Genomic DNA, 1,153,433 nt, shown 5'->3' with positions numbered 1-1,153,433 from the left:
AGCGAGTCACCGGCCATCCCAGCACTCAGCTCGGTGTCATGATACAGCCTCCCAGCTTGGAACTCATCACCCACCCGGCTGGTCGAAGGCAGAGCTGGGGTAAGGACCCCAGAGTGACTCCCATGACTGTGCTCTTGTCATCTGGCGATGGCCGGTGATCTAATTTGATTCCATCTTATATTCACTTGCTGAGCTGTGCTATGCTGAGTCGCTCAGTTGTGTCTGATTCCTTGTGACTTATCTGCTATCTTCTTTGCCCTCTTCATTGAGCAGATGCTGAGGTGTTCACCAAGAAAACTTGGCAGAGTTGGAAGTGAGCGAGAAGCACTGCTCACCCTATACATCTTCACAAACAAAGCCTGGTGTTAGATCTCGGGGACAACAAAGCCCAGAGCAGTTGGCTATACTTCTCACCTTTCAATCATACATTTTGATATAACAGAGTAAAACCAGCTAACAGGGGCTTCTCTGGTGGCTCAATGGTAAAGAATTGGCTTGCAATGCAGGAAACGCTGGTTCAGTCTTTCAGTTGGGAAGATCCCCCGGAGAAGGAAACGGCAACCCACTCCAGTATTCTTGCCTGGGAAAACCCATGGATAGAGGAGCCTGGTGGGCTACAGTCCATGGGGTTGCAAGAGTTGGACACAACTTAGGGACTAAACCTCCACCACCACCACCACCAGCTAACAACTAGATAAAGTTTTCTCTATGTGAGGCACTTTCCTACGCACCTTACAGACAGCTCATCTAATCATCATCACAAACGTTAGGGACTCATTTCCACCTCTCCCCTCTCACAGATGGGTAACAAGGGACAGAAAGAAGTCTCTTCTACTTAGTAAAAGAGCTGGATTCTGACCTAGGCAATCTTGCTTCAGAGTCCACACTAAGCCCGAGTGGGTAGCACATGACCCTGTAAGTAGTGCTTACATTTAATTGTATATCTCTGGCCAGTGGAACAGTGAAACAAAATTGTTTTTCTATTACTTGTTGTTTTTCGTGACTATTGCTGCTGATAGTTGGCCTGGTAAAAATGGGTTTCTAATTGTTATAAAGTATGGAATTTATAACATTTCCCATGCCAAATTTATAGATAATATATTTATACCCTGTTTCACAAGTAAATTGCCTATATACTTTCACACTAAAGGAAAGAACTCTCTGAAAGTAACATCTGCCTGTAATGTATCCTATACCTACTGTTCAAATGTGTAGAGCATTTCATTTGGTCCTCACAGCAAGTTCATGAAGTAACACAGGTGTTATTTTCTCAGAGTGAAAAGCAAAGATCAAAGACAATAATCAATCAGATTAGTTCCAAGAAATACAAGAAGGAAAATGATGGATGTAGTGATTAATGAAGTTGGTTTGCCCATAACAACTGTTAAATAAGTCAGATAAACTGCTTAAGGTACTAGGGAGGCTAGGCAGAAGTCTGTGAGCCCATTAAGACTATTGTGTTCTGAATACCATTCCATGGGCTGTGGTTACATAAGGAGAAACCAAACTTTAATCTTCAAAGACTTATAATTTGAAGAGATACACACTTAAGTCCATGTAAAGAAGAAAAATATTTAACACAGCTCCATCTCTCTCTCTTTCTTTTTTTAATACTTCACAGCTTTTGGGATCTTAGTTCCTCAATCATGTCCCCAGACCTGGAAGCACAGAGTCCTAACCACTGGACTTCCAGGGAATTCCCAACACAGCTCCATTTTATCTCCTGATAAAATACTTGAAAAAAGTGCCTGTCTGCTCATCAAATATCCACTAGATTATTTACAGGATAATTGTTAAAGCTATTATTGAGGGAAGAATAAATAGCTCAGTGAAACCACTGGGTAAGATTCTTGAAAGGATGGAGAGGATTTAACGTTGACGGGTAGAATGAAGCTGTAGCCAGAGGAGCTGTTGTAACTTGCTTGCTGCTGGAAGTCAGGAGTCAGTTTAATAAAAGTTTGTATTGCGTGAATTCAGGACTGAGATCTGAAATGCAGGTAATGATGGATCTTGAGGGTAGCATGTAGGAAGAGTAAGCACTGCACTCTTGATTTCTTGTTCGGCAGTAAGGTTGTGTTGCAGAAAAGGAGTTTTATGATGATAAAAATTCTATACTCTATTTCTAATTTGAAGATTACTGCCTTTACCTGTTGTGAACTTAGTTGCATGTTTTTGACTGTTGTTGTGCTGTACTGAGTTGCTCATTGCTTCAACTCTTTGTGACCCCATGGACTAGAGCCCACCAGGCTTCTCTGTCCATGGGGATTCTCCAGGCCAGAATACTGGAGTGTATTGCTAAGCTTTCCTCCAAGGTATCTTCCCAACCCAGGGATTGAATCCAGGTCTCCCAAATTGCAGGTGGATTCTTTACCCTCTGAGACACCAGGGAAGCCCATGAATACTGGGATGGGTAACCTATCTCTTCTCTAGGGGATCTTTCCAACACAGAAATCAAAGCAGGGTCTCCTGTATTGCAGGCTTGCAGAAGACTCTTTACCAACTGAGCTACCAGGGAAGCCCTCGAAAGACATAGCTTATTCATCTCTCTTATTTGACCCCTCCCTCCTACCCTCCTACTCGCAATAAACTTCACACATTTATGATAATGAAGTAAAACAAATTCCAGTGGACTGGGTCAAGGCGTACATGTGAGAGCTGACTGGGGAAAAGAAGGAGCCAATTCTTATCAGTGTGTTATGACAGAACCGGGCAGACATACCACACATACCCAGGAGCTAGACCCAAGGATTATTTCGAGGTCACACCAAAACAGCTGCATTTCTGCTTTTAATTCCAATTACATATGACAGTTTACCTCAACATAACCTACAGATAAATTTAGAACCTGAGAAGGTATAAAATGTTACACATCTTGTCAGAATTTTGTTTACTACAAGCCTTATAGTCCTACTGTTAAGCAGTGTATGGCCTTAAAACACTATGCCAATTTCTCTGAATGTCTGTTTCTTTATCTATAAAGGATGGGATTGAACTAGGAAAAGATATAAACTCCCAAATCAGCTAAAACTGCAATTCTAGGCACTATGACATGCAGAAATGATCTTTCAACACATTGTGTTACCTTAGCAAGTGCAGGCGGCTGCGAGCCGGCTCCCTAAGCACGGCCGAGAGGAGCTACCCCATGTCCGAGGTCAGGGGCAATGGCCTAGAGTGCCAGGCTGCGACGGTGCAGAAACAGCCGGGAGGAGACACCCCGACTCCGAGGTCAGGGGCGGCGGCCAAGAGGAGCTACCCTGCTTCTGAGGCCAGTGGCAACCGGGAGGAAACACCCCGCGTCCGAGATCAGGGGCGGCCAGGAGAAGCCACCTCGTGCCCGAGGCCAGGGGTGGCAGGTGGGAGGAGCCACCCACACCTGAGGCCAGGGCCGGGGCGGGAGGAGCAACCCAAGGAGTGGTGCCTGCTCAGCACAGGAGGGCCTAGAGGAGCTATCCCACATTGAAGGTCACGAACAGTGTGGGTAAGGAGATACCCCTCGTCCAAGGTAAGGAGCAGCAGCTGTGCTTTGCTGGAGCAGCCGTGAAGAGATACCCCACGCCAAGGTAAGAGAAATCCAAGTAAGATGGTAGGTGTTGCAAGAGGCAGACACACTGAAACCATACTCACAGAAAACTAGTCAATCTAATCACACTAGGACCACAGCCTTGTCTAACTCAATGAAACCAAGCCAAGCCTGCGGGGCAACCCAAGACGGGCGGGTCATGGTGGTGAGGCCTGACAGCATGTGGTCCAGTGGAGAAGGGAATGGCAAGCCACTTCAGTATTCTTGTCTTGAGAACCCCATGAACAGTATGAAAAGCCAAAATGATAGGATACCGAAAGAGGAACTCCCCAGGTCAGTAGGTGCCCAATATGCTACTGCAGATCAGTGGAGAAATAACTCCAGAAAGAATGAAGGGATGGAGCCAAAGCAAAAACAATACCCAGCTGTGGATGTGACTGGTGACAGAAGCAAGGTGAGATGCTGTAAAGAGCAATATTGCATAGGAACCTGGAATGTCAGGTCCATTAATCAAGGCAAATTGGAAGTGGTTAAACAAGAGATGGCTAGGGTGAACGTCAACATTCTAGGAATCAGCGAACTAAAATGGACTGGAATGGGAGAATTTAACTCAGATGACCATTATATCTACTACTGCAGGCAGGAATCCCTCAGAAGAAATGGAGTAGCCATCATGGTCAACAAAAGAGTCCGAAATGCAGTACTTGGATGCAATCTCAAAAATGACAGAATGATCTCCGTTCATCTCCAAGGCAAACCATTCAATATCACAGTTATCCAAGTCTATGCCTCAACCAGTAACTCTAAAGAAGCTGAAGTTGAACGGTTTTATGAAGACCTACAAGACCTTTTAGAACTAACACCCAAAGAAGATGTCCTTTTCATTATAGGGGACTGGAATGCAAAAGTAGGAAGTCAAGAAATACCTGGTGTAACAGGCAAATTTGGCCTTGGAATGTGGAATGAAGCAGGGCAAAGACTAATAGAGTTTTGCCAAGAAAATGCACTGGTCATAGCAAATACCCTCTTCCAACAACACAAGAGAAGACTCTACACATGGACATTACCAGATGGTCAACACCAAAATCAGACTGATTATATTCTTTGCAGCCAAAGATGGAGAAGCTCTATACAATCAACAAAAACAAGACCAGGAGCTCACTGTGGCTCAGATCATGAACTCCTTATTACCAAATTCAGACTCAAATTGAAGAAAGTAGGGAAAACTGTGAGACCATTCAGGGATGACATAAATCAAATCCCTTATGATTATACAGTGGAAGTGAGAAATAGATTTAAGGGTCTAGATCTGATAGAGAGAGTGCCTGATGAACTATGGAATGAGGTTCGTGACATTGTACAGGAGACAGGAATCAAGACCATCCCCATGGAAAAGAAATGCAAAAAAGCAAAACGATTGTCTGGGGAGGCCTTACAAATAGCTGTGAAATGAAGAGAAGCAAAAAGCAAAGGAGAAAAGGAAAGATATAAGCAACTGAATGCAGAATTCCAAAGAATAGCAAGAGGAGATAAGAAAGCCTTCTTCAATGATCAATGCAAAGAAATAGAGTAAAGCAACAGAATGGGAAAGACTAGAGATCTCTTCAAGAAAATTAGACATACCAAGGGAACATTTCATGTAAACATGGGCTCGGTAAAGGACAGAAATGGTCTGGACCTAACAGAAGCAGAAGATATTAAGAAGAGGTGGCAAGAATACATGGAAGAACTGTACAAAAAAAGATCTTCATGACCCAGATAATCACGATGGTGTGATCACTCATCTAGAGCCAGACATCCTGGAACGTGAAGTCAAGTGGGCCTTAGAAAGCATCACTACGAACAAAGCTAGTGGAGGTGAAGGAATTCCAGTTGAGCTGTTTCAAATCCTGAAAGGTGATGCTGTGAAAGTGCTGCACTCAATATGCCAGCAAATTTGGAAAACTCAGCAGTGGCCACAGGACTGGAAAAGGTCAGTTTTCATTCCAATCCCAAAGAAAGGCAATGCCAAAGAATGCTCAAACTACCACACAATTGCCCTCATCTCACACACTAGTAAAGTAATGCTCAAAATTCTCCAAGTCAGGCTTCAGCAATACGTGAACCATGAACTTCCTGATGTTCAAGCTGGTTTTAGAAAAGACAGAGGAAACAGAGATCAAATTGCCAACATCCGCTGGATCATGGAAAAAGCAAGAGAGTTCCAGAAAAACATCTATTTCTGCTGTATTGACTATGCCAAAGCCTTCGACTGTGTGGATCACAATAAACTGTGGAAAATTCTGAAAGAGATGGGAATACCAGACCACCTAACCTGCCTCTTGAGAAATCTGTATGCAGGTCAGGAAACAACAGTTAGAACTGGACATGGAACAATAGACTGGTTCCAATTAGGAAAAGGAGTACATCAAGGCTGTATATTGTCACCCTGCTTATTTAACTTATATGCAGAGTACATCATGAGACACACTGGACTGGAAGAAACACAAGCTGGAATCAAGATTGTCGGGAGAAATATCAAGAACCTCAGATATGCAGATGACACCACCCTTATGGCAGAAAGTGAAGAGGAACTCAGAAGCCTCTTGATGAAAGTGAAAGAGGAGAGTAAAACGTTGGCTTAAAGCTCAACATTCAGAAAACGAAGATCATGGCATCTGGTCCCATCACTTCATGGGGAATAGATGGGGAAACAGTAGAAACAGTGTCAGACTATTTTGGGGGGCTCCAAAATCACTGCAGATGGTGATTGCAGCCATGAAATTAAAAGACGCTTACTCCTTGGAAGAAAAGTTATGACCAACCTAGATAGCATATTCAAAAGCAGAGACATTACTTTGCTGACTAAGGTCCGTCTAGCCAAGGCTATGGTTTTTCCAGTGGTCATGTATGGATGTGAGAGTTGGACTGTGAAGAAGGCTGAGCGCTGAAGAATTGATGCATTTGAACTGTGGTATTGGAGAAGACTCTTGAGAGTCCCTTGAACTGCAAGGAGATCCAACCAGTCCATTCTGAAGGAGATCAGCCCTGGGATTTCTTTGGAGGGAATGATGCTAAAGCTGAAGCTCCAGTATTTTGGCCACCTCATGGGAAGAGTTGACTCACTGGAAAAGACTGTGATGCTGTGAGGGATTGGGGGCAGGAGGAGAAGGGGACGACAGAGGATGAGATGACTGGATGGCATCACTGACTTGATGAACGTGAGTCTGAGTGAGCTCCAGGAGATGGTGATGGACAGGGAGGCCTGGCGTGCTGTGATTCATGGGGTCGCAAAGAGTCGGACACGACTGAGCGACTGAACTGAACTGAGCATGCTTCAGCCAGCTCTTCTCTCATTGTGTGATAAATAGATTCTCTCCAGAAAACAATACTATTGTTTAATACTTGAACTCACATTTATTTTTGCTGTATCATTACTTGCATTTTATTTATATTTTAAAAATGTATTTTTCCTTGTCATCAAATATAGTAGTTTCTTCACGTTGAATTTTCAGAAGGAATAAACATAGCTTATATTCTGTTTCAAGTCAGTTTCATCTGCAATACATGGCATTTTAAGTCTCACATAATGTATTGATCATCAAACTGCAAAGTATCTAGGAAAAAATCAAATTACCCCTCTTTTCTCCTCTACCCTTCTGTGAGAGGAAATGTAATAAAGGGAGGGGAGGAGAAACAAGGAAAGTAGAAACAACACTTTTCAAGATTTTGAACTATCACAATCAAAATAAAGTGCTTACAAACGTCCTTCCCTGTAAACACAGGATGCGAGTCTAGCCTATCTTGAGAGCGTGTTTCTGGCCCCTCCTGCTCCATGCTGATTGCTCTGTGCATGGTTTCACCCCTGCTCTCCTCACCGTAATTGCTTCCCTCAGCTCTGTCTTCCTGGTGCTCTGCCTGCCCTCCGCACCTCTGCTCTGATTACTCTGCCCCCCGTGGCTCCCTCTAAGCTGCCCTGCTCCTCCGTTATCCTCTTCTACTTCAGTAACCCTTTCGGTGGGCTCCCTTTCTCCCCCTGCCCTCCAATCACTCTTGTGATCTTTCTGGCCCGAGAAGATTTTGCTGTGATCGCTTTCCTTGATTTTTCTCTGATTTCTTTGCCCTCTCTGGCTTTCCTGCTTGCTTTAGAACTCAGAAAACCTTTAAAAGTTCAGAGATTAATTTCAGTTTGGATAAGCACCCAAACTTGTGAGTGCTTATGCCAATTCTTTACTAAAACTCTGGATCTAAAAATCTCACTGGGAAGGTCAGCATTATAAAAGTTCATGTACTCGGAATTTTATCAAGAGAATAGTTTCCCCTCAAATACTAGCCTTTCTGCTTCTAATTCTGGGTACAAAGACAAGAAGGTGCCCATTGTTCACTGTGCATGGTGTATCATCCTTCTTTGGACATGGGCTCTATACAAGATTAGAAAACCTTGAAGGGTGCTGAGAAGGAACCCAAGCAAGCACTTTTTTAAATTCATTCAATATAGGTTTATTAAATGCCTACTACATGCTGCTGCTGCTAAGTTGCTTCAGTCTTGTCCGACTCTGTGTGACTCCATAGACGGCAGCCCACAGGCTCCACCGTACATGCTAGAAGTGCACAAAGTTATACTTCAATCTCAATGAAATAATCATAGATTGACTTTCCATAAATACTTTTTATAAACTGTATATATTGTAACCATGAATTATATAGGAAATGTAAAAAATATTACACCATTTCTCCCTATCACTCTTATTTCACTGTCCAGAATTTAAAAATTAGATATTGTTATTTATGGGCTTCCCTGATGGCTCAGTGGTAAAGAATCTGCCTGCAATGCAGGAGACAACTTAATGCAGGAGACCCGGTTCGATACCTGGGCTGGGAAGATGCCCTAGAGAAGGAAACCTACTCCAGTATTCTTGCCAGGGAAATCCCATGGACAGAGGAACCCTGCAGTGTACAGCCCATGGGGGTCTCAGGAGTCAGACACAACTTAGCGACGAAACTATCACCACCATTGTTATTTACTTTCTGTTGAAGTAGGAATTGCTAGGTAGTCAGTGTTGAACTCTGAGACCTCGGTCTTGTTTTCAGTAAACATCCAGCTCCATTAACCTAAAACTATACCCTTTGTCCCAAATTCCTGGAATGTGTCCTTGGTCTGATAAATGATCAGCACTCAGATCCAGGGAAGGGCAGTAATTCACTTCTGTACCATATGCCTGAGGGAAAAACAACTGGTGATCATTAATCTTAAATCCATACATCTGGTTCACTGTAAAATGAAAAAGGGTGGTGACTTAATCTGAGGATCAAAAAGAAGCCATAAAGATGTAAAATTAAGCATCTTGACCTTTAAACTGATGGGTTAAAAATGACATATTTTAAGGGTAGAAGCCAACCAAAAATGTACAGATTAATACTGGTAAAGATATGAAATTTCTGCAATCCCTGACTTTTGGGGGACTCTTTACCCCCTCACAGTGTCTATGCTGAGACCTTTGTACTTTCCTGCTCTCTAGTAAATCCTAATCACTTGCTACCATGAGCCTTTGTGTGTCCATGATGTTCATTCCTCAGCTCCACAAATAGGAATTTGGATTCCCAGGTCACTGTCACCTTAAAATACATATTTCCATTATCCTTATCACAGAGCAACTTCAGTTCAGTTCAGTTCAGTTCAGTCACTCAGTTGTGTCTGACTCTTTGCAACCCCATGAATCACAGCACACCAGGCCTCCCTGTCCATCACTAACTCCCGGAGTTCACTCAGACTCACCTTCATCGAGTCAGTGATGCCATCCAGCCATCTCATCCTCGGTCGTCCCCTTCTCCTCCTGCCCCCAATCCCTCCCAGCATCACAGTCTTATCCAATGAGTCAGCTTTTCGCATCAGGTGGCCAAAGTACTGGAGCTTCAGCTTTAGCATCATTCCCTCCAAAGAAATCCCAGGGCTGATCTCCTTCAGAATGGACTGGTTGGATCTCCTTGCAGTCCAAGGGACTCTCAAGAGTCTTCTCCAACACCACAGTTCAAACACATCAATTTTTCAGCACTCAGCTTTCTTCACAATCCAACTCTCACATCTATACATGAATGACCACAGGAAAAACCATAGCCTTGGCTAGATGGACATTAGTCAGCAAAGTAATGTCTCTGCTTTTCAATATGCTATCTAGGTTGGTCATAATTTTTCTTCCAAGGAATAAGTATCTGTTAATTTCATGGCTGCAGTCACCATCTGCAGTGATTTTGGAGCCCCAAAAAATACAGTCTGACACTGTTTCTACTGTTTCCCCATCCATTTCCCATGAAGTGATGGGACCGAATGCCCTGTTCTTCGTTTTCTGAATGTTGAGCTTTAAGCCAACGTTTTCACTCTCCTCTTTCACTTTCATCAAGAGGCTTCTGAGTTCCTCTTCACTTTCTGCCATAAGGGTGGTGTCATCTGCATATCTGAGGTTCTTGATATTTCTCCCGGCAATCTTGATTCCAGCTTGTGTTTCTTCCAGTCCAGTGTGTCTCATGATGTACTCTGCACATAAGTTAAATAAGCAGGGTGACAATATACAGCCTTGATGTACTTCTTTTCCTATTTGGAACCAGTCTGTGGTTCCATGTCCAGTTCTAACTGTTGCTTCCTGACCTGCATACAGATTTCTCAAGAGGCAGGTTAGGTGGTCTGGTATTCCCATCTCTTTCAGAATTTTCCACAGTTTATTGTGATCCACACAGTCGAAGGCTTTGGCATAGTCAATACAGCAGAAATAGATGTTTTTCTGGAACTCTCTTGCTTTTTCCATGATCCAGCGGATGTTAGCAGTTTGATCTGTTTCCTCTGTCTTTTCTAAAACCAGCTTGAACATCAGGAAGTTCACGGTTCACGTGTTGCTGAAGCCTGACTTGGAGAATTTTGAGCATTACTTTACTAGTGTGTGAGATGAGTGCAATTGTGTGGTAGTTTGAGCATTCTTTGGCATTGCCTTTCTTTGGCATTGGAATGAAAACTGACCTTTTCCAGTCCTGTGGCCACTGCTGAGTTTTCCAAATTTGCTGACATATTGAGTGCAGCACTTTCACAGCATCATCTTTCAGGATCTGAAGCAGCTCAACTGGAATTCCTTCACCTCCACTAGCTTTGTTCGTAGTGATGCTTTCTAAGGCCCACTTGACTTCACGTTCCAGGATGTCTGGCTCTAGATGAGTGATCACACCATCATGATTATCTTGGTCATGAAGATCTTTTTTGTACAGTTCTTCTGTGTATTCTTGCCACCTCTTCTTAATATCTTCTGCTTCTGTTAGGTCCAGACCATTTCTGTCCTTTATCGAGCCCATCTTTGCATGAAATGTTCCCTTGGTATCTCAGATTTTCTTTAAGAGATCTTTAGTCTTTCCCATTCTGTTGTTTTCCTCTATTTCTTTGCATTGATCACTGAAGAAAGCTTTCTTATCTCTTCTTGCTATTCTTTGGAACTCTGCATTCAGTTGCTTATATCTTTCCTTTTCTCCTTTGCTTTTTGCTTCTCTTCATTTCACAGCTATTTGTAAGGCCTCCCCAGACAATCGTTTTGCTTTTTTGCATTTCTTTTCCATGGGGATGGTCTTGATCCCTGTCTCCTGTACAATGTCACGAACCTCATTCCATAGTTCATCAGGCACTCTATCTATCCAATCTAGGCCCTTAAATCTATTTCTCACTTCCACTGTATAATCATAAGGGATTTGATTTATGTCATCCCTGAATGGTCTCGCAGTTTTCCCTACTTTCTTCAATTTGAATCTGAATTTGGTAATAAGCAGTTCATGATCTGAGCCACAGTGAGCTCCTGGTCTTGTTTTTGTTGACTGTATAGAGCTTCTCCATCTTTGGCTGCAAAGAATATTATCAGTCTGATTTTGGTGTTGACCATCTGGTGGTCCATGTGTAGAGTCTTCTCTTGTGTTGTTGGAAGAGGGTATTTGCTATGACCAGTGCATTTTCTTGGCAAAACTCTATTAGTCTTTGCCCTGCTTCATTCCACATTCCAAGGACAAATTTGCCTGTTATTCCAGGTGTTTCTTGACTTCCTACTTTTGCATTCCAGTCCCCTATAATGAAAAGGACATCTTTTGAGGGTGTTAGAAAGTACACAGCAGCTTAGGTACTTTTAAATCTAAAGTTTTCCCTCTTTCTGTTACCAAACACAGTTTGTGTGCCTAACATACAATATTCCAAATTATCTGAAACATAGGAATTTAGAGCACAGGAAGGCTTATTGTGGGACAAAGCAAGGAGAACAGGTAGTTAGTGCTCAAAAACACCTACCTCTCTGATGCTTTGTGAGGGAGAAGCTTTTATAGGCAAAATGTGGGGTGTGGGGTGCGGAGTGTGTGACTTTCTTCTGATTGGCTGGTGGTGAGGTAGTAGAGAAGTATCCCAGGAATCCTGTGCTCAGCCTGAAGTTGTCATCCTCCACCTGGATGAGGGCCTTAGGTCTACAAAATAACTCAGAAGTGTTATTATATACTTCCTTGGGTATATAATATATACTCCCCTGGGTGGGTATATATTACATACTCCCCTGGGTGACATCAGAACCCAGCCCAAAGCAGCACTCTTTCTTGACTGCTCCTCCCTTGTCTCTGCATCCCCTCCCTTCCACGATTAATAACTATTTGAACCTGCCCTTTGGAAGATCAAGGAAGATCAAGATCAAGTCAAGGAAGCTAAATAAAGCCTATTTCCTACAAACAAGAGATGGGACACAGAAAGGATTTGATCCACGAGTTCCACAGGGTCCTGCTTGGTTTCAGTTTCTTCCTTTCCTGGTCAAGTCCCTACCACAAAGAATGAAAAATGAATAGGATGAAATCGTAATTCTTTTTGCTTGATGCCTCCATCCATCATGTAGTACAATTCTTTGTTGAGCTTTTATTTTTACATTTTGCAGGAAAGTTGGAAAATTGATTTTTTACAGCCAACATCAAGTCAGATTGCATAATCTGAAAATATCTGAATTGCTAAGCCAAAAAGTAAACTCTATCTTCTGCCCTACTAATATATAGGCATTTGCTCCTGTATCCCTTTGTTATAGGGGTCCCAAACTAGTAGTTCATGAGCCAGGTCTGTCAAAAGATGTGTTTCACTTGCCTGTAAAATATTTGCAAAATCTGAACATGAATTCTATAGCAGACTGGTAATTGCCACTTTGCCATTCTCTCCAGTAATATCCAGTCATCTACTGCCCTATTTCACACATAACTCACCTAGTTCCATAGGCATTTTTATTTATAATTCATAACTGAGTATAAAAATGGAGGTGAGATGTGGAGGGACATGAACTTTTGATAATTAATAGCTCAATACACCCTAACAACAGGTTTGCCAGAAATGTCGTGGGAAAATGTAAACTTTTATTAGGGCTCACTCTCCCACAACTTCTTCATATGAGTGAAAAATTACTATTTTCTTGATAAGTCCCAAAAGAGCCTTATGCAGTGTTTGGGATGAGTGGGTCTGCAAAGAATTCTCATGCAGTTGAAGCTGGCGGGAATAAGAACTTTCTTCCAAACGTGGGGATATTGCTTTCCATCGCTAACTTTGGTTTCAGGATCAGGAAAATAATGTTTATAAGAAATCCCTTAAGTAAAATTGTGTAGGTTATCAGGCACTTTTATGGTATGGTGAAGTAATGCCTGAGTACATAGGGCAGTGAGATTACAATTTGTCCATATCCTTAATTCCAGCAGAATCTTACATAGAAAGCATCACTGACAACTGCAAGTTCCTTCAGAAAATCAAGGGGCCAGAAATAAGTTGAACCTACCCTGGATATGCTGCTTCTCAGCTCGCCCTGTGGAGCCACCTCATTTAATTCTGTATCAGCATCAAAAGTATGCTTCTGTTTTGGAAGCATTCAGAGTGTGGTATGCAGGACAGGATTAACTCTGCCCAGATTTAGGTTTGGCCGTTGACCTCAGCACCAGGAGGTAATTTCTAAGCCTTAGGAATGTCCACTGATGAAAGTATCTTTGCTGGGGCTGAGGATGGAGTGTAGGGCCATGCTAAATAGTCTGCACTAACAAAATGCCTTGTGGTGGGGAACCTTGTCCATGTGGCATCAGCTCAACCTCTGGATGGGCTGGAGACGAATGTCAGCCACAGGGATGGTCATCTGTCACATAACTGAGTCCCAGCAACACTCTGGACATTAAAGACCGGGTAAGCATCACTGTTGGCGGAGCACATGTGTCAAGACACAGTGTTGAGAGAAATAGGCCCTGTCCACACAGCCCTGCCAGGAGGGGACCACTGGACACTCCAGCTCTTGAGTCCTGGACCCCCCTGTCTGCAGCTCTTCCCTCTGCTGACCACATCTGCACCCTTCCTTGTGACAAATGCAGACCACGAATATCACAGCTATTCTGACTTCTCCAAGTCTTTCCAGTGAATTATTGAACCTAAGGACAGTCTTACAGACCCCTGAAATTGTAGGTGAAGAAGGCTGGGGGGATGGGGAGAATCTTCAATACTTTAGAAATTCTGCAGTAACTTTTTTCAGTGGTCCAGCCCTACAATGCCAACTGTAGTCAGAAGACAGAGCCCCTCGGACTTTCAGCCTTTATCTAGCTCACAGAAAAGCATCTAGGCATCCGAGCAAAGTAGCCTAAGCTTTCAAGCAACACCATGTGGATTCTTCTTCCTCTTTCCAACTTAAGGCCTACAAACAGAGAGAAAGAAAAGGCAGTCAACTCATCTTTTCTTCATTTTCAACATCTTATTCAATAAGTTTTCCTAAAGCTGCTTCTCAGTATCATCTCATAAAGGAAAAAGATAATTATGATATTAATGCCTTGCTTCCAATACTGAGTGAAGCCACAGGCATTTAACTTCACACTTCGAAGCAGTGGGTATCAATATAAACCTGACACCTATTATTCAAATGCAAATCTCTGAGTGAGACTGAAAACTCAGTTTCTTTTCATTTCAGACTACAAAGAGCAGATAGCATTTTCAGTGAACTGATCTCAAACTGCTTGTGGGACTGGAGGGAAAACACAGGGATGTGTATAGATCCACCTTCGAAAGTAACATATTATATTTGGAAAAATATACATCCAGACTAATTCCACCCCTGATACTAATAACATGCTGCCTAACACTGGGAAAGCTTTCCCTCTACCTATCACTTTCCTCCTTAGTATGAAGTTTCAAACCCTAGAGCAGAAACACAGAAAGCCTGCTGGTACACACCCAGGCTTTCCTGTCTCTGAGTATATCTTCTACAAAATAATCACAGGGCACAGCCAATGTGAAACCCGGTACAGACACCAGGGCGGCTACGGACGCCTACTCCTGCTACTTACTGAAGTAGTTATCGAGTACCTGTCACTGTGCTGAGCACTGTCGTTACCTCCTTCCATCCTCCCCACAGCTCCTGGAGGGAGGAAATGCTACTCTTTTCTTTTTATAGAGATGAGGAATCCAAAGTTTAGATAGAGTCAAGGACCTCCGCAAGATCACAAATCTAGCAACTGCGAAATCAGCCTTCCAGCCCCACTCTGTCCACCTCAAAATAATTTTTTAACTGATGCATATTCGGTGCTTTGGTTAATTAAAGATTCTGATTCTAGCAATTTATCCTCTGGATCCTTAATAGATTGCCAGTTTTCAAAGAATTAAAGTACAGTAAAATATCCTCAAGATTAAAAATACTCAAATTATGCAGAACATAATCAAATTTTTCTTGGATGCTTGAGATGATCCTTTACGTACTGGTAACGTCTCAGGTGCATCATCCAACAGAAGAGTGATTGTGCTAATGAAGTGTAGGTCAGAAGAATAACATATAGATCAGCTTCCACTTACACATAATCATTACCCTAATTCTCACAGATACTTTTGCAGAGTTCATGATGTAGCAATCTACTAACTTTTATTCAACACCAGTTAACAAATCCTCATCTAGTGCTTTCTCTGTGCCAAGTCCCAAGATAAGCTCTGGGCAGCCGTAAGAGTGATATATTGTCGATTCTTAAGGAGGACTCATTCTGAATTTGGAACACTGTATTATCCTCCTTGCAACAGAATTACCTTGGCGCTTGCAACAGAATTACCTTGACAATATTTAATTTAATTAACTCTGAGGCTTCCCTGGTGGCTCAGATGGTAAAAATTCTGTCTGCAATGTAGGAGACCCAGGTTCTATCCCTGGGTTGGAAACATCCCCTGGAGAAGGAAATGGCACCCCACTCCAGTGCTCTTGCCTGGGAAATCCCATGGATGGAGGAGCCTGGTAGGCTGCAGTCCATGGGGTCGCAGAGTCGGACACAACTGAGTGACTTCTCTATGAGTGGAATAGTAAGAGCAGCAGATCTACGTTTTTTAAAATGACAATTGGTATGTTCACTGATGTTGTAACTGACTACTATTCTTTTTCTTCTCCTCTCCTTTATGTTATCTTTTTCAATGAGCTATAATTTTTACCTCACATGTCACCCAAGCTCTTTTTGAAACTTTCTCTCTCTCTTACACACACACACATATCTTAGTAAATAAATCATTTGTTGGCTGTGTTTATGGTATTATCTAGTATCTATCACTGTTGCCAAAATCCCTCTTATGACCCTTAGGAGGGAAGAGAAACAGGGAACAAAGGCAGAAGGAAGAGGAGAAAGAAGCATAACCTTCCCTTTGGCAGATGTCTGGGAAAAGGAGACCCTTTATGAGATGACTGCATCAAAAGGAAGTAAGAAGTTTCCAGGCTGCCAGTCACAAAGCCACCAAAACTCACTTTTAATGAAAAAAGAAACTGTTAACTCCTGCACTGTTGTAAAATACTTACCAAAGACACCTTCCCTGCTAAGTGTCATTCATTTCAGGAGTGAAATGCTATAACAGAGAAAAACGCCCAGGGCAACTGGAAACTGGGAAGTGTGTGGTTCAATTGTCCCTGTAGGGGAGGGAAAGCGTCTTTCCTTGACAGCTACCCCCACTTAACTACTGTGCAGTCAGCCCTCCTCAGAGAAAATTCAGCCTTCCAGCAGATTCCCTGCCATCTGCCTGAAGACTATCAGCCTGCAGTCAACACACCTTGAATGCTTAACATCCTCAGTGATCCCAAGGGCTGCCTCTGGGGGGCAATTAGAAGATCCATGGGAAGAAAATCTTTACTTTGCCACTTGGCTTCTGTTTCCAAATATAGTTGAAATTCTGGAAGACAACATTCAGCTAATCGTTCTTTCCTGATTTTTTTTTTTTTTTTCTTCACCTTGATGCTTTTGGGGTATCCATAGCCAACAGCCACGGAAGCTGAGGAGGTGACAAATGGCCATCAGGAAGACTTGAGTCCCCAGAAAATCAGCAGAGGGTAGTAAACTGACAAGGGGGGAAAGGAAGGAATGAAAACAGAACAGAATAAGCTCATATTTTGGCCCCAGAGCTCCACCAGGTATGTGCCAATTTATTCACCTTGAAATCTAAGAGATTCCAGATGGAAACATTTTCATTTGTTTTTATTATCTCTTTCCTTTATTGGGATTTTAGTGGTTAGTATTTGAAAGTTTCCTTGTATAGGGCTAAAAAAGAAGTTAAAACAATTACTCAGAATGTATGGAGGGAAGTAAGGGAGCTTTAGCATTTACTCACTTAGATCGCTAGAGTATAAGACTCAGTAAAGTCAAGATCTGCTCTTCCAAAATGTATTCTCATGAGAAAGAACAAAAAAAAAAGACAATTTTTTTTTTTGTACAAAACATATGACTGGTCTTGAGTACAATCGAAACATGTCTCCCTCATCCATTCGGGCCCTAGCAATGCCCAAAGCTAAATGACAGTCCACCAGTTCAGTCCAGGGCCTGAAAACTTAGATAATTGCTTGGCATCTTCAAAGTTTGAAAAGTCTTGTGAAAAGTGGTGTGACTGGTAGAAAGAGTTTTTAATTCAGCCAGTATTGTCCTCCCTGCTACATTTTTATCCCTGGGTGATTTCTGTCTAGTTCCCATTGTTGCATGATTTCTATACATTTGAACTAGTAAACCCTTAAAACTCTTCAATTCATATCCATGTTAATTAGATTCATAGCCTACTTGCTTTCCTAAGGCACCCACTTAAAGAGGTCATCAGCTCAAACATAAATAATGCCTATGAACAACTGCATTTTTCAAGACCATATTTAAAAATACACTAAAGCTGAAACAAAATCTTCCTAGTTAAAATAGGAAGTAAGTGGCTTGGTTTCAACCAAATATGTATTCAACCATTCAACCATACCGTACCTATGTCCCAAGGACAGTTTTTTACCTTCTTAAAGACATTTTAAAATGCAGTGGACATTTCCTGTAGCATCTTAATATGGTTTTCAATCACTTTCATGCAGAATTAAACTTAGATTGACTTTACAATCAATACTCAGTATGTCTTTCCTAGATTTTTTGAAGACAAGAAGTAGTTCTCTACATTAAAAATAAGAGTTTTGTTGCATTAAGAATTTCTATTTTGAAGAGGCAAATACCTATATATGTGGAATCTAAAATCTGACAGAAAAGAACCTATCAACAAAACAGAAACAGACTCACAGACATAGATAACAAACTTGTAGTTGCCAACTGGCAGAAGGTTGGGAGAAAGATGGGCTGGGAGGTTGAGGTTAGCAGATGTTAGCTTTTATATATGGAATGGATAAACAAGATCCTACTGTATAGCTCAGGGATATGTTCAATATTCCATGATACTGGAAATAGCATAACAAAAAGATTATTAAGAAGAATGAATATATATGTGTGTGTGTCTCCATATTCATGCATAACTGAATCTCTTTGCCATGCAGCAGAAATTAACAGTATAAAACAAGTGTACTTCAATTTTTAAAAATTTAAAAACAAAAGAATTTCTACCTCTCAGAATCTGAATCAAAAGGAACAAGCATAATAATTTTCTTTTAACTGAAAAGTGAGTGAAAGACCTCAAGAGTATGACTTACACATATCAACTCTCAGGTCAGAGTCCTGGAACAGCAAACGCCTGTTTCCAGCCTCTAGATCCCGGTTGCATTGTTTGAGATTCCCTCGTTAGTAGTTCCTAGAAGCTGGAAGTGAGTTCCAGAGATGTGACTGATGCTTTGAACTCAGTAGGTTTCTGCAGGATAAAATTTTACACCAGGGTTCCAATTAGAACCTAAGGCTGATTACTTACATTTATAGACCTCCTGTCTAAATCCCAGCTTTCCTCATCACTTGATCGATGTTTCTTCACTAGATGATTGATTGTGGGAGCACTTTAGTGATTCTTCCTCAGAGATCTTCTTTCTATTGCTTTCGGGGAAGCTCCAATGGCTTTGCTTTAGCAAACAGAGAAGCTGGTAGCTCTGGAGCCTCCCTGCCTCCATTTATAATCCGACAGAACCACTTGCCAGCAGTGCCATCTTGAGCAAGTTACTAACCTTCTCAAAGTCTTAGTTTCCTTACACATCAAATGTAAATACTTAACAACACTGATCGTAAGGAGTCCCTTTGAAATTTAACTGTATAAAATATTATAACTGTATAAAACATTATAAGAGTAACTGTATACAATATTATATAAAGTTATACATAATACATAACTGTATCAATAACTGCATAAATACATTTATAAAATATTATAAAATATATAGTACATACTATAGTAACTCAAAATATGAGATATTATAAGCTTTTATTATTGTATTATTACATACATTATATCTGTGTATTATATCTTATTAGGTTTTTCTGGTTCACTGGAGTCTCACTGGGGTATAACACAAATTACAGCATAACCTAACACACCCTTGAAAATCTCCCTAAGGTAGTATGAGCACTTTTGAGTACAGAGCTTTGGAAAGACAGCATTTACAGCAAATGTGGTCAGTGCCCTGTTGATATCTCTTGTGTGTCTTAAAGTCACTTACTGCATGCAAACACCTAGAACTCTCTGCTCAAGGAGTTTCCATCAGTCTGTGATCACACTGGAGAGCTGATGTCAGATTGGCCACTCTGGAGAGTTAATGTCGCTCAGAATTTTCAATCAATGACAACCAAGGAAGCAATAGGTTAATGTCACTTTTCCCTTGGCCATCAGTTAGAATAAATGAAATATGTTCACACTGACCTCCAGACTTCCCTTAAGGAACTGAGCTCCAGGCATGCTCAGAGATGGATGAAACTGCTCAGAAGACAGCTTTAATTGTCTTCATCTCCTTCTCTACTAACCCAGTATTTCCTGGGATGACCTCCCAAACACATCATTTACACCCAAATCCTTGTCTCTAAGTCAGCTCCTAGGAACCCAAGAAGAGCTCTGGATAAAACCATTATAGTCATGTTTTCACTCAATGAGTGTGGAAATACTACGTTGTCTTTCGTTTGGTGGTTTAGTCACTTAGTCTTAGTCGGACTAAGTTGTGTCTGACTCTTGCAACACAATGGACTGTAGCCCACCAGGCTACTCTGTCCATGGGATTCTCCAGGCAAGAATATTGGAGTGGGCTGCCATTTCCTTCTTCAGTGAATCAAACCCAGGTCCCCTGCATTACAGGCTGATTCTTTACCGACTGAGCTACAAGGGAAGCCCTGCTTCTTGGTTGAGGACCTAGCAAAGTATTATAACTGATTTGGTTTAGAGGCTGTACACTACTTGCATGTACTTATATTACTCACATGTATGTGTGCATTCTTGACACTGTAGTGGGGCTCAATCACATGGCTCTGCCTTCTTGCTCCAACTTCTAGAAGTTGCTCCATTTTTCTGAGAGAGTCATTTAGAATATGGATCTTAATTCTCCCTCTTCTCTTCCTTTCTTGAAAAACTGACCTCAAATTAGTTCAGTTCAGTTCAGTTCAGTCGCTCAGTCATGTCCGACTCTTTGCGACCCCATGAAGCATAGCACGCCAGGCCTCCCTGTCCATCACCATCTCCCGGAGTTCACTCAGACTCACATCCATCGAGTCAGTGATGCCATCCAGCCATCTCATCCTCTGTCGTCCCCTTCTCCTCCTGCCCCCAATGCCTCCCAGCATCAGAGCATTTTGCAATGAGTCAACTCTTCGCATAAGGTGGCCAAAGTATTGGAGTTTCAGCTTCAGCATCATTCCCTCCAAAGAAATCCCAGGGTTGATCTCCTTTAGAATGGACTGGTTGGATCTCCTTGCAGTCCAAGGGACTCTCAAGACTCTTCTCCAACAACACAGTTCAAAAGCATCAATTCTTCGGTGCTCAGCCTTCTTCACAGTCCAACTCTCACATCCATACATGACCACAGGAAAAACCAGAGCCTTGACTAGACGACCTTAGTCAGCAAAGTAAGGTCTCTGCTTTTGAATATGCTATCTAGGTTGGTCAAACTTTTCTTCCAAGGAGTAAGTGTCTTTTAATTTCATGGCTGCAGTCACCATCTGCAGTGATTTTGGAGCCCAAAAAAATAAAGTCTGACACTGTTTCCACTGTTTCCCCTTCTATTTCCCATGAACTGATGGGACCGGATGCCATGATCTTTGTTTTCTGAATGTTGAGCTTTAAGCCAACTTTTTCACTCTCTTCTTTCACTTTCATCAAGAGGCTTTTTAGTTCCTCTTCACTTTCTGCCATAAGGGTGGTGTCATCTGCATATCTGAGGTTCTTGATATTTCTCCCGGCAATCTTGATTCCAGCTTGTGCTTCTTCCAGCCCAGCGTTTCTCATGATGTACTCTGCATAGAAGTTAAATAAGCAGGGTGACAATATACAGCCCTGACGTACTCCTTTTCCTATTTGGAACCAGTCTGTTGTTCCACGTCCAGTTCTAACTGTTGCTTCCTGACCTGCATACAGATTTCTCAAGAGGCAGGTTAGGTGGTCTGGTATTCCCATCTCTTTCAGAATTTTCCACAGTTTATTGTGGTCCACACAGTCAAAGGCTTTGGCATAGTCAATAAAGCATAAGTAGATGTTTTTCTGGAACTCTCTTGCTTTTTCCATGATCCAGCAGATGTTAGCAATTTTATCTCTGGTTCCTTTGTCTTTTCTAAAACCAGCTTGAACATCAGGGAGTTCACGGTTCACATATTGCTGAAGCCTGGCTTGGAGAATTTTGAGCATTACTTTACTCGCATGTGAGATGAGTGACCTAAATTAGTAGCTGGGGCCAAACCAGGTACGGAGCTTTATATTTCTGGGGAAATGTAAAGGCAGCTCAGGGGTATGAGAACTAGGCAGGACGAGGAGAGCTGAGCAGTCATGGAGGTGAGCTGGAGTGCATGTTGGAACCTGAGTGCTGCATGCATACCACAGAGATCAGGGTTTCTAACTATTTTCTACCAAAAGGAACTACTAAAAATCATCCTGGCTTCTCGGTGATCTTGCGGCTGGAGAAAAAGAAGTCCTCCAGGAATGATGGGGCTGCATCAGAACTATACAGTGGTCATCTTAGCTCTTACTAGTCAAGTCCAGGGCATTTTGAGCATCAGTAGAAAGTAATATCACAACAAATTATAACCATTGAAAATACAAATCTGTGAGTTCATGCTGATCTCAACTAATGAATTAAATTTTATGAAAAACAGGATATTTACAAAATCTTGAAGCATCTCCCACACAAAACACTTCTTAATTACAAAAGGAAAGAAGTAACATTACTGTGGAGAATCCTGGCAAACACTACCTAACTCAAGTGTTCAAATTTAATATCACTAATAACAGAACAAGTCAAAATTATGCACCACTCTGTGATAGGTGAAGTTTACTGCTGTGACATTCCTGCTGAAGACACATAACACAAAAATAATCAGAAGGAAATATCAGTAAAATGCAAAATAGAACATTCCACAAAATATCTGACATTCACAAATGTTAAGGTCATAAAAGTTGAGGAAGAACTGAAGAACTTTCCTAAACTGAAGGAGACTAAGAGATACAAAATCAACATAGTAGTCTAGCCTAGATTCTTTCCACAATGGACATTACAGGAAAACTTAAATGGGGTCTGAAAGTTAAGTGCTAGCAATGTTAATTTTCTGATTTTGGTGGCTATGATTTGATTTTATAAGGAAACATCCTTATATGTGGGAAATACATGCAGAAGTATCATGTAGACCACTTACTCATAAATGATAGAGAAAAAATTATGTATATTCACTATTCTTAAAATTTTTTCTATAAATTGGAAAATTTTTCTACTTTGGAAGATAGAGAAAATATCTATAGTTACCAATACTTAGAAAAAGTGAAACAAGTGAAAGCGAAAGTCTCTCAGTCATGTCCAACTCTTTGTAACCCCATGGCCAGAATACTGGAGTGGGTAGCCTTTCCCTTCTCCAGAAGATCTTCCCAACCCAGGGATCAAACCCAGGTCTCCCACATTGCAGGCAGATTCTTCACCAGCTGATTTCACCCCACAATACCAGTTAACCACTAGAAGACTCTAGTCTAGAAGCTCTACCAACAAAATGTAGGTTTTGTCAGTTTTCAGTGTCTCATACCAAAGCATGAATGATCAACCAAAGATCACTAAACTCTTTAGAAAAGCTTACAACATGCCCAAACAAACCAACAAGGGAAAAGTGATCCAGACAAAAATATACATAGGAAAAGAGCATTTGTTCTTTTTTTTTTTTTTAAATAATACCTGTGGAGCCCTCACAAAGTCCACACACTAGAGGAGATGTTTTTTGAATGAGTTCCCCCATTTCCAACACAAGTTTTCAATTTCCCCATGTTCTTTTACATAACTCTCCCCAGATAGCTGAAATTTACTAAAGCTATCACTGATTGCTATTTTTAAGAGAGTTGATAAAGCTGAAGATTACTCAAGTAGTAATTACCACCTAGGTAACTACTAGGTAATTTAGAACACCTAGGTAATTCAGAATCAGACAGACTCGGGTTCTAATCATAATCTGCTAGATTTCCTTCCTGTCTCTTCTCTCCTCATCTGCAAAATGGGGATAATATGGTTGTGAAGAGTAAATGAGATTATATCCACAGATTAGCCTAGCACATAAAAGGTACCCCGGCAATGATGCTATTGATGGGATTTTTATTATTCACCATTAGCTTTTCATAATCTCAAGATAAGTAGATCTTTTTGGAAGGGGCTTCAAGCTCATCATGTGTCTCAATCATGTTCTGTCAAAGAACATCCATGACCTGTGTCTACTGACCACTCTACTCATGACACCCATTCCACCAATCGGTATCGATGACCCAATTTCCTAGTTATTACACTGTTGTCTCTCAGCATCAAATCCGACCTTGTGTACTCTGTTTGGCACCACCAGGGCTGAGACTTGAAGACCTTTTCTCTTCCTTTGCCAGCAGCTCCATATTATGCTCTCCCACAAGGGGATGCTAGAGGGAAGTTGTTCCTTCCTGTTTGCATCCTGCTTCCATTCTGATTTTCTGTTGTCACGTTGCTTTTCTCTGCCATCTCACTCTAACAGCCCTTCTTCACCCTGATGGTTGGTTCCAGTATAGCTGTTGATTCCACTCTGCAACCCTCAAAGGACCAGCCTCAACACATGACTCAGGGGTGGCTCTGCAGACCTCTCCCAGCCACTCAATGTTAGTAATCCCAACCTCCTCCCTCCTCCTGCAGTCTGAAGTTGCACCTACTGCTCCCTCTGGGCCTTTGGATTTCGGTAGTACCTATTAACAATAGGCATTGAATAATTCTTTAAATTCTTTTCATTAAAGTAGTGGTTGTATTTTTTTACCTCCTGTGTGGACTCAGAGTGGTAAACATGGGTTGTGCATCCTTCTTAGAGTTCGCTTTAGACTTCATCCCAAGGTCCCTTCTGCGAGTAATCTTGAGCCATAAGCTTAGTTCCACACCAATCTGTTCAGTGGAAGCGTTTCTCAAGTAATTTTGACCTCAGTGACTGTTCAGGCTAACCACACCTCTCTGTCAAGGTAACACTTACCACCCCTTTTAATCTTCCATTCATGTCCACTGGTCCCTTAGACAAGGCGTGTGTGCTTTACCAGGCTGCCAGTCACTTCCCTTCTTACCTCCCACTGAGATCACCTGTAAAAGGTTCTTGACTCAGGCTAATAACATAGCTGACTGCTAAAACCAAAAGTAGTAGACAGAGATAGACACATTCATATGTATCATGTTTTTATTCTGCCTTTCTTCCATTTCTCTATCTCCAGGTCACTCCAAGGATGTCACCAGTATTTTCCCCAAACATCATTTTCAATTTGGCACTCTATTCCTCAGGCAGATATGTATGATGACTCCCTATTGCCTTTCAGATCAAGAATAAACTCCTAAATTAGACCCTGAGTATCATTAGAATGCTTCAACAAATTAGACTGACTACAGTTTCTAGTCTTGAACTGACATTTCCATATTGTAGGTCTGATCATTTTTAAAAGAAAGAACTAGTCACAGTCTATAGGTATTCCCACTGGGGGAATAGGGTGCCCAGGAAGTGGGCACGGGTTCAGCCAGTCTCAAAGCCACCACTCTGGAATGTGGTGTATGGGGGAGAGGGCAGACAGGATACCAAGTCTCCACAGTTCAGTTCAGTTCAGTCACTCAGCCTTGTCCAACTCTTTGTGACCCCATGGACTGTAGCACGCCAGTCCTCCCTGTCCATCACCAACTCCCAGATCCTACTCAGACTCATGTCCATTGAGTTGGTGATGCCTCCCAACCTTCTCATCCTTTGTCATCCCCTTCTCCTCCTGCCTTCAATCTTTCCCAACATCAGGGTTTTTTCAAATGAGTCAGCTCTTCACATCAGGTGGTCAAAGTATTGGAATTTCAGCTTCAACATCAGTCCTTCCGCAGAATGTGATAAAGTCTCCATGCTACTGCTATTGCTAAATCGCTTCAGTCATGTCCGACTCTGTGCAGCCCCCCAGATGGCAGCCCACCAGGATCCCCTGTCCCTGGGATTCTCCAGGCAAGAACACTGGAGTGGATTGCCATTTCCTTCTCCAATGGGTGAAAGCGAAAAGTGAAGTTTCTCAGTCGTGTCCAGTTGGTAGCGATCCTATGGACTGCAGCCTACCAGGCTCCTCCATCCATGGGATTTTCTAGGCAAGAGTACTGGAGTGGCTTGCCATTGCCTTCTCCAAAAGTCTCCATAGAATGTGATAAAGTCCAAGAGGGAATCCCTCCAGAAATGGAGCAAGCCTCTTGGAAGAGCCTGAAGTTCTTCTGATCTCAGTCACATGCTCTTAGGGGCCAAAGCACATCTTCAGGGGTATTGATGGTCCAGAAAATCTTCTTTCCCTGATAATGGGAAGGTTGTTATGCCCCTTTATAGAAGGCCATTTGTGTACAGTAAATGAAGTTCTTTACCTACGTTAAAAGAACTTGAATACTTTGCCTATCTCAGTGGGCATTTTCATTAGCTAAACATATCTATCAGATAAATTAGTACAAAATGACTTTTTAAAAAATGCTTATTAAATATATATATGACGGTCATCTTACATAATCAGCTACAATCTTGAACTGATGAATGGTCACTCTTTAGGTTTTATTACATTATATGTTACCTGCAAGAAATATTATCTGTGCCTAATTCATAAGTCTAAAGATGTTGTTCAAGCTATATCTATATGATGCTAAATATCCAGCTAAAACTAGAAAATTCAGTCAACTGTCTGCATTTCTGATCTACATGATATCAAACACCTAAATATTTAAAGATACCTAGACAATTGACATGTCATAGAGATCAGCCTAAGGAAGGACATGTAAAACATAGTCACACATTTTTAGTGTTCCTACTGAATTTTTACTTAGCTAATTATGATTTTGCTTTAAAGTTAAATATTATGTTTGGGTTTTTCCTTTGAAGTTGACTTGTTACTAAATTATCCTTATTTTTGATATATCTGTCATGACTTTAAATATATTAGCCATCATTCATTTCATTTAAGCATTTCTTCTCAGTTACAGTCTTGCCATTTACTCTATTTTAGCTGTTTCATGATTAGGATATGGCATATTTCAACTTTTTCACTCTCTTTATTTCTCAAGGATTTATGTTCTTAGCTTGATTTCTTACTTAATATTACAAACTCCTCTGATTTCGGAAATCTATAAAAATGCTGAGTGCAAAATGAGGGTTATAATCAAAGGAAAGCTTCTGTTAACCTGATTTCACCAAAAAATGAAGATCTGATGAGCAGGGTGGAGGTGGGCGGTACTGCCTATTTAAATCAGTGGCCCACATTGTGAGCTTCACATGTGCCACACACAAGATAGTTTAAAATTTCTACTTCTTTCTGTGAAATAAAATATGTTTACTACACATGTATTACTGAAATGCAGTTTATTCTGAATGTGAAGAATATGCTCCTGTTAATGACTTATCTGGAGGTGGTAAATGTAAGTAGCAATATATTTATTTTTGTAAATGTCCTTTAGCCCACACTGCTGGCCAAACTTCAGGTTCAGCTTCATTTTACATGCTGCTTAAAGAAAAATTACTCTTACTTAAAAATAAATAAATTCTTGACAATCAGTAATAACTACTTCTATTTATATTTCCTTGGAACATATCATATATTGTATAACTGAATTTAAATACATTTTCAGATGACTAAAATGCCACTCATTTCAGAAGTCCTTTGGAACATGCCTCCCCCGTGAATACCAAGACGTAATTAAGATAAAATACAAACTCTTTTACCCTGATCGTCAAGGCCCTGCCTGATCTGTCAATTACTCATCAATTACTACTCCCTTGTTCATCAATAATATATCCCAGCCATACCAGTCTTCATTTTACATGCTATTCCCCTCTACCAATAGAGGGGAATATAGCTTCCCTGATAGCTTTCCTTCCCTGATGGCTCAGTTGGTAAAGAATCCACCTGCCATGCAGGAGACCCCAGTTCAATTCTTAGGTCAGGAAGAGCCTCTGAACAAGGGATAGGCTACCCACTCCAGTATTCTTGGGCTTCCCTTGTGGCTCAGCTGGTTAAGAATCTGCCTGCAATGCAGAAGACCTGGGTTCAATCCATGAGTTGGGAATAACTCATGGAGAAGGGAAAGGCTACACACTCCAGTGTTCTGGCCTGGAGAATTCCATGGACTGTATAGTCCATGGAGTCGCAAAGAGTTGGGCACGACTGAGTGACTCACTTTCACTGCCAATAAGGCTGTTCCTGCAAGTCTTTGCATGGCCAGTTCCTTCTCTTTTGTCGCCTCTTACCTCAAGTGTTACGTCCTTGGAGAGGCTGTCTCTAAAATCCTGGCTGCTCTTGGCTCCATTGCCTTGGGTCATGACGTTATCTGCATCTGACATCAGGGATTTCCTTGCTGCTGCCTTCTGTAGGCTGAGTCCCCGGTTAACCTCACTATTATCATTAGCCTGCACCTTTTCAACCTTTCTGACCATTCAAGTCTGGTCCTTGGATTCTTTCCAGATTCCTGATTTGTTCTCCCACTCTCTGCTGGGAGAACCTGCCTAAAATCTTGAAACGTTTATCTGTGGCCTTAATGCTTGTCTTCCTCCCACCAACACCTTCTGTCTCAGAACTACATGCAGCTCCCTGTACCCTCTTGCCTTGATTCCTCAAAAAGGCCTTTCTAAAGCTTCTTTTCTTTAAGCTACACTCATTAGGTCAGAATTTTTGGCTTCAACCTAGGAACTGAACACTCACCTCCTTAAGAAACAGGCTGAGCATGAGGACTGTTCTCTTACTTTTCCAACATCCCTTGAGATGGTAAACTCCCTTGACTCTCTAGTTTTCCTTGATATTTTCAGGAACTTCATTTCTAGAAATAAATGGTTTTTCCTGAATTTTATCAGGATACCAAAACATGATTCATGCCGCTTAATGCAGGCAAAGCATAGAGTGAAGTGGTCAGTTGCTTGAGTCTAGGTTCAAATCCTGGCTGTGCCACTTGCTAGCCATGTAAACCTGGAGACATTTGTGATGATTTCTGAGCCTTACTCCTAAGCATAAAATGAGGGGAATAAAATAATCTTCCTGAAAATATTGTTGTTAGGATTCCGTAAGATAAAGCAAGTGTTAATATCTATGTCACACATGCTCACACACTACAGAGGTGCAGAATAATACAATCCTATGGAGAGGAATTCACAATATGTAACAAAACCTCATGTGTATTTTACCTTTTAGTCCACCGTTACACCTATAAGTACAGCTCTACAAGTAGAGTACACATAAGCACTAGGTTACTTGTCAAGGCTTTGATAGCAAAGTGTTGAAAAAATTTAAATGTGCCACCAGAGAAGGCTGACTAACACAACAGACACAATGCAGTTGTGAACAGAATGAGAAGTACATCTATGAACTAATATGGAGAGATTTCTATGGTATATTAAATGAAAAAAGCAGAGGAAAAGGATATTATATATATAAAACCTTTATCATAAGACAGAAAACCAGAAATATATGTATCTATTCACACATATGGGTTTCCCTGGTGGCTCATATGGTAAAGAATCTGCCTTCAATGTGGAAGACCTTGGTTCGATCCCTGGGTTGGGAAGATTCCCTAGAGGAGGGCATGGCAACCCACTCCAGTATTCTTGCCTGGAGAATCCCCATGGTCAGAGGAGTCTGGCAGGCTGCAGTCCATGGGGTCACACAGAGTCCGACACAACTGAGCAACTAAACAGCATAGTACAGCATACACACATATAGAGAGACACTCGTATATACTTACACATATGTGCTGTGTGTGTGTGCTTAGCCACTCAGTCATGTCCAACTCTTTGCAACCCTATGGACAATAGCCTACGACGTTTCTCTGTCCATGGGGATCTCCAGGCAAGAATACTGGAGTGGGTTGCCATGCCCTCCTCCAGGACATCTTCCCAACTCAGGGATCAAACCCAGGTCTCCCGAATTGCAGGCATATTCTTTACCAGCTAAGCCACCAGGGAAGCCCAAGAAAACTGGAGTGGGTAGTCGATCCCTTCTCCAGGGAATCTTCCCAACCAGGAATGGCACCGGGGTTTCCTGCATTGCAGGCAGATTCTTTACCAGCTGAGCTACCAGGGAAGCCCATATCTATGCATATATATGAAATTAAAAGACGTTTGCTCCTTGGAGTAAAAGCTATGACAGACCTAGGCAACGTATTAAAAACCAAAGACATCACTTTGCTGACAAAGGTCCATAGAGTCAATCTATGTTTTGTTTTGTTGTTGTTGTTGTTGTTGTTTCAATAGTAACGTGCAGATGTGAGAGTTTTACCATAAAGAAGGCTGAGTGCTGAAAAACTGATATTTTCAAACTGTGGTGCTGGAAAAGATTGGAGAGTTCCTTGGACAACAGAGAGATCAAACCAATCAATCCTAAAATAAATCAACCCTGAATATTCACCGGAAGAACTGATGCTAAAGCTCCAATACTTTGGCCACCTGATGTGAAGAGCTGACTCATTGGAAATGACTTTGATGCTGGGAAAGATCGAAGGCAGGAGGAAAAGGGGATGACAGAGGGTGAGATGATTGGAAGGCGTCACTGACTCGATGGACATGAGTTTGAGCAAATTCTGGGATAACAACAAGAAAGCCTGGCATGCCACAGTTCATGGGATTTCAAAGAGTCAGACATGACCTATCAATCAACTGCACAACAACAAATTCATATATACATATATATTCATATATAATTTATTTGCTTCCTTTTGCAAAGTGAAAAGTAGGAAGAATAAACCAGAAATTAATGAAAAAAACTACTGAGAAATGGTAAGTAGAAATTGGGGAAAAGATAGAAATAGAAATAAAGACTTCTCTGAGTAGATTTTTTGATATAGTTTTGTCTTTTGAGCCAAGTAAATGTTTTACATATTCAAAATTAAATTTAAATTAAAAAAGATTTACAAAAAGCAAGTTCTAAAATTAAATAATACCAGAAACAAATGAGCCTAACTGTACATCAACTTGATAACATAACCATACAGAAAAGCAGTAAGTCTTGAAATTTATTGTCTGACTATATGTGTATGTGTCTATATATATATATATATATATACACATATATGAAATGGCAATCCACTCTAGTATTCGTTCCTGGGAAATCCCATGGAGAAGCCTGCTGTGCTACAGTCCATGGGATCACAAAAAGTCAGACATGTTTAATTTGACTGAGTATGCACACATATATACATACATATATATGTGTGTATATACATACACACATACACAATACTGTTGGTGGGGCTTTATCAGGTACATCCAAATTGTGGGACATTCTACAGGGCATCTGTCTTGGAATCTTCAAAAAATATTGATATCGCAATTAACAAATTAGGCAAGGGGAACTGTACTAAGTGAATGGGGACCAAAGAGACAAGATAATGAAATATAATATGTGATCTTTTTTGGACTTTGAATTCAACAACAAAAAATAGCCATAAAGGACATTATTGGGACAATTGGGGGAAATTTGCCTATGGACTGTATGTTACAATATACCATCATATCAATGCTAAATTTCTTGGATATGACCTTGATAGGGTGTTTTTGTTCTAAGAAAATATATGCTAAACTAGTTAGAGATGAACTCTCATGATTCTGCATGAACCTAACTTTTCAACTTTAGGCCAAAAAAAAAGAGAGAAGGAAAGCAAATCTGCAAAATGTTCACATTATGCTTTCAACTATTCTGTAGGTTTGAAATTTTTCAAAATAAAAATTTTGGAGGTAACCTCCCAAACAAACAAACTAAAAAAGATCTGTGCCTGCCAGCTATTACTATCTCTGATTCTCCCAATCTGGGAGGCTGTGAAAAGGAAACCTGGAATAAATACATATGGCTGATAAATAAAAAAGAAATCGTGTGCTGGGATCTATTTTCAGCCTACTGAAGCATGTCATTTGATACTTATTCATTTCCCATAAGATTTGCCCAAACAAATAAAATTGCCTCCAACATTAAAAAAGGAAGTAAGACTGTCTCCAAGCTTCCCTGGAAAGAAGCAGTTAAATCTTATCCTTATTTTACCTCCCTCTTATTTAGTGATGTGCCTTGGCGGAAACTCAAGGCAAGTATAGCTCCAGCCAGCCTCTGGAAAAAAACGCAGAAAACGCTGCCTCTCACTCCCATGAGTTACGCTGGGGAACTTGCTGCTTTCCAGCCTGCCCATCTCAATTGGGCTGACAAAGCACCAAGCCAAGAAGCAGACCCCTAGGTAGCTGGGTCTATATTATTTCAGATTTTAAATACTGAAAGCAAGACAGAAAGCCTTTCTCCCAGATCAAGGAGTGGGAAGTATAATTTGCAATAGATTAAACTCACCGTATCTTGTGGAGCATTTAAAGGTCTATAGGCCTTTCCTTTTAAATTCCTGGTACACAGTTGACCTAACAAAACACCTTTAAACACTCCTAAATTACATACTTTTTAAAAATCTTTTTCCCAGATTATTTAATATTTGCCCCACAAGATGATGAAATGACAACTTGCCACTGGTCTTCTCTTTTCCCTTCTTTCAAGACTTAAAAGCCTGGGTCATTTTTATTGCAGAACTGTGTCCAGGCTTAGAGAGACACACTTTGTAACTGGTTAAAAGCTCCAGAAGGTCTCTATTGAAACAAAATGTTGCTCATATCCCGATCTATCCCAGGAGGAATAAATCCCACAAAAGCACCTAAAGAAAACCGTTTTAGAGTTACTATTGTGTTACATTAGCTGACAAGGGAGAGATGATTACATTTATAGATTTATTTTTTCCTTTTACAGAGGCAGTCTCTATGCAACTGAAGAATTGTGTACTTTCACCACTGGAATTTGAATTCGGCTAATGAGAACTAAGTAAAACGAAGATGCCTTGCAAGACTCCTTGGTCTTGGCCCTATACACTGGCCATAAAATTAGGCTGCCTATCTTCCCGTTGGGGCTACAGCCCTGCTCCGTAAATGCATTTCAAGACTCCATTTCCCACCCGTAAAAATATTAAACTTCCTTAAAGCATTCATCCTAAGCTAATTATGAAGCGGAAGCTATTAATACAGAGCAAATTATAAAATAATATGTTATATTTACATAGTGTTACATACCTCTGTGTTTGAGAGCACAGTCACAGACATAATCTCTTAATCCTCGAAACTCGTGAGGTAGATTGAGCAGTTCATCTTTCCATTAGGCAGTTAAAGCAACGCAGCAAGACATCATGCTCAATGCTGAAACTTTATGTCTACCATTTATCAGAACTGAACAACTCCGACTTGAGAGAGAGAGCAACCGGAAGAGAGAAGCACCCGATTCTGCCACTGTCCAGATGTGTGACCCAAAGGAAATGATCCAGCTTCTCTGAGCTTCAGTTTCCTCAGCTGCAAAGTAAGGGAAATAATACCTACTTAAAATGGGTAGGTAAATTTTTATGACGGTTAATCCATTTTTTTACCTTACACTCACAAATGATAACTATTTGGGACTTCCCTGGTGGTCCAGTGGTTAAGAATCTGCATTGCTATGCAAGGGCCATGGGTTCAATCCCTTGTCAGGGAACTGAGATCCCACATGTCCTGGAGCAACTAAGCCTGTATATACCACAACTGAGAACCCACTCAACCAAATAAATGAATATATATCTATTTTTAAATGGTACCTATTTATGTCCTAACTCATTCAATAGCTATTTTAGTGTTTTCCTGAGGATCGTGTAGTGCTGAGGATTGTACAGTAGTGTACTATTTATAACTGGGGGAAAAAAGCCACATATAAGTGAACTCACACAGCTCAAACCATGCTACTCAAGGAAGTGTTAGTTGCTGAGTTGGGTCCAACTCTTTGTGACCCCATGGACTGTAGCCCTCCAGGCTCCTCTGTCCATGGAGCTCTCCAGGCAAAAATACTGGAGAGGATTGCTATGCCCTTCTCCAGAGGATCTTCCCGACCAGGGATCAAACCCAGGTCTCTTGCATGGCAGGCAGATTCTTCAGCAGCTGAGCCACCAGGGGAGTCCTCAAGGGTCAATGGTAATCTGTACTTCAAAACAACAAAAGACTTTAGTGTAAATGTGTGACTGCTTCATTAGCATAGCTTCTTCATTTCCCATCAGCCCCTAGTCTCCATTTGGAGATAGTTCTAGAGATTTTCCAAACAGAATGAAGTCCAAAAGTGTTATTGATAATGCTGAGGCATTTGTAAAGGACACACTGTGGCCAGGAGGGAAGACAGGCTTGGAATAAAACTGACACATGGCACACAGATTGGAGTGAGAGAAAGAATCCAGGCTCCTGATGACTGTACTGAACCTGCAAGTCGAGACTTATCTGAAGCCCCTGTACCTTGGCATCTTCAGTAATGGGCCAATACATAGAACCAATAAAATTCTATTTATTTCTTAAACCAGTTGGAATTTTACCATCTGTTTCTTTCCATCAAAAGATTTTAACTAACACAAGTGCTAGTGAAAGACTCAAAACAAAGAAGTAACATAATTGTATATACATTTCATTAAAATATTACTGATAGCAACTGGGAAAAGAATGTACAGGAAGAGGCCAGAAGTCAATAGAATAACCTTTCATCAAATTACAAGCAAAAAGGGAAGGCAAAGAATGAGCTGTACATCTTGTTATACAAAAAAATTTTTTGTACTTCCCTGGTGGTCTAGTGGTTAAGAATTCATCTCCAATGCAGGGGGTATGGGTTTGATCCCCAGTCTGGGATGACTCCACGTGCCTTGGGGCAACTAAGCCCATGCATCACAACTACCAAATCCAGAGTACTCTAGAGCCTCTGCTTTGCAACAAGAGAAGCCACCTCAGTGACAAGCCTGAACATGGCCAAGAAGAATAGCCGCCACTCACCACAATGAAGGAAGGCCTGCACTCAGCAATGAAGACCTAGTGCAGCCAACAATAAAATTAATTAATTTAAAAAATGATCAAGTAATATTTTTCAAGGTAAAATCAAGTTGCAAAATAGTATAATATAATCTTGTTTTAATTATAAAACCTTCAGTATTTATATGCTTATGTGTCATTTCACATTTTGCTATTATATTCTGTCTGAATTTTTGAATGAGAATTCTTAGCTGTACAATTTAAAGAAAGAATTTAAGCAATGACCAGTGACTCAACAATTTGGTCTTGAATGGAAACGATGAATTGGAAAGACATCTGGAAGTCAGTCTATCTAAAGCCATCCATTTAAGAAAAGTTGTAGCCCACCTCCTACATGACTCTTCCCTGGAATACCCCTGTCCAGGGTATTTTTCTCCTTTAACTCCTAATTCTTTCTTTGGATATTCATTCAGTCTTTCCCACATTCTGCCTTGTACTGAAGATTACATTTTCATGAATGTATATCTCCAAATGGATATCATCTACAAGAATCTTGGTTTCTGCTTTGTCGTATTAACAGCTCCACCATGCCTAGCTCTGTGCTTTGTATATAGTAATTATTCACATATCTCCTGGTTTGCTGAGTGCTCTTTCTGGTGCACTATACCGCCCACCTTGTTCCCTGTTCCCCAGTCAAACCCCAACCATTCCTCAACCCAGCAGAGAAGCAAGCCTGGAAATCTCCCGAGAATGCTTTAGGAGATGCTGCACTGTTAGAACTCTCTCAGGTTCTATCAACAGGTTTCGAACTGCCTCTGTATCACTTCTGTGAGTCTCTTTCCATCTGCAGAGGCCAAGATTAAGAATCAAGGTAACTAAGAACCTGTGAGGCACAGATGGAAAAAGGAGGCTGGTGCAGGAAGAAAACACATGAGTCAACTACAAAGTGGAACTTGCCAAGAGCAGTTGCCAGTGACTGAAAAACAACAAGGGGACTTGCCATCTTCCTCTGTGGGAACTGAACACCGTACTGCTGCAGCAGCTGACATTCAACACCACCTGAGAGGAGTCAGGGTGGAGAGTGAGGCACTCTGTGCAGCAGGGAAACTGGTGGGACAAGTCTTAAAATAGTGAGAGAGTTTCAGGAACTGACTTCATAATCCCTATCCTTGCATCTTTTCACATCTAGATAATCACTGAATCTCTTCATGTGACATCAGCTGTTCATGACTAACAGAAAACATTTTGTAAAGGAGACATTGAATTCCCCTTCCCCTTCAATTGATGGCATTGAACTTCCCCTTCACCAAAATCTTATATATTGACCTTCCCCTACTACTTCTTTGGAGAAGTCTCTCAGACCTATCTCAGAGAAGGCAAAGGCACCCCACTACAGTACTCTTGCCTGGAAAACCCCATGGATGGAGGAGCCTGGTAGGCTGCAGTCCATGGGGTCGCGAAGAGTCGGACACAACTGAATGACTTCACATTCACTTTTCACTTTCGTGCATTGGAGGAAGAAATGGCAACCCACTCCAGTGTTCTTGCCTGGAGAATCCCAGGGATGGCAGAGCCTGGTGGGCTGCTGTCTATGGGGTTGCACAGAGTTGGACACAACTGAAGCTACTTAGCAGCAGCAGCAGCTCAGACCTATCTAAGGTGATGTCTCCTGGGCTGCAGCCCTCATTTTGCCTCCAAATAAAACTTAACTCACAACTCTCACATTGTGCATCTTTTTAGTCAACACATGTCTGAAGGAAAATAGTTAACATTCATTCTCAAAAATGTGGAATTGATAAAGACATCCATTTGAGAAAAGCTATAGGACAGAGGACATGACTAGAGGCTTTGCGCCAGAAACCGGAATCCAAGTAAATAAACTGTCTTCAAATGACTAGAACAAACATTACAAACAGATCTGATCTGGTTGCGTTTTGTTGTCAAGGTCATTTACTCATTATATTCACTGAGTTTCTATATCTATGAAGCACTGTGATCAGTATTGAGACAGTAGTAAATAAGACAAGCATGATCTTGCCCTCATGGAGCTTTTGTTCTAGTGAAGGATAAAGACAAGTGAACTATTAATCGCAATACAGTATGAAGGTGCAATATTGGGAGGGCAACACTCACATTGTAGTGTGTCTCCTTGGACACTTACATTTTGCCCTGAAGGACATTTCATGAACTGCACCATGGGAGGTGCTTTGGACAAGAAATATAATGGGCATTATGCACTGAATCTGTGGTGTTGGAGAAGACTCTTGAGAGTCCCTTGGCCTGAAAGGAGATTGAACCAATCCATACTAAAGGAAATCAACACTGCATATTCTTTGGAAGAACTGATGCTGAAGCTGAAACTCCAATACTTTGGCCACCTAATGAGAAGAGCTGACTCATTGCAAAAGACTCTGATGCTGAGAAAGATAGAAGGCAGGAGGAGAAGGGGACAACAGAGGACAAGATAATTGTAAAACTGGAATCCATGTTCTTGTTAGCTGAGCCAAAGAATGAACTTCATGAACACTCAAACACTTACATCAGCAAGCAAATAGGATTTATTAAAGAGAAGGAGAGTATAAAGCCCTCAGCATAGACACTGAGAGGGGGAAAAGAGTCCCCAAAAAGGTAGGCATTACAGTAGTTTTATATCTTTACCAGTAGTAATCTGTACATTTTTGTTTGACTCTTGTCCTTAAAGTACATTGTTTTTTGTTTTTTGTGTGTGTGTTTTTTTTTTTTTTTTTTTTTGCTGGATTTTACTTGTACTTTTTTTAAAATATAAATTTATTTATTTTAACTGGAGGTGAATTACTTTACAATACTGTAGTGGTTTTGCCATATATTGACATGGATCTGCCACAGGGGTACATGTGTTCTCCATCCTGAACCCCACCCCCCTACCGACATCCCTCCCCATCCCATCCTTCTGGGTCGTCCCAGTGCACCAGCCCCAAGCACTCTGTTTCATGCATCAAACCTGGACTGGTGATTCATTTCACATATGATAACATACATGTTCCAATGCCATTCTCCCAAATTATCCCACCCTCGCCCTCTCCCACAGAGTCCAAAAGACTGTTCTATACATCTGTGTCTCTTTTGCTGTCTTGCATACAGGGTTATGGTTACCATCTTTCTAAATTCCATATATATGTGTTAGTATACTGTATTGGTGTTTTTCTTTCTGGCTTACTTCACTCTGTATAATAGGCTTCAGTTTCATCCACCTCATTAGAACTGATTCAAATGTATTCTTTTTAATGGCTGAGTAATATTCCATTGTGTATATGTACCAAATCTTTCTTATCCATTCGTCTGCTGATGGACATCTAAGTTGCTTCCATGTCCTGGCTATTATAAACAGTGCTGCGATGAACATTGGGGTACACGTGTCTCTTTCCATTCTGGTTTCCTCAGTGTGTATGCCCAGCAGTGGGATTGCTGGGTCATATGGCCATTCTATTTCCAGTTTTTTAAGGAATCTCCACACTGTTCTCCATAGCGGCTGTGCTAGTTTGCATTCCCACCAAAAGTGTAAGAGGGTTCCCTTTTCTCCACATCCTGTCCAGCATTGATTACTTGTAAACTTGTAGACAAAAAGTCTACAAGTAATTAATGCTGGACAGAATTCTGACTGGCATGAAATGGTACCTCATTGTGGTTTTGATTTGCATTTCTCTGATAATGAATGATGTTGAGCATCTTTTCATGTGTTTGTTAGCCATCTGTATGTCTTCTTTGGAGAAATGTCTGTTTAGTTCTTTAGCCCATTTTTTGATTAGGTCATTTATTTTTCTAGAATTGAGCTGCAGGAGTGCTTGTATATTTTTGAGATTAATTCTTTGTTAGTTGTTTTGTTTATTATTATTTTCTCCCATTCTGAAGGCCATCTTTTCACCTTGCTTATAGTTACCTTCATTGTGCAAAAGCTTTTAAGTTTAAGTAGGTCCCATTTGTTTATTTTTGCTTTTATTTCCAATACTCTGGGAGGTGGGTCATAGAGGATCCTGCTGTGATTTATGTCGGAAAGTGTTTTGCCTATGTTCTCCTCTAGGAGTTTTATAGTTTCTGGTCTTACGTTTAGATCTTTAATTGATTTTGAGTTTATTTTTGTGTATGGTGTTAGAAAGTGTTCTAGTTTCATTCTTTTACAAGTGGTTGACCAGTTTTCCCAGCACCACTTGTTAAAGAGATTGTCTTTTCTCCATTGTATATTCTTGCCTTTTTGTCAAAGATAAGGTGTCCTTGGGTGCGTGGGTTTACCTCTGGGCTCTCTATTTTGTTCCATTGATCTATATTTCTATCTTTGTGCCAGGATCATACTGTCTTGATGACCGTAGCTTTGTAGTAGAGCCTGAAGTCAGGCAGGTTGATTCCTCCAGTTCCATTCTTCTTTCTCAAGATTGCTTTGGCTATTCGAGGTTTTTTGTATTTCTATACAAATTGTGAAATTATTTGTTCTAGCTCTGTGAAAAATACCGTTGGTAGCTTGATTAGGATTGCATTGAATCTATAGAGTGCTTTGGATACTATACTTATTTTCACTATATTGATTCTTCCGATCCACGAACATGCTATATTTCTCCATCTATTTGTGTCATCTTTGATTTCTTTCACCAGCATTTTATAGTTTTCTATATATAGATCTTTTGTTTCTTTAGGTAAATATATTCCTAAGTTTTTATTCTTTTCGTTGCAATGGTGAATGGAATTGTTTCCTTAATTTCTCGTTCTGTTTTCTCATTGTTAGCATATAGGAATGCAAGGGATTTCTGTGTGTTAATTTTACATCCTGCAACTTTACTGTATTCATTGATTAGCTCTAGTAATTTTCTGGTGGAGTCTCAGGGTTTTCAATGTAGAGGATCACGTCATCTTCAAACAGTGAAAGTTTTACTTCTTTTCCAATCTAGATTCCTTTTATTTCTTTTTCTGCTCCGATTTCTGTGGCCAAAACTTCCAAAACTATGTTGAATAGTAGTGGTGAAAGTGGACACCCTTGTCTTGTTCCTGACTTTAGGGGAAATGCTTTCAATTTTTCACCATTGAAGATAATGTTTGCTGTGGGTTTGTCATATATAGCTTTTATTATGTTGAGGTATGTTCCTTCTATTCCTCCTTTCTGGAGGGATTTTTACCATAAACAGATGTTGAATTTTGTCAAAGGCTTTCTCTGCATCTATTGAAATAATCATATGGTTTTTATCTTTCAATTTGTTAATGTAGTATATTACACTGATTGATTTTCAGATATTGAAGAATCCTTGCATCCCTGGGATAAAGCCCACTTGGTCATGATGTATGATCTTTTTAATATGTTGTTGGATTCTGTTTGCTAGAATTTTGTTAAGGATTTTTGCATCTATGTTCATCACTGATATTGGCCTATAGTTTTCTTTTTTTGTGGCATCTTTGTCAGGTTTTGGTATTAGGGTGATGGTGGCCTCGTAGAATGAATTTGGAAGTTTCAATTCAGTTCAGTCACTCAGTCGTGTCAGACTCTTTGTGACCCCATGAATCGCAGCACGCTAGGCCTCCCTGTCCATCACCAACTCCCGGAGTTCACTCAGACTCACGTCCATTGAGTCAGTGATGCCATCCAGCCATCTCATCCTCTGTCATCCCCCTCTCCTGCCCCCAATCCCTCCCAGCATCAGAGCCTTCTCCAATGAGTCAGCTCTTTGCATGAGGTGGCCAAAGTACTGGAGTTTCAGCTTTAGCATCATTCCTTCCAAAGAAGTCCCAGGGAAGTTTATCTCCTCTGCAATTTTCTGAAAGAGTTTGAGTAGGATAGGTGTTAGCTCTTCTCTAAATTTTTGGTAGAAATCAGCTATGAAGCCATCTGGTCCTGGGCATTTGTTTGCTGGAAGATTTCTGATTACAGTTTCAATTTCCATGCTTGGGATAGGTCTGTTAAGATTTTCTATTTCTTTCTGGTTCAGTTTTGGAAAGTTGTACTTTTCTAAGAATTTGTCCACTTCTTCCAAACTGTCCATTTTATTGGCATACAGTTGCTAATAGTAGTCTCTTATGATTCTTTGTATTTCTGTGTGGTCTGTTGTGATTTCTCCATTTTCATTTCTAATTTTTTTGATTTGATTTTTCTCCCTTTGTTTCTTGATGAGTCTGGCTAATGGTTTGTCAGTGTTATTTATCTTCTCAAAAAGCAGCTTTTAGCTTTGTTGATTTTTCTATGGTCTTTTTTGTTTCTTTTGCATTTATTTCTGCCCTAATTTTTTAGATTTTTTTCCTTCTACTAACCCTGGGCTTCTTCATTTCTTCCTTTTCTAGTTGCTTTAGGTGTAGAGTTAGGTTATTTATTTGACTTTTTTCTTGTTTCTTGAGGTATGCCTGTATTGCTATGAACCTTCCCCTTAGCACTGCTTTTACAGTGTCCCATAGATTTGGGGTTGTTGTGTTTTCATTTTCATTCATTTCTATGCATTTTTTTTATTTCTTCGGTGATTTGTTCATTATTCCACAGCGTGTTGTTCAGCCTCCATGTGTTGGAATTTTTAATAGATTTCCTCCTGTAATTGACATCTAATCTTACTGCATTGTGGTCAGAAAAGATGATTGGAATGATTTCAGTTTTTTTGAATTTACCAGGGCTAGATATATGGCCCAGGATGTGATCTATCCTGGAGAAGGTTCCATGTGCACTTGAGAAAAAGTTGAAATTCATTGTTTTGGGGTGAAATGTCTTGTAGATATCAGTTAGTTCTAACTGGTCTATTGTATCATTTAAAGTTTGTGTTTCCTTGTTAATTTTCTGTTTAGTTGATCTACCCATAGGTGTGAGTGGGGTATTAAAGTCTCCCACTATTATTGTGTTATTGTTAATTTCCTCTTTCATACTTGTTAGCATTTGTCTTACATATTGCAGTGCTCCTATGTTGGGTGCATATATATTTATATTTGTTATATCTTCTTCTTGGATTGATCCTTTGATCATTATGTAGTGTCCTTCTTTGTCTCTTTTCTCAGCCTTTACTTTAAAGTCTATTTTATCTGATATGAGTATTGCTACTCCTGCTTTCTTTTGGTCTCTATTTGCATGGAATATCTTTTTCCAGCCCTTCACTTACAGTCTGTATGTGTCCCTTGTTTTGAGGTGGGTCTCTTGTAGACAACATATATAAAGGTCTTGTTTTTGTATCCATTCAGCCAGTCTGTCTTTTGATTGGGGCTTTCAACCCATTTACATTTAAGGCAATTATTGATAACTATGATCCCATTGCCATTTACTTTGTTGTTTTGGGTTTGAGTTCATACACCTTTCTGTTTCCTCTCTAGGGAAGATCCTTTAGCATTTATTGGAGAGCTGGTTTGGTAGTGCTAAATTCTCTTAGCTTTTGCTTGTCTGTGAAGCTTTTGATTTCTCCTTCATATTTGAATGAGATCCTTGCTGGGTACAGTAATCTGAGCTGTAGGTTTTTCTTTTTCATCACTTTAAGTTTGTACTGCCATTCCCTTCTGGCCTGAAGAGTTTCTATTGAAAGATAGCTGTTGTCCTTATGGAAATCCTCTTGTGTGTTCTTTGTTGTTTTTCCCTTGCTGCTTTTAATATTTATTCTTTGTGTTTGATCTTTGTTAATTTGATTAATATGTATCTTGGGGTGTTTTGCCTTGAGTTTATCCTATTTGGAACTCTCTGGGTTTCTTGGACTTGGGTGACTATTTCCTTCCCCATTTTAGGGAAGTTTTCAAGTATTATCTCCTCAAGTATTTTCTCATGACCTTTCTTTTTGTCTTCTTCTTCTGGGACTCCTATGATTCAAATGTTGGGGCATGTAACATTGTCCCAGAGGTCTCTGAGGTTGTCCCCATTTCTTTTAATTCTTTTTTCTTTTTTCCTCTCTGCTTCATTTATTTCTACCATTCTATCTTCTACCCCACTTATCCTATCTTCTGCCTTGGTTATTCTACTGTTGATTCCCTCCAGAGTGTTTTTGATCTCACTTATTGCATTATTCATTGAATATTGACTCCTTTTAGTTCTTCTAGGTCTTTGTTAAACATTTCTTGCATCTTGTCAATCCTTGTCTCCAGGCTATTTATCTGTAACTCCATTTTTATTTCAAGATTTGGGATCATTTTCACTAACATTATTCAGAATTCTTTATCAGGTAGATTCCCTATCTCTTCTTTTGTTTGGTTTGGTGGGCATTTATCCTGTTCCTTTACCTGCTGAGTATTTCTCTGCCTTTTCATTTTGTTTATATTGCTGTGTCTGGGGTGGCCTTTCCATATTCTGGCAGTTTGTGGTTCCTCTTTATTGTGGAGGTTACTCCCTGTGGGTGGGGTTGGATGGGTGGCTTGTCAAGGTTTCCTGGTTAGGGAAGTTTGTGTCAGTGTTCTGGTGGGTGGAGCTGGATTTCTTCTCTCTTGCAATGAAATGTCCAGTAGTGAGTTTTGAGATGTCAGTGGGTTTGATGTGACTTTGAGCAGCCTGTATATTGCAGCTCAGGGCTATGTTCCTGTGTTGCTGGAGAATTTGCATGGTATGTCTTGCTCTGGAACTTGTCACCCCTTGGGTGGTGCTTGGTTTCAATGTAGGTATGGAGGCTTTTGATGAGGTCTTATCAATGAATGTTCCCTGGAGTCAGGAGTTCTCTGGTGTTCTCAGGTTTTGGACTTAAGCCTTCTGCCTCTGGTTTTCAGTCTTATTCTTACAGTAGCCTCACGACTTCTCCATCTCCTTTCGAAGACAATGGGCTGCCTTTCTGGGTGCCTAATGTCCTCTGCCAGGATTCAGTAGTTTTGTGGATTGCTCAGTGTTCAAATATTCTTTCAATGAATTTGTGGGGGAGAAAGTGGTCTCCCCATCCTATTCCTCCATCATCTTAGGACTGCCCCCAAAGTACATTATTTTTAACCAATCAGTTTAAAGGTCAAAATGTTTCAACAACATCTTTATAGATCCTGGAACCCTTTTGTCCCTGGTCTCCTCCTAACATGGACAACTGGCCAGAGTGCCCCAACCGGTAAGGAACAAGAGACTTTATTGACCTCTCTCCTCTTCCCTCTCTTTTTCCTCTCCTTATCCCTTCCTATCCTTCCCTGTTTTTCTAGTCCCCTAGTCCCAGATGCAGGAATCTGGTTGAAGGGCCCTCAGCCTGAGCTGAGGATTGGAGACTGATCACCTCCTCTTGGCAGAGAACTTGAATTCTGATTCTGGTCTTGTCTGGTTTCTGGTAGGGCTGAGTTCCAGTCTTCCCTTCTCTGGAGGCCCAGGGAAAAGTCCCATAATGCCTGGGTATCTGTAGGTGACAGGAGACGTCTGTAAGCCCACCCCTTTCACCTCCCCTCTCCCTCCTCCTCCCCCTTCTTCTTTCAACCTCGCTTCCTTTCCTCCCTTGAAATCTTTGATGTTAGTACTTGGATCTGAAGTTCTGTGTCTCTATAAGAGGTTTTCTGAGAGACTGTATCCTTGTATTTAAGGGCTTCCCTGGTGGTGCAGCAGTTAAAGTGTCTGCCTGCAATGTGGGAGACCTGGGTTCGATCCCTGGGTAAGTAAGATCCCCTGGAGAAGGAATGTCAACCCACTCCAGTATTCTTGCCTGGAGAATCCCATGGACGGAGGAGCTTGGTGGGCTACAGTCCACGAGTCGCAATGAGTCAGACACTACTGAGCGACTTCACTTTTACTTTCACTTATGGATCCTCTTGATCCTTGAAATAAGCTGCCACCCTTTTTCCTGTCCCCTGGCTGTTTTACAATGGATCAATTGCATGGGCTTAAGATTCAGTTCAGTTCAGTCGCTCAGTCGTGTCCGACTCTTTGCGACCCCATGAATCACAGCACGCCAGGCCTCCCTGTCCATCACCAACTCCCGGAGTTCACTCAGACTCTCGTCCATCAAGTCAGTGATGCCATCCAGCCATCTCATCCTCTGTCATCCGCTTCTCCTCCTGCCCCCAATCCCTCCCAGCATCAGAGTCTTTTCCAGTGAGTCAACTCTTTGCATGAGGTGGCCAAAGTACTGGAGTTTCAGCTTTAGCATCATTCCTTCCAAAGAAATCCCAGGGCTGATCTCCTTCAGAATGGACTGATTGGATCTCCTTGCAGTCCAAGGGACTCTCAAGACTCTTCTCCAACACCACAGTTCAAAAGCATCAATTCTTTGGCACTCAGCCTTCTTCACAGTCCAACTGTCGCGTCCATACATGACTACTGAAAAAACCATAGCCTTGACTAGATGGACCTTAGTCGGGAAAGTAATGTCTCTGCTTTTGAATATGCTATTTAGGTTGGTCATAACTTTTCTTCCAAGGAGTAAGCATCTTTTAATTTCATGGCTGCAGTCACCAATTGTTTTCCCTCAGGTATATGGAACAGAAGTTAATTACTGCCCTTACTTACTGACTGCTTAGCAATTTCTACCTCAGTTGGATGGAATCACTGACTCAATGGACATGAGTTTGAGCAAGCTCCAGGAGATGGTGATGGGTAGGAGACGTGGTGTGCACAGTCCATGGGGTCACAACAAGTCGACTGAGTGACTGAACAACAACAATGGACTGACTGTTTGTGCCTCTCTGAAATTCAGGTAAAGCCCCAACCCCCAAGGTGACTACATTTAGAGACATAGTTTTTATGAATGGAATAAAGTTATTAAGGTAAAATGAGGTCATTATTATAACCCAAGTGGCACAGTAATAAAGAATCTGCCTGCCAATGCAGAAGACAAAGGAGACAAGTGTTCCATCCCTGGGTCAAGAAGATCCCCTGGAGAAAGAAATAGCAACCCACCCCAGTATTCTTGCCTGGAGAATTCCACAGACTAAGGAAACGAGCAGGCTACAGCCCATGGGGTCACCAAAGTGTTGGATATGACTGATCACACACACACATGGGTGGGGCTTTCATCTGATAGAACTAGTGTCCTTAGGGAAAGACACATGAGTGGAGAAAGCTCACAATCTTGAAAGGGACTATCTACAAGCCAGGAGGAGAGATCCCACCAGAAACCAATCCTGCCAGACTTGTCTGGGACTTCCAGCCTCCAGAAAATTTTTGATTTTTAGCCACCTAGCTTGTGGTATTTTGTGATGTCAGCTCTAGCAGAATAATTCAATGGGGAAATCACAGAGCATTATAGGAGCACCGAAGGGTTCATAAAGTCCTCCTAAGAGAAAGTGAAATTTAATATTAGATCCCCAGAATGAGTATGAGTTAGCAAGTCAAAAGGAGAGATGGTAGAGGGGCTGGGGGATGGTGTTGTGTGGAAATGTTTCCCAGGCAAACAGAGAAGCACCTGCAAAGAGCAAGACACATTCACAGTCCATCCTAAGTGGGAGGGGTGCAGTTGTGAAATGATTAGCAGGACACAATCACATAGGTCTTTTATAAACGTTTGTAAGAAGTTGGATTTTACCCACAGATCATAAAAATGCTATTGTATTCCTAATATCATAAAAATTAGCAATAACTGGAATCTTTTGTTCTATGTAAAACAATTCGCAATCTGGAAGGAAATTTCACTTTTGCAGTTTTTCAAACATTTGCTCAGTACCACATGGTTGACCTTCAGTGACATTAGTTTAATAAATGATGGATTTAGGCCTTTTCTGAGGATATGATGCTCATCTTACCATTGCAATGTATCCATGGTTCCAAATCAAAAGGTTTTTTTAATGGCCTCTTATCAACATGGTAAGGGGGTCTTTCTCTAAAGAGATTCATGTTAAAACTCTGCCCTAAAATTCAGCCTTACAGTTAGTCAGGTTGCCACCTAAAGTTCAGCCCTTGCATTATCAGACCAGCCAAACAGTATTGGATTTGTAAAAGTTAGGTTTTAACCATCCACTCTGGCCTCCGGAACAATTCTATGTATTCTTGCTCCTTCTGTAAGCTGCTGATCCTTGGATAAGTGTGACCATTACCGTTTTACATTTCTCATCCTTCTGGAAAACAATAGATAAAACATCAGAGTATAAAATAATGTTTTGTTCTGGGGTCTGCCAAGCATGTCAGGTCAAATTATCCTTTATTGGCCTTCAAATTGTTTTTTGAACTCGCCTAATAATATTGTACCATATTTGGTCTTCAGGAAAACAGGCTTTGAAAACAAGTGTTGATGGACCCTGGCCACCTGTTCTTTAGCATAGGAGACAGGTACAGTCTCATCTTGGGGTCCTTGGTCCTCCTCCAGAGTCCTTCCACAGCACTGTGAACTCACAAATGCTAGAAGTCCACTGCCTGCTAGATACACCTTAGTCTCAGCATTTGTGAAAGATGCCTAGCTCTCAGAAATCTTGAAAATATTTTTTTCATATTGCCCATTTTTTTAATATGTATCTGGTCCACAGGAAGAAGCTCAATATGATAAAACTAAGAATCAGAGCTATGAGATGAGGAAAATCACAACCCAATCATCAAGTCAACAAAGTGAGCACACCCCTAGCCCTGCCTGGCACCACTACTGACCAGACTGGCAGTAAGAAGTCATTTGGAGGAAAGGTGTTTCCATGATCAATAATCTTTGAACATGCTATTGAGAAATACCAGGCTTACACCTCAACAAGAGTCTTCCTGAGAAAGCAAGGAGATGTCCAAATTGCTTCAGAAACAGCTGTCATTCAATCCTGATGAAATGCTAGAGAAAGATTGGTGAGTGCAGCTCTCCCGAATTCTTCAGCATTCTCTGTGAAGATCGCTCTGGCCAAGTCACTGGGTCCATTTCACATAGAAATGGTGTTACCTGCCTTCCCTCCCTCAGTAAATGGCTCTCATCTCAGCCCAGGGTTCTCTCTGCTGGAATCCTGATGATGCTCTTTCTTTTGGAGCAGCTACCAGCCTTGCCACCACCAGTCAAGGACAGAGTCTCTACTGGCCACCTTTTCATTTTCACTCATCCTTGTCTGCTTGTCTGTCTTGTGTGTGTCAGCCTCTCTGGAAACACACCCTGAGACAAGATTCGCACTCAGGGAGGATGCGGTTAGGACTGATGCATCCACAGGAGTTAAGGATGGAAGTGATGGGAAAGGATGTGTGGTAGAGGAAGGCGACACATTGGGAGATGGTCACACAGGGCTCTGTCCTACGGAGACCACTGAAGCTAGCATGGTCCCTCAGAGTTGTCCCAATTGAGGCAAGGGGGCCAGGGCTTTGGATTTCTAAATTGGCAGGTTCTTAGAGCAGGAGTGCTCCAGGAAGGGGTCGTGGTCTCGGGCAAGGTAGCTCCAGCAGACGGAGGTGATTCCTGGGGAGGTACTCAGCTGTGAGCCTTCAGCAGCAGCACCCCCAGAACCTGGGGCCCTGGTGCCTTCAGCTGGAAGGGGCACGTGGGTTGGGACCCACAGCATTCACTACACTCTCTCACCTGACAATCTAAAGGGCAGCAAGGGGTGGAGGGGGTCTGGCTTAGGGTGATGAAGTCACGTTTTCTCCCCTCTGCATTTCGATGGGCATACCTTGTTCATTCTTCCTCCCTCCTAAACTCCAGTGGTACATTAGGGAAATGCCCCAAGGGTGTCTTGTTTCAACTTCTTCAAAGCAGCAGACTAAGACAGGCACCTTAGGCCAAGGGGCTTGTGGTTTTAAGTTCTGCAGTGCTTAGTGAAGTAAAGTCACTCAGTTGTGTCCGACTCTTTGTGACCCCATGGACTGTAGTCTGCAAGGCTCCTCTGTCCATGGAATTTTCCAGGCAAGAGTACTGGAGTGGGTTGCCATTTCCTTCTCCAGGGGATCTTCCCCACCCAGGGATCAAACCCGGGTCTCCCACATTGAAGCTAGACATTTTACCATCTGATCCACCAGGGAAACCTCTATTTAAGTGCTTAGATAGGTTTAAATACATTATGTAATGTTTTTTACAAAAGCAAAGTTCTAATGCTTCTAATTTCTCTTGCTAGCTTTTAACTGCAAAATGCACAGGATTTCAGCTACATTCTGGTCCAATCAATTTTTGTCCACCATCCAAGAAGCCTTACAGCCCTTGTTTCTATGGGAAAATGTATATTGAGTTCCAGCTACTCAGTTCAAAAGAAGTCTTGGAACATTGCCCGGGTGGATAATGCCACCCAGGTAGTGGCTGAAATGAGCATGCTGCAATTGTCAAACCCTTCAAACACACAGAGGGAAACCAACCAGTCCATTAAAAGCCAGAGTTGTTCAGATTTGGGCTGGAGGGCCAAAGTATTATTCTCGTCAATTTCTCCCCAACAAATAAACGCAGTAACACACATTCCAAGACAAGGAAGGCTGACTCAGGAGCTAGCTCACTGTCATGGAATCGCACTTGATCGCTGGGACAAGCACATCTTTTCCAAGCAGCTCATTACCAGCACGATCTGGTCCCTGCTCCCTCGTCTCTAGCACTCTCCCAGTCCCCTGCGAAGGGAGCTGGCCTGAGACAGGATGCTGGCTGCAGAGGCCACTGGGGAAGGCGGCAGCCTCTGCCTGCGACTCCCTCCCTATGGGCTGGGCACTCAAAATGTCCCTTAACTCTCCTTGGCTCTTTTACCTGTGAAACAGACTGCAAACAGCCTTTTCCAGGAAAACTCAATGTTCATTGACTAATCAGAGAAAAACCAGCCCTCAAAGGAGACACAGAACTCAGCACAGTCTCTGAGGAGTGCCTTTCTTTCTTCCTCAAAGTGTGGGTGCCTGCTAAGTCACTTCAGTGGTGTCTGATTCTTTGCGAACCTAGGGACTGTAGCCTGCCAGGCTCCCCTGTTCAGGGAGTCTCTAAGTAAGAACATGGAAAGGGTTGCCGTGCCCTCCTCCAGGGGATCTTCCCAACTTGGGTTGAACCTGCATCTCTGTCTCCTGCATTGGCAGGTGGGTTCTTTACCATGAGTGCCACCTGGGAAGCCCTTCCTCCTCAAAAAGGGTCAAGATTTCTGCTGTTGGAAGCCCTTTGATTCCTTTGAGCGGTGTTCACAATTGCAGGTGCTCAGCAGGCAGGGAAGCACCATGGAGGAAAGCAGAATTGGGAGATGCTCCCAGAGCGAAGATGCAGGCTAAATAAGTACCATTCATCACCTCCCAACAGTCAAGGAGTTTCAGATCCTGTCGATTCATCCCATGTGAGGGAGATGATGTGATTTACATGTTCAAGTGCCCCAGTGGTTTAATTTGCATAAGCAAAGTCTTTGGAGGCATGGAAACAAAGGATCAGTGTGCAGGACAAGAGTGTATTAGCATAGAGCATTCTGATTTCCAGACAGCCCAGGACAGGCAGACAACCCCCACCCTCCCCATGCGCACTGAATTTACAGAATTTGACAATTTCTCATCTACGGTAAGGAGAGAGAGTAGGGGGTTGGGGTGTGGAATGGGGTTTGTGGAAAGTCTATCTTCTTAAGCACAATAATTAGTCTTCCCTCCCTTCTCCCACCACCTCTTTCTCTTCTCATGTTCATTCCAAGGCAGAAATACTCCACCTGATAAAACTGAGAGAGGCAGTCATCACCATTTCAGACACTGGAGAACACAGGTGGGAGCTCTACCCTCTTCAGTACACACAGACACACACACACACATATACACACACACGTATTTATTTGTATCCTGTTTTATCATTCATTCATGGAATGTTGATTCTGCTGTGCTGTGTTTAGTCAATCAGTTGTGCCCCACTCTTGGAGACCCTGTGGATGGTAGCCCGCCAGGCTCCTCTGTCCATGGGGATTCTCCAGGCAAGAATACTGGAGAGGATCAGTTAGGAAACTGGGAGTCTTGGGTTTAGTCCTGATTTTGCCACATTTGCTCTCTGGGTAGGTCACTTGTGGCCTCTGCATCCCAGTTTTCTCCTTTCTAAAATAGATATGGACCAGAAAACCTCTAGGCTTCCTTCCATCCCTAACGTGAAAGAAATAAGTAAGACAGCCCAGTGCGTGGTCATAACAGACAGACTCAACCACTGGCATGTGAGAGCTGAAGACCATGGGGAGTGTCCCAGAAACTCCACCTTAAGCATGCTGACACCTGTCACTGTAAGAGTGTGTCACCTACCCTCCCTGAGCCAGTCTACTCCTTTGAAAGAAGACTGTCAACAAATGTGTCTTAGGGCTGTTGGGAGAGTTAAATATAGTACCTCTATGTGAAAAGCACTTTGCAAATTATAAATGCAATACACTGTTACTAATGCGTTAACTCAGATGAAATTGAAATTCCAAGTACTAACAGCAGGATGTTGTGACAGCCCTTTAATCCATTGGTTTTCAGGGGAGTGGAGTTGGGAGTGATTTTACCCCTCAGGAGACATTTGGAGGGTCCTGGAGACAATTTTTTTTTTGGTCACACCCAGGGACAGAGGACAGAGTCTGTTGGCATCTGCAGGAGAGCGGCCAGAGATACTGTTAAATGAGCGTGGACCACCGACACTTAGATCCCAAAAGCACCGTGACAGTGCTCCAGCCAAAAGCAGTTTCCCTGAGAGATTTCATCACCAAGCTCTTAGCTGTAAGATGTCTTATAACCAAAACACACCATACTTGGAAGGGCAGAAAAATCATGAGCATGAAAATAACTCTGTAAAGAATGTACTTTTTTACTGGGACCAGGGGAAGAAAGTCAGATCTCTAAAACACATTTATTACGTGTAATCTGGCAACAGGAGTTATAGAAAGAATGTATGCAGATTGTACAAGGCATCAGTTAGACTGTGGGCTGAACTCTTTGAGTCAGAATGTATTCCATCCTGTGCAAAAGAGTCGCTCATTCTCCCTGGAAATCTGCCAATCTAAAGGTCTGCTGTGACAGACAATGTAAGGGTTTAAAATATCTGCTCTAATTGATTTTTTTTTTTTTTCAGTTACTGTTTAAAAAAATGTTTGGTCACTCGCCAGGTGTTAAGAATTTGAAGGGAGAGTAGTTCCACTGAATGTCTGTTGAGCATTTGTGCTGGAAACACTGCTTTCAACCCAGGCTTAACAGTGAACGTGATTCTGTTGGATATTTAGTGGGTTGATAGTTTTAGTCTCCAACTGGTTCAACACCTCAGATGGAGAAAAATAAATTCTGAAACCAGAAACTTTTATTTCACATTTAAATAGCAAAGTTTTTGTCCCAAAGGAAAAAAAAAGTAACTTTAAACACATTTGAATTATTTCTCACCATAATGACTTAAGGAAGATGATACCATAAATGCAGGGGAAAAAAAATTGTAAGGAATAAAAGAGCTTCGAAAATGGGATTAGAACTCACAACTTTTAAGTTACTGAAGCTAATACCAACAATTCTGAAAATACTACAGTTACCCTCTCTACACCTCCTCCTTAAACTTGACATTTTTGTGTTCCATGTTACTCCAATATGCTCTCTAAAAGGTTTTTTGGTTTGTTTGTTTGTTTTTTTAATCACAGTGACTTGGTAGATGAAGGTGTTGCAGTGCTGACCCATTCCCTCTTGACTTGACATGATCAGACCAGATGTGAGGCCTTCGGCCTGGTGTTAAGATCTCTGACTCCTGACACTCTGACGGAGCTGAGAGTTCTTTCTTTTCCCTCTTGAAATTGCATGGGCCCTGGAATGGACCCTGCCCACTGAGATGAAGGGCCTGGCAGTGAAATCAAGAAGTGGAGGTGAAGCCTTTATGAAACACAGAGCAGAAGCTTCACGGCTTTGAGGCAAATGGAGGTCACTGCTCCTGGGAGCTCGGTGAGGAGGCACTGGCCACACATTAGGAAGCCCCTGTTCCCTAGTGCGCCAGCCGCTGTGGGCTCTTCACAAGGAGGTGGCTGATTAAGGTATATGCAGGTAACACTCCAGAGTTTCCTTGTGTCTGAGTATAAACTTGGCCCTTTTGAAATGGCATGAAAACCTGTCAAGTCACTTGGGTGCCATTTTTAAAATTCCTTCTACAACGAACTAAGTGGCACCTCCCAAGATTTACCCCATGTTCAAAAATTGTTCTTATAATTAAAGGATAGAATCTCCTGATAAAACTCTATAAGTTAGGTCCCAGAAGAATTCAACTACTGGGGGCTTGCTTTTGTCCCTGTTCTTCCCCTAGGGCCTAGGTGAACTCTGAAACTCTCTAATTAACAGTTGATTATAAAAACTTTGCGAAAAAGCATTATTCTACTGTTTCCTAACACGCATGCACACATACACATTTTCTTTGTAGAACTCACTTTTGAGGTTTCTGGTTAAAGACAACCTCAGCTTCAAAAAGGCCTTTTGGTTTGAGGCAGCAAGAGAAGAGCTCAGGAGGTGCCTCTCAGAACAGTCAGATTGTTTTCATTCAAGTCCGAGACACGGGAACGGCTGAAGGCGGAGGGAAGGAGGTTTCTTCTCCACTGACCTGCAGATGTTCAAAGTGAAGGCCGTCTCAGTGCTGCCTAGGTTGGGAAAAAAAGTGAAGTGAATGTGTTAGTTACTCAGTCCTGTCCAGTTCTTTGTGACCCCATGGACTGTGGCCCACCAGACTCCTCTGTACACAGGATTCTCCAGGCAAGAATCCTGGAGTGGGTTGCCATGCCCTTCTCCAAGGGATGCCTAGGTTAGGGGATCTTAGAAAGCAGTTCCATCCCTGGTAGGGCCACCTACACAGGCTGGTTTTGTTAGCACAATTGGCACAGAAGCGCCTCAGAACCAAGCCTCTGGGAGAACAATCACCTAGAATAACAAAGAGATACAGGGAGGAAACTCATCTTAGTGAAAATCATGTTTATTCAAAAATACTTCCAGAGGCTCACACCTCAAAGAGTAAAGACACTTTTTTCTTTCTGTAACGAGGAAATTGAGCCAGTCACACTGTTAGAGCAGTAGTGGCAAAGGAGGCTCGGCCAGACCTAAGAGGTAGGCAGGAACGTATAAGACCCTTAGGTGCAGTTCGTGGTCTCTGCTGGAGAGCAAGGGATTCTGGGGAAAGAGGTGCAGCAAGTATTCCTACAGTGTCTGCCTCAGAACAGTAAGACAACATCCTGAGATCAAAGCACACCAGCTCACCCTCGCCTAGGTTTTGCATTGAAAATAATTACCAATATACATCTGACACAGAAGTGCTTTAAAATAGAATGAAATGAGCTTGATAAATATGAAAGGGCAAGAAGGTATACCTAATTATTTCTATTCCCTTTGCTAATAATTTACCCTTTGTGGCTCCCTCTGTTTCTCAAATCTGAAGTTGTTATATGGATCAAAACAAAGTCAATTTTTAAAAAAGACTTTAAATAAATGACTTTACTTTTTAACTTTATTTATTTAAATAAATAAAAAAGACTTTGAGTAAAGAAAGAAAAAGAGTCTGTTTAAAGAAATACATTCTGAGACACACTTGTTTAGTTTCCTCATTCCCTACCCTGATATTAAGCCAATGTTACACACACTCTCCTAGCGAAATATTTAAAATAAAACAAGGTTTAATAAATGTTTCCAGTTTATCTGAGAACAGTCACCCTTCTCCCTCTGTCTCTTCATTCATTACATTTTTCCACTTAAGGAATGCCATATCTGAACAATCCATTTTAGAAATAAACAAAAGTTCTGTGGGGGGCTGATCCAGATTGGGTCTGAGATTCATCTTTCTATCAACACTAATCTGTGTTGTCTTCCAGTCCTGATGCTTCTTCAGCCTCCAGTGAAAGGAATTCCCCTAGCAAACAGAAGATCCATCTTTCAGTTGTCCCAGAAGGTTCTTTCTCAACATGAATGTTTCCATGAGTACTTTGTATCCTGTTGACTATAACCCCATTACCTCAATTGGGACCAGATGTTGTATGTTGTGAAAAACTAATATTCATCCCAAAAATTTCATTTAGATTATTGTATGTGAAAACTGAGAGATAAATGCAGGGCTAAGGAAATGGAGTGCAAAAACATGGAAAAATTCTGAAATAGCTTATTCTTGCTATGCACTTTACCTTTTGGAGGTAAAAGCAGCAATCTTTGCCAAGAATTGATTAGGAATTAATTATAAAATTCTCTGATCTAAATCAAATAATAAATAATGTGAAAATAGGATTATTTTCATATATTGAAAATTATATTTTCCTGGGTATATCTGTTTTATTACATAGTATTATATATATTCTTAATAGCACTCTATCTTCATCAACATTATTTATTTTATACACATTTTTAGTTCAGCTCTACGTATAATGACACAGGATTCCAAACATGCACAGTTTTAAGGAAAAATCCATCTTTGATATCCTGCCCAGTAGACACTAATAATGTCAAATATTTTAAAAAGCTTACCAAATAATGGTAGATTTTTTAGTTATGATTAAAGTTTTGAAACAGAATGCCTAATCTATATTGACCAACCTAGAGAAAGTGTTAGAGGATTCCAGAACAGTGAGGTGCTGTTAGATGGTGCTGTTAGATGGTCACCAAAGGCTGTTCATTACTCAAGGCCAGGAAAGAATTCTGAGGCTGCAAAAGAAACAGAATGTGACCATTATTCAAAAAGGATACTTAAATTCAGGTATCAAAAATTTGATTTGCTTTAGTTTTAGGATGTCCCACATTTACATTCCAATCCCGTATGTTGAAAAAGACATCGTTTTTGGTGTTAGTTCTTTTTTTAATACTAATTCAGACATGCAGATGATACCACTCTAATGGCAGAAAGTGAAGAGGAACTAAAGAGCCTCTTGATGAGGGTGAAAGAGGAGAGTGAAAAAGCTGGCTTAAAACTCAACATTCAAAAAAGAAAGATAATGGCATCTGGTCCCATCACATCATGGCAAATAGATGGGGAAACAATGGAAACAATGACAGACTTAATTTTCTTGGGTTACAAAATCACTGTGGATGATGACTACAGCCATGAAACTAAAACATGCTTGCTCCTTAGAAGGAAAACTATAACAAACCTAGACAGCATATGGAGAAAGAAATGGCAGCCCACTCCAGTATTCTTGCCTGGAGAATCCTGTGGATGGAGGATCCTGGTGGGCTGCTGTCCATAGGATTTCACAGAGTCAGACACAACTGAGGCGAATTAGCATGCATGCATGCATCGGAGAAGTAAATGGCAACCCACTACAGTGTTCTTGCCTGGAGAATCCCAAGGATGGAGGAGCCTGCTGGGCTGCCGTCTATGGGGTTGCATGGAGTCGGACATGACTGAAGCAACTTAGCAGCAGCAGCAGCAGACAGCATATTAAAAAACAGAGGCATCACTTTGCCAACAAAGGTCTGTCTAGTCAAAGCTAAGGTTTTTCCAGTAGTCATGTATGGATGTGAGAGTTGGACCATAAAGAAAGCTGAGCACTGAAGAACTGATACTTTCAAATTGTGGTACTGGAGAAGACTCTTGAGAATTCTTTGGACTGCAAGGAGATCAAACTAGAAAATCCTAAAATAAATCAACCCTTAATACTTATTGGAAGGACTGATGCTGAAGCTCCAATACTTTGGCATCTGATGCAAAGAGCAGACTCTTTGGGAAAGACCCTGATGCTTGGAAAGAATGAAGGCAAAAGGAGAAGGGAGCAACAGAGGATGAGATGGTTAGATAGCATCAATGACTCAATGGACATGAATTGACCAAACTCTAGGAGATAGTGGAGGACAGGGAGGCCTGGCATGATGCCATGGGATGTTAAAGAATTGGACATGACTTGGTGACTGAACAACAGCAACAAAATTTTTGAATATTTGACGAGGGAAATGTCAACTTATCTTGATATTTGAGCCATATAAAAGGAATTTGAAATTTTGGATAGGAATAAAATCATCAAAGAAGACCTCAGCAACTCTTAGTTGGGCTGTCTCAGTTTCCATTCAGTTCAGTTCAGTTGCTCAGTCGTGTCCAGCTCTTTGTGACCCCATGAATCACAGCACGCCAGGCCTCCCTGTCCATCACCAACTCCTGGAGTTCACTCAGACTCACGTCCATGGAGTCAGTGATGCCATCCAGCCATCTCATCCTCTGTCATTCCCTTTTACTCCTGCCCTCAATCCCTCTCAGCATCAGAGTCTTTTCCAAGGAGTCAACTCTTCTCATGAGGTGGCCAAAGTACTGGAGTTTCAGCTTTAGCATCATTCGATCCAAAGAATGCCTGGGGCTGATCTCCTTTGGATCTCCTTGCAGTCCAAGGGACTCTCAAGACTCTTCTCCAACACCACAGTTCAAAAGTATCAATTCTTTGGCACTCAGCTTTCTTCACAGTCCAACTCTCACATCCATACATGGCTCTGGAAAAACCATAGCCTTGACTAGACGGACCTTTGTTGGCAAAGTAATGTCTCTGCTTTTCAATATGCTATCTAGGTTGGTCATAACTTTTCTTCCAAGGAGTAAGCGTCTTTTAATTTCATGGCTGCAATCACCATCTGCAGTGATTTTGGAGACCAGAAAAATAAAGTCTGACACTGTTTCCATTGTTTCCCCATCTATTTGCCAGGAAGTGATGGGACCAGATGCCATGATCTTCATTTTCTGAATGTTGAGCTTTAAGCCAACTTTTTCACTCTCCCATTTCACATTTCAAGAGGCTTTTTGGTTCCTCTTCACTTTCTGCCATAAGGGTGGTGTCATCTGCATATCTGAGGTTATTGATATTTCTCCCAGCAATCTTGATTCCAGCTTGTGTTTCTTCCAGTCCAGTGTTTCTCATGATGTACTCTGCATATAAGTTAAATAAGCAGGGTGACAATATACAGCCTTGACGTACTCCTTTTCTTTTCCTATTTGGAACCAGTCTGTTGTTCCATGTCCAGTTCTAACTGTTGCTTCCTGACCTGCCTATAGGTTTCTCAAGAGGCAGGTCAGGTGGTCTGGTATTCCCATCTCTTTCAGAATTTTCCAGTTTATTGTGATCCACACCGTCAAAGGCTTTGGCATAGTCAACAGAGCAGAAATAGATGTTTTTCTGGAACTCTCTTGCTTTTTCCATGATCCAGCAGATGTTGGCAATTTGACCTCTTGTTCCTCTGCCTTTTCTAAAACCAGTTTCAATATCTGGAAGTTCATGGTTCTGCTGAAGCCTGGCTTGGAGAATTTTGAGCATTACTTTACCAGCATGTGAGATGAGTGCAATTGTGCAGTAGTTTGAGCATTCTTTGGCATTGCCCTTCTTTGGGATTGGAATGAAAACTGACCTTTTCCAGTCCTGTGGCCACTGCTGAGTTTTCCAAATTTGCTGGCATATTGAGTGCAGCACTTTCACAGCATCATCTTTCAGGATTTGAAATAGCTCTACTGGAATTCCATCACCTCCACTAGCTTTGTTCATAGGGATGCTTTCTAGGCCCACTTGACTTCACATTCCAGGATGTCTGGCTCTAGGTTAGTGATCACACCATCATGATTATCTGGGTCATGAAGATCTTTTTTGTACAGTTCTTCTGTGTATTCTTGCCACCTCTTCTTAATATCTTATGTTTCCGTTAGTTCCATACCATTTATTTCCTTTATTGAGCCCATCTTTGCATGAAATGTTCCCTTGGTATCTCTAATTTTCTTGAAGAGATCTCTAGTCTTTCCCATTCTGTTGTTTTCCTCTATTTCTTTGCATTGATTGCTGAGGAAGGCTTTCTTCTCTCTCCTTGCTATTCTTTCGAACCCTGCATTCAGATGCTTATGTCTTTCCTTTTCTCCTTTGCTTTTCACCTCTCTTCTTTTCAGTTATTTGTAAGGCCTCCTCAGAGAGCCATTTTGCCTTTTTGCATTTCCTTTCCATGGGGATGGTCTTCATCCCTGTCTCCTGTACAATGTCATGAACCTCCGTCCATAGTCATCAGGCACTCTATCTATCAGATCTAGTTCCTTAAATCTATTTCTTACTTCCACTGTATAATCATAAGGGATTTGATTTAGGCCATACCTGAGTGGTCTAGTGGTTTTCCCTACTTTTTTCAAGTTAAGTCTGAATTTGTCAATAAGGACTTTATGATCTGAGCCACAGTCAGATGTCCTTGGAAATGAATAGAGATCATTCTGTTGTTTTTGAGATTGTATCCTAGTACTGCATTTTGGACTCTTTTTTTGACCATGATGGCTACTCCATTTCTTCTAAGCGATTCCTGCCCACAGTAGTAGATATAATGGTCATCTGAGTTAAATTCACCCATTCCAGTCCATCTTAGTTCGCTGATTCCTAGAATGTCAATGTTCAGTCTTGCCATCTCCTGTTTGACCACTTCCAATTTGCCTTGATTCATGGACCTAACATTCCAGGTCCTTATGCAATATTGCTCTTTACAGCATCGGACCTTGCTTCTATCACCAGTCACATCCACAGCTGGGTATTGTTTTTGCTTTGGTTCCATCCCTTTAGTCTTTCTGGAGTTATTTGTCCACTGATCTCCAGTAGCATATTGGGCACCTACTGACCTGGGGAGTTGTCTCAGTTTAGCCATACTGTTATCTCTATGTGTGCATGTGTGCTAAGTCCCTTTAGTCGTGTCTGACTGTTTGCAAAATGGCCCACAGGCTCCTCTGTCCATGGGATTCTCCAGGCAAGAATACTGGAGTGGGTTGCTGTGCCCTTTTCTAGGGGATCTTCCCAGCCCAGCAACTGAACCCTCATCTCTTACATCTACCTTCATTGACAGGCAGGTTCTTTACCACTATCACCACATGGGAAGCCCTGTTACCACTATGGTATTGTAAAAATTCAAATAAATATTGAAAGCATTTTTCCTCACTTGTTTCTGTCTGGTAAAAGTATTCATGAAGAACTTAAGTATCAGAGCCATGCTTAAGTGGTAGAGAATTATGTCATAGAAGTTAATTATTAGAATCAATGGAACTAAGATATCTGATATAATTCCCTGTATTTAACAGATAAAATATTCTAATCTGGCGAAGCTAAATGCTTTTTCTAAGTACACATGGGGAATCAGTGGGAGACTGTTAAACTTGAGGGTGGGGGTCTCTGAAACAGTACTGCTGATGAGCATCCCACACCCACCACTTGGTGACTGTGTAATCGTAGTTTTTCCCTTCATTAATCTTTCTTGGGTTTTATTTCAACTTCTTCCTTTGTCAAACAGACATAATAACAGTAGAATGGAAGCCCTCTTATTTAGCATTACAAAGACAAACGTATCCAAATGTAAGCAGTGACGTGTTAAGAAATACACACTAAATTGTTTATTTTTAATCTAAAGCATATTTATTTACCCACCTTTCATGTAGGGTCAAGGTCTTTTGAGTTATTTTGACTGGGCTAATAATTAATTGACCAAGGCAGATTAACAAGAGAGAAAGACTAATTTAATTCATAGACACAGAGCTCTCATTGAAATAGGACCCCTGAAGTGACCAAAGTAGGCTGTTTGTATATTATTTTTATACAAAGAAAAAAAAGTACTTGTGAAAGAGGATTGTGCTTGGGAAAGCAGACTAATGAAGAAGTAATAAAGCCTGTTTATATAGCTTTCTTAGCCTTGAATTCCCTAACTTTGTTGATAAGAAATCTCTCTATCCCCCTGGTATAGAATGGACACTTTCACATGGAAGATTTATTTCCTGCTTTCAGGGGGAATGTGGGGGGTAAGAGTGTTTTCTGTATATCTTTTGTTACCAACTGCTTCTCGAGTAACTTTAATTCTAAATAATCTCTATGCCATTGAGGTATGTGTTGGGGCAGCCTGCCCTTGGCCCTAACACAGGGAACTGATTAATCCTTGTATGTAGATATCATTCTTTCTTCTCTATATTTTTTTTCCACATTAATATTCAAAATTAGCTTTGAAAGAAAAAAACAAAATTAGCTTTAATTCTCTGTTAAGTTATATTAATAAAAATTACTACTGGATTACATTATATATCCAGTGTTAGTTACAAGAGTAAAGACTGGTGATTAATTCTAGAATCATGCTAAATACAGTCCCTGTAATATAATAAAAACGTTTTTATTTTTTAAGTTAGTCTATAATTTTCTCATAACTAAGATGCATATAGTTTGAGTCAGATACTGTATGCCACTGATTCTAATCTGCACACTTACCCACATTTTAATATCTTGAAGATCTGGATGCTCTCTTACTGCCCATGACATCTCATAATTACTGCGGACCAGGTGGCAGTCATAACATACAATGCTGCTGCACATTTACACTCCTTAAACGTATCAACATCAAAATTCAGAAGTGACAGCAACTTGAAGAGAATCACAGAATCAATAGATCAGTCATTTGAGGAATCACGAGTGATCTCAGTAGCCCAGAGCACCATACAACGGTATGGAAAATTACAAGCACCAACAACTCTGACTTGAAGTAATTCAAAAGAATTTGAAGTTTTAGGAACAATACTCAATTCCTTTCACTTATATTTTTGTATTTTGCATATTCTCAAGAAGGTTGTGTGGTCAAAACTACAGTGTAAAGTGTACAAGCACCAATCATGTCCAACTCTGTGCAACCCCACAGACTGTGGCCCGCCAGGCTCCTCTGTCCATGGGATTCTCCAGGCAAGGATACTGGAGTGGGTTGCCATTCCCCTCTCCAGGGGATCTTCCAGACCCAGGGACTGAACCTGGGTCTCCTGCATTGCAGGAAGATTCTTTACCGTCAGAGCCTATATGTTGAACAAATATAAAGAATTGTCATTGATATGATATAAAGATTAAAATGATCCTGACTGTAGTGCAATAACTAGTACCAGAGTAGCATTCCTATCATAAGGAAGTGTAGTAATGGGTCAGATATAAGAGGCATCTAGGTTTCAGCACTGGATCACAAGCAGTTCAAGGCTGTGCTCCCTGAAAAAGGAACTCACAATGTGAGTCTCATTCATGATAACCCAGCTGTCTGACTGGGGAGAAGTTAGGGGTTTTGTTTATTTTATTTTGCCCTCACCCAGAAGCATGCAGGGGTCTTTGTTCCCCAACCAGGGATCAAACTTGTGCCCCCTGCACTGGGAGCATGGTGTATTAACCACCGGACCACCAGGGAAATCTTGGGACAACTTCTTGACTGCAGTATGGTGAGCTGGAGTCCAAGTGGCAATCCATCTGTGCTAAGGAGGCAGAGATCAGAGTTGGAAAGCTGGAATCCATAGGGCCAGGACCCCAGAAGCAGAAGATATACACAGTAGGGACTTTAAATGTTGGACAAAAGATTCCTCATATACTGCATGACCAAAGGCTGTGTTGTGCACAGTCAAACTGATATCACAGAAGGCTTCCAGAAAGCAGCTGCAAACCTGGAAAAGAGATAATAGTGGTCAAGCAGTGCTTGTTAAAATTTCACTAGCACTTTGGGTATCCTCCAGGACAACAAAACACTGCCTTTTAAAAGTAAAACCTATGCCTTTTTCCATACCTACCCAAATAAAACCTAAAACCAAACCCTGACAAGATCTCCTGGAAGATAAAGTGCAGAAATTGAGTCCCATCAAGTGAGAAGCTGGAAAATCCCTCCAAATATCTTTCCAAACGTCTATCCTAACAAAGCAGATTACTAAGGCCAAGATTATAAAGTGCAAGGTGACCAGCCAGTAATTGAACTGCCCACTAAAATAAAATCAACATTTTCCAGAATCTCTACAATGTGCTATCAAAGATGACTACTGAATAACCAAATCCATAAAGAAACAAGAAAGTATGAGTCATATTCAGCAAGAAAAAAAAAAAAAAAAAAGGCTGCCCAAAAAAATTCATCCCGCAGATTACTCATGTGTTGGATTTAACAAAGACTTTAAAGCAGCAACTGTAGATATGTTCAAAGAGCTAAAGAAAAGTTGTTTTAAAAGTAAAAGAAAGTATGGTTAGCCATAAGTAAGTAGATAGGAAATCTCAGAAGAGAAATAAAAATTGTAAATATAAATTGTACAACTTCAAGTAAAATGACTTAAATGAGAAAATGGAAGTTAACAGTATCTTAGAGCTGGCATGAGAAAGAATTAGTGATAGTGAAGATATACAAAAAAGCAATAATTCAACCTGAATAGCAGATAGAAAATATTGAACAAAAATGTACAGAGCCTCAAGAGGTCTTAATTATTGCAATTGGAAAATGATAGCTAGATGAGAGATACAGACAGAAGAAAGAAAGTACGCAGGGGAGGGAGTGAGGAAGGGCATGATTTGAAAAGAGAAATGGAGAAACAGATTTATCTCTATTTACAGACCATATGAGTTTCTCTACATAAAATTTCAAAGGAATCTACAAATTTTTTGAAATTGATTAATGAATTTACTAATAGCTAGCAAAAGTTTAACATATAAAAATCAATTACATGTCTATACCCCAGTTAAAAAATTGGAAAATTGAATTAATTGAATAAATTTAATTTGAAAAGCACACGATCTTTATACTAAAAACTGCACAGCATTATGGAGAGCCATTGCAGCAGACTAATTGGAGAGAAATATACAGTATTACAAGTTCAAGTTCATAAACTAGAAGGCTTGATATGGTCCACATTCTCCTCAAATTTGAATTACAGAGTCAAGCAATTTTACTTAAAAGTCATAGTAGTAGACATCAGTAAGCTCATTCTAAAATTGATATACAAATAAAAGGGCCTAGAATAATGAAAACAATTTCAAAATCAAAGAACAAAGTAGAATAATCACACCATCTCATTTTAAGACTTACTAAAAGTCACAATAGTCAAGACAATGTGGTAATGATATAATGGTAGACAAACATATCATGAAAATAAAATAGAGTTCAAAACTTATATACATATGTGTGGCCAACTGATTTTTCACAAAAGCCAAAATGTCATCAAACAGAGAAACATATTCACTTCATCAAGAGATCTGAAACCACTAGATATCTGTATGGAAAAAAAAAAAAAAAAGAATCTTAACCCCTAACTCTGCTGCTGCAGCTGCTAAGTTGCTCCAGTCGTGTCCGACTCTGTGCGACCCCATAGATGGCAGTCTACCAGGCTCCCCCATCCCTGGGATTCTCCAGGCAAGAACACTGGAGTGGGTTGCCATTTCCTTCTCCAATGCATGAAAGTGAAAATTGAAAGTGAAGTTGCTCAGTCGTGTCCAACTCTAGTGACCTCATGGATTGCAGCCCAACAGGCTCCTCCATCCATGGGATTTTCCAGGTAAGAGTACTGGAGTAGGGTGCCATTGCCTTCTCCGTGACCCCTCACTCACAACATAAATAAAATTAATTTGATAAAATTCATACTTAAATTTAAAAGTAAAAATAATAAAATTCATAGAGGAAAATTTAGGAGAAAATCTTTGTAAATTTGATATAGGCAAAGATTTAGTAAACCAAATACAAGTAATGATTGACATGTTGGACTTCACCAAAATTAAAAATTCTGACAGAGGTGGATCAGAGTAAGGCAAGGGCAGCCAAATCATGCATGTTCAGAGTCAGTTTCTGTCTTTTTTAAAAGTTTGATATTTTGCTCATCATGAGCTTTCTATATTAAGTTTATTTTTTTAAATATTGGATTAATTTTTTTTTTTAATCTTCAGTACTTAGTTTCCAGCATCCCTTTAACTTCTGTGCCTGAGACAAATGGCTTGTTCTCCTCATCCTTGTCCAGGCCCTAATCCTGTCCTTCCTACATTCTGAACTCTGTATCCTCAAGTCACTGGGACCCACAGGCTAGCCTTTGATTTTCCCTCCCTGTTATGTAGTCAGAACACCCTTTCCAGTTCATGACCTGGGGCAGTTATAGAAAGCACCTCAGCTGCTTTTCTTCTCCTGGAATCACTCTCCATTTCTCATCTTCCAATGGGTGAGAAGCATTTTTAATATGTTTTGAATAGTTTTCTACTAGCTTAAGAAGGAAAGGTAATTCTGGTCCTGAGTTCCATTATACCTGAAGCAGAAGTACTTACAAGAGTTTTGAAATGTATTTTTATACCTAGTGTTTGTACGTTTAAGTGAATATGGCAAGCTTCTCAAAATACTTCAGTTTATACTGGTTTAGAAGAGAGGGTTATCCAAAAAAATGTTGAGTATTGCTAATCTTTAATTTATATTAACATTTTGCAGGTGGCCTAGTGACCATTAATTTTTATAATGTTGCCTTTTATTAAGCCTAAAAATATTCGGTAATTACTTGCAAGAAGGCTGTGGAAGGTATACCAAACTTAAATTATAGACAACATTGGAGTGTGTGACATACGACTGTTTGTAACAGGATCTGTGACGACAGAACCAGAAGTTTCCGGGTTCCTTAAATGACAATGAGCACAAGCGCAGGTGTCTGCGACAGCGCAAAAGCGAGACCGAGAGGAACCACCCCACGTCCAAGGTCAGGGGCAGCGGCCCAGAGTGCCAGGTTGCCACGGCGCAGGAACGGCCGAGAGGTGCTACCCCATGTCTGAGGTCAGGGGCAGAAGCCGGGAGGACCCCATGCCCAAGGAGCGGCGGCCAAGAGGAGCTACATCGTGTCCAAGGTCAGGGGCGGCGGCTGAGGGTAGCAACCCCATGTCCAAGGTGCGGTGGCTGCAGGGGCGCAGGAGGGCCTGGAGGAGCCACTCCATGTTCAAGGTCAGGAGGGGCGGCGGTGAAGAGATACCCCTCATCCAAGGTAAGGAGCAGCGGCTGCGCTTTGCTGGAGCAGGCGTGAAGAGATACCCCAGGTCCAAGGTGAGAGAAACCAAGCAAGACAGTAGGTGTCGCAAGAGTGCATCAGAGGGCAGACACACTGAAACCATAATCACAGAAAACTAATCAATCTAATCACACTAGGGCCATAGCATTTTCTAACTCAATGAAACTAAGCCATGCTCTGTGGGGCCCCCAAGATGGGCGGGTCGTGGTGGAGAGGCCTGATAGAATGTGGGCCAGGGAGAAGGGAATGCCAAACCACTTCAGTATTCTTGCCTTGAGAACCCCACGAACAGTATGAAAAGCCAAAATGATAGGATACTGAAAGAGGAACTCCCCAGGTCAGTAGGTGCCCAATATGCTACTGGAGATCAGTGAACAAATAACTCCAGAAAGAATGAAGGGATGGAGCCAAAGCAAAAACAATACCTAGTTGTGGATGTGACTGGTGATAGAAGCAAGGTCCGATGCTGTAGAGAGCAATATTGCATAAGGACCTGGAATGTTAGGTCCATGAATCAAGGCAAATTGGAAGTGGTCAAACAAGAGATGGCAAGGGTGAACGTTGACATTCTAGGAATCAGCAAAATAAAATGGACTGGAATGGGTGAATTTAACACAGATGACCATTATATCTACTACTGTGGGCAGGAACCCCTTAGAAGAAATGGAGTACCATCATGGTCAACAAAAGAGTCCAAAATGCAGTACTTGGATGCAATCTCAAAAATGACAGAAAGATCTCTGTTCGTTTCCAAGGCAAACCATTCAATATCACAGTAATCCAGTCTATGCCCCAACCAGTAATGCTGAAGAAGCTGAAGTTGAAAGGTTCTATGAAGACCTACAAGACCTTTTAGAACTAACACCCAAAAAGATGTCCTTTTCATTATAGGGGACTGGAATGTGAAAGCAGGAAGTCAAGAAACACCTGGAGTAACAGGCAAATTTGGCCTTGGAATACAGAATGAAGCAGGGCAAAGGCTAATAGAGTTTTGCCAAGAGAACAAACTGGTCATAGCAAACACCCTCTTTCAACAACACAAGACTCTACGCATGGACGTCACCAGATGGTCAACACTGAGGGCAGACTGATTCTATTCTTAGCAGCCAAAGATGGAGAAGCTCTATACAGTCAGCAAAAACAAGACCAGGAGCTGACTGTGGCTCAGATCATGAGCTCCTTATTGCCAAATTCAGACTTAAATTGAAGACAGTAGGGAAAACCACTGGACCATTCAGGTATGACCTATATCAAATCCTTTATGATTATACAGTGGAAGTTGCAAATAGATTTAAGGGACTAGATCTGATAGAGTGCCTGAGGAGCTATGGACGGAGGTTCATGACATTCTACAGGAGATAGGGATCAAGATCATCTCCATGGAAAAAAAAAATGCAGGAAAGCAAAATGGCTGTCTGGGGAGGCCTTACAAATAGCTTTGAAAAGAAGAGAAGCAAAGAGCAAAGGACAAAAGGAAAGATATAAGCATCTGAATGCGGAGTTCCAAAGAATGGCAAGAAGAGATAAGAAAGCCTTCTTCAGTGATCAATGGAAAGAAATAGAGGAAAACAACAGAATGGGGAAGACTAGAGATCTCTTCAACAAAATTAGAGATACCAAGGGAACATTTCATGCAAAGATGGGCTCAATAAAGGACAGAAATGGTATGGACCTAACAGAAGCAGAAGATGTTAAGAAGAGGTGGCAAGAATACACAGAAGAACTGTACAAAAAAGATCTTCATGACCAAGATAATCATCATTGTGTGATCACTAACCTAGAGCCAGACATCCTGGAATGTGAAGTCAAGTGAGCCTTAGAAAGCATCACTATGAACAAAGCTAGTGGAGGTGATGGAATTCCAGTTGAGCTATTTCAAATCCTGAAAGATGATGCTATGAAAGTGCTGCACTCAATAGGCCAGCAAATTTGGAAAACTCAGCAGTGGCCACAGGACTGGAAAAGGTCAGTTTTCATTCCAATCCCAAAGAAAGGCAATGCCAAAGAATGCTCAAACTACCGCACAATTGCATTCATCTCACATGCTAGTAAAGTAATGCTCAAAATTCTCCAAGCCAGGCTTCAGCAATACATGAACCATGAACTTCTAGATGTTCAAGCTGATTTTACAAAAGGCAAGAGGAACAAGAGATCAAATTGCCAACATCTGCTGGATCATGGAAAAAGCAAGAGAGTTCCAGAAAAAACATCTATTTCTGCTTTATTGACTATGCCAAAGCCTTTGACTGAGTGGATCACTATAAACTGCGGAAAATTCTGAAAGAGACGGGAATACCAGACCACCTAACCTGCCTCTTGAGAAATCTGTATGCAGATCAGGAAGCAACAGTTAGAACTGGACATGGAACAACAGACTGGTTCTAAATAGGAAAAGGAGGACGTCAAGGCTGTATATTGTCACCCTGCTTATTTAACTTTTATGCAGAGTACATCATGAGAAACGCTGGGCTGGAAGAAATACAAGCTGAAATCAAGATTGCCGGGAGAAATATCAATAACCTCAGATATGCAGATGAAACCACCCTTATGGCAGAAAGTGAAGAGGAACTAAAAAGCCTCTTGATGAAAGTGAAAGACGAGAGTGAAAAAGTTGGCTTAAAGCTCAACATTCAGAAAACGAAGACCATGGCATCTGGTCCCATCACTTCCTGGCAAATAGATGGAGAAACGGTGGAAACAGTGTCAGAGTTTATTTTTTGGGGCTCCAATATCACTGCAGATGGTGACTGCAGCCATGAAATTAAAAGACGCTTACTCCTTGGAAGAAAAGTTATGAGCAACCTAGACAGTATATTCAAAAGCAGAGACATTACTTTGCCGACTAAGGGCCGTCTAGTCAAGGCTATGGTTTTTCCTGTGGTCATGTATGGATATGAGAGTTGGACTGTGAAGAAGGCTGAGCACTGAGGAATTGATGCTTTTGAACTGTGGTGTTGGAGAAGACTCTTGAGAGTCCCTTGGACTGCAAGGAGATCCAACCAGTCCATTCTGAAGGAGAAGAGCCCTGGGATTTCTTTGGAAGGAATGAGGCTAAAGCTGAAACTCCAGTACTGCGGCCACCTCATACGAAGAGTTGATTCATTGGAAAAGACTCTGATGCAGGGAGAGATTGGGGGCAGGAGGAAAAGGGGATGACAGAGGAAGAGATGGCTGGATGGCATCACTGACTCGATGGACGTGAGTTTGAGTGAACTCTGGGAGTTGGTGATTGACAGGGAGGCCTGGCGTGCTGTGATTTTTGGGGTCGCAAAGAGTTGGACACGACTGAGCGACTGAACTGAACTGAGCTGAACTGAATGACAATGAAGTTATTTCCGTCTCACATGTGAAGATATAGTCCATCTGCACGAAGCAGGCTAGAGATAGAAAAAATTTGTATCTTGCCTCAATTGCTGTGAAACTTTGAAAGATGTCTTATCTTTACTTACCAGTTCAGGAATAAAGCATACATTCCAAGAAGGTGGACTAGACTTAGAGGGAACGGTTGCTTGCTCTCAAACTGCTGGTCTCTGGTCTAGAGTCAGGAGATGGAGGTGGGAACTGCCAGGAGGACAAGGAAGCTTCAGGTTCCTGCCTATGAAATGAAGATCAGGGAGAGCAGGAGGTTAGAGGCATCAGCTTGTATAATCCTCAGGCCTGAGAGTGCAAAGAATAGCTTGTGACCCAGCAGCTACTGCCCCCTCCGCCCCCCCCCCCGCCCCCCCCGCAATTAGTGGGCCTTAGATATTTCATCCAGAGGGAGAGGTCATTTCACTCCATTGTGATCCACAGCATGCACTTACTATAGAGAGCTAAAACCATATAACAACAACAAAGAAATTTGTAGTCATAAATGTTCTCCCTAAGGAATAAGATTCAAGGTCGCAAAGAGTTGGACACAACTGAGTGACTGAACTGAACTGAAGGAATAAGACATCATTTAAATTAGTTTAGATTAAGAAAGCTAGTTTTTTACTTTCTCTTACTGACCAACCATAGAGCAAGCTTCAGCATCTTCAAGCACTGCAGCAACATATACTTATTGTAACACAAATATGAAAGAAACTGCCACTCTGCAAGGTGTAAAAGACCCATTCATTCCTTCTTTTTCTTTTTTTTTTTAGTAAATTGATTTCTTTAGATAATATTGGTTTGCATCAAGTCACATAGTATTTTTGCTTGGAAAAATAAAGTTTTTAATCTAACAGAAAGTTCCTAATTTCACGTTGATAGATGATCATTACTCTAATTAAATCTAACTAAATGTACTCGGAGCATAATCTCAACTGTAATTTTCTTTTTATTTATTGAAAAATGCAAAATCTAAGTATTTTTTATGCAGAATTTACACATTTTATAAAGGCCCTGACATATGGTTTGAGTCTGTTGATTCTCTTTGCTCTACAGAAAAAACTAAGACCACATTGTAAAACAACTATACTCCAATAAAAATTAATTTAAAAAATAAAAAATTTGCTAAATCATGGATCACTGTGCTAACTGATTTGAAAGTATTTCCAGTGAGGAAATTGGTGACACTAAACATGTTCTGATGGTCTTCTGAAAACATGTGATTGTTGAATTAAAGAGGCCCATTCATTCTTAAAATGATTCCATGTTCTCCCTGCTGAGGCGGCCAGTTGAATTAAAGAGGCCCATTCATTCTTAAAATGATTCCATGTTCTCCCTGCTGAGGCGGCCAGCCACCTACCAATTGTGATGTATTTTATGATATAGACCAAGGGAGCTGGACAAGGATCACAAATTAATTTCCTTCCCAACAAATGACAAAACATACCATGAAAGCAGTGACCACTGGATCTTGTCTTCTACCCCAGAGAAAACAGTTTCCCCTCTTTGACAACTGCTTTAAACTTGGAATGAACTCAGCAGTTCTTGCCTCTATGGCCACAACTGTCTGAGTCAGGTCTGTAAACAGAATGCTTGGAAAAGACTATACAGTGCCTCTAATCCAGACCTCCCAACTTAGACAAGCTAATCAATGCCCAGGAAACTATATGACTAGCACAGAATCAGCATAAATCAAAGACATACAACTCCCACATTTATCCAATTATGAGAGTCAGGGGTACCTTTCTTACTTGCCTTATCCTGTCTACACAGCTTAAAGGTAAGTTTGCTGTTGTTCAGTCGCTAAGTTGTGTCCAACTCTTTGCAACCCATGGTCTGTAGCCCACCAGGTTCCTCTGTCCATGGGTTTTCCCAGGGAAGAATGCTGGAGTGGGTCACTATTTCCTCCTCCAGTGGATCTTCCTGGACCAGGGATCAAACCTGTGTCTCCTGCATTTGCAGGCAGATTCTTTACCACTCAGCCACCTGGGAAGCCCCAAAGATAAGTATATTTTTATCCAAATTATGAAACTAGCTTGCAAATATGTGATCAGGCTTCTAAGAGAGCCAACTAAAAAATCTAATTTAGTAAACATAAAATTAAATAAATTGAATTTGTAAAAAGATCAAGGAAAAAGCAGGTACTAATTCCACTGAAAAACACTTGAGTGTTTATAATGGGTGAGCCGGCTAGGTTGTAAGGAGGCTAAGGGGGAATATGAAAGAAATTTAAGATAACCTTTAGCATCAGCTATGTATTGCTGCCAAAACAAAACAAGACAACAAATGAAGCTGAGCATGTTAAGAACAATTCATCATATTTCAGGATTTTTTGGGCTGATCACACAGTTCTTCCAGTCTCAACTGGACCCTGTATCTGCAGCAGGTTGGTGGCTTGATTGGAACAGGGTACCCTGATGACCTGGGGCCTAAGTAGCAAAGTCTGAAGTGACACATGGGAGGGCCTCTCTCCACTTGCTCTTTCATCCTGGGCTTCTTCACTGTGGCCGAGCACTGCAAAGAAGCAAAAGCTGCAGTCTTCTTGAAACCCCCACAGCACTGATTCTATTACACTCTGTGGGACAACAGGAGGAGAAAAAGTCCAGCTCAGATGTAAGTGATGAGTATACATTCTAGTTGGTTATCTATTTTATATACAGTAGTCTGTAAGTGTTAATCCCACACCCCTAATGCATCTATCCTCCCTTCCCTTTAGGTAACCATAAGTTTGTTTTGTCTATGGGTTTATTTCTGTTTTGTATGTAAGTTCACTCATATTTTCTGAAGGTTCCACATATAAGTAATATCATATGATATTTGTCTTCCCCTGTTTGGCTTGTGTGTGTGTGTCTGTGTGTGTGTGTGTGTGTTAGTCACTCAATCATGTCTGACTGTGACCCCATTCACTGCAACCCGCCAGTCTCTGCCCATGGGATTTTCCAGCAAGAATACTGGAGTGGGTTGCCATTTCCTTCTCCAGGTCGGCTCACTTCACTTAAAATATGATAAGCTCGGGGTCCATTCAGGTTACTGCAAATTGCACTATTTCATTCATTTTTATGGCTGAGTAATATTCAGTTGTATGTATACTACATCCTCTTTATCCATTCATCAGTGGATATTTAGGGTGCTTCCATGTCTTGGCTATTGTAAAGAGCATTTCAGTGAACACTGGGATGCATGTATCTTTTCAAATTATGGTTTTCTCTAGATGTATACTTACAGTAGGATAGCAGGATCATCCCAGGGACGGGGGAGCCTGGTGGGCTGCCGTCTGTGGGGTCGCACAGAGTCGGACACGACTTAAGCGACTTAGCAGCAGCAGCAGCAGCAGCAGCAGCAGCAGCAAGATCATATGATAGCTGCAATCCAGGCTTCAGCAGTACGTGAACCGTGAACTTCCAGATGTTCAAACTGGATTTAGAAAAGGGAGAGGAACCAGAGATCAAATTGCCAACATCTCTTGGATCATCAAAAAAGTAAGAGAGTGCCAGAAAAATATATATTTCTGTTTTATTGACTATGCCAAAGCCTTTGACTGTGTGGATCACAAGAAACTGTGGAAAATTCTGAAGACATGGGAATACCAGACCACCTGACCTGCCTCTTGAGAAATCTGTATGCAGGTCAGGAAGCAGCAGTTAGAACTGGACATGGAACAACAGACTGGTTTCAAATAGGGAAAGAAGTACGTTAAGGCTGTATATTATCACCCTGCTTATTTAACCTATATGCAGAGTACATCATGGGAAACGCTGGACTGGAAGAAGCACAAGCTGGAATCAAGATTGCTGGGAGAAATATCAATAACCTCAGATACGCAGATGACACCACCCTTATGGCAGAAAGTGAAGAGGAACTAAAAAGCCTCTTGATGAAAGTGAAAGAAGAGAGTGAAAAAGTTGGCTTAAAGCTCAACATTCAGAAAACGAAGATCATGGCATCTGGTCCCCATTACTTCATGGCAAATAAATGGAGAAACAGTGGAAACACTGACAGACTTTACTTTTTTTGGCTCCAAAATCACAGCAGATGGTGATTGCAGCCATGAAGTTAAAAGACGCTTGCTCCTTGGAAAAAAAAGTTATGACCAACCTAGACAGCATATTCAAAAGCAGAGACATTACTTTGCCAACAAAAGTCCGTCTAGTCAAGGCTATGGTTTTTGCAGTAGTCATGTATGGATGTGAGAGTTGGACTATAAAGAAAGCTGAGCACCGAAGAATTGATACTTTTGAACTGTGGTGTTGGAGAAGACTCTTAAGAGTCCCTTGGACAGTAAGGAGATCCAACCAGTCTATCCTAAAGGAAATCAGTCCTGAATATTCATTGGAAGGGCTGATGCTGTAGCTGAAACTCCAATACTTTGGCCACCTGATGCAAAGAAGTGACTCATTTGAAAAGGCCCTGATGCTCAGGAAGATTGAAGGCAGGAGGAGAAGGGGACGACAGAGGATGAGATGGCTGGATGGCATCACCGACTCAATGAACATGAGTTTGAGCAAGCTCAGGGAGTTGGTGATGAATAGGGAGGCCTGGCATGCTGCAGTCCACGGGGTCACAAAGAGTCAGACGTTACTCAGCAACTGAACTGACTGAACTAAACTGATGTTTAGTTTGTCAAGGAAGCGCCATACCATTCTCCATAGGGGCTGTACTAATTCACATTCCAAACAATAGTCTAGGCGGGTTCCCTGCTCTCCACACCCTCGCAGCATTTGCTGTTTGTAGTTTTGATTTACATTTCTCTAATAATTAGAGATGTTGAGCATCCTTTCATGTGCCTAATGGCCATCTGTATGTCTTCTTTCAAGATACATCTATTTAGGTCTTCCGCCCATTTTTTGATTGGGTTGCTTTTTTTCTTTTTCTTTTTTTTTTTTTTTGATACTGTACTGTATGAACTATTTGTATATTCTGGATATTAACCTCTTGTTGGTGGCATCATTTGAAAATATTTTCTCCCATTATATAGGCTATCTACAGTCATATAACCTTGAATGTGTCCAATATTATCTCATCTCAGAAGCTAAGGTGCGTCAGGCTTGGTTAGTACCTGGAAGTTCAGTTCAGTTGCTCAGTCATGTCTGACTCTTTGCAACTTTATGGACTGCAGCATGCCATGCTTCCCTGTCCATCACTAACTCCCTGAGCTTGCTTAAACTCATGCCCATCGAGTCAGTGATATCACCCAACCATCTCACCCTCTGTCATCCCCTTCTCCTCCTGCCTTCAGTCTTTCCCAGCATCAGGGTCTTTTCAGATGAGTCAGTTCTTCGCATCAGGTGGCCAAAGTATTGGAGTTTCAGTTTCAGCATCAGCCTCTGCAATGAATATTCAGGAATGATTTCCTTGAGGATGGACTGGTTGGATCTCCTTACTGTCCAAGGGACTCTGAAGAGTCTTCTCCAACACTACAGTTCAAAAGCATCAATTCTTCAGCACTCAGCTTTCTTTATGGTCCAATTCTCACTAATACATGACTACTGGAAAAACCATAGCTTTAACTAGATGGACCTTCATTGGCAAAGTAATGTCGCTGCTTTTTAATATTCTGTCCAGGTTGGTTATAACATTTCTTCCAAGGAGCAAGTGTATTTTAATTTCATGGCTGTAGTCACTGTCCGCAGTGATTTTGGGCCCAAGAAAATAAAGTCTCTCACTGTTTCCATTGTTTCCCCATCTATTTGACATGAAGTGATGGGACTGGATGCCATGATCTTAGTTTTTTGAATGTTGAGTTTTAAGTCAACTTTTTTACTCTCCTCTTTCACTTTCATCAAGAGGCTCTTTAGTTCTTCCTCACTTTCTGCTATAAGGGTGGTGTCGTCTGCATGTCTGAGATTATTGATATTTCTCCCGGCAGTCTTGTTTCCAGCTTGTGCTTCACCCATCCTGTCATTTCACATGATGTACTCTGCATATATGTTAAATAAGCAGGGCGACAGTAAACAATTTTGACGTACTCCGTTCCCAATTTGGAACCAGTCTGTTGGCCCATGTTTGGTTCTAACTGTCATTTCTTGACCTGCATACAGATTTCCCAGAAGGTAGGTAAGGTGGTCTGGTATTCCTATCTCTTGAAGAGTTTTCCACAGTTTATTGTGATCCACACAGTCAAAGGCTTAGGTGCAGTCAATAAAGCAGAAATAGATGTTTTTCTGGAACTCTCTTGCTTTTTCTATGATCCAGTGGATGTTGGCAATTTGATCTCTGGTTCCTCTGCCTTTTCTAAATCCAGCTCGAACATCTAAAAGTTCACAGTTCACATACAGTTGAAGCCTGGAATGGGGAGTTTTGAGCTAATGTGTGAGATGAGTGCAATTGTGCGGTAGTTTGAACATTCTTTGGCATTCCCTTTATTTGGGATTGGAATGAAAACTGGAAGTACTTGGAAGGCTGAACTCTTATTAATAACTGGAAAGAATCTGCTTCTTATTTCACCTGGAATTTTGGAGGAGTTCAGTTTCTAGCACTTGAAGAATTGAACCTTCATTCTCTTGCTGGCTGTCAACTGAGGGCCACTCAGCTCCTAGGAGCTTCTTTCTAGTCCTTCCTGGTGGGACCCTATATCTCCAAGTCAGCACAGTGCATGAAGTCCTCATCACACTTAGACCCTCTACCTTTTCCTTCTGCTGCATCTCAATGCCTTCTCTCCTGCCCCATCTCTCTGACTACAGCCAGAGAAGGTTCGTGTGATAAGATTGAGACCACCTGGGTAATACAGAATTCCTTCCTTATTTTAAAGGTCTGTAACTTTAATTATGGCTTCCTTGGTGGTTCAGTGGTAAAGAATTCATCTGTCAATGCAGGAGACACAAGTTCAACCTCTGGGTCACAAAGATCCCTTGAAAAAGGAAATGGCAACCCACTCCAGTATCCTTGCCTGGAGAATTCCATGGACAGAGGAGCCTGGCAGGCTACAGTCCATGGGATTGCAGTAGAGTCAGACAAAACTATGTGACTAAGCAACAACTTTAATTACACTTGCCAAATTTTTATTGCCCCATAGTTTAACACAACACAGATTCCAGGAATTAGAAGATAGATATCTTTGTAGGCTATTCTGCCTACCACAGGTACAGAGGTCCGATGAAAGTGAGACCATGAGGGTTAGGGCTAGCAAGTGTTCAGAGACGTGAAACAGAAGCTGGCTCTTAAGTGATGCAGGAGAGGTGCTCTTTTTGTTGGGGAGGAGGAAGTAAGTGCTCATGGGGGAGGCTATTCCAGTTAGTAACAAGAATTGCACAAGTAAAGACCCACGAAGAAGCATAGGCATTTATGGTAAACGACAATGAGAAGGATGGGCTTGTGGAAGCAATTAGTGGGAAGATATTTTAGAACGCAGGCTAAATTTAGGTGGTGGGAAACCATTAATGCCACATAGAGGAATTTGTATTTCATGCTACAGGCAACAGGAAGTCATTACATTTTTTAGAGAGAAGTGAAAATTAAATGATCTTCTGGAAAAAAAAATGCCACCAGTGTATAGCAAAGACAGGACTGAGAAGGGCAAGAAGACACCAGAGTACATTAGGGAACTATGAAAGTCACCCAACTGTGCTGTAATAAGGGGAGATGGGCTTCCTAGGTGGTGCTAGTGATAAAGACCCTGCCTGCCAATGCAGATGTGGGTTGGATCCCTGGGACAGGAAGATCCCCTGGAGGAGGACATGGCAACCCACTCTGGTATTCTTGCTGGAGAATCCCGTGGACAAGGAGCCTGGCAGGCTACAGTCCATAGGGTCACAAAGAGTTCAACACAACTGAAGCAACTTGGTAACCACACTCATGGGTAGATAGAAAGGAAGGGAACTTGGCAAGAAATCTCCGGAAGAAGAAACAGCTGGACTCTCAGATTGACTGAAAGTTGCATGTAAGAGGAAACAGTGATCTCAGGAAAATGATGAGGGGTGGGGGAATCTTACTACAAAGAGGAAACTGAGTGCAGCTAAGCACTGAGTGGGGTTCCAGGCTGGGGAGAACACTCTGCCCTCACAGGGAGGGCTTGGGGTCAGCATCCTGTCCAGCCTTCCGGTCCTGCCATCTTCCTGCAGGTTAAGAAATGCCCAATTGAGTCCCCCTGACTGCAAAAGCCACATCTCCAGGTGCAGGAAATCAGAGAGACTTTTCCCCTTGACAAGCTCCTTTTAATATTTGGAGTTATTTTCCAAACAGTGCTTTAATTAGTGATTTTAATTTCTGCACGTAATGAAAAATTTACAGCTCCATGGTTGCTTCTGAGAATTCTATGTATTTGTGGGAGAGCTTTTTTCTTTCTTCCTGTTTTTATAGTGCAAGATTTTTATAGACTCAAAATCCTCTGAACTTTAATCTTTAGGGGCATCTCTGCATCTCAGAATTGATGTATATAATAATAATAAAAAATATCCCTGCTGTACTAGAGGATAGATTAAGAGATCACTCTTGAAGGCACTTCTTAATAAACATTCTTTGGCAGGCCTGAGATTTACAGGGGCCATCATCAAAGCAGCCATGTAAATGGGGACATATTGACAACTTTCCCCCATAAAGGCAAAGCAAAAAGGATTTACACGCTTCAACCACAGCTCTCTGGGGAACTCAACAAGGGACTTATTTTGTTTCTCTTTTAATAGCTCCTCTTGGGTACTTTATGGACCAGTTCTCTCATCTCAAGTGTCTGATCCCAAGACATAAATTAATTTTAGATGCACCTTTTATCCACCTTGTCTGCTAAGGCAATATTCACTATTTGTTTTGGTTGCCATAGAGATAATTGACTTCCTGCTGTGGCAGAAGTCTTGTTTGGGGGTATTAAAGGGGTTCGGGTCCAAGGATTCTTTAATTTCCACACAGTGAGGAAAGCCATTTCATCAATGGAGTATTTTTATACATCACCCACTTATAATTGGAATAATTTTTTATCACCTTATGAAATTTCCTTTTTTATTTTCCATCACTTCCTTTTTTAAGGTTTAACCTCTACTCTCCAAGGTGCTGACTAAAACCACAGCAAAGGGCAAACAGTCCATTTATTACTGTTTTGTAAGATGGTTGGACATAGCCTCCCACCAGAATATTATCTGAAAAAACAGCTGAAAAATCTGAGAAAATGGTGGATTATAGAACCCCATTCAGGCTACATTTTATTAAGGCAAGAAACACTTTGAATACCAATTCATAAAATCAATCTCCCAGTGACCAACTCAGGCTGCTGAAGATTGGGTCCCTCTAGAGTTTATGTACTAGCTCTGATATTTACAAAGGCAATTGTTGGATTCTCCTGTAAACCATTAGGACAGTCAGCCTGAAAGCCCTTTTCAACTACTATGAGCAAAATTAAGAAATAGCTTTAAAACACTCTCTTTAAGGTAAACAATAAATGATAAAATATAACATTTTGCACATATTCCCTCTTACCATCCACATTTTAACTACTACAGATTATGAACATTTGCATAACAAATTATAAAAAGATCTTCAAAGGCATTTAAAAACATAAATACTAGAAACATACCATATTTGTTGCACTCCACAAAAATGATATTTGAAAATCATATGAGCTATGGTATTTCTACACATATATTTACAACACCCAAAAAAGTGCCTTAACAATTATCCACAGGGCTAATATTTTTGCTAAAATAATTTTTTGTTGTAGATCAAAATGCTATTACTGTAAGAAAAAAATTAAATCAATGATCAGGATGAGAATCCTTAGGAGCAGTAATAGTGAGCAAAACTCTAAGAACCCACTTCAGTTCTTTTAAGTGCACAGCACAAAATCAATTTGCTATGACCCTGAGAATCAGCCTTCTTCGCCACATGACAACAAAAGAAATGGGGATGAAAATAAATTAAAGTAGGTTCTTAAAAGTCTTTTTTGCCTTCCAAAGGTTTCAGGGTCTCTTTGAGCTATGAAACTTTTAAAGGCAGCTCTTTGAATGTTTATCAATATCGTTATATATTCTTACAGTGATAGCTTTTAGGCTGACCCTGGAAACTCGTGATTCACTTTCTGATTCCTCTTTCATTCTTATTATTGGCTTATTCCACACATGTTTCCTGAGGAAGCATCATGAACATAGCACTATGCTAGGCAAAGGAGGGAAAGAAAAACAACAGACACAATCTAGACATGCACTCAGTAAGAAGAACACAAGGAGGATGATTGAGTGTACACGTCCCGAAGAAAAATTGTCATCGGCACCCAAAGTGGAGGGGACTGCTCCCCTACAGTGTTCCCGTACGTAGACTCGTATAAGGCTGCTGATTCTCTGAAAAGCGAGGACCTGGTAGTACATCTGATTTACTGATGGCAAAGCCATCCTTTCAAAAGGAGCTGATAAAGGACAGAGGCTGGATATGCTGCTCCAGATCTTTCTGATCGCTAATGCAAGCACCAAACCATTGACCTATATGCTTCCTTAGTGAAAGTTTTATACTTGACTTCAGTGATGGCATTTGAGGGGCTAGGAAGGTATTACACATGTGTAGGAGAGGAAAAGGTATTCCAAAGGGAAAAAGCATGTACATAGGAAGGCCAGGATGCATTGAGGCAGATAATAACTAAGTCTTCCAAGGCCCTCATTTGCTGGCCCAACACTGTTCTGAGTCCATTCTATAGGTTAACGCGTTCCATCTTCACAGTGACACCCTCATTCTTCAAGGAGAGCAAGTACTATTCTCATTCCCTGTGTCTAAATGAGAAAGCTAGGCTGAGAGAGACCAAAGTCCTGTCCACAGTCAAAGCTCGTGGAGGCAGAGAGGACCGGAGAGTCCCACCCAGAGCCAGGCCCACGCCCCAGGGCGTGCCCCGCCGCCCAGAGACTGCTCAGGGTACCCGGCGAGAGGGCCAGAGCACGGGAAGGGGAGCGCCGGCCAGGCAGAGGGGGCCACCCCCGCCGCCCTCTCTAGGCCCCGGGAAGTGACATTTTCCTTTCCTTTTTCCTCTTGAGCAGGGATAAGCTAAACTCAACTTTGTGCCTCAGAAAGATAACCCTTAAACAAAGAGGAGTTTGGATTGAAGGGCATAAAATTTGGAGGGACTTTTCTTTCCATAAAAACATATTTATAAATAATCCTTCTCACACATACACACCACACACAAAACTCACATAATCTATTGCACATACACACACATATTCCACATACACTAAACACACACACCAAATACACACATATACACACAAACACACATGACAGGCACACATATATGTATCACACAAACAACATTCACACATGTCCCACATGTGCACATAAAGAGCAAATACATACACACACATCATGGAACACATCCACTCACACCACACGTACATGCCACACATAAACCACACACATATACACACACATTCACAACACAAACACACTGATAACATGCTTACATTCATCCCCTGGCTTCTAGTATGAAGCAAATAAGTTCAAAAGGGCAATGCTCACTAAGATTTCTTTACATCATTTATTTTCTCTTCTCTGAACACAGACTGGACATTGTCAGCAATCCTGAGCCCACAGCAAAGAAATGTTGCCAACCTCCTTTTCTTTCTATTTCTAATGGCCTGCCATTGGTGTTCTCCAGATTAACTTGGATACTTTCTGAGCTCAGTAAGCATGCCAGCAGGGGCTACCCTGAAGGACCCCAAAATGGACCTCGGGCAGCACTGTTCTCAGCTATTGCATATGTCTTAAATTAAGAAAAAAATATAAAACAGAGGGAGGGGACATGAGTATATCTATGGCTGATTCTTGTTGATGTTTGACAGAAAACAACAAAATTCTGTAAAGCAATTATCCTTCAATTTAAAAAATATATAAATTTTTAAAAAGGAAAAAAAAAACAGTACATTTGGTTTCCTGAACTTTGTCTGCTTTTCTATTTAAAAATTGTCTTGTGTTAAGGCTGGACAAAATCAGTGTATAGAACAGGACAGTGACTCTAGCCTGCCAAGGGACCCCCACGCCATGAAGATATGTGGACTAATTTTTGCAATTTTCTTAATGTCTCATTTTCTACATTTCTTGTATAATTAATCCACAAGTATAATATTCATCATTTGAAATAATAATATATCTATATTAAACATAATAAAAGCATTTTTTTTTTACTCAAAATAACTGCCACCTAGATAGTAAACTATATTCCTATTGTGATTCATGCTTATACACTTCTTTAAGCCTTCAGGAAATTCTGGAAAGCAAAATATTTTTCAGCACACACAATTTTGGTTTCACTTAGGAGCCATGAAAAACACATCCTTTAGAACACACATAAGGCATTTACAGTAAATGCGGTCCATGAGATACGAAGCCTCTGTTTAGTCTGAATGGAAGATCACATTTTCATAGTTTAAGGTCAAATTACATCAGTTTCTTTCCAGTAAAAAAAAAAAAAAGGATAATAATACAATGTTAATATATTTAAAACCTCTGAGACACAGTATTGTGATATCTCAGGATAATTTACTGAAGTGGGCTGCAGCAGCTGTAAATACCCAGAGTTGTGCTTAGGAGAAAAGGATTTCCAGAATAAACCATTTGCAGGGAAAATTCAATCTAGCACCCTTTATTTTGAGAATCTACGTCTAGGGTGGAAGGAAAAAACCTCCAATATATATCAGTGCAGAGTCTTCACCCTTTATTATAAGTATGGATAATTTGAGTTGCTGCAGTAATTTAGGATTTATGACCAATATATGACCCTAGGAAATCATTTGGAACAACCAAAGTGATTTCTTTTTTTTCTTCTCTCACCTCCCTTTTTCCTCCTTGTCTGTCAACCATCCAGTATCCAGAGTCTGCAGCACTGCAACAAAAATGTATTCAAGAAGCATTTCCTGGAGCCCCCAATCTGCTAGGTATGAATGAAACATAAAGCTGCAGGAAACTTGATATTTGCCCTCAGTGAGCCTGAAGTCCAGCAGGAGAGTTAAGACACCTACGGGAATACCTAAAAACAAAAGCCCACCTACAAGGATGAGCAGGGCGGTACAAACTGCTTTAGCAGAGCTGAAGTCGAGAATTGCCAGACTACAGACTAAACAAGACATACGCCTAATTCCAACGATGGCAGATGAAATTCCCATTTCAGGGACATAAAGTTTAAGTCTGTTGAGGGACGTTTTGGCAGCAGCAACAGATGTTTGAGACCCTGTGCTAGAAACAGGGACCGTTAATGACTACAGGTGGTTATCCTACTGAAATGACAAACAGCAATAACAAAATAAAATCCAAAACAATCAGAGCGGCTTCTGCTAGATGGGCTGGCATATTTTCAAACACTGAAAAAGGTTGCTCATCAATTATCTTTCAAGCTGATTTTCTTTTTTCTGTATGTTGGTGAAGTGCTTTAATGAACATCCACACTGTTTTAGTGGAGTTGGGAGTCAGTGCTTTTCAGAAAAGCAAGTGAGATTGTTGCTCAAGGGCAGCTAAGTGTTTCTGCCTGAGGGGCACAGCAGTGGACTAAGAAACCTCCTCTGGGTCTGGGATAACAGCAACAACTATCAAAGCAAGAGGGTTTTGGTTCTTGGGGAGTTTTCCAAGTGGGAGTTTATGGAACACTCTATCAGAGCCCTTGAGGCTCTTTCTGAGTTCACAAACATCCCTCCTGCTCCCCTTGGCATCCGCAACCCGATTTTCCTGCACAGAATCACATCCAGAGCTATAACAGAGAAGAGCCAAATTTGATCAGAGGCATCACTCTCTCCCCCACCAATGAGAAAAGCTCCACCATCAATATGTCTGCTGAAGTCTGAGCAGCCCAGAGTCCGTAGGTTAAGTAAACACATTATCAGAATCACCAGCCTCCAGGGGAAATAACACCCTGATATTTACAAAACACCTATCACGTTCCAAAGACTTACATACATTTTTTTTCTCTAAACAATAATTCTGTAGGGTTAACTACTGTTATAAGCCTCAAAGGCAAAGTAATCTGCCCAAGACAACATGTAGAGTGAGCGGTGAGACTTTCTGACCCCAGACCATTGCTCCTCTCTTTTCTGGGAATGGAAGGAAAATCCACAGGTGAATTATTAATTTCAGTTTTCAGTTCAGTCCAGTTCAGTCACTCTGCTGCTGCTGCTAAGTCATTTCAGTCATGTCTGACTCTGTGCGACCCCATAGACAGCAGCCCACCAAGCTCCCCGTCCCTGGGATTCTCCAGGCAAGAACACTGGAGTGGGTTGCCATTTCCTTCTCCAATGCATGAAAGTGAAAAGTGAAAGTGAAGTCGCTCAGTTGTGTCCGACTCTTAGTGACCTCATGGACGGCAGCCCACCAGGCTCCTCCATCCATGGGATTTTCCAGGCAAGAGTACTGGAGTGGGGTGCCACTGCCTTCTCACTAGCAGTCACTCAGTCATGTCCAACTGTTTGTGACCCCATGCACTAATGCATGCCAGGCTTCCCTGTCTATCACCAACTCCCAGAGTCAGTGATGCCATCCAACCATCTCATCCTCTGTTGTCCCCTTCTCTTCCTGCCCTCGATCTTTCCCAGCATCAGGGTCTTTTCCAATGAGTCCGTTCTTTGCATCAGGTGGCCAAAGTATTGGAGTTCCAGCTTCAACATCAGTCCTTCCAATGAATATTCAGGACTGATTTCCTTTAGCATTGACTGGTTTGATCTCCTTGCAATCCAAGGGACTCTCAAGAGTCTTCTCCACCCCACCATTCAAAAGCATCAATTCTTCGGTGCTCAGCTTTCTTTATAGTCCAACTCTCACATCCATACATAACTATTGGAAAAACCATAGCTTTGACTAGATGGGACCTTTGTTGGCAAAGTAATGTCTTTTCTTTTTAAAATGCTGACCGAAAGGTTGGTCATAGCTTTTCTTCCAAGGAACACGTGTCTTAATTTCATGGCTGCAATCACCATTTGCAATGATTTTGGAGCCCAAGAAAATAAAGTCTCTCACTGTTTCCATTGTTTCCCCATCTATTTTCCATAAAGTGATAGGACTAGACACCATGATCTTAGTTTTCTGAATGTTGAAATTTAAACCAACTTTTTCAGTCTCCTCTTTCACTTTCATCAAAAGGCTCTTCTTCACTTTCTGCATAAGCGTGGTGTCATCTGCATATCTCAGGTTATTGATATTTCTCCTGGCAATCTTGATTCCAGCTTGTGCTTCATCCGTCCTGGCATTTCACATGAGGTACTCTGCATGTAAGTTAAATAAGCAGGGTGCCAATAAGCAACTTTGACATACTCCTTTCCCAATTTGAAACCAGCCTGTTCCATGTCCAGTTCTAACTGTTGCTTCCTGACCTGCATACAGGTTTCTCAGGAGGCAGGTCAGGTGGTCTGGTATTCCCATCTCTTTCAGAATTTTCCGCAGTTTGTTGTGATCCACACATTCAAAGGCTGTGGGATCATCTGATACAAATCCCAGTTTAAGCCATGTAAAACCATGGTGATCCAGTAAATATCACTGCATTGCACCAACCCTGAGAGAAATTGAACAAAACCCCTGGGGAGCCCAGACCACATTATTCTAGGTTAGAAGAAGCTGAGGAAGCAGCTCAGCCTGGGACATTGTAACCTTAACAAGATTCACGAATTCCCTGCCCACGGGGTCAGGGTAATGGAGTCTTGCTTCTCCTTTCACAGGCATGAACCCCTCTCATAACCTCACATTTGGGCTTGCTGACTGTCTCATTCACACACAGTGCCTACCAAAATGTACTGGGTGGAAATCTGAACCCAGGCAGGTTACAACTTGTTGACTTTTCCTTATGAGCAGTTAGTCTAGAAACAGATTTCGAGTAAAATATGGACATTCAAAATTGCTGTGCCATCCTTTACGAAATAAATGCTCTTTACTCCAGAATTACTGAAATCTCATAGACTTGAAATGGGCTGACCCCAAGACATAGGGATGAATAGAAATGAAAGATGAAAGAATCTGCCCTAAAGAACAATCATCTTATTCTCTGACCACCTGTGATTTGGAATGGACTAGATTCTAGATTAGGCAAATTTCCCAGCACCTCATGGGTAACATACTCTCGCGTTACCTCCATTTTTCTTAACTTTCAGTGGTGTCTGTGCAGCACTTGTGTTCCGAATAACATGGGTCTTGAGGTGTATGTGGAATGCAGGGAGATGGCAAAGAAGAGGAGGCGATTAATCCTTTCAATCATTCATTTCACAGGTATCTGAGAACCGCACAAGTACAAGCTGGGGATATTGTTAAGCAAAACAGTCAACACTCCCTGCGCTTCTGAAGATCACATTCTAGTGAAGGGAAAGATAACAAAAAGAACAAATAAATATGCAGCAAGTTAGACAGTAAGTGTAAGGAGGAAAAACAAATAGAGGGTCATAAAAAGTGTCTGGTGGTGCAATTTTACATGAAGTGACAAGCTAACATGGGATCCCATGTAACCCAACAAAGGACTCCCAGTTAGTGGAACTATCCTAACCTGATATCACTTCAGTTCAGTTCAGTTCAGTTCAGTCGCTCAGTCGTGTTTGACTCTTTGCGACCCCATGAATCGCAGCACACCAGGCTTCCCTGTCCATCACCAACTCCCAGAGTTCACTCAGACTCAAGTCCATCAAGTCAGTGATGCCATCCAGCCATCTCATCCTCTGTTGTCCCCTTCTCCTTCTGCCCCCAATCCCTCCCAGCATCAGAGTCTTTTCCAATGAGTCAACTCCTCGCATGAGGTGGCCGATGTACTGGAGTTTCAGCTTTAGCCTCGTTCCTTCCAAAGAAATCCCAGGGCTGATCTCCTTCAGAATGGACTGGTTGGATCTCCTTGCAGACCAAGGGACTCTCAAGAGTCTTCAACACCGCAGTTCAAAAGCATCAATTCTTTGGCACTCAGCTTTCTTCACAGTCCACCTCTCACATCCATACATGACCACTGGAAAAACCACAGCCTTGACTAGACGGACCTTTGTTGACAAAGTAATGTCTCTGCTTTTGAATATGCTATCTAGGTTGGTCATAACTTTTCTTCCAAGGAGTAAGCATCTTTTAATTTCATGGCTGCAAGCACCATCTGCAGTGATTTTGGAGCCAAAAAAAATAAAGTCTGACACTATTTTCACTGTTTTCCCATCTATTTGCCATGAAGTGATGGGACCAGATGCCATGATCTTCGTTTTCTGAATGTTGAGCTTTAAGCCAACTTTTTCGCTCTCCCCTTTCACTCTCATCAAGAGGCTTTTTAGTTCCTCTTCACTTTCTGCCATAAGGATGGTGTCATCTGCATATCTGAGGTTATTGATATTTCTCCCAGTAATCTTGATTCCAGCTTGTGCTTCTTCCAGCCCAGCATTTTTCATGATGTACTCTGCATATAAGTTAAATAAGCAGGGTGACAATATACAGCCTTGACGTCCTCCTTTTCCTATTTGGAACCAGTCTGTTATTCCATGTCCAGTTCTACCTGTTGCTTCTTGACCTTGATATAAGTTTCTCAAGAGGCAGGTCAGGTGGTCTGGTATTCCCATCTCTTTCAGAATTTTCCACAGTTTATAGTGATCCACACAGTCAAAGGCTTTGGCATAGTCAATAAAGCAGAAATAAATGTTTTACTGGAACTCTCTTGCTTTTTCCATGATCCAGCGCATGTTGGCAATTTGATCTCTGGTTCCTCTGCCTTTTCTAAAACCAGCTTGAACATCTGGAAGTTCACGGTTCACGTATTGCTGAAGCCTGGCTTGGAGAATTTTGAGTATTATTTTACTAGCGTGTGAGATGAGTGCAATTGTGTGGTAGTTTGAGCATTCTTTGGCATTGCCTTTCTTTGGGATTGGAATGAAAACTGACCTTTTCCAGTCCTGTAGCCACTGCTGAGTTTTCCAAATTTGCTGGCATATTGAGTGCAGCACTTTCACAGCATCATCTTTCAGGATTTGAAATAGCTCCACTGGAATTCCATCACCTCCACTAGCTTTGTTCGTAGTGAAGCTTTCTAAGGCCCACTTGACTTCACATTCCAGGATCAGTAACCTGGTATAGTAGAGTTAATATCAGTTAGTGCATGAGTTCCCTAAGGCTGCTTTAACAAAGAATCACAAACTGAGTCTATTAAACTACAGAAACGTACTGCTTCATGCGTCTGGGATGCAAGTATCAGCAGGGTTGCATCCTTCTGAAGACTGTGAGAGAGAATTGTTCTGGACCTCTCTCCTGGCCTTCTGAGCTCATGAATGGTATCCTTCCTGTGGCTCCACACTGTCCTCCCTGTCAGTGTCTCTGTGTGTGTGTCTATCTCTGTGTCCAAATTTACCCTTTTTCTGAGGACACCAGTTATACTGGATTCAAGCCCTCCCTGAGGATTTCACCTTAACTTGATGATCTGAAGATCCTGGGCTTCCCAGGGGTGCTAGTGGTAAAGAATCTCCTGCTGATGCAGGAGACCTGAGGGATGCGGGTTTGATCCTGGGGTGCAGAGCTGGACACGACTGGAGTGACTGAGCACACGTGCACAGGTCCTGGGGCTTAAAAGTGTAACGTCTTCTTAGAGGGACACAGCCCCACCCAGAAAACTGGGGGAGTATGAAATGCTTTAAAAATGTAACGTCTTCTTAGAGGGACACAGTTCCACCCAGAAAACTGGGTGGGGGTGGGGTATGAAATGTAACGCCTTTTTAGAGGGACACAGTTCCACCCAGAAAACTTGGTGAGTATGAAATGCTTAAAAAACAAAAAATGTAACGTCCTGACAATAGCACTTGGAGAGAGGAACCATATAAAGGGTTGACTGTACTCATCAGGGAATAGTAATAATGCCTGCTTCTATATTTAATAAAGGCTAATTTCAGCCTATAAACATTTGTAATGAATTATTTAATGTAAGCTGGCAAAAATATACCCATTGAACACAGATGTTGTCTTATGTTGCTATTGGATTTGGCTATAGAATAAGAAACGAATTAGTGATCTCTTAGGGACTAGAGCAGCAGAAAATTGGACAGACAGAGGTCTTCCCAGCCCAATTATAGCAACTGAGCACACACTGGGCAAGTACCTGTGCTAGCAGCAGCTCAGCATTGCCTCCTGGGTTCCCTAATAAGCATATTTTCTTTTCATAAAGCGTATAAAATATTATCAAGCTAAATTTTTCCCTCTGCCAACAAGTTAGGGATAATGTGCACCATGTGAATCAAGCTGATCATATAAATTAAGCTTTAAAGCACAATATCTGAGCATTTCCCAACTGAACATTACTTTTCTGTATAAATTTAAAATGTCTAAAAGGGGGTTTATTAGAAGGAAACTATCAAAGCTTTCGTGAACATGCTTTCTCTTTTGATCTGTGTAATTTTCAAAAAGTGTTAGACATATCATGATTTCTAGCACAACTGGAATTTTAAATATAAGAATCAGAAGGAAAAATCAAATAGAAAAGACATTATTTTTGAAGCCATGTGTATTTCGCTGCAATTAGTCATTAAGCAGAGGAAATGAATTTCGGTAAAACGCTTGCATTATCTAACACATTATCAACCAGAAAGCTCCAGAAAAAAAAAGCATTTCTAATATCCCCCAACACAAATCTTCAATCTGTTAACCACAGGACTACAAGAAGGTTGTTATTTGCTTTCTTACTGGTTTAGGGAGGAGAGAGAAAATTACATCTTTGCATCAGTGAGCTTTTTCAAACAATGGTGATTTACATGTCAATCTCCTGATTATTAAATATTATCTATGTGATTTCCATCCACATCCAATAGAAGAAATTTTAATCACAGATGATATTTTAGAAATACTATGTACTTTGAATTTACATAGAGTCTTGGAGAAGATCAAAGTCCTTTCAAAGTATGCTTGTGGATCACTGAGCCAGAACAGCTCTGAAGTGGTCATTTATTTCCTAGCCCTCTCTTCAAGCGCGTCAATATTAAAATATCAAATATTAGCACACTTTTCAGATTCTAGTCTTAAAGAACTCAGTCCATGTAAGACAAGTTAACAGTGCCTCCTTGGGCTTGGGAGATTACCAAGTAGTACACATAGTGTTCAGGTTGGTGACCATGAGCAGCAATGGAGAAATAGCTATTGTCTGAGTGGAAACCAGGGAAAAGTAAAGTTCATCTCCTTTGAAAGTTTAACCCATCAAGTTACTGGACCACAGAATATTCAAATGATACAAAGTCAAGTATGTTACTTTGCAAGGACTTCCATAACAAACCACAGAGTGAGTGGCTGAAACAACAGAAGTTTATTTTCCCACAGTTCTGGAGGCTGAAAGTTCAAGGTCAAGGTTCTGGCAGGGTTGGCTTCCTCAGAAGACCATGAAAGAAGAGTCTGTTCTAAGCCTCTCCCCTGATTTGCAGATGGCCCCCGTCTCGTTGTGTCCTCACGTGGTCCCTCCTTGCATGCACACCCCTAGTGTCTCTCTTCCTCTGCATCCGAGTCTTCTAAGGACATGAGCCAGATTTCAAAGGCCCATCCTAACACCCTAATTTTAATTTAGCTACCTCTTTAAAGGTCTCATCTTCATATAAAGTCATCTTTTGAGATATTGGGTAGTAGGACCTCAATGAATGAACTGTGAAGTGAAACGACTCTGCCCATAACAGCAGAAGATGGGCATCATCTATTGAGCTCAGCGATCATGACTCCACAGGTCATAAAGCTTTGCATATTCTTCTCACTTGAAGGATGGATGCAGGCAACATCTTATTCAACAGCACAAGCTACAGCTGTGTGATCTGCCTGGCAAAACAAGACTGAGCACAATATGGACTGTTAATGTGGCATCCCCCCTGCAGCACGTGAGGCTCCCAGTCTCTCCCTCCTACTCTAGAAATGAAGAGGAAATGCAATGTGGATAATAAGAGTCAAGGCTTTAGAAACCTCAAACTAGAATACAGAGTCCTTTGGAAGATTTCGAAACCCTGCCTAGCAGTGTTTGGTATAATTAAGAGCTCCCTGAATTATATATCTCCAATAGGTTGTCCTCTATCATTCCCCTTGCTTATATCTTTCAGCAGTGACCCCTATCAAAACAGAAATAAACCACATTCACTAGATTTCCCCAGTTTTAGGCATCCATCATACTGTTGACCCTGGAGCAACACAGGCATTAGGGCCATTGACTTTCCACACACTAGAAAATCTGTACGTAACTTGTAGTTGGCCCCTCTGTATACGCCTTTCCCCATATCCACAGTTCCACACCCATGGCCTCAACCAACTACGCATCATGTAGTTCTGCAATATTTGCTACTGAAAAAGTCCATGACTAAGTGGACTCGTGCACTTCAAACTGTGCTGTTCAAGTATCAACTTTCATCAGAGCCTGCTGAAGAGTGAATTTACCTCCTCCTTTAGAGACAGCTCCAGAGCTACCCCAGTCACAGGTCAAGCAAGTTGCATGTTTCCTGAATCACCGCCTTTGGCTTTTCCAAGTGATCTGACTCAAATTGCCTGCCCATTCTTGCTAGGAGAAAGGCAGTTTGAGCTTATCACTCACAGGTTTTCACTTTTCTCTCCACTGCTCTGTGTTGTCTCATTAACTAGTTGAAGGAGACAACTCTAAACAGGATGGACTTTCCATTGATCAGCTTTGCTTCTGGTTTGAGTCATCTGAATACCAATCAAGGAAGGGCCTTCACAGGAGTGCAGCCAGCTGGCAGTAAGGGCTTACATGCTTTTTCACTTTCTACAGTACAGGGTAAATCTTGTTTCTTCTAACAAAATATCTGACATTTATTATATTTCTCACAAAATGTCCTAATTAGTAGGTGAACATGTGCTCACTTACAATGTAAGTTACAGAAAGGTGACCGTGTCCACATGCATTTTTATTGCCACCATTGCCATGGTTCAGAGGCAAGTATCCACCTGCAATGCAGCAAACACAGGAGGTATGGGTTCAATCCCTGGGGGAAGATACCCTGGAAGGGGAAATGGCGACCGACTCCAGTAGTATCGTCTGAGAAATCGCATGGACAGAGGAGCCTGCAGGGCTACAGTCCATAGTGTTGCAAAATAGCCGGACATGACTGAGCACAGCACACGAACACATGCAGATGTAAAGTCTGTGTGCCTTCTAGGTCCTGCTTCCTGCTCTTAGGACTTCTGAGCTCCCTTCATTTGCTGAGATTCCCAGGGAAGAATCATTAGAGACCTCTCCCAACAGCAAGAGGAATCTCAGTACCAGCTCAGCTCCCCTGCCCCTTCTCTCTCCAGCTTCCTGGAAATGAAGGTTATTCCACTTTGTTGAAAGATCTACTGTCCTGTCCCTGCCCTGTGGGTTACAAGGGAGAGAAGAGAGAATAAGCAAAATCAAGGTTGGATGCTGTTTTCAGAAAGGTATTCTGATTATAAATTATCTGAAGGGAAAATTTCACTCAACTGGTAGATTTGTTCAGTTCTGTGAAGCTGCAGATGTTCTAAAAGGACTATTTCCTAAAGATCACCAAACCTTGAATTTTTCCTGCCAGAGAGGAGCTGATCGTCATGGATACCCATGTTATTGCCAGACATTAAGAAGGAAGGTGAACTCTGTTCTTTCCTCATAAAACACATTTTGTACCTTCCCTTCTTCTTTTCCACTGAACCCACTATTTACAAGTACAAGCTATGACTCTGGAGATGGAAAATCTGATACTGTCAGCACAAGTGGAACAAAATGAAAAGGGAAAAAAACCTACACCCATCTGGACTTCCATATGCTCTGTAGCCAGGAGGCTAATATAATTCCTTGAATGTTGGTTATAAAGCAATGTGCTATGGATAACTGCTATGCACAGAGCTTATTTAGACAAGTGTTCTTTCTACTCAATAAACCTTTGAAAGGATTAAAGTATAATCAGTCACAATTATCTACCCATAAGTTCCTCCCTTCTACCTGAGCTTGGACCATACCCTACGACTGGTTCCTCTTTTCATCCTGGTCTGAGTCCTTGTCCACTGAACCAGGTGACAGGGTGTAAGGAGAGACATAAATTCAGGGAAGGTTGAGAAGCTGATCATAATAAGGGTGCTGGGCACATGGCCAGGCAGAGAGCTGCTGACAAGATTTCCCTAACAAGATAGGAGCCAGGCTGTGTATGGATTTTAACTCTGAGCAGCAGGAACCCTTCAGAGTATGTGATGATTTTTTTAAAGAAATAATCTTGGTGCCAGTGTGGACAGTGTGCGCCAGAAGAGAAAAAAGATGAAGGGACAACTCATCCAATGGGATTGCCATGGTCCAGCAGAGAAATTAGGAAGCCTAAATGAAGGCAACTCCAGGAGGCATGGAAGGGAAAAACCAAATTCAGTGTTGTTCTCACAGTAATACCTTGGGAAAGCACACTCCCTTCTCATCAAAGAAAGAGAGCAAAAGTTAAACCCCTAATCCTTCAGGAATCTTTGCAGCCCCCTGTTATAGAAAGAACAATATCAGGGAATCTTTTAGTGCCTATTGAAAAATCTGAGAAGAAAAAAAGTAGGGAGAACCTTAAAAATATAAAACTTACCTCTTTATATTATATGAGCAACAGTCATTAATGTTCTAATTTCTCATCTTAACCTAAAAATAACTTCATTATTGTTTCAAAAAAATCATATTTTTTGTAAATTTTATCCTGTTACGCTGAATATAAAATTGCCCTTGGTTTTCGTTCCTTTTCATTTTGTACTGATGACACCTCAGATTTCTACCTACCTCCAAAAGCTCAGTAACAGCCTTCAATATACTTCATAATAAAATTAAAACTAAATGGACTTCAACAATCTAGCTTAAATGTTTTTATGTCCTCTTTTATATACATCCTTTTGTGACCCCATGGGCTGTAGCCTACCAGGCTGTTACATCCATGGGATTTTCCAGGCAAGAATATTGGAGTGGGTTGCCATTTCCTTCTCCAGGTTTTATATACATCCTTTAAAGTTGGACTCTACACAGTGGGTTTTGTGTCAATTATTCTTTTAAAAAAGAGGAGATTTTTGAAAGATACTTTTCCTCCTAAAAATTTAACCCTCATGCAAAGAAAGTGAAGTTGCTCAGTTGTGTCCACCTCTTTGTGACCCCATGGACTGTAGCCTACCCGGCTCCTCCATCCATGGGATTTTCCAGGCAAGACTACTGGAGTGGGTTACCATTTCCTTCCCCAGGGGATCTTCCCAACCCAGGGATTGAACCCAGGTCTCCTGCATTGCAGACAGGCACTTTAGCACCTGAGTCACTTCATGCAAAAATCTAGTCAAATCTATTGTTCAGTTCAGTTCAGTTCAGTCGCTCAGTCGTGTCCAACTCTTTGCAACCCCATGAATCACAGCACACCAGGCCTCCCTGTCCATCACCAAATCCCAGAGTTCACTCAGACTCACATCCATCGAGTCCGTGATGCCATCCAGCCATCTCATCCTCTGTCGTCCCCTTCTCCTTCTGCCCCCAATCCCTCCCAGCATCAGAGTCTTTTCCAATGAGTCAACTCTTCGCATGAGGTGGCCAAAGTACTGGAGTTTCAGCTTTAGCATCATTCCTTCCAAAGAAATCCCAGGGCTGATCTCCTTCAGAATGGACTGGTTGGATCTCCTTGCAGTCCAAGGGACTCTCAAGAGTCTTCTCCAACACCAAAGTTCAAAAGCATCAATTCTCTGGTGCTCAGCCTTCTTCACAGTCCAACTCTCACATCCATACATGACCACAGGAAAAACCATAGCCTGGACTAGACGGACCTTAGTTGGCAATGTAATGTCTCTGCTTTTGAATATGCTATCTAGGTTGGTCATAACTTTTCTTCCAAGGAGTAAGCGTCTTTTAATTTCATGGCTGCAGTCACTATCTGCAGTGATTTTGGAGACCAGAAAAATAAAGTCACCCACTGTTTCTACTGTTTCCCCATCTATTTCCCATGACGTGATGGGACTGGATGCCATGATCTTTGTTTCTGAATGTTGAGCTTTAAGCCAACTTTTTCCCTCTACTCTTTCACTTTCATCAAGAGGCTTTTGAGTTCCTCTTCACTTTCTGCCATAAGGGTGGTGTCATCTGCATATCTGAGGTATTGATATTTCTCCCGGCAATCTTGATTCCAGCTTGCGTTTCTTCCAGCCCAGCGTGTCTCATGATGTACTCTGCATATAGGTTAAATAAGCAGGATGACAATATACAGCCTTGACGTACTCCTTTTCCTATTTGGAACCAGTCTGTTGTTCCATGTCCAGTTCTAACTGTTGCTTCCTGACCTGCATACAGATTTCTCAAGAGGCAGGTCAGGTGGTTTGGTATTCCCATCTCTCTCAGAGTTTTCCACAATTTATTGTGATCCACACAGTCAAATTGTTACATGAAAGAAATGAAAAGACCAACAATCCAGCTTGGGTAAATGAATACTATCATAACATAACTTACAAAGATAACACTGTTTTAACCAAACTCTCTGTTGTTCTACACTTGGAATGATTGTGGGTTTTGAAGATTTTACCTTTAGAAAGGCTAGACCAGTTTAGAAAGGATAGGCTGGCTTAGCTGAACACTGCTTTGTAGGTCAGCAGGTTCAAGGTCATCCGTTAGAAGCAGCTTCCCAAGCACTCTAAAGTGTGATGTGAACTAGATAACCATACCAACGTCATGCCCAGATGCCCAGGGACACATGTCCAGGATACAGGAGAGTGCAGTCTTAGACATTAGAGTGGGTGGGAAGACAGGATTGAGAGACATATTTTAAAACAAATAACAATTTCAAAAGGAGTGAGGGGAATCGCCTCATGTCCTCACTGAAGCTTCTTGGGAAGCCTGGACAGAAACTCATTTCATCAGAGAAGCAGACGTTTCTGATTTCTAAGCTTTTTTTCTTGTTATGAAAATAAGCACAGGTTTAAAGAGAGCCATGTTTGTGGGGCCACGACGTGGAACATGCATCCCGCAGGTAAAGCAGCAGAAGCCCTCACCTGTTTTCTGATGGGCTGAGCAGAGAGACAAGCTCTCGGGAAGTAAACAAGCTTGTCAGTTCACTAAAAACGCAGCAGACCAGCTGTCACTCTATTGCACAACACTTAGTTTTTAATTTTATCCTGAAGACACGAAAGCGAGCATCCAATACCACCTCTCCTTTCTCCTAAGTAACACAATGGAACTAAGATTCTCCAAATCTGAAGAGAAAAATGTAATCAGAGTAACTAGAATAGGGAGAAATTTTTTAAATATATATATAAGTGAGAAGGAGGCCGCAGCCACTCACTCAGGATGGGATTTTCAGTGGATCTTCCCAATCGTGCCTGGAGTCTTTCTAGGCAGCTTCCACTTTCACCAGTATAAACCACATTTCAAAAGCAAATTGGATACCTTCATGAACAAGCAGGCAGTTAGGCAGCTAATTACTGTTTGCAATTCAATTACCTAATTACTGTGGGCAAGTGCAGGGTGTCTGTGAAAGCAAACAGTCCCACCCACAAATATTGCAGATTTGATTAAGGAGGCTTAGGGGCAAAGAACTATACTCACTGCTAGTGCCTAATAGGCTCAGTCATTTTCCCCCTGGGCCCAGGGAGGTCCTGGTTAAACACTCCTAGGAACGGAGCGGGGAAAGACCATCCAAGCAGACCTCACCAGCGTCTCCCCATGTCAGGCTGACGCTAAGCTGGAACTCTAACTCGCCACTCAAAAGAATGGTCCACGGAGCTGCACCATCAGCGTCTTCTGGGAGCTTGTTTGGGAGACAGAACCTCAGGCTCCACCCCAGACCTGCTGAGTTAGAATCTGCATTATTTTACGATGCCCAGGTGATTCATACGCCCTGTGTGTTTAAGAAGCACCGCCATAGAGGGCTGCTCAGGAAGCAAGGCTGCCTTTGACTCTCATTTTACAGAGTTAGGTTGGGGAGTGGGGAGCGGTAGAGTGCCATCCTAAGAGGCCTTCCTTTCAAATGAGATCCAGGATGGTAGAAGGAGGTGACCAGTGATTATTCAGCCACCATGAGCAAGCTTGCAGTTTCAAGAAAAATCCAAAAGTGGCAACCTTTCAGGAACAAAACCTGCAAATGCTAATACTGAGAGTTGTCAGCCTGTGCCCTGGGAGGGAGCAAAGGCCGTGGAGCCCCTTCACCTCCTTAAAAGCTTTCACCCTTCACTTCATGAGCGTCCTGCCCTCGTCTAGGAGCCATTTGATTGGTGACATCTGTCTTCATCTGGGACTACATGTTCAGCTGCAGAATCGTTCCATGAATGTCCTCAAGCAGGACTTGGAACCGAGTTAATCAGTGCCATCGGCCTCCCCAGACAGGCACCTAGGAGTGCCCTACCTTGGGGTCTCTGCCATCTCCGCAGAGGCGGCCGCACTGACATCTTGACCTGGGTGGTGCTGAGAGCGTGGTCGCGCAGCCTCAGGAAGAGGCTTTTCCACTCCCAGAGAGACTGCTGCAACCACCTCATCAATCTTGCTCACTCTGCATGGTCCTGGACCCTGAGAGCAAGCCGTTCCAGGTGAAACGGTGCAGTTTGTCTTCATGATCGAGAGGAAGAGCACTGCACAGGAACAAGACACCTGACCCACCACTTTCAGCTGGCAACCTTGGGTTCAGTCTCCTCATCTGGAAAATGAGAGGATGGGACAGGGTGGTCTCCTTAATTCCCTTCCAGCTCCTGCAGTAATTTGTCTTCATCCTTCCATACTTGGGCTCACAGCTTCTAAGTCTCCCTCCGGACTCCCCATGCAGCACATGAGGCCTTCCATTTCCCAGTGTGGTTTCTCGGCTCTCTCCCACCTACACTTTCCTGCTATTAATTTCGCCCTGTTCAGAGCTTCCTTCACTAACTGTTCCACTGGGCACCTTCCAGGAAGCAGTGCTCTGCAGTTCTAGCAGCTAATTTAAACGCGTGAATTTTCCCATGGAGTATCTGGACTTGAAAGGAGACCTTCTGCCTTAGCACAGAGAACTCAGTTTCTAATGATGAAATTTTAAACTTGCTCCCTTGATAAAGAAACTGAGGCGTTTCTACACGTAGCCAAGCATTAGGCACGAGGTCACAAAACACAATCTGGCTCTTTTCGTTCCAGCAGCTGAGGCTCTGAGAGATGAGTTCACTTGCCCAAGGAGATACTGCTAGGATAGAATGAACACTTCCTGAATCCCAACACAGTGGGAAGGTTCATCTTTTTTATTGTTACTGTTATGAAAGCATCTGCAATTTGAGGTATCAGCACTTACTCTGAGATCACTAAATTTGTCTCCCCAAATGTCAGTGGAACACCAGATCTCAGGCAGGAAAAGGATGTCATTTTAGGACTTCATCTGTAAAGGAAACAAGGAAGTATCTTTTCACAATAATGCTTTACAGTAGTGATCCAAATGAAAGCTGCGTTCATGCATGCTCAGTCGCTTCGGTCGTGTCTGACCAGGCTCCTCTGTCCATGGGATTCTCCAGGCAAGAATACTGGAGTGGGTAGTCATTCCCTTCTCCAGGGTATCTTGTCAATCCAGGGATTGAACCCACATCTCTTATGTGTCCCGCATTGGCAGTCAGGTTCTATCCCACTAGCACCACCTGGGAAGCCCAAAGGAAAGCTAGTGGGCTCTTAAAATCAGTCATTCAATAACCCAGAGTGTCAGGAAGCATTTAACAGAAAGCTTCCTGTGGGCTGTTTTGGATCTGTCAGGAATTCTCTGTTCCTTATTAATTCCTGAATACTCAGGAATTAAGAGGAGAAGCAGGCCTCTCCCAGGAGTGAGGAATCCAGGCATTTCCTTCATTAGTTTTTCTATACAGTGATAAGCACCCTCTTCCTTCTTGTGAACCATACAGTAAAAGAGATTGTTTACAACTCTCTCTCTCTTTAATATGGATCACCTATGTTTTGTAAGTCTGGAATTTTAATCTTTATCTTTGCTGAGAATAACTACCTTGTAAGACAGTATATATGCCCACACCATGTTGACTAAAACACCTTTGCTCCATCAGAGCTCTGGTCCCCATGTCTTTCTTTCTCTCTCTCTCTCTCTCTCTCCCTCTCTTTCTTTTTCAGGCTGATCCCCTGGAGCGCAGAGGCTCTCTGAGTTCACTTTCCTGCCTGGGCTTCTAAGACCCTCTCGAGAAGGCACTCTGCACCTTCACCCCATCGAGAAGGCGCCTGAGGCCTTCGTGAACAAAGCAAGCCCCATGTAGGGGCTTTATTGGCTTTCTGCATAAACCAAGGAATATCAGCCTCTTTCTCTCTCCTTTACTTTCTTATCAGTCGACTCTGGACCACCAGGTTCAGGTCCATTAAAGGACCTCAGCACCAGAGGGAAAAGGCAATGTTGCTGGAAGTACAGAGATTATCACAAGAGACCAAGACAGAGAAGAGGAGACAGTGAAACCTCAGGGACTCCAACTATCATTCACTGGAGTCAATGAGTTTCCATCTTTGTTTGATGTTGGATTAGATGATCACGACATTTCTGTCAAACTCTGAAAGTTCTTTGAAAAGCGTGTGATAGGTAGAAGTAATGAATCGACCCCAAAATGAATGTTATTAAAGTTAGTCGCTCAGTTGTGTCCGACTCTTTGTGACCCCATGGACTCTAGCCCACCAGGCTCCTCCATCTATGAAATTTTCCTTGCAAGAATACCATAGTGGGTTGCCATTTCCTTCTCCAGGGGATCTTCCCAACCCAGGGATGGAACCCAGGTCTCCAGCATTGCAGGCAGGCTCTTTACTGTCTAAGCCACCAGGGAAGCCCAAAATGAAGACTAGTAGGAATAAATAAATGGTCTGACATGCTGTTGTTGTTCAGTTGCTCAATCATGTCCAACTCTTTTCAACCCCTTGAACTACAGCACGCTGGGCTTCCCTGTCATTCACCGTCCCCCAGAGTTTGCTCAGACTCAAGTCCATTGAGTCAGTGATGCCATCCAACCATCTCATCTTCTGTCATCCCCCTCTCCTCCTGCCTTCAATCTTTCCCAGCATCAGGGTCTTTTCCAGTAAGTTAGTTCTTCATATCAAGTGGCCAAAGTATTGGCATTTCAGCTTCAGCATCAGTCCTTCCAGAAAACATTAGGGTTGATTTCCTTTAAGATGGACTGGTTGGATCTCCTTGCAGTCTAAGGGACTCTCAAGAGTCTTCTCCAGCACCACAGTTAGAAAGCATCAATTCTTTGGTGCTCAGTCTTCTTTATGGTCAGTCCAACTCTTACATCCATAGATCACTACTGGAAAAACCATGGCTTTGACTAATCAGACTTTTGTCAGCAAAATAATGTCTCTGCTTTTTAATATGCTATTTAGGCTTGTCATAGCTTTTCTTCCAAGGAACAGGTGTTCTTTTAATTTCCTGGCTGTGGTCACCGTCTGACGTGTGGATCCATATAAACAGCTGTACAAGGACAGGATGAAGTGCAGCCATTGTGTAGAAGCAGTATGATTTTTTTAAAAATCACTGATTTCAATCAATCTCATATGACTTAGAAAGGGTTAATTTGAGTCCAAGCAGAATGAACATGTTTATTTTTATAAAAATTAAGAAAACTTGCAGTCTTATTCTGCATGGTTATGCCACTTCTAGAGTTGCATTTCATTTTGATGCTGCATCTAAGAAGTATGTGGACAGGAGAAAGTGGCCAGAATGGTGCAGAGACTCTGGACTTTGTTTTGTGAGGAATGATAGAAAGATTCAGGATGTTTAGTCTGAGGAAAAAAGGTTCTACGTGGCTTGATGACTATGTGAAGGGCTGTCGTTTCAAAGAGGCGCTGGCACTATTCCGTGCAGCCCCAGCAAGCGGAGTCAGGGCCGGTGCAAAGGAGATGCAGAGCAGGAGGGCTCTGAGCGATCAGGGGCATTCGGGCACAGAGAAGGCGCTTCAGGGGGCCAATCACCAGAGCTGCCCGAGCGCTTCCGCTTGTTCTCCTTTGGGAAGCATCCAAGCATCAGACGAGTGAATGAACAAGGTGACCCTTTCCAGCCAAGAGTCTGTGAAATGGAGGCAGGAGCTGGACAAAAAGAGAGCAGGGATGAGCATGCGCCAGGTGTTTATTACTGCTTTAAATGAAGGGAAGAGCAGGAAATCATTCATTTTCACAGAGGAGTGTTTTTAGTCTATTTCACTAACCTACGTTGAAGGCACTTCTACAGCATTACGATAATTAAGGCACGCTTGATGTCACTGATACAGCAAGGTTATCACCTATTAGTAAGTTTTATTTTTCACTAATGAGATACAAATGTATCTTGTGTTTATAACTAGAAAACTCTTTTTTTTTTTTCTGTACCTAATGTGTGAATTCACTCCACGTGCCATATTTAAGGTTGTCATATCTCATTAGCAAACTTTATTTTTACTTGACTGGTTGAAAACTCATCATGTTAAGGGCAACTCTCATTACTTTATGAAGAAGTGTCTATTTGCTCTGTATTCATTCTAAGTTTCTTTGTTGCTGCCAGTGTAACTATAATTTATTAAGATATGACTGTATTCAGTAGTGTCACCATCTGTGTTATTAATATGAAAGCAAAACAAAATCTGCTCCTTTTATCTTATAGCTACCACTGCCCCCACCCCCAAATCTAATGATCTCGTTGTTTTGACTCACCCTAGAGGCATGAATTGTTTCCTGATTTTAAAAGCTTCCATTTGGAGAGTGTTTGAAGTTCACCACTTCTTTATAGACACAGGAGAAATCACTAAAACTCTGACAAAACACATCCACATCACAGTCAAATGTGCAGATGTCTGCAACTATTAATTAGCACAGATATTGGAATCATCAGAAAATAACATTCTTCTGCAGTTTGTATCACTATAGTCTATTTTGAAATTGTGCTATATTACCCCCAATAAAATCCTGGAGTCAAAGAAAGAGATATCAATTCATTAAAAAGTGAGAATTTTTAATAATTAAAAGAATAAACCACTAATTCTTTTTGAGAAAAGGAAAAAAGGAAGCAGTGATTTTTGGACAGCTAAGTAATAAAATAAGGCCCCTGCATGTTACCAAGTAAGGGAAAAGCACCTACCACAATGTTGCAGAAAGGACATAAGGGGATGTGAAGACACCAGAGGCCGTTTTTACCTGCTTTTTAGTTCATCCTGGGTTATAATGAGGCCAGCAGCATATTGGGCACCTACCAACCTGGGGAGTTCATCTTTCAGTGTCCTATCATTTTGCCTTTTCATACTGTTCATGGGGTTCTCAAGGTAAGAATACTGAAGTGGTTTGCCATTCCTTTCTCCAGTGGACCACATTCTGTCAGAACTCTCCACCATGACTGGTCCATCTTGGGTGGCCCTACATGGCATGGCTCATAGTTTCATTGAATTAGACAAGGCTGTGGGCCGTGTGATTAGACTGGTTAGTTTCTGTAACTGTGGTTTCAGTCTGGCTGCCCTCTGATGCCCTCTCTCAGCACCTACTGTCTTACTGGGATTTCTCTTACCTTGGATGTGGGGTAGCTCCTCCAGGCCACTCACCACTCCAGTGCCCGCAGCCATGGCTACTGACCTGGGATGTAGGGTATCTCCAATACGCTACTGGAGATCAGTGGAGAAATAACTCCAGAAAGAATGAAGGGATGGAGCCAAAGCAAAAACAACAACCAGTTGTGGATGTGACTGGTGATGGAAGCAAGGTCTGATGCTGTAAACAGCATTATTGCACAGGAACCTGGAATGTTAGGTTCATGAATCAAGGCAAATTAGAAGTGGTCAAACAGGAGATGGCAAGAGTGAACTTCAACATTTTAGGAATCAGCAAACTAAAATGGACCGGAATGGGTGAATTTAACTCAGATGACCATTATATCTACTACTGTGGGCAGGAATCCCTCAGAAGAAATGGAGTAGCCATCATAGTCAAGAAAAGAGCCAAAATGCAGTTCTTGGGTGCAATCACGAAAACGACAGAATGATCTCTGTTCATTTCCAAAGCAAACCATTCAATATCACGGTAATCAAAGTCTATCCCCCTAACAGAAATGCTGAAGAAGCTGAAGTTGAACAGTTCTGTGAAGACCTACAAGACTTCTTAGAGCTAACACCCAAAAAAGATGTCCTTTTCATTATAGGGGACTGGAATGCAAAAGTAAGAAGTCAAGAAACACCTGGAATAACAGGCAAATTTGGCCTTGGAATACAGAATGAAACAGGGCAAAGACTAATAGAGTTTTGCCGAGAGAATGCACTGGTCATAGCAAACACCAATAACACAGGAGAAGACTCTACACGTGTACATCACCAGATGGTCAACACTGAGGGCAGACTGATTCTATTCTTTGCAGCCAAAGATGGAGAAGCTCTATACAGTCAGCAAAAACAAGACCGGGAGCTGACTGTGGCTCAGATCATGAAGTCCTTATTGCCAAATTCAGACTTAAACTGAAGAAAGTAGGGAAAACCACTAGACCTTTCAGGTATGACCTAAATCAAATCCCTTATGATTGTACAGTAGAAGTTGCAAATAGATTTAAGGGACTAGATCTGATAGACAGACTGTCTGATGACCTATGGACATTCATGACATTGTACAGGAGACAGGAATCAAGACCATCCCCAAGAAAAAGAAATGCAAAAAAGCAATATGGTTGTCTGAGGAGGCCTTACAAATAGCTGTGAAAAGAAGAGAAGCAAAAAGCAAAGGAAAAAAGGAAAGATATTCCCGTTTGAATGCAGAGTTCCAAAGAATAGCAAGAAGAGATAAGAAAGTCTTCCTCAGCAATCAATGCAAAGAAATAGAGGAGAACAATAGAATGGGAAAGACTGGAGATCTCTTCAAGAAAATTAGAGATACCAATGGAATATTTCATGCAAAGATGGGCACAATAAAATGCAGAAATTGTATGGACCTAACAGAAGCAGAAGATATTAAGAAGAAGTGGCAAGAATACACAGAAGAACTGTACAAAAAGATCTTCATGATCCATTAATCACGATGGCGTGATCACTCACCTAAAGCCAGACATCCTGGAATGTGAAGTCAAGTGGGCCTTAGGAAGCATCACTATGAACAAAGCTAGTGGAAGTGATGGAATTCCGTTTGAGCTATATCAAATCCTAAAAGATGATGCTGTGAAAGTGCTGCACTCAATATGCCAGCAAATGTGGAAAACTCAGCAGTGGCCACAGGACTGGAAAAGGTCAGTTTTCATTCCAATCCCAAAGAAAGGCAATGCCAAAGAATGCTCAACCTACCACACAATTGCACTCATCTCACACGCTAGTAAAGTAATGCTCAAAATTCTCCAAGCCAGGTTTCAGCAATACATGAACCCTGAACTTCCAGATGTTCAAGCTTGTTTTAGAAAAGGCAGAGGAACCAGAGATCAAATTGCCAACATCTGCTGGATCATCAAAAAAGCAAGAGAGTTTCATAAAAAACATCTATTTCTGCTTTATTGAATATGCCAAAGCCTTTTGGAGAAGGCAATGGCACCCCACTCCAGTATTCTTGCCTGGAAAATCCCATGGACGGAGGAGCCTGATAGACTGTAGTCCATGGGGTCACTAAGAGTCAGACACGCCTGAGCAACTTCACTTTCCCTTTTCACTTTCATGCATTGGAGAAGGAAATGGCAACCCACTCCAGTATTCTTGCCTGGAGAATCCCAGGGATGGGGGAGCCTCGTGGGCTGCCGTCTATGGGGTTGCACAGAGTTGGACACGACTGAAGTGACTTAGCAGCAGCAGCAGCCGCCAAAGTATTTGACTGTGTGGATCACAATAAACTGTGGAAAATTCTCAAAGACATGGGAATACCAAACCACCTGACCTGCCTCTTGAGAAACCTGTATACAGGTCAGGAAGCAACAGTTAGAACTGGACATGGAACAACAGACTGGTTCCGATTAGGAAAAAGAGTATGTCAAGGCTATATATTGTCACCCTGCTTATTTAACTTATATGCAGAGTACATCATGAGAAATGCTGGACTGGAGGAAGCACAAGCTGGAATCAAGATTGCCGGGAGAAATATCAATAACCTCAGATATGCAGATGACACCACACTTATGGCAGAAAGTGAAGAAGAACTAAAGATCCTCTTGATGAAAGTAAAAGAGGAGAGTGAAAGAGTTGCCTTAAAGCTCAACATTAAAAAAACTAAGATCATGGCATCTGGTTCCATCACTTCATGGCAAATAGATGGAGAAACAGTGGAAACAGTGGCTGACTTCATTTTGGGGGTCTCAAAATCACTGCAGATGGTGACTGAAGCCATGAAATTAAAACGCTTATTCTTTGGAAGGAAAATTATGACCAACCTAGACAGTGTATTAAACAGCAGAGATATTACTTTACCAACAAAAGTCCATCTAATCAAGGCTATGGTTTTTCCATAGTCATGTATGGATATGAGATTTGGACTATAAAGAAAGCTGAACACTGAAGAATTGATGCTTTTTAATTGTGGTGTTGGAGAAGACTCTTGAAAGTCCCTTGGACTGCAAGGAGATCCAACCAGTCCATCCTAAAGGAAATCAGTCCTGAATATTCATTGGAAGGACTATGCTGAAGCTGAAACTCCAATACTTTCACCACCTGATGTGAAGAGCTGACTCATTTGAAAAGACCCTGATGCTAGGAAATGTTGAAGGCAGAAGGAGAAGGGGATGACAGAGGATAAGATGGTTGGATGGCATCACCGACTCAATGGACATGGGTTTGGGTAAACTCTGAGAGTTGGTGATGGACAGGGAGGCCTGGCGTGCTGCGGTCCATGGGGTCGTGAAAAGTCAGACATGACTGAACTGAACTGAACCGAATGAACCAATTGCCAAAGAAAATCGTCATGTCAGCTCATATCTGGGCAGACTGACATAAGAGGGGCCCTGGGTCATCCCAGTGCAATCAGACCCTCTCCCTCATAAAGACCTTTATACTGAAGAGCTACAGCGTCCCTCAGTAACCCTTCAGAGCCTCTCAAGAAACATTCTTCAAGAGATTATTCTCGGGGAGTTCAGTCCATTTAAATAACCTGGAATTTCAAGCTCATGTCTTTCTCTTGATCACTACCATTTTTACCAAGTTTCTGGCACAGGGGAAGGAGCAAGAAAGCCCAAAGTGAAAGTGATAGTCACTCAGTTGTGTCCAACTCTTTCTGACCCCATGGAATTCTCCAGGCCAGAATACTGGAGTGGGTAGCCTTTCCCTCCTTCAAGGGATCTTCCCAACCCAGGGATCAAACCCAGGTCTCCTGCATTGCAGGCAGATTCTTTACCAGCTGAGCCACAAGGGAAGCCCAAGAATATTGGAGTGGGTAGCCTATCCCTTCTCCTCCCAACCCAGGAATCAAACCAGGGTCTCCCGCATTGCACATCGATTCTTCACCAACTGAGCTTTCAGGGAAGCCCCAAGAAAGCCCAAAGCCCTCAACAAATAGGACAGTCATGTTCCTAACTCTTGGAAGCCACTGACCCTCACTGGACCTCCTCCCCACCAATCACAGCTGCCATAGAAACACAGCCCCAGCCCAGGTCAGCCTGCTGTGACAGCCCCATGTCAGACAGCTAGTGGCCTCTGAAGAAATGAGGAAAGTTACTTGTAACAACCATCATTGCTCAGTGCTTTCTAGAGGTGGGTAGAGGTGTATATTTTTTATTTCATTTGACTTTCCAGACACAACTGAAAGTTATGAAAGTAAAAATCACATTGGTCAATGCACTAAAGAAGAAATCGAGGCAAGAAGAAATTCAGGCTTTTCATAGTTATTGGTGTCACTCAACTCTGGCTAGTAATTCAAAGGTCATATGGTGATAAACAAAATTAAGATTAGAACCCAGGTGCCCAAACCCTTTATTGAAAGCCCTTCAGCGAAGTCAATTGCTGTCTTTCCAATACTATTTAATTCTCTTCAAACAAATCTATCAATTCCACATTTTAATTCCAGAAACCCTGCTAAATTCTGATGAATCAGTCAAGTCCACAGAAACTCAATATTTTTAGGTTAGACAGGTCAGTCAATAATTACATAATCTTTTACTGTAGATAATAATAGAAGTTTAAAGTAGGTGCTGGAAGAACACAATAGAAAAAGAAACTATTTTGTCTGAAGATGTCAAATGTAGTAATATTTGAACTAGTTCTTAAAATACAAGAGTTCCAAAAGTAGAAAATGCAAGAAATGTCCTGGAAGAAAGCACAGGGTAAATAAAGGCAGAAAAATATACAGACCACAGGTATTGGGAAGGAATGATCAAGGAATCAGAGCTGCTACGTGAGAGCTGGGCTGTCAAGGTGGCTGTCTGCTAGTTAGTTAGCCCCGAGCACCGAGGAGAAGGACCCTCTAGAGACAATGAGTAATAATTGTTATCAGCAGCCTGTTCGGAGCGGAGTGCCAGGTTGCAGACCACACTCTACTGACACGCCGGCGTGAATTGAGAACAGCAAGGCCCCTTTTGCTTATGTTAATACTAACCTTCTTCTCCCAAGCTGATATCACCACTTCACCTCCCCTTCTACGTGGTCCTGGAGGCCTCCCATGTGCATAATTGAACATCCACAGCAAGTTCTCTATTTGCAGTGAATGGAGTCATTCATCCCGTTCCAGGATCTTCATTATAATTGTGTGATGTTCTCACTGTGGGCTGCCTTAGGACAGCCAGCTCAGGGCTGGCATGAGGCAGCGACCAGTAGAGCCAGTTGCTAACGATATGTCCAGCTTTGATGCACAAAGTGAATGGGAGTTTAAAAAAAATTCAATGTCCATTATCATCGCGATTCATCTTCTTCCATCAGCACAAGGATTTCCCAGTGATGCTGTCTGGCTTTCGGGGAAAAGCTCTAGGGTTAAGCTGGAGGGACAGGGCTGTCACTGACAGTCAGGGCTCCTCTGAGGCTCCTGCTTCGGAAGCCGTGCTCCAAGCTCAGGCAAGCCAAAGTCGGCCTGCACAAGGCTAAGAAAGCTTCCATAAAACAGAACCTGAGGCCTCCTCCTCCCACTAAGAGGAGAAGAAGGAAGCAGTGTAACTGACTGTCATTTTCTTTTTCTGTGGTACCAGAGCATGGAGAAATATCACAAACATGAGGCAGGGGAAATGGGAGATCTTAATCCTGAGCTGCTGAATTCACAGAGGCTGAAAACCACAATAGGTAACTTCACACCCAACACCGCTTGGCATTTCACCTGATGTGTTCAAGAATCTTGGGAGCAAGGATTTTGAAAATACAGCCATCTCATCTGCAGACAGGCACAGACTGCCTGAAACCTTGGGATGGAGCTATGGAGCTCTGACTACCTGTACCTGTGACGGTCCAATCAGAAAAGCAATGCATTGCTGGGATTTGACTTACAAAATTGAGGGACCTGGTAAATAGTCTCTGAAAAGCCATTGTCTATGCATCTAATGCTGGAGCTCAATGTCCAGAGGGCAGGCGGCCCAGAAGGGAAGGTGGATATAAAGTGGGCAGAGAAGATGAGCTGACACCGGGTGGAGGCACTGGATGGCACCTCACTGTCCCCCACAGGAGAAAAATGAATCCTTCTTACAAGGTCAGACACACTCTTGGCTAGAAGTCAGAGAAACTGAAAAAGGACCAGGGGAAGACGGAGCAGTCATAGACCAAGGGGTGAACAAGCAGGCGTGAGCCTCTGTGCAGAGTGACAGAAGACCAGTGACCCTGCTCAGCCTTCTGAGCACGAAAACTATGCGGTCGTTGGGATTACAGTTGTGCCCCCTAAAGCTTGCACAAAAGTGTCTCTTGCACCACCTTGATTAGATGCACACAAGGAGGATTCTGGAACATGGTAGGCAACCCGGTCAAGCCAAAATGCTGCACAGCAAGCACATACCTTTAGAACTGACTTTGGGACTCGAAGTGAAGGTGGATGACGTATAGGTGTTGTGTTATTTTCTTGGTGCTTATAATAAAGGGTCACAACCTGGGCAGCTTGAAACGACAGAAATATATTTTTTCGCAGTTCTGGAGGCTAGAAATCCAGAATTGCAGTGTCAGCAGTGCCATGTCTCCTCCAGAGGCTTTCCCACAGCCCAGAGAAGAACCCTTTCTTGCTTCTAGTTTCTGCGGTTGTCAGCAATTCTCCGTGTTCCTTGGCTCGTGGAGCATAACTCTATTTAAGCCTCTGTCTTCACTGAGGTCTTCCCAGGTTCTCTGTGTGGCTTCTCCTCTTCTTTCAGGGACACCAGTCATGCTGGGTTCAGGGCCTACCCTAATTCAGTCTGATCCGATCAATCGTAAGGTAGCTAATCACATCTGTAGTTGCACTTCCCTGGTGGCTCATATGGTAAAGAATCTGCCTGCAGTGTTGGAAACCTCGGTTCAATCCCAGGTCAGGAAGATCCCCTGGAGAAAGGGATGGCTACCCACTCCAGTACTCTTCTTGGAGAATTTTATGAGCAGGGGGCCCACCATAATTCAGTCTGTGGTGCACGCATGCCAGTCGCGTCTGACTCTCTAAGACCCTGTGGAGTGTTGCTCGCCAAGGTCCTCTGCCCATGGAATTTTCCAGGCAAGAATACTGGAGTGGGTTGCCATACTCCAGGGGATGTTCCTGACCTAGGGAGTGAACCCACATCTCTTGGCATCTCCTGCGTTGGCAGACAGATTCTCTACTATCAGCCTCACCCTGGGAACCTGATTGTAGTGTAACCAATTACATATGTAGAGACCTTTCTAAACTTTCAAATAAGGTCATATTCTAAGTTTCTGCATTGACATGAATTCTGTGGGGGACACTATTTAACATAGTACAGGTATCGTAAGGGAAAATCTAGACCAGGAAATAAATGGAAATTTTAGAACAGAGAATTCAACCCAAGAGGAGCAGCCTCATTCCAAAGGATCATGTGTTCAGAAATGCATCAGGATCCCAGTGGGACCTTAAATCTGAGGACCTTGGAATTCAGGCATATCTAGAAGACTGGGAGGCATGCATTCATTGTTATTTATTTCCTCATAGTATATACCTTAGTCTTATTCAAATTAGAAAATCTAGGCTCAGAGAGGTTAAATAATATGACCAAGTCTATACAATCAGAAAGCAGTAGGGCAGAATTTGAACTTAGAACTGCCAGCTTCCTTAGGATATCTTCTATTATGCACATTTTATAACAATAAATACTACTGAGTGAATATTAACAAACTTTTCCAGACCATCTCTTACTGATTCTTCAATGTTTATATTAGATATTACATCCTTTCTGCAGACTCCCCTGACTGTCCTAGACAGAGTTCTTCCACTGACTCCCACATTTTGATCACAGTTCCAAGACTGCAGTGATTCCACTGTTCTGAATTTACCTGTTTTCATACCTGTTTCCTGTCTCCTGTGCAAGTACCATTTTTATCATTGCAATATTCCTGCACCCAGCCCAGTGCCTGGCATATAATATGAGTTCCAACCCTAATTGATTGAAGTTTTTCAGAGAAGAAGCATCACTTTCTAAAAATTTCTGGGAATGTTGTGTCTATATCCTCCCCCGATATACTATTTTCAGACTTTTAGAGACTCTGAACTTCTCTCTTAAGCCAAATGAAATACTTCTACTGCAATGCAAATTTTTATTTCTCTTCCTTTTTCTGAAAAGATATAAAATCACTAGTCCTGAAAACTTCAGGAAAAGTAGCAAGTAATTTTATGTGTCCATTTTTCTTTCTCTGGTTAATAATCTCACTTCCATAACCTAATTTTATGATATTTTTTGAAAACCTGTTACCTGTACTTATGAACACACATAAATGCTTTTCATTTCACTTTTGTTTTTAGGTCATTTCAGAACCTTTAAAAATCCACATTAATCCCAGCCATGCTTTGGTTCTATTTCTCTCATGTATCTTCTCTACTTCTTGCTATTTTGTTCATATCTCTAGGAAAAAGCATCTGTGCAAGCTTTCTAGATCAAAGCAGTCCTTCATCAGACTCACTCACTTCCCAGGGAAACACATCACCATGAAAACTGCACCAAAGTAGGGGAAAAAGGCAAGGCGAGATTTACTCAGGACCACCTAATTTTAGACTCACTGATTCCCCTGGGCCTTTTAGCAACTCAATTTTATTTTTATTTATCTAGGAGCCTTCAATTTGCTCTTTGTTATCCACAGTAGAGGCTACAAGTCAGGTCCATTTATTGTAGCTCATGACCAACTCTCATTTCATTAAATATTTCAGTCCATACCTGGTCATGTCCTAGATCCTAGCAATCAACGTGTATACCACAGGCCAGCATCTCCCAGGAACTTGTCAGAAATGCAGCATGTCTGGCCCCTCCTCAGATCTACTGCGTCAGAATCTGCACTTTGACAAGCTCCCCAGTTGATTCATACGCAAAAATTTGTATTAATTTTTGAGACCTATATCCCTAGATAATTAGAGGTGACTGTGAGTTAGAGGTAATAAATGTAGATGGCATTTAAAAAAAAAAAACCATTCTGGAATCTCTGAAACCCTGGTTCTTCTGTATTTCTACCTATGTGATCTTTGGAAAATCACACAGCGTTTCTGAGCCCCAATTTTCTCAACTGTATATAAACACTGTAAAGTAATCCAAGAGCCACTTACATCAGAGTCGTTAAGTCCTAGTCTATAACTACTAAATCAGAATTTCTCAGAGATTTACACTTTTAACAAGTTTCGAGGTGACTCTAATCACATGTTAATTTCAGAGGGTTGCTGTTACCAGTGCATGCAGAGAGCTATCTTTTCAATCTTGACATCAATGCTGATGACATGCGGGCCAGTTCTAGTAATGCAGAGGACAGTGATTTGAATAATTCTCTGACTAAATTGGTGTCCAGACTGTGTTTCATCTTCCTTCTTTAGTCTCCATCATACCAGAAGTGGTAGTGTTTCCGCAAACTGACTCATCACAGGAGGACTGCTTTATGGAAGAACTCAAAGACTGACAATCATTTGAAAACATTCTGGCAAGACAAAGGCATGTGGTGCCTAGAGAGTTATTATTATCAGTGGCTATTCACTGCTCTTCTGATTTGTCTAAGAATACCAAAAAGGTTTCCAGGGAGATGTAGCTCCCTACTTTCTCCTTCGCAAGATGTTTTTACACCTGGCAGTTAAACAAGATGCCGAAAACCAAGCACTCCCTTCTCACTGCTGTGCAGGCTTTCTGGATCAAAGCAATCCTTTCAGCAGTCCTATGCAATTAAGAAGTTAGAGAGCAAAAGGATGGAAATCAACAGTTGGTGAGCCTCTCCTATATGCCAGGCACTATCCAGTACTAGTTATCCTATGGTTGCAGATACAGAAAAGAAAAACAAAAGTATAACCTTAGGAGCCAGGGGTTTATTTATTGCATTTTACAGATAATGATGAAAATGGGCATTGGACACATTATACTTTGTTTTCAGGCATACGTTTGATTCTGAGCTTTATTAGCTCATTCACGCATGCTCAGTCACTCCTGTCTGGCTCTTTGCAACCACATGGAATGTAGTCGCCTGCCAGGCTCCATGGAATTTTACTAGGTAAGAATGCTGAAGTGGGTTGCCATTTTCTACTGCAAGGGATCTTCCTGACCCAGGGATTGAACCTGCATCTCCTGCATTGGCAGGCAGATTCTCTACCACTGAGCCACCTGGGAAGGCCCAGTCAGCTCATTAGAAAAACCTAAGAACTAATAGTCCAACAGTGCTTAACTGACAATTCATTCACCATCTAATCCCATTTCTAGTTTTCAATCTCACAGCATCATGCAACTTAATTCACGAAATACGTTTAGTGCTGGGTCTGCTCTCTGGGCCTTGATAGGCAGGGTGAGGGAGGGTTAATACCAAATGATGATAACACCTAGGAAGACTGCCTCACATCCTGCTCTAAGATGGGGTTGGTACAAACAAATGAGTTGAGACCATACGAGTAAGGAACATGTACTCGGAGACGGACTCTGGAAACTTCCACTGGTAACTGGCTGAGGGGGACAGACAAGCACAGGAAGGATCTTAGCCTGCTGAGGTGGATAGATGAGCATCACAGGAGAAAGATCAGATAAGCGCAAGACAGACAGCAGGGCAGGTCAAGGTCTAGTCAGGCAAACAGGAGGGCCCCCATTTGGTGGCAGCATAGCAGATATGCAGGGGAGACCTGGGAAGGCAGGATATATTGTGGAAAGCCTCGAATGTCAAGCCAAAGAGTGTGTCATATATTCAGGAGGTTTTGGAGCAGCAGAGCATTTGACAAAAGCTATGCTTTAAAAACCACTCTGCCAGCTCTGTGTAGGGTGCCTGGAGGAGAAAGAAAGATAGAACTGAAAAAGGGGGCTGTGAAAGTGTTACTAACTCAGTCGTGTCCAACTCTTTGCAACCCCATGGACTGTAACCCACCAAGCTCCTCTGTCCATGGGATTCTCCAGGCAAGAAATACTGCAGTGGGTAGTAATTCCCTTCTCCAGGGGATCTTCCAAACCCAGGGATTGAACCCAGGTCTCCCGGATTGCAGGCAGATTCCTTACAGTCTGAGCCACCAGGGAAGCCCCTAGGAAGGGGCCTGTAGCCAAACCAAAGCCCCTGAGTGGGTGAGAGTAGACAGCGCAGCTGATAGGAGAAACAGAATGTGTGCACCTCACCGGGTACTGAGTGTCCCCAGGAAGGCAGACAGCACTGAGCAGAGGCCACCTGTGACCCTTGACATCAGCTGGATGGCATTTGTATCCCAACTCACTCAGCTACCATACCTCTTTGAGTTTGAAAGCTTATTTGTAATGGGGAAAAATTAACTGTACAGAGTGTGAGAGGAGGGACAGAGCAAACTTGTGAAATGTCTCATTCTGAGTGCTCTTGATACCATGTCTTCCTCCTCTCCTCATTCTTTTTACTTAAAATACAAGGCATGTTGGGGGAGGATGGAGTGGGAGGTTGGGGTTAGCAGATGTAAGCTATTTTATATAGGGTAGATAAACAAGGTCTTACCGTATAGCACAAGGAACTATATTCAATATCCTATGATAAACCATAATAGAAAAGAATATTTAAAAAAGAACAACCCAATCAAAAAGTGGGGAGAAGACCTAAACAGACATTTGTCCAAAACCACAGTGAGGTATCATCTCACACTGGTCCAAATGGCCATCATCAAAAAGTCTACAAACAATAAATGCTGGAGAGGGTGTAGAGAAAAGGGAACCTTTTTACACTATTACATACTGGGAATGCAAACTAATACAGCCACTATGGACAACAGTGTGGAGATTCCCTAAAAAACTGGGAATAGAACTGCCATATGACCCAGTAATCCCACTGCTGGGCGTACACACCGAGGAAACCAGAATTGAAAGAAACATGTACCCCAATGTTCATCGCAGCACTGTTTACAATACCCAGGATGTGGGAGCAACCTAAATGTCCAACAGCAGGTGAATGGATAAGAAAGCTGCAGTACATATTCACAGTGGAGTATTCCTCAGTTATAAAAAGGAACGCATTTGAATCAGTTCTAATGAGGTGGGTGAACCTGGAACCCATTATACAGAGTGAAATCAGAAAGAGAAAGACAAATACTGTATATTAACACGTATTTATGGAATTTAGAAAGGTGATACCAATGATCCTACATGCAGGGCAGCAAAGGAGACACAGATGTAAAGAATAGACTTTTGGACTCTGCAAGAGAAGGTGAGGGTGGGATGATTTGAGGGAATAGCTTTTAAACATGTCCATTACCGTATATAAAATAGATGACCAGTGCAAGTTTTATGCATGAAGCAGGGCACCCAAAGCTGGTGCTCTGGGACAACTCAGAGGGATGAGTGGGGAGGGAGGTGGGATCAGGGTTCATTATGGGGGGGGACACATGTATACCTGTGGCCGATTCATGCTGATGTATGGCAAAACTCACCACAATATTGTAAAGTAATTATTCTCCAACTAAAATAGGTTAATTATTTTAAAAGAATGTGTGTGTATGTATAGCTGTGTCACTTTGCTGTACAGCATAAACTAAATCAACTATATTTGAATTACAAAATGTAGACCCTCATAAATCTGCCTTTTGACATGATCCAAAAAGATTTCCATTCACAGTAAAGTCTGAGAAGAATTACCCTATGCTCCCAATCCATGTTCCCCAGCTTTTCTCTGACTCTTTAGCTTTGACTCCCTGCTTCTTTCCTCTGCCTCCCATCCTCCAAGAAGAAATGGAGAAATGAAGGGAAAAAATACTGTAGAGCCTCGAAGAATGTCCTCTGACTCTAATGTTACAACACTAATTTTTCTCTTTTGTTAAAACTGTCACTAGAAGGCATTTTAAAACATTTCTGAGAAGTAAGTTTCAAAAATGCTTGAAGAAAAACGACTTTTAAAGACAGATTTAGTTGACAGTTTTTCTGCTGTGTTTGTAGGAAGTGGGAACCGTCTCACTATTTTATTGGCACACCTGCAGCGAAATTTTTAGATTGGCTGATAAAAGGAAAAGACAGTGCTCCAGTGACAGAAGTAATCCAATTTTATAAGGTAACAAGCAGGACCTGTGGTTGATAGAGGAGAACCTTTGATTTTGTGGATTAAGGATCAAGCTTAGTCCTGAACGCCTGTGCATTTGGCTACCATTCAAACCAAAGCTTTTAGGCTTTTGACATTGTGAAACAACAACATAGTAAAGGATCAAAGGACAGAGATTTCTTCACAACTGAGGGTTAGTTCAGGCTCTAGCAATGTAAGTATTCTCTGCATAACATCTGCAAGCATGGGGAAACTGCTAAGCTGGTGAGCCAGAGGCTCAAGGCAGCGAAAACAGACACTCTGACATGAAGCAGAGACGACAGCACCATGATCTCCAAGCCTCAGGCTTGCAAAACTGTGTTCATGATGAGAACACAAAAGCCACAAAACCAAGAGCCCTGAATCAACACCTCAGAAATTCACCAACATGGATCCAGGACCCCTCACCAGAACAGTCCTCCAAATACTTGTCAGTAGTAATGGGAAAAACTTCTGGAATCTTCTAATCCTGATGAGAATTTGCAACCAATACAACATCCCCTGATTTTATTTCAGTCTTAATAAGTGAGGAATACAAAGTATATGCCGTTGAGTGGGTAGTCTATCACATTTAACATTATTTCATATCATTAGTGACAGCACAATTATGATAGAGAATGAAGAACTAGGAATGTGATACTCCTGGCTACATAGCTGAGTTCTTAAGTTGAGAGATACCTTTAAGTGTTTGTGTGGTTGTCAATATTGATAATGTTAATTTCCATTTATTAAGCAATGGACTGTTCTTACAAAATGTCGCTGTAAGAGTAGTAGATAATTTCCACTATATAGATGTTAAAGGGACTTCCTTGGTGACTCAGACAGTAAAGGATCCACCTGCAATGCAGGAGATCTAGGTTCAATCCCCGGGTCAGGAAGATTCCCTGGAGAAAAGAATGGCCACCCTCTCCAGTATTCTTGCCTGGAGAATTCCATGGACGGGGAGACTGGTGAGCTATAGTCCATGGGTTCACAAAGAGTCAGACATGACTGAGCAACTATCACTTCCCTTCACTTCAGATGTTAAAACTGAGATAGAGAGAGGTTAATATCTTGTCCAACAATATATACAGCTAACAAAAGATGAACCTGCTCATTATATTTATATCTTTCTGGCTCGCAACTTCTATCCACTAATTCATATTGTCTCCACTAAGTCATTTCACCTGTGCCTCACTTTCCTTACCTATAAAATGAAGACTAGCAGTATCCCATGTCCTTTTCTACCCTGACATCTTTGGTTCTCTGTGAGGCTAGGTTAGTCAGTTTACATAATGCAAGACATTCTGATGGTTAATTTTATGTCTCAACTGGGCTAGCCTATGATATCCAGCTGGTTGATCAAAACTAGTTCAGATAACGTAAAGAAGGTATTTTTTAGATGTGATTAACCTAACCAGTTGCCTTTAAGTAAAAGAGATTATCCTCAATAAGGTAAATGGGGCTTATTCAGTCATTTGAAGGCCTTAAGAGAAAAACTGAGACTTTTCACAGAGAAAAAGTGATTATGCCCCAAGACTATAACATAGAAACTCTGCCTGAGCTTCTAGTCTTCTAACCTACCTTACTGATTTTAGACTCAAGACTGCAATTCTTACCTGAGTTTTCAGTACAATAACCTGCCAAACAGATTTAAAACTTCCCCCCTACAATCCTGTAAGACTTTTTCTTAAAAGAAAAAAAATTATATAAATAATTTTTATTATAATTATATTTTATCTGAGGGTTTTAATTCTCTGAAGAACCTTAACAAATATAAGTGATGGGAGATAATTTGTAAATTTTAAACACAGTATTTTTCAATCATTTGGCCTAAATGAGAGTTCTAAACACAATCAAAAGCAGGTATACAGAAGAGTGACATCATTAATATGGAAGAATTGACCTGCCAGGAGATTGATTTTGAACTTCTCAGGCTTCAGAATTGCAAATAAATTCCTGTTGTATATAAGCTACACAGTCTGTGATATATTTTGATAACAGGCTGAGAAGACTAAGAGAAAAGACTAAAGAACTACAAGACAGAAAAAAACTAACAAAATGACAATAGTAAGTCTTTTTCTATCAATAATTGCTTTAACTGTAAATGGATTAAACTCTCCAATCAAAAGACATAGAATGGCTTAATTAATTTAAAAGCAACAAACAAAATCTAACTCTGTGCTATTTACAATTCTACATTTAAGGACACTCATGGGCTGAAAATGAAAGGATGGAAAACATATTATGTGCAAATGGTAACCAAAAAAAGCAAGAGTGGACATAATTATAAAATATATAAAATATATACCTAAATACATAAAACAAACATTGTCAGAACTGAAGAGAGAAATAGACAGCAGCTCAATAATAGTAGGAGCTGTCCATAGCCCACTTTCAATAAGGGATAAAATATCCAAACAGAAGATTAATGAGGAAACAGACTTGAGTAACACTAAAGGTCAAATGGGCCTAAAGGCATATATACAATACTCCAACAAACAGCAACAAAATACATATTCTTCTCAATCACACATGGAGTGCTTCTAGAAGAGATCACATGTTAGGTCACAAAACAAATCTTAACAAATTTAAGAAGGTTGAAATCATAGCAAATATCTTTCCAACTACAATGAAAACCAGTAACAGATAGGAAACTGGAAAATCTATAGTATGAGGAAATTAAGCAACACACTCTTGTACATTGGGATAAAGAAGAAATCAAAAGGGAAATTTTAAAATCTCTCAAGAAAAAAATGCAGCATAATAAAATGTATGGGATATGGCAAAAGCAGTACTAAGAAGGAAGTTTATAGGGATAAAGGTATGCAGTAAAAAAGAAACAACAATCTCAAATATATAACCCAATTTTACAACTCAGATAATTATAAGAACAAACTAAGCTTAAAGTTGGCAGAAGGAAAGAAATACCAAAGATTAGAGCAGAAATGGAAAATAGAAAAACAACAGAAGAAGTCAATACAGCTAAGAGTTGTTTAAAATAAATTGACAAACTTTTAGCTAAACTGACCCAGAAAAAGAGAAGATTAGAATAAACAAAATCAGAAATGAAAGAAAAGATATAAACTGATGCCACAGAAATAAAAATGATGCTGAGACAACTATAAACAATTATACTCCAACAAATTGGATGACCTTGAAGAAATGGATAAACTTCTAGAAACATGCAATCTACCAAGACTGACTCATGAAGAAATAGAGAATCCAAATTCACTCATAACTAGTAAGAAGACTGAATCAGTAGTCAAAGAAAAGTCCAACACCAGATGACTTCACTGGTAAAGTCTACCAAATAATTAAAGACAAATTAACACCAATTTTTTTCAAATTCTTCAAAATATTGAACAGAGCACAGCTAAACTCATTTAACAAGTGCAGCTAACGCTGATATTAAGTCAGAAAAGACACTTTTTGTTGTTATTCAGTCACTAAGTCAAGTCCAAATCTTTGCCACCCAATAACCAAATCTTTGCAGCCCTATGAACTATAGCATCCCAGGCTACCCTGTCCTTCACTGTGACCCAAAGTTTGCTCAGACTTAGGTCCATTGAGTTGGTGATGCCATCCGAGAATCTAATCCTCTGTCTTCCCCTTTTCATCCTGCTCTTAATTTTTCCCAGCATCAGGATCTTTTCCAATAAGTCAGCTCTTCACATCAGGTGGCCAAAGTATTGGAGCTTCAGCTTCAGCATCAGACCTACCAATGAATAGTCAAGGTTGATTTCCTTTAGGATTGACTGGTTTGATCTTCTTGCTGTCCAGAAGACTCTCAAGAGTATTCTCTAGCACTACAAGTTGAAAGCATCTATTTTTATATAGAAGAAGCAAGAACTACAATCCCACAGCCTCAAGCATGAAAACAACAATCACAGAAAACTAACCAAAATGAACACATGGATCACAGCTGTGTAACACAAGGAAGCTATGAGCCATGTGGTGCAGGGCCACCCAAGATGGATGGGTCATGGTGGAGAGTTCTGACAAAACATGGTTCACTGTAGAAGGGAATGGCAAACTACTTCAGTATTCTTGCCTCAATAACCCCATGAACAATACGAAAAGTCGAAAAGATATGACACCAGAAGATGAGCCCCCCAGGTAGGAGGTGTCCAAAATACTACTGGGGAAGAGGAGAAAAATAATTTCAGAAAGAATGAAGAGCCTGGGCCAAAGTGGGAGCAATGCTCAGTTGTGGATGTGACTGGTGGTGAAAGTAAAAATCTGATACTGTATAGAAAAATACTGCATAGGAACCTGGAATGTTAGGTCCCTGAGTCAAGGTAAATTGGATGTGGTCAAGTAAGAGACGGTAAGAGTGAACATCAACATTTTAGGAATCAGTGAACTAAAATGGATGAGAATGGGCAAATTTATTTCAGATGACCATTATATCTGCTAGTGTGGGCAACAACCCCTTAGGAGAAATGGAGTAGCTCTCATGGTCAACAAGAGTCCAAAATGCAGTACTTTGGATGCAATCTCAAAAATGACAGAACAATCTTGATTGGTTTCCAAGGAAAACCATTCAACTTCACAGTCATCCAAATCTATGCCCCAACCACTAATGCCAAAGAAAAGACACTTTGAAGCCAATATTCTGGATGAACATATATTTTTTTTAACCCTCAACAAAATACTACCATATCAAATTCAACACACCTTAAAAGAATCATACATTATGACCAAGCAGGATTTATCCCTGGGATGTAAGTATGTTTCAACATATGGAAATGAATCAATGTGAAAGGTACATCATAGTAACAGAATGAAGACTAAAAATCACATAATTATCTTAATAGATACGGAAAAAGCATTTGACAAAATCTGACACTCTTTCATGCTAAAAAGACTCAACAAACTAAGAATAGAAGGATTATACCTCAACATTATAAAAGCCATACATGAAAAATCCATAACCAACATTATACATAACAAAGAAAAGCTCAAAGCTTTTCTTCTAAGATCAGGAACAAAACAAGGATGCCCACTCTCACTGTTTCTATCCAAGATAGTACTAGAAGTCCTAGCCAGATAATTAGTGAAGAAAAACAAATAAAAGGCAGCCATATCAGAAAAAAAGATGTAAAATCATCTCTGTTCACAGATGTTATTGTTCAGTCACTATGTCTTATCTTGACTTTTTTTCATAGATGAAATAATATTACACATAGAAAATCCTAAAGATTTCACACACACACAAATTAGGACAAATAAATTAATACAGCAAACTGGTAAGCTACAAAATCAACAGTCAATTATGTTTCTATACACTAGCAATAAATAATCCAAAATGAAATTAGCAAAACTATTCTATTAACAATAATATCAAAATGAATAAAATACTTAGGACTAAACTTAACCAAGGATGTGTAAAACCTGTACACTGAAAGCCACAAAACATTGCTGAAAGAAATTAAAGAAGACACAAATAAATTGAAAGGCCTCCCGTATCCAATGATTGGAAGATTTAACATTATTAAAATGTCCATACTAACCTAAGCAGTATTTGATCTACAGATTCAATTCAATTTCTATCAAAACCCAAGGGTTTTTCCATGGAAATGGGGTGGTGGGGGCGGGGGGAATCCTAAAATGCATATGGAACCACAGAAGATTCTAAATAGCCAAAACAATATTAAAAAAGAGTAAAGCTGAAGGCCTCACAATTTTTTATTTCAAAATATGTCACAAAACTACAGTGATTGAAACTGTATGATACTAGCCTATAGACAGACATAGATGAATGGAACAGAATAGAGAATCTAGAAATAAACCTATACATATATGATCAACTGATCTTCAACACTGGTGCCAAGAATATACAATATACAATTATTTTAGACAATAATATATGATGCATTATTTTTTTCAAAAGGTATTGAGAAAAATGGATATTTACACACAAAAGGATGAAAATGGATCTTTATTTCATACCATACACAAAAACCAACTCAAATGGATTAAAGACTTAAATGTAAGATCTAAAATTGTAAAATTCCTAGAAAAAAACATAAAGGCAAAGCTTCCTGATGTTGGTCTTGGCAATGGATATAACACCAAAAAGCACAGAAAACAAAATAAAATTAAATAAGCAGGACTATATCAAACACAAAACTCTGCAAAGTAAAGAAAATAATAAAAAAAAAAAAAGAGTAGAAAGACAATCTGTGTAATTGGAGAAAATTTTTGCAAACTCTAAATCTCTGAAAGGATTAATGACCAAAATATTTGAAGAACTCCTATAATTCATTAGAAAAGAGAAAACAAATAATTGGATTTAAAAATGGGCAAAAGGTTTAAATAGACATTTATCCATAAAAAGGCATACATATAACCAACAAAAGATATTCAACATCACTAATCAGAGAAATGCAAATCAATACCACAATGAGATATCATTTCATACCTGTTAAGATGGCCATTATAAAAATAAATAAATAAGACATAAAATAACAAGTGTGGGTCAGTGTGTGGAGAATTTCTATCAGCAATTCCTGTTGCTAATAGGAATGTAAAATGGTGCAGCCATGGTGGAGAACAGTATGGGTGTTCTTCAAAGAGTGAAAAAGAGAACTACTATATGATCCAGTAACCACTTCTGGGTATTTTATCCCCCCCACACACAAAAAAAGCTGAAATCAGAATCTCCAAGAGATGTATTCACACCCACATTTATTACAGCATTGCTTATAATGACCAAGAAGTAGAAACAAGCTAGATGTCCACTGACTGATGAATGAATGAAGATTATGTGAATACAATAGGATATTATTCAGCCTTAAAAAGCAAGGAAATCCTGTCATACACTACAACATGAATGAAATTTGAAGACATTATGCTGATGGACGTGAGTCTGAGTGAACTCCTGGAGATGGTGATGGACAGGGAGGCCTGGCGTGCTGCGATTCATGGGGTCGCAAGGAGTCGGACACGACTGAGCGACTGAACTGAACTGACCTGATGCTGATGGAAATAAGCAAATTCCAGAAGGGCAAATACTGCATGATTCCATGCAGAAAGTAGAATGGTGGTTTCAGGGCTGGGAGAAGAGGGAAACTGGAAGCTGCTGTTCAGTAAGTGTAATATTTCAGTCAGGCAAGATAGAAAAACTCTAGTGATCTTCTGTACAACATTGTGCTTATAGTTACTGCAATACAGTAGTGTACAATCAAAAATTTAAGACTTTTGATCTCATGTAATTTTTATTACAATTTTTTTAAAGGGAGATATATGTTAAAATTGAAAGTAAAATCAATTAGTGACAGGAATTATAAGAAGTGTAATTTTTGCCTCCAACCTATGGTCAGCCACAATCAAACCATGTATAGTTTTTTAAAAACAAATTCCATAATTTTTCACAGAAACTCTCTCCACTGTCCTTAGGAAATCCATCTTTAAAATCTCAGAACTCTGTTCTGAGATATGCCATTTGTTTCTTGTCCTAAGTCTAAAAGTTTTATTCCATACTCGCCCATGCCCTTAGCATTCTCTTTATGCTTTTTCTTTCTTGTACAATAAAAACGTTTAAATGGCTCTGAGACTTTACCATGTTATAAACCACTAACATTCCTTGGTATTGACCAGCAGATTGATGATCCTTAAACTTCATTATGAAATAACCAATTCAGTCAGCAAGGTGGATATATCATCAGATTTTATTCTCTTGGCTGTGCTTTCGTTTTGTTACCTAGCTCTTGCCTTTCAAAATGCATAAAATTAGCATGGGTTTACCTGTGCTAGCCGCATATGGCTAGTTATATTTAAATTTAAATTATGTAAAATTGAAAATTCTGTTTTCTAGTCATACTAGCCATGTTTCAAGTGCTCAGTAGCCACATGTGGCTAACCATCACTGCGTTAAGCAATGCAGATATACACAGGACACTTTTATCGCTGCAGAAAGTTCTGTTGGACAGTGCTGTTCTAGATCCTTTTTCCACCCTCCAAAACCCCACCCCTAATTGGCATATTAGCAGAACACTGAGCCTTTAAATAAATTTCACTTGTTTCATCTGAAAAGTGAGAAAAGCATTTCTCTGACTCAAGAAAGAGAGCTGACCCAGATTACTTTGAGGTTCCTTTCTAGTGTGATAGCCTTATTCCTGCAAATCCACTAAGACTTGACCCTTTGTCAAGAAAATAGCTCCATTATAATAATGCTTCTCTGGAAAAAATCATATTTGAATTACATCATCTCAACTCACAGTCTCTTTGCCAAGAATGTAACCTACTTAAGTGTCAAAACTGTATTCCAACTTCACAGATTCCTTATTGGGTCCAATATGGCAGGTGGTACTTAAACTATATCTTTTCACACCCCAAGAGGCCTGGAAAACACTGTGATAAGAGAACCAGCCTCTCCATGAAGGGTCACAGCATTCCTACAAGAAGGCATCTGGGAAGCAGAACATTCATTTAAAAATGCAAACTACATAGTCCTGTAAGTAATTAATTGGGGAACATAAGTTATACTTGAACTAAAATGGAACCTTTGATTACACTTAATGTCTGGTGGATGATTAATGTTTAAACTGCTTCTGTTTGCTAAACAAGGGATTTGTCTTTTCTTACCATCTGAAAAATCTTATTTAAAATACTTAGATTCAGAGATGTGATCATTTCTTTGAAACTTAGTGGACTGTTAAATTGAATTCATGCTGTCCTTCCACATCTCCAACCTATGCAAGAAATATGAAAATGGAAACTGATGGGCAAGGCCTGGACATGTTTCTACCACCACTGTGCTGATGCTTAGTAATGCAAGTCAGCCCTGTACAAAAATCTACCACCTGGGCCAAGATAAACGGGGAAAGCAGACTTTGCTGCTTGGGCAACTTTCCTTCTACATCCAAAACAGAAGTTTCCTAACTTGGAATATTATTCACTATGACTGCAAGCTTCACTGAGACCATTATTTTAATAAGTCCCAAGTCGCAGTGTCTATGGACTTGGAATGAAATCACATCACCAATGAAGTTATTCCTTCTACCACTAGTAGAGGCCAGTGGCTGGCCTCAACACAGTGACCAGAGCTCTAGAAAAAGAAGCAGGACTTTGGAGGCTAAAGTCAAGAACCCCTCTCTGGGAATTCCCTTTTTGTCCAATGGTCAGGACTTGGTGCTCTCACTGCTCAGGACTCAGGTTCAATCCCTGGTCTGGGAAGCAAGATTCCACAAGTTGGGCAGCACTGCCAAAACCAAACGAACAGCAACAAACAAAGACCCTCTCTCATTCCCAACTTTCAATAGTTGAGATGTAATTAATAAACATGGATGATGGACTCTAAGTGGTAAAAAATGGCCAGTGATGTCTGAAAATTGATTGCAATAACACCCACCACTATTTGTTGTGGGGCCAATTTACACACATTCTTCCATTTGATATAAATAATCCTGCCAGTGGGTATGATTTACCCTATCATGAGATGAGAAAAATGAGGCTCAAATTGGCTAAATATTTTTTGTGTTCAAGATAACAAAGTTAACATGTTACAGTATCAAAATTAGAGCCCAGCTCACTCTGATTCAAAAAGCTTGTTCATTAATATTGCCCAGCTAGGAATGTCCTCCCATACTCTAGGCAAGGACCACCAATTCTCCAGTCAAGCCCCCTGAAAGTGAAAACGTGACACATCTCATCATTCTTTGGGAAGGACAAAATAAAGCTAATTTTAGAAGTCGATTGAAAAAGGATTAAGGTACTTCCTGTTAGACAGTCAACACAAGCAGCTCGCATTAGCACAAGGAAAAGCCAGTTTGTATGATAGGCAAAGGAAGCAGCCTCAGCTTTCTTTTGTGATTCTCAGCTGGCTTGCCCCTTTAAGAAGCTTAGCCCACATAGTCACACTCACAGATCCTCCAAATCAAAACCTTGTTCAAAAACCACCCAGGAGAGATTCCTAATTACCGAGGAGTAAGACATCTCTTCTCAGGAAAGAATATTGAAGCGGTTTCTCTGAAAGCCAATGAGTTTCAACTTTTCAAGAGGAACCCATCTAGAGGGGTGATTTCACACAATTTCTGAGCTTTATTCAATTCCAGCAAACTGTTATTGGTACCTGCTCTATGTAGGAATTGTTCAAAATACCGCAGAAGAGGAAGAGATGTGTAGCATGAGATAGCTGTCCACCAGAGGTTCACAGTTCATAGGGAAGGACAGATACACACCTAATATATATGGTCTGGCAGACAGTAGTAAGTCGCAAAATTGATCTCCGAACAAAATGCAAGAGGAGAGCAGGTCAGGGAAAGAATGATGCTAGTGAGTGGGAAGGGTAGAGACAAGCTGAGAAGGGGTTGTAGAGAATGGGAGTTCTTCGGATAAAGAAAGGCAAGCAAGACATGGACGGGGGCTGACATCCCAAAAGCACCAAAGAGAGCACGTATGCATCCGAGAAACAGGGATAGCCTGGCAAGGTTGAACAGTAGCGTGACTGTGGGAAGTCGGAGCAGGAAGGGCAATCAGCCTGGGAAGATACTGGAAGCCTGGTGCACTGTCATCATCGTCAGACTTCTCCTACAGACCCTCGCTGCTCAGAGCGCAGTTGAGGGGATTCCCTGGCAGTCCAGCGGGTAGGACTTGGCGCTGTCACTGCCCAGGGCCTGGGTTCAATCCATGGGCGGGAAGCTAAGATCCTGCAAGTCATGTGATGAGGCCAAAAAAAAAAGGGTGCATTTGAGAGACCAGGAGAAATTTGTTAGATGTTCAAAAGCCCAGGCCCCACCCTAGACAAATCACACCAGGATCTACAGTTTTTTAAAAACCCCAGGTGAATTTTTGCACATGAAGATTTGAGAAACATTGCCGAGGATTGTGGGGATCCATTGAAAGTTTCTAAAGAAGGGGAGTAGTCTGACCTTAGCTGTGCTTGGTGAATACAACTTTGTGAAGCAATGTGGAGGACACACAACATGGCCATTTGAGAAGCAGTAATTCAGTGAGCACATTCTTCACAAAAATATGACCAGCTGTCTTCTAGAATAATAATTATTAAATGATACCCCAGTAGTCATAGCTCTATCACATTTCACTTTGATGTAACTTGGACATTAATTTTTTAAATGCCATTTATTCATCAAATGGGAAGATGAAGGGAAATCTGCTTGCTGCCGAAAGTAGACGTATTTTTCACTCTAATGAATAGATCTGGAATCTATATAACCATGCTGTGTGATTTTAGATGGTTCAAACCCTTCTAATGTTATCTGAAATCTGATAGCCAAGAACCCTGTAATATGAGATAAAAATTAATCAGGCAGGCCCAATGCCCTAATTCCAGAATAGTCTGTAGCAACTCACACCCTCCCACATTCCCCAAACACTTGTTTTGTGATGCCCAGAATAATCTTCCTCATTTTCTGCCCATACAGTTGTGGAGTGTTGTAATTCATTGTTAGACAGCTGCAGCCTTCCTCCTTGGAAAAGAATACTTCTTGTCAAGGATGCAGTCATTCTCAAAGTTTTAGTTTATTTCTTAAACAGTGATGTACCCACCAGATGTTGAAATAGCCTAGCCCTAGAAACCTCAAGGGCAGGCCACAGCTAACCTGTGCATCCCTGCTTAGAGGTCAGGACTACAAACACCCTCCCTACGTTACTTATAATCTCCTCTGCTTCAGCATAATCTCCTCTGCTTCAGCAAACAGTCTAAACCACGCCTGTTGGCAAATCCTGAAAATAACTCCTTACTAACTGAGCAAACTTTAACCTTCCCCTACAAGCAGATAAGAAAATGCCATGCAGCTAGAAGGCGAGGGGTAGCCAATTTTAATCCCCAACTATCTCCTCCCTCCACAAAACAGCCCTGCTATCTTCTGATCTTTACTATGAAACTGCGGAGACGAGACGAGAGAAAAAGCTGCAAGAAGATAAAATCTCTCCACTCTGCGTGTGTGCACATGCATGTGTGCACACAGTCATGTGGGAGGGGAACAAGGGACAACCACATAAAGACTGAAAATCACCTCAGATGATGACGAGGAGGCGGGACTTGGGAGACTCTGGGGCCCAGAGATGATTAGAGTGAGTAGGCATGTTGGGAGAGGGCTAAGAGGTTAGATTCTGTACTTAGATTATTTGGGAAATGTTGGACTTCCGGTCAAGGGACGTTCATTACTATGCCATGGTCTGTGATCTAGATATAACAGATGACAAGCAGGACAAGTAGGAGGGAAACGTTTATTCTCTAAAACCACTTTTTCTATATTCTTAATAACCTCTTATTTGGCACTATTTTCATTTTTTAAGGCACCTTAGTGTCCATGAGGTCACAAATAGACACAGCTGGGCAATTAACACTTTCACTAGTTAGTCAGGATGCATCACTGTCAAGTGGTTTAGAATGAGCAAGGCCCACAGAGCTGGATGGACTGTCTGGATCTGAACCTGGCTCCCCATTTACCACATGCTGGACCTTCGACTCAACCTTTCTGTGCCACAGTTTCCTTGTCTGGGAAATGGGGATAATCATAACATCTACCTGCCTCCTGAGAAACCTGTATGCAGGTCAGGAAGCAACAGTTAGAACTGGACATGGAACAACAGACTGGTTCCAAACAGGAAAAGGAGTACATCAGGGCTGTATATTGTCACCCTGCTTATTTAACTTATATGCAGAGGACATCATGAGAAATGCTGGGCTGAAAGAAGCACAAGCTGGAATCAAGATTGCCAGGAGAAATATCAATAACCTTAGATATGCAGATGACACCACCCTTATGGCAGAAAGTGAAGAAGAACTAAAGAGCCTCTTGATGAAAGTGAAAGACGAGTGAAAAAGTTGGCTTAAATCTCAACATTCAGAAAACTAAGATCATGGCATCCGGTCCCATCACTTCATGGCAAATAGATGGGGAAACAATGGCTGACTTTATTTTGGGGGGCTTCAAAATCACTGCAGATGGTGACTGCAGCCATGAAATTAAAAGACACTTACTCCTTGGAAGGAAAGTTATGACCAACCTAGATAGCATATTCAAAAGCAGAGACATTACTTTGCCAATAAAGTCTAGTCAAGGCTATGGTTTTTCCAGTGGTCATGTATGGATGTGAGAGTTGGACTATGAAGAAAGCTGAGTGCAGAAGAATTGATGCTTTTGACCTGTGGTGTTGGAGAAGAGTCTTGAGAGTCCCTTGGACTGCAAGGAGATCCAATCAGTCCAACCTAAAGGAGATCAGTCCTGGTTGTTCATTGGAAGGACGGATGTTGATGCTGAACCTCCAGTACTTTGGCCACCTGATTCAAAGAGCTGACTCATTTGAAAAGACCCTGGTGCTGGGAAAAATTGAGGGCAGGAGGAGAAGGGGACGACAGAGGATGAGATGCTTGGATGGCATCACCGACTCAATGGACATGGTTTGGGTGGACTCCGGGAGTTGGTGATGGACAGGGTGGCCTGGCATGCTGCAGATCATGGGATCGCAGAGGCAGACACGACTGAGCAACTGAATTGAACTGATAGCATCTACATCCTAGGATTGTCATGAGGAGTAAGTGAGTTAATATTTGTATGGTCTTTAGAATAGTGCTTGGCCCTTAGTAAATGTTTTAAAAGGTTATGGTAAATAAAAGTCAATATCATGAGTTCCTTCTTCATTCAATATGTATCAAGATAGGTGGTAAACCATAATTTATTCCAGATAATACCTTCTTTTGTATGAATGACATGACCTTTCTCTGGGGGAAAGAGACCATCTGTCTGAAGTAGCCTTGCTCTCTACCAAAAAAGGTCCACTAAGATTGTATTCCAATCAGACAGCTCCATGTTCCCTTCCCACCACTGAGTGAATGGCATGCATTTTCCTAAGATACTGGCCATGGTGAGGTCCATCATCTCCCTCTTGTAGGAAATATATAATCATCCAAATGTAAGAGGTGGCCTCACTGTATGGGAATAGAGACTCCAGGATAACAAATCCTTAAACTATAGTCCTATATTTTTTTTTATCACTCTTCTCTTAAATTCAACACTGAAATTAATGACATTAATTGGTTTTTTTGTCTAATCTCAAATTATAAAATTGATCATTTTAAATCTGTTTTTCCTATTGGTCTCCACAAAAGTTAGCAAATAACCTTCCTTTTCTAGAAGGAAATTCTTGTAAAAAATCTTTCTTAAAAATTTCACTTAGGCATCCCCATTATCCCCAGACTGACAGACTTCTACAAAACTAATTTCCCCGTGGTCTTATCAGAGGTCTGTACTGAAGCAGCAACCACATGGAAACTATTTATAAGCTGTATGAGGCAAGTAAATGCCAAGAAGCAAAATTGGCTGCCTTTTAAGATTTTACACAGATATTCCAAGTCCCAGAGCTATTTCGTTTCCAAAATTTTAATAATTAGTCATTCTCTTAAGCTTCGACCCCAGAAAAAAAGAAAAAGAAGAAAGAACAAAAGCTCCCTTCGGAGGACATTTTTTAGGACTGTATTATCCTCCTTTGTCAGGCGGCTTAATAAGCTTCCCACTGAGAGGGTCAGGAGCCACAGCCACACACATCCCAGGCCCATTGCAGATAAAAACTCAACTGCCACACACTGGAGTCCCTGACCTGCAAGTTCACACTCCCTGTGTGTCCAGACGGCCATTCTCCTGAGTGCAGGCTGACAATCCTGTCAAACGAGGCTGACCACCAGCCTCATTTTCAATTGTGAGTAAAATCAGGATTTGAAGCCAGGTTTCTGAAGATCAGGCACAATGACATGAACTTGGTCCCCTAATGGATCACCGTGGGCGAGAGACCGAATGCTCTACGATGCTGCTGGCAAGACGAGTTCTATTTCAGCCTCACTCATCCCCTTTCACCTCAGCTTAAAACTTTCAAGGAAGTTTAATCAGAGTTTTCAAAACTCCATGTTTATCCTTTGTTTAAAAGCAATTTTTTTTTTTGTTCCTTTGGGAAATCATCTTACAGATGGCCTCAGGAGGAAAATTATATATTGGATATTTATTCTGAGGGCTGTGGGTTCTCACAGGAGCAGAGTTTAGAGCAAAAATCTTTTGTGGATTTTGGAATTCTGAGTGAAGAAAGAACAAAAATTACACATCAAGCCATTTCTGAAAGAGCAAAAATTATATATCAAGTCGTTTTGAAGTATTTTAACATTTTCTGTCCAGAAATGCTGAAAGTAAATAATAACGCCTGAAAATTACAATTTACCTTCTGAATTTGGCTTCACTGGAGCAGGTAATACTTAAGAAAGCATTGCCAGTAAATATTGAAACATCACAGAAATATTGATGTCTTACTCTGTGCTCTTCTTAGCAATTTTTAAATGGGACAAATGGTATAAATTCACCATTAAACCTGTAAAGTACAAATATTTCTTTCTGATACTTAAAGTAGAGATGTGTACTCACAAAGAAAAATCAATTTGTCAACCTTGCGTGTACATGACATTTTTCATTTTCCCACTCGCTGAGAAGAAAAGCAGACAATGTACGCTAGTGAATGAAGTGACATTTAGAGAATTGCGATATTTTTCATTACTGCCTTAGTCACTCTTAAAATTTTTATTTTAAATATTACATGAATAATCATTTCCTACATATTTGAAATCCAACCTGCAAAATTCCTTGCAAGGAAGCAAAATGTTCACCTTCTCAAATCACCCTTTTATGCTTATTGTCAAAATGATACATGTAATGGCATTGAAAAGGCTGAACAAGTAGAAAACTCAGGCTCTTTGGGTGATATTTTACAAATGTATCCAAGTTTTCACTTGCCCTAAAGTCACTTTTTTTTAACCTTGAACTTATTCTTTCTGGATCTAGCCCATCCTTAGTTTCATGACCATGTGATTCTAACTGCTGAACTAGAAGAAGCTAATTTAGAGTCTCACGTGCCTCAGTGGGTAAAGAATCTGCCTGTATTGCAGGAGATGCAGGAGACACAGGTTCGATCCCTGGGTCAGGAAGATCCCTGGAGTGGGGCATAGCAACCCACTCCAGTATTCTTGGCTGGAAAATCCCATGGACAGAGGAGCCTGGCGGGCTACTGTCTATAGGGTCATAAAGAGTCAGACACAACCGAAGCAACAGAACACACGTGCACACACATCATAAAAGCAACATGTTTACCTCTTGAAAGAGGCAGCTGATCATTGATGGTATTGCCTTCTGTATTTAGAATATTCTTAGTCATATCTTGCAATATGAAAAATGATTTGGGGAGAACCCTGCTGTTTTGCCCACTGAGCACCTTTTCCTGAAGTACCTTCATTTTCCTGAGTAAACCCATTTTTCAGCTTCCCTGATGTGGGGCAACAACAGACACCCCAGCCATCCGGCTTCAAGCATGTCATACTCTGGGAAATGAAGGTCTTGTTCAAATCAGGCCTATCTAACACCCATGCCAGACCCAGATAATTCTTTCCTTTGTTTCTTAAAAAGGAGTGTGCAGGATTCGGCATCTTACTGCATTTTCTAGTTGAAAAAACCGACTCAGAAAGGTCAGAAGAGTTAGGTTCCCTTAGCTATCAAGAATTTGTGTCTAAGTTGTAAAACACATGTAAATCAGTGAAGTTAGAATATACTCTCTCTCACCATATACAAAAATAAACTCAAAATGGCTTAATGACTTAAGACATGACACCATAAAACTTCTAGAAGAGAACATAGGCAAGACATTGTCTAACATAATCATACCAATGTTTTCTCAGGTCAGTCGCCCAAAGTAATAGAAATAAAATCAAAAATAAACAAATGAAACCTAATCAAACTTACAAGTTTTTGCACAGCAAAAGAAACCATAAATGAAGCAAATAAATAAATTAATTAAATAAGCTAAGGAATAGGAGAAAATGTTTGCAAACAATGTGATTGGCAATGGTTTAATTTCCAAAATATGCAAATATCTCATACAACTCAACAACAACAACAAAACCCAACCCCAAAATGGGAAGAAGACCTAAATAGATATTCCTCCAAAGAAGAAAACAGATAACCAATTAAATTAAAAGACACTTGCTCTTGGAAAGAAAGCTTTGACAAACCTAGGCAGCATATTAAAAAGCAAAGATATTACTTTGCAGACAAAGATCCTATTTGTATAGTCAGAGCTATAGTTTTTACAGTAGTCGTGTACAAACTTGAGAGTTGGACCGTAAAGAAGGATGAACACTGACGAATTGATGCTTTTGAGCTATGGTGTTGCAGAAGACTCTTGAAAGTCCCTTAGACTGCAAGGAGATCAAACCAGACCATCCTAAAGGAAAGAAGTCCTGAATATTCATTGGAAGGACGGATGCTGAAGCTGAATCTCCAATATTTTGTCCATCTAATGTGATGAGCTGATTCCTTAGAAAATACCTTGATGCTGGGAAAGACTGAAGGCAAAAGGAGAAGGGGTGGCAGAGGATGAGTTGGTTAAATAGCATCGCCAACTCAATGGACATGAGTTTGAGCAAACTCTGGGAGACAGTGAAGGACAGGGAAGCCTGGCATGCTGCAGTCCAGGGGTCACAAGGATTTGGACATGACTCAGTGACTGAACAAAAACAGCAAGACACACTGATGACACTGAGAGAAGAATATCATATGATAAACCAAAATGGAAAAGAATATTTCAAAAAGAATATATATATATTTTTACACATATATATGTATATACATATTATATTTTTTTACACACATACACATATATATTTTTTTATACACACACACACACATATATATAATATATGTATGCGGCTTCCCAGGTGGCACTAGTGGTAAAGAACCCACCTGCCAATGCAGGAGACATAAGAGACCCAGGTTCAATCCCTGGGTTGGGAAGATCCCCTAGAGGAGGGCATGACAACCCACTCCAGCATTCTTGCCTGGAGAATCCCATAGACAGAGGAGCCTGGCAGGCTATAGTCCCTAGGGTCGCAAAGAGTCAGACACGACTGAAGCAACTTAGCATGCACACGCGCCTATATATGTATAACTGAATCACTTTACTATACAGCAGTAGTTAACACAACATTGTAAATCAACTATACTTCAATTTGGGAAAAAATAATTTGCGTCTAATTGGTCTGCCCCCAAGACTTGGATTCCATAAGGGGTTACCTTGTTGCTGCTTCAGACCACAAGCAAAATATAATGGTGAGGGTTTGAAGCTTGTATTCATATCCCACCTCCTCCCCTTCCCAGTTTGGAAAAGTGAAGTAAGGCTAGAGATGGACAAGGCCCAAAAGACATTTGGTTGTAAATATTAGAGAGCATGTAAAAAAGCACTTAGCACAGTGCTTTCTGGGTAGCAAAGTGTTCAGTAAGAAAAGGGCTATCAGAGCACGGCAAGTCCCGAGCTAATTTAAGATACTCCGCATCATACCGCCTTCAAAACATCTGTAGAGTTAAGATGCGATAGTCTCAGCTAGATTTTTAGTCAACCAGGGCTTTAATAATCTTAATTAATAAAAGCATCTTTCATTAAAAGCTTACTACAGCCAGGCACCTTGATGAGCACTTTCTACACAACAGCTTCATTGATTCTCACAATCATGCAATGAGCTAGAAATTAAACCTGTTTTATAGCTGACAAGCCAAGGACTTGGAGTGCTTCTGTATACTGCCAGCTAGTTATATGGAGGAGTGGAGTATAAACCCAGGCTTTTACTATAATTCTGTGAACCACCCTTTGATTATCTCCATAGCAGGATATGTAGCCACCTGTCTAAATGTGCTTGATCTATTTTTCCTTTGCTACATGGAAAAGATGGAATGCAAGCATTTCTGCTCACTTCCTAGAAAATGTGACAACTGAGACTTCCCTGCCTTCCAAGAAAGGGAAGAGGCACAGAAACAGCAGCCTCAAGCCCAAAAATCAGCCTCACCAATGACAGGCTGAGGGCTTGGTTGAAAGGCAGAAGCAGAAGTGATGAAGAGCATCACTTGGAAGCCAGCCTGCCTCGGAGCAAACCCCACTTCCACTGCTGACAAGCTTTGTGACCTTTGATAGGGGCCTTAGCCTCTATGCTACTCAACAGCTGCCTCAGTTTTCCCTTCTGTAACATGGAGGTAATATTAGCATCTACCTTATAGGGTTCTGAGGATGAACTGTTAAGCCACTAAAGAGTGTCTGGCCCAGAGTATATGTTTAGTAAGTGTGGGCTATTATTTATACAATATTTGCCAGCTTTGAAGTGGGCAGAGCTATGTCACTATGAGACCAAAATAGGCGACACGCACACCCTATGCTTGCACCAGCATGTTCTCCTGTTGGGGCTCAGAGATAGCTCATTTCTGAAGAAGGAGGACATTTTCCCTCTACTCTTCCAGGTTCTTGGCTGAGAACTCGCATGACAGAAGATTAGCAGGAAAAATGCAAATACAAATTTAATATCATGTATACTTCTTGTACACTTGGGAGATATTCAGGGAAACTGAGCAACTCTCCAAAATGACCAAAGACACCACCAGGCCACTGTCTATGGCTTTTCCAGGTAAGAAGGCTGACATAGATTGCCATTTCCTTCACCAAGGGATCTTCCTGACCCAGGGGTTGAACCTGTGTCTCCTGCATTGCAGCTGAAGTCACTAAACTCATGTAAGTCACTAAACTCATGTAAGTCCACACAGCAGAAGGAGACATTTCATTCTTTCATCATGAAATGAGCATACATGTTGCATTGATGGAAGTGAAGGAGATAAAATCACTGAGGAATAAAAGAGAAAAGGCACCAGCATAAAAAATAATCAGATTTTACATATTAGTGGATAGAGACCAGCCATCTGTTTACCACACCCACCGTGTGCCAACCCGAGGAAGGTCAGGAGGAAAACCGCCGGAAGGGCCTCCTGATATAAAGATCAGTGCGTCAGAAACAGAGGCTCATGAAGGACCAGTTACATTGCAACACCTCACTCCTCAGCAGGACAGGTAATTTCTCACACCAATCAGTCCACTGCTAGATGGGCTGAGGAGGAAAGAACCCCTGCTGTACACTTTCCTGTCTTTCCCCAGATTCTAAATTTTCACACAGAAATCATTTGCAAGCACATTCATCTCTGAGATTCAGTGAATTCTCTCTCCCACCTCCCTTTGTTCCTTCAGTCCTGGGGGGAAGCTCCAGGTAGACGGGAAACGGGGCCCAGAAGCATGGCAGCCTATGTGTGTCCCGTTTCAGGAGGATGAGTGGTCCTCAGTCTCCTCCCATTGAACTTACTTATTCTATTGTGGGACAAAAATTTAGAGTCCTGGCTTCTTTGGAGTTCGGTGCTCTCAGCGCAGCCCTCAGGACACAGAGCCTGTAAATGACTTGGTGGTATCCTCTGTGCTCTGAGTATATAATTTCAGCGATCAGGGCTAGCTATTGGTATTTTTGTATCGTGGTTTTTCAGGCAGGATTCCTTGTTCCCGACCAGTAATATCAATCCCGATCTTGGTTACATCTCAAGAATCTATCTCAATGGTCACGTGCTGGTTAAATAGAGTGGATACAATATACACATATCACTTTCTAATTAGTTCCCTTTTTTCCTCTTGAGTATAAAATATCATTGAAAGTATCCTTAAAGAAATAAATGGGAGATATGTGTGTAGTCCACACAAATATCTTTAGGTAGCTGGGTTTCACCCAAATGAACCCAGACACAGAAAATGTATCTGCCTTAACTAATAAGAACAACCACTCTTTTCCTCTCTTATTGAAATGGGATTGCAGGCTAGGGAAGTCAGGGATGATTGACGTAGAGAATTTGGGGTTCAAACTGATACCAAGAGCACAAATGTGCCCGGAGCTGCCTCTAACCAATACGATAAATGTGGACACATCCCACACCTGCCCAACCCTGAGCAGAGGCAGTCCTGTGAATTTCAGATCACACAGCGATGTCAGTTAGCATTGTACGTTCCACATACAGCGCAGTCAGGAGAGCTGCAGCCTCCGTGTGCCCAGGGCACATCCTGCGGCAGAGTGAACCTGCGCTGGTAACAGGAACCATCCCACAAGTGTCTTCAAAAAGGTGGCCTCTCCCCTGTCCTTCTGATTATGTGAGTGGAAGTGAAAGTTTCTCCCATATGTGGCATAAAATCAAGGAAAAAATTACCACCATATCTCTTGCCAACATCGTCTCCTGGATGGGATAAGATTTTGAAGGCAGAGGGAATGATCGCCTGGCTCTTTGTATCTGGAGCAAAGCAGTTTCTTCTCCCCTGTTGGATTCATGCTTTGGGATACCTAGTGCTGCCATAAGAAGTACTAGCGCACCAAACAGCCCAACACGCAAGCAGCTCATGTAGGAATGGCTTTAGCTTGTTATCAGATGTAAGAATTGAGTGATCATGTTCTGTAAATACATGGGATGCATTTTGCCTTTCCAAATAAAAATTCTAACACGTTACCTCTCATAAATGAAATAAACAAAAAAGTCATAATCAAGAAAGAAGTGAGAACCCACCCAAATAATTTATTCTGAATCATCTCTCTATCTGCCCCTTTTCTCCTTTCCCTACCTTCCCAGAGTCTGTTATTGCCCACGAGGAAACATGAATGCTGAAGCAAGAAGAAAAGGAAAACAGAAACATGTATTTATGTAAACTTGTATTGATTCAACTAGGAAGAGACCCCACAGCTTTCAAGGTCTGAGTCACAAATCATTATGATCAGAAACGCTGATGTGTTAGGAATACGCAAGGACTTTTGCTTGTTGCCACGGCTCAGGCCTGTTGCAGAGCTAAAGTTGAGCTGACAAACATTAAATATAGTTTTGAGCCTCCATTTATCAGGTGATATTTTGGGAAGAGGAGAACACGGTGGCCGGCCACGAGCCCAGGCTTGTATATTCTGCTCCCCCTGTAGTCACAGACAGATCCTCATTCGGGAAAATCAGAGGAAGGTCACATCACCTTTCCAGACATGAGAAAACTCTGTTCTTTCCCAGATGACCCAAAATGTCCTAATTATTGGTTATTCCCTCTGGTTGGTGATGCAGCCAGCAGGCACGTAGAGTGCAACGAACCCGCACGTGCACAGCTGTTATCTTTGACTTGTGGCCAAAGCAAAAACGGGAACTGAATTTACCCAGACAAGTGTAAAGGCTTCTGCTTAAAGCAGCTATTTTCTAAGCTAGATAAACAGCTTTGAAATGAAGAAGAAATGAATTCTTTTCTAGAACAGCTGAATCAAAGTGAGGTCAACGTCTTGAAGACAAGATGTTAACATAGATTACCCACACAGGCTGCACAAGTCTCCAGGAGAAGAATCAGGCTGCTTCCATGCCTCCAGGCTGCCTGTGCCTCTACCTGTTCCATCAACTTGCTTTTCGTGTTTGAAAACAACCTTCTGCATTAGAGAATGGGAGCTATGTTGAGTTAGCTAGCACATGACATAAAACAGCAAAGGACAGCAAACCACTGTGCTGGAAGCTTCCATGAGCCGGCAGGGGCGTAGGCAAGTGGCCTCTTTTTCCAGTAGCCCAAGAGTCCTTGTCTGGCAGTCCAAGGGGAGGAAGAAACACAGTAGTGTCACTCTGGGCTTGAGTCAGTGATTCTGCCCTGTGAATTTCCACCAAGAGATGGCATTAACAAATAGCTCGCTTTTTATAGTAAGCAAAGGGACTGGTAAGAAATAGCTGCTGGGAGAAGCAGGGAAAAATCACCCTCCCTGTTCCTTATACAAACTCCTTGTGCCTGTGCTAATCTGGCAATCCATCTTGCAATCACCAAGCAGAGCCGAGCAAGGCGGCAATTCGCACAGCCACGGTGCTCCTCAGAGCTTTTCATAGCGTGATGCCTATCGCGGCTGCTTATATTGGAGCAGCAGGTGGGTATAAAATAGCAGATTCCGATCCTACAGAAGCAGCGTCCCAGGGTAGAAGAGGAGATGATTTTTTTTTTTTCCAGTAGAGCAAATATGCATATCAATGTACCTGAATGGAGAGCAGGGTCCTGGTGAGCTGTCATCAGCAGCAAATTCATCTGTACTTCCATCTCAAGTGGTCTATTTTGGCAATAACAAGGCTCATGTAGCAAGGATTTGAAAAGCCTACTTCTCTTGATCCCAATGGGGTTGCAGACCATGTCTGCAGTGCAGACAGCCCTCCACCTGCTCTCAGCTTTCATGCGTTCCCCAGTTCCCTCTCTAAAATGGCACCAGTTTTCAAGGCCTTTCAGCACGACGCGGCCCCATGTAGTAAGGTGCAACCAGGCATCGTGGCCTGTTCTCAAATGTTCTATCGTGAAGGCAGTCAGCTGCATAATTGGTGTTGACTTCATAGCCAGTGGGCAGGGACAGTTATCAGAAGTCCATTGAACAAATGGATGGGATGTTTCAAACCTATGAGCATCAAACTTCTCCAAAAATAACAAGAAGTGACAGCTGAAGTCATGCTTAACAGAATCGGTTTTAAAATGTGAAATGGGTTTTAAAAGCAGCCCTGCCTTCTCATTGGGTGTGAATGAGGCTTAGTGTGAAATATCACAGGAGGGGAAATCCCTGACAAGGCCAAGACTCCTGCTTTGTTCTCTGCATTTGACAAGTAGATATCTCTAGATGACACTTGAAAGGACGACAGCGTGTGGGCAGCAGATGGGTGGGTGGCCGAGGCTGTGTGAAACAGCTCCAAGAAAGCCTTCCTGCCAACCTCACAAGCAGCGCATTAAGATCTCTCCTTGTAACAGTTCCAGACCTGTAGCTTCTCTGGTAGTTTGTTCATCAGAAGTCAGCAATGGAAATTGTGCCTTCATCTTCCTGGGACTGCCGGTTGGTTGTCTGGTTCCTTCACCCTTCTACTCAGCTCATGGTTTTCTTAGAATTTTCCAACAATCAAGTCAGCAAATGTGTTCTGTGAAAGGGCAGGTGGCAAATAGGTTAAAAGTTAGCAGGCTGTACAGTGTCTATCCTGGAGAAGGAAATGGCAACCCACTTCAATATTCTTACCTGGAAAATTCCATTGGCAAAAACAGCCTGGTGGGCTACAGTTCATGGGTTGCAAAGAGTCAGACAGGACTTGGCAACTGAGCACCCACAGTCTCTATCACAGCTACTTATTCAGCCATTGTAGCAGGAAGCCTGTTACAACACAGACTAGACACAAATAAGTGAGTGTGGCCGGTTTACAATAAAACTTTATTTACAAAAATAATTTGGAATGGGAGGTTTAAGTAGGAGGGGATATGTGTATACATGTAGCTGACTCACACTGCTCTAGAGCAGAGACTAGCACAGGATTGTAGGCAATTACACTCCAATAAAAAAACGATTGAGAGGGCCAGATTTAGCCCCCAGCCATAGTGTGCAGACCACCTTCTCTAAGACACTGTTATCATAAACAAAACTGACCCTGGGAAATATCATGAATTTTCCATTTCTCACCCACATTTTGGTATCCTGTGATACATTGTTAAGAGTTAATTCCCCGAGCCCCCATCTGTTCAAGCCTCCCACTAGCCTTGTTTCTGAGCAGTCTGCTGTCATATTGACTGTTACAAGTTGAATTATCTCTTTTCCAAACCACAGTACCTAGAATGTAATCATATTGGGAGATCAGGCCTCTAGAGGTGACTGAGTTAAAATGATTATGTTAAGGTGGTGCCCTGATCCAAACTGATTGGTTTCCTTGTCTGAAGAAAGGACCCCAGGGGAGCAAAGGCAGAGAAAAGACCAAGTGAAGAGGCCACCTGCAAGCCAAGGAGAGAGGCCTCAGAAGAGACCAAGCCTGCCAGCACCTTGACCTTGAAGGTGCAGGCTCTCAAACTATGAGAACACACATTTCTGTCTTGAAAGCACCCAGTCTGTGGTGCTTTGTGGAGGCAGCCTGAGCAGACTAATATGCTGACTCTGGGCCAAGCATGTGACTTCCTCAGGCCAGTGAGACAGGAAAAATACGACATAAGCAGAGGCTGAAAAAGTGGCTCTTGCTGCTCTCGAGACCTCTGCCAGTGACCCTGTGAGCAAGTCTGCATTAATCTGCTGGATGGTCAGAAACACATGGCCAGTCCCGTCATCACCCCAGCAAGCAAGTCAACCCCAGAGGCAGCCACCTCGTTGACCAGCAGCTGCCCAGCAGTGCAGGAGGATGCAGCTGACCTGAGCAGGAGGACCAAGGAGCTGACCCTGCTAACCACTGACCCACAGGCAACTGATGGTGTTTGCAGCCACTAGGTTTGGGGGTAGTTTGTTACACAGACCAGATACCTGCTCTGTCATTAGCACCTTCCATATCTTCTCTATCCCATCACTCAGACTGACCCCCTTGCTTCTGCCTCACCTGGGCTGCTGCAAAGTTGCACTTCCCTCTCCCTCCACAAGCCCCAGTGGTTCAATCCGTGCTCATCCAGCCAGGACCCAGCTCTCTACTCTCTGGCTGTATTCATTTCCTATTGCTGTGATGACAAAAACAAATGACCACACACTTAGAAGCTCATAGCCACACACTTTTATTATCTCACAGTTCTGTGGGTCAGAAGCTTGACATGGGGCTCCGGATTCAATTGAGGTGTCGGCAGAGCTGTGCTCATTTATTGGCGCCTCCAGGGGAGACTGTTTTCCAGCTCATTCAGACTGTTGGCAGAATTCAGTTCCTCACTGCTATAGGAATAACATCCTTGTGGCCTTGCTGACTGTCAGCTAAGGGCCATTCCCAGCTTCTAGAGGCCATCCACATGTCTTAGCTCCTGGCTCCCTTCCTCCATCATCAAAGCCAGCAAGATGGGTTGAATCCCTCTCAGAGTTAGACTCCACCCTGCATTTCCATCACATTTCTCTGGAAAATTTCCCACTGGAAATTTTTTCCCAGCTGAAATTTCCCCAGCTGGAAAATTTCCTCTCTTTAATGTCCATGGGATGAGATTGGATCCACCCTGATAATTCGAGAAGGACATGGCAACCCACTTCAGTATTCTTGCCTGGAGAATCCCATGGACAGAGGAGCCTGGCGGGCTGCAGTCCATAGAGTGGCAGTCAGACACGACTGAAGTGATTTAGCACATGTGCACCCAGATCATCCTGGATAATCTCCCATCGCCATAATTTTTATTGCATCTGCAATCACATTTTTATTACATCTGCAATCAATCACATCTGATTGTCCTAATCAAGATGGAGGAGTAGAAAGACATGCACTCATCTTCTCCTGTGAGAACTCCAAAATTACAGCTCGCTGCTGAGCCATCGACAGGAGAATGTTGGATCCCACCAAAAAAAGATACCCCACATACAAGGGCAAAGGAGAATCCCCAGCAAGATGGTAGGAGGGGTGAAATCACATTTAGAATCAAACCCCATACATGCCAGAGATGCTCAGAAGGCTCGAACAAAACGTTGTGCACACCAGGAGACCCTGCAGAGACTGAGCCAGACCTGCCTTTGAGTGTTTGAGTGTCTCCTGTGGAGGTACAGGTCAGCAGTGACCTGCCACAGGGGCAGGGACAGTGGGTGCAGCAGGCATGGGTGTGGCATAAGCCCTCTTGGAGGAGGTCACCATTAGCTCACCATAGAGCTGCAGGAACTTACACAGGCTGGGGGAAACAGACTCTTGGAGGGCACAAATAGAACCTTGTGTGCACCAGGACCCAGGAGAAAGGAGCAGTGACCCCACAAGAGACTGACCCAGACTTGCCCGTGAGTGTCCAGGAATCTTCAGTGGAAGTGTGGGTCAGCAGTGGCCTGCTGCAGGGTTGGGGGCACTGAGCGCAGCAGTGCATACACAGGACTTTAGAAAGTGAAAGTGACATCACTCAGTCGTGTCCGACTCTTTGCAACCCCATGGACATAGCCTACCAGGCTCCTCCGTCAATGGAATTTTCCAGGCAAGAGTACTGGAGTGGGTTGCCATTTCCTTCTCCAGGGGATCTTCCCAACCCAGGGATCGAACCTGGTCTCCTGCACTGCAGGCAGACGCTTTACCATCTGAACCACCAGGAAAGCCTCAGGACTTTAGAAGAAGGACTCGATCATCTTCATTACCTCCACCATAGTTTGGTCTCAGGTCAAACAACAGGGAGGGAACACAGCCCGGCCCATTAACAGAAAATTAAAGTTTTACTGAGCATGCCCCCACCCATCAGAACAAGACCCAGTTTCCCCCACAGTCAGTCTCTCCCATCAGGAAGCTGCCATAAGCCTCTTATACTTATCTCTCAGTGTGCAGACAGAATGAAAACCACAATCACAGAAAACTAGTCAAATGGATCCCATGGACCACAGCTTGTCTAACTTAATGAAACTATGAGCCATACCAGGTAGGGCCAACCAAGACGAATCAGTCATGGTGGAGAGTTCTGACAAAATGTGGTCCTCTGTAGACGGGAATGGCAAACCACTTTAGCGTTCTTGCCCTGAGAACCCCATGAACAGTATGAAAAGGCAAGAAGATATGACACTGAAAGATGAACTCCCCTGGATGACACTGAAAGATGAACTCCCCTGGTTGGTAGGTGCCCAGTTTGCTACTGGACATCAGTGGAGAAATAACTCCAGAAAGAATGTAGAGACAGATCCAAAGCAAAAACAACTCCCAGTTGTGGATGCGACTCGTGATGGAAGTAAAGTCCGATGCTGTAAAGAACAATATTGTATAGGAACCTGGAATGTTAGGTCCATGAATCAAGGTAAGCTGGAAGTGGTCAAACAGGAGATGGCAAGAGTGAACATCAACATTTTATGAATCAGTGAACTAAAATGAATTGGAATGGATTAATTTAACTCAGATGACCATTATATTTACTACCACAGGCAAGAATCCCTTAGAACAAATGGAATAGCCCTAATAGTCAACAGAAGAGTCCAAAATGCAGTACTCGGGTACGGTCTCAAAAATGACAGAATGATCTCTGTTTGTTTCCAAGGCAAACCATTCAATATCACAGTAATCCAAGTCTATGCCCCAACCACTAATGCTGAAGAAGCTGAAGTTGAATGGTTCTCTGAAGACCTACAAGACCTTCTAGAACTAACACCAAAAAAAAAGAAGAAGATGTCCTTTTCATTATAGGGGACTGGAATGCAAAAATAAGAAGTAAAGAAATACCTGGTGTAACAGGCAAATTTGGCCTTGGAGTAGAAAATGAAGCAGGGAAGGTGTTAACAGAGCTTTTCCAAGAGGAAAACTGGTCATAGCAAATACCCTCTTCCAACAACACAAGAGAAGACTCTACACATGGACATCACCAGATGGTCAACACTGAAATCAGATTGATTATATTTTTGCAATTGAAGATGGAGAAGCTCTATACAGTTAACAAAAACAAGACCTAGAGCTGACCGTGGCTCAGGTCATAGACTCCTTAATGCAAAATTCAGACCTAAATTGAAGAAAGTAGGGAAGACCACTAGACCATTCCAGTATGATATAAATTAAATTCCTTATGATTATACAGTGGAAATGACAAATAGATTCAAGGGATTAGATCTGATAGACAGAGTGCCAGAAGAACTATAGATGGAGGTTTGTGACATTGTAGAGGAGGTGTTTATCAAGACCAACCCCTAGAAAAGGAAATGAAAAAAGGCAATATGGTTGTCTGAGGAGGCCTTACAAATAGCTGAGAAAAGAAAAGAGGCTAAAGCAAAAGGAGGAAAAAAAAAGATATACCCATTTGAAGGCAGAGTTCCAAAGAATAGCAAGGAGAGATAAGAAAGCTTTCCTTGGTGATCAATGCAAAGAAATAGAGGAAAACAATAGACTGCGAAAGTCTAGAGATCTCTTCAAGAAAATTAGAGATACCAAACATTTCATGCAAAGATGGGCACAATAAAGAGAGAAATGGTATGGACCCCATAGAAGCAGAAGATATTAAGAAGAGGTGGCACAATGCACAGAAGAACTGTACAAAAAAGATCTTAATGACCCAGATAGTTTCACTCACCTATAAGCCATACTGGAATGTGAAGTCAAGTGGGCCTTAGCAAACATTACTACAAATAAAGCTAATGGAGGTGATGGAATCCCAGTTAAGCCATTTCAAACCCTGAAAGTACATGCTGTTAAAGTGCTGCACTCTACATGGCAGCAAATTTGGAAAACTCAGCAGTGACCACAGGACTAGAAAAAGACAGTTTTCATTCCAATCCTGAAGAAAGGCAATGCCAAAGAATGCTCAGTTGCACTCATCTCACACACTAACAAAGTAATGCTCAAACTTCTCCAAGCCAGGCTTCCACAAGAACCGTGAACTTCTAGATGTTCAAGCTGGATTTAGAAGAGGCAGAGGAACCAGAGATCAAATTGCCAACATCCGCTGGATCATGGAAAAAGCAAGAGAGTTCCAGAAAAACATCTATTTCTGCTTTACTGACTATGCCAAAGCCTTTGACTGTGTGGATCACAATAAACTGTGGAAAATTCTGAAAGAGATGGGAATACCAGACCACCTGACCTGCCTCTTGAGAAATCTGTATGTAGGTCAGGAAGCAGCAGTTAGAGCTGGACATGGAACAACAGACTGGTTCCAAATAGGAAAAGGAGTACATCAAGGCTGTATATTATCACCCTGCTAATTTAACTTATATGCAGAGGACATCATGCAAAATACCAGGCTGGATGAAGCACAAGCTGGAATCAAGATTGCTGGGAGAAATATCAATAACCTCAGATACGCAGATGACACCACACTTATGGCAGAAAGTGAAGAAGAACTAAAGAGCCTCGTGATGAAAGTGAAAGAGGAGAGTGAAAAAGTTGGCTTAAAACTCAACATTCAGAAAATTAAGATCATGGCATCCAGTCTCATTACTTCATGGGAAATATATGGGGAAACAATGGAAACAGTGAGAAACTTTATTTTTCTGGGCTCCAAAATCACTGCAGATGGTGACTGCAGCCATGAAATTAAAAGACGCTTACTCCTTGGAAGAAAAGTTATGACCAACCTAGATAGTACATTCAAAAGCAGAGACATTACTTTGCCGACTAAGGTCCGTCTAGTTAAGGCTATGGTTTTTCCTGTGGTCATGTATGGATGTGAGAGTTGGACTGTGAAGAAGGCTGAGCACCAGAGAATTGATGCTTTCGAACTGTGGTGTTGGAGAAGACTCTTGAGAGTCCCTTGGACTGCAAGGAGATCCAACCAGTCCATTCTGAAGGAGATCAACCCTGGGATTTCTTTGGAGGGAATGATGCTAAAGCTGAAACTCCAGTACTTTGGCCACCTCATGTGAAGGGTTGACTCATTGGAAAAGACTGTGATGCTGAGAGGGATTGGGGGCAGGAGGAGAAGGGGACGACAGAGGATGAGATGGCTGGATGGCATCACTGACTCGATGGACATGAATCTGAGTGAACTCCGGGAGTTGGTGATGGACAGGGAGGCCTGGCGTGCTGTGATTCATGGGGTCACAAAGAGTCGGACACGACTGAGTGACTGAACTGAACTGAACTGAACTGAAGGAAAGCCATTAGGCTGAAGTCTGGCCATTCACACTACTCCACTGAGGGAAGCCTTAGCAAAGTGTGGAGCAAGGCAGCAGGTGTTCCTCACATGAGGAATAGTTCATAATATTCCTCATCACACCTTTTCTTGGAGTTCTTGAGAATCCCAAGGTAGGGAGACACCAGGTCTCTCTTCCAGAGACCCCTCTCTCAGAGAGGAGTTGGTATATTCGCCATGGAGAGACATGGATAACAGTACTGGAAATGCTTTCCCACTCTCTTTCCCAAAAGATTTCTCTATCCTTGCAAAGGAAACACGGGGACTACATGGTCTGTTTGTTCATCCAGAATCATGGAATGGGACAATCCTGCAACAGCCACTAGGACCCAACCTAGCCCAGACTCCAGAGCTTTCTTCCCACTTGGACCTAAATCATACTGACTTCCCTCAGAGTGCAAAGCCTTCTACCCCTGCTGTGTGAGTGCATGCTCAGTCGCTTCAGTTGGTTCTGACTCTTTGTGACCCTATCAACTGTAGCCGCCAGTATCCTCTGTCCATGGGATTCTCCAGGCAAGAATACTGGGATGGGTTTCTATGCCCTCCTCCATGTGATCTTCCCAACCCAGGGCTCAAATTCCAATCTCCTGTGTCTATGGCAAGCAGATTATTTACCACCAAGCCACTGGGGAAGCTCTTACCCGACTTAGCTGCTGCTGTCTCCCCGGTTTTCTGCTCCTTCAAGGAATTAACTTCCCTTCTCACTTTCCAACCAAACCAAAGACAACTGCACCCAACTTCCTCCCCTGGGTCCTCAAGCTCCTTCTTGAAATTCCTTATGGTCTCTAGAGCCAGCTCTTCTGAGAAAGTCTTAATTATAACCAGTGTCTTTATTATTTATTTTCTTGCTCAAATCATTCCAGCTTTAGACGTTAAGTGGTACTTCAGGTTGACTGCTGCACTCTTACAGCAAGCATGCCTCCATTTTTCTAGCACTTTCTTATACCACAAGATAATCCTGGTTAATCTTGTGTTTTCCCTGCCCAACTTCTGGAATCAACCTCTTCTGTATGAAACACTGGTTTCTTTTATTGAAGAATGGTGTTTGGAAACAAGTGTCTGGGCACCCAGTATATTCAGCATTATTGTAGTATCATTGCTTCTTGGGCCCTCTCAGCAGACAGAGCTAGGGTACCTGTGTGTATTCCACCCCAAAGATACATGTGTATTTTGGTACCCATCTCTCTGCTTGTATATATCAAAGTCAAGGAACTTATACTGATGCTGATTTCAGGCCAACACCATGGATTTTGGTTTAGCCTTCTCTCCTCCTCCAATAATGAGAAACCTGGTTTATTGCCTACTTTTGTTGCTGTTCAGTCTCTAAGTTGTTTCTGATTCTGCAAACCCATGGACTGCAATACACAGGGCTTCTTTACCATCCACTGTCTCCTGAAATTTGCTCACACTCATGTCCATTGAGTCAGTGATGCCATCCAACCATCTCTTCCTCTGTCGCTGCCTTCTCCTCTTGTCCTCAATCTTTCCCAGCATCAGGGTCTTTTCCAGTGAGCTGACACTTCACACCAAGTGGCCAAAGTATTGGAGCTTCAGCCTCAGCATCAGTCCTTCCAATGAATATTCAGGCTTGCTTCCCTTTATGATTGACTGGTTTGATCTCCTTGCTGTCCTAGGGACTCTCGAGAGTCTTCTCCAGCATGATAATTCAAAAGCATCAATCTTCAGTGTTCAGCTTTCTTTACAAACCAACTGTCACACCCCTACATCCATACTGAAAAAATCATAGCTTTGACTTTACAAACCTGTAGCAGCATACTGATGTCTCTGCTTTATAATATGTTGTCTAGGTTTGTCATAGCTTTCTTTCCAAGGAACAAGCATCTTTTGATTTCATGGTTGCAGTCACTGTCTGCAGTGATTCTGGAGCCCAAGAAAATAAAATCTGTCACTGCTTCCACTTTTCCCCCTTCTATCTGCCATGAAATGATGGGACCAGATGCCCTGACCTTAGTTTTTTGAATGTTGAATTTAAGCCAGCCTTTTCACTCTCTTCTCTCATACTCATCAAGAGGTTCTTTAGTCCTCTTCACTTTCTGCCATTACAGTAGTGTCATCTGCATATCTGAAGCTGTTGCTGCTTCTCCTAGCAATCTTGATTACAGCTTGGGATTCATCCAGCCCAGCATTTAGTGTAGTCAATGAAGCAGATATTTTTCTGGAATTTCCTCACTTACTCTATGATCCAATGCATATTGGCAAATATTATCTCTGGTTTCTCTGCCTTTTCTAAATCCAGATTGTACATCTGGAAGTTCTCAGTTCATGTACTGCTGAAGCCTAGCATGAAGGATTTTGAGGATAACCTTACTAGCATGTGAAATGAGAGCAATTGTACGGTAATTTAAACATCTTTTGGCATTGTCTTTCTTTAGGATTGGAAAGAAAACTGACCTTTTCCAGTCCTTGGCCACTACTGAGTTTTCCAAGTTTGCTGGCACACTGAGTACAGCACTTGAACAGCGTCAGTTTTTAGAATTTTAAATAGCTCAGCTGGAATTCCATCAACCTCCACTAGCCTTGTTCATAGTAATGCTTCCTAAGGCCCATTTGATTCACATTCCAGGATGACTGGCTCTAGGGAAATGACCACACCGTCTTGGTTATCTGGGTCATTACGACTTTCTTGTTTAATCCCTTCTGTTGTTGTTAGACCCTTACCATTTCTGTCTTCTATCATGCCACTCTTGCATGAAATACTCCCTTGATAGCTCCAGTTTCCTTGAAGAGATCTTTGGTCTTTCCTATTCTGTTGTTTTCCTCTATTTCTTTGTATTGTTTATTTAAGAAGGCCTTTTTATCTCTCCTTACTATTCTCTGGAACTCTGCATTCAGTTAAGTATGTCTTTCCCTTTCTTGCTTGCCTTTCCATTCTCCTTTCTCAGCTGTTTGTAAAGCCTCCTCAGACAACCACTTTGTCTTCTTGTCTTTTTCTTTGAGGTGATTTTGCTCACTGCCTCCTGTACAATGTTATAAACCTCTGTCAATATTTCTTCAGGCACTCTGTCTATCAGATCTAATCCCTTGAATCTATTCACCTTCACTGCATAAGCATAATGGATTTGACTTAGGTCATTCCTGAATAGCCTAGTGGTTTCCTTACTTTCTTCAATTTAAGTCTGAATTTTGCAACAAGGAGCTGATGATCTGAGCCACAGTCAGCTCTAGGTCTTGTTTTTGTTGACTATATAAAGCTTCTCCATCTTCAGTTGCAAAGAATATAATCAACTTGATTTCAGTATTGACCATTTGGTGATGTCCATGTGTAGAATGGTCTCTCATATTGTTGGAAGAGGGTGTTTGCTATGACAAGTGTATTCTCTTGACAAAATTCTGTTAGCATTTGCCCTGGTTCATTCTGTATTCCAAGGCCAAAAATGCCTGTTACTCCAGTTATTGCTTGACTTCCTACTTTTGCATTCCAATTCCCTGTGATGAAATGGACATCTTTTTTTGGTGTTAGTTCTAGAAGGTCTTGTAGGTCTTCATAGAACCGTTCAACTTCAGCTTTTTGGGCATCAGTGATTGGGGGATAGACTTGGATTACTGTGATATTGAATGGTTTGCTTTGGAAACAAATCAAGATCATTCTTTCATTTTTGAGATTGCACCCAAGTACTGCATTTTGGACTCTTTTGTTGACTATGAGGACTACTGCATTTCTGTTAAGGGATTCTTGCGCACAGCAGTAAATATAATGGTCATCTGAATTAAATTTGCCCATTCCCATCCATTTTAGTTCACTGATTCCTAAGATGCCGATGTTCACTCTTGCATCTCCTGCTTGACCAATTTACAATTTACCTTGATTCAAGGACCTAACATTCCAGGTTCCTATGCAATATTGTTCTTTACAGCGCTGGACTTTACTTTCATCACCAGATATATCCACAACTGAGTGTCATTTTGCTTTGGCTCAGCTGCTTCATTCTTTCTGCAGCTATTCATAATTGCCCCCTACTCTTCCTCAGGAGCACAGTGGACACCTTCAGACTTGGGAGGCTCATCTTCTGGTGTCATCTTTTTGCCTTTCATACTGCCTATGGGGTTCTCATGGCAAGAACACTGGAGTTGGTGCCACTCCCTCCTCCAGTGGGCCATGTTTTGTCAGAACTCTTTGCTATGACTCACCAGCCTAGGGCATGGCTCTTGGCTTCATCAGTTCAGTTCACTTGCTCAGTCGTATCGGACTCTTTATGACCCCATGAATCACAGCACACCAGGCCTCCTTGTCCATCACCAATTCCCGGAGTTCACTTAAACTCATGTCCATCGAGTCAGTGATGCCATCCAGCCGTCTCATCCTCTGTCGTCCCCTTCTCCTCCTGCCCCCAATCCCTCTCAGCATCACAGTCTTTTCCAATGAGTCAACTCTTCGCATGAGGTGGCCAAAGTACTGGAGTTTCAGCTTTAGCATCATTCCTTCCAAAGAAATCCCAGGGCTGATCTCCTTCAGAATGGACTGGTTGGATCTCCTTGCAGTGCAAGGGACTCTCAAGAGTCTTCTCCAACACCACAGTTCAAAAACATCAATTCTTCAGTGCTCAGCTTTCTTCACAGTCCAACTCTCACATCCATACATGACCACTGGAAAAACCATAGCCTTAACTAGACGGACCTTTGTTGGCAAAGTAATGTCTCTGCTTTTCAATATGCTGTCTAGGTTGGTTGTAGCTTTCCTTCCAAGGAGTAAGCGTCTTTTAATTTCATGGCTGCAATCACCATCTGCAGTGATTTTAGAGCCCCAAAAAATAAAGTCTGACACTGTTTCCACTGTTTCCCCACCTATTTGCCATGAAGTGATGGGACCAGATGCCATGATCTTCTTTTTCTGAATGTTTAGCTTTAAGTCAACTTCTCCACTCTCCTCTTTCACTTTCATCAAGAGGCTTTTTAGTTCCTCTTCACTTTCTGCCATAAAGGTGGTGTTATCTACATATCTGAGGTTATTGTTATTTCTCCCAGCAATATGATTCCAGCTTGTGCTTCTTCCAGCCCAGCGTTTCTCATGTTGTAGTCTGCATATAAGTTAAGTAAAGCAGGGTGACAGTAGACAGCATTGACGTACTCCTTTCCCTATTTGGAACCAGTCTGTTGTTCCACGTCCAGTTCTAAATGTTGCTTCTTGACCTGCATACAGGTTTCTCAAGAGGCAGGTCAGGTGGTCTGGTATTCCCATCTCTTTCAGAAATTTCCACACAGCCAAAGGCTTTGGCATATTCGATAAAGCAGAAATACATGTTTTTCTGGAACTCTCTTGCTTTTTCCATGATCCAGCGCATGTTGGCAGTTTGATCTCTGGTTCCTCTGCCTTTTCTAAAACCAGCTTGAACATCTGGAAGTTCACAGTTCATGTATTGCTGAAGCCTGGCTTGGAGAATTTTGAACATTACTTTACTAGTGTGTGAGATGAGTGCAATTGTGTGGTAGTCTGAGCATTCTTTGGCATTGCCATTCTTTGGGATTGGAATGAAAACTGACCTTTTCCAGTCCTGTGGCCACTGCTGAGTCTTCCAAATTTGCTGGCATATTGAGTGCAGCACTTTCACGCATCATCCATCAGGATTTGAAACAGCTCATAGAGTTATGTAAACACCTTCAGCACAGCAAGGCTGTGTTCTGTGAAGTGGATTGTCTACTTTATTATTCACCACGTAAGTGGATATGCAGTCTCATTTGTGCAACTCTAGTACATAATCAAATTTTTCAGGATTTCTAAAATAGACCCTGTGAGAAGCATATTCACTAACTAGATTATAGCATTTGTATAGTGTTATTTTGTCCTTGGTCTTACAATATTCAGTCAAAATACTGTTTTGCAAATTTACTGAGGTTCACTCTTTTCTAGCAGTAGGCCTCTGGACTGAAGGCTTATTCAAGCAGTATGTGTCCCTTCTCATAGGCATAGGACTACTTTTTTCATATGCAAATGACCTTAGAACATTGGGTTTTAACATCATGGCCCTCTTCTTCTAATGGGCAGGCACGTTTAAACACACGCCTAAGGTCCTACTTTTAGATCCTCAGCCTAAACAAGTGTCAGATGTATGTTGTTTTAGATCTTTAAATGTCTTCTTCACAATATTAAACCTCTTAATCAAAGAAGGAAAATGGGCCTGAGTCTTGTGTATATTGCATTTATGCTTTATTATTTTTCTATACAATACTTTGGATGCCGGAGATGACCATGATAAATTTCTTTTTATTATTCTAAATTTGTATTATCCCCTTAAGTGGTATATTGGATTGCTACAGTTCACAACCTCCAGCCATAAAATACAAAGCAATAAAATCTTCTAATTAATGCACACATATGCAAAGTTTGTAATTAAATGCAAAGCTATAATTGGACCCAGTGCCCCATCTAACACGAAATAGCAATGAACTGGGAAGGCGCAGGGAGGGAGAGCTGGAATATTCAGCATTGAAGTTGAATGATTATTTACAGTAACTTACACAAAAAACATTATTCCAGATTTTAGAAAGAAATAGCCATAAAACCAAGAATTAGAAAATTTGTCTCAATTTATCATTACATAGGAGGATAGGATCTGCTATACTCATGACACACCAAGGTGGGGGAAGACTGTCACAAATTTATAGATGTGGTCGCTAAGGAAATAAGCTCATCTATAGACTGTAATCTGCCCACATATACTCCTACATAAACATGCACACACACACACACATACACACACACACACTTTCTCTCTCTCCCTTCCATCAGGAGCCTTAAATTCCCACTTCCTTTTGAGTTTTTGTCCTCCACATTTCTAAATATACATTATGCCTCTTGCTATTAATGCAGTTGTTCATCTTTGACTACATGTTAAGGATGTAGTCAATGATAATTTCAAAGGACGATTTCAAAAGATCCACAAACACACTTTTCACAAATACCTTGTTTACAAATTTTTTAAAACTAAAAATAATGATTTAGGAGTTCTGAACTTTATATGAAATGAAAAAAAAAAAAAAACCCACATTATTGTATTAATTTTGGGCCCTAACAGACCAAAACGGCTTCTCCTTTAGCCTTCTGATTGAACACTGTCACCACCATCACCACAGTTGTGAAGCAGTGTTCTGGAAATTATCAGTCGCTCCTCACTTTCCCTCTGCCCGAGGCACGTTAATCCAGCAGCACATCCTAGTAGTTCCGTCTCCAAAACGCAGTGTGAATTCTCTACTGCCACAGTCCTAATCCTGCCTATTTTTATTGATTAGCTGGGCCACTGAAATTATCCCTTGACTGTTACCCAATAATCATTTTTCCCACCTTGAATCTATTCTCTACACTGCAGTGAGTGATCTTTCATAAATATTAACTTATAACTCCTCTCTAAAAGAATGGTAAAGTGTTGTTGTTTTTTTTTTTTTCCTTCTGAGGGCTCATCTTGACCCACACTTCACCACATTCTCTGAATGCAAGCCCACAACCATCCTTTGGTTCCTTTCTTCTCAGGGCCTTAACCCATTCCTCCCACTCTACACCTAGTGAGTTTCTACCCATCAGTCACATCTCAACTCAGATGTCACTTCCTCTAAGAGTCCTCCCTAACCTCACCAAGTGAGACAAGAACATCTCACCTGTTCTCAAAACATAATGCACTTTTTCTTCTTAACACTGATTATAGCTGAAATTCTACATTTACTTCAAACATTATTTAATTACTGTCCTTCTATCCCTCCCCAACCGTACTAGTCAGAATTGTGTCCATTTGCATTCCATACAGCATCCTTAGCAGCAAGGAGAGGATGCATCTGGCACTTAGTAGGTGGTCAATAAATATTTATTCAATGAATACTGAATAGAAAAGGAATAGCCTGAGTATATGGCACTTTCACTTTTGTCTATTTTATCAACCATCAGCAGCAGGTGAAATGAAAATCCTGTCAGTGCATGTGAACCTCCTGTTGTGATACCTGAAGTTCCCCTGAGCTCCAGACAGATGGAAGGCCTGCAGCTGGCTCACAGAAGGGCTCTCAGGTTTGACCTGCATACCAAGCAGAGAGCAGAAGAACGCTCCAGGGCGGAGAGCCGGCAGCCTGTTGACACCCATAAAATCCAAGGCCAGCTCTGGCTTTGACCCTCTCATGTCCAGTAAAAACATGGTCAAGATGGAGAGCAGGAACAGGCTAATTTCTTGGAAGTATTCCAGAAAAGCTGAATATATGACCAATATTTGAATATATGACCATTTATCAGTCACTCTTCTATGACCTAATCATGTGCAATCATCTTTTCAGTCTCAAAAAGCAGGAAACTAACTGTTTCAATGGTAGGTTTTCTTCTTTCTGCCATGTCCAGGTGACATATTTCAATGAGACAGAAATGAGGGTAGTGCTTTCCGAGGCTCTCTTTTCTAGCTCCCAGAAAACATCCTGACCTTGGAACATGGAGGCAGGAGAGTAATCCATCTGGAGAGGAGACACAGCATCTCCTAGAAGGAGCCAGGAGCCAAATACTAGGCCCAAGGTGTGCACTGAAGGCTCACCTGCTATGGAATGGAGTGGCATGCAGGGATCTGGTCCCAGGGGCCCAGCTGGCACAACAAGGCATCTCCAGGTGGCAGGATTTCTGGGCATCAGATGGTGCCTGAGGTAGACTGTGAAAGATGCAATGCAAAAAAAAGGGACACTAGGAACCAGGCAAGCGGAATCAAGGTCCACAGCCGAGCAGATGGTCTGTGAATAGGGGAAGGGAGAGAACTGAAAAACAAAGAGGGTAAAGCTGACCAGGCTGACTCCCTCCCTCAGCACACTCACTTGTCCTTGAATCTTACCGAGACTCTATTTGCAGGCTCTTAATGAGTCATTTTCTGATCTTTGTCTGTTGAACGAACCTGCCAAGAAAACCTCCAACCCTGGATCAATTCGCCTACCTACCCTTGCATTCACATACCTGATCAGATGATCACAGAACTCAGGAGAGAATTCTCTTGTGTAGAATGGCACAGTTCCTCATGAATGACCCCCTCCCTCATCTGAGCCCCTGCACGCCTAGTCACTTTTCACCAGATCCATCCAAAAATGTTAACACGTGAGCAGGCTCTTTTGCACACTCTCCTCTGCCATCAAATTCTATGTCTAGCTTGACTCTCAGCCAACTGCACCTCCTATTCTACTGGGGAAACTGAAAGTCATAGAGTAAGAAATACCTCAACCTCCTGCCCCTACTTGTTGACCTGAAAAGCTGTCTGGATCTTTGCTCTCTTCGTTTCCACCACAGAAGAGATGGTTCTTCAGCTGCTGGAGCCAAACCCCACCTGTGCACTCAGGATCACATTTTATCCAAGTCCTCAGAGAACCTACTCCATCAAATGCATCCTCCTTTCATCTCCTGTGTCTTCAACTTCTGTGCGACTCACTCAACTCAACAGATAAGTCTCTCCCTGTTTAAAATAATTGTTATCCTTTTAACTCTTTCCTTCCCTACTTTCACAGGTGGCTTCAAAGTCTTTTTTATAACCTAATGATCTCTACTTTGTCACCTCCTATTCACCGGGCAGGTTTCTGAGGTAGCACTAGTGATAAAGACCCTGCCTGCCAATGCAGGAGACATAAGAGATGAGGGTTCGATCCCTGCATTGGAAAGATCCCCTGTAGGAGAGCATGGCAACCCTCCTCATTACTCTTGCCTGGAGAATCCCATAGGCAGAGAAGTCTGGTGGGCTGCAGGCCATAGGGTTACACACTACTGAAGCAACATGCAGGCATTCACCTGGCACAACTGAAACAGCTCTCATCAAATCAACAACCCCATGAACACTTTCGGAGAAGGCAGTGGCACCCCACTCCAGTACTCTTGCCTGGAAAATCCCATGGACAGAGGAGCCTGGTAGGCTGCAGTCCATGGGGTCGCGAACAGTCGGACACGACTAAGCAACTTCACTTTCACTTTTCACTTTCATGCACTTGAGAAGGAAATGGCAACCCACTCCAGTGTTCTTGCCTGGAGAATCCCAGGGACAGGGAGCCTGATGGGCTGCCGTCTATGGGGTCACACAGCGTCGGACACAACTGAAGCGACTTAGCAGTAGTAGCAGCATGAACAGTTTCCTGCCTGTGTTTCACTCCCTGCATCTGACACCATGGGCCAGCTTCTCTTCTCTCAGTTCCTGTGACTCCAGCCCCCTATCTCTCCATTCCTTTGTGGTCTCTCCTGCTGACTTCTCTTCCGCTCCTTTTCTCTTCTCAGCGTTGCATATTACTTCTAAGATCTCATCCACCGGCCATCACCCAACACTATACACAGAGGAATTTCAAATAACAATCCCAACCTCCTTAGTTCCAGACTCCTCCGTCCAACCTGAAGAACACAATTACTACCCTACTAGTGTTACTTGGGTAAACCAGGCCTGCAAGCTGTTTTGTGATCAGCGCCCTCCACTATTTGTGAACAGTGAGATTCTCAAGTTCCAAATTTCTCTCTTTCCAATTGAACAAAGGTCATTCTGGGTATCTGGGTTTGGGGGAAAAAAATAAAGGGTTGGATAAAGGAACCTGCCTTTGCACAACTATTAGATACGATTAAAAACAAACAAAAAAATACTTAATGTTCCCAAACCTTTCACTGGGGCAGGATGCAGCCACAACTTGTGATATGAAGACCACAAACCACGGTCCAAAAATGGGGAAAAATATTTCACTTCAGTAATTACAGCCAGAGAAGTTAAAAGAGAAACTAGCTATTACATTTTAGACATTTTTAGCCTTCTCACACTTTACAGTTCTAGGATTCAGAGAGGATCATGTCATACAATTTAAGTCTCTCCAGAAATATATGAAGCAAATATAAGATGTTTAGTAAGGTGCTTCGCACAGAGTACATATAATACATGGTCACTGATGTTGTTATTCACATCAATTCAATAATTATCTACCATAATCCACTAAGGATATGATAATAAAATAGAGCCAATCAGAAGTCTATCTTCTATTTAGGTGACAGAAACATAGACAGATATAGATGAAGGGTTTTTGTAGTCATCACATCACATTCACTTAGGAGCCTTGCGAGGTGGAAAGGTAATGTAATTATCCAAATTTTACATATAAAGAAGGTGACCCCAAAAGCAGATCAGTGCCCCCGCAGCAATCAGTTGTGAGGTTTGAACATGCAGTTCTGCCTTTCAGATTCCTTGCTTATTTCTTCTCTTTGAGACTGAGAGAAGGGTGCAAAGGAAACTAGGGGACATGGATGCAAAAGACATCAGAGGATGAAAAAGAGTTATAAGGGTGTTGTTTTCCAGGTTTCCTCTGTCCCTCAAACTGTACAAGGTATCGAGTTGTCGATTTATTAGTGAGTGTGGCTTATGAAATTTATCTCTTTACTTTATCATCCCTGTAAACTGTTTGAAAATAGACGTTAGCCTACATTCATGATTTGTTGCTTCTTGAGCCAGCATGAAAAGTCAGGACACAGCACTATATCCTACAAAGGCTCAAACTTCTCTTTGAATTTATAATACTTGTTCTAAAGGAGAAGTGAGATTCTGACAAGGATGGGTCAATTGCCCATCATGTTCTTGGCTTCCTGGCTTGATCAGCTAGACCTTCTACAGCGCCAAGCATACGCTGACTGCCCTGGATCACCCAAGGTATGCTGGAGGCCTTAGGAGACCATATGTTAGGCATCTGACATATGTTTAAAAAGGAGCTGGTCATATTTCCAAAAAGGATTTCCATAATGTATCTTCGGCACTGCTAGAATCAGCCCTGCAGCTCATCATGTTTAATTCATGCTTAATTACATTTGAATTCATGAACTTTCCCATGAAGCCTTCACAATCACACTCCCACTATAGAAGTCTTACTTGCTGAATTCTTCTGTGCTTAAGCACAAATGTCAGTACCTTGTGAAGTCTCACAATTATGCTATTCACTATCATTCCTCATCCAGCCAGGAATCAACATAATTTGATGATGATGCTGCTGCTGCGGCTAAGTCACTTCAGTCGTGTCTGACTCTGTGCAACCCCGTAGACAGCAGCCCACCAGGCTCCCCCGTCCCTGGGATCCTCCAGGCAAGAACACTGGACTGGGCTGCCATTTCCTTCTCCAATGCATGAAAGTGAAAAGGGAAAGTAAAGTCGCTCAGTCGTGTTCAACTCTTAGCGACCCCATGGACTGCAGCCTACCAGGCTCCTCTGTCCATGGGATTTTCCAGGCAAGAGTACTGGAGTGGGGTGCCATTGCCTTCTCCAGATAGCTGCACAATTATGAAAATACTATCAAGTAGACATCACACATGTGAACCTAGTGCTAAGTATTATTGTAATGAAGTCAGGGAAAAGTCATGAAATTCCTAGCCAGCCTGAACTTAACAGAACATGAAGTCATTTAACTTAATTGAAAGTGTTCACACTGAGTGTTTCTCGTTCAGCAATGGAAATTTCACACAAATTAGAGCTGCTTAGGGAAGGGCTGCCTCCAGAGTTGCTTTTCACACTGAGACAACAAAATGACCAAATTTACCCTGGCCTTTCATAGTCACTCTGTCTCCCTCTCTAAGTATCATTTAATAATCTCCTACTGCCATGTTTAAATCAAGTCCTACAAAGTTCCTTATCAGAAAGTCATGGAATCACAGCTGAAAGGAACTTTGCAGATGACTTCATCCTTGACGTTCATTTCACAGATGAGAAACACAGACCCAGAGTCTCCTAATATCACAGCTGCCGAGCAGTAACCTGGACCTGGGACTCAGATTTCCTGACGTTCAAGCCAGGAAATGATTTTCAGCATGTGCTAGGGCACATATCCAAAATGGTAGCTGAATGTTACAAATGAAGTCTGAAGCTTTGTTCCAACCTGACCAATGGAACACCAAGGCTCAAACTTTGTCTCCTTCCCCACTCAGATGGACCCACCCCCTAGTCCCTTTTTATGCCTGAAATCCTCACCATTAGGAGTTCTTTTTTGGACTTAAACCATTGGGTTCCTAGGAGAATCTTCCTAAATAGAAAGAGTGCATTAGCCTGCAGAGGCTGGCCCCTGAAATGGCCCAAGAAAGCATGGACTTCAAGTCAGCAATCAGGACCTGAATGAATGGCACAGAAGATAGATGATATTCAGAGGTAACAACTAAGGCCAGGGAGGATAACCTGGGCCTAGTGCACAGCCCTGGCAGGGACCTGAAGTCTGAAGGTCTGGGTAGTAAACACGCCTCTGGAGGGGCAGAGTGGGTGCTTATGATAGATGGGGGATGAAGGGACAGAGACTCTGATGAAGAGCATTGAAGCAGGCAGATGACCCATACCCACCTATTAGGGCCCATGACCAGTGACCAGCAGTTCCTTCTCAAGAGAAGTACCATACCTCCTAGCAGCATTTTACTTTTTCATTCCTTTCTCAGAAAAGGGAAGAAAATGTCTGCCTTCTCCCTTAGCTACTTTGGCCCAAGGTTTTCTCTAAGCATGTATTAAATACAGGTGCTCATCCCTTAGTTAGAAAGGCCATGGTTTAAGAAAGTCTTCTGAGTTAAGTTCCCAAGCAAATTGTCCTCCTCTCATCCTTTTGGTCAAAAGCTTCCTCAAGACAGCTTTGGTCAGTTTTGAAGTCCATCAAATATAGGAAACGAGCTGTAACTGCCTAGCAGCACCTCTGCCTCCCGCCCTTTTTCTCTGCCTTCATACCTTATCCATGGGGGCAACACACAGTGGTTACAGTGACACTTACAGTGACACTTAGGGGCTCTGGGACCAGCCCTGCCCTGCTTTAAAATGGTTGAAGATGGAGTGAGTCAGGCAATTCCCATAGAGGGGTAACCTCCACTGGGGGTGAGATGCTGTATTACGGGTCACTTTCTGGTGTGTATAAGTGAATCCACTGGGGAGGCCCTGTGCCAATCAATAAGAGCGGATAGAAAAACCCAGGAACACAGGTCCTATTCTCCAGAGCTTCCGAACCAACACAAGAGAGACAGTATCTGTGCAGAGATAGCCCACAAAATACCAAGATAGTGAGAGGAAAGGAGAGGGAAAGGGGGTGCATGAGAGGCGTGAGGGGAAAGGAAAATGAAAATGGGTGAAGGAGAAGGGCTGGGGCACGCGTCTCTAGGTAGAGGGTGGCACCGGTTAGGTGAGCACTGTGTTCCCGGCACAGTGCTGTGATTATGTATATTATCTTATCTGATGGTGTTTATGATTTAAATATAAAATCTCCAGAAAGAAACTGGGTTAGTCATCTCCTCAGTCTTACCTCTGGGAAATTAGAGGTAAGTCTTGCTCAGAGGGTAAAGCGTCTGCTTGCAATGCAGGAAACCTGGGTTCGATCCCTGGGTCGGGAAGATCCCCTGGAGAAGGAAATGCCAACCCACTCTAGTACTTTTGCCTGGAAAATCCCATGGACAGAGAAGCCTGGTAGGCTACAGTCCATGGGGTCGCGAAGAGTCAGACACAACTGAGCGACTTCACTTCACTTTACATCTAGGAAAAGGAAGTGAGCAAAGGTGCACCAATTACAGACGACAAAGCAAAGCTGGGGCCTGTGGGTTTTGTTTTTTTTTCCCTTGGCTGTGCTGGGTCTTCACTGTGGCTTGAGGGCTCAGCTGTCCTGTGGCATGTGGGATCTTAGTTCCCCAATCAGGGATCAAATGGTTAGGTAGTTAGAATAGGGAAAAGGAGTCCAGAATGGCAGCGGTTAAAAAACAAGGAAGGGAAAAGCCCGTGAAAACAGAACAAAGGAATCTCTGAGGACTGGAGTGAGGACCTCAGGTAGAAGAAACAGCACTCCTGGCTGGCCCAATTTACATAGGGCAGGCCCGGGGGAGGAAAAAGATATAAAAAGAGGAACCGAAGGGCCAGGGCGTCTCTCTCCCATGCGTGCGCGCGCGCTCTCTCTCTTCTCTTCGTGCGACGGCATGCCCTCATGCCTTGAGGATGTATTTTCCTTTATTTTCTAAATAAAACTGAGGGAGCTGTAACACTGTCAGAGAGCAGTGGCACACTAAGGGCTTTAATGTCCGTCGCTTCAAATTTTTGTTGAGATGAGACAGAACCAAGGAGATTACGCTCCCCTGACAAAACCTACCTACCTCCCCTGCGCTGGAAGGCAGATTCTTAGCCAATGGACCGTCAGGGAGTCCCAGGCCTGTGGTATGATAGCAGTGACTCAGTGGCAGAAACTCTGCCTTATAGCACCTTCCTCTGGGAATATTCTCTGCCATTCTGTCAGCTTGGCTGTCAGAGTCCCCTCATATCTGGACAGCACATTTGCCCAATATCTGTATGTGGGTTTGCCTTGGATTGTAACTTCTTCCCTCCTGAGTGACCCCACATTATTGTCATTAGTGAGTGACCAAATCCTTGCCCTTCAGCTTGTCAGCAATTCAAGTTTCCAGTGTGCTGGGGGGACAGACTACTGTGGACCTTTGGCCCATCTCTCCCAATATGCTCAGCCATTACAAGTCTCCCTCCTTTTCCTCCACATGCCTACCTGTTCCTCTGAGCAAAAAGTCACTCTCAAGCGCCAAGAGCGCAGCGGAATTGAGAGATTAGTGACGCAGAGGTGGTGGGAAAGTGGCCGGGAACAAGGGAGCAAGAACACTTCACGCTGAAGACTTTCTCACCCAGAGTCGGCCAGACCTTTGTGTACCAGCTTTGAAAACGCTGGCCACGACCCACCCTGGGCTTGCCAAGATCAGAGATTCTATTGTGGAATGCTCTCTAGGCTTAGGCGAATAATTATTAACTGTGCCTTCCACAGGCTAGGATTATGCCAGGTGGAGAAAACCCTGGACTTTAATCTGCTCCATCTGAAATGTCAAATTGGGCTTAAACACTTCCTAGGGCTCTAAGTGCTGCTGGGAGAGTCAAGCTCTTGATGGCTGAGACCTTCTGTTCTCAGCTCACCCTTTTCTTTTGCATTTCCCCATTAATCAGAATTCTCCACAAGGGAGAGAATAATCGTTCTGGTTGTTATGTACTATCAACAGGCCGTTTTCAAGCTTTTACCCAAAATTTAGTGATTAGACCTCAGTCAGCACACTTTCTGGTTATTCTCAGTGGGCCCTTCACACTTGCTGAGTAGACAAATGTCAGTCCTGTGGTTCTGAGATTGAGAAAATGTTAGGCCTCCTTCCACCCTTTATCTCTTTGCCAACAGAGCCCTGAGAGAGGAGGACCAAAGTGCAGGATAGCTCACTTCCCTAAAAGAGACAGAGAAAGGCCTCCGGAGGCAAAGAGAAAACGAGCCCGAAACAACATCCGGCCACTGGAGACAGCTGGGCACAACCAGACTGGGAACACGGACCTTCAGAGAGGTGGATTGGTCCTGGTGCAGTGGTTTAGTCCTGTCCGGTGGTAAAACGAGGCCCGGGCTGAGGGACCCCCCCAGACGGACACTCGAGGGGGCGCCCAAAGCTGTCAGCCCGGCCTGCCTCATCAATGGCCATCACCGCCATGGATGCTGGGCTGGCGCCTAGGCAGTTACTAACCTAACAGGAAATGCAGTCATCGCTCAGTCTGTCTCTCAGCTCCATCCACCCCTGGGAAGTCAGAGGATTATTTTCCCAGGGTGACCTGTGTACACCAAGTTCTGAGGAACAGTCAAAACTGTGTAAAGATAAGGCGCGCTCCATGCCCCATCTCCTGAGCCGACGCCACCCTGGCAGGCCCCCTTTGTCGGCGCTCAGTTCAAACCATGCGAGCCGCGAGCCGCGGTGGGAGGCCTCGCCCCACCCCTGCCCCCTACAGCTCCGTAACCAGCCTAAAACCTCTCTTCGCTGCTTTCTGAAACCTCCTCCAGACCAGCTTGGGAACCTGCTTTAGTCTTCTCAGAAAGCCTCATTATGTGAGTAATAAGCATTTTCACACCCTCTTGGTGCTGTGTAATGTCATCAAGACCACAGTTGAGGTAGAGGTCCACCCTGCCTTGGTGGGTGGATCACAACACATTGTTCAAAATGCATACAAGCAAATATTTAAAACCTTGACTTGGGGAAATTCTCAATTTGTATTCTTAAGCGTAGAAAGCAATTTGTAAAACAAGAGTTGTGTGACTCCTTTTATACAAATATAAGTATTTGTATATATGTTTTATCTATAAACTAAAACCTGTTAAGGTTGGTCACTCTTGAGCAGGGAAGTGGAGACCAGAAAGGGATTGAAAGTTTATCTTATTCGTTTAATCTGTGCTTACATAGGTTTGGATCATTTACCATAGATGTTATAATGTGATTTATATATAAGGCACTACTGAAAATTAAAATAAATTAAAAAGTTGAGCCTTAAATAATTTTTAAACAAATTTTTAAATAGTTTCATTTATCAGACAGGCAAAAGCTTTTTAATGGAGACCCCCCACAATGAAGGGGACACTCCGCAGTGATGGGGATGTGAGGGAACAGGCAAGATCTGAATTGCCAGGGAGTCAGGGAGAAAACTGAAGTATGTATATCTAGATAAGCTATATATATTTTATCTATCTATATATATTTTATCTATCTATATATATATATAAATAATATATCTAGATATAAACATACAGATATATCAATATGGTCTCAAAATGATCAAATCCTTTGTTCCAGTCATTTCATTTCTAGTGATTGGTCCTAAGGAAAAAATTAGAGCTATGCGTAGTAATTTATATAAAAGAACCCCTATTGCATTATTTTGAAAGTTAATTTTTGGTTCCATCAATGGAATGCATGCACACAGTTCAAACATGAAGCAGGTTATAAGACTTAAGCTGAACATAGCAGCTTCTGCCCTCGTATTTCCCATCTCAGAGTCCATTTATAGATTCCATCTCTTTCCACACTTTTAATAGTTTTCTTCTGTATGTGTAACTCCATATTTTAAAATAATGTGTTGATCCTGCTACCTTTTGATTTATTCATTGTATCCTGGAATGTGAAGTCAAGTGGGCCTTAGAAAGCTTCACTACGAACAAAGCTAGTGGAGGTGATGGAATTCCAGTGGAGCTATTTCAAATCCTGAAAGATGATGCTGTGAAAGTGCTGCACTCAATATGCCAGCAAATTTGGAAAACTCAGCAGTGGCCACAGGACTGGAAAAGGTCAGTTTTCATTCCAATCCCAAAGAAAGGCAATGCCAAAGAATGCTCAAACTATGCACAATTGCACTCATCTCACACACTAGTAAAGTAATGCTCAAAATTCTCCAAGCCAGGTTTCAGCAATACATGAACCGTGAACTCCCTAATGTTCAAGCTGGTTTTAGAAAAGGCAGAGGAACCAGAGAACAAATTGCCAACATCCACTGGATCATGGAAAAAGCAAGAGAGTTCCAGAAAACATCGATTTCTGCTTTATTGACGATGCCAAAGCCTTTGACTGTGTGGATCACAATACACTGTGGAAAATTCTAAAAGAAATGGGAATACCAAACCGCCTGACCTGCCTCTTAAAAAATCTGTATGCGTGTCAGGAAGCAGCAGTTAGAACTGGACATGGAACAACAGACTGGTTCCAAATAGGAAAAGGAGTACGTCAAGGCTATATATTGTCACTCTGCTTATTTAACTTATATGCAGTATATATCATGAAAAATGCTGGGCTGGAAGAAGCACAATCTGGAATCAAGATTGCCAGGAGAAATATCAATAACCTCAGATATGCAGATGACACCATCCTTATGGCAGAAAGTGCAGAGGAACTAAAAAGCCTCATGATGAAAGTGAAAGAGGAGACTGAAAAAGTTGGCTTAAAGCTCAACATTCAGAAAACGAAGATCATGGCATCCGGTCCCATCACTTCATGGGAAATAGATGGGGAAACAGTAGAAACAGTGTCAGACTTTATTTTCCTGGTCTCCAAAATCACTGCAGATGGTGATTGCAGCCATGAAATTAAAAGACGCTTACTCCTTGGAAGAAAAGTTATGACCAACCTAGATAGCATATTCAAAAGCAGAGACATTACTTTGGCGACTAAGGTCCGTCTAGTCAAGGCTATGGTTTTTTCTGTGGTCATGTAAGGATGTGAGAGTTGGACTGTGAAGAAAGCTGAGCGCTGAAGCATTGATGCTTTTGAACTGTGGTGTTGGAGAAGACTCTTGAGAGTCCCTTGGACTGCAAGGAGATCCAACCAGTCCATTCTGAAGGAGATCAGCCCTGGGATTTCTTTGGAGGGAATGATGCTAAAGCTGAAACTCCAGTACTTCGGCCACCTCATGCGAGGAGTTGACTCATTGGAAAAGACTCTGATGCTGAGAGGGATTGGGGGCAGGAGGAGAAGGGGACGACCGAGGATGAGATGGCTGGATGGCATCACTGACTCGATGGACATGAATCTGAGTGAACTCCGGGCGTTGGTGATGGACAGGGAGGCCTGGCGTGCTGCGATTCATGGGGTTGCAAAGAGTCGGACACGACTGAGCAACTGAACTGAACTGAACTGAGACATAACATATAATCTTATTATGGTGTCTGAGGGGTTTCCCTCGGGGCTCAGAAGGTAAAGAATCCACCTGCAATGCAGGAGACACAGCAAGATCCCCTGGAGAAGGAAATGGCAACCCACTCCAGTATTCTTCCCTGGAGAATCCCACGGACCCAGGAGCCTGGTGGGCTACAGTCCATGGGCTCCCAAAGAGCTGGGCATGACTGAGCGGCCAAGTGCACACACACACACACACACACACGGTGGCTGAGACTTCAATGCTGCTGCCTCATCCTCAGCCCCATTTATCTTTGCTTCCCATCCCTTCTTCCTCTCAATATTATCTCATAATTATTTTCTATTATAGCTACACAAATACTGTACTGAGTCAACAAGTGTGCTGCAGTTACATTTCCTTTCTTGCACACTATTTTTTCCTAAAGCTAATTGTTTCTCCTTTTCTCCGTAATTGTCCCTAATATTCTTCCAGTTTTTAACTAGCTGTTGATCTAGGTCAAGTTGTCGGCTCCTCCTCCCAAGCACATCTAAGGCTTTCTTTTCTTCCTTCTTGTTTTAGATTGTTGATGTTGTTATTTTTCAGTCATTTAGTCATGTCCAACTCTTTGGGACCCCATGTACTTCGGCACACCAGGCTTCCCTGTCCTTCCCAATCTCCTGGAGCTTGCTCAAACTCATGTCCATAGAGTCAGTGATGCCATCCAACCATCTCATCCTCTGTCGTCCCCTTCTCCTGTCTTCAGTCTTTCCCACAGGATCTTTTCCAGTGGGTCAGCTCTTCAAATCAGGTGGCCAAAGCTTGGGAGCTCAGCATCAGTCCTACCAATGAATATTCAAGGTTGATTTCCTTTAGGATGGACTGATTTGATCTCCTTGCTGTTTTACATGGATACCCACTTTTCGGGGTTGTCCTCTGTTTACTGTCTATTTGCCTAAGCTCATCTTCCAGCTGCCTCCCAAGAAGGAAAACAGGGAAGATCCTTTTTTTTAAGTATTCTCATGAAATTAAAGGATGCTTACTCCTTGGAAGAAAAGTTATGACCAACCTAGACAGTATATTAAAAAGCAGAGACATTACTTTGCCAACAAAGATCCGTCTAGTCAAAGCTATGTTTTTTCCAGTGGTCATATATAGATGTGAGTTGGACTATAATGAAACTGAGCACCAAAGAATTAATGCTTTTGAACTGTTGTGTTGGAGAGGACTCTTGAGAGTCCCTTGGACTTCAAGGAGATCCAGCCAGTCCATTCTGAAGGAGATAAGCCCTGAATATTCATTGGAAGGACTGATGCTGAAGCTGAAACTCCAATATTTTGGCCACGTGATGTGTTATTATTTCTCTTATAATTTCCTCATCTTTGTTTTTATGTCTCTCTTACTAGTTTGATATTAGACTTTCTGGATTGATTTTCTAATTTTCTTTTCTTTCTTCCATTTTCTGTCCCCTTTGGTTCTATTTTCTGAGTTCCTCAATTTCATCCTCTAGTCCCTTTATTGAATTGTGTATTCTGCTACCATATTTCTAATTTTAAGGGCTCTTTCTAATCTGCTGATTTTTTATATAGCCTCTTGTGTTTGTTTTATAGATATAGTATCTTTTATTGCTTTGAAGATATTAAATATAGATTTTTGTTTGTTTTCTTCTGCATTATGTTTTATGGGAACTTTTTTACTTGTTTGTTTGTTTTTCTCTTTAATGGTGGATGTATTCCTCAAATATATAGAGATCCTTGGCTGAACATTCACATTTAAGGCTGGCAATTCCAAAGTTGCTGGTTAGAAGTTCAGTGTTCCTGAGTATGACTTGTCCATCAGTGGAGCATGGTGCACACTGGCATGACTTCTCCACCCATGAGCTAACATGGGTGATGTTTAGTTCTGAAGAAAACAAGGCTTTTGGTAAAAGAGAAATGTCAGTATCTGGAGATCTGTTTATCTGGAAGAGCTATTTCTCAAAAGATTCTCTAATCTCTCATGAGGGCAAGGGAATTTTGTGAAAAGACATCATAAAACTATTAGTGTTACCCAACCAAAGGAGGGTCACTCACTGGCGTACAGTATAATCCATCTGTTGATCCTGGTCTATGGTAAAGGAAAGTGCAGTGTTTAAGGCACCACACAAGGAGTCCAGGACAGCTAGTGCTCAAAAAGCCCAGACTCCAGGATGGGTTTCAGCAAAGTATTTTTAAAGGCAAGATGAGGGAGGGACATCCCAGGCTATGTGATCAGGTCATACACAATTCTCTGACTGTTTGATGATGATGTCACAGGGATTATCGTTATCAATCCTCAGGCGCCAGAAGACCTGGGGCCATGTGCTCATGGTCATCAGTAGAGTAGTTAATTTCTTCCATTTGGTGGGGATTTTAGCATTTGTAAAACAGTTCATTGGAAGGACTAATGTTGAAGCTGAAACTCCAATACTTTGGCCACTTGATGCAAAGAGCTGACTCATTTGAAAAGACCCTGATGCTGGGAAAGCTTGAGGGCAGGAGAAGAAGGGGACGACAGAGGATGAGATGGTTGGATGGCATCACCAACTCAGTGGACATGGGTTTGGGTGGACTCCAGGAGTTGGTGTTGGACAAGGAGGCCTGGTGTGCTGCAGTTCATGGGGTCGCAAAGAGTCGGACATGACTGAGTGACGGAACTGAACTGAAAACAGTTCAGGATTTGCGCATCAGATACTACTATCTAGGTACTTCAGAGAGGAGCTAAAGCAGAGGATATGGGGAAGGGAACTTGGGTCCCATAGGGTTCTGTTTAGCTGTATTTGCATTCAAAAAGCAGTGGCGGGCGGGGGTGGGGAGTGCTGTGAATGTGGGTGATTCCCAAAGGTTAGTGTGTTTTAATGGCCCTGCTTACAACTCTGTGCCCCACCCACTGCGAATGCTATGACTCTACGGTTACTAGGAGAAGGACGGACAAATTGACCGAAGAGGCAGGTCGAGTGTAGAGTCAGAAGGAACAGATATGTTACTGGGATGGTATGCCTTACTCCTCAGAATGTATGGGACTGGAGGCTTCAGGGAGGCCAGTATAGTTTATTGACACTTAAGATTTCCTAAAGATGAATCCTACTCTTAGGACTAACTCTGACCAACATAAGGAGATAAAATGTTGTAAGCTGGATAAAAAGTACCAGGCAGCAGCCTCCACAGAGCTATATTGCTAAAATAAATCTTTCTGCTAGCTGGTCTGAAGCTCACTGTTTCTGTATATTGAATTTCAGCCTATTTTTATAGTCATGCATTCCTATAAAGACGCTTATTGCAGAATGCAATGACCTGATTGGGAAGAGTAGCTACAGAAAATGAATTATGCAAAGAAAAGAGCTTGCATTCTTAATAAACACACTTGTTAACAAATATGTAGCAAAGAAACAACAGGCTAAGAGCCACTACCCTAGAAATAAATGCTCATTATTCTAAGAAGAGTATCATTTAGAAATAACTGTATCATTTGGCCGACTTAGGTAAATGACATCTTATATCTCAAGAAGATGAAAACCAATAGCCCTTGTGCCATCACTAGAGAGAATGAAAAATCTCTTTGCTCTCTTCCTGATCTTTTAGTTCAAGCCATGCTCATGTTAGGATCAAGGGAAAAAATCACTTCCACAGCTTCCATTCTACCTTGCTCAAAGAGATAAGGAGAAGCTTCCAAAAGAAATGTTCAGAGATGGTTTTGGCATGACCAGTGCAAATTTGGGTTCCATAATACTGGTCTCTTCCACCTTGAGGGTAGTGATTTCTTGCTATGGAAAACTGAAATTTTGCTTCACTGAAATTCTCTCTATATGTAAAAAGTCTTATATTACTCCAGGGAGGTAGGCTTAGTACAATCTGCAATAGACACTGTATAGCAACTCAAATATTTAATAACCATAAAACCACATATCTACCCATGACTACCAATGCCTATATATTATTAATCACCATAAGTGATTAAATACCTATGAAATGTCCTCCAATTCTCTAGACTATAAATAAGTACCCCTACTGTATGCTGACACATATACTCACTCAATCCTAGCACTGTTACAATTGTCTATTGGTATTTCTAGTCCCTTCTAGATCTTTAGTTATGAAGGCATGGATAGAGCTGCTGCTGCTGCTAAGTCGCTTCAGTCGTGTCTGACTCTGTGCGACCCCATGGACAACAGCCCACCAGGCTCCTCTGTCCACGGGGTTCTCCAGGCAAGAATACTGGAGTGGGTTGCCATTTCCTTCTCCAATGGATAGAGCATCATCCATCATTATATATCCTGCCCAATGCCTAGCACAGTGCTGGGTACATAGCAGATGCTCAGACAATACCTGCTGCATGAAAGAGTAGCTCACTATGTCTTTATTTAAAGCTCTTCATAAAGGTTGCCTCACTTCTCATTTCAGCTTCTAAATAGTTGAGAGATAAGTGTGGAGGTACAAGGGAAGAAAGCATGGATAAGGATCAAATCATCAAATGAATTCAGCTCTTCACATATCTACACCTGCTTTTGGAACTCAAATATTTTTAAAAACTCCAAGTATTTAAATGTTTTGAAAGGATGTAAGTTGATGCAATCCCTAGCAAACAATTTAGCACTAGCTTTTAAAGTTGAATTAGTGTAGCCTACAACCCAGCAATCCCATTCCTACCCTCTTTAAGATCTATTGAATAAGTGCACAAGGGGACATGCACCTGAATATTTACTGCAGCTTTGTTCACACCAGAGAAATGGAAACACTTAAGTGTCAGTTGATAAGAGAATGTGGAAGAATGGTGAGTGAGCTGAAATGAACTAAAACTACACAAAACAAGGGGGAATCTTAGAAACATGTGATGGTTGATTTTATATGTCAACTTGGTCAAGCTATGGTGCCTGGTGGTTTCATCAAACACTAGCCTAGATTTGCTGTGGAGATGCTTTTCAGGTGTGATTTAAGATATATAATCAGTAGACTTTAAGTAAAGCAGATTATCCACCATGATGTGGGTTGTTGCTCAGCCGCTCAGTCATGTCTGCCTCTTTGTGACCCCATGGACTGCAGCATGCCAGCCTTCCCTGTCCTTCACCATCTCCTGGAGTTTGCTCAAACTCATGTCTGTTGAGTGGGTGATGCCATTGAATCATCTCTTGCTCTGTCATCCTCTTCTCCTCTTGCCCTCAATCTTTCCCAGCATCAGCGTCTTTTCCAATGAGTTGGCTCTTCGCATCCGGTGGCCAAAGTATTGGAGTTTCAGCTTCAGCATCAACCCTTCCAATGAATATTCAGGACTGATTTCCTTTAGGACTGGCTGGTTTGATCTCCTTGCAGTCCAGGGGACTCGCAAGAGTCTTCTCCAACACCATAGTTTGAAAGCATCAGTCCTTCAGCACTCAACCTTATTTATGGTCCAACTCTTATATCCATACATGACTACTGGAAAAACCATAGCTTTGACTAGACAGACCTTTGTTGACAAAGTAATGGGCCCATGATGTGAGTCCATGAGTGGCCTATGATGTGGGTAGGCCACATATAATCAGTTGAAGGACTTAAGAGCCAAGATTGATGTTTTCCTGAAGAAGACTTCTACCTCAAGTCTGTGACGTAGAAACCCTGCCTGAGTTTCCATCTCCAGCCTGCCAGCTTGGTATACAAATTTCATATTTGCCAGTCCCTATTATCATATGAGTCAATGCCTCAAAATAAATAAAATTAAATATATATCTCCCACAGGATCTGCCTCTGTGGAGAACCTTGACTAATACAAGAAATAAACATCAGTGATAAAAGTATTTAAAACTACATCCAGTGGGACCATGTTACCATATTTATAAAGCTCAAAAAGAGAGAAGACCAACCAATGTAATGCTTTGGGATGTACACATATGTGGAAAAAAAAATATTTTTACAAAGGAAAGATAAGCCCCACATCCATGACTCCACACATGCTCTGTGCAGGGGGTCGGGGAGGGGGCCCAGGCTTCCATTCTGCAGGGTGTTAATGATGGGCTAGTTCCTACATAGAGCAGCAGGGTTGCAAGTATTCTTTCTATTATTTTTGTCTTATATTTTGTATGTATTTTAAAGGTAGAGTTTTATGAAGCAAATATTTTATGGTTAAAACTTTTTAAATAATGTGTTTTCTAGGCACCTATGTAAAAGAACATTGTGCTGAGTTCTTTTCATTGGCTTAGCCACTGTTTTAACATAAAATATTTCTTCCTGGAAGCCTCTCTCTGTTCCTTTTTCTTTAGTAAAACTCTTTCCTCTTTTATCCTTGTCCCACTTATACTTTTCACAGCTTCTAATCCATTAACCACTCTGACATATGGATTTAAATGCCCTTCTTATTACACTCTGCTGGATTCCATTTCTCTGGGTCTGACTTCTCCAACTCTGTTTCATAATCAGTAGCTTTCCATTAACCTTGATTTCCAGCTCCTTCCTCTGGTGGCACTGCCAGCTCCCTCATGCTCACAGGGCCCAGGCTCTGAGCCATGTCCCAGGAGAGTGCAATGTCTCCTGCTGATTCCTTGGGCTTTGGTTCTCTCTCCTTTGACCTTGTTCTTTTGCTTAAATAATTTCTCTTAGCCAAAAGTCCACACCTGTTCCTGTAAATTTCTTTCCTTCAATTCTCTCTTTGACCTTCTCTAATCCAGCTTTTACCCACTCCACTCCACTGAAGCACAGAACTACCAATTACCTCCTCCTGGGGGCTGAGCCTCTGGGCCAGCTGGGCCCCCTTGACCTCACAGCTGCCTTTGATCTTGTGAATCACTCTCCCTGAGTCCATTGATAACTGCCACAAGGACCAGGCAGAATGTGTTCTTTGCCCAGAAAGCAGAAGAGCAGCGAGCAGCTGATTCAGGGCATTTTGCTTGCTCTACAGTAGTCCCCAGCTCAGGGAGGGGAGCCCGGACAGGAGAATCCTATTTCATCTGAAAGGGTTGATTGTGCAGCCTGAAGAAACTTGAGGAAAGAAAAGAGCTGCTGATGATCAGAAATGCATATCTTTCAAACAATTTTTCATCAATTTATAAATGGTTGAATAAACTGAAAATTCTGAGGGAATTTGAATTGGGGCCAATGTTCACTGTAATAACTTGTCTTCTCTCTCACTTTTTTTACCATTTTCTGAGCAGTATTATTTGGGATTTTATTTTATAACTAAATATGTGAGCAGCACATAGGCAATTATTTGTTTGCTTAGTGTTTGTTTAGATTTAGAAAGAGCTAGAAATAATCTTTTCTTCTCTGAAAGCATACTTTGAAAAATCTTCCCAACATAGATGGACTTAGAGATTGTCATACTAAACAGAGTAAGTCAGACGGAGAAGAAAAAATATCCTGTGACAGTCCTTATATGTGGACTCTAAGAAGAAAATATACAAATGAACTTATAGAACAGAAACAGTCTTCACACTTAGAGAATGGATTGATGGCTGCAGGGAAGGGAAAGATAGGGGGAAGGGAGAGTTAGGGAGTTTGGGAGGGACATGCACACACTGCCATGTTTAAAATGGATAACCAACAAGGACCTACTGTATAGCACAGGGAACTCTACTCAATGTTATGTGGCAGCCTGGATGGGAGGGGAATTTGGGGGAGAATGAATACACGTAGATGCATGGCTGAGTCTCTTCACTGTTCACCTGAAACTATCACATTGTTAATCAGCTATACCCTTAAAACAAAATTTAAAAATTTTTTTTAAATCTTCCTTTATGGTCCTTACAGTAATTCATCACATATGAAGACAGGATGTGTTACTTATTGTCAAGAAGCATTTAACAGGAGGCTTCCTGTGTGCTGTTTTGGATCTGTCAGGAATTCTCTGTTCCTTATTAATTCCTGAATATTCAAGAATTAAGAGGAGAGGCAAGCCTCTCTGGGACTGAGGAATCCAGGCATTTCCTTCATTAGTTTTTCTATATGGTGATAAGTATCCTCTTCCTTCTTGTGAACCATATGGTAAAAGTGATTGTTTACAACTCTCTCTCTCTTTAATATGGATCGCCTATGTTTTGTAAGTCTGGAATATTAATCTTTATCTTTGCTGAGAATAACTACAGTATATATGCCCACACAATGTTGATTAAAACACCTTTGCTCCATCAGAGCTCTGGTCCAGTGTCCTTCTTTCTCTCTCTCCCTCTCTCCCTCTCTCTCTTTTTCAGCTGATCCCCTGGAGTGCAGAGGCTCTCTGAGTTCACTTTCCTGCCCGGGCTTCTAAGACCCTCTCAAGAAGGCGCTCTGCACCTTCACCCCATCAAGAGGGCGCCTGAGGCCTCCGTGAACAGAGCAAGCCCCGTGTCAGGGACTTTATTGGCTTTCTGCGTAAACCAAGGAATATCAGCCTCTTTCTCTCCCCTTTACTTTCTTATCCGTCGACTCCGGACCACCAGCTTCCAGCCCATTAAAGGACCTCAACAACTTATAATTGTTTGGATTTGAGTTGATAATCTGTACTTGGACATTCAAGATAGACTCACAAAGGCATATCCAAGTTAGTATTACTAATTTATCTCTATAATTTTGTATACCTCAGGACCCTTCTCCCTTTGCCTTTACTTTCCTCCTCCATATCTCTGCTCCTGTAAAGTTTTTTTTTTCTATTATTGTTCTTGTTTGTTTGTTTCCTGACTTAAAGACCTCCTTGCCCTCTCATTTCCTCTGGTCAAAATTCCTCCCGTTATTTGACGAGCAGTAGCATTCGTCTTATACCCTCTCTGACCTTATTTTGTTTTGTGTATTTGCTATATTATATTTTTAGCTTTTTATTTGAAAATAATTTCAAACTCATAGAAAAGATGCCAAAATAATACAAAGCGTAATACCTTTTACACCGAGAAACAAATTTTAACGTCTGCAATATTTGTTGCATCTTCTCCTTCCTTTCTATGCATGTGTTCTGTCTAATATTTCCTGTCTGACTTCTTTCAAATAGATAGCATCTATCATGTCCCTTTATCCTTTAACATTTCAGTATAGATTTGGTAAGAATAAAGCTATCATTTTATGCATCATTGGTACAACTTCAGAAAATTTTACATAGATATGCTTTTTATCTAAAGCAGTCCATATTCCGATATTGTCAATTGTTCTAATAAACTCTTTTATCATTTTTTGGAACCTCCAACACAGGATCCAGCTTAAGATCACATATTCCATTTAGATTGTATTTAATCAAAATCATGTCACTGCTTTGAATTTATCATTACAACTAATAAGTAATCTGGAGGGAGTCATATTAAGAATATATAAAAATCCTGCTCTTCATCACATTCTTCCCTCTAGATTTAGTATCCAGTAATGATTCTTGCTCCAAACCAATCTTTTTATGGTAATTGAAAACTAGTGAATTTCTAACTTTACTCTTCCATCCACATTTATCTGTCTGAATTATTCTTTAAGGAAGTAACTCTCTCTTTTCTCAATTTTTTACCATCTATTTATTATCAGCATAGGTTCATATATTCCTATTTTATTCAGTGGGTTACTACTCTTGATTATTGTGATGCTTAAAATTGTCTCAGATTTGGCCAGCAAAAGCCTCTTCAAGCTGGCTTATGTGTGCTTTTGTTATGTCCATGCATTTTTCTGGGTCATTTCTTTACTTCTGGCATAATAAGATGGTCCAGGCTCATCTTGTATCTTCCTATCCCAGCCCTAGAATCAGCCATTTATTTATGCGTATCACAAACATTACTGTAGTACCTGCATGTACCAAGCATTCTTCTGGGCTTCATAGATGAAGTTAATGAGATAAGACCAACATTAGTATTTTCCCCTTATCTCACATGCTTCATCCTATCCCGGTGTGGTAAAGTACATGAATTTCTCACAGGTCGGATTGCATATCATCTGACTGAGTAAAGTTACTTTCTTAAGTTATTTTCTGGTTATCTCAAAATTTCTCTCTTTTCTAAATCAGGAGCAGGGTGATTCTATGGGTCAGTAAGAAGTAACTGAGTCTAAGGCTGTTTTCAGCCAGCAAGGAAGGTTCCTGCAGGGGTTCCACTGTGGGAGGAGAGCACACCCCAAAAGGTAAATGACTGAAAAGGTGTGTTTGTGTTAGTGATGCTTCATTTTGAACACCTTTCTCTCTAAAACCCCACTCACTTTTTTTTATTTATCTGGAAAGTAGTAGAAAGCAGTAAAATGTCCCTGAAGAAATGAAATCCTGGAAGCTTAAATATCTAGACTTTTAGAAATTTAGACTTTGAAAAAATATGTAATCAATCAATCTGATAATTGGATGGCAAAATAATCAGATTGTGATTGCTTTACTCACCAACAGGTAAAATTATTCATAGTCAAGATTGGAGAGATTAGCTTAAAAAAATAGATATGAAGAAACATTGGTATATGTTTTTTAAAATTATTTTTTCTGATTATAAAAGTAACATTCAAAAAGGAGAATGTCTTGAAATAAATGAAATAACTTTGCTACACTCTCCTCATCCAGATATACTATTATTATTTTGATATGTCAGTCAAAGAATTGAGGTCATACTGTAAAGAGAATTTTATATTCTGACTTTCATAATCATTTTCTGAGTATTTCTTCTTATTAAATAATCCTCAATACATGATTTTGAGTGCATACATGTTATTTTGGCATGCATGTAACACCTAATATATTCAACAACTTCCTTGTCTCAGGAAATTTAGGTTGTTTCTGATTTCTAGTTATAATGAATAATATTTTAAATTTCTGATTTGAAAAGTGGCAGATAGACTCCAAGCATTTTAGCCCTCTTCTTTCTCAAACCTGCTTTTCCTTGCATGCAATGTAGATTTTATATCTATATAGATATAGATATACATATATATAATTTTATTCACTGTATATGTTGAAACTCTTTAAACATATACAATTTACTGAGTCATGGCAGAAACTATAAATCTATTTATGTGATTTTGAAAGTAGACCAGCTTGCACCAGGAAACTTAACATAAGCTACTGATGGTAAAATAAGTGGGTTCTTATTATGTTCAAATCTGAGTGCTTGGTTTTTGACAGTTGCCCTTGATGTTGGTAACACCACACTTGAAGATTTTCCACCTCCATGTGATCATAGCTCTTCCATTACTGCATTTATCACGTCACATTGTAACTATTTACTCAAAAACCTGTCTCACACACTAGCCTAGGAGATCACTGAGGCCAGAAACCATATTTCCATTCCTTCAACACATATTTTTTGAGCATCTGTTATGTATCACTGTGTGTTAGGGACAGGAGATACAAGGAGGAATAAGTAAACATGCTTTATTTAGCCAAATGCAACTGAACCCCAGACTGGTATGTTAATTAGCTATTTCCAGTGTGATGCTATATCACAAACCACCCCAAAACATGGAGGCTTATAACCACAAGTATGTGTTCTGCTCACAGGTCTCCTAGTTCTCTGTAATTTGCTTAATGTGGGCCAGGCCTCAGCATACGTTCTGCTTCAGGCCAAAGGTTGGCTGGAACTGGCTCGTTTTTGTGAGTTAGGTTCAGGTCTAAGTCATTTGTGTTCATTCTGTGCCACAGACTTCTCAGAGCATGCTCTCCTCGAGGTGGATCACTGAAGCACAAAATGTCAAATGCATTAACATCCTCTGCTCCTTGACATCCATTAACTTTCCATTGACCAAAGCAATGGACAATGTCAACACAACCTCAGTGCCAATGCAACGGAATGTGACCTCTGTGGAAGGGCACTGCCAAGTTCCATAGTCTGGTCATTATGGGGTGGATGTCAAGAATTGCAAATGGTCGTTCAATCTAACCTACTAGATTACTATTTTGTTACACTGAACCATCCTACCTCCATTCACCACACTTTAAACAATTTGCTCAGTATTGTCTCCCTTTTTATCTGTAAGCTCCGTAAAGATAGAGATCTGGCCTGTTTTAGTAACTAGTCACTAAATCATCCTATACACAAAGAAAAGGCTCAGTAAATTAGTATTTGAATTGAACTGGTGGTGAGTGTCATTCTAGGGAAGTTCAGTGACTAAGAGATGATATGGAACATACGGTATACCGTATCATGTGGTATCATAGCGTTGCCTGCTTAGTAGTATCACCTGAGGAACTTTAAAAACTCTATCTGTGCCTCATTCAGCAAAGCAGAACGTTCTAGTTTTAATCTGTGAACCCAGAATGTTTCAGATGCATCCCAGGTGATTCTAACATGTAGCCAGGGATAAGAATCACTGATCTGGGAGCAGCTATCTTGGATTTGGGCTGTCAAGGACGAGTCTGTGAAGGAAATATATTTAAACAGAGACTAGGACTGACGGGGCTTCCCGGGTAGAGCTAGTGGTAAAGAACCCACCAGCCAACGCAGGAGACCAACGTGAGAGACCTGGGTTTGAGCTCTGGGTTGGGAAAATCCCCTGGAGGAGGGCACGGTCACCCACTCCAGTGGAACATTCCATGAACAGGAGCCTGGCTGGCTACAGTCCGTAGGATCACCAAAAATGGGACACGACAGAGGTGACTGCGCACATGCATCCTGCACATGCACTTTCTGCACATGCTCGTTGGCACCACAGACCTGCCAATAGTTAGGTTTGACCAGTGTGGCGGAGGAGATGGCCGTGGAGGGGAGGCGTTTAGTAGAAGGGGTTGTATGCGGGAGGCACGGAGGGAAGAGGGCCTCCACTTGGTGTCTGGATCAGGGTGCAGTCAGGGATGTATGTGGAAGCTAACAGATGTCACCCTGGGCAGAATTCTTACATAAAACCACCAGAAACACTTAGGTTTGGGGGGGGGGGGGCCTTCCCAGCCAGGAAGCAGGGGTTTCTCAGGAAGGGTTCTGCCCTGTCTGAGCAACTTCACTCAGCTGCTTGCCGAGGTGAGGCTTTTGTTTAGTTCAGCTTTTTCCTGAGCATATTTTTGTTGCTGCTGTTATGATGCTGAACTCTTTCCAACTTTTCTTTGTTTATGTAGCTCCAAGCAGCCATCTAATTTTGAGGATATGAGAATCTTTCCATGCAACGTTTTTGTCCAAGGTGACTGCTGAGCTACATTTTCATAGTAGGCAAGCAGATTTATTTTTGTTCATGTATCTGTATAAGAAATAATCATACCAAGAACATTTCTGCTTTTAAAAAATTCTCTTTAAGATAGACTTCATGCAGCTCACTAATCTCCCTCTATAGATCCATATGATGAATCTATTTCAGGCTATTTTTTAACCAATAAAAGCTTGTTGCTCTTGTCAAAATGATTTACTTTCTTGCATACAATAATGAAAAATATTTATCCATCATGTTTTATTTCTTGTCTCAAGAAGCTTAGAGCTAAAATTGCAGAATTCAATATTAGCCCAGGCTTGGAGTATAATTCTCTTCCTGCCTATCACATTTTAATTCTTTCCCTTTATCTTTAACAATTCTACTCTCCATGTGTTTTCAGTGGTAATCTACCTTCAGTAGTCTTTTGAAGCAAAATTACAAATTACAGAACTCTTACTAAATGTTGTGGCAAAAAAAAAAAAAAGCATGTAAGACTCATTCACTGTCCAGGAATCTTCAACCTACTAAATATTCAGAAAGGAATTTCTCTTCCAATAAGTTTATTAATGCTGCTGCTGCTGCTAAATCACTTCAGTCGTGTCCGACTCTGTGCGACCCCGTAGACGGCAGCCCACCAGGCTCCCCTGTCCCTGGGATTCTCCAGGCAAGAACACTGGAGTGGGTTGCCATTTCCTTCAGTGCATGAAAGTGAAAAGTGAAAGTGAAGTCCCTGAGTTGTGTCTGACTCTCAGCGACGCCATGGACTGCAGCCCACCAGGCTCCTCTGTCCATGGGATTTTCCAGGCAAGAGTACTGGAGTGGGTTGCCATTACCTTCTCCAGTTTATTAATGAAAGGCTTATAATTTTCTAGGCTTCAAATTATGCTGACAATAGGCCAAAACTAAAAATATATTTCCTTGCATTCTATCTGAAAAATCAAAGTTATAGCCACTTTTATTCAAAATTCTTCCAATAGCATATATAGAATATTCTTTTCTGCAAAAACATATATGTGTGGATACACACACCTGTGAAAAGGCAGTAGTAGTTAATAGTGACCAATGTATCATTGTGAAGGTTGGCAAATATGAAATGCTTATTTGCAGCAGTTAAGAGTTGGAAGGTATATGGGCACTAACAATGAAATAAATGCACAAATAATTGCTGCCTGCTGCCTTTTCTGCAGCTTTCCAGAGGAAAAAGGCATCAATTGAAATCAAATAATTTCAAGCCCTGTCATTTGCAACAGAGAATAAAATCTAAGAAAACTGAGTATTCTGTCCCAAGGAAGCAATGAAAACAGGATTCAATAAATCAGCAAATAGAGGCCTTCCAAAGAAAATAGGCCATTCCAGATCCAAACACGAGGGTTGTATTCTAATCTACCTCCTTTGAATAAGAAAAGTAATTATTTTAAACCCTCTAAAAAATATTCCTTACCACAGTTCTACCTTCCAAATCTAATTAGCAATTTTGTTAACTTCATTTTATTAACATCTGTTAATCTTGAAAGACATATTACTGGCTTCTAGTGATCCCTTTCTGTTCTGTATCTATGAAGAAGAAAACATATTTCTATTTGCCAACAAGAAAGAAAAAGAGATATAAGGCAAGACACTTAGCATAGAAAGTGTCATAAACTTCCACCTAAATAAGCAGTTACAGAAGAGCAGACACAACAAGATTGCTTTGGTAAATAGCGCCGTATCATAGACCAGTCAATACATTTAATGCTAATTGTAATGTACTGTTGTCAAAAACTGTGCTTATTCTCAAACTTAATTTCTGATTTATGTCATTTTACATAAAGTAATTCTGAAAAGCTAAGCTTATTGCATTCAGTTCCTGCTGATGGGAGACTGACATGATATAAGTATCTTCTATTTTGAGTATTTGAATATCAGGTTTGATATTCCTTGTGGGTTCAGAGTGGACTGGTGTTTGCTCTGTCAACCTCTACCCACCCCAGACTTCCAGTAACACAGCTCAAAATACCAGTGAATCAAGACTGACAGGTCTTGACCTGAGCCGTTTTTATAGAAAGCACTGGTTTGTCTCCAGAAGCAACATCCTTCACAAAGGCCTATAGAAATACTTATAATGCACTGTGGAGTGCCTCGGTCATTTTGTTCTATAAGAGGTGCATTTCTAAAATAGGAGAATAAAAATTCAATTTTTTTATTTTGATTACAAGTCTCCAGTGGACTGTTCTGTGGTTGTTCCTTACACACCAGTTCCTGTTCCTTGGGACAAAGATAGGAACTATAGGAGCCAGAGCCATAAGATGCTGTTATGGAAAGTATCACAGTGGAGAAAAAGTATCACAGAAGCTGGAAAGTATCACAGTGCCTTGCTGCTATGATGTAGAAAAGTCCTGCCTGGTCAGAGAAACTGCATAACGCAAACTTGTGCTGAGCACTTGTTCTTGCTCCAGCCATCCCAATATCTCTGTCTCTCCTCCCTGGCTCCCTTTCTTATTCCATTTAAAACTACCTGGTTCACATTTACCTTTATAGAAATTTCTGACTAGATAATTCACATCCTTTGAGGGGAAAAACATAGCAGAATGCCAGGTTGTATAAGACATTCACAGAAAAGGTTCTAATAATTTCCTACATTTATCCTTCTCAGCATGGTATGGAAATATATTCATTGGGTTAATTTTCTTTTCCTTCTCATTGCCAAAATTATTTGTTGCTGAAAACTGAGGTGTTGTATTATAGTTATTATTTATTTTGATTATTTTAAAAATTCAGTTTGATAGGAATCTTAAAGAAGAAGAAGAAAAAAATCCCACAAAGTTTAAATGTGGTTACGAAAGGCAGCAGAGGAATTTGAAGAAAACGGATCTGATGAAAAAGAAAAATGGTTTAGCATTTTCAACCAACCAGAGTGGAATCAGTGAAAAGCAGGAAGTCTCAGAAGGAAACTGCAACAAAGTAAAAAGGGTTTATAAAAGAATAAATAGCCACTTCGAGAGTTGTGTTGAAAGGGATAAGGTGATATTTTTTTATATGAGGCTATAATGAAAAGACCAGAATTACAGATTTGATGCCTCTATGGGAATCAAACTTTTCCAAGAAAACAAACAGACTTTTTTCCCTGGCTGAAAATCTTGAAAAGACTTAGAAACATGGGCCTGATTATATAGAGTTGTTTCCATCCATCACAATCTGTGATGGAAACAACACATAATAAAGGGTCAGGGTAATGATGATAATTGAGAACAGTCCCTCAAACTAATCTGAATGATTTTTAAAGCTGGAGCCTTCTTAGGCAATGACTACCTATAGATTATGAAATGAGTGGATTAGGATGCAATCTTCACTGTTACTAACTGTGGAGATTGTTCTGCAAACAATTCTGCCTTGATTATTGTAAATAGCCCAGGTGACATGAGCAAACAGTGTGGTGCGGTGGGGGACCCAAGGACTCAAGGTGAGGCTTGAGCCTCTTTTCTCTTCTACTACCCAACCATTTAATGCCCTGTGTGGGGAAGCCCTATACATCCCCTATCTCTTAGTTTCTTCAACTTTCAGATAATAATAACAATACTTGCTAGTATTCATTTATCTGTACTCTGCTGGGTTGTTATGAGTATCAAATTATATGAAAGAAGGAAAAAAACCTTAGAAAAGATTTAAACCATTGATAGATTTATTGATCAATGCTACCAGAGGTCATTCTTGCATCTCCTCAAAGCTCAGATTTCATAGCAATTTATAGCATGGATATTAATTTTATCATTTTCTAAACTTTGTCTCTTAACATATTCCTACTTAAAAATAGATGAGGCGAATTTTGCAAAGGGGACTTGTCTTTTACTCTTGTTTTATTTTGCTGTAAGTCTAAAAGTTCTATTGTAGAGACTCATTTTTTAGTACTTGGAAGACTTTAAAAAGAAATTCAAATTCAGAGACAAGTTTTAAATCCCTTTCACAAGTATTTCCGTGGTGGTGATGACAGTATTAACTGCACTGACAAAGGCCTTGACTTCCCCTATAGTTATGTCAAATGCATACAGTAGTTTGAAAAAGACAGAGCAATACTTTCTGGGAAAAGCCAGCTAGCCTCCAACAGGTTTGCATAGAGCAGAAGATCCTTAGTACAGTCACCAAGGGTCTGGATCATGGATGCAGGTTGAAAATTCAGTATGTTCCTGAGTAACTGGACTCAGGGGCATACTCAAACCAACACAACTCCTGAGTCTGACATTAAGAATCCAGACCACCAATCTATTCACGTACAGCAAAACTGTCTCGCTCCATGGGTAAATCTAGGCAGGGTGATGCTCACCAGAAGATTATCTGATGGGCATGAAATCAAAAGTTTGTGCCTAACCTGAATATCTGCTATGAGGTGCCTGCATGCACAGGCCAGGGCCTTGAGCTCGTGGTTCAGGACACCAGTCTTCTGGACAGCACTGGAGATGGATAGTACATTTTGCCCTCTTTGACTACCCTATTATTAACATTTTTGTTGACTTAAGCTTTCAGATTAAGACATTTATTTTTTCCCCTTTGCTATATGAGTACTTTCTCTTCTATTTTACCCTAGAAGGCATTCTGCCTCTGTGAGGTAATCATATATCTTTGCTCTAATATATTGTTTGTTTCATAGAAATACTTGGAAGGTGATCTTTCCAGGTTCCTGGGCTGCACCTCACTGTGGCCACAGGTAAACACTCCAGGTAACTTCTCACATTTCTCCAAGCTTGCTCTGGATCTTTGAGCTCAGTTCGATACGGAATATTCACTATATCCTCTGAAATTTCAGTACCACTTTACAAGTCCATTCCTTTGTGCCCACTGAGTAGGCTAGTGTTTGCTAAGAGAGCTACATCAGCCAACTCAGTTAGACTGTAGGGTTTAAGTCATTTTGCTTGCATAGCCCTTCCCTCCAATGGACAAAAATAGAGAAAGTGAATTTGCAAGAGTGACAGTGTTGAAATCAGTCTTCAAGGAATCATTCTATTTCATGTGCTCCTGGTAGCTATAAGCCTTCCTCTTGACTAGCAAGATTTTATCAAATTAAAAAAAAGTTATCAAAGAAAAATATTGTGTCTCTAATCACTATAATTACTATAATATTTAAGATTTAAGCAATTAGTCTATAACTGAATCACTTTGTTGTATACCTTAAAATACCACAACATGGCAAAAACCAACTATACTTAAATTTAGAAAAAAAAAAAGCAACTACTCCAGTCCCCTAGATTCAATGGACTACATGTGTAATTTCAGCTAATATTTCTTGAGTACTTACTCTGTGCTAGGCTGAGTATTAAAGCATTTTCCGTGGATTACTTCATTGAGTTCTTACAATGACCTTATGGTATAAACAGTTGTGTGTTTGCATATTAAGTCGATTCAGTCCTGTCCAACTCTTTGCTACTCTATGGGCTGTAGCCCACCAGACTCGTCTGTCCATGGAATTCACCAGGGAAAAATACCATAATGGTTTACCATGCCCTCCTCCTGATCTTCCTGACCCAGGGATCAAACCCACGTCTTCTGCATTGGCAGGTGGATTCTTTACAACTAGTGCCACCTGGGAAGCCCTGTAGGTAGTTAAATTATCGCATTTTATGGATGGTGAAACAGAAAGTAAAAACAGACAGATGGTAGGAGAAGCCAGGACATAAATCTGCTGATGGAATTGGAAGCGGTGTGGTGACAAGAGTGTTCATTTCCAAAAGCCTTTCTTTTCCCCATAGTACTTGTCCTGAGTTATGCCTGATCCCGATGGCAAAGATAGATCTAGATATTTGCAAATGCTAATCATCTTGGCAAAAGCTGGGTGAATGAAAAGTGAAGAAGTGTAGAAACTTGGGTTTTGTTGTTACAGGAGTTGTGTCAGGCCCTGCTTGGATCAGCTATGGTTCCCAGCAGACAAATTTCTCAGCTGCCACAGAGCCATAAACATAGATCCGGGATCTACCAATCAGTATTCTGAGCTGTTCAGGAGAATGTCATACAACTGAGAAGTACTGAATTAAGATTTGAACTGAGAGGCTTCCCTAATGGTCCAGTGGTTGAGACTTCGCCTTTCAAAGCAGGGGGGTGCTGGTTTGATCCTTAGTCAGGGAACTAAGATTCCACATGCCTGGTAGCCAAAAAATCAAAACATAAAACAGACACAGTATTGTAACAAATAAAATTACTTTTAAAATGCCCCCCACACACGCAACAGACTTGAACCAAAAATAGGGGTTTGTGCACTACAAAACCATAACTCAAAAAAATTGTCCAGTGTTTTTGAAGGCTCATAGTTTTCACATACTTTCCAGAACATTAGATATTTGCTGGTTATGTATATGCACATTTTCTACTTCCAGACCTATGTTACTTGGGGACACAGTTTTCTCCTGAGAGCCCCTTGGAGAGAAACTTATGCTTCACCCAATACTCAAACGGTTCAGTTCAGTTCATTTGCTCAATCGTGCCCGACTCTTTGCAACCCCATGGACTGCAGCATGCCAGGCTTCCCTGTCCATCACCAACTCCCAGAGTTTACTCAAACTCAAGTCCATCAAGTCAGTGATGCCATCCAACCATCTCATCCTCTGACATCCCCTTCTCCTCTAGCATTCAATCTCTCCCAGCATCAGGGTGTTTTCAAATGAGTCAGTTCTTTGCATCACGTGGCCAAAGTATTGGAGTTTCAGCTTCAGCATCAGTCCTTCCAATGACTATTCAGGGCTTATCTCCTTCAGAATGGACTGGTTGGATCTCCTTGAAGTCCAAGGGACTCTCAAGAGTCCTCTCCAACACAACAGTTCAAAAGCATTAATTCTTTGATGCTCAGTTTTCTTTATAGTCCAACTCACATCTATATATGACCAGTGGAAAAAATATAGCTTTGACTAGATGGATCTTTGTTGGCAAAGTAATGTCTCTGCTTTTTAATATACTGTCTGGGTTGGTCATAACTTTTCTTCCAAGGAGTAAGCATCCTTTAATTTCATGGCTGCAATCACCATCTGCAGTGATTTTGGAGCCCCCCAAAATAAAGTTTCTCACTGTTTCCATTGCTTCCCCATCTATTTGCCATGAAGTGATGGGACCAAATGCCATGATCTTTGTTTTCTGAATGTTGAGTTTTAAGCCAACTTTTTCACTTTCCTCTTTCACTTTCATCAAGAGGCTCTTTAGTTCTTCTTCACTTTCTGCCATAAGGGTGGTGTCATTTGCATATCTGAGGTGATTGATATTTCTCCCAGAAGTCTTGATTCCAGCTTGTGCTTCATCCAGCCCAGCATTTCTCATGATGTCCTCTGCATATAAGTTAAATAAGCAGGGTGACGATATACAGCCTTGAGGTACTCCTTTCCCTATATGGAACCAGTCTGTTGTTCCATGTCCCATTCTAACTGTTTCTTCTTGACCTGCCACAGATTTCTCAGGAGGCGGGTCAGGTGATCCAGTATTCCCACCTCTTGAAGAATTTCCCACAGTTTATTGTGATCCACACAGTCTAAGGTTTTGGCATAGTCAATAAAGCAGAAATAGATGTTTTTCTGGTATTTTCTTGCTTTTTCAATGATCCAATGGATATTGGCATTTTGATCTCTGGTTCCTCTGCCTTTTCTAAATCCAGCTTGAACATCTGGAAGTTCACGGTTCACTCATAGGGTTAGAGATAGCAATGTATATCCCTCCCAGAAAACCTGTAAGGACTTCCATCATAAAGGGCTCACAATCCCTGGGTGTACAGCTGCATCTTCAGTCACACTATTTGCTCATCCAGAGGAAGCCGTTGTGCAGGCCAATGCCAGCCCCTGTGGGGACTCGGCCAGCAGTGATATCCAAGCACAACTCACCAAGGCCTTCTGACCACTCAGACCCGTGAATTTGCACCCACCATGCGCAGACCACTTTGCTATCAACCTTCAGTGTTTTAAGTTTTATAAAAGTACACAAATGCTGAAAACCATTTAGCCAGTCTGAAAATGTTAGATCCAAGCTTCATATGTATATGAAATGTCACTTAGTCAAATAAATTGCCCCGTTGTGTCATTTGGACCGGGAACCATGCCATTTAGAGTCAGAGGGCACTCAACCCTCCAAAGTGGTTGTTACAACTCCCTCCCTCATTCATCTTTCCCCCACATCCACATCCATCTCCAAGTCACCTCCTCTCATCCTCTACATACGAGCACACACTTCATCAAAACAAACCTGTGGAGCAGCTATTCGCGTGGCTACTCCATCATTAAGATCTATCACTTTCCAGCACCTTATGGTTGTAATAGGATTCCCCCTCCCTTTGATGAATACTTGTTCAACATCTCTCACACTTGCCAACCCAAGAAATTCTTTCCTGGGAGAGGAGACAAGATTATACCTTCTTTTACAATGTGTCAGCAGAGAAAATGAGATCACCCAACGCATTGCAGCTTCTATTCAGCGAAGCCACATGCTCTCTCTTGAAAAAACGATGGAAAATGAGCTACCAGCTAAAAACTCCTAAAGAGTGTCATGATTACAACTTTTCATTGGTGCTCCTAGTGATGGTACCCCTGACCTAAGACAACTGAGACACACAGACATACTCCTGAGTCTGCTCATTAGCCTAATGAGGATGGAGTCAGGCAAAGAGTTAATTTGACTAATTTAATCAGCATGCCCTTCGATGTGTCTACTGGGAGAACACCAAAGTGACGGAGACAAACACAGAAAGGAAAGGGATTTACTGAACTGTGCTTGTGATTAGGCAAAGCCTTAGTTTAAAAATATAATAGAATCAAAGCTGGAAAAAGTCATAATGATTGCTTAGTCCAGTCATGTCAATTTAATTTTAATGAGATTAAGAAATCAACTTATTACAAAATGAGTAATACATGGGAAAGCATTTTCAAAACTGTAAACTGCTATGTGTATGCTTATACAAAATATCATTGAATTGTTTTCCCAAACATTAAAGAAGAACTTAAACAATGGTTACATTGTTACATATTTTCATTAAAGAAATACTGTAAATAAATGTCTTCCCTTTACATCCCCAATCTCTAAAAACTTGTTTCTTTAGCTGTGTACACACTTCAGACTCAGTCATCTGATAAGGATATAGTTTGAAATTACTATAAAAAATTTTCTCCAAACTTTTCCTATTCTTGAAGAGCACTGATTAATGTTATTTGATGATGAATGTAAATTTTAGTTTTACAAGATTCAGGGATTTTCAGTTAATACCTGGTGTAGGTGATTTATGCTTTTGAGTAATGGTTTTCAATTTCTTTAAAGTTCCACCTTAAAATAAGGACTGAAAAATGTCTATTTAATGTTGGCAGTACTCCTGACAATGTGCCTTGATCTTACAATTAGAGATTAAGCCACAATTACTCATCAGATTCAGTAATTCTAAGAGAGTTGATTGAGGGTTTTTTTCTGGACAATGGAATGTCATTTGCACTGATTATTTCATTATATTAATTTTCTCATCACTTTTCCTTTTTGTTTTCATTTGAACACTATTAAGTAAGTTTCTTTTTTTTTCCCAAGAGGCTCAAGCCTAAGGGGATGAAAAAAGAAAATGAAAGGATTTCTTCAGTTAAAAAAAAAAAAAAAGGAAAAGCAGAAAGAAAGGCTTTATAGGGATATTAAGCCATATAGGCTGTAAACTGGTCCTGCTACCTTTTTTCCTTGATAATAGTTTGTAGAATTAAAACAGAATGGGAAAATTTAAACTTTGAGGGTGAATCTTTTAAGAAATTAATCTTTTATAATGTCCTTTCATTACAATTGTACTCATCTCACACACTAGCAAAGTAATGCTCAAAATTCTCCAAGCCAGGCTTCAATAGTACATGAACCATGAACTTCCAGATGTTCAAGCGGGATTCAGAAAAGGCAGAGGACCCAGAGATCAAATTGGCAATATCCACTGGATCATCAAAAAAGCAAGAGAGTTGCAGCAAAACATATACTTCTGCTTTATTGACTATGCCAAAGCCTTTGACAGTATGGATCACAATAAACTGTGGAAAATTCTTCAAGAGGTGGGAATACCAGACCACCTGACCTACCTCCTGAGAAATATGTACATAGGTCAGGAAGCAACAGTTAGAACTGGACATGGAACAACAAACTGGTTCTAAATTGGGAAAGAAGTACCTCAAGGCTGTATATCGTCACCCTGCTTATTTAACTTATATGCAGAGGACATCATGAGAAATGCTGGGCTGGATGAAGCACAAGCTGGAATCAAAACTGTTGGGAGAAATATCAATCACCTCAGATATGCAGATGGCACCACCCTTATGGAAGAAATCGAAGAAGAACTAAAAAACTTGCTTAAAACTCAACATTCAGAAAACTAAGATCATAGCATCCACTTCCATCACTTCATGGCAAATAGATGGGGAAACAATGGAAACAGTGAGGAACTTTATTTTCTTGGGCTCCAAAATCGCTGCAGATGGTGACTGCAGCCATGAAATTAAAGGACACTTGCTCCTTGGAAAGTTATGACCAATCTAGACAGCATATTAAAAAAGCAGAGACATTACCCCACCAACAAAGATCTATCTAGTCAAAGCTATGGTTTTCCTAGTATGTATGGATGTGAGAGTTGGACTCTGAAGAAAGATGAACACCAAAGAATTGATGCTTTTGAACTGTGGTGTTGGAGAAGACTCTTGAGAGTCCCTTGGACTGAAAGGAGGTCCAACCAGTCCATCCTAAAGGAAATCAGTCTTGAATATTCATTGGGAGGACTGATGCTGAAGCTGAAATACTCCAAATATTTTGAAAAGCTCCAATACTTTGGCCACCTGATGTGAAGAACTGACTCATTTGAAAAGACCCTGATGCTGGGAAAGATTGAAAGCAGGAGGAGAAGGGGAAGGCAGAGGATCAGATGGTTGGATGGCATCACCAACTCGATGCACATAAGTTTGAGCAAGCTCCGGGAGTTGTTGATGGACAGGGAAGCCTGGCATGCAGCAGTCCATGGGGTCTCAAGGAGTCGGACACAACTGAGTGACTGAACTGAATGTTCTTTTTATTTGAATGATATTTTCGCCATCAGGCCAAGTAATATATAATGTTCCTTTTCTGTAATTCTTCTTAAAAATAAATTTTCTTTACTCAAATTACTGGATTTACCTGGTGGCTCAGATGGTAAAGAATCTGCCTGCAATGCCGGAGACCCAGGTTTGATCCCTGGGTTGGGAAGATCCCCTGAAGAAGGGAAAAGCTACCCACTCCAGTATTCTTGGCTGGAGAATCCCCAAGAACAGAGGAGCCTGATGTGATATAGTCCATGGGAGTCACAAAGGGTCAAACAAAACTGAGCAATTTTCACTTCACTTCATTGAGTTATTGATACAAGTCCTATTATGTATAAGGTGAAGTCGCTCAGTCGTGTCCGACTCTTTGCGACCCCGTGGACTGTAACCTACTAGGCCTCTCCATCCATGGGATTCTCCAGGCAAGAATACTGGAGTGGATTGCCATTTCCTTCTCCAGGGGATCTTCCCAACCCAGGGATCAAACCTGGGTCTCCCGCATTGGAGGCAGACGCTTTAACCTCTGAGCCACCAGGGAAGCCCCCATTTTAGGTATAAAGTTTATATTCTTGTGAGGGAGATAGACATTAAAAATAAGCTAATGAATATGACTGCGAAATATAAATGCAATAAAGGAAAAGAATTGTGTTCCATGAGAGAAAAAAGGGGATAACCTTATTTATATGTGAGTGTGTCAAGGATGGCCTCTCTGAGAGATGTGAAAAAACAGGTGCAAGGTTAGACTCATCAAGGAGGGGAAGAGGGACCAGACAAAGTAATAAAGTATGTAAAAGATCCTGAAGCAAGAAAAACCTTGGTGGGTTCAAGGAATATCACGAAGGTCAGTGTAAATGGAGTAAATAAGAAAATGGTACAAGATGAGGCTGGAGAGAAGGCCGGTGTCCAGATTGGGATGACTGAAGAGTCAAAAGAGAAGCTGAGATAGTGAATTGAACGCAGGATTGAATTTCTCCACTTCCTCCTGAAATGCATTGTAAAATGACAAACAGAGAATGACTCTTTTATCAAAGGCATAAACCCCCAAGAACAAAGAAAGATGAAAAAATTTTAAAGTCTGAAAGCATGTGAGCAAGTTGTATTTGATTTATCAACTCTGAGAAAGTCTGCAGTGGGGGGAGCCGAGAATTTACCCAATTTACCAAGTTACCTCTAGGCATGGAGCAAAGATGAGGCTAAAAACAGAAGGATTGGCTGAAAGTCCATCAAGAATCACTGAGATTCTGTACCAGTCAGGAAGTGATTCAATACAGAGAATTAGATGCCTCAAAACTGTTGAGAAAATTAGAACAGCACAGTTCAGAGAAAGCCATGGCTGCCTTTCAGACTTGCAGTCAGTCCTTTAGAAAACCAAGAAGCTGCAGAAACTTCAGAAAACTACCAAGGATGATCACAGCTGTCTGAATCACCAAAGCAGGTGGTTTTCAAGAAAATACTCCGAGGCAACTGTAAAATCTCATGTTTGCTGAAGTCCACAAAATTGCCTACAACTGCTAGAGGTCAGGGATGTGTTTTCTACCTTTCTTATACCTCCCAGTCTTGCAGGCATGTCTCTTATTGGAAGACTTGAATTCAGAAGTTGCCAGCAAATAATCTAGGAATGTAGTTCCTGGGCTTCTAGCTCCTGAAATACAAGCAAGATTTCAAAACGGTCATGATGGCAGGGGGAACAAAAGAGTACCAAAGCTGAGTTGCTCCATCTCTTCAACATGGAGCCCCTCCCAGACCCCATTCCCTATGTGTGCAACTGAGCAACCACCCTTCTCTCCTGTAGGCAGAAGATGAGGACTAGGGCAAACGGTATTTTGCAGCTGCTGCTCGGTCACATCCAACTCTTTGCAACCCCACAGGAGCCCACCAGGCTCCTCTGACCATGGGATCTCCCAGTCAAGAATACTGACGTGGGTTGCCATTTCCCCCACCAGAGGATATTCCTGACCTGGGAATTGAACACATTTCTCTTACATTGCAGGGTATCCTTTGCTGCTGTGCACCAGGAAAGCCTGGTGGTCTCTCGACTGGAGCACTAGACTCAGCTGATGGCTGGGAGATCATTCTTAAGCCTGGAGGGTTAGAAAAACTGAACATATTAAATGTTGAGACCCAATCGCCAGAACTTTTCTCCCATTTAACCCCATGTTTAAGCCCCCAGGCCAGATTTTGTAAAAGCCTTCCCTAGAAAACCTGACAAGCCCAAAAGATAAGGCCATAGAAAGCTTATATTAATAATTTCTCCAGAAAAAGTGCCCCACATAAGCAAGCAAAACCGTGTAAGACAGAAATTACAAAGGGAAGAGAAAAGTGTCAAAGACAAAAAGTAGCATCAATTAGCCTCAGAGAGTAAAGAGGATATAGTTTTTTACTGAAAATATGTTAGCTGATCCAAAAAAAGTTCTGCTTTTAGAAGTTTCTTGGTAGAGACTTTAGAAAACAGTTAAAGAAATATCTCAGAAGTTACAGTAAAAAGGCAAAGAGGTTTAAAAACTAAAAGGGGAGAAAATATAGAGCATGATTCACATAATAGAGAACTGAAGAAACTGTTTAAAAAGAGAGAGAAGAAATTAGAGTGGGGATAGTTCAAGATAATGTACCAGAAATGAAAGACACTGTACTTAACACAATGAGTGAATATGGGCCAGGATACATCAGAACACTGGGGACAAAATCTTACAAATCTTTAAAGAGGAAACCAACACAGGACTTGGACTGGTAAGCTTCCTCTATAAAGAGTCAGGTAAAAAAATGTTTTAAGACACTGCAGGCCATACAATCTCGGTGAAAACTATGCAACTTTGCAGCTACAGTGTAACAGCAGATATAGACAATATGCAAATAAATATGCTTGGCTGTGTTCCAATAAAACTATTAAAAACAAGCAGTATGGGGACATTCCTGGGGGCCCAGCTATTAAAAATCCATGTTTCTACTGCAAGAGGCACTGGTTCTATCGCTGGTCAGGGAAGCAGGATCCTGAATGCTGCCAAAAAAAAAAAGAAGCAATAATGAATCAAAAAACAAAATGGCATCAGACTTTGCAAACAATAGATGAAAGATTTTGTTCATTCACTTAGCTATGTCTGACTCTTTGCAATCCCATGGACTGCAGCACACTAGGCTTCCCTGTCCTTCACCATCTCCTGCAACTTACTCAAACTCAAGTCCATCGAGTTGGTGATGCCATCCAGCCATCTCATCCTCTGTCATCCCCTTCTCCTCCTGCTTTCAATCTTTCTCAGCCTCAGAGTCTTTTCCAATGAATCACCTCTTCGCATCAGGTGGGCAAAGTATTGGAGTTTCAGCTTCAGCATCAGTCCTTCCAATGAATGTTCAGGACTGATTTCCTTTGGGATGGACTGGTTAGATCTCCTTGCAGTCCAAGGGACTCTCAAGAGTCTTCTCCAACACCACAGTTCAAAAGCATCAATCCTTCGGCACTCAGCTTTCTTTAGTAAGTTTGACTAGATGGACCTTTGTTGGGAAAGAAATGTGTTTCTGCTTTTTAATACACTGACTAGGTTTGTCATAGCTTTTCTTCCAAGGAGCAAGTGTCTTTTAATTTCATGGCTGCAGTCACCATCCACAGTGATTTTGGAGCCCAAGGAAATAAAGTCGTTCACTATTTCCATTGTTTCCCCATCTATATGCCATGAAGTGATGGGACTGGATGCCATGATCTTAGTTTTTTGAATGTTGAGTTTTAAGCCAGCTTTCTCACTCTCTTCTTTAAAGCTCATCAAGAGCCTCTGTAGTCCCTCTTGGCTTTTTGCCATAAGGATGGTTTCCTCTGCATCTGAAGACTGGATAACAATTTTTCAATGTTGGTAAAATTTTGAAGGAAAAGTATTTTTCATGTAGAATTCTATTTGCAGACAAATTATCAAATAAAGTGAGAGGAGAATACGATCTCAAAAACGTTATTTCCCACTGACCACTTAACCAGAAGCTAACCAACAGTGAACTTCATCAAAATGAGAAAGAAAGTCAATAAAGAAAAGGACATAGGTTCCTGAATCCAGGAATTAATTTCTTAGATCTCAAATTACGGTAAGGCAAAATACCAAGCCTGCAAGTCATACAGCACAAAGGGAACCCATTCCAGACTGGAGCAGATCACAGGTTTTGGTAGAAGAAGCTTCACAAAGATGTGACTGAGAGAATATCAATTATGGTTATAAGGAAACACCTGACCATAAAACTATCCAAATAAAGAAAATGATTTATTAACTCCAAAAGGAACAGAAAGTTGTGCAGGAAGAAATGTAATCATTGATCACTGTATGCTCAGATCTGATTCTCAGAATCTCAGACTCATAATAAGCATTGATCCTATCCAATTATGATAGAGGAAATAAAGGCAAAAATTAAAATAAAGCCTAATTAAATGTAAAAGCTTTAAATAGCAAAGGAAACCATAGACAAAACAAAAAGACAATCTACTGAATGGGAGAAAATATTTGTAAATTATGTGACTGATAAGAGATTAATATCAACATACATAAACAGTGGATGCAACTCAACATCAAAAAAATATATAAAAACCCAATTAAAAAATGCACAGAACTGAATAGGCATTTTTACAAAGAGAGAATGCAGATGGTCAGCAGGCACATGAAAAGATGCTCCACATTGCTAATCATCAGGGAAATGCAAATCAAAAGCACAATGTGATATCACCTCACACCTGTGAGAATGGCCATCATCCAAGAACACAAATAACTAATGTTGTTGAGGATCTGGAGAAAAAGGAACTGTTGTACCCTGTTGCTGGGAAGGTAAATTGGTGTAGCCACTGTGGAAAATGGCATGGTGGTGTCTCATGAAGCTAAAAATAGAACCACCATTGTCCATTTGCTAAATCCTGTCCAACTCTTTGCAACCCCATTGACTGCAGCATGCCAGTCTCCTCTGTCCTCATCTGTCTCCTGGAGTTTGTTCAAACTCATGTCCATTGAATCAGAAATGCTATCTAGCCATCTCATCCTCTGCTATCCCCTTCTCCTTTTTTTCTTCAGTCTTTTCCAGCATCAGGGTCTTTTCCAATGAGTCAGCTCTTTGAATCCGGTGACAAAAGTATTGGAGCTTCAGCTTTAGCACCAATCCTGACAATGATTATTCAGAACTGATTTCCTTTAGGATTGATTGGTTTAATCTCCTTGCTGTCCCAGAGACTCTCAAGAGTCTTCTAGCACCATAGTTCTAAAGCATCAGTTTTTTGACACTCCGCTTTCTTTATGGTTCAGCTCTCACATCCATACATAACTACCAGAAAAATCATAGCTTTGACTATTCAGACCTTTGTTGGCAAAGTGCTGTCTCTGCTTTTTAATATGTTATCTAAGTTAGTCATAGCTTTCCTTCCAAGTAGCAAGTGTCTTTTAATTTCATGGCTACAATCACTGTCTGCAGTGATTTTGGAGCCCAAGAAAAGAAAATCTGTCACTGCTTCCACTTTTCCCCTTTTTATTTGCCATGAAGTAATGAGACCAAATGCCATGATCTTAGTGTTTTTAATGTTGAGTTTCAAAACAGCTTTTTCACTCTCTTCTTCCACCTTCATCAAGAGGCCCTTTGCTTTCTGCTATTAGGGTGGTATCATCTGCATATCTGAAGCTGTTGATATTTCTCCTGGCAATCTTGATTCCAGCTTGTGCTTCATCCAGCCTGGCATTTCCCATGATGTACTGTGCATATAAGTTAAATAAGCAGGGTGACAATATACAACAATGCGCTCCTTTCCTAATTTTGAACCTGTCAGTAGTCTGGTTCTAATTGTTGCTTCTTGACTCACATACAGGTTTCTCGGGAGACAGATAAGGTTGTCTGGTACTATTATGTCTTTAAGAATTTTGTTGTAATCCACACAGTCAAAGGTTTTAGCATAGTCAGTGAAGCAGAAGGGGATATTTTTATGGAATTCCCTTGCTTTCTTCAAGATCCAGTGAATGTTGGCAATTTGATCTCTGGTTCCTCTGTCATTTCTATACCCAGTTTATACCTCTGAAAGTTCTTGGTTCATGTACTGCTGAAGCCTAGCTTGAAGGAATTTGAGCATAACCTTGCTAGCATATGAAATGAGCGAAAGTGCACAGTAATTTGAACATTCCTTGGCATTGTCCTTCTTTGGGATTGGAATGAAAACTGATCTTTACAGTCGTGTGGCCACTGCTAAATTTTCCAAATTTGCTGATATATCAAGTGCAGCACTTTAACACCATCATCTTTTAGGATTTGAAATAGCTCAACTTAAATTCCATCACCTCCACTAGGTTATTTCATAGTAATGGTTCCTAAGGCCCACCTGACTTCACACTCCAGGATCTCTGGCCCTAAGTGCATGACCACACCATCGTGGTTACTGAGGTCATTAAGACCTTTTTTGTATAACTCTTCTATGTATTCTTGCCATCTCTTCTTACTCTTTTCTGCTTCTGTAAGATCCTTACCATTTCTGTCCTTTATGTGCCCATCCTTGCATGAAATAGTCCCTTGATGTCTTCAGTTTTGTTGGAGATATCTATAGTCTTTCCAACTCTATTGTCTTCCTCTATTTCTTTGCATTGTTCATTTAAGAAGACCTTCTTATCTCTCCTTGCTATGCTCTAACAGTCTATATACAGTGAGGTATATGTTTGCCTTTCTCTCTTGATTTTTGTTTCTCTTCTCTTCTCAGCTATTTGTAAAGCCTCCTAAGACAATCACTTTGCCTTCTTACATTTCTTTTTCTTTGTGATGGTTTTGGTCACTGCATTCTGTACAATTTTACAAACCTCTGTCCATAATTACTCAGGCACTCTGCCTACCTGATCTAATCCCTTGAATCTATTCTTTACCTTCACTGTATAATCATAAGGGATTTGATTTAGGTCACATTTGACTGGCCTAGTGGTTTTCCCTGCTTTCTTTAGTTTAAGCCTGAACCTTGCAATGTGAGGATCATGATCTGAGTCAGCCAGCTCTAGGTCTTGCTTTTACTGACTGTATAGAGTGTCTCCATCTTTGGCTGCAAAGAGCATAATCAGATTTCAGTATTGACCATTTGGTGATGTCCGTGTATAGAGTTGTCTCTCGTGTTGTTGGAAGAGGGTATTTTCTATGACGATTGTGTTCTCTTGACAAAATTCTGTTAGCCTTTGCCCTGCTTCATTTTGTACTCCAAGGCCAAACCTGCCTGTTACTCCCGGTGTCACTTGACTTCTACTTTTGCATTCCAATAGAGGGTCTTACGGGTCTTCATAGAACCAGTCAGCTTCAGTTTCTTTGGCATCAGTAGTTGGGACATAGACTTGGATTACTGTGATGAGAATCGTTTGCCTTGGAAAAGAACTATTTTCTTTCATTTTTGAAGTTGCAACCAAGTACTACCTGTCAGACTCTTTCGGTGACTATGAAGGCTATTCCATTTCTTCTAAGAGATTCTTGCCCACAGTAGTAGATATGATGGTCATCCAAATTAAATTCACCCATTCCCATCCATTTTAGCTCACTGACTCCTAAGACTTTGATGTTCAATCTTGCCATCTCCTGCTTGACCATGTCAAATTTACCCTGATTCATGGACCTAACATTTCAGGTTCCTATGCATTGTTGTTCTTTACAGCATTGGACTTTTTTTTTACCCCAGGTGGCACTGTGATAAAGTATCCACCTGTCAAAGCATGAGATGCAAGAGACAGGGGTTCAATTCCCTGAGTCTGGAAGATCCTCTGGAGAAGGAAATGGCAACCTGCTCTAGTATTCTTGCCTGGAAAGCTCCATAAACAGAGGAAACTCACAGGCTACAGTCCATGAGGTCTCAAAAAGTCAGAGATGACTGAGTGTGTGAGCACACACATGCACATACCCTGTGACCCAGCAATTCCACCCTTAAGTGTTTATCAGGAGAATATCAGAACTTTATCAGCATAAGTTCTGCAAAGACTTTACTCAAATATACCAAGCAGCCTTGCTCACAATAGCCCCAAAGGGGAAACAACTCAATGTCAACAGATAAATGGACAAACCATGATTTGTTTGTCCAAGGGTTCACTGGAGAAAGAGAACAAAGCATCACTTCCTTGACATAAGAGAACTATGATATAATCCACCAATTCCAGTTCTGGGTATACAGCTGAAAAAAAACACTAATTTGAAAAAACAAATGTACCCCAATGTTCATAGCAGAATTATTCACAATTGCCAAGATGTGGAAGCAGCCTAAGTAGACACCATCATCATGAAGGGATAAAGAAGATGAAGTATATTTGTACTATTTCATCCATAAAAAGAATGAAATTTTGCCATTTGCAGCATCACATGGATGGACTTATAGTTCACTACTCTAAGGGAAATAAAGCAAGAGAAATGCTGTATGACATCACATATGGAGAATCTAAAAAAAAAACGCAACAAATGTGAATATAACAACAACAACGAAAGCAGACTCATAGGTACAGAGGACAAAACAGTGGGAGAGAGAGGCAATATAAGGATGGGGGAGTGGGAGGTACAAACTATTTGGTCTAAGATAGGTTCAAGGATGTATTGCACAACACAAGGGGTCTAGCCAATATTTTGCAATGGCTGTAAGTGGAAAGTAACCTTTAAAATAGTATATTTTTAAATTTTTGATAAACACTTAAAATTATTTTAAAATTATAATAGAACTATGTGTATAGACGAGATGGAGGGAAGAGACTACAGTGTGTGGGAGAGGTGGGTATTTGTGCAAAAGACAACTAAAATTGTCTCCCACACTGTAAAATCAAACAATAATATGTAAAGCTGCAAAAGTTGTGTCACAGTATTCTGCATTAAGGGTAGCAAGAGTCATTTAACAATCCTTTTGTAAGGAAATTTGGAAAACTCAGCAGTGGACGCAGGACTGGAAAAGGTCAGTTTTCATTCCAATGCCAAAGAACATTCAAACTACTGCACAATTGCATTCATCTCACACGCTAGCAAAGTAATGTTCAAAATTCTCCAAGTGAGGTTTCAACAGTACGTGAACCGAGAACTTCCAGATGTTCAAGTTGGATTTAGAAAAGGCAGAGGAACCAGAAATTAAATTGGCCAACATCCATTGGATCACTGAAAAAGCAAGAGAGTTCCAGAAAAACGTCTACTTCCGCTTTATTGACTATGCCAAAGCCTTTGACACTGTGGATCAGAGCAAACTTTGGAAAATTCTTAAAGAGCTGGGAATACCAGACCACCTGACCTGCCTCCTGAGAAATCTGTATGCAGGTCAAGAAGCAACAGTTAGAACCAGACATAGAACAATGGACTGGTTCATAGTTGGGAAAGGAGTACATTAAGGTTGTATATTGTCATGCTGCTTATTTACCTTATATACAGAGTATATCATACAAAATACAAGGCTGGATGAAGCACAAGCTGCAATCAATAACCTCAGATATGCAGATGACACCACCTTTATGGCAGAAAGTGAAGAAGAACTAAAGAGCCTCTTGATGAAAATGAAAGAGGAGAGTGAAAAAGCTCGCTTAAAACTCGACATTCAGAAAACTAAGATCATGGCATTCAATCCCATCACTTCATGGCAAGTAGATGGTGAAACAATGGAAACAATGAGAAACTTTATTTTCTTGAGCTCCAAAATCACTGCAGATGGTGCCTGCATCCATGAAATTAAAACTTGCTTGCTCCTTGGAAGAAAAGCTATGAGCAACCTAGACAGCATATTAAAAAGTAGAGACATTACTTTACCAACAAAGTTCTGTCTAGTCAAAGCTATGGTTTTTCCAGTAGTCATGTATGGATGTGAGAGTTGGACTATAAAGAAAGCTGAGTGTCAAGTAATTGATGCTTTGAGCTGTGGTGTTAGAGAAGACTCCTGAGAGTCTCTTGGACTATAAGGAGATCCAACCAGTCCATCCTAAAGGAAATCAGTCCTGAATATTGATTGGAAGGACTGATGCTGAAGCTGAAACTCCAAAACTTTGGCCACCTCATGTGAAGAACTGATTCATTTGAAAAGACCCTGATGATGGGAAAGATTGAAGGCAGGAGGAAAAGGGGAAGACAGAGGATGAGATGGTTGGATGGCATCACCGACTCAATGGACATGAGTTTGAGCAAGCTCCGGGAGTTGGTGGACCAGGAAGCCTGGCATGCTTCGGTCCATGGGGTTGGCAAAGTTCTGGACACAATTCAGCAACTGAACTGAACTGATGGCACAGTGTGACCTTTTTAAACTCTGAGTGTGTATAAAATTTTGGTTTTCTAAGTTAATTTTGGGGCTTCACTGGTGGCTCAGATGGTAAAGAATGCACCTGCAGTGCAGGAGACCCAGGTTCAATCACTGGGTCAGGAAGACCTTCTGGAGATGAGAACAGGAACAGACTCCAGTATTCTTGCCTGGAGAATTGCATGGAAAAAGAAGCCTGGTGAGCTACAGTCCATGGGGTTGCAAAGAATAGAACACAACTGAGCAACTAACACTTTCGCTACTTCTTTCAATTTAATTTTTAAGAATAATGGCTATTTTTCATTCATCCTCAGCATTCGCTGGATCAGTCTGAGGAGTGGGTCAGCGCCTTGCAGTGGGGATGCCACAGTCCCAATATCTGCTCGAAGTAAAGAGTTGCTTTCTCAAATGCATCTCGTTTACCACAAAGGAAATCTATCTTTACAACTGAAGTAGGGATTTCTTCAGGTTGCATTCACCAAGGTGTGGTTACATGCTCATGACGTAAGTAAAAATGGTGAAGGAAATGAGAATCTAGAATCTTTGATGTCTAGAGTGGGAGGCAAGTTGTGACACTGAGCAAGTGGGAGTCTGCATAGGCGATCAGCAGCAAGTCTCACTCACTTTGAGTGGCTCAGTACATCCACCACCATACCCCATAGAGGGCACAACAGTGCCACTGGACATAGCCATACTAGAAGTGGGAGCAATGCCTACCAAAGATTCACTTCAGTTCAGTTCTGTCACTCAGTCACATTTGACTCTTTGTGACCCCATGGACCACAGCACGCCAGGCCTCCCTGTCCATCACCAGCTCCTGGAGCTTACTCAAACTCATGTCCATTGAGTCAGTGATGCCACCCAACCATCTCATCCTCTGTTGACCCCTTCTCCTCCCATCTTCAATCTTTCCCAGCATCAGGGTCTTTTCAAATGAGTCAGTTCCTGGCATCAGGTGGCCAAAGTATTGGAGTTTCAGCTTCAGCATCAGTTCTTCCAATCAATATTCAGGACTGATTTCCTTTAGGATGGACTGGTTGGATCTCCTTGCAGTCCAAGGAACTCTCACAAGTCTTCTCCAACACCACAGTTCAAAAGCATCAATTCTTTGTTGCTCAGCCTTCTTTATAGTCCAACTTTCACATCCATATATGACTATTGGAAAACCATATCCTTGACTAGATGGACTTTTTTGGCAAAGCAATGTCTCTGCTTTTTAATAATCTGTCTAGGTTGGTCATTACTTTTCTTCCTAGGGGCAAGCATCTTTTAATTTCATGACTACAATGACCATCTGCAGTGATTTTGGAGCCCCAAAAAATAAAGTCAGCCACTGTTTCCACTGTTCCCCAATCTATTTGCCATGAAGTAATGAGACCAGATGCCATGATCTTAGTTTTCTGAATGTTGAGCTTTAAGCCAACTTTTTAACTCTCCTCCTTCACTTTCATCAAGAGGCTCTTTAGTTATTCTTTGCTTTCTGTCATAAGGGTGGTGTCATCTGCCTATCTGAGATTATTTATATTTCTCCTGGCAATCTTGATTCCAGCTTGTGCTTCATCCAGTCCAGCATTTCTGGCAGCAGTACCCATATCAGAGGTGGTGCCAAGTGGAAGCCTCAATGGTGCCTGCAGACACAATAGTGTCCAACAGAGATAGCTGAGCCCAGCACAGAGACAGTCTACAGTTGTACTATTTGATATGGTCACCAGGATCCACAAATGGATCTTAAACAAAAATTAATTAAAATTTAAAATTTATCCAGTGATTTGTCAATTACAGATAAAGTTTCCATACCCCAGCAGTGGTGCCTCTGGAGGATTTCAGCTCCTGAGTTTCTACTCTTGCCATGGAAATATCTAAACCAAAAGTTCTGGCCCCTAAGCTGTGACCTGGAGTGACTTATGTCATAGATCTGGCAACACCAATTAGAAAAGGCACAGCAGTGATGATGGGTCACAATACCCTTATTGAGATCAAGCCCAGAGTCTTTGGAGTGGGAGCACTGATTCCAAGACCCTAGACTGCCAGAGAACTAACCCTAGGAAGTATCAAATAGTGAGAACTCACACAAAAGAAACCACTTGAATACAAGACCCAGCATCACCCAACCACCAAGAGCACCCTGTGCTGGATGCCTCATCTAAGCAACAAGCAAAACAAGAATACATACCCAGTCATCAACAGACAGGATTACCACCTCACTCAGCCTTGCCCATCAGAGGAAAAGCAAACAAACAATCAAAAACTCAGCACAAATCTCATTCTGTACGAAACTTACACAAACCACTGGACCAACCTTAGGAGGGCAGAAACCAAAGGAAGAAAGAATCTAACCTTGAAGCCTGGGAGAAGGAGACCTCAAACACAAGAAGTTAAAAAAAGATGAAAAGGCAGGAAAATATTACACACATGAAGGAACAAACTAAAAACACAGAAGTCCAAATAATTGAAGAGGTAATAGGGAACCTACCTGAAAAAGAATTCAGAATAATGATAGTAAAGGTGATTTTAAAAAAAACCTTGAAAAAAATGGAGAAAATGCAAGAATCAATTAACAAATACCTAGAAGAATTAAAGAATAAACATACAGAGACAAACAACACAATTACTGAAATTAAAAATACTCTAGAAGGAATCAATAGCAGAATATCTGAAGCAGAAGAACGAATCGGTGAGCTGGAAGAGAAAATGGTGGAAATAACTTTTGAAGAGAAGAATAAAGTAAAAAGAATGAAAAGAACTGAGGATAGTCTTAGAGACCTCTGGGACAATATCAAACACACCAACATTCAAATTGTAGGGGTCCCAGAAGAAGAAGAGAAAAAGAAAAAGTATGAGAAAAATTTTGAAGAGATTAGAGTTGAAAATTTCCCCAACATGGAAAAGGAAATAGTCAATCAAGTCCAAGAGGCACAAAGAGTCCCATAGGATAAACCCAAGGAGAAACATGCCAAGACACATACTAATCAAACTAACAAAAACTAAACACAAAGAAAGAATATTAAAAGCAGCAAGGGAGAAGCAACAATCAACATACAAAGGAAATCCCATATACAAAGATCATAACAGCTGATCTTTCAGCAGAAACTTCGCAGGCCAGAAGGGAATGGCAGATATATTTGAAGTATTGAAAGGGAAAAATTTACAACCAAGATTACTGTACCCAGCAAGGATCTCATTCAAAATTGATGGAGAAATCAAAAGCTTTTCAGACAAGCAAAAGTTAAGAGAATTCAGTACCACGAAACCAGTTTTACAACAAATGTTAAAGGGACTTATATAGTCAAGAAATGCAAGAGAAGAAAAAAGATCTACAAAATCAACCCCAAACAATTAAGAAAATGGCGATAGGAACATATATATCAATAATTACTTTAAGTGTAAATGGGTTAAATGCTTCAACCAAAAGACACAGACTGGCTGAATGGATACAAAAACAAGACCCATACTTATGCTGTCTACAAGCATAAGTCTGAAACCCACTTCAGACCTAAAGACATCTATAGACTGAAAGTGAAAAGATAGAAAAATATATTCCATGTAAACAGGAAGAAAAAGAAAGCTGGAGTAACAATCCTCATATCAGTCATAAAGAATTTTACAAGAGATAAGGAAGGACACTACATAGGATCAAGCAATCACCCAAGAGGAAGATATAACAATTGTAAACATCTAGGCATCCAACATAGGAGGACCTCAATATTTAAGAAAATCACTAACAGACATAAAAGGAGAAATTGACAGAAACACAATAAGAGTAGTAGACTTTAACACCCACTCACACCAATGAACAGATCACCAAAACAGAAAATTAATAAAGAAACACAAGTCTTAAGTGATGCATTTGATGAGATGGATCTCATTGATATCTTCAGGACATTCCATCCAAATGCAGAAGAATACAACTTCTTCTCAAGTGTACATAAAACGTTCTCCAGGATAGACCACATCTTGGGTCACAAATCAAACCTCAGTAAATTTAAGAAAATTAAAATCGTATCAAGCATCTTCTCCAACCACAATACTATGAGACTAGATACCAATTACAAGAAGAAAAAGACTGTAAGAAACACAAATACATGGAGATTAAACAACACGTTTCTAAATAACAAACAGGTTACTGAAGAAATCAAAAGGGAAATCAAATATCTTCTAGAAGCAAATGACAATGAAAACACAACTCAAAACCTATGGGATGCACCAAAAGCAGTTCTAATAGGGAAGTTTATAGCAATACAGTGCCATCTCAAGAAGCAAGAAAAACATTGAATAGACAACCTAACTTTACTCCTAAAACAACTGGAAAAAGAACAAAACAACCCCAAAATTAGTAGAAGGAAAGAAATCATAAAGATCTGAGCAGAAATAAATGAAAAAGAAATGAAAGAAACAATAGTAAAGATTAACAAAAATAAAAGCTAGTTCTTTGAGAAGATAAAATTGACAAGCCTTTAGCCAGCCTCATCAAGAAAAAAAAGAGAGAAGAATCAAATCAACAAAAGTAAAATGAAAAAGGAGAGGTTATAACAAACAATGCAGAAATACAAAGGATTATAAGAGACTATTATGAACAACTATATGGCAATAAAATGGATAACCTGGAAGAAATGGACAGATTCTTAGAAAAGGTCAATCTCCCGACTGAACCAGGAAGAATTAGAAATTATGAACAACCCAATTGTAAGCACTGAAATTGAAGCTGTGATCAAAAATCTCCCAAAACACAAAAGCCCAGGACCAGATGGGTTCACAGGAGAATTCTATCAAACATTTAGAGAAGAGCTAATGCTCTTCCCTCTAAAACTCTTTCAAAAAATTACAGAGGAAGGAATACTTCCAAACTCATTCTACAAGGCCACCATCACCCTGATACCAAAACCAGACAAAGACAACACGCAAAAAAAGAAAACTACAAACCAATATCACTGATGAACATAGATGCAAAAATCCTCAATAAAATTTAGCAAACAGAATTCAACAACACATCAAGAATCTCATACACCATGATCAAATTGGGTTTATTCTAGGAATGCAAGAATTCTTCAATGTATGCAAATCATCAATGTGATACACTATATTAACAAATTCAAAGATAAAAACCATATGATCATCTCAATAGATGCAGGAAAAGCCTTTGAAAAAATTCAGCACTCCTTTATGATTAAAACTCTTCAAAAAATGGGCTTAGAAGGAAACTAGCTTAACATAATAAAAGCCATATATGGTAAGCCTACAGCAAACATTATTCTCAATGGTGAAAAACTGAAAGCGTCCCCCCTAAGATCAGGAACAACACAAAGGTATCCACTTTCACCACTATTATTCATAGTTCTGGAAGTCCTAGCTACAGCAATCAGAGAAGAAAAAGAAATAAAAGGAATCCAGATCAGAAAAGAAGAGGTGAACTCTCACTGTTTGCAGATGACATGATACTGTAGATAGAAAACCATAAAGATAGTATCAGAAAATTACTAGAGCTAATCAATGAATTTAGCAAAGTTGCAGGATTCAAAATCAATACACAGAAATCACTTGCTTTTCTATATACTAACAATGAAAAATCAGAAAGAGAAATTAAGGAAACAATCCCATTCACCATTGCAACAAAGAGAATTAAATATCTGGGAATAAACTTACCTAAGGTCCATCTAATCAAGGCTATGGTTTTTCCTGTGGTCATGTATGGGTGTGAGAGTTGGACTGTGAAGAAGGCTGAGTGCCGAAGAATTGATGCTTTTGAACTGTGGTGTTGGAGAAGACTCTTGAGAGTCCCTTGGACTGCAAGGAGATCCAACCAGTCCATTCTGAAGGAGATCAGCCCTGGGATTTCTTTGGAAAAAATGATGCTAAAGCTGAAACCCCAGTACTTTGGCCACCTGATGCGAAGAGCTGACTCATTGGAAAAGACTCTGATGCTGGGAGGGATTGGGAGCAGGAGGAGAAGGGGACGACAGAGGATGAGATGGCTGGATGGCATCACTGACTCGATGGACATGAGTCTGAGTGAACTCTGGGAGTTGGTGATAGACAGGGAGGCCTGGCGTGCTGTGATTCATGGGGTCGCAAAGAGTTGGATACGACTGAGGGACTGAACTAAACTGAACTGAACTGAACTGAAGGAGACAAAAGAACTGTACACAGAAAATTATAAGACACTAATGAAAGAAATCAAAGAGGACATAAACAGATGGAGAAATATTCCATGTCCCTGGGTAAGAAGAATCAATATTGTGAAAATGATTATACTACCAAATGCAATCCATAGATTCAAAGCAATCCCTATCAAATTGCCAATGGTATTTTTCACAGAATTAGTACTAAAACTTTCAAAATTTATATGGAAATACAAAAGACCCCAAATAGCCAAAGCAGTCTTGAGAAAGAAGAATGGAATCCAGTTCTGTTCTTGGATTATACTACAGATTATACTACAAATCTACAGCCATCAAGACAGTATGGTACTGGCACAAAAACAGAAATATAAACCAATGGAACAAGATACAAAGCCAAGAAATAAACCCATGCACCTATGGGTGCCTTATTTTTGACAAAGAAGGCAAGAATATACAATGGGCCAAAGACAGCCTCTTCAATAAATGGTGCTGGGAAAACTGGACATACACATAAAAGAATGAAATTAAGACACTTCCTAACACCATACACAAGGATAAACTCAAAATGGATTAAAGATCTAAATGTAAGATCAGAAACTAGAAAACTCTTAGAGGAAAACAGGCAGAACACTCGATGACATAAATCACAGCAAGATCCTCTCTGACCCACCTCCTAAGAGTAACAGAAATAAAAACAAAAGTAAACAAATGGGACCTGATTAAACTTAAAAGCTTTTGCACAGCAAAAGAAACTATAAGCAAGATGAAAAGACAACCCTTGGACTGGGAGAAAATAATAGTAAATGAAAGAACTGACGAAGAATTAATTTCCAAAATATACAAGCAGCTCATACAACTCAATACCAGAAAAACAAATAACCCAATCAAAAAGTGGGAAATGACCTTAAAAAATACATTTCTCCAAAGAAGACATACAGATGGCTAACAAATACATGAAAAGATGCTCAACATCACTCATTATTAGAGAAATGCAAATCAAAACTACAATGAGATATCACCTCACACCTGTCAGAACGGCCATCCTCAAAAAGTCTGCTGCTGCTACTGCTGCTGCTGCCAAGTTGCTTCAGTCGTGTCCGACTCTGTGCAACCCCAGAGACCGGTAGGTTCCACCATCTCTGGGATTCTCCAGGCAAGAACACTGGAGTGGGTTGCCATTTCCTTCTCCAATGCATGAGAGTGAAAAGTGAAAGTGAAGTCACTCAGTCGTGTCCAACTCCTAGTGACCCCATGGACTGCAGCCTACCAGGCTCCTCCGTCCATGGGATTTGTCAGGCAAGAGTACTGGAGTGGGTTGCCATACAAACAATAAATGCTGGAGAGGGCGTGGGAAAATGGAACCCTCTTGCACTGTTTGTGGGAAAGTAAATTGATACAGCCACTATGGAAGACAATATGGAAATTCCTTTAAAAACTAGGAATAAAACCACCATATGACCCAGCAAACCAAAATTGAGAAAGACACATGTATCCCGTTGTTCACTGCAGTGCTATTTACATAGCTAGAACACAGAAGCAATCTAGATGTCCACTGACAGATGAATGGATAAAGAAGTTGTGGTATATATACACAATGGAATATTACTCAGCCATAAAAAGGAACGCATTTGAGTCAGTTCTGATGAGGTGGGTGAACCTAGAACCTATTGTACAGAGTGAAGAAAGTCAGAGAGAAAGATAAATATTGTATTCTAACACACATATATGGAATCTATAAAAATGGTTCTGAAGAATTTCCTTACAGGGCAACACTGGAGAAACAGACATAGAGAACAGACCTATGGACATGGGGAGAGGGGAGGACAGGCTGAGATGTGTGGAGAGAGTAACATGGAAACTTACATTACCATATGTGAAATAGATAGCCAACAGGAATTTGCTGTATGGCTCAGGAAACTCAAACAAGGGGTCTGTATCAACCTAGAGGGGTGGGGTGGGGAGGGAGATTGGAGGGAGGTTCAGAAGGTAGGGGATATATGTAGACCTATGACTTCCCTGGTGGCTCAGATGGTAAAGCATCTGTCTACAATGCGGGAGACCCAGGTTCGATCCCTGGGTTGGGAAGATCCCTTGGAGAAGGAAACGGCAATCCACTCCAGGACTATTGCCTGGAAAATCCCATGGACAGAGGAGCCTAGTAGTCTACAGTCCATGGGGTTGCAAAGAGTTGGACCTGACTGAGTGACTTCCGTTTCCCTTTCTTTTCATGGCTGATTCATGTTGATGCTTGACAGAAAACAGCAAAATTCTTAAAGCAATTATCCTTCAATAAAAAATAAATTAAAATTAAAAATAAAATTCAGTTCCTTGATCACACTAGTCATATTTTAAGTGTGCAGTAGCCACTTGTTGCTACTGCATTGGTCATCACAAATCAAGGCTATTTCCATCTTTACAGAAAGTTTATTGTTTGAGCACTCGGATAGACCAAGGGAGAACTTCTTAAGTGATAAATCCACATTTTGTTTCAATGAGATGTATTTGTAGCTCATCTGCAGGCATCTCATCATCATCTCCAGGGATTCCTGGAGCTATGGTACAGACCCTTGGCTAAGATAGCAAAGAAATGTTCTAGCTAATGATTTATGATATGCTGTTTAAAGCCCAAAATTCTCCTGGAGATGCCCAGTGCCAGCTCGTCTGCCTTTTTTAATGACAATGTATAGATTGATGGTTCTCCACCTGGTTTACCTGGTCACTCAGACTAATATTGGCTGTGTCATCAGTGAGGCATGAAAGACCTCCAAGAAGACTTGTGCCTTGTCTTCCTGGAACAGATTACCTCATGGTGACCTAGATGGCCCATGATCCTGAGACAGAACATGTTCTTTACAACTGAGAAAAGGACTCTGAAAGCTGTGCCCAGGTGTTCCAGGCTCCCATACTGTTGATTTGTGTTTTTTGATTTGTACCATGCAGCCTTTGCTTGTCATAAATCGTTCATGAGCATACCTTATTAGAGTCCTTCAAGTCCTTTCAATTATCTGACGCCAAGTAATTGGTGCAACCCATGGTTGCCAATCAAATTTGGTCATTAACACATATAAAACATCCTCCAGACACTGCTAGAAATAACTAGACTGAACTTTACAAGGCTCTGGAGCTCACACTCTACCAGGTGTGAATAAGAAACGCCATGATATATAAAGATTTTACTGTTTTCTTCACTCTTACATGTCAAAAGGCAGTCATCAATGAAGTAATGTAGTTTGACATGGATAATCAGAGATTGTTTATGTTCAAATTCTCGGAAAGATCATTTTACTCCCTATACCTCAATTTTCTTTTCTGTAAGATGGAAGTTTACAGAATTCATATCATAGAACTGTTTGAAGATTGATTTGTAAAGACGTGTAGTAAGTAAAATGCTGAGTATAAAGTAAAAACTCCAGAAATGTGAGCTTTTGCTATTTCTCTCTCAAATAAAGAAATCGCTTAATAATTAACATTCATAATAAACAGAGTAATGCATCTCCTTAAAGATCTTATTGTCTGTCTTGGGTCCTTTTTTTTTTTTAATCCAGTAGCATTGTTTCAATTACCATACATCTGTTTTGTTTTCTTTTACATATTTTACACAAACACATACTGTATCTGAGTAGAGTGCTACATCATCCAATCCCAAATATCATCATATTTGCATATGCTCTGTTGATGAGCTTAGTTTTTATTAAAAAGCTATATTTTTATTCCATGCATGACACTTGCTCAGTGGGAAAATTATGAATGTAATTGTTAGGCCACTAACACAAATTTCTTCCCCTGGTGGTTAATCATGATTTCTAATCCCAGTGGCATAAATGGCTTTCTAGAAATCTGCTGGTGTAATCTTCTCACTTTATAGTGAGATCTCATAGCTAATAAATGATAGAACTGGGACTCAAATCCAATCAGGCCCATATAATGCTGAAGTTATAAGAATATATACATGAAAAGATACATTTTGGGAGAGGATATCATTAATGACAGAAATAAGAGATTGTGAAGAGATAAAAAATATTTTAGGAAATTGCCTGAACCAACATATAGGACAAAATTGCAGGTGAGAAAACAAAGTATAGGATATTGTTTCTACTGTTAAAGAACTCAGACCCCTGATTGGACTTGTCCTGTTCAAGCTTCTTTAAATCACGTGAAAGAGAACTAAAATAAAACTGTGATTCATTGTAAGAGAATCTCAAAGAAGAAAAGGAAATACAGCTGAGCCTCATGTAAAATATGTTGGAAATCAAAATGGTGCTAGGAATTAAGGCAGGTGCTTAATTAAGAGGCGCTCCCTCTCTTGATGAGTTCTCTAAACTCTACCTTTCATAAATCCTTTGCTCTGAGTTATTTGCTGTCTTTCCTGGTTTCCACTGCTCACATATCTGAACATGGCCTAATGCAGCCTGACTCTGAACTCTAGGGTCCATCACCTCATTGAACAGCAGTATGGTTGTCATTTCTGCTGGGCAGCATTCTCCTCACCATTATAGTCACTCTGCATTGCCTGCCCTTAGCTCAGAAGCTCATCTGTTTATCAGTTTGGCTGGAGATTTGTGAGCACCTAGAGCTTTATGGGCCTGTGAAAAGCAAGCACCTCCAAATATATCCTTTATACATATACATACACACACAATTGTTCAAGAACCACTTGAGGGCAGTCATTTAGGGTTATCCCAGTGGTGCCATATAAGGTATACAACAAATATGTAATGAAAAGGGACATGCTCCAACATTCCCATGGTAATAGATATCCATGTGGGAGGAAGCTCTGGAAAGCCTATGTAGAGGAGGCAAATAGTAAGGGGTATCTTGAAGAATGAACATATAGTGACATGGAAAGATGGTAAAAGGGGTGTTCCATTCAAGTAAAAGGGCATGAATGCATAAAATATTAAGTCTCATTTAAGTAACAGAGTATTTGAACTGGAGCAGAGTATTCATAAACAAATTTAATCAAAAAATAAATTTGTGGGCAGTCCTAAGATGGCAGAGGAATAGGACGGGGAGACCACTTTCTCCCCCACAAATTCATCAAAAGAACATTTGAAAGCTGAGTAAATTCCACAAAACAACTTCTCAATGCCAGCAGAGGACATCAGGCACCCAGAAAAGCAGCCGATTGTCTTCAAAAGGAGGTAGGGAAAAATATAAAAGATAAAAAAAGAGAGACAAAAGAGGTAGGGATGGAGATCCGTCCCAGGAAGGGAGTCTTTAAAAAGAGAGAAGTTACCAAACACCAGGAAACACTCTCACTGCCGAGTCTGTGGTGAGCCTTGGAACCACAGAGGGCAACATAACCGGGAGGAAAAATAAATAAATAATTAAAACCCACAGATTACGTGCCCAACAGTAACTTCTAGCAGAGAAGCAGCACAGATGCTTGCATCTGCCACTAGCAAGCGGGGGCTGGGCAGGGAGGTGCTGGGCTACATTGCTTAGAGTAAGGACTGGGCCTGAATGCCCCAAGGGCAGTCTGAGAGAACTAACTTGGGTTAGCAAACCAGACTGTGGGATAGCTACCACATGAAGAGCCCTAACCTAAGACACCACCAGGCCCACTCACAGAACAAAGGACTGAGCAGAGCCAACTGGCTGCAGGCCAGCCCATCCCCCTCCAGTGCAGGCAAGGGCAGCCAGAGCTGGAAAGGGGCAATCGTGGCCCCAAAGAGGCCTTATCTACCAAACTGCAATCAGGTTTCATTGCTAACCAAGACTTCTTGGGATTCTGGACAGTCAACATCCACCTGAGAAGGTGTGCCGGTTGTACACCCAGAAAACCAAATGGCAGGGACAGGGGAGGTGATAAGTCACAGCGACCGCGCTCGCCAGACACCTGGTCACCTGAGCTGCTCGGACCTGGGAAGGGCACAAAACGCAGGTCCAACTGAGTCTGCACTGCTGAGGAGTACCTGAGTAGCTGAACCTGAGCAGCTTAGACCTGGGAAGTGCATACAACCCAGGACCGGCCTCAGACAGTTCCCAGCAGAGCAACCTAGAGCCTAAGCAGAGTAGACAGGGAAACCACACACACCGTGAGCAGGGCAAACCCAGCATGACCGAGACACTGTGAGCACATGCCAGTGTTACTTGTTTGCATGACTGAGCAAGTGAGCCTAAAAAAGTGTCCACCACAGCCCCCTTGTGTCAGGGCGGAAATTAGACACTGAAGAGACCAGCAAACAGAAGAAGCTAAAACAGAGGGAACCGCCTCAGAAGTGACAGGTGCAATAGATTAAAACCCTGTAGTTAGTACCGACTACATAGGAAGGGGCCTATAGATCTTGAGAAATATAAGCCAGATCAAGGAACTGTACAAAAATGAACTGACCCCACACTGCCTACAACACCACCAGAGAAAGTCCTAGAAATATTTTTACTATTTTTACTATCATTCTTTAATTTTTTTATTTTTTTATTTTTAAGTCCTCTATTACTCTTTTAATTTTCATTTTTATACTACGATTACTTTGCAAAAAAAAAAAAGAGAGAGAGACCCTATTTTTTAAAGCAAACTTCATATATATATATATGTATATTATAATTTTGTGACTTTTTTTTAAATATTGTATTTTTGAGAATCCAACCTCTACTCTAGATTTTTAACCTTTGCTTTTTGGTATTTGTTATCATTTTTATACTTTTAAGAACCCAATCTTCAAAAATAGAAAAAAAAATTTTAAAAAAGAACCCAGTCTTCAATACTCATTTTTACTTGGGAGTGAGATTACTGGCTTGGCTGCTTTCCTTTTTCTCCACCAGGTCACCTCTATCTCCTCCCACCCCCTTCTCTTCTCTACCCAACTCTACGAATCTCTTTGTGTGTTCCGGACAGTGGAGAACACTTAGGGAACTGATTGCTGGCTGGATCTGTCTCTCTCCTTTTGATTCCTCCTTTTCTCCTCCTGGCTACCTCTGTCTCCTTCCTCCCTCTTCTCGTCTCTGTATAACCCCATGAATATCTCTGAGCGGTCCAGACTGTGGAGTGCACATAAGCAAGTGATTACTGGCTAGCTTGTTCTCTCCTCTTTTGATTCCACCTCATCTCATCCTGGTCACCTCTATCTCCCTCCTCCCTTTTCTCTTCTTCATGTAACTCTGTGAACCTGTCTGGATGTCCCTCACTGTGGAGAAACTTTTCATCTTTAGCCTAGATGTTTTATCAATGGTGCTGTATAGATGGAGAAGTCTTGAGCCTACTGTAAAAATAAGACTGAAAACCAGAAGCAGGAGGCTTAAGTCCAAATCCTGAGGACACCAGAGAACTCCTGAATCCAGGGAACATTTATTATCGATGGGAGCTCATCAAATATATCCATACTTACAATGAAACCAAGCACTACCCAGGGGCCAACAAGCTCCAGAGCAAGACATACCACGCAAATTCTCCAGCAACACAGGAACACAGCACTGAGCTTCAATATACAGGCTACCCAAAGACACTCCAAACCCATTGACATCTTATAGCTCATTACTGGACACTTCATTGCACTCCAGAGAGAAGAAATCCAGCTCCACCCACCAGATCTCCGACACAAGCTTCCCTAACCAAGAAACCTTGACAAGCCACCTGTACAACCCCACCCACAGCAAGGAAACTCCGCAATAAAGAGAACTCCACAAACTCCCAGAATACAGAAAGGCCACCCCAAACACAGCAATATAAACAAGATGAAGAGACAGAGAAATCCCCAGCAGGTAAAGGAACAGGATAAATGCCCACCAAACGAAATAAAAGAGAAAGAGATAGGGAAACTACCTGATAAAGAATTCCAAATAATGACAGTGAAAATGATCCAAAATCTTGAAATAAAAATGGAATCACAGATAAGTAGCCTGGAGACAAGGATTAAGAAGATGCAAGAAAGGTTTAACAAGGACCTAGAAGAAATAAAAAAGAGTCAACATATAATGAATAATGCAATAAATGATTTCAAAAACACTCTGGAGGGAACCAATAGTAGAATAATGGAGGCAGAAGATAGGATAAGTGAGGTAGAAGATAGAATGGTAGAAATAAATGAATCAGAGAGAAAAAAAAGAAAAACGAATTAAAAGAAATGAGGACAATCTCAGAGAACTCTGGGACAATGTTAAATGCCCCAACATTTGAATCATAGGAGTCCCAGAAGAAGAAGACAAAAAGAAAGACCATGAGAAAATTCTTGAGGAGGTAATACTTGAAAACTTCCCTAAAATGGGGAAAGAAATAATCACCCAAGTCCAAGAAACCCAGAGTCCCAAAAAGGATAAACCCAAGGTGAAACACCCAAAGACAAATATTAATCAAATTAACAAAGATCAAACACAAAGAACAAATATTAAAACCAGCAAGGGAAAAACAACAAATAACACACAAGGGGATTCCCATAAGGATAACAGCTGATCTTTCAATAGAAACTCTTCAGGCCAGGAGGGAATGGCAAGACATACTTAAAGTGATGAAAGACAATAACCTACAGCCCAGATTACTGTACCCAGCAAGGATCTCATTCAAATACAAAGGAGAAATCAAAAGCTTTACAGACAAGCAAAAGCTGAGAGAATTCAGCACCACCAAACCAGTTCTCCAACAAATGCTAAAGGATCTTCTCTAGACAGGAAACACAAAAAGGGTGTATAAACCCAAACCCAAAACAATAAAGTAAATGGTAATGGGATCATACTTATCAATAATTACCTTAAACATAAATGGGTTGAATGCCCCAACCAAAAGACAAAGACTGGCTGAATGGATACAAAAGCAAGACCCTTATATATGTTGTCTACAAGAGACCCACCTCAAAACAAGGGACACATACAGACTGAAAGTGAAGGGCTGGAGAAAGATATTCCATCCAAATAGAGACCAAAAGAAAGCAGGAGTAGCAATACTCATATCAAATAAAATAGACTTTAAAATAAAGGCTGAGAAAAGAAACAAAGAAGGACACTACATAATGATCAAAGGATCAATCCAAGAAGAAGATATAACAATTATAAATATATATGCACCAAACATAGGAGCACTGCAATATGTAAGGCAAATGCTAACAAGTATGAAAGGGGAAATTAACAATAACACAATAATAGTGGGAGACTTTAATACACCCTTGCACCTATGGATAGATCAACTAAACAGAAAATTAACAAGGAAACACAAACTTTAAATGATACATTAGACCAGTTAGACCTAATTGATAGTTATAGGACATTTCACCCCAAAACAATGAATTTCACCTTTTTCTCAAGCACACACAGAACCTTCTCCAGGATAGATCATATCCTGGGCCATAAATCTAGCCTTGGTAGATTCAAAAAACATTGAAATCATTCCAAGCATCTTTTCTGACCACAATGCAGTATGATTAGGTCTCAATTACAGGAGAAAAACTATTAAAAATTCCAACATATGGAAGCTGAACAGCATGCTGCTGAATAACCAACAAATCACAGAAGAAAGCAAAATATGCGTAGAAAGGAATGAAAATGAAAACACAACAACCCAAAACCTGTGGGACACTGTAAAAGCAGTGCTAAGGGGAAGGTTCATAGCAATACAGGCATACCTCAAGAAACAAGAAAAAAGTCAAATAAATAACCTAACTCTACACCTAAAGCAATGAGAAAAGGAAGAAATGAAGAACCCCAGGGTTAGTAGAAGGAAACAAATCCTAAAAATTAGGGCAGAAATAAATACAAAAGAAACAAAAGAGACCATAGCAAAAATCAACAAAGTCAAAAGCTGGTTCTTTGAGAGGATAAATAAAATTGACAAACCATTAGCCAGACTCATCAAGAAACAAAGGGAGAAAATCAAATCAATAAAACTGAAATGGAAATGGAAAGATCACAACAGACAACACAGAAATACAAAGGATCATAAGAGACTACTATCAGCAATTATATGCCAATAAAATGGACAACTTGGAAGAAATGGACAAATTCTTAGAAAAGTACACTTTCAAAAACTGAACATGGAAGAAATAGAAAATTTTAACAGACCTATCACAAGTATGGAAATTGAAACTGTAATCAGAAATCTTCCAGCAAACAAAAGCCTAGGTCCAGATGGCTTCACAGCTGAATTCTACCAAAAATTTAGAGAAGAGCTAACACCTATCCTACTCAAACTCTTCCAAAAAATTGCAGAAGAAGGTAAACTTCCAAACTCATTCTATGAGGCCACCATCACCCTAATACCAAAACCTGACAAAGATGCCACAAAAAAAGAAAACTACAGGCCAATATCACTGATGAACATAGATGCAAAAATCCTTAACAAAATTCTAGCAATCAGAATCCAGCAACACATTAAAAAGATCATACATCATGACCAATTGGGCCTTATCCCAGGGATGCAAGGATTCTTTAATATCTGCAAATCAATCAGTGTAATACACCACATTAACAAATTGAAAGATAAAAGCCATATGATTATCTCAATAGATGCAGAGAAGGCCTTTGACAAAATTCAACATCCATTTATGATAAAAAAAAAACTCTCCAGAAAGCAGGAATAGAAGAAACATACCTCAGCATAATAAAAACTACATATGACAAACCCACAGCAAATATTATCCTCAATGGAGAAAAATTGAAAACATTTCTCCTAAAGTCAGGAACAAGACAAGGGTGGCCACTTTCACCACTAGTATTCAACATAGTTTTGGAAGTTTTGGCCACAACAATCAGAGCAGAAAAAGAAATAAAAGGAATCTAGATTAGAAAAGAAGTAAAACTCTCATTGTTTGCAGATGATGTGATCCTCTACATAGAAAACCCTGGAGACTCCACCAGAAAATTACTAGAGCTAATCAACGAATATAGTAAAGTTGCAGGATATAAAATCAACACACAGAAATCCCTGCATTTCTATACACTATTAATGAGAAAATAGAAAGAGAAATTAAGGAAGCAATTCCATTCACCACTGCAACAAAAAGAATAAAATACTTAGGAATGTATCTACCGAAAGAAACAAAAGACCTATATATAGAAAACTATAAAACACTGGTGAAAGAAATCAAAGAAGACACTAATAGATGGAGAAATATACCGTGTTCATGGATTGGAAGAATCAATATAGTGAAAAAGAGTACACTACCCAAAGCAATCTATAGATTCAATGCAATCCCTATCAATCTACCAACTGTATTTTTCACAGAGCTAGAACAAATAATTTCACAATTTGTATGGGAATACAAAAAACCTCAAATAGCCAAAGCAATCTTGAGAAAGAAGAATGGAACTGGAGGAATCAATCTGCCTGACTTCAGGCTCTGCTACAAAGCCATAGTCATCAAGACAGGATGGTACTGGCACAAAGACAGAAATATAGATCAATGGAACAAAATAGAAAGCCCAGAGATAAACCCACATGCCTATGGACACCTTATCTTTGACAAAGGAGGCAAGAATATACAATGGAGAAAAGAAAATCTCTTTAACAAGTGGTGCTGGAAAAACTGGTCAACCACTTGTAAAAGAATGAAACTAGAACACTGTCTAACACCATACACAAAAATAAACTCAAAATGGATTAAAGATCTAAACATAAGACCAGAAACTATAAAACTCCTAGAGGAGAACATAGGCAAAACACTCTCTGACATAAATCACAGCACAATCCTCTATGACCCACCTCCCAGAATATTGGAAATAAAAGGAAAAAAAAAAGGGGGGGGGGGGGACCCAATTAAAATTAAAAGCTTCTGCACAACAAAGGAAACTATAAGCAAGGTGAAAAACACAGCCTTAAGAATGGAAGAAAATAATAGCAAATGAAGCAACTAACAAAGAATTAATCTCAAAAATATACAAGCAACTCCTGGAGCTCAATTCCAGAAAAATAAACGACCCAATCAAAAAATGGGCCAAAGAACTAAACAGACATTTCTCCAAAGAAAACATACAGATGGCTAACAAACACATGAAAAGATGTTCAACATCACTCATTATCAAAGAAATGTAAATCAAAACCACAATGAGGTACCATTTCACACCAGTCAGAATGGCTGCTGTCCAAAAGTCTACAAGAAATAAATGCTTGTAGAGGGTGTGGAGAAAATGGCTTTCTTACACTGTTGGTGGGAATGCAAATTAGTACAGCCACTATGGAGAAAAGTGTGGAGATTTCTTTAAAAACTGGAAATAGAACTGCCATACGACCCAGCAATCCCACTGCCGGGCATACACACCAAGGAAACCGGAGTTGAAAGAGACACGTGTACCCCAATGTTCATCACAGCACTGTTTATAATAGCCAGGACATGGAAGCAACCTAGACGTCCATCAGCAGATGAATAGATAAGAAAGCTGTGGTACATATACACAATGGAGTATTACTTAGCCATTAAAAATAATACATTTGAATCAGTTCTAATGAGATGAATAATACTGGAGCCTATTATACAGAGTGAAGTAACCCAGAAAGAAAAACACCAATACAGTATCAGTTCAGTTCAGTTCAGTTCAGTCACTCAGTCGTGTCCGACTTTTTGTGACCCCATGAATCGCAGCACATCAGGCCTCCCTGTCCATCACCATTTCCCGGAGTTCACTCAGACTCACATCCACTGAGTCAGTGATGCCATCCAGCCATCTCATCCTCGATCGTCCCCTTCTCCTCCTGCCTCCAATCCCTCCCAGCATCAAAGTCTTTTCCAATGAGTCAACTCTTCACATGAGGTAGCCAAAGTACTGGAGCTTCAGCTTTAGCATCATTCCTTCCAAAGAAATCCCAGGGTTGATCTCCTTCAGAATGGACAACTTGGATCTCCTTACAGTCCAAGGGACTCTCAAGAGTCTTCTCCAACACCACAGTTCAAAAGCATCAATTCTTTGGCACTTAGACTTCTTCATAGTCCAACTCTCACATCATACATGACTACTGGAAAAACCATAACCTTAACTAGATGGACCTTAGTCGGCAAAGTAATGTCTCTGCTTTTGAATATACTATCTAGGTCGGTCATAACTTTTCTTCCAAGGAGTAAGCGTCTTTTAATTTCATGGCTGCAATCACCATCTGCAGTGATTTTGGAGCCCAAAAAAATAAAGTCACCCACTGTCTCCACTGTTTCCCCATCTATTTCCCATGAAGTGATGGGACCGGATGCCATGATCTTCGTTTTCTGAATGTTGAGCTTTAAGCCAACTTTTTCACTCTCCTCTTTCACTTTCATCAAGAGGCTTTTTAGTTCCTCTTCACTTTCTGCCATAAGGGTGGTGTTATCTGCATATCTGAGGTTATTGATATTTCTCCCGGCAATCTTGATTCCAGCTTGTGTTTCTTCCAGTCCAGCGTTTCTCATGATGTACTCTGCATATAATTTAAATAAGCAGGGTGACAATATACAGCCTTGACGTCCTCCTTTTCCAATTTGGAACCAGTCTGTTGTTTCATGTCCAGTTCTAACTGTTGCTTCTTGACCTGCAGACAGATTTCTCAAGAGGCAGGTCAAGTGGTCTGGTATTCTCATCGCTTTCAGAATTTTCCACAGTTTATTGTGGTCCACACAGTCAAAGGCTTTGGCATAGTCAATAAAGCAGAAATAGACGTTTTTCTGGAACTCTCTTGTTTTTTCCATGATCCAGCAGATGTTGGCAATTTGATCTCTGGTTCCTCTGCCTTTTCTAAAATCAGCTTGAACATCAGGGAGTTCACGGTTCACATATTGCTGAAGCCTGGCTTGGAGAATTTTGAGCATTACTTTACTAGCATGTGAGATGAGTACAATTGTGTGGTAGTTTGAGCATTCTTTGGCATTGCCTTTCTTTGGGATTGGAATGAAAACTGACCTTTTCCAGTCCTGTGGCCACTACGTATATATATGGAATTTAGAAAGATGGAAACAATAACCCTGTATGTGAGACAGCAAAAGAGACACAGATGTATAGAACAGTCTTTTGGACTCTGTGGGAGAGAGTGAAGGTGGGATGATTTGGGAGAATGGCATTGAAACATGTATGTTACCATACATGAAACGAATCGCCAGTCCAGGTTTCATGCATGATACAGGATTTTCGGGGCTGGTGCACTGGGATGACCCAGAGGGATGGTATGGGGAGGGAGGAGGAGGGGGGTTCACGATGGGGAACATGTGTACACCCATGGCGGATTCATGTTGATGTATGGCAAAACCAATACAATATTGTAAAAATAAATAAATAATTAAAAAAGAAAAAAATTTTAAAAAAAAGAAAGAATGAGAAAAACTAATACCATGTATTGATGCATATATATGGAATCTAGAAGGATGGCACTGATAAACCTGTTCACAGAGCAGCAATGGAGACACAGACATAGAGAACAGACTTATGCACAAGGGTAGGGGAGAAGAGGGAGTGGAAGAGATAAACGGAGAGAGTAGCATGGATGCATTTATACTAACATATGTAAATAGGTAGCCAATGGGGATTTGCTGTATGATTCAGGGAACTCAAATGGGGGCTCTGTAATAACCTAGAGGGGTGGGAATGAGCAGGAAATGGGAGGAATTCAAGAGGGAAGCGGCATATGTACACCTACACCTATGGTTAATTCAGATTGATGTGTGACAGAAATCAAACCAATACTGTAAATAATAATCAATGATAAATATTTTTTTAAAGCTAAAAAAAGGTTATCTGGAAATTATCTAGAATGTCACACTTGAGAGAAAAAATTAAAAACTTAATATGTGATCAAAATAAATAACAAAATTTATAAATGGTAAATTGTAAATTAAGGAGATTCCAGAACTTCATATTATAGAAAATGAATTTCATTTTAGAAGCAAATTTGGATAAAACATATTTTAAAATATTTTCTTTGGGGGATACATAGGGAGAAGGTTTGGTATTAGGACTGTTTGAAGATTGTCTTGGATGGTCCAGGACTGGAAAAAAGAGGAAAAGTGATGTCTACATCACATATTCTACTTCTAAGACACCAATCTTAGGAAACATAAAAGAGAAAGACTAAGATTTGTGTGCCAAAATATTCATGGCACCACTACAAATAACCTAAAAGCCTAGAAATGATTTAAATACCTAACAACATGAGGTTCATTAATAAATTATGCATATCCAGATGTCATGTCATTAAAAGAATGTTTCTGGAGAATATTTGGTGATGTAGGGGGAGGGGAGGTAGAGCTGCTTGTTATATATTAAACGTAAAATTCAAGGACAAAAATAATGTTTATGCATATGGTATGTTTAAAACTTAAACATCCAATCTTCATAATTTTTATAATTCATTCTCTGCTTCTCAAACAGAGGATGTTAACATTATTGTTTACATGTTTGATAACAGACACAGCAAGCAAATATTGGTATCTGCTATATGTGTTGAAGTAGATGTTAAGTTCCTGTAACAAAAAGTCACCAAAGATAGGCTTCCATAAGACAGAGGTTTATTTCTCTAGTGTAATCGCCTGGATAGTGTAGGCTTGTTGAGTAGCTTCTCTTTGAAAAGTCACTCAGGAAACCATATTTCTTCTGTCTTGGTTCTTCAACTTCTTCTGGATTATCTTTTTTCTTGCATGATCAAAGCTGGGTCAATGCCACATCTCTGTTCTAGCCTAAAGGACAGAGCAAAGGGAACAGGTCCAAGCGACTTTATTTTTAAGGATGTGCAGCAAAGTGGCTTCTGCTCGTTTCTCAGCAGCCAAAATGTGGTCACATGAACACAGCTAACTGTAAGGGAGTCTGGGAAATACAGTGGAAGGTGGTGCACCTTGTGACTTGAAGGAAGGACGGACGCTTGGGGACAATAAACTCTGCCACACCTGCCACTTCCCCAGGGATCCTTGATGAACTGTTCCCTCCAAATCAAAGGATTTTATTTTCTTTATGTCAGTAGTGCGAACCCTCTGTGACTGTCAGTAAACCAGTTATCCACTTTAGTTTACTATTCACTGGGGAAGTAGATAATCAAATAGAGCAAAGAGAACTCTAAGACCACAGCTTAGGTGGGGAAAAGCATTTTAACTGTTTTATTTAGATCTCTTTAACTCCAAGATCCATGCCATCTGGCTGGCAAGAAATAGCACTCTTTGGTGTCTCTGGTCTCTTCTCCCTAGGTTGCATCAAGGTTCCCCTGAGTTCACGTGGTTATCAGTTGTCAATGCACACCAGTTGTAAGTTTCCTGCAAGTGCCTCTTTCCCGCTGCTCACAGAGCCCAGGAGTATTTCTGCAGCTACATGTGCATAAGCCTCTGGGATCTTTCAGCATTAGTTCCCACCCCCTCCTCCAGCCCTACAGGGATCAGGTCCCAGGACTGCTGCAGGCAAGGCCTCCAGTTCTGCTTTGACCTTCTCAGTCTTGTGTAAACCTTTCTCCTCTCTTGCAGTAACATTTGCAGAAATATTGTGAAAGCCTGAAGTCCAGACTAACATCAAAAATGACAGAGAAATCTCTAGCCCTCAGCAGGCTCTGCTTCCCACTCTGCAAAATTTCTACCTGCTTAGAAAGGAAGAGGAGGAAACACAGCAAACACACACAAAGAATCACCGATCTGGCCACCAGCTTACTGGAATTGTGTGTAAAATCAGAACCAATGAATTGCAGTATGTGGACTATCTGTTTTGATTTGGCAATTTCTTTTCTGCTTGGGTCCTAAGTCAGATTTTGTCAGATTTTGGAGAGTTGGGGAGGTCAGCCAACCTGCACCTAAGTGATGATCCATGTCTGAGTTTGGGGAGAAGAAAAGAAGAGTGATGACAGGACATGTGAAAGAGGAAAGGTGCTTTTCAATGGCTGCACCTAAAAGTTTGCCCCAGTCTAAGATGAAGAGACTGTCATACAGCTTGGAGGGCATGTATTCATTACCCAAACATGGGCTGGCAGACAGATGTAGACAGTGTAAGGAGCCCTGAGCAGATCAGAGAAAAGGGAAAGATGGAAACACATAAATTTCACCCAAAACACACCTGGGGGCAGGTAAATGGGTTCCTTTCTTTCTTTAGGCTGCTTTTTTTTTATCTATATCCACCTCCCAAGATAATAGAATTCTTTGGCTCAAATATTATTCCTCAGTTCTTTGCCTATCTGACTTCCCAAATATCAACATTTCAAATTTTTAGAAATACTTGACATTTTTTCCTGTTGACTTAACACAAATCAGTGATTTTTTTTATAAGAAAACTCATTTTAACACAGTGAAAACATGACAAGAAGCAGCATGCAGCCAAGTCCCTGTTAGCGGAGGGGCCACCATCTCAGCAGACACTTGGGAGGGCCTCAGACATCAATCAAACAAGGAGAGGAGCTCAATATTTTATGTCAGGAAACACTTCCTCTACATCCTCTCCTTTTCCTAAAAGTGAAGTTGTAGCAACTTTCCAAGATGCTTATGGCTGACATCTCTATTAATGATCTAGCAGAGACAGCAAATGGCACTTAAATGAAGTTTGCAGATGACACTAAATTAAGAGCTGTTGCTAATACCAGTGAAGACAGCACAGTAACAAATAAACCTGCGGTGGTTAAAAATACAGGGGAGGAAAAAAGGAAGAGACACAGAATATGTGATACATGCCTGACAGCAATCACAGCATATGCACATCGCGTGGTGTGTCATGAGAGCTGCCATTCCCCACCCCAAAAGGAGACCTATCTTGGATTAAATGCAAAATATTGCCTCATGCAGACAGGAAATTCCATGTCCCTTCCTTCCAGCTCTAATGGATCTGAACTTGGAATAGCATGTCTAATTTGGAGCCCTGTATTCAACCTGAGAAGGTTAAACAGCATCACTGACTTAGTGGACATGAGCAAACTCCAGGTGAAGGACAGGGAAGCTTGGCATGCTGCAGGGCATGGGGTCACAAAGAGTTGAACATGATTTTTTTTTTTTTTTTTTAGAATTGAACATGATTTAGTGACTGTACAATAACAACATTCTATTTGGAAAAAAAATCAGAGAATAGAAAACAAAGCTGAACTGAGAATCACCAAGTATGGTGCAAATAAAAAGCTTAATGGGGATAAATACTTATAATTGCAAGACTGAAGAAATGTCTGCAATTATTTGGAAGGCCCAAACACTACAAAGAGCATTTATTTAGCCTGGAGAAAGTCTTAGAAATAATGAAGTTAAGTGTCATATTATTTAATATCAGGAAATTTTTTTCTAATCCACAAAAGCTATTATATCTAAGCAATAGGTGCAAAGAACATTTTTCCAGAACTTTCATTCTGTGGGGAAGAGGAGAAGTAGTGGAAAGAATAGCAAGGTAGTTTAAGAGAAAAGAGCAGAGAGGGAAATTAAGAGAGCAAAGAGCAGGGAAATCAAGGCCTAAGAGCTCAGTAGCACCAACAAAGGCCCCTGAGGGCTTTGAGGTGGGGAGCTCTGGGCCAGATTAAACAGCTAAGGGAATGCATTACAACCCAATGAGGAAGACTCCTGATTTCCAGAACTCCTCCTTCCAGTCCCAGAAAGGATGAGCAGAAAAGCCTCCATTCACATATTATGGGAAATGCTTAGAAGAGATTTATGAACCACATTCCTGGTGTCCTCTATGATCTCTCCTGTGATGGCAGGTGGCTTACTCATCAGAGCAGCAGGTGTACTGAAAATAGACAAAGCTTTCAAGAGAATATTGATACGCTCTGACAACAACGAACTCAGAATGCAGTCATTACAAACTCTCAGGTCTGACAATTTCTCCTCCCATCCCTTCCAGATAGTTAAAAGAATCACAGTATAGAGCAACACACTACTGGTAGGCCTCAGACCAGCCACGTATTAAGTTACTTGACTCTTGTGAGCCTCAGCTTTCCCATCTATAAAAATGGATACCATAATAATATCTAGAAACTGCCATTTGCCTACAAAATCCAAGAATCTTCCTAATCACCTAGATGAATGTTTCATAAACTATTGTGTGTGTGTTAGTCACCCAATCATGCCCAATTCTTTATGACCCCATTGACTATAGCCTGCCAGGCTCTTCTGTCCATGGGATTCTCTAGGCAAGAATACTGGAGTGGTTGCCATATTCTTCTCCAGAGGATCTACCCAACCCAGGGATCAAACCAGGATCTCCTGCATCGCAGGCTGATTTTGTACCATCCGAGCCCCCAGGAAAGCCCCTCATAAACTACTAGTTTTATAAGTATTTGTCTTGTAAGGTAGGAAGTGGGCAATGTATAATATCAGACAGAGCTCTTGATCACATACAACAAGTCCAACTCTGTTGGTGATGAAACAGAGGAGTTTTCAAAAGGGATATTTAACAAGGACAAAGATGCTATGGGAAAATTGGATATTCACCTGCAAAAGAATAAGCCTAAACACTTATACTGCTCACAAAAAGACTAACTCAAAACAGATTTCAGACTTAAATGTAAGGCCTGACACCATAAAACTCTTAGAAGAAAACACAGGGAAAAGTTCTTCTGCGTGAGTCCTGGCAATGATTCTTTTAAATAAATTTAATGAAAGAAATGAAAAAATGCAGAAACAAAGAAAGGCAGTCAAGCAGGATGAAATAATAACAGCTAACTTATTAAACAAAGTCAAAGACCTTTAGTTCCTCCTCAAGAGCTATAGATAAATATTCTGTGTCATATCCTCTGAGCTGTTCTGCAGATACTGAAACCCCCATCCAGGTGGAAGAAGTTATCGACATGATGACTAGCCTATAGCTTTGACATTAGTTGCTCCATCTTATACAATTGCAAGAACTGTCCTCAAAGAAATGAGAACAAACTGATCCTGGAACTGAAGATTAGCTCTACTTATAACAATCAAGATAACACTGACCAGACCACTGAAGGACTAATTTCAAGGTAACTGTCAGAGCTGACTGTGCTGTTTTGCACATAGCTCCCTTGCTCTGCTTATACACCCGTAAAACTCCCCTTTAAAAGGTCTTGCCCCAAGTCGGCAGTGGGGAGCTGACTTTTGGACATTAGTCCACCTTCTCCTCAAGTTGCTGACTTCCTGAATAAAGCAATTCCATTCCTACCAACGCTTATCTCTCAAATATTGTCTTTGGAGTGGCAAGCACCAGAACTCGAGTTCAGTAACACAAGGATAAATAAAAACTGTTAAGGATTTGGTGATAATAATGAGATATACCACACTTCTTTGGTGTCAGGACTCCTGTGTTCTGGCTGTGGAATAAACAGCACCAGATATTGGTCACTGGCTCAGGTTGAATTCACATCTTGTAGAATAACATTCAGGCTGCAACCCAATCAGAGCGGTAACTGAGTCTTCATGGACCATCCCACTGAGCTACCAAGCCAACTGTTTCTGGATGTCAGGGTACACAATAGGGCCAGTGAATCCCATGGCATGGGCACGTTGGCTCAAGGTTTTTGATTTGAAATAAATTCTCTCTTCTGTAATTCTGGTCCCAGCTAAGACCTTTTGAAAAGGCAATCTTCTTACACTGCACAAATGCATAACTACTGGGACCATGCGTCTGAGAAGTTCTCTCCTGATCCTTTACCAGGCAGTGTAGAGGGTCAGGGAACACAATTCTCAAGATTCTTCAGAATCGCACACAGCAATCACAAGTAAGGTATTCCAGCCCAGCAGTCTTGTATCTCCTATCTCCCTATCTTCTCCTTTTTCCTCCTCCCTCCTCTCTTTTTCCTTCCCATTTCCCCCCTCCTCTTTCTTTTAGCCTCTTTGTTGTTATTCTTTTTCATTCTCCCTCTACCTTTTCTTATTCCTCCCCCTTTTTCCTAATTATTTCTTCTCCTTCTTCACTTTATATGCTCTTTATCATTTTTGGAGTTTCTATCACTTACACTCTTTTTCAAACAAGGAGAAGCCCAATTCCTACCTAAATATCCCAGGGCAATATTTATTACACTCAATTCCCAAGCATACTATAACTTAGGACATACAGGGGAGGGAAAAAAAAAAAAAACCTTTGTGACTATTACACTAAATTATTCTCTCTAGCATAGAAATATTTCTCATTTGTCTTTATTTTAAAAGTTCAAGCTTTAATTCTTTCACTTAAAAAATTAGTTATTTAGATATCAGAGAAAGTGTTTTCAAATTCTTTAATACAGTCTTCACAAATTTTCTCAATTTCTATCCAAGATAATCTTTCTTTCAAATAAAACCTTCTTCATCCATGGTCCCATTAGATAACTGCGTTTTAAATTGAACATTTGATAGGCTTTTTGGGGGGAGGGGGGGTCAGTATTTTTTTTACCTCTTTTTATTTATTTATTTTTAATTAATTTCTTTATTTTAATTGGAGGCTAATTACTTTACAATATTGTGGTGGGTTTTGCCATACATTGACATGAATCAGCTATGAGTGTATATGTGTTCCCCATCCTGGACCTCCCTCCCACCTCCCTCCCCATCCCATCTCTCAGGGTCATCCCAGTGCACCAGCCCTGAGCACCCTGTCTCATGCATCAAACCTGGACTGGCGATCCGTTTCACATATGATAATATACATGTTTCAGTGCTATTCTCTCAAATCATCCCACCCTTGCCTTCTCCCAGAGTCCAAAAGACTGTTCTTTACATCTGTGGCTCTTTTGCTATCTTGCATATAGGGTTATTGTTACAATTTGATAGGCTTTTAATCTGTCTACATATTTCTGTGTTTGTTTACTGTGTCTGACTTAAGTACACAATTTCAAGAACAATACTTTCAACCTGTTTAGATATTTTCTTATATCTGTGTTGCTATTGTTGTTGTTGTTTTATCCTTTTCTAACTTGTGCCAAAAATTTTACTTTGTGACTTTGATCTTTAGTAATAGATCTATGATAAAAGTAATCATTATTTCTGTAATCTGACATCTTTCAAAAGCTTTGAAGCCCAAGTTTAAACACTCTCTGTTGATTGTCAGACATCTGTTTGTACTAATAATATGGTTTTATGGGAAAAGATAAAGAATTGCTTAAAATTTCAGCAGAGATTTTTCAGTTGAGGCATAAATGTGAATGTTTGAAAGAAAAGGCAATTTATTACAAATAGCATATGAGTAGAAATGGTCTAAAATGGAAGGAAATTTTCTAAGAATAAGAAAAGGTAGCTGGAATGTGCACACGTGCACACACACACATACACACACACACACACACACACACACACACACAAAGATATATATACACTCTCCTCTTAATCCTTCTGGGTTTTGAATTCCTTTGAGGCTATAAATAAAGCTATGGACTTCATCCTCAGAAAGAAATACACTGATACATGATATCTATGGACCCTAACTTAAGAACCCATCATACCATCTCTAAGGAGTAATATTAGATAATTAGTCTAAGTCATAATACTCTCTTGCTCTCCTTCTGCCCCAAAGCCCCACTTGTTGAAATTTAGCACAACAGTTCCTTGGTACCCATGGGGTTTGGTTCCAAGACCTTCGTGGATACAAAATTTGTGAATACTAACTCATTTGTATGAACTTCTATAGTATTTGTATATAATCTAAGCACAGCCTCCCATATAATTTATTTATTCATTTTGTTGGTGTTTGGAATCGACATACAACACTGTATAATTTTAAGGGGTACAGTACAGTATAATGATTTAAATAACATACATCATGAAATGATCACCACAATAAATTTAGTGAACATCCATCATCCCATATAGATACAAAACAAAAGAAGTAGAAAAAAATTCTCCCCTTTGATGAGAACTCTTAGGATTTACTCTCTTAACAACTTTCATATATAACATACAGCAGTGTTAATTATATTAATCATGTTGTACATTACACCTCTAGTACTTATTTATCTTATAACTAGAAGGTTATACCTTTTGACTAATTTCATCTAATCTCCCTTCCTCTAATCCCCTAGTACAAATCTGACCTGTTTTTCAAGAGTTTGCTTAGTTTTGAAGTACAACTGACCTAGAATATTATTTTAGTTCTTGGTGCACAATATAATAATTTGAAATTTCTATACATTTCAAAATAATCACAATAATACATCTAGTTATCATTTGTCACTGTACAAAGATATGACATAATTATTGACTATATTCCTGACATTGTACATTTCATATTCATGACTCATTTATTTTGTAACTGGAAAATAGTACTGCTTAAATTCCCTCACCTGTTTCTCTCATGTCCCACCCCCATCCCAACAACCACCTGGTTGTTCTCTGTACCTGTGACTCTGTTTCTGGTTAGTTATGTTTTTTGCTGTTTGACTTTTTAGAATCCACAAAGAAAAGAAATTATGGTGTTTTTCTTTCTCTCTCTGACTTATTTCACTTAGCATAACACCATTTACGTCCCTCTTGTCACAAATGGCAAGATTTTGTTCTTTTTTATGACTCATAATCTATATATATATACACAATAGAATAAGTATATACATGTATGTAAGTATATACCACATATTCTTTACCCATTCCTCTCTTGGTGAGGACTTGGGCTGCTTCCACATCTTGGCTGTTGTAAGTAATACTGCAATGAGCATAGCGGTATGTATATCCTTCCTCTATAGAGTTTAAATCATTTCTAGAATACCTCATACAATGTAAATGCTATATATAGTTTTAGCTACAATGTAAATGCTATGTAAATAGTTGCTGGTGTGCAGAAAATTCAAGTTTTGCTTCTTAGAAATTTCTGGTGTTTTTTCCCAAATATGTCAATCCATGGTTGGTTGAATCTATGGATGCAAAATCTGTAGATACATAGGGCCAGCTGTATTCATCCTGACATAAAAGTAAGGTCACTAAAACCTGTGGCTTAACCTTATATCCATGACAACTGAGCAGAAAAAATAAAGAAAGAATGAGTAAATGAGTGAATGAAACAAGCACAACTCAATATGGGTGTGACCATGTGAAAGTACTGTGGGCTCAGGTTGGAGAAAGTCATTATAAGCAGACAAAGGTCCATCTAGTCAAAGTTATGGTGTTTCCAGTAGTCATGTATGGATGTGAGAGTTGGGCCATAAAGAAGACTGAGCACTGAAGAACTGGTGCTTTTGAACTGTGGTGTTGGAGAAGACTCTTGAGAGTCCCTTGGACTGCGAGGTCAAACCAGTCAATCTAAAGGAAATAAGTCCTGAATATTTATTGGAAAGACTGATGCTGAAGCTGAAGCTTCAATACTTTGACTACCTGATGTGAAGAGCCAACTCATTGGAAAAGCCCCTGATGCTGGGAAAGATTGAGGGCAGGAGAAGGGGACAACAGAGGATGAGATGGTTGGATGGCATCACAGACTCGATGGACATGAGTTTGAGTAAGCTCTGAGAGATGATGAAAGACAGGGAAGCCTGGCATGCTGCAGTCCATGGGGTCACAAATAGTCGGACATGATTGAGCAACTGAAGAACAAAACTGTAAGCAGAAGAGATCCTTCTGGGCAGAGGAAGAGGAGGCAGCATGAAGCACCACACTGTGTGTGGCAGTCACCAGTGTGAGGGGCGGTGGAGGAGATGGGGTCACTCCAGGTGACAGGGACGGAACCAAAGCATGTAATGATTGCCGTCTAGACTTTGCCCTGTGGAGAAAGGGCTTTACACAGTAGATTAACCACTCAGTTTTGAATGCCAGACTGTGGAGAGTGCATTTGAGGAGGATAAGACCAGATATTGGAGGGAGAGACACCATTGGGAGATGGTTGCTGAAGTCCAAGACAAAGAAGATGAGAGACTGAGCTAAGGCAGTGATGGTAGATATAGCAAGAAGAGGCGAAAACAAATTTTTTAAACATACAATGAATAAAAAAACACAGAACTTGGTAATGAAGTAGAGATTGGAAATGATGGAAAAGTCAGTGTGCCTTCCTTCTTAGGGGCACTGGTGTTTCACAGAGGATTTAAATTGTAGAATAAACAGCTTTAGCATCCCAGAACCACTCCATTGAGGGCTTCAGGTGGTCTCATACTGAGTTCACAGCCTCATCACATGACATTCTCCTTCTACGATGTGACAGCCAAGACTGAAGTTAAGAAACAGAAAAATTAAGGGGGATGAAATAAAGAAAGGAGGCTCACAAAGAGGTTGATACATCTATAAATGTCCTTATAGTCTTCCATGTTACACTCACACACACAGACACACACACTGAGCCCCACAAATGCAGAGTGTCCCCATCAGTGTCATATGCTTACAGTTTGGCCAGGATTTCTGTGCTACATAAAATGCACTGTCATTGAGTGCCTAAAGTATGTTTTCTTTGATTTTCAAAATATGTTCTTTCATATTGACAAATTGCTCCCATACGTGCTTACCCTAGTAAAATCACAGTTATGATTCATATGCCTGCTTCTGTTTCACTGAATTTTGACTCTATTTATAGCTGATATATTTGGGGGATATTCTCTAATTTCTGGTAAATTCCCTCTTTTTCTCTTAAGTCATTGGCCAATTGAAAAATAGACGAACCAGAAAGTAAAAGCAAAGAATGTGTGTATGAGAATAATCTGAACCTGTATTAACTCTTGATGGCTATAACAGAGCCCTTCACCCAACTGCCTTCTCTCCATCAAGCACAGCACAGAAGGTGGCTACTGAGAGGATTTTGGCCCCTAATAATATCGATTAGTGCTTCCCTTAAGCAATCCATATATAGAAACATATATAGTTAAAACAATGATTTTGTTTTTATTTGCAAATCCAATTACACGCCTCCAAAGTTCCCACCTCCAACCAACTTGCTGTTCCTAAGCTCTTTTCCATTAGGTTGAACCACACTAAATAACCTTTTTTAACATCAAGAATGATTGCATGTCAGCAATGTCATGTGGTTGAACTTAATGTTGTAGAAATTCTGGAGCCACTGATGTCCACAGTGTGTTCCTTCCTGAGATTGTAAGGAAGAAAAACATTCTGAGACACTCTTTCTATGAATGTACCTATTGCAACACCTCTGTGAATCCCTTGTTCCTCCTATGCCACTTGAGGCTCTTCCCTTTGGAAAAATTTGTCTGGAGTTGAAGGAGTAATGATGGATAATCTGAAAAACTTAGAGTTTGCTTGGAAAAGACCAAAGAAAAGCCCTCTGCAGCCTAACTTGTGACAGAGTCAGTGCCATAGTGCAGAATTGTCCTGCAGCTTCCCAGATAACCCAGCAAGGGCTACAGCAGTCTTGTGCTGAGGACATGGTGCCTAGAAAGCCACAGTACAAGAATCCATTCCCTTCCACTAGACCCGAAGCATTTGCCCTGGCCTCTAAGAAAGATCCTGCCCTCCTGCATGTAAAAAGAAAAAATATAGGTTTTTTAAAGATGTGACTACCAAGAGAAGCATCTGTCTACAATGCAAGAGACCTGGGTTTGATCCCCGGGTTGGGAAGATCCACTGGAGAAGGAAATGGCAATCCACTCCAGTACTATTGCCTGGAAAATCCCATGGACAGAGGAGCCTGGTAGGCTACAGTCCATGGGGTCTCAAAGAGTTGGACATGACTGACTGACTTCACTTAACCAAGAGAAAAATAAAGAAACCAAACTCTGAAGACCCTGATGGAAAAATTCACATCTGAGTTTAATAATCAATAGTGTAGGCTGGCATGCAGCTATCTTAACACACACTGTATGCCTGCAGGCTGTGATACAATCAACCTTTCATTTATATTTATGTGGCCAGGAGGACTTTGTATTTGATGATTTTAAAAGATGCATGGACTCAGCTCTGTTTAATTCTGATGCATTGGTCTATTATCCATAAGAGGCCATTGGCTAAATTGTACTATTCACATGAGGGTCCATGATGGAAATTTATCAGAATGATAGAGAAATATTCAGATTCCAGTTTTCTTCAACAGCAAAATTTGGAAATATAAGTATATTGTGCTTCCAAATCGCTATCAGAACTAGATTTAAGAGAACTTCATTGTACAACAAATGCATTATTAAAACAGTTTGTTATGCTGCATTAAAAGAGAAGCAGCTTGACAACTGATGGAGCAGGAAAGGCCAGATCCACAAAATTACAGCAGATGAGACCATAGAGTCAGAGAGTCAAATTCAGCAAGCCTGGAAGAGGCCACTAACAATGAAGGAAGCTAGAATTTCAAAAAAAGAAAGCAGAGTTATTTAAGTTTTTATTTTGCTTCAATAATGCTACATTTACTTAACTTTCTCAATGCTAATTCCATCTAGACAAGTCACTCCAGTTATCTAGGTCCTTTCATTCATTCAGCATCTACAGGTTGAGTATGTCAGTGAAGTGAAAGCCACTCAGTCGTGTCTGACTGTTTGCAACCCCATGGACTACACAGTCTGTGGAATTCTCCAGGCCAGAATACTGGAGTGGGTAGCCTTTCCCTTCTCCAGGGGATCTTCCCAACCCAGGGATCGAACCGAGGTCTCCCACATTGCAGGGCAGATTCTTTACTAGCTGAGCAACTAGGGAAGCCCAAGAATACTGGAGTGGGTAGCCTATCCCTTCTCCAGTGAATCTCTCCAACCCAGGAATCAAACTGGGGTCTCCTGCATTGCAGGCAGATTCTTTACCAACTGAGCTATCAACATGATAGTTATTATGATGGACAGAAATTTTCAAAGGGACTACTCATAGTCACTGTCTTCAAGAATCTGCTAGCCCAGAGAGAAAATAGAACATCCTAGTTTAGTGTTCCTCTTGAAGGAGGTGAAAAGTAGCAGGAAATTCCTGGTTCCCAGTGGGAATTAGCATCAAAGAAAGGCATTTAGGGGCTGTGAGCCCCAGGAAGCATGTTCCCCTCTCAACATCATTGTTTAATGGGGCCTTTACGGGGCAAGGTATGTATCTGCATTGCTTCAAGCAGTGGTGATTGGTTTGCATTTAATCATTTTTGTGTGCAATCAATGACATGCATATACAGGATGCTAGTCTTGATGAGTCAAAATAATCGACTTATTATAAACAACACAGGGGTTTAAAATGCATTAGATTTGGGGTCAGAAATCCTGGCACTGAGTTCCATCTCTGCCACTCCCTGCCTATGCAACCTTGAAAAAAATCACTTCAGTTGCAAGGAAATCACAACTATGAAATTTTGATAGAATATTGAACGTCACTAGAGGCGTAAGTTTCTGTGGCTTAGTGGGACTGAGTCTTTGCCCACCAAGCCTAACCAAACATCTTCAAATGAAGGCCACTATAGAGCATTTTGACTTTGTCCCAGAGTCACCTGTAGACTCTTTCCTGCCAAAGGCCACATGATCAAAATGGTGAAGCATATTTTGTTGTCTTGGGACAGTATATATTGAGAACTAAAGACTAAAAATCCATCCATTCAATTCATATATATTGAGTCTGTCCCATAGGCTCTAGGAAACAATGGGGATAAAACATAATCCTTTCCCCTGCCTGCAACAGGCCAGATCAGGAGCCCCACAGAGAGCAGCTCTGAAGGGACAGGCAACTGAAGACACTTGAATCTGCAGGCTTCTTGTCAGGGGCGACTAACAGACTTTGCAAAGCAAACAAAAATTCAAGGTCTCTAAACACTTAAAAACTATCTTATGTTCTGCTCCCCTGCTTATTCATTCTCCATTAAAAATATTATAAACTTTCTTGGTGCTTTACATCAAGGCCATTAAAAGATATCTCCATAACCCCTCCATTTAAAGCCCATCATTACTGTGGGCTTACTGAAAAAAATCTCCAAAATTAAGTTCACATGTGCAAACTTACTGATTAGAATCAATTTAATTAACCATAACATATGAAAACAAGCACAGTTTCTTTTTCTGGCATAAATTGTAGTTATCCAAAGGAATTTTTCATGAAGAACCAAACAAAATTGTAAATGGAAGACTGGGAATACTCTAAATAAAAGAAGCAGGTACTCCACCACTTCCTGACTTCCACTCCATCACTCCACTTCCTGACTCAGAAGGGGTCCTCCAAGGCAGAAAGAAATATGGCTCCCCAAGTGGTCCTCCTCGACTGGATACAGAGCCAAGTGGGTGAATGGGTGATGGGTAACTTCAGTGAGGACCACCCTAACTCCTCACTGCACAGACTTCACTCCATATAACTTCCTTCTTACATCTCCTTAAAATGTTTTGATTAGCTTCTCATCAGACTTTGCAAAGATGGGAAGTGACAAGTTACAAACTAACCACACTGGGTGTGAATGAAAGGAGTCAAGGAGGACTGGGAAGCTGATAAAATGCCTGTAGGTCCTGACATAAAATTTCTACCCTATCCTTTAGATGCAATGATAATATCAGTTCACTCATTTCTACTCAGGGATGTTATGCATCATCAGCTCCCAGTCTCTGAGTTTTACAATTTTAATAATCCCAGATGACACGACTGAGAGACTTCACTTTCACTTTTCACTTTCATGTATTGGAGAAGGAAATGGCAACCCACTCCAGTGTTCTTGCCTGGAGAATCCCAGGGACTGGGGAGCCTGGTGGGCTGCCGTCTATGGGGTCGCGCAGAGTCGGACACGACTAAAGTGACTTAGCAGGAGAAGCAGCAACCAATAGATCTTCATTCTAAGCATAAAAATCCTAAGGATTTCTCTAACTGCTGGACAAGCAACTTGTGAGTCGTTTTTTTGTTTGTGGTTTTTTTTTTTTTTTGTCTCCTTTATGCACAAATGCTAATGTTATCAACAAAAATCAGGCTTGTCTCAGGAGAAAGGGAGCATAGGGCAGTATTTTAGCCCTGAGAGAGCTTCATTGTTTGAATAAATTAATCCAATTAGTGACCCTTGTACCCTTCCAGCTAATTTTAAACCTCTATCAATAGGTAATTACCCCATATAATTTTAATGAAAAGAGTCAAATTTTCAGAAATAAGCAAGAGTGCACAAAAACGGAATGTATGATTATTCTAACCAACATGAAAAAAAGCAATTCTAAGTTTTCAAATTCAGCATGTGTCCTCTCACAACTTCTGTGTCAGGGTTATCACTGAGCACACTGATAATTTAACAGTGCTTTAAAAAGGCACTCTTCCTAGGGCTCTGATATCACATCAGCTCTCTTTTTCCCACTCGCATCCCAAGGTCCTTACACCAGAGCATTGATCTGAGCAGATAGAGTCAAAGCAGACACTCGTAGCCCTGGGAGGGCTTTCCAAGGACTGTGGGAATTCCTATAGATGTTTGGGCATTCTTTTTTTTTTTTTTTAATGAGGTAAAATTGACGTAACATTACATTAGCTTCAGGTGTACAATGTAAATGATTCAGTATGTGTATACACTGCTAGATGATCATCACAATCAATTCACACCCATCGCCACATATAGGTACAAAATTTCTTTTTCTCTGATCAGATATTTCAAGATTCACTCTCCAAGTTCTTTTCAAAGATGTGCTGCAATGTTATTAACCATCACAGCATGGCAGGGGCGAGGCGTTAGGACTGGACTGCGTCCCATCCTCTCCTCCCTGCTTCCACTTGGGCCTTCTCTCCTTCACCTGATGTGTCGCCAGCTTTTAGGTTTTGTCCAGGAGAATTTGTTCTACACGAAGCTATAGATCTGGAGTTCCTCTATTTCACCATCCTGAACCAGAATCCCCCCGACAGTTTCTCTTTCTCCTTTTCTTTCTTTTTGGTTGCTCTGGGTCTTTGTGGCTCCCCAAGGACTTTCTCTGGCTGCGGCGAGCCAGGGCCACTCTTGGTTGCAGTGCACGGACTTCTCACTGTGCTGGCCTCTCGTCTTGGGGAGCATGGGCTCTAGCAGTTGCGGGTCACGGGCCCTAGAGCACAGGCTCAATAGCTGTGGGGCCTGGGCTTAGATGCTCTTAGAATCTTCCTGCACCAGGGATCAAGCCTGTGTCCCCTGCATTGGCAAGCAGATTCTTATCCACTGCACCATCAGGGAAGTACCCCCCTATAGTTTCAAGAAAATAAGTTCCAGGTTCTCAGACTGCACTCATACCTTTTCCTGAGAAGGATTTGCCTGAGAATGTACCTGGATTCACCAATGGCCCCTTTCTCACTTTATGGGAAGTGAGCCAAGGCCTCACTCCCCAGCCTCACTGTAAAGATTATCAGGGGAGAGGACCTTCGTTCATGACTCTGCAAGACACTCTGAGTTCTTATGACTTCCAGTCCTTTCTTCTTTTTATGTGCTTCTCTGATAAGAATGAAGGTGGGAATTAAAAATGAAGAGCGCTTTGACCTACCTCCACGACCTGCAGAGCATTCAGTATTAGTTCCATTTTAGAAGGAAGACAGTGAGCTCTGAGACGTAGTGTTCTGATGTCCTGCCTAAGAAAAATTTGCCTTTCCCAGTGTCATGAAGAATTCTGGGAGAAACTAAAACCCTAAGCGATGTGGTGGTTGCCCCAGTTCACAGCACAAGGGTGTCACTGAAAGTGAGTGTTTCACAAGATGGCAGAGTAGAAGGACGTTTGCTCATCTTCTCCTGAGAGGAGCTAGATGCTGAGCAACCATCAAGAGGAGGACATAGGAACCCACCGAAAGAAAGATACCCCATGCCCAAGGACAGGGAGAAGCTACAACAAGGTGGAAGGACTGGAGCAATCACATTTAAAATCAAAGTTCATACCCTCCAGAGACACTTGCAGGGCACAAACAAAATCTTGTGCCCACCAGATTCTAAATGCACATATACAATAAGGTGGGGGCTAATGATAGTAAAAGTAAAATGAAATAACAGGGGAGTAAATTGATAATTTTTGCTTAATGACTTTACTTCTTTTATTTCCTGACTGTTATCAAAGGATTCATGAGGGAGGGGGGATTCATGAGGGAATTCATGAGGGAGAATCTGTTGACAGCAAGGTAAAAAGAATATCTGTAGGAAATACTGAAGATAAAAAAGTGGTCCCTTCTTTTTATATATTTAACTATAAGCACTTTTTTCAGCTATTCTCAAGGCTCATTCCTAAGACATGTTATAAGCTGGGAAAAACGCAGCTTGCATCAGACAATAAAATGCACTATCAGCCAAAACAAAATGGGTTTGTGACACAGATCTCTTAAACGTTAAGTAGAATGTTTCTTAGGATTCCATATTTTGCAAGGTGGATTAGATAAAACCCTCACATAAACCTCTACAAGATTTCTTTCAGAAATTGGTGTGCATTGTTAAACAGTGAAAGTGAAAGTCACTCAGTCATGTCCCACTCTCTGCGACCCCATGGACTCTACAGTCCATGGAATTCTTCAGGCCAGAACACTGGAGTGGGTAGCCTTTCACTTCTCCAGGGGATCTTTCTAAACCAAGGACCGAACCCAGGTCTCCCACATTGCAGGCAGATTCTTACCAGCTGAGCCACTGGGGAAGTTTAAAACTATTTTATCTAGTCATATTTTAAAAGATTTCTTCTATCTTCCTTATGAAAAGTTTAATATTTCTACCTGTTAGTAATAAAAAACTATGCTGCTGCTAGACTGATTCATTCTCATAAGTTTATATACCTTTCTCTTTTTTTCATATGTAGAAACTTTGATCATAGTGTTAAACTAAACTGATGGAGTTATTACTTACTTATGTGTGTACGAACAATGCCATGTCCAAGGAGCAGTGGCTGCGTGGGCACAGGAGGGCCTAGAGGAGCTATTCCACATTCAAGGTCGGGAGGGGCGGCTGTGAGAAAATACCCCTCGTCCAAGGTAAGGAGCAGCGGCTGTGCTTTGCTGGAACAGCCGTGAAGAGATACCCCACGTCCAAGTTAAGATGGTAGGTGTTGCAAGAGGGCATCAGAGGGCAGACACACTGAAACCATAATCACAGAAAACTAGTCAATCTAATCGCACTAGGACCACAGCCTTGTCTAACTCAATGAAACTAAGCCATGCCCTGTGGGGCCACCCAAGATGGGCGGGTCATGGTGGAGAGGTCTGACAGAATGTGGTCCACTGCAGAAGGGAATGGCAAACCACTTCAGTATTCTTGCCTTGAGAACCCCATGAATAGTATGAAAAGGCAAAATGATAGGATACTGAAAGAGGAACTACCCGGGTCATTAGGTGCCCAATATGCTACTGGAGATCAGTGGAGAAATAACTCCAGAAAGAATGAAGGGATGGAGCCAAAACAAAAACAGTAGCCAGCTGTGGATATGACTGGTGATAGAAGCAAGGTCTGATGCTGTAAAGAGCAGTATTGCATAGGAACTTAGAATGTCAGGTCCATGAATCATGGCAAATTGGAAGTGGTCAAACAAGAGATGGCAAGGGTGAACGTTGACATTCTAGGAATCAGCGAACTAAAATGGACTGGAATGGGTGAATTTAACTCAGATGACCATTATATCTACTACTGCGGGCAGGAATCCCTCAAAAGAAATGGAGTAGCAATCATGGTCAACAAAAGAGTCTGAAATGCAGTACTTGGATGCAATCTCAAAAATGACAGAATGATCTCTGTTTGTTTCCAAATCAAGCCATTCAATATCACAGTAATCCAAGACTATACCCCAACCAGTAATGTTGAAGAAGCTGAAGTTGAATGGTTCTATGGAGGCCTACAAGACCTTTTAGAACTAACACCCAAAAAAGATGTCATTTTCATTATAGGGGACTGGAATGCAAAAGTACGAAGTCAAGAAACACCTGGAGTAACAGGCAAATTTGGCCTTGGAATACGGAATGAAGCAGAGCAAAGACTAATAGAGTTTTGCCAAGAAAATGCACTGGTCGTAGCAAACACCCTCTTCCAACAACACAATAGAAGACTCTACACATGGACATCACCAGATGGTCAACACCAAAATCAGATTGATTCTATTCTTTGCAGCCAAAGATGGAGAAGCTCTATACAGTCAACAAAAACAAGACCAGGAGCTGACTGTGGCTCAGATCATGAACTCCTTATTGCTAAATTCAGACTTAAATTGAAGATAGTAGGGAAAACCACTAGACCATTCAGGTATGACCTAAATCAAATCCCTTATGATTATACAGTGGAAGTGAGAAATAGATTTAAGGGACTAAATCCGATAGATAGAGTGCCTGATGAACTATGGAATGAGGTTCGTGACATTGTACAGGAAACAGGGATCAAGATCATCCCCATGGAAAAGAAATGAAAAAAAGCAAAATGGCTGTCTGGGGAAGCCTTACAAATAGCTATGAAAAGAAGAGAAGTGAAAAGCAAAGGAGAAAAGGAAAGATATAAGCATCTGAATGCAGAATTCCAAAGAATACCAAGCAGATAAGAAAGCCTTCCTGAGGGATCAATGCAAAGAAATAGAGGAAAACAACAGAATGGGAAAGTCTAGAGATCTCTTCAAGAAAATTAGAGCTACCAAGGGAATATTTCATGCAAAGATGGGCTTGATAAAGGACAGAAATGGTATGGACCTAACAGAAGCAGAAGATATTAAGAAGAGGTGGCAAGAATACACAGAAGAACTGTACAAAAAAGATCTTCACGACCCAGATAATCATGATGATGTGATCACTCACCTAGAGCCAGACATCTTGGAATGTGAAGTCAAGTGGGCCTTAGAAAGCATCACTATGAACAAAGCTAGTGGAGGTGATGGAATTCCAGTTCAGCTACTTCAAATCCTGAAAGATGATGCTCAGAAAGTGCTGCACTCAAAAGGCCAGCAAATTTGGAAAACTCAGCAGTGACCACAGGACTGGAAAAGGTCAGTTTTCATTCCAATCCCAAAGAAAGGCAATGCCAAAGAATGCTCAAACTACCACACAATTGCACTCATCTCGCACTAGTAAAGTAATGCTCAAAATTCTCCAAGCCAGGCTTCAGCAGTATGTGAACCGTGAACTTCCAGATGTTCAAGCTGGTTTTAGAAAAGGCAGAGGAACCAGCGACCAAATTGCCAACATCCGCTGGATCATGGAAAAAGCAAGAGAGTTCCAGAAAAACATTAATTTCTGCTTTATTGACTGTGCCTAAGCCTTTGACTGTGTGGATCACAATAAACTGTGGAAAATTCTGAAAGAGATGGGAATACCAGACCACCTGACCTGCCTCTTGAGAAATCTGTATGCAGGTCAGGAAGCAACAGTTAGAACTGGACATGGAACAACAGACTGGTTCCAAATTGGAAAAGGAGTACGTCAAGGCTGTATATTGTCACCCTGCTTATTTAACTTCTATGCAGAGTACATCATGAGAAACGCTGCACTGAAAGAAGCACAAGCTGGAATCATATTGCTGGGAGAAATATCAAGAACCTCAGATATGCAGATGACACCACCCTTATGGCAGAAAGTGAAGAGGAACTAGAAAGCCTCTGGATGAAAGTGAAAGTGGAGAGTGAAAGCGTTGGCTTAAAGCTCAACATTCAGAAAACGAAGATCATGGCATCTGGTCCCATCACTTCATGGGAAATAGATGGGGAAACAGTGGAAACAGTGTCAGACTTTGTTTTCTTGGGCTCCAAAAACACTGCAGATGGTGACTGCAGCCATGAAATTAAAAGACGCTTACTCCTTGGAAGAAAAGTTATAACCAACCTAGATAGCATATTGAAAAGCAGAGACATTACTTTGCCAACAAAGGTCCGTCTAGTCAAGGCTATGGTTTTTCCTGTGGTCATGTATGGATATGAGAGTTGGACTGTGAAGAAGGCTGAGCATCAAAGAATTGATGCTTTTGAACTGTGGTGTTGGAGAAGACTCCTGAGAGTCACTTGGACTGCAAGGAGATCCAACCAGTCCATTCTGAAGGAGATCAGCCCTAGGATTTCTTTGGAAGGAATGATGCTAAAGCTGAAACTCCAGTATTTTGGCCACCTCATGCGAAGAGTTGACTCATTGGAAAAGACTCTGATGCTGGGAGGGATTGGGGGTAGGAGGAGAAGGGCGCGACAGATGATGAGACGGCTGGATGGCATCACAAACTCGATGGAGGTGAGTCTGAGTGAACTCCGGGAGTTGGTGATGGACAGGGAGGCCTGGCGTGCTGCGATTCATGGGGTCGCAAAGAGTCGAATGCGACTAAGCAACTGAACTGAACTGAATATAATTTAATTACAGCTAAACCCAGACACCAAAGTATGACACATACGCACACATACAACATAATGCACATGCCCACACATTTACCTAAGTAACGCCATGACTATTACAAACTCTTTAATTTTTGTGAAATAATTTTACCTATACACTACACTACATTGTTACAAATTAAGTAATGAGAAACTATATATTGAATTACTTTGTTTGTTTATCTTAGTACAAAATAGATAAATTAGACATTAAATCAAAAAATGTTAAATATAGATTTAATAAATTTAGTAATCATTTTTATAAGATGAATTTCATACTTTTTCTTCAGAGTGTCTATTATATACTTGAAAAATCTACTTATTGATACATATATTTAATTTAAAAATAACGTTAAGGGATATACAATTCTAGGAAAAGATATAGTAGACACACTTCTCTATATTCCTCCAACTAAGTACAACTAAAACTTCAAGACATTATATAAAAAGCAAATAAGTAGACTCTGAAAGGAAGAGAGAAGGAAGACCAGTGAGGGACCTAGCAATCTATGGAATTACACAATGATATTTCCCTAGTTTTTCTGTTTGCCTTCTATATATTCTAGACTGAACACCAGAGAAACCAGAAACATACAAGTACAAAAAAATCCCCCAAACCTGCTTTCTACTCCAGGCAGATACTATGAAAAAAGTTGAGCTAGATCCTCACTCCCAAGATGCACCTCTCTACTGTCAGGGTGGTGTCAGACAAAGCTAAGCAGGAACCCATGGCGTTTACTATCACCCAGTGGTAAAAAGAGCTCCCACTGGAGGCAACATGGGAAGCTTAAATGTCCACTTCTGCCCAACAATGATGAGGCACCCTATCCCAGAGTCCTCATGGAACCTAGACATCTACTGCATCTCACAGTGGGATCCACCTCTGCCCACCAGCATAGTGTCAGAAGAGGTCTGCTGAAACAAAAGATTTCAATAAAATCCATCATCTCATGACACAATACTCAAAGTGTACAGAATACAGTAAAACTCATCATACCACAAACTAGGAAAATCTTAACTCAAATGAGTTAAGAAAATCAATATACCTCAACACGAAGATGACACAGGTGGTGGAATTATCTGATAGAGATTCTAAAGCAGCCATCATAAAAATATTTCAATTAGCAATTACAAACATGATTTAAACAAATTTTAAGAAATAGCAAGTTTCAGCAAAGAAATAGAAGATATAAAAGAGAACCAAATGGAAACTTTAGAACTGAAAAAACCAGTAGCTAAGATTTTAAAAGCTCAGTGTTGGAATCAGCAGTGAATGACTTGGAGAGGACAGAGGAAAAAATCAGTTGACTAAAACACAAGACAGTGGAAATTACCCAATCTAAACGAAAAATAAACTAAAAATAGCACAGCCTTAAAGATTTATAACTATAACAAACAATCTAACATTTCTGATTTTGATATGTAAATGTAACCACTGGGAGAAACTGGATGAAGTGTGCCTGAGATCTCTCTCTACTGGTTTTGGAAATTTCTGTGAGTCTATAATGACTGGAAATAGAACTGCCTTATGACACAGCAATCCCACTGCTGGGCATACACACCAAGGAAACCAGAATTGAAAGAGACACGTGTACTCCAATGTTCATCACAGCACTGTTTATAATAGCCAGGACATGGAAGCAACCTACATGTCCATCAGCAGATGAATGGATAAGAAAGCTGTGGTACATATACACAATGGAGTATTACTCAGCCATTAAAAAGAATACATTTGAATCAGTTCTAATGAGGTGGATGAAACTGGAGCCTATTATACACAGTGAAGTAAGCCAGAAAGAAAAACACCAATAGAGTATACTAATGCATATATATGGAATTTAGAAAGATGGTAAAGATAACCCTGTATGTGAAACAGCAAAAAAGACACAGATGTATAGAACAGTCGTTTGGACTCTGTGGGAGAGGGCGAGGGTGGGATGATTTGGGAGAATGGCATTGAAACATGTATGTTACCATATGTGAAACGAATTGCCAGTCCAGGTTTGATGCATGATACTGCATGCTTGGGGCTGGTGCACTGGGATGACCCAGAGGGATGGTACAGGGAGGGAGGAGGGAAGGAGGTTCAGGATGGGGAACACGTGTATACCTGTGGTAGATTCATGTTGATGTATGGCAAAACCAATACAATATTGTAAAGTAATTAACCTTCAATTAAAATAAATTAATTTATATTAAAAAATAAAGAAAAACTGTTAAAAACAATAAAAAAAAAGATCAAGTGTCAGAGCTTTTCAAGTTTACATCTTTCAATGTAAAATAGGATTTTATTTCAAGCTGATACTCTTTCTGCGAGTATCTACATGCTTTTTTCTTGACTTTATGGAGAAGTTGTCAACAAAAGATTTCAAACAAATAAGATTCTTTAAAAGTCTTCTTTAAATAGTGTGTTGACAATGAGGGTTTACAGTTGTCAGTCATGTTTCCATATACAATAACCAACTTTAAGCATGTGCATAAAAAATAACTATGTTATGACTGCTGCCTACCTGCCCACCAGTGACATAAGATACCAGCAGTGATAAAGTTCTCCTGATTTCAGAAAAGATAGGATGTAGGGGGGAAATTGTTTAGATTGATTTAATATGGTAGCATGAAGGAAAGAATCATTAATTTTCTCTGGGATTGTCTGGGTTGATTCTCATAGGCCACACCTAAACATGATTCTGATTCATTGGCTATTTTATTGCTGGATAAACCTCCATCAGACAGATAAGAGAGGGGGAGGAAAAATGTGGAGAAATGAAGCAACTAGGGAATTAATGAGTTGCTGAGAGCTTCAGTTCAGTTCAGTCGCTCAGTCGTGTCTGACTCTTTGCAACCCCATGAATCGCAGCACAGCAGGCTTCCCTGTCCATCACCATCTCTCAGAGTTCACTCAGACTCACGTCCATCGAGTCCGTGATGCCATCCAGCCATCTCATCCTGGGTCGTCCCCTTCTCCTCCTGCCTCCAATCTCTCCCAGCATCAGAGTCTTTTCCAATGAGTCAACTCTTCGCATGAGGTGGCCAAAGTACTGGAGTTTCAGCTTTAGCATCATTCCTTCCAAAGAAATCCCAGGGCTGATCTCCTTCAGAATGGACTGGTTGGATCTCCTTGCAGTCCAAGGGACTCTCAAGAGTCTTCTCCAACACCACAGTTCAAAAGCATCAATTCTTCCGCGCTCAGCCTTCTTCACAGTCCAACTCTCATATCCATACATGACCACAGGAAAAACCAGAGCCTGACTAGATGGACCTTAGTCGGCAAAGTAATGTCTCTGCTTTTGAATATACTATCTAGGTTGCTCATAACTTTTCTTCCAAGGAGTAAGTAAGCATCTTTTAATTTCATGGCTGCAATTACCATCTGCAGTGATTTTGGAGCCCCCCAAAATAAAGTCTGACACTGTTTCTACTGTTTCCCCATCTATTTCCCATGAAGTGGTGGGACCAGATGCCATGGTCTTCGTTTTCTGAATGTTGAGCTTTAAGCCAACTTTTTCACTCTCCTCTTTCACTTTCATTAAGAGGCTCTTTAGCTCCTCTTCACTTTCTGCCATAAGGGTGGTGTCATCTGCATTTCTGAGGTTATTGATACTTCTCCTGGCAATCTTGACTCCAGCTTGTGTTTTTTCCAGTCCAGCATTTCTCATGATGTCCTCTGCATATAAGTTAAATAAGCAGGGTGACAATATACAGCCTTGACATACTCCTTTTCCAATTTGGAACCAGTCTGTTGTTCCATGTCCAGTTCTAACTGTTGCTTCCTGACCTGCATACAGATTTCTCAAGAGGCAGGTCAGGTGGTCTGGTATTCCCATCTCTTTCAGAATTTTCCACAGTTTATTGTGATCCATACAGTCAAAGGCTTTGGCATAGTCAATAAAGCAGAAATTGATGTTTTTCTGGAACTGTCTTGCTTTTTCCATGATCCAGCAGATGTTGGCAATTTGATCTCTGGTTCCTCTGCCTTTTCTAAAACCAGCTTGAACATCTGGAAGTTCACGGTTCACATATTGCTGAAGCCTGGCTTGGAGAATTTTGAGCATTACTTTACTAGCGTGTGAGATGAGTGCAATTGTGTGGTAGTTTGAGCATTCTTTGGCATTGCCTTTCTTTGGGATTGGAATGAAAACTGACTGTTTCCAGTCCTGTGGCCACTGCTGAGTTTTCCAAATTTGCTGGCCTTTTGAGTGCAGCACTTTCTGAGCATCATCTTTCAGGATTTGAAGTAGCTCAACTGGAACTCCATCACCTCCACTAGCTTTGTTCGTAGTGATGTTTTCTAAGGCCCACTTGACTTCACATTCCAAGATGTCTGGCTCTAGGTGAGTGATCACATCATCATGATTATCTGGGTCGTGAAGATCTTTTTTGTACAGTTCTTCTGTGTATTCTTGACACCTCTTCTTAATATCTTCTGCTTCTGTTAGGTCCATACCATTTCTGTCCTTTATCAAGCCCATCTTTGCATGAAATATTCCCTTGGTAGCTCTAATTTTCTTGAAGAGATCTCTAGTCTTTCCCATTCTGTTGTTTTCCTCTATTTCTTTGCATTGATCCCTCAGGAAGGCTTTGTTATCTGCTTGGTATTCTTTGGAACTCTGCATTCAGATGCTTATATCTTTCCTTTTCTCCTTTGCTTTTCACTTCTCTTCTTTTCATAGCTATTTGTAAGGCCTCCCCAGACAGCCATTTTGCTTTTTTTCATTTCTTTTCCATGGGGATGGTCTTGATCCCTGTTTCCTGTACAATGTCACAAACCTCATTCCATAGTTCATCAGGCACTCTATCTATCAGATTTAGTCCCTTAAATCTATTTCTCACTTCCACTGTATAATCATAAGGGATTTGATTTAGGTCATACCTGAATGGTCTAGCAGTTTTCCCTACTTTCTTCAATTTGAGTCTGAATCTGGTAATAAGGAGCTCATGATCTGAGCCACAGTCAGCTCCTGGTCTTGTTTTTGTTGACTGTATAGAGCTTCTCCATCTTTGGCTGCAAAGAATAGAATCAATCTGATTTGGGTGTTGACCATCTGGTGATGTCCATGTGTAGAGTCTTCTGTTGTGTTGTTGGAAGAGGGTGTTTGCTATGACCAGTGCATTTTCTTGGCAAAAGTCTGTTAGTCTTTGCCCTGCTTCATTCCGCATTCCAAGGCCAAATTTGCCTGTTACTCCAAATTTGCCTGTAGGTGTTTCTTGACTTCCTACTTTTGCATTCCAGATGGTCTAAAAGCTAGCAGGAGCCTAGATCTCAAAATAAGAAGCTTAGACTTTGTTAGGCCAGCTATTATGGGCCACTGAAGTTTTAAAACACCATTCCTGTTGCCCAGCAAATGGATGGATTGCCAGAGTAAAGAAATCTTCTGAAAGCAATAGACCAGAGGTAAGTGGGTGCTAAGACAACTGCAACCTCCCATCAATCCTATAAAGAACCAAAGCAGCACCTACAATATCTACACCCATGATCCATGATGCCCAGGTCCACACATTTCTGAGTAGACAAACTGGTAAAGAGAATCTAGTACTGGGGTGAATCTCCAGTGGTGATCCTTTGCTTTTGACCTTTAAGATCTCAATTAAGTCTAGTAGGCAAGAGAAAAATGCTGCTCATGCCAACCCCTCCCCAATTCAACCCAAGAGGCATTAAATCTTTACAACTAAGAAAGGAGTTTTATGGGTACTCTCCAGTAGGAGGCCAGCAATAAAAACTAGATAAAGTTCTTGTTTTCCAGAAAACATATTAACAACTCAACAAACATTGGCTGACAAGAAGCGGGAGGAGGAGAGCAAGGGGGAGAGAGAGGAAGGAGGAGGGCAAGAAGAAGAAGCAAGAGGAAGAGGAGGGAGAAAGAACCTTAAAAAAAAGTCAGTATTTCAAATAGCAGATGCTATTTTCATTTTGAAAGCTTAGAAGAGTTTTAATAGATAGTAGAGGAAGACATCTAAAAAGAATTTTTTCCTATAGGGTGAGATTCTGGTAAATTTCTTCATGCCCCCTTCTTTACCCCATCTATATTTACTCACATAAGAATCAGAATTAGGATTTATTTCATTTCTCCTCTGTTTCTGAGCCTTCAGTTTTACTTATGTTAAACTTTTTGCATCATTCCATAGGACCCTGAGACTCCATTCAATTTTTTCAATCTTTTTATTTCTATGATTCAGATTTGATCATTTTTATTAATCTACCTCAAGTTAACTGACTTTCCTCCGTCATTTACATTCTATTGCTAAACGCATTCAGTAACATTTTAAAATTTTCAGGCATTGTATTTTCATTTCTACAACATCCAAATGATTTTTCCTTATTCTGCTGAGATTTTTCTATATTTTCATTCATTGAAAACATTTTTCTTTATATCCTTAAGCATAGTTAAATATTTACTTTAAAATCTTTGCTAATTCTAACATCTAGTTCATCTCAGAGTTTGCCTTTCTCTTAGGAAGGGTTACATGTTTCCAATTCTTTAAAAGTCAAAATATTTAGGATTGTATCCTTGACATTGTAAGTATGTTTTAGAAACTGAATTTTTTCATATTCCTTTGAAGAGTGCAAAATTTTCTATTTTAGCAAGCAATTATTTGGTTGAAGTTGAAACAAGAATCTGAGTTCTTGTTCATGAAGCTGAAGAATGAACTTCACAAACATGCTAACAGTTAAGGCAGCAAGCAAATCGGATTTATTAAAGAGAAGGGAAGTACAAAGCCCTCAGCACAGACACTGAGAAGGGATAAAGAGTCACCAAAAAGGCAGGCATTACAGTAGTTTTCTATCTTTATCAGTATTAATCTGTACATTTTTGGTTGCTCCTGTCCTTAAAATGCATCATTTTTAACCAATAAGTTTAAAGGTTAAGATACTTAATTTAAAGTCTTTATGGCTTATCTTGATCCTCAAATTAAGTCACCACCCTTTTCCATGCCCCCTGGCCATTTTACAATGGACCAGTTGTATGGGCTTAAGATTGATGATCAGCAGTTGTTTTTCCCTCAGGCATATGGAACACAAGTTAATTGTGTTAATTCCTGGAGCTGAGTACTGATAATTTATCAGACCAAGGACACATTCCAGGAATTTGGGACAAAGGGTATGTGTGTGTGTGAAGTTGCTCAGTCCGACTCTTTGCGCCCCCATGGACTGTAACCTACTAGCTCCTCTGTCCATGCGATTTTCCAGGCAAGAATACTGGAGTGGGTTGCCACTTCCTTTTCCAGGGGATCTTCCCAGCCCAGGGATCGAACCCAGGTCTCCCACATTGCAAGCAGACGCTTTACCATCTGAGCCATCAGGGGAGAACCGGACAAAGGGTGTAGTTTTAGGTTAATGGAGCAGGATGTTTACTGAAATGAGACAAGGTTTCAGAGTTCTACACTGACTGCCTAGCAATTTCTACCTCAGAGTCAAACTGAAAATACTGCCTCTTGGACAATACCTTAAAATTCAGTTCAGTTTTTTAATATCTTGGCTAGAATCTGTCCCATGCATGGTTTGACAGTTAGTCAGACTTGGGCAGATTTTATAAAAAGAAAAAAAAAAAAAACTTGGGGTTTAATCTCACAAACTCTCCAGGATTTCTTTTTTGTCAATAGCTGTTGTTGCATGAATTTGTCCTGTTTCTTTAGGCCAGAGTTTTAGTTACATCTCAATGCCTACTTTGGCCTGCCCTCAGACTAAATACTATTGAAATAAGTAATTTGTCCATGCAGTTCCCTTTTTTAAGGTATCTTCTCCTGTCCAGAACCTGCCTGCTTTTGTTCACTCTCTCATGCCTTTAGGTCATTGGTTTTTCAGTTTTGTCCAGAACTTTCAGTTATTATCAACAGGAGGGTGAGGAATTTCTCAAGCCACACTGGAAGGGGAAGACAGATTATGACTAATCCTACTTAGGATTTAGAATCACAACAAACTGGAAAATTCTTAAAAGAGATGGGAGTACCAGACCCCCTTACCTTCCCCTGAGAAACCTGTATGCAGGTCAAGAAGCAACAGTTGAAGAACCTAAGCTACTCCACTTTGTTAACAGAAAAACTCCATTTTGTAAGGTTCCAGGAAAAGAGCCTTTGGAAACCCCCTGACCTCACCCCACCACGCACAAGCCAATCGGACCCCAGACCAGAATCTCCTGACTTAACGTTCAGGAACTTGTGGTCTACTTAGGTAATAGGGACCAATCAAAAACCAACACACAACCCTTCGAAAGAAAGTGACCAATCAGACGTCCCCCTACCTAGAAATTCTTTTTTTTCTCATGAACACTCCCTATATAAGCAATGTAATCCAAAACCTGGGGCTCCTCCCTATAGCCGGGAGCCCCAGCTCGAGCTTGGTAATAAAAACTCTCTTGCTTTTGCATCGGATATCGGCTCCCTAGTGGTCATTGGGAAATTGCGACTTGGGAGTAACATAGTTAGAACCAAACAGGGGGCAACTGACTGATTCGAAATTGGGAAAAGAGGGCATCAAGGCTGTATATTGGCACCCTACTTATTTAACTTGTATGCATGAATCTGAGCAAATCCTGGGAGACAGTGGAGGACAGAGGAGCATGGTATGCTGTAGTCCATGGGGTCACAAAGAGTAAGACACAATTTAGTGACTAAACAACAACTGAGGCTTTGCTCTGGACAGGAACTGTGATAGGTAGACAGATGTTAGAAAAGTAATTTCATTTAATCATACAAGAATCCTGGAAGAGAGGAACTGTTGTTGTTTATATTTTACAGATAAGTAAATGGAAGTTGAGAAAGGCTGAAGGTCACACTCCAATAACAGATTCAAACCCAACTGTTTTGGAGTCCAAAGCCCAAACTCTTATTTCTTTAAGGCAGAAAAGTAGTTCTCCCAACCAAAAGTGCCCTGAGGCACCAAAGACTGCCCCAGGCAGGTTTCTTAATCAGAAGCCGGCTTTAAACCAAATGATTGCAAGTGCTTAGAAATTCATTCCTTATTCACTTAAACCAGTGTTCCCCAACTTTGCTTAACAGAAGGATCACCGGAAGGGAATCTCTAGCTACAGATCAGAGATTTTGAATCAGTCTCCAGGGGCAAGTGTTGAAAATCCAAATATTTAACAGGCTCCCCAGATGAGTCAGTGTTCTTCCAGTTTGAAAGCCCTCACTTAGAGGAATGAGCATCTGCCTGGTACCCAAACACTGTATCCACAACTGTGCTTCCTGGTGTAAATAATGCCAATGGGAGGAAACGCTAATTATCACCCAGAGCTTATCTCCGGCGTGGCAGGCGCTTTTCTAAATATTTTACATGTTTTATCTCCTTTTCTTCTCAACAAAGAATCCCTTGTTGAGAATTCTCCCAACAAACCTGTCAGTCACTACCAATTTTATGAGGAAACTTTCCCACAATCATACCAGTAAGTAAAGGAGCAGGGTTAAAGTAGACTGAACCTCCCTCCCATCTCCCTCCCCATCCCACCCCTCTAGGTTGATACAGAGCCCCTGTTTGAGTTTCCTGAGCCAGACAACAAATGCCCATTGGCTATCTATTTCACATATGGTAATGTAAGTTTCCATGTTACTCTTTCCATACATCTCACCCTCCCTTCAAAAGGGAGGGTATATTTGTATAAATATGGCTGATTCATGGTGAGGTTTGACAGAAAACAACAAAATTCTGTAAAAGCAATTATCCTTCAATAAAAAAATTAATTAAAAGAAAAAAAAAGTAGACTGTTTGATTCTAAGACCAGTCTTTTTATTACTGCACTATTTCATTTCCACTTATCCAATCTGTCACAACCACTCCTAAAAAGAAGTCTGGGTAAATATGTGGCCATAATACACGTTTCCCAAGGGCCCAAGAATAAAATTCATAACTCAGCCTAGAAAGAGTCCCTTTTCCTTGTCTGATCCCACTGAAGCTGTGGGTTGTGCCCTGAATAGCGTCTAAAGGTCCTGCTTCTTTGATTACTTTCAGCAAGAAAGTTGGAGAAGAGTAGGAAGGAGCCCTGGAAAGCACAGCCAGCTGATTCACAAGTTAGTTATTTCCACACACGTACCATAGCATCCCCTGCACTAAGTGCCTGTGTATAAGCCAGATGAGGAGTTCCCATTCTAAGGAAATCGGAAGACCATGAACAAGATGCCAACTACTACAAACTGACCTACTGACCATATGCACAATTCTTAGGGTCTTTTATAGAAAATGGTGGCCACCAAAGAAGTTTCAGGTAGAGGGAGTCAGCTATTTCCTGACAGTAGGTTATGCGAAAACCAAGTCAGACCAATAGATGTTTATTAACTAAAATTTTGTTAGATAAACAAGTATTAGGATAAAATTCATATGACTTCCATAGACTGAAAAAAGGCCTCCACTTGCCTCCCTTTCAAATACTTTAACCACTAACTATATGAAAGGCTTATTTTAGGACAATGCCAAGTTTCAAGAGGCAAGATTCTGTTACCTGGATACCCTGACAGAGTCTAGAGTTCATGGCTACGAACCAGAACTTTAAAGTGCAGTCCCTGAGGGTGCAGTCACAAAACTGTGGATTCGTATACCCTATTTATGCTATTTACTAGACATTCATTGTATATTAAATACCTTAATTTCACAACTGTTCATTTTCTAATATCCCCCACATTAAGCAACAGACTACATTTTATGCAAATTGAAATCTATTTCTGAATATCAATATGCTAATTAGAAACAATCTGTTGTTGATGGAGATGTGGATAACTGGAGGGCCTATGACAGTTACATCTGGAGTGTGTTCCTTTCTGATACTCTTATCTGACCCTTCAACTGTATGTAATTAGCATCTTAGCTGACCATGTCATGACCAAGCTTTCAAAAGTAATCCCTGTGTAAGAGCTTCCCTGGTGGCTCAGTGGTAAAGAACCCACCTGCCAATGCTCTTCCTGGGTCCAGAAGAGCCCCTGGAGAAGGAGATGGCAACCCACTCCCGTATTCTTATCTGGGAAATCCCACGGACAGAGGATCCTGGTTGGCAAAAGTGCAAGGGGTTGCAAAAGTGTCAGATGTTTGTGTTAGTCAGTCAGTCATGTCAGATACGACTTAGCAACTAACCAACAACAATGGGCTTAACCTAAGTTTTACATCTTACAATATCAGATCATAATGTTAAAGAACTTTGAAGATAATTGCAGATACTAACAACGAAAAAGAAACTATATCATAGACACTATATTATATTATAGAAACTATAGTAAGTGCTATGTTGCTGCTGCTAAGTCACTTCAGTCGTGTCTGACTCTGTGCGACCCCATAGACGGCAGCCCACGAGGCTCCCCCGTCCCTGGGATTCTCCAGGCAAGAACACTGGAGTGGGATGACATTTCCGTCTCCAATGCATGAAGTGAAAAGTGAAAGTGAAGTTGCTCAGTCATGTCTGACTCTTAGCGACCCCATGGACTGCAGCCTACCAGGCTCCTCCGTCCATGGGATTTTCCAGGCAAGTGCTATAAAGGAACCCAAATACAAAGTGTTCGACAGTAAGAAGGGAATTCGTTTCCTCTCCCCAGGGCCCCAAGATGGAAGAGGTGGGGAGACTCAAGAGTCAGGAATCATCTTCCTGCTTTTTTTCTCCCTGTCTTACTGCCTCAATTGTCCAGAAGTACAAGCAGGGCAGAGCAGAGGCTGTTTGAGAAAGCATAGGTGGTAGGAACCATGAGAGTTAGCCATCAGGCACTGGTAACTTGCATGCCTGGAATCAACAGGAAGGCTTTCTGAAAACATCCCAACTCACACCTTCCCCAGCACCCAGCAGAGCTGGAGCTGTCCTTTCAGTGGTCCTTAAGTGCCCAGATTCCTTCTTCTCAGAATGCAAACAGTTCTAGGCTCTCAGAGCCCGTGTCTCCCACAGACTACCTCTAACCGTGTAGTCACTGCAGCTGCCTCCACCATTCCTCCTTAACTCCTTCCTCTGTTCAACCTCACCTAACACTACAGAAGCCATCTCTGGTCCTTTCTACGTTTGCAGCACAGTTTTTCCTCTGCTTCCTACTTCCTAAATCACAACAGTGAGCAGATTCTGTTCATTTTTATGCCTCCACTAGTAGCACTTATTTTTTTTCCACAACAAAAAAGTTATGTTTCATATGCTCATTATACAAAGAAATCAAGCAGTATGCAAAAGAATAAGAAATAAAGCAATAATCACCTTAAGTCCTACCACCCAAAGAAGTGTCAGTAAACTTTCAAATATCTTGCTACAAATAAATACACATAAATTTGTATAATTTTCCATATATAGGAACATATTATACACGTTAATTTTATCATAGCTGTATTTTCTAAACACATATTTTGGCTTGCTTCCACATTCATACATTTTAATATAATCAAACAAACATACACATATAGGGGCAAGTTGTCTTTGTTTTCAATGAAAACATGTTATGAATTCTTCCTTTCATCTTGCTTTTATCACTTAACACTGCATTATGAAAAATCCTCCAAGACAATGGTTTAAATTTCTTTTTTTTTATGTCCATGTAATATTTCATGACATCAATTATTAGTGTTTAACCATTCCCTTGATGAAAGGTATTCATTTGTTTCCAGATTCTGTTTGTTTGGCTTTTTTTAGGGGGCGGGGGCACTACAAATAATAAATGAATACCTCTTTTACATATATCCTTTATATACTGTCACTTCTATTTCCCTGCCTGTATCAGGAAAATCTGCAAGCAATTAGGGATTGCTTTAAAAATCTTACTACTAATCAATAAGACTACAACAAACATTCTAGATTACATAGCTGATTGTTTCTTAAGTTACTAAAAGTTAAATTAGTAGATTAGTGAGGTGGAATACTTTTACAATTCTTAATGTACAGTGCCAAGTTTTTCTCCAGAAAGACTGTGGTGGTAGCCTTTTCGATCTTTCTAGCAACTTGTCAGTGTGCCTATCTCACATCGCCATCCCTAGTACAAACCCGTCTTCACTTCTTCACTAATGTTATCTCATAAGAGCAACCCCAATCACAATATCACTTTGTGTGTCCTCCTCTTTCACCAGATACAGACATTTTAACATTCAGCTAGTGCTGAATGTTGAATTTATTTTTTTAATGTGGCATTCTCTGTAAGTACTTTTAGTAACTTCCAGAGCAAAAGGAATTCGTTTTCCTCTGGAGCAGTTTTCACTATCGCTGATTACAATCTAGTTCATATCCCCAAACAGCCAATAATTTTATCTTCCAAAGTAGATCACCTTTATCCCTTGAGTGTTATAGCTGTGACGGATATAAACTACCATGATGGGGGTTGTCTTCTTGACAAAATACAGATACTATTATGCTGAGAAAGACTTAATGTCTTCGTTTCTTCAAGACTTTTGTTTCTCAAGAATATCTAGAAACAAAGTATCCATGAGAATTTATTTATCCCAATGATTCTCAATACGAAAGTGCTACTCGGCTCAGTCATATCTGACTCTTTGCGACCCCACAGACTGTAGCCCTCCAGGCTCCTCTGTCCATGGGATTCTCCAAGCAAGAATACAGGAGTGGGTTGCCATTCCTTTCTCCAGGGGATCATCCCCACCCAGGGATCAAACCCAGGTCTCCTGCATTGCAGGCAGATTCTTTACCATCTGAGCCACCAGGGAAGTCCATAAGGAAGGTTGAGCACTGAAGAGTTCATGCTTTTGAACTGTGGCGCTGGAGAAGACTCTTGAGAGTCCCTTGGATAGCAAGGAGATTAAGTCAGTCAACTCTGAATATTCACTGGAAGCACTGATGCTGAAGCTCCAATAATTTGGCCACCTGATGCAAAGATTTGACCTGATGCAGATTTATGGCAGAAGGAGAAGGGGGTGACAGAGGATGAGATAGTTTGATGGCATCACTGACTCAGTGGACATGAGTTTGAGCAAACTCTGGGAGACAGTGAAGGACAGGGAAGCCTAGCATGCTTCAGTCTGCTGCTGCTGCTGCTGCTGCTGCTAAGTCACTTCAGTCATGTCCGACTCTGTGCGACCCCACAGACTGCAGCCCACCAGACTCCCCGGTCCCTGGGATTCTCCAGGCAAGAACACTGAAGTGGGTTGCCATTTCCTTCTCCAATGCATGAAAGTGAAAAGTGAAAGTAAAGTCGTTCAGTCATGTCTGACTCTTAGCGACCCCATGGACTGCAGCCTACCAGGCTTCTCCATCCATGGGATTTTCCAGGCAAGAGTACTGGAGTGGGGAATGCCATTGCCTTCTCTGATGCTTCAGTCTATGGGGTCACAAAGAGTTGGACATAACCGGGCAACTGAACAACAACAACAACAACAAATGATTCTCAAGCCTAAAGTCTATCAGAATCACCCAGAGAGCTTGTTAAATGGGCTGTTAGTCCCAACCACAGAGCTTCTGATTCAGTAGGGCTGGGACCAGGTTCCAGATTTGGCATTTCTAAAAAGTTTTCAGGTGATGCTAATAATGCTGGTTCATTAGCATCACTTGAGAACCACTAATGTCTCCTACCTTCCCCCATCCCATTTTGATAACTGAGCCAAGTATTAAATAGGCCTTACTATGATGTCCTATTGAGTCTCTATTAGGTATCTTCTTTTTCTTAGTTCTGTCCTCCGTGACAGTTAAGAGAAGCTGGCCAGTGCCTTCCCCATTATAACCTTTCATATCCTTGAAGGAGAATATTAAGTTTTCTCATTCTCCTTTCATCTATCTAAAGTCCTGATTCTCTTGGCCTCTCCTCATAATCATATATCCACCTGCTCATCATTTTTATTGCTCTTCCCTGAAGCCCATTTTCAATTTCCGCCCCTTCCCACTCCTGTCCCCACCTCTGTTCCTAAGAGGACGTGAGGGGAAGGAGATGTGCCCACAGAAACTTTTTGAATGCATAACTTTGAGGGCTACTCCCTTAGGTCTTTTATGTAACTTCACAGGAACTGGTAACTTTTTTTCTCAGTTTTTATTTTACAAATTATAGTGTTACAGGAAAGGGTTGAAAGTATTGGTCACTTTCTTCATATTTCTTCAAACATAGTCAACTGCATCCTTTGGTACCAAAAATATTCATTCATTTATTTAGTCCTAAAATACTGATCGAACACCTAGAAAGTGCCAGGCACTGTGAAGACTGTATCTGGAGGATGTGGAATTCCCTTTTGTTCAGGTCATTTTATTTAGGCAGGTCCTAATCACTAGACTCTTGAGAGATCCAACTGCAAGGAGATCCAACCAGTCCATTCTGAAGATCAGCCCTGGGATTTCTTTGGAAGGAATGATGCTAAAGCTAAAACACCAGTACTTTGGCCACCTCATGTGAAGAGTTGACTCATTGGGAAAAGACTCTGATGTTGGCAGGGATTGGGGGCAGGAGGAGAAGGGGACAACCCAGGATGAGATGGCTGGATGGCATCACCGACTCGATGGATGTGAGTCTGAGTGAACTCCGGGAGTTGGTGATGGACAGGGAGGCCTGGTGTGCTGCGATTTATGGGGTCGCAAAGAGTCGGACATGACTGAGCAACTGAACTGAACTGAACTGAATCACCTGAGAATGTGGAAAATGTTTCCACAACTCCACCACGGTATGGCTGAAAAGATAAAATTTAGCCATTGACGTGTGGTTTCTCTGGTGGCTCAGTGTAAAGAATGCACCTGCTGAAGCAGGGTTCCACGTGGGTTCAATCCTTGGATTGGAAAGATCCCCTGGAAAAGGAAATGGCAACCCACCCCAGTGTTCTTGCTTGGAAAATTCCGTGGACAGAGGAGCCTGGAAGGCTGTAGTCCATGGGGTTGCAAAAGAGTCAGACATGACTTAGCAAGTAAACAACAATGTCTACTATATTCATATAGAAATTAACCTAGATTATAATTAACTTTCCAGTATCTGCAAGGAGGTAATAATATTTTCTATTTTTCAAGTTGGAACGTTATCCAAAATAATCATTCTGTTTGTCTTTGATGTGTGTTCTGAAACGTGCACGTCACAGGGAGCACTGACTATGTCAGTCACAGATTGTGTCTGAAACCATCTTAGTCCTCAGGCGGTGGAAGCAGAGTGACGAGTCTGTGTGGCTCTTTCATAAAAGCATGAATCCCATTCATGAGGGCTCCACCTCATAACTTTATTGTAGCCATGCGTTCTGGGAAACAAACTCACTCAGAAGGACAATGTAGATAGTGGAGTGCAGTTTATTACATCAGTGGGCCCAAGGCAGAGTCTCCTCTTAGCCAAGGATCCCGACCAACATTTGTGAAAATCTTTTATACCCCATGTGTACGTGTCTGCACCCACCACTCCAAATTCCTTGAGACTGACATAAACTGAGGAAAATACAATCCCAATAACCCCATCATTCACGTGCTATGTGCTCATGTGCTCAAACAGTCAAACAATTAGCCAATAATCAATAAACCCGAGGTTACACTCCGACTGATACAGAAAAATTTATGGCCTGTCCGGAGGAAGGGGTGATTAGTGTATGTTTTCTCTTAGGCGATGAGTAACCTAGATACGATCTTCAAAGTTCCTCTGTCTGGAGGGGGTCTTATCCTTCTGTTGTTGTTTTCATAGGCACTAGACACAGAGTTCAGAGTCCATTGGAAAGGTGGCCAAGCATGATCAGCATGAACAGGCCTAAGATGGAGTCCAGGCCCTATGAATTCCTTCTTCAACTTAAGCACTTCAAACAAGTCCCACACCCTAATACCATCCAGCTGGGCATTAGGATCTCAGCATATGAACTGGGGGTTTGGGAGACACAAGTGCTCTGTTGATGGCAGAAGCATTTTTTAAAAGTTACTAAGTGATTTTCCCCTGCCCTGTACTTTGGGACGGCAAAAGTGTGCGTGGTGAACTGCATTGTGCCTTCGTGCTATGCGTTCTTGCATCACGCTTGCAGTGCTGGGACACAGGAGGGGGATGTGTACCGGTTAGCTACGGAGTGTTCTTCCCACCTTACCCTGTGCGGAGTGCTCTGAATATGAATTGCTTGATCCTCTCACTACCAGTTATTCTGGCTTCTGATAAATGGGTTTTGACTCCTAATGCCCAACAAAGTGTATGAAAATTAGGGTTCTGAACCTATCTCAAGGAAACAACAACAATAAAACCATCCCATGAAATGGAAAAAAATGCAAGTTTTATGGTAGCTTGAGTCTCCTTTAAGGAAAAGAACATGGAAAAGGAAAGAAAAATCTGTAGACAATGAGGGATTGGTGCAAATGCTCTGACCTAACAACAGCTGTCAGACATCATCGCAGCTGATGCCAGTCTGCGGCTTCCGAGAATTTGAATAAAATGAGGACTGACTTCCAATGTGAAATACCAGGCCCGTTTCCTTAGGGGCTATGCTGATCCTTTCCTTTCTGATGTCAGTTCCATTCCTTCCAGGAACACATGGACCACACCCTGAGGGGAAGGGAGGCAGGAAGTGAGCCCAGAGGCAAGCTTCTCAACGTCACACCCTTCAAACGAATTTTGAAACTTTATATGAAAATTCCAAATACAGTACTAGTGAATTAAGTTCAAGATTACCTTAAAATAATGTTTTCACGGTCACCAAGCATAACTTGTTAAGAGTAAATGTGTTAATATATCCTTTCAAAAGTCAAAATCATTAGGAAATGTTATAATAGTACATTCTGAAGACACATTTGATAAAAATGTACTCCCATTCTTAATTTTAAGACTTCTAAAAATTAGGAATAGAAAACTATTTTCCTACAATAAATACCTTTTTAAACCAAATAAAATATTGTAAGCCTTTCTACTGAAAATTGAGTGAAGCAAGAATGCCTACTATGATAATTTTACCCATATATGCTAAGTCACTTCAGTCATGTCTGCAACCCTATGGACTGCAGCTCACCAGGCTCCTCTGTCCATGAGATTCTCCAGGCAAGAATACTGGAGTGGGTTGCCAAGCCCTTCTTCAGGGGATCTTCCCAAGCCAGGGATCGAACCCATGTCTCTTACATCTCCTGCATTGGCAGGTGGATTAAGCCCACCTGGGAAGCCCACTATAATAATTACTACACAAAAATCCTTCTTCTTTATTCAAAAATATATATTAAGTACATTTTTTCTAGGCATTGGGAGTATAAGAATGAACAAAAAGAAGCCTGCTGTCTTGAAAGTTCTCACCCAACAAAAAGATATAAAGCTATAGCTATTGGAAAAGCTACACTTTCACTTTATTGGCAAAGAGAAAGAAAATTATTGTTACTTACAAATTATGTAAGTTTATGTACAGCAGTTTATGTAGAAAATAGATAATAAACTGAAAATGAACTAGAATTAATAAGTGAAATTAACAACATAAATGCCCCCAAATTAGTATTAGGAGGAAATGTTATGCACAAAGTAATAAGATAAAATAACTAGGTACCTTACCAAGGAATATGGAGACACCAGAATGAATGTGAAGAGTACTCCAAAATCATTGCAAACAATGAGTGTATCCATGAAAGTATAAAACATTTGCTGCTTGGAAGAAAAGCTATGACAAACCTAGACAGAATATTAAAAAACAGAGACATCACTTTTCCAACAAAGATCCGTATAGTCAAAGCTGTTTTTCCAGCAGTCATGTATGGATGGAGAGTTGGACCATAAGAAGGATGAGTGCCAAAGAATTGATGCTTTCAAACTGTGGTGCTGGAAAAAACTCATGAGAGTCCCTTGAACAGCAAGGAGATCAAACCAGTCAATCCTAATCGAAATCAACCCTGAATAGTCATTGGAAGGACTGATGCTGAAGCTGAAACTCCAATCCTTTGGCCACCTGATGTGAAGATCCAACTCACTGGAAAAGACCCTGATGCTGGGAAAGATTGAAGGCAGCAGAAGGAGGCGACAGAGAAAGAGATGGTTGGATGGCATCATTGAGTCAATGGACATGAGTCTGAGCAAGCTCCAGGAGATGGTGAAGGACAGGGAAGCCTGGTGTTCTGCAGTCCATGGGGGTCACAAAGAGATGGACATGACTGACTGAACAACAACAATACATGGTAGAGATCCAAAATGAAAAACTCTCCCAAATGGCTAAAATCTTCATCTTAAATGCTATCTTAAAGTGTCTAGGACTTCCCAGGTGGCACAGCTGGTAAAAAATTCACCTGCCAATGCAGGTGATACAAGAGATGTGGGTTCAATCCCTGGGTTGGAAAGATCCCCTGGAGTAGGAAATTGCAGCCTTTAACTAAAAGCAAAAGTAGGTGTTGTGGGGTAGAGATCTGGGACTTCTAAGAGGAGGAAAACAATTCATGTGGTGAAGGAAAGCCAAATGTTTTGTAAACAAATGTCTGCTGTTCCATGCAGAGATGGTAGGGCATAGAGAGGAAATTTAACAAAGAAGCCTTGCTGGGTTCCTCGCTGCCTACCACCCCTGGCGAGTTCATAAAATACTTATCTACTGTGATAGCTCCCTTCCTGGAGCAAGTCCTCAATCTACATTCTTTTGGGCAGTTATAGGGAAGCCTGGAATAAGATATGGCAACCCACTCCAGTATTCTTGCCTGGAAAATCCCATGGATAGAGGAGTCTGATGGGCTACAGCCTGTGGGGTCTCAAAGAGTTGGACTCAACTGAGCACATGTACACAGACAAGGAAGGTCAAAAGTTCTTCTTTTGGATCTTAAAGATAATCAGCCTAAATTAATCCTCATGCCTAAAGAATACATTTCAGAGTGGCAAATTTTGCTCTGTACATCTTATACTAAGTCATATATTGTATAAATTAAATGGTTAGTTATATATATAAATATATATGATACATTAAAATATATAATAAAATATATGTGTAAATAGTTTTGTGAATTTCACCTCAATAAACATGTAAGTATACAAAATTACAGAAAAAAAATTCTGGTGTATAGCTCAGTTTGTAAAGAATCTGCCTGCAATGGAGGAGAGCCCAGTTCGATTCCAGGATTGGGAAGATACCCTGGAGAAGGGATAGGCTACCCACTCCAGTACTCTTGGGCTTCCCTTGTGGCTCAGCTGGTAAAGAATCCACCTGCACTGCAGGAGACCTGGGTTCAATCCCTGGGTTGGGAAGATGCCCTGGAGAAGGGAAAGGCTACCCACTCCAGTATTCTGGCCTGGAGAATTCCATGGACAGAGGATCCTGGCTGGGTACAGTCCATGGGGTTGCAAAGAGTCGGACACGGCTGAGAGACTTGCACACATACCACTTCCACTTCTATACATGAAATCATGAAAGAAGTCAAAGGAAAGGATGAACACACTTGACCAGTGAAAATATGTATAATTTTGTGTGTCAGACTAAATAACAAAACCATACTATATGGATGGGATTCTGAAAGAATTTGAGTCATTATGTCACCAAACTTGTCCTTTTCCATTTGTAACTCTTCTCTGCCTCAGTTGCTAGAAAAAAGAAAAAAAAAAAAAATCAACTCCTCTTGTTAATCTGATCTAGAAGAATATCAGACATATACATAAAATTTGTTTCATACCTTGCAACAGCATGAAATAAGCCTTTAGAATAGGGTTTATAAAGACACTATTTATCCCCACAAAGCATTGAATTTAAAAAGAAACAGTCTATAACAAGATTTGTCATAAGTCTTAGTTTGTTTCACCTATAAACAGATTTTGTTAGATATTTATTTAGATACTCTGGGCAGATTGCTTTCACTTTGAAATTAAGTTTCCTGGTTGGCAGTGGAGTTTTAAATACTTCAATTCTAGAAAAGCAGCAGCTTTTAACCTTTGTACTTCTATTTTAAAAGCTAATTAGGAAATCAAATCCAAAAGGACTGAATCCATAAAATGCTGGCTTTGTAACACTGATGGAACAATTTAAGTCACCTGCTATTTTGGTGTCATCTCCTGATTAGTCACTGGAATGAGATATTTAAGAAAATCTTAAAAGATTTTTAAAAATAATTTAGGAGCTCCACCACTTTTGTTAATGTTAGAAGCTTTTATTACTTGGAAAATTAAATCTGAACAGAGAAGTATTTTAGAAAGTATTTTAGACTTTTTATCACCCCTGCTAAAGGTTTCCTTCATTTATTATGCACTTGATCAGTCGGTAAACTCTGGGGAGAATTCCTGGCCGTGGTGTCAGCTGGAGCTGCAGAGCCTGACCATTATCTCTGTGGGCGCCCTGGTGCCCCGTGGGCACTCACCACGAACAGCTGGAGTCCACTGAGGGAAGAAAGCAGCACTAAAGCTCTTTTTTTTACCTCCAAAGGTGTTTCTAGCCCGTGAGCACTTGAAATGCTCAGCGACATTCAAAATTCCCCTTTCCTTCAGCAAAATGTCCGTTTACAGCTAGGACCTTTGACCTCCTCCAATGAATCTAAAGTATCTCTTTCTTTCTTAAGTATGGCCAGGATCCTATGAAATCCCAGCGTGCAGGGAGACCCAGGCGTGCATGCCTCGGCGATGAGCTTCCCCAGTCAGCATCTCCATTTGAACTTTCCTTCCTTAAATACCAATCGTGTGGAGCATCTTTCTGGTTAATTTAATCCTCAAGAACAAACAGGTCTTTTTTTCTGTTGGACAAATTAGACTACTGAAAGTGAGTGGGACCCTGTAGGGCCCTCCAAAGGACAAATCCTTTCCATGTCCCTGTTTCTTATTTGTAAGAAATAGGCTTCCATCCAGCTCCTTGATTTTTCCTGAGCTCCAAAGGGAAGGTTCAGACAGACAGTTGCTATGCAGGGACGAGAGGGGGTGCAGAAACAGGGGAGGAGTGAGCAGGAAAATACAGTGCAGCCACCCGAAACGTGTCCTGGGACCTCCTCAAGGAATGAAACAGTCAATGTGAAGCTGTGAGTCCTTCCACAGGAGCGAGGCCCTCCCCGCCCAGGCCAAGGGTGACTACCTCAGGCTAAGCGCGGTGAGCCCCAGACCGCTGGAATCAGAAGGCTGATGGTTTAGATTCCTGGAATCCCACCGTTACCTCAGCACCAACCAATCGGAAGAAAGTCACACACTCCCAACATTTTGCCCATAAAGCTCCTCCCTGAAAACCAAAGGGAAGTTCAGAACCTTAGAAGTGCTTAGGAGAGGTGGATGTGCCAGTGTGTAATTTAAACAGTGTGTGTAGATGGCCAGTGAGAGGAGGGGAAAGCAGGCTTGCTCTTGAAGGCGGGCCAGTCTTGGATCTAAATTCCCAGACCTTGAATACGTGCTGATCCTAGTGTGCAGGGCCAGGTTCAGGATATGGGTGGTCGCTGACGCCATGCCCAGAGGGGCACTCTGTTCTGCAGGCAACAGGGAAGCCACTGAAGCTGGGAGGTTGGTGTGACTGGGTCTGAGCCAGACCTTCTAGCAGTGGTGCGCAGAAGTTCTGGGACTGTTCCATTCACCCCAGCAGGGGGGTGGGAGTCCCGAACTGAGGCCAGACAGGATGAAGAGCAGAATCAAATGTGCTAGGGAAGGGAATCTACAGGATTTGGAGCCTGTTTGGATTTGAGGTTGAGAGGCGGAGACATTAAAGGAAACTTGCTCATTCATTCAGTTCTGATTTACAGCCTACTAAGTACCAAGCTGAGGACTTCTGAGCCCTGAGGATAAAGCAGTGAATTAGACATTTGGGCCCTCATGAACTTATATTCTAATGAGGAAGAAAAGCAAATGGGTTTAAATGAATTTAGGATTCAATTTGTAGTTAATGCCCTTTCTATTAAATCCAGCTTCTCATATATCAGGCAGCATACAGGAGAAATGGACAAATTTCCAGAAAGTAAAATGAGCTCCTTAATTTAACATTCTGATGGTGATCCATAGACAGAGTATCTGGGTGCTGGAGAGAATTCAGGACTTGTTCTTTGATGCAGTTGGACCCTGTATGGAAATCAGTCATATCGGGGTCAAAGGAGTAACCAGGGCTGTCTCTCATGATCTTTGTGCCACATGGCCAGCAGGAAGCACAAAGGACATGCTTGAGCCAGACTTGCAGTGACTCGTTCATTGTTCTACAAGCAGGTACACATTTGTTAGTTCAACAAATATCCATCATCTGACTCCTGGGCATATCGCACTGAAAAAGAGAAGGCAGACCCCTCAATTCATGGGACTTGCATTGCCTTAGGGAAGACACATAATAAACAGGTAAAGAAACTACATAAGATCAGTATCAGTTCAGTTCAGTCACTCAGTCGTGTCCCACTCTTTGCGACCCCATGAATTGCAGCACGTCAGGCCTCCCTGTCCATCACCAACTCCCAGAGTTCACTCAGACTCACGTCCATCGAGTCAGTGATGCCATCCAGCTATCTCATCCTCGGTCGTCCCCTTCTCCCCCTGCCCCCAATACCTCCCAGCATCAGAGTCTTTTCCAATGAGTCAACTCTTCACATGAGGTGGCCAAAGTACTGGAGGTTCAGCTTTAACATCATTCCTTCCAAAGAAATCCCAGGGCTGATCTCTTTCAGAATGGACTGGTTGGATCTCCTTACAGTCCAAGGGACTCTCAAGAGTCTTCTCCAACACCACAGTTCAAAAGCATCAATTCTTTGATGCTCAGCCTTTTTCACAGTCCAACTCTCACATCTATACATGACCACTGGAAACATCATAGCCTTGACTAGATGGACCTTAGTCGGCAAAGTAATGTCTCTGCTTTTGAATATACTATCTAGGTTGCTCATAACTTTTCTTCCAAGGAGTAAGCATCTTTTAATTTCATGGCTGCAGTCACCATCTGCAGTGATTTTGGAGCCCAAAATAATAAAGTCTGACACTGTTTCCACTGTTTCCCCATCTATTTCCCATGAAGTGATGGGACCAGATGCCATGGTCTTCGTTTTCTGAATGTTGAGCTTTAAGCCAACTTTTTCACTCTCCTCTTTCACTTTCATCAAGAGGCTTTTGAGTTCCTCTTCACTTTCTGCCATAAGGGTGGTGTCATCTGCATATCTGAGGTTATTGATATTTCTCCCAGCAATCTTGATTCCAGCTTGTGTTTCTTCCAATCCAGCGTTTCTCATGATGTCCTCTGCATATAAGTTAAATAAGCAGGGTGACAATATACAGCCTTGACGTCCTCCTTTTCCTATTTGGAACCAGTCTGTTGTTCCATGTCCAGTTCTAACTGTTGCTTCCTGACCTGCATACAGATTTCTCAAGAGGCAGGTCAGGCGGTTTTGTATTCCCATCTCTTTCAGAATTTTCCACAGTTTATTGTGATCCACACAGTCAAAGGCTTTGGCATAGTCAATAAAGCAGAAATAGATGTTTTTCTGGAACTCTCTTGCTTTTTCCATGATTCAGCACATGTTGGCAATTTGATCTCTGGTTCCTCTGCCTTTTCTAAAACCAGCTTGAACATCAGGAAGTTCACTGTTCACGTATTGCTGAAGCCTGGCTTGGAGAATTTTGAGCATTACTTTGCTAGCATGTGAGAGGAGTGCAATAGTGCGGTAGTTTGAGCATTCTTTGGCATTGCCTTTCTTTGGGATTGGAATGAAAACTGACCTTTTCCAGTCCTGTGGCCACTGCTGAGTTTTCCAAATTTGCTGGCAAATTGAGTGCAACACTTTCACAGCATCATCTTTCAGGATTTGAAATAGCTCAACTGGAATTCCATCACCTCCACTAGTTTTGTTCGTAGTGATGCTTTCTAAGGCCCACTTGACTTCACATTCCAGGATGTCTGGCTCTAGATGAGTGATCACACCATCATGGTTATCTGGATCATGAAGATTTTTTTTGTACAGTTCTTCTGTGTATTTTTGCCACCTCTTCTTAATATCTTCTGCTTCTGTTAGGTTCATACCATTTCTGTCCTTTATTGAGCCCATCTTTGCATGAAATGTTGCTTTGGTATCTCTAATTTTCTTGAAGAGATCTCTAGTCTTTCCCATTCTGTTGTTTTCCTCTATTTCTTTGCATTGATCACTGAAGAAGGTTTTCTTATCTCTTCTTGCTATTCTCTGGAACTCTGCATTCAAATGCTTATATATTTCCTTTTATCCTTTGCTTTTCACCTCTCTTCTTTTCACAGCTATTTGTAAGCCTTCCCCAGACAGTCATTTTGCTTTTTTGCATTTCTTTTCCATGGGGATGGTCTTGATCCCTGTTTCCTGTACAATGTCACAAACCTCATTCCCTAGTTCATCAGGCACTCTATCTATCAGATCTAGGCCCTTAAATCTATTTCTCACTTCCACTGTATAATCATAAGGGATCTGATTTAGGTCATACCTGAATGGTCTAGCGATTTTCCCCTGCTTTCTTCAATTTGAGTAGTAGCTACCTATTGTTTCTATAATAAAATATCATAAACACGGTGGCTTAAAATGCCACAGATTCATTACCTTACGATTTTGGAGTTCAGAAGTCTGAAAATGGATCTTATCAGTTGAAATCAAGGTGCCAACAAGACTACATTCTGAGACTCCATTTTCTCAGTGTCTCTAACTCTCAAGACCCCTGCACGGCTGGCTCACGGCCCCCGTCCTGCCCTAGCCTCACTCTGACCTCCGCTTCTTGTCCTGTGGTCCTCCCTGACCCTGATCCCCCTGCCTCCCTCATGTAAGGGCTCCTGCCCCACCCAGATAATCCAGCATCATCTCCTCAACTCAACATGCTTGACTTGACCACATCTGCAAAGTCCCTTCTGCTATGACAAGGGACAAACATATTGACAGGATCTGAGGATAGAACGGGATATCTTTGCGGACCATTATTCATCCAACTAGGGCTTCCCAGGTGGCGCTAGTCTTAAAAAAAAAAATAAAAGCCTGCCTGCCAATGTAGGAGGTATAAATGACATGGGTGGGGAAAGATCCCCTGGAGGAAGAAATTGCAACCCACTCCAGTATTCTTGCTTGGTGAGTCACAGTTCATGGGGTTGCAAAGAGTCAGACATGACTGCAGTGACTTAGTTCAGTTCAGTCGCTCAGTCATGTCCGACTCTTTGCGACCCCATGAATCGCAGCATGTCAGGCCTCCCTGTCCATCACCAACTCGCAGAGTTCACTCAGACTCACATCCATCGAATCAGTGATGCCATCAGCCATCTCATCCTCTATCGTCCCCTTCTCCTCCTGCCCCCAATACCTCCCAGCATCAGAGTCTTTTCCAATGAGTCAACTCTTCGCATGAGGTGGCCAAAGTACTGGAGGTTCAGCTTTAACATCATTCCTTCCAAAGAAATCCCAGGGCTGATGTCCTTCAGAATGGACTGGTTGGATCTCCTTGCAGTCCAAGGGACTCCCAAGAGTCTTCTCCAACACCACAGTTCAAAAGCATCAATTCTTCGGTGCTCAGCTTTCTTCACAGTCCAGCTCTCACATCCACACATGACCACAGGAAAAACCATAGCCTTGACTAGATGGACCTTAGTCAGCAAAGTAATGTCTCTGCTTTTGAATATGTTATCTAGGTTGGTCACAACTTTTCTTCCAAGGAGTAAGTGCCTTTGAATTTCATGGCTGCAGTCACATCTGCAGTGATTTTGGAGCCCAAAAATAAAGTCTGACACTGTTTCCACTGTTTCCCCCATCTATTTCCCATGAAGTGATAGGACCGGATGCCATGATCTTCGTTTTCTGAATGTTGAGCTTTAAGCCAACTTTTTCACTCTCTGCTTTCACTTTCATCAAGAGGCTTTTGAGTTCCTCTTCACTTTCTGCCATAAGGGTGGTGTCATCTGCATATCTGAGGTTATTGATATTTCTCCCGGCTTAGTACACAGGCACATTCATCCAGCCACAGTCAAGTTCTGACTTCTATGAAAACAATAAAGCAGGGTAAGCAGATAGAGAGTACGATTGTGGAGAAAAGGAATAAAAGGAGAGGTCAGGTTGGTGGTCTGATTATATAAGGTTCTTAAAGTGTGGTTAGCACTTGGACATTTATTTCCACTGTGTGGGGAAAACTCTGAAGGACCGACTGGCTGAGCATGGCATGATTTGATTTGCAGTTTTGAAGTTTTCTTTGATGCTGTGTGGAGAAATTCTTAAGGAATTTTCTTCCAAAGAGGAACAGAAAAAAGGGACTGAAGGGCAATGTGTGGTAAAGGGAGGTGTTTTGTTGCTTTTGTTTTGATTCCGTTTTTCACATTGGAGATACGCTGGCAAGTCTATGTGCCTGTGGGGGATAGTCTAGAAAAGAGAAGTGGATAATGGGAAAGAGAAGGAGTTAAAAGTAGAGGCAACGTCCTTGGCTGGGCAAGAAGGCCAGGGATCCAGTGCACAGGTGGAGGGTTAACGCACTATAGGGGGCACAGGACCATTCTTCAAGTGGGGGAAGCTGAAGCCAGAGGGAAGAGGCAGAGGTAGGGAGACCAGTGCCCCGCAACTTCTTACCTGCTGTGATAAGAATCAAGGGCATCGCTGAGTGTGTGTGTGTGTGGCAGGGGAGGTGGGTGGGGTGGGGGGTGGGTGGGTGGGTGGGGTGGGGTGGGGGGTGGGTGGGGTGGGGAGGTGGTGGGTGGGTGGGGGTGGGTGGGGGTGGGTGGGGTGGGGGGTGGGGGGGTGGGTGGGGGGGTGGGTGGGGTGGGGTGGGGGGTGGGTGGGGTGGGGGGGTGGGTGGGGTGGGGAGGTGGGTGGGTGGGTGGGGTGGGGGTGGGTGGGGTGGGGGGTGGGGGGTGGGGTGGGGGGTGGGTGGGTGGGGGGGTGGGGGTGGGTGGGGTGGGGGTGGGGGGGTGGGGTGGGGTGGAGGTTGGAAGGGGGTGTTATAGGAGAAAATTAAGTGTGAAATATCTGAGAGTTAGAGGCTGCACTGACTATGGAACTGTTGTGGGTCCCCTGTGTGATGTTGAGAGCCCCTTGAGGACAGTTGTCATTCATTTAAAGCCAGCAGCATTCTGTGCATGCTTTTTTTTTCTTTTGTTTTTTTTTCAGCCATTATCAGCTGCTTGGGAACAGTAAAGAAGAATGTGAAAAGTTGGATTTGATCAAGATTAGAGTTTTGAATGTGATCACAATGGAGAGAGAAGGTAAGAAGGGATTTGAGGGTGATGTAAGGGAACAACTATAAATACGGAGTCTGGCATCTAAGTTGTATAACGGAGAGAAGTGAGGACGTAGGACAGTGATGGGCAGCAGAAAGAGGTAGAGTCCAAAGATGAAGGTCTGTGTGCTGAGTCACTTCAGTCATGTCCAGCTCTCTGTGACTGAATGGACAAGAGCCCACCAGGCTCCTCTGTCCATGGGATTCTCCAGGCAAGAATACTGGAGAATACTCCAGGCAAGAATACTGTCCATACCCTCCTCCAGGGGATCTTCCTGACCCAGGGATCGAACCTGTTTCCTGTGGCTACTACATTACAGGTGGACTCTTTACCACTGAGCACTGGAGAAGCCCCAGATAGAAGGTCTAATGAGGTAAAAAAAAATTTTTGATATGGAGGTATTAGAGTGAGATGAAAAAATAGGAGGTAATGATCAGAGAGGGATGCCTCAAATTGAAATTTTGAAAGAGATATATGTAATGAGTAACAAAGCACACCATGGGTTTGGATAACTAAGGTGCAGTGGAAGATAAGCTCATTAGAGGTAAAGACAAACTGTTGGGCAAATTATCCCTAGATGTCTATATACATAAAAACACAAAGGATAATATAATAGTGATAGGGATGCTTCCAGTAATTCTGGGCCTAAATCCTTCAACTAATTAGGCAAAAGATTAGAAAGATGTTAAGTCATTATTAAAAAGAGGGTATCAAATAGTATAATTGAAGACATTGTGTGGGATCAGGGAGGCAGGAAGAATGATGGTCTGGAAGTGGTAATGAAAAGTATCACCACTCTCGGTCCAGTGGTCCATGGGGTGGTGGGAAGGAAGACAGCCATTATTTGAGAGGGCCTCAGTGAAAGCTGGGGTTTCCCAGGTGCCACTAGTGGAAAAGAATCTCCTGCCAGTGCAAGAGATGCAAGAGACCTGGGTTCGCTCCTTGGGTTGGGAAGATCCCCTGGAGGAGGGCATGACAACCCACTCCAGCACTCTTGCTGGAGAATCCCATGGATGGAGGAGCCTGGCAGGCTACAGTCCATGGGGTCGCAAAGAGTCAGACATGACTGAGTGACTGTGCAGTCAGAAGGGAAAAGACTGGCCTCAAGGGATAGCTAGGTATCCACAGAAACAAGAAAAGGCAAGGCACTTTGAGACTTAGGATTTAGGGGATTTTGCTGATGACAGTGAGTTCTAGAGAACACAGATGCCAAGTGTGGAGGCTCAGAGCATAGGAGCTGGGCTTGGAGAGAGCTTCATAGACCCGGGCAGGGGACAATGCTCGGGGCATCCATGGGATCCGTCTGATGTTCTGTCCAGGCAGAGGCCAGCATCTTTCTATAAAGATCCAGATAGGCTTTGTGGAACATAAGCTCTCTGTCAGGATGACCACTCAGCTCTGGCCTTGCAGCCTTAGATTCACAAACAAATGGGGGTGGCCGTCCCAGTAAAACTTCATTAGAAAAAGCAGGCATTCAGCTGACCCCTGCCTAAAGTGGCATTGGCTGAGTACTGGGGACCGTTATCTGGGTGGCTTCAGGGATAAAGCAGGTGGAGGTCAGAGAGGGGTGCTGGAAATAGTATTGTCAAGAGCAGTCCATGTTATTCTAGGGCCCTGCACCCCACCAGTGGGGTGAGGGCTGGGGTTCTCTGGGGAACCTGACCTCTGTGTGGCCCACCCAGACCCTCTGCGGTCTCCTGGGTCTCAGCTAGACTAGCAGCAGATAAATGGTGCGCTCTTCCTACAGGGCACAAGAAAAGAGGGATAGCCGGTTTTGAGGGAATGCTGAGTGCCACTTGCGATGTTGACTCTGAAGTGTCTGTGAGACATCAAAGTTGAAACGACTTATCAAACTAGGATCTGGAGCTCACAAGATGTCTGCATGGGATGTACAAATGAAGGCATCCTCCTTGGGTAAACGATAAATTGAAGTCTCACCCAGGCTCCAGCTGAAGGCCCTCTCCTTGGGAACATTTAGAGCAGGCAGAGATAGTCAGGTTCAGAAATCGCCTCTGAGTCCTGAGGTCTGCAGTTTCATATACTGATAAAATCAATCCCATGTTTTCTAAATCCCATCCTCATTTTGTGCTGGATGGGCACCAAGATTCTGAAGAATATAAGATGCGAAGGGTCCACCGATCAGATAAATGCACTACTTGCTTGAGGTTGTATAACCAAGGGATGAGTGCATGAAAAAGGTCTTGAATCTCCTGCAGTTTTTCATACAGCAGCACTGATTAATGAGTTAAGGGTTGAAATTCCCTCTTTCCTTTTGATGGCTCATTTTTCTGCCCATCATCATCACCTCTAGAAGATGACAAAGAAATGAAATCGTTTAACATTACTACCAATTAACATCTTCTGTGGAGACGCTAATGGAAACTCTTGCATAAGTGGACACTTTTAGGTTGTTTCTTTTTGGGCCCTGAGAACCCACAAAATCAGTATGAGGTAGTGGAAATGTGGTTTGTGCAGAGAATCTGAAGACCTGAATTTGAGATGGTTTAGGTACAAACAGAAGATGTGACCTTGGGATCCTCGTTTAACCTCTCTGCCCCCTAGTATTCTCACTTGCAAGTGCCAACTGCATGCTAAGCATATGCCAGACACTTTGCATACCCCTTGCTTCATTTAATAATTCCTACCTAAAACAAGGTTTCTGTGAGAGCCATGGAAAATGGATACAAAAGCACTTTGTAAACCATAAAGCAATATACCGGACTTCCCTGGTGGCTCAGATGGTAAAGAATCGTCCTGCAATGCAGGAGACCCGAGTTCAATCCCTGGGTTGGGAAGATCCCCTGGAGAAGGCAATGGCAACCCACTCCAGTACTCTTGCCTGGAGAATTCCATGGACAGAGGAGCCTGGAGGGCTGCAGTCCACGGGATTGCAAAGAGTCGGACACAACTGAGTGACTAACATAGACACACACACACAAAGCAGTATACCAGTGTAAGGCGTTCTTTCACACTCATCGCTTGTTCTCAGTGGCCTTAATTGCCATAAAAATAACGATCAATTTGCCCATGCCTGAAAGCCTCATTTTTTGGTTCAGTTTTCTTTGGTGTTGCTGTTTTCCCTCATTGTTCTCAGGTTAAGGAAACATCCCATTTACTGCTTATGTTTTATACTAAAATCACCAAACTCAGAAAAAGGGAAGGTGAAGTTCCAGAACTTTTCACTGATCTGAGCCCCAGTCCTCTTACTAAACGTGCTGTGCCTTCTATAAACCCCCAGTCTGCCGCCCTTTCCAAAGCTCCCCTTAGCAAAGTAAAGGGTTTGGAAAAGGCATCCACAGGGGTGCTCTTTTCTGGGCGGAGGAGGCACTGCCGTTAGAATATGACGGCATTCTTGCCTTATAATTTACACCTGCATTTCATGCATTTTATTCACTGCCAATAATTATTGAATAATTACTGTGTTCTCCCACTGTGGCCTCTCTTTGTACTCCCAAGTCTTCCTAGGGTTTCAGCTAGATTGTTGCCTTTTGAAAGTTTCTTTCCTTCTGAAAAGGAGGCAGGTGGCTTGTAATTCTTATTTTTGAGCCAAGCATTTAAATAGGCAAGCTACCCAGTAGCCTGTCCTGTCTCCCAGGTTTCAGTGTGTACTGATTACTGGAAGGATAACAGGAAGCAGTTAGTCCTAGGAAGTCACTTCTGCGTAAAGACCTTAAAATTCATGTGTTTGTGACTCCCATGTTACCTATTTTCATGTAGTATCTTCCAAATCTGCTAAGCTGATTTGAATTGAGATAAATTAGATCATTTGCAGCTCAACTTGCCTGCCAAATTCAAACTGGCACTTGAAGCGCTTTATCTGTGTTTGGGGGTTTGTTGGAAGACAAAATCATCAAGACATACCCAGTGAAGGAGTTTGTTTGTTTTCCTGTATGGGAAAACAAGTTAACTCCTGCTTCTTTTTGTTTTTCACTCCCTCTGCTGAAAGAAAAGAGAAGAAAAAGCTCCCAGTCACTCGGTTAGTCTGTTTTCATATACATCCTATAACTCAGAGCTTCCTGTCCTTTTGCCAGGAAAAAAAAGAAAAAAACTTCAGAAATCATAGATGAATCTAAAGTACTAGCTGTAATCTGATGGCTTTACCCACGTGATCTTTTAGCTGTCACTGCTCCTGGGAAAATTTTTGTTAAGACCAGAATCTTTCCTCATCACTCCTTCCTGTTAAAAATGTATAATTACTCTTGGAAGGAACTTAAACTTTTTTTACTCCCCTTAGAGTGCTTACTCTGCATCCTAGTGTTTATTGGGGTTTTGCCGTGTACTTTATCACCACAGTGGATCTCAATATGTGATGGTTTAATAAACAAGCCTCTCTTGAACCTTATTATTGAAAGCTAGTCTAGACTCCAAACCTTTGACTTAGTATTGGGCTGTTTTGTGTATTTATTCAACCTTTGAACTTGTAACCAAAATGACCTGAGCCCTGGTGTTACAGGATAATTGAATACTTATTATCAGAAGGCAGCTTTCATTGGATAAGTATAGATATTGCTCAAACGGGTGGTATAATGTAACACCCAGCACTTACTAAGGCAAAGCTGTTCACACTCATCTCTCAGTTAATCCTCACATCCAGGTCTCCCTAAAGAAGGCAGGTGGAAAGTAGGAAATACTCTGATGCTCTGTTTCGTATCACAGGAGTTGAGCTACTTGAAATCCGTTTGGAAATCTAAGCTTGGGACACTCAGAATATCACCTTGTTCCCAGGAGCCTCCTCAGGATGAAGAGTTTCCAAGTGATTTTCCCATAGGAAAAGAGACGATAGAGTCACAGGAATGTCTGAAACTTCATTTTGTGTTGCACTCCTTTAAACAATCTCCCCCTGTAACCTCTTTTGTCATGTCACCCAACCATCTCTATCATAAAAATCTCAGATTTGGGAGATGACCGATCAGCAACCCAAGGCCCAAATTGCTATAAAATGTTTGATAAAGCTGAACTCTGTGTTATTTGGTCAACTGATTCATTTAATAGATACTGCACTAGGGGCTGGTAGTAAAACAAAAAAAGCTTGGCCCCTGCCCTCCCTGGGACCCTCAGGACTGCTAAAGTAAAACCAGAAACAAATTCTAGGAGATGAGTTAGATGAAGAAATGACCGATCTCAAGAAATAATCTGTACATGGCCAAGATGGTACAACACCTAACCAATACACAATCATACTTGTGTCGAGTCAGAGATATTATCTAATCCAAATACAGTAAATGGAAGAAGTTGGAGTAATTCACTAAGTTCACTTACTCATATAGCATATATTTATTGTTCACGTACCTTTCTGTGCCCTCATAGAGATTACAGCACTTATTTACCAGTGTCTCTCAGCTTTCCCAGCTGTAAATACATCATCACACCCATTCATTTGCCTTCACCAAATTGTAGAGGTCATTCTCGATTCAGCTCTTTCCTTCAACCACAAACCTCCCCTGACCTCTCACTCCCAACACAATTCAAAAACAAACTTGGCCAGCTCCAAAATACTCTGAATGTACCTCTGCCTCACAATCACCATGGTCCCTTTTCTTGCCCAGCTCCATCGTCTCTTGTCTGGACTTTGGTGGAGTCCTGGCTGACCTGTATGCTTCCCTCCCAAACCCAGCACACACACCTTCCAGTTGTGTAGCTCAGCAGCCAAATTTCTTAAAACGGAAATTGATTATATATTAATTAAATATAATTGATTTTTTTTTAAAAAAAGGAAACCAGATTATGCTACTTATCAGTGTAAAGTCGCTTCTCATAAAGGAACAGAATTCAAACTCCTTTTGGGGGGTGATAAAATCACATACACTCTAGCCCCTGTTTTTCTCTCCAAGCTCAGCTCCTGCTGTTGTGGCCCACTCCAAGCCATTGTGGACTTTCTGTGCCCCAGAGTCACCACTTCCTTCCCAACTTTGAGCCTGTGTATAGGCTGGTCCTCCTGAATGTGACATGGTTGCTTGGTCCCCTTATCACCCAGATCACACTACAGAGTCACAGCCCCAGTTGTCTTCCTTGAGCTCTTCCTTGACCACCATACCACCTCCAGTTTAATTCTTCACATAGCACTTATCATATTTGGGGGGGGTCCCCTTATTATTGGCTTACGTCATCTTGTTTGTCTTCCACCATTAAAATGGAAGCTCCTGTTTGTCTATCATGTTTCACTGTTGTGCCTAAAACAGTGCTTGAAAATGTATCCAGTGCAATAAATGTTTGCGGAATAAAAGGATGGATGATGTCAGCTGGAAAAGGAGGGAAGAATGAGGAACTGGAGGAAGAGGGGCAGGGAGGAGAGACGGAGAGATGGAAAGATTCAGAGAGAGGCCGAGAAAGCAGGAAGAAGAGTGAGAGCTAGAGAGAGAGAGAGAAGGTAACTGAGACTCCAAGGACAGAAAGCAGCTTAAATGCAGCAGGAGAATAAAGTGGGCTGCGGCAGAGGGTGGGGAAGGTGAGGAAGGGGCGGTGGGCCGTGGGCAGATCATCAAGACGCCTGAAATCCAGGCAGAGGCATTTGTGTTTGATTCTATGGAACCCAATTAAGGCTGGAGCAGGGGAAGTGACAGGATCAGATTTGTGCTTTAGAAAGATCACTGTGGCTGCCAACAGAATGCATGAATTAGAAGAGAAGAGACAGAAGAAAAATTATGTTAACAGCAAGGAATGGTCAATGTGGCAGTTTGAACAGAGGGGAGTCAGAAAGCAAGGGTTTGGCAGTGTTTTTCTAGCACTGTCAGGGAAGGAGCAGTCACTCTGCGGTTGGGACACTGCGGCAAGTGCAGAGAAGTACATAATGGTGGCTACGGGCCTGGGTCTGGAGGCAGACAGACCTGGCTTTAACCTCAGATCCATCACTCTGTAGCTCATGAGATCTAGTACAAGTTACCAATTCTAAGCCACAATTTCCTTTCCTATAAAGTAGGAATAAACCTGTGAGTCTGTGAACTGTTTAGGTCTCTGCCTGTTAGGTCTGGATGCTAAATAAGTGTTAGTTTTAATGTGACATAATTAGGTGTGCCATGTTATAGCCGTGAACACGTCTAGCAAGTTACCCCATGACTGGGATGCACTACCTACACCCCATAGTCTGCGCCTCTTTTGATGTGATTTCTCTGCAAGTCAGCAGCTTGTTCATTACTAGCTCGACTTCCTACATACCTGACTCATTAGTATCTTGGATCCCGGTAGAACATATTTCTTGATGAATATTAGTAAGATAATACTCTGTCTACATTTAGACTCTTGAGTTTGGTTAGCTGGAGTCCTCAGAAACACCAGACTCAAAGGGGCGCGGCCTCTAAGTTTGTGCTGGGCTGGCCCCAGGGGAGTGGCCTCGGGCGGCCCTGGACGGCGCCCCCGCTGTGCACGTGGACTCCCCACTGTGATCAACCACTCTTCCACAGGGTAACTCTTCCATTGCTGCAAATGTCTTATTTATCTTCCCCCTCCCCCCCTCCCCTTGAAGATGGATATCCACATAGAATAAGAAATCACCAGGGCTGTTTCACAGTTCCGTGCTTCAAATGGGTCAGGAGTGATGCCTGCCGAGGCATTTGATGTGTTTTTCTTTTCATCTGTCTTTGGGGGAAAGGTCTGTATGTTATAGATTTAACATTTTTAGAAATTTAATAGGCTCATTTAGAGATAAATATTTTAAACGGGCCCACCCATGAGTTGCTTTAACTATACCTTATTGCGGCATTATCACAGAGGCTTCAAACCTCAGGGGCCCAGAAACCTTTTAACACTCTGTTTAGTAAACGATAAACTTGGCTGATGATGGCTGATGATCTGAGTTCACTCTCCCTTAGTGCAGATCAGGCTGTCTAGGCAGTGATACTTGAGTCATTTGAATGTCAGCCTAAAAACACGAAGGTCTCTGCCACACATCATCAGTGCCCCAGGTTATTTACACTTCTGATTGTCTTACTTCACCGCCCAGGGCCTTCCCCGAGCTGCTGTCATTCTGACCCTGAGGCCGCCCTTCAAAGCCTCCTGACTCCAATCCCCACATCCTCTTTCAAGCCAACACAGAGCAGAAGTTGACCTTGTTCCAACAACCACTTACCCACACATACCCAATTAATCTCTGGTTGCCAGTCAGTCTGCCTCACTCCCCGCCTTGAATAGTGTAGAATCTCACAGAAGGAATGCTGGGGCTGCCTTTGCCTCCACATGGGGCGAGCTGTGGATGAAACAGAGACGCTGTCTACGGAAGGATTTGAGGGCCCTGGAGACCAAATGCCTCTTCTTGTGAAGGGTTAGGGTGTGGGAACCTCCCCAACTCCTTTCCTTTTCTCCGCAGGGTTGCTTTCCAAGGATAAGAAATTCCTGGGTAGTTAACCAATTGCTTCTAACCCAGGAGTCTGCTCTAGGACAAATTCTGCACAAAAATAAGGGGGCATGGATGATAATGGGCACCAAGAAGGCATTCTGCGTGTCTCCAGAGGCATGAGGGTGCTGGGTGCCTGTGCATAGTGGGTGTCCCGGCGAGTTCACCCATGGCCGGATCTGGCTTCAGTCGGGGACACGAAAACATAAACCAGTTGGTGTTTCAACAAATGGAGGACAGAGGTACAGTAATATAATGGGGACTGAGTTTAGCTGTCAGTGTTGAGAATGTTCAAAATGTATGCAGATCACTCGTAAGATGATAACAATTGTCTCCATGAGAGGCCTGTGTCGGCCCTGACCTGGACTTGATGAACTGCTCACCGATGAGCAGAGTGAAACTTGGACTTGGGGAACAAGGCCTGAAAAGAAAGATGGCCTTGCACACGGAAGAAGAGACTAGAGCAGGGAGGAAGCGCAGTGGTCCCATATCCCTTCTGACCCCAGGAACAGCATCCCAGGGCGCCATCCCTGGAGTCTGTGAGGCCCACCCATTGTAACAACAGCTGGGAAGATACTTGGATCCTGTGGCTCCAAGAGTGGGAGCTCCAAGAAGGCTCCCACCACTCAACGCATCCATGTCCTATTCCCCGGAAACTTTGAATATGTTACATCACATGGTAAAGGAGAATTAAAGTTACAGGTGGAAAGTTAGGGTCCCAATCAGCCAACTGGGAGACGGGCAAGATTTTTCTGGAGTATCTGGGTAGCCAAACGCAGTCATAAATGTCTTCAAAATTAGAAGAGGGATGCAGAAGAGGAGGTCAGAGTGAGGACTGCACAAGGACATGGACTTCCCTGGTGGCTCATTGGTAAAGAATCTGCCCACCAATGTAGAAGACACAGGTTCAATCCCTGGATCAGGAAGATCCCCCATTCCAAGGAGCAAGTAAGCCCATGGGCCACAACAATTGAGCCTGTGCTCTAGAGCCTGGGAACCACAGCTACTGAGCCATGAGCCACAACCTCTGAAGCCTGGACGCCTAGAGACTGTGCTCAGTGGCAAGAGAAGCCCCCTTGGTGAGAAGCCCACACACCACAAGCAGAGAAAAGCCCCCACACCAACGAAAACCCAGCACGGTCAACAGCAACAACAAAGACTGACCTCACTCCTACGGCTGCTTTTGTAGATGGAAGGAGGAGACCACAGAGGCAGGAAGAGTCTGCACTGGATTCTCCCCTGGAGCCGCGAGAAGGAACACAGTCCTGTGGATGCCTTGACTGTGACTGCATGAGACCCACACTGAACTCAAAACCCATAGAACCTGTAAAATAGCACACGTGTGTTGTTTTCAGCCGCTCAGTTCATGACCACCTGTTACAGCAGCCACAGAAGACACAGATCTCCCAAGAGGGAGATCCAGATGTCCTCTCACCAGGGATAATTTGTCCAAAGTAGTGAATCATTTTTCAGTCTCTGAGGCAAGCACCTGCTCATCTTTAACCAAAAGCTAAAAGCTTCCCAATTCCACTCTCTCTTTTGGCGTGTGCTGTGTAAACCAGCTCCTCCGTGGCTGCAGGCGTTCAGAAGCCCTGCATGGGCAGCTAAGGGAAGAGCATCCATTATTGGAAGTCAATGTGAAACTTATCTTAGAACTTTTCAGCCCGCGACTTCAAAAGAAGAGCTAAACTCGAAGGGCGTTGTTAGCGATCCAACTGCGCAGCTTTAGGAAAACAAATTCAGAGACAAAATGTGTCCTATATCTCAAGTTTACCTTTATTGTTCCAAAGAATGGCAGGGATCTTAGAAGACTGTCGTCTTAAAGCCTCATGTGTGGAGTTAGAGATGGAGTGGCAGTATTAATAGAATTGCCTTGCTTTAGTAGGTTTAGGGAAAATCCTCAACACTATTTTCCTGCCGTTTTCTAAATTAAATTTATAAGAAATATTACGTATCCTGCTGTGCAGTGTGAAAGCTGTATTCTTGTAAAGGGCTTATAATCATATTAAAAAGCTGGAGGGTGAAGTTTGTTCATGCCATCAAAGTCACAAAGTAAAAAATAGAGTCTCACATTGTGCATTTTTATAATGGTAATACCTTTTGGCGTATAAAACACCACAAAGTGCTTTCCTGATACTGTTCCGTTAATCCTCAGAACATCCCCACTGGGGAGGTATATTTTTATCTCCTCTTTGCATATGGGAAAACTGAGGCACAGCAAGTGTCGGCAATTTGCCTCGGCCTGCCGGTGGGTTGGCAGCACAGCTGGCATAGAAACTCCAGGATCTTAGCCCGAAGATGACTCACGCCATTCATCAGAAGACAGTCCTCTCGCTAATCTACCTTTCTGCAGGTACAGCTCCAGGAGGATTTCGGCATCACTCAAATTTTATCTTCAGGTTCCTCAAGAGAAAAGTCCTAGAGATAGATATTTTTGTTAATTCCACTATATCTGCTTACAATATTCATGAACAGTCAGTAGCTTGGGGTGGGAGGGTTCAGAGCAGGGGCATTTTGCAAAGTGAGTGGGAACATGGATGCTTAAGGAAAAGCTGATGAGGACAGGGTCTGGAGAGCTGAAGCAGGACCGGCGGGGCTGGACTCTCCCACGGCGGCCCTCCAGCTGGGAACACTGGTCTCCCGCAGACCAGGAGACAGCACTTTCAGGGAGTCATGGGCGTTCAGGAAGCTCCGGGCACAGAGGTCACTCCTCTTTTTCTGCAGACTTAGATTTCAGCCTGGCTCATAAGCCACTGCTTGGCATGCTATCAAGTAACTCTCAAGATCCCCAGTCTTGAGCATCTTGAGAGAAAACTACAGTGACTTAAAATCTCTAGCTCTGCTCTGTGCCCTTGAAGAAGTGGGAGGGCCCAAATCCCTTTCTCTCTGCTCATCCTCATGGCCACGTGTCCCTGAGAGACAGAAACAAAGGCTTGAGCATCTTACAAACAACAGACTGAGTGACATTTTAAGCCCTGTGGTGCTGGACTTAGTCTCTCAGTTGTGTCCAACTCTTGTGACCCCATTGGAGGAGCTCCTCTGTCCATGTGATTCTCCAGGCAAGAATATTGGAGTGGGTTGCCATGCCCTCCTCCAGGGGATCTCCCTAACCCAGGGATCGAACCCAGGTCTCTTGAATTGCAGGCAGATTCCTTACCAGCTGAGTTATGAGAGAAGCCCTTAAGCTATGTGCAGGCATGAATCAGCATGTCGCTACTTCAGCCTCACTAGAATTAGACTGACCCTGTTGTTACACAAGAGGAAAAGTTGTCCACTTAGGTCAAACCACTAGCGAGTGTTGGGGCTTGGATTCCATTCAGGGCTGACAGGACTTTCCTACCTGCTTTGAACCACCACATAGCTCCTTCACTGCCAACAAAGGTCTGTATAGTCAAAGATACGGTCTTTCCAGTAGTCATGTATGGATGTGAGAGTTGGACCATAAAAAGGGCCGAGCACCAAAGAATTGATGCTTGTGAACTGTGGTGCTGAAGACTCTTGAGAGTCCCTTGGACAGCAAGGAGATCCAACCAGTCAATCTTAAAAGAAATCAACTCTGAATATTCATTAGAAGGACTGATGCTGAAGCTGAAGCTCTAATACTTTGGCCACCTGATGAGAAGAGCTGACTCATTGTAAATGACCCTGATGCTGGGAAAGACTGAGGTCAGGAGGAGAAGGGGACAACAGAGGATGAGATGGTTGGATGGCATCAACAACACAATGGACATGCTGCTGCTGCTGCAGTTGCTGCTAAGTCACTTCAGTCGTGTCTGACTCTGTGCGACCCCATAGATGGCTGGCCACCAGGCTCCCCCATCCCTGGGATTCTCCAGGCAAGAACACTGGAGTGGGTTGCTATTTCCTTCTCCAGTGCATGAAAGTGAAAATTGAAAGTGAAGTCGCTAGTTGTCTCTGACTCTTCATGACCCCATGGACTGCAGCCTACCAGGCTCCTCCATCCATGGGATTTGCCAGGCAAGAGTACTGGAGTGGGGTGCCACTGCCTTCTCCACAATGGACATGAGTTTGAGCAAACTCTGGGAGATGGTGAGGCACAGGGAAGCCTGGAGTGCTGCAGTCCATGGGGTCGTGAATAGTTGGACATGACTTGGTGAGCAAACAATAGCAACAACAATTGCTCCCTCTGATATCCTGTGACTCTGGCAACAACAAACAGTGATGTACTCAGCGTCATTTGCTATTTGTGTCTTTCTTTGGTGTTCCACCAACAAACCTGGTACACCTGCCATATCTTGTTTAGTTTAAGGACATTTAATCCTCAACACCCTTTAATAAAAATATCAGGACATTGTTCCTAGTTCTTCTTCCTGAGAACTTATTTAAGACAAAGATAGTCAATTTATTTGGACAATTAACATTTTCTATTCCTTTTCTTCCTTTGCCCATATGCTCTATGTGCCACTAACTATGTTGCAAATGCTCAATTGTTCTGCGAATTATTTATATAAATAGTTGATTGACTAGCTGCACAGGAGCACATTTTATTTTATTTTTTTAATTTTTATTGGAGTATAGTTGATTTACGATGTGTTAGTTTCAAGTGCACAGCAAAGTGAATGAGTTATACATCTACGTATATCTTTGGTTCTTTTCAGAAGCTAATTTTGGAGCACAGTTTCCATCCCGGGATTAGGATTACCCACAGGGAGCGGCTTGTTTGCTGGTTCCCTCCTGGAGTGGACTGTCTCCCAGACCTGCAGGCCCAGCCTGCCATCTCCTCTCATTCGCACCATCCCAGTCTGTGCCACTGGCTCCATGATGTCAGCACTGGTGCTCTGTCCAAGAGTTCCTGCTGGCCACATGCATGCTCAGCGGGAGAAGGGCATGGGTCAGAGGTGCTGGGAAGTGACCATCCCTGGCACAGCCCTAACCAGCTGCAAACTGAGTGGAGTGGATCAGAGTTCCACTTTTGGAACCTCTCAGGGAGAATGTACCACCTTCCAGAGGCCCTGACAGGATGCAACCCAGCTGCCCACATAAGTGACCTGCCCTCTAACGTACGCTTCAGTTTCCCATCTCCTTTCCCCACTCCTTGTTGAGGGGCCCCTAGAATAACCTCCCCAATAACCGCAAGGTTGGCTTCTGGGCATCCCCAACCTAACTCACCCATGTTTCCTAGACTTCTGTCTTCCTTTGTCATCTAAAATATCAGCCTATTGAGTTGCATGAGGCCTTGCAGATCATCTAGCTGCTGACAGACCTCTGGAGATGGAGGAATGGCAAGTAGGCAGGACTCTGGCCATTTTCTTCAGTTACAGCAGGGGAATTTCTGTGTGTTTACCACTCACTTTCCCAGCTGAACTGAAGGATCTAAACCTTGAAAAAGTTGCTTGAAAACCATGGATCTAGGGAAACAGATTTCACCATAGGGGAACCCCATCAGTATTAGTTTCCTATTGCTGCTGTAACAAATTTCCAGGAACTTCAGACCACAGAAATTCATTCTTTCAGTTCTGGAGACAGAAGTTTGAAATGAAGATGTCAGCTGGGCTACACTGCCTCCAAAGGCTCTGTGGGAGGATCTGTTCTGCCTCCTCCAGTGTCTGGTGGCTTCAGACACTCCCTGCTTTGTGACAGCGTCACTCCAGTCTTGGCCTCCATCTCCATACGGCCTTGTCTGCTGGGTTTGCACCTTCTTACTTGTTGATGTTGAAGCTGAAACTCCAATATTTTGGCCACCTGATGCGAAGAAATGACTCACAGGAAAAGACCCTGATGCTGGGAAAGATTGAAGGCGGGAGGAGAAAGGGATGACAGAGGATGAGATGGTTGGATGGCATCACTGACTCAGTGGACTTGAGTTTGAGTAAACTCTGGAAGTTGGTGTTGGACAGGGAAGCTTGGCGTGCTGCAGTCCATGGGGTTGCAACCGAGCAACTGAACTGACCTGAACTGAACTTTTTGTATTATACAAGGACAGTTCTCATTGGACTTAAGGCACACCTAGATAATCCAGGATGACCTCAATTTGTTCATATCTGCAGAGACCCTTTTCCAAGTAAGATGTGGTTCCCCATAGGTTCTGGAGATTAGGATGAGAACAGATCTTCTGGGAGCCCCCATTAAACCCATGACATCATCCACAGTGTCTTTGGCCATCACGGCACAAACCAGGAATGACTAGCAATTCCTTCCATCACAAGGGAGCTGATGCCATCCTTGCTAAACTCATGAAGATAGCCCTTTCTGGGCTACCTATTATAAGATAGCCCTTGTAACATGCCAACACTGTGACCAAATCTGCTCTCTATACCTACCCCCCTGTTGTCCTGCTGCTGGAGATACCCAAGGGAAATTCAGTTCCTTTCCAATGAGATTAATGAATAAAGTGAAAGTGAAAGTGAAATTGAAGTCGCTCAGTCGTGTCTGACTCTTTGGGACCCTGTGGACCGTAGCCGACCAGGCTCCTCTGTCCATGGGATTCTCCAGGCAAGAATACTGGAGTGGGTTGCCATTTCCTTCTCTAGGGGACCTTCCCAACCCAGGGATCGAGCCCGGGTCTCCCACATTGGAGGCAGACGCTTTAACCTCTGAGCCACCAGGGAAGAGTGAATGAATAAAGCTGAGCCTAAAAATTTTGGGTCAGAGAAGTATGGAAGTTTGTAACTTCAGGGCAATCTGGATAACTAATTCAACTTTATTCGTCAGTTATTACGTGTTTATGCATCGCACAGTGGTGGATGGTACAGAAGATTCAAAGGTGGATGAAAGAATTCAGGATCTGCAGAATGTGAGCATCTAGGGGCCACAGGACACGCACACACAATTTTACAGAAGTAATGACTAGACAAAGGGAAGGGTGACGGTCATAAAGGAGGGCTAACAAAGTCTGCTAGGAGTTAGAGGACAGAGAGGGCACATTTCCATCCTCTCCAAACTATTCTCCGCACAGAAGCCAAAACAAGTTTTTGTTGTTGTTGTTCTGTTCTGTTTTAATCGGAGCATATTCTCTCAGGCTCAATACTATACAAGTGATTTTTCATGAAAAAAACATCAAACTCCTAGTACGGTCTCCAAAGCTCCTCCCAGGCAGACGGGGCTCTGCCTATCTCTCAGCCTTGCAGTCTGCACATTCTCCCTTGCTCTCTGAGAAGGCACCAGTCACTTGAGTCCACATCAGTCCCTCAATCTTGTCAAGCTCTGTTCTGCCCCAGGGTCACCTCCCCAGGACTCCCGGAGCCTGGAACACTTTTAACCCCCGTTTTTTCACCATTTAGTTCTCAGCCTCTCTTGATTCTTTCATTGAAGTTGGGTTTCCTGTCATATTCTCTTCTAGCACCTTGATGTTTCTTTATATCACTTATAAATATGCCATCACATGCCTAGATGTGTGGTTGTTCAATGTGATTCTTCTATTTGGTGGTGAGTTTATCAGGGCCATTATTTCCACAATGCCCACATGGCCTATCACAGAGCCTGGATGATAGATGCTCAGCAGAGACATTTGCCAAACAAGTGATTCAATGGTCAAGTGATTCAAGAGCAACTGGATAAAAGGTTTATTCCATTGGTGACATTTGAGGAAAATTTTGAAGAGATGGTAGGATTGGGGCAGGAAAAACCTTCCAGGAGAGTGAGGAATATATAAGTGGGAAGTTCAGGGCTTAGTGTTTGGAAAGAGGCAAATTACAAAGTTTGGTTTTAATATAAGGATACATCTAGGACAGGAATCAGCCAAATTTCCTAAGTGGCCAAATGGCATAGATGTTAAGCTTTGTGAGCCAAGGTGTCTCTGCGGCAACAATTCAACTCCACCACCACAGTGTGAAAAGTGGCATGGATGACACGTGAACAGGTGGGTATGCTTGTGTTCTAATACAGCTTCATTTACGAAACAGGTGATGGACCCAGTTTGGCTAATGGGTTGCAGCCTGCTGGTCCAGGGAATAATGAGAGGGTTAACTTTCTCTTGAGGTGGTGCAGCACCCCAAATCCTAAACTGTGATTCAGTGAGTATACTAGACAGGTAATAGGGCCACATACGGCCCACAAACCATAGCAAGCTTTTGGATTAAAACAAAGGTACGTGTGACTAGAGTGGTTTTTCAATATGATTAATCTGGCAGCATCCTCCAATGAACTGAACCAGAGAGATTAGAGACACAGAGAGGGGTAGTTGGGTGTCTATTGTAATAATAACAATCTAGGTAAAAGAAGGTAAGAGTCTTACCTAAAAAGATTGAACATGAGGTGATAAGGGAAACTGAGACATTGAGTCTGATATCCTGGGTTAGAAAATGGTGCAAGGAAGTGGCCAGCTGAGTCCCCACGTGTGCAGTCTAAGGTGTGAGAGCACATCAGTAGGGGATCCAGCAGACAGAGAAAGTTTAGCGTTCAAGCGAGGGGTCTGAGCTGTAGCTGACTCCGTGCAGGGAGGGAGGGCGTGATGCCCCAGGACACATTGGCCACGCCCTCCCCTGAGGAGGAGGAAGGCTTTGGGAGATGATCCTGCCTCAGAGGCCCAGGAGGCGGGCGGGGAGGGTTCACAGGAAAGGCAAAATCAGGCCCCAACAAATCTGCCTCCAGAAGCGAAAAAAAGCAAACCTGTCTCTGGAATTATTTCTAAAACTATATTCACAACATGGTGCATTAAACCAGAAATGATGCACAAAAATTAGCGGCTTGAGCCTGGCCTTAAGGTTGGCCCTGCCCTAATCCATTCTAGAACGTCCATGGCAAAAAACGTGACACAGAAAAGCGACAGACCTATTTGCTTTCTTTATCCTGGGCAACATCGCATACTGCAAATGACCTGAAAACATCCGATAATCTGTTCATTTGCTAGAGTCTCTCTCTGAGACTGCATTGATGGGTGATTTATCAGGGCCGCGGGGGCAGCACAGGGGCTTTCTCTGCATTTGCTCCAATGCCAAAGCACATCATCAGGACTGAAGGCAGCGTTTCCACGGAAAACAATGGCTCATGGTTAACACCACCCTGTTGGCACATAACGGGGGAGATGACTGGCGCTAATGCGAGAGCTGAGCGTTCACCGCCGCTCCCGTCTGTCCTTCAGTGGAAACCTGTCAGCTCCGCACGCTCTGGCTGCCGTGCATTGCCAGGAGTAGCAGCGCGCCGTGTCTGTTCTTACAACAAAGACTTGGCTGAAGGTAAAATCAGGAGGGACAATATCCGCTAGCAGAGGGCTGACAAAGGCTGATTTCACTGGGTTTTTCACTTCCCACTAAGTGAAAGGCATTTGACTGCAGATTCATGTGGTTAGGATGGCAGAGAAATTAGTGGTAGGAGAGCAATGATCTCAAATAACCTTTCCTGGAAAGTCCCCAATTTATCCTCACCTGCTGATCCCTGCACACTTTCCAGGTACTCTTGGATGTACACTACTGTTTATTAGTTTCTCTGGATTCTCTTTGTGAAAAATGTACCATTCTGCATTTTTGGGGGGAGAAAGATAAAAATCTTTGGTGGCATTTCCGGGGCTTTTACAATCAAGAAGTAGAAATTGTTTTTCGAAGTCGAAGCTGATGAGAGCTTGTCCTGCAGTAGATGAGATGTGAGGTTCCGTGTCTGCAGAGGGAAGAGATGGAGACAGCACTCTCTGCTCTCTGCTGCTCTCCATCACCAGAAAATTCTCACTCCACCACCTGACAAGAAAGGCTTGCATCTGGGAACAAGCCGTGCTGCAAGTGAAAAACAACTGTTACCAATTCAGGTAACAGCGCATGGGATTTTCACAGTGTCACCTGGCTACAGAGTAATGAGTCAGGCATATCTCTAGAATGACTTTCCATGGAGTCTCTCTGTGAATATCTTTCAAATTTTAACAACAACTATAGTGCTGCACATGTAAAAGCTACCAGGCCATAAACTGAGCTATGCTGTCTTTCACCTTTGCCCCTATGCATCCATTTTCCCACCGCCTCTGTGCTGCAGGAGAAGCTTTCCCCAAAGCTCCTCTTGCTCTGGGTTCTGATTGGACTTGTCCAACAGAAGGCACAACAGGAAACAGAGGAGGGAAGAGGGAGCAGGGTACAGGCCCCTTCCTTGAGGGGGCTGGGGCTCCTGCCCCATCCCCTGCTGGCTTCTTCGTACCTGCCCACACCTCTGGAAGCAGTCACTTCACTAACTTCTCTTCTGTGAAATCCTTTAAAGATGCTATTACTTTCGTGATTGCTCCCTGAAGGAAACCACAGCAATATTTTAATGATACTCATTGTAAAATATGTAAAGGGGAGTATGGAAATAACTGCATATTTCCTAGTCACAACTTTAAGACTATCAGGAAACTTGATAGAATAACTTAATAGAAACTTGATAGATGAATTCTTAATTTCATCTGGAAGAAAATATTCAAGAACATGGTTAAAATTTTTTCTGAAAAAATATTTAAAAAGCAAAAGTGATGAGTGATGTCTCAATTTAGCTGACACTTCAATTGATTTTAAAACTTCATTAATTGAAACAAATTAACTCTTGTGCAAGAAGACAGATGAGTTAAAGAAAATAGAGCCTAGAAATCCACACAAGAAAATACAGGAATACTATTAATATTCAGGAATATATTTTATGAAAATGGAAGTATTTCCAATCCTTAAGGAAAACAATGATTCCTTAATAAAAGATGTTAGGGCAACTGGCCACCATTTGTAAAAAATAAAAAGCTGGATTCCCAACTTCATTTCTTATATCACATCTAATTGAAGAGGAATCAATCATTTTAATGAGAAAAAACCAATAAAAATACTAGAAGAACACGTTTATAATCTTGAAGCAAATGTGAATAGGTATTTCTAATTATGTCAAGAAAATATGAAATAGTAGTTTTCAGTCTTAATTGTTATGTAAAATACGAAATTCTGTATACTTAAAAAAACTAATAGGACATATACAAAGCAAAAATATTGACAAAACTTAGTGGCAGTATTGTAGAATACAAAGCCTGAAATTGTTTTCCCCTGAAAAAAATTAGAAATGCCGGATTAACAGTTTTTAAGCTCTTTAAAATGTATTACTAAGCTGGGAAAAGCATAGTAGTTTGCAGAGGTCAAAAGTGGAATTGTAGAACCCTGTGAGATATGTGAGGGCTGAAACAGTTTTCACTCTGAAGATGTCTGCCAACCCTAGGGACCCAGATCTTTTTTTTTGTCACTTGTACAGGAGAAGGGGACAAGGTAAAGCAAGGCCCTGCCTGGGACCACTATACCTTTATTGTAAAAGTCAATGAGAACCAAGGCCTGTTGTGTGCCAGGAGAAAGCAAAGAAACTTGCCTGTCACTGCCTTGGCACTGCATGAACAAATCTATTTCCAATGAATGGAAAAATCCTACCCCGAGGACTGGCCAGCCCTCCTAGGGTTCTGCAGTCAGAATTCTCATTATCTGGTGCAGTTAGTCTGAAAACACTTCCAGCTGGCAGTAGCCTCAGGCAACTGGCAGAAGCAAGTACAGATCCTTTCTGTAGGCATAAAAATTCAGCCTAAACCTCAAAGAACTCTAGAGAGAAGATTCCAAAGAAAATAAGCTCACATTCAAAAATAAAGGAAATAAAACACCAAAAGGAAGAGCCAGCAGATACAAACTGGCAAGATGTTTAGACATAAGCATTATCAGATGCTAACTCTAAAATACTGTGTTTAATATGTGTAGATAAATACAAGAGAAGCCTGAAAATATGAGGAAGGAATAAGAGGTGACTAGATGCAACAAAGCAGACCTGAAAAAGAAGTGAACAGCTTTCTACAATGAACCATGTAACAGTCCATGTTAAAAACAGTGCATGGATTAAACAAGATTAGATGCAGCTGGAGAGAAACTACTGTTCTGGAAGACAGATTGGAAGAAATTATACAAAGCACAGTTAAGAGACAAAGAAAACTGACAACATCTGGGACATATCTGGGCTTCTCTTGTAGCTCAGTAGAGTCTGCCTGCAATGCAGGAGACCTGGGTTTTTTCCTGGGTCAGGAAAATCCCCTAGAGCAGGAAATGGCAACTCACTCCAGTACTTTTGCTTGGAGAATTCCATAGAGAGAGGAGCCTGGCAGGCTGCCGTCTATGGGGTATATCTAATAAGAGTTCCCAAAGATGATAGATAGAAGAGAAATAATACTCAATGAGAAAACAGCCATAAGTTTTTAGAATTGTGGAGTGACAGCAAAACTCAAATTCAGGAAATTAAATGAATCTTGGGGAGGCTAAATAAAAACAAAGCCACACCTATATAAGTTATAGTGAAATTGCAGAACCTCAAAGACAAATCTAAAAAATATTCAGCAAGAAAAGCATTCGAGCTAAAAAATTTAGCTCTAAAAGATTAGCTCGAAAGAACAGCAGTTAGACTGACAACCAGTGTCTCAATAGCAACAATGCAATTTGTGGAATAATATCATCACTGTACTAAAAGAAAATACGCAAATGTAAAATCTATCAGGAAGGAGAACAGTATAAAGAGAACTTCTCAAAAGCTGAGTTTACTACTGATAAAACTACTTATTTTACTACTTACTTCTCACTAAATGAAATTCTGAAGGCATGTGTAAAAAACCCGAAATGACACTGGTAAATATAAGATAAATTTAAAAATTGTGTGAAATGTTAATTTACAAAATTAAAGAAAGATTACATGTACTTTCGAAGAGTTTAGCAGATGTTAATGTACTTTAGGAGTTGTATTATTTGGAAGAAGAGTGAAACAATATAATATATAAATATATAGTAAACTCAGTGTGTGTATATATATATATATATACTCCTATGTGGCACTAGTGGTAAAGAACCAGCCTGCCAATGCAGGATACGTAAGAGACACTGGTTTGATTCCTGAGTTGGGAAGATCCCCTAGAGGAGGAAATGGCAACCCCCTCCAGTATTCTTGCCTGAGAATCCCATGGACAGAGGAGCCTGGCAGGCTACAGTCCATAGAGTCACACAGAGTTGGACACGACTGAAGTGACTTAGCATGAGCACGTTATCTGCACGCGGTGCCTGGCACAGAGCCTTGTGACTTTCTGGGTGATAAGACCACAAAGAACATCCCTTGTTCTAACATGTAGTCTTTGACCCCATCCCTGATACAAGGCTTGGAAACCCTTGTAAATTCTTAAGTGACAAGAGGACTTGGTATGTTTTGTTCTAATGAGGTGACTCCATGTGTATTCCTGGATGGAGGCTGTTCATCAGAAAGACCGAGCCGTGAAGAGAAGTGTGGAATTTGCAGCCTTACCCCATTTTCTTCAGAGAAAGGAGAGAGGCTGGAGATGGCGTCAGTAATTGATCATGCCTACATGAGAAAGCCTCCATAAAATCCCAGTAGTTGGGAGTTTGGGGAGTTTTCCAGGTTGCTGAACTCATCCACCTTGGGAAGATACCCCAACTCCAGGGCTAGAGAAGGTCCTGTGCTTGGGACCCTCCCAGACCTTGCCTTAGGTACATTGTCATTGATCATGGAGACTCTGATCTCCAGCTGGTGCACACAAAATTCAGAAAACTCATGGAGATTGGACTCCAAGCGTGGCCACTACAGGATGGACTTGCAAGGACTCCTTGACTGTCTAGAGCAGGCCTGGGGGGAGGTGTGTGCAGACTGCTTCTCAGCAGCACCTTCAGGAGCTGAAGGAACAGTGGTGCAGATGAAAAAAATGTGGATTAAGAGCCCAGAGCCCCTCCCAGTTCGCCCTGCATGTTTCAGCCTGGGGACTGTGTGACCTCACGGAGAAGTGAGAGGGAGCTTTCAGAGCGTCTGTGAGAGAGGCTCCACTGGCTCTACTCACAACGTCTGACAGAAAAGTCAAAGAACAGGGTTTTTTTGCTTTTTTGTCTGAAAACAATATGTAAGGAAAATCATTTCATCCCAAAACGTTAGTGGTGATGATTTTCAGTGAAACTTAAGGTATTTGCTAGTTTCTTCTTAATTGCATTTGTAATATTTACATAAAGCCAAGGTATGTATAAAACTAAACTGTTCTGACTATAGGACATTTAAAAGGAAATTGTCTGTGTTTTGCAAAGGCCAGTGTTTGTAATTCCCTAGAGGTTTGTCCTGAGACCATTTTTTTTTTTTTTTGCAGTTTCTAATGTTTTAACTGAATTTCCTAAGGTGGACTGTGTTTATGAACAATTAAGCCCCATCTGTGTTGCTGTTGTCCCTGTCTTTCCTCCATGGTGAGTATTTAGCAATCCCTCTTCCCTCAGGAGATCATTTTCAGATCACAAATGTGTCATCTTATGATGTTTTACAACTGTCATCTTTCAACAAAGGACTCTCATATTGTGGGCCCTTCTCTAATGATTAATACATGGAAATGGGGCTTCCCTGGTGGCTCAGTGGTAAATAATCCACCTGTTAATGCAGGGGCCACCTGTTCAATCCCTGGTCCAGAAGATCCCACGTGCCATGGAGCAAGTGAGCTTGTGTGCTGCAGCTACTGAGCCTGAACACCAGAGCCAGCAGACCACAGCTGCTGAAACCTGTGGGCCCAAAGCCCGTACTTGGCAACGAGAGAAGCCATGGCAGGGAGAAGGCCTCACTGTGACTGGGGAGCAGCCCCTCTTGCTGCAACAGGAGAAAAGCCCGTGCAGCAACTAAGACTTGGTACAGCCAACATGAAAATAGTAATAATACATGAACTTTAAAAATACAGCCAACATGAAAATAATAATAATACATGAACTTTAAAAATACATGTAAATAACTTTTCTATTATTTTCCCTCTTCTGCTCTGTTCTGTTTATTATTTTCCCCTCATTACCAGAACTCCTCCACCCTCCACCCTTCTCATTCCTACCCCCCAGCACACACGCACACCCACACTCACACACTTCCCAGTTCTTTCACTTTTTATCAATGGCACCAACATTGTTTCAATTTCTTGGACCAAGAGCAATGATTTTGCCCCTTCCTTTATACATATAACTTGTGTGTGTGTGTGTGTGTGTGCTTAGTCATGTCTGACTCTTTGTGACCCCATGGACTGTAGTCCACCAGGCTCCTCTGTTCATGGGTTTTTTCCCAGGCAAAAATACTGGAGTGTATTGCCATTTCTTTCTCCAGGGGGTTTTCCTGACTCAGGGATTGAGCCTGCATCTCCTACATTGGCAGGCAGATTCTTTACCACCGAGCCACTTGGGAAGCCCAAGATTACTGTTAATTAAAGAGAACTAGACATGTCACGGAGAAGGCAATGGCAACCCATTCCAGTACTCTTGCCTGGAGAATCCCAGGGATGGGAGAGCCTGGTGGGCTGCCGTCTATGGGGTCGCACAGAGTCAGACACGACTGAAGCGACTTAGCAGCAGCAGCAGCAGCAGACATCTCAAGCTAAGGAATTTAGCATTTTTCTATGTATGGGAAGATGCAGGAATCTGGGCTCACTGAAATCAGGGAAGCCCTAGCTGATCAATATTAAATACAAGTACATTTCTCCAGTAAATAATATTCCTAAAGGCAGAAAAGAAGATTAAGGAGGTGGCTGCGGCAGACAGCGTTCACTTCCTGTCTGTCCTCCCCTCCTTCGGGTTTGCAGCTGCAGTTCAGTCCTCAGCTTCCCCACAGTGAGGTGATTTACCTCCTGTCCCAGGAACTAGAGACAATTGGTGCCTGCTCCCCCAAGTCTGGCTAGGATCCGCCCCCCCCCGCCCCCCCTCCTCCATGGTCTTTTTCTTTAAGGTGCCTGATCTCCCCTTTTCCCTCCTCCCCACCGAGAGCCACCCCAAATCCAGTGCTAAGAAGCACAGTCATCCCCAGCCTGGCTCTGAATGGTTTGTGGGGTATTCTGCCCCCTCTTTGGATGGTCAGCTGAGCAGGAAATTAACTGCCACAGGCTTGAGCCCCAAGTCTGGTCTCTTTATTTCCAGTCTCTTGCTTGCCCTAGCTCAAATAGTGGCAAATTCTCAAGAGTTGTCCATAATACCCTGAAAATAACATTTTTTCTTCTAACGACTTTCCGTAAAGTCCTTTTCGGACGAATCCTTAAACACTGTGTGGTTTCACCCATGAATGTCAAATTTACCTCATTAGTTAATTTGATCTCCTGGGTGCGCAACTGTTCTCCCTTCACTCAGTGTGACACAGAGGCTTACTCTGTGGGGTACATCTCAGATGCCAAAAGTGGAGCAGAGCAGTGTTTTTCACTAGAACCATTTGGTTTGTTACAATTACAGATGGAAATGTGAGCTGCAAGCTGAAACTGCACTTCTGGAAGTGCAAAAATAGCAGCAACAAGTCATATGTTTAGAGGAAACAAAGGTTTGAAATGACAGTTATAACAAAAACCAAATGACACGGGCAGTTCTGGAGTAGGCTGCAGGCATTCACATGAGTTGTCTCCTGTTTGGATAGCAAGGTGTGCCCAAGTACAGCCGAGCCGTTTATACACATCCCACAAATTTGACTCCGGTTGCCTTAGAAATCATCTGGGTGTTTAGAAAAGGCCTCAGGAAGGAGAGCTGCAGGGCTGTGTGGTCCACACAGGAAACCGCCTCCGGGGCCTCAGCACCCTCCACCTGCGCCAGGTCCGCACAGCGGCTGTGAACGTCTCACCGGGGGCGTCTCTACTGTCTTCTACCCTCTCCCGCTGTCTGCTCTGTTCTTTTCAGTGTAAATCCTGCTACCCTTTTCTACAAATTCCCCAAATATTCCGCCCCTCACTCATCACTCTGACTTCCACAGAGAGATCCAAGCAAGGGCATGTGGGTTGGCAGGAAAAAGGGTGCGAATTCCTCCATGTTGATTTTTGTCTCTATCATAATGACATGCGAGTTTTATGGGATTATACTGATTGGATGATTCTTTTCTGTGCTCTTCCCACTTTGGAGGAAGAAGCTCTTGGCACTCCCAGCCCCACAGCCCTTAGCTGAATGAAATGGGAGGGCTTTATGGAAGTGCAAGGCCCGGTGTACGCTGGAGGGCTCCGTTACCAGTTGGGGAGGCTAGCGCTCCAGGTCACCGACAAGTGGTTGGAAACTATTCCGCTTATTCCCATTTCCCCCAGAACTTTCAGTCTAGGGAGGTCCTAAAGTCACAGTTGTGTTGTTTGTCCTTCTTCATACAATCTTCCAGAACACCTGAAGACTTTTACCTGAAGACTTGGAGAAACTGAGGAACAGGGTGCTTCCTTGTCTGAAAACACAGAGCAATCTGGCGGGCGCGCCTGTCCTAGCCCTCTGATGGGCATGGTTCCATTCAGATTCTTGTTCTGCAACAGGGAATGGTGGGGTTACCAACACCACCACTTCAGGCTCTCACAGACCCCGAGGGTTGTGACAGGCTGATTTCCTTGAGCTGGTGAGCCCAGACGAACAGGAGATACCTGCCTTTTCTCTGGTCCCAGTCTAATGACAGTCGTGTTCTCAGCGAGGAGTGCCCGGGGCACGTGCCTGGTCTGTAGGACTGAGGGGAGCCGGCGGGGATGCGCCCTCCCGTCGCAGGGGCAGGGGGTGGCCCGCGGCCCCCGTGGGTCTCAGGCTCACACGGCGCCCTCTGGTGAACGCTCATCTGGGGACCTGAGCAGGAAGCGTCATCGCTCACAGGTGCTGGCACACAGGTACAGGGCACACAGTGTGGGTGAGGTCACCAGATAGGGAGGGAGCGTGAACCTGGGACCAGCCTTTACTAGAGTCCAAAGGTGGGTTGCAAAGGCTTTACTCTACTGGAAAACTGAAAACTTAGAGGCACTGGAAGAGAGAGACAGGGTCCCCTAACTGGTCAGTCATCCAGTTACATGGGGCTTTCTCGAAGAGGAACGTCATGGGATGGGCAGCCTGGCCCCTTACCTGCTCGTGTAGTTGGCAGTGTGCTAACCTGAGGTGAGTGTCTGGACACGCACACCCCAGCGAGCAAAAGCTTCCCGTCAGGCCCTGACGACGCCGACCCCTTTGAAGCCCTCGGAGCTGGGAATCCTGGTGTCAGACGACTCTTCATTTTACTGACGGGGTTAAGAGGGTCCCGCACTAGAACCCGGGGTCCTAGGAGGTTCAGGTTTCATTTGTCTCAAACCCTCCGCGGCTGGTGATCAGCCGGCACCTCACTCCCGCAGCTTCTGCCTCAAGCTCTGAGCGCACGGTCCCCGCCTCCCTGACAGCTTCACGTTTCCCGCCATCATTGCTTTTGTGACCTTTACAGTTGTCAAACGAGCTTATGGTCTTTTTTTCCCTCTGGTGCTTCACCCCGAAGTGAAATAAAGCTACACATTAATCAACTTGGGCCCCTAGACACTTTGCTTTGAGTGTCCTCTGTAGCTGTCTGCTGTCCAGGGGAACATGCGTGTAGCAGCGAGGTCGCTCTGCCCTTTCAGCATACACTATGTTCTCTGAGGCAGCGTGACAGAAGCTTCTTCAGATGAAAACGTCAGGCCTGTTTTGGTCGCTTCTGTTTGGCTTATTTGACTTCTCTGAGATCACATGGAAATTTCATGCTTTTTGGGTATGACATTAATGAAGCATAAATTAGTTGGCTGATCTATGGATTTTTTTGCTCTATTGTGTGAAAACGACTGTCTTTGGGAAGCTCCCAAGTGCATTCGGGCTTCCCTTGTGGCTCAGCTAGTAAAGAATCCACCTGCCATGTAGGAGACCTGACTTTGATCCCTGGGTTGGGAAGATCCCCTGGAGAAGAGAAAGGCTCAGTTCAGTTCAGTTCAGTTCAGTCGCTCAGTCGTGTCCAACTCTTTGAGACCCCATGAATCACAGCATGCCAGCCCTCCCTGTCCATACCAAATCCTGGAGTTCACTCAGACTCACGTCCATCGAGTCAGTGATGCCATCCAGCCATCTCATCCTCGGTCGTCCACTTCTCCTCCTGCCCCCAATCCCTCCCAGCATCAAAGTCTTTTCCAATGAGTCAACTCTTCACATGAGGTGGCCAAAGTACAGGAGTTTCAGCTTTAGCATCATTCCTCCCAAAGAAATCGCAGGGCTGATCTCCTTTAGAATGGACTGGTTGGATCTCTTTGCAGTCCAAGGGACTCTCAAGAGCCTTCTCCAACACCACAGTTCAAAAGCATCAATTCTTCGGCGCTCAGCCTTCCTCACAGTCCAACTCTCACATCCATACAGGAAAAACCATAGCCTTGTCTAGATGGACCTTAGTCGGCAAAGTAATGTCTCTGCTTTTGAATATGCTATCTAGGTTGCTCATAACTTTTCTTCCAAGGAGTAAGCGTCTTTTAATTTCATGGCTGCAATCACCATCTGCAGTGATTTTGGAGCCCCCCAAAATAAAGCCTGACACTGTTTCAACTGTTTCCCCATCTATTTCCCATGAAGTGATGCCATGATCTTAGTTTTCTGAATGTTGAGCTTTAAGCCAACTTTTTCACTCTCCTCTTTCACTTTCATCAAGAGGCTTTTTAGTTCCTCTTCAGTTTCTGCCATAAGGGTGGTGTCATCTGCATATCTGAGGTTATTGATATTTCTCCTGGCAATCTTGATTCCAGCTTGTGTTTCTTCCAGTCCAGCATTTCTCATGATGTACTCTGCATATAAGTTAAATAAGAAGGGTGACAATATACAGCCTTGACGTACTCCTTTTCCTATTTGGAACCAGTCTGTTGTTCCATGTCCAATTCTAATTATTGCTTCCTGACCTGCATACAGATTTCTCAAGAGGCAGGTTAGGTGGTCTGGTATTCCCATCTCTCAGAATTTTCCACAGTTTATTGTGATCCACACAGTCAAAGGCTTTGGCATAGTCAATAAAGCAGAAATAGATGTTTTTCTGGAACTCTCTTGCTTTTTCCATGATCCAGCAGATGTTGGCAATTTGATCTCTGGTTCCTCTGCCTTTTCTAAAACCAGCTTCAACAGCAGGAAGTTCATGCTTCACATATTGCTGAAGCCTAGCTTGGAGAATTTTGAATATTACTTTACTAGTGTGTGAGATGAGTGCAATTGTGCGGTAGTTTGAGCATTCTTTGGCATTGCCTTTCTTTGGGATTGGAATGAAAACTGACCTTTTCCAGTCCTGTGGCCACTGCTGAGTTTTCCAAATTTGCTGGCAAATTGAGTGCAACACTTTCACAGCATCACCTTTCAGGATTTGAAATAGCTCCACTGGAATTCCGTCATCTCCACTAGCTTTGTTTGTAGTGATGCTTTCTAAGGCCCACTTGACTTCACATTCCAGGACGTCTGGCTCTAGATTAGAGATCACACCATCGTGATTATCTGGGTCGTGAAGATCTTTTTTGTACAGTTCTTCTGTGTATTCTTGCCATCTCTTCTTAATATCTTCTGCTCCTGTTAGGTCCATACCATTTCTGTCCTTTATCGAGCCTATCTTTGCATGAAATGTTCCCTTGGTATCTCTAATTTTCTTGACGAGATCTCTAGTCTTTCCCATTCTGTTGTTTTCCTCTATTTCTTTGCATTGATCACTGAAGAAGGCTTTCTTTTCTCTTCTTGCTATTCTTTGGAACTCTGCATTCAGATGCTTGTATTATCTTTCCTTTTTTCCTTGGCTTTTCACTTCTCTTCTTTTCACAGCTATTTGTAAGGCTTCCCCAGACAGCCATGTTGCTTTTTTGCATTTCTTTTCCATGGGGATGGTCTTGATCCCTGTCTCCTGTACAATGTCACAAACCTCATTCCATAGTTCATCAGGCACTCTATCTATCAGATCTAGGCCCTTAAATCTATTTCTCATTTCCACTGTATAATCATAAGGGTTTTGATTTAGGTCATACCTGAATGGTGTAGTGGTTTTCCCTACTTTCTTCAATTTCAGTCTGAATTTGGTAATAAGGAGTTCATGATTTCGTGTCCGAGGCCTGGGGCGGCGGCCAAGAGGAGCAACCCCACGCCCAAGGAGTGGTGGCTGTGTGGGCACAGGAGGGCCTAGAGGAGCAATCACACGTTGAAGGTCAAGAAGTGCAGCAGGAGGAGATACCCCTCATCCAAGGTAAGGAGCAGAGGCTGTGCTTTGCTGGAGCAGCCGTGAAGAGATACCCCATGTCTAAGGTAAGAGAGACCCATGTAAGATGGTAGGTGTTGCAAGAGAGCGTCAGAGGGCAGACACACTGAAACCATACTCACAGAAAACTAGTTATTCTAATCACACTAGGACCACAGCCTTGTCTAACTCAATGAAACTAAGCCATGACCGTGGGGCAACCCAAGACAGGCGGGTCATGGTGGAGAGGTCTGACAGAATGTGGTCCACTGGAGAAGGGAATGGCAAACCACTTTAGTATTCTTGCCTTGAGAACCCCATGAACAGTATGAAAAGGCAAAATGGTAGGACACTGAAAGAGTTACTCCCCAGGTCAGTAGGTGCCCAATATGCTACTGGAGGTCAGTGGAGAAATAACTCCAGAAAGAATGAAGGGATGGAGCCAAAGCAAAAACAATACCAGCTGTGGATGTGACTGGTGAGAGAAGCAAATGTCCGATGCTGTAAAGAGCAATATTGTATAGGACCCTGGAATGTCAGATCCATGAATCAAGGCAAATTGGAAGTGGTCAAACAAGAGATGGCAAGAGTGAACATCGACATTCTAGGAATCAGTGAACTAAAATGGACTGGAATGGGTGAATTTAACTCAGATGACCATTATGTCTACTACTGCGGGCAGGAATCTCTCAGAAGAAATGGAGTAGTCATCATGGTCAACAAAAGAGTCTGAAATGCAGTACTTGGATGCAATCTCAAAAATGACAGAATGATCTCCGTTTGTTTCCAAGGCAAACCATTCAGTACCACAGTAATCCAAGTCTATGGCCCAACTAGTAACACTGAAGAAACTGAAGTTGAACGGTTCTATGAAGACCTAAAAGACCTTTTAGAACTAACACCCAAAAAAGATGTCATTTTCATTATAGGGGACTGGAATGCAAAAGTAGGAAGTCAAGAAACACCTGGAGTAACAGGCAAATTTGGCCTTGGAATACGGAATGAAGCAGGGCAAAGACTAATAGACTTTTGCCAAGAAAATGCACTGGTCATAGCAAACACCCTCTTCCAACAACACAAGAGAAGACTCTACACATGGACATCACCAGATGGTCAACACCAAAATCAGATTGATTATATTCTTTGCAGCAAAAGATAGAGAAGCTCTATACAGTCAACAAAAACAAGACCAGGAGCTGACTGTGGCTCAGAGCACGAACTCCTTATTACCAAATTCAGACTGAAATTGAAGAAAGCAGGGAAAGGCTACCCACTCCAGTATTCTGGCCTGGAGAATTCCATGGACAGTATAGTCCATGGGGTCACAAAGAGTCAGACAGGACTGAGTGACTTTCACTTTCACTTATCTTGCTTTATGCTATGACTTGGTGAATCAGACAAATTGACCTATTTGTTACTCTTCTACAACATCTTTGGCTTTGGGCTTCACTGGTGGCTCAGAGCTTAAAGCGTCTGCCTGCAATGTGAGAGACCCAGGTTCAATCCCTGGGTTGAGAAGCTCCCCTGGAGAAGGAAATGGCAACCCGTTCCAGTATTCTTGCCTGGAGAATCCCATGGAGACAGGAGCCTAGTAGGCTATAGTCCACGCGGTTGCAGAGTTGGACACAACTGAGCGACTTCACTTTCACGACTGAGGGACTTCACTTTCACTTTTTAGGACTTCCCTGGTGGCTCAGACAGTGAAGTGTCTGTCTACAATGCAGGAGACCTGGGTTCGAACCCTGGGTAGGGAAAATCCGCTGGAGAAGGAAATGGCAATCCACTCCAGTACTATTGCCTGGAAAATCCCATGGACAGAGGAGCCTGGTAGGCTACAGTCCGTGGGGTCGCAGAGTCGGACACGACTGAGCGATTTCACTTCACTAGTGCATACAACCTTGCCTGTGTGGGTCTTAGAGAAAATATCACTGTTAGCATTTGTTAGAAAAGTATGCATCTATGGAGGAAAAAAAAATATAGTTCTCTGAAAAATCAAGCAAAACGCTTATTTCTACATACTCTTTATTTTTTCCTCCCTATCATTCTAAAGAATGTATGTCCTACAGTGGTGTGGGTGATCTAATGGCATGTACCAGTAGTGTTAAAAGTTAGAGACATACTGAATCTTAAACCCTATGGCTGTTTTCTAAAATAAACACATGAAAGCATATACTGAAAATGTATCAGTAGGAAGGTGATATGCTTGCCTTAAATACCGAGATAATTTGGTGCAGACTAACTTTTTACCAGAATTAATATAGTAACAGATGTTCACCTTCGAATGCCTTAAATATAAATCTCGATGCATGTAAAATTAATAAAAATTTGAAGCTTCCTAATTTGGTTACATTTTGCTTTTATAAAGATGAAACAAAACTTAAGGATGTTTGATACCATGAGTAATAGTTGTTTTCCTTGTGTAGGTGGCTCAATGAAATTTATTCAACCTCCTGTCAAGTTAAAAAAAATTCCAATGGTTCAAGAAAAACATATGTCTGTGTGTTATAGAGGAAGCAGGATGCTGGCTTGATTAGCTTCCACTCAACCTCATACCTATTTTGTGCCCCTAATTGAAAATTTCATGCAGTTTGCATCTGCAAAACCTCTGTGGATGTTGTTCCTTCTACCTGGAGCTCTCTCTCTCTCTGGAGAGGTTTACCACCCTCTCCACTTGAAGTCACCACCCAGGAGAGCTTCCCCAACCTGCCCCCCATTAGCCCAGTTAGACGCCCATCATATTCTCCTAAAGCCTGTTTCTTAGCCCAAGCACATCTATCCTGTTTGTCTTCCTTGGTGAATTACACACCTCTTAATGGCAGGGTTTCTCCTCCTTATGTCCCCAGTTCTCAGCAGAGTCCCAGGCATTATTGACTGAGTGGGCTTACAGAAGGACTCATATATGAACAGTTTATGATGGGCCCTTGCATCTAATTGATATTTTATAAACATATAAATCATTTATTATTTTCAACACAGTAGAAGTAAATTTTAATGAGCTTTATGGTATCATGCAGGACACTGAAGATATGGTAGTTAACAAAGTATAGAGCTTGTTTTCTATAAGCAAGTAAAAAAAAAAAAAGACAAAAAAATATAAGCAAGTCAGATAATGGATATGTAAGCCATGAGATTTGTGTGTAAGAATGATGTCAGTAACTTTTAATTTCAGAAGAATTACATTTGAGGACAAAACGGATAGACAAATAGAAACCTTGTATGTTTTAGCAATAACAGGCAAATTTGATTTTCATTTAAACTGTCTTTTAAAAATTCAATTATTTATTTGTTAGTATTGCTAGATACAGAATAGAAAAAGCATATATAGGGAGGACAATACTGGTTCAGTTCATCTACAATAAATCTCTTATCTTCCATATGAGTGGAACATAAATTGCTGCTCATTCAAATAATGGAATTCAGAAATCTCTCAAAATATGTTATTCCAAAGTGCACTGCTCAGTACTAATCAAAGATACAAGAAATATCTTGATGAGTGGCCCACCTTCTAAAAACTTTACACATTATGAATTTATTTTTAAAACAACCTCAAACTCAAATGTACTCAATTTTCTAGATGTTATTAAAAGGCCTATTTTAAGCAAAGTGATTGTTTTGGCAAAAAAATGTCTTGTCAAAATTATGACTTATGTATTGTACTTCCATTTCCCCCCCATATTCAGAAAGGAAAAAGGAAGCCAAGGGAAAAACAAAAATGATGTACATTGTTATTTTGCTGAGAGGCTAACGGTTTGGGAAGAACTCATTTTTTGTACGTACCGTACTAACAGAAATCTCACAAGCCTTCAAAACACAGAGGGCTTGACAAGCTGTTTATCTGTGCAGAAGCATTCTTTGTGGGAGCAGTGTCTGCAAAGTTGACCAACCTCAGAGGACCCGACGTTCCTGTCATTTTGACCAGCAAGGGCAACAGATGTTCAGGTTTAAACTTAGTTGCCTTATATTTATGTGTGTGATTATTTGACAATACTGTACTCAAAGAGAAGCACTGATGACAGGAATTCAAATGAGAAAATATTTTATAAAATTATCTCTTTTCATCTTTGGTATATAAGTATAGCAGATCCTGGGAAATCGTAGCATTTCCAAACAAAATAATGAAGCTGAGTGGTGAGTCACCTCTAATGGCAACTAACTGCAAAACACGGAGCAGGCAGGGTGTTTGAGTCTTAGCTCTGGTGTTTTTCTGGAAGATATTTTACAATCGCAAAGGGAGACAGGATAGCTTAAGATTGCAGGGTCTGAAGTTTTGGAATGCTTAGATTGTAATTCTGAATTCAGTCTGTATTGACTGGTGACCATGGATAAATTCCTTAACTTCTCTACTTGTTCACTGGTAAAACGAGCTCTGAGAACAACTCTTCTTCGTGAGGCTGTTACACACATAAGTGAGGTAAGACACATGACACCCTTGGACAATGTGGAGCCCAAAATCAGTTTTCCACGTGCCGGGGGTGAGCTGCTGTGTGGCTCAGACCAAGGCAGTCTCATGGCCCAGGTCCTCAGAAGCTCTTTCCCACTAAACTCTATGCCTTTCCAGACCACTTCTTTCCAGGGTTCAGTTCAGTGGCTCAGTCGTGTCTGACTCTTTCTAGGGGTGGGCTGATTTATTTCAGTTGCAAGACTTGGTTCAAGTACATGAATAAACCAAGACAATTACTATGTTCCTCAAAGAGATAAGCAGAGTATGTGACGGCCTGGAGGTGATAAGCCCCAGGCTGGGGGCCCACTTATGATTCCATACAATCACCGAACCCAGATTCTGAGAGCAATGAAGTCCTGCAGGGCTTGTACATGCCCACCCTCTACCTGAGTCATAGCTTCCTCCACTCTCCACGTCAGAGGCCAGCCTTCGCTCGCTCTGGTGGCTTGGTGAGGGCGGCTGTGTGAGGAGGGCGGGAGCTCACAGATCAGGAGATGGGCTCCCGGGGTGGGGGCTGGGGGCGGGCAAGTCCGTTCACCTCAGGTGCGGAACAGAGGTTTGAAGATGACTCAAAGTCCCTCACAATGACGTGCCTGAATTCTAAGGCTCGATGACTTCCTAACTGTGACGGGCAGCCTCTCATCTCTGGGGAGCTCTGTGGTTGAAATACTTTTCCAGCTAGGCTGTTGGCACCAGCGCTGTCCTCTGGAGACACACAGGGTAAGTTTGCTATCTTTTTCACACTAGTCGTGGAGAGACCGGCAGGCCGCGAGCCTGTCCTGAGTCCTCCCGTGCTCTGAACACAGGCGCACTGTTTCTGCGTCTGCACTGTTTCCAGCCCTCGGCATGGAGAATGCCCCGCTTGCACCCTCAGCGAACCTCCTCTGACCCTGGTGGCCTGTTTGGCCCTCCTCCTAACACCCCACACATCCTGCAGTCAGTGCACCACCCCAAACACAAATCAACAAAGACGTCAAACCCGGGGTCTGTACAGTGTCAACACCATACAGTTCAAGAAAGGCCTGGCGTCTTGTTTCTGAGCTTTAGGCAAGGCTAAAATACCCACGGGCTTCCCTAGGGGCTCAGACAGTAAAGATTCTGCCTGCAACACAGGAGACGGATTTGATCCCTGTGTTGGGAAGATCTGGAGAAGGAAATGGCAACCCACTCCAGTGTTCTTGCCTTGGGAATTCCATGGGCAGAGAAGCCTGGCAGGCTATAGTTCACAGGGTTGCAAACAGTCAGACATGACTGAGCGAACAACACCCCCCCATATATAGTGCCCAGACAACCTTGATGAGTGTGTGGGCCAAGACCCTGGAACTGAATCAGTGGCTGCCATTCTGGAGGACAACCGAAGCTGCCACAGGGCGGGTGGTGCCTCTGGAATGGGTCACTAGACCCCTCCTACTAGAGGACTGCAGGCCCCAGCTTCTTCTCAAAATAAGAGGGGACTGCTTGCTGTAGAGGATAACTCTTACTAGCTTGGACGTCCTGATACTTCCTTCTACCTCTATCTGTCCCTCTGCTTTTCTACTCAGAGCTTTGTTAAATGTTTTCAAAATCCCATCTTTTCTCAGCTCTGCAGGAGGATGGAGGAAAGGGACTTCTGTCCATGCTTTGACCTCAGCAGTGAAGGGGAACTGGCTCCCTGAAGACAAGATGGCAGCAGCGTCCGACAGAAAGAATTAAGGGTAGGGTGGGACGCAGGGTTCCATTCAGCGTGTGGGTGTAGATTCCCTCACTGTGTCTCTTCTCAGTTCTCCTTTAGTAGGCCTTCAACTCTTACAGGTCATATGTAAAATGCATGTGCCCTCAAGGGTACCCAAAGGGTAACACTGCTGTTGTTCTTTTTCAGTCGCTAAGTCATATCCACCACTCTGTGACCCCACAAAATGCAGCACGCCAGGCCTCCCTGTCCTTCACTATCCCCTGGAGCTTGCTCAAATTCATGTCCATTGAGTCGCTGATGCCATCTGACCATCTCATCCTCTGTCATCCCCTTCTCCTGCCCTCAATCTTTCCCAGCATCAGGGTCTTTTCCAATGAGTCAACTTTTTGCATGAGGTCGCCAAAGTATTGGAGCTTCAGCTTTAGCATCAGTCCTTCCAATGAAAACTCAGGACTGATCTCCTTTAGAATGGACTGGTCGGATCTCCTTGCAGTCCAAGGGACTCTCAAAAGTCTTCTCCAACACCACAGTTCAAAAGCAGCAGTTCTTCAGTGCTTAGCTTTCTTTATGGTCCAGCTCTCACACCCATACATGACTACTGGAAAAACCATAGCCTTGACTAGATGGACCTTTGTTGGCAAAGTGATGTCTCTCCTTTTTAATTCGCTGTTTAGGTTGGGCACAGCTTTTCTTCCAAGGAGCAAATGCTGTTATCATCCACATGAAGAACTCAAAGGAGGTTCAAGTATAGAGGAGGAGAAGCCATAAGGATGGAGAAGCTCATCTTATCCGGAGCACTTAGCATCAAACATTACCTTTCCCATGCTCTACTTGGGGCAGGCCCAGGGAACACTCATCCTAACTACAGTTGCCCTCCTGAACTGAACTGGGTCTGTGGTCTCTATAGGCTTGGATGCTGTTCCCATGAGCCACTAACATCCTTATGCTTAACAGTGTCCTTGAAGTGTGCCTCTTCTTACCTAAGTGTGCTCTCCGGCGCATCAGACAGAAGTTGTTAAGCTTCTCTGGAGAGTGTGAGGAAAGCCATTAGAACATATCAAAAAACTCCCTTTCTAAGTGGAATCATGAGAAAGTACCTGAAAGGCAACTCTCCCGAGTGACTGTCAGGATAAAGGAACTAATCATTGAAGAAGTGGGTGGAAGATTGGTGAACTGGGTGAATACATAATGTTTCTTATAACATCCTGAGACCCCAGAAATGATTAAGGTATGAAGCTGGACCCTCTCTGTGAGGTCCTTTAACCTCTAAGAGATCTTCAGGATGAATTTCATAATGCGAGACATACATTTAATCTAATGGAGGCAGTAAATGTTCGGCAGAAAACATATGGAGCGAGTTCCAGTACACTTTAACTGACTTTCTTATAAACTTGAAAAAAACCCAGATTTGTTTTCTTCAGGTCAGCACTCCTTTATCTGGAGGAGAGGCTGCGGAAGGAGGGGAGGGTAACGGATACAAGCTATAATTCAGGAGGGTGATACAAGGAAGGTCAGGCGGGACAGAATGATGTGTGAGATCACGTTAGAAATATCACCAGATTCCTTGGGGACTTATAAAAGCGCCTTAATTCTTGTCCTTGCCAAACATCCTATAAGACTACGACAAGATTTTATTTATCGTCAGTCAGATTGGACTCGCATGCTCAGACTAGGCCACAGGCGTGGGATGTCAGTCAGCGCTCTCGCAAGCATCAGAATGGCCCTTGTCAGGTCATGAAGCAAAGGAAGGGAGTCAGGATGCGGCCCTCCAAAGACGCCGTTATTTTCAGGCTGGAGAGGCACCTGTTTGCTTTTATTAGGCACCTGCTTGGTTTTGTATGGAAAAGGTCAAGTATTTGTGCCTGACAGAAGGGAAGGGGAAGAAATGCCTCATTTTAAAATTGAGCTTCCCTCAGAAGTCAGGTACTTTAATTATGATTTCTAAATTTTGTTGCCAAATTTTGATATATTTTAACAGAGAATGCTTTACACATACCAAACTTTGAAATTATGACAAAGCATGTAAATAATAATTTCCATATTAATATATCTATAGCATCTATAACTTGCCTTTATATGTATTATTAAATATATTGTTAAATATGTATGCTACTAAACATTTCTGGTTAATATACTTTTTTTTTTTTTACATAAAGATAGACCTGTTCTATCAGGATCAGCCATGCTCCTGAAAACAGACACTTCAGGGAAAATTAACTGGACACACTCACCTGAGAACTTGGTCCCCTTCTCAAGAAGTAATTCACCATGATGCTTGATTCAATCTGTTTATTTTGTTATAGCTTCTTTATATTTGACCATCAATCACACCCAAATTATATATAAAATATTAAGATTAGATTGTCATTGGAGATGTACTTTAAAATAAATTTTTAGTAACACATAGTTAAAAAACAAGGGAAAAGAAATTTTTATAAATAGGTTTTTAATCCAAACATAACATGGAATAAAAAATACCAAGAGAAAATGAAAAGTCTCAAACTTTATATATAATTAAAAAAAAAAAACACTAAGTACATAATAGACTTACATAATGAGGCTTCCCCAGTGGTTTAGATGGTAAAGAACCTGCCTGCAATGTAGGAGACATGGGTTCAATCCCTAGGAAGATTCTCCAGAGAGGGAATGGCAACCAACTCCAGCATTCTTGATTAGAGAATCCCTATGGACAGGAAGATCATGATAAGATCATGGCATCTGGTCCCATCAGTTCACATCAGTTCACTTCAGTTCATTTGCTCAGTCGTGTTCGACTCTTTGTGACCCTATGAACGGCAGCACACCAGGCATTCTTGTCCATACCAACTTCCAGAGTCCACCCAAACCCTTGTCCATTGAGTCAGTGATGCCATCCAACCATCTCATCCTCTGTTGTCCCCTTCTCCTCCTGCCCTCAATCCCTCCCAGCATCAGGGTCTTTTCTAATGAATCAGCTCTTTGCATCAGGTGGCCAGAGTATTGGAGTTGTAGTTTCAACATCAGTCCTACCAATGAACTCCCAGGACTGATCTCCTTTAGGACGGACTGGTTGGATCTCCTTGCAGTCCAAGGGACTCTCAAGAGTCTTCTCCAACAACAACAACAACAACAACAACAACAAAATTGACTCAAAAGAGTCAATTCTTCGGGGCTCAGCTTTCTTTATAGTCCAACTCTCACATCCATACATGACCACTGGAAAAACCATAGCCTTTACTAAATGGACCTTTGTTGACAAAGTAATCTCTCTGCTTTTCATTATGCTATCTAGGTTGGTCATAACTTTCCTTCCAAGGAGTAAGCATCTTTTAATTTCATGGCTGCAATCACCATCTGCAGTGTTTTGGAGCCCCCCAAAATAAAGTCAGCCACTGTTTCCACTATTTCCCCATCTATTTGCCATGAAGTGATGGGATGAGAGCCATGATCTTAGTTTTCTGAATGTTGAGCTTTAAGCCAACTTTTTCACTCTCTTCTTTCACTTTCATCAAGAGGCTCTTTGGTTTTTGCTTTCTGCCATAAGGGTGGTGTCATCTGCACATTTGAGGTTATTGATATTTCTCTCGGCAATCTTGATTCCAGCTTGCGCTTCCTCTAGCCCAGCATTTCTCATGATGTCCTCTGCATATAAGTTAAATAAGCAGGGTGACAATATACAGCCTTGATGCTTGTTCGATGATCCAGTAGATGTTGGCAATTTGATCTCTTGTTCCTCTGCCTTTCTAAAACCAGCTTGAACATCTGGAAGTTCACAGTTCATGTATTGCTGAAGCCTGGCTTGGAGAATTTTCAGCATTACTTTACTAGTGTGTGAGATGACTGCAATTGTGCGGTAGTTTGAGCATTCTTTGGCATTGCCTTTCTTTGGGATTGGAATGAAAACTGACCTTTTCCAGTCCTGTGGCCACTGCTGAGTTTTCCAAATTTGCTGGCCTTTTGAGTGCAGCACTTTCTGAGCATCATCTTCCAGGATTTGAAATAGCTCAACTGGAATTCCATCACCTCCACTAGCTTTGTTCATAGTGATGCTTCCTAAGGCCCACTTGACTTCACATTCCAGGATGTCTGGCTCTAGATTAGAGATCACACCATCATGATTATCTGGGTCGTGAAGACCTTTTTTTGGTACAGTTCTTCTGTGTATTCTTGCCACCTCTTCTTAATATCTTCTGCTTCTGTTAGGTCCCTACCATTTCTGTCCTTTATAGAGCCAATCTTTGCATGAAATGGTCCCTTGGTACCTCTAATTTTCTTGAAGAGATCTCTAATCTTTCCCATTATATTGTTTTCCACTATTTCTTTGCACTGATCACCGAGGAAGGCTTTCTAATCTTTTCTTGCTATTCTTTGGAACTTTGCATTCAAATGGGTATAACTTTCCTTTTTGCTTCCCTTCTTTGCACAGCTACTTGTAAGGTCTCCTCAGACAGCGATTTTGCTTTTTTTGTATTTCTTTTTCTTGGGGATGGTCTTGATTCCTGTCTCCTGTACAATGTCACAAACCTCCGTTCATAGTTCCTCAGGTACTCTATCAGATCTAGTCCCTTAAATCTATTTCTCACTTCCACTGTATAGTCATAAGGGATTTGATTTAGGTCATACCTGAATGGTCTATTGGTTTTCTCCACTTTATTCAATTTCAGTCTGAATTTGGCAATAAGGAGTTCATGATCTGAGCCACAGTCAGCTCTCGGTCTTGTTTTTGCTGACTGTATAGAGCTTCTCCATCTTTGGCTGCAGAGAATATAATCAATCTGATTTCGGTGTTGACCATCTGGTGATGTCCATGTGTAGAGTCCTCTCTTGTGTTGTTGGAAGAGGATATTTGCTATGACCAGTATGTTCTCTCAGCAGAACTCTATTAGCCTTTGCCCTGCTTCATTCTGTATTCCAAGGCCAAATTTGCCTGTTATTCCAGGTGTTTCTTGATTTCCTACTTTTGCATTCCAGTCCGCTATAATGAAAAGGACATCTTCTTTGGGTGTTAGTTCTAGAAGGTCTTGTAGGTTTTCATAGAAATGTTCGACTTCAGCTTCTTCAGCGTTACTGGTTGGGGCATAGGCTTGGATTACCGTGATATTGAATGGTTTGCCTTGGAAACGAACAGAGATCATTCTGGCATTTTTGAGATTGCATCCAAGTACTGCATTTCAGACTCTTTTGTTGACTATGATGGCTCCTCCATTTCTTCTAAGGGATTCCTGCCCACAGTAGTAGATATAATGGTCATCTGAGTTAAATTCACCCATTCCAGTCCACTTTAGTTCACTGATGCCTAGAATGTCGACATTCACTCTTGCCATCTCCTGTTTGACCACTTCCAATTTGCCTTGATTCGTGGACCTAACGTTCCAGGTTCCTATGCAATATTGCTCTTTACAGCATCGAACCTTGCTTCTCTCACCAGTCCCATCCACAACTGGGTGTTGTTTTTGCTTTGGCTGCATCCCTTCATTCTTTCTGGAGTTATTTTTCCACTGATCACCAGTAGCATACTGGGCCACCTACCGACCTGGAGAGTTCATCTTTCAGTGTCCTATCATTTTGCCTTTTCTTGCTGTTCATGGGGTTCTCAAGGCAAGAATACTGAAGTGGTTTGCCATTCCCTTCTACAGTGGACCACATTCTGTCAGACCTATCTGGTCCCATCACTTCATGGCAAATAGATGGGAGAAAGAGTGGAAACAGTGGCTGACTTTATTTTCTTTGGGCTCCAAGATCACTGCAGATGGTGATTATAGCCATGAAATTAGAAGACGCTTGCTCCTTGGAAGAAAAGTTATGACCAACCTTGATAGCATATTAAAAAGAAAGACATTACTTTGCCAACAAAGGTCCATGTAGTCAAAGCTATGTTTTTTCCAGTAGTCGTGTGTGGATGTGAGAGTTGGACTATAAGGAAAGCTGAGTGCTGAAGAATTGCTGCTTTTGAGCTGTGGTGTTGGAGAAGACTCTTGAGAGTCCCTTGGACTGCAAGGAGATCAAACCAGTTCATCCTAAAGGAAATCAGTCCTGAATGTTCATTGGAAGGATTGACGCTGAAGTTGAAACTCCAATACTTTGGCCACCTGATGTGAAGAGCTGACTCAATGGAAATCATCCTGATGCTGGGAAGGATTGAGAGCAGGAGAAGGGGACGACAGAGGATGAGATGGCTGGATGGCATCACCGACTCAACAGACATGAGTGTGAGTAAACTCAAGGAGTTGGTGATGGACAGGGAGGCCTGGTGTGCTGCAGTCCATGGGGTTGCAAAGAGTTGGACATGACTGAGCAAGTGAACTGAACTGAACCGAGAGACAGAGGAGCCTGGCGAGCTATTGTCATGGGGTCAAAAAGAGTCGGATACAACTGAGCGACTAACACTTTCACTTTGAAACTTAAATAACACATAATATATTACAAGGCTGTTGTAAAGGAAAATGAATAGGCAGTCCTGAAGTGATAATCTAATAATCTGACTTCCAATTTCATCATCAGAATCCTTTTAAAAAATTTAGATATCAAATAGCATAACATGTATAACAACATAGATCTGTAGGAACCTGGATTTGTGTTAATGATATTCACTGGAAGAAGACAATTTCTGGAATTTTCAAAGCATTTTTATACAATGGCTAGAATTTCAAAATGGATAGTAAAGGGGAAAAAATATCATTTTATGGTTTGCTGAAATAAATTAAGATTCCTTTTAAGCTCCTGTCATCATGGAGATGCTGAAAGGAGAGTATGAAGCCACATGTGACGCTCAAAATCTAACAAGGTGAGTAGCAGGCAAAAAGACCCTCACAGTCAAACTCTAATTAGGGGCATGGCTCACTTTCTTTCTACCTCAAACTCCATTCCCACCTTAGCTGTAACCTCTTCCCTTACATCCACTTTAAAAGGCAATGGCCTACTTAGGAATAATGAAGTTTTATGGTTTAAGGTTCCATTATTTTCTTTTTATGGGGAGATTTGGATTCAATTCTGAAATGTCATCCAGTCACTGTGACTCTTTGGCAGCTCCACGTGTTTTGCTAAACAGTAGCTCTTGAGCATAATGATTGAACAGTTTGGCCCTAGAACCTATTTTAAGAATAGTCATGCCTGGCAAGTGTGTGTAACAGCTACCATTGACCAATTCACCAGACAAAAATAGAGTGGGTCACTGATAGCTACAATTCCTGGATCTCAAAATTTTAAATAATTAACATGAAGAAAAAGACAATGAATGCCAGTTTTAGAAATTTTCATTCACATTAGCCGTTTATATATTAAGACCTACAACCTTCCAAAAGTTACACTCTGTATAAAAGGTTGCCACAAAACTTACCACCAAAATCCACTGATGCTTACCTATAAAGGAGAGTTTAATAAGATGAAAGATTTGTACATTATAGATGTAGTTCCTAACTAGTAAACTCAGATCTACACTGAATTATATTTTACGGGCTTCCCTGGTGGCTCAGCAGTAAAGAATTCGCCTGCAACGCAGGAGATGCAGAAGACTCGGGTTTGATCCCTGGGTGGGGAAGATCCCCTGGAGAAAGAAATGGCAACTCTCTCCAGTGTTCTTGCCTGGAGAATCCCATGGACAGAGGAGCCTGGTGGGCTCAACTGAAGGGGCTGAGCATGATATTTTAAAATGAGAATGAATCACCTAAGAAATAATCATTCGTGGCTAAACTAACATTTTGAAATCATTAATAACTCATTTTTCAATAAACACTATTGTAACAATTAAGAGTTTTAGATTTACTTAGTATAAATAATTGTATTTTTTTGCTTTAGCATAATTTTTTCAGATAAATTACTGAAATGTTTACTTCCTAACATAAACATTAGATGTTTGGCATATTTTAACTATTCAAATACATGTTAAGAAAAGGATATATATGTGTATGTGATTAGATTGTTTTTCTTATTTTTAAACTATTTTAAATAATTTATTGGGAAACTTGTGGCTTCCCACAGCAGGTCTTTGCTTTTGGACCCCCTGATGATCACTTAGTTGTCTATGTTCTTGCCAAATTCTATCCTTTGACTTGAGAGAAAGGGGACGGGAATCTATTTTGGGGTGTGTCACTAGCTTGGGAGGAGCATCTTTGTCAAGGTTCTGACTTTTTATCACTAATTCAAATAAGCAAAATCTCCTTGCTCAGAGACACAACTGTATCTCAAGGTCTGCCTCGCTATAGTTTTCATCCACAGTTGACTAAAGGAATCTTATGACTTTAAAAATCCTAATTATACCTCCTTGCTTATTGTTGGAAGAAACACTTGCATCAGAAACCAGTGCTTCTTGGTTGCTTCTTACCTCTGTCGACTGTCCTGTGCTTCCCCTCACAGCTGCAGCCTCCTGTCCAGGCGTGAGCATGTCCTTCAGCCTCTGCACACAGATGCCCTGGGGCAGACTGCTCAGTTTCGGGGCTTCCCTGCCTTCCTCCACCCCTGGGAGACTGTGTCAAAATTCACTCTCCTTTACTGGCCAGGCGGCCTCTCCCCTGTGTCTGCTCCCCAGTCCTATATTGACACTTACCTGCCATCTGGTGTGTCCAAACTTTTAGGTTGAATTTTAGTTTTGTTTCTGAAAATCTCAAGCCTTCGCAAAATCATGTGAAGACCGGATAGTCAGGATTCCTTCATTTAGCTTCCTTCCTTGCTGTGAAGGGCTCCTGTCTGCTTGAATGAGTAGATACCCTTCACCTTTCCTGATTTTTAAGATGTGCTCTCAGGAAAATAGGAATTGCAACTGGAGGGTAAAATGCACATTTCAGCAACACAGATGAGAACAATTTATTCCCACCTTGACTATGGATCACACTCTGTTCCCCAGTGTCTATAAACAGGGCCTGGTTCATTGTTCTAATTAATTAACTTTATTAACTTGGAGCTGAAAGGAGGTGGCAACTTAAACAAGGAAATAAAAAGCAGTGGACCTCGCCAGACTAGTTGCATATAACTGCTTTTTAACTGAAGGTAAAAGAGCAGTCACTTGCTTACTGCATGTCATAAAGCAAAAGAGATGCTTAGATAGACCGTAGGGCACAGTCTCTTTCCCCCAATCCACAGAATATGCTAATTACAAAACATAAAGGTGCAACATTTTTTATTTAGTGCAAATAACAAAATTTATTTTCTTTGATATAGAATTAATAGAATTAATGATGCCTCCAATGGGATAAAATCTCAACCTTTACATAGGAAGACTTTCCTTGAAATACTTCAGATTTTTGTTAAAGTTATTGATTGTCAGATCAAAGGAACTGCAATTTCAAGTTTGTTCACAGAAATTAAAAATTCTTAATGTGGAAAGTTTCAAAATGGCAATTCGATCCCAGAATCATCATTATCAGGGGGGGAAAAAATGCTCTCTCCCCTAAGAGTTTCGGCAGCACTGTAACATTGCATCCATTTACATAAAGGTATGTGCGTTCTGCAAAGAGAGGACATATATTCCTATTACATCAGTTTTGGAAATGTGTTCAGTTGCCATACGGTCTCCAACAGGGTCTAATTAACATGAATTCAACAATGATCATAATGAGCTTACCAATCATCTCCTCACAGCTTTATTAGATCCAGTTTTATGTTTTCCGTGCTATGCTGATAGCATACAGATCCCAATTAAGGAGAAACCTGGCCCTTTATAAATAACATACATGGAATATACATGGATATGTAGCAAGACTGGAGGCTGATGATTTGATGTTCACTAATGTTGAAAATAGTAAAGCAAAAACCACCGTGAGTTGAAAAGATGGTATTTTCTTAAGGACACACTGCTGAACACCTGGCCGCCTACCTGCTCTCTGAAGCATTATGTATAATCCAACCACCTAATGTAGAACACACGAACACCAGGGGACAAGAAAAGCATTTAAAGCCCATTACAATCCTGAATAAGCCAAAACCTCAAGTACATAGGAAAAGCACTGCAATCAAGTATTTAGCTTTATTTTTCTAATATATATCCTAATTTAAAACTATATAAAGTCAATGATATAAAATGCAATTTTTTCAAGTGTTATAGCTTAGAGCATGCCTTTATATTTGGCTTAATCATTTTTTTACCAGTTTAATTTATAAAGCTCGTAATCTTGCCAGCAGGGCTTCAACTTCAGGAATGGGTTCATTTTTAGAAACAGAGCCAAGAAGTGCCATTTCCTTTTCTCTGTTGCTTTCTGCATCACAGGCCTCCTTCTTCTCAACTGCCTTGGTCCTCCGTGTAGAAGTGTGAGTGTCTAGATTATAATTAAGCTCCTTGGCGACTGCAGTCCTTGTTGAGCTGCAATTGATACTGTAGTGTGAATGTGACCCTTCTGTCAACTGCAGCTTCTGATTTCCTACAGTAAGGAAGAAAGAAACATTAAACTTATTACTGTGATAAGCAAGGATTGTGCACATTATGAAACACTGAAATAAGTATTCTCAACAAACAAGTCCTTTTTGACAGACTAAACTAAAAAATATTCAAGAGTAAGGTAGATTTAAAATAAACACAAAGAGGTTAAGAATAAGCTAAAAAATATAAATAGGCAACTATTTCATTAGTATTAATGGTTACTTCCTGCTTCCTTTGTGCCTGATAGGCCCATCACTCAGTTATTAGCAAGGTTGGTCCTGCATTTCATTCAGGTCTCTGCTCAAGTGCTATTGAGAGAGGCCATCTCTGATCATCCATCTGAAACAGCACTCTACCTTTTCATCACTCTGTCTTAACCTCGTCTTTCCCTTCACAGAACCTATGACCACTGGACACATCATATACTTGCTTACTTGTCTGCTGTCTATGTCTTCACTGGAACATAAGCTCCGCTGACAGCAAGGACATTGTTCTAAACACTGCTGTAACGCTGGTGCCTGGGGTGGCTGTGGAGCAAAGTAGGTGCTCAATAAATATGCACTGGGCAAATAATTTATTTCTACACCTAAGACAGGCATTAGTTTGAATAATAATGAGATTAATTTCCTTCTGAAAATAAAAAGAAGGAAAAACTAACAGGAAATTAAAAATCAAATTGTCGAAATTTCTTAGCAAATCAAAATAATGTCATAATTTGCCAAATGCATACACATATATCAATACAGACCTATAAACTATACACACATGTATATTCTTTCATTGGTAAGTGACAGCAATCTCAACTTCTCCAGGCTGTGAGGCAAGAGGTATACTAGCTAACAGCTAAATGACTCTAGCCAATTGACTTTCCCAAAGAGCAACAGATTTTCTCCTAATTAACTCTTACATCGTACAACTTCGTGAGTAATCTCATGTAGATCTCAAATTCAAAAAAAACAAACACAGAACCCTCAATATTCTCATAACCTTGAACGAGGCCTGAAAATGGCTTCAACAAACTTGACATGACATTTAAAGTTTTTTGGTTATTCGCTGAGAGATGTTCCATTATCCCAACAGCGATGACTTTGGAGCAGAAGCAGTCACTCATGACAGTGTGTTTTATGTGAGTGCTGAAAATTCCAACTGAAAACAGCTTGTACATTAAAAGGCGGCTGCTGAAGGTATTTACTGCACTGTCATTTCCTGTCTGGGGTTACCAGTGATGGATGAGTATTTTACTCACTTTTCTGGACAATCTCAACAAATTTTAGAAGTCTGATCACCTTTTAGCTGTTGGAAGAAAATAAATACACTCTTCCTGTCACCTTCTTTATCAGCTGGGCAATTGTTACTCAAAAGTAAAAATCTACAGAGCAGTGACTTTCTCTTAGGAATGTTTATCTCTATAGTTTATAATGTGCGTATCATGTTTGCAGTAAAAAGCACAGCTTACACTGTATTCCTACAGTTCCCAAGACCACACACAAAGGTTTTCTTTTCCTAGCATCAACTCTCCTGCCCCAAAGTGTTTGAAAACTGCACTGTAGCCAAGTGCAGATTTTTAGTCTGCTTACTGCTCCTTCCCAAACGTTCCTATCTTTTCTTGTCATTTGAGTTCTTGTAAACAACTCCATCACGATGATATCTCCAACAAACTATAATTTATTTTGCTGCTGGGCAACTCTCATTACATTTCTGATGACAGAGAAGAGATTTGATTGGCTAAAATATAGGTCTATATTGTACATAAATAAAGTATTCCACACCTTTCCTGGCTATAATGTATCAAGCCCAGTTCTGCATGTGGCAAAATGAAAACAGCATGGGATTTTAAGGTACATCGGGGTTGAAGTCCAAGTCCCACCCCTTGGCTTTACAGGTTAGCTCACCTCTGTGAGTCTCAGGTTTCAATAGTCAAACTCCAAGAGCAGGTGTGAGAACTAAAGGCAAGGATGAGGGTGACAGTGCCTTCGAGGTATCTGGCTGTGCCTTCCTCTGCCCAAGCCTTGCAAGTGAGGCTTCTGCCACCCAAGGCTTGTTCAAATGCTCTGACCTTTCTGACTTTCTGGTGACCGTACCCATGAAGGTTGAAATACCATTTTATTAATAGCTTGTATTTATGTAGCACTTTTATTTTTAAAGCATTTGTTGCACTCGAAACATTGCCACTGTCATTTTATAGATTGAGAGGTAAAAGCAGAAAGAGGTTAAATCATTTGCTTAGACTTAGTTACTGAGTAAATCAGTGGCAGGAGCCAAATGCTGTCTCTGGAGATACTAAGGCTGTCTTAAAGAAATTTAAAAAGCTTTTTGCCAAGAAAAAGTGCTAAGTAATTCAAAGCTAAGTTTCATAATAGCAATGTCCTGTACTCATGCTTCAAAATGCTTTCTGACAGACTTCCTGCCTGCATAACTGTGTGGATGGTGTACCTATGTCAGCTACCTCAGCATCTCCAAGGTCACACGTAGACTCCTTTTCTCTCCTGGTATTACCTAAACGCCTGACTCTGAACTTCAGGTACAACCTTTACCCCCACAGGGCCCTGGCACTCCTTGTCCATTCTCCTAGCCCACCCTCTTCCCTTCTGCTCTCCCAGCAAACACCCAGCCTGCTCCCCTTCACCTTCACCTCACTCACCCACAGAGGGATCAGAAGAGACCCTCCATCAGCTGCTCACTGCAGCATCCACACTCCTTCCCCCCGTGCTCCCTCCCTTAGGGTGGGCACCCGCCTTCCATCCTGTGGCAGCTGTGCCTTCTCTCCTGCACTTTCAAGGTTTCCTTCTTCAAGCAACCATTTCCCTCAGCATACAGGTACTCTGCAGTAACGACCCCAATCTTTAAAGAAGAAATGTCTCTGTCTCCACATCCTGCTCCATTCTCTCTTCCACTGCTGGCTGCCTTGGTAACAAAACATCTCAGAAGAACTGCCAATACTGCTGCCTCATTTCCTTTCTTCCCTTTTTTTTCTTGAACCCGCTCTAATCATGCCTTTGACCCTATATGCTCAGACGCTCAGTCCTGTCTGACCATTTGGGACCCTGTGGACTGTAGCCCACCAAGCTCTCTGTCCGTGCAATTCTCCAGGCAAGAATGCTGGAGTGGGCTGCCATTCTTTTCTCCGGAGGTCTTCCCTTCTGACCCTTTACTCTTCTGAGACAGCTCTCGTCAAGGCCACTAGTAAACCAGTGTTGCTAAAAACAAGATTGGCACACCCCTTGGATGCTTTTGTTCTCCTTTACTTGACCTATATCAGATCCAAGGATGAAATGCCCAGCAGAGGATGGGCTGTTCTTTTACCATCTGCTTCTGCAGAGAATTACGTGGATAACACTGGGCAGCCAATGCAGGCTAAAGCGTTTCCACCCTATTGGAAAAACTTTAGATAGTTTTGGGCTAGCTTTAGGCACAAAGTGATAAGAAGACAAACCAAGCTGGCATGTAACTCTTCTGTGGTTTTAGACGGAGAATCTTTCTTGAGAAGCAATAGACGAGAGTATAACATAAAAAGAGGTCATTCCTGAGACTACTGAAGAAATAAGAAAGAAAGTAGAGAGCTCCTTTTAGAATGAGCGTATAGCTGTTAGAAATTCCTTGGTAACACTTCCCTCCAGCCTGCACCTTCATCTCTCAGCATCCCAACAGTCTCCATCCTGGTTCTCAGCCTTGGGAGGCCCAAGCTGTAGCACTGAGGAAGTCACATCCCAAACTGCAAAGTACAAATCAAGTTAGGTAGGCTAATTTTCCCCTGTCTGACTTGCAAACTAGAGTAGAGAAGGCTCCCAAGTTGGAAGTTCTCTTTTATACATTTTATTACAATGTTGATTCAGGTATCTTTTGCCATTACTATTGATACTATTTTTAAAGTCTGCTATTGGTGGTTTCCTGTGGGCTGGACCCAGTGAAGTGAAGTCATTCAGTCGTGTCCAACTCTTTGCAACCCCATGGACTATAACCTACCAGGCTCCTCTGTCCATGGGATTTTCCAGGCAAGTGTACTGGAGTGGATCGCTATTTCCTTCTCCAGGGGATCTTCCCGACCCAGGATTAAACCCAGGTCTCTACATTGTAGACAGACGCTTTACCGTCTGAGTCACCAGGGAAAAGTCTGCTATTGGTGGTTTCCTGTGGGCTGAACTGGAGACCCAAATTCCACACGAAAAACATGCACTTAATTTTTAAATGGTTCACTTCAAACATCAGGGCGATACCTCAACTCTGCAAGTTGGTGAAAACTCTACACAGGTGCTCAGAGCTATGAAATAAATTGCAATTTGAGGCCAGTAACTTGTATCTTTTTTTATGTGAAATTAGTTCCAAATACAAGGTGACACACTTGGACACATGGGCTCTTTAAATGGAGATGAAAACATTAAGGTGAAGTAGAATGCTTCCTTAGTTCTTCAGAGACAGGAAACTTGTGCTATTATTTTATGAATCAAATCCAAGGGTTTTTTTTTTTTGTTTTTTTGTTTTCACCTTTAAGATATTGTAATTGACGTCTGTGAAAAGAAGTATGATCTGTCTAGGACTACTGCCAATATCCAGGCCATCGGTGATTGGAGTACAGATGGGCCAGGGCCAGCTGCTATTTTTAGTCCTAGGCCAGTAAGGAAATCCAATCTACACATCTAGTATTTATGTTTCTGTGGAAATAAACAGGGTGAGAATACATGTCATTAGCCTTTAAGATAGGGAAACTCACTTATTTCAATTTAATTCCTTATGTGATTCTTACTATAGAATCGGTTCTGCAGTCCCACACAGTTTTTTTTTTTTTTCTGAAACTAAATGAAAAGTTGGAAATTGTTGAAAAGTTGAATGGGTCTCAAATACAGAGAATCTGCTAGACCTGAGAGAGAGAGAGAGAGAGAGAGAGAGAGAGAGAGAGAGAGAGAGAGAGAGAGAGTGTGAGAGGGCGAGCGAGAGCGAGAATAAAAGCCTTAAATCACAAACTGGGCTGGATCCAACATGACCGTGGCAGAATACAGATCTGGATGACAAAGAAAGCTAGAAACAAAAAACTATGCCCAACCCACCATCCTGAGTTAACTTTTGCATCATTTCTTGAAGAACAGAAAAGACACAAGAATCGGGAAAGTCGCTGAGAAAAAAGAAAATATAAACGTATGCAACCTGGCATCTAAATGAGGAAGCCTTTCAGCCAACAGCTGTTATGCTTCCTGAGGTAAGAAGGCAAGGGTAAGGCTCTGGCTGCCAGCCCTTGGGGAAAATCCTCTCTGCTACAGGAAATATCAGTTATGGTTCAGAAAGAGGCATTATTTCCTTTAAGTCAGTATTGATCCTCCATCACACTGTGGTTCTAATGGGCACTGGGTTCTTAGAAGTGCCAACTCTCAGATGAAATATGAAATTGAGCTCCTGCCTTTTCTGGTCAATGGTGAGCCTGTGGCAGTTTGACAGGAGGAAGAATATAGAACTCTGGTGTCCTAAATTGACTGCATCTCTTCAGTCTTCCTGAAATTTGATCTCTCCTTACAGTTGTTTACCTTTTGCTCTTAACTATTACTTTGACCTACTAAGTAGCTGTTTGGTTTACCCAGTAATACCATTTCTTTGGCAGGAGAAAAAATGGCCCATAAATATAATTTTAAAGCACTACTGGGCCTACATGATAGTAAAGTGTGTGACAAATATATGTTTTTAATCTATGCAATAACTGAAGTTACTGCTGACCACCCGCAGCCTTTACCCCTGTGGTTTTCCTTACTATTGATTTACTGGTGCTATAAATAATTGTCTCTTCTTTGCTTCATTTTGCTGTTTATTTTACTTTTTGTATTGAAAACATATAAAAAATGATAAAAGAAAAGATCAAAAGGGCATTTTGTATATACCTAAAAATCTTTTAGGAGTGTCAAGAAATTCTTATAGAAACCAATTAAGTAGAAACAAAAATGACAAAAAAAGATTACTCCCCCAATTTAAATGAAAGAAAGCAGAGATGACAGATAAAAGCCATTTCTGAATAAAGGAGATAACAAAATTAAATTAGGATTTTTGCATTAACTAGATATATACACTTCTATTCACTGGTCATAGCAAACATTCTCTTCCAATAATAGAAGAGACGATTCTACACATGGACATCAGCAGATGGACAATGCCAAAATCAAACCGATTATGTTCTTTGCAGTCGAAGATGGAGAAGCTCTATACAGTCAGCAAAAACAAGACCGGGATCTGACTGTGGCTCAGATCATGAACTCCTTGGTGCAAAATTCAGACTGAAATTGAAGAAAGTAGGGAAAACCACTAGACCATTCAGGTATGACCTACATCAAATTCCTTATGATTATATAGTGGAAGTGACAAATAGATTCAAGGGATTAGATTTGACAGACAGAGTTCCTGAAGAAATATGGATGGAGGTTAGTAACACTGTACAAGAAGTTGTGATAAAAACCATCCTCAAGAAAAGAGACATGCAAAAAGGCAAAATGGTTATCTGAGGAGGCCTTACAAAAGGCTGAGAAAAGAAAAGAAGCTAAAGGCAAAGAAGAAAAGGAAAGATACATCCATCTGAATGTAGAATTCCAAAGAATAGCACTGAGAGAAAAGAAAGCCTTCCTAAGTGATCAATGCAAAGAAATAGAAGAAAAGAGTAGAATGGGAAAGACTAGAGATCTCTTCCAGATAATTAGAGCTACCAAAGGAACATTTCATGCAAAGATGGGCTTGATAAAGGACAGAAATGGTATGGACCTAACAGAAGCAGAAGATATTAAGAAGAGGTGGCAAGAATACACAGAAGAACTATACAAAAAAAGATCTTAATGACCCAGATAACCATGATGGTGTGATCAGTCACCTAGAGCCAGACATCCTGGGCCTTAGGAAGCATATCTATAAACAAAGCTAGTGGAGGTGATGGGATTCCAGTTGAGCTATTTCCAATCCTAAAAGATGATGCTGTGAAAGTGCTGCACTCAATATGTCAGCAAATTTGGAAAACTCAGCAGTGGCCACAGGACTGGAAAAGGTCAGTTTTCATTCCAATTCCAAAGAAGGGCAATGTCGAAGAATGTTCAAACTATCATACAATTGCACTCAGTTCACATGCTAGGAAAGTAATGTTCAATATTTTCCACGTGAGGCTTCAACAGTATATGAACCGAGAACTTCCAGATGTTCTAGTTGGATTTAGAAAAGGCAGAGGAACCAGAGATCGAATTATCAATATCGGCTAAATCACTGAAAAAGCAAAAGAGTTCCAGAAAACCATCTGCTTCATTGACTAAGCTAAAGCCTTTGACTATGTGGACCACAAGAAACTGCAAAATTCTTCAAGAGATGGGAATAACATACCACCTTCCCTGCTTCCTAAGAAACCTGTATGTGGGGCAAGAAGTAACAGTTAGGACTGGACACAGAACAAGTGACTGGTTCCGAATTGGGAAAGGAGTACATCAAGGCTGTATACTGTCACCCTGCTTATTTAATTTATATGCAGAGTACATCATGAGAAATGCCAGGGTGGATAAAGCACAAGGCTGGAATCAAGATTGCTGGGAGAAATATCAATAACCTCAGATATGCAAATGACACCACCCTTATGGCAGAAAGTGAAGAAGAACTAAGAGCCTTTTGATGAAGGTGAAAGAGGCTTAAAGCTCAACATTCAAAAAATGAAGGTCATGGCATCTGGTCCCATCACGTCATGGCAAATAGATGGGGAAATAGTGGAAACAGTGACAGACTTTATTTTGGGGGGCTCCAAAATCACTGCAGATGGTGACTGCAGCCATGAAATTAAAAGACGCTTGCTCCTTGGAAGAAAAGTTATGACCAACCTAGACAGCATATTAAAAAAGCAGAGACATTACTTTGCCGATGAAGGTCCATCTAGTTAAAGCTATGGTTTTTTTTCCAGTAGTCATGTATGGATGTGAGAGCTGGACCACAAAGAAGGCTCAATGCCAAAGAATTGATGCTTTTGAGCCGTGGTGTTGGAGAAGACTCTTGAGAGTCCCTTGGACAGCAAGGAGATCCAGCCAGTCAATCCTCAAGGAAATCTGTCCTGACTATTCATTGGAAGGACTGATACTGAAGCTGAAGTTCCAATACTGTGTCCACCTGATGGGAAGAACAGACTCATTGGAAAAGACCCTGATGCTGGGCAAGACTGAAGGCAGGAGGAGAAGGGGATGACAGAGGATCAGATGGTTGGATAGCATCACCAACTCATCAATGGACATGAGTTTGCGCAAGCCCTGAGAGATGCTGAAGAACAGGGAAGCCTGGAGTGCTGCAGTCCTTGGGGTCTCAAGGAATCTGACATGACTGATCAACTGAACAATAATAACAATAATTCAGTCTTGGTCTATTTCACTGTCCTTTGAATAAAAATTTAAAGACAGCACTGCTGTTCTGCACAATCACAAAACACATTTTCAATTCAAACTTTCACGTGCAAAGCAACTTCCTCTTAACTTTTATATACCAAAACCGACCAAAGCGTCTGTTTACTAGTATTGCTATCTGTCACTGACAGCTGTCTCAAGCTACCAGGCACTAGTGGTCACCAGTGTGTGGCTTAGCAGCCATTAAGTAAATGGTTTTTAAGTATGCAATTGCCTGTCAGCTGATGGATACCAGATAGTATGGGTTGGTCTGGCAGTTTATGAGGAAGAAGGCAGGCAAATTACACAGATATATAGCTTGATATTACAGTTAGCGGATACATAATATATGTTAAACTCTTTGCGTGTTATTTAAAAATGTTTTCAACAACTCTAAGATAAAAGTATTAACAACTTCTCTGGTCTCTCAGATGGTACAGAATCTGCCTGCAATGTGGGAGACCTGGGTTTGATCCCTGGATTGGGATGATTCCCCTGGAGTAGGGAATGGTTACCCACTCCAGTGTTCTTGCCTGGAAAAATCCTATGGACCGAGGAGCCTGGTGGGCTACAGTCCATGGGGTTGGAAAGAGTCAGACATGACTGAGCAACTAACACTTTCACTAACATTTAATAAATGAGGAAATTAGGTTTAGATAAGTCCATGAACCTCAAGGTCACACAGACTTCTATACTTGCCTCCAGCAAACATAATTCACATCTTACTCCCCCTCAGCTCTGGGGGCAGAGGATGAGGCTATGGCAAAAGACATACTGTGAAAGGGAAAGAGGACTTTACACTTAAGATTTGAGGAGAAGCCTATACCCCGTGCTAATGACCAGGAAGTGGTACTGGAAAATAACCAGATGAATACTATAGGAACTAAATATTTTCCTTAGGCCATTTCTAAGTGGTATCTTATAGTGTGCTTATGTATTTTTATTTTGTATATTTCCTAAGTCAACATTTACTAGATACTGCAAACGCACAGATTTTTTTTTCCTAAATGAGTAAGGTTTGCTATTTCACCTCCATTTCACTTTCATAGAATCATATAATATCGAGGCATGTAACCTCAGGTTTGGAAAGACCCTTAGTGAGTTGCCAGAACCATCTATCCAAAGCCTGAATTCCCTTTACTTAGAATCCCATCCAATGGCTGTACAGTCTAAATCTTAAGACCGCTAGTCATAGTCTCACCATCTCACAAGGCAATATATTCCTCTAATAATTAAACATTTTAACTTATATTTATCTAGTATTTGTTCCCCTAAGATCTTAGTCACTAGCCCTACTGATTTTTCCCACTAGGGTCATATTAAGAGAGTCTCAAAAATATACAAGCAACTCTTACAGCTCAATTCCAGAAAAATAAACGACCCAATCAAAAAGTGGGCCAAAGAACTAAACAGATGTTTCTCCAAGAAGACATACAGATGGCTAACAAACAGATGAAAAGATGCTCAACATCACTCATTATCAGAGAAATGCAAATCAAAACCACAGTGAGGTACCATTTCACGCCAGTCAGAATGGCTGTGATCCAAAAGTCTACAAGCAATAAATGCTGGAGAGGGTGTGGAGAAAAGGGAACCCTCTTACACTGTTGGTGGGAATGCAAACTAGTACAGCCACTATGGAGAACAGTGTGGAGATTCCTTAAAAAACTGGAAATAGAACTGCCATATGACCCAGCAATCCCACTGCTGGGCATACACACCAAGGAAACCAGAACTGAAAGAGACACGTGTACTCCAATGTTCATCGCAGCTCTGTTTGTAATAGCCAGGACGTGGAAGCGACCTAGATGTCCATCAGCAGAAGAATGGATAAGAAAGCTGGGGTACATATACACAATGGAATATTACTCAAGCCATTAAAAAGAACGCATTTGAATCAGTTCTAATGAGGTGGATGAAACTGGAGCCTATTATACAGAGTGAAGTAACTCAGAAAGAAAAACACCAATACAGTATACTAATGCATATATATGGAATTTAGAAAGATGGTAACAATAACCCTGTATCAGTTCAGTTCCGTTCAGTCACTCAGTCATGTCCGACTCTTTGTGACCCCATGAATCCTGTATGTGAGAGAGCAAAAGAGACACAGGTGTATAGAACAGTCGTTTGGACTCTGTGGGAGAGGGCGAGGGTGGGATGATTTGGGAGAATGGCATTGAAACATGTATGTTATCATATGTGAAACAGATCGCCAGTCCAGGTTCGATGCAGGATACAGGGTGCTCAGGACTGGTCCACTAGGACGACCCAGAGGGATGGGATGGGGAGGGAGGTGGGAGGGGGGTTCAGGAGGGGGAGCACATGTACACCTGTGGCAGATTCATGTCGATGTATGGCAAAACCAATGCAGTATTATGAAGTAATTAGCCTCCAATGAAAATACATAAATTTATATTTTAAAAAAAGAGTCAAATTCCTCTTCCTTTCACTAGTTCTTCAACTATTTAAAGGCAGATATCACAATCCCCAAATCTTTGCCAAGCCAAACATCCACAATTTATTCAACTATTCTTCCAGAGATCATGAGCTGAAGTCATTGTTAAGTTAACTCAGTTAACCCGCTAAGTACTTATCCACCATGCTTGGTGCTCAGGCCTTGAGACATTCAGGGTCCTGTCATTTCTATTATGAACATGTAAAACCATTTTCAGTTAGTAGTCCAAAATTCTGCAGAAAAAACAAACCCAACTAGTGCACCAGTACCAAACCACACTAAAACTGATGCTCAGAGAATCTTTTTAAATAGAACCTTATAAACTTGAAGTTGATTTTCAGCCTAATAAAAGTCTGCTTAAAACTATCTGTATTTATTCATTGGAGAATTCAGTCCTGCAATACATTTGTAATGAAGATGATTTTAAATGAAATAATTTTAGGTATGACTTTATATATATGAAAATGTTCCTTTAGGTTTCCCCAGCCTGTTACCACACATAGAGTCACATTCACTAGCCATATTGAAACAAAAGCAGTATGTTCAAGGAGCAAGAAAAACAAACTCATATCGTCTAATTCTGATCTAACTGCTAGAATGTAAGCTCCACAAAGGCAACAATCTTTGTTTCATTCACAAAGAATAAATGAAATAGTTCTTAGAATAGTGCCTGCTTTATAACAGGTGTTTAAAACATTATTTCTTGAGTGACAAAACCTAAGCATGCCATAATTCCATCACCTTACTTCATATTAATCCTTCCCAAAGAAAATACTTCAGAATAACACTCAGAAACTGACGACATGTCAACTTTTATTTAATGTACACGGTTGTGCTTTCTGGCCTCCTGAGGACCTAGCTTCGAGTCTAGAATGGCACTGTCCAATGGAGATACAACAAGCATCACGAAAGCAAGCTACATATGCTACTTAACACTGTCCAGTGGTCACCCTAAAAACTGGGAAAGGAAACCAGGTGTAACTAGTCTGAACAAGGCAGTTCACTTAACCAGTGTCAACTATTATCATTTCAACATGTAAGCAAAATAAAAAACATACTAGCGAAATCCTTAATTTTTCCTTTGTACTAAGTCTTCAAAATCAAATATGTATTTTATAGTTATAGTACATCTTTTTTCCATGTATTTCATTCACATATAAGGACAACAAGGCTTTCTTATATTTATATCTAATGTTTTGCAGGTTGATACAGAAAACTGGTAATTCCCCTTAAATTCATTACTACAGGTGCAGATTACATTTCCTGTTATTCCTTGAAGCCCCATATGACCAAAGACTAGACGGGGCCAGTGAAAGTAAATGAAAGCAACAGGTTGAATTCCCATCCATCTCCTTAAAAGAAAAAAGTCTTATTCATTTCTCCTCCACAGAGACTTAGTGTGAGAGGCACATTAGCTGTTTTAGAACCAGAGAAGGAGGTTCCAAGTTGAGGATGGCAGTACAACAGCACACAATGGATTAGGAACACATGAGCCTTTGGGAAGCGTTTTGTACGTATATTTTCACACTGCAAAATAATTTCTGTATTTTATAATCAATGTTACATTTCAGTTCAGTTCAGTCGCTCAGTCGTGTCCGACTCTTTGCGACCCCATGAATCGCAGCACGCCAGGCCTCCTTGTCCATCACCAACTCCCGGAGTTCATTCAGACTCACGTCCATCGAGTCAATGATGCCATCCAGCCATCTCACCCTCGGTCGTCCCCTTCTCCTCCTGCCCCCAGTCCCTCCCAGCATCAGAGTTTTTTCCAATGAGTCAACTCTTCGCATGAGGTGACCAAAGTACTGGAGGTTCAGCTTTAGCATCATTCCTTCCGAAGAAATCCCAGGGCTGATCTCCTTCAGAATGGACTGGTTGGATCTCCTTGCAGTCCAAGGGACTCTCAAGAGTCTTCTCCAACACTACAGTTCAAAAGCATCAATTCTTCGGCGCTCAGCCTTCTTCACAGTCCAACTCTCACATCCATACATGACCACTGGAAAAACCATAGCCTCGACTGGACGGACCTTAGTCGGCAAAGTAATGTCTCTGCTTTTGAATATGCTATCTAGGTTGCTCATAACTTTCCTTCCAAGGAGTAAGCGTCTTTTAATTTCATGGCTGCAGTCACCATCTGCAGTGATTTTGGAGCCCCCCAAAATAAAGTCTGACACTGTTTCCACTGTTTCCCCATCTATTTCCCATGAAGTGATGGGACCAGATGCCATGATCCTCATTTTCTGAATGTTGAGCTTTAAGCCAACTTTTTCACTGTCCACTTTCACTTTCATCAAGAGGCTTTTTAGTTCCTCTTCACTTTCTGCCATAAGGGTGGTGTCATCTGCATATCTGAGGTTATTGATATTTCTCCCGGCAGTCCTGATTCCAGCTTGTGCTTCTTCCAGCCCAGTGTTTCTCATGATGTACTCTGTATATAAGTTAAATAAGCAGGGTGACAATATACAGCCTTGACGTACTCCTTTTCCAATTTGGAACCAGTCTGTTGTTCCATGTCCAGTTCTAACTGTTGCTTCCTGTCCTGCATACAAATTTCTCAAGAGGCAGGTCAGGTGGTCTGGTATTTCCATCTCTTTCAGAATTTTCCACAGTTTTTTGTGATCCACACAGTCAAAGGCTTTGGCATAGTCAATAAAGCAGAAATAGATGGTTTTCTGGAACTCTCTTGCTTTTTCCATGATCCAGCAGATGTTGGCAATTTGATCTCTGGTTCCTCTGCCTTTTCTAAAACCAGCTTGAACACCTGGAAGTTCACGGTTCATGTACTGCTGAAGCCTGGCTTGGAGAATTTTGAGCATCACTTTACTAGCATGTGAGAGGAGTGTAATTGTGCGGTAGTTTGAGCATTCTTTGGCATTGCCATTCTTTGGGATTGGAATGAAAACTGACCTCTTCCAGTCCTGTGGCCACTGCTAAGTTTTCCAAATTTGCTGGCATATTGAGTGCAGCACTTTCACAGCATCATCTTTCAGGATTTGAAATAGCTCAGCTGGAATTCCATCACCTCCACATTCTAAGTCCACAATTTAAATTATAATATACATATTTTAGGGCTTTCCTGGTGGCTCAGATGGTAAAGAATCTGCCTGCAATGCGGGAGACCTGGGTTTGATCCCTGAGTCGGGAAGATCCCCTGGAGAAGGGCATGGCAACCCACTCCAGTATTCTTGCCTGGAGAATCCCATGGACAGAGGAGCCTGGCGGGCTATAGTCCATGTGGTCACAGAGTTGGACATGATATACACACATACATGTAATAATTCAAAGAGTTAATTCAGAATTGTTCTATATGTTATAAATTTGTACTGTATAAGTACAAATACAAATTAAATATATATTTTTTTGTAAAAATACATATTTTCAGATAGATAATTTAATGAATAAATAACTGAAAATAGTGTTCTATTCAATAGAGAAATGGTATCTTTTTTGCTACCAGTGCAAATGTTTCCAGGCTTCTTTGTAGCATTTGAGAAAAAGGGAAATAGTCTCTCAATTCGGAGAAAGCTAAATGTACCATAGCCTTTGAGCCAAAACTAGCTACATGGAAGACTGGCAAAGCTCAAATTAACTTAAGTTAAATAAAACATGTCTTAGTTTGCTATTGAATTGGAATTAGCTGTTGTCTTTTTCTAATTATTAAATGTTGAAATGACCAGTGGTTCTATGCTCGTAGTTCTTCTATTCAGTAGCTATTCTCACTTTTATTTTCTATCTATTTATACATGTCTCAAATACATATGCACAGCCAAAACTTACTTCCTTCACTCAAAATTCACAGACCCTATTGGAAGTACATCTTAATTCAGACTAGTCACAGCCTTAGAGCTCAAGAGCCACACAGAGCTATTGGCTACTGTCCTGACAGCACAGGTCTAGAACCTGGGGTTTCTACCAGTGCTAATACCTGTAAGAGTTTTGAATCAGCTATCTTTATAGAAAACTCTAGTGATGTTGGTGGGAATGCAAACTAGTACAGCCACCATGGAGAACAGTGTGGAGATTCCTCAGTGTGGAGATTCTTTAAAAAACTGGAAATAGAACTGCTGGGCATACACACCGAGGAAACCAGAATTGAAAGAGACACATGTACTTCAATGTTCATTGCAGCACTGTTTGTAATAGCCAGGACATGGAAGAAACCTAGATGTCCATCAGCAGATGAATGGATAAGAAAGCTGTGGTACATATACACAATGGAGTATTACTCAGCCATTAAAACGAATACATTTGAATCAGTTCTAATGAGGTGATGAAACTGGAGCCGATTATACAGAGGGAAGTAAGCCAGAAAGAAAACCACCAATACAGTATACTAACGCATATATATGAAATTTAGAAAGATGGCAAAGATAACCCTGTATGCAAGACAGCAAAAGAGACACAGATGCATAGAACAGTCTTTCGGACTCTGTGGGAGAGGGCGAGGGTGGGATGATTTGGGAGAATGGCATTGAAACATGTACGTTATCATATGGGAAACGAATCCCTGGTCCAGGTTCGATGCATGATACAGGATGCTCGGGGCTGGTGCACTGGCATGACCCAGAGGGATGGGACGGGGAGGGAGGTGGGAAGCGGGCTCAGGATGGTCAACACAAGTACACTCGTGGCAGATTCATGTTGATGTATGGCAAAACCAATACAACACTGTAAAGTAATTAGCCTCCAATTAAAACAAATATATATTAAAAAAAAAAGAAAAGAAACTCCAGTGATGAGTAACCATCTCAGATGCATTTTGTACTATTCAGTTCAGTTCAGTCACTCAGTTATGTCTCTTTGTGAGCCCATGAACCACAGCACATCAGGCCTCCCTGTCCATCATCAGCTTCCGGAGTTTACCCAAATTCATGTCCATCGAGTCGGTGATGCCATCCAGCCATCTCATCCTCTGTCGTCCCCTTTTCCTCCTTCTCTCAATCTTTCCCAGCATCAGGGTTTTTCCAATGAGTCAGCTCTTCGCATCAGGTGGCCAAAATATTGGAGTTTCATCTCCAACATCAGTCCTTCCAATGAACACGCAAGGCTGATCTCCTTTAGGATGGACTGGCTGCATCTCCTTACAGTCCAAGGGACTCTCAAGAGTCTTCTCTAACACCACAGTCAGTTCAAAAGCATCAATTCTTCGGCACTCAGCTTTCTTCATAGTCCAACTCTCACATCCATACATGACCACTGGAAAAACCATAGCCTTGACTAGATGGACCTTTGTTGGCAAAGTAACGTCTCTGCTTTTCAATATGCTATCTAGGTTGGTCATAACTTTCCTTCCAAGGAGTAAGTGTCTTTTAATTTCATGGCTTCAATCACCATCTGCAGTGATTTTGGAGCCCAGAAAAATATATACTATTAGAAAGCTAATAATTAGTATTAATAAAATTTAGGGATTATACAAAAATAATTTTTAAGCTTTAGTTAAAAGTTCTAATTGATATCCTAGTAGAAATTAATATTGTCCATTTCCCCATATTTGCTAAAAATACTTCTAAATTTGTTATGTCACCATATAGGGGGATGTACAGTTCAAAGGGCTAAAGTAAAAGTTATAAAATCAAGATCACAAGCCACAGCTTTGTATGGATATGCAGTTTGGAATTTTCCTCCTCAGTATCAGGGATGCATTTAAATCAGCAAGTTATTTCCCTACGTAACTCAGATTAGAAATCTTAGTTTTGTTCTATTGTCACAGATTGTATGACAATAATAATTAGATATCAGGTAAATATGTGCTGTTTGAATTATATAGGGAAATAAATTGCAGATAAAAATAGAACCCTAAAACTGAGGGAAAAAAATCCCCAAATACATACCTTATTGAGATTAGGTCCATAAGTGAAAGATAAAGTATTAAAGGAATCAGTTACTATAGTTACTAATAATGCTTTTCAAACATTATTATTTTTTTTAGCTACATTAAAACATCCAAGTGAAAGAATGTAATGTCCCAAAATTTAGCATTTCATTGTGATTTTGTTTTATAAGGAAAGAAAGCCACAGTTGTACATTCCCAGGTAATTTGGATTTATGTAACTTCTGTGAACGGTAAAATAGGCACTGACTAAAGAGTCAAAGTGTAATTGTGAACCTGAATGCTATAATGGCATCCCTATTGTTTCCACTGTCTCTGTTTTGACATATGTTTATCCAGCCACCAAGGCATAGGGAGAACAAGTTACCATTCAGATTCTTTTACTTTTACTTTGCAGTTCTGTAGACGTTTTAGTAAATCAGTGAAAATTAGAAGGATCTAACATATTAAATGTGACTCTCCTTCTTTCTAAAATGAGATTGACCTTTATTTCTTGCCATTCTCCTCTTCAAATTGGAACAGGACCTAGACTGGGCCAAGGTGCAGAGGCACCTGTTAAAGCTGATAGACCTGCCTTTTTTGATTGTTCTATTCATAGCCCAGCAGCATTACCTTGTACTGGATTGATGGTACCAAGTTTCATTATAAAATCGGAAACAACTAAGATTTTGGTTTCCTGTATTTCTAGAACATGAGTAAAAAAGATTTTGGCATGAGTCACAGCCATTACCTTAGAGAGCAGCTCAGACTATTATATGACTGCCTCCTGCTGTTGTCTGAGCTAAGCAGGAGGATCTTATTCAACCATATTCTTTTTACAGATTTATAGCTCACTGGCCTTCTTCCTCCAAAGTACAATTCTGCATACTATGCCCTTGGACCAGTAATCTAGGAAGATATGTTGATGGTGTCTCAAGTCCTTTGAATTCCTTCCCTGTTTAGGCTATGAAATACCTGACAAAAAAAAAATCCAGGAAACACCCCTAGTATGGATCTTATCTATTGAAAAAGAGGCTGCCTTCAGCAGTAATTCCCATGCACATATCCAAAGGAAAAGGCATGAAAAAATATGTTATTTTGAAATCTTTTAGCAGATTTCTCCTAAAGAAAAATATTAACAAGTATAAGTTAAAATAATATGGTAGGAAACAGAAATGTTTAAAGGCTTTAAATTCTGTTTCTAAAATATGGAAGGCGTACAGGACAATTTAGGGTAAAAACTACTTATTTTTAGAACTAGCATATTTGGATCAATGATTTGGGTGCTGGTTGTAGAGTCCCTTGTGCTCAGCCTGCAATCTGACTTCTGATAGCTTTAGCTGAGTCAAAGAATATCGATCTTCATTTTAAAGGTGAAATTTTTGATCGGCAAAATAAGTCAGGCAAAGAGGATCTTTCTTAGAAGCTGCTCCCTTTTAATGAGGAAACATAAGTCAATGTCACTTCAGTTATTTTCTCGCAATAAAAATCTAAGCTTGGTTCCTATGAAAGCCCAGGCTGCATCGAGATCTCGGAAAAATTGGTTTATGTAAACAACTCATTCTGAATGCAGCGTCGGCTGGGCCTGTGCTTTCTAAAATGCTCTGGACATACAGTCAGGTCTGACCACGTAATTCCCTCTTTCCATTTACTGCTAGATTCCTGCCTCAGGCTTCTCTAGCCAGCAGGGACAGCTTCCTCAAAGACCTGCGTCTACCCATCTTCCCAGGGCTTTGGAGCACCTCCTGTCTCCATGGTAACACAAAACACAAGGCAGGAGAAATGTATCACAGAGCAGGCAGAAAAAAAAAAAAGATATTATGGTGCAGTACTCTTGGTAAGCTAAAGAGGGTGCTGACTGAAGGAAAGTGGTCACAGGACAAGATGGGGCAACTGTTGGCTGTCCCATTTCTTGTATATTCTCCTAAAAGAGCTTACAAGTGTTATCACAGAAGAAATCTTACAATATGTGGAACTTTATAATCCACATGGTACCTGAAATTTTTAAAAAATTACTGGAGACCCACATTAGCCATATATCCAGCAATTTATAGTTCATTAAGCTATTGAGATGAAAGGACTGAGTTAGCTGAGATACCAAGTATGAAAAGAAAAAGTTAAATAAATATTCCAGAATGGTTTATGTTAAAGACAAAGGAAAGCATGTTAATATCACATGGCAGAATGTTCTTTTTTGAATTATTCAGCCTTAGTATTAGTGGCTCAGCTGTGTCTGACTCTTTGCAACCCCATGGACTGTAGTCTGCCAGGCTCCTCTGTACATGGAATTTTCCAGGCAACAATACTGGAGTGGGCTGTCATGCCCTCCTCCAGGGGATCTTCCTGACCCAGGGATCGAACCCAGGTCTGCATTGCAGGAAGATTCTTTACCGTCTGAGCCACCAGGGAAGATAATGTAAATTTTCCTAGTCTTTTTCAGTTTGGGGCACCAAACTAAATGGAGTATTTAAGTCTATTCAGTATAGTGGTTTAGTATTTTCAAACTGTTGGTCAATTCCAATCGGTTTCCTGTTTACAAGCAGCATCCTTAACTCATGATGCAGTATATGAGGAATGGTAATGCTGTTCAATTTGAAGCAGAAGACATTCACACAAACATGTAACATCTACACGTTACGAAACACACATTCATGTAGACGTTTAATAGATACCGACTTTAAAACTATTTCATGCAAGCCTATAAAGCACTGCTGAACATCAATGCAAGAAGCTTGCTGTGAACTTCAGAGTGTCTGTTAAAAGCGCTGGCTACTAGCCTTAGTGCAGCATCTGTGGACACATTTCAGGCGCCTGAACTGAGAGGTCCACAAAGCTGGTTCTGGACTCTGTTCTGTGAGGTAGCACACCCAAATCAGACAGCAGAAGTTCAGGGAAGCTAATCTTACACTTGGAGAACTCGTAAGAGCTGAGATTTCACTCACAGTCAGTTTTAACACATCAACTAATATGCAGCAATGAGCTATTGCCACTAGAGGTCAGACAGTCACACCTGTCACTAATCATTAAATGGGCACTATTCAAAAGCAGAGACATTACTTTGCCGACTAAGGTCCATATAGTCAAGGCTATGGTTTTTCCAGTAGTCATGTATGGATGTGAGAGTTGGACTGTGAAGAAGGCTGAGTGCCGAAGAATTGATGCTTTTGAACTGTGGTGTTGGAGAAGACTCTTGAGAGTCCCTTGGACTGCAAGGAGATCCAACCAGTCCATTCTGAAGGAGATCAGACCTGGGATTTCTTTGGAGGGAATGATGCTAAAGCTGAAGCTCCAGTACTTTGGTCACCTCATGCGAAGAGTTGACTCATTGGAAAAGACTGTGATGCTGGGAGGGACTGGGGACAGCAGGAAAAGGGGACGACAGAGGAATAGATGGCTGGATGGCATCACTGACTCTATGGACGTGAGTCTGAGTAAACTCCGGGAGTTGGTGATGGACAGGGAGGCCTGGTGTGCTGCAGTTCATGGGGTTGCAAAGAGTCAGACACGACTGAGCGACTGAACTGAACTGAACTGAACTGAGAGCACTTCGAATAATTTATTTTTAGTGACTTAAAAATATGGAATGTAATACATTCTTTTATAACTGTTACAATACAATAATAATATGTTTGCTAATTAACTATTCTATTTCTGATGACCTTAGATTTGGTAATGGTAGCAGCTTTCCATACAGGCTCTCACTTGATTGGAAGAGGAAAAAGATCATTTCAAGTAATGGAATTGTGTAACATAAAAAAGCCTTTTCTGCAGTAGATCAAAGAAGTTCTGTGTTCTGCAGTTCTACCAAATCCATTTGGTGATCCTAATATTCAGGGCCTTTCCAACACCAATGATTTTATTTCTCTAATATAATATCTTGTGTCTGTTTTCTTCTGGAATAGGCAAGCCATATCATCTTACATCTTATGCGAGGAAAGAAGTAATCAAAGCTGGAAGCTTGCTGTAACCTTCAGAATGTCTAATTATAATGAGAAAGTAAGTCATTCCTCATTTGTCCAATGAGCTTTATTTACTATCCATCAAACCAAGAATACTTGGTTAAAAAACAACAAACATTTCAACGACAACACAAATTGCAAACATGAAATTCAGATTTAGTTCTAACAAAATATAGTCATTTTATCATCATCTGATTATAATGAATAAAATTACAATTAATAAAATACAGTAAGTCCGCTAAACATGAACAAGTTGCAAGCTTGCGAAGCTGTGAACGCATGTGCCACCAGCGTCAGGCGTGACTGCCACGGCAGCCTGCCCCCTGCCCCTCATCTCTCGGTCCTTAGCTCTCCCGTCCACAGCCCCTCCCTCCTGCATCAGTAGCTCCTTTCCTGTCCACTGGGTGCCAGTCCCACATGCCAGCTGCTGCATTTGCTGTACTACTATACTTTTCAAGGCACTATACTGTTAGACTTTAAGTATTTCACTTCTTGCATTTGTTTTTTCTGTATTATTTGTGTAAATCTATTATAATCTATATAATAATTGGCTATAATAGTATATAGCCAATTGTGCTAGGAGTGCACCTAGGTTAGCTTTGTTGGACTAACAAATTGGACTTACAGATGCACTTTCCTAATGGAAAACGTTCGTAGGTAGGGGACTTAGTGCAACTGTATGTTTTCCTCCCAACTTCAGCTTTTGTTGAATAAAAGACTACTAATAAAAACAATACTAATGTGTTTGATACCAAGGAAACAGTTCATGCAAAGATGGGCTCAATAAAGGACAGAAATGGTGTGTGTGTTAGTCGCTCAGTCGTGCCTGACTCTTTGCGACACCACGGACTGCAATCCACCAGGTTCCTCTGTTCGTGAGATTTTCCAGGCAAGGATACTGGAGTGAGTTGCCATTTCCTTCTCCAGGGGATCTTTCCAACCCAGGGATCGAACCCAGGTCTCCTGCACTGCAGGCAAATTCTTTACCGACTGAGCTACAAGGGAAGCAGAAATGGTAGGGACCTAACAGAAGCTGAAGATATTAAGAAGAGGTGGCAAGAATACAGAAGAACTGTACAGAAAAGGTCTTCACAACCCAGATAATCACGATGGTGTGATCACTCACCTAGAGCCAGACATCTTGGAATGTGAAGTCAAGTGGGCCTTAGAAAGCATCACTACGAACGAAAGTGGAGGTGATGGAATTCCAGTCGAGCTATTTCATATCCCGGAAGATGATGCTGAGAAAGTGCTGCACTCAAAGGCCAGCAAATTTGGAAAACTCAGCAGTGGCCACAGGACTGGAAAAGGTCAGGTTTCATTCCAATCCCAAAGAAAGGCAATGCCAAAGAATGCTCAAACTACCACACAACTGCACTCATCTCATACGCTAGTAAAGTAATGCTCAAAATTCTCCAAGCCAGGCTTCAGCAATACATGAACCATGAACTTCCTGATGTTCAAGCTGGTTTTAGAAAAGGCAGAGGAACCAGAGATCAAATTGCCAACATCCGCTGGATCATCAAAAAATCGAGAGACTTCCAGAAAAACATCTAGTTCTGTTTTATTGACTATGCCAAAGCCTTTGATTGCATGAATCACAACGAACTGTGGAAAATTCTGAAAGAGATGGGAATACCAGACCACCTGACCTGCAGTTTTGAGAAATCTGTATGCAGGTCAAGAACCAACAGTTAGAACTGGACATGGAACAACAGACTGGTTCCAAATTGGAAAAGGAGTACGTCAAGGCTGTATATTGTCACCCTGCTTATTCAACTTCTATGCAGAGTACATCATGTGAAACACTGGGCTGGAGGAAGCACAAGCTGGAATCAAGATTGCCAGGAGAAATATCAATAACCTCAGATATGCAGATGACACCACCCTTACGGCAGAAAGCTAAGAAGAACTAAAAAGCCTCTTGATGAAAGTGAAAGAGGAGAGTGAAAAAGTTGGCTTAAAGATGAACATTCAGAAAACTAAGATCATGGCATCCAGTCCCATTACTTCATGGCAAATAGATGGGGAAACAGTGGAAACAGTGTCAGACTTTATTTTGGGGGGCTCCAAAATCACTGCAGATGATGACTGCAGCCATGAAATTAAAAGACGCTTGGTCCTTGGGAGGAAAGTTATGACCAACTTAGATAGCATATTAAAAAGCAGAGACATTACTTTGCCAACAAAGGTCGGTCTGGTCAAGGCTATGGTTTTTCCAGTGGTCATGTATGGGTGTGAGAGTTGGTACTATAAAGAAAGTCAGCACTGAAGAATTGATGCTTTTGAACTGTGGTGTTGGAGAAGGCTCTTGAGAGTCCCTTGGACTGCAAGGAGATCCAACCAGTCCATCCTAAAGGAGATCAGCCCTGGGTTTTCATTGGAAGGACTGATGGTGAAGCTGAAAGTCCAATACTTTGGCCACCTCATACGAAGAGCTGACTCTTTGGAAAAGACCCTGATGCTGGGAAAGATTGAGGGCAGGAGGAGAAGGGTACGACAGAGGATGAGACAGCTGGATGGTGTCACTGACTCAATGGACATGAATTTGGGTAAACTCCGGGAGCTGGTGATGGACAGGGAGGCCTGGTGTGTTGCAGTGCATGGGATCTCAAAGAGTCGGACACGACTGAGCAACTGAACTAAACTGACTGAACTGAATGTGTTTGAGCATTTATTAACTGCCCGTCTGCATGAGGTGTTTTACATGAGTCAACATACAGTCTAATGGAGTGAGATGATTCGCTCCATTTCACAGAGGAGGAAGGGATGAGTTGAGAGGGTAAGAAACCTGAGGGTAGAGCTGAAATTCATGCACAATTGGAACCCGATTCAGCTCCAGGCTTCAAACTATAGCACTGTTATCTAACTGGAAAAAAAAAAAGCTATAAATGCTGAAGGAGAAGCAGATAGTATTCCTGTATTAGCAGAAGGAACCAAAAGGAACTATGAGACACTTCACTTTTACAGATATTATCTCTGACAAGTAATTTAAAAATTTATTGGGCTCTCTAGTTAGAACCAGGAATATATTTTTCCAGGATTTTTGCTTGTGTAGTATGAAGTACTGCCTATATTTAAAATTGCAATAAAACTAGTTATTCATAGGAGAAAAATTTATGGCCCCGATTCACTAATATGTTAGGAAGTATGTGAAAGTGAAAGAAAGCGAAAGTGAAGTCGCTCAGTCGTGTCCGACTCTTTGCAACTCCGTGGACTGTAGCCCACCAGGCTCCTCCATCCATGGGATTCTCCAGGCAAGAATACTGGAGTGGGTTGCCATTTCCTTCTCCAGGGGATGTTCCCGACCCAGGGATCGAACCCAGGTCTCCCGCATTGCAGGCAGACACTTTCACCTCTGAGCCATCAGGGAAGCCTGTAAAGCTAGTAATTTTGACAACTAAACGAGAATCGAGTGGTGAAGCCATACACTACTGGGAGCAGGACCTGTGCTTTTCTCACCCCTCGTGGTGTTGAGAGCAGTGCTCTGCGTGCAGCACGTTGTACTGTGTGAGCATTACACTCAAGGGGGCAGAGGCTATGTTCCATCAATTTCTGGCATGCTGTAGGATCCAAGAGGGACAACACGTGTTCATTCATTGAGTCCAAAAGTATGAACAGTGGGCGCATTATGCTAGGTGTCAGGAGTACAGCAGCAATGAGCAGACACATCTCCTGCCTTCAGGAAGCCTACAACCTAACCACCTTGATATATCTATATTTACCTACATATATCTATATTTCCCTATCATCTATATATGTGTGCATATATATATATATATATATATATATACACACACACAACAAGGAGAAATAGCAAGAACTGCTTAAAAAGTGTTCTGAGCTGTCAATTATGCCTCTCATTTTTTAAATGCATTATTGAATTTGGTATCTGTTATGATGTCTTTTAGAAAAATTAGGATCTGTGCCTCTTAAATAATACACACAAACACCTAAGTCCTGTGGATGTGTTAGACTTCAGAAGAGAAAGCTTAGAGTAGAGGGGAGGGGATGTCCCTCTTGGCAGATGGCAAATGAAGGGAACACAAGCAGAAGGTAACAGACCCTGGTTAGGGAACCTCTTCTAAGGAGAGCCAATAAATGAGGCCACTTGGGGGATGGATGGAAGGGCAGGAGATGGGAGAGAAAAAAGAGGCTACATAGGAATGCAGGAAAGGAGCCAATCAAATCGGGGAGAGCTCCTAGTGGGTGAACTGGGCAGGATCTGAGGAGCAACACATGAAGAAGGAGATGGATTTGGAATCAGAATTTCTGAGTCCCAGGCACTCTGGCTCAGATACAGATGAGAATGGCGCTGCCTCCACCGTTCTTCCCTGCAGTTAAGGCCCTGTTAGTCTCCTTGTGGGCAAGGCTGTGTTAACAGGGAGCAGAGCGACCTGGATCCACTGCCCCAGCCGGGCCTCTCTTGAGAGACTGGTTCCGGTCTCCACTCTGCGGTCAGTGTGGAATCAGGTCACAGTGTTCTGGCACGGAGGCCACTCCCCAAGAAGCACCCTGGCCTGCCTCACTGACGCTCACTGCATCCTTTTTTCCTCCTGCATTTACCAGAAGCATGATGGGTTTGGGTAACTATTAATGTATGCGTTCTCCACTGCATTCTACCAGACATCTCTCACTGGGTCTCAGTCAAATGGTGACGCTGCTGCTGCTACCATGCACTGTGCCTCTGTGTGCTGGACACGATGAGGGGGCGGCTTCAGTGACTGCCCCACGCCATTCTCTGGGTAGCTGCTGCCGATAGCCCCGTTATACAAGAAAACCAAGGCCCTGAGGTCGGCCACTCCCTGTTAGACCAGGACAACGCTCCTGGCTCTGCAACTGTGTCTCCCCCCTAGAGAGGCTGTGACGACTGCCCCAGGCGGATTAAAGCCCCTTGCGTTGGGGGCAAGGTTAGCTTTACTCCCTCTGCTGCCATCTCTACAGATTTGGTTTTAGCTGAGCTTACTGCCACAGAACAACCTTTCCATTTAGCAAGCTGTAGGCTCACTGATTTGTTTCTTCTTTAGAGTTACATGAAAGAGAACCATCAGCAATTTCCCTGGCTCATTTGGTTAGCTGCAAACTCCATGCCTGTGGTGAGCTGGGTCAGAGGGCGCTCTCTTACGGGGCTGTGGTGGTGGTGGTGAAGTCGCTCAGTTGTGCCCGACTGTTGCGACCCCGTGGACTGCACCCTTTAGGCTCCTCTGTCCATGGGGTTCTCCAGGCAAGAGTACTGGAATGGGTTGCCATGTCCTCCTGCAGGGGGTCTTCAAACCCAGGAAAGACATAGCTTGCTTGATCTCTCCTGTGCTGCAGGCGGTCTCTTGCATTGCAGGGGATCCTTTACTGACTGAGCCACCAGGGAATTACACGTCTGGGGTTAGTTTATATCTAAAAGGGCCTCCCAGGTGGCGTTAGTGGTTAAAGAATGCACCCGCCAACACAGGAGATGCAAGAGACAGGGGTTCAATCCCCGGTTCAGGAAAATATCCTGGAGGAGGGCATGGCAACCCAGTCCAGTATTCTTGCCTGGAGAATTCCACGGACAGAGGAACCTGACAGGCTACAGTCCATGGGGTCGCACTGAGCACAGCACAGCAGAAGGAAAAACCGTAAGGGATTCTTCTTAGCACTCTCATTCACTTTTTATGCCCGAGAATGATTCTCTACATCTGTATTTCAGCACCTTTCTTTTTTCACTTGTAAAGATTAAATAAGCCAAACCTACACAGGATGTTTACGACAAAAACCTGTACGAAAGCTCTCAGATGAGGAGAGACCACCACACTGTATGACATTATTGGGGTCCACTCACCACAAATCTTGATGTGTTTCACCCTCTTCTCTGATGGTTACAGCAGGAAGATTAGTAACATGTACTCCTGAGGTCATGTAACTGAGTAAAAGCTGAGCTGTAGATGCTTTAATTAACAGAATAATTGATCAAGCAAGATACATCTTTCAATGTAAAAAACACAAACTCCTAATATTTTCAGTATAACCTATTTCATCAGTGAACTGGCTTATGCTTACATGTGGTATCATTAAATTCATGGTTAAAGTGATAAATCCAGTCATGCATATTTATCTGTTAACTGTGGGAATAGGTGGGTGGATATCCAAATTTTGACTATATCTGATGAGAATGGCAGTGATACTACTTATGAATTATAGCTCTTTGTCATTTAAAATAATCTTCTTAAAGCATGATAACAGCAATACATTTAAGAATCAAATTTAAGGATCTCAGGGCCTCTAGCTATTAAGAAATCAGGAAAAGCTTTTTTTTTTTTAAGTGGTGTGGGGGAGACACGCTTGGGGTAGAAAGGAGATTTTTCTTCCTTAGAGCCAGAGAAATATTTCACATTTTTGTAAAATGTTGGTGTTTTTCTTAGTGACTTCCTTCAACTGTCCTGAAAGAGACATATCTATGGGTTTTTTTTTGAGTAGTAACTAACACATTATGTTCATGAATAAACTAAGAATGAGGAAACAGACTAAGAAGAACCATTGAAACCACTAATTAAATACAAGCACTCTTGTTCTTGTATTCTTGCCTTTTCCAAGTGTCTTCCTGATTCTCCTTGGCTATCGAACACAGGTCTCAAAGAAGCAGGTGTGTGGACACATTAGCACACATGGCATTCATTTAATCCCCCTGTGAGGTGGTTACTGTTTATTTCCATTTATCAACAAAGAGATTGAGCCCAGATGGTGAGTGGGTTGCTCCGTGGCCCAGCGAGGAAAGGCAGAGGCAGCATGAACACGCAAGTCCCCAGGCGTCACGCGGCGCCCTGCCACTGCCTTCGGGGTCACAGACGAGCCGATCTGCTGAAGGGGGTGCTCTGTACTGTAGATGTGGCTGGCTACTATGAAGAGAGACGGCAAAGCGGTGCTGCTCGTGTTTGTGTAGGAAAAAGTACAGTGGAGCTGCAGGAGAGCAAAGCAGCTATGAGCTTAAAGACTTTGTAGGAAAAGAGTCTGAGGGAGAAAAAGGCAAAGTTTTGCTGATCATAACTTTGGCTTTTATGGGGAATATACGTGGGGTCTGATACATTTATTCTGAAATTACCTTGTTTCTCTTTTATTTGCTTTAATCTGAGATGAATGAAAATCTATATTCAAAGTTAACATTTCAGTAACTTAGAACTGAAAATCCCCAAATAAAATGTGCCACTACCTGTGGCTTTCTGTCACCTAGACTCAGCTTTGTCATTCACAGGAGGAACACTTTTCTAAGATCCTTTTCCATTCTGAAGTCCTTTGATACAATGAAGAAAATAAAATTACACAAAAAATAATTTGATAGATATTTGTTAGTAGAATCTCCTATAGGAGAATGTAGTAGATAAACCACAGAAAATGTGATGATGCTCAGCCTTTCACCCTTTCTTCTGAAAAGAAGGAACATGCAGGAGCCTCACTTCAGATGCTATGACGACAGAGCATTTCTAAGCTGTAAATCTGCCCATTGCTGCTGGTTGGATTTAGCGCCTTGGAGATACTGTGTATGCTTCTTACCTTATACGGTAAGAACAACATCACAAAAAGAAGTCATGCTAAGATGATAGTAAGTTACCAGAGGCACATACCATCACAGCAAACCATGGCTTTGTTATTTAACACCACTGCTGAAAGTGGAATAAGGGTCAATCCTATGTGACCTGGGTAAAGGGTCCATTGTGGCTCTTTGAATGACATGAGCAGTGACCTATGATGGGCCAGAAAGGTGGCTGTGTCTACCCACTTGGGAATCAGAGTTGACAGCAGTAAGTGACAGGGAACGCACCACCTTCCAAGGTTCTAATATGCAGCCAATCGCTTGTGTATGTGCGTGTCTAGGCCCCATGGATAGTGATTCCACCAGTAGAACTAGAAGCCCTACTCAATACTGTGTAATGGCCTGCATGAGCAAAGAATCTTTAAGAAAGAGTGGATATATGTATATGTATAACTGATTCACTTTGCAGTACACCTGGAACTGACGCAACACTGTCAGTTAAAAATAAAATTTAAAAAGAATGCTTTCAAACTTAAAAAAAAAAAAAAAAAAAAAAAAAAAAAAAAAAAGAACAACATCACAAAGGCTGTCGGTAAGGCCGGACTCGGGGCCCATGATGGGCCGCCCCTCCTCCCCGCCCGCCGGCGGGGGAAGTCCCTAACGGAAGGCGCCTCCCAGATCCCGGGGACCAATGACAGCACACTTCGCCAGCTAAAGCCGCCCCACCCCAGCCACGTAGAAGGACCTGTCAGTCCGCGACGCCTCGGCCTGGTGACCTATCCGAACCCCGGTCCATCTAGCCTGACCATCCCTCGCAACGAACGTATAAAAGCCACCCCCAACACGGTCCAGGCGTGGACTTCCTCGACCTGCCTCGTTCGGGTTCGGGTCTGGGAACCCCACCCGGTAGCGCTTCGCCATTAAAAAGCCTGTTAGACACTTTTTTGGTGTCCTGGTCTTTTACCTAACACTGTCTAGTTACATCGATGTTCTACTTGAAAAAGAAAGAGTCACAGGTGGTTGCCAGTAGGCGTCCTCACAGGTTCTAATAGAATAAACAGGAAAATGATGAAAGACTTTGGGCTCTTCAGAGAAAAGTTGCTGATATTTAATAAATTCAAGGATCTTTTTTTTCCCATTGAAATAATGTAAAGAATGGTTTCATTGACAAAACAGGGCGTTCACTTTTAACATATTTTGCAGAAATTTCCTTTGTTGCGCCAAATACAGTGTCTGATAAACTTTGGGCTAGAGGTACAGAAAGTTTTGTAGACCAGGAAGGCTTTTGCCTGGTTGGTGCCAGAGATTTATCACAGTTAATACACCCAGGTGAGCACATTCTAAAGCAGATCCCATCACACACCCTCAGGCAAAACCATGTGCACCAAAGCACTGCAGAAACAGCTTTCAGAAGTAGAACAGAGCATGGCACAACAATGGAAAACACTGCAAAGACCAGAACCTTTCATGATCTTTGATAAGTGATGCTATATAAAACGGAAACAACTTCAGAGCCATGCGGGTGCTGGGGGTTCATGTAAAAGCAGCATCCCTTTCTCTTTGTCTGCTCTTCGTGGAGCCTCTGCATAAAGAGAGTCTAGACCAAAAGGCAGTATTAAAAACAAAAGGTTAGAGATCATCATGGGACATTAATTATGCAAAAGAAGGCAAACTGAATTTAATCAGAGGCAGCAGACTCAGGGCAGAAAGAATTTTCTCTTTTTGACAGAAGCAGTTGGGGAAACATTTATGGTAATACCACAGCATCTGCTGATTACAGTCAAAGCTGCAGGACACCAACGTTAAATCACTGAGCCATCCTGACAGCTCCTGGGTACTCAAGTCACATCGAACAGAAATTTACAGTGAAATTCATCCAAGTCTAAAAATCAGCCAACATATTTAAACCAGAGAGAAGTAACTTAGTTTGGATTAAAAAAAAAATTTTTTTTTAAAAGGAAATTACAGCTGATGAAACTTTTCATCTAATATATGTCAACAAGTATATATTTTAAAAGAACACATGAATTTTCAGATCTGTTAATGTACTTTGAGATAATAAGCTTTTGAAATTTGGAGAAAGAATTTTATAAGGTCAAAAATATAAGAAGTAGATTTTTAACTCTTTTTACGAAAAGGACAAAATCTGACATCTCAGTGCTTTGAAATGATGTATCTAAAGGATTCAGCATAATTAATTAGAATAATTTTTGAACAATTAACTTGGTTGCTAAGCAAATACAAGTAAAACTAAAAGCTCACAGAAATAATGAACTACAATGCAGTGTAACATTAGGACGATTCTTCTATAAAATGCCTATAGAAAGAGTAACTCCATCTGGGAGTTACTAAAGTGATAATGAAAAGGCTAATGAGCTTCTATAGATATGATTAACTAAAACTGTCATATTTAGGTGTTTCAGTGGTCTTTCTAGTGGTTAAAACCAAAGATTTAAATTTAAATCTTTGAATGACCCAGAAGCCCAGAGGACAAAACACTGTGTTCAAATCTTCTGAGATTAAAATTCACAAAAGTAAATGTCTCATATTTTATCCAAAATCAACAGCAAAGATTTTCTTTCCCCAGTTGCTTTGGGAGTTCATCTAAATATTATTCATAATATGAGAGATTAAGGGAAAAGGAAACAAAATACTTTAAAATGACTATTTTTGAAGGAAGTCATTGCAACTCTAGTCACAAGGGATGCCTCTATTGTTGTTTTTTCCCTCAGCCAGATAAACTGCTTAAAAATAAGTTTGCTTCAGTTAATCACTACCACAACATTCATCTGCATTTTCAAAAGCTGAACTTCTTCCTAAATACATTAGAAATGTCTCTAGACCTCTATTTATAGACATAACCTATTGATGGTAAAAATGCAACTGAGTAGTTGAAAACAGACCAAAAAAGCACTAATAACTGAAAAGGTCAAAATATGGATCCACTGAAAATTTCAGCTTCACAAATAAGCCAATATGTAATTGAATAATGAATTAATGAATCTTTTTTGTGCACCTATATGTATGAGCTATAGAGTTATATACCACCAAGAAGTTGGAGGTACTGTTGCTGGTCTGAAAGGGATCATGGACAAAAGAAGTGCTTATCTGGCTCACTTTTTAGTCTTAGGGAAGTACCAGATGAGTTGTGCACACAACAAATGCACTAGGATTTCAGAGGAGTGAGGTCTTCCTGAAGAGTTTAAGTGAAGGCAGGCTTCACACTGGCAGGGACTCAGTTGAGCTTTGCAGTAATAACGGGACTAAGACACTTCAGAAACAATTTGCAGGGTATCCCTCTTAAGGGGAAATCTACTAAAAATTATTACAAAGGTCCCATCTAGTAGATCTTAAGGTTCAGGACAAGTGACATTCATGTAGATGAACATATGAAGACAATCAAGACAACATAACGTGGGTCATCGAATACTAACTTTTTTAACATCAAATTGTATCAGGGAAGACACACAGACAACATTCTTCCAATGGTGCCTAACCCAATAACAGCTGTCTCCCTAGAAGGGGTTACAGATTAGTTGACTCTCAGGCACCGAAGGAAAGCAATGATTGTGTGAGAGACAAACTTGAATCTCTTGTTCCGGAAAGTTAAAGATTTCAAGAATTTACCAACTTATTTCTTTTGTTCCAGCAAAGTCTCTTCAAAGGACACAAATATTCTACGAAGTTTAAATACAGGGCAGCCAATTAAGAGGGTTTGACTAGACGGAGGAAAGAGGCATTCAGCCGGTCGGAGAGAAGCGGGTGAGCCTCCAGCATCTTGTCTGGAGGACAGCAGACCCCGCTGATCCATCACACTCTGTCCCCTCTGGCACCCACAAAAGGAGGGAATGAATGAGCTGGGGAAGCGGGAAGCACAGGTGGCATGGTAAAAGCAGATGAAGGCGCTAAAAGGGGTTGCACTAAAATAAAAAACAATGGAGCAGTCATCACAGACAGATGGCTGCTGACAGAGGAGAAAGCGGATCAGACAGCTAGCAGCACACTATCTGGTGCTCCAGAATCAATGGAGAAACTTCCCTCTTCCTAGGAAGGAACAGAATCCTGGGGAAGGAACGAGAAGAGAGCTCTTCTGTAAGTTTGGGTGGAGACGGCCATGTGACAGAAGTTCACTCCTATGCAGATTTTGATAGCCGAAGTTGGGGAACATGTTGATTTTAAGGTAGGCATGCTCAGCAGACTAAGGAAACAACTGTATAAAGCAGTAAAGATAAAAAGTATGCAAGTGGGGCTTGTGTGAGTCGCTTAGTCATGTCCAATACTTTGTGGCCCCATAGACTGTAGCCCACCAGGCTCCTCTGTCCATGGGATTCTCCAGGCAAGAGTAGTGGAGAGGGCTGCAATTTTCTTCTGCAAGTGGGGCTTGGAGCAAACTCGTCACAGAAGAGAAAACTGGAGAAACTCAGACCATATTTATTAGCCTCCAGGACATTTTTAATCCCACCAAAGTAACCACTCTTTCCAGAGAGCATTAAGTATGGACACTGAGAACTGGAACGTCATCAACTCCAATGGCATTTTGCCCAAGAGGAAACTAAGGCCCAGGAAGATTGACTCATGGGTCCTAGAACCCATTATGAAAGGAGGGCAGGCCAAATGAGGTTTAAATCCTAGACCTTACTCCATCAAATGTTTATAATTCAGTTTAATTTCATTTGTCTGTAGGTACTTTATTCCATGATACACATTGCAGTGTTCTCCCTGTATGTTTCAATGTGTACTTATACTCTGCTCTTTCTTTAGGGAGCAGGCAAGAAATACCAAGTTTGGAGGACACAGATGTAGAAACTTGGGCCAAACGACTTACTAAGCAAATTAGTGAAAGAAGCTTGGCCTACATGCAGTTTTTGTTGCTGGGACACATTACATTTTCCCATTGATAAAATTTCTCTTGTACTGCAATTCTACATTGAAGAGGAATTTATTTACTTACTGTAATGAAAATATGGCACATTTGTACCAGTGTTGCTTTCTGCTATTTTTCATTACAACTGCATGGTGTTTCAGCTATATTATGGGTTAAACAGACTCTTGAGGGCTAGCCTGGGAAGGTACCCATCATTTGTAACATTTATAACACTGTTTCTGTGGGAAATTGCTTTGCGAGTTTCAAAACAGCTGATTTAAAAATTAACTTTGGGAATACAACTGGTTTCAAAGTAGAAGACTATACCTCTACATTTCATATAATTGGTTACTTAATTCATGCATTGAAGAGAGGTAACAGATTGCCTACTATACACTTACCAGTCATGGTGCTGGTGCTGGGAGTGCAAAGGCGAAAAAGAAGGTGCTAAACCTTGAGGCCCTCAAGGCACTCAGGAGGAGGACTGGTAAGTCGCTTCAGTCGTGTCCGACTCTGTGCGACCCCACAGACGGCAGCCCACCAGGCTCCCTTGTCCCTGGGATTCTTCAGGCAAGAAGACTGGAGTGGGTTGCCATTGCCTTCTCCAATGCATGAAAGTGAAAAATGAAAGTGAAGTCGCTCAGTCGTGTCCGACTCTTAGTGACCCCATGGACTGCAGCCTACCAGGCTCCTCTGTCCATGGGATTTTCCAGGCAAAAGTACTGGAGTGGGGTGCCAGCACCTTCTCCGAGGAGGAGGACTGCTGGATCCTATAGTAGCTCTAGTTTTAGTTTTGTAAGGAACTTCCATACCGCTGTTCTCCATAGTGGCTGTACCAATTTACATTACAGTGTAGGAGGATTCCCTTTTCTCCACTTCCTCTCCAGCATTTATTGTTTGTAGATTTTCTGATGATGGCCATTCTGACTGGTGCGAATATCTCATTGCAATTTTGATTTGCATTTCTCTAATAATTAGCAATATTGAGTGGCATTCTTTTCATGTGCCTCTTGACCATCTGTATGTCTTCTCTGGAGAAATGTCTGTTTAGGTATTCTATTTTCTGATTGTGTGTGTGTGTGTTTTATATTGAGTTGCATGAGTTATTTGTAAATTTGGGAGACTAATTCTGCATCATTTGCAAATATTTTCTCCAAGTCTGTGAGCTGTCTTTTTGTTTTGTTTATGGTTTCCTTTGCTGTGCAAAAGCTTGTAAGTTTGATTAGGTCCTGTCTATTTTTGTTTTTATTTCCATTACTCTAGTAGATGGCTTGAAAAACATATTGCTGTGATTTATGTCAGAGAGTGTTCTGCCCATCTTTTCTTCTAAGAGTTTTATAGTATTCAGGCTTACATTTAGATATTTAATCTATTCTGAGTTTATTTTTGTGTATGGTATTAAAGAATGTTCTAATTTCATTTTTTCTTACAGGTAGCTGTCCAGTTTTTCCAGTACCATTTATTGAAGAGACTGTCTTACCTTCATTGTTTAGTCTTGCCTTCTTTGTTGTAGATTGAATAAAGGTACATGGATGTATTTATGGGCTTTCTCTCCTGTTCCATTGAATTATATTTCTGTTTTTGTGCCATTACCACACTGTTTTGATGACTGTAGCTTTGTAGTATAGTTTGAAGTCAGGGAATCTAATTCCTATAGCTCCATTTTTCTTTCTCAAGATTTCTTCGGTTATTTGTGGTCGGTCTTTTGTGTTCCATACACATTTTAGGATATTTTCCTCTAGTTCTGTGAAAAATGTCATTGGTAATTCAAAAGGGATTGTATTGAATCTGTAGATTGCCTTGCTAGTATAGCCATTTTGAAAATATTGATCCTTCTAATCCAAGAACATGGTGTATCTTTTCACCTCTTTGCATCATCTTTGAGTTCTTTTAGCATCGTACAATACAGGTTTTTTGTCTTCTTAGGTAGGTTTACTCTGATGTATTTTATTCTTTATGATGTGATGGTAAAGGGGATTGTTTCCTTAATTTCTCTCTCTGATTTTTCACTGTTAGTGTATAGAAATGCAACAGATTTATGGGTATTAATTTTGTATCCCACAACTTTACCAAATTCATTGTTAAGTTCTAGTAGCTTTCTGATAGCATGGTTAAGAGTTTCTATGTACAGCATCATGTCATCTACATCTTATTTACTTATTTTAGTTTTGGCTGCACTGGGTCTTCGTTGCTGTGTGCAGGCTTTCTCCAGCTGCAGAGACTGGGGGTGACTCTCTGCTGTGGCGGCAGGATTCTCACTGCGGTGGTTTCTCTTGTTGCAGAGCATGGTGTGTGGGCTTTAGGCATGTGGGTTTCAGTAGCTATGGCACTCAGGCTCAGTCGTTGTGGCACATCGGCTTAGCTGTCCCGCGACATATGGGATCTTCCAGGACCAGGAATCAAACCCATGTCTCCTGCATTGGAAGGCAGATTCTTAACCACTGGACCACCAGAGAAGTCCCACAGTGACAGTTTTACTTCTCTTCCAACTGCATTCCTTCTTTTTCTTCTATGATTGCTATAGCTAGGACTTTCAAACTTATGCTGAATAAAAGTGACGAGATTGGAATCCTTGCCTTGTTCCTGACCTCAGAGGAAACACTTTCATCTTTTCATCACTGAGTGTGATACTAGCTGTAGGTCTGTGATATCTGGCATTACTACATGGAGGTATGTTCCCTCTCTGCCTACTTTCTGGAAAGTTTTTCTTTTTTTAATCGTAAATGGAGGTTGAATTTTGTCAAAAGCTTTTTCTGCATCTATTGAGATGATGATATATTCTTTAGTTTGTTGATGTGGTTGATTGATTTGCAGATGTTGAAAAATCTTTGCAACAAAAGCTAAAGGAACTTCTCTAAGCAGTAAAGAAAAGGCCGCAACTAGAAACAAGAAAATTATAAATGGAAAAGCTCAGTGATAAAGGTAAATACACAGTGTGAGCTCAGTTGCTTCAGTCTTGTCCAGTTCTCTGCAAAACTACAGACTGTAGCACACCAGGCTCCTCTGTCCATGGGATTCCCTGGGCAAGAACACTGCAGTGGGTTGCCATGCCCTCTTCACAGGATCTTCCCAACCCAGGGATTAAGCCCGTGTCTCCTGTGTCTCTTGCGTTGCAGGCAGATTTTTTTTTTTTAACCGCTGAACCACTGAACCACTGGGGAGGCCCAAACATACAGTAAAGGTAGGAAATCATCTCCACGCAAACACGATATCAAAACAGCAATTATAAGAAGAGAACACAAATGCAGGATATTGGAAGTGTGTTTGAAATTAAAAGACAGCAACTTAACCAATCTTGTTTATATATAGACTGCTATATCAAAATCTTATGGTAACTGTAAACCAAAAATCTAAAACAGGTATGCACATTAAAAAAAAAAGGAAAAACACAACACTAAAGTTAGTTATCAAATCACAAGAGAAGAGAACAAAAGTCGAAGAGAGGGAAAAAGACCTATGAAAACAAATCCAAAACAATTTAAAAACTGGCACTAAGAACAAATATTTCAGTCATTACTTAAATATAAGTAGATTAAGTGTTCCAACCAAAAGACACAGACTGGCTGAATGGATACAAAAACAAGACCCATATATATGTTGTCTATAAGAGATCTACTTCAGATCTAGGGACACATACAGACAGAAAGTGAGGGGATGGAAAAATGTATTCTAAGCAAATGGAAATCAAAAGAAATATGGAGTAGCAATAAGATAGAAGACAAAATATAGAGTTTAAAGCAGAGACTCTTATAAGAGACAAATAAAGATAGCATATAATAAATAAGGGATCAATCTAAGAAGAAGATATAACAGTTGTAAATATATACGCACACACAGGAGCACTTTAATATACAAGGCAAATACTAACAGCCATAAAAGGAGAACTTGACAGTAACAAAATAATGTTGGGTGACTTTAAACCCCACTTACACCAATGGACAGATTGTCCAGATAGAAAGTCAATAAGGAAACTCAGGCTTTAAATGAACCATTAGACCAGATGAACTTAATTGATATTTACAGAACACTCCATCCAAAGGCAGCAGAATACACATTCTTCTCAAGTGCACATGGGACATTCTCCAGGACTGATCACATGCTGTACCACAAGGTGAACCTTGGTAAATTTAAGAAAACTGAAATCATATCAAACATCTTTTCCCACCACAAAGCTCTGAGACTAGAAATCAACTACAAGGAAAAAAACCACAAAAGCTGTCAACAACACAAACACATGGAGGCGAGACAATATGCTATTAAACAGCTAATGGATCACCAAAGAAATCAAAGAGGAAATAAAAAAATATTAGAGACAAATGACAATGAAAGCGTAAGGATCCGAAACCCATGTGTGCTAAGTAGCTTCAGTTGTGTCTGAATCTTTGCAACCCTATGAACTCCTCTCTCCATGTGATTCTCCAGGCCAAGAATATTGAAGTGGGTTGCCATTTCCTTCTCCAGGGAATCTTCCCAACTCAGGGATTGAGCCCAAGTCTCTTATGTCTCCTACACTGGTGCAATGCAGCAAAAGCAGTTCTAAGAGGGAAGTTGACAGTAATAGAATCTTACCTCAGGAAAATAAGAAAAATCACAAATAAACAACCAAACAAACAATCCCAAAGAAGGAAAGAGATCAGAAAGATCAGAGCAGAAATACATGAAAAAAAAAAAATGAAGAAATCAATAGAAAAGATCAATGAAAGTAAAAACTAGTTCTTCGAAAAGATAATAAACATTGTCAAAACTCATCAAGAAAAAAAGGGAGAGAGGGTTTTTTTTTCGATATTGTGTTGTGCGAGCTGTTTGCATATTCTGGAGATCAGTCCCTTGTTGGTTGCATTGCTTGGAAATTTTTCCTATTTTGAAGATTGTACATTTATAGAATGGAACATTACTCAGCATAATAAAGAATGAAACAATGCCATCTGAGGCAACATAGATGAACCTAGAGATGATCATACTGAGTGAAGTAAGACAGACATATGATATCACTTATAATATGGATTCTAAAAAAAATGATACAAATTAACTTATATACAAAACGGAAACAGACCCACAGACACAGAAAACAAACTCATGGTTACCAAAGTGGGGAGGGGTGAAAGGGATAAATTAGGAGTTCAGGATTAAAATATGCATATTATATATAAAATAGATGACCAACAAGATCTTTTTCTTGATACCAAGAGGAAAAAAAATATGATAACCTGTGAAATGCAGACTATAATATGTACTTAAGGCGTGCAGGGAATAAGAAAGAAGCTCAGGGAACGATACTTGATATTTTATAATAACCTGTAAGGGAAAATAATCTGAAAAAGAAGATTATGTATCTGCATAATGAATCACTTTGTTGTACACAGAAGTTAACACAACATTGTAAATCAACTGTGTTGTTGCTGTTGTTGCTCAGTCACCCAGTCATGTCTGACATTTTGCGACCCCATGGACTGCAGCATGCCAGGCCTCCCTGTCCCTCACCATCTCCCGAAGTTTGCCCACGTTCATGTCCATCAACTATACTTCAATATACTTCAACAGAAAAAGAGAAAAAACTTCTTCAGCAAAAGTGAACTCTACCCCACCCCAACCCCCAAAAGGATCAGAATTAGTATATAAGCAAAGTTGGTCCATCTTGGGGCCTCTTGGACTATCTTATCTTCTTGGCTTTTCCAAAGGAAAGAGGATGACTAGATCCAAAAGGTTACAAAGATTCCTGCCCTGCAGAGAGAATGGAGATTTCTGCCTCCTTATCTCATTTCATTAGTATTGTCTTTAACTCTGTGTGTTGCATTATTAACCTTCACCAATATTTTGCTAAATTATATGAAATCAAAGATGATAAGAGCTTGACTAATGATATATAGTGTTTTAGGAAATATGATAAAGGATCAGCATGTAAAATAAAAGTTGGCGTATCTTAATAATTTTCTTATGCTTACTTCTGTTAAACTAATGTGCTTTTACATTAGCAAAATTATGACTTTTTTTCACTATAAGAAACCATTTCACTGTAAACACATGCTTCAGGAAATTAAAAATAAAAGTTCATCTGATACTTCAGTGTGCACACAGATCAATTTTAGTTAATGCACGTAGAACTAATAACCTAAAAGAGAGGAAGCAAAGCTAGAGAAATGGAAAGGAGACAAAAAGGAAAGTGTTTCTGCTCAAGCACATTTTACGTTTACCAGGAATTTTTTAATATTTAAGTACATATCCATTTGCAGATGGCTGAAGGAGAGTGTTTAGGACTAAGTAAACTATGCTTCTTTCATGTGTAATATAAACAAAAGGACACAGTCCACTGATCCATTATAAGCACTAGTTAAAAATAATCCTGACCCTTCAGCGTGAAGCTTATGCAATGTACTCATTAGGACTTCATTCAGCCTAAGGCAAGTCAAAAAGGGTTTTAAAAATCCACACATAAAATTCAGAATATAGGATACCCCAGCTGTAGTTGTTAGTATTCTGTTCTATGCTTTTGTTAAATAAAAATGGAATTAAATTTTATGTTTTTCCTATCTTACTTGGTTCAGATTCCTCACAGCTTTGAGAAAAGTGGTTCCCCTCCCCCAAGAAAAGAATGTCAGTTTTCATAGCTATTTTCCTGAATCCTGAGAATTTATCAATAAAATTTTGGTGAGCAAAAGGAGGGCTGAGGTTTAGGAGTGGGATGCTAAAAAGGGGTGTAAATAATAAATATTGATAACATGGTAAATTTGGAGCCAAAGAGATTATCAGTTTCTAATTGTGTCCCTTCTCCAGCCCTTCTATATCGCACCCCATCCCTCCAAAACAAGAAGCTCTATACTCTTGACTGTCTGGAATCCTCAACATGGTTCCCAACTATAACCCACTTTCTAGAAAACAAAGAAAGTTAGAGCCCAAGTCTCACTCTTCTCTGTTTGAGGCTGACAATATTATAACCACAGAACTTGAGGTTTTCTTTCACAGGAAACTGAAGCTCAGAGTGGTCAAGAGACATGTCCCAAATGAATAGTTAGTGTACACACTTTCCATATAAAAACCACCCACCACCAGCGCCCCTCTTCTATGAGGCCTCTGAAAATCAGTCTATGCACCTCCTCTGTGACACAAAGAGCCGCTCCTGGATTTTATGGTTGGCGGGCTCTGTGTTGCTCCTTGGGAACTATTTTGTTCGAATTTACCTGTCAAAAGTGTGAAATACTGAATATAATAAAGTCTTTCCTCTGACTCCAACTCTTTCTTTAATCATAGAGCTTATGTTCTATTGGGAGAGGCAGGCATTAAACAAATAATCCAACAAATATGTAATTATAACTTGTAAATGCAATGAAGGAAAAGTAAAGGATGCAATTATGAAGGGTAACAGGGGACCTGACCTAAGTTTCAGAGACAAGGCAGTTATAGGGATGCTTCAGTGAGAAAATAATATTTGAGACCAGAAAGATAATTAAGGACTTGGTGATGCAGGTTTAATGGGAGAACATCATTCCAGGCAGAAAACTCTGCATAAAGCCCGCGTGTGGAAGACTCCTGTGGTGAGAGTGTGTGACCTAAGGCAAGTGATTCAGTCACTCAGCTGAGACCTGGAGAGGCCTGGGATCTTACTGTAAGAGCCACCGGGGGCCACTGACAGATATTAAGCGGGAGTGTGACCTGCCGAGATGTGCATCTCTCTGATGGTCCTTGTCATAAAACTCAGTTTTAACTTTTTATTTTATATTGAAGTATAGATGATTAACAATGTTGCATAAATTTTAGGTGTACAGTAAAGTGATTTAGTAATATATATACATGTACCTCTTCTTTTTCAAGTTCTTTTCCCAATTTGTTACTTAATATAGAGCAAAATTCCCTGTGCTATACAGTAGGTCCTTGTTAGTCTATACTACTATATTTAAAATGGATAACCTACCTGAACTCACCTTTTATAGTATATGTCCTGAGTTCAAAGAACGAAGAGTTATCAGTGCAAAGTCTTCTCTCCCAGTTGTAAAAACAATTGAAAGCAAGAGCTCTTTTGATAGTCTTTAAGTAGCATCATATAATATTTAGTATCTTAGTACTGCAATCTAACATGAAAACAAATTGCAGAGCAAAAATAGCATACTTCCCAATTTTAGAGAAAAGTAACAAAGTTCATGCAAAATTCAAAAAGTATGTGATACCTACAAAATAGTGAAAACTATATAGTGTTTTTTAAATAAAAAGACAAAGGAAATTGTTACAAAATTATATGACAAATTTGAGTACCTCATGCACAAAATTAAAAGATGCTTACTCCTTGGAAGGAAAGTTATGACCAACCTAGACAGCATATTCAAAAGCACAGACATCACTTTGTCAACAAAGGTCCGTCTAGTCAAGGCTATGATTTTCCCAGTGGTCATGTACAGATGTGAGAGTTGGACTATAAAGAAAGCTGAGCGTAGAATTGATGCTTTTGAACTGTGGTGTTGGAGAAGACTCTTGAGAGTCCCTTGGACTGCAAGGAGATCCACCCAGTCCATCCTAAAGGAGATCAGTCCTGGGTGTTCATTGGAAGGATTGATGTTGAAGCTGAACCTCTAACACTTTGGCCACCTGATGTGAAGGGCTGACTCATTGGAAAAGATATTGATGCTGGGAAAGATTGAGGGCAGGAGGAGAAGGGGACGACAGAGGATGAGATGGTTGGTCACCGAGTCAACGGACATGGGTTTGGGTGAACTCTAGGAGTTGGTGATGGACAGGGAGGCCTGGCGTGCCGCCGTTCATAGGGTTGCAAAGAGTCGGACACGACTGAGTGACTGAACTGAACTAAGTGAACTATAGCTGATTTACAATGCTGAGTCAGTTTCACGTGTACAGCAAAGTGATTCAGTTATACATCCATCCATTCTTTTTCAGATTTCCCCCCCATAAGTTATTATAGACTATCGAGTACAATTCCCTGTGCTATACAATAGGTCCTTATTGATTATCTATTTTATATATATTAATAGTGTGTATATGTTAATTCCCATACGTAATTTATCCCTGCCCCAAACTCTTACCCTTTGGTAACCAAAGTTTGTTTTTGAAATCTGAGACTCAAGAATCCCACTCCTGGGCATATATCTAGAGAAAACCATAATTTGCAAAGATATGTGCATCCCTATGTTCACTGCAGCACTATTTACAATAGCCAAGACATGGAAGCTACCTAAAGACCCACTTTGGGAGGAATGGATAAAGAAGACGTGGTACATATGTACAGTGGAATGCCACTCAGTCATGAAAAAGAAGGACACAATGCCATTTGCAGCAATATGCACGGACCTAGAGATCATCATGCTGAGTGAGGTGTCAGAGACGGACAGATGTATGGTATCACTTATATGTGGGACCTAAAAAATAATACAAATGAACTTATTTACAAAACAGACTCACAGACTTCTTTTATCTGAATTTTAAAGGATATTTATAATCCTCGTTTTTAAAAGGCCAAAAGTAAATTTTCAATGAAATACTTTCTGAAATAAAACATGAAATGATAATCTTTTTAGCATACAACATTCTAAATTCACCACAAAGAAAAATCCTTTTAGCAATATCCTGAAAAATATGATTGTTCAAATAAGTTTTATTTTAGTGATTCTGAATTATTCTCGTGGTGCTATCTATAAACCACAGTTGCTAAATACTCCACCTTCAATTTGCCTACCATGATATGAGACATTGCTAAATTTCTTGGCCTTGAAATTAATAACCAATAATCAACCTCAATAATACTAAGAAAAGTAAGTCTTTGACTAGATCTAATCAAAGTAAAACAAAATCAGAGACTGGAAAAACGCTCAGAGAATTGTGCATGACTACCCACCTCTAGAGGACACTGAAGATTTATTTGCTGTAAGAATTAAGAATCTCTTCTTGGGTCAGAGTTTTTATTCCAGGAATAAGATTATGAGGTTGATACATTTTTATTTTGGTCTAGCTTACTAGAAAGGAAGACATGTCATTTTTCATTTGTAGCACAATTCCTAACTGAAAAATGTAGAGCGCTAAATCAACAAGTTACATAATTCATTGGAAGAAAGCATATTTTCATAGTTTCTAAGGTTAAATTTGTTTCTTAGTTGGGTACTTTAACAACCTAAGAGCTGAAAACATTATAAACATTATAAATCAACTAATTTTGATAGCTTCTAAAATACCAGATTGTTACAATAAATAATGCTCTTGGGATGCCACATTTCTACTTAATAAAGGAAATTAGCCTTAACATAGCTTCTAGGTGAACAGAAGACTTTACTATATACTTGCTTTGTTCCCAATTCTTAGGGAAATGTTATTAAAAACAAAAACAAAAAAAGAGAATAAAAAAATACAGTTATAGAATAAAACAAAGTTGTTTAGTCATCTGAAACATCTGGTACTGAATGAGGATTTCTTAATTATTGAGAGGGCCCTGAAATATAAATATTCACAGGTTCAAAAGAGTGCTGCCAAATAGGTTATCAAGCAAAAAAATACGCAACCACCTGGAGAACAAAATCCATCTGTCTGACTGAATTTAGTTGAAAATAATTTTTTAGACTTGTTAGTAAAACCTTCATGTAAAATTTATTTGATTGAATAATTTACCAAGAATATTTCCATAAGCATCATAAAGTGCTACAGTTGATAAAAATGAACATACTGATCATCTTTCTAACGTTGAATCACTGCCACAGCTTCTAATGAATATATTTTGTAGGTTTCTAGTTAGGCTTCATCGTGCCTTATGTCTCAACTTGAAGAACAGGATTGCTGTAGCTATAATGTAGCCTCCCAGGTGGCACAGTGGTAAAGAATCTGGCTGCCAATGCAGGAGATGCAAGAGCCATGGGTTCTATCCCTGGGTTGGGAAGATCCCCTGGAGTAGGAAAGGACAACCCACTCCAATATGCTTGCCTGGAAAATCCCATGGACAGATGAGCCTGGTGGGGTACAGTCCATGGGGTCACGAGAGTTGGACATGTCTGAGTATGCACACACGCATAATGTAGCCAGGAAAAGGGGGTTGGCAGTAAATACTGCTGGGTGCTGATATTTACTTGACGCGAGCATGGATGTGTCTCCCTTAGAGTTGAGCACAGTGGGACTTTCCTCATCTTTCTTGGCTCTAGAACTCAGGTGATGGCTACAGTTAGGATGAAAAAGGTCAGGGGGAGTACTATTAACCTTTTATTATCTCTTGGGACTTGTATTTGCAAATAAACTATGTATTTGGAAATAACCACTGTTCAATATGTTCAAATAATTTGCACTTCAAATATTTACCAGTTAAAAGGAGAATTGTTAAATGAGATAATAGAAGGTATGTAAAGCATTAAGTATGGTACTTCTCATGTGAAAGTCATGAAACAAATAGCTCTGTCAGTGCCCACTGCCCGTCCTCCTAAGCGTCAGAAAAGTGGACAGCAAAGCTCCTAACAAAGAGAGGTCAGCAATCAGGTGAACAGGATCCTCTATTAAGTGAACTGTCAAAACCCAATTGGATTCAAGGTTCTGATACTAAAACATGCATTTACTCTTTCTGAAGACTAAAAGATGTACTTAAGAAGTTAGTACTAAACTTTTACAAAAGTAAGAGTATGCTAACAAAAGGACATTAAGTAGTAGGATAAAATGACCCTTATCTAAAAAAAGAATGACAATTCAAGCTGAATCAAGCAATTAAAAAGATATGCACTGGTACACGTTCTTCTAATCTAACAGTAAGGAAAAAAATGACTTACAACAATTCCTTGTTCCACCACCAAAACCTCTCAGAGTGGTTATCTTTAGAACCAAAATAAAAATCAGAGACTGAGGTACACTCTCACATCTTTCAAATGGAAGAAAGCAGCAGCTAACTAAATAAATCCTTACTGAAGCTTGAAAGGTAAGGGTGTGGCAACTTTTCTCTTTCATTCAAAAGAAATTCTGTGTTAGCGGTACCCAGTCCCATTCACCAGTGCTTGTTCAGATGAAATGGTTATTTGACCTTAGGCTTTTAGCCAGAGATCAATCAAGATAATCTACTAAAATCAAAATGGCACATTATTTAATTAATAATCACTTTTCAGAAATAGTTCATTGGATTTCATATCAGATGGACTGATTTTTAGACATTAAACGGTGTAATATCAGAATATAAAATTTGGGGTGCTCTGAAAACCTGTCAGTTGACATGATTACCATTTGAGAACATGTGGAGTCATTTCTCAGAGACAGTGCCATGTTCCCTGATGTCATAAACCTGTTCCCATGTCAGGAAGGACAAACGCCTGCCATGCTGTGCTACACACACATCCTGTTACAATGGGTTCATTCATATTTATAACACAATCTGTGATGTAGATGCAGTCACTTTAGATCCCACTGTTGCTTCAAACAAATCCATAACTGAGTAAAAAAAGCAAGATGTTGACAGGAGTTAATGTGGGCTTTACACTGTTTACAATTGCTTTCTGATCTACCAAATGGCTGTGAAAATTGACGCCCTGCTAGGGGTGCCTTCATACACTAGTACAGATAAAGAGCTGTGGGGCTGCAGCAATCTCTGTAGCGCTAAACTGAATTTTCTACAGTGCTTTATGTTTTCTCTATTTGTATGTGATGAGTAGGCTCCTGATTTTATGCAAACCCTTAATGAAGAAACCAAAAAATCTTCTCATTTTATTAGTTGAGATGTATTCACTGAGATGTATGGGCTTGTAATTCTATCCTAGTTACTTGTAAAATAAAACTTGAATTGTATTTCAAATAGATTAAGGAATTACATCCCAAGAGATTTAGATTATCTTAAGTCTAAATTTCTGAATCATTTACTTTGACTAGTATGTGGTATATTGAGGGTTACATAACCCAGTGATAGCTGTAAAAATTTAGACACATCAATATGAAATATTATTAGTAATATATCCTCAAAGTAATCTACATTTTGACAGTAACAAGCAAGAGGGCAGAAATGCTTTTCAAAGAAGGAATTGAGATTCATGTACCAATATCTATAATTATGTGTGTGTGTTTATATATACATTATAGTGTTTATTTAAATATCACCACAAACAGGCAATGTGTGAATGCGCATTAATCATTACAGCTACCAGGAGCTTGTATTGCCCCTTTGGCTGCGACAGACATGTACTGTAACATGTGACAGACCGAAGAATCACTCCTCCCGTCAGTGACTGAGACTCCTGTTTCAGGCTCACCACTGGAACTATCTGGAATCTGAAGTTCCACTTCCATACAAGCTATGAAGAAAGATTACCTTTTGATAAAAGCAACGACAAGTGTTCACGGTATTTAAAAACAACTTTAAATCACCTAGCCATTTGTTGATTACACTAACCTTTTGATATTTAAAGAAAGGGGTTAGGAATAATGAATGATTAGGCTTTCACTGTCAGATGTTAATTGTGCTTGTAAAATGGTTGCTTCTATATAAAATTTTATTTAGAAATAAATAATGCTCCCAGCTTTTTTTTAACTAATATTTTAAGCACTGGTGGTCAAAGAAAGAAAAATTCTGTTATGTGTTGGTAAGAATTAAACACCTAGGAAAGTTCAATAAAATACCTTTGCCCAAACATGCGTAAACTGAAGCATGCTTATTTTATGAGTACTGAAACAGGGGCCTGTCTTCCTTTTAATAGGTATCAATACATTTTAAACTCTTACTATTTTTCTCTCTACAAGTTACTGCATTGACATTTAGAAAGTGCATCGTTAAGAAAATTGAATAATTGGTTGTCTGATTACAATTTCATTCTGAGCTTAATACGGGTTTTAAAGCCTTTTCCCGTCCACTGCTCCGATTCCCTGTGGTAAAGTGGTCTTTTCAAAGACTTAAAATAACTTAAAATGATGTCTTTCTAATGAAGGAACACAAAACTGTTTTACTTCCTCAAAACAACTAATAAAAAAAAAGGAGAAAAAACCAAAAGTACTAACAATGAACCTTCTATGAAAACGTGCTACATCTGGAAATCAGAAATTTAGAACTTAGCAGTTATTGAAGCAACTTGACTGTGAAATTAAATTTAATGATACTAAAGATAACAAAGCACCAGCAAATATTCCTTTCATCTTAAAAATCTGCTTTAAAAACATTATGGAATGAATATGTGAAAAACAAGTGATGTCAAAATGGTGCATAAAAAGTACTGTAATTGTATATTTTGACAAAAAGAAGCACAATAAGCTATATTTCTGTTTCCTTTAAAAATAGGAAGTAAGCAAATATTCTTATTTCCTTAAATCAGCTTGAAGCAATTTATTTCCTATGAACAACACAAAATAATACCCAGCAAGGACTACCAGATCTAAGAGAATTCAGATGGCATGGTGAAGCGGTCCCCAACAGTGCTCCCAAGTGTTCACTGACACAGAATGACAAAAATAATGACTCCTGAAGCTAAATTTATATAAATTGAGAATTACCATATGTCCTTTTCTTGGGGGTGTTAAAATATTCTCATTAAAAATGAAATATACATGTAATAAAGACAAATATTACATGATATCACTTATATGTGAAATCTAAAAAATAATACAAACAAATCTATATAATATAGAAACAGACACAGACATAGAAAATAAGTTTATGCTTACCAGAGGGGAAGGTAGGAGAGAAGGCTAAATTAGGAATTTGGGATTAACAGATCCAAACTACTATATACAAAATGGATAAGCAACAAAGATTCACTGTATGGCACATGGAACTATATTTAATGTCTTATCATAACCTATAAAGGAAAATAATCTGAAAAATTATATATACATATATATACACATATACAACTGAATGACTTTGTTGTACACATGCAACTAACACAATACTAGAGGACTCAACTGTATTTTAATAAAAAAAGGAAAAAATAGAATATAGGTGACCACAAAGGACCATTTTTCTATCCATTCATTTATTCAACAGTTACTGAACCCCCATTATCAATCAGGCTTTTTTCTAGAAAGAGCAAACAGAAAAACTGAAAACGTTCCTGCCCTTGTGAGCCTGTGGTCTGGGGGTGGGGCAGGGGAGAGTCACAAGAGACAAATAAAACAAGTAAAGACATCGTACGTCAGAGGGTGGTCAGCGTAGTGGAGAAGAAGGGCAGAGTAAACACACTGAGGGCTGGAGTCACTACTTTACAAAGGATGGTCAGAGTGAGCCTCTCGGGTCAGGAGAAAACGGAGCAGTGATCGGCAGGAAAACAGGGTCAACAAGCATGTATTTTGGAAGGAACAAAGTTTCAGGCAAAAGCAACAACAGTGCAGATGGGGGTGTTCTAGGAGTAGCAGAGAGGCTGGGGCAGCTGACAAGCCAGCCAAGGCAAGAGCAGCAGAAACAAGGTCCGAAACGCAAGCAGGTGGACGACTCGGCCTTGTGGGTCCCTTATCCCACAGGAAGGTTTTCAGATGAGGAGTGCCCAGTCTGACCCACACCTGGGTTTTCTCATCTCCAAACTGCGTGGAAAGACCTACTCTCTGTCTTCCTTTTCCTTCCAAACCTCTCTGGATATCCTTGCTGCCCCTACAGTCATACAGCTCCTTCACTTCTACCCTGTGATCCTGAGCTCCAACCTCACTCCCTCTCCGTGTCAACCTTAATTGCTGGCACTTTCTTCTGTGTCCATGGCTTCAACTGTAGGCTTCTGGCTCCAAACTTGACACTTCTATGCTAAGCACTTCTCTGATCTGCAGACCCCAGTTTCTATCTGTGTGTAGGATGCCATCTTCTCTTTCTTCAAATCCCTCATGTCTAAATGCAGACTTCTCTCTGGGAGAAACACCTGCTCTTCTTCCTCCTTACCTTCCCATTTTGTTAGCGGTACCAACAGCGTGCTACTCAGCCCATCACCCTAGTTCTATCCTGGGGAAGGACAAAGAGCCGGGAACAGGAATTCTAACAGCACATTTCTGTACAACAAACCGTCTGCTTCCCTTTTATCCAGCAATCGCTCAGATAGAGCTTGATTTCTCTGGTGGGAGTTTCTTGTTTTGGCAAACCCTGGAAAACAGGGAGGCATGTGCATGTGTGCAGGGGTGCACACACAAGCTCCTTTTTTAGGCCACCAGATGGTTTTGCTGACACTTGTCCACAAAGAATGTAGTACTGAAAGGTGCAGCAGAGACAGCGCTCACCAAGTATTTCAGGTACCTTCCTGTACTCCCTGGACTGCTCTGCGATTACGCTGGGGCCATGTGACCAGTTATGGTCTCTGACTGAGCTGAAGTGATGTGTGTCACATTACGGATAAGGCAGCCAAAGTGTCTCCTTCCCTTCAGCAGAGACTGTAGTCTTCTAGAAGGTGTAGATACGTGATGGAAAGGGGTCTTCTAACCTACCCTGGACCTCATGTGGGAGAGAAATTAACCTGTACTGCGTTAAGTCAGTGAAATTCCAGGATTTGTTTGCTATGACAGCTAAGTCATCATTGTGCACATGTGCTAAGTCGCTTCAGTCATGTCCTATTCTTTGAGACCCTATGGACGGTAGCCTGTCAGACTCCCCTGTCCATGGGATTCTCTAGACAAGAACACTGGAGTGGGTTGCCATGCCTGCCTCCGGGGAATCTTCCCGACCCGGGGATCAAAGCCAAGTCTCTTATGTCTCCTGCATTGGCAAGTGAGTTCTTTACCACTAGTGCCGCCTGGGAAGCCCCAGCTAACAAAGACTGGCTACCCTTGGCAGTGCTGTGCTCAGTCGCTGAGTTGTGCCTGACTCTTTGCAAACCCATGAATTGTAGCCCACCAGACTCCTCTGTCCATGGAATTTTTCAAGCAAGAATACTAGAGTGGGTTGCCATTTCCTCCTCCAGGGATCTTCCTGACCCAGGGATGGAACGTGTATCTCTTGCATCTCCTGCAGTCCAGGTGGATTCTTTACCACTAGTGCCACCTGGAGCCTTAAACGTGAAAAAGATTATTTTGGTACTCTTTCTAAAATCTTAATTTCCATTAATATTTGCTTCTAGCATCATCTTTAGGATAATGAGTTCTGAAGTTTATTTACTTAGTAAATGAAGTTACCCAGGTCAAGTTTCAAGGACAATCTCTTTTATTCTAGTATTGAGGGATTTGGTGAGTAAGTCTTTGTCAACATTACATTGACTATCAGTTAGTTCTACCTTCTAGTCCAAAATATCACACACTTAAAAAGTGCTCTTGTTCTTCTGTTCATATTACTTGCTTTATTCCACTGTACCTATTATGAGGTATATCAGACCTACAGATATACATGTTTGCAATATAGCTATAATAAAGATATCTTTCTAGACTTTTTCGGGTGAAATTTTGAAGGTAACTGTACAAAAAAGATCTTCACGACCCAGATAATCACGATGGTGTGATCACTCACCTAGAGCCAGACATCCTGGAATGTGAAGTCAAGTGGGCCTTAGGAAGCATCACTACGAACAAAGCTAGTGGAGGTGATGGAATTCCAGTGGCGCTATTTCAAATCCTGAAACATGATGCTGTGAAAGTGCTGCACTCAATATGCCAGCACATTTGGAAAACTCAGCAGTGGCCACAGGACTGGAAAAGGTCAGTTTTCATTCCAATCCCAAAGAAAGGCAATGCCAAAGAATGCTCAAACTACCGCATAATTGCACCCATCTCCAACGCTAGTAAAGTAATGCTTAAAATTCTCCAAGCCAGGCTTCAGCAGTATGTGAACCGTGAACTTCCAGATGTTCAAGATGGTTTTAGAAAAGGCAGAGGAACCAGAGATCAAATTGCCAACATCCGCTGGATCATGGAAAAAGCAAGAGAGTTCCAGAAAAACATCTATTTCTGCTTTATTGACTGCGCCTAAGCCTTTGACTGTGTGGATCACAATAAATTGTGGAAAATTCTAAAAGAGATGGGAATACCAGACCACCTGACCTGCCTCTTGAGAAATCTGTATGCAGGTCAGGAAGCAACAGTTAGAACTGGACATGGAACCACAGAATGGTTCCAAATAGGAAAAGGAGTACGTCACCCTGCTTATTTAACTTATATGCAGAAGACATCATGAGAAACACTGGGCTGGAAGAAGCACAAGCTGGAATCAAGATTGCCAGGAGAAATATCAATAACCTGAGATATGCAGATGACACCACCCTTATGGCAGAAAGTGAAGAGGAACTAGAAAGCCTCTTAATGAAAGTGAAAGAAGAGAGTGAAAAAATTGGCTTATAACTCAACATTCAGAAAACGAAGATCATAGCATCTGGTCCCATCACTTCCTGGCAAATAGATGGGGAAACAGTGGAAACAGTGTCAGATTTTATTTTGGGGGGGCTCCAAAATCACTGCAGATGGTGACTGCAGCCATGAAATTAAAAGACGCTTACTCCTTGGAAGAAAAGTTATGACCAACCTAGATAGCACATTGAAAAGCAGAGACATTACTTTGCCAACAAAGGTCCGTCTAGTCAAGGCTATGGTTTTTCCAGTGGTCATGTATGGATGTGAGAGTTGGACTGTGAAGAAAGCTGAGCACTGAAGAATTGATGCTTTTGAACTGTAGTGTTGGAGAAGACTCTTGAGAGCCCCTTGGACTGCAAGGAGATCCAACCAGTCCATTCTAAAGGAGATCAGCCCTCGGTGTTCTTTGGAAGGAATGATGCTGAAGCTGAAACTCCAGTACTTTGGCCACCTCATGCAAAGAGTTGACTCATTGGAAAAGACTCTGATGCTGGGAGGGATTGGGGGCAGGAGGAGAAGGGGACGACAGGATGAGATGGCTGGATGGCATCACCGACTCGATGGACGTGAGTTTGAATGAACTCAAATGCCAGGGAGGCCTGGCATGCTGCGATTCATGGGGTCACAGAGTCAGAAATGACTGAGCGACTGAACTGAACTGAACTGAACTACTGGATGTCAATTCCACGCCCCTCATAGCCATCTCTGACATCCCCATTTCACCCCTCAAATATGAACTAGATGCCTCTTGAGGCACTCTCACAGCACTTTAGCAAGGGGGTGGGAACAGTTATCACATTATAGCACAAATGCTTGGTGATCTATCTCCTGCCCAAATTGTAACTTACTCAAGGTTAGATACCAAGTTTGTCTTTCCAGTATTTTATATAGGGCCAAGATTAAAACTGAAGTTCAGTAAATATTTGTTCCCTAATTGAATAAATAGATTAAGGAAAATTATTTTGGACTTTTAAGCTAGTTCAAGACCACCATCTTGAAATATAACTTCTTGTTATGAGGATTATGAACTTTTTCCTTAGGAAAAAGTTTGTAACTTTAATCAGATTTTCAGAGTACTCTTCAAAAAGGAAAACAGTCACTGCTTTAAAGTCACTCACACACACACACACACACACACCTCTGACCAGCCCTGGGTTGCTGCATTTGCCCATCTCAACACTCAACGACACTGACCTCCATACCCATGCACAGAGCTGCCTGAGCCTCCCTAAGGACCCTCACCAGCATACTGACTCTTTCCTACTGCAAAGTTCTGCGTTCTCTAAAACCTCTGATATTTGGCCAAGTATTGCCTTTCTCCAGATTATTTGTAAAAGTGTTAAGTAAGCCTAGAGCTAATATCAATCCCTGAAGAGCCCTAGCCTTTTGTCTCTTTTGTCTGTTCCTTCACCATAATTAGTCCTCTCTTTCAACTTCAGCAAGTGAATTTTCATATTTATTTTTCTATCTTGACTATAGGAATTACATTTTTAAACATTTTTGAGTAGTAAGACAATATATAATACTCATGCATTCTTTAATATCTTCATTTCACAGGTGAAGAAATGCCTTATCTTTTTAACCAGATGATCTTCCTGTCCCCTAATACACAATATACTGAAGAATAAGCTATTTATAATTTTAAAAATGCATGCTTAACTAATTGAATGTGGCTATTTTAAATCTTTAAAATAGAAAAAAAGTAAGAAATTTGAAAGTGAATAACTATTGATTTTCTTGATAATGTATTACATTCACAGTGTGGAAAAGTTGTTATTTTTTTAAAAAAAGAAAAAAGTATGCTAATAGAGGGCTTCCCAGGTGGCTCAGTGGTAAGGGATTTGCCAATCAAGCAGGAGACATTAATTCAATCCCTAGGTCAGGAAAATCTCCTGGAGAATGGCAGCCCACTTCAGTATTCTTGCCAGGGAAATTCCATGAACAGAGAAGTCTGATGGGCTACAGTTCATGGGGTCACAAAGAGTCAGACACGAATTAGTGACTAGATAACAACATGTGATCGTATCCCAGAGACTAGGGGAAAGGGACTTCCGAAAGTCAATCTCCAAACAAACACACAGCTGCCCAGACTCTTCATACTGCATGCTTAGGGGCACACTTCTGATGGCATTGCATGAACTTTCTAATCAGTCAGTCTTAGGAAGTATTCTTTCAATTAACAACAGAAGAAAAACCAAAGCCAATTTTAAAGCTTTAAGATCCCCACTCTTAATACAGTAAAAATGAATAAAGAGAAGCCTCAATTAAACTAGAGTTGGGAGGCCAAACGGGGAGTTCTCACACCATAACAATATCAGCGCTCAATGAAGAAGACAAACTACCTTTCCTGGAATGTCCCTGGTAGTCCAGACGTTAACAGGGTTTCCCTGATGGCTCAGCAGGTTAAGAACCTGCTGCAAAGCAGGAGACACAGGGGATGCAGCTTCGATCCCTGGGTTGGGAAGATCCCCGAGAGGAGGAAATGACAAACCATTCCAGTATTCTTGCCTGAAAAGTCCCATGGACAGCAGAGTGGGCTACAGCCCAAAGGGCTGCAAAGAGCTGGACAGGAGAGCACATGCGCACGCTGTAGCCAGTGGTTAAGAATCTGCTTGCCAGTGCAGGGCCCATGGGTTTGATCCCTGGTCCAGGAACTAAGCTCCCAAAGGCCATAGTGCAACTAAGCCTGTGAACCACAAGTACTGAGCCTGAGTACCCAGAGCTGGTGCTCTGCAATCAGAGCTGCGCCTGCTGGCCGGAACCAGAGAATGCCAGCGCGGCAGTGAAGAATCTGCATGTCACAGCAGAGACCCAGCGCAGCCAGAGAGAGAAGACCGCGTTTCCTGCCTGGCAAGGACTCAGATAATAAATGAGCCAATGAAAAGCCACTGTTACTTCAAACTCCCAGTTCCTCCTGTAAAATCTTCACTTACTACAGCCCTCTTGGCTTCCCTTCCCCACTTTGGAAGAGTCTTCTCTCCCTCCTGTGTGGGAACTTGCACCTAGCTTGCCATAGTTGCAAACCCTGAATTACAATTCTTATGGATTCTGAACAAACTCATTTTTGGTGGAGAAATAACTGGCATTGTTTGTTGTAGTTCAATAATATGAAGAGAATAAACAGAACATGAAAAGGCAGAGATAAAGGCATGTGTCGGAAATAGTATGGGTTTACTTCCAGACTACTGCAGTAAAGTAATAAAGGCTGTCACACAAATTTTTTGGTTTCTCAGTGCATATAAAAATTATGTTTATACTATCCTGTAGTCTATTAAGGTTTTGCAGCATTATGTCTTAAAAATGTACACACTTTAAATTAAAAATACTTCATTGCTAAGAAACCATCATCTGAGCCTTCAGCGAGTGGCAGTAACATCAAAGATCACAGATCACCATAACAAATATAATAATAATGAAGAGTATGAAATACTGAGAAAATTAGCAAAATGTGACACAGAGACACGACATGAGCAAATACTACTGAAAAAACGGTGCCCAGAGACTTGTTCTATGCACGGTTGCCACAAACTTTCAATCGGGTTAAAGCCACCAAAGAGTCTTTGCAGCATAATAAAATGAGGTATGCCTATGTGTTCTTTATCTCTAAATAAACTTTAAGAAGTCTATCAAGGCTTTATGTGATCTGGCTCCCCTTTGCTTCTCTGACCTAATCTCATTTCTATGTTAATCCCTCCATCACATACTACCCTCCTTGATGTTTTTTTAAAATGCCGGCATATTACTACCTCCGGACACTGCCTTCAATCTTCTTGTCTCCTCCAAAGCCAAAGCCACCTATACCTTCATCTCCATGTCTATCCCTCAATATTGCCCTTAGAGAGGGCTTCTCAACGTCATATGCTTTCTCATGTTCCAGCTACCAATACTTAGCTGTATTCATTCCCTTTCCTACCTAATCTTCTAAAAAATATTCCTTCTAACTACTTTCTCTCTTCCTTCTGGGGTCCCAACCACAAACACGTAGACCTGACCTGCCAAGATGGCAGCCACAGCCACATGGAGAGTCTAGACTGAGATGCGGCCAAGTGTAAAACATACTTTGCATGAGTAAAGGAAAGTATCCATAAGAACATTTTCATGTTATTACATGTTGAAATAATATTTCAAATAAAATATACAGTTAAGTTAATTTCAACTCTTTCAGTTACATATGTACCCTATCATCTACGTCTTTTGGTCAGTGCTAGTGAACATATTTGGGTGTCTCATGTTCATTACATTTTTTTCTCCTTTTCCCCCCTCTGTGTTTCTGATTGGATATTTTCTAATGACCTGTCTTCCAGGTCACTAGGAAGTTCACCAATTGGGTTTTACCTATACTGACATTTTAACCATCATTTTACCCATCAATTTGTTTTCATATTTTGTACTTTTCAACTCTAGAATTTCTATTTACTTCTTTTCACTGCAGATGGTGACTGCAGTCATGAAATTAAAAGATGCTTGCTCCTTGGAAGAAAAGTTATGATCAATCTAGACAGCATACTAAAAAGCAGATATATTACTTTTCCAACAAAGGTCCGTCTAGTCAAGGTTTTCCAGTGGTCATGTATGGATGTGAGAGTTGGACTGTGAAGAAAGCTGAGCGCCGAAGAATTGATGCTTTTCAACTGTGGTGCTGGAGAAGACTCTTGAAAGTCCCTTGGACTGCAAGGAGATCCAACCAGTCCATCCTGAAGGAGATCAGCCCTGGGATTTCTTTGGAAGGAATGATGCTACTTCGGCCACCTCATGCAAAGAGCTGACTCATTGGAAAAGACTCTGATGCTGGGAGGGATTGAGGGCAGGAGGAGAAGGGGATGACAGAGGATGAGATGGCTGGATGGCATCACTGACTCGATGGACGTGAATCTGAGAGAGACGGTGATGGACAGGGAGGCCTGGCGTGCTGCGATTCACGGAGTTGCAAAGAGTCGGACACGACTGAGCAACTGAACTGAACTGATGGCAGAAAGTGAGGAGGAACTAAAAAGCCTCTTGATGAAAGTGAAAGAGGAGTGTGAAAAAGTTGGCTTAAAGCTCAACATTCAGAAAACGAAGATCATGGCATCTGGTCCCATCACTTCATGGGAAACAGATGGGGAAACAGTGGAAAAAGTGTCAGACTTTATTTTGGGGGGCTCCAAAATCACTGCAGACGGTGACTGCAGCCATGAAATTAAAAGATGCTTACTCCTTGGAAGAAAAGTTATTAACTACCTAGATAGCATATTCAAAAGCAGAGACATTACTTTGCCAACAAAGGTCCGTCTAGTCAAGGCTATGTTTTTTCCAGTGGTCATGTATGGATGTGAGAGTTGGACTGTGAAGAAAGCTGAGCACCGAAGAATTGATGCTTTTGAACTGTGGTGCTGGAGAAGACTCTTGAGAGTCCCTTGGAGAGCAAAGAGAGCCAAGCAGTCTATCCTAAAGGAAAGCAATCCTGAATATTCATTGGAAGGACTGATGCTGAAGCTGAAATTCCAATACTCTGGCCACCTGATGCGAATAAGTTACTCATTTGAAAAGACCCTGATGTTGGGAAAGACTGAAGGCAGGAGAAGGGGACGACAGAGGACGAGATGGTTGGATAGCATCACCGACTCGATAGACATGAGTTTTGAGTAAACTCCACGAGTTGGTGATGGACAGGGAGGCCTGGTGTGCTGCAGTCCATGGGGTTGCAAACAGTCAGACACGACTGAGCAACTGAACTGAACTGCATTCTCCAGTAAAACACTCTTACTTCTTATCTATTTTATTTTTGATTTTATTGAATATTTATTAAGATTGAATATTTCAATCTCATTTAAAGTCCTTGTCTAACATCTAACAAGTTTGATGTCTGGATCATCTGTGTATATATCTCTTGTGTATGTGTGTTCATATGTCCTATCTCTTGACATACATGGAAATGTTTTATTGCAATCTAGACATTAAGTATATACTTATTTGTTGTTGAAGCACTCAGTCTGCTACCCCATGGACTGCAGCACACCAGGCTTCCCTGTCCTTTGTCTCCTGGCGTTTGCTCAAACTCCTGTATATACTTGTGCCCGGATAATGGTTCTCCCTGAGGGTTCATACTCTCATCTCCTAGTAAGGGTGAGTGAGTGACTATCTTAGGATTCACTCAATCAGGGACGGAGCTGACCCCAGTCCAAGCTATTGTTTTAGTAAGACTCAGTCTACTCTGATTTGCCCCAATTCCTAGGGCATTGCCCTCAAGAGTTTCTAAATGCTTGCCTGACAGGCTGTGATTTCCTCAAAAAGACATTTTCTGCTTAGACTTTGAGTCTACTGCCATTCCTGACTTCCCACACCTTCGGGATACAGTAGTAAGCGTCACAGAGGGAAACTGACTCTGTGTTGAGGCCCCACCAGGCTCGTTTCTCCCAGCCCAGCCGTACACAACTGTCGGAGTGTGGCTGGTTCTGCTCCTCTGAAGCAGCCACCCTCTTCCTGGGGCCCCTGTGAGGCCCAGCCCTGAGCCTCAGCAGCACAGGTCTCATGGCACAGGAGCAGGCATTAGTGAGAAGCCAGCTCCTCCCCAGGGCTTGTTCCTCTGAACTCACTGCTTCTCTATCTCTTGGATGATCTGTATGTTTTATGCGGCATTCTATTTTCTCCGGCAGAGATGATGACCGGCTGCCAGCTCCACCCTCACCTGGAAGCAAAAGTTTGCTATATTGTTTTTTTGATAGCACACTTCACCATCTAACACACTAGGTATTTTATTCATTTAGTTTATCATCTTCTCTCTTCTATAGAATGTATCCTCCAAGAGAAGTTGAGTTTTGTCTATTGTTTTACACCTGCACCTTCAGTTCTCAAAAAAGGTGGAAAGAATAAAAGGAATGTGTGATCAATGTATTGGCAAGATAATCATAATAATTATTATTATTCTGAATAATAATTATTCTTAAATAAAAACAATTTGTCCTTCCAAGAAATACTTAAAAATTCTACCACCATTTGGTGGGTCCTTATTATGTGCCAAACAGGGTTGTGCATTCAAAAACGAACACAGCACAGAGAGCAACTAGACTTCTTGTGGCGACCATTTCACAGTGTATATACAAATGCTGAGTCATTATGCTGTATGTATATCTGGAACTAATATAATATTGTATGTCAATAACACTTCAATAAAATAACAGCACATTTTGTACACTAAAGACACAGACTGGCAAAAATTTTTATTATAAAATAAAAAAAGTCCTTTCTTGGCATGACAAGAGAGCAACAATGAATTTTTAAAACTATAAGGACCCTAATTAACAACCAGCCCTTCAAAAGTTTCTGTGAAAACTCATATTCTCAATCCCTGATGGCCCTCAGATTCTGGTCAGAACAATCTGTCATTTTTCTATAATTTCTTTCAGGGCCTGCAGCATCTTTGTTTTCAATGGTGGCTGGAAAAGTTTCCCCTGGAAAGTAGATATGGCTTTAGAAAAAAAAACAAAAAACAAAAAAACCAGAATCCCTTTGGAGGGAGGTTTGATAAAAAAGGCAACTCATAAAATTTCTGATCAATGAGGGAAGACTATAAGGTAAATGGGATTTCTTGTGGGGTTTGTAAATTGGCTCTGAAGACAATTTCAAGAAACTGGAAAATTACCAAGAGTGAAATATGGCTGAAGTAAGTATTTCAGTATTTCATTATTTCAGTTCTATGGTTAACCGTATAATTTTCAAAGTATACAATGTGCACTGGAAGGTGAGAATTAAGAATACATGGAAGAAGAGTACATGGAAGTACATGGAATGTTATGGTAGATGAAATTACTCAGATTTCACAAAGTCTTTACTAGATTTATCATGGTGATCATTTCACAATGTATGCAAATGTCAAATCACTATGTAGTACACCTGAAAGTAACATGATATTGTATATCAACTTTATTTCAACTAAAAAAGGAACTGAGAAAAACAAACAAAACATCCCACAAAAAACCCAAACGAGGCCCCTATTTCTAGGCTTAGAATGTGACACTTTCTGTGCTGATGTCACTAGGCAGGTCTCCAGCAATTCTAGTCTGTGTTTCACGGAACTGAACAGTGTCCACACTGTTTATAGCGTCCTCACTGTTGATATTGCTGTTATCACTTAAGACACATGTATGTATGCAGTTCTTATATATTATAATTCTTAGTCACCTTAAAACTTAAACTTAATTATACATAAAATGAAAAAACAACAGTAAAGAAATGAAACCACCTCTTCTTGGCTTCAGTTGAGGAGTTACTAGATCAAACAGAGAAGAAGAAATGAGTCATTAAGAACATGAGTAGAATACAAACTGTGGAACTGAAAGCTGGCTGCAAATAATGGTGCTTAAGTTACGTCAATATATTTTCTTAATATACTCTGAAGAATGTTCTGATATTTTAATTTGTAAAGTAAGAGAAGACCTCAAATGAAGAGACACTCAAAGCTGGCCAAAGCCACACATCATCACTTTAAGAGGTTATTTCTTTTGTTATCTAGATTCTTAAACAAGAATTCTTAAAACAAGCTTTAGCTGTGAAAGATCTCTGTGAACTAACACCAGTAAACAGAGTGGCCCCCAAGAGATAACCTCTCTTCCTTCTCCATCTTCTCTCTCCTATTAGTCATTCTCAGATGTTATGGATAATTTAGTTATATGAGCACTTTTGGACAGTAAGAGAATTATATTGCTTTCTTCAAATTGAAACTACCAACAAAAATGTTAATATTTTATATTAATAACATATTTTCTATGGGAATATTTTGACTGAGTAGAACTGACACATACATATAAATGAAGGAAGTTAATTATGAATTTATTATTAGCAGTTATTGTGGAAATAATTTCAGAAAATGGTTATATCCATCTGTCTGAGAAAACAGACTGTAACACAAAGTGAAATCATATTCATTACATGAAAAAAGTGATTAGAACCCACTGCAATGGCACCCCCACTCCAGTACTGTTGCCTGGAAAATCCCATGGATGGAGGAGCCTGGTGGGCTGCAGTCCATGGGGTTGCGAAGAGTCGGACACGACTGAGCGAATTCACTTTCACTTTTCATTTTCATGCATTGGAGAAGGAAATGGCAACCCACTCCAGTGTTCTTGCCTGGAGAATCCCAGGGACGGGGGGATCTGGTGGGCTTCCATCTATGGGGTCGCACAGAGTTGGACATGACTGAAGTGACCTAGCAGCAGCAGCAGCAGTAGAGCCAGCTGAATGTGTTTCTACCAAGCTTCAAGTGTAGGTTTTAATGCATTTTAAAATGTTTCTGGTCTCAAAACATTGAACAGCTGACAATTTCCCCCAAGAGAACAATACCTTGAGGAGAAAGGCAATTAGAATATGGATTGACCAGCAATCAGTAATCATTACTTGGTACATTAAATGTAGTACGTTGGCACCTCATTAAGTAATTTAGAAACCAGTTAAATATCTGGAAAACAGGGCTTTCTCAAGTTAACTGTGAAAACTCAGAGAAATAAAATGGACTTTCTCACAGTTACAACATATCAGGAAGAAAACTGCTGAATAAGGTTTGAGAAGGTTAAAATTGAATGAACATATTAAAGGTAATTGGAATCAAAGGGACTGAAGGAGAAAATCTGGTATTTATAGAAAGTTTAAATCTCTCACAGTTTATAAGTTACAAGAGCAGAAGATATATTTCATACCAAGGTTGAATATTTCTGTGAAAGTAGTTTAAATAAACTGCACAATACAGAAAAAGCTTCCCATAAAATTCTTATACTAGAAGAGAAGAAATGAAGATTACTTACAAACTGGTGAGGCAAGAACTACAAACTCCCTTCACTGTGCCATCCTTCCCCTGCTTCCCTCCCCGCCACACCCTGCCTTCCCTCCCGTCTCCACCATGAACCAGTCCAGCTAGAAGGGGGCCACCCCGTCTTCTGACCCAGACCACACAGCCTCTCATTCAAGGACAAGATTCCAGGGACCCACTTACCATCTTCTTACAGCATCAACTTCTCCCCATGTCCCTGGGTTCTTCTCTTTAGCAAACAAATGCTTTTTCATCTTAAAACAAACAAATACCCTTTCCTGGACCTCAATTTTTCCTCAAACTACCAATTCATTTTTCTCCTTCCTTTTATATCAAATTTCCTTGAAAGAATTATCTATAATATCAGTTTCTAATTCCTCTTATTCCCTTTTGAACCTGTTCCAATCAGGTATTTGTCCTACCCTTTGCAGAGCCTCCTCCACAATGAAAAAAACCAATGGTCCTGTCTCGGTTCTCACCAAACTTGACTCCCTCCGCGGTAGTGAGCCTTGATGTTACTCACTCGACCTGGGATCGCCTTCCTTGGCTTCCAGGATATCAGACCGCTTGGTCTTCCTCTCAGTGTTCTGTGTGTCTCCTCACTGTCCTGAGCCCTCAAGTGTTACCACAGCAAGTCCCAGGGCTCAGGCCCTGAGCATTACCTTTCTGCCCACACTTATTTTCGAGGTCAGCCACTCAGTCTAACTATTTAAGTGCCACGTGCATATTGAGAATTCCCGAATTTGTACCCCACAAGCCTAACCTATATCTGGAATGCATTTTCTGAATATTTTAAAGCTGTATTGCTTTTATAATATCCCCCACCCCATATACTGTCTGTCTTCTGAACTTAAAAAAAAGGGCGGACTCTATTTATTTTGGACAGTCAAAAACTAAGTTCATTGTTTTGAAAAATCTATTTTGACATGTATGATTTTCTTAACTACTAAGTATGATGGCTATAAAAATGAATAAATCACCTCTTTCCATAAACTACAGATAACTATGTTGAGACATATATAAACTTATTAAAATCTGTGAAAAAACACACAGGATCTATGTCCATTTGAAACAAAATACCAATTAAAAAATATTTAAATGGGCATATATCTTTTTAAACTGTTTATTTTAATTGGAGGATACCTTGGACTGCAAGGAGATCAAACCAGTCAATCATAAAGGAAATCAGTCCTGAATATTCATTGGAAGGACTGATGCTGAAGCTGAAACTCCAATACTTTGGCCACCTGATATGAAGAACTGACTCACTGGAAAAGACCCTGATGCTGGGAGAGACAGAAGGTTGGAGGAGAAGGGGACAACAGAGGATGAGATGGTTGGATGGCATCAATGACTCAATGGACATGAGTTTGAGTAAACTCCAGGAGTTGGTGACGGACAGGGAAGCCTGGCGTGCTGCAGTCCATGGGGTCACAAAGAGCCAGACACGATTGAGTGGCTGAACTGACTGTGATGGTGTTTGCCAGGCATACATGTGTCCCCTCCATCCTGAACCCCGTCTCACCAGCCTCCCCACCCCATTCCTCCAGGTTGTCACAGAGAACGGGCTTTGGGTGCTGAGTCATACATCAAACTCACACTGGCTATCTATTTTACATACAGTAATGTGTATGTTTCAGTGCTATTCTCTCACCCTTTTCTTTTCCCACTGAGTCTAAAAGTCTGTTCTTTATATCTGTGTCTCGTTTGCTGCCCTGCATGTAGGATTGTCAATACCATCTTTCTAGATTCCATATATATGCGTTATTATATGATATTTGCCATTCTCTTTCTGAGTTACTTCACTGTATAATAGTCTCTAGGTTCATCCACCTCATTAGCACTGACTCAAATGCATTCCTTTTTATGGCTGAGTAATATTCCGTTGTGCACATATACCACAGCTTCCTTATCCATTCATTTGACATCTAGGTTGTTTCCATGTTCTAGCTATTGTGAACAGTGCTGCAGTGAATACATGTGTCTTTTTCAGTTTTGGGTTCCTCAGGGCATATGCCCAGTAGTGGGATTGAAGTTTTATTCCTAGCTTTTTTAAGGAATCGCCACACTGTTCTCCATAGTGGTTTTATCAGTTTGCATTCCCACCAACAGTGTAAGAGGGTTTCCTTTCCTTCACACTCTCTCCAGCATTTATTGTTTGCAGACTTTTTGATGATGGTCATTCTGACCAGTGTGAGATGATACCTCATTGTGGTTCTAATTTGCATTTCTCTAATAATGACTGATGTTGAGCATCTTTTCATGTGTTTATTAGCCATCTCTCTGTCTTCTTTGGACAGAGAAGAAGTCTCTGTTTGGTTCTTCTGCCCACTTTTTGACTGGGTTTTTATTTTTCAGGTATTGAGCTGTGTTAGCTGCTTGTATATTTTGGAGATTAATTCTTTGTTAGTTGTTTCATTTGCCATTGTTTTCTCCCATTCTGAGGCTTGTCTTTTCACCTTGCTTATCGTTTCCTTCACTGTGAAAAAGATTTTAAGTTTAATTAGGTCCCAATTATTTTTGTTTTTATTTTTATTACTCTAAATGTGGGTCATAGAGGATCTTGCTGTGATTTATGTCAGAGAGTGTTCTGCCTATGTTTTCCTCGAAGAGTTTTATAGTTTCTGGTCTTACATTTAGGTCTTTAATCCCTTCTGAGTTTATTTTTGTGAACAGTGTCAGAGAGTGTTCTAGTTTCATTCTTACACACATAGCTGACCAGTTTTGCCAGCACCACTTGTTGAAGAGACTGTCTTTTCTCTACTGTATATTTTTGCCTCCTCTGTCAAACACAAGGTATCTGAATGAGAACATATCTTTTGTGTTTTTCATATTTTTAATGAATAACTTTTATTTCAGAGTGAGCCTGTAATTTTATAGAAACGTTGGTTTTAACATATTTACTTTTATTAAGTTGGTCTTTTTGAAAAATAGCAGATGGATGACAGTTAAGGTAGAAAATTTGGGCTTAGAAAATTACAATATCTTCAAACATTTTTATAGATTTCAAAAAAGTCATTATTGTTATATTTCAAATGTACTCTCTACATTTAAAGTTAGTTAAAAAATGACATAATACATGGTAATCAAAACTGCTATTTGAAAAAGGCATGGCATTTACAAGGAAGTAGATTAGGGATATATTAATAAAATGATGATTCGATGCTCAAAAAAGTATGGAATTCAACTTTCACTGAATTTGAACTCAATCCTTATCCAAATATTGCTAAAGAAACAAGGATAAAGGAATAATAAAGAACTTGTCCAACTAACAACATGGCTAGAAACATGGGACATGAATGCTGGCTCTTTCTCTTCTGAGTTGTGTGAGCGTGGGACAGTCTAAGTTTTAGTTTCTTTATCTGAAAAATGAAGAGAAGGCTGGCTCTCATCTTGCAATAGTGATTACTAAATGAGATAATGCATCTTAGCACAGTGCCTGATCTATAAACTAAGAACTTAATAAATGTTAGCTATTATTATCATTATATTTAATTTCTTAAACTTGTTTACTACATCTTTTTTTCGAAGAAATTTTCCTCCACAAAAACTACTCAAAAGAACAAATTAACAAAAATAATTAAAATAAAGAGAGTATTCACACTGAGGTCTGAATTTTGCCTGAAAGTTTTTAAGCAACACAGTTACAGAGAACAAAGCTCTACTTTGAAATCAGTTTGGTCTGTCAAAAAGACAAAACGCTCAGAGGATGTAACTGAACAACTATAAGGTACCCTGGCCAAGAAGCAGGGCTTTAACATGCTCTTTAAAGTACATGCAAGTGAGCACTGTTCTTTCCATTTTAATATAGACTTTCCACCCCTAAATTGACTTTCTGCAATAGTTAGATAATTGTACACTTTTAAGTCACTTTGTCAGTGTTCTTGAACTGTGAAAGTAATTCAGGGTTGAACTCATAAAATACACTCTCCAAGGTCCAAGTTTAAGTGAGCACAGTGATTTGTTGCTTAACAATAGAGCCCAACTAAATTTAAGAACTCCTTTGTACTGGACAGTCCTTGAAGCTTTGAGTGTCTTCTTATCCACAGCTCTTCTGAGGAAAGCAGCCAAGGGCGGTTTTGTTGCCATGGTCAACTACCAGCACGCCTCACCTCATGATCCACAGTCCGCTCCTCCCTCTCTCCGCACCACACTGCCCACAGCCTCAAAGACTTCCTTTCCTGTTCTCACAACATCACCCTTACCCATATATTACTTCTCATGATTACTAAGCCCTTGACTTATGCCATGGAATCCTCAGGACAACTCATGAATGTATTAGAAATAGGGAAGTCAAAGCACAGAGATCGTTAGAATAGTTTTTGGCCTATGTCCGTATATGCGGTGAATAGGAAAGTCAGAATTTTACATTTTAATAACTGCAAAACACAAGTTCTTTCCATGGCCCACGGTATCACTGGCATGAATCTAATGCTAAAAAAATAACTGTTGGCATAAGGAGATAACTACGAGCCACCACATTTTGGGTCATAAAGCAGTGGTGGTGGGTTCCTAGACAACTGGCAGGAGACTCTGACCTATAGGATACGGCAGACTTGCTGAGTATCTGGCTCATCCTGTAAGCTCCTCTGTGGGACAATGAAACACACAGAGTACAGGAACACTGAACTCGAGGGCCAGTGCAAAGGGAGACGGCACAGGCGTAGTGGAGACAGCCAGTGCGAACATAAGCCGCACAGGTCAGAGGTGTTCTGTCTGCGTGTACTGCCCACGGAACACCTGGAGGGAGAGGCCCGGACACAGTGCCTGGAGTGCCCGGCGCCTTGGGCAGTGCCGTCGGAACAGCATTCTGTCCGGCAACAGCAAGGGGCTGACTGAGGCGGTCGCTGGCACCATGCTCTCTCAGTCTTTCTTTCTTCTCTAACCAAGCCCTGCTCCGTTGCTCAGGGAACAACAGTTGAATCCATGTGCTCACGTCACAGGTTCCTTCCCCACATACGGTTCCCGTGTGCCATGCTCTCTTTCTGTCCTCTCCGCTTCAATTCTGGTTGAACCCCTCTACCACCTCCTTTCTGGGCCCCGACGTGTCGGTCAGCCTCCATCTCTTCTCCACATGCCTGGCCTCCGTCCTCACCGTCTGCACCTGGCAAGGACCCGCTCAGCTCTCATTTAAACACCTTCCTCGGGGAAGCTCACGTTCAGAGTAGGGTTTGTCCTTCTGTTAGTAAGTCTCCTGTCACTGCCTGCCTTTCTAACGTCTGTCACACTGACTTACAAATCCTTGTTCAATTTAATGCCCTTATTCCTAGATCATAGGCTCCTCGACAACATTACAGTGTTTGTTTTGTTCAATTCTACACTCCAAGTACAGTGTCTGACCCATAAGAAGCATACCATAAATATTTGCTTAACAAATACTGATGACTATCTTCACACAATAAATCATCTGCTGTATCCTGAAGGTTCCTGCTTTCAGAAATCTAAAAACACACTCAGTGTATGATCTTAAAGTGTTCACCAGCAGGACCAAGACCCAGCCCGACTCCATGCAGGAATGGCGTCATGTTTGTGCTGTGCAGGCTGATCTGGGATGGGGAGGGCAGGGAGTAGGTGACTCCTTTCAGTGTCTAAAGGGGAGCCACCAACAATCGCTAAGTGTAGAATGACCTGATCAAATCTCTGTTGAAACATTCTGCCGCAGGGGATGGAATAAAGAGCGTAAAGACGTGAAGAAGGGAGGGCACCGGGCAGTGGCTAGAAGGCTACGGGTGAGGGCTCTTCAGTGGCAGAGACGGCCTCCCCACTGGCCATCGTTTAGTCCTGGCAGAGAAGGCAGCGAAACTGCTGGCAAAGAGCCTTCCTTCCTGAAAGCACAGACTCAAAAGAAGAGAGCTGTTCCCTAGACCCATCTGTCATTGGATGTGGGTGTGTGTGGCTATGATGTCAGTTACCTTGCAAGCATGAATTGATGAGCCCAAGAAAAAATAGCCATGGAGAGCAAAGAAGTCCAAGTCCTTGATGACACTGTTGAAGCCTTTACAAAAGTTAAACTAAAAATAAGCTTCACTTAAAAGAAAGATGTCAAAATCTTAAACCTCTGTATTTATATCCTTACCTTTTCTCCTGTCCCTTTCTGTAATAAGATGTCATATCCCCAACTTCACCTTCACAGGGCTCCTTCTCTCAGCCCATCCAAATCAGGATGCTCCAACTTCAAGAGACACATTACTTATTAAAGTGACTTAAACAGAAGGTGTATTTATTACCTTAAGTATCAAAAAATCTAAGCTTTCTTAGCTTCATGGGATGGCTGACGAGGGCTCTCAGGGAGCTGGCTGGTGTATGCAGAGCATGTAATCCCGTTTTCTAGCATACAATATACAGTTTAATTTTATACTAAAAGTGTTTCTGATATTCTACCCATCCAAAAAAAAAAAAGGAACCTCCCCATTTTAAATACAATAAGAAATCAGGGAGACAAATGAGGGGCAGCATGAAATAATTTTCTTTTAACCAAAACTTCTTATAACTTGAGATGTTTATGTGCCAGAAGCAGGTCCTATTTCTCCACTTATCTATCTATATGAGGTGTATGGTTGTCTTCTTTCCTTTCATGCATCCATTAGTTGTTACTGCTTATCATATAACCATCTATTATCTAGATGTTAATGGTGGTGGTGGTTTAGAAGCTAAGTCGTGTCTGACTCTTGCGACCCCATGGACTGTAACCCGCAAGCTCCTCTGTCCATGGGATTCTCCAGGCAAGAATACTGGAGTGGGTTGCCATGCCCTTCTCCAAGATGTTAATGAGCACACATCAACTTATCTGTCCTCAAAATATTATTCAGAATTCACCTCCAGAAGACGTCGCAAATTATCTGCTTAGAAAAGTTCCCAACACAAGGTAGGCAATCAAATATTGATTTAACACACCTGTCCTCTAGCATTACCTTTGTGAGGGTCTGAAGCTCTGGGAGAGCACTGATAAAGCCTCTGTGATGCGGTGTCTGATTAGAGGGGTGAGGACATGGATCACCAGAGGGCATGGTCTTGCGACTCGCGGAGACCTTCACTAGATACAAACCCAGTCGCTCACAGAGACCTGAACTTTTCATAGCATTCCTGCCAAACAACATTTCTGCCTGTGCTTGAATCTTAAAACTGGGAAAGAGGTCGGCCCATCCTAAGGGAGTCAGCCTGTCATTGTACCGTCCCATCTGTGAGAATGTTCTTTAGATTGAGACAAAATCTGTTCCCTAGTTAACAGAGGAGAGGAAGTTCCCATAGATTGTCCCAATTATAGCACTTTGGGGCTTCCCTGGTGGCTGAGATGGCAAAGCAATGCAGGAGACCTGGGTTCGATCCCTGGGTTGGGAAGATCCCCTGGAGAAGGGCATGGCAACCTACTCTAGAATTCTTGTCTGGAGAATCCCATGGACAGAGAAGCCTGGTGAGCTACAGTCCATGGGGTCTCAAGGAGTGGGACACGACTGAGTGACTCAGCACAGCACAGCACAGCACAGCACTTTGAGAAAAATAGTGGCAGTTTAATGGAATTACGAGTGACCTGGTGATACAAGACCAGGTATTACTTTGAACAAATCCTACAGACTCTCTAAGACTGATGTTCTCTTTTTCTAATATGAGAATGATAATCTTCACCTGCACACTTACTGTAAAAAGTAAATAAGATACCATAAGTGAGCATATATAGTGCTTGCTTCCATGTAAGCATTTTTTAAAGTGTGCATGAAGATAATGACACCACTGAGCACCTCTAAAGATTACCCTTTGCAAAAAGATGAGTGTTTAAAACCTATACTGTAAAGTAGACCAGCCATATTAATATCAATTAGTTTTAAAATCTCAATACACAGATATGTAATTCAACAGATAACCCACAAGCAGTGGGTTACAATGGCTAGAGCCATATTATTCTCTTGATGAAAATTTTTATATTGAAATGCATGAATATTCATGATTCCACTTTTCTTAAATTCAAGGGAATAATGCTGGACTTGGACATCCAAGAAACGTTAATTCAAAACTGACGATAATGAAAATGAAGTCAACAACAAAAATACAGGTTCCTCTCAAGGGCAAGTGCTCTTTGCCTGGCAACATGCATACCAAACTCTTGACATCTGAATAGCTTCAAGTACTCATAGAGACCTTTTGAAGCAGATATTATTATCTCCATTTTATAAATATGATACTGAACATAAGACAGCTTAAACAACTCAAAGAAGGTTTCACTATAAGTGGCTGATGTGAAATTTGAAGCCTGATCTTGGAAGTTACATTCCCTCTATTTGTTCCTAAACACATAAAATAAGTGGGTCTAACAGAATCATTATAAAATACATTCACTCATTGAACTTTGTTTTAAAGAAATGAACGATCTAACCACCAGTGGGATGTACTGTGCTGTGCTTAGTTGCTCAGTCATGTCCAACTCTCTGGAACCCCTTGGACTGTAGCCCACCAGGCTCCTCTGTCCATGGAGATTCTCCAGGGCAGAATACTGGAGTGGGCGGCCATGCCCTCCTCCAGAGGATCTTCCCAACCCAGGGATTGAACCCAGGTATCCCACATTGCAAGCAGATTCTTTATCATCTGAGCCACTAGGGAAGACCAAGAATACTGGAGTGCATAGCCTATCCCTTCTCCAGGGCATCTTCCCGACCCAGGAATCAAACTGGGGTCTCCTGCATTGCAGGCAGATTTTTTACCAGCTGAGCTACCAGGGAAGCCCAACGGGGAATACTTGACTCAAATTATTATCTCATCTCTCCTTTGTGATGATTGTAACTACAGTGACATGGGTGTCTGTTACAAAGGAAACTATAAGTAAGGTGAAAAGACAGCCTTCTGAATGGGAGAAAATAACAGCAAATGAAGCAACTGACAAACAACTAATCTCAAAAATATACAAGCAACTTATGCAGCTCAATTCCAGAAAAATAAATGACCCAATCAAAAAATGGGCCAAAGAACTAAATAGACATTTCTCCAAAGAAGACATACAGATGGCTAACACATGAAAAGATGCTCAACATCACTCATTATCAGAGAAATGCAAATCAAGACCACAATGAGGTACCATTTCACACCAGTCAGAATGGCTGTGATCCAGAAGTCTACAAGCAATAAATGCTGGAGAGGGTGTGGAGAAAAGGGAACCCTCTTACACTGATGGTGGGAATGCAAACTATTACAGCCACTATGGAGAACAGTGTGGAGATTCCTTAAAAAACTGGAAATAGAACTGCCTTATGACCCAGCAATCCCACTGCTGGGCATACACACCAAGGAAACCAGAACTGAAAGAGACAAGTGTACCCGAATGTTCATCGCAGCCCTGTTTATAACACCCAGGACATGGAAGCAACCTAGATGTCCATCAGCAGATGAATGGATAAGAAAGCTGTGGTACATATACACAATGGAGTATTACTCAGCCATTAAAAAGAATACATTTGAATCAGTTCTAATGAGATTATGAAACTGGAGCCAATTATACAGAGTGAAGTAAGCCAGAAAGAAAAACACTAATACAGTATACTGACACATATATATGGAATTTAGAAAGATGGTAATGATAACCCTGTATGCGAGACAGCAAAAGAGACACAGATGTATAGAACAGACTTTTGGACTCTGTGGGAGAGGGCGAGGGTGGGATGATTTGGGAGAATGGCACTGAAACATGTATAATATCATGTAAGAAACGAATCACCAGTCTAGGTTCGATGCAGGATACAGGATGCTTGGGGCTGGTGCACTGGGATGACCCAGAGAGATGGTATGGGGAGGGAGGTGGGAGTCAGGATTGGGAACTCATGTATACCCGTGGCGGATTCATGTTGATGTATGGCAAAACCAATACAGTATTGTAAAGTAAAATTTAAAAAAATTCTAATTTAATTTAAAAATTTGCACACTGGAGTACTCTCACAAAATGCACCCAGAAACACAGATCAAATATATTCAAAAGACCAACAAGGGCTGGGATAATTTAAGAAAAAAAATACTTAGAACTATTCTGAGTTTGTGAAACAATTAAAAACTCTTATGATCATTAAAATGTTAAAAATGCATAAAATATTGGTACAATTTTTAAAATGTCAGTTTTTAATCTATATGCATTGATTTAAGCTGTAAGCACTTAGAGCATCTGTAAGTGCTTCTCAGGGGCTTACTTGACAGTCTGTCCAGAGGGAGACGTCTGTTGGCCAGCCACCTTCAGTGCCATCCAGTGTTCCACTGGGACAGAACTTGTGGTCTCTGTTGCTTCGTCTAGTTCCAAGTTCTGCATTAATCTGTCATCTAAGAGCCCAATGTTTCTGGTCCAGCCAAGGCTTCGGGAGAAGTCTTACTTTTTGGCTATGTATTTACTATTAGGTAATGAATGACCATTATATACTGAAAAGACGGTATTTATAGAAGAATCCCCACAAAGCCCATAACGAGGGATGTCCCTGGTGGTTCAGGGTTATGGATTCCTGCAAACGCAGAGGCTGTGGATCCAGTCCCTGGTCGGGGAAGATCCCATATGCCACGGGGCAACTAAGCCCGTGAGCCTGTGCATCACAGCCACTAAGCCCATGTGCTCACAGCGCCCCCCAACCAGAGAGAGCCCGCACACATCACAGAACATCCAGAATGGCCAAGATAAACAAATAAGGAAGACCTGTAACGACTACATTACGCTTCCAGTTACCCATGCAACAGAAACATTGGTGACTTTTCTCTACAGCCATAACCCATCTCAAAATTACTATCACTGAGTTTACAGCAACCAAGAGAATCATGTATAGGAGGATATATCTTCCAAAGTGCTAGCCTCTGAATTCCTAATGTTTAAAAAAAAGACAATTATTAAAATGGGCAATCCTATATGTCACTAATCATACTGAACTTTTTATCTCTAATCATCGCTACAGAGATCACTAAACCACAACAGGGAAATTTACCAGCAGAAAGAAAGAAAAATGCCAGGCCCAGGCCCTTTATATATTCATTTTTAGACTCAAAACAAACAATGTTTTATGGTTGGAGTTACTATTTCAGTGTTAGAGTGAGGAAACAGGCTTAAAGGTCAAAGTTATGCTGCTGGCTGCCTTCCTGACACGATGTCACCTGTGGTGAGGAAAAACTCACACTCAACTTTCCTCCCTTTAAAAAGAATAACACTGAACATAAACCACTCTAATAAGATCCTAAACCTTTAGAGAAGGTATTGTGATAAGTCTTGTAATTACACAGCTAAATTCCTCTTGTTCTAAAGCCTACCTTTGAACAGCTCAAAATCAAATCTGTCTAGCACTTGACAAATCATCCAAATTTTCAAAAACATTGATAGTGTTTTATTCAAGGAAAAAACACTATAAATTATAAACACCAGAGTGTTCCTCGCCTAAATAAAACACACCATCTAATCCTATTCATAGCTACTGAATGGGATTAGCTTAATGTGACAAGCCTGTTAAAATGATACCAGGAAGGAAGGAGATCACCATAAGCAAGTTTCCAAAAGTCAGATGGTACTATCTGCTAATAATATCTCTTTAAAACAAACTCTTCCACTAATGCATGTACTATACAGTATGTGTAACTGAGAATTTTTGATAGTTAAATGTTGAGAAAGGTGGGAAAAAGTAGTATCTTTTTTTAAAAAAGTAATTATTTGTGAAATACTTTTGGTAGGCTATAAGTCACTACAGTAACCCTTTGAGCTGGTTTTTAATTTTCAGAAAGATTAGAAAGGAAATGAAACTATTATCTCAAGGAGATATTTGTACTCTTATGTTCATTACAGGATTATTCACAATAGCCAAGGTATGGAAATAACCTAAGTGTCCATTAATGAATGAATGGATAAAGAAACTGTGGCATGTGTGTGTATATATATATATACACACACACATACATATATGTGTATACAATATGTAATGTAGTATTATTCAGTCTTAAAAACAAGCAAGTCCTTCCATTTCATCCTGACATCATGGACGAATCTGGAGGGCATTATGCTAAGCAGAATAAACTAGACAGAAGGTACTGCATGGAGTCACTTCTTTGTGGATCCAAAAAAGAAAAAAACAAAAATGAAACTCAGAAACAGAGATTAGAAAAGTGGTTCCAGTAGTGGGAGGTATGGGTAGGGGAAACAGGGAAAGGTAAAAGGGGGCAAACTTTCAGTAATAAAATGAGTAAGGTCAGAGGATCTAATGTATAATAGGGTGACTACAGTTGACAACACTGTACTGTATAACTACAATCTGCTAAGAAAGTAAACCTTAAATGTTCTTGCCAAAAAAAAAGAAAAAAACAGAGGTTGCTCCTGAACAAAAAGGTGAAATACTGTCAGTGAAGCCTGCCTCTGGCTGCTGCTGCCCCTGCTGATGTCCACCCAGGGCACACTTTCTCACCAGCTGCTCATGCCCTATCCACGACAGGCATTTCTTTCACAGGAGTCCCCTGTAATCCGCACTTTTCTCTGCATCTCCTCTTCTTGATGTTGGGGAAAGCTCTATAAAGAGCTAGGACCTTCCGCTCTTACTGAGTTCTCTCTCCTCCCTGGAGTAACAGACATGACAGCTAGCATTCCAGAAGCCAGACTGGACGAGGAAGCAGCCTTGAGACTAGAAGCTAAAGGATAAAGACGGTAAGCATAACGACTGTTAGAGCCAATTCCTCACCCGCATTTCTTCCAACCTGGACCTGGAAGAATGGCCCCTGCAACGCAGAATGGTGAGAAGGTCTGCCATGAATGAAGGGTGACCGGAGAGCACAGCATCAACATTCACAAGCACATGCACGGACTGGGATTCCAGACGCACGTGCCTGTGAAGGAGGCGGGCACTCCAGACAAGCACAGACACCGGACTCAACAAAGCTGAGCCAAAGGGACAGTGATGTCCCATCCTGGACCCCGTGAGGTCCTCCAGAAGATGGAAAGAGGATGAAGACTCACCAAACAAACTCTATATGTTGGTTACCGATGGTCTTGTCACCACCTTCAAAAATCTACAGTCAGTGTGGATGAGAGCTAACCACTGACGGTTAAAGTTATACAACTGCAAACAATAAAGACAGGAGTCCAAGTCCCTGATGACACTGTGGAACCTCAGTATAAGCGTCAGAACTTTAAATATCTCTAAGTGAAGTATTGAAGTCAATGATATTTGAGTCTTTTCTTATATGCACTTGAATCTAATCTTAACCAATATGCATTTTTGCTGGGAAGGGGGAAACTGCCTGGTTGAAGGACAAGCAGGAGAGGGACTGCTCACTGTATTTCCTTTAGAGATTCTCAATTTGAACCATGGGAATGATTTACTTAGTCAAAATTAAGTTAAAACATAGAGTCTAAAAATTAATAAATATTATGTCTGAAATATTAGAAACTATTAACATTTATGAAACCATTTTGGCTTATTATTTGAAAAAATATTTTTTTCATAAAAATCTGGAAATAACTTATTTAATAAAAGTGGAAAATGTGGAGACGGGATAAAGATGGCGGAGGAATAGGACGGGAAGACCACTTTCTCCCTCACAAATTCCTCAAAAGAACATTTCAACGCCGAGCAAACTCCACAAAACAACTTCTGTAGGCTGGCAGAGGTCATCAGGCAACCAGAAAAGCAGACCATTGTCTTCAAAAACAGGTAGGAAAAAATATAAAAGACGAAAAAGGAGACAAAGGAGGTGGGGAGGGAGCTCCGTCCCGGGAAGGGAAGCCCGTCCCGGGAAGGGAATTTTAAGAAGAGAGGTTTCCAAACACCAGGAAACACTCTCCCTGCCGAGTCTGTGGCGAGTCTTGGAAACACAGAGGGCAACATAACAGGAAGGAAAAATAAAGAAATAATTAAAACCAAGAGATTACAAGCGCAACAGTAACTCCCCCAGCGGAAAAGCAGCGCAGACGCCTGCATCCACCATTGGGAAGTGGGGGCAGGGCAGGGACGCGCGGGAGGCGCGGGCTGCAGTGCTTTGTAAGAGTCGGGCAGGAACGCCCCACGCGCAACCAGAACGATCTAACTTGCGCTAGCAAACCAGACTGTGGGATAGCTACCGCATGAAAAGCTCGAACATAAGACACTGCCAGGACCGAGCACAGAACAAAGGGCGGAACGGAAAAAGCCGGCTGCAGACCATCCCCCGCCAGGGACAGGCAGCCAGAGCCGTAAGGACTGGAAAGGGGCAATTGCAGACCTGGAGAGACTTTACTTACCTAACTGCAAGCAGGCCTCTTTGCTAAGACTTCTGGGGGTGCTGGACACTCACAATCTGCCTCACGGGGGACGCCAGCGGTCCACCCAGAAAGCTGAGCAGCAGCGGCAGAAAAGGTGACACGCCGCAGCGATCGCACTCGCCAAACTCCTGAGCTACTCGGACCTGGGAAGGGCACAAAACGCAGTCCCAGCCGAATCTGTGCCTCTGAGGGTGGCCTGAGCGCCGAACCTGAGCGGCTTGGACCGGGGAAGTGCACGCAGCCTAGGGCCGGCCCCAGACGGTTCCCGGCTGAGCATCGTAGAGCCGGAGTGGTTTGTGCGCCGCGAGAAGGGACAGGTCAGGCGGGGCTGAGACACTGTGCACACGACAGTGCTATTTGTTTGCAGCATCCCCCCTCCCCACAGCGCGACTGAACTAGTGAGCCTAAAAAACCAGCAAACAGAAGAAGTTAAACAGAGGGAACCACCTTGGAAGTGATCCCACACGGCCCAAAACATCAGAGAAGGGCCAGATATATTTTTAATAATTTTAAAATCATTCCTTTTTTTTTTCTAACTTTTTTTTAATTGTTAAGTCTTCTATTTCTCCTCTAAATTTTATTTCTATAACCTACTATTACTATTTAAAAAAAAAAAAAAGACTTTTTTTTTTTTTTTTTTTTAAGGCAAACACCATATATAGCCTTTGGATGGTTGTTGGTGGTTTTTTGTTTTGTTTTGTTTTGTTTTTTTTGTTTGTTTGTTTTTTAAATAATTCTTGTTTTTTTTTTCTTTCTTCCTTTTTCCTTCTGCTTCTTTTCTTTAATATTGTATTTTTTAAAATCCAACCTCTACTCTAGATTTTTAATCTTTGCTCTTAGGTTTTTGTTGTCAATTTTGTACATTTAAAAACCCAAACTTCACTACCCAAGTTTACCTGAGAGCAAGATTACTGGCTTGACCACTCTCTCCTCCTCTGGACTCTCCTTTTTCTCCACCAGGTGGCCTCTGTCTCTTTTCTCCCCCATCTCTTCTCTATCCAACTCTGTGAATCTCTGTGTGTTCCAGACAGTGGAGAACACCTAAGGAACTGGTTACTGGCAGGATTTGTCTCTCTCCTTCTCATTCCTCTCTCTTATCCTCCTGGTCACCTCTGTCTACTTCCTCCCTCTCCTCTTCCCCGTATAACTCCGTAAATACCTCTGAGCGGTCCAGACTATAGAGCACACATAAGGAAGTGACTACTGGCTAGCTTGCTCTCTCCTCTTTTGATCTCACCGCATCTCATTCCAGTTACCTCTAACTACCCCCTCCATTTTCTCTTCTCCTTGTAACTCAGTGAACCTTTCTGAGTGTCCCTCAATGTGGAGAAACTTTTCATCTTTAACCTAGATGTTTTATCATCGGTGCTGTATAGATGGAGAAGTCTAGAGGCTACTGTAAAAATAAAACTGAAAACCAGAAGCAGGAGGCTTAAATCCAAAGCCTGAAAACATTAGAGAACTCTTGAATTCAGGGAACATTAAGCAATAGGAGCTCATCAAATGCCTTCATACCTACACTGAAACCAAGCTCCACCCAAGGGCCAACAAGTTCCAAAACAAGACATACCACGCAAATTCTCCAGCAACACAGGAACACTCCCCTGAGCTTCAATATACAGGCAGCTCAAAGTTATTCCAAAACCCTTGATGTCTCATAACCCATTACTGGTCACTCCACTGCACTCCAGAGAGAAGAAACCCAGCTCCACCCACCAGAACTCCAACACAAGCCTCCCTAACCAGGAAACCTTGACAAGCCACTGATAGAACCCCACCCACAGTGAGGAAGCTCCATAATAAAGAGAACTCCACAAACTACCAGAATATAAAAAGGCCACCCCAAACTTAGCAATATAACCAAGATGAAGAGACAGAGGAATACTCAGCAGGTAAAGGAACAGGAGAGTTGCCCACCAAACCAAACAAAAGAGGAAGAAGTAGGGAATCTACCTGAGAAGGAATTCCGAATATTGATAGTGAAAATGATCCAAAATCTTGAAATCAAAATAGAATCACAGATAAATAGTCTAGAGACAAGGATTGAGAAGATGCAAGAAAGGTTTAACAAGGACCTAGAAGAAATAAAAAAGAGTCAAAATATAATGAATAATGCAATAAATGAGATCAGAAACACTCTGGAAGCAACAAATAGTAGAATAACAGAGGCAGAAGATAGGATTAGTGAAATAGAAGATAGAATGGTAGAAATAAATGAATCAGAAAGGAAACAAGAAAAACGAATTAAAAGAAATGAGGACAATCTCAGAGACCTCCAGGACAATATGAAACGCTCCAACATTTGAATTATAGGAGTCCCAGAAGAAGAAGACAGAAAGAAAGATCATGAGAAAATCCTTGAGGAGATAATAGTTGAAAACTTCCCTAAAATGGGGAAGGAAATAATCACCCAAGTCCAAGAAACACAGAGAGTTCCAAATAGGATAAACCCAAGGCGAAACACCCCAAGACACATATTAATCAAATTAACAAAGATCAAACACAAAGAACAAATATTAAAAGCAGCAAGGGAAAAACAACAAATAACACACAAGGGGATTCCCATAAGGATAACAGCTGATCTTTCAATAGAAACTCTTCAGGCCAGGAGGGAATGGCAAGACATACTTAAAGTGATGAAAGACAATAACCTACATCCCAGATTACTGTACCCAGCAAGGATCTCATTCAAATACGAAGGAGAAATCAAAAGCTTTACAGACAAGCAAAAGCTGAGAGAATTCAGCACCACCAAACCAGCTCTCCAACAAATTCTAAAGGATATTCTCTAGACAGGAAACACGAAAAGGGTGTATAAACCCGAGCCCAAAACAATAAAGTAAATGATAATGGGATCATACTTATCAATAATTACCTTAAACGTAAATGGGTTGAACGCCCCAACCAAAAGGCAAAGACTGGCCGAATGGATACAAAAACAAGACCCCTCTATATGCTGCTTACAAGAGACCCACCTCAAAACAAGGGACACATACAGACTGAAAGTGAAGGGCTGGAAAAAGATATACCATGCAAATAGAGACCAAAAGAAAGCAGGAGTGGCAATACTCATCTCCGATAAAATAGACTTTAAAACAAAGGCTGTGAAAAGAGACAAAGAAGGCCACTACATAATGATCAAAGGATCAATCCAAGAAGAAGATATAACAATTATCAATATATATGCACCCAACATAGGAGCACCGCAATATGTAAGACAAATGCTAACAAGTATGAAAGGGGAAATCAACAATAACACAATAATAGTGGGAGACTTTAATACCCCACTCACACCTATGGACAGATCAACTAAACAGAAAATTAACAAAGAAACGCAAACTTTAAATGATACATTAGATCAATTAGACCTAATTGATATCTATAGGACATTTCACCCCAAAACAATGAATTTCACCTTTTTTTCAAGTGCTCATGGAACCTTCTCCAGGATAGATCACATCCTGGGCCATAAATCTAAACTTGATAAATTCAAAAAAATCGAAATCATTCCAAGCATCTTTTCTGACCATAATGCATTAAGATTAGATCTCAATTACAGGAGAAAAACTACTAAAAATTCCAACATATGGAGGTTGAACAATACACTTCTGAATAACCAACAAATCACAGAAGAAATCAAAAAAGAAGTCAAAATATGCATAGAAACTAATGAAAATGAAAACACAACAACCCAAAACCTGTGGGACACTATAAAAGCAGTGCTAAGAGGAAAGTTCATAGCAATACAGGCATACTTCAAGAAACAAGAAAAAAGTCAAATAAATAACCTAACTCTACAACTAAAGCAACTAGAAAAGGAAGAATTGGAGAACCCCAGAGTTAGTAGAAGGAAAGAAATCTTAAAAATTAGGGGAGAAATAAATGCAAAAGAAACAAAAGAGACCATAGCAAAAATCAACAAAGCCAAAAGCTGGTTCTTTGAAAGGATAAATAAAATTGACAAACCACTAGCCAGACTCATCAAGAAGCAAAGAGAGAAAAATCAAATCAATAAAATTAGAAATGAAAATGGAGAGATCACAACAGACAACACAGAAATACAAAGGATCATAAGAGACTACTATCAGCAGTTGTATGCCAATAAAATGGACAACGTGGAAGAAATGGACAAATTCTTAGAAAAGTACAATTTTCCAAAACTGAACCAGGAAGAAATAGAAAATCTTAACAGACCCATCACAAGCACGGAAATTGAAACTGTAATCCGAAATCTTCCAGCAAACAAAAGCCCAGGTCCAGATGGCTTCACAGCTGAATTCTACCAAAAATTTCGAGAAGAGCTAACACCTATCCTACTCAAACTCTTCCAGAAAATTGCAGAGGAAGGTAAACTTCCAAACTCATTCTATGAGGCCACCATCACCCTAATACCAAAACCTGACAAAGATGTCACAAAAAAAGAAAACTACAGGCCAATATCACTGATGAACATAGATGCAAAAATCCTCAACAAAATTCTAGCAATCAGAATCCAACAACACATTAAAAAGATCATACACCATGACCAAGTGGGCTTTATCCCAGGGATGCAAGGATTCTTCAATATCCGCAAATCAATCAATGTATTTCACCACATTAACAAATTGAAAAACAAAAACCATATGATTATCTCAATAGATGCAGAGAAGGCCTTTGACAAAATTCAACATCCATTTATGATAAAAACTCTCCAGAAAGCAGGAATAGAAGGAACATACCTCAACATAATAAAAGCTATATATGACAAACCCACAGCAAACATTATCCTCAATGGTGAAAAATTGAAAGCATTTCCCCTAAAGTCAGGAACAAGACAAGGGTGTCCACTTTCACCACTACTATTCAACATAGTTCTGGAAGTTCTGGCCACAGCAATCAGAGCAGAAAAAGAAATAAAAGGAATCCAAATTGGAAAAGAAGAAGTCAAACTCTCATTGTTTGCAGATGACATGATCCTCCACATGGAAAACCCTAAAGACTCCACCAGAAAATTACTAGAGCTCATCAATGAATATAGTAAAGTTGCAGGATATAAAATCAACACACAGAAATCCCTTGCATTCCTATACACTAATAATGAGAAAGTAGAAAAAGAAATTAAGGAAACAATTCCATTCACCATTGCAACGGAAAGAATAAAATACTTAGGAATATATCTACCCAAAGAAACTAAAGACCTATATATAGAAAACTAGAAAACACTGATGAAAGAAATCAAAGAGGACACTAATAGATGGAGAAATATACCATGTTCATGGATCGGAAGAATCAATATAGTGAAAATGAGTATACTACCCAAAGCAATTTACAAATTCAGTGCAATCCCTATCAAGCTACCAGCCATATTTTTCACAGAACTAGAACAAATAATTTCAAGGTTTGTATGGAAATACAAAAAACCACGAATTGCCAAAGCAATCTTGAGAAAGAAGAATGGAACTGGAGGAATCAACTTGCCTGACTTCAGGCTCTACTACAAAGCCACAGTCATCAAAACAGTATGGTACTGGCACAAAGACAGACATAAAGATCAATGGAACAAAATAGAAAGCCCAGAGATAAATCCACACACATATGGACACCTTATCTTTGACAAAGGAGGCAAGAATATACAATGGAGTAAATACAATCTCTTTAACAAGTGGTGCTGGGAAAACTGGTCAACCACTTGTAAAAGAATGAAACTAGATCACTTTCTAATACCGCACACAAAAATAAACTCAAAATGGATTAAAGATCTAAATGTAAGACCAGAAACTATAAAACTCCTAGAGGAGAACATAGGCAAAACACTCTCCGACATAAATCACAGCAGGATCCTCTATGATCCACCTCCCAGAATTCTGGAAATAAAAGCAAAAATAAACAAATGGGATCTAATTAAAATTAAAAGCTTCTGCACAACAAAGGAAAATATCAGCAAGGTGAAAAGACAGCCTTCTGAATGGGAGAAAATAATAGAAAATGAAGCAACTGACAAACAACTAATCTCAAAAATATACAAGCAACTTATGCAGCTCAATTCCAGAAAAATAAACGACCCAATCAAAAAATGGGCCAAAGAACTAAATAGACATTTCTCCAAAGAAGACATACGGATGGCTAACAAACACATGAAAAGATGCTCAACATCACTCATTATCAGAGAAATGCAAATCAAAACCACAGTGAGGTACCACTTCACACCAGTTAGAATGGCTGCGATCCAAAAATCTGCAAGCAATAAATGCTGGAGAGGGTGTGGAGAAAAGGGAACCCTCCTACACTGTTGGTGGGAATGCAAACTAGTACAGCCACTATGGAGAACAGTGTGGAGATTCCTTAAAAAATTGCAAATAGAACTCCCTTATGACCCAGCAATCCCACTGCTGGGCATACACACCGAGGAAACCAGAACTGAAAGAGACACATGTACCCCAATGTTCATCGCAGCACTGTTTATAATAGCCAGGACATGGAAACAACCTAGATGTCCATCAGCAGATGAATGGATAAGAAAGCTGTGGTACATATACACAATGGAGTATTACTCAGCCGTTAAAAAGAATTCATTTGAATCAGTTCTGATAAGATGGATGAAACTGCAGCCGATTATACAGAGTGAAGTAAGCCAGAAAGAAAAACACCAATACAGTATACTAACACATATATATGGAATTTAGAAAGATGGCAATGACGACCCTGTATGCAAGACAGGAAAAAAGACGCAGCTGTGTATAACGGACTTTTGGACTCAGAGGGAGAGGGAGAGGGTGGGATGATATGGGAGAATGGCATTCTATCATGTATACTATCATGTAAGAATTGAATCGCTAGTCTATGTCTGACGCAGGATACAGCATGCTTGGGGCTGGTGCATGGGGATGACCCAGAGAGATGGTATGGAGAGGGAGGTGGGAGGGGGGTTCATGTTTGGGAACACATGTAAGAATTAAAGATTTTAAAATTAAAAAAATAAAAAACTTAAAAAAAAAAAAAGAAAAAGAAATGATTTCTTCCTACCTTAGAATCAGGTTTTTTTTTAATGAGTTCCTATTAGTTGTGGGAAGGTAATAAAATCAGGGGTGACTTTTCAAAAAAAAAAAAAAAAAAAGAAAAGAAAATGTGATATAAATGTCAGTAGTTTCTTCTGTAAAACATGGAAGTACAATCAGGTCAGGTAACACTGTGCCACTTTTGTACCAAAGGTTCTACATGTGGTTGCTCAAAAATGCTGGCTGAATGAATGAAACATCATGAAATACATCACCATTGCAAGTATTCTTCTCTGTATGTGCCTGTTAGCTATAAAACTGAATGTATGAGAAAGACGTTAGGCAAACAGAGAGGAAAATGACTAGAATTTTCAAAGCTTAGCAGAATACGGTTAAAGACAGTTATTTAAGCTAGTAAGCAAATATTGTAAGGCCATTTATTTATCTGCCCCAATAATTCATCTTCATTGACAGACTAGAATATGTAACAAACCCAAGTGAAAATTTAAGAAGAATTTATGTGGGGTGGGGAATAGGGTTGCTATTAAAGAAGTATTGTAGGAACTTAGCTTTAATTCCCATAATTTTTATCCTATTAAAGCGATCGAAAAGAATGCAACTTACTAACTGTACACTTGGCTGAATTTTCATACTGAAAAACTCCATAAATAACTCTTTAACCATCTATATAAGTTGAGAATTTTGATTTATATTTTACATTTATACTATGATACCTCTTTTTTGGTTCTATTTGTTAAAAATCACCTTTTTCCCCAAAGGATAGATAACAATTACAACCAATTAGAAAAGCTCAAATCGAATTTGTAAGTAAGGCCTTTTTACTGAATAAATACATGAAATTTGCAAAAGATTGATAGGAATGTATAACTTACTTTGTCAGTTTCATTTTTCATGTCTTGGTAATAAATATTATTTTGATAAAGATGACTTTATTGTATTTACCGTTCTGTGATTTTCATACAACAATGGTTCCTCAAGTTATACAAAAGGAGGAACCATACTTTAGTACTCAAACTGTAAACTCGTGGTTCTTTAAAGTTATTTGTCAACATATCCATGACTGTGTAAGAATGAAGTAAATCAATGATGTGGGTTTGTCTATTTCCTACAAAATAAAAATCCTGAGGGAAAAACGGCCCTAAGCGTTTCTAGACCATCACTAATTCTATCCTATTTGCCTCTCACCACTGCCTTTTCACTTTGGGTCCATTTGAAAAATAATGGCAAAGACAGAGAAAAGAAGACCATGCTATAAACAGAAGAACTTCTGGGAGGGTCTGAGTATGCCCACTGTCATCAACCCGGCCATAACAGTAGGTGAAAAGGGAAGGAATGCCAGTCCCATCAGGCTACCTGCTTGTGTCTGGAGGAACCAAAGCAAAATCAGTCAAGGTAGATTAGTTCTGAAAAACAGTTTCTGAGCACCATCAAAGTAAACGCTAGAAAGGCACTGGCAGCTGCTGTCCTTTCAGGAGTCAGATTTCACTTGACAACAAAAGCAAGGCAAATGTTTCTGAATAAAGATACAATCACATAAAGAAGGTTTTACATTTGATATAGAACTGTGGTCAAAACATTGTCTGTAAGACATCTCATTATCCCTGTTGGAGAGTCAGTGTTCAAAGCCCTTAGTGTTCAAAGCCCTTAGGAATTTAAGGCCAGAGTGGGGGGTGGGGGGAACTGTCACTGTTCAAGAATTGTGTATTACCTTATAGGTGAAAATACTAATGATGTAAGTTACAGAAGGTCCTCAGAAACATTTTCTAAAAAGCATCTGAGAGCCTTGTAACATGGCCTTTATTGATTTTTCCCTTCTGTAGGAGGCAGATTAATTACTAAGATATGACGATTGCTTGTAAACAAGGTTGTGTATCCTGGTTATGGAGAACTGACACTCAACATCCATTTTAACCACCTACTACAGTGCCTTCCTGTGTTATACTGGCTGGAAAACTAAGGACCATTTCAAAAATCACATCCAGCTTGGATGTGATTTGGTCTGGCCAGTCTCTGAACTGCTCAAGGTTAGGAAGGTGGAAGTAAAGTAGAGGCCACAATTTCGCTAATTTTGCTCACAAATGTGACTTTGGACACATTGGTGAGTTCCAAGGATCTGGTCACTAACTTGGTGGGTGCTGAAAGGCATGAAATCAGGTGTCTGCTCTGCTGGCATAGACCACAACGGCACTGGACAGTTCTGAAACTGAGAGTAACTATGAGGGCTTCCAGATCATGGGGACTTCATGTCAGGAATGGCAGTGAGGTTCCAGAGCAGCAGCTCCCCAGCTCTGCAGGCAGTTTCGTCTCACAGAGGAGGGAGTGACTGCATTGGTGGCCTGTGGTCTGGTTTTGATGTTATTCAGAAATCTCAATCTAGATTGTCTCTTCATTTCTCCCAATGATACTGTAATGCATTTAATATGCCATTATAAATACTTTTCTGCTTATACTGGATTCTGGTTTCTGCAGCTGAACCTTCTAAACACATGCCAGCACATAAATACCCCCTTCCAAGAAATGGACTTCCAGTTTGTGTGCAGAGAAAGAGCAAGGCAGAGTTAAAAGTCCATAGTGAAAGGGTCACTCCAACATAATATTCAGGGACTAATGGATGCTACTCTGTTCTTGCACACTCAGAATGAAGGTGTGTTCTTAGTGACGCTGACATGTGTTCAAGGATAAGGAGAGGCCAATGCTTAAACAGTCCCTTGATGCGAAGTGTTCAGATTGTTAGTGTAAGTACTTCCAGAATAACATCCAGAATTTAAAACCCCAAGGATAACAGAACAGTATATACAGTGAGACCCTTCTTTCCAGGAGTGTGTTCTGGAAACTGCAGATTTCCACTAGTTCCTGGATGTAAAGGAGTGCTAAGATAATGCCACATCCAGTCCTGCCATGCAGCCATCCGACTTCCCAGAAGACACAATCTCTCTGGCAATTTTATTAATACCTGGAAACTTAATTTAACCATACTGTAGGTATGTATGTAAGCCTGTGTTCTTTCATAGCTCACTTGAGATAACCAGGTCTCTTGATAAATGTTTCCTTTTTGGTTTGGTTACCATGTAGGATCTAAAGATCCTTTTTAAGCCTCTGTTAGAAAACAATGGTCTTTCTATTAATGGCCATCAATGTCTCAACCAAAGTTTAAAAAAAGGAAAACAAGGATGTTTACTATATAGCACAAGGAATTCTACTCAGTAGTCTGTAATGGCCTATATGACAAAAGAATCTGAAAAAGAGTAGATACATGCACACGCACAACTGAGTCACTTTGCTGTGTACTTGAAGGTAATACAACATTGTACATCAACTGTACATCAATCAAAGTTAGAAAAAGAAAGTTCTGGTGATGAAGGAGCAATCCCTTATTATGGTTTGTGAGGCTTACTTGCAGGTTGTGGGTAAGGTTGCCAGACTTACCAAAGCAAGAATTTGAATTTCAGATTAACAATTGTTTCAGATAAACCATGAATAATATTTTTATTGTTAGTATGTCTCATACAATATAAGGGGTATATTTATATTTTTAAAGTATTTATAGGACCTACTGATATTAAAAAAAGGATCCATTGTTTACTAGAATTTAAATTTAACTGACCATCTGTGTTTTATCTGTCAATCCTAGACAAAACAGGGGGAAAACCCCTTGCATGCACTAGCACTTCTTATTTTATACCAGCTTAGGAGCTCAAGATTGTTTAAAGGATTTAAGACACTTTCAGATGGAAGGAAAGAGCTCAGTATGGCTAATTCATGGCATCTTAACTAAAGGGGAATACAGAGTAAATTAAACTCTCAACTTGCCTCGGACTCTTGGAATTTCCTGGGTTTTGTTTCCTTGAACTTAGATTCAAACATGCTCTTGCCCAGAGAATTCAGCTCAAGTTTTGGTAGTCTAGAACAGACTCTGCTTCCTTTCTTACATGTGGCTGTCAGGAAGCTCAGAAATAAATCACAGTACTGACTTTTCAGTTACCGCTTCATACTTTAAATAGAAAAGGTACCTTGCTACTGCTACTGCTAAGTCACTTCAGTCGTGTCCGACTCTGTGTGACCCCATAGACGGCAGCCCACCAGGCTCCCCCATCCCCTGGGATTCTCCAGGCAACAACACTGGAGTGGGTTGCCATTTCCTTCTTCAATGCATGAAAGTGAAAAGTGAAAGTGAAGTCGCTCAGTCGTGTCCGACTCTTCGCGACCCCATGGACCTTGAAATCTTTTAAAAAAAGAGAGGGACCATAAAATGCTGACCAATGAGCTGGCTTTCCTTTATGGTAGTCATGGAGAATCAGTGAAAGAATGAGGTCTAAAAATGACACAGAAAAGTAGTCACCTTCCTAATTTTTCCAAGTGTGGGGAATAAAACATAACTTTTTTTCTAAATAGTTATATGTTAGAAACTTGGCTATACAAGTATTGAAAGAGTATTCTATACTACTGTTGCTGTGATGAAAATACAACCCAGGGCAGAAAAACTATTCCAGAGTTTCAACTTTTCTTTATATACTAAGGGGTGTACTGGATAGCACAGAGAAGAGAGCAGTATATCAAGCAATTTTCATTTTTATTTGTTAAGTGTCCTGCTGCCAAAGTATGAGAAGTGAAAATGTGGTTAAACTTTGAAATGTAATACATATCTAGAAAATAAAATAATCTGTAGCATAGTTAAGTTCTGCTCAAGTCTGGAGAGATAACATGAAAAATTCTCACACCAGCAATTTGCTGACTAGAAAACCGCTGTATTTTCAATCAGCCTAATATGGCAGCTGTTTCTCATAGGCAAAGAAAAGCTAAAGGAGACTTACAGCCTGCAGATATTTGGTCTAGCTTGGCAAAATTTAGCTCAAAGTTTCATCTAATCCTTGTTATACGTTTTCCATATGGGACTTATTATTATAAACGAGAAGAAATAATAGAAGCAAATAGAAGCAAGAGGAAAGGTTCAGACTGGCATGCATTAACTGCTTGTCAACTACGGTTTTCCTAATGAAGTGCCCTGTTGCTCTGTATGTCACTGATTACAGTACAACAGCTTTCATTAGTCACTGCAAATAAGACTTGGTGCCATCTTATTTACATCCTATTGCAAATAATTAGCATTTCATATTAGAATCGTCCAAGGCACTTCTGAACTTACAGCAAGACTATTTGACATCATCTGATACTTTTTTTCCATCCTGAACAAGCTTGAAAACAGATTCTGTGCTTTTTAGTTACAACGGTGTCACCGATGAATTCTACCATGGCTTAAATTCCTGCCAATATTGTGGCTGGGGATATCAAAACGCTGCAGTAATTAGACCTTGCAAGCCTGACTTCCCTAGCGGTAGAACTGTCACGGAAGGGGAGGAATTGATATTCAAGGTTTATAATAATTCAAACCTCTACAATTATTGTTAGAACACGAACACTATCATTTTAAACGGCAGAAAATGACTTAAGAAAACGCCTCATTACAAAGGTAAGAGATGGAAAAGAAAATATCACCATACACTTTGTTGACCAATGCCTTTTCTCTGCTAAAAATTTACAATCACTTATTAAAACTCAAACCTGACTATTAATTTGGGGAGGAAGTACTTGTTTTGAAAACATAGCTGCCATATTTGACAGATTATAAGGTCCGTTCTATCACATATTTTAGAACTTCAGTTTAGAAGTGCAAGAATTAAATATATAGGTTTACATATGTTATTTCATATAACCAAATTGACAGAAAGAACTTTGTACAAAACCAGTTATTTCTACCCCAATATTAATAATATTTTATATGTGTGTATGTGTATCAACCTCCATATGTATTTACATATGTAATTCTTTATATGTAACTGATGTTTTCTCCAGCACGCACGTACAGTAAGACAGGGATCAATGAATCAATTCTGAATTTGTTTGAATATGCTGTTCACAGATACAACTAGCTAACCTTAACATTAACACCTCAGGAGAGGGTAGCCATGAGCCCTAGGAAGTGAAGGGCTCTCATTTCTGAAGTGAAGGGCTCTCATTTCTCAGACCTTTCCCTTGCTGGGCACAGATCCTGGTATCATGAGGTACCTGTAGGCCTCATGAGATAATTGAGCCTCCTGGTCCAGTTAACCAGCCAAGGAATCCTCAACCCCTTAAGCATTTCTTCCTGTTCCACTGACAGATCCAGAGGCACACTCTCCAGATGGCTGATCTTACAGCCCGGCACTCGTGAGAGGGTTGATCTTTTGGACTCTTCCTGTCTTAGGATTTCAGTTTCTAACTGATAGTTAACTATCCTCACTAGATATTTGATAATAATGATGATAATATAATCTTAAAAATTAGCCTTAGGCACAAATAAGTAAATATAAACACATTAAAAATGATAATGTATGACTGCTGGCTAACAGCTCTCAGTGAATGTATTAAAGATTAGAGGCTAGAAATCAATGATGATAATAAAATGTACTTAGTTGATAAAGGTATCTCATACAAACTATCTTTTCTATAAAAAGACTGAAAATTTTCAAAGAGGGTCTCCTTCACAGGAAGTGTTTTACTGCTTACTATGCTTCTCAGTGGAGGCAGTGAATTAATTCTGAGGAGCCTCTCCAAAAACAAAGTCAGTCTCCGTGGATGTCCTGCAAGGTCAGTGCGACCTGAATGAACAAAGGGGTGTTACTTTCCCTCTGGCAACAGCTAGGTGATCAGATCCTTAGGGGCACTGGGTGTTGTTAGGAGACTGGGATCATACTTATGCCTTATATCCTTTAGGTCACATAAAACAGAGTAAACTATTCTTTGATATTCGGAGAAGAGGACTATTCTAACTTGTCTGGGCTGATACACAGTCACCTCTTTCCCAAACGTCTGCCTGAAATAAACTGGAATTTGGAAATCCTGTCCCATAGGTGTATTTATCCTCACTCATCCATTTCTCTCAAACAAAGGATATGCACAAATACATGGGTTTGAATCCCACAGGGAACATTTACTAGTTGTTTAACCTTGAGCAAGTTATTTAGCAACTTTCTGTGAAGTTCCTCTTTTAGACACACACACACACACATTCACACATAAATACCTATGTTTTACAGGACTTTTGTGATGATGGAATGAGTTACTTACATGTAAGGGCAAAACACTGCCTAGCTACACAGAAGGAGGCAGTGGAGGCAACATCATGCTATAGCAGGAGCTACATAAATCTTGGCTGCTATTTTTATTATTAGGAAGATGTGATGTAGAGGAAATATACCATCATGAATTTTGGAACTTAAAAAAGGAATTTCTTGTCTGGTCTATTATTAAAGTGGCCTAGTTACGGCCTTATACAGCCAGCCTACCAATATACACAATCATCCTTCAGTATCCATGGGGGATTGGCTCCAGGAATCACAAGGATACCAAAATCCATGGATACCCATCTCATATATTAGGTTGCTGCAAAAGTAATTGCAGTTTTGCATTGTTGAACTTTGCCATTTGATATTGGAATGCATTTTTGAATAAATGTTATGTTGTTCATAATTTAATGAGCATTTCTTGATTTATGTCTTTGCTAAATACTTATTAATTGCCGCTTATTTTATATTTAGACTATGGAAATGAGGTTAGACAAAAAGCAAATTTGAGAAATTTTCTTATTTGAGTTCAAAATGGGTCGTAAAACAACAGAGACAATTTGCAACATCAACAATGCATTTGGCCCAGGAACTGAGAATGAACTTACTGCACAGTGGTGATTCAAGTTTTGCAAATGAGACTGAGAGTCTTGAAGATGAGAAGGATAGTGGCTGGCCATCAGAAGCTGACAATGACCAACTGAGAGAGTCACTGAACTACACGAGAAGTTGCCAAAGAACTCAATGTCGATGATTCTATGGTCATTCAGCATTCGAATCAAATTGGAAAAGTGAAAAAGCTTGATAAGTGGGTGCCTCTGGAGCTGACTGAAAGTCAAAAACATTCTTTTTGAAGTGTTGTTTTCTCTTATTCTACTCGATAACAAGGAACCATTTCTCAAAATGTGATGAAAAGTGGATTTTATACGACAACCAGTAATGACCAGCTCAGTCGCTGGACTGAGAAGAAGCTCCAGAGCACTTCTCAAGCCAAACTCTACCAAAAGAAGGTCATGATCACTGTTTGGTGCTCTGCTCCCTGTCTGAGCCACTATACCATTTGGAATCCCAGTGAAATCATTACATCTGAGAAGTATGCTCAGCAAATTGATGAGATGGACCGAAAACTGCAATGCCTGCGGCTGGCACTGGTCAACAGAAAGGGCCCAATTCTTCACTACAACACCCGACTGCAGATTGTACAACCAACACTTCAAAAGCTGAATGAATTGGGATATGAAGTTTTGCCTCATAAAGTCTGTGCCTATGTCCTTTTAACACTACCCTGGACTTCTGTTAGTGTGTCCCTACATTTTGGCAACAAGATTGGACATGAAGTTTTGCCTCATCTGACCTCTTGCCAACAGCCTACCGTTTCTTCAAACATCTCAACAACTTTTTATATGGAAAATGTTTCCATAACTAGGAGGCAGAAAATGCTTTCCAAGAGTTCATGGAATCCTAAAGCACAGACTTTTACACTATAGGAATAAGCAAACTGATTTCTCATTGGCAAAAATATACTGATTTCTATTGGAATCAATCAAACATTTGGTTCCTATTTTGATTAATAAAGATGTGTTTGTGCCTAGTTGTAATGATTTAAAATTCACGGTCTGAAACCACAATTACTTTTGTACCAACCTAATAAAATGGCATAGTATTTGCATAACATTTATGTAATCCTAGAACACCCTCTAACACCCTCCTTATATTTATTTTAATTCATCTCTAGACTGCTTAAAATGCTTAACCAATGTAAATGCTATGTAAGCAGTTGTAAATACAATGTAAACACTATATAAATAAATGCCAGTGTGCTGCAAATTCAAGTTTCTGGAATTTTTAAAATATTTTCTTTCTGAAATTTGGTTGAATCTGTGAATATGGAGGGCCAACTGTGCATAAACTGATATGCAGCCATAATGCCCACATTTTGGTTTCTAACAGCCTTTTCTGTTAAAGAAAGTGAGTGCTGTGAGAGTAACTGATTCCAAATTCTGCAGCAGGAAAAGTGAATAGTCAAAATGAGCCTGGAACATCTTGTTGCCAAAATGTAGGGACACATTAAGGAAAGTATGGGGTAAGAAACTTGAAGAGGGTTCTTACTGGACAACAAGTCTGACAATTTCGGCATTAAAAAGAAAATAGAGCAATTAGTTTTTCGTGAGTTGAAATACATTGTCCAAGTTTCCTGTTTGTTGCTTTGTGCTATAACACATCTATCTGGTAAGGCTAGAACCCACTAGCCAGATTCTCTCTCTTTTTAAAATGTTTTTTCTAGTTTTTGCTTCTTTGTTTTTCCATTTGAATTTTATAGTTAGCTTATCTATTTCTAAAAAAAAAAATCCATAATTTTATTGTAAATGACTTAACATTAATATTTTATAGGACATGCAGTAATATAAAAACAGGTGAATATCATAAGATGTTTAATTTTTTACTAATTTAAAAGAAAAGGAAGTCTGTAGTGGTGATGGTTATTGTTGACTTGTGTCTTCAATATCATCGCAACTATATCCCAAGGATGGAGGTATGATCTCAATTTGTATGGATGCACAGTTTTTTCATTTGAGATCATCATTAGTAGGTTGTACACACTTTGTTGAAATGATAAATTTAATGCTCTTAATTAGAAAACATCAATTGTTATAGAAGGGACAAGATTCAGTCAGAATCACCTACACAGTCGAATGGCCTGACGTTTGGTGGTCATGACCAGAGATTCTAAATTCTGCCCCTGATCAAGAATAATGCGACACACTCTCTTCAGAACATTGCTGTCAAAGCGAGGACCAGCCACAACTGCACTGACAACAAAAGCCCATGTGTCTGAGGTGGGGTGTTGGGGTCATCTTTAATTTCCTGTATGTATGATTTAGAAACTGGATTTGATCCTTGTTCCATAGAGAAGCAGTGCTACTTAGAAAAAAAAGTCAATACACTTATGTAGATGAATTTTTCTCTATCTGTATAAAGAGATATAGGACTTTCCTGGTGGCTCAGATAGTAAAGAATCTGCCTGCAATGGAGATCTAGGTTCCAACCCTGGGTGGGAAAGATCCCCTGGAGAAGGGAACAGCTACCCACTCCAGTATTCCTGCCTGGAGAATTCTATGGACAGGGAGCCTGGTGTGCGATAGTCCACGGGGTCACTCTGGATGACATCACTAATCATGATATTCAGAAGGCAAACTAAAGCACTTGGTGGAATTAGTTGGAACCACTTGTGACCAAAACATTCTCGAGGTAAAGAAAACAAGCACCAGATTTCCTGACAAGGTGTTGACTCTAAAAGTCCCATGAATGCAGAATGCTGTTGGAAGAGAAGGTAAACTTCGTAAGGTCTGTCAATAGTAAAACCAGCTAGAGTCCCAGAATCTCTGACAGGTGTTACAGGAGCTGCACAATGAACATCTTTCTGTTGAGTGAATTCTCAGCTTCAACTCCAAAACACTGATGAAGAAACTCTAGATTCTGTCCAATAGCGAATCACATTTCAAGCTTAAGTTTTTAACTATGATTAATGTTTCATAAAATTCAAAAGAAAATGCAATCATGTAATTATATTAAAAAAGAACACTTGGAATGCTGAGACAAGCAAAGCACAACAACAAAAACGAGTGCCATTTTGATAAATATTAAGCAATCTAATTAGACAGCCACCATACCTACTTCTGCATAACATTTTTGACCTGCAAATTGCAACTTCACACGATATAGGCAGCTCTGTAATTATACTGATCACCACAGTTAAAAAGCTTAGAAACAGAATGAGCTAGTAAATCACCGTAAAAGACATAATTGCCATATTTGAAGATCATATAAGGCTGCTTGTTATCTATAGTTCAGTATAATTATTTTTTCTTAAAAACAGGAAAACAGCCAGAAGAACCAAAAAGTCAGGTTGCTTGGATTTTCACAGCTGAAGTGAAAATGCTTGTACTCAAATTTAGAAAGATTTCTAGCTTATTTTCTGCTGGTTTTATTTGAATTTGAAGACTTTTAACGTCTAGCGGGTCTTTACTGATCATCTGCCAGAACCCTGGTGTCTACGTCACTGAAAATATTTAAAGCTTATTATTGTGAGAACTGATCATTGTACTAAACTATACTGAATTTTTGTAGGATATTAGAGTAATTCAGAACCAAACAGTGAATTAACAATCTCCAACCTTGAGCCTTACTGTTCTGTAAAATTTGATCTGTCATGTTTTCTTTATCTGTATAGAATGCTATTAAAATACCTTCCCTAAACAATCCTTTTCTGGAGAAAAACAAATTTATCTTTGTCTACTCCTTCAAAATTTAGCTCAAATACCATTTTGTTTATAAAGTTTTTTTAGTCTATTCATATTCTTCTCATTAGTATAATCCAAACATTTATTTGTAATTCTATTTGTTATAAGGTTAAAAGTTTGGTTGTTAATGATATAATATATACAGTTGTATTTACATTTCAGTCTATAAATTCTGTGACAGCCAGGAGCTCAATTTCTCTCACATCTTAATAGGAGACTGTGAGGTTTGCATTCATTTATTATTAATATTTTTTTTTTCTGTTTTCACAAAGGGTACCTCTCAGTTTTGGCTTTAGTGTCTTAATAAATAAACTGAGAGAATAAGTTCAGAACAGTATTTTCTAAAATATCAGGTCTCTACCCATCAGGACTGTTATTATATTATTTTATTTTTAATGAAATACAGTAGATTAGAAAAGAAAATAGACTACATCACAATGAAGTAAAGATAAAAACTGAACTTACTATTTTCTGACTTTAAGTAGGTGTGTGTGCATGTATGTGCAATGTGTATGCATGTATGTGCAATGTGTATGCGGGCATACTCAGTCGCTTCAGTCGTGTCCGACACTCTGTAGCCCACCAGGCTCCTCTGTCCGTGGAATTCTCAAGGGAAGAATACTGGAGTAGGTTGCCATTTCCACCTCCAGGGAATCTTCCCGACCCAGGGATTGAATCTGTATGTCCTGCATCTCCTGCACTGGCAGGCAGCCTCTTTACCATGGAGCCACCTGGGAAGCCTCTAACTAGTGTGTTCTATCATCTTATTCTAAGTTAAAAAATAAAATATCCTAAAAGATTTCTGGATGAACTATCACCATTGATGAATTCATTACAGATAAAATTTGAAGAATGATATCCAAGATACCAGGGTTTAGGTATATTCAAGTCTTCTGTGACTGCAGTATCTGTGATGTCTTAAATTTCTGATATATATTAATATTCGCTTAGGAAGAGAAAACCCCAAACAAATGTGCATTTTCCCCTTGAGAATGCCAAGGACGGAGGAGCCTGGTGGGTACAGTTCATAAGGTCAGAGAGAGTCGGACACGACTGAAGTGACTGAGTATGCCCGCATGCACGTTGCACATACATGCACACACACCTACTTAAAGTCAGAAAATAGGAGTACAAAAGGTATCATTTTCCTAAAGGTGTCATAATCAGCATTGAACACAGACATCACTAGATGAGCACGATGTTTTTTCCAATTGAGCCTTTCCCTATGCAATGCTTCGGGAAGCGACTACCAGTCAACAGGCTGTTGAGAGGAAACATTTTCCACATCTGGTCCAAATCAGAATCCATGCATGTGAGAAAACTATGGCAGAGAAAGCAGGCTGTCAACACACACACACACATAAAACACACACATATACACACGCCTGTATGTTTGCTCAACTGACTAATACTTATACACCTAATGAAATGCTTTTATTTAGATGATGAGGCAGATATAGTCAGTAATTCAAGCCTTCTACTGTGTTTAGTTCTTGAAGGTGCTTCATTCTAGGAAACTCAATGTATTCATATTCTCCAAAATCAGGAACCAAGGTCATATACTAAGGTAGATATCTGGTCCATAGGGTCTCGTTTTCTTTGCTCCCCAGTAAAACTCACATTCCCATCAAATGGCTTAGTATGGGAATGACATACAATACATGATGTTCTGCATTAAAGCAAATATAATAAGCATAATTTATAGATAACAGAGTCATGGGGGGTAAAAAGGAAAACATAAAAGGCTATTATAATCCAACAAAAAGCACCATAAAGTCTAACTTAAAAACTAGTCTTTTTTGCTCATCAACATCATTTCATATCAAAAGTTAGAGTTTATGAGTTATTGAATCGGTAGGTAAATTTGCCCCTCTAAATCATCTGACTTTGCCTCTGAGGGCTCACGTCACCTCCTCTTTATGTCAATGTCTTGCATGGCTCAGTTGCCACAATTGGCTCTGGCCACTAAAGCTCAAGTCATTCGGAGCAATCAAATCAATTATAACAGCCATTGCTGTCTGACACTGACGACCAGCGATTGATAACAAAACCTGTCTGCTTTCAGTTCTCATCTGACAGCAACAAACCAGTCTCGGCCTGCTCCTACTGGCATTTGTCATAAATCAATAGCAATTCCACCACATAGAAAGGTGCTGGAGACTCTCTTTAGTCCACCTGGCCTCATTTTCTTTTCAAATTTAAAAAATATAACTATTAAGGTAGATTAATGCCAAAATTTATTTCTTAAAATGTCTAATAGTACATGCTAGCAATCTCATAATTTAATACCACACAATGTTCCTATTCTTTGATTTTTAAAGTGAATGACTAAAATACTGCTAAAACTTTGAAAGTGGAAATTTTATATTCAAATTCTATGATTTTAGACATTATAGAGAAAAATGACATTTCCTTTTAGATTACTTCAGATCTGATATCATGTTTTTAATTGATTATTTAAGAAATATTTTAACAAAATTTCCCTGAGACATTTTTTTTTACTATTTTGCACTATCATTACAAAATGAACTAAACATTTAAATATAACAAGCAAGCATTAGTCAACAAGCATTGAATATTAACTAAATATAAAGATTATATTTCACAGATATGAAAATATAATTTTTTCTGCACAAGTTATTACTTATGAACTAAGGCCAGTACACTTTAAATATTTTGTGGAATTAAACAACACTGAATCATTTGAAGGAAAAGAAAACAGATCTGATTAAATCTGCAGAATTTGGAGAACACTTTGAGAATTGGTAGCACCTCACTATGCAATTTTCAACATCAAAAAATACTTAATATAAAATCTGGATACATTTGGCATCACATTAGGTAGAAAACTAAGTGAGAATGAATAATTCTTACAGGACTCTTACACAATAAAAATAAAACAGAGATCATTCATAATAACACAAAGCATTCCTTTAAGGGGAGAGGAGAAAGGGAAGAAATATTAAGGACCTATTTCACATGCAGCAAAGACAGGGCCTTTACATGTGTGATATCACTGCCTCCTCAAACACCAAGGGTAGACATGTTTATTTCACTTTATAAACAAGGACACAGGGGGCATGTCAAATTGAACTCGAAGTTAGTTCAACTTGATTTCAATGCCTATATTTTTTCTGTGTTCATTTATCATTTCCTTACCACTTAGTAAAAACCTGTTACGTGTTTTATGCTAAACAAAGCATTAGATATAGAAAAACGAATAAAACATGGTCAGGTAAACAAGACAGAAACCAACCAAGGAAGCTGAGGAAGTTGTGGATGTAGAGAGCGCTGCAGTGAGTAAGGCAGTAAGTTCTACCAGCCCTAAACCTCAGCATACGTGTATTCACACAGCTTGATTTAAATCTCAGTTCAGCTACTAATAACTCGATCTACGATGCAAGTTACTCTCTTAGTTTGCCTTTTTCTCACCTATAAAAATGGACTTACCTCAAAAAGGTTGATTAGAGTTTGAAATGAATTAACCTATTCAAGAAAAGGCTGAATTTTCAGTGGACATTTCATAGTTGCTCATTAAATATTATTTTCACTCCCCTCCCTTATACACAAATCGTCACCTTCAAGCACCTGACATTTAGTTGCCAAGCCTCAGAAATGTATGATACCTATCTTCTTCATTTAAAATGTGAAATTACCTGCTTTATAGAATTCCCTGACCACAGCTGGTACCCCTGATGACAATGGTTTTTGGCCAATAAAGACCTTCGGTAAGAAGACGGCCTGAGAATGGGTGCGGACCACACCAGTAGGGGCTGATGAACACGATCTCAGCACCTGAAGTGGCTGCTGAAGCTGGGAGGGCTCAGCAGAACTCTCCCAGAGTGACTGTGCTCCAAGCGCTGGCCAGACCCGAAGACAACGGCGTGCTGAGCAGTACCTACTGCTGAGCAGTACCTACTGCTGAACACCGGTCAGGTTTCCGCCGCAGCGCGTCCTCTCCTTCCGCTGGAAAGGAAACGCCCTGTTAGAGCGCCTCCAACTGGAAGACATTCGCTGGACTGTCAGATACTAAGACTACCAAGGAGAAAATATGCACAAATATTCCTCAAGATTATACAATTAAAACCTTTAATTCCACTAATCCATGAAAATAGTTGTAAGTGGCACCACTCTGAAAAACTTACTCCTTCATATAACAGCATATTGTAGCACCCATAAGGGAATTCTATAAATCAAATCAGTTCTGCCTCTTTTCCAAAAACAGTGACAGATTGACCTGAATGTCTCTTCCTAAATTTAAGGCAGTCATTGACCCCTGAAACATTATTACTTGTCTCTCCTTTATTCTGAAATATTTTCACGAATATATCATCTGTTCACAGAAACTTGACTGGGATTACAACCAACGGCTTTCCCAGTTTTGGAAGCTGTTTTTGTGTGTGTCTCTGTGCGTGTGTGTGTGTTGGTTAAACAGCAATTAAGTAATTCAGTTTCACATATTAAGAACATTTCAGGGATGGAGTTTAAATTCTCTCCTTACTTACGTTTCTTTTGACTATGCTGTAAGGATTTATCCCTCATGTTCATGTCCAAAGTATCAACACTGACACCAGTTAGTAGAGGGATTAGCAAAGGGATCTGAGTTTTGAATTTCTATTTTATTAAGGTGATCCTCTAGAGTAATGTGCTGCATGAAACTAAACTAATGACATTTCATCTGTACTGTGCTTAGTCGCTCAGTTGTGTTCAACTCTGCAACCGTATGGACTACAGCCTGCCAGGCTTCTCTGTCCATGGGATTCTCCAGGCAAGAATACTGGAGTGGGCTGCATGCCCTCCTCCAGGGCATCTTCCCAACCCAAGGACTGGACCCAGGTCTCCCGAACTGCAGGTGGATTCTTTGCCGTCTGAGCCCCCAGGGAAGCCCAAGAATACTGGAGTGGGTATCCTATCCCTTCTGCAGGGGGTCTTCCCGACAGAGGAACAGCACTGGGGTCTCTTGTGGTGCAGGTGGATTCTTTACCAGCTGTGCTACCAGGGAAACCTGACATTCTATCTACTGATCTATAATCTGAATCTTGAATGCATTTGACATCCTAATATTGCACTACTGGAAGCTACAAGGTGTAGCAGAAAACCCACGTTAGACGTCGCCTCAGTCGTGTCTGACCCTGTGCAACCCTATGGGCTATAGTCCACCAGGCTCCTCTGTCCATGGGATTCTCCAGGCAAGAATACTGGAATGGATTGCCATTCCCTTCTCCAGGGAATCTTCCCGACCCAGGGAATAAACCAGTGTCTTTTATGTCTAAACTAGATTGGCAGGCGGGTTCTTTACCAGTAGTGCCACCTGGGAAGCCCCACATTAGATGCAAGAATCAGAAATTCTTTATTCTGTATGTAGCCACGTGAGATAGTCAGTTAACTACTCTGAGTATGCATTTTCTCATCTGTTACCTGGGAATACTAATACAAACACGTGTGGCTCACAGTGTTGTTCAGAGAACTGATGACAATACCACCAGTACGAGTAACATTAGAAATATGACACAATCTATGATTTGTCATGTCTGTTAAGTATTATTCCACATCAGGCAGTCTGTGAAAACTCTTGACACAAAGCAATTAAGTTCTAAAGCAATTAATTAAGATTAATTAAGATACCTACAGCAATCTACAAAATACATTTATTTTATGGACTGTAAAGAAGAGGTATATAAAGAGTAAACATGAAGTAGATATCAAACCAGCTATTTGAACCCTGGTCTGCTTATCACAATGCATATCCTCTTACCACAGTGCTACACTGACTACTATTAATTTAAGCACTACAAAAATGCAACTGAAGGCACTGGAAAATACAGAAGGTGTACATACTTACATGTCAATCATGAAGGTTTAACAGACATGCACCATTCATGGGGATACTGTGTCTGCACCCTTCTCACCTACCTCTTCAAGGGTAGGTTGCAGAATCATTTCTTAAGATTCTTCCATTGTATCTTTGGAAAATACCCTCTTGTCTAAGAACAATTAAAGACAGATCTCAAGACATAACTATTTCGGAGTCAGAAATATCCAAGTTCCAATCGCTCCTTACCATACTCTACATTTGAGATCATATGTTAATGATTTCACCTCTCTCTACTGTGGAAATAGAAAAGTCTGACTTGCTTCACAGCATCATTATAAGAGTTAAGCTAAGTACACAGTACCTGTCACATAGAGAACTCTCAGTAAATGCTATCTTCTAATATTAATTGCAAAGATAGTACTAATGACATTTAATTAGCCTGTGTACTGGGATTTCCCACATGCTACGTCTAACACCATGGACCGAGGCCTTCTAGAAACTACAAAATTAGCAAACAATGAACATCTAAGAAGGAAATAAAAATACCATGGAAGAAAGTAAAAGCAAGGTAAATTCTAGCTTTGGTATCTTGAGAAAAACTTCATCAAGTTGTATGTAAAGGTTCAAGAAATTTAACAACTTTGAATTAGATAACTTGTCTGCCTTTTTTAGGTAACTTAGATCCATCTGCTCTATATTAGGGCAACACTATACTTATTCCTCCCTCATACTCTACACTACAGTAAGGGGGTGAGGAGCAGGGGGTGGCAGAGCAGGAAGATGAATTGAGAAGGTACAGCCTGGAAGCGTGGAGGGCATTTTCTCAGGGCTGGTGAGCAGAGGAGGAGTGCTAAGTATCCACACCCAAGGCCAACGGGGATGGTGAGCACACTGGGGTGAGGTGAAGTGGTGACAGGGAATTACAGGGAAACCAGGGGGCAGGTATTTCCTGTGGCCCACTCTTGTCATTAACAGGTCATTTTTAGTTTAACCAGCTGCCATCCCTGGTAAGACACATATGATTATCTTGAAGAAAAACTTAAGATCAAGCAGGTGCTATTTAAAAGAAAGGGATGGATAGAAGACACAGGGAAGGTTATTTTTCCCTTGAATTCCTTCCCATTACAGGGATATTTTAGGAGTTCATGCATGGAAGACAAAAACACAAAGAGAAAATGTCAGTAAATATAAAGGAATAGAAAAAAGTTCCAATACTCCTTATGCTATTGTCCTAGTCATTTGAGTTTCTCATTTTACATAATACTATAAATTTAATATTCGAGATGTGAGTGCAGTTTAGAAAGAATACCAATGGAAGGCATTGTTAGTATAAGAGAACTGTAAAGACTGCTGGCCACAAGAGAAAGGGTTGCAAAAAGAGTGTAGCAATATATTTTACTCTGTATTACTACATTATTTACATAATCTTAAATAGGTTAAAAATAATTAGGTAGACTGATAAAGATTTCATGTAAGAATAAAATCTACAGCTCAGTTCAAATATAGTTAATATGCCTAAAGTAAAAGCCTAGAAAATAAAATCTTTTACATTTCAAACTTTGACCTATTTGAATATTATTCAATGTAACATGATTTATAAATACAAAAAGAAGTCTGTGGAAATTATTCATAGTTTCTTAATTAATTTTTTGTCAGGAGCATTGCCTTAAATTGACATAAGAATACTTTTCAGCCTCCTTAATGTAATTTCAATAATGCTAAATCAAAATCATGTAACACAAATTTAAAAAAAATGAACAACAAAAAATTTTTTAAAATATTTAAGCTTTGCTCTTTTTTGACAGTGCACTTTAAAGTTATGAATTAGGATTTGTAAAAATTTGGGATTAAGAACTTACAATATCTTTTTGTACACAGGTCTGGTACTAACATTGTTAAAGAAAAGTGGAAAGTATTAAAAATATTATTGTATAAAATGTATAAATAAGACATGGAGCTAGTGTTTCCTGAGTACACATTTGAGTCAGGGAAGACTGAAAAGTTCTGAAGATTGAGAGTGGGGACAGTTGCACAATAATACGAGTGTATTTAATGCCACAGGACTATACACTTAAAAATGGTTAAAATGATAAATTTTGCATCACATATATTTTATCACAGTAAAGTATATGAATATACATATGAAAAATGAAAATTATAAGATAAAGATATAAAAGATATAAATAAAAAGAATAAAAGAAAAATTAAAGAATTCATATTCTGAACAGCAGCATTACATATAGAGTCCTTTATTTTTAAAAAAGCTTTTAGAAGAAAATAAGAACATATTTATGATGTTGAGGAAAGCAAAGATTTCTTAACCAAGACACTAAAGGTGTTAACCATAAAGAAAAGCTCAATTAACTGGACTACATTAAAAGATCTTTTTGTTTTAAAAATAAAAAAAGTCACTGAAAAAGTGAAAAGGCAAGCTACAGAGTGGAAGAAGACAGCTGCTTTACATATATCCACCAGAGGACCTGGGTCCAGAGTATATACAGAAGTCCTCAAACTAACGGGAAAGAGACAACTTAGCAGAATATTGGATAAAGACTTAATCAAGCACTTCATAAGAGAGGTTACAAATGAAAGGAAATATAAGTTAAAGCCCCAATGTAACACCAGTGCACACCAACAGAATGGTTAAAATTAAAAAGAACTTTTAAAAAACCGGCAATAACAAACATTGTTGAGCATGTGAAGCAATTGTAATTTAATCACTGCTGACTGAAGGATAAATTGGTAAATTTTCTTTGAAAAATCTACTGGTAGTATTTGCAAAAGGTAAACATTAGCATACACTGTCATCTAGCAACTCTACTCCTAGGTGCTTACTTGATAGGAATGCCCACATCTGTGCATCAAAATGTATGTTTGAGGATGTTCATAGTAGCACTATTCAGAACAGCTCCAAGCTGGAAGCCAAGCAAAGGTACTTCAACAGCAGAATGGACAAATTATACGCTAATCAAATAATGGAATATTAGCAATAAGAATTAGGAAAAAGTTGCTCCGTGTAATATCACAATTGACTCTAACACACACGTTGAGGGAAAGAAGGTAAATTCCGAAGAGAACTGACTGTGATACTCTATTTATGTGATGTTCAAAAACAAGAAGCAGTACCCAGCGGTCTTAGAAGCACAGAATGGTTATCCTTGAGAAGCGGTGGTAGGGCAGCGGAGGCAAGGACTGGGGGACTAGCAATGGCGCTCCTGGGGGTACTGGTGTTGCTCTATTCCTTGGAGCAAGTGGAGTTACAGGGTATGTTTATCTTGAGAAGATGTATTGAGCTATTTGTACGATTTGTACCTTTTTCTGCACATATGTAACATTTCAGTAAAAAGTTCAAAAATGAAACAACACATATATATTTAAACTTAAAGCAGAAAAAGGTTAAATGACAATGTAAAAAACTCCTCAATTTTCAATGACAAAACAGGAAGAATCATAATGCGCTAAAAGGCTTGTCTGTGAAACAACGAATTGGAGGATGGTTACTGCTGACACACAACCCTGCAGATTTTCACCAAACACAAATTCTCTAGGTTTAGGTTTCAGAGTCCTGAACAGCATTTGATTTAATAGCCAAATGAAGAAATGGCTGGGGCAAGGTAGAGACAAGTCAGAAACTACAGCATAGTACAGAGTGTGGGCGTGAAGGAGAAACAACAGTAACACATAGCACTCTCCCAGCCAAGGTAGTCGGCTCCAGGCAAGGCAGTGACAACACTAGGTTCTGATACAAAAAGCCTGGGACGTAAGAAGCATCTCTACGAGCCACAACGACCTGGACACTGACAAACAAAAGATGACCTAGGGCAATAAGAGAATATTTGAAGAAATTTGCATCTCAGCTTGAAATTACAGGAACTCACTGTCACCACCTACACATTGCAATCCATCCCCACAGTATTTCCAGCAATCCACAAATGAGTAGTAATCTAAAAAGACCAGTGGGAGAACCCAATCACATGTTCAAAGCCATGGAATGGACTTGGAGACATGAAGCATAGCAAAAGCGAGACATTTAATGTCAGTCTTGAAGATCAGGTGTCTGGTGGGCAGGCACACCCACAGCAGTTACAACAAGCAAATTATTCCCTAACACGCAGGTCCCTTCTCACCAGTTCCTAACTGGCTGAGTACTACGGGCTGTACTGGGAAACTGAGCAGTGGACACATGTCTGAAAAAGGTCAGTTTTCATTCCACTCTCAGAGAAAAGCAGTGCCAAAGAATGCTCAAAGTACCGCACAATTGCACTCATCTCACATGCTAGCAAAGTAATGCTCAAAATTCTCCAAGCCAGGCTTCAACTGTACGTGAACTGGAAACTTCCAGATGTACGAGCTGGATTCAGAAAAGGCAGAAGAACAAGAGATCAAATTGCCAATAGCTGTTGGATCATCAAAAAAGAAAGAAAATACCATAAAAACATCTACTTTTGCTTTATTGACTACGCCAAAGCCTCTGATTGTGTGGATCACAACAAACTGTGGAAAATTCTGAAAGAGATGGGAATACCTGACCTGCCTATTGGGAAATCTGTATGCAGGTCAGGAAGCAAGTTAGAACTGGACATGGAACAACAGACTAGTTCCAAATTGGGAAAGGAGTACATCAAGGCTGTATATTGTCACCCTGCTTATTATATGCAGAGTACATCATGCAAAATGTTGGGTTGGATGAAGCACAAGATGGAATCAAGATTGCTGGGAGAAATATCAATAACCTCAGATATGCAGATGATACCACCCTTATGGTAGAAAGCGAAGAGGAACAAAAGAGCCTCTTGATGAAAGTGAGAGGAGAGTGAAAACATTGGCTTAAAGCTCAACATTCAGAAAACTCAGATCATGGCATCTGGTCCCATCATTTCATGGGAAATAGATGGGGAAACAGTGGAAACAGTAGCTGACACTATTTTCCTGGGCTCCAAAATAACTGCAGATGGTGACTGCAGCCATGAAATTTAAACGACATTTGCTCTTTGGAAGTAAAGTTATGACCAACCTAGACAGCATATTGAAAAGCAGAGACATTACTTTCCCGACAAAGGTTCGTCTAGTTAAAGCTATGGTTTTTCCAGTAATTGTGTATGGATGTGAGAGTTGGATTATAAAGGAATCTGAGCGCCAAAGAATCGATGCTTTTGAATTGTGGTGTTGGAGAAGACTCTTTGGAGAAGCGTTTGGAGAAGAGTTGGAGAACTTCTCTTTGGAGAAGTTCTTTGGACTGCAACGAGATCCAATCAGTCAACCCTAAAGGAAATCAGTCCTGAATACTCATTGGAAGGACTGACGCTGAAGCTGAAGCTCCAATACTTTGGCCACCTGATGTGACGAGCTGACTTCTTTGAAAAGACCCTGACGCTGGGAAAGACTGATGTCAGGGGGAGAAGGGGACAACAAAGGATGAGATGGTTGGATGGCATCACTGACTTTATGCACATGAGTTTGAGTACACTCCGGGAGTTGGTGAAGGACAGGGAGGCCTGGTGTGCTGCAGTCCATGGGGTGGCAAAGAGTCGGACATGACTGAGCGACTGAACTGAACTGATGGGGTGTACAATCTTCCCAGACGTCACCTAAGTTTCATTATTTCCTTACAGGGTATCCTTCTTTCTCCCTTCCCAACTTATATCTACATTTCTTAACAAAGACTTTCTTGCTGTTTATCCCATCTGCTAATATCATGCTTGCTTAGAAAGCCTCCAGGTGCATTAACTGTCAAGTCTGCAAGCCTTTAGACAACTTTAGAGCCAGGGCCCAGGCAATGGGTGGGTCCCTATCTTCTTTAGGATCCAGTCTGATATCCCTCCCCAATCCCTAACTTTATTTAAAGAGTTTAGTTCTCAACTTCATCATGTTTGCATGTTTCCAGTTCAGTTCAGTCGCTCAGTCGTGTCTGACTCTTTGCAACCCCATGAACTGCAGCACTCCAGGCCTCCCTGTCCATCACCAACTCCCGGAGTTCACTCAGACTCACGACCATCGAGTCTGTGACGCAATCCAGCCATCTCATTCTCTGTCGTCCCCTTCTCCTCCTGCCCCCAATCCCTCCCCAGCATCAGAGTCTTTTCCAATGAGTCAACTCTTTGCATGAGGTGGCCAAAGTACTGGAGTTTCAGCTTCAGCATCATTCCTTCCAAAGAAATCCCAGGGCCTGTTTGCATGTTTAGCTGTTAGTAATTTTCCACTCAGTTTTTCTCTTGAAAATGGACCACTTCAAGTTTCTATTTCTTACAACCAGCATGTGATCTGAATACAGATGCTACTAAAAGGAGAGGAAAAAAAGGGAAAAAGAACAGATCAAGACATGCCTACACTACACTAGGTCATGTTTTATACTTTACTTCATCACATTTTATGTTTAATTGAAGCAGCTTTGATAGTTCACCATTCACACATGATGACAAGACTCCTCAGAACTGAAGAGATGATAGACCTTAAGGGTAAGAGTTCTCAGAGTGGTAGTTCACATTTTTAATCTTAATAAAAATTTGAATGTGAAATACCAGAGAACACCAGAGAAACACCATTCCTAGAAGACGAAGGAATTAAACAAGTTGAAAAGTTTGAGCCATTCTGGGAATGGCAAACGGTTTAAGCATAGCCAATGGTAGAGTCTGTGGACAGAGCACAGAAACCTTAAGTTGTTACAGTAATAAATGTATGGACTTCCCTGGTGGTCCAGTGGTTAACAATCCACCTTGAAATGCAGTAGGCTTGAGTTTGATCCCTGGTAGGGGAACTAATGGAGAAGGAAATGGCAACCCACTCCAGTGTTCTTGCCTGGAGGATCCCAGGGACGGGGAGCCTGGTGGGCTGCTGTCTATGGGGTCGCACAGAATCGGACACAACTGGTGCGACTCAGCAGCAGCAGCAGCAGCAGCACATAGGAGTGAAGTGGATGGGAGGAAACCTGGAAGGAAGAGTGAAGGGAACCCTGCTGATATAATAAAACCAACTGTCTAGGACCAGGAAGGGAAGGGAAGGAAAGGGAAGTGAAGGGAAGGCAGTGGCACTGAGAGGGAAGGCCAGCTGTGGCAGCCTCTTGGAGCGGGGAGAACTCTACTCAGGACCGTGGTCTGTGGTGGTGCTCAGGGCACGGCAGGGGCTTCCGTAGTGGGGACGGTGATAAGGGCAGGAAGGGGCGGTGAGAGAGTGGGGTGGGGGGGGCGGCGCGGCGGGGAGCGGCTCCCGAGGCCTGCGTCTGGCTGGGGCTGGGGTGCTGAGCGAGGCCTCCAGGGAGGGCGTGCTCTGTCTTCATCTCACCCCTCACAGGTCCCTGCGACAGCCCGCACTGAGTGCTCTCCAGAGAGAGTGCGGAGTTTCCTGTGCTGAGCATTTTAAAGAGAAAGCGGCCAGTTATCTCTTTGTAAGGCTACTCATAGATCCACTGAAGGGTCTCTTCCAGCCTTATGATTCTAAGACAACTGCCCTTTTCAGAGGCATATAGGGATGCTTGGGGAATTAATGGGATATTTGTAAATCATCTTCATTTCCTTTAAAGTTTTTATTTACAACCATTTACATACATTTAAATGCTGCTAGAAAAACATATTTAAATTCAATTTCCTTTGAAATTGCCAAGGGAATGCAAAAAGGAGAATTTAAAAAGCACTTTTAATAGAGGAAAGTCTACTTGCCACAGGCATCACTGTCGCTTCCTTGTCTAAACACACACACACACATATACACACACAGAATCAAGTAAACTGGTGGCAAATCATTTCCAACACTAACTTCATATTAAGATCAGTCGTGTCCGACTCTTTGCGACCCCATGGACTGTAGTCCACCAGGCTCCTCAGTCCATGGGATTTTCCAGGCAAGAATACTGGAGTGGGTTGCATTTTCTTCTCCATGGGAACTTCCCAACCCAGGGATCGAAGTCAGGTCTCCTGCATTGTGGGCAGACTCTTTACCCTCTGAGCCACAAGGGAATCCCACATACGAAGATCAATTCTTTATTATTCCTGGAAAGCTTCTATATCAATGAAAAACCATATAGATGTTGGTTATATGGCAAGTTCATTTTGAGAACACTGAACTCATGATGTGTGCATCAGTCATGCACAAAAACTCAGAGTCTTCTGCAGTATGTAGAATTAAAAAAGACTGTAGCAAGTAAAAATAAAACCTAAGTTTTAAAGATGATTAAAAGTGTGATACCACATGAAGATGTAATATCCAATATTTGGATTGTGATACCAGTCAATTACCTGAAAAAATATGATCTAGAGACAAATGAGACTGTTGCAGGGAAGAAGTCAATTCTGACTCCATGTTGGAATTTTTGTTTAACTTACTTTTCCTTGCTCTTGTTATTATAATCATACTTACTGGCTTGCCTTGAGGACCCTGCCCTCTGCTTGACTATAAACTAAAGTGCCTTCAATAAGCTCATAGAGAGATAATATGTCCCTGCTGCTGCTAAGTTGCTTCAGTCATGTCTGACTCTATGTGACCCCGGAGATGGCAGCCCACCAGGCTCCCCGTCCCTGGGATTCTCCAGGCAAGAACACTGGAGTGGGTTGCCATTTCCTTCTCCAATGCATGGAAGTGAAAAGCGAAAGTGAAGTCGCTCAGTCGTGTCCGACTCTTCGCAACCCCATGGACTGCAGCCTACCAGGCTCCTCCATCCATGGGATTTTCCAGGCAAGAGTACTGGAGTGGGGTGTCATCACCCCACCTGTGAATAGAATAGATTAACACACCACTTCCAAAGGCTGGACATTCCCTTGGAGATGTTTTGCAAGACTGAAGATCCTTTTACTTAACTTCCCCACTGCCTCTCCCTCTCTATTCTGCTTTTAAATTTTAGTTCCTCATTGCTTCTTTCTCTCTGATCTATAAAAGAACCTGGCATCCAGACCCTGATAAGATAGTTATTTTGAGGCACTAGACTGCCAACTTCTCAGTCAGCTGGCTCCCCAATTAAAGTCTCCTCCTTGCCTCAACTCCTTGTGCAGCATGTAGAGCAAGCTTGGATCCAGTAACAACATTATAGGCAGAAATAATAACCACCACTAAGGTTAGATAACATCACCAACTCAGTGGATATGAATCTAAGCAAACTCTGGGAGACAGTGCAGGTCAGGGAAGCCCCGCATGCAGCAGTCCATGGGGTCGCGAACAGTCATACATAAACTAGCAACGGACCACCACCACCACCAGGACCACTTAATACACACATCTGCTGGGCACTCTACTTGGTATTAGGGAGTGGGAGATGGAGACAATGACCTCCGCCATTCAGGAGTTCATATTCCAGTAAGAACGACAGTAAGCTTGCCAGGTGGAAGAGGGGCAGAATGCACTACAGCAGCACAGAGCCGCAGGGACTTTTTCTTTGACCAGGAGTGGGATGGAATGTGGGCCTGGAAGCTGACATCAAAGGGAGCTTTGAAACCTGCCTGACGAGGGAGAAGACTCGGGGAATGAGATGTGGAGCCACTAAAGCACTTTCCTTCGGGACGGAGAGTCAGTCTAAGGACAACTTATAAAACTTGGGCCTTTTTATCCCAGAAAGGTTTCTTGCTGTAGTTGCTTTCATAAGACCTGACAACTTTAGCCTGCCTGGAAGGAAGTATTTTAAAACTTAAGGTACTTTTCTGTCTTTCCTTTTCCTCTGGTTTTAACACACAGCCTGAGGTTTGTCAGTATGTTTAACAAGAACGAAGCAAGAGAATCAAAAAAGCAAGTGAAACAGAAGGGAGACAGGACCCAAATCCAACATGGCAGGGCCAGTGCCATCTCAAGTGTGATTACTGTTTAACCCAAGGATTAGCTATTTTTAAAAACAGAAAGCCAAAGGTTTTAGGAATTTTTCTGCTATATCTGAAGAGTGATCCTTCCAATACTAGGGGAGAACTTGGAAAAGGTATTTCAGATAAGCGGCTCAAGGGTGTTGGGTTCTCTTAAAATTTGAGTGGGAAAAGGGAAGAAACAGACTCACTAATGGCTGGCGTGGCAGGAAACTCAGCATGGGGCTGGTGCTGCTAAATGAGCTCTCTAAGACAGAGGCCAGGGCCACTGAGGAAGTGCAACTCACACATGTCCCAGCCTGGATGGAACCTGACCTTTTGACGACGTATCGTCTCAACTAAGGCACTCAGAACATCAGCCAGAAAGCGACAATACTTATCAAACTCTTACCAAAATCAACTTGGGACAGACATTCTTCAAGGATAAACACTTCCTTTCTTGTGTCAGAGTACAACCTCATGGTTTTGTTTTATAAATTCCACTCTTTCTCTTCCCTGAATCTGTTATCTCCCAAGTTATAACTTTTAAGACTCCAAATACACTCTTCTCTTATTTGCTGCCTGTTTTTTCTTTTTTTCTGATGACACTAGTGTGTGCAACAGACAGTTCTTGCTCAACTGAGAAATACCTGCAAGCCAGTGGTTACCAGTTCCTAAGCGTGTGTAACATTATAAGGCAAACTGAGGTTGCACCTACACATAAACATAGGTTAAGGTGTCACTCATTGTAATTCCATGCCCCAGCAGCCCAGATTTGTTGAAACAGTGACTTGCCATAAGCCGGAGAACTGGAGGCTAGACCTAGAGTTGTCCTTCTCGGCTCTAGGTGAACTGTCACCAGCAAAGTAACTAAAAATGAATGCACACAATCAATGCACACTTCAGGGTTTCCTAAAAATTATTTTTTAAACCAAGAAATTTTCTAATTAAATTTCAGCCAATTATGTCTGCTCTGTTTGTTTGGCAATTTCGCTAATGCTGAAAGTATGTTTCAAGCTAGTCTAAGTAAATAGTCTGGAAGGATATGGATTAAAAATGAATCTTTCCAATCTACTGGTTCATGCAGTCCCAATTATTTTTTTGCACTCTGGGGTGTTCTTTTATAACAACATTTTACACCTTAAAACCAGCAATTGTGTCCATGTTCTATATACTGCTTAAATTTTATTTCTAGTTAATAAGACTTACATTAAGAATCCTCCTGCAATGCAGGAGACCCAGGTTCAGTCTCTAGGTGGGGAAGATCTGCTTGAGAAGGAAACAGCAACCCACTCCAGTATTCTTACCTGGGAAATCCCATAGACAGAGGAGTCTGGTGGGCTACAGTCCATGGGGTCGCAAAGAGTTGGACAGAACTTAATGGCTAAACCACCACCACCACTACCTGTTTTTTTTTTAAACCACTATGTATTTAACATCATTTTTATTGTATATATCTTTTATAGTCAAATATTTGAAATACTTTCATTTTAGAGAAAAAGAAACATCAAAAAAGAACAAAAAATAAACATATAAGCCAGTTAGTTGTATTCCTAGAACCTTGTTTTCACATTGAAACCAGACATCAAAAAGTGAGGAATATCACCCTCAGATCACTGTTTCCAAAATGTTCTTTCTCCAACTAGGGATGTCTTAGGGACACACTAATCACCTTAGAACTCTGTTTAAAAACAGTTCCTGAGAACCTACCCCCAGAAGCTCTACTTCACTAGTTCTGGAATGAGGCTTCCCAGTGTTTCTGACACACAGCAAGAAGGTTTGGAATTACCAAGAGTTTCAGATTATGTATAATTTACAATTTAGAGATTGATAGTTTCTGGCTTTTGATTAATCATTTTCATGTAATGACAAGGAGAAAAATGAATCGAAGTTTTAAAAATTAAAAACTTGAACTATCATCCAGTTATAAACATTAATTCTTAACTAGTTTTCTTAGGAGCAAATTGTTTAATGCTGGGCACAATGAAAAAGAAGGCTAAACTATGAATAAGACATGGTTGACTAAAAATAACTGAGAAATAACTGTAAAAATGAACTAAACTGCAAACCACAAAACTACTAAAAAATATCTAACAGGTTGCCAAGGTGACCCATGTTACCAACTACCATTACATGAAAAAAAAATCACCACTGTTATTCAGGACTATCAGTGAGGTGTATGCACTTAGGAAGGGCTTGACTGTGGCACAGATCATGACGCCTGAATCTTCTAATAAACAGCCATATGAGGTACAGATTTTACAGTCAGATTTTTAAGGCAGGCTTCCTCCATCTATGCATTGCGAGAATGGCTCATCAATCTTTCACGGAGAATCACAGTGGGACATAAGCTTCTTCAAGCTTCCTTGACTTAAAAGGAGGGCAAGGAGAGAGTGTTTGAACAAGGGCTAAAAAAGAATTTTAAAATTTAGGTCGCTTACTCCCTCATTTTCCCACCAGAGTGGTTCTTCTAAGCCATCAGGCCCCGCCTTCATTGCTGATGGAGTGGAGGGCACCTAATGTGGCATGCTCATGTGCATCTCTTAGGTTTCCTGACACATGCCCCAGGAGGCGCTCTCTTCTTGAGAGGACAACTGTCTCGGAGGTGAATGATCCATCATGTCAAGAAGAGAGTATCCCATCACCTACACCAGACTGAGGCAGGAGAAGCAGCTTGGGCCCCGGACTCCTTCTTCCCCAGTCAACTCCTGCTTCCCAGACGGAGCTTGTTGTAAGACTCACTCCTACCAAGCAACCTGATTCTAAATGCCTGTAGGCTGTCACCTTCCCTGGAAGTTGTTTGGGGATGTTTCAGTTTGTCTGGCCCAAGTGAGCCAGGTGCTGGCATGTTACATCATTCAGAGCAAAGTCCTACAGATCACCCAACAGGATGATGGGCTGGGCTGTGGGTTTCCACAGTGGCCGGCTCTGGACACAAGCAGCAATAGTCTATTTCTGCCCCTGGAAGAAAGTTGTAGGTACCCCAAAGAGCTGGCTTTTTGGATGAGGCTTAATTTCTATGATGTGCTTTCAGAACATTTCTTGATATAAGAGCATTTCTCATCCCATAATCAGATTTTAGTCTTTTCATCTCTAGCTATTAAGGAAAAGAACCTTGGTTGACTGAGGATGGACGGTCTACTCTGATTTCTCCAGAGGGCTACTGAGGACTGATCATGATGGAAATCTATCCGGCCAGTTATCATCCAGTCCACTGCTAAGTGGTGTGTTGACAAAAATTCTCTCTGTGCAGGCTGGTGATAAGGTTAGACTTCAATCATTCTTGGAACTCTATGGGAGACCTAATCATTTAAGGGTGGCAGAAACCATGCTCGGAGAAGGCAATGGCAACCCACTCCAGTACTCTTCCCTGGAAAATCCTATGGACGGAGGAGCCTGATAGGTTGCAGTCCATGGGGTCACGAAGAGTCGGACATGAGTGAGCGACTTCACTTTCACGCATTGGAGAAGGCAATGGCAACCCACTTCAGTGTTCTTGCCTGGAGAATCCCAGGGACGGGGAGCCTGGTAGGCTGCCGTCTATGGGGTTGCACAGAGTCAGGCACGACTAAAGCGACTTAGCAGCAGCAGCAGGAGAAGCCATGCTTGGTGGTAAATTTAACAATAATTTGATTTTTGTAGGCTGAGGAATTAAAGGCATTAATAAATAAATAAGCTCTTATTTTCATTTATTATACTGAGAACGTAGTGTTTTACAAGTACAACCAAATATTTTAATGTTGAAGATTTAGTAAAAATAATCTTTAAAATAACTCCAAAAAAGTTTATTAAGGAATATCTATAATATCTTGCATATGAAATTCACATGTAAGATATAGATAATACCCCAAAATAGTGTTTATTATAGTTTACAGATATTTTCTTCTCTTAATTAAAAATTATGAAAAGAAAACTGTGTATCTTAGAAAATATCAACAAATTTCAAATCTTCTCTCCTTGGAATTTATGGGCTGAATATCTATTTTAAACAATGGAATGGGACTAATTTGTTTAGTGTTTAAAGCACACAAATGACTTATTATGATCACTATCATCAGAAACCTATTTCTTTCAGTACATTGAATGATATTCTGGCAGTTTCCTCCCTGTAAAGAGCAAGACAAGCAATAAAAATATTAAATATACATGCAGTTCTTTCAGGAAAAAAAAAAAACCATGTTGACTTGAAAGACTTCTTTCCCTACTCCCCAGTAAAAAGAAGAATCTGTGGTCATGATGCACTATCCTTATAGCTAATCTGACCATCTCAATACAAACAAAAAAACTATGAAGAGGTATAGTTTTGTATAACAAGCCTATGATATCAGTTCCTCTACATTTTAAAGACATTTCAGCCAGGATGTACCTTCAGTCTATTAATATAGAGGCACATATATTAAGAGGCAGATACATTAAATTTATACCTTATAAAAACTACCTTGAAATTTATTACTATGCTTACACAGAAGCTAGTTTTTAAAAGTCTCATGAACTTGACCAATCTTTATGGGTCAGTACACTTCTAGAGGGAAAATGTACTATAATAGTATAATTGTTTGGAAAAGACTCTGATGCTGGGGAGGGATTGGGGGCAGGAGGAGAAGGGGACGACAGAGGATGAGATGGCTGGATGGCATCACGGACTCGATGGTCGTGAGTCTGAGTGAACTCCGGGAGTTGGTGATGGACAGGGAGGCCTGGCGTGCTGCGATTCATGGGGTCGCAAAGAGTCAGCCACAACTGAGCGACTGAACTGAACTGAACTAAGTATAATTGTGCCTCACATGTTTTCTCTTACCATCATATTTTTTTTCTTACCAAAGTACCTATAGCAATTAGACTTTCCAATGAATTATGAGCTAGGTTAATAGTATTTTCTTGAATTAAAGTAGCAGGACAGACCACATAATTGGTAGATATTACTTGGTCATTTATTTTTCAAAAGGAGTCTGTTCTCATTTATGTTGAGATGATTTTCAGTTTCAACTCATTTCTGGCAGCTAAATCATGAGTCTCTAAAAATAAGGGATTATAAAGAGAGTGGGGAGTTACCAATATTAACTGAATCTAATACCTATGTGAATTACAATTGGTTGGTTCCAACCAAATGAATTATTTTACCTTAGGCCACAGTAATGCAGTTTTGGATGGAAATGAAAGGAAGAACCACTGATCTGTCTCCCACAGCCTCTGGGCATTCCAATACTGTTTTTAGCCTGGATAAACAGTTGTTATGATATGCCTACCTAACTCCGAGGGATTGGTGTCAAACTAATCTCCATGTCATCAGCACCTTCTCAACAGGTTTCAAGCAGCCTTCCCTTTCCCTCCCAGGCCTAGCTCAACAGTTGTCAGGCCGGAGCCACACTGTGCTTCTGCCCACACAGCGGCACTGCCTGAACCGTGGCCGCTCCAGTGATTTTTTTAAGCAGAGCAGCCGATTGCCTTCAGCAGTAATGCTTTTGGGGGCACTCCATGCTGTTCACCCAGAATCTCTGGCTGCTCTACAACTGTGCTAGTTAAGGGATCGACAGAAGGAACAACAAATGGCTACAATTAGCATTCGCCCTGCTCCCGCAAAAGAATTTCATTGCTATGGCAACAGGAGTTGCCCAGACAACACAGGGCTTTGGCTGAGAACAGTGCACCACATTACACCAAGTACAGATCCAAACAGCCAGAGATCAGGCTCTCGCTTCACAGCACAAAGATCTCTGCCGTCATATTTAAGTTTAATTAATAAGAGCTGATTTCTTAATTTTGGAAGCCAAGGTTCTGGATGCAAATAGCCTGAAACAAAAACCCATTATTGATACATTCTTTTAAAACTCCGGTAAAATAATTAGTGATCACATTAGATGTCTCTTAACTTGGTTTTTCTATTTCTTATTTTAAGAGGCAGCTGTTACTTATATTACTCCAACAATATACAAACCCATTTTTTCCTCAATAAATTGCTATGTCAGAAATATATACAACCTTTGAAAAATTAACATTGAGCTTCCTTACAACCGGATATTCAACCAAGCCCTAGGTGTTTGCAATTTTATGGAGGAAGGAGCAACAACATCTAAGCAATTTTTATGTGGAGCTAAAACTGTGTAGTTATAGAAAACCATTTAAAATCAAACAGGAGCCTATTTATCACTGCTTTTAAAAGTAAATTTTGAAAGCAGAAAACTGGAAATATCTCACAATGGGTTTCGTAGTATACAAGTTAAATGGAAAAATTAATCTAAATGACACAGAAATAAGCTACCTTGGCTACCACTAAATGGCTCTACAGGCAAGCTACATAATTGGATCAGTGCCACTCACAGTCATGTAAACCACTCTGCAGATCTGATCCAAGAGCACTTAACGAGCCAGGAAGGGCAGGATGTGCAGGCAGCATGGGACAGTGAGGCCCAGTTGCTCGAAATTGGCAGAGGACGATCTTCTTTTCATCTTTGCTAAAATTTGCAAAACTCAAATATTTCCCCTTCTCAACCAACACTTCTGTCAGCATGGAACCAACTATTATCATCAATAATAACAGTTAACTTTTAATGAATACACAGCGTTGTGCATGGCTTGCTAAATTCAGTTTTCACAGTCATCCTATAAGGTGGGTATAAGTTCGGCTCACTGGCATTAGATGAAACCAAGGTGCAAAGAGACTCAGTAACTGCTAGCATATAAGCAGTAAAGCTGAAATTCAAAACCAAGTCTATCCTATAACATTCTCTTTACCTCAACTGTGTTGTGCTATACAACTATTAATAGTAATTTAGTAATTCTAAAACTTCAGGTTTTTTTTTTCCCCCACAACAACAGTAAGCACAAATTCTAAAATGGAAGAAGTCTAACTGAAAACAAAATTAGTGGTATGTACAATAAGCATAATGATGTTCAATTTAGTCAGAATGCTTAAATTATTATCTGGGGATGTGGTGAAGTTGGTGTAAAGAGAGAGAAATGAACTCTCACTAAGCACACTGGTTATGGGTTTTGGTATAAGATGTCTGAACACTTACATAATAAACAATCTGATTAGAAATTATATCCTTTTACTAAAGCACACATTTATTTTCATTTTATAAAGCATTTAAAAAAGTAAACACTTTATTAGTAGTGAAAGTGAAAGTGTTGGTGACACTATGGACTGTAGCTTCTGTCCCTGGGATTCTCCAGGCAAGAATACTAGAGTGGATCACAATTCCCTACTCCAGGGGATCTTAAAAATCCAGGGATCTAACCTAGATCTCCCACACTGTGAACAGATTCTGTCCTGTCTGAACCAACACGGAAGCCATTATTAGTAGTAAGAAGCTGTTATTCGCATTAGTAGTAAGTATGAAAAGTAAGAATATTTTATTGTCTGGTAAAAATAATTGTTTTAGCATCAAATGCTAATTCAGATTGTATTGTATTACTATTGTATTACGTATATTTTCAGTTAAGGACAACCAAACCAGGTCAAGAAAAAAAACAAATAATCTTAGAGTTAAAAAAATTGTTTATACATGCAGATAAATAAATCTGACACACTCTAACTTCAGTTTAGTTCAGTTCAGTCGCTCAGCTGTGTCCGACTCTTTGCGACCCTATGAATTGCAGCATGCCAGGCCTCCCTGTCCATCACGAACTCCCGGACTTCACTCAAGACTCACGTGGATCGAGTCAGTGATGCCATCCAGCCATCTCATCCTGGGTCGTCCCTTTCTCCTCCTGCCCCCAATCCCTCCCAGCATCAGAGTCTTTTCCAATGAGTCAACTCTTTGCATGAGGTGGCCAAAGTACTGGAGTTTCAGCTTTAGCATCATTCCTTTCAAAGAAATCCCAGGGCTGACCTTCAGAATGGACTGGATGGATCTCCTTGCAGTCCAAGGGACTCTCAAGAGTCTTCTCCAACATCACAGTTCAAAAGCATCAATTCTTCAGCGCTTGGCCTTCTTCACAGTCCAACTCTCACATCGATACGTGACCACGGGAAAAACCACAGCCTTGACTAGATGGACCTTAGTCAGCCAAGTAATGTCTCTACTTTTGAAAACGCCATCTAGGTTGGTCATAACTTTTCTTCCAAGGAGTAAGCGTCTTTTAATTTCATGGCTGCAGTCACCATCTGCAGTGGTTTTGGAGCCCAAAAATATGAAGTCTGACACTGTTTCCACTGTTTCCCCATCTATTTCCCATGAAGTGATGGGACCGGATGCCATGATCTTCGTTTTCTAAATGTTGAGCTTTAAGCCAACTTTTTCACTCTCCTCTTTCACTTTCATCAAGAGGCTTTTGAGTTCCTCTTCACTTTCTGCCATAAGGGTGGTGTCATCTGCATATCTGAGGTTATTGATATTTCTCGCGGTGAAATGATTTCAGCTTGTGTTTCTTCCAGTCCAGCGTTTCTCTTGATGTACCCTGCACAAAAGGTAAATAAACAGGGTGACAATATAGAGCCTTGAAGTACTTCTTATCCTATTTGGAACCGGTCTGTTGTTCCATGTCCAGTTCTAACTGTTTCCTCCTGACATGCATAAAGGTTTCTCAGAGAGGCAGGTCAGGTGGTCTGGTATGCCCATCTCTTTCAGAATCTTCCACAGTTTATTGTGATCCACACAATCAAAGGCTTTGGCATAGTCAATAAAGCAGAAATAGATGGTTTTCTGGAATTCTATTGCTTTTTCGATGATCCAGCGGATGTTGGCAATTTGATCTCTGGTTCCTCTGCCTTTTCTAAAACCAGCTTAAACATCTGGAAGTTCACGGTTCACGTTATTGCCTGGCTTGGAGAATTTTGAGCATTACTTTACTACTGTGTGCAATGAGTGCAACTGCCAACAGGAAATTGGATTAAAAATTTACTGAGCATGGCCCCGCCCACCAGAACAAGACCCAGTTTCTCTCTTAGTCAGTCACTCCCATCAGGAAGCTTCCATATCCTTCCCCATCAAGGGCAAAGAAAAAGAAAACCACAATCACAGAAAACTAATCAAACTGACCAACCGATCACAGCCTTATCTAACTCAATGAAACTATAAGCCACGGCCACCCAAAATGGACAGGATATGGTGGAGAGTTCTGACAAAATGTGGTCCCCTGGAGAAAGGAATGGCAAAACACTTCAGTATTCTTGCCTTGAGAACCCTATGAACAGTATGAAAATGCAAAATGATATGACACTGAAAGATGAACTCCCAAGGTGGACAGGTGCCCAATATGCTGCTGGAGAAGAGTAGAGAAATAACTCCAGAAAGAATGAAGAGACAGAGCCAAAGCAGAAACAACGTGCAGTTGTGGATATAAAAGGTGGAGGAAGTAAAGTCCGATGCTGTAAGAACAATATTGCATAGGAACCTGGAATGTTAGGTCCATGCTGCTGCTGCTGCTAAGTTGCTTCAGTCATGTCTGACTCTGTGTGACCCCATAGACGGCAGCCCACCAGGCTCCCCCGTCCCTGGGATTCTCCAGGCAAGAACACTGGAGTGGGTTGCCATTTCCTTCTCCAATGCATGAAAGTGAAAAGTGAAAGTGAAGTCACTCTGTCGTGTCTGACTCTTCCCGACCCCATGGACTGCAGCCTATCAGGCTCCTCCGTCCATGCGATTTTCCAGGCAAGAGTAGAGTGGGGTGCCATTGCCTTCTACTTTAGGTCCATGAATCAAGGCAAATTGGAAGTGATCAAACAGGAGATGGCAAGAGTGACCATTGACATATTACAAATCAGTGAACTAAAATGGACTGGAATGGATGAATTTAACTCAGATGACCATTATATCTACTACTGTGGGCAAGAATCCCTTAGAAGAAATGGAGCAGCCCTCATAGTCAACAAAAGAGGCCAAAATGCAGTACTTGGGTGCAGTCTCAAAAACCACAGAATGATCTGTGTTGGTTTTCAAAGCAAATCATTCACTATCACGGTAACCCAAGTCTATGCCCCAAACACTATAGAACAAAGAAGCTTAAGTTGAACGGTTCTATGAAGACCGACAAGACCTTCTAGAACTAAGTCCCCCAAAAGATGTCCTTATCTTCACAATGGACTAGAATGCAAAAGTAGGAAGTCAAGAAACAACTGGAGTAACAGGCAAATTTGGCCTTGGAGTACAGAACGAAACAGGAAAGGCTAATGAAGAGTTTTGTGAAGAGAACGCACTGGTCATAGAAAACACCCTCTTCCAACACCACAAGAGATGACTCTATACACAGACATCACCAGATGGTCAATATCAAATCAGACTGATTGTATTCTTTGCAGCCAAAGATGGAGAAGCTGTAAATAGTCAGCAAAAACAAGATCGGGAGCTGACTGTGGCTTCGATCATGAACTCCTTATTGCCAAATTCAGACTGAAATTGAAGAAAGTGGAGAAAACCAATAGACCACTCAGTTCCATTCACTTCAGCTGAGTTCAGTTTAGTAACTCAGCTGTGTCCAACTCTTTGTGACTCCATGTGCAGAGTTCTGACAAAATGTGGTCCACTGGAGGAGGGAATGGCAAACCACTTCAGTATTCTTGACTTAAGAACCCCATGAACAGTATGAAAAGGCAAAAAGATAGACCATTCAGGAATGACCTAAATTAAATGCCTTACAATTATACAGTGGAAGTGACAAATAAGATTCAAGGGATGAGATCTGATAGACAGAGTGCCTGAAAACTATGGATGGAGGTTCATGACACTGTACTGGAGGCATTGATCAAGACCATCCCTAAGAAAAAGAAATGCAAAAAAGAAAAATGGTTTTCTGAGGAGGCGTTACAAATAGCTGAGAAAGGAAAAGAAGCTAAAGCAAAGGAGAAAAGATATACCCATCTGAATGCAGAGGTCCAAAGAATAGCAAGGAGAGATACAAAAGCCCGCCTCAGTGATCAATGCAAAGAAATAGAAAATAACATTACAATAGGAAAGACTACAGATTGCTTCAAGAAAACTAGTGATACCAAGCGAACATTTCATGCAAAGATGGGCACAGTAAAGGACAAAAACGGTAAGGACCAAACAGAACCAGAAGATATTAAGAAAAGGTGGCAAGAATACACAGGAGAAATATGAAAAAAAGATCTTCATGACCCAGATAACCACGATGGTGTGATCACTCACCTAGAGCTAGACATCCTGGAATGTGAAGTCAAGTGGGCCTTAGGAAGAATCACTATGAACAAAGCTAGTGGAAGTGATGGAATTCCAGTTGCGCTATTTCAATCCTAAAGGATGATGCTGTGAAAGTGTTTCACTCAATATGCCAGCAAATTTGGAAAACTCAACAGTGGCCACAGGATTGGAAAAGGTCAGTTTTCATTCCAACCCCAAGAAAGGCAATGCCAAAGAATGCTCAAACTACCCCACAATTGCACTTATTGCACAGGCTAGTAAAATAATGTTCAAAATTCTCCAAGCCAGGCTTCAGCAATACATAAACTGTGAAATTCCAGATGTTCAAGCTGGTTTTAGAAAAGGCAGAGGAACCAGAGATCAAATTGCCAACATCCGCTAGATCACTGAAAAAGCAAGAGAGATCCAGAAAATCATCTACTGCTCCTTCACTGACTGTGCCTAAGCCGCTGTGTGGATCACAATCAACTGGGAAAATTCTGAAAGAGATGGGAACACCAGACCACTGACCTGCCTCTTGAGAAATCTGCATGCAGGTCAGGAAGCAACAGTTAGAACTGGACATGGAACAACAGACTGGTTCCAAATAGGAAAAGGAGTGCATCAAGGCTGTATATTGTCACCCTGCTTATTTAACTTGTATGCAGAGTACATCATGAGAAACGCTGGGCTGGAAGAAGCACAAGCTGGATTCAAGATTGCTGGGAGAAATATCAATAACCTCAGATATGCAGATGACACCACCCTTATGGCAGAAAGTGAAGAGGAACTAAAAAGCCTCTTGATGAAAGTGAAAGAGGAGAGTGAAAAAGTTGGCTTACATTCAGAAAACATTCAGAAAATGAAGATCATGGTATCTGGTCCCATCACTTCATGGGACACAGATGGGAAAACAGTGGAAACAGTGTCAGATTTTATTTTGGGGGGCTCTAAAAATCACTGCAGATGGTGACTGTAGCCATGAAATTAAAAGACACTTACTCCTTGGAAGAAAAGTTACGACCAACCTAGAAAGGATATTAAAAAGCAGAGACATTACTTTTTAGACAACAAAGGTCCATCTAGTTAAGGCTATGGTTTTCTTCCAGTAGTCATGTACGGATGTGAGAGCTGGACAATAAACAAAGCTGAGCGCCAAAGAACTGATGCTTTTGAACTGTGTTGTTGGAGAAGACTCTTGAAATCCCTTAGACTGCAAGGAGATCCAACCAGTCCATCCTAAAGGAAATCAGTCCTGAATATTCATTGGAAGGACTGATGCTGAAGCTGAAACTCCAATACTTTGGCCACCAGATGCGAACAGCTGACTCATTTGAAAAGACCCTGATGCTGGTAAAAGTTGAAGGCAGGAGGAGAAGTGGACGACAGAGGATGAGATGGCTGGATGGTATCACTGACTCAATGGACATGAATTTGGGTAGACTCCGGGAGTTAGTGATGGACAGGGAGGCCTGGTGTGCTGCAGTCCATGGGGTTGCAAAGAGTTGGACACGACTGAGCGACTGAACTGAACTGAATTGAACTTCAAGAGAAAATCCGTCATTTGCTTTTTCCAATTTACTCTGTCACAAAACAGGAAGTAGACAGCACCTCTGTCTGCACCTTATCTGTCTGCACTCTAAATCATTTCTGAGTGCATCTTCTACTCCAGAAAAAGCAATCTGACTCCATTCAAGGACAGGCAGTTTATTGAAGTGACTTAGAGAATGGAGTTTGCTGCCAACAGATCTGGGTTGAATTCCTAGTTCTGCCATTTATCAGCTTTATGATTTGGGGCAAGGATTACTTAACATTTTTGAGACTTTGAATGGGACAGTGTAAACAATGCACTCAAGAATGTTTAACACATAGTACATGGTCAAATATTGGCTTCTTTATTCTTTATGGAATATTATTCTTTCTAAAAAGATTCTCACTCACCTTACCCCTCATGTCTGGGGTGATCTTTTCTCTCTGTCGCTACCATTCAGCAATTAGCATCTTGCAGACAGAAGTCCTGAGTTTGAATCCTGGCTCTGCCACTCAGTAGTTACAATTAACTGCGTAGAACACTTTTCATATTAAACACAGCATACTGCGAATGAAAATCTAAACTATCTGCTTATAGAAAAACATGCTTAAACTGGAACAAATGAGAAGTTCCAGAGTAGGGCGGGTCCCAGGCATCTTAGTGTCAATTATTAATGATCAGTCTTGTCAAACCAAATCTTAAATATCTTCTACTATCAATTGCCCAATTAATTGACTTAATGATTACTATTTATTCGAACTGTTGCTCTGTATCAGGCTTTGTTGAGAATCCTTCATGCACCATCTGATACAAATGTTTACAACAAATCAAGGTAAGAACTATCAAAATCACATTTTGTAGATGAGAAAACTGAGGAACAAGGAGCAAGTAACGTGCTCCAGGTCACACACAGGCAGCTGGCACTCTTGGTCTCTGTTCTGTGTGGCCACAGTGAGTGTCCGGACATCCACTGACCGATGGGCTAGAGCCAGTGCACAACTGCTGTGCTTATGTGGTTATACGTCCCTTATATGCTTACGCGCCCTGTGCTGCTCACGCAGCTCATGCTACATGCATATTCCCCGTAGACTTAAAACCACGCAAGAGGCAGACTCAGCACTTATTTTCAACTATTTACAAGTCATGAACTTGATTCAATAACACACAGCATTTAAGCACTAAAGAAATGTTCACTGATAATGAAGAAAATGTGCATGGCCACGGCAAAGTCAAGGTAGCATCACATGCATGCTAGGAATAATTTGCAATAAAATTTTAAAACATTAAAACTTAATGAGCACAGTCTCAATTAGGAAATAGAAAATCTGCTCATTAAACTTGCAGATGATACTTATTTGGGCAGGAGTTAAACACTTTAGAAGAAAGAAACAATTTAAAATGACCTTGATAGATTAGAGTAATAGTTCATCAAAAACAGATGAACTTCAATAAAGAGAAGAACAAAACAGCATATTTAAGAACCAAAAGCATACCATACAGATAAAAATGGGAGTGAGTAGCTAGGCACATTGATGGGGGGCAGGGGGCAAGGCGCAGAGGAAACCACCTGACTATCTGTAGGCAATATGGACTATTCTTCCATCTATGTATCACAACCCTGGATGAGCACTGGAACCACTGGGAAAGGTTTCAAAACTATTATTCCAGGCTCCATCAGGGGCTAATTAAATCAGAATCTGTGGAGATAAGCTTGCATATTGGTTTCATTTAAAAACTCTATAGGTGTGTTTAATGTGGCCAAGGTTCAGAATAACCAGAAATTATAACCAATCATATCTTTTATATTTATATGAAGAAATTGATGAAAATAATAACACAGCTACTATGTGTGATCAGATAATGAGCTATAAAGAGAAACTATTTAATCAAAAAATCGAATATTAATCAGTGATGGTTCCAAAAATTCAAGAAACAAAAAACAGCTTAAGATCTGTGTTTCTCCAAGTATGGTTCCTTGGATGAGCAGCCTCTGGAGATTTATGAGAAATGCAAATTCTCATGCCTACTACAAACCCGAATTCATAACTCTGTGGTGGACCTAGCAACCTGGGTTTGGATAAGCCCCTCGAGGGTTTCTGATGGATTCTGAAGTTAAGAATTATAGCTCTAAGCTAAGAGGCCAACTTGCTTCTCTTTTCTTACAGCATCTGTTTTCTGTTATAATTACAGGATTGTTCTGTGCTTTCTTTTCTAAGTCACCTCAAAGTCTTCCTAGAAGTAAAGTATATAAATTATAAATTAAAAAATTAATGTTTTAGCAAAGTAATCATATTCAGAATTGCCTTCATTACTGAAATATCTTTTATTAAATGGATTCATGTGATAAACTCAGTGAAAAATAATCTGTTAAAATTGTGGTCAAAGTTGTCCAGAGGAAAAGTTTGCTGGTTGGCTCAGTTTCTTTACCTTTCAGCGGGCTCTGCTGATATCAAGTAGACCCAGATTAGTCACAAGAATCTACACAGATCTATTAGCTGCTGCCTAATAACCCAAATCCCCCAGGGAAGGATGTGTGAGTCTACCTGAGATCCTAGCTTTCCCTTCACCAGTCATAGCCACTGGGGTTTAGGTCTGTCTGTGATTTCCATCGGTCTATCTCTACCTCATTGCTCCAATAAAACAGGAGTTGGTTATATGTATTGTTATTAATAACCAAAATGTAAAAATAAAACCTACTCTAGCACTAGCAGCATTGAAAAATCATCACAAATAAACAGTAATAATAACTGCTCCTAGTTGAGAAAATAAGACAGAAGAGATAGCATTAAATTTTATAGTTTTTCCTTAATGGATAACATAGTTTGATAAGAAATACTGAGAAAGTTTCTCTCCTTCCCACTGTTTCTGATCTCCCTGCCCCTCATATTTTCTCAAATATAATAAGAAAACGGAAGAAACAATTTCATTGCTAATTAAATATGCAAAATAATGAGACAGCATTATATCTAACTGTTGAAAAAATTTTAAATGCATCTAGTGCTGGTGAGGGTTTGAAGAGTGGACAAGTCACTAGATGCTGGTAGGATTTATATATTCATATAATCCCTTCATCAATCCCATATCACTGTGGCAATATATATAACAAAGTCTTAAAGTTGTTAATGTCTATTAACTTATCCTGAATAAACTGATGTTTATTATAATGATCGGAATTTTGTTAAAGGCAAAACTCTAAAGAAGCTGCTCAACTCTGGGGGTAGTCCAATATGACATTTCATAAATAAGGAAGCAGGGTAAATGATGAACTTAGCAATGCATATTTAGTGAACTACATATTTTTTCCACCTTCTGTGAATTTAGAAAAAGCAGAGAAACCAGAGGTCAAGTTGTTAACATCCGCTGGATCATCGAAAAAGCAAGAGAAAACCATCTATTTCTGCTTTATTGACTATGCCAAAGCCTTTGACTGTGTGGATCACAACAAACTGTGGAAAATTCGGAAAGAGATGGGAATACCAGATCACCTGACCTGCCTCCTGAGAAATCTGTATGCAAGTCAAGAAGCAATAGTTAGAATTGGACATGGAACAACAGACTGGTTCCAAATTGGAAAAGGAGTATGTCAAGGTTGTATATTGTCACCCTGCTTATTTAACTTATATGAAGAGTACATCATGAGAAATACTAGGCTGGATGAAGCACAAGCTGGAGTCAAGATTGCCAGGAGAAATATCAATAACCTCAGATATGCAGACGACACCACACGTATGGCAGAAAGCAAGGAAGAACTAAAGAGCCTCTTGATGAAAGTGAAAGAGGAGAGTGAAAAGGTTGGCTTAAAGCTCAACATTCAGAAAACTAAGATCATGACATCTGGTCCCATAACTTCATGGCAAAAGATGGGGAAACAGTAGAACAGTGGCTGACTTTATTTTTCTGGGCTCCAAAATCACTGCAGATGGTGACTGCAGCCATGAAATTAAAAAGACGCTTGCTCCTTGGAAGGAAAGTTATCACCAACCTAGAGAGCATATTAAAAAGCAGAGATATTTTTGCCAACAAAGGTCCATCTAGTCAAAGCTGTGGTTTGTCCAGTAGTCATGTATGGATGTGAGAGTTGGACTATAAAGAAAGCCGAGCACTGAGGAACTAATGCTTTTGAATTGTGATGCTGGAGAAGATTCTTGACAGTCCTTTGGAGTGCTAGGAGTTCCAACCAGTCCATCCTATAGGAAATCAGTCCTGGGTGTTCACTGGAAGGACTGATGCTGAAGGTGAAACTCCAATACTTTGACTACCTGATGTGAAGAACTGACTCACTGGAAAAGCCCCTGATGCTGGGAAAGACTGAGGGCGGGAGGAGAAGGGGAAGATAGAGGATGAGATGGTTGGATGGCATCACTGACTCAATGGACATGGGTTTGAGTAAACTCCGGGAGTTGGTGATAGACTGGGAGGCCTGGCATGCTGCGGTTCATGGGGTCGCAAAGAGCTGGACACAACTGAGCGACTGAACTGAAAGGTTAGAATCATCATTTAAAAAGTAAGAGTATACATACATATACCTACGGCTGATTCATACCGATGTTTGGCAGAAACCAACACAATACTGAAAAGCAATTATCTTTCAATTGAAAATAAATAATGCAAAAAAAGAGTAGCTTTTAATATTAGTTTATTAATTTAAAATGATTTTAATTAATATGCTGAAATTTGACCTTGCAAGATATACTTTTTTGTGACAAATAAATGAAAATACTGTTCTAGAAGAAATGTATACATTTATTCACTTAATCTGGTTCTAACTCATCAATAATAGAATCATGTGCATTGCACTGATTGTTTTCTTTGGTAATAGACTATTCAAAAGTATTTTATAAAAAAAAGTTACTCAAATTTTATAAAATTAAATCTAAGTGCATTGTAAGTTTGTTACTTTGAGAGTTCACCTCTGATACAGGTTTGTGAGTTACAAGTTGAGGACAATGTTTTATAGCAACAGTGTATACACTTGGCAAGATGCTGCTTTTTTAACATACACTGATTAGACCTGTCATATAAGGTCTCTCACTCAAAGATTTGAATGATGTGGAATATTATATTACTATAAAGTAACATAGTCTTGCCTTTAATGGGCAGTTTGACATAAGTGTTATGATGGAGTTCTAAGCTGTATCAAAATCTATTTATTCTCAACATGAAAAACACCTACAAGCCAATAGAAAAATATGCAAAAGACTCAGATAGGCACTTCACACAATGAGATATTGTGTGAAAAATATTATGTAAAAAGCCAAAGGAACATGGAATAGTATTTATGTTACTCATGAGGGAAATGCAATATGAAACCACAATGAGATATCTCAATTCAACCAGAATTATTGAAATGAATTCTCATACACTGTTGATGAAAGTATAAACTGGTACAATCATTTTGGAAATTTGTTGGGCAGTATTCACCAAAGCTGAACATAGGCTTATTCAGTGAACTACAAGCCTTCATATATTTCTGACAGATCCAGAAGCAGAAGACATCTACAAGGATGTTCTTAGCAGTACTAGTTATAATACCCCAATTCTAGAAACAGTATAAATATCTACCAACAAAAGAACTAACATTCATATATTCAGGGTGGAATACTAAATAATCATTAGAATAAACAAATTATAACCACATACAACAATATGGATACAAAGTGTAAGACTGTATTCATAAAAAAAGAGACAGAGTAAGTCAGGTTACTGCTGTCACAGTCAGGACAAGGGTGGGATGAGGTTATGAACTGGAGGAAGGAGCTGGAAGGGGCTCCTTTCCTTGATCAAGGTTTTGGTTACACAGGTAAGTCACTTTATGAGCATTCATCAAGCCAGATGCTCAGAAGTGTGTAGCTGTAGTTTTATACATGTTATTCTTCTATATAAAGTACATATCTAAAATGAGGCAAGAACTCTAAGGCTTCCCTGGTGAGTCAGCAGTAAAGAATCCAGTTGCAATGCAGGAGATGTGGGTTCAGTTCCTGGGTTAGGGAAGATGCCCTGGAGAAGAAAATGGCAACCTACTCTAGCATTCTTGCCTGGGGAATTCCATGGGCAGAGGAGCCTTCAGGGCTACAGTCCATAGGGTTGCAAGAGTCAGACACAACTAAACCACCACCACCACTACCACACCATCACCAAGAAAATTGCAAGTGTTAGTCGCTCAGTCATATCCAACTCTTTGCAACCCCATGGCCTGTAACACCAGGCTCCTCTGTCCATGGGATTCTCCAGGCAAGAATACTGGAGTGGGTTGCCATGCCCTTCAGGGGATCTTCCTGACCCAGGCAGGTCTCCTGCACTGCAGGCAGATTCTTTACCATTGTGAGCCAGCAGGGAAGCCTACCACCATCTAGAAGTGTAAGAGAATAAGAAAGGTTTAAATAAAACAAAATAATACTTTCCAGTGCAGTGCAATGCAGTGCCAAGTACCTTAGTGACACTGAGAGAGGTTTTGCTGAAGCAACAATCTGTATATTTGCAGTCTTTAATGCCTGATTTTGACGTAAGATCAGATACTACACTTGATCTTAGCCAAAAGACCCAGAAATAATAACTGAATCACTTTACTGTACATCTGAAACCAACACAACATGGTAAACCAACACTACTCCAATCAAATTGTTTAAAAAAGTTTTAAATAATAAAAATAATTTTATTTAAAAAAAGAATGTAGAAATAGTAGATGGTATTTCTTGAAAGAGGACATTGACAGTTAAAGAGGATCTCTACAAAGAGATTCTAGATAGGACTACAGATCTGTCTAGAAGAGGAACACATGAGTGACCCTGTGGGTCTACAACATGGAAACAAAGAAATCACACTTCTCAAAAGAGACAGGCATGGACGCAGGACTACAGAGACCACCACAGCAAGGGCTTAGCAGCAGGGCAGGAGAACTCACCACAAATGCTGAAAAACAGCACCTTCCAAACCTTCCCTTATCCTGGCTTTAAAATAAAAGAATATGTGGAAGACAGTGTTAGCTTCTAGGAAATTCCCAAGTTTCTACAACATAGTACCCAGTTACCGACTCTGTCTCCTTCATTCTGTTACTGCATGTATGTCTCTCTCACCCTGAGCAGATCGTGTCTTTTTGTATTTAGGTGAGCAAAGGAAATGCAGATCAGTGAACAAAGAGGTAAGAGGTTAATATCAGTAGAGTGGAGAGTAACAGGCTTTGTCCAGTTTCCAGCAAGTGAGTAGCAAACAGGGAGAGCAGTGTTTAGGACATGACGAGAAGCCTGAGACGTATTAGAAAGGACAATACTGCCAAGGGTGCAAGTGTGGTGTGGACCCAGGGGCGCTCTCAGGAGGAGGTGCTTTTCTCTGCCTGGAGACTCTACTGGTTACCTCTTCACGCACCATGCCCTTCACTGACTTGTGCCTGCACATTCAAAAATAGATGATCATCATCATTTGAGAAGTTGCCTCATGACAGGTCACCATGAATTTTAAAAGACCCTTTTCTCTTTTTTCTCCTCCTCTGAGACATGAGAAAGACTAAGAAAATGGGATGAAATTATACTTCTCACCCAATGATAAAATATACTTTGGATTAAATAAAACTCTGCTCATAGTTTATCAAACATCAGCTTAAGGACCCCTTAGCCTAACTATATTAACAAGAATAATAAAAGGACTAATAATAAAAGTCTTCTGGTTGTATCTTATATTTGTAGCCTTGATATTCTACACATCTTAAGTTATTAACTTGTCAGAATCAAAGTATAAAATGTTACTAACATTTTAAATGCTCAATCTAAACAGTGTTTACTGGTTTATCTTTCAATATGGATATATCGGTAAATAAGAATTTTTTTATTTGCATATCATATTAGCACTTTTCTGCTGCATATGTGCTTTAATGGAAAAAATATATGCATATAATTTAATAGGCCCAATCATATTTCAAAATAAAAAAAATTGCCAGAATCTTTTAACCTTGACGCTACTATAATGGACTGACTGGGGGTAAATGAAGCCAATAGATAAGGTAAATGGTGATGCACTAACTTTCTTTAGCATACTTCAGTGTTCCTGTATTTCATTATTCCTCTAGAAATCGGGATTAGGCAGCTCCTCTGACTAATTAACCCAAAGAGGTTTGACTAATAGAAGGAGATTGCAAGCATGATTAGTTAAATGATAATGTACATAGCATTTAATGATCATTATCATTTATTCTAGTATCAGAGCTAATAAATGGTGAAACTGCTTAAGCCAAATGCTGTCATATTACAATAACTTACATCATGGCTAACACTAATAATTTCTAATTTACTTGGGAATCGATGGGACATGTAGCTTTCTTAATGCATGTCAATGCTTTCTTAAATAAATGTATAGATGCTTTTCAAGTAGAAAAATATTTATCTCCTTACCTAGACTACATAACAAGTAGTCATACCACCATTCCCCTCCAAAACACAAACAGTTCTTCTAGCTACACTAATGCATCCTTGGCTTTCATGAAGCCAGTATAATGTATTAAGACAACTTATTTACAAACAGTCAATAATAGTAACTAGTATGAGTTCCAAATGCAAATCTCATCCCATTCCCTTGCTTTCTGAGGATTCAGTGACTGAAGATTATGTAGCACTGGAAGGCTACTTTGTTCTAAAAGCCAACCCGCCGCCGCCGCGCCCCCCCCCCCGCCCCCCGCCCCGACACACACACAGAGTACAGTGGTACCTGATTTTCTCTTATGCATTTTGATCATTTTCTCTCACATTAAGAATTGCAAAGGACAAAAATAGTCAGATACATGCTGCAAAATCACTGGCCAATGTTGTCTACAGGACACAAAAGAAGCAGGAAGATGGCCTGACTTACATGGAGAAGCACAGTCACTATCCTGAGCTAGAAGTACCACCATCACTGACTCATCACTCTGAAAGAACACACAGTGAAGAGCACGTCAGTCTCTGGATCACATAAAAATGAAAAGCTGCGAGCTAGAATAGAGAGAAGCCCCTTTTATACACAGTATTAGAAGAGATAAAATGAAAATGAAAAATAAAAATAAAATCAGTGTATTTTAGTAAAAGACATAGATAACCATTGAATGTAAGGAGAACTTTGCGCTTCTGGTTATTCTTCAGTTCAGTTCAGTCACTTAGTCATGTCCAACTCTTTGCGACCCATGAATCGCAGCACGCCAGGCCTCCCTGTTCATCACCAACTCCCGGAGTTCACTCAGACTCAGGCCCATCGAGTCAGTGATGCCATCCAGCCATCTCATCCTCGGTCGTCCCCTTCTCCTCCTGCCCCTAATCCCTCCCAGCATCAGACTTTTTTCCAGTGAGTCAACTCTTCTCATGAGGTGGCCAAAGCACTGGAGCTTCAGCTTTAGCATCATTCCTTCTAAAGAAATCCCAGGGTTGATCTCCTTCAGAATGGACTGGTTGGATCTCCTTGCAGTCCAAGGGACTCTCAAGAGTCTTCTACAACAACACAGTTCAAAAGCATCAATTCTTCGGCACTCAGCCTTCTTCACAGTACAACTCTCACATCTCTACATGACCACAGGAAAAACCATAGCCTTGATTAGATGGACCTTAGTCGGCAAAGTAATGTCTCTGCTTTTGAATATGCTCTCTAGGTTGGTCATAACTTTTCTTCCAAGGAGTAAGTGTCTTTTAATTTCATGGCTGCAGTCACCATCTGCAGTGATTCTGGAGCCCCCCAAAATAAAGTCTGACACTGTTTCCCCATCTATTTCCCATGAAGTGATGGGACCGGATGCCATGATCTTCGTTTTCTGAATGTTGAGCTTTAGGCCAACTTTTTCGCTCTCCTCTTTCACTCTCATCAAGAGGATATAAACTGAGTCACCAGGCGTTTGCCCATCCTGACTGCCCATGTTGCCCACTTAGAACTTTAATATTTCTAACCTTAACTTTTAAGAAAGTTAATGGCTACTTTATAAAGAAATTCAAAAGGCCTCCAATAAAAGTCCATTGTCCTTGACTCTCATGCCTTACTGACGCTTTTCCTGTTATTTCTTGATTCATCAACTATAGACATTGATTTCCTGTTGTGAGATTGAAGCTTAATATCCTCACAACTTGGGTCTCTCCATAGGGCTCTTCCCCCAGAACCGAGAGAAGTGGAGACACAGCACCCCAGAGGAAAACCACAGTATCTTTTGCAACCTAATCTCAGATGTGTGTGTGTGCGTCGTCTCTCAGTTGTGTCCGACTCTTTGCAACTCTATGGACTGTAGCTCACCAGGCTCCTTTGTCCATGGGATTTTTCAGGCAAGGATACTGGCGTGGGCTGCCACTTCCCCCTCCGGAGGATCTTCCTGACCCAGGGATCGAAGCCGCATCACCTGTGATACCTGCATTGCAGGCGGATTCGTTACCCGCTGAACAATCGGAGAAGCCCCAATCTCAGAAGAGATATACTATCATTTCTGCCCTATTCAACTAGTTGCAGACTAATCCCAGAAAACGCTGCTGAGGTGAGCTACATAATAAAAAACATTAGGAGGCAAGGATCACTGAGGGCCACCTTGGAATCTGTCTACCAGAGTGTTTATTACTATTATGACTATAAAATAGCATATGAGGCCATGTTAAATTCAAGTAGAGTATCATGATTATACACTTGACCCCTGTACAATATGGGGTTAGGGGATCTGACCTCTGAGCATTTGAAAATCTACATATGATTTATAGTCATATGTGAGGTTCCTCCATACATAAGGTTCCTGCCAACTGTGGTTCCACATCCATGGACTCGACCAACAGATGGTGTAGTATTATAATGTTTACTATTTAAAAATTGCACATAGATGTGAATCCATGTAGTTCAAACCCATGGTGTTTAAGGGTCAACTGTATATCATTTTTTTCTAGAATAACTGTCTCATTTTCCAAGTGCCTATCACTCTTTCCATACTTGTCCTCAAAGCTTTGCAATACAATTATACAACTGTACATAGTTATATACAATTATACAAATATTAATATAACAAAAATAGTTAGATATACCATATTATTTGTAAATTCTGTCCCTTATCTGTAAATTCTACATTTCCCCCCTTATCTTCCCTATAACTAACTCTGTTTATGCTTTTCCAAATATCGTACTATTTTTTTCTGCTACCATATTTTTCATCCAACAGATTCATTTCTAATCCTTTTATATATATACTGCATATATTATAAATATGACATATCACTGAAATATCTGACATCTTTGCAACTTTTAATTATGGTGCTTTTCTCCACATTTTCTCTGTTCACTAAGAGCTCCTCTGGTTTGTTTTCCCTTGTTGTTTTAGGTTGAATGTTTTACTCAAGTGTCAGCTAATGAATCCTTGACCGCAGGGAATAGTTCAGAGAAAAAACTTGTGTGAGTAGGTTTGTTAACCAGTGGGCTTCTCTGCGGAGTACTCTTGTAATAAGCTAACAGTTTTTGAGGGAAGAGGGCCCAAAATACCAGTATCTGAAAGCCTTCTCTCTAGACTGTCGGTTGTCCCCAGGAGAACCCTCTGTCCTGTGCCTGGAGCATGAGCTGGCTCACACTGAGTGGTGGCTGGGTCCGAATAGGACTGTCCCACTGACATCCTCGCCTGTGTTCAGGTAACTCCTGTCTTCAGCACACTATCTTGCCTCTGACCGGCACCCCAGCTCTAGAGTCTCTGCCCGAGTTTTCGAGACGCCATCTGTACTCTTACCTGCTCAGGGAGAAAGAGATGCAGTGCAGCCAGGGGGTCGCAGGTCTGGCCATGGCACGTGCTGCCTACGTGGGGCTGCCCCGCCCCCCAGCACCCCGCTTCCCGCTGGAAACCCTGCCCCTCCTGTTGGCACCTCCAGGCACCCGCAGCTGCTGAGCCGTTGGGTGCTCCTGTGAGGGCATGTCAGTGCTTCTCACTGGGGTCCCTGTTACGGGCTGAACTGTACCACCTGAGACTCATGTCGAAGCCCTAACACCTGGTGTCTATGAATGGCACCTGATTTGGAAATAGGGCTTTTGCAGATGTAATCAAGTTAAGCTGGGGCGTGTGTGCTCGCAGTCACTTCAGTCGTGTCCAGCTCTTTGTGACCCCATGGACTGTAGCCCACCAGGCTCCTCTGTCCATGGGAGTCTCCAGGCGAGAACACTGGAGCAGGCTGCCATGCCCTTCTCCAGGTTAAGGCGGAGAGCCCTAACCAAAAGATTCAAGTCCATATAAGAGGGTCACATAAGGCCCTTCCCCGGTGGTCCAGCGGTTAAGACTCTGAGCTTCCACTGCAAGGGGCATGGGTCTGATCCCTGGTTGGGGAACTAAGATTCTGTATGCCATATGGTACGGCCAAAAACAAGGGCACATGAAGACACAGAGGCACATTGTGGGGCTACGTGCAGACAGAGTTTGGGACGAGCGTGACGTGGTGCAAGCCGAGGAACCTGGAGGACAGCCACCTCCAGAAGAGAGATGGGGGGACGGGGCCTCCCTCAGAGCCTGCAGGAGGAATCCGCCCTGCCCACACCCCGAGTTTGGACACCCATCTCCAGGATCCCCACAGAGCACTCCCAGGCCCTCAGTTTGGGGAATCTGCTTGGAAACCGTCAAGCCCCTGGATCCCAGCTCCCTCCTCCCACAGCATCCTCTTTCCTGTCTTTACATCTTGCTGTTCCAGGCTGACCATGTCTTGACTTCACAGAATTTGATGTTGGTTTTTGCTGCTTTTTCTCCTTGTGGCTTTGCGGTTAACACACAAGGGGAAAAGGAGGTAAAAACACCTTTATTATTTTATTTTAAAACCAAAGTCTCTATAGACTTTCTTTTTTCTTTTTCCCTTCGAAACTAGTTCATACCAATTAATAACATCTTAAGTACAGTACAGGAACTATCATATGTCAAAGAATTAATTTCAGTCTCTCTAATTAGTACACCCATTCTGCATACTACTACCACTTTGCACAAGAATTTATAATAACTTTCTGTGGACAAATGCATCATGCAGGGTAGGCAGAAAAGGAGAAAATTTGCAGAGGAACTAACGAATACTGAACTTATGGAATATCTACTCAATTATAGGTACTTTGGCTTCCCAGGTGGCAATAGTGGTAAAGAAAGAAACTTGCCTGCCAACGCAGGAGATGAAAGAGGTGAGGTTTCGATCCCAGTCAGGAAGATCCCCTGGAGAAGGGCATAGCAACCCACTCCAGCATTCTTGCCTAGAGAATCCCATGGACGGAGGAGCCTGGCGGGCTACAGTCCATGGGGTTGGAAAAAGTTGGACATGACTGAAGCCAACTTAGCATGCCACACAGGTATTTTAGTAGAGTCCTTTCACATGTTTTCACTTAATGTTCTAAACAGTCTAAGAAGCACATAGTGTAATTTCTTTTTTCTTACAGCTGAGGAAAAGTAAATCCAAAGGCTAAATAAGCTTCTAGGGTCTCCTTTCATTAGATCAAGAAGTCACAGCAAGGCCTAACTGCCCCTGAAGCCAGTGCCTGATTCCACGCTGTTTTCAAGGTCAGACTGCTCGGCCAGATCACCCAAGGCTTTTAGAAACGGGATTTTAAAATATGACTACTTTTACAGATAGTCAGTGAGTACAAACAGCTATTGCTTTAAGTAACTACTATGCCTGACAGGCATTTGGCAAAACGTTTATTTCTGATACTGACAACACTTGGAAAGTGGTTTCTATCTGTGACTACTCCAAACTGACCTTTATTTTTAATGAGTGCAAATAAAATAAAATATAAAAACAAATCTAGTAGTCCCTTAGAAACAGTGAAGTTAAGCACCAAGTGCTGTTTAGTAGGAAAAGACCTCAGACACATGATGTAGCTGGCACCTGCCTGGAGGAAAACCAGCAGCATGAGGTCACTGCCATCCCTGACAGAATGCCTTCCTCACATGTAACAGGACACCCAAACCATGCTGAAACATATGTGGTACATATGTTCCAACAGAGTTTCCTCAACTTAATCAGTTAACTGCTACACTGTTGTAACTACTACATGGAACACCTTATCCTCTCAAAACCGGGATGACTCTCCCTGGCTGGTGCTCTGAAGCTCACTCAGCTGGCCCACTGCCAAACTGATCCCTACGGTTACACTTGGAGATCAACTTTAGAGTTCTCAGGAAACTGGAGAACCAACTGCCCTTTGTCATGGGACCTGGGGAGCACCTGGGCTACTTTTCTTTCCCTCAGGTTTTACAGACAGTTACTTATACACAAGTAATATTCTCTCTTTTCAGCTGGACCATTGATGCAAACATTTTCCTGCATCTCCCCAAGCAGTAACGTTTCACAATCCATCTAGGAGACTTGCCGTTCTCTGCTGCCCTTGCCCCCCTTCCCCACACAGCCTGCCACTTGCAGGAGAAGCCCTTGCATTCTAGTTCTCAGAGAAAAAGGATGTCATTAGGTGAGACTCCCAAGCTCCTGAATCAATATTCGTATCTACTTCTCTCCACATACCTTTCCTTTTCACCATCCAGGTGCCCAAACCTCTGCTTGCATCCCACCCCCAGGAACCTCACGCTCACTACCGCCCCAGCAAACGGCATCTTTCCCCACCAGAATGCCTTCCCTTCAGAATGGACGCTGAAGCCAATGCCACACAAAAGACAGAGTCACGACCCTCTCATTGAACTACAACCCGTTTTAGTTCCAGCTATTTCCCTTCTGTTTCATTCTTTCCTACCCAGGCTCTTAGAAGGGACAGCCCCCATGACGCCTGCACTCAGCACTGTCTGCTCCAGTTTCTACTGTTCTACCACAAACATTCTGTCAGAGGTGAACGGTGTTGTCTGTGCCCTTGGGTCCGCTCTGTGCCCAGTGGGCCTCCGTCCTTGACGGACCTGGCCGTTCTCAGGCCTGTGGCTTTGCATACCGCTCTGTCTCTTGGCCCTTCAGAGAATGTTCCTTCTCAGCTGCAGAGTCTAGCGAGTCTTGCGTATCTTTCTGCCCAGGAGGTCCAGCACGACTAATGACCGTCCTGGATACATGTGATGCTGTCCGCTCCCTGCATCCTGAGTAAACCTCCACAGTGGCACTGGTTCAGTGGACCTTAACTGCTTATCCTAAACAGCTTATTTGTCACTAGAATTACAGACTCATCAACCATTTGATATGTTCCCCACATTTGTGACTATGTCTATTAAAGATTAGTTTTCAAATGACAAAAAAATTACAGTAAACGTCATGAGACTCTTACCGATGCAGTCACAAATGTGGAAAATGCATCTTGCATATATGTATAAAAATATAATGCGTAGAAACAGAAAATTTGTAACAAACCAATAATCAAACAAGAAAAAATTATTTTTTATTCTTTGGGGAATTTGATAAAACCAACAGATCCTTTTAGCAGGGGGTGGGGGTGGGGGGTGGGGGCGGAAAAAAGCCCCAGCACAAAATCTAGATCAAAAATAGAGTTCAAGGAGTTTCTAAAGTCCATCTACTGACTCCTTATAAATCCAGATTCTGACCCTATGCTTTAAGAAAAGGATAGATTTAGAATGGACCAAAAACATTTAAAAGTAACAATTACAGTCCATTGAGTAACACAAACAGAGACATATTAATCATGACAACTATTTCAGGGAAGTCAAGGACATCCCTTTCTTCATATAATGGTTCTTTATCTCCTTTTCACTCAATGTAGTCTCAGCCTTCAGCATACAACTGTGAATGCTCATTAAATGAAAGGCATTTGTTATTTCTTACTTAAATGTCCTTTTAAAATGTAAAATCACCCAAACTGTTTCACATTCCTGGCCTAGAAAAGTCTCCTTAAAAATATTTAAGTCTTTTGACAGTTACAGGTAGTATTTAATTCCACTTGAAAGCCCAAGTGTAAGGGTGTCAAAAACAATTAGTATTTTAATAGTTCCCATCCTTAGACAGGCACACATTATCAGAAAGAGAACAAAAAATAATCTCAAGAAAATAAGCCATATTATTCATTATGCTTTTCTACTTTAAAATAGGATATTATTATTATTTTGTTTAATGAAAATGGTAGCCCATATTCTACTTTGATAGACAAGGTTTTCTAGACTGGTTTGGTATTGTCCTCCCTGTTTTCAGAAAAGCCTGAAGGCAGCTTGTGCTCAGCAGACACCACTGAAAATCTTACAAATTTCATAATTCTGCCTCAAGACAAATTCTTGCTGCTCATGGAAAAGGTAGGTCAAGAAATAAAGGGACTGAAGGCTGAGTGCAGTAGGGAGGGGGGATGGTTGTGTGGGAAGTTTTAATACATTGACAACAAACCTGTAGAGTTATTTTGTGAGAAATATGCTAATTTAAAGATATCTGACTAGCTTCATATTTAATTCTGACTTCCAGTCTTAGAGTGGCAGAGCAGCTGTGCCTGGAGGCAATACAATCTTATTTCTATAAAAATCTCTCAAAGCTCCATACATAAGTGGAAGAGTAAAATAGATAATCAAATCCAAATTAAGGCTATTAAGAATTGATTTAGTGTAAAGATAATATAGCAAGATTTTGTTTAGGTTATGGATGTTCACTAAAAATGTGTAATACTTGTTTGCCTAAAATTTTGATTATGTTTTATCTTATTTTGTCACAGTTAAATAGTTTTATCATTAGGGATTTTAATTGCATATAGTTTATAGAATTCTTTCTGATTACTCTATATCCATTTAACTGAAAAAAAAATTCCACAGTACCACTTAATGAAAAGAGAACCATCTAATGAGATGCAATCAAACTGCTAGCAGATGCTCCATAAGATGTGGTTGAACAATTCCTGTTTGCGAAACCTTTGTCACAAACGTTTTAGAGTCTACAGAGGAAAAGAAGTCCCTGAAGAGAGTAGAAATTACTGTACCCTGAAAAACACTGGTCCCTCAGTTGTAATACCACTAAGTTTTATAAAGATAAAAGGAAAGAAACAACTAAAGAAAAAAAATGGGGTAAACCGCATCCTTGAAAGTCTTTCAACCTACAATGAAGGTTTCTCTATCATGCGACCTTCCTTTTCATTCGTTATCTGCTTCCATCACTGCCTGTGTCCATCCCTAAGGCTCAGTCCTTGTCTTCTCTAGGTTAGAGGATTTCCCGCAGATAACTCATCTGCTTATGCACTCCTCTGTGATGATCTCAACACAGAGCTCTAGACCTGGCTTCTCTCCTCACACCCTGATAACCTCTCTGACTCTCCCCATTCCTTGAAGCCAATCTATGGAAATTTCAAAGTGGCTACTAGGTCCTTTCCATTCTTTCTTCTAACATGCGTCATACAAATTGCTCAGACTTGTCATTTTCCTGCTCAGAAGCCTCAAGAGTCCAAGTTCTTGGCCTGGCATCAGACTCTCAATATACTTCTTCCCTATCTAAGCTTTATTTTTAACCAGGTCAGTTTATTCACTAATACCTAAATATGGTATGATTTTATTAAAATGCATTAATAAATATTTTGATTATTTTGAGTTACTATTTTCTATCAACTATAGAAAATCTTTAGATTTCAAATGCACTGTGTTGAGTAAAGAAATGAGACAATGCCCTGTACTTATTAGTAGATGCTTTCATTTATTTACTGTTGTTAAACTTTGCTTGATTAAGCAAGGGAAAGAAATCAAATTAATAAGTTACTCCACACTGCTAAGGAGTGAATAATCTAATCAAGATTGAACCTCACCCTTCACATCTGATGAAATAATCTTCAAACCTATGATGATCAAATATCTCCTTCTGATGACAGATAATATTCTAGGGAGAAGATGAGAAGGAGTTACCTGGTCACAGCTGGTGCTTTAGCAAATGACATACTAAGGCCTACATATTTGGGTAACAACCACAGATGTGATTTTGCTCAATGTACATTAATTGTTCTATTCAAGTCTAAGCATAGACATGTCTATATTCATTCAACACATTCTTACTAAAAACATCCATGTGTCAGGCATGAACCCAGAGAAGAACTGGGGTTAACAAGTTCAGTTAACAAGGCAGAGACCCTCCTTGTCTGCAGAGAGGGACTGAGGAGTGATGAGGCAGACACTGAATGAGGACTCTTTAAGGGAAATGCATGGTGCAAAACGGGAAAAACCGGGGTGATACCAAGAGCATACAGGTACTAATAAGAGCAAATAGTTTTGGGTTTTTTTTTTTTCAGTTTATTTTTAATTGGAGGATAATTGCTTTATAGTGTTGTATTGGTTTCTACCATGTAACAATGTGAACTGGCCCTAAGTACACATGTCCACTCCCTCTTCCAACTCCTTCTATCCCCCACCCATTCCACCCTGCTAGCTTGAGCCCGCTGTGTTATGCAGTGACTTCCAGTTAGCTATCTATTCTACATATGGTAATGGAATATTAGTCAGCCATAAAAGGGAATGAATTTGAGTCTGTTCAAGTGAGGTGGATGGACATGTGTGTGCTCAGCTAGGTCTGACTCTTTGTGACCCCATGGACTGTAGACTGCCAGACTGCTCTGTCCATGGGTTGAACCTCAAGCCTGTTACACAGAGTGAAGTCAGTCAGAAAGAGAGGACAAATGCTGTCTATTAGCACATGTATATGGAATCTAGAAGAATGGGCCAGTGAGCCTACCTGGGGGTGGGAGCGCAGACTGGTGGACACAGCGAGGGTCGGAGAGTCGGCGAGGGAGGCAGGAGCACTGCAGGGCGCGCAGCCTTTCAGGGCTCGGGCTGGGAGGGCGCGCACAGGCTGCTTCTGCTTTCTGCCTCACTCTTGCCATCAGGGTTTTGCCTCATTTCTGTTTATCCTTCAAAACTCAACTTTGATTTCAGGTCCCTCTAGAGGCCAAATCTGAACTGTCTCATAAAGTCTGGATTGGTCTTTACGGTATTCCAAAAGCTCTGTGCATTACTGCTATCTTGGCATTAACCAGACACATGAGAACTGTTACTCAGCTGTCTCCTAACTGGATGATGGATTCTTAGATGGTATTTCTGCATCTAAAATGTCCAGCAACGCTTAATACATTTTGCCAAACAACTGAGTAAGTGAAGGCTTAACAAACAAAAATACCACACACAATTTCTTACTAGGTCTTAACAGACAAAGCAAAAGATAAAACAGTTAAAGGTTTTAACCAAAATATTTTGAGTAGAGGTTTAGCACAGCACAAGGGCTGGATTATTCAGTGTGTACCATTTCTCTGTTTGTGAGGTTTATAGGAGTTAGAGTGCTTCAGGTCATCTTTTGCCAAAATATATCCTGTGAAACTTTAGCTCCAAGGTCTCAGAGGATACATTATCAGGATTTTCTCATTCTGAAATAAAAAGATGAATCCCCCTCTTTCTAGTCTACACACACACACACAAAGTCTATATTTATAATCTAAAATTTTCATGATCTAACAGTATAAGTTTATTAAATTAATACAGATATTTTAATACAGAGTTTATTAAAAGAAATAAACGATGGTCCTAATTCCGGAAGGTGGTTTATTCTTGAGATCCAAGACTCAGATAAAAGAGTGCTACCTAGTGGTTCTAACCTGGGAACGAGGGAGGAGACAGACCAGAAGCTAGAAAACGTCTGAGTGCGTGTGAGAGTGTATCTCAATAGCATGAACTTATGTCACAACAGAAAGAACATGGACACACGTGGCTCATCAGGATGATGAGAAGAGGAAAAAAAAGTGATTCAAGCTGTTGTGTTCAGACACGACATAGCACAGAGATGAAGAAGCTGGACTTGGAAGTCAGGCAGACCTGTGTCTGAAACTTGGCCACAGGACCAGAGGCAAACTATGAGACCTGCTCAATCTTTGGTTATGTTTTACTAGAAAACAGAGATAAAAACAATGACTATCTGATAGGATTATTAAGAATGTTAAAAAGGATATATATAAAGCATTTCTACATACTGCCTGGCTTCTAACTCAAATAACTCAATAGGCAAAGTAATGTAGTAAAAATTAGCCTGTTAATAATATTATTACTATTAAGATGCAAACAAATTTAAAATATTGTAGAAAATCTCATAGATCTCTGAAAAATAAGATATCAACTACTATATATTTTTAGAAAATACAAATGTCAGTTGTTAGTTTTAAGTACATGAAGTGAAGTTGCTTCAGTCGTGTCCAACTCTTTGCAACCCCTGTGGACTATAGCCTGCCAAGCTCCTCTGTCCATGGGATTTTCGAGGCAAGAATACTGAGTGGGTTGCCATTTCCTTCTCCAAATACATGAAAGTAAATCAAAAAACAAAAGGGGTTTACATTACATTTCAATCACATAGTTCAGTTGTAAGGTTAATATTTTTAGTGAAAATAAAGTAATTTTTCAACATAGACTTAAAAATGAATTCTAAAATGTTATCTTTTCAAAAAACACTCATGATCCTTGTTGCAATGTTCTTAACCAAAGTCTGCATTTTTCAAGGTCTAGTCTAATAAATCTGCCATTATACATGTATCTTTAAAAATCAGTCTGGTCATTTGAATTTTTTTTTTTACTTGGTGAGAAACATAAAGGGAAAACATAAATATCAATGAAAATAAGCTTTTAAAATACCTTAAACCATTACATTTATATTAGAACAGAGAATTTGATCTTTAAGATATATCTCCTTTGACTTGCTATATAATTTACTTGCTTAATTATCACAAAACCTTAGACTTAGGATAGCATATCAGCCTTGATAGAAATAGAAGTGCAATGCTTACCTGCTTTTTTCCTCTAGACCCAAAATATCACAATTCATAATTATAGACGAACCGTTGCAGCCTGGACACGTTACTAACATTATAGTCACAAAAGAACTGTTCCTCTCAAGGCCAGTATACAAATTTATCTTAAAAAGTTTTCCCCTTCATAGCAGCCAGAATACTTAATCACAGTAAGGGTATCTGTATGCCATTATAATCATATCATATCATGACTGGGTCTTTTCTTTAATGACTTACAATGGGGGCTTAGTTACTTGACATACTGCATTAATAATAATAATTTAAAAATCTAAGTACACATATGCAATTAAATAAGAAACAAGGTGGGAATCAACACTAATGTTACAGTTGTGTCACTAACTAGCTCTGTACTCTTAAAGTTCTCAGCCTCTCTGAGTTTCTCTATCCTCTACACTTTTTGCCAATATTTAGTAAATAATTACCCAAAGCTAGGAATTAACTATCCACAGTGAATTTTTCTGACTTAGTACAATTTTTTCTTCCTATTTCTAGAATAGATGAAAGCAAAACAATAAAAACAAACTGTTGAAAAAAGTCAAAAGATCTATTTAAAATTTTGGTGTACATTTTTCTACCTTTTCTTTCATTCACTAAACATCTGTTATATATGCGTCATCTTGATCAGTAAGCATCTACACAGCTCTTAAAAGATCATTACATTCATGCCCCTTTCTATTTACCTCATATTCTTTTTAGGTTATTCTAGAAATCTGACATAAGTTTCTCTATTCAGTCACACATTAATACTTCTAGAATGTTAACTCATCTGTATGCAAAACAACTCAAATAAAGTCTGTCAGGTATCTTTTCATGTACAAATCTAGTAAACTTTGTTAACACCTCACTGGATAAATGTCAATCAGGATGGATGAACTTGATTTTGACTAGGAAAGGGAAGCAGAAACCATAATACACAACAGTGAGAGAAAGGAAACCAAAGTAAACAAAGCCCAATACACACGAAATTGTGTCTTGAAGACAGAGAGAGGGCTCCATGAGCCGGGGGTTCAGGAGCCAGCTGGGGAAGTACGAAAGGAGCCAGTCTCAGATAAACATCGGAGACGAAGGCAGCTCACCCTTCTTAGTGATTCTAGCACATCCTTCCACAGTAATACCACATGAAGCTCATCTGTGTTAAAGATGTGGCCACAGAGTTAGTCGCAGCGTTTCACACTGTACTGGCAAATATTGTAGAGTAAAACAGGTAACAACTCAATATCTCAAACTGTATCTTAATCTACAGCAAATACACTGCTCAAAACAGGATTAGGAGAAAACAATGTTTTTGAAAGGAGACATTGGACAACAATGATTATAAATGTGTGAGGTAACCTCAAATAATAATAATAAAAGCAAAATATGTACCTGAGACCTGAAAGGAGAATCTTTGGCACTACCTCAAGGCACTAACGGAGGGATGGAAAAACGCGAGTGTACAATCTCACCGCAAATATGTACATCCACACATTCTTACTATTTTAGCCACACTGAAGCTCAAGAACATAACAGCAGCCTACTAAAATCACAGATCAACAGCATAAAAGTAGATAAGAAGAATGTGCAGTTTATGAATGTGGTTTATTACCATGGTTACAAACTTTCAGAATAGGCCTCTGAGATGCTGGACTGAGACTCTGCCGAATATCTGTTAAAAATACATATATATAAAAGAAACTTAATATAGAGCTCTGTTTACTTCAGGAAGTATAACAATATTAGACATTTTTCCAAGGTTAAGTATTTCTGGAAGTGAAGCAGTGCTTCAATACCCTGATATACTTGAAGCAATAATGTTATGACTTTTACTTCTCATTTAATTATGCTACTGTGAACTCCACTGGGATAAGGTACATATGGTCCCTTAGATGAGACCTGTCACACTAATCAGGCTTTCCCAGGTTCAGCACATTGATTTGTTAATATGCTAGTGACACTGGCCAACTGGAACGATTCTCTCTCTGACACTTGTCATTGCAAACGAAGGATTAAGCAAACTTCTAGAACTCCTGAAGAGTTGTTGCCCACAGCACTACATTCTTGACACACGACTTTAAAAGAACTATAAAAAAGCAGAGTGTTGTTCTTTGTTACAGTTCCCTAGAAAGTAACATGAAAGAAGCATAATGTTCACCTTTTGGCTTCGGTGTCCTTTTCCTTCGGTCGCGGAAGGCAGCCCCCGACTGCAAGGCCTCCAGCAGACTATCCATCACTCCTGTCTCATCACCCTCTGTGAAAAGAGAAGCCGGGAATTCCATCATCCCTCTGGGTTACCATAGCAATGTCAAAGCATGCGCAGGAACTGGTGATGGTATGGTAGGGGGAAGAAGATCAGATGCCAGAACTAAGCCAGCAATTTCAAAATATGAAAGGACTTTAACTCCCCCAGAAATCAAATGTCTTTTAATGTAATCTGTCTCATTAGTGCCTCTGCCACTGTCCACTGAAGAGAACCAAATTCCACTGATTCACTTTAGAGCTCTGATTTTATAGTCTGGTGGCACAATAACTTTAAATGGAATGTGGGTCTAGTCATAACTGTGTCTCGGGTTATCATAAATCACATTTCCCTTGTAGAAATGGGTTATTTTCAAGGCATCAGAGCTCCTATTCTAAAATCGACCAGGTGTGGGACAATGTTTCTGTTGTTATAGAGATTCTGCTGTCTAAATTTATTGTACAAAATTGTATTTCCAGGCCAACTTCTGTGAACATGCTCCCAACAGCTGATTCTTCATATCAGAGGATAATTGTCCCCAAACTTTCAGTGACACAGAACAATCACTGCAAACTTTTACAGAAAGTATGAAAAGTTTGTCTTTTTAATGAAAGATAAACCAAAAGAGGCTCTGAAATCTGAAGGATAGAAACACATTATGATTAGTTTAAACTGGCATTCTACATATAACTGATGAGATTCTGGATACAGAGCTAGCTCTCTGCATTCAGTTATTTTGTAATAATCTATAGTTATATGCTCATGCTAAATGTTTTTTAAAGGCAGCTGTTAAAGAAAAAAAAGGTTCAAAGAAACTACTGTTTCAAACTAAATCTGTGGAAATGCCAAAGATTTTTTTTCTTGGTCCCTGAGAGAGTAGTTATTTTCAGGCTTTCTCTATGAAGTTGTATGACTGGTATACAGTCATGTCTAAAATACTACATAACTATTTTCCTCTGGATTTTTTCCTTTTTGGAAATGCAATCCTATTCTAGGGGACATATGACAACTGAATGCAGTACAGTACAAATAACATACACATTTATGGTTTATAAACAGATATATAAATATGTATTGGCCATCTGCAATCTGGTTCTGTTTCATTTTTAGAAAAGTACTGAACCTCACAGGTGTAACGTGAAAAAAGGTGGGTGAGCGATACAGTATTTGGAGGTTGTTAACTTACATGTAAATTTAGTTCTAAAGTGGCTTGATGGCTATTTTAATTAAAATACATTAAATATTTCAGATATTTTAATTAGTATCTAGTAATCTTGAAAATTTACACTCAAACTCAAGTACATTTTTCCTAAAAAGAACTGCAGGTAAAGCTAAATATATATCTCATTAATGTGATATTATCATTAGTGTGATATTAGTTGTGAATATATCTTATTAGTAAAAGGAAACCTTGAACTTTCCATAGTAAGTTTGCTGTTGACAGCAGTATTGATGAAGTGATTGTGAAACTATCACACGAGTACTATAAGCCTGAGCAGATGGGTAGCCATGTTGATGCAGAACGTGGAATGCTTGCTGGGAAATGCAGATAGTGAGTGGGAGAAGAAGAACAACCACGAAGTGCTGGATTAGAGAAGTGCTGGTAGCAGAGAAGCTCAAGCTTTGAGAAAAGTACTTTTTCTAGCTTTGCGGTCCCAAAGAGCCGAGAAGTAATGGCACCACAGGAGCAATGAGAACACCTGGCCCTCAAATCTTAGCTTCTAAATACTATTACTTACTAGTAGGAACTGGAATACTTAGAAAAACAGCTGATTCTAGGGCTGAGTAGAAGGAAGAAAGAAATGAGTCAGGAAAGCATACAGAAAATGTTTGTGCCAGAAAATAAGAAAGCACTCAAAGACAGATGGGGGGAGGGGTCAGACTGAAGAATGAAAGTGAATGTGAAAGCGTGAGTCGCTCAGTTGTGTCCAGCTCTTTACGACTTCATGGTCTGTCCATGGAGTTCTCCAGGCAAGAATACTGGAGTAGGCTGCCATTCCCTTCTCTAGTAGATCTTCCCAACCCAGGGATCAAACCCAGGTCTTCTGTACTGCAGGCAGATTCTTTACCATCTGAGCTAACAGGGAAGCCTTAGCTAACAGGGAAGGAAGAATAGCCTTAGCCAAATTTAGGACAGTCTGAACACTGCATAGGTAATGATGAGAATGCATTATTATACACTGGAAAAAAAGAATCATGAATCCATACTGACACTAAACATTTTAAATTTTATTTAAAAAGGGGAAGAAAAAGCTGTATTGAAAAAAGAAAATTCACCATATTACAACTCACACAGTAAGAATTAACTAGGCAGAAATCATCAATGGCTACAAAAAATATTGTATGTGAGATTTGGAGCAACATGGCATGGAGAAATCTCACAGATAACACCTTATCCAAATAATCAAATTTGACATCATCAGTAGTGGGGAACATGGACAACAACTGTCTCCTGAGGACATGCACTGAAATGGACACAATATAACCTGTGCAGAAATATTTCAATCTGAATCTAAATGTAAAGAAACAATATTTTGTGAAACAACTAGTCTAGGTTCTTACAAGTCACCAATATTGACCAAGAAAGAAAAAAAGAGAAGAAAAGGTTAGGAAAACAGCATTTTATGTTAGAGGAGATTAAAGAGACATGACAACTAAATGCAACACACAATTTCTGATTAGCTCTTATACTGCAAAAAAACTACAGATGACATTATTGGGATAACCCATTAAAAAGAATACATTTGAATCAGTTCTAATGAGGTGGATGAAACTGGAGCCTATTATACAGAGTGAAGTAAGCCAGAAAGAAAAACACCAATACAGTATACTAATGCATATATATGGTATTTAGAAAGATGCTAACGATAACCCTGTATGCGAGACAACAAAGCAGACACAGTTGTATAGAACAGTCTTTTGGACTCTGTGGGAAAGGGAGAGGGTGGGATGATTTGGGAGAATGGCATTGAAATGTGTATAATATCATATAAGAAATGAATCGCCAGTTTAGGTTTGATACAGGATACAGGATGCTTGGGGCTGGTGCACTGGGATGACCCAGAGGGGTGGTATGGAGGGAGGAGGGAGGGCAGTTCAGGATGGGGAACACGGGTACACCTGTGGTGGATTCATGTTGATGTATGGCAAAACCAATACAATACTATAAAATTAATTAGCCTCCATTTAAAATCAATTTAAATTAAAAAAATAAAATATAATGTGTTGGGTATATACCAGTGTTAGTCACTTGAGTGTGATAATTATATTACGGTCAGATAAGATAATGCCATTGTTCTTAGGAGACAGATGCTGACATGGTCAGGCTCACTAAACAACTACCTACAGTTTCACGTCCTCAATTTCATGCCTTTGATCATGCTGTTCCATCTACATAGAACATCCTTCCTGCTTTCTTCTCCAAGCTCCTTCTCCTTCTCCTTCCAGACAGACAACTAAATATCCTTTCCTGACCTATATATGCTGAACTGGGTGCCTTTCTGTGTCATAATGGCTTGAGGTACATATATCAATAAATCCTCTATAATATTGTTTATGTGATCGTTTATACCACGAGACTATGAGTTCACTGAGGGCAAGGATTATGGCTTTCATTTAACATTTAGCAAAGAAGGTGTTTATCAGCGTATGTTGACTCAATCAGCAAATGAAGCAGTGGTGTGGTCAGCCAGAAGGAGTCCCCACACAGAAGAACAGAAGTCGTGACGGGGGGTGGTGAGTGGGAGCACACCCCCATCATCAGTGTCAACAATGCTGACTGGCTCCCTCCTTCCCCTGGCCTCACGTGTCCGTTCAGCACATGCCAGTATCCCAGGAAGAGATCCACTGTTTTCTTTTCTGACTAAACTTAATGTCGGTGGTCCAGAACTGAATTATTTTTCACCTGAAATACTGTATGTGTTGCCTGAAATGATACTGCTTCTAGTTTCTCCCTAATTCAATTCATTCCATACAGCACTGAAGCAGAATTATGATCCCCTAGTCACAAATTTTCAAAACCACTCACTTCCCACAAGATAAAGTCCCAACTCGTTCACTTGGTCCTAACACTGACACCAATTGCTCTTTAAATCATCTCTCTGATTTCCAACATCACAACCTATTCCTCCACTAAAGGCAACTACCTGTGATTCTCCACAAACATTCTCTCTCATCCATCAGTCTCTACCTGGAACTTCTGTCCCTGGAGTTATTCCGCAGTGTTAACAGTTTTGCTTGACTTCCATTCCACACTCCTATAGTGAAAATTACATAGCATCAGAGTAAGAAGACTTGCATTCTAGTCTGAGCTGTCAACTGGCTACGTAATCATTCCTGACATGCATAATAGTGAAAATACATGTCCCTGGTTCAGGAGACGATCAAATGAGATCATACAAATGAAAGCACTTGGTAAATTGCTAAGAGATACAAAAATGTATGGAAATAAACTCATAAATGAACTCCATGGTGCACTACAGGAAGTCTATATAATATTCAATTATGTTCTCAGCATTGTTTCAGATACATTGTAAATTAAGTAACTTTTATAGCATATTTGATTATGCCTTTGAATAACATCATTTCTAAGGGAAGCTCAGATCAGATATAAAAGTAGATTCTTAAAATAATCCAGTGGGTAAGATGAAGACTTACCCATTGGATTATTTTAAGAATCTACTTGTCCATTCTGAAGGAGATCAGCCTCAGGTGTCCTTTGGAAGGAATGATGCTAACGCTGAAACTCCAGTCCTTTGGCCACCTCATGTGAAGAGTTGACTCATTGGAAAAGACTTTGATACTGGGAGGGATTGGGGGCAGGAGGAGAAGGGGACAACAGAGGATGAGATGCCTGGATGGCATCACTGACTCGATGGATGTGAATCTGAGTGAACTCCGGGAGATGGTGATGGACAGGGAGGCCTGGTGTGCTGCGATTCATGGGGTCTCAAAGAGTCGGATACGACTGAGCGACTGAACTGAACTGAAGTGAAGATGGAGACTTAGAGGAAATAGAAGAAAAGAACAGAATGGGAAAGACGAGAGATCTCTTCAAGAAAATTAGAGATACCAAGGAAACATTTCATGCAAAGATGGGGTTGATACAGGACAGAAATGGTATGGACCTAATAGAAACAGAAGATATTAAGAAGAGGTGGCAAGAATACACTGAAGAACTGTACAAAAAAGATCTTCATGACCAAGATAATCATGATGGTGTGATCACTCATCTAGAGCCAGACATCCTGGAACGTGAAGCCAAGTGGGCCTGAGAAAGCATCACTACAAACAAAGGTAGTGGAGGTGATGGAATTCCAGTTGAGCTACTTCAAATCCTGAAAGATGATGCTGTCAAAGTGCTGCACTCAAAAGGCCAGCAAATTTGGAACACTCAGCAGTGGCCACAGGACTGGAAAAGGTCAGTTTTCATTCCAATCCCAAAGAAAGGCAATGCCAAAGAATGCTCAAACTACTGCACAATTGCACTCATCTAACATGCTAGTAAAATAATGCTCAAAATTCTACAAGCCAGGCTTCAGCAATACGTGAACCGTGAACTCCCTGATGTTCAAGCTGGTTTTAGAAAAGGCAGAGGAACCAGAGATCAAATTGCCAACATCTGCTGGATCATGGAAAAAGCAAGAAAGTTCCAGAAAAACATCTATTTCTGCTTTATTGACTATGCCAAAGACTTTGACTGTGTGGATCACAATCAACTGTGGAAAATTCTGAGAGATGGGAATACCAGACCACCTGAACTGCCTCTTGAGAAATCTGTATGCAGGTCAGGAAGCAACAGTTAGAACTGGACATGGAACAACAGACTGGTTCCAAATTGGAAAAGGAGGACGTCAAGGCTGTATATTGTCACCCTGCTTATTTAAATTCTATGCAGAGTACATCATGAGAAACGCTGGACTGGAATAAGCACAAGCTGGAATCAAGATTTCCAGGAGAAATATCAATAACCTCAGATACGCAGATGACATCACCCTTCTGGCAGAAAGTGAAGAGGAACTAAAAACCCTCTTGATGAAAGTGAAAGCAGAGAGTGAAAAAGTTGGCTTAAAGCTCAATATTCAGAAAATGAAGATCATGGCATCCGGTCCCATCACCTCATGGGAAATAGATGGGGAAACAGTGTCAGACTTTATTTTTTGGGGCTCCAAAATCATTGCAGATGGTGACTGCAGCCATGAAATTAAAAGACGCTTACTCCTTGGAAGAAAAGTTATGACCAACCTAGAGAGCATATTCACAAGCAGAGACATTACTTTGCTGACTAAGGTCTGTCTAGTCAAGGCTATGGTTTTTCCTATGGTCATGTAGAGATGTGAGAGTTGGACTGTGAAGAAGGCTGAGAGCCGAAGAATTGATGGGTTTGAACTGTGGTATTGGAGAAGATTCTTGAGAGTCCCTTGGACTGCAAGGAGATCCAACCAGTCCATTCTGAAGGAGATCAGCCCTGAGATTTCTTTGGAAGGAATGATGCTAATGCTGAAACTCTAGTACTTTGGCCACCTCATGCGAAGAGTTGACTCATTGGAAAAGACTCTGATGCTGGGAGGGATTGGGGGCAGGAGGAGAAGGGGACGACAGAGGATGAGATGGCTGGATGGCATCACTGACTCAATGGACGTGAGTTTGAGTGAACTCCGGGAGTTGGTGATGGACAGGGAGGCCTGGCGTGCTGCGATTCATGGGGTCGCAGAGTCAGACACGACTGAGCGACTAAACTGAACTGAACTGAAGATGGAGACACAAAATAAAGATGTTTTTCCAAATGCTGAAAATGCATTTAAGATTTTCACTTCACACACGTTTACTGAGGGCTATGATGCGCCAGAATATTACTAGGCAGTCAAGATATCTAGGTCCCAGGAATTAACAAGAGGTGTTTTCAGGTCTCCAGAAGCAGAAAAGTGAGCTCAGTATGGAGGGTTATAATGGATACATAAGTTTTCCCAGTGAATTAGAACCTGTTGAACAACATGAGTGGGCCATGGCAGGGACTGGGGAGGGAACAACACCTCTGATAGAAGAAAGGCAGATACAAAGGCAAGAGTTAAAAATAAAAACAGAAGTCAGGTATAATAAAGGATTCTGTCACTGTTGTTTAGCTGTTCAGTGGTGTCCAACTCTTTGTGACCCCACTGACTATAGCCTGCCAGGCTCCTCTGTCCCTGGGATATCTCAGGCAAGAATACTGAGGTGGATTGCCATTTCCTTCTTAAGGGATCTTCCAGACTCAGAAGATGTATTTAAAAGACTCATGTTTACATTATTGTAATACAAACCAGAGAAATTAAAATTAGCCATTTTTATTATAGACTAGAATTCAATTTCTTTAACTACAAGTCAATTGATATTCAAAATATTTATAGCCTCTCTCCTGCTGTGAAAACACTTTTAAATAAATAGACTAACTGCAACAGTCAAAGCTGTGCTTTGTCTGAATCACATATCACCTTGCTTAATTTGTAAACTGTGTTTTTAAAAGTTACTTGGCTTCAAGGGAAACAGAAGGGAGAGTTAGGGATGAGATGCTTCTAAAGAAGACTCAAGAAGGTGTGGGGACAGGCAGAGAGGAGATCTGTTAACGAGATCACAAAGTAGAAAACTAGGCCACAGGAGAGAAAGGGGGCCAAGAAACTAAAAGCAAGTCTGCTGGGGTGGGCCATTTACGAAAATATTCTTTCTTATTTCACAGACCTGTCAGAAAGTTGAAGAGAACAGTGATAGGTATACACAAATACCAAGCAATTTTTGTTAATTACTAGTATAAACCCAGAAATAATATTGCTGTCCTACAGGAAGTAATCATGGAATACTAACTAGAGGGGTGACGAGTATTGACATGATTGCACTATTATGTATGTATGTCTGCAAGCTCAGTTGTGTCCGACTCTTCACAATCCTTTGGACTGTAGCCTGCCAGGGTCCTCTGTCCATGGCATTCTTCAGGCAAGAATACTGGAGTATCCCCTTCTCCAGGGGATCTTTCCAACCTCAGGGATCAAACCCAGGTCTTCTGTGTTTCCTGCATTCACTGGCTCTTCCCTGGCCATCAGGTATGAAATAGTTACAACGTGATGACAGTGGAGGTAAAGGAGAAAGGGTGTAATGAGGACAGTGTAAGTGTGGAGAGGGCACAAAGGAACTAAACTCTTTGCCACTTAGGAACTCAACGTTTAAAATGCAAAACTGACAAACGATAGCCTAAGTATATTACTAGAAAGAAAGAAGAGGCAAATATCAGAAAAAAAAGAGGGACCTAAGAATTAAAAGCGGTTACCTCTGGGAAGTGGGAGAGGGTGAAGGGGAGGATCATTTATCGTGCTCTAAGCATACCGTATTCCATTTAAAAATCTGTAGAAATCACATCGTGGATCCCCTTGTGGCTCAAAGACGGTAAAGTCTGCCTGCAATGCAGGAGACTCAAGTTTGATCCCTGGGCCAGGAAGATCTGGAGAAGGAAATAGCAACCCACTCCAGTTTTCTTGCCTAGGAAATTCCCATGGATAGAGGAGCCAGGCAGACTACAAGTCCAAAGTGATAAGCATGAAAAATCTAAAAAATTCCCAACAGGACGAGAAAACCAAAAAGGAGAAAGAGAAGACAAAGAGGCTGCTTCTTGATCTAAATGTGGTTTCCTATAACAAGAGAAAGAAGACAGCTAACAAAAGGTCTAATACACAATGGAGAGTAAGGCAATGGAGATCTCCACCGAGGAAGGACCTCTGGCAGAGGGCAACGAGAGAAGAGACAACGTTGATAGAAGGCAGCTTGGAGACCTAAGACTTAAGGAAGTCATTTACCAGAGGGCAGGCCCTGCAGAAGGCCCAGGACAGGTGTACAGGGGATGTGAAACACAGGGGAGAGCTCCCATGTCTGCAGGAATGGAGGGCAGGGTACCAGTAAGGATGCTGAGAGGTGATGCTGAGGTAGGGGCCAATTCACGAAGCACGGAACACGCCAGACTGTGGAGTTTGAGGTTTGTCTTTAAGGGAGCCATTAACTTGTTCTAAGTGAAGAACTAACAAGGTCAAAATTTTATTTTAAAAAAGATCACTCTGAGAAGAGACAAGACAAAGAGCAAGGAAAATAAAGAGAAGGTAGCTTTCGTAACTTGAGTTCAGTCATGTCTGACTCTTTGTGAACCCATGGACTGCAGTACCCCAGGCATCCCTCTCCATCAACAACTCCTGGAGCTGCTCAAATCCATGTCCAATAGTTGGTGATGCCATCGAACCATCTCATCTCTGTCATCCCCTTCTCCTCCTGCCTCCAATCTTGCCCAGCATCAGGGTCCTTTCCAATGAGTCAGTTCTTTGCATTAGGTGGTCAAAGTATTGGAGTTTCAGCTTTAGCATTAGTCCTTCCAATGAATATTCAGGGCTGATCTCCTTTAGGATGGACTGGTTGGATCTTTCAGTCCAAGGGACTCTCAAGAGTCTTCTCCAACACCACAGTTCAGAAGCATCAATTCTGTGCTCAGCTCTCTTTATGGTCTAACTCTCACATCCATACATGACTACTAGAAAAACCACAGCTTTGACTAGACGGACATTCGTTGGCAAAGTAATGTCTCTCTTTTTAATATGCTGTCTAGGTTGGTCATAGCGTTTCTTCGAAGGAGCAAGCGTCTTTATTTTCATGGCTGCAGTTACCATCTGCAGTGATTTTGGAGCCCCCCAAAATAAAGTCTGTCACAGTTTCCATTGTTTCCTTATCTATTTTCCCTGAAGTAATGGGACTGAATGCCATGATCTTGGTTTCCTGAATACTGAGTTTAAGCCAGCTTTTAACCTTTCCTCTTTCACTTTCATTAAGAGGCTCTTTAGTTCTTCGCTTTCTGGCATAAGGGTGGTGTCATCTGCATATCTGAGGTTTTTTTATATTTCTGCCGGCAATCTTGATTCCAGCTTGTGCTTCATCCAGCCTGGCATTTCGCATGATATACTCTGCATATAAGTTAAATAAGCAGGGTGACAGTATACAGCCTTGATGTACTCCTTTCCCTATTTGGAACCAGTCTGTTGTTCCATGTCCAGTTATAACTGTTGCTTCCTGACCTGCATACAGTTTCCCCAGGAAGCAGGTAAAGCGGTCTGGTATTCCCATCTCTTTAAGAATTTTCCACAGTTTGCTGTGATCCACAGTCAAAGGCTTTGGCGTAGTCAATAAAGAAGAAGTAGACGGTTTTCTGGAACTCTCTTGCTTTTTTGATGATCCAACGGACATTGGCAATTTGATCTCTGGTTCCCCTGCCTTTCGTGACTTAAATCCAGGCAAAATGTGATTGCAGGAACCAGATAAAGAGCAAAAGTGTTGAAAAAGGAAAAGAAAAAGGACAAAGAACAGAAAAACCTTAGTTTTTGTGGATGTGTGTATTACAACGTAAAGTTGAGGCTAATATGCAAGTTTCTGATTCAGCCAATTGGATATGAGTTGGTATTATTCACGAAGTACTGAATTATTTTTGCTTCATGGTACAATGCGCCTAAGCCAAGAGAAGAATTCAGTTTGTATATGTTGAGATGATCATGAGATATCCAACTACAGGTGATTAATGGTATCTAGAAGGCTTACAGGTTTAAAACTTGGGGCAGAAGAATTGGTTACACTATTAATAGGTTGAACTGTAGAAACATACTGGTCATACTCAAAGATATAGAACAATACATAAGCATAGCGAAATGGTAGTGAATACAAGTTCTGAATTTAGACAACTTGAATTTAAATTCTGGCTTTCCAATTAGAAAACTGGTGTGACTGGGCAAAGTACTTCACCTTATTAACCCCTATTCTTTTTTTCCTCAACTTTAATGTGTGACTAATAATAGCACCTATTTCATAAGATTATTGGGAGGATTAAAGAAGCTAAATCATGTGTAACACTCAACAGAGTTCCTGGCACATCGTAAGAACTTAACAGTTAATCTTTGCCGTGGTCATCATTGGTATTATGACAGAGCATGAACTCTATTAGGAAGGGTGTGTTTAGATATAAGAAAAGAGAGCTGAGGGTGAAGCCACAAGGCAAACTAATATGCAACTAGTATGTAATGTGAACAGTTCACAACTGTTTGCAACTTGTGAACATTTTCCATTGTGTTCACTTTGAATGTGCTTCCAGGGCTCCCACTATATCTAGGAAACGTTCTTTAAGTCTCACCACATATGATATGACTTCAGTAATAATTTAACTCAGATGACCATTATATCTACTACTGCAGGCAGGAATCCCTTAGAAGAAATGGAGTAGCCATCATGGTCAACAAGAGTCCAAAATGCAGTACTTGGAGGCAATCTCAAAAACGACAGAAGGATCTCTGTTCGTTTCCAAGGCAAACCATTCAATATCATGGCAATCCAAGTCTATGCCCCAACCAGTAATGCTGAAGAAGCTGAAGTTGAATGGTTCTATGAAGACCTACAAGACCTTTTAGAACTAACACACAAAAGAGATGCCCTTTTCATTACAGGGGTACTGGAATGTAAAAGTAGGAAGTCAAGAAACACCTGGAGCAACAGGCAAACTTGGCCTTGAAATGCGGAATGAAGCAGGGCAAAGACTAGTAGAGTTTTGCCCAGAAAATGCACTGGTCATAGCAAACACCCTCTTCCAACAACACAAGAGAGGACGCTACACATGGACATCACCAGATGGTCAACACCGAAATCAGATTGATTCTATTCTTTGCAGCCAAAGATGGAGAAGCTCTATACAGTCAGCAAAAACAAGACCAGGAGCTGACTGTGGCTCAGATCATGAACACCTTATTACCAAATTCAGACTCAAATTGAAAAAAGTAGGGAAAACCACTAGACCACTCAAGTATGACCTAAATCAAATCCCTTATGATTATACAGTGGAAGTGAGAAATAGATTTGAGGGACTAGATCTGATAGACAGAGTGCCTGATGAACTATGGAGAGAGGTTCGTGACATTGAACAGGAGACAGAGATCAAGACCATCCCCCTGTAAAAGAAATGCAAAAAAGCAACATGGCTGTCTGAGGAGGCCTTACAAATAGCTGTGAAAAGAAGAGAAGCCAAAAGCAAAGGAGAAAAGGAAAGATACAAGCATCTGGATGCAGAGTTCCAAATAACAGAAAGAAGAGATAAGAAAGCCTTCCTCAGCGATCAATGCAAAGAAATAGAGGAAAAGAACAGAATGGGAAAGACTAGAGATCTCTTGAAGAAATTAGAGATACCAAGGGAACATTACATGCAAAGATGGGCTCGATAAAGGAGAGCAATGGTATGGACCTAACAGAAACAGAAGATATTAAGAAGAGGTGGCAAGAATACACAGAAGAACTGTGCAAAAAAGATCTTCATGACCAAGATAATCACGATGGTGTGATCACCTGTCTAGAGCCAGACATCCTGGAACGTGAAGTCAAGTGGGCCTTAGAAAGCATCACTATGAACAAAGCTAGTGGAGGTGATGGAATTCCAGTTGAGCTACTTCAAATCCTGAAAGATGACGCTGTCAAAGTGCTGCACTCAATATGCCAACAAATTTGGAACACTCAGCAGTGGCCACAGGACTGGAAAAGGTCAGTTTTCATTTCAATCCCAAAGAAAGGCAATGCTAAAGAATGCTCAAACTACTGCACAATTGCATTTATCTCACACGCTAGTAAAGTAATGCTCAAAATTCTCCAAGCCAGGCTTCAGCAATATGTGAACCGTGGTTGTTCAAGCTGGTTTTAGAAAAGGCAGAGGAACCAGAGATCAAATTGCCAACATCTGCTGGATCATGGAAAAAGCAAGAAAGTTCCAGAAAAACATCTATTTCTGCTTTATTGACTATGCCAAAGACTTTGACTGTGTGGATCACAATCAACTGTGGAAAATTCTGAAAGAGATGGGAATACCAGACCACCTGACCTGCCTCTTACGAAACCTATATGCAGGTCCAGAAGCAACAGTTAGAAATGGACATGGAACAACAGACTGGTTCCAAATTGGAAAAGGAGGACGTCAAGGCTGTATATTGTCACCCTGCTTATTTAACTTACATGCAGAGTACATCATGAGAAACGCTGGACTGGAAGAAGCACAAGCTGGAATCAAGATTTCCAGGAGAAATATCAATAACCTCCGATATGCAGATGACACCACCCTTATGGCAGAAAGTGAAGAGGAACTCAAAAGCCTCTTGATGAAAGTGAAAGCAGAGAGTGAAAAAGTTGGCTTAAAGCTCAACATTCAGAAAACGAAGACCATGGCATCTGGTCCCATCACCTCATGGGAAATAGATGGGGAAACAGTGGAAACAGTGTCAGACTTTATTTTTGGGGGCTCCAAAATCACTGCAGATGGTGACTGCAGCCAGGAAATTAAAAGACGCTTACTTCTCAGAAGAAATGTTATGACCAACCTAGATAGCATATTCAAAAGCAGAGACATTACTTTGCCGACTTAGGTCCGTCTAGTCAAGGCTATGGTTTTTCCCATGGTCATGTATGGATGTGAGAGTTGGACTGTGAAGAAAGCTGAGCATGGAAGAATTGATGCCTTTGAACTGTGGTGTTGGAGAAGACTCTTGAGAGTCCCTTGGACTGCAAGGAGGTCCAACCAGTCCATTCTGAAGGAGATCAGCCCTGAGATTTCTTTGGAAGGAATGATGCAAATGCTGAAACGCCAGTACTTTGGCCACCTCATGCGAAGAGTTGACTCATTGGAAAAGACTCCGATGCTGGGAGGGATTGGGGGTAGGAGAAGGGGATTACAGAGGATGAGATGGCTGGATGGCATCACGGACTCGATGGACGTGAGTCTGAGTGAACTCTGGGAGTTGGTGATGGACAGGGAGGCCTGGCGTGCTGCAATTCATGGGTCGCAAAGAGTCAGACACGACTGAGCGACTGAACTGAACTGAATAATAAGAAATATATTAACAGCCTAGAGTTTGGCATAGGATAGGGTAGAAAAGCTCAGTTTCTGCAAAGAAGTGTTCAAAGTGTGCAACTGAAGTCCAAAATTCAGAGGCTCAGAGTTAAAAACTCTTTTTAAAAGAAACGCAAGACAGTGGATCCAACAAAATTACATGAATTTATTGTGCATGCTGCTAGTTAAGACTGTCTGGGAATCAGGTTGTACTTGCTTTACTTGGTCACCAAATTCAGTCTTTGGGCTTCTAGAACAAAGCTCAAAATATGACTTAACCCAGATAGCAAAAAGACAGGAATAACTCAAAATGATGTCTTTAAATGTGTCTTTTTTGGGGGGGTGGGGTATGGAATAGTTTTACTGTACAAGACTCAAGAGTTCCATGGACAGCCAGGAGATCAAACCAGTCAATCTTAAAGGAAATCAATCCTGAATATTCATTGGAAGGATTAATGCTGAAGCTGAAGCTCCAATACTCTGGCCACCTTATGTTAAACACCAACTTATTGGAAAAGACTCTCATACTGGTAAGGCTTGGGGGCAGGAAAAGGGGGCGACTGAGGATGATGGTTGGATGGCATCACCGACTCAATGGACATGTGTTTAAGCAAACTGCAGGAGATAGTGATGGACAGGGAAGCCTGGCGTGCTGCAGTTCATACGGTCACAAAGACATGACTTAACGACCCCAAAACAACAGCATAGTAGGAAAAAATAGCTTTGCTATTATTATACGTATTTTGCTGTTGTTCAGTGTATAAAATATTAACTATTATCACAATTATCAGTATTATTGTTTTGCCAAACAAAGGGGGACACAGTATGCTAATGCCCTGAAAACTACGTGTCCCCCAAATGTGTCTTAATCTAGATGTGAAACTGAAAATTTATTTCACTCAGAAGAATTAAAAGGTTAATTTTCATTGGAGTTTAAGGAATACAATAACTAGAACAGTTCTCTCTTATACTATAATTAAATGAATGGCTCAACGATGAGAAGTGGAATTTTATATTTTAAAACCCAATACTTAGTATTTCTGGTTTTATTCACTATTCTTCATTATTTGCATATGTTAAATTAAATGTATTTCCTATTACAAGTTAGAAGGAAATTTTTTGTTCTAGTTCTGTGAAAAAATGCCATTGGTAATTTGATAGTGAAGGCAATGAGTACCCACCCCAGTACTCTTGCCTGGAAAATCCCATGGACGGAGAAGCCTGGTAGGCTGCAGTCCATGGGGTCGCTAGGAGTCGGGCACGACTGAGCAACTTCACTTTCACTTTTCACTTTCATGCATTGGAGAAGGAAATGGCAGCCCACTCCAGTGTTCTTGCCTGGAGAATTCCAGGGACAGGGGAGCCTGATGGGCTGCCGTCTATGGGGTCGCACAGAGTCGGACACGACTGAAGCGACTTAGCAGCAGCAGCAGCAGCAGCAGCAGGTATGTCAGTAAGAGACCATTGCTCACCTATGGGCATGGCAATAACAACAACTGAGGATAACTGGTGAAGTTTCAAAAACAGATCATTCCACACATTGTTACGGGAAATACAGAACTAATGCAAGCTCTTTGCAATGCAATTTGGCAATCCGTAGCAGAAATAAATTGCACGTACCACTTGATGAAATAATTTCTTCCTAAGAAAATTATCTTAACTCATATGTACACACAGATGTTCACTACAATGTTGTTTATAAATAATAAAAAGAGACTGAAAACAACTTAAATGTCAATTTACAGGAGACAAACTTAGTAAACTATGACATTCCTACACCAAAGCATGCTGAGACATGAAAAAATAATGAAGCATATTTAAATTGTTGATATAGACAAAATCCAAAACATAGTAACTGGAAAAAGCCAATCACTTATTAATCAGTGAAGACACTGAGTAGACCTTTCCATGATCACTCACAACTATTACTTACAAAGCAGAGGATAAATTCCTGACTTTCTGCTTAGCAATTACTCCACAAGTGACCCACTCTGATTAGCTTATTCATGGTGACCTATTCTAACAATTACTAAAGAAAACAAGATTTAAAATCAGTATTGACTCCCTGACAAAATAACGTTGACAAAGATGTCCTTGTCTGTTATATAGGGTTAAGGGTGCTGAATAGAGGCCTTCAGATGCAAAAAGCACAGAAAGTCACGGGAAAATAATGTGTCTATTGAAATACATATGTCGATGTGAAATGATGATGACATTTAACAAGATGAGACTCTCACACACAGTGAACACCCATGACCCTATAATCACAAAGTAACCCAGAGAGGAAAAGGTTAATTACATGGCAGAACATCAATATTCTAAGTAGAAGAATATTCTAAGTAGTAGAACCCACAAGAGCTTCATTGTACTCTGGGAAATAAGTCCGACCGTGCAATTGCTTACTTCCTATTGAAAACATATTAGCATATATTTTAAACTTGTTTTTTTAGTATTTTCGTATATTAGAAAATTTGGAAGAAGACTTTTCAATGGTTTTGTTCCTCCCACAGTTTTGGAACAAAGAATGAAATGACTTCAGATAGAGGAAATAAAAATGCTTAATTCAATACCAAGAATCCGGGGGAGACTAAGCTAGGGAACAGAAGTGATTTCACAGGAATTTTCCTTCAGAAGAAGCTGAGACAAATGGACTCAAGGCCTTGGGGGCCCCTCTTCACCAGAAGTGGCTGAGCCAGTGACCAGGGCCCAGAGGGACCCAGCAGTCAGCAGGCTCCGACAGCAGCATATGGTGCCGAGAGGGGTTGAGGGGAGCTGGACTCAGGCTGGAAAGCTGCCACGGAGGGCTGCTGACAGGTGTGAAAGAATCAAAGTTGGACTTCACTATGATTAAAGCTGGCACAGTGTGAAAATGTCAAGCCTGGGTGATGAGGCAAATGGTGGTATCATTAACCCACAGTGAGAACATAAAAACCAGGTTTTATGTGGAACGTGATACAATAGGTTTTCGATGAACTGATTTTGAGTCAAACTGGTTTGTCCAAGAAAGAGTTGGAAATATAAAACTATAAAGTCTGTAGTTCAATTCAATCCTACAAATATGCACTAAGGAATATGGGGCAGGCACTGCAACCAGCCCCTGCCCTGTTGTCACGGGACTTCCAGTCTGAGGGCAATTTCAACACATAATCCTGACTATCTAAATGAAGAATGCTCCAAGAAAGAAAGCAAAGTGGTATGAAACTGTTTACTACAGAGGCAGTAGGTCAGAGATACAGCCACTGCGGCTCAGCGGTCACTTCAGCGACTCTTCTTTGGTATCTGTACTTCCCGAGTAGCTCAATGGTAAACAGTCCGCCTTCCAATGCAGGTGATGTGGATTCGATCCATGGGTTGGGACGATTCCCTGGAGAAGGATATGGCAACCCACTGTAGTATTCTTCCCCAGGAAATCCATCGAGAGAGGAGCCGAGTGGGCTACAGTCTATGGGGCTGCAGAGAGTTGGGCAAGACTTGGTGACTAAACAACAAAAACAATCTGTACTTGTATTTGCACTTACATTTCTGAAGATGGTTTTGCTTGTACTTTAAAACACACAGCTCTACAGATAGCACGTAAACAGTGAAAATTTGTGTATTAATCTTGTGTGTGCCAAGAAAACTCCTAGTTAAATGCCACCTCACTTCTGCGAATCTTGCCAACATAAAGTAATTTTTACTAGATTTAAGTTCTAGGTTCATTTCAAGTATGAATTTGTGTTTCAAAGTACTAAGTATTCTTTATTTTTTCAGTACATTTCAAATGACAAATACAGATTTATTCTGCATGAGTATTTCTTCTTCAATCAGATGTGGGAATTGTGGCATTAATATTACAAACTAAAGATATTTTAAAATCTTAATCAGGGTGACAGCAACATATTTTTGAAAGAAAAGAAGCCAGCAAAGACAATAAGGCCAGTCTGAATGAGTGGAAAGTGAGGAGGAAAAGGAACTGACATATGCTTTGAGAAAGCAAGTAGCACAGAAAAGAAATGAAAATGGGAGACGATGAACTTTTGATGAACTCATTAACAACTGCAGAGACTGGAGGCAAAACTGTGCTCAACTCTCAAGAGAACAAAGGAAGACTCTGCCCTGACTACAAAAAGCTGACAAAGGAATACAGAAGCCCCCAGATAAAAACTGGTATTACATAAGTTTGAGCACAGCTTTACTTAGAAAAGAAAGAATGCATATCAAAATGAACATAAACTGTGAGCTAGGTATATGAGGAGCCATCACTGAGTCCCCATGTACTAGGATCTGTGTGAAGCATTTTACCTAGATTCTCTGCTTTAAGTCTCACTCCAGCCCTGTAGGGCAGCTATTACCAGATGCATTTTAAAGCCAGGGAACCTGAAGCTCTATGAGATGAGTAATGCACCAAAAGCACTGTAACAGGCAGGCAGCAAAGGAGAGGTCTGAACCACTGTCTTTTGACCCTAAAGCTGACATGCTTTCCATTACACTGACTTTTCCTGACCCTCTGCATTGTAACCCTCCGACACTGTCTCTGTGTTGTGTGATAACTGAAAAGTACTCAGATTCTCAGCTTTGCTAAGCTGTACTTGAGTTGGAAATGCTTCAAGACAGAAAGAAACTGGCTTTCCTAGCTGGGAACTCAACAAACAGTCACAGATTCGGTTTCCCCAAATTCACTGGAAGCCAGATGCCTTTCTCCAGAACCAGGTGATGAATGAGATACAAGTCACTGATGACTACTTCCTCATAGGAAAAGAGCAGAGATATCTTCCTTCTCCGAGGACCAGGAGTATCCAGAAATACCAGAATCAGGCCAGTCTGCAGTGGCCTCCTGGTCCCTCCTAGAAGCCACCTACTGGACAATGGCTACAGTTAGATTAAAATGTTGAGGCCAGTCACACCACTATCACTATCATTCACAGTCACCACATTTAAGAGGCAAGTCCTTTCTGACCCCTCCTTCTTCCAATATTTATTAACATAAGCAACTCTCTACTACCTTGATGTCTTCAATGAAGACTGCATTGACCGCTACTATTAAACTGGAGAGATGGTCTCCCTGCCCTGTTCTAGGAGATGCTGCTCATCCTCTCGTAAGTCTTTACCATCGACTTTGTCATCTGACTCAGCCTTCTTCTAGCCAGGTCTTGCCATCATCCTGCATGAATTCAGCTCCGTATGAGCTACCAGTCCAACAGCAAATCAGCTCCTTGACCTCCTGCATCTTCAGGTTATCAATCCTACGTTACCCACTCTCATAGCCATAATCTGAGCTTTGCTACCACCCACAACTCTTTTACTTTTACTAATCTGAATTCATATGAGCCATCTGTTCTTCTTTTCCCTCCCTTTGTTCATCTCCCTCCCGCTCCTCTCCGCATCCTGTCATCTCTCCAGGAATATGTTCACCACCCTGGACCCACTGTCATCTCCTTGCCTATCTGAGGTTCATCACTTTGACCATGGTTCACAAGCCATTATTTTACTTTCCTCCTCCTGGAAGGTCTTTTCGCGGTCTCCTAGTAAAACTTAAATGAACTGAAAATTCTATCTTCTTGGCACTACACACTAGCTGCTGAATAACTGTGGTGAGAAACAGTACTGCAAAATCAGGGCTGGTACATAATCACAGGTGCCAATCTCAATTGCATTCTTCGTGCCATCCAGCACTCCATCTATGTTCACCTGGAGGCTCTCACCCCCACTCCCTATACAGGTTGTTTCAATGCTTCTTTCAAGCCCTTCATCCAGCTACCCTTCCTCAGCACAGGGCTTGCTCTATATCAGATATAAAATGCAGTGACTTGATTAAAAAACCCTTAATCTCCTACCATCAAATCTACAAATGTATCTACACTGGGTCCAGCTCTTCCACCTTCTCACCCATCACATTAGCAGAGGTCGTCGCGCTTAAGACAATTTCCTCTGCCTATACCAACATCACATTCTCTTCACTCTGTCCCACTGCCCTCAGAATCTTGCTGTTTGAGGATCAGTCTTCCCCCGCCTCCTTTCCCTTCTCATTTTCCCCGATCTACATTTAAACAAATGCAGCACATCCTTCGTGCTGTTGATCCTGAACCCCCTGGTGACTACCCTACTTAGATCTCAGTCTCCCATACTCATTCATCAACCCTCTTCCCTGTCCCTCGAGCTGATGTCAACAGGATATTGTCAGTCAGTTTACTCTATGGTATCTGGGCAGCATTTGACAATACTGACTAACCCATCTTTGAAACAGTCTCTCCCCTTGGGCTTCAGGATACGAGGATTTCTTCGTTCCCTTCCCTCCTCCATGGTGACCTCTTCCAAAACTCTCTTCCCGCCTCCTCTTCCTCTGTCCACATTTACACCATCCTTCACGTGCTCCATCAGCATTTTATTAACTGCTATAGTTCTGCAAACTAAGAACTCTAAAGTTTCCACCACCAGCACAACTTCTACTCCTGAGCTCTGACTACACTGACTGAAGATTAAGGGGTTTCCTGGAATACAGGGATGGGAAAGCCTAAGGCAAACTGGGAGGAGTTGGCTACCGCAGACCACAGGCAATCATTCAGACATGGAAACTCAGGTGTCCTACAGATACTTCATCCTGATTTCCTCCATATTTCATCTCCTCCTGGTATTCCTTACCTCAGAGAACAGCACTACCTGTTACAGTCAGATGGCAACTATTGAAGGATACATAAAAGGATCTGTCACAAAGCACGCAGTTCCCAGTCACTTTTCATACTGGGGAAATATCCAGTAAGAGTCTTACAGGACCTGTTGTTGTTGTGTGTTGTGCTTAGTCACTCAGCTGTATCCGACTCTTTGAGACCCCACAGACCATAGCCCTACAGGCTCCTCTGTCCATGGGATTCTCCTGGAATGCTTGTCATGTACTCCTCCAGGGGATCTTCCCTACCCAGCGATCAAACCCAGGTCTCCCACATTGCAGGCAGATTCTTTACCATCTGAGCCACCAGGGAAGCCCAATCAGCACTTACAAACTCTTTCAATGAAAGAACAACGAAACTACAGTGCCGGGAGCCAGCGTGAGGAATCCTGCCCATGGCAAAGGTCATGAGCAAGGAAGCCAGACATACACAACGGCGTGATCTGGCTTCAGGGGTTCCCCCTGGGTTTTCCTGAACATCTACCCCCCAAAACCAGAGTCTGCCTGCCTTACTGCACTGTGCTTTCTACTCTTCTGCCTCTAAAAGGAATTAACTTAGGGCTCCAGTTAACAGTCTCCCGCATATAAAAAGAATGTCTCAGTTTAAACCCTTCTGATAGCTTTCTAACTTACCTGACCGGTCTGCCTGGACTTTTACAACTTGTGAATTGTTTACAGCCCCCCAACCGCGAGAGGCACGAAGCTTAAAACATCTTAAAGACACAGAGCCTTTTCTAAAGAGCTAAAAATTATATTGGTGACGGGTTTCACTGTTGAGTCAATGACTGCTGCCAGGCCTCTGCTGCTGCCGGATATTCTTTATCTTTTAGACACCTGAAGGATATTAATCAATGTAATTGGGATATAGAAAAAGGAATGTAATAGTTTTGATGTTAGCAACACTAGACTTTTGAGTTAACTACTTTTCTCTTTGTTATAAATCACTGTACTCCTTTTCTTTGTTATAAATTGCTGTGTCCTTGCTATGTAAGAATGTAACTTTATTTAGTGCTTTCTGAGAGTGGCACCAGACTTTGGGAAGAACAACACTATTAAGGCAAATAAGTCTTCTGTTTGACAAACCCTTATCAGAAAAGGGCCGTAAAATGTTAATTGGCCTTCTGGCCAGAAGATGATGCAAATCACCTAAGACTTGTGTATACAACTAGGTATGCAGAGACAAAGCCTCGTTTCGATAAGAGTTAGGGCTGCTGACACGGCATAATTTTACATTATCCATTGATCTCTATGTACAAAAAAAGGTATAAAAAGCCTTTACGAACCATAAAGGATGGGCCAGTCATTGAAAAGACTGGTTCCTCTGTGTCTTCTTTACTCTATTTTCTGGCTGAATTCCCATCTGGGGCATGGAGGTTCGCCATGTCTACTTACTTGTCCTGGCTTCTAAGACCCAAAAGAGAGGGAGCCCAAGGCAGGGCACCCTCCGCTATTCAAACGGGCGCCGGTGGCCTAACGTAGATGGTGCAAACCTCTTGTCTTGAGGTTTTATTAGTTTTCCACGTAAACCAAGTTATTCAGCATCTTTCCTCCACTAAATTTTCCTACTACACTATTTCTTCCTAATCTCTCTTTATATTTCTAAATAAATAAGTTTCTCCTCGCCACGCCGCCCCCGCTTCGAATCACCCTGGGTCCTCCGGGGCTGGACCCCGGCACTCCAGCATCCTTTACGTGAAGAGTTACAGATCCGTTGGATACGGCTAGTGGTGCAACAGTTCTTTACTCTTCTATATTCTTCCACAATTCATATTCTATTATTTATAATTTTGACCACCATTTAATCTATTATAAAATTTCTTTTTTAAACATTTTTGGATATTTATAACATGCTGTTATGGAATGATTAATTTTACTCTTCAGTAAGATAAAGCACTGTTTCTCAAGTAAGGAAACTCTGGGAAACAACTGATACTAACTTATGAATGCCTCAGCCTAAAGAAATGGTACACATTCTGTAGGTCATTAAGAAGCAAAATGTTTGCCCTTCATATCTTATTCTGTAAATAAATGATCTGTGGATATCAACCATCTCCACACGACTCCTGGCTCTGGGCACACTTAAACAATGCCTTTAAACTTTCTGCGACAAGTAAAATACAGCCCAGTGCACAAAGGAGAGGATTTCTCAGGTGGTGCTAGTAGTAAAGAACCCGCCTGCCAATGCAGGAGATTTAAGAGACTCCTGTCGATCTCTGCGTCTGGAAGAATCCCTGGAGGAGGGCAAGGCAACCCACTCCAGTATTTTTGCCTGAAAATCCCATGGACAGAGGAGCCTGGCAGGCTACACTCCACAGGGTCACAGAGTCGGACATGACTGAAGTGCCTGGGCGTGGCACAGCACGGCAGGCATAGAGGAGGATGAAAGGTTCAGACTAAAGCCTAGAAGAGAAGAGCCAAATCTAAGACCCTTCGAAAGTGGAAGTGAAGCTGCTCAGCGGTGTCCGACTCTTTGCGACCCCATGGACTGCAGGCTACCAGGCTCTTCTGTCCATGGGATTTTCCAGGCAAGAACACTGGAGTGGGTTGCCATTTCCTTCTCCAGGAGATCTTCCCAACCCAGGGATTGAATCCAGGTCTCCTGAATTGTAGGCAGACACTTTATTGTCTGAGCCACCAGGGAAGATGAGGCAAAGGAAGATCAGCCTAAAGGAAGACTCTACAGGCTGAACAAAATAAAGGAAGTAAGTAACTTCATGTGCTCAGGTTATCACACTGACATCTCTTCATCTTCATTCAGCATCAGACAGTGAACAGGCTAATGTTACAATGAAAACTTGAGATCAAATTACAGAAAGAGTTATCGGAAAAGAAATAATTAACACAGCATCAGACTGCCTGATGGGAGAGGAAAATGATGTCCTTTCCTTTTTCTCAAATTTAAAAAGATATTCTCTTCTATTCCTGGGAGTTTAGGTATAACACTGTTGACATGGGAGGCTTGCTGTGCTTTCACAAACTGAAACCTCTTCCTAGACACATAGCTACCAACATGTAGAAATGATTTGCCATGACTCCATGTACTCGTCTAAGCCTGAGCTCCCTGTTTTTATCCTCTTGCCAGCCATCTCATGACCATATTTGTACATATTAGTGCTTTCACCAGGGGGTATATGCATCAATAAGAGGAGAAGTTGAAATTAGATTAGTTAATTTGCTACTTCATTAACAGCTGTGGTAAAAAGTCCAAAGAGAAAGGAGCTTGAAAGTAGCTAAAATGAGGGATTTGTACTGTAAGCAAATCTAAATTATCTATGTCCCCTACTCCTGCGGATAACTGGGAGTCAGCTGTGCACACATCTGTGGGTGTTTATAAACATCCACCATCTGTGAGAAGCTTATGGGTTGTAAATGGTGGGCTAATTAGTGAAATGCTAGTCATTCCTAATGACAGTTGTTATGGATAAAGGTTTTATCCAGGTTATATTGATCTCAGAACCTTGTTGCTCATGGGAGGCCACTCTACATATTATTACAAGACTAAGGACCCACACTACGCTGCATAAGTCAGACATTAAAGATACATTATAACTAGATCAGGCTGCTAGTTTTTGCATGTTAATGAGCTCTACTCTTAACAGACTGAAGTGCTGACTGAGTATTTGTCAAGGAAAATAAGAAGTTGTCAATCTGTGAAAGGGTCAACCAATTCTATAATCAATGGCATTTATATTTCTGTTCTATATACATACTAAACATGTTCCATTCAGAAAATTAAGTTAATATAGAAGCAGACTAGTAATTGGCATGAGACAATTCATTACTGAAAAGATCTGTTCATATACACACATATACGTTTGCATACATACATATTTCCCCAAGTTCCTCTTATCAGTAACTTTTTCTAAACTCGTATCTTTCTTTCACCAATCAAAGCATTGGGAAAACATTTTAAACAAGTTAACTTTCACATCTGTCCTACAGCCAAATGGAAAGAAAAACAAAACAACACACTGCACATGAGGAGACACTGCTAGTCACTGCCAAATGCAAAGAGAGTTTTATCACAATAGACTTTGTATTTTAATAAAGGACAATGTTAAAAAATGAGCTGGAGAGCTAAACACATTTGATTGTTAGTGCTCTAACACAGCACATATTTTACTTAAAAATTAATTTATAGAATATCAATCAGATTTCAGAGTCAAAGGAAACCTTGCTTTATGGATGAGACTTTGTTCTGGGAAGCGAACTGATCTGCTCACTGTCATGCCGGTAGAGCTGGGGTTGGAAACCTGGTCATGCGGACCCCTAGGCTGGGGCACTCAGCACTACAGCATGATGCTCACAGTTGGCAACAGGGTGAACCTGGGCAAGTTAAAAACATATCACTCCTTTCCATACTTCCTATCCCCATGACCCTGCTTTATTTTATTCTCTTCAGAACTGACTGACTTCTAACACTACAGTAAATTCATCTTAAACACTGTCTTCTCTGCCAGGATATAAGCCCACAAGGGCACGGATGTTTGCTCATTTTACAGTGCCATGACATACTATGTGTTCCATAAGTATCTGTTAAATGAAGGCAACATTTTCACCATGACAGTAATAATCTAATAATTCTATTAAAGAAGGAAGGCACTCCAATGCCAATTTGTGTTATTTTTTGGTCAGAAATTTAAAACCACAAGAGTAAATCACACAGAAACCTTAGGGCTGTCTTTTGCTCTGCTAGATAAGCTGTGATTAATGCTTAAAAAAATCACAAAATGCTAAATCACATCATATATGCCAGATAAATAAATATGAAAACAAATTTCTACACTGAGAATCCCAGAGCCTTGGCACTGAATATCTGAGCTGATATCAGCTAAGGTGGAAGGAGGAGGAGTGACCCAGTTCCCTTCAAAGAGGATGACGGGACACGCAGTCTGTGTTACTTGACCCATGTCCCAAGCCTTGGTCAGACTCCAGTGGGGAGTTGCCCCGATCTTATATCCTCATGAGCTAACAGGATCTGCTCTTAAGTGGTCTTGGTTACTGTACTTACTAAAATGCCTAACACAACTAAACTGTCTTTGTTAACAAAGAAATTTATTTCCTTTCTCTAAGAAAGAAGCTAACATTTATGTGCAGTTGTTGTGCCATAACCTTATGCCAGGTCCGTTCAGGCCTCAGCGTGCCTGCTCAGTCAGTCATATCTGACTCTTTGCAACACCATCGGGTGTGGCCCACCAGGCTCCTCTGTCCATGAGATTCTCCAGGAAAGAATAATGAATTGGGTTGCCATCTCCTCCTCCAGGGTTCTTCCTGACCCAAGGATGGGACCTTGTCTCTTGTATCTCTTGACCCTTGACCACTAGCACCACCTGGGAAGCTCAATTCCCATCCAAATAAAAAGGCTTGAAATTAGAGATGCAAACTCAATGTGTCCTAAAGCTATGTAGACATCACCCACCCTGTCATGAAAGTTTCTCCAGGTTCTGAAAACCCAATCAAGAACAAAAGCCTATTGCTACTACCTCTAACTGCCTTTCCAATCCATCCAGTCTTCCTGTTTTGAGTGCATCCTAGTTCAGGCATTTGCAATTTAACTATTGCAAAATTGCAAGTCTCCTAATTTCTCTGTCTTTCTGCTGCTGCTGCTAAGTTGCTTCAGTCATGTCCAACTCTGTGTGACCCCATAGACGGCAGCCCACCAGGCTCCCCCGTCCCTGGGATTCTCCAGGCAAGAACACTGGAGTGGGTTGCCATTTCCTTCTCCAATGCATGAAAGTGCAAAGTGAAAGGGAAGTTGCTCAGTCTTGTCTGACCCTCAGCGACCCCAATCACCCCCCATTTTCTAATCAATCTGCCTTTTTGCTATCAGAACCATCTCTCTAAAAAGAAGACGCTACGACTGATCTGCACAATGCCCTTGAAGTGTGCCTACGGGATGAAGGAAAAATCCAAAAACACAGCAGCACACTCTCCCATCTTCCAATTTAGCTTCCTCTTTTATTACAGCTCTACTAAACACTCACACTAGACCTGCTACTTTGGTTTTTGCTATGAAAATATGGATTTCATGCCTCTGTGTCTTAACTCACTCAGGCCAGTAGATTCCCAGGCATGGAAGTCCTGACTTACATCAGTATGTGTTCATTCAGTTATCCACCTGCTTTAGGATTCTGGAATTCTACAGAATAGCAGAGGCGTCAGCACAGCTGCTCAGATGCCAGCCCTCCCTTCTTACATAAAGTGGAAGTGTAAAGGACCATTTGAATAGAGGAGCTCTCCACATAGAAGAGAACGCACACCACATACCTGGGTTACTGACAGAAAAACCCCCATCTGCTGGGAGACTAGAAAACACAGAGAGTCCACACAGGGTGGGACTCCGGCACACTGTCCCTCATTCCAGAGGAAGTGGGACCACATGCAGAATCTCCCATGGAGTCATGGAGAGTGGAATAAAGAGTGGAAGCGCCTGTGTGCAACAAGCAGATCCAGGAAGCATCGGGCACGTGCACTGGGTGCTGAGAGCTAGCCCGGGAGCAAGCGGGCTGCAGAACACCCCTCACCCCAGGACCTGAGAGCTGTGGGAGGAGCAATGAACCCCCCTGGGCCCTGGCTGGGGAGACAAGCAGGCTGGAAAGCCCCATCAAAGAATTCAGATACACGTCTGAACATCACAAACCTAGACGGCAAGATAAAAACCAGAAACATCACTTAGCAAACAAAGGTCCGTCTAGTCAAAGCTATGGTTTTTCCACTAGTTACTTAAGGATGTGAGAGTTGGACCATAAAGAAGGCTGAGTGCTGGAGAATTCATGCTTTTGAACCGTGGTGTTGGAGAAGACTCTTGAGAGTCCCTTGGACTGCAAGGAGAATGAACCATTCAATCTTAAAGGAAATCAACCCTAAATATCCACTGGAAGGACTGATGTTGAAGCTGAAGCTCCCATACTCGCGCCACCTGATGAGAAGAGTCAGCGCACTGGAAAAGACCCTGATGTTGGGAAAGACTGAGGGCAGGAGGAGAAGGGACTGACAGAGAATGAGATAGTTGAATGACACCATCAAATCAACGGACATTAGTTTGAGCAAACTCCGGGAGATACTGAAGGACAGAGAAACCTGGTGTGTTGCAATTCATGGGGTCACAAAGAGTCAGCCACGACTTAGCAACTGAACAAGAACAAATGTCAGGGAGCAAAGGAGGTATCTAAGAGCAACCCATCAGATCTCATGGGTCATGAGTTAAGAGCAAAACAGACATCATTTTCACCAAAAGCAGGCAGAAGAAATTATATCTAAGCAGGGAGGGTGTTTGGTGTCCAGACAGAACTCAGTCAAGAAGAATACACAACCTTAGGAGTATACCCCAAGCTGACTTTCAAGCTTGGAGTTCCTTTGGGGAGAGAGCTTGGCAGGGAATTTCAAACATCATTAACTGGATTCTACACTAGAATTACTGAGCTAAAACACACAGAGAATTACCTAAGTTCTTTACCAACAGGCAGGCTGGTGGTTCAGGGTTAGAAATTAAACTGTTTTTATAGAAATATTGTATCTTTGCAGACTTGAATTTGTTCTTTTGACTGAAATACCTATTTGATGTCAGTGCTATAGGAGCAACAAACTTGACAGATGTCACATCTTGTAATGGGATTAGGTCAGTTTACCTTTAAGTCAGTCAGTCAGTTCAGTCACTCAGTCGTGTCTGACTCTTTGAGACCCCATGGACTGCAGCATGCCAGGCCTCCCTGTCCATCCAGAGAGTTTACCTGTCCTCCCAGAGTTTACCCAAACTCAGCTCCATTGAGTCGGTGATGCCATCCAATCGTCTCATCCTCTGTCATCCCCTTCTCCTCCTGCCCTCAATCTTTCCCAGCATCAGGGTCTTTTCCAATGAGTCAGCTCTTCGCATCAGGTGGGCAAAGGACTGGAGTTTCAGCTTCAACATCAGTCCTTCCAATGAATATTTAGGACTGATCTCCTTTAGGATGGACTGGTTGGATCTCCTTGCAGTCCAAGGGACTTTCAAGAGTCTTCTCCAACACCATAGTTCAAAAGCATCAATTCTTTGGTGCTCAGCTCTCTTTATAGTCCAACTCTTACATCCATACATGACTACTGGAAAAATCATAGCTTTGACTAGACAAACCTTTTTGGCAAAGTAATGTCTCTGCTTTTTCATATGCTGTCTGTGTTGGTCATAGCTTTCCTTCCAAGGAGCAAGCATCCTTTAATTTCATGGCTGCAGTCACCATCTGCAGTGATTCTGAAGTGAGTCTACTTAAATAGAATGTGTACAATTGAGGGATTTTTGTCCCACAGACATGAATTACATTAATATTTTAAAAGTGCTTATTGAACACCTGCTATGGAAAGATACTGTATTAAAACAGAAACTCATTTTGAAAGGTTTATTTCTTTAAAATGTGACTATTTTTGTATAAGAGAATTTTAGTTTGTAAATTTCTTAAGAAATTTAATTTTCACGTATAAAGCAGCTAAATCAGAACATTAATTGAAGTGTCATTCAAAATAATTATAGTAAATGTTTTGTGTCATTTTCTTCTTTTTTCATATTTTATAGAAGATACATATCATCTAACTAATGAAATGAGAGAAACTTTTTACTCCAAAGAGGGCTCTGGTAAGTTTTTAGGGAGAGTACACTAAATTCTTGAAACTTATGATTTTTATTTTCATAGTTAGCCGACCTCTAATTGAAGCAGGGTAAGAGCAATCACACACAAATACACACAAGCCTCCCTTAGCTAAGCTGTGTGTGTCAGTCACTCAGTCGTATCCGACTCTTGCGACCCCATGGACTGAAGCCCACCAGGCTCCTCTGTCCAAGGGATTCTCCAGGCAAGAGTACTGCCATTTCCTTCTCCAGGGGATCTTCCTGACCCAGGGATCGAACCCACATTTCCTGCATTGCAGGTGGATTCTTTACTGTCTGAGCCACCAGGAAAGTCCCCTCAGTGTTCAGATATTATAAAAATTCTGTTGTTAGGGAGGAAACTGAGGCACATTGACCCCCCACCCCAGGCCTCTATGGAAGAACTGCTCTGATTCTAACAATGCTAAACACTGTTGCGGACACATCTCCCTTCTCTTCTTTCCCTTTTTGGAGTCGGTAGATGGCAATGAGTTTGTATTCTATTTCTAGCCCATCAAGGTGCACTGCTTTAGGAAGAGGACGGTGTAAGACATAAAATGGAAATTTCCTCTTGGGGAGGAGGAAAACTGGAAAACCAACCCTCCTTCCCAAGTTTTCTCCCATGATGTGAGTGCAGCAGTTCTGAACAAAGCTTTCTATCATTTGAGCTCTTCTAACTTTCCAGGCACAGAAGAGACAGTTCATAAATTCTCCACTATGCCTCTAAATGTATCATGAGGCCATTCTATGTTGAATCTCAGCAGATACCCCCATGATTTAGGAAACATCACTGTCTCAGATTGCAACACTGGGCACAGCAAAGTGCTGAAATAGAAGAATCAGTTAGAACACAGTAAACCCAGACCTCAGGTTTCCTTGGACCAAGTTCCTTGAGCATCCCATGGAAAAGTTCTCCAAAGGCTGCAATCTGTGGGGAAGATGAGCAAACAGTAGGGCCTTTCTGCAAGGATCAAAGGTGCTTCCCATGATCACAAGTGATACACTTTCATCTACCAAAGCTGAAATCAGAGGATAACAGATACAGATACAGCAAAGTGGTAGCAGGAGCAACTATTAAAACACTTAAGAGATTTATTTACTTACTGATTTAACCTCAGTCTAATAAAAATACTCCATGCAATGAAGAAATAGTGACTGAGTACTATCAAAAACTACTATGCTTTTTTGAGAGCTCAACATTGTTCCATATTAAAATAAATAATGGAGGGCAAAGAAAAAGAAAAGTAAGTACTTTTATTTACCTGTGAAAACATAATCTAATTAGCATGAAGAACATCTACTGGAAACAAGTGATCATAATTTCAATTCAATCAATAATTATACATCTTAAGTGCAATAGAAACCCTGCCTTTTTCTTAATTCTTGGCTTTTAAATAAAGAATCCCTTTTGTTCACCAATCTTCTTGACTTTATGACATTTGAAGAATATTCTGCAGTTGAGCTAAAAGGAGGAAATGTTGCATATTGGGAAGCTTGGAACTAATGGCAAGTCAAAGCAGTGGAGAGGGAATGGTTTTGGAGGGCACTGCAGGCTCCTCCTGCAATGATACTTTACACAAGTCTCCTGAAGGCTGGTGATGGAGCCTCTAACTCAACACTAATTTTGACAGAAATGTTTCTGCTTTGCAAGAGTTCCTTCATGAATACCACTAATAGTTTAAAAATGAACATTCAAAGGATTCTATTAAACTAAAATTACTGTCACTTTCACCCATTAATGATAATTACTGGTGAAAGTTCGATGGTGACATAATTCACTCTAGCTGGCAATGTCTCTCAAGAATTGCTTGTTCCAAAAACAATCAGTCATCTATTTTCTGTATTACAGCAGTCTGTCAAATTCTTCCTGCCTTAGGGCATCCGCCTGTGTAAAGGCTGTCCTCAGTGTTAACTTCATTAATATTACGCTGCTTCTAATTTTCTTAAAGAACATTGGCTATCTCAGGAAGGAAGCTATCCAGGAAACAATATTTTAAAATCCTATTATAAAATAATGTCTAATTTCATCTAAGCACTAATGCCTGTTTATACCTTTTTCAAGTAACACATAAATATTCAATTTCTCTGGTTAATTTTCCCAGTCTGCCTAAGGGTATAACTTAGTCATCATCCAAAGCCAAACACTACTTAGTTTCTCTTTACTCAGCAAGATATTCACTTCAGACTTGGAGCAACTTTCTTGACCAAGTTCAACACCACTGAATGAATTTCCTTCGACTTTAGGGATTTAATGTCAAAATGACCAAAAATCGGAAAAGAAGAGAGATGGCCTATTAATATAGAAACAAACACCTGGCTCCCCCATGCCCTTCTGACACATTGATATTTTCATCTCAAAATACTAACACACTAACAACAGCACAGAAACGCTGCGGACAAAGCGCGGATGAAAGGGTAGGAGGACAATGGCCGTGCTCGCTGGATCGGGACCAACTGTCGGTCCCGGCTCTCGCTGGCATGTCAAAAGTTCAACTGCACAGCTCTCCATTCCAGATGAACAGAATCTACAAGTCAGGTAAGCTGCTGCTGGAGATGTGTATCAATATTCTTTACTGATTTAACCACCAGCTCCTCAGTTTGCAACGCAGATCAGCCACTCTGCAAATGCATGCTTTGGCCACAGGAAGATTTTTTTAAAAAGTTAATAGAACAGTTTTCTTTTAAACTCTGTGTTACCAAACTGAAAGAATAATATCTATAGATTACTGACATATATCAGGAGTTGGGAGACTTTTTCTCAAAAAAGCAGATAGCAAATACGAGACAGTCTGTGTCCCAATTACTTACTTAGTACCGTACTTGTACCACAGAGGCAGCCATAGACAATATGTAAAGATATGAGTGTGGCTATCTTCCAACAAATATTATTTATAAAAATAAGTGCAGGATGACTTGGCTCAAGAGCTGTAGCTTGATTGACATTTTTACTTTCCATGTAAACAACCATATGCTCAACTGAACACAAAAGGAAACAGATGTCTTTCAACCAGCTATGTATCAATTTTTTGGCAAATCTTCTAAGTGTCTTTCTGGGTATTTACTATGTGCACACAGGTCCTATTAAAAAAAGACTGCATAAGGCCATGTTCTTGAAAAATGCACAACTTACTAGAAGCATAAGACTAAAGCAAATAAAATGACCATAACCAAATATTCCATACATAATTAATATGGTAAGACTATAATAGTTTATAAAAAAGAGACTGTCTACAATCAAGGGCAAATATTCAGAGAAGACTTTTCAGAGAATGCAAGAATTGTTAAATCACATTTTGTAAGATTCAGTCAGTTAAGAATTAGGAAAAAAGTACTGATGGCAGACAGAACATCTGACATAAACTCAGAGAAGTAGTCATGACTAGGCCAGAGGTGGAGTGGATGGTATAACCAGTTCAACACAGAGGAGGACAGTCACCGAGAAGTTCACGGTTACAGTCTCTTATCTGTAAGCTCTGCAGTCAGCTATTGCAGAACTGAAGTTTTGCAGATTGTGGAAAGGTCAAAAGGTGTACACACTGTAAAATCACAACAAACCCGGAGCAACTTAGAGCTGCATCCTCTAATTAAAAATCTTTTTATTTCTGCAACACGAGTATTCACATTTGATGGAGCCGCCTATCAATTCAAGTCAGGTTTGGCATCAAATCAGTTTGGACACAAAAATTTCTGATTTTCAGAGCACCATACATTTTTGAGTTGTAAAAGGGGTTGTAGATATATTTTAACTGTTCAAATGACCTAAACAGTTCTGTGTTGGTTGCAATTTTCTCTGATTGGCTGCCTTGCACAAATATATATATATATATATATATATATATATATATATATATATACACACACACACACATATATATATATACATACATATATATATACACACACGCACATTTTTATATATATATATATACACACATTTATAAGGGCTTCCCTGGTGGTGCAGAGGTTAAAGCATCTGCCTGCAATGTGGGAGACCTGGGTTTGATCCCTGGGTCGGAAGATCCCCTGGAGAAGGAAATGGCAACCCACTCCAGTATTCTTGCCTGGAGAATCCCATGGACGGAGAAGCTTGGTGGGCTACAGTCCATGGGGTCGCAAAGAGTCGGACACTACTGAGTGACTTCCCTTTCACTTCTATACACATTTATCTATCTATCTACCTATCTATCTAATAGTTGAAAAAAGGTGAAGTTCATATCATCCCTGATATGTGTGCATATGTATGTATAAAGAGCATAGTGTGACAGATTGGATAAAGTAACAGTCGGGTTCAAAAGTCTATGTCCTCTGGATCTAAAACAACTGAAGGCTTACGGAGGCCTCTGTTTCTCAGGGTAAATGCTAAAAAAGGTTTATGTAACATTTAAAGAGAATCATTAGACTACAGAAATGAGATAAGTTTTTAAAAAACAGAGAGATCTGTGATCATGCCTGAAAACAAGACAATATTCAACATCTATCTCTGAAATTAAGGATAGCAACTTTCCATTAAATACAAATAATAATTCAACTCAGAACTGGCCATCTGACATGGAAGGGCTCATGGTGACAATAATGCACTGGTTGGAAAGTGTACCCTGTATTAATAACTACTGATTAGGGAGACAGTTATCTAAGGAGTACTCAAGATTATATACAAGGATGATGCTACTGTGTTGAGTCCTCAACTACATACAATAAACGTAGCTGATGTTATTAAAGTTATAGCATCTTCGCACTGTAATAAGATCAAAATTACTGACAGTGATTGAACTGAACTGAATATTATATAATTCTCAGAAGGGCAATGCAAATGATTTTTAAATATTAGATGAGCCATAAACCAATTAGTGTGAAGATGTACCATAATGATGTTTAACAAAGAAGGACACATTTAAAGTTAAAAAAAAAAAAAAGAATCAAGGTTTCAAGGTAGATTGTGCTGGAGAAGTTTGCGAGCCTCCTTTCCCAATTTCTCTTTTCTAGGCCTTTTTCAAGGAGACAAAATGGTGCGTGAGCACTGCACAGCCACATAGAGAAGACATCTGTGAGGCACACAAAACCACTCTCTGAGTGAGTTTCCACAATTGTAAGCTGTGTGAGAGACTCCTGCACACAAATGAAAACCTGTATTGTACTGGTGAGACTCTAGGAAAAGTCTCCCACCAGACAACCCCTGATTCTATTTCATGGGGTCTCAGTCTCAATACACTCAGGAAAAAAAAGGTCACATGGTAGAGCTGGGGGTGGGTGTTTCAGGGCACTTGAGCTCTAGTAAAGCACACTAAGGTGTCTGTGCCCTTTCAAAAACACTACACAGTGAGTCCCTGGGTCCCTAACCTCCAACCTGGGTCAAGCAGTGAAGATCCTGGTGACATTTTTGCTCCCTTCAGAGCTACTGAGCTATGGGCTCAGACCTATCCAGACCACTGAAAAATCCCTCCTCCAAATCTTTGAACGAGCAGAAGAATCAAAGAAGCATCAGGGAAGCACTCCTAATTTGGCAGTCCTCTCAGAACTTCTGAGGACAAAGGGAAAACCACCGGCATGGTACTACTGAAGAGATAGTAGCGCCTCTCAAAGGTTTTCAGAGAGGACAATTCTCCACATAGGTATAGTCCAGTGCCTGTCACCAGTTACTAAGGTTGTTTTGGTCCCATTTTTCTCTATAATGGTTAAGTCGTCACCAGTAAAGGAATAACAAAAAACCCAACCTTTGGCTTATCAACCTTACATCATACTAAATGAAGTAAGTCAGACAGAGAGAGACAAATACTATGTGATATTACTTATATGTGAAATCTAAAGAAATAATACAAATCTCCTTATTTACAAAACAGAAACAGACTCACACACATAGAAAGCAAACATCATTACCAAAGAGGACAGGAGGAGGGGAGGGATAAATTACCACTATATATAAAATAAACAATAAGGATTTACTGTGTAGCACAAGGAGCTATATTCAATACCCTGTAATAACCTATGTGCGCATGCTGAGTCACGTCAGTCATGTCTGACTCTTTGTGACCCTATCAACTGTAGCCCACCTGGCTACTCTGCCCAAGGGATTCTCCAGCCAAATACTGGAGAGGGTTGCCATTTTCTCCTCCAGGAAATCTTCCTGACCCCATGATCGAATCTGCACCTCTTAAAAGGTAATAACCTATAACAGAAAATAATCTAAAGCTGTAAACTTGAAATAATACAGTACTGTAAATCAACTATATGCCAATTTAAAAAATTTTAAGAAATAAAAATAGAAATATGAACCGTGGTCAGAAAACATGAGTCTTGGCTTGCTAAATTTGTGACTATGTACAAAAGGAATTAATTGACTCTGATAAAAATAGTCTCCTAAGATCATTGCAACTATTACATGCAGTAATGAACATATTCAGAGCCTGGAAAACAATATGTGATCTATAAAATGGTGGTGGTAGTAGTAATAATACCAGTAATATTGGGTGTTATTGCTTTTATTACTAGTATCATTATTATTATTTCATAAAATCTGAAGGTAAGAAAAAAAGCAATGCAAATTTATTATATTCTTCTAAGCAGAGAAATAAATTAATCTCTTGAGCATCATCAATAGTCAGAAGATGCTACAAAACTGAAAGCTCTAGAGAAGAGAAAGTCTATAAAACTAGGCTATACGCAATTATGGAAAATAATCTAAGTTTTATATATATGTAGAGGAAAGGGTAAATGTCAATCCTTTGTAAAAGCAAGTACACACATTAACTGCATCTCTGTTGAGACTGGCAGAGACATTCCCAAGCAGTATTTCTGTAATATGCATTTCCTCTAAAATGGAGGCCTAATTGCTTAGTTATTCTAAATTGCAAAATAGAAAACAAAGGAGCAGTTTTGGCCATGTGGGTAAACAACAGATTTCTAAAAGCTAATTATCTCCTTATTTAATAGACTGAAGTTGTACCAAATGAGACATTTAAGTCTAATAAATAATAAACAAATTGCAAACCTAAAGACTAAAATATAGAAGCTGCTCATATAGTTTTTATTGCTCCATTAAATAAGCTCTTATTTACTTCCTCCACAAAACATAATTATATAACACTGGGTCCATTTCAAGACCCTTTTGATGTGCAATTTAAAAATTAAGTGAATCAACTTACATACTTGGGAAGTCTTAAAGCATAATACTTGAATTCTATTATCAAACACCTTATTCTTTTCCATGATTAAGAAACCGAAGTGCAGTTTTGAAAAAGTCATACATAATCACATAAATTCACTATTCGTCTCACTAGAAATGATCACATATAAGGATAGCTATGCACTTTAAATAAATTTTAGTGTCTATACTTACAAATTTCTACATCAGATATTTAATACTTTCAGTATCTTGCAAATTAAAATAACTCAAATTTAAACATCAACCTTAGAAAATGTATTCAAAATTCAGCCAATTAAAGACATCTTGAAAATGCAGTTGTTTGTTTTATGTAATATCAAACGATTCAACAGAAATAACAACTGCATATGTGAATATTTAAGAGACCTCCAGGCTCATCATTTCCAAACAGAATGAAAATGAGACAAATGGCCTTTTAATCCCATCACATGATAACACGAGATGGGGCGCTGCTTAGTCTTGCTGCTCTAACAGGTTTTTAATGCTGCACTTTTCTTCTCAGTAAAACTTAGCCCACTATTCAGTGTTTATTTTCATTCTACTAACAAAAATAACATTCGGAAATGAGAGTGATAATAAATAGTAGACTTTCAAATAGTTGTTTGCTCTCTTGCCAAGGGCAAGTAGTGATTTACAATGGATGAGAAAGAGCAGAAATTAAATTTACTCCACTACCTCAGGTGGTGATGCAAGAATTTGTACATCTGTGAAAATATAGTTCTTATTTGCATGATGAAAATACTACAGTCATAAAAATAGATGGAAGGAAGCTCCCTGTGTGTTTAGGGCAGGGCAGGGTTGAAGATTTTTCTCCCCTGTTTCATTCAGGATTATGTGTTCTACACACAAAAACAAGACAAAACAAACAGTTCCTGATCCAGAGAGGTGACAAAACACAACTGTAAATTAAACAATTTGCCCTTCTATTTTCTTTAGATAAAAGGAAAGTCAGGCTGATAACGTCTATAAAGATTACAGTAATAGTATGTTCTACATGAAAATAATAACACCCAGAAAGAAACACATGAAAATTTAGCTGATCTTCACAATAAGATGTTTAAAAAGTTCCCAATATTAGCATATATAGGATAGTAAATCACATGAGCCTAGTTATCCTAACAGTTTATAAGGAGCTTTGTAACCAATACTTTAAATTAGTCAGTCTGCTATCTTAATATTCTCCTTTCTGAGTTCTGAGGACCAAAATTCATCACGTGCACTAACCAACACAGCCAGTCTCCATTTCCACCTCATTATCTTGTCTTACTTTACTTCACATAACTTTCTATAATCTGAAATTATATTATATATATGGTTATGTATAAGATGTATAAAATAATTACAAATATAAGATAATAAGATAAGATAATGACCCTCATATTAGAATTTTAAACTTCATTACAACAGAAATCTTACTTGTCCTTATTTATCACTGCAATTCTAGCACACTGAGGGGGGTAAAGAACTGTGGCTGAATAAAAGAAACAAAAGTGGCATAGCTATTAATTTTTTCTATAACAATAAAATAATAATGGAAGACCTCAGCACTTATATTTTTCATAACAATATAATATCCAGTGACAAAAAGTATGTTCTATATCTATATGGAAAGAAAAAGGTTACTTCATATTTATACTATTTTTGAATATGAAGAAAGGTATCAACATATCAGTAATAATATATTTGATACTTATATGACTGACTTAGTTATAATAGCTACAATAATATTGAGACTGAATACCTAGTTTTTCTATGCTAATAATCATGGTATGTTTAAAGGAAAATTAAAGACCATTCAGAATAATCACTATTTACTGGGATTTCAGAAGAGGTCTTTTACTTTGGTGAGAAAATTATATGTTTATGTACCATAAAATTTGGGATATAGCCCTCAATTCTAGATTCTTTAAAATGCTATAGCCTATAAGAAAAAAAATTAAAACTTGAGTTACAAAATTTTCAAATTTTTTCAAAAGAACATCAAAGCTTTCTGCTGTACCAAAAGTTGTATCGTCTTTTATCAAAAGGCTTTGATTAAACCTTTTAAAAGAGTCACACATAATATAATATTTTTAAGATGTATTAAAGTATTTATTTAATAGTTTATATAAGTCAATGTCAGCCAGAATATTCTTTGAAGAATAATCTCCTGGAAAATGACGGAATGTATGGCACAAATGGACCTCAGCATCTAATGGTTTTGGAAATCTCTATCAAGTGAGAGGCTTACATTTATTTGAGACTCATCCATGATAAAACTTTTCAGACCATGTTGGGGGAAAATGTTCTGTAAAATAATCTAGTAGGTCAAAGGATGCAACAGAAAACTTTTCTTAAATTTATTTTAAAATCAAAAATATTCAATTTTATCTTAATAATTAAGAACAGAAAAGTAACAACCTTAACACAATATAAACAAACTATTGGACATAAATGATGGTTAAAATAGAACAGTTTTGACAGAACTCAGAAACAGATTCTAGCATATTAAAAACTACGTGTCAAATATATGAATAACTAAGACAGAATTACAAATAAATGGAGAAAATAGTATTACAAATAACTTAAACTAAAATAAAAATTGAAGTGGAATAAGAAATTATCAAAGGAATGATTTTCTAAACTTAGATATGATAGGAAAAAAGTCACAAAAGCAAAGATTACAATAAAATATTACATAAAAAGGAAGCAATTTATATATGGAATCTAGAAAGATGGTACTGATGAACCTATCTGCAAGGCATGTGGAGACGAAGACAGAGACTTATGGACACAGAGGGGAAAAGAGAAGTTTGGAAGAATTGAGAAGAGTAGCACTGAAACATATGCATTACCGTATGTAAAATTATCAGGTTGGTGCAAAAGTAATTTTGATTTTGCATTGTTGAGCTTTGACACCTGATACAGTAATACATGGTTATGTTATTTTTAAAAAAGTAAAAAAAAATTTTAATGTAAATATTGATACATAATGAATACATAAATCTATGAGAAAAATAAGACAATGCCACGCACAAAGGAAGAAATGCAAATGCACCGCAGACATTTGGAAAAAAGTCCAGTTTCAGTAGTACTCACAGAAATGCAAGTTAAGATAATAAAATACAACTTTTTAACCTATTAAGTTAACAAAAACCTTACAAAATGAGAAATAGCAAACCAAGGCACATTCATAAACTAAATAGTAAAAGTTGGTGAAAGTAGAAAAATATTTCTGGAAATCAGTTTGGTAGCATGCACCAAGAATCTTAAAACTATTTAACCTTTTTTCTTTCATATTCTAATAATTACAAACACTTTTCAATTACTTATGCATTGAGTGAGTGAGTGAAGTCGCTCAGTTGTGTCAGACTCTTTGCGACCCCATGGACTGCAGCCTATCAGGCTCCTCCATCCATGGGATTTTCCATGGAAGAATATTGGAGTGGGTTGCCATTTCCTTCTCCAGGAGATCTTCATGACCCAGGGATTGAACCCAGGTCTCCCGCATTGTAGGCAGACGCTTTACCGTCTGAGCCACCAGAGAAGTCCACTTATGCATTAGGTATGCACAAATAACTATCACACAAAAAAGTTGAAAATAAATATTTCTCTATGACCTCATACTGATGAATGTAAAATTAACTGCAAATTAAATTAGACATGATACTTTCAATGGATGCAATAACATAGATATTAAAAATTACAAATTAAAAATCACAATTTACATAAAATGAAACATTCTGGAAATTCAGGAAGTAATGTGAGACACTAAACTGTCCGTTGGCTAGAGTCATATAAATACTGTTAAAAGATAGAAGCTTTTAAAATTTAAAGAAAAATGGGTCAAGATATTAACAGTGATTCCTTGGATTATGGTCTTTTGATTCAAATACTTTTTAGGTGTCTTCTATGACATGAAATTACTAATTTCAAATTGGAAAATAAAATAAATGTAGGGCTTCTCTGGTGGCTCATAAAGTAAAGAATCCACCTGCAATTCAGGAGACCCAGGTTCAATCCCTGGGTCAGGAAGATCCCCTGGAGAAGGGAATGGCCACCCATTTGTCTTCTACAACAGGAAAATATTACTTTCAAATTGAAAAATAAAATAAACATAGTTATCTTTAAAAATGGAAGCTTCCTCCAGAAGAAAAAGAAAATTAAATGAAAATATTATTAAGATTACATTGGATACGAAGGTTCATTAAAACTTTTGCTTCCTGTCAGGTTTCAACTTTCCAGGTTGATTGCTAAGAGGCTTTGTATGACAGACCCTTAGGTAAAATCCCCACACAATACACAGTCAATCTGCCATCAAGCAACCCATCCAGATGACTTGTTTACCAAAACTCAATAAACTAATAATGTTCAAACACCTGAATGTCTGGTAAACTAGACAGTAATATATTATTTTAAAAGGTTTCCAGAAGCATCTTTTAAAAATCAATGCTAAATTGTCCTGATCTACATTGTGTTAACACTTTAAGATATTTCTGTGAACACTTTATGAATTTCAAGTGTACTCTTATAAACAAGAAATTGTGCTTGGATGATTTTTTAACCCCTGGGTAAAACTTGTGCAATACATCAAGGTACTCAGCTTACTTTATTAAAGATAAAATATGTCTGTAAAAATAGAAGTGAAGAAGGAAAAAAAAGCATCTTGGTTTTTACCCTCAGGGAAACTTCAGGTGAGTTTGCAGCCCTAAGTTGTAAACTATGGTAATTTAGCAGTGAGGCTGATAGATTTTAATTAGTCTTATACAGTCTTTGGTGGCTTGGAGGTGGAAGAACCAGGATTTAGAGGGGGCAAAAATATAACTATATTTTACCTCTTTTGCTTCTAAGTTAGTGATACCTTTTAAATTTAGAAAATATACATATATGTTTCTGCAAAACAATAATTTTTGTACTTTTTCTTTTCAATTTTTTCTAAGAACTTTTTATTAAAGAAGATTTCAAAGTAGAGAATTTCAAAATTTCAAAGTAGAGAAAATGGTATTGTGAACATAGCCTACCCTCCAAGTATCCATCGCTCAACTATACTAAGTACTATTTGTAGTCATTCTTGTGTCATCTGTACACATGCCTATTCGTCATGCAAGGCTATTTTGACTGAAATCCAAGACACTGCATCTTTTCCTCTATAAAACTTCACCATGAGTCTCTAAAAGACACTTTAAAACATATTCACAACAATGTTGTAATAATGTCTACAAGAAAAAACTAAAGCATTCAGATTTTTCAGACTACGTTTTTCTACATTTGTTTGGACTGCAGTATACATGAGTTCCATTTATAACAGCTGGTTGATACGTCTCTTAATCAATAAGTGTCCTCCCCATCATTTTTTCCGCCCTTCTTTAAGAGTATTTTGTTAAAGAAAATAGGTTACCTGTCCTGTAGAATTTCTCAGTTTCCTATAGTTGTTAATTTATTCACTGAAATAAATTATTGCAGACTGGTTATTTAAGTAGTAGCCAAAGAAATGCTCATATAATGGAACTACAGCAAAACCACCCATGACCAATGTCAGAATGAAAACACTACTTGTTATTAATCTGAAGTGGGGAAAACCCATAAAAGAAAGAATTGCTCTACTGTTTAAAAATAGAAATAAGTGAACACGTCTTCCTTTTTCACAGAAGGATATTAAACTGCCGATTAACCTTGGTATACAATATAAATAGCAAATTTGATAGTACTCACCAGTCTTCATCTCTAATAAGCGCTTTTTCTTTTGTTGGCGTTCAAATCTTTCCTTCTCTGCCAATTCTTTGGCTATCTTGGCACGTTTTTCTTTTTCCTCTTCTTCTCTTTTTTTGACATTCTCCTTCATTGCTTGCTGTTATAACCAAATTTTGGAAAATGATCAATTTAAACCACAATGATTAAACAAAGAAAATGTAAAATTATTCACCTGTAAAACTGCAGTTAAATATCTTTTTAGGTAATGGTTACCTCTTTAATTAGTAACACAGTCTTTTAAAAGATTAGCACATGAATCCTCGTTAAAAGTATTATGTATCTAAAAATACAACTGTTACGTTTAAGGCACCTGCATCTTAGTGAAATCAACTAAGAGAAGGAAGACAGAAACTAAAAATAAAAAAAGGACTTAATTTACAAATCAAAACTGTTTTCCTATATGTACCTCCAAAAGAGTGCCTAGCAAATGTATTACTCTCCCATACTTCCTTTAGTAAATAAACCACTGAGTACAAGAAAAATAACTTATGAAAAGATGATAAAAAGCAGAAATATTGTAATGGCTACTTTATATGACAATCTATGTTTCACAATTTCTTTCATACAGATAGAAGTATCAGAAGGATGACTAAAGAAATACATGGCATTTCAAAGTCAGGGCCTCTGTTCATCAAAACCAATAATGATAAGTGAAACACAAGATCTCAATAGATATGAGACTAGTTATTTTCATACTTTTTATAAGCTTTATGCAAATCAAGAAATGCCATTCCTGTGGCATTTGTAGGAATCAGCAGGTAAACATGAAGTTTTCAAAGTGCCAACAAACAGCATGTCATCACATTACAACCTCCTGTGGAGACTATTCTCAGCACCGATGAAGCCAAAGAGGTTATATAATTGCTAGTTTGAACTGTGGTGTTGGAGAAGACTCTTGAGACTCCCTTGGACTGCAAGGAGATCCAACCAGTCCATTCTGAAGGAGATCAGCCCTGGGATTTCTTTGGAAGGAATGAGGCTAAAGCTGAAACTCCAGTACTTTGGCCACCTCATGGGAAGAATAGACTCATTGGAAAAGACTCTGATGCTGGGAGGGATTGGGGGCAGGAGGAGAAGGGGATGACTGAGGATGAGATGGCTGGATGGCATCACGGACTCGATGGACGTGAGTCTGAGTGAACTCCGGGAGTTGGTGATGGGCAGGGAGGCCTGGCGTGCTGCGATTCATGGGGTTGCAAAGAGTCGGACACGACTGAGTGACTGAACTGAACGGAACTGAATTGCTAGTTTATCACTAATAGAATTAAGCAGAAAAGTGTATAATTAAACAAGTATGTGCCATGTTATTTTTGGTGAGGGTTTAATCTTCTTGACTATATTTTTTTGAACCCAAGAGATGGGGCAAGTCCTTCATTAGAAGTCAGATAATAAAGTTTGGTATTATTGATTAAAACAATTAAAAGGAAAACTGCAAGGGAAAAAAGGAGAAACAAAAAGAATAGAATAGAGGGAGTATTAACTCATCCATGCGAAGAATGTTTACTGAGAGACTGAGCTGTAGATGCATACACGCGAGCATGCTTAGTCTCTTGGTGTGTCCAACTCTTTCCAAGCCCCTAGATGGTAGCCCTCCAGGCTCCTCTGTCTATGGGATTTTCTAGGCAAGAATACTGGAGTGGGTTGCCGAGTCCTCCTCCAGGGGATCTTCTTGACCCAGAGATTGAGCAGATTCTTGACCACCGTTTACCTGGGAAGCCCTAACAGCAAGCGGTACTGTGTTAAAGACTTGAGATACATATTAATAGATCTAAAACAAGTTTACATTCTGTGTAATAGGTTGGGTCTGGAGGCAAAGACAGATTATAAACAATTAAATTCTCTAACAAGTATAATACTACAAAAAAAGGAGGGATGTGATAGATTTCCTGGAGAGTTATTTCATCTTATTTGGTCAGATAAGGTTTCCCTCTTGGTCTTAATTCAAGCTCAAAGTCAAGGAGCTATCTAGGTAATGATCTGGGGAGAGCCAAATGCAAAGGCTTTTGGTGGGCTGGCAAGAGAAGAGGCCAGTACGGTGGTGTTAAATGAGGTCAGGAGGTATGCAGGGACCTGATCATTTAGGATATTCAAGAACAAGATGAGGAGTTAGAGTTTCCTTCAAGGGAACTAGGAAACAACAAAAGATTTTCAAGTAAGAGAGTAAAACTAAGTAAAATGCAAGCTTAATGAAGCATTTTTGTTCCAAACTACCTTTTCAAAGATATGAACAGTCTTAGAAAATAGAGGCAGTGTTTCCCTCTGAAGCAAATGGATTTGTTTCCTGTCCAGAATGATAAACTGGGGCAACGGTCAAATAGTCTTAATTCTGAAAGAAGATTGGGTTTCCTAAATTCAGGATTTCCCTCCAGTAATACAAAGCACTGTGAGTGCAGGTATTAAACCCAGCCTTTTTCACATTGCCTTATGGGAATTCTGAGCTCAGAGATTCACAAATCTGGTTACTTTGGCTACTATTTTTGCTATAATAAACTATTCTTTGTTTCTGACCCATGGTCTTTTGCCTTCTACCAACATTCATGAAATTATGGAAATCAAGAAACTTTGGTAAATTCTCAGAAACTTCACAGATCATGACATATATTAACATTAAATGATATTGGTAAGCTATGAAATTCTAGCTCCAAAAATACATATTTTAATATGCAGTTAATTGTTTCCTCAAAATGGAATCTGCATCCTCTATTCTAGCTCTGAATAATTCTGTTCTTGTTCACTACAATGAAAGCACTAAGAGGCAGACGCAATACCTGAAAGCTGGTTACAGTTTATGTTTTCTCCGCTATGTGCCTTCATATTGATGTAGCATACGTTAAGCACCAGGTAGAGGACGACAGCTGCTATAAAGACGAACGTAGGCTAGGAAAGGAGAAGGCAACCCCAAAGTAGAAAATAAGTGGGCTCTTAAAGGCAAGTGTGTATGCCTGTGTGTGTGTGTGTGTGCACCCATGTAGGTATATGGAAGATGGGAAAGGACCACTGAACAGTGGTAGAGAAAGGACAGGCAAATATATGGGGATCAAACTTGTTTCTTGTTTGAGCAAGGAGTAAGAGGAACAGGTAATAGGTAAAAATATCATGTAGCTTTTATTTTTGAAACTTATTAAAGTATACAATTTCCAGATGTGAATTTTCTACTTTAATGACTAGATGCATTTCAATAAGAATATCAAATAGGTAACCTATTACTAGATATAACTGTCACGCCTTTTTAGTACTCCTTTGGGTAATAAAAAGTCAAAATTACTTCTCAGATCTATAGAAATAATGTTTACCTTGAGAAATAAGGTCTGAAGGAGTTCTTAAAGCTATATTCTTCTATGGAAAATGCACTATCAATTTCCATTTAAAAGACTTTCATTTAAAAATATCTTATTCTGACATTAGAAGAATTTTAGCTGGAAAAATACCAACAGACAGCACAGAAATAGGTATTTAGTCTGAAAATACTATCACAGTTCAAGTGGTAATTTGGGGGGTTTTTTCATGCTAAATTTTGAGAAGCAAAAGTAGCCTAAAACAGAAAAGTTGGTTCTAAAACCACATTATTCTAGATACAATTGCCTATTAGTTTCTTCAATTCCAAAATTTGAAGCCAGAAAGGAAGTTGAGGGTGAGTCACATATGAAGGTAAGAGCTTCTCAGGTGGTACAGAGGTAAAGAATCCGCCTGCCAATGCAGGAGACACAAGAAAGGTGGGTTTGATCCTGGGTCGGGAAGATCCCTCGAGTAGGAAATGTCAGCCCACTCCAATGGGAAGTGACCCAGTCAATGGGGTTGCACAGTCGGACAAGAGTGAGGGGCTGAGCACACACATGCACATATATGAAGACAGTTCGCTATCAATTTCTTTAAATCATCCTATGCTTTACCTGGTTTACTACATAGTCAGTTGGCAAGTAAAGTGCACTGCCCCCAACTGTCATCTATGTGATACCAAAAGAAATCCTGCGTGCCTGCAGAACTTGCAGACACAACCTGGTGCGTGCTTTTGTCTGAAAGATCCATGGGCTTACCAGTCTAGAGCAACGACACAGAGGGCTTTCAACCTTCAGACACATCTGGACTATTCATGGCAAAGGCATAACCAATAATCCACCTCCGTTCCTAAGGCTCATGTGCTTTTAATAATAACAAAAGACTCTAAAGTATCTATAAAAATACAGTAATAAAAATATACAGGTATACTAATGATGCATGCATATATACATACATGTTAACAAACAGATCCCTTGGAGGGCATGGCAACCCACTCTAGTATTCTCGCCTGGAGAATCCCATGGACAAAGGAGCGTGGCGAGCTACAGCCCATGGGGTCACAAAGAGCTGGACACGACTGAGGAGACTATACACACACATGTTCATGTACGCACACATATGGGTGCATGTGTGTGTACTCTGGAAGAAAATAAAACACACCAGTTCACAGTCGTTTTCCTATAATATATGCTTTCTACATAACTAAATGCAATAAAATGAACTTTGTCACAACTAGTTTAAATATACATTACAGCAATATACAACATACTTTCCCGCAGAGAAACCAAAATAACCCAAAGCCAGTAAAATTAACCGGATGTGTAGGAACGTAAAACTTAGAAGTCTGGCACTGTAATCCTCTATAATATGTGCCTACTATAATTTTTTTTTTTTAGTTTTTTTGATATTTGCCGTATCCTTGATTGTAAACTACAATGATTTATTTTCTTCACTCAACATTATATTTCTAAGATTCATCCATATGTTTATGTATAAATTATGCTTCCTTGTCACTGTTTATAAAATTAAATTGGGTATTATTGTTTACTCTCCTGTCAGTGGGATTTGGGTTGTTTCCAATTCTTGAGCTATGATGAATCATGCAGTTGCAAACATTCTTGTACATTTCCCTGTGTATATACGTATGAGCTTTCTTTTTTTGTTGTAAATGGCAGGTCTCATTGAGTCTTAGATTTGTTTAGAAACTGCTGACAGATACTCTTTAAGTGAAAGAGCACACTCCTTCATTATAGAACATAACATTTTAGAACAGAAGGACTGAGGTTAAGTATTGTTTGTCTCAGTTCTAAAAACACATAAAGTTTTAGGTTCCATTGTGGGTGAGGACAAAATAGTTTGAAATTCACTGCTTTCTAGGATAGGAGCACAACTGATGAACAAAACAAGAGGTTCATCTTCCGTTTTTCTACTAAATGAGGTCAAAATGCTTTCCAAGTGACTGAGCCAATGTACACTTCCGCCATCAACACATCATCATAGCTAACATACTCACTAATACTGTTATCAGTGTTTTATCTATACAGCAGGTATACAATAGTATTACATCATGTTTTTAACCTGTGTATCTATGGTTACTAATTCAAGCATTTTCTCACCCATTTACAAAATATTTGCATTTCCTATTCTAATGAAATGCCTCTTCATATCTCTTATCCACTGTTTCATTACATTATCATTTTCTTAATGGTTTACAGCTCTTTAAATATTCTGGATACTATTTTTTGTTAACTTTATGCTTTTTAAAGCATAAATATCCAGCATGTAATATCCTGGTTTTTACATATCATTGTGCATTATTTACATTGCCTTTTTGTAAACAGAAGTTCTCAAATTTACATAGTAGCCAAAAACCTCTTTTCCTTCATTGTTCATACCTTTAATACATTATTTAGGAAATCCTTCCATACATGAAAGACAACAATATTCTTCCATGTTTTCTCCTCAAATTCTTAAATGATGTCGTTCATATTTCAGCACCTATGTTATTTAACTGGGATCAACATTTGTGAATACATTTGTGAGTAAAATGAGGTATGATTCCAATTTAATTTTTTCACATGAAAAATGAGTTGACCCATAACGATTTCACAAGTAGCCTATCCTTTCCATCACTGACTTACAAAGCCACTCATCTGGATTTTAAGTGTTGATGTTTTGGAGCTGTTTCACTCCATTTGATCATTGTATCCATGTCTGCACCAATACCACGCATGTGTGCGTGCTAAGTTGCTTCAGTATGTCCAACTTTTTGCGACCCTGAGGACTGTAGCCTACCAGGCTCCCCTGAGCATGGGATTCTCCAGGCATAAATACTAGAGTGGGTTTCCACGCCCTCCCCCTTGGGATCTTGCTGACCCAGAATCAAACCCACGTCTCTTATGTCTCCTACAAAGGCTGGAGGGTTCTTTACCAGTAGTGCCAACCATTTTGTTTTAATTATTATAGTGTCTTAAGGTGAGCCCTCTTCACCAAATAATGGAAATTTAACTCTTAGCTAATATAGTACAGTACTCAAGAATGAAAAATATAAAAACTGGAAAAGAAGAAGCCTTTATGTTATCTATGAATAATTCAAAAAGGAATCTACAGGAAAATTATTAAAAATAAGAGACTTTATCAATGGAATATATAAAATGAACTACATTTTGTACACTAGTTACAAAATATTGGAAATTGTAATTTTTTATAAAGAAATCATTAATAATGGAATAATAAATGATAACAAAGAGAAGATACAGATAACAAAAGATTTCTTCTTCTTCTTCTTCTTTAGAAATGACTTCACTATTCTCAGGCCTTTGCTTTGTCATCTATAGTTCAAAACAGACTTATTAAAGTTGTTGAAAATGCCTATTACGATTCTGAACAGAACTACTGATTCTATAGTTAATATAGAATTGGTATCTTTATATTAGTATTTAATCTACTTATGAACATGATATGGCTCTCCATTCAGTTTTGTCTTTTAAGAAAGTGAAGGTGAAAGTCACTCAGTCATGTCTGATTCTTTGTGACCCCATGGACTATACAGCCCATGGAATTCTCTAGGCCAGAATACTGGAGTGGGTAGCTTTTCCCTTCTCCACAGGAGCTTCTCAACCAGGAATCAAACCCAGGTCTCCCGCAATGAAGGCAGATTCTTTACCAGCTGAGCTACAAGGGAAGCCCAAGAATACTGGAGCGGGTAGCCTATCCCTTCCCCAACAGACCTTCCCAGTACAGGAATCAAACCACGGTTTCCCTTTACCAACTGAGCTACTGTCTCTTTAAAGTCTACTGACAAAAACTGAGAATTTACACCATTCAGGTCTTGGGCATCTTCTGTTATCTGTGTCTTCTCTTTGTTGCCATTTATTATTCCATTATCCAATATAAGTGATGTCTTTCTAAAAAAACATAATTTCTAATATTTTGTAACCAATGTATAAAATGTAGTTCATTCCATATATTTCATTGATAAGTCTCTTATTTTTAACAATTTTCCTGTAGGTTCATTTTTGAACTATTCATAGATAACATAAGAAGTAATTACCTTCTTCTTTTCCAGTTTTTATATTTTTCATTCTTGAGTACTGTACTGTATTAGCTAAGAGTTAAAATTTCCATTATTAGGTGAAGAGAGTCCTTCATTTCACATTGCGGGATAGAGGTTTCAACTAGATTATTTCCTTTGCTTTAAAAACTGAAAAATCAGGGTTGGATTTTATTAAGTGTTTTCTTGATGTATTGAAACTATTAATGTAGTGATGTGAATATTCTAACACAATACACACTTCCATTTCTGAGATAAACTCAACTTGGACATGGAGAATGTATTCTTTTGAACATTTTGTCATAATTTTTTTAACACTCTATTAGTTTAGAATAATCATTTAAAAATTGAGAAGCCTCATCCATAAAATTTTCCAGGCCAAGTATTTAATTTTTTGGCAGATTTGAAAAGTCATTAAATTAAAATTATTTTAGAGAAGACTTTCTTGAGAGTCCCTTGGACTGCCAGGAGATGCAACCAGTCCATCCTAAAGGAGACCAGTCCTAGGTGTTCACTGGAAGGACTGATGCTGAAGCTGAAACTCCAATACTTTGGCCACCTGGTATGAAGATCTGATTCATTGGAAAAGACCCTAATGCTGGGAAAGATTGAGGGTAGGAGGAGAAGGGGATGACAGAGGATGAGATGGTTGGATGGCATCACCAACTCGATGGACATGGGTTTGGGTGGACACTGGGAGTTGGTGATGGACAGGGAGGCCTGGCATGCTGCGGTTCATGGTGTTGCAAAGAGTCGGACACAACTGAGCGACTGAACTGAACTGACAGACCTATTCAAGCTTTCTATTTCCTTTAAAGTCAGCTTCAATACGAAATCTTTTCCTTACGAACTTATCTCATCAATCTTTCCCATTCTGGCCGGCAAATTTCTTAAATTATGCTTTCTCTTTTTAGTATCTTTTACATTTAGAATTATATTCTTTCTTATATTCTCAATACTTTTTTTTTCTTCAATCAGTCTCTTCAGAAGTTTAACTTGTCTTTCCAAAATAACCATATTTTTGTTTTTAAAAATTCTCTAAAGTCATTTTTCTCCCTTTATTTCCTTCTTTTATTTTCTGGGTTGTATAACTGTTTATAAATTTCTCAAGTCAGATGCTTAGTTTATTAATTTTGCCTTTCTGATTTTTTTTTAATTTACTTATTTTTTTAATTGAAGGATAATTGTTTACAGAATAATGTTGTTTTCTGTCAAACCTCAACATGAATCAGCCATAGGTATACATATATTCTCTCCCTTCTGAATCTCCTTCCCATTTCCCTCCCCACCCCTCTCCTCGAGGTTGATACAGAGCCCCTGTTTGAGTTTCCTGAGACACACAGCAAATTCCCATTGGCTATCTATTTTACATATGGTAATGTAAGTTTTGCTGAGTCTGAAACTCCAATACTTTGGCCACCTGACGCGAAGAGCTGACTCACTGTAAAAGACCCTGATGCTAGGAGGGATTGGGAGCAGGAGGAGAAGGGGACGACAGAGGACGAGATGGCTGGATGGCATCACTGACTCGATGCACATGAGTTTGGGTGAACTCCGGGAGCTGGTGATGGGCAGGGAGGCCTGGCGTGCTGCGATTCACGGTGTTGCAAAGAGTTGGATGTGACTGAGCGACTGAACTGAACTGAATGTAAGTTTTCATGTGACTCTCTCCATTTAATACAAAGACTAGCATATAAATTTCTTTATATCAATATTTCTGTGCTCTGAAGAATCAAAGCTACTCCATTTTGTAAGGTTCCGGGGAAAAAAGCCTTCAGAAATCCCCTGACCTCACCCCACCACCTGCGAACCAATCAGAACCTTTGGCCAGCCCGGGAAATTCGAATCAAGCCCGGGGGAAAGGAGAACCAATCAGAACTCAACACCTAACCCTTCACCAGAAGGTGACCAATCAGACCCGGAGACTCCCGTTTTTCAAATTTTTTGCGCGATAATACCCTATATAAGCAATGTAACCCAGAGCTCAGGGCTCCTCCCTACAGCTGCTGCGTCGGTATTGGTGGGAGCCCCAGCTCGAGCTTGGTAATGAAAACTCTCTTGCTTTTGCATCGGATATTGGCTCCCTGGTGGTCATTGGGAGATTTCGCGACTTGGGCACAACATGCTCCACAAATTCTGATTTAAGTACTGTTCTGGTCTATTTTTTCTATGATTTCTTCCTTGATACATGAGCTACTTAGTATGTTTTTAGATTTGTTTCTAAGTGGCTTTAAAACATCACCCTTTTAAATTTTATTTCACATTTCAAATCTCTTTGATAAGGAAATGGTAACCCACTCCAGTATTCTTGCTGGAGAATACCATGGACAGAGGAGCCTGATTGGCTGCAGTCCATAGGGTCAGAGACAGTCAGATCCAATTAAAATGACTCAGCATGCACACATTTCAGATCTCTAGTATATGATCAACTTGATAGAAGATCCACCTGTGATTGAGAAGAATATGTGTTCTTTAACTGCTGGGTGGGGTTCCATATACATGTATAATTGAATTGTTTAAAGCTCCTATGTCTTTAGTAATATGTTTATGCTTGACTCATCTGTAAGTCTATGGGGTCACACAGAGTCAGACACGACTGAAGCAACTAAGCACCACCAGCAGCAACTGTAAGTTAGAGAATTTTGTTGTTGTCCAACATAATGCTATATCTGTCAACTTATTCCTATAGTTTATCATATTTTACATGTCTGCCTTGGTATTATGTTATAATGCACATGCAAGTTTTTGAACTGTATCATTCTGGTGAATTAAGCTTTTTATCATCATGAAGTAATATTCCCTTAAGTCTATTTTATGTTTTTCAGATCTTACACTATTCCTTCTATTTGTCCTCCTTTATCTATGCTCCTTTTAGACATTTTTCTGTGTTTGTTTTACTTCATATATCTTTCTTCATCCATTTCTCCTCTTCCAGTTTGGGGCTTACACTATTTTTTACTGGCTATACTTGTAATTTTATCACACAAATTAACAAAGTTTCAAGTTAATTGATATTCTGACCTCCCTTTTTCCTCTTTGAACAATACAGAGAATATAAATATCTGAACTCCAAACAACATCTCTTTCAATTTACTTCACGATTTGTCCAGTAGTTAAGCTCTGTCCCATTCTCTGCAAAGGAACTACACATTGTTTTACTCTATACTTTATTGCTAAACATTTAGCTTCATAGTAGGTATGCCCTCTTGTCTCTCAATTTTTTCCTTGAAAAGAAAACTCTGTTTCTTGAAATGTCTCCTTCAGAGCAGGGGTGAGCAAACTACAATTCTTGGATCAGTTACATATTTTTATGAATACCGTCTTATTGGAACATAGTCACATGCATTTGTTTATCTACTGCCCATGGCTGTTTTTGCAAGCTATAGCAGAGCTGAGTAGTTGCAACAGAGACTCTATGACTTGCATGTATTTACTGTCTGATCATCAAGAAGTCTGCCAAACCCTCCTCTAGAAAGTCTTTTAACAAAGGGCTATTCACAGGAAACACCTTTATTATTAGTTAATCTGTAATTGGTTTAATTTTGTCCTTATTCTATAAAGAGCTTATGCTGAATATCCCATTTTAAAAGAACTTTTTTTTCTTAACATTTGAAAATACCTCAGTGTCTATTTGTTCCCATTTTTGCTAACAGAAAGTTATTTGCATTTAATTGTTGATGCACACCGATCATGTCTTTTCTTTCTGTCTGCATTTAAGATCTTGTATTTTACTATTCTAAAGTTTCACTACAATATTTTCTTGAAGTGAATTTCATTTTATTAATCTGGCTTGGTATAGGTTATGCTTCCTATTCTGCAGATATTTGATCTGGAAAACCCACAGCCATCATTTTGAATGTTGTCTTTCATTCATTACTTTGAGTATCTATTTGAGACATTTCATAGTACAGGATGAAGGCCTTCTACACCCTGTCTTCCATGTTTCTTTACATTTCTAATCTTAGTCTCTCCCTGGACTGTATTCTGGACAATTTCCTTAGAGCTAGTGTCTAATTCAGCATTTCTTTCTTCAGCAGAGTATAGTTTCCTGTTTTGGCGTTGTAGTTCAGTCACTCAGTCGTGTCGGACTCTGCAACCCCATGGACTTCAGCCCACCAGGCTTCTCTGACCTTCACTATTTCTTGGACATTGCTCAAACTCATGTCCATTGTGTCGGTGATGCCATCCAATCATCTCATCCTCTGCTGACTCCTCCTCTTTCCCTCAATCTTTCCCAGCACCAGGGTCTTTTCCATTGAGCCAGCTCTTGGTATCATGTGGCCAAACTATTGGAGCTTCAGCTTCAGCATCAGTTCTTCCAGAGAATTTTAAGGGTTGATTGCTAATGAATATTCAGGTTGACTTCCAATGAATATTCAGGTGGACAGTGACTGTAGTCATCATCCAGTGATTCTGGAGCCCAAGAAAAGAACGTTTGCCACAGTTTTCATTGTTTCCCCATCTATTTGCCATGAAGTGATGGGACCGGATGCCTTGATCTTAGTTTTGTGAACGTTGAGTTTTAAGCCAACTTTTTCACTCTCCTATTTCACCTTCATCAAGAGGCTCTTCAGTCCCTATTTACTTTCTGCCATAAGGTTGGTGTCATCTGCATATCTGAGGTTATTGATATTTCTCCCTGCAATCTTGATTTCAGCCTGTGCTTCTTCCAGCCCGGCATTTCTCATGATGTACTCTGCATATAAGTTAAATAAGCAGGGTGACAATATATAGCCTTGACGTACTCCTTTCCCGATTTGGAACACCATGTCTGGTTCTAACTGTCATTTCTTGAGAATTCGGCATACAGATTTCTCAAAAGGCAGCTAAGGTGGTCTGGTGTTCCTATCTCTTTAAGAATTTTCCAGTTTGTGGTGATCCACACAGTCAAAGGCTTTAGTGTAGTCAGTGAAGCAGAAGTAGATGTTTTTCTGGAACTCTCTTGATTTTTCTATGATCCACCTTATGTTTGCAATTTGATCTTTGGTTCCTCTGACTTTTCTAAATCCAGCTTGTACATGTTGAACTTCTCATCTCATGTACTACTGAAGCCTAGGTTGAAGGATTTTGAGCATAAACTTGATAGTATGTGAAACGTGTGTCTGCTGTTTAATTCATGTTTAATTTCAACCATCATACCTACATTTTCTTAAATTATATTTGGTTCTTTTGCAAACCTACTTGGTCATCTTTGGTAATCTTCAGTTTCTCTCTTTAATTTCATCTGCTATTTCCTTTAACATTTCACAAATTATAATTCAATATGTAGAGTCTCAGGGTTCTTACAGGATCATTTCACCATACAGCCCCTTGTTTCTCTGTGTGTTTGTTGATTGTGATTAAGTGTTCTTATTTGATTGAATTTAATTTGTGAGAATCTTGAGGATCTAAATTATAACTGCCTCCTGCACAGACCTTTTAATTTACTTCTATAAATAATCCGGTATCATTTGTAACCTGTATAAGTTTAATTTCCTTTTGTCCTGGTCTTTGTGTATATTTCTTATTTGGTGTACTTACCCTGCATTTAGCCCTGGTCTTAATCTTGGCTTTTCCCTTTTGTGTATCTACGCTCAACATATTAAGTTTCAGCACCGCTCTTTTCTCCTTAATTATTTTTACTCTCAGAGATTTCCCTTACTTTCACACAATACAGCCATGGTTTAGAATGCTTTGTTGAACTGTGGTGAGATGAACCTTTAAGAATCCCTATTACCATACCTTGAAAAGCAAAGTCCTTAAAAAATGAGTTCTAACAGAAGGCTGACCAACACATAGATCTTTACTTCTTAAATACTTTAGTATAATGTAGTAGTTCTTACACACTCCCCTGGGTACTTTATACATTATGTTTTAGAATCTAAAGGTAAACAACTTAACACTGCATACCCATATAAAATGAGTCCTAGGCAGGCACTCAGAAGAGTTTGCTGAATGGAATCAATGTCTTTAAAAATACAGTAAGTATGACATTTCACTGCTTTCAGAAATTATTTTTAAAAATCTGAGCTTATTACTGTATACTATAGAGAGCATACTGGTTAGAAGGAAGAAATCTTAAGTCATACTGTCTTTGTTTTAAACTCCACCTGGCACTAAATAGCTGTGTGACTTGTATCTCAGTTTCCTCTTTGGTAAAATGGGCAAAATAATACTTACTTTATGGGGATATTGTAAGAATTACATAAATTAATACAAGAAAATGGCTCACAGAAGGGCCTGACACACAGTAGCCCTTATATAAATGTTAGTGCCTATTCCTACTATTAGTAGTAATATTATATTATTACAAACATAGATTTTTCATTATTACTATATCATTAACCAAATACCTCAAATACACAATTATTTATCCAGCAACAAATCAAGGAAGAGCCACTTTCAAGCTTATATCATTTATATGTTTCTATCAAGAAAATGGGCTAATGCCAGTTTTCACAGATCTTATGAGAATTATAAATTCCTTCCATCCAGAGATGTTGGAATATGATTGGACATGGAGTTGACAGGAAGCACCATTAAAGCATTCATACAACACACCAGGGAAAATAAAGAGTTGAATTAAACATGGAAGTTAGATGTATTCCTGACCTCAAGTCTAGCTATTTACCGCTAAAGATTTAATTCTTATATATATGAATTGTACTTACAAGTATACTTTATGGGGATACTATAATAACTAAATGAATTAATACAGATAAGTGGCTTATAGAAGTGCCCAGCATACACACATACAGACACTAATATTGTTTTTAATATACTTTATGAGACTTTTTTTTTTCCTGGAAAAGTTTAGTTTTCTGTGCTTTCCCAAAAAAGTCCTCACTTGAAATTTGGGATTTTTGATAAATTAACTTAAAACATTACCCAATGATACAATTAATAATTGCTTTATTTTCTCCTCAAAGTAAAATTTTTGAAATTTATTTTTAGTTGGAGAGTAATTGCTTTACAATATTGTGTTGGTTTCTACCTTACATCAACATAATCAGCCATAGGTATACATATATGCCCTCCGTTTTGAACCTCCCTCCCACTTCTCACCTCAGTCCACCCCTCTAGGTTGCCACAGAGCTCCGGTTTGAGTTTCCTGTGCAAATTTTTAAAAATCAATGTGCCTGTCACCCTCTCCTCAAAAAGCCTAAGAAATAGTGTATATTCCAAATAGGCCTTTAGTTGAGAAACATCTGTCTTACTTATAAGATACAACTGTACTAAAATATGAACCTTGGAGTACACAAGTAGACTTGCACAGATCCTGACTTTCTGATTTTACTTCTTATTTGATTGTTTCCTATTTAAATAGTTTAATCTGCCCACCTCAACACTGCTCAACACAAGATAATTTCTTATATATTTCTATAACAGAAAATTCATGGCAATTTTATTAAATAAAAAAGTTATAACTATCTCCTTGTCCAGAGTTATATTCTTGTCAACATTAATGAATAGTTAAGCTATGTAAGCCAGGAATTTCTTAGTACAGTTTTTACTAAACACAAAAATCTTTTCTTCTTGCCTAAGTGGTCAATTTTGTATCAAATCCCTGAAATGAGTTAAGACAAAGTGAATTTAAATCTGCATGCTTTTCAGAGAGATGGGTATTAGGACTATGAAGACATAGGCTAATTTTCTCAAAGTAAATCATAGAAGAGTCCAGCACATTCCCACTAAATGCTTGTTAGGACTTAACTTAACCTTAAAAAGAGGCAATGCTCAGCTTTATGGCATGACTGCTTCCTAGAAATTCTTCACAACTACCTTAGAAATGCATTCCTGTACTCCTAATTATATGGAACATGAAAGAAAAAAAATTAGATAATTAATACCAGTCAAAAAACCCTCTAAGGATATAAAAGGTATGTGATCTATGTATCAGCTTTCCATCAAAATTATTTTTTAACTAAATAGATTGTAACTACTTCATGAAAAACAAGTTTATTCTTAGAAACCTCTATTTGCAATAATTACAAGGTACATGCTTTAGAAAGGCATCTAGAATGACAGTAAAAATTAATCAAGTTATGTCCTCTGGTATTACCAAATCCAATTTAAAAATGCTATTAATGAGAACTGTGAAGCATGATATCCTGGCACCAAAATTTCATCACCTTATCATTCACGACAAGGTGTTATTAGTTGAACTCTCCAAGACCTGTGAAACTTATGAAAACAGAAAACTATCCTTTGAGAATGTCCCAAAGGATGCCCAGGTACTTATGATTAAACAGTTTTAGCTTCAAGTTGCTCTTTACCAAATTACATATTAACTCATTAGGGACTTAATGTTACTGACCTTTCATAATAGTGCTATGAGTTTGTTTGCAATTCCTTCAAGCACTTTCTAAAATTTTCAAATAAATGAGATTTTTCAAGCTATTCAACAATGTATTTAATAAATAAATAAAGTATGAAATGTTCATAATTAAGATTTTCCCAAAGTAGAACTTGATTTTTCCATTAAACATGTTTTCTTCCCTTGTATTTGGAAGTGATATACTGTAAATATATTCTTTTTATATCCCAATCATTAGGCTAAATAAAGGCATGACTAGACACAAGACAGCAACCATGAGGAAGAGTGCTTAGAGACAGGCCTGTTGACAGGACAGCCTTTTTTTTTTTAACTATTGCTAATCAGTTCTTCAGGGAAATCATCCAGTCAAAACCCAGCAACTTTCATGTAAACCTGGTAATGTTTAAACATAACATAAAAAGTAGCCTTAAGTCAGGTGTTTTTTTTTTCCCTCTTTCTGTCTCTTTGCTCAGAACATGGAAGACCAGTATCTTTAATGTACAAAGAATATGCCATTTTATTCACTTTCATTTGTGGTATGCTAGTTAAGTGCTATCTTTTCAATTATGTGAGTTAATATACTTATTATGATGTATCAGCTATTTAGTTGAGTTCTTTTTTCTCCATTGCCATGCTTATTAATGTTTTAAAATAATCTAGTCTTTCTAGATAAAGAAGATGCAGTACATATATAAAAAGGAATATTACTCAGCCCTTAAAAAGAAGGAAATAATGCCATTTACAGAAACATGAATGGACCTAGACTGTGGCACAAAGTAAGTCAGAAAGAGGAGAAATATCATATGACATCCCTTATATGTAGAATCAGGAATGATATAAATCAACTTACTTACAAAACAGAGACACACAGATGTAGAAAAAGAACTTATGGTTGTCAGGGGAAAGGGAGAGTTAAGAGGTCTGGGAAGGTCATGTACACATTGCTACATTCATAATGGATAAACAACAGGACCTATTGTATAGCACATGGAACTCTATTCAGTGTTATTGCCAGCCTGGATGGAAGGGGGACTGGTGGGAAAATGGATTCACGTACATGTATGACTGAGATCCTTCACTCTTCACCTGAAACTACAATAACATTCTTAATCGGCTATAACCCAATATGAAATATTAGGTTGGTGCAAAAGCAATTTCACTTTTACATTCTTGTACTTTGCTGTTTGATATTAGAATACATTCTTAAATAAATGTGGTTACATTATTTTAAAAAACTATCTAGTCTTTACTTTGTGAGATATTATTTCAGTAAACAAAATATTTAAAATGTAAGAGATACATTAATACAAATCACCAGTGATTTATTCATACAGAATCTGTCAGTCAAATGCATTTATTATCCCACTGAGCAATGCAAAGAAGAAATCGTATAGGTAAAGAGAAAAGTTAAGCCAATTAATCTAGGTGTAATCGAGAAAAAAGATTAGAAGAACCTAACAGAATTCATTTTCAAGTTGTAAACCCAAATATTCAGCACCTGGAACCGATGTAATTCTTTAAATAAACAGATACTAAAGGATAAGAATAAAAGAAGATCCAATAGAATATTTATTTTGTTCTAGGTTTGGAGCTTTATACTTCTAAGTATGATCTTGCAATAACAATAGTTCCAGTGAAGGTAATTTTCAAATTGTATCCCCACTAAAATCAGGATAGAAGACACTCCCTATTAGAAATACATAAGCTGGCTCAACAACCAATCCCAGGAACTTTACATGATTTTCTTCTCTCTGATAAACTACAGTAAGACCATCTTCAAGATTTCAGGAACACATAGAAGATGCTTACTGCCCTTGGAGTTTCTGCTGGTCACCTACTTGGTCTATACAGTAATCATCAGAAATGATATTCAGAGCTGACAAAAATCAATTCTGGGTAATTTAAATGACTTGGCAAACGAGATTTGTGCTAGCTGTCCTATATACAAAAATTTTACTAAATATCTTCTCATTGGATAATTTCATTTTTGTTCAGCAAATCACTAGTTTTAGTATTTACTGGAAAGATAAGTTGTATTTAATCGACAAAAGCAGCAGGACAAAATGAATTAGAACTGATTTTATATTTGCTTACTACACAGTCATCTTTCAATCACATGAAACCAAGTTCAACTTAAAGTCCGCAAACATAAAAGATAAATCTTTAACTAGATGAAACATAACTTTTACAAAATTTTAGACATAATTTAAAGACAGAGCTATTGATTGAAAATAGGTAGCTATTTATTTCAAAGTATTATATGAGGAAGCATAAAAGAGATAAAAGTATTTAAACTATCAATCTTACTATAATGAAATGGAAAAGTTGAAAATTACTTGTATTCTCCATACAGAACTCACTTATTTTGAGGGTAAACGAATATTATGTCATCTGATCTTCAAACTGTAAAATCTCTAAGAAACGCAAGCTGTTATTAACAGGGAGCTGGGGCTCAGTAAGTTAAGTAACCTGCCAAAGATACATCAACCAAGGCACTTCAAAGACAGAGCCTGCACTCTCAGCCAGGAGTGTCTCTCTGCTGTCTCCCCAGTACTGACAAGGAGAGCAAAACATCACTATTAAAAACAAACAAAAGCTGAGGCTTATCACAGGGAGAATTCAGCAATCAGTTAAAATGGGAAGAAACCAAAGGGAATTCTTTTCCTTGATTGTACTCACACATAATTCAGATGGGAGGTATATATGTGAGAAACAAACTTTAGGGAGTAACAAACTGGACTTTATGGGCTAGAAAATAATAATTGCAATGTTCAGCACATATATCGAAACCAAAAGCACACACACACAAGAAAACGACAAGGCTCCTCCAACTTTTGTGTATCCAACAGTAATTCCTTTAAAAAGGCAGGGATTGCTTTCTGTTGATCTCAAAACCCTAACCTTAAACTGAGGTATCCAGATATATATGGTTTGTGAACTTATTTATAAAGCAGGATGCCTAGTGATTTTTCCCAGTACATCAACATCCCAAAAGACAATGTGCATGTGACCAGGATAAAAGTTACATGAACCAAAAAGTCTGGCTTCTTTAAGTGTAAGCACATCAGTTCTATACATGAGTATATAATATGGTAAACGTAAAAGGTCTACATAGTTCAGCTGAGTTCAGTCACTCAGTCATGTCCAACTCTTTGTGACCCCATGGACTGCTGCACGCCAGGCCTCCCTGTCCATCACCAAATCCCAGAGCTTACTAAGACACATGTCCAGCATATCAATACTGCCATACAACCATCTCATCCTCTGTTGTCCCCTTCTCCTCCTGCCTTCAATCTTTCCCAGGATCAGGGTCTTTTCAAATGAGTCAGTTCTTTTCATCAGGTGGTCAAAGTATTGGAGATTCAACTTCAGCATCAGTCCTTCCAATGAATATTCAGGGCTGATTTCCTTTAGGATGGACTGGATGGATCTTCTTGCAGTCCAAAGGATCTCAAGAGTCTTCTGCAACACCAGAGTTCAAAACTGTCAATTCTTTGGTGCTCAGCTTTCTTTATGGTTCAATTCTCACATCCGTACATAACTACTGGAAAAACCATAGCTTTGACTTGACTTACCTTTGTTGGCAACGTAATGTTTCTGCTTTTTAACAGGCTGCCTAGGTTTGTCATAGCTTTTCTTCCAAGCAGCAAGTGTCCTTTAATTTAATGGTTGCAGTCAGGATCTGCAGTGATTTTGGAGACCAAGAAAATAAAGTCTGTCACTGTTTCCATTGTTTCCCCGTCTATTAGCCAAGAAGTGATGGGACTTGATGCCATGATCTTAGTTTTCTGAATGTTGAGTTTTAAGCCAGCTTTTCATTCTCCTCTTTCACTTTCATCAAGAGGCTCTCTAGTTCCTCTTCACTTTCTGCCATAAAGGTGGTGTCATCTCCATATCTGAGGTTATTGATATTTCTCCCAGCAATCTTGATTCCAGCTTGTGCTTCTTCCAGCCCAGCATTTCTCATGATGTACTCTGCACATAAGTTAAATAAGCAGGGTGATCATATACATTCTCGGCACAATCCTTTTCCAATTTGGAAGCAGTCTGTTCATATCTGGTTCTAACTGTTTGTTCTTAACCATACAGATTTCTTAGGAGGCAGGTAAGGTGGTCTAGTAGTCCCATCACATGAAGAATTTTCCACAGCTTGTTGTGATCCACACAGTCAAAGGCTTTAGCATAGTCTATAAAGAAGATGTCTTCCTGGAATTCTCTTGCTTTTTATATTATACACGCATGTTGGCAATTTGATCTCTGCTTCCTCCGCCTTTTCTAAATCGAGCTTGAATATCTAGAAGTTCTCAGTTCACGTACTGTTGAAGCCTAACTTGGAAAATTTTCAGCATTACTTTGTTAGTACATTCAGTTCAGTTCAGTTCAGTCACTCAGTCGTGTCTGACTCTCTGCGACCCCATGAATTGCAGCATGCCAGGCCTCCCTGTCCATCACCGTCTCCCGGAGTTCACTCGCACTCACGTCCATCGAGTCCGTGATGCCATCCAGCCATCTCATCCTCAGTCGTCCCCTTCTCCTCCTGCCCTCAATCCCTCCCAACATCAGAGTTTTTTCCAATGAGTCAGCTCTTCGCATGAGGTGGCTAAAGTACTGAAGTTTCAGCTTTAGCCTAATTCCTTCCAAAGAAATCCGAGGGCTGACCTCCTTCAGAATGGACTGGTTGGATCTCCTTGCAGTCCAAGGGACTCTCAAGAGTCTTCTCCAACACCGCAGTTCAAAAGCATCAATTCTTCGGTGCTCAGCTTTCTTCACAGTCCAACACTCACATCCATACATGACCACAGGAAAAACCATAGCCTTGACTAGACGGACCTTAGTCGGCAAAGTAATGCCTCTACTTTTGAATATGCTATCTAGGTTGGTGATAACTTTTCTTCCAAGAAGTAAGCGTCTTTTAATTTCATGGCTGCAATCACCATCTGCAGTGATTTTGGAGCCCCAAAAAATAAAGCCTGACACTGTTTCCACTGTTTCTCCATCTATTTGCCATGAAGTGATGGGACCGGATGCCGTGATCTTCGTTTTCTGAATGCTGAGCTTTAAGCCAACTTTTTTGCTTTCCTCTTTCACTTTCATCAAGAGGCTTTTGAGTTCCTCTTTACTTTCTGCCAAAAGGGTGGTGTCATCTGTATATCTGAGGTTATTGATATTTCTTCCGGCAATCTTGATTCCAGCTTGTGTTTCTTCCAGTAGTATGTTAGATGAGCACAATTTTAAGGTAGTTTGAACATTCTTTGGCATTGCCTTTCTTTGAGATTGGGATGAAAACTTTCCTTTTCCAGTATGGCCACTGCTGACTCTTCCAAATTTGTTGGCATATTCAATGCAGCACTTTCTTGCCATCATCTTTTAGGATTTGAAATAGCTCAGCTGGAATTCCATCACCTCCACTAGTTTTGTTTGTAGTGATGCTTCCTAAGGCCCACTTGACTTAGCACTCAGATGTCTGGCTCTAGCTGAGTGATCACACCATCGTGGTTATCTGGGTCATGAAGATCTTTTTTGTAGAGTTCTTCTGTGTATTCTTGCCACCTCCTCTTACTATCTTTTGCTTCTGTTAGGTCCATACCATTTCTGTCCTTTACTGTGCCCATCTTTGCATGAAATGTTCCCTCGGTATCTCTAATTTTCTTGAATAGATCTCTAGACTTTCCCATTCCATTGTTGTCCTCTAATTTTTTGCACTGATCACTGAGGAAGGCTTTCATATCTCTACTTTGCTATTCTTCGGAATTCTGCATTCAGATGGGTATATCTTTCGTTTTCTCCTTTGCCATCAGCTCCTCTTCCTTTCTTAGCTATTTATTTGTTAGGCCTCCTCAGACAACCATTTTGCCTTTTTGCATTTCTTTATTCTTGGGGATGGTTTTAATCATCACCTCCTATACAATGTCACAAACCACCGTCTGTAGTTCTTCAGGCACTCTGTCTATCAGATCTAATCCCTTGAATCTATTTGTCATTTCCACTGTATAATCATAAGGGATTTGATTAGGTCATATCTGAATGGACTAGTGGCATTCCCGTCCCCTGTGATGAAAAGGACATCTTTTTTGGTGTTATTTCTGGAGGTCATCATATAACCTTTCGACTTCAGCTTCTTTGGCATTAGTGGTTGGTGCATAAACTTGGATTACAGTGTATTGAATGGTTTTCCTCAGATATAGAGAAGATTCTGTCATTTTTGAGATTGCACCCAAGTACTGCATTTCAGACTCTTTTGTCCACTATGAGGGCTACTCCATTTCTTCTAAGGGATTCATCACCTACAATAGTAGATATAATGGTCGCGTGAATTCTATTCACCATTCTGGTCCATTATAGTTCTCTGATTCCTAAAATGTCGATGTTCACTGTTGCCATATCCTGTTTGACCACTTCCAATTTGCCTTGATTCATGGACCTAACACTCCAGGTTCCTGTGCAATATTGTTCTTACAGCATTGGACTTTACTTCTATCACCACAACTGCACATTGTTTTCGGTTTGGCTCCATCTCTTCATTCTTTCTGTACCTATTTCTCCACTCTTCTGCAGTAGCATATTGGGCACCTACTGACCTGGGGGGTTCATCTTTCAATGGCCTATCTTTTTGCCTTTTCATAATGTTCATGGGGTTCTCAAGGCAAGCTGATGTGGTTTGTATTCCCTTCTCTAGTGGACCACATTTTGTCAGAATTCTCCACCATGACCCATCCATCTTGGGTGGCCCTACACAGCATGGCTCATATCATTGAGTTAGACAAGGCTGTGGTTCATGTGATCAGTTTGGTTAGTTTTCCCTAAGTGTGGTTTTCTTTCTGTCTGTTGTCTGATGGACAAGGATAAGAGGCTTGTGGAAGTTTCCTGATGGAAGGGAATGTTTGTTGGGGAATATCTACATAGTTAGCTATGTCTAATTAAAACAGAAAAATGATATAGTCTTCAAAATACAATTTTTAGAAACATGTTACTTATAAGAAGACAAATACAGGAATTCTAAGAAGTAAAAGCACTTAGATGTATCTCTCGAAGATGCAATGTTTAGCAATATAAATGAGGTGTAAGGTGAAATTTGCTCAAGGTGTTAAGAGTGTTGTTTCAATGTGCTACTAATTCTGGTTTAAGAAAGAAAGTAGCAAAAGACCTTTCAATGATAAAGAACCTAAGCATTATCAGGATAAGAGATGAGAGTGTTGAAGAAGAAACCATGTAATCTGAGCCTAAGGATGTAAAAGCAGTTTGAACAAAATTCTGTAATGTGAAGATGAGTGGGAAGTGAGACCAGGACAAACATATTCTTCAAAGTCACAGTGACCAATGAGAGAAACTAAGATTAGTCTTAACCTCTAACAACAAACACAAGCATGCTACAGCTGTTGGATAAAATAAAGACAGACAAGAGGGTTCTTTTCAGATCTGACTAAAATTCATCAGTTCATCCTGGAGAAGCGTTTTACCCTATTCATAACAGGTCCATTGGTAATGGCATATAACAATGAGTTTGAAACCAGACCGAAGTGGAAAGCAATCAGTGTTATGAAACAGTACGTGACTGAAGGCACAAAGTTTGGTCAAGTCTCATGCCTGGTGGGCCACCAATTCCCTCAGCCTGCAGTGAGTGCCTCCAATTTGAACTTTATTCCCCACATCAGTCCTACAGGAAATAAAAATCCATTACAGAGAGGTACTGACTCTCTACCCCTCCCCTTAACCCTCACCTCACAACAAGGGTTTGCATTAATAGGCCTTTAATTTTAAAAGTGAACATTTTACGCTTTGAAACAGTACCAGATCTGCACACATTTTTCTATTATGCACTCGTCAATGTAAACAGAAAGTTATTCTATGAAGGGGTGAGGAAATGAAGAATGCTTTGTGATGATTCCCTCTAGTAAGTTATCAAAAACACCCTTAAAAATTACATTTTGACTTTTCTTACAAATTCTCTGACGAACAAGTACTTTTAGAAATGGTATTAAAAATGAGAAAAATACATGCTGTGGAATAAGGCAGCCCTCCGTCTAATCCCGTGCATGGCAATTCTGAAGCAGCTCTGCTAAGGCATGGACTGTTATCCTCCAGCCCATAGTTTCCTCCAGGTAACATTCTGTACCTCACTAAAATGCTGTGAAGATAAGTGCGGTGACACATGAAGAGCATCTAGTACAGGGTCCTAGGAACTCCATCAGTGGCAATTGTATTTGGCTGAAGATAATAAGAAAAATAAAGCTAAAACATAACAATGGAAGCTTACTCCCTACTTCTTGGTAGCTGATCAATAGTTCTAAACAGATACTATTCCCAATGAGCACACCACCCACAACAGATTGCTAAAATAACAATAATAAATTGATTCTTAGTTGAGAATCCCCAACTAGAAAAGATTGGGGCAAAACTGCTGTCACAGTTAACAGCTATTTCTCAGAGGAAGCCACAATATCATGAAAGCTTCCCTGTTATTCTACAGGGCTTGGGGAGCAGACGAGAACAGATGTTCCTTTGTTAACTAATGCAAAAAGGGCCTCAGAGAGGAAGGTAAGAAGGGAGAGGCAAGGGAGAGAAGAAGGGAAGGACAGAGGGAAGGCGAAAGAAAAGAAGCTGAACAGCTCTTCCTATACACATTAGATGGGAGATCCTAGTAACAGCGGGGAGACTCCCTGGACTAGCATCTCCATTCAGTCACCTGTTAGCTGTGTAACAATGGGTAAGTCACTAGCTCTCTTAAGCCTCAGTTTCCTCATCTGTAAAATGGGAATAATCACAGTACACATACCACATCTGTTTGTTGTTGTAAGGATTAAATGATAGAGTAGTACCTGGCACTTGACTGACAGTAGATATGTTAGCTATGAGAGAATGTTACCCACTGTAGTTGGGGGCATCTGATACTAGATGAAGAAAAGTCTAAGCAGAGATCAGAAGGGTGAGTACAATAAATCAGCCAGGCAAAATATGGAGGGAGTGCACCAGGCACTGGGAAAAATAAGCAGACTGGCCTGAACTCCAGAGCAAACACTCCATGGAAAGCTGCTGTAGAGGAGGGCAGGTGTAGAATGAGTGCTCCACCTTCTTATGTGCAATTCAAGACAGATCTCCACTTTAGGAGAATTTCCTGCTCATTCATGACCGGGGTCATGAATGCCTGTGAATGATGTAACAATGTGAACATATTTTAACATATTAAGCATTTTAACAGTGCAAACATATCTTAATAGTAACTTAAAGAGAAAATATGTATCTTTGCCTAGTGTATTTTAAAAAAATTTTATATTGCAAGATATTTCCTTCCTAGTATTATACTCGTTTCTGCCATATATCAACATGAATCAGCCACGGGTATACATATGTCCCTTCCCTCCTGAACCCCTCTCCCACCTCCCACCCCAGCCCCACCCCTCTGGTCGCCACCAAGCACTGGGCTGAGCTCTCCGTGTCACACAGCAAATTCCCACTGGGCATTTATTTTACATATGGTAGTGTACGTATTTCCATGCTCCTCTCTGAATTCGTCCAACCCTCTCCTTCTCCCATTGGGTCCACAAGACTGTTCTTTGTGTCTGTGTCTCCACTGCCGCCCTGAACTCATCAGTACCATCTTTCTAGATTCTACACACATCCGTTAATATACAAGGAGCTCAATACCAGAAAAACAAACAACCAGATAAAAAAATGGGCAGAAGACCTAAACAGACATTTCTCCAAAGACATATTGCCAAAAACACAAGAAATGACGCTAAACATTGCTTATTATTAGAGAAATGCAAATTCAAGTTACAATGAGGTATCACCTCACACTAGTCAGAATCACCATCATTTAAAAATCTATGAACAATAAATGCTGGAGAGGATATGGAGAAAAGGGAACCCTCTTGCACTGTTGCTGAGAATGTAAATTTATACAGCCACTGTGGAGAACAGTATGTATATTCCTTAAAAAAAAAAGGAATATGACCCAGCAACCCCACTACCATATGACCCAGCAATTCCACTACTGGGCATATACTCTGAGAAAACCACACCTGAAGGAGACACATGTACTTCAATACCCCAGTGTTCGCTGCAGCACTTTTTACAACAGCTAGGAAATGGAAGCAGCTTAGATGTCTATTGTATTAATGTGATTTTCCAGAACAACCTTCAACATACGAAAGTTCTACATCTATCCCTAGTATTTTCATACTAAATCCTGAAATTAGCATAGTTTCTGAAGTTGAATCATATGGAATTTAACAGCAACCTAAGAGATCAGAAGACACTGACAAACAGACATTTATCTATCAGTAATACCTAATAGTAATTTCTATCAGTCTTGACACTGTGGTCTTTCTAAATGTCTACTGTACAGCACTTTTCTCCCAATTAATAAAAAGATGACACAATGTCTAAAATTCAAGGACTCTAATCATAAAAAAAGGAAGAAAAAATTTGCCTGCAAAATCGTACTTCCCTTATAGTCTTCTTTATGCTTATGGTTATTCTAAAGAAAATTCCCTCTCCAGATTATTTATTCAAATAAAGTGTTTTATACTTAGCTCTAACGATTTCAATTTAGTACAATGTGAATATGAGCACGTGTGTGCATGTCTGTGTATGTAGGAAGTGTATGGTAGCAGCTACTTCCAGGAGCCATGTGAACTCTGAAACAAAGTATAGCTCTCACCTTATCACCCTCCACCTTGAACCTTTCTCCACTCAAACTCTTTTCCCTCTGCCCACCAACTACTAAGTAAGGATGCTAAGTAACTCACAGAAATCCTACCAGATCTAAGGCAGATGTGGAATTAGATGTGATTCAAAACCGTACAATACAGACTTGGTCTCTTTCTTCATTTGCTCAAGTGGGGAATAGAGAGCAAAAGGATGCAGAGTTATCATGAAGACTGGCGGATACATGTAAGGCATTTGGAAAACTATCTTGTTCACAGAAAATATTCAGTATCCGATGGGTATTATTATTTTATAATTTTATGCATAATTGTGTCATGGATCCTCAAGACCACCCTCAGGTTTGATAATTTGTTGGAGGGAGCCACAGAACTCAGAAACTTTGTTATACTCGCTGTCACAGCTTCTTACAGGGAAAAGACGGACTGAAATCACAGTTGTCTTCTCCCAGTAGAGTTTAATTATTCCAGCAAGGACATGTTACAACACATGTGATACGATGTACTGGCAAGAAGGGAAGTTCAACCAAGCCTTGATACCAAGAGTTATTGAGGAGGTCAGTCATGCAGACCAGAACGTAGACCTCCAGCATGAACGACCTTGGCCCCTCAGTCTTCAACACCACACAGAGGATGAGCCAACACGGTGTGGCCCACGGCCCCAGGTGAACAAAAGCAAGTGTTGACAATAAATCACATTTTTTGCATAACTATCTAGCTTGGCCCAAGGTCCTGGGTATACAAAACTGCTTTATTGGGCAGGATATTCCAAGAGTTTACAGTTGTTCTCCCCAGGGCCAGTCAAGGACCAGCAATTTCTTTGAAATGTGCAGGGTTTGACTACCTCAAGTTTACTGAGTTAACCCGTCATGGCATAATAATTTATTAAGCAACTACCATGTACCAAGAGCTGTGATACTTAATACTTATCTCATTTAGTACTTAAATACTACCATGAGAAAAGAATGAACATTTTCTTTTACAAATATGGAAACTGAGGCTCAAAAATGTTAAAAGTATTTATAGTCATCTAACTGGTGTGGAATCCAAATGCTGTTCTCTCAAACTGCAAAGCCTTCACTATTTCTACTAAACCATGTTGACTCATAAAACATAAAAATTAAAGTAGCGTATTATGCAGTATATCACACATATAGGCACATAAGTATATCCAATAGTCAAAGTTTTTTCTGCTAGTGAAAAAATAATTTTGAAAAACACTGTGAATTTATGGAGGAAGTAAACTAGACTTGTGAACCAATTTTCATTTAAAATATTGACTTTTTATTGAAAGGCTATCTAGTCATAACCAGATGATTAAAACTAAGTCCAATAAATTCAGCAATAAAGCTTTCCTGAAATTAAAAATAAATTCAACTTTCTTTAAATTCAACCTTTTTTTTCTTTATACTTCAAAAGTTTTTAATCCCCATAAACATCTGCTGAAACACAAAAGTGACTCACCCATCTATTACAAACAATGTAATTTTTCATTGTAGAAATGAAAATGTATCACCGGTTTCCCTAGGGAGACAACAATGCTTTCTCACTTTAATATGTGTGTGGGTTTTTTCCCCCATTTAATCAGCTAATACTTTTCAAAAGATCTTTTTAATGCCTAAATGAAAGGATTCCACATCAGAGACCTGACCTCCCTATTAAAGCATCTAAAGGAAACCCTAGGAACGTAAAATCCATTCAAAGGCAAATCACAGGTAGCTTATTGTACAATGCATTATGAAAAGAAAAGGGAAAAAAAGCTTCATAAAAACTCTACAGAATTTGGTGAAATTATACCACAAAAATAAAAATTGATCTTAAGCATAAAGAAACAAATTCAGAGCCAAAAACTTATTACAAAAGTGCTTTGTAATCAGCCAGGAGGGGAGTCTTTATGAAAAACTTCAGAATTTGTCACTTTTTCAATCAAAATTTCTGATTACAACTTAATGTTGGGAAGGCCCAAAAAAGAACAAAACACACATTTTTCAATAGATTTAAAAATCTAAAAATTTTAAAGTTAACTCTCTCTATCTGAAAACGTATAAGTTTTACTACAGACAACAGGAGTAGAATAAATTACTAAACAGTAAATGAAGTAATATAGATATACTTTTAAAAAACAAATTAAGATTTTTAACATACCATAAACATGGTTCTGAAGTTATTCAAATCAGTCAAGAAGTCTTCTACGGACACCTTCTTGATGTCGACGGCATAGTACACCATTATATTCTGGTATAACTTGTCCATGTTTTCATGTAATTTTGAAAGTTTCTCATATTGTTCTTTTGCACTGATAACAAAGCTGTATATTATAGTTAAGGTACTCTGAAATTTACAAAGAAATGTTTCAGGGAAAAAAAATCCTTAAGTAATATGTTTTAATTGTTAGCCATTATTACACATCTCCAAATGCCAAAACTAGCTCTGACAGTTAACCGTTCTTACAATTCAATCCATACTGTACAGTGATGAAATATTCACTGTGATCCATAATTATCAGTGGTAAAACAATCAGAAAAGTTAAATATTTAAATATTTAACATTTTGCTTCTACGATTGGGTTCTAGGATATTTTTCTTCTAATATGCCTATCTTATCAGATCTCATAATATGATTTAAAATTATAGTTCAGTAGTTTCAATAATATTCAAATGTCTCCTTATACTTTCTAAAAATCTAGATCAAAACAGGACTAGAAGTCAATGCATTTATACCTAGTATCATTTTTAATCCTTAGATGAACAAAAGATTTTGTATATTAAAATCACAAAATCATAAGCAATTATAATAATACATACATGTATCTCCATATACCATATTGTGAAACAACCACATTTGTGAAATGCTAATAGGTGAAGTGAATTTATGTAAATAGAAATCACATTTCAAATGCATTCAGAAATTACCATTACATGGAACTTTTGCTGATTCATTTTTAATGTGCAGTAAGCATCCCTTTATTTATCTACCAAGTTCAGAAATCAATGTCGGTTCACTTATTCAATCTATGAACTAAAATTTATGTCCAAAATAGAGACTATATCCACATGGATCATTTATATAGCCTTAGTGAAGTGAAGTCACTCAGTCGTCTCCGACTCTTTGTGACCCCATGGACTGTAGCCTACCAGGCTCTTCCATCGATGGGATTTTCCAGGCAAGAATACTGGAGTGGGTTGCCATTTCCTTCTCCAGGAGATCTTCCCTGACCCAGGGACTGAACCCGAGGTCTCCCACATTGTAGGCAGATGCTTTACCATCTGAGCCACCTTAACTCTTGTCTAAAAGAGAAATCATTTTCTGCCTTTGCTTGTCCAAACCTATCATTCTAAGCTTAGTTCAATTCCTCCTCTTCCATGAAGCTCCCTTGTCTAATCTCTGCAACTAAGAGTGATTATTTGTTCCACTTTCCACTGAATACACAGCACTTGCAGTCCACTGGACTGTGTGCAACGAAGTTCTTTGTTTGTCCTTCTAGTTCAGTCCTCTAGTAGTGCTTTGTTCTTGCTTCCCTGGTGGCTCAGATGGTAAAGCGTCTGCCTGCAATGTGGGAGACCTGGTTCAATCCCTGGGTCAGGAAGATCCCCTGAAGAAGGAAATGGCAACCCATTCCAGTATTCTTGCCTGGAAAATCCAATGGACAGAGGAGGCTGGTGGGCTACAGTCCATGGGGTCGCAAAGAGTCAGACACGACTGAGCAACTTGCCACATTTGGGGGGCTAATCACCTGTGACTGTCTGCCCTTTCTCTAGATGTTGTATTAAGTAAAATCATTTGCAACTGTATTGGTGCAGATGACTAATTTCACTCTACTGTCATCACTCTTAAATTGTGGTAGGAAAGATAAGAAGTCTCAAAAGTCTGATGTGAGAGGATATATATATACATATATGACTAATTCGAAGTTGTATGGAAGAAATCAATGCAACATTGTAAAGCAATTTTCTTCCAATTACAAAATAAATTTTTTAAAAAGCCTGATATAAATAATGGAACTCTCTTCATAAAATTGTGCATACATGCATTCATACACAGACACATACAATTTGGATGCAATGTTATGAGCTAACAGAGTTCCTAAAAAGTAGTTACCCTGGACAACAGGTTGTACTACATGGTGGGTATTCCTAATTGTATGTTCTACAGGTACTCCTATTTTGCCTCATCATGACTTACAAGGCTTTCAGGTTTTTGTTTTTTGATTTATTTTTAATTGTAGTATAACTGCTTTATAATATTGAGTTGGTTTCTGCCATACACCAACATGAATCAGCCATAGGTAATAACAGGTACTCCATGAACACTAAGAATTTTTTTCTAATACCTAGGAATATGCCCATTTACAGGAATCAGCTTGGTGAATAAGTTAAAATAAAGTCCTATTATTCAATAACACTTCTTAGATTTTTAGGTAAGAATCAAGAGTTAATAAAATATCAGAAATATGCCTGGACATACTTAATAAAAATAGCAAAATTCCATTAAATGATGTGATATGAAAGAGGATCAAGAGCCAAAACCATGGAAATTACATGGTCTTGTTCCAACAGCTAGAGTTTTAAATATTCTTATCATTGTTATCTATATGACAATTTGCTCCCAAAGGAAATGAAGTGCAACTTTAAATAGTGGAATTACTGACAAAAAATGCTAAGATTGTGATTGAATTGCAATGATATTGGAAATAGCCACATAAATTCTCAGAAGTATAAATGACTATCTGATAGAATGGAATAAAGGGCTACTTTAATGAGGCTAGTGATAGGTACTAGCTCATTAAGAGATAGCAGAACCTTCAGATTAAAAAAAAAAATCATCATCATCCGAAAGAAAAAGCAAACACAGGTGTTCTCATGCCAATTGTTGAACTCCAGTTAGAAATTAATGCCCATAACTGTAGTAGTAACAAGGCTTTATTTTTTCCCCAGCACAAGTCCTGTATTTATAAAGAGCTTTAGAGAAAGGCAAGTTATTCAACAAAAGTTTGATAAAATTCATTACAGAAATATTAATATATATCCAATTACATGATACTTTTCTGAAATCTATTTTCTTTTCCTTTATCAAGACTAAGGCAATATTCTGATGAACTTCTACTTGACCCAGTGGAATTTTCCCATTTGAAAGGTACAAGAGAACCAGATCTGTGTTCATATACATTGAACAACATATGTTTAGTTTTGGCCAACTGAGTAGTCAGACTGAGATTTGGGATTTAAACAAGTTCTGCTCATTCCCAAGCAATACGGCACAAACAGACTCTACCTTTATTAGCATATTATTGTACCTCCCCACCTAAGATACCTTTTACTTCCATTAATCACCTCAGAAGGATCAGCTTCAATTGGTACTAAACATCTAACACCCAACAGATCTTCTCGATGACCCGGGACCCAGACGGCCAGGCAGTCAGCTAATCTACAAGTACTCATCAAGCCCCACTGAGAACGTCTCTTCTAGACACAATGGAAAACCCTGGCTAAAAAGGTAGGCAAAGTCCCCATTTCCATGAAACATGCATTCTAGAGAGTGGTGACAGACAGTAAATAGATGAATGAGATATTCAGACAGTAATAAGGGTGATAAAAACAAACATTTGTGCGTGATATTGAACAGAGTGACAGAGCCTAACTTATGCAAGGCAGTGAGGGAACTCCTGGCTGAGAAAGTGACAGTGACCGAGGCATGCCTGTCAAGCCCAACATGGTGAATGTAGCAAGACCTCTGTGAAGGAAGAGAGCACTGTAGATCTGAGGCTGTACAGAGGATGAAGAGAAGGATATTTTAACCCAAGTCTTTAAAGTTTGTTGAGAATGTGTTAAATGGAAAACAAGTGAGAGAAAGCCGGGGAAAAAAAAAGGAGGAAAGAAGACTAATTTAAGAGAAAAAAATCTGCTCTTACAAATCACTCAATTACCTAACTTCCCACTCTTGCAAATGGACCATGTATTATGCAAGTTTACATTTCACTCATTCCACTCTTCCATTTTACTTCCTAATCACACTTCAATTAAATTAAAATGTACTAAGTTGCTTTACCAGAAAAATTCTGTGCTTTATATGCACTGTGAAATATAGATACAAGTAATATGCAAGTTTTCCTCTCAAGGAATTTATTGGGACAGTTTAGCATCTACCTAGTAATTTCTGGAGTGTCCAAAATATTGTTATACAGTGGGACAGCAAGAAAGAAAATGTGAAAATAAAGTGTGATCACAAAGAAGAAATTTAAAGAGTAGAAAAATGAAAAAGTGAACAAGTAACTTGTCATGTAAGTTCTATGGCAAATACAAAAATATTAAGCAAAATGATTTTTCTACGAGGCTTGGGAGACAGTGGGACACAGAGAAAAGAGAAATGCAAAGGCTTGTGCAAGGAGAATTCTGAGGGTGATGTGCTAGGATCTATTTGTTATTTTTCCTTAAAATAAGATATATTCCAGAAGTAAAGGTCAAAGGAAAGGAACAAGCATTGCATGACACTAATCCTGGCATTTTCCCAGTTTCTCATGGACAAAGAATGTAAGAAGTATGTACACCTTACATATAATACTTTATATTGATTATATAACGATATTGGTTGATCCTACCACAAATCACGGAACAAATTTTTCAGGCAAATACTTACAGTGAAATTACTCTAATTACACTTCTCACCAGACTTAGCAATTGAAAAGTAGGGTAATTATTACTAAAAAGTCAATGTGATAATGAAATAACTCTGTATGCCTTTTAAAGAATATAATTTTGTATTTTTTGATATTAAGATGTGCATGTAAAGAAAACAAGTACTGCTAGAATAAAAATACAATATACTATAATTGAGTGCTACTCAAGAAATTTCATGAAATTACAACAAAATTGTATCACTATAATATAAAACAATTAACAAATTATTTAATAGTTCAGCAAATCATGATTGTTTAATCTAAATATCTATTTGCATAAATGAACCATTAATAACTTTGATAACACACATATTCTTTCAGAACTGACTGATGAACCAAACATTTCATATGTCTTTCAACTAATAAGCACTAATACTTAAAACATAAACAAACTGCCAGTGTTAATAACCCCAACTTTAGTTAAACATAGGTTTATTTACTGTGCATTTAGTCCTCAAATTCTTCCATTTTCTTAGATGTAAGAAGCTCACAATTTGCCATTTTAATAAAATCTGTATAAATGTATTTAATATTCAAAATCTGACTTGTTGTCAGTCCTAATTAAAGTAAACAAAGCCTTGCAATGAATGAATTTAATTACTTAGAAACTGGTATGTCTAAGATGAAAAGCAACCGAGTGCAATCTAATCTCAGCAAAGAATATTTATGATTATAAGCTTTGTCAATAGCAAAGTGCACCAACTGTTCATATATCTGACTTCCAAGAGATACATGAATGCTAATCAGTTCATTAGAGGCATCTAGGTTGTGATATTTAGCGACAGGATATAGGAGCTTTCTTGTCCATGGAGTATAATTGTACTCAGAATAAAAAATTGTTTCCAACAAAGCTTCACCCTTCCTGTTTCTGATTTCCTGCTGGCTGCTTTTTATGAGCTGCATACCTTTCAATAAACCAACATCCTTCAGCTTCTGTGTCATATGAACACAAATATGGATAGGTCCTGAATTGTCTGCTGAGCAGGATTCTAACCTTATTCTAATCTCAAGAATTCATTTCAGGTCCTATGTTCCAGATAACTGAGATTCATAATTAGTACATGCACAATGTATTACTGGAAACTGTATGCAAGTAAAACCTTTTCAAAAATGCTTTCTATATAAATTGTACGCAAATAAAACCTTTTCAAAAATGCTTTCTATCTATACGGAACAATAAAAAGTGCCTCAATGAACAGTTCTTAATGATCACAATATTGTCATATATGAATATTGTAACATGATAAAATGGTGGGTGGGGGGAGTTAAGAATGATGCAACATGTAATTCTACAATAACATATTTAGGCTTAACCGTACTTTGCCAAAGGAGAAGGTGTGGCAAACACCTTGGATAAACACAGACTTCATCTTCAGTTTTCAAAACACAACCTTCTCAAATGTAGTGATAAAGAATGCCTAATGAAAGAAGAAACTGTGTGGATAGGAAACATATGAAAGGAAACAACCACATTACCCTGAATTGATTACTGCTGGAGTGACTTTTTATGATATTTCCCAAAAGAGATGGTGCAGAAAGCTAAAACTGAACTAATTCACAATTAAGCTGAAAGTATACAGTACAATAAAGTCTATGACAAGCCAAATAATAATTTTGTGATTTGCAAAATCTCAGGGAAGAAGAAATGAAAAGAGGAAAAGTAGTTATTTTAAGTATCTCAGTTTAAAATAAAATATTAGGAATATCTACTTATAAGTGCTTGTTTAGAAGTGGGTTATCCTTTCATATGGAATTCTGAAGCTCATATGGGATTTTAAAGATGTACAGTTGTAATGTTTTATTATAAGGCAAAAGATATAAATCTCTAATTTCACAGAATGGTTTGGAGAGCAACTCAACATTAGTTTCTGTAAATAAAAAAAAAAAGTTTATTACTTCAATTACTCATTAAAGATGAGATACTGACAAAGTGAGGCTTCCGATAGCTCAGTTGGTAAAGAATCCACCTGCAATGCAGGAGACCCTGGTTTGATTCCTGGGTCGAGAAGATGCCCTGGAGAAGGGATAGGCTACCCACTCCAGTATTCTTGGGCTTCACTTGTGGCTCAAGTGGTAAAGAATCTGCCTGCAATGTGGGAGACCAAGGTTCAATTCCTGGGTTGGGAAGATCCCCTGGAGAAGAGAAAGGCTGCACACTCCATGGGCTGGGTAGCAGAGTCGGACATGACTGAGCGACTTTCACTTCCCACTGACAAAGTTAGTGAAACCAAAATAATGAAATTCAAAGGACCTTAAATTAAGCAGGACAAGCCTAATGCTATTAGTTTATATATATAAATATATATGCATATCTACATACATACATACACACATGTATTAGTCAATTTAATTTGGGTCAGGAAAATACCTATACCAGTAAGACTGTGATAATTCAGTTTTGCTTTTTGGAACAGTGTAGTATTTCTAAAAGAAATTTTAAAGTTTCTAGAATATGAGTTAAGTTCTGATATGCAAAAATTCATTTTTGAAATTAAGCTGACAGTCACACCAGTTTATAAAGTCTTCATCTGCTTCAAAAGTATTGGTCCATTTCAAAAGTATCTATATCACAAAATGATATTAAATTCAAACTTCCTCAAATTGAATCTTCCTATCCTTTCAATTTACATGAACATCAGAAGGAAATAGGGCATATGGAAGGAAAATGAGAATGTATTAGATTAATAAAAAGGAAAAAAAGGAATGAAATTAACAGAATAAATCTCTGTATAATTCACTATAGGCAAAACCCTTGATAAATTTTCTTGCAAGAAGGTAAAGGATAAATGTTCTATAGTTGGGCATTATAGAGTGATTTCTGGTTATGCAAGTACACTTAAAAGGTTAAGTAAATTGTATTCCTAATTGACTAGTAATTTAAAGTTATTTAGACAACAAAGGATATGGACATCTTTGTCACAAACTTATCATGCAAGTCTTCAGAAGGAGGAAAGATTTTCAAATCTTTCTCAAGCTGTTGAAGTTGCCTTCCCATCTGCTTCAAGTTCTTTTCCAGGGTTTCTACAGAAACTAAAAGAGAGAATATTACATGCCTTAAAAGGACAAAATTATAATATAAAAAAGTAAAATATTCTAGAAACAAAACACATGAAAAACCTGACAATAATAATGAAAAATCCACGAAAATAAAGGAAAGGTGAATTTCACTTAAAGTTTTAAAAACCTTTTAATTTTTAAATCCAGAAATGAAGAAAATAAAAGTTTTTTAAAAACAGGAAAATTTTGGTAAAGCTCACATACACAAACCACATATAAGAAGTGTCTTTTGTTGAAAATCAAAGTCCTTGACCTCCATAAACACCACAAAATAATCAGTCAATTAAGAAAAAGATGGCAAAGAAAGAGGAAGTTTTTAAAATTAAATCTATTTCAACATAATTTGAGCACTTTTCAAAATGATGGTCTTTTGAGGGGGGAAAAAATGTACAAAGAAAAGATGGGAAAACTCTGCTCTCTTGTCCAAGGTCACCTACATCAGGAATGAAAAGATATCAGGGGTTCTTTGAGTACCATGGGAAACAAATTTCAAACTTTCTTTACTGGTACTCTGAGAACAAGTAAACTCTGTTTATTAAATAATAAAGTGTTTTTTTTTTATACATTCATGCCTAGTAAAAGTCACAAGTAATCCACATACAGCTAAACCCAGGGGAATATACTTAAGTATTCTGTGGATAGATGGATGGTTGGAAGACAAATAAACTATATTTTTATTAACATTTAAATTAAATTTATTAACACACTATTGAACAAAATCACATACTTAAAATATTATGATTAAATCACTGATCAGATTTTACTACACACAGACACACATCAAATCTGGCAGATAGATATCTAGAGAAAAGACAAATAAGTCTGAGGAACTCCCATGTAACAAACAGCACAAGGCAAACACTGGGAAGGAACAAAAGTGGATTATTTAATTTTTTCTGATATCTAATACAGCATTCCAACACCATCCACTTCTCCAATAACCACCGGTGTCTCCCAGTTCACTGACACTCATTTCCTGCAGTTAGCCCAGAACCCACATGTTTAAGGACTCGGTCCCATGAAGACAGCCCTCACTTGAGAGGGCAAGTTACGGGGATCACCTATACTTCTAACCAACGATTAATTCAAGGGTTCTCATGCACTCCCCCCACCCATTTATTTTCTATAATTTATTTACTGGGATGCCTCATAGGACTTGCGGAAGTACTGTACTTGCTACTACAGCTTTTATTGTAAAGGATCGAACTCAGGAACAGCCAAATGGAAGACATGCCCAGGGCAAGAACACGGAAGGAGGGCTGCATGAGGCCCCACGTTCTCTAGGCGCAGTGCACGCACGGCCTCCCGGAGCACCCACGTGTTCACTGTAACACAAGGCCTCTGTGCCTCTTCATTTCAGCAAAGCGTGACGACACAGCTGCGATCAACCCAATCGTGGGCTCTCCTGCCTGACCTGGAGGCGAGAGGGAGGGCTGAAACATGTGTCCCTCTGACCTCCTGGTTGGTACTTCTGTCAACCAGTGCCCCCATCCTGAAGTTCCCCAAGCTGGCCCTGCTCCCGTCTGCCCTGAGTCATCTCGTTGGTGTACAAAGACACTTATCATGTAACAAGGATGTTAGGAACCAGGACAAAAGTCAAACGCATAGTTTTTCCTCTGTCCCATGGACATGGCAGTGTGTGTCTGGTCAGCAGGCAGGACCCCAGTGCCTGCAGGGAGGCTGAGAGGGGCGCGCTTCTGATCCACAAGCTGTCCTCAGAGCTGCGTGGCAGCCATGCCTGCACTCAGCAGGGACTGGCGGCTCATGACTGGAGACAGAGCCGTCCCAGGGAGCGTGTGTTCCTCAGTGGGTGGGAGAAGGGCTTCAGGCAAAGGCTTCTCAGGGAATCCTGGGAGCCCTTCCCACCTCATTGACAGCCAGCTGGGTCAGGGACAATGTTCTATCGCCGCATGAGTAAAATACGACGAATCTCACCTCATACTTTTACCTTACTGATATTTCATAAAGATCAACTGCTATAATATAGGATGAAAAATTTTTTTAAATAAAAGGGATTATGAGATGTTAATCTTATTCAGAGAACTCAGTAAGACTCAGTGAATGCCTTAAAGACTGAATCAATACTAAAATCAAAGGAAACAAACAAACAAACAAAAAATCACCACAACTATCATCATTGCCAGGAAAAGTGCCGTAGAAAGAAAAGTTGCTAATTGTAAGAGTAAAATGTTTGGAATATTAGGAAACTCTGGGGCATATTCAAACATCTAAGGTTGGCATCATAAGGAAAAAAAAGGTGTCTCACAAAATGGTTCTGTGACTACTTAACAGATGGAAACCCCATTACGCCATTACCTAAGCTTCATCAGCTCTACCTGATTACATTATTTGTGCATTATAGTTAAGACAATTTAACCGTATTTGATTAACTTTTCTCTGCTGGTTTTTAAATAAAGACGAAACCACAGTCGGAAGAAAGAAAGGTGCATTCAAGTTCTACGTGAATAAAATATAATTGAATGCTCGGGGCCGTCTGATGTATAAACTAAAGAGCATCTAAGAATGTCCTCGGTGCTCTTCAGTAATTATATATACAAAGACAGTAAAATATGTCCAAAGATCTATGTGAGTAACCACATAGATTAACTTGAACATGCCTCAAGTTCTTTGAGGTCAGTGACGATAATTTTTGCTATTAGAAGTCCCAACTGGAACAGAGAATTGTAAATTGCACTCCTTGAAAGTGTTAATTTACTGGTATCTCTGTATGTGACGTGTATGAATTTTGTCTTTCAACTATGTCACATTTCTTGACCAATGAGTTAGTCTTATCTTTTTCTTCCTTTTCATTATTTAGAAGTAACAAAATACAGTCAACATAAAACACAGTTGACTAGATATTTTTAAGGCACTTTCAACTTCTACATTATACTTAGTTTTCAATCAGATGGGATATCCCTCAGTCACCTCAGACACTGTGTGTTTCTTCCCCCGGCCAACCGCCCATCTTCAATCTCCAAATGACTGTGGGCAGTAAAACCATACTGCTGTCTCCTGTGCTGGAAACCTGCTAGTCTTGACCCTTCCTCTCTTGAACCCTCAGATCCAAAGGATCGTGACATCCCTCACATGGTACTTGACAAATAAAACCTCCTTCCTTGCTAAGCTGAACACCACTCAAGGGATCTGGAACACTAATCTCTTTTTTGACCTCTGGTCTCCTGCTGTTTCTCTCAGAGCCATATCAAAACTGTACATGGAAGTTTTCAGACAAACATTAATTTAAAGATACTCTGCTGCTGCTGCTAAGTCACTTCAGTCGTGTCCGACTCAGTGCGACCCCATAGATGGCAGCCCACCAGGCTCCCCCGTCCCTGGGATTCTCCAGGCAAAAACACTGGAGTGGGTTGCCATTTCCTTCTCCAATGCATGAAAGTGAAAAGTGAGAGGGAAGTTGCTCAGTCGTTTCCGACTCTTAGCGACTCCACGGACCGCAGCCTACCAGGCTCCTCCATCCACAGGATTTTCCAGGCAAGAGTACTAGAGTGGGGTGCCACTGCCCTCTCTGAAAGATACCTTACCTCTGCTTAAAAACCAGACAAGAAACTCCTTACACAACAACATCAGAGTTCCACTGACAGCGCGGTCCTATTTCCTAACCTGCCACACTTCACTCCGCAATCAACTCTTAGTTTGATTCCACCCAATCCCTTTCATCTATTCCTACCTGATCCCGGAAACAGCGTGTCTATCTGCTTTGCCCACTGTATGTATGAAATTGCATACATTTATGTAATCTCTGTAATTAAATAATAATCATCTATGAATATCTCCTGGAGGTATTGGTCCTTATAATATAATCATCTATGAATATCCTTATAATATTGGTCCTTATAATATAATCATCTATGAATATCTCCTGGAGGTATTGGTCCTTATTTCATAACAAGTTTACTAAGAAATGTCAGTCATTCTTACATACCATGATACATTACAGAGGAGCTGATGTCTTTGAAGAATGCTTTAAAAGCAACATATTACCAAAAAACAACGTAAACATGCAAACTAAATTACCCTTCCTATTCGAGACACAATTGTTCTATCAGAGAAACTAAAGCCTATAGCATTTAAAGCTCCAAACATAATGATTTTTCCTAGACAACTGTAATAATAAAGCTTTAAGAGTATTTCACAAAACACACGTCAAAAATAATACACTGGATGGACATGATGGACAAAAACCTCAGTAGCATTAACAAAATCTTTAATATTAAGTAGGCTGAAGACAAAATCTAAATTCTAGAGTATCATTATAAAATGCGTTATGTTGACAGAAAAGCATAAAACTAAGATAACATGGTAAAACAGCACAAACTCAAACTAAATTGCAGACTGGTTCATAACAAGCAAGCGTGTAAACTAAAAGAAGCCATGCTACACGACTGGCAGATGATCCTCAGCTTGCCTCCTGCTCCGTTTTTCCTTCATTGTCTTGGTTATTGCATGCACGGGAGCATGCTCAGTCACTCAGTCCTGTCCAACTCTGTGGGACCCCATGGATTGTTGCCTGCCAGGCTGCTCTGTCCATGGGATCTTCGAGGCAAGAATATTGGAGTGGGTTGTCATTTCCTCTCCCAGGAGATCTTCGTGTGCCAGGGAGCAAATGTGCATCTCTGGCATCTCCTGCCTTGGCAGGTGGATTCTTTACCATTGGGCCACCTGGGAAGCCCTGTTCTGATTCTTATTGTTGTTCTTGTTCAGTTGCTCAGTCCTGTCTGAGTCCTTGTGACCCCATGGACTGCAGCATGCCAGGCTTCCCTGTCCATCACTCTGTCTGATTCTTGAGGGGATCCCATATAATAATACATTATAATTTGCATTAGGTATTAATTTGCTTATGTTCCACTTAGGATTTTTCAACTTTATGATGGTGGGGAAAGCTCTATGCTTTCAACAGAAACCATACTTTAGACCTTGAATGTTGCTTTCTCTGGGCTAGCAATGTGTGGGACATGCTCTCATGATGATGGAGAGCAAGCTGCAGCAGCTCCCAGTCAGCCCGTGTGGGTGAAGAATTAATATACTTACGATCTGTACCCATAGAACTACTCTGGTTTTCACTTGCAGGACAGTAATCAATAAACAGTATGAGATATTCAACACCTTCTTATAAATTAGGCTTAGTGTTAGATGATTTTGCCCAACTAGAGGTGAATATGAGTGTTCTGAACATGTTTAAGTTAGGCTAGGTTAAGCTGTGATCTTTGGTTAGGCAGATGTATTCAATGAGTTTTCAACTTAGTTTCAACTTATAAATTAGGCTTAGTGTTAGATGATTTTGCCCAACTAGAGGTGAATATGAGTGTTCTGAACATGTTTAAGTTAGGCTAAGGTAAGCTGTGATCTTTGGTTAGGCAGATGTATTCAATGAGTTTTCAACTTAGCTTCAACTTGTGAGGGTTTATCTGAGTGTAACATCATCAAAAGTCAAGGAAGATCTGCTCAGACAATGAGGGGTTTTTTTTGTTACATTTTTCTACACATCACACTGCAAGGGAACCACCTCTCTCTGCGGTGGAGTCTAGAGGAAGGAAAGGCAGAGAGAAAGAAGGCAGGCAGAGGAGAGGACGGGCACAGCTGTGGCGGGCTCCGGTCGGCCCTGCGGAGCCGCGTCACCCATGTCAGGGAGAGAGCAGCAGCCCTGCCGTCCGCAACCAGGAGGAGGGCGTGAAAGACACAAGACTGTTAGAAGAGAAAGCAGTACTGATGGGAGAAGTCTATCTAATGGAAAACCATATTACCTAAATAAGCTGACGACTCCTTTCTACTAATAAGATGTTCAAGACTATGGTAAGTACTATACAAAACAGACCAATAACAGAGAGGTTTGTAACACTATTCAAAACGTTCCCTCAAGATAATGATTTTGTGCACGTGTGTGTGGGAGGGAGGTTCAGATGGTAAAGAATCCATGTGCAGTGCAGGAGACCTGGGCTCCATCCCTGGTTCCAGAAGATCTCATGGAGAAGGGAATGCAACCCACTTCAGTATTCTTGCGTGGAGAATTCCATGGACAGAGGAGCCTGGCAGGCTACTTTATGGGGTCGCAGAGTTGGACACGACTGACTAAACACACACACACATGGTAAATATTAAGAACAGACTGATTTGCAAATTGTGCAATGAGTTTTCATGTATGGCTACAGGAGACCATGCAGGCTGACAAGTCCTGGACTGTGTATCTCTGGACTTGAAACATGACTATTATTTTTGTGCTGCTTAGATCTTCGCCTTGAACTCCAACTGAGGGTTGAATATCTTTCCTTAATGTTTAATAGGCATCTTAAACTCACATTTTCAAACTGGAACTTATCTTCCTCCTGGACGATGCTCCTGCATCTCAGTAAATGATTGGTGTTATGACTCCCCTCTTTCCCGCATACCCCACACATCCAGCCCCAGAATAAATTCAGTTGGTTCTACCTTCAATGTAGATGCTCTGCTTAAACCCTCTCACCTCCATGCTACCTCTTCCTGGTCCCAGTCAACATTCTTTCTCCCTGGGATTCTTATTACAGCATCAAGTGGTTTCACTGCTTCTGGCACTGTTCTCCATTTTTCCCAACAGAGCAGCCAAAGCAATCCTTTAAAAATGCAAGTCAGCTGTCACTCTTTTGCTCAGAACCCTTCCAATGGCTCCCCATCTCAGAGCAAAATCAAAGTCCTTACAACGACCAGCGAGTCCCATGGGATGTCACCTCTCTGATCATATCTCCTGTTACACACTTCTCCACCCTCAATCCCAGGTCACACCAATACCTACGGCTTAGGTGCCTGTGCGCCCCTCTTGTTACGTGCTTCTCTCACAGACCTTGTCTTACCTCCTCACACTTCGTCACGTTTTCATGCAAAGGTCTTCTCCGATCTCTTAACTTAAATTGCAAAAAAAAAAAGTACCTGGCCTAGAATTCCACAGCTAACCACCCAACATGAAATACACTGACTTCTCTCTGGAACATATAAATTTCAAGAGACCAGAGACTTCTTCTATGTTCATGTACTCTATCCAGTGGGCTTCCCTGGTAGCTTACGGTAAAGAATTTGCCAGCCAATGCAGGAGCAGTGGGTTCGGTCCCTGGGTCGGGAAGATCCCCTGGAGAAGGAGACGGCAGTGCACTCATAGTGTTCTTGTCTGGGAGATCCCATGGACAGCGGAGCCTGGTGGGCTATCGTCCATGGGGTCACAGAGGAGGGGAACATGACTTAGCAGCAAAACCACCACCACAACAACTCTATCCAGTACCCCAAATGGCACCGGAGACAGAAGATATATTCAAAAAGCAACTCATCAAATACTGACTGAATGAATGCATCATATATGAGCCGCTGTCACCAATTTTCTGTCACTCAAAATCAGTCTAAGACTTATTCTTTTCTGTTTGGTTGATTGTTTTCTGTTAGTCTAATCCTTATTAGTACAAGTGCCTAGGACAGTGTTTCTAGGCAGTGAGAGTTCAATAAACATTTTGAAAAGAATCCTTTCAAAACACATCAAAAACTATTAATGAACACTATTTCTTTTTTCCGGAGAATATGTAGTTTGATAGACAGCTGCTGAGAAGCTGCCATCATGGTGACAGACATTTATATGCCACAAGGGTCTACAACTGATCATTTTAAATCTCTGCTTCTGAGAAGAGAGCGGAAGGTTATCTAAGAAGACATTTTCTTCAGGTTTTCCTATAAAGCTGAATAAAATATTTTTGAATGTTTCTATTATTTCTATCATTTATGATCAGTATTAGTTCATATTTCCATATGGCATTTCTCAATAATCCTGGGCTAATAAACTTGATTTCACATAACATGCAAATACCTGCAGAAACAAAGAACTATAAGTCGTTGAAGACCTGCTGGAGACTACCTGGTTTCAAAGGCTATTTAGTAGTAGAAACCTTTTTTCCAAAAGAAATCTTCTACCAAACTTCAAAATACGAAACAAAACTCTCGTGCCAGGCTGCAGCACAGAGGGTAAAGAGAATCCATTTTCCAAATTCCACTCCCTATGCTGATGTACCCAACTGGTGAAAATGCACTGGGCTATACATTTATGATTTGTGCAAATTCTTTTATGTATGTTATTCTATAATTTTAGAAAAGGACAAAAGTCTTTCAACAACATAAATCTATAAAATTCTTGGTCCTGTATGGTAAAGCTTGCATACATTTCAGGCAAGATGCAGCTGGAATCCGATCAAACAATTTTTGAGAATATATATTATAATTAATAATACATTAGTAACAGAGATCCATGTTTACCTGCATCATTACTAACAGCATAGGAAGATGTGTGTAAATAAGAAATAATCACTGAAAAGCAACAGCAACAACTACTACTACAAATGCAGAGAATATTTACACAGTGCTTACTAGGTGCTATACATAATGTTATAAATATTTACACACAGAAACCTATGGAGTCCTCACATCAAAGCTCTAAATTAAATACTAGTATCATCCCCGTTCAGACATAAGAAAACAGGGCCCAGCGAGGATGAGAAATGGGCAGTTGGGAGTTTACACCCCAGCTGTCTAGTCTCAGAGTCTATGATGGTAACAACAGCCTCTCCCTTAATATAAGGCAGAACTATTCTGAAAGAGATGGGAATACCAGACCACCTGACCTGCCTCTTGAGAAATCTGTATGCATGTCAGGAAGCAACAGTTAGAACTAGATATGGATCAACAGACTGGTTACAAATAGGAAAAAGGAGTATGTCAAGGCTGTATATTGTCACCCTGCTTATTTAACTTATATGCAGAGTACATCATGAGAAACGCTGGGCTGGAAGAAGCACAAGCTGGAATCAAGATTGCCAGGAGAAATATCAATAACCTCAGATGTGCAGATGACACCACCCTTATGGCAGAAAGTGAAGAGGAACTCAAAAGCCTCTTGATGAAAGTGAAAGAGGAGAGGGAAAAAGTTGGCTTAAAGCTCAACATTCAGAAAATGAAGATCATGGCATCTGGTTCCATCACTTCATAGGAAACAGATGGGGAAACAGTGTCAGACTTTATTTTTTTGGGCTCCAAAATCACTGCAGATGGTGACTGCAGCCATGAAATTAAAAGATGCTTACTCCTTGGAAGAAAACTTATGACCAACTTAGACAGCATATTAAAAAGCAGAGACATTATTTTGCCAACAAAGGTCCGTCTAGTCAAGGCTATGGCTTTTCCTGTGCTCATGTATGGATGTGAGAGTTGGACTGTGAAGAAAACTGAGTGCTGAAGAACTGAAGAACTATGGTGTTGGAGAAGACTCTTGAGAGTCCCTTGGACTGCAAGGAGACCCAACCAGTCCATTCTGAAGGAGATCACCCTGGGATTTCTTTGGAAGGACTGATACTAAAGCTGAAACTCCAGTACTTTGGCCACCTCATGCAAAGAGTTGACTCATTGGAAAAGACTCTGATGCTGGGAGGGAATGGGGGCAGAAGGAGAAGGGGACGACAGAGGGTGAGATGGCTGAATGGCATCACCAACTTGATAGACATGAGTTTGAGTGAACTTCAGGAGTTGGTGATGGACAGGGAGGCCTGGCATGCTGTGATTCAGGGGGCCGCAAAAAGTCGGACACAACTGAGTGACTGAACTGAACTGATCATGTTTTTATTTCACTCACTGAAGTCATTTATTAGAACTATTGCAATCATCACTACCTGTCAATAAAACCTCCTTAAACTCTGAGGCATGTTAATAGATTTCAGTTTTAACTGCTTCACAAGCTCATTAACAATAACCCTTAAATGCCCAAACATTTCACAACTTAATATAAATGTGTTCCATATATAAACCTAACAGTGTAGTTACCCTTATTTTATAATTAGTTTTTATAATTAATTTTAGTGTCATTTTATAATACTCAGAGATGATATGATGGTGCTACCTCCATGCCCTTATGGGAGTGATGGCAAGGATGGCAGGATTCGGTTGAGTAGTGTCTCCCAAACTCCACATCTGCCCAGAACAGAATGTGACTTATTTTCCAACAGGATATTTGTAAAGAATTAAAGATCTCAAGATGAAATCATCTTGGATCTTGGGTAGGACCTAAATCAAATGACTGGTGTCTTTGTAGTGAGAAGTGAGAATACAGGGGCACAGAGAAGAAAGCACTATGAAAACGGAGGGCAGAGCAACACAAGACTTGCCAGCAGCCACCAGCAGCTGAGAGAGAGGCACTGGATGGCTCCTCCCCAGAGGCTCCAGAAGAACCCAATCCTACCAACACCTGTATTTCTGTATTCCTAAACAGCTAGGTACTAAATTTATGCTGTTTAAAGCGACCTGGAGTGTAGTGATAGCTCATGGCAGCCCTAGGAAACTAATACAACTACTAATTCAAGACTCTGCAAGCTGTATTAACAGTCTGGTTCTGGGAAGCAGTTAGCAGTTCTACCTTCAGCATCTCTTCAGCTCCACAACTCTTCACCCAGTTGGTTACACGTCAACCTTGTGAGTAATGAAATTCAGCAGCCAGCCATAACTGTATTTGCTCCATCCACTGCATAGGCGTCTTTATAGTACATAGATTTGTCATATTTAAGCTATCCTTCAGAACACCCTGGAGTTTTATCTACCTGGTTTGTAATTTCCCATTTCATGTTGCAAAACAGAAGTGCAGTAAATACTGCTTTCCACCCAGAAGCCTAAGAAAGCTGCAAGACCTTGGCTGTCCCTGTTGCCCCTGTCCTGTTACTTGATGCTAGCTCTGGCTCATAGGTGATGCTGACAGAACTGTTCAAGTAGCTATTGCAAATCTGCAGGAGGACAAAAGTCTGCAAACACTGTAAACTGTTAGTTTCTCAAAAAAGATTAACACTGTATTGATGCCACTTTCAGTCCGCTAACCTCCAAAAAGATATAGAGGTCTTCCTGATGCAGTTTTCTCCTTCATCATCATCTATCAGCCCAAGCAGCAGCCAATTCAGGAAATGTTCCCGGCTCCATATCTCAGAAAGCAATCTTTAACTGCAAGTAGTTCCTTCATGCCAGTGTATTTCAATGTCAGTCTACAGAGTCCTTAATCCTTGTAGAGATTTTAGCCATATTCTTTCTATATTCCTTTCTGCTGCCTTCCAAAACGGTTTACATTTGTACTATAAAATAGTGTAATATTTACAACCTCGCCTGCAAGTTGCCAATTTCAACTTTTGATGCCAAATTTACATAGATAGTCCGTGGAAATAAACAGGCAAGATTTAAGTAAAATGCTGCTCACCAAACAACTTAAACCTATTGGTTCTTTACCAGTACACCATATTCCCAGTGCACTATAAATATTTTTCATAAATGCTGCAATTACCTTGTGAATGGTTCAGTTGTATTTCATCATACCCTTTTATGTTAAAAGTATTAACTTGTTGAATGTAAAATTTTACTTAAATGGCTCTTTTAGTAAGCATATGCAAACCTACATGTGAATTGCCTTTTTAAAATAAATTTATTTTTCATCATTTTTAGTTTGTAGTAATATTAAAATTGTTTTACAATTCCTGACTATACATATTAGATGGCTAGAGATGGTCAAAATAGATCGAGACATAACTAAACAGGAGTCACAGACTAGCTTTTTGACATAGCCTCTTACTCTCCATCTATATGTAGAATAATATTTTCACTATTTCCACATGCTAATAAAAAACAGGGTAAAACCATCTATTCATATCTCAATTTTGGAAAAGTGTCAATAGATAATTCAGAGTTCAACTAGTCTTTGTTGGCTACTTGCTTACAAGAAAAATTCAACTATTATATAGTAGCAAAACAGAGAGAGTGGTAAAGAAATATATGCAGATGTAGTGAACACAAGACATGTTGAAACAAAACTAAAACTTGTAAATTTAGCTCAATGTAAATGAATGCATTCTAAAATAAAATCCAGGAGATGTAAGAACACACTCTGAAAATTAAATGTAAACACTCATGAATATATTTATTTAGAATGCCTCAATATTTCCTCATACATATACTAATTTATGTGTCATGCCTATTCAAGAAAGAATTGATGCATATTTATAATAATTATTTAAAATCACGTGATAATTCATGGTTTGTATAAGATCCTCTGCTATTCCTGAACTGATTACTAGTGAACACCCATCACTGTAGGTCTATAACTGTTTCTTCAAGTTATCTGATAAAGTCAAAGATCATGCAGCATAGGCCACTCTGGGTTTCCTAGGGGACTTAGTGGTAAAGAATCCACCTACCAAGCAGGGGATCCAGGTTCAGTCCTTGGATCAGAAAGATCCCTTGGAGAAGGAAATGGCAACCCATTCCAGTATTCTTGTTGGGGAAATCCCATGTACAGAGAAGCCTGGCGGGCTACAGTCCATGGGGTCACAAAAGAGTCGGACACAACTTAGCAACTAAACAACAACACAAAACAGGCCATTTTAATGCCAAGAAACTAAGCAAGTTATTATATTAATTTGTAAGCTTGATTTCTCCTGAAGCACCTCTCCTTGGCTCGTATTCTCTCTCTTGTGCACTCACAGGGCTGGTCTTTGTATGCTCAGCCATGATGTCTCCTCTGCGTATTCAAATTGCCTTTTCTTATAAGGACACAAGTCAGACTGTATTAGCACCCACCCTGAGGGTCCCATTTTAACTTAATCACCCTAAGGTGATTTAAGGGCCCTATCTCCATATACAGTCACATTCTGAGGTACTAGGTTCAACATATGAAGAGGTTCAACATATGAAGGGCTCAAACATATGGTGACAGAATTCAGCCCATAACAATGTATTTTGTGCTCTTTATTGACAATTCAGTTAAAGCAATATCCTATATGTTTTTTTCTTTTAACTAAATTATATTATAAATGCCACCACCCCCCCACTAATGTGTCCTGTCACATTATTTCATTGTATTGGTGGACATACACACTAATGTGTATATTCATAAAACTCTAGTATTTTACAGCTGATCTGAAATACCAAAATAATTATCCTGCAAAACTATGAGACATCAACGTTAGTCTTCATGACACAATGGTTCCAAAAATTATGTTAGCTGTGTTGTTACTTTTGTTGCACAATAAATATTTTTATATATTTACAATATACACTTAAAATATAAAATGAAGCTGAATTAATAACTAATACTGAATATCTAAAATATATATCCAACTTGCTAATACATTTTTAATTGTCATTTTTGGAAGTCTATAGCATAAAGAGGTTAATGGAAGATTCTGAAAATGCTTTCTGCTTGTTATAGCAGATGAATTGGAAATTTTCATATACTGTGCATTTCCAGGTGGCAGCCACCTGGAAATTAAGCGCTCTAAATGCTCACAGTAGGTGAATAAAAGACAAACATTCGGTATTTAGTAAGGCATTTATCATAAAATGTTGGAAAGTCATGAGGAATTGAAAATCAGGAGATGTATTTGACTGACATATATTTGGGTCAGACCAAGGAATTACTAGCTAAAAGCAAATAAACAGTCTTGAAAGCAGAGAAGTCTATAAAATGGAGCAAACAAAAACTCAAATATAAAGCATCAAATGATGCTCGTGAAAGCTGAAAATGTAGAAATGGAAAAAGTTAAAAAAAGAAGAAACAGGCAATCATTAAACCCACTCTGAAAACACACTGAGTATTGCCCTCTCTCTGGAAGCTGCTTCCTTTCTCAGCAGTTCCAGGAATAGTGTCGAACAGAGTAGTAGTCCTTAAACAGTGGTCTAAGACTTTCTGGAAAATCTAAAAATTTACCCGTAAACACAGACTGGAATACACAGACACTTAGGTGAGGCTCTCAGCAAGCACCAGGAAGAAGCAACAAAGGGAAAGGACATTTCCTGTAAGGTTCCTGACACAGAAGAGAGTGAGAGGCCTTTCCAGCACAGCAGCCACTCCTCACGGAAACTACTACGCATTCTCAGCTGAGGTGCTAAGGGCTGCAAAGAGTCACGGAAACGAGAAAAAGGAAATCAGAAGAAAGTGGGCCAAGAAGGATTTTTTCAAGTAAATCAAATTTGGAGAGGAGACAGGAAGGGAGTCGTAATCAAGAGCCACATTTACAGCAAAGGGTGATCTATACACTGCAACATAGCTGGAGATTGAAAAGTAAGCTGCTGGATATACAAGTGTGGAGCTTAGAAGGAAGTCTAGAAAAAAATTTGTAAGTCATTAATTTAATGATTGTATTTAAGCCCTTGGGGACTAAAGAGATCACCTAAGGAGAAGCTACAGGGAGAAAAAAAGGGAAGGACTCAATATCAGACCAGTAATAACAGCACTACTGAAAAGGTGTATAGAAGTCAAATATGTGAGAAGAAAAGGGAGGAGTCAGTTGGGACAGAAGTCAGAGGAGAGTAAGGTAACTGGAGCTACACCAAGACAGAACCACACCTTGGACCAGAAGCAAGATAGCCCACAGTTCCTGACACAGTAGTCACACAGCACGCGCTTGTGAAATGAATGAATAAGTGAGTTACAAAACACATTACCGTGGCATCTCGAGAATTCCGGGTTAACTATCTAGGGAAGAATGGAAATATCTGGAAGAGCTATAGTAGCGATAGTAGTAATAACAGTAGTGTTAGTTGCTCAGTCGTGTCCGACTCTACGACCCCATGGACTGTAGCCCGCCAGGCTCCTCTGTCCATGGAATGCTCCAGTTGGTATTAAGAGTGGGTTGTCATTCCCTTCTCCAGAGGATCTTCCTACCCAGGGATCAAACCCAGGTCTCCTGCATTGTAGGCAGTTTCTTTACCACCTGAGCCACCAGGGAAGAGCTATAATACCCTAAAAAGACATGGGTTCAACAAGGTGAAATTGTAAATTTACCTTGGTATTATTTTAATACATTTAAAAATCCCCAAAGTTTGGTCATATTTTCTAGTCATTAGTAAAATATCATTACAATTTAATGATGAAATTATTGTGAAATACTCAGTAACACCATCATGGATTAGAGTTCATTAATTTCAACTGTTTAGACCAGGGGAAAATGTATCCAACCCTTAGAAATCCATAAAGGAAAGAAATATTACAATAGTATACAGAAATACAATAATGACCCAAAATATTTTCACTGAAATACAACAGAAAAGCTGTAAGCCATTATCTTTTAGCAGAGAAGCAGCCCTAATGAAGTAGATTCTTGAAAATTGTCATACGGGTAAGCTCATTAGTTGTAATGAAAGTTCTCCCTGCTGATCCAGGAGTACCTAATGGCCAGGATTTGTTGTGTCTCAAAAACAAAGATACTTTTTAATTCATGTGATAGGTCATTGAGGAGACTTCAAATCTGGAAACTTTCAAATGATGATATAAAATACCAGAGCATGAAAACTTTCAAAAAAAAAAATAGGCTCATTTCATCTAAAACATTATATTTGTTCCTCTAAAATCTCATCCATTAATAAGGTAATACAATCATAAAAAGAAATTAGGTGCAACAATCACCTACACTATAAAAAAATTTTCTCAGTGATGGCTTTTCTATTTCAAATATGAAGTCGGCTGCTCCCCATGAAACTCGTTCACGGTATCTGCTGACCCATACACATATGCATGCCTCTACTTTAACAGATGGAAACTAAATCCTCCAAGGCCCCAGAATGCCCCCACAGAAACACCGAAAGAGAAAGCAGAAGAATCTCATTACCAAGTTACAACTCTGCGAGCAAGCCCTTATGAAAGTTAAACATTTTTCAAAAGCAAAATATAATATTTATACTGGATTTTTACCTCAGTCAAATGAGTCAAAATAGATAAATGATATTTTGAAAGCTTAATTCATAGCAAAAACTGTTAGAAAATAAGTTTACTGTAAAAAATACATCTGAGAACTCACATGGTGGCACAGTGGATAAGTATCAGCCTGTCAATGCAGGGGACACAGGCTCGAATCTGTTCTGGGAAAGTTCCACGTGCCTCAGGGGCAATGAAGCCTGCACACCTAGAGCCTGTGTTCCACATCACGAGAAGGCACCTCAGGGAGAGGCCCGCACACTGAGACCAGGAGCAGTCCCAGCCTGCCACAACTAGAGAAAGCCTAGGTGCAGCGAAGGAGACCCAGCACAACCCCAATAAAGATGTAAGCAAAAACTTTATTTTTAAAAAAGGAGATCTGAAAGAGAAGCATATTTCAGCTGACTGTTCAGTTTTAGAACTAGTAGAAAAGATGGTGAAGTGATCAGAAATCCAAGCTGTTATTATCAGAAAAGGCCCACACTGATTTAATTCTTTTTAAAGACCTAATGCTGGTATAAGCTGTTATAATAACTACTCAACCATCTTTTCCACAGAAAAAGAAATTCCTCCATACTTCAAGGCACTTGGTAACACTTTTTCCTCTGTTACTTATCAAGCTTAACGTTCATCAAGAAAACCCACTTTCAATTCTTTTTCATCCTGTATACTCAAATTTTATTCCAAAATTTCAGAAAATTCTTTTTAAGAACATTATCATCCTTGAATTAATGAACTTAATCACTGAAAAGCTATTTTGAGTATCAGTGAGTCAATTTTAATGTTTTTCTTTTCTTCTCTGTGCTCTTTTGCTCAATCTCACATTGATTATTATGAGAAAATTATTTGGATTATTTTCCCTTCTTAAATTCCCTTAAAACATTTACACTTAGACATACAGACATTATCTTCTTATGCCAAGAACATTTTATGGAAGCACAAGTGCAAACTAAGGAATAATCCAATGTCATTAGAACATTAGACTACAAGAGAGAAAAGTTTAAAAATTTACTTTATGGCTTAAAAAAACAGATTAATTGTTTCCAACTTTTTTTTTTTGCAACAGCTGTATGAGATATATACTTGAAAGAAATATATATCTCAGGAAAACATGTGAAAGAATTTCTCATGCAGTCACATGCCTCTCTGCAAAATAAGTGCTACAAACCCCACTTTATAGAAGAAATAGTTTCATAGGAGTATAAAATGAAACAAGTGATTTTTAAAAGAAATATTCACTATAATGCAGGAAAAAAGTATTCTTCTTTAAGTTGATAAATAACCAGTGGCCTACACATAAAGAACACAGATATTCTCCCGGTCCAAATGAAGTATCATTCAAAATATATATCCATACATTTGTATATATTCATATACATGTGTACTCATAAATTCATTTTTTGAGTCAAGCTTTTTCCCACAGAACTGATTTGAAATACAACCTAGATTCTTCAGATGATCAAAAAACTGCCTAAGTCATATTCAAGGCAAATATAAATATCAATAAGGCCTATTCTTTCTCTGAACCTTTCTATAACCAGACATAAATCCACAGTGGGGATAAGGAGGTTAGAACCTGGGGCTTTAGGGAGGAGTGACTGGAATCTCTGGCAGTTTGGTACCTGCAGGAGCAAAGGAAGCATACTCAGATGGAGATTCAGAATTCAGGCCAAGGGGATGCTGCCTACAGGCGCTTGGCTCAGATTCACACTCATCCCAGGTGTCTGGGAGTGAAACCCATGCAGGCCACAGGGCGGGGCGCAGCAAAGCTGGGCTGCAAGTGTTCACGAGCTCCCAGCTTCTGAACAGAGGGTCTCATTACCCAAACAAACTAAACTCACAGCTGCAGAAATGACAATTTATAAAGTAAATGTCCTGTAACTTTCTAATTTTAAAATGATGCATTCAGTATGAAAACACTGTGACAGAGGCAAGTATGTTCAAATAAAAGGCATTATTTTCTATACCAACTTAAGACCCAGAATATGAAAATATTTTCTATAAAAGCACAAACCTTTGCTAGCTTTGTCCAAATGTCCCAAATCATCCACAAAATTCAGGATATCAGGATGCTTTTCTTCACATATTTCCACAAGAAAATGAAGAAGTGTTGTTTTCTGATCTGCTGATTTTGTGTCCTTTAGCTAAACAGAATGAGAGGGAGAAAAAAATATAGAGAATCAAAAATATTTTGATAGTCTTTTTATTTAAATAATGTTAATCCTGTTTTTTTATAGATAAGAAATAAATCAGTTCTAAAACTAGTTAATGCTGTTTTTGAAAGCCAATGTTTAAACACTTGAAAAGCTACTTATCATATATTGTTCTTTGGTCTAAATCATTAGTATCTCCTGTAAAGAAGGAATAAGCTTAATTCAATCTAGTATGCAATATTCATCGGGGGAAAATATATGGTAAAATGCTCAGGAAAACAGGACAACCTAACAATCTATATAATATTAGCACTTAAAGCAGCCTCACACACTTGTTCATCTTTTCATTTAGCACATATTTATAGAATGCCTGCTAGATACTACAGGAGTTGGAGATGGAACAACAAATAAGTCATTCCTCAGGAAGCCGTTTAGTGTAAAAAAAAGGAAAATATATATTTCTTCCTATGTGATGAAGAGTATGGTAAAAATAATCACACAGTGCGCCTAGGAGGACAGGGTACCTGAACTGAACAGCAGCAGACAGGAAGTGGCATGCGGCACAGAAGCAAAGCCAAAACCTCAAAGGCACAGTATCAGAGCATTTGAATAAGACAGAAGATGAGGAAGAAAGTGGCACTTGAGAGGAGTCTAAGTGACTCCAGAATTAAAGTGTATGTTGGGAGGAGAGGGAAGTAGAGAGAGTAGAAACAAGTCTGAGAAGGAAAAAGCCAGAAAATTAAAAGAAAGGCAGACCATTCTGTGGATAAAGAATTCTGATCCCTAAGAACTGGGAGGTTTTTAAGTAGATGAGAGATAATCAGGCGCACATTTTAGAAAGATCCTTCTAGCACAATGTGGATAAAAGATTAGAGCAAGGGTAAGCACAGAGCACGAAGAATGATTTTTAAAGCTGCAGTAATAATCCAGGCAGTGAAAGAAAACAGACTGCACTGCGGTAACGCCTTTGGCATGAGATAAGGGGACAAGGTGGGCACGGACCCGCACGTGACGCCATTCACCGAAGCTGAACAGGGAGGGCGAGGAGAAAGGCCTGGGCAGGGCAGAGGGAAAGGACTGCTTCAGTTTGGGACAAGGGAGCTTGAAGCTTCTGAGTAACATCTAAGTGCAGACGTTGGGAAATGATGGAGATGTATGTAAGTGTAGCACAATCTTTCATTATATTTCATTTCTTAACCTATTTTTCATTATAGCTGACTAAGATTTTCAGGCATGTTTTTCCTAATCATTTGTAAACATGAAATTTAAAAATTATACATACACTGTATATCTGCTTCTGTACTCCATGGACATCTAGGCCTTACACAAAAAGAATGTAAGACAGGAAAGACAATTTTGCTCCCTAAGAACCAACTTTTTATCCCTTGAGGGTGATAAATTGTAGAGAATACTTAGTTAGAATTTACAGGACTGAACTATTCTAGGAGTACCAGTTTGTGAGCTCTTGGTTTCCAAAGCTAAAGAAACACAAATAAGTATATAAAATAAAAGAAAGGAGAACAGGGACTTAAAAAGATGACCAGGATGGACTGACCCTAAACCAAAGGGACCAGGCTACAAACCAGGTATAAACAGCGGTCAGCTTGGGTTTTGTCAGTGGTGAGGGCACGGGGTACCGAGAGTGAAGAAGCAAATACACAACCTGGTAGTGTTCCCTACGAATGAGTAATGAACGAGATCAGATAAATACATGGCAGGAAAAAAATCAGGATTTAATTTAGAGCTGGTGAGATTCCTACTATACGTAACTGCACAGTCCTACTTACTTGCTTCCCTTTCAATAATTTCCTACTTTAATATATATTAAGTCTATGGTTTTTCCAGTAGTCATGTATGGATGTGAGAGTTGGACTATAAAGAAAGCTGAGCACCAAAGAATTGATGCTTTTGAACTGTGGTGTTGTCTTGAGAGTCCCTTGGACTGCAAGGAGACCAAACCAGTCAGCCCTAAGGGAAATCAGTCCTGAATATTCACTGGAAGGACTGATGCTGAAGCTGAAACTCCAGTACTTTGGCCACCTGATGTGAAGAGCTGACTCAATAGAAAAGACCCTGATGCTGGTAAAGGTTGAAGGCGGGAGGAGAAGGGGACAACAGAGGATAAGACGGATGGATGGCATTACTGACTCGATAACATGAGCTTGAGCAAACTCGGAGTTGGTGTTGGGCAGGGAAGCCTGGCATTGGATGGCATCATTGTCTCAATGGACATGAAAGTGAAAGTGTTAGTCACTTAGTTGTGTGAAATTCTTTGTGATCCCATGGACTATAGCCCACCAGGCTCCTCTGTCCATGGAATTCTCCAGGCAAGAACACTGGAACACCTTGCCATTCCCTTCTCCAGGGGATCTTCCCAATCCAGGATCGAACCCGAGTCTCCTGCACTGGAGGATTCTTTACAATCTGAGCCCCCAGGGAAGCCCCCAATGGACATGAGTTTGAGCAAATTCCAGGAGAGAGTGAAGGACAGGGAAGGCAGGTGTGCTGTTGTCCACAGGGTCTCAAAGAGCTGAACACGATGGAGTGACTGAACAACAATAATATACGTATATAAATATACATACACACACAGATATATACATATATCCATATGTATTTTTTCAAACTCTATGTCAATAATTATATCACTATCAGAAAAATATCAAATGAAAGTTACTATCCAATTGTGGCAGAAAGAGATATTCTGGGACATCACAAACACAAACATACACAATGTACTGATGCAAAAACTATCGTGTCCCTGGAAATACAGAGCTACTCAAACACAGATGTGATCTTCACATGGCTTTCACATGATTACTCCTACGATAGGTTCAAATGCTACACAGGCCTCTGCAAACCAAACACGCAAACCAAAAGAATGGTTCCTGGCATTTAAAAAACTAACGGATACGAACAGAGTCTACTTCATGATGCCTTTTAAAAGGCATATAAAAGACAACATCCACCTGTTTTGAAATACTGTTCCTCAAAAACTGACTCTGATCACTAACAAGACCGATGGCCACTAACATGTGTGAATGACCTGCTAAAAGATAACACTAAAACTGGCCTTTAACTAGTTACGTTGCCTTGGGCAAGATATTAGAACTCAGATGCACACAAGATATTAGACCTCAAAATGAGAATATCGAACTGGAAAGGAAAAGGAAATTCTAAATTTATCTTCCACTTCAAAAATATTAAATATACATTATAGTGGATGTAAGAGTTAATAGATATTGTAAAATCTGTCTTAAAAAATACAAAGAAACCTATTTGCAATCTCAGTTCAGAAGTTATTTTTGCATGCTTAAGTCAATCTTTCAGTCTCAACTTTCTTATAAACTGAGAATATTAATATAATTCATAAAAGTTACCTTTCACCTCTACAATTTCATACATAATATTAGTTTTAATGGATAAGGCTAGAGTAAAAGTATCAAACTCTCACAAATAAAACAGTTTTCCCCTGTACAACAAAGAGTCAGTATAAAAAACTATCATTTCTTTTCGTTTTTGGTTCACTGGAGAAGTGGAGAGTTCTGATGGAGAGTTCTGATAAAACGTGGTCCACTGGAGAAGGGAATGGAAAACCATGGAAAATGGAGAACCCCATGAACAGTATGAAAAGGCAAAAACATAGGACATTGACAGATGAACTCCCGAGGTCGATAGGTGCCCAGTATTCTTTAGAGTGGATAAATACCTACAGAAAGAATGAAGAGATTGAGCCCAGGTGGAAATGACACCCTACTGGGGTTGTATCTGGTGGTAAAACTCAAGTCTGATGCTGTTAAGAACAATAGTGCACAGGACCCTGAAAGTTAGGTCCATGAAACAAGGTAAACTGGATGTCCTAAAACAGATGGCAAGAGTGAACACTGATATTTTAGGAATCAGTGAACTAAAATGGACAGGAATGGGAGAATTTAAATCAGATGATCATTACATCAACAACTGTGGGCAATAATCCCTTAGAAGAAATGGAGCAGCCCTCACAGCCAAAAAAACAAGTCCAAAATGCAGTACTTGGGTGCAATCTCAAAAATGACTGGATGACTTCAATTTGGTTCCAAGACAAACCATTAAATATCACAGTAAATCAAGTTTCTTCCCAACCTTTAAAGCTAAAGAAGCTAAAGCTGAATAATTCTATGATGACCTAAAGACCTCCTAGAATTAACACAGAAAAACAAGTGTCTTTATCCTCATTCAGTTCAGTTCAGTCGCTCAGCCGTGTCCCACTCTTTGCGACCCCATGAATCACAGCACGCCAGGCCTCCCTGTCCATCACCAACTCCCGGAGTTCACTCAGAGTCGCATCCATCGAGTCAGTGATGCCATCCAGCCATCTCAATCTCGGTCGTCCCCTTCTCCTCCTGCCCCCAATCCCTCCCAGCATCAGAGTCTTCTCCAATGAGTCAACTCTTCGCATGAGGTGGCCAAAGTACTGGAGTTTCAGCTTTAGCATCATTCCTTCCAAAGAAATCCCAGGGCTGATCTCCTTCAGAATGGACTGGTTGGATCTCCTTTCAGTCCAAGGGACTCTAGGGGATGGGAATGCAAACGTAGGAAGTCAAGAAACACCTGGAGTAACAGGCAAATTTGGCCTTGGAGTACAGAATGAAGCAGGGCAAAAGCTAACAGTTTTGCCAAGAGAATGCACTGGTCATAGCAAACACCCTCTTCCAACAACACAAGATGCCTACACATGAACATCACCAGATGGTGAACACCGAAATCGGACTAATTATATTCTTTGCAGTCGAAGATGGAGAACCTCTATACAGTCAGCAGAAAAAAGACTGGGAGCTGACTGTGGCTCAGATCATGAACTCCTTATTGCCAAATTCACGCTTAAATTGAAGAAAGTGGGGAAAACCACTGAACCATTCAGGTATGACCTAAATCAAATCCCTTATGACTACACAGTGGAAGTGACAAATAGATTCAAGGGACTAGATCTATTAGAGAGTGCCTGAAGAACTATGGATGGAGGTTCCTAGCATTGTACAGGAGGTGATGACCAAAACCATCCCCAAGAAAAAGAAATAGAAGAAGGCAAAGAGGCCTTACAAATGACTGAGAAAAGAAGAGAAATGAAAAGCAAAGAAAGAAAGAAAAAGATATAACCATCTGAATGCAGATTTCCAGAGAACAGCAAGGACAGATAAGAAAACCTTCTTAAGTGAAGAGTGCAAAGAAATAGACAGAAACAAAAGAATGGGAAAGACTAGAGATCTCTTTAAGGAAATGAGAGATACTAAGGGAACATTTTATACAAAGACAGGCACAATAAAGGACAAAAGTGGCAAGGACCTAACAGAAGCAGGAGAGATTAAGAAAAGGTGGCAAGAAAACAGAGAAGAACTGTACGAAACAGCTCTTAATGACCCAGTTAACCACAGTGATGTGGTCACTCACCTGGATCAGACATCCTGGAGTGTGAACTCAAGTGGGCCTTAGGAAAAGTTATTACGAACAAAAGCTAGTGGAGGTGATGGGATTTCAGTTGAGCTATTGCAAACCCTAAAAGATGATGCTGTGAAAGTGATGCGCTTGTTATGCCAGCAAATTTTGAAAACTCAGCAGTGGCCACAAGACAGGAAAAGGTCAGTTTTCATTCCAATCCCAAAGAAAGGCAATGCCAAAGAATGCTCAAACTACCATACAATTGCACTCATTTCACATGCCAGCAAGATTATGTTCAAAATACTTCAAGCTAGGCTTCAGAAGACATGAACAGACAACTTCCCGATGTACAATCTGGATTTTAAAAAGGCAGAGGAATCAGAGATCAGAGTACCAACATATGCTGGATCATCGAAAAAGGAAGGAAATACAAAAAAATCTACTACTGCTTCATCGACTATGCTAAAGCCTTTGACTGTGTGGATCACAACTGTAGAATATGCTTAAGAAATGGGAATACTAGACCACCTTATCTGCCTCCTGGGGATCCCGTATGCAGAACAAGAAGCAACTGTTAGAACCAGACATGGAACAATGGACTGGTTTAAAATTGGAAAAGGATTAAGTCAAGGCTGTATGACACCCTGCTTGTTTAACTTCTATAGAGAGTACATCATGTTAATGGCTGCGCTGGATGAATCACATGTTGGAATCATGTTTGCCAGGAGAATGCAGGTGAAAATGCTTGCTTAAAACTCAATATTCAAAAAAATAAGATTATGGCATCTGGTTCTATTACTTCATGGCAAACAGATGGGGAAAATGTGGAAACGGTGTCAGATTTCATTTTCTTGGGATTGAAATTAAATGCGGACAGTGATTGCAGCCATGAAATTAAAAGACGCCTGCTCCTTGGAAGAATAGCTATGACAATCCTAGACAGAGTATTAAAAAGCAAAGACATTTTTAATACCTTTGCCAACAAAGGTCCATATAGTCAAAGGTATGGTTTTTCCAGTAGTCATGTACAGATGTGCGAGTTGGACCATAAACAAAGCTGAGTGCCAAAAAATTGATGCTTTTGAACTGTGTGTTGGAGAAGACTCTTGAGATCCCTTGGACAGCAAGGAGATTAAAATAGTCAGTCCTATAGGAAATCCGTCCTGAATATTCATCCGAAGGACTGATGCTGAAGCTGAAGGTCCAATACTCTGGCCACCTGGTGTGAAGAGCTAACTCATTGGAAAAGACCATGATGCTGGGAAAGATTAAAGGCAGGAGGAGAAGGGGACAACAGAGGATGAGGTGGTTGGATGGCACCACCAACTTGATGGACAAGAGTTTGAGCATACTCAGGGAGATAGTGATGGACAGAGAAGCCTGGCATGTGATGGGGTCACAAAGAGTCGAACACAACTTAGCAACTGAACAACAATACTGAATTCTTCTATTTCCCTATGTCCCTCTTTAAAGCAATGGGAGGAGAGTACTACTTTCTATGAACTGCCAGCTCTTGACTATCACCAGCGTACTGCCTTCCTCATGCTCCATTCATGTGAATCCAGACACATGGTCTGTGTGGAATGCTGATTAAAATAAGCACCTGCAAAGAGCTTTCTAGCTCTATTTGTGATACAACTAAATGGCCAGCTATTTTGAGGGCTGAAATATATCAAGAAATGTCTATGATCCAACAATAAGCAACTGGATTATTTTGATCTTTCCAAAGAGTGATAAGATTTCAGAATTAGAATTCTGGTACATACTATAGGTTATGGCATCTACAAATTTAATAAATGTTAAGGATGATAATAAATGTTAAACAGAGATTTAAATATTTAGAGACAATCATAAAGACAACACACTAACTGAGGGAGGAGGGTTCTATCCTGGTTGTATCGTTGACATCAGCAGGTTAGCAACTCACATACAGGTCACCATGAATCATTTGAAAATATACTCACTGAATAATAAATGAGTCTCCCATTCCTTCAAAATCTATATTTAACAATTAAGAGACTTTTTAAAAAAAGCTCAAATTCCAAAATAGATTTGAAAATATATCTAATAAAAGGTAAGAAGTTAAGCAACACAGAGAGTGACACTTTGTAACTAATGCATGAACTTAATAAACTACTAGTTGCTCTAAATTCCAGGACAGAGATTCTTCATTCAGTTCCTAACATTCTCAGGAAAAGCTCCACAATGCTGAGAAGGTATTCTTACTGTCTCAATTACTCTATTCCCTTCCTTCCTTCCCCCAAATCACTTAAAGAAAAAAAAAAAAGAAATCAAAAAACAAAAATATCCTTCAAGAAAGCATGTGAAAATGTATGAAAGCACAACAAAATACATTTATCACAGTCTTCACTTACGCGATCAATTTTCTTTTACCTTTTGATAAACATTAAAAACAAAAAGGGCACACTCTATTTCTACTAATTACCCATCATACATAATCAGCAATTGAGCTAGAACAAGGAAAGCTTGAGAGATGATGCTAATTTTGTTAAAGAGAAAAATACAACTTGAACATAGACTTTCCCTTGGAAAGAAAATAAAGCTAAAATATCTGCTTTAAAATGTTATTCTTAAGTTTAAGAAATATGCTTTATTTAAATTGTCACTAACATTGCTTGACAGGATTCCTTTGGTATCACTGTCAAGAAATTATCTTGCTGATGAGTAATCATTACTTTAAGGAGAATTTCTTGTTTATATATTGCTTCCTAAAGGTACATTTAATGTGCTGTAGATGTCAAATAAACAAAAAGATGGATGGAGTTTCTTCAACCGCTCTGTTCATTCCAAACAAAATAATGTTAAAAGGAGATCCTGTAATAAATCATGGCCTGGTTGTCAGTTGCGATAGAACGCCTTTGTAGCTACAATGCAAGGTTTTGGAATATTTTTAAGATAGTAGCACATATTTGGATGACATTTAAAGAACATTTCATTGTTTTAGTCACAAGGAAGAAAATACCCAAAATTAAAACTACACATCTTCTTGGTAATTTTCAGAATACAAAGAACTACAACCCCTTATACTCCAAATAATGAAACTTTTATCTTAAGAATAGTGTCAGATTTGAAACTGTTTCTCATTATATATGTTCCTGTGCTCTAATTACATTATCAAGATGGCACTTACCCTTTAGATGTGGTAGACAATGCTGAACACCAGGAAAATGAAAAAATTATGAGGGTCTGTAATGACTCTGCAAACATTCTAGAAGACCCTACCTTGTGAATAATATGAACACCGAGGACAACAGCAGCCACTTTTGTTTGTGTGGCACTTACTAGGAGGCAGGACTAGCCAAATACTGTAACACCAGTTAAGTGCTTACAACACACAACATCACTATGAGGAAGCAGTGGGTGTTATACTCACTATAAAGAGAGCAAGAGAGACGGGAAAGATCACACAGCACAGCCCAGAACACACAGCTAATATGCGATAGAGCCGAGATTTATTTGAACCCACTTCTATGTGAATCCAAAGCTTTTAGCCACTATAAAATACAGCTCCTCCACAAAATATTTAATCTAGATTACAGTCCACAGGGTTGCGAAGAGTTGGACACAAATCAGCGAATAAGCGCACACACGCACACACGCACACACACACACACATACAATGCATCAAAAAGAATCTAGATTCTCAAAAACACAGTGGTTAAAAATAGTAGGACAATGAAAGAACGCTAATGAGTGCAACTTAAAATAATGAAACTCTATGGCATGTTAACCCTAGCCTGGAAAGCATCTACACCTCTACCTTGTAATCTCTTCTAGTTCTGAAAACATGGCACTCCTTCTACTGATCGATCTATAAAATTAAAAAAATGGTACTGGACTTTACCTCAAATGCAAAAGTGAAAAAAGTGAAACTGTTAGTCACTCAGACATGTCTAACTTTTTAAGACCATATGGATTTTACCCTACCAGGCTCCTCTGTCCATGGAACTCACCAGGCAAAATTACTGGAGTGGGTAGCCATTCCCTTCTCCATGGGATCTTTCCAACTCAGGGTTTCAACTAGTGCATCCTGCATTGCAGGCAGATTCTTTACCATCTGAGCCGCCAGGAAAGCTCGAAGCCTTTCCATATTGCTAATAGGATCAGTGCTGACAAAATATGATACAAACATGTTTGAATGAAACTATAAAGTTTCATCTTTGAGAGATCTAGCCAAGTATATTTACTAACATCATATTCCATATTAAATCACCTGCAGAATGAAGTCCTTAGTATATCTTTGAAACAACACTTCTATATGTAATTTACATGTACCCACATGTAAATGGATATCTGAATATGAACTGCCAATGAATATATCAGTTCAGTTCAGTTGCTCAGTCGTGTCCGACTCTTTGCGACCCCATGAATCGCAGCACGCCAGGCCTCCCTGTCCATCACCAACTTCCAGAGTTCACTCAGACTCACGTCCATTGAGTCAGTGATGCCATCCAGCCATCTCATCCTCTGTCGTCCCCTTCTCCTCCTGCCCTCAATCCCTCCCAGCATCAGAGTCTTTTCCAATGAGTCAACTCTTCGCATGAGGTGGCCAGAGTACTGGAGTTTCAGCTTCAGCATCATTCCTTCCAAAGAAATCCCAGGGCTGATCTCCTTCAGAATGGACTGGTTGGATCTCCTTGAAGTCCAAGGGACTCTCAAGACTCTTCTCCAACACCACAGTTCTTTGGCTCAGCCTTCTTCACAGTCCAACTCTCACATCCATACATGACCATGGGAAAAACCATAGCCTTGACTAGACAGACCTTTGTTGGCAAAGTAATCTCTCTGCTTTTGAATATGTTATCTAGGTTGGTCATAACTTTTCTTCCAAGTAGTAAGCGTCTTTTAATTTCATGGTTGCAGTCACCATCTGCAGTGATTTTGGAGCCCAAAAAAATAAACTCTGACACTGTTTCCACTGTTTCCCCATCTATTTGCCATCAAGCGATGGGACCGGATGCCATGATCTTTGTTTTCTAAATGTTGAGCTTTAAGTCAACTTTTTCACTGTCCACTTTCACTTTCATCAAGAGGCTTTTTAGTTCCTCTTCACTTTCTGCCATAAGGGTGGTGTCATCTGCACATCTGAGCTTATTGATATTTCTCCCGGCAATCTTGATTTCAGCTTGTGCTTCTTCCAGCCCAACGTTTCTCATGATGTACTCTGCATATAAGTTAAATAAGCAGGATTACAATATACAGCTTTGACGTCCTCTTTTTCCTATTTGGAACCAGTCTGTTGTTCCATGTCCAGTTCTAACTGTTGCTTCCTGACCTGCATATAGGTTTCTCAAGAGGCAGGTCAGGTGGTCTGGTATTCCATCTCTTGAAGAATTTTCCCCAGTTTCTTGTGATCCACACAGTCAAAGGCTTTGGCATAGTCAATAAAGCAGAAATAGATGTTTTTCTGGAACTCTCTTGCCTTTTCGATGATCCAGCGGATGTTGGCAATTTGATCTCTGGTTCCTCTGTCTTTTCTAAAACCAGCTTCAACATCTGGAAGTTCATGGTCCACGTTATTGCCTGGCTTGAAGAATTTTGAGCATTATTTTACTAGCATGTGAGATGAGTGCAACTTTAGTAGTTTGAGCATTCTTTGGCATTGCCTTTCTTTGGGACTGGAATGAAAACTGCCATTTTCCAGTCCTGTGGCCACTGTTGAGTGTTCCAAATTTGCTGGCATATTGAGTGCAGCACTTTCACAGCATCATCTTTCAAGACATGAAATAGCTCAACTGGAATTCCATCACCTCCACTAGCTTTGTTCGTAGTGATGCTTTCCAAGGCCCACTTGACTTCACATTCCAGGATATCTGGCTCTAGGTGAGTGATCACACCATTGTGATTATCTTGGTCTTGAAGATTTTTTTGTACAGTTCTTCTGTGTATTCTTGCCACCTCTTCTTAAGATCTTCTACTTCTGTTAGGTCCATACCATTTCTGGCCTTTATCGATCCCATCTTTCAATGAAATATTCCCTTGGTATCTTTAATTTTCTTGAAGAGATCTCTAGTCTTTCCCATTCTATTGTTTCCCTCTATTTCTTTGCACTGATTGCTGAGAAAGGCTTTCTTATCTCTTCTTGCTATTCTTTGGAACTCTGCATTCAGATGCTTGCATCTTTCCTTTTCTCCTTTGCTTTTCACTTCTCTTCTTTTCACAGCTATTTGTAAGGCCTCCCCAGACAGCCATTTTGCTTTTTTGCAAAGAAATGTGTATATCATAATTGCTCAGATATGAAGTTCAAAAAGTTAATGTCTAGGTACAAAATTAGTAGGGAAACCAACTACAATTATAGAATGAACTATTCCCTAATATGTTTAAATACGTATTTAAAAAACAATCACTGTGTTCATTACACTTTTCAAAAATACTGTGTATCTCTCCAAAATAAATGGAAATTTAAAATCTTAACATAAACAAGATGCTGTGCATCATATGCCACTGCCACAACCATTAACACATGTAACAAAACTTTCATAATGATTTTAAAGATAGGTAGTAATAAACTATATTAGGTTAAATAGTTATTAGATAAATTTATGGGCATTCACATATAAAAATAACTTACACCAATGGTTGGTTTTCATTTTAAAATGACAAGAATTAAAACTTTAAATAAGGAAGAGAATGCTTTCAATAATGTCAACTTCTATAATTAAACTAAATTTTTGCCATACTCTCACAGACACACTATCTTTTAATTCTGTTTTAAACATATTTCTATTGGATTTTAGTGAGCATGAAAACCATTTTTGCATTTTAGTAAAATTTTATCTTGTTGGACTATCATATTGTTCGATATTCTATTTACACTATCCCCTTATTCCCCAAGTGATTCTAAACAGATCTGTGTACTTTAGTTAACATAAGTAGATCAAATACATTAATTTTAAAAGGGTTTTATCATGATTAATTAACAGACTTTATATTTTATAGCAGTTTCAGCTTTAAGACAAATTGAGCAAAACATACAGATTTTCCATATACTCTCTCCTCCACACATACAAATTCCTTTATCAATAACATTTTCCAATAGTGTGATACATTTGTTAAATTGCATGTACCAATATTAATATTATTGATACATTATTATTAAGAATGAACGAAACTTTATTTTGGAGTTCACTGTCTGTTAAAGTTGTATGGGTTTTGCCAAATGCATAATGTCATATATCTACCATTACAGAGTCACAGGGAATAGCTTCATCAGCCTAAAAAATTTCCTGTCCCCACCTATTCATCCCTTCCTTCTTTCCCCTCCCACAAAGCCCCTACGGACTGCTGACCTTTTTACTATCTCCATAATTTTGTCTTTTCCAGAATGTCAAGAGTTGGGGATAAGAGTAGTAGGCTTTTCAGATTTAGTTCTTTCATTAATATTATACATTTATCCATGTCTTCTCCTGGGTTAAGAGAATACTTTCTTTCAGATTTATCTCTTTAATTTTCATTTTTGGAAATAAAGCCTGTCACTGTTTCCACTTTTTCTGTATCTTTCTGCCATGAAGTGATGCGACTGGATGCCATGATCTTAAGTTTTCTGAATGCCAGCGTTTTCACTTTTCTCTTTTACCCTCATCAAGAGGCTCTTTAGTTCTTCTTCACTTTCTGTCATTCGTGTCATCTGCATATCTGAGGTTATTGCTATTTCTCCCGGCAATCTTGATTCCAGTTGTGCTTCCTCCAGCCCAGCGTTTCTCATGATGTACTCTGCATATAAGTTAAATAAGCAGGGTGACAATATACAGTCTTGACGTATTCTTTTTCCTATCTGGAACCAGTCTGTTGTCCCATGTCCAGTTCTAACTATTGCTTCCTGACTTGCATACAGATTTCTCAAGTGGCAGGTCAGGTGGTCTGGTGTTTCCACCTCTTGAAGAATTTTCCACAGTTTACTGTGATCCACACAGTCAAAGGCTTTGGAATAGTAAGTAAAACAGCAGCAGATATTTATTTTGGAACTTTTTCAATGATCCAACAGATGTTGGCAATTTGATCTCTGGTTTCTCTGCCTTTTTCTAATCCAGGTTGAACATCTGGAAGTTCACAGTTCACGTGCTGTTGAAACCTGGCTTGAAAAAAAAAAAAGAAACCTCGCTTGGAGTATTTTGAGCATTATTTTACTAGCGTGTGAGATGAGTGCAATTGTGCGGTACTTTGAGCATTCTTTGGCATTGCCTTTCTTTGGCATATAAATGAAAACTGCCATTTTCCAGTCCTGTGGCCACTGCTGAGTTTTCCAAATTTGCTGGCATATTGAGTGCAGCACTTTCACAGCATCATCTTTCAAGATATGAAATAGCTCAACTGGAATTCCATCACCTCCACTAGCTTTGTTCATAGTGATGCTTCCTAGAGGCCCACTTGACTTCTCATTCCACAATGTCTGGCTCTAGCTGAGTGATCACACCATGGTGATTATCTGGGCCATTAAGATCTTTTCTTTTGTCTTTTTTTTTTTTTAATCTCTAAGCACAGTGGAGGAATCTGAGGCTGTCAGCTTCAGGGACAGGGAGTTTGACAGAACAGGAATTCTGGTTTTGAGAGTGGTGAGAGGACAGCACATGAGCAGCACATTGACTCTTCATGGACAAAACCACCTGGGTTTTATAATTCTAATAAAGGGTTAATTCTAATTTTAAAGGCAACCGAGAAAACAAAGGTAATATGAATAATTTATCAGAAACACTATTTAGTAAGGCTAATTAATTATTTCTTAGAAAATGCTATAGATTAAATATGTTAATGAGTGAGTCTGATAGAGTTAAGCAGTCTAAGGAATTTCACACTGCTCTGGAAGTCAGATTTTTCACAGACTTAATTGGTTGGATGTGTGGCATTTGTTATCTTCAAGTCTTTGGCCAGAAACTGCTTTATTTTCAAAGGGTGCCAAAACTTACTGGGGTGGCTTTCCAATCTGATAGCAAATAAAAATTCTTCTAAAATCCTTCTGAAAAACCGAATGCCGTTGGAACAATGGATTTGTTTGACAAAGGTCTTTCTTAAAAATAACTTCAGATAGTAAAGGAAAAGGTGATATATACAAGAATCAAGATTTCACAAAAAAAGATCACAAGTGGTAACCTGTGTGACTGTGACAAGCTTGCAGAATATAAACCACATGTGACAGGTAGAGGGATTTGCTTCCTGCTCTTCATAATAATTAAAACTCTGCTTTCTAAGATCAAGTCCTGAAAAATAACTCAGGACACTGACCATCAACTTATTTCAGTTCCACCGTGTCACTGAGCTTCATACTCCTTTCACTCCTTTTCTTCACTTTCAGAACAGTGTTCAGCATGGCAACAAAGAAAAGCAGCAGTTTGGGGGAATATTTTCACCACTCATCCTTAAGTGAGGAAGTAGAGTTGTTACATTTTTGTTTTGCTCTCATATTGGTTAGGTTTAGCTTTTGCGTGTTTGTTGGTTGGTTCCAGGCCACCTAGAAGGGATTGTTCATTCTGGGGTAAGTCGGGCAGAAGACAGATAAAATGATTCTCAGTTCAGTCTGAACATTAAAGATCACCTGTGGGATCTTTTTAAAGATGCCACTCATGAGGATTTGCATCCACACCTGCTGAAGTACCTGATCCGATGCGAGGCTGAAACATCGCTACTTGTAAAGGGCACTGTGGGGTGAGAACTGAAGCCCTGAAGGAGAGCTGCACACAGCTTCAAGAGATCACGCAGGACAGCTGGCGAAGGCACCAAAGAATGAGGAGACTAAACACATTTCTTTAAAAATTCTCCCCATCACAGCTTTGGTGAATTTATCCAACTTTTGGTTAGCCTATGCTTATAAAAGAAACATACAGACCAAATAATTTCATGCACTTGAAAAGATAACAGACAAAATTCAAACTGGCCTGCCACCATTGCATTTAATATCTAACTCCCAGTACCAACAGTCCCATTACTACGTATGCTTTGATAACTTCACCTTTGAAATGAATTAATTGAACATTCTACTGCCACTGACAACAGGAAATTTCCTATAAGTGATAATATGGATAAATTTATAGACAAATCAACAGTGACGTTTTTCTGCAATCCCTCCCCTCCAACTAACACTGCATAAACTAATATAACTTATTATAATTGGTAAACTCTTCCAAAACTTATATTTACTATCCCAGTACAGGCAGTCATTTTAGCTACCAAGAACAATAGCTCCGTCATTCAATTGTACTGATTGGGATGATTCGTTATTTAGAAATCACACATTTTAGCAGACACCAGTAATATATACAAACATGTTATAATCATTGTTTCTGAATTGACAATATCTTTTCAAAAACAAGTTAAAATCATCTCATATACTTAATATGGTGTAGCGTTTGATGGTTGAGTCAATCCCCTTTTTCTAGAATGCTGACTTAACCTGGCTCCACACAGGTTCTCTAAAATTACTAATTTTAGCACCAACAACATATACATTTTTCTAGGTGGGCATTTTGGTCAGACAAGCACCTACCTGATTGCTGATTGGATTTCTAAGGATACAAATTTGCATTTAGTCAAGAGCAGGTCCAGATAAAAGAATGTAATCTCAAACTACTTATTATCAAATGATACACCTGTACTTTTCAGTTATAGTAATACTATCCCTAGTTTAAGGAAAATGGTGTAAGTGCTTTGCTTTCTGATGGCTTGGCTTTTTAAAAGGATAAACAGACTATATAGAAGAATGGAGAGAGTGCTTGTCATTTGTAAAATCCTCCAAAGATATTACTAAACTTTAGATAAATTTGGATAATAAGCAGTTTGAGATTACTATATTTTATTTGGGACCTGCAGTACTCTTGCTTCGGAAATTCCATGGACAGAGGAGCATGGCAGGCTATATATAGTCCATGGGGTCTCATAGAGTTGAACATGACTTTGTAACTAAATAGCAGCAGCAATATCTTACTATGAGGGTTCTCTTAGCGTGTTACCCCCTAACAGACTCTGAGTGCATATCTGCAAGAGAAGGGGGTGGCTGATAGGGAGGAAGATGGTTCTAAAAGAAAGATCTTCATGACACTGATTTTTTTTTTATTTGCTATTTAAAAGAACACTGCTAGACATCCTATTTTCCATTTATAATGACATGCAGGCAAAATTTCGCATGATGTGCAGCCTTGGCTAATAAGAGAAATTAAAATATTTAGTTCACAAAGCCTCATGACTGTGTTCTGCACTTCACTTTTTCCATTAGAAAGCCTCAAGCCTACCATCTACTTTAATTTATGCTGACATCTTAATACATTCTAGTCTATGGTTACTTAATGTCTCAAATTTTACTTTTATATTCATCACAGACCTTATCAAATCTTTGGGTAAAATAAAGTAAAATCTTTTCGTTCTGAACTCCTTTATTATAGTTCAGTTCAGTTGCTCAGTTGTGTCCAACTCTTTGTGACCCATGAACTGCAGCACTGCAGGCTTCCCTGTCCATTACCATCTCCTAGAGATTGCTCAAACTTACGTCCATTGAGTCAGTGATGTTATAGTTTTATTATAATAGTTTATCATAATATAAATTATAATATAGTTTATTATAGCCATCTCAATCACAGATATAAACAAAGATAATATAGTCCCTAAAACCAAATTACAATGCATATAGAATTCACTATTCATGTATTTATCTCTGAACAATGCAAAGTTAACAATTTAACTTTCCACACACTTCAGCTAAATTTATAAAGCACCTTAAAAGTAAAGATTTTGGATATAGAATATTAAATGGCATATAATTACCCAGCATGTTTGAACAGATTAAAATATTACCCTGTCTTTCTACTGTCAAATAAATATGGAATTCCTTGTATGGGGCTTATCATCAAAGCAAATGCTTCATGCTCAGTGTGAAAATTCAATCACAATTGTCAAAGATCAAGCTGCTACTTCTGATAACAAACATGATGAGATATCATCTTGTTCAATATATGCTTTCAACTTGACATGTAGGCTAATAACAAATATGAAGCTGTAGTATTTATTTTGTTTCTTGTACAACAGAAGGCTCCTAACAGGGAAGATCAAAATATCCAGTAACGCTGACTGAAAATACAGTCAACCCTATTATCTGGAGACAGATTAACAGGTTTATAGCTTGACTATAGTAAAATATTAGCAGCAGGCACTGTATTTGCAAAGGGTTTTAAATCATTATGCATCAGCAACTGTGTATCAATATGAGAGGATATCTGTTTTCAACTACATAATAACACTGTCTTTACACAACACTGAATGCACTGCTTCGTGCACTGCTACCCATTCAACAGCTATTTATTCAGCATTTCCTACGGACCAAGTACCAAATGAGGCACTTCCTCTTCATTGATCAGACCTAACCTCTTGTCTCCACGTCTCTTTGAAGGAAGGCATGAGGGAAGGCATGTGGTCAGCTTCTTGTGAGCTGGTCATTGTTCTGAGATACAATCTGAAGCCAGAACAGATGCTCCGCAGTTTGAAGCAAACTCCAGTAGTTTCCACATGTGGACTTAAACTTCTCTGCCATCTCACCCCCGGCCCTATTTTTCTTCCTTTCTTCTCAGGGGAAGCTTGAACTGGCAGTCTTGCTTGCCTCCTTGCCCTTCAGCCTCCAAACTCATAATCACCATGCCCTCCCAATTCCTAGATGTTCCTTAAATGTGGACACTGCCCTCCACCCCCTCTACTCCTTTGCAACTACCTTAGTCAGACCTCCATCATCTCAGAGCACAGTGACCATTTCATAGTGGACCCTCAAATATATGTAAAAGATATAAAGAAGGCAGCTTCAAGCAGATGCCTTTTAAGACACTGAGGTAACAGACACTGTTGTTTGTGGTTTAGTCACTGAGTGGTATCTGACTTTCGCAACCCCAAGGACTGTAGCCCACCAGGCTCCTCTCTCCATGGGATCTCCCAGCCAGGAATACAGGAATGGGTCGCCATTGCCTACTCTAGAAACTAGAGATAGGAAACACCAAATCAGCCTGAACTCATTTCTCCTTTGAGCAACAGCTTCAAACATGTCAGTAGCAGGGAATTATCTTTGACCCCTCCCTTCTTCCTCTTCCATCCCCAGCTATCCTCTCAGCTCCATTTCCCCTGGTGCCCTGCTAGGTTATGTGACACAGGTCAGCCAATCACTGTGTCTCTCCCCACTATAACCCCCTAACCCACGGCTGTCCAATAGAACAGTGATGGAAACGTGCTATACTTAACGCTGTCTGCATGTATGGACACTGACTCACTTGAAACATGCTAAGTGTGATTGAGGAATTAAAAATTTTTAAGTTTACTTAAATAGTAATTGACTGAAATTTGAAAAGTCATACACGGCTAATGGTGACAGTAGTAGAAGGTGCAGTTAGCCTTTCTTCCATACTGTTGCTACTTATCTTCCTGAAAAACAGAGGATAACATCACTAGTTCTACGGAACTAAAATGCCTTCATAACGCCTTTACCATAAGGCGTGACACCTAAGCTCTTCACCATCGAGACCAACTTACTGTTTCATTTCTATTTTCTCCACTCTTCCTCCATCCAAAAGGGAAAGTGTGAGTGGCTCAGTCATGTCTGAGTCTTAGCAACCCCATGGATTGTAGTCCACCAGGCTCCTCTGTCCATGGAATTCTCCAGGGAAGTATACTGGAGTGGGTTGCCGTTTCGCCCTTCAGGGGATCTTCCTGATCCAGGGATTGACCCCAAATCTCCCACATTGCAGGCAGATTCTTTACCATCTGAGCTACCAGTGAAGCCCCTTCAACAATAACTGATCACTTGGTATACTCACACAGGCCATGATATAACCTTTTACATGAACTGTTGATGCTTTTTTAGAATGCTTTTTTCCTCTCAGAGAACATCCACTCATCCTTCCAGATTCAGCTCAAATTCCTGCTCCTCTCTGAGTAACTGCTCTCCCTTAGTGCAGCTAGCCGTTCTCTCTTAACTCTGCTGCCATAACTTTAGTATAGAGGTCCACTGAAATATTTAAGCATGCTTAATGGCTTACATATGAAAAATAGGAATCCCATGTATCCCAGGTAAATATTAATCATATACATAAAATGAGATGATGAGGACAAGCGTTTTACACAAGAGTAAGTAAGCCCTCTATAAATGTGCAGTCTTTAATACATGTCTTATGAATCCCATCTTAATACTTGCTAGGGATCTTCACTGAACACAGCAGGCTAAGAAAACAAGGAGAGAAGAGTGAAAAGATGTATATGGGAAAGGAGAAAAGTTCGCAAGGCACTGCTACTGAAAGGAGGCATAAGCCAGGGGAACTGTGCAAGAAAAGCCAGGAAAGCACCAAGAGACTAACCATTTGGTAACCCACAGCTAAAGCCGAGCGTGTTTCTCGCCTCCCCATCAAACTGGCAATAACAACAATCAAATTCCTTAATCAGGGAGTGTAGATGTGACCAGGTCAAGAACAAGAGAAAGCTTTTCTTGTGCTGTGTAACTGAGAAGAATTTGTTGTAAGCAGATCAATAAAGCACTATTACTATGGCCTGCTTCTTAGAGCTCTGCTATATAAAACTCTGAATGGATTTGCTGTTAGAAAATTTAACCTACAGAAAAAACTGAAGGGGAAAAAAAACCCTCTAAACGTACTAAATTTTCATCTCCTCCAACATTATATTTAAATAGAAATATTTCAAAATCATTAATGACTTCTGAGTTATGTTTATTCCTAATATGACTTTCCTTTTATATAAAGCAGTCTCAATTTTATTTCCCTTTAGTCAGCTTTCAAAAAAGAAAAATGCACAGAAACATTTAAATAGCCAAAGGTAAAAATTTTAGTGGGAATCACAAGCAATTCTCAATATATATACTGTCATATGCAGGTATTTATATTGAATGAATATTAGGCTTAAATAATATTTTGATGTTCCATTTCATCAGTTTGAGAAACCACAGATTTACAACACAATTTTGCTATTAAACAAAAATCCTTCATTTGAATTTGCAGATCAGAGACAATTAATATTTGGATTTAGTTCAGAGGCTGAGTAAATAAGCGCAGTTCACCCTGGGTTTGGGTTGATGGTTCAGTTTAAGTTATTGACAATGAGCACATCAAATTAAAGAATAAATAATGTAGTCAGGGCTGACATTTAAGAATAAGTGTTCGGAGGGAGGTGATATATGTATAATTATGGCTGATTTGCGCTGTTGTATGGCAGAAACCAATACCACGTTGTAAAGCAATTTTCCTCCAATTAAGAAATAAATTGGAAAAACAAATAACAAACTCACTTTACAGAGAGAGCTAAGGTTAAATCCGAAGGTTTGTTCATTCCGGGAGCCGGCATTCATGTAGTTTCCCATTAGCAACACCAGTTCCAGCAACTTGCTGAAGCCCCTGCTCTTCTTGATCTCTTCACAGGCGGCACTGACAGCCATGATGTCAGGTCTGATGTTGTTCACCTGCTCTTCAAACTGAAGCTTAAAGAGAATAGCACTGAGCCGTGGCCGTAGTCTCTTCACATTGCTCATCTGATTGAAGAGAAAATAGCAGATTTCCTTTAAAATGCATGATATACTTTAGTACTGTGTGGCTGCAAGTAATCTGGGATGATTTATTGGTATGACAGTACGGAAGAAGCAATATGTCCCCTAAAACTGATAGCAGGAAGAGAGAAAAACCCTGCATGTTTTTGTGAAGAATCCAGTCATCCCTCAAAGAAAAAATTAACAATTTAAATACTCGTTGAAAAGAAATCTTCAGTTAAGTGACAAAATTTAACTGAGTAATAAAGTACATATAATTTTTTAAAAAACAATTTTTAAAAGGTAACAGGATACAGATGCAACAAATTACAGAGCATTCATACATAGCACTGCTTTAATTTTTGTTCAATACTGAAAATGCTGGGTCATATTTAACAGATTCAGACAGGTCTAAAGAGGGTTTGTTTTCTTCAAAGAGCAACTGTTGTCCGCAAGAACCCTGCTGACTAACAGTGTGAGTTAGATCAAGGGAGAGGAAATAGGTCCCAATTTGTGCTAAACCGACTTCCTTCAGAAACACAGGGCTGCGGAGTGACCCCGCGCAGGGCTTGGGGCAGTTAGAGCTGGGAAGCGCGCAGAGAGGGATCCTGTCCTGGGTTTGAGAGGGTCTGAGAGCATCACAAAGAGCAAGCGGCTAGAGGGCCAGCAAGCTCCGGCCTTCAATCTACCCCCAAACCACATCCAAGCAACACACGGCGGGAGGAGCCAGAGGACTTGGGATGTACATTGTTTAAGTTACATGCGAATTCTTTGACCAAACATATTAGAAATTTGAGACAAAGCAGATCGATGGGGCAGCACTACCAAAACCAGCGAACTTCAATAACAATCATAAACATCAGTATTTTGAGGCAAGGCCAGGGAAAAAGCAGTGACAGAATATGATAAGATTAAAATAGGAAAGAGTTGTGTCTGTCACAGACCCTAAAGGAAAAGCTAAAAAAAAAAAAAAAAAAGTCACGTGAAGCTTATAGGCCTTCATTAAGGAGGCAGAAAGCTATCTGCTCATAATATAATGACTGTTATTGAAGCTCATAGGATTTCATTAAGGAGACAGAAAGCTATCTGCTCATAATATAATGACTGTTATTTAAAATGAAATATACCATACAAAAGCCTGAACTTATTAGACTCCAACAGGACACTACAGATACCACCTTAATAACACAGAAAGACAACCCAGCTAAGTCATCTAACAAAACCGGAGCAACAGAGTTCTCAGGAGATACCTCTGAGAGAGTTATCTTCAGATGAACTGAACTCTCAGAGTTACTAAATACTTTCTCAGCAAATAATTTAAATATCTAATGTACATATAGTATTCTCCCACCCACTTGACCTGTTAAATGCTTATGCGTATACAATCAAGATTCTTAAACCTAAACTAATACAGTTATTAAGAAGTCCCTCTACAAAGTACTGTAAGGAATGTCTTAAAATTCCTTGAATCCAAGCAATGTCTTCAAGTTCCCATCTAGAGAAAATATTCTCTCCTAGAAGAAAGCATAGAAACTGTAAGCTCAAAAGGGACAATTTTTTAAAGTACAGGAAACATTACTAATTATTTTATAGAATGACTCTAGTTATAAAAATAAATTTTAGAAAGACAAAGTGAGGCCTTCTTAGGATACTCATTCTTAGTGGGCACAAATCATTGTTTGGACGTTGTATGCCTTAGCACAGAAAATAGATATTAGCTGTGATTACTTCTCATAAAGTCATTTCATTTGCTATACAATGTTTCCAAATGGACTTACTTACCTGGAATTTGTATCCTTATTTAAATATTACAAATTTACTATTTGTACATAACTATATTGTACTGGACCATTCTGTATGATACTCTATTACTTTTAATTTAGTCTTCAGAACAGTAAGTCATACAAGGGAGCAGTCACATGCACAAATATGGTTATAGCCATTCAGAAGGTGTATTATGGACCCACAGCCATCTCTGCTTTCAGCCCATGCCCTCATTAATGATTATGAATTCAGGTATTTGGTACTTTGCCATAAACAAGAACCATGGAATTAAAAACACTTGCTCCTTGGAGGAAAAGCTATGACCAACCTAGAAAACGTATTAAAAAGCAGAGACATCACTTTGTCAACAAAGGTCCATCTAGTCAAAGCTATGGTTTCTCCAGTATTCATGTACGGATAAGAGTTGGACTATAAAGAAAGCTGAGGTCTGAAGAACTGATGCTTTTGAACTGTGGTGTTGGAGAAGACTCTTGATGCTGAAGCTCCAATACTTTGGCCACCTTATATGAAGAACTGACTCACTGCAAAAGACCCTGAGGTGGGAAAGATTGAGGGCGTGAGAAAAAGGGGATGACAGAGGATGAGAGATGGTTAGATGCAATTACTGAGCTGCTGTTTATAGGGTTGCAAAGAGTTGGACATGACTTAGAGACTGAACAAAAACAACAATAAACAAGGAAAGAATTCTCTAGTACCTGATGTAAAACATTATTATTGCAAAATATATTAATTTTAACATGGATTAATATACTACCTCATGTGCAAATAGAAAAAAGACTACCTAAAAGCCTATATTAAACCAACCCAAAGTATGCTAAAGCTTTCCTGCCGACAAGCTCACCGTATGAATCCAGTACAAAGTAATTAATTTTCCTAGAATAATATAACCTAGATTTATATGAGTAATGAGTCTACCTGGCACTAGGGACAGGTTCCTCGAAAAAATAAAATCTGTGATGTAATGCAGGAAAAAGTGCTATGAGTTTATGGAAAGTCCCGACAAAGCAAAGTCAGGAAGGATAATGTAAACAGATCTTTTAACACTTTTTATAATTAGATGTCTTTTTCATATTGTTTTTTTCTCCCAAATTTGAAAAGTTAGTATTTTGAGTGAAAATAAACAAATGCATTTTAGTGAACAAAATTACCATATTGGAAAGGAACTTGAGAAATCACCAGAACTCGAGCCTGTTTATAGTCTACTGTTCAGCCTACACTGATGCCCTAGACCAAATGGCTTTCCCTTTTATTTAAAAGAAAGAAAAGACCTCAGTGAAACCTCATGTTCTAAGACCTTAATCTTGTGATCTATAAAGATAACAGCAGTTATTTTTCTTATTGGTCAAATCAAAGTCTATTTCTTCAGATGGGATCAAAGGAAAAAGCTTAAAAATTAAAAAAAGTGTTTTTTTTAATCCTGAAGGTTTCTCCAGCCCTTCAAACTGGACATCTGCACTCTGGTTTTCTTGCTCAAAACATTTAGAACTCTGACTTATCTGCCAAAGACTAGACTGGATGAAGAAATGGAGAGCTATGATGCTCAAAAAATATTCTCAAAGCTAACAGAAAGTCATTAAAAAAGAAAAAAAGGAAAGACTATTACAAAACTTAACTATAAGATAGCAAATGATTAGAAGGTTAGAACAAATTAGAATTTATTTTTTCCAGAGGTATCCTTTACATTTATTACTACAGGGTCTTAGCAATGTAAACTCACAGCACCAAAATCTGATAACACTGAGTTATACTCTGGATATCAAACTAAAGGCATAAAAGAGAAAGTAAAAATATTTTGATTTTACTACTATTTTTTGAAGGCAGGGAGTAGTCCTCTGGCAACCATCACATGACCATAGATGTCACATGCCAGAATGAAAACACCTAAGAACAGAGACTGGATAAAATCGAAAGCAATATCCAGAACACAAAGGGTGATTTTTATTTCAAGATTTTGTTCACTGGCAACATTTGCATGGTTGGAGCAGGTACAAAGTAAGACGAAAAGACCTTTAGAAAATCAATGAACCAACAAGCATTGACTGGGTGCCCACTCAGTGCTGTGAGCGGCACAGAAGTCGTGGCTGCTGCCCTCGTGTCATCAAATTCTTGCCATCTGTCTTAAAAGGCAAAAAGGAGGAAAAGTCTTCCAGGAAATATAATCTCCCATAATCCCATTATGGTTATGTTTTTCACGTATAATTTTATCTATTATTTCACGAGGGAGGAAAATAGAATCTATTTGACATTTTTACACCAACTACATTTAACACCATATCTGGTCCTCTTTATTCAGTTTCTTTTACAAACATGGTATTTCAGGAGCAAACTTTTTCAAAACTTGTTGGGTTTTCCCCCACTTCTTGCCTGCAGCCTTGTGCAGGCGCACCTCAAAAGAAGTTTGAGAACACACTCCATATCTTTATTATTCTTCCCTAAAGTTGTTGCAAGACTAATTACTCATTCATTTAACTTTCTAACATAAGTAACCTGCTGACTGAAAAGCTACTAGCTTGAGTCTGAATTAACTTATCAATACTGCTTTAAACCTTTACTTTAGATACTTTCTAAATACATAATTATAAGGAATAATGGGACAGTGTTTCGGGAAAGTTAAATGACTCCTGCAAGTTCACAGGGCCAGAGGGCATGAGTCTAGAGCTAACTTGCTGCCAACTAAGTGTGCAAGACACTCAAAGCATCATAACATGAAAATTAACAACTGCAACTTAAAAGCCATCTGATACTCAAACTACACCTCTCATATTTTCCTACGGACAAGAACTGACTTTAACTTCCCCACAGCAGTTATTAGATAAAGCACTATGGAGACGAGTGGCCCTGCTGTGCACGCCGCCTTCTGCTCTTCACATTCCGTTCTTTCCTTCTGGGTGTACCCAGTTGCCCTAAATGTTTCCAGATCCACTTTTATTGTCCCCTAGCACTGCACTTGCCACTCACAGTTTCATACTAGCTCATTCCTCCACTCCCTGTAAGACGTGTGAGAAGGAGAAGGTGAAGAAAACAAGTGGATCTTTGTGAAAGACAAGACTATAAAAAATGACACAGGGATGGGAGGAAAGTGCCATCTGAGAAGGGAGGTCTAACGACAGACTAAGACCCTTCAGAAAGGGTTTGGAACTTGATTTTCCCAAGCAAACTGTATGAAAAATATCTTCCTTTTACTGTTTTAGCTGGCCAATATTTTCATGATCTCCAGAATCCTTAGAATTAAAAAAAAAAAAGTTCACTGCACTTCAGGAAAGGCATCAAAAACATAGCTATTCAAGTGCCTTATTCCTGGATAGTGCTCAGACTATCAAGACTGTTCTTTTAAATAAATGTGCCCTTATGATAATAAAACTCATAAGCTAAAGTTATTTTTTAAACTATACAACAGCAAAGTACACATGGCATTATTTTTTTACATTCTGCCATAGGAGCAAGATAAAGCCAAGAATTATACAAAAATATTAAAAGGATAAAATGTATATTCCTTCAGCTTGTCAAGATATAGAAAATTGCTACAGACATCAGATATACTTTCTCTTTTTGTACAAATGCTTATCAATTCTGGACCACTAAGGATTTCACAGCAGGTCCAAACGAGTTCTGCAGATACTCAGGATCTGCAAGTTGTGAAGTTAGAGAGTGAGAGGCTTCTTATTTAATTTGGCAGTCTTAGCAAAACCCTCTTCACACATAAGTTTCATATCTGATGAATTAAAAAGCTGGCATAACACTCGGAACCATTCTGGTGTCTTAAATTCATTCACGTCTGCTTCCAGACAATCCGCATGCTAACACAGAAAACCAATGTTTTCATTGCTATCACTAGAACTAAGTTTTGCCTGTTCTTGAAATTTATATAAATGAAACTTTCAGTAAACACTTTTTGTATCTGATTTCTTTCACTCAATAAAATGACTTCGAGATTTGCATACACGCAGTATGATTGAGTATTAAAGACCTCCAGGTGAGATCATGCAGGATTTAGGGTGATCCCTGAATCTAATGCCGTGCCATTTTAAGGGAAAGGAGAGAGAAAGACACACACAGGAGAAGGAAACGTGAAGAACGGGAAGAAGGAGCAAAGAATGGCATGTTGTTCCAAGTCAAGAAATACCAAAGGCTACCAGGTGCTAGGAGAGAGGCAGAATACAGATTCTCCCTCAGAGTCTCCAAAAGGCACCAACCCTGCCAAGAGAGTCATGCAGGACCAAAGGTCTCCAGGAGTGTGACAGAATAAATCACTGTTGTTTCAAGCCACTGAGACTGTGGACCTCTGCTGTGGCAGCCCAGGGACACTCACACAGGATACTATGAAAACTCTTGTCTGAGTCCTCATTTCTATTAAATATTTAAAAGGGAGAGTATAAATGTATACTTAACGGAACAAAAACTGTCAACCTTTTTACAAAGTGGTTTATACCACTTACGCCTCGTTTGCCAATGTTAGGCTTTATTGTGGAAGCTTTTATCTTTTCATGTATAGGTGTGTACCCCACCCTTCATTAACTAGTCTGTATGGTATGATGAGGGCTTCCCAGGTGGCATCGGTGGTGGTTTAGTCACTAAGTCGCGTCCGACTCTTGCAACCCCATGGACCGTAGCCCCACCAGGCTCCTCTGTCCATAGGATTCTCCAGGCAAGAATACTGGAGTAGGCTGCCATTTCCTTCCAACGGAGGAAATGTTAAGAGATGCAGGTTCAAGCTCTGGGCCACCAAGATCCCCTGGAGGAGGGCATGGCAACCCACTCCAGTCTTCATGCCTGGGGAATGCCATGGAAAGAGGAGCCTGGTGGCTACAGTCCACAGGGTTGCAGAGTCGGTCACGACTGAGGAGACTCAGCATGCACACATGGTATGATGAAGGACTTTTCACAGCATCATTTGGTACAAGGAAGTTCCTTTCTCTACTCACTAACCTTCAAGCCTTTATTGAAAATCAACTGATGGTATCTTCGTGAGTCTTTAAACTCTAAACTTTTAAGAAAAAGTTTATATAGTCTTAAGCGAAAACATTATTGTCTCGATAAAAAATCAGTACTCTAGGTCAGCAAAATTTGCCTTTCTCAAAATTGATTTTGTCCATTCCAAGTCCTTTACATGACATGAATTTTTGTAAAATCTTGTCAGTTACTGTTGTAAGACCTGCTGGGACTGATTTAGACTGTATGTATTACGAATCTATAGATCATGAGGGGAAAATGTAATCTTAACAAATTTAGTCTTCCACTCTAGCATGGTATATATATCACCATTTATTTACAACTTCTGTAAGTTCCCTCAGCAATAACTCTCTCTCAGCAATAACTTGGTAGTTGTAGTATAGAAAATTTGCACATGTTCAGTGAAATGCATCCTTATGTACTTTACATTTTTGATGCTACTGTAAATAGTACTATTTTTAATTTGTTTTCCAATATATCATTGCTTAAATAAAAAAATACAACTGATTTTCATATAGTTACTATTTTGTGACCTTCTAAGTTTCCTATAGATTCCTTATATATTCACATAGATAATAAGTTCACTTACATCATTTCCAACATACAGGCCTTTTATCTCATTTTCTTATTACACAAGTTAGAATATATATTATAATGAAGAAAAGTGATAAGAATAGATTTCCTTGTCTGGTTTCCAAATTATAAATGACAAAGAATTTAATCTTTCACAACTAAGCATGAGGACAGTCCCATGTTTTCCACAGATGTCCTTATATAAGGTTGAAAAAGTTTTCTATTTTTCCTTGCTAGGAGTTCTTATATATCATAAACAAGATAGAATACTATCAAATGCTTTTATTTTGTATATAGATATTTGTATGATTTTTCTCCTTATTGTTTTGTAATATGGTCAACTGCATTAATTAATTTTCAAATGTTAAACCAACCTTGTACAAATTGGTAACAATACACTCTTTTTATGCACTACTTGATACAAAAATATCTTACTGGCAATTTTTTCATGTATGTTTATATATGATATGGGTCTGTAGTAGATTACTTTCTGTAATAGTTTCCCTTCTTTGATTACTGATTGAAATTAGAGAATTTAGGTTAATTTTTTCAGTGCTTTCATTTTCATGAATTTCAAAATAATTTCTCTTTGACCCACAAACAATTTAATACTATGTTACCCAATTTTCAAACAGTAAGAGATGTTCTATTATTGTTTTTATCCAATTTAATTTCAATTTAGACAGAGAGCATACTCTTACAAGATTTCAATCTTTGGAAAATTACTGAGATTTATTTTATGTTTCCATATGCTCTACCTTGGTGAATGTTCCATGTGTATTTGAAAAGAATGTATATTTTGCAGTTATATGGGAAATTTTCTATAAATATCAATTGGAACAATCTGGTTGATGGAACAATCTGGTTGATAGAACAGTCTTGCTTTTTCAAATATTTACTGTCTTCTTTTTTGATATACTTTTACTAGAATTAAATGAAAGAGGGGCATTAAAATCTCATTATGACTGGGAAGCTATCTATTTCTCCATTTAATTCTACAGGTTTTGTTTCATGAATTTTAATGCTCTTTATTAGGTACATACATATTTAAGATGACTGTTTCTTGTAAATTACTCCTGTATCCTTGTGTAATGCCACTATCTCTTAAAAGATGATTTGTCTTGAAATATGCATTCTCTGAAATATACATAGCTATGCTACTTTTCTTACTGCTTATTATGTGTTTTGTATTTGTCCTTTCTGCCCTTTACATCTCTGTTCTCCTTTCCTGCTTTTCTGTTTATCAAGCAATTTTTAGTACTCCATTTTTTTCTTCTGATTTTTCCTGGTTCCTCTAGGACGAACACTATGCATCTTTATGTAGTCTATTTAGAGTGACTGTTAACTCAATATTATGCTTTTTTATGGTTTTCATTTCCTGACCCCCCTCTAGCATTTCAGTCACACTTCACACTCTGATTCATTTCATGTGTGTCATAATGTTACAATAGTGCAATTCCATTCATCCTACCCAATCATTTGTGCAACTACCATCACATCTTCTGCTTCTATATACATATAAACACTACCTTGCAATGTCATTTTTTAATTATTAGGTTTCTGTTCAATAAATTATGAGAATAAAAAAGCACAGTTCATTTATTATTTCACATGGTATTGATTCCTTTTTGTGGGTACCAGTTTTCATCTAGTATCACTTTCACTTGGCCTGCAAGACAAGTTTAGATTTTCTGGTAGGACAGCTGTGACGGGCACAAACTCTCTGCTTTCATATAATTAAAAGTGTATTCACTTCACCCTATTTTGGAAGGGTATCTACTAAACAGAGAATTTTGAGTTTATAGAGTTTGATTTATTTCAGCATTTTAAATATACCATTCTGTTGACTTCTGCTTTTGATTATTTCTAGAAAATCAGCTATATCCATCTCCTTATTTTCTCATATGTTTCCTTCAGCCTCAAATTACTTTCTCCGCTTTGTCTTTAAGCAGTTTGACTAGAATGTGCCAAAGTGTCTTTTTCTTTATATTTATCCTGAATGTGGTTTACTAAGATTCTTGAACCATAAGTTAATTTTTCCACTCAATTTGACATTTCTTTGCCTTTATTTCTTCAAATGTTTTGCCAGCCAGAATTTCACTCTTTTGTCCAGATGGGATTACAACTTCAGGTGTTTAGATTGTAGGTTATACTTAACCTACATATTGAATATTTTAATTCAGTTACTGAACTTTTCAATTTTGCTTTCCTTTAATTCTCAAAGATAAATTCCTTTAGTTTGTTAAACATATTTATGATATCCACATTAAAGTCTTTACATTTGAAATCTAAAATCTGGCCCCTCTTGTTGATTTGACTGCTCTTTCCTTTGACTATACATTCTATTTTATTAACTTTGAAAGTGAAAGTGAAAGTCGCTGGGTCCTATCCGACTCTTTGCAACCTCATGGACTATACAGTCTATGGAATTCTCTAGGCTAGAATACTGGAGTGGGTAGCCTTTCCCTTCTCCAGGGGATCTTCCCAACCGAGGAACCGAACCCAGGTCTCTTGCATTGCAAGCAGATTCTTTACGAGCCGAGCCACAAGGGAATCCCAAGAATACTCGAGTGGGTAGTCTTTCCCTTCTCCAGTGGATCTTCCTGACCCAGGAATCGAACTGAGGTCTCCTGCATTGCAGGCAGATTCTTTGCCAGCTGAACCACAACTTCTTAATTAAATTATAAAATGCCATAATAACTCCTGTGGTATACTACTACTTGGAAGAATGTTCCTTCTTGATGTAGCAGGCAAATTAATCATTGGGTAATCACCTTTAAGTTTCTCCACAGGCTTATTTATAGTCTTAACAGGCTTAGTCTCACATTCTGTGGAAAACAGGAGGTGTTTCCCTGGCCCCTCTAACATGTTAGGACTTATTCTTCCCAGAAAAGACTGTAGACTTAATTTTTTTAGGGTCAGTGCCAGCAAATTTGGAAAACTCAGCAGTGGCCACAGGATTGGAAAAGGTCAGTTTTCATTCCAATCCCAAAGAAAGGCAATGCCAAAGAATGCTCAAACTACCACACAAATGCACTCATCTCACATGCTAGTAAACTAATGCTCAAAATTCCCCAAGCCAGGCTTCAGCAATACGTGAACCGTGAACTCCCTGATGTTCAAGCTGGTTTTAGAAAAGGCAGAGGAACCAGAGATCAAATTGCCAACATCCGCTGGATCACGGAAAAAGCAAGAGAGTTCCACAAAAACATCTATCTCTGCTTTGACTGTGTGGATCACAATAAACTGTGGAAAATTCTGAGATGGGAATACCAGACCACCTGACCTGCCTCTTGAGAAACCTATATGCAGGTCAGGAAGCAACAGTTAGAACTGGACATGGAACAACAGACTGGCTCCAAATAGGAAAAGGAGGACGTCAAGGCTGTATATTGTCACCCTGCTTATTTAACTAATATGCAGAGTACATCACGAGAAACACTGGACTAGAAGAAACACAAGCTGGAATCAAGATTGCTGGGAGAAATATCAATACCTTCAGATATGCAGATGACACCACCCTTATGGCAGAAAGTGAAGAGGAACTAAAAAGCCTCTTGATGAAAGTGAAAGTGGACAGTGAAAAAGTTGGCTTAAGGCTCAACATTCAGAAAATGAAGATCATGGCATCCAGTCTCATCACTTCATGGGAAATAGATGGGGAAACAGTGGAAACAGTATCAGACTTTATTTTTGGGAGCTCCAAAATCACTGCAGATGGTGATTGCAGCCATGAAATTAAAAGATGCTTACTCCTTGGAAGAAAAGTTATGAGCAACCTAGATAGCATATTCAAAAGCAGAGCCATTACTTTGCCGACTAAGGTCCGTCTAGTCAAGGCTATGGTTTTTCCAGTGGTCATGTATGGATGTGAGAGTTGGACTGTGAAGAAAGCTGAGTGCTGAAGAATTGATGCTTTTGAACTGTGGTGTTGGAGAAGACTCTTGAGAGTCCCTTGGACTGCAAGGAGATCCAACCAGTCCATTCTGAAGGAGGTCAGCCCTGGGATTTCTTTGGAAGGAATGATGCTGAAGCTGAAACTCCAGTACTTTGGCCACCTCATGCGAAGAGTAGACTCATTGGAAAACACTTTGATGCTGGGAGGGATTGGGAGCAGGAGGAGAAGGGGACGACCGAGGATGAGATGGCTGGATGACATCACTGACTCGATGAACGTGAATCTGAGTGAACTCCAGAGGTTGGTGATGGACAGGGAGGCCTGGCGTGCTGGGATCTTGGGATCGCAAAGAGTCGGACACGACTGAGCGACTGAACTGAACTGAACAGAAGTGTAGGTACTCCTTTAGGATGTTGGTCATGTTTCCTGAGTTACAACCGTACTAGTTGTTTGAGTGAATGCCAAGTATGTTAGTGAGAGTTGTCTCTAATCTGGCAGGGCCAGAACTCCAATGACTCCCAGGAATGATGGACCCCTGGTACGTCTGTTCTACTGTCACTGTGCAATACGGCAAATCTAGCTCCGCATATGCACAGCCCAGCCTCCAGGGAGACCCCCACAAATTTTTAAAAATTTGTTCTTAAGTATTTTATGGTTTTATTACTGCAAATGGAATTTTAAAATGCTTTTATTACAAGTTTAGTTTCAAAAATACAAAAAACTCTTTACCTAGATTAACCAAATGTTTCCATTTTGTATCATTTGCTTCATCATATTTTCTCTCTTCCTCTTCATATATACGTATATTAAAGGAAAAATATATATGTACATATAATAATATAATACATAACATTTAGCTAAGGTGATGTCCATCAGCTTTTCAAATGTAAAGTTACAATACTTTCTTATATAATGTTATTTATATGAAGATGATTTAAGACTATATAAAAAGTATGGATACAATATTTTCATCAATTGTTCACCTATGTGTTAAAGGGGACAGCCATTAAATATAGAATATTGGTTCTAATATTCACTCAACTTTACTAAAAATGTATGTTTATAGAACTTTCCAGACGGCTTCAAGAATAAGATATAAAATAAACAAGTCAATATCTATTGTAATTACACCTTAAGCCACCAGCACAATAAAATTGCCTAATTCTATACTAACTTAGTTAAACAAGTTCAATCTCCCATTTTCCACTATGTTTCCAAAACCATCTTAGAAGACTGTATCCAGACCTATATAATGAGATTTGCAGAATATAGGAAATGATTCTCAGGCACTAGATAATACTCAAATCTAAAAATCAACCTTGAAACAACGTTGTCTGCAAAGTGAGCACTCATAAAAGACCTTTTTGCTTATAACTACAAAATCCTTTAGACTTTCTTTCAAATGAATGATTCATGGCTAGTAATCATTATGTGACTATAATGATGTTTTCTTTTGTTTTTGCAAACGAAACACATTAAGTGGATTGTGCCATAAAATTTCAATACTACATAGATGGTCTAACACGAAACAATCGTGTTTCTATACCAAAAAACAACCATAATTCTTATTATGGACTCAAATGTGCCACTTTTTAGTTGTCTATTTAGAAGATTTAAAATACCAAAGTAGAAAAAGCAACTTGACAAAATTCCCCAACATTAATTTTAAATTCAACAGCTCAATAATTTAAGCTCCTCCATAAACATACTAAGTAATTTGTATTTATCATTAACTCAAGTCAATCTTTAAATATTAAAAATAAATTTGCTCCAGTGATGAAGCATACAGAAACCAGGACTAAAAGCAACTTCAAGTACAGGGGGAACCTACAGCAAAACACACAAGAGTGACTGCTACCATTAAAAAAAGGAGGCTGTCCTTCAGCATCATAAAAGTATGGTTCACAGCTGAGCTGCACTAGTTACTAGATGGATGTACAAGCTGCCTCAGCAATGAAATGTTAATGACTACTTCTGGAGTTATATGAGAGACAGATAAAACTACTCATTCATTTATATATCGAATTATTTACTGCATATATATTATGTGCCAAAGAATCTCACTGAATATAAGATGACAGGGACCTGGTCCAAATGGATGTACTAAAGTAAACAGATAAAGAAAGGGAGAGAAAAGGAGAAACAATAATATAAATCGGTAAGATCATATTAGGTAAGGATGATTGCTCATGAATATGCAGGATAACACAGAGAATGGTGGGAGGCATCAGGATGATGAGTCCTGCCACAGGGAAGAGGTATCTGGGCCGAGGCAGAGCGAGCGGCAGGCGTACAGCAAATCTGAGCAGAGAACAGAAAATGAATGCCGCTGAAACCAGTGGACAAAGAAGGGAGTGGTGATAGCTGAAAGTCACTCAGTTGTGTCCGACTCTTCACGATCCCATGGACCTCGAGCCTGCAAGGATCCTCTGACAGTGGGATTCTCCAGGCAAGAACACTGGAGTGGGTACCAGTCCTTTCTCCAGAGGATCTTCCCAACCCAGTGATGGAACCCGGGTCTCCTGCATTGGCTAAAAATCATATACTAGACCATTTTACAAACTGAAATGGATTTAGATATCATTAGAACAATCAGAGAGAAATTCCCTTTCTGGCCAAAAATGGAAAAACACGGACTGCATTTATCTCCCTTCGCCCCCACACTGAGAAGCAACAGCTTTCAGACACTGACAATGACTGAGAAAGGGGAAACGGGTGCATTCCATGACTGCTCCAGCTTGAGGTCTGAAAAGGAGCCCGGGGGAGCCAGGAGGTGTCATGACCGAGACAGAGGTAAGAGCTGGGGATGCCAACGCAGCTGAGTTCTCAGGACAGAGTACCAGACAGGAAATGGTAACGCAGAGAGAAAGCTCCAGCGTTCTCAAGAGGTTCCACTTATGTCTTTAACTGTAGCAGACACATCACGTGAGAAACTACTGAAGACCGAGGAAAGAATCAGTCAGAAGCACTGGAAGGAACCACACCCAGCTCTCAGATAAAGATGAGGATAGTACCTGCTCTCAGGAGGCAAAAGGGAAAAACTCACAATTCATGGAATACTGAATGAGACAAGAAAGTTTAAAGTTACCATAATTCATATGCTTAACAAGGCTAAGATTAAGGATTTTAAGCAGAGACATGAAAGATGTTTTTTTAAAACTACTTGCACAGAATTTCGACAATAGAAAGCTTTGCTATCTGAGCTGACTGAAAAGGAAAAACATCAAATAGCATAAAAGAAAAGATTAGTGAACTGAAATGCATGTCCAAAATGAAAAAAGAGGAAAGAAAATAAAAAGGGCATCAATGAGCTGTGGAACAACTTTGAGAAGCCTGACATGTATGTAATAATATAATATATATGCAACTTAAGTTTCAGAAATAGAGGAGAGGAGACATAGAAAAGATATCTGACAAACACAATAGCTAAAAATATGTCAACTTTAAAGGGAACTACAAACCCAGTATCCACAGATCCAGTTCAGTGAAACCCAAGGACAAAAACATGAAGAAAACTATATACCGAAACTACATCACAATCAAATTAATCAAGCAAAGGAGAAATCTTCAAAACAACCAGAGAAAAAGAGAAACATGTACAGAGAAACAGTTATGAGTGATGGCAAATTTCCTGCCCCAATAATTCAAACAAGAAGACAGTGTAGTAACATGTTTAAAACTATGAAAGGAAAAATAATCAACTTGGAATTCCATACTGATGGAAATACTTCAAAAAGAGGTAGAAAAGACTTCTACATACATAGAAAAACTGAAAGAATTCATTAGCGCTGGAATAAATGTTATGGCAGTTTTTCATGTGGAAGAAAGATGATTCCAGATGGAAGTCAACATTTAAACAAGCGAGAGAGTAATACTGGAGTGTGTAGATAAAAAAGACAACCACTTTGTTGAAAGTAAAAGTCACAACATGTTAAGAGTTTTAAACATAACCCAAGGCAAGATGTGTGATAACAAATGCACAAAGCCCCCAACGGGAGTAAATTATAGTGAGGCTTCATAACACACATTGACTGATATCATATCATTTGAAGGAATTTAAAAATGTATCCTGTAACCCTAATGCAACCACAAATAAAACACAGTAACAAACCAACCAACAGAAAGATAAAGTCATTAAAATACTCAATTCAAGACTAAAATAATACCAAAGAATAGATGAGGAAAATAGAAAATAAATAACAAGATGTGAGATTCAAATCCCACTAGATTAACAACCACATTAAAAGAAAATGACCACTCCACTTAAAAAGGCAAAATCATTACACTAGACTTGAAACAAAAATGCAATATTCAACCAATATGCTGCCTATAACAACAATAGGTTAAAAGGAAAAGGACAAAAAAATGGCTTCATTGAGTAACAAGGTAAATTTCAGACAGAGTACTTTAAGCTTAGAGGTGACATAATCACATTTATTTTTGTACTAAAAGATCTCTAGCTGCTATGTGCAAAAGGACAGAATGTTCCACATGTGATATAGGACCTTAAACACAACAGGTTATCAACAAATGGAAAATACAAGAATATATACAGTTGTGACAGGCTGACCCAGCATTATCACCATTGAGAGTTTCTTGTATCTCAAGCACATTATTCTAAAATGAATACCCACAATTTATTCCTCTTTACATTTGTCTTGCTATTGTCATTCATTCACAGTCCAGTTCAGTCACTCAGTCGTGTCTGACTCTTTGTGACCCCATGGACTGTAGCATGCCAGGCCTCCCTGTCCATCACCAACTCCTAGAGTTTACTCAAACTCATGTCCATTGAGTCGGTGATGTCATTCAACCACCTCATCCTCTGCCGTCCACTTTTCTTCCTGTCCTCAATCTTTCTCAGCATCAGGGTCTTTTCAAATGAGTCAGTTCTTCGCAACAGGTGGCCAAATTAATGGAGTTTCAGCTTCAACATCAGTCCTTCCAATGGACACCCAGGACTGATCTCCTTTAGAATGGACTGGCTGGATCTCCTTGTAGTCCAAGGGACTCTCAAGACTCTTCTCCAAAACCACAGTTCAAAAGCATCACTCTTCGGCACTCAGCTTTCTTTATAGTCCAACTCTCACATCCATACATGACCACTGGAAAAACCACAGCCTTGACTAGATGGACCTTTGTTGGTGAAGTAATACCTTTGCTTTCTAATATGCTGCCTAGGTTGGTCATAACTTTTCTTCCAAGGAGTAAGCATCTTTTAATTTCATGGCCACAGTCACCATCTGCACTAATTTTGGAGCCCCCCAAAATAAAGTCAGCCACTGTTTCCATTGTTTCCCCATCTATTTGCTGTGAAGTGATGGGGCCAGATGCCGCCAAGTACATCATGAGAAACGCTGGACTGGAAGAAGCACAAGCTGGAATCAAGATTGCCGGGAGAAATATCAATAACCTCAGATATGCAGATGACACCACCCTTATGGCAGAAAGTGAAGAGGAACTAAAAAGCCTCTTGATGAAAGTAAAAGAGGAGAGTGAAAAAGTTGGCTTAAAGCTCAACATTCAGAAAAAACATTCAGTGGAAACAGTGTCAGACTTTATTTTTGCGGGCTCCAAAATCACGCCAGATGGTGACTGCAGCCATGAAATTAAAAGACGCTTACTCATTGGAATGAAAGTTATGACCAACCTAGAGAGCATATTGAAAAGCAGAGACATTACTTTGCCAACAAATGTCCATCTAGTCAAGGCTATGGCTTTTCCAGTGGTCATGTATGGAAAGAGTTGGACTGTGAAGACAGCTGAGCACCGAAGAATTGATGCTTTCAAACTGTGCTGTTGGAGAAGACTCTTGAGAGTTGCTTAGACTGCAAGGAGATCCAACCAGTCCATCCTAAAGGAGATCAATCCTGGGTGTTCTTTGGAAGGACTGATGCTAAAGCTGAAACTCCAGTACTTTGGCCACCTCATGCAAAGAGATGACTCATTGGAAAAGAATTTGATGCTGGGAGGGATTGGGGGCAGGAGGAGAAGGGGACCACAAAGGGTGAGATGGCTGGAAGGCATCACCAACTCGATGGACATGAGTTTGAGTGAACTCTGGGACTTGGTAATGGACAGGGAGGCCTGGCATGCTGAAATTCATGGGGTCGCAAAGGGTAGGACACAAGTGAGCCACTGAACTGAACTGAATCACTCTCCTCTTTCACTTTCATCAAGAGGCTCTTTAGTTCTTCTGCACTTTCTGCCATAAGGGTGATGTCATCTGCATATCTGAGGTTATTGATATTTCTCCTGGCAATCTTGAGGCCAGCTTGTGTTTCATCCAGCACAGCATTTCTCAAGATGTAATCTACATGTAAGTTAAATAAACAGGGTGACAACAGACAGCCTTGACATACACCTTTCCCGATCTGGAGCCAGTCTGTTGTTCCATGTTCAGTTCTAACTGTTGATTTCTGACCTGCATACAGATTTCTCAGGAGGCAGGTCAGGAGATCTGGTATACCCATCTCTTGAAGAATTTTCCAGAGTTAGTTGTGGTCCACAGATGGTGATTGCAGCCATGAAATTAAAAGATGCTTTACTCCTTGGAAGGAAAGTTATGATCAACTTACACAGCATATTCAAAAGCAGAGACATTACTTTGCCAACAAAGGTCTGTCAAGGCTATGGTTTTTCCAGTGATCAGGTATGAATGTGAGAGTTGGACTTTGAAGAAAGCTGAGCGCCAAAGAATTGATGCTTTTGAACTGTGGTGTTGGAGAAGACTCTTGAAAGTCCTTTGGACTATAAGGAGATCCAACCAGTCCATTCTAAAGAGATCAGTCCTGGGTGTTCTTTGTAAGGACTGTTGCTAAAGCTGAAACTCTGGTATTTTGGCCACCTCATGAGAAGAGATGACTCATTGGAAAAGACTCTGATGCTAGGAGGGATTGGGGGCAGGTGGAGACGGGGACGACAGAGGATGAGATGGCTGGATGGCATCACCGATTTGATGGACCTGAGTTTCAGTGAACTCCGGGAGTTGGTGATGGACAGGGAGGCATGGCGTGCTGCAATTCATGGGGTCACAAAGAGTTGGACATGACTGAGTACTGAACTGAACTGACACAGTCAGAGGCTTTGGCATAGTCAAAAGCAGTTGTAGATGTTTATCTGAAACTCTCTTGCTTTTTTGATGGTCCAACTGATGCTGGCAATTTGATCTCTGGTTCGTCCGCCTTTTCTAAATCCTGCTTGAATGTCGGAAGCTCACAGTTCACGTACTATTGAAGCCTGGCTTGGAGAATTTTGAGCATTATTTTACTAGTGTGTGAGGTGAGTGCAATTGTGCAGTACTTTGAGTATTCTTTGGCCTTGCCTTTCTTTGGGATTGGAATGAAAACTGACCTTTTCCAGTCCTGTGGCCACTGCTGAGTTTTCCAAATTTGCTGGCATATTGAGTGCAGCACTTTCAAGGCATCATCTTTCAGGATTTGAAATAGCTCAACTGGAGTTCCATCACCTCCACTAGCTTTGTTCACAGTGATGCTTCCTAAGGCCCACTTGACTTCACATTCCAGGATGTCTGGTTCTAGGCAAGTGATCACACCATTGTGATTATCTGGGTTGTGAAGATCTTTTTTTGTGCAGTTCTTCTGTGTATTCTTGCCACCTGTTAATATCTTCTGCTTCTGTTAGGTCCATACCATTTCTGGCCTTGATTGTGCCCATCTTTGCATGAAATGTTCCCTTTGTATCTCTAATTTCTTGAAGCGTTCTCTAGTCTTTTCCATTCTATTATTTTCCTCTATTTCTTTGCATTGATTGCTGAGGAAGGCTTTCTTATGTCTCTTTGCTGTTCTTTGGAAGTCTGCATTCAAATGGGTGTATCTTTCCTCTTCTCTTTTGCCTTTCATTTCTCTTCTATTCACAGCTATTTCTAAAGCCTCACTTGACAACCATTTTGCCTTCTTGGACTTCCCTAGTAGTGCAGATGTAAAAGTGTCTGCCTACAATGCGGGAGACCCAGGTTCGATTTTTGGGCCAGAAAGATACCCTGGAGAAGGAATTGGCAACCCACTCCAGTACTCTTGCCTGGAAAATCCTGTGAATGGATGGAGGAGCCAGCTAGGCTACAGTCCATGGGATTGCAAAGAGTCGGACATGACTTCACTTTCTTTTTCTTTTCTCCAGTTTTGCATTTCTTTTCCTTGGGGATAGCCTTGATCACTGCCTCCTGTACAATGTCAAGAAACTCCATCTGTAGTTCTTCAGGCACTCTCTCAGATCTCATCCCTTGAATCTCTTTGTCACTTCCACTGTGTAATCATAAGGGGTTTGAGTTAGGTCAGACCTGAATGGTCTAGCGCTTTTCCCTACTTTCTCAATTTAAGTCTGAATTTGGCAATAAGGAGGTCATGATCTGAGCCACAGTTCAGCTCCCGGTCTTGTTTTCGTTGACAGTAAAGAGCTTCTCCATCTTTGGCTGCAAAGAACATAATCAATCTGATTTCAGTGGTGATGTCCATGTGTAGAGTCTTCTCTTCTGTTGTTGGAAGAGGGTTGCTATGACCAGTGCATAAAGCACCTTAGGTATGGCAATCTTAGGTAAGCCTGACTTTCAGAATTTCACTTAACAAAAGAGGGATTCTGAGAAGTCTTTAAAACATCATAATCAAGATGCTAACATTCAACAGCCACTTTATCTAAATCCTATAAATTCACAATTGGTTAACTTATTACACATTCAAGATTAATCAGAGGTCCAGGTAAAGGTCATAGAGTAAAACAGTAAATTGGAGCTGGATATCAAAAAACAGAACTCAGACTCTTGGATGTAAAGGTAGCCAGCTGACCCTTTCATTGCTACCTCCAGAAGCTGACCTCACTGAGAGACACTAAAGTTTGGCATGCACTTCAGGGAGGCAGGGTCAGGGTTGTCGGGGTAAGAGAAAGTGACACAGGAGAAACTGTGCTATAGATTAGTTTATTCAGAAGTAATAAAAGAAGTTTCTCACCCCCCCAGCTATCTTGATGGCTGCTCTTAGTTTGGGGTATCCCACACCTAAGGCAGGAAGATGGTGGCCACAAAAAAGATGAAAAAGTCACTGGAGTCAATCAAATCTAGGCTCCAACTGGTTATGAAAAGTGGAAAGTACATGCTGGGGTACAAGTAGCGTCTGAAAATGACCAGACAAAGGCCAGCCTTGAGGAAATCTGAAACAGAGTACTATGCCATGTTGGCCGAAACTGGGGTCCATCATTACAGTGGCAATAGTACGGAACTAGGACAGCATGTGGAAAACACTACTGAGGATGCACACTGGCTGCCTCAGATCCAAGTGATTCTGCTATCATCAGACACATGCCAGAACAGACGGGTGGAAAGTAAACCATGCACAATTTTTCTTTAAAAAAACTGGCTAGATTTTGTTTTTTTTAAAGAGTAATATTGAGGGCCTTTTCCTATAACATTTGCTAAGTCATATTTTAAACTAATAACTCTCCCTAAAATACTCTTAAATGGCTGATTTCTTTAACTATTTTTCCTATGTCATTTTATAAACTTTTGCTCTTTTTCAAATGCCAGAATATTAATGGCAAAGGTGTTCCTGCATTTATTCCAAACAGAAACCCATTAAAAATAACACCTTGCTGCGTTTCTTAGTATTGACTGTTTGCAGTTTTTATTCTGTTTCTACATTAGGACAAATAAAATTCATTCAAGGGCTTCTAAAAATAAATCAATGGCGTTTCTTAAATTCATTCAGGGTTTGGGATCATGTTTCAGCTCAAGCTATTGATATGGTGGGTGTGTTTTGGGAGCATTCAAATTAAACCGCTGTGATACCTTTTTCAGGCAACTCCTCCGCCCTTCAGTAATAAAGTATGTCTATCACTTTGTCTGCAGATCCCAGAGGGCCAAGTCTGTGATGTGCTTTCCGGCAGCACGGGAGAACTGCATGGTTCTCACTAAGGTGCACCAAGACACAGGGAAGGCTGCAGGCAGGGTTTAGACAAGGGGCATATCTAATTAAGGATTAGGCTACAGTTAAGACCCATGATTAGGAAAAAGTAGGTATAAACCTGAATTTTGGGGTGGTTAAAGTTGGTTGGGGGAGTAGTCTTCAACTGGCAAGAGAGGTAATTACTAAAATCAACAGTAGATAGGAATACAGATAGTTCCAGAGGAGGTTATAAAAATCCACCAAGAAATTAAAGGCTAAGAAGAAAAGTAAAACTAGGCCAAAAAAAAAAAAAAGTGTAGAGTAATAGAATGAGAACAGAATAGCAAACAGACAACTAAGCAATAAAGGAAAGGCCTGTCATGAAGCTAACCAAACTAGCTTCCTCTTAATTACATTCAAAATATAGAATGCCTCAAAAAATTCTGGCTCAGAAATTAGGAAAAGCATAAATAAAGGCAGTGTCACGGAGACTCATAAACAAAGCGAGTAGAACCTTAAATGCTTTCAGAGCACACTGGCATCCAACTGATCAGAAGGGCCAAGTGCTGCACTGTGGCTAGCAGTCCCGTGGGGAGCTACTTACAAAGTAAACACTGAGCGAGCAGGACTGAGGACTCTACTTGCCCACAGCACAAAATTTCAGTGCTGTCACACAGCTTTCTACGGGAAGAAGCAAACAATGTGACCCCAATGAACAAAACAGCAACAGAATACTAGTCCAGTCAGTTTCAAAATGAAACCACAAACCATGAGAATGCAAACATACTAAAATTTAGACTAAACTGAACAGTAACTTTAATGTCAGCCAATGGTGATCAATAATGGAAGTCATACACACAGAGAATTAGATTTTTCTAGCAGATGGGAATTAGGACAAATATAAAAGTGGAATGATTTGGCACTAGTGATACTGGTGTAAGAAAGTTAATGTTAGCTTTTCACTAAAGAGAAGAAAAACTACTTTGTTCCCTATCAGTCCTTAAATAAATATGTCACCTTGGATATAAAATTGGCATTCTTGGTAAAGAATGAAAAATAGCACTAATAATGGATAGTAGCTGAGTTGCAGGACAGGAAACTTGACCCAATGTTAGAGAAAAGAAAACAATTGCATTTATCCTTTCAAAAAAGCCAAGCCTGGTGTGGAAGATAAGGATGTCTAATGAAACATACAATTCAATAACAAAATAAAAATATAAGCAAAGCAGGAAAAGAACAAAGAAATAGCAACAAAAAATTTTTTTTAACCAGACAAGTACTATAAAGAACCAAAGGACTGAAATTTCACCACAAACACTCCATGCTAGGAGCCATAGCACAAACTAGGTTGAGTAAAATGTAAGCAATTTAGATTCTGAACATCTGACGGAGTTTCCAAAGGCTCTTACTCTGGGCCTCAAAGCACCAGTTCCCTGTCAACCCGGGGACAGAAAATGAGGGGAAGTCTTCTCACGCGAAGCGAGGAGTCAGAGAGTAATAAGCCAGACAAGGTAGTTGACATGCCAGCTCCTTAAGGAAGAAGAACATTTATTTCCCTCCCATATGGACTCTGAGTTTCTAAAGGAAAAAATGGTTAGCTTTTAGTTTCTGCAAAGAAAAGCAGAAGCGGGACTAGTTCAAGCAAAACTGCAATGGAGGCTAAAGACTACCTTGAAAAACTTTCTCTTTGCATTCATTTGCCTTTTCCTACCTCTTGTATACATATAAGACTGTGCCAATAGATCAAGAGTCTTGTATCTAGAAGCAAAGAAGTAGAAACAATATACGATATAGAAATGTGGAGTCAGATATCATGAGTTTGAATCCTTCTCTTCTGTTTGTGAGGTGTGGGATTTCTTGGTTAAATCACATGTTCTAAATGAGTTTAGTTCTTATAAGCCTAACGGACTGTTGTCTCAGAAAGATAGATGCATCAGATACATGTATATAAATATACCTTGTAAACTGTACCTCACTTGCCTGGTGGCTCAGATGGTTAAGAATCTGCCTACAATGTGGGAGACCTGCGTTGTCTGTAGATTGGGAAGATCTCCTGGAGAAGGGAATGGCTACCCGCTGCAGTATTCTTGCCTGGAGAATTCCATGGACAGAAAAGCCTGGTGGGCTATAATCCATGGGTTGCAAGGAGTCAGACACGAGTGAGCAACTATAACTTGCACTTTCAAATTCAAGTACTGTACCTGTCATGCACTTACCTGAGTGTCCTATAGTTGCTAATTTGATACAATACATATGTCATTGACCTGAAACTCCAAAATTAATCTCCATCTTTGTTCCTATTATCCACACTCTCATCTTGTAAGTGTTAACAAGTCTCAGATGCTATATAAAAAAAGTTATCAGACTAAACGAATGTAGAGTACAGTTTTAATCTCCTCCAGCTTTCCTACTGCATGACACGATTTACAGCAGAGGCTAACCTGCTGCTTTATAATATCTGAGGCCGTCAAAAGGAATTTGGAGCATTTTTTGTTCTTGAGCACACTCTCTATAATAACTATGAAGCTATTATTGTATGCAACTGGATGATTTTAATTTCAGGAGATTCCTAAGGTTAAGATCCTCAGTTGGATATACCTAGTCAGAGAGCTAGAGATAGAAAGCTTTTAGCTCATTTGAATTTCTGGCTCCAACACATGCAACTAATATGAGATGCTCACCCTAATCAGTTTCTCAGTAATTTCAATTGTTCCCTTGAAAACTGTTCCCATGAACAGAATATAAATGCTCCAGCACCATAACTTACCATGAGACACGGAAGTCATGACAGCTGATCAGAGCTCAGACAGCTCATGAGTCAGTACTAGCCTTCATGCTATACTCCTAACCAATGCCCTTGGCCGCTGTGTGACATTAAATTGTGCATGTTTAAAAGTTAAAGTACAAAAAGACTGGGAGCTCTAAAAAGAATACTCAAGAGTTGTTAGAAAACAATTGTGAAGTGAATAAAACCCTTGAGAAAGAGTAAGGTATGAGAAGAGAGCAGAGGGAAGACTCTGAGCAAGATACTCACTGACGTGTAAGAAGAGGTAGAAAAGAGCCAAGATGGCATCAGAAAGGCAGCACCAGGGAGGGAGAGGAGAGAGCAAGAGAGCACACTCAGCTGACAGGGTGAGATGCTGATCACAGGTCAAGCGCACACAAGACGAGAGACGAAGGGTGCGTGCTGGACCTGAAACTATGTCGCTGTGCATACCCTAAGACAGTACTCTTAAGACAGTGATGCGGCAAAAGTACAAACATAAAACATGCTAGAAAATAACAGGGTGAAAGAGAAAATTCTAAATGTAAAGTAGAAACCAGCTTTAAAGAAAGAAAGTAGGTCCTGAACTGGATCATTACAGATGAAAAGAAAAACATTCAAAATAAACTTATAATGAGGATAACAGCAGCTAACAGAATTGAGCACTCACTATTCATTATTGACTCCAAACATTCACGCTCTCCTTTAATCACTACAATCTAGAGAGATAGGCCCTAAATTCACGCACATTTTATAAAGAGAATTAAACCGAGGGGTATTAATAAACTTACCCAATATTTCAAAGCTAGTAAATGGTAAACTAAGAATTCAAACCCAGGTCTGTCTAAGTAGACTAGAAATGCAATGAAAGATATTTGCAGGAATCTCAAATACCAAGATGAAGTTGTTTTAACCCAGATTTGTGTTTCAGTGCTAGGAACATGCTGCATTCAAGCCTCAGTAAGATAAGCACTAAAAGGTTGTAGTTTTTCAGTATTTAAATTAACTATCAAGCATCATGCTACTGCTAAGTCGCCTCAGTCGTGTCCAACTCTGTGTTACCCCATAGACAGAAGCCCACCAGGCTCCCCTGTCCCTGGGATTCTCAAGGCAAGAACACTGGAGTGGGTTGCCATTAGGGAAAGTTATTTATGCATCTATCAGATATCTATTATGCTTATTACATGCCAGATGTGTTTATTCATCTATCAGATATCTATTATGCTTATTACATGCCAGATATTATTCAAGACACTAGAAATTCACTAACATATGTCTAAGAGAAGGACTCATGTTGTGACCACGACCATTCTTACGATCAACTAATAGGTTAACGGAAGGAATACCATATAGTAAATGAGAAGGTAATGAGTGCTTGGGAGAAAAACAAAGCAGGGAGAAGAAACAGAAGTGATGTGAGCAACTGGGCCTGCAATTTCAAACAGGGTGCTCAGAGAAGACCTCCAAAAGTTGACTGAGGAAGAAGGATCAAAAGGATATGAGGCAGCAAGCCATTTGGATACACATAGAAAATAAGTGCAAGGAGACCATACAGTCAACAGGACAGTACGGAGGCCGCATGGTTGAAGCTGAGTTAGCCAGAGGAGAGCGGTAGAAAGTGCGGCACAGAACATCAGGGCCCTGTCACATATGCAGAAACTTGTCACCTATAGCAAAGACTTAGGTTCCTCCTCCAAGGTGGAAGCCAGTGTCAGCTTACATGAGAGACGAAGCATTCTCCACCTTATGTCACTGCCTGCACAGGTGTGCTCAGTCATGCCTGACTCTCTGCGACCCCGTGGCCTGTGGCCCACCAGCTCCTCTGTCCACGGCATTTCCCAGGCAAGAACACTAGAGTGGGTTGCGATTTCCTTATGTCACTAGCTGTTATGTTAAGAACAGACTGCAGTGAAGATGAGTTGCCATAGATATCACTTCTTAGTATTATCAGATTATTTCACAACATTTTACATTTTGACATGCCTGTAAGATAGAACATAAACAATACAATGTACCTTTTGCTTACACATGAAAAAGTGGTTAGACCAATATACATCACAGTTGAAAATTCAAACTTTTGGAGAAACTCACGAGAGTTAGCAACTCAATGAAATAGCATATTGTTCTGATCATGCTGTGTTTTTATTAGCTTTCATAAATTAAAGAATTGGAGAGTTATTTAACATAGCTGACATTCTACTAATTTCAGGGGAATATGGGTAACAAATGCTCATAAGCGAATTCACTCAGAGTTCAATTCCACTTATCCTCCCACTCTACAGAGAACACAATTGGTAGTACGAGTGATTTTTCCCATTAATGCCAGGATTTGATATTACTATTTTGATGTAGATTTGAACTAAATGAATTCAATCCCTTGAATAAACGAGAGTTACTGTATCACAGAATATGTCTGCACGCTTCCGGCATTTTAACATTATCTTAGTTCATAATATAGGCACTACACATTTTTTACTATGATATATTAGAAATCATTCCATTTTCCTTCATGAGAGCAAGATCTGCAGGCAAAAGTAGTTTTTTCTTTCTTTTCACAGATACATATTCCACGACCACTGTCCTCATGACCACCAACTTCTTTCCAAAAGTCCCTGATGAATTATATCCCACAAATGCCAAACAGCTCTCTCGCCCTGTCTCATGCTTTGCTTTTGAAACAAACTACAATAGTGTCATATCAAAAAATCACCTTATACAATTCCCTAGACCAGGGATTGCAATTTTCCTCAGAGAGGTGGTAACCAGCAGCAAAAACAAATAAACCCTTGCAAATGGTGAGTCCCTCTCCAGGGAGAAGACTGAGATAAACAGTCAGGTTTACATATTTTGCTGTGCCCTCGTGGCCTCCTGTGTTACATTTCTGATTCACGCCTTGGGTGATCTCATCTAGTGCCAGAGCTTTAAATCCCACAAGTATGTGACTAGCCCCTGAATTTATGCCTTCAGCCCTGACTTCCAGCTTACATCCCAACTGCTTTTTGCACAGGTCCACGCACACGTCCACAGATGTTCTTAGTGATCTTCCCTCCCTGAGTCTGCTTCTCTCTCGAGTCTTTTCCTATTCTCTGGAAATAGGATCTCCTATCTATCTAATTGTACAGGGCAAGCACCTTGGGGTCATCCTGGACTCTTCTCATTCCCTAAATCCAACCTGTCAGATACCCTAGCTTCCCTAACTTTGAAATATTATATGGCCCTTCGTACCATGGACACTGCCCTCAAGCCACAATGCTTTCTCACCTTCATCATTGTTATAGCATGTTAACTGGCCGTTGGCTTCGATTTATGCTCCTACCCCACCACCTGTTCCTCACACAGTTGCCAGAATAATCAACCTGACCTAAACCTAAAGCACAGACTAGACAACTTCACTTCTCCGTGTAAAGACCTCCAGTGATTTCCTAGCATGACGGCCGCGGGCCCCACACCCTGCCGGCGCGGTCCTGGGGCCTCCCTCTCCCCGACTCCTGCTGCTCGCCCCTCCACTCGCTCTGCACCAGCCAGGCTTCCCTGCGCCAAACCCCACTGTCCCCAAAGCCCGGCACTCTGTGGCCTCTGTCGGTCACTCCGGTGCTTGCTCAGAGGGGAGAGGCTCTCCCCAGGCATTTGATCACACACACGTACCCGCCTCTTACCACCACGTGCTGTGGAGTACTGAGGGTCACCTGAGTCTGCACTTTCATTTCTGTATCTACTGTCACTATATGCGACTACAAATGTAAGACCAACGAGGAGTAAGAGATGTGTTCCCTGCAGCAAACTCAGAATCCAGAACAAGGCCGAGCACACAGGAGGCGTCCAATAAATATTTGCAAATAAACGTACAAATGAGTGAATCACTGCTGAACCAAGAGGACAGGTACTGAAACGAAACACATGAGATAGTGGTTTCATTACCAATATAATCTCAAGGTCTAAATTCATCCATACAAGTCTGGTAATTCAGACCCATGTAAACCAAAAGGATAGTGGACATGGAGCCACTTTCTCAGAAACATCTAAATGAGAACTCAAAGTAATATCAGAAATGTTCTTAAATATACTCAACCTACCAACAGTGAAGCATGTTAAGTTCAAACATAGAAAAAGTCTCTAATTTTCTGTGAATTTCAGTATATTTGCCTAAATCAATAAATCTGTTATATATTATTTTATACTACCAAAAATCATGTAAAGAAACATGTAAAGAAAAGGTGTAAATGGCCTTTTAAGAGTTTTGTCAACATATACCTCTACCATGTCATATGTAGGCAGAATTAAAAAGAAATCTGTGAGAGAAAAAAAATCTTCAGAGAAACACTAGGATGGGTGAAACAGAAATTTCTCTTACCTGACAAATGATGTTTAACTACTTAAACCTGCAAAATTTCTATAAGTTTCAATAAAAAGTCAAATGGTGTTGTGATCATTTTGAGTTGGACCACTGACTGAGATGAAAAGCAGAAATCAGATTATAAGGAAAATGACAGCGGTATGACATGTCTGAAGAATTTCAGGCTACAGACCAACGACAACTGAAAGCAAGCTAAATTAATAAGCCTTAAACTAGGTGGAAGAAAAGCCATCTGTGCTAGGGAGCCTATATTAAGTACTGGGTCCTGGCAGAAACATGTCAAGAAGGTTGCAAAGCAAAGGGACAAGAACAAGTGAACAACAGCTGAATGTTTACGATCTTAAGAGAAGCAGAACTTTAAGACTTAAATAGCTATGCACAGAGTTATGACAGTTTATTATTCTAAACAAATATCCTCCTGGATGGTGAAAGATTTGCACATGAGGTTGCCAAAGTGCTGTCTAGAGCATACTGAAATGTGAAGGACCCAGGACAAAGATAGCAACTGAAGACAAACAGAGTTCCTGTTATCCAGGAGGAGAGACTGGAGAGATTTATCACTGACAGACAAGACTGAAGAAGAATTACTAAGGAGAAAAGGAAATAGTAATTACAAGAAGCCAAACGGATAATTAAAAGAACAAACTGATAATTCTGTGAAACATAAACAATTTTGAATTTGGACATTTGCAAAGCACTCCAAATAATCAACACTTGAATGAAAGAGAGGTGGATATGTAAGTCTGGGAAAGCAATGATTCAGTGGACATATTCTTTCAGGTTCCACACCAATTCTGGTCAGTCTCTTCTTAAGTTGTTTCAATAAGCCATGATTCTTACACCATATCAGAATTTCCTCATACCTTTTAAAAAATTCAATTTCTTTTGAGTACCAAAAGCAGCACTGTATAGGGCAGGTATCCAAGTGTTCACAGACTTAAAGGGCATGGCCTCATGAGTTAAAGAAGGATCAAGAAAAGTCCAACATAGGTGCGGCACCAGGAGAAAAGCAGAATAAGTCTACAAAGTGACTGAGTCTACAAAGTGACAAGTGTACAAAGTAGGTGGCAGAAGCAAATAGGGTGGTTATATTCTGTTTTGAATACAAGTATAGATTGAGACTTTTATGCTCAAAATTGTTGGCTACTTGGTATACTTTTAAATTAACCCATTCTTACCAAAGAAATAATTGGCCAGAGACTCATTTTAACAAAAATTAAAATCACCATCTCAAAAATACTCAACATTTTCATTGCAAAATGTGATTTTTCGAAACAATTGTCTGTATAGTACCATAATGATGGATATATGTCATTATCAGTTCAGTTCAGTTCAGTCACTCACTCGAGTTCGACTCTTTGCGACCCCATGAATGGCAGCACACCAGGCCTCCCTGCCCATCACCAACTCCTGGAGTTCACCCAAACTCATGTGCACTGAGTCAGTCATGCCATTCAGCCATCTCATTCTCTGTCATCCACGTCTCCTCCTGCCCCCAATTCCTCCCAGCATCAGTGTCTTTTCCAATGAGTCAACCTTTCACATGAGGTGGCCAAAGTATTGGAGTTTCAGCCTCAGCATCAGTCCTTCCAATGAACACCCAGGACTGATACATATTTGCCCTAATCCAGTGAACGTACAACACCAAGAATGAACCCTAAGGTGATCGATGGACATTGAGCAATTATGATGTGTGTGTGTAGGTTCATGAAGTATCATAAATGTATCACTCTAGTGAAAGATATTGATAAAGAGGGAGGCAATGCATGTGCATACAGAAAATTTCCGTAACTTGCCCCCAATTTTTCTGTGAACCTGTTTTCTAATAATTGTTGCTAATTTCAAAGTATTACAAATTTTTATAGACAGAAAATAGATTAAAACGTAAAATATCAAAAACAATTCTTAACTTCATTTTTATTTTACTATTCTTGCTATATATATTTTCCCTGCTTTCTGTTTATCGCTTTCATTTTTCACATATTCACTTAGCCTGTATGGTATAGCCACCACGTAGCGCAAGATGGACCATGGATCAGGAATATAAAGATGAGCATGGTATATTTCAGCCTGTCAAAAATTCCCAAGCATAAATGAAATCTGTGACATAGTTATACTTCAGGGAAATAACAACCATCTAGAGATAAGTACCCGGCATTATGATAACAAAGAGGAAGAATCCTGAATTATGCAAGGAATAACAGAGTGCTAGAGAAAAAATTCCAGAGAGCATTTCCCAAAGCAGAGAAGAGGGGCAGCAGGCTGTGGACAGGCCTGGGCATGGGCCCTGAGAACACGGCAAGTGGCCTGGGAGATGAAGCACAGAACAGGCAAGACAAGAAGCAGGAGCGGCTGCAGCTGATTCTCAAAGACCTAAGGCTGGTGCCTGAGCGGGCAGGAAGGAGAGGCTCATGGAGATGTCTGAGGAAGCACTCAGGGTTGATGAGCATGTTCATTATCTTGATTATGGTGATGGTTTCATAAGTGTACTTATATCAAAATGAATCGAATTCTACAAGTTTTAAATATATGCATTTTACTGTGTACTAATTATACTTCAATGAAGATTTTTTGTTAGATTGTTTTTAAGGGATACTATTTTAAGAATTTTAGAAATCCATGTAAAAGTTATAGAAAGCAAGTGAAGTAGCTTAGGGAGTCAGTGAGGGATAGTAAGTGGCATTTCACTCATTCTACAACTTTACAGGATGTTCCACATCATCCAAGGAAAGACTTAATCAACTGCTATTTCCACATACCTATAAAACCACTAGACCATTCAGGCATGACCTAAAAAAATCCCTTATGATTAAGCAGTGGAAGTGAGAAATAGATTTAAGGGACTAGATCTAATAATCGGAGTGCCTGATGAACTATGGATGGAGGTTCATGACACTGTACAGGAGACACGAATCAAGACCATCCCCCAAAAAAAGAAATGCAAAAAAGCAAAATGGCTATCTGAGGAGGCCTTAACAATAGCTATGAAAAGAAGACAAACGAAAAGCAAAAGAGAAAAGGAAAGATTTTCATTTGAATGGAGGGTTCTAAAGAATAGCAAGAAGAGATAAGAAAGCCTTTCTCAGCAATCAATGCAAAGAAATAGAAGAAAACAACAGAATGGGAAAGACTAGAGATCTTCTTAATAAAATCAGAGATACCAAGGGAACATCTCATGCAAAGATGGGCTCGATAAAGGACAGAAATGGTATGGACCTAACAGAAGCAGAAGATACTAAAAAGAGGTGGCAAGAACAGACAGAAGACGTTCTTCACGACCCAGATAATCACGATGGTGTGATCACTCACCTAGAGCCAGACATCCTGGAATGTGAAGTGAAGTGGGCCTTAGTAAGCATCACTACGAACAAAGCTAATGGAGGTGATAGGATTCCAGTTGAGCTATTTCAAATCCTGGAGGATGACACTGTGAAAGTGCTGCACTCAATATGCCAGCAAATTTGGGAAACTGAGCAGTGGCCACAGGGCTGGAAAACATCAGTTTTCATTCCAGTCTAAAAGAAAGGCAACGCCAAAGAATGCTCAAACTACCGCACAACTGAACTCATCTCACACGCTAGTAAAGTGACAATCAAAATTCTCCAAGCTAGGCTTTGGCAATACATGAACTGTGAACTTTCAGATGTTCAAGCTGGTTTTAGAAAAGGCAGAAGAACCAGAGATCAAATTGCCAACATCCACTGGATCATCGAAAAAGCAAGAGAGTTTCAGAAAAACATCTATTTCTGCTTTCTTGACTATCCCAAAGCCTTTGACCGTGTGGATCACAATAAGCTGTGGAAAATTCTGAAAGAGATGGAAGTACCAGATCACCTGACCTGCCTCTTCAGAAACCTGTATGCAGGCCAGGAAGCAACAGTTAGAACTGGAGGTAGAACAACACACTGGTTCCAAATAGGAAAAGGAATATATCAAGGCTGTATATTGTCACTTGGCTTATTTAACTTATATGCAGAGTACACTATGAGAAACACTGGGCTGGAAGAAGCACAAGCTGGAATCAAGATTGCCGGGAGAATTATCAATCACCTCAGATATGCAAATGATATCGCCCTTATGGCAGAAAGTGGCGAGGAACTAGAAAGCCTCTTGATGAAAGTGAAAGCGCAGAGTGAAAAGTTGGCTTAAAGCTCAACATTCAGAAAACGAAGACCATGGCATCTGTTCCCATCACTTCATGGCAAATAGACGGGGAAACAGTGGAAACAGTGTCAGACTTTATTTTTGGGGGCTCCAAAATCACTGCAGATGGTGATTGCAGCCATGAAATTAAAAGACGCTTACTCCTTGGAAGGAAAGTTATGAGCAACCTAGACAGCATATTAAAAAGCAGAGATATTACTTTGCCAACAAAGGTCCGTCTAGTCAAGGCTATGGTTTTTCCAGTGGTCATGTATGGATGTGAGAGTTGGACTGTAAAGAAAGCTGAGAGCCGACAAATTGATGGTTTTGAACTGTGGTGTTGGAAAAGACTCTTGAGAGTCCCTTGGACTGCAAGGAGATCCAACCAGTCCATTCTAAAGGAGATCAGCCCTGGGATTTCTTTGGAGGGAATGATGCTAAGGCTGAAACTCCAATACTTTGGCCACCTCATGTGAAGAGTTGACTCATTGGAAAAGACTCTGATGCTGGGAGGGATTGGGGGCAGGTGGAGAAGGGGATGACAGAGTAATAGATGGCTGGATGGCATCACCAACTCAATGCACATGAGTTTGTGGGAACGACAGGAGTTGGTGATGGATAGGGAGGCCTGGCGTGCTGGGATTCCTGGGGTCGCGAAGAGTCGAACACGACTGAGTGACTGAACTGAATTATGTACAAAGGACTGAGCTTGCCCTAAAATACAGAATACTCCTTGAGTGAGGAACATGACTCTTCATTTTCATAATCAAACTTCAAAAACGTAGGATACAGAAGACATCATAAATAAACATGGAAAGACGAGTGAGAGGCAATAAGAAAATCTGTAAATATTTACAAAGGAATAACACATAGGTTATATAGGGAGCTTCTACAAGCTATAAGAAAAGAACGATAATATAGTAAGAAAGTAAATCCAGGAAGAAATATAAATAACCAATGAATAAATAATAAATTGCATCAATCTCATTCAGTAGCCTGGAAATATAAAGTGAAAAAAAAATCACAAGTGGAATAAAAAAGGTCATATTAAGTACTAGTGATGGTGCAAGAAAAAAATCCTCATGTATGTTTTTCATAAAAATATAAATTGAGATAATTTCTAGAAGGTTAACTTGACAGCAATGACCAAGAATAACAGAAGTGTTCACCTAGGAATTCAAATTCTGCGACTTTTACAAAGAAACAATAATATTAATCACAAAAGCTAAGCCTTAGAAGAGTTTGGATTACAAGCTGATTTACACATTATCAGTTCAGTTCAGTCACACAGTCGTGTCCGACTCCTTGTGACCCCATGAACTGCAGCACGCCAGGCCTCCCTGTCCATCACCAACTCCTGGAGTTCACTCAGACTCACAGCCATTGAGTCGGTGATGTCATCCAGCCATCTCATCCTCTGTTGTCCCCTTCTCCTCCTGCCCGCAATCCCTCTCAGCATCAGAGTCTTTTCCAATGAGTCACTGCATCTATTTAATACTCAAAAGAATGCAGTGGAGGCAGACAGGACCACTCACCTGTGGCTGGCAGAATCGTGATTCCCCCAAATAGGGTCTCAGACTAATCCCCAAAACTTCTGAATATGTTAACTTACATGGGAGAAGGGACATTGTGGATTTGATTCCATTTAGATGCTTGATTATTCTAGATTAGCGAGTATAAACCCAAGGTCCTTTTGAGGGTGGAGGAGACAGCCAGGGAAGGAGGCATGACATGATGACAAAAGGAGAAGTGAGCGTGATGGCAGACCGTAAGCCAGGAGTGTGGCAGCCGCCAAACGCAGGGAGGGCCAGGAGGAAACCCTTTCCAGAGCTCTCAGAAGAACACAATATTAACAACCCATTCCAGACTCCTGACCTCCAGGATTCTAAGAAAATAAATTTATTTCGTTTCAAGCCACTAAGTCTGGGGTACTTTGTTACAGCAGCAACAGGAAACTAATGTAAGTTTCACAAATAAGGAAAGTGAGGTACAGGAAAATGAACAACTACCCAAGATCACAAGGCTTGTAAGGTTAATGTAGGATTTTAACCAAGAGTTCGTGCACATAACCTCTATAAAACACTCCCTCCAAACACATATGCAAATCAGGTATGCCGAATTATTTTTTTAAAACCTGGGGGAAAACAAAAACTAACCATCCTTCATTGAGGAAATAGTTATAGAAAAAGTCAGAATATCAGTAGGTGGCACAGTGGTAAAGAATCCGCCAACCAATGCAGGAGACTTAGGAGACAAGGGTTCAATCATTGGGTCAGGAAGGCCCCCTGAAGTAGGAAATGGCAACCTGCTCCAGTATTCCTGCCTGGAAAATTTCATGGAAAGAAGAGGCTGGCAGGCTATAGTCCATGAGGCTACAAAGAGTCAGACATGACTGAGCACAGCATGAAATACCATATAGGAATTTCAAAATATAACATCATAAAAACAAAATCTCCAAAACATATTTCACGGTGAAGTTTCAGAACAATGTGCGAATGAATATGCATACATTTGTAAATACAAAGAAATAGGATTGGAAAGCCAGCAAAACATTTAAAAAGATCATTTATATGGAATGCAGTGGGTAGTGAGATACAAGGAAACTTCTACATTGTATTCAATATTTTTATACATTATTTAAATGTTTTATAACAAGAATATTTAGGTGTATTTTAAAATGAGGCATTTTTAATGGAAGGAAATTTGCATGAACTTCTTACAACATGGCTTGGTTAAAAATAAAAAAGTCTCTACTGCACTAAGCTTAAAAGCCCTGCCCTACAGTGACACCAAATGGTGGTAGACCAAAACACAGCACACAAACAAAACCTTTGCTCAACTCGATTTCCTGTAAACACTGCAATTCCTTTGAAGGAGTGGCAGCTTAACAGAACTAAATAATGTGGAGACAAATATTCAAAAGCTTAGAATTTTTAATCAAAGAAATTCTAGTATACCAACTTTCAAATGCAAATTTTAGGCCTCTTTCTAAGCTTCAGCTAAATCTTGTGGTCCCATTGAATATTTACATATCTTACTTCTCACACAGTTAACCAACTGTACCACTGTGAGCACAGTGATTTTACCTAATGGCTTATTGATCAAAAGATGACTGCAAATACAAAAAAATAGTCATACAACTAAAATCAGGTTCTTTCAACAGAAACTAGCCTTTGATGAGTAGATGCCATCCATGATCTTTGTTTTCTGAATGTTGAGCTTTAAGCCAACTTTTTCACTCTCCTCTTTCACTTTCATCAAGAGGCTTTTGAGTTCCTCTTCACTTTCTGCCATAAGGGTGGTGTCATCTGCATATGTGAGGTTATTGATATTTCTCCTGGCAATCCTGATTCCAGCTTGTGCTTCTTCCAGCCCAGCGTTTCTCATGATGTCCTCTGCATAGAAGTTAAATAAGCAGGGTGACAGTATACAGCTTTGACGTCCTCCTTTTCCTATATGCAATCAGTCTGTTGTTCCATGTCCAGTTCTAACTGTTGCTTCCTGACCTGCATACAGGTTTCTCAAGAGGCAGGTCAGGTGGTCTGGTATTCCCATCTCTTTCAGAATTTTCCACACTTTATTGTGATCCACACAGTCAAAGGCTTTGGCATAGTCAACAAAGCAGAAATAAGATGTTTTTCTGGAACTTCCTTGCTTTTTCCATGATCCAGATACTTGTATGTAAGTAATATATGACAAAAGTAGAACACACTCCTAATTTAGATGTTGTGTTTTACATATTCTATTTGGTATTTTGTGACACACCACATAATATGTAGGACCTCAGTTACCTGAAGGTGAAGTCACTCAGTCGTGTCCAGCTCTTTGTGACCCCATGGACTGTAGCCTACCAGGCTTCTCCGTCCATGGGATTCTCCAGACAAGAATACTGGAGTGGGTTACCATTTCTTTCTCCAGGGGATCTTCCCAACCCAGGGATCAAACCCGGGTCTCCTGCATTGGAGGCAGACGCTTTAACCTCTGAGCCACCAGGGAAGCCCCAGGGGATCAAATCCACGCCCCCTGCATTGGACGGCTGGAGTCTTAACCACTGGACAGCCAAGGAAGTCTCTCTATGTGGCCTTATTGACATTGATTATGAGCAATTTGGATGCGTTACTTTCACAAACCACCCTTCTATGAAACAGAAATAATGGAGACAAACACTGATGTCCAGGTAAACTGGATTTTGTTTGTTTGCTGTTTTATGTAATTCTTGTGTGAACTTAAAGCAGATTATATAATGCAAACAACCTTAGTGACTTTGTCCACTGTATCAAATTTGAGTGTTTATTTAAATAGAATACATCTGTAATTCACATGAATTAAATTAATGAATTTATATAATTGGATAAAAGAAAAATGTAAACTGGCAACGAAAATAACTGCAGGGTTTTAACTGATTTCTATAAAAATGAAAACAATGCTAGAAATGATAGTATCAGTACACAGAACCTGAAGATGAAACAGTTAACACAAGTCTATCTACGGTGAAAACAAGTAAAAAGGCAAGTTTCGATTCTATTTGGGGTGGAACGACCACCTCTGACTCTTTCTTGTTTGTGACTCTGAAGATTTTTCAGCCAAAAATGATTAGCACTTTAAATATAGGTTTAGTCAATAAGTAAAGGTTTTTCTACAAGAGCAAAGACTTGTAGGAATCTGCAGTTTAGTTTACCTCTAGTTAACAGCCTATCTTCAATATACACACAAGTATACTAAGCTTATTACTTTAAAAATGAAACAGCATTATGAGAATCTTTAAAAAATACACATGGTAATTATAATCAATTTCTTAAAACCAACAAATTATGGTATCATTTATATAATGTTGATAAACTGATAAGACATCACTCTTTAAAGAATATGTGAACTCATTGAGTTTTTAAATTAGAAAGAACAGAAAACGTCAGGCATCACATATGGTTCATCATTTTGGGGGTAACTCTCAACTGTTTAGAACTTTAGGCAAGTTTTCCTGTCTTTTGGGCAATGCGTGGGGGTTTTAGAAGTAGAGAGCCAGATTGAAAATGGTGAAAAACTGGAATGGAAAAAAAGATGAAGTGAAGAATATTACTATTTGCTACCCTCTTCCCCCAAAAAACTTCATATAAAACTTCACATTTTTCTTCAACTGTCTTTCACCTTTCTTCATCAAAACAAATATATTCTAAGGTGTTAGTGTAACACAAACCAGAACTTGAAACAATATTTTCAGAAATGTTCATAATCAACAGATAATAGCAGATGGTTTTCAACAGTATCACTCTTGTTCTCTTTATATTCCATTTGTAGTCAGGTATGATCAGCATGGAATGTGTAGAGTCAAGGTCAAGTTCACATTGACATGTGTCTTAAAATCAAAATTATCATGTCTAAAGCCCTGGTATCTGGGAATATACTTATTTTAACTTTCTGACCCCTCTGAGTACAATACTTGTAAATCATGCCTCTTTGATGTGAACCCTCATTTTTCAAAGGCAGGCATACCCTCGCTATTTAAATAAACCTAAAACATCTGCAAGTTAAGAGTTCATTCTTCTGTGACAATCAGCAGGAAAAACATGAGAATAGTTTTAAATCTCTGTGATGATATGCAATATAAAGAGTTTCGTGGTAAGTAGATATTTTCATATAAGTTTGTGTTTCATACTTAACATGAATAGGAGTATTTCAAAATTGTGATTTTACATGCTATGATTTTCATTCAGGAGTCAAAAAAGATGGACAAACATCAAAAATCTAAGCAGCTTGTGGTTAAAAATGTAACGCAAATTCTTCCTTGTCTCATATGGAAGATACTGTGTCACACAGGGATCAAGACAAAGACTGATCAGGTGACAGAAAATAAACAAGAAAATAAAGAAAAAGAGAGAGAGAGACAAGAGGATAAAAGAGCTCTCTGGAGAGACTCAGGTTAGAAAAAAATAGCATTTTTCTAAAAATAATGTTTAAAAGTTTTATAATAAAAATTACAGGGCTATTAAGAGGAAAAACCTGTCTTTTTTTCTTTCTAATCTGAGTATGTGAACTTTGGGGGCAGGAAAGTCACTGCACAGAGGGCTGAGTAGATTGGATTTATGAAGAGACAAGAAGTTTAAAACCAAGTGCCAATAACACTCCAAATAACGGTATGCAAACATAGTCCTTTAGTAATCCAACCCAAGCTTTCAGAATTATAGAAATATAATATTACAACGTCCCTGGAGGTTGGTAATAATATAGCTGAAGACTCTAGGGGAAAAAAATCTTATATATTAAAAAAAATGAAATAGTACTTTAAACATCATCATGATGGCTGAGGTACCCAACATCAACATGATAATTTAATGGTAGAAGGTAAGAGCAGCAGAAGAGAAAACTTGATAAAAATCTTAAATTCAAGTTGCAACAGAGCTAACATATAACATTGAAAAGTCTTTTTTCATCTCTTTAGATCCCAACGTCTCTAAAATAGGAGGCTAAAAAAAGATGATTATCAAGGTGTCTTGAAGATTTTCTAAAATGCATTCATTTTTTCATCCTCATTGCCAAAAAGAAACTGTATTTCTAATTTTAGAGTCTAAAACATGAGAGGAACTGAAGTGATTGAGTAGAATGAGAAAGTGAAGCTACTCTTGTGATATGTTGGAACACACAGGTCCAGAATAAAACATAATCCACTCTAGTCATACGAGTGCAGGTTTCATTTTACATTTTCACATTAAATAGAGAAGATAAAAATCATGTTTGTGCTTTTGAAAGAACTCCTTGGACTTCATTTATGGTTAGAATTTCAACATATATTTTTAAAATCAAGATAATTTTTCATAAATATCCTCAGATTAAGAAAAAAAGCAAGGTGGACATTAAATGTTTGTGAATATTAACGATGTGAAAGCCTTGCATTCTCTTTTCTCTGTGCACAGTACAGACGTCCCCTCCAAAGAGAGCTGACAGGGTACTCACCACAACAGCAAACTGCTCGGGTTCACATAAGTTGCTATATTCACTCTGGTACTGAGATAGTGAATTCAACTGTTCTTGATCGGGAAGATGCTTTATTAAGTTCTAAAATTAAAACCAAAGGAAAATATCTTCATTAATGTCCTTTTTAAATTCTAGGAAAATTTATTAATAAACTGTGACAAGGAAATCACTGACTGAGTTAATCTTCAGTTTTATTTCTAGTTAACTTCCCAAATACTAAGCCTTAAGCTTTAGTCTCTGTATCTTGAAAGCAACTAATTTTCCTCTTCTCTATCCAGGATTATTACATATTCAAATCAAGCACTACTCAATGTTTATTTGATTAGCTATATAATTGAGAAAGGAGAATTCAACCTATACCAAAGAAAGAGCTTTCTCACCTAGATAAATGTCATCAATTACATTTTAGCTATTGGGAATTCAATGTCAGAAATTTTCAGGCAAAGCCAAACATATTTTAGCACTTCATTCAGGGGGATAAAAGAGATCATATTCTTCTAACAGGCAAGAGAAAGAATAGAAAAGAAATCAAGGGAATTTTAATGATAGCACTTGCAAGATTTAACCAGTATGATTACAGTTTTAATAATAAAAATAAAGATATCTCTAAAACAAGACAACGTAAGTTTTCTGATGTGAAAGAAAACTTGAAAAGGCATTGAAGACACAGGATGATGAACCTTGCAGAGAAACGAATACAGAGAGAACATAAGGGCCATGGCTGCAATGGCCCTTTGCCTCAATCATCTGCAGCTCAGAAAGGGAATACATACAATTATGCTTCCTTGTTAGAACTTACATGATTAAACCATCCCTTTGACAAAGTCTATGTACATCCTCTGTATCAAAATATGATTGATAATAATAGTATTATAGCAAATTAGTATACTGACATTAAAATTAACAAAAGAGTGGTTGACGCTCACAATTCCAAATTACAGCATAAGTAAACTCTGTGCAAGCCCAAAGTCAAATTCAAATTATAATTAAGCCTATATCATGCGAGGCTTAAATATATATATTTTAGGAAGTATATTTAACGAAAATATATATATTTAAGGGGAAAAAATCCCCAATGGTGTTATTAGTTAAAAAATAATGTTAGAGAATGTTATATATAAAAGAGTTAGATCAAAGAACAAGTTTTTCACTCTCTGTGTACCTTTGGACAAAAACTTGATTGACTGGCCAAAAACAAACAAAAAAGTGGCAATTTAAGATTATCTCTAAAAAAAAATTAGACATTAATACTACCAAACTGAATAAAAACAATAAAGGAATATGATTTTCCCTTATAAATAGAAGTTTTCTCAGTAAAACTGCCTAAGACCAGAAGACTTGATTATTAATAAAAGACTCAGTTTCTTTTAATCAGCTGACCTATTTATTACACTGAATTTCTTCAGCATCTATTTAGATAACCATAAAATCACCTTGAATATTTTTAGTTAATATATACTTAAACTTTAATCTTTCATCACAAATTCATTACTTTTTCACTTCATTATTTTTGTTTTCTAAAGTAATAAAACTATTAGATTTGTAAAATTACAGGCCCAACGTTCCTTTGTTATTTCCCATCCCAAGTTCCTCTCAAAATAAAGTCTTCAAAGTTGCCCCACACAGCTTTTCTCTCACAGGATCCCTCTACCTATATACATGCCATATTCACTGGAAGGACTGATGCTGAAGCTGAGACTCCAATACTTTGGCCACCTGATGTGAAAAGCTGACACATTTGAAAAGACCCTGATGCTGGGAAAGACTGAGGGCAGGAGGAGAAGGGGAGGAAAGAGAATGAGATAGTTGGATGACATCACCGACTCAATGGACATGAGTTGGTGATGGACAGGGAGGCCTGGCATGCTGCAGTCCCTGGGGTCACAAAGAGTCAGACATGACTGAGTGACTGAACTGAACTGAACTAATTCAACCTTTAAGGATCTTTACGCACACATTTAGGCTTCCCTGGTGGCTCAGACAATAAAGAATCTGCCTGCAATGCGGGAGACCTGAGCTGGATCCCTGGGTCGGGAAAATCCCCTGGAGAAGAGAACAGCAACCCACTCCGTATTCTTGCCTGGAGAGCCTGGCAGGCTACAGTCCATGGGGTCACAGAGCTGGACATGACTGAGAGACTAACACACACACACACACACACACACACACACACACTATCTAGGTCTAACAATCTCAATACAGCCAGGTTTACCTTGTATTATAATCATATATATAAATTATATATATATATACACATACATATACACATACATATATATATATATATATATATATATATATATATATATATATATGCCATCTCCCTTGCCACACTATAAACTCCACAAAGGTAAAGTTTGTGTCTGATCAAGCCTATACCTGAGTGAGCCTAACACCATTCCGTCATATGGTAGGCACTATAAAATACGTGCTCAAGTAATTAATGATTATTAACAAAGTACTGCTTTTCCTATGCTCTGTTCAAAATAGGCAAGTTCTTCACTTTACAATTAGAAGGTATTTTTAAAATTAGAAATAAGACTTCAAACAGCATGAAATTCTTATTTTTTAATGAATATATAAAGATTTTGCATATGTCCAAAGTAAATTTTTAGATTTTCAATTCTTAAGATTTATTTTATATTAGCAAGTGTGGTAAGCAGAATGATGATCCAACCCCACTAAGAGCTCTACATTTAATTCCCAGAACTTATTAAATATTAACTTACACAACAAAGGGAATCAGGGTTTAAAATGGAATTAAGTTGCTATCAGCTGACCCTAAACCTGAGAGATTATCCTGGATTATCCAGATGTGCCCAATGGAATCACAAAGGTCTTAAAACGTGGGAGAGGGAGAGCACAATAGTAAGAGGAAGATGTGAACAGAGGACACCTCTACAAGGTTTCTGTGAACAGAGGAACAGAGCTTCAAAGTCACTGGCTGAGAAACTGAAGGACTGTGTCCACCAGCCAAGGAATGCGGGCAGTCACAAGGGGCTGGAAAACAAAAACAGCTTGAAGCCTCCAGAGAGGAGTGCAAGTTGGCTAACACCTGGACTCTGTCACAATAAGGCCACACCAGACTTCTGTTCTACAAAAATGCAATATATTTGTTTTATAGTAAGCCACTAAATTTGTGGTAAATTGTTAAAACAGTAATAGAGAAGTAATATGTTAATAAATTATGTGGAACTGAATGTTCTTCAGATATGAATTTTAAAATCCAAACTTTTTTCCACTCGAACAACAAAAGACATGATCATGCAAAATATTCATATAATCAAGTTAAAAGTTACTGTCTAAATATAAATATTTATATATTTATAATATTTACAAATGCATTATAAAAACTACATATGCATTAAGTAGAAACATTTTAGTGAAAGAACTTGGAAATCTACTCCCAGGAACAAAGCGCATTCACAATCAAAAGGAATAAAGACAAAAACTATGAGAAGCTGCTGGAGGAAAACCACACTTGAAGAAAGGTTGTTGAGTTAGGTAGTTTAAAGAGTCTGAGACTTAGCACAAGTCACTGATGGGATTATATATTCACACCACATTTAGAAGACAGGACAGAAAAAACCAAGAAGTTCCAGCCTTCTGAATGACTCAGAATACTACGCAAACAATTTCTAGTATTCATGGAAACACAAATGACTCAAGTAAGGGTTGTTAGTAATGGTAACTCTAAATAAAGAGAAAACTCTCTCAATCTTCTTTACCAAACAAAAATACAACTTTATAAGACATACAAGCCCAAGAAAATCATATTCTACAAGGATCATACAAATAAATTTAAATTAGCATATTATTAGACTTAACTGTAAAAAAAAAAAACATACATGTAAAAGTAAACAATCTGCCTTTCAGAAACAGTCATTAAAAATAACTGAAATGTAATCATTTGATAGCATTATATTTAGTCTGCAGTTAAGAGAACATGCAAAGCTCTATCTCCTGGCAACGCAGAAGTTATGCTAAAAGTAATTATGCAGCGAAGATTTTCCAGTTGAATGACTTGGTTTAATAATTTTGCTTCACTTACAGATTTCTGCTTAATGAGAAGCCTGCAATAAAATATAGGAATTTAAGCTCTCTGTTTACCTGAATCATAGACTCTGCCAACTGTGTTTCATCCACTTCCAATATCATCATTTTGATTTCCTCGTATGGCACCCGGAAAGAGCTCAGGAAGATTGCTAAGAGGAGGGAAAAAAAAGAGCCATAGTAAAGAAGGTAAGAAAAGAATATTTTATAAATTTATTCATTTTTCTTTTTTTAATATAAATTTCCCCTGTCTGCAAGACAGCAAAAGAGACACAGATGTATAAATTTATTTATTTTTAATTGAAGGATAACTGCTTTACAGATGTAAGAAAAGAATCTGAGATGTACTTCTATATATAAAATAAAAAATGATTCATAAAAAGAAAAATTTTAAATACTCAATATAATTACTGTGGAGGAATCTTTCAGTAACACATTTATTATTCTTCCTCCGTTTTAGAACTACATTTAAACAACAGTTCTATATTATTATGTTGGTTCTGAGGATGATTTTAATGCTTAGTTATTAGCCTAATATAGGAATGGTGCCAATTTTGATATGATTTTTTAAAAACTGAAATGGCTCAGTACACTATAGAGGTGTCATATTGTAATGAAAAGAACCATAAAACCCCAATATGTATACATATTTATCTAGACGTGTGTGTTATTAGTCTACATAATATCTTCTGCCCTTAGTAAATAGTTAAAAAAAATTTTTTTTTCCAGAAAATTGCTTAACATATGACCCAGCAACCCCACTACTGGGCATATACCCTCAGGAAACCATAATGGAAAAAGACACATGTACCCCAATGTTCACCACAGCACTATTTACAATAGCCAGGACATGGAAGCAACTTGCATGTCCACTGACAGATCAATGTATAAAGAAGTTGTGGTACATATGCACAATGGAATATTCCTCAGCTATAAAAAGAAATGCATTTGAGTCAGTTCTAATTAGGTGGCTGAACCTCTAGCCTATTATACAGAGTGAAGTAAGTCAGACAGAGAATGACAAATATCATACGTTAATGCATATCTATGGAATCTAGAAAGCTGGTACTGATGATCCTATTTTCAGGGAAACAAAGGAGATGCAGGCATAAAGGACAGACTTTTGCACACAGCGGGGGAAGGAGAGGGTGAGACGATTTGAGAGAGTAACACTGAAACACACATTTTCAGATATAATAAATAGCTAGCAGGAATCTCCTGTATGACTCAGAGAGCCCAAAGTCAGTGCTCCATGAGAACCTAGAGGGGTAGGGTGGGAGGGAGGCAGAGGGAGGTTCAGGAGGGAGGGGACAGATGTACACCTATGGCTGATTCATGCTGACGTATGGCAGAAACAATCATGATATTGTAAAGCAATCATCCTCTAATTAAAAACAAAATTTAAACAAGAAAACTGCTAAGCAGTGCACAACACTTTTACAAGTCATAAGAGCACCCTCATGTTCAGACAATATGCCAGAGAATTACATTCTGCATGCAACTAAAGCTTAAATATGCAATATTAGAACACAAATTTTAATGGAAACTATCCAAATGGACTAGACGGGATAAAAAGCTATTACTGAGAATTCAACATTATTTACATTTTTTATACCTTACATGGGCTTCCCTGTGGCTCAGATGATAATCTGACTGCAATGCAGGAGACCTGGGTTTGATCTCTGGGTGGAAAAGATCTTCTGGAGAAGGGATCTGGCTCCTCTGTCCACAGAATTCTCCAGGCAAGAATACCAGCAGCTAACCACTCCAGTATTCTTCCACTATCCACATCCATACACATCCACTAATTCCATGGACAGAGGAGCCTGGTGGGTTACAGTCCATGGGGTCAGAAAGAATTGAACACAACTGATCAACTAACACACTCATACTTCATAAATCTAATGTTCAAACCCAAGGATCTTCTCAAAAGTTACTGAAGTGTAGAAGAATATCTTCAGACCATTAGATTTAATGTTTTACTGGTTCCGCCTTATTCTGCTACTATTGTTTCTTCTCTCCAGTGACAGAGGTTACTTCTTGAACACACTCAGACCTCATTACCACTACCCGCTACTTTTATATACCAAACTTGTATCATTTTATTTGTAGGTATTTTCATATAAAAACACTATTTTTCATGAGATTGAGAAAACATGATCATTCTTTCTTGGAGTAAGACTATATTCCTGAGGATACCATGGATTAACTAGAGATGAATAATAAGAACATCATTTGTGTTCTTATCATCAGCTTTATTCACACATATTGAACTCAACTGTTAGAAATGTGGGATATACTGCTAGAAATAATGTATAATCTTCAATAATGCAAGAACAAGAAGGAACAAATGAGCTAAATGATACTGCAAAAGAGATTTCTGGAATTACTAAAGGATAATCCATCAGTAGACACTAGATAGCACAAAAATATAATACTTATATGATTTTAAAGAGATAATTAATGAATAACTGAGAGGGAATAGTATCTAAATCTGTACATCATGTATAAAGCAAGGTGCATACGATCCTAGGATTAAATGTAAACATTAATGTGAAGTGAACTGAAAGTAGCCCAGTTGTGTCTGACTCTTTGTAACCCAGGCCAGAATTCTCCAGGCCAGAATACTAGAGTGGGTAGCCATTCCCTTATCCAGGGGATCTTCCCAACCCAGGGATCGAATCCAGGTCTGCCACATTGCAGGTGGATTCGTTACCAGCTGAGCCACAAGAGAAGTCCAAACATTAACACAGAGGAATACTAAAAGAAATTGAACATGGCAAATTAGCTCATTTATGATTATAGAACTTACTCATAATAATCAATGAAAAAACATATGAAAAGACTTACATCTGACAAAATAAAAAGAAAACACTAATGTCAAATCACCTAAAACAATGGGATGAATGTGCCTCAAAATTCAGAAGGCTTTTCCCCAGTTCATTCAGAATACAGTGAGGTTCAAATAGAAAAATGTATGAAAACTCAAAACAGTAAGAAAAAATGACCAAAAAATAATATGTAATTTGTTAAACATCAGAAATAAGCAAACTGAGAAGGCAAATTGCTAAGATATTATCTGGATTGCAAGTTTAGAAGGATTAGTAAGATTAATCACAATCCTTAAAATTCCCTTTGAGAAACAATAAATTCTATTTGAAACCTAACTATGGACACAATAACAAATTCTGGAAAAGGTTATAACATTAAACAAAAAGATTAAAAGGATCAACAGACAAACGGATAAGGAAGTTGTGGTTCAGTTCAGTTCAGCTCAGTTGCTCAGTCGTGTCTGACTCTTGCGACCCCATGAACCGCAGCACGCCAGGCCTCCCTGTCCATCACCAATTCCCAGAGTCCACCCAAACCCATGTCCAAGGAGGGATAAATCTGAGTCAGTTTCAGGGAGGTGGATAAACCTATAGCCTGTTAAACAGAGTGAAATAAGTCACAAATAGAAAAACAAATATTGTATATTAATGCATAATATGGAATCTAGAAAAACAGTACTATTTACAGAGAAGAAATGGAGAAGCATTCATAGCGAGCAGTCTGGTGGTAACAGTGGGGAAAATGAGGGTAGAATAAACTGAGAAAGGAGCGTGAACATATATGCATTCCTATCTATTAAAATGGATAACCAGAAGGAAGCCGCTAGAATAAACTGAGAAAGGAGCGTGAACATATATACATCCCTATCTATTAAGCTGGATAACCAGAAGGAAGCTGCCATATAACACAGGGAGACCAGCCTGGCGCTCTGTGATGACCTAGAGGCGCGGAAATGAGAGAGGCTCAGGAGGGAGTTTTTTATTTTATGTGTGTACAGTTTTTTATTTTATCTGTGTCCCATTCTTTCTGACCCCATGGACTATAGCCTGCCAGGCTCCTCTGTCCATGGAATTCTCCAGGAATACTGAGGCTTGCTTGGAGAATTCCATGGACAAAGCAGACAGATCCCTTCTCCAGGGGATCTTCTGAACGCAGAGATCAAACCTGGGTCTCCTGCACTGCAGGCAGACTCTGCCATCTGCGCCACCAGGGAAGCCCATATGAGGTATAAAAAATGTAAAAAATGTTGAATTCTCAATAATACTTTTAAATTTCATAATATAAAACTCTGTATTTTATATATATATATAAAATTGTGACTGACTTGTGATGATGTACAGCAGAGACCACCACAAAATTGTAAAGCGATTATCCTCCAATAAAGAATAAAATAAAGAGCATCTTAAAAAAAAGATTAAAAGGAAAAAATTACATGGAAGCATAACATAATAATGGAGGGAGAAAGAAATCATAGTTTTTTATCTCAGGCGGCATGGCAAAGTGGAGAGAGAACTTTGAAATGTTTTTTAAAAGTTACTTTTATTTTAATCTTCAAATCCTTTTCTGATCTATGCCAAAAGAAAGGAAATTAGAAAACCTGGAGAAAGTGAAAAAATTACTTAAAGAAATGAAACAAAAGTTTGAAACACTGAGCAGGAAACAAAATAACTGTATTACAAAGAAACAAATATTTGAAGGAGAAAAAAAATCTTTAAAAATAAAAATATGCATATCTAGATACTGAAGTAGAAAATTCATATGGATTAGACATTAGATAAGAGAAAACAGGGCAGGAGGAAAAGGGGACGACAAAGGATGAGATGGCTGGATGGCATCACTGACTCGATGGACGTGAGTCTGAGTGAACTCTGGGAGTTGGTGATGGACAGGGAGGCCTGGCGTGCTGCGTGCGATTCATGGGGTCGCAAAAAGGCGGACACAACTGAGCGACTGAACTGAAGCAGAGATGCTCTCCAAACCACACACACACACACACACACACGCACCCCCAGGGAAGAAGCATATTTAAAGAGAAAATGTCACTTTCCAAAATTTTAGAGAGAGACAAATAATCAGAACAAGGAAGCTAAACAAGTCCTAATCACAGTATTTTTTTCCTTTAAAGCTACACTAGCTTCTTGTAAAACTCCAAGTATTAGAGAGGTGGTAGAGTAGGAACACTCAAAAGCTCTGATACTGGAAGAGAAAACTGGTACAAATGCAGAACCGCTATATACTTATAGTAGCAGTTGTTGTTGTTCAGTTGCTAGGTCATGTCCCACAGACTACTGTCGGAAGCCGCGTTAGGCCTCACTGACAAAATAGAGGCATGGCCCTAAACCCCCTCCCTTTGTTCCATAGGCACAGAACAGGAATGAAGGAGTTAGGCTTTGTGATTCTGACTTTTGTTTTCCTTTCCTCAGCTGAGTTGACAGAAGAGAGTATTAAGGTGCTTATTGTTTTTCAGAGGAGCAGGAGAAGGCATAAAGCCTTCTGCAGCTGTGCTCGAAGAATAATCCATAAAGTTAATCACTGACATTTGACTTTTACAAAAGAGTGTTCCAGGGTGAGCACAGAGGCTGCAGCTTAAGACCATGGGAGGGATTCCTATCTGAAGTCTATTTGTGAGAAAAGTGTTTATGGCAAAGGAGTTTGCTGAATTTAGGACTTGAAAGTGAAAGTGAAGTCGTTCAGTTGTGTCCAACTCTTTGCGACCCCATGGACTGTAGCCTACCACACTCCTCCATCGATGGAATTATCCAGGCAAGAGTACTGGAGTGGGATGCCATTTCCTTCTCCAGAGTATCTTCCCAACCCAGGGATTGAACCTGGGGCTTAGGAATAATTAAAATAGCTAGAAGCTAAAGATTTAAGGATTGCTGTAATGTTACAATATTATACTATAGCTTATAATAATTAGGGATGTTAGAGATATTATTAGCTAGAAGCCCTTTCTAAGAAATAGTGAACTTAGGATACTGGGGGCAAACAGTACTTAGAAAGATAAGAAATAAACTGAGGAATGTGGTACGCAGCCCAGACATTAGCATAAGTTACAGTGTATTCACAAGGACACATGAGAAAAAGTAGATAAGAGAATTGCTGAGGAAGGAACTCCTTTTGAGGGGCAACAATGATTCTTGGAGAAAAATAAACCTGGGTCAATGGGAAAAAAATATCAAACCTGTGATCTAATGCTTTTGTAAAACTATAAAAGAGAATCATAAGCTTGAAATAAACAGGCAGTCCAAGAAAACTGAGAGGCTGTCTCAGATTCTCTCGCTGACACCGCCCATCCCTTCAGGTTGAATCCCTGGCTGCTGGAGCTGAACTCTGGCAGACTACAACCTGCCAGGCTCCCGTGCCCATGAGATTTCCCAGGCAAGACTGGTTGGCCATTTCCTTCTCCAGGGGATCTTCCCAACCCAGGGATCAAACCCATGTCTTCTGTATTAGCAAGCAAATTTTTTACCACTCCAGGAAGTGCTATACTCAAAGCAGAGGTTACCAAACTTTTTCTATAAATGGCCACACTGGTAAATGTTTCAGGTTTTATGAGCCTATACAATCTGTTAAAACTACTCAACTCTACTATTGCATCTCCAAAGCAGCCATAGTAGTAATGACAGTGTTAGTAACTCAGTCATGTCCAACGCTTTGCAACCTCATGAACTGTAGCCCACCCTGCCCCTCTGTCCATGGAATTCTCCAGGCCAGAATACTGGAGTGGGTTGCCATTCCCTTCTCCAGGGGATCTTCCCAAACCAGGGATCGAACCCAAGTCTCCTGCAGGCAGATTCTTACTGTGTGGTAAACAATTAAGATTACCCAAGTGAGGACTGGTTTCTATGAGGTACTCTGTAAGCCCTTGGAATGTCCTACATAGTAAGACTGTCTTTGTTTACTAGGAGCATTGGGCCACAATGTATTAGCCTGAACTGTGGAGAGTCTGGAAATTAAGCTCAAACATATGGGTGACCAGCTATATCAAGACCCAGTGTAAACTAAATACCAAGGCTGGGGTCTCTGACGGCAATAACCTGTGAGAAGTGTCCCCCATCACTGCTGGGAGAAGGCACTGCTGTCCTTGTCACCACTGGGAGAGGACAACTGCAATGCCATGCTTACAACTCTCCTGGACTCTGCCCCACGGGCCTTTTCCCTTTGCCAATTACAATCTGCATCATTTTGTTGTAATAACCATGAAACAGCTGTCAGTCAATTCTATGAGTCCTTCAAATAAATCATCAACCTGAAGAGTGGACCTTCAGTTCAGTTCAGTCGCTCAGTTGTGTCCAACTCTTTGCGACCCCATGAATCGCAAAACTCCAGGCCTCCCTGTCCGTCACCAACTCCCAGAGTTCACTCAGATTCACGTCCGAGTCACTGATGCCATCCAGCCATCTCATCCTCGGTTGTCCCTTTCTCCTCCTGCCCCCAATCCCTCTCAACATCAGAGTCTTTTCCAATGAGTCAACTCTTTGCATGAGGTGGCCAAAGTACTGGAGTTTCAGCTTCAGCATCATTCCTTCCAAAGAAATCCCAGGGCTGATCTCCTTCAGAATGGACTGGTTGGGTCTCCTTGCAGTCCAAGTGACTCTCAAGAGTCTTCTCCAACACCATAGTTCAAAAGCATCAGCTCTTCAGCACTCAGTCTTCTTCACAGTCCAACTCTCATATCCATACATGACTACTGGAAAAACCATAGCCTTGACTAGACGGACCTTTGTTGGCAAAGTAATGTCTCTGCTTTTGAATATGCTATCTAGGTTGATCATAGCTTTCCTTCCAAGGAGTAAGCGTCTTTTAATTTCATGGCTGCAGTCACCATTTGCAGTGATTTTAGAGCCCCCAAAAATAAAGTCTGACACTGTTTCCACTGTTTCCCCATCTATTTCCCATGAAGTGATGGGACCAGATGCCATGGTCTTTGTTTTCTGAATGTTGAGCTTTAAGTCAACTTTTTCACTCTCCTCTTCCACTTTCATCAAGAGGCTTTTTAGCTCCTCTTCAGTTTCTGCCATAAGGGTGGTGTCATCTGCATATCTGAGCTTATTGAGATTTCTCCCGGCAATTATGGTTCCAGCTTGTGTTTCTTCCAGTCCAGCGTTTCTCATGATGTACTCTGCATAGAAGTTAAATAAGCAGGGTGAAAATATACAGCCTTGATGCACTCCTTTTCCTATTTGGAACCAGTCTGTTGTTCCATGTCCAGTTCTAACTGTTGCTTCCTCACCTGCATACAGATTTCACAAGAGGCAGGTCAGGTGGTTTGGTATTCCCACCTCTTGAAGAATTTTCCACAGTTTATTGTGATCCACACAGTCAAAGGCTTTGGCATAGTCAAAAAGCAGAAATAGATGTCTTTCTGGAACTCTCTTGCTTTTTCCATGATCCAGAGGATGTTGGCAATTTGATCTCTGGTTCCTCTGCCTTTTCTAAAACCAGCTTTCCTGGGGACCCATAAACTTGCCACTGGTTTCAGTAGTGACAGCAGCCCTGGAAATGCCCTAACTTTGCAGATGAAACACCTGTATGATCTCACTTACACAGTTATCTAATCATATAAATATAAGCAACATTAGTTACCCATGCTATTTATAACTAATAATACATGTTTAAAAATAATATATGATATAACAGTTAAATTTGAACAGAAAAATCAACTTTGCAGATAGATATAACTTATTCAACTTTCTTCTATATTTGTAATCCATCCACTACTTTCAGGTATTATTCCATGATTAAAATAACATATATTTATAAAGACTGAAATGTGGAGGGTTTTTTGCTTATGAATAACCTTTTGGGAAAACATTTGCCATAACTAAGGGCAAGTATGGTAGAATGGACATGAGTTTGGGTAAACTGCAGTAGTTGGTGATGAACAGGGAGGCCTGCCCTGTTGCAGTTCATTGGGTTGCAAAGAGTCGGACACAACTGAGCGACTGAACTGAACTGAACTGAAGGGTAAGTAAATTACAGAAGAGTTGAAAGTAGACAAATGCATAACACACAAATCAAAAGAGAAGCACAGATCTTTAAAACACTGTATTTAAAAGTTATTGAGAATAACATAAGATGCTTATTTAAAGCCTCCAAAAGACAGATTAAACTGAATATTTTTACTAACATGCATCTTATCCCTTAAAATGTGATTATATTGATCCCAGCTGGAAGTTTTGAGTGCAGTAAAGGAGTGTAGTCTAGTCAAGGCTATGGTTTTTCCAGTGGTCATGTATGGATGTGAGGGTTAGACTGTGAAGAAGGCTGAGCACCGAAGAATTAATGCTTTTGAACTGTGGTGCTGGAGAAGACTCTTGAGAGTCCCTTGGACTGCAAGGAGAGCCAACCAGTCCATTCTGAAGATCAGCCCTGGGATTTCTTTAGAAGGAATGATGCTGAAGCTGAAACTCCAGTACTTTGGCCACCTCATGCAAAGAGCTGACTCATTGGAAAAGATTCTGATGCTGGGAGGGATTGGAGGTAGGAGGAGAAGGGGACAACCGAAGATGAGACGGCTGGATGGCATCACTGACTCGATGGACGTGAGTCTGAGTGAACTCCAGGATTTGGTATGGACAGGGAGGCCTGGCATGCTGCGATTCATGGGGTCGCAAAGAGTTGGACACGACTGAGCGACTGAACTGAACTGAACTGAAAGGAGTGTACAATGTGCAGATACTAGACCAGTCACACAGGTTTTCTGCAAGGGAACTTATAAATATTTAAACCTTTATAGTAATTTCTAGGTTCCAGGTTTCCCCTCTTTATAGGTCTAATATCCACTCCAAAAAAAAATCTAGTAAAGCATAGGAACCTTGTAAAACTCCCAAGCCATCTCTTCATCCTAGAATGGCTAGAATTCTTTTACCCTGAACCCAGACTCAAACAAACTTCAGAAACTCAAAATATACTTACTCCAGTATTCTTGCCTGGACAATTCATTGACAGAGGAGCCTGGCAGACTGAAGTCCATGGGGTCCCAAAGAGTCGGACGTAACTGAGCGACTAACACACACAACCCGTTTTTAAATACACAGGTAAATAAATCAATAGATTTTAGATCCTTCCTCAAAACTCTGTGAAATGTTTCAGTTAAGAGGAATTTAAGAGGAAGTACCTTAGGCTTCTAAGTGATAAGACAGAGTCTTGTCACCATCATATGACTCTTCTCAGAATTCAGTATCTCAGAAGACTGAATTTCATAGACAAAAACCAGCTGTGAATCAGACTGTAATTATAGTCAAGATTATAGGCTGCTAAAGCCTCTTAAAGCTTAAATCATAACACTTGCTACACTCAGAGAGGGTAAGAATGATCCGAGATGGATTTCATCATAATATGATGACCTGGTATAAATTCTGACCTTTTGATCTTATACTTTAAAATGTGTCTAATAATTAAATGAATGGATTCATATGCTCAGCTACAGCAACCCAGACAAACAGTATCCGTCTTTGTTTTCTCTAAACAGCCATTTTCAAAATCAGCAATCTTTTTCAAGTCACTCAACTGCCATGCTACCAACAACCTACATACACTGTCAACACAACTACCGACAAGGAGAGACTACTGCTGCTGCTAAGTTGCTTCAGTCGTGTCTGACTCTGTGCGACCCCGTAGATGGCAGCCCACCAGGCTCCCTCATTGCTGGGATTCTCCAGGCAAGAACATTGGAGTGGGCTGCCATTTCCTTCTCCAGTGCATAAAAGTGAAAAGTGAAAGTGAAGTTGCTCAGTCATGTCCGACTCCTAGCGACCCCATGGACTGCAGACTACCAGGCTCCTCCATCCATGGGATTTTCCAGGCAAGAGTACTGGAGTGGGCTGCCATTGCCTTCTCCGAGGAGAGACTGCAGTAAAGGCTAAACAGGCACATCCTGAACCAGCACATCAATTACTACACTTAAACCTGAAATCCTGTTTAGTACATTTGTGTAATACATAACTAATACTAAAGAACACTGCTCAAAAGACCAATCATTCAACTTTGAGATGGCTATTTAGGCTATCTTACCATAGCTAACCCACCTAAAAAGAATCATACTCAAGATAATATTTCTTTAGGACCCCGAACAAGACAATTTGTAATGGAAGCCATTAACATTTTTCAAGACATTTTCACTCTTCAAATCAGAGTATAGAACTTTTTGACATTATTCAAGTTACTAATGCTTTCCCCTTCCTTTAAGAGGGAAGTTTCCTGAAATAACAAATACCAAAATTTCACTGGTCTAACCTCCTGGCCCCAACACCTTTCTACTTCAGACTACATGTTCAGCAGACACCAGAAAGACAGGCTCCCTGCCTTACAGTTTTCACGTTGGGAGGACAATGCTCTGAGTGCAGGCAGAGTGCCCTGGAGCTGCTCCCACAGCAGATAAGGCCTCCACACCGCATCCCTGCTGGCACCTTCCTGGGCCCAACCGAGCCACACGGCTCCACTGCAAAGCAGCAGCTATGCGCAATCCGCAGGTGCCCAGAAACGAAAACACTGCTTTGGCCAGAACACTAGTTTCTTCACACTATCCATAGGGTCTTGTCAAGCTTACATCCTGTTAGGTGTACACTGCAGAAAAGAGACAGCTCTCTGCCAAAAGTCAGCAGGGTAAGAAGAGGCTTCCAGAGCTTTCACAAAGGAGTGTCAACCCTGCCTTCTCTGGATACTGCTCTAACTAACTCCCTCCTGCATCAACAGCATGGAGGCTCATCCTCTCACCAAGGACTGTTTTCTCCAAGTGATTGTGAAAAGCTCACCTGAGGCATTTAATAATTGAACGGCAGACTACGTTAGCTCTTTATGCCTCTAGATTATCCACATTTTATCCATCTTGTAGCATCAGAAAGTAATATATCCAGATCACATTATCTCAGTTCCAAACAGAACTCTTTGACACATTTAAGATGCAGCTGAAATGAGTCAGAAGCAAACCCATTTGCCCTCTTCTCCCACAGGAATTCAGCCAGGAAGACAATTCAATACTAAGTATTTAGCTCCTGTAACAGTAATTAAATCTAAAACATTTCCAGGAAGTACTTTTGAGGAAAGGCTTTGAACTGCTCAGATGGGATAACAGAGTTCATTTTAATCAACATCCTTATTCCCATTAATATTCCAAACTCCTTTGTGTCTGATCAAGTATCACAAATAACAGAAATTCCGAGGTACAAAAGAAATAATCCACTACCAATTTTTTTTTTCAAAATATGATCTCATCACCTAAATTCCATAATTCTTTATTGTTATACTTAAAAGAAAGACTTTAAAGGGTAGATCTATTTTCAGTAATGGGAAATATATTTTTATTTTAAATCCCTTTCCATGCTTTATTTTCTAATATGCATTAATCTTTTGAAGAATTTAACTTATAATAATTCCTTCAGGAATTATGAGTTAAAGGAAAGCAAAGTTATCTCTGAATCTATTATAAGTGATGATAATAAAATTAACGTAAAATGAAAAAAGAGTCAAAAAGAAAATGACATAATTTAAAGGAACCAGTGTGTTCAGCGGTGTGTTTTGCTAATTTAATTATATTGAAATATACTCACAAAGGTTCTGGGCAGTTTTAGAATCTAGAAATTTAAGTTCCTTAATTCGTTTCTTAATAGCTTTCTTCTCTTCAAAATCTTCCTCTTCTCTTTTCTCTGTAAAACCAAGGATAGATCCATGTTAGGCACTGAACTGTCAAAAGAGAAGATATAAACTTTGCCATAAAATAATCTTTAAAAAGACATAAATAGTTTAAATCAGTTACAAAAACAATAGAATAGTAGATATCCCAAGACCCAAACTATTTCATATAGGGTCTGGCAGCTCTTTCCCTAAAAAACAACTAAGAGTAAATATTTAAAAGTCTAACAGAAAAAACAAAAACAAAGTTGTTGTTCACTATGGAAACCAAAGCCATCAGGTGAAGAATACGCACGGTGAGTTCATCTCAACAATGTACAGGACACGATCATAAAAATAAATGTACTGACACTTGGCATAGGTTAAGGAGTTAGCTCTAAAAGTGCTAAACAAACACCCAGCAGTTTTATGTTTGATATACCTTATTTGTTTAAAAAGACATATAAAACTAGACAGTAGAATGCTTATAATTTGTTTTCCAAATACTTGAAAAATACTCAAATTTTAATATTCAGCCTACTTTATCTGAGCTTTTAAAAATCAGCAAATGCATTTAAGTTCTCTGTCCTTGCTAAACAATAAGAGAATAAATACATCCTAATGAACAATATATGGATTGTGATTACAGCACAGTACATGACAGTTAAGGTTAACAGCTGTAACCAGTAAAGTGATCCTGTCCTGGTTCCTCTCCTTTATACACATGGACAGCATTTCTGACGAAAGTCATTCATCTAGACAAAATCAGGATATCGAAAACAAAGAACGGAGCAAATCGTTTAGCTAGATATGTATAAATAAATCACTAATGTTGAAGATTAAACAATCTTTGTATATAAGATAGCACATTATAATTAAATTTTTTTTATATCAGAAAAGCATTATAATTATATGTTTGGGTACACAGTGTGAAATAGGGATCAAATTTTATATTTTTCAAAATGTTTATTAACTAATTATCTCTATCATTTTATGAATAATCAACCATCTTTCTCAACTGATTTTACATTGCACTTTTATTCTATATTTGCTTTCCTGGACATCTAATTCTGCTCCACAGTTCCATGTACTACTCTTGAGCTACTATCATTCCGCCTTCAGCACTGTAGGATTTATGATATATCTTACTAATTGGCTGTTCAAATTATTTTTCTTTTTCGTTAAACATTCTTCACTTTTTTCACATGAACCTAAGAGCAAGTCCAAAGTTCTAAAAATAAAATCCATTTGAATTATATTTGAATTGTAAGGCATTCGTGAACAGATTCAGGTAAATTTGATATGTTGACAATTTCCAAACTTCCTAATCATGAACATGACATCTGTCTATAATTTTTCAACTTAACACAGCATTCTGCATAGGCATCCTGCATATTTATTGTTACTGTTAGGTGCCCTAAGTATTACACTCCTAGGTCTCTGGACATACTGATTAACTCAACCTTTCCCCACTATACTTTGTTACTAGTTACTGGTAGAATATAGAAATTTTGTTGAATTTTGCATGTATGTTGTATAGTCATTCACTTTAGTTATTTATTCTTTCATTCAAATAAGTATCTATTAAACACCAACTAAAAAAGAACATGCTAGACAAAATGGACATGTCTTGGCCTCAAAAAATTTAAGAACCAATCCAATTAAAGTACATACATAGATATAGCTACAGTGTTTGGGCAGGCAACACAAGAGACTAAAGATTACCTCATACTTGTAAGGGGTAGTCTCTATGGAATGAATGCTCTCTAAGCAAAAGCTGGAAAGAGAAAAGGAGTTAGGCAAGTGAGAAATGTTTGGAGTGGGAGAAGGAAGGACACAGATTATGGAAGGATAGTGTTTCAGGTTCTGTGAGGGCACAGAAACAAGTAAGATAATAAGAACAAAGAATATTGGGTGGAAATAAATGGCACCAGAATATGTGAGGCCTTTTAAGCATTACTTTGTAACAAAGGTCCGTCTAGTCAAAGCTACTATTTTTCCAGTAGTCATGTATGGATGTGAGAGTTGGACTATAAAGAAAGCTGAGCACAGAAGAATTGATGCTTTTGAACTGTAGTGTTGGAGAAGACTCTTGAGAATCCCTTGGACTGCAAGGAGATCCAACCAGTCAATCTTAAAAGAGATCAGTCGTGGGTGTTCACTCGAAGGACTGATGTTGAAACTCCAATACTTTGGCCACCTGATGCAAAGAGCTGACTCATTTGAAAAGACCCTGATGCTGGGAAATATTGAATTCAAGAGGAGAAGGGGACGACAGAGCATGAGATGGCTGGAAGGCATCACTGACTCCATGGACATGAATTTGGGTGGACTCCAGGAGTTGGCAATGGACAGGGAGGCCTGGCGTGCTGCAGTCCGTGGGGTTGCAAAGAGTCGGACACAACTGAGCAACTGAACTGACTGGCTGAAGAATTCTGGCTTTTCTTCTTAGAGCAATGTGAAGCCACTAAAGTCTTAAGTACGAAACAGACATCAAAAGAACTGCATTTTAGAAGAACAGCCCACCGAAGGTGAACTGAAAGAGTGGCACAAAGTAACGGCAGACAGGCCGGACAGAGGGGAGGGGCAGCAATCCGTGAGAGATGGGAATGCTCTTATTGCGACTGCTCAAGTCACAAAGCGTGAAGTCACCCTTCTTTTCACTAACCCCTAACTACATCTAGGCCAGGAGTGAATCCAGTCAATTCTAACTCAAAATATTCACTAAAATAAGCACCCCTTACTAGATCCCTGGCTATTACACACCCGCCACTGCTTGCGGCTACTATCGTTTCTCACCTGTATCACAACTGCTTTCTAACTAGTCTCCCCACTTCCAAGTCTGACCAGCTGCAGTCTCTTCAGCACACAGAGCAGAAGACTCCTGTTAAACCCCAGCAGCACAGGTGTGCTCCCTCACACAGACCAGCACGCCATTCCCACCTTGTGTGCCCCATCACCAGCGCTCTGCCCGGTTTCGCCTCGGAAGCCCTTACTCCCACATACCATGAATTTGATATTGTCTCTCTCCCCACATGAGAAAGCAAGCTGTTAGAGGCAGTTACTTTGCTCACCAGTGTATACTTAGCCCCAAGCCTGGAACAGAGCAGGGCCTCAGTATAGCTCTGTTGTATGTATATGCACATGTACCTGTGTACCTGTGGACTAATGGAAAAGGAGGGGACCCTCAGGTTTAAGCAATCAGGCAGATGATGCTATTGTTTACTTAACTGAGCAACAAATGAGGAACACTTTTGACCTAGTCCAGTTGTAAACATGCAGTCTGAGGAGTACTTCCCAATGTCAAGAGATAAAATGTATCAGTCCTAGTAATTATTTTACTGGTTGTCAAAGGTTATCCAGGTTATCAGCAAATAACAGCACACTCATCTCCTTATTCCTAGTATAGAAGTCTTTTCCTTGTCTTTCTGTATTGGTTAAAATTTTCAGATGAAGGATGGCAAAAATTTTATTAGTGGAGTGCCTTTCCTTAACTTGAACCCATGATAATCCTTTACTTTTTAGAAAATGTATACATTTTATCTTCCTACCTTGATCCTCAACTAAAAGGCTTGTCTCTACATTTTGAAAAATCAATTTATTTCTCAACAGCAGTAACCTATCCCGTTCTGAAATATCTTCTGGTCTACATGAAGAAAAAAGTCAAATAATCTTAAATTTTAAATAATATTCACTGAATATCTGCTAGGCATTACACTGAACACTTCCTGATGCACTTGCTTATATAACTTACATAAGAGTAATACTACTTCTGTGACTACTGTCATCATTATCATAATCATTATGAGAAAAATAATGCTTGAGGTAAGTATCTTTAAGCAACAGATCTAATGAAAGAATGAAGGTCACTACACTTTGACTCAACCTTTCTACTAGTTGCAAAATATGTTAGATGTCACATTAAAAAAAGTTTATCTAGCAATCTTCACTAATTCAACCTGCAAATCAGAAACCGAAGTAACTTCAATTGTCTTTTTTTCAATAAAAATGATAAATTAGACTCTTGTGGAGTTTAATGCATCAGCATATGCCATGCAATGGACACAAGGGCTTTCTCCTCTCTTCTCTGCTATCAGATAGTCAAAGAACGGCTGGGGAAAGATGGAATGGAAATAGAGTAAAGAGACAGGAAGAAAGAGTTTCTAAACTAAAAAGAAATTCAGAAGAAAAAAAACAGGATTAAAAAAAAAGATAGAAACACGGTTACATAGTTATGGAACCAGATAATCAAGTCTATTATCCAAACAGACTGATTTGGTTAAAACTTTTCAGGCTGAGAAATAATGATTAGCACTGCTGTGGGGGGAAAAAAAAAACAAAAAACATGGCCATATCATGAACTGCCACAAATGAGAATAAAACCAGTGAAAATGTTTATGCAAATGTCACTGATAAAGCAGGATATACATGTTGCCAACAATAAGGATGCATTAAAGAGAAATATGGGATCATAAAGAGTCAGGCACGACTGAGCGACTAACACACAAAGACAAATAATAATGGAGGCTCTTACCAAGAATGAAATTTTTCACAAAATCCAGTTACCCATGCTGATGGTACCTCTGTGGAATACCAGCCAGGAGAGTGCAGGGTTCTGCAGGGAACTCGAGCTTGGGATCCCGGTGCCACACTCTGAAACCTGGCCCCCAAGGGCCAGACAAGAAGCCCACTGTGGCTTACATCCCTGCCCTATGGGCACCGTCCCTCTAAGGACTTGTGAGAAGGAAGGGAAATAATCGTTACCTTCCCGAAACCATCCCTTAACCCCTGCAGTGACAGAGAAAAGAGGGGCAAGAAACAGAGTGCCTGACCACAGCTCAGGAGCCCAGAGAACACCTTCAGACGCTCCCTACCCACTGCCAGCGCGCCTTCTGAAGCCAGGACCAACACCCTTTCACTAAAAGACTGGCTTTCCTCAAGTATGAGTCAGGACGTCAGATTATTAGTGCCATCTCTACTTGCGATGTCGCTTTTTTGCCATTCAAAGTCTGTGTTTGATCTCACTTCCTAGAGATGTGGAGTAAGGCTGAATTTTTCCAAGAATATTAATCCTGTTGACAAATGGTTCTGATCACTAACACAAACACGACCTACTCCACCTTTCATAAGGGTTTACGTCAGAATTAAGTCAAAGACGACAAAGGTTTCTTTATTGCCGAGAGCCATGAACTGAAAAAGTCTTTTTAAATTACATTTTCTCTTTATTCTTTTTCTATTTTCAAAGTTTCAAAAATAGCTGCAAAATTATATGAAGAATCTCCTTTCAAAATCTCTTCTGTCATACTACATTTTCCATTAAAAATCATAGTTCCACGGTACATGGTTATACAATTTATTCTAGTTCATTTTACATTATGTTCTAATCAGATTGATTAAAAATGTGACCTTTTTCTTTATGTGCAGTAAGATTCCACATAAATTTTAAGGTTCATTTATTTAAGGTATAATTTAAGGACTGCAAAAAATTCTACAAGATGCAGCTATAAATGTGTAAGTAGCTAGTAGAGGCACAAAATGTAACAGTTTTCTACTTCCATAATTGAATATTTTAAACACTAAATGTTACTAATAATTTTTTATTCTATATATATATATATATATATAGAAATTTTTGTTCGTTAGTGCTTTCTGGTTATTGTATCTTAACCAAGCATTTTAATTTTTTTCTAGTTTTCATTTAGTACAATTGCTATTAAAGTTTACGTTATATGTCTAAATTACCATTTTTTTGTTCATTAGATTATCATAACACTAGCCTTCAGAGGATAAAAGGAAGTGCACCCGATTGAATAACCATTCTCGGTGACACTGAGAGAAGCCAAGAATCATCTCAACTACAGAAATAAAGTGAACATAAAGTATATAACCACTGAAGCCGACCACAGCCTTAGGGAGGGGTGGAAGGTGGGGGCAGACAGCTATAAACTAGACATCATCTGCATAACTGTGGTTGCTTATCTTTCCAGCTTCTCTAACTACTGGCGTTCTAAGAGTCCAATAAAGTATCAAAAATTTACAGCGTCCACATTTATAGGCTCTTGAATATGAAGTTTAACCATCTCATTCTATCAATGAGGAAACATGTATCAAGCCCAGGTTTTTCTGTGTCATGTACAGAAAATATGAGTTACTTGCCTGAGGTCACAAAAAGGCCTCAGTTGTCACCAGATCCCAGACAAGAACCCTGGTCCCACACCACAGGTCCAGATCAGCTCTGGGGCAGGGGACCTGCAGCAGGAGAACAGTCTGCAACCGGCCGAGCATGGGGAAGGGGACCCCAGGCTTCACGGTTCCAGGCGATGGATACATGCAGTGGAAGTGGACCAGGGAAGGAGGAGAAATGCTTGGTCTCTTGAAAACAATGAGCAGGATTTAGGGCTATGGGAAAAACTATATAGTTCCAAAGGGAGAATCAAGAGTTCACTCAACACTGCTCTCACATGGCGGCTCCCTTTGGGGCAGGCGCAGTTATTTAGCCAAAAGGGGTGAATGGAATGGATCAGCAAGGCTCAGGGGTGTGAACTGACAACAGATGAAAGGCTGAGAAAAGAAAGCAGATTTCTGAAAGTTACTAACCTTGGAGACTGTGAGAAGACGATATGGTTTCAAAGAAGACTTAGGCAGCTCAGAGGCAGAAGATACAGAATACATAGAAAAAAGTGAAAACCTGGAATAAATTAGTTATTTTTTCATTGGCAATATCCCCTTGGCAAAATATCAAAGTAAACACTTTGGTACTGAAAACTATAATTGTATAAATAGCTTCAGTCACACCTGATCTGTCAAACTCAATTTTAATATTTCTAGGCACAAAGATATATGGCTATGAAACTAAATACAAAGAAAATAAATAGGGGAGAAACAGGTTATTTTTCTGTTCAAATATTAATATATGACTGCCATAACTAATAAGAGCATTTTACTAGCAAAAAGCTATCTGGTAATTCAAGGCTTAAGAATTATATAACATATAAGAGAGTAGCTAACGCACTAAATAAAACCTTATAGAATGAATGATTCAACAACAGCAACCATGAAAAGTATAACAAGTAAATGCATTTCTCTTTATATGATTAGAAGACAAGGGCATAAAACAAATTTTCTTGAAGGACTTCTCTTTGCAACTCAAGTCCTATATGGATACGGAGAAAGATTTCACTATTTATCAAGCCTTTAACTAGAGTCATAGCTAGACTTTTTTTTAAAACCATGTACAAAAGGATTATTAAGGCATTGGGAGTACACTTTATAAGGAATTTAACGCCTATACTCCAAAATAATAATGATTTCTACCCACTTAACTAAAAGCACTTGTCTTACCCATCTCTTTTTCCTATATGAAAACACAAACTTTTCAAAATAAATGTTACAGAAGTGCCTGATCCTGAGGACCTCTGCAATCACAGAAATGAGCTATTTTGCTCATCTGAAAAGTATTGCCATTGCAAACTAAAAGAACCACTTCCTGCAGGTTCCCTTGTTGTCAACACCCCTTCATGACCAAAAACAGCAGAAAAACAAGAGTTCAAACCAAATAACATATCAAGCCCTTCTAAATCACACATTCAACAGCTTTTTTAAATGAAATAAGCTGTGCTAGGGAGAAAAATAACCCTCCTCCCTCATAGCTCAGTTGGTAAAAGAATCCATCTGCAATGCAGGAGACCCTGGTCCGATTCCTGGGTCAGGAAGATCCGCTGAAGAAGGGATAGGCTACCCACTCCAATATTCTTGGGCTTCCTCTGTAGCTCAACTGGTAAAGAATCTGCCTGCAATGTGGGAGACCTGGGTTCGACCCCTGGGTTGGGAAGATCCCTTGGAGAAGGGAAAGGTTACCCACTCTAGTATTCTGGCCTGGAGAATTCCATGGACTATATAGTCCATGGGGTAGCAAAGAGTCGGACACAACTGAGCAACTTTCACTTTCAAGACAGTAAGCCTATGTATCAGGTTATGTCTTAATGTTAACTGTTTTAATTAAATTAATTACAAATTGAGATGACTTCTTACTGAATAAACCATACGTTATGAGGGAAAAAAATAAAAGGAATCATGAAAAAGTTAAACGCTCAGCTACAAGACAACTGAAGTTTATCCTCACACAATTTTTCTTGGCTCCATCACGACTTCTCATAAAAACATCCCTAAATTGTACCCTCAAAACTTCCCCCTACAAGGAATCTTTCCAGTCTTTACCCCTATGAATTCCTTCTGAATTTTGTTGTTCCCCAGTCATGGATTATTACATGTATTCATAAAAAACTATTTTTTCCAACTATTGTTTTTGCCAGTACAAGCTACCCCCATATATCCTCTGATGATATTAGAAAGTAAAAATATACCTCTGCTAAAAAAATTACACAGCAAAGACTAAAAGTTAATGCTTGACATGCTAATGTATATGAAGACAATCTACTGAAGGGAAAAAAAAACAACCTATTATGAAAAGAATGAGAACTTAGTGTACATTCCTAATTTAAAAGAAGGATTAAATCCAAATGAGGACAGAGATAATTCTGGATATCTAGCATGGTGTAGAATGTAAAGACTTAATCAGCCAACTTATTACTATTTGTATACACAATGCTAAGCAACCTGGGAATAGAAAAAGTAACAATAAATTATATTAACTAAAGATAACAAGCAATGCCATATTAAATAGGGAGCAGGTCATCCCTGATGTATCAGTGTGCAGAAAAAACATGACACAGAGTTTCATCAAAATGGCCTGCAAGACTACAAAACTCAGTAGAAATGTGATCAGACATAAAAGCGATTACTACAAAATACTGAGACAGAATTTCAGGTTTAAGAAGCAGAATTTTACAATGAACATAATTCTATTCAGTAACAGCATGCTTACATTCTTTAGAATCTTGCATTTTTGCAAAAAACTAATCAGAGTATAGAGCATCAACATGAATTTCACATTTCAGTGTTAGAAAAATGAAGCTCTGGTACTCTATCATAAAAACCTTGGACTTGTCTCCAACTATGGACTTGGCATTGCCCTAGGAAAGGGGTATAGGTGTCATCCCTGATGAAAAAAATGCGCGTGCGTGTGTGTCTGTGTATGTGTGCATACACGGGAGCCTGTTATGGGGAAGAAGAGAAGGAGACAATGCCTGGATGCTGATTCAGTTCAATGCAACCTTAATTGCACAAAGCCTCTCTGATAAGTAATTATGCTGTCCTGATCGTATGTACTCATCTCTGATAGCTCAGTTGAAAATTCAAGTTATTTCCTTGATTTCTCAGTTACTGCATCTTTATTCCCCTATGTTCCAGGATGCTGCCAAGGTTCTAGATCATACTGGCCTCCAGTTGTCCTACCTAAATGGTGCTCCATTATTTGTCCTCTCTGTTTTCTAGAATGAACTATTATGTGCCAATTGCTTTCCCATAACCACCCGAACTTTGGACTTTTTTTTTTAAATCTGGGCTTTAGATAGTTGTATATCTATGATATTGTCCCTTCAAGCTTGATCACATACTGTGTAGATCCAACACAGCCACGTAAAAGTCTCATGCATGTACAGACACATCGCTGCCCTAGATGCGGCTCAAACGTCCCACACACGCCATCCCACACACGCCGTCCCACTAGAGGGAAGTTCTTAACGGAGCACTAGGAAGGGACATACTATACTGTGGATGTGGAAATGTTTCAAAACAAGATTTCTACTTGAGAGAGACAAGAAAATTGGGGGGGTGGGGGGTGGGGGTGGGGGGGGTTAGCGCTTAATGGGTACAGAGTGTCAGATGGAGAAGATGAAAAAGTTCTAAAGCTGGATGGCAGTAATGGCCATGAAACAATGTGAATGTATTTAATGCCACAGACTATACACTTTGAAATATTTTCATTGTAAAATTCTGTTATGTAAATTAAACACAATTCTTTAAAATAGGAAAAAACACTTAGGCTGGATTTCAAATCATTGTTTGTTTTTTTTTTAATGATGTTAATTTGACCACTTCTTGATTTGAAGATGTATGTAGGAATGATTACAGTCAAAACATTTTTTTTTGCTATTTGAATGAAGGGACAGAAATCTAAGTGATTTCAAAACTCTTGAACTGGACCAGGATGGGACTACTTATAACACAGATTATTCCTCCCTGTTTCCTAAGAACTGGTGAGGTCACGACGGCGCTCCTGCCTGCACAGTGCCAAACAGGTGTGACAGTGTAACCCCTCTCCTCCCTGCACAGTGCCCAGAAGGTGTGACGGTGTAACTCCTCTCCTTCCTGCACAGTGCCCCACAGGTGTGACGGTGTAACCCCTCTCCTGCCTGCACAGTGTCCCACAGGTGTGAGGTGTAACCCCTCTCCTCCCTGCACAGTGCCCCACAGGTGTGACAGTGTAACCCCTCTCCTGCCTGCACAGTGTCCCACAGGTGTGACGGTATAACCCCTCTCCTGCCTGCACAGTGCCCCACAGGTGTGAGGTGTAACCCCTCTCCTGCCCACACAGTGTCCCACATGTGTGAGGTGTAACCCCTCTCCTGCCTGCACAGTGCCCCACAGGTGTGATGGTATAACCCCTCTCCTGCCTGCACAGTGCCCCACAGGTGTGATGGTGTAACCCCTCTCCTGCCTGCACAGTGCCCCACAGGTGTGAGGTGTAACCCCTCTCCTGCCCACACAGTGTCCCACAGGTGTGAGGTATAACCCCTCTCCTGCCTGCACAGTGCCCCACAGTTGTGATGGTGTAACCCCTCTCCTGCATGCACAGTGCCCCACAGGTGTGATGGTGTAACCCCTCTCCTGCCTGCAGTGTCCCACAGGTGTGAGGTGTAACCCCTCTCCTGCCTGCACAGTGCCCCACAGGTGTGAGGTGTAACCCCTCTCCTGCCTGCATAGTGCCCCACAGTTGTGATGGTGTAACCCCTCTCCTGCCTGCATGGTGCCCCTCAGACACAATGGCTTAACTCTTCCCCAGCTGACACAGAAACACTGCTACCAAACAGTCCTTCCCCTCTCAGCCCCACTCTGGATTCTCTCTCCTAATTGGACAAGGAACTTAATTCTTGGGTGTTTTAAGTACCTAATACATTTCTATTTTCTTCAATGTCCCAACCTAGCTCTCAGATATCTAAAACTATGGTAGCCTGTTATCAATTACTTTGTAATCAGAGATAATAGGTAAAGAAGCAAGGGTAGCTTTTTATACAAGAGGAGACCTAAAGGCTCTCCTTCCTAGCTTCTGTCCTTCCGCTCTAAGAGAGGAGGCACACACTGCAATCTTTTCACTTTTAAACCCCTCCCTTGCTAAAGAGTCGACAGCAGGTAGGAGGGTCAGGCACTTCCTGGCGCTGGCGCCTGGTCACTGCTCCATCTAGACAGCTGCTGCGTGGGTCCTCAGCCTCAGGTCACTACCTGGGACTCACAGTCCCGTTCATGCACTCAGACAGAAGTCACTATAAAAAATGGTCTCATCCTTCTGTGCTGTGCGTCCCTATCATATCAAGGTATATCATATCAAGGAAAAAGGAGAGCTGAGTCAAAACTGAATTCGGAATCCGTTATGCTTTATAATCGCCAAAGTCCAACAAAAATTTCTTAGAATTTGTCTTCCAGCCTGCCTCCCAAAAAACATCTTACCTTAAGCAGACTAACCAAATGTGTTATTAAAACGAAAAAAAGAAGAAAGTATTTAACAGAACCATTCTGTGAAGGGGAAGGGAAGAAACCTTTCATTAATGGGAATGCAGTGGCTTAAATCTATTAGAGAATCTCACTATAAACTCAATTACTTCACAATTATGTTGGGCCACCTAACACTTCAGAAGAGAAGCATTAACATCTTAGTTGAGAAGAATCTTTACAGGAACTGAAATATCACTTACTATAAACTATCTAACCTTACTAATTAAAAACTATTTCCAGTTTAAATGCTTCATGAAAATGTCAGACAGTAAAAGTTACTGATCAAAAGACATATACCAGCAAGCCAATGAAGAACAGGAAATGAAATACTAAACAGAACAACACTTTTGACACCTAGGAACACCTATTAATTGTGACTCTCTGGTGCATGTCAAAACTCCTAATCTTTAAAATGTTTAAATAAATCTTATTTCTATTCTTAAGACAACTTAACTTCATGCTCAAAACATCAAATCCATGTATCAAATGATTACTTGAATTTCTGAAGGTTTCAAACCCTTTTTCTCCCAATTAAAATGGATAGTAAAAAAGCATATAATAAAAAATCTCAATTTATAACAAAAAACTAAGGCAGAGGAGGTCAAGAATCTGGTGAGTGCACATCAGGCTTCTGGACTCCTGATCTTGTGCTTATTCCACTCAGGAAATTTTACTGTCCTGGCCACTTCAAGCCTATCTAGTCTGCCCATCAGTAGAAACTGCAAATGTTATGATAATTAAACAGAATTAAAGGCAGAGAGTCATTCTACTCTGCAGAGAAAGTACAGTCCGATAATAATTGGAGATCATTACTGAAGATTAATTTCTTTCTTTCCTGAGATTTTTCCCAGAGACTTGTTGTTTCAAGATCAATGGCATTTATTTCCTCTGTGGGGAAAGATAACACTTAGAATAGGAGGCCATCCCTCAACTCTAAGTATAAAATTAGATTTCTGTTAATACTGACAGTGAGACAAAAGTCTTAAAAGCTATGTGGTTCAATTGCAAGAACTGAGTACTCAGAAAAAAATTTAATGCATTTACAGAATTTTCCTTTAACTGCGTAAAACTAAGGACAAGATCCCACTATCAGCAGTTGAAAAGAAAGATGCAGAATATAAGGGAAGCACAAAGTCTTATTGTGTTGTGGTTGTTCAGTCACTCAATTGTGTCCAGCTCTCTGTGACCCATCAGGCTCCTCTATCCATAGGATTTCCCAGGCAAGAATACTGGAGTGGGTTGCTATCCTTTTCCAGGGGATTTTCCTGCTGGGATGGAACCTGGGTTTCCTGCTCTGCAGGCAGATTCTTTACCACTGAGCGACAATACAATGTGAAAGTGAAAGAAAGTGAAGTTGCTCAGTTGTGTCTGACTCTTTGCGACCCCATGGACTGCAGACTACCAGGCTCCTCCATCCATGGGATTTTCCAGGCAAGAACACTGGAGTGGGGTGCCATTTCCTTCTCCAGGAGATCTTCCCGATCCAGGGACTGAACCCAGGTCTTCTGCATTGTAGGCAGATGCTTTACCATCTGAGCCACCAGGGAAGTACCATCACCAGGGAAATACAATACTGGACTTCAAAATTATCAAATTTAAAATCTTATCCCAATACATGGTCCTCCTAGTTTACTTGAATATACACAATTCTTTCACAGCTTTTCACAAGCTGCTCCTTCCAAGCCTGAGAAGTGAAGTGAAGTGAAGTGAATTCGCTCAGTCGTGTCTGACTCTTTGTGACCCTGTGGACTGTAGCCTACCAGGCTCCTCAGTCCATGCAATTTTTCAGGCAAGAGTACTGGAGTGGGGTGCCATTTCCTTCTCCAGGGGATCTTCCTGACCCAGGGATCAAACCCAGTCTCCCGCATTGCAGGCAGAGGCTTTACCCTCTGAGCCATCAGGGAAGCCCAGCCTGAGAAAGACACATGCAACTCTTCACTTCATCAGTTACGGCTGTCCTCACACTCGAGCAAACATTCTTCAGGAACAACCATTACACAGATCCCCTCTATTACCAAGGGGTGTCCCTTTTGATCACTGGCACCATTTGGAATAATAAACTATCAAATATATTGCTTTCTGAATGCATTTTACTGAATTAATGGAACCTTGCTTATGTTATACACCTGACAAAAATTTCTTTCACTTCAGAAAGCTAAGGTGATTCCTGTTTAAAAATAAAACAAATGAACTATATATTTTGTTACAATTGGGGAGATTTATTTATGTTGAGTAAGATAAGTCACTTTTTTACTTTCCAGTTAAACAACACACATATAAAATATATAAGAACTAACAAAAAAAAAAAAGAAAGAAAGAAAAACTAAACATGCTATTCCAGCTAACTGCCCATTTATTCTGGAATTATTCTCTAGGAAAAACAAATTTTAAAAATTCACTATAGGGCAATTCAAACAGTATAAAAGTACAAAAAGTGAAGGTTGCTTTACCTTACTGCATGTTACTACAAATATTCCCCAAAGAAAACTAGTACTGGTGATGATAATAACTAGTAACAAAAAACTGCCACTGGTTGTCTTCTAAACAGGCTACATATAAAATGTGTCTAAGTATAAACACAGACAGATATATACACATACATAACTGAATTCGATTTTACCACATATTTTATATTTCACTTATATCACAAAGCAATAAACCCTTAATATTTTTTCGTATTGATATTTATGGATTGACCACATTCTTTTTAACAGCTTCATAGTATACTCCTAGGTATGGTAATTCAGCAATATCCTACTTTAACTGTTTTCCTTATTGGTGAGTATCGAAGTTGTTTGTAGACTTCTGCTATCGAAACTCTCATTACGATGAACACCCTTATACATCTGTAAGATCTGTTGTGCCTACTTTTAATTGTGCCAAGTGATCATCTATTCCCTTACGAGGAAAAAAAAAACCCGTTTGATCTGTTTACCACTATTAGCACAGTTCTATTTCTAGATAAAATTATAACCTGATTTTATTTAAAAACAGATTATTTTAAAAATTTATTTTGGTAATTTATAAATGTTAAACTAAAATGAACTCTGGTTTTTTGATATATAACTATGGTTAGGAGGACTGACCTCTTCAAGGCCAACAACTACTAATGGCAGATTCAGGACTGGAATCCAGCTTAATCCCAGGCCATTCTCACCGTTACCACCCTCCACTTCCTGCAGGAGGACACCCAGGGAAGAGAGCCCGGTTAGAGCAGTGCCAACAATGAGACCTGTGACAGACGTCAGTGTGCAGCTTCCCAAGGACACCTTTGTCACTATAAAGAAAATCTGACTCACTCACTCACTCAGAAGGCACTGAGGCTATCCACAGGACACAGAAAGTAAAACAGTCCTTCTCCTTAAAGAATTTTAAAGTTACAGCAGTAAGATGCACAGAGATAAAATATAGAATGATATAATCATTTATATCAAGTGAAAAGTTTTAAAGAAGTAAGCACCATTTGATACATGTCCAATAACAAGCCTAGTAAAAGAGTTTATTAAAAAATGAGTAAAATTGTGAATGACTAAAGGAAATGAGGTCTATCAAGAAAAAAGATGCATGAAGGTTCACAGGAGCAAAACAAACAAACAAAAATAACATACGGCTAGACTGTTAAGGGAAATCTTCATAGAGTAAAGGGTATCACAGGCATCACAAGATGGACAGACAAGACAAGACTCGAATGCATTCTGTTTCTCTCATCTCCATGAAAAGTCACTTCCTGTATATGTATAAATATATATATATTTGTATACACACACATTATAGTAAAATAATAGTTCTCACTAAGTTTTCTATAGAATGTAGAAGGAAAGCTGAGTAAAAACCAAATCCAAAGGGCAAGAGCTTCAATCATTTCATCTTATTCCACTTAAGGCAGCTGAAGAACAGGAGGGTTTAATTTACGAATAATCATCACCCATGAATTCACTGTGAATCTCAGACAGGAGAGAAACCAACCCTTAAAGGGAAGCTGAATTAAATGATGGACACCCATGATTTGGATCGAGTGGGATTTTTGATTATTTATTTATTCAAGTATATTCATTTCTTAATGCATAGTTGAGTAAAACAACTAATTTATTTCAAAAAAGCTTTTCTGTGTGTTAGAAATAAAGGGGCTATAGACTATTTTACCTCTTTTTTTAGAGAAGCAAGTTCCTTAAAAAGAATTTTCCCTTGGCATCAATCTTTCTAGGCAGGAAGCAGGCCACAGCCTGGCTCTGTACCACCACCCACCCCCTCACCTGGCCATCAGTGCCATCATCACCATCATCATCACCGTCACCTATCTTCCTACGCCCTAAGGGAGCAGGCAGCTCAACAGTGTGTCAGCTGTTCCTCTGCCCCCGCCATTCCTTCTTCAGGATTAGTCTCATGCTTCCTCCCTGCTTTCAAAAAGCACAGCCATCCTTCAGAACGGCTCAGATTTTCCAGAGAAGGCTTCAAAGTTCATCTTCTGCCATTCTCCCCTTCACATAATATGCTCAAGCCATACTGAACTTGACAGATCCTGGGTACCAGACTCTTTCCAACCTGAGCAGTTTTGAACATGCAGCTTCCTTTACCTGGAGACCTTGCACCTCGATCCCTTGGCAGGCACATTTCTGCTTCTTTAAGTCTCCCTTTAAACGTCACGATCTCAGAGCCTTTCCATGACCATCCTCTCCAATCCAGCACCATCACAACTTGCTCATTACTTTCAGAGCACATTCCAACACCACGGTTATTTTTCCTTATCTACCTATTCATTTTCTGTCTTCTCCATTTGAAAATATATTATGTCAAAGCAGAATTTATATCTGTTTTGCTCAGCACCACATCGCAGGACATAGGACACTACCTTTCATAGGGGAGGCATCCGATATTATTTGTTGTTTGGCTGACTGGCTGGTCAGCTAAGTTCCATGATTTGTCGTGATTTATTCAATAACCAAAACCAGAGCCTCTGCTTGCTGATGGCAGGTAACTGCAATCCTAGGCATAGTATTAAGAAGTAGCTAGCCTTGAGGGAGTATGATTTGTATATCCAATTTCACTCACTGACAGAAAAAAAGCCACAGGAGCATGAAAACTTAAGCACTTAATACAATAGGGATTACAGAGCTCTGAGGAGAAATAGTCCCTAAGCACAAAGCTGCTGGGCTAGGAGATAAGGCCCTCTTCTTCAGAGGAGGATCGATCTACAGAATAGATGTGGGAACCATTGCCAAAGGTGTGGGTGGGTATTCCAGTCCTATTTCCTTCAGAACTCAGGGTGCATGCATAAGTATTTTCTATAATAATCATGAATTAATTTTACTGAAAAAAAATTTAAACTATAAATTTTTAAAAGCCAGCTTCACACATTAAAATATGTCTATATGAAAATTAAGAATAACACTATGGGTTATTATTAAAAACTCTTATATTAAATAGACAATGAATTACAGGGTATTGTCTCTATAAAGCACATAAAAAGGAAAGAAAACATTTCTCAATGGTCAACAAATGACCCAAATGCATCCAGTGATGGTTCAACTGGCAAACAGTATAAGTCAACTCTGCTTAGCTATCAAATTTTCACCTATCAAATGATAAAATGATCACTATAGACCCTACTAACTTTATAATTTAATGTTCACTTAACAAACATTCCCACTTTTTCTATTTCTGTTACAAGATGCAAAGCACTGTGATCCTTATGGATTGTCCTTTCAACTAAAAAGGCTAAAAACAAATATCTGCGTAACATTTTACACTTTACAAAACATAAAAGCTGAAAACCAAGTTCTGGTTTATTAATTATGAAGAAAATAAGAAAGCCTTATCAACACTACTTAATACTGTTCCATGCAGTCATTTCTTTAAAAAAAAAAAAAAAGGCTATATTTAAAGTTTTTGGTCAATATACAGCATGTGAAATGCAATGTTCACAAAAATCAACTCAAAAGATTCCTAGGGAATATATACACAGCTAATTTTAAGTAGCATACAAATAACAAATGCTTAAAATGATTTCAGTCATCATTTCAAAATACGTGCAAACTGACACAAAGAGAAAGAAAATGTTGCTGATGAATACTGGCCCATGCTTATCAACATGAACAGCTACTGGAAACAATAATTTGATCATACTTAAAATTGCAGCTGTTAGTCTAAAAAACATAAGTACCTAATGCTGCTGCTGCTAAGTCGCTTCAGTCGTGTCCGACTCCGTACGACCCCGAAGACGGCAGCCCACCAGGCTCCCCTGTCCCTGGGATTCTCCAGGCAAGAACACTGGAGTGGGTTGCCATTTCCTTCTCCAATGCATGAAAGTGAAAAGTGAAAGTGAAGTTGCTCAGTCGTGTCTGACTCTTGGTGACCCCACGGACTGCAGCCTACCAGCATCCTCAGTCCATGGGATTTTCCAGGCAAGAATACTGGAGTGGGGTGCCATCACCTTCTCCAAATAGACATATTTTAAAAAAATTTTTAAATAACACCACCACTACCAGGCACATCTTTCAAATAATGTGTAATATAAAATGAGAGAATGTGAAAATCTCATACAATAGAAACAAATGAAAACTGTAAAACAAAACTGATGCTCAAGTGTGGTGCTGCACTGGGGGTCAACAACATTGTGTCTATTGTTCAGCTGAAACACAGAATCTGCCTTTAGATACCATTTTAATGTTCAATCAAAAACTGTCAATCAGCACCATTTGTTTGTAATCCCTCATCAGAACCCACTGCCTCAGTCTGATCATTCACAGGAAAGAATGCAGAGAGCGTATCTGCAACCACTTAACCTTCATCAACCAACATTCATACACACTCATTAACATTTTTTTTTAATCCCACTTTCGAGCATGACACAGCTCATACCGGAATAATAACTTGCTGATAATTGTTCAAGACAACAGCTGGACAGGCAGAGTGCAGAGGTGAACACTCTCATAGATTATGGGGTACAGTAATGCATTACAATTAGTATAAAGACTCATATGCTCATGTTCAACAGTTTTCAAAAAAAGTTAAGAAAATGTCATTAGCAAAAACAGCAATTCTAGCTTTAACTCTGCATAGTTCACTCCCTGATTCTTTTAACACTTTACGGTTTTGAAATAAACTGATGGCAAGCATCGACCCCAGTTACTGTGCCACTTCATCAATAGAAGCAATAATTCTGATGCAGTAACATCAGACACTGGAGAAGGAAATGGCAACCCACTCCAGGGTTCTTGCCTGGAGAATCCCAGGGACGGGGGAGCCTGGTGAGCTGCCGTCCATGGGGTTGCACAGAGTCGGACACAACTGAAGCAACTTAGCAGCAACATCAGATATAATTTAAACCTATGAGCTAATTTAAAGGCTACCAAGAGAAAGGGACAGTTTCATATCATTCTAATAACATTTTTTATAATAAATCTCATAAGATTATAATTATTCAAAAGAGTGGGACTAAATCCTATGCTTTAAAAATGGAAAGTCAGAGAAATAAACTAGTTATCACTGAAGAAACTTGGAACAATATTAATAAAAAAGGACTCTTTGACATAGAAGAGAATGTCATTGGAATATCCATTCCAATTCCCAGTCATTAAAGCTTCGACAGCTATTCTACTTCTTTGCTATGATGCAATACAAATAAAATGAAATTAATATGATAATGATAAAAACGTTGCCATTTCTGAAGTAATGTGAATCAGGTTTCATGCTAGGCATTCAACAGACACAATCTCATAATAGTCCTTTCAGTAGCTATTAACTCTCTTTTTCAAACAAGAAAATTGAAGTTAATCTGAAAAATATTGTGAAAATTTATCCAAAGTCAAGAAAAATCTGGGAGACAGAATTCCTTCCAACTGGGCAATCTGATTCCAAAACTGAAGCTTTTCACTGTTAACTTCTACCTTAGAATCTTGCTTCTGTTCCCTTTATTTCATTCTAACATTCTGGTTGCACAATTGTTAGAATAAGAACTATCTCTGTAAGGTTATTATTCCAAGATGCAGTACTTAAAATTCCACAGTTTTCTACTCTTCTCATGTTCAAGGAACTTGCTCTTAACATTCATACTCTCAGGACACCCCTGGCAGTCCAGTGGTTAGGACTCCATGCGTGCACTGCAGGGGGCACACGTTTGATCCCTGATCAGGGAACTAAGATCCTGCAAGATGCATGACACAAACAAAAAAGAAAAAAGATTATAAAATCTCTACACCTGTACTTCTACGCAGTTTCCTGCTGACACCCAATCAATCTTTATTTCTCTCACCACCCAGCTTAGATTTTCTGATCAAACTACTTAAGGTAGTTCCTATCATATTGTTTCTCTGTCTTACTTATTTGACATTTAATTACAAATATCTGGGAGGTGGATTTAATTGACATTTAAATACAATGTCTATTTCGCTACCCCTATTTCCAGTTAGTGATCACCACTGAAGTATATCATATAACCTCCATTGGGATCCACTATGCATTAATGCAGGGAAGGCAATGGCACCTCACTCCAGTACTCTTGCCTGGAGAATCCCATGGATGGAGGAGCCTGGTGGGCTGCAGACCATGGGGTCGCTAAGAGTCGGACACGACTGAGCGACTTCAGTTTCACTTTTCACTTTCATGCATCGGAGAAGGAAATGGCAACCCACTCCAGTGTTCTTGCCTGGAGAATCCCAGGGACGGGGGAGCCTGGTGGGCTGCCGTCTATGGGGTCGCAGAGAGTCGGACACAACTGAAGCGACTTAGCAGCAGCAAGCATTAATGATACAACCTGAAATAAAACCTCAGTAACATAACCCAGGGGTCAGCAAACTACAGCCCCATGGCCTAAGGCCTATCTGCCACCTGTTTTGTACACAAAGAACTAACTGGAAGAGACCCATGACTACTAGTAAACAAAGAGTCTGTGGCTACTTTTGTACTATAATAGCACAGCTGCATAACCATGACAGTTGCTATATAGCCCATAAAGACTAAAACAATTATTCTTGCCTTTTACAGAAAAGCTTTCCCATACTTTGCTGGAGATCCATAATAGCATCCCAAGCCAACTGGATAAAAACGTGTTTGTCTTCAGCCTATAAATCTATGAACATCAACCTACTTCATGGTATAAACCTAAATCACCTCATGGCTCTGCATAAGAGTCCATCAGCTAATGATTTACCTAAACATGGTTTACTATAATCCACAAATCTCTCCCATGTCTGTGCATTCCCATGGAAGTATTATAGATTCAGAACTTCATCACTAATCCCCCACTAATTATATTAGTGTCTTAACTGATATCCCAGCCTATGGACTTTCTACCATGACACAGACCAGCACAATACTAAATTTTCATGCTAAAGCCTATATTATATCATGCTATACTTCTATTCAAAACATTCCAACCTTTGTGACAGAATTTAATATATTTAATATTTTAAATTATTAACTTATATATAAACAAGAAGCAGACCAAAATTTAAATCCTTAAATTTGCGCATAAAGACCTCTCTAATACAAACACAACTTTCTCTACATTTATCTTCCGGTGACACTGTCCCATCCATCTCCCCATCTCCAGAGACTAAAGTTCACTCCATCAGCACACGAACCTCCAAGCCCACATATTTGCCAAATATACCCAGCAAACATGTTCACAGTCTCAGCTCCATTGCCCCTGTATTCATTTGCTCATCCATCCAACTGGCTTATTAAGCTCAATTAATATAAGACACTGGCCTGAGTAAAGGGAAAACAGAGGGGAGAAGACATAATTCTGCCCTACATGTAAAGATTAAAATCAAATACAAAAAGTGAATATTAGAAAAAAAAGATACAGATTTTGTTTGAATCATAAGCTAGTGTTATGAATGAAAAATGATGAGCAATATGGGATTGAATTACAAATCTAATTTGGAAAGTCATAGAAAGCATTTCTCTAAGAAAATGACACCAAAGCCAAAAAATGAATTATGTACGGGGTCAGTAAGGTGAAGCTACCTCCTTTATAAAGTTTTTTCTAATTACCCCAGTGTAAATCAATAGATTTTAAAATGTCCAATAGTTGTGATATAATGATTTGATGTAATATGGTCAATCAAGATATGATAAAAGCTACTTAGCAGAGAAACCATGTGTGAAAGTAACAAAAAATTATGCTACATATACAAATATTAAAAGGATAAAAGGACATATACTCAAGTCTTATGATTAATTCAAGGGTAGAGGTATTTAGGATGGTATACTTTTCTTCCATTCACTTCTAATTTTCCCTAACTAAGTTGTTTTATAATGAATAAACGTTAGTAGTTTAAATAGTCAAGAGTAACTGTACAGTTTTAATAAAGACATAAGTAATATTTTGTTATGTATTAACACACATGTACTACTTCATAGTTATAATACAAAATAACCCACAAAACATTTATCTTTCTTGTAAAATCTCAAGCTTATAACCATTCGAATCTTATACTACATTTCACTCAATAAATTTGTTATAACTAAATTTTATTTGTATCCTGAGGTTTCTCTATGTAATTAAAGCTTTCATTAGCCTCTATAAGAAAAGAAGTTAACATACTTGATTTTCTTTTCTGTGCCTGAATCTTTATAAAAGGACAGTTTTCAGTAAACTTTTAATATTTTTACAGCTCAAAATCAATACTTATCAATAAAAAATGAAAATAAATATTGGAAGGATACGGATAAACTGGAACCCATGTACATTATTGGTGTGAATGTAAAGCAATTCAGCTGCTTTGGAAAGCAGTTGGATGTTCCTCAAAAATGCCAAAATGAGCCAAAAACCTATGCTCAAATATATGTACACAAATGTTCATAGTAGCACTATTCACAATAGCCAAAACCAAGCAAAGAACAGGTTAAACAAATCATAACACGTTTTGCTGTTTAGTTGCTAAATCGTGTCTGACTCTTCACAACCCCATGGCCTGCAGCGCATCAGGCTTCCTTCCCTGTCCTTCACTTATCTCCTGGAGTTTGCTCAAACTCACATTTGTGGAGTCAGTGATGCTCTTCAACCATCCCATCCTCTCTCTCTCAGCCCCTTCTCCTCCTACACTCAATCTTTCCCAGCATCGGGCTCTTTTCCAGTGAGTTAGCTCTTCAAATAAAGTGGCCAAAGTATTGGAGCTTCAGCTTCAGCATGAGTCCTTCCAATGCACATTCAGGGCTGATTTCCTTTTAAGATTGTCTGGTTAGATCTCTTTGAGGACCAGGGCGCTCTCAAGAGTCTTCTCCAGCACACAATTCAAAGCCATCAATTCTTCAGCGCTCCACCTTCTTTATCCATAAATAACTATTGGAAAAACCATAGCTTTAACTATACGGACTTTAGTTGGCAAAGTGATGTCTCTGCTTTTTAACAGGCTGTCTAGGTTTGCCACAGCTTTCCTTCCAAGGAAGGAACTGCAATGCAGGCATAACACATACAGGAGGATATTATTAAGCCACTAAAAGAAATCTATTTGTCTCAGCGGTGCAGTCGGTTAGTGCATCTGGCCGTTAAACAAAACCAATACAACACTGTAAAGTAAAAAAATAAATAAATAAAATAAAATCTGGAAAAAAAAAGGCTGCTGGTTTGAGCCCACCCAGGGGTGGAAACCCAACGTTTTGGGCTTCCTTGATGGCTCAGTGGTAAAGAATCCACCTGCCAATTCAGGAGACACTAGTTCGATCCTGAGTTGGGAAGATCCCCTGGAGAAGGAAATAGCAATCCACTCCAGTATTCCTGCCAGGGAAATCCCACCGACAGAGGAGCCTGGTGGGCTACAGCTCCAGGGGTCACAAAAGAGAAGGATACAACTTAGCAACTAAACAACAACAAAAGGAATGTAATATTAATACACCCTACAATGTGGATGATCCTCAAAACTATCATGCTGGAGGACGGCAGATTAAAAAAAGTCACACACTGCATAACCCCATTTAAATGAAACATCCAACTAAGATCAATTCAGACACAGAAAACAGACTTCCTTCCCTGTCCTTCACTTATCTCCTGGAGTTTGCCAGGATGGTTGCCAGGATGAAGGGGAAGAGACAATGGGGAGAAACTGCTGAATGAGACAGGGTTTTACTTTGACCTGACGGAAATCATTTGTAACTAGACAGAGGCAGTGGCTGCACAACACTGTAAAAGCACTAAATGCCGCTGAAATGCATATTTAAAATGGTTTATTTCACATGATGTGAACTGTACCCCAATTAACAACAACTAAAAAATCAACATGCAACAAAGGAGCAATTTTCAGGAAAAATAAATGAAAAAATTAATGAATTGTTACAATCTGTTTGCTAACAGTTCTTGGGGCTGTTGATGAATTGTTACAATCTGTTTGCTAACAGTTCTTCTTGGGGCTGTTGATGAATTGTTACAATCTGTTTGCTAACAGTTCTTCTTGGGGCTGTTGATTCGAGTCAAGGTTCATCCAACAATAACAGAATCTACCTAAACTCTTTCCTTCTCATATACATTCTTGCAGTTAAAACAGGAAAAAATGTGAAGCATTTTAGCATTTAGATCCTGAACTTACACCACTCTTTCAACCACCTTCTAGTCTCTTAATTTTTTACATGATTTACAAAATAGTCTATCACTCAGCAGAGCTAAAGTCATCAGTGGTAGAGTTAATTAGAATCTAGATCATTTAACCAACTCTACTCTCTTTGCAAAATTCCCCATGGTTCACTCAGTAAAGAATCTGCCTGCAATGCAGAAGACCTGGATTGATCCCTGGGTTCTATTTGACCTGAGAAGGAAATGGCAACACACTCCAATGTTCCTGCCTGGAGAATCCCATGAACAGAGGAGCCTGGCAGGCTATAGTCCACGGGGTTGCAAGAGTCGGACATAACTTAGAAATCTACTGACACAAAATTCCTATTTGTTTAAAATTTAAAGAGACAATTTGAACTTGAGGAAGTTGAAATTATTATACGTTTTCTTTAAAGGAATGAAAAACCATTCATTTCAGCCAAAATTAATTTGGTGCCCACTAGGTGCCAAGTGGCAGAGGATGAGATGATTAGATAGCACCACCGACTTAGTGGACATGAACTTGAGAGAGTTTCAGGAGACAGTGAAGGACAGGAGAGCCTGGCATGCTGTAGTTCATGGGGTCACAGAGTCAGACACAACTTAGCAACTGAACAGGTGCCAGGCACGTCTCCAGGTGCTCAGGACACATTAGTAAATGAAACAAAGATCGCTCTCCTAAAGGATTTTAACTTCTAGTGAGGGCAGAGAGAGAAAATGATAAATATATACCTCATAAATAAGTAATAAATAAGATGTTAAAAGGTGATGAGTGAAAAAAAAACTGAAAAATAAGGTAGGGAGAATTGGATTGAGGAGGTCACAGAGGAACACACAGGCTGACATTACTAAACTGAGAGGTAAGCGTAAGAAACTCACTGAGAAGGTGACACTTGAGTCAAGACATGGAGGCAGTGGGGGCTGACCCAAGCAGTTACCTGAAATAAGAGTGTTCCAAGTAGGAAAGAGCCCATGCAGGAGTGCCCCTGGCATGTCTAAGGTGTACTCCAGAGGCTGTGTAGTACGGCTGAAGTGGAAGAACTGAGATGAAGGTGGGAGCAGAGGGAGTGAGAAAGCTGGGGGGCAGGAGTGAGAAAGCTGGGGGGCAGGAGTGAGGCCTCCAGAGCTCTGGTGCACTCTGAGTAGAAAGGACTGGCTGGCCCTCGTGATGGCAGGCGCAGCAGCTGCACGGAGGAGGCCAGGAGGGCTCTCCAGTGCCAACCTGTCAATGAAATGCTGGCAAGAAGGTGGCAGCAGCTCCCATGGGGAATTTTCCTAGAAGCCAAAGAATGGATAGGAACTGCAAATTAAAAAGTTCAGAGTAAGTGATGAGGACCCAGAGAGGGGCAATGAAACGCACAGCCAAATTTAAGGGAAAAGTAGATCAAACGTACTGGAGTCTGGTGTGCTGAGCAGAAAAACAGCGAGAAGTATACAGCTAGAAACACAGTTTGAACCTGAATGCAGAAAGCTACAAATGTGAGACAGGGAAGGCCATTTTCTTTGAATCCCTTAGAATGTGTACACACATGGGAGATGATTAATGTAATATCTCTGCTGCTGCTGCTGCTAAGTCGCTTCAGTCGTGTCCGACTCTGTGCAACCCCACAGATGGCAGCCCACCAGGCTCCCCCATCCCTGGGATTCTCCAGGCAAGAACACTGGAGTGGGTTGCCATTTCCTTCTCCAATTCATGAAAAGTGAAAGTAAAGTCGCTCAGTCGTGTCTGACTCCCAGTGACCCCATGGACTGCAGTCTACCAGGCTCCTCCGTCCATGGGATTTGCCAGGCAAGAGTACTGGAGTGGGTTGCCATTGCCTTCTCCGGTGATATCTCTAGAGACGATAAACCTGAAGATAGATTATATTACTGTCTTGAGAATAGAAAGACTATGAGAAAACACTATGAAAAAAAAAAAAAAACACTGTAAGAAGGTGACTAATGAATGAAATGGCTATCACGGCTTCTAAGGCTGACAGGACCGAATCAGAGGTGCCCTTATGCCGCACTGCGGTTAGGGAGCGTGTCTCGGGTCACTGTGTGCAGGGACTGCCAGCCAGGCCCCCAGCGTGCTCCCTAGCCTTCCTCCCTCGCCTTTCCTTCAGAGTCTCACCAGGAGAGAGAGGCACGAGCTCCAGGCATGAAGTCAAGAAGAAATGAACCCTTGACTTTCAACTCCTTTCTAACGATGCAACCTGGAGACTTAGATTTCTAACTGCTCAGGACCTAAGCCTCTCACGTGAACAGACAAAGGGCTGACTCTTACGATGGGAGGCCTGGGCCCACTCAGGAGCTGAGTGAGCACCTATTTCCCCTTTCCTTGTAAGTCAGCTGCTTTTTCTCACTCCTTCTTGATTCTAGCAGCTGTGTGCCCTTCTTACAATCCTAGTATAATGAAGAATAATGAGAAATTGTGATTTATTGAGGTTGTAGGTTATGCCTATTCATCATGAACACATGCACGAAAATAGCTCTTCTGATAAAAGCACACCTCAGAGGTACCAAAGTGGGCTTGGGACCATCATATCCACTGCCTAATCTGCACTCAACAATCTAGCTGAGGAAAAAAGAAGGTTCAAAAAAACAAAAACAGTAATCCACTGATTAGTCATTTTTGGACTGACTAGTCTATGAAACAATATACTTTCAGATATATACACACGTATGTATATATACATATACATGCATATATGGTAAATCTATTACAAAAGTACTGTTACCACACTGAAGCTGACACAAACTGCTATTTTCCTTCCTATTGGTATTGAAAACACTGCTAAATCTGCTTAAGTTTAATGGGAATACAAATGAGTGGTCAATTTTAAAAGTTCACATTCACTTTTTTATAGCTAGATAAGATTTTAAGTGAAGCTAAATAAAACTCAGGAAAAGTTAAAAAGTATTCAAAAAACGAATAATTTTTAAATAGAAAAACACAAAAGCTCTAAAAACAAATGTCCTTTATTCAAAAACAAACACAATGATCCCACTGGCTATTTCAACTCTTCTGGATTGAATCTTAACAGTAACGGGACCAAGGGTGCAAACTTTCCCACTGAGACCTGTGAAACCCTGAAAAATAATTGGCTCTCTAATTGAAAAAGAAAAGAAGATTAAAGAAGGGAGAAGAGCCCTACTTCAGGAGGAATGAGTCTAAGGCAATATGATGACAGAAGAAGACATTGGCAAGTAACTAACAGACAACAATTAAATTAAAATAAATTGCTTATTCTGTGTGAAATGTAGCTGTATTAGATCTTTTGATAAATGTGATTTCCCTCAGTGATGAAATTTTCCCAGTTAAAACAAACTTTTTTTATATATTATATCTTAAATTATCCAGTGAAATATGCAATTATAATCATTTATATGTTCATATCATTTGTAGATGCATATTAGGTTTGAGCATTGTATAAAAATTCTACAGATAAAAATATGTTGTGAAATGTCATAAAACAAACTGTACTTTAAAATATAACTAAACTTCAAGGTGAGAGAATTAAGTTTTTCAACAAGGCATACAGAAATAGTTATCTCCCAACAAAAGTTTATAAGTTAAACAATATAACACATTTCTTTTTCTAAATTAGAAAATAATTAAATAATAATTAAATGATAACAACTGAAAGTCAAGAACCAATTTGTTTGTAGATACCAGTGGCTCTTTACCGCAGCTTTCTGAAGGGTATTTCTGACGGGAAAAAAGTAAGTAAATATATATATGCAGAATTTATTAATATCTTAGAAAAAAATGAAATTGTATATATTACAAACTGGAAAATACACAGTAGGCTATGGTACCTGTTGCACATTAATTAAATATATTATATTTAAATAAAGAAGAGGAAAAATAATGCCTGGCTCTTAGACATTTTGCCTAAGGCTTTGGAAAGGCACTTAGCTATGGTAACAAAAACATGTTGGTGTGATTAGTAAAGATCCACAGCTCAATAAATATTTAGTGAACAGAACAAATGATTTAAACAAGTCAAAATGCCCCTGGACCCAAAAATAGCATTCCTATTAAGGGAATGCAGGGCTAAAAGGAGACATGTAATTTTAATGAGCAAAATCAACAGGGTCAAGTATCTTGTGAAACGTAATTTTACGGTATCCTAAGCCCTGTTCTTCTGTCAAAGATTTCCAAATCCTAATTCTTGGAGCCTGTTTTATACGTCATCTTACAAAGAAAAGAGAGCTTTGATGATGTGGTTAAGGTTAAAAACCTTAAGATTAGGAGAGTCTCCCTGATTATCCAGATGGGCCCAATTTAATCACGAGTCTTTAAAGAAACTTTCCTCATTTAGGTCAGAGTCTGAGAAATATGTACTAAAGGATATCAGGTGAGGGAGGCTCAGCTCACTGCTACTGGCTTTGAGGAACTGAAGAGGAAGCCACAAACTGAAGAATGTGGGAAGCCTCTGGAAGAGCCTCCAGAATGCAGCCCTTGATTTTAGCCCAATGAGACCCACACAGGACTCTAACCTACAGAACCATAAGACAGTAAATTTACGTGGCTTAACCTACTAAATTTGGAGAAATTTGTTAGAGCATCAATAAAAAACTAATACAAAGCCCCATCTGTGAGCATGAGCATAATGATTCCCTCCCCCTTTGCCAGCTGGGCTATGCTGAAACTGGGGTGAAAGACAGGAAACAGAGGAGAAGTTAATCTAATGTCACTGAATTTACCAACCCTGGGACAAACCACCAGGCTTCTTTTTTAAATCACTTTTAACTGAGTACTATTTCCTGCAGGCAAACTTTCTTTTCTGGATTTATCAGAAAAGACTAATCTACACACACTAATGCAGCATGTAAATTTCCAAGTTCATCTGCCAATCTCACGTTTCCAGGCTGTAAATCATTCTGAGACAAACACTTTTAAGAGTTTTGCCTCCCCTATTATTACTAGACAGGCTATTGGAGAAGACATACAATAGCCATTCTCAATTACATTCTAAAAACATTTCTTTATGTATTTCTTCAATTTTTCACCTGTTTAGGAAATAAGAGTTAGGCTAAATGATATGTATAAAAGACAGTGTTATACAATTGGCCTAAATAATTTCTTTAGCTTACATCACAGAGCTGGAGAAGAAAAAGAGGAGCCAGTTCTTGAGAAATTATCACTCCTCTGAACCTTCTGCTAGCGCTCTATGAAATTAAGAAAATGAACAGCTCTCATCTTTCCTGAAAACCCAGCGGGGATTTAGGCCATAAGCTCTACTTGGCACTCTGATTTGCCTATCAACTAAAGGCTCCTTTTGCCTTAAAGAGGGGTCTCCAACTTCCGGGCTGTAGACAAGAGTACCTCCTGTCAGATCAGTGGTGGCATTAGATCAGAAATAAAGTGCACAATAAATCTAATGCACTGGGATCATCCCAAAACCATCCCCCCAGCCCCTGGTCCACAGAAAACCTGTTTTCCACAAAATTGGTCCCTGGTGCCAACAAGGTTGGGCACTGGGACCTTCATGCATCCCAGTTCCACAGAGACATTAAGCCATTCGTATCACCCTCATTAGGCTGAAACTATAAATAACCATCAAGCATAATGAATTATTAACAAGATCCAGTAACGTTTTATAAAGAACTGAATGAGCTTTCCAAGATCATTCTCATCAGCTCAATAATCTAAAACATAATCACACCAAGAAAACCAAAGTTAAAATTTTCAGTTATTAAAATTACACATTGTTGGGCACCAGCTCCATTAATCACTCAAAAACTGAAAGAAAAAAACACAGAAAAATTTTTTAAAAATAGGGAAATATAGGTCTTTACATTGATTCAACAGCTCCTTCTCCACAGAATCTTAATAAAGTATTTGGCAGTGAAGATGTACACAGAAATGAAAGAAACAAGATATACCGACCAGTATTCTAGAAGTCTTCATAAGTGACTACTACCAGAGATCCATTAACAGAGCAGTTTAGAAAGCTTCATTTGAAAGTGAGGTCAAGATGGAGGGAGATCATTTAACTTGTTACTATTGTGGAAGATTCAGAGATGATACACAAAACCAGGCAAGTAAAGATGAGCCTGCGTTCTCAGAATTTAAGTTCAGCTAATATTTCTTGAGCAACTACAATGAACTGGGCATTGCAAAAGATGTCATAAAATATTCATTATACAATCCTCACAATAACCTTATGAGCTGGATCTTATCTCCTATATTTTAGAGAGGAAAAGACCTACAGCTGTAATGGCTGGGGTCACACACTTGTAGCTGAACTTCTTGCACACACGCCACAGCGTGATGTTAGTATTTACAGCTCAAATACTTATAGAAGTGAAAAGAGGTACCGAATGATGAAAGATGGTCTTAATAAAAAACGGCAGTTTTTTAAAGCCTTTAATATAAATCGTGGGATGAGGATGAACTGCTGTGGGGCAGTGGTAAGGTGGCAGGAGATGAGAGGAAAATTATTTTAAATCAAAGAAGAGCACTTTAAATAAAACATAATAGGATTTCTTTTAATCAGAGAAGCAGCATGGCATAGAAGAAGGAGCAATGACTTTACACTCGGATCTGTATTCCATTCAGAGTGGCAGCTCCTTTTAGCTGAACTTCACTTGTAGAGCACAACTTTTTCTTAAAGATAAAATGTACAGAACATTTGCCTGGGGTGCTTCACAGGATTGCTTTGGGGAGCAAATAAAATGACATAATGAAGTAAATGTTACTTTTAAAAAGGACACATTATTAATATTGTTGCTTTCTTACTGTCTAATTAGGGAGTAAGTTTTATATTTGTTCCACATTTGATATATGTTTTTATTAACAAATGCATTACTTAATAAATGGATGTCCAGATTTTGGAACCATCATAAAAAATTATTCTAAGTTGGATGAAATATCTCATTACAAATAACACACTGGGCCCTTCAATTACAAAACAAGCAAGCCCAAAAGCCACGTACATGTGAAGAGGCGGCAGGTGAGGGCAGGCCCCTGACCTCAGTCTCACCTATACAGCAGGGCCTGCAACGTCTGTGGGCATGGACCTGTACTGCGACCAGAGAGGCAGACCCCTTCTCTTGATTTTAAATGCATAAAAAGTACATACTAGTTCAAAGGGAGTAAACTGTTCTCACATTCTGTTATTAAAACACACTGAGTGTCAGTTTGTGTACCAGTCACATACACATCTGACAACCATGGAGATGGGATGCTCAGATCTCCCTTCAGAAAACAACTTTCCAGTCGGCTACAGAAAGAGCACCCTGAGCTGACAGGCTACGAGCCACAAGCCCTCCCGGCCCCTCCACAGCTGGAGCCCTGGCCACGGCCCGAGTGTGGCAGGAGTGCCCAGGCCAGCCAGCAGGCTCCAACCCGGAACCTCCGCAACATGCATCCTGGTCTCCAGGGCTGAGAACTTCTCAGATTTGCAGGACAGTCCCGGTTCCTCCTGCCCAGTCCTGCTCTCACCATCTTTTACCCTTCACATCCATTACCCAATGCTTAACTCTTAAAAATCCCTCCTGCACTTCAACATCTCAGCATTTGTTTCCAGGAGGACCCAACTGACAAAATAAGTTTTTTTATTCAAGTCTTAAGTAACAAAGTCTAGCTGAAAGTATAAAAATTTATATGTTAATGTTGAAGTAGTGATGAGTTTCAATATTTCAACATACCTGAAACAATTCTCATGTGATATAAAAGTACACGGGCTTCCCCTGATGGCTTGGCAGCAGAGAATGTGCCTGCAATGCAGGAGGTGCAGGAAACATAGGTTCGATATCTGGATTAGGAATATGCCCTGGAGGAGGAAATGGCTACCCACTGCAGTATTCTTCTCAGGAGAATCCCATGGACAGAGGAGTCTCGCGGGCTACAATCCATGGGGTCACAAAGAGTCGGACGTGACAGAGTGAATGCACCCACGCAAGATGCAAAGTACACACGAACCTTACAGATAGAAATGGCATAGCTACTGCTCTGTTTATTGTTTATATTCATAACTGAAGGGAAAACTAAATATCGATTAGAGGTTAGTGAAAGTAATGATATCACTTTTAGTTTTCTCATCAAAGTTCTTAGACTCCAAGTTAAAATCTCCTGGGATATAGCATGTCTAACTTTGAAATATCCACTCTTTTAAGGCACAGACACGCACTTGGACAAGTCAGACCTGTGATAAACAAAGGTCTCTAAACTGGCATTCTCCTCAAATGCCATGACATTCATGAAAGCTTCTTCTATACACAGAATATGATCAAAGTTTGAAAGTATATGCCCAAATGACCCAACCTTGAAGGGGGGCAGCGGGAACACCCAGCTTAACTAAACACACGAATATATAACCCAAATCTAACTTAGGAAATTCAAGGTTATACAAATATAATGAAGTTATCTTCATGAGAAGTTTTCTTTTTTTTTTTCCTCTTACAAATAAACTTACTAGTTTCTTATCGAATTCCTATAGCGTGGAATTCAGCAAGCAGCACCCATCTCCTATGACTCTCCTACCATGAGACCACTCCCTGCCTGTGCTCCAGAGATGGATCGGGTACAGCGCTGACTCCACGTGATTTTCAGTCTTCCAAGCCTGGCAAGTGGTGTGTGTGAAGGCGGACCCGGGGGTGAGGAGGGGCAGGAAAGAGCAGAGAAGAGGGGAAGTGGTGAATGGCCAGATTTACAAAATATTGCTTTAGATTAAAATAACACACTCAGAAGGAAGAGCCTCATTTTTATTTTCTGGAGAATAATGCTGGGCACTAATTATGTGGGAATCCTGAGTAATAGAACATACTGCAGACATGGCAACTGCAAAGTGTACATTGAGCAATCAGAGGGTAACAAGAGATGCCAGTGTAAATGAGGAAGAAGGCAGAGGATGCAGGAAATGGAAGAGAAATCCTAAGAGAAAAAATATAACAGATGAGGACAGAATGTAACAAATTTACAATTTTGTTAAGGTTTGATAGCTACAGGTGCACCACGGAAAACTGCTACCAGAAATAAAATACCAAGTTGAATTACTTGTAAAACAGGAGACGGCATTGCCCAATCTGCTACTAGTCAAATGACTCTAGTGGAATCCAATGCCCTGATACCATTCCTATCTGTGATGGAAGAAGAAACAAAAAAGACAAAAAAGGAAAGGGGGAAAAGTCCGCGTTTATGGGCACAAACTCCCCAATACGATATAAGCAAATCCAAGCCTCCTTCCTTTCTGTTTACAGCGTCACCACAGTATATAAGAAACACGACTACTTACAGGAACTTTCAAAGCTTCTATCACAACATGTCAAAGGTATGCTGGGTAACTAAGCATGTGACTGACGCATTCTGTGGACCTGAAAGTTGCCTGTGGCTCTAACCTAAGCAACCCCTTTCTTTACCCTCTCTCTCTAGGTTTTACCTCACTAAAGCTTTCAGAATAAATTCTGGTTTCTTTTGCAATACAACAGAGAATATAATTGGTAACAATGAGATACTCCCTAATGGTGAAACAAGCATGACATTTCTGACCTACCTCATAATTTCCTTAAAGTTTTTTCATATTCAGTCACAGATAAAAACCAAAACAGATCCCTAGAAAAATATTTAATTCTCCACAAACTTCCTCCCCATTTTTCCTAAATTAGTATTTGTCAAATGTCTTCTCAGAAATCTGCAAGATGTTGAAGATACGTTCATTTTGGCATCATTTCTATATTAACATGCCGTCAAGAACCATATTTCTCTGTTACAAATTATACTGTTCATCTTAATGTAGGCTTCGGAGGTAGTTCAGGATTTTTATACACTTTGGTCTGTACAGAGTAATAAATTGTGTTTCAAACACAAAGACACATCCTGAACACAGCCAAGTCACTGGGAAAATCCATGGTTTATCACTCTCTACCTCAATACTCTGTCCACTGAACTATGATGTCAGAAATCTAAGCTTGATTTGTTTTTAAGTACATAATCCATTAACTGTTTCCATATGTCATAACTGTTCAGTTGAGAAATTATTTATAAACCAGTTTATTGACTCTATCTGGCAAATATGATACACCTGTAATAAAACGTGATTACTTCAGAAATCTAACAATTGTGGAATCACATTTTCATAATTAATCAGTCTAAGCGAATTAGACTATTCATATACTTTCAGAAAGCCCTTTAATCCCTATTAAGTTAACAGTTTGTGAATGACGAACATAATTAATATTAATTTTACTTGATAAATCCAACACCAATAACCTGTTAGTATACGTTAATCCATTTGCCAACAGCCTGTAAAAATTAACCAACAGATGCTTCCAATCTGGTAAAAAATACACAGGTCATTAGCATTATTTTGATGATACCAAATGTTCAGTATATGAATATTGTGATTAAATTTCTGAGAGATATATAAACAATGCTCCTTTATAACCTTGTTAAGTCTTAACAGAAGCCTGAAACAGTAAAACATGGCAGGCTTTTCTATAATCAAGATGAGCACTGGTTATCTCACTCCTGGTTATTAGACTTCACCTGCGAACTTGACTGCACATCATCAAGGCCATAAGGCAATGTGATTCTAGGGCCATGTCCACCTCCTCACCACAGTGTCCCCAGTGCCAAACACAAGTCTTCACATACAATATGTCCCCTGTAAATACTTGACATGAACAACTGTAGATAAATAGGACAGAGAAAAAGCAGGAGAAATTAATGAGGCAGATGAGGGAAAAAATATATGATTAGGAAAAATGCCAACATGTTATTTTCAAAAGAATCTAAACAATGGGAAACTAAGATTCATCTCAAAAGATTAGGATGGAGAGAAGCAAGGAAACCAAAGTGAGATACTTATTAGGGAAATGAAGTATAAAAAAGAAAATGATATAACAATCAGAAAAAAAATGTTGATTTCATAGGAAATGACTAAGGAGTTTCTGTACTCCTTATGATACAAGACATGTTCCCATTGAAGCAGTGTTATAAAAGTCATAAAAAGGAGATTAGTTTAAAAAGCAAAATAAGTAAAATCTAACTGGAAAAAAAGATAAGAAAAATAATAAAGAGCAACATGAGTTAAGAGGAAAGGCTCAACTCTCTCAAGAACATCTTGCTCCATCTGTGAGTTGATGGGGCAGGATTGTACTGTGTGGAGTTACAATTGTTTCAATCAGCAGACCAAGAGAAAAACCTAACAAGAGATGCTGCTGCTGCTGCTGCTGCTGCTAGGTCACTTCAGTAGTGTCCCACTCTGTGTGACCCCACAGACAGCAGCCCACCAGGCTCCCCCATCCCTGGGATTCTCCAGGCAAGAACACTGGAGTGGGTTGCCATTTCCTTCTCCAATGCATGAAAGTGAAAAGCCAAAGTGAAGTCGCTCAGTCATGTCCAACTCTTAGCGACCCCATGGACTGCAGCCTACCAGGCTCCTCCATCCATACTTTGCCAGGCAAGAGTACTGGAGTGGGTGCCATTGCCTTCTCCCAGAGGAGATGCAGTAAAAATTAAACAAAATCACATGAAGATGACCCAGTTCAGGGCTGGTATACCACAGGTGCTCAATAGGAAAGATTAGTTCCTCTTCCTTTTCTGGGTATGAGACCTCTGAAATCCAATTATCTTAACCTAAATCCCTCATAAACCTAAAGCATTGTAAGACAAAGAACCATACTTGGTAACAAAAAAATAAAGAATATGAAAGAGAATTCCAAGGTTCTTTTTAAATTAATGGCTTCAGTTCTGTGTGTTTTTGTTTTTTCCTTTCTGACAATTTCAAATGCCTGGAACAGAACATTCACCTTTGTAATCAGAGAAAGAGCCTTGGTTCTTAGTCCATGGAGGTATTACAATTAAAAAAAAAAATACACCTTTTCTCTAAAAACCTGTGATTTTTCAGTAATCTAAATCCTGTGTCCTTCCTGCCAAACTGTGATGCAAGCCAACAACGACAATCAACCCATGTCCATGCCTCTATCGCCCCCTGCCTGCTAGAGAGGGGAGAGCAACTTCATTTCCATTCTGAATTCTGCAGAAATGACAAAACTGATTCAAAGAAAACTTTGGCATCATCAGAAATAGGCAAAAGTTGCAGCCAGGCCATGAATAAAGGAACAAGGAGCAACCTATCCAACACCCCTGCGTCTTGTCTAAGTTTTACAGGCACTTTCGTCTTGCCTTCCTTTCTGATTTTTCTTATATTTACACAAAGTCCTGTCCTTCTGAAAGCAGTTAACAAATGACCTTTTCTAATAAAATACTAATCAGGCCAAAAAGCACATTTAAGGCTCCTCAACTAATGCTTTCTAGGAGTTATTCTTTAAAATCCCGACCAAAAAAACAGTTGCCCTCACAGCTTGCCTCCTGTTGGCATTGTAAGATGTTGGCATTCCCCAGCGTTATGACCGTAGGCTTCCTCATTTTTCCAATGATCGTGGAAATATTATATAGTGTCACAGAAAAGAGGAAGCTGCATTTGAGTTGAAAGAAAAGATGTCATAGACCTCTGCCAGCCTCTAAGTCAAACTGAAGAGAGATTTGGGGCACTAGGGATACACACAGAGTCAGAAAGATAGTGAAATATGGAATATTCAGAAAAGGATCATCATTTCCTCTCCTTAACCTTTACAACTGGTATTAGATTGAGCTAATGTCTATTTTTTTCCAACCTTAAATCATAAGGCTAAAGTTAGATGACTTAAGAATTTTTTAAAGGTCCAATTATTTCATTTCAGGCTAACACTACAGCTAAATTGAAGGCATGCTAACAAGTTTCCCTTTTGAGCCTCATTAATTAAGAAAGTAATCAGAGTACAGAGAGGAAAAAAAAAAGTAGCTGGATGGCAGTATTACTTAAACAGCTTTTAGATATCACCCTTTCCACCTACAAGAAAAGCAAAGGGAAAACTAATCAATTCCAGATTATGAAATCTGAAATTCTGAAGTGTTTTACATGCAAATACACATTTTAACTGCCATATATTTTCCTTGATTGCCTGAAGAGTGCACTAATCTTTTCCAAAGAAAATTTTGATTCTCCACAATCAAAAGGTAAAATTAAGATCTGCTTACTTCACAAGTTTTACTAGGGTTAGCTTACTAAGAAATTCCCCTGGTTTTCAAAGATGAAAATATATTATTTTTACTATTTTAGTCAGGAAAAATGGTGTTCCAAAATATATGATAAAGACTTGGGAATTAAAACAAATTCTAGAAATCTAATTTACAATTACCTGTTAGAGTTTCTAACTTCTATTATTTTTTAGAAACAGTTTCTAATTCATATTTTAGAACACATTTAAAAGGAATGCAAATGATGTTTTTGGTATCTGCCAGCATCCCTTGGTTGCTGTGACGATCAAGTTAAATCAAGTACATAAAGCCTCTGGTATGGTACCCAGCATGCAGTAGGCTGTTTAAGAAGCCAGCTCTTTAGTCTACACTGAGCATTCCCAGCTCTGTCCAATGCAATCTCTCCCTACCACCTCTCTGTTTGATGGGCCCAGGGATATAAGTGGCATAAGTCTGCTAAAAGGTTCCTTTCTGAAAATTAAAAGATAATGCCTGATGTAAGTTTGTACGACAAATCTAAAATGTGTTACTGAAAATGAAATAAACAGTGTATGTGAGTATCAACCCTGAAACATAAACGGTAGGCCCATGTCAAAATCAAATTTCAGACAAGAGTAATTCCTAAATATAATTGTTAAAAAGAGAAAATTCACAGTGCATAGGTAAAAGCTATCTTTGGGTAGGTCTTAAAAATGAATTTCATTGTTCATAATGAAAAGATGATATAATCTACTCACAGACTCTATTTCAAGCTACCTTTCAAAATAATCTATAAATCTGATCATGTCTAACCCATGTGAGTCATACTAATTAATTACATGGTAGTCACTGCAACACTAAAGAGTGAGAAAATTATGACTAGAGGAAGACTCACATTTTGATTTTGTTTTTCTATTTCGCATTGACTAGAGGGAATTTTCATATCAAAACTTTCTGTGAAAATATCCTCCTTTATGAAAGTCTAACTTAGAACATCTTCAAAGAATGTATCGTGTAGAAACTTTTTAACTCTGGTATTAATCATTTGCATTTAAAAAACTGCTCAGGTGATACTCTACATAAAAAAAACTAGCTTCATTTATTCATTAGTACTGTAAAAACATCATTTCTGGGATACAAATAATACTATTGAAAGCATCTAAAGAGTTGCAATATTAAAATACTAAAAGTAACAAATAACTAAGATATTAAACTTACGTTTTGGCTGGCAACAAAATATATTCTCAAGTTTACAAAGCAAATCCACACTTTCATACTTATTTTCATTTGCTTTTACCCAGAAACAGTCTTCAGTCATTTCCTGAGGTCTGATCTGCAGTCAGAGAGAAGACAGATTCACAAATGGTTGAGTGTATCATCTGTCCCCCGCCCAGTCACCATCTACACACCCAGTACCCCAGAGCTGCCAGCAGATATTTATGGAGTAATTGCGGTAAGATTTTTTACAAAGTCTGTTCAATGCAATATAAGTTCTGCAGAAAGTTAAGGTGTTATTAGGGAAAAGGAAAAAAAAAAAAAGGTTCCACTCTCAAATAGTTGGGGACTGAAGCTGAATGCAATGAAGTAAGTTCTTCCTCAGTTATACTTCTCCTAATCTTTAGCAATGCTCAGTTTATGTGACTTGTGAAACCATCTTTCTGCAGGATTCAGAATTCCTGTGTCTCAACTAAATATCCACCTCCGACAGCAAGCAATAATTTTTGCAATAGCTACCAACATAAAAAAGTTCCTAAGAATACTAACTTTTCTGTACTGTTTTAAAACATTTAAAAATACACAGTATAATCATAATATAAAATCATGTATTTAATTTAAATGTTATGTATGCATTTGATTATAAACCAAATCCCAGTATAATTATCATAGACTCCTACCCAATTTATAAACTAGAAAGCTTTAGTCAATAGTAAAGGGCTTGAAAGTGAAAGTGAAAGTGAAAGTGAAGTCGCTCAGTCGTGTCCAACTCTTCGAGACCGCATCGACTATAGCCCACCAGGCTCCTCAGTTCATGGGATTCTCCAGGCAAGAATACTGGAGTGGGTTGCCATTAAAGGGCTTTAAACTCAACACTTTCCTTAAAAGAATTCCTGTTTATTTAATACCATTTTGAATACAGTTCCCATTGGAAACTATATACCAGTAAATACAAATTTAAGCTTTAATCTAAGAAATAGTATATTTCTCTACTTGTTTCCGTTATACCTTTAACCAATTTAATCTTCTCATGCTGGTTTCCAGTTTAAATTCTTTCTTTGGTTTTAACCCAAAAGGCAGCATCTGTGGAGGTGGAGCGGTCTGTCCACTGAGAAGTCCCAGCGGAGGGGGTGGGGGCAGAGGCCCCCCGCCAAGGGGTAAGGGCAGCCCCGGGAGTGGTGGCGGCGGGGGCGGCGGGGGCGGCGGGGGCGGCGGCGGCGGCGGGGGCAGGGCTGGAGGGCCAGTTCCGTTTCCATCTGAAGGAGGCAAACCAGATGGCAAGACACCAAACTACAGGGGAAAAATAATAAGAACCATGACATAGAGCTCTCTACAAGGCAGGTTCAAGCATACGTTTCTCAAAATTTTGTTTTATACCAAAAACAACTGAATTTCAGTAATGCCATGTGGTTTAACCTACAAACAAAATTTCAACAAAAATTTTTCCCCAATTTAAGAGTATTATTATAGCTTTTGTTTTCATAAAAATGTAACTGTCAGAAATATTACTCCCCATTTTAAGGTAATTATGGTCATGTGGGTGGAGATGTCCACGAGGCGAATAGTGACCCGGGTCTAAAAGATCTGCAAGTTACCAGTCTCAACAGGACAGCTGAAGAAGCCATTTGTGCAGGTAAGTTCACCCAGAGGACAGAGCATGAAGGTTTATATACAGAATTCTGCGGGACACCATCTTTTAAGTTAGTAAAAAAAAAATAAAATAAAATAAATAAGATCCAAAAAAAGAGAGCGAAATAATATTGCCACGTCACACCTTTGACCTTGAGGAAAAATTAACTAAGATTCTTAGTAAGACCTGCAAAAGCAAGACACGACCTGGTTACCAGGCACTTCTATCCTTATGCTTCTGTTGCTTCATAAAAAGAGATGCATTTTTACTACCATGAAGGTGACAGGAGTTGATAAATAACTTTTGTGATGATGATTTCCTGAAACTAACTTCAACTCTAAGCCATATAGCTATATAAGTATTAATAAATCATTTAAAAGTTTTATGGTAAAATTATGGAAAATAGATTATGTACAAAGACTTGAAATCAACATCCAAAATCAGCAAAAAGAAAAAGTATTTAAGAGAAATTGAGACCACAATCAAAAAACATGCCTTATCAAAAACATTATGTATAAAGAAAGAATCACTTTAGTGTTGGGCTGGGTTGCTGTGATAATGGATACCACAGCCCTTTGAACGTCAAGGATGTATGTACATCGTACTCACATTCAATAGACATTTATAGTTAACGTACTCACATTCAACAGACATTTATAGTTAACAATTAATGTCTTAAAGGTATAGTTGAATTTCTGCTCTAGACTTTGATGAGTGTGATTAACTTGAGTATGTCACTGATGAGGCCAGACACTATGATCACCTTGCCCTCAGTCTGTCCTCAGCATCTAACAGTGCTTGTCTGTTAAGTGACACAAGGAAGGAAATCATGGATAACATAACACATTTTATTCATAACCTTTATAATCAGCACAGCTTTGATCAAAGAGAAGTATATTAAGACAAATGCAAATATTCCATGAGAAATATAAACTAATCCAAAGAAAGAATTTGTCAACTGTTCTTCAAAACTGAGTATGTGGTCAATGTCAAGTCTCTAATAACAGGCTTTCTTTTGATAGACATAAACAGAGGTTATCACTGTACACAATCTAAAACAACATAGGAGACTGCTTGATTTAATCTGTTTCAAAATGTAAATATATTCCCGTTTTATATAAAATCATATGCAGCAATAACATATTCAAATGCAGTGAATATGTTTTCTATAAACTAAAATTTTCTAGCATAGATTTACAAGAAATGCTTCAATTGGGAAAAATTAAAAGAAAGGAAAGTCTAAATTTATACTAGCCTGGACCAGGAAAAAATTGTCATGAATATTTCAGTGTCTAAAGCTCAATCTGAAATATAGAAAACACAACCAAATGTTTATTTAATATGAGGGAGAGGGAACCACATAAGAAAGATGAAAACTTTCAACAAATTGTGGTACCTTCTCTTGCAGCACTAGAGAAAGATGATCACTGAGAATTTTCTTATAGATACATTCTATTTCTTTTCCCCCAAAATTGAACACTAACATATAATTCCTAGAGTATCTTCAGACAGACTCTGCAACAAAACTATACACTAAGTAAAAAAGAGAAGAAAATTGCAAATAACATAGGAAAAAGTATGCCTAACATTATTTCAACATAACCATAAATTAGGATGAAAGGAAGATAGCAAAACTATACTTATTGCTCATCATCTTGCATGTAAATCTACATGAAGGAATTTAGCTATGAATATTCTACTTCCTTACTTTCATCCATGTAAAACATGTAGGTAATGTATTTCTTGCTACCTAACTGTTTTGTGTGCAGACAGTATATGTGAGCTATCTACTTCATAATCCAGATTTGCTCCCTTTTTTGTTGTGTTTTAAATCTGTTTACTTTTGGAAATTGAAAAATTATCAGAAAATGTTCTCATTCAGCTAGAGTTTATCTTTCACTGCAAGGTACCCATAGGCTGAAGGTTTTGAAAAATAAATAGCTTGAGCAATAATTTTCTGTAGTGGGATAAAGATCAGTGATGAATGACAAATCTAATAATAAAAGACTTTCTTACCCTTAGTGCTTAATTACCCAGCAAACACATGACATCAGGAACAAAACCCAAATGAAACACAAGGAAGAGATTAGACATTTTGAAAAATGCAAATTTAAAAAACGGAGGCAAAATAATTTTAAAAATTTAAACACAGCAGAATAGAAATATATATAAACAAAAATATGAAAACATATGAGAAAAATTAAAGTTTCAACATTTTGATGCTATGAAGACGTGATACAACCTTTGTTACCCTGTGAGTTTTCAATACCCAAATTCACTCCAGGTAGATAGTATTTTACCTGTGATTTAAAAGCTTGTAACTCTGCTTGAAGCTCATTAATCTCTGCCTCTTTTTTCTGCAATTGAGCCTGAGTTTCTTGGTGGTCGGTAAACTCCTTTTCAAACTGAAAAAAAAAAAGAAAAGAAAAACATAGAAGACACAGAGAAAGCTGAAAATAAAAAGCACTATTCTTCATAAAGAAATTTGACTCTAATGCTCTGTTAGTGGCACATAACTTTTCTGAAAGGAGTGGTGGTAGGTTTCTGCTAAGTCACCCACAGCTTTTCTCTAGGTCCCTCAAGGTCCCACCAAAATCATTCATTTGCAAAGGAGCAGACAAAGCCAAAAATGAAATCTGTGACCTTCTCCTCTCATCAGAACAAACTGGGCTTACAGTCATCCAGAACACTGGCATTTTTCTTAAGAGTCCCAAAATATCATTGCAACTTTGTGTAAAATAATGGAGAGCAAGGCACTGTACCTGAATTCCCTGACCCTTACCTGTGAAAACTTATACTTGAAATGTCCCAAGTTTATCAACATGATTTAGAAGAATTCCATTTCAATATTTTTACTAATAAATAACTCCACTTTGTAAATGCATCAATTATTTCCTTTTTTTGTAAAATAACATCAGAAACTTAAGGATCCAATATAGGTTATAACCTTCAACAAAAGTTTAAGAGAATAAACTCCATCTTCTTCATCATTAATCTTTGGTAAGTTAATGATAAATTAATCTTTCAAAGACCTTAGTGCAACACTTTGAAGGAAGAAGGCAAATGATAAAATTTGGTAAATCTAATGAGTCTTCTAATTGGTATAGCCACTTATCACAAGTCACCATCCTGCACTCAAAACAGTTTCACCTGGCCATCATCTTCACTAAAATCCCTCTACTAGCAGAGATGAACATAAGTTCTGTCTCATGATCAAGAACATGTACTTGACTCCCTTTTAAAAAAGAAAAAAGTAAGCACTAAAAAATACAAATAGCTCACAAATGTAGCCTTGAGACTTTAAAACACAGTCAAATGAGGGTTAGGCTTTGGCTTAGGAGTAGGGTCTCCATACACTGGTGGCTTCCAAGTCCCCATCACCAGCTCCGGATTCACGACTGCATCCCAGACTGCAGACCAGTCTATAAATGTATTTCCAATTTAAGGGAGGTTTTTCAAGAGGAAGGAAACATTCCAGTATTTTCAAAACCAATATTGTCTTTCTCTCTACAAACTTTGTGTTTTTAATACTGCTGTTCCATCCAAAAGATAGCTCATATATCGTGACTCCTTTGTCTTAAATCTTTAGTGGCTTCATTATAAAAACCACACTTATTAACCTAATACCTAACCTAATACCAGAACCACCTGATATCTGGTCCCATTCTACCTCTTTCCTTTATTCAACAAATATCTAACAGCATGACTATGTGTTTCTCAGAGTGGCAGGGACTAGGGGTACAGAGTTTAAAAGAATATGATCATTGTGTTTAGTAAGCATAGTGTCCGGTGGCAAAATCAAAACAAACTAACCATCCAAAATCTATGAAAATTACTCACAATAGAGAAAGGACAGGAGGCACGTGTGTCATTCTTGGAGCAATGATGCTTGATCTAAGGTTTGAAGAACTTGAGTCATTAGCTGAGAAATGTAGCTTGCATTTCAGATAGAGTGACTAGTACAGTGCATACATGAATGACAAGCCATCCCTTGTAAGGGCCACAAAATGTGGTCTGAGAACAAACTGCAGAGGATGAAGCTAGAGATACACCAGAGCGAAACTATGGAAAGGAAGTTTACAATAAACCAAAAAGCTTTTCTCTTTTCCCGAATAACTACAGACAATTTTTAGAGTATATATCACAGAAAAGCAAAGTAATCAGATTTGCACTTTGGAAAACCCAACCAGCAGCAGCACGGACAATGGACTGAAGATAGACTAGAGTCACAGAAACAAGGCGCTATCCAAGCAAGGACGCAAGCCCTGCTGAAGTACGTCAGAAAACAGGACAGGAAAACAGGGAAAGAAAAGAGGGGGCGGAATATATATATATATAAACAGAATCAAAAATTAGCATCTGACTGAACAGAGGAAATGAGCGAAGGGACTATAACCAGGATAACTATGTTGTTCTGTTGCTTTGCAAGCTGGCAAAAAAAGGATTATAATTTGAGGGAATGACATTTTTAGAGACAAGAATGAAGAATTTGGTTTTGAAGATGCTAAGCTTGATATAAGAAATTGAAAATAAATGTACTTGTGCCTTCTCCTCGGACAGTCGCCTTGCTGCCTCCCACTATCCATCAGGGCTCACATTAGCCATCACTTCCCAGGGCAAGTGGTCCCTGGCCACCTGAGATCCTTCCCACAGACTTACACACCACACAGGGTTTTCCTAAAACAGTTATCATCTTGTATTATAAAACTATCAAAATGTACTATCATACACCTCAGTAATGCCCACCAACCTGGAAGCTCACTAATAATGAGGCTCTTTCTGCTTTATTCATCACCTTTCCAAAAGCTTTATATTTAGAAATTAAACTCATTTGTTGAGTGAAGTCATCAGCCAATTCCTGTCAAACTTTCCTTTTTATGTTGAATAACCATGTCAATATCATAGAGGTCCTCAATCTCCCAGTCTCAAAAATCTCTATGAGGTCATTTTCTCTATTCTCCTCTTTATGACTGCTCAGTCAGTGTTTACTGCTGCTTAGCAAGAAATAGGAAACTAAATTCTTAAGACTAAGAATGAAGAAACCTTTCTCATAACATCATGATGTACACTGTCCTGTCTTAGGTCTTAGAATAAGATACAGAAAGAAAAAGAATTATTTATAGGAACAAAAATAAAACTATCAAAACAACCAGTATCATAGTTACTACACTCAAAGAAAGCTTACTAAATTAACTTTACCATACTGAGAGCATCTGTATTACTTACAAGAGAGATAAATTTCTACATCCTCCCCTATAAAAGGATCAGACGAAATATAAACTTTGCTTTAGCATTTTTATAATATCCATAGTCAAATCACAGTAGCCTTGAGGATAAAATGAATCTCCATTAAAGACGCACTTTACAAAAACTGAAATGATAGGCTTCCTCTCCAAAAGGAGTCAGTAGAGCAATCTTACGCTTACAAAATTACATGCAAAAATGTCAAGAAACACAGTTAAGGTTGAGGCTCTACTTAATTTCATTCCTCAAGTAAGTGAATCTATACAGGAAGGTTGATAACTCAATACTCTCTATGTACTTTCTGACATTTCTAGTCTTCATTTTTCAAATTTATGCATTAAAATAAAGAATGTGTCTAGCAATCATGATAGCTTCCTGCCTAAAGCAAAGTATTTACATGTGTCCTTATAAAGCTATCAGAAAAAATTCTTGCTGACACATACAAAATGGTATGGCAATAGAAATCTTTTATGGAGTGAACAATATTTTCTGAATATACCTACAACACGTAACTGCTGACTAAAAGGAGACAACTAACCTTGAACAAGGTCTTTCTTCTATTTACATTGAAAGCTTACAATTTTAAAACAGTGTTTTGAGAAAGTTATCATATTCAAATACTGTAAACCAAAAAAAGAAAAGATTATAAAAGCCAATTTAAACTATCTGAGATTCATTCAAACCAAATAACTTAGAAGCGTGCTACTCCTTTCCTACAGTGAGTGGAAGTATTATTTACTGAGCTTGGAATACAGAGCCAGTGGGTGAGAGGTCACCATACAACGCAAACATCTATCAACTAGAACACTTATGACACGTAATTTAAAGTATCTATTACTTTGTTTCCTCCATTAACTAAGTCACTTTGCAAAAATGACAATGTTAATATCCTCAGCTATAATCTGAGCCTGCAGCCAAAGGCCTGGGAGATAATATTCTCTAAGTATTTGGCAAAACACTGGACTTCTTAGACAGGGCACTTACAAAGTTCTCCATGTGAAAGTTAAAGTCAGTTAGTCATGTACAACTCTTTGCAATCCCGTGGACTATACAGTCCATGGAATTCTCTAGGCCAGAATACTGGAGTGGGTAGCCTTTTGCTTCTCCAGGAGATCTTCCCAACCCAGGGATGGAACTCAGGTCTCACACAATGTAGGCAGATTCTTTACCAGCTGAGCCACAAGGGAAGCCCAAGAATACTGGAGTGGGTAGCTTATCCCTTCTTCAGTGGATCTTCCTGACCCAGGAACTGAACTGGCCTCTCCTGCATTGCAGGCGGATTCTTTACCAACTGAGCTATTAGAGAAGCCCTAAGAGCCTCTAAAAAGTCTATTAAAAATGTACAGTTCTCTTAAGGTACATTTAGGACTTGACACACCAAAAATGTAGACTCACTGGCATGGTGCCTAACTCAGTCTAAATGTTTCTTGAGTGAAATGTTCATTGAGGTAGTGGTAGCAGTTACTACCATGATTCCTCCAATGAAAGGAACCAGCCCTAAGAATTCAAATCAGAGTAAACTACTTAAAATGAGAAGAATCCAACAACGAAAGATAATAAAATTTTAAGATCAGAGAACAAGTGTAATAAGTACCCACTAAGTAGAGACAGAAGCATAATACAGTAACTTAAAGAAAAGTGGGGGATGGCTGGACGGTCAACAACACTCCTGGGACAGAAACACATGCAACTGCTGACATCCAATACTGATGACCTACGAAGAAGACAACTTTAAATGGCTCTGCTCAGTCTCATGAAGCAACTTTAATCGAAACCAAAACCAAGTTACACTTTCCCTTAAAATTTTTAGATATAAATTCAATCTTATGGCCCTAAATTATCTGAGGCCTTGAGAAATACTCCAGCCTTCAAATTCTGATTCTATATACTGTCAATCATTTATTTATTCACTCATTCAAAAATATGTTTAGTTTTCAGTCCAGGAATTGTTTTAGGTGCCACGATAGTGAATAAAGCTAACAAAAATCCTTCATAAATTTTATTACAGAGGGAGAAACAAACAAGACATTTGCATATACTCACACAGATACATAAATGATGTAGCATGTCAAATGGTCATAAAAACAGTAGAAAAACAAGGACAGAAGCATAGGGAGGGTCAGAGTTGGGAGTAAGGAGTTTCAATGTTTAAATAGGAAGTCCTCAGAGGATGGCATTTGTGCAAACACCCAAAGGAAATTAGATATTGGAAGAACATAGAGTCCCTGAGGCAGAAATATAGCTGCAGGAGCCCCCCCTGTAGTCTTGCAAAGTTAGTCAAACTACTTACTTTCTTGTTAAGTTCTGATGCTTTCTCTTCAAACCCTTCTAGTTTTGCTTCATCTATGCAAATATCTAAAATTGCAATGACAACATTTTTCTTAAATTCACTGTTACTTTAAAAGTTTACAAAGAAAAAAAATCACAGAGAAAAATTAGAAATAATGTCAGTAATAAACAAAATGGAGAAATATATAATGTTGGAATGGAGAATGATTTTCTAAGCACGATACCAAGGTCATAAAATATAAGAGGAAAGATAAACCCAACTACAATTTTAACCTTTTGTTCAGCCAAAGGAAGAGAGTTCAACTGTACATATAATACCCAAAGGTTCCTATCCTCAGTTCATATTTTGAAGGAAAAGGAGAAGATGATAGCCAATACAAATGGGGAAAATGTACAATAGCAATAAGCATAAAATTAGGAATAAAAATCTAAAAATTGATAAGTCATAAGAACAGATAATTGAATTTTCCTAATAATATGAAAAATATTAAAATATTTAATTAGAAATAAGCAAAGATTAAATAATCCCTAATGCCAAGTACTGGAGATAGCATGGGGAAGCCAACTCTCCTAAAAGCAGTTGGAAGTATAATTAAGGAACTTTGCTAATAAGAAACTATGCAATATGTACAAAAACTTAAATACTTTCTTCCACCCAGTAATTCTATTTCTAGGACTTTGCTTTTAATATTCATTAAAATACTGTTAGCAAAAAACTGCAAATAACTTAAATATCCACTAATAATAGATTAAAAAGCTCTGATAGGAATCCACCTGACAGAATACTTCACAGGAGAAGTAATTCATATGGATGCCTCATGATGTACTATATCCCTTCTTTTTTAATGAAAGTAATAATGAACATTGTTTAATAAAACATACTACAAAACAACTTACGAGAAGCAAGAATCAACCAGATCACTACATCCAAAACTAGTCCCACTACCTAAGTGGGACCACTCAGCTCTTTCTATATTAGATTACTTTGGTGATTAGCTTCTTAACTCTAAATACAGTGTGTACACAATTATTTCTTGATTTAACTATGTAGGGCATTATGGATAACTTCCTAAGAAAACACTTTCCTGTATAATCCCAATTCTCTATAATTTTTTGTTCATTTGGCTGGCTCTGTAGCACTAAATTAATACTTAATCCTCTGATTCCTGTTGCACAGACAGCATGTCTTGAATCCCACCTTAATATGTTATGTGTGCCCTGTACTTTCCAACATCTGTCTCCCATCTAAGCATGTTAACACAGTGACACTCTCTTCTATATTTAAGTCTTCGGTATTGTGTCTGTAAGTTTATTTGAAACATTTATAATCAATAAGCAATAAATTTATTTAACTATGTAACTAATTTCACTTATATAGCCAAGAAGTATTCAAAGATTTTATTTCCTTCTCAAGAATTCAATGTCAAAACCTCTCACCTACTCAAGAAAAATATTCCTAATGTCCAGGTAGAAAAAACTTTCTCCTCAGACACTATTCAAAATCATTCCATATTTTAGTTTGCTACCTATTTAGAGAATATTTTCCTTTATTTCTATGTCCCTCCTACCCCCAGGAACTTCTAATTTCTTCTCTCTTAGGGAGAGAAACAAATATTTGCTTTATCAGTGTCATTAGTATTATCTACTACTTTCTCATTCTATACATCCCACACTTCTTCCTGAACTCAAATATTTTATGAGGAAAAAAACAACTTCATGCAAATAATACTCTTTGAATATTAAATCAAGATTTGACATATGGTAACTTCTTAAACATTAGTTACCATGTGGAATCACATATCATTTCAAAGACTGTTTTGCACTCTGTTACTTTTAAATCATTTAGACACATCAAGCCCTGATCTTCTGGGAAAGAGTGGTTTACAGAGTCATACAGATCCTTCAGATGGTGATACATCTCATCATACAATGTCAAAATAATCATATAGGGTAATATCACCACTAATCTCATCAGAAAAAAATTTAGCACTGCAAAGCTGTCAAGCTGACAGTAGCAAATACAAGTTTTCTAAACTCAAATTTTTACGTAAATGCTTGGATTTTATCATTGGTAACACAGTCTATCATCTTCATCTCATTTTTAGGAAAGTGTGTGCCAAACACTCACATCTAAGTAGCCACAACTTGTATAAAAATCACTTTTTTCAAGGATAAAAAAAAAGGCAGGTATCTCAGCTGGCAACTCAGACAATTACACAAGTACTTCCTTGTGGACTCTGGTTTGCAGCACAAGTGACTCACACATACAATATATTGAATTTTGAATATTTTCACACAGAATATATTTATACAGTATACACAAAGGTAAATGTCTAATAAAATTATTATTTTTTACTTCTTTATCAAGGACATTCTTGAGTAAATAATAGCAGTTTCATTTCATTTCTTTTGTTTTACCAAAGAACCCCAGGGCTACTGGAGTTTGGTGCCACTGCCTTGATTCACAACAACGTGCCAGCAGTTTTCTCAATATTGTTCTGCAAATATCAAGACAGTGAAAAAGGCAAATAATGTTTCAGTACTATTGTGAAAATAGATTTGACTAATAGGACCTTCTGAAAGGGTATCCAGGACCCTCCAGAGTCCACACTGCAAGAAACAACACTCCAGCACTAAGCCATGGGTAAGGGACAGAAAATATTTCCATTTAAATAACAGAGACACACTCACCAACAAACTGACTTAAATCTAAATCTAGTCTTTTTCGATATGTGAAGTCTGGATCCATCCCATCTCTATGCAGTACAATCTGAGATACACACTCATCAATTAATTTGAAGTACTGTTGCCTAGAACCAAGGAAAAGAATAAAGGTACACTCAATTTATCAGTGTAACTGTACATCAAAACAAAGCTATTTCATTCAGTAGCTTGATTTCCAGTTCAATAATATACTACTGCACAGTTTTAACAGTTGATATGACAGACTTAACATGGGAGTGAGAGTAAATACAAACGTCACTTTCCTTCTAATTATTTTAACACATTAATGTTTTAATAATCTTTTAGTTATAAATACAGTGTGCATTAGACATCATTTTCTTATGAAAGTCAGAACCTTGACTTAATTAGTAGGCAGTGAAAAAGAGAATATTCAAATGAAGTGATACTGATACATGCTTAAACACAGTCCTCTGCAGAGATCATCAGCCTATCACTATACTGTACTAAAAGGATTACGATTAACTCATTTTATTTTACAAATCAGAAGACATATTTTATAAAAAATTATCTGGAAGGTTCTTAAAATCATACAGTTCACTGTTTTTACAATTTTGGGGATACTGTGAATTATAAACAGTATCAAAAGAATATTTTTTACTTAAAAGAAAGCTAAAAAAATTCAGTTTAACAATTTTTCTCCAAAGTTTAAATTTAATTAAAATCCTCAAGCAGGCTTCATTTGTAATGACAATACAATAAGTTCAGTCCACCTGTATGAGTAACAAATTAAAGAACATCCTTTGAAACAACTCAAGCCAACCAATGCAAAAAAGTATCAAGAAGATTCTACAAACAAAACCAAACTACAGTTATGGGCAGGGGCAGGGGGCACAGGCCTCCATCCCAACCGCCCAGGAAGACTTACTTCTTCTCAATGACATTTTGCACAGATTTTCCTCTCCACCTCCTTCTCACTATCAGCTTCCCATCCCTATAAGCTATGACCTGCTACTCTGGACCTACTTACTTACGCCCAATAAACCATTCATGACACTGAATAAGGAGAAGGCAATGGCAACCCACTCCAGCACTCTTGCCTGAAAGATCCCATGGATGGAGGAGCCTGGTAGGCTGCAGTCCATGGGGTCCCTAGCAGTGGGACACGACTGAGTGACTTCACTTTCACTTTCATGCATTGGAGAAGGAAATGGCAACCCATTCCAGTATTCTTGCCTGGAGAATCCCAGGGACAGAGGAGCCTGGTGGGCTGCCGTCTATGGGGTCGCACAGAGTCAGACACGACTGAAGCGACTTAGCAGCAGCACACTGAATAAAATAAACTACAGTTCAACATTAGCAAAGAAGAAAATGTTCATTAACTGTCATAGTGTTTAACAGTATTCAAGAGAGTATTCTTAGGTACAGATCAAGGCAAGAAGGCATTATCATTGCTTTCCTCAATTTTCTCAACTTCTTTCAAAGAAATAATCTCCTAGCTAATATCTTAGCTATAATAACCACATTTACACTTGAGGTATTAATCTATAAATTGCACATATTTCTATTACAGTTAAAAATTGAGATGACACATTCTGTCCCCTTTTTACTCTTATTTAATGTCATCTTGATGTTGTTTTAATAAAACATTTCTTAACACAAGTTATTTTGTGTCATTTTTTTAAAACCATAATTTCATTAAATGCTTTCTCAGTTCCACCATTCTAAATTATGAGCTCATTTATAATGCAGATGAAAACTAATGCAGAAACTCTTACAGCAAGGCAACACAAGTAAAGAACAATATACTTATGGATTCCATAAACGTAAATCTAGAAAATAATCTCGATGTAAGATATCAGTAAGGTAGTGAATGTCAGAGGAATATGTAAACAACCTAATTAAGGAATAAATATAAATGTCATTACTTCACTAAAAAAACGTCATTTTTGTTGGAGAATATTTTGAAGTCACCTTCACTTTCTCTGCAGTTTTTTTACCAAAATCAGAAATTATCTCCATGCACATTCAACTCACACGCTATTTTGCACACAATAAGCCATCAATAATTTGCTACAGAATTGAATTTGATCTTCTATTCACCTTCCAATTATCTTGCTGCATTTGATTTTTCATGGGGCCTTTGCTGTATATTTTCCAACTGAGTTCCATTTCTGTAAAATTTCTTTTTGTCCCAAAAGCAAAAGTGAGCAAAAATTTAAATTCATAGATTGAATTCTTTTAAGTGAGAATATTTTACGGTCTATAATGAAAAATAACTTATAAAAATCTTTAAAAATTTTATTAATTATCAATATTAATTATAAATATTCAAGTGAAAATGTCCAGAAAACTGAAGACCTCTGAAAGGTAAAATCCAGGTCCATTTGAGATAGCAAAACCAAAAATATTGAAGAGGTAAACCCAAAACAACAAGGTACATAGGACTGCACAACACAAAGTAAAATTTACTGTATGTGAACGAAAAAGTAAATAACAAAAAATATTTTAAAGAATATATAGCAAAACTATTATATAAATGACCATAATGCTGACTCTATCCTGTAATAAATATATTCCCACTATAAGAATAAACAACCTAGGGGGTGGGATGGGGAGGGAGATGGGAGAGAGATTCAAAAGGGAGGGGGTATATGTACACCTATGGCTGATTCTTGTTGAGGTTTAATGGAAAACAAAATTCTGTAAAGCAATTATCCTTTAATTATAAAATAATTTTTAAAAGAAGAATAAACAACAGCAAACAGTAATAAATAAGTGAGAATTTTGGTCCATGGGAAAGAACCAATGCGATCTTTACTAAACAGTCACAGGAAGAACTCTGCCTTCATAGCAACCACATCTGGAACGAATACCAAGGGCCTTGGGCTGAAAGAGCTAAGGAAGAAGGGAACACAGATGATTATCAAACTTCAAAGGTGATACTGAAAAACTGAGCAAAGGAGGGGAACTTCTATGGCTCACTAATATCACTTTGATAATGCTACTATAACAGAGCACAGCGAGGGCAGCCCTTAGCACAGAGCTGTTGCTGGGCAACACTACTCGGCCCGTTACCTGGCAATAGATACCACTCAGTCATTGGTCGGTGCTACAGTGGGCCCCGCCCACAGGCGACCACCTGTCAGGAAGCCACGGTGGATGGGGGGTGGGGTGGTCAACCAAGAGTGGGGCACGGCCATGAGGGGGAGTCAGGGAAGAGCAGACCCTGGCCTCCGCCAGGGGCCCTCCAGCCCGTTCCCTGGCCTGGGACCAGCGGGTGAGCTGGGCACCCAGGGAGGAGGCCGGAGGTGCGTCACGGAGGCTCCGGAGCCTTCCCCACAGACACCCATGAGCCGAGGCCTTGAGGCACTGGGGAACCACTCTGCAACATCGGTCTCCGTGAGTGGAGAGCGGTGGCCGTCCCGCTGGGCCGCAGGCTGTGGGCCCTGCCTCCTGCCCCCTTTTCGGGGCCTGAGGAACAGTGGGCCAGTTGGGTCCTGGGCGCCGGGCTCCTCAGTGATGACGGCTAAACAGAGCCTGGGTACCTGGCCCTGAGGGAGCCGCCAACCGAGGTGGGCCTCCTCTTGGCCAGGACCTGGGCTTTGGAGGGTGAGAGCTATGCCCTGGGACTTGGTGCTTTGTTGTCAGGACAGAGAAGAACATTTGTTTGGTAGAGATTTACAGGAACATCATCACCTGACTGTGACCTGACTTCAAGAACAAGGATTTCACACCAGGAAGTCTGTACCAACTAACCACGCCCCTCTCCACCTTTCCTGTAAAAGAGCTTTGTTGAAAGCTTTGGAGGAATTTGGGATTTTTAAAGCATGAGCTACCCATCTTCTTGCCTGGCTCTTCAGTAAACTTTTCTCTGTTCCAAACGCCAATGTCTTAGTGTTGTTTGATCTCACTGTGAGTCAGGCACACAGACTTGTATTTTCAGTAACACTATAATGTAACATTTCTCTAGAAAGTTGATTCTACTAAAGTGATAGGCTTGCCTGAGCATGCCCAACAAGAGTTGTGCTTTATAATCTGTTCTGAGGTTTAAAAACCACATGTCCCCTGGAGCACAGATATAAGGGACTAGGATCCTAAGTAAGAAATAACCTCCTTTGCAGCACTATGCATGTGCACTAAGTCACTTCAGGGGTTGTCCAACTCTTTGTGACCCTGTAGACTGTAGCCTGCCAGGGTCCCATCCATGGAATTCTCCAGCCAAGAATATTGAGGTGGGTTGCCAAACCCTCCTCCAAGGGATCTTCCCAACCCAGGGATCAAACCCACGATTTCTGAGGCTCCTGCATTGCTGGCAGATTCTTTACCACTAAGCCACCATTTCTACACTATTAGACACATTTAAACCTTCAAAAGCAATGAACAGTCTTAAATTCTTGGAAAATACAGAGATCAAGAAAAGGATGGGGTTACTTTAGAATGAGTAAAAGTTTCAAGTTTACTTTTAAATTCTCAGAAGAGTACAATGTTACAATTAGGGTACCTAAGAAATGGCAACCCACTCCAGTACTCTTGCCTAGAGAATTCCATGCTGTCCACGGGTCGCACAGAGTTGGACACAACTGAAGCAACATAGCATGCACTGGAGAAGGAAATGGCAACCCACTCCAGTATCAGACATGACTGAAGCGACTTAGCATGCATGCATGCATTGGACAAGGAAATGGCAACCCACTCCAGTATTCTTGCCTGGAGAATCCCAGGGACAGGGGAGCCTGGTAGGCTGCCATCTATGGGGTCGCACAGAGTCGGACACGACTGAAGCGACTTAGCAGCAGCATGATTCTCAAAAATTTTATTTAATCAAGTATTAGTATTTTTTATCTAGCATTTATAAAGTGGTTCAATAAACTGTCTTATTTTAATAAAATATGAGAAACAAGCAAATGAAGCCTCAAACAGGTTCCTGACTCATATTTTAGAAGATCTTTGGATTTGCCAGTTTTACAAAGGAATGAGGTAGGGCAGGTGGTCATACTCATCTCAACCTAAAGTTTTACCACGTTTAGATTTCTGTTCACTTGTTAGGTACATCAAAAACCTAAATTACTCCCTCTGACATCACCCAGACGACACAGCCTGAATAAAACTAACAACTTCTACTTGAAGTCAGAGTAAGAAAAGACATACTATCCACAGTATTTGAGAAAAAAATTTCAGCGAAGTTAAAGGTGGCCAAAATGGCTTCATACTCAAAAGATCTTAGCTTCCTTCATGAAACAGAAATAAAAAAGGAAAGAGGGCATAGAGAATATTTATTGAGCATACACCATTATCTGGCTAGGAGTCTCACTCATGTTGCCATTTCAATCTTCTTAACAATAGAGCAGCTTCAGTGCTACTCTCCATATATAACCACAGATGGTGGTGCTCAGTCACTCAGTCGTGTCTGACTGTTTGTGACCCCATGGGCATGTATGTAGCCTGCTAAGCTCCTCTGACCATGGAGCTTTCCAAGCAAGATACTGGAGTGGGTTGCCATTTCCTATGCCAGGATCAAACCATGGATCAAACCTACATCTCTTGAGTCTCCTGCATTGACAGGTGGATTCTTTACCACTGAACCACCTGGGAAACCCATATAACTACATGCAGATATGGATAACAGTTAATTTCTTTAAAAATCTGCTGAGCTCAAGATGTCTAAGGTATAATAAAATGACTTCAAAGTTATTGGTCTAGCTTTCTGATACATTAGCAACATTAAACATAACTGTACTATTAAGGAACTTTCTAGCTACTTAAACACTAATAAATTGATGTTTTAGTATCTTTTTTATAACTTATGAAAAGAAACTTATCAACACCATTCCTACTACCTAAGGACTAACCAGAAAATATTATACATCATGTAATAAATTAGTAATAAGTAAATTTGTTGCTAGTTCTTATTTTTATTCAGATGAAAAGTTGTAACCAAGAATCTGCTAGAGCTTAAAAAGTAATAGTAGTATCATTTTATACCATCATCTATCTAAATATATGCCCAAAGGAAACACTGTATACTATGAATTAATACTATTAAAGAAAGAAATCTTAAAAATATGTGCATGCTCAAATCAAACAGCTGGTGAATTTCACAATATAATTTTATTAGTGAAAGAAAATATTAGAATATAGTTTCCACTTACCTTATAAAATAATCATTTCGAATCAGCAAAAGATGCTGCAGAATTGAAATGAAATATCCCTCTGCTCTGGTTTCCTTAACTGTGTTCCACACCATGTTGTAAAGATCATTCACTTCAGTAAATTGATTAAGGAATATGTGGATTTATTTATCCTCTACACCAAATAACTGCAGTAATGTGACACAGAATCTGCTCTGTAAGGCCTCAAAAGATTACTGTCTTACTCTAAAATAGGTACCGTATAGACTAAGCATAAAATGCATGCAGTTAGGTATGAGAGTAGAGGGAAACTGTGCAAATGACAACTTCACCTGATACTTTCTGGCTTCTCCTCCACAGTCGACTCCAACCAATCTTACTCTCTTGAGCCAAGACAGTCTGGCAGAAAGTGGTGGAGAGCTGGTCACAAAGGCTGCACTGGGTTCTGGGGCAGCCGTGACCAAGAGCGCTGGTGCCAGGCATTACCTACCGTGGCGCTCCCCCGTGGAAGACAGAGATGTGGCTCATTTCTGGACAAACACAAACATCTGCAGATGCACAGAGCCAGCAAAGGCCCATAAGAAAATACACGCAAGGTACAGGGCAGAAATAACCAGCAGGCTAAGGGGCCTCCTCCTAAGGCAGGAAAGCACTGGGCAGGGGGGTTCCAAACAGAAAGAACAGACTGCACAGGTACACATTAAGAGGCCTACAGTATCCAGATTTAAGGTGCCACATTCATTTATATAAGCATGTTTTCATAAAAACACATATAAACTAATAAAAAGGTTTACACAAACATCCCTCTGATTCAATAAAGTTTTGATTTTATGGCGTTTACCTAGAAATGGCTTCAGAAGTTTAATATTTTAGGGTTAGGGGCTGACTGTTTAAGATTTAGCAGTAATTATTAGTAATTAATACATATTTGATTGGACATCACACAAAAGGATATTCAAATTCAGCTCTAATATCTTCGAGGCGATGGGAGAACTCCATCAAATCTTCTTCCTTATGCTCATCAAAGACTTTAAGTTGGATATCCAAGCCATCATTCTTAATATGTTTTAAATTCTACAGATATTAAATAGAAATTATGAGGAACTGTTTGGTTTTAATAATGCAAAAAATTAATGAAAAATATAAACAATAAATGAACCACTCAACTTGATTTATAGCATTCAAAGCCTTAAAGTGTTAACTAATAGTCAAAACTTATCATCTGTATTTTAAAAATAGATTTTATACTCAAGCCTTTTTCCCATAGATAAATTATTCTTGAAAGTAATTTATCTAAATTTCCCCCTACTCAAGTACTTCTCTAATTTAAATATTAATAAGGAGACTGCAGGGCACTTACTGGCAATATCTCTTTCAATCCACAACGCATAAACTCATTTCTGATGTGAAGCCTGAAGTCCAAGTCATCAGGAGATGTAACAAGGGCATTGATGAGCTGCATACATGCTACCTATAATAAATTACACAGCAAGACTTAGACTTGGATCAGACATTTAAAAAGGAGTAATAGCACTGAGACATCAAGGCTGTGTTCCAAGTATTATCAAATATCTTCCTTCACAGGTAAGTCTATTAAAACGATAATTTGAATGTAAAATACTTTAGTCAATTATAAATTATACAAGAAATATATTTTCAGAGGAGTTTTTAATTCACTGCAACCAAAAGTAAAGTTCTTGTCCAAAAATATCATTCCATGCACACAAGACATAAACTGAACACACATTAGTTGAAAAACTATAAATATCCTTAGATAACACTTACCTAAACTAGGATAATAAAATAACTTCCGATTCATCAAGAGAAACCCAAAGACTTCAAGTCAATAAGAATTAACTAAGGCATAAATTTAGTTAATGGGGTTGCTATAACCAAAAACTGTATTATGAACATTGCAAGGCTAATTACTGGTTTGATCCCTGGGTTGGGAAGATCCCCTGGAGAAGGAAATGGCAACCCACTCCAGTATCCTTGCCTGGAAAATCTTATGGACAGAGGAGCCTGGTGGGCTGCAGTCCATGGGGTCGCAAAGAGTCGGGCACGACTGAGTAACTAACACTTACTTACTTACTTAACTGACCAGGCACTGGTCTCTGCACTTTGACAAAAATTCAGACCTACTGTATGTTATGTTTATTAAGAAGACATAAAGAATTAACATGGCCAACTGAGCTAAAAATTAAAAAATCATATTTTCTCAACTTTTACCCTGGAACTCCAACTTTCAACTTGGATATCGTTTTGTTTTGTTTTGTTTTGTTTTAAATCACTGGCTGAATTGTATCTTTCATTATCAAAAATCTATATAATGAAAACAAAAGAGGTTGTTTCTAGGGAAGCAAAGAATTCTTCGTTGTTGTTGATGGTTATTTTTCTAAGCCTGCATTCAACCAAAAGCCAACAAGAAAGACTAGCCTACTGATCAATATGTTTAACCTCATGCTGTTCTCTAAATTGTCCTTTCTCCATCCCTTAAGGCAAGGTTTATATGAATTTAAAATGCCATTTTGGGATTAAAACACCAACAGGGGTCTGAGTTCCAGCTGGTTGAAATATATTGTAATTGTTCTATTTGATATCTAAACACTAAAATCTGGCCAGCATGCCTCTACTGTCAAAACCTGAAAGAGAGGGAAAAGAAAAACATATTTAGAAAAAAAAGAAAAGAAAAACTTAAAACAGAGTCTACCTTTCAGTACATGTTCACTCAGCTGTAAACAGTTCATGTCAAAAAGTCAAGTTTAAAAGGCTTTCTTTGCACTTCCTTACCAGTCATTACCCAGTACCCACAAATTTTTTTTCAGCATTATAAAAGATCTCAAACAGCATACGAATCATGTTTCTCTACGTACAGAGAAATTAAATTAGCATTAGTCACCAGGTTTCCAGAAAAGATGCAAATTATAGACAACTCAAAGAAAGCAGCAAAAATAAACAACCTAAAAATTAACAGCAAATATCACCTAAATGGAAAGTCAGTATGTACAGAACAATATTAGCACAAAATTGAGGAGAAAGAAAGGGAAAGGATTATCCAAATTGCTTCCAGGAAGCATTTTAAAGGCAATTTCCCATAAAAGGAAAAATAGGAAATTGACAAACTGAAATAATGAATTTAATTCGTTAAGATCCCTTCCCAATTCTAATGGTAATTTACCATTATCACGACCCATACCCACTTTTTGATTAATTTATATCCTGTAAATATATGTCTATATACAGTAAAATGTATTGATTTATTTTCTTACAGATGAAAAACTCTATAATCAAGGTAAAGACCAAAGAGTTCCTTCTAGGTTTCTAATACATATATTGAGATATTTGGACCTGTTTTACCACATGATTTCACACTGATACAGCATACCAGCATATAAATCAATTTCTATAGACAGTAGAAAAGGCTCAGGAACTCAAAGGTAAAACAGCACATGTTGTCTACCCTAGTGAAGATAAGCAGGTACAATAACAAAAATTCACTCTAACAGATTTATGAGAATATACTATATGAGCATATGGAGACTAATAAAAACAAGGACAGCTGAGGAACAGAACTGACTCTCAAGGATTAATCGGAAGACAGGCAGCCAGATGAAGAGACCAAGGTGGTCAAATATAAGAGTTAACATATTCAAAGCCCTGGGCCCTTCTGTTGAATCACAAGGAATTCAGATTTTCTGAGCAGTCTGTAAAGGTAGGAAGTGGGAGTGCAGGGGAAGGACTCATTAAAGACGAGGCCAGACAGATGAAGCACAGCCTCCTAGGCCAAATCAGAGAGTGCTGGTTCAGCTGGAAATAGGGAGAATCATAAAGGATTTCATGCAGAGGAGAGGAAATGACAGAGGTAACAGATTAAGTAAAGAAGTGATCTTAGGATTCCTAGTGGTCCAGTGGTTGAGACATAGAGCTTCCAATACCAGGGCCACAGGTTCAATCCCTGGTCACGGAACTAAGATCCCACATGCCACACAGCATGGCAGGGAAATAAAGCTATCATAGTGGTAACCTCAGTGAGCAATGAGGAGGTCTTGAACCACCTTTCTAAAACATGTGATGGCTGGGTGAACATGTGGTGGAGACCAAAGAAAAGAATTTACAAATTCTCCCACCTTTGTTTCTCAACAAGATAGGAGGTGGGAGTAGTAACAGACACACGAAATGCAAGGAGAGAAACAAATTTCACAGGAGACTAGAAAAAATTCTGCTTTTAAAAATGAGATGTACATTAAGAATCATACATTCATTTAAAAAATTAGTTACTGAATGCTAGGATATTAACAGAAACTCCAGGAAATAATGAAATTGTGATATTCATCATAAGGAATTAATCATCATGTTCTGCTTGATGTTCCAATAACATAGCATATATGATCTCCATTAATTTGCATTAAGTATGCCATACTAACAGTTTCAAAGGCAGACAAAAGCTACCTCACCCCAGAACTGATAACTGAAGAGGGTAAGAAAACAGGAGTTTCTGCCTTCCTCCTGGGAGCATCCTAAGTTAAATAAAGGCTCTATCTTTGGGCATCAGACTCTCTCTGTTAATTAGGTTATGCATTTCATTACTTCCAAACCTGTTAGTGATGTCTACTAAGGACTTGCTGGTACTGGGGACACAACTACAAAAAAAAAAAAAAAGACAGAAATCACTACTAAAGAAAGGGAGGAGACAAGATTGACTCCACGATTTCTGACCAGGGCAATTTAAAAGCTGACAGTCATTTATTAAGATGGAAAATAAATAAGGATAAACAGAGGAAACAGGTTTGGGAAGCAAGATCAGGAGTTCAGTTTTAGAGATGTTAAGTTGAAAATATCTATTACTGATCCTCATCCAAAGAAGTAGAAAAGGAAATTGGATATAGGCGACCCTAGTTCAAGAAAGAGATTACTATAGCAATTGCATGTAAAAACCAAATCTCAGATGATCATCAAGAGAAGAGAAGAGAAGGAGAGGGAGAGAGAGAGAGAGAGAGAGAGAGAGAGAGAGAGAGAGAGAAGAGGTCCAAGAACTGACTGGAACATTTCAGTTTCATCAATTTCAACTTTAGGTTTTGATTTGCAGGTTGGGGAAATGAGTTAAAGGAAAGTAGAAAGCTATAATATGGTAGAAAACAAACAAGGAGAAGTCTGAAAAGTATGGGAGGAAAGTGTGTCAACAGAGAGAGTGATCAACTGTCTAATGAGATCATTACCACTGCATTTGGCAAACTGGTGACTTAAAGAGCAGTTTCTACAGAAGGACAGAACTGCTCTTCCACATGGAAAACTCTCTCATGTTCCATCAACAACCAGTACATGAAAGCATACAATTAAACTGACCCTAAAATACTCTCCTCCTTACTACAAACGCATGTTTAAAAGCACTTTATTAACACTTTATAACATTTTAGAAACACTGCTTATTGACCTTCGCTTCAAATGAGGCTTCTAAGTAAGACATCTTTAGGTGTTAGATCATGGACTCCATTTTAATGATTTACAAAGTAAATGCTATAAACTTGTTACTCTTGCTCCAATTATCAAAAAGGAACCTTCCATGAGAAAAGCCACTTTTAACACAACTTCTAGCTATAAAGACATGTCTGCACACATGCGCACAGGCCTGCCAGCTAGAATTCAGGATAGCTGAGGATTTCCTCAAGAGCAACAAACTGAAAATGCACTACAAAAACTGAGACCAGCAAACCCCACACAGCCAAGGATGAGGAAAATAAGTAGCCACAACCGTAATCACAAATAGTGGGAAAAGTGTCGCAATGACATAAACTAGAAAGGGGGACAAATAAACTGTAAGCAAAAATCGCAAAGATATTCAATAAGAGGGATAGAGCTTGTCAAAGGCAATCTTACAACAAGGCAAATGATCAAAGGAAAATCATTAGAAGTAGAAAGAAGTTAAACAGCAAGACAAAGACACATGCAGGAATTAACATCACTTAATCAGCAAAGTAGTTTTCCACCCTTGAAAATGGTTTCTTCATATGTAAATACATATTACTTAAATTTCCTCTACCACATAATTTAATATAATGCTATTTATCACTATGTACGAAACAAAAGGAGAAAAACATCAACATTTTATGTATCTTTAACTTTCAGTTTCCAACCCTTTTTCGACTAACAAGTTTGAGCACAAAATTCCAGGCACACTAAGAGCTGTGATGATTAAGACCAACCACAGGCTTGTCCAAGATTTGCCAAGGAAAACAACACAGATGCTTTCTCCAAGATGATGCCAAAGGAACTGAAAAGGTATCCAACAAACAGCAAAAGAAAGTATTCTTTAGAAAGCTCACAATTGGGCAATAGGTTCATCCTGAATATGAGGAGATGTTTTCATATGTTAAAATCATGGCTATACTACACTTGAACACCTATCAGCTTCACAAGCTGAATGCAGACTGCAAACCAGCACCCATAAAGTACGTTAAGTAAAAATTCTATCAGAATCTGTGAATACCTGCTATCTGGGCCTGGAAGAAACAGGTTATACAGCTATTCATCTTCTTAGCTCCACAGCAGAAATCATCTGTCTCTCTTTGCACAATCAAATTCCACATTCATCAAGTTAAAATGAGTAAATGATGCTTATAGACAAATATCTTGCCTCCAGTGCAACAAAAGCAATACCCAGGAATTTTTAAATCTCAAGTGTTAATCCAGAATACAAACTAAACCTGACTACTACATTATGAAGACAAACACAGAAAAGGGTGAATTATGTTGGCAAATGTAAAGTCTTATACTTCACTTATATTTCTAATAAAATTTCTATAAATGATAGACACAGTAAGACAACAAGTCAGAGCTTGCAGTAACTGCAAATATCTCATACAAATTCAGGCAAATAAATTACAGGATAAAGAGGCTCTAATTTACATAATTATGAACAGTTGAATTCAAGATAGAACCAGGATTTTTAAAGTTTATTCTGACACTGTCCTGAGATATCCATGAATTCTTTCTGTGTTCTTCCATTTTGTTGAGATTCTAGTATCACAATATTCATATGAAATATTAGCAAGCTCTGAATTCCTGAGTATAAGTTTCTTAAGATCCTAAGGAGTGCATTTCATTCATCTTTATTGCTCTAATATCTAGCAGAACCATGCATAGCAATCTTAACTGAATAATTAACTGACTGGTTAATTATGAAACTTTGCAGTTACCTTGAGTCATGAGTTACCTTTATCCTTCTGGTGGTCTCTTAAAGCATAAGTGAAAAAATGCATTATATAGATTCAGAAAATTGGCAGTGTACTCTAGGATAAAAATGTTAACCACTAGTTTACTATACTGAGGTGTGTACTCCAAATGACAATATGAGTTTACATTAGAATATTATTTTACTCTTGCTTCTTTAATGTTTATTAGCTTAATGGCATATTATTTACTTTTTCATTTAATATATTAATCTTTTGATTCATACAGATACAGTAACCATACCGTTGCAAGCCTCAATAAATGTAGTAATCATAAACAGAGAGGAATTAAAATAATTTGATCTCTGCATCCTTTTGGAAGGCCCCAACAGTGGTCTTAAAAAATAAAATATCCAATTAAACCCTGTAGTCTTCATTTGGGCCTTCAATAAATGTGAGAATGACTTACTTGATGTTAAGTAACTTTACTTAACATTTACTTTTTTGAGGAGGTAGGAGATACTTGATACAAAAGAAACAGTCAATCAAGTTATAGGAAGTTATATGACATTCATTATACGAAGAATAACCTTTGTTTGGTCGTGGGCAAAATTAAACTCAGGTACACTTTGAGCCTAAAAGCCTTATGAGTCTTAACCATAAGGGAAATAAACAGAAGCTAATAAATTTGGCTAAATTCAAACAGGCATTGTAACATTTTCTTCAATGTCATATTTTTCAATTATTGCCCAGCGCCAGAAGAAATATTAATAACCTCAGATATGCAGATGAACCACCCTTATGGCAGAAAGCGAAGAGGAACTAAAAAGCCTCTTGATGAAAGTGAAAGAAGAGAGTGAAAAAGTTGGCTTAAAGTTCAACATTCAGAAAACTAAGATCGTGGCATCTAGTCCCATCACTTGATGGGAAATACATGGGGAAACTGGAAACAGTGTCAGACTTAATTTTTTGGCTCCAAAATCACTGCAGATGGTGACTGCAGCCAGGAAATTAAAAGACGCTTACTCCTTGGAAGGAAAGTTATGACCAACCTAGACAGCATATTGAAAAGCAGAGGCATTACTTTGCCAACAAAGGTCCATCTAGTCAACGCCATGGTTTTTCCAGTGGTCATGCATGGATGTGAGAGTTGGACTGTGAAGAAAGCTGAGCGCCGAAGAATTGATGCTTTTGAACTGTGGTGTTGGAGAAGACTCTTGAGAGTCCCTTGGATTGCAAGGAGATCCAACCAGTCCATTCTAAAGATCACTCCTGGGTGTTCACTGGAAGGACTGATGCTAAAGCTGAAACTCCAATACTTTGGCTACCTCATGCGAAGAGTTGACTCACTGGAAAAGACTCTGATGCTGGGAGGGATTGGGGGCAGGAGGAGAAGGGGACGACAGAAGATGAGATAGCTGGATGGCATCACTGACTCGATGGACATGAGTTTGAGTGAACTCAGGGAGCTGGTGATGGACAGGGAGGCCTGGCGTGCTGCAATTCATGGGGTCGCAAACAGTCAGATACAACTGAACTGAACTGAACATATTTCAAAGCACAGTGATAGCTGAACTGAAGGTCAGTTTTCCTGCTTTAGTTCTAACACTTTAGTGAACCGAAACCAGTTATCCAACAGGTAAGCATGTTTCCGGGGGGCTGGCTGTACTGTGCAGCCTGTGGGGTCTTAGTCTCCTGACTGCGGACTGAACCTGCGCTCCCTGCACTGGAAGCATGGCGTCTTCAACACTGGACCACCAGGGAAGCCCCTCAACTTTTTACATTAAAAAAAAGAAAATCTTTTTTTTTTTTTTAGTATAATGGAAAAATGTGATCCAATCAAATTTGCAAAGACCTATTCTGTAATTGAACTCAATGAAATCCATAGAGACTGAAGAAGCTTCCCCCCCACCTTTTTTTAACTTAAGAAACCTCTGTCTTTATAGCAGCCATGAACATGCACTTTTAATCTTTGACTGCAGTGAGTATAAACGACCAACAGCTCCGGTTGCAGCCCTGTGAAACCCATCACAACAGGTATGACGGAGCCGCACTTCCCATGGGCTCCACCAGCCAACATCTGATCACAGCAAGAATGCTGAAATGCGCCCGATCCTGGGATCCCCAGGACTTTGGCTGGAAGATTCCCCCAACCACCTTGCTAAGTCCTCCTGGGACAGCACAGTGCCCTCAGACACTTCCCCCCAACCTTCTTCCTGCCGTCTCTCCTTCACCTGCTCTCAGGTCAACACTGAGTTTGACACCCGCCAGCTTCTCTCAGCTCCCTCTCCAGATTCCCCTTGGAGGCATTTCCTCTAGTCCCTCGCACATCAAACCCCTTGCTACTCAAGGAACCCAGATGAACAGCCTTGGTTCCACAAGGCAAGTTGCATCAAGAGTATTATTTTCAAATTATCTTATTTAATGTTATGTATATTTTACCACAATTAAAAACAGAGAAAGAAGTAGAATAATGGCTATGTGCTTCAATAATGGGTGAAGAGAAATTAAAAGATTTGGGTTATTAGTAAAAAATATGTGGTCCAGACTTCCCTGGTGGCCTAATGGTTAAGAACCAGCCTTGCAATGCAGAGGACATGGGTTCAAATCCTGGCCAGGGAACTAGGATGCCATGTGCCACGAGTATGGAGCCTGCACACTCCAGAGCCCAAGCGCCAGACTAGAGAGTCCCTGCGCTGTGTCAAAGGACCCCACAATAGAGCACAGATCCACACGCTGCAACCAACACCCAAAACAGCCAAATGAATAAATAAACAGTAAAAAATAAGAGTGGTCCAAAGAAATACAGCAAAGATCCAGCTAACTGTAAGTATCTAAGAATACTAAGTTAAATTTTGAGAAACCTGGAGGCAATTAAGGATTTAAATTTATTTAAAGTATGTATGCACGAGTGCGTCTGTTAGTTGCTCAGTTGTATCTGACTCTTTGAGCCCGCCAGCCTCCTCTGTCCATGGAATTCTCCAAGCAAACAAAGTAGAGTGAGTCGCCATTCCCTTCTCCAGGGGATCTTCCTGACCCAGGGATCGAATCCGATCCCTTGCATTGCAGGCGGATTCTTCACCATCTGAGCTACCAGGGAAGCCCATATTTAAAGTATGTTTATATTTAAATATACTCTGATCAAACTCAGAAACTAAAGCTGCTACAGGTTGGCATCAGCACACCGAAGACCAGAGAACCAGAACTTTGCCGCTCCAAGCCATGTGGCCCCACAGGCCCTCACTCACGTCTTCTCTCTGATGGGGCTCATTCTCCTCCTCTCTGATGAGAAACTTTAGAAAACACGTTTCCCTTTAAACAGCAGTTAGTGTACTGTCACATGAACCAAAATGAGTGAAGGCTTTGTTCCATTCACGTGACATCAAGGCACAGCGAGTGTACAGGAACACCACCAAGAGCATCAGACTAAGGGAAAAGAAGCCACGCAGGAGACGGGCGGAGGGGCAGCGCTCTGCTCGCTGCCACCAGGAAATGCTGCGTGGGGCTCTCAGGGGTCTGGAAAGCACTGCAGGTAGAGGTGGAGACGCCTTTCTTCTGCAAGACCTTTACCAGGCTGTCTTTACAACAAACCACCTTGGAAGGCAGAGACTGCATCCACCCTCCAGAGCCAAAGGGCATGCAGACCCAAGCCCATTCTGAAAGATCTGTGCTCCCCAAGCAGAAAATTCCTCTCCTGTGACTCACCTGCTGTCTCTGCCAAGCCATCACACAGCCCCTTCAAAAACAAAGACTGGACTCAAGGTTCCTGACCAGCCAGCTAGGAGGTCTCACTGAAAGCACTATCACCCAGCAGCTTCCCAACGGACAGAGATCCCAACTGGGGGATCCCGAGAACTACAGGCAACACGTTCCACCCAGGAGCACCCAGTGCACCTTCAAGACTACGCATCTAATGGGGAGACCAGGCATTAATTTGCCTCTCTGTCCAAAACACTGACGTGCACCTCAGAGGCACACGTAAGAGGTGTTTAGCTGTTTGAGGAATCAGGACCTGTACACATACAGCCTTAGATAGCTGTGGGCATCTCTCTACCCTGAGGCAACTCTGGTTCCTCTGCAAAGTTTCCTGGAGAGAAAGGACATACGTGCACCAGCAGACTGACCCCTACGATGAGACACTAAAGGAAGAGGCCCTGAGAAACATGTCCCTGGCTTTGCCTGGAGTAGTTAGTGACACGGTGTCAGCCCCAGAAGGTACTCAACAGCTTCAACTCACCATCAGGGCTGTCATGGATGAAAGAGTTGCCCCGATGTCCACCTTGCTGAACAAAGTTTGTGCAATCATTCAAACCTAAGGTGCAGTGAAACTACAACAGAAGAAACTAAGAAAGCTTCCTGGAGTCCTAACATAGACTCTAGTGGTTTACGGGATGTATGGCTGGCAAGATCTGTGATCTGAGAGGCAGGGCTGAGGTCAGTAGTACAGAGCACCCTCAACCTGCTGCTTGAAGCACTGCTGACCAGCAGGCTTCACTGAATACTCAAGAAGACAAACTGAACGAATCTCATCACAGCCTGTATTGGTCAGAGTAACTACTGCCCAGAGTGTCTTTGCTCTAACGTGACCCCTCTACTTGGAATCTGGGGCTAACAAAGCTGAAACTCGAGCTACTGCTATGGCTGTGGGTAAAGGGAGTCCTTTGTTTTAGACCTAGGAGTCCGGGTCTTTGGACTGTCAGCACCCCTACAAGGGTGGCAGACAAACACAGTAGGCTAGGAGTGGCAAGAAATCACATATCCTTTGTGCTCTTGACCCTCCCAGCCACAAGTCCAAGAAGGCTGGATCAGGAAGACACCATAGGAAGGGAAGGTGCAGCATGCGGTCACTGAGGACACAAGTGCAGAGGAAAAGTGAAACAGCCACCCCAAAACACTCCAGGATTCCCAACTTTGATTCCATTCCATTCCATTCCATAAATATACGGCAATTCCATCAGGCTTGTGCCCAAAAGCACAGGTCTGAACAACAAGAGAAGAGAGAAAACACACATAGAAAAATTAACTAGAGGAGAGAAATGAATATCAAACTACGACAGACACTAGAGATTGGTCCATCCACCTTATTCCAACCCACCTCTCTGGAAGACCCAGGGACCACAAGAGGCTAATCACACAAAGGAACTCTGTGACGGAAAGTGTGGGGTCTGGCTAAAGCTCTCCCAGCAAGGTGGCAGAGCCCTCCAGTGCTGCCCAAACCAGGGATTATGAGTGCTGTTTCTCTTGGGACATTCCTGCATGTGGTTTGCTCTCTCCTCTTCTGCATTACTACTGCTACATATATCCATACATGGGCCCCAGCCTACTAGAAATTCTGTGAAGTACTCAGCCCCGTATCGAGCTTAAATTAACCAGAGAGAATTACTATCTTGGAAGATGAACACCTCTGTATGTCACACTTGAGAAAAGAAAGTAACATACATGTAACTGCATATTTACACTTATACTTTCTTTTCTGATATAAAAATATAAGGTGTGAAATGCAAAAGTAGGAAGTCAAGAAACACCTGGCTGCTGCTGCTGCTGCTAAGTCGCTTCAGTCATGTCCGACTCGGTGTGACCCCATAGACAGCAGCCCACCAGGCTCCCCCATCCCTGGGATTCTCCAGGCAAAAACACTGGAGTGGGTTGCCATTTCCTTCGCCAATGCATGAAAGTGAAAAGTGAAAGGGAAGTCACTCAGTCATGTCCGACTCTTCGCGACCCCATGGACCGCAGCATACCAGGATCCTCTGTCCATGAGATTTTCCAGACAAGACTACTAGAGTGGGGTGCCATTGCCTTCTCTGAAGAAACACCTGGAGTAACATGTAAATTTAGCCTTCGAGTACAGAATGAAGCAGGGCAAAGGCTAATAGAGTTTTGCCAAGAGAATGCACTGGTCATAGCAAACACCCTCTTCCAACAACACAAGAGAAGTCTCTACACATGGACATCACCAGATGGTCAACACCAAAATCAGATTGATTATAGTCCCTGCAGCCAAAGGTGGAGAAGCTCTACACAGTCAGCAAAAACAAGACCGATAGCTGACTGTGCCCAGATCATCAACTCCATATTGCCAAATTCAGACTTAAATTGAAAAAAGTAGGGAAAACCACTAGACCATTCAGGTATAACCTAAATCAAATCCCTTATGATTATACAGCGGAAGTGAGAAATAGATTTAAGCGACTAGATCTGATAGGTAGAGTGCCTGATGAACTATGGACTGAGGTACATGACATTGTAAAGGAGATAGGGATCAAGAACATGCCCATGGAAAAGAAATGCAAAAAAGCAAAACAGCTCTCTAGGCAGGTCTTACAAATAGCCGTGAAAAGAAGAGAAGCGAAAGGCAAAGGAGAAAGGGAAAGATATAAGCATCTGAATGCAGAGTTCCAAAGAAGAGCAAGAAGGTATAAGAAAACCTTCTTCTGCTATCAATGCAAAGAAATCGATGAAAAAAATAGAATGGTAAAGACTAGAGATCTCTTCAAGAAAGTTAGAGATACCAAGGAAACATTTCACGCAAAGATGGGATCGATAAAGGACAGAAATGGTATGGACCTAACAGAAGCAGAAGGTATTAAGAAGAAATGGCAAAAATACACAGAAGAACTGTACAAAAAAGATCTTCATGACCAAGATACTCACGATGGTGTGATCACTCATCTAGAGCCAGACATCCTGGAATGTGAAGTCAAGGGGGCCTTAGGAAGCATCACTATGAACAAAGCTAGTGGAAGTGATGGAATTCCAGTTGAGCTGTTTCAAATCCTGAAAGATGATGCTGTGAAAGTACTACACTCAATATGCCAGCAAACTTGGAAAACTGAGCAGTGGCCACAGGACAGGAAAAGGTCAATTTTCATTCCAATCCCAAAGAAAGGCAATGCGAAAGAATGCTCAAACTGCTGCACAACTGCACTCCTCTCACATGGGAGATCAGTCCTGGGTGTTCATTGGAAGGACGAATGTTGAAGCTGAACTCCAATATTTTGGCCACCTGATGTGAAGAGCTGACTCCTTTGAAAAGACCCTGATGCTGGGAAAGACTGAGGGCAGGAGAAGGGGACGACAGAGGATGAGATGGTTGGATGGCATCACCGACTCAAGGGACATGGGTTTGGGTGGATTCCGGGTGTTGGTGATGGACAGGGAGGCCTGGGGTGCTGCGATGCATGGGGTCACAAAGAGTCGGACATGACTGCGTGACTGAACTGAACTGAAACGAAATCCTGAAATGATTTTAAGTTATTGCTGGTACTCAATTTGGCACTTTCTTACTATACTAATTGGAGAAAGGGGTGGAAGACTGCTCAATTCTATCAAAATCAGCAGCAGTCACGTTATCTTCATAATTACTACTATGAGATTCAAGAAAATGTAACAATCGTCCTTTAAAAAGAACTTTGGAATAAATATACTTTGCAATAAAGGAACAATGAGGACTTTTTTTAATTTTACTATCTCCCATTTTCTCCAATTTATAAGCAAACAACTGGTTTCTACCTTATTCAGAGACAAAGTTTATTTTTATTTGATTTGCTAGTGTCACTCCTGTCTAGTACATTTTAATAAGTGCAACTTATATAGCTAATGGAATAAAATGGGTACTTAGAGTGTTATTGGAAAACTGATAACTGGCGGGTGCTAAAATATTTTTTATTTGAATTTAATTGAGAAACACCAAAAAGAAAAGATATTTAGCTATTACTACTACAGTATTGTTTGACGATTTCAAAGGATATAGAGCACAAGCAATCCCAGAAAAACAAGTCAGTTATCTCCCTCTAAGTTAGCTATCTGGAAAATAATATCTTTACTTTTAACTTCTTACCTATTAGCTATTTCATATATTTGGGTTTATAAGAAGAAACATCCATTAGTGTAAAAACTCTCAACAAAACTATTCAGTAGGGATATTAGAATTTAGCAAAACTATTCAGTAGGGATATCAGAATTTAGCAAAATTCTTCCCATTGCCTGTTCTTAATCAAGACCACACAAATTTAACTCGAACTTATAAAAAAAAACAACAAAGATGTTGCAACATTAAATGATGCTAATGACCTTGACTTCTCAATGAAAATTAAACTTTAAAATTTTATCACGAAACTTCAGTGTTTATAGGACTTAAAAAAGTAATATTACTAAGCATAACAGAAAATGTAATTAATAAGGCAGTCGGTTTCATAAAAGTAAATGTAACCAGCCACCTGCATCCTGGTAAAAATTTCTCAAGAAGTGAATTAACTGCATGGCTTCACAGCTGTCCAGGAAGCAGCTGCTACAGGCCCCTCCTCTCCACCCTTACTGTCCCAGCACTGAGTGAGGCAAATTATCAGCTGTTTAAAAATACCATCTCCACAAATATTCACAGTAGCATTATAATAACCCAAAAGTATAAACCACCTAGGGTGGCTCAGTGGTAAACAGTCTGCCTGCCAATCAGGAGACCCAGGTCCTGTCCCTGAGCAGGGAAGAGTCCCTGCAGGAAGAAACAGCAGTCCGCTCCACTGATCCTGCTGGGAAATCCCATAACAGAGGAGCCTGGCAGGCTACAGTCCACGGGGTCACAAAGAGTTGGACATGATTTAGTGACTAAACAACAACAACAGAGGTCAAACTTCCCAATTAATGAGTCAACCCTGTAACGTACCTAGGCAGAACTTGGCTGTGGTCTTACCAACCCTTCTCTATCTTTTCCCTCACATCTTTCAAATATCAAATGATGTAATAATGATGCAAAAAAAAAAGTTGGAAGCTCAATTTTATCAAGATTTAAACTTTTTATTTTGAAGTCATTACCCAAGACTGGCGGGTCATGGTGGAGAGGTCTAACAGAATGTGGTCCACTGGAGAAGGGAATGGCAAACCACTTCAGTATTCTTCCCTTGAGAACCCCATGAACAGTATGAAAAGGCAAAATGATAGGCTACTGAAAGAGGAACTCCCCAGGTCAGTAGGTGCCCAACACGCTACTGGAGATCAGTGGAGAAATAACTCCAGAGAGAATGAAGGGATGGAGCCAAAGCAAAAACACCCAGCTGTGGATGTAACTGGTGATAGAAGCAAGGTCTGATGCTGCAAAGAGCAATATTGCATAGGAACCTGGAATGTCAGATCCATGAATCAAGGCAAATTGGAAGTGGTCAAACAAGAGATGGCAAGAGTGAACGTCGACATTCTAGGATCAGCGAACCAAAATGGACTAGAAGGGGTGAATTTAACTCAGATGACCATTATATCTACTACTGCGGGCAGGAATCCCTCAGAAGAAATGGAGTAGCCATCATGGTCAACAAAAGAGTCCGAAATGCACTACTTGGATGCAATCTCAAAAACGACAGAATGATCTCTGTACGTTTCCAAGGAAAACCATTCAATATGACTGTAATTCAAGTCTATGCCCCAACCAGAAACGCTGAAGAAGCTGAAGATGAACGATTACATGAAGACCTACAAGACCTTTTAGAACTAACACCCAAAAAGGATGTTCTTTTCATTATAGGGGACTGGAATGCAAAAGTAGGAAGTCAAGAAACACCTGGAGTAACAGGCAAATTTGGCCTTGGAATGCAGAATGAAGCAGGGCAAAGACTAATAGAGTTTTGCCAAGAAAATGCACTGGTCATAGCAAACACCCTCTTCCAACAACACAAGAGAAGACTCTACACATGGACATCAGCAGATGGTCAACACCAAATCAGACTGATTATACTCTATGCAGCCAAAGATGGAGAAGCTCTATACAATCAACAAAAACAAGACCAGGAGCTGACTGTGGCTCAGATCATGAACTCCTTATTGCCAAAATCAGACTTAAATTGAAGAAAGTAGGGAAAACCGCTAGACCATTCAGGTATGACCTAAATCAAATCCCTTATGATTATACAGTGGAAGTGAGAAATAGATTTAAGGGCCTAGATCTGATAGAGAAAGTGCCTGATGAACTATGGATGGAGTTTCATGATGCTGTACAGGAGACAGGGATCAAAATCATCCCCATGGAAAAGAAATGCAAAAAAGCAAAATGGCTGTCTGGGGAGGCCTTACATATAGCTGTGAAAAGAAGAGAAGTGAAAAGTAAACGAGAAAAGGAAAGATATAAGCATCTGAATGCAGAGTTCCAAAGAATAGCAAGAAGAGATAAGGAAGCCTTCTTCAGCAACCAATGCAAAGAAATAGAGTAAAAGAATAGAATGGCAAAGACTAGCGATCTCTTCAAGAAAGTTAGAGATACCAAGGGAACATTTCATGGAAAGATGGGCTCAAAAAAGGACAGAAATGGTATGGACCTAACAGAAGCAGAAGATATTAAGAAGAGGTGGCAAGAATACACAGAAGAACTGTACAAAAAAGATCTTCATGACCCAGATAATCACGATGGTGTGATCACTCACCTAGAGCCAGGCATCCTGGAATGTGAAGTCAAGAGGGCCGTAGAAAGCATCACTACGAACAAAGCTAGTGGAGGTGATGGAATTCCAGCTGAGCTATTTCATATCCTGAAATATGATGCTGTGAAAGTGCTGCACTCAATATGCCAGCAAATATGGAAAACTGAGCAGTGGCCACAGGACTGGAAACGGTTAGTTTTCATTCCAATCTCAAAGAAAGGCAATGCCAAAGAATGCTCAAACTACTGCACAATTGCACTCATCTCACACGCTAGTAAAGTAATGCTCAAAATTCTCCAAGCCAGGCTTCAGCAATATGTGAAGCATGAACTTCCTGATGTTGAAGCTGGTTTTAGAAAAGGCAGAGGAACCAGAGATCACATTACCAACATCCGCTGGATCATGGAAAAAGCAAGAGAGTTCCAGAAAAACATCTATTTCTGCTTTATTGACTATGCCTAAGCCTTTGACTGTGTGGATCACAATAAACTGGGGAAAATTCTGAAAGAGATGGGACTACCACACCACCTGACCTGCCTCTTGAGAAATCTGTATGCAGGTCAGGAAGCAACAGTTAGATCTGGACATGGAACAACAGACTGGTTCCAAATAGGAAAACGAGGACATCAAGGCTGTATATTGTCACCCTGCTTATTTAACTTATATTCAGACTACATCATGAGAAACGCTGGACTGAAAGAAACACAAGCTGGAATCAAGATTGCCAGGAGAAATATCAATAACCTCAGATATGCAGATGACCACCACCCTTATGGTAGAAAGTGAAGAGGAACTCAAACGCCTCTTGATGAAAGTGAAAGAGGAGAGTGAAAAAGTTGGCTTAAAGCTCAACATTCAGGAAACGGAGATCATGGCATCTGGTCCCATCACTTCACGGGAAATAGATGGGGAAACAGTGGAAACAGTGCCAGACTTTCTTTTTTTTGGCTCCAAAATCACCGCAGATGGTGACTGCAGCCACGACATTAAAAGATGCTTACTCCTTGGAAGAAAAGTTATGACCAACCCAGATAGCATATTCAAAAGCAGAGACATTACTTTGCCGACTGAGGTCTGTCTAGTCAAGGCTATGGTTTTTCCTGTGGTCATGTATGGATGTGAGAGTTGGACTGTGAAGAAGGCTGAGCAAAGAAGAATTGATGCTTTTGAACTGTGGTGTTGGAGAAGACACTTGAGAGTCCCTTGGACTGCAAGGAGTTCTAACCAGTCTATTCTGAAGGAGATCAGCCCTGGGATTTCTTTGGAAGGGATGATGCTAAAGCTGAAACTCCAGGTCTATGGCCACCTCATGCGAAGAGTTGACTCACTGGAAAAGACTCTGATGCTGGGAGGCATTAGGGGCAGGAGGAGAAGGGGATGACCGAGGGTGAGATGGCTGGATGGCATCACGGACTCGATGGACGTGAGTCTGAGTGAACTCTGGGAGTTGGTGATGGACAGGGAGCCCTGGCGTGCTGCGATTCATGGGGTCGCAAAGAGTCGGACATGACTGAGAGACTGGACTGAACTGAATTACAGGTTCATGGGAAGTTTGGGGAAAAAAATACAGATTAGTCCTCACTACTCCTCACACAATTCCTTCCATTGGTAACAACTTGCATCAGTATAGTACTGAAACCAAGAAGCTGAAATTGCTACTATCCACAGTGATTTTTCAGATTTTACCAGCTTTACGCTCAACTGTGGATGCATGTACAGTTCTACACGATTTCATCACATGTACAGATTTCTGTAACCATGTGCAGAATTAAGATACTCAACAGCTTTAATCACACAACATTCCTTCCTGCTATAATTTATAGACATGTCCAACACTTTTCCAGACCCCATGACAAACTTTTGAAAACCAGTAAAGCAGTAAATTGTTCTTAGAGAACTGTTCTCTATAATTTAGTCTGATTCCAAGAATGGAATCACATTCCATTTGATTCCAAGAATGGAATCACACCGTGTCTAACCTTTTAGGACTTGTATTTTTCCATCTGGATAATTCTCTGAAGATCGATGCAAGTTGTATCCTTTCTAATGTCGAAGGGTATTCTAAGTACAGGTGTACCACAGTGTAGCCACCCACCTGTTGAGGGACATCGGGGTTGTTCACTGTGTGGGGCTATTATAAATAAAATCACTATAAAAATTGGTGCATGCATTCATGTGTGAATATAAATTTTTGTTAATAAATTTTCATTAAATGTTGCATAGTTAAGTACCAATTTTAATATCAGCACTCGTAATGTTTCCTGAAAAAATGAAGATCACATTTAGTCTCCACTGACTTTGTCTTTTCAATTTACTGAAATACATTTTAAAGCCAGCATTTAGGGAATGCTTCTGTTAATGAACCAAGCAGTGTACTAAGCATTTGAGTTCATATCCTATGTAATCCTTGCATCAACAATGAGCTAGATACTGAGATTATTGCCATCATGAAACTGAGAAAACTGAGGTATAGTAAAGATTGAGGAAGTGTTCTAGAATCTCATATAGCTAGGATGTGAAAAGCTGGATTCAGATTCAAGTCTGGCTGATTCAAAATTCTATTCATTTCATCATTCCTGTACATATGTGTCATTAAATATGAAAAGCATGTATTAGAACAAAAAGATGTTTACTTAAACTTTACATATAACTATCATATTTTATACTGAGATTTTTTTTTAATTAGAGATAATTTCTAATATGCTATAGAAATTACCAAAATCAATCTTATAACCCACTGGGATTTGCACAAATACTATACAAGTTAAAGGTACAAGAGTCTTAGAGGAAAATTCAGATAAAGTGATCGCTCAGCTTTTCTCTATACAGGTTCTTTCAGGTTCACTCTTCATTAGAACTGTGGTGAACAAGAAATCCAGGGCCAATAAGAAAGAAGGGAAGGGGAAAGAAGGGTAAAGATGTATGAATGAACAGGCTCCAGCCCACAGGCAACTGAAGGATCAGGGCTGAAGTCAGCAGCAGACATACAGCCCAGCCTTCGAAGGATGGGCTCATTTCAAGAAGCTCCAGGGATTGGACTCATGCAAGAGTGCCAACACAGGATTCAGACCTTCAAAGCTGCCTACTGCCCGAGACACCAATCACAGAGGGCTCATCACTACCAATACCAAATGCTGCCATCAGAAGGAGATTCACAAACACCATCCTCAGAAAGGTTATAAAAAGTCATTAATTAGGCAATACCTAACATTTTCTGGCCTTGGAGTACAAAATGAAACAGAACAAAGAGTACCAGTTTTGCCAAGAGAACGCACTGGTCATACCAAACACCTTGCAGCAACACACAAGAGAAGACTCTACACATGAACATCACCAGATGGTCAATACCTAAGTCAGACTGATTATATTCTTTGCAGCCAAAGATGGAGAAGCTCTATACAGTCAACAAAAATAAGACTAGGAGCTGCCTGTGGCTCAGATCATGAACTCCTTATTACCAAATTAAGACTGAAACTGAAGAAAGTAGGGAAAAGCATGAGACCATTCAGGAGTGACCTAAATGAAAGCCCTTAAATTATACAGTGGAAATGACAAACAGATTCGAGGGATTAGATTTGATAGACAGTGAAAAACTATAGACGGAAGTTCATGACATTATCTAGGAGGCAGTGATCAAGACCATCCCCATGAAAAAGAAATACAAAGAGGAAAAATGGTTGTCTGAGGAGGTCTTACAAATAGCTGAGAAAAGAAGAGAAGAGGAAGGCAAAGGAGAAAGGAAAGATATACCCATTTGAATGCAGAGTTCCAAAGAATAGCAAAGAGAGATAAGAAAGCCTTCCTCAGTGATCACTGCAACAAAACAGAGGAAAACAGCAGAATGGGAAAGACTAGAGATCTCTTCAAGAAAATTAGAGACACCAAGGGAATATTTCATGGAAAGATGGGCTGAAAAAAGGACAGAAATAGTATGGACTTAGTACTCTCGCCTGGAAAATCCCATGGATGGAGGAGCCTGGTGGGCTGCAGTCCATGGGGTCGCTAAGAGTCAGACACGACTGAGAGACTTCACTTTCACTTTTCATTTTCTTGCATTGGAGAAGGAAATGGCAACCTACTCCAGTGATCTTGCTTGGAGAAACCCAGGGACAAGGGAGCCTGGTGGGCTGGCGTCTATGGGGTCGCATAGAGTTGGACACGACTGAAGCGACATAGCAGCAGCAGCAGCAGCAGCAATCAATAGAAGCAGAAGATATTAAAAAGAGATGGCAAGAATACCCAGAGGAACTATACAAAAAAAAAAACCACGATGGTGTGATTACTCACCTAGAGCCAGACATCCTAGAATGTGAAGTCAAGTGGGCCTTAGGAAGCATCACTACAAACAAAGCTCGTGGAGGTGATGGAACTCCAGTCGAGTCAGTTCAAATCCTAAAAGATGATGCTGTGAAAGTGCTGCATTCAGTATGTCAGCAAATTTAGAAAATTCAGCAGTGACCATAGGACTGGAAAAGGTCAGTTTTTGTTCAAATTCCAAAGAAAGGAAATGCCAAAATATGTTCAAACTACCGCACGATTGAACTCATCTCACACGCTAGCAAAGTAATGCTCAAAATTCTCCAAGCAAGGCTTCAACAGTACGTGAACTGAGAACTTCCAGATGTTCAAGCTGGATTTAGAAGAGGCAGAGAAACCAGAGACCAAACTGAAAAACATCCACTGGATCACAGAAAAACATCTAATTCTGCTTTATTAACTCCACCAAGCTTTTGACTGTGTGGATCACTAAAAACTGTGGAAAATTCTTAATGAGATGGGAACAGCAGACCACCTGACCTGCCTCCTGAGAAATCTGTATGCAGGTCAAGAAGCAACAGTTAGAACCAGACATGGAACAACAAACTGGTTTCAAATTGGGAAAGGAGTACATTAAGGTTGTGTACTGTCACCCCGCGTATTTAACTTCTATACAGAGCATATCATGCGAAATGCTGGGCTGCATGAAGCACGAGCTAGAATCAAGACTGCTGGGAGAAATATCAATAACCTCAGATACACAGATGACACCATATTTATGGCACAAAGTGAAGAGAAACTAAAGAACCTCTTGATGAAAGTGAAAGAGGAGAGTGAAAAGGCTGGCTTAAGACTCAACATTTGAAAAAGGAAGATCATGGCATCTGACTGCATCACTTCATTGTAAATAGATGGGGAACAATGGAAATAATGTCAGACTTTACTTTCCTGAGCTCCAAAGTGACTGCCAATGGTGACTGCAGTCATGAAATCAAAAGACGCTTGCTCCTTGGAAGAAAAGCTATGACCGACCTAGACAGCATATTAAAAAGCAGAGACATTACTTTGCCAACAAAGGTCTATCTAGTCAAAGCTAAGGTTTTTCCAGTAGTCATGTATGGATGCAAGAGTTGGACCATAAAGAAAGCTGAGAACAAGAGAATTGATGCTTTTGAACTGTGGTGTTGGAGAAGACTCTTGAGAGTCCCTTGGACTGCAAGGAGATCCAACCAGTCCATCCGAAAGGAAATCCGTCCTGAATATTTATTGGAAGGACTGATGCTGAAGCTGAAGCTCCAATCCTTTGGCCACCTGATATGAAGAGCTGACTCATTTGAAAAAACCCTGATGCTGGGAAAGGTTGAATATGGGAAGAAAAGGAGGCAACAGAGGATGAGATCGTTGGATGGCATCACCAACTCGATGGACATGAGTTTGAGCAAGCTCAGTGAGTTGGTGATGGACAGGGAAACCTGGCGTGCTGGCAAGAGTCAGACACAACCATGTGATTGAACTAACTGAACATTTTCTGATTTGTCATCAAATATCATGCCCATTTTTATTAATTTAACACTAAGATCTGGCTCTTCTATTCCTACCAAGTTGAGAAAAATTAAATGGCTAAGGTATATAGTTTTAAAATAAAATTTGAAACTATAATGTCTACTAAGTGTAAAACAGACTTACTTCATATCTATTGGCAACCTCAGTTTCCAAATTTTACTATACATTAGAATCATCTGAGGATCTTTAAAAGTTCTCTATAGCCAGGTCCCAACCACACCAATTAGATTTTTAAAAATTTGAAGATAGAAATCAGGCTACAATAATTCCTTAAAGATACTCATGTTTGATTAGCAATGGCTAAAACAAAAACTACAGCAATAAAATTATTGTGTCAAGAAAGAGAGAAATTAAATGAATATTAAATAGGTAACTTGGATACTATAATGTTTAAATCTAACATGATGTTTTGGGAGCACTTAAAATAAAATATTTGAAAATCTCTATGTATACTTCGGTCTCTTTACTCATGAAAACTCTCAATTTTTCAGATAGGAAGACTGATGCTGAAGCTGAATCTCCAATACTTTGGCCACCTCATACGAAGAGTCGACTCATTGGAAAAGACCCTGATCCTGGGAGGGATTGGGGGCAGGAGGAGAAGGGGACAACAGAGGATGAGATGGCTGGATGGCATCACCAACTCGATGGACATGAGTCTGAGTGAACTCTGAGAGCTGGTGATGGACAGGGAGGCCTGGAGTGCTGTGATTCATGGGATCACAAAGAGTCGGACACGACTGAGCGACTGAACTGAACTGATCTGAACAGTTTCACATGTTATTATTAAATATCAGTCAGTAAACATTTACAAAACGTATGAATGATAAACATGAAACCTACTTGCAACTGAACTGAATTGTGCCGAAGACCTTCCACAATAGAAGAAAATCTGTCAATTCTTCTTTCTTCTCCAGCTGATGTTAAAGCTTCTAAGACTTCCTCAAGGCTATTGGAAAATTACAAATTAAACTGCAAACAGCAAATAACCCAAGTAACTCAAAATTAGTAGCTTAACCTACTACGCTCCAGTCACTACTTCTAGACAAGCAGTAACATTTAAAAGTGTCTTAGTGATTACATAGCACATTTCAAGCCCAAACCATGTTACATATTCATTTATTCCTCATAATAACCCTATATTTATTTATCAAACATTTATATAATGCTTACTACATATCAGGTACTTTCCCCAAAGTAGGTATTATTGCTAATCTATACTGTTAAGTTAGGAAACTGAAGCAGAGAAGGGTTAAACAATTTGTCTAAGGTCTCATATCCACTAAATGGTACAGTGCTAGAGCAAGGATGTGGGTCCGGACTGCTTTTAACCACTACAATCGTACTGTGCCTTGAGTGTAAGTAAATGAAGTTCTGGTGGCCAAACACATACAGTAGTAAGTAATTATAGTCAAATATAAAGAATGATGGTTATGTAAGAAATATACTTGCTATTTTTTTAAAGAATACTTATGCTAACAGTACCCGGTATACTGTAAAATCTCAGTTTGTGGACATAGTTTAGTCCTAACAGTTCTTAACATCATTTAAATAATCTATCTGAAATCAAGAAATAATATAAGTAATACGGAAGTAAAGGAAAAATAGTAGAAGAGGAAGGAGGAAAAGGAGAAAGAGGATAAAGGAAGAGAAGGACAAGAAGGGAAGGAGGAAGAGAAAAGAGAAGGCACAGGACGCAGGGGAGGAGGGGGAGGAGGAAGAAGACATAGGGGGCAGAGGGAAAGAGAGGCGAGGGGGGGACAGAGGAGGCACACCATGCTTCTACATTAAATTCATCCTTGGGTGGCCTTCTTAAAATGGGAAAGTGCTAAAGCTGCACTCGTGGCTTTGCAGCTGGGACTGCAGCAGACTCGGCCTCATCCAGGGAGGGGCGCCGGCCGAGTGGTGCCTGCTGCCTCCCCAGCGAAGTCCAGCTGAGCGGGGCTCCAGTCAGCGGACCCACAGGAACCACATGGACAAGTTTCCAATGTGTGCTGGGGGTTTCACTCACAGGGCACTGCCCACACTTAGAGGTGGGAAAGCCGTTTCTGTTTGCTCTGTTAGTTGTTCAGTTTGAATATCTTTACCATATATAAAAGGCATTTTAAGTAATTTTTAAATGCTCTCTTGTAATAAGAACACTAATCTTTCTTAAAAAGACAAAAGGTTTATCTTTATCTTTCAATACATATAATGGGGCTTTTTAGCTACAGCTTTAGAAATTGTAGATAATGTCTTTAAAGTTCAAACTTTACGATACACTTTATGGTCAACACATTCTACCCTCGACCATTATAGTATCAATTATTCACTTATACTTCTATCTGAAAAACATCATAAGAAACAGAACCAATCTGTATATTTTTCAAAGTCTTCATTTAGACTGTTTACTGAAGGTCTGAGTTCAAAACTGTTTAAAAATAATAAAGAAATCCATTTTTCATAGAAACATGTCAGTCCATAACTACTGTATCAATTAAGAGAAAAAAAATTTTCATTTCTGTTCAGCCAATATGAATCTGAATAAGCTACTTAAGTATACTTCATTTATTTAAAAGAAATTCTAGACTAAAATAGAATAATGAAAACATTATTGAATCAAACTGTATTAAATTACTGTGTAATGAGAGAAACAAGTTGAGACTTACATGCTTTCCTCCCCTACGATGCACACTGCAGAAAGGAGCTTAACCACATCCATCATCATGCCAGGCTGCTCAGGATCAATGGCTCTGGCGAGCAAAGAAAGACTCCTCTCTTCACTCATAATTCTTTCCAAGCCATACTACAACATTATGGGAAAAAAGGGTTAAATTTTAGTGGTTAGTTAAAAAATAATACTGCCTTGAAGAAAATGCAGTTTTTAAAAGAAGTTTATAAGAAACTATACTTGTACATGTAGTAAAGTGAGAAAACATAAATAATGTATAACATTCTAAAAAAAATTCATACAACTATTCCCTCTACATTAAAAACTAAGAAAATCAGTCAAATACAGATGACTGCTCACAGGTAATTTTCAGCAACTACAGAAAGGGAAAAGCAGTGAGGACTACCGAGATTCCCCAACAGGCACACACAAAATGTGCAGGAGGAACTCTCCTGGGGGAAGGAAGGCTGGTAGGAGCAGCTCTGGTGCTCCTGGAGCAGATTTAACCAGGAGCAGATTTAACTTTGATACTGATATCTAATGCAAATCTTGAGTTTAATTGGGATTAAGGTCCTTTTTAGCTTGGTATTAATAGTAATTCTATTCAACTAATTCCTCACTCTTTAAAAGGATCCTCTGGGATGTATGGTGAATAAATAGTACTGTTGTATTGCTTTCATTCATCCTCTGTTATTTGATACTTATCTCCCATAGATTGTAAGTGGGCCCTACGAGAGGTATACATCTTTAAATCAAAATACTGAGTCATTAACATAACTCCATATCTTCCAGTAGGATGTGACAGCCTAGCAGTAGCAAACAAACGTTGTTTACATTCAAAATCATCCCATTTATATCAATATCATGTGTTGACCAAAGTTAAATCTGCTCTGTGGTCCTGGTACAGGACCTGGTACAGGACCACAGTGCACTGTCCCAGAGGATTACAGTGTGAAGCCCAGGCACTACGTAAAATGCCCAGCGAAAAGTGACCCTCATTTTCATAGAAGTGTTTCAATATATCCAAAAGGTCATCATTTCAACACGTAATCACGACAAAACATTTACTGATGAGATATTTTCACTTTTTCTTTTCTCCTAAGTATTCAAACTCCAACGTGTATTCCACACTCAGAGCACATATCAGTTCAGAGTGGTCACATCTCAAGGGCTCAGGAGCCACACGTGATAACAGCATTCCACAGTGCAGGCCTAGACAGTAACACCTGGCTCATAAACGGGCAGAAGCTGAAGGGTGATTTGGGCTGATACCATGTAGAAACTACTGCAGGAATATATGTATTCTGATCAGAATGATATTTTGTCTTCAGAAAGACAACACATGATATTAATATAAATGGGATGATTTTGAGAGTAAACATAAAGTTCACTCTCTTTCAAATTCAATTTCAAACCAAGTAAGAATATTATCTCCTATATAACCCCTCACTTTAACCATGACATTCTTCTCAAATTCAAATTATGATTCAAATACTCCTTTGGTTTTTAAAAAACATTCCTGAGTTTTTTCTACTCAGCCTTCACCACTGAAATTCCAAATTCATACTCCTACTTTAGAAGGCCCCACTCCCCACCCCCACTGCCACCACAGCAAGTATTACAGGCTCAGTTGGGAAACTCCTTATTAATAGTTTGATTCCTTTACTCATTCACTCTTAACAGATATTCTACAAAAGCTACATAATATATCTAAAATCAAACTCTCACAGAACAATCAGTTCCATATAGAAACAGGTTGTGATTTCTACAACAGAAATTCTCCCTGAAATTATACCTGATAAGAGAAAGCATGGAGGTTAAAAATATTTCATTGGCTAAAAACAGAAATTTAGGCTTCAGAAAATGATGAAAAATTCATAAACAGTCCAGTAAGATAAATAATTAGAAAATATAACTATTTGCTGCATTTAATCAATAGAAAAGTAAATGTTAATAATTTAACAAGTACTTAAGTATGAAGTTCTCTAAGGATTTATTTTTTAAATGAATTTTTAAAAATTATCAGAAGTATACAGTTTTGCTATAAAACACACATCATCATCTACCATAGGTAAAATTTCCTCTCCCACTGTCTAATGAACGAAAACACCTATCATTTTTGCACATGATCAGGAGGTAGATGTATTTATATGTTAGAGCTAGAGACACATCCTGGAACAGAGCTAACTTCTGCAATTAACAGTACGAAAAGAAAAGGAAACACTGTTAGAGAAACCAAACTTCAGTACAGGGCAAAACCATTTCTCTCTTCTAATGTATGCTCCTTAAATATTCAAACTGCAGATTCGCCATATTATATTTGGTTTCAATATTACAGCTAACTCTTGCACATCACAGGGACTACGGGCACCAACTCCTCAGGCAGTCAAAAATCTGAGTATAATATTTGATTCCCCAAAAGCTTATTTACTTAGCTTACTCTTGACTCCTTACCAATAACATAAACAGTCAATTAACATATTTTATATGTCAAATGCATTATATACTATATTTTTAAAATAAGGTAGAGAAAAGAAAATATTATTGAAAAAAACCATAAGGAAGAGAAAATACTCTTACAGTACAAATATGTATTTATTTTAAAAATCCTCATGTATGTGGATCAGCGAAGTTCAAACATGCATCGTTCAAGCATTTGCTGCATTTGCATTAAGTATCATTTCTCCACCTCTGGGATCTGTTCATATCGGTTCACATTAATTTCATTAAAGATTTAAATTCCTAGACTATAAAAACTAAGTTTTTCCAACTTAATTCTTTGGTAATAAGCATTACTGAAGATCACATTTAATAATCATGTATGACTTCCAAGCTGATTCATGCTATACTTTTGAAAATTACAAAAGAAGGAAGGGAAGAAGAAAGGAGAACCAAAATGCAGACAGAGAGAGAGGTACTGAGGTAGGGGGGAAGGACGGGCGAAAAGAGAATTAATCTGTGTACGAAGAATGAAGCAGCAGAAGAGGGTCTATTCATCCCCAAGTATCTCCTGTTGATACACAGTTCATTTGACACAAAACCAGAACAACACAATTCAATAGTTTTCCATTATATACTGAACAGCTTACCAAAGCAGTACATCACTTTGGTGTAAATTCTGTATTACATAACTCTACTTCATAAGAATTTCTGTAAGAACTAATAAAGAACAATACAGCTACCTATGTGCATACCTGGGTATTCATCAAGGCCTTCAGACACTGTATGACTTTGTGCTGATTCTTCTTCACAATTGTTTCTTGTCTGCATGAAAGATATCAGTGTTGGAATCATCATTGGACATGCAAATGTAGCTTAACTGGAAATAATGATTAGCAGTACTTACATTTTGCCACTAATCAGCTTTTCCAAGATGTCCAGTAATAATCCAAGCCCCTCACGTCCAAAGCTTTCCACCCAACTGAAAAACAGAAAAACCAACAGTCATATATTAAGTCAGTATTTGAGTTTTATCATGATAATAATATATACTCACAAATATTCTGCACTTGTGATAATCTAGTCATAAATACAACAAAAGAATAACATCGTATATAAAGGTATTCATGATTCACAACCTTAGTTGTGAAAGCAGCAGCAATGATGGGACAGCCAGTGGGAGGCGGAGCCCAGCCTGCACTTGGCTTTGTGAGAGCTTCGTATGCCCAGCACATCCATGCCCCATGTCCACTGACATCACATGAGCAGTTTAAACCTGCCATGTTGGAAGTACTGACACGACAGAAGCAGCTGACGCTGCTGGTCAGAGCACCACCTCAACCAGAGAGCTGGCGGTTAAACATTCACTAGCTCACCACTGGGCAAGCCCCAGTCTGGACTTTTCTGAAAAGCAGACACTGGGCAAGGTAGCAATATTTGAAGAGAGAGAACTCTGGTCTATATAGATAAAGACTACTGAAAAAAAGTAGTCAAAATACTGTAAAAAGCATGTTCTGTGAGAATTTTCCGAATCACTAAAATACATCCTTACACATGTTAACAATTTCTCAAAATTTCAGACTTCAACTGCATTTTTTTAAAAAGCTTCATCACTATTTTCAAATAAGTATTTCCACCTTGACACAACCACCTCCATTCTGTAAACCCATTAATATAATGAGTATGTATGTAATTGGGATTTCCACTGGTGGCTCAGTGGTAAAGAATCCACTTGGTAATGCAGGAGATGTGGGTTTGATCCCTAGGTCAGGAGAATTCCCTGGAGAACGAAATGGCCACCTACTACAGTATTCTGGTCTAGAAAATCCCTTGGACAGAGGAGCCTATGGTCCATGGGGTTGCAAAGAGTCTGACACAAATGAGCGACTTCACTTTCACCTTCTCTTAGCAACTAAAGAACAACATGTATGTAACTAGGATAACTCTGCCAACAGACAACAGCTCACACCTACTATAGTAAAAGTGCCATAGGAAAATGAGCGGTGATCTGGAAAACCTAGCACAATAAATAAAATAATGGTAACAATTTATCTTCTAAAAAGTAGGGGAAAGAAAAAGATATAATATGAAATATATTTATATTTCTTTGAATATATGTGCTCGCATAAATGTTTGTATGTCTGATTTTATGCATATGTGGGGCAGTAGTCTTCGAAAAATGGAATGTTAATAATCATAATCAGAAGCAGGATGTTATTAAGAATAAAAAAATTTAAGTCACATACCAAGATATAATGCCATTGGGCAGTAGTCTTCGAAAAATGGAATGTTAATAATCATAATCAGAAGCAGGATGTTATTAAGAATAAAAAAATTTAAGTCACATACCAAGATATAATGCCATTGGGCAGTAGTCTTCGAAAAATGGAATGTTAATAATCATAATCAGAAGCAGGATGTTATTAAGAATAAAAAAATTTAAGTCACATACCAAGATATAATGCCACTGTCTTACTTAACACAAAATAGTACATTCCTTAGAAAGTAAGAATAAACACCAACATATTTGCATGAAAAATAAAAATATTACTTTAAAAATTCCATTTTCTTCATTTGCATATACAACATTAAGGTGAACATAACTCAATCACCTACAAATATTCAGTTTCTGATATTAGTTTAGTTCAGTTCAGTCACTCAGTGGGGTTCAACTCTTTGTGACCCCATGGACTGCAGCATGCCAGGCCTCCTTGTCCATCACCATCTCTCAGAGTTTACCCCAACTCATGTCCATTGAGTCAGTGATGCCATCAAACCATCTCATCCTCTGCCATCCCCTTCTCCTCCTGCCCTCAGTCTTTCCCAGCATCAGGGTCTTTCCAATGAGTCAGCTCTTCGCATCAGGTGGCCAAAGTATTGGAAGTTCAGCTTCAGCATCAGTCCTTCCAATGAATATTCAGGACCAATTTCCTTTAGGATGGACTGGTTGGATCTCCTTGCAGCCCAAGGGACTCTCAAGAGTCTTCTCCAACACCACAGTTCAAAAGCATCCATTCTTCGGTGCTCAGATTTCTTTATAGTCCAACTCTCACATCCATACATGACTACTGGAAAAACCATATCCTTGACTAGACGGACCTTTGTTGGCAAAGTGATGTCTCTGCTTTTTAATATGCTGTCTAGGTTGGTCAGAACTTTCCTTCCAAGGAGAAAGCATGTTTTTATTTCATGGCTGCCGTCATCATCTGCAGAGATTTTGGATCCCAAAAAATAAAGTCTGACACTGTTTCCACATCTATTTGCCAGAAGTGATGGGATCAGATGCCATGATCTTCGTTTTCTGAATGTTGAGCTTTAAGCCAACTTTTTCACTCTCCTCTTTCACTTTCATCAAGAGGCTCTTTAGATCTTCTTCACTTTCTACCATAAGGGTGGTGTCATCTGCATACCTGAGGTTACTGATATTTCTCCTGGCAATCCCGGTTCCAGCTTGTGCTTCATCCAGCCCAGTGTTTCTCATGATGTACTCTGCATAGAAGTTAAATAATCAGGGTGACAATATACAGCCTTGATGTATTCTTTTCCCTATGTGGACCCACTCTGCTGTTCCATGCCTGGTTCTAACTGCTGCTTCTTGACCTGCATACAGTTTTCACAGGAGGCAGGTAAGGTTGTCTGGTATTCCCATCTCTTTCAGAATTTTCCACAGTTTGTTGTGATCGACACAGTCAAAGGCTTTGGCATGGTCAATAATGCAGAAGTAAGATGTTTTTCTGGAACTCTCTTGCTTTTTCAATGATCCAGCAGATGTTGGCAATTCGATCTCTGGTGCCTCTGCCTTTTCTAAAACCAGTTTGATTTTAACCACCACCCAAAAAAGATCCGCCATTTAGACTGACAGACTCTTCTAAAACTATTTTACTCATCTCTTATCCATAAGAATAATTCAAGAATGCACTTAACAAATTACCTATAGTCCTTTCAAATCTACTTTCACATTTCATGAAAACACCTATAACATCCCACCTTACTCCTTGATGACATCCTATTCTGTACTTTTCTAATTTCACTTGCAGCAGGGAAGCTTGAAATCAAACACACAAGAAGTAATTAGAGGGTTTTTTAAGAGCTGGCACTAAGATATGTGGACAGACTCTGCTCATCAGGCCCTCCTGACTTAGTACTTCACAATAAAACTTGGTGAAGTTTCAACAATCTCCGTTTTCAAAAGTATACCCATAAAAAATATTCTAAAGCTAATATAAATTTTTTAAGATCATTCATACTGCTATCACTTTCAATCATCATGGAAAATAAACTTACTATTCCTAATATGCCTTATAGCAAAATATACAAACACTTTAAAATTATACTAATGGAAAAATAAGATACTATTGTACATAATTCCCAGGTGCTGCCAGTGGTAAAGAACCCAGCTGCCAATGCAGGAGATGTAAGAGACACGGGTTTGATCCCTGAGTCAGGAAGATCCTCTGGAGGAGGGTATGGCAACCCACTCCAGTATGCTTGCCTAGAGAATCCCATGGACAGAGAAGCCTGGAGGGCTATAGTCCGTAAGGTCACACAGAGTCGGACACAACTGAAGCAACTTAGCACACACACACGCATGCACATAGTATGTTCATGTTGGAGCCCACTATAAAATTTAGGAAGCATATCAATCCAGGTAAATCAAGTCTGACTAATAAATAATATTAATAGAACAGAGCTATTTCAAAAATGTATCATTACTAATATAACAACTATATAATTATAGAATACTGGGATCCATAGAAGTTCTCAAATCAACTATTTCTGGACAAACTAAAGAACTGTCTTCTATAAAGCAGAATATGAGTCATTATAGCAAAAATTACACCCACTCATGCATATTCAGTTCAGTTCAGTCACTCAGTCGTGTCCAGCTCTTTGCGACCCCATGGACTGCAGCTCCCAGAGTTTGCTCAAACTCATGCCCACTGCATCAGTGATGCCATCCAACCATCTCATCCTCTGTCATCCCCTTCTCCTCCCACCTTCAATCTTTCCCACCATCAGGGTCTTTTCAAATGTGTTGGTTCCTCGCATCAGGTGGCCAAAGTATTATGCATGAACTAATTCTCTATAAAAGCTGAATGTAAAGAAGCACTATACCCTGTTACTTTACACGATAAGCCTTTAACTCATGGTGGAAATTAATTTATCAACGACAATAAAATCAGAGAGGCTGGCAACAGCCTTCTGAAAGCCAGACTACACATTACATTTTGTAAAACATATCAAAAACAAGGCAAGTCAAACAGGATGCAGGGAGAGCAAGCAAAGATTCTTGATAACAAAAGAAGCACTAATATTTAAACATAAAATGAAAGCTGGTGAATGCAATTACTGAGTATGTAATGGTTTAAAACAAAATAAATGCATAAAAAGGTTTCTTGTTTTTCTTAAAAATTTGCAAGTTCTTACAATAAGAACTTCTTATTGTATTAAGAAGTTATCATTCACAAACTCATCGTCCCAAAAGCTTTGCCCTCACCCCCTACAATTTTCAGCAATGTTATTTTTAAGAATAGGGCCAAATATCACTTCCTATCTTTCCTGGAAAAGATGTTCAAGATAAGAAAGTGATATTGAGTAGGCAGGTCTGCAGTCCTGACAGAGGTTTATTAAAATCCATAGCTTTCTACAGAAGTGAAAAATTTCTCATCATCAATGTAAGAAGCAACCTGGAAAAAAAATTATCAACTGATCTATAAACGATCAATCTTCAGGAAGCAAAATCTGTGCTATGTATTCTGTGCCTGTCAGCACAGTGTCATAGGGCACCATGTGGTTTAACTAAAACTTGCACTCATGGACGAAGAAGCTCTGTGCAAGTGTCTTTTATTCATGAATAGAAATGACAGAGATTAGTATGACATTTGTAATGGAAAAAAAAATTGCTTTAAAACAGCAAAAAGCAACATGCTAAGCACTAACTTAACACAAAAGCTACTTCTTAAAATTATATGACAGGAAATACCAAACTCTTCTCTTTTAATTGCTTCAAGAATTCTAAGTGTATTACCATTTAGCACTTCCTAAAAGGGTCTCAATGCAGAAGAAAAAAAAGAGGTGAAATACTAACAAGAAGAAAAAAAAAAAGAGGAGGGAGAGGGGCAGCTGGTCTTGGATTAAATGTTCAAACCACCTTTAAATGTTCAAAGAAGCTTAGGCTTTGAAACTGTTACTGCTTCCAGACAGAGGATGACATCAAAAGTGCAAAGTGCTTTCTGGTGTATTTTTGGCTTTATGAAACAAATACAGTCACCTCAAAAAGCAAAAATGGTAATCGGGTCTCAAATTTACTTCCTGGCCAAAGGAAAGCACTATCTGTTTCCTACAGACAAAAGTTATTACCTCTCTTTCCAAGTGTGCTCTAAAGAAGAAAAAGACAAACATATCACGGATTGTCAGAGGTGGAATAAACCTACCAGATAGGGACCATTTTCTTATCTGTGTTTAAATCATCTGGCACAGACTAAGCACTCAAATGGTTTTAGAACGAAGCTGAAGAACCTCCCACTTTTATACAGAGTTGATCCTTGAACAACACAGCTTAAGGTCATTGACCCCCCACTTGGTCAAAAATCAGTGTATGACTACAGACAGCTCTCTATATCCATATCTGGGGTTCCTCCATATCTGCAAATTCAAGCAACCTCAGATTGTGCAGTATAATAGTATTCACAACGGAAAAAAATCCACTTATAAGTGGACTCGTGTGGTTCAAATCTATCCTGTTCAAGGGTCAACTGTATAAGTAACAGGACACCGTAAGAGAAGCTAAGGTCACTTGAAACAGCATCTAGGTCTGCCAATGCCCAGGCTCCTGCCCTTAACTTTACACATGTAGAAAAAGGCACCAAGTGATGACACACTCCATGCAGCATCACTGAACCTGTCTCAGCCTTCGTGCCAGAAACATCGATCCTGACCCCAGAACTAGCTGTTGTCCACCCTGAACCAAGGATGATGAGCCTGAGCCCCTGTCCTACATCACCCTTTAGGACTTGACTGCTGCTCGAAGGTTGGTGTCTCGCCACTGCTAAAACAACTGTTCGTTATCAAGTCAGGCAGCTGTTAGTAGGGGCTCACTGTGTGCTTGATCCTGCATTCATTCCGCTCAGTCGCTCAGTCGTGTCCGACTCTTTGCGACCCCATGGGCTCCAGCACACCAGGCCTCCCTGCCGGGAGGCAGCACAGGACATCCCACCCATGACAAGCTCATGCGGAGAGGCTGGCGGGCAAGGCGAGTCAGGTCTCAAGGGGTCCTCTGCCTGAGCATCTACCCCGAAACCAAACTCTGTCTGTTTACTGTCTGCTATACTATACTCTCCTGACATTACAGGGGGCTATCCCCGAAAGAGTTAATTCAGAGCTCCAGTTAACAGTCTCCTGCATATAAAAAAAAAGCCTTGGCTTGAAACCCCTTTGAACGTTTTCTAACTTATCTGACCGGTCTGCTTTACAACTCGTGGACTGTTTACAGCCCCCAACTGTGAGAGGCACGAAGCTCAAAACATCTTAAAGATATAGAGCCTCTTAGAGTTAAGAATTAGTTTGGTGAAGAGTTTGTTGAGGTAATGTTTGCCACCAGGCCTCCATATCCTTTATCTTTTACGCACCTGGGAGGATATTAATCAATGTAATCAGGATGCAGAAATAGGAATATAGTAGTTTTGATGTTAGCAACACTGGACTTTTGAGTTAATTACTTTTCTCTTTGTTATAAATCACTGTACTCCTTTTACTCATTATAAAATGTTGTATCCTTGCTATGTAAGAATGTAACTTTATTTAGTGCTTTTTTTTCTTTATTTAGTGCTTTCCCAGACTTTGGGAAGAACAACACTTTTAAGACAAATAAGTCTTCTGGTTGACAAACCCTTGCTGTAAAATGTTAATTGGCCTTCAGGCCAGAAGATGATGTAAATCACCTAAAACTTGTATATACAACTAGGTATACAGAGAGAAAGCCTGGTCTCGATAAGAGTCAGGGCTGCTGATGCTACATAATTTTGTATTATCCATTGATCTCTATGTACAATCAAAAGTATATAAGGCCTTTCCAGACAAAAGAGGATGGGCCAGTCATTGGAAAGACTGGTTTCCCCCGTGTATTCTTTTCTTACTCTATTTTCTGGCTGAATTCCCATCTGGGGCGTAGAGGCTTGCCATGTCTACTTACTTGCCCCAGCTTCTAAGATCCATGAGAGAGGGAGCCCAAGGCAGGGCACTCTCCGCTATTCAAACGGACGCTGGTGGCCTAACATAGATGGTGCAAATCTCTTGTCCTGAGATTTCATTAGTTCTCCACATAAACCAAGTTATTCAGCCTCTTTTCCCCACTAAATTTTCCTACTACACTGTCCTTTCCTAATCTTTCTTTTATATTTCTAAATAAATAAGTTTTTCTTCGCCATGTCGTCCCAGCTTTGAATTACCCTGGATCCACCAGGGCTGGACCCCGGCACCTCCCTGTCCATCACCAACTCCCAGAGTCCACCCAAACCCACGTCCATTGAGTCCATGATGCCATCCAACCATCTCGTCCTCTATCGTCTCCTTCTCCTCCTGCCCTCAATCTTTCCTAGCATCAGGGTCTTTTCCAATGAGTCAACTCTTCGCATCAGGTGGCCAGAGTTTCAGCTTCAACATCAGTCCTTCCAATGAACACCCAGGACTGATCTCCCCTAGGATGGACTGGTTGGATCTCCTTGCAGTCCAAGGTACTCAAAAGGTCTTCAACACCACAGTTTAAAAGCATCAATTCTTCAGTGCTTAGCTTTCTTTGAAGTCCAACTCTCACATCTATACTTGACCACTGTAAAAACCATAGCCTTGACTAGACAGATCTTTGTGGACAAACTGAAGTCTCTGCTTTTTAATATGCCGTCTAGGTTGGTCATAATGGTCATAAATTTCCTTCCAAAGAGTAAGGGTCTTTTAATTTCATGGATGCAATCACCGTCTGCAGTGATTTTGGAGCCCAAAAAACTAAAGTCTGACACTGTTTCCACTGCTTCCACATCTATTTGCCATGAAGTGATGGGACCAGATGAATGAGAAATACAAAGCTGAAAAAAACATGTTCTCTGCCCTTGAGAAAATTCACAGACTACTGGTTAAAACAAATGTCAAGCAAAATTATTCCCATAATGTAAGTAGCACTATAATCATGGCAACGAAGGAACTGAAGGTGCAGCAGCATCGACCTCTCCAGGGGCCAGACAGGCTGATGTCTGCCTTGACTCTTAACAGAATCAGTGACAGAAAGAAATAGAAGTCACTAAGCCAGAGGGAACACATGCAAAACCATTAAATACGAAAGGCAAGGCCTATGCCGAGCACAAGTGGCTGGATCAGGACCTTGTAAGAAACAGGTAAGAAGGACCTTGTGTAAAACCCATATACAGTCAGCACTTCATATCCACCAGTTCAACAAGTTGCAGAACGAGAACATTTGAAAAAACAAAAATTCCAAAAAGTTCCAAAAAGCAAAGGATGAACCTGCCACATACCAGCAACTATTTACATAGCCTTTCTGTTGTATTAACACCAATTTGCCTAGCCTAATTTACATTGTATTGTGTATTATAACTAATCTAGAGATGATTTAAGGTATACATATATCTTATGAATGCATATAGATTATATGCAAACACTACTTTATGTAAGAGACTTGCACATCACCAGATTTTGGTGCTGACCAGGCACATGAAGGAATGATTGAGCAATGCCACGGGCACTGACAGACCACTACAAGGGAGGCAGCCACCACAGGGTGCACACGTGGCAGGCGGAGTAACCTCACTCCCGTCCCACTAAGACGGTCACGTCCTAACACCAGAAGCTAGGAAGGCACTGCCTTGCACAGGAAATAGAAAGTTAATTACAGTTATGATTACTATCGTATGACTTTAAAATAGAGAAACTAGATTATCCAGAAGAGCCAAATATAATTACATAATCCATTAAAGCTGAGACCCTTCCCCAGCTGGGTTAGAGAGATGATATGGAAAAAGAGATTCACAGCTTGAGATGGACTCAACCTGCCTTCAGAGGCTATAAAGATGGAGGAAGGGGCTATGAGCCAAGGAATGCTGGTGGAATTTAAAAGGTTGAGATAAGTATAAACTGACAGCTAGCAAGGAAACATGGATGCCAGTCCCAGGACTGTGGGAACTGAATTCTGCTAATAACCCAAAAATCAAGCAAATAGGGCTGGGTCTTCTCATTCTTGAACACAGGATATCTCTTCATTTATTTAGACCTTCCTCAATTTTCTTCATCATAATTTTGTAGTTTTCAGCATATAAATCCTATACATAATTTGTTAAATTTACAATAGAGTTTTTTGTGTGTTTTTTTTTTTTGAGGTGGAGTGAAAAAGGAGGAGAGAAAAAGAGGAGAGTGAAAAAGCTGGCTTAATACTCAACATTCAAAAAATAAGATCAAGGCATCTATCTGATCCCATCACTTCATGGCAAATAGATGGGGAAACAGTGAAAGACTTTCTTTTCTTGGGCTCCAAAATCACTGCGTATGGTAACTGCAGTCATGAAATTTTAAAAAAAATTACTCCTTGAAAGAAAAGCTATGTCATACGTAGACATTGTATTAAAAAGCAGACACATTACTTTGCTTACAAAGCTTCACATAGTCACAGCGAAGGTCTTTCCAATAGTCACATATGGATCAGAGAGTTGAACCATAAAGGAAGCTGAGCACTAAAGATTGATGCTTTTGAAATGTGGTGTTGGAGAAGACTCTTGAGAGTCCCTTGGACTGCACGGAGATCAAAGCAGTCAATCGTAAAGGAAATCAGTCCTGAATATTCATTGGAAGGACTGATGCTGAAGCTGAATCTCCAATAATTTGGTCACCTGACACGAAGAGCTGATTCACTGGAAAAGATCCCTGATTTGGGGAAAGACTGAAGGCAGGAGGAGAAGGGGGCAACAGAGGATGAGACAGTTGGATAGCATCACTGACTCAATGGACATGAGTTTGAGCAAGCTTCAGGAGATGGCGAAGGACAGGGAAGCCTGGAGGGCTGAAGTCCATGGGGTCGAAAAGAGGTGGACACAACTGAGTGACTGAACAACCCTCAGAATATTTAAGTGTATAGTACACTACTGTCAACTGCATACCCACAGTTGTACAGCAGAGCTCTAAAACTTTTCCTCCTGCAAAAAACACTGATTTTTATCTTGAATCCTGTAATCTTGCTGAACTCAGTTCAAGTTATTTCTTGAACTTCGTGTAAATAATCATGTCATCTCCAAAAATGGACTATTTTATTTCTTCCTTTCTGATCCATATGTATTCTATTTCATCTGTGGCCTCACTGCTCTGGCTAGAACTTCTAGTTGATTAAGAGTGTAAGAGGGAATGTCCCTACTTTGCACCAAATCAGAAGGGAAAATCAATCAGGTTTTCACCATTAAATACAATAGTATTGATAGCTCTAAGACTTTTTGGTAGACTCATGTTATCAAGTTAAAGTACCCCTGTGCACTAGTTTCCTAGGATTGCTATAACAAAGTGTCACACGGTGGGTGACTTAAAATGACAAATTATTCTCATAGTTCTGGAGGATGGATGCTCAAAATTAAACTGTCAGCGCAGAATCAGACTCCCCATGAGGCTATGGAGAGAACCCTTCCTGGACCTCTTCGCTGCTGGTGTGACTGTTAATCTAGGTCCACACTTCTGTCGTCACACCTGTGCTCTCTGTGTCTCTTTCTTTCTTATAAGGACACCACTTATATGGGATTAAAAAGTCAAAGTGCTAGTCGCTCAGTCGTGTCTAACTCTTTGTGACCCCATGGACTGGAGCCCACCAGACTCCTCTGTCCGTGGGATTTCACAGGAAAGAACACTGAAGTGGGTGGCCATTTCCTTCTCCAGGAGATCCTCCCAACTCAGGGATCAAACCCACTGCAGGCAGATTCTTTACTGACTTAGCTACCAGGGAAGCCAATAAAGGACTACATCTGCAATAAAGTCACATTCTAAGGTGTCAATTAGCATTTAAACACATCTTTCTGGGAAACACAATCCAATCTATAGCATCTGTTCTCATTTTTCTGAGAGTTTTTATCATGAAATAGGTGTTGAGTTTTGTCAAATGCTTTGTCAGCACTGATTGATATGATCATGTGACTCTTTGTTTCTAACTTTATATAGTATATTAGTATATTACCAAAAGGATATGTGTGTCTCTACTCATGATGGACACTGCTATGTAAAAGTAGGGGGGTTCTTTTTGTTTTGTCTTATTGTGTTTTTCTTTTTGCTATCTGTGCAAATTTTATAAAACAAATTACAAACTGTTTCCTGCTCTTGTATTTTGTGCAAGAGACTAGAAATAATACTATTTTCTTCAAATATTTGGTAGAATTCTCTAGTGAAATCATCTGTACTTGCTCTTTCAAGGAATTTTAAATTAGTAATTCAATTTACTTAATAGAGGACTATTCAGATTTTCTGTCTCATCTTGGGTATGCTATAGTACTTTGTGCTTTTCAAAGAATCCATCTTTTTCATCTTAGCTAGTCAAATTTGTGTGTTTACAGTTGTTTGCAGCATTCCCCTATTACCCTCTTGATGTAGGGTCTGTAGTGATACTCTGCTTCACTGCTGATATCAATAATTTGTGTCTTCTCTTTCTTCCCTCATTAACATTAATAAAGGTTTGTCAATTTTATCAATCTCTCCAAAAAACTAGCTCCTTGTTTCACTGACTTACTCAATTGCTTTTCTGTTTTCAATTTAATTGATTTCTACTATTTATTATTTCCCTCCTTCTGCTTACTTTGAGTTTATGTGCTCCTTTATTTATTTGGCCTTGCGGCAAAGTTTGTGGGATTTTACTTCCCCAACTAGGAATTGAACTTGCACTCTCAGCAGATTCCTAACCACTGCACCACCAGGGAATTTTCACTTTGTTGGTTTTTTTTATTCTTAAGGTGTTAACTAAAATTACCAATTTGAGGCTTCTCCTTGTTTCTAATGTATGTGTTCAGTGCTATAAATTTCTGTCTCAGTACTACTTCAGATGTGTCCCACAAAATTTTTAATGTTGCATTTTCATGTTGTATGCAGATAACACCACTCTAATAGCAGAAAGTGAAGAGGAATTAAAGAGCCTCTTGATGAAGGTAAAAGAGGAGAATGAAAAAGCTGGTTTAAAACTCAACATTCAAAAAACTAAGATTATGGCACCTGCCCCCATCACTTCCTGGTGAACAGAAGGGTAAAAGTGGAAATCGTGTCAGATTTTATCTTCTTGGGCTCCAGAACCACTGAGGATGCAAAATTTAAAAGATGCTTGCTCCTCAGAAGGGAAGATATAACAAACCTAGCTCTATGCATACTCAGTCGCTCAGTCATGTCCGACTCTGTGACGCAATGGACCGTAGCCCGTCAAGCTCCAGTTCATGGGGTTTCTAGGCAAGAATACTAGAGTGGGTTGCTATTTCCCTCTCCAGGGGATCTTTCCAACCCAGAGATCAAATTCACGTCTCCTGCATCTCCTGCACTGGCAGGCAGATTCTTTACCACTGAGGCACCTTGAAAGCCCACATGACAAACATAGACAAGTGTATTAAAAAGCAGAGATATCACCTTGCTGACAAAGGTCTGTTTAGTCAAAGCTATGGTTTTTCCAGAAGTCATGTATAGATATAAAAATTGGATCATAAAGAAGGCTAAAGTGACAAAGAATCCGATGATTTCAAATTATAGTGCTGGAGAAGATCCTTGAGAGTCCCCTGGACTACAAGATCAAACCAGTCCATTCTAAAGGAAATCAACCCTGAATATTCATTGGAAAGACTCCTGCTGAAGCTGAAGTTCCAATATTTTGGCCACCTGACGCCAACAGCCAACTCACTGGAGAAGACCCTGATGCTGGGACTGAACGCAAAAGGAGAAAGGGGCAACAGAGGATGAGATGGCTAGATGACATCACTGACTGAATGGGCAAAAATTGGAGCAAACTCTGGGAGATAGTGAAGGAGAGAGGAGCCTGGCAAGCTACAGTCCATGGGGTCACAAAGAGTCGGACACAACTTAGCGACCAAACAACAACGACAATTCTCATTTTCATTAAGTTTGGCATATATTTTTAATTTCCTTTAAGACATCTTCTTTGACCCAAGAACTATGTGGAAGTGTGTTACTTGCTGTTGTTGTTTACTTTCCAGGTGTTCAGAGATCTTCCTGTTATCTTTCTTATTTGAGTCCATTTTGGTGAGAAAACACATTTGATATGATTCACTTTGTTTAAATGTGATGAGGTTTGCTCTGTAGAAGACATGGTCTGTCTTGGTATGTGTTCTGTGATTATAAAAAGAAATTCTGCTACCATTGGATGGAGTTTTCTATAAATATATACTTTTGCTTGATGGTGGTGTTGAGTTTCTTATATACCCTTAGTGATTTTCTGTTCATGTGTTGTATCAATTGTTAACTGAGTTGTGAAGTCTCCAAATCTAATTGTGGATTTATCCATTTTTCCTTTCAGTTCTTCCTTTTATTTCTTGCTTCTTGTGTTTTACACATCTGTGATTTGACACATACATGTTTGGATTGTGTTTTTGGTGGTATGACTCATTATACACAATCAATCTCTTTTATTTCTTTACCCTGAGGTCTAAATTATATTAAAATAGCCACAAGTGTTTTTTCATTAATATTTACATATGTGTATAATATACTTTTACTTTCCATTTGCCTATATAAATATATTCAAAGTAAATTTCTGATAGAAAATATAACTAGTGATATTTTTAATCAACTCTGCAAATCTCCTTTAATTAGCATATAACCATTTACATATACTATAACTGTTGATATGTTAGTGCTTAATTCTACCATTTTTTGGCTTTTGTTTGTTCATTTTATCTTCCTTTTCCTGCTTTCCCACAGTTTATCTGCATGTGTTTTACATTCCATTTTGATTTACCTACTGTGTCTTTATGTATATCTCTTTGTATTGTCCTTTTATGTGATTGCTCTAGATGTTATGTCATAATGTAATCACATTTTTTCTTGGTGTCATCATTTCACAAGTTTGAATGAATTATAGAAATCTTCCCTCCTGTTACAGATGGAAAAGTGAAAGTGAAGTCGCTCAGTCGTGTCCGACTCTTTGCGACCCCATGGACTGTAGCCTACCAGGCTCCACCCTCCATGGGATTCTCCAAGCAGGAGTACTGGAGTGGGTTGCCATTTCCTTCTCCAGAGGATCTTCCCGACCCAGGGGAGATTGCAGGCCCACATTTTAGGCAGATGCTTTAACCTAAGCCACCAGGGAAGCCCACCACAGACGGAAAAGTGTCCCTTAAAACTCATACACTGAAGCCCAAAACCACAATGTGATTCCATTTGGAGACACAGCCTTTTAAGGAGTAATTAAACAAGGTCATAAGGGGAGGGCCCTAATCCAGAATGCCTAGTGTCCTTCTAAGAGGAGGAGACACCAAGAATGCAGAGGAAAGGCCAAGTGCAGACACGGTTAAGACAGCAGACATCCACAGGACAAGGAAAGGGGCCTTAGGAGAAACCAACCCTGCTGGCTTTCAGCCTCCAGAACTGTGAGAAAATAACTTTGTTGTTTAAGCCACCCCGTCTGCAGCATTTTGTTCTGACAGCCCTAGCAAACCTCCCTTTACTTTTCCCATTATAGAATCATTGTTTTTAAGTATTTCTTCCTCACAGATTTAGAATGGCATCAGACAGTGTTATAAATTTGGCTTCTACCATCAAGTTTATAAACATCAAGGGAAGAAAAGTATATTGTATTGACTGTTACCTTTACTTACAGTTTTCTTTTTTTCTACCTAATATCCCAAGGTTCCTTCTTCTAGTTTTTCCTTTCTATGTAGAAAACATCCTTTGCTCATTTTCTTGTAAGTTTGCTGGCTAAAGATTCTCTTGGCTTTCTTCCCTTTGAGTATGTCTTGATTTTCCCTTCACTGCTGCTGCTGCTGCTGCTAGGTCGCTTCAGTCATGTCCGAATCTGTGTGACCCCACAGACGGAGCCCATTGGGCTCCATCGTCCCTGGGATTCTCCAGGCAAGAACACTGGAGTGGGTTGCCATTTCCTTCTCCAATGCATGAAAGTGAAGAGCGAAAGTGAAGTCGCTCAGTCGAGTCGACTCTTAGCGACCCCATGGACTGCAGCCTATCAGGCTCCTCCGTCCATGGGAGTTTCCAGGCAAGAGTACTGGAGTGGGATGCCACTGCCTGGAGCTTGCTGCTGCTGCTGCTGCTGCTGCTGCTAAGTTGCGTCAGTCGTGTCCGACTCTGTGCAACCCCATAGACGGCAGCCCACCAGGCTCCCCCGTCCCTGGGATTCTCCAGGCAAGAACACTGGAGTGGGTTGATTTTCATAGCAGCAAGTCCTAATTTACTAAAGAAAATTTCAGGGCAAAATCTCAAAGAACAAAATGATAAAATAAAAATGAAAGGAAAAATGAAATGGTGAGAAAACTGAAAATATCAGATTTTTGAATTAGTGACTGTGCTATCTCTCATTAAAAAGAGAATATATTCAACTTGTACCAGTATATCATTTATCCATCTCTTTGCTTTAAATTACGAATCTGCTTCTTGTTCAACACAGAAAATTTGGAAAACAGAAAAACAAAGAAAAAGTGTCTAAAAACAACTATTAGTTTGATATTTCTATGTCTTAAGTATTTTTTCTCCTACATTATATATAACATATAAACTTTCATACTTAAACATACATACTTTACTTATAAAAATATATGATATTTATCAGTTAGTAATATTTAAAGAACATATTCCAGTATTCACTACTGAAGGATATTTTCACAGCATGTAAGATTCTGAGCTGATTGTTATTTCCTTTCTTCACATGAAAACTTTCACCACTTGTTTTTGGCCTTCACAGTTTAATGAGAAATCCAAAGTCACTGAAATTGTTTTTTCCCATAACTAAAGTGTAATGTCTTGCTGCTTTCAAGACTTTTTTCTCTGCCCTTAGTTTTCAGAAATTTCACTATGATGTGTCTTAGTGTGAATTTCTCTGGGTTTATCCCACTTCTGGCTCATTCAATTTCTTTCATCTTTAAGTTGATGTCTTTTGCCAAATTTGAGGAGTATACAGTCACCGTTTCTTCAAGCAATTTTTTTATCCTGCTCTCTTTCTCAAATCCTTCCAGGACTGTGAAGACAGAAAAGTTAGACCTTTGGTAATAGTACCATAGGCCCCTAAGGCTCTGTTCTTTTCATTTATTTATTTATTTTTCTCTTTATTATTCAGATTAGGTAATTTTTAAGTATTCTACACTGCAGTTCACCAATTCTTTCCTCTCATCCCTAAATTTTGCTATTTAGCCCCCTCCAGTAAACTATTTTTTCTTTAATTTCAATCACTGTATTTTTCACTTACACAATTTCCATTTGGATCTTCAAAGAAGAATAAAGTTTCTATTTCTTTGCTGAGACTTTTGATTTTTTTCGTTTGTTTCAGCATGTGTATAATTGCTCACTAGAATAGTTTTATGATGGCTACTTTAAAAATCCTTGTCAGATAATTCTAGTATTTATGTCATCTCAGTGCTGGTATCTACCAACTGTGTTTTTTCATTCATTCTGAAATCTTACTTCTTGGGATGACGACTTTATACTGAATCTGAGAAACTTGGGTACCAAGCTAGGAGATTTTGACCTATTTAATCCTCTTGTTTCCAGGCTGGCTCCCTGTGACCCTGCTCCAGTAGAGGACGGAGAGGTGGCACACGAACTCTGTCAGGTGGGAACTGAGCCCAGGCTCCACGCCCAGCCTCCACTCAGGGGAGAGGTGCTTGACCAGGTGGGAGCATGGGTTCCCCACCTGCCTTCCATGGCACCTCTCAGGCAGGGAAAGACAGGACTGCCTCTTCACGCTCTGCACAGAACTTCCACTGGCACCAACACGGGAGGTGGCGAGGAGAGCGAGCTTGTGACCACTGGACTGTGGAGCAAGTTCTGACTCTCCGTGACGTCCTATGGCACCCGCACAGTGGGGACAAACGAGCTCCGCGTTCCTGCGGCCTGGGGCTCTGAGTCCAGGGCTCTAGCAGGCTCTGACAGAGGGGTGGGTGGGGCAGGGGTTGTCCTCTGCAGTCCTCAGCAGGCCTGCACCAGTTACTGTCATAGCTTTCTATCTTGCCAGCTGCATTTTCATGGCCCTTTGGCTTAAGAGTGAACAGCAGCCTTTTATCGGAATTCTGTCTGTGCTTATTGGTGTTTCTAGCTTGCTGACTTCTTTAGGTTCAAAGTTGGGGTAGAAGAGGCAAAAGAAAATCCAGAGAGCTCACCTCCATGTTATCTCTTCGGTCCCAAGATTCCTAGCCTGTATGTCACTAGGGATTTATTTCACATACAGTGTCTTATTCTTTCAGTTGTGCCGAGTGGGAGGAATAGGTAAAAGTGTATCTACTCTGTCTTCTTAGGAACACAAGTCTGAAGCATCTACAGTTAACATGTGAGAATACAAAGAAACTCTCAACCAAGGCACCTGAGAGAAGGCAGTGAAGGTGACCTAACAAATCCTAAGGAACACACCAGAAACTAACACAACACTGTAAATCAACTATACTTCAAAAAAATATATTTTTAAAAAATATAAATCATGTGGAAAGAGAAAACAGATGAGAGGCAGGGATCAACTGCTGAAGTGAGCTCAAATAAAAACGGAAAAGAACCATTAAAAAGCTCAATTCAAGACCAGTTTATAAATAAATGTAACAGAAAATAGTGATTGGAAAAGAATTAAAAAAGAAAAAGGGTGATAAGAGTAGACAAAATAAACATAATAGGGTATAAAGATTTGATGGCAGAAATTTGAAGGAAAAATAAGAAGATGCAAACAAAACAATTAAAATAAGCATTAGGACAAACGTTAAAAAAAAAGGATAAAGAAGCAGGTAAGATAACTACTTAACATGGCAGGGGCTAGGAAAAAATCCTCAATCAAAGAAACTTTTATGCCTACAAACTTGCTATGGAAATATGCTAACATAGGTGAAGTTTAAAAAGTAGATATGGTAATATGGTATTTTACCATATGGTAATATATTTTCTACCTTTTTTTTCAAAAGTACATGTTCTTATACACATATTGGAAATGTGTCATGTATATAGAGCCACACAAATACATTCTTAATTATCTCCTACCTAATCAGCTCACTTGTTTACCTACTGGCTTCCTTTTTATGTCTGACATACAGGCTAAGATCCATGGCAAAATGAACATTCCAGGCAAGTGTTTTACTGTCTCATACATCCACACACTTCTGCCCCCACTAAGAATCAGCTGGATTTGTTTCCAAACCCATTTTTGCAAGTTGCACTTCTTATTATATAATCTAAATTGCACAGACAACAAATCATTGGGAAGAGTTGCTGTTTCTATGAAAACTAAGTCTACTGCTTTGGATACACTTCTTAAAAGATGACATTTAAAAAGTGCCATAGAAGTAGGTGTAGAAACAAGTGTAAACTTACTGGGAGAGATCAAACAGACGTTTTCTTTAAGAGTAAGGACTGTATACTCAGGTTGCTCTGCAGAGCCCTCACACTTCTGCTCCACAGAGAACACCGCCACGAGGACAACGACACAGCTGTGGCTCGGGCAAACAGCCCGTGTCCCCCGAGAAGAGCTCTGGGCTCCATGCCTCGTGTCCAGGAGCAAAATGCAGGCTGATGTTGTGAATCAAAAAAACCCACTAAGGATATACATGAATCATTCAGTTTATGGTTCCCTGCTTTACCAACACTTTTAAATGAGCCCCACGGCAGTAAATGACGGCGCTTCCTCATACACCCCCACTTCCACCCAGCAGTTACAGTGTCTTTGCACGCAGGTGGTGCTGTTCATTTCTCTTTCGTTTTGCTTTCGTGTATTGTTTATTTTCCAGGCAAGAATTTATACTTTTTGCTGTAAGACACTATGTTTTACTTACCGAAAATAATAATTTTCCACTAACGCCTAGGGAAATACAAAATTATTTTGCTAAAAATCAATATGAGAAGTTGTTGAAACAGGAAAAAATATATTACTGGCCACATGTGACAAACTAACAAATTTCAGATCTTAAACTTAGAAGGTCAGTTATAATACGTATAATACCCAGATCCAATTTATATTCCTCTGTCAGAGCACTATATCACCAATGCTGAATATAATTATAGCTTATTTTAAGCTTTCATTCTCACCTACTCTTAGCAAGGTGACTAAATATTAACACTTAAGATGAAGAGTTCTAGGGGAGAGTACAAGGCAATTAACATGCCCAGTAGGGCAAAACAAACACACCCACATCCCATTCAATAGTCTATCCGCAAAACTTACACTAAATTATACAGGCAGACAGGGAATTCAGGAACTAAATAATGCTCTGACTGTAAAACATACCAAACCTCAAAATACATATGATTAACATGTATATTTTCTAGGAATTAACTTTTAAAGAAATTATGAACTTAAAACTATTCACCCCCCTCTAGTATTAGATGAGATAATGAAGAAACAAAGTGATAAACCCATTCTCATAGCTACTTTTTAGCTACAATATACTAAAAGGGATAAAATGCTCAAAGAAAGTATTACAAATAAAAGAAAAGCAGATGAACTGCAATGATGAAAAAATGAACCACCTTATACAAGAAACGTGAGTTCTTTATCTTTAGATGAAACCACAGTAAGAAAACTATGGATTTAAAATAATATATACCATTGGGTGTCTTCACTTTCACTTTTCACTTTCATGCCTTTGAGAAGGAAATGGCAACCCACTCCAGTGTTCTTGCCTGGAGAATCCCAGGGACGGGGGAGCCTGGTGGGCTGCTGTCTATGGGGTTGCACAGAGTTGGACACGACTGAAGCGACTTAGCATACCATTGGGTGAGCTTCCCAGGCGGTGCAGTGGTAAAGAATTCGCCTGCTAATGCAGGAGACACAAAAGACTCAGTGTCAAATGACACTTCCATCCCTGGATCAGGAAGATACCTTGGAGTAGGAAATGACAACCCACTCTAATATTCTTCCCTGGAAAATTCTGTGGACAGAGTAACCTGGTGGGCTACAGCTCAGGGGGTCACAAAGAGTTGGACATGACTGAGCGACTGAACATATACACACATACCACTATGTGCTCCATTTAAAACTTGTCAACCATTAAAAGAAACAGACTGCAGAAAATGAAATAGTTTAAAACTATCAGATAGTTTAAGTATTAGTAAGTAAATTTCTTAGCATCAAATGTATTTTTCTTTAGGAAAGCATTAACTAAATTACTCATTTTAAGTACAAACTAATTTGACAGCCAACATACACGGAAAGAAAAACTGTTATCACATTTCAGACCTTCCATTATTTCCTCCCATTCCAAATACTTGCCACTACTGCTCAATACTCCTCCACTGCTGCTGCTGCTAAGTCGCTCTAGCTGTGTCCAGCTCTGTGCGACCCCAGAGACAGCAGCCCACCAGGCTCCCCCGTCCCTGGGATTCTCCAGGCAAGAACACTGGAGTGGGTTGCCATTTCCTTCTCCAATGCATGAAAGTGAAAAGTGAAAGTAGATCAGATCAATTCATAAACTTAAGTTCATAATCTGCCCTTGATTCTATCAAGGTCATTCCTAGCTTCACTCACAAGGCTCCCCTCTACAAAATTGCCTCTTCTGTAACAAATGGAATGATCTCATCTTTCAAGGATCAATTCAAGTTTCCTTCTTGTTTCAGTTCAGTTCAGTCGCTCAGTCGTGTCCAACTCTTTGCGACCCCATGAATCACAGCACGCCAGGCAGGCCTCCCTGTACATCGCCAGCTCCTGGAGTTCACCCAAACTCATGTGCATCGAGTCGGTGATGCCATCCAGCCATCTCTTCTTCTGTCATCCCCTTATTCTCCTGCCCCCAATCCCTCCCAGCAGCATCCTTCTTGTTTGGCTAATTTAAGTTTCTCCATTGGCTCAAAGAAACAACAGTTAGAACCAGACAAGGAACAACATACTGGTTCAAAACCGGAAAAGGAATATGACAAGGCTGTATATTGTTATGCTGCTTATTTAACTTATATGCAGAGTACATCATGCAAAAGGCTGGGCTAGATGAACCATAAGCTGGAATCAAGATTGTCAGAAGTATCAACAATCTCAGATGATATCACCCTAATGGCAGAAAGCAAAGAACTAAAGAGCTTCCTGATAAAGGTGAAAGAGGAGATCACGGCATCTTCATGATTATGAAGATCATGGCATCCAGTCCCATTACTTCATGGCAAATAGATGAGGAAAAAATGGAAACAGTGACAGACTTTATTTTCTTGGGCTGCAAAATCACTGCACACAGTGCCTGCAGCCATGAAATTGAAAGATGCTTGTTCCTTAAAGACAGGTATGACAAACCTAGACAGCATATTAAAAAGGAGAGACATCACTTTGCCAAGAAAGGTCCGTACAGTCAAAGCTATGGTTTTTTCAGTAGTCATGTTCAGATGTGAGAGTTGGACCATAAAGAAATCTGAGCACTGAAGAACTGATGCTTTTGAACTGTGGTGTTGGAGAAGACTCCTGAGAGTCCCTTGGACTGCAAGGAAATCAAACCAGTCAATCCTTAAGGAGATCAGTCCTGAATATTCATTGGAAGGACCGATGCTAAGGCTGAAGCTCCAATATTCTGGCCACCTAATATGAAGAGTCAACTCATTGGAAAAGACCCTGATGCTGAGAAAGGTTGAAGGCAGGAGGCGAAGGGAATGACAGATGAGATGGTTGGATGGCATCACAGACTCAACGGCCATGAGGTTGAGCAAATTCCAGGAGATGATGATGGACAGGGAGGCCTGTCGTGCTGCAGTCCACAGGGTTGCAAAGAGTTGGACACAACCTGGGGACTGAACAGCAATTGGCTTAAAGGGCTTCCCAGGTGGCACCAGTAGTAAAGAGCCCACCTGCCAATGCAGGAGACATAATGAGACACAGGTTGGATCCCTGGGTCGGGAAGATCCCTTAGAGGAGGGCGTTGCAACATACTCCAGTATTTTTGCCTCAAGAATCCCAGAGACAGAGGCTCCTGGCAGGCTACAATCAATAGGGTCACAGAGTCAGGCACGACTGAAACACGGTAGAATAGCATAGCACTGGCTCAAAGGGTTTCATTCCCATGACCTTAGACACTTCCTATTACTGTCCATTTTTCCCCTTTCTTTTATAGCAGAGGTTTCAAATGATTGCATCGCAAGTGTTCAGTTCAGTTCAGTCACTCAGTCGTGTCTGACTCTTTGCGACCCCATGAGCTGCAGCACGCCAGGCCTCCCTGTCCATCACCAACTCCCAGAGTTTACCCAATAATCTGAGGTTATTGATATTTCTCCAGACAATCTTGATTCCAGCTTGTGCTTCCTCCAGCCCAGCATTCCTCATGATGTACTCTGCATATAAGTTAAATAAGCAGGGTGTCAATATACAGTCTTGATGTACTCCTCTTCCTATTTGGAACCAGTCTGTTGTTCCATGTCCAATTCTAACTGTTGCTTCCTGACCTGCATACAAGTGTAGTGTGTACATTTTCATCCATTCGCTCCATCTCACTTCAATTTGACATCTGCCATGCAGACTCTACAAAATTGCTTTTCTCAAAGGTAACCAACAGCCCTCCCATTGGCAATCACCACAGTACTGCCTCACCCCATCTCAGTGGTGTCCAGTGTAGTCTGCCACTTCCTTCTTTTTGAAACTCCTCTCTTAGGTTCAAGAAACCAATCTCCTGGGTCCTCCTCCTCCCTTCCAGCCAGAGCTCAGTTTCTTTCCAGGCTTCCCCTCCCTTTCCGGGCCACACGGAACTGCTGAGTTCCTCAGAGCTTCTTCCAGAAACTCTTGTATGCAAGAGTTGGATACACAATGGATGAACACGCATGCACACACACACACCCCAACCCTGGATTTCTGCCATTTTCAGAGTTTTATGTACAATCCACATATAAACCATAGTATCTATCTTCACTCCACATTTCTCCACTGAGCTGCTGATTCATGTATTCAACTCTTCACCTGCTATCTCAAATTCATTAACAAGAGATGTCTGGTTTTCCTTTAACAAGCAGTAATTTTTTTAACATGCCAACTACCTGGAGTTTTTTCGCAAACACTTATATATCCTGGCAGCTCCCTTACCTCTTCAGAACACTCCCTCAGTTTGTCAGGCTGTCTCCTGGACTTAAGACCTCAGTAAGTCTGCTGAATAAAATGTAATTCTCAACTTTGAGGTTTTATCATTTTTTTCAGTCAACATCTGTTAACAGAACTACTATCAACCTTTTTGCTCAGGTTCAAAACTCGCAGCGTCCTTCCGGAGTCCTCCTTTTCATTCCCAGCCTGCATCCAATCCACCAACGTGTCCTGCGGTCTCTCCTTCACTTACCTGCAGAATGCCCCCAATCCGGGCCCACGACTGCAGTCCTCACCCAGCCTCCTCGGTCCCTGCGGGGACACCACACCCTCCCTCGGCTCTCCCTGTCCACCCTCCCATCTAGGATCTGTTCTCGCCACAGCATCAGGAGCGAGGTTTCTAAACAGGAATCTCCATTTCCTGTGTTAAAACTCCTTAAGAGCCTCCCGCTAACTGACCCACCTTCCCTCCTGTGACATGAAGGCCTTCCTGACCTGCCCATGCCCACCCCTCCAGCAACCCCACCACCGGCCTCTGTTTTTCCACCGCAGGGTCTCTGCCGCCCAGACACCCCCCAGACCCAGCGCCAAAGCCTAAGTCCTCTCACCCAGTTCCTTGTCCTTCTGGTCTCTCAAACTTCACCACCTCAGAAAGACTACAGTCTGACCAGCTTCTACCTAAAAGCTTCACTGTTGGGTCCCTTATTTTTTCTGGACTGATGACATCTTTTGTTTCATTAACTTCTATTCTCTACGTCCCTCCCCAGTACGCCTCTTGGTACTGTGGGACCTCACCCAGGTAGATTAATACACCCTCTGCTGTGCTCTAGGGGCATGTTATCCATACCACATACTTAAGAACTTACTGAGATCACACCTGATGGTACCATTTACTCTTTAATGTTTGTTAAGACATTTCTCTCCAGATGGACTCTCAGCAGTGTGAGAACCAGGAGAAGCGCCTGCATCTTTTCTAGCTTTGTAACAGGAAGGTCCACAGAAATACGCAAATACCTGCCCTCGATCCTGAAGAATGTGCAAGCCAGGCTCAGCATGTCACTTCATTTCACGCTTGAATTTCCCTAGTCTCTTGTTACTATGCAAGTTTATTTAACCTGCCTCTGATCTCTTCTGAGCCCCATATTAAGGCTCTACAACAGTGGAACAGTTTACCCCCCACCTCAGAATTTCACAGCATGATAAAGGGAGCAGCCATATCTACACGCAAAGGCTCAAAATAAGTGCAACAGTAAAATTATATGAGCTTCTGATCTCTACAAGAGTGCTGTCCAACAGGGTAGCCACAAGTAACAAGTGAATATTTAAATTTAAATTAATCAAAATTCAATGTTTCTTTTCTAAATTTTAATATACAAAATATTTTTCTTTTGTAATTATAAATTTTTATAATTTTATAATTTTCTTCTATAAATTTTAACACAAAAAAGATGTTTAACATATGAAAAGTATACCTTTCTTTCTGATGTACATTACCCCTTGTAATAAAAGAACTAGAAATCTGCAGCAATATAAAACTGAGTTTACTCTATATGGTTTTCTGAATCATGAAAATTGAAACTTCTTTCTCTTGCCTTTCTTTATGTACAATTACCTATTTCTTTATGTACACATATGTCAGGGAATACCAACACAAGGATCATCATATTTTAAATCCTTTACATAATGCACACAGCAATATATTTTAACACATAGTAACAAGGCCAAAAAATTAGTCTCAGAACTAAACTATTTAATTTTCTTGTATGTAGGATACTAAGTAACTAGAAGCTTTAGTGCCTGCAGTACAATAATTTTCCACTGAAAATATTTATCTTTACCAAAGAAACCAAAGTGAAAGTGAAAGCGAAGTCGCTCAGTCGTGTCCAACTCTTTGCGACCCCATGGACTGTAACTTATCAGGCTCATCTGTCCATGGGATTTTCCAGGCAATAGTACTGGAGTGGATTGCCATTTCCTTCTCCAGAGGATCTTCCCCACCCAGGGATCGAACCCAGGTCTCCTGCATTGCAGACAGACGCTTTACTGTCTGAGCCACCAGGGAAGTCAAAGTATTCACTAAATAACATCATACTGATAGCTGTTACAGATTTGAGCACAGAAGGTTTACATTCTCTGAAAATGCAGACAGTTATCATTGGAAAGAAGTAATTTTCTTATATTTTGTCTCTAGATATATGAGAAATTGTTTCAGATTAAGAGTAGTATTTTTCCCAAATTGTTATGGCATAAAACTATTTTTTGTAGTCTTTTAAACAGTAACCTGATTTTTACAAATAATTAGTTTTCATTCATATATTATTCCTTTTATGCCTAAATATCAAACTACTCTATTTTAAAAGCAAAATTTGAGACCCTACATTATACTGTAACTGACTTTATATTTGAATAGGATTTTTAAAATTAATCTTGGCAATTCAAATAGCAATTTATATTTTATTTTAAAAAGACTGGGAGACATATTTTAAAATACATTGGCAGCACTTTATAATTCTAGGACTTTTCAGCTCATGTATAAATTGAGCTATATATGCTCTATTCACCTTGTGCAGAAAATATGTATTTCTCTGTTAAAAGCAATTACTTATTTTCAACGTATTCTACTTTTATTGTCAACCTTGCCTTCAAAGTCAAAGCTTTAAGTACAGGCAAAGTTAACTTCACAACCAAATAATTATAATACATTTTAATATATCAATAAGGCAGAATCAAGCTACAGTATGAATGACAATATACAAAGGAGAAAGTCTCCCAACCACGGGGGAACACTCAGTCTTCCAGAGATGCTCTCAGAAAAATGACACAAGCTTTGGAGGGGCTGTGAATGCACTGGGAAGAAATAGCTTGCCCTTCAAAAATATCAAGTTAGTATGCACCTGAAAACATTAATAGCTATTTCTTCCAGGCATTTTTCATTAATATTTCATTCATTTCAAGCACTTCAGAAAGAACAGCAAAATGGCCTAAAATTAGAGATCATTTTCAACAAATATTTCTTTAATAAGCACTATTATCATAAAAGTTATGAATCCTGAATGATAATTTACACATAAATAATAAAAGGCATATCCTAACATATATGGCAGTGCCTAAAGAGGTAAAGAATAGTAACACCCTACCTTTCACTTTGACTTCTTATTGGAAAGCAACCTGGAAAAATTGCTTCTAAGAGGTAAAAGTAGGCCCATCTGTGTGGAAAATTCTGTTTAAAAGAAACACACACCCCACTAATATGTTCAACCTACCAAAGAGGATGTTTCCATGACTTCTAGGATGTGCCGTATTGGTGACTCCCTCATCCTGACTACAGGCAGCCCCAGTAAAGCTACCATGGACCACAGCTACAGCACGGCCTGTCACCCCAGCCTCTCCCTTCCTTTCTGGTTCTGGACATTGCTATGAAGCCCACTCCCTTAGCCATATATACTGCTAAGGCAGCAGTTCCTGCGTAGGCAGCCCCTTAGGTCAGGGTCCCCAGCCAGAACCAGCAGAAGGTAAGCAGTGGGAGAGCCAGCAAAGCTTCACCTGTCTTTACAGCCAGTCCCCAGGGCTCGCCCTGAGCTCAGAGCTCCCACTGACTCTGTATTACGGTGAGCTGTTCAATCTTCTCACCACATATCACAATATAATAATAATAGAAATAAACTGCACAACACATGTAATGCACCTGAATCATCCCCAAACCACTGCCTTCCCTCCATCCGTGGAAAAACTGTCTTCCATGACCAGTCCCTGGTGCCGAAAACGTTGAAGACCGCTGCCTTATATCACTCTTTGATTCTCTTAACATGAATATTTATTCATCCTTGGAGGTTCTAAAAAAATACCCTTTAATCTTTCAGACTTTAATTCCTTACGTATTCTCACAGTCCTGAACATAACTTTGAGAACATAGCAACCATGTAATAAACATATCAAAGAAATGTTTGATATGTTTATGTATATATATAGCTACTCAGAAAAACCAAAGCATTTAAGCAGCACTATCTACGAAAATACAACAGAAGCAGTACATATGTGTTGTCCAACATGGGAATCATTAGCCACATGTGCCTCTTGAGCACTTGAAATGTTGCCTTTTTCCATTAAATTTTAATTAATTAAATAGTCATAAGATAGCTACTGTAGTGAACAGCATAGGAAAGAAAACAGAGTCATCTGCATTGCATATCTTCCTGACATCACTATGGAGGAGAAAGAGAGAAAAAGCAGGAAAAGGGAAGACAGGAAGACTATAAGAATGTACATCTCCAAGGAAAACGTTTAGTTCTCTTGCCCATTTCAGAAATTATCACTGCAACTATCACTGTAAATCTGTACATATTGCTGATTTTTCTAAGTCTGGTTTTCTCTTAAGAAACTTCATATTTCCTGCCTTATTTAAAATTCTGAAACATCATGAGAATGAAAACAAACTAGAGCATGTTATTCATAAGAATATTATCCGCCCTCCCTCACTTCTACAAAGGGAAAGGTGTTCCTCTATATCTCCCAGAAAACAACATCAAAGGTTACTTCTGGCCACTCCTTCCATCTCCTTATTAGAATATTCCCCAAGAAGAACTGATTTATCAAACTGATGAAGTAGACAGAACACACACGCATAGGACTCTGGCCGGCAGCTTTCTGGTCCTTCTAGCTACAGCAACATGGTAAGTGACTCAGTGGAAAGAAGTTAAGAAGTACATTTCACTTTCAAGTCCCAGTTTTGTTTTTCACTCTATTTTCCAGCACTACAGCTGATTTTGTTCTTTGCTCTATTTCTGTATCTATTTTTTTAATGTAGTTCAGAACACAAAAGTAAAAACAAGGTGTAATTAGTATCGCCGTAGAACCCAGTATTTTGCATGCGTCAAAGAGGACAGCAGCTGCATTATAGGAAATTGAATAAATGGTAAAAGGTCTCTATCTTGTGGGATTTAGGCATGAGTCATAAAGAAAGATCTTGAGAGGCCAAACAAAAGAAAAATACTAAAAAAGGGGTGAAATAAATGCAGGACCTGAGAGAATGAAAAAAATTTTGATAGGAAAGCCTGCCTCAGACTTCATTTGCTCTGAGGCCAACATAAAGCCCTGGAAATGCAACATCTCCTTTGTGGGAGCTGAGCAGAGCAAATGAGACAAGAATTACAGCCTCGAGCCACCATCAAGCCTGAGACAAGGCTCTCAGAAGGCGACACCTTCAGTAGGAAGGAGACGAGCAACAGACAATCCAGTAAAGGGGGACATCAAGGCAAACGTCTTCCGATAATTCGTAACCCAACCCTGCATATGCGTGTGCAGGGAAAAAGAAATCCACTTATTTTAAGGCAGCCCTCAGTCACTATGCACTCAGTATTAGAAAAAAAAAATTTAATTAGACTAATCATTTAGAGTAATTCAAAATACCTTCAAAACAAATCTCAAAGAAAAAGCTCCAAGGAATAGGAGGACACATTCTAAAATTAAAAACACACAAACAAGAAACAAGTAAAGCAGGAAAAGAAAAAAAAAAAACTCCAGGAGTAGGCCTAGGAAACCTTTATTTGCTGAAATTACAGTCAAAGAATATAAAATATGTAATATATTTAGAAAAATAATAAATGGGACAAACGTAACAAAACAAAAATTATGAATAAAGATACAGTTTTCAGTTCAGTTCAGCTGCTCAGTCATGTTCGATTCTTTGTGACCCCATGGACTACAGTATGCCAGGCCTCCCTGTCCATCACCAACGCCTGGAGCTTACTCAAACTCATGTCCATTGAGTCGGAGAGGCCATCCAACCAGCTATCTCATCCTCTGTCGTCGCTTTCTCCACCCTCCTTCAATCTTTCCAAGCATCAGGGTCTTTTCCAATGAGTTAGTTATTCGCGCACCAGGTGGCCAAAGTATTGGGCATTTTAGCTTTAGTATCAGTCCTTCCAATGAATATTCAGGACTGATTTCCTTTAGATGGACTGGTTGGATCTCCTTGCAGTCCAAGGGACTCTCATGAATCTTCTCCAACACCACAGTTCAAAAGCATCAATTCTTTGGTGCTCAGCTTTCTTCACAGTCCAACTCTCACATTCATAGATGACCACTGGAAAAACCATAGCTTTGACTAGATGGACCTTTGTCAGCAAAGTAATGTCTCTGCTTTTTAATACACTGTCTAGGTTGGTCATAGCTTTTCTTCCAAGGAGCAAGCGTCTAGGGATGAAATTATAACGTAGTGGAAATTTAATATACAACATACAAATTTTAGACAATGGAAAAGAAAATAATTCGGAAACTAGAATATATTAACAGTACAGAGAAACAAGCAAAACTTCAAAGAGGCTAGGAAATAACACTATATGGAGTAAGAATGTAGAAAACATACAAAATGGGGAGGGCAGTCAATATTCAAAGAGTCAATGGCTGATATTTTCAAAGAATTTATTAAAGACGCCATTCATACTCAGGAAACCCAAATAAATCCCTAGTAAAAATAAAGAAGAAAAAAATGCACCTTGACACATTGAACAAACTGGAGAACATCCAAAAAAAGACATAATAAAACCAGAGAGAAAAGGCAGATTACCTAGAACAGAACAAGTTTTAGAGAAAGAACCTGCCTCTCGAAAAAGCAATGTAACAAGAAAAATGGTATCAATATCTTCAACTGACTAAGAAAAGATCAAATAATTTCATGCCCTTAGGAGAAGGGCAAAAAAGTTCAAAAAAGTAAAGGGAAACAAATTCACTTTCAAACAAAAGAAAGCTTTACTACTGAAGTACTCTCACTAGGGAAATACAATGATATATTTGAAACAAAAATAAAGTTAGAAAAAAATGAATGATGAACCAAAAACAAATTATAAGTATGTGTATATAAACGCATATAAATATCTGCAGCATATATTAGCGGTGCATGTGTGCATGCTACGTCTCTTCAGTTGTGCACAACTCTGTGGGACCCCTCGGACTGTAGCCCACTAGGCTCCTCTGCCTGTAGGATTCTCCAGGCAAGAATACTGGAGTGGGTTGCCATGCCCTCATCCAGGGGATGTTCCAGAAGCAGGGATCGAACCCGTGTCTCCCACATTGACAGGCAGTAGTGTCACCTGGGAAGTATCTCAGTAGTAAAGACAGCTAATTTACAATACCAAAAAAGAAAAAATTAAAACATCACACAGAACTAGCAAACAAATCAAGAGAAGATGATTGGTGTTAATGTATTTTCGGTTCAGAAGAAAAGATATTGTTTTCTTCTGTTCCTTATAATTACATGCAAGCAGTTTCCTTTCTAAGTATGTGGATGTTAAATTTCTCTTCTATTTAAGATCAAAGAGAATGTCTTCCAAATTAGTAAAAGAGGAAAAATAAAAGGAGAAATTTTAAATCTATCAAAAGAATCTGAGCAAGAAGAAGGAAAAAAACACAGAAAAGAATAAAGGAAGAATGAACAGAAGGAGGAAGAAGAGGACCATGGAAAAAGCAGCATAAGCTGAAATTCTGAAGGGAAACGTCACATAAATTCCAATATATTTCTAAACTGGTATGAATTACAAAGTAAACACAGGATTATCAGACAAGATTTTTTTTTTAAAAAAAAAAAGCATTCTTATACTATTTAAAGGAATGCTTTAAATAGGAATAGTAAAGGAAAGATTATACCCATTTGAAATCAGAGTTCCAAAGAACAGCAAGGAGAGATAAGAAAGCCTTCCTCAGCTATCAGTGAAAGAAACAGAGGAAAACAATGGAATGGGGAAGACTAGAGATCTCTTCAAGGAAATTAGAGATACCAAGGGAACTTTTCATGCAAAGATGGGTTCAATAAAGGACAGAAATGGTATGGACCTAACAGAAGCAAAAGATATTAAGAAGAGGTGGCAAGAATACACAGAAGAACTATACAAAAAAGATCTTTACAACCCAGATAATCACGATGTTGTGATCACTCACCTAGAGCCGGAAATCCTGGAATGAGAAGTCAAGGGGGCCTTAGGAAGCATCACTACAAACAAAGCTAGTGGATATGAAATTCCAGTTGAGCTATTTCAAATCCTAAAAGATGATGCTGTGAAAGTGCTGCACTCAATATGCCAGCAAATTAGGAAAATTCAGCAATGGCCACAGGACTGGGAAAGGTCAGTATTCATTCCAATCTCAAAGAAAGGCAATGCCAAAGAATGTTCAAACTAATGCACAATTGCACTCATCTCACACTTGTAAAGTAATGTTCAAAATTCTCCAAGCCAGGCTTCAACAATATGTGAACCATGAACTTCAAGATGTTCAAGCTGGATTTAGAAAAGGCAGACAAATCAAAGATGAAATTGCCAACATCCACTGGATCATCAAAAAAGCAAGACAGTTACAGAAAAACATCTACTCCTGCTTTACTGACTATACCAATGCCTTTGATTGTGTGGATCACAACAAACTGTGGAAAATTCTTCAAGAGATGGGAATACCAGACCACCTGATCTGCCCCCTCAGAAATCTGCATGCAGGTAAAGAACCAACAGTTAGAACTGGACATGGAACAACAGACTGGTTCCAAACCCGGAAAGTATTGTCAAGGCTGCATATTGTCATCCTGCTTATTTAATTTATATGCAGAGTATATCATGAGAAAAACTGGGCTGGATGAAGCACAAGCTGGAATCAAGATTGCCGGGAGAAAAGCATCAATAACCTCAGATATGCAGATGACACCACCCTTATGGCAGAAAGTGAAGAAGAACTAGAGAGCCTCTTGGTGAAAGTGAAAGAGGAGAGTGAAAACGTTGCCTTAAAGCTCAACATTCAGAAAATGAAGGTCATGGCATCTGGTCCAGTCACTTCATGGCAAATAAATGGGGAAATACTGGAAACCGTGACAGACTTTATTTGGGGAGGCTCCAAAATCAATGCAGATGCTGACTGCAGCCATGAAATAAAAGATGCTTGCTCCTTGGAAGAAAACTTATGACCAACCTAGACAGCGTATTAAAAAGTAGAGATATTACTTTGCCAACAAAGGTCCATCTAATCAAAGCTATGGTTTTTCCAGTAGTCATGTATGGATGTGAGAGTTGGACTATAAAGAAAGCTGAGTGCCAAAGAACTGATGCTTTTGAACTGTGGTGTTGGGAAGACTCTTGAGAGTCCCTTGGACTGCAAGGAGATCCAACCAGTTCATTCTAAAGGAGATCAGTCCTGGTGTTCATAGGAAGGACTGAAACTCCAATGCTTTGGCCACCTGATGGGAAGAATTAAGTCATTGGAAAAGGCCCTGATGGTGGAAAAGATTGATGGTGGGAGGAGAAGGCGACGACCGAGGATGAGATGATTGGATGGCATCACCGACTCAATGGATGTGGGTTTGGGTAGACTCTGGGAGTTGTCAATGGACAGGGAGGCCTGTTGTGCTGCGGTCCATGGGATCACAAAGAGTCAGACACGACAGAGCAACTGAACTGAACTGATAGCATTTAAAATATAAGAAAATGGTAAGAAAAATGCTTGTTATGAAATGTGAGTAGCTGTACACAACATCTATAAATACATAAAAACTGAGAGGAAAATGAAAGTCTTCAAAGAGAACACAGAAGATGATGCCATTTAAGTAATACTCAAAAGATATAAAAACCAAGAAGAATATCACAGATACATATATGTTTATCTATAATGCAAAGAAAGAAATGATAAATCCAAAATTCAAGAGATCTGAATTGAGGAGGGGGGCATCGAAGCTTCAAAGTCATAGGCAACATTCTGTAAATTAGCCTCATCAGTAGCCTCATCAGTAAACGTGGGTATTTGTGTCACTGTAGCCTTTCTAATGTCAAACATTTTATACAAATAATTTTTATAATAAGTCAAGCTATCAGTAACTTCAAATTTGGGTCCTGACTTCTTTTCTTCAGATCAGGCTGACAAGAAGGAATACAGTAATCTCATCACTCGCCACAAGCTCTTCCATCTCTGTTCTCACACATGCAGTGCACGGCACAAAACATTCAGCAATTCCAAAAGTTCTCCCACCAGTTTTGTGTTTTCAAGCCCAGAAATGCAGAAAACCTACATTCCAAACACACTGATTAAATGGAATAATGACACACACAGACTGCTTACCTGCTTTCCAGTAAACACACACTTACTCACTTAGTCATCTGACTCTTTGCAACCCCATGGACTGCAGCCTGCCAGGCTCCTCTGTCCATGGGATTCTCCAGGCAAGAACACTGGAGTGGGTTGCCATGCCCTCCTCCAGGGGATCTTCCCAACCCAGGGATCAAACCCAGGTCTCCAGCATTGCTGGCAGATTCTTTACCAGCTGAGCTACCAATTTAAATCTTATGAAAAAATTTCCTAAAGTGATTTTCTCAAAGTTTCAGTTATTAACTTAATCAAATCTAGTTCCAAAATCTTGTTACAAATCTTCTAACCAAATGGTATCTTGTAGAATAGTAACAGTAAACTTCAAAATGTACATGTTAACTGTGAATAAGAGAAACTAATGCCTAAAAATCACAAAACAAAAAGATCAAAGAAGACTACTGTTCCTGAGACAGAAATCTTTTTCTTGATAGCCAGAACAATCTGCACAAATGAAGATGCATTCTATAATTTGCTACTTGCAAAGATGAGTAAAGACTAAAACGCATATCACTCATAATAATACTAGTTTCTACTTTTTACATTTTTACGTCCATATATTTGAAAGTGTAGTTGTTGACTCATCTTTTAGTGGACATCCACTAAAACGTTACAAAGGAACTATGTCTTTAAGCACAAAATTGTCCTTAAGAATACTGAATAATCAATAAAACTTCAAACAGAAGAGAACTATGTGATCTTCAAATCAACTCTTCATAAAACAAAGCAAATAATTTGGTATTTAAAATACTAGTTTACACATAATTCCCTATCCAGATAGTCAAAGGATAACCATGTTTCATAATCAGGAGGCAGAGTTTCAGAGGTTGATGAATGGCTCTAAAATACTGCATATATCAGGGATGGGGTGCCAGAGTGGGGTGGGGGGTGGGGGGTTGCCCCTAATTTTTCCTTGATTTTTGACTTAAATAAATCTTGCTCCAAAACCATCATTTATCAGTTCACTTGCTTACTTTACTTTTCAACTGTATTCCCAAACATTAAAAAATTTAACTCTGATTTTCTCAGTAATACTACAGATCTAATAATAATCTCAAAAGCTTACAAAAAGTTAGAATTCCTTCTCTCTTGAAATTTAATCACATAATATATTAAAAAGAAAATATGAAAGATTGATTTTATCGGCTAACGGCATCATAACTAACTGCGAAGTCCAAAGATGTGATCAGAGAAATAGATTCACAGTCACATGTTCAGCTCAGTTTCTCCTGTCATTGGAGCACTGGGCACAGAAATGTTCCTGAGGAGCTCAGATTCCTTCTACATGAGGCACCATGATTTCAGAAACATTTCCCTAATAATATGGTTTTCTATTCTTTCCAGTCAAAAATACTATTTCATAGGAAACAAATATTTGTGACTTCCTGATAATATATTCTAGAACTGGCCACTCTTGAGGAAATAATTCCACAAACTTATTTTTGAAACAAGATTCAAGAATCACAGAAAGTACTAAATCCATTGTAATATGCTTGAATTCACACAGACAGTCCTCTCACAACTTTTTTCACTAACATGTTCAAATACTCAAAATAAGAAGATGAGGTAATGGCAGAGTCTACTTCTAATTACATCGAAATTCCATGATTATCTCCAGTGTCAGGAGGCTGCCAGATAAACTGAAAATGAGTATAGCTCCTCAGTTGACCCCAACATACCCTCTTCCTACATTTAAACTCCACAAGAACAGGGCCTGGACCTACTCTGCTGTTTATTCAAGCCACACATCTAAGATGGTACTTGGAAAACAGCAGGTGCTCGTCAACATTTTTTAAATGAAAACGTTTAACAGTACAGATTAAACTGGAAACCAGAACTCTTCATATATGACTACACTTGTCAAATAAATATTAAGACATATGAAGTCCCTGGTCTCATGCCCACCACTAATTTACACCCTAGCTGCTGCTGTTGCTAAGTTGCTTCAGTCGTGTCCGACCCTCTCTGACCCCATAGAGGGCAGACCTTCAGGCTCCCCCGTCCCTGGGATTCTCCAGGCAAGAACACTGGAGAGGGTTGCCATTTCCTTCTCCAATGTATGCATGCATGCTAAGTCGCTTCAATCATGTCCAACCCTGTGCGACCCCATGGACAGTAGCCCACCAGGCTCCTCTGTCCACAGGATTCTCCAGGCAAGAGTACTGGAGTGGGTTGCCATTTCCTTCTCCTTACACCCTAGAGAACAGACTAAAATGGCAAAATATGGAAAAATAGAGATAAAGTTGAATTAACAGAGATTCTTTGCTCACTCTTCATACTCCTTAGTTAAACCTCACTCTCATGTCTCTCAGCAGGTAGGGTCTTTTTATTTTAAAAATTATACTGTCAAGGATTTTTATCTTACTGTAGCCAAAATTAAGAAATATCCAGAATATCAGAATATCAAAAGAATTCTTTTACATATCATTAACCTCCAACCATAGTTTGTCATTCTGGCCCTCTGACCCTTTATCTACATTTTATACACACATACATGTATGCATATATATGCATATAGAGAGAAAGCTAGAATATATTTTATATATATATTTACATAGAAATAAGCATTCATTTATTATACAAATAAGAAATCAAAACTAACCTACCTTAGACTCTTACAGCTTGGATTCTATGACTGCTCATTTTATAACAACCCCTATTTAAAATTTTTCAAGACTATGCTGGGCTAAAAAGTCTAAAAATTGGTTTATCAGGGCACCTACTGTAGTATGGCTAGATACAGGGCACCTAGTGAAATCTGGATTTCTGAAAAAAATAACAAATAATTTCTTACTGTAAGTATGTCTAAAATCCAGATTTTGCTAGGCATCCTATATTTCTATTTGCTAAACCTGACAACACTAACCTATGGGCTCCTATAAAGATACCCCTTTCAATAAAAGAAAAAAAAATTATTGGCATTTCTTGCTATGTCAAACAGAAATGAGCCAGTATATATACAATGCCAAAATTCAGTGTGAAACTCAACCACGTTAAATCAGTAGTTTCTGATCATGATTAATTCTCTTTTGAAAAACAGCTTAAGTTTTTTAAAATTCTAAGGGAAAAAAGGCATAATTTTTTTAAAAGTCCACAAGCTATATATTTCTCAGTAATAAACACAAAAAGTGTATTGAGACTATATTTCCACATGAATATAAATATTATGTATTCAATTGTTACCCTGAGAAGTTGTTGAGGCAGACCAGCTATTTATTCACAGGCACCATGAAGTATAAAAGTGACAAATCATGTCATCTGTTTAATTCAGTACATGCCCTCATGTTCAGATAGACGAATTACCTCACAGGATTACTTGTCAAAGACACGCGGAGGGACTCCAGGTACGTGAAGAGTCTCTCATCCGCAGACCCCATCTTCAGTTCATAGATAAATTCCTGAGGTGAGATCTGTCGATTACTCTTAAGACTTCCCTGAAAAATAAGTAAAAAAAACTGAATTCATGCTGTGTGAAGATATTAAAATAGTTACAACTGCATTAACTGCACCTTTCACATTAACAGCAATACACAGTTACTCACAGTATTATTATTTTGAGAGAATGATTTCCTTACTTCTGCCCATAAATCTATAAATTCATAATCTATGGTATCCATGGATTATGTTTTAGGAACATGCAAAATAAAACCAAACCTCAATATAAGAATAATTCCATTAAAATAAATATTCTAAGCAATACAGAAAAAGTTGTAAATCATTAAGCACCTAGTTCGAGGCATTACAGACACAGAGATTATCAATACCTAAGTCTGGAAGGAGAATCCCAAGCAAAAAAAAAAACGGTACTTTTCAGTGCAGTCTAATTCCTCCAGCACTAATTCATGTCTAACTCTGTGCAACCCCATGGACTCCTCCCACCAGTCTCCTCTGTCCATGGAACTCTCCAGGCAGAACACTGGAGTGAGTAGCCATTCCCTTCTCCAGGGGAATCTTCCTGACCCAGGAATCAAACCTGGATCTCCTGCATTGCAAGCATCTGAGCCACAAGGGAAGCTCCTAATTTCTCTAACACGACACCAAAGGCTCAAAGGAAGAAGAGCCAACTTGGCAGAGAGGAAAGGGAAGAAGCCAAGGGGAAGGTAAACAAGAGTTAAGGAGGCAAACTTTAGCCAAGAATACCTTTCAGACAGAACTATGACACATGAGCATACCCCCAAAAATGTACGGAAGCACACACAGTTGAACATGAGAGGCCAGGTCCTAGAGCAGTAGAGTCCCACTCCACAAACAGCTGAGCACACTAGCAGCAGCATGAAACACAGATGAGAAGAGCTGGTGTTCACTCATTCAACACACGTTAATTCCCTAGTAAGTGCCAGTCAATGTCCTAAGTGCTGAAAAAACACCAGTGAACAAGAGACAAAAATCGCTACCTGCACAGAACTTTACTCTCCACAGGGAAGGGTAAACAAAGACAGACAATAACTGAAAAGTAATTAAAATACATCCAACAGTAGATACTGTTAAGTGCTATAGAGGAAAAAAAAAAGCAATAGGAGGAATAAGCAGCATAGGAAGTGGGGTGAATTTCAAACAGGATGGTCAACGAAGTCTCCCAGAGAAGACTCTGAAGGACTCAAACTTGAACATTAGAATCAAAGTCTGAAAGATGTGCGAGCTTGAACCTTGTAGAAGTCTGGAAAGAGAGCTGTGATGGAGAGGACTGTAGGCCTTACAGGCCACCAAAGAACTTGGACTCCCACTCTGAGATGAGAAGCATCAGAAGTAGAAAGACCTGTTGAACACGTACGTGTATGGTCCAGATGGACCACATGAGAATGTCCATCTAACATATGGACGTCTAAAGATGAGGATGTCCAACTAACAACAAACTTCAGAATTCTATTTAAATTACAGATTATAAATCCAAGGGGAAGGAAAGGATCTATACATGTCCAAAAGTAGATTCGTTGGGATGGTGGGAAATTAGATGTATTTTTCCCATTTCTTTTTCATTTTTTTGCTACACTGTTACACAAGGAAACATTCCCATAAAGCAAAACAAATTAGCCCTGGGAAACAGGTGATTTTCATAGTCTGCTGCTGCTAGGTCGCTTCAGTCGTGTCCGACTCTGTGCGACCCCACAGTCGGCAGCCCATTGGGCTCCACCGTCCCTGGGATTCTCCAGGCAAGAACACTGGAGTGGGTTGCCATTTCCTTCTCCAATGCATGAAAGTGAAGAGTGAAAGTGAAGTCGCTCAGTCGAGTCCAACTCTTAGCGACCCCATGGACTGCAGCCCACCAGGCTCCTCCGTCCATGGGAGTTTCCAGGCAAGAGTACTGGAGTGGGATGCCATTGTCTGGAGCTTGCTGCTGCTGCTGCTGCTAAGTCGCGTCAGTCGTGTCCGACTCTGTGCAACCCCATAGATGGAAGCCCACCAGGCTCCCCCGTCCCTGGGATTCTCCAGGCAAGAACACTGGAGTGGGTTGATTTTCATAGTCAGCAAGTTCTAATCTACTAAAGAAAATTTCAGGGCAAAATCTCAAAGAACAAAATGATAAAATAAAAATGAAAGGAAAAATGAAATGGTGAGAAAACTGAAAATGTCAGATTTTTGAATTAGTGACTATGCTATCTCTCATTAAAAAGAGAATATATTCAACTTGTACCAGTATATCATTTATCCATCTCTTTGCTTTAAATTACAAATCTGCTTCTTGTTCAACACAGAAAATTTGGAAACAGAAAAACAAAGAAAAAGTGTCTAAAAACAACTATTAGTTTGATATTTCTATGTCTTAAGTATTTTTTCTCCTACATTATATATAACATATAAACTTTCATACTTATACATATTTTACTGATAAAAATATATGATATTTTATCAGTTACTAATATTTAAAGAACATATTCCAGTATTAATACTTAATTCCCAAAGAAAATTATTTTCTTTCTGAATACAGACTATTATTACCACGCTGTGCTGTGTGCTATGCTTAGTTGCTCAGTTGCATCCGACTCTGTGACCCCATGGACTGTCATCTGCCAGGCTCCTCTGTCCATGGGAATTCTCCAGGCAAGAATACTGGAGTGGATTGCCATGCCTTCTTCCATGATTAACATACTACCACTTACCTAATTTACACCATTATTAATGAGCATTTAGTTTGATTGTATCGTAAATTTTTTCAAGTTTCTGATGTAGGCTGCCAGGCCAATAATTTTATCCAAATATATATCAATAGAGGTTTGTAGTCATTTCTGAATTTATTATTGAAAAGAATTACAACTTTGGTAGAATCAAAATAAACCAAGACTGAATAGATGAATTGTTTCCTTCAACAATATTTGGGTAAACCCCAGTATTTGAAGAAAATACTTCTAAAATATAAAAATAACAAGCAATAAGTACTTTGGATTAAAAGTGATATAAAGATATTTTAAAAATAAGTAAAAAGCCACCTGCCCACCTCTTACCCCTATCTCACAAATACAGCCACTTTAAAGTCCCTGAACAGTTTCTTCTGAGAGCTACTTAATATATGTAAATTATGTGCTTATTCTGATATAATTAAACGTGTAACCTTTCAATATTATATTGGACTTCTGCTATAAAATATATAAAATATAAAGACTTATAAAAACATTAGAATTTCTATTCTCCCTTCCTCTGGCTACAGTTATAAGTAAATTAAATTGAACCAAATGATGCCAATCCATGAAATGAGAGCTAGCTGAACTCACATTCTATGGGATCCTCACAACCAAGTTCCTAGAGAGATGAGTGCAGGAATCCAAAAACCGTAACAATGCTTTAATTTGCTTTAGAGACACAGAATAGGGCACTCAATGAACAGAATGTCTCCATTCATAAAGTCTTCCAGCTACTATAATTTCCTGTTAGCCAAATCAACATGCTGGCTGCCCCTAAAATTGGGAATATGATAAGGAATGTTGGCTCTCATCATTCTATTCAGGAATATAGCAAGGTCAATAATAACAAGAGCACACACACAGATTAGAAAGAAGAAGTAAATCTGTCTATAAACAAACAAGATGATTATCTACAGGAATTTACCAAGGTCACAGAACAAAATTCAACATAGAAAAATAATTCTTATTTCTAAATACTATCAGCAATTGGAAAACAAACTTTTAAATAAACCATTTCTAATAGCATCAAAAAATACAAAATCATTAAGAAAAATTTTAACAGAAGAAGGGAACTATCTGTACATTAAAAACTATAACACTGTGGAGACAAGATGACCTAAATAAATGAAAATGTTATACCATGTTCATGGATCAGATGACTCAATCTCCAGAAATCCATTAAGAAAAACACCTTTTGAAAAATAATCTACAAAGTCAATATAATAACCATCAACAAACATCCCAGCAAGCTTTTTTGAAGAAATTGAGAAGCAATTTCTAAAATTAATATGGAAATGCAGGGAACCTACAACAGAATAATTTCCAAAAAAATAAAGTTGGGGACTTATTTCATCTGATTTCAAGATTTACTGAAATGCTACAATAATCAAAGCAGAATTAACAGAACATTAATGGAACAGAACTAAGTATAGAAATATACTTGAATCTATGTAATGAATGATTCTCAACAAAGATCTCCATGTAATTCAATCGGGTATTAACAATCTTTTCAATAATTGGTGCTAGAATAACCGAACATCCATATGAAAGAAAGTGAGCCTTAAAAAGCTAAAATTATAAAATGTCTAGAAGAAAACATAGTGAAAACCTTCACTATCTTGGGGAAAGCAAAGATTCCTTAGCGTACAAAAGGCACTAACTATAAAATTGGATTTCATCAAAATGTAAATCTTCCACTTCTCAAAAGACTCTTTTATTAACACAGTTTCATTAAAATTAAAGATAAACCACAGATTGAGAAAACACTGCAATACGTGTCAAGAACTATGCAGAGTCTAATATGCTACTCTATATACAAGCTAAATTAGCCTGTTACTGCTTCATGAGTACTGAGAGAAAACTTAAGACCTGCTGTTGCTGCTGCTAAGTCACTTTAGTCGTGTCCGACTCTGTGTGGCCCCACAGACAGCAGCCCACCAGGCTCCGCCGTCCCTGGGATTCTCCAGGCAAGAACACTGGAGTGGGTTGCCACTTCCTTCTCCAGTGCATGAACGTCAAAAGTGAAAGTGAAGTCGGTCAGTCGTGTACAAGACTTAGCGACCCCATGGACTGCAGCCTACCAGGCCCCTCCATCCATGGGATTTTCCAGGCAAGAGTACTGGAGTGGGGTGCCATTGCCTTCTCCGTAAGACTCCTGAGTTAGAGACAAAAGGACTCTATTACACATGTTGGTTCCCTAACCCAAACGAAAGTCCCAAACGGATGATGCAGAGATTCCTGATGATGGATGTCTACACATGCAAGGGATATCACAAGAGAAGAACCCTGAGCTTAGGGTAATCACCACTTTTATAGTGAACAGTAATAAGCCCATTAATTATCCACAGAGATAAAACTTCATCTCTAAGGTTGTGAAAGTGAAAGTTGCTCAGGCCGACTCTTTGAGACCCCATGGATTATACAGTTCATGCAATTCTCCAGGCCAGAATACTGAAGTGGGTAGACTTTCCCTTCTCCAGGGGATCTTCCCAACCCAGAGACCACACCCAGGTCTCCCACATTGCAGGTGGATTCTTTACCAGATGAACCACAAGGGAAGTCCTCTCTAAGGTGATCGCTAAGGTTGATTCACTGCAAACACAATCCTGAAAAATGATCTGGATAAACAATCCTCAAGCCTTGCATTGCTGGCATAACCAGAAAGAATATACAGGAATATCTAGGGTCCACAGGAGACTTCATCTCCTAATATAAATATATCTCATAAAAGATTTCTATTCAGACCATTTAATAAATTCCTACAACTCAATAGTAATAAGAAAAACAGTCCAATTAAAGACATGAATAAAAGACTTCACAAGAGAAGATATATGAATAGACAATAAGCACAGGAAATGGTATTCAGGATCATTTGTAATCAGGGAATTGCACAACAAAACCAGAAACAAAATAATCCTACAGCCATCCTAGAACGGTGAGGGTGTGAAGCACCTGGAATCCTTCCACACAACTAGTGGGGACATGAAATGGCACCAGCACTTTACAAAACAGGGATTTCTTTTAAAGTTAAATACATACTGACTCAGCAAGTGGACGTTGAGGTGTTAAGCAGGAGGGGAAAAAATTCGCTATGACATTCAGAACAGCTTTATTCATAAAAGCCAAAGACTGGGAACAATGCAAATATTCATCAGCAAGGTGCTGTACAGCCACACAGTGGAGTCTGTGCATGCATGCCCAGTCGTGCCGGACTCTGCAGCCCCATGGACTGTATCCCACCCGGGTCCTCTGTGCATGGGATTCTCCAGGCAAGAATACTGGAGTGGGCTGCTATTCTCCTCCAGGGAATCTTCTTGACTCTGGGACTGAACCCGCATCTCCTGCGTCTCCTGCACTGAGGCAGATTTTCTACCCACAGAGCCACCTGGGAAGCCCATACACTGGAACACTATAAAACAATAAAATAAAAAAAAAAGTTCACTACATAATGCAACAAGAAAGATGAATCCAAAAGCTATGCTGAGTTAAAGAAGTCAAACAAACAAAAAACAGAGCATAGCGTATGGTTCCGTTTATAGGAAGGACCAAGAGCAACCTGTCAGTGTTTCCTCTGGGGCCGCTGTGACTGAAGGCAAGAAAGCAAAGCTGTTCACCATCACCAGTGCGCATGGGTAGAGAACGAGGGCTCAACAGACAGCGTCTGAGGCGCAGCAGTAACAGGCTTTTCCAACAGGCGCTGGGCAAGAGAGAATAAACTTCCTGGCAAAAGAGAATTCTCTATTTGAACCACATCCGGTCTGCCCAGTCGGAACCCTGCGCTGCCTGACGGCCTCCACGCTGCGTCAGGCACCCCCTGCCTCAGTGTGCTCACCTCCACACCACACTGCGCGCCTGCTCGGGCTCCCCGGGCATCAGTCGGACCTCGCCGAACCCACCCTACCAGGACCGGGCTTCTCTAAGCCACACAAACTGAGTCCTTGCCTCTATCTATGGATTTCTTTTTCAAAACACTCACCACTCTGTACTAAACTAACTTTAGGGGCTTCCAACTGCCCCCAGGCACCAAGGCGCCGGTCACCAGCCAGCAGGAGACAACCCTGAGCTCCCCGGGGCGGGTGCGTCTGACGCCAGCAGAGCCCGGCAGGTCACCCTCCGCTGACACGCCAATCAGCACACTGCGTGACACTGCACGCAGCATACCACCAGGTGCCACAGGGTTTCAGTGGGTGTCACTCCTGCCTTTCTCTGCACAAGCCTTCCTCGACCAGAAGATGCCCCAGGCACAAAAAGAACCAGCGGTCTTGGCGTGGGAAGAGTGGAGACTGAATTCCTTACGATTCGTCATCTATTTTCTCAGACTATTCCCTCCTTTCTTTCAAGAACACTGTAGAGACTTCTAGACAGGGGGTTGCAAAGATGAAGACCCAAGTGGAGTGTGTTGTGGGCGAGAGAAAAATCGCCTGAGAGCCGCGATTTCCATTTTTCAAGCGTGAGTCCAGAGACTGTAGCCCTCCACAAAGCTCACTCAGAAGCCCTGGAGAGCCCCAGAGCAGAATCTGGTCGTCCTGACTCTGCCACGCTGCAACTCCACTCTGGCCGAGCTGTGAGCTCAGTGACGCAGAAAGGCATCTGTCTGCGTAGAAGCCCTCATGAGATTTCAGAGGAGAACATGCCTGAGGTTGGAAATCTATCTCAGAATGCCACTGTATCAGATCAGAATAAACGTTTTACCAAACCTGTTTTACCAAGAAGGAAGCAGCAGCCCACTGCAGTATTCCTGCCTGGAGAATCCCACGGACAGAGGAGCCTGGTGGGCTGCAGTCCAAGGGGTTGCAAAGACTCGGACACGACTGCAACTAGGACGCACACACAAGCCCGTTCACCCTAACTCTGTGGAACGGCTGCTCTCCCTTTGGTAGATCCCGTCCCTGCCCTCTGCTGTGCTCTGTCCTGTCCCTGCACGACGCAGCTTCCCAGGCTTCCAGAGCATCTGCCTTCAGGTGTGGGTCTGGCCAACGGGAGTCAAAGGCAGGTGACTGGAGGTAGGAGGGAGGGAAAAGCCAGATGCTTTCTCTTTCCCTGTCCTGTGTGAGCTCTGGCATGTCTCCAGAAGCACACAGGCTCCCCTGCGGCCCCAGCTCCTACAGGATACGCTGCATGGTTCCAGCTCCCAGAGGATGGTGCTCCCCCAGGCTCCATTAATGTCACCTCCTCCATCTTCCCTCCAGATTAGGAGTATGGGCAGCTCCTTGTTTCTGCTAACCTCTAGGTTGTCTCACGGTCCTCTCTTGTGTTTCCCAGTCCTTTCATCACCCCTGTCACGGTGCTACCAATGCCCAGCATTAAATTCTGTGCTTTACATACTTAGGTTCTTCTTTGCCTGGCTGGACCCCGAGTGATACACCAGTATTATATATAATACACCAGTATTATACTGAAAGGTTGTTGTTGAATTACGACGCCGGGATTCTTGGCCACCGGAGGAGAAGAATTCAATCCGGGGCCGGAGACGAGGCTTGATTGCTCAGAGCTTTTGTGTAACAAAGTTTTATTAAAGTATAAAGGAGATAGAGAAAGCTTCTGACACAGGCATCAGAAGGGGGCAGAAAGAGTACCCCCCCCTGCTAGTCTTTAGCTGGATGTTATATAGTTATCAGCAGTCTGTTAATGAAAGAAAGGAATGTCTCAAAACTTAGAATGGCACCAGGCCCCTCACCCATAGGATGTATTTTGGGATAATCTTGGCTCCAAATGGTTCATCTTGGGCCATAAAAGGATTAATTTGACTCTTGAAGAAGGGCAGAGCACCATACAAATAGTGTTATTTACATAGATTAGAGGAACAATATCAGAGTATAACATACTGGTTTATCAAGTAGGTTCTGAGCCAAAAGGCAGAACCGACTTGAAGACAGAGTTTGGGGTAAATGCATAATATAATAGCATAGCCTAAGATAAACATTTCCATAAGAAAAAGGGATTGGTTAACTTCAGGTGAAACCAGGTATCATTATGACAACACAGAATTTTAAGAGAAACCTCCTTTTAGATTTGTATAGAGAAGGAAAAAATATCACTAGTTTGTTTCCTCCTGCCACTTAAGAGAGAGACAAATATCTGACACTTGCAGGCTATTTCCTCCATTTGGAGACCCCTGGCCTTCCTGCCTGTTACCCTCTCAATAGCAGGCAGTTTGTAGACATTATTTCTTACACCTCATAAGTCTTGTGGTAGACTGTATTGTTTCCATTTTAAAGAGCAGGAAGTTGAGCCTTAAGTCTAAGGTAATATAGCGTGGATCCTATTTCATCAAATCTAGCATGAGCACTTTCCCCTTTATTTTAATATCTTTGAAGCAAAGGTGCTTTTTTTTTCTAATGGACATCAATGTGAAGTTTTAGGACTATCAAGAAAGTGTAAGATGGCCCTTCTGATACTCAGAAGCGTTGATACCAGCAGAATATAAACCATTGCTAGTTTTTTTTTTTTTTTTTTTTAAAGGAGAAGAGACAGACCCCAAATGGAGTCTTTGCCCCCAGAACAGCAAACCGAGACTTGATTGCAGTTTCAATCTTTCGAGGGATGCGACCTATAAACAGGCAAATCTGAAATTTCCTGATAAGCACTAGAGAGGCAATCTGCACAGAAGACCCCTTTCTGTCCCCTTTCCCCTGAAAAGAAGAGATGACTGGGACTGAAAAAGTTCTTTCTTTTGCTGAAAACTTCCCTACACATCACTCCTTCCTTCGGTAACACCTTCCATTTTGTACAATTTCTCGGAGTGCTTTTCTATTTATTAGATGGGATGCTGAATCAATGAATAAAGCCAAATAAATCCTTTTAAAAACTACCTTAACTACTACTACTTAAACGATATACTGAGTAGCTACTATGTATCAGACATTGTTTGTATCATGTGGATACAGTGGTGAAATAAAAGTCAACAGTGACTCCTAGACATTAGGCATGAGCCAAAATGTAGTGCTACCTACCTAAATGAGGAAGACAGAAGAAAAAGAATCAGCAATAGAGGAAGCAGCTATTTAAGAATCATGAAAGTGAAATCGCTCAGTCGTGACTGACTCTATGCGACCCCATGGACCGTAACCTACCAGGCTCCACGGTCCATGGGATTTTCCAGGCAAGAATACTGGAGTGGGCTGCCATTTCCTTCTCCAGAGGATCTTCCCAAGCCAGGGATCGCACCCAGGTCTCCTGCGTTGCAGACAGACGCTTTACCGTCTGAGCCACTAGGGAAGTCCCATTTAAGAATCACAGGTCTGAGCAAATGACATTTTTTTCTGTCTAAGAAAATAAAAGCTAGGGACTCCCCTGGTGGTCCAGTGGTTGAGAGTCTACCTTGCAACTCAGGGGACGCAGATTCAATCCCTGGTCAGGGAACTAAGATTCCACGTGCCACAGAGCAACAAAGCCTGTATGCCGCAACTAGAGAAACCTAACGGTGCAACAAAAATCCAAAGTGCCACAGCTGAGATTCAGTGCAGCCAAATAAATAAATATTTTTTTAAAAGAAGAAGAAAAGAAAATCTGAGAAGAGAGAAAAATGAAGAAAGGAAAGGAGCACGGGCATTCTGGGAGAAGGGTCTTTCAAGCAAACAGAAGAGCAAATATAAAGCACTACGGCAGGAGGGAACTTGGCATATCCGAAGGACAGCAAGGAAACTCATCTGAATCCCAGACATGGTGGCAAAGAGTTATACAAAGAGTTATAGACGACAGGGCCAGATAAAATAGGCACAGGATTGACAAACCACAGCCCACAGCCAAATGTTTTCATATTTCAATGAAGAATGGTTTTCACATTTCTAAAAGCTTGCAATACAGAAGAGGAAGAGGAAGATCAGACAGAAGAAGAAGAGCAGCAGCAGCAGCAACTGAGACCATACATAGCACACAAGCCTGAACTGTCTCAGATCTGGCCCTGGAAGAAAGACTCCTGGTCCCAGACAGTTGTATAAACCGTGGTGGAGACTTTAGGTTTTATTCTGAATAGACGGAAAAACATTTGAGAGGACCAAGAATAGAAATTGCGAGACGTAATAAACATTTTTAGAAGATTATTCTAGCTACTGTGTGGCAACACAGAGGCAAAACATGAAACAAGGAAATGAATTAGAATCTGTCTTTTACATCCTCTGGTCAAGAGTTGAAAACAGCCTGGTATACAGTGCCAGTTATAGAAGGCATAGATTTGCTCAGTCTGAAGGAAGATCAGATTAGAATTAGAGACAGGCTGAACGGGAGGGGTGAGGTGTGAAAGAATGAAAACACAAAGATGATGAGAAAGCTATAGGTGTCAACAACTAAGTGAACGGTGTCACCACCGACTGATTACTATGACCTCGATAAGAGCAGGTTCAGTAGTGGACTCGAGATAAGCCAGATCAGAAGTTCAAGGGAGAAAGAAAGAAGAATGGGCAACTTTTCTGAGAAGATTCTGTAAACGAGAGCAAAGAACCAGGAAAAGTAGCTAGAAAGGAACCCCCGTGGCATGATATCGGGGATGAGGGGAAAACCACATCCCGACTGCATACTGATGGGAATAACCCAAGAAGACAGGAAGAAACTGGTAGATGCAAAGGATAGGTACAGATACAGGAAGACAAAAAAGTAAACAATAACAACCAAAAATCCTTAAGAAGGTTTTTCGAGATGTGACCTACCTACAAGGGGAAGGATTGACCTTACGCAGTAGCAAGGAAACCGCACTCTAAAAAGAGCAAAAGCAGAGCCAAAGGGAACAAATTCAGGTAGATTGTCAGATCTGGTGATTAGGAAGTAAGATATGGCAGTTCTATTCTGATTACATCGACGGTCTCAGTGACAGAAGCAGCAAAACAATCAGCTAAAAGTCAGGGTGCAGAGCTGCAGGTATGAGAAGATAAGAGATCATTTTCAGAAAGCAAAACAGGACACTGACAAGGGCCATATGGTAGAATACCTGTTAAAGGCTCACTCTGTCATCTGTGGTCATTCAGAAAATACCAGCCAGTTGTGGGTACATGCTTCCTTCCAGACGCATGCTTCAAATGGGTATATCGTTCCTTTTCTCCTTTGCTTTTTGGTTCTCTTCTATTCCCAGCTATTTGTAAGACCTACTCAGACAACCATTTTGCCTTTTTGTATTTCTTTTTCTTTGAGATTGTCTTGATCACTGCTTCCTGTACAATATCACAAACCTCTGTCCAAAGTTCTTTAGGCACTCAGTCTATCTAATCCCTTGAATCTATTTGTCACTTCCACTGTATAATCCTAAGGGATTTGCTACTGCTGCTAAATCGCTTCAGTCCTGTCTGACTCTGTGCGACGCCATAGACGGCAGCCCACCAGGCTCCCCCGTCCCTGGGATTCTCCAGGCAAGAACACTGGAGTAGGTTGCCATTTCCTTCTCCAATGCATGAAAGTGAGAAGTGAAAGTGAAGTTGCTCAGTCATGTCCGACTCCTAGCGACCCCATGGACTGCAGCCTACCAGGCTCCTCTGTCCATGGGACTTTCCAGGCAAGAGTACTGGAGTGGGGTGCCATTGCCTTCTCCAAAAGGGATGTGGTTTAGGTCATATCAGAATGGTCTAATGGTTTTCCATACTTTCTTCAATTTAAGTCTGAATTTGGCAATAAGGAGTTTATGATCTGAGCCACTGTAGGCTCTGGGTCTTGCTTTTGATAACTATATAGAACTTCTCCATCTTTGGCTGCAAAGAACATACTCAATCTGATTTTGGTATTGAACATCTGGTGATATCCATGTGCAGACTCTTCTCTTGTGTTGTTGGAAGAAGGTGTTTGCTATGACCAGAGTGTTCCCTTGGCAAAACTCCATTAGCCTTTGCACTGCTTCATTCTATACTCCAAGCCCAAATTTATCTGTTACCCCAGGTATCTCTTGACTTCCTACTTTTGCATTCCAGTCCCCTATAATGAAAAGAGCATCTTTTGGGGGTGTTACTTCTAAAAGGTCTTGAAGTCTTCATAGTACCATTCAACTTCAGCTTCTTCAGCATCACTGGTCGGGGCATAAACTTGGATTACTGAGATACAGAATGGCTTGCCTTGGAAACAAACAGAGATCATTCTGAGGTTTTTGAGATTGCATCCAAGTACTGCATTTCGGACTCTTTTGGTGACTATGATGACTACTCCATTTGTTCTAAGATGTTCTTGCCCACAGCAGTAGATATAATGGTCATCTGAGTTAAATTCACCCATTCCACTCCATGTTAGTTCACTGATCCCTAAAATGTCAATGTTCAGTCTTGCCATCTCCTGTTTGAGCACTTCGAATTTTCCTTGATTCATGGACCTAAAATTTCAGGTTTCTATGTAATATTGCTCGTTGTAGCATCAGACTTTACTTCCATCACTGGCCACATCTGCAACTGGGTGTTTTTTTTGCTTTGGCTCCATCCCTTCATTCTTTCTGGAGTTATTTCTCCACTCTTCTCAAGTAGCATATTGAGCACCTGCCGACCCGGGAAGTTCATCTTTCACTGTCCTATCTTTTTGCCTTTTCATAACTGTTCATGCGGTTCTCAAGGCAAGAGTACTGAAGTGGTTTGCCACTCCCTTCTCCACTGGACCACATTTTGTCAGAACTCTCCACCACGACCCATCCGTCTGGGGTGGTTCTACATGGCATGGCTCATAGTTTCATTGAGTTAGACAAGGTTGTGGTCCATGTGATCACATTTGAATGCCCAGTTGCAAAGAACAGCAGAGAGAGACAAGAAAGCCTTCCTCAGTGATCAATGCAAAGAAATAAAGGAAAACAACGGAAGGGGAAAGACTAGAGATCTCTTCAAGAAAATCAGAGGTATCAAGGGAATATTTCATGCAAAGATAGGCACAGTAAAGGACTGAAATGGTATGGACCTAACAGAAGCAGAACATATTAAGAAAGGGTGAGAAGAATACACAGAATAACTATACAAAAAAAGATCTTTATGACCCAGATAATCATGATGGTGTAATCTCTCACCTAGAGCCAGACATCCTGGAATGTGAAGTCAAGTGGACCTTAGAAAGCATCACTGTGTAACAAAGCTAGTGGCGGTGATGGAATTCCAGTGGAGCTATTTCAAATCCTAAAAGACGATGCTGTGAAAGTGCTGCACTCAATATGCTAGCAAATTTGGAAAACTCACCAGTGGCTACAGGACTGGAAAAGGTCAGTTTTCCTTCCAATCCCAAAGAAAGGCAACAGCAAAGAATGCTCAAACTACTGCACAATTGCACTCATCTCACACTAGTAAAGTAATGCTCAAAATTCTCCAATCCAGGATTCAACAGTATGTGAACTGTGAACTTCCAGATGTACAAGCTGGTTTTAGAAAAGGCAGAGGAACTAGACATCAAATTGCCAACATCCGCTGGATCACTGAAAAAGCAAGAGCATTCCAGAAAAACATCTACTTCTCCTTTACCGACTATGCCAAAGTCTTTAACTCTGTGGACCACAATAAATTCTGGAAAATTCTTGAAGAGATGGGAATACCAGACCATCTGACCTGCCTCTTGAGAAATCTGTATGCACATCAGGAAGCAACAGTTAGAGCTGGACATGGATCAACAAACAGGCTCCAAATCCGGAAAGGAGTACGTCAAGGCTGTATATTGTCACTCTGCTTATTTAACTCATGTGCAGAGTTAAGTACATCATGAGAAACACTGGACTGGGTGAAGTTCACAAGCTGGAATCAAGACTGCCGGGAGAAATATCAATAACTTCAGATATGCAGATGACACCACCCTTATGGCAGAAAGTGAAGAACTAAAGAGCCTCTTGATGAAAGTGAAAGAGGAGAGTGAAAAAGTTGGCCTAAAACTCAACCTTCAGAAAACTAAGATCATGGCATCTGGTCCCATCACTTCATGGCAAATAGATGAGGAAACAGTGGAAACAGTGACAGACTTTATTTTGGAGGGCTCCAAAATCACTGCAGATGGTGACTGCAGCCATGAGATTTAAAGACGCTTGTTCGTTGGAAGAAAAGTTATGACCAATTTAGACAGCATATTAAAAAGCAGATACGTTACTTTGCCAACAAAGGTCCATCTAGTCAAAGCTATGGTTTTTCCAGCAGTCATATATGGATGTGAGAGTTGGACTAAAAAGACATCTTTGCACCAAAGAATTGATGCTTTTGAACTGTGGTGTTGGAGAAGACCCTTGAGAGTCCCTTGGACTGCAAGTAGATCCAACCAGTCCATCCTAAAGGAGATCAGTCCTGGGTGTTCACTGGAAGGGCTGATGTTGAAGCTGAAACTCCAATAATTTGGCCACATGATGCAAAGAACTGACTCATTTGAAAAGACCCTGATGCTGGGAAAGATTGAAGGCAGGAGGAGAAGGGGTCAACAGAGAATAAGATGGTTGGATGGTATCACCGACTCAATGGACATGAGTTTAAGTAAACTCTGGGAGTTGGCAATGGACAGGGAGGCCTGGCGTGCTGCCGTCTGTGGGGTGGCAAAGCTGGACATGACTGAGCGACTGAACTGAACTGAGATGTATGCTAGGCTGATATGAAAGCACAGCGCAAGCAGGTACTTCCATTAACCAAGGGCAGAGTGTATGTGAACAGAGAGGCAAATGCACTGAATACGTATGAAAGAGAACAAAGGACTGTGCATCTAAGGTCAAAAAGATAAGAACACGAAGAAAATGAGAAGGTGATGGACATGAAAAAACTGTAGAGTCAGTAGATTACTGTTATTGTTTAGTTGCTAAGTCGTGTCCTAAGGATTTCCCTGGCAAGAATATTGAAGGGGGTTGCCATTTCTTTTGCCAGTGAATCTTCCTGACCCAGGGACTGAACCCACATCTCCTGCATTGGCAGGCAGGTTCTTTTCCACTGAGCAACCAAGGAAGTCCAGTTCTTAAAGGGTGACAGAATTCTTAAAGTGGGAATATTAAGTAAGTATGAGGGTAGATAATGCTCAGGAAAGGAAGTCTGGAACCATATTTAGAGGTGGTATTTTACTATCCAAGGTAATGGGAGGTTGACATTGGGTGGAAAAACAAAGATTTTGGGAAGTGATAAAGTCAAGGAAATGACACCATGGGATGTAAAACTGACCATCTTCAGGAACGATGAACGCAGGAAGGATGATGACAGTGGTGGAGAAGGAAGGAAAGCAATGAGCTCGGTGGGCAAAACTTCTAGGAACATCACAACCTCTGTGTGCTGCCATCTCCTCCACTAGAACACAGGTTAATTAGGGCAGCATTTGCCTCATGGGAACTGAATTCAATACTGCGTCACCAGTGCCTTGAAAAGTACCTAGTGTTCAGTGAATGAATGAGGTTGTTAAATGGAAGCCATACAGAGACTAAGGATAACAAGAATAGACAAGCAGGTAAATCACACACAAAAAACACTCTTACGAATGAATGCTTAGTTTGACAGGAATATTTCAATTTAAATAGGAAATAGGAGATTGGTTCAAGATGGCAGAGTAGAAGAACCTGCATTCACCTCCTCCTTTGACAGCACGAAAATCACAACTAGCTGTTCAACAGCCATCAAAAAGAGGACTCTGGAACCCATCCAAAAAAGAGCCCACATCCAAAAGGAGAAGCCGCAATTAAGACAGTAGGAGGGGCGCAAGCACAATAAAATGATATCCCATACTTGCCAAGTGGGCAACCCACAGACTGGGGAACAACAGTATCAACGAAGTAGTCCCACTGTTGTAAAGGTTCTGAGCCTCACGTCAGACATTCCAGCCTGGGATCCAGGAAAGAGACTAGGAGGCCCCAGGGGATCTGAGAAAGAGAGACTCCATTCTTGGAGGGCACAAAGAAAATCGTGTGTATACCAGGACTCAGGGGAATGCAGCAGTGAGCCCACAGGAGACTGAACCAAAACTACATGCCAGTGTTGGAGGTCACCTGTGGAGGCATGGGTAGGCAGTGGCTTCACAGCACGGACAGGGCACTGGCAGCAGCAATCCTGGGAGATGCCCCTTGGCATGCACCTACAATAGAGCCTGTAGACGCCAAGGCTGGTAATCCTCAGGTCAAACAACTGTCTGGAACAGAATGCAGCCCCACCCATCAGCAGACAATTGGCATGAGCCATGGCCCTGCCCAGCGTTTCTCATGATGTACTCTGCATAGAAGTTAAATAAGCAGGGTGACAATATACAGCCTTGACGCACTCCTTTTCCGATTTGGAACCAGTCTGTTGTTCCATGTCCAGTTCTAACTGTTGCTTCCTGACCTGCATACAGATTTCTCAAGAGGCAGGTCAGGTGGTCTGGTATTCCCATCTCTTTCAGAATTTTCCACAGTTTATTGTGATCCACACAGTCAAAGGCTTTGGCATAGTCAATAAAGCAGAAATAGATGTTTTTCTGGAACTCTCTTGATTTTTCCAAGATCCAGCGAATGTTGGCAATTTGATCTCTGGTTCCTCTGCCTTTTCTAAAACCAGCTTGTACATCTGGAAGTTCACAGTTTAAGTATTGCTGAAGCCTGGCTTGGAGAATTTTGAGCATTACTTTACTAGCATGTGAGATGAGTGCAATTGTGCGGTAGTTTGAGCATTCTTTGGCATTGCCTTTCTCTGGGATTGGAATGAAAACTGACCTTTTCCAGTCCTGTGGTCACTGCTGAGTTTTCCAAGTTTGCTGGCAAATTGAGTGCAGCACTTTCACAGCATCATCTTTCAGGATTTGAAATAGCTCAACTGGAATTCCATCACCTCCACTAGCTTTGTTCGTAGTGATGCTTTCTAAGGCCCACTTGACTTCACATTCCAGGATGTCTGGCTCTAGGTGAGAGATCACAGCATCGTGATTATCTGGGTCGTGAAGATCTTTTTTGCATAGTTCTTCTGTGTTTTCTTGCCACCTCTTCTTAATATCTTCTGCTTCTGTTAGGTCCATACCATTTCTGTCCTTTATCAAGCCCATCTTTGCATGAAATGTTCCCTTGGTATCTCTAATTTTCTTGAAGAGATCTCTAGTCTTTCCCCTTCTGTTATTTTCCTCTATTTCTTTGCCTTGATCACTGAGGAAGTCTTTCTTATCTCTCCTCACTATTTTTTGGAACTCTGCATTCAGATGCTTATATCTTTCCTTTTCTCCTTTGCTTTTCATTTCTCTTCTTTTCACAACTATTTGTAAGGCCTCCTCAGACAGCCATTTTGCTTTTTTGCATTTCTTTTCCATGGGGATGGTCTTGATCCCTGTCTCCTGTACAATGTCACCAATCTCTGTCAATAGTTCATCAGGCACTCTGTCTATCAGATCTAGTCCCTTAAATCTATTTCTCACTTCCACTGTATAATCATAAGGGATCTGATTTAGGTCATACCTGAATGGTCTAGTAGTTTTCCCCACTTTCTTCAGTTTAAGTCTGAGTTGGCAATAAGGAGTTCATGATCTGAGCCACAGTCAGCTCCTGGTCTTGTTTTTGCTGACTCTATAGAGCTTTTCCATCTTTGGCTGCAAAGAATATAATCAATCTGATTTTGGTGTTGACCATCTGGTGATGTCCATGTGTAGAGTCTTATATGCAGAGTACATCATAAGAAAGGCTGGGCTGGAAGAAGCACAAGCTGGAATCAAGATTGCCAGGAGAAATATCAATAACCTCAGATATGCAGATGACACTACCCTTATGGCAGAAAGTGAAGAGGAACTAAAAAGCCTCCTGATGAAAGTGAAAGAGGAGAGTGAAAAGGTTGGCTTAAAGCTCAACATTCAGAGAACTAAGATCTGATGGCATCTGATTCCATCACTTCATGGGAAATAGATGGGGAAACAGTGGCTAACTTTATTTTTCGGGGCTCCAAAATCACTGCAGATGGTGATTGCAGCCATGAAATTAAAAGACACTTACTCCTTGGAAAGAAAGCTATGACCAACCTAGATTCCACACTGAAAAGCAGAGACATTACTTTGCCAACTAAGGTCCATCCAGTCAAGGCTATGGTTTCTCTAGTGGTCATGTATGGATGAGACAGTTGGACTGTGAAGAAAGCTGAGCGCCGAAGAATTGATGCTTTTGAACTGTGGTGTTGGAGAAGACTCTTAAGATTCCCTTGGACTGCAAGGAGATCTAACCAGTCCATCCTAAAGGATATCAGTCCTGGGTGTTCATTGGTAGGACTGATTCTGAAGCTGAAACTCCAATCCTTTGGCCACCTAATGCAAAGAGTTGACTCACTGGAAAAGACCTTGATGCTGGGAGGGATTGGGGGCTGGAGAAGAAGGGGATGACGAGGATGAGATGGCTGGATGGCATCACCAACTCTATATACCTGAGTTTGGGTAAACTCCAGGAGTTGGTGATGGACAGGGAGACATGGAGTGTTGTGATTCATGGGGTCGCAAAGAGTTGGACACGACTGAGCGACTGAGCTAACTAACTAATGGCCCTGCCCACCAGAGCAAGACTCAATTTTTTCCACTGCTAGTCCCTCCCATCCACTTAGCCTCGTCCACTAGAGGGCAGACAGAAGAAGCTAGAACGACAATCTTTCTTCAACCAGAAGGAAAATCCACATCACAGAAAGTTAATCAAAATGAAAATGCAGAGGATTATATCCCAGATGAAGGGATAAAATAAAACCCCAGGAAAACAACTAAATAAGATGGAGATAGGGCAACTTTTAGAAAAAGAATTCAGAATAACGATAGTGAAGCTGATTCAAGATCTCAGAAAAAGAATGGAAAAGAAGCAAGAAATGCTTACTAAAGACCCAGAACTAAAAAACAAACAAACAGAAATGAACCATACACTATAAGGAATCAAAACCAGAATAACTGAGGCAAAATAAAAGACAAATGAGCTGGAAGAAAGAATGGCGGAAATCACTGCTGCAAAACCAAATAAAGGAAAAAATAATTGAATAAAAAAGGAGAAGACAGCCTAGGAGACCTCTAGGACATTAAATGCACCAATGTTTGATTATAGGGGTACCAAAAGGAGAAGAGGGAAAGGACCCAAGAAAATATCTGAAGAGCTAGTAGCTTTAAACTTCTCAAATATGGAAAAAGAAACAGTCAACCAAGTCCAGGAATCACAGAGAGTCCCAGGCAGGATAAACCAAAGAAGAAACACACCAACATACACAGTAATCAAACTCACAAAATTAATCAAAGATAGGATATTTAAAGCAAAAAGAGAAAAATGAAAAATAACATACAAGGGATCTTTCCTAAGGTTATCAATTAACTTCTAAACAGAAACTCTAAGAGTCAGAAGGCAATGGCATGATATATTTAAAGTAATGAAAGGAAACAACCTACAACCAGCCAGATTCTCATTCAAATTTGACAAAGCAAAAGCTTTCCAGACAAGCAAAAGTAAAGAGAATTAAGCACCCCCAAACCAACTTTGCAACAAATGCTAAAGGAACTTTTTTAGGGAGGAAATGCAAGAGAAGAAAAACACCTAGAAAAAATAAATCCAAAACAAGAAAATGGTAATAGGATCATACATATCAATAATTACCTTCAATGTGAATGGATTAAATGAACCAAACAAAGGACACAGACTGGCTGTGTGGATGAAAACATATGGATGTATGCACTTTCATTTACCATATCACTCTGTTTAATCCCTCAAATAGTATGCAACTATTTTATATTAGGTTAATCATGTTTCCATTATGGCTTGCAATTGTAATTATCTTTTATTTTTTGTCTGGCTCTTGATTGTGAAAACTGAAATATCTTTACAAAGTGATTGTGTAACTACTATTTCTTTTATTATCATTGTATCATGATACAATTTATTTTTTCTAGGTCTTTTTCTTCTCTTGCATTTCCTCCCTAAAAAAGTTCCTTTAGCATTTGTTGCAAAGTTGGTTTGGGGGTGCTTAATTCTCTTTACTTTTGTATCATGACACAGAAAATAACAGAACTCTCTATCACCAAAATTACCTTTTAATAGAAAAACCTATAATCACTTTTTAAAATTCAGATGCACATTAGAATTATCTCGGAAATTTTTGAAAAATATAAATGCCCAGGTATTGTTTTTTCCTCCAAAGCTCTACATATGACTCTAGTGAACCTGTGTGCTCAGTTGTGTCCCACACTTTGCAACCCCATGGAAACGTGGCCTGCCAGCCTCCTCTGTTCATGGAGTTTTTGAGGCAGGAATACTGGAACAGGTTGCCATTTCTTACTCCAGGGGATCTTTCCAACCTAGGGATCGAACCCATGACTCTTGTGTCTCCTGCTTGACAGGCAGATTCTTTACCACTGAGACACCTGGGAAGCCTAAGTATATATATACATACATACATATATATAGCATGTACAATAAAATATAGTTTAGAAAACTTACAAATTTTATGAAGAATCTATGACGTTTTGGTCCCAGTTGTTTGACTAAGTATGAAGAGAATGCTAGATTTCTAATTTATATTTAATCAAAACTTCGATTCAGTTCCATTTACTCTGGCAACCAGTATTACTGCTAAAAGTCTAGAAAGCTTATTAGTTATTTTTTTACTTTGAATGAGGCTTGAAACTTTGAATCCAATTCTGAGACTATTAAGAAACACCATGTATTCAAACAAAATAAAAACTAGAAAATTAATATGTGATGTAGTATTACCAACTAAAGCAAAGATTTTGTTCAAATTTCACAAAATTTATGCTAGTGTCCATTATTTTTGTTTTCATACCTTATTCACGATTCCACATTGTATTTAGTTGCATTGAGTAGCTTCAGCTGCATGCAACGTATTCTGATAAATTCTCTTTTCATTTTTATTCTGTTACAAATATTTTCTAATTTTCCTTCTTATGGCTTCTTAGATACATCCATCATTTGAAAGTAAACACTTAACTTCCAATACATGGGTTTTTTCACTATCTTTGATATTAATTCCTCATCTTGATATTAATTTCTCATGTAATGCTTTCTGCTCTGCAATTACCCTCCATGCTTTATCAGTCTTTTAACTTTATTGAGGCTTTCAATCACTAAGTCAAACGTCTCTCTTGGTAAATGTCACATTGCAATTGAAAATATGTGGGTTATTTTATCTTGTGATATTTATTTCTTACATAATTCCACAGTGATAAGAGAACTCTGTACAATTTCAATACCTTCAGATCATAAAATTTTTCACCTTGTTTTATGTCCCTGGATATGCTCCAGTATCTCCCGGTTTATGGTCTCTGGGAAGTTGAACAGAATCTGTATCATGCTGTTGTGTGAAAACTGTATAAATCTTAATTATGTCAAATTGGTCCATAGTGTTTTTGGGATCTACTATACCCATCTACCTTTCTGTCTATTCATTCTACTAATTTTTGAGAGCTTGATACTGAAACTCCAACTCCAACTCCAATTATCTTAATTTATCCAATTAAGATAAATCTTAATTTATCTACTTAAAAAATAATTTCAATGTATAGTGGAACTATATTTAACTTTGCTCTGTATTTTCCAAGTCTTCTATAAATGTGTTATCACACTTTTATAATTTAAAAAATAGAAAACTTTAAAAATAAATAAAGACATAGGAAATAAAGATAAACAAAAGATTAGTTTTCAGCACTACTCCTCTTTTATTATATTACTATCAGAATACACGTACAAAAGAAAAGGAGTTAAGGGGAGAAAATACTATGTTACATGAATAATCAGAACTGTGCCTTTTACACATGGCCCATCTTGTGTTTCTTTCATTTCATATAACTTCAAAGGAAGCAGGCAGCCAGGGAGGGAGAAGGATACTCATGCCTGCATATTTCTAAGTCCATTAGCCATGAAGATGAAAATACTTAGAAAGCTTTATCCCCTTTATCTCACACATTAGTGAGATAAGGATGTCTGCCTGACATCACAAAAATTAGAAGGATATTTATCCAACAGAGTTTTTAAATCTTTTTTAATCCCTTAGTAAATTTTATTCTAAAATACCATATGCAGGATAGACAGAAAAGTACATACATTATTCTTGTCATATTTTTTTTACTAAAAGTATTCTAAGGCACAAAAAGAAATATATTTTCAATACTTATTTCCCTTACCATTTCTATTTTTCTAAAATCAACATTCTTTCTTTTACTATTTAATTTTAAAGAAAACAGCAACTATTCCCTTTGACCTGTCTTAGAACAGATTCATTTGTACCTGCCTCAATGCCTGCATTTCATCTCAGTTCAGCTGTAAGATTTATCAGCATATGTTTTTTCACTATTCTGTCTCATTTGTTTATTAGCAGTCATTTGGAATACCATTTCTATGACAAATTAAAAATGTTATATTTCCAAGGTACTAGTGAAAAGTACCAAGAACTGACTTTCCTTTTTCAATTAACTGAATTATTTCTGTACAACCAGGGAGAATCCACCACATAATGATGATCTGACTTTTAAAATAATAAAAGTAAAAAGCTAAATCTAGAAAATCCTCATGCTCTACAGGAAGCCAACACAGCATAATGCCCATGTAGGTGAGAAAATGGCCTTTTAGTCCCTAGTAGAGTGTCTAATTGCAGTAAAAAATGGCAACCCTCTCCAGGATTCTTGCCTGGAAAATTCCATGCACAGAGGAGCCTGGTGGGCCACAGTCCATGGGGTCACAAAGAGTGGATCACAACTGAGCATACACATACACACACAGTGTCTGAAACATGGTAGTTGCTTTAAGCAAAACTCTGCCCACATTATCTGAGATATCACAGAGGTCAGAAACTACATTCTTAACACATTACTCCAGTCACTGTAAAAGATCACTCTGCTTAAATCGGAACTAATTCCTCTCAGAAAGTAGGTACTCTATACCAAAACTCACCATGCAGCACCCCCAACTGCAGGCAATTTGTTAGTTTTGTAATTACACATAAATCCATCAAGAAAAATCAGCATTTTTTAACATGAAGATCCAAAGTACAGCCTCTAGAGATTACAAACTTAAAATATTGCGGGACTGCAAAAATAGATTGGAATTTTAAGTGCTTTTTGTATAAAAAGTTACTCGACGCAGGACCATTCTCCATGACATTCACTTTGTAATTTTCAGCAGGTTAAATGCAGAAAATAGAAAAATTGCATCAATATAAAGCCAAAATAGTCAAAACACCTAAGCTCGCAGAGTAAAGAGAGGGTGTGTACTCTTGCAAGAGTGTGTATATGTCTCTATCCTTGTCTATGTATGTCAGTAACTATTAAATTAACTGTCTCATTTCACTAGCATTGCCAATTTCCAAATTCTTGATACTTATTCAGGTGATGAGACTTGAGAAGATAAATAAAATGATAAAAAATGTGAAGACTATTTAAAGAAATAGTTTGCATTGATAATGACAACATTTTTAAAAAACAGCAGAGTCAGCACTGTACAAAAAGGGATAAGCACAGTTGGTGACAAGCGGGTAATTATACCCTAAATTACTATCATGGATATTGCTATTAAAACGCACTGGGACAATTTCCTTGCATTTTTCAAATGATTTCTAGCATCTCTTATGTTACTTATCAAAAGAAATACTAAGCTGTCACTGCAGTATGAATTACTTGTTTTCAGAACATTCACAACCCCAATAGATCTCCATTGCCAATAAAATCTGCTATTCAGAGACGATATTATGCAAACTCGCAGTAGAAACAATGAGTGATGAAAAGCACTACAGAAAGGAGCAGTCACTAACAGAACTGAGTCTAGCACAGAGCTCCCATGAAGAGTTAAGGTTATTTTTTTTTAATAAGCATTTGAAGAACACCATTATGTGCCAAGAATTCTTCCTGTAACTTCAGAAGTTGCCTTAGCGTACAGTAAAAATAGCAAATGTTAAAAGTTTAGAATTACCACCAAGTACATTTTACAAAGAAACATGATAAAATACAGAAGATCTGCTGTTCTTCTCCCATTGTTTGTAAAGTATCTTTACAAAGGAAAAAAAAAAATTGATCCCACATTAATTTTAGTCACTAGCATATTACCTTGAACAAACTGTAAAAGACATTCAACATGCTATGTTTCTTGTATTATCCACCTATACCTAACTAGCATCAATTACCCTTCCATTCAGAAGAAAGCTTTCCTTTGCTGGCCCACTTGAATATTTAGACTATTTTTACTTAAGAAGTGTTGCTCCAACCGTTGAATGCATAATAACATTTCCACCTGCTTACCATGATTAGAATTGAGGTGTTCTTTAGCTTTTAAGCCTCAAAAGGGGACTACAATATCAGTTAACAGTCAGTTGCTTCTTCCAAAGGCCAGAGGATAGTTACTGAATAAACCACGAACACACTGCATGAACTACAGCACCACACACACAAGGATCCTAGTAGAGAAGATGAGAGAATAGGACACCTAAGAGAAAGGACAGCAAGTGACAATTCTCTGCATATACCTTTCTGTATAATCCAGATTTTTAGAACTATGTTGATGTTTCATCTACTCAGAAAGAAAAAATAATTAAGAACAATGGAAAGACAATCTTAAGATTAACTCAAATCAAATAAACCTAATTGCATTTTAAGTGATCAATAACGTCAGAAAAATAAGCTAGAGTATAAAATTTGAAGGTGTGGTTTTGGGGGAGAGAGGGGTGCATTTGAATGGATAAATAGACAAAGATAGGAAAAGAAATACATGCAAAGATGGTAAGGTGGGTAAAAAATATATTTAAGATGGATGTCTGTATACATGTGATTTTCACATATGGATATACATATATTTTATATGTATTCATTATACATATACATATGTAATATCCACATATGCACACATGTATATAAATGTGTCATACACCTTCATGCATAGCATATATGTATGTCTGTGAACATGCACGTACATATACACATTTACGTCCTAGCTGTCTATGGGGCATACAAGTTTAAGACCTCCTATTAGAAGACCTAGCACTCATGATTTTTAAATTGCATTCTCCACAAAAAGGACAGGCTAGGACAGCACAAGATGACCCTGGAAGACTTCACGCTGGAGAGTGACGAAGTGCTCAAAGAAGGAACGGGGTGTGCTGAAGGACAGAGGAACCAGTTTTGAAGAGGCTTCTACTGGTCAAATATACAGGAAGTGGCGGGCGGGGAGTGGCTGCTGAAAGGGTACGCAGTCTCTCCTGGTATTAATGAAAATGTTCTAGAACTAGATGGTGGCAATGGGTGCACAACACTGCAAAGATAATAAATGCCAATAAGTTGGATACTTTAAGATGGCTAAAATGATGAATTGCATACCACCACAATAAACTTTTTAAAAAACACTAATAAAACAGAAAAAAAAACCCTGTAGTGTGAGATGTCAGGGGAGGAATTATCTGAGGAGGAGAGTGGGCAGGGACCGGGACACTGGGGCTGCCGGTGTTGCCGAGTCCCCAGCAAAGCCGTGGTCATGTGGGTGTGCTTATTCTGACTTAGTTTGCCCAACACACACTAAAGATAGGCGGACTCAATGCATGTAAAGTGCTAAAACGCCATTTCCAAATTTACCACTACCAGTACCACTACTGCATCGCTTCAGTCGTGTCCAACTCCGTGCGACCCCACAGACGGCGGCCCACCAGGCTCCCCCGTCCCTGGGATTCTCCAGGCAAGAACACTGGAGTGGGCTGCCATTTCCTTCTCCAGTTACTAGTTTTGACGCTCTCTGTTATTTCTAAGGTTAGATAGGTACATGCAAATTGAATTCCTTTTAAATGTTTAATTTACATTTTAAAACATGGCATTTAAAGTATTTTATATAAAATTTTGTATATTTTCTTGCTAAAAAGTTACACTGTCAAATAAGAACACTTCTTTTTATTCAGCACCCTCAGTATATTTTTTGGAATTGGGGAGAGGGAGTCCAAATTCAGGGTGGAGAGAGTTGATTAAATAAACATGGATGTTCTAATTTGCCAGACTCTATTTGATGGTTCAGTGAAGGATAAAGATCTATTTGGCACATCTGAAGAAAAAAACGTGCTGATGCTCTTAGTCATTGGTTCATTTTCTTCTTTATTGTGTTGATTATGTTTATGTAGAAAGAAAAACACAACAAAACTTCATTGGGAATTTACCAAAAAATGATGGGGGGGGGGGGGGGGGTGTCAAAACCACCAGCTGTTCCAGCCTTTAAAAAGAGGCAATTTGTTTTTCTATCCCTCCAGCTAATTGCACAATTATTTGCCTCCACAATTCTGAGTAGTACTTTCAAGTGTCACTGTTAACATTTATACTGAAAGCCCGTCTTCGTTTCTTTCTTTTCCTTGATTTATAGAAGAAAACCACCCTGCCTCTTCACATACACAAGGTACCCTACAGATCTAATCTGTTTACATTAGTAAAAAGCTCAAAAACATACAATAGCATAAAAGCTAATCTATTTCTCAGATTATTCTTCTTATAAATGACACTATAGGGCTTCCCTGATAGCTCAGTTGGTAAAGAATCCGCCTGCAATGCAGGAGACCCCGGTTCAATTCCTGGGTCGGGAAGATCCCCTGGAGAAGGGATAGGCTACCCACTCCAGTATTCTTGGGCTTCCCTTGTGGCTCAGCTGGTAAAGAATCCACCTGCAATGTGAGAGACCTGGGTTCGATCCCTTAGAGAAGGGAAAGGCTACCCACTCCAGTATTCTGGCCTGGAGAATTCCACGTCACAAAGAGTCAGACACGACTGAGTGGGAGGGGGAGCTAAATATGGGACAGCTAGCATATTCACAGCTAAATATGGGATAAAATAAATAGCAGAGAGGAAGAAACAAGATCTTTGCATCAGAATTACATCCCACTCTGATCTCTGGTTTCCTCAGTGTAAAATATTTACAGTGTTAATGGAGTGGATGAAGCTGTAAAAACTGAAATATGCTTGAAACATACCTTATCTGATTGTTATAATAAGCATATATTCCCTTCTTTTAAATTAGATTGTAAGGGACTTCCCTGGCAGTGCAGTTGCTAAGATTCCACCTTCCAAAGTAAGGGACACATGTTCAATCCCTGGTCGGAGAGCTAAGACCCCAAAACGCTGCAGAGCAACTGAGCCCAGACACCATACTAGTGAGCCTGAGTACTCAGAAGCCCGTGTACCACCACTGGAGCTCCGGCGTGCTGCCACTGGAGACGCCCACGTGCTGCATAAAAGGCACACAGCACCCGTGTCCCTGCGTCGGCAGGTGGGTTCTCGTCCACTGTACCTCCAAGAAGTCCTGATGTTTGCTCCTACAGTTTCAAGGTTTCCCTTTCTGGAAGAAGCTGATCTGTCGTCAGAAGACATCAGTGTTCAGAGGCCAAGGGACAAGGGGAGAAACGGTCCTTGTATGAGCTCTTCAACCTAGCCACACCCTTCTCTTCCAAGGAAGAATCAATAAACTGCCTTTATTGCTCAAGTTAGTTTAAGTTGGGCTTCTATAACTGACAACTAGAAGAGATTTGGTTAGTATGCAATGCTCTTTCCCACATGAATTGCTAAGTTTGATACACTACGGCTTTGATGCTAGTACTAGAAAACTGGTACTGTACAAGTCATTTCCTATTCTCACTACCCATGTCAATGTTTCTAAGTCTCCACATGTTTATACAGAGAAAATATCACTACATGGTTTCAGAAAAATGAATCTAATTATTTCTTAATGCACAATAGCTAAAGCTTTTGAAATTTAAATATAATTGACAGTATTATTTAAATTACCCCTAAGAATGATGGTAATAATACACTTAAGAGTTTCCATTTGACAAATGTGTCTTTTTCTCAGCATACAATTTCACAGAATTTTTATGCTTTGAATTTTCTATCTTTTTATACCATAAGTGAGGTAAGCTTCACTTCCAGATACTGGGCTAGAAAGTTATGGATATGATAGCTAATCCTTAATTTTAGAAAGTACTTACAATTTTACATTTTAAAACCCAGATTCCTGAAGGCTTTGTTTCTGTATATATAATTCTACCATTCTTTTTCTTAACAATTAGAGAAGATGAGTTCATCTACATAATAACCATTTGATAACAACCACAGAAGGCAAAGTTTCTGGCAACATTTTCTGCCCCAAAACCTGGTGCTGAGCTCCTCTCATGCTGGCAGGAAAGGAATGCGGATTCAGACCCGCAGGCTCAGCATCCAGGGGAGCTAAAGGAGCTCTGACTCAGGAGGGACAGGAGCTCTGAATCGGGCAAAAACAGCCCCCAGAACGCCTCTCTAGGAAGTTTTACTAAAGCTCATTCTGGATTTACCCAACCCGATAGGCTGCCACAATGCCTTCCTGGAGCTTTAGAAGTCTGTATGAAGGTGGCAGCGGGCTCAGGGAAGCACTGCACGCTGTTTGTAGCACTCACACGAAGCGATCCCGAAGAAGGTTCCCAACACTCACTCCCAACAACGCCCATGAGTCAGTCCAGGAGCAACACTTCTCTTTAGTCCCACACCTCATTCCCAACACACACACCACATCATCTAACCATACCCAGAGGGCCAGTCATGTGATATTAACCTCATCTGTTACACTGCTTCTGTACATCTCTTGACTTCCTGACTCTAAGGAAGCACATGCTTAACATGAAGTTCTCAAATCCACATGTTGCTTCTTTCTTTGGATGATTTCCTAGTGGCTCAGAGGTTAAAGCGTCTGCCCGCAATGCGGGAGACCCGGGTTCGATTCCTGGATCGGGAAGATCCCCTGGAGGAGGAAATGGCAACCCACTCCAGTACTCTTGCCTGGAGAATCCCATGGAGGAAGAAGCCTGGTAGGCTACAGTCCATGGGGTCACAAAGAGTCGGACACGACTGAGCGACAAACTACTACTACTGCTGGAATATATTCTAGCTCCTTACCTGACCTGCTATTCACTGGCTCCTCAGCCTGGCCTTAATCCCCGAGTCACTTAAACTGGTGCTATTTGTCCGATCTAGGCTGTCCTGGTCTATTCGTAGTTAAACAGAAGATGACATCACAGTTCCAATTTATCCCCTTCTTTTTCTGTGCTTCCTACTTGTCCCCATCAGGACAGGCCACGCGAGTCTCGACTGTATACCCTTCCAGGCTTCGGTCGACACGGCTAGAGTTGACCACAGGGGCATTAACCACAGGCTCTCCCGAGACATGATGGGGGAGTGGGGAGGGAGCTACATAAGACTATATTTTCACAAAACGCTTCTTATCACACTAAAGAGAATTTTCATTAGTATTTGTTCGTATCTTCCAACCTCAAATGGGCTTTCCAGAAAATTTTCGTATGTTTTTACTCATATTCCATTCCTTCACCACCGGTTTAACACCCGTCAGCTCAGTTCTATCCCTACCTTTGCCCGACTATTTGAACAAAGATTCAGAACAGTGAACAGTTATCTTTCATCTTCCATCAAGGAAACCAGTTTCTTCCATCTTTACAAGACTCCCTACAGAGAGAAACATGTGTGCTCCTTTATTTTTATGACTTTTAACATTAAACAGTCAGTCTAATCCTAGCCCCTACTTCCCTTTCTCTGTATAGTGATTCCATTTCTACAAACCTTTCAACCAGACACACCCTCACTCAAACCTCCCTCAATTATTCTGCTTCCCCTCAGGTTACCAATTCATTTCTTTCCTTTCTATCACCACTAAAAACTGACAAGTACGCTGCGTATTCACTGTCCCTCCTTCCTCAATATACTCACTTCTTAAGCCTTCACAGATGTGACTGCCTGTGCCCTCACCAGCCCTCTCCCAGAGTTTCTCTTACAAATGACCAACAGGAAACTCCTAATCCATGTCTCTTCTCGGCGCCCCTCTGCCAATCTTCCTAAAGCAAAACACTTTTTTTCCCACCTGAGCCCTCCTCTCCCTAGACTATACCATTTAATTCTTCTCAAGCTCTCTGTATCGTATCTTCAGTTGAAGAGAAAGCTGCAGTACCACCTCAGAATTTTTTATTGGTGTTCTCCCCCTCTATTCCTTTAACAGAGGTTTTCCAAAATGGCTCCATCATTTCCCTGTTCTTGCTAAGTTAACTTCATTAAGAAGTTTTCAGATGTATAGAACGGTCTTTTGGACTCTGTGGGAGAGGGAGAAGGTGGGATGATTTGTGAGAATGGCACTGAAACATGCATAATATCATATAAGAAACGAATTGCCAGTCTAGGTTCGATGCAGGATACAGGATGCTTGGGGCTGGTGCACTGGGATGACTCAGAGAGATGGTATGGGGAGGGAGGTGAGAGAAGGGGTTCAGGATTGGAAACACGTGTACACCCGTGGTGGATTCATGTTGATGTATGGCAAAACCAATACAGTATTGTAAAGTAAAATAAAGTAAAAAAAAAAGAAAAGAGAAAAAACAATAAATTTATAATTTCACACTAAAAAAAAAATGATAGACATGTTAAAAAAAAAAAAAGAAGTTTTCAATCATGTCCTTATACCAGTGAACATGAAAACTAAGCTCCAGCATGCCATGACCAATTTCTGACATACTGTGACCGACTTCATGAATTTCAGGGAAAAAAAATATACTCCTTGCTACTCTCCAAAGACAAGTATTTGATCAGACTGAATTTTTATATATACAAACACTAAAGTTTTGTTTGAAATGGAGCATTGTGAAAGTCACTCAGTCGTGTCCGAATCTTTGCGACCCCATAGACTATACAATCCATGGAATTCTCCAGGCCAGAAAACTGGAGTGGGTAGCTAGCTGTTCCCTTCTCCAGGGGATCTTCCCAACCCACGGATCAAACTCAGGTCTCCGCATAGCAGGCAGATTCTTTACCATCTGAGCTTGGATAATATCAAAATACATTTACACGACAAATGTACTTTTTACAAAGAGTATCTTATACTACTTACTATAAGGTTACAGTTACTAAGGGTCTCTAATAAGTATCAGAATAAGAAGAGTTAGAACATAATGAGGACACTACTAAAAGGAAAAAAAAAAAAAAAACCACCAGAAATAAGGCTGAAACTGTAAAAATAATGTTCCTTTCATTAGCACTACTAGATGCTTTACCTAACATACATGCCAGACCCCATACATGCAGTAATAACACTCAGTATTTCATACTACCTTTTGAGCTGATAGTCTCAGCCTCATTTTCCATACTGAATAAAAGTAACCAAAAATGTTTAAAAACAGTTATCTCTGGTGAAGAAATTGTGGATGGCTATTTTTTTTTTCTTTTTGGTTTCTATGTTATCTGCAATGTGTTGTCTGCAATGATATACATTACTTTTTGAAAATATATTAAGATAAAAATATCAAGTTTTTGAAAGCAGGGAATAATACATGAGAAGCATTTCCTGGTAAAGGAAGGAAACAAAGAATTTTCAAAAATGAAAAGTAATTTAGATGTTATCAGATCTAGTGCCCTAATTTTTCATACTGAAAAAAAATCAATTACGGTAATACTAAATAAATTCTAAGGCAAACAGAAAAATAATCACATGAAATACTTCAAATATAAATAATTCTTTTCATACATTTTTAATGTGGTAATACAACTCTTATGAGTCAAGTCTCCAAGGTTTCCTATATTTTTCATTTATTATGGTTTTTACATCATCCAGCATTGTCACGCTTAGGTAAATGCTTAATAAACACTATTTGGCAAGGATCACAAACTAAACATTTAAATTAGCCATAGATTTATCCAGATGTTTCCAAAACTTAAGTTCTAGTAAATAAAAGTGATTATTAAATGAGTGCCAATTTACTACAAAAATGTAAATGAATTTGTGTGCTATTCCAAGTTGTATTTAAAAGCTTTGCAAACAGCATACTATTAACTCTGCTGATTTGTTTTTATTTTCCTAATTGAAATGTGGTCCGTGTTATCAGGCCATCTGCACTATGGCAAAATGACTTGGTAAACAAGACAAAAATGGTATTTTATATTAGCAACAACATCAAATTTTGGTTCTTCTAAGAAAACATTATTCTAAAAAGACAGTTTCTGGTACCAACACTGAAAACTTGGATAAAGGAAGCTGCAGTAGGAGTGACCCACTGACCTGCTTAGGGCACCAGCCAGGAGACTGGGGAGAGTCCAGGGTCTCCCCATGACACCCCCCAAGAAAGAACACGAGGCACCTTCAACATAGCTGCAGGCAACAATCCAGCACCTTACTACCCACTTAGGGCCCACAGATCCCACTGTACCGATTCCATCTGCTGACACATGTTGTCTCTACCAAACTGAGCTCCTTGACATACCTGAGACCTTGTCTACATTCGCTTCCCAGAGTTTCTTGCATGTGGTAGAAGCAAGACTGGTTGCAGTAAGCCTGAAATAAAGAAGCAGGCACCTAGCCGCACGCAAAAGTCTGATGTAATCTGGTTGGTGACCATCCTGCTCTTTGCCCCACATCATCCTCTTTGCACTTTGTCAAATTAAAAAAAAAAAAAAAAAACCCTTTACATCTTGAGAAATACACAAAAATATCAATAAGTAGGTCATACATAATCCCAGGACTTTTTATTTAAGGATGAGACAAAAATTTAAATTCTTGCCTCAATTTCTCCAATTCTAGCCCCAAATAACAGACATCTGCAAGTGCCTTTAACTAGTTTGATTAGAATACATCAATAGTTTTCCTTAAAATGGATAAATATATATAAGCACCAACTCATTCACATATATACGTATGTCTTCACAAAACAACTTTATTTTTTTTTTAACAACTTTCTTTAAAAATTTGGTTTATGCTATACACAGGCTTCCTATCATTTTCTGTATCAGCTAACTTTCTAAATCATAAATTCATTCATTTTAATAGCTGTATTATTGATCACAGCATGAACGTGCTGTAAATTACTTAACCATTTCTCTACTGATGGATACTTTAGTTATTTTAAATTCCTTTGCTATTTTACCAGTACTACAAGGAACAATCTCATACATAAATCTTTTATCTTCAAGGTATTGTGATAAAAATAGATTTAAAGTAGTGGGATTGTTAGATAAGCAAGCTATGCAAGTTTTTTATTTTGATAAATACTGCCAAATTGGACTTCAAAAAGGCTGCACTACTTTATATTCCTACACCCTCACCAAACACATACTGTCGGCACTCTTTTAGCTTTTCTATTTTGACAGATGAAAAATGCTCTCTATATCTATTTTAATTTACATATTGAGATTGAACATCTTTTCAAGTGGCTGTTTGCCATTTGTATTTTTCATAGGTAAATTGCTTACTCATATTAAGTAAAGAATTTCCTATTGGGTTATTCATCTTTTTCCTAATGATTTGTAGGTGTTCTTTACACATTAGTGACATGCAGCAACTATTTCTTCCATTTTTTTAATTTCTTCTAACTTGGTTTACTCCCTCCCTCTCCCTGTCACTGCCCATACAGAAACCTTAAGTTGTTACATTAACAAATGTATGGACTTCCCTGATGGCCCAATGGTTAAGAATCCACCTTGAAATGCAGTAGGCTTGAGTTTGATCCCTGGTAGGGGAACTAATGGAGAAGGAAATGGCAACCCCCTCCAGTGTTCTTGCCTGGAGGATCCCAGGGACAGGGGAGCCTGGTGGGCTGCCGTCTATGGGGTCGCACAGAGTCGGACACAACTGAAGCAACTTAGCAGCAGCAGCAGCAGGGGAACTAAGATCCCACATGCCACAAAACAAGTAAGCCTGCACATGGTATCTCCTGAGCCCATGCACCACAACTGGAGAGTTCGCGCATCAGAACCAAAGATCCCGCATGATGCAACGAAGATCTCAAGAGCTGCAACTGAGACCCAAAGCAGCCAAATAAAAGTATTTTTTTTAATGTACCCACCTTTTCCTTTACATTTTCTGGATTTAAACTTGCTTAAGAACACTCTCACTCCAAGATTATTTTTAGTCATATCACCCATGAATAATACTCTATACTTCACGTAATGTACCCAGCCTAGCAAGGCTGCATTTTCCTTACTGAACAGATAGGCCTAATATTGAAACCTCAAGCTTCGCTAACTTAGTTCCTCCCATTGCTCAGCGTGGCCTCACTCAGACTAGGAAATCTATAATGTTGAACACGGCTGTGAAGCTTCACTGTTTTCCCACCTTGTCTTTCAATTCCATCATCCCTACTCACTGGGTTTCCTCCAACACCTTTGGGACTAAAGAGAGTAGGGAGGAAAGAAAGTTAAGGCATGGAAACTACTATAATCAGGTGTCACTACCACACCGTCCTCTGCCGTGGCTGACAGGCAGATGCTGCAAATGTGGGTGACTCAGAGACTCCCTCACTGAGACCTGGCAGTCCAGCCCACACAGGCCTTCTCTGTGGGGTCACTGCATGTGCAGGTGGGCCCCTTGGACAAAATTCTTCCAGGACAACTCAAAGTCAACTCCCTTCTGAGAGGCCATATCCAGTCACTGTTCTGATACAAGTCCAAGTTGTTCCAACACCAGGTCTGATCATGTCTCCTTGCTCTGACACCAAAGCAGCTCACAGAGCCACTTTCCTCAGAACTATCATTCACAGACAGAGTCAGTTTCCAATCCCTGTCCTTAAATTGAAAAGAATACAGTCAGCTCCTGAGTGGTTCTCTCGAGCGTCTATTCATCTGGTTCTCATTCCCTCAAAAGGTGCTAGAGATAATGCCATAGCTGACACCTGTACCTCCAGAGAAAGCCTCTCTTTCAATTTTCTATTTTTTACATATTTGTAAGCTATTGTTACCTTAAAATATTGAGCTAATGTTAGCTCATTCACAACCCATTTCACAGTCTCTTTTCAAGGCCACACTGTTCCGGTATCTTCTTAGGCAGAAGTCCAAAGGCTAAGAATAGCAAGTGGGCTAAGGATTCAGTTCAGTTCAGTCGCTCTGTCAGTCGTGTCCGACTCTTTGCGACCCCATGAACGGCAGCAAGCCAGGCCTCCCGGTCCATCACCAACTCCCGGAGTTTACTCAAACCCATGTCCGTTGAGTCAGTGATGCCATCCAACTATCTCATCCTCTGTCATCCCCTTCTCCTCTCACCTTCAATCTTTCCCAGCATCAGGATATTTTCCAATGAGTTAGTTCTTCGCATGAGGTGGCCACAGTATTGGAGTTTCAGCTTCAGCATTACAGTCCAGAAGGACTCAATGGACATGAGTTTGGGTGGACTCCAGGAGTTGGTGATGGGCAGGGAGGCCTGGCTTGCTACCGTTCATGGGGTGGCAAAGAGTCAGACACAACTGAGGGACTGAACTGAACTGAACTGAATCTTTAGCCCATTTGCTATCCTTAGCCGTTGGACTTCTACCTAATTGCTGACACAGAAGGAAATGTCATATTTAATATTTCTGCTATCGAAACCTTAGTTTTATTGTTCTAATAATTCCTCTTTAGATTCTTTTCTTCTGTTTTTAGACTGTATCTTGGGGTGATAGATTTTCTTTCCTTCTTTATGATGTCATATTTTCTAAACTTTCTGTAACAATGGAAGTATTTTTGAAATAAGAAAAAAACTGTTAAAACTGTTACAGTTTTAGTACCTTTATTCAGTGCATTCCCCATTAGTCACATTAAAGCTTTATACAAAATTAAATAATTACAGCCATTTATTTATTTTTAATTTTATATTAAGATGATATTTGAATTCGGATATCTCATAAGAAAACATACCTGTACAGAACTTTTAATGCAAAAAGTATCGAAAAATCATATTCCTTTCTCAGTAAGGAAGAACCAACAAAAGCAATAGAATAGTTAAGAAATTATTCCACATTGGTTGAAGACCACCTCGTTAAGTAATACTCTTATCTTTGTAAGATGTATCTTTGGTTTTAATAATTTAAAATTTGAGTGTCTGAATAAATGAATGACACTAGAATATTACTTGATTACAAAATAAGTTGATCTTAGAATTTCTAATCATTTTGATTATTTAAACAGCCTTCGTGTCTTAAGAAAATTTATTTTAAATGACAGGGGGAAATGTATAAAGATCACAAGCTATAAAAATAAACTGCTTAGTGAAAGAGTAACTGAGGACAACAGCTCCTGTCACATCCTCCTCTAGAAGGAGTCAGGAAGTGAACCTCAGGGGAGGTGCATTTGCCAACTGTTACAGTGCCCTCATCACTTAAATTACAATTGACTTCAGATAATGAATTAGTAAAAATCAAAATATAACAGATAATAAGGCTCCTATTAAAATGACCCAAGAGTTTACACATGTGCACCAAGATCAAGTGTAACCTCAAGATAAAATGAGCTCATTTCAATTGCAGTATGCAGTGTGGCCTCAGGAACTCGGGGGGCACTCTAACAGTAGGGAGCATATGCCATATGCAGAGGCGGTCTGTGGGGCTACCTGCACACATGTCCAGAGACCCAACCTTCTCCAGAGCTCCACGGAGACGCCCCTAGAACAGGGGCGCCAACAACCTAGTTTCTGCTGCATCAGGTATTTCCTGTCCACATGGGGCTTCTCAATTAACTCAAGGAATTAACTCATTAACTTCTCATTAACTCAATTAATGTAATTCATACATGAAGTATGACGACAGTTAAGATAGGAAAAGCACATGATGCTATGGGCACACACCCCAATATCTTCATAGTGAATCATCAACAAACCAAGTAAGCAAGTTCCTGTCATGTGGCATTTGATATACACCAGCCGACAAACAGAGAAGACAATACAAGAATTTTCTCCTCATAATAGTATTTTTGATTGTGTAGTGTTAAAATGATATTTGGATTTTAATACATTAGCTTAGATTCTATACCTGCCCACAAAATACATACATACATCTTAGAATGTTGACCATCTAAGTTTGTGAGGCTTCAAAATCTGTCACATGTAGACAGTCGTAAGTTCACAAAGATAATACTGTCACAAAGGAATCTATGTTGTCCAGATGACGCATGACCTTGATGCGTGTCTTTCTTTTTCCTCCAGGTACTACACACAAAGGCAGAGCCTGGGTACATGAATCTCCTCAGGACCCTCAAGCACTAACCAAATGGGCAAAGAGACAGCTCATTCAATCCTGTGCTCAGTCATGTCCGACGCTCTGGGGCCCCATGGACTAAAGCCCACCAGGCTCCTCTGCCATGGGACTTCCCAGGCAAGAATACTGGAGTGGGTGGCCATTTCCTCCTCAAGGAGGTCTTCCCAATCCAGGGATCAAACTCATTTCTCCTGCATTGCCTGCATTGGCAGAAAGACTACCACCAAGCCACCTGGGAAGCTCAAGCACTAACTAAACTGGCAAAGAGAGTAGCAGTGCTGAGGTCAAAACAGCACAAATTAGATCAAAGAGTCGGACACAACTGAGCGACTGGACTGAACTGAAGTGGAGGATGGGAGCTAATTACTGGTACAAAAACAGACGAACCAGAAAGGGTTGAGGTGGACAAGATGGAAGTCAACAGCAATTTCAAGGAACAAAATCTTCCCCCATGAACAAAGTATGCTTCCCCTCATGGACAAAGCACACACAGCATGCTTGTGTGTGCTCCCAGAACATTCCTGAATAGGTATGATAGATTCTGTCCTAAGAAGATAAAAATAATGGGCAATTAAAGTTAAAAGCGGATTTAAAATTGAGGGTTAAAGTACAATTTTTAGAAGAAAACTAATAAAAAATAAGTTAAAAATTTACTTTTAAAAAGGTATCAAGCCCAGAAAACTGTATAGTTCTTGAAAAAAACAAGTCATCAGTAATTTGTAGGTTGTATAAAAAAATATGAGTAGAGGAAAAAGGGATATTTATCTGTTTATCATGAATCTAGCATACCTAAAGTGTGATTAAAAACTACAAAAAAAAAAAAGGATTTGTGAATAAGACAAAAAAAATTGTCTAATGAATTATTAGTACTTTGCTTCATATCTTAATATCCTCAATTCATTTATATATTACAGATAAAACATTAATATATTAATTTATATATGAAGTATTAATGGATATGTTTATAATAAGCATTTATTGGCTTATTGGGCTTCCCTAGTGGCTCAGCTGGTAAAGAATTCGCCTGCAAAGTGACTTGAGTTCAATCCCTGGGTTGGGAAGATCCCCTGGAGAAGGGAAAGGCTATCCACTCCAGTATTCTGGCCTGGAGAATTCCATGGACTGTATCGTCCATGGGGTCGCCAAGAGTCGGACACGACTGAGCAACTTTCACTCATTTACTCATTGGCTTATTAGCGTAAGAGCTTCCCATGTGGCTCAGTGGTATACAGAGATGCAAGAGACATGGGTTCAATCCCTGGGTTGGGAAGATTCCCTGGAGAAGGGAATGGCAACCCACTCCAGTATTCTTGCCTAGAGAATCCCATGGACAGAGCAGCCTGGTGGGCTGCAGGCCATAGGGTCACACAGGGTTGGGCATGACTGAAGTGACTTAGCATGCATGCATGGGAAAAGGAAATGGCAACCCACTCGCACTCCATGCCTAGGAAATCCCATGGACAGAGGCAGGCTGCAGTCCGGGGGCTCACAAAGAGTCAGACACGATTGAGCAGCTAACGCTTTTCTTCTTCCCAGTACTCCTGCCTGGAGAGTCCCATGGACAGAGGAGCCTAAGAGGCTACAGTCCACAGGGTCACAAAGAGTCAGACACAACTGAGAGACTGAGCACAGTACACAGCAAAGCACATATGACCAGTTGGTTTCCTTTTAATTGATAGGGTAAGCGATCAAAAATTTTGAGTCTGCTAACCTAAAATACAGAAACTAAGCCAGAAGCTTCTGTAAACCATCTAGATGCAGCATGGAAAGAACCTACATGAATAAAGACAAGACATGGCAAAAGAGTACTAAGAGATACAAAAGACAGAGTCCTTATGTCACTTGGGAATCCAGATCCAGGCCTCCCTGAAGCCAGCATACCTCAGGGCTTCTCAGATGCAAGAGCCAGCATCTTCTGGCTTTTCTGACCCCATTGGAGAAAGGAAAGAAAGAAAGTTCACCAGAGTGTGACTTCTTTAACGTGCTACAGACAGACATCCAGTACCAGGCTTTCCACTAAACTATGTAACAGAGTGATCAAAGCCCAAAGTATGCTGTAGGCCATACTCCTAGGAATCGAAATCTGTAAATACCAAGAGCTGGTTTTTTAAAATAAACCCCAGACTGTTTATGAAGTATGATAATCTTGTTCTTGTTAATGTAATAATATATGAAAATGAAAATGGTTGCTTCTGTGACAAATTAATGCTTAGAAAAATCAAGATTAGGGTGACCTGCTTTTGAAAAAACTTAATTTTAAATTAGGTATGATCAAGATAACTGAAAAGATCTCACTATAAAAATCATACAAATCTTGTAAAGCTGACCATAGACTGTTTTTACAAGTATAAATTCTTGGTTGAATTAAAATACGCAAGTGGTGATCATGGGTGATGCTTCATGCTTTATGTGGAAAAAAGTAGGAGCAACTCCTACTCAAAGCAAAGGGCTTGGCTCTAGATTCAGTACTAGCAGGTGAATATATAATTTTATCTTCTAAGTAGAAAAAAGACTATGTATTTTTAATGATGACCAGTTTTAATAATTTGTATTCTTTATTTCAGTATAATCAGATTTAAGAATGCTTCATCTACAGCATTCACCCAGTCCCATTTTATACTTTACTGTAAACTTCAGTAAGATGACTTAGCAAGAGACTTAAAATAAAGATAACATGAGACTTTAATCATTGCCCTATGTCTCATCCCATCATTCTCATACAAACACTCCTAAATTTTATTGCTCAGTAAACTAAGTCTTTAAGAGGTATAATGAACGTTCTGGAATCACAAAGCTAGAAGTAACAAACTAATCCTCAACCTCTGAAGACAAAGTACACTCTGTGTGATGAGCAAAATAAGCTTTTATAAAATATTATAGAACATAGCTTTAATCCACACCATCTAGAAAAAGTATAATGTATTCTTTGTTCCTATCTCAAAACACTAGTGTTACTATACTATTTCAGTAATTTTCTTAGTATTTAAAAATTTTCTAAATATAATTACTCACCATTTTTGTAATTTATTTTACTACAGTATACACAATAAAGTCCTAATGTCCATAACATTTTACAATGTGTTGCAAAAACTGATGAGTTTAATTACTTAATGTGCACAAATCAATCTGAAATGAATTGAAAATGAGCACACTGTACACTCTAATCTTGTTAAGACAGTCACTCAGTCATTCAGAACTCACTTTCTGATTTGCAAGTCAGTATGTTATATTTTAAAATAATAAATAGAAAATTTTCTTCTACATCTCAGCAGTTTAAAGCCAAAGCAATTAATGGAGATGGAAATCCCTGGCAGTTCAGTGGTTAGGACTCAAGGGTGCAAGTTCAATCCCTGGCTTGGTTCAGCAACTAAGATCCCACAAGACACTGGGCTCTATCTATAGACTAATTTTCAAATAAATTATAGGCAAAAAAGTAGACTAATTAGTAGGCAAATTAAATAACGAGGGAAAATATTCATTCAAAGTCAATTCTAGTTGGTTAGAGATACACAGAACCACATACTTAAGATGAGTAACACATTTTCATTTAAGTAATACAGGTATATGTATAAGGGGTCACACATCACTTTTTACAGTGCTGAACCATCTTAAAGCACAAGGTGACAGAAACTCTCAGATGCCTATGAACTCCATTTACATGGAGTACATCACTATAATTTTTAAAATGTATTCATATTCAAATCTGAGAAACATGATTCTGAGCTCATCAGGCCTGCTTAATTGCACCAACATCTGCAATCAATTTAAATTCTTTAAGATAGTCTTTCAGCACTTGAAGTGATTTCATGCTGAGATAGATTTAACACACTCACTAATTTATAGACACACACAAGCAGATGAGACCTGTTTTTCCAGGGTGGGGTAGAGTACTGAAGGGCAGTCTGAATTTCCCAATGATCAATGGGATATAAATCACAATGCATTCTGCATAACTTATTTAAATTATATTACATGATAGTGAAGTCGCTTGGTCAGTCGTGTCCAACTCTTTGCGACCCCGTGGACTGTAGCCCACCAGGCTCCTCCGTCCATGGGATTCTCCAGGCAAGAATACTGGAGTGGGTTACCATTTCATTCTCCAGGGGATCTTCCCGACCCAGGGACCAAACCCAGGTCTCCCGCATTGCAGGCAGACGCTTTAACCTCTGAGCCAATATAGCACTGCACAAACATAATACAGAAATTAAGAATAATATAGAAATTAAGCTAGTGCTTTATATAATTATACTTGAAGGTCATGGACCATTAAAAGGTTTGATGACAGTTTATGAATGAAATAAGCAGCAAAACCTAGTGATAGGAAAATGTCATGCATTAATATATCATTTTCTCCCCTGAAAGTCAAGACTGGGTGGGGCAAGCAAGAGGAAGAATACTAACAATTCAGAAACGGCTTTTAACCGAAGACATAACCTGACCTAAAATAAGGAAAAGAACACAAGACTCAAAATCAGAAGACTAGAGGATCTGGGCAGGTGACAGCAGCAGTACAGTTTTTGGATCTCCACAGAAAAACAAACAAAACAACTAAATAGCAAAACCTAACAACACTGATCAATAAGGTATCTCCATGACCCTCAAAATCCAATCATTTGGAGAGAAACCACTTAACAGTCACAAAATCTGCACAGCATCAAGGTCTGATGTAAAGAAGCAGAGAAAGCAACAAGACATCTGAAGATGTGAAAACATCAGAAACAGCCCAGAGCTATTCTTAAACAGTGTGAGAACAGCAGCTGGAACCAGGAGGGGTGTGGCCCACCCCAGCTCTGGGTGCAGGTCAGAGGCAGGAAGACCTGCAGACCCTGGAGCCGCCGGTGTCCCATGAGGACACTGTCCCACACTGCGGTCAGGGCTCCCTCCAGGATCCCCGCTGTGCAGAGAGTGCTGAGAGGGAGACCAGCACAGGGCTGAGCAACCCTACTGACAACAAAACACAACCGGAAACACGGCAAACTGCAACTCACCATTTCAAAATGAACTAAGAGAGATTTATATATATATATATATATATATGTTAAAAATAAATGAGACAAACACCTAAAGCAGAATTATTAGGTTGATGCAAAAGTAAGTGTGGTTTTGCATTGCTGAACTTTGTCATTTGATATTAGAATACATTCTTAAATAAATGTAGGTATACATCATTTTAATGTACATTTCTCACTCTATGTTTTTTGCTAATGACTAATATTATTTGCTATATAGGTTATATTTATTTTCAGTTCAGTTCAGTCACTCAGTCGTGTCCAACTCTTTGCAATTCCATGGACTGCAGCATGCCAGGCTTCCCTGACCATCACCAACTGCCGGAGCTTGCTCAAACTCATGTCCATCAAGTTGGTGATGCATCTAACTATCTCATCTCTGTTGTCCCCTTCTCCTCCTGCCTTCAATCTTTCCCAGCACCAGGGTCTTTTCAAATGAGTCAGCTCTTCACGTCAGGTGGCCACAGTATTGGAGTTTCAGCTTCAGCATCAGTCCTTCCAATGAATATTCAGGACTGATTTCCTTTAGGATGGACTGGTTGGATCTCCTTGCAGTCCAAGGGACTCTCAAGAGTCTTCTCCAACATCACAGTTCAAAAGCATCAATTCTTCGGCGCTCAGCCTTCTTCACAGTCCATACATGACTACTGAAAAAACCATAGGTTTGAGTAGATGGAGCTTTGTTGGCAAAGTAATGTCTCTGCTTTTTAATATGCTGTCTAGCTTGGTCATAACTTTCCTTCCAAGGAGTAAGCATCTTTTAATTTTGTGGCTACAATCACCATCAGCAGTGATTTTGGAGCCCAGAAAAATAAAGTCAGCCACTGTTTCCACTGTTTCCCCATCTATTTGCCACGGAATGATGAGACCAGATGCCATGATCTTAGTTTTCTGAATGTTGAGCTTTAAGCCAACTTTTTCACTCTCCTCTTTCACTTTCATCAAGAGGCTCTTTAGTTCTTCTTCACATATTTATTTTAGACTATGGATATTATATAACTTCCCTGGTGGCTCAGACGGTAAAGCATCTGTCTACAATGCGGGAGACCCAAGTTTGATCCCTGGGTCGGGAAAAGTAAATTCAGCAATTTTCTTATTCGATTTCAAAATGGGTCATAAAACAGCAGAGACAATTCACAACATCAACAACACATCTGGCCTAGAAATTACTAATGCATATACATTGCAGGGGGCATTCAAGAAGTTTTGCAAAGGAGATGATAGCCTTGACGATGAGGGGCAGAGCAGTCCGCCACTGGAGTTTGACAACAACCGAGAGCAATCACTGAGGTTGATCCTCTACAGTCACACAAGAAGTTGTCAAAGAACTCAGTGCTGACCAATGTCATTCGGCCTTTGAAGCCAATTGAGAGGTGAAAAAGCTTGTAAGTGGATTTCTCATGAGCTGACCAAATATCAAAACATAAAAAAATAAAACTGTTGTTCTGAAGTGTCATGTTCTCTTATTCTATGCAACAACAACAAAACATTTCTCAAGCAGATTGTGACATGCAACAAAAGGTGGATTTTATACGACAACCAGAGACAACCAGCTCAGTGGTTGGACTGAGAAGGAGCTCCAAAGCACTTCCCAAAGCCACATCTGACCAAGAAAAGGTCATGGTCACTGTTTGGTGGTCCGCTGCCCGTCTGATCCACTACAGCTTTCTGAATTCCAGTGAAACGATCATACCTGAGAAGTATGCTCAGCAAATCAAAAAGACACACTGAAAACTGCAACACCTGCAGCCAACACTGGCCACCAGAGAGGGCCCAGTTCTCTCCCACGACAACGTGCGACAGCACGTGACACAGACAACCAGTGCACCGGGTTGTGAGGTTCTGCCTCGTCCACTGTGCTCACCTGACCCCTCTCGCCCATCGGCTACCTCTTCGCCAAGCATCGCAACAACTGTTTGCAGGGAAAACGCTTCCACAAGCAGCAGAAGCAGAAAATGCTTTCCAGGAGGTCACTGAATTCCAAAGCATGGATATTTTTTGCTAGGACTAGACATTTATTCTTTTTTGGCAAAAAATGTGTTGATTGTAATGGTTCCTATTTTGATTAACAGAGATGTGTTTGAGCCTAGTCATAATGATTTAAAATTCAGGATCCAAAACTGCTATTACTTTTGTACCAATCTAATAGTAAATGCTAAAAGATTATAAAATGTAATGGCTATATGATCCATGTAAATATAATATAACAACAAAAACAGTTGGAGATGTGGACAGCAAATGTAAAAGAAAAAACTTTTAAACACATTCACATATATTTTTTTCCTCTGCTGTCTCTCCACTGAAAAGGCCTACAAACCGTAATTAACCCACTAGCAATAAGTATCCTTGACAACCAGACTGTTCTTAAAGAATTATTTCCCACCAAAAGAAATGACCGATTCCAGGTCTGGTGTGGGAAAAGAGGGGAGTGCAGGTCATCTTATCTTACCAGATAGAAATAAAACTATGTAAAACAGCAGGGTCACTCCAGAATGACTAGAGGCCAGCTGGACAAGATCCCACTGGTTGAAGATAGGACAATTTGAGCTTCATTAGTAATACTAAAAACAAAGGATCACCTTTTTTATAGGATGACAGGGAACCAATTCAGTTTCTTGAAAGCTGGCAAAAAGAATCAAGGATTTATCCTAAGTTTCCTATATCACACAGTAATCAGTATTTGAGAGAAAATGCCTCTTTATAAATATATTCCAACTAATAAATGAAATCAAAATTACAGAACCATAAACTGTATATGAAGTAACCTCTGATACAGAACATACTTCTATGATCCTACCAAAGGGATCAAACCTGAGTCTGATCTAGCCTCTGAACTAGCTGCCATTTTGCAGGAAATAAAAAGGAAAGAGAAAGAGAAACATTAATGTCACCACGAGGATGCAATCAGTAAAATCCAGACTGCCTTAGATAAAATAAAGGGATGGAAAGGAACTTGAATATTAAAACACTGTTAAAGATATTTCAAATATCAAAACATAAGCAACAACAAATGGTGTCTGGTAATACAATTTTCAGTGATAAAATTAAAGAAAATCAAGGAAGTAATTCCCATAAAAGTCAAGGTAGTGATTTAAGGATAAAAAAGCAAAGTTTGACAGGGTATATGATGGAGTTTTTTTTTTTTTTTCCCCAATAATTACTTTATTTTTTTATTTTTATTTTTTTAAGTTTTTTATTTTTTTAATTTTAAAATCTTTAATTCTTACATGTGTTCCCAAACATGAACCCCCCTCCCACCTCCCTCCCCATAACATCTCTGTGGGTCATCCCCATGCACCAGCCCCAAGCATGCTGTATCCTGCGTCAGACAGACTAGCGATTCAATTCTTACATGATAGTATACATGATAGAATGCCATTCTCCCATATCATCCCACCCTCTAAGATGGTTGCCAAGGTCCTGTTTATTGACATTGCGATATTCTTATAAATCATTAAGCTACATATTTATCAGTGTTTTCTATAACTGTTTTACTTTACAATAATAAGGTTTAGAAAATGAGAAACCCTAGTTTCTAGTCCTAGTTACTATTTGGAGGTTCTCACATACTTCATTTGCAAAATGTTGAAATGCTCTAAGATAATTTCAGACCTAATATAAGTAAAAGACCACCTGAGTAAATTAAAAAATCTCTGCCATATGAAAGAGAATAACACAACCATCCTTAACAAAAACAGCAAAATGATTTTTAACTCACTGATCAATGCAATACAGCTTTCCCAAAGGCTACCAAAAAAAAAAAAAGACTAGTTTAACAGTAATTATATACTAGCAGTAGACAAAACCTTCCCTGGTAGCTCTAGTGGTAAAGAACCTGCCTGCCAATACAGGAGGCATAAGAGATATGGATTCGACCCCTGGGTGAGGAAGATCCCCTGGAAGAGGAAATGGCAACCCACTCCAGTATTCCTGCCTGGAGAATCCCATGGACAGAGGAGCCTGGCAGTCTATAGACCAGGGGGTCGCAAAGAGTCAGACACAACTGAAGCAACTTAGCACACATGCATGCAGACAAAAAGATTGTCTAAATTTACTTTTGGACAATTTCATACCTCACAGAATCCCAAGGACAGAATACTGTACCAGTGAGGAAATGGTAGTGTATCAGGGAAGCACAAAATTGGGAAGGAATGCCTTCTGTACACAAGATGGTCAACCCACTACGGAGTTTTAAGCATGGATAGGATTTACTCTCTTTAGGAGTAAGTAAGAACTGAAAGTATGTCTATTAAGTAATAATACAAACCAAAATTAAGAGGAGTTTAAATTTATTGCCACCACTGAAACTTGAGAACCAGATACACCCTCTCCCTCCTTGCTGGGCATCTTTTTCCAAAAAAAGACCAAGTTTTTCTATCTGTTATAGTAGATAACCTTCCCCTACTTTGATGATTTTTCACAATAGCCCAAGTGTCAGAGAATTTCTTTGTAGTTACAGCATGCCTTTGAACATTCATTTTCACTTATACACAGGCAAAATAGCCCACAACCCACAGCTGCTTAATAACAGCTTCATGAGTAAATGTTCACCATGCTCAGCCTTTCAATCCTATTAACTTCTAGTCTTTGGCTGAACTAAGGTTACATGAAGACACCCAGTGACAAGGTTCACCCTGTCCAGTCCAGTAGTTCTCACCCTTGACTGTACTCTGGAATCACCAGGAGAGCATTACTAAACACTGGTTCCCTAGGTCCCACCTGACTTGATTGAAAATGACAGAACCCAGACATCAAGATTTTTAAAGCTCCCCAAATGACTCTAATGGACATCAAGGTTGAGCACCACTACTCCTCAAATTAGAAGGCAATGGCACCCCACTCCCGTACTCTTGCCTGGAAAATCCCATGGATGGAGGAGCCTGGTGAGCTGCAGTCCATGGGGTCACTAAGTCGGACATGACTGAGCGACTTCACGTTCACTTTTCACTTTCATGCACTGGAGAAGGAAATGGCAACCCATTCCAGTGTTGTTGCCTGGAGAATCCCAGGGACGGGGGAGCCTGGTGGGCTGCCGTCTATGGGGTCACACAGAGTTGGACATGACTGAAGTGACTTAGCAGCAGCAGCAGTAGCAGCTCCTCAAATAAAATTCTGTTCTATTCTTTATTATAGATTGTTTGTTATTTCCACGGACATACTTTTCCCTCTCATTCACTGAAAAACAATCGTACATACACAGCATTTTTCTCAGTTTTTCACTTATTCTTTAGAACCGTTCCTGCTTTCAGAAAGTCCATTCCATACAGATACCTGCTCTTCCCTTTCATCTACATCATTATCACAGGCCTCTTCTTTCTGGCACTTGCAAAGTTTTCACTCCTTTTGCAGTTATCGGACATAAGATTAATTACATTCATAAAATCTAAAAAGTAATCACAAACACAGCAAAATACCATAGATCAAACAACAACTCAATAAGCAAGAGGAAAACAATCTCAGATGACCTCTAACGGCACAACTGGTAAAAGCACCACTGACCCTGTCAGGCTCTAAAATTCCAGTCAATTTTACTAATAAATAACAGTGCTTCTGTAGCCTATGAATCTTTTTTAAAGTGCTATAATAAAAGAAAAAAATGTCTTAACTAACAGTAAGATTTTTAAAAAACCAAAAATATACAATTCTAGTTTGAATCCAATATAATTTCTTCCTATTAAAAAAGAAAAGATCACCGTCACCTTCATATTCATCCCCTGCCTAAACAAAAACACAATACAGTAACAACAGAGAATACAATTTACCACTGGTGCTGCTCAGAACAACACGTAAGAAAGCTGGATGAATCTGAGCTGTTGGAAGATAATTCTAGTTGTACATAAATAAAACCTGCCCTATAAAGGCACAAATGAAAATGAAAATGCCAGATAGATTAGGAAATACTCTCAACAAGAAACTGGTCCATTGCTCTGAGGCTCTGAAATTTGCTCTCTTCAGCAACCAAGATCTGGAGACAAACAGGCAAAGTATCCCAAGAGCAGTGATGATAAGTGTCTAACACCAAGTACCAGCACACACTTAACCAAGCTTTTATGTTGCAGGGGTGCTTTGATCAAACTCCAAACCTGAAATGTAAGCCAGAAAAGTCCATGCTAACTCTACCAAGAATGTGTAACTAATTATGATTCATCTAAGTTTCTACATTTAAACAACAACAATGACAAAAAGTGAGGAAATAAAAGAGACAGCAACTTGATTGATCTATATCTGACAATGTTTCCAGAATTAACATATGAAACTGAGCTCTAAAAAATAAAATGCATACTAAAAGGTATGAAAATACCCTCACTGATATTAAATATTAACAAATCAAGTCTAAGATTTTCTACCTCGAGAAAAAGCACACATACAAATGAGCATACAACTAATATTTCCTCAAAGTAGTTCTTTCCTGATCTGATCAAAATATGCCTAGAACGCTGATAATGCAGAAAACCACGTCCTCCGAGTTTGAGAATATCACATCCTACTGAGCTATAACAAGTGGTAATACCTTTCAAAAAGACTTTTGAACACTACATATACTCACCTATATACATACATACACACATATGAAAGTCTATAATCCTACATTTAAGAACTCAATGTACACTCAGTCATTTCATCACACTTTTTGAAAAAATTTTGTTAAGAGTCTTCTATGTACCTTTTAAAATTATGTTCTTAATAGTTGCCATTTATATTTCTTACTAAAGAAGACTAAAAAAGAAATAATATTTAAGAAAGAATTCAAAGAGCAAAGTTAAATGCCATCCAAACTTCTCTAACAGAGGAACACTTGAAGCCACTTGATTCCACTCGACCTGATAACCTAGGAAAAAAAAAAAACTAAAAACAAAAGTCAAAGGAAGCTAGTAAACTTCCAGGCGCATTTATAAAAGAGGGTTTATGCTTCATTCCTTGGATAAAGAAATCAAATAGGAAAAATCAAGACACAAACAGGGAATGAAGAATGGACGCTTTCTTTAGGCACCTTAGCAGTGTGAGGTTGGGTCTTTTCATTTCATGAAGCCCACCTACAATGAGCTTGTTCCCTGTAGCAGGGACAGATTCCAAAGACACACAGATGGGAGGGCAGGAGAGGGAGGCCCGGGCTGGGGAGCCTGTAAAAACTTTTGATTCCAAGCTAGCACAATCCTCAGGGACTAGAAGTATACATTTTGAAGAAAGATTTTTAAAGCATTATATCTACAACCAAAAAAGACTATATGCTGACAGCTGTCGGGTTGTAGTCTGTATAGAAGCAAACTTGCCTGGACAGTGTTGTCATCTCAGTATATAAAAATAAATTAGGGAAAAAGAAAAAGAAGATGAATGGTCCTTCTTAGAGACACAGTGGTTCTTAAAGACATAATAAAGGTGTTTCACTATATAGGGTAAAACACAATGTCCTTCCAAACTCTTGAAATGTCTCTCCCTCTCTCCCCCGAAACCCCATGTCCCCAGGGCACCAGACGCCCCTCTGCCCTGTCCCTTCTCTCCGGATCCCCTCGATTCCTGCCTCATCCCCACACCAGACACCCCTCTGCCCCAGCCCTTTTCTCCTGCTGCTGCTGCTACTAAGTCACTTCAGTCGTGTCCTACTCTGTGCGACCCCATAGACGGCAGCCCACCAGGCTTCCCTGTCGCTGGGATCCTCCAGACAAAAACACTGGAGTACAGTGTTGCCATTTCCTTCTCCAGTGCATGAAGGTGAAAAGTGAAAGTGAAGTCACTCAGTCGTGTCCAACTCTTAGCGACCCCATGGACTGCAGCCCACCAGGCTCCTCCACCCATGGGATTTTCCAGGCAAGAGTACCGGAGTGGGGTGCCACTGCCTTCTCCGCAAATTACCCTGAAAAAGCCTAAAAGTGGAACAGCAAGTTCTTTCTTCTCAACAGATGGGAAAGAGATTTTTACTAATCCGCTGCAACAGGCTGGGCTTCCCCAGCGGCTCAGCACTAAGAAATCCATCTGCAACACACAAGACAAACAAACAGGAGATGCCAGTTCGATCCCCAGGTCAGGAAGACTCCATGGAGTAGGAAATGGCAAGTGATGTGAGCTCAGTCGTGTCCAACACGTTTTTTTAATATAAATTTATTTATTTTAGTTACTCTTTGAGACTGATGGACTGTAGCCCGTCAGGCTCCTCTGTCCATGGAATTTTCCAGGCAAGAGTACTGGAATGGGTTGCCATTTCCTACACCAGGGGATCTTCCTGACCCAGGGATTGAACCCACATCTCCTGTATTGGCAGGCGGACTCTCTACCACTAGTGCCACTGTCTTTTTGAAAGAAGTGTTCTCCAGTAATTCCCAGATCGTGCTAGTGGTAAAGAACTTTCCTGCCAATGAGGGAGACATAAGAGATATGGGTTCAATCCCTGGGTCGGGAAGACCCCTTGGAAGATATGGCAACCCTCTCCAGTATTCTTGCTTGGAGAATCCTATGGACAGAGGAGCCTAGAGGGATACAGTCCATAGTGTCGCAAAGAGTCGGACATGACTGAAGCGACTAAGGATGCATGCATGCATTCTCCAATAAACTTGCTACTAAGCATCTAAGGCAAGTCATTTACCAAGAAATGGCCACCAAGCCTTGCAGTGACTCCAAAGATCTTTTAGATTCTTCTTTGGATAGAAAGGAGATCAGTCCTGGGTGTTCTTTGGAAGGAATGATGCTACAGCTGAAACTACAGTACTTTGGCCAGCTCATGTGAAGAGTTGACTCATTGGAAAAGACTCTGATGCTGGGAGGGATTGGGGGCAGGAGGAGAAGGGGATGACAGAGGATGAGATGGCTGGATGGCATCACCAACTCGATGGACGTGAGTTTGAGTCAACTCCAGGAGATGGTGATGGACAGGGAGGCCTGGCGTGCTGCGATTCATGGGGTCGCAGAGTCGGACACGACTAAGCAAATGAACTGAACTGAACTGACTTGGATAGAAAGAGAAATTTCCAGAGGAAATTAAAGAGATAGCCAACATACACAAAAGGACACCTGGATGGCCTACAGGATGTTTACAGCAGCAAAGCAAAACCCAGCTCCAGGCAGCTTAAATAAGAACAGACACCACCTCACATCACGGCAGAGTCTGGCACAGGCCTGCACCGAGCCAGAGCAGCAGCTCCATGGCATCAGTTGCTGAGCACCGCGCACCCGCCCAACCATGACCAGCAGCAGGGAAGGCAGCCTGCCCGCTCTGGTCCAGGGAGAGCGTTCTTAGAAGCCCCGCCAGACCCAGCCATTAGACTGCACGGGCCAAAAGGCCCTAGGAAGTTAGAAACATGAGAGTATGGTATTTTTAGCTTCTAAATATGATATTTCCTTGGTACATTTTAATAATATTTCCTAACTGAAGAAATTCAGTTGTAGTATTCAGCCACTTAAACTGAAACTTGTAAGATCTTGAAAACAATCTAGTTTGACTGATGGCTTTTTTAGTGTTTTTTCCCCCCTATTTTAAAGTCAAGCTGATCTACTTCAGGGCTAATTTAAGGGTTAACATTGCTAAAGCATTATCAAATCATCAACAGTAGGCATCAATATACTATCTTCCAAAAGAGAATATTAACGCTTACCCACGAAAGAGAATCTCAAAGCAAATTCTAAGGCTAAAATGGTAACATCTGACACAAACTTCCCACATTCTCCCTAGAACAACCTATCTATGAACTCATTGCCTTTCTCAGAGAAATTTTTTCAGTACTCATTAACCTAAATATACTGGCATAACAAAGTCCACATCCTAGAGTTAATGAATGTGTTTTTATTTCCATAGCAAAAGTAGATGACTGGTCAGCTTGAACTCTCTACAATGTTAACCATTTGCCAAATTATTCAGAACCCTTCTAGGAGAGTCATGACCCTTCACACACCAACTAAAAGCTTTAATTATACTTCAGACAGTTAATCTATTTCAATTCTGATAATCTAATTATCTAATTCTGGTAAATAAATTCCAACCGGAGTCCAAAATAATTAGGGGATTAAAGTTTAAAATCAGTGAATGTGAACTGAAACAGATCCACTGTGTAGAAGTTCAAAATATTCTGTTCTATTAAAAAGTTTATCTGAAATTCCAGAATTAAACTGCACTACTATGCCAAGGTTTTCTAAACCAGTTCTAACTAATGTGTTGTCTCCTGTAATTATATTAAGTGGATTCATGCTTGTTGGATTTAAAATTCTCTAACAGGAGACTCTGCCCCAATGACTCTATAGAAACCAGTTACACCATCCCCACTCCCCCTGCTTTCCCCCCACATCACATTTCACCTCTCATGACACGCTTGTGTGTTTCTGTCACATGTGTCCCATGTTGCTCCACACAACACAATGACACACTATTCTGGTGCTTAATCACTAGGGCTTTAAGTAGTGCCTTACATACAGACACTTAGTAAACATGATTAGTGAATGTCTTATAAATGCAGACTAATAGGAAACTTGTATTTCACTAAGGTACATTTACTCGTATTTTTAATTGTGTTTTGTAGTATAATGATTTCAACAGTAAGAATAATAAATCACAAAGAAAAATAAAAAGTAAACAACTGCTACTACAACCTCTGCCGCCACAAGAGGCAACCACCAGTTAAAAATCTGTTATGTTCTAATCACAGTTAATTCTAACAACAAGCCTATAGTGAAGTTAGGATTATCTCCATCTTATGTAGAAGGAGACCGAGGATCAGAAAAACAAAATTAGATGTCCAAGATCAAACAGAAGATAAATAGTCAGTCTAAAACACAGTCAGTCTAAAGCCCCACTGCTAATTTGTGACGGCTGAGTATCATCACGGAACAAAAGCAATGCACATCTCAGTGGCAGGATGAAGGGCCCATCTACAGAAAGAGAGCTGGGAAAAACACAGTACTCAGTGAATTCCACATCTGAACATCAGGCTGCCAAAAAACGAGACGTGCTTAAAAATTAAACATCACTTGAGTCTTTCTTCCAAAAGAAATACCTGAGTCACTGACTGGCCTAAGTAGATGAATGGAGCCACAGTATAAATAACTCATATTCTTGTAAACTGGCCTTAGGTTAAAGTATCCCGTGAAAACAACAGTGTGTTTAGTTATTTTTCTCCAGTCCAGTTCTATTTTATGTTCAGCCAAAAGCATTCTCTATTGTCTTTTTACTGAGCCTTGCTTCCTCATTAGCTTCCACTGTATATTTTTCATCCAATCCATTCAGTCACAGTTCTATGACTGGTCAAGCTCATTTGTTGTTCCATGAAATAAATTCTATGTGCCAGTCATGTTTCTCAGACATTTAGTCATTACTTCCACCCACATACTTCATGTTTCCCTAGAAAAGCAGCAGCCATGTGGAGATGTAATGCTCCTCTCAGTGTCTACATTTACAATTTGTTACAAGCTAATTTTATCCACAGGGAAACTCACATTAAACATATGCCTGTAAGCCACGATTATGCATTCTGAGTTAGGTAGTTAGAGTCAAATCAGTCTCACTTTTCTAAAATACAAATATTCTCCTAATTTATAAGTGACATGAGAAATCAATACCCATATTAATTCACTAACAAGGAGAGATGACCTAAAGTGAGCAGACCAAGCAACCACAGTGTTTCTTAACACTGTGAATGGCTAAAAAATAAAAGTTTAAAAGCTGTAAGGTAAGAAATACTTATGAATTAAACAAACTCACTATAATACTTGTACCTTTAATTATACATTCAAAAGCTCTCTGATTACAGTTGCCCGCAAACTTAGGTGCTCCATTAGACACATGTATTGTTCGCTGTACTACGACATGTTTCAGCAGTATTTTTCAACTCGACAGCTTTACTTACTGTCTTGGAAGCAGTATTAATGTACTGCATCACCATTTCTTTTTTGATACTTAAGTCCTTTTCCCGCAATGGTGCCTTTTTATCTTCATTTAAATTCATATCTTCCTGGAAAACACAATTAAAAAGCCTTGTTTTAGAATCTAAGTAGAGCAGCAATTCTACATACACAATGAACAGAAAATCAATAATTTGTGGCTAAAGCAGCAGTAATTGTTTTGGAATGATTTCCATGTAGCTCTGCCTGGAGGAAAAAAGAAAGAAAGAAATTTAACAATACAGAGAAGAGTATTCTAGATCATTTGAGCAGGTAAAATACTTACCAGAAAAACTTTTAAATTTCACAACAGGCTAGTAAAATGACACTGACATCATCATAGATAATTAGACAGCTGAAGATTTCTGCTTTCCATAAATATATTAGGAGTCACAATTTATATATATTTGTGAAATATTATATAAAAATATATAAGCTTTTTTTTTTTACAACAGTTGCACCGAAAGCCATCTTGCACCATTCTGAAAGCACTGTTTCACGTGTCATAAGAAGTAAAAAGTAAATAAGCCAATCCCTTTCCAGGTTCTGATAAGCTGCAAGCATATACCAAATACCTAATACTGATCCCAACAAAAGGCAAAGTAGTCTACAGTTTGAATTGTCACTTCTTTACCCAGCAAAGAAATGAAGTGTTAAGTGCTCAGTTGTGTCTGACTCTGCAAGCCCATGGACTGTAGCCCACCAGGCTCCTCTGTCCATGGAATTCTCCAGGAAAGAATACTGCAGTGGGTTGCCATTCCCTTCTCCAAAGGATCTTCCCGACTCAGGGATCAAACCCAGGTCTCCCACATTGCTGGCACATTACTTATTTACTATTTGAGCTATCCAGGAAACCTATCCCTATCAAAAACATACATTAATTAATTTTGAATATTCTAAATCACATAAAAGTTGCTCTCATGAAAAGAGGTACCACCTAAAAACCTTACGTTTCTTAACAGCACCATTCAAAATAAGGGTTTATGTAACCTAGATCCAGCTACAGGTCTAACTGTGACTAAAAAATACAAGTCAAGAATATCCAGATAAAGATATGTAATGCAACCAGAATCTATCAACTAAGCTGCTTAAGAAAAAGGTTATTCTGACAAAGGAAGGAGGCTGAGGTAAAGAGAAAAGTGGCTGAAGGAGAGAGCAGTTCAAATGGACTTCCTTCTGATCTTAGCCTTGGGTCATTTGTGTGCAATGCTAAGACATCTAAATGTATATAAACTCCATATCCACTCAGCACTGGGCCCATAAAAATCAGGGCTTTGGATCACCTACGGAGGCTGAAAGCTACATTTTTTTCTAAGCTTTATAAGGGTGCTACAATTCAGACGCTACAGTTTATGCCTTTAGCTGACTCAGGTTTTGGCTACCAAACCTTTGAAGCACTTGAAAGTCAAAATTCCCTTCATTTCACCTTGATATAAAATTTAAGATCTTAGAAGTTGTTGCATTTGAAATTCCAATAAAAGGCAGTAATTAGTAATGTCACTCTTGGCTGTTCAGGTTAGAAACATCCTATTCTGTGAATAATTATTTATTTTCTTTTTTCCTCTCTAAGCCAGTGATTTTCAACAGGCCTTAACACTACTTAGGAAGCATTTTGGAAATGTCTCAGGGCATCTCAGTTGTCATGGTGACTGAGGTGGTGCTACCAGCATTCACGGGGGAAAGGCACGCTAGACATTCTGCAACACATGGGCTAGCCCTGCACAGGGACTATCCTGCATCCCAGAGAGGTGCACAGAGACAGGGAAAATCACAGCTGTCTAAGCCGAGGCTCTAATTCAGGCTTCCCTGGTGGCTCAGGCGGTAAAGCATCTGCCTACAATGCAGGAGACCCGGGTTCGATCCCTGGGTCGGGAAGATCCTCTGGAGAAGGAAATGGCAACCCACTCCAGTACTCTTGCCTGGAATAGACATACAATGGAATTAATAGGTAAGTTGTTACATATTTAATACTTCATATTATGTATCTTTAATATACATTGCATTTTCCAAAAATCCAACTACTGTGTAAATTATAGTTCCAGTTTTCGTTTTAAGCTGCACCATCATTTGTGCTCCATTTCTGAAATTCAGATATCCCAGAACAATACTGCTTGTGGTATCTGAATCAACAGAACAGAACAATACCTATATCAACCTACACGGTAGCTGTTGTATTCACAGTGGCATGAGGCAAAGATTCCAGGATGTGACTTTATTGTACCTTTTTGAGTAGTCTATGGCCAATTGTTTATATTATTCCTCGGTGGCTCAGCTACTAAAGAACCCTCTTACTCATGCAGGATACACAGAAGACGCAGGTTTGATACCCTGGTCAGGAAGATCCCCTGGAGAAGGAAACGGCAACCCGCCGTTCCAATACTCCATGGAAAATTCCATGGACAGAGGAGCCTGGTAGGCTGCAGTTCATGGGGATCACAGAGTTGGGACACAGTTGAACACACACACACATACTGTTTTATTACATAGTACAGTAGGTAATAAATTGATTTTTTAATTATGAGTAAAGACAGCTTATATGATCTATTTTAAAAATTTAAGGAAAAGTAGCGAGGAAGTAAAGGAACAATTGTTATAAAAGGTGGGAGTGGGTACATAAGAACATGTGCTTTAAATGATTCACTATGTTTTTTAGTTTCCATCTAATGGCCAAACATGATCCAGCCTCTTTAACCTGCAAATTAAAATACTTAACAGATACAGAAAATTAAAAAACAGAAAGCCCATTACTGTGACTGAAATCAAAACAAAATTGTAAGACAGAGACTTGTAAGAAAGAAAAGGCTACTGCTTTCTTTCGTGAAATGCCTTTTCAAGGTGACATGAGCTTATACACAAAAGTTGTATAAACAGACTTAAAGGAAGAAACCCAGAAGTGCCATAAATAAATTAAATTATATATACATTAAAAAGCAGCTGCATCTGGATTCTCACTTGAGCCTGCAATGCAGTGGCTAGTAGTAGTCCCTAGATGGAGAGACAAGCTTGACACCACCCAAGTCAGTCAGCCACAGTCTGCAGGAACACAGCTCCCTGAAGCCACAGCTCTGGATTAAGACGGCAGCTGTGAGCCACCAGGAGTCAACATGCACACCCGCGTGTGCCTGTACCAGCCATGCTAAGGGGGTCTTAGAGGGGCAGCAACCGTGTCCAGGACACGATTTGAGTACAACATACTTGGTATTATAACAAGGTTACTTTCCAAGCAGAACTGAATAATACTGAGGCCTTCATGTATGGCTGACACAAGCAACATAAACTTCTGCATGTTTACCAATTCTTCCATTCAAACGTAGGTCAATACGTCTATATATTGTATGGACACAGAAGGACACCGCAGTTATGGATTTTATAAAAGCCCTAAAAAACAGTTTATTTCCATATATGCAAACATTGATATATAATTCAGTATATACCTATAATAAATAAAATAATGAACAAATGATGTACAAGGTCTGAGAAATACTTTGAATGAGTATTCAAATGGATATAAGATAAATATCTATTTCCTTAATTGGAAAAACCTTATCAGTTGGCTATTTAACAGAATATATCTCATTCAAAAATATTTTTTGAGCAGTCATCATCAAAACTTCAGTTTTGATCAGTCTAAAGAGTAATTATCAGTTTTGTTGCTAAAGCTCTATTAATGCCTTAGTAACATACATTATAAATTAGCACTACCTTCATATACATGTTTAAATACAATCTTTTGCCTGGGGAAATGGGGAGTTGCAGCACCAAAAAGTAATTTTCCTCTAGTTAATTACTTTCTAATTAAAAACTACACCTAAATTGAATCACTGTGCTATTTCACTATGTGAGTCTGACTAGCACTAGGGACAGATTTCAAAAACACAGGGAAAAAATACTGAAGGAAAAAATATTGAGGGGCATGATACAAAATAAGCAGGATTGCTGGAAAGTGTCAAGATCATCAGAGATGAAGAAGTACCACCGATGAGGAGACGAAAAAGACACGGCAAACCAAACACAAGATGGGATGCTGGGCTGGCTCTCAGAAAAGGAAAAGCACTTCAGTGGGAAAACTGCCAACATCTGAATCAAGTCTGTGGTTTAGTAAGAACCAATGATGGTTGGTTAGAAACTAACCAATGATGGTTGGTTAGAAACTAATTAATTAGAAACTAATTAACTTCTTAGTATTAATAATTGAACTAAAGTTATATAAGACGTTGGCATTCGAGGAAGTTGGGTGAAGGGTATAAAAGAATCCTCCATACCATTTTTGCAACTCTTCTAAGATTATTTCAAAATAAAGTTCTTAAAAACTAAATTAAGATACTCATAAAAATTCTGCTATATAAAATAACTTGAAAAGAACAAGAAAAATGGAACATCCCACTTTTTTTTTAAATACAGTAATTTGGGGGGAATTCCCTGGCAACCCAGGGGTTAGGACTGTGCACTCTCACTGCCAAGGGCTGGGGTTCAACACCTGGTCAGGGAACTAAGATCCCACAAGCTGCACAGTAAGGCTAAAAACAAACAAAAAATATATATAGCAATTTTTTTAAAATCCATTAAATAAAAGGAGTATATTTGTAGTGTATTTGGTTACAGTAAATACACACAAACTTGATAGAGGAGAGGGGTGTAAAGAAACAACTATTGACAAATCTGAATCAGACACACGTTAACAGAAGTCCATTAGAAACCTAAAGGTCAGGTATCTTTTGGAACTTTCCAAAACACAAAGTTCAAGTTGTTCACATGTCCTCCCATACCCATTCCAAAGGTGTTCTATGAACCACCCTTCTAACTCACTCTCCTAGCATCCCTTGCTACATCTTTTCACAAGGACCATGTTTCTAATCTCAAACAATGGTTAAATTCAAGCCAGGTACTGTGCTACAACACTCAGAAGCACTATTTGTTTAATACTCAGTAATAACCCTTTGGGTTATGTACTGTCTCTTCTTTACTGATTAGAGAAGTGAGACGGAAGGAAGTTCTGTAAGGTGACCGTAAGCCTTGCAGCACAGCTTTGTGCCTCCATTCTTATCTCCATATTACATATCTCTACTATCTGCAGCCCTCTTCCTTTGGGGCTAAGGCCATCTCACACCCTTGGGAGCAGACTCCCCCTACTGCCCATGCTGTGACACCCCTCATGGCTTCCCCACAACCAGCAACGCTCATTTCCACTTTCCTCACCCGTGGTCTTCACGACCACACCGGGGCCTTTTATCTAAAAATGTTCCTACCTCGAGTATCACCATCATCTCCAAGATCCTCCTCTCTGATCACAATCTTCCATCTTTTCACTTCTCCCATTTCCAAGCCACCTATTTCTCGACCTCAGCGAAACCTCAATGTTAATACCCACTCCATTATCTCCCAACCAGGCTAACTCTGTGATCCACCTGTTCCTCTAACATTGATGAGAAATCACAGGAATCTCTCCTCACATTCCCTAAAGTACTTATTTCAAACTGGCCATTCGCCAGGAGCTATGAAACCATCATGTCTACCTATCATTTTCAGTAAGCACATTTAATCTTCTCCAGGAAAAAGAACACACCATCAATTTCCTGTTTGTTCTATTACCAATTTATTTGCACACTCATTCTCCTGTACCAACTCCTGTATCGATCCAAAGATAATCCCATTCATATATGCTCTGGATCTTCTTTCCTCGCCCCTCCTAAAAGGGCACGGCACATCAATTGCCTTGCTTCCACCCCATTTCACTAAATTCTTCTAGCTTGTTGGGTCTCATTATATAAAGATGATAATCCTTAATGGATTAAAAATTAAACAAAAAAGTCTCCCCTTGACCCTAGCTTTCCTTTATATATGCCTTTCTTTTTCCTCCATCACAGATATTTTTCCTACACTTGCTGTGTCATTCACAATGCATATACTCTTTAGATATCCATCGTATGAGATATCACAAAAACTCCCAAATAGAATTTGCTAAACTTCTTTTGGGACAAACATGAAACACAGGTAGTTTTCTGGGAGATGGAGCTGCAGCCAGAGACAATAATCAGAGTCCAAGACTAAAACAGTGATGGAAACCAGGTCCAGCTCCAGAGGCAGGGTCTCCAGGCGGTGGCGCTGGCACTGGCCAAGCTAAAAGTACGGCATGTCTTCAGGGAGCACGAGCAGAACCACACGCAGCCACTGACCTAGATCAGCCTAAGTGTGGCTGAGCCCTGCACGGCAGCCCCTGCTTGAGATGGAACGAGGCTGAGACACCGCCGAGACCAAACGGGGTGACTGTGCGGTGCTGCACCCTCTTAGAGGAAAGACGGGGCACACATTTTCCTAACCTGTGCAAGAACACCAAATGGGAAGCTGTGGCCCTCACCTGGAAGCCAGGTCAAAGACATGGAGTCAAGCCAGCAGCTTTTAAGATGCTCCAGAGATCTCTTCCTATGTAGATGGGGCTGGAAGTTCCCACAAACCAGGATAATCCAAGTTTGCTACTATCTTTACATACCTTGACTCCATCCTAGGCTGATAAAACACTGACACAAAATATACACCTTCCACATTTTCTTTGGCAAAACTGAGAAAGAGAAAAAGATGTAATCTTAATACTCATGCCCATACATGCAACTAGTAAGCACCGAGGAGTAATCAAGCAGAGAACTGCAGACAGAGAGTGGGCACTTTTTCAACTGAACTACAAACATCAGACTATTTTCATTCATGAATGTAGATTTTACAGGACAGCATGCTCATTAAATTTACATACATCAAGTTGAGTGGGATAGTTAATGCCATGGAGAGTCAAACTAAATGTAAAATGATTGACTATTTGGAGAATTAAGCAAATATACAAGCAGCAAGTTGAAGATGGTCAGGTGCAAGGAAATTCACCCAGAGTGGAAAAACACTACAGACAAGCAGAAGCATGACTAGAGTTATAAAACAGGTGCTAGAAAAACAGTACACCAGTGGATCAAAACGTCCATATGGATGAATAAGCAAAATATTAAAATGTAAAACCTGAAAGCAGAGCAATACCAAAATCAAGCATTCTTACTAAGTCAACAGTTATCATCTGATTTCAATAGTGTTCAATCTTTGTTCCATGGGTTAAAGACAAAATAATTGTTCTTGGTAGCAGTTTTGCTAAATTTTTTTCCAGTACAGCCACAAATTGGTTAAGCATTTTAAGAAGTCCACAATGATCCCCTAATTACTTCTCCTGAGACCTCAGAGCTCAACATACTATAAGCACAATTTTACCCATATTTCATCTAGAAGTGTGATTCTATGCTTCCCCTCACTGGAATTCAGCTTCCCCATCACACAGTGTCAAAGGTCTTACTGATGCTTAGCCCTACTGAGCTGTGTTCTTACCACCAGGAATGGTGTAGTGCCAAATGCAAAATCGAAGGCTTCACGATCTCATTCCAGGTAATCACGTACTCTCCAACAGTACAATTCAGTTACTGTGTACTAACTGAATCTCACATAGCTCTCCAATTTAATAAACTACATTCTTAGATTAAGCCTAAGTAAAATCCAGAAACCTGTAAAAGATAGGTACAACCAAAACCCTGGAACTTGGAATTAACTTTATATTACTACTTTATATTCAAGATGCCCATAAATGTGCTAAAGCTATAAAACAGCTTTTCTTTCTTTGTCCATCATGTTTACTATGTTCTTATATAAGTGTTAGTTGCTCAGTCATGTCCAACTCTTTGCAACCCCATGGACTGCAGCCTTCCAGGCTCCTCTGTCCATGGGATTCTTCAGGCAAGGATAGTGGAGTGGGTTACGTTTCCTTCTCCGGGAGATCTTCCCAACTCAGGGATCAAACCCGGGTCTCCAGCATTGTAGGCAGACTCTTTACCGTCTGAGCCACCAGGGAAGCTCATGTTCTTATATAAACCTTTATAATAATCCTTTCATTTTTATACAAAACTATGATTATGAAGAGTCAGTTTTTTGGTTTCACCAATAGTGGGGTTAGATTCACTATTCTATTCTCAATATCCTTACTCAATCCAGTTAAAATTAACAGGAAATCAGATGGCTAGCTCAGTAACAGGACTGCAGCCTGAAAACAGCACTTATCCAGAGGCTGACAGCAAACACATAAAATTCTTACTCAACCAAATATTCTAACTGGAGCTTGCACAGAGAGTTCACACTATCTCCATTCGAAACCGAATTTCCATTTAACCTAAAGCCAGTATCAGAGACTAAACAAACACACAAGAAACATAATTATCATTTTTTTTCACATACTATAAATTTCAGCAGAACAGACAAGAAATGAGAGTAACACGCAGCAAGCTGCTCAACTCTAATTTATTTTGGAATAAACTGGTTAGAACTGTTCAAGCTTATGCGTAAGCACCTACAATCACAGCTGTTACACAGTCCAGCAGAAAAGAACAGTGCTACTTACAAAAGGGGTTTAACTCACTTATTTGCTCTCCACAAATGGCCAATTCTTCATAAATTACATAAAGGATAATAAAATGGTCATCTGACAAAACACAAAGGCCGACTTCCCTAGAGAAGAAAATCAGACTAAAAAAAAAAAAAGACCTTCACCATTGGAAAAGGCTCTACTTGCACAGTTCCTAATTAGCGAAAACAGAATCTTCAACATTAGCATAACCTTCATCCTTTAAAAACTCCCCTTTCGAATCATTTGACTGGGTCAACAAACTCCCACCAGGCAAAATCCAATGCCCCTAAATCATTTATTTTCTCACTTATCTGGATCTAGAAGAAACAACGCGGCACTGACATCACCCCCCTGACAAACACAGCTCATGAATCAACTTGACAATCGCCTTACACTTCCACCCTCTCTTTCTCCTCCTCCTCCTATCTGGATTATTATTTGGATTGCTTTTAAACAACCTTTACCGGAATTTTTCAATTTCTACCTAAAGGAGAGGGAGAAAGGTGACAACTAATAGATCAGAGCAAAGCATTACCATAGAACCTCTCTCATTTTATCTTGCCAACCCAAAATATACTTTTATATTTTTTAAGAAATAAAAAAAAACCCACAATACAGAAAAAGTAGATTTGTAAAAACTGCTAATGCTTGAAATCAACAAAGTGCTAGTAGGAATCTACAGCAGCCAACAAGCACTTAGGGAACTAACACTAAGGAGCCCTCCTTGGCTTCTGTCCCTTCAGACTCCTGGTGGCCCTTTCGACACCACTTACACATCAAACACAACAGAGACTCATTCATTCGTCTGACTGAAGAAACAGCTAAGCATAAATCCTTAACACCAACTACGAGAAAGGAAAAGGAAAGATTAAAAAAGAAAAATTATCTTTAGCATGTGCCCAAAGAGTGACAACAATAAATACGGACAGTGAGATGAACTCTGCTCCCAGCAACCGTACCAAAAGTATCAATTCAATTTCATCAGTTCACCTGAGCTCTTCTTTCTTCCTCTGGACCTTACATTTCAAAGATAGCTGAACTGACTACAAAGCTAAGAACACAAAGATACTTCACTATTTAACTCTATATGTACTTATCTTTTCTTGCTTAGACATAGTAGTCACCAGAGCAGAAGAAACAAAGCAGCTCATGCAACAATTCACGCAGTATACTCTGAGAGCATAAAGGGAACAAAGGGAACAAAAGCCCATTAAAATACAGTTCTTCTGAAAATATTGGAAAACTGATCTAATGAAATAATGAATAAAAACAGTCACTCATTTGATCAGCAATGGATGATATACTCAATTTAAAGGATAAAAATTAGCAGAGCCATGTGTCTACCCTATTGGAAGAAGATTCTAGTGAAGGGCTGGCCAACTTTATTCAAATACCTGAAATGGAAAATGAAGAAAAACAAAATTCTTTACTAAATACTTTAGGAACAGGGAAAAAAAAAAAACATATTAACTCTTTTCTGCAGTTTTATACTCACTGCAACGAAAGGAAACAGAACAGAAAAGGAATAAGAACAGAAAAAGATGTAAAAGTTAGCCACAGATATCCTGATTATATACAAAGAAAAATATGAGGAACTCTAGAAATAATAAAAACTGAGAATTCAGTAAGATTACTGAATGTAAAAGGCAACATACAAATTAATAATCTTACTAAAAATTTTAAGTTTTTAAAAATATTAGTTATATTTTAGAAACAAACCAAGGTATAAATCATATAAAAGATACACACAACCTCTAAGGGAAAATTATAAATGTTACAGTTTAGGAACAGAAAAATATCTAAATAAATAGATAGCTATAATATATCCAATGTTCACAGGAAAATTTAATATCACAAAGGTATTTATTCTATCTAAATCAATAAATTTATTACAATTCCAATCAAGATCCCAACAGGATTTATAATAAAATCTAACTGATTTTAAAATTAATACAAAATCACAAAGTGGCCAAGAACAGTCAGGATAATTTTAAAGAGAGGAAGGAAGTCCTAGATATCAAGGCTTATTACATAAAGTAATTAAGACAATGGATGTAACTGCAGAGCTACACAAATAGAACAATGAACAAAATCAGACCTCAGAAACAAACAGTGGAGATATTACAAATGATGGACAAGAATGCCTGTTCAATATAATATTTATTATATTAATAATGCTATTAATAGAATAGAAAAACTAGTTACTATGTAGGAAAAATACTTTCTCATATCAGATTTTAGGAATATAGTAAGAACAGACCTATGATGTCAGTATAGAGAAGGATTTCTTGAAAAATATACTGATGATATATTTAAGACTATTTAAAAATCAAAATAGAGTAACTATGGTTCAGGCATCCAGATGGAGCTAGACCATTATAGATGTGGTTTTAGACACATTCCTGCATCACTGAGAATGTGAATTTTCTCTCAACTTTAACAAACTCAAGAACACAACAAACCACTTCAAAACAGTATCTGCTAGCTGCACCCTTGTAGGTTTCTAACAAAGAACAAACCTGACTGCATTCTGGATCGATTCCTTTAGCTCTAACCTTTGTGCTCTGTTGCCTTGCTTAGTCATGCTGGCTCTGTACCTTTGTAAAAAAAGATGTTGCCTATAGCCTGAAATATACCTGGTAGCCTATTCTTAAGGCTCTACATCCCAGGTTTAACCCTTAAATGTGTAACACTTTACTCATTGGGCTTTCCTTGTGGCTCAGCTGGTAAACAGTCTGCCTGCAGTGCAGGAGACCTGGGTTCAGTCCCTGTGTTGGGAAGATTCCCTGAAGAAGGGAATTGCTTCTCACTCTAGTATTCTTGCCTGGAGAGTTCCATGGACAGAGGGATTAAATATTTAATCCTTAAATGTATAACATTTTCATTCATATAGAGAAAAAATGTTGCAGAGCAGAAATAACATTTGTCTTGTTGAAGATTTACAGGAACCATGTGGACAACAGCAAGAACAAAGAATCTCTGCACCAAGAAGTCTGCAAAAACCTCCACCTCTTTCAGTATAAAAGCAGCCTGAACTCTAACTCAAATAGGACGGTTCTCTGGGGCCCTAGTCCACCATCTTCTAGACCTGCTGGCTTTCTGAAGAAGGTCATTATTCCCTGCCCCAACAGCTTGTCTCTCCACTTATTGAGAAGCAAGAAGCAAGTACCAGCTTGGACTGGGTTAACAGGTTCAAAGTCTGTCCCCTTCACAACTGTGGAATCATTCATTTCAGACCCCAGCCGATCCCTACTCAACAAGCACCCTTACTTCTTTCCAATTCCAGTTCTACTAACCTTGCAGGGCTTTTTGCCTTACTAAGCCTCCCCCAATTTGTAGTCCAAAGGAACACAACTCAAGTGCTCCTTGAATCTATATTTCCTGGGCTACAGTCCTAACAAACCCCAATCTTTATTCAGTCAGGTCTCTGTTTCTCTAAAATTTTGGTTAACAACACAAAAAGATGGAATTGAAAGGAGTACACCCGGATTTCAATTAATTACATGCGTTCTATTCTTTTTTGTATACCTCAAAAAGGAGGCTGGGATTAAAAAAGCACACAAAGTATTTCAATTAATTATGTAGGTTCTACAAAAATGTGTACCTCAAATACCCTATTTAAAAACAACGCCACTGAACAAAAATAGATTCAACTCTATAATACATCTGAAAGTTGTTTCAAAATTAAATTCTGAATGGCTTTAGTATTATCTGTACTTTAGTATTATCTGTTTCCTCACACTAAAGCTAAAATATGTATTAAATAGCAGGTCATCTAAGCTCTTAATGCCAGTGGACACTTCAAACACACGCTGAAGAGGCAATGCTAATGGCAATCGATAAATGCACTCTCTCCTACATTACAACAGAGCCTGGTAAACATATTCCCAAGAAAAGATTAGAGCATTATTATTCATACTTAAGTACTCTGTGCAATTTTATTAGACCATTTCTTCCATGCTTACAAGTGATGACAGGAAGTCCAGAATTTAAATAATTTTTTTCAAAGTAATTCTGTCATCACTGGCACTCATTTAATGCCTGTTGATGATCACAGCTTGATAGATGACCTTGCAGCTTTTGTTCTCTCAACATACAGTGAAAGTGAAAAGACAAAAGAGGTATGACTATATGAAACTTTTCTTCCTATTCATTATTTTAACATTTTTAAGTTATCCAGCAAACCAAAATTTGATAAAGTTAACCACCACCAAAACATAGAATTGAAGGTGAAAAGAAATATCAAATCTAAGACATCTTAAAAGTTAGCAAGATATATTTAATTCAACAGGTAGTTATTTGAGATGATAAACCAGCTGAATAATGTTGCATGGATTTAATCTAGCATAGAGACATATCAAAATAATAAATAAAGGATAAAATTACACAAGGGACTTACACAAAAGTTCTCAAGAGCAAAAGGTCTGGACACTGATCATTTTTAGTCATTGATGAAGAAAACTAATTGATGAAGAAAACTACAAAAAACACAAATAAGTGGAAAAATATCCTGTGTTCATGGGTTGGAAGAATTAGCATAATTAAAATGTCCATCTTGTTCACAGCCATCTATATATTCAATGATGCTGTCAAGATTCCAATGGTATTCTTTATAGAAAAAAAGAACCACCAAAGACTATGAATAACCAAAACAATCTTGAAAAAGAACAAAGTTGGAGACATTACACATCTCAATTTTGAACTATATTACAAAGTTACAGTAATTACAACAATATGGCACAAACCCAGAGAACAACAGAACAGAATCAAGAGTACAGAAATAAACCTATGCTATATGATTGACTAATATTTGAAATGGGAGCCAACTATACTCAATTGGGAGAAATAGTCTCCTTAATAAAGCAGGAAAAACTGGATAATCACATGCAAATAAAAAAGAAAGAAAAGAAAAAACTGGACCCCACCTTATACCACTCACAAAAATTAACTCAAAATGTATTAAAGACTTAAATGTAAGACCTGAAACTCTAAAACTCCTGGAAGAAAACATAAAGGAAAAGCTTTTCCATGTTGGTTTTGGCAATGAGCTTTTTGAACATGATACCAAAAGCACAAGCTACAAAAACAAAAATAAATGTGAAGGATTTTATCGAATTAAATACTTCTGCACAGCAAAACAAAATTTTAAAACTCAACAAAATTAAAAAGCAACTTGTGAAATGGAGAAAATATTTGCAAGCTACATATCTGTAAGAAGTTACTATCCAAAGTACGTAAAGAACTCATACAACTCAAAAGCAAAGAAATATTATCTGATTAAAATTGGAAAGAACTAAAAAAATTTTTTCAAAAAAAGTTAAACAAATGGCCAACAGGTACATGAAAAGAGTCACAACATCACTAATTATTAGGGAAATGCAAATCAGAATCACAATGATATATCACTTCACATAGAACGGTGTCGAAAAGAAGTATGAAGTGCTAGGGAGAATGTGAAAAAAAATGCACTCCTGGTGGAATGAAAATTGTTACAATCACTATGGAAAGTAGTATGGATGTTCCTCAAAAAAATTAAAAATATAAGTATATGACCCAACAATTCCACTTCTGGGTATTTATCTGAAGAAAGTAAAAACACTTACTTGAAAAGAAATCTTCATGCCCCTATTCAATGCAGCATTACTTACAATAACCAATATAAAGAAACAAATATCTGTTGAGAAATAAATGGATAAAGAAACTGGTGTGGGTGTGGGTGTGTGGGGGTGTGGACGGGGTGTAATGGAGTACTATTCAGCCATTGAAAAGGAAATCTTGCCACCTGTGGCAACACAGATGGGCCCTGTGAACACTATGCCAAGTGAAATAAATCAGGTAGAGAAAGACAAATGTGTATGCTATCACTGAAATGTATTATCTAAAAATACCAAACTCATAGAAACAGCATTGACTGGTGGTTGCCAGGGGCTGAAGGGTGGAGAGATGGTCAGTGGGTACAAATTTACAGTTATAAAATGAATCAAATCTTAGGATGTAGTGAACAGTAAGGTAACTCTAGTTTAAAAAAAAAAAATCATACTTGAAAGATCTGAAGACAGTAAATCTTAACATTCTCACCACAGGGGAAAAAAATGACAATTATGTGAGGTGATGGATGTGTTAACTGACCTTATTGTGGCAATCATTTTAAAAAATATACATCTATCAAATCATCACATTGTGTACTTTAAGTTTACACAATATTAAATGTCAAGTGTAACTCAATAACACTGGGAAAAAATAAGAAAATGAATTGAGGTTTAACACCTTTTAATGAGCTCAATTATAGCTGCTCCTTGTAAAAGACACAGCAGAGTGTCAGAATATATGCGATCTTCTACAACATGAAAAGGCTCCAATTCCCCAGAAGGAGTGTACAGTGAACCAAGGCAGAGAAAGACGAAACAAAGGGACAGAGGCAACACTCAGAGGAGATAAAAGGACAGACAGAGGCAGAAACACGGAAAGTAAACCAGTATGAACCGGCTAGAGGAGGAAACTCAGGAAAAGAAGAAAGTGTCCTGACACCCAAAGGAAGCGAGAAACACAAGAGACCAGCGATGCAGTGTGACATGGTGCAAGCAGGGCCTGACGGCTGGGCAGCCACCTGCAGCTAGGGGGGCACACATCTGCAACAAAACAATCCCCAAAGGAAAAGCTGTGGGCAGAAAGCGCCAGCGTCAACTATGCTTTGTGGAGGCCAGGCTCTGAATGGAACAAGACAGGGGCTGGGGCACAGCACACTCTAGCTTCCCACAGAGGATATGGATCCTGGAGAGGAGCAGGCCTGGCCGGCTCAGAGGCACTGCACCCCAAGGGGACCCACAAGAGGAACGGGCTCGTGGGAGGCCGGGGGAGAAGGCTCCTCTGATGTTCAAATGAGACACCACCAGTGGCGAGGGAATGACAGGCAATACTGCGAGCCGGAGAGCCACGCAGATCGCCAGGAGAAAGGCATCTGTAATCGCGTCTGTAATCTCTCATACTGCTAGCAGGGGCTTCCCAGGTGGCTCAGTGGGAAAGAATCTGCCTGTCAAGGCAGGACACACAGGTTCGATCCCTGGGTCAGGAAGATCCCCTGGAGAAGGAAATGGCGACCCACTCCAGTATCCCATGCCTGAGAAATCCCATGGAGACAGCAGCCTGGTGGGCTACAGTCCTTGGGGTTGCAAAAGTCAGACATGACTTAGTCACTAAACGACAATACCTGTGACAGGCAAAATGATCCCCCAAAGGTATCCATGCCCTAAACCCTGGCTTCTGTTAAATCACATGACAAAGGGGCTTTTTCAATGTACTTAAGGTTACAAACTTTAAATCAGTGTAAGTATTTTGGATTTGCTGGGTGAGCCCAATCTAATTCACAAACCCTTAAAAGCAGAGAACTTTCTCCCCATGAAGGCAAGAGATGCCACAGAAGGGGGATTCAGAGAAATTCTAAGCATGAGATGGATTTGACGTGTCTGAGACGTGAGGGCCCATGTGAAGGAGAGGAAAGGGGCCTCTCAAGGCTAAGGCAGCCCCAGATGGCAGTCGGTGAGGAAGCTGGGATCTCAGACCTACAACACCTGGGCACCGCATTTTGTCAGCAACACGAACTTGGAAGGAGGAGTATTCCCCCAAAGCCTGTGAAGAAGAGTCCACTCATCCAACACTGACTTAAGCTTTGTCACCCTAGAGGAATCAGCTGAGTCATCCTGGGCTTCAGCCTACAGAACTACAAGGCGCTGATACACTGGTGTGGTTTCAAGCCATCAAACCTGGGGCAATAAGCTACAAGCAGGAGTAAAACACCAACACGACACTTCATGACACCACGGCCAGACTATAAACACCCCCGGCCGGCAGAGTATCCTTGCTCTCCTCCCTTCACCTCCAAGCTCACCCTGTAGGAGACAGACTGGAAGAGCAGGGGGAGGAGAAACACAGGGCAGGAATGGAGCAGGGCCCCCCACAGCCCCACCGAGAGCTCGGCAGGCTCTGAGCAGAGCAGCCCTGAACGGGCAAGGGAGAGGCTTTCTCCAGGTAAAAGTTAACTTATTTAAATTAAACTAGGGTTTCGTTATCTTGAAAGCAAATGGAAACCTCTGGGGCCTGTGGTGAAAGCTATCTGGCAGCAGGCAGGAATAAGTTGAAAGGGCTGGTTGAAAGAGGCACTGGCTGGAACAACAGGTCACTTTCAATCTATACCTGCCACATTCACCTTGGTCAAAAAGCCAGCTACACAGACCCACTGTGAGTTCAAGAGCAACCACTGAAATCTGACATCCAGAAATCAAAGTTGTGTATATAGCGATGCTCATGCAACTATTTCATGTATCTAAGATCCACAGAGAAACCAAAATGAGCTTTCAGATCAAAATTCTCCTTTCACTGGATGAAAACAGGGGGGGAAAGCCCTTAAGAAGTAGCAGAACTAAAAACTCATCATTACTTTTTAAAAGTGCAGTAAAACTGTTACCTAGAGACCAACTAAATCATTTTCTAAATAAAGGTGAAATAAGTACGAATGTTCAAGGATGACACTGTACTTCGCATTCATTAAGCAATCAAGTCAGCACACTGTCTCTCAAAGGACCATCGTGAGGAGGAAAAAGAGGTGTTCTTCAAAACAAAGTTTTTACTTCATGCAAAAAAAAATCATCTAAGTACCTCTGAGAACAGAAGTTTTTTAAACTGTACAATGCCAAGACAAAGAATCTAGACACAAGTTTTAAATGAAACCTCATTTTGACAAATGCCAAAAAACAAAAATGGGAGAGTATTCAACGTTGCTTCTTCTGAAGGATTTTTATTAATAAAAATGGTACAGATAGGCAAAGCCAAAAATAAACCCCAACCTAAATCTAGCCTTCTCCCCAGACCTAGAAATAGCTTTAAATGCATCAGAGATGTGGTACTCCGCTTGACAAGCCTGAGAAACACCAGTTGAGTCCACATTTAAAGGAGGAGAAAGGCCCTTCTCAGCTTCAGAATCTTCAAGTTCTCCCTGCAATGTATTGTGATATGGTCAAGGTATCAGAAAGGAAAAGAAGAACCCAGTGCTTATTTCTTTTACAGCCTTTAGTTGTGACAAACTCACTCATTAGCAAATTGCCAGTCCTTAGAAAGCAAAAATTCACTTTACTTCTGCTGAATAAAGTGAGTTTGAGTGCAAAAGATCTTCTGCCAACAGGGAGACCTGTTTAAGATTTAAAAAGTGATCTGGTCCAGTTATTAAACATGTAAACACTTCAAAGATGCCAATATCCATTTGCTCTGTTCATATAAATAAAACCATCTAGTCAAGGCTATGGTTTTTCCTGTGGTCATGTATGGATGTGAGAGTTGGACCGTGAAGAAGGCTGAGCGCTGAAGAATTGATGCTTCTGAACTGTGGTGTTGGAGAAGACTCTTGAGAGAGTCCAAGGGAACTGCAAGGAGATACAACCAGTCCATTCTGAAGGAGATCAGCCCTGGGATTTCTTTGGAAGGAATGATGCTAAAGCTGAAACTCCAATACTTTGGCCACCTCATGCGAAGAGTTGACTCACTGGAAAAGACTCTGATGCTGGGAGGGATTGGGGGCAGGAGGAGAAGGGGACGACAGAGGATGAGATGGCTGGATGGCATCACTGACTCGATGGACGTGAGTCTGAGTGAACTCCGGGAGTTGGTGATGGACAGGGAGGCCTGGCGTGCTGCGATTCATTGGGTCGCAAAGAGTCGGACACGACTGAGCAACTGAACTGAACTGAATACTCTCAGCTAGGAGAAGGGTAAGACTAACAGGAAAATACTTCTAAAGTCATCATATTCAGAACAGAAAATCATCAACTATGTTCTGTACTTCCGATGTTATACTTTAACAGCTTGTGGTATGCCTTCGCAAATGTCTAGCACTGGCCTACTTGCTCTACTTACTCAGATGACACCAGCAACTATAATACAAGGGAGAAAACTGTCCTAACAAGGTGAACCGAAACAGTACCATTCCAGAATCTCAGACAATTTAGGCCATGGTTCAAACACACGATGCATGGATAAGAGGGCAGTTTACTATCTTGAGTCCTCAAAGGCAGTCTTGAAGAAATCTGCCTTACACAAGTCTCAAACAGATGCAAAGGCTAGCAAAAAAAAAAAAGGTTACATTCTCTTTGTTCTAGACTGAAATTATATTAACTCGTGGTTATAGAAGAGTTACAAAGGCACACCCCAAAGCAAGTGAGTTCAAGTGTCTGCAGACTTAACTGTTGCAGGACTATGCAAACATGGTTACTGTGGGAACTAAGAGCTCAAACAAGGTCCAAAAATCAGCACACTTAACAACACACACAGCAAAGCGCTGTGACTGTCATTCTCAAATGCAACCGAACCAGACATATCACTTAGATAATCTAGTTAAGATAAAAGTATACCACTTGATAATTTAGAAGGTTTATGTTTTTATGTACTTCTGTGTAAAACAACTGGTATGACACTTTTCTTCAGATTCTTATTTTTGTAATCCTAAAACTCTCTATGCCTTGTGCTAGCTATCTTAATGACATCAGAAATCACCTATGGAACCTAAGTTTCATACATGTTTAGTTCCATGAACATAAGCCAAAGCTAAGGCTTTTACATCAAACACTTTATAATGAATCAAAATTCTTACCATCATCTTTTCAAAAAGCTCTAAGATTTCCTTCTCTGACAGTGGTTTTGGAATGTTTTCATTCATTTCTGAAGAACAATCATTGTTTGAAAATGCAGTCCTCAGGTTGGAAAGTGGAGGCCTCTCTTTTTTGCTCCCTGGAATTCTTATGCTGGCAAATCTATCCATCTATGAAGAAAGATAAATAAAAAGCACACATGTAAGTATTCCCCTCTCAACAACACTTATTTAATTTCCAAAATGAAAAAACAGGGTCCGTTATATCATCATTGTGATTTCATCAAGAGGCATTCAATTTAGCACGTAAATTTTAAGATTAAAAGAAATAATAAATATAAAAATAAGTGAAGAGTCTTCATAACTATCCTGTCTGAAGGCAGAAGAGAGAGAAAAACTCAAAAGATTCCTTCCAATCTTAAGATTATAGAATGAAGACTCTAATGATAAATGACTTTGCTACAGATTAACAAATTAAGCATTTTTACAAAGGTAATTTAGCTAATTTGGTGGTTTAGTCACTAAGTCATGTCTGACTCTTACATCCCCATGGACTGTAGCCCGCCAGGCCCCTCTGTCCATGGGGTTCTCCAGGCAAGAACACTGGAGTGGGTTGCCATGCCCTGTTCCAGGGGATCCTCCCAACCCAGGAGTCAAACACTGGTCTTCTGCACTGCAAGTGAACTCTTTACCGACTGAGCCACGAGGGAAGCCCAGCTAACTTGGTGGCTGGCAATCACAGTGGTACTCAGAGTTCACCCTCGAGCCCCCTCCTCCTGCGTCCTTTTCATAGCACATACAACACTCGGACTGGGAGGGGATGGAAAGACGTGATTTAGGCACTTAGAGAACTGAATTTTACTTACATCTCCATAGCTTGGCCTGAGAGACATCACATTTCTCTTGATTCAGATTAGCCTGTATTTGAACTTTATGAATAACTACAGAGTAGACTTGGGGAAGGAAATGGCAACCCACTCCAGTATTCTTGCCTGGAGAATCCCATGGACAGAGGAGCCTGGTGGGCTCGCAAGTCCACGGGGTCACAGGAGTCAGACAAGACTTAGCAACTACACCACCACCACCACCACAGAGTAGACTGAAGCCTCAAGAAATAAAACTGGATTTTTATTGCAAAGAGATTTCTTCTACAATTGTATCAACAGATAGTTCACGGATATTGGAAAATGCATAGATTAGTTTACAAAGCTAATTGTTCATTCATTGAAAATAGCATGAATTTATCAAGTTCTATTCCTCACAGAGAATCCAGACACACACAGTGTTGCAAGTGGTAATCATCAAAAAGGGAAAGAAGGGTACTTAAAAAACGCTATGATTCTGGAACTGCTCAGCGTAACTGTGCACACATTAAGCTACTGTTTTCACCATATATATGTGTAGTACATAAACCTGTACTATTCACGGTGGTAGCCATTAACTACGTGTGGTTATTTAAATGTAAATTAAATTTTAAATCTCAATTCCTTTGCTGCCCTAGTCACATACCAAGTGTTCACGAACCACAAGAGCCTAATGGCTCCCATACTGGTCAAAACATATAAAGAACACATCTATCGTGACAGAGGTTCTACTGAATAGAGCTACTAGGGCCCATTAAAGAAATATAACACTTAAATTCTCTATTTAAAAAGACAGTAAGTCACAGTATTGATTATTCACTTCACTAAAGAAATAGGATTTTTTGCTAATAATGTTCTTTGCTTAGTTGCTAAGTCATGTCCAACTCTTTGCAACCCCCAGGGACTGCAGCAAGCCAGGCTCCTCTATCCGTGGAGATTCTCCAAGCAAGAATGTCCAAGTGGGTTGCCATGCCCTCCTCCAGCAGATCTTCCCAACCAAGGGACTGAACCCAGATCTCACACATTGTAGGAAGATTCTTTGCCAGCTGAGCCACAAGGGAAGCCTTCAAATAATATTATGCAAAGATAACAAGACTTGTCTTTCAAAACAGGCCTTTAAATTCACTTTGAAGATAATCCTAAGGAAAAATACCATGTGATATATATACTCACACACGGCCCATCTAACACAGACTAAATGTTAAAGTACTAACAACACAACAGCTTCTGGCTGTTGGATTACAGAGTAGACCACAACACCACTGCTCTCATCCTAACAACCAAAAGAAGCCAGACACCCTACAGAATTCTTCTCGCTGTTGTTTTCAACCCATCAGGAAGCTGATCTCAGGAAGCTGAGGACACAAGGAAACCTGCTGCTGCTGCTAAGTCGCTTCAGTCGTGTCCGACTCTGTGCGACCCCATAGACAGCAGCCCACCAGGCTCCGCCGTCCCTGGGATTCTCCAGGCAAGAACACTGGAGTGGGTTGCCATTTCCTTCTCCAATGCACGGTTACTGACTAAATACTGGGAGGAAACAGACTGCTCTTATCCTTGACAGGAGCTGAAGAAGAAGAATAAATTCAGTAAAGGTAAAGAAAAACCAGCCAAGTTTTTTAACGAACTATTGACAGCCACATGAGCGCTGGCATGAGAGATTAGACTTCCAGGTCCTGGCTCATGAAGTCCCAGCCACAGAGTGAGTCTGCACCCTCCAACCAACTCTTTCCCTCAAGTCTTCACACACTGCATGGGGTAGATGCCTGTGGCCAGGGTTAGAGCAGGAAAGCCAAACATGGGGATGCTCCGAGGCAGGAGAGGCTTCTCCCAGTGCAAAGCAGCTGCCTGCTAAAGCCTCTGGACCAGCCAGGAGACCTGAGAGAAACCCAGACCTTCGGAGCACACACGCCAGCTGCTATCTGAAGGCTAGGGGCAGGATACCAAGTCTCTGAAGAAAGAGAGCCAGCAAAGGAACTGAAAACAAAAAAAGAACACTATAGAAATCCTAAAAATGGGCATCAAGACTTCACAGCAGAAGAGATATTCCATGGTTTCCAAAGCCAAAGTTCAAGTGTTAACGCCAAAAAGCAAATTGCCAGAATCTCATTAGCACTCAGATCCCAAGTCCGCAAAGGATTTGAGGCCACAGACAAGCTGAATAAAACTCTAGTAGCAGAAGACCAAACCCAGCTCAACTAGTGATCAGAGACACAGCCCCCATTTCAAGAGTCTGAAAGAAGAGCATGCCCACTCTTGGGAGCAAATATTATTTAATTTCTACTGTAATTAAATAAAATGTCCACCATACAATCAAATGTTACAAGACACAAAGAAGCAAGAAATGTGGCCCACAGTCAAAACAAGTGACTGAGAGACAGCCTAGAGGGAAGAATTATTAGACAGACTATTTAAAAGAAGATTCATAAAAATAATGCTAAAGAGTATAATGGAATTATGACCATGCAATGGGGAATTTCAGTAGCAAATCATGGACACTATTTTCTTAATCTATTAGAATGAAAAGTGTATCAGAAATGAATTCATTATACGGGCTTAAAAAGAACCTGAACACTGCTGAGAAAAGAACTGGTGAACCTAAACACAGATCAATAGAAAGTATTCAAACTGAAACAAACAAACAAAATAAAGTAACCAATATTCATGATACAATATGAAATGCTGTAACACAAGTGTAGCTTGGGTCCCCAGCAGAAGAGAAAAGAGTATTATAAATACAGATACAGACATATACATCTATCAATTCACAGATCTAAGAAGCTCAGCAATCCCCAGAAAAAATACAAAACAAGCAAACACCACCCATACGTAGGACCCTCACAGTCAAACTACTGAAAATTAAAATTAAAGGGCAAACCATAAAAATACAGCCAAAGAAAAGAAGACATTAAATACTAAACAAAAATGATACAAATTTTTCACCAGAAACAATGCCAACAAAAGACAACCGAATGGCATCCTTGAGGAACTGAAAGAAAAATACCCTCATCCTAGAATTCAATGTCGAGTAAAACTACTTTTCATAAACAGAAGCAAAATAAAGACATTTCCAGACAAGCAAAAGCTGAGAGAATCTGTTTACAGCAGACCTCGACTACAAAGAGTGTCAAAAGAGGTTTTTCAAGCAGAATTGATGGAAATGGAATACCAAATACACAAAAAGAAATAAAGAGCAAGTCAGTGATACAAAAATAAATCAGCTGTGTGAATGTAAATAACTTAAATAACAATCAAGTGGAGGAGACAAGCACATAAGCAGGTAATTATACGGCTATGTAGAAAATGTAATAAGAAGTATATACAATATAGCAAAAGAAAAACGGCAGCTAAGTCACCAACATAAAACCTCCCTGCTGTAAAACAGCTCAGAAACATGAAATTATTTCACATGAATATACGTCCACAAGTTATATCTCTATGGACATCATTACTTCAATTCTTGATACTTGTTTTAAAAAACTAGGGACATCGAACAGTTAAGAAATTGGGCTGGATCCTCTTTTGAATCACTACTTCATTGCCATTGAGTCTATACATGTAACATCAACCCTTGAGTGTAGAAACTATACTGACTCCTCTTCACACCACACACACAGACAGACACACACACACAAAGTTCATTAATATGCTAAACTTACAAGGAAGCAAAATTAAGCAAAACACTATTAATGCAACATCAATATTATAAATGTAAACATGTCAATAAATGGGAAGAGTAAGCTTAAGCAATTCACAAGCTAATTTGTGAATACTTAGCTTCTAACAGTGGTGAGTGAGTGAGTGAGTGAAGTCACTCAGTCGTGTCCGACTCTTTGTGACCCCATGGACGGTAGCCTACCAGGCTCCTCTTTCCATAGGATTTTCCAGGCAAGAGTACTGGAGTGGGTTGCCATTTCCTTCTCCAGGAGATCTTCCCAACCCAAAGATCGAACCCAGGTCTCCCACATTGTAGGCAGACGCAACAGTGGTAGAAGAAATCAAAATCTTATTTTTCACCAAAAATCAAAATGCTTTAAAATAAAAATCTCTAAAAGTCATAAAAATAACAATACCTAATTATTAATTGAGCCCCTTCAATCCATACGCTGTACTAAGAGACTGAAATGAAGCATCAGGTTGAATGCATTTGTTTAATTCTTCAGTGAGGAAACTACTTGTTTAAACAACAAAAAACAAGCTCTAAAACACTCTCATATGTAAAAATGTCATGCTATTTAGACTACAGTGACAGACTATTTTCTTGTGCTCCAAAATCACTGTGGACAGTGACTGCAGCCATGAAATGAAAAGACACTTGCTCCTTGGAAGAAAAGCTATTACAAACCTAGACAGTATATTAAAAAGCAGAGATGTCACTTTGCCAACAAAGGTCCATATAGACAAAACTATGGTTTTTGCAGTAGTCATGTATGGATGTGAGAGTTGGACCCTAAGGAAGGCTGACCCGAAAGAAGCATCAGAAGAACTGATGCTTTCAAACTGTGGTGCTGGAGAAGACTCTTGAGATTCCCTTTAATAGCAAGGAGATCAAACTAGTCAATACGAAAGGAAATCAACCATGAATATTCATTGGAAGGACTGAAGCTGAAGCTCCATTACTTTGGCCACTGAGGTGAAGAGCCAGTTCATTGAAAAAGACCCTGATGCTGGGAAAGACTGAAGGCAGGAGGAGAAGGGGACAACAGAGGATGAGATGGTTGGATGGCATCATCAACTCAATGGACATGAGTTTGAGCAAGATCTGGGAGTTGGTGACAGACGGCGAGGACTGGCATGCTGCACTCCATGGGGTCGCAAAGAGTCAGACACGAATGAACAACAAATTTAGACTACAAAATAGCACAAAGAAAATTTTAAAACTCAATGCATTATGATTTTAGACACAGAACTGCATTTGTATCAATAAATAATACTACAATATGTACAATAATAATACAGAATTAGCACATCTCCACCATATGCTTAGCACCTAAACTCTAGGTGAGGGTTGGCTTTTATCCAACTATTGAAACAAATGTGCACCAGATCTCTTCTCTAGCCTACCTAGCTAATGACAAGATAGGAAAAATTAGCACATCCCTCTTCTAACTGCTAAATCTATAAAAATGCAAGAAAGAAAAAAAAAAAACAGTGTTACATAATTTCAATGCTTTCATTTTCCTAGATCAGAAAGGAATGAAAGACAAAATAAGGAAGGAGCCATAGGACAAAAATAAATACAACCCTTCCTCCTATACTAGAACAAACAGTAAACTGAATTTGCTGAAGACCTCAGGGTTAAACTGAAAACATTTTCAGGTATATAATGCTCTATCAAGCACTACAAGTAGATTCCAAACACTTTGAGCACACATACAAAGCCAGATACAGAGTGAACATTATTATCAAATCAGTGTAAATGTTCTAAGGAAGTTTTATCTTTCTTTAAAGAGATGATTCTATGACTTTACTCATAAATACGGGGAAAAAATCACTCCTAATTCATCTTTCACAGAGTTACACACACAATTTGCTTAAAGCAAGGCACAAGAGAACATAAAAGCAAATTTTAAAACAGTTTTGTATATAAAAACATGACAGAAATCACCATCATGCTGTGTTCATCACTTGTTGTTTACATTTGGCAATTTGACTGCAACTGTATGTATTTTACAAGGTGCACTTGGATGGGTACTCTTAATTTCATGTGAAATTCTCTTAAAGTTAAGATAGAAACACAACCCAAGTAGGCAAAGTATACAGTTTGCCTTTGTTCAACAGCTGGTTAAATATACAGGAGACAGAGGGAATCCCATTATAATGCTATTTGGAGGTTGTACACACATTTAATTAATATGACTTCAGCTGTGTCTGGGGTGTACAGGATTTCAAAAATTAATATCACTTATCTTCAGGGGAAGTTAAATGAGCACCATACTGAGTATTATCTAACAGTGATAATCAGTAATGACAGTTTAAAAAATTAACTAAAAACAGGCTCTAAAAAACTATTGGATATTTAGCTATTTTATAAGACACGGAAAAAGGAAGAGAGTTCCAGAAAAACATCTATTTCTGCTTTATTGACTATGCCAAAGCCTTTGACTGTGTGGATCACCATAAACTGTGGAAAATTCTGAAAGAGATGGGAATACCAAAACATCTGCCCTGCCTCTTGAGAAACCCATATGCAGGTCAGGAAGCAAAAGTTAGAACTGGACATGGAACAACAGACTGGTTCGAAACAGGAAAAGGAGGACGTCAAGTCTGTATATTGTCACCCTGCTTATTTAACTTATATGCAGAGGACATCATGAGAAACGCTGGGATGGAGGAAGCACAAGCTGGAATCAAGATTGCCGGGAGATATATCAATAACCTCAGATATGCAGGTGACACCACCCTTATGGCAGAAAGTGAAGAGGAACTAAAAAGCCTCTTGATGAAAGTGAAAGAGGAGAGTGAAAAAGTTGGCTTAAAGCTCAACATTCAGAAAACAAAGATCATGGCATCTGGTCCCATTACTTCATGGAAAATAGACGGGGGAACAGTGGAAACAGTGTCAGACTTTATTTTTGGGGGGCTCCAAAATCACTGCAGATGGTGACTGCAGCCATGAAATTAAAAGACACTTACTCCTTGGAAGAAAAGTTATGACCAACCTAGATAGCATATTCAAAAGCAGGGACATTACTTTGCCGACTAAGGTCCATCTAGTCAAGGCTATGCTTTTCCTGTGGTCATGTATGGATGTGAGAGTTGGACTGTGAAGAAGGCTGAGTGCCGAAGAATTGATGCTTTTGACCTGTGTTGTTGGAGAAGACTCTTGAGAGTCCCTTGGACTGCAAGGAGATACAACCAGTCCATTCTGAAGGAGATCAGCCCTAGGATTTTTTTGGACTGAATGATGCTAAAGCTGAAACTCCAGTACTATGGCCACCTCATGTGAAGAGTTGACTCATTGGAAAAGACTCTGATGCTGGGAGGGATTGGGGGCAGGAGGAGAAGGGGACGACCGAGGATGAGATGGCTGGATGGCATCACCGACGCAATGGATGTGAGTTTAAGTAAACTCCGGGAGTTGGTGATGGACAGGGAGGCCGGGCGTGCAATTCATGGGGTCGCAAAGAGTTGGACACGACTGACTGACTGAACTGAACTGAAGAGTGAAAACACACTTTTTACTGTTACAATGTTTTTCAATACTAACAGAAGAGTGATATTTTTACATTTTAAACAAAAGGAAGATATGTAATTATTAGTCATTTTAAAACATGAAAAGATAGAAAAACTATGTGTGATCATAAACACACACTCTTAGAATCCAGAAGGGAGAAGATATTTTCATGCAATCCAGGAGAATTATTAAACAAATAAAGGTTCATTTTAATTATTGAATTAATTCTATTTGAACACATACCTGAAATCAAACAAAAAAAACCACTCAAAATTATCAATTGCAATCTTACACTACCTTAAAGAGGAGGAGAAAACCTAACAGCTAAAATAACCTGGCTTTTTAATTAGCTTTATTACTAACCAAGCAACTTGCTGATTAAAAATAGAACTCCAGAGTCTGACTTCTGAATCCTGCCCAGCCCCTCACTTGCTGGGTTACCCTAAGAAAATCCCTCAAATTTCCACAACAGCATCTTTGTTGAAGAACTGGTTAAACTCATAGAAGACTGAAGAGAATGCCATGATAATGCTATCTGAAGGAGGGACGCCATGCTTAATTAATATGGCAGTGAGCTGTTAACAGAAATAAAAGTACCTCTCTCCTCTCAGCGTCAGGTTAAAAGGCGGACCACTCCATCTTAAGTAGAATATGAGCCCACTCACGTTCCCGTCTGTCACAGCACACGGTTAATTTCCTTCATCTGTGCTGAGTGTGACTTAAGAAAGCCTGTCATTTTCTTCTGTAATTGTTGACTCTGCCTCTCTCCCACTAAAATGTAAGTGCCACCCTAGACAAATCTTCAGCTGTCTTAGCTGTGCTGGCCATTCTCAAGGACAGCCCTCAGGGATCCCCTGACTTGTGTAAGCAGCAGCACACTATGAAAATACTGGAGTGTCATTTCCAAGACTAACTCACAAAAGACATTCCAGCTTTTGTCTTGCTCTTTCTTGGATGACTCACTCTATGATATGCCTGCTGCCAGATCACAAGGACACTCAAGAAGACCTAGGAGTAGCTTTGAGCTAACAAAGCTAAAGAAGCAGGGAGGCATCCTGCCAACAGCCACGTGTGTGAGCCATCCCAGAAGCCCCAGTCAAATGTTCAGCTGATGAGACCTCTGACCAACGTCTTCACTGCAACCTCATGAGACAACAAGCCACAACCACCCAGCCAGGCAACTTTCAAACGCCTGACCCACAGAAACAGTTCAGTTCAGTTCAGTCGCTCACTCGTGTCCGACTCTTTGCAACCCCATGAATCGCAGCACGCCAGGCCTCCATGTCCATCACCATCTCCTGGAGTTCACTCAGACTCACGTCCATCGAGTCAGTGATGCCATCCAGCCATCTCATCCTCTGTCATCCCCTTCTCCTCCTGCCCCCAATCCCTCCCAGCATCAGAGTCTTTTCCAATGAGTCAACTCTTTGCATGAGGTGGCCAAAGTACTGGAGTTTCAGCTTTAGCATCATTCCTTCCAAAGAAATCCCAGGGCTGATGTCCTTCAGAATGGACTGATTGGACCTCCTTGCAGTCCAAGGGACTCTCAAGAGTCTTCTCCAACAACACAGGTCAAAAGCATCAATTCTTCGGCACTCAGCCTTCTTCACAGTCCGACTCTCACATCCATACATGACTACTGGAAAAACCACAGCCTTGACTAGACGGACCTTAGTCGGCAAAGTAATGTCTCTGCTTTTGAATATGCTATGCAGGTTGGTAGTAACTTTTCTTCCAAGGAGTAAGCGTCTTTTAATTTCATGGCTGCAGTCACCATCTGCAGTGATTTTGGAGCCCAAAAAAATAAAGTCTGACACTGTTTCCACTGTTTCCCCGTCTATTTTCCATGAAGTAATGGGACCAGATGCCATGATCTTCGTTTTCTGAATGTTGAGCTTTAAGCCAACTTTTTCACTCTCCTCTTTCACTTTCATCAAGAGGCTTTTTAGTTCCTCTTCACTTTCTGCCATAAGGGTGGTGTCATCTGCATATCTGAGGTTATTGATATATCTCCCGGCAATCTTGATTCCAGCTTGTGCTTCTTCCAGCCCAGCATTTCTCATGATGTACTCTGCATATAAGTTAAATAAGCAGGGTGACAATATACAGCCTTGACGTCGTTCTTTTCCTATTTGAAACCAGTCTGTTGTTCCATGTCCAGTTCTAACTGTTGCTTCCTTACCTGCAGAGAGGTTTCTCAAGAGGCAGGTCTGCTGGTCTGGTATTCCCATCTCTCTCAGAATCTTCCACAGTTTATGGTGATCCACACAGTCAAAGGCTTTGGCATAGTCAAGAAAGCAGAAATAGATGTTTTTCTGGAACCCTCTTGCTTTTTCCATGATCCAGCGCATGTTGGCAATTTGATCTCTGGTTCCTCTGCCTTTTCTAAAACCAGCTTGAACATCAGGAAGTTCACGGTTCACGTATTGCTGAAGCCTGGCTTGGAGAATTTTGAGCATTACTTTACTAGCATGTGAGATGAGTGCAATTGTGCGGTAGTTTGAGTATTCTTTGGCATTGCCTTTCTTTGGGATTGGAATGAAAACTGACCTTTTCCAGTCCTGTGGCCACTGCTGAGTTTTCCAAATTTGCTGGCATATTGAGTGCAGCACTTTCACAACATCATCTTTCAGGATTTGAAATACTTCAACTGAAAGAGGAAATCCCTAGGTCAGTAGGTGCCCAATATGCTACTGGAGATGAATGGAGAAATAACTCCAAAAAGAATGAAGGGACGGAGCCAAAGCAAAAACAATACCCAGCTGTGGATGTGACTGGTGATAGAAGCAAGGTCCGATGCTGTAAAGAGCAATATTGCAAAGGAACCTGGAATGTCAGGTCCATGAATCAAGGCAAATTGGAAGTGGTCAAACAAGAGATGGCAAGAGTGAACGTCGACATTCTAGGAATCAGTGAACTAAAATGGACTGGAATGGGTGAATTTAACTCAGATGACCATTATATCTACTACTGCAGGCAGGAATCCCTCAGAAGAAATGGAGTAGCCATCATGGTCAACAAGACAGTCCAAAATGCAGTACTTGGATGCAATCTCAAAAACGACAGAATGATCTCTGTTCGTTTCCAAGGCAAATCATTCAATATCACGGTAATCCAAGTCTATGCCCCAACCAGTAACACTGAAGAAGCTGAAGTTGAACAGTTCTATGAAGACCTACAAGACCTTTTAGAACTAACACCCAAAAGAGATGTCCTTTTCATTATAGGGGACTGGAATGCAAAAGTAGGAAGTCAAGAAACAGAAACAGTATGACATAATAAATGTTTGCTGATTTGGCTTAATTTCTTACACAGCAGCAGATAACTGATAGGCATCATTGTGTGTTTAGCCTACAAAATAGTAGCTGGCAGTCAATTAGTACCTGAAGGTATGACTAAGCAATTACTGGATGATAAAACATATAAAATATAGTGCCATCCCACAGATTACCACTTGTGGGAAAAGAAAATACAGTAACAAATTACAAATAAAGGTAAAAAATACAGTAAATGCCCTCAAGTAAATTAGCAACAGATAGAGACAAGTGATTAATTCTGGGGTGGAGAAAGAACCTCAAAAGAGTCTTTGGAAAGGGATGCAAAGGAAACCAGGTGAGGCTAAATCAGAATTACAGGAGATAGTGCATGTGAACAGCTGAAGAGTCTCATGATCTTTACTAAAATGCTATGACAGCTCTGTCACAAAGAGACATCTTCCTGGGGAGGAAAACTGGCCATTCACTGTTTCAAATGGATAAGCTAAGCATCTCAGTCATAGGAACAATCTTATCACGTGGTAACAATTCCCACCAACCTACCAACTACTATACCCTACCTTCAATACTCCTAAATATTACAAATGATCATTTCCCACTCTTAAATTGTATTACTGAAATTTATGAAAAGTTTTTTAGCCAGAGGATCCTTTGAAAAGATGAAAATGTATCACCGCCTCCCCAAAATTACTTACTTACAATGATTTGTTCACATTTAGATTTTATACAGTATTTTAATATCATTAAGAGAAAATACACTTAACAGTTATAATCTTGAAATTCCTTTAAATTGCTTGAAAATAAGTTATGCCATGAAATTAAAAGAAACTTGCTTCTTGGAAGAAAAGCCATGACAAAACTAGATAGCATATTCAAAAGCAGAGACGTTACTTGGCCAACAAAAGTCCGTCTAGTCAAAGCTATAGTTTTCCCAGTAGTCATGTACAGATTTGAGAGTTGGACCATAAGGAAGGCTGAGCACTGAAGAATTGATGCTTTTGAACTGTGGTGTTGGAGAAGACTCTTGAGAGTCCCTTGGACTGAAAGGAGATACAAACAGTCCATCCTAAAGGAAATCAGTCCTGAATATTCATTGGAAGGACTGATGCTGAAGCTGAAGCTCCAATACTTTGACCACCTGATGCGAAGAGTCAACTCACTGTAAAGGACCCTGATGCTGGCAAAGACTGAAGGCCGGAGCAGAAGGGGACAACAGAGGATGAGATGGTTGGACGGCATCACCGACTCGACGGACATGAGTTTGAACAAACTCAGGGAGTTGGTGATGGACAGGGAAGCCTGGCGTGCTGCAGTCCGTGGGGTTCAAAGAGTCAGACAAGACTGAGCAACTGAACTGAACTGAAAATGCAATATGTATTCCACAGCCAAGTGCCATATGCAGAGTAGCCAGTGGAAATGCCCACATAGCAAAGAGGCTTTCCTTATCTGTGACAAAGTCACAGGCCCAAACCTACTGTTCTTATGTTTAGCTGGTCATTTGTTTTTTTGTTTTGCTTATGTGTATGATTTTTTAAAATACTAAATTTTACTTAAAGCTTAATTTAAAAGATTTAATCCTTTTCCCATTAAGTTCAATTATACCATGAATTCTACCACAGACCCCTTGGGGGACCATAGACCCCAGAGTAAGTGTCCCTGGTAGGTACGAATGGAATAACAACAGAAATAGTGGTGTAAAAGAAAGGAACTTAAGTTCTAATGCCTGCAATGAATCAATGGGAGGGACGAGATGACCCACAGTTGAGACTAACATGGAGAAATGCAATAGAAATGCTCAAGAAGAGCTGGAAGCCTTTGAAGGAAAAAGCTACCAGAAAAATAAAGTCTTCAAATAACCCCTAGGTTTCAAGTACTGCAACAAGGAAAGCAAACATTCAAAGATGACAGACTTTGAGTTCCAAAGGGCAAAGTAGGAGGGTTTTTGAAGGCTTTAGAAGTTGGGAGATACTGTCAGATTAGAAAAATACATGGACCTGGATTGGGAGAGAAGCATACAGATGCATACTAAAGATGCGGACTTCTGAGGTTGTCTCCAGTCAGCAGACAAGTGATTTGAACTATAATAACTTTAATGAAAATTAACTAGAAAACATAAATCAAACCAAATAGACCTAATTCATCTTGCCTCTGCCCTCTGCCCCTACCACTACTACCCTACTTCAGGCCACCTGGACAATTGGTATAGCCTCCTAACTTGCTCCAGTGTCTTCACTGGCCCCTGTCCCTACCACTCCCCAAACTAATCTCTGCACAGATCTTACTGAAATCCAAACCAAATCATCTCCCTCACTCCTGTACTTCAAGCCTTTCAGCATCTGTAATCCCTCTGCTCAGAGGATGACACTCAAATACCTTACCATGGCTCAAAGGTCCACTTTAGCCTTAATCTTACTTCCTCCTGAGAAAATCTCTTCACGACTCCACCACCATTAGACTATATAATCTAGACGTAATGAATAACCTAGAAACTTCTACACATGCGCAAGCTATTTCTTGTACCTAGAACCTAACCATTTATCTGGATAATTTAAATTCAGGCTTCAGTTTGCACAACGTCTCATGTAGTAGCCTTTCTGACACCTCAAGACTGGATTAGATGCCCATACACCTAGTGCTTCCCCACTATATAGCCTGTGTACCACTCTAAGGCAAAAAGATAGGACACTGAAAGATGAACTCCCCAGGTCAGTAGATGCCCAATATGCTACTGGAGATCAGTGGAGAAATAACTCCAAAAAGAATGAAGTCAAAGCATAAGCAACACCCAGTTGTGGATGTGACCAGTGATGGAAGTAAAGTCTGATGCTGTAAAAAGCAATACTGCATAGGAACCTGGAATGTTAGGTCCATGAATCAAGGCAAATTGGAAGTGGTCAAACAAATGTGGCAAGACAACATCAACATTTTAGGAATCAACAGACTAAGATGGACTGGAAAGGGTGAATTTAACTCAGATAACCATTATACCTACTACTGTGGGCAAAATCCCTTAGAAGAAATGGAGGAGCCATCATAGTCAACAAAAGAGTCCAAAATGCAGTAATTGGATGCCATCTCAAAAATGACAGAATGATCTCTGTTCGTTTCCAAGGCAAACCATTCAATATGATGGTAATCCAAGTCTATGCCCCAACCAATAATGCTGAAGAAGCTGAAGTTGAATGGTTCTATGAAGACATACAAGACCTTCTAGAACTAACACACAAAGAAGATGTCCTTTCATTATAGGGGACTGGAATGCAAAAGTAGGAAGTCAGGAAATACCTGGAGTAACAGGCAAATTTGGCCTTGGAGACAGAATGAAACAGGGCAAAGGCTACTAAGAGTTCTGCCAAGAGAATGCACTGGTCATAGCAAACACCCTCCTTCAACAACACAAGAGAAGACTCTACACATGGACATCACCAGATGGTCAATGCCGAAATCAGACTGATTATATTCTCTGCAGCCAAAGATAGAGAAGCTCAATACAGTCAGCAGAAATAAGATCAGGAGCTGACTATGGCTCAGATCATGAACTGCTTATTGCCAAATTCAGGTTCAAACTGAAGAAAGTAGGGAAAACCACTAGACCATTCAGGTATGATCTAAACCAAATCACTTATGATTATACAGTGGAAGTGACAAATAGATTCAAAGGATTAGAACCGATAGAGTGCTGAAGAACTATGGACAGAGATTTGTGACACTGTACAGGAGGCAGTGATCAAGACCATCCCAAAGAAAAAGAAATTGAAAAAGGCAAAATGGTTGTCTGAGGAGGGCTTACAAATAGCTGGGAAAAGAGAAGAGTAAGGCAAGGGAGAAAAGGAAAGATATATTCATCTGAATGCAGGGTTCCAACAATAGCAAGGAAAGATAAGAAAGCCTTCCTCAGAGATCAATGCAAAGAAACAGAAGAAAACAATAGAATGGGAAAGACTATAGATCTCTTCAAGAAAATCAGAGATACCAAGGGAAAATTTCATGCAAAGATCGGCACAATACAGGACAGAAATGGTATGGACCTAACAGAAGCAGAAGATATCAAGAAGAGATGGCAAGAATACACAGAATTATACAAAAAAGGCCGTCACGACCCAGATAAGCACGATCATGTGATCACTTACCTAGAGCCACACATCCTGGAATACGAAGTCAGGTGGGCCTTAGGAAGCATCACTACAAATAAAGCTAGTGGAAGTGACAGAATTTCAGTTGAGCTATTTCAAATCCTAAAAGACGATGCTGTGAAAGTGCTGCACTCAATATGCCAGCAAATTTGGAAAACTCAGCAGTGGCCACAGGGCTGGAAAACATCAGTTTTCATTCCAATCCCAAAGAAAGGCAATGCCAAAGAATGCTCAAACTACCGCACAACTGCACTCATCTCACACACCAGCAAAGCAATGCTCAAAATTATCCAAGCCAGGCTTCAACAGTACATGACCGTGAACTTCCAGATATTCAAGCTGGATTTAGAAAAGGCAGATGAACCAGAGATCAAATTGCCAACATCTGCTGCATCATCAAAAAACCAAGAGAGTTCCAGAAAAACATCTATTGCTGCTTTATTGACTATGCCAAAGCCTTTGACTGTGTGGTTCACAATAAACTGTGGAAAATTCTGAAAGAGATGGTAATACCAGAGCACCTGACCTGCCTGCTGAGAAATGTGCATGCAGGTCAAGAAGCAAGTTAGAACTGGACATGGAACAACAGACTTGTTCCAAATTGGGAAAGGAGTACATCAAGGCTGTATATTGTCACCCTGCTTATTTAACTTCTATGCAGAGTACATCATAAGAAATGCTGGACTGGAGGAAGCACAAGCTGGAATCAAGACTGTCAGGAGAAATATTAATAACCTCATGACACCACCCTTATTGCAGAAAGCAAAGAAGAACTAAAGAGCCTTTTTATGAAGGGGAAAGAGGAGAGTGAAAAAACTGGCTTAAAACTCAACATTCAAAAAAGAAAGAGCATGGCATCTGGTCCCATCCCTTCATGGCAAATAGATGAGGAAACAATGGAACAGTGACAGACTTTATTTTCCTGGGCTCCAAAGTCACTGCAGATGGTGACTGCAGCCATGACATTCAAAGACACTTGCTTCTTGCAAGAAAAGTTATAACAACCTAGACAGCATATTACAAAGCAGAGACATTACTTTGCCAACAAAGGTCTGTCTAGTCAAAGCTATGGTTTCTCCAGTAGTCATGTATGGATGTGAGAGTTGGACTATAAAGAAAGCTTTCTGCCAAAGAATTCATGCTTTTGAACTCTGGTGTTGGCTAAGACTCTTGAGAGTCCCTTGGACTGCAAGGAGATCCAACCAGTCCATTCTAAAGGGAATCAGTCTTGAATATTCATTGGAAATACTTATGCTGAACCTGAAGCTCGAACATTTTGGCCACCTGATGCGAAGAACTGACTCATTTGAAAAGACCCTGATGCTGGGAAAGACTGAAGGCAAGAGGAGAAGGGGACAACAGAGGATGAGATGGTTGGATGGCATTATTGACTCAATGGACATGAGTTTTGAGTAAATTCCTGGAGTTGGTGATGGACAGGGAGGCCTGGCGTGCTGCAGTCCATGGGGTCGCAAAAGAGTTGGACACGAGTGAGCGACTGATCTGAGTTGAACTGAATATTCAAAATATCTCAAAGTTATATTTATCCACATCTACTTAAAATACTCTCCTACTAATTAAACCTCTGGGGTTTCAGAATTAACTCTCATCGCCACTATCAAGACACAGTACAGGTTATTTTAGTCTGGCACTCAAGACTATATCGGACTTCCCTGGTGGCTCAGATGGTAAAGCATCTGTCTACAATGCGGGAGACCCGGGTTTGAGCCCTGTGTTGGGAAGATCCCCTGGAGAAGGAAATGACAATCCACTCCAGTACTATTGCCTGGAAAATCTCATGGACAGAGGAGCCTGGTAGGCTACAGTCTATGGGGTCGCAAAGAGTCGGACACAACTGAGCGACTTCACTTCACTTCACTTAAAGTACAGTTTCTAATTACATATACTCCAATATTATACTACTATATGCTTGAAAGGAAATATAAATTAGTTCTATAAATGTCACATTATTTTCAAGACCTAGACGAATAGTACCCAAAAATTACCTGAAATTATCAACAATTGCTTTCTACTTGCCAACCTGAGACAGGCACTGTAATTCATTCCACTGATATCCAGGAGTAAAATCATTAGAAAGAAGAAAAAAATTACCACCACTCCTGCCAGTCTATATTCCAACCTGTCCTTTGAAACTCAGCTGAAAAGTCACCTTCTCTATGAAGTTTTCTCCAAGACCAAAATTGACCTTACCATTCACCATTCCAGCCCACTTCAACTGTATGCTGGTTTTGTACACAAGTTTTTTTCGTCAGTGTTCCCAGAGGGCAGAGACAGATTATTCATCTCTGCCATGTCTGTAACAGTACCAAGTCCTCAATAGAGGCTCCATGAATGAACGGATAAAGGGTGAATAAACAAGTCTGCATACTCTGCTGCATCTTAGCATACTCAACTCTTGAGAACTCTTGATCTTATTTCCAAATTCCCACTGATTTGAGGAGGAGCTCTCTAAACCAGCCCATAAATATTTAAAAATCCAAGATAGCACTGAAGTGTTACTACTGAAAATCTAAGTACAGGAAGTGCTAAGTAACTCATATTAATGTGCTCTGAAAGTCCCACCAAACTGAGTGAATAGTTGAAGTTTTTCACGACTTATTTTCAGGTAGATTCAGTTGTCCCGCTAGTGTACCTCCCTTATTCCCTTACTGGTTGATTCTTGGCTGCGCTGGGCCTTCGCTGCTGCGTGCAGGCCTCTCAGTGCGGGGACTTCCCTTCCTGCAGAGCGCAGGCTCGAGGTCCGCAGGCTGCAGCGCTCGGGGCCCACGGCCGGCGGTCCCTGGCACCTGGAATCCTCCCGGACGAGGGCTCAAACCCACTCCACTGCACTGGCAGGAGGATTCTTAACCACTGCACCTCTGGGTAAGTTCCTGGTATACTGACTTTCCACAGAGTATTTTGAATATATAGTTTTGCAGGAAAACTGTGGAATATATTATGATATGTTTTGCTTTATCAATGGTTTTAACTTTAAAAGGAAAAATAAATTAATAAAAATGCAAAATAAACTTAAATTACAGTACAGAAAGCTCTTACTAGGCCAATATGATAAAATTATTTTAAATTATTCTTTTCCATTGAACTTTAAAAAAAAAAAAAAGTTAATGATTTAGGTTCCATGACCAGTCTTGGGAGTTAGGCACAAATTCAGATAATCAAAATCATTTTATTTTCTTTCATAAGTGTGATGTCTAATTTATATATATTCCACAAGACACCGCACATCCAGGTAGGTACAGGCACAGCATGCAGGTAGACAAATCGGAGGCCGGGCAGGCACATTCGCCTGCAATGCCCCAGCAGCAGAGGGAAGAACACCCGGGAACGCAGCGGAGTCAGGTACACCGAGGGGGTCTGCAGGCCCACGGAGCCCAGGGGGCGCTTCTCACGGATCCCTCAGCATGCACACCCAGACCACGAAACTCCAGGCAATCTGGAGTCCCTTCCAGGAGGACCTGGGAGGGGCACCTAGAAAGCCTATACCTACACCTGGGGGCAAGCTGCTACTGCGAGATTTGTGGTTTCCAGACAGAAGTTTTTCTATGTTCTTTGCAATTAAGAAAACATATCCTTTACCTGTTGCTAACTCTAAGTCACACACGTCACTACTCCTTTGAGACAACTTTTCCAGTTTTGTTTACTTACTAGAAATACTAAAAACAGTTCATTTCTTATCACAGAAAACTCCTTAAATACAATATGTCTTTACAATTATAATTTCTCAGGATTAAGATCAATGGCTAGGATACAACTTTTCCTGGTCAGTTTCAAGGTCAGAAGACTCATTCCAATGACTGTAGGAGAAAAGCAGAAAATAAGGAAACACTTCCAGGATTTACACTGGTACTCTCAACCGAGACAGGGACAGAGCTTAAGTGGCAGTGTAAGTCACGTGGCAAAGTTCATGCTCCCTGGGGCCAGTCTGTCAGTTTTCCTGGCTGCTTCACATGACCTTACACAAGTAACTAGTACTCTCTCTTGCCTCAGTTTCTTCATCTTTGAAAAATGGAATAGTAACAAGGCCTACTCAGAGGCTTGTTGTGGAAACTAAATGTGTTTATAAAGCTAATATTTGGAATGCTACTTGGCACACAGCTAATAAACAGTCCTCATTATCACTTAACACACCTTTCTCCAAGCAGCAGCTGTGTTTCACATTCTCTGAGTAAATTCTACAGCAACTTACTTGACTCCTGCTTGCTGACTGAAAGATGTGTATCAAGTTAGAGAAGCAGGATCCTACCATGGAGGCCTATGTGCCACGGCAAAAAGCTTTAGGCTTGACCTATAGGTAAAGGTGCAACTACGCAGCTACAAACAGGGCAAAGCATTGCTAGGCATGCAATTTAGATAGGTCATTCTGGTTGCTGTGCAAGAAGCTGCCTTTTTTTTTTAAGTCAGATTTTTTTTTTCCCCACATGGTGGATCTTAGTTCCCTGAACCAGGGATCAAACCCATGTGCTCTGCAGGGAAAGTGCAGAGTCTTAACCACTGTACCACCAGGGAAGTACCCCCAAAAAGCTGGCTTTTTAGGAAGCAACAGAAAGTTGTGAGAGTCCTAACAAAACATTAGAAGGGTGAAGTTACCTTCTATGAAAATATAGGAACAGAAATATGCTTAAGAGGGAAGCGACAAATTTATTTTGGGACACAAAGAGTTTCACATAAAAATGAGACATCCATCTGAAGGTATTCAATAGGCCAACACATGGATGCCTCAGCTTGAGGAAAACTCACAGACAGATACATACACACAGAGGTGACCACCCAAGCCAAGCACCAGAGACAAAGACGAGAAGAGTGGCTGCAGGAGAGCAGGCTGAGAGATGACAACAGTCTACAAGTTGTGTAAGGTTAAAGGCAGAGGAGACGCACACACAGCAGAGACAGAGGAGGAAAAGTCCGAGGGGTACGAAACCCATAAAGTGTGGGCCACAGAAGCCAACAGTCTCTGTTCTTCCAAAGGGAAGGAGATAACTGTATCAGGCAGAGCAGAGAAATCCATTAAATGCCCAAAGACTAAAAAGTAATGAATATTACTGAGGATAAAAAGGATCATTTCATAATGATAAATTAAAACAATACAAAATGTATATGCACTTAATTGCAGAGCTTCATAAAACATGAAGCAAAACTTGAAAGAACTAAGAAGAAAAATTTAAGAATCCAAAATTATAGTTGGAGACTTCAACACTCCTCAATAATTGTTAGAAAAAAGCAACAGAAAATCAGACTATAGAAGATGTGAACAAAACTATCAACCACCTTGACGTATTTACTACTTATAGACCGATTCTAACAAAAACAGAATACACATGGAATATCCACCAAGACAGCCCACATTCTGGGGGAGAAAGCAAGACTCAAATTGAAAAAGACTGAAATCACACAAAGTATGAAATCACTGGTTACAAGGGACTTAAATTACAAATCAGCAACATAAAGATACCAGGGAAATCCTCAAATATTTGAAAATTAAACAAGATATATCTAAATAATCAATGGGGAAAAGAATCAACACGAAACTTAAAACTACTTTAAATATTCACAAGATTAACTACGAAAGTAGTTCTCAGAAGGAAATTTACAGCATAAAATCCTCATTAGAAAACAAAAGTTCTCAAATAAATTATTTAACCTTCCACCCAAAGAAGCCGTTAAAAGAATAAAGCAAAAGTATAGAAATATAAAGATAAAATAAATGAAAATAAAAGAACAATAAAGAAAATTAGTGAGACCAAAAGCCAGTTCTCTGAAATAATCAATAAAATTGATAAACTTCTAGGCACACTAATCAGGTAAAAAACAGAAGACAAACCACCAATATCAGAATTGGAAAAAGAGGAAATAAATATAGATCCTACATTAAAAAGACAAGGAAATATCACAAATAATTCAACAACATAAAAAACATGAAAAAAATTCCTTGAAAGATAAACTATCAGGTCTAACTCAAGAAGAAATAGAAAATTTCAATAGTCCTGTATTTAGTAACAGACATTTCATCATAAACAAGAAAGGAATGGCAAATAATCACATGAAAAATGTCCATCATCATTAGTCACTTGAGGAAATAATGTGTCAGTATCTTACAGAGTTAAACCACATAATTCGCCCTCCAAAAAGAAACCATATGTCTCAAAAAAAAAACTGAATTCAAATGTTCATAGCAGTTTTTCATAATAGCCAAAAACTGCTAACAACCCACACTGTTGAATATATAAGCCAACTTTAGTATTACGGAACAAGGGAACACCATTCAGTAATAAAAAGAGCAAATTTCTGATAAACCCAAACGTTAGGTGAATCTCAAAAGCATTATGTTAAGTAAAAGAAGCCAGACACAATGGCACGATGCAATGTGATGTCATTTAAATGAACTTCAAGACTGAACTACTGGATAGCTCAAAAAACTGATTTGTTTTTTCCAAGAGCCAGGAAGGGTGAAGAGAACTGACTGCAAGGGACACAGAGGGACTCAGAGGGAACACAGATGTGATGGCAATGTTTTTTGTCATAACTATAGTATATGCATGATCGTACAGTTTGCCAAAATGCATACTGCACTTTTAAAATTAATGCATTATATTATATGAAATCATATCTCATTTTTTTAAGTACTTATTACTAATTACTAATATATGCTTACTCCTTGGAAGAAAAGTTATGACCAACCTAGATAGCATACTCAAAGGCAGAGACATTACTTTGCCGACTAAGGTCCGTCTAGTCAAGGCTATGGTTTTTCCTATGGTCATCTGTGGATGTGAGAGTTGGACTGTGAAGAAGGCTGAGCGCAGAAGAATTGATGCTTCTGAACTGTGGTGTTGGAGAAGACTCTTGAGAGTCCCTTGGACTGCAAGGAGATCCAACCAGTCCATTCTGAAGGACATCAGCCCTGGGATTTCTTTGGAAGGAATGATGCTAAAGCTGAAACTCCAGTACTTTGGCCACCTCATGTGAAGAGTTGACTCATTGGAAAAGACTCTGATGCTGGGAGGGATTGGGGGCAGGAGGAGAAGGGGATGACAGAGGATGAGATGGGTGGATGGCATCACTGACTCGATGGACGCGACTCTGAGTGAACTCTGGGAGTTGGTGATGGACAGGGAGGCCTGGCGTGCTGCGATTCATGGGGTCACAAAGAGTCGGACACGACTGAGCGACTGAACTGGACTGACGGAATATATATTACCTAATTTAGCTCTTAAAAAATCCCACAAGGATACCAAGGCTCAAAAGCCCTGCAATGCACTCAAAGTCGCACAGCTGGTACGTGGAGGGCGGGCACACTCACCCGGCTCGCCGACATGTGCCCATGTGGACTGAGCAGACGCTCACAGAGAGCTCGGGACTTCCTCCGGCTGCAGTACTGGACATGTCTGTTTTGCTAGTCATAACTGTAGACTATTTGGTGTTATGAAGTCCACTTAGTGGGCTGGATCACCTTTCTTTTTTTTCATGGGATGGATAGGAGTAAAAGGAGTAGAAAGGAAGGGAAAGAAAAAGATCAGAGTTCATTAGGCTTTGTTGTTGTTGTTCCGTCGCTAAGTCATGTCTGACTTTTTGCGACCCCATGGACTGCAGCATGCAGGCTTCCCTGTCCTTCACCATCTCCTGGAGTTTGCTCAAATTCATGTCTATTGAGCCAGTGATACTGTCTAACCTTCTCATCCCCTGTTGTCCCCTTCTCCTCTTGCCTTCAATCTTTCCCAGCATCAGGGTCTTTTACAAAGAGTCGGCTCTTCGCATCAGGTGGCTAAAGTATTGAAGCTTCAGCTTCAGCATCAGTCCTTCCAATGAATGTTTGGGGCTGATTTCCTTTAGGATGGGCTGGTTTGATCTGGTTTAACCATTATGCTTAGAAACATTAAATATAGGTTCTTAGAAACTTTTGTTTCAACAGAGAGAATCTATGTTTGTGTGCTGGGCTACAAACTAAAGTGTATTTCTTACTGTGGATCCTAGTCAAAGAAGCTTGAAAACCATTGCTGCAGGCCACACAAGGGATTACAATAGTAATGCTGGCTATAGCGAGATAAAAGGAGAGAGGAAGATCAGCAGGAGGACTGCACTTTAGACAAATGGTTCTGAAGGACAAGGGAGAAAAAAGCAGGTCAAAAATAACCCCTACCCCACAAAAACACCCAAGGGACACTTTGATGGAAAAGTTAGCATGGTGACATGCACAATCAATGTCATCCAGCTTACCTTTCACACTTGGCCCCTCACTGTCCTCCTCCCAACCTTTTAGTCTCTACAAGGAGACCTTTCTTTTCAACCCAGGTATAAACAAAAGAGTGTTGTAAGCTAAATTACTTTTTTCACCTTTATATTACCCTAGCACCTTGAACAGCATTTTACACACAGCAGATGCCCAGATATTCATAGAACAAACACTGTTTAAAATATGTCAATTGTGCCTATGGACCTCAAGGCTACAGTAATACTCCGTTCTCTTAATCCAACAGTGTCCTATGAAATTTAATTCTGACAGTAATTTAAGAAGTTACCTTGAAATGTGAAGTACTTTTGCAGGCCTTTAACAAAAAGCAACCTAAGATGAGTTTCTAACATTAATGTTTCCCAGGATGTCTTGATTAATGGTTTTAAAATATTGTTATTCAAACACATGACTACAGCAGACATCATTCCTATATGCCTTCTCCCAAGTCCTGCCCCAAAAAAGTCTATTCACGTCAGGAAGTTCTATATTAAAGGCATGCATGCAGCACATGTTGCAGTGGTGGGAAAGCTTGATTAGAAAACACATTGCTGGCACACATCAAACATCAGTGGCAAATGCTTCCATGTGCTGCAACTCATCAGAAATAGTTTAAAGAGCCCTCAAAGTATCCAGCTTTCCTTTCTCTCCTCAAATCTCCTCACGATCTATGACACACACACCCCCTGTAAGACTCAACTGCAAATGAATCAGTCACACCACCCCTCTGTCCACACCGGGAAGTATCTTTTAAAGTGCGTAAATAGGGACAGAACAGAATGCAGCAGCTCCGCATACTTGAGCTTAGATGAGACTCACCAAAAGCCTAAGAGGAAAGCAGAAAAGGTATAAAATTAGTCCTGCTTTATGTGTAAGTGAACCACCTAAGTGACCTGCCACGGTCACAGAGTGGAGAAGTGGTGAAGTTCTCTCTTCCAACGAGAGACTTCTGATTCCGCGTCCACTGCTCTTTCCACAGGGCGGCAGTCAGCAGTGGCCGAGAAGGGGCTGACTCAGGGGTCTCCTGCTCAAGACAGCCACGCTTATTCTCTGGCCTCCACAACCCTGGGCCAGCTGCCTGGACTAGCCTGCCTGCTCGAGCCTCCCCTGGGAGAGAAGGGGACCATGGAACCATCTAAGGTGAAGGCAGGCACAGTCAGTGACCCAGGCAGGTGGCCGGAAAGGCTGAGAGCAGGTCCCTGTCAAAGGTGCTCCACCCTGTGGAAAGCCAAGATCCATCTCTGGAAAGCCTGCCAGGACTAAGCCAGGACCAGATGCAAGACAAACACGATACCAGGTTAGCAAAACTGAGACTCACTCTTTCGTTTGTTCCACAAACTGATGAAAATGCTTAACATGTGCAAGACAACTTGTCTGGAAGTATTAATAACATCATACTGTCTCAGTCTTCAAAAGATTTAAACTAGTGAGAAAGATGGATCACAAATCATAGACTGCTTTGACAAAAATATGCACAGGGTACGGTAGAGCCCAAAAGTTCTGACCTTACAAAGCCAAGGGACAAGAAGGAGAAAGGTGAGGAAAAGAGGCAGGAGGGAGAAAGTCTTCCCTGAGGAGAAGCCCATTAACTAACAGAAAATCAAAGCACACAGGCTCCCAGCGCAGTAGGCTGCAGCCACTCTATAACATGACCCCGATTCTAGAACGTGGGGTAGAGACTGAGGGGCGGCAAAGCGAAAGAAAAAGAGTAACAAAACAAAGATAAGGGCGGGATCTGAATGAAAAGAGGGAAACAAACATAGAGCGCCCACAAAATATGAACAAGCCGCAAGAATATCGTCACACAGAACGCACTCAGCAACAGAAGGAAGCAATGACACAGGCCACGGCATGGATGCACCTTGAAAACGTGATGTCAAGTGAAAGAACTCAGTCACGAAAGAGCAACCGATTCCATTCATATGCAATGTCCAGAAAAGGCAAATCTACAGATGGAAAATAGACTGGCCATTGCCTGGGGCTAGGTGAGTTGGGAATAAATTGGGAGTGACTGTTTATAGGTATGAGGTTTCTTTTTAGGTGATGAAAATGTTCTAAAATTGATTGTGGTGATGGTTTTACAGTTCTGCAAATATATTAATACTAAAAAACCACTAACTGTCCATTTTAAATAGGTGAACTACATGCTATATGAATTATATCTCAATGAGGCTTTACAAAAATACCACTGTAAATTCTCATAAAAGATCAAACATAATAATCGCACATGGTTTTACTGTTGGCCTTTAAGAAATCATCTGAAAGCTAAGTCAGCACAGCAAGTGTGTGGGTTTGGAGCAAGCAGGAACAGGACTTCAGCCACAGCTACTCCACTGCCAGCCGTGCGCATGTGGGCAAGCCACCTACTTCAGTTGCCTGAGCCCCGCTGCACTCAGCACTAAATACAGACATCACCCACCTTGCAGGGTGGGAAGTTATACCCAAAATCTGCATTACTCCTCAATATTACCACCATTTCTGAATATTATCCTATAAAAAAAATGTTATCCAGAGAAGCTTATATAAATATCCTTTCCTTAGATTCTACCCAGAGAAGTAAAATGCAGAATTCTAATTCAGTTTTTTAAATTGTGCATGTCCAGATCTATGTCTCATTCATCTCTGTATGCCCCCGAACCACATGCCTAAGATGGTACTTTGGATATAGAGGTGCTGAACAGTTTTTGAGTGCTCACTGTATTCTAGGTACATATATTTATTTTTTGAATGTAAAATTTATTTGAATATATAAAAATTTATTTGAGTATATAAAAATCTATAATGGTGCTATAAAGTTTTAAGTACTTATAAGAAAGCTTATTATTTTCAGCATACAGAATATAGGGTAAGGCATATCTAGTTCTCTCGTTTTTAAACAAAACTTTAAGAATATATCAGTGATAGTTTAGTCTGGCTTACTTTAATTAGTAACTACGTAGTTTTGAAAAGCTGACATGTCTTTAGCTATTGTTTGTACCTCTTTCTGAAGTGTGCAATTCATCCCCAAAGAAGGAGAACTGATTTGAATGGTTCCAAGTTGACTAACAACTTGTGATTAAACAAAAATTTTAAATGAACATATTGACTAGTCCCTTTTACTTTTCAAAAGCAACAATATATTTCACCAGTTCAACCTTTACTTTAGTACCATAAAGAGTCCCTTTCCAAAACATGCAGTTTGTAGCAATCTTAAAGGTGTTAGTGGAGCACACCATCAACATAAGAGGGTTAGTTAAGATTTATAACAAAGGAAACCTCAAGGATCATCTTACCATATCATCCGTCAGTGTCCTGATATTTAAATGCTGCAAATGAAAGAAATCAATCATATCAGTAATTTATAACAGCTTTTTTTAATTTTAGTTAATAGAGTACATTTAAAATTCTACAATGTTAAGTTGAATATAATTAAATTCCTGAGAGTCTAATAAAAATGTAGTATATATTGTTTTAATCACTTTCTCAAAAAGATGGACAAAAGTTACCTTGAATGTGATAGTCTCGTAAAATTTCTTGGCTTTGTAAACCTCACAAACTAGAAAGAAACCTCACTGTGGTACAATAAATATATTCTCCCAAATAACAGTATTAGTTACCATTAAGTATACAGACTTAGATGGCAATGGATATAGAAATTTAGATAAGATTTTCAGAAAATTTTTCAAATGATAGAAGTGAAACTTTAAATCTGCCATTAGCATGCAGTATAATAGATAATGAAGTGCTCTGCTGGCTTAATTAACTTAAACAATTCCAATAACAGAGACAAGAGTACTGGAATGACTATTTGCATCTTTAACATCAGTTTGATTTATCACCAGTGGTGACAGCAGACACTTTTCAATTTCATTGCTACTTCTTTGAGAACCCTTTTGCTGATTTCCTTGCTAGACAAACACTGGGCCACTTAAGAAAGTGAATAAATTGGTTTCCTGCAAAGTAGAGTTCAAGAGCAAAATTAAGCATTTGGGGGAAAAACAATCCAAGTTTTTATAAATTCTGGAGTTGGGGAAGATTTGTACTCAAGTAGCTGAAGTCAGTTTCCACTTCTCCTCCTTATTATTCATTGTAGCGTTAGACCTTTAAAATGGTAGAGAAAGGATTGAGCAGATTTCCTAGAGAGGAAATGAGGGGAGGTCTACGATTAGTATAGAAGGACATTGTTAGCAGTGAACAACTAATCCTGGAGCTGGAAATGGCAACCCACTCTAGCATTCTCGCCTGGAAAATCCCATGGACAGAGGAGCCTTGTCAGTTACAGTCCATGGGGTAGCAAAGAGTCGGACACGACTGAGCAACTAACACTTCATCATCTAATGGAATAAGTGGCACGCAGGTAAATTCAACATTTATTGACAGAATGAAATTTATCATTCACACTTGTACATAGTAGAATTCACTGTTATGCTCATGAATCTATTCTCAATGACAATTCAGACTGAAAATCTGTACAGCATAAATCACTACCCTAGACTCTTCTCCCTTTCAGAGATGCTCTTTCTCATAGAGCAGGAGAAACGGGGATGGAAGGGGCCCAGCATGAGCTGAGTGTACACCAGCGAGAACACAGCCGGACAGGTGAGCACACCACTAGGCTCCAGACTGAACTGCCGGATCAGCAGACCACATATTCTCAACTAGGAGCAAACTAGCAGTAATACTGGATTAATGAAAGAGTAATGTTGAAGCCTGGGCTGTAGAATTTAGTCAATCACTACAACTTCAGCATTGAAATTAACAAGCACGCACAGTGGCCCGTGCAAGCGGGAGTAGCCCTGAGGCGCGAAGAGGCCACAGTCTTGGCCCAGAGACCAGGACTAGAACTAAACTTAGGTCCACCCGGCTCCTGAGTTTGCATAGAAAGGAGCAGAGGCAAGCTTGTGTGGGGTCCCCTCCTCTAACTGCCAGCTGTATGTGTGCCCTCCCGCCATCAGAGGCTTCCAGCCAACAGCACTTGGTTAACCACGTGTGTGTGTCATCAGTAGCTTCAGTCATGTCCGACTCTTTGCGATCCTATGGACCACAGCCTGTCGGTCTCCTCTGTGCATTAGATTCTCCAGGCAAGGATGCTGGAGTGGGCTGCTATGATCTCCTGCAGGGGATCTTCCCGCAGGAGGAATCCAACCCATGTCTTTTATGTCTCCTGCATTGGCAGCAGGGTTCTTTACAACTAGCGCCACCTGGGAAGCCCTTGGTTAAACATACAGCTCTCTCATTCTCCAACTAGAAGTATCAGCCCAATCGCAACTCACATCACACCTGAAATGGATCCTTTCAAGTTCATCTGAGAAGAAAAAAGGAATAGAGCCAACTTCTGATACAACAGCATTCTAAGCGGCCTAAGGCTTGAAAAGGAGGCTAATGAAAAAGCATTATGCTGAAGTCCTATTTGGGAGAGTATGTCTTAAGACAGTGAAAAACTGTTACTGACACAAATTATTAATCCCAAAATGCCAGTGTGAGTTGTCTGAGGAAAATGCCATAAAGTGACGTTAAAGGAGAGAGAAAAAACAACGGAAGCATACAAACAATTTTAAGAGAAACAAGACTATGACCTATGCAAGATTTATGAACTAAAAACTGCACAGAAGATAAAGTATTATACAGAAAATGTAAAGAATATAGGTTACACGATGTAAAATTCAGAACATGTAAATAAACAAGAGGAATATTTTTATCTACCTTCAAAGACCTAAAAATAGGACAGCCTTTTAAACTAGAGTTGGACTCCTAACTTTCAGAAAAATAGTCTCTCTTGAATAGAAACAAGACATGTAAGGATTCATTTTTTGGTAATAGTTTTTTTAATGTCATTAAACTATTTCATTGAGGGTCTAGCAACTCAATTAATTTGTAAAATGCTTGGCCTGTTCTTCAAAAACTATACAAGCATGCCTATAAGTCCAATTACAAACTATTACAGACAATCTTTCACAAAAAAGAACATGTGATGTATTACAACAGAATTATAAGGTTTACATAGAAAAGTAAGAAAAGTCAAAGCATGGGAAGGGAAAGTTTAACAGCCTGAGAGACAAGCAAGAAGTTCAGGTCAGGTTCATGATTCCATCTCTCCTGAAACACATTGATCTATCCGTTCTCCCTCCAGCAGGAGAAGCCAGTAGGCACGACGGCAGCAAGTTCCAGGGCCCATGACAGGACGAGAGATGCTGACTTAAAGAAAACGCATCTGAAAGTGTTGGTTGCTACATCAAAACAGTAAAGACAGAATAAGCTCTACTTCAAGATTCAGCTTACAGCAAACAGAGATTATATAGCTATTTGTTCAGCCAACATGCAATCTGAAACAAACCACCAAAGACAAGCTAGCTCTAAAAACTCTGAGTAGATAGAAAGGTGAGTAATTTCTCCTAAAAACTTAGTTGTCTAATCACAGTCCATTTCAAACATGGTAAGGGGTGGAGGAGGAGAAATACTAAATATTTAGTGAAAAAATATACAGGTTAGATCAAGTGGCATCTTTTGTAGGATCTCTGAAAATCAATTATTAATTCAAGTTTATTATAAAATTTAGGTTCTGTCAAAGTCCTACCTGTTTAGATTACAGACTTCTAAAAAAGTTGAGAGAGAAGGGGGACAGAATGACATAAAAGCCTCAGATAACTGCGGAGTTCTGGCCTTGCTTCTGTAGATACAAAACTACAAGGGTGATATCCTTAATTTAAAAAAATAAACTTTATTATATTATTGCTCTTATACTAGTACATAAAATACTGTTTAAATGTCTGGTTAACCAAAGAAATGAAGAAGTATTTCTGTTTCATAGCTACCAGCATGCCCTGACTACGCTGTCTGATGGCGAAGACAGGAACAGCCCCATCAATTCAGTTTACGAGCAGAATTTGCTGACATCCACACCAGAAAGGAAACAGAAACATAAAACCACTAGTAAATGAAATCGAATAGGAACACTTTTAAAAATAACAACCTGATAGCAACATTAGGGTTGTGTCTGCGGGAGTGGGGGAATAAAGTTAAAAGTACAGAATGTTAGACCTATTAAAGCATTTACACCTAGATGTGGCTTTATGACCTTTAGTTCTATTATCTGGCCTATGATTCTATAAGTGTCAATGCTTTATAACCATGGGATAAAAACAAAAGTGGTGATAATGTCAAAATACAAATAACTCTGAAACCAGGACCACCAGTAACTGGTTAAGGTGCGGTACTTGCACACTGGGGGTCTCTTCCCCAGCCAAACCTCACCCATCTTCCTGCGGGCTGATGCATCTCAAATTGCTAATTCTATTTCTCCCTAAAAAGCAAGCAGCTCTGCATAAAGACAGGCCTTCTACTAACGACAGCTCCTAGGATGAATAGTCAACAGGATCACTCTGAAATTGAAAGAGAGAACAAGTCTTTAAATATTTTTCTTCAAAAGAACGTAAGAATCAAAAAGCTGGAACGGGGGGGGGGGGGGGGGGGGGGACACAGAAACACAGAACACAGGCTTCTGTATTCCCATTTAAGCAAGGCTTCAAAACCTTATTGAAGACAGCACATGCTGTCAAAAACCAGATCTACAGCTTTCAGAGTACTGTGCAAAACGCTGTCAATATCAAGAGGTATGAAGAACACTCCTTCTACCAACTTAGTTAACAAGTAACAAAGACCAAATAAATGATATAATACAAAGCAACATACAAACCTCTGAGGTTCATATGCAATGAGAAAAAGATTCTAAACTGTAGCTCAAGCCTCTTAGCAAATTTTACATTTTCTTTCATTGGTTGGCACTTGTGGGTTAGCAGGGAGCAAGGGATCTATCTACTGATGTCCTCAGACACATGAAGGCCCACCAGGCATCAAGCTAGCAGGCTCGGATCACTGTCAGCAGAGTCAGAGCGTGGAAACAAGCTGTTGCAATTAGTTCTATTAAGTTTATACCGCTTACTTGGCTCCTTATGAGAAATTACCTACAAGAGGAAAACTGTAAGACTGAAGATTTCAAACACAAGTGACTCAGACCCAATTCTGATAAACTTGACCGTCCAGACCAGCTGGTTTTCAGCTTGTTAGTGTGCACAAGAAACACACCAAGACTTGCTTTGTAAAAGCAGGTGACAGGCCTCGCAGGTGAAGGTCCTAGTAGCACAGGTCTAGGGTGGGGCCTGGGATCCTGCACACTTCGGGACCCAAGAGAACACTGCTGCAGTGAGCCCAGGACCCCACTCCACCACCATCTGCATTAAACATCCCCAGGGCGGCATGCAGACCAACACCTGTCCCATGGCCCATTTAAAACAAATGAACAGAAGGGTGCAGAGAAGCAGCAAATGATTTCAGAGAAGTGAGAGACAGGGAGTCAGTAGTTGGGGACAGTCCCTGAAGGCACCCATTAGCACTGATTTAAGAAAACTGAACAATCTCTGGGTGCAGGATTAATTGCCAATTGCATTGTTCATTCAAATGCTTAATCTCTTTCTAAGGTAAGATAATTCAGTCTCATAAGCATATATTTAGTACCTAAGAATCAAAGATTGTTTATTATATCAAACCACAACATGACACTATTTGCTTGATAAAATGGGTGACAGGTTCTGACCAACCCAACAAAGTTACACCTTGAGGGCAAAGGGCCCGACTCAACCCTCTCTTAATCACAATCTGCTCAAATTTTTTTTTAAAGTCCAGATCATTCCCTTCCACTAAAGCAGTAATGAATATGTATTTTAACCTAGTAACATTTCTGGTCCACACACACACCTGTCTTTATTTTGATATCAATGCTAATTATAGAGTATAAAAATGCGAAACGCTACCACTAGCAACCGTGACACTAGACACACCTGTGGATAAACCTAAGGGTTATCTCCCAGGAACCACACGATACACCTAGAAAATATCGTTCTTCAAGGACTCCAATATCTCAGCAGGGTTCAAAAATAACACTGAAACTTCCCCAGCCCTGAGGACAAGAGCAGAGCTGGCTCTACGGTACTACAAAGTGAAGCATTTTTCAGTCACCTCACTGTTCATGTGGTCACTTTTGTAGTTTGAGGTAGAAGAAAGTGAGTTAGGTGATGTTAGAACAGGTGAGAAGCAGAAAAAGCTCACCAGCACCTTCATCTGTTCCTTTACTCAAAACTGTAATTCTGCCTATTTCAGGACAATAAACACCTGTCTATTGTCCATTATCTATGGCTTCAGCACTCCTACCCTCTAGGAAGCCAGACCTGCCTTCTCCATAACTACTTCTTTGTAAAAGACCATCTTTCAGGAGGAGGCATCATTCAACCATTTACACATGTGAAAAGAAAAGATTCATTTCTAAGAGGGCACAAGGTTTCCAAAAGGATCAAAAGTCTGCCACATAACTGCGAGAAAACAACTACCTCTCCAGAAAAAGCAATTCTCAAATCGCTGCTTGGCACTCTCACCTGGATTACACATCACAGAGGCTGAACACCTTACAAGTTATGTTTTATTCTAGCAGAATTCTAGTGTTCCTCTTCCTTCAAAGGGAAAACCTAATGACTAATCCTAGGAACACAGGTTTCATATCTATTTTAAGATATTCTCTTCAGCTGTTCCAATTTCTTTCGCCTAAACTACCCGATCAGAAACTCTTCTCTAATGGGTCCAGGAAAAGACAATTCAAACCCCTAAGCCCCTTTACAAGTAGGTCGTGTTCCAGGTCATGAGAACCAAAAACCTTTTACATCACCTGAAGAAGGCTGGGTATTGGCTGTAGGAAGATTTTAAATGGTCCCAGAGATTCCAGGATCAGCCTGAAGCTTATCCAACTACTAGGTTATTTCTGAGCCTGCCTCATCTCTTAGATGTCACGCACAAGACACAAACTTAGACTGGATATTCCTGAGACTCATATGTACCAAGCATCAGTGCATCTATTATTTGAGAAGGATTTTATTTGTTTACATTCTAGCATCACCATAAAGAAAATAAATTTGGTTAAACCTTACAGAACAATTTTGGTCAAATAAATCCAATGTTCAAACTAAGAATTCTACTAGTAGTTATTCTTTAACCTAGTAATTCTATTTCTAGAATCTACAGAGAGAATAAGAAATACAATCAAGTATTCTTATATACAAACATATATATATCACTACAGTGTTATTTTAGATAACCAGAATTGCAATCAACCTAAAACTCAGAATATGGGAAAGAGTAAATAGATTACAGTTCTGCCATATGGAAAATGCTTATAATGTAATGTTACAGGAAACAAAGTTGAAGTAAAATTGCATTTGCAATATAATTCTAACTTTGTTAATATATACACTTATGGGAAAAAATCAGACAGGAACCATTGTTAATTTTATTTATCTGAATTGTGGGATTTGGCACTTTTCTTATTTTTACATTTTTTTCTGTATTTCCTCAGTTGTCTAGAATGAGCATATTTATTTTTTAATGAGAAAAGGTTTTTAATTACTATGGATAATACTTTTCACACCAAGCAGAAAATATAGATTAGTTCCTTTTTAAATAAAAACATTATGTATGAGACAGTAAAAGAAGAATAAAAATCTAATAAATACTGTGAACAGCCTTTTTAATAGGCTGAGTTTCTTGGTGCATATTTTCAAATATGTCAGAATACATTAAGCACATTATTCATTTGTTTTCTAATCCACGTATATAAATTAACCTATCTCAAAAGGCTCCTTGGTTTTGTGAATTATTGATGCTGTCACCTGCTAGAGACTTAATTTCAAGAAAAATATACGAATCACTACATCACAAGCACAAATCCTTTTGACATAAATTCAATTTCTGTGGCAACAATAATATATTGACTTAGCTTTATTTTTCTACTTTATGACACTTATTAATGTCAGAAATAAAAGAAATCTATCTTTGTTCCTTATTGTAAATGTAAATGATCCCATGCCATCTTGAGAAACCTAAGGTAAATACCACTCACTTGATAACTTCTTAATGCAAATAAAGACAAGATAACAAAGTATAAGAAATAAGACATGATTTTTCAATCTAGTCCCGTAATCCTTTTTTTTTTTTGCTACTACACAATACAATTAGGCTCCCAACATGTCCAAGACACTACAGTAAATATAAAGAGGACCCAATCCCTGCCCTTACAAGTTTACAACCAAAGGATCAGTGAGTGAATAACCAAATGCAAGACAGTGGGACAAGCACCATAACAGAAGTGTTTAACGCTGACAGGGAGAAAAGGCAGAGTCTCTATTGTATGCTAATTATATTTGCTAATTATATACTAATTACATTTGTGTAAATACTTGCTAATTAACATGCAAATATTTAATAATGATCTAAAACTAAGGCAGAAGTAAGTTTTAGCCATGATTTAGGGAAAACTGGCAGGGCAAAATTTACTCTCACGGAATGAGATTCCTAAAACATTCGTTCATTCAACAAATATTTATTAAATATTACTACGTTACTGGCAAGGGATCCATCAGTAAAACAAAGATTTCTGTCCTAGAGAAGCTCACCTTCCACTGGGGAAACAGACAACAAACACAGTAAGCTACAGAAGATGTTAAAAGGTGATGAGAGCTCTGTTAAAAATGAAAAGTTCTTCAAAGGAAGGCAGGCCCGGAAAGCAGAGTGGGAAGGTTTGTGGGATGCAGTCCTAAAAGGAGGAACTGGAGTGAGCATAAGACTGACTGAGAAGGCAGCATCTGAGCAGACTGGAAGTGGACTAAGGGGGTAGCTATGTAGACAAGCGGGGAAAGTACTTCAGATAAAAGAGCAGCTGGAACAAAGGCGATTAGGAGACAGCCCATCTAGTGTTCAAAGGAGAGAGCCAGCGCAGCTGCAGTGACAGGAATCAAATCGGAGAAGAGGAAGAGGGGCAGATCCCAACCAGGTCATCTAGAGGATGAGGGCCTTCATTCTCCTAATGCAACAGTTACAAATGCTTAAGTATCACAACATGCTAAAAGTATCAACATAAACAGTAAGTGACAGTTGACTCCACTTTATCAGCAACTCTGCTTCTGTTGTTGTTCAGTACCTCAGGTGTATCCACCTACTTGTGACCCCATGGACTGCAGCATGCCAGGCTTCCCTGTCCTTCACCACTTCCTGCAGCTAGCTCAGACTCATGTCCACTGAGTCGATGAAGACATCCAACCACCTCATCCTGTCGTCCCTTTCTCCTCCTTTCCAACGAATCAGCTCTTCGCATCAGGTGGCCAAGGACTGGACCTTCAACAACAGCATCAGTCCTTCCAGTGAATATTCAGGACTGATTTCCTTTAGGACGGACTGGTTGGATCTCCTTGCAGTCCAAGGAACTCTCAGGAGTGTTCTCCAACACCACAGTTCAAAAGCATCAATTCTTTGATGCTCAGCTTTCTTTATAGTCCAACTCTCACATCCATACATGACTATGGAAAAACCATAGCTCTGACTAGATGGACGTCTGTTGGCAAAGTGATGTCTCTGCTTTTTAACATGTTGTCTAGGTTGGCCATAGCTTTTCTTCCAAGGAGCAAGTGTCTTAATTTCATGAGTGCAGTCACCATCGCAGTGATTTTGGAGCCCAGGAAAATAAAGTCTGTCACTGCTTCCATTGTTTCCCCATCTATTTGCCATGAAGTGATGGGACCGGATGCCATGATCTTCATCTTCTGAATGTTGAGTTTTAAGCCAGCTTTTTCACCCTCCTCAAGAGGCTCTTCAGTTCCTCTTTGCTTTCTGCCGTAAGGGTGGTGTCATCTGTATATCTGAGGTTATTGATATTTCTCCCGGCAATCTTGATTCCAGCTTGTGTTTCTTCCAGTCCAGCATTTCTCATGATGTCCTCTGTATAGAAGTTAAATAAGCAGGGTGGCAATACACAGCCTTGACACACTCCTTTCCCAATGTGGCACCAGTCCACTGTTCCATGTCTGGTTCTAACTGTTGCTTCTTGACCTGAATACAGGTTTCTCAGGTTTAGCTGAGTGTTAATGGTATTAAACCACCCTCCTCCTTTCAGCTGCCAGCGTCTCTCACATGCTGTCATTTTTCTTTGGGGCTGAGAATTCCAATCAGCAGCAGTTTCTCAGCACCATCCCTAAAGCCAGCCTGCTGCCTGGGCCTCAGGACACTGACAGCTTCAGGGGAGAATAAGATGTGAGGGAAGCAAACAGACTGAGTTGGTAACGCACATACACATTTACAGTAAGGGGGGGGTGGGGGGAGTGAACCGTCAGTATCGTCAAGAACTGGTGGCTCCACCTTGTTGTCCATGGCTCCTTCATTTACAATCACTATCTGGCAGATCATGTGTGTATCTTTTTTCTCTTTTCTTAAATATGTCAGGAAACTTGTTTCCCTTATCTTTATACCACAGTGCGGGGAAGATATTAAGCCAATGGTTTAGAGTTTTTGTTTTCTTTGCCTAATACAAATGCCTGAGTAATATCCCAAAGCAACTGAATCAAAATACCCAAAGATAGGGCCTGTCATAAGTACTCGAGCTCCTCCTGGTGACTCTAGTAAATAACCATTGCTAGAAACCACTAAATTGGGCAAACTATTATGAACTCTGTCTTCCAGTGCCTAGCATCAAGGAATCTGCAAGGTCCCACAGGTGCAGCTAAAGCAGGCATCTGGTGGTTTATATGTCTCAAGCACGCAACCCTTTCTCTGTATCAGAGCGGGGACTGGCAGTCCTCCTGTTCTTTGAAAGGCAGCCCTGCCACAGCTGAGTAAGCAGAGCTCAAGCAAAGCCAATCAAACCCTCACTCTCCCAGAAATCCGGACTTGGGATTCAGATATGAGAATCAGGACCGAGAGCGTCACATACACCTAGGACTGTGAGCCTCTGGGATTAGCTGTGTGAAAACCAAAGCAGTAGAAGCAACACAATGCAGACACACAAGAGTGGAGCAGATGCCTCTTAGGAGGCAACAGGGGACAGCGTGATCCCAGCAAAGGGAAGCTGCCAGCTTTCAGCTCTCAGCTCCAGTCCAAGAGAGGAACAGCTAAACTCGCTGTTCTTGATCCCAGGGACAGGCCCGTGCCTCTTTACAATTGCTCTTTCTAAGCCTAAACTAGATCGTGTATGTGCCTTTAAGCCCAAAAAAGGCCTTGACTGAGACAGAAACCAAGACCGCAAAATGAAGGCCATATGATAAAGCCTACCGCACATCACCATTCCTAGCAACACTTAGTGAGCCTTACTGTAACTACTAAAACACCCAACAATCTTACAAATTAGCCATTATCTCACCTTGGTTTAGTCACTAAGTCGTGTCTGATTCTCTGTGACCCCATGGACTGTAGCCCGCCAGGCTCCTCTGTCCATGGGATTTCCCAGGCAAGAAAATTGGGGTGGGTTGCCATTTCCTACCCCATAGGATCTTCCCAGTCAAGGGATCGAACCTGTGTCTGCTGCATTGCAGGCAGATTCTTTCACCACTGAGCCACCAGCGAATCCCCATCTCACTGATCAGGAAACTGACTGTCACAAGAGTGATCTACCAGAGTGGCCAGTCTGAGAACGGAGTCTTGGTCAATGAGACCCAAACCCAGGCTCAGAGCTCTCCCTTTCCCTTCCCTCAGCCTTCGCAGTCCCAAACCTAGGGAGGAAGAGCTACAGAAATAAAGCAGTTTCTGAGTTGTTTATGAGGCAAAGAAATTGAAGATAAAATCTTATCAAGAAAGACAAGCATAATTCCAACTGGACAGTGATTAAGTGTTATAACACTGACTAAAAAGTTTTATCTTGAAAGTTGAGGTGAGTGAATATAAGAAGCTGGGAGGATTGTAATTTCTGAAAATTGACTAAATTTTATGTTTAGTCAATTTTATGTGTATAACATATATATGCAAAAATATATGTTTTGCTAGGGAGTTTCCCTTTTATTTTCTAAAGTTGCTTAAGTGAAAATAGAAATGTAATAAATATTTTTTGTTATTCATAGAACTTACAGTTCAGTGCATGTCTTATATACCATGTGCTTCCAAATAAGACTAAACATAAGCCACAAAAATATCCACATCTCAAAATATCACTAAAATACATACACACACAAGTCTAATTAAAGAAAATTTCTTTTAAATTATTGATAAGTTTCAACTTTTTTAAATAACATTTTAAATCACCACTAAGTTTTCTTGCATAATTTGATTACTACTTTTTATTACTACTTCTAAATTGGTTTGTTACTTAAAATGAGTCAAAAAGATTATTGCCTATTTACAAATTTGACGTCTCAAGAAGGGAGAAAAAGAGCACAATTCCAGCTCTTACATACAGTCCAGTACTATATATAAAATGTGGTTACACTTGACACTTCTTTTAGAAATGCTAGCCAAGCAAGATGTCACTCCTGAGCATCTAAGATAGCAAGGGGCTTCCCACATAGTGCTAGTGGTGAAGAACCTGCCTGCCAACGCTGGAGATCTAAGAGATGCAGGCTCAGAAGACCTCCTGAAGGAGGACGCGGCGGCCTCTCCAGTACTCTTGCCTGGAGAATCCCGTGGACAGAGGAGCCTGGCGGGCCATGGTCCACAGGGTCGCAAACAGTCGGACACGACTGAAGTGACTCAGCATGAACGCAAGCTAGAAAGACATCATGCCCGGTCTGGTATATAAATACCTATAAAACATAGCATCTGCCCTCAAAGGAGTTTACAATTCAATAGGTTTCAGAGGAAAAAATAAATAACCTAGGTCACTTATTTCCCTTTTCCACTATTCAAAAAATAATATAAGTAACTATCCTTCCAGTGCTACACGTGCTGAAACACATGGGTTCCTCACCTTAATATTCTTCATTGCACTTTTTATCCAAAGAAATTTGAGATATTTGGAGGCAGAAATTCATGAATGAGATTAGATACAGAGCACTCCAATACTGTATCAAATGTACACTGTGTTACATGATGACACAGCCACATTCCAACACATAACATTCTATGTCACAACTTGGGTTTGGAACACAACTTCTATAGTCAAGCTGTAAGATCAAGCAATTGCAGCCTAAACTGCATTGGCAATCCTCCAACAAAGCAAAGGAGACTTTAGTAATGACTCTCTAGTAATAACCGAAGTATATTTGTAAAGGACTTCTGAAAGCACATAGTTTTATATTGATTACCGCACCATTCAAGCACACTAACAAGTCAGCAAGGGTTATGGGGGAGTCAACAGCTGACAGCCACAGGCACGGAAGTCCCCCAGTGATCATAATAACCTAGAGCAAATGACTGATTACTGTCGCTCCTGTGAGGATATGAAGATAAATCTACTGTACCTGCTTTTTTTTATATCCAGTTCAGTTCAGTTCAGTCGCTCAGTTGTGTCCGACTCTGCGATCCCATGAATCTCAGCACGCCAGGTCTCCCTGTCCATCACCAACTCCCGGAGTTCACTCAGACTCACATCCATCGAGTCCGTGATACCATCCAGCCATCTCATCCTCTGTCGTCCCCTTCTCCTCCTGCCTCCAATCCCTCCCAGCATCAGAGTCTTTTCCAATGAGTCAACTCTTTGCATGAGGTGGCCAAAGTACTGGAGTTTCAGCTTCAGCATCATTCCCTCCAAAGAAATCCCAGGGCTGATGTCCTTCAGAATGGATTGGTTGGATCTCCTTGCAGTCCAAGGGACTCTCAAGTCTTCTCCAACACCACAGTTCAAAAGCATCAATTCTTTGATGCTCAGCTTTCTTCACAGTCCAACTCTCACATCCATACATGACCACAGGAAAAACCATAGCCTTGACTAGACAGACCTTTGTTGGCAAAGTAATGTCTCTGCTTTTGAATATGCTATCTAGGTTGGTCATAACTTTTCTTCCAAGGAGTAAGCGTCTTTTAATTTCATGGCTGCAGTCACCATCTGCAGTGATTCTGGAGCCCCCCAAAATAAAGTCTGACACTGTTTCCACTGTTTCCCCATCTATTTCCCATGAAGTGATGGGACCATTACATATAATATTGTGTAACTTTAAGGTATACAACATGTTGACTGATACATTTATATTTTGCAATATGACTGCCACAGGAGCTTTAGCTAACACTTTTATCACATCACATAATTATCATCTTTTAATGCTGAGAACATTAAGATCTAATCTCTGAGCAACTCTGATTTTATAATACACCATTGTTGACTATAATCACCGTGCTGTACATTAGATTTCCAGAACCTATCTTCTAATTATAAGTTTATATCCTTTAATTCATCTCTCCAAAGTTGATCTCCTTTAACACATTCCCCTACTCTGTTTTTCAGATTCTACATATAGGTAATATCATACAGCATTTGTCTTTCTCCCTCAGGCTTTTCTCACTTAGCATAATGCCCTCAAGGTCCAACCATGTTGTCACAAACAGCAGCACGTCTTTCTACTGGATGAATTTAATTCCACTGTATATATTCAGTGCGTACCATATCTTCTTTATCTGTTCACCCGTGGATGGGCACTGAGGTTGCTTCCAGATCTTGGCTCCTGTGAATAATGCTGCAATAAGCATAGGAATCCAGGTAGGTTTTTTTTTGGCTGCGCTAGGTTTTGTTGCTCCATGCGGGTTTTTCACTAACTGAGGCAAGTGGGGGCTGCTCTCTAGTTGCAGCTCATGGATTTCTCACTCCAATGGGCTTCTCTTGGGGAGCATGGGTTCTAGGCACACAGGTTTATTAGCTGTAGTTCGCAAGCTTGAGAGCAAGGGTGCAGTAGTTGTGGCCCCGGGCTCAGCTGTTGCGCGGCATGTAGAACCTTCCCAGGTCAGGGATTGACTCCACGTCCCCTGCATTGGCAAGCAGATTCTTGACCAATCTAGACCACCAGGCAAGCATCACAGGTACCTTCTGGAGGTTCAGTTTTCATGTATTTTAGATATATACCCACAGCTGGGATTGATGAGTCATATAATAGTCCTATTTTTAACTTCTGAAAAACCTCCATACTGTTTTCCTTAGAGGCTAAACCAGCTTACATTCCCTTTCCTTTTTTTGCGCAAGGGTTCCCTTTCCTCCCCATCCTCACCAACACTTGCTCTCTCTTTCCTTGATGACAGCCATTCTAACAGATGTGATCCCAAGCCTGTTTCAGTTATCATTGATGGCATTTCACTCAAAAACCCATCGCTGAGAGCAGCTTCAGAGGCTGTGAAAGTGTATCATCTCTGCCTGAACAAGATGCGCAAGTTATCCAGTAGGAACAAACTGTCACATCACTGGAAGGCAGTCTGACCTACAAATAAAGACTCTGAGGCCACAGGCAGTCCCTGAATGTGGGTCAAAGTATGGCATTAGCCATTAGTCACATATGGCTATTTCAAAAGTTAATTCCAACTAAATCAAATTAAAAATCAGCCCTCTAATAGCATTAGCCACATATGACTAGTGAATATCAAACTGGACACAGCAGAACAGAAAGCTCCACCATCACCGAAAGCTGTACTGAACAGCACTGACACAGGTAGACTCCCGTATCACTAGGCAGCTAGTGAAATGAATGAACCCATGCTGGAAGGAAATCTCAAGTCAAAAAGAGTAAAAGATCAGAGAGAGAGTACTTGGAACACCAAGAGGGTAGGAAGATAGATAAGCAAACATTAGAAGAGAAGAACATGCTAGAGCAAAGATTTGAAGAAATGATGCGTCAGTGCTCATACTCTGAAGTCTAATAAGATGAAGCTCCAATACTTTGGCCACCTGATGCAAGGAACTGACTCATTTGTAAAGACCCTGATGCTGGGAAAGATTGAAGGCAGAAGGAGAAGGGGACGACAGAGGATGAGATGGTTGGATGGCATCACTGACTCCATGGACATGAGTTTGGGTGGACTCTGCGAGTTGGTGAAGGTCAGGGAGGCCTAGCGTGCTGGAGTCCATGGGGTCGCAAAGGGTCGAACACTACTGAGCAACTGAACTGAACTGAACTGAAGATGAAGACCAGCCACTGGGTTGGCAGTTGTTGACCTGCCAAATTTTAGTGGAAAGACAGAAGCACAAGTTGAGAAGCCTGTGGGAGGTGTCTGAATGCCCCCTTTACGAGCGCTCTCTACCTTTGGCTAATGCCATCATGACAGGACCAATGAGCTGAGAGCTGTTTAGTACTTATGTGTTAACCCTCATTATAACACTGAAACATCATGTCTAACTATAATACAGGTACTACTGTTCCCACCTCATAGATGAATAAATAAACAACAGTAACAAAAGTAATTTCCCAAGGTCACAGAACTACCAACTTCAGAGCCAGGACTTAAACCCAGGTTAACTTCAGAGTATGAGTTCTTAAAAACGACACAACATGGGCTCCCTGGTAATACTGCCCACCATCTCCATGCCAGACTGAGCGCAAGCCTCCCAAAGTCAGGGACCAAACTGTACCCAACTGTGCCCTTCAAACATTTACAGAATAAATGAAAACACCGAATTCACAGAATTTGGCTATAAGGGAAGGAAACAGAGCATGGTATAGAGAGGTGTCTGGGTCACGGGAAAGTTGGGAGAGGGAGGGTGTTTGGTTTTGCTCCTGCTTTTTCTTTCAGGGTAGACGATATCTGAGCATTTTAATCAGACGGGACCTGTGAAGAGTGAAACAACCTCTTGCAATGGAACTGGATCAAGATCAGGGGCAAAAGGGTTAACCTGACACTTCTACAGATACTGGAAAAGAAAGGAGAAAGAGTTGCAGATACAGATTGTTGGTGCAACAGCAGGAAATTAAGCCGGTTCAAGCAATATGGCCTTTATCTTCTCTCTGAAGAAGGTGTCAAGGCTGAGTGTGGAGAGGCAGGAGAAACATTCTCTACGGCAGTTTCAGCGAATGCTGTGCCAGGGCAGCTCCAAGTGGGAGCTACGCACACACACAGAGTATCAGTAAAGCATCCAAGTGAAAATGATGAAAGTCATCACTGTTTCCATGTGGGGAAAATTTCAACCGGGATGTAACAGAGTCAGTGAATTTCACTCTGAACTCTTACACTGTTGGGCTTTTCAAGAGGTTCATATATTACTTTTTCAATTTAAAAAACTGTTAACAACAAAAAGGAATCAGACCCATAGAGAAGGTAAAAAGAGTGAATATAGTCTCAGCATAAACACTGAGAAGTAAAAAAGGATGTAACCAGAAAGTGGGGCCTTCCAGTGGCTCAGCAGTCAAATCCTGCTGATACAGGCTTGCAATGCAGGAGACACAGGCAGGAGATGTGGGTTCAATCCCTGGGTCAGGAAGATCCCCTGGAGAAAGGAAATGGCAACCCACACCAGTATTCTTGCCTGGAAAAATCTCAATCCATGGGGTCGAAAAAGAATCAGACACAACTGGGCAACTAAGCAACAGCAGCAGCCAGAAAGCTAGCTCAAAGCCCGGGCCCTGGCCCGTCTGGCTGCGTGCCACCCACAGGCTCCATCCCCGCCACACCTCGGGATGGCCCACACCTCTCTCCTCGCCTCCGTCCCATCAAGCGTAACACCAGGGTCGTGAGAGTCCCGCTTCAAAGCACTGTAGGAAGCAATTAAAGGAGTGTACAGCCCACCAGAGAGCGGTGCCAGTGATGAGGACTGTGGCCGACAGGCCGAGGGCCCTGCCAATCAGTAGCTCCACAGAGTCCCGATGTCTAAGGCTGTAGTCTGCAGGGCTGGCGGGGTCTCCCCCAGGCCACAGAGCATGGGTCCATCACTGAGAAGCCTGTCAGGTCGCTCCAGGCCTGGAGACAGGAAGCAAGTGGACATGGAGGCCAGTGCTCTTTTATTTATTGATACTCCATGTTATATCAGGTTTGAAGAGGCAAGGAATGTGAAGGCATCCTAGTTCAAAAAGAGTCCTGGGTTACTTCTGTAGGATGTGGAGCAAATGCCGTCAGCAGGAGGCTGACAGAGAAAGAAAGAGCGGCAAGGGCAGAAGATGAAGGTCTCGATGGAACAGAAAGGAGCGGAATGCATCCAGGGACCAAGCTCTTTACGTGTCCCCACTGGAATTGAGGTCGGGTCCCTGGACACGAGGAACGGGAGAAGAAGGGTGGAGGGAGGTGAGCAGCGGAGAAAGGTCAAGACGCCGTCAGTAACTGAGATCTGGTCACCTGCCCTTCAGGATGTCCGACACTGCAGAGGCAGAAATCTCTCCCACTCTGGGGTCTGGGAAAGACTCAGATAATACAGACTCAAAATAATACAACTACAGTCTCCCACCTAGAAAGGGGTGACTTTACAATGACGCAAAACCTATACTTACTCACTACACACTGTACTCCAGATGTTAAATTCTGGCCCTTCCTAGGCTAGCGACCAGTGCAGGGTCCTCTCCCGATGCTGGGCAGGCAGGCGGCTGCAGCCGTCACCCACATGGTCACGGGGGGGCGCAACCACTCCGGACCGGACGACCAGCCTGTCTACCACCTTCAGAACAGTGGTCAATCTGTGACAAGATACATTCAACACTTCATCACAGAACAGGCTTTCTGCTAGATGAGTTTGCTTGACTATAAGCCAACGTAATGTTCCAAGCACGAAGTAGCCTAAGCTAAGCTATGATGCTCAGCAGGTTAAGCATAGTCCATGCACTTTTGACTTAGGATATTTTTAACTGTCAACTAGTTTATTGGGCCCTAATCCCATGGCAATTCCAGACAGAGCTGTAATAACAGCTGTCATGTATTAACTGCTAGTTTTGTGCTCAAGCTATTATAATAACATGCATCACCTCGACTAATCCTCACAATACTATGACTATCTATTCCATTTTACAGACAGGTTAACTGAGGCACAGAAGCTAATTCACCCAAGGACATATAACCCAAGCCTCTCTAACACAGGCCCCTGGAGAACCTGAGTCAGCAGGCTCAGTCCTCCAATGACCCAGATATGTTTCAAGTAGTCTCTGCATGCCCTCCCAGGTGGTGTTAGTGGTAAAGAATCCACCTGCAAAGGGGACATGGATTCGATCCCTGGTCAAGAAGATCCTCTCATGTAGGAAATGGCAATCCGCTCTGGAACTTTTGCCCGGAAAATCCCATGGACAGAGGGGCCTGGTGGGCTATAATCCATGGCATCGCAAAGAGTCAGACACAATCGAGCGACTAAGCACACACTTACATGCCCTCACCCACCCCCACTGCAATCTTTTAGAGAAAAGAAAATAGACATTAAAGGTATATCGATAACATTTAAATGTAAATTAATCATGAATAGATTACTGAATCAGGCGGTATAAGATTACAAGAACAGTTTTGCATAGATTTTCAATTAACCAAGTGTTCACACTGTAAGCTTAAGCCTGTATCAGGCACCACCAAGAGAGAAAATGACTTCCAAAAGCTTACAAACATATGCACATAGCAACTGAAAACAAGCTCGAGATATCAGTAAGAGCAAAATAATACCCTCAGAAGAGAGGTGAGTGCAGTGAGAACATAGTTTTAATGGAAACTCTCACTTTTTATAAAGAAATGAAACTGTCACATTGGATTTCTGAATACAGATTATGTGCATTCTATTTTTCATGTTCATTTCTCAGGCTGTCAAATTTTTCATTAGAAATGAATTGTAATTGTCACTTGAACTGCATTCCATCCAAAGTTTTGGTAAACAGCAACAGTTTAATACCATAGTACAATCCATAATTAATGTCACCAATTTGCAAATCCTGGTTAAAAACTGAATGTTAACAAAGTTTCATTTTTATGACACCCAAATAAACAGCCTGCCTCAGCAAAATGCAGTGACCACAGGAAAAAGTCCCCCACATCCTGGAAAGATACCTCACAATAAATTGGAAAAATAAATGTAACATTATGTATCTTACAATTAGATCAATCCACATATCAATATCTTCCTGCGAGTTTTAAGAAATTCTACACCTCATCTCCAAAAAAAGCATACACTTTTCTTTTTAACATCTTTAATGGCTTAGAATTAGCAATAATTTCTTTGATGAGTTTTGGACAGGTTATTTACTATCTTTTCCTTGAAGGTCTGACACAGACCACAGCTACCTGGGACAAGTTACTTAGCTATCTTTTCCTTGAAGGTCTGACACAGACCACAGATACCTGAGAATATCCCAAGGCCCGTAGCACACAGGATGCCCTGAGGAGATGTTTCATAAATTAAATCATAGCGCCTCCTCCTTTTCAGGCGTTTAAGATGGGCTATGATGCTCAATGGTGGAGAGATTAGAAAGTTATTGGGTACTAATTCCATTCATGGGTCTATTTTTAGGGAAAAAGAGATATATATAAATTGGAAACCCCCTCACCAAAAAAAATTAAAATGGAAAAAAGGTTTAAATCACATAAGCCCTTATTTCAAAGAAATGAAAAGCAAAGATAATAAGGAGATACAGACAGAAAGGGAAGAAATGAACATTTCAGTAGGATTTATGATGTTTCACTTCCGAAGCTTACTGGTGAGCAGTACATGGTGTTCTGTACCACTTTTGTAAGATAAAATGTATTTTTTAAAGACTGCAAGGGAAATGCTGACCCTCAGAAAACCATTTAGAGGCAGACTGTTTTGAAGCACATTATATACAATCCTTGGAGAAGGAAATGGCAACCCACTCCAGTACTCTTGCCTGGAAAATTCCATGAACTGAAGACCCTGATAGGCTACGTCCATGGGGTTGCAATCCTGACGAAAGTGAAAGACGAGAGCGGAAAAGTTGGCCTAAAGCTCAACATTCAGAAAACGAAGATCATGGCATCTGGTCCCATCACTTCGTGGGAAATAGATGGGGAAACAGTGGAAACAGTGTCAGACTTTATTTTTTGGGGCTCCAAAATCACTGCAGATGGTGACTGCAGCCATGAAATTAAAAGACGCTTATTCCTTGGAAGAAAATTTATGACCAACCTAGATAGCATATTCAAAAGCAGAGACATTACTTTGCCGATTAAGGTCCGTCCAGTCAAGGCTATGGTTTTTCCTGTGGTCAGGTATGGATGTGAGAGTTGGACTGTGAAGAAGGCTGAGCACTGAAGAATTGATGCTTTTGAACTGCGGTGTTGGAGAAGACTCTTGAGAGTCCCTCAGACTGCAAGGAGATCCAACCAGTCCATTCTGAAGATCAACCCTGGGATTTCTTTGGAACAAATGATGAAGCTGAAACTCCAGTACTTTGGCCACCTCATGCAAAGAGTTGACTCATTGGAAAAAAATCTGATGCTGGGAGGGATTGGGGGCAAGAGAAGGGGATGACCGAGGGTGAGATGGCTGGATGGCATCACGGACTTGATGGACCTGAGTCTCAGTGAACTCCGGGAGATGGTGATGGACAGGGAGGCCTGGCATGCTGCAATTCATGGGGTTGCAAAGAGTCAGACACGACTGAGCGACTGAACTGAACTGAACTGATAAATACTAATCACTTCTAGTCTGCTACTGGTAAATACTTACTAATCACTTTTCAGTTCAGTTCAGTTCAGTCGCTCAGTCATGTCCGCTCAGCCTTCTTCACAGTCCAACTCTCACATCCATACATGACCACAGGAAAAACCACAGCCTTGACTAGACGGACCTTAGTCAGCAAAGTAATGTCTCTGCTTTTGAATATACTATCTAGGTTGATCATAACTTTTCTTCCAAGGAGTAAGCGTCTTTTAATTTCATGGCTGCAGTCACCATCTGCAGTGATTTTGGAGCCCAAAAAAATAAAGTCTGACACTGTTTCTACTGTTTCCCCATCTTTTTCCCATGAAGTTTTAGTTCATCACAAAATGAAACACTACAGAAAGGCACAAATCCTTTGCTTGTTCGGGGACCTCTCCTAACTTCTTAAGTCATCTCCAAGTTCCTCAAACTGAGGTCTGCAGGGCCCTTCTACAGACTCTCCAATTCTATCAGAATTTTAAAACTTTCTATTTTTTCAAGATTATATTAAACATTAGAAATAAAGCAAGCACATTCTGGTGGAGAAGGAAATGGCAACCCACTCCAATATTCTCATCTGGGAGATCCCAGGGACAGAGGAGTCTGGCGGGCTACAGTCCACGGGGTCACAAGAGTCGGACACAACTTAGGGACTAAACCATCACCACCAAGCACGTCCTGGATGATCGGAAAGTGAAAGCTGCTACAGTCCATGGGATTCTCCAGGCCAGAATACTGGAATGGGTAGCCGTTCCCTTCTCCAGGGGATCTTCCCAGCCCAGGGCTGAACCCAAGTCTCCCGCATTGCAGGCGGATTCTTTGCCAGCTGAGCCACTAGGGAGGCCCTCTCTATACCACATTCCCTCAGGCACTTTTGGTGAACACGCCTGCGTTTATGCGCACCACCAACATGGTGTCAGCAGTCCAAACAACACGGGCCGCATATCGTACAGGCTTCACCAACTCCTACACTTAGGAAAGATTCAGCTCCAAGAGGCTGGTACAATTCCAAAATGACACTATTCAAGGAGCAATAAACCTACAGCTACAGAAAGTTACATTTCAAGAGAAAATGAATACAGGGACTGGTGGCCTTGGCTCCAATTCTTTCTGCTCTTTTTTAACAGTTTCATATAATTTACTTTAAAAAAATTACATACAGCTCTTTTATCATAAACACATTACAAGAGTTCACTACTTCAGCCAGAAGAGCCAGTGAGGCTGTTCACTTCAGAGCCTCAAGTCCAGGCCTCATGAGAAGGACGGAGGTGTTCGGTGACAGGACTGCACCCAGCACACAGGGCTGGACCTTTGGATGTACTGGTCTGTGCTGAGCCTCCTCAGCTCTGGAATCCCACTTCTGCCCCAAGAGCCAAGGCGACAAAGGAACGCAGCAAACCACACACATATCTTTCCACTATTAAATCTAATAATGAGGATGCAATTTCAACAAAAATCATCAATTACATTAAATCAGTGTTACCAATTTAAACTTAATTGGTTTTTTATAGTTTTGTTTTGGATTTTATACGTAAATCTGTTTTGTAAAAGAGCCAAAAGCATAAAGATTTATACTTAACTTTTTATATATACATATATAAGTAACATTTATTTTTACTACCATTCAATTCACAATGGAGTGTCACAAGAATTTTTTCCCTAAATTTGAGGTTGTTTCCTTTGCAAGTTCCTTTTTGTAAGTTCCATTGGTACTCAAGTTTCATAGTTGCATGAAACTCATTTTACAAATAAAAACATTCCCCTCCCAAGGATTCAGAAACTTGCTCTGACCTTTCAGTCATAAGAATCAGAAGCCTCCACCACTGTGCATGTCAGCTGACATGTCAGGGTGAATAGCGAAAAGAATGCTTCCATTTCATCATGAGAAAAAAATATGGCCCAATTAAGATTTCCCAATATAAGAAAGTTATTCAAATATGCATTGTAATGTTCCCAATGCCCTAAAGCCTACACAAAAATTGTACTATCACTACTACTATTACCACCAATGATGACAACAACAAAACTATAAATCGTAAATATTTAGATAGAGGCTAAACGCTGTTACAGGGACCGTTCTCAACCCATCACATTTAATTTCTAATCTTCCCAACAGCTTCCTTTTACACGAGGAAACGGGCACAGGGTGAGGTGAAACAACTCACCTGAGTTCACACAGCTAATAAGTGACTCAGCTGGAACCCAAGCCCTCAAAGTGATCCAAGTCACTGCCCCGAAATATTATTCATAATGTCTCTTCTACAGAAAATTTGTGAGAAAGGATGGTAGTGGATCATTTGAGGAACAAAATCTACGGCAAGCATTTCCAAGTAGTTTTCATTAGACAGTACTCTGAATATTCCAGCATCAAAACTTAACTCACTGAAACTCTTAAATTCTCCCCTAAGTTAATAATCATTATGTGATTTGTTATTTGCGAAAATTACTCTCAGCGCTAAGGTGTTTCAATGCCACCCTGCTGCTACCACAGGGTGAGAGAGAGTTACCTTTGTAGATCCTGTTCAAAGAAAGCTCATGCTTTGATCCTTAATATGCCATGAAGTAAAAGGTTATGCTTAATCTATATTTTATAGATCTAAAAGTCAAATTAGTTTCTGGGATAAACAGGCAGAGTGTGATGGTAAGCATATTCTGCAGCATTCATCTCATTCCGAGTTTGGAGACAGTATACTGTGCGCTGAGGTAAAGACGACTGCAGTGTCACACAAAGCGGTTTTGCCGTGTATTACTCCGTGAGCATACACAAGCTATGCACATGTTAATTTACATGCCATATAAAAAGCCAATCTTAAATCCAATTTATAAGGCAATAAATATATAAAGATTCTAGGACACAGCAATAAAGTTATGCTATAAAGCAGAGTTAATTTAAGACAACAATAATAAAAGCATGACAAATTTTAGCATTCTACCAACTGCACAAAGGTGTTTCAGGTAACATCTGTTCAGAAGCAATTGCTGCAAGACAGACTAGATGAGATGCAAGGTTTCACAGCGCAATAAATGTATGTCAGTTTGCCTGCTTCATAATTAAAGACATGAGTCTTTGAAAAAAGCAATTAAGCCTTTCTCTAAATCTAAAACAATCCTCCCTGCTCCCACCCCTCCTTACTCACAAAGAGCCACATGATCCAGAAGTGTATGTACCATCTATCATCTGTTTTCAGCAGCTAATATACTCCCCAAAAACCACTGGATATATTTTGTTTCTTTTAATAAGTCATATTGACAAACAAAAGTAAACATTTTTTTTCTATTAGAAGGATAGAAAGAAAAGAAAGTCTGAGATGATTCAGAGCAATTTACATTCAACTTCTGTTATCTGCAGGTTCTGAATCCAAGTAGTCAACCAACCACAGATCAAAAATATTTGGGAAAAAAAAGCTTCAGAAAGTTCCAAAAACCAAAACTTGAATTTGCCACAGGATAATCCATGGGGTCTCAAAGAGTCAGACACAACTAAGTGACTAACACACTGTGCATAGGTTATGTAGGGAACTTGAGCATCCATGGATTTTAGCATCCAAGGAGGGTCCTGGAGCCAATCCCCCATGGATACCAAAAGACAACTCTACTTAGAAGACTGAGCTGAATAAACTGATTTTACTTTAAATAGGTTTCTGTGCCTGCTGGGTTAGGTGGAGTTTTGATATGAATAAAATTCAGATACCTAAAGCCTTCAGCTAAGAACACAATCTCCAATTCTTGATAGTGCAAATCTAGGACAACTGAAACCATCACCTTTCTGAGGACTCAATGAAGAAATTAATTCAAAACAAGCACATAGAAATCGCCTGTATCATTATCATAGTCGCTTTATGAGAAAGATACAGCACAGCAAGATGAATGAAGGTTCTAGTCTTTCTAGGAAACCAAACTGTGGTTATCTTCTTTTCACTCAGACCACAAATCTAAACTAAACAATACCACAGGAAGAGATTTAAATGATCTGATGGTTCTCATAAAACATACACTTACAAGTTGTGAAACCAAAACTTTCAATGTGGTCATCCTCATAACTATACCTGCTGATAGTTTCCTGTGGCGGCAGTAACAAATTATTAATACCACAACCTGATGGCTTAAAACAACAGAAATGTTTTCAACCGGGCTAAAATCAAGGTGTCAGGAGGGCTGATCCCCGGAAGCTCTATGGGAACAGCCCCGCCTCTCCCAGCCTCTGACGCTGCAGCATTCTGTAGTATGCCACTGCATCTCCCTTGCAGTCACCTCACTTCTTCCTCTCTGTAGTCAAATCTCCCTCTACCTCCTCTCCTAAGTAAACGTGCTTGCACGTAGAGTCCACCCAGATAACCCAGAATAATATCTCCATTGTTTCAACTTAATTATGCCTGCAATGTCCTTTTCTGTCATAAGGTAACCAGGCTCCAGAAATTAAGAAGTGATGCTTTTGAACTGTGGTGTTGGAAAAGACCCTTGAGAGTCCCTTGGACAGAAGGAGATCAAACCAGTCCATCCTAAAGGAAATCAGTCCTGAATATTCATTGGAAGGACTGATGCTAAAGCTGAAGCTCCAATACTTTGGCCACCTGATGTGAAGAGCTGACTCACTGGAAAGGACCATGCTGGGAAAGACTGAAGGCAGGAAGAGAAGGGGACGAGAGGATGAGACAGTTGGGTGGCATCACTGACTCAATGAACATGAGTTTGAGTAAGCTCTGGGAGTTGGTGATGGACAGGGAGGCCTGGCGTGCTGCAGTCGATGGGGTCGCAAAGAGTTGAACAGAACTGAAGGACAGAATTGAGCTGAATCTTTGGTGGGGGGGGGGTCATTATTCAGCCAACCACTGCTACCTCCAAAGAAGCCCAAGGAAATGAGGTGAGCAGACAGGATTCTCACCAAGCCCACCCCAATTTCAGTTCTCAAGTTCCCAGTACAATAGCAAAAGTCCTCCAACCTAACACCTCGTCCCACCTCACAACATGCTTACAATCAGGAAATCACTAAATCTATATTGCTTAAAGACATTACTAACTAGTGTTAATGGTTCCTGAATGAAAAACGCAGCTGCTACTGCTGCTGCCAGGTTGCTTCAGTCGTGTCCGACTCTGTCCGACCCCATAGATGGCAGCCCATCAGGCTCCTCCGTCCCTGGGATTCTCCAGGCAAGAACACTGGAGTGGGTTGCCATTTCCTTCTCCAATGCATGAAAGTGAAAAGTGAAAGTGAAGTCGCTCAGTCGTGTCCGACTCCTAGCAACCCCATGGACTGCAGCCCACCAGGCTCCTCCATCCATGGGATTTGCCAGGCAAGAGTACTGGAGTGGGGTGCCACTGCCTTCTCTGAAAAACGCAGCAGTAATGAGTAAAACTCCCACTAGCATGGGAGAGTAACACAGGACAGGGACTCAGGATGTGTCCTCTGGAGCCAGGCTCACCCCCAGGCAACAATGCAACCAGAGGCAGTCTAACCTCTGTACCTCAGTTTCCCCTTCTAGCAAACAAGGCTAATTCATAGTACCTACCTCATTGGGTTGTTAAACAGATTACAGGAGCTGAAATCTATGACACACCTAAAACAGTGCTTGGCTCATTAAAGTTAACTGTTATTACTAACAATGATCAACCACAGTAGACATACAGATGTTAATGGATCTGGTGAAAAACCTCTCATATCAAAACTGAGGATACTGTAATGACAGAACTAGATAATATAATAACAATCTATAAATGGAAACCGTAAGATGAGATGTGAAATTTACACTGAAGTCTGTGAGAACTCTTAGAGGATACCCTAACTGAAAAAACTGAGCTACTTTGCCAGCTTGGATCACAGAATTTACAGGCTCCCTTTCAAAGGACGGACCCACATACTAGAGATGGAGACTGCCTGAAACCATCTGGATCTGGGGGCATCCCCGTCTCTATTGTGCATTTCTAGTAGTGGGAGGTAAGAATTAAACGCCTAGTGTCACTGAAGAATTTTCACAATGAGTTCAATTCAGTTCAGTCGCTCAGTCGTGTCCAGCTCTTTGCGACCCCAGGAATCGCAGCACACCAGGCCTCCCTGTCCATCACCAACTCCCAGAGTTCACTCAGACTCACGTCCATCAAGTCCGTGATGCCATCCAGCCATCTCATCCTCTGTCGTCCCCTTCTCCTCCTGCCTCCAATCCCTCCCAGCATCAGACTCTTTTCCAATGAGTCAACTCTTCGCATGAGGTAGCCAAAGTACTGGAGTTTCAGCTTTAGCATCATTCCTGCCGAAGAAATCCCAGGGCTGATCTCCTTCAGAATGGACTGGCTGGATCTCCTTGCAGTCCAAGGGACTCTCAAGAGTCTTCTCCAACACCACAGTTCAAAAGCATCAATTCTTCGGCGCTCAGTTTTCTTCACAGTCCAACTCTCACATCCATACATGACTACTGGAAAAACCATAGCCTTGACTAAACGGACCTTAGTTGGCAAAGTAATGGCTCTGCTTTTGAATATGCTATCTAGGTTGGTCATAACTTTTCTTCCAAGGAGTAAGCGTCTTTTAATTTCATGGCTGCAGTCACCATCTGCAGTGATTCTGGAGCCCAAAAAAATAAAGTCTGACACTGTTTCCACCGTTTCCCCATCTATTTCCCATGAGGTAATGGGACTGGATGCCATGATCTTCGTTTTCTGAATGTTGAGCTTTAAGCCAACTCTCCTCTTTCACTTTCATCAAGAGGCTTTTTAGTTCTTCTTTACTTTCTGCGTAAGGGTAGGAAACCGTTTTGTCTTGTTCTAGAAGGGTAATAGAAGTTGGGTTCAGGTACGAATAGTGTGAGGTAGGGCAAGAACCAGTTTAATGATCCTACTGGATTCTCTTCACCTTCATGAAGTCTTCACCCAGGCTCCTGCCTTGTCCTTCCAGCCTCCACTGGTGGCACCCTGTCCCCGGTAACTATCCCCAGGACCTTCACACACACACACACACACACACATACAAGCTGCTTGCCACATCCCCTGCTGAAACCAAGTGGGTGAGTTCAGAAGCAGCCCAAAGGAAGCTGATTTATTGTGCAGCCAAACTATCCCACATTTACAACAGACAAATCTCTACTATTTACACATATCTATGGGGAGAAAGTCTATGCCTCAGACGTTTATACACAATTCAAAACTAACTAGAGGCCCACAACTATACAAGTAGCAAAAAACAAGGATTCGTCTGCTTTATCTAAAGTACAACAGAAATTCAGTGGGGAACAGAGCTCCCACCTTCTTACACTAAGAAGCCAGTGGCCAGTTTACCCGCAGTTCCACACAAGCTTGCAGCTCTGTGGCTTGCAAACACCAGTCACGCACATTATCACCAACCTGCATGACTTGTTACAGTCAAAAGCAACCAGGTGACCTAATGACTACGTGACCTGGAGAGATTCAGACTAGCTAGCATCATTTCGTTCCAAATCAAGAGAAAGCCAAAAACGGACTTGAGGTCCAGCAGTACAGCAGACTGAACGACAGAACAATCACTATTTGGGGCACTGCTGAGATCTCATGAGCAAGGGGTGGTGTCCAAAATCACCCTCCAACTGATTAGCAAGTGTCACTGAAGTGGGACTGAGGACAGGAGAAGCAGGCGGGGCTGGGCACGCCTGCTCAGAAGGTAACCTTGACACTGGGATCCTGAGCCGAGGCTAGAGAGTCAGAGTTGACCCTGGAACTCCAGGCCCTCTAAGAGCCCAATCCAACAGAGAGATAGCACTTTCAGGCTCCTGCTAGAAACAGACTCAGATCATGCCCAAAGAAAACTCTCCCGAGTCAGGCCTCCTAGAAGACAGGTTAAGATTAAGCATTGAAATTTTCAATACAAAAAAGCACAGAGGGAGAGACCACTCTACCACGGGTGCACGTCAGTGTACACAGTCCAAAGGTGCACATACCATAAATGCCAAATATAGAAGAAAAAGAGTAAAGTAAGCAGTGTCTAAAGGAACAAAGGAATAAGAGACAGCAATATAAAGAATACAGTAACGAGGCAGATTTGAAAAAGAAAGCAAATGGGCCTTATAGAAATAAAAGATAATTGATAACTCAAATATTCAGAATAAGTTAAATAGATTAGACACAGCTGATGACAGAATTAGTGAAATGGAAAATACCAAGAAATTACCATGTAAGCAAGAATCTAAATTAACTTATGAGACTACAAAGAATCCAAATTACTTCTAAATTAAAGTCATGATTTAAATCAGACTTCTACCAATCTAAAAACACACATAGTATTTTAAATGTATTTATTAGACTGAGGGCTTAAAAGTGTGTGTCTTTTAGACATTTTTTCATCTTTACAACATATCTAAGAAGCGAAAAATAGCACAGAACCTAGAACTCACATCATCTGATATATCCTTCAGGGAAACTAAATCTATTAATAAATATTATTTTAGGTTCTATTTTCATGATATCCTTGCTGGAAGGAGTCACAGAAAATTACACCTTATATATTCTGGAGCACAGGAGTCAGAGACAAACTGGAATGATGACATTAACTCAGAGAGTGAAAAGAAGAAAAGTCATTGCCCAGTGGATTCTTCCCATATGGGGTAGAATCTTTTACTGCCAATCTAACTCTATCTTATTTATTCCTCAGCCCTGTCAAGATAACAATCAACAACATAGTTGATCCCCTTTGTAAAACTTCACCATTCCTATGGCTATACTTTGGCCACCTCATGCGAAGAGCTGACTCATTGGAAAAGACTCTGATGCTGGGAGGGACTGGGGGCAGGAGGTAAAGGGGGCGACAGAGGATGAGATGGCTGGATGACATCACCAACTCGATGGACGTGAGTCTGAGTGAACTCCGGGAGCTGGTGATGGACAAGGAGGCCTGGCTTACTGCAATTCATGGGGTCGCGAAGAGTCGGACACAACTGAGCAACTGAACTGAACTGAACTAATGGTCATCTTGATACTTAATTTTGCATCATTAATCCATGTTGTCCTTCATTTTCAGTATTCTGATACATCTCAGGCTCTGCTCTTTTATTCATGTATCATTTTTGACTGTTCTATGTAGCTACTCACTCCTCTTCCACAAGCCTTCATCCCTTAATTTGTGTATCTTGACTCATATTTCTAACAACTTTCATTTGTTTACAGAAGGAACAAACTGTACTCTAAAATTTCACCTATGACTAAAATGTTTTTCCGTATTCCTAAGTAAAATGGAGGGATATTAAATTTTCAGTTCTGTCTCACTCCAAATGTATCAACCCTCTATGTAATTTGCTTGTGATTTACTTACACACAGACAACAAAACAATCTTCTGTGTCTGTTCTTTCACTAGTTAGCGCCAATACAAAGATTTACAAGGCGCTAACGTGAATAAGAGAAGCAACTGGAATAGCAGGTTTCAAATACTCAGACTTCTTTCCAAACTAAACAAAACATTCTTTAGCGGTGACTTCATGACCCGCCAAGTTTTAAAACAAGCCGTTTCAATTTGTAAAGTTACAAAGAGTTGACTCATTGGAAAAGACTCTGATGCTGGGAGGGACTGGGGGCAGGAGGAAAAGGGGAAGACAGAGGATGAGATGGTTGGATGGCATCACCGACTCGATGGACCTGAGTCTGAGTGAACTCAGGGAGTTGGTGATGGACAGGGAGGCCTGGCGTGCTGCAATTTATGGGGTCGCAAAGAGTCGGACACGACTGAGCGACTGAACTGAACTGAATCTACTTTTAAAAACTTCTTCTTCGGAATTAAAATATGAAGCAGAAAAAGCAATCCTATCACCTAAAGATCACTTCGATATATCTCATACTCTCAGATGCTATGGGAAAAAGGAAACGTTTAACTTAAAAATGCAAAGTGCACGAGAGACATCACGACTTATACGTTTGAAGCTGCTTCTCACGACAGCCTTAGGAAGTTGGGGCAGTGATCAGGTGTTTGTCAAAGGATCCAAATAGAACTGGGCCTGCCGTCATAACCCGTGAGGAGACGGCAACTCTGACGATCTAGAACAAAGCGTAGCTCACCGCTCCGCCCAGGGAACCCGCCCACGCTGTCGGCCAGGCCGGAGCTGAGGGACCCATGACCGGGTCGCAGCCCGCCCGGACCAAGGCCCAACTTACAAACTTGGGGCGCTTCTCCGCAGGCGCCGCGGGGCCGCGGGTCGGCGGAGGGCGCTGCAGGCCCTTCCTGCGCGGCGCCTCGCTGTCCCGGCGGCTGTGGCCCGGGGAGGAGGCGGGGTAGGCGGCCCCGACGGCCGAGCGCTGCGCCAGGGCACGCGGCCGGTGCCGGTGCCGGTCCATGCTTCCGCGGCTCCGGGAAGGCGAGGGAGGAGAAGGCCGCAGCTCTGCAAGCCACGGGCGGGAGGCCGGAGTCCGCGGCGCGCGCGTCCCCAGTCCCGCCGACAGCGCCTGCCCGGATCAGTTCAACCGCTACCTCCCGGCCGCCGGCTACACATCCGAAAAGTCCCGCCGCCGACGAGCACCAGGGCCCAGCCAATCCGGGGCCGCCGTCGACCCCGGGCCCAGCCAATCCGAAGCTGCGCTCGGAGTGACGCGCCCTGGGCACCGCCCCATCCGGGCAAGAAGAAGCGTGATTGGCGAGTCCGCGGTTCTCTGCGCCGCTTGAGCCACTGGGGGCCCAGGCGGCCCAAGTTGAAGGGTACTGGGTGCGGCCGGCTTTGGAAATGTGGGAAGCATACTGGGAAGTGACTAGTCTGGGTGTGTTCGGAATTTGGAGAATGGGTTCCGGCTGACCTGGGAGGCAGGCGGGACCCGCCCAGCTCAGCCACTTAAGCAGAACTTGGATGCGAAATCATCTGCCCCGCGTTTCCGCACGTCTCGGGAGGCCCCGGTGTGACGACCACTGGGAAAAGTAGTTCCTCTGGGATCTGTACTTGAAGTGCCGCTAAGCAGGAGAGGACGCTTTCTCCACAGACTGAGCACCTGCTGAGAGCTGGGAGCCCGCTCAAGGGTGGCAGAGGCAGCCACCAAAAACCAAACAGCGCTTCCTGGAGGAGCTCACAGTCTAATAATGTGCTTCACAAATCCTTACACAGATGAAATAACATAAATGTTATAGCAGTTAATTTAAAACTTCTTGAGAATAAAAAAAATTATTAAATCTGAAGGAGAGGATTTGGAAAGAAGAAAGGAAGGATGCAGAGACTTTCTTAGGACAGAAAAGAGTGGCGTGACTTTCAGCAAAAAGACGTTCCAGGCAGGGGCAAGGCCTAGAGGAGTCATAGTCAGAACATCGGAACAGCCTAGATGTCCATCTACTGATGAATGAATGAAGAAAATGTAGTACATATGTACAATGGGATATTAGCCTTAAAAAGGAATGAAATTGGGTTATTCGTAGAAATGTGGATGGATTTAGTCTGTCAAACAGAGTGATGTACCAGGCTTCCCTGGTAGCTTGGACGGTAAAGCGTCTGCCTACAATGCGGGAGACCCGGGTTCGATCCCTGGGTCGGGAAGATCCCCTGGAGAAGGAAATGGCAACCCACTTCAGTATTCATGCCTGGAAAATCCCGTGGACTGAGGAGCCTGGTGGGCTACAGTCCATGGGGTCGCAAAGAGTCGGACATGACTGAGCGACTTCTCTCTTCTCTTAAACAGAGTGATGTAAGTCAGGAAGAGAAAAACAAACATTGTATATTAATGCATATAAGTGGAATCTAGAAAAATGATACAGTTCAATTCAGTCGCTCAGTCGTGTCCGTGACATAGAAGGAGAGAACAGACACATGGACACTGTGGGGAAGAGAAGGGTGGGACAAACTGGGAGATGAGGACTGACATATATACACTACCTTGTGTAAAATAGATAGCCAATGGGAACCTGCTGATTAGCACATGTTGCTCTGTGATGTCCTAGCTGGATGGGATGTGGGCTAGCACAGAGGCTGAGAAAAGGGGCCTTGTTCAAGTAAAGTCTTCACACTACAGTTGGGCAGGGGAGGGAGGATTGTTTATTTGTTTTATTTGTATTTGTTATTATGCTTATTTATTTGTACGAAGCTTCTGTCCCAGTCTCTATACTCAGAAGGTACCTAATCTTTAGGGGAAAGTTCAAGAGAACAGAAAGGTCAGGAGAACTGCAGGTATGAAGTCATGGTCCAGTGAATGAGATTCAGAATCTAGAGGATGCTTTTCCCCTGAGGCACCAGTGCCCCCGGTGCCCTCAAGGGTTTCTTCATGTTGAGAACTATCTGCGCCACCTTAAGATGCATAAACTGTTCTTGTGCTTACAGTGTGGGAAAACATTTACACAAAAGAAAAATCTAAACAGGCACATTCGAGGGCACATGGGCATAGGGCCCTTTCAGTGTACTGTGTGCCTGAGGACATTTACTGCGAAAAGCACACTTCAGGACCACTTGGATATACACAGTGGGAATCAGCCATACAAATGCCACTGCTGTGACATGGATTTCAAGCACAAATCTGCCCTCAAAAAGCATTTAACCTCTCTCCATGGCAGAAGCAGTGGTGAAAAACTACCCAGGCATGATCTGGAAAGGCAAAACCTACAGTAACTAGAACCACACCTTGTTATGTAAGCTGTATATCATTCTGTTGGGCAAGTCTTTCTATAGAAATGCAGCATTTGTAATATTGCATTTCCACCCCCATCTTTAGATCTTTTTGGTCTACCTACACATGATATGACTTCACTTTCACTTTTCACTTTTATGCACTGGAGAAGGAAATGGCAACCCACTCCAGTGTTCTTGCCTGGAGAATCCCAGGGACGAGGGAGCCTGGTGGGCTGCCGTCTATGGGGTCGCACAGAGTCGGACACGACTGAAGCGAAGCAGCAGCAGCAGTTCCTACCTATGGGTGATCATTGGATCCATACGCGCATTTTACTCCTGTTGTTTACTAGCTATGTGATGTTGAAGGTGATGTTAAAATTTCTTTCTTTTGCTTTTTCAAATGCAGACGGGGGTAATAACCATACCTAACAATCAGAATTGTCAGGCTTAAATGAGATAGCATATGTAAAGTTCTTAGAAATGTCTGTGAAAGCCCCTCCCGCCAAAGACTACCAGGAAGGAGGAACGCATGTAGTTGAACCAGTGGAGTTTTATTACTCATAAAGAATGAGAACATGCACTTTGGGATGGCGTTTCTCAGTAAGAGGTGCTAGAAAGGCCTGATAGGATTTCGACTTTGGTTAGGTGATTTTGGAAGACTCTTCAGAAGCAGAATGAGAAGGGTTACTCTAAATTTCAGTGCTGTCAGGGAATGGTGACTGTTTGAAGATTGGATAACTTAGTAAATCTTATCTGGTTGGATGGCAGGCTAAAGAATGAGGCTAAAGCCATAACTGACAAAGGAGGACAGTCACTGATAGTCTCAGAAAGTTTAGTAGTGACTTCCTACCAACCTTATTCTGTAAGACTGGTTATGTCAATGAGAAGAACAATAAGGCCTATCTGTGAATGTCAGGCCAGCTTCCAAAAACACCAAGGCCCACCTCAGGTTCTGGGCATAGAGAAGGTACTGAATATAAATAAGCAGGAACTATTATTATAATTGATTTTCAAGCTTTATATAAAGCACTTTTACATTTTTCTCATGGAAATTCTTTGTGACTATAATGCACCTATGAAAATATCTTTGTCTATTAATAAACTTCACATTTTTAAAGTACATTTTATATATGTTTATTACTTAAACACCACAACAGCATGCACTGCCCCTCATTCTGATGCCCCAACAAGAAGTATATGATAAACTCCAGAGTCAGCAGTTTTGGAAGTGCTACCTTGTGCCAGCCTCCATGCCCAGGACTGGAACAAAGTTGAATGAAGCAAAAAGAGAAGACTGGAGAAGACTGGAATCTAGGAATGTGTTTCTTGGCTTTATCATTTCTGTTCAGTCTAAATGTCCAAACAATTAGTAATGCAATCCTTATGAGGGTTCACTCTGAATGATTATATAAGCAAGTCGTGAAAAGCTGAGGGAAGGGATGGATCATTTCCAGTTGATATTTTTTTTTAATAACAATTCTATGAGATACCATTTTACCCTCATCAGACTGGCAAAATGACAAAGTTCCATGTCACCAAGTTTTCACCTATGTATAGGGATTTCTGCATAGATGATAAGAGTGCAAAACTGGTTAAGTCAGTTTAGACACCAACTTGGAAATGGTAAAGGTGCATGTACTTATGACCCAGCAATTCCATGTCTCATGTCTCCCTGGAGAAGCTCAAAGATGTTGTGCAAATATATTTCCTGAACATTTGTAAGAACTAAAAAGGGTAAAGCATTTAAATATCCTGCAGTCAGGGAGAGAACAAAATACAGGGAGGCTTGTTATGCAGTAGAAATAGAGAAATTAAGTGTCTCTGTATATTTATATATGGCATAATATATATAAATGTAATGTGTATGTGTGATAACACTGCAAAAACATGAGGGAAATAAACACAATGATGTCATCTAGTTCCAAAGAAGAAAGGAAGAATAAGGAAGGAACTAAGCTGAAATGTTATTGCTAAAGTTTCTGTAAATGTTTTTATCTATTAAAAGGAAAAGACCCTGGAATAAACAAACCTTGTCCAGCATATTGAATTCTGCGCTCTGCTATTCCTTGATACATAGGAGGCACACCAAGACCATTTCCCTGATGGTGGTATAAAAACCTGATTGTCCTTCACACCATCTATTGAAAATCTGTGGCAGCTAGTGGTTTGATAAACCATACATTCAAATGTCTTTTTGCAGATATTAAAGTTTTATTGTAGAGTCAATTTAATATCCACATGTATGTTAAATCTTTGCATACTATAATTAAATTAATTTCTTGTGATGGTGGTGGTGACTAGTGCTCACTTAAAATCCACCCAAGCACTTATTTCCCTCTTCTTAACTGGAACTCATACTTATGAGGTATGGTACCCATGATCCACAGTGTAGTCATGAGTCAAATTCATATTTTGTGTATCTGGCTATAAATTTTACATAATATTTAGTTTGATACTATAAATCCATTTGATTTTAGTATAGTGGTGTGTGTGTATGTGCTGTGCACACACTTTAGTTTCATGAGCCTTGGGAAATTGATTCCACAAATATCATAAATAGATATAAATGTATAAGGCTTATTTTTCTGGCAAAGCAATCAGTACATTCCTCTTATTTATTGAATCACTGACTTTGGTGTTATGTAGAGATATTTGTAGACCAATTTCAGAACAGAATTAAAATATTATGAGAATTACAGCTTTAAAAAAAGGGAAAGATCCACAGTAAATCTAGCAGAATGGTAACATATATTTAATCTCAGTAAGTGGGAATATTTGTGTCTATTTTTTGGTAATTTTCTGTTTATTGGAAATGTTTCATATTAAGGGGTTTTTTGGTGTGAAAATAAGTGTTTTTTTAATATCAAATCTTTAACAAACTATATAAACTGACAGAAATAAAGGAACTTTAGATAGCTCCCTTAACTCTCAATTTCTTCAGAAAATTTTAATTTGTTGGCATTGAGCTAACATGTAAGGAAGTAAGTTCATTTTAATTAAAGTAATTATTAATTAAAATAATTAAAGTAATTATTTCATTTTTCCTTAAGTTCACGTAAGGAAAAGTGAGGTAATTAATTCCCTTTTAGGATGATGTTAATTTTTTTTTGAGTAATCAAACGTATATCCTTCTCCACCTGCCTTCCCACTTTTTTCTATTCTCTCCTCTCCCATGCATTCTCTCCCTTAAATTAGTACAGAGCAAACAAGGAAAATCATTACATTTTCCTCTTTCAGTTAAATTACAAATTCTACTCTTTGCCAGGAATTCTTTCCAAGTGGTCAGTGTAATAAAACACAAACCATTAAGAAATGGCAACCACTCCAGTATTCTTGCCTGGAGAATTCCATGGACAGAGGACCCTGGCGAGATCCATGGGATCACAGATATGACTGAGCAGCTAACACTTAAACCACAGTCACTAATTCAAACCTAGTGAAATTTAATATTACCATTTTCACCATTGCTTTAACACCTGACTCCAGTGGAGGAATGCCTTACTATCCATAAATTCTGTAGCATTTTGTGCTTAATGACAGGGTATTCAAATAATTGTCTGGCCATTAACAATGACTTTGCACTTTCCTTCCAAATCCTTGATGGCAAGATAAAGCAGCACTGCCTCCAGAACTGGATATGAGGCATGGCTTCTACCACGCTTTCCACATTTGTCTGTCTTGGTTAAAATCGCTGCTGTTTTACAATAGAATGTTAGGTTAGAAAAGTCAAATCACATTCACAGAATTATCACTGATCTATCATGCATGAGTCTACACAGGGTTTCTCAGCTCAGCACTGTTAACTTCTGGAGCTGGATGTTATGGGAGGGACCATCCTATACAATGTAGGATGCATAGTAGCATTCCTGACTTTTACTACTAGTTTTCCCAAAACATTGCCAAGAATCCCTGAAGGACTGAGTAACAATGGATTGGCCGAAATGTTCATTTGGTTTTTTTCCATAAAATGGCTGTAGCAGCGCTTAGTTGTCTTTAACTTCATTAGAAACAATTTTTTAGATTGTGTTGTGACAGCTGTCTTCTCAGTGTGCATTTAAAAATATCAAACAAACATTAAAATTGGTGAATTTTTGTATAGCCATTTTAACAGTGAAAATGGAGGAAAGCAATCAACATTGTCAGCGTATTGTGCTTTATTATTTCAAGAAAGGTAGAAACATAGCCAAAACACACACAAAAAAATTGTGCAATGTATCGAGAAAGTGCTATTACTGATCCAACATGTCAAAAGTGGTTTGCAAAGTTTCATGCTGGAGATTTCTCACTGGATGATGCTCCACAGTTGGGTAGACCAATTGAAATTGATAACAATCAAATCGAGACATTAATTGAGAACAATCAATGCTATACCACACAGGAGATAACCAACATACTCAAGATATCCAAATCAAGTGTTGAAAATCATTTACACCAGCTTGATTATGTTATTAATAATCACTTTGATATTTGGGTTCCACATAAGTTAAGCAAAAAACACATTCTTGATCACAATTCCTCATGTGATTCTCTATTGAAACATAATGAAAATATTCCATTTTTATAACACATAGTGACAAGCAATGAAAAGTGAAATGAACCACCACCAACCATACCAAAGGCTGGTCTTCATCCAAAGAAGGTGACTGTTTATTGGAAGGGAGTCCTCCCTTATGAGCTCCTTTGAGAAAACCAGACGATTAATTCTAACAAGTATTGCTCCCAGTTAGACCAGCTGAAAGTATCACTCGACGAAAACTGTCTCATTGACTGAAAACTCATAATCTTCCATCAGGGTAAAACAAGCCCACATGTTTCTTTGATGACCAGCCAAAAACTGTGACAGCTTTCCTGGGAACTTCTGGCTCATCTGCCATATTCACCAGACAATGGAACTTCAGATTTCCATTTATTTTGGTCTTCACAAAGTTCTTTTAATGGAAAAAATTTCAATTCCCTGGAAGACTATAAAAGGCACCTGGAAGAATTCTCTCCTCAAAAAGAAAAAATTGGGGGGAAAAAAAAGTTTGGGGAAGATGGAATTATGAAATTGCCTGAAAAATGGCAGAAGATAGTGGAACAAAATGATGAGTATATCGTTCAATAAAATTTTTGGTGAAAGTGTAAAATGTCTTTTTACTTAAAAAACCAAGGGAAGGTTTTGGCCAACACAATATTTCATTGTATGGATATAGCACATAACATATTTTGTTTATCCACTCATCAATTAATGGTCATTTGGATTTTTTTCTTTCTTTTCATTATTATGAATAATGCTACTATAAATATTCACGTACGAGTTTTTGTGTGGCTTTAAGTGTCTCTTTCTCTTGGATACATGCACAGGAGGGGTATTGCTGGCTCATATGCTAACTGTTTAAAGGAAATGTCAGACCTTTCCAAAGTGGCTGCACCATCATCCATTCCCAGTAGCAGAAATGGTTCCAATTTCTGCACATCCTTGCCAAAAAAACTCTTTTTCCCTGACTTTTTAAATTTAGCCATGCTAGTGTGTGTCAAGAGGCACCTCACTGTAATTTTTATATGCTGCTTATTTTTTTGTAAAGAAAATGTAATTGCAATAGAGCTTTGCCTATTCTTTTATGTATTGTCTATAGCTGCTTTTGCTCTGTTAACTGTAGCATACTTGGGACAGATACACTGGCCTGAAAAACCTAAAATGTTTGCTATCTGGCCCTTTATAGAAAACTATTTTCTGACTCCTGATAAATTCTTTTCCCCCCTGGTGTATCACAATTAGTTTTATCAGGTTATTTCTTTTTCCTCAATGAGAGAAATATTCTAGTAAGAAGAAAATATTAACTTTGAACAAATGTTCGTGATAGAAGCAAGCTCTTCCCTTTGCTATATTATACAATCACAGAGGCTTTAACATTAAAAAAAATAATCTATTTAACAAGGTCAAGAAGATCGTGCTACCATAATGAATCATTGTGAAGAACAGTTGATTTAAGGTATGAACAGCAAAATTATTATAAGGTATGCTATTCTTCTTAAAACATATTTAAGTAATTTGTGCTCTGCTAAGTTTTCTCCAGGGTCTTATGCTGTAAGTTCAAATAGAAATTTTTCATAGGGAATGTAATTAGCATAGTTTAATGTCATGCTTAATAGTTTCCTGTGATGTTGTTATTAGAAAATTAATCTGCCCAAGTTTGTAGATGATAGAGCTGTTTAAAAGGAAACAGGAGCATTCCTTAAATATTAACTAACTTACATTAACTAATATTAACACTTAGCGAAGTTTCAGTTGGAGTTTCGCTGGTGGCTCAGACAGTAAAGACTCTGCCTTCAATGCAGGACACCCGTGTTCAATCCATGGGTTGGGAAGATGCCTTGGAGAAAGGAATGGCAACCCACTCCAGTATTCTTGTCTGGAGAATCCCATGAACAGAGGAGCCTTGCGGGCCACAGTCCACAAGGTCGCAAAGAGTTGGACACGACTGAGGGACTAACACTTTCAAGGTTCAGTTAAAAGTGTTAAATGTTACTACCAGATCACACGCTCAAGATTTGAAATAAATAGCAAAAAGAAATTAAGAAATCATTAAGACTATGATAAGATTGCAGTTTACCTTCATATTAAAACACAATTACTAACACATAGATATAATTTGTTGAGTCACTTGGATAATAATTAGTCTAATAATAACAAATAGTAACTATATCACTCAAAGCTAAAAATACATGTAAAATTAGCTAGAATTCCATGGTACCCTACAGAGATTTTCATATATTCTTTTACTTTCATTAATGTCTCTTTCTCATCACCATATATGTTTCTCTTTTTTTAAATCTTAGATGAATTGTTGTATCCTGGGCATTCTATAAAATTAATGTAAATCTAATAAAGCCTTTCTTTACTGGGGTCTCTTCTAAAGGCATTCTTTTGTATGTATTATTTGCATTGGCTCTAATTCTTTAGCTGAGCTCATCCTAATACAATAGACTGAAAATGATTTTGTTAATTTGCTGTGACTAACCTATTGATGTCTCTATCTTGTCATGAAAGCATATTGTATAATTAGTTGCGATGCTTAGCAAAGTTAGCATCCTTAGGTTTTTTGCCTGCATGTCTGAAATATTTACAATTTCCAATGAAATCAGGCTCTGGCTGCACATTACTCTGAACCTGCAGCCACATGTGATCAGATAATTTTATGTCAGATCTCAGTCCTTGATCACCTCTCCATTTGCTGCCATTGATAAAGTATCGTTCTTTTTTTTTAGTTGACATGTAACATTGTATTACTTTTAGGTATACAACAAAATGATTTTATATTTGTACACATATAGGTATATATGACCTTATCTACCAGAGGGCAGACAGAATGGAAATCAAAATTACAGAGAAGTAACCAAACTGATCACTTGGATCACAGCTTTGTCTAACTCAATAAAACTAAGAGCCATGCCATGTAGGGCCAGCCATGAACAGTATGAAAACACAAAAAGATAGGGCACTGAAAGATGAACTCCTCAGGTTGGTAGATGCCCAGGATGCTATTAGAGATAAGTGGAGAAATAACTCCAGAAAGAATGAAGAGATGGAGTCAAAGCAAAAACAATGCCCAGTTGTGGATGTGACCTTTGAGGGAAGTAAAGTCCGATGCTGTAAAGAACAATATTGCACAGGAACCTAGAATGTCAGGTCCATGAATCAAGGCAAATTGGAAGTGGTCAAACAGGAGATGGCAAGAGTGAATGTCAATATTTTAGGAATCAGTGAAATAAAAGAGACCAGAATGGGTGAATTTAGTTCAGATGACCATTATATCTACTTCTGTGGGCAAGAATCCCTTAGAAGAAATGGAGTAGCCATCGTAGCCAACAGAAGAGTCTGAAACGCAGTTCTTGGGTTCGATCTCAAAACTGACAGAATGATCTCTGTTCATTTCCAAGGCAAACCACTCAATATCACAACAATCCCAGTCTATGCCCCAACCAGTAATGCTGAAGAAGCCAAAGTCGAATGGTTCTATGATGACCTACAAAACCTTCTCAAACTAACACCAAAAAAGATGTCCTTTTCATCATAGGGAACTGGAATTCCCTAGGAAGTCAAGAGATACCTGGAGTAACAGGCAAGTTTGGCCTAGGAGTACAAAATGAAGCAGGCCAAGGCTAACAGAGTTTTGCCAAGAGAACATACTGGTCATAGCAAACAACCTCTTCCAACAACACGAGAGAAGACCCTCATGGACATGACCAGATGGTCAATACTGAAATCAGATTGATTATATTCTTTGCAGTCGGAGATGGAGACGCTCTATACAGTCAGCAAAAACAAGAACTAGGGCTGACTGTGGCTCAGACCATGAACCCCTAATTGCAAAATTCAGACTTAAATTGAAGAAAGTAGGAAAAACCACTAGGCCATTCAGGCATGACCTAAATCAAATCTCTTATGATTATACAGTGGAAGCGACAAATAGACTCAAGGGATCAGATCTGATAGACAGTGTGCCTGAAGAACTATGGACAGAGGTTCATAACATTGTACAGGAGGTGATGATCAAATCCATCCCCAAGAAAAAGAAATGGAAAAAGGCAAAGTGGTTGTCTGGAGAGGCCTTACAAATAGCTGAGAAAAGAAGAGAAGCAAAAAGCAAAGGAGAAAGAAAAGATACATCCATCTGGATGCAGAGCTCCAAAGACTAGCAAGGAGAGATAAGAAAGCCTTCCTAAGTGATGGATGCCAAGAAATAGAGAAAAACAATAGAATGGGAAAGACTAGAGATCTCTTCAAGAAAATTAGAGATAGATATCAAGGGAACATTTCATGCAAAGATGGGCACAAAACAGGATAGAAATGGTATGGATCTAACAGAAGCAGGAGATATTAAGAAGAGATGGCAAGAATACACAGAAGAACTATACAAAAAATATGTTAATGACCCAGATAACCACCATGGTGTGATCACTCACCTAGAGCCAGACATCCTGGAGTGTGAAGTCAACCTGAACTTACAAAGCATCAATACAAACAAAGCTAATGTAGGTGATGGAATTCCAGTTGAACTATTTCAAATCCTAAAAGATGATGCTGTGAAAGTGCTGCACTCAATATGCTAGCAAATTGGGAAAACTCAGCAGTGGCCACAGGACTGGAAAAGTTCAGTTTTTATTCCCATCTCAAAGAAAGGCAATGCCAAAAAATGTTTAAAGTATGGCACAATTACACTCATCTCACATGCTACAAAGGTAATGCTCAGAATTCTCCAAGCTAGGCTTCCACAGTATGCAAACTGAGAACTTCCAGATGTTCAAGCTGGTTTTAGAAAAGGCAGAGGAACCAGAGATCAAATTGACAACATCCAGTGGACATAGAAAACGCAAGAGAGTTCCAGAAAAACAGCTACTTCTGCTTCATTGACTACGTCAAAGCCTTTGACGGTGTGGATCACAAGAAACTGTGGAAAATTCTGAAAGAGATGGGAATACCAGACCACCTTACCTGCCTCCTGAGCAATCTATATGCAGGTCAAGAAGCAACAGTTAGAACAAAACATGGTTCCAAATTAGGAAAGTAGTAGGTCAGGGCCGTATATTGTCACTGTGCTTATTTAACTTCTATGCAGAGTACATTATGTGAAGTGCCAGACTGGATGAAGCACAAGTTGGAATCAAGATTGCCGGGAGAAATATCAATAACTTCATATATGGGGATGACACCAACCTTATGGCAGAAAATGAAGAGGAACTGAAGAGCCTCTTGATGTAGGTGAAAGAGGAGAGTGAAAAAGCTGATCAAAACTCAACATTCAAATAATGAAGACCATGGCATCTGGTCCCATCACTTCACGGCAAATAGATGGGGAAACAATTGAAACAGTGGCTGATTTTATTCTGGGGGGCTCTAAAATCACTGCAGACGGTAACTGCAGCCATGAAATTAAAAGACGCTTACTCCTTGGAGGAAAGCTATGACCAACCTAGACAACATATTGAAAAGCAGTGACGTTACTTTGCCGACAAAGGTCGATATAGTCAAAGCTATGGTTTTTCCAGTAGTCACATATGGATGTGAGTGTTGGACCATAAAGAAAGCTGAGTGCTGAAGAAATCATGTCTTTGAACTGTGGTGTTGGAGAAAGCTCTTGAGAGTCCCTTAGACTGCAAGGAGATCAAATCAGTCAACCCTAAAGGAAATCAACCCTGAATATTCATTGGAAGAACTGATGCTGAATCTGAAGCTCCAATACTTTGGCCACCTGATGCAAATAACTGACTCCTTAGAAAAGACCCTGATGCTGGGAAAGATTGAAGGCAGAAGGAGAAGGGGATGACAGAAGATGAGTTGGTTGGATGGCATCATTGACTCGATGGACAAGAGTTTGAGTAAACTCTGGGAGTTGATGATGGGCAGGGAGGCCTGGCATGCTGCAGTCCATGGAGTCACAAAGAGCTGGACATGGCTGAGCAACTGAACTGATATTCATATGTGTGTGTGTATATATATATATTAAAAAAAAAATTTTTTTTTTCCTTGGTTGTGCCTCTCGGCTTGTGGGATCATAATTCTCCAAACAAGGATTGAGCCTGGGCCCTTGGCAGTGAGAATATAGAGTCCTAACCACTGACTGCCAGGAAATACCTTGTACATATTTTGAAATGATTCCACAATAATTCTACTTAATTATTACAAAAAATAATTAATAGTTACAAAAAAATTCTTTTTCTTGTGATGAGTATCCTCTCAAACATCTCTACTTGCTTATTTCTCTCGATGTCTCTCTAAACAGTATGTCCCTGACCTTTGCTGGATATAACATCTCATCCTGTAGTATGCCTCAAGGTAGAAAATCTGGTTCAGTTCCACTTTTTACATGGCTTTCAAGTAACAAAACAACTAGAGGAGTTCATGATTCTATGATACAAGAACGTATCAGTTTTCTTATCGGCAAAATTAAGAGGTTAAATTGTTCTTCAGATATTCCAGCTAAGATGCTCAGAGCTCTAAACTTTCATATCAGTCCTTCCAAGGCCACTACAGACAGGGAGGGAAAAGGAAATGGAATGATTCTGGGCCCTCTTCCAAGGGATATTTAACACTGCTTTTACTTATAGCACATAAAATTCTTCAACACTAGGTTTCATGTGAAACAAAAAAGGATTTGGAAAAATAGAGTAAAAAAAATTATTAAATAACATGCGATCTAAATCAGCTTTTCTCAGTTTTGTTTTTTATACTATCACACCCTTAAAGTCTTTGTAGACGTTTCTCCTAATTGCCCCCTTGTAAATTTTTAACAGTTTGGGTACACTATCTATTGTATTTATTTATCACTGCTTTATACATAATAAAAAGAACTTTTTTTTTGCCACCTAAGAACCAGCTTTCATACTTTTGGCATGAGATTTTAAAAAAGTGAAAGTTGCTCAGTCCTGTCTGACTCTTTGCAACAGACAGGCTCCTCTATCCATGGAATTCTCCAGGCCAGAATACTGGAATGTATAACTGTTTCCTTCTCCAGGGGATCTTCCCAACCCAGGGATGGAACATGGGTATCCTGTATTGCAGGCAAATCTTTACCATCTAAGCCACCAGGCATGAGATACCAGCAGTGATATCAGCTCACTTGTCATCCTCTAAATGCTGTACAAAATTCACTGTATAACTAACTGGGTGACTTGAGCTACTTACTCATCCTCTGAGAATCTCTATTTCCATTTACAAAACAGGAGAAATAATTTACAAGCATATTTTCAAGATTAATTGAAGTAACATATATGAAAGGGTTCTGGGCTTCCCCGGTGGTGTTAGTGGTAAGTCCAGCCTGCCAATGCAGAAAACATAAGAGACGCTGATCCCTGGGTCAGGAAGATTCCCTGGAGGAAGACATGGCAATCCATTCCAGGATTCTTGCCTGTAGTCTCCATGGACAGAGGAGCCTGGATGTCTCCAGTCCATAGGGTCGCAAAGGGTCAGACATTACTGAACTGACCTAGCACACATGCACACATACAAAAGGGCTCCAGCAAAGTGCTAGGTACACAGCAGATATTCAGTGTTATTTTTCCTTCTCCTTAAAAGTCCCATTCAGGCTGACATTTTATGATATCACAAGTCTAGTATTTTCCCAATTTAAACATTTAACAAAACTGAACCTCTCACAATCTCCATCCCAATTGCTTATGTTTGCCAGTACCACCATAGTTCTTCAGCAGTCCAGGCAGAAATCCTGAGAGTTATTTTTGACATGTCTTGCCTTTGACAACTTATACCCACGTCAAGGTGGTACAAGGTGAACAGTGAGCACCAGCCCAAAGTATGAAAAGGAAGAATGTTTGCCCCTCTGAGAATCAGACTAGTTAAAGCTATTGGGTTTTTTCCTAGGTTAAAGGACTGATAACTTTGACATCAAGAGTACATTAATCTTTATCAAGAAAAATATTCATCAGAAGGCTGGCAGTCAGAGCTGGAGAGGAGAAAAAAAATAGATCATCCCGCAGACACCTAAATCCAACACACACAAAGGTGAGATCAACATCTTTCTATCTGCTCTCGCTCAGTCACCTCAGCAGACAGCAACATGGCCGACCCAGTTACCTAAACAGAAACCTGCACCCTTTCACATTCAGCCTCTAAATCCTGTCAATCCTCAGTACACCTCAAATCCATTCTCTCCACACCACTACCCTGCCTCAGGCCCTGTTCTCCTGCAAGGCTGAACAGACCTCCCACCCAGCGCACCCTACAGACTGGGGCCATAGAGCGCTCTGAAAGGTTATCGATTGCCTACTTTAAAATCGGGTTTAAAATGCAGCTCCTCCAGCTACCACAACTCTCTGATCTCTCTCAAGAAGAAGAGGGGAAACCTGTCAAGCGGAAACTGCCATAAACCAATGTGGCCTGCAGGTTGCCTTGACTGGAGAATAGGCAGCCGAAAAGCATTCAGACTATTTCCCTGAAGTCATGGAATATATACCTTTTGTTGACTTAAGAGAAAGCTTGACTTAACCTGGAGAATGGAATGATTTTAGCAAGGAGTTTAGCAAGCTCTTAATATGTTTAGGTGGTCACCACACTCGTGGAGACTTCTCTCTGCATTGTCTTTGCTTTTCCTCCTGGACATGAAGAAGAGATCTGCATTTTAATAAGCAGAGAATTCACTAAGTTTATCTTCAGTTGTCATCATGAGAAATGCTGGACTGGAAGAAACACAAGCTGGAATCAAGATTGCCGGGAGAAATATCAATAACCTCAGATATGCAGATGATACCACCCTTATGGCAAAAAGTGAAGAGGAGCTAAAAAGCCTCTTGATGAAAGTGAAAGAGGAGAGCGAAAAAGTTGGCTTAAAGCTGAACATTCAGAAAACGAAGATCATGGCATCTGGTCCCATCACTTCATGGGAAATAGACGGGGAAACGGTGGAAACAGTGTCAGACTTTATTTTTGGGGGCTCCAAAATCACTGCAGATGGTGACTGCAGCCATGAAATTAAAAGACGCTTTCTCCTTGGAAGAAAAGTTATGACCAACCTAGATAGCGTATTCAAAAGCAGAGACATTACTTTGCCGACTAAGGTCCGTCTAGTTAAAGCCATGGTTTTTCCTGTGGTCATGTATGGATATGAGAGTTGGACTGTGAAGAAGGCTGAGCGCTGAAGAATTGATGCTTTTGACCTGTGGTGTTGGAGAAGACTCTTGACAGTCCCTTGGACTGCAAGGAGATCCAACCAGTTCATTCCGAAGGAGATCAACCCTGGGATTTCTTTGGAGGGAGTGATGCTGAAGCTGAAACTCCAGTACTTTGGCCACCTCATGCAAAGAGTTGACTCATTGGAAAAGACTCTGATGCTGGGAGGGACTGGGGGCAGTAGGAGAAAGGGACGACTGAGGATGAGATGGCTGGATGGCATCACGGACTCGATGGACATGAGTCTGAGTGAACTCCGGGAGATGGTGATGAACAGGGAGGCCTGGCATGCTGCGATTCATGGGGTCGCAAAGAGTCGGCCACGACTGAGCGACTAAACTGAATCTTCAGTGTCAAATGGTTTGGGTTAGTTTTATAAATAATTTCCTTGGGATCTCTCTTCAATTTCTCAGTACTATTCTACTCTTTCTATCATTAGGAAGACTGATTCATAGTTCTTTGTTGTTTAAATGACTATTTTTCCTTTTTTCATCTTTCTAGTTTCAATTTTACTGTAAAATCTCTTCAAGAATCTGCAATTTAGACCCTAATGTCATCTCTCTTTCTTCTATTTTCCAATAAATCCTTCCCTTGACCTCAGGTTATATCTTCATAAATAAGTTTCCAAGATTTTTCTTTTCTTAAAGGCAAATGCTGGAGCCTAATTACTATCTTACCATATGGTTTCTCTTCTCTTCTTTATTCCTGAAAACAATCACGCAGTTCTCCTGCAATTGCTATCAAAATTCATCTGACCTCTTCCCATTATATTTGTACACCTCTAAACTTACCATCTGTTGTTGTCTTTCAGATGGTTACTAAATCCTGAATTCATTTTAAGGTCCTGCCATCGCTCTAACTCTGTTTTCACCTCTCTCAGTTATGTGATTCCCTAAACCTAATTTTCATTTCTTACTACCAGGAGGCAGTGAGCTGTTGTAAACAAAATAAAACATCCTCTCTTCATTTACACCATGACAAGGAAGAGCTGCACTTCACCCGTTTCCTGAAAAGTGGTTCTGACCAAGGACAAACTAGTCTGGCCAAGGAAGAAATGAGCATTCAGGAGGAGGCTGAACAGACAGCCAGATACATGAGGCCCTGTTAAAGTCTTCAGGGGGATGGACACCCAGGACACTCAGGCCCAGATTTTCTTTCCTAATTCTTATATTTTTGACAGATAAAACCTCAGGGCTATGAAAACACATGTTAGTCCTCCACCAAAGCTTTGTTAAACCTTGGTGTTCAGTTTTAATCTATTTATTGATACTTTTAGTAACCTCTGTCCTTAATAAATTTGCTCAAATGCTTTTTGAAATTCAGTACTACATTTAGTTTAACCTAACTTTCTAAAGAAAGCTGAGTGCCAAAGAACTGATGCTTTTGAACTGTGGTATTGGAGAAGACTCTTGAGAGTCCCTTGGACTGCAAGGAGATCCAACCAGTCTATTCTAATGGAAATCAGTCCTGAATATTCATTGGAAGGACTGATGCTGAAGCTGAAACTCCAATACTTTGGCCACCTGATGTGAAGAACTGACTCATTGGAAAAGACCCTGATGCTGGGAAAAACTGAAGGCGGGAGAAGAAGGGGACGACAGAGGATGAGGTGGTTGGATGGCATCACTGACTCAATGGACATGAGTTTGAGTAAACTCCAGGAGTTGGTGATGGACAGGGAGGCCTGGCATGCTGCAGTTCATGGGGTCACAAAGAGTCGGACACGAGTGAACGACTGAACTGAACTGAACTTTCTAAACAGATTTTAGTGCTGCTTATAGCAATATGTTGTATATATAAACATTTTATAAACTGAAAATCACTCTAAAGTATGTATATATTTTAATTTTCCCTGGCATGCATTTGCTGCCTGCTATATAGGTATCATATATGCTTTTTTTTAATTTACATTTTATTTTAAGTATTTACATTTTATTTAAATGCAACATACATATTTTTTGGAGTTGTTAACATTAGTTTTCATTCCATGGACGATCTAACTGATGTTGTGAAGTTGGCTGAAAGCATGACAGATGGCAGGAAAACAGCATTTAGTGTTAAAACTGTGGCATAAATCATTCATAAGTGAATAACTTATCCTTCCATATGATCAAGGGTTGGTGTTTTCACCTGAAGACTGAAGACTGATAGAAAGTGCAGGTTTGAAGATATGCTTGTCACAAGTGTTTCCATTGCAAGTCACAAATTCTCAACTCAAACTAGCTTAAGCAGAAAAGGGCATGTCTTTTTAAATAACAGAAAAATGTAATAATAAAAAGAACTAGATCTCAGAAGCTGGACCCAGAGTTTGGGATTGGTTATATAATTTGCATAATGAAAAAACATTTGTTTAAAATTTAATAAGAAATTCAAGATGGCTACAGCAGAGCATTGAACTTTCTGTGTGAGGCCCTTCCAAGTTCACAATCCTGTGCGACGTGCACGTTGCATGGCCATGAGAATGGTGTGCTAGATCAAGTCAACTGGGACCTTCCTCTCTTTCTCCCTGACATCTCTCACATCCACTTTTCTCTCCTACTGGAATGGTTTAGCTGGTCTTCACTAATTCAAGCAAATAAAGTTTAGGGAGGGCTCTGATTGATCACACCTGAGTGAAATGCCTAGGTTTGTTGAGGGGATGCAATGGGGCAGAGGAAAAGTCACACAAGTGAGAGAATGAGGTGGGCAGGTGCATTCAAATCATGAGGAATTGCTGTGGGATTCCTAAAAGGAGACTGGGATGCTTGTACCAATCAAGGTGAGGTGGAACAGTATCCTTACCAGGCAAAATTGGGATATCCACACAAAACCCATGGGACTTGACTTGTCATCTTTACTGTTTGCATTTTTTTATACTTTCTGATCCACAGTGTAAAGATTAAATGAGATGAATAATATTACAGTATGAACATTCAATAAAGATTAGTTTCTTTTACATTCTCTAATGCTAGTGTGCATTCAAGGGTATAAAAAATGTCATCATTAAGTTGGGATTATGGTACAGTTTTTGGATTTTTATATAAAAGATACACAGCGCAGTGAGTCTTGCGGTCCCTAACCCTTTTCTGCAAAACTCACACATGAAATGACTGAGAGGACCAATGGACGGACAATGACAGGAAACGTGTTTACAGTGTGAAGACCAGGGCTCTTCTCCGGGGCAGGGTTTCATAAGCAGAGCCAATGCACGTTATCTGTAAGGATCTGACCTCTCTCAATTCCCCTCAGTGTCGATGGGCAGTCTGCCATGATAGAAAGGCTCTTCTGAAGATTCAGAGATAACAAGAGGGAATTTTAAACATTTACCAAGTGTAACTTTCCTAACAATCCTAAGAATCCTTTTTATACATTCCCTACCTGCCATTACCTATTCAGGTATCCAGACTATTTTATTTCTTTGCTTTTCTCATTCAACTTTTGAACTATATTCTAGAGTTTCCTTTCTTCTATATGTGGGTTTACTGACTATGCCTTGGCCCATGCATTATTGAAAGTTTATTGAAGAGTAGAAAGAGGCTCTTCATACTCTCAGAGAGAAAGGAATTAAGTTTAATTTTTATGGAGAGCTGAATTGGGAATTAATCGCAGACAGAATTGATTTAAAAAAAAAAGCATAAAGATAGAATCAACATTTTGCTTTTGTTACACAGAGTAACAAGGAGAATTGCCCAATCACTAATGTGAATTGCCAGTCATCTTAAATGCTAAACATTTTGAAAGTTATCTGTTCAATTACTCAGTTCTTTTCATAGCTTTAGTTTCGTTAATATGGACTATATCTTGAGGACTAAATTGAGAAGTAAAAAGAAATTTTAATCATGGTAGGTGATTAGTAGGTTTGAGTGGGTGGTTACAAAATAAAGCACGTAAATTGAAAATACAGAGATTTTGTATACACTGATCCATGGAATCTCCTCTGTGCATTTCCATGAAGAAATGATGCTGATGGTAAATAAATGACTAATCTATTTTACCCTCTCTTTGTCTCTCTCTTAAACTCTGAGGAGTCAATGCTTTTGTAAAAGTCCTGGAGATAGCTGCAAGAGGAATTTTCATATGGATTTGGAGATAGCTGGGATCAAGCAAATAATCTACTTGCCTTAAATGCCATGTGTAAGACTAAAGAACAGATATTTTCTGACATGTGGCTTGCTAATTTATTTCATTCTCTCTGTCTCTTTACATGATCCATTCTGAAAATTTGTATTGAGAAAGTGTAATTGAATCTTCTGCTCCTCCTGAAAAACAAAATCGAATTTCTCCCATTAATATGTTATCTTTCAATACCAAAACCTAGAGAGAAGAATGCCTGTTACCAACCACAGCTTTACATTATGTGCAAATAAAAAGTCCACGCCTTCCTTTAGTTTTATCCGAAAATACCAACACACTCTTCTAAGAAAAGCAGCAGAAGAGCAAACACAGCTATCACACTATCATGCTCTCCAAGGTATTGAACATCTATAAAAGGTTCTCATTTTTACTTATAAATTCTGGCAATTCAACCACTCTCCCCTGCCATAATTATGCATATTCACACATTCTCTGGAAGTCAGAAATTTGCCCACAATTAGTCTTAAAGCCATAATTTAGATGTTACTAGTTTTAAAGGAAATGAATGACTTCTAAAATTACTCAACATCAAACACGTTTTAGAAAACTTTTTAGATCAAGATCCATTTTTCTATTATGCCTGCCTAATAGTAATGCTAAAGTGCCTTGATTCACTTAAGAAGGAAACTGACATGGTTTTTCATTATATAGTAGAGCTGACCATAGAATATTTAAATTGGTTTCAAATTTTAGGTTAATGGTCTTACTGCTGTCCTGTTACTTACCTTCATTCATCTTAGTATTTTACGGTGTTAGACATTACCGTCTGCATAATGATCACAGGAGTTTCAGTGCAGGCCTCCTCTCTCCTCATTAATGTTACTACTAAACTTCACTTCTTAAGGAAAAATGATTATATTATATGCATATTTCAAAATAGACAATTATGCTGTAGAATGATTACTGCCCTATGTAGTACTTTAATTCTTATGTGGTGTGAAACTTGATTGTAAGCACCCAGAGAATATGTACTAAGTTTACCATTTTTCAAGTTATAAAAATAAAATAAATATGGTAATAAAAAATCCAATTTATGCAAGATTATAAAACACAAAGCAAAAAGCTCCCATTCTTTACTCCTAGTACTATTTAGCAGAGATAACTACATTTAGCTGTTTTTATTTCAAGTTCTTTTGGTTATTACTTGTGTAATGCTGAATATTGTACTTATGTCCTGTTTTCTCAGTTTATTAGTACTCAACAGTATCAACTGACTATATTATGAAAGATGAGAAAATTAGCTTACCCCTACCTTTTCTGCTATCTTTTCCTCTCAAAGTTTGCTAATTGAACTTTTATTTCTGTTTAATGTTATCTTTATTTTTATTTACATATGTACACAAATATTTGCACACATTTATCATAAATGTGATAATACAGTATATGTTTTATCTTAATGCAGCTTTTTCTTTCTTTCTTTCTTTGTCTAATTTTCCCTCTCTTAATTCAGAAACACGTTTATTTCCCATTTCAAAAATGTTTGTTGCTGTTGTTCAGTCACCAAGTTGTGTCAGACTCTTCACAACCCTATGGACTGCTGCAGCATGCCAGGCTTCCCTGTTCCTCACCATCTCCTGAAGTTTGCCCAAGTTTGCGTCCACTAAATTGGTGATGCCCTCCATCCATCTCACCCTTTGTCACTCTCTTCTCCTTCTGCCTTCAAGCTTTCCCAGCATCAGGGTCTTTTCCTATGAGTCGCCTCTTCACATCAGTTGGCCAAAGTATTGTAGCTTCAGCTTCAGGATCAGTCCTTGCAATGAATATTCAGGGCTGATTTCCTTTGGGTTTGACTGGTTTGATCTCCTTTCTGTCCAAGGGACTCTCAGGAGTCTTCTCCAGCACCACAGTTTGAAAACATCAACTCTTCAGTGCTCTGCCATCTTTATGGTCCAGCTCTCACATCCATACATGACTACTGGAAAGACCATAGACTTGACTATGCAGACCTTTGTTGGCAAAGAGATATCTTTACTTTTTGACACACTGTCTAGGTTTGTCATAGCTTTCCTGCCTATTAAACAGCCAATTAAACCTTTTGATGTTTTTCATGTGGTGCTAGAGAGTTCCTTGGACAACAAGGATACCAAACCAGTCCATCCTAAAGGAAATCAACCCTGAGTCTGCATTGGAAAGACTGATGCTGAAACTCAAGCTCCAATAGTTTGGCCACCGGATCCAAAGAGCCGACTTATTGGAAAAGATCCTCATACTAGGAAAGGTTGAAGGCAAGAGGAGAAGGGTGTGACAGAGGATGAGATGGTTGGATGGCATCATCGATTCAGTGAACATGACCTTGAGTAAACGCTGGGAGATAGTTAAAGACAGGGAAGCCTGGCATGCTACAGTCCATGAGGTTGCAAAGAGTCAGACACGACCGAGCGACTGAATAAGAACAATGACATGATTTTATAATAATGTGAAACATACACATTGCTCAATGGATGAAGAGTTTCAGTTTTGCAAGATGAGAAATTTATGGAGATCTATTGTACAACAATGTGGACATACTTAACATTACTGAACCACATACTTAAAATGGTTCAAATGAGTAAATCTATAGCAAATCTTCACTTTGCGCAGTTACTTCGTAAACAGATTTTTCTGACCACAGCTCAGTTAAGTAACACCAGTCTTCTAAGAACGTGGTTTGAATTTCAGTTGCCACAATATATTAACTATGAATGCACGTATAAAGTACAAACTTCACTGCCAGCTTGTTAGTCTACAAGTCACCTTGTGAATAACAAATATACATTATGATCATGACCAATCATGACACTTCTTTCGAAATCTGTTAGTGACTGATCACTGCCTATTTTTTATTCAGTGTGTTGACAGCAAAGCGTGTAGTATATTGTTTCCTTGTCTCCCAGTGGTAAAACTATGTAACATTTTGCAAAATGAATAATCAAAAAGGAAAATAAACAACAGAGATGAAAGTGCTAGAAAAAATGGAAAGTCATAATGCTGAAGTGAAACTCCAACTGAACATAAAAATACTGGCCATGGGGATGCTGACACTACTGCCCTTTGAGAGACTCCAGCTACTCAGCCAGAGGGACCGAGTGATGGTGAACTTACCCACATCAGTAAAGAAAGTGATTGTGATGGGAGAATGGAGTCCCCGAGGAAGTGACGCAAATAGAAGAAAACTTCACGTTAAGGCATTTCTAGAGATATTTTGCAATATTAAAAGGAGAAAACATCAGAAGCTGAATCAGTCTTTAAAAGAAGAATGACAGGAGTCCCTGGTGGCCTAGCTGTTAGGATCCTGGGCTTTCACTGCCGCAGCCAGCGATCACACCCTGGCTGGGAGTTGAGACTGGTCCAGAAGCATGGCTTGGCCAAACACAGAGAAGGAGAGCAATGTTTGCCAAGGCATAGAAAAGAGACTTAGTCCATTAGAGTGAGTTACCCAGTGGAGAAGGTAGTGCTCTTCCAATCATCCTTGGTAAGTTTAACAGGTTTTTAATAGTGAAATAAAATCATTTAATTCTTAATGATCCTAACATTTGAACTTAAAGTGTACTAAATATATCATTTTACATTTGATAATTTCTCTATACCTTTATACCTAATTCTATGTAATTGGGGCTTCCCAGGTGGCCCTAGTGGTAAAGAACCCCCCTGCTAGTATAAGAGACTGAAGAGACACGCGTTCAGTCCCTGGGCTGGGAAGATCCCCTGGAGGAGGGCATGGCAATCCACACCAGTATTCTTGCCTGGAGAATCTCATGGACAGAGGAGCCTGATGGGCTATAGTCTGTAGTGTCACACAGAGCTGGACACTAATGAAGCAACTTAACACGTATATGTAGCATGTGTATGTATAATTGACACTAAGAGAACTAAAGTATTGACTAAATGTGTTAAGAGTTTCAGAACAATCATAGTTTTCTCTACTGATTATTAAATCAGTGTGCAAGGTTTCAGTTGACTTAGTCATTTTTTATGATCTTACTCTACATGCAAAGAGATGATACTCATAGTTTTTTCGCTCGTTAGTTATTTTACAAAATTGAGATCATGTTAGCAACACTTTACTGCATTTTTTTCTTCTTGCTCATTTAGTATAGTTATGAGACACCTTTTAAACAGTTGATTTCATAATATACATGTACTATGATTTCTTGAATTTACTTTTACTAATGGGCATGAAAAATGTTTTTAGCTTTGTGCCACAATGATCGTTGCTGCAATAAACATTCTATAGCAATATTCTTAGGTACTGTTTATCCCCAGTGGCTCAGCAATATAGAATTTACCTGCAATGCAGTAGACATGGAAAACGTGAGTTTGATACCTGGATTGGGAAGATCCCCCAGAGGAGGAAATGGCAACCCACTCCAATATTCGTGTCAGGAATACCCATGGACAGAGGAGCCTGGTGGGCTGCAGTCTATAGGATTGCAAAGAGTCAGATATGTCTCAGTGACTGAGACAAATGAATATTCTTAAGTGCTGTTTATTTCTATGGTACAGATTCCCAGGAGTGGAACTCCTAGGTGTGATCTGTGACTCATTTTTCCAATGAGTCAGTTCTTTGGATCAGGTGGCCAAAGTATTGGAGCTTCAGCACCAGCATCAGTCCTTCCAATGAATATTCAGGGCTGATTTCCTTTAGGTTGGACTGGTTTGATCTCCTTGTAGTCCAAGGGACTTCTCAAGAGTCTTCTCCAACACCACAGTTCAAAAGCATCAATTCTTCGGTGCTTAGCTTTCTTTATGGTCCAACTCTCACATCCATACATGACTACTGGAAAAGCCATTGCTTTGACTATACGGACCTTTGTTGGCAAAGTAATATCGCTGTCTTTTAACATGCTGTATAGGTTGGTCATCGCTTTTCTTCCAAGGAGCAAGCATCTTTTAATGTCATGGCTGCAGTCACCATCTTCAGTGATTTTGGAGCCCAAGAAAATAAAGCCTGTCACTGTTTCCATTGTTTCTCTATCTATTTGCCACGAAGTTATGAGACCAGATGCCATGATCATCATTTTTTAAATGTTGTTTTAAGGCAGTTTTTTCACTCTCTTCTTTTGCTTTCATTAAGAGGCTCTTCAGTTCTTCTTTACTTTCTGATCTTGAGGGTGGTGTCATCTGCATATCTGAGGTTATTGATATTTCTCCCAACATCTTGATTGCAGCTTGTGCTTCATCCAGCCTGGCATTTCGCATGATATACTTTGCATATAAGTTAAATAAGCAGGGTGACAATATACTGGTTCCCAATTTGGAACCAGTCTGTTTTTTCATGTCCAATTCTAACTGTTGCTTCTTGATCTGGATACAGATGTCTCAAGAAGCAGGTAAGGTGGTCTGGTAGTCACATCTCTTGAAGAATTTTCCACAGTTTCTTATGATCTACACAGTCAAAGGCTTTAGAATAATCAATGAAGCAGAAGTAGATGTCTTCCTGGAATTCTCTTGCTTTTTCTATGATCCATTGGATGTTGGCAATTTGATCTCTGGTTCCTCTGCCTTTTCTAAATCCAGCTTGAACATCTGGAAGTTCTCAGTTCATGTACTGTCGAAGCCTAGCTTGGAGGATATTGAACATTATTTACTAGCATGTGAGATGAGTGCAATCGTGCAGTAGTTTGAGCATTATTTGGCCTTGCCTTTCTTTGGGATTGGAATGAAAACTGATCTTTTCCAGTCCTTAGACCACTGCTGAGTTTTCCAAATTTGCTGGCATATTGAGTGCAGCACTTTCAAAGCATCATCTTCTAGAATTTGAACTAGTTCAGCTGGAATTCTATCACCTACATTAGCTTTGTTTGTAGTGATGCTTCCTAAGTCCTACTTGACTTCACACTCCAGGATGTCTGGCTCTAGGTAAGTGATCACACCATCATGGTTATTTGGGTCATTAAGATCTTTTTTGTATAGTTCTTTTGTGTATTCTTGCCACTTCTTCTTAATATCTTCTTCTTCTATTAGGTTTATACAGCAACAATGCAAATTTCACTCCCTTGTCATTAAGGTAAGTATTCTTTTACTTGCATTCTCACTGGAAATAGAAATTCAAACTCTCAAATGTTTGCCAGTTAGAGAGGGTAAGGTTATATATCTTATTGTTAATTTGTGTGTGCTAAGTCACTTCAGTCGTGCTTGACTCTTTACAACCCCATGGACTATAGCCCCCTAGGCTCCACTGTTCATGGGATTCTCTAGGCCAGAATACTGGAGTGGGTAGCCGTTCTCTTCTCCAGGGAATCTTCTCAACCCAGGGGTCAAACCCATGTCACTGGCACTGCAGGCGGATTCTTTACTGTCTGAGCCACCAAGAGAGCCACTGTTAATTTAATAGATTGTTACTGAATAGTGGAGAGTTTTATGTTTGTTGGTCATTTGAATTTGCTTTTTTCTTTTGGTAAATAACATTTTTTTGGTCAATTAAAAAATTGATGTGTCTTTTTCTTATTCATCTTGAGCTCTTTGTACATTGTAGTTTAAATAGCCAATAAAAGTAGAAATGAAAAGCTATTTGGATGGGGTCACAGCTTTTGTTACTAAGCAGCTAGAACATGCATCAGCACATCCATAAGCTGTTGGTATAGGAAGAGGCAAGTGGGTCTGTAGAACAGAATAGCCTTCAGAGACAAATCCACTTACATATGACAATTCATTAAATTTCTTTAATTTGTTTACAAAAGCAGGAAAATGATGGATTATTTAATAAATTTTTTGGTAAAACTGACTAGGCATACAGGAAAAGTCTAATTGGAACCTCTTCTAGCCAGAAAGTAAACTTCACATGAATTAAAATTATAGCTGTAAAATTTGAAAAAAAGCATCCTTACATAAAACAGGCATAGAAAACAGACATGTGGACACAGTGGGGGAAGTAAAGGGTGGGACAGATTGGGAGCACAGCCCGGAAACATATGTATTACCATATGCAAAACAGAGAGTGGGAATTTGCTGTGCGACACAAGGAGTTCAACCCAGTACTCTGCAACAACCTAGAGGGGCGGGAGTGGGGTTCAGGAGGGAGGGGACATAGGTAAGCCTGTGGCTGATTCATGTTGCTGTATGGCAGAAACCAACACAATATAGTAAAGCAATTATCCTTCCAAAAAAAAAATCTAGCATACTCTATGTATAATTTATAGATAGGAAAATTTTAATTTATGGAAAAATGAGATGTATTTGAATAAAAATTTTTAAATTTTATATAGCAAAATCTTTTTTCAAAATCAATAAAAATGACATGTGTATTATATGTAAAAACGTATGCTGCTGCTGCTGCTAAGTCACTTCAGTCGTGTCCGACTCTTAGCGACCCCATGGACTGCAGCCTACCAGGCTCCCCCATCCATGGGATTTTCCAGGCAAGAGTACTGGAGTGGGGTGCCATTGCCTTCTCCAGTAAAAATGTATACAAATGTGTGTATTCATTACTGCACTTTAAAACACTACCCATGTAATAGGTGTATAATAATAAATAATGTAACAATAACATTTACTATCTCACAGTTCCCTTGGGTGAGGAATCTGGTGTGACTTAGCCCAATGCCTCTGACTTAAGACTTCTCCTGAGATTGCAGTCAAATTACCAACCAGGATTTTGGTCTCATCTGAAGGCTCACCAATAGGGAAAGGATCACTTGCTGGCCTTCCTGGTTCACAATGCAAGGAAGCTCTCAGGCTTAAGATCTCAGTCTTCTCTTAATCACCTAATCTCAAATTGATATCCCTCATTTCTGCTGTGTTCTGTTTCCTAGAAGTTAATCCATAACCTGAGCCCACACTCAAGGTGAGGTGATGGTACAAAGACATGAATACTGGAAGCAGGGATAATTGTGGGCTGCTTAGAGACTGCCTACCACGATAAGTTACCTTACAGTGGTTTTAAATAATATACATACTTGAATCTTGTTTCTTAGATCTCAATCAGGCTAAAACTTAAGGTGTAATAGAGCCCATTCCTTTCAGCATCTTTAGATGAAACATCTCAACTAGCATAAAATGAGGAAATTAATTCCTTCCACTTTTCTCAGCAGTTCCCCCTGCCATGTCTATCATTCACACTGTCAACGTTTATAACATTTGCCTGGCAAATATAATGAAATCTATTGACTATCTTCACCTGAAGGGAAGGAATAGACAGGACATCCTCTTCTCTCCCCTCTTTCAGTCTGAAGGAGGCTCATCTGGTAGATAATCCCCACTCTAGATTCTTAGCCTTCTCTGGCAGTTTACCTCATTTGTTTTTAACCTAGAGATGCAGATGAGGAAAATTGTACAGCTGATCTTTAGACTTTGCTTCGCATAATCACCTTGATTTCCATCTCACTCTATTTTAAAATCATCCAATATAGATTCTGAAGCCTCCCGGCACTTGGCAGAAAATAACTGTATTTCTTCTAACAATACTTTAGGCACCTGATGCAATGGGCTGACTCATTGGAAAATACCCTGATGCTGGGAGGGATTGGGGGCAGGAGGAGAAGGGGACGACAGAGGATGAGATGGCTGAATAGCATCACTGACTCCATGGACATGAGTTTGAGCAAACTCCGGGACTTGGTTCAAAATAGGTCTCAATCAGGCTAAAACTAAGGTGTAATAGGGTCGATTCCTTTCTGGAGGCTCTAGGGGAGAATGCATGTTTAGACTCATGCAAGTTTTTGGCAGAATCCACATTTTACTGTTGTAGACTGAGATTCCCGTTTATTGCTGACTGTCAGCTGAAGGCTCATCCCAGCTTCTACAGACCACTCACATGCAACTTCAGAGCAAGTTTCACTCAAGCTTCAAATCTCACCTGCCTCTTCATGTTATCATCACACCTCTACTGACTCTTTAGTCTTTTCCTCTGTTTTTAAGGCTCTACTCAAGTGATTAAGTATAATCTCATTATTTTAAGATCTACTGATTAGCAACTTTAATTCCATCTGCACCTTGAATTTTCTTTCGCTTTTTAAGGTAACATATTTACAGACTCCAGAGATTAAGACACAGACTTCTGTGTGGGGCCATTATTCTGCCTTCCACAGCAGTCAGTGCGTGAGTGCTAAGTTGCTTCAGTCTTGTCTCACTCTTTGTGACTAATAGACTGTAGCCCACCAGGCTCCTCTGTCCATGGGATTCTCCAGGCAAGAATTTTGAAGTGGGCTGCCATTCCTGCCTCCAGGGGATCTTCCCAACCCAGGAATTGAACCTGCATCTCTGCACTGGCATTCTGGTTCTTTACCACTACTAGCACCACCTGGGAAGCCCACAGTGGTCAATATCTATTGCCATTTACTATGAAGGCAATTGCACAATTCTATAGATGGGAAAACAGTGGAAATAGTGTCAGACTTTATTTTTTGGGGCTCCAAAATCACCGCAGATGGTGACTACAGCCATGAAATTAAAAGACGCTTACTCCTTGGAAGAAAAGTTATGACCAACCTAGATAGCACATTGAAAAGCAGAGACATTACTTTGCCGACTAAGATCCGTCTAGTCAAGGCTATGGTTTTTCCAGTAGTCAGGTATGGATGTGAGAGTTGGACTGTGAAGAAGGCTGGGTGCCGAAGAATTGATGCTTTTGAACTGTGGTGTTGGACAAGACTCTTGAGAGTCCCTTGGACTGCAAGGAGATCCAACCAATCCATTCTGAAGGAGATCAACCCTGGGATTTCTTTGGAAGGAAAGATGCTAAAGCTGAAACTCCAGTACTTTGGCCACCTCATGCGAAGAGTTGACTCATTGGAAAAGACTCTGATGCTGGGAGGGATTGGGGGCAGGAGGAGAAGGGGATGACAGAGGATGAGCTGGCTGGATGGCATCACTGACTCGATGGACGTGAGTCTGAGTGAACTCCGGGAGTTGGTGATGGACAGGGAGGCCTGGCGTGCTGTGATTCATGGGGTCACAAAGAATCGGACACAACTGAGTGACTGAACTGAGCTGAACTGATGGTTTTGGAAAAAGTTTAAGGAACAGTGATAGGACTTCAGTAAGGCTGTGAAGAAGGTAAGGAATATATTTGACCAAGAAAAGCAAGCTATTATGTAGGTGGCAGTGAAAAAGAAATGATGAAACATTAATTCTTAAGCATACAGGTAGAATAAATAACTGTGGACAGGATGTCCTGTGTCTCAGTATATTCTGCTTATAAATAACTAAAATATTCTTATAACAGAACTTATATATTTGCTTCATTTATAAATTAAGGCAAAAGGGTAGTCACTTCAAACAAATGTGTACTGCTAGGACTAAAAGTTGGATGAAATGGTTGGATGCCATCACCAACTCAACAGACATAAGTTTGAGCAAGCTCTTAGAGTTGGTTATAGACAGGGAAGCCTGGCATGCTGCAGTCCATGCGGTTGCAGAGTCGGATATAACTGAGTGACTGAACTGAATTGAGGACTAAAAACAGGCATGGAAAAATTAATTTGGTAAGATTTGCAAAGATATTTTTGAGTAAACTGAATATATGAACCCTGAGATTTCAAATATGTTTCCTTGGAGAGACAACACATGTATGAAGATAGTGAAAATAACAGTTTGCTGGAATATATTGAAAATGATAATTTTGTTATACAAAATTTAATCATCCCCTAAAATCATAAAATCCTTATTCCTATATTTGCAGTATAATAAAGCCAAGTGTCACATTCTGGGAAGTAGTAAATATCATTTCCTCCATTATAAAGGAAAAAGACATTTTTTTTCACAGAAAAATACCTCCATTAACAAATTTTGAGAATTTCATTGCTATTGCATACAGCCTAGAAATGAAAGAACCTTGACAATTGAAAAAAGTTAATTTTTCATAATGGTCTGTAGATGAATTTTTCTATTTTACATGGCATAGGAAAAAATATACTTTTAAAATGTCCATTTTTTGTTCTTACAGTGTCAGACTTTATATTTTGGGGCTCCAAAATCACTGCAGATGGCGACTGCAGCCATGAAATTAAAAGATGCTTACTCCTTGGAAGAAAATTTATGACCAACCTAGATAGCATATTCAAAAGCAGAGACATTACTTTGCCAACTAAGGTCCGTCTAGTCAAGGCTATGGTTTTTCCGGTAGTCATGTATGGATGTGAGAGTTGGACTGTGAAGGCTGAGTGCTGAAGAATTGATGCTTTTGAACTGTGGTGTTGGACAAGACTCTTGAGAGTCCCTTGGACTGCAAGGAGATCCAACCAATCCATTCCGAAGGAGATCAACCCTGGGATTTCTTTGGAAGGAATGATGCCAAAGCTGAAACTCCAGTACTTTGGCCACCTCATGTGAAGTGCTGACTCATTGGAAAAGACTCTGATGCTGGGAGGGATTGGGGGCAGGAGGAGAAGGGGATGACAGAGGATGAGCTGGCTGGCTGGCATCACTGACTCGATGGACGTGAGTCTGAGTGAACTCCGGGAGTTGGTGATGGACAGGGAGGCCTGGCGTACTGCGATTCATGGGGTTGCAAAGAACTGGACACGACTGAGCGAGTGAACTGAACTGAACTGATACTATTGTTTATATTAGTAAGTTTGCAGTTATATTACATATTTCCAAATTTGTATCAATTGTTTTACTCAATTCTTGCTTCTAATGCCAGATAAAGTAAATCTAAAAGATAGGTTCAGACTTTCATTTAAAAATTGATTATACTACTGTACTATGAAGGCAAAAACAAATAAATAAAAATGTTCTATATTTTACTGATGAATATATTGGTGAATTAACATATTGGTAGTGCTAAGTTCACTATACTTAGTGCCTATTGAGTTGTCATGTTGCTAAGAAATCTATCTTATACATTAAACTCATCTGAATATAAATTTGCTAGTATTTCCTACGAATTGCAGAACTCAATATGTGATCAAAATAAAAAGTGATTGTACCTCACCAAGTTGAAATATGTACTTAATGCTCTTGTTTGTAGTTCACAATCACAAAAGTTACAAAGTAGATTTCAAATATCTTTAGGAATGTTAATTTTATTTAATAAAATTCTTCTACATAATTTCTTTGTTCAGATGGAATTTCTAGGTAAGATTATTTTTTAATGACCATAATATCCTGACATCAAGTGATGGTTGTGAGTTTATGAGCATTTTTATAATGTCAGAATTTTAATGTTTTAATTGTGAATTCTTAATAACATGAATTCATTCTTCTGTTCTAGCTCTGACATCTTTTCTTTTACATGCGAATATGTAATTTTATTTTAAGCAGAATAGAATCAGTATTTATTCTCTTAAATTACCATTTGTTTCATTTTTGTGCCTTTTATAAAGAATATTAGATACATTGGGAAAACTCAGTTTGTTCCAGGGCTTTATCAGAAAAAGAATGACTATGTCTCCTCTTTATTTTTTCTAATTGTGCATATTTGAAGACCTCTCTTATGTGCCATCTAAAATGGTAACAAAATGAAAATTCTGTGAGAAATGTATTTCTTTTATGTTTTATAACCATAGATTTTTAATTATTGTGCACCCTTACTCTATCTTTGCAAATTTCTCTTTTTTCTAAAAACCACCACAATGCATAATTTGTGCCATAAAATGAAGAGATAGCTCACTGTACACAAATGTTTTGTGTTTATGAGTCACTTCGTGGATGGTCCTGAAAGTTGCTAAGCACAAGGCTGATTTAAATGTGAATGTGGGTTGATAAGCTAGCCTTACTTACTTGCTAAGGGACAGCTACCTTGTAAGACAAAGAATAAAAATAATACCCACAGAAAAATGACAAACTGTTATATAATATGAAAATTTGGGGTTTACTAATAATTAGTGATAAGAGAAAAAAGTCCCATGTGTGAATGCCTGAGAATTATTTACCAGGTATAATTTTCCAATGTGAGTGTTTGTAACTGTTTGTAAAATCTAAAGGGAAGTCAAGTGAAATGTGGAAGAATTAAGTGGAAGCTTTCAGGAAATAGTTCAGAAATTTGGGTCAAAGAAATGTTGCAGTATAATGTGATATGCCAGGAAGTCTATTAGAAATTGGACACAAGTTTTAATTCTGCCACATCATGTCTTAAGTCTCATTAATCCTTTCATCAAATGAAAAGTTGTACTCAACCCTTTTGGACCACATCCCTGGCAGAAGCTTAATGAACTAAGAACCCACTAAGACAGCAGCAGAAGAGTGTCAATCCTCGCATGAGATTAAGGATTCATGCTTTAAATATTGGAAAAGAACTAGGTCTCAAAATATCCCAGCCACTGCTGTTAGTTTGGCTTTTGCGTTAAGCTCTCTTTTTATTAATCTGATTGCCTGTCTGCTCTGTCTTCTTTAGAACACACCTCCTCTGACTTTTGACTTTGCCTGTTCTCCAAGCCATCCCAAATGGAAGATGTATTTCATGGCTACTGGCATATTTTCTGTGTTGATATCTTCTGTTCAACCATCTGGGTGCATTCTTCACCCTCTCCACCCAGTCCTGTGCCTTAGGAGGGTGGTCCGTAAAGACTGCATTGGGGAGCTCCTCCTCCCCCTGGCTTTCAGATATTTTCAGCTACAGAGAGACTTACCATGAGAATGGACAGAGGGGAAAGAAGAAGCTGAAGCACAAATTCTCCACAGAGGCAATAATAACCTTGCAGAAGGTGAAAATTGGTACATAAGGACAATGAAATTTAGCTCGTTATAATGGTTTGTGGCTATATAAAGGGCCACAGTGCAGAAATAAACTAAACCTGTGCAATTAAATTTTCAGGAGGGAGCGGTGGCTAGGTATAAATCTCTGTAAAGGATCTCTGGGGCAGTGAAAGGGACCTGCCCTATACAGTCTGTGCAGCCTGGCTGTTTTCTCCAGCTCTAGGAAAAGCAAAATGGTAGGATACTGAAAGAGGAACTCCCCGGTCAGAAGGTGCCCAACACGCTACCGGAGATCACTGGAGAAATAACTCCAGAAAGAATGAAGGGATGGAGCCAAAGCAAAAACAGTACCCAGCTGTGGATGTGACTGGTGATAGAAGCAAGGTCCGATGCTGTAAAGAGCAATATTGCATAGGAACCTGGAATGTCAGGTCCATGAATCAAGACAAATTGGAAGTGGTCAAACAAGAGATGGCAAGAGTGAATGTCGACTTTCTAGGAATCAGCGAACTAAAATGGACAAGAATGGGTGAATTTAACTCAGATGACCATTATATCTACTACTGCAGGCAGGAATCCCTTAGAAGAAATGGAGTAGCCATCATGGTCAACAAGAGAGTCCAAAATGCAGTACTTGGATGCAGTCTCAAAAACGACACGATGATCTCTGTTCGTCTCCAAGGCAAACCATTCAATATCAGTTATCCAAGTCTATGCCCCAACCAGTAATGCTGAAGAAGCTGAAGTTGAACGGTTCTATGAAGACTTACAAGACCTTTTAGTACTAACACCTAAAAAAGATGTCCTTTTCATTATGGGGGACGGGAATGCAAAAGTAGGAAGTCAAGAACACCTGGAGTAACAGGCAAATTTGGCCTTGGAATGTGGAATGAAGCAGGGCAAAGACTAATAGAGTTTTGCCAAGAAAATGCACTGGTCATAGCAAACACCCTCTTCCGACAACACAAGAGAAGACTCTGCACATGGACATCACCAGATGGTCCACACCGAAATCAGATTGATTATATTCTTTGCAGCCAAAGATGGAGAAGCTCTATACAGTCAGCAAAAACAAGACCAGGAGCTCACTGTGGCTCAGATCATGAACTCCTTATTACCAAATTCAGACTCAAATTGAAGAAAGTAAGGAAAACCAGTAGACCATTCAGATATGACCTAAATCAAATCCCTTATGATTATACAGTGGAAGTGAGAAATAGATTTAAGGGCCTAGATCTGATAGATAGAGTGCCGGATGAACTATGGCATGAGGTTTGTGGCATTGTACAGGAGACAGGGATCAAGACCATCCTCATGGAAAAGAAATGCAAAAAAGCAAAATGGCTGTCTGGGGAGGCCTTACACATAGCTGTGAAAAGAAGAGAGGCAAAAAAAAAAAAAAAAAAAAAAAAGGAGAAAAGGAAAGATATAAGCATCTGAATGCAGAGTTCCAAAGAATAGCAAGAAGAGATGAGAAAGCCTTCTTTAGCAATCAATGCAAAGAAATTGAGGAAAAGAACAGAATGGGAAATACTAGAGATCTCTTCAAGAAAATTAGAGATACCAAGGGAACATTTCATGCAAAGATGGGCTCGATAAAGGACAGAAATGGTATGGACCTAACAGAAGCAGAAGATATTAAGAAGAGGTGGCAAGAATACACAGAAGAACTGTACAAAAAAGATCTTCAAGACCCAGATAATCATGATGGTGTGATCACTCATCTAGAGCCAGATCCTGGAATGTGAAGTCAAGTGGGCCTTAGAAAACATCTCTACGAACAAAGCTAGTGGAGGTGACGGTATTCCAGTTGAGCTATTTCAAATCCTAAAAGATGATGCCTTGAAAGTGCTGCACTCAATATGCCAGCAAATTTGGAAAACTTAGCAGTGGCCACAGTACTGGAAAAGGTCAGTTTTCATTCCAATCCCAAAGAAAGGCAATGCCAAAGAATGCTCAAACTACTGCACAATTGCACTGATCTCACATGCTAGTAAAGTAATGCTGAAAATTCTCCAAGCCAGGCTTCAACAATACATGAACTGTGAACTTCCTGATGTTGAAGCTGGTTTTAGAAAAGGCAGAGGAACCAGAGATCAAATTGCCAACATCCGCTGGATCATGGAAAAAGCAAGAGAGTTCCAGAAAAACATCTATTTCTGTTTTATTGACTATGCCTAAGCCTTTGACTGTGTGGATCACAATAAACTGTGGAAAATTCTGAAAGAGATAGGAATACCAGACCACCTGACCTGCCCCTTGAGAAATCTGTATGCAAGTCAGGAAGCAACAGTTAGAACTGGACGTGGAACAACAGACTGGTTCCAAACAGGAAAAGGAGTACGTCAAGGCTGTATATTGTCACCCTGCTTATTTAACTTATATGCAGAGTACATCATGAGAAATGCTGGTCTGGAAGAAACAGAAGCTGAAATCACTATTGCCGGGAAAAATATCAGTAACCTCAGATATGCAGATGACACCACCCTTATGGCAGAAAGTGAAGAGGAGCTAAGAAGCCTCTTGATGAAAGTGAAAGTGGAGAGTGAAGAAGTTGGCTTAAAGCTCAACATTCAGAAAACGAAGATCATGGCATCTGGTCCCATCACTTCATGGGAAATAGATGTGGAAACAGTGGAAACAGTGTCAGACTTTATTTTTTTGGTCTCCGAAATCACCACAGATGGTGACTGCAGCCTTGAAATTAAAAGATGCTTACTCCTTGGAAGAAAAGTTATGACCAACCTAGATAGCATATTCAAAAGCAGAGACATTACTTTGCTGACTAAGGTCCATCTAGTCAAAGCTATGGTTTTTCCAGTGGTCATGTATGGATGTGAGAGTTGGACTGTGAAGAAGGCTGAGCACCAAAGAATTGATGCTTTTGAACTGTGGTGTTGAAGAAGACTCTTGAGAGTCTCTTGGACTGCAAGGAAATCCAACCAGTCCATTCTGAAAGAGATCAGCCCTGGGATTTCTTAGGAAGGAATGATGCTAAAGCTGAAACTCCAGTACTTTCTCAAAATTACTTCATATTATCACTCATAGATGAGGACTAGACGGTGGACAGGGAGGCCTGGCGTGCTGCGATTCCTGGGTCGCAAAGGGTCGGACACCACTGAGCGACTGAACTGAGCTGAGACACAGGTCACTTTAGGTAACCCAACCAAGATCATAGTGAATTGCAGTACTAAGACTCAAACGTTTTCTAAAACAGATTTTGTGAATTTCCCATTTCAACAAGTTAAATTAATCATTATATTCTTAAATTTTTTCTTTATTTAAGAAGAACTTAATTACTCAAATCACTATTTGGAGGGCCACGGAACGCCAAAAAAAGGAAAGAGGCCTGTGACTATAAACCTAACCAGTGTTTCTGGGATGATAAGACGGGAGGGGTGCAGACAATTCGAATTTATTTCAGTTTCGTACCGTCACTTGATGCTTAACCCTTTTGAATTTGGCTTCTCTCTCCACTACTCAAGGTACCTCTTACTCTTATTAGAAACGCTGTTTTCTCAGGCCTCATCTTTCCATTTCAGTAGCATTTGCTACTCTTAATTCACTCCCTGTGGAGCTTTTCTTCCTCCTGGTCCTTTTTCTTCTCTTAACCATAAAGGTGTACCACTCTCCTTTCTCTTATTTTTGGGGCATCTCATCTGCTGTCATGACTTGAACTATCCTCTTGGGTTAAATCCTGCATTTTTATTTGACTCTAATCTTAAATTCTGTGCTATGTAGTCAGGGTAACTACAACCAATTTTCTCCAAATTCCAGCAACACTCTGTCCAAAATAGAACTGATTATCTTGCACACTCTCTACAATGACCCTTGAAAAATGCAGGTTTGAACTGCAGCGCTACTCTATTTAAATAGGCAGGTATGCCTATTTTAAAAATAAACACTACAGGACTACATGATCTCTGGTTATTTGAATCTGTGGTTGTGGAATCATAATCATGGATGCTGACTGGAAAGTTATCTCCCCACTCTCAACTCTGGAGGAATGAAGCCCCTAACTCCCTTCCCCACTCCGATTGTTGAATAGTCAACTGTACTTGCCTCCTCCTCTGACTTTCTTATTCCTTTAAAAGGCACTGCATCTGCTCAGCCACTTGAGCTGGAAACCACAGCTTCATCTCTGGTTCTGGCCTCTCCCTTTCCCCGCATTGCCTGTTTATAAATTCAGAATACTCTGTCTTAAACACAATCTCCTGAAGTGTTCTCTCCATTCCCGTTTATGCTCCTGTATTATTGCTATATTCTCCCGCTTGGTCTCCATTTTTTCTAGCCATTTTTGCTGCTCCTTAATTTTATCCTTCCAAAGCATTGGTTTTATGTCTTACTACTAATTGTTTCTGGAAAAGGAAATGGCAACCCACTCCAGTATTCTTGCCTGGAGAATTCCATGGACAGAAGAGCCTGATGGGCTATAGTCCATGGGGTGGCAAAGAGTCAGATACATTTGAGTGACTAACACATTTTAAATGTTAGATTCTTAAGATGTTGTGGAAGAGATAGAGGACAATGCCTCTTTTTTTTAAAGGAATTTTTAAGATCTTTTTTTGTTGAAATATAAATTAGTATTTATAGAACATAATGGGCTTCCCTTGTGACTCAGCTGGTAAAGAATCCACCCGAAATGTGGGAGACCTGGGTTCTATCCCTGGATTGGGAAGATCTCCTGGAGAAGGGAATGGCTGCCCACTCCAGTATTCTGGCCTGGAGAATTCCATGGACTGTATAGTCCATGCGGTCACAAAGAGTCGGACACAACTGAGGGATTTTCACTCACACTCATATAGATATAAAAGCAGATATTGGTAGAGAAAATTAATGACTCCAGTATAACAGGCTCCATTATAACCCTCAGCAGTCTCCTCTGTCCATGGGATTTTCCAGTCAAGAATATTGGAGTTGGTTGCCATTTCCTTCTCCAGGGGATCTTCCCCACCCAGGGATTGAACTTGTATCTCCTGCGTTGCAGGCAGATTCTTTACCAACTGAGCCACCATGGAAGCCCAGTATTTTCTAGAACATTATGGATATAAAAGCAGATATCGGTAGAGAAAATTAACGACTCCAGTATAACATTAGAGACTTGACTATATAATAATTCATGAAAAAAAATACACAACTAATCCAAGTGCAGAAGAAAAATGTTAAATCAAGATGTGTAAAGGAAATGTTCAATTTAGGATTTTAATGCAAACCCAGCATACCTTTAATTCCTTAAAGGAATGAAAACTCCATAGAACAAGTGACTTGAGCACATACCACCAAAAGATTTTAATGAATAAAATCTATTTTGGAAATAAGAAGATGACAAGGAAGTAAATTAAACACATCAGATAAGGGGTAACTTTAGTTGAAAAGATATATATATTTGCAAGTAAGAAAAATATTCTATTAATATAAAGGATTAACACTAATCAGCAGAGTGTTAACAAATATATCAGGGGAAGAAATTATGAAGAAAGGAAGCAAATTTACTAATAAATCAGGACAAGCACTAAATTAATTATGTCCTTTGATATTGAAATTTAAAAAAAATTTCTATAACAAGAAAAATAAAGAGATGTTTTTACTATTTAGAAATAGTGAAGATCTTGAAAAGGAGCAATTGATAACAAGCATGATAAGGAATTTAGGTATTCTGGACACATAAATCTGCAGCCAAAAGTGACTAGCTGGTCAGAGGTGAAAAGCAATTAGGGAGAGTTGTTGGGTTCCTTGCAAACCTCGTTAAAAGCTAGTAGATATCTTTGGAAAGAATTTGTAGAAAAGAATTTCATGCTGCTGAAGGAAAGGTCAAGGAAGCAATGCAGAGGAAATGACCATCTGGGAGATACATTGTTAACTATTAGCAAAATAATGGTTTCTCCACTACAGGAGAAAAACTGTATCAGAAAAAAATGGTTCTAAGAAAAATGAATAGCAGCACATCATCAAGATAAAAGAATCCTATTCAGAATTATCTTTTCTATAAAATTATCTAGAAAATGTCTGGTATTTCAACATTCATAGTATTTTCATGCAGTCTTCCTGAACTTTTTATTGGACAAAAATGAATTTGATTTAGATAGAATGTGGTCAAGACAAATCAAAGCTTTCTGACTGTAGTAAAGATTTTAAGGTAAAAATATGTCAGATATTTTTTGTACAAACTACTTGAATTTATCAGTGAAAAAACATAATACTCAACTTTTAACCAAGCTGTTTTAGTAAAATTAAAGATTTCTAGATTGAGGATATCTGACATTTAGAAATATTCAATATAACAGTTTTTAAGTCACAGATGTTATTATTATTTTTTTAAGTAAGTGCATTGGCTTTGGTTCCATTTGTAGCTTGACAGTACTTGAATAGGTTTGTTAGCTGACTGAAGTAAATTTCAATTGTCAGACATACATGAGGGGAAAATTACAAACAGTATGAATTTTAAATTTATGTTCGTTCTTTTTAATAGCTATGTCATATTCCACAGCAGTGAACCCCAGGGACTGATTCCGTGGAAGACACTTTTTCCATGACCAAGGGATGGGGGAATGGTTTCAGGATGATTTGAGAATTTATTGCATACTTTATTGCTATTATTATTACATCAGCTCTATCTCAGATCATCAGGCATTAGATCCCAGCATCTGGGGACCCCTGTTTTACAGTATCACTTACTTAGTCATTTTAAATGGAGACACGTAGGTTATCTGGAACATAACCATAATAGTATTTGTTTAGATAATTGTTCATTCATATCAGTTTATCAAGAATGTCTCTGCAGGAGTTGCTGATACTTGAAAAAAATCCCATGTTAAGCACTTTTACCTATAAAACAGTTACATACATGAATTTATCTTTACTACTTACAACTTCCCAATATACACATGAACACAAACACACACACACACTCAGACACATATACCTCACAGAGAACCAAGGGCAACACTGTGTTTCAATATCAAGGCTGTGAAAATTATTTTAATTTAAAATCACTGGTTAGTTCCTTTATTTCACACACAAAAAACTGCTTGCTTTACTATCAGTTAAATAGCCTGACTGACTGAATTGACTGTTCATTTTAGTTAAAATATTTGATCTGGTAGTCTAATATAAACACTGCCCTGGGGATCCCCCATTGGTGATTTTAGAGGATACATTTATTTTGGAGATGCAACTTATATGCCTACCTAACAAAGCAAACAGAGCTCTCTGGGGAGGCAATTATGATGTGCTCAACAGTGATTCAACTCCAGTCACCTAAGTATACACTGAAATAAACTATTTAGAGACTAATGTTCCAAACCATCTCAAAAATTCAAATAATTTTGCAAAGAACAAACATGGCAGAAAGAAAAATCTCAGATAAATGGATTCTAGAGAGTTTATTAATTTGTAGAAGAAAAAGATGCTAAGTGTGACACCTAGTGGAATCACAAATACTAAGTGACTGTGCTTTCTTTGGGACAAACTGTTATAAATATTGCTGGATAACTTCAGAAAGTTATTCAGCTGACAGTTTTTAAAGACCCTTAATCTTCAGTTGGCATCCCTGGTGGCTCAGTGGTAAATAATCCGCCTGCCAACGCAGGAGACACGGGTTCAGTCCCTGAGTTGGGAAGATCCTCTGGAGAAGGAAGTGGCAACCCATGCCAGTATTCCTGCCTGGTAAATCCCATGGACTGAGGAGCCTTGTGGGCTACAGTCCATGCGGCTACAAAAGGATCAGACATTACTTAGTAACTAAACAACAAACCTTCAGGTAAACAAAGTACACCTATTTATTTATTATAAAATTAAGCTGCGTGATGTGTCAAGGAACTGTCTGTTTGTAACTATTTTTGCATTGTTTACTTGTATAATATGGCCAAGATTTTGGAGAAGGAAGAACTTGACTGCGCTCCTTTCCTCCCATGGGCACACCAAAATTACAACTATCTATCGGGCAACCATCTACGAGAACAGCCTGAAGACTAGCAGGGGAGGTTTTCCACAGATAGAGGTATGAAACCACAGTTAGAAGAGGTGTGCAGGCTTGGTATGGTTGCGACCCAGATCCTCAGGTAGGCAGCACATAAATGGGAGGATAATCCCAACTGTAGAGGTCCTCCTAAAGGAGCAAGTGGTACAAGCCCCATGCTGGACTCCCCAAGCCAGGGGTCCTGCTTCAGGAAGATGAGCCCCTGAAAGAAATGGCTTTACAGACTAGTGGGGCTTGGATACAGGAGAGCTGGGGAAAACATAGACTCTACTCTGAAAGAGTACAAGCAAAATCTCACACGCTTCTAGCCTCAGTGAAAAAGCAATAATTTGAAAGGATTCTTTGGTCAGAGCCACTTGCTGATCTTGAGAGCCTCCTGAAAAGGCAGGAGACAACTGGGATTCCCCACAGGGGCATAAATGCTGGTGGCTGCCATTTTTGGAAGCTTGCTCTACAAAGAAGATATTGATGCTCTGTATGCAAGTGGCATTTTGAAATCCCCATTTTAGCCAATTAACAGAGGGGGCTTACCTGCCCACCAGCATGGACTGCCCTTGCACCTGAACCCACCTACTACCAGCAGGCTAATGCCAGCTTTGGGGTCCCCCTGGTCCCACAGGTAGATCCCACCACACAGCAGTGGGTCGGCAGCCACCACATGAGGCAGGGCCTAGCAGTCCCCTGAGCCATAGGCCAGCCCTGCCTACTAGTATACCCACCATGGCCAGGGCTGCCACAACAGAAATGCCCAAGCAGCTCACATAGGAGATAATCCTGGAGCATAAATAGCCTACGACCAGAGGGGAGTATGCAGCTGGGGCCCGTGTGATGCCTCCTCCATAAGACCACTATTCCAAATTGGGATACATAACTAACCTAGCTAACACAGAAAACTAAACACAGAAAATTAGACAAAGTGAGGTGACAGAGGACTATGTTCCAGATTAAAGGATAAAAACCCCAGAAAAAAATACTAAGCAAAGTGGAGCTAAACAAAGTACCTGATAAGTTTAATGGAATGATTATAAAGATGCTCAATAAACTAAGGAGAAGAATGAATGAACACAGTGAAAAGTTTGCAAAGAGTTTCAAAAGATAAAGAACTAGATTGAAAGACGGCAATAACTGAAATAAAAAAATACGCTAGAAGAAATCAACAGCAGATTAGATAATACAAAGGAATGGATCAGTGAACTAGAGCACAGAGTGGTGGAAATAATCAAAGTTGAACAGAAAAAGAAAAAAAAAGTTTTAAAATTGAGGATAGTTCAGGAGACTTCTGGAGCAACATCAAGCATACTAGCATTCACATTATAGGACCCCAGAAAGAGAAAAGAAAGAGAAAGGGTCAGGGAATCTATTTGAAGAAATAATAGCTGAAAACTTTCCTAACTTGGGAAAGGAAAGAGGCATCCAGGACCAAGAAGCACAGAGAGTCCCAAACAAAGGAAACCCAAAGAAGCCCACACCAAGACACTAATTAAAATGGCAGGAGTTAAAGATCAAGAGAGAATCTTAAAAGGAGCAGGGGTAAGCAATTATTTTGGTAGAGTGGAACTCCCATAAAACTATCAGCTGACTTTTCAGCAGAAACTTTGAAGGCAAGAAAAGAGTGGCAAAATATGATCAAAGAGATGAAAGAAAAACAAACAAACAAAAAAACTGTAACAAGAATGCTCTACACAGCTAGTCCATCATTCAGATCTGAAGGAAGAGAAAGAATTTTACAGACAAACAAAAGAGTTCAGCTCCATTAAACTGGATTGACAAGACGTTAATCACAGAGGATGAACACAGTGAAAAGTTTGCAAAGAGCTTCAAAAGATAAAGAACTAGACTGAAAGATTGCATAACTGAAATAAAAAATACACTCGAAGAAATCCACAGCGGATTAGATAATACAAAGGAATGGATCAGTGAACTAGAGCACAGAAAGAGACTTCTGTAAGCACAAAAGACTGCAAGTAGAAATATGGAAATTATGAAAGGAAAAAAATCTCATTGGTAAAGGCAACCATATAGCAAAGGTAGTAGACCAATCATTTATTAAGCTACTAGGAAAGTTAAAAGACAAAGTGTTAATAGCAAAATCATCTACACCCACAATAAGTAGTTAAGGGATATGCAAAACAGTAATATAAAATACAACATTAAACATAGGGAAGTAGAGAATAAAAATGTAAGGCTGTTCCAATGTGTTCAAACTTAAGAAACTGGACTTCCCTGGTGGTACAGTAATTGGGAATTAACCTGCCAATGTAGGTGCCATGAGTTCGATCCCTGGTCCAGGAAAACTGCACACAACACAGGGCAACTAAGCTCGTGTGCCACAACTTCTGAGTTCACACTCCACAACTACTGAAGCCCACGCCCCCTAGAGCCTATGCTCTGCAATGAGAGAAGCTTGTGTACTATGAGTGACAGCATGAAAATTAAGTACACACCCATGAACAATTAGTTAAGAGATATTGATCGAATCTATAGATTGCTTTGGGGAGTATAGTCATTTTAACAAAATTCATTCTTTCAACCCATGAACACATTATGCTTTTCCATTTGTGCTGTTTCCAATTTCTTTTTTCAGTATCTTATGGTTTTCTAAGCATAAGCTTTTACCCCCTTTTTAGATTTATCCCTGGACCTAACAGAAGCAGAAGATATTAAGAAAAGGTGGCACGAATACACAGAACTGTACAAAAAAGATCTTCATGACCCAGATAATCATGATGATGTGATCACTAATCTAGAGCCAGACATCTTGGAATGTGAAGTCAAGTGGGCCTTAGAAAGCATCACTACGAACAAAGCTAGTGGAGGTGATGGAATTCCAGTGGAGCGGTTTCAAATCCTGAAAGATGACGCTGTGAAAGTGCTGCACTCAATATGCCAGCAAGTTTGGAAAACTCAGCAGTGACCACAGGACTGGAAAAGGTCAGTTTTCATTCCAATCCCAAAGAAAGGCAATGCCAAAGAATGCTCAAACTACCACACAATTGCACTCATCTCCCATGCTAGTAAAGTAATGCTCTAAATTCTCCAAACCAGACTTCAGCAATATGTGAACGGTGAAATCCCTGATGTTCAAGCTGGTTTTAGAAAAGGCAGAGGAACCAGAGATCAAATTGCCAACATCCACTGGATCATCAAAAAAGCAAGAGAGTTCCAGAAAAACATCTATTTCTGCTTTATTGACTATGACAAAGCCTTTGACTGTGTGGATCACAAAAACTGTGGAAAATTCTGAAAGAGATGGGAATATCAGACCATCTAACCTGCCTCTTGAGAAATTTGTATGCAAGTCAGGAAGCAACAGTTAGAACTGGACATGGAACAACAGACTGGTTCCAAACAGGAAAAGGAGTATGTCAAGGCTGTATATTGTCACCCTGCTTATTTAACTTATATGCAGAGTACATCATGAGAAACACTGGGCTAGAAGAAGCACAAGCTGGAATCAAGATTGCCAGGAGAAATATCAATAACCTCAGATATGCAGATGACACCACCCTTATGGCAGAAAGTGAAGAGGAGCTAAGAAGCCTCTTGATGAAAGTGAAAGTGGAGAGTGAAAAAGTTGGCTTAAAGCTCAACATTCAGAAAACGATCATGGCATCTGGTCCCATCATTTCATGGGAAATAGATGGAGAAACAGTGTCAGACTTCATTTTGGGGGGCTCCAAAATCACTGCAGATGGTGACTGCAGCCATGAAATTAAAAGACGCTTACTCCTTGGAAGAAAAGTTATGACCAACCTAGATAGTATATTCAAAAGCAGAGACATTACTTTGTCGACTAAGGTCCATCTAGTCAAGGCTATGGTTTTTCCAGTGGTCATGTATGGATGTGAGAGTTGGACTGTGAAGAAGGCTGAGCACCGAAGAATTGATGCTTTGGAACTGTGGTGTTGGAGAAGAACCTCGAGAGTCCCTCGGACTGCAAGGAGATCCAACTAGTCCATTCTGAAGGAGATCAACCCTGGGATTTCTTTGGAACGAATGATGCTGAAGCTGAAGCTCCAGTACTTTGGCCACCTCATGCGAAGAGTTGACTCATTGGAAAAGACTCTGATGCTGGGAGAGATTGGGGGCAGGAGGAGAAGGGGACGACCTAGGATGAGCTGGGCTGGATGGCATCACTGACTTGATGGACATGAGTCTGAGTGAACTCCGGGAGATGGTGATGGACAGGGAGGCCTGGCATGCTGCGATTCATGGGGTCGCAGAGTCGGACACGACTGAGCGACTGAACTGAACTGAACTGAACTGGGTATTTTATTATTTTTATGCAATTGCAAATAGGATTGTTTTCTCAATTTTTCATTCTGATAATTCATTGTTAACGTATAGAAACGCAACAGATTTGTGTATGTAATTTTCTATCCTGTAACTTTGCTGAATTTATTTATTAGTTCTAATACTTTTCGGTGGTGTCTTTAGGATTTTACATATATAGTATCACATCATCTGTAACCATTTATATATATATGAAACACTCCATCATATATGTGGAGCTATATATAATAAATAAATAATATTCCATTGTATGTAATATTTCACTCAGCGTAAAAAAGAATGAAATCTTGTGATTTGCAACAACATGGGTAGACATAGAGGGTATTATTCTAAGTGTGATGTCAGACAAAGACAAATACCATATGATTTCCCTTCTATGTGGAATCTAAAAAGCAAAATAAGTGAACACACAAATCAAAGCAGAACCAGACTCACAGATATGGAGAACAAACTGCCAGAGGGGAGAAGGGTGAAGGGTGGAGTGAAATAGATGAGGGATATTAACAGGGACAAATTTCCAACTATAAAACACATAAATCATGAGGATACAATATATAGCATAGGGAATATAGTCAACAATATTGTAATAACTGTATTATAATGGTAACCAGACAGTAACTTGTTACACTCGGTAACAACTTTCCAAATGTAACATGGTAACTGGACAGTAGTGTGGGGATCATTTTATAAATACATGAAGATATCAAATCACAGAATATCACAATAACACTAATATAAAATTGTATGTTAAAAAGAAAGAAAATAATAGTAAGATTGGAGACCTAAATGCAACCATATCAATTAAATAAATAAATACTTTGGGGAGAGAAAAGTGGAAGGTTTTATTTTTAAATGTTCCTGCTTAATCCAAACATTCAGATATCACATTCCGCAAATCACCAACAGTACTAAAATTAAATGCAGAAGCGCTAGCTAAATCAGAACTTTTAAAAGAATGATTGACATACTTGACAATCTAATGGAGGTAGAGAAACCATAGAATTAAATAAACGAAAAAAGGTAAGTGACAAGCATAGGAAAAATGTTGTGATGGCATGAAAAAGCTTATATGAAGAAGGCAATGTAAAAAAGAATGGACTGAGGATATGACCGATTAATCTAGAGAAGGTCTTTGCCACCCCATGGACTGTAGCCCGCCAGGTTCCTCTGTCCATGGGATTCTCCAGGTAAGAATGCTAGAATGGGTTGCTATGCCCTCCTCCAGGGAATCTTCCCAACCCAGGGATTGAACCGGGGCCTCCCGCATTGCAGGCAGATTCTTTACAGTTTGAGCTACCCTAAAAATGACCAGTAAACATTTAATCCAATAGTCAAAGACATACCAAGTAAAATACCAATTCAGTATTATTGTTGATCCATTGTGGATAAAGAAAAATTGCTAACTCCTCTGATTGGACAGAGCGTGGATAAAGGGGTCTCTCATACACTGGACTATACACAAAAGAAAAACTGGTAAAACAAAAAGGACAATTTATTTTTACTTCTAGCATAAGAGAAAATCAGTTTGGTAACAAGTTTCCAAGTGTAAAACGTGCATACACTTTGAACTAGAAAATCTGTTCCTAAGGCTTTTTTTTAAAGAAATGATGTCACAACTGATCAAAATTCATTTCTGCACTTTTTAAACTTAGAATCATGTAGGTCTTTATTTTTCATTGGCATATAATTGCTTTACAATGCTGTATTAGTTTCTGTAGAACAACTAAGTGAATCAGCTCCATGTATACATATATCCCCTTCCTCTTTGACTTCCTTCCCACTCCATCCCAATCCCATCCGTCTAGGTCATCACAGAGCACTTGCGGGGGGGCGGGGGGGGGGGTGCGGGGGCGCTCCTCAGAAAGAGAGAGGCAGTGGAACTTCCCTCAGCAAAGCCGAGGGGTCCCGAGGAGAGACGAGGCTGCTGTCCGCCAACCCAGCCCCTCAGCGAGCGAGAAGCAATCACAGGCAACAGGCGTGCCCTCAAGGCAGTTCCGCTTCATTGCCACAAACTCTTAATTTATATAGGCAAGCAAGGGGGTTTTGCCAGGGTTGCACCAATCACGTTAAAGGTCAAATTGTAATATGCCGTAGTTGCACCAATCATGTTAAAGGTCAAATCTTAATATACCATAGTTGCACCAATCACGTTAAAGGTCAAGTCGTCATGCTCTTCATTGTAACAGGAGTCTATGGTGATCACGTGCTGCACGGAAATCAAGAGAGCCAATCAAAAACTTTAACATAGACCACGCCCCTCTCTCTTCCCCCAGGCGCCATCTTAGCTCTAAACCGCAAAGCTAGCCCTTCTTTCTTCAAAGTTTCCCATTTAGGGCCCTACAAACACTGAGCTGAGCTTCCTGTTCTTTATAGTAGGTTTCCCCCAGCTATCTATTTTATGCCTGGTAGTGCTAATTTCTCAATCTGTCCCACCCGCCGCTTCCACTCCATGTCTACACTATATTAGCAAAAACTTGGCAATCAAAATGTCCATCAAAAGGGAATTAGGTAAATATATTCTGGAGTCACCATATAGTAGAATATTTTATAATCATTAAAAATATTGGTGGATGACAGATGGATGAATCATATATTGTATACATATACAATATTTGCAGCAACAAGGGTCCAATTAGATATTATCATATTAATAAGCAGAAAAAGAAAGACAAATACCATATAATATTGCTTATATGTGGAATCTAAAATATGACACAAATGAATCTATGTTTGTCAACAGGAACAGAATCACAGACTTAGAGAACACACTGGTGATTACCAAGCAGGAAGGATGGAGTGAGAAGGGGGGTCAGCAGATATAAGCTTTTACATATTAAAATGGACAAATACCAAATTCATAGTGCATAACACAGCAAACTATATTCACTATCCTATGATAAACCATAATGGAAAAGAGTACTTTTTAAAATATATATTATATATATATATAATTCAATCACTTTGCGGAATAGTAGTAATTAAAATAACACTGTAAATCAACTGTACTTTAATAAAAACTGTTGATGGAGGTTTATATGAACAGAAATGAATTGTGGTGATATTAACCCAGGTTCTCTCTCCACGAATCACTAAATCAATGCATTTATTGGCTCAGGAAAAGAACAAAGTAAACTTAATAAATGTGTATGTGAATGAAATTTTAAAGTTAAAAAGCTTAGGCTTAAAGAGCTGGACTTTGTGAGAGAAACATGTTTAGTTTGAGAAGTTTGGTTGTTCATATTAGAAGTCAAAGTCTTAAAGTGTTAAAACAAGTGATAGATTTGGAAGAGTAACTGTCTAGTGAGTTTTTCTCCTTTCTGGGCAAAGAAGCAGCTTTATTTTTCACAGAGAGAGAGAGTAGAGTAACAAACTTGGCTGCTATCAGTGTTCTCTGAAAAGGAATATAATTCTCTGCATTCGTGTTGACCAAGCTTTGACAGTGGGGTGAGTGGGGAGAATAGGAATCCAATTTCAGTTAAGGTGTACCTGTGAAGAGGGTGCCTATGCTTTACTTCTCTAGGTAGAGCCTTTAAAGAAGCTCTATGTTCGGTATGTGTATTAGTTTCAAATTGCTGCTGTAACAAATTACCACAAGTATTCTAGAGGTCAGAAGCACAAGATCAGTCTCAGTGTGTTAAAATCAAGGTTGTTGTGGAATCTACATTCCTTCTGAAGGATTTAGGGGAGAATGTATTCCTTGCCTCTTCTAGCTTCTAGAGATTTCCTTTACTCATAACCCTTTTCTCATTTCTAATGCCAGCAGTGTAGCATCTTCCAGCATCTCCCTCTCTCTGTTTAGCTCCTTTGCAGCTTCTGATCTTCGTACTTCCCTTTTCAATAAGGGTCTTATGATTATGTTGGGCCTACCAGGATAATCTGGTATAATCTATATCAAGATCTTTAACTTAATCACATCTGCTATGTAAAGTATCCTGTTCTGCCTATGAGAATGTGAACATCTCTGAGGGCCACTGTCGCATGGTGCCCTAGCAGCAGAATGGCAATGCCTGTGTTAGGCGTGTCAGCTCGTAGTCCCAAGGGTGATCTCAGTCTGGCACTGGGAAGGCGACTGAGGGGGTACAGATGATGTTACACAGTGGATGCTTGTGTCCCTCAAAATTCACCTGACCCTGAGAAGTGACAGTGTTAGGAGGTGTGGCTTTGGGGAGGTGGTTTGGTAATGAGGGTGGAGCCCTCATAAATGGTGTTAGTACCATTATGAAGGAGGCTCCAGAAAGCTCCCTGGCCCGTTCTGCCATGTGAGGACATGGTGAGAAGATAGCAGTCTACAAACTAAGAAGTAGCCTCTTAACAGACACGGAATCTGCTGACACCTTGATTTTGGGCTTCCCAGCCTCCAGAACCATGAAAAAGAAATGTCTATTATTTAAGCCACACAGTCTACGGTATATTTAGTTTTAACAGACTAAGGCAGATGGGTTGGTGGGCAGACTTGAAGAGACCTTGTGTTTGGAATAAAGTGGATGCAGAATACACAATCTGACAGCCAGCTGTCAGGGAATGATTCCAACCCTCTCACCAGACAAAGCAAGAATGAAACCTGCTGCCTAGAGGGCAGATAAAAGGCAGCATAAGACAGAGGAGCATCATTAAGTTTCTAACCTTGTTCTTTCTGCTGCCCAGATGATTCATAGCCCTTGACCATTAACTGAAAAATCACCATGGGTGAAGTGATTGAGAAAGAGAGAAAAAAGTCCCAAAGTGCTGTGACTATGTCAAACCATAAGTAACCAAGAAAACAGTGAACTGACAGAGTCCACCATGAATTGCCCAGATGGACTTTTCCACTAGTTGTGGGTCTTAAAAATAAATTGAACAGTAAAACTGTAAGTTTTGTGCATTTTAGTAAATATTTTAAAATTTAAAACTTATATTTATTAATATGTAAAGATGTCTATAATTTATTTTACAAAAATGCACTATAAAAATGATATGTGTTATCCTATTTAATCATTACATTGTTTGTTTGGGGCTTTTTTGGGAAGCCATAGCTATTTGTTTAAATTTTCTATATTTAGTTTTGGCTGTGCTGTGTCTTCATTCCGCTGTGGGCTTTTCTGCAGTTGTGGCGAGCAGGGACTGCTGGCTTGTTGCCGTGTGCCGGCTCCTCATGTCAGTAGCTTCTCCTGCTGTGGAGCGCAGGCTCTAGGGCATGTGGCTTCGGTAGCTGTGGCTGCCGGGCTCTAGAGCACAGGCTCTGTAGCTGTGGCACACGGGCTTACTTGCTCCATGGCACGTGGGATCTTCCTGGACCAGGGATCAAACCCATAGCTCCTGCATTGTCAGATGGATTCTTTACCACTGAGTCACCAAGGAAACCCTGTTATATTGTATTTACACTTGTTTATGCATAGAAAAATGTCTTAAAGATGATGCTTCTAATTAAACATGGGTATTTCTAGGTGATTGGATGATGTGATTTTTTTGTACTTTTTTCTTTACATCTCTCCAATCTGTGCAGTTATTTATACAATGAGCATGTTTTGTTTAAATAATCAGTAAAAATAATAAAGCTATTTCCCCTTTAGCAAAAGTTATGATAAAAGATGCATGCTTGCTAAGTTGCCTCAGCTGTGTCTGTCACTTTGTGATCCTAAGGACTGTAGCCTGCCAGGCTCCTCTGTCCGTGGAATTTTACAGGCAAGAATATTGGAGTGGGTTGCCATGTCTTCCTCATTTATTTTAGATAGTAAGAAGTTGTGGAAAGAACACTGAACTTTCTCCTGGCAAAATGAGATCAAGTGTCACTTTTTTACTGTGCTAATCATGTGACTTTGGACAAGCCACCTACGGTTTCTGGGCCCCATCTGAAAACTGAGGGCAATGACGCTAGCTATTCTGCCTCACAGTGGTACCATGTAGAATGCCTTGGGCTTGACATTTAACGTGTTATCTAACCCTCAAAACAACTCTTGGGGTGGCTATTATTATCACCCTCATTATACAGAACCAAATACAGAGAATATGTATTACAGTTCTTTGAAAAATAGATACCTACGCTCTTCTTGCAATATCTTCAAGATGAAACTCTTGCAGTGTTCTCTGTATTTGTGGATGTCACATACAAGCTCTTTAAACAGTTTACATATAAATTGATTCCCAGCGTGAAGATCAACTTCCTTTAAGATATTCAGCAATTTGAAGAGAGATCTGAGAGTTCCCCTCGTGAAGACAGCCTCTTTATTTATTTATTTTTTTAATTTTTAAATTAAATTTTTTTTTTTTTTACTTTACAATATTGTATTGGTTTTGCCATACATGAACATGAATCCACCACGGGTGTACACGTGTTCCCAATCCTGAACCCCCCTCCTACCTCCCTCCCCATACCATCCCTCTGGGTCATCTCAGCGCACCAGCCCCAAGCATCCTGTATCCTGCATCAAACCTAGACTGGCGATTCGTTTCTTATATGATATTATACATGTTTCAATGCCATTCTCCCAAATCATCCCACCCTCTCCCTCTCCCACAGAGTCCAAAAGACTGTTCTATACATCTGTGTCTCTTTTGCTGTCTCGCATACAGGGTTATCATTACCATCTTTCTAAATTCCATATATATGCGTTAGTATACTGTATTTGTGTTTTTCTTTCTGGCTTACTTCACTCTGTATAATAGGCTCCAGTTTCATCCACCTCATCAGAACTGATTCAAATGTATTCTTTTTAACGGCTGAGTAATACTCCATTGTGTATATGTACCACAGCTTTCTTATCCATTCATCTGCTGATGGACATCTAGGTTGCTTCCTTGTCCTGGCTATTATAAACAGTGCTGCGATGAACATTGGGGTACACGTGTCTCTTTCAATTCTGGTTTCCTCGGTGTGTATGCCCAGCAGTGGGATTGCTGGGTCATAAGGCAGTTCTATTTGCAATTTTTTAAGGAATCTCCACACTATTCTCCATAGTGGCTGTACTAGTTTGCATTCCCACCAACAGTGTAAGAGGGTTCCCTTTTCTCCACACTCTCTCCAGCATTTATTGCTTGTAGACTTTTGGATCGCAGCCATTCTGACTGGCATGAAATGGTACCTCACTGTGGTTTTGATTTGCATTTCTCTGATTATGAGTGATGTTGAGCATCTTTTCTTGTGTTTGTTAGCCATCTGTATGTCTTCTTTGGAGAAATGTCTATTTAGTTCTTTGGCCCACTTTTTGATTGGGTTGTTTATTTTTCTGGAATTGAGCTGCAGGAGTTGCTTGTAAATTTTTGAGATTAGTTGTTTGTCAGTTGCTTCATTTGCTATTATTTTCATTTGCTATTATTTTCTCCCATTCCGAAGGCTGTCCTTTCACCTTGCTTATAGTTTCCTTTGTTGTGCAGAAGGTTTTAATTTTAATTAGGTCTCATTTGTTTATTTTTGCTTTTATTTCCAGTATTCTGGGAGGTGGGTCATAGAGAATCCTGCTGTGATTTATGTCGGAGAGTGTTTTGCCTATGTTCTCCTCTAGGAGTTTTATAGTTTCTGGTCTTATGTTTAGATCTTTAATCCATTTTGAGTTTATTTTTGTGAATGGTGCTAGCAAGTGATCTAGTTTCATTCTTTTACAAGTGGTGGACCAGTTTTCCCTGCACCACTTGTTAAAGAGATTGTCTTTAATACATTGTATATTCTTGCTTCCTTTGTCGAAGATAAGGTGTCCATAGGTGTTTGGATTTATCTCTGGGCTTTCTACTTTGTTCCATTGATCTATATTTCTGTCTTTGTGCCAGTACCATACTGTCTTGATGACTGTGGCTTTGTAGTAGAGCCTGGAGACAGCCTCTTTAAAACTAGGTTTTTCAGTGATATTCCTTCTGTCACTGCCAGCACACTTGATTTAAACTTTGCTCCTGAGAAATAGGTTGTTGAATGAAAGTATCAGTTATATACCTGTGTTTACTAAATTTGAGGTGGTTCCTAAAGCAGTTCTCTATGTGTATTTGTGTCACATAAACATATAGGTTTTATATATGTATACATACATATATTCAAGTTAAGTGCTCAGCTACCATAAATTACCTAGTACTCCAGTTAATATGAGATATATTATGGCATGGATATAAATGAGGAAACTAGAATCAGAAATATGGACCAAGTATATTACCATACGAAATTAAAGTGACGAGACTAATTCTGTATAACCTAATCATAAAAATGAGTACAAATACACTCTTTTTTACCTAAAACCTTTGAGGCTACAAAGACTTTAGAATTCAGAGATTTTTGAATTTCAGAAAGATAATCTAATTCATATAACTTATGTAATGTGCTGATGTATAATATAATGTTCCCAACAAGTCTTTGCCTTGTAATCAAGCACATTGTTATTTCTGCAGAGAAATGAAGGAATATTCGTGCTAACTAGGGTAAATAGTCTTTAAACAGTTGTATATCAGTTCACGCTTTGCTGACAAGTGAGTTTGCCACAAACTTAGGAAGAACTTTCCAGTTCAATTAAATGCGGTGCTTCTGTTTCCAACCTGTTTTCAGGTTTTCACTTGCTCATTTTCCTGCTCCTGCGATGTGCTGAGAGGGGTTCACGGTTGTAGAAAGAGATAATGTGAAGGCGCCACGTTGACTCCTATCTGAAGCATGATCACTAATGGCAGTAAGAAAGTTGTCTACAGGAAGGAGGTGCTTGCTTCACAGCATCAATGTGTTTGTTCTCCCCAGATGAATAAAGCATATCCGTGTCACTGCATGGAAAGAGCTGGTAAACAGTTTCCCATGTTAAAGCTTTTAGAAGACTTTCACTTGTGTGAACATCTAACTGTTGACCTCTGCTCTATGGGCTCTTGCTAATGGTAATGCTTGTAAGCTATTTCAAGTTCTGATGACCTAGTTACAGTTACTGGCAATGTTGATACACTCAGTCAGGACTGTAGATACTTTCATAATTTGATGATTATGCAAGTAAGGTGTGTAAAGGGTGTATTTTTCCTGGACTTGGTAGAACATTTCCATTAGCAATAGATTAACCATAAAGACTGACATGAGGTTGGAAAAAAGTTTTCCAGCGATGATGTTGTTGTTCAGTTGCTAAGTCGTGTCCAACTCTGGGACCCCATGGACTGCAGCACACAAGCCTCCTCTGTTCTCTACTATCTCCTAGAGCTTGCTGAAATTTATGTCCATTGAGTTGGTGATGCTATATAACCATCCTCTGCTATTCCCTTCTTTTGCCCTCATTCTTTCCCAGCATCAAGGTCTTTCCCAATGAGTCAGCTCTTCATATCAGGTGGCCAAAATACTGGAGCTTCCACTCAGCATCAGTCCTTCCAATGAATATTCAAGTTTGATTTCCTTTCAGATTGACTTATTTGATCTTCTTTCAGTCCAAGGGACTCTCATGAGTCTTCTCTAGCACCAGCTGTGACTCACACTTTTGTCTACTTCAAAAGAAACCATGTGTCTAAGTGTTGATGTCAGTGCTTAGGATCTAATAATGGATAGGATATCCATGAAGGATATAATGAGGAGAAAGTTTACAGAAAAAGTCCTCTCTCTACCTAACTCTCCTCCGCAAATCTTCCAACTACTCTGTCAAACTAGATCCAACTGTGATTGAAGAGAATAGGCATCTGGTATTTTTTTTTTGTCTCAGAGAAGGAGCCTCACAATGGCAGGTTAATGTAGAAAAGTCAATTTGGGCAATTCATGGTGGACTCAGTCAGTCCAGTGTTTCCTTACTTACCCATGGTTTAACATAGTTACAGAACTTCAAGGCCTTTCTGTCTCTTTTCTCCTACCCTTCACTCAGGGTGATTTTTCAGGTAAAGGGGAAGGGTTTTGAATCATCTGGGCAGCAGAGAGGACAAGATTTGGTCCTTGATGATGCTCCTTGATCCTATGCTGCCTTTTATTTGTTCAGTGGCCTCTATTCTTGTTACATCTGCTAAGATGGCTAGAGCAAAGATTTGGTAGAATCACTCAACAATCTTGAAAGAGCTATCATCTTACTAGGAATGGGGAAACAGGCCCAGAAAGGTTAGGTACGTTTTGCAAGGATCATGTAGGTATACACTGTCTATTAAGCTTCTAGAGATATCTATGCTTTATTAAATTACACATAAAAATATGTAGGGATACTTCTTAAAGTCCCCTTCATAGATCACAGCCTTGTTGTGGCAACAAGACTTGCATAACTCAGTGAAGCTATGAGCCATGTCATGCAGGGCCACAACACAGACTGGGTCATAGTGAACAGTTCTGATGAAACTGGTCCATTGGAAGAGGAAGTGGCTGACCACTCTTGTATTCTTGCTGAGAGAACCCCATGAACAGTATGAGAATGCAAAAAGAAATGACACTGGAAGATGAGCCCCCTAGGTCGGAAGGCATCCAGTGTGCTACTGGGGAAGAGCAGAGGGCAATTATGAACAGCTCCAGAAAGAATGAAATGGCTGGGCCAAAGCAAAAACAATGCTCAGTTGTCTATGTGTCTGGTGGTGAAAGTAAAGTCTGATGCTGTAAAGAACAATATTGCATAGGAATCTGGAATGTTGGGTCCAAGAATCAAGGTGAATTAGACATGGTCAAGTGGGAGATGGCAAGAGTGAACATCGACATCTTAGGAATCAATGAACTAAAATGGATGGGAACGGGTGAATTTAATTCAGATGACCCTTATATATACTACTGTGGGCAAGAATCCCTAAGAAGAAATGGAGTCAACAAAAGAGAATGATGTCAGTTTGTTTCCAAGCCAATCAACATCACAATAATATAAGTCTATGCTCCAACCACTAAAGACAAAGAAGCTGAAACAGAATGATTCTATGAAGATCTACAAGACCTTTTAGAACTAACATAAAAAAAGTCCTTTTCATCATTGGAACACAAAATTAGGAAGTCAAAAGATCCCCGGAGTAACAGGAAGTTTGGCCTTGGACTACAAAATGAAGCAGGACAAAGGCTAACAGGATTTTACCAAAAGAACATACTGGTCATAGTAAGTGTGCTTTTCCAACAACACATAAGAATACTCTATACATGGCCGTCACCAAATAGTCAATACTGAAATCAGATTGATTATATTCTTTGCAGCTGAAGATGGAGAAGGTCTATACAGTCAGCAAAAGCTGGAGCTGATTGTGGCTGAGGTCATGAGCTCCTTATTGAAAATTCAGGCTCAATTGAAAAAAGTGGGAAAAACCACAAGGCCATTTAGCTATGACCTAAATCAAATCACTTATGATTATGCAGTGGAGGTGATGAATAGATGCAAGGGATTAGATCTGGTAGACAGAGTGTCTGAAGAACTATGGATGGAGATTTGTAACATGGTTCAGGAGGCAGTGAACAAAATCATACCAAAGAAAAATAAAGGCGAAAAGGCAAAGAGGTTGTCTGAGAAAGCTTTACAAACAGTTGAGAAAAAAAAAGTGAAACAGAAGGGAGAAAAGGAAAGATATACCCAACTGAACGCAGAGTTCCAGAGAGTAACAAGTAGAGATAAGAAGACCTTCTTCTATGAATAATGCACAGAATAGAGCAAAACAATAGAATGGGAAAGACTAGAAATCTCAAGAAATTGGAGACATCAAGGGAACATTTCATGCAAGTATGGGCTCAATAAAGGACAGAAATGGTAAAGACCTAACAGAAGCAGAAGAGATTAAGAAGAAGTGGCAAGAACACACAGAAGGACTATATATAAAAGGTCTTAAAGATGCAGATAACCATGATGGTGTGATCTCTCACCTACAGCCAGACATCCTGGGGTATAAAGTCAAGCAGGCCTAAGTAAGCATTCCTATGAACAAAGCTAGTGGAGGTGATGGAATTCCAGCTGAGTTATTTAAAATCCTAAAAGATAATGCTGTTCAAGTGCTGCATTCAACATGTCAACAAATTTGGAAAACAGCAGTGGCACAGGACTGGAAAAGGTCAAGTTCCATTCCAATCCCAAGAAAAGTCAACAAAAACGAATGGTCAAACTACTGTAAAATTGCATTACACATGCTAGCAATGTCATGTTTAAAATCCTTCAAGCGAGGCTTCAGGAGGACATGAACTGAGAACTTCCAGACGTACAAGGTGGGTTTAGAAAAGTCAGAGGAACCAGAGATCAAATTGCCAACATGTGTTGAATCATGGAGAAAGCAAGGGAGTTCCAGAAAAACAGCTACTTCAGCTTCATTGACTATACTAAAGCCTTTCACTGTGTGGATCACAATAAACTGTGGAAAATTCTTCAAGAGATGGGAATACCAGACCACCTTACTTGCCTCCTGAGAAATCTGTATGTGGGTCAAGAACCAACAGTTAGAACTGGACACGGAACAGCAGACTTGTTCCAAATTGGGAAAGGAGTACATCAAGGCTATATATTATCACCCTGCTTATTTAACTTATATGCAGAATACATCACGTGAAATGCTGAGCTGGATGAAGCACAAGCTGGAATCAAGATTGCCAGAAGAAATATCAAAAACCTCAGATATGCAGATGATAACACTCTAACAGGAGAAAGTGAAAGAGAACCGAAGAACCTCTTGATGAGGCTGAAAGAAGAGGGTGCAAAAGCTGGCTTGAAACTCAGCATTCAAAAAACTAAGATTGTGGCATCCAGTCCTATCACTTCATGGCAAATAGGTGGGGGAAAAGAGGAAACAGTGACAGATTTTATTTTCTTGGGCTCCAAAATCACTGTGGACAGCGTCTGCAGCCTTGAAATTGAGAGACACTTGCTCCTTGGAAGAAAAGCTATGACAAACCAAGACAATGTATTAAAAAGAAGAGACATCAGTTTCGCCAACAATGTTTCATACACTCAAAGCTGTGGTTTTTTCCGTTAGTCGTGAACAGATGTGAGAATAGGACTATGATGAAAGCTGAGCTTGGAAGAACTGATACTTTTGAATTGTGGTTCTGGAGAAGACTCTTAAGAGTCCCTTGGCTTGCAAGGAGATCAAACGAATTAATCCTAAAAGAAATAAACCCTGAATACTCATTGTATACTGATACATTGTATACTCATTGTATACTGATACTGAAGCTCTAATACGTTGGCCACCTGATGGGCTTCCCTGGTGGCTCAGAGGTTAAAACCTCTGCCTGCAATGTGGGAGACCTGGGTTCAATCCCTGGGTCAGGAAGATACCCTGGAGAAGGAAATGGCATCCCACTCCAGTATTCTTGCCTGGAGAATCCCATGGACAGAGGAGCCTAGTGGTCTACAGTCCACGGGGTAGCAAAGAGTAGGACACGACTGAGTGACTTCACTTTCGCTTTCTTTCACCTGATGCAAAGAGCTAACCTATTAGAAAAGACTGTATTGCTGAGAAAGATTAAAGGCAAAAGGAGAAGGGAGTGGCAGAGGATGAGATGGTTAGATAGCATCACTGACTCATTGATATGAATCTGAGAAAACTCTGCGAGATAGTGAAAGACAGGGGAGCCTGGCTTGATGCAACCTGTATGCTGGCAGAGAGTCTGACATGACTTAAGAGACAGCAACTTCTTAAAGGAATAAAATGTGCAAAATAGGATCAATTTATGATTAGGAGAAATAGACCAAAGAAGAATGAAAACCACAAGAATGATTAAAACACCTTCCATATGGTCAACATGTATATTATCCCTATGAGTTTGGCATGAAAAACATTGTGTAGCTGTGTGTGCTCACCTGAAGTGGCAAGAGACTAGGAGATTAAAACCTCCTAGACAGAAACAGCAGTTTTGTTTCCAGTGATCGTGCAAAGAGCCAGGGAAAATCTACACTAGGTAGTTTAAATTACTTCATTGAGGCTGACTTTGAGTGACTTGGCTCTTACTCTGTGCTAGCAAAAACACCTCTGTGGAATATTAAATTGTGGGAAGTTTAGGAAAGTAAATAAAATTTTATTTAAAAAATTATGGAATGAAAAAAAAGGTATGTGTTTTATTTCCTTTTCTGTTCATTTAAGCTCATACACTGACAGTCCACTCACCTTCACTCACCTTCACACACATAACCCACACAAAATATATATGGAATAAATCTTTTCCAAATCTAATCACAAATAACACATTTTCTAATGAGGGTTGTCCAGGCATTGTTATAGGCTTGTAGGGAATAACATTTTAGTTTAAAATCCTCTAAGCAGACCATATGCCAACTGGTCTTATTTTTTTTATTTTTATTTTTTTTCCAACTGGTCTTATTAATCAAATGTTTGTCCCTATAGAAGACTCAAGTCCTCTTCATTAGCTTTTCATTAAAATGGTGAACTGAATGAAGTTTTCAAGATACATACTGGTTAAATGGCTTGTTTTCCATTTTGATGTTTCCCTTGGGCTTCCCTGGTGGTTCATAGGGTAAAGCATCTGCCTGTGATGTGGAAGACCCAGGTTCGATCCCTGGGTTGGAAAGATCCCCTGGAGAAGGAAATGGCAACCCACTCCAGTGTTCTTGCCTGGAGAATCCCATGGACAGAGGACATTGGTGGGCTACATCCATCGGGTTGCAGAGTCGGACATGACTGAGCGAATGCACTAACACTTAACACTTCGTGTAAAAAAGTTGGGGGAAGTTGAATTAGATGTTGTGTTGAGCTGAGCATGTAGGCATGGCACTCAGCAAGTTGAACTCCCTAAATGGAACCATCGGCAGGGACTCAGAGGGAGGATATTACCTTATGGATTAGGTATGTCTGATATATGTATGTGTGTGTGTGTGTGTGTGTGTGTGCATATGCGTGTGTGTGTGTGCATATGCGTGTGTGTGTGTGCATGTGCATGTGTGTCTGTATGCCTGGATTGACAGTGAAAACAAATAAATATTCAAGAAAATAATTTTTTTTAAATCGACCTCGTCATCAAGGAAACTCAGTTTATTTTTAGTTAGATTTGCAACCTCCTGCTGACCCCAATAAATGTAGAAAAGTTTATTTGCCAATAGGATAAAATTAAGAGGAAATTGTAAGTAGAAGTGTTTTTAAAACCTGACTTATCCTCCCTATGCTTAAAATACGACATTTCTGGATGATGAAAAATTAGTAGATTAAAATATAATGTTTTGAGGGTAACTACTCTAAAAGGCTCCACATGGTGTGGCTTAGTTTCATTGAGTTAGATAAGCTGTGGTCCGTGTGATCAGATTGGCTAGTTACCTGTGATTGTGGTTTCAGTCTGTCTGCGCTCTGATGTCCTCTCTCAGCACCTACCATCTTACTGGGGTTTCTCTTAGTTTGGATGTAGGGTATCTCTTCACGGCTGCTCCAGCAAAGTGCAGCTGCTGCTCCTTACCTTGGAGGTGCGGTAGCTCCTCTAGGCCACCATCCCTGACCTCGGGCATGGGGTAGCTCCTCTTGGCCACGCTTGTGCCCATAGGACTGGAAAAGATCAGTTTTCATTCCAATTCCAAAGAAAGGCAATGCAAAAGAATGCTCAAACTGTCACACAATTGCACTCATCTCACACGCTAGTAAAGTGATGCTTAAAATTCTCCAAGCCAGGCTTCAGCAATACATGAACTGTGAACTTCCAGATGTTCAACCTGGTTTTAGAAAAGGCAGAGGAACCAGAGATCAAATTGCCAACATCCCCTGGATCATCAAAAAAGCAAGAGAGTTCCAGAAAAACATCTATTTCTGCTTTATTGACTATGCCTAAGCCTTTGACTGTGTGGATCACAATAAACTGTGGAAAATTCTGAAATAGATGGGAATATCAGACCACCTGACCTGCCTCTTGAGAAACCTGTATGCAGGTCAGGAACCAACAGTTAGAACTGGACATGGAACAACAGACTGGTTCCAAATAGGAAAAGGAGTATGCAAGGTGTATATTGTCACCCTTCTTATTTAACTTATATGCAGAGTACATCATGAGAAATGCTGGGCTGGAGGAAACACAAGCTGGAATCAAGATTGCTGGGAGAAATATCAATAACCTCAGATATGCAGATGACACCACCCTTATGGCAGAAAGTGAAGAGCTAAAGAGCCTCTTGATGAAAGTGAAAGAGGAGAATGAAAAAGGTGGCTTAAAGCTCAACATTCAGAAAACTAAGATCATGGCATCTGGTCCCATCACTTGATGGGAAATAGATGAGGAAACAGTGGAAACAGTGACTGACTTCATTTTTCTGGGCTCCAAAATCATTGCAGATGGTGATTGCAGCCATGAAATTAAAAGATGCTTACTCCTTGGAAGAAAAGTTATGACCAACCTAGACAGCATATTAAAAAGCAGAGACATTACTTTGCCAACAAAGGTCCATCTAGTCAAGGCTATGGTTTTTCCTGTGGTCATGTATGGATGTGAGAGTTGGAATATAAAGAAAGGTGAGTACCAAAGAATTGATGCTTTTGAACTGTGGTGTTGGAGAAGACTCTTGAGAGTTCCTTGGACTGCAAGGAGATCCAATCAGTCCATTATGAAGGAGATCAGTCCTGGGTGTTCATTGGAAGGACTGATGTTGAAGCTGAAACTCTAATACTTTGGGCACATGATGTGAAGAGCTGATTTATTTGAAAAGACCCTGATACTGGGAAAGATTGAGGGCAGGAGGAGAAGGGGATGACAGAGGATGAGATGGTTGGATGGCATCACTGACTCAATGGACATGGGTTTGGGTGGACTCCAGGAGTTGGTGATGGACAGGGAGGCCTGGCGTGCTGTGGTTCATGGGGTCGCAAAGAGTCGGACACGACTAAGCAACTGAACTGAACTGAACTGAACTCTAAAAGGCTCATTAAACTTGATAAGAAAACATTGAGACCCCAATATAAAAATTAGCAAAGGATATGAACAAACAATACATACCAAGGGAGATAATTAATAAGGAAACATATGGGAAGATGTTTAACCTTCAGTTCAGTTCAGTTCAGTTCAATCGCTCAGTCGTGTCTGACTCTTTGCAACCCCATGAATCACAGCACGCCAGGCCTCCTTGTCCATCGGCAACTCCCGGAGTTCACTCAGATTCACGTCCATCGAGTCAGTGATGCCATCCAGCCATCTCATCCTCTGTCGTCCCCTTCTCCTCCTGCCCCCAATCCCTCCCTTGCTAGTTATTAAAGAAATACAAGCTAAAATAGCACTGTGTTAATACCATACCATTTAAATGTGTAAAGGAAATTATATCCTGATGATTTCTACCACACATTTAAAGGAGAATTGACATCAGTCCTTTGCAAACTGTTCTAAAAAATAGAAGAGGGAACACTATCTTCTTTTGTTGTCACTGGAAATCAACTTTATTGAGATTTTGCCAGTTGTACAATCTATTCTGATACTAAGCCCCTTCTTCCTTTGCAATTCAGTCCTTCTTAAGTGGTCCCATGAACTCTTTCTTCTCTTCCACAATCTGGAAGCAGCCATGGCCAAATTTGGAGGTGATGTGAATAAACTTGAAGTTAACTTTCTCTAGGGTCTGCTGTTTGGTCCACATCAGCAAAGACTTGCACAGGGTGAGTACTCTCTTCTTGGTTCCTACCAAACAGTCTTTGAGCATGAAAAAGTCGTTGGTCACTTCACCACAGTGGACAAAGCCACCCAAAGGGCTGATGCTTTTGGGTGTAATCAGTAGAGGCATTGTTCTTGATCATTTTGCCATTCTTGATGAGGTAGCCCTGGCCAATCTTGTAGATCTTCTTATTGATCTTGTGCAGTGATGGCAGCCTTTCTGCCTAGCCCAAGCCAGAGAAAGACCACCCAGGGAAGATGACACACCCAAATACAGGCAACTTAGTGAAACTCCTGGTAGGTTTTCCAGGGTAGCTTCTTGGTGTGCCAATGCCTGGTGATCCCTTTGTAGTATTTGCCCTTAGTTGTCCCAGTGACAATAATTGTCTCATCCTACTCAGATATTTGGTTCACAGGGACCTGCTGCTCTAGAGTCTTATGGGTCCAGTCCAATTTTTTTGGCCACAGTGCCTCCGTTCACCTGGCTCTCCATTAGGGGGGACTTATTCTGGCATAGAGGAAGCAGGCACATCTGGGTGTGGGGTGAAGTTCCTCTCCAGCTGCTTCTTGCTTTCTATATCCTGTCACTTCTTACAATATTTGGTGAAGGTATTTGTCTTATATTTAATGCCAGTTCTAATAGAAAAACCTTTGGCACTCATTGCTGATATGCTCGGCAAAGACAGACTTAATGGTCTGGAGGCCTCATAGTGTTTCCATGAAGCCCATAGTGCCCACAGTCGTAAAGGGCATAGTCTCCACTATGGTCACAACCTCCACAACTTCTTTCTTATGCACTTTGGACCATGGTCTATCAACCTTTCTCACAACATGGGTCATGCCAGCCTGGTAGCCAAGGAAGGCTGAGAGGTACATGCGCTTGGAAGAGTCATCCTTGGGGAAGCCCATCACCTTCCCCTGGTGCTGGCTGCTGTACTTCTTAGGCAGGAAGCCCATGCCTCAGAACCAATGCCTGGGAGTGGAGAACTTCCTGTGAGACATCCTGCCATCAGATGCTGCCTATAGAAGTCCAAGAATCCCTTCTGACTAATTCTATGAAGCCAGTATGACCCTGATACCAAAGCCAGACAAAGACATCACAAGAAAACTACAGACCAATATCACTTATAGATGCAAAAATCTTCAACGAAATACTAGCAAACTAAATCCTGCAACATATAAAAATATAATACACCATAACCAAGTAGGATTTATCTTCTCAAAGCATGGGTAATTCAATACACAAAAATCATTCAATATAATATACCACACTAATGCAGTGAAGAGAAAAAAACAACATGATCATCTTAACAGACACAGAAAAAGCATTTGGCAAAATCTAATATCCTTTCATGGAAAAAAAAAAACCTCAATAAACTGAAAGTTGAAGGGAATGCCCTCTACCTAGTACAGGCTATGTCTAAAAATCCACAACTAACATCATTCTTAAAGAGGGAAAACTAGATCCTCCAAGGTTAAGAATAATACAATATCTGCTCTTACCACATCTATTCAACGTTATACTAGAGGTACTAGTTAGAGCAATTACGCATGAAAATGAAATAAAAGACATCCAGATTGGAAAGACTCTACTGCATTCTATTTATCTGTGTACCTGTTTTAATGCCTATATGGTATGACTATATCTTTTAAATTATTTGTATGTACAGACAAGGATGGACAAAGAACATGGACACAGGAAACCAAGTGATTAGTTAGCATACTATAATCATTGGGATCACACTCCTTCATTTCTCTTATTAATTATGGAGATTATGAATCAAACACAATATTCTTTGGTATTGTGATGCTTTTATATTTAAAATATTTTTAAAATATTTGAAGGAAAATTTCTGAGTGTTCTTTTGGATTTGCCTGGTCTATCCAGAAAGATGTATGTGTAGTCTGGATATCTAGAAGATAATTCTGACCAGGAGAAAACACTAGGTGATCATAACAACTCTGGAAGATGCAGCCCAGTGCAGGGAGATGGGAGCCCACATCCTCTGCAGAACAGCCTGGCTAACATTGTCTCCTGGAAGAGCAACCAGGCTGGTACAGGTAAACATGGGCTTCCCCATTGATCAAGGCTAGGACAACAGACTCTGTGCACCATGAAAAAGAAATTAATAATTATAGTAATGGTGATCTTGAGGAATGAAAGGCAAGGTGGCTCAGTCATGTCTGACTCATTGTGACCCAATGGATTATACAGTCCATGGAATTATCCAGGCCAGAATATGGGGGTGGGTTGTTTTCACTTTTTTGGGGGATCTTCCCAACCCAGGGACTGAACCCAGGTCTCCCTCATTGCAGGCAGATTCTGTACCAGCTGAGCCAAAATGGAAACCTGACTTTGAGGAATGCTTCTTGTATAAATCACATCAAGCACATCACTGGGTCTTTAAACAAAAGTTAAAAAAAAAATAGATATAACATATTTTAAAAATTAAAGCATAATACATGCATATTTACATATCGTAAAGTACACAATTCACGTTTACACTAGGTGAGTGCTTACATAAGTTATTTTTGCCACTACCCACACCAAGACACTACTTTTCTAGTGTCACCAGCAGGTTCTTGATGCCCACTGATGATTGATACTCCAGCCAAGGGCAACCACTATCTGACCTGTATAACCATAGACTTAGGTTTGCTGATTTTGAACTTGACAAATATGGGATTGTTCAGCATGTTCTCTTTGCGTCCCATTTCTCTTGCTAAGCATTGCACTGGGAGATTCCTCCATGATGTGCATGTGCATAATAATAATAATAATAATAAAATAATTTCCCTAAGAACATTTGGTCCTGATAGGAGGACCAGAGTCAGCTGGAGAACTGTTGCTTCTAAACAAATAAAATGGGCAGATGCTTGGGAAAAATCTGTACGACTGTATGGCAGTCCTGTGGAGAGGGTAGGTGAAGTAGAAGGACTGATCAAGTGGCCAAAGTGGCAAACAAGGGAAATTCACAAGCCAGGAAGGGTCTGCAGGGAGCACACAGTGGTCACATGACCCTTTGGACTAGTGAGTTTGAGGTACATGCAGCGTGATTCTGTCCTACTGTAAAGCTATCTTGCCTGTTTCAGGCAGAAGATCAGGTTAGGTTCAGATGAGCAAAAGCTTTCATTTTGGTCATAGTTGTCAGTAAGCGACTTTTTTCAAACACCAGGTTTCTAGGCAATAGCAAACAAACTTTGGTTGTAAAAGGAGAATCAGTTCCTAAGAGCTATAAACCACATTCCAGAACTTGCTCTGGGAGGACATCAGAGGTTATATTATGTTAAATAGTAATAGTAGTAATAATTTTAGTGTAAGTGTTCTTATTTAATGGGGAGGTTGGGGCACAAGTTTTCTCTGTTTATAGCTGGTGACCTTCTCGGTGGTTCTTCTCCTTCTTAGAGACTGGTGTACAGAATCTTTATTTCCTAGAAAGGGAAACTAATTACTAACTTGTGAATATCTATAGAAGTTGGCAGGTAAGCTTGTTGGCTGCTCATTAATCCAGCTTTCTATTGACAGAGAAAATTTCTTTGTTTGCCATAACTAACAAATTAAAATGTATAGAACATATTTTGAGCAGTTAAATAGTTTCAGTTTCTCTGTAATTAAGGTAAAATAAGCTGGCACTCACCAAGGTCTGTGTGACCTTGGGGAAATTAGTTCTTGGAGTCTGGGTTTCCTCAACTGTAAAACTATGAGTTTAAATTGAGAACTCTAAAGTGCATTTGTAAATGCTAATATAATAAATTTCTAATTCAAGTCATGTAGAAAATCTAAAAAAAATTCCCCTTAGATGTTAGGCTTAGCCTTACATCAGTGTTGACTCCAGGAACCAAACATTTGATTTTGAATGACTTTGAATTATATTCTGCTTGAATCTGGGTGCTACATTTGGAGCTCACAATGTACCCCTCTGAAGCTGCAGGGAAGCACCAGGAGGCAAAAGAACAATTACTTCTTGAAAAAGAGTGATGAGACCCTGACAATAGAGTGGTCTTTTCAGTTTAGATAGAGGAAGTGCCAAATGCCAGATAACATTAGATTAATTTGAGATCCAGAGAACATTTAGGTCAGGCTAACAAATTTGTCTTTATTTGTGCTCTTAGTAACCTGTGTACCAAGTGTTTATTACTCTTGGACAGGTGCCTTCTGTTTATCTGGGAAGAGCTCATTGACACATGAGTGTCCATTACATAGGTGTGACATAAAGTGATAGGGAGTTGCGTGTCAAGCCCATGTTGTAAGAGACTGTGTATTATGAGGAGGAAATGTTTATGATCAAGAATTTCTTAGACAAAATGTAGGTTTAGGGTAGGTTTAAATTATCCTGAATTATAAGATGATCGCCAAGGAAAACATATGGTCATCCTCCATGGATTTGTGCTTATTTCAGGCAAAATCATTCCTGACACCCATTCCTCCTTTTACTGCCCAATATTCAGCTGTCAAGTGCTGATGTAAGGCATGGAAATTTCATTTTTCTTTTCTCCTGCAGAAAGCACAAAGATCCTCCCATGCAATCTTCTAAGCTATTGTCATATGGTATGATTTATGTATTTCTTGTATGCTTCTTTCTTTTTAAAACTGGAAGTATATTCTTCTGTTTTATTGGACTATTTATTCTCTTGACACCCTTGGTTGTGAGTTAATGGAACCATGATAAAAGGATAGAGAAATAGAACAAACAAGCCTGATGGTATAGATTCAGGACTGCCTGACAGATTAAAGATGGCAAGGATAGGAACAAAAGATAAAAATCAACCGACTCATGTGTACTAGGATGGTCTAAATAAACCAGTCCTTGAAGGTTTTGCTACAAAGTGACTCTGAAAAATAAATGCAGAAAAGACTTAATTATGACTATAGGGATTAAGGAAAGATGTTTGCTTTCCTTAAAAAAATTTAATTTTGGTATATTAAATGCAAATGCTTAATCTAATAGCCTAGCACAATGGTTTGCACTAAATGAACTTTTAATAGATATTTGTCAGATAAAGTCAGGGAAAGGAGTTGGTACATGTGAGGTCAAGGAGATGGAGTAGGCAGACACCTATTAGTTTGTCTGCCACCAGCTGACAGGTCCTGCTGGTTGTGATTGGTGTAGGGATGGAAACCCAAACTAAAACAATCCTGGTGCCTTCTCTCCACAGTGATTGGCCCAGAGAAATGCCTTAAACAAAATCTGAGCCAACTGGAAGGCCTCCCCAGTACTTTAAAAATTGTAAACGTGGAAACTCATGATAAACCTGAGAAAATGTAAGCGTGAAGACTGCTGGTTGCCTCTCTTCCATCAGGTCAGTTCAGTCACTCAGTCATGCCTGGCTCTTTGCGACCCCATGGAGCACAGCACTCTTCCATACTCAGGAGGAAGTAAGCCTGATGTGGAGAAGTTAACCCACAGACAGAGACAAGAAAGGGAGAAAAGTCCTGGCCACATTTGTCCCTGGCTCCAGCTGTTCCCACAGCCCAGTTCTATCCTTGCCTTTTGTGAGATTTGGTCACTCGAGCCAACCCTACTTCCTTCACAAAAGCTCAAAAAGTCCTCACTAACACAAGGGACACTTAAAGTAGAAGTAGAACTGGGCTGATTTGACAGCACCTAGACTCTTCCCAGGTGGCGCTAGTGGTAAAGTACCTACCTGCCTGCCAGTGCAGAGGAGGTAAGAGACATGGGTTTGATTCCTGAGTAGGGAAGATTCCCTGCAGGAGTGCATGGCAGCCCACTCCAGTATTCTTGCCTGGAGAATCTCATGGACAGAGGAGCCTGGAGGGCTACAGTCCACACGGTTGCAAAGAGTCGGACAGGGCTGAGCACTGTGAGGATCATGTCTTTCATCTTTCATTCCCAGTGCTTGGTGCAAGTGGTAATCGATAACTGCAGAGTCAATCCAAATATATTTATTAAGTATCCAGAAAACATGCTAAGTCCTGGGAATGAAACAGTGAGCAAGACAAATGCAGCCCTTGCCCTTGAGAAGCTTTTAGTCAAGAAAGAGCACAGACAGAACTGGTAGTGGTGATAAAAAGTGAGGCTTTCTTGATAGAGGAGTATTTAATTAGGGTTATTGGCTGACAGATAGCCTAGCTAATCTAGGCTATCTAAGCAAAGAAGGAATTATTAACTAACAGCCTGTTTCAGCGAACCCAAGGGAGAGAATGCAGCCTAACCTTAGAGAGGACTGGGAAAGGGGCTGGAGAGACACTGTCCACCCAGAAGTGTTCTTTCTGACTCTCCATTCTGCTTCTCTTCATCTGTTCCCCAAGATGGTTCACCAGTCTGAGTGCTATTCTAAAGCACTGGTCACAGTTAAAATCTGGTCACAGCTCCAAAGAGCAAAGCTATCTAAGGAAAATAAATTGCCTAGGATTCCTCTGAAGAGGAATACCTAGTTTGAAGTAGTCCTCGGGTGAGTTGGTAGGCTGAGTGGGTAAGCCCTGAGGACATACTCAGATTGCACAAGCTGAGTGCTGTAAAATCTACACATAAACCAAGAAGAGTGAGTGTGAAAGGGACTAACTCTGAGGAGGGGCAGAGTTAGAAAGGACAGGGAGGAGGGAAGAAACTGCTCGACTACCCTTCTCCTCATTAACAACAGATGACAGAAGTTGAAAGATATTTGATGACCAGATATTTGTAATGATAATGGTGATAGGGAACTGAGTTCTGTCTGGGTTGGAATGAATGAGACAGTCCATGGCAAAAAGAAAGACAGCCTTCTTATACAAGCTAGAAAACCAGCTACCTGGATAGGCTCATTCTCTCAATGCTGCCAGAGAAGGAACTCTGATCAGCTGGTCTTGGGACTGGTCTGACAGGTGAGTGGGATCATGTACAAAATGACAAGGAGATAGACGAACAGTTAAGGGGATTCTTGTGAACTGGTCAGATGTTCTGTAAAGTCTTCAATACAGGGAAGAAATGGGTTTCCAGGAAACATATAAGAGAAGTGTCTCATACTAAATATTCTTCAAATAAAAGAATGAGTTAAATTAGACTTTCTCTTATGATTTGTCAAAAGCTGTGATATATACAGAAGGAAGACAAAACTATGAGATAGTTGAAGTCAAGAGTAAGAAAATGCCATGAGGTAGAAAGAGTAAGTAGAATCTGTGATTGTGAGTGAAGCAGAAGCTGAGACAGAGGCTCTAGAGACTTTTTGACATGGGGAGGGCCAACAGCGACCTTGTGAGCTGCTGAATGCTGTTCTCAGTGTCCTTGAGGTCTGATTCGGAACAGAGAGCTACTATTCCTAAGACCTGGTGGTTTAAATGCTGGACTTTTCCTTGTTTTTCTTACTTCCTCATTTTCTCCAGTATTCTTACAAGTAACTACCGTGGTTGAGCTGTCCTGAACGTATTTATGTTTCTGAGAATCTGAAAAAGCTTAATAACCAAACAAGCAAGGAAAGAGAGAAAAGAGGGAGGTAGGAAGGGAGCAGAGAATGAGAGAGGAGGGGAAGAAGGAGAAAGAGAAAAAGAAGTGAGAAGGATCCAGGCTAGCATGTGAATTTTTATAATTGACTTAAGAAATAAGTTCTACCTTTAGACAATGAAATTTTTGCACCTTGTTTTATGTCTGTGGATATGTTCCAGTGTCTCCTAGTTTACGGTCTATGGCAACTTGAATAGAATTTGTGTCCTATTGTTATGTGAAAATTGTATAAATCTTAATTATGTTGAATTGGTTCACAGTAATTTTCAGGTCTATTATATCCTTCAACTTCTCTATTCATTCTATTGATTTTTGAGAGTTTGATATTGAAACTCCAACTAAAAATCTCAAATTTATTTACATAAAAAAAAATTGTAAGATATAGTGGAACTATATGTAAACTTATTTTGTACTTTCCAGGTTTCCTGTAAATGTGTTACCATGTGCTGTGTGTGCCCAGTCACTTCAGTCTTGTCTGACTCTGCGACCCTATGGACTGTAGTCCACCAGGCTCCTTTGTCCATGGGATTCTCCAGGTAAGAATACTGGAGTGGGTTGCCTTGCTCTCCTCCAGCGATCAAACCCACATCTCCTGCGTCTTCTGCATTGCAGGTGAATTCTTTAATGCTGAGCCACTGGGGAAGCTCAAAATATATCATATTTTCATAATAAAAAAAATTTTTTTTTAAAGAGTTAAGTTCTCCCCTTCAACTGGGTTCCTTTCTCAGAGTTTCTGTTTGTCTCTCCATACCTGCTTTTTTATTCCCTATAATCCTTTTTCTCTCAGGCTCTGTGTAAAAAACCTATCCTACCAGTCTTTCTCATTTCCCTTTCTATTTAGTTACAGATAGTGATGTGCAGATGCTAACCGGGTTACTTAACACTTGACTTATGCAAATTTGACCTTATACAAATTATTACATAAGGCTCATAATAAAATTTTAGAGATGTACACAATTTTGCATTATGTATGGAAACAAAAAGTATTCTAGTGCATAGATGAATGCTAAGAAGCAAGGCCTAAAATAGCCCTTACGAGGAAAAGGACAATTGCTCCTGACCTTTGCTGTCTCTCCATCCCTGCATTGACGGGTCACACGGCTCCGCCGTCTCCGCCTCTGCTGTGGTAGGATCTGCAGTGAAATGCTCAGGCCTGGGGTCCCACTGCTAGGGGAGTCACACCCTTTTTCTATCATTTGCTGGCTGAGTGACCTTGGGTAAATCATATAATATCTCTAAACCTCAATTACCTAACCTACACAGTAGAGATAATAAGGTTTCATTCCTTGGAGTTGCTATAAGAAATAATCGGATAGTGTTAGCAAAATGCCCAGCCTGTAGTGAATATCCTCGCCAAGAAACTGAGAGCCTGATACCACTTACCCTAATGATAAGATTCTTTCTTTCCTGACCGACTAGTTAAGCCCTTTTCAACTTTTGAGTCATGAAAAAACAAGGGATCAACAGCACACACTGGAGAGCATCAGTAGTAGAAATGTGGTCCTCCGGGGCTTCAGATCAAAAACTATTCTTTTTTTCAGATGTGGATTGGATGGATCTGAGTTCATATGAAGTGAATTGCACATTCTTCTTAAATGCTTTTCCAGGTGTTTGGCAGGGCTCTCAATTTCCTCTTTCCAGGTTCCTTTCTTTCATTCCAGGCTCTCTTGCATAAATAGATGTGAGGGGAAAAGCACTTAAATTGGGTTTAGAGGAAGAGAAGGAGGGTTCAAGGTTTGTAACCTAAAATAGTCTCCCTATTAAAAACAACTTCCTGCAGAAGCTCAGGTCACATGCCTTCAAACTACGGTACTGCGGGATAAAACACTCCTCAGCTCTCATTGAATGGGGAATTTATCAGGTTCCCTTTTTAAAAATCTCCTTTTGTGGAACCAGTGAGAGTCTCGGGAACCATGTTCATATCCATAATAATGAAGCCAGATAAGGGTGCACGACTCAGATACTGCCCATCAAAAAATGAACTATCGAAGCACCATGTGAAAAGCTTTGATAAGGCTCTGGGAAGACAGTTTATGCAGTCCATTTGTCATTGAATATGGTCTCATCCTTAGCACAACATTTTTAAACAGCTTGATTTTTAAAAAAAATCAATAGTCCTTGAGTAAGAATGATATCAGGACAACAATCTCCAATTTAATATTGAGGGCTTTTTTCACATCTCTTTTAGCTTTAAACCAACTGGCTTCTATCAAAGTATAAATTCCAACAATGATGTTCCAATGCTTCCAGATTAATCCTTTCTTACTTTTGTCATGTAACACAGGTACAGACTATTTTCTCTCTTACCAGTGGTTCCTGAACTTGACTTTTGAGCTGGAGAAACTCTTTTATCAAATAAAATCTTACTCAGAAGTCAACAGCAGAGAGGAACAGCTTAGGAAGTGTCTCCTCTTAGGAAGATTGTTGGAAAACCACTGCCCTATGCCAGGAATGCCTTGTCTGACTGGCAGAATTCAGAGGCAGAATAGAGAAGCAATCAACATGTAATTTGCTCAAAGGATGACAATTTATTAAGTAGCACACAAATAGAAAATAATAATATATAATAGCTACATTCATGAAAAAGTTGCTTTATAGTATTCTGCTTTGCCACTAGGCATCGAAATGGCTGCAGGTTCAAGACTGCATTTTCAGGTCTGCATTCTCTGCTTTCGCCAAGGTGTGACAGGCTGGAGAGTTCTGGAGCAACCCATAATAAGCAGTTGGCTTTCTTGCCTCTCTCCAGAATGAGCTTCCCCTCAATAATTAGTTTGCACACATCTTAGGTCCAGGCCTTTCACTTCTGGTGACTGATCACCGGAAATGGGGGTCCAGACCATGGCCCATCCAAAGATGGTACAAAGACATTCTCCCAAACTGCTCTGACTTTGACATAAGACTGGGGAGAATGGAATATTTCCTCCAACCCAAGCATGATAAATTTCATTTTTTTTTAAAGGATCCTAGAGGCATTGTTTTATAATAACAACCCCTTATATTATTTTTGAGAAGACTAACCATCCTTATAGTGAGCCCCATTTTCTAACTCCAGAGTGAAATCCTTGTTTTTTGTAAACCTAGAAAGGAAAAGCTTTTCAAGTTTCTAAACAAAAAGTTACCCAGCAGACTAGTGGAGTAGGGCAAATACAGTAGTATGGCCTTACTCGTATAGCACAAAACTAGGTATATCAATGCGTCAAGAATTTTTCAGAGGGTAACATAGTTGTGATTGTGTATTTTCCTTTTGAACCCTTGCATTGAAAAGTTCCTTTTGCTCTGTCTCCCAGTTTCTCTGCCATTGTTCCTTCGATGGAGGCCAGCACCATTCCTCTGTGCTGCTGCTAGTCTTATCAATAAGGAGGTTTATGCTTCATGTCTGTCTCCTTATAACCGACTCCTTTTCACTAAGGGTAGTAAGGAGTAAGGCTGTCCTGGAGCTCTGTCACACAGGCTCATTATGATTGTTAAATTTTCAGAAATTTTGCAAGCCACTCTTAAAAATTGAATTGTGTAAACTTAGAACTAAGCTAAAATTTTTAAAATAATAAACACTCAAAATTCATCACTTCTTTGCTATTTTACAACTACCTGCATTTATTGTATGTTTATGGCAGAAATTTCATAGAAGGTTATGCTATTTTCTGACTTCTTTCCATTCTACATTCAGTGATATCAGTTTGGCAACTTGAAATCAGTCATTGCAAGAGCATTTACACTATGGAAATTGCTCAATACAAAAAAAGTTAGGGCTTTTTTATTTTCTGGAGAGCTAGTTGTTAAATGTTTACCATCACATTCTTGGCAAAGACAGTGTCAATGGATGTCTATTTCTTTGTGGATGCCAGACCAAACCCTGACTTAAGTTTCCATTACTGATTTGTGGGACAGTTTCCCATCAACTAGCTATTTTTTAATAATGCTGTGAACTCTGATAGTCACAAGCAGTTTCCCTTGTTCTTCAGTGATCACCAATGAACACTGAAAATTAGTAGCAATGAAGAATTGAGTTGCTGCTGCTGCTGCTGCTAAGTCGCTTCAGTTGTGTCTGATTCTGTGTGACCCCATAGATGGCAGCCCACCAGGCTCCCCCATCCCTGGGGTTCTCCAGGCAAGAACACTGGAGTGGGGTGCCATTTCCTTCTCCAATGCAAGAAGGTGAAAGTGAAGTCGCTCAGTCATGCCTGACTCTTAGCGACCCCATGCCTACAGTCCACCAGGCTCCTCCGTCCATGGGATTTTCCAGGCAAGAGTACTTAGGTTTCAACAAAAAATAAAAACACTGTGTCAATCAACTGTGTGGGTAGCACCTTACATTGTTAGAAAAGCAGCAAAGATATGGAACTCATAAATCGATTGCATTAACATATCAGACAGAGATAGAGAAGAAGCTGTCCCAAGAGAAAGGACATAAACTGAGTTAGGTGAAAAGAAAGGAAAGTATTCAAATGAGGAAATGTACTGCATGGGTCCACAATTTGGGGATAATGTGAACTTATTAGCTAGAGTCTGGGATATTTTTGCTGGGCAATAGTTTGTCATTGGTAGAAAGAAAATTTTACTGAAGTTAGAGGGGTTAGATCATAGAAGAATGAGTTAGTGAGCATCCAATAGTGATGATCATATGTGCTCATGCTCAAGGCCAGACCCACCTGTGTGTGGGAGGGATGTGTTCCCTGCAGGTGCCTTTCTGTACTGTGGCCTTTTAGGGATTTGATTGAATGTGTCTGCTTTCCTGGAAGCCGGGACCGTCACAACTCTGAATACAGGCAGTGTTCATCTCTGCCTAAGTCGCTAATGTACCTCTAGTCTCCAGTGCTTTTCTAGAATTAGCCTCTCTTCTTGATGATTAATACTAACAACATTTTCATTGGTAGATAAGGTGTGTCTGTTTCAAATAGGGCTGTGACTAGGGTGATTGTTTCTGGTGCAAAGTTTAAAGGACGAAAACTTCATAATCAAGATAAATACTTTAATGCAATGTTTCAAGATAGCATAATTAATGTAAAAATCCACAATTTTTTTGATTAACTATTCCAAAAACGTGGATGAAATATTCACATTTTAAATAACAACAGCATCATAGTTTAGTAAGAAGAGTGAGAGTTCTTACTTGTAAACCAGTCTTCCAAATGAGCTGCTTTCTTTCCATTCTCTCATTTCTTGGGAGCGTTAGATTCCTCTCAGGGAAGACTTGGTCCCCAAAGGCTACAAGCTGCTTAAGCATCAGCTAGCTTTAAAACAAAACAAAGACTGCCTCACCTCAGTTGCCTTGACTTCCTTCCAGCTGTCACTTCTCTGATCTTCCCTTTACACGTTTCAAGTTTCTTGAAAAAAAAAAAAAAGAGAGAGAGAGAGAGTCCAAGTTCAATATCTTTGTGTTCTCACTTCCCATTGGCATTTTCTCACTGGACAATGTTGATTATTCCTGATGTACTGTTTTTTTTTCTTCTTTCTTTTTCCATACTGCATGGCCTGTGGGATCTTAGTTCCCCAAGCAGGGATTGAACCCAGGTCTACAGTGATACCCATGTCTTAACCACTGGACTGCCAGAGCAGTCCTCATCCCTGTCTTCTTGAGGAATCTCTTGTCCTTTGACTTCGATGATGCCACGTTTCTCCTGCTCCCCAACTTTCCTCCTCAGACTTTTTGCAGGCTTGTTTATTCCTACCCTGTCTAAAACGTCGGTAATTCCCCTGAGCTGACGTTAGTCCTCTTCTCCTCTCTTTCCTCCTTTGGTGACCATGTACCTCCCCACAGATCACTGTCATCAAGGAGCACATGACTCTTTTGTCCACTTCCAAGTCTTTCCTGAGCTACAGATTCCTACATAAACCATCCCCCTGGGCCCTCCCCTAGGAAACTCAAACTCAATATATCCAAACGGCCATCATTTGCCACCGCCTCAGTCTGCTTTTCCAAAACTGTTCAGGTGGCCCTGGGAAGCCAACAAAGAAGACTCTTGAGTCTTCCGTTTCAATGGCCTAGGGCTCAGGAGCCCAGAGTGCCCTTGGAGATGCCACCTCTGCCGTGGAAGGAGCTGCCAGTGGAGGCCCCAGGGCCCCCTTTCAGTATCTGTGCCTGCCCCTGGACACAGAACTCCTAGAGGCCATCCTCCCGCAGTCTGCTCAGGGCATCAGCCCCACTCTTCCTTTCTGCCACCCCGCTGCCTTTCTGCCCTCCCTCCCTCTGTGCAGAAATACGAGCCTTCTTGTTTCCTCTGGACCTTTCATCTCCCTCCCTTCCTTCCTTCAGTTCTCCACTGATACAAAAACTTCAGAAAGACCATCCCCAGCCACTTGACATAAAATCAGCAGCCCACTCCCCTGCTGCCCCTTGTGCCCTTGTCTGCTTCATTTTTGTGCACATTGCTTATACACATCTGACTTAGATCAATATTTATTTGACTGTTTATTGTCCTTTCCCATCAGTATGTATACATGTCCTGAAAACAGGCTCTATTTTATAAACTCTGTATAATCATTACCTAAAACAATGTCTGACATTTAGTAGATGTATAATAAATGTTTGCTAAATGAATGAACGATGATTTCCTGTCACATCCACTCTAACACGTATCATCTCTATTAGTTTCCTCTTTCACACATTCAATACATGTTGCCCTCGACCCTTGGCTGAGCCCTGCACAGAGCTGGGGCCCACCTGCTGCTTCGGATCTCCCTGTCTCTGGCCAGTACTTTTCGAATTGTTCCCCTCACTGGTCTCCATGTTTTCAGTCAAGCCTCCCTTTCACCTGTTCATCATGCTGTGCAAGATTCTCTTTCCAAATTAGCTCAAATTGATAGTTTCTCTCTGATGTTGTTTTCAACAACTTCAGGGGAATTGTTGGACGTTCCCTGAGTCCCAGTGTATCTTGTAGAAGTAGTTATCACGGCTCATATACTAAGGCACTTTGCTACACTTATTTACACATCTATCACACTCTATTTGAATGCAAGCCCACTGAGGGCAGACACTACCATTTATTTGCCCCGGATGGAGGCACCTGGTAGACTGCAGTCCATGGGGTTGCTAGGAGTCAGACAAGACTGAGCGACTTCACTTTCACTTTTCACTCTCACGCACTGGAGAAGGAATTGGCAACCCACTCCAGTGTCCTTGTCTGGAGAATCCCACGTACGGGGGAGCCTGGTGGGCTGCCGTCTCTGGTGTTGCACAGAGTCGGACACGACTGAAGTGACTTAGCAGCAGTAGCAGCAAGTCTTATTTACCCTTATTACTAATACAATGCCAGGGGTATCATGAAGGCTTGATAAGTATTTGTTGAATAAGTGAGGTCATAGTATATTCAATGAGTTATTTACCCTTATGCTTGAGTTCAAAGCTCTTATTAAAAAATTGCAGAGTGTTTGTCTAACTTTAAGAAATGGTGTCACCACAAAGCTCTATATAATATGTAAAAGGCAGGTAGGGTTATCTCCCTCTAACAGAAGGAACGCTGGATTTATATCTGTATCCTAAGATTAGTTGGCACCCAAAACTGGCTTGATAGCATTAAGTCCAGTGTGCAGATTATTAAACTAGATGCTAAGGGATTATCAAAGAAAAGTATAAACATTCTCTGCCTTCAAAGATTATGTTAAATCAAGGAGAGGACAACATGCATAGAAAATAGGGCTTCATCAGACTCTTTTTAACAACCATGAAAGAGGACCACCCAAATATCAGGACAGAAAAAGACATTTTCCAACCAGGCTGAAACTTCCTCCATGGGAAATCAGCGTCTTTGTTCAGATGACAGCTGCTTACCCAGCGAGCTGAACTCCAAGGAGGGGACAGGCACCTCTTGCAGGCCTGCAGTGCTCTCTAATGGCCAGCTGTCCAGGGCAGGCAGCAGGATCACGCGTTCTGAGGCTCCAGTCTCAGCATCACTTCCAGAATGCACCTGGAGGGGAGAAGCAGCCGGGGCAGAATTCATGGGGAAATGGTGAATTTCTCAAGACTATTCTAGGCTAACTATCACTGACAAGTCCATAGGCAGATGCTTCCATTTTGAAGGAGGTTGCTAAAAATAAAAAAGAGTAAGATCATGTTCCTAAAACTAAATCAAAACTCCACAGTCATTTCACTTCAAAATTGTGATATTCTGGTTTTCTAGGAAATGATTGTGCAAAAAGAAAATGAGACAGGAAAGTAAATTACATATGTCCCCTCCTTCCTGAATCTCCCTCCCACCTCCCACATTCCCCATCCCTCTAGGTAGGAAAGTAGATTAATTTTTAGACACCTTTCATGTAGTGTGAATTGCTCTTTCAAACCCTTTCCCTTAATTAATCCTCACAACAATATTGCAAGATAAATATTTCTAGTCTTACTTTTGTAGAAGAAGATACTGTGGGGGGCAAAGGTTCACATAAAAATATTAGTGATTTATTTCTCTCAGTATGAATCATGGAATTTTATTTCATTCTATAGGTTATATCCTATTAGTCTCATTATTAGTATTGTTCCTTTCCCCAGCGTTAGCCAGGGAAGCTCCCTCAAGTGAACTTTTGTGTTTTTCACATGTCCCCATCTTTTCCTTACTCTCTGACACCACAATGCATTTCAGATTCCTCGCATTTTTCTTGCTTCAGTCCTGGAATCAGCCAAGAATATACTCCTTTTATTGGATAATGATTTAAAACCAAAATCTGAGTGCCAGGTGGGCTCAATGCTGAAATGTCACTGTTTCTAGGCTCCTGTAAGGAAAAAATATAAAAGAAATATTAGTATAATATATGTCTAACACATACATTCCCCATATACTCTTCCCTCTCTCTCTGAATATATTAAAGATCGTGAATTCATACTGATACCTCTGATTCCAGATCTCCACCCCATGGTTCATTTTAGCCTGCCTCATTCTTTCTCCAGCAGTGGGAAGCCAAACTCTCATGATCTGCAATATATTTATTTACTTAATCCATTCTGGAATATACATAATGAAGTTGCTTAGTTGTGAATGAAAACCCAGTGAATATCACAGTGAAAAGCAAATTTAGTAACAATGTTGGGTATAGTTCTTTGTCTTTAGCCTTATAATATATAGTCCAAACACTCTTTCCCAAATTTGTTGCCTGGGGTGTTTTGAGTTTCCTGTATTTCCTGATTCATTTTAACTAGTTTACATTCTCTCAGCCATGTATGAGAGTTCCTATTCCCCCACAGCCTGGCCAACAGAATATGTTGTCATACTTCTTGATACCAATTACATAATGAGAACTTGTATCTCAGTGTTGTTTTAATTAGAATCTCTCTAATTAGGTGTGAAACATTTAATTAATTGATATTTATAATATATTTTTATTGAAAATATTTTCATATACTGTGGACTATTTTTATACCTTTTTGGTGAGCTGTGTTTGTGTCTTTTCTCCATTTTTCCATGAAATTCCTAGTCCTTTATCCTTCAGTTTTCAAAGAGGACATTTAGGCATCTTTCTATGGATCTGTCATTTGAAATTCTGTACAGATTCTGATGCTTATATGATAAATTCTCATTTATCTTACATAGTTGCATTTAACTTCTATAACCAATTTTATTCCTTAGAAGGAATTTAGAGCAGCACTTCACATCTTTTTTGTAGTTATACTGTTTGCATTTTACAAACACACATTTTAATCACAATGTGGCTAAATGACAGTGGCAGGATCAAATAACAAATTCATGCATAAACTCCTTCATGCAACTCTTTCATGAAATATTTACTTTCTGGAGAACAAACAAATATATTTAAGAAAAGAAGCATATCAACTTGTCCATCCCATAATTATGATACTCATTCTTAAAAAAAGCAAGAGGTAGCTTTATAAGTAATTGCAAATACTTTATAAATAAATGCAAAGAATGAAGGAACGGGGAAAAGTACTGAAATGGAGATGTACCTGGAGATTAAGCAGCTTCGCTAAGATCACATACAGTGTCACAGACTCAGCTATGCAAATTCTGGTTACCACTTAGAAGGTTTCATTTCATATTCTCATTAGTTCTTTGAGAGAACAAATAATTTATTAAACTTTGCAGATGGTACTAAATGAGGTGTTTTCAACAGAGGAAAGAACAGAAACATGGTACACATGGAACTAACTAGGTTAGAAATGTAGACAATCATGACACGTGATTAATCTTGGGAAAATACCAACTATGGTGCGCTGGGAGAAAACACTGGTATTCCAAGTTAAAAGAAATCCAAGAGAATGAAACTCTATAGGACATGAGCGTGATAAATAGACCTGTTAATAGCTAAAACAATAAAATCACTGATATTTAATTTGAAAAAGCTTGAGAAATGAATGAGTAATAATAATAATCAGCTGCATTAAGGAGCATTCACCATCCATACAATAGCTCACAGGTTGTTGTGTCTGGTCAGATTCAATCATCAGGTTTTGTTGAATCTGTGACATTTTTTAGAAATCTGCATTTGAACTCACAGACATCCTGCCACTCATTCCCTCTTGTTTTACATTTGGCAAATTTTATGAATTTGTGTGTGGTAATTCTCTTGTGTACTCTAATATCCCTCTCCTCTTTTCAGTGCTGGGGTGGAATATGAAACATTCTGGATCTGGCTGATTGCATCATCGTGGTACCATTTTTGATTTGATCTTATATACACCATATTTCTTGAAAATTCTAAGATAGATCAGAGTAACGGTTGGCCAACTTCTTCTGGAAATGGTCATATAGTAAACATTTTAGGGTTTATGGGCTACAAAGCTCTGTCACAACTACTTAACCCTACCATTAGAGCAAAAAGGCAGCTGTAGACAATGTTTGAAAGAATGGGCATGGCTGTGTTTCAATACAGTTTGAATTTTCATAAACCAATGACACAGTGTCAGCTTGGGCAGGAGTAGCATGTGTGAAAACCTGGAGACCAGTGAGAATGTGTCTTTGTTCTTTTCAAATTTCCATCTGCCTTGAATCTTTGTGGAGCACCCCTCCGGGGCTGGAAATACTGCCTCCTCAGTCACCCCTCACAGTATTAGCAGTAAGTCTGGCCATGAGTCCCCAGTCCTTCAGGTGACAGGTCTCTGCTTTTCTCCTGTTTCACTGCTGTCAGAAGCTCAGTTCTCCCAAAGAGTTGCTCTCCTCAGGACCCCACTACCTATGGAGGTAGTGTTTGTCTCTTCCCTACTTTTGGTTTTCTTCAGAGACCTCTAACCTACATCTCTTTCTTGGGATTTAGACAGTGCTATCCTAGGACATAGCAAAGCTGGGAACATCTCTGATTCTGGTCACTCATGAAGTCCATGCTGGTTTAGAGGCCCCATCACTGAGGTAACCAGTGCAGAAATGAAAAAGAATCCACCTGGTAAAGACCTGGACGTGGAAACAGTCTGTAAACGGAAGGGCACGGCTGGGGCGCCTCGCCGCCTCCTCCTCCCAGCAGCCCCTCTCTCACCCCCCGCAGCCTCTGCTCGATCTCCACCTCTCCTCCCTTTCTCAGAGCAGCTCTAAAGCTGACTGCATCTGCTTCTCTCCGGGTGCCAGTGCTAGAGGTGCGGGAATGAACTTCTTGCTCCAAGGTTCTCCCTCATCCGCAGAGAACACTCGCTAACAAACTTTCCCAACGAGCTGCTTCCCACACGCCTTTTCAAACACTGCACCAGCCTTGGCTTCTGCAGGAGGCTCTTTCTGGAATGGCTATTCATGCCTTCTCTTCCTGGAGAGCTCCAGCTCAGCTGATCCTTCTTTTGCCTCCATGTCCCAGCCCCTCTCTCCCGGAACCTCAGCAGGTTGAGTTCACCCTCCCCCTGCTCCTGCAGCTCCCTGGGGAGGTGATGACCGCATTTCCCATGCTATGCTGCCATCAGATGTTTGCCTCTCTGTGTCTCTGACTAGACCTTGACTGTCTGAGGTCTGGCATGTTATATCTTACTCCCTTTTCTGCTTCCAGGGCCTTGCAGTATCTCCTGCTGCTGCTGCTGCTGCTAAGTCGCTTCAGTTGTGTCCGACTCTGTGCGACCCCATAGACGGCGGCCCTCTGGGCTCCCCCATCCCTGGGATTCTCCAGGCAAGAATACTGGAGGAGTTGCCATTTCCTTCTCCAATGCATGAAAGTGAAATCGCTCAGTCGTGTCCGACTCTTAGCGACCTCATGGACTGCAGCCTACCAGGCTCCTCCGTCCATGGGATTTTCCAGGCAAGAGTACTGGAGTGGGGTGCCATTGCCTTCTCTGCAGTATCTCCTGAGTAATGTTTAAATGATTTCATGAACTATACTACTTTGTCTCACATGAATATTTAGCATAGATAACAAAAAAGTACAATTCTGAAGAGATTTCACACATTCTGCTAATGCAAAGTGGGAAACTAAAGCCCAACAGTTAAGTGAGAAGTTTCTGTTTTTCAGCTGCGTCCCCACCTGAAATGAATAGGGGCAGTGAATGAAATGCATAGCTGAGGAAGTTCCACACTTTATTAGTCTACCTTTGGCCTGGACCCTAGGGTTTTATAATTGCAAGGAAGGGTTGGCGTCTGGGATATCGCTTCCTCTTCCAGGGGGGAAACATCTCTAGTAATTTCCATCTTATTGGACTGCATCTCAACCATGGTGGTGGTTTAGTTGCTAAGTCGTGTCTGACTCATGTGACACCACCAGGCTCCTCCGTCCACGGGATTTTCCAGGCAAGAATACTGGAGTGGGTTGTATTTCCTTCTCCAGGGGATCTTCCTCACCCAGGAATTGAACACGTGGCTCTCCAGGAATTGAACACATTGCAGGTGGATTCCCCATCTCAACCCTGCAGCTAGCTATGAGTATAACCTTTCAGTTTCCAAAACTCTGCTGACCTAGGATTCCTCAGGATCCTCAGACTAAAAAAATAGCATGTCTCAGGAGGGAGAATTTTAAAAATAATAAAAATAAAACAAAGGTCATATGACACCTAGCTATGTTGGTGTCTTTCTAAACTACTAACACCATAATCAGGGTTTCGGCTTCTGTTTCATTATGTGACAACCAGAGACTGTAAACACTGTCAGTGGCAGAGAAAATAGTGTCTAGAAACAAATAAGGAAAACTAAAGATGAACCTGGGAATATGTGCAGAGCTTATTCTTTGGTATTCTGTGGTCATGACAGCTTTTGCTCTTATGAAAGTACTGTGTGTGGTGTTCTTTTTCTCTGTAACGATTTCTAAAACTGTGTGACTTGTGGAATTTGCCTTTGAAAAAATGCAGTGAGTGTTTAATCGTTCCGGGTGTGAGTAACCACATTCTGTTCAAGTGTGCTTCCAGCCCTCGCTTTGCTCCTTATCAGTGACAGTACTCCAAACACTTGTCTCAATTTTAAGATCAAAGCTGATGAAAAACAGACCTCTACAGGGTTGAATTGCCTTCTGCATTTTTGTGCATCAGAAGAAAATACCTATACCACTTGAAAGGGCTGAAATGTTTTAGTACCTCATCTTTGGACTGTGAATTCTGCTTTGCTTATTTCTTACTCTGCCAGTGTCATCTGCTTTATGAAATGTATCTTTTAATTAATTATTCTTGTCTCAAATTGTCTTCTGTGGCTCACTATCAGGGCAAGAATTCATATTAATAAAATAAGATCTGTCATGAAAGGGAAATATCTTGGCTTATTTCAGGGTGCAATTAACCTCATTTAAAATCACCTTAATTGATTTTTTTCAGAAAAATCTTTTCATTGTTTATATATATATTTGAAGTTGCTTATAGCATGGCTTTTCTACAAAGGAGCAGTTCAGAAACATGGGAACACTAAATTATAGAAGAGCTGAGAAGTCTGAGAAAGCAGTTGAAGAGAATTCTAAAGCTAGAAGCCAAATCAACAACAAAAAAACAGCAACAACAACTCTATTTACACTCTGTTCTATGGGAAATCTTCAAAGAGCAGATCCCAAAAATGCATTATAAAATATGAGTAGTTTAGATTCTATGATGGTCTCTTTGTGTTTTTATTAAAACAATGGAAACAACTAGAAATAATAGGAAAAGGGTGTATAATACAAGTGAAGGTAAAAGTTAAAACAAATTGAAACAAAATGAGTGATAAAATAACTAGATAACATTTTCCCAAAGACGACCTTAAAAACACTGGTAGAATCATTTTCAAAGGTAAAGTACTTACCAAAGCAAACTTTCTTATGCTTTGGAAAATCAGAATTTACTATGCTTTGGAGAATCTGAGGATTTACGTAGATTCCCACACTGCTTTCAATATACTCTTTCAGGAGTGAATATGCAGTCCTTCTTAAGAATGAGGATGAAGGTCACTGTTCTTTTAGTCTAGATACCAGGAAGACTATGACAATGTCATTAAGACCGACTACATGGTAAAGAAATACCACTGGACTAGAAATGAAAAACACCATTAACTGGTTTTGTGACCTTGGGAAAATCAATGATTTTGATGTTGCTTAAAGTATCTGAATACTATGCACAATGTTGGAAATATTTTTGTAATAGAAAAGAATCCTTGATTTCCAGATTCTTTCCCCATAATAAAGAGAGACTGACTGTAAAAATAATCAGAGTATAGAATTATAGATGCAACAATAAGAAGTAAATGGGATGGGTGCTGGGGCAAGAGGAGACATTTCAGGAACTTGAAGCCTTTGGTCTTGCTCTATTTGAGGGGTGGGGTGAAGATAAATCTGGAGTTGTAGACAGGAAACAAATTGTAGAGTGGTTTTAAAGTAAAATAAGGGTTGGAATTTTATCATGTTATGAAATGAGTTTCAAATTTTGGTATGCAACAGAATTACATGGGGAGCTTGTTAAAGACACACATCTGCCTTTATGATGGTGTCAGAATCTCCAGTGGCAGGACCAGGACATTGTTTTTGACAAGCCCCTCAGGTTCATCTGACATACACAAAGTCTGAGAATAACTGGTATGGTCAGTGGGCATTCACCAAAGGCCCCAAAGTAAGGGAATGACACCAGATTTGTGTTTTAGAAAGATCACTCTATCATGTGTGTAGAGAATGGACTAAAAGAGTGTAAACCCGGAGACAAGGAGACTGATTGAAAGATTATCTTTCCTGTGATCCATGACCCAGTGTCATTTCTTGGGTATATGTCTGAGAAAGCCTCCAATATTTGGACCTTGAGAGACAAGCACAAGAATGTTCATAGTTGTGATGAATATGGTAGCAAAAAACAGGAACACTCCAGATATCCTCTAACAAGAGAATGGTTAAATTGTGGTATCTTTCAAGAAAACAAAATATTCAACAGTAAAAATGAGTTCAGTTCAATTCAGTTCAGTTCAGTCACTCAGTCGTGTGTGACTCTTTGTGACCCCCATGGACCACAGCACGCCAGGCCTTCCTGTCCATCACCCACTTTTGGAGTTCATCCAAATTCATGTCCATTGAGTTGGTGATGTCCTCCAACCACCTCATCCTCTGTCGTCCCCTTTTCCTCCAGCCTTCAATCTTTCCCAGCATCAGAGTCTTGTCAAATGAGTCAGCTCTTCGCATCAAGTGGCCAAAGTATTGGAGATTCAACTTCAGCATCAGTCCTTCCAGTGAACCGATGTCCTTTAGGATGGACTGGTTGGATCTGCTTGTAGTCCAAGGGACTCTCAAGAGTCTTCTCCAACATCACAGTTCAAAAGCATCTATGCTGTCTAGGTTGGTCATAACTTTTCTTCCAAGGAATAAGAGTCTTTTTATATCATGGGTGCTGTCACCATCTGCAGTGATTTTGGAACCTCCCAAAATAAAGTCTGTCACTGTTTCCACTGTTTCCCCATCTATTTCCCATGAAGTGATGGGACCAGATGCTATGATCTCAGTTTCCTGAATGTTGAGCTTTAAGACAACTTTTTCACTCTCCTCTTTCACTTTCATCAAGAGGTTCTTTAGTTCTTCTTCACTTTCTGCCATAACGGTGGTGTCATCTGCATATCTAAGGTTATTGATATTTCTCCTGGCAATCTTGATTTCAGCTTGTGCTTCATCCAGCCCAGCATTTCTCATGATGTACTCTGTATATAAGTTAAAAAAGCAAAAGCAGGGTGACAATATACAGCCTTGACGTACTGCTTTTCCTATTTCAAACCAGTCTGTTGTTCCATGTCCAGTTCTAATTGTTGGTTACATACAGCAGAATAGGTGAAACTTACAAATAGAGTTTTGAGAATAAAAAAAGCAAGTAACTGAAGACTACACATTTTTTGATACCATTCCAGTAGTTTAAAAATGAGCACAATTAAACAACTTGTACAAATACAGACACTGTTTCATTTTTTGTCTTTTTTTTTTTTTAACAAAGCAAGAGAATAAAAACACACAATTCAGGATAGTATTTACAACTTGTAGAGGGAAGGGTCAAGAGGAAACACACAATATCTTCAGTGGTGTTAGTAATGTTTTACTTCTTTATTTGAAGGGTGGCTTGATGGCTATTGGTGTTTTGATTATGCATCTTAACCTGTATTTGATAACCAGTCTACAAAGATGGACTTTCAATGGGACGTTGGACACTTCCCAATATTCATGCTCTTGTATAATCCCCTCCCACAGTGAAACTGGCAGAAGTAGCACTATGTGATTTATAAGCCTAAATCATAAGAAACTCTGTATCTGCCTTCTTGACCTCTTGGAACATACACACTGGGAAAGCAAGCCACCATGTAGGAACTACCCCAGAACAACATATTGTGCGGAAGCCCAAGTTAGCCACAGGAGAGGCTGCACAGATACAGGGTGATGCCTAAACAGCTATCCCAGCTGAGGCCCCAGATGTATGAGTGAGTGAGTCATCATGCGTGTCTAGCACATGAGAGTTTGCAGATTTGACATCAGCCCCAGGCACCATCTGACTGCAACTACCTGTGGAAACCCAAGTGGGAACTACCCTACTGAGCTGCATCAATGCTCAGAACTGTGAGCAGTAGTAATAAACTGCTGTTTTTTTTATTGTTGCTGTTAAGTCAACATTTTATTAAAAATCACACAAACACATACACAATGGGAACAACAGGAAAGGAGCTGTGAGACCTTCTAGTTGGGGACCGACTGACCACATGGAGCTCCCATTAAGACTCAACGGACATGAGTTTGGGTAAACTCCGGGAGTTGGTGATGGACTGGGAGGCCTGGCGTGCTGCAGTCCATGGGGCTCGAAGACTGAGCGACCAAACTGAACTGAAGAAAGGGTACTTTCAAGACCGGATTTCCAAGCGAGATAAATTAGGAGATTGGCTGTGTTTTCATAACAGAATTTAAGGCAACGGCCCTCCTGAGTGCTGGGGAGAGGGACAGAACCTCAGAACCGCCCTCACCCGAGCGCCTTAAGTGGGATGTGGGGGTGTGGGGGAGCATCAGTCCCCAAGAGGGTTCTGAAGTTGGAGGAGGAGATGGATTTTCCTGGAGGCTGCTTGTCTTTCCCAGACAGGGAGGAATACTCTCTGATGAAGTGTCGAAGGCTGGAGGGAGAGGCTGGACCTGCTCGGGGCGGAAGGAAAGGTCCGTCCCGCACCCGCTGGCCCCCCGGGGTCCTGGGAGAGGACCCAGACACTGTAGTCTCTTCTGGGGTCGCAGCTTGTAAGTGTCCAGCCGCGAGGTCACCCGCCTTGTGGGGCCTCGCACAGGGCCGGGGGCACCTTCATCCGTGGACCGAGTCCCGCAGGAGACTTCGCAGGGCGGCCACCTGCCCCCCAGGCAGAGGACGCTGGCTGGGAAAGCGAAGGCCGCTGTCGCCGCCGGTCAGCTCGGGCCGTCAGCTGCTCCATGGAGGGCGGTGAGGGGCGCAGGGCGCTGAGCAAACTGCAGGCTCCGGCGGCCCAGCCGCCTAAGCGGCTGTTTTCAGCCGCATGGTTTGCAATAAATAACTGAAATATTATGCATATATCACAAATATTCTTCTGTGTCTATCATATAGTGAATTACTTTTCAAAAATGAGATGACTAAAATAGCTTGTCAGAATCATGTCACTCTGGCTTCACAGCCTGGCCTTGCCACTCATGCTGTGTGGCCCTGGATACACCACTGAACCTTTCTAGGGATCATTTTTCTCATCATTCGTAATGAGGTTGAGACTCTTAGGAAATAAGACTCTACATCCTTAACAAATTATAGGGACCAGGCCACACTACACAGACTTGGCTTCTTCTGTATCTAAGGAGGAAAGAAAAAAAAAACAAAACTTTTGTAAATGAAGAATGTGGATTATTGTTCAAGAACTGTGAATATTCATGGTGAACAGGGTTCAGCCAGAAAAAGTGACTCTAAAGTCTTTTCCCACTCTGTGGTTTTATGAAGAGTCATTGATTTCCTGTGGTTTATTTCAGATATAAAACATTTGAATCCCAATTTTCCAGGGACAGATTTGCCCAGTCATTCCACTATCTTTAGCATTATCTCTGGTTTGGCTTCCCTCTCCTGTGATCTTTTCCACATTGGGCCCTCATCTCCTGTTAGGTGACAGTCAAAAATGTAGGGGTAATTCAGTCCATCCACTTGATGGGTCCATCTTACAGGAGGCTGGGTAAGGAAGGGGGAGCAGGGGACTGAGCTCATGTCCCCTTTGCAGGGCATGTGAAGTCCGGGAGGAAATGTTGGACAGGTGACTCGAAGAAGCAATCTTCTGTGAAAGATAATTACACGGTGGGAAGGGGTGAAATATGACCATTGTGTGTCCCATAGATATCCTCAGAGTCTAATGAAAGGCAGTTTCTGCCCTTTTGCGTTTAGCTTGGTCCGCAGGCCACATGGTTCAACAGGATTAACACCACCAGCTGGGAGGGAAGCATTGCTGCCCGTGGAGCTTGTGAATCACGGAACATCAACATCCACGTTGGCTGGAGGATCTGCAGGGAACCAGGCCTGGCCGTACAGGGACGGGCTCTCTGCGGCAGACCACCGAGCTCGCAGGATCAGAGGATGACTTCTATCTCTTTTCTCACCAGGGCAGAGCAAAGGGATAGGGGTGGTGGTGATGGTGGTTATAACCCAGCAGGAGGTATTTGGGTCAGATAAGCTCCAGAGGTCTCTTTAAGGTCTAATTCAATGAACAGTATGTTTTTCTTATCTCTGATAAGAGGCAGCATTCTACAAAAACTGAGTGTACTTCTGAAAAAAGTGTACTTGTGAAATATTTGTTGGAACTTCATAAATGTCTGTACTTAAAACACGGTTTTTTAAACTGCAAATGCATAAATGTTCAAACTTGCTGTGGAAGTTTATTTATTTATATATATTTCTCTGGATTTCTTCCTTCTTCCACTGAATTTTGAGAAGGAAATAAAAGTAATTTCCTTTATGAGAAGTCCCTCTACTCCCAGCAATCCTAAATGTTAGAGGACAAGGTTAGGTCACTGAGGGAGCCTGAAGGTAGCATTTTTAATATCTACAAATTCTGTATAGTTTAGCCATATCTAGTACCTAGAGAACTGTTATTGTTCTTGCTTTCCTTGGGGGAAAATATGTAGATTCCCATCTCCATCTCACTGAGCTTTCTAATAAATTCCAGTGCATTGCATTTAAAAAAAAATAATTTTGAACTTATTGAAAAATTGTGAATACAGAACAAAGATTTTTTTTGGAACCATTGAGATTCAGAAGTGAATCCCATAATCCCCTGAATACTTTAGTGAGTATGTTCCTGTATAACAAAAAGTACCCAAATCAGATGGTCAAAATTGATATTTTATTACCATCTAGTCCTCAGATTCTGTTCAAGTTTTGCCAACTGTCCCAGTAACATTCTTTATAGAAAAAGGTATGTTTTTCTGGTATGAAGTGTGGCATTTAGTTGTAATGTATCTGTGGTTTCCTTTTGTTTAGAACAGTTTCTCAGTCTTTCCTTGACTTTCCTGATCCTGAGACTTAGGAAGATTATAAGCCAGTTCCTTTTAATGAAGGATCTAATTTAGAAAACAGGATTTGGTTTCCAAGTGTGCTCATTGCTCTTGGGGTGTGGCTGCTCCCAGCCCTCTCAGCTCTTAAACTCTTTGTGCTTTGAGAGATTATCCGTTTGCCAACATGTGGCAAGTACGCTTTCCTCAGTTTGAGGTTTTTCTTTTGACTTTATTTATGGTTATTTTGCCTATGCAAAAATAACTGCTCATATTGTAGCCTAATTTATCTTTTCTTTGTTGTTGTCTTGGCTTCTGGGATTTACATCTAACTCAGGCGTTTTACACTTCAGCATTACAAACATTTCTCCTCATTTTTTTTTTTTTTCTAGCACTTCATAGAAAAAGTTTGTTTAAAAATCTTGAAGTGGAGAAGGAAGTGGCAACCCACTCCAGTATTCTTGCCTGGAGAATCCCATGGACAGATGAGCCTGACAGGTTGCAAGGGTCGGACACAACTTAGCAGCTAAACCACCACCAACATGTTGGTAAGAAATTTGTGTTTCATTGAGAGAGCAAGCTCACTGCCACAGACTGACATGCCATTTGACAAAAATGAAGGCCAAATCCAATATTTTAGATATGTAGATATTCTATGATTGCTTATCTAAACTATTGGTTTTCTACCGTAGTTCACCATTATCATTACCTTTGAAGCTTTTATAAAGCAGACTGGTACCTAGTATCTACCATACAAAGCAATTGAATCAGACCTCTGGGGAATTCTGGATAAAGATTTTTCTTTGTTAAATCTCTGCAAGTGATCCAAAGTGCTGCCAAGACCGAGAACCACTGATCTATTCCTACATCTTCACAGTTGCCTCAAGTTCTATCCCCAGCAATTGCTTCCTTTGGATTAAACAATTCCTCTTTGAATATCTCTTTTTAAAACATAAGTGTTTTTCAAGATTTAATATTCAAGTTTTAAACTGAGTTAAATTTACAGTGATGAGTTTAGCAGGCAAGACAAAAAATTAAATTATTTATGTGAAGAAATGACATGAGCAGTAACCCAGTCCCCTGGGTTGGTCTCACTGAGGGCAGCAGTCTTTTAGATAAAGGAGATACTGTGTGAAAACAGGAGGGAAACTTGCCATCACAGTGATCTCAATAGGAACCTTAAAGATAGTTCTGGGCTTTTTGAAAACAAGAGCAACCTGGGAAGAATGTAATATTTAAAATATGATTCATTATCTGTGCGATCATGGATAAGTTACTTAACTTTTCAAAACCTCAGTTCCCTTATTGGCAAAAACTGAGACTAGTATAAATGCCTATTTGTAGGATTATTGTGATAATTATATCAGATTATAAAGCTCAAGTTCGTTCCACATATCTGACACTTAACAAATGCTCAGTAAATTTTTGCCTCAAATTAGGAAGAGCTACTCTTACTCCTTCTAAAGTAGTACCACTTCTAACAGAAGACTGCTTCTGCATGAGTCAAGTTGTAAACTGTTAGGCTTAAACTGACTTCTTGAGAGTCTTATATGTAATAGTAATATGCAATAGTATTATTATTTAATACTAATCTTAGCATAAGAGCTTTGACAAGATTTTTAGTAATGAGCATACATTTTTTGATTTCTAAGAAAAAGTCAGTAAAAGAAAAACTACTCTAAAAGAAGTTAGTTTTTAAGTAGCTCAATTATTCATCTAACTGTTGGAATTGTTTTGAGGTGGCAAATGAATCCAGTGTTAAATATGCTATAATTGATTATTGGACTGAAATGCCAGTGTTGTAACTTTTGCAATACCTTGTGTTAGTATCATACATTCTGAAAAAAGTGATGTTAGAACATGAGTTGGTCATGGATAATACTGAATATAGGAATTTATTATGACATTTACATTAGTATGTAGTACATATTTCTTGTTTTACCTGACGCATGTTAAGAGTCAAATGACCTTGTGACAGTTTGAAATGATAGTCAAAGCAATTCAGAAGTAAGCTCAGAATTATGTAGCCTGAGAATGCACAATTTCCTGTAGTGTCAAGTAAAATGAATATGAAGTGCAACCTTAATAGGTAGAAACAGAAACTGATAGCTCTAACAAGGGAGAAATCCCCTTAAGCTTTTATATACATATATATGAGAAATCTACTAACACAGTTCTTTTATTTAAAGGAAATTGATGGCTGAAGTAAACTGTAGTTATATAGTCATCAATTCTCTTTATAAAGAGCTTCAACAGCAAAAGTTTTGCACCTGTTAATCAGTTTCAAGACATGGTCAGTTGAGGGAGTTGTATTGATGCCTAAACCAGGTCACAGGTTGGATGAGTGGAAAGGCTATCAAATCGGTTTGCTTTCAGGTAGTGAATTTTCTTAAACATTCAAGATGAGCTAGCTCTGTGTCAGGGACTGAGGTTAACCCAGGGTTTGTATAATCAAATATGGGATACATGAAATGTTACAGAGAAAAATGAAAAAAATTTTTTTACTACACTAAAGAGAGATACGTGTATAGGTTGAAGCAGAGAAGGCTTTGCAAGATAGCACTTGACTTGGGTCTTTGAAGCGTTTGGACAGTTGAAGATGGAGGAGAGCGAAGGAGACATTCTAGGAAGGATGATTGGAGGATGTAATCAAAGAGGTGGGAGTAAGCATGGGTGTGTGGGGGCTACACTCGTTAGTTGTTCTTATGTAACAAATCACCTCACAACCTAAAGCTATTTGCTGTTGTCTGTTGTTCTACTGATCTGGACCAGGTTGAGTGGACCTCAACTGAGCTTTTTGTCAGTTGTGCTGTGGTCAGCTAAGAGGGAAACTAAGGACTGACTCACCCAGAGAAACTCACAAGCTAGGCAGTCTGGCTGGCAGTCAGCTGAAGGGCTGCAGCTGGCCTCATACACTGGCTGGCTGGTCGGTGCCACCCATCAGGGGCACAGGGGAGAAGAGCAGAGGCATGCCAAGGCCTCTTGAGGCCCAGGCTTACACCTGGCACACTCTCATTTCTGCCACATGCTGTTGGTCAACACAGGTCACAATGCCAGACTAAGATGGTGGGGATTACACTTCTCCTCCTAATGGGCAGAGCAGAAAAATCACTGGTCAGAGTGTGGGCCGCAGGCAGGGGCCATTTTTGTGAACAGTCTTCCACATGGGTCAACCTCACTGAGCTACATAAGTTGTGAAAAGATAAAGAAACCATGGAAGTATAATTTTAGGAAGATTAGCTTGACAAGAGCGCATGCTCCAATCTGAGAAGTCACGGAAGAGGCTGAAGGAGATAAGTGGCTGTATGAATAATCCATGTAAGAGGTGTAGGGTCACGTCTTGATCTGTTCAAGCTGCTGTAACAAAGCTCCGCAGACTGGGTGGCTTGTAAACGACAGAAACTGATACCTCACAGCTCTGGAGGCACCTGCTTGATCGCGTCCTGGTGAAAGCCCTCTTTCTTGCTGTAGCCAGGGCCTCTTGTTTCATCCTAACACGGTAGAAGGGAGCTGGGGACTCTGTGGTGTGTCTTTTACAACAGTCTTAATCCCATTTATGAGGGCTCCACCTCATGACTTAAGGACCTCCCAAAGGCCCTACCTCCTAGTACTATCATCTTCAGAAGTTGAGATTGTAGGATATGAGTTTCAGGAGATTAAAATAGATTAGACCATTCACTCAGGCCAAGGGTAGAGGCAGTATTTTGAGGATTTTTATTTGTTTCTTAAAAGAAACCATGAAATAAACGCTTCTATCCTGTTGGAAGTGTTTTGGGGCATTTTTGAATTGGTCTTGGCTCACAGCTGTGTGCTTCTGAACTGTGTCTTTGGCTGTCCATATCAGCCTGTCCTTTGACTCTGATAGGTCATGAGTGCATAGTATTGTGCTGCCTCTCCCAACTGGGACCATATCCAGCAAGTCTGCTGGTGTGAGCTCTTCGGGTGCACATTCATTAGCATTCAGCTGAAACATTTTTTTTAATGGTCTTTGCACTCTGAAAGAGCTTCCCCAGGAGACCTGAAACAAATTCCAGTCTTGGTTTCTCAGCTCCTATTTGCAATCTCAAGTATGCTTACTTTAAAACCGGGCCTTTGAAGCACCTTGCTTCATTTTTTTGCTTTGGGGACCATCCTACCATGATGTCATAAACTGCTGCTGCTGCTGCTAAGTCGCTTCAGTCGTGTCCGACTCTGTGCGACCCCATAGATGGCAGCCCACCAGGCTCCCTGATCCCTGGGATTCTCCAGGCAAGAACACTGGAGTGGGTTGCCATTTCCTTCTCCAAGGCATGAAAGTGAAAAGTGAAAGTGAAGTCGCTCAGTTGTGTCCGACTCTTCGCAACCCCATGGACTGTAGCCTACCAGGCTCCTCCACCCATGGAATTTTCCAGGCAAGAGTACTGGAGTGGGTTGCCATTCTCCCGATGTCATAAACTTATGATCTGCCAAAGATCATTATGTATAAACTTTCCTCTACTTAGAGCAGTAACAATGGTGCTCTTGCTTCTAGCAACCCTAAACTTTGCATCATGTTAAAAAGAGAAGTAGTTTTTATAACTATCCTAAAACTTATATGATAGCTAACTTCTATTAAGATTCTGGACTTCCCTGGTGGCTCAGATGGTAAACATTCTGCCTGCAAAGCAGGAGACCCAGGTTTGATCCCTGGGTTGAGAAGATCCCCTGGAGAACAGAATGTTACCCTCTCCAGTATTCTTGCCTGGAGAATTTCATGGACAGAGGAGCCTGGCAGGCTACAGCTGATGGGGTTGCAAAGAGTCGGACACGACTGAGCCACTAACACTTTCACTGGTGGTCTGGAGGTTAAGACTCCTTGCTTCCACTGCAGGGGGCACGAGTTCAACCCCTAGTCTGGGAACTAAAATCCCTGCATGCTGCAAGGCACAACCAAAAAGAAACAAAGAATTATACAAGATAAAACAAATAACATAATGACTATGTTGAGGTAACATAATTTATAATATTATGAGTTTCATGTGTCTCACACTATATTTGACTTCTGAATACACTGCAGCAAGCATGCTCACCATCAAAAGTCTAGCCTTCATCCATCACTGTAGAGTTGACCTCCTTTACCCATTTTGCCCTCCTCCCATATCCCTCCCCTTCTGATAGCTACTACTGTGTACCATGCTGATTTTCAAAAGTACTTTATTTCTTTGGAAAGTCTGAGGAAAAAAAATAATTGAGTTAAGTCTTGAAGAAAGCTTAAGAGGTCAGTCTGAGAATAATTCTTAGGAGAGAAAAATCACTTAATACCAAGTAAATATTTCAGATACTCATCATACTTCCCAAATTGATTAAAAAATTTATTGCTTTAATAACTCAAAGTTCAATTGTTATTACCTACCCTGATACTCTTTTCAAATGGCCACATTGTTTTGTTCTAATGATTTTGCTTTTCCGAAGACTTGTAAATCTTCTATGAAAAGACTTAATTGCTTCCTATGAAGCAAGGAGGAGAGGATGAAAATGCCTGGTGTGAGGCTCTAGAAAAACAAAGCATTTATCTCTATTTCTGTCTGTTGAGATGGTTTAAGGTTAATAATTAGGAATTGCTCATTTTAAAGCCACATTGTATTAAAAAAAGACACATGCTTCCTGCTGATAGGATTTTCAGACTGCTTGGAATTTATTATAATTTTATGAGAGAAAAATCTTAATAGCTCAGCAATCAAATACATTATAAAATAATTTTGAAATCCTAAGTATTTATAATTTTTCTAATTGTTCTTTGTAAATTTCACTTTCCCCTCTTGTACAGTTATGTTATCAGGATTTGGAATTTTAATTTGCAGCTTTTATTCATTTTACAACAGTATGATGAACGTTTTATCTTCTCTGGGAATTATTATTTTCAGAGATAATAAGAACAGTCATCTGTTATATGGTCTGCATTTCTTGAGTTGTTTTCTGTGATTTTGTTGTCAGCCTAGCAAAATTAATTAGATTAATTCCCTAAATTCTAAAGAATATTTTTAGATATCAATTAAGCATTCAGAAATGGATATTTTATATACTAGTTTATAGACTAATTTGAAAAGAAAGCAAACCCATCTAGATTCACATATTTTAATGCTTAGTCTTCATAATATACCCTAATATCTATTAATGTGATCATTAGTTTTATAAGAATTCTAGTAAAAAGTTATTGTATGTACTTTGAATAAAATATTAGCTGATCTTAAGCATTTCTCCATTTGTTTCTTTAGCTATATTTTTTCAAATAGGGTTAAATACTGGTATATCTTCAAAAACAAAATAAAACAAAACTTTGTAAAAGAAAATCATATACCCAAAAGAGATGGGCGGCTAGTTCTAAATGTCTGACTGGATGCCCATTTATTTTATGCTTTTTTAAAATTTTTTAAAATAATTTTTAAAAGCCAACTTGCACACATTTTAACCATCAAGTATGACATCAATACTTTTTTGGCTCACTTCTCAGCTTTACATAGTCAACAGAGATATTGGCTTCAAACCCAGCTCTTTTTAAAATTGTGGTAGACATATTTCCCAGTCTCTCTTGCAGTTAGTTACAGTCAAGTTTTGAGTTCAGGTCAATGGAAACTGAGCAAAAGTGATGTAAACCATTTTCCAGGCCCATCAAAATCTCCTGTGTAGCAAGAAGCTGCTATATAATCTAGGGAACCCAGCCTGGTGCTGACCTGGAAGGGTGGAAGGGGGAAAGGAGGCTCGAGATGGAGGGGGTGTATATATATAATTATGACTGATTGGCACTGATGTATGACAGAGACCATCACAACTCTGTAAAACCAGCAACCTCCAATAAGAATAAAGGATCTCCCATGTACTATTGTCAACTTTTAGCTGAGTAGTGTTGACCTGGGGACCTATAAGATGGAGAGTCCTTCCTTGAATCACCATCTTCCGGAGTTCACTCAAACTCATGTCCATCAAGTCGGTGATGCCATCAAGCCATCTCATTTTCTGTCATCCCCTTCTTCTCCTGCCCTCAATCCCTCGCAGCATCAGGGTCTTTTCCAATGAGTCAACTCTTTGCATGAGGTCGCCAAAGTATTGAAGTTTCAGCTTCAGCATCAGTCCTTCCAATGAACACTCAGGATTGATTTCCTTTAGGATGGACTGGTTGGATCTCCTTGTAGTCCAAGGGACTCTCAAGAGTCTTCTCCAACACCACAGTTCAAAAGCATCAATTCTTTGGCGCTCAGCTTTCTTTATAGTCCAACTTTCATATCCATACATGACTACTGGAAAAACCACAACTTTGACTAGACAGAACTTTGTTGGCGAATTAATGTATCTGTGTTTTAATATGCTCTCTAGGTTGGTCATATTTTTCTTCCAAGGAGAAAGTGTCTTTTAATTTCATGGCTGCAGTCACCATCTGCAGTGATTTTGGAGCCCAAAAAGATAAAGTCTCTCACTATTTCCACTGTTTCCCCATCTATTTGCCATGAAGCGATGGGACCAGATGCCATGGTCTTCGTTTTCTGAATGTTGAATTTCAAGCCAGCTTTATCACTCTCCATAAATGGTATCACACAGTATTTATCTTTGTCTGACTTATTTCATTAAGCATAATACCCTACATGTTGTTGCAGATGGCAGCATTCCATTCTCTTCAATCACTGAACAGTAGTCCATAGTATGTATATGCCACATCTTCTTTATCCATTCATTTGTTGAAGGAGATTCAGTTATTATCTTTTGATGCCTGTAGGGATTTTAGTGATAGCTTCTGTTTCATTCCTGATATTGATGATTTGTCTTTTCTCTCTCTTTCTTCGTCAGTCATACTAAAGTTTCATCAACGTTATTGATTTTCTAAAGAATCAGCTCTTCGCTCCATTGATTTTCTGTGTTGTTTTCTGTTTTGAATTTCACCAACTTCTGTTCTTTATTATTTCCTTCCTTCTGCTTGCCCAGGTTTGCTTTGTTCTCTTTATTCCAGGTTCATGAGGTGGAATGTTAAATGACTGGTTTGAGAATCTTCCTTGTCAACAGAGATTTTAGTGTTATAAATTTCCTCTTAGCATTGCTTTAGTGTATAATGCCAAATTTTTATGTTGTGTTTTTACTTTCATTCAGTTCAATGTATTTTTATTTCCATTTCCCTCTGACTTGCATGATTTCTGCTGAGCATTCCACTGTCATTGAATTATTTTTCCCTCACTGCTAGTATGTCATTTTACCTAGCTGCTTTTAGGATTTTGTCTTTGTCTTTTGCTTTCACGATGATGTGTCTTGTGACTGATTTCATTGAGTTTTTCCTTGCTTGGGCTACACCCAGTTCCTTCAATCTGTGGTTTTATGTCTCTTGCCAAATTTAGGCAGTTTTCAATCATTATTTCTTTGTGTATTTTTTCAATGTCATTGTTTTCTCCTCTCCTCCAGGACTTGAATGATTCAAATGTTAGATCTTTTGTTATAGTACCCCAGGTTTCTGAGGCTCTTATCATTTTATTTTTTAGTTTAGTTCCTCTCTTTTTGCTCAAATAGAGTAATTTTTATTGTTCTGTCTTGCGGTTCATTAATTCTTGACTCTTGTCACTTCCATTCTGCTGTTGTGTCTACTTTATTTCAGTGATTGATTGCATTTGCAGTTCTAAAAGTTTCCATTTGGTTCTTTTTTTATAGATTTGAATTCTTTGCTGAGGTTTTCTGTTTTTCAAAAGTTTCAAGAGTTTGTAATTGTTCACTGAAGCATTTATTTATTTATTTATTTTAGCAATTTCTTTTCTTCTTATTTATTTATTTTTGGCTGTGATGGGTCTTTGTTGCTGCACACAGTCTTTTTCTAGTCACAGTGAGCAGGGTACACAGGGCTTCTCACTGAGGCTTCTCTTGTTGAGGATCACAGGCTATAGGGCACATGGCCTTTAGTAGCAGCAGCACGCAGGCTCAATAGCTGTGGCACACGGGGTTAGTGCCCCAAGGTACATGGGATCCTTTAAACCAGGGATCAAACTGGTGTCCTCTGAATTGCAAGGCAGATTCCAAACCATGGGACCACCAGGGAAGTCCCTCACTTAATGGCTACTTAAAAATTTTTGTCAGATAATTCTAACATCTCTACCATTTCAGTGTTCACATCTATCAGTAGTCTTTTCAAATTCATTTTGAGATCTTCCTTGTTCTTGGTATGATGAGTAATTTTCAATGCAAACCTGATTATTTCTGCATTTTGTTTTAAGACTGTGGATTGCCATTTAACTGTCTTTCTCTGACACTTGTTCTTTTGGGGAAAGAAGAGGGCACTTCCTCGTTACTGCCAAATAAATTGCCTCTGTGGCCATCCAGCCTCTGTTGATACCTGGTGGGAGGAATCTTCATTAAGACTGGATGAGTGTAACTTTCAGCACAGCTGTGGTCTCCACTGACATCACAGTAGAGGTGGCCTTGTTACTGCTAGTTGACGTGAAAGTACCAACTCTTCCTTAGACTTCCTCTGACACTACCTCAACAAGGAAGGGGAGGGAGGTCTCCCTAGTGCTGGATGGGGGTGGAACTACAGACTCTCATGTCCAGTAACATTGCATAAGAAAGGAGACTCATTACTGGTCAGCAGGGGTGAGTGCTTCATCCTCCCACGTGGTCTTCTCAGACCTCACCTTAGGAGGGCTGCTGGGGCACTCTGCTATAGTATGTCTGAGTGTAAGTCCAAGCTCCTCACTCCACTCAGCCTTTGCCAACATGAGTGGGGTAGCGCCATGGTCTTTTCTCTGATGCTTGGCTTTTATTTTCCCAAAGTTTCTGTCCTAATGGGCTGCCCATTTTTTATTTCTTGGCTAGAAAGAGCAGGTTTTGTTGTAGTTTTTTTTTTTTTTTTTCCCCTTGCTCCCATTGACATTCCCATATCATTGGCTTCTTCAGCTCCAAGTCTGGATATATGGAGCTAAAAGAAAGCTTAGAGAACTCACCACCATGTTTTTTTTTCATGTCCCAAAGTCTCTTGTTTGTCTGCCTTCTCTTTACCTTTCAGTGGCTTCTTATGTGTTTTATATGTATGTTTGGTGTTTTAAAGTTTTATTTTATATGACAAACAGGGAAATGATGTTTACTTTATGTTCCCATGAACAGAACTCTTATACATTCAATTGTAAAATGAGGAAATTGAGGTCTTGGATAGGACCCACAGCCAGCAGTGGCGTGACTGAATTAGATTCCTGCTCATTCAACTCTATGTTCAGTGCTCTCACCATTGTAATGGTGAAATGTAGGCGTTTGCCTTGATCTGTGATGCTGTAGAGACAGTGTTATGAGAACCCCGTACACTGTACTCACTGCCTCCCAGTCACATGTTCTACTTTGTGTTCCTTCAGAATCTTTGCATAGTCTAGCTAGCTCGTTATATTGTCGTCTCCACTGGTAGGCCCAGAATCCCCAAATATGAGCAGCTTAGAAGCAGCAATGTGAATTTAAGGGAGAGCTGAGGAGTTAAACCCTAACAAATGCTCTCTTTTTACTTAAAAATATGTTATTGGAGGTGACTGGTGGAGAATGGATGGAAATAGGAGGTGCCAAATAGTCTCAAGCCATCCAAACACTGCCTGCTTTATATTAAACTCCTATGATAACAATACTCTGATAAGGCAGCCTCCATTGGTTTTAATTAATTAATTTAGGACAATGGTGGGATGCTTTATTTTATATGAATCTGAGGTTATCTTTGGCATTGGAAGATTAAAGAAGAACTTAAGAAACAAATTTGCTTATTTTCCCCTACTATTTGCATTAGGTAAACATCTATATCCACATAAAAACAGAATCTATCATTTCTGAGTTCTACTTATCCCTGCATAAGTCTCCAGCATCAAAATTGATTTTTAAAAATGTTCACTTGAAAATTAGCATAGATAAGATTCAAGGATGCTTGCTCTTACAGAAGAATTTTTTATTAAGGGGAAGACTTGTCCTTTGAAAATTATTATCATAATTATCACTAAGAAACCAAGTCTATATTTCTTATTAAGGCAAAATCCCTATTGAGGCAAACACAAGAAGGATGTTGATTGCAGTGGGATATCTGTCTGAATAGGACTAAGTAATCAGCTTTGAAATGTCACTCAAAGGAATCAGCAGGGCAGAGGCTATTCCTTGGTAGGTTGCAAAACATTTTTTTGGGGGGAATGGCCAAGGGTTTTACAATATCCTTGCATAAGTAATTATTTTAGATAACTACGGAAGCAATCTTTAAAACTCAAGGAAAATTACTGAAACAGGGAAAATAGTAGAGAAGTCCAAGGAGCCATATCAACTCATTAAACATGTTGAGAGTCATAGAATCACATACTGTCAGAGGCGTTTGGTCTCAGCCCACAGTGGTGAGCAATCCTACTCCAGAGTCACCTTGCTATGGTATTTCTCTGTCTCCCACCAGGAAAGTTAGAGGCTTGCGCAGACAGCCCCCTTCACTCTCTGTGTGCTGTCCCTGTCATTTGTTGGACTTGACTCTATTTTTTCAGGCCGTGCATGTATTTTGTGAGTAAACAAGGAGAATGCAATTCAGCTTAAATCATTTGAAAAATTTAAAAACCTCAATACAGTAGGCACTTGATGTTTTGAAAGGCTACACTCTAAAACATTCAATATTCTCCAGACTTGAAAAGATTGCTGTAGATCATAATTTCTTCCTGAAAGAAATTATGTACGAAGTTGTATCAAGTTTTCAGGTAGGAAACTACAGCCATTCACCACTCAGTTTTTAGATAATTAGCAGCTGACTAGTTTCTTTCACTCATGAAAAACTTTGTAGAAAACCTCCTCCTGTATTACCCTCAGCTCATTCATTTACTTTTCCTTCATTCTACAAATATTTATTGAAGGCCTAGGATGTGACAGGCACTGTACTAAGCTCTTTAGATAATAAAACAAATATAATCCCTGTCCTTAGGGTATTAACAATCTAGTAGAAGAGGCTGTCACTGGACAAGCAAAAACAAAACAAAAAAAAGACATAAAAATTATGATCATTGTTTTGAAGGAAACAAACAGGTTAAAGTGATACATGGTACACTGCAGAGGAGGGCTCACTAAGAACTGCTGGGCAGGGAAGACCTCTCTGAGAGAGTGCCATTTAAGCTGAGAACCGAAAGAGTCAGTTTCATAAAAGCAGGGACAGGGTATTCTCAATAAAGGGACAACACATGCAAAGTCTCTGAGACTGGAAAAAGCACAGAACAGTTGAAGGGCTGAAAGGCCAGTGAGGCTGAAGGAAAGTGAGGAAGGTGGAGGGGGCAAGAATTAAATTTTGTAAGGTAAGCAAGGGGTAATTTGTCAGATCACCTGGGGTCTTTATAGACCACTTGTCTTAGTCCATTTGGGCTGTTGTAACACAACACTGTGGACCAGGTGGCTCAAACGACAAACATTTATTTCTCATGGATCTGGAGGCTGGGAAGACCAAGATCAAGGTACCAGAATATTTAGTGTTTGGTGAGGGTCAGCTTCTTGGATCACAGATGGCCATCTTCTTGCTGTGTCTTCAGATGGTAGAAGGGGGTGAGGAAGCTCTCTGAGGTCTCTTCACATGGCAGAATGGGGTGAGGAAGCTCTCTAGGGTCTCTTTTAGAAGGACACTAACCTCACTCATGAGGGCACCACCCTCATGACCTAAACCTCGTAATATCATCACATTAGGGTTTAGGATTTCAATATATGAATTTTATGAGGGATGAAAACAATTAGTATATAACACCCTTGTCAGGAGTTTATATTTTACTCATATGATAGAGAGCCACTGACAGGGTTTTAATATAAAAGTGACATGTTCATAGACCAGGTCAGACTTGTGACAACCCAGAGTAGCCATTTTGCAGTTAGCTATAGAATCTGCTTAGTTAAGGAATTCTAAGGAAATTCTAAGTCATTTCTAAGGAAAGGTAGCTGGTAATAATTAATGACATACAAAGATTGCTTTCTTGTTATTGTAGGAAAAACCGGTTGGAGGAGACATGTGTGTCAGTAGCAGGCAGGAAAGCCAACACGTGGGATAGTGGCTTAGACTAAGGTGACAACAGTGTAAAAGAAGACCAGTGAAAAGATTTGACATACTTTTCCAATGACATGACAGAGAAAGAATGTTGATATCAAGCAGTTAGAATGGGTGGACATGATGCTAATTGCTGAAGTGGAGAAGTTTGGGGAGAAATGAATGGTGAGCCACATCGAGAGTAGTTTTGGGCTGACTTGTTGCATTTGAGATGCTGACAGACATCTGAGAGTAGGGGGCTGACAAACATCTGCTAACCAGGACTCGGAAGATAGCTTTGGGAATATAAATTTGGTATTTGGGACATAGAGATAGAATTTGAAGCCATGGAAAATGAAGAGATCACTGAGAAAGAGGGGGATAAGTGAAAATGAAGGAGGACTGAATTAGAGGTCAACAATAGATATCAAAGAGAGAAAGAAGGGTATACATAAGAGTCTGAAGAAGAACTGGCAAACAGACAGAGGAAAATCAAGAGAGCAAGGAACTGAGGGGAGGAGGGGGAAGAGAAAGATGAAGGGTCTGCTGTACGGAATGCTGATTAAGAAACTGGTTCCTGACTTCACAAAGTGTGAACATCAAATCAAAGTTAAGATGTATTTAGCATCTTAGTTCCTGCACATGTTTTACCTGCTAGCATGTTTTTCCTGCTCACCTGCAGAAATAACAACTGCTGAGTCATAACACTGTCAAATCACATTATTTAAAGAAGAGTGTTCCATCTTTCTTTCTTTATGAATTTTGATTCTCCCTGAATTCTCTGGATAACTTCAATGATTCTCTCCATATGGCTATCATATCTAGAATCTTCAAAAATTTCCATTTTCCAAATGTAGAACTATTTTAGATGCAGTTTTTTTTATCTTTGGAAAATGATCCATGTTAATTTTAAAACATATTAGCTCTTCACCTTCAACGTATTTGAATTGTTATGCTGCTGGAGCCTTGAAATATCAAGCTTATCAAAAAGTTAGGATAAGTTTTCCCTAGAGGGCGGTGAACAGTTTTAAATTCAAAGTGGGAGAAAAAAAGTCCATATCTTAAAATAGAAGCAAATTTTTTCTCTGTTTCACATTTTCTCAAGGTATCCGCAATCCTGTTAAACTCTCTATTTATTATTAAATACAAGCAATGTAGCTCCTTTGTAAGGTTATGCAAATAACTCATCCAAAATTAGCATTTAACATGCAGTTCTTATATCCACACAAATGTTTTGTATAAAGTTGTTTTAAAAAGATTCAAATCTTTATAATTAGGAAGGGAAAATATATTAATAGGAATAAAGGGATACTCTGCTAATCTCCCATATGTAAATTAGCTTATAATTTTCCATCATTTACTTTAGAAGCAACTGAACAATGGAACTTTTCTTCTTCAATATTGCTGTCTTTCTCCTTCTCCCACTAGAAAGTATGTGCTTATACATGTGTATCTAAAGGAAAATGACAAAGAATGTTAAAAACTTCAGTTTTATGGGAAAGAGATGGCTGGTAACTTGTGAGTGGGATTGAAGTTGATACTCTTTCCTTTGGCCTCCAAAGGGATGAACTGCAACACAGATGCCCTTGGGTTCTTATTTCAGGGGGCTGTTTGTGCTTGTCCTCTTTGCTAGGAGGTAGATCCACCCTTGCCCACCTGACCTTTCCTCCACAGTCTACACACCCTCCCAATCTTTACATAAAGGACAGTATTGTGCAATACATGGGCAAGTTGTTCACTTCCCTGGGGCACTTTCTTTTTGCTTTAGTCTCTAGATTGGCCCTTGGAGAAAAGAATCATGCAGGTTGCATGTGGACAGTGGTCCATGAGACAGTGCTGGGTGGTCTTCAGTCTCACTCACCTTCTGGAGCTTGGCTTTTCTCTTCCAAGTTTCCTGAAGTGTGATGCCCAGTCCTAGGAGTTTTTGCCTGCTTAGGTGGACTAGGATGGTGAAGGATTCAAAACCAAGTCAGACATCACAGAACCACTGAAAGGGTTAGATTGTTAAAACTGGAAGAGGAAAAGGGAACTCTGAAGAGACTTTAAATACAAAACTGTTAGGGATGACATTAACTGAAACCACCTACCTTGGCCAGGCACCATAGTAACAATTTGTGTGAGTTATTTTACAACAGTAGGTCCTGATAAGGAACACAGAACTAATAAGTCACCATCAAGCTCAAGAGTTTGGGAAAAGTCAAAAGGAGATGCCATGTGTTCTACCACCTCCCAGAATCCTCACTGGCATCCATCTTGCATGACCAATGCATGAGCCACCAGGAAGGACCCTGAATGATTGGCTGAAGACAACGCAGAAATTAATCACATCACCAAAAACCTGAGACTGTGAGCCATGTGGCAGAGGAGTCCTACCTGCTTCCCTTACCCTCCTGCTCTCTGCCTGGGCACCCCTTCCCAATAAAGTCTCTTGCTTTGTTAGCACGTGTGTCTCCTTGTACAATTCATTAGACAAGTGGGCTCTTGTCTAATACTTTCCAGGCCCTGGAAAATGTCCTGCTTCCTGCAACAACACAGGTTTAAATATATTCCTTACTGTTGCCTGCCTGGAGAATCCCAGGGATGGGGGAGCCTGGTGGGCTGCTGTCTATGGGGTAAGACAGAGTCGGACACGACTGAAGCGACTTAGCAGCAGCAGCAGCAGCAGTTGCCAAGTAGCAGAACTAGAAGATTGGGTGGAATGTATAAGTGGAAAACATTTCTCCTTCAACAAATATCTAGGAAATTACTGTGAGCCAAGCAGAGAGCTGGCAGACTGGACACAAGATGAAAATGAAAAAAACATGTATTCACCTCAAGGAAGTTACTGTCCAGTGGAGAAATAGGCATGCACGCAAACAATTATAATCTGGGCACCAGCTGGGATGAGCCACCCACGCCTGAGGCCAGGGCCTGCGGCTGGGAGGAGCAACCCGAGGAGCAGAAGCTGTGCAGGCACAAGAGGGCCTAGAGGAGCTATCCCACTTCGAAGGTCAGGAACAGCAGCGATAAGGAGATACCCCATGCCCAAGGTAAGAGAAACCCAAGTAAGATGGTAGGTGTTGCAACAGGGCATCAGAAGGCAGACACACTGAAACCATACTCACAGGAAACTAGGCAATCTAATCACACTAGGACCACAGCCTTGTCTAACTCAATGAAACCAAGCCATGCCTGCGGGGCAACCCAAGACAGGTGGGTCATGGTGGAGAGGCCTGACAGAATGTGGTCCACTGGAGAAGGGAATGGCAAGCCACTTCAGTATTCTTGCCTTGAGAACACCATGAACAGTAGGAAAAGGCAAAATGATAGGATACCAAAAGTGGAACTACCCAGGTCATTAGGTGCCCAATATGCTACTGGAGATCAGTGGAGAAAAAACTCCAGAAAGAATGAAAGGATGGAGCCAATGCAAAAACAATATCCAGTTGTGGATGTGACTGGTGATAGAAGCAAGATCTGATGCTGTAAGAGCAATATTGCATAGGAACCTGGAATGTCAGATGCATGAATCAGGGCAAACTGGAAGCGGTCAAACAAAAGATGGCAAGGGTGAATATCGACATTCTAGGAATCAGCAAACTAAAATGGACTGGAATGGGTGAATTTCACTCAGATGACCATTATATCTACTACTGAGGGCAGGAATCCCTCAGAAGAAATGGAGTAGCCATCATGGTCAACAAAAGAGTCTGAAATGCAGTACTTGGATGCAATTTCAAAAACGACAGAATGATCTCTGTTCATCTCCAAGGCAAACCATTCAATATCACAGTTATCCAAGTCTATGCCCCACCCAGTAACGCTGAAGAAACTGAAGTTGAACGGTTCTATGAAGATCTACAAGACCTTTTAGAAGTAACACCCAAAAAAGATGTCCTTTACATTATAGAGGACTGGAATGCAAAAGTAGAAACTCAAGAAACACCTGGAGTAACAGGCAAATTTGGCCTTGGAATGCAGAATGAAGCAAGGCAAAGACTAATAGAGTTTTGCCAAGAAAATGCACTGGTCATAGCAAACACCCTCTTCCAACAACACAAGAGAAGACTCAAGACTCTACACATGGACCTCACCAGATGGTCCACACTGAAATCAGATTGATTATATTCTTTGCAGCCAAAGATGGAGAAGCTCTATACAGTCAATAAAAACAAGACCAGGAGCTGACTGTGGCTCAGATCATGAACACCTTATTACCAAATTCAGACTCAAATTGGAGAAAGTAGGGGAAACCTCTAGACCATTCAGGTATGACCTAAATCAAATCCCTTATGATTATACAGTGGAAGTGAGAAATAGATTTAAGGGCCTAGATCTGATAGATAGAGCGCCTGATGAACTATGGAATGAGGTACGTGACATTGTACAGGAGACAGGGGTCAAGACCATCCCCATGGAAAAGAAATGAAAAAAAGCAAACTGGCTGTCTGGGGAAGCCTTACAAATAGCTGTAAAAAGAAGAGAGGTGAAAAGCAATGGAGAAAAGGAAAGATATATGCATCTGAATGCAGAGTTCCAAAGAATAGCAAGAAGAGATAAGAAAGCCTTCTTCAGCAATCAATGCAAAGAAATAGAGGAAAACAACAGAATGGGAAAGACTAGAGATCTCTTCCAGAAAATTAGAGATACCAAGAGAACATCTCATGCAAAGACGGGCTTGATAAAGGACAGAAGTGGTATGGACCTAACAGAAACAGAAGATATTAAGAAGAGGTGGCAAGAATACACAGAAGAACTGTACAAAAAAGATCTTCACGACCCAGATAATCATGATGATGTGATCACTAATCTAGAGCCAGACATCTTAGAATGTGAAGTCAAGTGGGCCTTAGAAAGCATCACTATGAACAAAGCTAGTGGAGGTGATGGAATTCCAGTTGAGCTGTTTCCAATCTTGAAAGATGATGCTGTGAAAGTGCTGCACTCGATATGCCAGCAAATTTGGAAAACTCAGCAGTGGCCACAGGACTGGAAAATGTCAGTTTTCATTCCCATTCCAAAGAGAGGCAATGCCAAAGAATGCTCAAACTACCGCACAATTGCACTCATCTCATACACTAGTAAAGTAATGCTCAATATTCTCCAAGCCAGGCTTCAGCAATACATGAACCGTGAACTCCCTGATGTTCAAGATGGTTTTAGAAAAGGCAGAAGAACCAGAGATCAAATTGCCAACATCCGCTGGATCATGGAAAAAGCAAGAGAGTTCCAGAAAAACATCTATTTCTGCTTTATTGACTATGTCAAAGCCTTTGGCTGTGTGGATCACAATAAACTGTGGAAAATTCTGAAACAGATGGGAATACCAGACCACCTGACCTGCCTCTTGAGAAATCTGCATGCAGGTAAGGAAGCAACAGTTAGAACTGGACATGGAACAACAGACTGGTTCCAAATAGGAAAAGGAGTATGTCAAGGCTGTATATTGTCACCCTGCTTATTTAACTTATATGACAAGTACATCATGAGAAACGCTGGACTGGAAGAAGCACAAGCTGGAATCAAGATTGCTGGAAGAAATATCAATAACCTCAGATATGCAGATGACACCACCCTATGGCAGAAAGTGAAGAGGAGCTAAAAAGCCTCTTGATGAAAGTGAAAGAGAAGAGTGAACATGTTGGCTTAAAGCTCAACATTCAGAAAACGAAGACCATGGCATCTGGTCCCATCACTTCATGGGAAATAGATGGGGAAACAGTAGAAACAGTGTCAGACTTTATTTTTTGGGCTCCAAAATCACTGCAGATGGTGACTGCAGCCATGAAATTAAAAGACGCTTACTCCTTTGCTGAGGTCCAGCCTCAGCAGAGTCCAGGGATATCCTCAGGATGGACGACGTCGGCGAATGAAGAAAGATAGATAAAGAGATAAAGAAAGAAACACGGGGTGACCAAGCTTCTTCAAGTGAGGCCCATTACTTTATTCTTCTCAGGGTTTTTATACCCTAAGTTATACATACAGCAAGGTGAAAAATGCAGAGTCAACTCAACATTCCATCAGTAATAACTTTTATCGATATCAGGTTCCTTCCTGCAAAGTCTTATTTTCTGTACATCATCTACTCTGGAGGCCTGTTGATATTCCATGACCTCCTTTTGATAAAGGTTTGTCAGCCAGAACACCAGAACAATGATTTTTCCTTAAAGTGTTTCTTCTTAAATTTTTAGCCTGCATCACCCTTAAAGTACAGAGTTACATTTTTATGGAGCAAAGATTCAGCAGGTTACAGTAAAGAAAGAACTTATTAACTCAAAGTCTAATGTTGCTAATGCCAAGGCTATTACTTGTTTTTTCTACATCCTGACTATATGCACTCCCAGGAACACAATGGATAAGGGATGTGAGAACTTGGCAGTAAGCATAGGCTCAACAATGTTGCAAGAGTCTGGATAAAGCTGCCAAGTAAGCTAGAATGCTAACAGAGGGTTTGGAACACTCCTTTCATGCTCAGGACATTTATCAACTAGAGCCCTAAGTTAACTCTTTTGGTCAGAGACAGCCCCTTGCTAATGTCAGAAGAGCTGGTGAAAGACATAAAATAGTAAGACAGACAGATTCTAGTTCGGGGGTAGATGCTCGAGCAGGTCCAGGGGGTCCGTCGAGTCCTGAGGCCTTGCTCATCAGGACTCTTCCGCATGACCTTGTCATGGGTCGGATGGCCCAGGGATTCCCTTGAGTCCTGCATGACCTTGTCATGGGTGGGATCTCCCGTGCTGGCTCCCGGCACTCCTTGGAAGAAAAGTTATGACCAACCTAGATAGCATATTCAAAAGCAGAGACATTACTTTGCTGACTAAGGTCCGTCTAGTCAAGGCTATGGTTTTTCCTGTGGTCATGTATGGATGTGAGAGTTGGACTGTGAAGAAGACTGAGTGCTGAAGAATTGATGCTTTTGAACTGTGGTGTTGGAGAAGACTCTTGAGAGTCCCTTGGACTGCAAGGAGATCCAACAAGTCCATTCTGAAGGAGATCAACCCTGGGATTTCTTTGGAAGGAATGATGCTAAAGCTGAAACTCCAGTACTTTGGCCACCTCATGCAAAGAGTTGACTCATTGGAAAAGACTGATGCTGGGCAGGATTGGGGGCAGGAGGAGAAGGGGACGACAGAGGATGAGATGGCTGGGTGGCATCACTGACTCGATGGATGTGAGTCTGAGTGAACTCCGGGAGATGGTGATGGACAGGGAGGCCTGGAGTGCTGTGATTCATGGGGTTGCAAAGAGTCGGACACGACTGAGTGACTGAACTGAACTGAACTGATGATAAATGCAATCACAGAGAGATGTATAGTATTCAGAAAGATGTTTAGTATTCATAGAGAGTAGAGAAAGGCCACCTGTTTCTCTTTGGGGGTGCCAAGGAAAGTCTGCGTAACAGCTGACTTTTCTCCAAAGCCATGGCTACCACCTCATCTAAACCCTCAGGGTCTCTCATTTAAACACTCCAGCTCACTCAGGGCTGGTCTTTCGGCCTCCAGTTTTCTGCATTCTCTTGTTCATCCATGTTGCAGCCAGAGTAATTTTCCAAAAAGGAAAACTGATGATGTCATTTCCCTCCTAACAAGTCTCAGTGACTCCCCACTACCATGTACTAAAGTCCAAAACCTCAATCTGGCCTCTTAGGCATAACTGGCCGTTGCTTTCACATCTCATCTCATCGCTCACTGTTTCCCACTTTAAATTCCTGGTACAATGACCCTACTTGCCATTTCCCAAACTCACCGTTGCTCTCTGTGCCCCAGACCTCAGCACACGTGCATTTTCTTCCTGAAACTAACTACCCTGCCCTCACACCACATATAGAGATATACTGGGCAGGCAGGAGATGGGACCCTGGCTCAGAGGGCCAGTTTAAGCAGTGGTTCACCCGAGGGCATCTGGAGCCAAATCCCACTAGGGAAATTCTGCGACCCCAGGCAGAACATGTGCCTTAATGATATCCCACCTGAGGGGCAGTTGTAGACCAGCTCTGGTCAGCCTTTGCTTGAGGTTCAAGAGAAAAGTCAATTCCCTGATCTTTCCAGACTGCCTGATGGACAGTTGCTTACACTGCCTGCTAAAGAGAATTGTACCCTTTCTCATTAGGAGGAAACAGACAGAACAGGCTCCATCTTGAAAGCAGGACTCCATCTTGGGCCGGACTGTGGACTTTGAGCTATATGCCCAGTATCTATGGAAAGGACATACCAACTGGAAAACCAGAACCCTCACCCCCCAGATGGAAGAGCCCAGGGCTCATACCTAGACTCACAGTTGCCTAAAAGAATACCCTAATTATCTGTGTAACCAAATAGAATCATAAATTCTATTATGCTTATTGGGATGTGACCACAAGCCTATTGATAATTGTCCACTGTTACTACCTAGGCTTAAGGCGTATGAATCACCAGTTAACTTTGATTTGATCTTTCTTTTCCTTTGTTCAGACTAGCTTCAGGGAATTTGGGGAGGTGGGTTTAAGCACATACACTTAGGGTATATAAGGTTTTCACAAAAACGGGTCAGGGTCCTTGGCTAAGAGGAGACTCTGCCTTGGGCCCGCTGGTGTAATAAACCGCACTCCACTATCTGCATTGTCCTTCTGAGTGGGTTTGTTTCCTGGAACGCATGGCTACAACACTCATACTCATGCATCTTTCAAATTTGATCAGGTCAGAATATCAGAGAGTCTGAGCTGACTGTGACAGTATTTACATACGCATCTGCAACCTTGGATGTTATCGAATGGCAATTAAAGCCCACATTTGCAAAGCTTTTAACAGAAAAATATTCCTTTCCATTCCCCATCTTATGCCAGGGGGAGTGAATAGGGCTTCAAAACCTGTGGAGATGTTAGCGTCAAATCCCAGACCTCAGCTTTTCGAGCTGGGGTGTCAGTTTTCAGCTAACCCATCACCCAGTTTCCCCTGGTGAAGCTGAGACCCAGGAAGTGTGGCCCTCAGCTCTCATCTCAGTGCTCTGTCCACCCCCCACCACCTCAGAGACGAGGCTGGGCGAGGCCACTGGAGGTTCCCTCCTTCCTCTTGACTCTGATCGTTTGAGACCAGATTTTCCCTGAGAGATCGAGCTCCCAGTGGGCAGCCCACGTGAATCGCAGGAAATCTGTAGTGTTGAGTTCTCCAAGAGACATTGTGGAGTCTTTCTTCTACACTCAGATAGTCAAGAGAGGCCACAAGATATGCTCCTATCTAGAAAACCAGGCCTCATAGTGTCAATGTAAGTGTGTCTTCTGGAGAAGGAAGTATCAGCCCACTCCAGCATTCTTGCCTGGGAAATCCTGTGGACAGAAGAGCCTGAGGTCACAAAGAGTCAGACACGACTGAGCAGCTGAGCACCAGCAGTGTGGCCCGGGGCAGGACCCTTCCCCCAGGCCCTCAGGCATCAGTTACCCTGAAGTCTCAGGGCCCCTGTGGCTGCTGTAGTCACAGCCATGCCCACCCCCAGGGGCCCTCAGCCCCATCAGGCAAAGAGGTGCTAATTAGGATTTTCCTCCGGAATGCAATGACCATTGTTAAGTGCATGATTCAAACTCTGGTCAGACCTGTGATTCCAAGAGTCCTCCATCAGAAGATAAGGGTTCTTTCATTAATTTCCAGGCTTTACCTGGGAGCTTCCAAAGCTATTTGCATGCCCCCTTCTGTTAGTCCTGAGCAAAGAATTCAGGTCACTTCAGTTAACGAGAAAGGCAGGGAATGAGGACACTGAGTATTTCAGGGAATTAGGAAGAGGTTTACAGCATGGCCTCATGGAGACAGTTTGTATTCTGGTATTTTGTAATTAACATGACTTCACTTCTCTCTCCTGATGTTTCTGAGGAATTTCTCTCCGATGCCCATTTTCTGCTTTATGACTCTGGCGTTATCAGAGCTTCTGCTCATTTATAACCTTTACTGCCTGGTAGCCTCAGCAAACAGCCTGCTCTGTGTATCCTTTCACCTCCAACCCCTCTGCTAATTGCTCAGTTCTGGGTTTTGGTCTTTTTGCTTTCAAATTTCTGAGAGAAAAATGTCATCGCCCTGCCTGATCAACATTATCCCTTTCTGGACAAAGCTGCTGTGCCAAATCACCTAATAAACCTCCGGAGAGCCCATGTATATGCTAGCCTTTCACTACTTGCTGTCAGAGACAGTGTGCTGCATAAAATGTCTTACCAAATGCTGAAGGGGCCACGAAGACCTGCCTCCCTTGACCAGCTGCGGGGTGAGTGGGCAGAAGATCCTAGCAGAGCAGTTACTGCGGCCTGTCTCCTGCCCGAGTCCCGGAGACCTGTGTGGGCGTGGCGATGATGCGCCCCCTCCTCAGGAGACGTCACCCTCAACGCTGCATTCACGCGTAGAACAGAGAGTGCCTGCGGCTTCCACCAAATGACAAGCGGTGCTGCTCCCCCAGCCACTCCCCCAAAAGATTCCAGAACCCTGTTGAAAGAAACTCTGATGGACTGAAAGGGGGGAACGTGCATAGCATCCTGTGTGCCCAACTTTATTTCACTTAGTAACATAGACAACAAAGAAAAATGGACCGTGGGCCTCACTGGAACCAAACCTTAAATGGATTTTGTTCATGATTTCAGAAGAAGTGACCACTGACCAAAAACCCCACCTCATGATAGTTTGGATATTGAAAAGGATGCATTTGTGTTGTGGCTACTTTCTGGATGAAGGGGCTTCCAAGTTACAGATGATTCATTCCTCACTATGCAGAGCACTTGGCATTACTAAACGAAGATTAAAGGAGAGACACTATACCTTACACGTGGAAAAAAATTTGCATTTTAACATCTCCAGAATGCCATTAAACATCTGAGAAAGGTCCATAAAGGAAAGTGTGTCCTAGAGCTTGAAATAGAAAGTGATTGGAAAAAGTAGAAATAGAGTTCCTATTTTTCAGAAAGGAGACATATTATCCCATAAATCTTTGAAAAAAAGTTTTCTTGGGCTCTGCTCTAAGCATTCAAATGCTTCCCAGGAGCACCTTGACCTTAAATTAACATTTATAGAGTTTAGCTGACATCAAGCTTTGAGTTTAATGGAAGGTATAAAGTTGAAAAAGGTAAGTAGTCTAAATTGGTATTGTATATTAAGTTCCAAATAAGGATGCATTTCCACAACTACCACCATTTTCATTTATTTCCCCCTCTAGAACAATAATAACTATTGGCAAAATATATGAAATGCATTTTCTTTCATGAATAATACATTTTTATATGTTAACCTCATGGAACCAGTTCAACAGTAGCAGCAGCATAACGCTGTCATCTGAAGAAAGGGTGTATGTGACAATATCTGCACTGTCTGACCTTGATAATCATGTTTTCGGTAGAATCTGTGATATAAATATAGGTGTAAGAAATATTAAGCCAGCGTTAAAATAACAAAGAGGTGTCTTTTAAAGAAGAAAATATACAGTGTTACCTATAGATTCTGTTACAGATCAAATGAAGATGAGATACATTCCATTCTGTTTAAACCAGGAGTATCTTCTAAGTGGAATGTGAATGTATGGAGAGTAATATATAAAACATGAAGATGGTGTTTTAATACTGCTAGTGAGTTGTTCCTTTGTTACACTGCACATAAAAATCAGGTCCTGATAAATATATATATATTTCTGTGCTGCATTAAGCCCAATTTATAAACACTTGGCCTTAGCATGTTACCAAAAGAGTGTAGGGTCCAGATTGCCACTTGAAAGCCAATAAACAGGACAGGTCGGTGAAAAGGAAAGTTTGCTTTATTTCAGATGCTGACAACTGGGTTGGGGGAGGAGGGTGGACCTCTGTCCAAAGACCCTCCCCACAGCAGGCACCTCACGGGGCAAGAGCACTTAGGGAAAGGAGGAGGGGCCGCACACAGAAGCAGCACAGGCAGCTCCCACGGTTCTCTTCACGGTGGCCTCTGGTGCTCTGACCAGCATCATCTTGGTTGTTTTAGGTACAGTTAGTCTTCAGTTCCAGGGTCTGTTTGTTTCCGTTTCTTAGAGGCCACTTCTCAGAATTTTGGCAGCTGATGTCAGGAGTACAGTCTGGTCATCCTGTAGTTAGCTTCTTTACTCTGATTTGAAATAGCTCAACTGGAATTCCATCACCTCCACTAGCTTTGTTCGTAGCGATGCTTCCTAAGGCCTTGACTTTACATTCCAGGATGTCTGGCTCTAGGTGAGTGATTATCTGGGTCATGAAGACCTTTTTTGTACAGTTCTTCTGTGTATTCTTGCCACCTCTTCTTAATATCTTCTGCTTCTATTAGGCCCATATGATTTCTGTCCTTTATTGAGCCCATCTTTGCATGAAATGTTCCCTTGGTATCTCTAATTTTCTTGAAGAGATCTCTAGTCTTTCCCATTCTATTATTTTCCTCAATTTCTTTGCATAGATCACTGAGGAAGGCTTTCTTATCTCTCCTTGTTATTCTTTGGAACTCTGCATTCAGATGGGTATATCTTTCCTTTTCTCCTTTGCTTTTCCCTGCTCTTCTTTTCTCAGCTATTTATAAGGCCTCCTCAGACAGCCATTTTGCCTTTTTGCATTTCTTTTTCTTGAGGATGGTCTTGATCTGTGTTTCCTGTACAATGTCACAAACCTCTGTCCATACTTCATCAGGCACTCTATTGGATCTAATCCCTTGAATCTATTTGTCACTTTCACTGAAAAATTGTAAGGGATTTGATTTAGGTCATACCTGAATGGTCTAGCGGTTTTCCCTACTTTTTTCAATTTAAGTCTGAATTTGGCAATAAGGAGTTCATGATCTGAGCCACAGTCAGCTCCTGGTTTTGTTTTGGCTGACTGTATAGAACTTCTCCACCTTTGGCTGCAAAGAATATGATTAATCTGACTTCGGTGTTGACCATCTGGTGACGTCCATGATATTTTAGTATCTATAGGACAGCTCACAGGATGTGGCTCAGAATATTGTCTACAGCCGTTGAGAAAGGACTGAAGGTCCCTGACTATGTTTAATGATGACATTATTATTATCTGGTCTCCTTTAATTGTTTTCCTTTGTTTATGTACTTCTCATTTCTCTGATTAAACTTAATCTTTGATTGAAGTTCTCCACAGGCAGAAGGCAAGCAGAGGACATGAGGGGAGGGGAGGGAAGGACCACAGGCCTCAGCTCCACTTCAGGCTCACCAAGGAGAAGTCCATTCCTCCAAGTGTTTAGGCTGCCAGAGTAACAGTGATTAGGTCACAAGAAAGCATATGTTGAAAAACCAGGTGTCCAGGAGAATCCTGTGCTGAGACCCTCACAGAAAGCTCTGGACCTTGGGCCGGGGTTGTCAGCTCTCTGCTCCCCTCCCATGTGGGTGGAGTGCCTCTGCAAACCCTCGCAGCCCCCTCCAGTGGGCAGCCAACCCAGCAGGGTGGCCTGCCCCAGCCTCAGGTGTCGGGGCCACATGCTCTGCGAAGCTCCTGGACCCACATTGGTGGCTTGCCCTGGAGCCCTGCGGTTGGTTGCCCATACCTGGAGGGCAGCCCCGTGAACAAACTGTTTTTGCAAAAGGTCTTTCTGTCAGAGGAATATATGGGCCACCAGAACATACTGGGGACCAGACTGACTCTGTATAAGTCAAACTGGTTATTGTCTGGGCTTCCTTGATGGTTCAGAGGGTAAAGAATCTGCCTACAATGAGTAAGACTGGGTTTCAATCCCTGGGGCAGGAAGATTCCCTGGAAAAGGAAACAGCTACCCACTCCAGTACTTCTTGCCTGGAGAATTCCACAGACAGAGGAGCCTGGGCTGGTTACAGTCCATGGATCACAAATATCTGGACACAACTGAGCAACGGACACAAGTTGTTTTTATGGATAGTTGCTCTTTGAAAAGATATTTGTCTCCCCTCACCCCAAGGTAGGGATAGCTCTGTGAGTAGTTACGGTGTACAATAAGAATTAAAACCCTAGCCACATTAACAGACAAGAAAGTTTACCTTTCTTCAAAGTTGGTGAGATATCACTTACACAGGAGCCAATAAATTAATTTTTAGTAGTGAAACATCTAGGAAAATAAAATATTTTACAAAAATTAGAAAATATTAGGGATCCAGTGATCCTATTGGTGATCCAGTGGTTAAGATTCTGAACTCTCACTGCTGAGGGCAGAGGTTCAATCCCTGATCAGCAAACTAAAACCCCTCAAGCTGCTGTGCAGCCAAAAAATGAAGAAAGAGAGGAAGTATAAACCAGAATCGAGTTAAAGGTACTTGCAGTGAAAACGCTGACTGCAGCCTAAGGCTGAACTCTCTTTTGTGGCAGACTTCCTTGGTCCTATCAGAGCCCTGCCCTAGGTCCTCTGTCTTGCTTCCTGTTGAGGCGTGGCTACCGTGGACAGGTCTGCACATCTCCTGCTGAAAGTACTGCTTCTCTCACCTGCCTGGGCTCCCCGCCTGTGGTGGGGGACACCTGCAGCCTCAGGAGTAGGAGAGAGTTAACCCTTAGCAGGCGATTCTTCACCAGAGGAGCTCCAAGGGGGATCCTGGAGCCTGCGGATTGGGCCTCTCCCTGTGGTCCCTAGGGCGGACTGCTCCTCTCAGCACTAGCAGGTGCCTGCAGGGTGGAACTCCAGAACGGTGACCAACTCAGCACTGCATACGCCATTTGCCCTCTCCTCCTTCCTGCTTTCACTCTCCCTGCTCCTTCACACTTGATCCCTAGGATCAGTTTCCAAAATAAACTACCTGCACAAAAGCCTAGGGCTCAGGCTTTGTGTTTTGGGGAGGAACTTGCTTTAAAACAACAGACTACATAGACTATGCAATCACTGTGACTGTTCCCCTAAGCTCCACATGGATTCTCTTCCATGAATTATCTGTCACTTAAGCATGTCTCAGTGCAGCCAAACAGCCCTCTGCATGTGAGTGTAGCTACCAAGTTTCTCACACTGATACAAAGACACATGATGACCCCATCACTGCCTGCCAAAGACTACTGATCAAGAAAGCAGGACCTATATCTTATGTCCCTTTGGTATCCCTACTATAAATAGCATCCAAAATGTCCTACATTTACTGGAGAGTTCATGGTGTTGGGCCACTGGTAACTTGCAGAAAGTGGCCATATAAGTAGAACCATGGACCTCACTCAGTTTGATTGATGTGAATGAAGACAAAATACACACACACACACACACACACACACACACACACACACACACATTTTCCTTTAACAGGAATATTTTGAACAATTAGTATTGTATTTTTGAAGATGTCTAACTGGTTTTATAAAAATGCAGTCATTTATTTACCAAGTGTCATTGAAATGGTATAAAAATCACTAACTGCTATGTTTGTATAAAATACAATGACTGTCAGAATACTCATAAACCTCAACTTTCCTAGGAGTCTGTGTTTTAGGAAAAACATTCCCAGTTGTGCATAGCATAATTTAAATGACTGAAGCCAAGCTGCCAAAATATTCAAGTTTCCTTAAGACTTAAGAACCCTCAGGATGTATAGAAAAGTGGACATGTATTTGTTAAAAATAAACAGGCAAGTCAGAAATAGAGCAACAGGAGTTATACACAGTTACCTACATAGACCCACATGTGATCAATAAGACATCTGCAAGCAACAATTTTCCACTGTCCCAAAGGGAGAGTGAGATGATTAGTGTTTCCTCTTGGATGGGCACCGTTGCTCTTTTAAAAGGAGAAAACTCTAGTTAACATCTGGTTGAGGGACATTATTGAAATACATTCCAGAGACTGCTTTTGATCAAGAGCCGGAATCTTTTTAAAAAATAATTTTGATCTTTAACTTCCTCTGGTTGGGAAAAAAGGAAGCACAAATGGCAGGGAAGTACACTCTTTCATGAGCACCTGTTCTGTTCCAAGCATGCGGTATAATGTCTTGCATATGAAATTTCTAGTAGAGTCACTGAGAAATGCACAATCAATAAGCTGTATCTGAAAAGGTGCGATCACACTGCATGCATTTGTTGTTATATATTATATAATCCATATTTTTATTGTTATAATAAGCTATATCAGCTAGCTTTTAGTCAGGAGAACAGAAGCCAGAATAAGTATTTCAAGCAGAGGGATTTCATGCAGGGTATTATTTACATGACTTTGAAGCGTGAAAGAGCAGAAAGGAACTGCTGAAGTAGCCCCAGGGTTAGTAACTTTTGGAAGCAAGTACTACCTCAGGGGGGGCTCTGCTTCACCCCATAGCTGGTGTGGGGGCCAGAGGTGCTGAGAGTTTTCAAAGAGCCCGAAGCTGGACTGCCGGAGCAAGAGAACAAGACAAACACCGTCTCTCTTCCTCCTGCCTTCCATTAGCCAACCTAACAGAATGGGGGCCGCGGGGAGCCTGGGAAACACTGTTCATAGAATTTCAGCCCCAGCACCACAGAGCAGGTCACGAAAAGGTGGCTTTGGAGCTGAGACACAATATGCAAATCATCAATCCAGACCTCTGCAATGACCACTATGCATACATATAGTAACACTTTGTTTAGATTTCTTTACAGAGCAGGCAAAATTTACTTTAGGACTCTTTAAAACCACTGGTAGTTGTTTTATGCCTTGGAGCTTTGACATCAAAACTGTACAGAGTAAGTTTGAGTGCCATCATTTGTAATGCTCCTAAAAGATTATTATGAGATGAAAATGCTATATTAACATTATATATAATGTTATATGTATATTATATATAAATTAGTCTATATATAGCTATGTGATCATCGCTCAGTCATGTCTGACTCTTCGTGACCCATGCACTGTAACCTGCCAGGATCCTCTGTCCATGGAATTCTGTAAGCAAGAATATTAGAGTGGGTAGTCATTCCCTTTTCCAGGGGAACTTCCCGACCCAGGGATCGAACTCCAGTCTCCTGCAGTGCAGGCAGATTCTTTGCCATCTGAGCCACCAGGAAACCACGTATAGCTCTCAGTTCAGTTCATTTCAGTCGCTCAGTTGTGTCCGACTCTTTGCGATCCCATGAATAGCAGCACGCCAGGCCTCCCTGTCCATCACCAACTCCCGGAGTTCACTCAAACTCACGTCCATCGAGTCGGTGATGCCATCCAGCCATCTCATCCTCTGTCGTCCCTTTTTCCTCCTGCCCCCAATCCCTCCCAGCATCAGGCTCTTTTCCAATGAGTCAACTCTTTGCATGAGGTGGCCAAAGTACTGGAGTTTCAGCTTTAGCATCATTCCTTCCAAAGAACACCCAGGGCTGATCTCCTTCAGAATGGACTGGTTGGATACCCTTGCAGTCCAAGGGACTCTCAAAAGTCTTCTCCAACACCACAGTTCAAAAGCATCAATTCTTCAGTGCTCAGCTTTCTTCACAGTCCAACTCTTGCATCCATACATGACCACTGGAAAAACCACAGCCTTGACTAAATGGACCTTTGTTGGCAAGTAATGTCTCGCTTTTCAATATGGTATCTAGGTTGGTCATAACTTTTCTTCCATGGAGTAAGCATCATGGCGGCAGTCACCATCTGCAGTGATTTTGGAGCCCCCCAAAATAGTCTGACACTGTTTCCACTGTTTCCCATCTATTTCCCATGAAGTGAGGGGGACCGGGTGCCATGATCTTCGTTTTCTGAATGTTGAGCTTTAGGCCAACTTTTTCACTCTCCTCTTTCACTTTCATCAAGAGGCTTTTGAGTTCCTCTTCACTTTCTGCCATAAGGGTGGTGTCATCTGCACATCTGAGGTTATTGATATTTCTCCCAGCAATCTTGATTCCAGCTTGTGCTTCTTCCAGCCAGCATTTCTCATGATGTCCTCTGCATATAAGTTAAATAAGCAGGGTGACAATATACAGCCTTGACATACTCCTTTTCCTGTTTGGAAGCAGTCTGTTGTTCCATGTTCAGTTCTAACTGTTGCTTCCTGACCTGCATACAGGTTTCTCAAGAGGCAGGTCAGGTGGTCTGATATTTCCATCTGTTTCAGAATTTTCCACAGTTCATTATGATCCACACAGTCAAAGGCTTTGGCATAGTCAATAAAGCAGAAATAGATGTTTTTCTGGAGCTCTCTTGCTTTTTCCATGATCCAGCGGATGTTGGCAATTTGATCTCTGGTTCCTCTGCCTTTTCTAAAACCAGCTTGAACATCAGGGAGTTCACGGTTCATGTATTGCAATATGGTCTTCCTAGGTGGCCTCAGTGGTAAAGAATCTGCCTGCCAACCTGCCATACAGGAGACATAAAAGAACTAGGTTCAATCCCTGGGTCAGGAAGATCCCTGGGTCAGGAAGATCACTGGGAGGAGGGCACTTGCAATCCACTGCAGTATTCTTGTCTGGAGAATCTCATGAACAGAGAAGCCTGATGGGCTGCTATACATAGGGTCTCAGAACAGGACACGACTGAAGCGACTCAGCACACACGCACGCACTGCTGTCTTGTGCGATGTACGGTGCTCAGCAGCATCCCTGGCTTCTCCTTACTAGATGCCAGTAGAGCCCTCAGATCTTCTGACGAGCCAGGACGTTCCAAGCATTGCTAAATTTGCTCCCTCACTTTAGAACCACTGCTCTAGAGTGTTTCCTCATCAAGTTATAGTTTCCACTTCACCTTAGTGGTGAGGGTCCGACAGATGTACAAGTATCAGTGGTCCTAACATGGGCTCAGATTAAGCACGTTGGTACACAACTGGTAAAATGGGGGGTAAATGTTACCTCTTGGAGGAAATTAAGATGTGTTAGACTCTGAGGCCTTGCTGCTAAAAATGTGGACAGATTAACATTGCTTGGGATATTTAATTCTGCATTTAAAAGCTGGATATTCAGTTCATCATGGGTTTTGGGGGTAAAATTAGTATTTTCAAAATGTTGTATTAAATATAAATATTGCATTATTATTTTTATAAACGTGTATTATGATCATTAACAAATATTAATATAATTTAATAAACCGTAAGGTAATTTAATTTTAATAAATATATTTCAAATATTGCATTAAATACTATTACTGTTGCATTAAAACATCATTGATCTTGATTGCTAAGTTTTCTGTCACTCCCCTGAATTTTGTGCCTAGTCCCGCCCCGGAGAGATGCAGGCCACGCCAGTCTTACTAAACCAGAATTGGCATTTAGAGAGTGGAGAGGGGCCGGCACGGGAGGATAGCCCCAGACAGTTTCAGGTCCGGGGTCCTCAAGCGCCGTTGGAGCCGCGTTCAGGCGGGGTTAGGGGAAAGGAACGAAGCCGTGGGAGCCGCGTGCAGGCAGGAAAGGGAGACGGGGCGCTCTGGGCGCCCGCGGATGGAGAGGTACAGCCGTGCGCGAACCCTTCGCGTTGACCGGCGGGCGGGTCCGGAAACCGCGGAGCGCGTACCCTGGCGGAGAAGAGCGGCGCAGGCGCAGCAGGACAAGCCGGCAGGCGAGTCTCCCCCGGCCCCACGCTCGCTGCGGGACCCCTGTTACCACGGTAACGCAGCTGTTAGAAACTGGAGAGAGGGTGGAAAACTCAAGTTGCACTCTCTTTAATTTGTCTCGATTGAAATTTTGAGGGTCTCTTCTGCCCCTGAGCATGGGGGTGGGGGTAAACAGTCGAAATGTATATCACTCAGTTGAGTTCAGTTCAGTTGCTCAGTCGTGTCCGACTCTGCGACCCCATGAATTAATTAATAATATTTGCTGACGACTATTAGTCGTCGTCAGCAAATGTTATTAATTACGTAAATAAGTGAATCCTGAACTCTCGACCTGCCCACATGGACACTCTTCTCTACATGAGCACATTACAGAACAGAAATAGTTTAGCATATTATAGCCCTACACTAAGTGAGTGAGTGAGTGAGTGAAGTCGCTCAGTCGTGTCCGACTCTTTGCGACCCCCGTGGACTATAGCCCACCAAGCTCCTCTGTCCATGGGATTCTCCAGGCAAGAGTACTGGAGTGGGTTGCCATTTGGCTCTTGAACCAGTGGAACTCAGTTGTTTTGAAGGACCAGCAAATTTTTGTGCATGCCTATATAGCTGTGAAAATAAGAGAAGCAAAAAAGCAGAGGAGAAAAGGAAAGATAAACCCATTTGAATACAGAGTTCCAAAGAATAGCAAGGAGACATAAGAAAGCCTTCCTCAGTGATTAGTGCAAAGAAATAGAGGAAAACAATAGAATAGGAAACACTAGAGATCTCTTCAAGAAAATTAGAGATACCAAGAGAACACTTCATGCAAAGAGGGGCTCAATAAAGGACAGAATGGTACGGACCTAACAGAAGCAGAAGATAGTAACAAGATGTGGCAAGAAGAACTGTACAAAAAAGGTCTTCATGACGCAGATAATCATGATGGTGTGATCGCTCATATAGAGCCAGACATCCTGGAATGTGAAGTCAAGTGGGCCTTAGGAAGAATCACTACGACCAAAGTTAGTGGAGGTGATGGAATTCCAACTGAGCTATTTCAAATCCTAAAAGATGATGCTGTGAAAAGTGCTGCACTCAACATGCCAGCAAATTTGGGAAAACTCAGCAGTGGCCATAGGAGTGGGAAAAGGTCAGTTTTCATTCCAGTCCCTAAGAAAGTCAATGCCAATGAATGCTCAAACTACCACACAATTGCACTCAACTCACACGCTAGTAAAGTAATGCTCAGCATTCTCCAAGCCAGGCTTCAACAGTATGTGAACTGTGAACTTCCAGATTTTCAAGCTGGATTTAGAAAAGGCAGACGAACCAGAGATCAAATTGCCAACATCCACTGGATCATGGAAAAAGCAAGAGAGTTCCAGAAAAAGATATATTTCTGGTTATTGACTATGCCAAAGCCTTTGACTGTGTGGATCACAATAAACTGGAAAATTCTGTGGAAAAAAAAGAGATGGGAATACCAGGACCACTTGACCTGCCTCTTGAGAAACCTGTATGCAGGTAAAGAAGCAACATTTAGAACTGGACATGGAACAACAGACTGGTTCCAAATAGGAAAAGGAGTACGTCAAAGCTGTATATCGTCACCCTGTGTATTTAACTTATATGCAGAGTACATCATGAGAAATGCTGGGCTGGAAGAAGTACAGGCTGGAATCAGGGATGCTGGAAGAAATATCAATAACCTCAGATATGCAGATGACACTACCCTTATGGCATAAAGTGAAGAAGAGCTAAAGAGCCTCTTGATGGAAAGTGAAAGAAGAGAGTGAAAAAGTTGGCTTAAAGCTCAACATTCAGAAAACTAAGATCATGGCATCTGGTTCCATCACTTCATGGCAAATAGATGGGGAAACAGTGGAAACATTGGCAGACTTTATTTTTTTGGGCTCCAAAATCATTGCAGATGGTGACTGCAGCCATGAAATTAAAAGACGCTTATTCCTTGGGAGCAAAGTTATGACCAACCTAGACAGCATATTAAAAAGCAGATATGTTGATTTGCCAGCGAAGGTCAAGTCAAGGCTACGGTTTTTTCTAGTACTCATGTATGGCTGTGAGAGTTTGGACTATAAAGAAAGCTGAGTATTGAAGAATTGATGCTTTTGAACTATGGTGTTGGAGAAGACTCTTGAGAGTCTCTTGGACTGCAAGGAGATCCAACCAGTCCATCCTAAAGGAAATCAATCCTGAATATTCATTGGAAGGAATGATGTTGAAGCTGAAACTCCAATACTTTGGCTACCTGATGCAAAGAGCTGACTCATTTGAAAAGACCCTGATGCTGGGAGGGATTGGGGGCTGGAGGAGAAGGGGACAACAGAGAATGAGATGGTTGGATGGCATGATCGACTCAATGGACATGAATTTGAGCAAGCTCTGGGAGTTGGTGATGAACAGGGAGGCCTGGCGTGCTGCAGTCCATGAGGTCGCAAAGAGTCGGAAATGACAGACTGAACCGAATGAAAATTGTATTTATACTTAAAAGTCTCGTGTGTGTGTGTGTAAAATGATTTTTCATTAGGTCGTTTTCTCCTGGTTTTCTTTTGGTTGCTGACTACGGGTGGCAGAGAGGACTAAGCCCCAGAACAAGAGAGTCTAGAGCACAAAATTCTGATATGGGCTTTTGAGACTGTACATTTTTTAATCTGGACAAAGCTTTAATTGCTTTGATGGTCCTCATCTGCTAAATATGATCATCAAAGTAAAGTCCACACTTTAGGGTTTTTAACATTTTAAGCATAAGATATCCTTTAAAAATAAAACCAAACAATATATGTACCCTTAATATAATTTTAATATGTGTGTGTAAAAAATAAGGTTTTGTTGAGATGATTTAAGAATGTTCAGTGTTAAAAGCACACATCAGAATTTTGCACTACGAACTGTTGTTCTCTGGCCCAGTCTTCTCTGCCACGTTCACTGGGCAGACAAAAAGTAAACTATGAGAAAGAAAAGTATTTTAACTATGCAAGGTGACCTAAAGAAAAATCATTTCAAGACCAAGTTGGTCGCAGCAAAATTCATTAGCCTCCTCCAGTATGAAAGCTGCATCTGGGTGACATTCCAAGGTTACTAATGCTCGTCAGTCCAACAACTTGCAGACTCTACGTGAGAGGGAATCTTTGGGGTTTGGCATCAAAGGAGAAAGGATGTAAAAATGGCCCTGATGGATGTTCTGAGGTTGTTTGATCTAAATCCAGAGAAAATAGCAGCTATCACAGCTGATGGAGTACCTGCTATGACTGGGAAGATGAATAGAATGAAGGAAAAAAAATCACAGTCAGAAAAGCTGGTGCCAGACATTTTATCATTATCTTTTTATTTTATTTTTTACAAACCAAGCTTGACAACTTAGAAATCCCTTTGTGCAGTTTATAAAATAATGAATTCTAAATGAAGGTCTGTATTCACCAACAGACCAAGCAATTATGTAAACAATTTCTGTTCCCCAATATGGCTCCCTGTCATTGCATTTTCAAGTCAAATCACTTTCGTGAGGTGGAACAGTGATACATATGATGCATATCTTTGAAGCGTCAGCTATCAGACAAGGGAGGATGCCAGTTACTCGACATCCCAATGACAAGAAAGGTATCCTGTGTTATATTTCCACTTCTGATTTACACTCAGAGAAGAGTCAACTGAAAGACAAAAGTACTACAGGATAATTGGTATTCTTGTATCATTTCTCCTGTGTTCAGTGGTTTATTCTCTGATTTCATTACCAGGACTGTATCTTACTTTCAAGCTCCTTTTAAACACACACACCCACCCATGCACACATTCTTTCTCATTCATTCACACATGGCTCTTTTAAGTTGCAATTAGTCATATGCTTTATGCATGTTTCCTTGTGTTAATTCTTGTCCTTTCTTTGGATCCCAAGCTCCTGGAGAACAAGCAAGGCGTGTATTATGCCTTTTGTGTTCTCCCCACACAGTGAGTGTTCAATAAAGACTATTGACTGACTGACACATCATCCCCTTTTCTGTTTGTCTCTGACACCTCTGCTTTCTTTCAGAAATGTTATTTTTTAAGTGGCAATATTTCCCCACTCTGGACTTACAAGAAGCTCATCTCGTCCTCTAGCTTTTTCTTTATGTAAGGTTTTCAACAATAGGCAAAATACAGGTAGAAAGAAGCCAATATTCTACTACCCCTTGACAATAAATATGTTTTTAATTGGAGAGTGACAAGCATCTTAGAGAATGGAAGCTTTTTGCCCATGAAGAAGGCTCACGTGTACATCTCTGTTAAAGTAGCCATTAAAAAATAATAATGCCTCCTGCCTGGCCTGCACTCCAACTACTCCTGAATTCAAGGCAGGTATTATTGGCTGGCCCAGCTTTATTTTTCTTCTATGGTACAGCAGGTCAGAGACACTGCCTATATTTGGGGTCTCTGTTGTCCTCACACAGAACTTAAATAGCAGTTTGTTCTCCTTTTGAAATAGGAGCCTAAACCACAATTATTTTTTTAACCTTACCTTAGGAAAAGCCTTGGTAGTTCAGCGATATCCAGAAACACAGACTTTTCAGGAGGCATCAAAGTGTAGCCTCCATCAATCTGAGCATTGTTTGATCTCACAGAGGCGAGGTAATGTGCCTTGATTACAGTTGCTTTCTCCATCACAGCTGTTATGGATTGTGCAGCCGTGGTAGATGGTTGTCACAGGGACCCCGCTCTCACATCACATCGTCCTGCTGGTGTCAGCCTCCGGGAAAAGTACAGGTGAGGGCATCTCAGCCTGACACAGCATCTGTTCTGCGCAGCCTGTCTCTGCTGACGGCAATTAGAGCAGAAGCAGGGTTCTCTTGGTGCCCTTTCTATCTCCTGTTCCTTTCCTTTACATACTCCTAGTTGAAAGCCTCTTGGAACAAAAGAATATTCCGAAAAAGAGTAGTTGACAAATAAAATTCGTGAAGATTAGCGTGGCCTGCCAGTGTCGATGGTCATTTTCCACTTGGTTCACCGCTCACAGGCGCCTGCTGACAGTGTCTCTAGCACCCAAAGGTGTGCAACCACCGGCGTTCCCGAGCCTTTTTCACACTCCGGTGACAGCAGCAGAAAACACCAACTGAGTGTCTTAGTCTGGGTTTCCCCAGAAGACCCTGAGACAAGGATTCTAATGCAAATCCCCCCAGAAAAAACCAGGGGAGAAGGCTTGAGGTTCCCCTAGTGGCGAGGCCCATGGAGTTGGCACAGGGGTCAAGGCCGTTTGGCTCCACTTTCTGCCTGGGGCTGGCTCTGTCTGCCCCGCTTGAAAGCTGGGCAGCCTGGGGGGAAAACAGCACACAGCAGGCCACAGGACGGCGCTGTGGGCCCGGCCCGCCGTCAGGTCTCTGCAGGCGGAGAGGGCGGCGGGGAGGAACACCCTGGGCCCTGGTTCAGCAGCCAGGGTGAGGAGGCTCCAGGAGACGAGTTCCCCTTCTGGGGACTTACCTGGAGGTCCAGCGGTTAAGACTCTCTGCTTCCACTGCAGGGGGCATGGCTTTGGTCCCTGTCAGAAAGCTAAGAGCCTCGCATGCTGCAGTACAGACAAAAATAAGTAAGTAAATCGATAAATGGAATGTGGAATCCAACAACTGGAGTTAAAAGCAACAACTCATCCATTGGATGTTTTAAAAAAAACAAAACCCTTTCTCATTTTTGAAACAGAGAGAGGATGAACTGAGGCCAGAACAACCTTGGATCCTTAATTTACTCTCTCAACATGGCCCTTTACTGTTCTAGGGCCAGGAAGACAAAAAAACACTTCCCTGGTGGCTCAGACAGGAAAGAATCCACCTGCAATACGGGAAACCTGGGTGCGATCCCTGGGTTGGGAAGATCCCCTGGAGGAGGGTGTGATAACCCACTCCGGTATTCTGACCTGGAGAATCCCCATGAATAGAGGAGTCTGACAGGCTGTGGTCCATGGGGTTGCAAAGACTCGGATACAACTGAGCAAGCAAGCCCAGCAAGCATGGCAGCTGTAGGACACAGGGCCAGCCCTGGTCTGTGAGGAGGCCACATTTTACAGAGGAAAGCTGAAGCACAGAGAGATTAAGTAAGCTACCCAAGGCCACACGGCTGGAAGGTAGAAGGGCCAGGAACTGAACCTCAGCAGACTTTCCCTCACAGTCTGTCCTTGTGACCCCAGCACAGGCTGTCATGGGAAAATAATATCTCTTTGCATCTGTGTTCATTTTCACTTCTTGCCTTTTTCCCAACATGAAGGAAGAAGTGAGGGACCGGTGTCTGCAGAGCGGCGTGGCTTCCTTTGGGGGGATTCTTGGATTTAGGCCTCGTGTCTGAGGCCGTCAGTGCTGACTCCCTTGCTTACTTCATATGACTGGTTTCTAGAAGTAAAATCTGATTTCCCAAAGGATGCAGGCTCAGAGTAGTATCCTTAGAATATCACAGACTCAGGATTCTAAGTCTGGGATTAATGTGTTTGGGATTCTAAATTCTCTGATCATCTCTTACCTCTCATATGACTTTCTATTCCAATTTTCATGTTAACATGTTTATTTTCCCAATCCAGATGATCCAAGTAAACCATTCTTCAAGGCAGTGATGATGGAACTTAAGGGAAATCCAGGCATCATAATCCTTCAATATTTCTGGTGGAAAAATGTGCTGGGTGTGATCATCATTGTTCAGGCAATTTTTTCCTCCCAGGACAGGCAGTTATTTTGACAGCTTATTTCACTCTTACAGATAAAGTTTACATTGTCAATTAATGGGAATACACCAGGTAATAGTCATGAGCTCTTGGGGGGTATTCTCAAGGCTGTTTCCAAATATCCTTTATGGCAACATATGGTCGTATCCTCCACTTCATCACCAGGTCAATCGGCAGTTGCTCTATGGTATGTTCTTCATGCACCAGTGCAATTTCCAAGCTCCATCACATTTGTTTTTTCCCCCATGGTGCTTGAAAGTTGCTTAAGCCGCTGATGATTGCCTTGCCATGAGTGCTGATCACTCTTCTGGATAGTATGCATTCAGATGTCATCTTTAATTTGCGATATTAATACTGAACTCCATCACCGTTCAGTGGTTTTAGTGAAGTATTTACATATAGACTAGCAAAGCGTTTGAGCCGTGCATTGAAAACTGTCCTTTCCTAATTGGAACCGTAAAGTTTACCACAGCATCTGCATGACGTCGATATGATTTCTGGTTATAAAGCAGCCTTGGAGGTTTGCCTTCATAAACAAATGAGATGCGTTTTCTCAGCTCTGTATTTCCTCACCCATTCAGACCATTAATGATTGGTGGTGACAGTGCTCAGGGAACTGTTTTTTATCACCTCACACACTTTTAAGAAGGATTAACTGTCTCAACAAGTATTTTTTTTAAACTGGAATCACATTTAAAATTAATGAACTAATTAGTTAAGAAATGTATTACTTTATTATGGAAAGAGAAACCCTGCACTACAATGATGGTGTGAAATGCATGAAAAGTCCTTTTATTTTATGACATTAGAGCAAGGAGGATTGTTCAGGAACGTTTGGACTGCTGTTATTAATTATCTGATTTGAAGATCACCTCACCCTGTGAGAGACATGGATATCAATCAGTATCTGAGAGAAGTGAAAGAATGAAAGAGGAAAGAAAGGGCACATCTTCCTTCTTGTATTGTTAGATGACCTCATGCCCTGGTATGTTTAAATTGCTTACTTCCTATAACTCTATAAACTTCTGTGTTTTCATTTGCCGGATTAGATTGAAGTGTCAAGTATATTTGATGAATGGCATTGGTAATATATGTTCATGTTCGTCTTTGCTCTTTTTCTGCTTTTATTTATATAGAGTCAGTATAATTTATTTCTCCTGAAAAAGCTTTCAGCAAAAAAGATTTTTTAAAGTACAAATACTTTTTAACAGGGTTCTGCGGTTTGTGATGATCAAATCACTCATCTTTCCTTCTTCTTTCTAGCTTTTTTTTTTTCTTCCTTACATTTCTTTTGAAACTAGTGACTGAAAAAGGCTTCCTTGGTGGCTCAGATGGTAAAGAATCTGCCTGAAATATAGGAGACCTCAGTTTGATCCCTGGGTTAGGAAGAGCCCCTGGAAGAAGGGATGGCTACCCACTCCAGTGTTCTTGCCTGGAAAATCCCATGGACAGAGGAGCCTAGTGGGCTACGGTCCATGGGGTCACAAAGAGTCGGACATGACTGGCCAATAAAAGGAATATAGGAAACCTCAATGGTTGCAACTAAGCAGAATAAAAAGTTAGCATTCAGACAAGCCCTTAGCGTAGTCGATGCATATATCAGCTTAAGCTGCTAATAGGGTAATGATATGAAGAATTGTGTAATTACCTGGATAATTTAATTTAAAAATACCAGTCTGCAGCTTTCTGTATTCAAACACATTTTATTCACAGATAGCAGTCCAAGCATGAGATTTCAGATTTATTGTAGTTCTCGCTGATGAGGGGGAGCCTATCCCTTCCTCAGGAGGTTAGGAAGGAACTCTTGGTGATCTTGAGGTTAAAATGGAGTATGCTGTTAATTGTATAATCAGCTCTTCACTTTGGATTTTTGCTTAGATCAAAATGTTATGTTTAGGTAAATAGGCAAACATATCTGTTTCTAAGTTCTCTGAGGGTTAATATCAATAGAAGAAAAATAATTAGATGGACAGAAATCACAAAACCAGACTAGTCAGAATCTGAAAACTACTTAGCAAAGTAGTGGCTAGGAAATGAGATGCAGCAAAACACTGGAGAAAATGTAATAAACCCACAGTTGGATTTGGAGTCCTTGGTTCATTTTTCCCCTCTCTCCTTCCCATACTTTCTTCCTTTTCTTTAAAAAAAAAATTCTATCTTTACCCTTAACTGCATCCTTCCCTCATTCCTCTCTTCATTCTTTTTACCATCTAAGAATGTTTCCTGCTAATTGAAATCCAAGGTTCTTTTATTGTTTACCTAAAGGCTGTTGAAACAAGTGAAAAATGTGATAAAATGTCCAAGTTGAATCAACTGAATCACAGAAGTAATGACATAAATGTAACTGTATTTCTGCTTCACACCTCCATTTGTCTCTGACTCACAGGCATCAGGGTTACTATGACCCACTGGCCTGGGGTCAGCATAGATTGTGTTCTGAGTGGCTGTGAAATGAAAAGGGTGATGTACATGCTTTGGAACTCTGGATACATTTGTTCTGACACCAGAGACTCAAATAAGCTGACTTTAAAATAAAGAGAACATGAGTAGCAAATTACAGTCCTGCATGACTGAACGCCAGATATAAGCTCATGAATTAAAAAAAGAAAAAATTAGAAATGAACCAGATTTTATTTCTCTCAAGTACATGTGGATAAACTGGGATCAATAGTTTTCAATTTTCATAGTTTTGTCAGTGCAGATGACTTCAGAAGTGAAATCAACAGTAGCCAGAGTGAAGGAATGTGTGTACTTTTATTTAAAATACAAAAAATTCCAAATTATGTGATTAATATGCAAAACCAGTCAGTTCATCACTGAGTCATGTCCGACTCTTTGTGACCCCATGGACTGCAGCACACCAGACCTCCCTGTCCATCACCAACTCCCAGAGTTTACTCAAAGTCATGTCCATTGAGTCAGTGATGCCATCCAACCATCTCATCCTCTCTCGTCGCCTTCTCCTCTCGCCTTCAATCTTTCCCAGCATCAGGGTCTTTTCCAATGAGTCAGCTCTTCGCATCAGGTGGCCAAAGTATTGGAGTTTCAGCTTCAACATCAGTCCTTCCAAAGAACAATGAATATTCAGGACTGATATCCTTTAGGATGGACTGGTTGGATCTTTTTGGAGTCCAAGGGACTCTGAAGAGTCTTCTTCAACAGCACAGTTCAAAAGCATCAATTCTTCAGCACCCAGCTTTCTTTATAGTCCAACTCTCACATCCATACGTGACTACTGGAAAAACCATAGCTCTGCCTAGATGATAAATAAGTTAGATCAAATTCTCCCTTTGCTTATTCTTGTATAACACTCTTTGCAGTTAGTTGTTATAATTCCTGTTCATTTGGGAAAATAATATGTTAACATAAGGGCTAATTAATTTTAAACCTCCAGATATTTATATAACCACATAAGCAATCATAAGATGGGTCTTAAAAATTATAAATATATGAAAATGTTTATGCACTTGGCTTTGGAATGAATATTATCACTTTGTAATTGAGGATTATTCTATCTAGGTTAGTGGATCCCCTCAAAAAGAAACAGGCATGGTTTTCCTAACATCAGTTCAGTTCAGTTGCTCAGTCATGTCCGACTCTTTGAGACCTCATGAATTGCAGCACGCCAGGCCTCCCTGTCCATCACCAACTCCCAGAGTTCACTCAGACTCACATCCATCGAGTCAGTGATGCCATCCAGCAATCTCATCCTCTGTCGTCCCCTTCTCCTCCTGCCCCCAATCCCGCCCAGCATCAGAATCTTTTCCAATGAGTCAACTCTTTGCATGAGGTGGCCAAAGTACTGGAGTTTCAGCTTTAGCATCATTCCTTCCAAGGAAATCCTAGGGCTGATCTCCTTCAGAATGGATTGGTTGGATCTCCTTGCAGTCCAAGCAACTCTCAGGAGTCTTCTCCAACACCACAGTTCAAAAGCATCAATTCTTCGGCGCTCAGCCTTCTTCACAGTCCAACTCTCACATCCATACATGACCACAGGAAAAACCATAGCCATGTCTAGATGGACCTTAGTCGGCAAAGTAATGTCTCTGTTTTTGAATATGCTATCTAGGTTGGTCATACTTTTCTTCCAAGGAGTAAGCGTCTTTTAATTTCATGGCTGCAGTCACCATCTGCAGTGATTTTGGAGCCCCCCAAAATAAAGTCTGACACTGTTTCCACTGTTTCTCCATTTATTTCCCATGAAGTGAGGGGACCAGATGCCATGATCTTCATTTTCTGAATGTTGAGCTTTAAGCCAACTTTTTCACTCTCCACTTTCACTTTCATCAAGAGGCTTTTGAGTTCCTCTTCACTTTCTGCCATAAGGGTGGTGTCATTTGCATATCTGAGGTTATTGATATTTCTTCCAGCAATCTTGATTCCAGCTTGTGTTTCTTCCAGTCCAGCATTTCTCATAATGTACTCGTCATATAAGTTAAATAAGCAGCGTGACATATACAGCCTTGATGTACTCCTTTTCCTATTTGAAACCAGTCTGTTGTTCCATGTCCAGTTCTAACTGTTGCTTCTTGACCTGCATACAGATTTCTCAAGAGGCAGGTTAGGTGGTCTGGTATCCGCATCTCTTTCAGAATTTTTCACAGTTTATTGTGATCCACACAGTGAAAGGCATTGGCATAGTCAATTAAGCAGAAATAGATGTTTTTCTGGAACTCACTTGATTTTTCCATGATCCAGCAGATATTGGCAATTTGATCTCTGGTTGCTCTGCCTTTTCTAAATCCAGCTTGAACATCAGGAAGTTCACAGTTCACATATTGCTGAAGCCTGGCTTGGAGAATTTTGAGCATTACTTCACTAGCATGTGAGATGAGTGCAATTGTGCAGTAGTTTGAGCATTCTTTCGCATTGCCTTTCTTTGGGATTGGAATGAAAACTAACCTTTTCCAGTCCTATGGCCACTGCTGAGTTTTCCATATTTGCTGGCATATTGAGTGCAGCACTTTCACAGCATCATCTTTCAGGACTTGAAATAGCTCCACTGGAATTCCATCACCTCCACTAGCTTTCTTCATAGTGATGCTTTCTAAGGCCCACTTGACTTCACATTCCAGGATGTCTGGCTCTAGATGAGTGATCACACCATCGTGGTTATCTGGATTGTGAAGATCCTTTTTGTACAGTTCTGTGTATTCTTGCCACCTCTTCTTAATATCTTCTGCTTCTGTTAGGTCCATAGCATTTCTGTCTTTCATCAAGCCCATCTTTGCATGAATTGTTCCCTTGGTTTCTCTAGTTTTCTTGAAGAGATCTCTAGTCTTTCCCATTCTGTTCTTTTCTTCTATTTCTTTGCATTGATCGCTGAAGAAGGCATTCTTATCTCTTCTTGCTATTCTTTGGATCTCTTCATTCAGATGCTCATATCTTTCCTTTTCTCCTTTGCTTTTCACCTCTCTTCTTTTTACAGCTATTTGTAAGGCCTCCCCAGACAGCCATGAGGATGGTATTGATCCCTGTCTCCTGTACAGTGTCACGTACCTCATTCCATATTTCATCAGGCATTCTATCTATCAGATCTAGGCCCTTAAATCTATTTGTCTCTTCCACTGTATAATCATAAGGGATTTGATTGAGGTCATACCTGAATGGTCTAGCAGTTTTCCCTACTTTCTTCAATTTGAGTCTGAATTTGGTAATAAGGAGTTCATGATCTGAGCCACAGTCAGCTCCTGGTCTTGTTTTTGTTGACTGTATACAGCTTCTCCATCTTTGGCTGCAAAGAATAGAATCAATCTGATTTTGGTGTGGACCATCTGGTGATGTCCATGTGTAGAGTCTTCTCTTGTGTTGTTGGAAGAGGGTGTTTGCTATGACCAGTGCATTTTCTTGGCAAAACTCTATTAGCCTTTGCCCTGCTTCATTCCACATTCCAAGGACAAATTTGCCTGTTACTCCAGGTGTTTCTTGAGTTCCTACTTTTGCATTCCAGTCCCCTATAATGAAAAGGACATCTTTGTTGGGTGTTAGTTCTAAAAGGTGTTGTAGGTCTTCATAGAACCGTTCAACTTCAGCTTCTTCAGCGTTACTGGTTGGGGCATAGACTTGGATAACTGTGGTATTGAATGGTTTGCTTTGGAAATGAACAGAGATAATTTTGTCGTTTTTGAGATTGCATCCAAGTACTGCATTTCAGACTCTTTTGTTGACCATGATGACTACTCCATTTCTTCTGAGGGATTCCTGCCCACAGTAGTAGATGTAATGGTCATCTGAGTGAAATTCACCCATTCCAGTCCATTTTAGTTCACTGACTCCTAGAATGTCGACATTCACTCTTGCCATCTCTTGTTTGACCACTTCCAATTTGCCTTGATTCATGGATCTGACATTCCAGGTTCCTATCCAATATTGCTCTTTACAGCATCGGACCTTGCTTCTATCACCAGTCACATCCACAGCTGCGTATTGTTTTTGCTTTGGCTGCATCCCTTCATTCTTTCTGGAGTTTTTTCTCCACTGATTTCCAGTAGCGTGTTGGGCACCTACTGATCTGGGGAGTTCGTCTTTCAGTATCCTATCATTTTGCCTTTTCATACTGTTCCTGGGGTTCTCAAGGTGAGAATATTGAAGTGGTTTGCCATTCCCTTCTCCAGTGGACCACATTCTGTCAGACCTCTCCACCATGACCCGCCCATCTTGGGTTGCCCTGCAGGCATGGCTTAATTTCATTTAGTTAGACAAGGTTGTGGTCCTAGTATGATTAGATTGACTAGTTTTCTGTGAGTATGGTTTCAGTGTGTCTGCCCTCTGATGCTCTCTTGCAAGACCTACCATCTTACTTGGGTTTCTCTTACCTTGGGCATGGGGTATCTCTTCACAGCTGCTCCAGCAAAGGGCAGCCGCTGCTCCCCTACCTTGGACGAAGGATATTTCCTCACCACCACCCTTCCTGACCTTCAACGTGGGATAGCTCCTCTAGGCCCTCCTATGCCCGCACAGCCACCACTACTTGGAGTCAATTTTGGCCTAAGTCATTTTGTGATCTAAGTCTGCCTCAGTGCTTGCCCTTGAATGCTAAGTCATGTCAGTGGTGTCTGACTCTATGCAACCCCATAGATGGCAGCCCACCCGGCTCCTCCATCCCTGGGATTCTCCAGGCAAGAATGTTGGAGTGGGTTGCCATTTCCTTCTCCAATGCATTCGTGTATGCCAAGTCACTTCAGTCGTGTCTGAGCTGCTGCTGCTAAGTTGCTTCAGCAGTGTTTGACTCTGTGCGACCCCATAGACAGAAGCCCACCAGGCTCCCCTGTCCCTGGGATTCTCCAGGCAAGAACACTGGAGTGGGTTGCCATTTCCTTCTCCAATTCATGAAGGTGAAAAGTGAAAGTGAAGTCGCTCAGTCATGTCCAACTCTTCGCGACCCAAGGACTGTAGCTTACCAGGCTCCTGCGTCCATGGGATTTTCCAGGCACGAGTACTGGAAATTACTGCTTGAAATTAGTCCTGCAAAGAATACTGCCATTGCCTTCTCCGTGCCCTTGAATAGGTCTCAGTAATTAATGATTTAAGAGAATGCAGGAACAAAGGAGAAGCAGTCAAGAAACAATGGTTGAGTGATGTAAAACAGAGTTCTAGTTCCTCCTCAAAGGAACGCCTCAAAGGCACATCATAATCTAACACACTAATCTTTTAGAAGGCCCCCACCCAGGTGGAGGAGGATGGTAGCTTTTTGCTGAGATCCCAGACCAGCTGGAACCTAAGGATTAATGATGTTGACCTTTCTGACCCTTGTGACTTCAGACATCTAAAGCTTGAACTCTGTTCATCTTTGCCTCAATTCTTTGCTGACTTTTCCTCTGCCTGAGGCCCTTCATGAATATGCAGGCACCTTTAGCTTAAAAATTCTGCAGCTTTGCTGTTCAGGGAAACACTGCTTTGGGAAAACCCTCCCCCCCCCCCCCAACATTCTCCTTACTCGCTATAAGTAATCCGTCCTTACCTCTCCCCATCTTTGCTTGGTTGTGTCTTTTGGCTTGGTTGTGTCACTTACCTAGAGGCAAACCCAGATTTCAGGTAACAATATTACGACCCTTATGAAATTGAGAAGGACACTTTTGATGCAGTGGGGTCCTTTTCATGTTTCTTTCTTTCTTTCTTTCTTTTAAAATAGGAAATGGGCTTCATTCAACCTTCTTAATCTTCCCTCAGTTCCAAAGGACTAGTTCAAGCAGTTGCTAATCAGGGGAGAGGATGCAGAAATAAGGGAAGAGTCAACAAACAAAAGTGCAACCTTGGGGCAGGGTCAGAGTTCTTCCTTCAAGGTCTCCACCCAGGTGGAACATGGTGACTTCTGGCTGAGCACAAGATTTCTGGAGCACTGCTCTATTACCTCACCGTCAGCCAATCAGAAGAAAGGCATACACCCTGTAGCCTTCACCCCAAATTTCGCTTATAAAAACTTTCCCCAGAAACCTATTTGGGAATTTGAGGTTTTTGAGGACAAACCAGCCATTCTCCTTGCTTTCCCCTGCAATAAGCGTTTCTCTGCTCCAAACTTCGACATTTTGGATTTTTTGGCTTCACTGTGTTGAGCATAAGAATGTGTGTTCAGCAACATTTAGATACGTAATAGATGTCTCCAATTTGACACAATTAAACTGAACTCTTCATAGTTTATCTCCCCTTCCCCTTCCCCAGCTAATTCTGAAACATGAGGGAAGGGGACAAGGTACAACATTTAAAATAATGACATACATTCAGAATATAACATAAACTGGTTAGAACAAACTGAGTTGAAAATGGCCACAAATTTGACTTCTGAGTCAACCTTAAGCCTCAGTATATGCTCACTGTAGTACGTTAGCATGCTAAATTACATGTCTGTAGGTACCATGACAGTTCCAAGACCAACCACAAACAGCCAAAATCTGGCAGTGGCCCAATTCCTGGAAATCTTCATCTCTTCCCCCAAATAGTTGGAATAATCCTCCTACTCATTAGCCTATGAAATTGCAAAGCCTACAAAACTACCTCACATTTGGGGTCTCTCGTGTTCTGAGATGACCACACTCTGGCTCTGGAGTGTATCTCTCTCAATAAGTTTCAAGTGTTTTTTTGTAAGATCTTACTGATATTTCTCAACAATCACTTTGCCTTCAGAATTCCTTCTGTGAGGACACATGAAGGACTGAGCTTCATTAAGCCCTGAGACCTAATATGTGACTTCAGTTAAAAGACAGTGGGTTCAAGTCCCACCTGAGGTGTGCAGTTTCACTTTTATGGCAGTTTTCTCCTCCTTACTCTTTCAATTTTTCATGCTTTTGAAACCAAGTAAGACCCTGTGTGGCCCCTGGGCATTAAAGCCTTTACAGAAAGGACCCCCCATTTCTTGTTTGAAGGGAATAATAGGCTTCAACCTCCATGGTCTTACCAGAGTTCCAAAGGGCAGGTTCCAACAGTTGCTAATGAGAAAAAGGGAGAGGATATAGAATCAAGGGAGGAGCAGCCAAAAAATAATGGCACAGGGACTTTCCTGGTGGTACAGTGGACAAGAATCCACCTGCCAATGCAGGGGACACAGGTTCAATCCCTGGTCCAGGAAAATTCCACATGCCACGGAGCAACTTAGCCCATGTGCCACAAGTACTGAGCCCATGTGCTGCAACTACTGAAGCCTGTGTGCCTAGAGTCTGTGCTTCATAATAAGAGAAGTCACCTCAATGAGAAGTCCATGCACTGCAACTAGAGAGTTACTTCTACTCACTGCAATTAGAGAAAGCTGGCATGCAGCAAAAAAGACCCAGCACAACCAATAACTAATTTTTATAAAATAATAGCACAAACTTGGGGCAGGGTTCTGGTTCCCTCGCAAAGAATACACATACCAACATCTTTGAGCTCTTTTGCAGAATGTATCCCCCACCTCCCATAATGGAAGGTGTTAACTACTTGATGAAATATTCTTCATTCCACAGAGAAGGCCACAATTTGATAACCCCGAGACCTACAGAGGCTCTTTAGGAGACAACCTGAGGCCTCAGTCAGTCTCTTCCATCAGGAAGCTTCCACAAGGCTCTTATCAGTTTCCATTAGAGGGCAGATAGAATGAAAACCACAATCACAGAAAAGTAACCAATCTGGTCACATGGAACACGACCTTGTCTAACTCAATGAAAATATGAGCCATGCTATGTAGGGCCACCCAAGGCAGATGGGTCATGGTGGAGAGTTCTGACAAAACGTGGTGCACTGGAGAAGGGAATGGCAAACCACTTCAGCATTATTGCTTGGAGAACCCCATGAACAGTATGAAAAGGCAAAAAGAAAAGAAAAAGAAAAAAGGACACCGAAAGATGAACTCAGGTTGGTAGGTGCCCAATATGCTACTGGAGATCAGTGGAGAATCAGAATCAGTGAAGATCCAGAAAGAATGAAGAGACAGACCAGCAAAACCAACACCCAGTTGTGGATGTGACTGGTGATGAAAGTAAAGTTTGATGCTGTAAAGAGCAATATTGCATAGAAACGTGGAATGTTAGGTCCATGAATCAAGGCAAATTGGAAGTGGTCAAACAGGAGATGGCAAGAATGAATATCAGCATTTTAGGAATCAGCAAACTAAAATAGACTGGAATGGGTAATTTAATTCAGATGACCATTATATCTACTACTGTGGGCAAGAATCCCTTAGAAGAAATGGAGGAGCCATCATAGTCAAAATGCAGTACTTGGATGCAATCTCAAAAACAACAGAAGGATCTCTGTTTATTTCCAAGGCAAACCATTCAATATCACGGTAATCCAAGTCTATGCCCTGACCAGTAATGCTGAAGAAGCTGAAGCTGAATGGTGCTATGAAGACCTACAAGGCCTTCTAGAACTAACACCCCCAAAAGATGTCCTTTTTATTATAGGGGATGGGAATGCAAAAGTAGGAAGTCAAGAGATACCTGGAGTAAAAGGCAAATTTGGTCTTGGAGTACAAAACGAAGTGGGACAAAGGCTAACAGAGTTTTGCCAAAGGAATGCAATGGTCATAGCAAACAGCCTCTTCCAACAACACAAGAGAAGACTCTACGTATGGACATCACCAGATGGTCAACACCAAAATCAGATTAATTATATTCTTTGCAGCCAAAGATGGAGAAGCTCTATACAGTCAGCAAAAACAAGACTGGGAGCTGACTATGGCTCAGATCATATACTCCTTATTGCCAAATCCAGACTTAAATTGAAGAAAGTAGGGAAAACAGCTAGACCAATTCAGGTATGACTAGAATCAAATCCCTTACGATTATACAGTGGAAGTGACAAATAGATTCAAGGGATTAGATCTGATAGACAGAGTGCATGAAGAACTATGGATGGAGATTTGTGGCATTGTACAAGAGGCAGAGATCAAGACCATCCCCAAGAAAAAGAAATGCAAAAAGGCAAAATGGTTTTCTGAGGAGGCCTTAAAAATAGCTGAGAAAAGATGAGAAGTGAAAGACAAAGGAGAAAGGAAAGATATAAGCATCTGAATGCAGAGTTCCAAAGAATAGCAAGGAGAGATAAGAAAGTGGTCTTCAGTGATCAATACAAACAAATAGGGGAAAATAATATAATGGGAAAGACTAAGATCTCTTCAGGAAAATTAGAGATAGCAAGGGAACATTTCATGCAAAGATAGGCACAATCAAGTACAGAAACAGTATGGACCTAACAGAAACAGAAGATATTAAGAAGAGGTGGCAAGAATACATATAAGAACTATACAAAAAAGGTCTTCATGACCCAGAAAACCACGATGGTGTGATCACTCACCTAGAGCCAGACACCCTGGAAGGTGAAGTCAAATGGGCCTTAGGAAGCATCACTAGGAACAGAGCTAGTGGAGGTAATGGCATTCCAGATGAGCTATTTCAAATCCTGAAAGATGATGTTGTGAAAGTGCTGCACTCAATATGCCAGCAAATTTGGAAGACTCAGCAGTGGTCACAGGAGTGGAAAAGGTCAGTTTTCATTCCAATCCCAAAGAAAGGCAATGCCAAAGAATGCTCAAAGTACCGCACAATTGCACTCATCCCACATGCTAGCAAAGTAATGCTCAAAATTCTCCAAGCCAGGCTTCAACAATATGTGAACCGTGAACTTCCAGATGTTCAAGCTGAATTTAGAAGAGGCAGAGGGCCAGAGATCAAATTGCCAATGTCCGTTGGATCATCATAAAAGGAAGAGAGTTCCAGAAAAAACATCTATTTCTGCTTAATTGACTATGACAAAGCCTTTCATTGTGTGGATCACAACAAACTGTGTTAAATTCTAAAAGAGACGGGACTACCAGATCACCTGACCTGCCTCTTGAGAAATCTGTATGCAGGTCAAGAAGCAACAGTTAGAACTGGACATGGAACAGTAGACTGGTTCCAAATTCAGAAAGAAGTAGGTCAAGGCTGTATATATTCACCCTGCGTATTTAACTTAAATGCAGAGTACATCATGCAAAATCCTGTACTGGATGAAGCACTAGCTGGAATCAAGTTTGCCAATTACATCAGATATGCAGATGACACCACCCTTATGGCAGAAAGCGGAGAATTAAAGAGCTTCTTTATGAAAGTGAAAGAGGAGAGTGAAAAAGTTGGCTTAAAACTCAACATTCAGAACACTAAGATCATGGCATCTAGTCCCATCGCTTCATGGCAAATAGGTAGAGAAACAATGGAACCAGTTGGAGAATATTTTCTTGGGCTCTGAAATCACTGCAGATGGTGACTGCAGGCATGAAATTAAAAGACACTTACCCCTTGGAAGAAAAGTTATGACCAACCTAGATAGCATATTCAAAAGCAGAGACATTACTTTGCCAACAATAGTCTATCTAGTCAAATCTATGGTTTTTCCAGTGGTCATGTATGGATGTGAGAGTCAGACTATAAAGAAAGCTGAGTGCTGAAGAATGGATGCTTTTGAACTGTGGTGTTGGAGAAGACTCTTGAGAGTCCCTTGGACTGCAAGGAGATCCAACCAGTCCATCCTAAAGGAAATCAGTCCTGAATATTCATTGGAAAGACTGATGCTGCAGCTGAAACTCTAATACTTTGGCCACCTGATATGAAGAACAGACTCATTAGAAAAGACCTTGATGCTGGGAAAGATTGATGGCAGGAGGAGAAAGGGACGACAGAGGATGAGATGATTGGATGGTATCACCAACTCATGATGTTTAAGTAAGCTCCTGGAGTCCATGGGGTGACAAAGAGTCAGACATGAGTGAGCGACTGAACTGAACAGAAGCGAGGCCACATTAAAGTAATGAAGGCTCTGCAGATATCCTGGTCCTTATCAGTGCCCTATGTTTAAATCATCACTGTAAAGCTCCTTGTCATATTCTCATGGGTTGAACACACAATTTTGAGGGGCATGAGTCCACTATGTCTCCCTTTGCCTGGCAAAGCAATAACACTGTTCTTTTCTACCTGACGCAAAACTCTGACTCTCAGATTTGATTTGGAACTGCTGCACAGAGATGGAATTTTGGTATCACTTTCAGTTGTTCAGACCAAAAACCTCAGTCTTCCTTCACTCCCTTTTCTCTGACATCCCATGCCCAATCTGACAGTAGCACTACTCATTCAGTCCTCAAAATATGCCTCAAGCCTGACCACTACCTCCACTCTCCCCCCTGAATCACCAGGACAGTTTCTAAGTCCTCTTCTCGCTCACACCATTATACTTAGAGAGTCTCTTCAACAGAACAGCCAGAATTCTTTTAAAGTATAAATCAGAGTGTAGTTCTCTTCTGCTCAAAACTATCCAATGACTCCCTTGTTACTCAGAGCAAGAGACAGAGTTTTATAGTGCCTGGAAAGGTAGGCTCCCTTTTACTTCTTTGAACACACTTCCTATTACTCTATCCTTCACTCATTTTATTGGAGTCACCTCGATGTTTTTGCTGTTCCCTCCTCCTGAAAGTTCTTCTTCCATATATCCCCATGGTTTATCCCATTATCTCCTTTAGATCTTTCCTCAAAGTTAGCTTATCAATTAAGTCATTCTTAATCGCCGTATTTACGATTGCATACTGTTGTGTAACCTATCACTCTGTATCTTCCTTTCCTGTTTATTTTTCTTTATAGTACATATTACTATCAAAAACAAGCAGGACCCTGTAGGATTCCTTGTTGTGGAAGCCTTTTTATCCTCCATGCTGCTGCTGCTGCTGCTAAGTCGCTTCAGTCATGTCTGACTCTGTGCGACCCCATAGACAGCAGCCCGCCAGGCTCCAGGAGGATAAAAGGACTCCAGCCTCCATGCCTTTCCCTGATTTCCAAAGGACAGATTCAATTCGTTGCTAGTTTGGGAAGGGGAGGGATGAAAAGACAAAGGAAGGGTAGACAGGAAAGGATAATGCAGCCTTGGGGCAGGGTCCTGCTTCAAAGAATACACGTAATTCTGTCTTTAAATTCTATAAGATGTCAGCATTCTTCATACCAGAGAAAAGACCACCTGAGGCTACATTAAAGGAACCAGAGAAGGTCATTAAGATTACCTGAGACCAGATTAGAGGAGCAGAGGTTGTTCACTTCAGTTCAGCCACTCAGTCGTGTCTGACTCTTTGTGACCCCATGGACTGCAGCATGCCAGGCCTCCCTGTCCTTCACCAACCCCTGGAGCTTGCTCACACTCATGTCCATTGAGTCGGTGATGCCATCCAACCATCTCACCCTCTGTCGTCCCCTTCTCCTCCTGCCTTCAATCTTTCCCAGCATCAAGGTCTTTTCAAGTGAGTCCCTGATGCAGAGCAGAGGTTGTACACACACTCTAATCCTATCATCAATCCTACCTTTGAACCTCTTGTCAAAGTCTCCTAGGTTGGAACTTAAGTTTTCAAGGCTGGGACCAACTGTTTCCTGCTTTGCCTGGCAAAAAATAAAGCTATTCTTTTCTACTTCGCCCAAAACTTTTTCTCCAAGATTGAATTTGGCACTGGCGCACAGAGGCCAGGCTTTTGGCATCACTATCTGATCATGTGTATACATACATGTACATAAACATATCGATATGTTTATTACATAAAATGTTAGAGTATATCATTGCTTATGATAGATAGCAATACTACGTTGTTGGGCTGCACTCTTCAGGCCAAAAGGCCTGTGCTTTCCCAGCTTCAAGACCAAAGAAAGAAACCAGAGTTGGTGGCAGAGTCATCAATGGTTTAATGGATAAGGGATCTTACACGTCTGAAGCAAGATCCTGGAACAACAACAAGTGTAGTGGATGATGGGCAGGCTTCAGGCCTAGGGGGATGGGGAGATTGCTTATTCTGCTGTAGGTAGAATAAGCATCATGTTGGCTCATCAGTTACCAGGGAAAACTGTGGCAAGGCATTGTCTTCACTGCCCTTTTGATAAGAACAATCATCACCTGGTGACTAGGGCAACATACAGAAGTTCAAGTGAGTAGGGTGCAGGTGAGTCAAGCACTGGCCATGCAGGGGATGTATAGAGAGCAAGAGAACAGTCATTTTGAGTGGCCTGACCATACGTATGTATACACATATTGCTAACACATTATATTGCATATTTGATGCTTTTGAGTGTGTATATTGATATCTGTGTATAGCTTGTTTATTGAATGTCTTTCTTCACCAGAGGGTAGAGATATTTGGTTGTCCTACTTGCTACTGAATCCCAGCACCTGGAATGTTACCTGGCACATAGTAGTATCTCAGTAAACCATTGTCAAATGAATGACAAAATGAATGAGCTATTCAATGATATGAAATAGCTTATTTATTTCTTGAAGCATATCTTAATTGAGACCATACAAGCATCTTTTTATTAGGCTGAACACTGAAATTGCTGATATTTTGTTTTTGACCTACACAAATGGCTATTTCATATGGTTCAACTTTATATTCTGTTTCTTATCTTTTGCCTCCTTCTGTCCTCTCATATCTGATATCAACTCTGGCTTGTATTCCTCACACACACCCAACACTTTCCAATACCATTGCCACAGTGAAGAATTGGCTTGATCAATGTATTTAATGGTACTTTCTTCCAATGCTTTACTCATAATCTTTCTGAGATCTTTCCCACATCAGCCACATATAGTAGCCAAGTAATAAAATTATTGTGGGTCTCAGAGGCATACAGAGATGGAAGACTTCTACCTCTACTATTAATCTCTCCTGTATCTTCCTGGAGACTTGGGACCAGTGTCTAAACTGGCCAAGCTTCATAGTCAACTAACCAGGACAATGTTAATGCTTTCCTCTACATACCTTTGATGAATTAGTCATGTGTACCAGCTGATCCAAGCAGCTGTGGTACAATCATTTCAAATGCAACAACCACCAACAGGATAGGCCAAATTTAAAAATAGAAAAGGAGCAGCTAGCCCCTGACTAATAACAGGGCCTGGCTGGCTTCCCTGGTGGCTCAGTGATAAAGAATCCACCTGCCAATGAAGGTTCTGGGAAGATCCCACATGCCATGGAGCAACTAAGCCGATGCACCACAACTACTGAGCCTGTGCTCTAGATCTCAGGAACCACAACTACTGAGCTCATGCGCCATGACTATTAAGCCCACATGTCCTAGAGCACGTGCTCAGAAATGAAGGAAGCCACTGCAGTGAGAAGCCTGCACACCACAGCTGGAGCATGGCCTCTGCTTGCTGCAACTAGAGAAAACCCCCACACAGTAATGAAGACCCAGCACAGCCCAAAATGAGTAAATAAAATTATATTTCTTAAAAGGGAGGGGCCCTGGCTTTGGCAGGGTGGGAAATTGGAGAAGGGCTTGGCCATGGGGTGGGTCTGGAGTACTGAGCAATGGGGGTTCCATGGGAGCCTAACGAGTCTGCATTATCCGGTCAGAGAAGGACATTTTCTTGCCAGCCTTTAGGCAATGAAGTGAGCTGGTGAGTTCTGTGCTGGTTTTGTCTAGCTGGGAGAGTTGAGAGTGGGTGTTCAGGGAGGATGGGACATAAATGGTAAAAGTAGAAGGGCTGGTAAATTGGCCTTCCCTGTCTCCTTGACCCTGGAGAGGGATCTGGTCACTGGGGTGTGACATGTACTGGATGCTCAGTCTGGCCCCTCTTCTACTGTTTCCTTATAAACCATGGCCGTTGTGAACTCTGTTCCCCAACAGAAGACAAATGCCCAAAACCGTAATACATTTCTGCCCAAAAGCTGCACCAGAATAGACCAGGCATTCTCCACACACCTCCTTTATGTCATCTCAAGGCAATGAGTAAGGTTCCTCTGCTAAAAATACAGATAATCTTGACTAGAGATGTCTTCAAGAAAATTAGAGATACCAAGGTAACATTTCATGCAAATACGGGCATGATAAAGGCCAGAAATGTCAAAGACCTAAGAGAAACATAAGATATTAAGAAGAGGTGGTAAGAATACATAGAAGAACTGTACAAAATAGGTCTCAATGACCTGGATAACCATGATGGTGTGATAACTCACCTAGAGCCAGACATCCTGGACTGTGAAGTCAAGTGACCTTAGGAAGCGTAGTATGAACAAAGCTAATGGAGGTGAGGGACTTCCAGCTGAGCCATTTCAATCCTAAAAGATGATACCATGAAAGTGCTGCACTCAATATGCCAGCAAATGTGAAAAACTCAGCAGTGACCACAGGACTGGAAAATGTCAATTTTCATTCCAGTCCCGGAGAAGGGACTGGGTAATGGCAAAGAAGGTTCCAACTTCTGCAAAACTGTGTTTGCTTCATACGCTAGCAATGTAATCCTCAAAATCCTTCAAGCCAGTCTTCAGCAGTGTGTGAACGGAGAACTTCCAAACAATCAAGCTGGATTTAAAAAGGCAGAGGAACCAGAGATCAAATTGCCAACATCTGTTGGATCATACAAAATGCAAGAGAATTCCAGAAAAACATCTACTTCTGTTTCATTGACTACGCTAAAGCTTTTGAATGTGTGGATCACAGAAAACTTTGGAAAATTCTTAAAGGAATGGGAATACCAGATCACCTCACCTAACTCCTGAGAAACCTGTATGTAGGTTCAGGAAGGAACAGTTAGAACTGGACATGGAACGACGGACTAGTTCCAAATAGGAAAAAGAGTATGTCAAGTCTGTATATTGTCACCCTACATCATGAGAAATGCTGGGCTAGATGAAACTCAAGTGGAATCAAGATTTCAGGGAGAAATACCAATAACCTCAGACATGCATATGACACCATCCTTATGGCAGAAAGAGGCAGAAAGCAAAGAGGAACTAAAGAGCTTCTTAATGAAAGTGAAAGAGAAAAGTGAAAAAGCTGGCTTAAAACTCAACACTCAAAAAACGAAGATCGTGCTATCTGGTATCATCACTTTATGGCAAATAGATGGAAAATAGATAAACAAAAAGTGAAAACAGTGACAGACTTTATTTTCTTGGGTTACAAAATCACTGCAGACAGTGATTGAAGTTATGAAATTAAAAGACACTTGCTCTTTGGAAGAAAAGCTATGAAAAACTTAGACAGCATATTAAAAAGCAAAGACAGCACTATGCTGACAAAGTGCATGTAGTCAGAACTATGGTTTTTCCAGAGCAATGTTTGTTTCCAAGGCAAACCATTCAGTATCACAGTAATCAAACTCTATGCCCCAACCACTAATGCTGAAGAAGCTGAAGTTGAATGGTCCTATGAACACCTACATGACCTACTGCTACTGCTGCTGCTGCTAAATCACTTTAGTCATGTCCAACTCTGTGCGACCCCATAGATGGCAGCCCACCAGGCTCCCCGTCCCTTGGATTCTCCAGGCAAGAACACTGGAGTGGGTTGCCATTTCCTTCTCCAATGCATGAAAGTGAAAACTGAAAGTGAAGTTGCTCAGTCGTGTCCAACTCTTAGGGACCTCATGGACTGCAGCCTACCAGGCTCCTCCATCCATGGGATTTTCCAGGCAAGAGTACATGACCTAGAAATAACACCAAAAAATGATGCCCTTTTCATCATAGGGGACTGGAATGCAAAAGTAGGAAGTCAAGAGATACATAGAGTAACAGGCAAGGCTGGCCTTGCAGTACAAAATGAGGCACGTAAAGGGCTAACAAAGTTTTGCCAAGAGGACTCACTGCTCATAGCAAACACCCTCTTCCAACAACACAAGAGACGACTCTACACATGGACATCACCAGATGGTCAATATTGAAGTCAGGTTGATTATAATCTTTGCAGCTAAAGATGGAGATGCTCTATAGAGTCAGCAAAAAGAAGACCTAGAGTTGACTGTGGCTCACATCATGAACTCCTTATTGCAAAATTCAAACTCAAATTGAAGAAAGTAGGGAGAACCACTAGGCCATTCAGGTATGATCTAAATCAAATGCCTTACAATATACAGTGAAAGTGAAAGTTGATTCAAATGATTAGATCTGCCGACTAAGGTCCGTCTAGTCAAGGCTATGGTTTTTCCTGTGGTCATGTATGGATGTGAGAGTTGGACTGTGAAGAAGGCTGAGCGCTGAAGAATTGATGCTTTTGAACTGTGGTGTTGGAGAAGACTCTTGAGAGTCCCTTGGACTGCAAGGAGATCCAACCAGTGCATTCTGATGGAGATCAACCCTGGGATTTCTTTGGAAGGAATGATGCTAAAGCTGAAACTCCAGTACTTTGGCCACCTCATGTGAAGAGTTGACTCATTGGAAAAGACTCTGATGCTGGGCGGGATTGGGGGCAGGAGGAGAAGGGGACGACCGAGGATGAGATGGCTGGATGGCATCACCTACTCGATGGACATGAGTCTGAGTGAACTTCAGGAGTTGGTGATGGACAGGGAGGCCTGGCGTCCTGCGACTCATGGCATCGCAGAGTCGGACATGACTGAGCGACTGAACTGAACTGAACTGAACTGATATACTTAGTGCCTGAAGAATTATGGACAGAGGTTTGTGACATTGTGATCAAAACTATCCCCAGGAAAAAGAAATGCAAAAAGGCAAAATGTTTGTCTGAAGTGCCATACAAATAGCTGAGAAAGAAGAGAAGCAAAAGGCAAAGGAGAAAAGAAAAGATATACCAATCTGAATAAAGAGTACCAAAGAAGAGCAAGGAGAAATAAGAAAGCCTTCCTCAGTGATCTATGCAAAGAAATAGAGGAAAACAATAGAATGGGAAAGACTAGAGATCTCTTCAAGAAAATTAGAGTTACCGAGGGAACATTTCATACAAAGATGGGCTCAATAAAGGACAGAAACAGTATGGACCTAACAGAAGCATGAGATATTAAGAAAGGTGACAAGAATACACAGAAGAACTGTGCAAAAAAGATCTTCATGACCCAGATAACCGCGATGGTGTGCTCTATCTAACCTAGAGCCAGACACCTTGGAAAGCGAAGTCAAGTGTACCATAGGAAGCGTCGCTACGAACAAATCTAGTGGAGGTGATGGAATTCCAATTGAGCTATTTCAAACCCTAAAAGATGATGTGAAAGTACTGCACTCAATATGCCAGCAAATTTGGAAAACTCAGCAGTGGTCACAGGACTGGAAAAGATCAGTTATCAGTCCAGTCCCAAAGAAAGGCAATGTCAGAAAATGTTCAAACTACCGCACAATTGCACTCACTTCACAAGCTAGCAAATTAATGCTCAAAATTCTCCAAACTAGGCTTCAGCGGTACATGAACTGAGAACTTACAGATATTCAAGCTGGATTTAGAAAAGGCAGAGGAACCAGAGATCAAATTGCTAACATCCATTGGATCATAGAAAAAACAACAGAATTCCAGTGAAACATTTACTTCTGCTTCATTGACTATGCTAAAGCCTTTGACTGTGTGGATCATAACAAACTGTGGAGAATTCTTAAAGAGACGGGAATGCCAGACCACCTTATCTGTTCCTGAGAAACCTGTATGTGGGTCAAGAAGCAACAGTTTGAACCAGAAATGGAACAAACGACTGGTTCCAAACTGGAAAAGGAGTAGGTCAAGGCTGTATATTGTCACCTTGCTTGTTTAACTTAAGTGCAGAGTACATCATGAGAAATGCTGGGCTGGATGAAGCACAAGCTGGAATCAAGATTGCTGGGAGAAATATCAGTCACCTCGGATATGCATTTGACACCACCTTTATGGCAGAAAGCAAAGAATAACTAAAGAGCCTCTTGATGAAAGTGAAAGAGAAGAGTGAAAAAGTTGTCTTAAAGCTCAACATTCAGAAAAGTAAGATCATGGCATCTAGTCCCATCATTTCATAGCAAATAGATGGGGAAACAATGGAAACAGTGAGAGACTTTATCTTCTTGGGTTCCAAAATCACTTCAGATGGTGACTGCAGCCATGAAATTAAGTCTTGCTCCTTGGGAAGAAAGCTATGACAAACTTAGACAGTATATTAAAAAGCAGAGACATTACTTTGCCCACAGAGGTCCGTCTAGTAAAAGCTATGTTTTTCTAGCAGTCATGTATGAATGTGAGAGTTGGACCATAAAGAAGGCTGAACGCCAAAGAATTAATGCTTTTGAACTGTAATGTTGGAGAAGATGCTTTAGAATCCTTTGGACTGAAAAGAGATCCAATCAGTCTAACCTAAAGAAAATTAGTCCTGAATATTCATTGGAAGGACTGATGCTGAAGCTGAAGCTCCAATACATTGGCCACCTGATACTAAGAGCTAACTCATTAGAAAAGACTGATGCTGGGAAAGATTGAAGGCAGAAGGAGAAGGGGAAGACAGAGGATGAGATGGTTTGATGGCATCACCAACTCAATGGAGATGAGTCCCTGCAAGGTCTGGGAGATGGTAAAGGATAGGGAAGCCTGGTATGCTGCAGTCCATGGGGTCACAAAATGTCGGACATGACTGAGTGAGTGAACAACAGCAATCTTTTCTGACAAATAGGTCATTGGGGGCAGACTGAGACAAATTTTGCTGCAGAAAGATCTTTTTGTTTGGTTTGATTTTTAAATTTTTTATGCAAGACTCATAAGAAATTGGGGAAGAATTTCTGTGTATCTTCCACCTACCTTTCCACAGCAATAGCATTTTTCATAACCATAATATATTATTAGAATCAAGAAACTGATACTGATATACCACTATTAACAGAGAGAGGATCTTATTTTACAAGAACAGAGGAAAGATGTCCTTTGTAGATTACACTTGTTTTTGCCTAGGATAAAGCAAACTCCTCAAAGTTGCAGGCTTTTTTCTACATTTTCTTCTAGAATACCCAAAGAGGAGCAAAATGGAGTGATATGATTGGGTTTAAGCACATTTGTTAAATTTACCTTCCAACAATCCAAATGTTAATAATTTGTTAAGAGAGGAAAATTCAGCTCCTGGGTTGGGAAGATCTGCTGGAGAAGGGATAGCCTACCTACTCCGTATGCTTAGGTTTTCCTTGTTGCTCAGATGGTAAAGAATCTGCCTGCAATGCAGGAGACCTGGGTTTGATCTCTGGGCTGGGAAGATCCTCTGGAGAAGGCAAAAGGTACCCGCTCCAGTATTCTGACCTAGAGAATTCCATGGACTGTATAGTCCATGCGGTTGCAAAAAGTTAGACAGGACTTTCACTTTCACTTTTTTGCTGATCTCCAAGATTCGTGAGAAAAGAAAGAAGCTAAAGGTAAAGGAGAAAAGATACACCCATCTGAATGCAGAGTTCCAAAGAATAGCAAGGAGATATAAGAAAGCCTTCCTCAGTGATCAGTGCAAAGAAATAGAGGAAAACAATAGAGTGGGAAAGACTAGAGATCTCTCCAAGAAAATTAGAGATACCAAGGGAACATTTCACACAAAGATGGGCTCAATAAGGACAGAAATGGTATGCACCTAACAGAAGCAGAAGATACTAACAAGAGGTGGCAAGAATACATAGAAGAACTGTACAAAAAAGATCTTCATGACCCAGATAACCATGAGGGTGTGATCACTCACTTAAAGCCAAATATCCTGGAATGTGAAGTCAAGTGGGACTTAGGAAGAATCACTATGAGCAAATCTAGTGGAGGTGATGGAATTTCAGTTGAGCTATTTCCAATCCTAAAAGATGATGCTGTGAAAGTGCTGCACTCAATATGCCAGCAAATTTGGAAAACTAGTAGTGGACACAGGCATGGAAAAGATCAGTTTTCATTCCAATCCCAAAGAAAGGCAATGCCAAAGAATGCTCAAACTACTGCACAATTGCACTCAACTCACACGCTGGTAAAGTAATGCTCAAAATTCTCCAAGCCAGGTTTCAACAATATGTGAACCATGAGCTTCCAGATGTTCAAACTGGTTTTAGAAAAGGCAGAGGAACCAGAGATCAAATTGCCAACATCCGCTGGATCATTGAAAAAGAGAGTTCCAGGAAAACATCTGTATCTGTGTTATTGACTATGCCAAAGCTTTTGACTGTGTGGATCGCAATAAACTGTGGAAAAGTCTGAAAGAGATGGGAATACCAGACCACCTGTCCTGCCTCTTGAGAAATCTGTATGCAGGTCAGGAAGCAACAGTTAGAACTGGATATGGAACAACAGACTGGTTCCAAATAGGAAAAGGAGTATGTCAAGGCTGTACATTGTCACCCTGCTTATTTACCTTATATGCAGAGTACATCGTTAGAGACACTGGGCTGGATAAAGCACAAGCTGGAATCAAGATTGCTGGGAGAAATATCAATAACCTCAGATAGGCAGATGACACCATCTTTATGGCAGAAAGTGAAGAAAAAGTAAATAACCTCTTGATGAAAATGAAAGAGGAGAGTGAAAAAGATGGCTTAAAGTTCAACATTCAGAAAGGTAAGATCATGGCATCCGGTCCCATCACTTCATGGCAAATAGATGGGGAAACAGCGGAAACAGTGGCTGACTTTATTTTTTGGGGCTGCAAAATCACTGCAGGTGGTGACTTCAGCGATGATATTAAAAGATGCTTATTAAAAGCATGATAAAGATGATATTAAAAGATGCTTGGAAGGAAAGTTGTGACCATCCTAGACAGCATATTGAGAAGCAGAGACATTACTTTGCCAACAAAGGTCCTTTCTAGTAAGACTATGATTTTTCTAGTAGTCATGTATGGATGTGAGAGTTGGACTATAAAGAAAGCTGAGGGCCAAAGAATTGATGTTCTTGAACTGTGGTGCTGGAAAAGACTCTTGAGAGTCCCATGGACTGCAAGGAAATCCAATCAGTCCATCCTAAAGGAAATCAGTCCTGAATATTCATTGGAAGGACTGACGCTGAAGCTGAAACTCCAATACTTTGGCCACCTGATGCGACGAGTTGACTCATTGGAAAAGACCCTGATGCTGGGAAAGATTGAAGGCAGGAGGAGAAGGCGAAGAGAGGATGAGATGGTTGGATGGCATCACTGACTCAATGAACATGAGTTTGGGTAAACTCCAGGAGTTGGTGATGGACAGGGAGGCCTGGCATGCTGTGGTCCACAGGGTTGCAAAGAGTCAGACATGACTGAGCGCTGCACTGAACTGAACTGAAAATTCGTGACCTCAAATCAGTACTCACTATCAAAGCACAGAGTCCCAGGCTCAGAAACATGTTGGACTAGCCACAACAAGAGCCTTTTGTGGGCTGATTGTTAGTAGACAAGCTGTGCTCTAAGTAACAGAGCTTCCATTGTTTTGAATCAGCCCTGGCTATTTCTAGGGCATTATGCAGCTTCATCATTTTCTTTCTCCTAGCCATCCATCTAGGTTTATGACTGCAGTCTATACAACACAAAAGTTTGATTTCCATGTGAATTGGCTATAGAGGGAGGTGAGTGATGAAATTGTGTTTTCAATATGGTTTGGCTCAGATGGTACATATTCTCTTGTTTTTTTCACATATGTATAATATTCAAGTTTAATAGTTTCACATACTTTCCAGTGCCTGGAGTCCAAAAGCTTTCTTGAACCAGCTGTTTTGAACTCTTCAAGGACTTCATGAAGACTAAGCAGAGACACAAAGAGGCTCCCTTTGGAAGTGGCACCTTCTTTCCTGGAGGGTTCAATATCTTGTTTGCCTTGAGTGTAGCCATAAACTGATAGAAATATCTTCAGTTCAGTTGCTCAGTTGTGTCCAACTCTTTGTGACCCCATGGACTGCATCATGTCAGGCTTCCCATTCCATCACCAATTCCCGAAGCCTACTCAAACTCATGTCCATCGAGTCATCTCATCCTCTGTCATCCCCTTCTCCTCCTGCCTTCAATCATTCCCAGCATCAGGGTCTTTTTCAGTGAGTCAGTTCTTTGCATCAAGTGGCCAGAGAATTGGAGTTTCAGTTTCAGCATCAGTCTTTCCAATGAATATTCAAGACTGATTTCCTTTAGGATTCACTGGTTGGATCTTCTTGTAGTCCAACGGACTCTCAAGAGTCTTCGCTTACACTGTAGTTCAAAAGCATCAATTCTTTGCCCCTCAGCTTTCTTTATAGTCCAACACTTATATCCACGAGTGACTACTGGAAAAACCATAACTTTGACTAGACAGACCTTTGTTGGGAAAGTAATGTCTCTGCTTTTTTAATATGCTGTCTAGGTTGGTCATAGCTTTTCTTCCAGGGAGCAAGTATCTTTTAATTTCATGACTGTAGTCACCATCTCAGTGATTTTGAAGCTCCCCAAAATAAAGTCAGCCACTGTTTCCAATGCTTACCCACCTATTTGTTATGAAGTGATGGGATCGGATGCCATGATCTTAGTGTTCTGAATGTTGAGTTTTAACCCAATGTCTTCACTCTCCTTTTTCACTTTCATCAAGAGGCTCTTTAGTTCTTCTTCACTTTCTGCCATAAGGGTGGTGTCATTTGCATATCTGAGATTATCAACATTCCTCCCAGCAATCTTGATTCCAGCTTGTGCTTCATCCAGCCTTGCATTTGGCATGATGTACTCTGCATTTAAGTTAAATAAGCAGGGTGACAATATACAGCCTTGACCTACTCCTTTCCCAATTTGGAACCAGTCTGTTGTTCCATGTTCAGTTCTAAATGTTGCTTCTTGACCAGCATACAGATTTCTCAAGAGGCAGGTCAGGTGATCTGGTACTCCCATCTCTTTAAGAATTTACTACAATTTCCTGTGATCCACACAGTCAAAGGCTTTGGCATAATCAATAAAGCAGAAATAGATATTTTTCTGGAACTCTCTTTCTATTTCAATTATCCAGCAGATGTTGGCAATTTGGCCTCTGGTTCCTTTGCCTTTTAAAATCCAACTTGTACATCTGGAAGTTCATGGTTCACATACTGTTGAGGTCTGGCTTGGAGAATTTTGAGCATTACTTTGGTGGTGTGCGAGATGAGCGCAATTGTGCAGCAGTATGAACATTTTTTGGCATTGCCTTTTTTTGGGATTGGAATGAAAACTGACTTTTTCTAGTCTTGTGGCCACTGCTGTGTTTTCCTAATTTGCTGGCATATTGAGTGCAGCACTTTCACAGCATCATCTTTTAGAACTGGAAATAGCTCAACTGGAATTCCATCACCTCCACTAGTTTTGTTTATAGTGATTCTTCCTAAGGCCCACTTGAGTTCACATTACAAGATGTCTGGCTCTAGGTGAGTGATCACACCATCGTGATTATCTGGGTCATGAAGATCTTTTTTGTGCAGTTCTGTGTATTCTTGCCACTTCTTGTCAATATTTTCCGATTCTGTTAGGTCCATACTATTTCTTTCCTTTATTGAGCACATCTTTGAATGAAATGTTCCCTTGGTATCTCTAATTTTCTTGAAAAGATCTCTAGCCTTTCCCATTCTATCTTTTTCCTCTATTTTTTCCCACTGAGCACTGAGGAAGGCTTTCTTATATCTCTTTGCAATTCTTTTGAACTCTGTATTCAATTTGTCTTTTGTTTCTCCTTTGCCTTTCACTTCTTTTCTTTTCTCAGCTATTTGTAAGGCCTCCTCAGACAACCATTTTGCCTTTTTTGCATTTCTTTTTCTTGGGGATGCTCTTGATCACTGCCTCTTGTACAGTCATGAACCTCCATCCATAGTTCTTCATGCACTCTGTCAGCTCTAATCGCTTGAATCTATTTGTCAGTTTCACTGTATAATCATAAGGGATTTGATTTAGGTCATACCTGAATGGCCTAGTGGTTTTCCCTACTTTCTTCAATTTAAGTCTGAATTTTGCAATAAGGAGTTTATGATCTGAGCCACAGTCAGCTCCCAGCCTTCTTTTTGCTGGCTGTTAGAGCTTCTCCATCTTTGGCTGCAAAGAATATAACCAATCTGATTTTGGTATTGACCATCTAGTGATGTCCATGTGTAGAGTCTTCTCTTGTGTTGTTGGAAGAGGGTGTTTGCTATGACCAGTGCTATCTCTTGGGAAAATTCTGTTAGCCTTTTATGTGCTTTGTTTTGTATTCCAAGGTCAAATTTGCCTTTTACTCCAGGTATCTCTTGACTTCCTACTTTTGCATTCCAGGCCTCTGTAATGAAATGGACATCTTTTTTGGGTTTTAGTTCTCAAGGGTCTTCATAGAACCGTTCAGGTTCAGTTTCTTCAGTATTACTAGTTTGGGCATAGACTTGGATTACTGTGATAATGAATGGTTTGCCTCAGAAATGAGCAGAGGTTATTCGGTTGTGTTTTAGATTGCATCCGAGTACTGCATTTCAGAATCTTTTGTTGACCATGATGGCTCCTCCATTTCTTCTAAGGGATTCCTGCCCACAGTAGTAGATATAATGGTCATCTGAGTTAAATTCACCCTTCAGGTCCACTTTAGTTCACTGATTCCTAAAATGTCGATGTTCACTCTTGCCATGTCCTATTTGACCACTTCCAATTTGCCTTGATTCATGGACCTGACATTCCAGGTTCCTATCCATTATTGTTTGTACAGCATCAGTCTTGATTTCAATCACCAGTCACATTCACAACTGGGCGTTGTTTTTGCTTTGGCATAAAACAACAGAAGTAATAGAAAATAGAAATATCTTGGATCCATACACCTAAAGGACTTGTCCTTATTTCAGTTCAGTTCATTTGTGTCCAACTCTTTATGACCCCATGGACTGCAGCAGGCCAGGCTTTCCTGTCCATCACCAACTCCTGGAGTTTACCTAAACTCATGTCCATTGAGTCAATGATGTCATCCAACCATCTCATCCTCTGTTGTCCCCTTCTCCTCCTGCCTTCAATCTTTCCCAGCATCAGGGTCTTTTCCAGTGAGTCAGTTCTTCACATCAGGTGGACAAATATTGGAGTTTCTGCCTCAGCATCAGTCCTTCCAATGACTTGTCCTAAAGTAAGACAATTATTTCACCCGGTATCACAGTATCATGGGTCCCTCTTCACTGTGGTTTGACCAATTTATGTTAGGACTGAGGCTTGGGTCACTTGGTTTTGTTCTTTGGCCATGTCACTCAGCATGTGAGTTCTTAGTTCCCAAACCCCATGCCCCCTGCATTAGAAATCTGGAGCCTTAGCCACTAGACCAACAGGGAAGTCACTTGGGTCAACTTTCTAAATTCACATTTAAGTGCTGATGTTGAAGAAAAACATTGATGACACTAAAGAATGCTGTCAGACTTGATTTAGGGGGACTACTGTGACAGATACAAGGAGCTCTGAGCTGGGGTCTTGTGGGGGCGGGCGGAGAGAAATTGCCTCAGCTCCAAATACAACAACAAAGAATGGGAATTTAGAGTCAAGGAACAGGGTGGAGTCACTGGGTGGAAAACTGCTACCAGAAAACCTCAGAAGAAAAGAAGAATCTTGGCTAAACCAACCTAGCAGGATTCTTGCTGAAGGAACCTCAGGGTGATCAGACATCACCCTAGAGGTGGCGGAGGATGAGATTAGATACTGATTCTGATCAGACACGGATAGTGAGGGATTTTGTCTAAACTTGGACTAAGGAGAATTCTTGCTAAAACTGGACACGGCAGAGATGAACAGAGAAGTCTAAAAGTCGAAACCTAGTTGAAATAGAGCTTGGAGGTGCCTGATTAGAATTTGGTCAAAGAAAGGAACTTTGTCAATGTTTGAGGGGTGAAATGATGCTTGTTATAACTGGTGTGACAATTGTTGCTGTGCTTTGCTCAGTCATGTCCAACTGTTAGCAACCCCATGGACTGTAACCTGCCATGTTCCTCTGTCCATGGAATTTTTCAGGCAAGAAAATGGGAGTAGGCTGCCATTTCCTATTCCAGGGGATCTTCCTGACCCAGGAATTGAACCCACACTTCTTGCATTGGCAGGTTAATTCTTTACCAGCTGCACCAACTGAATTGCTAAATAAACAGGAAATTTTGTAGGCAGGATAATTAAAGCTTCTCTTTATCTGACTTTTTTTTTTAAAATAAAAATGGAAGGGATGAGATCTTTCAGTTGTTTCCTGGCAGACTGAAAAAGGAGAGCAATTGACTTCACCTTCAAACGGAGCTTCCTTTGGAGCACTATAGCAATTAGAGTAGAAATTGCAGGCATTTTCCCCAGAATATTATCTTCAGAGACTAAGAGATTCAGTAGGAACCAAGGTTTGATAATGATGTGATTGCTGGGAGACAGCTTCATGCATATATGAGGCCCTGAGAATGACCTCTCCTATCAATCTGAGGTGAACAACTTTTGCAAGAGTGGATAACCTGGCAGAACTGGAGATGAATACATTGGTTTTTCAACCAGAACCAGATACAAACTATGTACATCTCTAGCAGTTTAGTGAGAAATATATCTGAGACACAGTATGCAAAAGCTGCATAGATAGTTAAAGGATAATCTGATGGCTATGTAAAAGAATTAGTTGAGATTGTAATCTTTTGCATATTTGCAACAAAAGTTTAACATTTCTTGGGGTTAATCTTAACTCTGGATCTGCAACAAAGACTGATGCTTCCTTTGGTTTTGCTTTTGGTTTTAGCCTTCCCCACTTGCCCCTGCCTGCTCTGCTCTCAAAAGACAATCTTGCCTCCCAATTAATCAAGAAAATTGAGGCCATTGAGCATGACCTTTCTTAAACCCTGACCTTCTGTCTATAAACTATTTGCATTCACACCTGCACTCAGGTCCTTTCAGCCTGTCTCGGGGGCTACTGTGTCTCCTTGTCCTTTTTAAAGGCCAGGCCCACCACCTGCCTCTTGAGCCAGTCACTTACTGCCTCTTTCAGGACCTTGTTCCATCTTTACATGCCCTTCCTGGGATTCAAAAGCTATGCAGAAAACTGCTAAACTCAAGGTTCTGGAAGAAAATTTTTCCCACCTATTTTGGTTAGCATTTCCCCATCTATTATTCTATACTAGATTGATATTTAAATTCTCTTTCTTAGTCAGAGCCAAATTTATATCCAGAGTGGCTGAAATGCATACAAAATGTTCACAATCACATTGATGACTTTTTGAAACATTTTAATAAAATGCACAAATTTGGTGCATTTCTACCTATGGAGAAAGCAATTAGAAACAATCTTTTCTATATATGAAAAGCACAACTCAAGTCCAATCCTCTTACAATTCAGGAGGCAGTTTTATCTTATTCAAACACCTGGTTTTTGTAATAGGGGCCATATACTCTTATATGTTAGTATTTTGATAATTTATGGTAATTACATTGGACTAATTTCTCTTTGAAGCATTATTTAATGTACAACTTTCCTCTTTTACATTAAAAGTATGGTTATTTCCCAGAATACTGGAAATAAAGGCAAAAATAAACAAATGGGATCTAATTAAAATTAAAAGCTTCTGCACAACAAAGGAAAATATAAGCAAGGTGAAAAGACAGCCTTCTGAATGGGAGAAAATAATAGCAAATGAAGCAACTGACAAACAACTAATCTCAAAAATATACAAGCAACTTATGCAGCTCAATTCCAGAAAAATAAACGACCCAATCAAAAAATGGGCCAAAGAACTAAATAGACATTTCTCCAAAGAAGACATATGGATGGCTAACAAACACATGAAAAGATGCTCGACATCGCTCATTATTAGAGAAATGCAAATCAAGACCACAGTGAGGTACCACTTCATACCAGTCAGAATGTCTGTGATCCAAAAGTCTGCAAGCAATAAATGCTGGAGAGGGTGTGGAGAAAAGGGAACCCTCCTACACTGTTGGTGGGAATGCAAACTAGTACAGCCACTATGGAGAACAGTGTGGAGATTCCTTAAAAAATTGCAAATAGAACTGCCTTATGACCCAGCAATCCCACTGCTGGGCATACACACTGAGGAAACCAGAATTGAAAGAGACACATGTACCCCAATGTTCATCGCAGCACTGTTTATAATAGCCAGGACATGGAAGCAACCTAGATGTCCATCAGCAGATGAATGGATAAGAAAGCTGTGATACATATACACAATGGAGTATTACTCAGCCGTTAAAAAGAATACATTTGAATCAATTCTGATGAGATGGATGAAACTGGAGCCGATTATACAGAGTGAAGTAAGCCAGAAAGAAAAACACCAATACAGTATACTAACACATATATATGGAATTAAGTAAGATGGCAATGACGACCCTGTATGCAAGACAGCAAAAAAGACACAGATGTGTATAACGGACTTTTGGACTCTGAGGGAGAGGGAGAGGGTGGGATGATTTGGGAGAATGGCATTGTACCATGTATACTATCATGTAAGAATTGAATCGCCAGTCTATGTCCGACGCAGGATACAGCATGCTTGGGGCTGGTGCACGGTGATGACCCAGAGTGATGTTATGGGGAGGGAGGTGGGAGGGGGGGTCGTGTTTGGAACGCATGTACACCCGTGGTGGATTCATGTCAATGTATGGCAAAAGCAATACAGTATTGTAAAGTAAAATAAAGTAAAAATAAATAAATAAATAAATAAAATATTAAAAAAAAGATGTGGGGTGTTAGATATATTCTCTAAAAATAAATAAGTTTTCTTAAAACAAAAAACAAACAAACAAAAATGATCCTTGGTATTTGAAAAAAAAAACAACCCATTAGTCCAGTCTAATTATGAGAGAAACACCAGGAAAATTCCAATAAAAGGGCATCCTGCAAAACACTCTTGAAACCTGCCAGGGTCATCAAAAACAAGGAATGCCTGAGAAACTGTCACAGTCAAGAGGAGCCTAAGGAGACATGATGACTAAATGTAATGTGTCCTGAATGGGATCGTGGAACCGGAAAAGGACATTACTAAAGAAATCTTAATAAAGCAAGGACTTCAGCTAAAAGAAACATACCGTTGTAATGCAAGATGTTAGCCCCAGGGGGAAACTGAGTGCAGGGCATGTGGGAACTCTCTGTAGGATCTTCTCCATTTTTCTGTAAGCCTAAAACTTTCCTGAAAAATAAAGACTGGTTAAAAAAAAAAAGTATGGTTATTAAATAAAAATATAACATTTAACTTAAAAATTCTGTAAGAAAAAAGTGAGCTTGAGCTTTTTTTTTTTTTTGTATTATGTTATGTCAACATCAAATAGGCTTATATATTCGGCTATAACCTCTTTTTCCCCTTTCCATGTTATTTGACTGAGGCATACTGGTAACATGACCATTTATGGCAAATAATACTGGTGACAGCAAGATTAATAGTGATTAAACAAGTTGCAGGTTGCATCTTGACATTATATCATACCATCATTTCAGTGACAATCGACATTCATTTATGCAAATATCATCTGCTCCTCTCCACAGACAGGAAAACCGAGACTTAGGAACACAACTGAAAAGAAACAAGGTTGTATGTAAGACCATATCATCTGATGTTTAAAACAGTAATTATAGACAAAACACTTGGCTTGACACCAACATTTGCACAAAAATGTAAATAAATACTTTTGAAGGGATTGTGAGGAGGTAGAACTGTTTTTGGTATAATTCAAATAGTTAAATATGCTCCTCAGTTGACACATTAGTTAATAAATGTGGTATGCGATAATAAATGATCTCTAATGGAAATTTAATTGGCTATTTTCTTCCCATCGTTTACTTTGTGCTATTTGTTCACATTTTCCCAAATACAGGGTCGGTGCTTGGGAAAGGCTCTAAGTTCTTCTGTTTTAGTTTCTAACAGTTCACAACTGCATCTCCGTGGAACTTGTAAAACAGAAACTCCGGCCAGCCACAATATATTCCTGATTGCAGGGACTAATTTTCTATTTTTCAGTTAAAACGAGACTGGTTTTCTGAAATTGTTTCTTCTGAGAATATTCTGAACCACAACACCTGTTCACCTTTGCTGTCTGCATATTTGAACATGAAGCCTAAAAATTCACTTATGCTTTTGATAATGCTCCTGCTTTTAGTACCTCATTCTGGCTTCTCACGTGCCCATCTGGCCTCCTCCAGTGAGCTTGTATTCCATCATCTTACATTTTCATAATACTTGCGAGCAGACCCTTTATTCAGTTCTCAGCTTTTGCTTCCTTTCTGATTGTGCAGTGTTTTAAAGTTCAGGCTGTAAACTTTGTCATCTTCTCTCTCTGTGCTTTATCGTGTACCTCTGATATTCCTGTTATCCTTATCTCTGATTACTTCCCTCAGGGCCTATTCACTCACCGTGGTCCCTTTCCACTCTCGGCACCTACTGTTAGATCATTCACAGAACCTTGGGATAGCTAGTAATTGCTTCCAGAATACTTCCATTTCCTTTTCCCATTTGCTCTCTTATCCTTTTCTATTGTACTCAACATGGTCTCTATAGTTTTTCAAATTGCTTTTCTCCTTTTTTCAGATTAACTTACCCTAATCATTAAAATTATTTGAAATAACAGTATCATACCATCTCTATAACTCAGACCCAATATGTGGACTTTTTTAGTCCTCCTTTCGTATTTAAGAATTGCTCTACGTCTTTTATTCTGATACAGTTCTTTGTTTTGGTGCTACAAACATTTAAACCTTGCTCAGATTTTTGTTTTTTTGACCACAGACCAAAGACAGACTGAAAATTTCCTTTGCATTACTCTCTGAAAATGAGCCATATGAGCAAAACTTTAATGAAATAAGATGGAGGGAGACAAAATGGCAGAGGACTAAGTTAGAAGTTTTGGATTAACAGATACATACTGCTGCATATAAAATAAACAATAAGGACCTACTACAGAGCACAAGGAACTATGTTTAATATTTTGTAATAACCTACAATGGAAAAGAATCTGAAAAAGAATATATATATATTATATATTCTTATAATATCTATCTGCCTATCAATCTAAATCACTTTGCTGTACACCAGAAACTAACACAACATTATGAATCAACTATGCTTAACAGAAGATACTGAGGGAGTTATTTCAACTTCTTGAGTTACACTATACATTTGATAATAAGTATGCAATTTAATAAACTATAAATGAGTTATCTATTATCTACCACAAAAATGAATTAGGACTTTACTGCATAATTGATTAAATAATATAAAATTTAAGAACATATCTGCTATTTATATTTCACTCATTGAAAAAAAGCTTCTCCTAAATTTTCTTTAGAGAGGGTTTGCTTGTCTTTGACTATGTCTTTGTATGGAAGCTTTTTGTTGATAATATACTTGCTATTGGACTTACTTTTCTTCTCTGTTTCCTGACCTTTTACATGTTCATTTACTTCGATTCTGACTGTCCAGTGCCTCCTGTCCATATTTTTCTGAGCTATAATTTAAATTTCAGTGGCTTTGAGTTTTCATTATTTAACATTTTTCTGGAAGACTTTCCTTCTTTCAATTTTTAGAGATGAAATTCATACACCATAATATTATTTAAAGTGAACATTTCAGTGATATTTAGAACACACACAATACTGTGAAACCACCACCTCTCTCTAGTTCCAAAACATTTTTATCACATTGTACACAGTTAAGCAACTGCTCACCCAATCCCAGCCCTTGGCAACCACCCAGTCTGCATGTGTCTTTATGGATTTACCTCTTCCGGATATTTCACATACATGGAATCAGACAATATGTGACCTTTTGTGTCTAGCTTCTTCTTCTTTTTTTTTTTTTTTGCATAATGCTTTTAAGGTTCATCCATGCCATGGCATGTAACAATACCTCACTCCTTTTTATGTCTGGGTAATATACCACTGTGTTTATATACCACAATTTGTTTATCCATTCATTCCACTGATGGATGGAAGCTCTTTCCACCTTCTAGCTATTAGGACTAGTACTAATATGAAGATGCAGATACATGTATTTGCTGGAGTATTTGTTTTCAATTCTTTTGAATATACTCTGAGGAGTGGAATCCTACGTGATATGGCAATTCTATGTTTAACTTTTTGAGAAACTGCCAAACTGTTTTCTTCTTTAAACTTTTAAGATTCTATTCAACATAAAATTTAACTTTTAGACACTATAACCCTGAAAGTCAGTATTTGTGAATCGCATCCAGATTTTTGGAATCAATTCATTATTTAATTAACTATATTTGTTCCTTTGAGTAAAACAAACTTCTAGAAAGACATCCTTACATTAAATATGATTATATAATAAAGTTTTCCCTGGTATGTTGGGCACTAGTGAAAAGAAAGTTACTGATGACTCTGGTCATTAAAAAAGAATACTAAATGTAAATTAAAACCACAATGACATACCACTTCACACCTGTCAGAATGGCTATCATAAAACAAGACACAAAAAATAAATGTTGGCAAGGGTATAAAGAAAAGGGAACCCTCGTAAACTATTGGCAGGAATGTAAATTATTGTAGCCACTGTGGAAACAGTATGGCTGGTTCTCCAAAAGCTAAAAATAGAGCTATCATTCCACTCCTGGGTATATGTCTGAAAAAAATGAAAACATTCAAAAAGATATATGCTTCCCAATGTTCATAGCAGCATTACTTACAATAGCCAAGACATGCAAACAACCTTGTTGTTCAGTTTCAGTCATGTCAGACTGTTTTTGACCCCATGGACTGCAGCAACCTAAGTAACTACTAACAGATGAATGAATAAAGATGTGATATTCAGACAGATACACACACACACACACACACAATGGAATACTACTCAGCCACAAAAAGAATGAAATTTTGTCAGTTGCAACAGCATAGCTGGCGTTGGAGGGTATTGTGCTAAATGTACTAGAGAGAGAAAGACAAATAGTGTATGATATAATCTATATGTGGAACCTAAAAAAATATAACAAACTAGTGAAATAACAAAAAACAAACAGACTCACAGATATAAATAAAAAAATTAGTGGTTACCAGCAGGGAGAGGGGAGAGGGGAGTGACAACATAGTGTTAGAAGAATAACTAGAAACTGCTATGCATAAAATAAACTAAGAGGATATTTCGTACAAAGCAGAGAATATAGCCAATATTTTATAATAACTATAAATTTAAAAATTGTGAATCACTGCATTACCTGATACATACTGTTGTACATCAACTCTATCTCATTTTAAAATAAAATGCTTAGCATCTACCTGAATCACCATAAAACTCACTCAGCTACACTGTAACACAAGAAGATTCTACAATCTTCATAGCATGTCATAGTGAATTCTTTAGTTTCAGGTAACATTTCTATTTTATTTACTTCCTTTATATGTTTTTAATACAATTAATTTAAATCCTACTTTAAAATAGAAAGAGAGGAATGCAAGAAGGAAAATAGAGAAAAGGAAGAAGAAGAGAGAAAAAAACAGATAAAAAACTCAATGTCACATTAAGAAAATATTTTTTGAAAACAGCTTTGTCAGTCATTTGCTTCAAGGTTGCAATTTACCCCTTGGATTATTCATATGAGAACCATTTTTTAATAGAATACTTGTATGCTGGTTCAGTTCTTTTTATTTTTCACAATTACTATTTATGTCTTTCCTCTGGTACTTGCTTTCTTTATAGAGAATTTAAATATCCAAATGAAAGACCCTAAAATAATTTTAAAAGAAAAAATTTAGCCATTTCTTCTCTTAACTATTTATATGTTAATTTGGTATTGTAAATTAATGTATAGATAAACCATAGATGGGGTCTTCATATTTGTGTATTCTACTATTGTTTCTTACCGGCAGGGAAAATGCTGATGAAATTAATATCATTCCAGGTGAGAATATTTATTTTCATCTAACTCCTTGTATTTTCTGTAATGTTTTAAGGAAAATTAAATAACCCTTGAGAATGGAAATGCAAGGGTGAAATTACATATTACTGTGGCCATGCTATGTCGCATTTTCTTTTATTAAAAATGAATACATCAGTTAGATTTATTTGACAATGGTTTATGCTTTTGGAGTCCAAGCTTTAAAGGTTCATTCTGTACAGTAATACTTCAGCAAGATACATCTCCCTTGTCTGCAGGGTCTCATTTATAAGCTAGGCTCACCTTCTGCTTCCTGCAATAATAAACATTCTTGCTGGCAAGATTTTAGATGCGATATTGTGTCCCCCCTTATCCCTCTTTCAACCTATTGCCCTGTGAGAAGGGTGTTTCTTTTTTGTAGCCTTTAGAGGGAAAAAATTCACTCGACTCATTTTTCCAAAGCAGCTCTTTTAATGTGCTTGGAATTGCTTTCTGAATACTGTCTCTCATGTTACTGTTAAGGTGTCTTGTTATATGTGAGGTAGGAAATAAGAAAAGCCCCTTAGATGAAACAGTGACAGACTTCATTTTTGGGGCTCCAAAATCACTTCAGATGGTGACTATAGCCATGAAATTAAAAGACATTTACTCCTTGGAAGAAAAGTTATATTAAAAAGCATAGACATTACTTTGCCAACAAAGATCCATCTAGTCAAGGCTATGGTTTTTCCAATAGTCGTGTATGGATGTGAGAGTTGGACTGTAAAGAAAGCTGAGGGTCAAAGAACTGATGCTTTTGAACTGTGGTGTTGTAGAAGACTCTTGACAGTCCCTTGGGCAGCAAGGAGATCCAACCAGTCCATCCTAAAGAAGATCAGTTCTAAATATTCATTGGAAGGACTGATGTTGAAGCTGAAACTCCAATACTGTGGCCACCTGATGGGAAGATCTGACTGACTTGAAAAGACCCTGATGCTAGGAAAGATTGAGGGCAGGGGGACAAAGGGATGAAAGAGGATGAGATGGTTGGATGGCATCACTGACTCAATGGACATGAGTTTGAGTAAACTCTGGGAGTTGGTGATGGACAGGGAGGCCTGGTGAGCTACAGTCCATGGGGTTGCAAAGAATTGGACACGACTGAGGGACTGAACTAAACTGAACTGAACTGAGAATAGGAAAAGCCCCTTAGATGATTGCTTTCTTGATTTAAAAAATATATAGCTTCAATTCAATAAAAACATTTTTCTTTCGACTTTATGTTTTTCAGGCTTTTGATGTTTAAACAACTTTTGGTAAGAACTGGAGAAAAAATTGTCTTTAAATATGCATAGGAAGCAATGTAAAAAATCTACCACCCAACCACTTTAAAACAAACTTTCTCAGATTTATAAAATAGAAGATAATACATGCTCTCAGAGCATGCTTACCTATGTGTGCAGGGCAGAAAGTCCTTCTTTGTTTTTACAGAGACTCTCCTTCCCAGGAGAGTTTACTGGTTTAGAAGGCAGAGGAAGCCCTAGCAGGACTTTGAATAAGAGTGGTCCATTTTCCCACCATGTTTCCGCCAGGCCATCTCTTCCCCAGCAATCTGCGCAGCTCTATTCCCTAAGGAAGAGGCTTTCTGAGACCATACAAGTTTCAAAATATTGTAGAACATTTGCACATAGAGGATTGTGAAGCAAATGGGCATCTCCTCAGTGATATTGCCAGGAGGAGGTGTGCAGTAGCATCTAAGAATGTGAGCACTGGATAAGGAAGAGCTGTCACCTGAAAACTGTGCCCTGGAAGAGGGCTGTGAACATCTTGAATCTCTGTTTCCTCATATACGAAATGGGGACAATAATATCTGCATTGGATCTGGTTGTAAGGTTAAAAGGATTATTGGATGATTAATAAGTAATAGCTAATATTATTACTTTATTTAAAATATGTAAAGTATACAAACGACCATTTAAAATCAATTCAATTTCACAGAATACACAGAATCAAAAAGTTTTTTTGGAGTTAAAATTCCCAAATTCCTCATCTTCCAACCTTAGCAAACCAAACAATAGACATAGCAAAGGCCTCCTAGAGGAGAACTTTTAGAAATCTCAATTTGAAGCATGGAGCATGAAGCTAAGGGAACCATATTTTTATTTCCACCCCGATTAATCTGTCTATGCTTCATTCCTATTTCTCCAGCTCTATGCAGTTATATGGTATCTAGAGGACTTTATAACATTTTTGTTTGATTTTTTTCTGAGATGATAAATACTTCGGCATGACTGATACGTGAATATTGAAAGACTGGAAATGGCAGATAAAGCCTGGCCCTCCAAGTTGTAACTGGAAGAAATAGTCTGAGCTCTATGTCTCCTAGTTATAATTGGTTTAACTGTACAATTTAATTACATTGCAATAAAAAGCACAATATGAAAGTAATCAGGCCAGGGGTCACATACAAAGAGAGCACACAAACATTTTCACTTATTATGTTGTGTAAGGGAGTAATTCCAAAATGATTTCCTACAACAGAAAATAAAATATGTATCAATGGATATGAAAATTCAGCATCTCCTACTAAATAGTAGGTGTTGTATTAGATGGCGTGTTATAGATTTTTCATAGACAAACGAGTCCCTGCTTTCCAGAGCTGATGGAGAGAAGTCAAACACTTTCACAAATATCAAAACTATAAATCATATGAGAAGAACAAAGAAAGTAAAAATAAAGAAAAGGCTTTTTGGGGACAAAAAATAATGGAAGGGAACATACTTCCTGCTGAGACCTTTAGGAAGGCTTTGTGGAGTGGTGGCATTTAAACTGGAGGGAATTTCAACAGAAAGGACAGATGAGGTTAGGGTGATCCAGAAGAAAAACTGAACAAAGGCATTGAACAGTGAAAGATCTAGTGTGGCTGAATACAAAGGAGCAGTGAGAGAGGAGGCCCACACATCACAGTATGGGTCACCTGGAGGGCACATGTTTTAGGGATATTGACAGGACCGGAAAGATGGACGATGGAGGAGGAGGAAGAGGGGACTGATCCCAGAGCACAGGAAGACCTAATGCCAGTTAAAACAGAAAGGGAAAGCGTTTCCTACTGGGGCTGGGAGAGGGCAATGTAAGCGAAAGGATAAAGCAAAAAACAATCGACGACTACGCTGATACTCTTCTCTGGACATGTGGAGGTTATATGGAAACAGAGGAGGTGTAAGAAGGACCACCCAGGAAAGCAACAGCCTTCAACCTGCCGCTTAAATGTGAGTTCTGTCCTCTCTACTTTTGTCTAAATTTGGTTACCAAGTTCATAGGGAGCCTAACAGGAAATAGGTGGCACACGAATCAGAAAACTGATGAGCTAAACAAAATGATTCAACAAGTGCACCGCAGGATTCCTGGATGGTGAGCAATGTCAGACGGTCATGAGGGAGCTGTGACAATGGCTAGGCCTAGGTGACAAGGGAAAGAAGGGATTCCCAGAAACCGAAGAGAGCTGTGCAACTGCTGCCTGCCAGGGTCAGCCTGGGAGGGGGTTTGGGAGGCAGTTACCCTGACCTTGATCCCTTTCTGCTTGCCCATATCCTCTTGAACAAAAGGAAAGCCAGAGAGCAAGGAATCCAAAGAGGTCAGCCTCCCAGGGCAGAGCAGAGACGGAATGTTATCAAATTGGTCAGTTAGACCTCTGCTGGGGTGCTATCCAGGCCAAGATCCTTATCTCTGCCAGGGAGATTCTTTTTCTGGTCAGATTTACATAACCAGTAACAAAACTGAGACTGGAACAGCATAAGGTTTATTCAGTAGCCAAAGAATGGAGAATCGGGAATCTAGTTTGCGAATCAACTTATCAACCTATTTGGGTGGTGACATCAAATATATAGGAGGGTTGAAGTGAAAGGAAGAGAATTGGAAAAAGCAGAAGGAGTATTCATGAATCATCTCAGAACAAGAATGTGGTTTAGACCTGGAACTGATGAAAAACTCCTTATCAGTCCTTACCTAGGCTTTTCTGGTTGTTGTCAGGGCAATTGTCAATTGTCATGGCACTGGTGAGTTTCTCACTTAGCTAATGTATTACAATGGTTTTTAAATGAGGCACAAGGTGGACTGGAAGTGAAATCTGCCACCATCTCAGGCCTAATTGGTTTTAACCAGTTCTTGTTTCTCTCATTTGCAACTGCCTCCTGAAACCTCAGTTCAGTTCAGTTCAGTTGATCAGTTGTGTCTGACTCTTTGTGACCCCATGGACTGCAGAATGCCAGGTTTCCCTGTTAATCACCAACTCTCAGAGCTTACTCAAATTCATGTCCATCAAGTTGAGGATGCGATGCAACCATCTTACCCTCTGTCATCCCCTTCTCCTCCCACCTTCAATCTTTCCCAGCATCAGGGTCTTTTCCAATGAGTCAGTTCTTTGCAAAGTATTGGAGCTTCAGCTTCAGCATCAGTCCTTCCAATGAATATTCAGGACTCATTTCCTTTAGGATGGACTGCTTGGATCTCCTTGTAGTCCAAGGGACTCTCAAGAGTCTTCTCCAACACCACAGTTTAAACCCATCAATTCTTCAGCGTTCAGCTTTCTTTATGGTCCAACTCACATCGATACATGACTACTGGATAAAACATAGCTTTGATTATATGCACATTTGTCAGCAAAGTAATGTCTCTGCTTTTTACTAAACTGTCCAGGTTGCTCATAACTTTTCTTCCACGGAGCAAGCATCTTTTAATTTTGTGGCAAGAGTGATTTTGGAGCCCAAGAAAATAAAGTCTGCCACTGTTTCCATTTTTCCCCCATCTATTTGTCATGAAGTGATGAGACCAGATGCCATGATCTTAGTGTTCTGAATGTTGTTTTAAGTCAAGTTTTTCACTCTCCTCTTTCACTTTCATCAAGAGGCTCTTTAATTCTTCTTCACTTTCTGCCATAAGGGTGGTGTCATTTGCATATCTGAGGTTATTGATAACCTCCCAGTAATCTTGGTTCCAGCTTGTGTTTCATCCAGCCCAGCATTTTGCATAATGTACTCCACATATCAGTTAAATAAGCAGGGTGATAATATACAGCTGTGACGTACACCTTTCCCAATTTGGAACCAGTCTGCTGTTCCATGTCCAGTTTTAACTATTGCTTCTTGCCCAGCGTACAGTTTTCTCAGGAGGCAGGAGTGATGATGTGGTATTCCCATCTCTTTAAGAATTTTCCACAGTTTGTTGTGATCCCTCATTGCTCAGTTGGTAAAGAATCTGCCTACAATGCAGGAGACCCTGGTTCAATTCCTGGGTCAGGAAGACCGGCTGGAGAAGGGATAGGCTACTCACTCCAGTATTCTTGGGCTTCCCTTGTGGCTCAACTGGTAAATAACCCACCTGCAATGCGGGAGACCTGGGTTTGATCCCTGGGTTGATCACTTGGTTGGGAAGATCCCCTGGAAAAGGGAAAGGCTACCCACTCCAGTATTCTGGCCTGGAAAATTCCATGGACTGTACAGTCCATGGAGTTGTAAAGAGTTGGACATGACTGAGCGACTTTCACTTTCACTCAAAGGCTTTGGCATAGTCAATAAAGCAGAAGTAGATGTTTTTTTGGGAACTCTCTTGCTTTTTCGATGACCCAACAGATGTTGGCGATTTGATCTCTGGTTTCTCTGCCTTTTCTAAATTCAGCTTGAATAGCTGAAAGTTCATGATTCAGGTACTATTGAAGCCTGGCTTGGAGAATTTTGAGCATTAGTTTACCAGCGTGCGAGATGAGTGCAATTGTGTGGTAGTTTGAACATTCTTTGGCATTGCCTTTCTTCAGGATTGGAATGAAACTGACCATTTCCAGTCCCGCGGCCACTGCTGAGTTTTCCAAATTTGCTGTCATATTGAGTGCAACACTTTCACAGCATCATCTTTTAGCATTTGAAATAGCTCAACTGGAATTCCATCACCTCCACTAGCTTTGTTCATAGTGATGCTTCCTAAGGCCCACTTGACTTCACATTCCAGGATGTCTGGCTCTAGGTGAGTGACCATCATGATTATCTGGGTCATGAAGATCCTTTTTTGTATAGTTCTTCTGTGTATTCTTTCCACCTCTTCTTAATATCTTCTGCTTCTGTTAGGTCTGTACTGTTTCTGTCCTTTATTGAGCCCATCTTTGCATGAAATGTTCCCTTGGTATCTTTTCTTGAAGAGATCTCCTTCCCATTCTATTGTTTTCCTCTATTTTTTTCACTGATCACCAAGGAAAGCTTTCTTATCGCTCCTTGCTATTCTTTGGAACTCTGCATTCAAATGGGTATATCTTTACTTTTCTCCTTTACCTTTCACTTTTCTTTTCTCAGCTATTTGTAAGGCCTCCTCAGACAAGCATTTTGCTTTTTTGCATTTCTGTTTTCTTGGAGATGCTCTTGATCCGTGACTCCTGTACAATGTCATGAGCTTCCAACCATGGTTCACCAGACATTCTATCAGATCTGATCCCTTGAATCTATTTGCCACTTCCACTGTATGATTGTAAGGGATTTGATTTAGGTCATACCTGAATGGTCTAGCTGTTTTCCCTACTTTGTTCAATTTAAGTCTGAATTCGGCAATAAGGTGTTCATGACCTGGGCCACAGTCAGCTCCCAGTCTTGTTTTCGCTGACTCAATAGAGCTTATTCATCTTTCAGTTCAGTTCAGTTCATTTCAGTTGCTCAGTCATGTCCGACTCTTTGGGACCCCAAGAATAGCAGCATGCCAGGCCTCCCTGTCCATCACCAACTCCCAGAGTTCACTCACATTCACATCCATCGAGTCCATGATGCCATCCTGCCATCTCATCCTCTGTCATCCCCTTCTCCTCCTGCCCCCAATCCCTCCCAGCATCAAAGTCTTTTCCAATGAGTCAGCTCTTCGCATGAGGTGGCCAAAATACTGGAGTTTCAGCTTTAGCATCATTCCTTCCAAAGAAATCCCAGGGTTGATTTCCTTCAGAATGCACTGGTTGGATCTCCTTGCAGTCCAGGGGACTCTCAAGAGTCCTCCAACACCACAGTTCAAAAGCATCAATTCTTCGGCGCTCAGCCTTCTTCACAGTCCAACTCTCACATCCATACATGACTACTGGAAAAACCATCAGTTCAGTCGCTCAGTTGTGTCTGACTCTTTGTGACCCCATGAATTGCAGCACGCCAGGCCTCCCTGTCCATCACCATGTCCTGGAGTTCACTCAGACTCACGTCCATCAAGTCTGTGATGCCATCCAGCCATCTCATCCTCTGTTGTCCCCTTCTCCTCCTGCCCCCAATCCATACCAGCATCAGAGTCTTTCCGATGAGTCAACTCTTCGCATGAGGTGGCCAAAGTACTGGAGTTTCAGCTTTAGCATCATTCCTTCCAAAGAAATCCCAGGGTTGATCTCCTTCAGAATGGATTGGTTGGATCTCCTTGCAGTCCAAGGGACTCTCAAGAGTCTTCTCCAACACCACAGTTCAAAAGCATCAATTCTTCGGCACTCAGCCTTTTTCACAGTCCAACTCTCACATCCATACATGACCACAGGAAAAACCATAGCCTTGACTAGACGGACCTTAGTCGGCAAAGTAATGCCTCTGCTTTTGAATATACTATCAAGGTTGGTCATAACTTTTCTTCCAAGGAGTAAGTGTCTTTTAATTTCATGGCTGCAGTCACCATCTGCAGTGACTTTGGAGCCCAAGAAAATAAAGTCTGACACTTTCTACTGTTTCAGAACGCTGGACTGGAAGAAACACAAGCTGGAATCAAGATTGCTGGGAGAAATATCAATAACCTCAGATATGCAGATGACACCACCCTTACGGCAGAAAGTGAAGAGGAGCTAAAGAGCCTCTTGATGAGAGTGAAAGAGGAGAGCAAAAAAGTTGGCTTAAAGCTCAACATTCAGAAATTGACGATCATGGCATCTGGTCCCATCACTTCAGGGGAAATAGATGGGGAAACAGTAGAAACAGTGTCAGGGAAAAAGCATAGCCAAATATAATTAACCTGATTTTGGTATTGACCATTTGGTGACGTCCATGTGTAGAGTCTTCTCTTATTGGAAGAGGGTGTTTGCTATGACCAGTGCATTCCTTTGACAAAACTCTTTTACTGCTTTGTTTTGTACTCCAAAGCCAAATTTGCCTGTTACTCAAGGTGTTTCTTGACTTCCTACTTTTGCATTCCAGTCCCCTATAATGAAAAGGACATCTTTTTGGGGTTTTAGTTCTAGAAGGTCTTCATAGAACCGTTCACCTTCAGCTTCTTCAGTATTACTGGTCGGGGCATAGACTAGAATTATTGTGATAATGAATAGCTTGCCTTGGAAATGAACAGAGATCATTCGGTCCTTTTTGAGATTGCATCTGAGTACTGCTGAGGGATTCTTGCCCACAGTAGTAGATATAATGGTCATCTGAGTTAAATTCACCCATTCTGGTCCACTTTAATTCACTGATTCCTAAAATGTCAATGTTCACTCTCGTCATTTCCTATTTGACCAATTCCAATTTGCCTTGATTCATGGACCCATTCCAGTTTCCTATTCAATATTGCTCTTTACAGCATCAGACTTTAGTTCCATCACCACTCACATCCACAAATAGGTGTTGTTTTTGCTTTGGGTCCATCTCTTTATTCTTTCTGGAGTTATTTCTCCACTGATTTCCAGTAGCATATTGGGCACCTACTGACCTGAGGAGTGCACCTTTCAGTGTCCTATCTTTTTGCCTTTTCATACTGTTCATGGGATTGTCAAGGTGAGAGTACTGAAGTGGTTTGCCATTCCATTCTCCAGTGGACCACGTTTGTCAGAAATCTCCACCAACTCTCCTGAAACCTAGATAAGAGTAATAGGTTTCTATTAAAAAGAGGGGCAGGGGTATGATTCTGCGGGAACAGCAGTGGTAACAAAGAGAGGACACATATGAAAGGCAAAGTTTGTCCACCCTGTGTGTGGTCATAGTTTTTTTGTTTCTCATTTGTAGCAGTTGTCACAATTATAACTAAAAAATGAATTGCATAATTATTCAGTATCTGCCTTTCTATTGGAATGTAATCTCCTTGATTGCAGATACTCTTTAGATCTTTTTCTCTGCTGTATTTCTGGTACCTGGCTCAGTGCATGACACATAGAAACTCTCAATAAACAATGATTGAATGTATGGCCATCTGATGCGAAGAGCCAACTCATTGAAAAAAGACCCCGATGCTGGGAAACATTGAAGGCAGGAGAAAAGGGGGCAACAGAGGCTAAGATGGTTGAATGGCATCAGCGACTCAATGGATATGAGTTTGAGCAAACTCCAGGAGATGGTGAAGGACAGGAAAGCCTTGTGTGCTACAGTCCATGAGGTTGCAATGAGTTGGACATGGCTTAGTGACTGAACAACAATGACTGAATGAATCAAAACAATAAAGCTTAGCAGTTATATTCTGTAATATATATTGTAGGTGTTTTGAAAAATTAAAGTTCAGAACTCAAGTGTACTTTTCACTGAGTTTTGGCTTAATTTTAAGCTATATTTTGGTTAATAAAGCAAAATTAAACTCAGTTAATTTAGAAATCTAATTGACTTGTTTAACAATTCCTGAATCCAGCAGCATCCCAGTGAACAACTGGAAGGGCAATCTAAGAAGTCGTAAAAATGGAAGATTTTTAAAGGAAGAAGGGTGACCCCAAGGGTGCTTTCAGTGAAAGAAAAGAAAGGATTGTTTTTAGGCCAGGAAAAGGTAATGGCAAGTGTTTTATCACGCAGATTGCCTCTTCTTCCTCCAGGGGATGGAGAGGATCCACATGACTGATTACCTTAGCGGTTCTTGACCAGAAAATTTCAGCCTGGTCGGTTAAGATTACATTTCTGAGAGAGATTGAAACTACAATTAGATCAGTCATTAAATCTAGGTTTGGTGTCCCGGGCTCCCGAGTGATGCCATTTTGGTCTGTGGTTTTCTTTTCAATGCCTAGAAGAAAAACTGTCAAGCTGAATGTTTTTACTTGTAGTTGTGACTATAATTTTCTTTTTTCACTGATTCTCTTTCCTGGATGTAGGCCCTTGGGATAGATCTTTGTGTGGTCCCAAATATTGGTCACCATTTCACATGTAATTATGTCAACTGAAACTATAGCAGAAAATTTCCTCATGGAACCCTTCACATCTCCAGATCTTCTACAGACTGCAAAAACTTCTTGCTTCTGTTATTTGCCTTATGGTCAACAAATAAAGGTCAATAAATCTATATTGACTAAACATTCACTTAAATTGGTAACAGGATTCTTTATCATGTGAGTGAAAGTGTTAGGTAGTTAGAATAGGAAAAAGGAGTTCAGAATGGCTGGGGCTAAAAGACAAGGAAGGGAAAAGTCCGTGAAAATAGAACAGAGGAAGGTCTGAGGACCAGAATGAGGACCTCAGGTAGAACAAACAGCCCTCCTGGCTGGCCCAGTTTATGTAGGGCAGCCTCAGGGGGAGAAGAAAAAACGTATAAAAAGAGGAGCCAAAGGGCCGGGGCTCTCTGTCTCGCATGCTCTCTCTCTCTCTTCTTTTTGTGTCTTTTGGGTCGGCATGCCCTCATGCCTCGAGGCTGTATTTTCCTTTAATTTCTAAATAAAACTGTTATGCCCAGAGTCCGAGTCCCCCAAACTGAGAGAATAAGACGTCCACAGCAATGCAAAAGCATAAAGGGGTTTATTACCAGCTCGAGCCAGGACCCATGTTTCATTCAGCACAGAGGAATCAGACAAAGGCCCCGAGCTCTGAATCACGTATACTTTTATACAGATGGTTCTTTGTTTCTGTAACAGCATAGCTGATTGGTTAAACCGTACGCACGCACGGGACTTTTAAACCTCGCATCCCTATCCGGATTGGCTCAGGTCTGGCATGGGCAGGGGGCTATGGGGATTTTTTCTGATTGGTCGAGCTACACTGCCTGTGGGAATTCCCAGAGCCTCAGCTTTTCTCAGGCCTATCCCGCCCCTTAGAACCTGTCCTGGCTTCAGTTTGGTCCTAACATTCCCCCCTGTCTTTTTATCCTTGAGAGGAATCTTCCTCTCCATTCTGAGACACTGCCTGATATTGTTGCCTCAGTACCATTACCTGAACAGTACTGATTTGTTTTTTTACAAAGGTTATCAATTTATTTAAAATACATGGGCCAAAAGTTAGAATGAATAGGAGTATAATGAGCAGTCTGAGTAGGGTAGAAATTAGTGTTGTTAACCACAGGGACTGTTGGAACCAGGACTCAAATTAATTTTGAGACTTTTTTTTTTCTTTTTTTTAGCCCTTTTCTTATCTTGGCCATGGACTCCCTGATTATCCCTGAGTGATTTTCATAAAAACAATGTTTTTCCCCTAACACAGCACATAGGCCCCCTGAGAGACTTCATACTCAAGATACTTTTTGGGAATTGGGGCGGAGGTCTCTTTCTTCTGTAATTTCTTCCTGCTGTGCATGGGCGTAGGCCTGCCTAGCAGAGCAGAAGTCTCTCTACCTGATCTAAGTTGGGGTTTTTCACATCTGAAACCAGCTTTTACCCTTGTAGTTGCAGCAATTTAGTTGGCCCCTCTCAGAGATGAAATAGATAACAGCCAAAAAAGAGACCTAACAGGATGGTCATCTCTGGTCCCTGGAAACAGAAGGCAACATTTGGGGTGAGGGTTACAGGATTTGTGACCCCTTCTGATTGGTTGGTGGTGAGGCAACATAGCAGTGCTCCAAGAATCTTGTGTTTAGTCTGAAGTCACCATCTTCTACCTGGGCGGGGGCTCAAAGACATTGCTATGCATATTTCTTTGAGTAGGAACCAGGACTCTGTCTGGAGGCTGTACCAACCTTTGATAGTTTTTGTTTTTGTATCCCCTCCCTTCCCTGATTAACAATTGTTTGAATCTATGCTTTGGAATTCAGGGAAGGCCAAGGAGGCTGAACAAAGTCTATATCTTACAGATAAGAAAAGGAGAACACAGAGAAGATCTGTACTCCAGAGCCCCACAGAGTTTCGCTCAGTTTTAATTTTAGGGAACTAGGCAACAATGACTATGATAACTTCCTGTCAAAATGGGGCATAGGACTGCCCCAGCTTGGAACACTACAAGCTCTAATCTGAAAGTACACCCATAGCATCACCTAGTTATTTTACAGGATATCTGAACCGTAGCCACTCTATTTTGACTTTTAATTGTAAACTATTTTTTTAATAGCCAAAGCAGATTTTACCGTTAATGACAGTGTTTTTCTAGATATGGGAAAATGCAAGAATTGGGACTCATAAAATCTTTTCCTGAAAAGATCTAACTACCTGATGGCCTGTTTTGCCAGTTTTTTTTTCCCAGAGCACAGAGTGCCTCATTTCTGATTTTTACCCTGAACTCCTTTCAGGGGCATTGAAAGTCAGCAGTTGCAGTGGCCATGATTTAATCTTTGTAGATGCACATGGCGAGTGTCAGTCTTCAGTTGGCAGAGCCCCTTTTTGCTCATAAACTTGACCATGATTATGAGGGGGGCACTTCATGACCATTTTATCCCATGGTGCTGACAGTGTCCATTTTCAGGCCACTCAATGTGCTGTTACTGGACTAGGCCATGAAACAGTATCTAAAATTCTCTGGACCACCTGTCTTACTAGCTTTTTGGTCCAGGAAAATATTCCCTCTTGTCGCTTCTTGCCATATCTAGAGTTACACTGTTACCATCATCGATCTCATATGGGACTATATATTATTTTATTAGAGGCCTCACACACATACAGTGTAAGAAACAGCAATTTTGTAAAACAGGTGAAATACAAATAACATAGCCAGCAGTATTAGTGAAGTCACAAGTAAGACTTATGTTAAGAACTTTCATTAGATGTACCCCAGTATATCTTCAGGTCATCTGACTTAGTCTGCCCTGTAGAATCTTTGTCTTTCAGGGAAATTATATATTAGCACCATCTATAAGGAACATAGCCCAGTTTTTTTTAGTGTCACTAGACTGATTATCTTTAGTACGATTTAATTTTTTTAAGTAAATTTTTTCAGGGCCAACCAGTTAAAGTCTGGTAATAGAGAAATTTACCAAGATAACCCAGAACTAGACACAGGTTATTGGCCACAAACCCAACAATTGGATTGATTTTGAAACTAGCATAGGATCAGGCCTATGATAGAAAAGCATTCGACTTATATGTAAAGGTCTAAGAAGTCAAGAAAACATAAATGATCATATGAATCAGGTCCAGTATCTTGGGGAAGCTGTGTACCTCTGATGTCGTCGTCTTCTCATCCTGGTGTAGTGTAGTTTCTCCTGATAAAAAAAGTCCTTCTATCCATGTTGGAGACAGTCCCTTAAATTATGTCTTTTTTTCAGTCCTGGTTGCAGGTCATGAGGCATCTGATCTTCATCCAAAGAGATTACTGAGATAAGCTTTAGAAACAAACTTAGGGTATTTTTCAAGAATTCAATTAAATTTTATATTAACACTTCATAACAGCAAAGAACTATCTAAGAGATGAGTCTTACTAGATGCAGACTTCCGTTAACAAACTGGTATTTAACATTTTGAAATATCTTTTTTTCCCTTAAAGTTGCCCTTATTTTTATTAAATATAACCAAATTAAGGCTAGTTTGTTCGCAAAACAAACAAACAAATTAAGGCTATTTGTTTGCAAAATAGGTCTGCTCTCCCTGATTTTGGTCTGATGATTTTTATAACCATAATTGATTATAGGCTTTTAATTTTGCTGAAACATTTATAGAGTCTCAGACTGAACTTTTAAAATAAAACAGGGCTGGAAAACTCACACCAAAGGCTTATCACAGAGTTTGCCTAACAAATCTAGGTGAATTTTTTCCTTTTTAAGGCCTCAAAAATTTTTTGAGATTTTTGTATCCATGAGATAAACTTCCTAACTCATTTGATAAACTTACTGGGAACCTAAGAACTTCCAATTTTTGGAGGAGTCAGATAGAAAATATAATTGTTTTGTTTATAACGTTTAATTTTACCAAAGTATTGAGAGGAAGATTTTCCCTACTCCCTGAAAACATAAGATTTAACCCCATAATTTTTCAGATAGAAACCATAAAAGCATATTCACTGGTTCATTTAGTCTTTTTGCTAACTTTTGTGAAGTCATCATGTTTTCCATTAAAATACCAGGACATATCAGAATGTTAAAAACTCCATATAATTTTTAGGATATCTGTATTAGTAATTTTACCCTACATTATAATATGAGCAGATTTATTACTCATTTGATAATCTTTTTTTATGTAATTTAACCAACCAAATAAACACAGTTTAATATCTCTCTTTGGGATGCTTCAGGGGCCCTCTGAAGCACCCCAAAGTCAGCTAGAAGCCAAAAGTGCGTCATAGAATGATTTAGTAAGTTTTGTCAACAAATATCAGAAAGGTTTCGAGCACTCAGTCAGATGGGACTATAGGTCACTGTGAAACAAGAGCTATTCACTCAGCCAAAGTAACAATATGGGATTTCAGAGGCAAATACAGAACAGACCATTTAAGAGGCAAATGAACTTAAATCTATTGTTAAATGCAGTTCAACATCTGAAGAAAGTGTCCTTTTAACAGAGAGAAAAGCCAAATTCAAGTTTTTGCGCCAGCTTATTTTTAGTCACTAACAGTCCCAAATTCCTTTAGCTTATTTGTAAGAGGAAACTAATGTTCAGTAATAAATGTTTTAAAATTTTATTTTATTTGGAAGTGAGCTAGCTAGTCAGTGAACTTTTATCACTTAGTTTAGCACAACCCAATTTAAGTTACCCCAATTTGGACAGACTATTTCAGACAGACATTCCTAAAGCGTAATATACTTAATAGAGTTTATCTAAAAGCTCATATCTCATTTACATCTTTTTTTGAAGTTTTTTACTTGAGGTAATTTTCTTGTTGACAAACTTGTAACAGATATAATATTTGACATATTAAACCTAGGTACAATGAAAATATTTTAACGTTGAGTACTCAAAGACATGTCTATATTAAATAGGTCAACAAACAAACATTAATATCAGGTATTTAACACTGAATATTTCCCAGTTCAATTAAACCTGGAATTTATTGTTTAATTTAGAATTACTTGATTTGTAAGCACTTATCTTTTTTAAGCCAAATAAATCTCATATACAAATTAACTTTAAAAATATTACCCAGAGACAGAGACATACCAAGACATACTTAGACACAGTGCAAGACTTAGCTTTAAGTCTTTTTTTTTTCTTTTCAGTGTCAGGAGTTAGAGGTAGTCTAGATAAGTGTTCTTAAGAGCCCTGGTCTCAAGGCACAGGGAAAGAAAATCAAGTTCTAACAAATGGCGGCAGGTCTAAACCACATGGTGGCCAGACAAAGCAAAATGGCCATCAAAAATCTTCAGGTCACAGAGTTAAAACACACACATATAAACCCGGCAGTCTTCATCAAAGTGAAGGTGAAGTCGCTCAGTCGTATCAGACTGTTTGCGACCTGTGGACTGTAGCCCACCAAGCCTTTCTGTAACATCAAAGATTTTAAGGGAGGAAAGGAAGCCAGGTGGAAATAAGAGGGGGGAGGAGGCGGGAGAGGGGGCCAAAGGGGTGGCCTTACAGACGTCTCCTGCCTCCTACAGATACCCAGGCCTTACGGGACTTTTCCCTGGGCTTCCAGAGGAGGGAGGACTGGAACTCGGCCCTACCAGAAATCAGAACCAGAATTTGAGTTTTCTGCCAAGAGGAGGTGATCAGTCTCCAATCCTCAGCTCAGGCTGAGGGCCCTTTGACCAGATTTCTGCATCTAGGACCAGGGGACTAGAAAAACAGGGAAGGATAGGAAGGGTTAAGGAGAGGAGACAGAGAGGAAAGGGGAGAGAGATCAATAAAGTTTCTTGTTTCTTACCCGTCGGGGCACTCTGGCCAGTTGTCCGTGTCAGGAGGAGACCAGGGACAAAAGGGTCCCAGTTGCGGCTGCTGGGTCTGGTCCATTGGCAGGCAAGCTGGCCCCCTGAGTACCCCGAGTGGTCAGGATGTCAGTCTCGGTGAAGAAGAATCTCACCAGAGTCACCATTTGTTGCAGGAAGAGGGACCCCTTCCAGGGCCCGAAACTGGGCTCTTGCCTAACACTCAGAAATGAATTGTCCGAGGAGACATATGTGCTGACAAAGCAAGAGATTTTATTGGGAAAGGGCACCCGGGTGGAGAGCAGCAGGTAAGGAAACCCAGGAGAACTGCTCTGGCGCGTGGCTCACAATGTACAGGCGGTGTCTCCTTTAAACCTTTTCCGAACTCTTCTGGTTGGTGGAGGCTTATTAGTTCCGTATTCCTAATCAGGATCTCCTGTCATAAAACAACTCATGCAATGGTTACTATGGTGCCTGGCCAGGGTGGGGCAGTTTCAATCAGTGTGCTTCCCCTAACAATTCCCCCTGCAAGATGGGGCATATAGCGGTGCTGTTGGTTCAGGCTCCTTGAGATTTTTTGTTTTTTTTTTTCTTACATGTGTCACCAACACCTGAGGGGTAGAAAATCCCTGTTGAGGCAAAAAGATTTTACCCAAGGAGGGGGCTTGGTCAGGGTGTCCGATCCGTGGTCGGAAGACGATATCTCGGACTTGGTGTACAGTTCCCAAGTCAAAGGTGCCTTCTGAGGGCCAGCCTATGTGGAAGGTCGGGCATTCTGTGCTGCAAAAAGTTATTAATTTGTTCTTCTTCACCAGCACTGATAGATTCTGTGCTCTAGACTTAAAATCAGAAAAATGGTCAGTCATAAGGGACAACGGAGTAGTCTCTTGCCCCATGATTACAGGATAGAACACAGGAGACAAGACGAACACACAGAGAGCAGTGACAACGCCAGCACACACAAAGATGCGACAAACAGAGGAGAGACAAACCTCAGCCGAGAACACAGTACTAGGTCTTCCAGAGCCAGCCGCCTTCTCAGTACGATGCCGGGCCTCGGCCTTACGCTGGCTAAGACGACTAATTCGTCCCTGATTAAGCCTGAGAAGAGCTCTCTTCTCACCAGAGCCAGCTGCCTTCCAGCGCGTAAGCTGGGCCTCGGTCTTACGCCGGCTAACCAAACTTAACACTGGTGTTCAGATAGCTTTCCTCCAAGTGAGGAAACCCCTTCTACTGGGAGAGTGTTATTCTTCCCAGTTAAAGGGATCCCGGACGAGCCCCCAAATGTTATGCCCGGAGTCCGAGTCCCCAAAACTGAAAGAATAAGACGTCCACAGCAATGCAAAAGCATAAAGGGGTTTATTACCAGCTCGAGCCAGGACTCATGTTTCATCCAGCACAATGGAATCAGACAAAGGCCCTGAGCTCTGAATCACATATACTTTTATACAGATGGTTCTTTGTTTCTGTAACAGCATAGCTGATTGGTTAAACTGTACGTGTGCACGGGACTTTTAAACCTCGCATCCCTATCCGGATTGGCTCAGGTCTGGCATGGGCGGGGGGCTATGGGGATTTTTTCTGATTGGTCGAGCTACACTGCCTGTGGGAATTCCCAGAGCCTCAGCTTTTCTTAGGCCTAGCCCGCCCCTTAGAGCCTGTCCTGGCTTCAGTTTGGTCCTAACAAAAACTGAGCTGTAACACTGATCTGTCTGAGAGCTGAGACATACCAAGAGCTTTAACGTCCATAGCTTCAAAGTTTTGTTGTGACGAGACAGAACTGAGGAAATGACGCACTCCTTCGACACCTATGCTGCCATTTCTCGGATTTAACCTGACTGAAACAACCTCAATGCGGCCCTCACAAGTCGGAGGCCAAGCACAGTAGGAGCCCAACTCGGTGACAACTCCTGTGGTGAAAGCTGAAGAAAGCCCAGCGCAGGGGAAGTGACAAGAGGCCCATGGTGCTGGAAACCAGGACAGTGAAAAACGAAGTCAGCAGAAAGCTCATGTGGCTCAGTCTCAGATTCCAGAAGACCTCTAGTTAAGGTAGGAGGTCCTCGCTCCTATGGCTGGAGGGACATATGCCTAACAAAATCTTAATTCCTTTACAATCTCTTGTTTCTTGTTTCCCCAAACTTTCCGGGAACAGGTGAGCAGCAGTGGGTGCAGTTGAGGAACTCTGGAGAGGTTACTTCCCAGTGTGCTCCAAAGGCCCCACTATCTGCTGGGCCCCAATAGCTATTACCCAAGCTGGTGGGGGTTCTTCTGTCCTTGATTTTCTTTGTGCCAAGGATCAGGTCAATGAAAACTGTGAGCACAGGTCAGGTATTTAGCATATTTTCTGGCAGGTTATGAAGCGGATTCCTCAGCACATTTTTCCCATTGCTTTTTCCTCCTGTCCTTTAGCTCCCTTCTCCTGGGACTTAAGCCCAGCCAAAACCCAGGATGCCTGGCTTCAGGACCTAATGAAGCTCAGGCTCTGATGTCTCATTGTAAAAATTCAGTTAGAGACAGAGTGATAGGTAAGAGGTGGATTTGTTCGGATTCAGAGAGAAGCACACTCTGCAGGGTGTGGGCCATCACAGAGGGCAAGTGCTGGGGCCATGGAATGTGGTCTGGCTAGTTTTTGCGAGCTAGGTGAATTCACATGCTAATAAGTGGGAGGATCATCCCAACCATTGGGGAACCACCCACTCCTCCATCTTTGGTGTCTGGAGCTGTCCTACCACCCGGGTGTGTCATTTAGCTTACAGATTGGGGATCAAGGTTTAGTTGAATTTGACTTGTCATCGTGGACCCATTTGATTTTAATTGGTTTATATCATGTCCTTGTGCTATGTCATTCTTTCAAAAGTTGTGCTCTGCCCTGTTCCCTCCTGTTTCATGCTCTTTTCCTGAGCCCCATTTGGACCCACAGTGTTGCCTCTACAATTTTCTGGAGGGACGACCAGAAAATAGCTGGTTCTTGGGAGGGAAATACTGTGTAATATCCACTCCCTCTAGAGACCCAGATATTCAGGGCTTCATCTTCCATGTTTCCTACAACATGTGCAACATCAGCATCTCTCAGTGAACCTGCTAGGGTGGGAGACAGGCACACAGTGCCTGCTAGAAGTCCATCTGTTGGCATCCCTTCAAAGGCAATTGGGCTTCCAGGGATAATATTTGACACTTTGAGAGTTAGCCCTGCAGGCTGATTTGGCTCAAACCCTTACCACCCTTCTCCTAAAGTTACAAACATATCCCAGGATCAAATCTCCACTCCATGTTTATGGAATATCTGGTCTGTTGCCTCTTATCAATTTGTTCTTAAGCCAATTACTAACTCCTACAACGAGAACCCTGCCCCCTTGTGGGCAACATTGCTCCATCCAGCCTGTTATTAAAATACTGCAGCCATGAAATTAAAAGACGCTTACTCCTTGGAAGAAAAGTTATGACCAACCTAGAGAGCATATTCAAAAGCAGAGACATTACTTTGCCGACTAAGGTCCATCTAGTCAAGGCTATGGTTTTTCCAGTGGTCATGTATGGATGTGAGAGTTGGACTGTGAAGAAGGCTGAGCGCCGAAGAATTGATGCTTTTGAATTGTGATGCTGAAGACTCTTGAGAGTCCCTTGGACTGCAAGGAGATCCCACCAGTCCATTCTGAAGAGATCAACCCTGTGATTTCTTTGGAAGGAATGATGCTGAAGCTGAAGCTCCAGTACTTTGGCCACCTCATGCAAAGAGTTGACTCATTGGAAAAGACTTTGATGCTGGGAGGGACTGCGGGCAGGAGGAGAAGGGGATGACAGAGGATGAGATGGCTGGATGGCATCACTGACTTGATCGACGTGAGTTTGAGTGAACTCCGGGAGATGGTGATGAACAGGGAGGCCTGGCGTGTTGCTATTCATGGGGTCGCAAAGAGTTGGACACGACTGAGTGACTGAACTGAATTGAATTGAACTTAATGCCCCTAACAGGGCCAGATAACCCACTCCTTTGTCATTACTTCTGTTATTACCTAAAGTGGGTCTATGACAATGAAATGTTTACTATTGGAAACACCCGGGGCTGCTCTTATGGAGGACTAGGGGAGGAAATCAGTGACTTACCTTCCTTTAGAGCAATAAGAGGATAAGGCTTATGGCTATTTCACCAGATTCCCAGTCTCAGGGCACAGGCTTGGATTGCTTTGCATCATGATATCTATTCCCATCTGTGGTGAACAAACTGGCAATGAGTTAAGATTACAACTCCTTAATCCTACCCAGCACTGGTCATGCTGGAGATCTTGGGGACACCCAACTCCAGTCTGGGGGCCCTAGGAGGTTGACCTGTGTCGACTTGCTCAGGGACCCAATGCTCGGGAGACCGACCTGCCTCGACCTGCCCAGGGATTCAATTTCCATGAGTCTGTCATGCCTCAGCTTCCCCGGGGATCTGCACCCTGACCTGGGGATGCCTGGCTCTCAGGTTGCAACAGTACTGGGTAGGATAAGTCTCAAAAAGGCTCACTCCTAAGGAAGTCCACCCATGGAAATTGAAAGTGGCCTACTAGTTTTTCCTTTTTTCTTTTCCTCCCTGTCATGACTGTCTTTCAGATGGGAAATAATCAATCTACTTCCCAGTAGAAGCCCTTGAAATGCATCCTTGATAACTGGAAGCTGTCCAATCCTCTAACTCTAAGGAGAATTTGCTTAAAATTTTTTTGTGTCTTTGGAGGACAAGGAACACTGGCCTGAAGATGGGAGTTTAAATTACAATACCATCCTGCAGCTAGAATTATTCTGCAAGAGACAAGGGAAATGGACAGAGATCCCCTATGTCCAAATATTCTTCTGACTAAGAGATATGAGGGAAAAAATGGGATTGTTGTAGGTCCTAAAAGTGAGCCTACTAGGCAAATGGTGTTAGGCACAGACAATCAAGAGAAAGAATCCCCCTGTGAAGGCCCACCTCCCACACCTCCTGAGTTGTCTGGTGCTCCTTCCTTGTATCCAAACATGGCCCTATATCTGGGAGCACCCCCTCCACAAAAACCAGCTCCAGTATGTCCCTTAGTTGAAACTGGAGGAGAATTCAGACCAACCCAGGTCCATAAACCCTTCTCCCTCTTAGATAAGGCAGATCAAACAATACCTCTACACAGATGACCCAGCAAATATATAGATACATTCCAACACATTACCTTGGCCTTTGACTTGACATGGAAGGACATCATGGTCATATTTAGTCAAACTTTATCTGACCCTGAGCATACTAAGGTCTTAAAGGAAGCCCCAAGGTATGCAACAGGGCTTCAAATGTCAAGAGATAAATACCCAGTAGGGGAAAACTGCAGTCCCCTCCTCAGATCCTAATTGGAATTATAACGACCCTGAGCACATCTGGGAAAGGGATCATTTTCTGATCTGTGTGAAGGCAGGACTGAAAGCAGCCCAGCGAAAAGTAATCAGGTATGCTCGGGTCTCAGCAATAACTCAGGAGCCCAACAAGAACCCCATTGCCTTTCTGGAAAGGCTAAAAGAGGCCCTCCAAAAGTTTACCAATCTGGGCTTAGACTCTAACGAGGACAGGCGATTTTAAAGGACAAATTCCTGTCCCAATGTACATCAGACATCAGGATAAAGTTACAAACAACAGCTATAGGAGCAGAAGCCTGCTGCCTCTTTAGATGAGATGGTCCAGACAGCCACCAATACCTTTTATAAGAGAGAACAGGAGAAGGAGTCCAAGGTCCAAGAGAGGGAGAGAAGGAAAGAGACAAGGCATGCCCAGATGCTGGCCACCCTCCAGGAAGTCCTATGGCAAACCCCAAGTCCTTGAAGGACAAGGCACCAGGAAAATGCCTAATCTGTAGACAAGCAGGGCATTGGGCCAAAGAGTACCCAAACTGTGACAAGTCTCCTAAAATGGCTTGCTACAAATGCCATCAACTGGGACATTGGGCAGCACTCTGCCCTGGGGACCCAAGAGCCAGAAGGTCAAGTGCCAAGCCCAGCCAGCCCGCCTGTCACAGATAACCATCACGGGGCTGGAGCCAAGGGTGCAACTGGGTGTGGCAGGTAGGTCTGAGAATTTCTTGGTTAACACAGGGGCTACTGCTCTCTCCGGACCTCCTACTCCAGAGCCTTCTTCTCCTAAACCTATACCATTTTGGGTGGTACAGGGAAACAATTACAAAAGATTCACCAGAGCACTTTATTGCTGGGATAGACAAATATTTTCCCATCAGTTTCTAGTGGTCCCTGACTATCCTTCTTCCTTATTGGGAAGAAATCTCTCTCTGCCTTTGAAATCTTGCAGTTATTGCAGTACTGATACAAGATGCTTTAAAACTCTCTTTTGGGGACAAACTATTTTTCCCAGCCACCAAGTAAAACAACTCCTGAATGGGAGAGGCCATTTATGGATGTCTGATCAAAGGATCTTCAAATATCAAGCAGTGCTAATGGAAAATCCAGGCCTCACTATATCCTCTTGTGAGGTTCTTAACCCAGCCACTGTTCTGCCTACCCCCGAGGGCTCTCTCCTGTTTCACTCTTTCCTAGAAACCTTGGATCACTGGACAAAAGCCCAAGAGGGATTGTTGGAAGATCCTCTGACCAATCCTGAGGAATTCTGGTACACTGATGGAAGTAGCTTTGTCTTGGATGGAAAAAGAAGAGCTGGCTACAAAGTCATCTCCAATTTTGAGACCATAGAGGCTAAGCCTTTGCCACCAGGTACCTCTGCCCAATTAGCTGAACTCATGGCCCTGACTCGAGCCTTAGAGCTGGGAAAAGGGAAAAGAGTAGTCATTTACACTGACTTCAAGTATGCCCTTCTGGTGCTACATGCACATGCTGCTATTTGGAAGAAAGAGGCCACTTGACCACATGAGGGTCCCCAATCAAATATGGTGATCAAATCCTTAGGCTCTTGGAGGCAGTCCATCTGCCTACTGAGGTTTCAGTCTCCCACTGTAAAGGACATCAAAAAGGGAGCACAGAAGTGGTACGAGGGAACCAAGCAGCTGATCAGGCAGCTAAAAGAGCAGCATTACAGAACAGTGACCTAATAGGGATTTCCACCTTAGGTCCACAGACTAATTTGCCAGAAACTCCTTCATATACTGAAGGTGAGACTCTTAAAGCTAAGAGTGAGGGCTTTCAAGAAGATCGTATGGGGTGGTTCCAAAAAGAGGGACTCCTTTTTCTGCCTGGGAACCTCCAATGGAAGTTGGCTAACTCCTTACATGCCACCACCATTTAGGGAAAAAGGCCCTCCAAAGATTACTAGAAAGGTCCTTCAGAGGAACAGACCTCCAAACGATATAAGGTAAGTGGTCTTCTCTTGTCCCACTTGCCAATTAAACAATCCCCAAGGAGCTTGAAGACCCCAGCTGGCCCAGTCTGTCCAGCGATGTGGGACCTACCTGGGAGAGGACTGGCAGATAGACTTCACCCAGATGCCAGTTTCTCAAGGGTATAAATACCTATTAGTCATGATAGATATATTCACAGGATGGATTGAAGTCTTTCCCCCCCAGACTGAGAAGGCTGAGGAGGTGGTAAAAAAAACACAAAAAACAAAAACTGTTTCATAAAATCATTCTGAGATTTGGTCTGTCCAGGTCATTACAAAATGACAATGAGACATCATTTCTTTCTAAGGTCACCCAAGGGGTCTCTAAAATATTAGGCATTACTTATTATCTCCATAGTGCCTGGAGGCCTCTGTTTTCAGGAGAAGTAGAAACAGCCAACCAATTCTTAAAATCCGTGATAAAAAAGATAACTCAGGAGACCTCCCTGGGATGGAAGGAGGCTTTACCAATAGCTCCCCTCTGCACCAATATCGCCCCTAAGGAACAGCTTGGTCTTAGTCCTTATGAGATGCTGTATGGGAGACCTTTTGTTTATGTCAATGACCTCTTCCTAGATCCAGAGGCTCAGACCTTGCGGTCTTATACCATGGTCATTGGTCAATTCCAACAAGATATATGCTTGTGGAGTGTCAACCAGGACCCAAAAGATTCTAAGGAGTCACCACTATATGGTCCAGGGACTCAAGTCCTAATTAAAGTCTGGAAAGATGTGTCCCCAAAGGCTCAACTCCAGCCCACATGGAAGGGCCCCTACCCTGTAATACTTTCTACCCCCACAGCAGTCAAGGTACCAGGACATGACTCCTGGATTCACTACTCATGAGTCAAGCCATGGAAGAAGACAGAAGAGGACACTCAATACACCTGTGAGCCCCTGGGAGATCTCAGGTACCTATTCGGAACTACAAATGAGTGTCATTCTAATGAACACCCTCAAAATCTAGTTTCTGGGGATAAGATTTCTCAGGACAGCTCTAAAGAGCCAACACAGCTTGGCAGGGGTTGTACTCCCAAACAGACAGAAGATAGGTCTTCTGACCCCTGAACAAGGAGGGACTTCAGCCATCCTGGCAATGAGAATTTGGAGTTGGCTAATGCCCCTACTAGTCTGTGTCATCACCATGTTGATGCTGCTTGTGATTCCTCCAGATATTACCAATTGTCTAACCCATCTTGTCTCTGCCCAGGTCAACAAGCTACAACATGAAGTGCCAGTTCAACAAGGATATATAAAACTACAGCCAACTGCAGAAAATATTACTCACCCTTAGATGGACACTGCTATAAGGACTCAGGCCTGAGAGTAGCAAGAGGGGAGGCCCAATGCCCCTTGCTGTCCCAGTTCGGCAGGAAGTAGACAGAGATACCTCGACACCCCATCTCTGAGTTGTTTTGCAGAAACTAAGGCCATCACCCCAGAGAAGGCAATGGCACCCCACTCCAGTACTCTTGCCTGGAAAATCCCATGAATGGAGGAGCCTGGTAGGCTGCAGTCCATGGGGTCGCAAAGAGTCGGATCCGACTGGGCGAATTCACTTTCACTTTTCACTTTCATGCATTGGAGAAGGACATGGCAACCCACTCCAGTTTCTTGCCTGGAGAATCCCAGGGATGGGGGAGCCTGGTGGGCTGCCATCTATGGGGTTGCACAGAATTGGACACGACTGAAGCAGCTTAGCAGCAGCAAGGCCACCACACAGGTAGAAGATGGTAGCAATCAGTACATGCTGAGACCCCAGACTGGTTGGAACCACAAGGTTGATGATTGACATTCCTGGAATTACACCCTGTTACCTCACCACCAACCAATCAGAAGAAAGTCATGTACCCTGCAGCCCTTCCCCAAATGTTGCCTTTAAAAACTCTTCCACAAGAGGGAGGGGACATATGTATATCCATGATTGATTTATGTTGAGGTTTGACAGAAAACAACAAAATTCTGTAAAGCAGTTATCTTTCAATTAAAGAATAAATAAATTTAAAAAATGAGGAGTTTGGGTTTTTTTTTTAAAGCAGGGGCCACCTGTTCTCTTTGGTTTGCCCTGCAATAAATCTTCCTCTGCTCCAAACTCTGATGTTTTGGTTTGTTTGACCTCTCAAGTCAGGCACATGAACTTGGGGTCAGCAAAAAAAAAAAAAAAAAAAAAAAAAAACCCACTAAGAGACAAATAGAAGATTTGAGCTGTACTAAATGTTACAACCCAGGAATAGCCTCTCAGAAAATTCCAAGAACTTTTTGCCCATTACTCGTCAAAGACAGTTCCATGAGTTTTTGAGTCAAGAGTCACACTAAATGACATTGACAGTTTGTACAACCGAGGTCTACATGTACAAACCAAGTAGTGGGTCATGTGTCTTCATGGACCCTTACAAGACTGAGAAGGAACGTTATTTCCTAAGATGGATGCATAACACATTCTGAAGAGGAAGGCAGAGGCCCAAATGGGCAGAGAAAAATTTTATGTTTAAAATGTTCTTGTCTTGCCATAAAATACAAATTTTATTCCATCATTGGGTTAGAAAACACAGGGAGCAGGACCAATCAGAGTGATGTTATGGGTGGTTACAGGGAAGAGACATACATAGTAGGGTAGGAATATTTATATATTCATATTTTTTATTATCATAACAAACTGTGGAAAGTTCTTAAATGGATGGGAATATCAGACCATTTTACCTGTCTCCTGAGAAACCTTTATGCGGGTCAAGAAGCAACAGTTAGAACCCTGTATGGAACAACTGATTGGTTCAGGATTGAGAAAGGAGTATGACAGGGCTGTCTGCTGTCTTTGGATTATTTAACCTATATGCTGAGCACATCATGAGAAAAGTTGCACTAGATGTTTTACAAGCTAGGATTAAGATAGATGGGAGAAGTATCAACCACCTCAGATATATGGATGATACCAGTCTAATGCCAGAATGTGAACAGGAACTAAAGAACCTCTTGACGAGGGTGAAAAAGGAGAGTGAATGAGCTAACTTTAAACTAAATAGTCCATGCAGTCCATGGGGTCTCAAAGAGTCAGACACAACTGAGTGACAGAACTGTACTGAAAACTAAATATGAAACAAAAAGAAACAAAACTAAGATCATGGCATCTGGCCCCATTGCTTCATTGCAAATAGAAAACGAAAGGTGGAAGTAGTGATAGATTTTCTCATCTGGGGCTCTAAAATCACTGCAGACAGTGACTGTAGCCATGAAATCAAAAGACATTTGCTTCTTGGCCGGAAAGCTATGACACACCCAAACAGTGTGTTGAAAAGCAGAGACAGGACTCTGCTGACAAAGATCCATACAGTCAAGGCTATGGTCTCCCTAGTGGTCATGTATGTTTGTGAGAGCTGGCCTGTAAAGAAAGCAGAGCATCAGAGAAGTGATGCCTTCGAATGGTGGTGCTGAAGAAGATGCCTGAGAGTCCCTTGGACAGCAAGGAAAGCAAACAAGTCAATCTTAAGGGAAATCAACCCTGAATACTCATTGGAAGGACTGATGCTGCAGTTGAAGCTTCAATTCTTTGGCCACCTGATGTGACCAACTGGCTCACTGATAAAGTCCCCAATATTGGGGAAGATTAAGGGCAGAAGAAGAAGAGAGTGTCAGAGGATGAGATGGCTGAATGGCATCACTGATGCAATAGACATGAACTTGGGCAAACTTCTGGAGATGGTGAGGGACAGGGAGGCTTGGCATGCTGCAGGCCATGGGGTTGCAAAGAGTTGGACAGAACTGGGTGACTGAAGAGCAACAACAACATTCTAATTATTTACCAAGGGCATCCTGTCTGCTAGACAATGCGCTAAAAACTTTCACTGTAATCATGAGCACAATAAGCATATTCCCAGCTCTAAAAGAATTTACAGCATGAGAGAGGCAGAAAAGAAGGAAAGATGATGGGATAGAGCTATGGGGGGAGGGCAGGCTGTTCTGAAACTCTGGGAGGGACAACTGGTTCAGACGTGGGGTGGAATGAAAGAAGACAGATCTGGAGAAAGTGACATCTGGCTGTGCCCTGAGGGAAGAGTAAGAGGTAAGATTTGGAAAGTACTGTGTGTGTATAATGGGTGCCATTAAAGGCTGTGTTAAAAGATCCAATTTGCATTTAAACAGATCACTCCTCTTGGCTGCTTTGTGCAAAATGGATTGAAGAAATGGAAGAGTAGATATTTAAGCCCGTTTAGGGGTCGCACAGAGTCGGACACGACTGACTCGACTTAGCAGCAGCAGCAGGGAAGCATTATCCTGGAAGATAGAGGCAACTGTAAATAGGAAGAGGAATCAGAAGATTCTAGATATATTTTGAGGAAGAAATGACAGGATTTACTAATGGATTGGACCAAGGAGGAGGAAACAGGATGAAGCAAAATGTCCTTTAGATTTCTGGCTTGATCATCTGGGCAGATGGTGCTTCCACTGTCTGCTGCTACTGCTGCTGCTAAGTTGCTTCAGTCGTGTCTGACTCTGTGTGACCCCGTAGATGGCAGCCCACCAGGCTCCCCTGTCCCTGGGATTCTCCAGGCAAGAACGCTGGAGTGGGTTGCCATGTCCTTCTCCAATGCATGAAAGTGAAAAGTGAAAGTGAAGTCTCTCAGTCGTGTCCGACTCTTAGCGACCCCAAGGACTGCAGCTCACCAGACTCCTCTGTCCATGGGATTTTCCAGGCAAAGATACTGGAGTGGGGTGCCTTTGCTTCTCCATCCACTGTCTGACCTGTGGAAAACTGGAAGGTAGATAATTTCATGGAGTGGGAAATGCTTTGAATAAGTTGATTTTTAGATGTATGCTAGACATTGAAGTAGAAAGAATGATGAAAGCAGAAGCCAGAGTGAAATTATTTCAAGAGAAAATGAGGGTGAAGGAAGTGTAGAGCCTGTCTGGGGATGTTTTGCAGTGAAAAGCAAAAGAGAAATAAGGAGAAAGCTGGAGAGATATGTTGGGTAAAGGAAGGTTGAGGTTTTAAAGAGCATGTCTGTTGTGCTGACAGGAATGAGCCAGGAGAGGGGGAGAGACTGAGGACACCGCAGTGAGAGGACATAGTTAAAGGAGCAAAGTCTCAGAGAGATGGTGGCTAATACGCACGAGGAAGTTAGGAAGAGGAGGAGAAAACAGGGCGGCAGAGAACGTAAGCGGTAAGTAATTTTTCTATTTGTTAAAGGAAGAAGAAAGCGTTTTTAATCACCATCAGCTGGAGTGAGGGAGTAATAAAATGTGGTAAGAAAGGGGAAAGTGTGAATTAAAGAGCAGTTTCAGATATCCGCCTGCAATGCAGGAGACCTGGGTTTGATCCCTGGTTGGGAAGATCCCCTGGAGAACGGACAGGTTCCCCACTCCAATATTCCTGGGCTTCCTTTGTAGCTTAGCTGGTAAAGAATATGCCTGCAATGCAGGAAACCTGGGTTTGACCACTGAGTTGGGAAGATCCCCTGGAGAAGGAAAAGGCTACCCACTCCAGTATTCTGGCCTAGAGAATTCCATGGACTGTATAGTCCATGGGGTTGTAATGAGTGAGACACGACTCAGCAGCTTTCACTTCGCCTTCACTTCAGATATCCAGGCAGCAAATTCACCGGGGAAATGTAGTAGCATTGCTGGATGCAGTCTGATGCCTGTTTAGGATGTTAAAAAATGATTCATGGCTGAGTAGTATTCCATTGTATGTATTATCACAGCTTCTTTATTCATTCATCTGTCAATGGGCATCTAGGTTGCTTCCATACAGGGTGAAGTAAGTCAGAAAGAGAAAAACAAGTATCAGATATTAATGCATATATATGGGATCTAGAAAGATGGTACCAATGAACCTATCTATAAGGCAGCAGTGGAGAAGCAGACGTAGAGAACAGGCTCATGGACAAAGGCAAGAGATAGGAAGGAGAGGGTGTGATGAATGGGGAGAGCAGCATGGAAGCATGCACACTAACATAAGTAAATAGGCAGCCAAGGGGAATTTGCTGTGTGACCAGGGAACTCCAACTGGGGCTCTGTAACAGCGTGGAGGAGCTGGGGAGGGTGGGAGGTGGGAGGGAGCACCAAGAAGGAGGAGACATATGTACACCTATGGTTCATTCATGTTGATGTATGACAGAAATCAAACCAATACTGTAAATCAATCATAGATCAATCAAAAATAAATAAATGCAATTAAAAATGATTTTAAAAGACAATTTAGGTGATGCAAGCAAACTATTAAACACTTGATGATGTGGAAAATCTCCTTTGGAAGACCTGCAAAATAGGGTGGAAGGCAGGACGCTTGTACAGGATAAAGAATAAAGACCAAGGAAGAGACAAATGAAATATCTGATTGTGTGGGTCAGCTTGGGGTGAGAAGGCTGGGAGTCAGCTATGTGTCTGGGGACTGACTGACTGAGTAGACTATGTTTCTGGTCAGGGGGTGCAGCTACAGGGACACAATGTGATCTGAGTTTCGGTCTGCTGATGGGCACCCCAGGCAGAAACAGCTCCATCTTGGATTTAGAAAATTATTTTAACAGGGGTTTGTAATCCTGATTTGAATGCCACCAGTCACTGCATAGTCCTCTGAAACATTTTCCTGGCTGCTATTAGCAACGCTGGTGCTGATATATATTTAAGCAGGTTGGAGTTTCGACAGGTGAATGTGACGGAAGGAGGAAGGGCAAGTGTGTGCAAAGAAGTTGCCAGGAATAATGAACCATGAGAACAGAAGAGGAACAATTATTACAGTGTATGCAGTGGACAGTGAGCTGGAAACATGGAAGACTGTATTTGAGAAGAAGCATATTCTAATTTGATTTCAGATGCCATTACTGTGATGACAAGCGCTAGACTCTGACGTTGGGTGTGGGTCTCTGAAGTCAGTGAAGGAAAGGCTTACTGGAGTTGGGGGGGGGGGCAAGGCCAGAAAGGCCAGGATGTGTCATCTTTGTGGGTGTCAAGTGTCAGTGAGAATGGTGTGTAAGTGTGGAGATACAGCAAGCAAACATCTTCAAAGAGAAGAGCCCAGGAAGGGGGTAGATGACAGCCAAAGAGAGGAAGAAAATGTGGCAAAAAGGAAAGAAGGAGAATGAAAGGATTTGGGCTTTGAAAGAAGAGAAAATCTCGGGTATGGAAATGGGGAACAGTCCACACTTTACCTCCAGCCCTGAGATAAAAGGAGTATGAGTGTTGCAGGAGTGGTGTCCTCAGCGAACAACCAGGTTTCAGTTAGACCAGAAGTGCAAGGGACAGTCAAGAAACTAGAGGCAGGAGTTTGCTGAGCGTGGACCTATCATTCTTCAAGGCACAGGGAGGGCTGAGAGAGAACAGGAAAGGTGAAGGATCAGGCAAGCTCTGCACTGTGTGAGAGAGAGGGCCTAGAAGAAGGACGGAGAATAAGAGCAGGGGGTGAGGTGTGAAACGGAGGGCACATAGCTTGGTGACGATGGAGGAAACCAGGCCCCTGGGAATTGTGAACACTGAGCTTAGGGGGAGGGCTGCTTCTTTTGAGGTCCCCACCCCATGTGCCGTTGCTCTGAAACTGACGCTGGCTCTCTTATAAGGGGTGAAGATGGTGACAGAAGAGGCGAAAGGGAACAGATAATGAAGGGGAGAGAAAAAACATTTCTTTTGGTCATTTGCAAAGCAGAGAGGTTTTTTTTTTTTTTTTCATCCTGATCAAAATGCTACTAATTATCTTTCCTAACAATTTGCAGCCAAAGATGGAGAAGCTCTATACAGTCAGCAAAAACAAGACCAAGAGCTGACTGTGGCTCAGATCATGAACTCCTTATTACCAAATTCAGACTTAAATTGAAGAAAATAGGGAAAACCGCTAGACCATTCAGGTATGACTTAAATCAAATCCCTTATGATTATACAGTGGAAGTGAGAAATAGATTTAAGGCCCTAGATCTGATAGAGAGAGTGCCTGATGAACTATGGAATGAGGTTCATGACATTGTACAGGAGACAGGGATCAAGACCATCCCCATGGAAAAGAAATGCAAAAAAGCAAAATGGCTGTCTGGGGAGGCCTTACAAATAGCTGTGAAAAGGAGAGAAGTGAAGAGCAAAAGAAAAAAGGAAAGATATAAGCATCTGAATGCAGAGTTCCAGAGAATAGCAAGAAGAGATAAGAAAGCCTTCTTCAGCGATCAATGCAAAGAAATAGAGGAAAACAGATTGGGAAAGACTAGAGATCTCTTCCAGAAAATTAGAGATACCAAGGGAACAATTCATGTAAGGATGGGCTCGATAAAGGACAGAAATGGTCTGGACCTAACAGAAGCAGAAGATATTAAGAAGAGGTGGCAATAATACATGGAAGAACTGTACAAAAAAGATCTTCACAACTCAGATAATCATGATGATGTGATCACTCATCTAGAGCCAGACATCCTGGAATGTGAAGTCAAGTGGGCCTTAGAAAGCATCACTACGAACAAAGCTAGTGGAGGTGATGGAATTCCAGTTGAGCTGTTTCAAATCCTGAAAGATGATGCTGTGAAAGTGCTGCACTCAATATGCCAGCAAATTTGGAAAACTCAGCAGTGGCCACAGGACTGGAAAAGGTCAGTTTTCATTACCATTCCAAAGAAAGGCAATGCTAAAGAATGCTCAAACTACTGCACAATTTTACTCATCTCACATGCTAGTAAAGTAATGCTCAGAATTCTCCAAGCCAGGCTTCAGCAATAAGTGAACCGTGAACTCCCTGATGTTCAAGCTGGTTTTAGAAAAGGCAGAAGAACAAGAGATCAAATTGCCAACATGCGCTGGATCATGGAAAAATCAAGAGAGTTCCACAGAAACATCTATTTCTGCTTTATTGACTATGCCAAAGCCTTTGACTGTGTGGATCACAATAAACTGTGGAAAATTCTGAAAGAGATGGGAATACCAGACCATCTAACCTGCCTCTTGAGAAATCTGTATGCAGGTCAGGAAGCAACAGACCTGGACATGGAACATGGAACATGGAACATGGACATGGAACAACAGACTGGTTCCAAATAGGAAAAGGAGTATGTCAAGGCTGTATATTGTCACCCTGCTTATTTAACTTACATGCGGAGTACATCATGAGAAACGCTGGACTGGAAGAAACACAAGCTGGAATCAAGATTGCCGGGAGAAATATCAAGAACCTCAGATATGCAGATGACACCATCCTTATGGCAGAAAGTGAAGAGGAGCTAAAAAGCCTCTTGATGAAAGTGAAAGAGGAGAGTGAAAGAGTTGGCTTAAAGCTCAACATTCAGAAAACGAAGATCATGGCATCTGGTCCCCTCACTTCATGGGAAATAGATGGGGAAACAGTGGAAACAGTGTCAGACTTTATTTTTTTGGTCTCCAAAATCACTGCAGATGGTGACTGCAGCCATGAAATTAAAAGATGCTTACTTCTTGGAAGAAAAGTTATGACCAACCTAGATAGCATATTCAAAAGCAGAGACATTACTTTGCCGACTAAGGTCCGTTTAGTCAAGGCTATGATTTTTCCTGTGGTCATGTAAGGATGTGAGAGTTGGACTGTGAAGAAGGCTGAGCGCCAAAGAATTGATGCTTTTGAACTGTGGTGTTGGAGAAGACTCTTGAGAGTCCCTTGGACTGCAAGGAGATCCAACCAATCCATTCTGAAGGAGATCAACCCTGGGATTTCTTTGGAAGGAATGATGCTAAAGCTGAAACTCCAGGACTTTGGCCACCTCATGCAAAGAGCTGACTCATTGGAAAAGACTCTGATGCTGGGGGTTGGGGGCAGGAGAAGAACGGGATGACTGAGGATGAGATGGCTGGATGGCATCACGGACTCGATGGACGTGAGTCTGAGTGAACCCTGGGAGATGGTGATGGACAGGGAGGCCTGGCGTGCTGGGATTCATGCGGTCGCAGAGAGTCGGACACAACTGACCCACTGAACTGAACTGAACAGTTTGCGATGATGGAAATTTTAAGAAACAGCAATCACTTAGTTTCTCCACTAGAGAATATCATTACTAGTTTTTTTTTTTTCAAAATTTTTGCCTGCCTCTCCCAACACACATGCATTTTAATCTTCACTGAGATGATACAGATATTGAGAATCACAGCAGAGAATAGAAAAGCTGAAAAAGCTCGCTTTCTAGAGAACTGACTTCTCCAAAAAGGGGTGATAGTAGCAGGAGAAGTAGAAGGAGTAGGGAGACTTGGGAGTTAAAGACAGTTGTCACTATCCCCAGTGGCTGCAATGGTGACATCAACAGGAAATCAACATGGGATGCTACTTACAGACCAACACTGTAAATAACTGAATTCTGCCAGTATCCCCCAAGATTGTAAAAGAAGGTAGTCCACTAGCTTCCTACCCTCAAATTAGGAAAAACATCATTGAAATCATCATTCATTCTAGAATGTTCCTAGCGATGTTTGAAAGATTGCATCAGCCAAACTGAGTTTCAAATTCCTCCTTGTAATAGCTAACAAATGTCACTGCTGGATACCATAGGACGACTCTCCTGCTCTCCCTAAGTGTTGGCATAAGAAATCAAAGAAAAGAAGAAACAAAATGAAATAGAAGGCTTTTAATTCAGATCTTGACACATATCAAAAAAAAGAGGGAATTATTCTTAAAAGAATACTTTGGTCAACTTATTTTGTCAGACGCCACACAGTGAGGTGAGAGGAGGCCTGACTCCCTATGAAAAGTGAGGTCACTCTGTATTCACCCCAAACTAGGTAACATAATTGGCACTTATGTAAAACTTTATACTTTTCTAACAGAGTATATTCTTTCAAATGCACTCTAAAATAATTCTTTTCCTAAACAAATTTTCCACATTTTAAGAAAATTATCCATCCCCCAGAATAATAGAAATAAAAACAAGTGTGACCTACTTTTATTTTTCCCCTAAATCTCATCTAGATCTCTAGCAGACAGGGAGTTGGGGAAATATGGTTTTATGCTTCCCCAGTCTCTGTGATCCAGAGAGGGGCCTACTTAAACTCAAAAGCCTTTGCACAGCAAAGGAAGCAATAAGTAAAGCAAAAATACAACCCATACCAAGAGAAAATATTTGTAAATGATATGACCGACAAGTGATTAGTCTCCAAAATTTACAAACAGTTCATGGTGCTTAACAGCATCAAAGCAAACAACCCAATCAAAAATGGGTAGTGGCATACACACCAAGGAAACCAGAATTGAAAGAGACACGTGTTCCCCAATGTTCATCGCAGCACTGTTTATAATATCCAGGACATGGAAGCAACCTAGATGTCCATCAGCAGACAAATGGATAAGAAAGCTGTGGTACATATACACAATGGAATATTGCTGCTGCTACTGCTAAGTTGCTTCAGTCGTGTCCAACTCTGTGCGACCCCATAGACTGCAGCCCACCAGGCTCCCCCATCCTTGGGATACTCCAGGCAAGAACATTGGAGTTGGCTGCCATTTCCTTCTCCAATGCATGAAAGTGAAAAGTGAAGTGAAGTCGCTCAGTCATGTCCAACCCTCAGTGACCCCGTGGACTGCAGCCTACCAGACTCCTCTGTCCACGGGATTTTCCAAGCAAGAGTAATGGAGTGGGGTGTCATTGCCTTCTCCAAATGGAATATTACTCAGCCATTAAAAAGTATACATTTGAGTCAGTTCTAATGAGGTGGATGAAACTGGAACTTATTATACAGAGTGAAGTAAGCCAGAAAGAAAAACGCCAATACAATATATTAATGCATATATATGAAATTTAGAAAGATGGTAATGATAACCCTGTATGCGAGACAGCAAAAGAGACACAGATGTATAGAACAGTCTTTTGGACTCTGTGGGAGAGGGTGAGGGTGAGATGATATGGGAGAATGGCATTGAAACATGTAAATTATCACATGTGAAAAGAATCGCCAGTCCAGGTTTGATGCATGATACAGGGTGCTCAGGGCTGATGCACTGGGATGACCCAGAGGGATGGGATGGGTAGGGAGGTGGAAGTGGGGTTCAGGATGGGGAACACATGTGCCCCCATGGCTGATTCATGTCAATGTATGGCAACCAATACAATATTGTAAAGTAAAAAATAAATAAATAAAAAAATTTAAAAAGTAGGTCTAAATAGACATTTCTCCAAAGAAGATATACAGATGACCAAGAGGCACATAAAAACATGTTCAACATCGGTAATTAAAGAAATAGAAACCAAAACTACAATGAGATATCACCTTACACCAGCCAGAATGACTATCATAAAAAAATCCACAAACAATAAATGCTGGAGAGGCTATGGAGAGAAGGAAACCCTCCTACACTGTCGATGGGAATGTAAATTGGTATAGCCACTATGGGGAACAGTATGGAGGTTCCTTAAAAAATTAAAAATGAAGATACCATATGATCCTGCAATCCCACTCCTGGGCATATATCCAGAGGGAAAACATGATCTGAAAGGATACATGCCCCTCCATGTTCATGGCAGCACTGTTTACAATAGCCAAAACATGGAAGCCAAGACACGTCCATTGACAGAGGAATGGATTAAGAAGATATGTTACCTAGATACAATGGAATATTACTCAGCTATTTAAAAGAATGAAACAATGCCATCTTCAGCAACATGGATGAACCTAGATGTTGTCATATTGAGTGAAGTAAGCCAGACAGAGAAGGAGAAATATCATGTGACATCCTTATATGTGGAATCTAGAAGTGAATGATACAAATGAACCTACAAAAAAGAAACAGACTCACAGGCTTAGAGAATGATATGGTTGTTGGGGGTGGGGGGAAGGATAGGGGTAAAGGATAATTTGAGTTTGGAATGGATATATACACACTGCTATATTTAAAATAGATAACCAACAAAGACCTACTCTATGACACATGGAACTCTGCTCAGTGTTATGCGGCAGCCTGGATGGGAGGGGAGTTTGGGGGAGAATGGATACATGGCTATGGATGGCTGAGTCCCTTTGCTGTCCACCTGAAATTATCACAACATTGGTAATATACTATACCCCAATACAAAATAAAAAGTTAAAAAAAGAGAAGCTGATATGCTATATACGTGTATATATATTAAAAAGAAACCCAGGTTTTTCTTTCATACATGTTGTGTTTAATACAACTCCCATAATTCTGCTACTTTGAAGAGTCTTCATCTCCAGGGTCATGATTCTTGCTTTTATTTTCTCCTGACAGCACCACGGCCCAAAGGGGCAGCAGGTGCACACAGCCGCTGACCAGGAGGTCAGAGCAGGGGACCTGGGGAGGGACGCTGTGGAGCCAGAGCGGACCGGCCAGGGGCAGGTGGTGGCAGGAGACCAGGGCAGGGGAGGATCCATGCAGGGCTCGAGCTGGGGAGAACTGGTGCCCAGGGATAGGACCGGGCAGCTGCGGGTGCAGAAGAGGCGCTCGCTGTGTCAGGGAAGCTCTATCCATGGAAAATAATGTCCTGCCTGCCTTGCTTCTCAGTGTTTCTCAAGCCAAGGTGGCCATGGAGTAAATAAGCAACACAGACACACGGCCGAGGTGAGGGGCTTTTTTACTAGATGCAGCTTGAAAAAGAAATGCATATCAAATCCTCAGGAATCTTTTTCCTTAAGGTATTGAGTTTGAGATAAAAATTTTCCTGGGTTTGTTCTTACAGAATGGATAAGGCTCCCAGTGAACAGATTTTTTTTTTTTTTTAACCAAGCAATTGTATTCCTATCCTTTATAAAGAGGACTCTCAAAGGATATCTTCTGTCCATGGAGTTTTAAGTCCTTCAAAACCCAAAGATGTCCTTTTATCTCATTGTATAAAGAGACAGGGACAAAGGAGGAAAACACAGTCAAACCAGTACCCATGACTTTATTTTCTTTCCCTTCATTCTGATTCTTCAGTGCCTTCCCTTTTTCAGTTCAACTCTAGAGTTTCTGCAAAGTTCTCCTCTTAGTCAGCATTCCTGTGTATTTATAGCTGATAGCTAAGTCTGAGAATAAAGATAGCTACCTTTAGAAAAGTGCCCCATAAGGAATAAGTAGTCAATAAAGTAATCAACTGAATTAATTTGTGATTGTCATTATTAGTTAGCTGAATAAACACTTACTACTTGTCAGACTCTGCATTTAACATTTATTATTTTATTGTATCATCAAAATTGAGATTGATATTTTTCTCCCACTTTATAGAAGGGAGAGCTAAGCCACAGAAAGGGCATCCTGCCTCTTTCAGCATGTACCTATAACATGCATAGTGAGTGGGGGAGCAGTGTTGGAACTGTTAACAGTTTGGACCAGATCATATTCTCGATCACTAGGGTTTTAAGTCCACATGGTTAGTGCTGTGACCTAAGGTGGAACAGGGAAAACAAAAGCAGATATAAAAAATCTAGAAGATTTTAATGATATTTTGTAAAAATTCTTTAAAATTTTTTATTATTAATAATTCAAATGAACAAAAATAAAGAGAATGGTATAATGAGCATTCACATGTCATTACTCAGACTCAAAAATTTATCAATCTTGTTTCATGTAAACTTGCAGTCCCCACCAATGCCGTAAATCACAAGTACTTCCCAGACATTGTATCACTTCATCTGTAGGTATTATATCTGTCTTTAAAAGATCCGACCCTATAAAAAGTCCTTCAATGTTATTAATTCAGCTAAAAGATAAAATATAAAATTATAAAATAAGACTGTTCTGATTCTTTAAGTACTTTTAAAAGTATCAAATACTATCCCATAAAGTGGAGTGAAATGGGAGAAAGCTATTCTCAGGTGTCTATGGATATTCTTGAAACATAGAAAGCCTAGTTATCTCTTTTATAGGGAGATAGAGTGTGGAAGGTAAGGTGAGGTGGTACATACAAGGAGAGAAATTTAGTGTTCAGATATACATTGTAATTCAAGTATTGAGATTTTGTCCTTTTGTCTTTGAATATCATGCTGGGGAAAATTGGCCTTATTATACATATTATGGGTTTCCCAGACGAAGCTAGTGGTAAAGAACCCACCTGCAGGAGATGTAACAGTCACAGGTTCAATTCCTGGGTTTGAAAGATCCCCTGGAGGAGGGCATGGCAACCCACTTCAATATTCTTGCCTGGAGAATCCCATGGACAAAAGAGCCTGGTGGGCTATAGTCCATGGGGTTGCAAAGAGCTGGACACAACTAAAGTAACTTAGCAGGCATACACCTTATCCCCCCACCCCACCACCAGGGTTGTCATCCACCAACCTTCAGTGCTACTGGTTTCCAAGGATGCCACATTCTCCACAAATTGCTCCCTACTGAAGTGAGGCTCACTTTTCCTGTGTAATCCAGAGAGCCTTCAGCCCTACATCTCTGGTATTTTTTTAAACTGTATCTCTTCTGGAACACAAGCAATCTGAAAACAGTAAGGTTTTTTGAATTACACACATTTTAAATTTGTATATTTATATGAATCGATGAGGTTCAATTTTAGAGGGTTGTTTACAGAAATTGAGGAGTGACTTTTGAGTATCTTTAGTTTCTTGAAATGACACTAGATTCCCCATTAGACAAGCCAGCAATATTGTTTAACATTGCACACTTTCTTGTGTTTCTCTAAACATATAGAACTAATGTTAAGGAAAAAAAAAAAACTCAATATACCAGAAAATTTGGAAAATTCAGCAGTGCCACAGGACTGGAAAAGGTCAGTTTTCATTTCAATTCCATAGATGAGTAAGGCCAAGAATGTTCCAACAACTGCACATTTGCAATAATTTCACATGCTAGCAAAGTAATATCCAAATTCTCCAAGCCAGGTTTCAACCATTTGTGAACTGAGAACTTCCAGATATTCAAGCTGGATTTAGAAAAGGCAGAGGAACAGAGATCAAATATGAGCCAACATCCATTGGATCATAAAAATATCTACTTCTGCTTCATTGGCTATGCTAAAGCTTTTGACCGTGGATCACAACAAACTGTGGAAAGTTTTTAAAGAAATGGAAATATTAGACCATGTTACCTGCATTCTGAGAAATCTATATGCAAGTCAAGAAGCAACAGTTAGTACCAAACTTGGAACAAAAGCCTGGTTCCAAATCGGGAAAGGAGTATAACAAGGCTTTATATTGTCATCCTGCTTATTTAACTTCTGTGCCGAGTGCATCATGCAAAATGCCATACTGGATAAAGCACAAGCTGGAATCAAGATTTCAGGGAGAAATATCAACAACCTCAGATATGTAGATGGCACCACCCTTACAGCAGAAAGCGAAGAGGAACTAAAGAGCTCTTTGATGAAGGCGAAAGAGGAGAGTGGAAAAAGCTGGCTTAGAACTCAATGTTCAAAAAATGACATCATGGCATTCAGTCCCATCACTTCATGGCAAATAGGTGGGGAAACAATGGAAATAGTGACAGATTTTATTTTCTTGGGCTCCAAAATCTCTGTGGACAGTGATTGCAGCCATGAAATTGAAAGACTCTTGCTCCTTGGAAGAAAAGCTATGACAAACTTCAGTTCAGTTCAGTTCAGTTGCTCAGTTGTATCGACTCTTTGCGACTCCACGGACTGTCGCATGCCAGGATTCTCTGTCCATCACCAACTCCCTGAGCTTGCTAAAGCTCATGTCCATTGAGTTGGTGATGCTGTCCAACCATCTCATCCTCTGTCGTCCCCTTCTCCTCCTGCCTTCAATCTTTCCCAGCATCAGGGTCTTTTCAAATGAGTCAGTCCTTCGCAAAAAGTGGCCAAAGTATTGGAGTTTCAGCTTCAGCCATCAGTCCTTCCAATGAATATTCAAGACTGATCTCCTTTAGGATGGACTGGTTGGATCTCCTTGCAGTCCAAGGGCCTCTCAAGAGTCTTCTCCAACACCACAGTTCAAGAGCATCAAAATCTTCAGTGCTCAGCAACTCTCACATCCATACATGACTAATGGAAAAACCATAGCTTTGACTAGATGGACCTTTGTTGGCAAAGTAATGTCTCTGCTTTTTAATATGCTGTCTAGGTTGGTCATAGCTTTTCTTCCAAAGAGCAAGTGTCTTTTAATTTTTAATTTCAGAACTGCAGTCACTGTCTGCAAGTGATTTTGGAGCCCCCAAATAAAGTCTCTATTTCGATTGTTTCCCCATCTATTTGCCATGAAGTGATGGGCCCAGATGCCATGATCTTAGTTTTCTGAATGTTGAGTTTTAAGCCAACTTTTCACTCTCCTCTTTCACTTTTGTCAAGAAGTTCTTTAGTTCTTCTTCGCTTTCTGCCATAAGGATGGTGTCATCTGTTTATTTGAGGTTATTGATATTTCTCCTGGCAACCTTGATTCCAGCTTGTTCCTCATCCAGCCTGGCATTTCACATGATGTACTCTGCATATAAGTTAAATAAGCACGGTGACAACATACGGCCTTCAGACCTACTCCTTTCCCAATTTGGACCCAGTCTGTTGTTGCATGTCTGTTTCTGACTGCTGATTCTTGACCTGCATACAGATTTCTCAGGAGGCAGGTCAAGTGGTCTGTCATTCTCATCTCTTAAAGAATTTTTCACATTTTATTGTGATCCACCCAGTCAAAGGCTTTGGCATAGTCAATAAAGCAGAAGTAGATGTTTTTCTGGAGCTCTCTTTCTTTCTTCAATGAGCCAACGGATGTTGGCATTTTGATCTCTGGTTCATCTGCCTTTTCTAAATCTGTCTTGAACATCTGGAGGTTCATGGTTTACATACTGTTGAAGCCTGGCTTAGAGAATTTTGAGCATTACTTTGCTAGCGTGTGTGATGAGTGCAATTGTGTGGGTATTTGCCCATTCTTTGGCATTGCTTTTCTTTGGAACTGGAATGAAAACTGACCTTTTCTAGTTTTCATTCCAACTGACAAACCTAGACATCATATTAAAAAGCAGAGACATTACTTTGCCAACGAAACTCCATATAGTCAAAGCTATGATTTTTCCAGTAGGCATGTATGGATCTGAGCATTGGACCATAAAAGAAGGCTGAACATGGAAGAATTGATGCTTTTGAGCTATGGTGTTGGAGAAGACTCTTAGGAGTCCCTTCGACTGCAAGGAGATCAAACCAGTCTATCCTAAAGTAAAACAATCCTGAGTATTCATTGGAGTGACTGATGCTGAGGCTGAAACTCCAATACTTTAGTCACCCGATGCAGAGCCAACTCATTGCAAAAGGCCTTGATACTGGGAAGGATTGACAGCAGAAGGAGAAGGGGATACAGAGGACGAAATGGCTGGATGATATCACCAAATCAACAGACACGAATTTGATCAAACTCCGGGAGATGATCAAGGACAAGGGAGCCTGGCATGCTGCAGTCCCTGGGGTCACAAAGAGTCAGATATGACTGAGAGACTGAACAACAACCACTATGATTAAGTACCGTGTTTGATTTGAACGTAAAATTGTGAATAAAAAAAGACATAGTCTCAGCCCTCTCAGAAGAGACAGGCATTAAAGATATAGTACTACTAAATAAAGTTAGAAACTGCAAAGAAAAAGACTAAGATGCTATAAAAAATAAAAATGGAAGAGTCTCATTTGGTTAGCAGAAGCAGGTGACAGAAGCGCAGACTAAGGAAGTGATGTATGCCATGACTTGAAGGGTGGTTGGAGTCAGAGAGGGGAAGTGTTTGAGGAAGAGAAAGAGAATCTGCAAAGCCTTGAGGCACACAAGAATTCAGGTACAAGGACTCAAGCTGAGTAAAAAGGAAGAGGGAAAAGCTGAAGTTGGAAAGATAGGCAGAGCCTCGTAGGCCATACTGAAATATTTGAATCATGACTATATAAAATGAGAAACCACTGGAAGGTGTGAAAGCTGGAGCATGATTTGGTCTTTTGAAATATTTTGAGGATCACCTTGGTAGCTGTATGGAAGCTTCATGGGAGGACTTTAAAGAGGAACAGGGCCGACCAGTTAGGAGACTATCACTGTCATTCACGCAGGAGAACATGTCTGAGGAGAGAGGAAGAAACCTACAGATGAAGGTATATTCATGGGATCTAATGATGGATTGTTGCTCCAGCTGCCAACATAGCTCATCCAAGCTCTTGGGTGTTTCACACACAAATTCTTTCTAAATATTTTTGGCTTTGTCATTTGTATGGCCTCATAGCAATAACAGTTGATAATGTGGAAAATTCTTCAAGAGATGGGAATACCAGACCACCTTACCTGCCTCCTGAGAAATCTGTATGCAGGTCAAGACGCAACAGTTAGAACTAGATATGGAACAACAGACTGGGTCCAAATTGGGACAAGACTAGGTCTCAAGGCTGTATATTTTTGCCCTGCTTATTTAACTTATACACAGAGTACATCATGAGAAATGCTGAGCCGGATGAAGCACAAACTGGAATCAAGATTGCAGGGAGAAATATCAATAACCTCAGATATGCAGATGACATCACCCTTATGGCAGAAAGTGAAGAAGAACTAAAGAGCCTCTTGACAAAAGTGAAAGAGGAGAGTGAAAAAGTTGGCTTAAAGCTCAACATTCAGAAAACTAAGATCATGGCATCTGGGCCCATCATTTCATGGCAAATAGATGGGGAAACAATGAAAACAGTGACATACTTTATTTTTCCTGACTCCAAAATCATTGCAGATGGTGATTGCAGCCATGAAATTAAAAGATGCTTGCTCCTTGGAAGAAAAGCTATAACCAACCTAGACAGCATATTAAAAAGCAGAGACATTACTTTGCCAACAAAGGTCCGTCTAGTCAAGGCTATGGTTTTTTCAGTAGTCATGTATGGATATGAGAGTTGGACTATAAAGAAAACTGAGTGCCAAAGAATTGATGCTTTTGAACTGTGGTGTTGGAGAAGACTCTTGAGAGTCCCTTGGACTGCAAGGAGATCCAACCAGTCCATCCTATAGGAGATCAGTCCTGAATATTCATTGGAAAGACTGACGCTGAAGTTGCACAGGACCAAAGAAGGAGTAAATGAAACATCAAAGTAGAGCACTTAGCACAGTACTCAGTGCCTACTAGGTGCCAGTAATTAATATTATCAATTGCTATTGCTATGAGACCATACAAGTGACAAAGCCAAAAATATATAGAAAGGATTTGTGTATGAAAAGCCCAAGAGCTTGGATGATGCTAATGTTGACCTATGTTGACAGCTGGAGCAACAATCCATCATTAGATCCCATGAATACTATGTCCAAAAATATACCTTCATCTGTAGGTTTCTTTCTCTGTCCTCAGACAGGTTCTGTGTGGTGTTGGAGAAGACTCTTGAGAGTCCCTTGGACTGCAAGGAGATTCATTCAGTCCATCCTAAAGGAAATAAGTCCTGACTATTCACTGGAAGGACTGATGTTGAAGCTGAAACTCCAATACTTTGGTCACCTGATGCAAAGAACTGACTCACTGGAAAAGACCCTGACGCTGGGAAAGATTGAAGGTGGGAGGGGAAGGGGATGACAGAGGATGAGATGGTTGGATGGCATCACAGACTCAATGGACATGAGTTTGAGCTAGCTCTGGGAGTTGGTGATGGACAGGGAAGCCTGGTGTGCTGCAGTCCATGGGGTCACAAAGAGTTGGACCTGACTGAATGACTGAACTGAACTGAACTGAGTGTTACAATTTTTAGAAATTTGACAATGAAAATTTGCACAGGTCAAATTTGCAGATATGTCCAGTCACATGGCTAATAAATAATACATCTGAGACTCAATTTCTTCTCTCCAGCTTCAAAGTTTATGCTCTTATGTGCAATATGACAATGCTTCAGCATACTTAAAGCAATAATGGTGTGCTAAATCTACCACCCCAGTGGTAGTTGTTTCCAAAGTGGTCCCAACATTCACCGCCTCCCGGTGTTCACTCCAGAATGTAATCCCCTCCCCTTGGGTATAGGAAGGGGCTAGTGACTGACTTTTAACACATAAGATAAGGCAACAATGATGGGATGCCACCCTGACATTACATTATGCAAGGTTGTGACTTCCGTCTTAATAGCACTCTTGCCTGCTGGCACTCTTTCCTACCCCTTTGCTCACGTGCTCTGATGGAGCAAGCTGCCATGCGGTGAGCTATGCTGTGGACAGACCCACAGCAGCACAGAAAACTGAGGGTGGCCTCTGACTGGCAGCTCATGTGGAGCTGAAACCCACCATCAACCGTATGAGTGAGCATGGAAGTGGTTCCTTCCCTACGTGAGCCTTGAGTTTGCTGCAAACCAATTGACACCTTGATTACAGCTTGTGAGACTCTGAGCAGGAGAACTAGTTAAGTCGCGACCGGATTCCTGACCTTCAGAGACTATGAGCTCATAAGGATTGTTTTAAGTGCCAAGTTTGGGGAATAATTTGTCACACAGCAGTTGATAACTCATACATATAGTAATGTTAACATTAATAACATTAATAACCATCATAACAATGCATTTGTGCAATGTTTCAAACTTTCCCAAAGAAAAATCAAGTTTCAAAATCATAAAATATGAAAAGTACATTGCTATTATCTTCCCCTAAAACATAGCAGCTGCACTGGAAAGTACCACCTGCATCTTTAAAGAGAAAAGTTGGTTTATTCACCTAGTTTCCATTACCTTAATTCCCATCTCTAAAACCATCTGAAACATGCTATCTAGCTAGGGAGTTATTTTCTTCTTTGTACCAAGTTATTAGTAAAGAGGCACATTTAAACCATCTGGCCTGGGTGATCTGCTGGACTTCAAATTTGTAGCAGCCGGTGGATTTCCAACCCTGTGCTGGGGATTCATAATCCTGTATCAATTCCTGCTCCAAGAAAGGTACATGGATTTTAAGCTGTCAATCAGTATTTGTGCCAGTTGAGATGAAATATAAGGGGCAAAAAAAAAAAAAAAAAAAAAAATTAACATAAGACCAGTGCTCAAATTGGGCAAGACCACAAAGAATTTTTCTAAAAACTTTTCCCAGAAGGAGCTAATTACTGTGGGAGGAAATAGTCTTCATGTTTGGCTTGAATAACCACAGAAACAACAAAAGGCAAATATTTTTTAAATGATGGTAAAATTAAAAGAAGAAAAACTTTTGGTTTTGTTCTCATGGGGTCTTACTTTTTTTAAACAGTGAGTCTATGTATAAATGTGTATATTCACATGTATAGAAATATAGGGAATATACTGAAAATTCATTCATTTCACAAATTGTTGCTGCTGTTAAGTTGCTTTAGTCGTGTCCGAGTCTGCAACCCCAGAGATGGCAGCCCACCAGTGTTCCCTGTCCCTGGGATTCTCCAGGCAAGAACATTGGAGTGGGTTGCCATTTCCTTCTCCAATGCATGAAAGTGAAAAGTGAAAATGAAGTTGCTCAGTCGTGTCCAACTCCTAGTGACCACATGGACTGCAGCCTACCAGGCTCCTCCATCCATGGGATTTTCCAGGCAAGAGTACAAATTGTTATTGAGCATCTAATATGTGCCAGGCAAGTTGTGAATGTAAGAGATACACTTCAGAATAAAACAAACACAATCTCTGCACTTATAAAACCAAAATTCTCAAGGGAGAGACAGAGAACTAAAAGCTAAAGCAATAAATCAATAAATAATTATGGGCTGTGATAGTGATTGAAAGTAAAAAGGAAGAATTATTTACATTGGATGTTCAGAACAGGCTTGTCTGAGACCTAAGGGAAGGATGAGGTCAACTACAACAGGAGTTAGGGGAGAACTTGATAAACAAAGGGAATAACAAATATTAAAAACCCAGAAATAAAGCATGGAATGTTCTAGAAACTGTCAAAGGTCTGTGAGCCTGGTGAACTCTGGGGGTGGTGAGGTTGAATGTAGTCATGGGCCAGATTGTTTAGGGCTTTGCAGGCACTGGAAAGGAGAGGAATTTTACTCTAAGTTCAAAGGGATCCCACCTAAGGCATTTAGCATTAGAATGACATGATCAGATTTATGTTTTCAAAGATCACTCTCACTCTCATGGCTACGTTAAGGACAGCAAGCCAGGATGTCAGAAGCTGAGTATAACTGGTTGCAGCATTTTTGATTAGAGATGATACTGGCTTGTAGCAGAGACATGGCAAGAGACATGGAGAAGAATCCATAGATTTTGGAGGTAAGATGAAAAGAACTTGGAGGTAACTTGGTGTGGGACTGAAGGAAACTATGAATCAAGGAAGCCTCTTAAGTTTCATGCTTGAATTAAGTGAAAATGGTGCTGTGCACCCTTATGAGAAATCGCTATATGGATCTGTGTGTTGAAAGACTCAGGAGATGGACTTTGAATATGCAAAGTTGGAAATTCCTATGACATATTCAAGCAAAGATGTAGTTTAGGAGCAACAATATGTAAGTTTGAGTTAGATTTAAGTGTAAAGCCAATTGTATCCTCAATAGTACTGGGATGGGCTACCATTTCCTTCTCCAGGGGATCTTTCTGACCCAGAGATTGAACCTGGGTCTCCCGCATTGTAGACAGATGCTTTACCGTCTGAGTCACAAGGGGGGAAGCAATTATATCCTAAGATTAGTCTAAGAACCTACAGCATGAAGGTTTAAACTTGATGATTTAATTGTTCAACTTTTAAGGAACTGAAATAAATCTCAGATCCCTTTCCCTTGTTTTCCACTTTTAATTATAGTCCAAACACACACTATTAAAACTTTTTCCTATTTCATGCTTTCTAATTCTTAATAGTCTCATTTTCCTCTATCAAAAAGGTCTTTCATTTAGTTACAGAAAGAGAGAGAGGTCTATAATTTATAACACAATTATTGTTAAACAGGCAGGGGCAACATGAAATTATTTCACTCAAATTCATAGCAATCTTCTAATATTTTCTTTCTGCAAGTGAGGAAACTGAAGTTCAGAATATTGAAGTAATTTGCCCAATGAGGGACACCATCAGGATTCAAAGCCAAGTTCAAGTTTTCTTTTGGCGCTAAAAGCTATGTCCCATCTTTACAGAGCACAGAGTTTTTCCTTCTGTTCCTCCTTTGGTTTCCATATTTCTTTGCACTGTTTTTGCATTTTTTAATTGTTTGACTCAATTGAATTAAAAAAGAAAACACTTAGAGGATCCTCGACATTTGCATTGCTATTGACTGCACTTCCACTGAGTTTTGAAAATGCTCCATTCCTCATCTCCACCGTTGGATGGTATTCTGCTTATTGTCTCAGCTACTTAATAAAAAGAAATTCTCAATATCCTTTCTTCTCTGTATGTCTTAAATAGCTGCTGTTGCCTGGGCAATTTCCTGGACCTCTGCATCCAGTGAGGATTGGCTGTTACCTAAACTGTTCATTTTCTTCTGGCCACATTCCAAAGAAAATCAGATTCATTAACTTGGAACTTGCTTAATGAAACAAACAGCTTGATTTTCTTCCTCTTTTCTTTTTGTTCCTCCATAATATGTTTTCTTACTATTGTGTAGGAGTATGTTTTCTCATTCTGTTCTTTCACTTTTCCTTCTTTCTTTTCCTTTTTTCTTTTTGTGTCCAGTGTTCAATATTATAATTTATTGGTTCCTAATAATACATTGTATAATGTTAAAACATTTATTTATCCTATTGTGGTTTTTAATTGATGTGTGGTTGATTTACAGTGTTGTGTTAATTATTACTATATAGCAAAGTGATTCAGTTTTACATAAATATACATTCTTTTTTAAAATATTATTTTATGTTGTTTAAAATAACTCAGTGTCCTTTTCCAGTCTCAGTTTTCCCCCCTGCATTTCTATTTTTTGGAATAGTACTATTTGAACCTTTTAGTAGTTATTTATTCATTTATTTAAACAAACTAATAGCCCTGGCACAGGACTTGACCATTCTGTTTCAGAAACAAACAAGCTACACAAACAGTATTTGTTGTTGAGAGATATGCTTATCTTAATTAGATACACTAGTGGAAAGAATTCACATGTTATTTTTAAAAAACACATTTTCATAGTAATTTCTATGTGCCAGTCACTATTATAAGCCATGAATTATCACATAATCCTCCAAGCCACTGTATGAGATAGATACTATTATTATCAGCATGTTACTCTGTAGCTCAAATGGTAAAAGAATCTGTCTGCAATAAAGGAGACCAGGGTTCAATCTCTGGGTTGGGAAGATCCTCTGGAGAAAGGCATGGCAATCCACTCCAGTATTCTTGCCTGAAGAATCCCATGGACAGAGGGGCCTGGTGGGCTACAGTCTGTGGGGTTGCAAAGAGTCAGACAAAACTGAGCAACAACACACACACACAGGTGAAGAAGCCACCAGGAAAATAAACAAGTACACAAGATGGAAAATCTATATCTGCTGTCACACATGGAAATAGAATCTAATCCTAATCATCTGACTGAAGTGCATATTTAGAGTATTGTGCGATAGGAAAAGGGAAAGAACCAGGAAATGGGGTCTCATACATGTTCCTAGAAGAAGGGAGTGGAGTTTCAGATGGAAAATGCTGGAGAAGGGGGCATGACCTGTTCTGGAAGCAGGAGAGGCAGGCTGTGAAGGAAAATTGACTTCCTTGTGAACTTAGACATCTATGGTGCCCTTCCCTTTGATACCAAAATTAAAATGTTGTGTTAGCTAGAAACTTATTCTTACCCTGTTAGTGCTCCAGTAGAGAAATTTTGTAAATACTTGCACAGTGTGATGTACTTGTCTGAAGCGACCAAATGAAAAACCATGGTGACCTCAAGCAAGATGGTATCAGCCTATTGAGTGGACTTGAGTCAGAGTTCCAAGTGATGATTAGCAGTGCTGTTGAGCAGTCTCAGTGGGAGCAGGCTTAGCAAAGCATTCTAGAGAAATGTAAGCCCACATGGTTATATTTCACAACTCATATGAACTACTCATACTTTAGAAGAATGCAACCTTGACACCATATTTAAGCTTATGTAATTACATGTAATTTTATGACACCATGATATCATTTATAAATTTTAAAAAAGGACAAGCCCAATAGTAACTTATCATCATTCAAGCAGTCTTATATTAACAACTTTTGGTGAGAGGTACTTCTTTATCAGTAGCCATATGGTTGCATTCTATTTGAAACAGTGCACACATGAACTAAAGCCTAGTACCTGAAAAATTATAGCTCAAATGAATATAAGCCTACACTGTAAGCTTAACCAAAGAATGCAAAACAAATTAAACTGATAATGATGAAGTCAACAGTCCTGAGAGGCATACCTTGCTTTATTGTGCTTACTTATCATAGATATTGTGTTTTTAACAAATTGAATGTTTGTGATAACCCTATGTGGAGCAAGTCTTTTGGTGCCATTTTTAACAACATTTGCTCACTTCATGTCTCTGTGTCACAATTTTGTAATTATCTCAATATTTCAAGCTTTGTCATTATTATTATATTTGTTATGGTTTTTGAACTGTGGTGTTGGAGAAGACTCTTGAGAGTCCCTTGGACTGCAAGGAGATCCAACCAGCCCATCCTAAAAGAGATCAGTCCTGGGTGTTCATTGGAAGGACTGATGTTGAAGCTGAAACTTCAATACTTTGGCCACCTGATGTGAAGAGCTGACTCATTTAAAAAGACCCTGATGATGGGAAAGACTGAAGGTGGGTGAAGAAGGAGACAACAGAGGATGAGATGGTTGGATGTCATCACCAACTCAATGGACATGAGTTTGAGTAAACTCCGGGAGTTGGTGATGGACAGAGAAGCCTGGCGTGCTATGGTTCACGGGGTCTGAAAGAGTCAGACACGACTGAGCTGATCACTGTGATCAGTGATCTTTGATGTTACTAATGTAATTTTTCTGGGATGCTATGAACTATGTCTCTATAAGATGGTGAGCTTACTGGATAAATATGTGTGCTCTGACTGCTCCACCAACCAGCAGTTTCCTTTCCCCCTACCCCTCATCTTGATCCATCTTGTTGGGCCTCCCTATTCCCTGAGACACAACAAAAGAGAAATTAGGCTATGGGGTCACACAGAGTCGGACACGACTGAAGTGACTTAGCAGCAGCAGCAGCAGCATAACCGTACAATGGCATCTGAGTGTTCCAGTGAAAGGAAGACTTACATATCTCTCACTTTAAACCAAAGCTAAAAATGATTAAGCCTAGTGAGGAAGGCATGTAGGAAGGCAAGATAGGCTGAAAACTAGGCTTCTAGGACCAAACAGTTAGCCAAGCTATCAACACACAGGAAAAGTTCTTGAAGGAAATTAAAAAGTACTACTCTAGTGAACACATGAATGATAAGAAAATGAAATAGCCTTATGGTTGATATGGAGAAAATTTAGTAGTTTGGAAAGAAAATAAAACCGGCCACAACATTCCCTTAAGCCAATTTAGAACAAGGTCCTAACTAACTGTCTTCAATTCTATGAAAGTTGAGCGAGGTGAAGAAACTGCAGAAGAAAAGTTTGAAGCCAGCAGAGGCTGGCTCATGAAGGTGAAGGAAGGAAGCATCTCCATAACAAAAGGATAAGGAAAAGCAGTATGTGCTGATGTAGAAGTCATGCAAGTTATCCAGAAGATACAGCTAAGATAATGAATGAAGGTGGCTGTACTAAACAACAAATTTTCAATGAAATTATATTGGAAGAAGATGCCATCTAGGACTGTCATAGCTAGAAAGGAGAAGTCAATGTCTGGCCTCAAATTTTCAAAGGACAGGTTGACTCTCTTGTTAGAGGCTAATGAAGCTGGTGACTTTAAGTTGAAGCCAGTGTTCACTGGCTGAGTGCTGAAGAATTGATGGTTTCAAATTGTGGGGCTGGGGAAGACTACTGAGAGACCGTTGGACAACAAGGCGATCAAACCAGTCAATCCTAAAGGAAATCAACCCTGAATATTCATTGGAAGGACTGATGTTGAAGCTGAAACTCCAATATTTTGGCCACCTGATGTGAAGAACTGACTCATTGGAAAAGACCCTGATGCTGGGAAAGACTGAGGGCAGGAGGAGAAGGGGACGACAGAGGATGAGGTGGTTGGATGGCATCATCAACTCCATGGTCATGAGTTTGAGTAAATTCCAGGAGTTAGTGAAGGACAGGGAAACCTTCTGTGCTGCAGTCCACAGGGTCACAAAGAGTCAGACACAGCTTAGCAATTGAACAACAATGCTCATTTCAGTTTAGTTCAGTCGCTCAGTCGTGTCCGACTCTTTGCGATCCCATGAATCGCAGCACGCCAGGCCTCCCTGTCCATCACCATCTCCCGGAGTTCACTCAGACTCACATCCATCGAGTACGTGATGCCATCCAGCCATCTCATCCTCTGTCGTCCCCTTCTCCTCCTGCCCCCAATCCCTCCCAGCATCAGAGTCTTTTACAATGAGTCAACACTTCTCATGAGGTGGCCAAAGTACTGGAGTTTCAGCTTCAGCATCATTCCTTCCAAAGAAATCCCAGGGTTGATCTCCTTCAGAATGGATTGGTTGGATCTCCTTGCAGTCCAAGGGACTCTCAAGAGTCTTCTCCAACACCACAGTTCAAAACCATCAATTCTTTGGCGCTCAGCCTTCTTCACAGTCCAACTCTCACATCCTTACATGACCACAGGAAAAACCATAGCCTTGACTAGACGGACCTTAGTCGGCAAAGTAATGTCTCTGTTTTTGAATATGCTTTCTAGGTTGGTCATAACTTTTCTTCCAAGGAATAAGCGTCTTTTAATTTCATGGCTGCAGTCACCATCTGCAGTGATTTTGGAGCCCCCAAAAATAAAGTCTGACACTGTTTCCACTGTTTCCCCATCTATTTCCCATGAAGTGATGGGACCAGATGCCATGATCTTCGTTTTCTGAATGTTGAGCTTTAAGCCAACTTTTTCACTCTCCTCTTTCACTTTCATCAAGAGGCTTTTGAGTTCCTCTTCACTTTCTGCCATAAGGGTGGTGTCATCTGCATATCTGAGGTTATTGATGTTTCTCCCGGCAATCTTGATTCCAGCTTGTGTTTCTTCCAGTCCAGCGTTTCTCATGATGTCCTCTGCATATAAGTTAAATAAGCAGGGTGACAATATACAGCCTTGACGTACTCCTTTTCCTATTTGAAACCAGTCTGTTGTTCCATGTCCAGAATGGACAACTTATGGCTTAAGTCATAGGATATTGCTTATGCAATGGAAACCTGGATGCATATGGTTTGGGGATTAGATCAGCAGCTTCAGATTTTAGGGCACTGGGTTGATGTGTCTTTCCTGCAGCACCATCATCATGTCCCCAGGCCTCAGAACTAAGAAGCAAAGGTGGTAAGAGAGCTTCCGCACATGCCTGTTGACTTCTGCTGGGGAAGAAACTCTTTCCTAGAAGTCTGCCCCTGAGACCTCCACTTACGTCCCATTGACCAACACTGGGTCCTATGGCCATGTGAGCTGCAAGAGAGAACAGGAACATTTATATATAGGGGTTTTTTCATCTTCTAGAGACAGAGAGAGATGGGCAAGGAAGTAGGAAATCAGGAATGGTTGTTGGCTAGTTTTTTAATAAGTATTGGCCATATTCCTCCTTGAATGAGATTCTTTACATTCACCACATGAAGTCGACTGCTCATATGGCAAGCTAGTCTCATGAACAGGCCTCCTCTGGCCACCTCTCTAGCCTCACCTGCTATCTTGTTTCACAGGTGATTTGGCTTCAGATCATGGTGAATCAATTGCAGCTTCTATACCTCAATGCCCCGTCCTATGCCTCCATGTTTTAGCTTTTCTATAAAGACATATCTCTGAAGTATTTCCAGCCTTCTCGATGACCCCAGGAAAAAGTCAGTCTCTCCTCTAAGTTCCTATGGCATGCAGTACTCTGCTAAAGCACTTGATTACAGTGTTTTCTGCCTGCTTGTTTGTTTATCAGTTTTCTCCACTAACCCTGAAGGACAGGGATTTTATTATGCTCATCTTTGTGCAGCACCTTGCACAGTGCCAGATATGTAATGAAAGTGAAAGTGAAAGCAAAAGCCGCTCAGTCGTGTCCAACTCTTTGCGACCCCGTGGACTATACAGTCCTTGGAATTCTCCAGGCCAGAATACTGGAGTGGGTAGCCATTTCTTTCTCCAGGGGATCTTCCCAACACAGGGATCGAACCCAGGTCTCTTGCATTGCAGGGAAGATTCTTTACCAGCTGAGCCATCAGGGAAACCATGTAATAGCACATGTATTAATAGCTCCATAAAAACTTGCTGAGTGAAGAAATGAATGGTTGGGTGAAAGGAGTCATTGAGTATTACCTACCCCTTGATGTCCTGAGTGTACCTGTTCTGGATACAGGCATGATTTTCTTTTTCTCTTTCCTCCAGCAGGCTTGCCCTCCTGCATGCTTTCTCCGGGACACTCGACTCCCAGTGTCGCACAGAACGCAGGGGCTGCTGCTGCTGTCTGTGCCCGCATCCCTTTGCGGGCTTCTTCCTCATCCTCAGGCTCAGCTTGGCTCCTTGCTGCAGTTCCTCACCCTGCATTTACATAGAGTCTCTCTGTGTTGTCTATTTCCGATACCAAGGCTGTACAATCTCAACAGGCCTCAGAAAGACCCTGTCTACTTAAGTAAGCCAACCTCATCACTTTGTTACTGATTTCACCAATCATATTTTTCTCCTATTCTTTAATTAGAGAGAATGCTTATCGCCATGAGAAAATACTGTTATAAAAGGACAGACTGATGTCCTGTCTGAAGATCTTTATCACATCCTCACTTGCCTGGCTCAGTGAAGCCTGGAAAGGGGTGGGGATGGGGTTTAGCAGGAAACAGCTACTCCTTTCAGCTTGTTATTTATTCATGATTAAGAAAATGCTCTTGCCAAATATTTTCACTGACTTTCAAGTGGTTTAAATACTGACCCCCTCAGACTCTTGGCCAGATGAATCTGAGACTGAATTTCTAGGTGCAAACAGTGTGGAAGACGTTGAAGGGCTCTGACTGGGGCCTCAAAATTAAGACAAGCTGAAGGATTTGTTGTCAATGGACAGGGGAACAGAAACAGCATAGAGACAGGAAGTGTACAAACCTCTCAACTACAACTTGAGTTTTCATAATTTGAATTGACTTCAATATGATTGATTAATTAGAGATAAATATATAAATATAAATTTATAAATTTATAAATATATAAATTTATAAATATATAAATTTAAATTTATATTTATATATTGCAACAGCTATAACTGGGCTGAGACTGGGAATTAGCGTCAAAGAAAACTGGTTGCAGCCAGCATTGTTTAAATGCTTAGGTCATAAGGGAATGGATGATGGTGGTAAGAACATGTCTTTAGATAAGCACTGTGCTGATGGTAGCTCTGGAAAAGAAAACCAACTAGTCCTGTGATGCAGTGAAACTGGTTCTCCAAAAATAAGGGGGAAATGTTAGTTGTCAGAATAACTGGTGGTGTGAGAGAATTCTTGGCAGTTGTTGAGTGGAGACCAGGGATGCTAAACCCCCTGCAATGCATAGGACAGACTCTATATAAGAAGAATTAGTTTGCTTCAAATTTAAAACACCAAGAATTACATGTTTCCTAGCTACTCCTGCCCGAAGTATAGACTTGGCAGCTGGAGAAAAAGCAATGTGTTGGGCTTGCAGATATCAAATTGGACAGAAGTGGGCAGGGCACAATGTTTAATGAATGACATAGCCTCAGGACATGACATGAGCTGATCAGAACCAAGTAGGTCCAAGATGGAAGACAAGTCGAACTTGAGCCTCAGTATCGTTTTGTTCAGTCACTAAGTTGTGTCTGACTCTGCGACCCCATGGACTACAGCATGCCAGGCTTCCCTATCCTTCACTATCTCCTGGAGCCTCAGTATACACTTATTGTAATACCTCAGCAAGTGAAACGACACACTTAGAGGCACCATGACAGTTCCAATGCCTAGTATCAAAGACCAAAAAGTGAGTGGTGGCCCAATTCCTGGAAATTTCACTGCTTCCCCAAAACAGTTGGAATAATTCTCTCACTCATTAGCCTATGAAATTACCCAGCCCATAAATGCTAAGTGAAAGTTACTCAGTCATGTCTGACTCTGTAGCCCACCAGGCTCCTCTGTCTATGGGATTTCCCAGCCAAGTGGGAGGGGGTAGCCATTCTCTCTCCAGGGGATCTTCCCAGCCCAGGGATCAAACCTGGGTCTTCTGCATTGCAGGCAGATTCTTTACTGCCTGAGTGACCTAATACAAACTTTTTACCACACCACACTTGCCCTCTGCAGCAGCCCACACACTCTGTCTGTGGTGTGTGTTTCTGTCTAAATAAATCCACTTCTTACCTAGTACTTTGTTTCTTACTGAATTCTTTCTGCAACGAGACATCAAGACTCTGAGCCCCACTGGTTTCACACATGAGATGTGTAATCTCGGAGGACTGTGGGGTTTGGCCAGGTTCGAATCCTGGCCATGTGGGATCCAGTCCCAAGCAGGATTTTGGCTGAGTTCGAGTCCCCACATGTGAGTTCAAGTCCCGATCTGAGGGGAACAGCTCTGCTATACACAAAATTCTTCAAGGAAAAACTTTATTGCTGACATTTTGAAGTCTGAAAGTCTATGGTCCTCTAACCCTTTTTCTTACTGAAACAAAAAAACCTTTACGTTTATTTTTTGCTCAAGTAACAGGAGATTTCTTAAGGAGGCAACGGACAACCTCTTTTACCTGGACAGACAATACACAGTCCCTTAACCACAAATAGCTTTACTGCATGTCCTTGTCAGTCATCTCCACTTTGGGCAAGTTTTCCACTGAAAAGAAAACCATGGTTGTGCAAGAGGGAAAAGCTGGTCAACGTATATTTCTCTTGTTGTTCAGTTGCCCAGTCAAGCCATGGACTGCAGCACACCAGGCCGCTCTGTGCTTCTCCGCTTCTCCATCTCCTGAAGTTTGCCCAGGTTCTATGTCTATTGCTTTGGTGATGCCATCTAGCCATCTAGCCATCTCATCCTCTGACACTCTCTTCTCCTCTGCCCTCAGTCTTTCCCAGCATCAGGGTCTTTTCCATTGAGTCAGCTGTTCGTATTAGGTGACCAAATACTGGAGTTTCAGCTTCAGCATTAGTCCTTCCAATGAATATTCAGGGTTGATTTCCCTTAAGACTGACTGGTTGGATCTCCTTGCTGTCCAAGGGACTCTCAGCAGTCTTCTCCAGCACCACAGTTCAAAGGCATCAATTCTTCAGCACTCTGCCTTCTTTACAGTCCAGCTCTCACAACCATACATGACCACTGGGGAAACCATAGCCTTGATTATATAGACCCTGGTCAGCAGAGTAATGTCTCTGCTTTTCAGCACACTGTGTAGGTTTGGCACAGCTTTCCCACCAAGAAGCAAACGTCTTCTGATTTCATGGGTACAGTTGCTCTCCGCAGTGACTTTAGAGCCCAAGAAGAGGAAATCTGTCACTACTTCCACATTTTACCCCTCTGTTTGCCCTGAAGTAATGGGGCTGGATGCCATGATCATAGGTTTTTTAATATTTAGTTTTAAGCCAGTTCTTTCACTCTCCTCTTCATCTTCATCAAGGGATTTTAGTTTATCTTTGTTTTCTGCCATTAGAGTGGCATCATTCGCATATCTGAGGTTGTTGAAGTTTCTCCTGCCTATCTTGATTTCAGCTAGTAACTCATCCAGCCTGACATTTCTCGTGATATGCTCAGCATATAGATTAAACAAACAGGGTGACAGCAGACAGCCCTGTTATACTCCTTTTTCAATCTTGAACCAATCAGTTGTTCCATATAAAGTTCTAACCAATACTTCTTGACCATACAGATTTTTCAGGAGTCAGGTAAGATGGTCTGGTATTCCTATCTCTTTAAGAGCTTTCCACGGTTTATTATGGTCCACACAGTCAAAGACTTTGGCATAGGCGATGAAGCAGAGGCAGATGTTTTTCTGGAATTCCCTAGCTTTCTCTATGATGCAGTGTATGTAGGCAACTTGATCTCTGGTTCCTTGGCCTTTTCTAAATTCAGCTTGGACATCTGGAAGTTCTTGGTTCACATATTGCTGAAGCCTAGCATGCAAGATTTTAAGCATAACCTTACTAGTATGTGTGATAAGTGCAACTGTCCAATGGTTAGCACATTCTTTAGTACTACCCTTCTTGGGAATTGGAATGAGGATTGACCTTTTCCAGTCCTGTGGCCACTTCTGGGTCCTCCAGCTTTCTTAACATAGTGAATGCAACACCTTGATGGCATCATCCTTTAGGGTTTTGAACAGTTCTACTGGAGTTCCATAGCATCCACTAGCTTTATTAATAACAGTGCTTCCTCTTCCTAAGAGGAGAAGGGGATGACAGAGGATGAGATGATTGGATGGCATCACCGTCTCAGTGGGCATCAGTTTGAGTAAACTCCAGGAGCTGGTGTTGGACAAGGGAGGCCTGGTGTGCTGCAGTCCATGGGGTTGCAGAGAGTCGGACATGACTGAGCGACTGAACTGAACTGATGGTTTAGTGGTTTTCCCTACTTTCTTCAATTAAAGTCTGAATTTTGCAATAGGCCATTCATGATTTGAGCCTCAGTCATCTCTAGGTCTTGTTTTTGCTGACTGTATGGAACTTCTCCATCTTCAGCTGCAGAGAATATAATCAACCTGATTTTAGTATTGACCACCTGATGATGTCCATGTGTAGAGTCATCCATTGTGTTGTTGGAAGAGGGTGTTTGCTCTGACCAGTGGGTTCTCTCGGCAAGACTGCGTTAACCTTTGCCCTGCTTCATTCTGTACTCTGAGGCCAAATTTGCTGTTACTCCAGATATCTCTTGACTTCCTACGTTTGCATTCTAGTCTCCTATGATGAAAAGGATATCTTTTTTTGGTGTTAGTTCTAAAAGGTGATGTTGGTCTTCATAGAACCGTTCAACTTCAGCTTCTTCAGCATTAGTGGTTGGGGCATAGACTTGGATTACTGTAATACTGAATGGCTTGCCTTGGAGATGAACAGAGATCATTCCATCCTTTTTGAGACTGCACCCAAGTACTGCATTTTGGACTCTTTTTGACTATGAGGGCTACTCCATTTCTTCTAAGGGATTATGGCACATAGTAGTAGATACGATAGTCATCTGAATTCAATTCACTATTCCTGTCCATTTTAGTTCACTGATTCCTAAAATGTTGATGTTTTGCCAACTCTTGCCATCTCTTATTTGACTACTTCCAATTTACCTTGATTCATGGACCTAACATTTCAAGTTACTATGCAATATTGTTCTTGCAACCACAGACTTTGCTTTTACCAGCAGACACATCCACAATTGGGTGTCGTTTCTGCTTTGGCTCAGCCTCTTCATTCCTTCTGGAGCTATTTCTCTGCTCTTCTCCAGTGGTAATATTGGACCCCTACTGACCTGCAGGGATTTATCTTTCAATGTCATATCTTTTTGCCTTATATATACAAAAATATATATTCTTTCTTTTTGAACATTTTAAACTTGCCCAGAGTCCCCTTTAGATTTCTTTGTTATAGCAGTGAAATCTACAGTTTTGTGGGGCTTTGAGTTCTCCACTTTGGGTTCTCATTTTGGCTTCCAAATTTTCTTGTAACTTCTGCTTACTAAGTTCATCTTCCTTAAGACTTATTTTTTCCAAGCAGTTTCACATGAGCCTAGAAAGGGGTGGTTTTATATTACCTGGAGTGATGTTCTGAGCTAATTGTCATGTTTTTCAGTTTCAAATTTTTGCATATTGTGGGTAGAGGGAATTTAGATCCTTTCACTTGAGCACACTTTTGATTCTCTGGGCTAGTTCTTCCTCATCCCCAGGCAGATGATTGTCTCTGGGGCTGGGCAGCCCATGGCAGGGGAATTCTTTCTCACCTTCCAGATTTAGGTAAGAAATGGAATTCTTGTTGTGCAAGGATCTGCACCTTGAGTCTCATGTCCACTAAACATGAACACCTGATTATGGCATCCTGGTGCCTAGTGGAGAGTGCAATTTTATTTCTTTTTACGTGAACTTTTAAATTCCTTCTTTATTCATATAGCCTGGAGGTTTTTTCCCTAGTGTTGAGGTTGGCTACATACTATCAAAATAATGCAAAATGTTTTATTGAGATGTCTGCACTTTTGTTGTTTTTATTGAAGAAATAGAGGGGTTCTTCTCCTCTGTGTGGCTTACCATTTTAACTGGAAGTCATTCCAGGCCCCCCTTTTTTTTTTTAACCCCCAAATGTTTGTTACTCTGAGAGATATTTGGTGTGCAAGAAATGGTCATTGAATTGATCTATAATTAAAATATACACTGTATTCTGGCCAATTTGAACCTTGAATAAACGAACTTCAAATAAACATTATGAAAAACACATGGAGCAAAAAACCAGTGCTGATTTTGGCTATGTGTCAATTTGCTTATTCATTTTGTGGTGGAGTTTCTTCTCTTTTTCACCACTTAATTGTCTGTTAGGCTTATCTGAGAAATTGATTCTTTATAGTTCTGTAATTAAGTGAAGGAGACTTAGGTTTTGATCTCGGTAGATTCTGGGTTTAACTCAAACTGTGCTGTGTTCAAATGTTCAAGTCACATAGTAGGCACTCAATAATCACTTGTTGAAAGAAGAAATGAATGAATGTATGATCTTACTGTGGAAAATTCTGAAAGAGATGGGAATACCAGACCATCTAACCTGCCTCTTGAGAAATCTGTATGCAGGTCAGGAAGCAACACTTAGAACTGGACATGGAAAAACAGACTGGTTCCAAATAGGAAAAGGAGTACGTACATCAAGGCTGTATATTGTCGCCCTGCTTATTTAACTTATATGCAGAGGACATCATGAGAAATGCTGGACTGGAAGAAACAAGCTGGAATCAAGATTGCCAGGAGAAATATCAATAACCTCAGATATGCAGATGACACCACCCTTATGGCAGAAAGTGAAGAGGAACTAAAAAGCTTCTTGATGAACGTGAAAGAGAAGAGTGAAAAAGTTGGCTTAAAGCCCAACATTCAGAAAACAAAGATCATGGCATCCTGTCCCATCACTTCATGGGAAATAGATGGGGAAACAGTGGAAACAGTGTCAGACTTTATTTTTGGGGGCTCCAAAATCACTGCAGATGGTGACTGCAGCCATGAAATTAAAAGACGCTTACTCCTTGGAAGGAAAGTTATGACCAACCTAGATAGGATATTCAAAAGCAGAGACATTACTTTGCTGACTCCGACTAGTCAAGGCTATGGTTTTTCCTGTGGTCATGTATGGATGTGAGAGTTGGACTGTGAAGAAGGCTGAGCATCAAAGAATTGATGCTTTTGACCTGTGGTATTGGAGAAGACTCTTGAGAGTCCTTTGGACTGCAAGGAGATCCAACCAATCCATTCTGAAGGAGATCAATCCTGGGATTTCTTTGGAAGGAATGATGCTAAAGCTGAAGCTCCAGTACTTTGGCCACCTCATGTGAAGAGTTGACTCATTGGAAAAGACTCTGATGCTGGTATGGATTGGGGGCAGGAGGGGAAGGGGACGACCAAGGATGAGATGGCTGGATGGCATCACGGACTCGATGGACGTGAGTCTGAGTGAACTCTGGGAGATGGTGATGGACAGGGAGGCCTGGTGTGCTGCGATTCATGGGGTCGCAAAGAGTCGGACATGACTGAGCGAATGAACTGAACTGATGATCTTACTGAGTATTAGTTTGTCCTAGTTAAGATATAGATAATAATAGCAACCACCTCATAGGGTTTGGAGATTCAAGGGAGTTCATCCTTGTAAAGAATTCAGCATAGTGTTTAGCAGAGAATAAGAACTCAATAAATGTTCTCTGTTATTACTGCATAAAGTTACATGAAATGCACACTTCAGGGCACAGACATAGAAGAATTTAAGTAGTTATGCCTTCTTTACTTTTTTCTTTTATTTCCCCTATCACTTGCATTATCTATATCTTCTTTTGAAAGATGTCTACTCTTTACAAGGTTGTGCTTATAGATGGTAATAAGATCTAAATTTGAATTGGTAGTTCTGATTTCTCCCTAGCCTAAATTTCTAGGGAAAAAAATCTGACACTTTTAATGACAATGGAACTCCAGATAAGGATTTATTACATTATTAGAAAAATTGAATAAAGAAAGTAGAAACTAGAGCCTTAGCATCTCTGTATCAGTGAAAATACCATGTCATATTATTCTAACCTACTGTATTGCACATGGAATTCTGCTCAATGTTATATGCAGCCTGAATGGGAGGGGAGTTAGGGGGAGAATGTTGTTTTGTCATTCAGTTGTGTCGTGTCCAACTTTTTGTGACCCCATGGACTGCAGCATGCCAGATTTCCATGTCCTTCACTATCTACTAGAGGTTGCTCAAACTCATGCCCATTGAGTCAGTGATGCCATCCAACCATCTCATCCTCTGTCATCCCCTTCTCCTCCTGCCCTCAATCTTTCCCAGCACGTGTCTTTTCCAATGAGTAGGCTCTTTGCATCAGGAAATCAAAGTGTTGGAGCTTCAGCATCAGTCCTTCCGATGAATATTCAGGACTGATTTCCTTTAGGATTGATTGATTTGAGCTCTTTGCTATCCAAGGATATTGGGGGAGAATGGATACATATATATATATATATATATATATATATATATATATATATATATATATGTATGGTTGAGTCCCTTCACTGTTCACCTGTAACTATCACATCATTGTTTGTTAATTGGCTATATCCCAATACAAATTTAAAAAGTTAAAGAAAATCACCCATCAATACAACCAAAAATAAAACAAAACAACAAAGGAGAAATTTATTTTTTAAAAAATTGAGTTTGTTCTGATTTTCACTGATTACTTTTTAAAAGGGAGCTAAAATATTTAAGGAAAATTAGATCATCATGTAGTTGTGTGCCATTATATTCTCTTTAATATTCAACTATAATTTATGTAATTTAAACTATAAATTTTAGAATTCTATTTTATTTCCTTGCTCAGTAAGAAATACAGAAAGTTGCAGTGCCATCTTGTGAAAATGATGCAGAACTGCATTGTGCTACCTTATTTGAATAAACTTAAATAGGCAGAGAAAGGGCTGTACAGCTAAAGAGTTGTGTATAATAGAGATTAATTAGCACATTTCCGTTAACTTAGCTAGACTTAATGTAAAAAGAAATAGAATATAGGTGGGTTTTCTACCCTCCCAGATTTTTCTGCAGCATGGAAAACAGCCAAAAAGTCAATGTTAACATACTGAATTGAAACCATACAAGAGGAATTACCGAATTTCAGACCATTTTGATTCCAAAGTGAGAAAGAAGAAGAGAAATAAATTATGCCTGATACTCTGAATTGCAAAGCCGTTTACATGACTGAATCAAAGTTGTTGCTAAGCACAACTGAGAGAGGAGAGAATTGCCCTGGATAAACGCCTGCACTGTGTACTCACCAGAGGCTATATGAGGCAGGGACACCCTCTAGTTGTCATAGAAAAGAAATCGGGGGGAGCCGACAGAGGTTATTGTCACTTACAGAAAAGAGTTATCCCCTAGGAGTAAAAGTGACTCCAGAATATTTACTTTACTTTCTCATAGGAAGAGGCAAGTAATATTTGCTTTTAGGCACAATATGAAGCACATGAACTTCCAGGCCCTTTGAATGATCTGATGCAACAGACAAAAACTGCTACTTGCCCACTGATTCTGGAGTGCTGTCTTTGCCTGCTTGTATCAGAAGCCCCCCCACATGTGTGCACATTGAATCAGCTGGACAGTGTCATCTGGGTGGTGCAGTGAGCTCTTGAAGGATTTGAATTTGAGGTTCATTAGGGGACTAAATGGAAAGAACAAAGAAAGATTATGTTGTCAAATCAGGTCCGGCAGCTTGCCGTTCAAAGATCAATGCTTGAGAGAGGCAAAGGTTGGTAGAAAAGAAAACTGCTTTTAATTAGAATGTTGGCAGTCTGGGGAGATGGTGGACTCAGTGGGCCCCCAAAACACCTTAAAGATTCTGCTCAGCCATGAAAGCTTTAAAGGGAACCAGGGAGTGGTTTCAGTTGATCACTGAGATGGGGTTCAGAGTCGTCACCATCCCCATTGTGTGCAGGTTGCTGTGCAGGCTTATTGGCTTGTTATTTTCCTTTATTTGCTATCTTGTTCACGTAGTTTATTTGTGAGATAATTGATGGGGAAGCTAAGGAAGAGATCTGGTCACCTGTCAGTTACTTGGTCTTCACTTCTACTTTTCTGAGCTGTGGAGAGAACCAATAGGTTAGCAAGGTATTGTGTGACTATAACATTGGAGCAGAGTGCTGGGCCTGAAATGAGCAGCGGGTGTGGGTGCCTGGTTTAAGGGAAATGACAAAACAAAAGGGGTCCTGTAGTGAGCTCTCTCCTGCCAAAAGCAGCTCACAGTTGTTTTTAGGACTGAAGAGCAGAGAGAAAGAAATGAAGATGAGAAGACAGAATCTGGGAAGCAGTGAGGGCCGTGGGTAGGAGGTGATTAGGTCAGGTAGGGGTGGTAATGGCAACCAAAATGGAATCTCACTTTTGTAATACCATTTTTATGGCCAAAAGATAGCTTCTGGGAAGTATGCTGAAGAAGATACCAAGGACAAAGAAAATACCAAGGATGAGAAAACAGTAGCAATGAAAGGTTCCATTTGAAAAAAAAAAAATTGTGTTATTTCTTTCTGATCCTGCTTCTATTACCAATATTTTGAGTTCCTTCACTGATTTAAAGTTCATAGGGAGTTGTCAGCTAAAGAATTTCATTGCCTCTACTCCGTCCTAATGTTTAAGGAAGTGGTCCTGCACATGCAGTGAGGCATGAAACTGAAGGAATTTTATTCCTAAAACCTTGCTTTGAATTTTCTTGCCTTCATGGATTTAACTTAGATCCTTTAATGCTATAATAATTTGGTTTCATATTGAATGTCCTTTGGGCTTTCATTGTCATTTATTTTTTTAAGAAGTTTTCCATGAGTTCAAAATAATCATTTTGGTGAAAAGGCAATTCAATTATAGAGACAGCATAAAAGGAACCTAGCATGATACAATTCTCTAGTGAGATCAGATTTTCTGTTAAATCCAGATGATTTTATAAAATGAAGATTTGTATTTGCATTTTTGAGACACTTGACTAAAAGACTTGATCAGAACCTAAAGTATCAAATAAAAGTGAATCTCTCATCCGTATAAGGCAGAACTGAATTAAGAGTTTAACTGACTCATGTAGAGCTGTAAGTTGCCATGACACAGCCATTTAACCAGATTTGAAAGCACATTTGATAGACACCAGATCTCCTACTCACAGACAGAGAAAATGTCTGATTCCATCCATATCACGGAGGAGATTTCCCATGCCACAGAAATGGCTAGAACGTCTTCCCAAACTTACACAACAGTGAGTAGATTTAGGTGTAATTAGTTTCATTTTAAATGGCACCATTCTTTGAAGATATAACATTCAAACTGGTTAATGGCAATGTGATTTCAATGTCTCTGTCTCAGTTTTATTCAAATGGGATAATATCAGTGCCAATCTCACGGACTTTTATGATATCACAGTGCTTGGCATATTTTCAGCTCTTCATGTATGTTAACTATTGTTACGATTATATACACAGAATCAACATATAAGTGTATAACATGTATATGTTTATATACTACTAGTGTTCATAAGGCTGAGATCATAGGATCTGGCATTGTATGCCTTGAAAATTGAATATCCTGGGGGAAATTGATAACCACGGATAAGAAATTAGAAGCCAAAATGAGGGAATTCTGCAAACGTTTAAGTAGAACAAAGAAGTATGAGGGAATTAGTGATGCAGAAAGATACTTTTGTAAGCATAGGAGAATATTAGCTGGAGTAGGTGTGTATCCAATATTTAGAATAAGAGTTGATGGCAGAGGTTTAAAGCAGGACTTGAAATACTGAAATAAATCAGGAGCAGTCTAGAAAGGTTATTGAGGAAGCAGTGCAGCCCAGAGAAATTTGGAAAACCGCTTTCCATTCTTGGCTTCTCACATATTTATCATAGGATCTATAACTCTTTCTTATTTGTTTATATTTCCATCTTCCTCGATGGCTATTCAAAACAGACTCCCCCAGGAGCCTTTTAGAAATGCAGAATCTCAACCCCACCTCTGACCTACTGCATCTGCAGTGGGGCATTAACCAATACCCAGATGCTTCCCATGCAGTCAGAGTTTGAGAAGCAGCACTTTCCTAGACTTTAAGCTTCTAGTGTGGTGCCTGGCACTTAGTCAACGTTTAATGGAAGTAATTGAATGAATTACGTTAAATTCCCGGAGGCCACTGAATAGTTTCAGGTGGAGATGGAAAAAGTAATTTTAATCCCAAACCAAAACCTTCATCTAGAGCTAAACTACAGTGACAACAGAAACTAAGAAAAATCATCCGCCTTGTCCAAGGGATAGAAATAAGGTTCTGTGGAAAAACAGAGGCTTGGAGCCAGTGTGCAGGTGACTCTGTGAAGGAAGTCCAGGAAACAGTCCACAGAGATTCCGTGAATATAGTTCCTATAATAAGACTCCTCCCACAGCACTACATATATTGTGTTCTCAAAACAAATGACGCCTTGTGTCTGCGCTGAGGAAGCATAGGATCTGGCATTGTATGCCTGGAAAATTGAATTTCCTGAGCGGTGGTTGATAACCACAGATGAGAAATTAGAAGCCAAAATGTGTCCTGTGCTGAGGGAGGGAGATGTGTGTGGCTGTGGCAGAGGCCTAGGGGTGGGGAGGCAAGTGTGGGTTTGTTTAGAGAATTACCTCAAGGATCTTAAGCTGCAAAAGGATTGAGAGGACGAGGCCCCTCCTCATTGCTCCTGGGCCACATTTTTAGATGCACATAGAAACTGCCACTTAAACAAGATGGTTCACCTTGATATCTGCTTTTGGAGTTTACCCTAACTTGTTGGGTGTGCTGACGAGGATTTTGAAGTATTTCCTCAAAATATAAATTTAAAATATTCATTTTCCAGACTTTCTTTTAAAAAATAGTATCCCTGATCAGAAATTTTGGAGTAACATATACACACTATTATATTTAAACGAGGACATAAAGGACCTACCTAGAGCACAGGGAACTATACTCAACATTTTGTAATAATCTATATGGGAAAACAACCTGAAAAAGGATATATATCTCTATATATCTCTATATATCTGAATCAATTTGCTGTACACCTGAAATTAACACACACTGAAAATCAACTATACAAAAAAAAACAAAAACAAAAACACAACACAGTATCTGTGTGCTTTAACTTAGCTTTGAAAAACCAGAATCACCTTTCATCCTTTCCCCTAACATAAAATCTGCCCTTAATCCTCATCTAACCTCTGTCTTGTGTAAGTTCCTCCTTTTACATTTTTAGAGCCATTCCTCTGATTCAGAAGTCTGGAGCAGTCTCGTCGCTGGAGATCTGGCACCAAGGTTGTATCTCTGAAATCAGGTGGAACTGGCTTTGATTTTCTGCTCCATTCCTTGTTATATACATGACCTTAAATTACTTAAACTCTCTGCTTCAGTTTCTTCACTTGAAGAAATGGCTATAATGGTGGCTTTTTCCCTCATAAGATCTTCACATAAGAGTAGGATAGTGTTTGCATGTAAATTAACCACATACGAATAGCTGGGAGCAGAGTCTGGAGCTGGACTGCTTGGGTGAATGCTTCACAAATGCTAGCTAGCTCTGTGTCCTTGGGGAAGCCGTATCACTAATCTATGACTCAGTTTTCTTATTTGAAAAATGGGGATAATGATAGTATTTACCTCACAGAGATTTAATGAGAAATAAGCAAAATGCTTCATAGCGCCTGGTGCATTGTAAGTGCTGTACATGTGTTTCTTAATTTCAAAAATGCACAGAAGGCATGCTCAGTTGTTTTCCTACTGGTTATCCTTATTTTCACACTGTATCAGTTCATCCCATCGCTCTCTTATGAATCTTCCTAAAACACCACCCTCAGGATTAGTTTGAATGATGTGGCCACAAAGAACAAGCCACTAACCAATAGCGGCTTAACCTATAGTGTATCTACTATTTGCTTAACTGGTTGTTTGGGAATAGGCAGTCCTGGAATTGACTCCGCAGTTCAATAATGTCATCAAAGACCCAGGCTTCTTGAATCTTATCACTTAACCATCATCTGTGAGTGTGAGAGATCATTTTTCAAGATTGCCACTGAAGCTCTAAGCACTGTCTGTATCTGTACACAACAGAACTCACAGGGTGAGTTCAGCAAGGGGAACCAATGAAGGAGAGAGTATAATGATTTTCCCTTTGTTTACCTTTCTCTTTAAAAAAACTTATTTTCCCGGAGCACTCAGTAGATCTTCCTTACAAATCATTGCTCAGATTTCAGTTACATTGTCAGAGCTGGTGGTCTTCATCCTTTAAAACTGGGCAAATGAAAGGAAGGATGGCCGTGGAAGGACATTAAGAGTGTCTGGCCACACTTTAATCACGTCACTTTCTTGCCCTGCTTTAAATCTTTTCATGGCACCTCATTGCCTGCCAGAAAGCCAGAGCCTTCCTAGTTAGTTGTTGAAACTCCTCCTCCATGAGAAGCAGCACTTCCCATGGCTCACCTCCACAGGCCTCTTTCTTAAGTCTGTACTGGTGCTAAGCCATTCTACCAGCCATGAGCTACATGGCCTTGTATTTCCCTGCCCTCCTCTTCCTAGGTTTTATTGTCTGTAATATGTTTGTTAGTTCTCCCTTTCCAACAACTGTGACATGCATTCTTCACTGCTCATCTCTGCATGTGAACATGCAACCTTTCATTAAAGATACAGACCAAATGTCTTCTCCTCTACTAAAAACTTGTCTTATCTTCCAAAGCAGAAAGACTTTTCTTTTCTTCACATTCTTCATGTTGTTTTATATTATTTCAATATTCAGATATTAAGGCATTTTTGCTATGGAATGGGGCTATATATTTTCACCTTTGTGTCCCATTTCTCTTAGCCATACTTAATCATTATAATAACAAATATAAAACTATTTATTATTTACTACTTAATGGGCATGTAGGACACTGAGCACTTTACATGTATGCTCTCAACACACTAACCATTTTAAAAGTGTGATTATGTCCTTTTGAAGAGGAGTAAACTGAAGTTAGAGCTTCTCAGGTAGTGCTAGTGGTAAAGAACCTGCCTGCCAATACAGGAGACATAAGAGACATGGGTTCAATCCCTAGGTCAGGAAGATCCCCTGGAGGAGGGCATGGCAACCCACTCCAGTATTCTTGCCTGGAAAACCCCATGGACAGATGAGCCTGGCAGGCTACAGTTCATTGGGTCGCAGAGAGTCAGACATGAGTGTTGTGACTTAGCATACACACATGCAAATTGAAGTTAACGGAGATTTAGTAACTTACTTTAAGGCACCAGATTTTGAGTGGCTGTGTTTAAGTATTCTGTGACCTATATTTTCAAACAATATACTGTGTGCCTCCTTAATGTAATACTTCTTGAAGTAGTAAGTCTTCATTACGTTTTTAATTTAAATGAATGAAAAAATATTTGTATAAATTGGTTAATAAATATCACCAGGCAGTATAATATGTACCCTGTTCCTACTTCTCCCTCCCTTAGATTAATCACCCCCAAAATTGTATTTTTAATGTAGATTAAATTCCCTGGATACCTTCCCCATTCTTTCTCACATTGCTTTAGCTATGTAGTTTTTTATTCATTCAACAAAAACAAATACCTGTATTAATTGAACACAAGTTGCTTGCCTGTGTCAAGCAGTGTACTAAGTCATAATACTTTTGGCTTCATCTAGCCACTACAATAGAAAACAGCTTAAACACATAGTTGTCTTTATTTATGTCCCTTAACATTTGGTAGGTATTTGCTAGGTGTGTGCAGCAGGTTATTGATGGTGGATCACAGGATTGGTATCTTTGCAGTGTGCTAGAACTTTCCCTCCTGGTTGCAGTCTGGATGCTGCAACCCCAGATATCACATCTTCATACAACATACAGAAGATATTCCACATTTCTCATTATATCTTAAGGGTAGAATTGAATTACATGCCTACTCCTAGATAGCTAGTTCCATATTCCCTGAGATCAAGAATCTCCTGATACCTGAGCCAAATTAGTGTCTGCTATGTAAGAAAGAGGAGAAGAGAAATAGTTTTCAGTCACCAACAAAATTTTTTCCAAATGAGTAATACAGAAATGAATAAGAGGAACATAACTCCTGTCTTGATGAAGCCAACTCTTAGCAAAGGAGATAGTAATTAAAAAAAAAAACAAAGCTAAACTGAAATTATACATTACTATGTGTGATGTTGTTGTTCTTGTTAGGTCACTAAGTCCTGTCAGATGATTTGTGATCTCATGGGTTGTAGGATGACAGGCTCCTCTACCCTCCACTATCTCCTTGAATTTGCTCAAATTCACATCCATTGAGTCAGTGATGCTATCTAACCATCTCATCCTCTGCTGCCCCCTTCTCCTTTTGCTTTCAGTCTTTCTGAGCATCATGGTCTTTTCTAGTGGGTTGACTCTTCACTATGTGGCCAAAGTATTGGAGCTTTAGTTTTAACATCAGTCCATCCAATGAATATTGAAGGTTCATTTCCTTTAGGATGGACTGGTTGGATCTCCTTGCAGTCCAAGGGACTCTCAAGAGTCTTCTCCAACACCAGAATTTGAAAACACCAATTTTTCATCTCTCAGCCTTCTTTATGGTCCAACTCTTACATCCATACACGAGTACTGGAAAAACCGTAGCTTTGACTATACGCATCTTTGTTGGCAATGTGATGACTCTACTTTTTAATACACTGTCTAGGTTGGTCATAATTTTTCTTCCAAGGAGCAAACATCTTTTAACTTCATGGCTGCAGTCACCATCTACAATGATTTTGGAGCTGAAGAAAATAAAGTCAGCCACTGCTTCCACTTTCCCCCTTCTATTTGCATGAATCTGTGGGACTGGATGCAATGATCTTAGTTTTTTGAATATGGAGATTTGTTTTTTTTTCAGCTTTAAACCAACTTTGTGATTTTTATTGATGGGCAACAACTGTATACTCCTAGCTACCGCTAACTGTGTACATTAGAAACGTGGCATCATAGAAGAGCAGACAGCAAAATAAGACAGAAGCCGGAGGGAAATACCAATCTTCATTATTTTGCTCCTTTTTCATTATGTGTACACAGAAGCATGAATGCACTTTGAAATCTTTTAATGGCAATAAAGTTACAATCACCCTTTTATGTGACTGGCATTGTAACTCCAAATATTTGATCTGCCATGTGTACATAAGCAGCTTCTCCTTGCACAATTATTAAAATGTATTTTTCCTGTTAGGAACCAGCAACTTTTCTGTGTGTTTGTTTATCTTTTGAAGAACTATTTCTTCTCTGGTAACTGGCTTGTTTTTTTATCATTGATCAAAAACTAAAGGATGAGGGATGAAAGTGTGATGGATTCAAAAATTTATCCTTTTTAAGTAAAGATAAAATTCATTTTCACAAATTTACAATTGTTGTTGCTGGTGCAGGACTTACTCTACTATGCAATTAGACTGGGAATCAAATGAAAGTTACCCTTCTTACTCAGAAATTACCGTTATTTCAGAAATGGGTTTCTCATGTACTTTCTTGAATCAAGCAACAGTCTGTTTCACCAGAGGATTTTGATTTGGAAGATAGAAGTCAGTGGAAGCTATGCTGTGCACAAACCTCAAAGCGTCTCCTTGCACTCAAGCCCATTTTTGCGATAAGGAGAAAGAGCCTCTCCTTTCAGTTCAGTTCAGCTCAGTCACTCAGTCATGTCTGACTCTTTGTGACCCCATGAATCGCAGCACACCAGGCCTCCCTATCCATCACCAACTCCCGGAGTTACCTCAGACTCATGTCCATCGAGTCAGTGATGCCATCCAGCCAACTCATCCTCTGTCATCCCCTTCTCCTCCTGCCCCCAATCCCTCCCAGCATCAGAGTCTTTTCCAATGAGTCAACTCTTTGCATGAGGTGGCCAAAGTATTGGAGTTTCAGTTTTAGCATCATTCCTTCCAAAGAAATCCCAGGGTTGATCTCCTTCAGAATGGACTGGCTGGATCTTCTTCCAGCCCAAGGGACTCTCAAGAGTCTTCTCCAACACCACAGCTCAAAAGCATCAATTCTTTGGTGCTCAGCCTTCTTCACAGTCCAACTCTCACATCCATACATGACCACAGGAAAAACCATAGCCTTGACTAGACGGACCTTAGTCGGCAAAGTAACGTCTCTGCTTTTAAATATACTCTCTAGGTTGATCATAAATTTTCTTCCAAGGAGTAAGCATCTTTTAATTTCATGGCTGCAATCACCATCTGCAGTGATTTTGGAGCCCCCCAAAATAAAGTCTGACACTGTTTCCACTGTTTCCCCATCTATTTCCAAAGAAGTGATGGGACCGGATGCCATGATCTTCGTTTTCTGAATGTTGAGCTTTAGGCCAACTTTTTCACTCTCCTCTTTCACTTTCATCAAGAGGCTTTTGAGTTCCTCTTCACTTTCTGCCATAAGGGTGGTGTCATCTGCATATCTGAGGTTATTGATATTTCTCCCGGCAATCTTGATTCCAACTTGTGCTTCTTCCCGCCCAATGTTTCTCATGATGTACTCTGCATATAAGTTAAATAAGCAGGGTGACAATATACAGCCTTGACGTACTCCTTTTCCTATTTGGAACCAGTCTGTGGTTCCATGTCCAATTCTAACTGCTGCTTCCTGACCTGCATACAGATTTCTCAAGAGGCAGGTTAGGTGGTCTGGTATTCACATCTCTTTCAGAATTTTCCACAGTTCATCGTGATCCACACAGTCAAAGGCTTTGGCATAGTCAATAAAGCAGAAATGGATGTTTTTCTGGAACTCTCTTGCTTTTTCCATGATCCAGCGGATGTTGACAAATGATCTCTAGTTCCTCTGCCTTTTCTAAAACCAGCTTGAACATCAGGAAGTTCACAGTTCACGTATTGCTGAAGCCTGCCTTGGAGAATTTTGAGCATTACTTTACTAGCATGTGAGATGAGTGCAATTGTGCGGTAGTTTGAGCATCCTTTGGCATTGTCTTTCTTTGGGATTGGAATGAAAATTGACATTTTCCAGTCCTGTGGCCATTGCTGAGTTTTCCAAATTTGCTGGCATAATGAGTACAGCAGTTTCACAGTATCATCTTTCAGGATTTGAAATAGCTCAGCTGAAATTCCATCACCTCCACTAGCTTTGTTCTTAGTGATGCTTTCTAAGGCCCACTTGACTTCACATTCCAGGATGTCTGGCTCTAGATTAGTGATCACATCATCATGATTATCTGGGTTGTGAAGATCTTTTTTTTGTACGGTTCTTCTGTGTATTCTTGCCACCTCTTCTTAATATCTTCTGTTTCTGTTAGGTCCAGACCATTTTTGTCCTTTATCGTGCCCATCTTTGCATGAAATGTTCCCTTGGTGTCTCTAATTTTCTTGAGGAGATCTCTAGTCTTTCCCATTCTGTTCTTTTCCTCTATTTCTTTGCATTGACTGCTGAAGAAGGCTTTCTTATCCCTTCTTGCTATTCTTTGGAACTCTGCATTCAGATGCTTATATCTTTCCTTTCCTCCTTTGCTTTTTGCCTCTCTTCTTTTCACAGCTATTTGTAAGGCCTCCCCAGACAGCCATTTTGCTTTTTTGCATTTCTTTTCCATGGGGATGGTCTTGATCCCTATCTCCTGTACAATGCCACGAACCTCATTCCATAGTTCATCAGGCACTCTATCTATCAGATCTAGGCCCTTAAATGTATTTCTTACTTCCACTGTATAATCATAAGGGATTTGATTGAGGTCATACCTGAATGGTCTAGCAGTTTTCCCTACTTTCTTCAATTTGAGTCTGAATTTGGTAATTAGGAGTTCATGATCTGAGCCACAGTCAGCTCCTGGTCTTGTTTTTGTTGACTGTATACAGCTTCTCCATCTTTGGCTGCAAAAATATAATCAATATGATTTTGGTGTTGACCATCTGGTGATGTCCATGTGTAGAGTCTTCTCTTGTGTTGTTGGAAGAGGGTGTTTGCTATGACCAGTGCATTTTCTTGGCAAAATTCTATTAGTCTTTGCCCTGCTTCATTCCACATTCCATGGACAAATTTGTCTGTTACTCCAGGTGTTTCTTGACTTCCTACTTTTGCATTCCAGTTTCTTATAATGAAAAGGAGATCTTTGTTGGGTGTTAGTTCTAGAAGGTCTTGTAGGTCTTCATAGAACCATTCAACTTCAGCTTCTTCAGCATTACTGGTTGGGGCATAGACTTGGATAACTGTGATATTGAATGGTTTGCTTTGGAGATGAACAGAGATCATTCTGTCGTTTTTGAGATTGCATCCAAGTACTGCATTTGACTCTTTTGTTGACCATGATGGCTACTCCATTTCTTTTGAGGGATTCCTGCCCGCAGTAGTAGATATAATGGTCATCTGAGTTAAATTCACCCATTCCAGTCCATTTTAGTTCACTGACTCCTAGAATGTCGACGTTCACTCTTGCCATCTCTTGTTTGACCCCTTCCAATTTGCCGTGATTCATGGACCTGACATCCCAGGTTTCTATGGAATATTGCTCTTTACAGCATCGGACCTTGCTTCTATCACCAGTCACATCCACAGCTGTGTATTGTTTTTGCCTTGGCTTTATCCCTTCATTCTTTCTGGAGTTTTTCTCCACCGATCTCCAGTAGCATATTGGGCACCTACTGATCTGGGAAGTTCGTCTTTCAGTATCCTATCATTTTGCCTTTTCATATTGTTCATGGTGTTCTCAAGGCAAGAATACTGAAGTGGTTTGCCATTCCCTTCTCCAGTGGACCACATTCTGTCAGACCTCTCCACCATGACCCGCTCGTCTTGGGTTGCCCTGCAGGCATGGCTTGGTTTCATTGAGTTAGACAGGGCTGTGGTCCTACTGTGATTAGATTGACTAGTTTTCTGTGAGTATGGTTTCAGTGTGTCTGCCCTCTGATGCCCTCTTGCAACACCTACCATCTTACTTGGGTTTCTCTTACCTTGGACGTGGGATATCTCTTCACGGCTGTTCCAGCAAAGCTCAGCTGCTGCTCCTTACCTTGGATGAGGGGTATCTCCTTACCGCCGCCCTTCCTGACCTTCAACGTGGAATAGCTTCTCTAGGCCCTCCTATGCCTGCGCAGCCACCGCTCCTCGGGTTGCTCGTCCTGGCTGCCGCCCCTGGCCTCTGGCGTGGAGTGGCTCCTCAGGGCCACCGCCCCTGACCTTGGATGCAGGGTAGCTCCTCTTGGCCGCTGCCCCTGGCCTTGGATTCAGAGTAGCTCCTCTCGGCCGCCGCCCTGGACCTTGGACGTGGGGTGTCTCCTCCCTGCCGCCACTGACCTCGACCGCTGGGTAGCTCCTCTCGGCCGCTGCCCCTGACCTCAGACGCGGGGTGTCTCCTTCCTTAGTAAGGATTATAAGAGCCACTAAAGAGAAAAGGGGAGGTGGTGAGAGCAGAACCTACAAGCAGCCCGGGCACGGCTACAGCAGGTCCATGCAGCTGTGGTGCAGGAGGTGGGCTGTGCGCTCCGTGGTGGGCGTCGCTCCTGCTGCTGGCTGATGGCCTTAACCGTCGGGCTGATTACCGTTTCCATCTGGCTGATCACCGTGACAGTTGGGCTGATCACTGTCACTGTCTGCTCATCAGTGTGCCTCCAGCCCTTGAGCCTGATCTGGGAGATGTCCTGTGGCCACCCGTGGCTCTGCCGCCGTGGTGGTAGACCACTGCAAACAGCCTATAGGCTCTGTGGCATTTAAAGTTCTTATTTTTAAGCCCTGGAGAGAGCAGTCTTTACTAATTTCCATGTCCGTAGGATATTTAGCATTTCTGATGAGCTTCTGACAGCCCCCAGTCTTGTACACGAACCGCTGGAGGTGCAGCAGGAGCACAAAACAGCTTTTCCAGAGTCACTCTCCAGCTGATCTCCATCTCTTGTTCGGTTTTGGTGGTATCACCCTGGCCAGACTCTCTGGCCACCAGGCTCCCCATTGCATCCTGGACAGTGTGTCTCTTGTTGGACTGGATGTCCAGATGCAGATTGAAGAACAGCTGCCTGGTGGCAGACTCTTTTGAACTCTACTGGTAAACTACAGACCTGATGTGTCCAGCAAAAATGCCAGCAATGGGGGCCTGAACAAAGGCTTCCTGGTGAGTGACTGAGGTCTTTTTTCTGGGGCCTGCTTACTCCCACTCGTCCTCACTTCCTTCTTCTGGTTCTTCCTGGTCCTCTTCGTTCACTGAGTGGCTTTTGGGTCCACTGGAAACAGTAAGGTTTTCATTATTTGGTGACAGAAGTTTCTTTTGGTTCAGCATTTCCTCGTGGAGTCCATTTAGAATGAAACCTAAGTACTCCTCAGCATCTTCTTGCTCATCCTTTACAGATGGGCTCCACTTGATCACCGTCAGGAGTCTACAAATATACGTGGGTTCAAAGGCAGCTCTGGGGTGGATATCCCTCATGATTTTATCTCCAAGAGCTTGTCTGGGTTTTGGAGGTACTGGCATATTAGTAAACTCATTTATTAGCTAAACAAAGCTGTCTGTCATGGGTGTGGATGTACAAGGGCTTTGCACTTTTGAATACAGAGGAATGAACTTCATCAGGTGATATATCAGTGGGCAAGCCACCAACACCTGCAGTGTGGCTTTGATGTAGCACTAATTTCCTTTGTAGATCAGCCCACAGGGTTGCAACGACACTGGTTTATGAATCAGGGTGGTGTTCTCCAGGAACTCTGCAATCTTTATGGCTTCGGGATCCTCTGAAACTGGAACCAGCCCTTCCTTGACTTCTGCCTGCTTTTCAGAGATGAAGGGAGACGTGTGGAATGGGAATTCTTAGTTTGCACAGAAACCACAGGCAAGGAGGAGGAAGAGAGTTAGAATCATGAAAAAAACTGGCCCACGATTTGGCGGGCTGACTGGTGGGCACCATGCACGCTGCGGAGGCTGGGGTGTCCACAGGAGGTGGGGTGCTCTCGGCCTTTGTAGGGCTGAGTCCAAGCTCTCCATGGTGTGCAACTCCACCCCGTTGGCAGCTGTGCCCTCAACCAAGGATTCAAGTATTTGTCCCTTAGTGACTCCAAGGCTCTCAGTAGTCTCAGTCGCCACGGAGGGCTGAGCCACAGCTGTCCTCAGCAGGGTTTCCCTGCCAGGAGTCAGCCCTGGGGCAGCCCTCAAGCTGCTCTGCAGTCCTGGCCCCACTGTCCAGGGCTCGGGGAAGGCCCCAGTGAGGCGTGGTGTCACTGATAAAGTCTGTGGTGTTCTGAGGGCTGCCCCAAGTCCAGGGGTAGGGGGGCTATGGGCACATTCCCATCAAATCTGCATCCTCGGTGCCTACACTGTTGTGGACTGCTGGGCCGGGTGGCCACTGACCAGGGCTTCTGCCGAAGGCCTGCCCTCGGCACTTTCAAGTGACTGTAATATCCAGGAGGATGTTTCTTCTTTTTGCACTCCCTTTCTACCACACAGTTGCACTCATCTCACATGCTAGCAAAGTAATGCTCAAAATTCTCCAAGCCAGGCTTCAACAGTACATGAACTGTGAACTTCCAGATGTTCAAGCTGGTTTTAGAAAAGGCAGAGGAACCAGAGATCAAATTGCTAACATCTGCTGTATCATCAAAAAAGTGAAAGAGTTCCAGAAAAACATCTATTTCTGCTTTATTGACTATGCCAAAGCCTTTGACTGTGTGGATCACCATAAACTGTGGAAAATTCTGAAGGAGATGGGAATACCAGACCGCATGACCTGCCTCTTGAGAAACCTGTATGCAGGTCAGGAAGCAACAGTTAGAACTGGACATGGAACAACAGACTGGTTCCAAATAGGAAAAGGAGTACGTCAAGGCTGTATATTGTCACCCTACTTATTTAACTTCTATGCAGAGTACATCATGAGAAACATTGGGCGGGAAGAAGCACAAGTTGGAATCAAGATTGCCGGGAGAAATATCAATAACCTCAGATATGCAGATGACACTACATTGATGGCAGAAAGTGAGGAGGAACTAAAAAGCCTCTTGATGAAAGTGAAAGAGGAGAGTGAAAAAGTTGACTTAAGGCTCAACATACAGAAAGCTAAGATTGTGGAATCTGGTCCCCTTAATTCATGGCAAATAGATGGGGAAACAGTGGAAACAGTGTCAGACTTTATTTTTTTGGGCTCCAAAATCACTGCAGATGGTGATTGCAGCCATGAAACTAAAAGTCACTTACTCCTTGGGAAAAAAAGTTATGATCAACCTAGACAGCATATTCAAAAGTAGAGACATTACTTTGTCAACAGAGGTCTGTCTAGTCAAGGCTATGGTTTTTCCAGTTGTCATGTATGGATGTGAGCGTTGGGCTATAAAGAAAGCTGAGCACCAAAGAATTGATGCTTTTGAACTGTGCTGTTGGAGAAGGCTCTTGAGAATCCCTTGGACTGCAAGAAGATCCAACCAGTCCATCCTAAAGGAAATCAGTCCTGGGTGTTCATTGGAAGGACTGATGCTAAAACTGAAACTCCAATACTTTGGCCACTTGATTCAAAGAACTGGCTCATTGGAAAAGACCCTGATGCTGGGAAAGATTGAAGGCAGGAGGAGAAGGGGACGACAGAGGATGAGATGGTTGGATGGCATCACTGACTTGACGGACATGAATTTGAGTAAGCTCTTGGAGTTGGTGATGGACAGGGAGGCCTGGCATGTTGTAGTCCATGAGGTCACAAAGAGTCGGACACGACTGAGTGACTGAACTGAACTGAACTGTCCGAGACTGCCCGAAATGCCTTCATTCTCTATAACTTCTTCCCCGGCATGAGAGCTGCCATCCAGGGCAAGGGCAGGGCCTAACTACTGGCAGTTGACAGAGCTGTAGTTCACTTCTTTATCAATGTCATCAGGGAGTTTTTTGGAAGTTGTGCAGTTAAGGACAAATTCAGGGCCTTGAGGATTCAACATGTTTGAAATACTGTAGTTGGGAGTTCTCGGCAAAGTGTCACTGGGTTCAATTACTTCATTAACAACATATTCAATTCTCTGGTAGTTGTGTCCATCAGGGAGATCACCAGCAGCCTGTGCACCACACAGAACTGTCCCACCATGTGGAGGAAGCTCCAGGGCATGAAGAGTCACAGAGAACTGATTGAATTCATCAGGGCTAAAATCTCCAAAAATATATTGCCGGTTGCAGAGGGTCCTGGTGGCCCCTTTCAGTAACCCTCGGTGATCATCCAACCCCTCATCATCCAACTCCCCCTGAATGTTGAGTTTCAAGCCAGCTTTCTCACTCTCCTCTTTCATCATCAAGAGGCTCCCTAGTTCCTCTTCACTTTCTGCCATTAAAGTGGTATCATCTGCATATCTGAGATTGCTGATATTTCTGTCAGCAATCTTGATTCCAGCTTGTGATTCATCCAACCTGATGTTTCTCATGATGTATTCTGCATAGAAAGACTTCCCTGTTGCTCAAATGGGAAAGAATCTGCCTGCCATGCAGGAAACCAGGGTTTGATTCCTGGGTTGGGAAGTTCCTCTGGAGAAGGGAATGGCAATCCACTCCAGTATTCTTGCCTGCAGAATTCCATGGACAGAGAAGCCTGGTGGGCTACAGTCTGTGGAGTCGCAAAGAGTTGGACACGACTGAGCGACTAACATACATACATACTCTGCATAGAACTTAAACAAGCAGGGTGACAAAATACAGCTTTTTCATATTCCTTTCCCAATCTTGAACCAGTTTTTTGTTCCATGTCTGGTTCTAACTGTTGCTTCTTGACACACAGACAGGTTTCTCAGAAGACAGGTAAGGTGGTCTAGTATTCTCATCTCTTAAAGAATTTTCCAAAGTTTGTTGTGATCCACACAGGCAAAGGTTTTAGCATAGTCAATGAAGCAGAAGTAGATGTTTTCCTGGAATTCCCTTGCTTTCTCTATGAGCCAACCATCGTTGGCAATTTGATCTCTGGTTTCTCTGCCTTTTCTAAACTCAGCTTGTGCATCTTGAAGTTCTTGGTTCACGTGCTGCTGAAGCCTAACTTGAAGGATTTTGAGCATTACCTCACTAGCATGTGAAATGAGTGCAATTGTATGGTAGTCTGCACTTTCTCTGTGCCAGGGACTCAGCTTTGGACGTTCGTTTGAGGAAACTTGTTCTCAAAGCATTGTTCCAGATGAGCAGTATCAGCATCACTTAGAAACTTGTCAGAAACTCATACTCTGTAGCCCCAACACAGACCTACTGAATCAGAAGTTCTGAGGATGGGGCAAGCAGTGTGTGTTTTCCTCAGCCCGCCAGCGGTCCTGATGGATGCTCAAGTTTGAGAAACACTGTTACAGAAGAAACAGGAGACATAAAAGGAAGAGACACAAACACCTGAGTATCTACATGGAATAAAGCTGCACATAGGAATCTGGAGCTCAGGAGAGAGTTTCGGTGGGAGATGATCAACTTAGAGTGTTACTTGAAGCTACGGGAACAGGTGGTATAACCTAGGGAGAAAATCAAAGGAGATGAAGCCTGATCACTGAGGCATGGGAAACTCCAATGTTTAGAGAAAGGGAAGCAGAAGAGGACCCGGTAAAGGAGTCTGAGGAGTGGGGACAGGAGTGCTCGAGGGCAAACTAACAGTGAGGTCATGGAAGTTAAGAGGCAAAAGCGCTTCAGAGGGGACGGTGGAGCCTCCTCTGCACAATGCAGAACCTCTCTCCTCTTCACTGAGCGCCAGCAATGTCTTGTTGGAGAACTGACCCTGACTCAAGTGTGGGGTCTGACTGAGTTAAAGTTAACTCCTGCACCAATATTTGGTACAGGAATGAATCTGAGGCCTAATTTTGGCCAGTAAGACTGGAAAAGTGTACTAGTGACTTCTGTGAAAATCCTTCCTTTTTTAAATAGAGAACAACAGGAAGCTAGTGTCTATCTCTTGGTGGATGTAAATATAGCCCTAGTTGTTACTGAGGCCCATATCATAACAACAAAGGGCCAGGATGGCATCATTTTAAGACCATAAATGTTCTTATTTATAAAATGAGGAGATGCTAGTACCTAGGTCACAGAGAATGGCATTTTGGACACTCATGCAAAGAAATTAAAGAAATTAAAGGAACTAAAGCTCTTGATGACATGATTGAGCTGCCAAATCACCCAAAGCAAACTTTCTGTTTATAAGCTAATACATTTCCTTGTTTTGTCAGTTTAATTTAGGATTTCTGTTTCTTGTAGCTGGAAGCAGCTTATCTGATACAGTGATATATGAAGGCTATTTCTATTTTTAATTGTCAGAAAGTCCCTGATTTATTACAAATTCTCAAGAAAGATTATTTGTATGACGTATTGTTCAACAAATTTTGTAAAGTACTTTTCTAATGAAAGGAAATCTGCAACCTAATCTTATAAAACAACAGCAAAAAATCAGTTTAGGAATAATGGATTAAGTATTTTACTTATCTTAGAATGATATATATTTCCTATTAATGTATTCTTCTACAATTCAAGTCATATATTAATATTAAAACCTCAATGGAACTAATTTTTTGAACTCTCATTTGACAGAAAAAGTGCAAATATTGAAAGTTTCTGTCCTATCCTTCCTTTAACTTTGAGTAATTGTATGGACTGAAAATTAGGTCTAAGAAAAGAAGATCTTGAATTTTCAATATGCAAAACACTATAAATATAAATATGCATATAAAGTCAACGGTTTGACTGGTTGAAATGTTGATATCTTAATAGCACTAAGAAAACTGATCTATTAAAATACAATGAAAGTTAATACTTCAAATTAATTTTATTTACTACTGGAACACTAGAGGAGGTTGTACAAACAATGTAAGAATGCTAATCTAGAAATCAGGAGCTTTTTGTGTTAGTTCCTTCCCTCCCACCAGGTGTGTAGTGTCAGATACATAATTAACCTCTTTTTACCTTACCTAGGACTTCCCTGGTGGCTCAGACAGTAAAGTGTCTGTCTACAATGCGGGAGACCCGGGTTCGATCCCTGGGTAACAAAGATCCACTGGAGAAGGAAATGGCAATCCACTCCAGTACTATTGCCTGGAAAATCCCATGGACAGAGGAGCCTAGTAGGCTACAGTCCATGGGGTCGCAAAGAGTCGGACACGACTGAGTGACTTCACTTACTTACTTACTTACCTTATCTAAGGGATTCCTGCCCACAGTAGTAGATATAATGGTCATCTGAGTTAAATTCACCCATTTTAGTTTGCTGATTCCTAGAATGTTGACATTCACTCTTGCCATCTCCTATTTAACCACTTCCAATTTGCCTTGATTCATCGACCTGACATCCCAGGTTTCTATGCAATATTGCTCTTTACAGCATCGGACCTTGCTTCTATCACCAGTCACATCCACAGCTAGGCATTGTTTTTGCTTTGGCTTTATCCCTTCATTCTTTCTGGAGTTTTTTCTCCACTGATCTCCAGTAGCATATTGGGCACCTACTGACCTGGGGAGTTCCTCTTTCAGTATCCTATCATTTTGCCTTTTCATATTGTTCACGGGGTTCTCAAGGCAAGAATTCTGAAGTGGTTTGCCATTCCCTTCTCCAGTGGACCACATTCTGTCAGACCTCTCCACCATGACCCACCCATCTTGGGTGGCCCCACACGGCATGGCTTAGTTTCATTGAGTTAGACAAGGCTGTGGTACGTGTAATCAGATTGGGTAGTTTTCTGTGAGTATGGTTTCAGTGTGTCTGCCCTCTGATGCCCTGTTGCAACACCTACCATCTTACTTGGGTTTCTCTTACCTTGGACGTGGGGTATCTTCATGGTTTCTCCAGCAAAGCACAGCCACTGCTCCTTACCTTGGAAGAGGGGTATCTCCTCACCGTTATCCCTCCTGACCTTGAACGTGGAATAGCTCCTCTAGGCCCTCCTGTGCCTGTGCAGCCACCGCTCCTTGGACATGGGGTTGTTCCTCCCGGCCACCGCCCCTGGCCTCGTGAGGGGGTAGCTCCTCTTGGCTGCTCCTGCACTGTCACAGCCTGGAACTCTCAGCTGCTCCTGCGCCATCGCAGCCTGGCACTCTTGGCAGCCGCCCCGACCTTGGATGTGGGACAGCTCCTTTTGGCTGCCGCCCCTTGGGCATGGGGTCCTCCTGGCTTCTGCCCCTGACCTTGGACGTGGGGTAGCTCCTCTCGGCTGAGCTTGTACGCAGTCGCAGCTGCCTGTGCTTGTGAAGAAAGCTGAGCACGGAAGAATTGATGCTTTTGAACTGTGGTGTTGGAGAAGACTCTTGAGAGTCCCTTGGACTGCAAGGAGATCCAACCAGTCCATTCTAGAGAAGATCAGTCCTGGGTGTTCTTTGGAAGGAATGATGCTAAAGCTGAAACTCCAATACTTTGGCCACCTCATGCGAAGAGTTGACTCATTGGAAAAGACTCTGATGCTGGGAGGGATTGGGGGCAGGAGAAGGGGACGACAGAGGATGAGATGGCTGGATGGCATCACGTACTCGATGGACGTGAGTTTGAGTGAACGCCAGGAGTTGGTGATGGACAGGGAGGCCTCGTGTGCTGCAATTCGTGGGGTCGCAAAGAGTCAGACACGACTGAGCGACTGAACTGAGCTAACTGAGCTACCTTATCTAAGGAGAGTGAGAAGAGGTTGATCTTAGTAACATGTAAAGTTTTTCCAGTTCTATAATTCTATAAGTTAAATTGTTAAATTGTTAACTTAAATCTGTAAAGTGAAATAATTAAAGGGTTATTTTTAAAATTAATTAATTAACTTTAATTGGAGAATAATTGCTTTACAATATTGTGATGATTTTTGCCATGCATTGACATGAATCAGCCACACGTGCACATGTGTCCCCCCATCCATCACCTCCCTCCCCACCCCATCCCTCTGGGTTACCCCAGAGCACCAGCTTTGAGTGCCCTGCTTCATGCATCGAACTTGCACTGGTCATCTGTTTGACATATGGTAATATGCATGTTTCAAAGCTATTCTCTCAAATCATCCCATCCTTGCCTTCTCCCACATAATCCAAAAGTCTGTTCTTTACATCTGTGTCTTTTTTTGCCTCCTTGCATATAGGATCGTCCTTACTGCCTTTCTAAATTCCATATACATGCATTAATATACTGTATTGGTATTTCTCTTTCTGACTTACTTTACTCTGTATAATAAGCTCCAGTTTCATCCACCTCATTAGAACTGACTCAAAAGCATTCCTTTTTATAGATGAGTAATATTCCATTGTGCTTATGCACTACAAATTCCTTATCCATTTGTCTGTTGATGAACATCTAGCTTGCTTCCATGTCCTAGCTATTGTAAACAGTGATGCAATGAATATTGTGTCTCTTTTAATTCTGGTTTCCTTGGTGTGTGTGCCCAGCAGGGGGATTGCTGGGTTGTATGACAGTTGTATTTAAGTTTTTTAAATACACTATTCTCCATAGTGGCTGTACCAGTATGCATTCCCACCAACAAAAAGGTTCCCCTTTCTCTCCAGCTTCTCCAGCATTTATTGTTTACAGACTTTTTGATGGTGGCCATTCTGATCAACATGAGATGATATGTCATTGTGGTTCTGATTTGTATTTCTCTAATAATGAGTGATATTGAGCATCTTTATATGTGTTTATTATAAAGGCTCATTTCTATAAACATGTTCTGTGTAATCTACTCTACTTATAATTCCAAATTGGTGACTGTTTTTGATTTGTAACAGTCTCTTTCAAACATTTCTATCAAATTATTTACTAGGATCAGGTAGAAAGCTTCCATATGGATGAGTTTTAATTAAAATACCCATGTGTCATGGACCAGAAGAGCATATTTTAAAGAGAAGTGCAAACATACTATCACAACGAAAAAATTTCCCTCTTTCTGGTGGCTAGAAACAGGACTAAAATGAAGCATGATTCTAAAACCAGCAATGTTTTTCCTAAATCATGAGATTGTCATTAACAACATTCTTATTAAAAATACCACAGTGATGTTCTTGTTTGCAGTGTGATAAAGGCTGCATCAGCAGGGTTAGTTTTGTGGCATGAAGTGCTTAGTGTTCCATTTGTCCTGCAGGGTCTTCTGTGACAAACATGCTTCATCCATCCAACAACCAAAGTCAGCCATATGCAAACATGGGCAACAATGAAGATTTTCTACATATGTTTCTGAATATTAATAGATAAATGTTATATTTATTTCCTTTAATCTACTGTTAGTTACTCTTAGCTCTTTTTTCATCTCCTCCACAACAAAAGACACATATACTGGAAATGACTATTAATTTGGGGCATTTTCTTTGTAAATTCTTTGTCTTCTCTAATGTTAAAAGTCAATAGTAGCCCTTAACCTTTGGATTAATAAATATGATTCAATCGAGTTAAACTGCTGTTCTCCCAGAACTTAAAAAAGTAAAATATCAATATAAATATGTGGTAATTATCACCAGAACTGTTCATTTTTAATTATTAAATTTAAACAAAGAGCAATTGCTATTTGCTCATGCAAAACAAACAGTGCCTGCTTAAGATCTTTTTGATTAATCTGTCTCTCTGTGTGCAGATCCAGGAGAAAGCATCGCCTTGGCCTCAGCACACATCTATGAAATGGAAAAAGCTTTGTTGTCCCAGTCAATTGTTAGGGTTTTCCCAAAGCAGGGGTTTAGTGGTAAAAAATGGAGTGGGGGGAAGTCCAAATCCTGGCAAACAGACCAACATACCCAAGGTCTGGCAAATGCAGCCTAGTTTTAGGACCAGCATCGGGAAAAAAGGAGGTGCTTTGCTATTGGTCTTCCCTAGTGACTCAGTTGGTAAAGAATCTGCCTGCAATGCAGGAGACCCGGGTTTGATTCCTGGGTCAGGAAGATCCTCTGGAAAAGGAAATGGCAACCCACTCTAGTACTCTTGCCTGGAGAATTCCATGGACAGAGGAGGCTGGCAGGCTATGGTCCATGGGATTACAAAGAGTCAGACACGACTGTAAGAATAACTTTTACTTTTTGCTTTTGGGGGAAGGTGGCTGAATAGGTGAGAAGAGGAACTTATAAGATATCAGACCAGATCATTCTAGAAACTGCATCCAAAGAAAGTATAATGAGAAAGAGGAAACATCATAACCCAGAACTCCTGGCAGAGGCACTGCTGTGAGTACCAGGGCAGACTAGAGTGTGCTCAGCACATGGGGTCTCCTGGGAGGACACCAGGCAGTGAAAAGGCAGAGGGGCCCAGACAGTGACGTCTGCATGGAGACCCTTGTGTTTCCAGACCCTCCCAGTGTGAAGTAAAAATCCACAGACCATCACAGCCTATTTCACTTGGTTGGATTTCTTATAGAAACTGCTGTAAAGGGAGAGATGGATGTTAAACCTTCTGAGAGGAGTAGAGGCTGTGGGGAACCAAAGGGAGGGTCCAGATAGGCACTGGCCTGTGGGCAGGAATTCCCACTGTCTGAGAGGGAGGAAGCCCTGGCTGACCCCTTGGTTACATGAGAGGGATGAAGGAGGAACTGTCTGCTATAACATGTTACCAGTGTCAGCACTCAAGAGAGGGCAGGCTGGGTCCAGTCTCCTGGAACAAGGCTGGCTGGAGCAAGGTAACGGACAGATCTCGGCGCTGGCGGGAGACCCTGAATGGGGACCCGGGGCTCTGACCAGGGTGAGTCAAACTGAGCATGTGAGTGGGGATCCATATGTGGGAGGTGTTGGCCAGGACAGAGGAGTCTTAGAAACCCAAGCAGAATAAGCCAGCTAGGCAGCGTTACCTGCAGTTACTTAGAGGGTTCTCCTAAAGGATTCATGGGCTCATTCACCAACTCTGTCTCTGACTTAAATATTTCACATTCTATTGATTCTTTGGATGAAAAAACTGATGTGCAGTTTCAATATCATCTTATTTAATTTTGAAGCACTGCAGAGACGGGAGGAGTCATTAAGACCATCTTGAAAGAGCCTAAGACAGGGACAGGAATTGACATCACATCAACATGGAAATGGACAGAGCGTGATGTCTGATTGGAGGGCATCACAGTGAGCAGCGGGCCAGTCTTTGCTGCAGTGCTTGGGCTTCTCATTGTGGTGACTTCTCTTGTTGTGGAGCATGGGCTCTAGTCACATGGGTTTTAGTAGTTGCAACCTGCGGGCTCAGTAGTTGTGGCTCCCAGGACATAGAGCACAGGCTCAATAGTTGTGGCACACAGGCTTAGTTGCTCTGCAACCTGTGGAATTCTCCTGGACCAAGGATCAAACCCATGTCCCTTGCATTGGCAGGTGAACACCTATCCAATGCACCACCAGTCAAGTCCAAGAACAGATACTTTTTGAGAGCAGTTTAGAACAAATTCATACATAACAACTCCCAACCTTGATCTAAAAAGAGCTTGTGTCATGATTTAGAGGAAGGGGTACTGCACTGGTTATTTACTGCTGCATAACAGAGTATGACAAAATTATTGACTTAAAACAATATTTATTATTTCACAGTTTGTATGGATCAGAAGCTTGGACATGGCTTACTTAACTGAGGCCTCTGTTTCAAGGTTTGCAATCAAGGTACCAGCTGGGCTGCAGAACTCTCAAGGCTCAGCTGGTGAATATCCAGTTCCATATTCACTGGCTTGATATTGACAAGATTCAGTTTCCTGTGGATTGTTGGCCAGAGGAAGCCCTCAGTTTCTTGCAATGTGGGCCTCTTCCAAGGGCAACTGACAACATGGTGTCTAACATCTATCAGAATGAGGAAGAGAGAGCAAGAGGAGACAAGCAAATCAGAAATTGGAGTCTTTTATAACCTAGCCTTGGAAGTGGCATTCCATCATTTGCTAGCACAGGTCACAGGTCCAGCCCACTCTCAAGAGTCCAGCCCACCCTCAAACACACATAGGTGGAGAGTTGGGGATCAGTTTATAAGCTGTTTAGCACAAGCCGTAAAACACAGAACAATGAGCTCTATTAAAAATCTTTCAATCTGGGGAAACATCAAAGGTGGATTCTGAAGTTGTAGGCAAAGGGGAGTGTGAAAGCATGGGTAAAAGGAGATTCCTTCTGTTTAGGCATCAACAGTGGGGGAATGAGAACATATTCCAGTTGGTGGCAAAGTAGAAACACTGGTGGGATTTCTCAAGAAACATGTGAGATATCTGCTGGGCAAACAATTATAAGATTAAAACCCGCTTTGCTGTTAATGGTTCATTAATCAGAATTCTTTTGCATCTTGAAAATCTAGGGGGTTAGAAGTCACAGCTGCATGCAGGCTCTCTCCACAAGGATCTTATATACAGCTTCTGATAGTTCCCAACTCTCAGCCTCTTGTTTAATAATCCCCCAATATTTCTGTCTGTAACACACACCCAAGCCACAAAAGGACTGGTTGTCCTAACTTCTGTAGTGGGCATGTGCCCACTATGCAGTGCCATCACTTTGCCAACAAAGGTCTGTACAGTCAAAGTTATGGTTTTTCCAGTAGTCATGCATGGATGTGAGAGTTGAACCATAAAGAAGGCTGAAGTGAAGTGAAATGAAAGTAGCTCAGTTATGTCTGACTCTTTGTGACCCCCTGGACAATTATACAGTTCATGGAATTCTCCAGGCCAGAATACTGGAGTGGATAGCCATTCCCTTCTCCAGGGGATCTTCCCAACCCAGGGATGGAACCCAGGTCTCCCGCATTGCAGGTGGATTCTTTACCAGCTGAGCCATAAGGGAAGCCCAAGAATACTGGAGTGGGTAGGCTATCCCCTCTCCAGCAGATCTTCCCAACTCAGTAATCAACCAGGGTCTCCTGCATTGAAGGCGGATTTTTAAGAACAAGGCTGAGCACCAAAGAATTGATGCTTTTGAACTGTGGTGTTGGAGAAGACCCTTGAGAGTCCCTTGGACTACAAGGCGATCAAACCAGCCCATCCTAAAGGAGATCAATCCTGAATATCCGTTGGAAGGACAGATGCTGAAGCTGAAGCTCCAATATTTCGGTCACCTGTTGTGAAGAGCTGACTCATTAGAAAAGACCCTGTTGCAGGGAAAGATTGAAGGCAAGAAGAGACAGGGACAACAGAGGATGAGATGGCATCACCGACTCAATGGACATGAATGTGAGCAAGCTCTGGGAGATGGTGATGAACAGGGAAGCCTGGAGTGCTGCAGTCCATGTGGTCACAAAGAGTCGGACAGGACTGAGTGACTGCACAATGACAACAACAGCAGCACCAGTCATTGTGTCCAGGAGGGTGCAGTGTCATGACTGGCCTACCTGGAGACTAATCTTACTTGTAGAACTAAAGGCTGAGGGCACGGCTTGCAGTCATTCATACGGTCCCCCAGATAGTTCCACTTTCCTTCCAAGCACCCAGTAGGATTGCAATTCTCTTTCATTGGGATAACTCATGGCCATGTGACTTTGACCAATGAAAGGGAGCAGAAGGGATGGATGTCACTTTAAAAAATAACATTCTTATTGAGATGTAATTCACAAACCATAAAACACACTCTCTTCAACTGTACAGTTCAGTGGATTTCAGTATATTCACAGAGTTGTTCACTTATCTCCTCCATCCGGTTCTGGAAAGTTTTCTTCACTCCAAAGTGAAAACTAATGTTCAGCAGCAGTTGCTCTACCACCAGCGCCTGTCCAATGCTAATTTATTTTCTGTCTCTACAGACTTGCCTGTTCTGGATGCTTCATACAATGTGTGGCCTTTCATGACTGGCTTCTTTCACTGAACATAATGATTCCAAGGTCATCCCAGTTGTAGTAGAATCAGTATTTCACTCCTTTCTATGGATGAATAATATTTCAGTGTATGGATTTACTGCATTTTGTTTATCCATTCATTCACTGATGGACACTTTAGTTGTTTCCACTTTTAGCTGTTATGAATAATGCTGCTATGAACATTTGTTTATAGGTTTTTGTTCTTTTCATTTCTTTTGCATATATACTCAGGTGTGAGATTGCTGGGTGATGTGGTAACTCTATGTTTATCTTTCTAAGGAACTGCTAAGCTGTTTTCTAAAGCAGCTGAACTATTTTACATTCCACCAGCAGTGTATAAGTGTTTCAGTTTCTCCACCAACACTTACAATTTTCTGTCTTTTAAATTTAACTATCCTTGTGAGCACATTGTTACGATTTTGGTTTGCATTTCTTTAATGACTGGTCATAGCAAACACCCTCTTCCAACAACACAAGAGAAGACTCTACACATGGACATTACCAGATGGTCAATACTGAAATCAGATTGATTATATTCTCTGCAGCAAAAGATGGAGAAGCTCTATACAGTCAATGAAAACAAGACCAGGAGCTGACTGTGGCTCAGATCATGAACTCCTAATTACCAAATTCAGACTCAAATTGAAGAAAACAGAAAAACTGCTAGACCATTCAGGTATGACCTCAATCAAATCCCTTATGATTATACAGTGGAAGTGAGAAATAGATTTAAGGCCTAGATCTGATAGATGGAGTGCCTGATGAATTATGGAATGAGGTTTGTGGCATTGTACAGGAGATAGTGTCAAGACCATCCCCATGGAAAAGAAATGCAAAAAAGCAAAATGGCTGTCTGGAGAAGCCTTACAAATAGCTGTGAAAAGAAGAGAAGTGAAAAACTAAGGAGAAAAGGAAAGATATAAGCATCTGAATGCAGAGTTTCAAGGAATATCAAGAAGAGATAAGAAAGCCTTCTTCAGCAATCAATGCAAAGAAATAGAGGAAAAGAACAGAATGGGAAAGACTAGAGATCTCTTCAAGAAAATTAGAGATACCAAGGGAACATTTCATGCAAAGATGGGCTCGATAAAGGACAGAAATGGTGTGGACCTAACAGAAGCAGAAGATATTATGAAGAGATGGCAAGAATACACAGAAGAACAGTACAAAAATGATCTTCATGACCCAGATAATCACGATGGTGTGATCACTCATCTAGAGCCAGACATCCTGGAATGTGAAGTCAAGTGGGCCTTAGAAAGCATCACTATGGACAAAGCTAGTAGAGGTGATGGAATTCCAGTGAAGCTATTTCAAGTCCTGGAAGATGATGCTGTGAAAGTGCTGCACTCAATATGCCAGCAAATATGGGAAACTCAGCAGTGGCCACAGGACTGTAAAAGGTCAGTTTCCATTCCAATCCCAAAGAAAGGCAATGCCAAAGAATGCTCAAACTACTGCACAATTGCACTCATCTCACATGCTAGTAAAGTAATGCTCAAAATTCTCCAAGCCAGGCTTCAGCAATACGTGAACCATGAACTTCCTGATGTTCAAGCTGGTTTCAGAAAAGGCAGAGGAACCAGAGATCAGATTGCCAACATCCGCTGGATCATGGAAAAAGCAAGAGAGTTCCAGAAAAACATCTATTTCTGCTTAATTGACTATGCCAAAGCCTTTGACTGTGTGGATCACAATAAACTGTAGAAAATTCTGAAAGAGATGGGAATACCAGACCACCTAACCTGCCTCTTGAGAAATCTGAATGCAGGCCAGGAAGCAACAGTTAGAACTGGACATGGAACAACAGACTGGTTCCAAATAGGAAAAGGAGTATGTCAGGGCTGTATATTGTCACCCTGCTTATTTAACTTCTATGCAGAGTACATCATGAGAAACGCTGGACTGGAAGAAACACAAGCTGGAATCAAGATTGCTGGGAGAAATATCAACAACCTCAGATATGCAGATGACACCACCCTTATGGCAGAAAGTGAAGAGGAACTCAAAAGCCTCTTGATGAAAGTGAAAGAGGAGAGTGAAAAAGTTGGCCTAAAGCTCAACATTCAGAAAACGAAGATCATGGCATCCGGTCCCATCACTTCATGGGAAATAGATGGGGAAACAGTGGAAACAGTATCAGACTTTATTTTTTTGGGGCTCCAAGATCACCGCAGATGGTGATTGCAGCCATGAAATTAAAAGACGCTTACTCCTTGGAAGAAAAGCTATGACCAACCTAGATAGCATATGCAAAAGCAGAGACATTACTTTGCCGACTAAGGTCTGTCTAGTCAAGGCTATGGTTTTTCCTGTGGTCACGTATGGATGTGGGAGTTGGACTGTGAAGAAGGCTGAGCACCGAAGAATTGATGCTTTTGAACTGTGGTGTTGGAGAAGGCTCCTGAGGGTCCCTTGGACTGCAAGGAGATCCAACCAGTCCATTCTAGAAGAGATCAGCCTTTGGATTTCTTTGGAAGGAATGATGCTAAAGCTGAAACTCTAGTACTTTGGCCACCTCATGCAAAGAGCTGACTCATTGGAAAAGACTCTGATGTTGGGAGAGTTTGGGAGCAGGAGGAGAAGGGGATGACAGAAGATGAGATGGCTGGATGGCATCACTGACTCGATGGGCGTGAGTCTGAGTGAACTCCGGGAACTGGTGATGGACAGGGAAGCCTGGTGTGCTGCCATTCTTGGGGTCGCAAAGAATTGGACATGACTGAGTGACTGAACTGAACTGAACTGAATTTTATTTATTTTTTCTTTTATTTGTGTCATAAAGAAGGCAACATTTTTGTTAGTATCATACATACCTGAGATCATGAAAATTTAATCCTATTTTAAGAGTTTTATAATTTTAGCTTTTTCGTTTAATTTTGCATGTTAATTTTACATTTTTATTTTATATTTTACATTTAGTTTACATTTAGGTCTATAACCCATTTTGGATTAATTTTTCTATACAGTGTGAGGTAGTTATTCAACTTTATTCTTTTTTATGTGAATATCTAATTATCACAACACCACGTTAAAGAGACCATTTTCCAAATTGATATAAGTGTAAAGATTTAATTCTGGGTTCTCAATTCAGTTTTATTGATGTTTAGCCTTCTGCTAGTAAATGTGTATACTTCCTTAGTAATTTTTTCAAAGAATAACTTTTAAATAATTTTATTTATTTATTTGTTTGTTTTCAGTTGCACTGGGTCTCTGCTGTGTTGCACAGTCTTTCTCTAGTTACAAGGAGGGGGCTACTGTTTGTGTGGTGTGCTGGCTTCTCACTGCAGTGGCTTCTCTCTTTGGAGCACAGGCTCTAGGCATGAGGGCTTCAGTAGTTGCAGTGTGCAAGCTCAGCAGTTGTGGCACACCAGCTTTGATTTTCCACAGCATGGGGAGCCTTCCTGGCCAGGGACTGAGCCCATGTTCCCTGCATTGGCAGGTTGATTCTACCCACTGTGCCACTAGGGAAGTCCATCCTTAGCAAGTTTGAAGTCAGTGCACATTTGCCACACTTTATTTCTCTGCTTCTCCATTGCTCCAGATAAGGACTGAAATAGTAACCTGAGTTCCAGAGGAAAGAGAACGTGGAGAAAAGCTTGGAACCTAAGCACTCCGGACACGGTGTGAGTGAGAATTCAACTTTTGCTTGAATTTACTAATATCCAGGATTATGTGCAGGCCTGTTCTGAAAAATTCAACACTAAAATTGACACTCCACATAGAGGGAGGGTGAAGACCCCAGAAAAGTCTAAAAAAGAAAATGAGGAAGCATGCTGGTCAAGCAGAACTTCAGCTATAGTTTTAAACCCCAAAGGCTATGAACTTGCAATAAGTGTGTTCTATATTTTTTGATGTAACCTGGGAAAATCTCAGTTACCTTACCAATATTAATACTCAAAACTGGTTACTATGTCCTGAGTACTGGGGTAATAGGGACTTGCTGTGTAATATGGCATTTATACCCTCAGGATCTTACATTCTAATTGGGAAGGTTGAATGAATACAAAGAATACAAAGAACCATACAAGCTACGTAATAAGTGATGGTAGAGAGATTTAAGAAGAAAATCTAGGATGGTTAAGAAAGATTTCATTGTGTTATGATTTAAGTTGTTCCTGCAGGGAAAAGAAGGATTTAGACCATCAAGAAGGAAGGTATATAAAAAGTCAGCAGAGGGGCATACAAAGTAGTGCCAACTTACTTGGGAGACAATTAATAAACATATCAGTTTACCTGGAACAAGAAAATCTTTTGAAAGTAATCAGAAGAAGAGTTTGGAGGGAAAATTGAAGAGTCTGTGAATGATGAGTCTAAGTTTTATTCTGAGGTAGTGGGAAAGCATACAAACTTTTTTGGAAGAAAAATTACGTTTTGGTGAAATTAATCTTATGGCACTGACATTAGAAACAGAAAAGGTACGTCTACTTCATCACCTCTGAAATGACTGCAGACCAAGGCCTCTCTTTAATGTATCAAGTAAATTCATCATTACAGTCTTGCACAGATTTGGAAGTGTCAGTTGCTTAACTACTGTTGTCTAAGCTAGAAATATTTCAGGCTAGTGTAACAGTTCAGTTCAGTCCAGTCGCTCAGTCGTGTCCGACTCTTTGCGACCCCATGAATCGCAGCACGCCAGGCCTCCCTGTCCATCACCAGTTCCCGGAGTTCACTCAGACTCACGTCCATCGACTTCGTGATGCCATCAAGCCATCTCATCCTCTGTCGTCCCCTTCTCCTCCTGCCCCCAATCCATACCAGCATCAGAGTCTTTTCCAGTGAGTCAACACTTTGCATGAGGTGGCCAAAGTACTGGAGTTTCAGCTTTAGCATCATTCCTTCCAAAGAAATCCCAGGGCTGATCTCCTTCAGAAGGGACTGGTTGAATCTTCTTGCAGTCCAAGGGAATCTCAAGAGTCTTCTCCAACACCACAGTTCAAAAGCATCAATTCTTCGGCGCTCAGCTTTCTTCACAGTCCAACTCTCACATCCATACATGACCACTGGAAAAACCAGAGCCTTGACTAGATGGACCTTAGTCGGCAAAGTAATGTCTCTGTTTTTGAATATGCTATCTAGGTTGGTCGTAACTTTTCTTCCAAGGAGTAAACGTCTTTTAATTTCATGGCTGCAATCACCATCTGCAGTGATTTTGGAGCCCCCCCAAAATAAAGTCTGACACTCTTTCCACTGTTTCCCCATTTATTTCCCATGAAGTGATGGGACTGGATGCCATGATCTTCGTTTTCTGAATGTTGAGCTTTAAGCCAACTTTTTCACTCTCCTCTTTCACTTTCATCAAGAGGCTTTTGAGTTCCTCTTCACTTTCTGCCATAAGGGTGGTGTCATCTGCATATCTGAGGTTATTGATATTTCTCCCAGCAATCTGTAACAGAATACCATAAACTGAAATTTTGAAATTGGAGTCTCTCAGTCGTGACATCAGCAGATGGTCAACACCGAAATCAGGTTGATTATATTCTTTGCAGCCAAAGATAGAGAAGCTCTATACAGCCAGCAAAAACAAGACCAGGAGCTAACTGTGGCTCAGATCATGAACTCCTTATTGCCAAATTCAGACTTAAATTGAAGAAAGTAGGGGAAACCACTAGGCCATTCAGGTATGACCTAAACCAAATCCCTTACGATTATACAGTGGAAGTGAGAAATAGATTTAAGGGACTAGATCTGACAGACAGAGTGCCTGATGAACTATGGACGGATGTCCCTGACATTGTACAGCAGACAGGGATTAAGACCATCCCCATGGAAAAGACATGCAAAAAAAGCAAAACGGCTGTCTGGGGAGGCCTTACAAATAGCTGTGAAGAGAAGAGAAGTGAAAAGCAAAGGAGAAAAGGAAAGATATAAGCATCTGAATGTAGAGTTCCAAAGAATAGCAACAAGAGATAAGAAAGCCTTCCTCAGCTATCAATGTAGAGGAAAATAGATCAAAATAGAGGAGAACAACAGAATGGGAAAGACTAGAGATCTCTTCAAGAAAATTAGAGATATCAATGGAACATTTCATGCAAAGATGGGCTCAATAAAGGACAGAAATGGTATGGACCTAACAGATGCAGAAGATATTAAGAAGCGGTGGCAAGAATACACAGAAGAATTGTACAAAAAAGATCTTCACGACTCAGATAATCATGATGGTGTGATCGCTCACCTAGAGCCAGACATCCTGGAATGTGAAGTCAAGTTGGCCTTAGAAAGCATCACTATGAACAAAGCTAGTGGAGGTGATGGGATTCCAGGGGAGCTATTTTAAGTCCTGGAAGATGATGCTGTGAAAGTGCTATACTCAATATGCCAGCAAATCTGGAAACTCAGCAGTGGCTACAGGACTGGAAAAGGTCAGTTTTCATTCCAATCCCAAAGAAAGGCAATGCCAAAGAATGCTCGAACTACCACACAATTGCACTCATCTCACACGCTAGTAAAGTAACACTTGAAATTCTCTAAGTCAGGCTTCAGCAGTACCTGAGCCGTGAACTTCCAGATGTTCAAGCTGGATTTAGAAAAGGTAGAGGAACCAGAGATCAAATTGCCAGCATCTGCTGAATCATGGAACAAACAAGAGAGTTCCAGAAAAACATCTATTTCTGCTTTATTGACTAAGCCAAAGCCTGTGACTGTGTGGATCACAATAAACTGTGGAAGATTCTGAAAGAGATGGGAATACCAGATCACTTGATCTGCCTCTTGAGAAACCTCTATGCATGTCAGGAAGCAACATTTAGAACTGGACATGGAACAACAGACTGGTTCCAAATAGGAAAAGGAGTATGTCAGGGCTGTATATTGTCACCCTGCTTATTTAACTTATATGCAGAGGACATCATGAGAAACCCTGGGCTGGAAGAAACGCAAGCTGGAATCAAGATTGCCGGGAGAAATATCAATAACCTCAGATATGCAGATGACACCACCCTTATGGCAGAAAGTGAAGAGGAACTCAAAAGCCTCTTGATGAAAGTGAAAGTGGAGAGTGAAAAAGTTGGCTTAAAGCTCAACATTCAGAAAACGAAGATCATGGCATCTGGTCCCATCACTTGATGGGAAATAGATGGGGAAACAATAGAAACAGTGTCAGACTTTTATTTTTGGGGGCTCCAAAGTCACTGCAGATGGTGATTGCAGCCATGAAATTAATAGACGTTTACTCCTTGGAAGGAAAGTTATGACCAATCTAGATAGCATATTCAAAAGCAGAGACATTACTTTGCCAACAAAGGTCCGTCTAGTCAAGGCTATGGTTTTTCCAATGGTCATATATGGATGTGAGTGTTGGAATGTGAAAAAAGCTGAGCAGCAAAGAATTGATGCTTTTGAACTGTGGTGTTGGAGAAGACTCTTGAGAGTCCCTTGGACTGCAAGGAGATCCAACCAATCCATTCTAAAGGAGATCAGTCCTGAGTGTTCATTGGAGGGACTGAAGCTGAAACTTCAATACTTTGGCCACCTCATGCGAAGAGTTGACTCATTGGAAAAGACTGTGATGCTGGGAGGGACTGGGGGCAGGAGGATGCCGAGGGCTAGCGTGAGGAACTCTGCCCATGGCAAAGGTCATGAGGAAGGAGGCTTGGCATACGCAAAGGCATGATCAAGCCTCAGGAAACCCCCTGTTTCCGAGCATCTACCCCAAAACCAGAGTCTGTTTTATGCTCTCACCTACACCTCTGACTTTACGGGGGGCTCTCTCCCATAACCGTTTTTCTTGGAAAAGGAGTAAACGTGCAGCTCCAAGGCAATAAAAATTCCTGGGCGTGACAAGAGTGTTTCAGCTTATGGACTCCTCTGAAGGTTATCTAGCCCACCTGTATAGGTTCGTCTGGCCACATGTGATTGTTTACAGCCTCCCAATCTGAGAGGCATGAGATGTTTTAGACTTACTAAAGGCAAATTCTTTTGGGGAGTTGGACATTATCAGTATAGTGGGTTGGTTAGGAATTATATTGGTGAAGGGTTTTTCATTTGTTGTGTCAATAATTGCTGCTAATTCCCTGCTCTGGGTGGGACAAGGATGTCTCAGGTCAAACCTCTCTGCTGACAGACTAGCTTGTGTGACAGGATTATCCATACTCCTGCCACATGATGGTTTACTACCTCTTAACCATAAACAGCACAGAGAGTTTTGGAGTATTGAGAGTCTTAATTAGCATAGGGCTTTTCTCATTGTTGAGTCAATGATTGCCGCCAGGCCTCCATATCCTTAGGCACCTGGGAATATATTAATCAATGTATTTGGAATATAGAAAAGGAAATATAGTAGTTTTAAGGTTAGCAATACTAGACTTTTGGAGTTAAGGAATTAGTGTACTTTGTTATAAATCACTGTGTCCTTGCTATGTAAAAATGTAACTTTATCACTATCTTAAGACTAAATAGATCTTAAGGGGAACATTGATGAAAGGATTTTCACTTGTTGGGCTGATGTTTGCTGCTAAATCTCCATGTTCCCTGCCCTTGTAATGAATATAACCAGCATTTAGGAGAAATAAGTACTAACCTTTAAGCATATAGGAGAAATAAATATTAACCTTTAAGATTAATCATGTTAACCTTGGGTTAAATAAATTCCTTTCTTGATTGTAACTCACTACACTCTCACCCTATAGGAATGCAAGTTTATTTGGAGGGTGGTGCCTGCTTTAAGAAAAAACACCCTTGGAAAAAATAAGTTTTTGTTTATCAGAAAGAAAGGATCATAAAATGTCAGCAGGTCTCACTCATGGCCAGAAGATGATGTAATATCCCTAAGAGCTTTTTTTATACATTTATGTGAAGCACCTGATTTTGATAAAGGTCAGGACTGCTGACCCCTGCATGACTCTGTATTCATCCCTATATGTAACAAAAGGTATATAAGCAAACCCCAAAATACTGAAATCGGATCAGTTTCCAGAAAGACTGATACCCCTATGTCGCTTCTTTCTTGCTCCCTGTTTCTCTGGCTGAATTCCAAGTTATTCAGCCTCTTTTTCTCCACTAATTTTCCTACTATACTATCCGTTTCTAATCTCTCTATAGATCTGTAATTAAATATGTATTTTTCCAAGGACGCCGACTCCATCCCCACCTTCAAATCACTCTGGATCCACTGGGGCTGGACCCCGGCAGGAGGAGAAGGGGACGACAGAGGATGAGATGGTTGGATGGCATCACCGACTTGATGGACATGAGTTTGGGTGAACTCCAGGTGTTGGTGATGGACAGGGAGTCCTGGTGTGCTGCAATTCATGGAGTCGCAGTTGGACACGACTGAGCGACTGAACTGAACTGAACTGTCGTGTTTAACTCTTTGTAACCCTGTGGATTGTAGCCTAACAGGCTCTTCCATCCATGGGATTTTCCAAGCAGGACTACTGGAGTGGGCTGCCATTTTCTTCTTCAGTGGATCTTCCCAACCCAGGGATTGAACCCGGCTCTCCTGCATTGCAGACAGGGGCTTTACCATCTGAGCCCCCAGGTAAGCCCATAGACTGGGTAGCTAATAAACAACAGAAACTTATTCCTCACCATTCTAGAGGCTCGGTAGTTCAAGATCAGGGTGCCAGGAGATTCAGTGCCTGATGAGAGCTCAGATCCTGGTTCATAGATGATGCCTTCTCACTGTGTTCCCACAAGGCAGAAGCAGAGAGGAGGGATCTGGAGCCTTTTTCATGAGGACACTAATCCCATTATGAGGGTTTCATCCTCATGACCTAATCATTTCCCAGGGGCTCCAACTTCAAATACCATCACATTGTAATTACTCCTGCCACATGATGGTTTACTACATATGAATTTTGTGACACATCCAACATATGAATTTTGTGACACATTTTGAATTTTGTGACACATCCAACATATGAATTTTGTGACACAAAATTTCTGTCCATAGTGATTACCGTCTAATAATGAAATTTTCTATATTGGATAGTATAGTCCAGTGCCTGAATGATAATATATATTAAAATGGTTTTAAAAAGTACATACAGAGTGTGGGGCTTTAAATTTTTGGATCTATCAGGCCTTGAAACTGATTCCAGAGACAAATAGTAAACTTTAATAGTGAAGGAAATGAAAGACTCAACCATCTGACTGTGGCATTTCTGAGCCATTTTGAGTGAGAATTGGCAAATATTTTCCTAACTGTCAAGTCTAAGAAACATGCAGATTCTGTGTAAGTGAATACAGCAGTGAACCTGTGTCTCTGTTAAAGATAAATAAAATAAGCTGATTTTAAATTTCTAAAGGGAACTTAAACCACCTGCTAAGTTGTAGAATTTAATTTGCAGCATGAATACTTGGCAATGTGACACTTCTTTCATAGCTTATTTTCTGTTTTAATGAAAATGTTCACAATGCTTTGGTTCCATCTGTTAGAGAGAGTGAAAACAACTAACTGCTTTTCAAACAACAACAACAAAAAATACAGCTTTCTAGAAAACTATATCTAGTGCCACCAAAATGTACAGTTATTTGTAAATTTTAAACTTCTGCCTCACTTCTAAAAAAATGTTGTCGTAATTCCATTGCATCTTGGACTCAACATATAAATAATTTATGCAAAAATTTTAAATTTAAATTATTCCCCCACACTCCAAATGCAAACAAATGCTTTCAAAGTTATTGTGACCATGAATCTTATTGCAGCAGACTTCCAATTTTCATTATAACAATTTGTAAGCAAATATTTAGTTATTTTTATAAGCCACAAATCTGGCTGGGGGAGAAAATGATATGTAATAAATAAAAACTGTGCATATAACAAAGTATGTTTGTTGTTACATTTCCAGATTGGAGGTAACAATAAGCTATAATACAACAGCCTCCCTACTTTATTGATTAAATTTCCATAGCTTTTTTCCTCAGAGTAGATCCAAGTTTTATAACATTTCAACAAGAGTTACTTCTCGGTTGTAACTCCAGCATTTACCATTGTGTTGGCATGTGGTAGGCACAAAGTACACGGTGGCTGAGTCAAAGACATTCAACAGTCGTCAATGTTATATCAAGGAAAGGCAATGAGGGTGAGACACAGAGGGGAGAACAAAATGGAAGGAAAAGAAAAGAAGCAGAGGGTCCCCCAGTCTCTGTCCCATGGACTCACCTCAGACTTTGGCTTTGGGTTTTTTTTTTCTTTAACTTTAACTTCGAAATGCTCCCTGTTGTGCCAGGTGGAGGACTAAGGCTGAGAATGACCCATTGGTGACAGGGTATGGGGGGTGGGGGTCCTTTAGATCTGTTATACTTGCAGAAATGTAGAATTATGAAAGTCTCATTTTGTCTTGCATTTGATTCAAGATGTCCTGGTTTTGTTTCAGTTCAGTATGTGTTGAGAATTAGTCTCACTGAATACTAGCTTTAGATATTTGAGTTTAAGCCTAGGCACTATAAAAGTAAAGACTCTGAGACCCATGAAGTTGAATAACCAGCTAAATATCCACTGAACAGGAAATATATTTTATTAATGTAAACTAAGGAACTATTTACTTTAGAACATCCCAAATTCTATATAATTTTAAAGTTCAAATAAAAAGAAAATAAACAATAAATTTACTCTTTTACTGAGTCATTTCCTAATGATAACAAAAGTTATGTCTCATTGCCAAGAGGTAAATACTTGGTAGTGAGGTCTAGGCTTGCGGACTAGGTTCTAATCACTTAATACTTGGAAACATTTTACAATCTGTTTGATCTCAAATATCCTTCTCTGAAAAATGGGTATAATAATTATCCTATCTGGTTCATAGGATTTGGATAGGATGAAGAAAAAAATAAGAGCATGGGTCAAATTGTGAGCATGGGTCAAAGTGTTTTGTCAATTGTATGCTGTTAAAGTAAGGTATCTTTGGCAGTGTAGTTGCAGTGGTATTAGTTGCAACACTCTGAACCTTTCCATAGGAATCAACTGCAGGTAAATCTCACTCATTGAAACTGTTGATCAGAAAAATATACTTATACAGAATTGACTAAAAGATACTATGGAAAAAAGATAAAAATGATTCTTGATATAAGAACAGAATGCTTTCCAAAAATAATGCCATGGAGTAGTTGATACTTGGTAGTAAGCACTTCATGGTGAATATTTTTTAATGGTAAAAGAAATAATTATTTCTGTGAAATAAACCACAAAGAAATTGATAGCTTACAGTGAATGATGTCAGATCCATAATGTCGGAAGAAGATTTGGCTTTGGGACCAGGGACCAGGCTTGATCACTCAAGAGCTTTTGTGTAGCAGAGTTTTATTAAAGTGAACAAGGGACAGAGAAAGCTTTTGATGTAGACATCAGAAGGGGGATGGCTAGTGCGCCCCTCGCTGATCTTAGCAAGGGAGTTACATAATTTTTCAATTGGATATTACAGTAAATCAAAAGAATGTCTCAAGGTTGTAAGGGTCTTACCAGACCCACTCCCACAATATACATTTTAAGAAGACAGGATTAATCAGAAGGGTCTTAAGTAGGAGAAATATTCCCTCAAGCAGGATACACAGTTGTTATATAATCCTTAGTACAGAGTTTAAGATGAGTTGTTTTATTGTGTAATCATCAGTTCTGGGCTTAAAGAAAAAAAAAACATTTCATGTGATTAAGATGAAGGAATGTAGAAACAAAGTTTCTCCTTTTCTCCTTCTTGAGAGTCCCAGACCCCTTTCTCCTCCTTGGGGACCCCAGATTTCTTATCAACCTACCTAAGAACTGACTCTCTCAAAATGAACTTAGTTGAGTACAAAGATCTTGAGCTCACCTCCATCCATGAGCACATCAAAATTACAACTATTTATAGAGCAACTCTGTGATCAGATTGGCTAGTTTTCTGTGATTATGGTTTCAGTGTGTCTGCCCTCTGATGCCCTCTTGCAACAGCTACCGTTTTACTTGGGTTTCTCTTCCCTTGGATGTGGGGTATCTCTTCACGGCTCCTGCAGCAAAGCGCAGCCGCTGCTCCTTTCCTTGGACTAGGGGTATCTCCTCATGGCCACCCCTTCTGACCTTGGATGTGGAGTAGCTCCTCTCGACCCTCCCCGCCCAACCACCACCACTCCTTGGATGTGGGGTTGCTTCTCTTGGCCACCTCCCCTGACCTCTGGCATGAGGTAGGTCCTCTTGGCCACTGCCCCTGAACTCGGGAGTGTGGTACCTTGTCTCAGCCACAGCCCCTGACCTCGGATGTGGGGTAGCTCCTCTTGGCCACTCCCGTGCTGCATCCTGGCACTTTTGGTCGCCGCCCCTGACCTTGGGAGAGGGGTGACTGTACTTGGCCACGCTTCTGTGTGGTCTGTTGCAGCCGGAAGTCCATAATCACAGAAAACTAGCCAATCTGATCACACGTACCACAGCCTTGTCTAACTCAATGAAACTAAGCCATGCCGTGTGGGGCCACCCAAGAAGGGAGGGTCATGGTGGAGAGGTCTGACAGACTGTGGTCCACTGGAAAAGGGAATGGCAAACCACTTCAGTATTCTTGCCTTGAGAACCCCATGAACAGTATGAAAAGGCAAAATGATAGGATACTGAAAGGGGAACTCCCTGGGATGGTAAGTGCCCAACATGTTACTGGAGATCAGTGGAGAAATAACTCCAGAAAGAAAGAAAGGATGGAGCCAAAGCAAAAACAATACCCAGTTGTGGATGTGACTGGTGATAGAAGCAAGGTCTGATGCTGTAAAAGCAATATTGCATAGGAACCTGGAATGTCAGGTCCATGAATCAAGCAAACTGGAAGTGGTCAAACAAGAGATGGCAAGAGTGAACGTCAACATTCTAGGAATCAGCAAACTAAAATGGACTGGAATGGGTGAATTTAACTTAGATGACCATTATATCTACTATTGCGGGCAGGAATCCCTTAGAAGAAATGGAGTAGCCATCATTGTCAACAAAAGGGTCTGAAATGCTGTACTTGGATGCAAGCTCAAAAATGACAGAATGATCTCTGTTCATTTCCAAGGCAAATCATTCCATATCACAGTAATCCAAGTCTATGCCCCAACCAGTAATGCTGAAGAAGCTGAAGCTGAATGGTTCTATGAAGACC

General features: G+C 40.4%; 1 protein-coding gene and 3 pseudogenes across 1 annotated transcript; all 4 read right to left on the bottom strand.

Moving 5' to 3' along the window:
• Positions 1-312,416: 312,416 nt before the first annotated feature.
• On the bottom strand, positions 312,417-884,296 carry DIAPH3 (diaphanous related formin 3). The gene is made up of 28 exons (XM_052650016.1): positions 884,117-884,296; positions 852,989-853,021; positions 826,030-826,197; positions 806,938-807,042; positions 752,462-752,592; positions 715,757-715,831; positions 715,605-715,674; positions 712,409-712,545; positions 710,604-710,709; positions 687,732-687,842; positions 687,327-687,445; positions 686,393-686,509; positions 680,250-680,368; positions 677,560-677,624; positions 672,326-672,430; positions 669,404-669,685; positions 668,399-668,513; positions 629,930-630,025; positions 617,601-617,695; positions 613,470-613,571; positions 573,928-574,167; positions 553,100-553,229; positions 535,198-535,322; positions 527,765-527,929; positions 499,291-499,426; positions 457,191-457,286; positions 456,645-456,704; positions 312,417-312,679 (listed from the first exon to the last, which is right to left on the bottom strand). The coding sequence occupies exons 1-28, from the start codon at positions 884,294-884,296 to the stop codon at positions 312,417-312,419; spliced, it is 3,546 nt and encodes a 1,181-aa protein (XP_052505976.1).
• On the bottom strand, positions 440,784-440,946 carry LOC128057890 (uncharacterized; annotated as a pseudogene).
• Positions 884,297-947,371: 63,075 nt separating the features above from the next.
• Positions 947,372-948,555, bottom strand: LOC128057821 (60S ribosomal protein L3-like; annotated as a pseudogene).
• Positions 948,556-972,529: 23,974 nt separating this feature from the next.
• Positions 972,530-1,152,695, bottom strand: LOC128057871 (ubiquitin carboxyl-terminal hydrolase 10-like; annotated as a pseudogene).
• Between the last annotated feature and the right edge of the window lie 738 nt (positions 1,152,696-1,153,433).

Source organism: Budorcas taxicolor, chromosome 12 (genome assembly GCF_023091745.1).
Source record: "Budorcas taxicolor isolate Tak-1 chromosome 12, Takin1.1, whole genome shotgun sequence".
In the NCBI taxonomy this organism is placed as follows: domain Eukaryota; kingdom Metazoa; phylum Chordata; class Mammalia; order Artiodactyla; family Bovidae; genus Budorcas; species Budorcas taxicolor.
The sequence above is the reverse complement of the archived record's forward strand: the minus strand, read 5'-3'. Positions and strand labels throughout refer to the sequence as shown.

Excerpts from the sequence above, each read along its gene's own strand:
- DIAPH3 (XM_052650016.1), bottom strand. The coding sequence starts at position 884,296 with ATGGACCGGCACCGGCACCGGCCGCGTGCCCTGGCGCAGCGCTCGGCC. Across the intron at positions 752,593-806,937 it reads TTAATACTGCTTCCAAGACA|GGAAGTCTTAAGAGTAATCG; the intron begins GTAAGTAAAGCT and ends CTTATTTTTCAG. Across the intron at positions 710,710-712,408 it reads ATCGTAGGGGAGGAAAGCAT|CCTTGAGGAAGTCTTAGAAG; the intron begins GTAAGTCTCAAC and ends ATTTTCCAATAG.